Source organism: Lepus europaeus, chromosome 3 (genome assembly GCF_033115175.1).
Source record: "Lepus europaeus isolate LE1 chromosome 3, mLepTim1.pri, whole genome shotgun sequence".
Taxonomy (NCBI): Eukaryota; Metazoa; Chordata; class Mammalia; order Lagomorpha; family Leporidae; genus Lepus; species Lepus europaeus.
This window is the reverse complement of record NC_084829.1, coordinates 121,998,717-122,870,942: the sequence shown is the minus strand read 5'-3', so window position 1 is coordinate 122,870,942 and position 872,226 is coordinate 121,998,717. Positions and strand designations below refer to the sequence as shown.

The following is an 872,226-nucleotide window of genomic DNA, read 5'->3' as shown; positions in this document are numbered from 1 at the left end:
TATTCAACAGATCCTTTGGCAAATATTTTAATGTTTGAATTCTAAGAATAAAAGATACACTTTTCTTTATCAGTTGTTATAGTGACATATGTATCACCATACGTAGATCCAAATATATCAGGAGCTTCATTTCTAAGTAACACCTGGCACACAGTTTTTGTCTCTCAATAATGTTTATTATGCATTAAGCTTAAATGTATTAAGATATAAGAATATACTTACACATGTAACTTATTTGATTTTTATACATTCCAATTAAAATTTTTGTATTTGGATGGCAATATAGGAATTACATGTGTCTATTTGAGCAGCAACATATAATTAGGGTCAATTTTTAATGCAGGAGAAGTGAGCAAAGCTAGGAAAATATTTGTATAATAAATTTAATAAAATTACTTAAAACATAATTCTTAGAGTTGTTTGCACTCACTCTAGCAAGACTATTCCAGTATCAAATTTTTAAAGACATTTTATTATTCCTATGGAGTTGGAATGGCAAGTAGTTTTTTCTCTTGTCTCCTATAGGATTTCATCATTTGATTGTCCAAGTGACATTAAACTGTCATATCCTTTTGTGGAATATGTGACATTAATTACAGTTTTCACATTTTGCATGGTGACAAATATATTATCTTATGCATGGAATCTTGTTAACTGAATTGATTTCTATAAAGAGGTCTTAATAGCATAAATTTGTTATGAAAAACTAATTTTACTCAAATAAAATGATTTTTTTTCATTGCTGAAGGTGGAAATGTCATAAACTGTAGAAAGTCTTGGATATTAATATGAAGTGAAATAAGCCACGCCCTGTTATTGTTCAAAGCCTGATGACACATCATATGTTAATGTTTGGTATGTAGGTAATCAACAAATACAGTTTTAAACAGTTCTCAAAGTACTTTCAAGTTCCCTGTGGGGGGGGAAAACTATTCATTATTTCAAATGTTTCATACATAGTTTAATTTTGATGTTCAAATGCTAAAAACAGATTTTGACAAATTTTAGTTGCATAAAGACATTTAATAATTAACATCAAAATCTTGTCCGCTTATGTAGGAAATAGCATATCCTTTGCCCTCTCACCATATCACCATACCCCACTCATTTTTCACTGATTACTGAGTAATTGTAAAGTAAGCATTAACATAATCCTGCCAAAGAGAAAAGTAGAAGACCCCTGCACCACAGATGCTAAAGTAACTTTGAGTTCTCTGCAAGTTCTAAGCCCAAGCAATATAATTCAAGATTAAGTAAACTATAATATTAAAAAAATAGGACTCTAAAATACATGAAATCCAGACTTTGAAAGAAACTTAGAAGTCACATTTACTTTAGAATAAATATTGCCACAGGTTCCTGTAAATGATGAACTCATTGTTGTCCCAATGTCAATCTTCCACCCCACCATTCCCCTTTTGACTACTATGTATTGTATTCTTTTTTTAATAAGATTTATTTATTTATTATAAAAGTTAAGAGTTACACACATACACACACAGAGAGAGAGAGAGAGAGAGGAAGGGAGAGAGAGCAAGAGAGTCTTCCAGCCATGGTTCACTCCCCAGAGGGCCACAATGGCTTGGCCAGGCCCAGGCTGAAGCAGGAGCCAGGAGGTTCATCTGGGGTCTCCCACGTGGGTGGCAGGGGCCAAAGCACTCAGGCCATCTTCCGCTGCTTTTCCCAGGCTATTAGCAGGGAGTTGGGTTGAAAGTGGATCATCCGGGATACGAACTGGCACCCATATGGGATGTCGCCATTGCAAGTGGTGGCTTAACCACTAAGCCACAGCATTGACCCCCATATATTGAATTCTTACCAGTTTCCAAAGCCCTGGGCTAATCACTTCATACACATTGTTACATATTTCTAACAATGAACATCCAGAATAAATGCCATTATCTCCATTCCACAGGCAAGGAAACTCAGATATAAAGAGAGTTAGCAATTTACAAATCAAGGAGTTAGACAAATGAGAACACAACCCACGGTCCAGTTTTGTGATTCTAGCACAGAGTCCATAAGAAGTAATGCAATTGCTAACCCTGAGCAATATATGGAACCTAGTTTTTAGAGTCAGCCAGCCCTATGTTTAATACACCTGTTTGCTATTTATATTCTATGCACCTTTCCCTTATTGCTTAGCCTTTCTAACTTAGTGTGATTTCATCTATCTATAACATGGGAATATTAGTCCATACAACATATGATTCCTGGAGAAATTAAATGAAATGATGTAAAAAGTTCTAAAATAATAGGGTAGTAATCATTTGCATTGTATTAATGGACATTCTAGAATTTTTTGTAAAACAGCACATTTCCTTTTAAAATATGTAAAGCTCAACTTTCTCTCTCATCATCTTATCCCTTGTACTCTATTCTCAAGCCTATTGCTAACACTTACAAGCAGTTGATAATAAAATTTGATCATATATATATATATATATATATATACACACAGAGAGAGAGAGAGAGAGAGAGAGAGAGAGAGAATGAAACTTCATACTGCCATTCACTTCCCAAATGCCCTCAATGGCTGGGATCCAACGACTTAAGCCATCATTGCTGCCTCCCAGTATCCGCATTAGCAGGAAGCAGGAAGCCAGAACTCATACCCAGGTGCTGTGATATGGGACAGGCATCTTAACTGGCATCTTAATGACTAGGCCAAACATCCACTCATTGCTTTTTATTTTTAACTGATACATAAAAATTTTACATACTTATGGGATACACTGTGATACCATTATACATGTATACAGTGTGTAATGTCCAATTCAGAGTTAATATTACCATCTCCTCAAATGTTTATCTCTTTTTACTGAAAACTTTCAAATTTTTCTTTTAGCTTTTTCATAAATATGTACAGCACATTATTGTTATCTGTACTCACCCTACTGTGCAGTAAAGCACTAGAATTTCTTTCTCACATCTAACTATAACTTAGTACCTTAGTATTAGTCTGTTTCTAACTCTCCCTCCTCCTTTACTCCCTCCAAACTCTGACAACCACTATTATATTCACAATTTCTATGAGATATGTTCAAATGTGAATGAGATCATGTGGTGCATATCTTTACTTGACTGGTTTATTTCTTTTAACATAATACCTTCACATTGCCGCAAATAACAATTTATTTCTCTTTATGGCTAAGCAGTATTCCAGTGTGAGTGTGTTTGTGTGTGTAATAGTATTTTTTATCTATCATTTGATAGACACTCAGATTGTTTCCATTTCTAAAGTTTTGCGAATATTGCTACAATAAACATAAGAATGCATATGTGTCTTCAATAGATTGACTTTATTTCCTCTGGATACATAAAGGCACCATTGAGATTGTTGGATCATATGGTAGTCCTATTTTTAATTTTTAAGAAAACTCAATATTGTTTTCTACAAAGTCTATACTATTTTACATTTCCACCAGCAATGTGCAAGCATTCCATTTTCTTCATGTACTATCAACACCTACTATTATTTGCCTTTTTGATGATGGCCATTCCAACTGGAGTGAGGTGATACCTCATTGTAGTATTAGTTTGTATTCCCCTGATGTATTTGCTTTCTGTTACTTTAAGTAAAATACCTGGGAGTTTCTGGGGAAAGAAAATAATTATTCCATCTTACAGGTTGTCAGCTACAATTCAGAATTACATGGCCCCATAATCTGGCATTTGTGGATGCTGGTCATGGCAGGTACAGGAGCAATCATACACATGATCACATGGTAAACCAGGAAACAAAGATAACAGCTAAGCAGAACTTGAACTCAAAATAATGAACCCTCATGAGAATTACCTCTGTGAGCATGTCTTCTATGTCTTAAACCCCTACAGCCAGATCACAGCACAGATACGTGTACTGCAATTAGATAAACTCTGCATCCTTGATCCATCAACCATTAAGATATCAGAGTTCAAACATCTGCATGAGTTTCAAGGAGACAAGTAAGTCCTACTGAACTCAAAACACTAGGTTAGCAATGTGGAGCTTTTATTTGTGTACCTGTTGGCCATTTTTATGTGTTCTTTTGAAAAATCTCTACTCACATTTATTGCCCATTTCATTGGGTTATTTGTTCCTTTTCTATTGAGTTCCAACTTTATTCTTGTTTTAACCCCTTCTTTTATGTATAATACGTAAATATTTCTTCATATTCTGTAAGTTATCTATTTATCTTACCAGTGGCTTTCTTGGCTATGTAGACACTTTTTAGTTGGATGAAATCCCATATGTGTATTTTACTTATGTTTCCCATGATTTTGTCATCTTACTCATGACATCCTTTCCATTCCAAAGTCTTGAAGTATTTTCTCAATATTTTTTCTAATAGCTTTATATTTATTGAGCTTACAGCTATGTCTTTATTACATTTTAAATTGATTTTTGTATATTTTAATAGTTGGAGGATCTAGTTTCATTCTTTTTCATAGGGGTATCCAAGGTTTTCCAGTACTGTTTATTGAGAAGACTGCTTTTTTTTCTAGTGTGTGTTCTCAGTGTCTTCATCAAAAATTGGTTGGCTATAGATACATGCATTTACTTCCAGGCTTTTTACTCAATAAGATTTTTTGGTTAACCTTATAATGTTTTATTTTTACATGCTGGTGTCTTTTTCTATTTGAAGAACTTACTTTAACATATCTTGTAGGACAGGTCTGGTGGTGATAAATGTTCTAAATTTTTTCTTTTCATGGTCTGTCTTTATCTTTGCATCACATCTGTGGTATGGTCTTGTTGGGTATGGTCTTCTTGGTTTGCAGATATTTTCCTTAAATACTAAGGAATTCCTTAAATACTAAGAAAGTCTATCACCAATCTCTCCTGGCCTGAAATCTCCATTCAAGTGAACTGGAACACCCTTTTATGGAATTACTTCTTTTCTTATGTAGTTTTGGAAAATTCTCTTGATCTTTAACATTGGAGAATTTTATTATAATACTACTTGTGGTAGACTTTGTTGAGTTGAAGCTGACTTGTGGCTACTGACCTTTATGGAAAGTTATATCCTTCTTTATGTTTAGGAAGTTTTCTGTTCTTATCTCTGAATATGCTACCCTGTGGCCTTTTCAAGTCTGTTTCGAACTCCAGTAACTTGAAAATTTGCTCTTTTAGTGCTGACCTGTGATTCTTGTAAATGGTCCCATTCCTCTTTGTTCTTTTTCTCTTTTTCCTCTGTGTCTTTCAAAAAGCTTGTTATTAATCTAATTACTTTTTTTTTCTTTAACCTGTTCTGCTAATGGTGCCTTCTGTCTAACCAATTTTTTAATTCAAGGTTTTCCATTTGATTTTTAAAAAATCACTTGCTTGGGGCCAGTATAATGACATAGAATGGTTAAACCCCAAACCTGCTCTGTTGGCATTCCACATGGGTACCAGTTTGTGTTCTCACTTCTCTACATCTGATCCAGCTCCCAGCTACTGGCCTGGGAAAGCAGCAGAAGATGACCCAAGTGTTTGGGGTCCCTGCCACCTGTTTGAGAAATCCAGAAAAACCCAGAAAAAGCTCCTGACTCTTGACTTTGGCCTAGCCCAGTGCTGGCTGTAGTGATCATTTGGAGAGTGAACCAATGGCAAGTGAACTTGCCTTTCAAAAAATAAATAAATCTTTTTTCAAAAAAATTACCCCCTATGCTATTACAGAAAAATGTTAGCCATCTCTTATAAGGTCTAAAGATTAAATTGTGCATCCTACAGATTCCTTCATAATAGAATTAGTTTGCTACCTTGAAGAGAATAGAGAAGTGAAAGAACAAGTTGGGCTTAGAATAGAGAAATGAGGGAGCAAGTCCTAGATCACTTGCTGACAATAGCAATATTACATGAATACTTAGCAAACCGTTTCAACCCTTAGATAAGAACTTAATAAAACATTTACCGGAAGGTCCAATGCCTTCTATAAATTTTAAGAATCATGTATTTGAAAACACGTCTTAAATATCTAACATGGTGTAGTTTGTTTAACCAGTAAACTTAAGCACAACCATATAAAATGTTTTTAGTTTCTTTCTACCAACAAGTTTAAAACATATGATACACAGATTCAGGTCATACAAATTAAAATGTATCTTTGATTGATTTTAGCAGCTTAAATTTATGGACAATCTTATCTAAAAGCCATTTAAAATAAAACTCTTAATAAAATTTCCCCATGTGGATATACAATATGTACGCACATATAACATAGCATAATAGACCAATATCAAAATCCAAAATATCTGGTTGAAATAAGATTCCTTAAAATCATGACATAACATAGACCAAATCTGATCATTGTTACAAGGTGATTATTCAGGTCTTTGAAAATAAGCACATAGTTAAATAACCCATAGCTCTTCATCTCCTCCCTCTCTTTTTCCACTCTTAGATTTAACAGGGATCACTTTTCAGTTAAAATTTAAACACCTAAGAATAATTGTGTGTTAATTACTGAGTTCAACCAATAGTACTAGAACCACAACAACAACAACATAGCCAAAATAAGAACTTAACTAATAATCTCATAGCTAGATTCACATCGCCATCAGCGAAGTATACAGTAAGTAGAAAAAAAAACCTCCCTTTCAGACCAAAGGGAAAGAAAGTTTTAAAATGAGAATATAATTTTCCTCATGGGCATTGTCTACCTTAGAAAAACTACTACAGAACATGCCTGTGACTATAGACTTGTCGTTCAGGCCACCAAAGATTAGAGATGGGACACGGGCACTCCCTTGACTTGCAGCGTCTGGTCTGCTTTAACACAAACCAGGAGGAAAAGAAAGCTAGGCATCAGAAGCAATGGGTGGCAGGCCTATTAATGGCTGATCTGTACAGTGATCTGCCCTCAAGGAGACCCAACAGGCCAGTCCACTGCAGTGGCTTTCAATGTGGTAAGCCTGGGCTTCAGCAGAAGTCAGCTTGTGAAGAGCCCTGGCAGCTCTGCCAAGAGTTGGATCACTGGAAATGGACCTGCCCTGGAGTCGAAGGATGCCCAGGTCAGAGCCACAGATCTTATTGGCTCCAAGCTGAAAAGCCCTTCACTCAGCCCAACTTCCAAAGTGACCACTGCAGTTGAGGGGACAGCCAAGTAGGGTCAGCAACATTGCAGGCAGAACTGTAAATTTCTTGTTAGAGATGCCCCCTGCCTTTACCTGGCCAGCTCTCCTCCCAGGCCAGCCAAGTAATGAAAGTCAACAGAGTGCCTTCCCCTAGGAGGTTCACACCTCCCTTAGGATATACCCCATGTGAAGAGATAGATAGGTCTGGGCCTCTTAACTTACAAGGCCTAAAGCCCAACAGATTATTATCAAGCCCCTTCTATCAGGTTCTATTTGCCTCTCAATCAGAAAACTTAATTGTAGCTTAGACAGCACCTTTCTTAGCTCCTCTAATAATGACTCTGTCCTTTGTTCTAGACCCTGTCTAGTCCACTTGGGCCTCATTCCTTTGTAATCATAACCTCTACTCTACCACCAATGGCTCTACTCCCAACCTGTGTGTACTGATGGTCCTCTTCCCCACTTAATGGTGTAATTGTTCAGACCTGGTTAAGGCCACTCTTAGGATCATTGGTTACTATCCTCACTCTGTCTTTTATGACCTTGTCTAAATATGATCAGAGTCGGGGAACTTGGAAGGCTTCCATAGCCTTGGCAACTCATGACAACAGCCTAGGGTGGTTACTGGCGCCATAAACTAGAGTGTCAATTTGTTGGGTCAACAACAGGAGCCAGTGTGCGCTTGCTCCTGATGTGGGATCTCTGACCTTAATGTACTGTACATTTTGATTTAATGCTATAACTAGTAATCAAACATATGTTTCACTTTGTGTTTCTATGTGGGTGCAAACTGTTGAACTATTTATACTAAATTGATCTTCTGTATATAGATAGAATTGAAAATGAATCTTGATGTGAATGGAAAGGGAGAGGGAGCGGGAGAGGGGAGGGTTGGGGGTGGGAGGGAAATTATGGGAAGGGGAAGCCATTGTAATCCATAAGCTGTATACTGGAAATTTATATTCATTAAATAAAAGTTAAAAAAAAAATTACCCCCATATCACTGTTAGAGTTGCTTTGTGCTCTGTGTTTTCCTAAAGAGCATTGAGTTTCTTTAAAACAGCTGTTTTGAATTCTTCATCCAACCATTTGCATATACCAATTGCTGTTTGATTGGCTTCTGACATCTTATTTTGTTCATTAGGTAAGGTCATAGTTCCATGAAAATTCTTGATGTTTGTTGCCATACAATATCATCTGCAAATTGAAGGGTTAGGAATGTTTTCCTAATGTGGTTTTTATTAGTGCCTGCCTTCCAGAAATTCTAGCAGTCTGAAGATTTTCTCTGAGTCTGTGGATACTCCCACTATTGTACTACCAGACTATGCCCCAACTTGAGGTCTGTCAAAAGTCTGCTGGCGGTGTATTATTTGCTATTTTAGCACTAGAGCGAACACTGTCCTAGATTTGTTCAAAATCAGTAGTTGACATGTTGTTCTGAATGAACTGAAAAGCTATTTTAAAAGAGCTAGTCTGTGCCTGCAAACTTTCTTGGGCCTCAGGTTGGCCTAGATGTCTCATCCACAGTTACTGGGCCTATGATCAGGCATCACAGAATTCTGCCTGGCTCTAGGCCTTGGACATGGAGGGCCTTGTCCCCAATTTTTATGCAGTGTCATTATATATACTTTCCTTTTCCCCCACCACATAAATGATTACTGTACCTATCATGGGCTAGCTAAGGTTGTGAAAGGAATGGGATGAACTGTACTGTATCCCTCTATGCCACAGTGCCAGATCCTAACTGGAATCCATAGCCCACTGAGCTCAGCACAACACGGGCATAGGACCAAGACTCATGTCATAAGTTGTCTGATACAGAAGTGGATTCTCAGCCAGAGAACACTAAACCCAGCCACAGGTTTTCCTGGTTAAGATGTAATTCCTACCAACTGTAGTCACTGGGACAAGTCTAGAGGTTCCATTTGAGGGCCCTGGTTTGGGGACCAGAAACATTAGGCTCTGCCCCTTGTTGGATTTCACCAGACATTATGAGATCCAAGAAACAGTTCTTTGCTGACCTTTGAACCCTATTCCACAGAGACTTTAGACTTACTCCTTGCATCTGTCCAAGATTTGGAGACAGGTGATGATGACAGTCCCTTGACCACTCAGGCTGGGCGTAAGCCTGATCACATCATAGTCTAGCAGATGCAAGGCCCCACACAACCTTGCAATTTCTTACCCTCCCCATCCAGGCTGGTGGCGATACAGATAGAAATGAATCCATTCTAATGGGCCACATGTCTTTGCAAAGCCAATCTTGAGGCTCCATCTATAGTCAAAGACCCAGGAATAGAGGCCTTTTGGATTTATCTGGCAGCAGATCTCACCATGACAAGCCAGGCACTGGTCGCCTAGGGAAAGTCCTATACAGCCTTTCCCCTACTATTCCCTAAGATCTGGAATCTTGCTCTGTTGTCAGTCAAAGTTGCAGAAGAGGTGGTAGAGGCAGTCCCTAGGCTGCTCAGCTAAGGAGGAACCAGAAGTTCAATCTGGCGTCTGGTGCTGTCCTACACTGTTTTTCTTTTTTTAAGATTAATTTATTTATTTGAAAGGAAGAGTTACACAGAGAGAAGGAGGGACAGAGAGAGAGAGAGAGAGAGAGAGAGAGAGAGAGGTCTTCTATCTGCTAGTTCACTCCTCAATTGGCTGCAACAGCCGGAGCTGCGCAGATCTGAAGCCAGGAGCCAAAAGCTTCTTCCAGGTCTCCCATGTGGGTACAGGGGTCCAAGGACTTGGGCCATCTTCTACTGCTTTCCCAGGCCATAGTAGAGAGCTGGATAGGAATTGGAGCAGCTGGGATTTGAACTGGCCCCCATATGGGATGCTGGCACTGTAGGAGGCAGCTTTGCCTACTTTGCCACAGCTCTGGCCCCCAGCACTGGGTTTAACAGTGGCATGTCTACTACTAAATTTGAAGTGTAGGTTCAGGACTTAATTCCCTCTCCCTCCCCCAAAACAAAGAAATGAATTATCTACCCATATTATACTGCTTAGTGTGGAGGAGAGGTGATGCATGAAATTCTTTCCTTTCTGCTTTCTTCAATGCATCTTTTCTTACTGTCATACAAAAATTAGGCACTATGGTCTCTCTACTGGCTTTCACAGTTCTTATTAAGGTGGCTTGGTGCGTGAATAGCTGTTTCAAGTTGTATCTCTCTGTGGTGATGATCACTTGAGCATTTTTATTAAGTGATCACAACAAAGTGTGATAGTCCCAGGAGTCTAGCACACTAAGAACTAGATTAATTGTACTGTTACATGGGTTATTCTTTATAATTACTTTCGTGATGGAGCTCAGCAGAGATGCCTGGGTCTTCAATATAGTAATTAACTGGTATGACTGGCAGATACATTTGTGTTTCATACTTTCTTCACAATATGTATCATATTAGCATAAGTGTTATTAGCATGCATTCCCACAGTGAGATAATTTACCATCCTATAAAAATTCAGGGCAGAAGGGGAGGTAAGCTTATAGGATTATTCAAAATCATGTTCCTGATAAACCTAATGGGGATCACAGAAGTCAATTATGAGACTCGCATTTGTACTTGAAAATAGAGCTAGAAATAGAAAGAGATATGGTGGTAAATATATTTGGAAGAAGCTATTTGACAAAGAACTAAAGTCAAGGGGATATTAATGAGGGAAACAGAATATGGTTAGAAAGAGGACGGTCAACATAATGGTCCCAATCCTTCTCCAATAGGATCGTGCAGTAATGTGTGACCATTTCACAGCAACTCCCTGTATCCTTCTGGAACCACATTCTTCTGATTTCTTTATTAGTCTTTTATTATGATGTTCTGCAAGAATCATTAGTTTAATTATTATGCTGAAATTGTTGAAAATTAAAGTAACTTAAATTTCTTTTTAATTTTTTTTTTTTTTTTTTGACAGGCAGAGTGGATAGTGACAGAGAGAGACAGAGAGAAAGGTCTTCCTTTTTGCCGTTGGTTCACCCTCCAATGGCTGCTGTGGCCAGTGCATCGTGCTGATCCGAAACCAGGAGCCAGGTGCTTTTTCCTGGTCTCCCATGCGGGTGCAGGGCCCAAGGACTTGGGCCATCCTCCACTGCACTCCCGGGCCACAGCAGAGAGCTGGCCTGGAAGAGGGGCAACCGGGATAGAACCCGGTGCCCTGACCGGGACTAGAACCCGGTGTGCCGGCGCCGCAAGGTGGAGGATTAGCCTGTTAAGCCACAGCACCATCCAGTAAATTAAATTTCGAAATTCATTATAGAGTTACTTTGCTTAAAACTTGATACTGTAATACCATAAACATGATTTCCCAATGAGTTCAAAATACTTCCATATGTTCAGTATAGTCTTTTGTGTTCAGAGAAGGGAAAACTGAAATTAAAACTTTAAGTGATGACCATTTTAATGTCTGATTACAGTAGGTAAATACTATAGGGTTTCCAAATTTATTCATAATAAGCAGTTATTTTTCAATAAAATGGGTAATGTATTCATTTCAATTTCTATTTAAATGTCTATAGAATTAAAATGTTGACTTAAAATGCAGTTCAAGTGCATTATGTAGTTTTATCATAATTGCCAAGGATCAGGTCTTAGAAAGTTATTCTTAAAGAGCATTAATTATCATTAAGCTCATTCCTAAAGATCATTAATTGTCATTAAAATAATTTTTTACCTTGATTTGGAATATTAAACAGCTTAGTTAATCTCCTTTGATTCTATTATTAAAGAAAAAAAATTATGTTAAAAATGAGAAAGGAAAGAATAAGTTAAAAATAGAAAAGCACTAATCTAATAAGATCTGCTAAACATTTACAGTGTTACTAATAGGCTGGGGGGACTTTTCTTCTGATTCCTGAGTTTTCTGCATATTAGTATGTGCTTCAGTGTTATTTTATACTATTGTTGCCTACCTGACCTCTTGCAGGAGATAAGGAAGGGGGTTACCTGAATGGTAAATACTAAAGGAAGAAGCAAAATGAATGCAGTCCAGTCATTCCTTCCTAAGGAGCTAGCATTCCCACATATACCACATCCTAACTTTTAGAACGACAGCCTTCTGTATGCCAAGGCTATGATTATTAGTCACAACTGAGTTTTATTCATGTCTAACTATTATTATGAAGCTCAAGTTCCTGCAAATATATTCTCCAGTATAATTGCTCTCATTAGTATAAGTGTTATACTGGCTTAAAGTTGCTTTCCTTATTGTGTTATTTGTCAATTGACAGAATTTACTAGACCTGAAATAAGACATTTATTCACTTGCCTATTCCTTTAGCATTATGCATTGGTCTGTAAAGTTTTACAGACCAGAATGACCAGAATATAATAGAATTCTCAGTGCAGGAGACAATGAACCCAGAGAGAGAGAGGGAGGGCAGGACAAAGATCATGCAAGATGACCTTGTAAGTTACTTTAAAAAAATTTTATTTTAAATGAAATAAGAATAAATTAATGCATTGGTATGTTTCAAGTTGAAAAAGAATATGATCTGAATTTCATTTTTAGAATTTCACTTTGTTTTGAAATTTGGAAGGATAGGACAGAAAACAGATAAGGCTTAATTACAGTAGCTCAGGCATTAAACTGCTTGTTTAGAGTTGTCCTTATGGAGAGTAGGAGTGAACAGATTTGAGAATACAGGGAACCAGAGTCAACTGCACTCACTTTAAAAATGGAACACAGGATATGAGTAAGGTTGCAATGCTAAAAACTAAGAATAACTACTAGTTTTTTTATCCTACCTCACTAAATAGGGTTACAATGATCAGAAATGGAGAAGACTTTTGGAGGGTCAATGTGTGCTTTATTCTGCACAGATTTTTCTGGATTTTTAAAAATCATTTATTTTGGTTTTATTTGAAAGGCAGAGAAAGACATACAGAGAGAAACAAATATCTCCCATCTGCTGATTCACTGCACCAATGCCCACAACAGCCATGGCTAAGCCTGCCCTAAACCAGAAATTAGATACTCCATCCAAGTCTCCTATGGGAGTGGCAGGGACCCAAGTACTTGGGTCATCATTTCTTGCCTCCCAGGGTGTGCATTAGAAGATAGCAGGAAGCAGAGTCAGAACATGAATATAGTTACTCTGATAAGAAATGTGGACATTTCAAATAAGAAGTTCCTTAAGTACTGTGCAAAACACCCTCCCCAAATAGTTGCTTGTTTGCATCAGTTTGTAGCATATTGTAGATAACCAAATTTAGATAGCAAGTAAGCAACATCACACACACACACACACACACATGTTGCAGTGGATTTGTTCTGAGAGGAGGAATGTGGTGGGGGCAAGAGGTGCGGAGTCACCACACAGACCCCAGGAGTCGGGTGAGAGCAGGCCAGAGGCGAGCAGCCCGCAGACTTGTTTATTTCAGTTGGTGCAGCAGCTTAAATAGCCAAGGCAGCCAATCTGGTCAAGGGGTGGTCTATGCCTAACCAATCACATCCTGTTGCCAGGCAGTTTCCAAAGCCATCCAATCACAGCCTGTTGCCAGGCAGGCTCTATTGTCATGTGGTTTCCAAAGCCATCCAATCACAGCCTGTTGCCAGGCAGTTTCCGTTGCCAGTAGCCATCTTGGCATAGCCTTCTCATTCCACCACACACACACACACACACACATACATACATCACACACACACACACATATTTCTTAAGGGAAAAATCAGGGCATGAGATATCTTTGTCATTTGTTCTTTGCAGTGATTAGTTAGATGGTGTTTTGTTTGAAAGGTAATGAGATTAATGATATCAAACACTGACTGCACAAAGACGTATATTATTCAACCAATATTATGCTAAGCATAAGACATCTCTTATTTAACTTAATTCAGAACAACATTATGTTATACATGGAGAACCTAAGATTTAAACACTATGATCATTTTCCCAAAAGCACACAGATAAATGGTGGCTGAACAGACTTTGAATTCACGTCTATTGATTCTGAATTCCATGCTCATCATGATGCAGCATGCACCAGGAACACCAGGCTCTTAGAACAAGAGACTGAGTTCACCTGTTATGTTAATTAATGTGACTCGCCCTTCCTTCACAACAAACAAGAAAATGCTCAGAACTCCAAGGAAGTGTGTTGATTTCAAAGCCATGAAGAAAGTACTCATTTGTGATCTGAAAAGTCCAGTTTTGGGGGAGAAGGGAACTTTAAGTCATGAACATAGATTCTCACCTCAGGAGTTTGGCCACACACCCTAGTGTGTCCAAAACAAACCTAATTTATGCTTGTTTCTCATAATAATTGTTAATAACTCCTCACTTTATCTTGTAAATTTGATCATATGGTCACTCATATTTAGTGGTCTTTGATCCAAAAGGTACAAATACCCACAGACTGGGTGGGTGTCTTCCTTTAAAGATACCAAGACCACTGTGGTAGCAGAGTATAAATACTACCCAGGGTATATTCTCCTCACTCCTCATTTCCATCTATGGAAAATGTTATCCTTCAAAGCTCACTTTTGAATTTTTTCATATATCTATTCTCTCAGATTTCTCACATTAGTGTTTTTATGCTACCTTACATGATACTTACTGCAGATTATTTTCTATCCAAGCATGAAAGTATATTTTCTCTCTTATTTAAATGCAAGTCTTATTTATCTTCAAATGCCTCAGTCAGTCCTATAATCTTAGGTTTTCGATAAATGTTTGTTGAATCAATGTTGACAGAATTCAAGTACTAGGCAAGAATAATGGGAAATATGTCTAGCTGTTATTGCTTTTTTAAAGGGATATTGATTGGAGTATACAGAACATTTCCTACTTGTCTGTATCTCAAACAGCACAAGTGAACATATCTCTGTATATGCAAAAGAGAACCTTTTACAGTAATTTCAAGATGCACATAATTGGTGTTATATGATTTATATTGCTAAAGGCCTGTGGGAGTGTTCTGGTCCAAATTTCAGAAGCTGAGTTGAAATTTAGAAAGATACTTACAGAAAAAGTATAATCTACCATAACACTATATTTCAGATTTTAATACTGGATTTTAATTAAATTTGGCTTGTTATTTTGAGAAAAGAAAATATGGGGGCTGGCACTGTGGCATGGTGGGCTAAGCCCCCATCTGCAGTGATGGCATTCTATATAGGAGCGGATTCTAGTACTGGCTGCTTCTCTTCCTATCCAGCTCTCTGCTATGGCCTGGGAAAGCAGTAGAAGATGGCCCAAGTGCTTGGGCCCCTGCACCCACATGGGAGACCCAGAAGAAGCTCCTGGCTCCAGGCTTCAGATCAGCCCAGCTCTGGCCATTGCCACCACTTGGGGGTGAACCAGCAGGTGGAAAAATATTTCTCTCTCTCTATCTCCCTCTCTCTGTCTGTAACTCTATCTCAAATAAATAAACAAATAAAATCTTTAAAAAAAGAAAATGTATTTTCTTAAATAGTACATGTTCTAATAATTATTTAATTCAAGCATATTAAAATGATAGATTATGTAAATATGAATTGTGAATTGTAACACTTTAATACAATGAGGTTATAGTATTGTTAGGTTGAGTTTCAACCCATTCATAGGGAATAACAGAGCCTTTTTTAATACACTCCTGGTGGTAGTTCTTATTTGTCAGTTTCTTTGAGAAAAGGCATGAATAAAATAAGAAACAAAAAGAAAATATATGCAAATATTTATAAATGCTTGAACATTAGAGATTTTATTTTTATTTTCTTTTGTTATAACAACTAGGATTTCAAAAGATACAAAATTCAAAATCTAAAGAGTATCAACTAGTATACAAAGACAAATAAGGCTCCCTCCCAACCTGGAAATCATCTACTTTCTTGAAATTTTCTTATTTTTTTTTGCAATGGTTTTCCTCTTTTACTACACTTTGATGTTAAAACTATTTATTTATTTTAAAAATGTATCCTTTCTTTGTACAATTTTTGTTATTTCAATTTTAATTTTAATTGGTTTTTATAGTTTTTTAATTTTGTTTTCTTTTTAAAATTTTATTTAGGTTATACAATTTTATGTATTTCATATAAACAGAATTAGTTTTGAACAGATTCAATGGGATTTGCAGATAAAATTCTAAAAAATATGATCTTTCCTTCTCTCACTCCCTTCTTCCCCACAGTCTTTCCTTCTTCCTCTTTCTTTTTTTTAAGTTTTTGAGATAATATATTTTAAAATTATATTACAGCAAAAAGGCTTAATACTTTACAGAATCATAAGTTTAACAACTAGAAAGCAAAAAGACCCTACTTTAGTGAGAATATAGACGATGGCTATAAGGAATAATTCAATGGAAAAATGACCTTTTAACACATATACTGTTTTAAGTTTTAAGTAAGCACAGATCATTAAAACTATAGTGGTGTAACATTCTTAACCATTGGTTTGAGAAAGGTATAAAACATAGTTTTGCAAAACTATATTTGCAGCAATACTGATACACACAGATATATCTTTCTTTTTTCTTTTCCTCTTTTTAAAATTTTAGCTTCTTCAATAAAGGGAGAACGTGCAATATTTAAATTTCTGGATCTGGCTTATTTCACTCAACATCATGCTCTTCAGTTGCATTCATTTTGCTACAATTGACAGAATTTCATTTTTTTTTATAGCCGAGTAGTATTTCATTGCGTATGTACACAACATTTTCTTCATACATTTATCTGATGATGGACACCTTGATTGGGTCCAAGTTTGAGCTATTGTGAGCAATGCTGCTATAAACATGGTGGTGCAGGTGTCTCTTTGATACACTGTGTTGAAGTCTTTTGGGTATACACCTAGTAGTGGGATTGCTGGATCATATGGTAAGTATATTTCTAGTTTTGTAGGAAAGCATCACACTGTTTTCCATAGTGTCTGCACTAATTTACATCCCCACCAATAGTGTATACGTGTTCCAATTTGTCCACATCCTCACTAGCATTTTTTACTCTCTGTGTTTTTGATTTTAGCTATTCTGACAGGGGAGGGGTAGTATCTCATTGTGATTGTGATTTGCAATTCCAGGATGGCTAGTGATGTTGGGCATTTTTTTCATGTATATGTTGGTCATTTGTATTTCTGTTGTGGAGGACTATCTATTGAAGTCCCTTGATCACTTCTTAACTGGAGTGGTTGTTTTTCTGTTGTTGAGTTTTTTAAGTTGTTTTTATATTTGGAATATTAATCTTTGTTAGATAGGTGCTGCTAATTTTTTTTGCCATTTGTTGGATATCTCTTCACTGTATTGATTGTTTCCTTTGCTGTGCAAAAATTTCTGAGTTTTATATAATCTCATTTGTTTAGTTTTGCTTTTGTTACCTGTTTTCGGGGGTCTTGTCCAAGAAATTGTCCCCTATACCAATGTCTTGGAGTGTTTCCCTTACATTTTCTTCCAGCAACTTCATAGTCTCAGGTCTTAAATTTAGGTCTTTGATCCATCTTGAGTTGATTTTAGTATATAGTAAGAAGTATGCATCTAATTTCATTCTAAAATATATGTTATATGTCTATTTATGTTGTCCTTTGTCTTCTTGGCTTAAGCTTGGTAGGTTATGTGAATCTGGAAATTTATCCTTTTTTTAAGTTTTCCAGTTTATCAGCATATAGTTATTCATAGTAGTTTTTTTTTTTATAATCCTTTGTATTTCAGTGATGTCTGTTGTAATGTCTCCTTTTTAGCCCTAATTTATTTATTTTAGTTTTTTTTCTCTTTTTTCTTTGTTAGCCTGGCTACAGGTTAATCTATTTTGTTTATCTTCAAAAAAAAAAAAAAAACCACAACTTTTTTTGAGTTTCAATGTTATTTATTTGTCCTCTGATCCTTATTATTTCTTTCTTGATGATTTCTGGTTTTCTTCCTTGTTTTTCTAATTCTTCAAGATGCAGTTTTGTTTGTTTTACCTATTCAGCCAACCTAAGTCTTTTAGTTGGTGAATTTAATCCATTTGGATTCAAGGTTAGTAATGATAGAAAAGAACTAAGACCTCCGGGCTAGTACTGTGGTGTAGTGTATTAAGCTGTTAACTGCAGTGCCAGTATACCATATAGTTGTTGGTTCAATTCATGGCTTCTCCAGTTCTGATCCATCTCCCTGCCAATGTGCCTGGGCAAACAGCAGAGGATGGCCCAAGTGATTGGGTCCCTGCACCCACACGGGAGAACTGGAAGAAGATGCTGACTTCTGGTTTCCATCTGGCCCAGCTCCCTCCATTGCAGCTATTTGGGGAGTGAAACAATGAATGGAAGATTCTCTCCCTCTTTCTCTCTCTCTCTCTCTCTCTCTCTCTCTCTCTCTCCCTGAAACACTGCTTTTCAAATAAAATAAATAAATGTTTAAAAACAAACAAAACACACACACACACATAGAACTAAGACCTGTAATTTTGTGAATTGGATAATGATTCTGCCTGCTCTGTTAGCGAATTTGGTAGTGTCAAATGTTTTCACGATTCTTACTTCTAATGCAGGATGCTCTTCAGAATTTCTTGTGAGGCTGGTCTGGTGGTGATAAATTATGTCTCCTTCACTGTTAAAGAATAGCTTTGCTAGATATAATACTCTTGGTTTGAATTTTTTTTAAGACCTTGAATATATCATCCCACTCTTTTCTGCCCTGTAGGATTTCTGCTGAGAAGTCTGATGTTAATCCAATTGGTTTTTCCTTTATATGTAATTGGATGATTTTCTCTTACTATCTTTAGGAATATCTCCTTGTCTTTGACTTTTGACAATTTGATGATAATATGCATTGGAGAAGACCTTTTTTGGTTGAGTGTGCTTCGGATTCTTTGAGCTTCTTGTATCTGGATGTTCATGTCTCTATCAGGACATGACAAATTTTCAACTATTATTTCATTTAACAGGTTTTCAATGCCTTTTTCCTTTTCTTCTCTTTCAGAAATACCTACAATATGAATATTTGGATGTTTAATGGTATTCCATATTTTGTGTAGACTTTCTTCATTCTTTTTAATTCTTTCCTCTTTGCTTTTGTCTGATTGGATATTTTAACATTCTTGTCCTCAAGGTCAGAAATTCTTTCCTCCACTTGTCTATTCTGCTGTTAAAGCTCTCAACTACATTTTTTATTTCACTGATTGAAAAAATTTCTATTTGGTTCTTCTCAAGGAGTTCTACCACCTTAGAAATATTTTCACTCATGTAACTCACTGATTTCTTCATTTCTTTAATCTATCTCTATTCTGTTACATCTCATTGAGTTTCCTTACAGTTATTATTTTGAATTCTATATCTGTCATTTCATAGATTTCCTTCAGTTCAAGAATCTATTTTTTTTTTATTTTTGACAGGCAGAGTGGACAGTGAGAGAGGGAGAAACAGAGAGAAAGGTCTTCCTTTGCCATTGGTTCACACTCCAATGGCCGCTGTGGCCGGCGCGCTGCAGCCAGGACATCGCACAGATCTGAAGCCAGGAACCAGGTGCTTCTCCTGGTCTCCCATGTGGGTGCAGGGCCCAAGGACTTGGGCCATCCTCCACTGCACTCCCAGACCATAGCAGAGGGCTGGCCTGGAAGAGGGGCAACCGGGACAGAATCCGGCGCCCTGACCGGGACTAGAACCTGGTGTGCAGGCACCGCAAGGCGGAGGATTAGCCTATTGAGCCGTGGCACCGGCCTGGTTCAAGAATCTAATTCTAGAGGAATATTGTGTTCTTTTAGAGGCATCCTGATACCTGGCTTCTTCATGTCTCCTTTGTCCCTATGTTGACATCTGATCTCTGGTGTATTTATCCCTTTTTCTTTATGGAGTAGGTTTTACTAGAGAAGTGTTTATGGTTTAGCTGTTAAGAAGGGTGCTACTTGGCTTGTTGCTTTGTCTTTGGTTCTAGGTGAGCCCAGACATGTCATCTCAGTGATTGCTTTAGTCTTAATCAATATCAACCATGTCTATAAGTGACATAGTAGACTAGTCTGTTGCAATTCATAGGGATAGATGTGTGACTGTGAGATGAATAATTTTTTCCTTGGGTGTGTATTTTTCATCCACAGAAAGTTCAGTGTCAGTCTGCCAAGCAAATGTGTTAGCCATGGGCTTGTTCTTGGTGCTGAGGGATACAGAGTGGCAGCCCCCCTGTCCTACTGGCAAACCTGAGTGATACTGAGGGTTTTGGCACCAACTGCAGTGGCTCTAGAATGGTGAGATAGGAATGAACCTTTATCAAGTCCTGCTAGGAGAGTCCAACTGGTATTGTGGCTTATAATACCAACAACCCTAAACTTTGGACTAGTGGATGTGAACTGGACCCTGTCCCAGTTTTATAGGGTTACTACAAGGTATATGATTTATTCTGTATAATGTAAGACCAGAGAAGTGGAATTGAAGTGGGTTCTTCCCTATATCCACTGGGTAGATTCCAGGGGAACCGAGAAATTTACAATAAATTGCTACAGTCCAGGTGTTGCAAACTATAGTGAAGTATTACCCAGATCTCCCAAGGTGGGAGTAGATATTTTTAGGGGCTTCTTAAGGTATTAGCCCCCAGAAGCTAAGGTGAATTTCCCTTGTTCATGTAGAGTGCTTGCACAAAGCTCTGGGGCTAACACCCCAAAACTCCCATAGTTGCAGACTTCAGGGGATCTGTCCTTTGCTTCACAGGTTAACCTGATTGATTACGATGCTGGTGGGAGAATAGAGGCGTGCTATGAGGCTTTTCACTGCAGAATATGGCACTCTGCAGGAATGGTGGAGGGGAAGGAAGAAAAGTGACTTCCCTGCTCCAAGCGCAGCAGTTGCTTAGACCCCAATCAGCTCTCTAGGCTGAAGCACAAGTCAGTGGGTGACTGTGGAATTCCTTATCAGCTAAAACTGCAAGCCATGGGACATGTTGTGATTTCTTCCTACCTTAACATGGCAGCTGGCTGTGCCATGTGGCTGGCTGCACTGGTGCCTCTGTCTTCTCTCTTCTTGCGCCAGTCTTTGTTATTTTTTTTTTCACTTCCTTGCTGAAAACTTCCATAGTCAGACCCCTGGAAATGTAGTCTTTCTTTTGTTCCTTTATATTCCAGAGCGCCTCAAGTTGGTGTGGCTAGACCCCAATCAGCCATCTTGGATCTCTTCTAGTTTCTCCTGTCACTGCCCATTCCACATTCCTGATGTCTCAGCAGGCATCTCATTCTCCTTCATTTCATGGGGAGGCCCAAACTTTCATTTCAGTGGGGAGGAACAGGCACAGAAGCTGGCATCAGAGCCCAGGATAAGGATCACTGAGAAGGCCTCGTCCACATGACCAGTGACTCAGTTTCAGCTTAAAACATGAAATAATTAGGGCTGAGCAGACTGGCTCCAGAGTTTGGTCTTCAGGAAGGAACCATTTCCTGGCTTTGGAGGTGGGTGGTGTCCTTCATTGAAAGGTCAGAGAACAGCGGACGAAGCGTTACCTTCAGAGTCTTGTAGCAGCCAGCTGCATCCTGGGACCTCTCCACCACTGAACCTGGAGGACACTATTTTTTTTTAAATAAATACCTATTCAGGAGAGAATAATGGGTGTTGAGCGTAAAGAATTATAAGATATTCATGTTCATCAGCCAGTTTCACTACATTATATTTTGAAAACATAAAATATATTGATATGTTTGTTATTGTGAGAATTAAATGGACAAGGCAGAATGTTTGGGGGTTATAGTGCACAGCACTAAAGTTCCATGTTCATATGTTTGCCAGTTTTCACTGTTATTTGTTACCAGTTCATTTGAAACTGTCACTGGCTTGGAAATTAAAGGTTATTTCTTACTTTGCTATGTCTCAATAGCAGGCCAGCTACACCCTAGTTGCACATCTATCCTCCTATTTTGTGTGCAGGCTATCGAATCAGGCTCTATCTGGGAAGATTCTATTATGATTTCACTAGTATTTTAATTTAAATAAAGCTCAAAACAGAAACATGGCTGCATTTTCAATCCAGTATTTCTGTACAAACAAAAAAACAAAACACTGTCATAGTATAAACAAGAAAAACATGTTATTGCATTTGTAACAAATGACAAAATGTTAACATAATTTAACATAAATGCTCACAGATCACAATAAAGAGACCATAAATTCACAATAAGGCTATGTGAAGATGATCTCATTTAACATTTACTATGACAAAAATTACTATAATGCATTCTCAATTAGTAAAATGTTGATATATAATATTATACAATTTTAAGAAATGAGCTGTCATTCAAACTCAAGAACTTTCTACAATTAATGGAACATTATTTAAAACGTAGACGTTGTATACACTTAGTCCTGGCATCCAATCCTTAGAAATTAAGAATGTCCACTACATAGAAACTATGTAGCTAATATACGATTCACAAACAAAAAAACCCTAAAATACCAGTTTGTTTATGAATAAACTCCATGATGATATGCCCAAAACTCCATCAATAGTAGATAGCATTGAAATAAGGGTAAATTATTGTGTAGGGGTACAACTCAATGAAGACATCAATTATAAATATTTATGTATCAAATAATATAGCATCCACAGTTTTTTTTTTTTACTATATATGTATATTAACTTCTATGTTTGACAGGAAACATGATATTTGTGTTTCTCTGATATTATTTCATAGCATAATGATTTTCAATTCCTCCTATTTTGTTGCCAATGTGAAAATTTCATTCTTATGATTAATATTCCACCTCTTATACACACATACATAAACCATATTTTCTTTAATCAGTCATGCACAGTTGGACATCTAGGCTAATTCCATATTCTGCTATTGTGAATAGTGCTGCAATAAACACAAGAATGTACATATCTTTTTCATATGATGACTTCATTTTCATTGGTTAAATTTTCAGAGGTGTGATAGCTGGGTTGTATGGTGTATCTCTTTTTAGTATTTTGAGTAATTTCCATACTGTTTTTCAATGTGGTTGTACTAACTTGCATTGTGATCAGCAACACATATTAGAGTTCCCATTTTCTCCACATCTTTACGAGTGCTTGTTACTTTTTGAATTTTTGATGACAATCATTCTAACTGGAGTGAGGTGATACTACATTGTGATTTTTATTTGCATTTCATGTCTTTGTTTGCATTGGTATTTCTTTTATTTGAAAAATATCTATTCATATTCTTTGCCCATTTCTTGACTAGATTCTTTGTTTTCTTGTTGAATTTCTTGAACTCCTTATACATTCTGGATATTAGCCCTTCATCAGTTTCACAGTTTGCAAATATTGTCTTCCATTCTGGCAGTTGTCTCTTCACTCTGTTGATAGTTTCCTTTGCTTTGCAGAAGCTCCTTAGATTAATATAATGCCGTTTGTCTATTTTTTTTGCTTCTACTGTCTGTGCTCCTGGCATACTATCCAAAAAAACATTGCCTATGCCAATGTCTTGGAATGTACCCCTATGTTTTCCTTTGTTAGTTTCCTGCTTTCAAGCCTTATATTTAGATCTTTGATATATCTGAGCTGCTTTTTGTATAGATTGTAAGGTCAGGGTCTTGTTTCAAACTTCTACATGTGGTAATTGATTTTTTCCCAGTACCATTTATTAGAGACTGTCCTTCAGAAAATGTTTTAGTAATTTTGTCGAAAATAATTTGATTGTAGAGGTGCAAGTTATTCATAGGATTTCAATTCTGTTTCACTGGTCAATGTGTCTACTTTTACGTCAGTATCATGCTTTTAGGTTGCAAAAGCCCTGCAGTATTTCGCAATCTGCTATTGTGATGCCTTCAGCTTTACTTTAATTGTTCAAGATTGATTTGGCTTTTTGGGATCTTTTATGTTTCCTACTGATTTTAGATTTTTTTTCTAATTTTGTGAAAGAAAATCATTGTCATTTTTGGGGATTGACCTGAATGTGTGAATTGTTTTGGGTAGTATGAATATTTTGAAACTATGAATTCTTCTAATCCATGAGCAAAAGGAGATCTTTTTATTTTTATCTCTCATTCAATTTCTTCCCTAAGTAGTAATTTATTGTAGAAGTCTTTCACAATCCTGCTTGAATTTATAACAAAATATTTAATATTTTTGTAGCTATTATGAATAAGAAGGCACTTATTACTATAAACTTCCCTGTTAGTACTGCTTCTGCTGTATCCTATGAGGTTGGTATATTGTATTTCCATTTGCATTGGCTTCCAGAAATTTTTGAATTTCCCTTTTGAGTTCTTCAGTGATCCTTTTTCTCATTCATTAGCATGTTGCTCAGTTTCCATGCATTTATACAGTTTCTAGGGTTTCTTATGTTGTTAGTGTTCAGCTCTTTTCCACTGTGGTCATAAGAGATATATGATGTAATTTCAAAATTTTAAATTTTCTGAAACTGTTGTTGGTCTACTATATGGTGTACCCTTAAAATATTTCATTGGGTTGCTGGCTTAGCGAATGAAACCCCTACCTGCAGTGCTGGCATCCCATATGGGCACTAGTTTGAGTCCCGAATGCTTCACTTCCGATCCAGCTCTCTGCTATGGTCTTGGAAAGCAGTAGAAGATGGCCCATTTCCTTGGGCCCCTGAATCCATGTGGGAAACCCCGAAGAAGCTCCTGGCTCCTGGTTTCTGATTGATGCATTTCCTTCTCTTGCAGCCATCAGGAGAGTGAACCAGGGATGGAAGACTCTCTCTGTCTCTGCCTCTGCCTCTCTGTAACTCTGCCTTTCAAATAAATAAATAAATAAATAAATAAATAAATAAATCTTTAAAGAAAAAATTCCCTTTGACTCTTAAACCTATCAGTGTGATCAATTGTGAACTGAAATTGATCACTTGGACTAGTGAGATGGCATTGGTACATGCAACCTTGATGGGATTGTATTGGAATCCCCTGGCACATTTCTAAGAGTCAAAGGAATCACATAAACAGGATTAGTGTCTGCTAATACTAACTGAAAGGATCAAAAAGGGAGAGAACGATCCAACATGGGAAGTGGGATACACAGCAGACTCATAGAATGGCAGATATCCCAAAAAGCACTCTGGCCTCAGAATCAGCCCTTAAGGCATTCGGATCTGGTTGATGAGAGTATTTTAGGCATGGAAAGCCAAGATAATCTGGCAAAAACAAACAAACAAACAAACAAGAACAAAATAAAACAAAACAAAAAAAACAACAACCACCTAAATGAAAGATCTCTGCGAGTAAGATCCCTGTAGAAAGATCGGGCCATCAAAGAAGGAGTTACCTTTCTCTGAAGGGAGGAGAGAACTTCCACTTTGACTATGACCTTGTCTAAATAAGATCAAAGTTGGCGAACTCAAAAGGCTCCCATAGCCTTGGCAACTCATGACTACAGCCTAGGGAGATTTCTGACACCATAAACAAGAGTGTCAAATTGTTAAGTCAACAACAGGAGTCACTGTGTACTTACTCCTCATGTGGGATCTGTCCTTAATGTGTTGTTCAACGTGAATTAATGCTATAACTATACTGAAACAGTATTTCACACTTTATGTTCTGTGTGGGTGGAAACTGATGAAATATTTACTTAATATATACTAAATTGATCTCCTTCTGTATATAAAGATAATTGAAAATGAATCTTGATGTGAATGGAATGGGAGAGGGAGTGGGAGATGGGAGGGTTGTGGGTCAGAGGGAAGTTATGGGGGGAAAAAGCCATTGTAATCTGTAAACTGTACTTTGGAGAATTATATTTACTAAAAAAAGTTTTAAAAAATGAAAAAAAAGAAAAAAATCCATGTGTTGATAAAAAGAATGTACATTTTGCAATTGTGTTTTGAAATATTCTGTAAATGTCTGTTAAGTTCAGTTTGGTATAGTATAGATTGATTTTGTTGCTTCTTTGTTGATTTTTCACCTGCTTGTTTTGTCCATTGATGAAAGTGGGGTGTTCAAGTCTCCCAGGATTATTGCACTCAAACTTATGTCTCCCTTTAGATTTACTGGCATTTGTCTTATAAAACTGGGTGTGCTAGCATGGTTGCATCAATTAGAATGTTCACATCTTATTGAATTGATCCTTTCATTATTATATAGTGAACTTGTCTCTTTTAACAGTTTTTGTCTCACACTCTATTTTGAATGATGCAAGTGTAATTACTCACTTTTCTTTCCATTTGCATGGAATGTCTTTTTCTCTTCTTTCACTTTCAGTCTGTGTATGTCATTACTAGTGAAGTACATTGCTTGGAGGTAACACATTATTGGGCACATCTTATTATTTTATCTTATTTATAGGATTTTTTAATTTCAAGCCATATTTTATCCATTTGATATGTAATTTTTTCATGCTAATGTGATATTAATACAAAGAGAGCAGGCTCAATATATTTCATAGTTCCCATTCTAAGAATATAGTGATATTCCCTCCCTTTCTTCTTCACTTCCTAGCTTTCTTTCTTTCTTTCTTCCTTTCTTTATTTTTTTAGTTTTTGGATAACATGTTTTTAATTTATATTATAGTCAAGTGCTTAATGCTCCCCCAATAAAGAATTCAATAAATAAAAAGTAAAAGATCAGCAAATATATTTGCAAGGGCTACAATAGTAATAATAAAATAGAAAAATGTGGATTCTTCTTTAAAAATCCATATAGCCAGTCTGTACATTTTAATTGAATAATTTAGTCCACTTCCATTCAATGTTATTATTGATATGTAATGAATTGGTCCAACCATTTTTTCCTTTAAAACACTTAGTGAGATAAGCCAGTCCCGTAAAGACGTGTTTTCCCTGATTTGCAGTAAGTAATACACAGAGTGCTGGTGTCAGCAGCTTCTCAGGTGTTCAGATTAGGACTTGCTGTTGCTGTGAATGGGTCTGATACAGATATTCTTAGTTACTGCCTATGTCAGCAGCTGGAGTTGCAAGATTATCACTGGCTCAAGGAGTAGGCTGGGCTCACAGACTCCTAGTCATAGGTAATTAGAGAACCCCAAGAGTAGCATTAATGCTGGATATGTGAGGTGGGTATGAGAGAGTGGCTACATCTGTGACAGTGGTTTTGTCACATGGGATAATAGGGTAAGAAATCTCAGGTCACTTTTCATGAGATACATATTGAATTGGATGGAGCACAAGAACCCCAGGCTGGGGCAGTGAGTGAGCAACACTACAGTAACCTTGTAGAGGTACAGAAATCTGGTTGTGTCCATGCGAGGATCTGGAGTACAGAGACTCACACTGGGCCAAGGCAAGGTACAGAAACTATAGGCAGAGCACTCAGTAAGTGAGTGCAGCTTTGGGTTGGATGTGACAGAGAAAACATGAGGCAGAGCTCTAAATAGGGTGCTAGCACCTGCTGGCCTAGGGAGAATATTATAGGAGTGTGCCAGAACCCTTGAGCAAAAAAGCAGTGCACTGAGATGGAAGGGGCCAGAAAACACAGGCAGTTGTTCATGGGAGTTATGCTATGAATGGACTGGGTATAGAATCCCTGGGTACTGTAAGTGAGAAGGACTGGAGCCATGAGCATAGCTGTATGATGTTTGGAGCAGGCTGGATGCACTTTCTACAGCAGAACAAAATCATTCTCCCAAATATGCACAGCGTCCAGAGCATGGACATATTTCCTATTGCATGCTCAGACCCTACTGAAAGAACCTTCCTCAATGCATAGGACAGGAAGCTCTGAGCTTAGGTGAGTAGACTGAGTAGGGTAACATGAACCCTGACCAAGTCCTGTCTATACAGTTTCCATAAGCAACAGTGATGTTTTCAGTGTTTGGAGGAGAGGAAGCAGAGAGGGAGGAAAGTGATCCTTAATTCTGAGAGCGCAGACATTACTGTTTCTAGGATCCTGGGGGCTGGATGTCCCCAGCTGTCTCCTGAGGTTCAGAGAATTCAGTGGTAGGGTCTTAGGGTCACTGCTGTTCTGCTGGGTCCCATTAGGGATGAGAGGCTCTGTATTCCTTGCTACAGTGCAGGGATATCCATGGGGTCCCTAGGAAGAACGTATGTAAGGGCTTCTGTCTCTTACCGCAATATGGATTCTGATAGTGACTCTTTTCTCAAGATGATGCCACACTACCTCATCCTGTGTTCTGAGCATTGAGAGGAGGGGAAAATGAGTTTCTTCTCTGAAGCAAAGCAGTTGTGTTTTCTAGGGAACTCTCATTGCTGAATTTATGGTCTGTGGAGAGTGGGGTCCTCTTTAGCATGGTTTGGCCAAGTAAAGTGTTTGTACAAAAGAGTTCCTTCCCCTGAAGCTCATCTGCTCACCTTTTGGCTTGCACCAGGGAATCCCCCCCGCCTTGGGACCAGAGATTCAGTTACCAGTTGGCTTTTTCTTCTTTCTCTGCTGCTATGCCTCTCCTATGTCTTATAAAGTTCCCACTGTTCCCTTATTATATTCACATGGCCTTCCTTGGGCACTCACATCAAGTTGTAGCTGCTTTAAGTGTTGGTGGAAGAGGAAGTCAGTGCTGAACTTCTCTCTTCAGCCATCTTGAATGTCAGAATCATGTGACTTAGAGTTTTTGCTAGGATACCCAAACAACATTCCAAAGCAAGTCACATGGCCAAACTAATAATAATGGGACATGGAGGTATAACACCATACAGGGAGGTAATATGATTGGGAGTAATAAAAGAATTTATCACATTGCTTACGATGCATCTCACAGCAACCAAAGCATATGCATTTTGATTATGCACGAAAATAGAAATCAGCCAACTATGATCTAGAAATTATGGGGAGAGAAAATAGCTCTGTCAGAACAGCATTTGCTTATTTCTTCTACCTAAAATGAATAAACATGCATATGTATTAAAACACACTGTCATATCCAGACCTAAAAACCCCAGACACACACACACATGCACACACACACGCACATAGACACACAGACACTGATTGCGTTGATGTTAGTAATGAATAATCTCTGAAGACTCTAAGATTTGTTGCCTCTCAATGTCTTTAATTGGATGCCAACTAGTTTAGCAATAATTTCTTAGATTAAAGAAAAAACAAGATGCCGTGAAGAACAGGTGTTATCTGTAATGCCATGTTCTATGCTCTGTCTCTAATTTATGAAGCTGATTGGAAGGGTGAAAAAATGTTCCTCTTTATAAGGGATTATAATTATAACCAAACAGAAACAGAATAATTTGATTTTCAAATTAAAAAAAGATTTACTATATATTTTTGTTCATCCTACATCCAGTAATATTCTAGATGTTAGAAACTCAAAACAGTAGGCAATGCAAATATCCCTATAATTTTTAACTTTAATAAGTGTCAGTCAGTCTTCCAAGTATTTACACAAATATCTTGACATACAGCTTCAATATATATTGCATCAAATAAAAATGCAATGCTTAGAACTCAGAAACAGGCATAAATTAAACCTTATGAAAGAATATAGAATAAGGCACTTAACATTTCATAACACACAGTAATAAGAAGTGGAAAAGTTAGTGACAGAAGTAACCCTTAGAATCAGCTAGCAAAAATGAATTTCTTGGGTTAAAAATTTTAACAGACTCTGAAGTTAGTATTTTTTCTCATTAGTTATCTCTGGTTCTATAAAACAGACAACCAAGAAGACATTATTCCAGCTTATTAAGGGCTCATCCAATATATTTTGTCAAAATTAATTAACCTACTAGTGAAAGAGAAATTAATAGGTGACTAGGTTCTCTAACATTAAAAATATTCTGAAGAACCACTATACTCTCTTCATTCTGTTTAATATGGCTATAAGTTTTATTACACATGATGCTAATATTAAAAAGCTGGGTAATATTCTATTTAATAAGTAAGTTTCCTTCTCCTCTTGATATAATCTAATGTTTATGAACATTCCATCTTTCTAGTGTCAACCAAATCAAGTTGTAATGTATTTTTTAGCTAATTCTGAAAAAAAGCTGTCAATTATTCATTAGAGATATTTACAATAGAACGTAAGCATTTTATTGAATCTAACACTATTTATCCCTTTTTTACTAATGTTTGAGAGAGAATATTTGGAACTACAGAGTGCAGTTGAGAAAACAGAAATGGAAAACAACATCAGAAAATTTATTTATTTATTTATTTTTAAAGATTTATTTTTATTTATTTGAAAGAGTTACAGAGAGAGGTAGAGACACAGAGAGAGGTCTTCCATCCTCTGGTTCACTCCCTAGATGGCCGCAACGGCCAGAGCTGTACTGATCCAAAGCCAGGAGCTTCTTCTGGGTCTTGGGCCATCTTCTACTGTTTTCCCAGGCCATAGCAGAGAGCTGGATCAGAAAAGGAGCAGCTGGGACTAGAACTGGAGTCCATATGGGATGCCAGCGGTTCAGGACAGGGTGTTAATTCGCTGGCACCACAGCGCTGGCCCCCATTAGAAAATTTATTAAGAATTTGAAACAGTGAACAAGTATACAAAGAAATTCAATAACTATTGCCTACGAATTTCAATATTTTATGTGCTAGGATATGATATTTTAATGAATTACTAAAGTCTTCAAATATATTGATTAGAGTATAAGAAAATTATTCCACATTATGTTAGATTTTTTTCATGTATTTTCTTGTGCAGTCTCAAAACACATATAAATTAATGTAACCCCAACACAAGTAACTCATAGATAAGCTGCTACACACATGACGTTCATGTACCCTCCCACACACTAATTCATTCAAGAACTATTCATAATGCTTTCACTATTTAGTAGGAATGAACTAGATGATAGGTGCAATGTCTATCATTCTCACATGGAGGTGTTACATAGCATGTTTGGATCTACTAGTTTTGAGCCGAAAAGAAAGAACTAATCTTTAAATAGAATTTAAGTAGTTATCAGCAGATAGACAGAATTATAAATGGAAATGAATAAATCCTTCCGCAAGATGGCAGAGATGATTCAAGAGATACACAAGAATACTTTTAGGGTTTGGGTATCCCAGAGGAGCAGGTAGTGAAGAAGGAGGAAACATCAAGATAAAGGTGACGGTCAATGATGTCTAATGTTATTAAGACATCCAGTAAAATGTAGACTAAGCAGGTTGCATTGGACTTAAATCACAGGAGGTGGTACCTTTGACAAAATCAGTTTTGGTGGAATGATGAGGGCACTATACAAGAACACTCACACATAGATACACACACACAGACACTGATGATATTCACTGGTATATTTTCACAATATGTAGGGTGTTCCATTATTGGAAAAACCTGGTATTTCCATGACCATTGTTCGTTTCATTAACTCTTACATGCCTTAATTTAAATCACGTCTGTGAGGAAGTCATAGCTTAGATCAGCAACTATTATTTTTCTGCAATCAATTTGAAACCTCATAGCTTTAAAAGAAATTGTCTAGGGTCCCACACTGTGGCTCACTAGGTAAAACCACCTCCTGCAGTGCTGGCATCTCATATGGGCGCTGGCTGCTCCACTTCCGATCCAGCTCTCTGCTGTGGCCTGGGAAAGCAGTAGAAGATGGCCCAAGTCCTCGGGCCCCTGCACCCAGGTGGGAGACAAAGAAGAAGCTCTGTGCTCCTTGCTTTGGATCTGTTTAGCTCCAGCCATTGTGTCCAGTTTAGGGGTGAACCAGAGGATAGAAGACCTCTCTCTCTCTCTCTGCCTCTCCTCTCTCTGTGTAACTCTGACTTTCAAATAAATAAATGTCTTTTTTCTAAAAAAGAAGTTGTATGAATAATAAACAATTTATTTCTTATATTGCTAAAGATATTCCACAATAACTGACAGGATATATGTGTACAAAACTTATCCTGCTCTTTAAAACCACCAGTTTTAAATGACTGAGAGACTTACATGCAGATAACTTTAGAATTAGTCTGCGGACAAAGGTAGCTTTTGTATAAAATATTAAGTCAGTTTTTCCTTAATCAAATTACCTTAAATTAAGTTAATTAATTTAGTAAAAATTAATATTAATTAAAATATTTAAAATTAAAATAAGTTAAAAGTAACTAAAATAATTAATTTACTTTAATTTAGTAAAAATAATTTCTTAGTGAGTCATAAAGTGAAACCTATGCTTTAAAAGAAATATGTCTAATTTAAATGAATTCTATAGTATCCATCAGAGACCATCCTATGCCTACCCCTCATCTCCCCACACACACGACTTTTTCAAGTTGTAGATCCTAAGAATATTCAACCAAGAGAATCAATAAGTATACAATAGTATAATTCATGTATGAACAACAGTGACCTCATGTGGCTAACACTTTATGCCTGAAACTATTAAACTGGAAACAGCAACCAAAAAATAGTCTGTTTTATGTGTCAAGACTTAGGTCTTAGTGAGTGATTGGTTTTACCAATTCCATACAACATAATTTAATTTAGTGACATTCTTTATAGAACTAGAAAAAAAATCAAATCTAAAATTTACAGGGTAGTACAAAAGACTTAGAATAGCCAAAGCAGGGCCAGCACTGTGGCATAGTGCATAAAGCTGCCACCTGCAATGCTGGCATCCCATATAGGTGCTGGCTCAAGTCCTGGCTGCTCCACTTCCTATCCACCTATCTTCTCCACTTCCTATCCACCTATCTGCTATGGCCTGGGAAAGAAGTAGAATATGGCAAGCCCTTGGGCCCCTGCACCCTTGTGGGAGGCCTGAAGGAAGCTCCTGGCTCCTGGCTTTGGATCAGCACAGCTCCAGCCATTGTGGCCAGTTGAGGGGTGAACCACCAGATGGAAGACCTCTTTCCCTCTCTCGGCCTCTCCTTCTCATTCTCTGTAACTCTGACTTTCAAATAAATAAATAAATCTTTTTAAAAAATAGCCAAAGCAACCCTGAGCAAAGGAATTGAAGAAATCAAGTTGGAGGCATCACAATACCTGACTTCAATGCTACAGAATTAAAAGAACATGGTAGTGGTATAACAACAACACATAGATCAATGGAACAGAATAAGGAGTCCCCAAATTAACCCATGTAATACAGCCAACTGATTTTTGATGAAAGTGTCCAGATTACACACTGGAGAAAAGATGATATCTTCAATAAATGGTGCTGACAAAACTGGATGTATATATGTAGAATGAAATTAGATCACTACCTCTCACCATATACAAAAATCAAGTCAAGATGGCTTTTCAAAGACCTAAATTTTAGAGCTGAGATGAAAGAAAAATATAAAGATAAATAAAGGAAGGGAGGAAAGAAGGATGGAAGGAAGGAAGGAAGGAAGGAAAGAAGAGAGGCCATGGGAGGGAGGGAGGGAGGGAGGGAGGAAGAAAGAGTGACAGAGAGAGAGAAAGAGAGAGCAAGAAAGAGAAATGGGGACAATATAAGGAGGAATGGAGGGAGAAAGAGAAGCATAATTGTATTATTAGAATCCTATCTATGAACTTCATTGAATCAATTCTCTTTGTATTAATATATCATTACCTGGGGCCAGCGTTGTGACATAGCGGGTAAAGCCGCCGACTTCAGTGCCGGCACCCCATATGGGCACTAGTTTGAGTCCTGGCTGCTCTACTTCTGGTCCAGCTCTCGTCTATGGGCTGGGAAAGCAGTAGAAGTCCCTGGGCCTCTGCACCCACATGGTATATCTGGAGGAAGCTCCCGGCTCCTGGATTCGGATCGGTACAGCTCCGGCTGTTGCTGCCAACTGGGGAATGAACCAGCAGATGGAAGACCGCTCACTGCCTCTCCTTCTCTCTGTGTAACTCTGCCTTTCAAATAAATCAATAAACATTAACAAAAAGAAAAAATCACATTAACATGAGAATTGATAAAAATTATGTTGTAATGTTCATACATTTGCTGTGACTCTGAAAATCTAATGTTTTAATAAATTCCTTAAATAAAAATAATCATGAGAGTATAAACTTGCTGGAAAAAAATGTAGGGGAAAAATTCAACATGTTAGTATAGATAATGGCTTCTTTGATAAGACCCCAAAGCATATGAAACAAAAGTGAAAATAGACAAGTGAAATTATATCAAACTCAGAAGCTTCTGGACATCAATGGAAACAATCAACAGAGTGAAGAGAAAGCAACAGAATGGGAAAAAATATTCCCAAGCTATCTATCTGACAAAGGATTAATATCCTAAATACATAAGCATCTCAAAAAATTCAACAACCAAAAGAAAAAAAACACAACTAGTCCAGTTAAGAAATAGGCAAAGAACCTTAAAGGACAGTCTCTAAAGAAGAAATACAAATATGAAAAAAATGTTCAGTATCACAAGCTTTCAGGGAAATGCAATTCAAAACCATGATGAGAGGCCACTGCTGTGGTATAGCAGGTTAAGTAGCTGCCTGCAATGCTGGCAGCGCATATGAGTGCTGGTTCAAATCCCAGCTGCTCCACTTTGATCCGGTTCTCTGCTATTGTGCTTGGGAAAGCAGCAGAAGATAGGCCAAGTGCTTGGGCCCTTGTACCCACATGAGAGACTGGGTAAAGTTCCTTGCTCCTGGCTTTGACCTGGAATGGTCATTTGGGAAGTGAATGAGCAGATCTCTCTCTCTCTCTCTCTCTCTCTCTCTCTCTCTCTCTGTGTGTGTGTGTCTCCCTCTCTCTGTAACTCAAAAATCTAATACACACACACACACAATGAGATATCACCTCATCCCTGTCAGAATGGCTACTATCCAAAAGACAGAAATTAGCAAATTTTGGCAAGGATTTGGAGAAAGGGGCACTCTTATGCACTTTGTGGGAATGTAAATTAGTGCAGCCACTAAGAACATTATGGAGATTTCTTTTAAAACTAGAAATAGACTCACCATATGAGGCAACAATCCAACTACTACTGGGTAGTAAAAGACATGCATATGTCTTTTATGAATTATGAATATATGAATTATGGTTTTTTTTTTTTACTGGTAAACTTTATTTAGTGGAACATTAAGCCTGGTACTATAACATAAATTAAAAAATATATTATCATAAGAAGAAAGAAATAAAAAAGGAAGGAAAGAAGGAAGGAAGGAGGAAAGAAAGAGAGAGAAAAAAGAAAGGTGGAAGGAAGGAAAAAGAGAAATACCATTATATTTTTAATATTGTATCTATAAACTACATTAAATCTGTTCTCTTTATATTAATATCTCAATAAAAATTATTTAAAAAGTGTACATTCCAGACACTACTTTTGGCACAATGAATCCATAGTAAACAGAATACATATAATCAATTCTTTTGTGGGTTTTATATTCAAGAAAGGAGAGACAATACATAATGAATACTTAAGAAATGAATAAGTAAATAAATAAATATATATGAAGTGGCAAAAGACATTAAAATATAAATAAATTAGTATAGTGAGATAATGATGGAATATTATTTACATAAAGTGACCAGGAAAGATGTTTCTTATAAAAGAACATCTTAAAATATTTCACAAGTTATAAAGAACACTGCATATAGAGTGTCGGAGGCCACCCGACAAACCACACGGAGACACGCAGCACTCAGTCAATTCATCACCACGTTTATTGCCTCATCGCGTTCCAAGCCAAAGTAGGGGGCCCGGCGATGAGGGACTGGAGGCAGTCTCCATAAGGAAACCCTTCAATCTCCAGCCCCGAGCACACAGAAAGACAAGGATATATACCCCAGACCCCATACAGATAACATTCATTGTGTGCAATCATGCATAGCACAGGAATAGAGCAAGTTTACAAAGTAGCAATGATCAGGGTACAAGCTCTGCAGATAGAGCAAAGAACATCATAAACCTTCATCAGAAGTCACATCCTGCCTGCAGGAATATGGGACGAAAAGTCTTGGAAACAGGATTAGATAAGGGACAGCCTCAGCCTGGTGCATCTCATGTCGGGCCAGGGCCACTGGCCCCGACATCTCCCCCTTCTTGTTTGTACACATTGGAACGGTGGGAACGTTTGGTTATTTTACTTCACATCAGTCTACAGGCAGGCAGAAGACAGAGGTTGTGGGGGCCGGCTCCCCACAATAGAGATTAGGCAAAAGCAAAGGATTTGAAGTAGAAGCAGTCTTGCTTTGTGCAAAAAAATTCATTTCTAGAGTATAGCAAATGAGGAAAATAAACGAGCACAGAGAAATAGCAGGACAGCAAATCATGTATGGCCATGGAAGTGATAGTGATATAGTTTACTTTTAATCTAGGGGTGAGCATTGAGGCACAGTATATTAAATTGTCACTTGAGACAACTGCATATCAGAGTGCCAATTCAAGTCCAAGCTACTGTGTTTCCAATGCCACTTCCTGCTAATGCATCATGGGGAGAAATAAATGATAGTTCAAGTACTTGTGTTTCTGCCACCCATGTGTGAAAAATGTATGAGATTCCAGACTCCTAGCTCTGGCCTGACTCTGCCCTGTTTGTTGCTGGCATTTGGGAAGTACACCAATGAATGGAAGATTTATGTCTCTCTCACATTTGGCCATTGAAATAAATGAAAAGAAATAAATTCAGTTTTATTCTAATTCAAAAATAAGCAAACATTTAAGAGTCAGATCTGAAAAGAGGCATGATCTGGCTCATTTTCTAAAAGGCTCACTCTAACTTCATATGCATGATGGACTATGAAGCAGAAAGGAAGATGTTAGACCAATTGGGAAGTTTTACAAGAATGCAGGCCAGAGATGACAGCAGCTTCTCCAGAATGTTCATTGTTGACGTGCAAGGAAATATTCATATCTAAGTTATAATACCTAAGAAAAAATCAAAAGAAATGCCTAAGGAATTGGATGCGGAATGTGAGAGAAGAGTCAAGGACAACTAAAAGACTTTTTAGCATTTTGAAAAAATGGAAATATTTTTTATAGAGATCAGGTAGAATTAAGGAAAATTGGATTTTTTTTCCCCTGTGCCATGAGGCAGACAAAAGAGGAATGGAGAGTTTAATTTTGGACAGAAGTATTTTAGGTATCCAAATGGCAATGCTTAATAAGCAGTTGGGTACTTAGATTAGGGTTTAGGAGAGAATGGTAAAAATATTTTTTTAACTTGGAAGTTATCAGATTATTGATGTTTAAGTCCATACATTTGGATGTTATCTGGAAACTGAACATAGATAGAAGAGAGTTTTGAGAGAAGAGCCATAAGACTTTACAATCTTGAAAGTTCAGATCAATGAGGAGAAGCAGACAAAAGAGAGAGATAAGAAACATTATGCTTGGAGAAGGCTAAGAAAGTTTCCTGGAGATCAAGCGAGGAAAAATATTTAAGAAGGGAAGCAATAAACTGTGAAATACTGCCAATAGGTTGAGTAAAATAAGTACTAAGAATTGATCAATGGACTTGGTAATATGGAGTTCATATCTTTCTCAGTGACCATGATAAGAAAATTGGTAGTCAATAGGCTGATAGTGAATTCCATGAGGACAAATATAATAGGCTGATAGTGAGTTCCATGAGGACAAATAAGGGGGAGAGGACATCAACTTGGGAGAATAAAACTTGTGAAGATTCAGGGGACTACCACATAAGGGAAATTTTTAAAAGAGATTGATTGAATTTGAAAGTCAAAGAGAGAGAGGGACAGACATACACACACACACACACACACAGATCTTCCATCCCCTGGTTCACTCTACAGATGGCCACAACAGGCAGTGCTGCACCAGGCCAAAGCTTCATCTGAGTTTTCCATGTGGGTGGCAGGGATCCAAACACTTAGACCATCTTCTGTTGCTTTTTCCTAAGCCATTAACAGGGACTTGGATCTGAAGGGGAGCAGCCAGGACACTAACAGGCACCTATATGTGCTGCCCATGTTGCAGCTGGTGGCTTTACCTGCTATACTAGAATGCAGGCCCCAGACATCAGGGAAATTTTTAGCAGTAGAGTTATCTGGGAGAGACTGAGAAATCAGATTCAACATAAAGAAGAAAATTATGGCATCTTGCAATCCTCATGAAATAAGAAGGAAACATAATGTCTACATTATTTGGCTATTTGGACTCTGGAGATAACATTTTCCTCATTTAGGAATTCTCTTTCAGATTATCAAGTGACATGAGAAGCTGCCAACTATGGGTGAGGCTCAGAACAGGAAAGTTCTGTGTAGATAAAGGCAAAATTGTGAGCTGTCCTACCATTTAGATATGTAACACAGCATATAACACAGTAGCATCTGTGGTTTTAGAAGAATCTATAATGAGAAAAGATGCCACAAATGTTATAAAAATCTCCCAATATTTATTATGCAAACATCAAGAAACTGTTTAGAAAATGACCTTTCTGAAACAAGGCATGCATCTACAAGAATACCAGTCACCAAAGAATCCTGGTTTGCTGCTGGACCTACGATGGAGCACCTGACCTTGGAACATGAAGAGACTGTGCTGCCATAAGTGCTCATTATGAGCTGAATATTGTCAGACACATTAAGTCATAAGACCAGGTTAGCTCAGCAGAAATTCACTGTAAAACATAAGTGGTACATTTAGTATCAGGAATTAGAGATGCTCAAAGCACAAGTGTGTTGCATGCACAGGGGTCCCAAATTTCCACATCATCCACTATACACCATTATCAACCTGGTACCTCTTCCTTGGTTAACATTAGGCCATATAAGAGGTCTCTTGAGATCAAGCAACACATAGAAAATGCCTAAGGTTTTTAAAGGATGCATTCACATGAAAATGAACAGCAGCTATATTATGCATTAAAAGCCAGAAAGGCAGCAGTGAAAGGAAATCTTCCACAAAGGAAGATACTTGGATGGTTCACTTGATCATTCCCTTTCAAAAAGAGAGAAGTAGCCTGAAGTTAGAATATGTGGATCATTTGATGATAGCTTGTCTGGAAGGAGAAACATTTATAAATTAAAGACAGAACAATCTGGAGAAGAGACCTGTAGATGCACCCTTGGGAGTGGTTCTGAAGTATTTTTGTGTCACATATTAAAGCCACTTAGGGATTAGCCTCACTGGAATAGGCATGTACTGGCCTCTGGTCATTAACCACCCCAGTCCTGGCAAAGCAGACTCATGAGATGTATAGCCATAGTATCAAGAATGAAGGCCACAAATGGACCTTATCATAGAACCACCTCTTATCAAAGCTGATTTACTTACAGCTACTGTCAAATGTTCAGTTTGCAGTAGTGAAAAGCAATGCTGAGCCTTCAGTATATCAACATCCTTTCAGCTCCACTAGAAACTTAAGGTGAAGTTGATTTTTTTGAATCCTTTTATGGATATGGGGCTCAGTCAAAGTCAATATTCCAGGTTCAAAGAGTACTTTAATCTTTTTTTCTCATCATTTCTCATGCTAATGTGATATTAATACAAAGAGAACAGATTCAATGCGGTTCATAGGTGCAATTCTATGAATATAATGATATTTCCCTTCTTTCCCCTCCTTTCCCACCTTCCTTCCTCTCTTTCTTCCTTCCTTCATTTATCTTCCTTACTTTCTTTATTTAATTTTTCAGATAAAACATTTTTAGTTTACATTATAGTCAAAGGCTTAATGCTCCATTAAATAGTTTGACACGTACAAAGTAAAAAGACCATAGTTCAACAGGAATATAAACCCTATAAACCCCAATTAAATCAAAATATATCCATTTCACTCATATACAGTAAATTTTAAAATATTTGCAGATCATTAAAAAGATAATAGTATATTAATATGTTAACTGACATAAGTAAGAGAAAATGTGATATTTCTCTTTTTGAGATTGGTTTATTTCGCTTAGCATAATGATTTCCAGTTGCACCCCATTTCATTGCAGATGTCAGTACTTCTTTCTTTTTAATGACAGGGATATTCTGTCATATGTATATACATTTTCTTTATCTAGTCATCAGCTGATGAACATCTAGGTTGGTTCCATATCTTAATTATTATGAATTGAGATGCCATAAATATAGAAATACAGTCATATGCTGCTTTCATTTCCTTTGGATATGTTAGGAGTATATAGCATTATGTTGGACAGAAGAACCTACTTTAATGCAAATGAGAGGCCATTGTATGCACATGACTGTAAGACCTACTGGTCCAATCACATACTGAATTTCTCATAAATTATTAGCCTGACAGAGTGATGGGAGCACCTCTGACAGCACAGCTCAGGTACCAACATGGAGATGATAATGGATAGAGCAGCATCTTGCAGGATGCAATATACTAACTCAACAACCTTTATATAGTTCTATGTCTCAAATAGGTAGAAGACTTGTGCCTTGATCTGGAACCAAAGGGCAGAGGTTTGATGGCCATGTTTAAGATACACTTGGTGAATGTGTGTTTCACTCACCTGCAAATCTAGGCCATTCAGGTCTAGATGTTCCAGTTCCACTAGGGAATATATCCAATGTCCCTTAAACTCTCAGCTGTGTGTGACCGCAACTCGGTTACTTCGAGTTCCTTGTGCAGAGAGCCTACCATGAAGCAAAGTACTGAGTTACCAATCGTACAGATATAATTAATCTGTCACTCAGGAAGAGATAGGATTTCTCTTAGATAATAGAAGCAGGGAAGAAAATGTTTAGCATTCAAGTGGTCGATTGGCATGTCTTTAAGATTTCTCTGTCCAATTGTGTTAGAAAATGGACAAATGAAGTAACAGTGGGATTGTTATCAGGAACACTCATATCTTAAGAGAATCTAGTGGGATGGTGACATCTCTCAGTAGTTAAGCCTTTGGACCAGCAGAGATTTGAGGCAGAGGAAATACAGAATTATTGGTGGGGGAGAGAAAAGATAAATATCATTTTTGGTCTTAAGAACAGCTACGGCCGGCGCCGTGGCTTAACAGGCTAATCCTCCACCTTGCGGTGCCAACACACTGGGTTCTAGTCCCGGTCGGGGCGCCGGATTCTATCACGGTTGCCCCTCTTCCAGGCCAGCTCTCTGCTATGGCCCGGGAAGGCAGTGGAGGATGGCCCAAGTGCTTGGGCCTTGCACCCGCATGGGAGACCAGGGGAAGCACCTGGCTCCTGGCTTCGGATCAGCGCGATGCGCTGGCAGCAGCGGCCATTGGAGGGTGAACCAACGGCAAAAAGGAAGACCTTTCTCTCTGTCTCTCTCTCTCTCTCACTATCCACTCTGCCTGTCAAAACAAACAAACAAACAAACAAACAAAAAAAAACACACAAAAAACAGGTACGGGGCTGGCACCACGGCTCAATAGGCTAATCCTCTGCCTGCGGCACTGGCCCACCGGGTTCTAGTCCTGGTCGGGGTGCCAAATTTTGTCCCAGTTGCCCCTCTTCCAGTCCAGCTCTCTGCTGTGGCCAGGGAGTGCAGTGGAGGATGGCCCAATTGCTTGGGCCCTGCACCCACATGGGAGACCAGGAGAAGTACCTGGCTCTTGGTGCCGTGTGCCCGCCACAGTGCACCAGCTACAGCGGCCATTGGAGGGTGAACCAACGGTAAAGGAAGACCTTTCCCTCTGTCTCTCTCTCTCACCATCCACTCTGTCTGTAAAAAAAAAAAAAAAAAAAAGAAAAAAGAGAACAGTTACAGAATTAGGGACTATAATTTATATTAATTTTCCTCTGGCCAATCTCTCTAGGGTAAGAGACCAACCGGAAACCTGAAGGAACCATTCTTACATGGGCTGAGCTTACACAAAGCCAATGAATATGAGACCTCAAGGATGTTGTCATGTACCACTGAGCTCCCCTCTAAGGTCTTGGATCACCACCCCATCAGTGCGATGGTTGGTTACTGACAGGCACAGCATCGTTCACAGCTGGTTTTCTGCCTCACAATTGATCTTAGTTTGAAAGAACTTGCTTTGTCCAAGATTATATCCCCTGAATGAGTTAAGTCTCATCTAATGTTGGTGTAGAAAGGCCTGACTCTTGTCTCAATTTGAAATAATTTGAGACAACTTGGGAGATATTCTAGATCTAGGTCCGGTGAAACAGGCTAAATTTTCTTTCCAACCCTGTTTCCTTTACTCCCTTACAGAAGTTTTAGTTATATACCCTACATAGGAGTCTTTGTTTCATAGTCTGTTTCATGGGGGACACACTGTGAGACCATCATCTTTCACGGTCTTTTCATAACTGCTTGTATTTTCAAGGAAACCAATGGCATACCAAAAGCAGTGGATTTCAAATCTGAAAATATAGAACATAACTGGTTAAACTAACTCCAAAATCAATTCAAAAATAATCTCATACCAAAACATAGATTTTACAGTATTACTTTTGATTTTGGTTTATGTTCCAAAATTAAAGAGCCACAAGTACAATCTTAGTCCCACCAACCAATTTCTTTCCTTCACAAGTGGAGTACCTTATGAGACTTAATTCCTCTGCTTTCTTTTTTCACCCCCAAATGCTAGCTCTATAAAAAAGTATCAGCATAATAGAAATAAAGAGAAAAGAAAACAAAACAAACTTTTGTTTATTTCTAAATACCCTATAGGAAGTTAGAAAAAGATTCATGCATACTAATGGAATGTAAATTTAGGTAATGATTTGGATCTTTTCCAATTGCAACCCCAGCCTTAAAGACAACAGATTTCTTTAGAAATTCATTGTAGATCAAACATAAAATTCTTGTTACACCATTGCTAATAGACATTACACAAGCATGTATAATGAGTTTTTCAATTTTTGAAATAAATACCTTCTGTGTAGATTGAAGAAAAAAAGCCAATATGGAAGAATATTTTAGTGAATGAGTCAAGATAGGGATTTGGATGTTTTAAATCTTTTCATTTATATTTGCATTTATATCACTGATCCATAAAATTTCTAAATGAAAAAGTGGCAGCTCTCTGTGACAAAGGCATACTAGAGTAATTACGGGGGGAAAAATCCAAAAAGCCCTGAGGTCCTCATGTTTAATTAGTATAAAAGCATTAGCCTTCCAAATTTACATAGTTTCATTTCTTTCTCTAACGAATACAGGCAAAATAATAACTAACTGACATAATGTAGATACAGGATGAGTTTAAAAGCACTGTTTCCTTAGTTTACATGATTTAAAACAACTTGCTATTTTAAAATCATTTAGAAATTTAGATCCTCTAGTCTCTAGAAAAGATTTAATATGGCTTAAACTTACAAAACCAAACAAATGAGTAGGAGATGAGTAAGTACAATTCAATTTGAATGCAGAACAAAAACAAAACAAAAGCAGAGGAGCTAGGATGAGGCCAGTTATTGAATTAGCCCTTGACACACTAATACTGAACAGTGCATTTAACAAATGACCACGAATTTGATCTAGACTTTTTTTTTAAGAGATATATTTTATGTTTTGGAAGAGTTATAGAGAGAGGCGGAGACAGAAACACACACACATGTGAGTGTGCACACACACACAGAGAATCTTCAATCTGCCAGTTTACTCCTCAGATAACCACAATGGCCAGCCCTTGGTCAGGCTGAAGCCAGGAACCAGAAGCTTCATAGAGCTCTCCCACGGGGGTGAAGGTGCCCAAACACCTGTGCTATCTTCTGCTGCTTTTCCCAGACCATTAGTGGGAAGCTAGATGGGAAGTGGAGCAGCCAGGACACAAACCGGTGACCATTTGGGATGCTGGTATTACATGTGGCAGTTTTACCCATTAAGTCACAACACTATTCCCATCCTAAACTTTCTAGCAAGTGGAGGAGTGAAAGATGATAGACACTTGACTGACAATCTCTGCAGTGTGCCAAGGACCCAGTGGTTTAAAATCAGTACTAGGATTCCTGATGCCAAGAATGTTTCTCCTAAGTCCTCTCAATGATGCCATTACCCTATGATTAAAAAATATCTTTATTTTACATATTCTACAAAAATTGAAGTAGCACAAGTTTCCCAAGTTTGTTTCATAATGTTCTTCAATTTAACCCAGTTCCATAATGTTGAAAAGGAAGTCAGCAAATTTGACTTTAAATAAAACTTACTATCTCATATAACACATTCAATGTTCTGAGACTAATGACTACCGAGTTCTATCCAAAGGAATTTTGGTGAATACTTGGCAATGGAGGTTAGTGTATCTGCATCTAAATCAATAATTTGGGGGTAGGCATTTGGTGTAGTAGTTGGTATCACTTGGGACGCCCACATACCATATTGGAGCACCTGGGTTGGAGTCCTGGCTTTACTTTCAATTTCAGCTTCCTGCTAATATGTACCCTGGGATGGAGCAGGTAATGGTTCAATGAGCAGGGTCCATGTAACCAATGTAGGAAACTATATTAAGTTCTAGCCTTCTGGTTTTGGTCTGGCCCAGCCTGGGGAGTGAACCAGCAGACAGAAGATCTCTCTCTCTCTCTCTCTCTCTTCTCTCTCTCTGTGTGTGTGTGTGTATGTGTCTTTATCTGTGTGTCTCTGTCCTTCAAATAAACTAATAAATGAAGAAAGAAATCAATGATGTGCAGTGAAATAAATATTCTAATACCTTGAACTGAGGATAAAAAGAGCAAGATGAGAACTATTTTCTACTCTTCTTGTTTGCACAGAAAGCAGCTTCCAGTAGAGTAATGGTTTTCAAACTTCTTATCTAGGATAGCTTTGCCCTTCTAAAAGTCAATGAAGAAAACAAACAGCTTTCATTCATATGGTTTATCACATGTTCATAAGGAATTTCAAAAAAAATTAAAGTATTTACCTATTTATTACAAGTAAAATAATAAACTGATTGTATGTTAACAAAAACAACATAGCTTAATGGAAAAACTATGCTTTCAAGTTAGAAGAATTAGCATGATGGGATACATTGTTGCACATTTTTGTAAATCTCTTTTATACATGACTTAATACAAGAGAGCTAGAGCTTCAGATCTGTTTCTCCTTCACCATATGTGATGTGTGCTTTTGGTTGAAATATATGAAGAGGATTCAGCTTCTAACTGATATTTAGTTGAAAGAGAAGGACCTTGCAGATCCTTAAGTTGTTCTGGAGGAGCCCCAGGAATTCAACAATGCTTTCAAAACCACTTCTTTGAAGTAACTTCTAGTCTGTGTGTCTTCGCTCATTCCTCTCCATGAAGGAGACATGAATTTCCTTATCTATGGTTTGGAGAAGAAAATGGGTTGTTCACTGCACACAAATTTTATATGGCAGGGATTTCCAGGCACATTTTCTGATTCTCCAGGGATACTTTGTGACTATCTCAGTTGGGGTGAGATGTGCCTGAATCTGGGGTACTGCACTCCCTTTTTTGTTTATTTTTTTTGACAGGCAGAGTGGACAGTGAGAGAGAGAGAGAGAGAGAGAGAGAGAGAAAGGTCTTCCTTTGCTGTTGGTTCACCCTCCAATGGCCGCTGCGGCTGGCGCACGGCGCTGACCCAAAGCCAGGAGCCAGGTGCTTCTCCTGGTCTCCCATGCGGGTGCAGGGCCCAAGCACTTGGGCCATCCTCCACTGCACTCCTGGGCCACAGCAGAGAGCTGGACTGGAAGAAGAGCAACTGGGACAGAATCCAGCACCCCGACTGGGACTAGAACCGGGTGTGCTGGCACTGCAGGCGAAGGATTAGCCTATTGAGCCGTGGCATTGGTCTACTGCACCCCATTTTGCACAGGAGTGAAGACACATTTTTCTGATGAGAATTTATCAGAAAGAAAATTTAAATATTTATCTCCATCTGCCTCACTGCTGGGCTTGAACACACAGGAGAAGACATGAGTGTTGTATATTGATCTCTTAAATGGTAGCAAATATAAGACCATACGCAGGGCTGTCCAAAGCTGTACTGCTTTGCAAATATGATGCCAGATATTTCAGCAGAGCAAAGTTAAGATATTTCTTATGGAAATGTTAAATACCATTTTAGGGGCCAGTGCTGTGGCACCTCAGTTTAAAGCCCTGGCCTGAAGTGCTGGCATCCCATATGGGTGCTGGTTCGAGATCCAGCTGCTCCACTTCCGGTTCAGCTCTCTGCTATGGTCTGGGAAAGCAGTAGAAGATGGCCCAAGTCCTTGAGCCCTTCACCGTCATGGGAGACCTGGAGGAGGCTCCTGGCTCCTGGCTTCAAATTGACTCAGCTCAGGCCATTGCAGCCAATTGGAGAGTGAACCAGCAGATGGAAGACCTCTCTCTCTCTCTCTGTGCCTCTCCTCTTTCTGAGTAGCTCTGACTTTCAAATAAATAAATAAATATTTAAAAATACCATTTTAATTTTAAGTTACACATAAATATATATATTTAAAATCATCTATATCAATTATATGGAATATAAAGAAATAAAAATTAACAGAAACTGAAAAGAAGGCATATAAACATAACAACTTTGAGTTGTTTGAACTTATTAACAGGATAATTACTGAAAACAACCTGCATTCCTTAAGTACATAACTTTCTCTGTACAGATTCCAGGTATATTATGAGCTCTGAATGAAAACTGCAAAGGAACAAATCTACTGATTCATATTTGTCTAGTTAAATAATTGTTATACTCGAAACCTTATTCTAATGAAATATTTTGTATACATGAACAAGCTTAAAATAAACCATTGAGTATACTGCTAAAATGACTCCTGCAACAATGCTTACTCACTTCACCAGCAAAACAAGGTGCTGGGAAAAATGTATATGGGGCAGAGGAGTGTTTGGCATAGTGGTTAAGATACCACTCGGCACAACTGCATCCCTTATCAGAGTGCCTTGTTTGAATCCCAGCTCTCCCTTGCTCGCTCTCTCTCTCTCTCTCTCTCTATATATATATATGTGTGTGTGTGTGTGTGTGTATATACACATATATATGCTTATCTCTGTCTTTCCAATAAAACAAAAATAAGTAATTTTTTAAAAAAGAAAAATTGCGTTTGTACAATTATGTGAATGTGTATGTACAGTTATGACTTTTGTAGCCTTATGTAGCATTTATCTCTGTCATAAGAGGAATTTTATTAACATGCCAAAATTAATAATAAAATGACATTGAATTGCAACCTCCCATTCCCAGCTTAGTCTTACTAATCATTTTACATTAAAAGTCAGCCCTCTTTCTCATTTAGAACTGTCTTATAGCTTGAGATTTTTTACCTGAGAAGTGTGGCAGCAAAATGCATGCAATTAAACAACAGGGCTCTTTAGAAAAATAATTGAGTCATATAATGAATACAGATTTTAAATTCAAGTTGAAATTGTTTTGAATACTTAAAATGTTTCCCACTTGAATGAATAAATGAACATTCTTTAAATGTATGCTTTCTTGTTAACCATATCATCATCATCTACATCTCTGTCCTAAGGACTCTCTGTAACTAACATACTTCCCAAATTGTTACAAATACTCCTAATCTGTTGTCTTTACTACTAATCATAACTGCTAACCATGTTTTTGCTTTTAGATTAGGTCCAGCATTTTAGTGAGATGAGTATGATACTCCATTAAGATGCAGAATTTAAGGGAGTGCCAACAAACTTCGTGATGTAAAAAAATATGATGCACATAATATCAAAATTCTAAATAATGATAGCCTGTTCTTTACTGTATTATCTTGCCTTATTATGCAAACATACACAACAAAAAATGAACAAAGAAACCCGTTATCTACCAGATGACCAGTGGTTTGTAGGTTTTCATTTGGGGTGCATTGATGAGTGTTGATAGTGGTGTGCAAATAGACTGAGCAATATGGGATTTTATAAGTAGTTGCTATTTTTCATTGTAAAACTTTTGTTAATTATTTTTAAAAGATTTTTAAAAAATTATTTAAGAGGTAGAGTACAGAGAGAGGGAGAGACAAAGAGAAACATTTGAATCTGTTGGTTCTTTTCCCAAAATGGCCAACAGAGCCAGAGCTGGGCCAGACCAAAGCCAGAAGCCAGGAGCTTCCTATGAGTCTCCCATGTGGTGCAGGGGCCCAAGCACTTCAGCCATCTTCCACTGCTTTTCCAAGCCATAGCAGAGAGGAGGATTGAAAGAGGAGCAGCCAGGCCTTGAACTGGAGTCCATATGAGATGCCAGCACTGCAGACGGAGTTTTAGCCTACTATGCCACAGCACCAGCCCCTTGTTAACTTTTTACACTTGGTGCAAAATAGGAAGGGTATTTTGATAACTGTGTTAGGGATGCATACTTTCTACTTTTGCATCTGTCCAATGTGGTTCTTTGGGGCACTAATGGACATCAAAGCTAAAGCATTTTCTATTTTTATTTAATTTAATTTAGAGGCATAAGACAAACCAAAAGATAGAGAGCTCCCATTTGTTTACTTCCCTAATGCCCACAGTAACAAAAACTGGGCTAAGCCAAACAGAGCTAAGAACTCAAACCAGATCTCCCACGTGGTGGCAGGTACTTGAGCATCACCTGCTGGTTCTTAGGGTATATGTTAGTTGGAAGCTAGGATTGGGAGCAAACATGGGACTTAAACACGGTACTCCAATTTGTATAGGATGCCTTAAGGGATCCAAAGTGGTGTCTTAATCCCTATTCCAAATGCCTGTTCCTACCCTTTTTCTTATTTCACATGTCTCTTATGAGAAATTTCCTCTTCTTTCCTTTTTTCCCCTTTACGATCTAAAACCTTTTAATTGTTTTTGCTTATTTTTTTTTCCTTTTCCTCATCTTGACTCATTACTCCATGGGAAAATCATCCAATGTTGCAAATAATAGCATCCACTATTGCTGAATCCAATGAGCACATTTTTGGCTTCATTTTACTTCACTCCTCATCATTACTCTATGTTGTGAATCACTATGTCCATAAACGTCCTGGAGGCTACCCTGACACCATATCCTCCTTGTTTTCCTTCTACCTTTCTGGCTACATTTACATGGCCTGCCATTTCTTCCTCATCTATTCTGTTCTATGCTGGTATTTTTATATCATATGTTTGCTAATATTTCCATTATATACTTACTATTTCACAATCTTACTACATCTGTAAATTCATGGGCACCAATATACTCAGGAAATCAGATGCAGATTCAAAAGCTTCCTCTGTGTTTCTACCTGCATCTTTCAAAATCATTTTACCCTCAATTTGTCCAAAGTCAGACTCAACTTTATCACTCATCTTTGTTCCTTTTCTACCCAGAAAAGCAAACTAGAAATCAAGGAGTTATTATCATACATCTCTCTCCAAATCATCCAGTACAATCTGATACAAATCCTTCTATGTCTGTGCATTTCCATTGCTGCCTCTCTAATCACTTCTGAATCTTCAAGTTAGTTCTAGTCTATGGCAATTATGCCAGGGCCAGGTACATTCTTGTCCTATGTTGTGCATTATCCCACCCTGAAACTTTAGTTCTTTAAAGACAATTATTGCCTTTTTTGTTGGAAAGTGTTTTTTTCTGGCTGTCATGAGAATAGGCTAGAAGGTGGAGATAACAAAGGCAAGATCAGTTAAGAGGATTCTGCAATAGTTCGAGCAAGATATGATAAAAGGCTAGGAAGTTTTGTAATATACAGACTTCAGCTATTTTTAACAAATAGAAGTTATAGCATATGAGTACTGTGGGAATTAAGGAAGAGAGATAAAGTAATTTTGTCTTGCAGAATATAAGTATCTTAAATATGATCACACATTTTTGAAGTTGTGGAGTAATGATGTGAGCTCATGGATGCCAGATTTCATAACAGTTTTTAGCACTTATACTTTTTAGCAGATGAGTAAGTGAAAGTTTTCCCTGTAAAAATCCCTTTTTAATCTTCTATTCTCCTTTCTGGGGTAGGTGAGTTAGACATCAATTTAGTATCTATGCCAAAATGCTTCATTCTCTTAATAACTCTTAAATCTTCTTGCATTTCTCTCTCTGATTGCCAGTATGTTAATTCAGTTACTCATTATTTTCCATGTACATATGGTTTGTCTCCCTCAATTTTATTTTCCACATTGCTTCAGAATAAATTTGTTATAAACTCTACTACTTAAGACCTTTTAATAGTTGCAGCCACTAACATTTTAAAATTCTATACTAAAATGGATACCTTACCCACTCCTTTCCCTAAGAAACGTTTGTTCTTTCAGTGCTTTCTTAGGCTCACATTTTTTGCAATAGATATTTTACCCTCTTTTATTAAAATACCCTGCCACCTAATTTTCTTATAATAAGTAACAAAATCTTCTACTCCCTGTTCAAATCTGAGTTCTTATTGTATTTCCTCCTTCAGGAATCTTTTAGACAAATTCCTCTGAGATTTTTGAAAATTTGCTTTCCAAAAGCCTCAATAGTATCTTATGGGATATATTTTTCATAAAGCATTGCCATTTTTCATTTGTCTATCTTCATTAATCTGACCACCTGGATATCAGAAACTATTACATAATTAGAAATGTAGCCTGTTGAGGAACACTGTGGTCTCTGGATTCAAACAGCTTGCATTTAAATCCTTATTTTGACATTTTGTAGTAGTGCATTCATTTCCTCATCTCTAAAACTCATGTAATGGTATTAAATATTTAAAATCATCTTGAAGAGATTAAGTTAGATGAAATATGAAAAAGAACAGTGTTCAGTATTCAGCTAGTGTTCAAGAAAGATTCATGGCATAAATATAGGCATTGTGGTATAGCAGGTTAGATTATCACTTGGCATGCCTACAATTTCTATCAAAGTGCCTGGTGCAAGTCCTGGCCACTTGGCTTTGATTCAACTCCTGCTAATGCATTTTGGGAGACAGCAGATGGTGGCTTAAGTGCTTGGACCCTGCCACACACATGGGAGATCAGGATGGAATACCTGGCTCCTGGCTTCTGCTTGGCCTAGTGCAGGATATTGTTTGCATTTGTGGAGTGACTAGCTGCTCAAAGAGTTTCTCTCTCTTTCTCTCTTGCTCACTTTCACTCTGCTTTTCAAGTAAATAAAAAACAATAAAGAGTCAGAAAAGGAAAAAGAAAAGCAAGCAAAGAGCAGAAACAAGGAGATTAAAATGAGTTCATACAATATGCTATCCTTCTATTTGTTTTAGAAATAGTATTTGATAATTGACTAAAACTTATAATAATATTTGCTACTTAAAACAATAATATTTAAAAGTGATGAGAAAAAAAGCAATCAGGATGGAAGTTATATTCCCACACTGTGTTTGAAGAGAAATTATCAACATCAATAGACTTTGATAAGTCAGATTTGAAAACTGCAATTCCTAGAGCAACCATTAAAAAAATCTATAGAAAATCACATTAAAACACTATAAGTAAAACAAGATACAACCCTTAAACATGCAACAGTAACAGGAAGGCAAAAAAAAGAGACACAAGAACAAAAATCAGAAAAAATATAGAAGGCATATTATGTCAGACTCTAATAGGTCAATGATTTCGTTAAGTGTAAATGGTATAATTTTATCAATCAAAGACAAAGTTTGAAACAGTAGATTTCGAAACCACCACCACCACCACGATTCAACTCACTTCAAATTTAAAAGACAAAATATACTGAAAGCAAACAAATGGAAAGGATACCACACAAACATTATTTATATAGTAGACCTCTAGACAAATATTACTAGAAACACAAAGGGACATTACATAGTAATAGAAGTATTAATTCAAAGAAAGTCACAATATTCTGAAATGTGTATTCATTAAAATGTTGAACCTCAAAATTAGCTAAGCTAAAGCTGAGAGTCCAAATTAACAGATTAAATTAACAGAATATCATAAAGAAGGAAGATACATATACAATCAACAGAATCTAGTTGGCATATATTGAACATTCTTCTTCCTGAAAGGATTCCAGTCAGATTATATTAGGACCAACCCAGCCAGCTTCAATTTTATTTAATTAACTTTTTCATGACCCTGTCTGCAACACAGTCACAATCTGAGGTCCTAGGTATTAGTGCTTAGTATGCAAATTGTAGACAGACAGGATTGAGTTCACAACAAATATTATGTTGAATAAAATTGAATGGGCTGGACATTACTGTTTTGTTACTAGTCTTAGAGGACATTCCATTCATTCATTGTTTTATCATGTGAGTTATAATTTTTTGTTTCAATTAGATGTTTTTTTGAAGGTTGAAAAACTTCCAATCTTACAAAATTGATGAGAGATTTTATAATAAATAAGTGTTGAGTTTTATTAAATGCTTGTGTATGTACTAGTTGATACGTGATTTATTGTCATTAATATATTAACATGATAGATAACATCAATATCATAATTACAAATTAGTAGACTCAATTTCTTAAAGATGTTAATTTTTCTCAAGTTGGTTTATAGGTTTAATTCAATCTATAAAATTCCATAAAGATTTTTAGAGACACAGACAAGTTTATTGTAAAGTTTTATGGAAGTGCAGTGAATCTAGAATACGTAAACCAATCATGATTAAAAGAATAATGTTGAGTAAAGGTTCTCCTATGTTTTAAGCCTTGCTCTTTACATATAGAGCTATAGTGTTCAAGAGTTTATGGTATTAGTGGAGGGACAGACATATAAAACTATGAATTTAGATAGAGAAGGCAGAAATAGAACCACACACATATGCACAGTTGATTTTTTGTGAAGATGCAAAAGTAATTCAGTTGAAGAAGATTAGCTTTTTCAACAAATGATTATGAAGTAATTGGCACCCATATTCAAAGAAAAGAAAAATGAAGAGAAGGAAAGAAATAAGAAAAAAATATTGGACCCAGACCTATTTTTTTCTACAATGTTAACTAAAACACATTAATTCATGTACTTAAATATAAAATATAAAACTATACAAACTTTGAAAGAGTATAATAGAAGAATATAATCTATGTCCAAAGAGCTAGACAAAGAGTTCTTGGAGTCGACATTAATTGCAAAACCCAAAAATGGAAATTTGATAAATTGAAAGCTTGTGAAGTTGATGAAGATAGGCTAAAGGCTGGGAGAAAATATTTTGAAATTACATATATGACCAGAACAAGTATTTAGAATATAACAAGAACATTCAAAACTACCATTAAAAATCCAATTAGAAAATGAGTAAAGAACATAAATTAACATTTCACCTAACAGTGACAAGCATATTTTAAAAATATTTTATTTATTTATTTGAGAAGTAAAGTTACACAGAGAGGGAGAGACAAAGAGAAAGGTCTTCCATCTGCTAGTTCACTCCCAAATGACCGCAATGGCCAGAGTTCCACTGATCCAAAGCCAGGATCCAGGTGCTTCTTCCCAGTGTCCCATGTGGGTGCAGGAGCCCAAGGACTTGGGCCATCTCCTACTGCATTCCCAGGCCACAGCAGGGAGCTGTATTGGAAGAGGAGCAGCTGAGACTAGAACTGGTGCCCATATGGGATGCCAGTGCCACAGGCGGAAGATTAAACTACTGTACCAAAGCGGCAGCCCCTGACAAGCATATTAAATATATTATTCTCTATTAATAATATGGAAATTTAAATTGAAACCACAATGAGATAGCACAATAAAGCTATCAAATATAATAAAATATTTTAAAAAAGCAGCAGCATTAAACGCTGGCAAAGATACAAGGAAACTAGGTATTTCTGCCATTATTATTGGCATTGCAAATGGTGCTCTCATTATAGAAATATGAATCATCAGGGAATTATGCTGTGCAAAAATATACAATACTGAAAGGTTACATACCGTATGATTCTATTTACCATCATATGTCACTTAACAATAGGTATAACTTCTAAGGAAGATGTCATTATGTAATTTTGTCCTTGTAATGACATCATGGAATGTACTTACACAGTCTGAATGTTATAGCCTACTATACCTAAGTTGTTTCATGTGTAACTCTATGGTATATGTCCTTGGGGAGAAAAACAAGGTACTGAGTCAAGATGCAATCCAAAGAGATGTATGAGGCTGCTGCCAGCATAACACAGCATATTGTTTTAGAGTAAACTTTTTCCAAAAATGAGTAGAGTGCAGCCTAAAATAATAATAAAAATTTAGAATAGAAAATAAATACATGACTAACAGTAGTTTACTATCATTCTCAAATACAATGTAATGTTCATAATTGTTGGTGCTGTTTCTTGTTAAAGGCAGAGAAACCTAGACAAAGAGAGAGCTCTCATATGTTAGTTCACTCACCAAATACTCACAGTGATGAAGGCAAAGCTGGGAACCTGAGACACAATCCGGGTCTCCTATACAGGTGGCAAAAATCCAGTTACTTAAGCCACCGCTACTGCTTCCCTTGCTCTGCATTGGCAGAAAACTGGAGTCAGGAGCCGGAGCTGGGAGTTTAACCCATGTGCTTAGAAGTGGGATGCAGGTATCATAGCCAGCATCTTAACTGTTGGGCCAAATTTACCTGCCCACTGTTCATAATTGAACTTATTATACTGGCCACACAGTTGGTGTGCTCATATCAGTGTCTCTACAAATGATGAATCACACATCATGCAATAACATTACAAGGGCTATGATGTCACTAGGGGATAAGAAATTTTCAGCTTCATTATAATTTTGCAGTTTTACCCTTGTATACACAATCCATTGTTTATCTAAGCATCATTTTTGATACTTGATTTAGAAAAAATATTTCAAATGACATTTTAGAAATAAAGAGTTTACTGGTTACCAGGGATTAGGATAGGTATAAATGGACAACATGAGGAATCTTTGTGGTGAAACTCTCTGTATCTTGACTCTGGTGGTGAATCTGTAAATTCATGTATTACAAAATTGTATAGGCAAACACATCCAAGGTACCCTGCCTCACATAAACACAAATGAGTACAAAAGTGAAACTTAGGAAGTCTGAGAAAGATCATTGGATTATATCAATGCCAATATCCTTGTTGTGATATTATGACTTAATTTTGCAAGATGTTATGATTGAGAGAGTAAAAGGTGCATAGGACATCTTTGTATTATTTCTTGTAAGTGCTTGTGAGGCCCCAGTTATCTTAATAAAACGTAAATTAAAAAGAAATGTTTCATCTTAGGAAATTTGTGGCTACCCTCTTGCTTTAACATGCAAGAAAGTCTATAATGACAGTGTTGATAAAAACAACTGAAGAGCAAGAAGTCTTCCCCATCCATCTCTTACTACCTTCACCTCTTCCTTCCAGAGACCCTGCTCCAAGGCTGTTTTCTAGTTTCCATTTCCCTGATTGATTCTGTCTCCTTCTGCTCCTTTCTTCTCTTTCTCTAAATTCAAATGGTTCTTAAAACTTCAGATTCTTAGCATTCATATTCATTCTCTACATTTCTTCCCATCACTTTAAATGCCACTGATCAGGGCTGGCACTGTGACACAGTGGGTTAAGACCCTGGCTTGAAGCACCAGCATCCCATAAGGGTGCCAGTTTGACATCTGGCTGTTCCACTTATGATCCAGCTCTCTGCTATGGCCTGGGAAAGTAGTAGAAGATGGCTCAAGTTCTTGACTCCTGCACCCACGTGGGAGACCCAGAGGAAGCTCCTGGCTCCTGGCTTTCGGATCGGCGCAGCTCTGGCTGTTGCGGCCAATTAGGGAGTGAACCGTCGGATGGAAGACCTCTCTCTCTCTCTCTGCCTCTCCTCTCTTTGTGTAACTCTGACTTTCAAATAAATAAATAAATCTGTAAAAAATGCCACTGATCCCCAAATGTTCATCTTCAGGCCTGAACCCCTGACTTTTAGATATAGTTGCCTTCTTGCCTGGCTACCTGGATATTCAATCATGCTCACTGCACAATGGTCAGCCTTGTCCCCAGACCTGGTCCTCCTCAGTAGTCCCCAACTCAGGAAATTGTATCAATGATTTCAACCCAAAACTGTAATTTTTGACTTAGATTTTTCTTTTTTGCTTTCCTCTCCTTAAGATTTTTCTTACATATATTTAAGCAGCAAGTCTTCTTGGCTCCATCTTCAATATGTGTTTCACATTGAACCTTTTTTACTATCTCCAGTTTCAGTCTGCCCTAGCTGCACTAACAGTTTACTGTGTGACTTGGACAGCAGACATGGTCTCTTATAGTTACAGAGACTAGGACCTCCACAAGAAAGGCACCAGCAGATTCCAGGTGTGGTGAAGGGGCTCTTCTGAGAGTGCCAATGGCCATCTTCTGACACTGGGAAGGGTGGGGAAAGAAAAAGAAGGGGGTAGGGAATTAACCCCAGCATAGGGCACCGCCCTCATGACCTCTTCTACATGTACTTGCCTGTCAAAGGCCTGGACTCCCATATGATCTTACAGGGGATTAGAGTTTCAATTTACGGATTTTTCAGGGAGAGTTAGAGCAGAGAACATAAAAATTCAGTCTGTAATACTGCTCTACTACCACCTTAGTCTGAATTATTTTCATCTCTCTCCAGTCATACCACAAATCATCTCCTAACTGGTCTCTTGTCTTTCACACTTGTTTCTCTAGAGCTGACTCTCCACATGACAACCAGAGTAACACTTGACTTATATCTGTCAGAAAATGTCACTTGAAACTGAACAAGGAAAACTTATCAGACATAAAATAAAAGGGCCTACTTGGCTTTATTCACATGACTGTCAACTTTGGCTGCATGCCCTATCATTTGTGGAGCTAACACTCACATAAAGTAATAACAGTTCTGGTTTGCTATTTTGAGCATAGAAAGTTCCATGTCACAAAAAATTCTGTCCTGGCAAACTGGGGCAGTCGGTCACCATAGGGCAGCTCACACCCAGACCAAATGAACACAACCACTGTAACTCATGTGTAAGTGTACATTTTTTAGTAGTTCTCAGGTAATAATAATGTGCCACCAAGTTCTAGAACCATTGCTTTAAAACACTGGCCTGCAGTCCGGCACCATGGCTCACTAGACTAATCCTCCGCCTGCGGTGCCAGCACCCCGGGTTCTAGTTCTGGTCGGGGCGCCAGATTCCAGGCCAGCTCTCTGCTGTGGCCCAGGAGTGCAGTGGAGGATGGCCCAAGTGCTTGGGCCCTACACCCACATGGGAGACCAGGAGAAGCACCTGGCTCCTGGCTTCGGATCAGCGCAGTGCACTGGGTGCGGCAGCCATTGGAGAGTGAACCAATGGTAAAAGAAGACCTTTTTCTCTGTCTCTCTCTCTCACCCTCCACTCTGTCAAAAACAAACAAACAAACAAAAAAACAAAACACTGGCCTGCAAACTACAGCTCAAAGGGCCAAATCTTGTCTGTCTCTTGTTTTTGTAAATAAAGTGCCATTGGAATTCATCTGTGCCTGTTTGTTTATGCAATGCCTATGGCTGTTTTCCAACTACAAAAGCAGAACTGAATAATTGTCCACAATTATTTGCTAAACAACAAGCTAAAATATTTACCATCTGGTTCCTTACAGGAAACCCTTGGTAACCCTTGCCTAAATGATCTGTGTGGTCACTGATGATCTATGTGACCACTCCTTGGCCTTCTCTGAGGAAATTTTTTTCTACAGAGACCTCTCTTGATGGCCATGTGTGCACTAAAGCAAAATTATTTCAAACATTTACTCCATTTATTTCTTATTATGACTTGAAATTAAACTGTATTTAAATTATTCTTTTGTTTATTCCCTCTACTAGAATATAAACTCTAAGAAAGTAGCATTTTATTGTTTTCAGTGTTGTCTATTTTAGAATTATAATTGACACATTGCAGATTTTCTAAAGATAATGATCAAACAAATGTACTTTATGTAGGTGGCTTCTATTTTATTTTATTTATTTGCAAGAGTTACAGAGAGAGGTAGAGCCAGAGAGAGAGAGGTCTTCCATCTGCTGGTTCACTTCCCAGATGGCCACAATGGCCGATCTGAAGCCAGGAGCCAGGAACTTCCTCTTGGTCTCTCATGCGGATGCAGGGGTCCAAGGACTTGGGCCATCTTCTACTGCTTTCCCAGGCCATAGCAGAGAGCTGGATCAGCAGCCAGATCTCAAATTGGCGCCCGTATGGAATGCTGGTGCTTCAAACCAGGGTGTTAACCTGCTGTGCCACAGCACCAGCCCTGATAAGTGGCAGGAGCCAGGAACTTCTTCAAGATCTCCCACGTTGATGCAGGGGCCCAAGCACTTGGGCCATATTTTACTGCTTTCCTAGGCCCTAGCAGAGAGCTGGATTAGAGCTGGAGCATCTGGGACTTGAAGTGTCACACATATGGGATGCCAGCACTGCAGGCCAGGGATTTAACTTGCTGTGCTATAGCACCAGCCGCATGTAAGTGGTTTTTGCTCTGCCTAGAAATGGTTTCCTTTCTTTGTCTCTCTGGCAAACACTTGCCTTTCTTTGATAGACCGATGAGACAGAGAATCATCAGTAAGCACTCTTAGACTCACGTTTCTGTCTGACTCCTCCATCCTTGTTCTCATCTGTGTACACATACTCATTTTCTCTCCCAGTTCTACTAGATATTTCATGTTGGGTGATTTCTTTAACTATAAAACATTAAGTTTTTAGTGTTCTTTATTTTTATGATTCTTTCACAGTCATATTCTATTTATCTACTCCAGTTATTGGCATATTTTATAGTACTCAAATTTTGGATAAAAAAGAGGAGGAAGGAAGAAAGAAACAAAGAAAAAAAAGGGAAGGGAAGGGAAGGGAGGGGAGGGGAAGGGAAGGAATAGAAGAATAGGAGGGAGGAAGGGAACATTGTTACATTCTTAGAATTCTATCTATGAACTACATTAAGTCTGTCCTCTTTGTATTATCATTGCATTAACATGAAAAAATAAAGTAAAAAAAACAATATGTATGCTTCTCTGAATCTTTTAGATTCAATATAATTTTTTTTTCACTTAATTCAAGGATGTTGTTACATGGAGGAGTCAGACTTCATAGCTCAGAAATGGGGACTCTGGAATACTTTTTTTTTTTTTGAAGTTTTTTCATTTATTTTGAAACAGCTACACAGGGAAAGGAGGAGAGAGAGAGAGAGAGAGAGAGAGAGAGAGAGAGAGAGAGAGAGAGATCTCCCATTTACTTATTCACTTCCCAAATGGTTGCAGTGGCCAGGGGTGGCCAGGCCAAAGCCAGAAGCCAGGAGCTTCATCCAGGTCTCCCATATTGGTGCAGGGGCCCAAGAACTTGGGCCACCTCCTGTTGCTTTCCTAGTTACATAGTCAGGGAGCTGGATTGGAAGTAGAGCAAACGGGACTGGAACGAGCGCGCATATATGATGCTGGCATTGCAGGTAGTGGCTTAACCAGCTATGCCACAGCACCAGCCCTGATTATTGCTATTTGTGTCTTACTTGAATTATTGTCAGAGTAGGTAAAAATTCTACAGCGTTTGATTCCTAGATTTTTTTCCCAGCCAATGATGTTAAAAGTAAGGAATGTGGGGGCCAGGGCCAGTGTTGTGGCATAGCAGATTAAGTCACCACCTGCAGTGTCAGCATCCCATATGGGCAAGAGTTAAGTCCTGGCTGCTCCACTTCCAATCCAGTTCCCTGCTAATTTCCCTGGGAATTAAGTAGACAATGGCCCAAGTGCTTGGGATGTGGCACCCATGTGAGAAACCTGAAAGAAGTTCCTGGCTTCAGGCTTCAGACCTGCAGAACTCCAACTGTTGCAGATATTTAGGGAGTGAACCTGTGGATGGAAGACCTGTTTCTCTGACTCTCTCTCTCTGTAACTCTGCCTTTAAAACAAATCTTTAAAAAACGGAATAAGGCTAAGGTTTAAGACAAATTTATTTTGTACCAGAAGTTTAAAAACTAATTGATCATTTTCATATTTTCTGAATGTATTTTTAAAGATTTAATTGAAAACTAATTTGTTCTGATAGAACAAATTGTGTTACTCTGCCATTATTGGAGTAGGCTTCCAAATGCAAGAGACACACATGCTTAGTCTTAGTGCCTATGGATAAATATGACTTTTAATGGAATCCAACGTTTAAGTATCAGTTCTGTCCTCTACATATCAAAAATATGTTTTATGCCTTCCTCTCTATCCCCCAACTAGTTTTGATTAATTTTCTTCTTTTTTGCAGGAATAAATTCACATAAGTTTTTTGATGATCAAAATAATTTCCAGGATGAGAGAAATCACACTGCTTGTGCCCTGAGCTGTTTCCATAGCTATTTAATAAGGCAAACCTGGTAAACAACAAGGATCCTATTTCAGGATCATAATTGAAGCTTAGGAGGTTTATACAGACATTTATGTGTGGTCCCAGCTGTATCACTAAGAATGTCTGAGGAAGCCACACTGAATATTGACAACTCTATAATTACTTTAATATCTTACCTATACATTTTGGTTAAATTATCCTAAATTAATTATTCCTTTCTTATGCTTTACATTTTTCTCCACAAGATAGCCATGGAGCCTATGTTACTTATTTTTATTTTTATGTCTTCACCTCATTAGGAATGTGAGTTCCCCAATGATGAGATTTTTTAGCTATTTTATTCAGTGCAGTTCCCCCAGACCTAGAAAAGTACTGAATATATAGTAGGCATTTAATATATTTTTATGTATGGAAGGAATAAATTTGATGTCCAACTTTAAATGTTATAAAATTAATATCACTTTATTTTTAATGACTTAATTTGCTTAGATATTGTTTTTACAGAAGTAAACCCAAAACACTATTTTCTTTCCATGCCACTGTCAATCTAAAACATTTTCCCAATAGAAACTTGGCAAAAGGCGATTTTAAGAGTGTGTGTGTTTATATATATATATATATATATATATATAGAGAGAGAGAGAGAGAGAGAGAGAGACAGAGAGAGAGAGAACTTCTTGATCTACTGAAGTCTATATGAATAGTAAAATAAACAATAATTGATAGAACACTTATAAGGCAAAATGTATATCTTTAAAATTTTATAGTAGCATGAGACTGATTTCCTAGCCCCAAAAATATATCATTCATGAAAATTATGCTATTGGTTATTGTATTTTTAAACTAACAATCTTACAATGAACACTTGCAGAAAATGTTCATGCAAATAAGCAAAAAATATAATTGATACATTGTGATATTTCATAGAAACAAAAAATGCATGTTAGTCATGTATTTCACAGCCAAGAACATGAGTTGAAAATAGTTCAAAGAAAAAAATGACAGATAACACTGACTCTTATGAGAGTTTACAAGAAAAATAGCAAAACTCTTCCTATTTGTGTGGCATTTTATCAATATTTTGCATAATTTAGTGTGACACAAATACAGATCTTCATATTTTCCTTCTCTGAAAAGCCTCTATATTGTTTAAATATCATGTCAAATTAGACTGTAGAACTCTCTAAATTGGCTAAGTGGCTCTACAATAGTGCAACTGAATCAAGGCTTCCATGCAAGTGCCAACTCAGCATGATTTCTGAATGGTTGGTAAATGAAGCTTCAAGATTCTGGAGTTTAAAATGAAAACACTATCTTAACAAAAATTATGTCAGAATTACATATCTGTTACAATAACAGTTTTATGGAAAACAACTGATACTTGAAAGAGGAAGGGCAATATTTTATTTATCAATGAAAAGGCAATTATTAAATATTTTGTTATATATTCACTATACCACCAGCTATGGTAAATAGAGAAGAATGTACTAAAAGGGATCGCATAGGCCCTCTTTCCTTAACAGCATTCTAGAAATAGACAAAAGCTTGGAAAAACAGAAAAACGTTGTCAACAAAGTTCAGGCTAAATTACTGCCTTTATGTTTTCCTTGGTGTCAAGTTCCTTCAGGAAGTTCTAGGATTCATCTTAGCCAGAGAAGAAGCAAACTGATCAAATATTTTATAGTAAGAAATTCTTTCTGACAAGCAGTTCTTATTTAAAAAACTAGGATAAATAATTAAATCATGGTGAGCTATTAGTGATGAAAGCCCTGGTGTCAGGGACTCCATAGCAGAGACTGTATCTATGTGCATCAGTAGATCTACCCATCACTCTTCTTTAGCAATCAGCAGCTTGCTGTGGAGGGGATGGATCATGGTGAGGGAGAACCAAAATGCTTCCTGTTATCACAACTTAACATATGGGAGTCACAGAAGGGGAAAAATGTAGCTGTCTGAATCATGACAGAAACAAAATAATACTCCATAAACCCACAGTGAATAGTGAAGTATGACATATTACTGTCTTTTGTGACAGTGTAAGCATGCAAATCTTTCATGTGGAGAGAAACCGGAAAACAAAGATAAACTGTCAGCACCTTCTCCAGGAGGGAATCTTCCTCTGTCACATCAGCGTATGCCTTTCCAATTGTGATAGCTCTGTGTGTTCTCTGTGTTCATCTGTGTGCATGGCACAGGTGTGTGATTAGTTTGCTTATTGGATTTAAATGCTGCTACTCATACTCAGTTCATTGACAACATCCGTTTAAGTGCATCTTGGTACAGGTATATCTGTAAAGTCTCCTGTTAATGAGTATATTTGATAAATAGTAATATACTTCAGGCAATGTGCTAGGAAATACAAAATACAAATACAGCATAAGAGTATTATGTGTGGTTGACATCCTTGCTAAGGAGACACACAGTAAACAAAAATATTAAATAGATACTGAGAGGCATTTACTTGACATACATTCAAAGTGAAAGAAAAAAAAATTAGAGAAGTCCAGAATATTTAGCAGAGAAGATAACTTTCAAAATTCTCATAGGAAAAATATAGCTATTTAATGTGTACTATACTGTTGTAGCAATTTGGTTGTTACTTATTTTCAGTATTTCATAAACGTTTTCAAATGAAGTCATTTATGCTCAGAAAGGATATCATTTTAAAAATTGTTTCAATTATTAATATACTTGGCATTTCCAATGTGGCACTTACAGTTTCCAGCCCTGTGGATATGAGTACTAGGAGGCCTGAAATACGAACTCACCTGTAATTTTGATGAGCCAAATTTGAGCCCTAGCTTTGCAAGACGGTTGTGTGGGATGAGACGTGAAACTAATGTGCGAGTCTGATGACCTCCCAATATCCATAACCCAGTAAGGATTTATTTTACTCATTATTTGGTACATCAGCAATAACTTATGGGATGAAAAAGGTTTTGCAACTTCATTTGGACGTGCCAAATGAAGTATACTATTGAAGTATATAATAAAGTATGTTTTATTAGAGCATTCAAATTAACTTTAATACATTTATAATTTCTATTCTATGTTTCTTAAATCATTTGCTCATTGAAACTCATTCCTTAACATGTTCAGTTGTATTTTATCTTCATAGGAATTACTATATATTAAATACCATCTGCATATTTGAGGGTTCACAATAGTCTGTTATTTTTTTCAGACTAGGATAAGTGTATCCCATACTTCACAAAACATAAAGACTGAATGTGTTTTCCCTAAATGGACAAGATAGCAGCAGAAAATTTTTCATATTAATCATTTATTTTTTAAAAATATCAATTATTTAAATAATTGCAATAACCAATAAAGATTGTATGGGCATAGCAAACTTCAATTTTCAAAAGGGGAAACAAAGGTAGTTAATAATGACACATTACTCATTTAGGAATTTTAATCATTATATATCAGTGAGGAATAACTTTAAAATGTTTCATAGTTTCTGATTGATATTTAGTAACTGGCTAATCTAATGCTTCACTAATAAGACAAAGAACTTTCAAGGATACTGTATTTATTATGTAAGCATTTAAAATATTTCCCTTTTGGAATTATTCATTTGTGTAGATTAAGGAGTTTGAAACTTTGTACCTAATTTGAGATATAATAATTCACTATGATTATGCATGTTGTTATAATTTAATTTATAAAATCTTAGTATGAGTAAAATACATTTGTTATTATATTTTATTCTAATGCACTAACTTTCTTCTTAAACATGGATGAGAAAAATTTGCCTTTGGACATATGCAAATGCAATCATGAACAAAGAATAAACAGATATGCTTAAATGAATGCTTGCTAAGCTGTCCCTGACAGGGTACTTGTAAGGGAGGTTATTTTCATAGTGCTCTCTTTGAATGCCAAGGAATATATTCCACAGTCAAAAAATACTAGTTGCATCTAATGATTTTATGAATTTAAATCAAATTTTCAAACTAAAAAAATTCTCTCCTTAAATTTATATTTAAAGTATTTCTCTTAGCTACATCCACTAGTGTTACACACTAACAGTTCCACTAGTTTTCCTCCTACTCTATAATATACTTTTTCCCCCTCTGTCTGAATCACTTTATTTTTAAGATTTTATTTATTTATTTGAGAGGTAGAGTTACAGACAGTGAGAGCGAAAGACAGAGAAAGGTTTTCCATCGCTGGTTCACTCCCCAGTGGCCGCAATGGCTGGAGCTGTGCTGATCTGAAGCCAGGAGCCAGGAGTTTCTTCTTGGTCTCCTATGTGTGTGCAGGGGCCCAAGCACTTGGGCCACCTTCTATTGCTTTCCCAGGCCATAACAGCGAGCTGGATCAGAAGAAGAGCAGTTGAGAATAGAACTGGTGCCCATATGGGATCCTGGTGCCCCAGGCGGAGGCTTAACCTACTGCACCACAGTGCCAGTCCCCTGAACCACATTTGATCTTTTTATAGTCAACTGTTCCACAGGACTAGGATGACCCCGGGGAGTGCATTTTTTTTTCCTTTTGTTAAATTGAGATTCCAATTTCAACTGGTCCTGTTTTATAGACACACACACAATGCCAGACTTGTGAACAACTTCATAGATAAGGTAACTTCTGTTGGAACACATTTTAGAGACCTAATTTAGGTATTCTAAATTCTTCCATCCTCCCTCTTCTGCTAATCTTATGGAAAGTTAATTTCCCAGCTCTCTGAAGCTATGACAAGGCTATGCATTCATTTACTTTTTTTCTTAATTTTAGAAGGACTATTTTAATCAAACTGGACATCCACTTAAAGGTTGACTCCCTAGGTTTCTCAATAGAAAAAAAAAAAAAGAATAAAACTCCTGTTCCCTCTAGTCTTTAGATATAAAAATAGAAATAATAAATAGGTTCTATGTTTTATATTTAATAAGCATTTAATATACAAAAAGGGTGATATGATGCAGGAGAGAGTGCTCCATTTTGCTGGCTACAATTGATATACAGTTTGAACTAACTTTGTTTTATTTCCCACTTGGCCAGTGAAAAAGAACACTAATTTTACATTCCAACCAAAGAAGAATGTGAGTTGTAACAGGGTGTCCCTTAGGTTTATAAATCGGTGGTAAATTTAGTTCCACTTCTGCTATGTGACAGCTGCGTAGCATTGACTTTACTTGGTTTCTTTGAGCCTCCATTTTTGGTTCTAGAAAGAAATGAAAACACTTTAAGTCAGCATACAGCATTGCATCTTTAAGAGTATGGGTGTTAGAGCCTGCCTCCCTGATTTTGATTTTGGTTCTGACATACTCTCTGGTGTTACACAAATTATTTCTTTTCTCTGGGTCCATAAAATTAAGATAATATTATTAAACTGATTAACATTATTGTGGTGATTAAATGAATTATTATGTACTACTGTCTGTGACATAATAAATTCTCAATATTACTATTTTATTTCATTTGAAATATTTTAGTTATTAATTTTTACAGATGATTATTGTAATTATTAGGAAAACAGTATCTTATAATAATTCACAATTTCGTAAAATAGTAATATTCAACAAATGAATTTTATATACCTGTTCTGTATATATTATGAGGAATCTTATATTGAGTTTACTTTTAATTTTTAACATTCAGTACAATTTGCTTTGTAGATACAATTCTAAGACCATAATGCTATTCCCTTCCTCCCTCCCCCTCTCCCTCCCCCTATTGCATTTATTTATACTATTTCAATATCACATACTAATCCTTAAGCAACTTGGTATATTCTACATTTAATTTTCACTCATCTCCAAAGAGTTAAATAAGTTTTTTCAAGGCACCAACTTTCTAATTTTGGCACAATTTATCAAAACTTATTATTAATTCACAAAAGTTGGCATTAGACCATGAACTTCTTCAGAATAATTACAAAGCAAGAACATTCAGCTGCCTGAATAATAAATTCAGCTTTCTTCCTCAAAAGGAAGGGCTTTAAAAGTAAAATGCTTTCTTTTTATTTTTAAATTGATTTAGGGACATTATAAATTATGTTTTTTAAGAATCAATCAAACATAATCTCAATAAACTATACACAGAAATTCCAATAAGTAGGGTTGAGTTTTTAAAAATTACTGTGTTGGTCACCACACACACTTAAAAAAAAAAAGCTCTCCATAGAATTAGATATGTCCCTGAACAATATTATAGGTTTAAATATACAACTCAGATTCCAGAGCTATTATTATGGTCTCAAAGTCTGAGACTGAAACTGAAAGATGCACTTCAGCTGCAAATATGTAGCAATTATCATGAAATGAACTTCATTCCACATTTTTGCTAATCACCATGGTAACCTGCATTCAATGGATTTTTTCTGGGAAATATTCCAGACTTGATCAGACATTTTTGGTGTAGAAGTTTAGAATATTTTTACTTACTTGGTTACTTATATTGTCATTTTCAGCAAGATATAATAGCATTATAAAAAGAATGTTCTAGAATAATGAACCAGTTTGAAAATCCCAACCAAAGAGCATATATTTTTAACGTTCTTAGGTTCAAAAGACAAGAAGAATGATTGACTAATGATTTTTACTAAAAGTATTCACCAAGTACATTGATAAATCCATGAGCTTATAGTCTGAAACAATTTCTTAAGTGATCTAAACTCTGTTTTAACCAATGATAATTTACAATACAATTTATAAACTTTCAATTTTAATTATCAAGTATATTTTGTATAATATTGAGGTCTATCAATAAACAAAATGATATCAACAAAATTTTCCTGAAACAAGCATTTAATCTTTTGGTTAAGACATCGGTATCACACTTCAGAGTACCTGGGTTTGATTCCTGGCTACAGTTCTGACTTCAGCATCCTACTAATGGAGACCTTGGAGGGGCAGCAGCAATAGCCATGGTTATGGGGTTTTGCCATCCTTTTGTGAGATTTGGATTGCATTCCCAGTTCCAGGCTTTAGCCATTGTCTAGCCCCAGCTATTGTGGTTATTTGGGCAGTGAACCAATGGATGAGAATGTTCTCTTTCTCTCTCTCTCTTTACCTCTCAAATATATTACACAGTTTTTTAAATAAAAGAGAGAGGCAGATGGTATTTGGTCCAGTGGTTGAGACACTGCTTGTGAGGCTTGTATCCCATAAAGAAGTGCCTGGGTTAAAATTTTTGCCCTTCTTTCCTTTCAAACTGCCTACTAATTCAGACCACGGGATGCATCAGGTACATGGATCTCTGCTACCCACATGGGAAATGCAGAAGGAGTTGTGTGCCCTGGTTTGTCCTAATTCAGTCTGGGCATATAGGGAGTAAAATAGCAGATGAAAAATTTCTCTTTTCCCTTCCCTTCCCTTCCCTTCCCTTCCCTTCCCTTCCCTTCCCTTTATGTATAAAAATAAATAAATAAATAAATAAAATTGATATAAAAAAGATCTCTCACTCAGCTATAGGAAAAAAGTCTCCTTTGGCAAGTAAGTGCTTGAGAAATGTGTTATCTTAGGGTATATTTCAGAAGAACGAGTTTTGGCACTAGATAAGTATCACCTTCTGAGGACTATGTGTGTATTTTGGGGAATAACACATGTCTAAATCAGAGAACAGGGACATCTGCTAGCTTCTCAGGGAGATGGCCTCCAGTCTAGGCATGCTGGCATAGTCACTAAGGAGGAAGTCACAATGAACAATTTTCTTTAGGATTAGAAGAAAAATGGGAGTTGTAAAGTGATAACAAGTCAGGTATCCAAAATCATACAGCCATAATTCTTAGGGAACAAGAAATGTGTCTTACTTCAAGTAGTATATTCACGGCACAGAAACACCCTGCACATAAAATTGAAGCACACAGCCTTTCTTCTAACATTTATTGATGTTGCCTATAACTGCTCTTACCCAAGCTTTAAGGGCGTTTGTCAGAATCCTAGAATTTGGGATTCAATAAGTAACATTTCATGTAAGAATGTTTTATAACCTAATTTTTCAAGCAACTCAGATCAATGGTGTTTGGTGTATGCATCTACATGAATGGAAATGGAAGGTTCAGAGACATGGACCCAGTAAAGACTGCAATTTAATTGGAAGGCTGTATTAGAACTAGCTCCCTCCTTCTCACTTTACTTGATTGCACCAACACTGGAACAATTGAATGAACTCCAAGACACAGCCTATCTCTAGGACTATTAAAGAAAACCAAAATGAACAGAGGATAATACAGGCTGAATTCTGTTCTTCAAAATTTGTATTTTGAACTTCTAACTTCCATTTGTTCTAACAGTATTTGGAAACAGACTCTTTAAAGAAGTAATTAAAAAAGAGTAAAGATGAACCATAATTCAATATAATTGGTGTCTTTATAAGAAGGGTAGATTAGGATCAAGACTCAACAGGAGGACCATGTGAAGACACTGGAGAATGACAGTCATTGATTGGCCCAAGAAAGAGGCCTTAGAAGAAACAGCCCATCAACAGCTTGATTTCAGACATCTAGTCTCCAGTATTACAGCAGACTATTGCTGTGAAAACCACTGTCCATGATACTTTGTTATAGAATCCTTAGCAAACAAATAGTGGGAAGATTAAGCACTGGATGCTTGAGGAATTTTCATTCCTTTCCCCCTTAAATGATAGTAAATGTTAGAGAAAACCCAACTTCTTTAATGATTAATGTAAATCCTCAGGCGAGAAGCTTATTTATCTTAGTTCTTATTACTCCATACAAAATGTTAGCCTTTTTTTTATTAAAAACTTTTATTTAATGAATACAAATTTCCAAAGTACAGCTTATGAATTACATTGGCTTCCCCCCTCCCATAACTTCCCTCCCACCCGCAACCCTCCCCTTTCCCGCTTCCTCTCCCCTTCCATTCACATCATGATTCATTTTCAATTCTCTTTATATACAGAAGATCAGTTCAGTATATATTAAGTAAAGATTTCAACAGTTTGCCCCCACATAGCAACACAAAGTGCAAAAATACTGTTGGAATACTAGTTATAGCATTAAATAATAGTGTACAGCATATTAAAGACAGAGATCCTACATGATTTTTTAAAAAAGTAATTAATTTTCTATGCAATTTCCAATTTAACACCAGGTTTTTTTTTTCATTTCCAATTATCTTTATATACAGAAGATTGATTCAGTATATAATTAGTAAAGACCTCATCAGTTTGTACCCACGCAGAAACACAAAGTGTAAAAATACTGTTTCAGTACTAGTTATAGCATCACTTCACATTAGACAACACATTAAGGACAGATCCCACATGAGAAGTAAGTACCCAGTGACTCCTGTTGCTGACTTAACAATTTGACACTCTTGTTTATGGTGTCAGTAATCTCCCTAGGCTGTAGTCATGAGTTGCCAAGGCTATGGAAGCCTTTAGAGTTTGCCGACTTTGATCTTATTCCGATAGGGTCATAGTCAAAGTGGAAGTTCTCTCCTCCCTTCGGAGAAAGGTACCTCCATCTTTGATGGCCCCATTCTTCCCTCTGGGATCTCACTCGCAGAGATCTTTCATTTAGGTCTTCTTCTTCTTCTTCTTTTTTTTTTTTTCTTTTCCATGGTGTCTTGGCTTTCCATGCCTACAATACTCTCATGGGCACTTCAGCCAGATCCGAATGCCTTAAGGGCTGATTCTGAGGCCAGAGTGCTATTTAGGACATCTGCCATTCTATGAGTCTGCTGTGTCTCCCGCTTCCCATGTTGGATCGTTCTCTCCCTTTTTTATTCTATAGGTTAGTATTAGCAGACACTAGTCTTATTTGTGTGATCCCTTTGACTCTTAGACCTATCAGAGTGATCAATTGTGAACTGAAATTGATCACTTGGACTAGTGAGATGGCATTGGTACATGCCACCTTGATGGGATTGTTGTTGTTGTTCTAGTACTAGTGGTTGAACTCTGTAATTAACACACAATTATTCTTAGGTGTTTAAATTTTAACTGAAAAGTGATCCCTGTTAAATATAAGAGTGGGATAAAGAGAGGGAGGAGATGTACAATTTGGGACATGCTCAATTGGACTTGCCCCAAATGGTGGAGTTAGAAATGTTAGCCTTTTAACAGAAAATTATAAAGCATGACAAAGAAAAGGGACACACAAGATGCAGGGCAAACATCAGAACTAGAATTGTGTATGCAACAGAACATAGGAATGATCGCACAGGGAATTAAACATAGCTATGTTTAATATTTAAGAGCTCTAAAGGAAAAAATGGAAATATGCAGGAGTTCAGAGGTTTTCTTAAATGATCAATATGACCATTGAAAAGTTTCTACAGTTTATGTCTCTAGCAGCTTCTGGTCGAAAATAAATGAGAAAGCAGAATAAACCTGAAAACAATAAAATAATAGCACATCAGTATACTATACTAAAACACAAAAGAGCAAAGACAAAGGAAAATTTCCTGAAAAGAACAAGAGAAAAAATTTTTATCTGTGGAGGAATAAAGAACAGTAATTATGCAGGCTTCTCAATAAAAAGCTGTAAATGACAGAATATTATAGAAAGAAATATGTGAAGTGATGAGAGAAAGAGAAAACGTCCACCAACCTGGCATATTATATCCAGTGGACTTCCTTTCAGTAATGGTGGAGAAGCAAGGACTTTCTCAAACAAAAAAGAAAAGTTTGTCATTAGTGGACTTGCTCTTCACAAAATATTAAAAGAACTTTTTCAGGTAGTAGAAAATAATACAAATCACAAATCTGGATTTCCAAAAGAAAACTAACACTCACTGGAGTAGAAATAAATGAATAGAAGAAATAAAGGAAGAATAAGTGAAAAGAAGAACTCATCACTGGATAAGAAATAAATGAAAATAATATATTTTATATTTCTTCAGAATTTATTTAAAAGTTGCCTGTTTACAGAAATAATAGTAACATTGGATGATAAAAGCATATGAATAATTGAAATAGAAGAAAATAATGTCATACAGGATGAGAGGAAGGAATTGGGTATACCTAAAACATGTAGAGTTATTTGAAGGTAGACTTACATTAATTAAAACTATAAAGAAACTACTACAGACTTTTTAAAATAACTTTGATATGAAAAGAGATAAGGTAGAAAGGCCATGAAATAGACTCAAACAGATATATCTTTGGCAGCAAAGGCAATTCAGTGGAGAAAGGCTATCTTTTCAACAAATGGTGCTGGAATAACTAGTCATGCAGATTAAAAAAGCAAATCTAGATATACATTTTATACTGTACATAAAATTAATTCAAAATAGACCACAGAGCTAAATGTGAAACATAAAATTATAAAACTTATTGAACGAACCAGGAGAAAATCTGCATTCCCCTGTGTTTGGTATTGAAAGACATTATTAAAGAGAAAAATATAGGGCTGATGTTGTGGTGTAGCAGGTAAAGCCATGCTTGCGATACTGGTATCCCGTCTGTGAGCCAGCTCCTTTCCCCGCTGTTCCACTTCTGCTCCAGCTCCCTGCCAGGGGCCTGGGAAAAGCAGGGGAAGATGGCCCAAGTGCTTAGACCCCTGCTCCCCCTGTAGGAGACTTGGATGAAGCTCCTGGCTCCTGGCTTTGGTCTGGCCCTGCGCTGGCCCACTGTGGCCATCTGGGGAGTGAACCAGCAGGTGGAAGATCTCCTTCTCTATAACTCTGACTTTCAAAATAAATAATCTTAAAAAAAGACAAAAAAGATATGTTACTGAAGGGAAAAAATGTCAAGTAAAATCATGTATGATAAAAGATACATATTCAAAATATGCAAAGAATTCTTAAAATCAATAATAAGAAAAGAAACAATCTAATAGTTTAAAAAGGAAAAAGTTCTGAAGTTCTCTCCCAAAGATGATGCAGATAGAACCTAAGCATATAAATAGATGATCAAACTCATTTGTCTTTAGGAATTGCAAGATAAAGGATAAGACACAACTATACAACTGTTAGAATGGTTAAAATGAGAAAAACAAACAAGCAATAGTAACCCTGACAGTACCAGCTGCTGATGAGGATGTGGAGCAACAAGAGTACATCCCACATCTGAGTGCCTGGGATTTAGTCCCACATCTGCCTCTGATTCAGCATTTCTGTTAATGAACAGCCTGAGAAGCAGCAGATGATGGCCCAGGAACTTGGGTTCCTGCTACCTATTGTTTGAGAGCCCCTGTTGGAAGTCGTGGCTCCTGGCTTTAGCATGAAATAGCCCTAACTGTTGAGGGCACTTGTGGGGTGGACCAGCAGATATTCATACTCTCTCTCTCTCTCTCTCTCTCTCTGTCACTTTGCCTTTTAAATCAGTCAGTCAATCTCCCTCTCTTTTTGTCACTCTGCTTTTCAAATAACTATGTTGCTTTTCAAGGAGTTTTTATTCAAGGTTGGTCTCCATTTAAATGTACTTTAAAGTGACTATTTATCAGGATGTAAAATGGACCTGATTATGAGTGTGATCATTTGTATTAGTCTGGTCACAAAGGATGTTGAACTTATCTCCATGCTTGTTGACCATACACATCTTGGTCTGAAATGCCTATCTTGTCCCCATATGGTATTTATATCACATTATTTATCTTTTTCTTATTTGTGGAAATTTCTCTATAACTCATAAATATTGATTTCATTTTATGTGTTCCAAAGACTTTCTTTGTCAGCTTATGACTTGGCTTTTCATGCTAAAGTATGTCTTATTATTTAAGTATTAAAAAGGGCAAAATTAATAATTTTTATAATTATAGTTATGCAGTGGTCTAGTTGATCAATCTTTTTTTCTGATGGCTGTCACTTTTTTCACAATGTCAAAATCATGGAAATGTTCTATTTTAAAAATTGTAAAGACTTTATAATCACCTTTAAATCATAAATCCATCTGAAACTGGTGTTTGTGGGTGGTGCATATTAGAGACCTAATTTTTATTCCCTTTCCTTCCTTCTCTCCTCTTCCTTCCTTCCTCCCTTCTGTTTTCCTTCCTCCCTCTGTCCATCTTCATGTCTCTTTCTCCCATCCATCCCTCCACATCTCCTTCCCTCATTCTCTCCATCTCTTCCTTCATTCCTTTTCCTTCAGTTCTTGTGGATTCTAGTGCTTTAATATATGATATATAATTGTCCATTATTTCTCCTCTTATCTGTACTATTATATCATAGTCTTTGATTTGCATTACTTTGTGGGTTTTCCACTTACCTCACAATGCAAATATCACAATTTAAAATTATTAAACACTTACAATTAAGCCTGATGGATCAGGAAAATAATGAGCTCCCATACTGCTTTTGGTTATCCTTAGCTCTTCACTCTTACATATAAAAACCAGGATCCCTTTGGTAAGTTCCATGGAAAGAAGTGTTGTGACATTGATAGAATTTATTTGAACTTAGAGATAAAATTTTAGGGGCATTGACATATCACAATTTTGCATCTCCAGTCTATAAATATAGGATAATTCTACACTGATGCACATCTTCCTCAGGAATTTTGAATAATTTTATGACTATTTGACAATCTTGCATGTTTTGTTAGATGTGATCTTAGTTTTCTTTCAATGTTGATGCTATTATCAATATTGACTTTTAAAAATTTACATTTTCTGTTTTTATTACTGCTTTACAGAAAGGCAGTTGATTTTGTGTATTGACTTTTGTAAGCTAAAAGTTTCTTTTTTTTCCTCCACCTTCTCGTCAAAATTTACACATTTTCAGTTGTAAGACTGGTCCTGTACTGGGGGCTTTAGAAAATAAACTAATAGAAAGTTTACAATATATTTTAAAACAATTTTGTCACTTTCATAATTCCCCAATATACCAAGTCACTATTGAAAAGCTCTAGGTATTCATGTGTAAGTAGTATTATACCTTGTTTTATATAATTTAGTGCTCTTGATTTGTAAGCTTTTCTAAGTAAAATGATTTTATATTTTCTAATACTGACATTTTTAAAACAACTGGATATGAACACTTCTAAGCTACTGATAAACTTTTAATGGATCAAGAAAATGTCACTGACATTTTGAAAAGTTTATGAGTTATTTATACAATTATGGGTATAGGTATACTCTGGTTTCTCTTTAGATCATATAAATCTTTTGCCTTTTACAATTAGGGGTATAGGTTTCATCTGAGCCGTTCCCCACCACAGCCCTCTGAGAGGCCCTTTTTAAACCACTCACATTTCTATTAGCCACAGACTGCTTGGTTTGAAGGTTGCGGTTTAGGAATACAGCCAGTGATACAGGCTAAACAGGAGCCCATAGGTGACCTTATAAATAACCTCCATAAATTTAAATAATTTTGGCTTTGACTTTTATCATTCTGTAATATTATATTGGTTAAATGCACTGACTTTGGGTTAGACTTCTGTTATGATTTAACCTTTGTAACTTCTTACTGGTTTTAAACCTACCATCTTGCATGTTCTTAACTATTTCTTTGGTCTTTATGTTTGGAGGTAAACTTGGTAGGTTATAAAATCCTTGACTCATGATTTCCTTCATTTCACTATCATTATATACTGAACAGGATTTGGCTATCTTAACTCATGCTGATATTTACCCAAAAAGATTTGTGTATTTAATGGTTGATGTATAAATGCAAATTGTTGATGAATAAATTATTGATCTAATTATGGTGCATGAAGGTGGGGTTTTTGGAAAATGATTGGATTGGATTAGGTGGCTAGGGCCCACAATTGAATCATGATGGCCTTACAGAGAAAAAGCATACAGAGGGCAGATGAATAATGTGCTCCACTTCTCTCTCCTTCCTGGCTCACCATATTGTCATCCTCTGACATCCTTGGACCTCATTGGGTGTCTAAACCAATGAAGCCAGATGACCTTGATATTGGGCTTTGAACTTCCACAGTCTTGTCACTGTCTGTAATTGCAACTTCTTTATAGATCTGTGCCAGAGCCATCCTATGATGCTATTGCTGAATTCCTGAGCCACAGATACAAAGCCAGATAAGAAGCACATGTTTCTTTTTGTCACTACACGTGTGTAATACATTACCAACATATAACTAATACAACAAGTTTTCCTGGGAAAGAACATTTGATCAAGAGCAAGAATTTCCTATAAAAAACCTCTAAAGCAAGAGCAGGCACAACTGTTTCAGAATAAGCAAAGAAACCAATATAGTTGAAGAGGAGTGGACTATGAGGTTAGAGATGATGAGGCAGATCTTATAGGGTATGGTTCTGATTCTTAGTTTTACTTATTTTTTAAGATTTATTTATTTATTTGAAAGACTTACACAGAGAAAGAAGGAGAGGGAGAGAGAGAGAGAGAGAGAGAGAGAGAGAGAGAGAGGTCTTCCATCTGCTGGTCACTACCCAATTGGCTGCAATGGCTGGAGCTGGTCTGATTTGAAGCCAGGAAGTCAGGAGCTTCCCAAGTGGGCGCAGGGCCCAAGGACTTGGGCCATCTTCTGCTTTCCCAGGCCACAGCAGAGAGCTGGATTGGAAGTGGAGCAGCCAAGACTTGAACTGGCACCCGTATGGGATGTCAGCACTACAGGCGGTGGCTTTACATGCTATGCCACAGCACCAGCATCTTTTAGTTTTACTTTGAATGGAACTGGGAGCCTCTGGAAGATTTGAGGCATGATTTTATTTGTGACATTTCATTCATTTCATTGGCTGCAGTATGAATAAGAAAACTATAGAATAAACTTTAGTGGAGGAAGAGGGGAAATAGTGAGATGAGTGAAGATGATTACAAGTAGTCTAGGCACACAGTGAAGACAGCAGGCTTATTGCTTAGTGCTTTCTTCTTCGATTATTATCTCTAACAAGGTTTAACTCTACAAGTTCCCCTAGGATTACACGAAGTAACTAACCCTAGCCAATATTTTTGTTAAGTTAGCTTCAGTTTGTATTTAGACCATCAAACAGTAATACATATATAAGAAAAGTTCTATTTCTTTAAATATGAAATTATATGAGTGGAATTTAATTTAACTTTGGCAAGAGGTTGAATGATAAGCTATAAAATAATCATGATAGAGTGGGTGTTTGGCTTAATGGTTAAGATAACTCTTGGGAAAACGGTATTCCATTTCAGGATTCCTAGGTTCAAGTCCTGGCCTGGTAACAATTCCATTTTCCAGCTACTGCATCCTGGGAAGCAGAAATGATGACTTAGGCAATTGGGTCCCTGCTATGCACTTAAGAGACCTGGATTGAGTTCTTGGCTCATGGCTTCATTCTGGAGCAGTCCTAGCTGTTGTGAACATTTCAGGAGTGAACTAAAGGCTGAAGGATTTCTCCCTGTTTCTGCCTTTTTTTTTTTTTCTTTTTAGCTCTATGCCTCTTAAAGAGAGGGGAGGAGGATATAATCCATTTAGCTTAATTATCAGTTAACATTAATATTGGAAATGAATGTACATATTATATTGTTTAGTTTTGAATTTTGTCAATACAAATTTAAAATGTGATTTTTATTCTAGGAATACAGTTATGTATGTTGATTATCAATTATATTAGTTGATCTTTACATTGTTAATCTGTGGGATTACTTTCCTTTTTATATTTGAACTAAAACTAGATAGTACAAATAGTTCTTAATTTCTGATTGACCCAGTATATCATAACAGTATTTTCATAACTCAAACATTGTGCAGAGTGCTATTTTTTTTCTAAAGAGTAGCAGTTAGGTGGATGTTTGGCATAGCAGTTGAGACGCCATTAGGGATCAATGTATACCATGATGGAATATCTGGTTAGAGGCCCACCTCCTCTACTTCCACTACAGCTTCCTTATAACATATATCCTGGAGGCAGCAGATGGTAGCCCAAAACTTGAGTCCCTGACACACATGGGAGTTCTGGATTTAGTTCCCAGTTACTCGCTTCAGCCTGGCCCAGTTCTGGCTGTTGCAGGCATTTAGGAAATGAACCAGCAGATTGATGATCTTTTGTTCTCTGCCTTTCAAAAAGATAAAAATGAATACAAATAAAAAGCAAATTTAATTGATGGGGTAGTAGAGTGTGAAATCCATTGTTTCATAAAATACTAAGAGATACAAGAAGTGAGAAAGAAATGAATATTTTCTTTGTTTAAAAATATTGATTTGTTGGTCAAAACATATAAGGACACTACATCAAAAAGTTTATGAAAATGAAATTAAAAGATATGCTTAATATATATTATAAATCATAACAAAAAGATTAAAAGATAAGATATATATTTACCTTGAGTAGACAAATAAATAAGTTTTTTATTCATGAATCAACAGAGAGAAATATTTTTACATACAAGTGGAGTTTGTTATCATTACAATTTTTGTTGCATGAGTATAGAAAAGGTAAAGAAATGATCAAGCAGTCTTTAATTTTGGAAGCAAACTCACCTAAAAATTTAGCCAAATATTATTAAACCCAGGGATTTAATTGCTTTGTAAAATTTTGGGATGGGATAAACCTAGGTTGGGGCCTTTGGAATGATTCCAAGGACAATGCGAAATTTATTCACTAGGGGAGCTACTATATCTGATATCACCATTCAAGTTGATCAGCCTAGATCTGGTTATGATCACCTTCACTAACGTCCTTACAAATAGAGGCATTAGGAGATTGACACTTGAAGTGATGAATGAAATATTAGAGGGTGATGTCAAGTCTGCTGATACTGTTCTTTCTTGAAAATAAACTCTGGATCCTACTCCAGGGAAAACATAAACTTCCCAATTGGGAAGCCAGAAATCACAGAAGTTTTAGATCTATGTCTTTTGCACTTTCAATTATTTGTGGAAGTACATCTAATTAATAGAACTTGAGATACTTGCAAGTCCAGGAAATGAAATTATTAGCTTTTGCAACTCTTAAAATAGAAGGTAGGTGAAATAAGGGCTGAGGAAGCCAATTTAAATAGAACTCTAGAAAAGTAATAAATTTAAGAACAAATTGCAAAGGAGTCCAAAATAAATCCTCAAAGTTATTTTAAAACAAAAACAAACAAAAAATGGAGAATTTAGTTTTGACATATAAAAACTGAAATGTAGTGGGAGATCAATATATATTTCGAAATAATTTGTTTGTTATTAAAGAAATGAGGAGTAAAATGCCAAAAATAAAAAGATCATTAATTTTTACATTCAGTTATAATTTTTGTGATTTTAGAAATCTTTTTATGTTCCCTGAAACACAGAAATGAGAGGTATTTAAACATTTAAAGTGAATAGAAAGCTAAGGACAATTTTGAATGGAAATATGCAAATTCACTCAAAATGACATCACAAAATAAAGTTGAAATTTTGGTTAACAAACAGTTTGGGTGATTATGTGTTTTCAAGATATTAAAGCAATGGATAAATAATTAAAATAAATAATAAATAATAAAAATAAAATTGAGAAAATTTAAGATGTATAAGAAGAGAAATCAACTTCTTTGATAATTTCCCTGCTATTCTGGTGTATTTCCTCACAGTTTTTCTGCTGTTTTGTAACTACTATTTTTTAATCCTTATAGAGAAAGTCATGTACATTATCAAATCAAATATATGATTATTTCAATACAAAAACATGACATGATTTTTAATTAATGCTAAATCTAATAACAATTTATTCCTCTAAATATACTTACATTAAAATGTTCTATAATTACTTTGAATAGAAAACATATATGTCAGCTAGACAAACAATATTCATGAAAACAATTTCTTTTTTTTTTTATTTTTTGACAGGCAGAGTGGACAGTGAGAGAGAGACAGAGGGAAAGGTCTTCCTTTTTTTCTGTTGGTTCACCCCCCAATGGCCGCTGTGGCAGGTGCGCAGTGGGGGCACTGCGGCCACTGCAGTGGGGCCACTGCACTCCAGGGCCACAGCAGAGAGCTAGATTGGAAGAGGAGCAACTAGGACAGAATCCAGCGCCCCTACCAGGACTAGAACCTGGGGTGCCGGCACCGCAGGCGGAGGATTAGTCTAGGGAGCCGCGGCACCGGCCATGAAAACAATTTCAAAGCTAAAGACATATGAAACCCGAAAACATTTTAGCATAAGGTACAATCCATTTCCAGCAAATTTCTTCAGAAAATGTACTCAAGAAATTTGAAGTATCCTATTATGTTTCATATTTTTCACACAGTAAAATATTTATGTAATTTTTATAGCATTAAAATCACAAAATTAACAGCATAATAGTAGTGTAGTAATTATTTTATATGCACAAACCATAATTCATTTTGCCATTACTTTTTTGTTGCTTATCTAGGTTTGTTGTAAACTTTCAGTATTGTAAAACTGTTGTATCTAAATCTTTGAATGCAATTAGTGCAGTACTTCTCCCACCTTCCTTTCCAATATTTTTAAAAACTATATTTTTATAAATTTTAAAACTTACTGTATATTAATCATATTACCTATCGTCTCATATTGCCAAAAATCATTCTATTAAAGTAACTATGACATAATTTGGTATATAAAGTAGTATTCTTGTTCAAGGCCTAAAGTAAAAGAAGTCAGGAACTTTATATTTGGAAACCTCCCTCAATATAAAACGGTAGTGTTTGAAAATTTTTCGAGGGTTTTTTTTTTTTATATATACAGAAATGAGGATGTTTTTTCTTAGGAAATGGAATTGATACTGGGCTTTTGGTAGATAGTTTCAAGTCAAAAGCATTGATGTCACACAGAAACACTGAATTCATTCTTTGATTTTTGGCTTATGTCAAATAATAACTTTCTAACCTAAGGTAATATCTTCAAACTTTCAATGATAAATGTATTCTTTTTACCTTTGTAGTAATATATAAAAATCACTGCATTTTGCAATGTTACTCCTTTTATACTCAACTTGGAAATATCTTAAAAATAGAGCTAGCAATTATGTGTGTTTATGTCAATATTTTTGTTATCTGCTCAGTTATTTTTAAGATTACATAGAATTTAGTACAAACCTATGTGTTTACCTAAATAGTAACCACGTAATTATAACTCTTGCAAAATAATTTATAATTGAAGATTTGTAAACAGCTTTAATACCATTACATTCTTAACCTTTACAACTTTCTCTGATGGCTTAGTATGGTAAGTTTTAGCATTTCTGATTTATAGATGGAAAAAGTGAAATAGACAGGTGAGATTATTTATTTGTAATAGATATTGACTGGACTGGGAATAAAGCCAGGACTCTGGAGTCTTGTTCAGTCTCTAGTCCTGTATCTCAGTCATGGAATCTAATGATTCATTGTTTTAATTGAGTTACAATAACATAGCAAATTATCCGACACCTGACATTCTGTCAAGTGGAGCCATGTATCTACTGTTCCATAATCAATGAGGTTAACACTGGTATCACTAACATACTTTAAATCAAGACTTTCTATTCTCAACTAGATATATTGAATTAAAACACTAAATGACAGTGATACTGCCTGAGAAATATCCTCACCTGTGTACTTGAGAGATGTACTTGGACTAAGGAAGTTCAGTGAGATTGAGACTTTATTATTTATTGGTCTTGCAAGATTGGGTGTCTGATGAACAGGCGCGCTTTAATCAGTTATAGCAAACAATTTCTATCTTAGCATGCAGGTTTCTCCATTAGTTCCCCATTGGCTGAATGCTATGGGGTGTACAGTCATCCCAGATATCACCAAAGTTACAAAGTTACCTTCCTCTTCCTGCTATGTAATTTAATTTCCTCTTGTGAGTTGGCTACTCCATAACATCCTATTTGCCTAGTGAGTTTTGCTACATCTGCAAGTCAGCTAAGAGTAATTCTTCATTCTGTGTTTAAAATGAACCGTTTTATTACATATCATTGTGTATATTTTACTTGGTTTAAATAATTTTGAAAATTTATATCCTTAGAATACCTTAACCAAAGGCCCTCAATCAAACAGGATTTTTATTTATTGTAGAGAATGCATACTAGAATCTCCATACATCACAAATTAATGTTGAATAATAGTTAGCTGTTTGTTCTTGCATTCTAAACAGGCAATTGATTAATTGTTTTATAGTATAAGAACCAATAAGAACCAATCACAGATAGCTGTTAGTTCAATCATAAAATGCCATACTTAGTGAATTTCATGGGGTTACAATATGGGGCAAATATTGAATTGAGGCCAGTAGGGAAGTAACTGTTACTCTTGTGTGTCAAAGACAAGGATATATGGAGTAAAAGTGATTCAAAATGCAGAATGCAATCAGTCTTTGGGGGAGCAAATAGATCTAGATATCAGTATTAGAAATCGGAAAGCCAGTGTTTCTTATCTCATAAAGTAAATGGTACACATGTTGGTAGGACTACTTGTTCAAATACAGAGATTAGTTTGTGTTTCCCATCATCTGACTAAATTGATGATGGTCAGACAAACATTCATAGATGTGTTCTGTAGTTATGAGCTGTTAGGGCCCATGAGAAAGAAACTATGACTATTTTAATAGTTTCCAAGCCAAATATTGTTATATAAAATACTAAATTCTGTACAAGTTAAGTTTCTCCACAAAAACACAACCAGTCATACAAATCCAGGAGAAACATAACCAGAATATATCTATATTGATGTCAATACAGATATAGATACCGGTACACACACACACACACACATTCTGCTTGTATAGATAGATTCATTTAAAGCAATCAGTTTATGTGATTATGGGAGCTAGCAAGCCCAACAGCTGTAGTGTTGCCCCACAAGCTAGAAACTCTCCAGCAGGAACTGAGGCTGCAGTTTGAGACAGAATTTCTTCTTCCTTAGTGAAACATCAGATTTATTCTTAAGGCCTTTCAATTGATTGGATCAGGCCCACCCAGATAATTGAGGACAATCTCCTTTACTTAAAATTAACTGATTGCAAATCTTATCCACATCTGTGAGTATGTGCAAAATGCATTCACAGCAATACCTAGTTTAGTACTTAACGGATAACTGGATACTATAGCCCAGCCAAGCTAACACATAAATTTAATCATCACAACTTCCTAAAACCAACTGCAAAATTTCTAGTTCAAAGAACAGATTTTTTAGAAATAGTATAAAATGTTTTCTATCTATTTATTAGTATCTGTTTATCAAATATGTATGAAAAGGAACAGAGCATATCCATTTGGAAAGGATACACACATGTGAGAGCAGAGCATTGAATAGGATTTAAACAATATGCTTCTATTCTAGGAAACTGTAGAATTTTTGATAATTTATGTTAGCAGCTGGAGACAAGGAGATAGCTCTGATAAGCTGGTTCACTCCCCAAATGGCAGCAACAGCCGGAGCTGCGCCAATCAGAAGTCAGGAGCTAGGAGCTTCTTCCGGGTCTCCCACATGGGTGCTGGGGTTCAAGAACTTGGGCCATCTTCCACTGCATTCCCAGGCCATAGCAGAGAGCTGGATCAGAAGAGGAGCACCCTGGACTAGAACTGGTGCCCTAATGGGATGCCAGCACTTCAAGCTGGGTTTAATCTGCTGCACCACGGCGCCGGTCCCAATGAAGGTATCTTTTTTATTTTTATACTACTCTGTTTCTGTATTGTAGTTCACATATTCCTCCGGTGTATTTTTCATATATTTGTATATTTGTATTCAGTTGCACTGATTCTAATCTATGAGGTGGACATCCATGGGCAATTTTCAATAGAAGCAGTTTGTTCCCTGAATGACTGCCTTTGGATCCCAATTTCTTCAGTTCCCCACTTAGGCTCTTGTTGTGTTGATTTGTTTCTGAAGACCTTATAGGGCAGTTTCTCTAAAAACAAAGCTTGATGTGGTGATTCTTACTCATGTGCTTATTGTGAGACTGCTATCAGGAGAGAGCATAACAAGCAAAATGTGGTAAAGAAAAAAAGAATGGGTCTTGGGGGAAATCTGTTTTCAAGCACAAGTGAAGTACCATAGATTCAGTCTTTGGAAAAGTTCTATTGGAGGAGGCTGAGTGGGGGCCTCGTGGCAACTCAGAAAGCCCAGAATTTATTTGTTCGGGTGAAGTTTTTCAAACTGGAGAGCAAGTAGGTATGAATTGTTAGTGGCTAATACTCACAACAGCTGGGAAATAGGTACATCTTATTTATTTGGGCAGGTTACCATTAACAACACTAGTATATGTTGTAATCATCTATCTGCAAAACTCAGATCCAATTGCTAACAATTTTAACATCTGTTCATCTATGTACAGTTTCTGTAGGATCCCAGTTTGTCAAAACTTATGAGAAAAAAAGTTTAAGAACAGCATTCAGCTCTAGGTGTTATTGGTTCAGTTGATACCAAGATTATGACATATACTCCACACAAACATATTACAATTCTACCAGATTAGTTCTCCCTTTGGCTGGTATCTGTATCATCTGTAAGTCTTTCCTTGTTGGTTGATTAGCACCCCTTCCAATTGGTTAGAGTTCTGCTTACTATGATGCTATCAAATTTCAAAGCTCGTATTTTGTAGATAGAGCTGTGCATGTAAGTACCAAGAATAACCCACCCTTGAATGCTAAGCTTATTTTTTCCTACCCCTCTTATTGACAGGAATAATTGATTCCTTCAGTATTGGACCTCATTTCTTTGTTTAAATTTCTAAACATAGGTAGAGTACAAAATGAACAGGTAGCTGGTATGTTTTTAAATCTAGAGGGAATGTAAATATTTATCTGGCATTAAGATATATCCTCTAGGAAAGAATTTCATTCAATAAAGCCTAAACCTGTGAGCACAGGAAGCCAAAATTCTCCAAGAGATTCTCTAAGAGTAAATGATGATGAATAGTATCACCCTTACATTCCTATTGGAATGTACCTACTGCAGATCAACATGATACAGTGACCATTGATGTAAAGTAAATAATGCATTTGGAAGGAGAGCATCCTATACTGTACAATGTCATCGCCAAGATATAAGAGCTGTATCAACAATAGGCTGCTTCATTGCTCTCATAGGCTAGCAGTTTTTAGCTAAACTTCAGTTTTTCATTACTACAGCCAATCCCTAAGATAGGCTACTTGTTATTTTTTAAAGATTTTATTCATTTATTTGAGGAGTTACAGAGAGAGAGAGAGAGAGAGAGAGAGAGCGAAAGGTCTTCCAATCACTGGTTCACTCCCCAAATGGCACAATGACCAGAGCTGAGACGATCTGAAGTCAGGAATCAAGAGCTTCTTCAGGGTGCCCCACGGGGGGTGGGGGTGGGGGAGGGATCCAAGCACTTGGGGCCATCTTTCACTGATTTCCCAGGCCATAAGCAGAGAGCTGGATTGGAAGAGGAGCAGCTGGGACACAAACTGACGCCCATATGGGATGCTGTTGCCACAGGCAGAGACTTAGCTTACTAAGCCACAGCACTGGCCCCAAATAAGTTACTTATAAAGGAAGGAGATTTATTTTGGCTCATGGTTTTGAAAGTTCACAGTCTGGGATCAGGTTTATTTGTTTAGCCATCTGGTGAGGCTGCAGGAAGTCAATGGTGGATCCATCCATGAAGGAAGGATCATATGGTGAGCCAGGAGAAAAAAGGTGACTAGGCTAAATTTGGTTTTTGTAACCAACCCTCTTTGTGAAATACCTTCTGAGGGCAAGCCCTCAAAGACTCAATGATCTTCCACAGGCCCATTTCCCAGACAACATAATTGGATTGAATCTCCCTCCCCTGAAAGTAATACTTGTTGAATTACTGTGAAAAAGAAAGGTGAACACATATCCAGAAGATATATCAAGTATGATTACAATGAAAAATTGCCCTCTCCAGGGTGGAAGAGGCTCAGTGTGATCATATTTCCACTAAGTGACTGACTATGCTATTTGTGCATTGGTACTGTATTGAGGACTCTGGACTGGTCTCTGTTCCTCACAGGTTGGAAATGCAGTAGAAACTACTGATACATTAACCCTATTGAGAGGAGTCAATGTTAGTGGACCAATGAAAAGCTTCACTCTCTGTTAGCATGGCTATTCTACTTATGATTCGAATCACAAGGTGGTTACCAAGGCTACATAGTTTTCTTTCAATAGTGGATTCTTTCTGGTATGCACTAATGAATCATTCAAAGATAATCTCACTTTTTTAAAAAAAGATTTATTTTTTTATTTAATTTGAATTATAGAGTCACAGAGACATAGACAGGGAGAGAAAGAGAAAAGATCCTCCATTTTTGGTTCACTCACCAAATGGCCACAACAGCTGGGGCTGGGCCAGGCTGAAGCCAGGAGCCAGGAGTTTTCTCTGGGACTCCCACGTGGGTACAGGAGCCAAGATACTTGGGCCATCTTCTGCTGCTTTCCCAGGTGCACTAGCAGGGAGCATGATCAGAAGTAGAGCAACTGGAACTCAAACCAGTGCCCATATGGGATGCCAGCTCTGCAGGCAGCAACCAAACCCACTATGCCACAGTGCCAGCCCAGATAATCTCACTTTTTAAACTACTCCTAGGGGCTGGTGCTGTGGCTCACTTGGTTAATTCTCCACTTGCAGTGCTGGCATCCCATATGGGCGCCGGGTTCTAGTCCCAGTTGCTCCTCTTCCAGTCCAGCTTTCTGCTGTGGCCCGGGAGGGCAGTGGAGGATGGCCCAAGTGCTTGGGTGTCTGCACCCCCATGGGAGACCAGGAGGAAGCACCTGGCTCCTGGCCGTAGTGGCCATTTGGGGTTGAACCAATGGAAGGAAGAACTTTCTCTCTCTCTCTCTCTCACTGTCTAAATCTACCTGTCAAAAAAAAAAAAAAAAAAAAAGGAACTATTCCTACCGATGCACCCTCATACATATTTATTGGAATTCCTTAACCAAATTTCTACCATGCTTCCAACCAATATGAGTTGAAAAACAGAAAAAATAATTTAAGGCGCAAGTTACCTAACATCACTCAGAAAGAAAGAGCTAACTCCCAAAGTGCTATATTTGCCATATATATATATAAATAAAAATAATGATTAGAAAACTTTCCAACAAAGAAAAATTAAAGGCCAGATGGCTTCCTTCATGAATTATGCCAAATGTTTAAGGAAGAAATAATGCAATTTTCACAAAAATCCCAAAAAATTAAAGAGAGAAGAATATTTTCCAGCTCATATTAAGAAGTCAGCACTTTTTCCTCTGGTCTGCTTTAACACAAACCAGGAGGAAAAGAAAGCTCGGCATCAGAAGCAATGGGTGGCAGGCCTATTAATGGCTGATCTGTACAGTGATCTGCCCTCAAGGAGACCCAACAGGCCAGTCCACTGCAGTGGCTTTCAATGTGGTAAGCCTGGGCTTCAGCAGAAGTCAGCTTGTGAAGAGCCCTGGCAGCTCTGCCAAGAGTTGGATCACTGGAAATGGACCTGCCCTGGAGTCGAAGGATGCCCAGGTCAGAGCCACAGATCTTATTGGCTCTAAGCTGAAAAGCCCTTCACTCAGCCCAACTTCCAAAGTGACCACTGCAGCTGAGGGGATGGTCAAGTAGGGTCAGCAACATTGCAGGCAGAACTGTAAATTTCTTGTTCGAGATGCCCCCTGCCTTTACCTGGCCAGCTCTCCTCCCAGGCCAGCCAAGTAATGAAAGTCAACAGAGTGCCTTCCCCTAGGAGGTTCACACCTCCCTTAGGATATACCCCATGTGAAGAGATAGATAGGTCTGGGCCTCTGAATTTACAAGGCCTAAAGCCCACCAGATTATTATCAAGCCCCTTCTATCAGGTTCTATTTGCCTCTCAATCAGAAAACTTAATTGTAGCTTAGACAGCACCTTTCTTAGCTCCTCTAATAATGACTCTGTCCTTTGTTCTAGACCCTGTCTAGCGCACTTGGGCCTCATTCCTTCGTAAGCATAACCTCTACTCTACCACCAATGGCTCTACTCCCAACCTGTGTGTACTGATGGTCCTCTTCCCCACTTAATGCTGTATAATTGTTCAAACCTGGTAAATGCCACTCTTAGGATCATTGGTTACTATCCTCCCTCTGTCTTTTATGACCTTGTCTAAATATGATCAGAGTCGGCAAACTTGGAAGGCTTCCATAACCTTGGCAACTCATGACGACAGCCTAGGATGGTTACTGGCGCCATAAACTAGAGTGTCAATTTGTTGGGTCAACAACAGGAGCCACTGTGCACTTGCTCCTCATGTGGGATCTTTGTCCTTAATGTGCTGTATATTGTGATTTAATGCTATAACTAGTACTCCAACAGTATGTTTCACTTTGTGTTTCTATGTGGGTGCAAACTGTTGAAATCTTTATACTAAATTGATCTTCTGTATATAAAGAGAATTGAAAATGAATCTTGATGCAAATGGAAGGGGAGAGGGAGCGGGAGAGGTTAGGGTTGCGGGTGGGAGGGAAGTTATGGGAGGGGGAAGCCATTGTAATCCATAAGCTGTACACTGTCCACCATGATCTTGGGCCTCCCATCTCCAGAAGACTGGGAACCAATTTTTATTATTTATAAATTACCCAATTTCAGGTATTCAGTTATAATGCTACAAAGCAAATCAAAATAACACAAAATTTCCAAGCTATAGTAACTGGATAGTGTGGTGTTTGTGTAAAGATACAACAATAGCTTTAATAACCTGCTAGAAAATCCAAAAGTAGGCCTATACAATGTGGTCAGTTTGTATGTTGTGAAAGTACAAAGGTAATTTTGTTGTGGAAGAAAGGCTAGTCTATAAATAATGCTAAAGCAACTGGATATCCATATGCAAGAAATTGAATATTGATCCAATTGTGCATAATACGCAAAAACTAACTCAAAATGTGTTATAAAATTAAGTGTAAAACATAATGACATAGAAGTTCCAGGAGAATGCATAATAGAATATATTTGTAATCTTATATTTGGCAAATATTTTCCATATACAACAAGCATGATCAATACAGGTAAATGTTTATAAATTGGACTTTGTCAAATTAAGAATTTTTGTTATTTGAAAGGCTCTGTTAAAATAAAATGTAAAAGCTACAGTGTAAGATAAAATGTTTGCAGATCACATATTTGATAAAAGACTTGTGTCCTGATTATACAAAGAATTCCCAGAACTCCAATAACAGTGCCTGTTGTCTAACTTTCATTTTCCTGGCAACAATGCTCCATAAATCCATGAATTTAAAGTATGGTAATAATTGTATCCAGACAAAACAGGAAGAATATTCTAAAAGCATCTGTGGGTAGGAACTTTTAAAAATTATTAGCTAGTAAATGTCATTAGCATGTTTATAAGTATGTCTGGCCAAGCCAAGTTTGCCTAGGGCCTGGCTTATGAACATTTTTGTCATTCTTACCTATCTACAGAAATTTTTAGGTAATCGTTCCAAATTGTGACCCCTGAAAATTTTTTGCCACAGATATACTGTGCATATGTTTATTTACTATATATATAGTTGAGCTTTACACATGGAAATATTAATATTTTTGAAGATTTAATTATTTATTTGAAAGGAAGAGTTACAGAGAGGATAGAAGCAGAGACAGAGAGATACTTTCCATCCACTGGTTCACTCCCCACATGGCCACAACAGCCAGAACTGGGCGAATCTGAAGCCAGGATCCAGGTACTTTTTCTCCAATCTCCCACATGGGTTCAGGAACCCAAGGACTTGGGCCATCTTCCGCTGCTTTCTCAGGCACATTAGCAGGGTGTTTACACAGAAGTGGAGCACCTGGGACTCGAACTGGTGCCGTACATGGGATGTGGCACCACGGTTTGCTGTGCCACAGCACTGGCCCCAAGATTAGTAGTTTTACCCCAAGAACCAATTTAACATCTTTCTCTGCGGAGAGTTTTACTTGCTGTAAATTCTTTCATTCCCAATCTGTCCTCCATATTAATTTAGTTTCTTCTTCCTACTTGTTTCTTCTGAATCATTAATTTAAAATACCTTTTGGGACAATCACTGTGGCACAGTAGGTACCACAACTACCTGTGACACCAGCATCCATATGGGTACTGGTTTGTGTCCTGGCTGCTACAATTCCCAGCCATAGCTAATGGCCTGGGAAAAGCAGCAGAAGATAGTTCAAGTGTTTGGGCCCTTGCCTCTATCATAGGACACCCAAATGAAACTCCTGGCTCTTGGTTTCAGCCTGGCCCAGAGCTATGTGTCACAGCCACCCGAGGAGTGAAGCAGTGGATGGAAGATCTTTCTGTCTCTCCTTCTCTCTATGTAACTCTGGCTTTCAAAATAAATAAATGTAAACCTTAAAAAATAAAAATATTTTAACAATATCTGTAATTTTTACACAAATGTATAAATCTATGATTATTCCAATGATTACCATAATATAAATCATCCATGGGTATTTGTAATTACCATTAAATAATATTGTAATTATGGCTGTATCTGGTTTGATATCTTGTAGTATTTCTCATATTCAAAAGTTATTTTGAACTTCTATATGTATGAATTGAAATGTGTTTGTAGTTTGTTTACACATTAACTGTCTTTTCAGTAAATAATTTTTTGTTGCTATTCAGTCTTTCAGAACATTTTCTATCCTGAGAATTGTTACTATGTAAGTTAGATATTTATTTAATTATATAAGAGAAAATAAAACCCATATGATTGTGTAGGAAGAATTAAAATCTTTGACATACTTTGTAGCTGTTATAAATTAAGACTTCCAACTTTCCTAGGGACAACATGGTATGGAATCTTCATTTGTCTAATTTCAATGCCAATGACTCATTCTTGACCAATAGAGTGTGGTTGACATACACTGTGTGATTTTTCAGATTTAGTTCATAAGAAGAATTGCAGCTTCCACATGAAATCCTTACTGTGGGGGAAACTCAACTTTATACATAAAATATGATCACCATGATGTGAGAGAGCCCAAGATTTGTATACAATGTCTTATAGAGAGAGATCTCAGGATAGCTCCTATCTGTTCTACCCATTCCATCTGAGGTACCAATCATTGGAGTGAAAATTCTGGCTTGAGCATGTAGCCCAGCTGAATCTTCAAAAGACACCAGCATCAACCATCAATTGATTGTGACCTTCTGAAAGACTCCATATTAGGACTTGCTGCTCACACTGTCAGCCCACAGAACTACCGGAAACATTCATAATTTATTGTCTAAGACACTATGTTTTTAAGTGGTTTATGTACAGTAATAGAAAATTGACACACAAAGCAATAGTGTAAGTGCTTACTTATACATTTGTTAACACTTTTGGTCCATTCATGAATAACTTCATTTTCTTTCTAAATTTATTATTGGAATTCCTGAAATACAATACTCACTTGAGTTAGCAAATCTCTATTACAAAAATGTGAGCCTTTGCAAAGAATATTTTTCCCTGACTTAGTCATCGATTACCTCAGTCTGAAATTTCCATATTATATCTGGCTAGGTAGCAGTGTGAGTGCTGATTCCTGCTATTAGGAGTTTGTGTCAAGGGCATATTTCAGTACAAACTGAACATCCTCAAAATTGGATATTTTATGGAACAGTCCAATGAGTATATTCAATGATACTTAATGGTTATTCCTGATTCTCACTCTCTTCACAGCTTTCTTTTTTCTATTTCTACTTTACTGAAAATCATTTGATATATACTCCTATGTGATGTAGTCAGAAGAGAGAAGCAAGTTCTCACGCACCAGGTAGGCAATAGCCATCTGCTTCTCAATATTCCCAGGTAAGTCTTTAGCAGTGTGCCGACATATTGATTAACTGACACAGTGTGTGGATGCTAAACTATTCATCAACCCATGCTTTGTGCAATTTAAAGGTACTTTCTCTGTGTGTTTATCTGAAAAATAAGTAGTAAATATAGTCTATAAATAGTGACCCAAAATAGAAGCTACAATTGGTAGTTCTTTTAAAAAAGAGTTTATATATATATATATATATATATATATATATATATATATATATATATTTGAAAGACAAATAGACACTCACTGGTTCATTCCCCAAATGTCAACAACAGCCAGGGCTGGGTCATGATGAAGCCAGGAATTCCATCTCTTTCTCCCACGTAAGTGGCAGGAACCCAAGTAATACAGTCACCACTTTCTGCCTCCTGGAGTGCATATTAGTAGGAAGCTAAGATGGGACTGGATTGCAGTTACTCTGATTCAGGACACAGAAATTAGCCCTCTTAACCCCTACTAGTGGCATTTCTAATTTGCTCTTAGTTGAGTCACCAGGGGGTGCTGTGTTACATGTTTTTACAAATTATCAAAATAGAATCTACAGACATAGCTGGATTTAATATTTCTTCTCTAAAGAAAATATATCAAGTGATTTCTTTCAGTATTGGTAACTATTCAAGATAAAATCTGACAGAAATTTCTGTATTATTCTCTTGCTCTGAGATGATCTTGAAGGAATATTTACATGTCCATTCCTGGATTTGTGATCCATTTGTGATAATGGATAATCTTTATGACTACTTTTTTAATCCATTTTAATCCTTCTTACTTGCTGTCTCAGTTAATTTAATCATACCACTTAACTGTAAACACAGGCTATTCCACCAGACATGTTAAGGTCCCTGCATAGCATAGCAGAAAAAAAGTTGTATTAGAAAAGGTACTACTATATTGTACCTTTGAGTCTATGAAAGTCTACTACCACTCTACACAATTTCCATAGATTTCTATACAAGTCAGGCTGGTGAATTAAATGAGGATGACTACCTTCACACCTTTTGGAACAGGGATTGGTAAATATTTTTCTGAAGAATGACAGATAAAATATTTGGAGGATGTGCAATGTTATGTGATCTCTAATGCAACCACTCAACTCTGCTGTCATGTGAAAGCAGCCATAACCCACAACACTTAAACAGATGGATTCTAACAGAATTTCACTTAGAAAAACAGATGGTGAAACAGATTTACCCTATGGGTCACAGTTTCCCAACATCTGCTTTAGATCTTTAAAGGTGGCACCATATTCTACTCTGCACTTGGGATGTAATATTGTTATTATTTCTCTCTTGTCTTATGAGATGAAGGTGTTTCAATGTCATCTGCTTGGTCTTACCAAGTGATAGCCCAAACCCCTCAGGACAAGAATCTAATATGCAGATTGGGCTCACAACCAAGTATACCTACTGTTATTGTATATTCAGTGAGTTGGAAAAAGATTAGTGATTGGAAATGTAGACACAATGGACCTATTTGTGACCTGATTTATCCTTTAATTAATGGCTTCCAGATATGAAAACTTGCTCATGTCAAGGGATTATAACATTTATTTGGGTACCTTCAACCCTCTAATCACTCATTCCTAGTTTATTATGATGGTACAAATTGAAGTTTTTGGCTGCCTATATAGTTTGTTCCTGGAAAAATGTTTTATTACTTACTTACACAGTCCTCTGCATGTCAAATCTCCTTGCCTTCTATTCCAACATTATTTCTGTTTGCTAATTGGGTCCATCTGGCCTCTATTTTTTTGGATTTCTACCATTGCTATGGTTATTAGAGAGCTGTGTTATTCAGTTTGTGATCACTGTAATGAAATATCAGACACACACACACACACACACAACTTATGAGAAAAAAAAAGATTTATTTATACCACTGTTTTGGAGGTTCAAAGTCCAAGTGGCAGAATGGAGACTCTGAAATAGCTACACATTGGTAACAACACCTCATGGTATAGATAGCAATAGAAGGAGCACATACTAGAACAGATAAGTGGTTACATGTTTAACCAGGAATAGAGAGGGCTTACATGATCATGCTTTGTTCTTTGATAAAGACATTCTCACTAGATATCAAATGATTGCCCAACAACTACCTCCATGGGCATGAGACCTAACGACAGGGGCCCCATTATTTCTCACCTCCTAAATATTCCATGATCATGTAAAAGCAATATTCAGGTATTCAAGCCTCCAATTACATGAACATTTGTTGCAAAACAATTAAGCTATATCCAAAGAACAGCAAGGGCCTGGTTGTATAATATCTTCTCCAATTTTTATCTGGAAAGGAGATTAAAAAGGAGAGCTCATGCTGAAATTTTTAATGATTCCAGTGCTAATTGCATCAGGATATTATTAAAGAATTGGTAAAATCTCCAAATGGGTTTTGCTGTGAATCAACATTTTGTTATATGACTAGGGTTTTGTATTGGAGATACAATAAATACTAAGATGAGGAGGGGGCACTATAAGGATGGAAAGGCCAACTTTGAATAGGGAGGATGGAGAAGTACTTCTGCAGTCTAAGGGAAGTTGGTCAACAGTGGGTGTGGCACCCAGTTTTCCCATTTCTCCTGCTTGTTTGTATGCTACCAGAAAGTTTATCTGGCTTCCATACTTGGCTTTCAAGTCTGCTTTAATCACTGTGGGCATTTTCTTAATCTCAGATATAGGCACTAGCTGGCTGGATATGGGCAGGATGTCTTCAGCAACTAATTATGTCAAGATATAGAGAAAAGACAAGGAGAGAGAAAGGGGGATCAAACTTAGGCACAGCTAAAGGCAACTACTCCTGCTGGCTTACCCCTCCTTTATTGTGTGCTAGATCAAAACTGCACCCACAGTTTACAAGATCAAGCATCCCAGGGAATCAAGAGTAGAGGCGGTGCCACATGTAAGAGTATCTACTCCTAGCCGGCGCAGTGGCTCAATAGGCTAATCCTCTGCCCTGTGGCGCTGGCACATCAGGTTCTAGTCCCAGTCGGGGCGCCAGATTCTGTCCTGGTTGCCCCCTTCCAGGCCTTCTCTCTGCTGTGGCCTGGGAGTGCAGTGGAGGATGGCCCAAGTCCTTGGGCCCTGCACCCGCATGAGAGACCAGGATAAGCACCTGGCTCCTGGCTTCGGATCAGCGCAGTGCGCCAGCCGCGGCGGCCATTGAAGGGTCAACGGCAAAAGGAAGACCTTTCTCTCTCTCTCTCTCTCTCTCTCTCACTGTCCATTCTGCATGAAAAAAAAAAAAAGAGTATCTACTCCTGTTCTCTGACCTCTTTCTGTTGTGGTCCTCAGGACACTATGCTCCAACAGCCCAGGAACATGAGGGATGCCTCAAGTGGGTAAATGCAGAGACTTAGGTGTGTCTTTGTTTCTTGTACTCTTAATTCAGATGGATAAAGCCATCTTCTACATGTACTCCTCTGGAGTGCATCATTGGGCACCAGAGTTCTTTTGACCCTCAAACTTTATAAAAACAATTTACTCACTTAAAAATTCCAGTTTAGAAAACAACTAGCTCAGGATTCACAGTGGACCTGCGTGGAACGCGTGGGAGCCCAAGTTCGGGACACCAGCGGCAGAATCAACACACCAGTGCTGGAACGCGAGCTGTGCGGAATTACTTCCCTTTTGAATCAAAAAAAGAAAGAAAGAAAGAGAGATTTACCACACCTAACCTGGGAGTGTCATCTTTGACACACCCTCAACCCTGAGGAACCAAACACAGCTCTCAGTCCAAACTCATCTCAAGCCTCTAAGGCTCCACTGAAAGCAGACAGTGCACTTAATCTAGAGCCATAGTGTAACAAGAAAAAACACCACAGTGAAGAAACCAAATATCTCCAACATGCCAAACAACAAATGCAAAAACCGAGGTAACAAGAACAAGGAAGACACTATGACACCCCCAAATGAAAAAGACACCCCAATTCAAGATTATGAAGATGATGAGATAGAAGAAATGCAAGAAGCGGATCTCAAAAAATTGATAAGAACATTAACAAGTTCTCAAAAACAAATTCTTGAACTACAGAAATCCTTAATGGACAAGATAGAAAATCTCTCTCGTGAAAATGAAATATTAAGGAGGAGTCAAAATGAAATGAAACAACTAGTGGAACAAGAAACTGTGATAGTGACGAGAAATCATAATGAAATGAAGAATTCAATAGATCAAATGACAAACACATTAGAGAGCCTTAAAAACAGAATGGGTGAAGCAGAAGAGAGAATATCAGACTTAGAAGACAGAGAACAGGAAAGGAAACAGGCAAACCAAAGAAAAGAAGAAGAAATTAGAAATCTAAAAAATATTGTCGGGAATCTACAGGATACTATTAAAAAACCCAACATTCGGGTTCTAGGAGTTCCTGAAGGCATGGAGAGGGAGAAAGGATTAGAAGGCATTTTCAGTGAGATACTAGCAGAAAATTTCCCAGGTTTGGAGAAGGACAGAGGCATCTTAGTACAGGAAGCTTATAGAACCCCTAATAAACATGACCAAAAGAGATCCTCACCATGACACATTGTAATCAAACTCACCACAGTGAAACATAAAGAAAAGACCCTAAAATGTGCAAGAGAGAAACGTCAGATTACTCTCAGAGGATCTCCAATTAGACTCACAGCAGACTTCTCATCAGAAACCCTACAAGCTAGAAGGGAATGGTGAGACATAGCCCAGGTACTAAGAGAGAAAAACTGCCAGCCCAGAATATTATATCCTGCAAAGCTCTCATTTGTGAATGAAGGTGAAATTAAGACTTTTCACAGCAAACAGAAACTGAAAGAATTTGTTGCCACTCATCCTGCCCTGCAAAAGATGCTTAAAGATGTGTTACACACAGAAACACAGAAACACGGTCATCAATATGAAAGAAGGTAAAGGAAGGAAACCTCACAGCAAAAGATCACAGAAAGCTCAATTTCTCTTTGACATAGAATTAAACTCTGATTATGCTATGTTAAAGCAATGTGTTAAAGTAATCTATTATGTTCTCTTGATGTCTTAAATTCTAATTGTTAAAAACAGCTGAATTTTTATTAAGAGCTATGGGTTATTTAAATATGTGCTTATTTTCAAAGATTTGAATAATCACCTTGTAACAATGATCAAATTTGGTCTATGTTATGTCATGATTTTTAGGAATCTTATTTCAACCAGATATTTTGGATTTTGAGCCTTCTTGGCATTCTTGACAGGCATTCAAAAAATCAAAGTTTCAAACAATCTGGTCTCTAAAATTTCCAGTAAATCCTGGACTTTGGTATTTCCAGTTTGGGCCCAACTGAAAAAATCGAAGGACCTATGTCTCTCATCTTATAGAGACACCAACTAATCAGTCTATTTGGAGTATATTAGAAGTACTGTCAAGATGTGATGTGGTACCAAACTTTAAGTTTCTATAATGGAAAATGCTATTAATACAAATGTTTGAGAATTAAAAAGTCTAATGATCTTGTGTTACTAGTCATGATAGTTATCTTAATGAGAAAGCCCCAGAAGCCTAAAGGGTTAAATACTTGTAAAATCCTACAGGTGCTTTCAAAAATACTGTGCAGTAAGCAAGTGCCTCTTGTTGGTTGATGAGTTTATAATTTTAAACATGGCGACTTAAAGTCTTTTGTCATCCACAGTTATATATGATTTGCTGCTCATAAAACTAAAGCGTTGTTGATTCTGTGTTTAGCTGTCCTCCTATAGGTTCCTATGGACTTTTTCCAGCCACTTCTACTGTATTCAGTACTTTGGGATGGCTCTGTAAACAGATGAAGCCAATAATGTATTAACAGTACCAACTGAGAGAAAGTATGGTTAACTGAGGTTACTAAAAACAAAAAGCAATTCAAATCAATTGGCAATCTACAAAATGAGTTAAAGATTTTAAAAGCTATTATTAAAATTGCTATATTGGTCTATTATGCTATGTTATATGTGTGTACATATTGTATGTCCACATGGGGAAATTTTATTAAGAGTTTTATTTTAAATGGCTTATAGATAAGATTGTCCATAAATTTAAGCTGCTAAAATCAATCAAAGATACATTTTAATTTGTGTGACCTGAATCTGTGTATCATATGTTTTAAACTTGTTGGTAGAAAGAAACTAAAAACGTTTTAGATGGTTGTGCTTAAGTTTACTGGCTAAACAAACTACACCATGTTAGATATTTAAGAGGTGTTTTCAAATACATGATTCTTAAAATTTATAGAAGGCATTGGACCTTCTGGTAAATGTTTTCTTAAGTTGTTATCTAATGGTTGAAACTGTTTGCTAAGTATTCATGTGATATTGCTATTGTCAGCAAGCAATCTAGGACTTGCTCCCTCATTTCTCTATTCTAAGCCCAACTTGGTCTTTCATTTCTCTATTCTCTTCAAGGTAGGAAACTAATTCTATTATGAAGGAATCTGTAGGACACACAATTTAATCTTTAGACCTTATAAAAGAGATGGCTAACATTTTTCTGTAATAGCATAGCCAAAATAAGAACTTAAATAATAATCTCATAGCTAGATTCACTTCGCCATCAGCAAAATATACAGTAAGGAGAAAAAACCTCCCTTTCAGACCAAAGGGAAAGAAAGTTTTAAAGTGAGAATATAATTTTCCTCATGGGCATTGTCTACCTTAGAAAAACTACTACAGAACATGCCTGTGACTATAGACTTGTAGTTCAGGCCTCCGAAAACTAGAGATGGGACCTGGGCACTCCCTTGACTTGCATCCTCTGGTCTGCTTTAACACAAACCAGGAGGAAAAGAAAGCTAGGCATCAGAAGCAATGGGTGGCAGGCCTATTAATGGCTGATCTGTACAGTGATCTGCCCTCAAGGAGACCCAACAGGCCAGTCCACTGCAGTGGCTTTCAATGTGGTAAGCCTGGGCTTTAGCAGAAGTCAGCTTGTGAAGAGCCCTGGCAGCTCTGCCAAGAGTTGGATCACTGGAAATGGACCTGCCCTGGAGTCGAAGGATGCCCAGGTCAGAGCCACAGATCTTATTGGCTCTAAGCTGAAAAGCCCTTCACTCAGCCCAACTTCCAAAGTGACCACTGCAGCTGAGGGGATGGTCAAGTAGGGTCAGCAACATTGCAGGCAGAACTGTAAATTTCTTGTTCGAGATGCCCCCTGCCTTTACCTGGCCAGCTCTCCTCCCAGGCCAGCTAAGTAATGAAAGTCAACAGAGTGCCTTCCCCTAGGAGGTTCACACCTCCCTTAGGATGTACCCCATGTCAAGAGATAGATAGGTCTGGGCCTCTTAACTTACAAGGCCTAAAGCCCACCAGATAATTATCAAGCCCCTTCTATCAGGTTCTATTTGCCTCTCAATCAGAAAACTTAATTGTAGCTTAGACAGCACCTTTCTTAGCTCTTCTAATAATGACTCTGTCCTTTGTTCTAGACCCTGTCTAGTGCACTTGGGCCTCATTCCTTTGTAATCATAACCTCTACTATACCACCAATGGCTCTACTCCCAACCTGTGTGTACTGATGGTCCTCTTCCCCACTTTATGCTGTATAATTGTTCAGACCTGGTTAATGCCACTCTTAGGATCATTGGTTACTATCCTCACCCTGTCTTTTATGTCCTTGTCTAAATATGATCAGAATTGGCCAACTTGGAAGGCTTCCATAACCTTGGCAACTCATGACGACAGCCTAGGATGGTTACTGGCGCCATAAACTAGAGTGTCAATTTGTTGGGTCAACAACAGGAGCCACTGTGCACTTGCTCCTCATGTGGGATCTCTGTCCTTAATGTGCTGTACATTTTGATTTAATGCTATAACTAGTACTCAAACAGTATGTTTCACTTTGTGTTTCTATGTGGGTGCAAACTGTTGAAATCTTTATACTAAATTGATCTTCTGTATATAAAGAGAATTGAAAATGAATCTTGATGTGAATGGAAGGGGAGAGGGAGCGGGAGAGGGGAGGGTTGCGGGTGGGAGGGAAGTTATGGGAGGGGGAAGCCATTGTAATCCATAAGCTGTACACTGCAAATTTATATTCATTAAATAAAAGTTAAAAAAAATGTAAAAAAAAAAAGAAAAAGAAAACAACTAGCTCAAAGACAGCCTACTTGTATGCATGAGATAAAGGCCAAGTCCCAAACTACTATAAGATACCCTTGATATACCAAGATCCAGAAGAGAACCCGTCCACCATCTTAGAAAGATCGAGAGAGGCATTTGTTAAGCATACTTCCCTAACTCCTGATTTTACAGAAGGACAGTTAATCTTGAAGGATAAATGCATTATTCAATCAGCTTTTGATATTAGAAGAAAGCTTCAAAAACTGGCTATTGGATCTGAGAATATCTTAGAAAACCTCCTGAAGGTCATCATTTTGGTATTCTAAAGTTAAGACCAGGAGAATAACTGAAAATTAGAGAAGATGGATAAGAAAAAGGTACAGCTTTGGTAGTGGCCTTACTGCCACACCAACATGAGTGTTCACAGGAGTTTCCAAAGTGTTATGGCTGTGGTCAGCCTGGATAATTCAAAAAGGATTGTCCATATTCCCATTGCCACAAAAAATTTCCACAGCCCTGTCCAATTTGCCATGTGCATAATTGGAAGGGTGATTTGCTCCTGGAGACCAAGGTCAGATCCCATTCCTTGGATAAACCAATGGGACTGCACGGGCCTGGGGACTCTCTTACAGGCTCTACCACCCAGATCATCAGTACTCAGAAGTCACAGGTGGTCATAACTATCAGGGGGAAGGGAGCAGACTTCCTCCTAGACATTGGAGCTCTATTTTCTGTTTTTTTTTTTTTTTTCAAATCTGTATCTCCCTTTTTTCCTTAGTATAACTTTGAGAGGAATGTCTGCAAAGCCTTTGGTTAGATATTTCATAGAGTCCCTAAGTGGTAATTGTGATAACATGTCTTTCTTATTTTACCAGAGGGTTGAACACCCCATCTAGGGAGAGATCTGTTAGCCATGACAAGAAACCTCATGGCTCCAAGGCATTCCTATACCTTTCTCTAATTGAGATAGATATTAATCCAGATATTTGGGTAACCCAATGAGACATAGGCTGAACAATACCTGAGCAATCAAGATGGACAATCTTAAGGACCACTCCCCTTTTCCCCATCAAAACAATATTTTAAATTCAGAGACCCAACAAGTATTAAAAGTGAAAATAGACATCATAAAGTCAAAAGTACTTTTGAAACCATGTACTAGTCCATGTAACACTCTAGTTCTGAGAGTCCGACAAAGAATGGAGGCTAGTACATGATCTCTTTCTCATTAATGAGGTCTTGATGCCCATTAATTCCATGGTCACTAACCCTTATATTTTACTGTCCCAAATTCTGGAAGGGACTAAATGGTTGCAGTTTTAGATTTATAGGATTCCTTTTTAGTATTCCACTTCATTGCAACTACTAGTATTTGCTTTCCTTTGAGGACCACTCAACTTGATCTGCTCAGTCAACTTGGACTAAGTTGCCACATGGGTTCTGGACAGTCCCCACTCGTTTGGGCAGGCCTTGTCCAAAGACCTGTCAGAATTTTCCATCTACAGGCCACTGTTCTACAGTATTTTGGTGACAGTTTCCTCTGTGTTCAGGCAGAAGAGGGTTCACATTATGGTAATAAGGCCTTTCTCAACTTCTTGACATTAGAGGCTACAAAACGTTCTAATATAAAGCCCCACTCTGCCAGCTTTTGTAAAGTATCTGGGGTTACTCCTGTATGAAGGAATTTGGGCACTGAGAGAAGACAGTATTGAGACAATACTCACCTTTCTGCTTCCTAAAGCCCTAAAACAGCTAGAGTCTTCCTGGGAGTCACAGGATTCTGGCGAACTAGCCTGTCCTTTGTATAAATTGATAAAAGACACCCAGATGACAGTGACCCAATTGTGAAATTGGGCCTTGATCCTGCTTAAACAGGCCTTATTCAAGGCCTTGGATTTAAACCTCCCATTGGGCAAAGTCTTTGATCTGTGTGTAACAGAGAAAAATGTGATGGCTTTGCAGGTTTTGAATCAGCATAAGGGAGCAGTTTGCAGTTGTCTTAGCAGGAACTGAATCTGGTGACTAAATGGTAGCCAGCCTGCCACTGAGCATTTGAAACAATTGCCTTCTTTATCTATGAAGCTACCAAATTGATCATGGGACAAAATCCAACAGTGAACACCCCCTGCCCCATAATGTGACAAGATTGCTAACCTGAAAAAAAAAATCCTTTGGTTAAAAGATAATCACTTTTTAAAATATATGGCAGCACCAATGGAGGACCCTGCAATTCAGCTCATGTCTTACTGTTCTCTTAATTCTACTACTTTTATCCCAGAGGATATAAATAACCCAAAAAAATGACTATGAACAGGTAATTGTATAGGATTATGCAGCCAGAGTGCACTTGAAAGAGACCACTTTAGAGGCCACAGACTACATTCATTTTATAGATAGGAGTACTTTGATGAACAAGGAACCTGCCACGTTGGATGTGCCATAGTTGCCTTAGATGACAGTATCAAGAGCTTTCATCCCTCTCATAGCCTGAGTGCTCAATTGACAGAGCTGGTAGTTCCAAGAGACCTTGAGCTGAGAAAGGATAAAAACATAAATATTTAGGTTTGAGCCCCTTTTTCCTTACTAATGATATCCTAATGGACAATGAGACCTCATATGTGATCAGATCCATCAAAGCACTTGTAGAATTCTAACAAGTTATTCAATATCTTCCAGAGACAAAACCCAAAGGATTAGGAAGCTTTCTGTGTATCTTGGGAGACTCAGTGTTAGGCAAGGCCATTCCAACTCTTTCTTTTTAGAGGTATATTGGGTGGGTACTCTATATTGTGATTCTATCTACTCCCACTGCAGTAAAAGTGTCTGGATTGGATTCCTCAATGCACAATTCTCAAGTGAAAGCCTTCAGATTCAGTACCAGAGGATGATTTCAACAACTTTAAGGAACATGATTACTACTCCTGCCAAGCTGCCCAAGTACTCAATTCCTCTTGAATAAGTAAATTGTTATGCACACTCCTCCCCAGTCTTATCCTTCAATGTCTTCATCCTTCTCAATACCATCATCAAGCTGCAGTTATATTGGGAATAGTCTTGCTCTTTGGGTGTTATTTCTTATCTTCTTATTGTTCACCTACTTAGCTCCACTAGGGCAGTGCAATGGCTTTAACCTTGTTGACTATATGCAATATAGTGATGGCTTACAAACATCCTCTTTATATCGGGGGACATGCCCATTGTGATCTTCTCTCACCTTCTTTTACAGCTTGTCTTTTCTCATCTAGAGGCTATTAACCTTCAGATAGTCCAGCATATGCAAGTAGAGATGCAGACCTTCTACCATGGACCCTTACATAGACCTTTGGAGGAGGAACTCTGATTGCTGTCTCCAAAGCCAATCTTCCCTAGCATAAAACACTAAAGTGGTAATCACCCCTTCTTCACAGTGATAGTTAAGGTTACCTCTTTAGAGTGGGGAATCGATAGAGAGAGAGATTCCCCATCATTTACAGATGCATCTCAGAGGATCTGAACAAAATCAAGCAATTGGTTTTTGTGAAGGATGGTTTTTGGCATGTGCTAATGCTTGTAATCAAGGTTTTTCTGTGATGTTGTATCTGATCTAGGTAATGAGAATTCTATGCATTTAAAGGGAAAACTTTACGTGTTTTCTGTAAGTCTCAGTTGGAACTTTCACTCAATTAACCAATCAATTCTATCCCTCTCTAGGACTAATCATGAGAATGTCCCCTTTTACAGCCTATTAAAAATGCTTAAACAATAAGTCCTCAAAGGATCCCACCTTCTAGGACTACTCTTGGTGCCACTGGGAGCTTTTCTTTCACTTTTGCATTCTCTGCTTTCTTTCAATAAACCACTCCTGCTTTACACACTCTTCCTTGTCCATGCTCCTTGTACTTCGTGGATTTGAGACCCAGACCTGGTGAAAAAAAAATGTAATAATAAGAGACTACTGTGATATTTCCATCATAGGTAGCATTCACTAAGAAGCAGATTCTAGAAGGACTTTACCACTGATATTTTTTATTAGGGAGTGTCCTTGGGATCAGTACTTGCTGAACTCTGGCCTCAGAATCAGCCCTTAAGGCATTTGGATCTGGCTGAAGAACCCATGAGAATATTTCAGGCATGGAAAGCCAAGACACTCTGGAAAAAAAAAAAAAAGACCTAAATGAAAGATCTCTGTGAGTGAGATCCCAGTGGAAAGAACAGGGCCATCAAAGAAGGAGGTACCTTTCTCTGAAGGGAGGAGAGAACTTCCACTTTGACTATGGCCTTGTCTAAATAAGATCAGAGTTGGAGAACTCGAGAGGCTTCCATAGCCTTGGCAACTCATGACAAGAACCTAGGGTGATTTCTGACGCCATAAACAAGAGTGTCAACTGTTAAATCAACAATAGGAGTCACTGTGCACTTACTCCTCATGTAGGATCTCTGTCCTTAATGTGTTGTACTATGTGAATTAATGGTATCACTAGTACTCAAACAGTACTTTACACTTTGTGTTTCTGTGTGGGTGCAAACTGTGGAAATTGTACTTAATATATACTAAATTGATCTTCTGCATATGAAGATAATTGAAAATGAATCCTGATGAAGAATGGGAAGGGAGAGGGAGCAGGAGATGGGATGGTTGCAGGTGGGAGGGAGGCTGGGGGGAAAAGCCACAATAATCCAAAAGTTGTACTTTGGAAATTTATATTTATTAAATAAAAGTTAAAAAATAGATAACTCCATGCTCTCTAGCAATGAACCATGCAGACCAACTGGAAGAGGCTTTTAAAATCCCATTTTGGGAGAGAAATGCTTACAATAAAATATTCGAGTGTACACCTGAGAAAAGGCAAGAAAAAAAATACTTGCTGAATGGAAGGGAAGAAACCTGGGTTCATCAAAGAGAGAAGCCTAGGTGTGGTACAAGTCAATAAAAGCTTTGGTTTACCTCACAGTGACCTCTGAAGCTAAAATATACTGTTGGAACCAAGGAAAACAGTAGAAAATGGCTTAGGTACTTGGGCTCTTGCTGTTTATGTGGGAGACCAAGGTAAATACTACTTGGTGTTAAAGGAAAGTTTAATATTTCATTAAGTGGTAAAGTGGTCTAAAATACTTTTGTAAAGAATGAGCTGTAGCTTTTATTGGCTGAGTATAAATGTGGGCCATCAGAAGATAAAGTTCAACTCCCAATGATTTTTAAAAATTCTTGTCTTATTCATGCCTAAACCTAGTGCTGTGCATGACAAAATTTGTTTTCATTTTGTATTAAATTAATAACTGATGTTTCTACAGCAGTATTAGGTAAAATGTTGATTATATAGCATGTTATTCTATATCACTGAGTAAGGACTATATAAAGATTCAATAGCTAATCAGTCCTACCTGTGTCGAGCTCTGCATCAATCTCTTTGACTGATGTCATCTCTTTTACTTTTGTCCATGGGAACAAGGGACAACTTATTCCAACATGATTTTATGGCATTAAAATAAATAAAAGGAGGTATTCCAAAACATATAAAAATATCCATTATCACAGAAGGAATAGTTGACTAATATTGGAAGAAGCAATAGATTTTGACAAAAAAGGTATTGTGCCTTTAAGAGGCATCAGCATGGCAGGAGATCCTATGGGTACTTTTGAGGTATAAATTGTGGCTATTGACAACATACTTTGGACTTCTTGTTTCTAGCAACTAGTAGGTAAGAAGATTCATTGCCATAGCATCAGAGATTTTTGCTGATCCTCAGGAACTGGTAGGGCTGCTCTTAACACCAGGGAATTAAGGAAGAGGATGTATAGAACCCAGGTGATCCATTCACCACCTCCTTCTGTTCCCTGGCCCATTCGAACTGTAAATAACCAAGGGCAATAACCCCAGGTGGAAGGGTATGACTGTCATAAGTTCACTGCCCTCAGAAATTACGTTTAGAGTCATATTGCAACATAAGCAATGTGATCTGCCAAGGTCATAGCCAAGGACAAGGGGGGTTTGAAACAAACAGCAGATGAGAGGACAAGAAGCAATGACAGCCCCAAGAACAGCTACAGCAACTGGGGGCATCTTATCCTCCACATATCCCTTTAGAAGTTTAAAGTCTCCCTCATAAAAAGAGGCCCAGGGAAACCATAGAAGAGCTGTGTGGAGCAGTATAAAGCTGTGTGGAGTGGTACAAAGGATGGAGATTATGGCCATGGGAATGTGCCCCTTAAGTCCTTACTACAGGAAGAAAAATTGATGGAGAGCCCCAGCTAGTGTGATCTGAATAATTACCAAATGTAAAAGGAAGCCCTTCTATACAACTGTTACACCAAGGAGTGAGTACGGAAGGAATTCAAAGGCAGACATGTTTCTAGGAGAATCAGGAACTTTGGCTCCCCAACGACGTTGCAGAATTATCCTTTTGAACTTCAGCCTAAGACATTTCCACCCAACTGTGATTCCTTTCTTTTCCCTTTTAATCAGTCAGTGCTGAAACCAAATCTTGATATGACAGCTCTCCCAGCTTCCTCTGGCTCTCTCCATTTTTTTCATAGCTTGCTTTTCTCAAAGCTTGGACTAATGCAGATACTTACTAGGGGAATTTTTATTTTTATTTTTATTTATTTTTTGCTGGGCACATTTTTGTTCGTGATGCAGAATGAGCTGACAGCAAAACAAACATGAGACTGGCCAGCCTCAAATTCCCAGGAATTAATCACATTTTTGAAGCCTGTAAAGAGACCTTTGAGTTCTTGCTGCTCCTGCAGGTAACTAAGGTGTTTTTTTTTTTTTTTTTTTCATTTCTTAGTTCAGTTCACTGTGATATTGAGTTGAAGAAATGAGTGCCAGAGGGCCTGCACTGCGGCTCACTAGGCTAATCCTCTGCCTGCCGCACTGGCACCCCAGGTTCTAGTCCTGGTTGGGGCGCCGGATTCTGCCCCGGTTGCTCCTCTTCCAGGCCAGCTCTCTGCTGTGACCCGGGAAGGCAGTGGAGGATGGCCCAAGTCCTTGGGCCCTGCACCCACATGGGAGACCAGGAGAAGCACCTGGCTCCTGGCTTCAGATCAATGCTGTGCGCTGGCCGCAGTGCGCCGACCACAGCGCCCATTGGAGGGTAAATCAACGGAAAAAGGAAGACCTTTTCCTCTGTCTCTCTCTCTCACTGTCCACTCTGCCTGTCAAAAAAAAAAAAAAAAAAAAAAAAAAGAAATGAGTGCCAGAATTTGGGAGGAAAAACGGTACAAGCAAATGAAACTGAGCACCTCTGTTTAAAAATCTTTACCAGTGGTAAAGTAGTTCCAGTAATAAGTTACAGTTTGCTCAGTTTTAGTTGTCCTTCTGACTTCCCATAGTCGTTTTCATACACACTTCTGTTGTTTTATCTTTTATTCCTGAAACCTAACCATGTCTGGTGATCTCAGAATTATACCTCCCTCCCTTCAATTTGGTTTCTTCTCCTCCTTTCACATGCTTCCACTTTGTACTTAGGATTTATATCTTTGCTGTGGTTTGAATGTATGTGTCCCCTTAAAATTCTATGTTGGAACTTAAACTCAGTGTGATACTATTAGGAAGTAATCCTGTTAGAATGTGGGATTAGTGACTTTAAAGAGGCTGGAGGGAATCAGCAAGATCCTTTTGCTCTCCTGCCCTTGTGCTATGATAGGACACAACATGTGATCCCTACAGGGTGCCTGGCAACAAGGCATCGCCTGGGAAGCGGACATACAGGCCCCTCACCAGACATCATGCTTGTCATTACCTTGACTTTAGATTTCCCAACTCCCTGAATTCTGAAAACAAAAAGTAATGACTGTTTATAAATTACTCACTCTCAGAGATTTTGTTATAGCAGCACAAATATACTAAGCCAATTAGTTGTTCATTTACTAAAATTCAACTTCATACTAGGAAAGGAATAAGAAAGAATAAACAATTAACAAGGATTTAATCTCTGAAAATTAACATTGTGTTAAATTCAAAACATCTTAGAACATTTTAATCGTTAAAGGACCCTTAAGAATAGAGTGGTCCATTTTTCAGCAAGGCTCTTATTCCTCTGTCTTTGGTCCATTTTGTGAGTTTCTCAGCTCATGTGATCAACTAGAGTGTCTACAACCAGCTTAAAAGCGTGGAACGCTTTGTTATTGATGAAAAGTGAAGGACAATTTATGCAACTGCTTCACAGAGGTTGCTGTAGTAAGCATATTTTCCCAGTCATTTTTTTTGTAATCATGGAAAACTGCTTATTGTGAGCACTTATTACCCAATTGAAATGATCTCTTCTAAGGATAGAGTGTGATTGAATTTTACCCAATTGGAAGCTTATCATGCGGCATGATTGCCTGTCTTAATGAATTATATACAATCAGAAAATATATGTTCATTAGGCAAATTCTGTGCAAGTATGTTTGTGAAATGCTGGGTTTAGAAGACTTTGCACTCAAAATTGGCAAAGGCATGATCGCAAGAGTAAGCTAGCTCTAAGGCTGATTTTTTAAAATTAAAAACCAAGAAATGAAACAGAATAGCAGTGAGCTGTGTCCATGATTGCTCCTGTGGGTAACTCCTGTCTTTGTCTTCTGCACATCGTTGGCTTCCAGCTAAGGTTTTATGTTAGAATCTGTTTTTCATATTCATCTTCTAGTTATGAGACTCTTTATCAACTTGGTCTATCTCCTGTTATGTTTTATGTATGTTAAAATGTTGTATGAACACCATTAAAATGTACAAATATTACCTGCTAATAAAAAATGAAATAAACTTATTTTTAGAAAGAGGAAATTAGAAAAAGAAATATATGTTGAATTCTAGTTCATGCATGCTGAAGTGTTATGCTTGCAACTCACATTCATCTAGCCAAAACAACTTTTTTAGCATCATCAGATAACCAAAGTTAAGGCTAATAATAGCAAGTCCCACTATTCATTCATTCAAATATTAATTGAGCATATATGCCCTGATCCAAACTCTGGGGCAAAACATTATGTATGACCTGGCTTTTATTCAAAGTCATAATATGAGAAAGTAAATGTAGCTACAGAAATTGTTAATCATGTGAAAATGTAAATATATGGTAGGTGCATGGATACAGAGAAGGGAAAAATCAATTGCCTTTACTTGGATACAGTGGAAAATGGTAAACCTTCATAGGGGAAACAGGTAAACTGTGTCTTTAAGTAGGAGAAGTTTTTGACTGCTGGGAGTTTTGGGTAAGGTGCAATAATATGTTCCTTGTGTAAAGTGGCACATCCAAAGGCATATAAATTGAAATAATATGATTGATTAGAAGAATCTTGAATAGTTCAGAGCATTTCAATGCTACTGTGGCACTGTCTAGAAATGAGGTTTGGAAATTAATAATAACATCATACATCTATGAGGAGATTTGGTCTATGCACATGACATGTTCAGATTCTTTATAGCAAATCTGTTGTGTAGGTTTATCATTCTTATTGTTGCTCCCGTTTTAGAAATGTAAAAGTGCAGTAGAGACAGGTTTTGTAAATTGCTTAAGTTTGCACAGCTAGTAAATCTAGAAAAATAAATTTTTCCTCCTGATTTTATTTTATAATTCAGGTTTTTTTTTTTTTTTTTGGCTGTGAGTCTAAGGATTTTGAAAAATACATACAAACGTGTAACTATCACCACAATCAAGATAAGTATTTCCATCACCTCCAAAATCCCTCAAGTTGCTGATTTTTGTGTGCTTTTTATTTACTTTTTACTTTTTTGAAACTTAAGCTTTTCATTTTTAGAATTTCATATAACTAGAATCATATAGTAAGGAGCCTTTTGAATCAAGTTTTTTTTTTTTCACTTATCATTGATAATGCCTTTGCTATCCATTCATATGGTAACAAACATTAGAAGTTGCTTCCTTTATATTGTTGAATTCTATGCCATTACATAAGACTTTTGTAACCAGTTTTTCTTTATATCAGTTGGTGGACATCATTTACCATTGTTTTACTTTTTGATGACACTGAATGAAGCTATCTTAACCTCCTTGGGTATGAAAAGAGTCATGTTAAAACCTCTGGGTTGTTCCAATATCTAAATGATACCTGAGTCCAGTTTTTTTAACTGCTGTAACAGTTGACAAGGCTTTATTTGTCTCTTGATTTTTTTTGAATATCTCATGTTTATTCATTGCATACCAGATATCATGTGTAAGACAGTAGAGACAGGAAAATAACATTTATACTTTCAGGCGAACATTCCTCTCCTCTCAGCCCTTTGTGTGTGACATGGGTTAATCTAGTCAGGAGTTAAGTGGACTTTTGATTTTAATTAACATCAATGTACTAAACTTACTTTTCCTCCAGAACTGCTTTGTTGTGGGAGCTGGGATAACACAGGATTTACACTACCCAACCCCTAACACTACTTCCATTCTACCCTCAACTTTCAGCTATCCCTAAAGGCTTTTGCTGTAAGCAGTCTTGCTTATCCTCTTTCCCCTCTTTTCCTCTACTTTGGAGGTGGACTTCTATGTTACTAAGTACCCTTTGAGCTTATGGTGGGACAGAGAGGTTCTCTGTTGTTCTGGTCCAGACTCCGTTTTCAGTAGATCCACTGTTTCTGGACCTCAGAGAGAAGAGGGAGTCAGGAATTATGCTCTTCTCCCCATGGCAGACTAGCAGTATTTTACCTATAGTAGGATTTGCATGTGAACAAATATTCTGCCATGTTCCTAGTGGTACTGGGCCAGGATGCTGAGGCTGATGGTCTTTCTGCTGTTTTCTCTGGGGGTAGAGAATCTCTTCCTTCTAGCCTTCTTATAGCATCAATATGTCTTCACTTGACCCTAAAGATGGTAGGGTTTGTTGGTACTTCTTGGTGATTTAAGTCTTTTGTTCCATATGTAAAAAGACTCATGGCAGCAGTTTGGGGTTCAATGTCTTTCCTCCAAGTGTGACTGATATCCTCCTATGAGCAACACTATGGGGGAAGCTCTGTCTGATTCCTCATATTCTTCCCTAGTCTCTTTCATTAGCAAGAAATGGAAGTCAATGGAAAAGGTAATGGAAGTTCTACTTGTGACTTGTGCTCCTAGAGATTCTATATTGCCCTACTTGTCCATGTACTTTAGTAATACATTAATTTTATTTTTTACCTTATTTTTTTCTTTTTTGTCTGTATGGTGCATAATTTCTCTTCCTCTTGTGTTCTTGAGTGAGAAAGACGATGTATTCTCTCTCTCCTTAGACTTGCTTTGCAATTGCTGCTATCAGATGAGGTTGTACTTCTCAACATTGTAGTTACCTTCCTCCTAAATAGCTGAGAATCAGATAATTTAGTGCTTATGTGTGTATAATACACAAAAGAGGTGTAATTTTATCCTTAAAGGCAGATAGAATATAGCAAAGGATTTTAAACAGTAGCAGCATAATCAGATTTGGGATTTAGCAAAATGACTTCAATTGTAGCATTAACCAGTACATAATAGAAGCAGAAAGAGGAGTTAGGCATGAAATATTCTGGGTAGTAGATGATGAGGACCTAAATAAGAAGAAAAAGACTTGAACAATGTCAAGAAATTTTCTTGACTCAGTGATCAGTTAGTTGAAAAAGAGGAAAAAATTAGCATAACTGCACATTTAAATTGACCAGTTCTTTATTTGGTACTCCATTCCATTATCATATAGGTCCTAGTATTAATTTAAAATAAAGTAATAAGTTCAACTGAAATTTGGAGAGAATCAACTTTTCTAGCTCAGGAAACCAGGGAAGAGTCACTAAGAACTTTAAGATATGCTTTAAATGGGACAGATATTGGAGGAAGAGAATGTGCTCAAAGAAATTTTTCTTTTTTTTTTTTTCTTTTTTCTTTTTTCTTTTTTTTTTTTTTTTGACAGGCAGAGTGGACAGTGAGAGAGAGAGACAGAGAGAAAGGTCTTCCTTTTGCCGTTGGTTCACCCTCCAATGGCCGCCGCGGTAGCGCGCTGCGGCCGGCGCACCGCGCTGATCCGATGGCAGGAGCCAGGTGCTTCTCCTGGTCTCCCATGGGGTGCAGGACCCAAGGACTTGGGCCATCCTCCACTGCACTCCCTGGCCACAGCAGAGAGCTGGCCTGGAAGAGGGGCAACCGGGACAGGATCGGTGCCCCGACCGGGACTAGAACCCGGTGTGCCGGCGCCGCAAGGCGGAGGATTAGCCTAGTGAGCCGCGGCGCCGGCCAAGAAATTTTTTTTTTTTTTTTTTTTGCTGATTTTTTTATTCTTTTTTTTTTTTTTATTAAACTTTTATTTAATGAATATAAATTTCCAAAGTATAGCTTGTGGGTTACAATGGCTTCCCCCCTCCCATAACTTCCCTCCCACCCGCAACCCTCCCCCCTCCCGCTCCCTTTCCCCTTCCATTCATGTAAAGATTCATTTTTCAATTCTCTTTGTATACAGAAGATCAATTTAGTATATATTAGGTAAAGGTTTCAACATTTTGCCCATATAGCAACATCGAGTGAAAAAACTACCATTGGATTACTAATTATAGCATTAAATAGCAATGTACAGTACATTAAAGACAGAGATCCTACATAATTTTTTTTTCAAAATAATTAATTTTCTATGCCATTTCCATTTTAACACCAGGTTGTTTTTTTTTTTTCATTTCCAATTCTCTTTATATACAGAAGATCACTTCAGTATATAATTAGCAAAGACCTCATCAATCTGCGCCCACACAGAAACGCAAAGTATAAAAATACTGTTTCAGTACCAGTCATAGCATCACTTGGCTTTAGACGACACATTAGGGACAGATCCCGCATGGGGTGTAAGTACACAGTGACTCCTGTTGCTGACTTAACAATTTGACACTCCTGTTCATGGCGTCAGTAATCTCCCTAGGCTCTAGTCATGAGTTGCCAGGGCTATGGAAGCCTTTAGAGTTCGCTGACTTTGGTCTTATTCAGATAGGGTCATAGTCAAAGTGGAGGTTCTCTCCTCCCTTCGGAGAAGGGTATCTCCTTCTTTGATGGCCCCGTTCTTTCCACTGGGATCTCACTCACAGAGATCATTCATTTAGGTCTTTTTTTTTTTTTTTTCCCATGATATCTTGGCTTTCCATGCCTGCTATACTCTCATGGGCTCTTCAGCCAGATCTGAATGCCTTGAGGGCTGATTCTGAGGCCGGAGTGTTGTTTAGGACATCTGCCATCCTATGAGTCTGCTGTGTATCCCACTTCCCATGTTGGATCTTTCTCTCCCTTTTTGATTCTATCAGTTAGTATTAGCAGATACTTGTCTTGTTTGTGTGATCTCTTTGACTCTTAGACCTATCAGAGCTATCAATTGTGAGCTGAAATTGATCACTTGGACTAGTGCGATGGCATTGGTACATGCCATCTTGATGGAATTGTGTTGGAATCCCCTGCACATTTCTAACTCCACCATTTGCGGCCAGTCCGATTGAGCATGTTCCAAATTGTTCATCTCCTCCCTCTCTTTTTCCACTCTTAGATTTAACAGGGATCACTTTTCAGTTAAAATTTAAACACCTGAGAATAATTGTGTGTTAATTACTGAGTTCAACCAATAGTACTAGAACAACAACAACAACAACAAATACTAAAAAGGATAAAGTATTACATTGTACATCTAAAGTCAGGACAGGAGCTGATCAGTTCATTGTTGCTTATAGTGTCCATTTCACTTAACAGGTTTCCTCTTTGGCGCTCAGTTGTCATCGATCAGGGAAAACAAATGATATTTTTCTCTTTGGGACTGGCTTAATTCACTCAGCATGATGTTTTCCAGATTGCTCCATCTTGTTGCAAATGACTGGGTTTCGTTGTTTCTTACTGCTGTATAGTATTCTATGGAGTACATGTCCCATAATTTCTTTATCCAGTCTACTGTTGATGGGCATTTGGGTTGGTTCCAGGTCTTAGCTATTGTGAATTGAGCTGCAATAAACATTAATGTGCAGATGGCTTTTTTATTTGTCAAATTAAATTCCTTTGGGTAAATTCCAAGGAGTGGGATGGCTGGGTTGTATGGTAGGGTTATGTTCAGGTTTCTGAGGAATCTCCAGACAGACTTCCATAGTGGCTTAACCAGTTTGCATTCCCACCAACAGTGGGTTAGTGTCCCTTTTTCCCCACATCCTCTCCAGCATCTGTTGTTGGTAGATTTCTGAATGTGAGCTATTCTCACCGGGGTGAGATGGAACCTCATTGTGGTTTTGATTTGCATTTCTCTGATTGCTAGTGATCTTGAACATTTTTTCATGTGTCTGTTGGCCATTTGGGTTTCCTCTTTCGAAAAATGTCTATTGAGGTCCTTGGCCCATTTCTTAAGTGGGTTGTTTGTTTTGTTGTTGTGGATTTTCTTGATTTCTTTGTAGATTCTGGTTATCAATCCTTTATCTGTAGTATAGTTTGCGAATATTTTTTCCCATTCTGTTGGTTGCCTCTTCACTTTCCTGACTGTTTCTTTTGAAGTACAGAAACTTCTCAATTTGATGCAATCCCAAATGTTAATTTTGGTTTTGACTGCCTTTGCTGTTGGAGTATTTTCCAGGAAGTCTTTGCCTGTGCCTATATCTTGCAGGGTTTCTCCAATGCTCTCTAATAATTTGATGGTTTCGGGTCGTAGATTTAAGTCTTTAATCCATGTTGAGTGAATTTTTGTGTAAGGTGATAGGTATGGGTCTTGCTTCAAGCTTCTGCATGTGGAAATCCAATTTTCCCAGCACCATTTATTGAATAGACTGTCCTTATTCCAGGGATTAGATTTGGATCTTTGGTCAAATATAAGTTGGCTGTAGGTGTTTGGATTGATTTCTGGTGTTTCTATTCTGTTCCATTGGTCTATCCATCTGTTTCTGTACCAGTACCATGCTGTTTTGATAACAACTGCCCTGTAGTATGTCCTAAAATCAGGTATTGTGATTCCTCCGGCTTTGTTTTTGTTGTACAGGATTGCTTTGGCTATTCGAGGTCTTCTGTGTCTCCATATGAATTTCAGCATCATTTTTTCTATATCTGAGAAGAAGGTCTTCGGGATCTTGATGGGTATTGCATTGAATGTATAAATTGCTTTTGGGAGGATAGACATTTTGATGATATTGATTCTTCCAATCCATGAGCATGGAAGATTTCTCCATTTTTTGGTATCCTCTTCTATTTCTTTCTTTAAGGTTTTGTAGTTTTCATCGTAGAGATCTTTAACGTCTTTGGTTAAGTTTATTCCAAGGTATTTGATTGTTTTTGTAGCTATTGTGAATGGGATTGATTTTAGAAGTTCTTCCTCAGCCGTGGCATTGCCTGTGTATACAAAGGCTGTTGATTTTTGTGGATTGATTTTATATCCTGCTACTTTGCCAAACTCTTCGATGAGTTCCAGTAGTCTCTTAGTAGAGTTCTTTGGGTCCCCTAAATAAAGAATCATATCATCTGCAAAGAGGGATAGTTTGAGTTCTTCCTTCCCGATTTGTATCCCTTTAATTTCTTTTTCTTGCCTAATAGCTCTGGCCAAAACTTCCAGAACTATATTGAATAGCAGTGGTGAGAGAGGGCATCCCTGTCTGGTACCAGATTTCAGTGGAAATGCTTCCAACTTTTCCCCATTCAATAGGATGTTGGCCGTGGGTTTTTCATATATTGCTTTGATTGTATTAAGGAATGTTCCTTCCATACCCAGTTTGCTTAGAGTTTTCATCATGAAAGGGTGTTGTATTTTATCAAATGCTTTCTCTGCATCTATTGAGAGAATCATATGGTTTTTCTTCTGCAGCCTGTTAATGTAGTGTATTACGTTGATTGTTTTGCGAATGTTGAACCATCCCTGCATACCGGGGATGAATCCCACTTGGTCTGGGTGGATGATCTTTCTGATGTGTTGTTGCATTCTATTGGCCAGAATTTTATTGAGTATTTTTGCATCTATGTTCATCAGGGATATTGGTCTGTAATTCTCTTTCAATGTTGCGTCTCTTTCTGGCTTAGGAATTAAGGTGATGGTGGCTTCATAGAAGGAATTTGGGAGGATTCCCTCTTTTTCGATTGCTCTGAATAGTTTGAGAAGAATTGGAGTTAGTTCTTCTCTAAATGTCTGGTAGAACTCAGCAGTGAATCCATCTGGCCCTGGGCTTTTCTTTGTTGGGAGGGCCTTTATTACTGTTTCAATTTCTGTGTCAGTTATGGGTCTGTTTAGGTTTTCTATGTCTTCCTGGCTCAATTTAGGGAGGTTGTATGTGTCCAAGAATCTGTCCATTTCTGATAGATTTCCCTGTTTGCTGGCATACAAGTCCTTGTAGTAATTTCTGATGATTCTTTTTATTTCTGTGGCGTCTGTTGTTACGTTTCCCATTTCATCTCTGATCCTATTGATTTGGGTCTTTTCTCTTCTTTTTTTAGTTAGTTGGGCCAATGGGGTGTCAATTTTGTTAATTTTTTCAAAAAACCAGCTCCTCGTTTGGCTGATTTTTTGTAATGTTTTTTTGGATTCAATCCTGTTGATTTCTTCTCTGATTTTAATTATTTCTCTTCTCCTACTGGGTTTGGGTTTGGTTTGCTGCAGATTTTCTAGATCCTTGAGATGACTTGAAAGCTCATCTATTTGGTGCCTTTCCAATTTCTTGATGTAGGCACCTATTGATATAAACTTTCCTCTTAACACTGCTTTTGTTGTATCCCATAGGTTTTGGTATGTTGTGCTGTTATCCTCATTTACTTCCAGAAAATTTTTGATTTCTCTTTTAATTTCTTCTATGACCCGTTGTTCATTCAGGAGCATATTGTTCAATCTCCATGTGTTTACACGTGCTCTAGGGATTCCTGAGTTGCCAATTTCCAATTTCATTCCTTTGTGGTCTGAGAAGCTGCATGGTATGATTCTAATTCTTTTGAATTTGCTGAGACTTGCTTTATGGCCTAGTATGTGGTCAATCCTAGAGAGGGTTCCATGTACTGCTGAGAAGAATGTAAAGTCCTTAGATGTAGGATGAAATGTTCTGTAGATGTCTGTTAGATCCATTTGGGCTATAGTGTCATTTAAATCTACTGTCTCCTTGTTGATCTTCTGTCCTGTTGATCTGTCTATCTCTGAGAGTGGAGTATTGAAGTCCCCCAGTACTATTGTATTGGGGTCTAAGTCTCCCTTTAAGTCCCTTAACAAGTCTTTTAAATAAGCTGGTGCCCTGTAATTAGGTGCATATACGTTGATAATCGTTATATCTTCTCGTTGAATGGATCCCTTAATCATTATATAGTGCCCCTCTTTGTCTCTCCTAACAGTTTTTGTAGTAAAGTTTATGTTGTCCGATATTAAGATGGCTACGCCCGCTCTCTTTTCATTTCTGTTGGCGTGGTATATCTTTTTCCAGCCTTTCACTCTCAGCTTGTATGGATCATTGTTGGATAGATGGGTTTCTTGTAAGCAGCAAAAGGATGGGTTTTGTTCCTTAATCCAATCAGCCAATCGGTGTCTTTTAACTGGACAATTCAAGCCATTAACATTCAATGTGACTATTGAGAAGGAGTAACTTTGCCCTGCCATTTGCCAAAGATATTTTCTAATATCTGGTTTGAGATTCCTGTGATCTTTTGCTCTGAGGTTTCCTTCCTTTACCTTCTTTCATATTGGTGACCGTGTTTCTGTGTTTCTGTATGTAACACGTCTTTAAGCATCTTTTGCAGGGCTGGACGAGTGGCGACAAATTCTTTCAATTTCTGTTTGCTGTGAAAGGTCTTAATTTCACCTTCATTCACAAATGAGAGCTTTGCAGGATATAATATTCTGGGCTGGCAGTTTTTCTCTCTTAGTACCTGGGCTATATCTCGCCATTCTCTCCTGGCTTGTAGGGTTTCTGATGAGAAATCAGCTGTAAGTCTAATTGGAGATCCTCTGAGAGTAATCTGTCGTTTCTCTCTTGCACATTTTAGGATCTTTTCTTTGTGTTTCACTGTGGTGAGTTTGATTACGACGTGTCGTGGTGAGGATCTCTTTTGATCATGTTTATTAGGGGTTCTCTGAGCTTCCTGTACTAGGATGTCTCTGTCCTTCTCCAAACTTGGGAAATTTTCTGCTAGTATCTCACTAAAAAGGCCTTCTAATCCTTTCTCCCTTTCCATGCCTTCAGGAACTCCTAGAACCCGAATGTTGGGTTTTTTAATAGTATCCTGTAGATTCCTGACAGTATTTTTTAGATTTCTGATTTCTTCTTCTTTTCTTTGATTTGACTGTTTCCTTTCCTGTTCTCTGTCTTCTAATTCCGATATTCTCTCCTCTGCTTCATCCATTCTGTTTTTAAGGCTCTCTAATGTGTTTGCCATTTGATCTATTGAGTTCTTCATTTCATTGAGGTTTTTTTTCACTATCGCAATTTCCTGTTCCACTAGTTGTTTCATTTCATTTTGATTCCTCCTTAATATTTCATTTTCACGGGAGAGATTTTCTATCTTGTCCATTAAGGATTTCTGTAGTTCAAGAATTTGTTTTTGAGAACTTCTTAATGTTCTTGTGAATTTTTTGAAATCTGCTTCTTGCATTTGCTCTATCTCTTCATCTTCATAATCTTGCATTGTCATGTCTTGTTCACTTGGGGGCGTCATAGTGCCTTCCTTGTTCTTGGTAGCTCCGCTTCTATGTTTCTTGCTTGGCATGTTAGAGATAATTTGTGGTGTTTTTGTTTTTGTTTTTTTTTCTCTCGTTATACTATGCCTCTAAGTGAGCTGTCTGTTTTGTTGGAGCCTTAGGGGCTGTGATGGGTGTGGTCAGAGGGCTATGCTTGTTTCTTGAGGTTTAAGGCTGTGTAAAGAGCGACTCTCCCAGATTATTTGCTCCTTGCTGGGACGCTCTCTCTCTCTCTCTCTTTTTTTTTTTTTTTTGTTTTGACTTAGTTGGGAGTGGGGTTGAGGGTAGTTGAAATCTAGCCTCTGTGAGTATTCGTTTGATCTACCCCTGGGACCATACACAGCGTTTATGCAGCCCTCAATGTGTTCTCCAGTTTCGCTAAAGATACTGAGTTTGGCTGAGCTTTACATATGTAAAATCGCGGTGCTCTTTGTTTTGCTTGGTGAGTGAAGGGAGAGGCCTCTGTTCCCCCTCCCCCCAATGTCTCGGACTTCTCAGGTCTTTTGTCTTTCTTACCCTCCTCCGTTCCTGCTTGGCAAGTTAGAGATAATTTGTGGTGTTTTTGTTTTTTTTTCTCTCGTTATACTATGCCTCTAAGTGAGCTGTCTGTTTTGTTGGAGCCTTAGGGGCTGTGATGGGTATGGCCAGAGAGCTATGCTTGTTTCTTGAGGTTTAAGGCTGTGTAAAGAGCGACTCTCCCAGATTATTTGCTCCTTGCTGGGACGCTCGCTCTCTCTCTCTCTCTCTCTCTTTTTTTTTTTTTTTTTTTTTGACTCAGTTGGGAGTGGAGTTGAGGGTAGTTGAAATCTAGCCTCTGTGAGTATTCGTTTGATTTACCCCTGGGACCACACAAAGAGTTTATGCAGCCCTCAATGTGTTCTCCAGTTTCGCTAAAGATACTGAGTTTGGCTGAGCTTTACATATGTAAAATCGCGGTGCTCTTTGTTTTGCTTGGTGAGTGAAGGGAGAGGCCTCTGTTCCCCCTCCCCCCAATGTCTCGGACTTCTCAGGTCTTTTGTCTTTCTTACCCTCCTCCGTTCCCGCGCTGGCGAGATTCTGTGGCTCTGCCTCCTCTCCCGCCGCTGCCGCTCGGCTTGTCTCGGTTGGTTTTCCACGCGGTGGGTTCCCTGTAAGTCCTCTGTGTTTCCTCCACAAGATCCGGAAGCGATTCCTCTGCAGTTTTTTTCTTGAGTTTTTTCCTGATGCTACAGTAATTCCGCTTTTATGAAAGTTTATTTTCCCAAACTAAGGCACACGTCCTCACTATCCACCATCTTGGCTCCGCCCCCCAAGAAATTTTATTGTATACTACATCAGGTGCTGCTTTCAAGTAAGAGCCAGATATATGTGATAAAGATCAGGAGAAAGGCCTAGGACAAACATAGAAATTTTATAATTATTAGTGGTATTGGAATTTATTGGTTTAAATGAAATTACTCACAGAGTGTGAAATTAGAAAGGTCAGGAAGTCACCTTTTAGAAAATCACCAGAGAATAAAAATGACCATCAGTGTAGAGAATTGCCCTGAAGCACAAGAAGGTAAAGAGTTTAAGTAGAGATGGTCAACAGTTTCAAGTAGTTATTGGGTAAAGTAAATGGTAGGCTTAAAATTAACCAATGATTTTCTTTATCCAAATGATTTTATTTTTAATTTGAAAGGCATAAAGATAGAGAAAAATATAAAGATAAAAAGATGTCCAATCTACTGATATATTCCCTGAGTTCTCAGAAGAGTTAGGGGTGTACCAGACCTCAGCCAATAGCCTGGCAAGAAATTGAAATCCAAAACGTAGAGCTGTAATTGAACATAGGCACTCCAATGCAGGATATCTCAAGTGAAGCATTCTAACAATTCCACCAAATGCTCACACCCTGATGGATTTTCTTAACCCATACAACAGAGAAAATGGAGAACAAAACCCTAGATGGAGTGTTATACAGGTGGAGAAATTCTCAACATGCACTCTTCCACATATATTTACCTTTCTCATCAAATATTATGTCTTTAGCAAGAATGATTACATCTGGAAGAATAAAATTGTATATCATAATGACATATTTCTCTAAAATATGGTATTATTTTTATTTATTTCCATATATGTTCATATTTCTATGTGTGCCCATGTATATATATCTGAAAGGCAGAGTTACAGAGAGGCAGAGGCAAAGAGAGAAAGAGAGAGACAGAGAGAGAGGTTTTCCATCTGCTGGTTCACAGTTGGCCACAATGGCCAGAGCTGTGCCAATCCAAAGCCAGGAGCCAGGAGTTTCCTCAGGTCTCCCACATGGGTGCATCTTCTACTGCTTTCCGAGGCCATAGCAGAGAACTGGTCTGGAAATGGAGCAGCCAGGTCTCCAACTGGTGCCATATATGATGATGGCACTGCAGGTAGCGGCTTTACCCGCTATGCCACACTCTGGCCCCTTCCCTTTTCTTATATTTAACTGCCATAATAACAAGTTTAACAAAGTCAAAAAACAAAACTATAAAAATATGTCATAATTTATAGAGCTCATTTGAAAGACTATTATTTTATTACATTTCAAACTATTATGAATAATAAAAAAAGAATACTCACTCCAGAATGTCAGACTATATAATTTGAGAGGGAGCTGGCAAGGAACAGGAAAAAGGAGGTTTTGACTTACAGGCAAAGATATGTGTTGGGCATATGTGTGTGTATTAAGGAATATGGTTCATTTATCATTAAAAATTCTACTCTGGAAAATCACCTCAAATTGCTTGTTCAGGAGAGCTGAGTTTTCAGTATTAAGGAGCCAATACTCGTCTGCAGTGCTCTCTTTTATGAGTGAATTTAACATTATTCTACTTATTCTCCACAAAGAAAATTAATTTGGCTTATCTGAATTTATAGATTCTCCTTGCATTTTCACCTAAGAATGGGGTTTTCTTATCTTTCAATTCCTTTGGTGAAATTTTTCAATATTATTTGTGCATTCTCCATCACTTTATATTTAATAACTTCAACCAATTTAATAGCTTCAACCATATTTCTGTTGTTGAAACAAAGGACAGCTCTGATATTTGTGACATGTCCTTCCTGTATGCCCAAATGCAAGTCTTTAAACCCTCTTTACTCTGTAATGCAAAACTTTCTATTCATCTTGTTTTGTTTTGTTTCTGATTATGCTTAATGTAAACCTTTTATGACCTGTCTAGAGGCCCCTCAGGCTTAATAGTATTGGCAGTGATTTTTCTTACCCTTAATTGTGCTCTTGACATTGGTTCAGTTTGTCCCTATGTGCTCTGAGCTTCAAGATTTATCATTTCAAAGTGTTCATCCATATGCCTGTCACTGTTACCTTCAGTCTTTGCATAGGCATTAGTAGAACTATTTCTTGCTACACTCTGACTTTTGCTTTTAATTTCTCTGTGTCTTAGGAAAGAGGCATGAACTCTAATAACTTCACAATTTCTGGAGTGGAAAATATTGGATGTTCCCTTTACCTTACTTGTTTGTAATTCAACTAAAATATGTTACCCTCAAGTTCACTTAAATGCCCCAATTTTTTTAAAAAACAGGTATTGAGAAAGACTGTATTCATTTTCAGTCAATTTCTTTCTATCTCCCCCACTAGTGTTTCTTTCTCTCTATTTTTCCCTGAATCACTGAATTAAATCCACAGTTTTCTTTATCTTCTTCTTTTCTTCAAGATTCCTTTTGCCCATGGTATGTCTCAGAGAAGTATCTTTCTTTGTCATCGTCTTGGCATAGGGTTCCACTGAATCAAATCTTGGAGGTCTCATTTCTTCCTGCACATTAGAATTATGCAGGAACTTCAGAGAAAAATATCAATTATTGGTGCCATAAACAACCAAATAAATTTGTATCCCTGATGATGGATTTAAAGAGCTTCTAGGGGATTTTAATGTGAAGCTGGAATAATAACATCTGATCTTCTTATTTTTGGTGAGTTTGTCTTCACATATCTCTCTGTTTCAAGCAAGAGAACAGACTGAAAACATTCTAACAGAGTTAGAATTTTGCTGGTGCTAAAGCCAAACAACATTTAAAACAGCATTGACTTCCGTGATCAGACGAGATCGGGCGCGCTCAGGGTGGTATGGCCGTAGGCAAAGACTTCTTGGAAAATACCCCAGAAGCACAGGCAGTCAAAGCCAAAATTAACATTTGGGATTGCATCAAATTGAGAAGTTTCTTTACTTCAAAAGAAACAGTCAGGAAAGTGAATAGGCAACCAACAGAATGGGAAAAAAAAATATTTGCAAACTATGCTACAGATAAAGGATTGATAACCAGAATCTACAAAGAGATCAAGAAACTCCACAATATCAAAACAAACAACACACTTAAGATATGGGCCAAGGACTTCAATAGACATTTTTCAAAAGAGGAAATCCAAATGGCCAACAGACACATGAAAAAATGTTCAAGATCACTAGCAATCAGAGGAATGCAAATCAAAACTGCAATGAGGTTTCACCTTACCCTGGTTAGAATGGCTCACATTCAAAAATCTACCAACAATAGATGCTGGAGAGGATGTGGGGAAAAAGGGACACTAACCCACTGTTGCTGGGAATGCAAACTGGTTAAGCCTCTATGGAAGTCAGTCTGGAGATTCCTCAGAAACCTGAATATAACCCAACATACAACCCAGCCATCCCACTCCTTGGAATTTACCCAAAGGAAATTAAATTGGCAAACAAAAAAGCTGTCTGCACATTAATGTTTATTGCAGTTCAATTCACAATAGCTAAGACCTGGAAACAATCCAAATGCCCATCAACAGTAGACTGGATAAAGAAATTATGGGACATGTACTCTATAGAATACTATACAGCAGTCAAAAACAATGAAACCGGGTCATTTGCAACAAGATGGAGGAATCTGGAAAACATCATGCTGAGTGAATTAAGCCAGTCCAAAGAGACAAATATCATTTGTTTTCCCTGATCAGCCAAAGGGAAAACCTGTTGAAGTGAAATGGACACAATAAGAAACAATGACCTGATCAGCTCTTGTCCTGACTGTTGATGCACAATGTAATACTTTATCCTTTTTAGTACACTTTGTGTGTCTGTGTGGGTGCAAACTGATGAAATCTTTACTTAGCATATACTGAATCGATCTTCTGTATATAAAGATAATTGAAAATGAAAAAAAAAAACCCTGGTGTTAAATTGGAAATTGCATACAAAATTAATCAATTTTTAAAAAATATCATGTAGTATCTCTGTCTTTAATGTGCTGTACACTGTTATTTAATGCTATAACTAGTACTCCAACAGTATTTTTTCACTTTGTGTTGCTATGTGGGGGCAAACTGTTGAAATCTTTACTTAATATATACTAAACTGATCTTCTGTATATAAAGAGAATTGAAAATTAATCTTGATGTGAATGGAAGGGGATAGGGAGCGGGAGATGGGAGGGTTTCGGGTGGGAGGGAAGTTATGGGGGGGGAGCCATTGTAATCCATAAGCTGTACATTGGAAATTTATATTCATTAAATAAAAGTTAAAAAAAAAACAGCATTGACAAGATCCAGCAAAATAGATACAACATTACCTGATCACATCATATTTGTATTCATTTGATGAAAGCTAGGTAAGACAGGGAAAATTCAGGAGGCAATAAGAAAAAGAAGAAAAGTAAATGGAGGGGCTGGTGCTATGGCAGAATGGGTAAAGCCGCCATTAGCAGTGTCAGCATCCCATATGGACGCTACTTCGAGTACCATATGCTCCACTTCCAATCTAGCTCTCTGTTATGGCCTGAGAAAGCAATGGAGGATGACCCAGGACCTTGGACCCCTACACCCACGCGGGAGACCCAAACGAGGTTCCTGGCTCCTGGCTTCTGATCTGTGCAGCTCCTGCCGTAGCAACCATCTGAGACATGAACCAGTGGATGGAAGACCTCTCTCTCTCTCTCTCTCTTCCTCTTCCTCTTCCTCTTCCTCTCTGTAACTCTGCCTTTCAAATAAATAAATAAATCTTTAAAAAAATAAACAGTACTCTCAAAAAAAGTAAATGGTGTGAAATATAGGCTGGAAGACAGGGGAAAATTAAGAAGAGTAGGGGAAAATGTCCCTGAAATTGATGAAACCTCCCACATGTTCTTATTACATAAGCGTAATCCTGTACATTCCTAATGAACTAGATAAGAGATTCTGAGGGAGTCCTTGATTATTTCTACTTCAGTGATTTTTGAGATGATCCTATACCTCCTAAAGCGTGAGAATAACAGCATGAGCAAACAAAAGAATTGGGAAATCCTACTAGAAGCTATCACTTCTTTTGAAGAATGGATAGCTTTCACGTTATACCACTAATAAGCAGTGAATATGAAAAAAAATCACGGAAGGGCGGACCCTAATAAATTATAAATGCTGTCTGTGGAAGTGAGAGGGCAGGTGATTGGATTTGTGGTTGCATACAATGCTATATTCTGTAGTATTTCCCAAAGTTGTAAGATAACAGAATTACCTGGATCACTTAAGATTTAAATTCCCAAGTCCCTCACTGGCTTGAAATTAAGACTTTATTTGTTGTAGATATGGAGTGGGAACCAGGAGTGTGTTTGTGTGTGTGTGTTTCCTCATCAATTGCATACATAGTTACCTTTACTGTTACTGTTGCTAAAAAAATGTATGGAGAACCATTCTGGGTGGTCACTGTTTGGACTGAGCCTGTGCACTGGGCACAGCAGACCAGGCCAAAGAAGAATGGTGTCACTTGTGCTATGTATAACCTAATCCAGTTGAACTTTGAGTTTTCTGAAAAATAGGAAATTCACAGCAACCAATCAAAATAGACCCCATTTATCTGATCTAGCATGAAAAAGAAATCCCATAAGGATTTCTTAACCCCATAAGGAAATTAACATTGAAATGTCCAATCCACTTTATGATCCCTATTTCTGCTGCTCCATTTGCCTATAAAGGCCACCTCCTCTACTTAGTCCATGGGAACACTCTATTTTATAGAATGAGTAGCTGACTGATTTCAGAATCACCCAATGAAAGCCCATTGGATTTTTAGAGTAAATTTGTTGTAATTTTGCCTTTTGACACTATGATAAAGGAGTCTAAAAAACATGAATCTTGGGCAACTCCAAAGAAATTGGGAGAATCCCCTGATTACCACATAAGGTTGTTTTCTAATGCCTGAAACATTTTTATAAATGATTATTCATTCAATAGTTAGATATAAAATGTAAGTACTCTAATGTTATTTTTTCAGTGATTTAATTGAATGCAAACTGAAATGATAAAGACAAACAATTCAAAAACATGTTTTCATTTCATTGGACTTTTTATTGGGCTAAAAGCAACTTAAGCATCCAGACTGATGTTGTAGGTAAGAAAGGACAGTGGGCTCTATGTAGCTGCCTGGGAATTTTTTTAAGATGCATGTTCATTCTAGGTGCTTGTGTCTACAGCAAATATTCAAGCTGATTCACCCACATTTTCCCCAGCTTGGTGTTTTCTTTCTCTGGGATCCAACATTCTGCCAAGCCTTCTTCTATTTCTCTGCTAGCTTCCTACATCACCTAGGACGCTGTCTCTAGGCAGAAGCGTTACTTTCTCTAGAATTAGGGCCTGATTTTATTTTATTCGGGAAATAAATGCTATTCCCAATGACTTACATTCCATTTATGAAGAAAGAGAGAGAGAATCTGGTAGACCAACCAGTTGTGCTGTGGGTAATGTTGTTCACTAGCTGCCTGGATGATTGATTGTGCTTCAAAACAAATCCTATTTCAATTTGTGAATTTACAACTATGAATACCTTTGGTTCTGTTCTTACTCTGGACTTTTCCAATGATTTCTTCCTGAGTATGCTTTAAGCTTATTGATACCTTTATTCATATCAAACCAATGCCAAATGTTGATATTTTTGAAGTTGCTTAGAAATTAGATCACATCCTTTATTGGTATTAAATTCATTTTCTAACTTCAGAGATTGTGTTGAGGGTAAAAACAGAAGCATGAGACCAGAATCAATCATATATTTAATTAGTCATTAGGAAAGAAGAAGCAAAACTTAATCTCTGATGATTTAAGCTGAAGAACAATCTGATGAGAGGATATTAGAAGCTTTCAAAGTTGCCCTAAAGCCTGTGGAATCAGCTTCAGTCATCACCATTGCATGTATGCTCCAGAATCAAAAGAGGCTGAGAAAATGAAATCATGATATTTTGAGCATCAGTAGTATCCAAGAGACTTTCAACGTTTTTTTTTTTAAAGATTTATTTTTGTTTATTTTAAAGGTGGAGTGACAGAGAGAATGAGAGACAGAGAGAAAGAGATCTTCCAGCTGTTGGTTAAACCTTCAAACTGCCATGATGATTAAAGCTGAGCCAGGCTGCAGCCAGGACCAGGAAGTCCATCTGGGTCTCCCACATGGTTGGCAGGGTTCCAAGTACTTGGGCCATCTTCTGCTATCAAAGATTTTACAAACTCTTAGTCTGTCAACTCTTGCTTCATCTATCTGCCAACATGGTTCCATTTTCCAATGATATACTCATTACCACATTAAAAAACCCTTGCATGTTTAACCTTGCATGGTGTCAACTTGCCAGTCTTCAACAGTGAATCACTCTGCCATCTGTTTTTCAGGTTTTATTCCCAAGCTGCTGGACTTTGCTGGTTAAACTTTCAAAATTATGCTGACTTAAAATTCATGGTAACTTAATTCTGAGTCATGAATTTGTCTATGTTTTCTCCTTGACCTTCCTTTATTCTTTCCCCTTAGCCTTTGTCCCAGATCAGTGTAGCATAAATGAAGGAAACTTAGAATCTGAATCTAATTTTAACTCTCAATTCTGCTACATGTTAGTTGTGTGATTTAGGGAAGGACTCTTCATTTCACTTTGCCCTAGTTTTGTCTGTGGTATGGAGTTACAGGATGCTTGTGATGATTAAAAGAGGTATGTGGAATTACTTCTTATTTAAATTATGTCTACATACAGTATACTATAGCCACAAAGCAATTGAAAAACTTTATCCAAAATATTTCCTAGATGATTTTTTTTTCTTTTGTGGAGGTTCATTTCCACATTTCAAATCCATTCTGTACATACTATTTGAAAGCTTTCTCATTTTCTCCTAAAATTTCTTTTCTCCTTGATTTGGGCAATTTTGGTTACTTGAAAGTCTTCAGTGTTGGATGGCATTTTTCATTTCATTCCCATCATGCCTATATTCCCACTTTGACCCACAGAAAAACACTGTGTCCTGTCAGTTTGATGCTAATAACCAGAAGCTAGAAAACGTCTTTGATGTTCTAATTTACCTCTTGAAATATGAAAAAAAATCTTTAGGATAAGAAGAATAATCTAAGAAATTCAGGCTACCTAATCACTTTATTTGCTTTTTAAAAATCCCAATTCTGAGGCTAGTGCTGTGGCATAGCAGATAAAGCCACCACCTACAATCAACATTCCTTATGGGCACTGGTTCAAGTCCCGGCTGCCCCACTTCCGATCCAGCTCTCTGCTATGGCCTGGGAAAGCAGTAGAGGATGGCCCAAGTGCTTGGCCCCTGTACTGGTATAGGAAGACCCGGAGGAAGCTCCTGGCTCCTTGCTTCTCATCACACCAGCCCAAGCTGTTGCAGCTATTTGTGGAGTGAACCAGCAGATGGAAGACCTCTCTGTCTCTTTCTGTCACTCCTTCTCTTTCTGTTTAACTCTTGCAAATAAATAAATAAATCTTAAAAAAAAGTAGGTGCCCCCCTCCTTTACAAAAAAATCCCAATTCCACAATTCCAGAATTGAATTCATATGCCTATTAAATTTTGTACATGCTATATTTCCATCTCAAAGCAGATCATGTATCATTTCACTTGTATTTTCTTCATGTAGTTGTTGGGATGGCCATCTTCTATTGCTTCAGTCTAGTAATCGTGTCTCGAATTATGGCATCATCATTTCAAAGGGTCCACTGCTCTCTAGTGCTGAGGTCAGTGCACATTTACAGAAGACATCCCTGGCTCTTGGCACCGTTGCTCAAGGGCCCTTTATTGTCTGATATTTCCTTCCTGAAATCCTCTCATTCAAATCAGAAAGAATGATGAGTATAAATCAGCTACAGAAGCAGGATTTGCTTTTCTTGTGTTCACAATTGAGAGATAAAAAAATCTGCTGCAATATAATGTTTAGAATTTTCTCTTGTGAGGGTACAGATGGAAGATACAGCTGCTTTCCTCCAAATCAGTTTCCTCCCATTGGTGTTCTGTTATCCTTTTTCCCAGAGAAATTTCTTGTTTTCTAACAGTGTATTTTCCCACACAATCTGGATTATTTTTATGCAGTCAGTTCTTAAGTTTTAATTTAACAGTTCAATGGCATCCAAACTTGTCTGACTTTCAGCTGAAATTAAGCAGTATTTTCTTTAACCCCAAAGCAGTGGATCTGTGATTTTCCTACTGAATGGGGCTGTCACTTTAAAGTAATGAGAATTTGAAAAGAAAAATTACTAATTTATACAATCAATAGTTCTCTTTGGCAGAAAGCATTGTGGCACATTGGGTTAAACCTCTGACTGTACCACCAGCATTGCATATCTGATCACTGGTTTGAGTCTTGCCTGTTCTGCTTCTGACAGAGCTTCTTGCTAACGCACCTGGGAAGATGCCAAAATTCTTGGGTCTGTGCCACCTATGTGGAAGACTCAGATGGAGTTATTGCTCTTGATTTTGGCCTGACCCAAACCTAGCTGTTTGGCCAATTGCTGAATGAATCAGCATGTGGAAGATCTCTCTCTCTTTCTCTTTCGCTGTATTTCCTTCTCTGTCATCTTCCTTTCAAATAAGTAAATAAATCTTAAAAAATACATCTATTTGTCAGAGATTCAGATTAATAAATTTTAAATCTGGGATACAAATGTCTAGTGTACCTCAATGAGTTGAAAGACTCCTTTGAAATGTCAAGTAATTATAAATAATTTTATGAAAATATACCAATATAATTTTGTTGTTGCATAGGCTTTGCTTAAGAGAAGTGGCTCAATAATACAGTCTATAGTTATGAATCCATCTATGATGCAAGTTTTAGGGGAAAATAAGTGTCTTGAATTTGATAATTTGGATTATATATATATTCACAATACCTCAAATATTTGACAATTTTAATATACTTATGCATAAATTAAATTAGGTGCATATTTCTGTTTTTCTGACTTTCCCTTGGTAGAAACAGCAAATAGAAATGGTGTTTATCAATAAGGGAATAATAAGAATATTTTGAAGAGAATGTTATTAACACACAAATAATACCTTTTAAAGAAGGACTTTTATATTTGTTTGAAAGAAAAACAGAGAAAGAGAGGGGGGGGGGACATAGATAGAAAAATTTCTTTCCTCTGCAGGCTTACTCTCAAAATGGCCATAACAGCCATGGTTTGACCAGGTCAAACTTGGGTCTCCTGCATGGGTGGCAGAGCCTCAAGCTATTGGTGATCAATGTTCCACTGCATTCCCAGGCACTTAGGAGGAAGCTGGAATAGAAGAGGAGTAACCAGGACTTGAACTGGCACTTTGATATAGGATGTTGATGTCTTAAGCTGCAGCTTAACCTATTGCACCACAATGCAAAACCCTCAGTATTCCCATTTGTAATCTGTGCAAATGGGTTTGACTAAGAGGTCAACTTACTTCTTCTGACATTAAAGTTTACCCAAGAATGGAAGAACTAGGTAGGCCAGAGATGCACTCATTGAGATCCACCTAGTTTGTCTCACAGGTTTTTGCATAAATATTAAGACAACTTTTAATATTTCACTTATCTCATTAGAAGGGACACAGTATACATCTTAAAAATAATATAATGATTGTTAGGTTAAAAATGTATAAAAGCAGAATAAACTGTAAAGTCCAGCAAAGTCTTGTCCTTCAATGATATAATAGGACTATCATTGAGATGTGGCCAGTCTCCAGTTTTTGGTACCTGAGGGTGGATCACTAGAACTACAAATATGTATTCTTTGTAAGTGTTGGTAATACAGATAAAGTAAACAGATCCCGCTTTTTAAGTAGCTGAGCTACTTGAATGCAATAAAAAGTAAAACTGAAAATAAATAAGTTGATTTCAGTCACTGAATAGAATTATGAAGAGGATAACCAATAGTGGAGGATGACACTTTAGGTAAGATGGTCATTCTCTGCACTTCAACTAAGATCTTATTAAGGGGATGAAGGCAATTGCACCAAGATTTGGGGAAGAGTCATAAGTGCAAACATTCTCATTCAAGAAGCAGCATTCTATAGTTTGCATTTTTATTCTAAGTAACAGTCACTGGGGTTTTAAAAAGGATGTTGAAATGACATTATTTTTACTTTACTATTCAAGCTGCTGAGTGGAAAACATAATTAGGGGCAAGGATAATCAGGAAGATCACTTCAGAGTTGCCACTGAAATCCACAGAAAGATGATAAAGAATGGGAGCTGAGACATATTCGCAGATAGTGGGAAGGTGCATATTTGAAATACACTTGGAGGAAGAGCAGATAGGATGTAATGATGGATAGGAAAGGGGTGTACATGAAAAAGATCACCACTATTCACCTCACTGTTTCTTAATTTTTTCCAGAAATATTTTTTGTTATAAACACAGAGAAGTAGCCTTTTCCCCTCTTCATTCACCACTTTTAAATTCCTTTTGAACTATTCCTTATGGCCTTTTTACTTAACACTGTGTTTTACATCACAGACAGAATCCAAAACTAAAACACAGGCAAACAGCAGCAAATAATTTCCATACCATCATGGCAAGAGAAGCTGTGTTTGTTAACACACTTTCTCTTTGAAAGGCTGTTTTGCTTCTCTTCCCCAGTGAATGAATAATGAAGCTTAAGGACACATAGTTGCACATTCGATATCCCCTGTCTACATCAGTGTTCTAATATCAGGAATGGAATTGGGATATTATATTCCTTCTTCAAGTGAAAGCTAATTGCTGGCTTGAGGCTATGAAAACTACAAGAGAAATAATGGTGGCAATTATTTTTTGAAAACTTGCTTTGTGCCTGTTGTGGTTGTATATGTATGTTAAGAATCAGCCCAACTTCCAAAGGGACCACTGCAGCTGAGGGGATGGTCAAGTAGGGTCAGCAACATTGCAGGCAGAACTGTCAATTTCTTGTTAGAGATGCCCCCTGCCTTTACCTGGCCAGCTCTCCTCCCAGCCCAGCCAAGTAATGAAAGTCAACAGAGTGCCTTCCCCTAGGAGGTTCACACCTCCCTTAGGATATACCCCATGTCAAGAGATAGATAGGTCTGGGCCTCTGAATTTACAAGGCCTAAAGCCCACCAGATTATTATCAAGCCCCTTCTATCAGGTTCTAATTGCCTCTCAATCAGAAAACTTAATTGTAGCTTAGACAGCACCTTTCTTAGCTCCTCTAATAATGACTCTGTCCTTTGTTCTAGGCCCTGTCTAGTGCACTTGGGCCTCATTCCTTTGTAATCATAACCTCTACTCTACCACCAATGGCTCTACTCCCAACCTGTGTGTACTGATGGTCCTCTTCCCCACTTAATGCTGTATAATTGTTCAAACCTGGTAAATGCCACTCTTAGGATCATTGGTTACTATCCTCCCTCTGTCTTTTATGACCTTGTCTAAATATGATCAGAGTCGGCAAACTTGGAAGGCTTCCATAACCTTGGCAACTCATGACGACAGCCTAGGATGGTTACTGGCACCATAAACTAGAGTGTCAATTTGTTGGGTCAACAACAGGAGCCACTGTGCACTTGCTCCTCATGTGGGATCTCTGTCCTTAATGTGCTGTACATTTTGATTTAATGCTATAACTAGTACTCAAACAGTATGTTTCACTTTGTGTTTCTATGTGGGTGCAAACTGTTGAAACCTTTATACTAAATTGATCTTCTGTATATAAAGAGAATTGAAAATGAATCTTGATGCAAATGGGAGAGGGGAGGGTTGCGGGCGGGAGGGAAGTTATGGGGGGGGGGAAGGAAGCCATTGTAATCCATAAGCTGTACACTGGAAATTTATATTCATTAAATAAAAGTTAAAAAAAAAGAAATTCGACCCCAAAGAAACTTATGATGCATTTTAAAGGTGAGAAACTGAGGCATGGAGGTGTAGAAAATTACCCAAGGTCATAAAGATAATATATAATAGAGCAGACAACACTCCAGGCTGAGGCCTTTACTCTATGTACTGATGTATCTTCTCATTTGGATGCACTTTTATAAGTAGCAAAGGAATATCTATTTCTGCCACCTTCTTGAATCATGAGGACAGACAAAACATAGACCTGTTATCTTTGAGAAAATAGAAAATATCCCAAATGCTATTGACCTTTGACGATGGGTAATATGGGTAATCACATATGTGCTGGTTTTCCTGATGTCTCTAAATATGAATTTATTTAATTCTCTCATATGAAAATTCCTCCAAAAACTATTCATTTAAAATACATGAATTCCCATGCCAGTGCTGTGGCTTAGTGGGTAAAGCTGCTCTGTGCAGTGCTGGCAACCCATTTGGGTACTAGTTTGAGTCCTGGCTGCTCTACTTTCTATCCAACTCTCTGCTATGGCCTGGGAAAGCATTAGAAGATTTCCCAAGTCTTTGGGTCTCTGCACCTGTGTAGAAGACCCAGAGGAAGCTCCTGGTTGCTGACTTTGGATTGGCCCAGCTCCAGCCATAGTGCCCATTTGGGGAGTGAACCAGCAGATGGAAGACTCTCTGTCTTTGTCTCTGTCTCTCTTTCTTTCTGTAATTCTGTCTTTCAAATAAATAAAATAACCAATCTTTTAAAAAAATACATGTATTCTGGGTGTAGAATAAGGCAATAATAGCTCATGTAATTAAAAAAAATGAAATTTCAATTCTCACGATGAAAGCATTATCCTAGTGTTATGAATGAGATCCAAAATATTAATGATGTTGCTCAGGGTCACACAGACAATGAATTCTATAAAAAATAACCATTTTTGCATACATCTAAACTCCCATGCATTTTTCAAAAGAATGTCATATATTATCAGAGAATTACAGGATCCAACAGCACTTCAGCCCAAAAATGACACTTAATGGTACTGTATGTAACTAATGTAAAAATAATATTTCAACAATACTTTAAAGTTAATAGAACTTTAATGCAGAACTGACAATAAGAGTTAGGTATTTCTTTCATTTCTTTTCCCATTTTTATTAACCTTTGTGTTATGAAACTTCAATGATCCTTTCAAAACAAAATCACAGTTTCAAAATTGAAATACAAGTATGAAATTATTGTTCTAGGAGGGAAAACCATGGAAACAATGCAACTCTACCTTTCTTCATGGTTTGTTTATCAAGAGGCCTTTTTTTTCTTCCTTTTTACCAACAATGGTGCATACATTTCTTTCAAGAAGACAAGTTTTTCTCTATTTCATCTCATCTTGTGGAACTTTCTTCGTTGGTTTGTTTTGTGCATGTTTGTGTGTGTGTGTGTGTGCACCTCTGTGTTTGTTTTCATTGCAAAGATGGAATCCTTCTGGAACAGATAAACCTAATTTAATTCCACTGAAAATGGAATTTTCCAAAAATGTAGACAATAACATTAACTCAAAATAAGGAGTGCTCTGTGGCTGAAGCAGTAGAATAATTGTTCAATGTGGACTGTGAGCTGACATAAAACTTGACAAGAGGAAATCTACATCAGATAGGAATCTGTAAGCTGTGCTATTTATGTCTGAGCATATAGACCATCAGGTTTCATTTGGTCAATTGAGTAAGTCTGTCTGATACAGACAATCTTCCAAATCAATACTTTACAAAGGTAGCAAAAAATAACTATTAGAAATAATCAAAGTGGGGGCTGGCACTGTGGTTTAGTGGGTAAAATCACTCCCTGCAGTGCTGGCATCCCGTGTGGGCACCCGTTTGAGTCCCAGCTGCTCTACTTCAGATCCAGCTCTCTGTTATGGCCTGGAAAAGCAGTAGAAGATTGCCTAAGTCCTTTTGCCCCTGAACCTACATAGGAGACCCGGAAGAAGCTCCAGGCTCCTGGCTTCAGATAGGCGCAGCTCTGGCTATGCAGCCATTTGGGGAGTGAACCAGTACACAGAAGATCTCTCTCTCTCTCTCTCTCTCTCTCTCTCTCTCTCCTTCTCTGTAATTCTGCCTTTCAAATAAATAAATAAATATTTACACACAGAAAAAAGAAATAAAGTCATAGTGTCAGTTGAAAAATTATATTTAATTTATATATAATTTGTTTTAAATATTGTGCGTCTATTCTAAGTTTGGAATGCTGCTAGCTTGTCCAAGTTTGGTCCTAATGCTTATGAATTCAGACTTTCCCTTTACCACTCTGAAAGGTGCACAATTCTTCCAAGAGCATTTCTGAATATTCTGGGAGGAAGATGCTGCCAGGAGCTAGCTTAACAACTCAGTGTCTTGTATCCAGAGAGCCAATAAGGAGATGCTGCCTGAAGTTATGAAATTTAGTTCCAACTGAATGGTGAGTAGTTTCACCAGTCTTTTAGTTCCCATGCTTTAGGGCTTTTGTGGGTTATTTGGGTACAGCTATTGAGCACTTGAGCATTGACTCCACAGAGAGCTCTTCTGGTCTATGGACTCTGGAGCATACAGGCCCCAGACTGAATTTAGGATGAATTTCAGTGATAGTGCCCCAGTATCAAAGTTCTACTTTTCCCTGTCCTCTCTATCTGAATTGCATCTAGACTCCTAGTCACTTCTCTGACTGATTTTCTTCTTTTGTAAACATTTATTTATATAAAGAGAAAGGATTTCATATATTTCTTATTTACAACTGTATACATGTTATATTAGTTCCCACCTTACTTCCTTCCATACCATTTTGTCTTGTCTTCTTACAATATGTTGGTTCTAGTCTTCTCTAGAAATAGAGTTTTAGTATATTATTAATTTGATGAGATTTTACAAATGTCTGTATTCATAAACTTTGTCTTTTTTTCTATTTTATACTTTTATTTAATAAATACAAATTTCCAAAGTATAGCTTTTGGATTACAGTGGCTCCCCCCCCCCATAATTTCCCTCCCATCTCCCGCAATCCTCCCATATCCCGCTCCTTCTCCCATTCCATTCACATCAAGATTAATTTTCAATTATCTTTATATACAGATCAATTTAGTATATATTAAGTAAAGATTTCAACAGTTTGTACCCACACAGAAGCACAAAGTATAAAGTACTATCTGAGTACTAGTTATACCATTAATTCACATTGTACAACACATTAAGGACAGAGATCCTACATGGGGAGTAAGTGCACAGTGACTCCTATTGTTGATTTAACAGTTGACACTCTTGTTTATGGCGTCAGAAATCACCCTAGGCTCTTGTCATGAGTTGCCAAGGTTATGGAAGCCTTTTGAGTTCACCAACTCCAATCTTATTTAGACAAGGCCATAGTCAAAGTGGAAGTTCTCTCCTCCCTTCAGAGAAAGGTACCTCCTTCTTTGATGGTCCCGTTCTTTCCACTGGGATCTCACTTGCAGAGATCTTTCATTTAGATTTTTTTTTTTTTCCAGAGTGTCTTGGCTTTCCATGTCTAAAATACTCTCCTGGGTTCTTCAGCCAGATCCGAATGCCTTAAGGGCTGATTCTGAGGCCAAAGTGATGTTTAGGACATCTGCCATTCTATGATTCTGCTGTGTATCCCGCTTCCCATGTTGGATGGTTCTCTCCTTTAATTCTATCAGTTAGCATTAGCAGACACTAGTCTTGTTTATGTGATCCCTTTCACTCTTAATCCTATCATTATGATCAATTGTGAACTGAAATTGATCACTTGGACTAGAGAGATGGCATTGGTGCATGCCACCTTGATGGGATTGCATTGGAATCCCCTGGTACATTTCTAACTCCAACATTTGGGGAAGTCCGATTGAGCATGTGCCGAACTGTACATCTCCTCCCTCTTTTATTCCCACTCTTATATTTAACAGGGATCACTTTTCAGTTAAATTTAAACACCTAAGAATAATTGTGTGTTAATTAAATAGTTCAACCTATAGTATTAAGTAGAATAAAAAAATACTAAAAGGGATAAAGTATTAAGTTGTTCCTTGACAGTCAGGACAAGTGCTGATCAAGTCATTTTTTCTCTTAGTGTCCATTTCACTTCAACAGGTTTCCTTTTAGATGCTCAGTTAGTTGTTATCGATCAGGGAGAACATATGATATTTGTCCCTTTGGGACTGGCTTATTTCACTCAGCATGATGTTTTCCAGATTCCTCCATTTTGTTGCAAATGACTGGATTTCATTGTTTTTGACTGCTGTATAGTATTCTATAGAGTACGTATCCCATTATTTCTTTATCCAGTCTACTGTTGATGGGCATTTAGTTTGATTCCAGGTCTTAGCTATTATGAATTGAGCTGCAATAAACATTGAGGTGCAAACAGCTCTTTTATTTGCCAATTTAACTTCCTTTGGGTAAATTCCAAGGAGTGGGATGGCTGGGTTGTATGGTTGTTGTTCAGGTTTCTGATAAATCTCCAGACTGACTTCCATAGTGGCTTCATCAGTTTGCATTCCCACCAACAGTGGGTTAGTATCCTTTTTTCCTTACATCCTCACCAGCATCTGTTGTTGGTAGATTTCTGAATGTGAGCCATTCTAACCAGGGTGAGGTGAAACCTCATTGTGGTTTTGATTTGCATTTCCCTGATTGCTAGTGATCCTGAACATTTTTTCATGTGTCTGTTGGCCATTTGGATTTCCTCTTTTTTTTAATATAGTATATTTTTATTTTGTTTCTTCCAATAGAGGTGTTTTTATTTTTTGTTTATTATAAGCAAATATTCACAGGCTGTCTTTTACTCTATATTCTGTGTAGTGAAGAAGATACAAAATTCTGTGATTCCACACTTCATTGAGCTTAGGACCAAGAATTAATCCAAGTTTAAACATAGTAGTCACAGGATTTAGAATGTTGGGGAAGGGATTATGAGTTGGGATAAAATATTTGATAATAAAAGAAGAACACAGAGAACATCTTTCTTGTTCTCTTCTATTTCCAGAAAGGCAAAGGAAAAGTGATTTTTATTTTGGCCAAGTGAGAAATCCATATAATTTGCAGAGGAAAGTAGATGCAAAGAAGGATATCAGTTTAACAACTTCAAATTCTTATAGTTTTTTTTTATCATAACTATAGCATGATATAGTTAGAGAAGGAGGAAGAAAGATGTATGTAAAAAAGAATAGTTAATATTTTCTGAAAGATTTATTTTTTAGTCTGTTTTCTTTTTTTTAAACTTTTATTTAATAAATATAATTTCTAAAGTACAGTTTATGGATTACAATGGCTTTTTTCCCCCCATAACTTCCCTCCCACCTGCACCCCTCCCATCTCCTGCTCCCTCTCCCATTCCATTCACATCAAGATTCATTTTCAATTATCTTTATATACAGAAGATAGATTTAGTATGTGTTAAGTGGATTTCCTCTTTTGAAAAATGTCTATTTAGGTCCTTGACCCATCTCTTAAGTGGGTTGTTTGTTTTGTTGTTGTGGAGTTTCTTGATCTCTTTGTAGATTCTGGTTATTAATCCTTTATTGGTTGCATAGTTTGCAAATATTTTTTTTCCATTCTGTCGGTTGCCTCTTCACTTTCCTGACTGTTTCTTTTGAAGTAAAGAAACTTCTCAATTTGATGCAATCCCAAATGTTAATTTTGGCTTTGACTGCCTGCTCCTCTGGGGTCTTTTCCAAGAAGTCTTTGCCTGTGCCTATAACTTGCAGGGTTTCTCCAATGTTCTCTAATAATTTGATTATGTTGGGTCATTTTAACTTTTTAAATAAACTGAAAGGTTGTTTTTCAACATACCTGAACAATTTTGCAATTTGCCAGAATTTCTACACATTTTGCCAATAATTGATGTGGTCAATTTTTTTTTCATTTTTGACCCTTTAAGTAGTATAGTGAGATTTCATTGTGGTTTTAATTTTAATGTCTATAATTACTAATAATTTTGAAAATTATTAATGTGTTTATTATATCATATAGCAAGTTTTATTCTAATATTTTATTCATTACATTATTTGACTTTTTTACTATTATTAAGCTATAAAGGTTCTTTCTATACTTCTGTGCTTGGGTAATTTTCGTGAAAAATGTGTTGTGAATATTTTCTCCTTGTGTACGTTAATTTTATGTTATTTTGCTAGTAGTAACTTTTGAAGAAAAACATTTTTAATTTTGGTGAAATCAAATATACTTGTATTATTTTTTCTCTAATGGTTCATGTTTGTTTTTGTTATCATAAGAAACTAATGTCGCAATGATTTTCTTCTGATGTTTTCTTCTAGAAAAAAATGTTAAAAAGACTCATTAATTTATTTGAAAGACAGAGTTACAGGCAGAGAGGAAGAGAAAGAGAGATATCTTCCATCCACTGGTTCACTCCCCAGATGGTCATAACGGTCAGGGCTTGTCCAGGCTGAAGCCAGGAGCCAGGAGCTTCTTCTGTGTCTCCCATATGGGTGGCAGGGGACTAAGTACCTGGGCCATCTTTTGCTGCTTTTCCCAGGCCACTAGCAGGAGCTGGATCAGAAATGCAACAACCAGAACATAAATTGGTGCCCATATAGAATGTTAGTATTGCAGGTGTCAGTTTTACCCATTATGCCAAAACACTACCACCTAGGGAAAAAAAAAAAAACTTTTAAAAATGTCTTTTTATGATTTGAAGTTGGACTACTGTTGTTTTAAGCATATATATTTGTATGTAGACTACAGTAGATCCAATACCATTTGTTGATATGACTTCCTTCCCCCACTAAATTTTAGTTACCAAGGCAAAAGTGTCTTTATTCTTGTGGTTTTTACTTTATTTTATTTTAAATTTTAGTTTTGTAATAAAAAGGAACAGATTTCATGTATTTAATACAGTTATAGGAATATTATGACACTCTCTTCCTCCATCCCTCCTCCTTCCTTCCTTTCTTTTTTTAATTTTTATAGCAACATTTTCAATTTGCTTTATAATTACAGACTTAATGCTTCACTACATATAATGTTCAATAAGTAAAAAGTAGAAAAATTTCTATTCTCCAGAAGTACGGACAAGGACTATGAACAATAATCACATCACAAGATATTAGTTACACTCTATACTTTCAGGATTTTTTTTTTGGTTTGTTTTTGGTACTCCATGTATTAGCTACCACAAACACATATTTATCTTTTGGGTCTGGCTTTTGTTAAGCATAGTGGTCTACAGTTGCATCCATTTTGTTGAAAAAGATAGGGTTTTATCATTTTTTTATGATTGTACAGTATTCCACAGTGTTTATATACCACATTTTCTTTATCCATTTATCAGTTGATGGACATTTTGGTTGATTCCATATCTTATCTGTTGTGAATTGAGATGCCATAAACATGGAGGTACAGATAACTCTTTCATATGCTAATTTCATTTCCTTTGGACATATTCCCAGGAGCAGGATGGTTGGGTCATATGGTAGATCTATTTTCAGATTTCCAAATAATCTACAGGTCATCTTCTCACCTGTCTGTTGGCCATTTGTACTGCATCATTTGAAAAATGTCTGTGACATTTGCCCATTTCTTAACCAGAGTGTTTTATTGTTGTTGAGTTACTTGTGTTCCTTATATATTCTAGGTGTTATTTTTTATCAGATGCATAGTTTGCAAACATTTTCTCCCATTCTATCAGTTCCCTCTTCACTTTATTATGTTTCCTGTGCTTTGCAGAAACTTCTTAGTTTGATGTAATTGCCATTGAAATGAAAAATAGTCAACTTTCCAAGCTTATTTTTCCTTGCATATATTTTTGTACTAGTTTTTTATGTGCTATTGGGTCTGTCTTCCATGATCTCCCTGTGGGAAAGCATTATGCTCTGGTATGGCTACTAATCATAATTGAAAAACAAAATATCTTGAACTGTATCTAAGAAAGCTATTTTCTGTAACCAAACAGCACTTGGGGAAGGAACATTTTTCTCATTTTGTCACATCTCCAGAAATTGAAATTTTTATAGTAAGAGGTCCTTATAATGTTTGCATTTTAAAAATAATGCTTAACATTATTTCAGTTAGGGGTGGTAAGTACAATAGGTGGATAGAGAGTTATTAGGAAATACAACAGCTGGGAGGTCACCCTGTGGTTTGTGCTATAAGAATTCCATAAAAAACTTTAGAGAAAAACAAGATCAGGCAAAAAAATTGTAAATAAAATTGATGTACCAAAGAAGATAGAAGGAGGTTATGGAGCCTGAGAACCGAGACGTAAGATGAGCAAATAGTTAGAGTATTGATCTTGCAAGTGCTTTTGATTTGTTTGATTTTAGGGTAATTAATGGAATAAACAGTACATCTAAAGTAGAAGCATAGACACTAGAGTTTACATCTGTTGCATGTCCACCCACATGCCAGATACTGCTCTAAGTACTTTACATGAATTAACTCTTTTAATCCTAAGAACAACCAAATAACATCAATTAACTATGAATTGCACTTTAGTGGTAAGAATACCAAGGTACAAAGAAACATCAAATAAGTCCTTCAATTCACAAAGTAATAAGAAGTGACGAGTTCTTGAGGGTGTGGGCTCCATGCTGTTACCCACCTTCCTAGTAAACCTCTTCCAGATTGGAAGAAAACAGCTGCATGCTGGGATTTTCTTTAGAGTTACTGGCAATTCTTTTATTGACAAACATTCCAGTAATTTTGAGTGGTGGTCTACAGATTTGAAAATGTCATCTCCCCAGGAAAAAAGTTAGTTTATGGAAAAAATCCAGTCACATAAAATGTTTAGCTTTAAACTGTTTTAACCTGTAGATTTCAAGGTAAGCTTAAGGCTCTCGGTTACAAATATCACAGATTTTGTGAAAGCTTCTAAATGTCGTGTGTCTCACCTTTGTTTTCCAAGAGTTCTCACAGTTTAACAAACATGTATTTACCTATGGTTCATTTGACCATACTGAAGCCCGGGAGATACAAAATTCTATATTTGATTTGACCTGGGCAGGGGTTTTCATTATTCAACAGCAGGATACAGTGTCACATGTTCTCTGCATTATTCCCGAGATGGAGGCATCTTAAAGTCTTATTACTTTTATAATTTAGAAAGCATTTTATGCTGATTTTCTAAGCAAGCTTATTTAGGACTGAAGTTATTTTCCTAATAGAAATATGGTGAAAAAGAAGTGCCTTGGACCTCATTGAAATTTATGAATGCACAGAGGTTTGAGAAAATCTCTTCAGTTACAAGGCATTATTTGAATTTTCACTAGGGAGGTCAAAACTGTACTTTTTGGTATTTAGAATTGACCTTGGTTCGTGATTTGGGGAGATAGACAGATAGAAAGTCATTTTCAATGAGTTAATTCATCTTTGAAACTTTTTATATATTAATAAGGAAAATTGTTAGAATAATCATTTATTTTTCATTCTTTCTTAAATTTTTAAATGCAAGCATTTTCAGAAAATACAGTTTCAATCTGAAGGTATTTTTAAGATTTATTTACCTGAAAGACAGAATTACAGAGAGAGTTAGAGACAGAGACAGAGAGAGAGAGAGAGAGAGAGAAATCTTCCATATGCTGGTTCATTCCTCAAATGTTCACAGCTGCGTGATAAGCAGATCTAAAGCCAGGAGCCAGTAGTTTCTTCTGGGTGTTCCATGTAGGTGCAAGGGCCCAAGGAGTTGGGCCATCCTCCGCTGCTCTCACAGGCTCATTAGCTGGGAGTTGAATTGGAAGCGGAACAGCATGCACTTGAACCAGTGCCCATGTGGGATGCTGGCACTGCAGGCTGGGGCTATAACCCTCAGTGAATTTTAAAATAATTTGGTAGTCAGAGCAATTTGGGGAAACAATCTGTTTTTCTTTATTCTTGATCTGGGATGGTTGTCAAATTTCTTTTTTTTTTTTTTAACTTTTATTTAATGAATATAAATTTCCAGTGTACAGCTTATGGATTACAATGGCTTCCCCCTCCCATAACTTCCCTCCCACCCGCAACCCTCCCCTCTCCCGCTCCCTCTCCCCTTACATTTGCATCAAGATTCATTTTCAATTCTCTTTATATACAGAAGATCAATTTAGTATAAAGGTTTCAATAGTTTGCACTCACATAGACACACAAAGTGAAACATACTGTTTGAGTACTACTTATAGCATCAAATCAAAATGTACAGCACATTAAGGACAGAGATCCCACATGAGGAGCAAGTGCACAGTGGCTCCTGTTGTTGACCCAACAAATTGACACTCTAGTTTATGGCGCCAGTAACCACCCTAGGCTGTCGTCATGAGTTGCCAAGGCTATGGAAGCCTTCCAAGTTTGCCAACTCTGATCATATTTAGACAAGGTCATAAAAGACAAAGCGAAGATAGTAACCAATGATCCTTAGAGTGGCATTAACCAGGTTTGAACAATTATACAGCATTAAGTGGGGAAGAGGACCATCAGTACACACAGGTTGGGAGTAGAGCCATTGGTGGTAGAGTAGAGGTTATGATTACAAAGGAATGAGGCCCAAGTGGACTAGACAGGGTCTAGAACAAAGGACAGAGTCATTATTAGAGGAGCTAAGAAAGGTGCTGTCTAAGCTACAATTAAGTTTTCTGGTTGAGAGGCAAATAGAACCTGACAGAAGGGGCTCGATAATAATCTGGTGGGCTTTAGGCCTTGTAAGTGAAGAGGCCCAGACCTATCTATCTCTTCACATGGGGTATATCCTAAGGGAGGTGTGTACCTCCTAGGGGAAGGCACTCTGTTGACTTTCATTACTTGGCTGGCCTGGGAGGAGAGCTGGCCAGGTAAAGGCAGGTTGTCAAATTTCATAATTTTCCTGCTTATAAGTAAAATGATGATAAAACTATTAATAATAATACCCAGGATGATGAATTTACTTACACTCACCTTAAAAATGCATTGTTTACTTTCACCCTCAGCATAACATCATTACCTGGGCTTTCTGGTTGTAAATCTTTCACTGTAGCATCTTCTTGGTAGAATAGTTCAGGGCTGAGCTTAATCAAACTCCAGAAGCGGCTACAGAACATGCCTGTGACTATAGACTTGTAGTTCAGGCCACCGAAGATTAGAGATGGGACACGGGCACTCCCTTGACTTGCATCCTCTGGTCTGCTTTAACACAAACCAGGAGGAAAAGAAAGCTAGGCATCAGAAGCAATGGGTGGCAGGCCTATTAAGGGCTGATCTGTACAGTGATCTGCCCTCAAGGAGACCCAACAGGCCAGTCCACTGCAGTGGCTTTCAATGTGGTAAGCCTGGGCTTCAGCAGAAGTCAGCTTGTGAAGAGCCCTGGCAGCTCTGCCAAGAGTTGGATCACTGGAAATGGACCTGCCCTGGAGTCGAAGGATGCCCAGGTCAGAGCCACAGATCTTACTGGCTCTAAGCTGAAAAGCCCTTCACTCAGCCCAACTTCCAAAGTGACCACTGCAGCTGAGGGGATGGTCAAGTAGGGTCAGCAACATTGCAGGCAGAACTGTAAATTTCTTGTTCGAGATGCCCCCTGCCTTTACCTGGCCAGCTCTCCTCCCAGGCCAGCCAAGTAATGAAAGTCAACAGAGTGCCTTCCCCTAGGAGGTTCACACCTCCCTTAGGATATACCCCATGTGAAGAGATAGGTAGGTCTGGGCCTCTTAACTTACAAGGCCTAAAGCCCACCAGATTATTATCAAGCCCCTTCTATCAGGTTCTATTTGCCTCTCAATCAGAAAACTTAATTGTAGCTTAGCACCTTTCTTAGCTCCTCTAATAATGACTCTGTCCTTTGTTCTAGACCCTGTCTAGCATACTTGGGCCTCATTCCTTTGTAATCATAACCTCTACTCTACCACCAATGGCTCTACTCCCAACCTGTGTGTACTGATGGTCCTCTTCCCCACTTAATGCTGTATAATTGTTCAGACCTGGTAAATGCCACTCTTAGGATCATTGGTTACTATCCTCACCCTGTCTTTTATGACCTTGTCTAAATATGATCAGAGTCGGCAAACTTGGAAGGCTTCCGTAGCCTTGGCAACTCATGACGACAGCCTAGGGTGGTTACTGGTGCCATAAACTAGAGTGTCAATTTGTTGGGTCAACAACAGGAGCCACTGTGCACTTGCTCCTCATGTGGGATCTCTGTCCTTAATGTGCTGTACATTTTGATTTAATGCTATAACTAGTACTCAAACAGTATGTTTCACTTTGTGTTTCTATGTGGGTGCAAACTGTTGAAACCTTTATACTAAATTGATCTTCTGTATATAAAGAGAATTGAAAATGAATCTTGATGCAAATGGGAGAGGGGAGGGTTGCGGGTGGGAGGGAAGTTATGGGAGGGGGAAGCCATTGTAATCCATAAGCTGTACACTGGAAATTTATATTCATTAAATAAAAGTTAAAAAAAAATAACGCTTCAGCCTCAAAATCCTCAATTACATTGATACTTTCAAAGCTCTGTACCTCAAATTATATTTACATACTAATATTTTTCTAATAATAAACCACATAAATTGGTGGATTTTAGGGTTCTCTATACATGGATTTGCCTCAGAATATGTAGTTGATAAATGTTACCGCTCATTACTATAAGCACCCATTTAATATTACCAATCTTAATATTCAAGGTCGTTGTGCTGAAATTGTACCTTCCCCACCACCCCATGTCTTATTTGCTTGCTGTTTGCCAGTTCCATGTATCTGCTGTTATTCTTGTTTTTCCACTCTTCTCTGTAAGATTAGCTGGATTATATGCTTAGTCATACATTGGTATGTGCATCAGGATTTGTCAGCTCTGAAGAGCAGGTGTGTGTGTGTGTGTGTGTGTGTGTGAATTTTTGTTACCACTATGATAAGGAACATTATTTTTGGAGAAGTGAGAAGACATTCTGGAGATTCAGGCCTATTAGTTGTCATTCCCATCTTACCCTGCCCTGACTCCAGTCCACCATTTGTAATACTGAATAAAATACTAAATTTCTATGAATTCATCATCATCTTGAAATTTGTATAAAGGCCATAATGAAGGTGGGCATTTAGCTTAGTAGTTATGACACCAGTTATGGTACCCTCAGCTCATATCAGAATATCTAGATTCAGTACCAAGCTCCTGTTCCTGACTCCAGCTTCCTACTAACATAGAGCCTGGGAGGCATGGGTGATGACTGAAGTAGTTAGGTTCCTGCCACACACATGAGGGATCTAGATTGAGTTCAGGTCTTAGATTTGGCTCTGCTCAGTCCTAGCTTTTGCAGAAATCCGGGGAGTGAATTGGTGAATAAAGCTTCTCTATCTCTCTTCTTCCCTCCCTATCAGTTTCTCAGATAAATAAAAATTGAATACAATAATAAAAACATTGAAAGTCATATGATATGGTAATAATCATACCTGAAACTAATCATTGATGTAGCATTTGTTGAATTTGTAACCTACATTATGTCACTTACCAATTTAAGCTTTCTCAGTTTGAGATTTAATCCCTAATCTACAGATAAGAGGAGAAATTCTTGGAAAATTAAATGACTTGTCTAAGATCACATGGTAGGTGATAGGGTCAGGTTCGGAACTCAGATCTATGAAACCAAAGCCCTTTGTTCTAACTTGCATACTATGCTGCCGCCTTCTACTCAGCATTGCTCAGACCACCATCACCTTGATTTAGCTGCATTAAAGTACAGGTAAAAATAGTAAATTGATTTAGTGGGGGAAAAAACCTCAAAAATGAAACTCTCTCCATCTGAAGTGTTCAGACCAATCATAGAGTTAATTATATATTCTAGAATTATGCAAATGATCTTTTTAGTTGTGAATTAATCAGTTAATCACTTGAAAAATAGCTTTAAATTCTTTTTTTCCTAGAGATGTGTCAGAGTCACGGAAATTCTCTTAGTAAGCTTCCTTTTTAAGAATTCCATTTTTTTTCTCTGGCAGATGAAGACTCCTTGAGTTATTTTGGTGTTGAGCAACAGTCACAGTAGGTGATTAAATTAGAGGCAGGTGTAAAATATCTTAGAGTTACCAGACCTCTGTTTTCGAAGGATTATGGATCAGCTGTACATTTCTGACACTAGAAAGCCTTTTTCTTTGTACAGTGGAAAGAGATATTGATGTGGCATGCTTTTTATAAACGAGAATAAATAAAAGAATAAATAAATAGAAACGATATTGGATGAGGATGATATTGTTCATTTGCTTATTTGAAATAGAAAGCAACACATTCTCAGCAGTGGATATTCCAAGTGTACGTTAAGAAAAATTCAAGGAGAACAAATTAAATTGCCATTGTATTTCCTTATCAGAAACACTAAGCCCAATAACTCTCCTTCATTTTTAATAGACCTGGATATAGTGATGTTAAGTGAAATTCTTGGAGGTCCTCTGGTGTCTGAAGCTCATTTTACTTTATTACCGATCTTCATAATTTTTAAAAAATGACAAAACTGTAGAAACACCAGTACAATGTGAGAAAATGCTCTGAAACCAACATGAGGGGGAGATTAGTTTCCATTGTTTCCGGGCATCTTAAATGTTATTATTTTTTTAAGGTATGGTTAGACATGAATTTTGAATGTTCATTTTGCACTAAGAATATACACTTTTCTCCCAAATATAGTATAGCAAAGTACTTGAAAGATTTTAGTGTCACAAAGTATTTTTAACATGAACATTCCTAAAATTTATTGCTCTTGGGTATCTGATGGGGTTTGGTATATCTGTGATGTTTCTTGCCCTTTTGCCATTATTGCATTTTTTTTGGTATAATGTGCCTAAATGCAAATCTGTTTGGGAGCCAGAGTTATGGCACTGTGGGTTAAATATCATCCTTCATTGAATTGTTTGTTCAAGTCCTGGCTATTCTGATTCCGATCCAGCTCCTTAATAATGTTTTTGTGAAAGCACCTTTGGGTGCCTTGAGTCCTTGGGCCCTCTGGCACCCATGTGGGAGACCCAGATGAAGTTCTGAGTTCTTGGTTTTGGCTTGGACCAGGGCTGGTTGTTGAGGCCATTCGAGGGGTGAATCACTATATGGTGAAACAGTAGATGAAAGATCCGTCTCTCTCTCTTTCTCTCTCTAGTAAATCTTTAAAATATATAAATCATGTTTTCTTCTGGTAATTCATAACTTGTGTAGTTCTTAAGTTCAGTAGGTTCATATCTGAAAGCAGATAATTTGTGAATCATACATGGTTTGACTTCTTTACTGGATACTTCTCACCTGGATTTAACCAGGATATGATTCTTTCTGGATTTGACTGAACCATGCTGAAAAATCTGCAAATTAAGTTTCATATCTGTGGTCTTATAAAATCTGGGGTCTTATAAACTTATAGTGCAAGATAATTCTCTGAGTAACCACAGACTAAAATTTTAACTGCCAAATCTTAACTATTTTCAGAAAGATGAGGCAAATACACTTTTTTAGAACAAATCCTTCCACAAATATTTGAGATAATTTCATTACTTCATAAATATATGGAATAATTTATTTATACTCTAGAATATCTTATACTTTGAAGTGATATGTATGTTTTAAAAACTCAGTGTATGACATGGGAAATTGTCAAGTGGGTAAGACTCTAAGTCCCATATCAAAGTGCCTGAACTCAGGTCCTGGTTTTCCCTCCCAATTCTGCCTTTCTGTTAATACAGACCTCAGGAAGCAGTGGTGTTGGTCCAAGTGGTTGGGTTCCTGCCATCCACATGGGAGAACTAGATTGAGTTCCTGGCTCCCATCTTGACATGGACCAGCCCCTGTTGTGGGGGCATTTGGCAAGTGAATCGGTAGATGAAAGTTTGCTTCTCAGGGCCAGTGCTGTGGCGTAGTGGCTAAAGCCATCACCTGCAGTGCCTGCATCCCACATGGGCTCCAGTTCGAGTCCTGGCTGCTTAGCTTCCTATCCAGCTCTCTGCTATGGCCTGGAAAAGTAGTAGAGGATGGCCCAAGTCCTTGGGCCCCTGCATCCATGTGGGAGACCTGGAAGAAGCTCCTGGCTCCTGGCTTCGGATCAGTGCAGCTCCAGCATTCTGGCTAATTGGGGAGTGAACCAGCAGATGGAAGACCTCTCTGTCTCTCTCTCTGCCTTTCCTTCTCTCTATGTATAATTCTGATTTTCAAAATAAATAAATAAATCTTTTTTTAAAAAAAAAAAGTAAGTTTGCTTCCCTCTCTCTTGCTCTCTTTCTCACTCTTGCTCTCCCCCACCCCGTCTCATTTGCCCCCTCCATCTGTCTTAAAAAACAAAAAAACAAAACAAAACAAAACAAAAAAAACAGAATTCAAGATTTTAAGATAAAACTTGATGAAAAATTTAGGTTTGGGGAACAAGTGGCTAGATATGTATTTTTTAACACTTGAAATATTAAGGAACTCACTATGTGCTGTTCGCTATGTCCTTCCATCCTCTGGTTTGAAGCCGGTGAACAGTCTCCTTGAGAGGCCACATGTTGAAGACTACACTGCTGCAAAGTAGAAGGAGTATGGATGTCTTAGAAACTATTTAAAGAAATCTGCCTTGAAAGAGGAAACCCCATTGTGAAGTTTACGTTAGTGAGAAATAAATTTATGTTATGTCAATCTAGTAAACTTTTGAGTGCTATTTATACAGTCCCGAATGATACCTTAAACAATATACATAGTGCTTAAACAAATAGTACAGACCCTAAAAACCAGAGCTCAAACTCTGATATTTTATATGCTTGCAGTATGTTTTGGGCAAGTATCATAAGCTTTCTGAGTCTTAATTCTCTTGTTATTAAAATGAAAGTAATATTGATACTAATGTGATATTTCTGAGGATTAAATGACTGTTTGCATATAAAGCACTTCAAACAGAGTCTGAAATGTGAAATGTACCATGTCAGCATTCTTAGTATTTAGGAGTGTCCATAGTAATTGTTATTATCTATTTCTCTTACAGAGACTTTTTTTTCATTGCCTGAATTTTCAATGTTAGTGCATTTGATCTTCTTTGAGAGTCAGTTTTATCTGTAGTTCAAAGTTGTGAATCTGCACATACTACTACCGAATACTAGAATTCTCTGGTTATTGGCATTGCTTCTTTACTTTCTATAAAGTATCTTATTGAGATATAGTTAGCAAACTGTATTTAACCAAAGACACAAATGTTCTCCTGCATATGTAGAAGTTAGGAAATACTTAATTTGAAATTAGTGTAATGATTACTTCAGTCTGTGAAGTATTTGGGGAAGGAGGTAGAGGGAGATTGGATAACAGGTAACACAGATCCTTCTACTGTACTGTGTACAAATTCTTCTGTCCCACAATACAATGGGATGACTGTAGGTCACAACAGTGTGCTCTGTGTTATACAAAAAGTAGAAGAGAGGACCTGATAGGCTCCAACCCCAGGAAAGGATAAGGAGACAGAAAGGCTGGTTGCCTGGCTTGATAGGTTTATGCTGTTTAAGTGTGTCGAAGTATTGCATTGTTCTGCATAAAAATGTACAAGTATTAAACATTCATCAAAAGTTTTAAAGAAAACATAACTGAAGTATATAGTTGAATGGATTTTAGCACATTTACAGAGTTGTCTTATGACTGCCATAATTGAATCATGTCTCTTTCTGAGGCCTTCTTGATAATAATTTAAGAGTTTTGTTGTAACTAAGACTCTAAATCCTAGTTCTCAAATCTCTGGCACTAGATTCTTTACTGAGAATTCCATGAGTTTTCAGGTCTGCTAACTCATGCCAGCAATCATCTGTACTTTAACTCTTTAGCCTCAAGGGACTGAGGCTTTATCAGCCCCAATTCATCTGCCATGATAAACTAATCTTCCCCTTCCAGGAAAGACTAATTTCTTAGGGATGTATATGTCAGTGAAGGATGGATTGAGATCCAGCTTCTAGCCTGAAATTTTCTAATTTATTTACTCACTTCAGTATTCATGCAGTAAGTTTGCTTACTTCTCTGAATCACTTTTCTAAAATAATTCATCTTCTGCCAAATACTGTAATTCTACTCTCAAAACAGTTTCATCAACTTTCCTGACTACTAAATGCTATTCCAAGGACTATGCACTCAATAAAGAGGAAAGTGAACTTGACATAGTTCTAAGGTAGTGATTTTCATTCTTTGTAAAATTTATTTATATAGAGGGGACATATTTCATGTATTTCCTATATACAGTTTTAAGAACATATTGTTACTTCCCACCCTTCCTTCCCTCCCTCCCTGCTCCTTCCTTTATTATTTTCTTTTAATTTTTGAAGTTATATACTTTCAATTTACTTTATAATCACAAGCTTAATCTTTCATTAAATAAAGAATTCAACAAGAAGTAAGCAGAAAAACCACTGTTTCTCAGGAGTGTAGATAGGACAATAAATAATAATCCAATCTCAAAATGTCAATTTCACACATAAACATTATATATTTGTGTTCTACATATGAGTTACCACAAATTAGAGAAAACATATGATTGTTGATCTATTTTGTTGTGAAAGATAGGATTTCACGCTTTCTTACAGCTGAGTAGTATTCCACAGTACATAAGTACCACATTTTCTTTATCCAGTCATCAGTTGATGGACATCTGGATTGATTCCACATTTTAGCTATTGTGAATTGAGCTGTTATAAACATAGGGGTGTAGGTCACTCTCTCATATTCTGATAATTGGTTCAGAAATCCTAGAAGAGCCACCAATGTCAGCCAGAAATAGAAGATGTCCTTTTAGGATCAAGCTGACAAAGCCTGAGTGAGAACAAAGTCAGCCTTCACTCATCCACAGACCAGTTTTGCAGGGCACCACTTGCACAAGGATATGTGGTAGCACACTTAAATCCCAAAATTACCTCTGATGTTTTCAGTTTCCCAGTTGTCTTCATCCCTAGTTTGCAATAGACTAATTGTGACTCTTATCAACCTAGTCAGAAACTTAGTCCCAGTCAAATTGTTTTATTTTTCACTGAATGTTCGCATGAGAACTGTAGCAGGTAGGGCCACTTATAGAATGTGTTGATTTACTTCTCCGGTGGACTCCAACTTTGTTATTCTTTGTTGAGGAGTGGCTCTTCTTCATAAACCATAATGATCTAAAAGCCCTGCTCTTGATATGGAAACTTTCTTGCCAAAAAAGAAACTAGGATTTGTAGTCAAGCTTGTGTACTGCAATGACTCTCCTCAAGAAAGAACTGTAGACAGAGTGATTTTTGCAATTCCACATGCCACTCCCTTTTAAAGGGAATTCTGGTAAACAAATTGTTCTCAATCTCCTTACAAATGAAATAATCATCAAACATATTGCCTTGGAAAGGTCAGACAATTTTCAAATATTTTGAACAGACCTTATATGGTGCAGATATTCAATAATAAAGAGACAATGAACTAGAGACTCACAATGTGATGTGATTTAAAAACCTACTATGTCTTTTGATTTATATCAAAATACATTTCATGTTAAAAGACTAGTTTTTGAAATTTGATTACTTTTATCATGATGAAAAAATGTCATTGAAAATTAAGTAATGAAATGATTTGACATATGAAAAAAAATTTTAAATAGTAGTCTTTCTTCCAGCTGTCACAACTCATTTAGATTCCAGTTGTCTGCAATTGCAAATCTCTGAATCAAAATGTCAGCCAATGGCTGTCTGTGGCACAGAAAATGTCTCTAAGGTGAAGATGAATACTAATTGCTAGAGCTATAACAAGAAAGAGACCTATGATTGATTTTTTTTCATTTGTTAAGATTAAAAATGTATACAGACATTGAGGATTTTGGCAGAAATGAAGACCCAAATCCAAACCATTCTCAAGAACATTCTAAGTCTGATATTGTTCTGATAACTTGCTGATTTGCCCAAGTATTTTCTCTTATGTACTCTATAAACCTTTCCAATACACTTCTTGAGATGTCTGCAATGTTTCATTTTCTTTATATCACAGACCTATTGTTTCAGACACAGAATATTAGATAATTATCAATGTCACCCCCCTTTTTGGCACAATTTTTTTTTTTTTTGACAGGCAGAGTGGACAGTGAGAGAGAGAGAGACGGAGAGAAAGGTCTTCCTTTGCCGTTGGTTCACCCTCTAATGGCCGCTGTGGCTGGCGCGCTGCGGCCGGCGCACTGCGCCGATCCGATTGCAGGAGCCAGGTGCTTCTCCTGGTCTCCCATGTGGGGTGCAGGGCCCAAGGACTTGGGCCATCCTCCACTGCACTCCCTGGCCACAGCAGAGAGCTGGCCTGGAAGAGGGGCAACCGGGACAGAATTCGGCGCCCCGACCGGGACTAGAACCCGGTGTGCCGGCGCCGCTAAGCGGAGGATTAGCCTAGTGAGCCGCGGCACTGGCCCTGGCACAATTTTGAGGAAGAAAAATACTAAATTGTTTGAGAATGGTCTGGAAAATCTCAGCAAGCTTTTTTGTAAAGTTTGCATTGCATAGATACCCCAAGATAGTCCTTTGATAGTTAAGTACTTGAATTTATTTTAATAAAAATATAGACCTATTAGTTAAATAAGGACTAGAAAACTCTTACATATATATTCTTAAAAGTATTAACATTCATTCATAAGCCATTTAAAGTTAATAAAATTAAAAAGTATGACTTAAAACTAACTTAGGTGTTTTATATACTTACATATATACTGTTTATATTTCATATATTTTCATATATATTTCATATATTTTAATATATATTTCATATTGATATTATCTACAAGCATTGAAATACATTTTTGAGATATTATTTATAAGCATTGAATTACATTTTTAGATTTTTTTGCTTTTAAGTAAATGAATAATATATATACACAAAAGCTATGCTGTGTTTTCCTAAAATTCACTTAAATCTAATGTTAGAGGATTACAATTCACAGAGTAATCTGTTACCTATTGGGAAGAAGTCTCTTCTTGGACTCAAAATTTCCATAATACAGGAGAAATAAATTATAATATTCTTTTGGAGCTAGTATTTCTTCCTTCTCCTGTAAGCCCACTAAGTCTAGAAAGCAGTAAATTTGGTTAGCTATAAATAGTCAAGATTAAAAATATAAGTAACACAAATCCACCATCAGATGAATGGATAAAGAAACGTGGAATATGCACACAGTGAAATACTATTCAGCCATTAAAACTAATGAAATCCTGTCATTTGCAGTATAACAAATGGAACTAGAGGACATCATGCTATGTGAAATACGTCAGATACAGAAAGACAAATAGCTCATATTCCCCATCATATATGGGTGGTAGAAGGAAAAAAATCAATCTGAACACAGAATGTTGATTACTAGAAACTAAGAGGAAAGAGAGGGATTAAAAGAGGCTGGATTTTAAAAAATAGATGAAGTTATATATAGCTCTTTAATTATAGCAAATATATTTTACTAATATTGGATTTTACAATAGGGAAATATGAGTATGGTTTATAGTTTGTGGAAAACATATCATACTAATATAAGATGTTAACAATAGGGGAAGCTAAGTGTGGTGTATATGAGACCTTGTACTACTTCATAATTTTTGTTTTGCAAGTTTAAAATTATGAAATTTACAAAAAAGACTTTTATAAAATAAGAAAGGAGAGAGAGCACTTTGGGTATAATCAAATATGTATTTACAGAGAAGAGATTTGATCTAAACCTTGAAAATGATAACAGTATATAAAAATGAAATGAAGTTGCTTTGATTTTTGCATCCTAGATAAGGTGCAAATGCTATGGCTATACAGAGGTTAAAGAGGAAGAAAGGATACTTATTTTACTAAAACTGCAAACAGTGGAATAAATGAAATGACCTATTCCTTGATTGGAAGCAGAAAATATAAAACTGTTAAATATATGTGCTATTTTTAATACTGATATGTATATTTGGCCATTGAGAATTGATGGCCTATCTATTCCAGTAATGACTCAATCCAAGTAAATCTCATCAAGGAAAGACTAGGAGGTAGAATTTTCAAGGTTTAGAATAAATTTTTACCATGAAATCTAGAGGTGTTTCTCAATGGCATAGAAGAAGCTAATCCTATGGTCCCCCATGATGCACAACATCTCTGGTATCCCTCACAGCACATGAACACGTGGACTTGTAAACTGGGGGAACCTCCACTTACAGACCTGTTTATATAAAGATAAACTTTCCTGGGATGCACTGACCCAGTACTAACCTGGCAACAAAGGTTAAGAAAATAAAAGCTCCTTACAAATGGGATTTCTTATTAAAATAAACTCCCCTGAGAGCCTAGGACATTTGGACTGTGCTGCCTAAAAATATTTATGTGACTGCAATTCCAAGTCCTGTCAGATTGACCACATGACATGACACGAAGATCATGCTCCTTGACTGGTGGAGGGTGAGAGTTTCCCATTTATTCACAAGTCAATCTGTCAAGGATATAAAACAAGGTGATAGTTGAGCCAGATATCAATATCCCCTGGGTTGCCACTGGGTTTGCTTTTGACACCCCAAACTAACTAACAAACAAACAAACAAACAAACAAAACAAAACCCTCTTTTATATTCCCTCACCTTATACTTAACAATGTAACAATGAGGTTTATTATTTAAGACAAATAGAGAAAGACAGTGAGACAGATGGAGCTTCTATCTACTGGTTCACTCCCTAAATGCCCACAATGGTTGGGGCTAAACTGGGGCTGCAAGTTGGGAGCCAGGAACTCAATCCAGTTCCACCACTAGGGGATAGGGTCCCAACTATTTGAACCATCATCTGCCTCCCAAGGTCTGGATTAGCAGGAAGTTGGAATTGGGAGTGGAGCTGGAACTTAAGCCCTGCCACTCCAATGTGGCAGGTAAGTTCTTAACTATTTCCAAGACAATTTTATCTATGAACACATTTTTAAAGTTCCTATATTCTTAAGAAGACTATTTAAGATTTATTCACAGAAATACAGAGGGAATAGAGTCAAAAATTATGTTATGCAACCTGAGCACATGCAGAAGAAAGAAAAACCAATCTAGAAGGGTCAAAGGAAGTAGATCATGGCCAGAATTCAGAAAGCAGAGCTCCTTCAGAAGTGGCAGGTTGGGGCAGCGCTGTGGCGAAGTAGGTAAAGCTGCCTCCTGCAGTGCCGGCACCCCATGTGGGCACCAGTTCCAGTTCCAGTTCCAGCTGTTTCACTTCTGATCTAATTCTCTGCTACACCTGGGAAAGCAGTAGAAGATGGCCCAAGTCCTTGGGCCCCTGCACCTGCATGGAAAACCCGGAGAAAGCTCCTGGCTCTTGGCTTCGGATAGGCGCAGCTCTGGCCATTGTGGTCAATTGGGTAGTGAACCAGTAGATGGAAGACCTCCCTCTCTCTCTGCCTCTCCTTCTCTCTCTGTGTATCTCTGACTTTCAAATAAATTAATAAATCTTTAAAAAAAAGAAATGGCAGGTCTGTTGACAAAAGAAATCTTTGTACTGGGGCCCATTCTACTAAATATTGTGAATGACTTAATTTGAGGCCATTCTAATCCAACCAAAACTTACCTCACCAGTGGTTATGTATACCCCCTTTTCCTTCTGGTCCCATAAACTTTCCCAGATCCCTGGTTGGAGAGACACATTTGAGTCATAAGTCCTGTCACCTTCGCTGTCAGCCACACATATAAGGACTCTCTTTCCAAAAGACTGATGTCACAGACTGGTCTTTGTACACAGCTACTTGTTTGATAACAGATCTTGTATGGAGTTCTCTTTATGCCAAAACCACACAGGAGAAACAAGAAAACAGACACTATTTCTGGAAGGAAAGGAAACAGACAAATGAATATTTACACCGAAAATACATGAAAGTTGACACATCTAGAGACCAGTCATGCAAATCAATATGTCTTTACTATAAATCTAAATTTGGGTGGGAAAGAGAGACAAGTAGAGATTTCTTCCTTCTTCTCTGCTGGATTTCACAGAGATATGCAGGAGTCTGACTGCTAAGCATTTTTCACCCTTTAGCCAAATTGGCAGGTTCTGTGTTCCCTTCTATGTGGCTTCCAAAAGAGCAGAACAACTTTGATGACCTATCAGGCTCCCCAGATCTACAGGAACAAAAGAAAATTTCCTTAATGTACTCTGAAGGTTCTCAAATAAAACAACGACAGATTGTATAAGAGAAAAGCTCCACAAATTCATTAATATGTCCAGGGAAAAATGGAAAGAACGGGCCATCAAAGAAGGAGGTACCTTTCTCTGAAGGGAGGAGAGAACTTCCAATTTGACTATGGCCTTGTCTAAATAAGATCAGAGTTGGAGAACTCAAGAGCCTTCCATAGCCTTGCCAGCTCATGACAAGAGCCTAGGGTGATTACTGATATCATAAATAAGAGTGTCAATTGTTAAGTCAACAACAGGAGTCACTGTGCACATACTCCACATTAGGATCTCTGTCCTTAATGTGTTGTACAATGTGAATTAACAGTATAATTAGTACTCAAACAGTACTTTATACTTTGTGTTTCTGTGTGGGTACAAACTGTGGAAATTTCACTTAGTATATACTAAATTGATCTTCTGTATATAAAGATAATTGAAAATGAATCTTGATGAAGAATGGGATGGGAGAGGGAGCAGGAGATGGGATGGTTGTAGGTGGGAGGGTGGTTATGGGGAAAAAGCTGCTGTAATCCAAAAGCTGTACTTTGGAAATTTATATTTATTAAATAAAAGTTTAAAATAAAGAATGAAACTCAAAGGAGGGCTACATAATGAAGTCCATGTATCCTTCATAAAGGAGAGAAGGGGACAGTGAATATGAGGATTTTAGTAGTCATAAATTATTGTTATGGGAATGAATGGATCCAAAGATAGAGACTAACTTGGAAAATGATTTGAATGAACCCAAAAAACAGGTTATCTTGGAGTAAAGTTCAGCCAGGTGTGGTTACATTCCTCTGTGTTAGTTTCTGAGACAGATAATGAGATACCAGGCATGATGAAGGCACTGTGTTCCCTTTTAGGAGACTGGTCTTAATGCAGATAAGGCAACTCCAGGAGGAGCATCCCCTCTCTTCTTGCTGGGGAGCAATACAGGACAGGTTAGAGAGACCTTGAATGTAAGACAGCATCTAAAGCTTCTCAATGTATGAAGGTAACCAGTCCTTGCAACTAGGCTAAGAGTAGAAAAATATTCAATTGCAAGTCAGAAACAGTGTGTCAATGCTCGAGATAAACTGAAAACGAACTCCAAAACCCCACAAAATATTGAACCAATGACAACACTGATCCACTCTTGTTAAGAACCATCATTCAGTTATCAGTGAAGAACAGAAGTTTATATCAGAGTGCCACCAAAGAATGTTTATTGCTGATTTATAGTATTGATAGATAGAAATGAGTATTTTTAAAAATATTCATATACAAGTTTCTACTTGTAAACATAAATATACACAGAATATGTATATATATATATATATATCTGTATGAATTTGTGTCACACACACACTCAGACACATACACTTATCTCCATAATTTCCTTTGCTTAAAATAAGGTAAATATATGAAACCAGGAATTTATTTCACAGATTTTTAAGAAATTACTTTCCAAGTTCATAAATACTAAAAATTAAGGAAATACTCCATAATTTGATGTATCTGAGAGTTGAACTTCTGGGACTCCACTTCAATAAGAAAATTGAGATTCTTCTATGCAGTTGGTAAATCAGATAAACTATACCCTATAAAGAAGATATGTTATGGCTTTTACTCCTTCACAAGGGCTCCAAATGTCAAGACATGCGCAGACAACTCCTTTCTCTTTTATTTTATTTATTTGAAAGGCAGAGTTACCAACAGATAGGGAGAAGCCAAGGAGAGACAGAGAGAGAAAGAGAGAGAGAGAGAAAGAGAGAGAGAGAGAGATGTTCCTTCCATTGGTTCACTCCCAAGATGACTGGGGCTAGACCAGGTCAAAGCCAGGATCCCAGAACTTCATTTGGGTCTCCCACATGGATTGAGTGTTCCAAGCACTTGGGTCATTTTCTGCTGCTTTTCCAGGTGCATTAGCAGGGGGCTGGATCATAAGTAGAGCATCTGGAACTCAAACCCATGCTCATATGGAATGTTGGGGTTCCAGGTGGAGGCTTAATATCCAATGCCACAATGCCAGCCCCATGGAAACTTTTCTCTGTTTCTTCATATGCAGTCTGTATCTTGTTCCCATCCAGAATGGTGAACAACTAGCCCAAATCTAAATAGACAGTATCTCCATTTTTTCTTCAAGTCTTAATTGGAGAGACAGAAACATTTTGAAAGAGTTTGGAGTACATATTTTTTTTTTTTTTGACAGGCAGAGTGGACAGTGAGAGAGAGAGACAGAGAGAAAGGTCTTCCTTTTGCCGTTGGTTTACCCTCCAGTGGCTGCCATGGCCGGTGCGCTGTGGCCGGCGCATTGCACTGATCTGAAGCCAGGAACCAGGTGCTTCTCCTGGTCTCCCATGGGGTGCAGAGCCCAAGCACTTGGGTCATCCTCCACTGCACTCCTGGGCCATAGCAGAGAGCTGGCTTTGAAGAGGGGTAACCGGGACAGAATCTGGCGCCCTGACCGGGACTGGAACCCGGTGTGCCGGCGCCGCAAGGCGGAGGATTAGCCTATTGAGCTGTGGCGCCGGCCGGAGTACATTCTTTCTACCACAATTGGAGTTTGGGAATCCTTGAGAGTTATAATACTAGAAACACTCTGACTCATGCCATTTTGGGTGGGCCAGATTCTTTAGCTTTTTTTCTGGCATGTAGGTGAAGAAACCTAAATAAAGTAGATATCTGCTTAGTTTAGGCAAGTTTAATAATTGCTTGCAATCAAAATTCTTGAATTATAATTTTAATAAGTTTTTCATAATATGGTTGTTTGAAAATGAAGATTCCAAACATATTTGTAACACTTATTTTCCATCAACAATTCAAGACAGTTTTCCTCACATAACAATACAAAAACTTGAAACCCAGCAAATTGTATTCCTCAATGCTAATCTTGAAATAAATGCTCTTATCAGCTTCCAATTTTTTTCAATCTGCTTTCAATAACAGTGGCATGAAAATGTTAGAAAGATACTGTCAGAATTAACCAATTTTGTATCACTTTAATGCTGAGCATGTTCTTAGGTAGCTTTCAGGCAAATAAACTGTACATCACAGAAAAATGGGGAAATAATTAAAATCCAACTTTTAGGACATTTTAAAATGATAATTGTTACCTGCTCATTGACATTTTAGTTCAAGAACCCTGGAAGAACCATTATGCAAACAAATGTTCTGAGATGGAAACCTCTTAAAAGGGTACTATATTGAAGGGGAGACTTTCTGACTCAAATGACTTGCTAATATTAATGAGAAAATTCAGGTAAGTTTAGTACTACTCTAACAGTTTCAAGGGTTCCCTTTACTCATCTTTATATTATTTCTCCAGTTGTAAAGATTTTCATGGCTTTTTAAAAAAAGTTCCTATACTCTGGTTTCTCTTCAGACCGTATAAATCTTTCGCCTTTTACTAAAAAAAGTTCCTGCCTATTAACATTCAGAACTTATGCTATCCAATGACATAGAACACCCTCAAAACTGGTTGGAAGAGTTGCTATAGAACACCCACAACTGGATGCACTTGTCCAACATACAGAAAGTCAATCACTTTCATGAGGCTCGCTGAAGAAAGGAGGTATTCATTGCAAAGTGCAGAGCAAAGGCTGGGTAGCCATTGCTTAATTAGCAGGCTCCCTGAGTGGTTAGAGGCTGAGGTTCTTATAGATTGAAGTTAAGGTTGAGAGGTGTGTTTTTCAGCTCATTTCCAAGTTCCTGATTGGTCGGCAGTGCTGATGGTCCTCTTTCTATCAGACAGTAAGATCATGTATTAGGACACTTTGTACACGACAAAGTGGGCTCTAGTCCAGGGGCTAGATGCAGGTGGTTGTTACTTTCTCAAGACTTGGGATTCCTGGAAACAAAACCTCTTGTGACAAGACATGATGATGTTATCTATGATGAAAACAAATGACTTCGGAAGTCAGGGGATTAGGGACCTTGGAGAACCAGCTGCACCACTCCTTCAATTCAGTGGGTTAATTTTAGCAAGTGGTTGATTTGAAATCATAAAGCAGGACAAGAAAACTTTAAAGGAGAGGGCTGGGAGACTGGGACTTACTGATATCTTGCATCTGCGTGCAAGGCACTGTGTAAGGGCTTAGTTTCACCAAGTATCTATAAAAAGGACCTCAAAGAACATTTATAAAAAGTGTTACTTAATTCTGATGGAACAAGAGGGTTGCAAGGATTCAAGGGGGATTCAGCAGTTCAGGCAGCATAGACTTCACTTTCATGGTCTTCTTATCGTACGATATATGGACCTAAAAGTGTTCTTCCTCTGAAATATCATTCAAAATTTAGCTTTGTAACATTTCAGCTCACTCTTTTGGTTACTTCCTGCTGTAGATTTTTCAAACCTTATTATGAGTTCCATATCTATACCTGGATTCCTGTGTATTATCATTCATTCAATCATAAATATCTATTGCATACAGATTAATTTTAGAGAAAGAAAAAGATAAAAAATAAATACATATTATAATTTTGGGTATAAAATAATGATTAAAAATTAGTAGAAACCATAGAAAGTGATGGAATAGGCAAGGCTCTTTCAACAGTGTATGATTAGGTCTTGCCACAGTAATTCTGTAAAATAGAATAACTACACAATTTCAGTGTCTTTCAACACAAATGTCTGCATGCTTGTTGGAGTTGGTAATTTAGGCTGGACTTGGCTTCAAACAGTTCCATGCTATATATTGGGCCCAGTTGTTCCTCACATGTTTTTAATTACTCTGACTGGGAGCTATCCTTGCATGCTCTTTTTATGGCAAAATGTAAAACTAAGACAAATGACCAATTGGGTAATTACATCGAGTCTATGTTTTTGTCAAGAGTGCTAATTTTCATTGATCCAAGTGTTGTGGCAATGAAGGTGGCTCGAAGAGAAGAGCTGGGATTTCAGTTCCAGCAGAACTACAGCTGAGTAGTTCATTGTCAGCCTGCGAGACAGCGCCAGGCAGACCATTGTTGACAGATCTAGCCAACCTGACCCATGTGGGTCAGGGATTGACATTTCTAGGCAATTTGTGATTTGGCAGATGTCACTAACCTGCTAAGGGATGGCTGGTATTGCCCTGTGTAGGCCCTCATGATAAGTACCGTTCTCTGCATTATCCAAACTCCTTTCACTTTCTATGCATAACCAAAGCCAAAGTTCAGCCCTAGTTGAAAATATCAAACATGAATCTAGGATGTGTTCTGTCTCTCCTTCCCCCTTCCCATAACATTTAGGTCATGATCATGTCATTATAATAAAATTACCATGGGTACATGCCCCCTTCTATCATGAATTTGATGCCATGACAATTTCAATATTTATTTAAAAGGCACAGAAATGGGCCATGCCCCGAACTCCTCCTCCTTTTGAATATTTAAATGGACTCCTTTGTGGTCCATCACCCTCTAAGAATCTGAAGAGTATAAAAGGAAGGCCTACCCTTGTTGAGGGGACTTTTTCTTGGTTGGAAAATTTTTCCTTAATTGAGGGCTTTTTCACAGTTGGATGTTTTTCCTTGGAGAGGGTTTTTTCTTTCTTCTGGGTTTTCTTTTTTCATTTCAGCTGTTTGTTCATGTACTGCTTGGTTCTCGAGATTCCACTTGTGTTTCACTGTAAATAAAACCTCTTTCCTGTACATCTTTAGGTCACACCTTTGAATTCTTTCATATTCGGAGGGAATAACCTACTATAAGTCTAGCCAGGAGTCCCGCAGCCCACCACAGAAAGGTGTCTGCATGCTTGTTGGAGTTGGTAATTTAGGCTGGACTTGGCTTCAAACAGTTCCATGCTATATATTGGGTCCAGTTGTCTATATATATGCTATATATTGGGTCCAACCTCAAGATGGCAAAATAGTACATTCTGCCTAACACAATGGCTGCAAGATTGAAGATAAGCAAAATTAGCCAGAGAGGGTAAAAATTTGTAACAAATTATTCAATCACTTTGAGTGAAAGATGAAATTGAATTCAACTTCTACACAAGATTTAAATTAAGCCAATAAAGAAGTAATATGAATAATTGAGAAAAGAATATACTAGGTGCTTGGAATAGCAAGTGTAAAGACTTTCAACTAGGGACCAGTTAGAAAAACAACAATTTGTTTTGTGTGGTTAAGTGGGGTGAATGAAAGGAAGAATGATAGAAGATGAAGTCAGTAAGTGTCTAATGACACAATCATTGTAGACCTTTATGTCCAGGGAAGGAAATTTATATTTTTTGTAAGTGCATTGGGAAGGCTTTGGAAAGATCTGAGTACCAAATATGTGTGATCAAATTTCTTTTTCTTAAAGATCACATACTACTATGTGGAGAATTGTCTGTAGGGGTCAAAAATGAAAAGCACAATCACATTAAAGATTTTACAAAAATATTAGGGAGAAAAGATTATGACTTATACCAGGTTGTTAATAAAAGTGATGAGAGCTAGGATTCTGGGGACACGTCAATACCTAATATTGTATGATGGAGGTTTGAATACAAGATGTAGGAAAGAGGCATCAAAGATGAATGCTAAATTTTCAGTTTGTATGACTTGTCATTGGTGTGCCATTTATTAATTGAGAAAAATGAAGAAAGAATGGGGTTGGTGGTAAGGATGCAAAATTGGTTTTGCATAAACTAAATTTGAGATCAGTTTTGGAACACAAAGCAGAGATGATAATTGTTGGGAGAATGAAAAGAGATGAAACGTTAATGATATACATTTGGAAAGTTTTGAGACTGGATAAGATCACTTGGGGAGAAAGAAAAACATTTCAATGATTCAACTCTGGATATCTCTGGGTACTTCCAAAATTGCTATTCAGAAAAACAAAACAGAGCAGAAAAGGAGACCAAGGAGTGACTGATACAGTAGAAGTAAATCCAAAAATGTATAGTGGTATGGAGCTCAAGAGAAGAAATAATTTCAAGAAAGTGAGACTTACCTACTGTTTTAGATACTGCTGAAGGATTAAGGATGATGAGGAGTGAAAAGGTTCATTGTTCCATGGGAAAATCAAAACAGTACTTTTCACAGGGACAATTTCAAAGCAGTGGTAGGGCAGTGGGAGTGGGGTGAGGAAATTTTATTGAAATGTGTTAAGAAGAGAGAAGGGAAAGTAAAATAAATCAGAATATTCAACTCTGAAATTTCAACCCCTTGAATATTTTTTTCCTGGTTATACTAGAAGGTAGCATCACAGCTTCCAACCAGTTTACTTCCATTTCTATTTTGCTTTTTTCACTGAAATGACTAACAAACTTTTAAATCCTGGCTAATATAACTACCACGTTTTCTTTTCTATATTGGATCTGCTGAACACTGCTGAAGTAAATCATAGATTTACATAGACCAGTGGCCTGGAAAAAAAGTTATATCATCGGTACCAACTGTCACTCTCCCTGTGTTCTCCTGGTTATTTGTCTGTCCTATTCCACACATCTAAAATTTACTTGATCTAAATAGACATTCTTTATAGTGTTCTCATGAGGAGAAATGTGTCTCTTATAATAATTAACGTTCCTCAGTCTGATGTAATAATTCCTCCACTCCTTCAGTAATATTACTCCATGAATAATCTCCTTTTCCCTGGGTCTTCAAGACTACCCTCCTCACGGTCTCTTTTCCATCAGTATTTAAATACTCAGTAGTTTCAGCCATAAATTCAGTATTTTGACATCTCCCTTTCTGCTCCAATCTTTAACCTTTCCCTCCAATGGCCAAATTTCTTTCAATGGTTGTCTTCATTCACATGACCATTTTTTGCCTCCTATTTCCTTTATAGATTTTTGCAGTCTGGAATCCATTTTCATCTTCATCAACCCATTAAAACTTTCCTGATTATACCCATAATTTTTGCTAATTTGCATGGGCATGTTGAAAACTAAATTGAAGTTGATTTTCCATGCCAGCAATTAACTCTTTAATACTCTCATTGAAATATTGTTTTGCCTTCTCTGTTTTGTGTCATACTTGGTTTGTTTTCCTCCCATGTTTCTGTATTATTTAGGTAAATATCATAGTTTGCTTTTTTTCATTTCTTATGAATTATGTATAGGTGGTTCACAGGATTCCATCTAGGTTTTATTCACTTTTTCATTTGTGTTCTATTACCATACAATCTTATTCACTCCATGACTTTAGCTTCCATCTATATTCTGATGACTCATTAACATGTCCTCCTATTCATGGATAACCAGCAGCCTCCTAGATATCTGACCCATCAAACTCTAACTCTTTTCTTTGTCTATGTCAGTGACTGGAGCCACCATGCATCCAAATGCTTAATAAGGAAAATAAGAAAAAAATCACACACTTTGTTTATTCTTCCCCTAATCAAGTTATGACTGTTTCACCCAACTCCATACATCCCTTGTGGGTCCACTCAAGTTCAAGAACACTATCATCTGTCTCTTAGATGTCTTCAATAGCTCTCTCAGTTACCCATTTTATATCTCAACTCCCCTACTTATATATGATGCTATTACTATTTCACGCTTTTTAGAGCCTTTGAATTTTTAAATTTTTTGGCAGATTTCGAACCTGTTTGAGTTTTTTTGGTATTACTTAATTTTTTGTGTGGGGGCACAGGAGAGTGTTCTTCCCCATTCATTTTTAATTATTCTAACAGTTAGCTGTATTTTACTTATTTCTGAGGTTTTGGCTAAGATATCAGTACTTTCTGGAAATTTCTTAGCTCTCAAATTCTGGCTTATTTTCTTTATATCATTTATCATAATGAATTACATAACTCTTACATGAATAGTTTCATGGTTTCATTAACCTGTATATACAAATTATCTTCAAGCTAACATCAAAGCATATTTCTTGTTTTTGTCCACCACTTGTATTCTACTGCCTATTCTCTCATCAATATTTCTGAAAATCCTTAAAATGAGTAGGTGCACCCATCAGAAAATATTTTCATGAAGACTCACTATTATGTCAGGCAATATTTTAGTTTCTGTGGAGAGAGAATTGAAAAAAATCCAAAATGTCTAAAGGATTATGAGAATTTAACAAATATTCCAACACATGCATCATATGAGGTGCACAAAAATGAAAACTACTGTAAGACAAGACAATGTGAAAATTAACTAGAATGAGGGCATGGCAGGGCAAAGGCATTGTTTGTGTTCAGAGAGTTTGAACTGACTTGAATGACAAGGAAAAGGCAGCCTTGAAATCATCTGGAAAAAGAGAATCCTAAACCAAAACAGCATACTAATGTTTTGAATGAGAACAAGCTTGGCATTTCTGAAGGAGGTAATGAGACATTTGTGACAGCAGCATTAGAGAGACATTGGAGAAGTAAGTATTCTAAGGTCCCATCATGCAGGGCCTGTAGGCATGGATGAAATTTGTGTTGCATTCTAGTTACAGCGGGACGTCATTGAGGGGTTGAATGGGACAGAGATCTAATTTGATCATTGGTTCATTAATTTCTGTGAGCTCCTTGAACTCACATTTGGTCAAAAAGTGTATTTGTCAACATCGCATTGCTATAATGAAATACCTGAGGCAAGTAATTTATAAAAAAAAAAAAAGTATTATTTAGTTCAAAGTTTTGAAGGTTCACAGTTGGAGGTCAGAAAGACCCCACTGATTTGGCCTCTGGTGGTGATGTTCTTGCTGGCGGAGTCCCAACATGGCACAGAGCATCACATAGTAAGAGACAGGGAGCAAATGCCTTACACAGCTAACAAAATTTAATCTTGGAGATCTACCCTAATGATGAAATCTAATACATTCACTTCCCAAAAGACTTGCTTCCAAAAGGCATAATTGGGTTAATTTCACACTTTCCAGGCACCATCAACATAAAAATTTGGGGACTAAATCCTTGAAGTCCAGGGCTTTGGAAGGTTGGGTGTGGAGGGGACGAACCACAGCACTAACCTCACCCACAAATCAATGCATGAGTGAAGCTCTGTGATTTTTGAGCCTTCGAATCAAAACAACTAAAAGATGGCACTTACAATTGGTTTCATTTGTAACCTAACTCTGCTGCATCGTATTGTTAATATTTATTTTCTAAGGGCAATTGAGGGATAATGGCATTAAAACTCTCACTTTGCTTTATCAATATTAATCCAGTGCCTTTTCACTAACCATAGTCTCTTTGAAGTTGTAATTGATGCATCTTCATCATTATATTGGTAGGCAGTCTTCTACCTGCGTAGGAAGGATTGCTATTTGTTGAAGGGACACAAATAGAGGGAGAATGGAAAATTTCAGTGCCTTTCCCATACGCTAATAATTATGTATGGGTTCTATTTGTATGTCACAGTGACCATCATTCAGTTCACTTAAAAAGTAGTTCACAGTTATCATTCAGTTTCCTTATATTCATGACAAATTACAGGCCTCCTTGAAGATTTGAGCTTTCATTCCACACATGCTAAGTGAGAACTCTGTATTTCTTGCATTTCCTTAGATCCTTGTGCAGAAAACACACAAACAAGAACAACACTCTAGTTATAGTGAGCCTGAAAAATTACATTGAAAAGGCATATTTTTAGAATTTGTATTTGGAAATTCAAATGACAGGATATAATGTTCTAGAATAGGGTGGTGATTGACAGTAATGAGTAACAGTTCAGAAAAGAGAAACATATTGTTAGAGTCACATAACCTCTAATGTCCCAAACATTTTCCTTCTTTTAAAAATTGGCCTTTTTGCAGTATCTTTTTTTTCCAGAAGAGTTATAGCTACAATTCTTAGTTCAGTTTTTTTTTGCATTAATGCTTATGAAAAACAAAACTGCAAGACACAACAGCTCTATGTTTGTACGATCAAATGAAAGACTGAAATCCAAACTCAGAAAGATATTGACATTTCTGACAGATCCAGCTCTGTCTTTAACAGTTGAATATGGCTGCATAGAGACACTAACAGTCAAAAATAACTCCTTTTGTTATAAAAAATAATGATGCAGGAGAGGAATTAAAAGGCATTGAGACCCAACTGAGAATCATAAAGATTATTCTAAAGTTACTTGACATTCTCTGATAATTTTTATTCTAACAAGTTCAAAATGAGCCCCACAGAATTTTGCTTCACAGGTTGAGACTTGAGAGCAGAAAACTGTGGCTATCTCACATTGTCACTTTAAAAGATTTAATTCTAATTTTTCCTACTGCGATTGATACTCTGGGTCTTACCTTTACTCTATCACTGTCTTCCTCAATGCCATGCTTAGATTTTCATTACAGATTTTCTGTTACATGTTCTCAATGCTATTGCCATCATTGTCACAATCAGGTCACTCCTAAATCTTCCTAAAACAGAAGTTTCATTTTTCAGTGATATTTCATATATACTTTGATAAAAGCATAAAATCAAAAGGCTAAAAGCTTAGAGAATTTTTGGGAGTCAGGAACAGATTAAGAGTTTTGTGAAATCATCAAAGTGACTCTATAGGGAAGATTTTTACAAGCAGTTATTTATTGAGACTTTACATGTTCTAGTGAGAGAAACTGGCAGCCTACAACAAGCATTATTTGTCAAAAGTATAAGTTGCTTGAAATTCAGCAGATTTTATTTGCCCATGTCTATAAAAACTGTTTATTGAAGTTTCCTTTCTTGTAAATTCTATTTCCTTTCTACTTACAAAGCTCTGTCTGAAAATTGTCCATCTTTCATTAATATTCATTGGGATTCTTTAGTTCTCTAATTTGTTTCCCTGTTTCTCTGTTGTCTAAGAATGACGTTGCACCTGGGGAAAACTAACACCCTTTAATTTTGAGCCATCTTTGAAATTAAGCAGCCTTGTGCACTTTTACCATACTGATTCCCTGACTTGCTTTTTCAGGTTCAGACTCAGTTTATTTTAACAGCAGACAACAGATTAATGACATGGCTCAGTTGATAAGTTAGTGTTTCAGATGGTGATTAAAACTGAAGCTACTGTTCCTTCATAGTACCTTTTCCTTACCAAAAAAAAAAAAAAAAAAAAAAAAGTCATCAATTTTTTCAGTTTTCTAAGCTGTTTTTACAATGTGTTAGCACGCTGTGTTAAAATTCCAGGTTGACAAACTGTCATTTACTGAATGTTACTGAATTTATCTCTACAAGAGGACTAGAGTAGCATGAGTTTCAGCAATGAGGTAGAATCACTTGACCTAGAGATGTATAGGAGTTTTTCTTCTCTGCTTGGCATATAGACACCAAGGGAGTCAGACTTAGGAAAAGAAAGGGTAATAAAGATTCCCACGATGTCTTTTATGGAAGGTATATTCTCAACAGAAAGAACTAGAGTAATATCAGATGTGGCCACTCACTATCAACTACGATTGCTAATGGTTAGGTAAAGTTTTATTTCTAAGACCATAGCCTATGCAATCAACAGCTTGGACTTTGTTAAATTTGTCAGTTTGACGAGAGATATGAAGTTACTTATTCAAAATGGAGCTAGAAGGCATTAACGAGGGACACTCATGTATTATGACTACATCAAAAAATACCACAGATAAATTTTTTTCAAACCAGTTTGCTACAAGGATAGTTAGCTGCTGTGGACAACTGGTCACCCAAAGCCATTGGCCACTTGGCAAGGACACTTGTCTTACATAGCTCCACTAAGTATATGACATCAACTCCTTCAGTAAACCCCTGCAGTCAATGTTATCCTTGTTTTATTTTTTAAAAAATAATTATTTATTTATTTGAAAGTCAGAGTTACACAGAGCGAGGAGAGGCAGAGAGAGACAGAGAGAGAGGTCTTTCATCCAATGGTTCACTCCCCAAATGGGCCACAATGGCCGGAGCTGCACCCATCTGAATCCAGGAGCCAGTAGCTACTTCTGGGTCTCCCACATACATCCGGGGGCTCAAGGACTTGGGCCATCTTCCAATGCTTTCCTAGGCCACAGCAGAGAGAGAGATTGGAAGTGGAATAGCTTGGTCTCTAACCTGCACCCATATAGGATGCCAGAGCTTCAGGTCAGGGAGTTAACCTGCTGCGCCACAGCACTAGCCCCTAGGTTGGCAATTTGAACTCAGGTTTTGGCATGGAACAGCTTGTCCTTGGGACAATAACTACTTTTCCTTTGTACCATGAATTTTTTACATAAAAATATGTATTAATATAGAAAATACCATACAGGGATCTTATGAAAATTAAATGTATTAATACATGCAAAAGCTCTCAAGATATGCCTGGTCCATATTCATCCTATCATACCTTTTGTTACTGATCCTTTTGAAGTTTTTTTTCATTATATTTGTAAACACTCCATTAAAATACTATTTATTACAATTACTGAGCTTTTTGGCCCTTCTTTAAAATTTGCGCCTGCAAGTTGTCCGGCGCGTAACAAATCTTCCCAGGCAGACGAATCAATTAATTCACAGGCTTTTATTGAGATTCCACTCCTGGGCGAGGTTCAACAGTCCCAACAGAACAACAGAGCAAGGGCCTGGGAAGTTGTGCGTCAGAGATTGAGAGGGCTCCTTTTATAGAATCAGGGCATGGGGGTTAAAAGTTGAGGCGGGTCTGATCCTCATTGGTTGACCTTTAGGCTCCTGCAGGGACCTTGACGAGGACTTTTCTTCCCCAGAAGTACAGGTAGGAAGTTTCCATTCCCGGAAGTATAGACCTTCCCTCCATACGGATCCCAAAGCTCCCAAAAGTGATTAGCTCATTTCATCCTAATCTTGACCCTGTCCATAAAATATTATTGTTACCAGCTTTGTTGATGTTCCTGGTCAAATTTGAAAAATCCTTGTATTTTGTCATAACACAATCTCATTAAGTACTATGCTTAGTATTTTAATTGTGAAATAACATAGTACATGTAGAAACTAATTTTACGAAAATGCAAATCTTAGTAGTTTAACACAAGGTATGTAGTTGCTCCCGTAGCCACCAACCAGATCCAGAAATAGAACATTGCCATCATCTAAATGCTCCTCTCAGTGATAATCACTTTTTTTCCTTCCAAAATGTTGATTCCTCTCTTGATATTTATGGAAGTTGCTTCCTTTATTTAATTGGTTGTTGTCCATTTAAGCATGCATTTTCCAACATTATAATTTTATCTGACCTATTTCTGAAAATCTGTACAAATTGTATGGATGCTTTTACAATGTTTTATTTTGTATCCACCTTCTTTTACTCAACATTAAGCTTGTGAGATTTACAAATAGCTATAGTTCAATTTCCTAACAATATTAATACAATGTACCAATTAGCCATAATTTGTCAATTCTACTCTTGTGAATATAAGTTTGTTTTGTTTTTAGCTGTTAATAACAAAGGTAGAGGGCCACTCTTGTACAATTTTCTCAGGATGCATGGTGTGCGTGTTCTTGCACTTATATTAGGTATGTGCTTGAGCTTGGGGTTTATATTAACGTTGGTTTTCCCAAGTGGTTATTACTAGTTTCTAAACATAAAAGTAATTTTTTAATTGCAATACTTTTTCTGAAGATTATTTTGTATTTTCTATGCATACAATGATATCAGCTATGATTAATAACATTCAAATTTCTTCCTTTTGATTATTTCAATTTTTACTGATTTCCTTGTTACAATAATACCAATGCCTCCAGTATAGTGACAAATAGCAATAACTGTGTTTTAGTCCTAGTTTTACATGGAAAACATTCAGCAGTTTACAATTGATGAATTATTTGCCAAATTTTTGTATAAAGGTCAAGGAGAATGCTTCATATTTATAAGCAAACATACAAGTATAAAAGAATATTTTATTATATCAAATAATTTTTGTACATTTGCTAAGATAGTCATATTATTTTTCACCCTCATTTGGTTAAGATGATGTATAATGTTAATGGTTTTCTAATGTGAAGCCAAATTTATACTCCTGGAGTAAACCCAAATTGACATGGGTACAATGACCATTTTATGTATCCTGGAATGTTACGCTAATTTTGTTAGAATTTCTCATATGTGTTTATGAAGGAATTGGCTGGCTTGTAACTTATTTTTCTTGATATGTCCATTTCTGGTTTGTTATCAAGTTTATTACGAACTCTTAAAATCTGCTTTAGAATGATAATTCTTTCTGCTCTGGAAGACTTATGGTTTTTGATGTTTTTTTCAATTTCAGAGGAACACAGACAGTTGGAGAGGCAAACAGACTCGTTCCTCATCTTCTTCCATCCCTTCTCCTCCCTCCCTCCATTGCTTTCTTCCTTCCTTGTGGTAAGAGTACTGAATGTCTATTCTTGGTATATGGCCAGCACACAATATAATCTTATTAACGATAGTCATCATGTTATACATCAGATCTCTGGACTTACTCATCTCATATAACTGCAGTTTTATACCTTTTGGTATTTATGTTTTTATTTTCTAATTCTCCCTGTGTAATACTCTTTTACTCTATTTCTAGGTATTATTATATTTTTAAATCTCATATATGAATATACTGAAAAATTTCATGGAAAGTACATATTATGAAAAAATACATTGATTTCAAACTTTTTGTGAGCTTTTTGCACTAAAATAGTTATCTTTTAATAATCATTTTTCATGAGCTTTTTGAAGTGCTTTTGTATAAATGAAATTATGCATTCTTTTCTATCTCCATCTTATTTCACTTAGCATGATATTATTTAAACTCATTCGTGTTATCACAAATGATAGAATCTCCTTTTTGAAGGTTGAGCAATATCCATATGTATTTATATATTCACCCATCAACGTCCATGTTGATTGTTTACATATCTTGTGTATTTTGGATTTACCCTTTAATCTCAGGGTAGTCTTTCAATGAGGAATGCTCATAAGATTCATTCTCTTTTGTGAGCACATGTACCCTGAATCCTTGTTTTAGTACATGAAGACTGTCAAAAGCACAACTCAGGGGCCAACATTGTAGATAGTAGGCTAAGCCTCTGCCTGAGATGCTGGCATACCATGTGGGTGCCATTTTGTGTCCAGGCTGCCCTTCTTCCAAAACAGTTCCCTACTAGTGACCTGGGAAAGCAATGGAAAATGGACCAAGTGCTTGGGCCCTTGCACCTGTGCGAGAGACCTGGTGGAAGCTCCTGGCTCCTGGCTTCAGATCAGCCCAGCTCTGGCATTTGCAGCCATTTCGAGAGTGAACCAGTGGATGGAAAACCTTTCTCCCTGTCTTTCTCTTTCTCTGAAACTCTGCCTCTCAAATAAGTAAATAAAATCTTTATAAAAAAGTACAGATCAACCATTCAACTTTCAGGAGCTCTTTCTGAAATAACGACCCCATGGGAAGACAAATTCATAAGCTGGACTTCCATCCTCACTGGATCCTAGTCCTCTAATTGTTATTGTTTTATTAGGTTTAAATTATTATAACATAATATCACAACATCATTATTATGTCCTGCTCTGCTGCTTTCCCAGTCCGTTAGCAGGGAGCTGGATAGGAAATCGAGCAGCCAGGCCTCCAACCAGCACCCATGTTGGCTATGGCATTATCCACTAGGCCACAGAGCCAGCCCTAAACCCTATTTCTATTAATATACACAGTCATGTCCAAAATTTTCACAGTTCCTAGGCCAATGTTGCCCTGTGTCTTCTACTAGGTTGATACATAGGAGTTGGGCAATGATGTGCAAATAGATTAGGCAAAGGGGGTTGGGCTTTGTATGTAACTGTGTGTTTTGATTGTAGAACTTTTATTAACTTTTTATACTTGGTTCAAAAGATGTGCTGTGGTCTTTATGTTTGTATCTCTTCTAAGTGTGTCTCCTTAAAATTTATTCCAAACTCTCAGTGTTTGTATAGCTTCAAAATTCTTAGCCCTCAGGTGATGGTGGGGCTTTTGAGAGAGATAATGACATGGAACCCTCATGAATGTGAATGGAATTAGTGCCCTAGAAAAGAGACTTCAGAGGACTGCCCTGACCCTTCCACCTTGTAAAGACACAGCAAGAAAATGCTACCAATGCACAAAGGAACATGCCCTAACCAGACACTGAGTCTGCTCACTCTTTGATCTAAAACTTCACAACCTCCAGAATTGTGAGAGGTAAATTTCTGTTGTTTATAAGCTACCTAGGCTAGGGCATTTTGTTACAGAAGCCTGGGTGTGATAAAACAACCTAGGAGGATGTTGTGACCAGTGTCCAGAGGCACATTTTTTCTTTTGCATCAGTTTTCAATATGGTTCAGCAATTTACTTGCATGGGCATATGACAGAAACAAAGATGGAGAAGAAATTCATCTAGGCGCTAAACTTTCCATTGATTATGGATTTCTGGGACATAAAAAGATGTCAGTGACAAAAAGTGCTACAGTAAATGTAGTGATTTTGGAGAACAGAGGAAAAACATTGGGGAAAAATAACAAGGGAGGACACCAAAAATGCCTCTCCGCTCTGACGTGCAAGAGAAACTATTGTCCTGCTTGATGAACTGATGAGAAATACTTTCTTCAAGCAGTGGGCAGTGCTCAGTGATATTACCAAGGCTGGGGAACACAGTAAGAGACTGAGGATTTTGCTGAAAAGAGTATGACTTTCTAAAGGGTATCTTTTAAATGTACTTTTTAAGGAAAATGGAAGCAACGAATTAGTCCTTGTTCCTTTCCGAACCATGTTAATATTCTGCACAATGCTACTTTTTTCCTTCATTTTGAAGAGATTACTCTTGTCTACCATTATATATTGAGTGCATATTATTTAAATTTATCATGTAACCCATTAGATATTTATCATAGATTGTTTGCATTTATCCCTTAGATTTATATTTATCATTTAACTTTATATTTATCTTTTAATTCTAAAAAGTCTAAAGGAGATGGAGGGCTTTGCTTAACAAAGATAAACCAATTGACATAATTTTGTGCTTAGGCCCTTTGAGGGGGAGGTGAGTATGTTTTTACTTTTATTTTAAATAATTGCATTGGAAAGACAGGATATTGCACACTGAAGTATTTAGCTGTAAATATTTACAAATAATTGTGTGTGTGTTTCTACTCATATATGCAGTCAAGAAGAAATATTTATTTCATCCACTTAGTATATTTTCACTGTTATAGCAATAACATTTTACTCTTTGGGCAGCTGCTCTTTTGCCCTGACTCTGTTCTATATGTTTTTTGGTAAGGCTGCCAAAATCACTGTACTGAGCACTTTATGCCAAAGATTTTGGCTTGGGCCAATCAAAGTATCCAGTTTCCCTGGTCAAGAGATGGATTGGGAGATATACATGTGATTTGACTCAAACCAACAAGGGCCCATCCTTATAATTTTTAAATACAGACATTGAGAAAAGACAACTCCCCTTTTTGGGGCTGTACTCTTGATTGATCTGAATTAACTTCACATTATTTATAGTCATGTTGTTATCTGGCCACATCACATGGAAAAGTCTTTATAAAGTAGGAGAGAATGGAACAAATGAATAGACAGGAGCAGAGGTGAAAAATGGAGCACATACTCATGACATTAGTCACGTCCCTGGTTTCAAAGACATGGTATTCATCCACCTCATTTTAGGATTCAGAATAGACAGAAGGGGATTGGTATTTGTGATAAATGTTCTTGCTCAAATACAGACAGAGTGGTTAAGGGGAGAAGAGCAAGGTGTAATGTAAACAGCTCTGGGCTCAGATTCTAGTTCAGCCTTCTCAATAATTTACGGTAATGTGAGTATGCCATCTTAGCCTTTCTCAGTCTTAGTTCTCTCCTCTGTAGAATGGCAGCTTCAGTTAGATCTAAGATCCTTAAAACCATAAAATATGTGTCCTAGTCACCTCACTAATCATTCTTCAGAATAAGTGTTCCTCCTGTGAATTGCTAGATGTTTAATATTTTTGGTAACATTTTCTTTTTTTTTTCTTTCCTTTGCCTTTAAGCTTTTTGGCTTAATAAAAAAGTATGATGCTGCTAGCTTAATCCAGTGGAATGTAAATGTAATCAGTGACTAAATCAAACATGTCTGTAGTCCACAACATTTCAAAAGCAACAACAAAATTATAGATCCTTCTAATTTGAACCATCTGAAGTAACTGCTGATTTTTATGGTTGCCGTGAAATAGTGAATTGTCAGAATTGATTGTCTTTGCAAGTTATCATGCTGAAAGCTTTTGTACATACAGACACAGCTGCCCCTACCTTAATTTGCAGGTTCTGGGAAATTAGCTCTGCTCCTGTTTGTGGAGGTCTCAATGTTTTCCATTCGGTTTCAGTGACTTCCTCCTACATTCAAAGAATTTAGGTTCGTCATAGTGCCCACAGGGTGTGAACTGTGGTAGCTGCAGGGACTGCAGTGTTGCGAGACTCCTGAGAGAGGATGCTATGATGAGTAAGCAGGGTCTGCAAGGGCACAAGACAGGGAAATGTGACTTCTGCCATGAGACGTCCTATCCAGTTGCTAACTTAATTTCAAATTTCAAATGCTATTTTCTTCCTAATAGAAAACTTTCAAAATACGTTTCTAAATTACAGGACTGAGCCTTTGCTTTGCACATAACCAGCTTCCCCACTGGGTAATACATTTTGAGTACATTCTACATTATTCTTTTTATTCAATCATCTATTCTACTTACTGACCATGCCAAGACAGCGTGGATTTATATCCCCAGTGTCTTTCACAACTCCAATTCGTTCCCAGCATGAAATACCACTTGTATTGGTCTGAAATTCTTTTCTAAACTTAGAGCCCATGACTTCTGTGTGGGATGTAGAGTTGACAAAACACTTCCTTTGTTCTAATGTAAATCCTCCATGAGCTTACTTTCAGGTAGTCAGACTGACACTGTTGGGGGCGTGTAAGACAGAAAATAACTCCTGTTAAATAAAAGGATAAGGAGTTAGGAAAGGAACATCTATTTTGTTAAATGGAGATTTTAGAACAAGTGGTCATAGTTTGTATAATACGGGATTAAGAATAAAAATAAAATGTTTAAAATGAGAGTGAATATACATTGAGAGGTCAAGGAAGGCAACCATATGCCAGTTGTGACAACATTTAATAATTTTAAAATTAATTATACCATTGAAAATGGAGAATTCTGACTTCAAATGAATAATGAACAGAAAATCAGGCACAGCTCTGAAGTGGAATGTGATTTTCATGAGGATGGGAACATTTAACATTTATACAGCAGTTCATATTCTCAAAGACATATGTCAGTGACAACTATGAAATACATCTTTAATTTGATGAAATAATCTTCAGTGCTACATTCAGGTGGCAACTTACTCGCCTCCCCAAATAAAAGAAGAGAAACAAAGAAGATATGTGAATAAATAAATATTTAAAATCTTCTTATAAATATGGAAGCTAAATACTCTCTTATCCAATAACTGAAAAGGGATTAATTCTTAGTAGGTATGTCTTTGTTTTTCACTCCATGAATATTCACAGGATGACACAGCTCTTCATGTGTTTAGAAGCTAAGTGTAATCTATATATTGAATGCATATAAACAATTCTGATTTGTAAATATGTACTGGACCTTAAGTAGAAGCCATTTAGAGCATATATTTTCTTTAAAACTTGCATGTCTACATTGTTCTTCCCATATTGTTGCCTCTGCTGAATTTTTAACTTTTCTTGAAGGTCATACCTAAAATTTCACCCTAGTCAATATGAGAAGGAAATGAGTTTTTATGTTAATTGGGAGGTATATTTAGAGAACTTTTTGGATTTTACCTCTTTAATTACTCTGATTAATGGGATCTGGATTTGTTGCTACAAACTTGGGTATCTAACTCTATGTAACCTTTTACTATAACAATGAAATTCTTAGGACAAGTTTCTCTACCATGCAGCTTTCTGAAGCTGTTTTTTTATATAAAATATTTATTTATTTGTTTATTTATTTTTTTAAGAGTTACAGAAAGTGAGGAAGCAATAGAGACAGCTTCCATCCACTGGTTCATTCCCCTTATGTCCACAATTTGCGTCAGGCTGAAATCAGGAGCCAGAAGCTTTATCTGGGTCTCCCTAGTTTGTGGCAGGGACCCAAAAACTTGAGTCATTTCTACTGCCTTCCACAGGCCATTAACAGGGAGCTGGATTGGAAGTGGAGCAGCCAAGACATGAACTGGCTCCCACATAGGATGCAAGTGTCACAGGTGGCTCCTCTACCCACTATGTCACAACAGCAGCTCTTCTGAAACCTTTAGAATTCTCTTCAAGATGTCACTCCAAACTTAAGTCTTCTTTTCTCAGAACATGATGTTAAATCAGAGAAAACAATACCATTAGGCACTAATCCCTTAAATTTGTCTTCATCACAACTAAAATATTGTCCAAGCTTATGTCCAGCCTTACTTTTCTTCTTTTTTTTTTGCTAAAGTTTAAGAGTGTTCTCCATATGAGTGCTAATTTTATCCTCCCATCTGCTTTAAACTTGCTATTGTCTATTTTTTATCCCATATCATTAATCTCTCCCCCTTAGTTCCTGTATTTTTTTCCTCAAAGGATAGACATATGAAGACTCTGATGTTAAAAAAAAAACTCCTAATTTAGCTTGTATCTTCCTATAATTATTAATATATTTTTTCTTTTTAAAACATTGTTGTTAAAGGATATTTCAAGTTCACTATTTTAATTGTCAGCTGCTCCACAATCTGAAATCTGGTTTCTATTTCTAAGATACCATTGAATTTGTCTTAAGGAAAATAAAAATCACTTTGTTATTATACATAGTCTTCCTAAAAGAGAGCTTTTATCAATATATGATTTTTCTTAAAATACTTCAATATCATCCCAAATCTGGGTTAAGTCCAAATGCCTTAGTATGAGTTACAAGACATTGAGCATCTTCCCCTTTTTATTCTCTTGTTTCTTCTTTTGAAGCTTCTGAACAAACACCCTGTGACCAAATCTTACTGAACTATTTAAAGCTAGGCCTCTGGAATTTTTCCCGAATCGTTTCTTCCACTTGGAAATCATGTCCCTAATAAACCATCTATACCAATGACAAATAATTTCTTATATTTCCAGACATATTTGCAATATTTGTTTTCTTTAAAAGCTTTCCTCTTTTGTTTATTTGAAACAGTGTGTGTGTGTGTGAGAGAGAGAGAGAGAGAGACAGACAGAGAGAGAGAGACAGAGAGAGAAAGGAAATCTTCCATCTGCTGATTCACTCCCGATATGTCCAAAATAACCAGAACTAGGCCAGATCAAAACCAGGAACCAGGAGCTCTATGACAGTCTCTCATAGGGGTGGCAGAGATCCAAGTACTTGAGTTACCCTCTGATGTCTTCCATAGTACACATTAGCAGGAAGCAGGATCTGAAGTAGAGGCAGGATTCATTCCCTGGTACTTGGATATGGGATAAGGGTATCACAAGCAGCAACATAACACACTGAAAAACCATGCTTGCCCACCATACTTGTTCTGTTAAAACTCCCTTTCTGCATCTCAAATGCATATTAAAATGCTTGGTCCACCTTTTCAACTCTTATTAGACCATGAGGTCCTTGAAGACAAGACCTTGTCCTATTAACCTTGGTGTCTCTAGAACTTATCTTAGTGCTCAGAGCCATGAGCTAATACATATTTATTGAGCAATGGGATTAATTGGTATAAGTTAATTTCTTATTGATATGTAAGCTCACAGGTTGGTGCCTGCAGTTGTTGCTTAGTAATGATAAAGTAGATACAATAAAATGCATAGTTGGTAAAGCATCGAAACATAAGGAGCAAGAAGATATTGTGCATTTTTATAGGATAGGTAAATAGAAATATCGATAAAATCATCTAAAATTAAATTTGCATCTAAGAATTTATCAATAGGTATTCAATTTTCTATAAAAAAGGTATTTATGCTTTTATAAGGAAAGAGAAAAGAATAAGTCGTAAGTTGCTTTGAATATCAACCAGGAATATAGACTGAAAATTGTATGTGATTGCAGAATAGAAAGAATAATCCAAATTATAGATGCCACCGGGGCCACCTACTGCAGGATATTGCAGATCTTCATGAAGAGGCAGTGAGAGTGGACGATGACTGCTCTTCAGACAACAGAAGCTCTTAGAAGGAAGAGACAGTCTCTGCCTTTGTTAACTGAAGACTAGCTTGACGCAGGCACCTTTCTAAGAGAATGTTTGACAATGTCAAATGTGTGTGAGGAAAGAAGCTTGATACTGGAGACTGAGCTATTCATGAGTCAGAGTGAAAGAGAGGAAAGTTTTTAATTGCCCTGGAATGCCTTCTGTCATTTGAAACGATCCGGATTACACAGTTTCTAAATAATCAGATGGCAAGCCAAACCTATGGAATGACTTTCAACTCTTGATTAAAGAAATGAGCACAGGCCATTTAGAGAAAAGTAATGATGACAGAAGAGATTTTCCACAACACAAATAGAAAACAAAACAAGTTAAAATGAAGTGAACAGCAGTGCTGAGATAAAGTAAGATTAATAGACTAATAGTTCAACTGAGGCTTTTCTTGTGATTTTGAACACTATGTTTTAACAAGTATATACTTCAGAGAATTTTCTAGATCATGTGTTAGGATTTCAGGGTCGAATATAAACAAATACAATCCAATGACCTCCATGTTCACTTCCTATATTCCTAATTTTTGCATATTTTTTAATTGTAAAGTTTAATGAGCCAATTTTTATTCTTTCCAGATCTAACTTTTGAAAAGTCTTTCTTACTTAGAAAGCATAAAGGAATTTTCTCTGATAAGCTACTTCAACTGAGGCACTAAAAAGTAGTCTATACTTTGCTCTCAATTATGAGTTCTTCTCAATAAAGCTTTATTTTTCCAAATCATTTTGGTTTGTTGTTTATCTTTGTATCCGATTGCAAGGAACCTTGGGATTTCTAAATGGCAGTTACAGCAGTTACTGTTTTAAGATCCAAGTAAAAGAACACTTTCTACTCCACTTGACTAGTCTAGAACTTTACATGTAGTAAACTTAAGTGTTCTATATTATGCAAAGGTTTTTATATCATTTCATGTATAGAAAATGCATGTACATAATTAATTTGTGTCTATAAGCTAAGAGACAGAAGACACTGAAGAAGTAACCCAAAAATTGCAGTTTTTCTCAAATACTCCCAGTACTTGAGAAAGTATAGAACTCGTAGGAAATAGTTATTTATTCCCAATTATGCCTCTTTTTGCCATTCCACAGTAAGTAAGTAAGTAAGTAAACAAATAAATAAATAAATTTAAAAAATCACACTTAATGAGAAAATGCAGTATGGTCTTAAAAATGTTTGTTTTATTTTATTATTTTTTTGGTGGCAACCAGAGTCATCAAAAGTTCTCTCATTACCTCCTGAATCTTTATACATTTTGAAACTCACTGTGGATGAGAGTATCTTGTTCATAGCCAAATACAGTATATATCTCACTGGTTGTTTATCATAATGGCAGACAGGGCAGCAGGGTGATCCCCTATGAAAGAACATTTTGATCTATTAAAATTCACAAGGAGTAGTGATCAGTATAAGCAAGCAGTGGAGGCAAGTTGACTTAATGCAACCTTTAATAGAGCAAACTTTCATGGATTATCATTGACTTACATAGACTAGCTCAGCTACTAGAGACCTAGTTTCATTAATGTCCACGTAGGTAAACCTTTGATAAGTCTATCTGTGCTGATGGTAGCAAAATGGAAATTGTGAGGCCATATCAAAATGCTGAAGAGAGAAAATTTTTTTCCATAAAAGTAATTTTATTTAAATGAGTAGCTCACAGGAGAAAAAAAATAAGATAACAAGCAGAGAAAGGGAAAAGTGGGAGAAGCAGGAGTAGCCTGTGCTGTCTTCTGGTCTTAAGAGCCTGTTTCTCACCTTCTTTTTTTTCCCCAAAGAAACCTTTTTATATTAAGGAATACAAACTTCATGCATTTCATAAGTACAACTTTAGGAATATAGTGATTCTTCCCACCGGTGCCCATGTGGAATACCAGCAATGCAGGTGGTAGCTTTACTGGCCACACCAGAATGTGGCCCTTTTTCTTTTTACTATTTGTTGAATTCTTTAATAAACTGAAAGTATGTCATTGTAACAATTAAGAAAGAGTAAGAAAAGAAGGAGGGAGGGTGGAAGCTTGGGTAGGGGAGAAGGTAAGGTGGGAAGTATCACTATGCTCTTATATCTGTATATATGAAATACATGAAATTTGTTCACCTTACGTAAATAAAAAATTGAAAAAAATTCTAGTCAAATATGCTAATTTCTCAGTGTACAATAAGATTTATCAACTCATAGATGAGTTTTGTAAAACTTATTACTTAAAAAGCACATTTATTGCTTAGGATAATTTTTTGTCTTCTTTTTCCTTCCATTATATATAATATGGACTTAGTGATTGGAAAATTGAAAGCAATATCAATCACTAGAAATTTAGTATTCTTGCTCTGTAATCTCATTTTAAGTTTTTACTGAACAACAGTTTGAAATTGAGAGTTTTTTTTCCTTCTAAGTTAGTTTTATTTGGGCCTTGACCCATGAAATACTAGATATTATTTCTTCAGTTAATGGGAGGGAGTAATTATTAAAGCGGTGAATGGAGACATAAAGAGCTGTGCTATGTTCAAATTGAAAGTGCTGCAGAGGCGTCGCGGCTCACTAGGCTAATCCTCCGCCTTGCGGCACCGGCGCACCGGGTTCTAGTCCCGGTCGGGGCACCGATCCTGTCCCGGTTGCCCCTCTTCCAGGCCAGCTCTCTGCTGTGGCCAGGGAGTGCAGTGGAGGATGGCCCAAGTGCTTGGGCCCTGCACCCCATGGGAGACCAGGAGAAGCACCTGGTTCCTGTCATCGGATCAGCGCGCTGCGCTGTCCGCAGTGCGCCTACCGCGGCGGCCATTGGAGGGTGAACCAACGGCAAAAGGAAGACCTTTCTCTCTGTCTCTCTCTCACTGTCCACTCTGCCTGTCAAAAAAATAAAAATAATAAAAAAAAAAAGAAAGAAAGAAAGAAAGTGCTGCAGAGTCATTGAATGGAGCTGTCTTTGGGGGCAAAATGAAGAAAGCTCTGTTATTAGTCTCTTCTAGACACACATAGTGCTCCAGGAAGCTACTTCAAGGATTTTCAGCTTTCATTCTTACTGGTGGACCTAATGTGGGATACTTCTGTTTACCAGCAAACAGTTATACAGTCAGTTCTCCAGACTCATGGGTTCTGCATTCAGAGACTGCATTCAGAGACCGAGTAGATCAAAATTATTTTAGTGGTAGGTGATGTGGCTTAGAGAGTTAAGTTGCGGCAACCCATGTCAGATTGCTAGTTCATGTCCGGACTACATGGCTTCTGATCCAGCTTCCTACTAATGTGGCCGGAAAGGCAGTGGGTGATCGCCCAGGTGCTTGGGTCCCTGATACTCATGTGGGAGAACCAGAAAGGTTTCCTGGGTCCTGGCTTGGCCTGTCCCAGATGTTTGATGACTGAATCAGTGTACGGAATGTCTCTCTCTCTCTCTCTCTCTCTCTCTCTCTCTCACTCTCTCTCACTCTCTCCTGCCCCCACCCCATTATTTCCCTGATACTCTGAATTTTCAAGAAAGAAAGAAAGAAAGGAAGGAAGGAAGAGAGAGAGAGAGAGATTAAGGGAGGAAGAAAGAAAAGGAAAGAAGGAAAGAAGGAAGGAAGGGAAGGGAGGAAAAAAGAGAGGGAGAGAGGGAGGGAGCGAAGAAGGGAGGAAGGAAGGAAAGAAGGGAGAAATATTTTAAAACTGGAAAACATATTGTCTATATTAAATATGCACTTTCTGTCACTGTTACCTAAATAATACAGCATAATAAGTGTATACATACCATTTACATTGTATTCAGTTTTATGAGTAAACTAAAGATGAAGTGTAGGAGAAAAGGTGTGTAGTTTTTTTTTTTTTTTTTTTTTTTTTTCTTTTTGACAGGCAGAGTGGACAGTAGAGAGAGAGAGACAGAGAGAAAGGTCTTCCTTTTTGCCGTTGGTTCATCCTCCAATGGCCGCCGCGGTTGGCGAGCTGCGGCCGGCGCACCGCGCTGTTCCGATGGCAGGAGCCAGGTACTTATCCTGGTCTCCCATGGGGTGCAGGGCCCAAGCACTTGGGCCATACTCCACTGCACTCCCTGGCCACAGCAGAGAGCTGGCCTGGAAGAGGGGCAACCGGGACAGGATCGGTGCCCTGACCGGGACTAGAACCCGGTGTACCGGCGCCGCAAGGCGGAGGATTAGCCTGTTGAGCCGCGGCGCCGGCCAAAAGGTGTGTAGTTTCTATGTAAACACTATGCAATTTTGTATAAGGTACTGGATCACTCTTAAATTTTAATTCTACAGAACCAACCCCCTGTGGATACCTAAAAACAACTATTTTTTCAAGAAAGCCTCACTTCTTGGAAAAGACATCAGACTATTTGTCACAAGCCCCTAGTCCACTCCTAGTTGAGGCACCTGTGAAGGACTGTGACTGTTACCTGGAATTATAGCCTCTTTGGTGATTTAAGCATACTTACTAATTTATTAATGTAGCTGATTAATGAATACTTTCTATTGTGCCAGGAATTGTGGCAGCAAATATATACAGACCTAACCTAGAGGTGGTCATTTTCTGTGGAAGCAACTCAACTGTCCACTCTTCCAGCACAAATTTTAGAATAAGAGATGTGGTTTATATTATGATCTATGATAGAACAATCCAAATTCGATTCTGACAATAAAATGCCACAAAACTGGAAGATGAAACAAGCATTTTTTTAGGTTGAATATGAAAGTACTCTAGGAGATAAGTGTAGTCAACTCTCAATTGTTTAAGCATTGGTTATAGTTTATGATTATCAATGACCTTTAATTCTCCTTCTTCTTCCAGCCACCAGCTACTAAATATTTCTCTGCTCATTAACACCTGTCTGGGAGTGGGAAGGTGAAATGCTAATCAGCCAATTTGGCTAATTGTTAGCTACTGCTATGATTTTTTTTTTTTTAAATTATGGTAGGGAAAGGTTGAAATCCTTTCCAAAAGGGACAGCTATGAATACACTTTATGTCACGCTCCCTTTTTTTTATTTCATTACATACACAAATTCAGGTATTTTGTATTCAATAAGGTACTAAAGAAATGAAAATCTACTAATTTATCTATTCTCAAGTATCATAGCATAACTTCATATTACATATTACTTATTGTCCAGGATTTAGGCAATCTTAATCTCCTACAACATGACTACTTTAGAAGCAAGCTTCAGGGCTTAATAGTCACAAGTTTAAGTATAGCTTATGTAAATAACTGCATCTGTTAAGTGGATTTGGGGCAATAGGGAATCAACTGTGAGAAAATTACTTACAACTTCCCTCTCCTTTGCCTCTGTTAGACATTATAGGACCCTCCCCCAGCCAAATAAGGGAGCAAGGAATGCTCTCAGCACCAAGGGCACTAAGAATAAATCTGAGCTATCATGGATAAGATTACTTTCAACTCTTTATTTCGTGTTTTCTGACACAGACCTCAAGATCTGTAATTATCTTAGAAGAACTGTGGGGGCTTAGACAGTACTTTTTAGTTTTTGTTCCTTGGGCTTCTTGTGAGTGTGTGTGTGTGTATGTGTGTGTGTCTGGCACTGGCAAACTGGTAGGGTGTTTGTGTGTGTGTGATTCTCTAAAGTGCCAAAAAAAAAAAAAAAAAAAAAAAGTGCTGAAGAGTCCCAGGGAGATGAGGCTATTTTTGTTTGAAGCTGATACTTCTAGCTGAGCCACAAGTGCAGCCTGGAAAGGGCTTAAGGTTGTTTCCAGGGGGAGAACTCTGCAGCGAAGAGGCAAAGTTCAACAGGACAACAAAGAAGCTGCAGAAACAGCCAGGAAAACGAAGAGCCCTCACGTTTTAACACAGAGACCCCTACCAGAGTTCTCTAAGATATTCTGCCAGGTACAACTTGACGGAAACTTTCCACCTGACTTTTACTTCCTACCACCACCATGACTGAGATCACTGCTGAAGGTATTGCTGCTATTTTCTAGTAGTATCAAATAGGGGAAAATGTGTAAACTGACTGTGCTGTCTATGTGCCCATTTAAAATGTTGCTTTTATGCAATTGTCTTATTCAATAATTATGTATAAGACTGGAGACATGGATTTGGAAACCAAGGGCCAGTGTGATTTGAACACTGGGGGACTGAAAAGGAATTTCTCTAAAATTTTGCATGGGAAAACTGTTCTCTGCTTTAACCAATGTCCTCACTGATAAACTGTTGTCTCCCACACCTCTATAAATAGCTATGGTCATGTAACATGATGGCTGATACCATATCTAGCAAAAATAACAAGGCTTGCAATGATGGAGACATGATTACTTAAAAATATTACTTTTAATGTTCAAATCAAATGCACCAAATGATTTGATGCACTTTTTCTTTATATTTTGGAATGGAGATCTTAAACTCATTTTTATATTCAAATGTCTATATAAATACACACATACATTTGTAATATTTACATACAACTTAGTGCTCACTAAACTTTTATCTACCTTACATTGGATGGCTACCCAGAGATAAAGCTTAAAATTCCTCAAATTTATGATTGATCAATATTATTTTTAAAATAAAGCAATTATGTGTTAGAATTTTGGCTCTTTTCATCAATCAATTTATCTTTTCCCTCTAAATGGTGAATTCCATCCATACATTAAAATATTTCTGTTTCAATGCTTATACTGAAAAATTACAAGCTACAACTAAAACATGTAATTTGTATTACTTAACTATGTAGTAAGTTCTATACACACACATGCACAAATATTTGTATTTTTTTCTTAGAATAGAGAAACCCTTAAAAGCTACTGCATTTTGAATACAATCTTGCTCTAGTTGGAGTAGCAATTTGGGAGATGGATCTAAAATTTTCTTCTGACAGCTGTAAGAAAATCAGACAGGTGGTGCTCTTGACAGCTTCCAACTTGAATGCTGCGCTGGTTTGTTTTGAATCTGACAACTGAAAAATAGAATATCTGATTTTTGTCTTTTTTGGATAGAAATTAATATGGGCACGTAATTTCTGTTAGAGTTTTCAATCAAAATTGATAAAAATTACTTGTACTTTCCAAAGAGAAATTCAGTCTGGTACCACAAAGTAATAACAGAAATTATTTAGAGAGTTCTCTGTATTAGCTGTTTTGTTCAGAACACTGTGTGTAGTTATTTAGACCTCACACAATTCAATAAAGTAGCATTATTATCTCCATTTTATAGAAAAAGATAGTGTAATCAGATGTTCTGTGAGTTGCTCAAGACCATAATATTGCCAAGAGTCAAAGCCAGCGCTCTTAAATCTAGTTTTTTTTTTCTTTTCTGTAAGAGGATATCTGGTTTACTCTTTACCAATTTTAGTTCAGAATTTAACTAAGTATAAATAGCCTTTTTCCCCTATTCCTTAGATATACTGTATCACATGACCTTTAGTTTGTCTTAAAGAGAGCTGCCCATAAAAATACTTGCTTAGGCCTGCATAAGTTATTAAGATATCTATGCATAATGTTCTCTACCTCTGTTCCAGATGTGGACTGCCACTTGATTCAGGAGGTCAGTTGGCTAAACCATTTTGACTTGCCTATGGATTATACTATTCAGACCTTTTGCTTTATTCATAAAGCTTTTATAGGAAAATTCTGATCATGAAATAGAAATCTTATCTCTGCCTTATCCCTGTGGAGAGTATAAGGGATCTTGGAATACCTTTTAGCATTACTCATAAAAATAACTGATTTAGTAATAAATTAAAAAAGAAAAAGCACCACCTGATTCCTAAGTGATGATCCTTTGCCATTCTATGGTCTTAACAGTTCACAGAATCTTTGTCATTTCAATATCCCTTAAGCATCATCTGCATTTCTGGAATGTTTTTAAATAATGTTTCTCAAATACTATTAAATTGATACACACAAAAAAAAATAGCTTTTCTTTTAGGGTTAGTTCTACAGACATTTTCTGTGGTTATTCAAAGATTCTTACACACTGCTTTACTATAAGCTTTTCATTTTGTCATTGGGACTCTCACTTTTTTGTGTCATTTTGTACAAGGCCTTTGTGTAAGTTATTCCCTCAGACAGGAATAGTCTTTTCTTCCAATGGTTACATTTCTTTTACAGCCTCTTTTGGATACATCACTGAAATATAAGCAACTACCTTAAGAGTCTTATGCCATGTACCAATTACCCTGCCCAAACACTTATCACAAACAAAGCATTCTAAAAAACAACCAGAGCTCTTAACTTAGAGAGCTCTAGTCCACTGTTCTTACATCAAGTTTTGGATTAGATGACTTTCCCATGGTCATGGATAATAGAGGAGAGAGGATCATAGGGAATAAATGACTCTGTAATAGTCATTGATAATTACAGAAGGTCAGAGGATACAATTCATGGCTTCTTTCTTTTTCCCTAGTGCTTACTCAACCGCAGTCCATGGCATGTCTTTCAGTCAACCTTACCAAGTTCGTATATATTTCCACTGCATGCAAAGTGGATTATTTCATCTCATGAGACAAAGGAAACAATGCTAGAAATAGAATTGTACCTCAGGTACAAAGTAATAGTTAAATTAGTACTGGGGCAAAGTTAAATTCCAAAGAATTTGAGGGAAACAACATCTTTGATTATGGTAATGATCAATTGACTAAATATAGTGACAAGAATAAAAACTCATGTTCCTTCTGAGAACATAAAATGTCAAGCACCAAATCAAACTTGTTAAGTACTAATGTAATCATTTGGACAACCAAATGGGATAAATCATTTTTGTTTCTATTTATAGAATAAGAAGGTAAGGTTTAGAAAGATTATAGGATATGCCCAAATTCACAGCTATATGTGGCATAGCTAGAATTGACATCCAGACACACACATCAGACCTATGTGTCTGAACACAGGTTCACATTAACTATTTCCTCTTGCAATGATATTGATGGTTATCTGAAAATTAATTCTGTGCTCACTGGGGGCCAACACTAGTTCCATGCTACAATGCATTAGTTGGGTTAGGCCCCAGACTGGATTAGAATCCAATAGCACTCAGGTTTAGGGCTATAAATAGCCTGGTTTGGTTTTCCAGAGGGTGAGTTATTCCTAGGCTAGAGCCAAAGTTAATCTTCCTTCTGATGGCCACAAAAACTTTCAACCACCAATTGCAACAACGATTGAATGAAAAATAGCAATATGCAAAACACTTAATGAGTATTTTTGATAATGAAGCAAAGACTTGTTAATTGTTAAAAGTTTTTTGAAAACATAGTAGAAACTTTTTAAAAAGCTAGTAAAATATGTAATGCTTTCAAATCTCCAATTGATATAGTCATATTATGCTTCATTACAATATTTATAGAATTGTGTTTTCTAAGAATAAGAACCTCCAAATAAATCTTTTGTTTTAAAAAGAGAACCTCAAGGGTCCAGCACAGTGGCACACTAGGTTAATCCTCCTCCTGAGGCACTGGCATCCCAAATGGGTGCCGGGTTCTCGTCCCAGTTGCTCCTCTTCCAGTCCAGCTCTCTGGTATGGCCTGGGAAGGCAGTGGAGGATGGCCCAAGTGCTTGGGCCCTGCACCCACATGGGAGACCAGGAGGAAGCACCTGGCTCCTGGCTTCGGATCAGCGCAGCACCGGCCGTTGCGGCCATTTGGGGAGTGAACCAATGGAAGGAAGACCTTTCTCTCTCTCTCTCTCTCTCTCTCTCTCTCTCTCTCTCTCTCTCTTACTTTCTATAACTCTACCTGTTAAATAAATAAATAAATAAAAATCTTAAAAAAGAACCTCCAAATACAAAAATAAAAATTTGTATGTAATGAAATAAGTGATAGGAATTCCATGTTATTAGTATTTATTAGAACCCTTAGATAAAGGACGCTTCATTTAAAAAGCTAGAAGAGCTTTGTTAAACACTCAGCTTTTAAACTATTATGTAAACTGAGGGTTTAGGAGAAGGGTTACTATACTATGTGTGGATTTTTTTTTAAATTTTATTTGACAGGTAGAGTTATAGACAGTGAGAGAGAGACAGAGAGAAAGGTCTTCCTTCCGTTGGTTCACTCCCCTGATGGCCGCTATGGCCGGCACTGCGCCGATCCGAAGCCAGGAGCCAGGTGCTTCCTCCCAGTCTCCCATGTGGGTGCAGGGGCCCAGCCACTTGGGCCATTCTCCACTGCCCTCCTGGGCCACAGCAGAGAGCTGGACTGGAAGAGGAGCAACTGGGACTAGTACCCGTTGCCCCAACCTGAACTAGAACCCGGGGTGCCAGCGCCTCAGGTGGAGGATTAGCCAAGTGAGCCATAGCACTGACCGGAATTCTTTTCTTACTATTAGCTGAATTTTTTTCACTGCTCTGAAAAATTCAAAACCAAGAGAGGATTTGATACTCAAAATTTACAGAAAATTATCCATTATTTTTTCTCACTACACTACTCCTACAGACTCTGCCGCATGAGAGCACCCATTGTGATTCCCAATAAAGATTAAGAATTCATATCCAGACTACTTAACAACTAAGCACACCAGCTATATCACCTACAATAACAGACAGTACAGCGAGAAGCAGGAGATCTTCACCTCCATGTTTACTTAGTCAAAGCCAGGAGTGGCTATTCTAAGTGAGTATGACCTGTTGGTGGAGGGGGAGGTACCAGGCAGTTTAAACACTAATCACTTTTAGGTTATGTTTTCTGTTCTCCTGATGAATAAAATCAATATTCCACATACAGTATATCATTTTAAGTTCTAGGAACACTTTTCAAAATTGACACTGAAAATCCAGAACATTTGGAAGAGCGGGCCTATGACAAATCTAATTAATTGCAAATATTTGTACATGACTTCACTCAGGAGATGATTGTTCCATTATGTAGCACTTGAGAGCAATGGACAAACTTCTGGAAGTACACAAAAACACGACTTTGGACTCAAAAATTTTTTAAAAAGAAAGAAAAAAAATAGAAATTTAAAAAAGGAAACTAATACAGCCCCCAAGTTTCAAAAAGTAGAGAAATAAGGAATGTGCAAGAAAGGGCACTTTAGTATGTAGTTAGCAAAATCCAGGCTAGGAGTATTGTTATAGTACAAATAATTTAGATCCTTCAAATAACACAAATAGATTCCAAGGAAATATATAGACTAAAAGAAATGTACCGAAAGAGAAATCCATCATAATGCATAGCATTATTGGAAGACAATTCAGACAACTTTAAAATATTCCAATGACATAACTGGAAACTTGACAGAGATGATATTAATGAATTGTTATTGCATTTTTAGTGGGATAACTGTGTTGCAATTATGTTTTTAAACACTTTATTATCTAGGGAAGCATAGTAAAAAAATATATGATTGGAGATGACCTGATACCTGAAATTTAGTTGTAATACATGAAAGGGGAAAGTAGATAGGATATAAGTAGATATGATTGGCTATTAACTGATTACTATGGAGCTCATGATAGGTACATAGGGTTATATTATAATATTCTTTTTAATGTTAAAATGACTCATAATAAAAATTCTTAAGTAACTATGTTATCTTAACATAGTTGATGTTTTTAGTAAAATAAGTAACTTTTAATAAGAATTGACTTTTTATAGCACATATGGCTCAGTGAATCCACTGGACACAAAATTTATTTGCACAAATTACTTCTCTAAATTGAACAATCTTCTGTTCTTAAATAAAAGCTGAATCTTTTAGGTAAACTGGTTCAGAGATTTATATTTTGTTCATAACAGCAGTCTAGGAAATAATTATTATAAAATAATTCATTATAATGTAGGAATCTAGAGGTCTGCTTCATATCATTTTTCAGAATTATTAATGATATTAAATAGAGATGTTTATTATCAATAGTTAATTTTTGTGGTGGTTCTTCCATAAACCTGAGATCAATAAAAAAAAAAAAAACTTGATGTAAAAATAGTTCTGAAATGTGCTATGTCAAGAAATATTGTGCTTCTTAATAGGGTACTAAGTACCAAATTCTTGCATGAATATCTTTTTAAAATATCATAGAAATTCTGAAAGACAGATGCCACATAAATTTCATAGGGTTGATTCTAAACTGTTTCAGTATTCTTTACTGCTCGTGTTGAACTTAGAAAAAGAAAGAAATGCAGATGTGAAAATCAGTGGGATAAATTTTGCTGAAAATCAGAAAAAAACAGTACAGAGCTGAGTGAAGACAACTTTAAGAAATTGAAGAGACTGTGATAAAGTAGAAGATGCACAGAACTTTAAGTCAGAAATTGGGGTTCAAGGGCTAGTTCCACTACTTAACTTTATGTGGTGGGGAGGGCAGGAGGGACTCTTACTGCTCAGGATAATTACCAGATGAATCTTGGTTACTTGTGAAGAATGTGGCCAGAGGAATATTTTCAACTTTTCAGTAAGTTGTTGACAAATTGATGACAAATTAAGTTTATGCCTTGTTAATTGGCCTTGCAAGCATCTATTGTACAAAGTCTGTATTGAAAGTGAGCAGGAAATACATCTCTTCGATGCCATCCCTACCTGGATTCCACTGAGAAGCTTTCCCTGGTAGCTAGTTATTATTTATAGCAATGACTCTTCCTTCCTTCCACCCAGGAAGGACACAGTACCCCTGGAAAATGTGCTGTTTATCAGCTTAAATGCTTCTTAGTGTTTTGTTTTGTTTTGTTTTCCTCTTTATGTTTGGTCATCTTTGTGCCTGTAATTTAAAAACCACACTATCTTTACAATGCAGAAATGAATAGAGGCTATTCAGCTGTTATAAAAAGGCTTAGAAATCCTTAGAGACTTATTGCCTCTGATGCTATTTGCATTAATTTTTAATCAGTTAACAATATTTAATATGAGAGAAACATAAAGCAGTGCAACTAAGCAATTTTAGAATAATTTACATTGACCTTTGGGTTGGATGTATCTATTTGAAAGTAAAATGCATAGATGGTTAAGATTTCCCCATTAAGCTATTTTGTAGTAATGTTTAGTTGGAGCTTAATGCCAGTATTAAAACATTATTATTGTATTTTCTTCCTTCAAGTGAAAAGAAATCCTTTCAAGACTTGCTTGATAAATAAAAATGAATGTTGCTTAATGTAACACACTTCAAAAGAAGAAATGAGAGGAAAATCTTTATTTGACAAATACACATTAATTCCATGTTTTGGAGTTTAGGTTCTGTTTAACTAACTTAAAATTCAAAGATCCACCAAAGTTAAGTTTTTTATTCTTCTCAATTTCTGCCACCTCTGGATAACATGAGTGACCTGCACAGTTTCTGATAGGGAATGTTTCGTGGCACATAAGCATGTTTTGCCCCAAGTGAAGAATATACAGAGATAGATTAACTTCTTGGTCCAAAAAGTAACTTCCAGCTTCAAAGGAAACTAAAAAGGGTATGCGTGGCAAGTGAGCAATGAATAAAGTTCTGCTCTCTCTATACAAGTTATGCTTTCTAAACATCAAACATCTCCTCAACTCCTTGCCTAAAGTCAAGCTGTCAAAGACACATAGAATTTACATTTTTGAGAGATTCTTTGGTATGTAAATGAGTTGTTTCCTGGTAAACTGCATAGTCCATCTCACAATGTACTTTAAATAGTATACTTAACCATATGTGTTTAGAGATTTTCTAATTTTTTTTTTTTTTTTTTTGGACAGGCAGAGTTAGACAGTGAGAGAGAGAGACAGAGAGAAAGGTCCCCCCTCCACCGGCCCACCCCCCAAATGACCACTACTGCCAGCGCACTGCGCAGATCCAAAGCCAGGAGCCAGGTTCCCCTCCCCCGCCCCCCCGCCTCCCATGTGGGTGCAAGGCCCAAGGACCTGGGCCATCCTCCACTGCCCTCCCAGGCCACAGCAGAGAGCTGCACTGGAAGAGAAGCAGCCAGGACGGAATCCGGCATACTGACCTGGACTAGAACCTGGGGTGCCGGCGCCGCAGGCGGAGGATTAGCCTAGTGAGCTGTGGGGCTGGCCATCTAATTTTTTAATCTTTGGCAGTTGCTGGAGCTTGTGGTCTTTACTTACACAAGTTAAATATACAATCTTTTAACCTGTAAGAACAAAGGAAATATATTCAGCAACCTGCTCTTCACAGGGAAAATTCAGTTTTATTCAGAGAGCACAAAGCTAAAATTCATTGTGCCAAACTAGTTTTACCCTTGCTACTCATCTGCTGCATCATTCTCCTCTCTGTGCAAAACAGGTGACTGAAAATAAAGGAAAAGAAAAGCTCTCATTAGTAAAAACATGGTTTTGGTAATGTTGAGAGCATTAGTGAGCTTGTGGGTGTGAGAGAATCCGGTTCTATTTATTTATACTTTCAAAGTACATTTTTAACAAGGTTTTCTGTAAAATTTATTGTTACATTTTAAAATATAATTATCCTGTGATTAGGAAAATTTTCTTTCTGGAGTAGACATTTGACTTAATGTCAAGACAAAAATGATAAACATACAACTAAAGTGGAACTTCTTTAATATTCAATGCTGAAAGTATTATTTTTGTCTGTGGTTATCCTTATTTAATGTATATATAATTGCCTTGGGGAAAAGAGTGTAGTATAAAATTTATAAGTCACTGTAATATGGTAAAATGTCAGGCTTGTGAATTTAACACTGCAGAAGTATTAAGCATTGCATTTAGAGAAAGGCAGTGTACTTTTATCTGAAATATTATAGAATTTTGTCTCTATCGTATTAATTATCTGCTTAGACACAGATTTATAAAACAGTATGTCATGTCAGAGACGTGGTTGTATTCAATATTTTAGCAGCTATTATGTACCACACTGAAGGCCAGACAATGGAAACACAGGATGAATAACGCAAGGTCCCAGCCGCTGATAATGTAACAGATTGAAAAGCAAGTAGGAAAGAGCAGAAAAGCATGATGAGAATGAATGAGACAGATTAAAAAATATACATCTCCAATTTGGAGTTATGAATGGTGGTGTTTAATTTAGTTAAATGATGTTAACACGATGTGTTCATAATTTTATGGTGATTGAGCACACACTGAAATTTGCTGAAATAATTCTAGAATGAATAAAGAATGTCCTATTCTTGATACTGATAAGTTGATATTGTTGGGAAGGGAAAAATAATGCTCCAACGAGTAAGGAGATTAAAGTGTATTTGATTAGCGTGGAAGTGAAAGAAAAAGAGACAGCAGGTAGCTGAGAATAAGCAAACCCTGGACCGAAGCCCTATAATGATCACTGTAAAGAGTTATCTGGCTACCAATTTGGGTGAAAATCCTCATTTAAAGATGCTGTTTTGGACTACACTCTGTATTGCTCTCCCTTCAGTGGAAGGGCTGTATATCTCATGTTCCTGATTTATTCTGAACTAGTAATTTACCATGAACCCTAGATCCCATAACCTCCATGTGAGTGTTCTCCCTCTATTTACGTATTTAGTATTTATGTATGGGCATCCTCTCCAACTCATGAAGAAAAAATGAAATAAAATCAACCAAGATGGGAAGATGCAAGGTCCACATCCCATGGACCAAGCCTTAGAAGAAGTGATAAGGGGCTGGCGCCATGGCTCACTTGGTTAATCTTCCGCCTGCAGTGCCAGAATCCCATATGAGTGCCAGTTCTAGTCCCAGCTGCTCCTCTTCCAGTCCAGCTCTCTGCTGTGGCCTGGGAGGGCAGTGGAGGATGGCCCAAGTGCTTTGGACCCTGCACCTGCATGGGAGACCAGGAAGAAGCACCTGGCTCCTGGCTTCGGATTGGCGTGGCGCCGGAATAGCGGCCTTTTGGGGGGTGAGCTAACAGAAGGAAGACCTTTCTCTCTGTCTCTCTATCTCACTGTCAAATAAATTAAAAGTAAATAAAAAATTAAAAAATAAAAAAAGTGATAAGTAAATGTTTAGGGTACTGAAATGACAAGATTAAAACTGCCAACAGAACTTGAGATTTTTGTCTATGGTAACAGAGAGCTCTATTAGAATTAATTTGTGGCGTTGTAAAAAGTTCACGGAATGGCCGGCGCCGCGGCTTAATAGGCTAATACTCCGCCTTGCGGTGCCAGCACACCGGGTTCTAGTCCTGGTCGGGGCACTGATCCTGTCCTGGTTGCCCCTCTTCCAGGCCAGCTCTCTGCTGTGGCCAGGAAGTGCAGTGGAGGATGGCCCAAATGCTTGGGCCCTGCACCCCATGGGAGACCAGGAGAAGCACCTGGCTTCTGCCATCGGAACAGCGCGGTGCGCCGGCCGCAGTGCGCTTACCGCGGCGGCCATTGGAGGGTGAACCAACGGCAAAAGGAAGACCTTTCTCTCTGTCTCTCTCTCTCACTATCCACTCTGCCTGTCAAAACAAACAAACAAACAAAACAAACAAACAAAAAGTTCATGGAAATGCATTTTTATGAATCAATTGCTTGCATTACAATATTTTTTCAGTCAAAATTAATGTCTTGTTTTTTTTAAAAAAAGATTTATTTATTTGAAAGTCAGAGTTACACACACACACAGAGAGAGAGAGAGAGAGAGAGAGAGAGAGAGCTTCCATCTGCTGGTTCACTCCCAATTGGTCGCTCAGTAGCCAGAGCTGTGCTGATCAGAAGCCAGGAGCCAGGAACTTCTTCCAGGTCTCCCAAGGGGGTGTAGGGGCCTGAGCACTTGGGCCATCTTCTACTGCTTTCCCAAGCCGTAGCAGAGAGCTGGATTGTAAGTGGAGCAGCCAGGTCTCAAACCGGCGCCCATATGGGATACCAGCATTATAGGCGGCGGCTTTACCTGCTACGCCACAGTGCTGGCCCCCAAAATAAATGTCTTAAAACTATTTTTAGATGCTGGCACTAAACTACACCCCAGCAACTAACAAGAACATAAGACAAAGATGCTGATGAAAAGTTTTGAAGGAGCTGTGTCAAAAACACAACTATGAGAAACTCCCATATTCATTTTTTCCCAAATTTTGTCTATTATTTTTAGGACAAAATAGAGAGCTTTAATTGATGGGAAGGTGATTTTAATATTATCAAGTAAGTTATCATTTTAAATTTAGTATACTAAGTATGGATATCTAAGTCAATTATTCAAAACTCATTCAAGATAGAAGCAAATTGTTACTGAAATATAATTATATTTGTCAACCTTAATTTTCTGTTCATAATTTCATAGTAGAGAGAAAAAAAAAGATGATCACTTTGAGGAAGTAAAAGGCAAAGAGATTCACAGGCTAATGGGAATGGCATGCTCCCCCCCTGAGGAAAAATCAGTGAAAGGTGAAGACATTTCCTGTGCCCTTGAGCAAATGAGTTGAGAGGTAATAGCATAATTTGAGGAGAGGCACAGGTAGAAGCAACTCTTCTAGGTAAACTGAAAGACAATACTTTGCAAAATTGCTTGATATAGTTGTACAGAAGCTAAATAGCAAACTTGAGGGTGGATTGCATTTCTTTATTTGATAGTTACGCTATATTGTGACATGTTGAATTCCACTCCTGCTTAAAGTAACTCCATTGTTTCCTCAATCCTTTGTAATGCTACTACAGTGACACATATGTTTTCAAATTAATATACACACTCAAAGTTGAGAGAATAGGCAAAATGTGCACTAATTTTATCCAAAAGCACAAAAATAATTAGAAAATTGTGGTGATTATTGAGTAATTGTTGTCCCATTTGGTTTGCAGGAGACTAACCATATTAGTTTAGTTAAAATAAAAATCATAGTTCATCAATTTTTATAAATTTTTTATTTTTCCTATAAAATTATTTTTGCGTACAAAATTCAGAGCATGAAAAGTGAATAAATCACATATCTTATATATCATTTGTTAGGTAGTAATTGAGATCAAGAAACTATTTCTAGTGACTCTGAAACACCCACTGTGTGTCCATTCACCCAGACACGCTCAATTTGATGTCACTTTTCTATTTTTTTAAAGATTTATTTATTTATTTTGAAAGTCAGAGTTGAATGATATATTTAGTTATTTTGAGAGACAGAGAGAAAAAGATTTTCCATCCTCTGGTTCACTCCTTAAATAGCTGTGTTGGCTGAGGCTGGGCAGGGCCAGAAGGAAGTCAGGAGCCAAGAGTTTTATCCAGGTCTCCCATATGGGTGGCAGGGGCCCAAGCACTTGGGCTAACTTCTGCTGCTTTTCTTAGGCCTTTAGCAGGGAGCAGCTGGGACACAAATGGGCACCCCTAAGGGATGCTGGTGTTGCAGCTGTGGCTTCACCTGCTAACCTATTACACCAGCACCTCTTTTTAAAAAATGGATTTATTTATTCATTTGAAAGTCAGAGTTAAAAAAAGAGATGGAGAGACAGAGACAGAGAGAGGAGAGATAGATAGAGAATCTTTCATCCCATGGTTCACTTCCCAGATGGCCGCAGTGGCCAAGGCTGGGGCAGAAGGAATCCAGGAGCCCAGAACTTCATCATGGTCATCCATGTGCCCATGTGTGTGGCAGGGGCCCAATCATTTGGGTCATTTACTGCTGCTTTTTCCAGGCCATTAATAGGGAGCTGAATCAGAAGAGGAGTAGCTGGGACAGGAACCAACACCCATATGGGAAGCCTTTATTTCAGGCAGTGGCTTTACCCATCTAGCCACAATGAAAATCCCTGATATCACTTTTATATCAGCTCTCCTCTTTCTCCAAACCTTCCCATCCAGGAAACAATTCCAAGTTTTTTCATAACAACACTTTTGCTGTGATCTAGTTTTATGAGTTTATATCTATAAGTGATATGGGTTGTTGCTATCAAGTTTGTACTTTATATGAATGGAACCACACAAGATGCATTTTCCTGACTGTGTTAATTCAATACTCTACATGTAAGAGTCCTCTTTGTTGTTGTATCTATAGGTTGTTGTTCTTCTTGCTATACAGTGTTCCATTTTGAAAGTCACAATTTGACTATTCATTGGAGTTTTTCTTTCTTTTTTTAAAAAGTATTTTTTTAAGATTTAAAAAAAAACTGGTGTTAAATTGGAAATTGCATAGAAAATTAATTAATTTTTAAAAAATATATCATGTGGGATCTCTGTCTTTAATGTGCTATACACTGTTATTTAATGCTATAACTAGTACTCCAACAGTGTTTTGTCACTTTGTGTTGCTATGTGGGGGCAAACTGTTGAAATCTTTGCTTGATATGTGCTAAACTGATCTTCTGTATATAAAGAGAATTGAAAATGAATCTTGATGTGAATGGAAGGGGAGAGGGAGCGGGAAAGGGGAGGGTTGCAGGTGGGGGGGAAGTTGTGTGGGGGGTGGAAGCCATTGTAATCCATAAACTGTACTTTGTAAATTTATATTCATTAAATAAAAGTTAAAAAATACAGTCAAGATGTAAAATGATGCCAAATTTTAAGTTATGCTGATAGAAAAGTGTGATTGATACAAATGCCCAAAAGGTTATAAAAGTCTGAAGATCTTAAATAAAAAGATTTTATTTTATTTATTTGAGAGGTAGAGTTACAGACAGAGAGAGGGAGAGGCAGAGAGAAAGGTCTTCCTTCCATTGGTTCACTCCCCAGATGGCCTCAACGGCCGGCGCTTCGCCAATCCAAAGCCAGGAGCCAGGAGCTTCTTCCCTGTCTCCTATGTGGGTGCAGGGACCAAGCACTTGGGCCATCTTATACTGCTTTCCCAGGCCACAGTAAAGAGCTGGATTAGAAGAGGAGCAGCTGGGACTAGAACCGGCACCCATATGGGATGCCAACACCACAGGTGGAGGATTAACCTACTGTGCCACTCCGCTAGTCCCCATGGAGTTTTTCTTTCAATTCTTCACTATTGTGGAAAGTATTGCTATAGCCATTTTTCTTACTTTTAGTTTTATGCCCTATGGTTCTATTATAAATGTGTATTTTTCATGATGTTATATTCTTCTTTGTTCTGTATACAAAGTTGCATTCAGTATGAAGAAGACACCTTGCTCAGTCAAATTACATACTCTGTCTTCTATCATTTAAATCTAATTGAAAAGCATGGAGAAAGGATGACCTTGTGATTATCTAGTAGAAATGCCCCAGTTAGTTTTTACTGGACCTAGTCCTCTGAGATACATCAAACGGGTGTTTGGAGAGGCATGGGGAGAATGAAGGGAATATTGAGATTTCTCAGAGATAAAGAAGTAATGCTCTAAAACAGTGACCTCTTTCTGAGACACTACAGGAAGCAATCTTAAAATAAAATTGACAGTGTAGAATTAGGAATAATAAAAGATTATTTTCATGTCTCTTCTAAGCACCATGCTGTGAAAAGGATTAAGTGACCTGGGGATGGGAGGTATAGGGAGGCAGAGAGACCCATGATGAGAAGAACCAGGACTTTGTCCCTTATCCCAGCTCAGCTTCCAGCCAACAGCCAGCACCAACTTTCCAGCCATGTGAATGAGTTACCTTGAATATGGATCTTCCCATCCCCAGTCAACTCACTGTAATTAAACTCGTGAAACAGGGGCAAGACACACTTGGTTAATGTAATCAAATTACAAATTTCTCAGCGCAATAAATGATAACGGTAGTTCAGAGTAAAGTAAGTGCCTGTAGTTTTTAATGTCTTAAGACACTAAGTTTTGGAATGTTGTGTTATGCAGCAATGGATAACTGATATATGAGCATCTATGTTATCACCTGACCTCTAATCCAGTTTCACAGTAATATCAGATTAAATCCACAATACTATAGTGCCCAGTAATTCAATCAGTGTGCAGTTGTTTCAGCCAGATTCAACATGATGTTAGGCAATTATATAATTTCTATATTTCTCCAATTCTATCGTTTATTTATCCACCCTTATTTTTGTGCAAAAATATTTAGAGTGTTTATTATTATAATAAAATATAGCATATTCACTTACTATATTAATTGTTAGAGATATCTTTACAGAAAGAACAAAGAACAGGAATTGGTGGAGGAGGAGGAGTAAGAAGAAGTTCTTATAGTTTCTTCTGGCAGTAGATTTACTAATTAGATTCTTAATTCACAGGATCACCTACCTGGAGATTTTGCTAATGTGACTCTGCACTTTTTTGGTATGCTACCTTGAAAGATGCCATGGTTGTGCACTATATTTATTTATTTATGTTGAAATAGTTACAGAGAGAGCAGGAGAGGCAGAGAGAGACAGAAATTTTCCATCTGCTGGTTCTCTTCCCAGATGGCTGCAATGGCCAGAGCTGAGCCAGGCCGAAACAGGAGATAGGAGCTTCATTTGTGTCTTATGCATGGGTGACAGGGGTGCAAATAATCAAATCATCTTCCTCTGCTTTTCCCAGGCCATTGACAGGGAGCTGGATTGGAAGTTGAGCTACTAAAACAGGAAACTGGCACCTGTATGGAATGCCAGTGTTGCAGGCAGTGGCTTAACCGATTATGCCATAACATGTATCATTTAAAATTTTATTTATGTTTTCACCATTTGTAAGTGTAAATATTTACAGTATATGATATGCTTTATTAATACAATGTGGGATAATTAGATCAAGCTATTTAACATATTCATCAACACAAGTATTTCATATTTTTGGTGAAAATATTTGAAATTTATTATCAGTTCTTAAATGTATAACACTCTATAACTCAATACATGTAGTGAATTATAGAGCATTTTTGTATAATACTCTATAATTCACTACATGAGTGTAGTTAATTAACTACATGTGGTGAATTATAGAGTACCTTTACAATAGATTTTACAATAGATTTTAAAAACTAAAAAATTCATTCCTCCTGCTTTTCTGTTTTACGTCTTCACTCCCAATTTCTATAACTATCAGTTTCCCCTCTTTGTCTATGAGGTCAGTTGTTTTTAGTCCCACATGTTAATGACAGGGTGCAATACTTGTATTTCTCTACTGGCTTTCCTCATTTTGTATAATAATAAATCTGAGATCAAAATCTCTCTAAATGTCCAGAGCCCATCGTTTTTTTTTGTTTTTTTTTTTTTTTATTTTTGACAGGCAGAGTGGACAGTGAGAGAGAGACAGAGAGAAATGTCTTCCTTTTGCCGTTGGTTCACCCTCCAATGGCCGCCGTGGTAGCGCGCTGTGACCAGCGCACCGCGCTGATCCAATGGCAGGAGCCAGGTGCTTCTCCTGGTCTCCCATGGGTGCAGGGCCTAAGGACTTGGGCCATCCTCCACTGCCTTCCCGGACCATAGCAGAGAGCTGGCCTGGAAGAGGGGCAACTGGGACAGGATTGGTGCCCCGACCGGGACTAGAACCCGGTGTGCCGGCACCGCAAGGCAGAGGATTAGCTTACTGAGCTGCAGCGCCGGCCCAAAGAGCCCATCATTTTTATATCTAATAACAATTTCAAGATTAACTAGGTTATTGTTTCTATACCAATGTCTGCTAACTTTCCTTCTAAAAAGTGCTTTCCTAGTAAGAAAGATTTTCCCCCTTCTAATCAGTGTAGTTAGTCACTATTTACTTTTTCATAAATGGATATTTGAAATCTTAGGAAAGATTTGCTCTTTAATGTCTCTATAATTAACTTGTCTTTATTCAGTTTCAAAGCACTCTCTAAACAGCTCCCTACATGTAATATATTATACATATTACCCACACTGTCTAGAAGATATTAGAGGGAACACCTTTGAAAGACTCCTCTAGTTCTTACACAAGGATATGTTGCCTTTTTTTGGAGTGGGTACCGTTCACCTTCCAGGGCTTGCACACACCAGGAAACTATGTACAATTTTTGCTGGATAAGAGCCTATTAATAGAAAGCTGACACTGCTGCAGTTAAAAAAAAATCAGGTCAGAGATTAATGTCATGGAACCCACAGTCATGTCAGCTAAACATGATCTGTTTGAGGTAGGAGAAAGATGTGTGATCAGTGTTTGCTATTCAGAGTAAAATAAATATGTGTCTCTTTTATGTTCAGAACCCAAAACATTCTTTTGTCTAGGACTTCTAAAGCGACCTTACATGAAGTTTAACACCTGACACAGTCTTTGTGCTTGAACAATCTTCCAAACAAGACCAATTAGAGAAAAAAAATGGTGATCAGAGGGTGAGATCAGGAAGAAAATCTAACAAAGGTGACTAATTAAAATTGTTAAAATAATAAAAAGAAAAGCTTGGAGCTAAATAAATAGGTTTACAGAGAAGCAAAGTTGCCTTAGTCCTACCTGAAAACACTGGGTGTTCGTTAAAAGGCAGAATGCAGGTAGACATACTTTTGTCGATGATTATTCAAAGGAAAATTCAGAGAGGAAAGAAAACTGCAACAACACAACAGATTTGTAAGTGATGAGTTCCGCACGTCATGTTTCTATAGCATTCAAACAGTATAAATACACATGAATATGTATGAAATAGATAAATGTTTGATTTGTGAAGCATAGAATAAAATGTGAAATTAAGGTTTTTATTTTATTAAATACTAAATTAGCATATATCAGATCCTGTACATGAAACACTAAGGAAACACATCAAATGTTTGCATTTTTAAGATTTACTTTAAAAATATATTTGGCCAGGGCCAGCACCATGGCACACTAGGTTATTCTTCTACCTGCGGCGCCGGGATCCCATACGGGCACCGGTTCTAGTCCCGGTTGCTCCTCTTCCAGTCCAGCTCTCTGCTGTGGCCTAGGAAAGCAGTGGAGGATGGCCCAAGTGCTTGGGCCCCTGTACCCTCATGGGAAACCAGAAAGAGGCACCTGGCTCCTGGCTTCAGACCAGCACAGCTCCAGCCGTTGCGGCCATTTGGGGAGTGAACCAATGGAAGGAAGACCTTTTTCTCTGTCTCTCTCTCTCACTGTCTGTGACTCTGCCTGTCAAATAAATAAAAATCTTAAAAAAAATATTTGGCCATACTGCAAAAAGTGATAACATTTTTCTAAAGAGATATTCCTTGGGAAGCAAAATGGGGAAAATAATTAAAATATTTTTTTAAATGTGATAGTAGCTTAAAATCATAGGTAATAGTGATAGTTTATTCTAGAATAATTTTGCAAGTATGTTTTATTTTCTAAATTATATTTCACATGCCTTTGAATTAATATTAAAAGTATGAATTAAAGTGAGTTTAAAATCAAAAACTAAAACCACAAAAACAGAGCCTTGTTAGCAGCATTCTTGTGTTCTTTGAATGCTGGGGAGTCTGATGCAGGAAGTGATTTATATGTACTTAGACCAACCTCTGAAACTTTTATGTGGGGGTGACTCACTTGGTGATCTTGTTAAAGGAAAGATTCTCAACCACTAGTTTGGGGGGGGGGAGCCTGAGAATATGCATTCCTGGCATGGCCATAGTAAGAGACTCTGGTCCTTGGACCACGCATTGATAGTTTTTCAAGGCTGAAGATCTTAGAGCATTTTAAAGGGTGATTGGGGCAACTGTACTTGATTTCAGTCTCTGGCTTTTCAACAGAAATGAATAAGTCAGTGGTTATTCTGAAAGTGTGAACCAGAAGGAGGAACATTTTTTGTGTGTTATTTTTTATTTGATTTTTGAAAAAATGTGTAGGATGCTTTTTTAAGAAGAAATGTTCACAGAGCTGGATTACATGTGTGCCAATCGGCTCCTACTTATTATATGTATATAGTATCAAATGGTTTTAATTTTGTCAAATAGTAAATTAAAAACTTTTTCATCCTTTACTGAGAATTTCATTATTCTTTTTGACAGCTCAAAGTTATAAAAGGGATTAAAAAGTATAAGCAATTTTATTCTGATGCATTTTAACACTTAAAATTATCAATTCATATTTGTTGACTACAACTAAATGTTTTATGTTAGGTTTGATACTTAATATCTGGACATGTCTCTCTATAGTGAGCTATTAGCTGCCCAAATGCTTCACTTAAAAAATATTTATGGGGCAAATGTAGTAGTGCAGAGGATGAAATTGTCACATGGGAGGCTTCTATCCCATATGGGAGTAACTAAGATCAATGAGATCAAGTCCTCCCTTCCTCTCCAGTTCCAATCCAGTCCAATCCAGCTTCTTGCTAATAAACCAGGAGATAATGGCCCAACTACTAGGATCCCTGCCACCTGCATGGGAAACATGCATTGAATTACTGGCATCTGAGGAATGATCCAGCAGATGGAAGACCCCTCTCTCTCCTCCTCTCTATATCCCTCTCTCAATTGCAGTGTCTTTCACATAAATCAATACACACAAAAAAGTGTCAATGAAACTCTGAAAAATTAAATTTATGTATTTAGCAGAATAATTGATTTTTCTGTAATATTGATGGCATTTAATTGATTAATGATATAAAAGATTACTTTCTTTTTTTTCTTCTGTAAAGGTGATGATGATATTCTTTGAATTCCATGTAATCAAAAAATTAAAGATCTGCAAATACATATATAAGGCCTTTATTCATTAAACTGCTACCAAACCTGTAAATTCATTTCAGTCAGAACTAAAAATGTTTCCTGATACTGTAATAGATTTGAATTTTGCTCATGGAAACTCTGGCATCATTCCCACATCATGGGTTTTTTTTATAGTGTGTGTTAGCACACCATGACCCCCACATTTGTTCAGTGCATGACATTTTCCAATGCATTGGCAAGCGAAGGATGATGCATCTGCCTTCAACTTTATTTTAGGTTGTTTTCACCAAATGAATCAATTTCCCTTGCTATTTAATCCTCTAACTTTTATCTTCATACAAATGTTTTTACTGATTTTATTTTTATAATGAGGAATAAATATGAAAATAGAATATGTGGAATTACAGGAATATAGAGTTGGGTTCAAGGCCATTTCAATCATTTGATGTGAAAATTTAAAATACAGGAGTTATTCATGATATCAAATTTTATCCCTGTAAACTACTTTCAGTCTTTCTCTAGTACCTAAACAGTGGCATACTTACAATGTAAGAAATGTCACAGAAAACAAGTGATCAATTGTACAGTTAAATATATCTATACAAGTGTACTTCAACACTTTTCTTACAAAGTTAAATGTGTTTAAATATACTTATGTCAACATGTCCTCACCGTAGTCTCTCCTGTTAAGATTTAACACTATTTCCTCTTCTATTTTTGAACTTGAAACAAGCAGGTCATCAGTCTCTTTACAGTGATCCTTTGTCTTCTAGAACACCAATCTTACATCATTTTCAGCTTTTTACTTAAGTTGAAAGAAACAAGAAAAATGTGTCTCTACATTATTTTAAGACTTTTAGTCATATTAACTTCTTATCTTTTTCAAATAATAGTGTATTCAGAATGTGTAGATGTGATATTTCAGAATGTATTAACAGGTAAGACAAAGGCACCCCAACAATCAGAAGGAATACCAGCCTTAACTCTGCTGTGCTTCCCAAATAAATCTCAGCTTTGTGTACCCAGATTGTTTTTTGAAAAAAAAAAAATGTATGAAGTCAGACAAACAAGGCATATGGAACAAAAACTATCAAGGGCTCTAAGCTCTCCCTAGACCATAGAAATGATGCTAAGTGTAGCAAGCAACTCAGGGGGCACTGGTTTGATGCTGAGACTTGTGGTAAGGGACAAAAGTAAATTCACATTGAATGGCACCTGAGTATGACTTTTCTGTGTTGTTCTTTGCTGAATTCATTTTCATTCTTTTCTAAGATTTTTAATGTCCCTCAATTTGCTGCTGAACTTCACTATGTATTTGAACACCCCAAATAATGATTAAATGAAAGGAATCATTGTATTTTATTGCTTTTTAATGTTAATGGACATATACAACTTAAAACTTTGAACTAGGCCGGCGCCGTGGCTTAACAGGCTAATACTCCGCCTTGCGGCGCCGGCACACCGGGTTCTAGTCCCGGTTGGGGCGCCGGATTCTATCCCGGTTGCCCCTCTTCCAGGCCAGCTCTCTGCTATGGTCCGGGAAGGCAGTGGAGGATGGCCCAAGTCCTTGGGCCCTGCACCCCATGGGAGACCAGGAGGAAGCACCTGGCTCCTGGCTTCAGATCAGGGAGATGTGCTGGCCGCAGCGGCCATTGGAGGGTGAACCAACGGCAAAAAGGAAGACCTTTCTCTCTGTCTCTCTCTCACTATCCACTCTGCCTGTCAAAAACAAACAAACAAACAAACAAACAAACAAACAAAAAAACCAAACTTTGGACTAATGTAAAAACTCTTTTCTCCAATGGCAATTTTAGTGAAAAAATTTATTTCAGAATTTCCAATATGTATTTAGATCTAATCATATGAAAATTTTCTTATATTTCATTCATTTATTAGATATTCATATACACAGGGCCACTATTTGCAATAGATATAGTGTAAGGTGATAAGGATTAAGACTAGTGAGAGGAATAGACAGAAATTTCAGTGTGGTATAGTAAGATCTGCAAATGTTATAATAATTAGGATTTATGAACACACACCATGATTGTACATATATAGTATACCAGTCCACACATACCCTGGTTTAAGGATCAAAGTGGGAGGATCTCTGGAAATGCGTCCACTTAGGAGGAAATACATAGTGAAATTTTAAGAAACTGATATAAGTCAAGAGGAAGAAAAACAAAAAGGGAAATGATTAATTTCCTAATTATGCCTCATCTATGTTTTACCAAATTTTTCTTAATATTCTAATGAAATAAATGATTCAAGTACTCAATAAGTTTATGTGAGATTATCAAGGTAAAGGTAATTTCTTTTTTAAATAAACAAACAATGCATGTTTGAGGCACAAAGTTAGGAAAGCATAGACACTAAGAAAGTTAGCCATAATTCCATCATTTTATTTTAATCATATTATTCATATTAATTTATTTTCATACATATGGTAATTAATTTTTAGCAAAAATAATAAGACTATCCCTGAGTGATACTATGATTAATTTTGTATTGAAATTTCCTGAGACTCCTACTTTTTAAGGAATTTATTAAGAAATAAGATTCATATTCTATCTTGGCTGCTTTAAATTATCATTGATTTGGTCATATTTTCATAAAACATAGTTATGATAAACATAACCTTTATGAAATCATTTAGGAACTTAAAGTAAAATTGTCATTGGGATGATTAACACTTGGTAAGAACATACTGGGAACCAGATAGTATTACAGGCTTTTGCCAAATATTCTTTCATTAAATTATCATTGCTGACTTAGAAGATCATTTTAATAATTGGATGTAAAAATAAGTACACTAAAGTATATAGAAAATGAATTATTTACCCAGAATGACCAATTTAGTAAGATGTAGAGAAACAAATTTACCACATGTTGTCTGAATTCAAATGTTATCTGTTGAGTCTGTACTACAGGACCACTTATTGCAGAGTTTTCTTTTCTGCTGATGACTGATTCTGCATTTATTTTACCTTATTGTCTCTTTCACAAGTTGTGTAATCTTGAACAATTGCTTAGCCTCCTTGCTTCAGTTCTCTCATATGTGAAGTAGGATTAATAACTCTAATTATCCCATAGGCCATACTGAGTATTAAGTGATATAATAGATGTAAAGCACTTGGCATCCACACATGCAATATATATGCATGGTATGCAATTCTCATCCTCAATTTTATCTCTATCTCTATCATCTCTATCTCTATCTCTATCTCTATCTCTATCTCTATCTCTATCTCTATCATCTCTATCTCTATCTCTATCTCTCTATATATCTCATCTATCTCTACCTCTATCTATGCACCCTCTCCCTCTTTTCATCCAGTGGAAAATGTAATTTCTTTTTTTTTTTTTAAATTTATTTAGGATTGTTACACAGCATTATTTTTATTTTTTATTTTTTATTTATTTGACAGAAATATAAACAGTGAAAAATAAATTTATAATTATTAAATAAAAGTTAAAACATCAGACCTTATAATATAAGCAAGGCAACATCATCAATAAATGGACTTGTTTCTGCATCTTATTATTGCAAAAATCCTGCTGAACCTAACAAAGGGAATATTTATGAGTACAAATGCAAACATGTGTGGACAGAGTTCAGGCTTTGTAGGAAATATCTTTGTCATAGCAGAGGGCCATGAGCTGGAAACATGTTCTACACTTGTTAAGACAATAAGCTTGGGGACCAGTGCAGCAGCGTAGCAGGTAAAGCCGCCCCTTGCAGTGCCAGCATCCTATGTGAGTGCCGGTTCAAGTCCCGCCTACTCCACTTCCGATGCAGCTCTCTGCTATGGCCTGGGAAGGCAGTGGAAGATGGCCCAAGTCCTTGGGCTCCTGTACCCGCGTGGGAGACCTGGAAGAAGCTCCTGGCTTCTAGCTTTGGATCAGCGTAGCTCTGGCCATTGCGGCCATCTGAGAAGTGAACCATCAGATGAAAGACCTCTTTCTCTCTGCCTTTTTTTCTCTTCTGTGTAACTCTGACTTTCAAATAAATAAATAAATCTTTACAAAAAGAAGAAAAAAGACTAAATAAGCTTAAAAATTAATGCACTTTGTATATAAAGCTCATGGTCACTGTTTCAGAATCTATTTTGAAATCCTTCTGAGTTTCTCCAGAGGCGTGTGTCAGTATTAGAAACTATTTTAGCTTTCAGCAACCACAGTTAGTTTTAATCCAAGCAGCATAGACACTTCTTTGATAAGTCTGGTTCATGCTCTGTACCACATTTACTTTCATATTTCCAAATGAACAGAATTAAAATGTTCAACAATACACAACTTAAAATAGTTGTAGAAATTCACTAATAAATAACTTATGAAAATGAATCAATAAAGTAATCCCTAATTAAAAACATAATCCAGTAATACTGTAATTGAATTGTTTCTTTTTAAGAACCACTTGTAACTGTTTCAGAAAGCTTTGCAATATTTTTCGATTGCTCTGTAAGAATAGAACATTGAATATAATTTCAGTGGACACAGAGTCAGAAACACAGCATTGTGGTCAATTGGGGAGTGAACCAGCGAATGGAAGACCTCTCTCTCTCTCTCTCACTGCTTCTCCTCCTCTGTGTAACTCTGACTTTCAAATAAATAAATATTGATTGACTTATTTGACAGATAGAGTTATAGACAGTGAGAGAGAAAGACAGAGACAAAGGTCTTCCTTCCTTTGGTTCACTCCCCAAATGGCTGCTACGGTTAGTGCTGCGCTGATCCGAAGCCAGGAGCCAGGTGCTTCCTCCTGGTCTCCCATGCGGGTGCAGGGCCCAAGAACCTGGGCCATCCTCCACTGCCCTCCCGGGCCACAGCAGAGAGCTGGACTGGAAGAGGAGCAACCGGGACTAGAACTGGTGCCCATATGGGGTGCCGGCCCCACAGGCAGAGGATTAACCAAGTGAGCCATGGCGCCGGCCCCAATTTAAAAAAAAAATAACTAGCTAAGTTGCCATTGCCAACCTTTGTGTGGGTATTAGTACTCAGTCTGTTGTTTGCCAATGTGAAGTTCATGGACCAATATTGATAAAGACGTTTTTGCATGAAATAAAGGTAAGCATTTATCTTTTAATATAGTTTTGGATATTTATTATTTATTAAAACATAACTACTATATTTATTCATAATTCATATACATTTATAGTTATGATCTAAATGAATATGGACTCTTTGAAAGCTGGTTTACATAGTTAACTACAATTCTTTAGATGATATTATAGCTTAGCATGTAACACAGGGAATGTTTTAATTCAGATAAATGTGTTATTTAATAAATAATCATGCTCATGATTATACAGCCAGAAGAAAAATCAAAGAATCTTCTCTTTCTACTGTGTATGAGAGTAAATTCCAGATGATTAAATATAAAACAAAACAATTAAATTCTTACTAGAAACTAAAAGCAATCTGTAAAGCCTAGTGATGACAAACTTCCTAAGACCGAAAATTGAAAATCTATTTTTTAAAAAGTAGATAAATCTACTATACAATAAATTATATCATAAACAAAATAAATAACACAACAAAAACAAAGAAAAAATATTCAGCAAAAATCAGTATTTGGTAAAATGCATTTATTATATGCAGATACATAAAATTTATGAGCATGCATGGAGGGATTATAATATTAAAATATTTCAGGTTATAATAAATATGATACTTGAAACAATAAAATTTTACTTAAATTATTATTATTTTCATTTGTTTAAAGATTCATTTATCTATTTGAAAGTCAGTTACACACAGAGAGAAGGTGATGCAGACAGAGAGAGGTCTTCCATCTGTTGGATCACGCCCCACTGGCTAAAATGGCTGGAGCTGTGCTGATCAGAAGCCAGGAACCAGGAGCTTCTTTGAGGACTTCCTATGTGGGTGCAAGGGCCCATCCTTTCTCTTTCACAGTTATAATGAGGCAATTTTATTACCCATGCCATTGAAATTTAAAATTGAAATTTTTGCTCAATAACATTAATCAATAAAAATAAAACAGGAGGTTTAGAATTTACTGTGGGATAACCTAAATTTATAAGCATTATCTCTTCATGTATGTAATTTTTTTCTGTTAGTCTTGGATTACATTAATAGTGTTTTATATCTGATATTTTATATCAATTATTTCATGTTCATTTCTAAATATCAGCATATTTCTCCCTAATATTTTGAATTTACTTCATCCGGAGAGTCCATGCATAAATTGTGTAGATTTGATAGAAATATTTATTAATATATTTCTTAAACTTTTATTTAATAAATATAAATTTCCAAAGTACAACTTTTGAATTATAGCAGCTTTTCCCCCCATAATCTCCCTCCCACCCACAACCATCCCATCTCCCAAACCCTCTCCCAACCCATTCTTCATCAAGATTCATTTTCAATTTCTTTATATACAGAAGATCAATTTAGTATATATTAAGTAAAGATTTCAACAGACTGCACCTACAAAGACACACAAAATATAGAGTACTGTTTGGGTAGTAGTTTTATCGTTAATTCACATAGTACAACACATAAAGGACAGAGGTCCTACATGGGGAGCAGGTACACATTGACTCCTGTTCTTGATTTAACAACTGACATTCTCATGTATGACGTCAGTAATCACCCGAGGCTCTTGTCATGAGCTGCCAAGGCTGTGGAAGCCTCTTGAGTTTACCAACTCTGATCTTGTTTAGACAAGGCCATAGTCAATGTGGAAGTTCTCTCCTCCCTTCAGAGATAGGTACCTCCTTCTTTGATGGCCCATTCTTTCTGCTGGGATATCACTCACAGAGATCTTTCATTTAGGTCTTTTTTTTTTTTTTTTTTTTTTGCCAGAGTGTCTTGGCTTTCCATGTCTGAAAACTCTCATGGGCTTTTCAGCTGGATCCGCATACCTTAAGGGATGATTCTGAGGCCAGAGTGCTGTTTAGGGTATTTGCCATTCTATGATTCTGCTGTGTATCCTGCTTCCCATGTTGGATGGTTCTCTCCTTTAATTCTATCAGTTAGCATTAGCAGACACGAGTCTTGTTTATGTGATCCCTTTCACTCTTAATCCTATCATTATGATCAATTATGACTGAAACTGATCACTTGGGCTAGAGAGATGGCATTGGTACATGCCACCTTTATGGGATTGAATTGTAATCCCCTGGCATATTTCTAGCTCTTCTATAAGGGGTAAGTCCGAGTGAGCATGTGCCCAACTGTACATCTCTTCCCTCTCTTATTCCCACTCTTATCTTTAACAGGGATCACTTTTCAGTTAAATTTAAATGACTAGGGGGTGGCACCGTGATGCAGTAGGTTAATCCTCTGCCTGTGGCACTAGCATCCCATGTGGGCATTGGTTCTAGTCCCGGCTGCTCTTCTTCCCACCCAGCTCTTTGCTATGGCCTGGAAAAGCAGTAGAAGATGGCCCAAGTCCTTGGACCCCTGCACCCGCGTGGGAGACCTAGAAGAAACTCCTGGCTCCTGGCTTTGGATGGGTGCAGCTCTGGCCGTTGCAGCCATTTAGGGAGTGAACAAACGGAAGGAAGACCTTTCTCTCTGTCTCTTCCTCTCACTATCTGTAAATCTACCTCTCAAAAAAATAAAGTCTTATAAAAAATTTAAATGACTAAGAGTAATTGTGTGTTAATTAAAGAGTTCAACCAATGTTATTAAGTAGAACAAAAAAATACTAAAAGGAATAAAATAGTAAGTTATTTCTCGACAGTCAGGACAAAGGCTGATCAAGACATTGTTTCTCCTAGTGTCCATTTCACTTCAACAGGTTTCCTTTTAGATGCTCAGTTAGTTGTTATCGATCAGGGAGAACATATGATGTTTGTCCCTTTGGGACTGGCTTATTTCACTCAGCATGATGTTTTCCACATTCTTCCACTTTGTTGCAAATGACCAGATTTCATTGTTTTTTACTTCTGTGTAGTATTCTATAGAGTACATATCCCATAATTTCTTTATCCAGTCTTCTGTTGATGGGCATTTAGGTTGATTCCATGTCTTAGCTCTTGAGAATTGAGTTGCAATAAACATTGAGGTGCAGACAGTTCTTTTATTTGCCAATTTAATTTCCTTTGGGTAAATTCCAAGGAGTGAAATGGCTGGGTTGTATGTTAGGGCTATATTCAGGTTTCTGAGGAATCTCCAAACTGACTTCCATAGTGGCTTTACCAGTTTGCATTCCCACATTCAAAATAGCTACAAAAACAATTAAATACCTTGGAATAAACTTAACCAAGGATGTCAATGATCTCTACCATGAGAATTACAAAATCTTAAAGAAAGAAATAGAAGAGGATACCAAAAACTGGAAAAACCTTCCATGTTCATGGATTGGAAGAATCAATATCATCAAAATGTCCACTCTCCCTAAAACAATTTATAGATTCAATGCAATACCAATCAAAATACCAAAGACCTTCTTCTCAGATTTGGAAAAATGATGCTGAAATGCATATGCCAGCACAGGAGACCTTGAATAGCTAAAGCAATCTTGTACAACAAAAACAAAGCTGGAGGCATCACAATACCAGATTTCAGGACATACTATAAGGCAGTTTTAATCAAAAAAGCATGGTAGTGGTACAGAAACAGATGGATAGACCAATGGATCAGAATAGAAACACCAGAAATCAATCCAAACATCTATAGCCAACTTATATTTGATCAAGGATCTAAAACCAATTCCTGGAGCAAGGACAGTCTATTCAACAAATGGTGCTAGGAAAACTGGATTTCCATGTGCAGAAGCATGAAGCAAGACCCCTACCTTACACCTTACACAAAAATCTACTCAACATGGATTAAAGATGTAAACCTTTGACCCAACACCGTCAAATAATTAGAGAACATTGGAGAAACCCTGTAAGATACAGGCACAGACAAAGACTTCTTGGAAAAGACCCCAGAGGCACAGGCAGTCAAAGCCAAAATTACCGATTGGGAGTACATCAAATTGAGAAGTTTCTGTATGCAAAAGAAACAGTCAGGAAAGTGAAGAGGCCACCAACAGAACGGGAAAAATATTTGCAAATTATGCAACCAATAAAGGATTAAAAACCGGAATCTACAAAGATATCAAAAAACTCCACAACAACCAAACAAACAACTCACTGAGGAGATGGGTCAAGGACCTAAATAGACAGTTTTCAAAAGAGGAAATCCAAATGGCCAACAGACACATGAAAAAATGTTCAAGATCACTAGCCATCAGGAAATGTAAATCAAAACCACAATGAGGTTTCACCTCACCCCGGTTAGAATGGCTCACATACAGAAATCTACCAACAACATATGCTGGCAAGGATGTGGGGGAAAAGGGACACTAACCCACAGTTGGTAGGAATGCAAACTGGTAAAGCCACTATGGAAGTCAATTAATATCTTTATTTTTTCAGAGATTCATTTGGAATGAAATGAGATTAGAAACACATCACCTGGCTACTTTGTTATAAGAGTCACAGTCACGTTAAAAACTTACTTTATAAATAAATATATCTTCCTGAATCAAGAGAAGAAAGATAGATGAAGCACATTTCCTTGGGCACCCTGTGGATTAGGTATATTTGTGGTAATGTAAATGTTTGGGGTGTTCATCAATAACTATCAAATATTCACAACTAAGATGTATTGTTATTTTACCCAAATAAGTACCCAACTACTCTAATGTCTCTTGTCTCATCACTTTCCCCAGAAAGCCTACTTTGTTTTCTTAACTTTCTGCTTTCTGAGTGAAACCAACATCTATATGTTGTTTCATTTTCTAGATTTACAATTCTAATCATCAAATCATTCTCCTTCCCTACCCTCTAATCATCGTTTCATTACTCCTCCAATACGCACACACACAAACACACACACACAAACACATACACACCCTCTAATTAAATCGTTCAATTCCTGCACATACTATTGCCTGAATATTCTTCTATTCTATCTCTCTCCATTTCTCATGCTATCTCTGGAGTTCAATCTCTTATCATGGATACCTGAAAAAAATTTCAGAAAAAAATTATAATTTAGTTTCTGAATCTTGTCCCAACTCCTGTACCCTGCTGATTTAACAAATATTCCCAAATGTAAATATGATCAAGATTCTTCTGCATACAAGTTAGAAATGGCTTTCCATGTTATTTGAGTCCAATCTCATCATTTCAACACTCCCAGATATTATACACGTATTTTCTGTATACCTATCTCTTTATTCTCTTTTCTCTCTCCATTTTGCTGTAAGTGCCTCCTCCTCAGGCATATGAATAGACCTGTAATCTCTTAAATATAGCCTTCTTTTATCCTCTGAGCTTTTACAGGTGTTTTTTGCTTGGCTTGGTTGTTCTTACATGATTTTCCCACAATGGCCTGTGTTACACTGTCACACAATTAACAATGCTGTGGTTATAGTTAGCTTGCCTTTCTTTCTCAACAGTCTCCAAAACCATCAAAAGCAGTATCAGATCTTGTCTTATTTTTATCTCAGCACTATCATGACTAATGCTCATGATACATTTATCAAATGAATGAAAAGACACAAAATTATGACTGCAATACAATGATTGACTTTATTTGCAATTTTTGATAATTCATCAATTCATTTTAGAAAGTGTGATATTACTGGCTTGCCACAGTATTACATCAAATCCTATTTTATTTAATAAAATACAGTAAAATATCAATGGGTTGGATATATTATTGTAACTGATACATTTGGAAAAGTAGAATACCAAATATACCTGAAATGATAATACTAATGCATCTGCTATGATTTAAGATAAGGTTTTCTGAAAAGATTTAAATTTTTAAAAGTGTGACAAAGCAGACATACAAGGGAGTTTCCAATTACCTCAACAAAGGATTCAAGATTTGTAGAAGATAGACAATGGCAGTAAGGTTAGAATAAAAAGAATCTCATAGTTTAAAAAACTAGGGGAGAAGAGTCCATCTTTTTCATTTGTGAAAGACAGAACAATACCAGCAACATAGAATGGTTCAGCAGACAATGAACACATGTATGAATTTTGGGGTGACAGTTGAATAAATAGAAGAATAAATGAGTGAAGTGATTGTATATTATGTTAAGCTATAGGGTAAAATAATAAAGTGTGTCAAAGTGCAATGGCTTAAAAACCTTCCTAGACCTCAAAAGAGAAAAGAGTCAAGTTTAGTGAAAATAAGAAAACTTTAGAAAGAAGTGAAATAATCCTGGACATGATTTATAGGATTAAAATTTCCTTTAAATAATATTTGTTTATTTGAAAGGCAGAGTTACAGAGAGGCAGAGGCAGAGAGAGAGAGGTCTTCCATACATTGGTTGACTCCCCAGATATCAACAACTGCTACAGCTAAGCCGAGCTGAAGCCAGGAGCCAGTAGCTTCTTTTGGATCTCCCACATGTATGCAGAGGACCAAGGACTTGGGCCATCTTCCACTACTTTCCCAGGTGTACATATTGGATGCTGGCACTGCAGGCAGCGGCTTTACCCACTACACCACAGTGCCTGCCCAACTTAGATGTCACTAAAGAATTTGCATTGAGTGTAATTGTAAACACAAATCAAATATTTACATTTTTTCTTAAAGGTCTCTTAGATAAGATTAAATGAAATTATTTGACTCTACTTTCTTTTTAAAAGATTTATTTATTTGTTTGAAAATTAGAGTTACAGAAAGGGAGAGGTGCAGAGAGAGAGAGTGAGAATCCTCCATCTGCTGATTCACTCCCCAAATTGCCGCAGCAGCCAGGGCTGGGCCAGGCCAAAGCCAAAAGCTTCATCTAGGTCTCTCCAATGGGTGCAGGAGCCCAAGCACTTGGGCAACCCTCTGCTGCTTTCCCAGTCTTATCAGCAGTAGGCTGTATTGGAAGTGGAGCCATGGGGATGCGAAACACCAGTATAGGATGTAGACACTAAAGGTGGAGGATTTACCTGCTATACCACAACACCAGCCCATCATTTCTAGTTTCAATTGTATGTCTATAATGTTAGCTTTGATTATGTTTACACCTCATGAAAAGTAAAACTTGGAAGGGAAACACAAGCATGCTTTTTTTTAAAGGTTTTATTTATTTATTTGAGAGGTAGAATTACAGAGAGAGGGAGAGACAGAAAGGAAGGCCTTCCATCCACTGGTTCACTCCTCAGATGGCCTCAATGGCTGGAGCTGAGCTCATCCAGAACCAGAGTTCTTTCTGTGTCTCCCACAAGGGTACAGGGGCCTAAGCACGTAGGCCATCTTTTACTGTTTCCCCAGGCCATAGCAGAGAGCTGGATCTGAAGAGGAGCAGCCAGGACATGAACCAATATGAACCCATATGGAATTTCAGCATTGAAGGCAGAGACTTAGCCCACTACACTATAGCGCCAGCCCCACTTCCTCACTTTTTTTTTCTATCATGCCTTCCTAATTTCCTATGTGCTGAGCAGTTTAGAAAACTATGCTACAGGAAAAAAATCCAAATGAATAATTTTAATGTTGTGCTTGGATTTCAGTAAATCCTTGATCTGTTATAATTTAGCCTCTGAGAAAACAAACATCTGACTTGAAAGTATTTCAAATTTATTTTTTAATATTTATTTTTTAATATTTATTTATTTATTTGAAAGACAGAGTAACAGAAAGTGAGACACAGACAGAGAGAGCGAGCACTTCGATCCACTGGTTCACTCTCCAAATGTCTAAAACATCAGGGACTGGGCTTCTCCAGCTCGGAGTTCAGAACCCCATCCAGGTCTCCCACAAAGGTAGCAGAGATCTAAGTACTTATCACACCATCTCTCTGAACATCAGTCACCTCTAAAGTGAAAAAGAGATGAGCTACCAGCCTTCTGCAAGAAATTCAGTTGATATGTATGTGAAATGTATTAGAAACTCTGAAGCATTGCACAAATGTAGAATATTGTTCACCTAACAAATACACAAACTCTTTTGAATTGGCTTTGTGTGTCTGCCAACCTACAGTTACACAATTTGTATAGATGCCTAGACAACAGGTGACAAATTGTGAAAATCTAGCATGTTCTGTATGCAAGAAGCCCTGATCCTTGACGTAGCAGCCCTGATGACTTAGAAGGGACATTTCCTAGTAATTGGCACAAATAAGGCTTTTGGAGTAGCTAGAGCTCCAGCCCAGACCACAATTTTTTCAATTTTCTGTTACACTTGAGTCAGCATTGAAGAAATGTAGTTTGTGTCCTGATAAAACGTGCTTTTCAAAGTATAGAAAGGGCTTAACTTTATTCTTCTGAAACCCTTGTAAATAGGCATGTAGCAAAGGATGAGCAAAAGGTCCCAATGATGACACATCAGATTCTTTTACTTGTTTCAATATAAAGCTTCATGTTGTTGGTAAATTGTAGCCACTAGAAGTCATTAATTGCCAACAGTAATATATGTTAATATTTGCAAATCAAGAAATTCTGTTTCTGCTGTACATTGAGGAAATATAAAATTTTAAATATTTAGATCTTTACAAAATTTAATATGCTAGTATCTAATATTTATCACTTTGTATTTAATTATGGAATACTTCAAATAGCCTTCCTGGTATAGTCTTCTATAACAACACAGATTAAATGTCAAATTCTAGGGGAGGGAGGAAGGAAAAGATAAGAAATAAAATAGAAACAAAATATACTTCTTTTTATTTTCTATTTTATTTTCATCTTTTGTTGAAAATCAGAGAGAGAGAGGGAGGGAGAGTTAGATGATAGAGGTGTTAGAGAGAGAGGGAGCGAGGGAGAGATGAAGAAAAATGAGAGATCTTCCATATGCTGGTTTACTCCCTTTGATGCTCACAAAATTCAGGGTTGAGCCAGGCTGAAGCCAGGAGCCTGGAGCCCAGTTTGTTCTCCCACATGAGTGGCAGGGATCTAAGTCCTGGAGTCATCAAATTATGCTTCCCAGGGTATGCATTAGCAGGCAGCTGGATGGAAGGCACAGTAGTTATACTTGAAGCAGACACTCCAATACGGGTTGCAGGCAACCCAAATGGTGACTTAACTGCTGTGCCAAACTCCTGCTCCTCTTTTATTTTGAAAAAAGTGTTTTCATACTCTGAACTTTTCAGTTGAGTTCAGTTATTCAACAGATAAGTACAATATAAATAATAAATTATTTTAATCTTTTTAAAAATTTATGAACAACCATAAGTGCATATAATACTACTCAATAGATACAATTGTGCTGAACTAAGACAGAATCCTATACTCTAGAGCTTAAAAGTGGAACATAAAAAAGGATACAGAATTAACCCTGTACTTAGGAACATGTGCCAACAGTTCTTAAAATGATCTGTGAATTTTAACCATCAATGCTCTTCTCCTTTTGCCTTCTTTTTCCACCTTCTGCAACCAGAGTTGTTAATGTATTTGAACATGAAACTCAGGATTTTTTTCCCATCCCTATGTGTCTACTGGTACAAAACTTTAGGACTCAGAAACTTTGAAAACAGCTGTCATCACCACTTCTGTCCAGCCAACTTATATCCCAAACAGTATCATCTTCCCATAACAGAGCGACTTGTTCCTCTCCTTAGTCCCATGGGTGGGATTCTCCACCCCTTCACTCTGTTGTTGAATAATTTACCTCATTTGTCATTGTCTAAAGCTAAATCTTTCCTCTCCCCACTTCCAAATCAAATGTCAGTCATAGAAGAGCACACCACATTTCTTCATACCCTCCTCTTGGAGATTTGATTGCAGAGCCTGGAATGCACTGGTGTTCCACTGGCAGGTCCTCTAGGGGATTAGCGGGAGCGAGAAATCCTATTTGTTCCTGTAAGCAAGGCCCCAGGCTCTGTGATGATCTAGTGACATAGAGTCAGATACAAATTTTGCCCCTGGAACTGATGGCACAAAGGACACAAAGGTGTTCTACTCAGTGCATAATACTGGAGCTTCTACTACGTTAAAAGCACCAGAAAGCATTCAATATTCATTTCACCCCACAAATTCTATATTTACTGAATGTCAGTTGCCTTGCTGAACACTAAATATAAATATAAATATAGGAATCTTTTAAAGATCCAGAAGTATGAACAGATGATTGCAATATAGTGTGCTAGGTTTAGAATAAACGTACAAAAACAGTGCTCTGGAAGCATGCAGACATTTAACTCATTCTGGAGGCTTATCTTCAAGGCTTCCTGAATGAACCCAGGCTTGAGATGATTACAACTTGCTCCTGCCTGCTCCTTATTTAGAGACTATGTAAACATATTTAGAAGTGTGAAGGTCTCTAAAATTTTAATTGTATAACAATTCAGCTGCATAAAATTAAAAAGATTTTGATAGGCATACTGAGACCATAACCAACCTTCGTAACATTCTTTAATTACAATTGGAAATACGTTTGTGCTCCAAAAAACGACCTTACGAAAAGTCCTTTGGGACTCAATGCCCGTTTAGAATAAAGAATAGCATCAAATTGTGGAAAGGATTAACAAAAATGGTAGTACTGTGATTTCTTTGGTAGTTGGTAGTAAATATATTAAAATATTACATTTTATATGAAAGAAAATGCATGATTTTCCCTATTATAAATTCTGAACATTGGCTGGAGAAATACATTTCTGAATTGTTTACATCTCTTGGCTTTATTATATTGGTCGTATTGAATGACTTGAGCGTCAGTTGTGTACTTTGCAATATAAAGTCTATTCATAGAAATGAACCTTTAAGCCTCCAGGGTTTACATTCTCGGTTATATAACCCCAATTATCATATACATGAAAAACTGGTTTAATCTCAGTACTTCAGAATTCTATGTACAAAGCAAAAAAGAATGAATGGGCAGAACTGAAGTAATTTCCCTCTCCTCCAAAAAGACATTTTTAAAAGTCGTATTTATATGGAAGAATACTTGTCACTACTATGAATTAATAAATAAAAGTGAGAAAATTTGGTAATAGAAGGAGAGGGAGTTAACATTTGTTAGCAATTGTGCCTAACTTTGCTAAATACTGAAACCATTCCTTATGATCATCCCATAAGGTAGTTTTAATTATCTTAGTTATATAGATGAATATGAAGGTACTGTTGATAGTAAAGAACAAAGCCAGTATTCAAACTCAGCACTGTCCCTTCTATGTACCTTCTATGTACCGTTTCAGTTTTACTGTGCCATGTTTTCTCTATGTCTGATTAATGTTTGTGATTTATTAGCATAAATTATTATTTCCAAATTTTGAAATCATGTAATATATACAGTTTAAATTCCTTCTGTGTTGCACCTCTCTCAACTTCAAAGAGCAGGCATTAGCACACTCATTTTGTAAATGGCAAGTTAGTAAGTATTTTAGATTTTGTGGGTAATGTGGACTATGTTGCTACTACTCAATTCTGCTACAGTAGCAGGAAAACATAGTCAATAGACAAAAGATAATGGGATGGGTATGGCTGTGTTCCTAAAAAAAAATGAGTCCAGAAAGCAATGTGGACAATCAAAGGAATTTATTGGGGACTTAGGCTTCAGGCTACCCACATTCATGGATGAATGGGAAAACACAGTGTGTCCCAGGAATCACAGAGCTTTGAAGTCTGCTGAGTATGTAGCTGGAAGGGCTGAGCTGGGAATGCCTAAGACTTGGTGAGTATAATTCTTCAAACTGTTTTGTGCTTTTTGTAATCATTGGGGTTCAATCTTGCTAAAGTAGACTCAAAGGTGAGATGATGATTATGCTGTAGGCTGGTTTTGTGTCACCTACAGAATAGTTTGTCCTGCACTCAGGATTTTTGCTGCATGTTGTAATTCTTTAATGTCACTTACCGAGCACCATGTTTCCCTTGAAAATATTATGTGCTTTCACTCTCAGTTGACCTTCATCACTATAGAAAGGGAGGGATAGTCTTTGCAGTTACTCTGTAGAGATTGACTAGCTTTTGGATACATAATGTGACAGCTTCAGGTCACCCCCAATAAACCATGATCCACATCCCAGATACCTGTTCCATCTCCAAATTTGTGCTATTGAACCCTGGCACATTCTTAATGGTTTTCAAAAATAAAGATTTACTTATTACTCTTTACTTTCAAAAGAACTAAAGTCATCTGCAAGTGAGAAAAAAAAACACTTGAGTAACTTTTAATTTCTCATATAGGCGTGCAAATCTCTTTATGGAAAGTCCACTTTGTAGCTATTCAGTCTTTGATCAGGCTTCAGTGTCGGGGAAATTGGTTTTTGTCCCACTCGTTTTTAAGGAACTTGCTTTAGGGCGTAGAATCTGTAGAGGATGTGACTATAGGGAGTGTCATAAGAAAAATAATAATTTCATTTTTCTTAGGGACATTATTAGAATAATGAGCCTTACAAGATCTATGAAAGGTACAAATGAACAATGGAATAAATTAATAAATGATTTCATTAAAATGTTCTGCTTTACATAATTAAGAGTTAAGTTTTATAGACTATTATCAGTTTAAATTTCAGGAGAAAGAATTTGCAGGACACCTAAAAATGTTGCTTTGTGTTAAAAAGTACATTTCATTCCAAAGATTCAAGAATTATTATTTTATGAGTAAGGAATTATGGTAATTTTATGAGTAAGGAATTAGTGTAATTTAGTACTGTTTATGCATCACAAAGGCAAGCTGTAGATTGGAACCATATCCTAGAGTTATGACTGGTTGTTAGAATACCTCAAGATTGATTGATACATTGACTGAGTTTCACTTTTTAATACTAAATACAGGCTACCAAAATAAAATTAAAATACATATTAATATCTATTTTTTAGCACTTCACACTGTAACTTTTCAATCATTTAATGATATAAAATAATCTCTGTGTTACAGTTGCTGATGATAGTAGATTTTGCTGAACAAATTTTCTCAGGATCAATTAACAGATATTACAGCCAAGATTTTGCACTATGTCATATTATTCATACTTCAAACAATTTTTAATCATTAGGATTTTTTTATTTCTGGAATCAGTTGAAGGTAGTGAGTACCTTTTGACAAATGTTTTATTTGTTTTTTTAAGATATATTTATTTTATTTTAAACTCAGAGTTACCAAAACAGAGAGGGAGGCAGACAGAGAGAGAGAGAGAGAGAGAGGAGAAAGGGAGAAAGAGAGATCTTACATCTGCTGGTTCACTATCCAGGTGGCTCAACCAGGCCTAAGCTGAGAGCCAGGAACTCCATAGTCTGTGGCAGGGGCCCAAGCACTTGAACCATCTTCTGCTGCTTTTTCTAGGCCATTAGCAGGGAACTGGATCAATAATGGAGTAGTTAGTACATGAACAGATGCCCGTATGGAATGCTGGTATCGTAGGTGGTGGTTTTACCTGCTATACAACAATGCCAGGCCCCAGATAATTTATTTGTAGCTATTTTAGTAAGGGTTTTTAAGTGACATAATTAAATCACAAATGCTTGCAACCTATTATAAAACTTTTGGTGAAAGTATAATAATCACAAAGATTAATCCATTTAGCATAAATGAAAATTGGTATTTATATGTAAAAATTCATAAAATATAAAAATATGATTATCTGAATGTTAATTATCTGGTTAAAGTATCTAATAGTTCAATTTACTGAAAGAATGAATAAGGAAATGCCTGTGGTAAATATCTGATCCAGGTGTGGTTTCTATGAATTTTGCACCTTATATTTTCATTAAAATATGTTGGTATTGTATGTATCACTCTTATATTCTGTTGTGTATGTATATCCATGCATGTACTTACATATTTTAAAATATACATATTTATACATCCACAAATGCTGTTTTATCTAACCAGTCTACTTACTACTAGGAGTCATCCTTTGAATGGTTTCACCATTTTTAGGTACCTTTGGAATTCAAGAAGAATGTCACAAATTTCTCCTACAATTTAATGGAGTCAAAGGTTCATTTTAACATAAATCATTCATAGTAATGCCTTGGAATAAATTTAACTTAATCTTTTAAAAGATGATTTTATGGTATAGTGAAGAGACCAGATGATATTCGTTATGGGGTTGAATTGTATAGCCTTGAAATTTATCGCTGAAGCCCTGACCACCAAGAATTCAGACTGTGACATTATTTGGAGATAGGATCTTCTTAGAAGTAATTACTTTTAAGTAATTACTTCTAAGAAGCCATTTAGGGGTGACCTAATCCGATATCACCATTAAGTTTAAAAAAGAGGATTTTTTGAAAGGGAGAAGTCTGCAGGAAGAATGCCTTTGAACACGAAAACAATCATCTATAAATCAAAGGAGATAGGCCTAGAACAGATCTCCTCCCTCATAGTCCTCAGAAGGAACCAATGTTATCAACATCTCCATTTCAAATTTCTGGCTGTGAAACTGTGAGACAATAATTTCTGTTGGGTAAGTCACCCTGCTAATGGTGTTTTTTTAATATTAAGAAAAAAAATGTTGAATAAAAGCCAAAGACTTTAGTTTGGACAGTTGCCATATATATAGACAACTTGCAATGGGGTCTTGCCATGGGGGAGAGATTTTGGGCTTAATTCCAAATACAACACGGACAAGTGGAAATTTACAACCAAGAAGCAGTTTGGGTTAGTGCATGAATTTATTAAGAGGAAACATCAAAGATAAGGGAAATTCTGGTTAACTAACTGAATTAGATTTATTGCTCAAGACAGACCAAAGGGATAAGAGATCACCTGCTGGACTATGAAGGGTAGGAAACTTCACTGGATGCTGAGAATAATCAGATATTAAGGATGTGAGTGTCTGCTAAACTGACTTAGTATGAGTTCTTTTGTCAAAACTGGATTTTCAAAGGAATGGAACAGATAGGTCTAATAGTATTCACACGCTTGACTAAAGTTTGGCTAAGCAAAGGAAAACTCTGTCAATGGCAGCCTTGACAAAGAAATATATTATTTAATTTTTTGTCTAATGACTTATCAACTTTGAGTCATGGCTAAGCTTGGGTGAATTCTATAATGTCCTTCCTTTATTACCTAAGTGCTCTTTTTATATCACTGTATCTTCTGAAATAACAGATTCCAGGAAGTCATATATATGCCCAAAAAGTCTATTTTGTGTGGTGATTTTTAATTTCCCTAGAGTGAGGATGCTATAGAAGCCTAAAGCAATATAATTATGATCAGTCTGGGGACTATGTTATTAATCATATGGTTTCCTCATGAACACTGCCTTAGCAAAACTTGTTATGCTCTGGCTCATTTTACTTTCTGTGAGGTCCTTTAAAGGAGGCACATTTAACCAGAAGTAAAATGTGGAAAAGAACTGACACTATCTTTGAACCCACATATTTGTTAGTCAAATATGAATATTTAATGTGTTTCTCTTTTGTTACAAAATTAAAAAGAAAGTGATTGTTATGCAAGAAAATGATTGCTATACTGCTTCCCACTTCTCTTCCCTTCTAAGATTCACACAAACATTGGATGGCAAACATCTTTCAGAGTGTAACCCTAGAGCTATGTTACCTAAGGGAAGGCTGCTAGTACCTTCTAAAAACACATGCTATAAGGCAATCATGGTTTTATAAAGCTTATTTTACTCGATCAGCTGTGCCATGGTGTTACTAATGCAGTTGTAATGCTTGAATAAACTTAGTCAGATAAAGCTTATCAAAATGCTCACTCCATAGAAATAACCGCTCTGAGTGGATTAAATGTCAGAAAAGGGGTTTGTAATTTTTCCACTAGTAAAATACTATTCAGATAAGCTATTTGAAATGAAATGATGGAGAATTTTATTATTCCATATAAAACTGACAGTCCCAGTGCTTGGAGTCAACCCTGGGCTGATACTGAGGAAAGTGCACTCTCTCTGAGTCTCTTGTAGTAATGACAAGTTGAGTCCATCTGTCTGTGAACATCTGGTAGGTTCGTAGAAGATAAAGGCCTGTTTTTCATTTCTTCCTACTCTTTGATATAGTAAGGATATAATTTTACTTCTAGAATACTCGATAATATGACTGCTCTCCATGTCGGAAAAATTGAAATGTTAAGTGGTGTAAAGGGGCCAGATGGGAAAAAGTTCAATCATTCATCATTGTGTTTATATTTTTTTATTTTAAGAATTATTTTGAATCAGAACTGTAATTGCCCAGAGGAAAAAAGAACCCCCTCTTGGCTGGCGCTGCGGCTCAGTAGGCTAATCCTCCGCCTTGCGGCGCCGGCACACCGGGTTCTAGTCCCGGTCGGGGCACCGATCCTGTCCCGGTTGCCCCTCTTCCAGGCCAGCTCTCTGCTGTGGCCAGGGAAGGCAGTGGAGGATGGCCCAAGTCCTTGGGCCCTGCACCCGCATGGGAGACCAGGATAAGCACCTGGCTCCTGCCATCGGAACAGCGTGGTGCGCTGGCCGCAGCGCACCTACCGCAGCGGCCATTGGAGGGTGAACCAACAGCAAAAAGGAAGACCTTTCTCTCTGTCTCCCTCTATTGTCCACTCTGCTTGGAAAAAAAAAAAAAAAAAAAAAAGAACCCCCCTCCCTTTTTTTTTTTAAGTTGTTACCAAGTAACAGTTCTTCCTCACATAAAAATCAAGACTAACTTTAGGTCTATTTGGACCAAGAAGAGATGAAAGTATTGGATACTAAGCAATACACAATTTCTTTGAAAACTGATAATGCATCAATTTTAGAATACTGATTCTATTCAACTCTTCTATTTCAGTTCCCATCTATCAAAGAGGAATAGAATGCTTATCCCCAACTGACTCTCCATGTGTGCAGTTTTATCTTCCTCTTTCTAACACTTTGTGAATTCCTTAGGAGAAAGGTTTTGTGTAAAGTATTATTTGTATTTACTAACTATATTTTGAAATACAAGAGGGAATACCTTGATGATCTTTTCAGAAATATCTATAGCAACTTCAAGCTTATTTAGGAGTCTTTTGAAAGGCATAGGCAACTGCTGTTTTTCTCAGGTAGAGGAAATGATTATAAACATACACACATAGGATATGTCTAAAATTTAGGCTGTGTTTCCTTAATCTGTATTTTCTTCATGAGATATGTGGAATTAAGCTAGAGAGATGAAGTTTTGGGCTAGACTATTCTGATCTGTTCTGTCTTTCAAATAGTTTAGAGAAGATTTGTGTTCTGTAACTTAAACAACAAAAATGACAATTTCCTGTCACAATGAATGATGTCCAGTTCTGATTGTATATTTTTTCAAGTAATTATTAAATATTTTACCCCATTAAAGATTTAGTGAAGTCTATGGATCTGTTTTCAGTGCAATTACAAAATTAATTCTAAGTATTAAAAGCATCATATTACTAACAATCAAATTTGTCTTGCTGATAATGAAAGACACATGAAAATAGGTATAATTTATTATAATTTTTATTTTAGAAGCTCTAACTACTCAATAAAGGTATTCATATACCTTTTTAATTGTTATATACTCTAAAATATTCTTAAATATCCATGTACAATTAGAAAATATTAAATTATTTATTTATCCATACTTTCTCAACAAATGAAGGGACATTTCCTTATAAACAGAAAACACAGGTCTACTTTTGTTCATACTTAAATTTATCAAAAAGGAAATCTGGCTATTTTATGTCGTTTCCCTGAAGACTCACTCAAAGAAGCAAACATTTAAATATATTTGGGTCTTAGTTCTTGTATTTCCTTAAGTTTCCTGAAAGCAGCTGATGACAATGAGAAGAATTCACTATTTTATATGAATATAGTAAAGCAGAGCCTTTACATGAAATCCTTATTATTACTACTGAATATATTAAGTTTCATGAAAATAGTGTGAATGTGTTGTGGCTGTTGTACTCTCTTCTTGGAAGTAAACTAAAAATTATTGTGACACTTCAATGGTAGGGTTATGATTCCATGTGCACTAAAAGCAGCATAAGATGATTAATTCTTAAGGAGCAGTTGATTTCCATGAAACTGTCTTGGGGAAAGAGAAAGTTAAAAAAATACACAGTGGAGTCAACAAATCATGAAAAAGTAATAATTTTGAAGCATTCAGTTTAGTTTATACTTGTGTTTTGTTTTTTCAAACTGAAATAGCATGCCGTTACTCAAGGCTTTTCTATTTCAGTGCGTTTACAATTCAATGGGACAGTTTAGTAGGATGACTGCTGAGGCAAGGTAAAATGTTTCATTTGTATAAATTTGGTCCCCCTCCCTCGCTGGTAGGGGGTTATTCGTCAACCCAACACAAAATATAAGAAAAATATTTCTTCAAAAGAACTGAATATATTCATGAATACAATATGTTATTCAAATGATATTTGCTGAGAACCAGAGCTTACTACTATTTCCTTAAAATTGAATCCATAGAATTTGGAAGATTTTCTTTTAAATTCCAAACTGCAAATTTCTAACTAACAATGACACACAAGCCCCAGAAGCTTATGGACTTGCATGGGACTTCCTGAATTTGTGAGGTGTGTGTCTCACTTTTGGGTTCCCCTTAATGTGGGGAGTGACCCCACACTCAGGCCCTTTCTCCCTGCTATATCCTGAAAATCATAAAACCATAGCTGATCATCGACAATGCAAGTTTTATTCCTTGGCCAAAGAATGGATGCGCAGCAACCCAGCTTGTAAAACAACTTCTCAAACTGTTGGGATTCATAGATATGGAAATGAGTGGAGAGGGAATATGCTTGTAAGTGGGAGGAACATAAAGGCTTTTCTGGGAAAGAGGTGGTATACTTGTCATAATCAGGAAGTGACTTTCTTTTTGTCTTTTTAAGGTCTCTTTCACAGTTTGTCATGGTGATTGTCAACTGTCATTAGAGATAGTGTCATTTAGAAAGGAATTTGATTATAATTTAGTTTGTGGTCTTCAGAAAGTGGTTCAGGAGCCACATTGCATAAGCTGGCACTGGCTGGTTAGCCTGAATGGGTTGTGTGTATTATTGACTGCAAGACATCTTGCAGAGAAACAATGTGAGGGTAGGTGTAGAAACTTAACTAAGCCTTACAGACATTGCCTACACAACACAAGGATGGATAATTTTCTAAGATGAACTTAACTGAACCTTTCAAAATAGTTGTCACAGAAGGGTCATCTCATGGGTCTTATTGATTAATTTCCATTCCTAAGCTATCTAACTCTAAATAGTGTTCTCTGATATTTTGATTTTGGCCATTTGGGCATACCATAGTGATAGAGGTATCTTTGTCATGTTTTCTATTATTTTAACATGAAACATAAAGCTCTATTAAAATAGTTATGCTTTTAAGCTTAAAATATGTTAATAGTTTCTTTAAAGCAAATTTTACAAAAAATGCAAAGAGAAAAATGGATGTTATGGACTAACTTGTATGGACTAACTTGTTATGGACTAAATTGTTTAAATCCCAATGTGCAAATGTGAAGGTATGTATAGACAGGGTTTTTGGGAATCTAAGTAGGTGTAGATGTATTCATGAAGTTGGGGTACACCGGGTGAAATTAGTGTCCATATGAGTGATAACCAAGGAGTTTTTTTCTCTCTACCATGAAAGAATACAGACAGAGTAGCCCTCTACCAACCAGGAAGAGAGATCTCACCAGAACCTCATCATACTGGCACTCTGATCTCAGAGGCCACTCTCCAAAATTCTGAGAAAATATTTCTGTTGCTTAGCACCCTCCCAGTCTGTGGTGTTTTACTTTGGCAGCCAAGCAGACTAAGACAGTGAATCTTTACACATTTGTGAATTGATCATCAGTGTTTTTAACTCTTCTGTGTATGTTTATTCTGCCCAGTCTGATTGTCCTTTTGGGGATTTAAGAGTTTTAATTAATAATATCTGATATATTAAACCAATTGCCTCATTAGAAAGGGGTGTCTCTGCTTAAAGATTGAAACTTAGTGAATACATACTTTGATTTAAAGACAGAGCATACATTTTGTATTTCAAGTTTCCTCCTCTGTTGTAGTCTTAATTATTTATTTTCAACAGCTGAACTTTCCAATTATGAGATGGACTTGTGCTGATATGGTTTTATTACTACCAGTAATGTATCACCCATTGCAACATTATCTAATTTCCTAAAAATATATTTCCTTCATTTATTTCTCTGATTAGAAGTCATGTAGGGGCCGGTGCTGTGGCGTAGCGGGTAAAACCGCTGCCTGCAGTGCCGGCATTCCATATGGGCGCCGGTTCGAGTCCCAGCTGCTCCACTTCTGATTCAGCTCTCTGTTATAGCCTTGGAAGGCAGTAGAAGATGGCCCAAGTCCTTGGGCCCCTCCACCCACCTGGGAGACCCAGAAGAATCTCCTGGCTCCTGGCTTCGAATTGGCTCAGCTCCAGCTGTTGTGGCCAGTTGAGGAGTAGATGGAAGATCTCTCTCTACCTCTCTTCTCTCTCTGTGTAACCCTGTCTTTCAAGTAAATAAATAAATCTTAAAAAAAAAAAAAGAAGTCATTATGTACTTCACAACCTCTTCTATGCAGAATTTTTTTTAAAGATTTATTAATTTACTTTGAAAGTCAGAGTGGCACAGAGAGTGGGAGACACTGAGAGAGAGAGAGAGAGAGAGAGATAGGGAGAGAGAGAGATCTTCCATCCACTGGTTCACTCCCCTGGATAGCCCTAACAGCCAGAGCTGGCCAGGTCAAAGCCAGGAGCCAGGAGTTTCATCCAGGTCTCCCACGTGGGTGACAGGGCCTCAAGCACTTGGGCCATCCTCCACTGCTTTTCCTAGGCCAATAGCAGGGAGCAGTGTCATAAGCTGGGACATGAACTAGCAACCATATGGGATACCTGCATTGCAAGCAGTGGCTTTACCTGTTATGCCACAACACCAGCCCTTCTATGCAGAAATATGGAGACTATTTACCATGGTAATTTTTTTAGCTTATTCTGTATAGCAACACTAATGATTTTTCATATTTAGTAAGCATTTACTAGGATCTTACTATGTAAAATGTACTGCCCTATATGCCCTATGAAAGGATAAACGAATTTCTCCTAATCTAGAGCCACGTAAAAGAAGAACAAATGATTTACCGATATCATTGTATTAATCAATGATCAAGGAAATACTGTTAAGGAGTTGATATCTTTGGTTCAAAATAAGCTCTAGCTATGTACTTATCATTACTTTTTGCAATTACATTCAGCTTACTATTTGTAGAGAAAATTAGTATGCTGAATGATGAGTAACTGACTCATTGAAAATGTTAAATGCAAAAGGTAAAGGGACATGGGATCACAGAAGCCAAAACAAGACGAGATATCTGTCACTTTGTGGTCAGGGCTACTGAAAAGTGGGCTGGCAGATCACAAGTACCTTCTTATTTTTAAGAATTATTTTTTATTTATTTGAAAGACAGTTACAGAGAAAGATAGAACCAAAGAAAGAAAGAAGCCTTCTATTCCTCTGGTTCACTCCCCAATTGACCACAATGGCCAGAGCTGAGCTGATCTGAAGCCAGAAGCCAAGAAGCTCTTCTGTGTCTCCCATGCGGGTGCAGGGGCCCAAGGACTTGAGCCATCTTCTACTGATTTCCCAGGCCATAGTAGAGAGCTGGATTGGAAGAGGAGCAGCATCCCATATGGGATGCTGATGCTGTAAGCTGGGGCTTTACCCCACTGCACCACATGCTGGCCCCAACAAGTACCTTCTAACATTTGGGCTTCTATAATAAAATACCAAAAACAAGGTGGCTTATAAACAGCAGAAATGTATTTATCACATTTCCAGAAACTAGGAAGTTCAAGATCAGAACAGATTCTCTTAAATAAGGGCTCACTTCCTCATAGACAGTTTTTGCAGTCTAATCTCACCTGGCAGAAAGGACAAGGTGTCTCCCTCAAGTCTCTTTTATTAGAGCATTAATCCCATTGCTAAGGGCTCTGTCTTCATGACTTAATCACCCTGCAAAGGCTGTATCTCCTCATACCATCACTTTGGGAGTGAGGCTATTGCTATGTATCCCGGCAGGATGTAGACATTGAGACCATAACAGTGAGGGTCTACTGCCAGGCGCAGGGGAAATCCTGCTTCGAACCCACACAGAACAGGTGAGCTCTTCCCAGAAAGAGCTCTATAATGTAAATTGATTTGCTAACTCTGAAGGACTTTATTTTCTCTTAAAATGATGACAGCTTAACTACTCAAAAAACAAGGATGATATCCAGGATTTTCTTTCAAAAATAAAAATAGTTTAAACAGAAGATACCGGCATTCAGATTGTGTTAACCAATTGCACTGCTCATAACACAACCAAATGAAGGACAATGACTATATCCTTGGCAGGGCAAGAGCATCAGAACTTATCGCAGGCGTAACAAAAACATGATGAAATAAAACTGGTCTGTATCTTCATGTAAGTGGAAAGTCCGGAGACACGTTAAATTCTAAGCACAGCTGGCACCATGGGTACCAAAACAATGGTGTAGGTACCCTGGCTGTCTCCATCTTTCAACTGATTCTTTAAGTGATGGACTATTGGGTTCCTGCAGACCCAACTCACATCTAAACAACCTCATCTCACACATACACACACACACACACACAAATGTGGATGATTCTATATGATTCTAATTGTCTCACCCCTTCACAGTCATGTGAAAAAGGAAATGTTCCAAATGGTAAGACTTGGAATAAAGATCCATTCCTATGCCCAGGAATTAACCATAGGCATTTACAGCCTGCCTCCAGAAAAGATCTAATCTTTTCAATGCAATGTTACAAGTTTCTTGTTTACATGTATGGTTTTAGAACATACACAGAAATAATACAGTAGGGATGCTTCTTAAACGTGATTGCAAATTTGGCTGTTAATGTTAATTGAGAGTGACATATAGAATGCTATTACTATATACTTTCCTTTCCCTCTAAATCTTGTTTTTAAAGTCTTATTTTATTTATTTATTAAATATTTATTTGTTAGAAAATCACAGCAACAGAGACAGAGAGAAGAGATCTTTCATCTGTTGGGTCACTCCCCAAACATCCACAACTCTCAGGGCTGAGCCAGGCTGCAACTAGGAACCTGGAACTCCATCCAGGTCTCCACTATGGATGGCAGAGGTCCAAGTATTTCTGCCATCATCTGATGCTGGATCTGAAGTGGAACAGCCAAGAATGGAACCATTGCTTATATGGGATGCCAGTGTTGCAGATAGTGGCTTAACACGCTGTGCCACAGAGATGGCCCCTATTTTATTTATTTGAAAGGCAAAGTGACAAAGAAAGAAACAGAGAGATATCTTTAATCTGCTGGATGACTTTACAAATGGCTGCAAAAGCCAAACCTGGGTCAGGCTGAAGTCAAGAGACAGGAACTCCATCTTGGTCTCCCTCAGGTTGCAGAAACACAAGTACTCTGGTTGCCACCTTCTGCTTCCCAGGTGCATTCAAAAGGAAGATAGATCAGAAGCAGGGTAGCTGAGACTTGAAATGGCACCCCAAAATGAGAAACTGGTATGGCAAGGAGTGGATTAACCTGCATAACACAATGCCCAGCCCTGCTCTCTAATTCTTGAAAGGAGTTACAGTGTGAGAGTATGACACAAACCACATCACATACTTGAATTCATAATTCATAATTAAGCTTTCTCATAGTGAGGATGCAAAATTTTATTTATAGAATTCTAAAATATAGGTGTTGGCCGGCGCCATGGCTCAATAGGCTAATCCTCCGCCTTGCAGCGCTGGCACACCAGGTTCTAGTCCCAGTCGGGGTGCTGGATTCTGTCCCAGTTGCCCCTCTTCCAGGCCAGCTCTCTTCTATGGCCAGGGAGTGCAGTGGAGGATGGCCCAAGTCCTTGGGCCCTGCACCCCATGGGAGACCAGGAGAAGCACCTGGCTCCTACCATCGGATCAGCGCGGTGCGCCGGCCACAGCGCTCCAGCTGTGGCGGCCACTGGAGGGTGAACCAGTGGCAAAAGGAAGACCTTTCTCTCTCTCTCTCTCTCTCTCTCTCTCTCTCTCTCTCCCTCTCTCTTTCTCTCTATCTCACTGTGCATTCTGCCTGTCCAAAATATATATATATATATATATATATATATATATATATATATGTGTCATCTTTGAGCATCCTGGAAGAGAGTGTATTGCCAGTGTCCTATGGGAATAACAGTAGGCAAATGCTCTTGGCGGTTTCTTCATCTGATCAATAAGGTGTGATGGGGTTAAGTGACTTCTATCAGAAGACTTATGTTTATTCTCCGTGTAAAAGCTCACTGCAAGGCCAGTCTTTGGAACAGTTCCAGAAGGAACCCTTTGTTTTACTTTACAGGGCACAGTCACATGGGTACTCAGTCAGATCTCTGCTTCTTTTGAACTTGATTCTGTCTGCAATCAAAATAATTTGTATGAAATCAAAAGGAATAGAATTCAGAAGTAGGCAAGGCAAGTACTGTCACTATTCCAGATTCTCTACTCAAATTCTGAGATGTCAGCTTTCAGGGAGCACAGCCCCGGTCAAATTTCTCAGGAATATTTACTTCTTATTTTTCCTACAGTCTCAGTAAGTGGCTCTTGTCGTCTGTAAAGTGCTTCTCAAACATTAAATAATCTCAGATTACACACTCTGTTCTTTGCATTTATTTTGACCAGCAGTCAGAGAAAACAATTTATTTTTCCCCTTAGTTTTATTCCTCTTGACTCTGTGGCTTCTGCATTAAATTTGAATGGAAAATGAAAGGTACAACGTGGTGCGTTTCATAACAGAGACAACATATAATTTTCTTTAAACAGGATAACCTTCAGATTACTTTCAAATTGTTATGATTTAATCGTTGTATCCAGGTTATACTTTCACTACATTTGAATCTCGATTTTAAGTGGAAATTTTTGGGATAAGAAGTAAAAAAAATGGAAAAAATCAGTATTAATTTCATTGTTTTGATCTATTTTAATATTATACCATAAGTGTCCTAGCAGAATTTTAAAGTGAATCTAAATTTGGTATTTTAGCATGTCAGTTATTAAAAACCCACAAAACTCACACTTTAATTTTGAGTTATATTACATCCTGATTTTATACAGTTTCTCCTTTTTTGATCAAAACAAAAAATATAAATATAAAAATTCATATTCTTTAAAAATGTTATGCCTTTTCAAAATGTGACCAGGATTCAATGAATTTGTATCAGATAATAAACTCACTCCTTCCCTTCAAGATACCAAGCAGATATGCGTGATGCGGCCTTTGGAAATGCTCTTTAATGCAGAACCCAGCAGAGAGAATCTGAAGTGCAAAAGCAATTCTTCAGGTGTTCGCTACTTAGCGGTAATAGGAAGCTTTTCAGAGGTTATAAAACTGGAGATTAGCAGCATACCAATTTACAGGTGGGCCACTCCTAAACACTTACAGTTCATTTACTGACCAGCAAATCATTATTCCAAAGGCTTGATTCACTTGTAGCCCCACTTGGGTTTTAAATCGCATTTCAGAGCACTCCTGTCATTCATCCATCTTCAGAACTACCATTAGCAGTGATGGGAATTTGGCACAAAAAACAATGAAAGGATATGATATGAGTTCTTTCTAATTTTCCTTCTTCAAGCACCAACTTAGGTACAGAATGTGAAAACGTTTTTAAATTATTTTTTTCTATCTTATTACTATTTTAAGTAAATTGAGTTCATGAACTTTTGATATGAATTTCTGTAGTTTTTTTCTGAAAAGATTTGTTCTGAAGTCATTTTTAAACCTAATTAAAACATTTTATTATTATTGATATCTGTCATCAACTTTTTTAATATTTTGAAAATATGGGCCTAGATTTGCCATTGTAATCTAAATCTAAATCAGTGCATTAGTTAGGCTTTGCTGTTATTACCTTCTAGTAACTATTTGTGAGTGCATTTGACTTTCTTTTCTCAGAGTAGTCTAAGAATTTTATATTATTTACCCTAGTTTTGAAGAGCAAGATAGCACTGTTTTACAGGTAAAGAAAGAAAAACAGCAAGCTTTGATTGCCTAGAGTACTTATTTTTGCATATGGTGTTTTCAATTCTTTACCCAATGCCTAAAAATTGTCTTATGAACTAGATTTATTCTATAAGTATTCTGTCTACACATCTACAAGGAAGTTTAACTTTAGGTCTCCACTTTAAAGCATTACATTACAATAAAATAGCTTTATTTGCTATAGATCATCTCTACAATTTTGCTAACGGAGCAAAACAGCCTGTACTTACTTGAAGAAACTCCAGTATGTGCTCCTTTTGTCTCTGTTGCAAGATAAATTAATTGATTGGAGAAGATATTCAGGGAGTCATGGAATTTTTTTTTTTTTTTTGGTTTCTTGAAAATCTCTAAGTGTAATATATGTTCTCATCTTAAAAAAAGCATGTGATTATGACATATCACAAATAAATAAAAATGTATATATATTTATTATGGCATTATTTTGTTTTCCTATGTATGTTTCACATATATATAAAATTGTCACTACAAGGAGTATGCCATCACGAGGAGTTTTATAGGAATGTAGACCAAAAATATTACAGAAAATATGATATAAACAGAATAATGAGTTAACAGTAGTTGTTCTGGGTGGTGGTGAGATTAAAAATGATATTTATGTCTGCCTATCTATGATTACTTTAAAATTCCCTCTCATGAATGTACAAATTCTTAAAGTCAGAAATTAAAAAAAGAAATTTACTGGCTATATTAAGATTTTCCACCATAAATCTCTTAGATCTTCTATGAAATTCTCCAGAAAGTATATAACCTCAGTGCAATGGTCAATTATGTAGCTAAGCCAGAATATTCAAAAGGAATTTTATCCATTTCTTTATTTTTTCACTTATTTTGATTGTTTCTCTGAAGATATTTTTGCTTTCCTTCAGAACTGGCATATGAACTTAAGTAGGTGAAAAGGTGTTAAAAGAGAACTTGACTGTAAATGCATTGCTCTGGAAGATAATACATACAGGAGTGTTGGGATAAGCAAAAATGAATTGAAGACAGTGATGAGGTTTGTGGCCTGGATGGTAGCATATGTGAAAGTCAGCAGATGAGAAATGTTGATTAGATGAGCATATGGGTTTCAGGGAATAGGAATGTTGAGGAGGAGACAATGTGGTAGTGACCATGAAAGTGTGATCCTGTCAATAAAGAGATGTGTTTTGCCATAGAAAATGACACAGATAGCTTACAAAACTCATGCAGTCTGTGTTTTATTGTCATCAGCATTTGAATTAAACTTTGAAATTATATTTTATTTTTTGAATGTTTCACCAGGAAATGCATCTACAACCACAACTGTAATAGACAGCAAAAATGGATCTGTGCCCAAATCCCCTGGAAAAGTGCTGAAGAGGACAGTCACAGAAGATCTCGTGACAACCTTCAGCTCTCCTGCAGCCTGGCTCCTGGTCATCGCTCTGATTATCACGTGGTCAGCAGTTGCCGTTGTTATGTTTGATTTAGTGGATTACAAAAACTTTTCAGGTAAGAACCAAAAAATTCAGCTTTCAAATGAGAAGAAAGATGTTCTCTCCAGTTATGGCTTTGTTTCTCATCATCGTATCTTAATGAGAGAAATAAAACACCCCATAGATATGCTGAAAGTCCCTTAAGTCAGTATCCTTCATTCCCTTTTCCTTCTGTTCTCTTTCTTGGCATTCTGTCCTCATTTATTTAAAAATGACATTGACATCCATATTTTTAGAGTTGAGCAAAGGCCCAAGATCATAGTTTCAAAATAATAATAATTTTAAAAGTTGAGTGAAGATTTAGTTTTAGAACTGATACTTTATCAACCAATAATAAACATTGTTTTTAGGTTTATGTTTGGCAATATAAAACAAAATAAACAGAAACTTTGAAGACATGGAAAATATATTTTTAAGCCCCTCTGTCATTTGGCCCCAAACTTTCTTTCTAGATATGTTTTTTGCTCCTCCTATGAAACTATACTATTTTGAGTTCCTGAAGGTATTGTTTAAAGGATTTTCCTAGTACTTATCTGCATTGAGATAATATATCTTGAGTGCATACGTCCTTAAAAATTTGGAGTAAAATAGAAATAATATGAGGGTGCTTCAGAAGCTTTGTGGAAAAACAGAATTAAAATGTGCTTATTCTGGTGCCAAGATATTTGAAGTTCATATTTTTTTGGTAAGACATGTATTGCCATGAACTGTTTGAAGACTGTCTCATACATGTTAGAGATGATAGATTTTCAAAATGTCCCATTCAATCAGAGAACATTGTTGTCTCTTTGTTCAAAGACTTTTAATGTAAAAAAAAAAAACCTGGTGTTAAATTGGAAATGGCATAGAAAATTAATTAATTTTTTAAAAAAATATTATGTAGGATCTCTGTCTTTAATGTGCTATACACTCTTATTTAATGCTATAACTAGTACTCAAACAGTATTTTTTTTTTCACTTTGTGTTGCTATATGGGGGCAAACTGTTGAAATCGTTACCTAATATATACTAAACTGATCTTTTGTATATAAAGAGAATTGAAAATGAATCATGATATGATAGGAAGGGGAGAGGGAGCGGGAAAGGGGAGGGTTGTGGGTAGGAGGAAAGTTTTGGGAGGGGGAAGCCATTGTAACCCATAAGCTGTACTTTGGAAATTTATATTCATTAAATAAAAGTTTAATTAAAAAAAGACTTTTAATGTTTTTAAATTTCTATTTATCTGTTTCCCCATCAGATACCCTTTATTGACTGTGAATCCTTACAAGGAGGACTCATTCAGTTGCTCAAGAAATATTAAATGGATGAATGAATGTATACTCATCACTTTTTACCATAAGCAAATTCATTTCATAAAGCTCTTTTTTTAAAAAAAAATTTTTTTCCAGGCAGAGTTAGACAGTGAGAGAGAGAGACAGAGAGAGAGTTATAGAGAGTGAGAGAGAGAGAGAGAGAGAGAGAGGTTTTCCTTCCATTGGTTCACTCCCCTAATGGCTGCTATGGCCGGCGCTGCGCTGATCCGAAGCCAGGAGCTGGGTACTTCCTCCCAGTCTCCAAAGCGGGTGCAGCGATCCAAGCACTTGGGCCATCCTCTACTGCTCTCCTGGGCCACAGCAGAGAGCTGGACTGGAAGAGGAGCAACCAGGATAAGTACCCGGTGCCCCAACCAGGACTAGAACCCCAGGTGCTGACACTGCAGGCAGAGGATTAGCTAAGTGAGCCATGGCGCCAGCCTCATTAAGCTCTTAATGCATATTTTTAAATATGAACTCCCCCCTCTCATTTGCTTTCTCCAGTAGGACTAGAGTCAATAAGACCTAAATTATTATATAAAGTGTATAACTTAAATTCTAACAACACAGTAATACCCTACATACTCACTCAATAATTAATCAGCAAGTACTCACTATATGTGCTGTGAAGCAACAGTGACAGATGTTAAAATAAATATAAATATCATGTAGTCATAAACTACTCTTTGGGCTTATCAACATGGAGGTGTAATTGTGACACCTCTGCCAGCTGTATGATCAATTATACTATACTGGTCATCAACTAACAGGTAGAGATAAGTCCTACGACAGTGAAGCAAAGCAGAACAGCTGTTTATCCAGAGCCAAATATGTCTGCTCTAAATAGGCTATACTTTTAGTGTACCAAGTAATGTAGGCTCAAAACACATAGAGGTGAAATGCTGATATTATAAAATTATGATGCATTTTTAAATAGAAAAGTTATTTTGCTCTAGGAAATTTCATTCCATGAGCCTACTTTGACTACAAATTTCATCTCTTCCTACTTATTTTGGCATTTAATTTATTTAAATTTTGGAATGAAACATGATCATAAAATATGATTTTTTTAAACTTTTATTTAGTAAATATAATTTTCCAAAGTACAGTTTATGGATTACAATGGCTTTCCCCCCCAAACTTCCCTCCCACCTGCACCCCTCCCATCTCCCGCTCCCTAAAATATGATTCTTTCATTTATGTGATATGTATATTTTAAAATTGCATGTAAATCCAATATTCTTAAAGTTAACAATTTTAACTACAGAAATTATCATTAAAAGATATTTGTTCTTTTTTTAATAAAATTCACAGTTCCCTACAATTAGATTTTCAGATTAGATTACTTAAGTATCAAACACTCTTGTAATCCAGAGTAGATCTTCCGTGGACCACTGTAATTAGGTACTATGGATAACAACTATGTTACTGGCATTTCATCTGTTAGGGGAAAATGTAGCCTCCGTATTACTACTGCGTCATTTCTTTTCTCGGTAATTAAGCACATCTTTTCTGTGAGGTCTCCTCTTTTGTAAATTATCTATTACCTGAAAAAAACTAACCTGTAAGTCATTTTTAAGTGTCTTCAGTACTTGAATAGTCCTCATGTTCTTTACTTGCTAACTCTCATAAATTCGACCTTTCCTCTCATTACAATCGCCTCCATTACTACACTTTCTACTTTCATCCTCTTTTGAAGATACAATTTCTTACCTCTCTCATTCTCTCTTCTCATTAATAGTGATCTAAATAGATCTTCATAAAATAAATTTTATCAACTATTTACTATTTCCTAAGTACTACAGACTCCTTGGAATGAAATTCATGCCTTTGTCTAAGCTCCTCACATTTCATCTTGAAATTCCGTAAATGCTCCTAGTTTTCCAGCCATAAATACAATTGCTTTTCCCTGTGGTCCTGGAAAAACTCATATTGACATTCCTTACTGCTTCTGCTCATACCATTCTCCCTATCCCTAGCCCAGGTCCCAGGAAAACTGAGGGGATAAATGGTTGCATAACCAAGAATGTGAACTCTGGTATTTGATTTTCCTGGTATTAAATCCAGACCTACTATTTGCTAGCAGTGAGACACTGGGGAAAGTATTTAATCTCTCCACATCAGTTTTAGCATCTAAGAAGTAGGGAATATGATAATACTTATGTAGTAGAATTAAGAGAGTTGTATGACAATATATTTGAAGTACTTAGAACAGAACCTGGTTTATCACAAGCCATATCACTAGGAGTAGAGATTCATTCTTCAATTTTCTATCTTGAGAAGGCTTATTCATTTTTAAGACCTACCCTCGCTTTTGTGAAATATTATTAGGCTTTATAAAAAGAGTGTACTACACCATGCTTTGACTCCTTTATATGCACATTATAAAAATTATTCTTTTATCTGAAAGGCAGAGCAACAGAAAGAGGGAAAGAAAGAGAATGAAAGACTTTCCATCCACTGACCCACTTCCCAAATGCCCACAATAGCCAGGTCTGGGCCAGGCTGAAGCCAGGGGCCAGGAACTCCCACATGTGTACATAATAAATCACTTTAGAACTAAGTACCTTTAAATAACTATAAACGATTATTACTTCACACATTGCCTTCGGATCAGGAATTTGGAAATTGCTTAGCTAGATGGCTCTGCTGTAGTCTCTCTTAAGGTTACAAAAATTGGCTACGGCTGTCTCAAAGACTAACAGGGGTGGTGATCTATTGGCAAGCTGTCTCACTCACACAATTATGAGTTGATACTGATGTGCCCTCGCAACATGGCAGCTGGCTTCTCCTAGAATGAGTAATCCAAGACAAAGGAAGTAAGAAGCAAAATTGCTGTTAGGATCTGTACTTGGAAATACCTCACTATCGTTTCTGCAAAAATCTGTTAGGTTACACCATTTATTTAATACTGTAAGAGACTACAGAATGCTGTGAAACCACAGATTATTTGGGGACCTTTCTGAAGGCTGTATCCCACATGTTTCATTTTCAGAAAAGTATATTGCCAAGTTATATATCTTTAGATAAATATTCAGAATTAGCAAATGTCATACAAGACACTTGACAAACAGATATTGTAATTTAAACAAAGAAACCAAGATGTGTTAGGATTGTTGGTACCATGGGGCCATATCTAGCAGGATAAAAATTCACCAATGGATTAGAAATAAGAAAGTAATCACAAAGCCTGAAATTTTAAAGGAAACTAAAATTCTTTACATATGAAATTCAAATAGTGTTAGCTAACTAAAATTTACGACACCAACTTCTAGAACTAAATAAAAAAAAAATAAGTTAAAGGATGTAGTACACCATAAAATAAACCTGTATTTCATCGATCTTTAGTTTGATGGGCCTAATCACTTATATTAAACTTCTCATTCATTTTATTCAGTTAGCAAATTATAACTTACTTTTTAAAATCTTGATTCTTCACAGAAAAAAAAATATTTGCTTCAATAAGTTCCCAAAAGTAAATAACACTTTTACATTTTTAAAGTCAATTTTAATTGATATAATTAAATTTTTACTGGAGATTAATGATATTATGAGTCTTTTGTACTATACAATAGTCTGAAATATGTAATTGCCAGTATCTAAAAAACAAGGCTAGTAGTGGAAGAAAACATACTGGAAGTGATTCTGGAGGCAGCTGCTTGTCATTGGGTCTTAAATAACTCTCTGACACATTAGAAAATTAGGGGAACACTTTGAAGTCACTAAAAAAATTGGTAATAGAGAAATAAAACTTATTTTTATTAATATATACTATACTATATTGAGAAGAATTATTCCATTCTGGGCAATCTTCATAAGTGCTTATTTTCAAAATTTAATCTGATATACACATATATTGTCAACTTTTGACAACAGAAGAATTATTGTTTATGTACTTTTTTTTTGGACTTTTTTCAGAAAATGTGGTTTCACTCTGCAGCTCCAGGAATATAATCTAGAAGACAATTTGCCTAAGAACTTACATTTCCTTTGCTGTGAAAGACAAATAGCCTCTTGCCTTCTGTTTTGCAAATTTTGTTTGATTCTTCTCAAATAATTTATATTTTTGGACACTGAATAAACAGACTAGAACAGAGATTTCATCTACTCTTCATTCCTTACCCAAACAATATTCAAGCAACATTAAGGTGAATTTGCAATAATTTGATCAAAGTAGCAGACCATTCTGGATGATAAAGAACAGAAGATGTAATAGGCAGCTTATTAACACATGGCAGCTGACTAAACAGTCTAGGTAAGGCTGTGGCCACGTGCCTGGGGATGAGTTGAAAGTCAACTGTCTGGAAGTTGAGAAAGGCAAATGAATGTAGAATAGATAATTCTCTGTGTGTGTGTGTGTGTGTCTCCCTGCCTCTGCCTCTCTGTAACTATGCCTCTCAAATAAATAAATAAATCTTTTTTTTTTTTTACTTTTTTTTTTTTTTTTGACAGGCAGAGTGGACAGTGAGATAGAGAGACAGAGAGAAAGGTTTTCCTTTACCGTTGGTTCAACCTCTAATGGCCGCTGCGGCCGGCGCACCATGCTGATCCGAAGGCAGGAGCCAGGTGCTTCCTCCTGGTCTCCCATGCAGGTGCAGGACCCAGGCACTTGGGCCATCCTCCACTGCTCTCCCGGGCCACAGCAGAGAGCTGGACTGGAAGAGGAGCAACCAGGACAGAATCCGGTGCCCCGACCGGGACTAGAACCCGCTGTGCCAGCGCTGCAGGCGGAGGATTAGCCTATTGAGCCGCGGCGCCGGCCTAAATAAATAAATCTTTAAAAAAATATATAATAGGTAAGACAAAGGTCAAACTGGAACTGACAAACACATACCAGGATCCTCATTTGTAGCTCAACACCTCAAATTTTGATGACGAGGCTAAGCTGCAGAATGAACTGGTTCTCTTTGTCACAGAACCACACACACACCCACACCAGGTCAGAATTTGGAGTTGCTGAAGGACACTACCAGCTGTGGTCACACACCAAGGACAACTAGTAGGTTTGTGATGATGAGCATGATGTTTAAGAGTAAGCACCTGCCCTATCCTAACATTCAGAGAATAAAGATTGGTTCCATTATTTCTTAATTTTTACCTTCCAAAGCTTACAGAAATTTCCCTGTGAGTTGTTACCTGAAAACATACATGAACAGGAATTCTTAAAAATGTAGTTCTACTTTACCAGTTTGAAGCATACCAAGCCACTGCAAGAGACAACTCTGTAATTTAACATCTGAAACAGGCTGTTTTTGAGAATGAAATGGAGTGCTGTTAATATTTACTGTTGGATAACAATACAAACCAACATATATGACCACCATGATGCTACCTGAACTGCCTTTAGTTCTCTATTAGAAGATAAATGCTATCAGAAATCTCGAAGGGGCAGAACAACTAGGCTTCTTGGTACACGATGCTAATGTACCAAGGGCTGTTAGAAGTCTCGTCCCTTGTTGCAGACTCGGCCAGGACACCCTTCCAGAAAATAGGAGTGCACTGATAATTTAAAACCCTTTCATCACTAGAATTTGGGAACTTTGATTGAACTTCCTTACACAGTTCTTTTGTTTTACTTATGAATATATGTTTCTTACTAAACCTAAAAAAATGCAAATAGAATTTTTAAAGAAATGGCTACAAACTAAGGTATTAGTGGATGCTAAAAGATCTTCCTCTGGGCCAAAATGTATGGAAACACATTTTAGAAAATCAATTTTTCTTGCCTAAGAACTAGGGTCATAATTTGTCAACATCTACACCCATAGTGGGGAAAATCATGCAGTTATACCAGAGAATTTCAAAGAATATGTGGTAATTTTCACAAGCATTGCACAAAACAATTTTGTTTGTGGTCACCCAAGAAATCCTCTGTGAAACATGCATGTCCACCACATAAGAAGCACTCATTAAGTTGGAATCTTATTACCCAGAAATAATATCAGTCATCTGAGAATAGATTCAGCAAAGACCTGATGGTAGGAAGCATCAATTTCTTATGAAAGTCTTGCAGACATCTCCTGATGCACCTTTTAAATAGATTCTCTAATGAGGTGTGCCATTTTAGCTATTGCTCATGGAAATTAATATTCCTGACTTTTTTTTTTTCATTTCTTGGCACTTAGCCCAGTTTAGCAGGTGCACTGTTTGTCAGGTTATGAATTTAACAGAGTAAAATCTTTTAGGGAATGGCAAAACTTAATCAGGAAGTACAAATTTAAATATATAGATATGTAAATACATATATATATATATATATCACTATCTACAATGTGGTATATTTTGTGTGCCTGTAGTGATGTGTGTATTTGTAGGTATACATTAATTTGTTAACACATTTTAGGACATCTGAAAGACTGAGACACTAAATGCACATTTTTAGACTTTATCACTTCTCATGTGTATTGAATATTCAAGAATGGTTGACATGTTGTATGTTTCTTATTCCAATTTAAATTTTTCGCTAAATCCTTTATTTGTTGTTCAATGTGATAAGCTAGCTGGTCCTTTTGGCTACTATGCCTAAAATGATATATTTCATTATCCAGTTCTAGTCGACTTATGAGTACATCATGGAAGTAGAGAGTTCTCTAGTACAATTATTCCTATATCATAATAAAAGTTTATTTATCCCTCATGAAACAAGGGAAAAGATGAAGAAAAAACACATCTTTTTAAAAAAAGTGTTCTTAATTCTTAGACTGCATTGTTTCCATTTGATGTCTTAAATTTTTCTTTTGAAATTATGATAAATCCAGATTTCTAAAAATATTTGTTATATTCATTTTATTTGAATTGCAGAGAGAAAGAGAGGGAGGAAGGGAAAGAGGGGTGAGGGAGGGAAGAAGAGAGAGAGAGATCTTCCTTCATCAGATTCTCTCTCCAAATGCCTGCAATAACCACAGTTTGGCCAGGCCAAAGCAAGAGCCAGTAACTCAGTCCAGGTCTCCCTCATGGATAGCAGGGACCCAAGTACTTGAGTCATCATTTATTGCCTCCCAGAGGCAGGAAGCTGGATTAGAAGCAGAGGATTTGGGACTTGAACCAATCACTTTGATATAGCAAAAAGGTGTCCAAAACAGCATTTTAATCACTATGCAAAATTTTCACCTTCAGATCTTGTTCTTTTTTTTAAGATTTTTTTATTTGTTTACTTGAAAGTTACAGAGAGTTATTACAGAGAGGCAGAAGCAGAGTGAGAGAGAAGTCTTCCATCTGGTGGTTCACTCCCCAGATGGCTACAATGGCTGGAGCTGAGCTGATCTGAAGCTAGGAATCAGGAGCTTCTTCTGGGCCTCCCAAGTGAATGCAGGGGCTCAAGGATATGGGCCTGTCTTCTACTGCTTTCCCAGGTCATAGCAGAGAGCTGAATCAGAAGTGGAATAGCCAGTACTTGAACTGGTGCCCATATGGGATGCTGGCACTGCAGGCAGTGGCTTTACTGGCTAGCCACAGTGCTGGCCCCACAGATCTTGTTTTGATCATTGTTTTCAAATATAATTATATTGCAAAATAGAAAGTTGACAATTCTATGTCATACCTTCTGGTTTTTGTTGTGGTGGATTTCAGGCTTAAGAAATCCACTGCTCTGAAACCAACCCACTATAACTCATCTGAACTTTAGCAAATTATGTTGGGATTTATAGGATTATTCAGAGTCATATAATTTAAATTACACTAGGTATTAATACTTCTCTTTTTGAAAGGCAAGCCATTATACATCTTTAAGTTGGTGCTTAAAGTCACTTCCTTTGAGAAACCTTCCATAATATCTCCAGTGAAAGTCATTCTATCTTCTATCATAATATACCTCGCTATACTGGCTGTTTACTTGTGGCATTTTTTTAGAAGCTTTTTTTTTTTTTTTTTTTTTTTTTTTTTTTTTTGACAAGCAGAGTGGACAGTGAGAGAGAGAGAGACAGAGAGAAAGGTTTTCCTTTTGCCATTGGTTCACCCTCCAATGGCCACCGCGGCCCGCGCACCGCGCTGATCCGAAGGCAGAAGCCAGGTGCTTCCTCCTGGTCTCCCATGCGGGTGCAGGACCCAGGCACTTGGGCCATCCTCCACTGCACTCCCGGGCCACAGCAGAGAGCTGGCCTGGAAGAGGGGCAACCGGGACAGAATCCGGCACCCCGACCGGGACTAGAACCCGGTGTGCCGGCGCCGCAAGGCAGAGGATTAGCCTGTTGAGCCACGGCGCCGGCCTATTTGTGGCATTTTTTAACTTTTAATTAATTAATTTATTTTTATTTGAAAGGCAGAGAGATACACAGAGAGAAAGAGATATGGATAGACAGAGACAGATCTTACTGCTGTTTCATGCTCAAAATACTAAAAATAGCCAGAGATGGGACTTGCCTAAGTAAGGAGTAGAAACTCGATTTGGGTCTCCCAAGTGGGTGGCTGGCACCCCACTGCTCGAGGCAACAGCTGCAACTTCCTGCCAGTGCATTAGCAGGAAGTGGAATCAAGTTCCTTAACAAGAAGCTGGAATCTGGAGTTGAGCTGAAACTTGAAAGTACACAGAGATAGAGGATGTGGGTGTCCCAAACAGCATCCTAACCACTGCACCAAATGCTCATAGCACTTCTTGGAATTTTAGAAATTAGAGTTTGCTATTATCTCTTTCTCCATTGAATCCTTCAATTTCTAGTGCTTAGGAATTTTTAACACCAAGTATGAGTTTAGTAAATATTTGAATGAATGTTGAGGTGAATGAAGAAATACAAAAAATGAATTTTAAAAAGTGTAGTGTTTTTATTCACTGATTTTATACTGTTTTTTTTTAAGATTTATTCATTTATTTGAATGTCAGAGTAACACAGAGAGAGAAGGAGAGGCAGAGAGAGAGGTCTTCCATCCACTGGTTTACTCCCCAGGTGGCCACAATGGAAGGAAATGGGCCAATCCGAAGCCAGGAGCCAGGAACATCCTTCAGGTCTTCCCACGCAGGTGCAGGGTCCCAAGGACTTGGGCCATCTTGTACTGCTTCCCAAGGCCATAGCAGAGAACTGGATGGGAAGGAAGTGGAGCAGCTGGTACTCAAACCGGTGCCCATGTGGTATGCTGGCACTGCAGGCAGTGGCTTTACCCACTATGCCATAGTGCTGGCCCCTATACTGTGTTTTTAGTAGTGGTTTTTATACTCTGAATTCTCAGTAATGAGCATAACATTATCTTATGAAATATTACTTTTTATTGATATTGATTGTGCTAGAATACACAGTCAGTTTTTTTTAAAATGTGTCTCCTTGTTGGACCAAAAGCATCTTAAATGTAAGAACAGTCTTACTTCTCTTAATATCCTCATTGCCTTGCTTAGTGCCTGACACATATTGCTTAATAAAATTTATGTACAGAAGTTATTTGCTAACTCATTTAGCTAATATAGTGGGTAAGCAAACAAGTAAACAAATAAGCAAGACAAAAAACAACAAAAGAGCACATGTACTTCAAACCAGAACCAAAGTAACTGAGTACAGAATCTAGATGGTAAATTACTGGGTTAGAATCCTAGCTCCACTCATTAACAGCTGTTTAAACAGGGGCAATTACTTCTCTGTGCCTTGGTTTCAGTCTCTGTAATAGGAATACCTCTTCATATGGTTTAAATGAACATTGATTTATTTAACATACACAAACATTTGAAACTGAGTGGCACATAGGAATTATTAGATACAGTGTAGCTAGCATTATCTTAATTTAATTTACTTGACTGTTAGCATAATTTCAATGCTTCAAAAAGATGAAACAGGCATATTTAAAGAAGATGAATTGACTATGAGTAGCCAGTGTTTAAATATCATGTGAATATACATAGATTCTACTAATTATACCATAGACATTTAATTATTAAAGTATTCTATAATGAGAGAATGTCCTCAATATTTTCAAATAATTTGTTGACTTATATGATATTGTTAGCACATAATTCATGACACTAGGAGCTACATTTTGATGTGGTGAAAGTGATTTAAAATTATTTTCTTAGTCAACACTGAGAATACAACAAAAATGTATAATTATAGTGAAGAGTTTTCAAATAAACCTGGATGTGATGAAACAAATGTTTATTAAATAGTCAGAATATGCTAATAGATCTTAGTCCCAAATTTCAATATATCTCTTGTCCACTGACCTATTAAATTTTTATATAATGATCCAAGTAAGTCATCCAACTGGAGTTCTGTGATATTTTGACTGTGCTTGTGCTACCAGAAAATTAATTCTGTGAAATCTTACCTTGGGAAAAACTATAGAAATCTAAAAAATCCATAGAAAATTTGTTTTCTCATTCATTACTATATGAAAAGTCTTCAAATTTTATTTATATTTAGCATCTTCTTTTTTATAAGAGAATTAAATTAAGTTTCAATTAATCTAATAGCCATATCTCTTATACATACTTATTAATAAAAGTGTAATATGATTCCCTAATTTTCATGTGGATAGTTGACTTGGGTAAAGGAAGCCAACACTTATTTGTGATGTTGTTTTGGAATAGAAAGTGCCCTTTATTTGACACTGCTCTATCTCCAGTTAGCTGGAAATAGTCCAGGTTTATACACCTGCAGCACAATTTTGTCAGTGAATAATTGGTTGTTGAGGATCATATTAAGAAACAGAGGTGAAGTGTATACCCATTTACATTCAGTAAGGTTCCTTATTGCCTCCAAAAGTAACAGTTGAACAACAGCAAAGAGCAACTTGGAAATGCTGTCACGAAACCGTTAAGTACTGAAATAACTGTAATTTTAACTAAGCCTGCTTGTGTTTAATTTCATTAGGTTCCACACAAATGCACATTTCTAAACCACTGAAGTAAGTTAATAGTAAAGATGACTATGGAAAATTTCAATTGAGAAAGTCTTCAAAAGCAGTGAGAAAATGTCCATGCCTCAGTTACTGAAAGGCAAGGATTGGAGCAACAGTAGGCTATTGAAATGTAGATTAGGAAAGTGACAGCCATTTCCCTTTTTAGTCAATAAAACAATTAGCTCACCAAAAATGCTTTTAAAACAGGATCCTAGTTTGTCTTTGGTTTAAAAGCATCTAAATATCCAACATCTGCAAGCATTTTATTTTTTTCTTCAAAATTGCACATTAAATAGGTTTTATTTCTTAGAATCCTATGTACTTTAGGAATTTTACATTCCACCTTTTGTTTCATTTCTTGCTTATTTCTCACTCCTGCATATTCCCCCCTGGAGGCAGCAGGAGAACCCAAATTCAGACTGGTCTCCTTTATCTTTTAAAAGCCATCAAAAGCAGCAGGAGTTTGGCACAGCTGTTAAGACACAGCTTGGGACACTGGTATCCCACATCAGGTAGATAAGAATCTACCCTAAACTGAGTGGTTTCCAAATAAGAGAAAATTGGTTTTTTGCAGTTCTGGTAGACTCCAGGATCAGTGTGTCAGCAGACTGGGCACCAAGTAAAGGCCCACTGCTGTGTCTTTACATGGTGTGAGGTGAATGAGCTCCCTTTACCTCCTTAATAAGTACACAAATCCAATTCCTAGGCTCTGCCCTCCTGACCTAATCACTTCCCAAAGGCCCCAGTTCTAGGTGTCATCACCTTAGGGATTAGGATTTCACCTTGTGGATTCAGTGGGCGCCTACAAACATTCAGATCACATAATTTACTAAAGTGGAGGGGAGAAAGGGGGTAATCTAATATGGGCGATATCCCAAAGTCAGAGGGAGAGAGGGTTATAAAGCAGGAGAGAGATTGAAAGAGAGGGATGAGGGAGAGACAGGAAGAGAGGAAGACAGCAGTCAGAAAATGTATTTACCCAGGGAATAGAAGTTACTGTTTCAGAGAGACAAGGATTTTAGAAAAGTGCATTACCCTTAAGGGAATGTGTGTGAGTGTGTATGAGAGGAAAGAGAACCTAGAATCTTGCTACATTAAGTGTCATTTCTCATCTCTATCTTCACAATCTTCTTTCCTTCCATTCTATCCTTCCTCCCAACATGCTTATGTGTCTGATAACTTGGAAAATCAAACATACTTCTTTCAACTCCTTAATTCTATCTTTAGCTAAAGGTCTTTTGCTTCTGTCCTTCTAGCCAAACCCTACGATGTGACACTACATTTACCCCCTGCCACAGTCTCAAACATCACTTAATGAATAAATTTGATGAACATCTAACATTTTTATATTTGTTAAATTTCATAGCATTAGAACTGGTGAGTACTACTTCCTTCTTAAACCCATATCATTTTTGACTTATGACTTTCAGAACTCTCTTTGCAGCCTCGTTTATTTCTTGACTTGCCCTTGTGAGATAATATCACCTGTTCGATTGCTGTAGCTGCCATGACTTTGCACTCCTGAAACAAGTGATGAGCAAGATGCCATCATAACAGGCTATATTTAGCCTGTTTATCTTTAATATATGGCTCTCAATCTAATACCAGGATCAGGTCTTATTTAATATGGCCAGGTATCAAGATTTAAAGGCTAACACAGTTATCACTCAAGTTTGCAAATTAAGTTTTAAGAATATGTATTCTTTTCTTACCATGAGCGTCAATAAATTTATTTTTATTTTTAAAGGAAAAATTCAGCTTAACATTTTAATTTTTCCCTTTAATGGCCCATTTGCCAAGAAGTTTGCTTCAAATTGACCTTCACGCATAAGGATTCCATGTGCATGTACTTAATGCCAGTGTCTCTCCAAATTTTTCAAATGGCTTAAGGGCATTTAGTCAAAGCCTCAGACTCAAAATTGCTAATTGAACTAATTATATTTCTTCCCAAGTCTGCATTCTGCATTTCCTATATTCAGCTTCTTCCCTTTTTTTCTATTTTTCTAAAAGTTATTTTTGTGGTAGAAACATTGAACATGAACTCTATCCTCCTAACAAATTTTCAAGTGTACACTATAGTTTTGTTGACAGTGGGTGCAATGTTATCAAGTAGACATCTAGAATTTACTCATTTTGCTTAACTGAAACTTTGTGTCAATTATTAGCAACACTCCATTTCTACATCACCTCAACATATAGAAATGACTATTGCATTCCTTGATCTATGAGTTTGACTGTTTGGACACCACATATAATGGGAGTCACACAGAATTTGTCTTTGTAAATTCAGTTTTTTTAAGTTAGAAACATGACACATGAGACTCCTTGTGCACTTCCCATTCCCATACCACCCACATTTACTGATTGATCAAAAAGAACCTATCTTACTCTCTTTGTTTTTCTGTCTGCCTCTTAAATAAATAAATAAATAAAAATTTAAGTGATTTACAATCAAGTCTGTATATATGGAAGACAAATGCTAAATACAAAAGCAAAGGTATTGAGAGAATCCTTTGTTCTTAAATTTCATTTGGAAATATCATTCAATTAGTTCATATTTCTTAGCTCTGTCTATTAAAGTTTAAAAATAAATATATTCTAATGCAATGAATATCCCTGTTGAGGTTTTTGTCTCAAAATACCATTTTCCAATACAAGGAATTAGAATTCCTTTGAGAATTGTCTGATCCTATATGTGGCATAAGAAAGTCGCAAAATTTACTCTGGACACATTTTGTGCAACAAGCAAGAAAAAATATGTGGAGTAGACATGCATACTAATGTATTTAAGGAACTGGGATTAAGATTTTCTATATCTAGGACCTGCCAATGTTAGGAAAGTTCTAGACTCATGGTAGTAACACTTTGGAGAGTGTCTGGATTTTTGTTCAAATATGAAAAGCTCAATGCCCCGGATGAAGAATGTTTAGAAGAGAAAGCTTTAAAAACAAAGGAAGTAGAGGCAAAGCCCTTTTGTTGGAGAGAATTTATAATAAACAAACTTTTACTCTTTCTGGATGCTCTCAGTTTACACAATCTGAGACAGGCCATATATTTATACACACACACACACACATACACCCACACTCATGTTCTATCAGTGGGAATTTTAATTGATAAGAGAAATAAATATGAGAATGTGTGAGAAAAAATATTATATAATGAAAAATTGTACATACTCAGAAATGGTAGATATGCTGTTATTTCTGCCAATATTTTTATTAGTGTAGAAAAATTAAGAATAATGCATGACATGCAAACAGACAGAAAGTAGCATTAATTCTTAATACCTATTAAACAGTCTAATGTTATCATTTTTAAATATTTGGCAAACTAGAAAAAGAAAAGAAAAATGTGGAAGGAGAAACAAAAAAATATAGCAAATTGTGAATATTTCTTGAAGCCAGCTGTGGTAGATTTATACTGTGTCACTTTCACGAAGGTGGGACTATGTATTCAGAATCCCTTCACCTGTAAAGGTCTGGGGTAGTGTGAATAAGAGAAAGCATTGTGTGCTGCAACTGGAGGGCAGAAGACAGGCACGACCACATTCTGCTGATTCTTAAAAGGGCATTGCATGGCACCAGACAACGTTGTGCATGCACACTGTTCTTGATTTCTTGGCTCAGCTTGCTGGCAACGGACAGAAGCTGGGCCTGCAGTAATGCCAGCTCTTGCCAGATCCTCTTTCAGCTTCTTGCACTCTGTGCACATTTAGCTTCATAAAGAAGGATGGTATTTTCTCTTGAAGGTTGTTACCATCATTGAAGATACAAGTTTGGAAGTCATAGGGTTTATGTAGATAACAGTTCGTTCTCATGAATTTCAGTCCATGCTTTGAAGGTTGTAAATTTTCTTTCTCCCTCTACTTTCCATGTGGTACTTCTTTCCAAAGTACCTCTTTTGCTTTCAAAGCCCCAACTCCACATGGAGAAACAAAAAGACTTAATCAGTTGCTTAAGGTCAAATCCATATAATATTCATGTCCTTTATTACCTATCATCCCTAGTGATTCTGCTTTTATGATCAAAATCTGAATGATACACTGGAAGACATGAGGACTCTCACTACCATAATGTCTACTTTTGTTCATATTTAAATATTTTTTGATAAACAGTTAAAATAAAAATAAATTACCGGGGCCAGCATTGTAGCACAGTGAATTAAGCAAACCTGTGGTGCCACAATCCCATATGGGCACTGGTTTGAGTCCCAGCTCTACAATTTCTGATCCAGCTCCCTACTAATGCACCTGGGAAGGCAGCAGAGGATGGCTCAATTGCTTCAACCCCTGCATCCACATGGGAGACACAGAAGAGGCTCTTGGCTTCAACGTGGCCTGGCCCAGGCCATTGCAGACATTTGGGGAGTGAACCAGCTTCTGGAAGACCTCTGTCTCTAGCTCCCTTTCTCTCCCTCTCTGTAACTCTGCCTTTCAAATAAACGAAATATTTTTTTTAAAAAACTACTTATTTTGAAATATACAGCTTTTCACATTCTAATGTTGTTTAACCCATTTCTTTTCTCTTTCCTCTTTTCCTCACTCCTTGTCTTCACTTGTCTTCTTACTTTCTGTTTTCAGTTACTTCTTTGCCTCCAATTTAAATCAGAGTTTTCCCAGAACTCACCTCAATCTACAACTAAGAAGGCTGCAATATCCCAAAGCAAAATAAGAAAAATGGGAAAATGTTGTTGTCAAAAAGCTAAAAATATTAAAATATTACTTTAACATTATTCTTCTAAGATATTATCTGCTATCAAAACTAAATATTTATTAGTTTGAAAGCATATTTAATAAAGCCATTTTAGAGTTGCAAATTATCGCTGTTTTGATTATAAAATCATCCTATCGGATATCAAACTATCAAGTGATTTTCTTGGAATTAAAGTTTTATTATTAAAATAAAGCTATCACTCTCCATTTTTCATGAAAAATATAATGAATAAATGTATAAAATAGCAGTATACTTTTAAAACTCCCGTCTTAAACGTTAAATGTGGAGAAATAAAGATGTTCTACCAAACATTTCATGAATACTTGATTTCCTTGGATGATTCACTTATTTTTCTAGTGTTGGCATTAATTTAAATTTGAAATTAAATAGAGAACAAGGAAACCATAAACTCATAGGAAAAAAAAAAGGCATTTGATTTTTAACAGTTTGAAAGCCCCTGTACCATGGTGAAAAAAATTAAAAAGTCAGTTTTTACATCATTGAATTTAACCAAGCATGTTCAAGATGAATGGTCCAATGTATGAGAAATTATTTGGAAGTTACTTCAGAGTGTACCTACACAGCTGTAAAATACAATGTCTGAGTAAACCTCACTATGACGATGTTGAATCCATAGTAAATGTAAAAACACATATTTTTATGTTTTACTTTTCAAACATCTGTGCCTAATATTGTAAATGCTGGAACTGCAGGGCTCAAAGACTTAGAGTACCATTAAGTTCCCTGTGAGTGTTTTTCATTTCAAATGTGTTCTGCTTAGAAAATAATTAAATTAAATTAGCATCTCTGCCATATATCCTTAGGAAATAGTTGACAGTTATAAATGATACCAAACCCCAAGCCCAAATGGTTTTGTAAGCATTGCATTCTCTCTGCTACTCTTTTGTGTTTAAGAAACCTATTAACTCAATGGAGACAACACATATACTGACAAGGTATTTGGATTTTAGCAAATCTTTTTATTTCGTTTATCCTACCCTTCCCTTCTTCTCATCCTAGGGTGTCAGGTGACAACATGGAGGCTCTGTTTGAAAGTAGTAAACTTTATTTGTTTACCCTCAAGACAGAGACTAAGCAATTTCATAGTTAGTCAGGTTAGGATTGTGCTGTGACTCAGGACCTTTTAAGTGATGCATACTCTCCTAAACTTAGTCAACATTTCACCCGCAGAAGCAAGAGTATTCACACACTTAACTGCAACAAGAGGGAGAAAGTGGCCACTTTTTTTTTCTTTTTTAAATATTTATTTATTTATTTGAAAAGCAAAGTTAAAGAGAGAGGAGAGACAGAGCTTGTATCCACTGTTCACTCCCCACTTGGCCTCAACAGCTAGGGTTGGGCCAGGTGGAAACTGGAAATCCATCTGATTCTGCCACATGAGTGACAGGGGACCAAGAACTGGAACCTTCCTTTGCTGCTTTCCCAGGTTCATTAGCAGGGAGCTGGATCAAAAGAGGAGCAACTGGAACTAGAATTGGTGCCCATATGTGATGCCAGTTTGCAGACGGAAGTTTAACCCACTGTACCACAATGCTGATCCCAAAAGTAGTCACTTAAACTTATATCATTTTTGGTGGTCCAGCAAATCACCTGCACTTTATTTACTTTGAAACATTTTTGACATATCAAAATTAGAACTATGTAGATAGAAATATTCGAGCTATATTATACTTAAGACAGAATATTAGATATACTGATAAATAATTATCTTGAAAGACAAATCTATTTTTAAGCCAGCCCCATATTTAGTATTAATATGTGCAAGGTCAAAAATCAATATACACAAGCATAATTGTCCCTACTTAGGTAGAACTTATAACTTCACATAAAAAACCCTTAACCCGGTTTTGTTCCTTCTCTTTAAATCTGAATATTTTATGGGCGGTATGGGGCAAATATTAGTTTCAGGAGTTCTGATAAAGGAAGAGTTTAGGTTTCATTGACCTTGCCAAGGTTGTCTGTGAGCAAATAGTGACTGAATGATCATAGGGTAATATCTACAGCAGCCTACATGTATCAAGCACTGCCATATGTTTCAGTTAAATGATTATAAAAATTGAATTAATGCTATTTCACATTTATAAGGCCCTTAAGGGCTCAATGCTGGGGAGTTTATGTACAACAAACTTCAGGGAACACCGATAAGTACCATCTGGTGCAAGAGTGACTCATGGACAGAGGTTCAGAAAACTCCCTGGGCCCTTCTCCTTCTCTGTTCAGTGCTGTGGCTCTGACAGATACAAATGGACAATTTTAGAGACCTTACCTCTTAGTTGCTCTTTCCTTTGATAAGGAAGGCATGAGGGCCGAATGGTAGATAAAGCATTTGGGTGTGAGTGCCAGGCAGTAAGAGTTTAGATATATAGGAAAATGAAAACATCTGTTGGGCAGCTTTTGAAGAGTTTGAGATGGGTTGAAATTAGACACAAGGCTCCTGCTGAGAAGATCCAAGTCTGGTCCAGGAGAGCAAGTTGGGAAGAGCCTGTGGGTTCTTTAACAAACAAACCTGCTTATTTTTTTAAATCGAAATTTATTTGTTTCCAGAACCATTCTATGTGATTTGAATATATGATATTATTTAATATGCATAACAACTTTGTTAGGTAAATGTCATTATTATCATAGTCATAGTTAAGCAAACTGAAGTACAGAGTGCTTTTTATTCTTTTTTCACTATATAATACTATTTGTCAGAATTGGGTATGTAATGAATTAGAGAATGAAAAGGCTGAGTAGAAGGATAATGGGCAAGAAGGGCTGAAGACTTGATTTAGAATGGTTACTTTGGAAAAGCAGAAATATAGAGAAATATGGCTGTGATAAAAGTTAATCGTCTCAACAACACATAGCTATTAAGTGACAGAAGAAGCGGGACTAGAAAGAGGAGTGTGAAGAACTCCCTTTGAGTGAAAAATTTAAGAGGCCTCCAAGAATACTCAAATTAAATTATATTTATATGAAATATTAACTTTTAAAATTTTTTTAAAGATTATTTTATTTATTTGAAAGCCAAAACTATAGAGAGAGTGAAAGACACAGAGAGAGAGCTGGAACCTCCAATTGGCTGGTTTACTTCCTAGATGGCTGTAATGGCCAGGACTGAGCCAGGACGAAGCCAGGAGCCAGGAGCTTCATCTGGGTCTCCCATGTGGGTGATAGAGGCCCAATCACTTGGGCCATCCTCTGCTGCTTTTCCCAGGTTATTAGCAGGGAGTTGGAATGAAAATGGAGCAGCTGGGACACAAACTGGTGCTCATATAGGATGCCAGCATTACAAGCAGCGGTATAATATGCTATGGCACAATGCTAGTGCCTAAAAATAAGGGTCACAAATAATGCAAAAATCAGAAAAAAAAATCAAAATTTTAAATAAAGTTAAAATTAGTCTCTTTTATATCTGGACCCAATATGGCTTAGCGTAGCACTAAGAAAGAAACTTGAAGCTGAATGTGATCAATCTGAAAGCAGAACGTAAGCTAGTTGGTGTTTCTCAGAATATGAAAGATAAAAAAGAGTAAAATATAATGATATTTAAAAAGCTCACAAAACATGCAATTAAGAGTTAAGTTGATTTTGGTGCAAATGCTTTTTGAATATGTATAATTTTTTCTTAATATGCATTTCCATGAACTTTGGGAAGACCTCTCACATAACTTTAAAAATATAAAACTGATGGTCAAAGATAATAGTGACTTTACAACCTAAATGCCCATCAACAGTAGACTGGATAAAGAAATTATGGGATATGTACTCCATAGAATACTATACAGCAGTAAAAAACAATGAAATCCGGTCATTTGCAACAAAATGGAGGAATCTGGAAAACATTATGCTGAGTGAAATAAGCCAGTCCCAAAGGGACAAATATCATATGTTCTCCCTGATCGGTGACAACTAACCAAGCACCAAAAAGGAAACCTGTTAAAGTGAAATGGATACTATGAGAAACAGTGATTTGATCAGCCCTTGCCCTGACTGTTGATGAACAACTTAATACATATCCCTCTTAGTTTTTTTTTTTCTTTGTTTGTTCTACTTAATACTATTGGTTGAATTCTGTAATTCATACGCAGTTATTCTTAAGTGTTGAAACTTAACTGAAAAGTGATCCCTGTTAAATATAAGAGTGGGACTAAGAGAGGGAAGAGATGTACAACTTAGGACATGCTCAAGCTGACTTGACCCAAACGGTTGATTAGAAACATACCAGGGGATTCCAATTGAATCCCATCAAGGTGACATGTACCAATGCCATCTCACTAGTCCAAGTGATCAATTTCAGTTCACAATTGATCATAATGATAGGACTAAGAGCCAAAGGGATCACATAAACAAGACTAGTGTCTGAATAATACTAACCGATAGAATAAAAAAGGGAGAGAATGATCCAACATGGGAAGTGGGATACACAGCAGACTCATAGAATGGCAGATGTCCTAAACAGCACTCTGGCCTCAGAATCAGCTGTTAAGGCATTCAGATCTGGCTGAAAAGCCCATGAGAGTATTTCAGCCATGGAAAGCCAAGACACTCTGGCAAAAAAAAAAAAAAAAAAAAAAAAACCTAAATGAAGGATCTCTGCGAGTGAGATCTCAGTGGAAAGAACAGGTCATCAAAGAAGGAGGTACCTTTCTCTGAAGGGAGGAGAGAACTTCCACTTTGACTATGACCTTGTCTAAATATGATCAGAGTCAGTGAACTCAAAAGGCTTCCATAGCCTTGGCATTTCATGACAAGAGCCTAGGGTGATTCCTGATGCCATAAACAAGAGTGTCAATTTGTTAAGTGAACAACAGGAGTCACTGTGCACTTACTCCTCATGTAGGATCTCTGTCCTTAATGTGCTGTACATTGTGATTTAATGCTATAACTAGTACTCAAACAGTATTTTTCACTTTGTGTTTCTATGTGGGTGCAAACTGTTGAAATCTTTGCTCAATATACACTAATCTGATCTTCTGTATATAAAGATAAATGAAAATGAATCTTGATGTGAATGGAAGGGGAGAGGGAGCGGGAAAGGGGAGGGTTGTGGGTGGGAGGGAAGTTGTGGGAGGGGGAAGCCATTGTAATCCATATGCTGTACTTTGGAAATGTATGTTCATTAAATAAACATTAAAAAATAATAAATATAGCCTAATCAAAAGCACAACAATAAACTCCTAACCCCTGCTGAAGTGTTTACCAAAAAAAAAAAAAAAGATAATAGTGAAAGAACAGACTTGATTCTTTAGATAAAGAGCAGAAAAACTGTCTAACTTAACTTCCTGCACAATCATTTAGAAATTTTGTTATGTGTACCATTTGGTTTCAAAAAAGAGGAGGAATAAAACTTTAAAACTTTCTTGACCTTTCTTTCCTCTCTTGCATTCTTTCCTATGTAGCAAGAATCCAATTGCTGACCATAGGTAGCTGAAGGTAGTTCCCCCTGCATGGAGTAATATAATTTTTTTTTCTTTTCTTTTTTTTTTTTTTAAATGACAGGTAGAGTTATAGACAGTGAGAGGGAGAGACAGAGAGAAAAGTCTTCCTTCCATTGGTTCACTTCCCAAATGGCCCTGACAGCCGGTGCTGCGCTATCCGAAGCCAGGAGCCAAGTGGTTCTTCCTGGTCTCCCATGTGGGTGCAGGGGCCCAAGCACTTGGGCCATCCTCCACTGCCTTCCCGGGCCACAGCAGAGAGCTGGACTGGAAGAGGAGCAACCGGGACTAGAACCCGTCCCCCATATGGGATGCCGGTGCCACAGGTGGAGGATTAACCAAGTGAGCCACGGCACCGGCCAAAGTAATATAATTTTCTATAAGAAACATGATACAATTAAGAGTGATATGAACAGTGAGAAACATGCCTGATTTCAAATAGCAGGAAAGCTGAAAATAGAGTGGTTACAAGATTGAATATTTAAATGCACCAGCAACGCCATCACAGACTCAATTTTTTTCAGTTTTATCTTTCTCAATGTGTTAGCTATTATATTCGTGAATATAAGATAACTTCAGCAAATCTAGCCTTTATGTTCTCATGCAACAAAAATCTCGTCCTTTTTAAGATCAAGAAGGGGCCGGTGTTGTGGCAAAGTGGATAAAACTGCCATTTGCAATGCTGGTTCACTCTCCTAAGGGCCACAACGACAGACCTGTGCCAGGCTGAAGCTAGGAGCCAGGGGTGTCTTCCTGATTTCCCACATGAGTGCAGAGCACAAGAACTTGGGGGCTCTCCTCCACTGCTTTCCTAGGAACATTAGCAGGGATCTGGTTCTGAAGTGGAACATCTGGACATGAACTGGCACTTATATGGGATGCTGACGCTATAAGTGGTGGCTTAACCTTCTATGCCACAGTGCAGGCCCCAAAGTAAATCTTAAAAACATTTAAAAAAAAATTTTTTTTGACAGACAGAGTGGATAGTGAGAGAGAGAAAGACAGAGAGAAAGGTCTTCCTTTGCCGTTGGTTCACCCTCCAATGGCCGCTGCGGCCGGCGCATCTCGCTGATCCGAAACCAGGACCCAGGTGCTTCTCCTGGTCTCCCATGCGGGTGCAGGGCCCAAGCACTTGGGCCATCCTCCACTGCCTTCCCGGGCCATAGCAGAGAGCTGGCCTGGAAGAGGGGCAACTGGGACAGAATCCGGCACCCCGACCGGTACTAGAACCTGGTGTGCCGGCGCCACAAGGCAGAGGATTAGCCTGTTAAGCCAGGGCGCTGGCCTAAAAACATTTTTTTAAATAAAAAAAGAGTAAGGCCTCCTGCAGACTGTGCATCCAAAAATTTTTTTTTTTATTTGACAGGTAGAGATATAGATAGTGAGAGAGAGAGACAGAGAGAAAGGTCTTCCTTCCAATGGTTCATCCCCCAAATGGCCGCTATGGCCGGCATTGTGCTGTTCCGAAGCCAGGAGCCAGGTGGTTCTTCCTGGTCTCCCATGTGGGTGCAGGAGCGCAAGCACCTGGGCCATCCTCCACTGCTTTCCCGGACCACAGCAGAGAGCTGGACTGGAAAAGGAGCAACCGGGTCTAGAACCTGGTGCCCGGGTCTAGAACCTGGTGCCCATACCGGATGCCGGCACTGCAAGCGGAGGATTAACCAAATGAGCCACAGCGCCGGCCCGAAATGTGCATCCAAAATCTTAACCTAAAATTAATGCTGACTTTATATTTTTGTTCATTTGACAGAATGAGGCATAGTAACTTTGCTCTGCAGGCCTAAAGATGGGTATGAAATCTGGCTCCAGCATTTCTTAGCAATCTAAACTTTAGCATCTTTTAAAAATTTTTGTGCCTAGATTTCCTATGCTTAAGAAGCTGATAAAGTTACACACTTATTTCACTGGGTTATTGAGAAAATAAAGTGACTTATAATTTGTAAAGTTCTAAAAATGGTGTTTGGGTACTGTTATTTTTTATGATTTATTTATTTATTATTTGAAAGGCAGAGTTACAGAGAGGCAGAGAGAGAGAGAGAGAGAGAGAGAGAGAGAGGTTTTCCATTCGCTGGTTCACTCCTCAAATGGCCGCAATGGCCAATGCTGCACCAGTCTGAAGCCAGGAACCAAGAGCTTCCTTTGGGTCTCCCACATTGGTGCAGGTGCCCAAGGACTTACTCCATCTTCTATTTTCTGAGGCCACAGCAGAGAGTTGGATCAGAAGTGGAGCAGCCCTGTCTCTAACTGATGTACATGTGGGATGCCAGCACTGCAGGTTGTAACTTTATCTGCTATGCCATAGTGCCGGCCCTGGTACTGTTATTTTTATACTGATACTGACTGTTGTGTATGTAGTGGAATTTGTGGAAACATGAGAAGTAAGAAAGTACAAAGTGATTTAAAAGTTTTGTGGGAAGATGGATTTAAAGATTAGTTTATTTTGTGCAAATTTTTTTTGAAATTTATGTAGTGTTTTATAATATTCCTTTTCAATGAACTTTTGGAAAACTCACTTGTACAATTATGTATCTCTTTAAGAACAAGACATCGACACAATATTAGTTATATTGTAGAATATTTTTCCATAGACATGATTTTTATGTGATATCTGAAAGATAGAGGTGGAAAAATTTCAGGACTGCTGTCTTATTTAAATGTGTGTGTGTGTGTGTCTGAAAATTAGAAGCAGGTCTCAATTCAGCAGCATTGACGTCAGAACAATAGCCTAATTTGATTATTTTAAAGCTTCACAATGTCCATCTGTCTGCAAAATACATGGAGTTCATTTAAGCAAAGGGAGGGTTAAACTGTTATCTATTTTACTGGATTTTATCGTTAAGTTCTTCATAGAAAGAAGGGAAATAAGGAAATGCTCTCAATCTATTCCAATCATAAAAATCCCATTTGCAGTATTCCGGCACTTGACATAAAAGATGCCGGTGCTAAAAATGTCTTTAATGGTACCAGTAAGATACAGTTCTTTACATATGCCTCTTTTTAAATTTGCAATGGCAATTATAAAATTGCATTTCATTTTCTTTCCCTAAGGATTAATTTCATCATAGACCCCCATTTCTGTTTTACACAGAACTCCGTGGTATGCAGTAACATAAAGAAGAGAGAGTGAAGGCACATTATCAATTAATCATAGAGGCAGGCTTCCTGATATCTGCATTTTATAACTTGGGGTCATTGAACAGTCTGTGTGCTCCATGATCTCCTAGAGTGGAAGACAAAATAAAAAATTTCTCCCACAACTCTCTTATATCAGGCTTCTTTTCCTCTCTAGGGGACATCACTCATCACTGTAAACTTTGGAATATTCTTCTCTTTTTAACTACAGTGCTTTTACTAACAACAAAAAATTCTACCATAATATCAGTCCCTCTTAAAATATTACCCTATCTATATCATTTACAATAAATTATACTCAATGTATCCATATTTTTCCATTTAGCCTTGGATGCACTCCACTGAAACTGCTCTTTCAAGGTCATCAATGACATCCTCATTAAATCCAAAGTTCCATTCTTGGTTTCCATCTTATTTGACCTACAGAGAGCATTTGCTGGTTGGTCACTCTGTTCTCCTTTAAATTATTTTTTACTTGAAGTGCAGTGCATTACAGTGTCTTGGCTCCCCCTCCCTCTTGTTTTTGCTCTCTTGTTCATTTCTCTTTCTCAGAATCAATAGCTGGCCTCTCATCTTCCTGACATATCTTTTTCTCTTCTACATGTTGAAGTGTTCCTGGTGCAATCTCTTGGTGATCTCATTTAGTATTGTGGTTTTGAATATTTTCCCTTCTTTATAGAACTCCCAAATTTCTATCTTCAGGTAGAACTTCTGTTTTGTACATCATTTTGAGCTACACAAATATCTACCTCCCCATTTGGAGACTAACAGGAAAGTTTGAAAAGTGCAAAATCAACTACTTTTCTACTCTATTGCCCCCAACAAAACCTGAGATTCTTTCCACTTCCCAGCACCCCTCTCCCCATTTCCATTGCTCTAGTTTATCACAAAGTCTTGAATTTCTCCTGGATTTTGGACTTTTCTCACACCCAATGATCATACTGAAAGCATATAATATTAATTCTATCCTTGAAAGAAATTCAAAATCTGAACACATACATGGTTACAACTCTGATAGAAATCACTATCACCTTTCTTCCTAATTATAACAGTTGGCTCCTGACTGTCTTCCCATTTCCTGACTGGCATTCTTTTAATCCTCAACACAACAACAGAAGTTTCAGAAATCAAATTAGTTCATTCCTCAGCTCAAACCTTTCAATGACTTCCTATCTGAATCAGAGTAAAAGCCTAATTTTGTAATACCTAACCTTTAGATAATATAATACATTGTTATAATTCTTGTCTCTTAAATATATCAAAGGAAAAAGTTTCTCTGAAATCCTAAAACAGTTTTATAAAATGAAGAAAAACATAACTCTGAAATTTAATTACAGATTGGTGAATAACCAGGTGTATTTTATACTATATTTCTAGATAGATTTTTCTATCAATTGGAACTGAAGGCTATTATCTTTTTCTTCAGAATGATTTTCATAAAATTAGGAGAAAACACATTTGAAAACTAATCTTATTTTCTTGCATTTCTATTTCATTACACAAACATTTCATGTTTCCTTGGATGTAAAACCAAAAGATGTATAAATTTTATTGGGTAGGTTTTGATACTTCTATCCATTGAAATTATTAGAAGTTGATATAATTTTACTTGGAGGTTCTGGGATATTTAATAAGGATAAGCCTAATTCATCTAACTTGAACTTGATATGATCACTTTCCTATTACAGATTTTTCCTGATATATCACAAATTATAAACTGTCTGTCCGTCTTAATTTAGACATATCTATTTTAGATAATTTTGAGACTTTAATGTCCTTGTGGCGCCGGCACACTGGGTTCTAGTCCCAGTCGGGGCACCAGATTCTGTCCCGGTTGCCTCTCTTCCAGGCCAGCTCTCTGCTGTGGCCCAGGAGTGCAGTGGAGGATGGCCCAAGTGCTTGGACCCTGCACCTCATGGGAGACCAGGAGAAGCACCTGGCTCCTGGCTTCGGATCAGAGCGGTGCGCCAGCCGCAGCGCGCCGGCAGCGGCGGCCATTGGAGGGTGAACCAACGGCAAAAAGGAAAACCTTTCTCTCTGTCTCTCTCTCTCTCTCTCACTATCCACTCTGCCTGTCAAAAAAAAAAAAAAAAGTTCTCAAATTTAGAAAATTATTTTCTCCATGATGCTGTCCAGTAAAATATGTTCCATTCCTGAACATCCATAACATAGTATTTATTTTCAATTTGGGTAATAAACATAAACTATCCTAATTTTTCCTTGTATTGAATACTTACTTGAATTTCAAACTTCTAAAAAGCAAATTCCTTGGCAATTCCCAAAGTTTGGGACCAGAGCTATCCAATAATTTTGACTTTCAGTGGCATATACATTCAAACTATGGCAGGATATCATTTATGAGCAAAAAAAGTGATATTTCAGTTCCTGAAATTGATATTTATTGTGCCAAAATAAGGACTCAGGAAAATCAGCTTTTCTTTGGTTCTTTGGGAATTATTGCAAGCCTTTTCTTTGGTTTTCATTACTTTTAGCAAGCTCTATTGCCAAGATGGGCTCAGATCCTCTAAAACTTGTGCATGATGCTGTGGAGGAAACCACGGACTGGATCTATGGCTTCTTTTCTTTGTTGTCTGACATCATCTCATCTGACGGTGATGAAGAAGATGATGAAGGGGATGAGGACACTGATAAAGGTACAGACTATAGAAATACATGTAACTGCTAGAGCTAATAATATATAGCTATTACAATTGCTGTTTAAGAATCCAAATGAGTACCAAAATGAATAGATTTCTGGATGCTAAAGGAATATCAACAGCTCACTAAATGCAGTAATTTGGTCTCTATTTAGATTTCATCTTATAGTTTATTTACCATAATGATGCAGATGACAAAATTAAATGCTACCATTAAGATAACATTATAGTAGAAAGAGCCCAATTATGTACTACTATAAACCCACAATAGGCATTCTTATTTACATCCTTTATTGGGGAAAAATAGTAGCTATTTTTCAGATTTAGTTCTAGGAAAATTGAAATAAAACAGTAAAGCCAAAAATATATATTAATGTTTTATATGTATAAGTCATATTCATAGTCAAATAGTAGAAAGCAAGCTTACTAAATGCACAAACAAAAGAGACAATGTATTAAACCAAAGCATTGGGTATGTAGAATGAAATGACAGATCCCAAATGTTGAAACAATAACCCAGTCATATGGTCTCTCATATATATTAATGAATAAAGGAAACGAGCAGATTCAAGCTACACAAATACTGCCATTGAATGAATGTGAAAATAACAAAACATTGTGATTCTGTCTTTCAGATGACATTTTTCAGGGTCAGTATTAATCATCTGAAATCACGTAGTCAGCATTGGCTACCAGGAAAACTCTTATTAGTAAAGCCCCTTTATACCGTTGTCTAATTTATGTTTGTTTTGACCCCAGTGAGAGGTCAAGATTAACAATAAAGAACTGAGATGAACATGATGTATGACCTATAATGTAGAATTTGGATCATGGCCACAATTTTATTGAACGCATAAAAATGAAACTATCTCAAATGTACATAAACAAAGTTTATGTTTAACAACTAGAATTTAGGAACCAAATTAACATAAGGATATGATTGTGAAATTTAATAGGTTTTATAATATGAGCAGTAATAAATGGGAAAATAATGGAGCCTTATTATACTATGCCAAAAACTTTTCTAATTTACCGTTTTTGTCTTGGTTTAGGAGAAATAGAAGAGCCTCCCTTGAAAAGAAAAGGTTGGTTATTTACACTTTTGAAAATAAAAATGTAGATTCCTTATTGATTTTTAGCATAACCCCAATGTATTTCACCCGAGTTGCCATCTTTTTTTTTTTTTTTTCAATGACAAGGTCAAAATTTACAGTAAAAAAAAAAGATTTCGTTACTTTTGATGAAGTTAATGTCACCATTTATCAGTTCATTATTTAATCAATACTTTCTTTGGTGGATTTGTGTGAATCCGTCCATTCATTGAGCAATTTGAATTGGAATTTCAGTAATGAGGGCAGAATTTTATAATATTAGGCATGATTAGGCAGAAAATGATGATACCTATGATCTTTAGTCTCTTCACAGCTGGCTTTATAAATTTAAAATTTTATGTTTGTCCTTTTTGACATTTATGTTGAAAAGTGGGTATTTAAATTAAAAAAAGTGTTTTCTTCTTCTTACTAGTAGGAGCTATATTTAGTTATACTTGTTATACTTTTATTATGAGCCTATCTTATGCAGTTATATGTATTATTTTACACACCATTTCTAATACACATTATGTATTTAAAGTTTTCTTCCAATATCATTAACAAGGAAGATATTCTATGAGCTTGTTCCTATCTCATTATGGTTTATTTTATACATTTTTATAAGTAATCATTTTTGTAATATAGAATGATCACTTCTTAAAATACCTAATTTTCATCCATTCAGAAGATGGGGATGTCTGACACACGTGCCAAGTAAGACCCACAAAATCATTAGGTCTGACCTAATCAAAGCAGCTGGTGGTGGGACTAAGAATTCAGCAAATCTATAGCAGGGTAATTTTAATGATAATTTTGTATGGTTTGCAAACGATGTTATAAATTTCCAAATGGCCTTTGGCAGAAAAAAAAATGTACCCTGATGCTCTTTCCAATTAATAACACTAATATTTAGCCATTTATATTACCTAAATTACCATGTTATAACTTTTTTTATTCAATTGCCCTGTGTCAGCTTCACTTTATTTAAATGCATTTAAAATGTCAGCTTCACTTTATTTAAATGCAATTAAAATTGTCCAGTTATTGTTACTATTACTAAAATAAAAATTTTGCCTGCTTATTATATGTGGATGGAATTTATGATTCTAATTTGATGTGGAATAGTTGTCCAGTTTACCAATCTCTGAGTTGGATTACTAATTATAAAAGAGATCATTAAAATGGATAAACTTATTAAATTAATTTTAAAAATTTATATTAAGGATGGGGCTGGCACTGTGGTTTAGTGGGTTAATCTTCCTCTTGTAGTGTTGGCATCCCATATAGTTACCAGTTCAAGTCCTAGTTGCTCCACTTTCCATCCAGCTCCCTGTAAGAAGTGCCTGACTCCTGGCTTCAGCCTGGCCCAGCCCTGGCCATTGTGGTCATTTGGGGAGAGAACCAACAGATGGAAGATCTCTCTCTGTCTCTTCTTCTCACTGTATCTCTGCCATTCAAATAAATAAATCTTTAAAATTATGTAAACAACAAAAATGCATTTATTTCATATATATAGTTATTAACAATGATAGTTCACATCCTACCATCCCAGCCTCCTTTACTCCCATCCTTCCTCCTCCTTCCTTTCTTATTTTTCTTTCAGTTTTTGCAATGACATTCTTTCTATTTACTTTATAATCACAATATTAACCCTTTATTAAATAAAGAATTAAACAAGTTGTAAGTAGAAAAGCCACTGTTCCTGAGGGAATAGACAAAGAATGTAAACAATCATCAAATCTTAAAATGTCAAATTTATCACTATATATTAAATGTTTTTGTACTCCGTATATTAGTTACCACAAATTGGGGGAAGCATGATATTTTTCTTTTTGGGACTGGCTTATTTCACTAAACATAATGGTCTCAAATTGCATCCATATATGAATATATAATGCATATATCATTATTTATTAAATATATTTAAAAATTTTATCATAACATTCGTAATATATAACAAAACATTTTAGAATTTTGTATTTGAAACTTGCTTACATATTCTCAAAAAATCAGTTTGTTATTCTCTTCACACATACATTGTAGAAATATCATTTTTATCATATGACAGCCTCATAAACAACTTAAAATTTTACCTATATATGATGATATTAGTATGAATAAAATAAATTGAAATAGAATATTAGTTTGCCTTATTTTTAAAATGTACTGCTAAAGTAAATTTATTCTATTAAATAAATTTTATACTTAATCTACTTTTAATAGCATATTTTCACATTGTTTATGGTTTTCAAGTATTTATTAATTTCTTACTCATTCTTCCAAAGAGAAAATGAAAATGTTTTAAATTGAATTTAAAAATTGAAGTTTTTTTGACAGAAAGTAATTTTGACTTTGATAAAAGGTTTTCAAAGATACACTTTGCACATTAACTTACATGGCAAACACTTTTCATAAATTAAATGACTAGCACCTCTATGGTGTAGATGATCTGTATTGAAAGCAATAATGTAGTTAAAAATCACTTGACAACATCATCTTATTCAAAATTATTGCAATTCACAATATCTATTTTGTCAACCCTTTGTGAGTATGTTGTTCACACAACGTACTATCATGTGAGAGTAGTAACTTTACCTAGTAATCATTAAGCAGAGCTGCTTTATTTCCTATAAATTCAGAGTGATGACAGGGTCTTTGTTTCCAATAAAATTATAGATGGCATTAATCACTCAACTGAGCGTTCACTGAAAATGTATTTTGTGTTGATTCTCTATGTTATTTTCACATTACTTGGAAAGAGACAAAAAAATTGCATAACATAGCCATAATAACATCAGGGTGTGTATACATGTGGAGATCTGTGTATATATGCATATAGCATATGTAGTATGCATAGATATGTATAAGGGCTTGTGATAATTTTATCTTTAAAGTTAGAACAATAGAGCAAACTTACTGTTGATTCATATGTCATTCGGGTTGCAAGTCACAAATATCTACAGATACATGAACTATTTTTAATGCTACATTTCTTTTCATAGAGAGATGATATTGTAAAACTTGACTTTTAGGTTTAATAGTAACTTATGGACTATAATATATTCATCTTTCGTTCTGATATTATTTTAATCTAATGCTTAAGTTATTAGAGGATATGACATAACAAAATATGAAATTTAGACATTTTAGTATATAAGCCACTAATTATTTATTTATTAATTATTTTAGTTAACAGGTTCAATATAGTTTATAGATACAATTCTAAGAATAAAATGATGGTCCCTTTCTCCTTCCCTCCCTCTTCTCATTCACATCTCCCCTCCCTCTCTAGACTCCTTCTTTGTTCACTTTTTTTTTTTTTTTTAAATTTTTGACAGGCAGAGTGGACAGTAGAGGGAGACAGAGAGAAAGGTCTTCCTTTTTGCTGTTGGTTCACCCTCCAATGGCCGCCGCGGTAGCGCGCTGCGGCCGGCGCACCGCGCTGTTCCGATGGCAGGAGCCAGGTGCTTCTCTTGGTCTCCCATGGGGTGCAGGGCCCAAGCACTTGGGCCATCCTCCACTGCACTCCCTGGCCACAGCAGAGAGCTGGCCTGGAAGAGGGGCAACCGGGACAGGATCGGTGCCCCGACCGGGACTAGAACCCGGTGTGCCAGCGCCACAAGGCAGAGGATTAGCCTATTGAGCCACGGCGCCGGCCCTTTGTTCACTTTTGAGATCACATTTTTTTTATTAACTCTGGAGTCACAAGCTCTGATTTAGAGAAGCATATTAGTATAATGAACAAAAACATTTTTCTCAGGATAAAAGTGCATTACTCCTGATTTTGTGAAAGAAGGGAAGGAAAATAAGAATTCAAAGAGGAAAAGGAAAGCTGTAAAATTTCTAGATGTTGAGAGAGCTTTCAAGATGGTGGCATAGGGAGGGAGGATACTGCTCTAGTATAGGAGAAGATAGTTTAGAAAGAGTAGAGAGAATGCAGTCTCAGGGAAGAGTTAGAGAGAAAACAGCAAAGGAAACTCCATGCAAATTAGAGGGACACAGTGGAACCACAGAGAGGTTCAAGAACCTATATACCAGCATTGGAGAGTGAGGTAAGACCAGACTGCAGCAACACAAGCCAAGGGGAATAAATCTGTAGGAAGAGCATAGAGGGAAACCAGCTGGAAGGCCCATGGTGATAGTGTACCTGCCACACTAGAGGAGGAAAAAAGAAAGGAGGAACATGTTTCTCTCTCCTCATCACCTTACAATGGCACCCTGTAAAAAGCCGATAGAGCGGCTTTTTGGACATATGTACAAGCTGCGCCAGCTCGTGGAACCTAATAACCAGATGAATGGAGACTCCTGACTCTGATGGGGAGAACTGACAGGGGGGTAGGTGCTCATGAAAGTGGCAGGCTCATGTGCCAGGACTGTGAAAAAGAACCTGAGTCTGTGTGGGAGGACACACAGTGTGGCTGGGATTTAGGGCAGTCACTGTGGGAGACTCCACACACTCAGGACTTCCTGGTTACCTGGTGAGGGATATTGCTGGGGAATCTGAGCTTACACTGATGACTGCAAAGATGCTTTGTGTGATCTTTGGAAATATTATGCTCACTGGTGCTAGCACTCAGGCACTGGTCTCCTTTGAGGAGAGGAGGTCAGCTAAACAGAATGAATCTCCCTTCTGATTAAAAAAGGAGACTTAGCTGGCGCTGTGGCTCAATAGGCTAATCCTCCGCCTTGTGGCACCAGCACACCGGGTTCTAGTCCCGGTCAGGGCACCGATCATGTCCCGGTTGCCCCTCTTCTAGGCCAGCTCTCTGCTGTGGCCCGGGAGTGCAGTGGAGGATGGCCCAAGTTCTTGGGCCCTGCACCCCATGGGAGACCAGGATAAGCACCTGGTTCCTGCCATCGGATCAGTGCAGTGCGCTGGCCGCAGCACGCCTACCACGGCGGCCATTGGAGGGTGACCAACAGCAAAAAGGAAGACCTTTCTCTCTGTCTCTCTCTCTACTGTCCACTCTGCCTGTCAAAAATAAAAAAAAAATTAAATTAAAAAAAAAAAAAAAGGAGACTTATCAGGGCCAGCGCCATGGCTCTCTTGGTTAATCCTCCGCCTGTGGTGCTGGCATCCCATATGGGCACCAGTTCTAGTCCTGGTTGCTCCTCTTCCAGTCCAGCTCTCTGCTGTGGCCCAGGAAGACAGTGGAGGATGCCCAAATGCTTAGGCCCTGCACCCACATGGGAGACCAGGAAGAAGCACCTGGCTCCTATCTTTGGATTGGTGCAGCGTGCCAGCCATAGCGGCTCTTGGAGGGGTGAACCAATGGAAGGAAGACCTTTCTCTCTGTCTTCTCTCTGTCTATAACTCTACCTGTCAAATTAAAAAAAAAAAAGGAGATTTAACAAACAAATCTTGGATGTGTCACCTTAGATACACCCTTCGTCCTGGAGTACTGAACAGACCTCCCTGGCCTCACCCACCACATGCCTCTAGATGTTCACTGAAAGCACACACTTCACTTATCTACAGTTTGATAGTACAAAGATAAAATCCACTGCAGCAAAAAACAAAAACAAAGAAGAACCCAACAGATTATCCCCACAAATGCTGAATAACACATACCAATTCAAGACAAAAATAAAGAAGATACAATGTCCCCAAAAGAATACAACAATACAAGATGTAAAGATGATGAAGTTGAAGAAATACAAGAAATGGATTCAAAAAATTGATCATAAGATTACACAGAAGTTACCAGATGCAAATGCATGAACTACTGAAATCTATACATGACACGAAAGAAAATTTCTCCCATGAAATTGAGATCTTAGAGAAATCAAAATGAAATGAAGAATTCAATAGAACAAATAAAAAATGCAGTGGAAAACATTAACAACAGAGTCAGTGAAGCAGAAGAATGAATATCTGACTGAGAAGACAAAGCACAGGAAATTATAGTCAAAACAAAAGCAAGAAGAGGAAATTAGAAAACTAAAAAACACTGTTGGGAATCTACAGGATACTATCAAATGGCCCAATATATGGGTTCTAGGAGTTCCTGAAGGTGTGCAAAGAAAGAAATTATTAGAAAGCATTTTTAGTGAAGTAATAATAGAAAACATACTTAATTTGGTAAAGGGACATCTAAGTATAGGAAGCACATAAAACTCCTAATAGACAATAGACAGAAAAGATTTTCACCTTGACACATTGTAATCAAACTCACCACAGTAAAACATAAAGAAAAGATTTTAAAATTTGCATGAGAGAATTACCAGATTACTTTCAGATGATCTCCAATTATACTCACAGCAGACTTCTCATGAGAATCCCTATAGGCTGAGAGAATGGCAAGATATATATCAAGTCTAAAGAGAAAAAAATGTCAGATAAGAATACTATACCCTGAAAAGCTTGCATTTATGAATGAAGGTGAAATAAAGGCCTTCTATAACAAACAGTAATTGAAAAATTTGTCACCAATCATCCAGCCCTACAAAAGATGTTTAAGTATGTGCTGCACACAGAAAAACAGAAACATGTTCATCCCTACTAAAGAGGGTAAAGGAAGGAGATCTCCCAGTAAAAGTTCAAAGGAAATTCAAAGTAAAAAATAGGAATATATTTGGAAAAATGGCAGGAAAAGTCATTACTTATCTGGTCACCTTGAATGTAAATGGCCTCAATTCTCCACTTAAAAGACACAGACTGGCTGAGTGGATTAAAAAAGAAAAAAACATCTATTTGCTGTCTACAAGAAACACATTTCATTAACAAAGATGCACACAGACTGAAAGTGAAAGGATGGAAAAAGTTATTCCATGCCAACAGAAACCAAAAAAGAGCAGATGTAGCAATCCTAATATTAGATAAAATAGACTTAAATATAAAAACTGTTAAAAGATACAAAGAAGGGCACTACATAGTGATTAAGAAATTAATTCAACAGGAAGATATATCTATTATAAACATATATACATCTACTTACAGGGTACCTGGCTATTTAAAAAAAATAAGGGATCTAAAGGAAGACATGGATTCAAATACAATAGTAATGGTGGACTTCAATACCCTACTTTCAAAAATGACAGATCAACCTGACAGGAAATCAACAAGGAAATAGTGAAGTTAATAGACAGTATAGATCAAATGGACCTAAGAGATGTCTATAGAACTTTTGATCCTACTGTTGAAGAATATACTTTCTTCCCACCAGTGCATGGTACTTTGTCTAGGATTGACCACATACTATAATATAAACCAAGTCTCAGCAAATTCAAAAAAAATCAAAATCATACCATGTATCTTCTTGGACCACAATGGAATGAAGCTGGAAATCAGCAACTTAGGAATCTCTAGAACATGGAGACTGAACAACATGCTCCACAATGAACAGTGGGTCATAGATGAAATCAAAAGAGAAATAAAAAAATTTCTGGAAACAAATGAAGGTGACAATAGAACATATCAAAACTTATGGGATGCAGCAAAAGCATTGTTAAAAGGAAAGTTTATAGCACTTGGTAAATACATAAAGAAATTGGAAAGGCACAAAATGAATGATTTCAAGGATCTCAAAAAACAACAACAAACCAAGCCCAAATCTAGTAGGAGAAAAGAAATATTAAAATTAGAGAAGAAATCAACAAAACTGAACCCTCCCAAAATACAAAAGATCAGTAGAGCAAAGAGTTGTGTGTTTTTTTTTTTTAAATAGACACATCATTGGCCCAGCTAAGCAAAAAAAGAAGAGAGAAGACCAGTCAATAAAACTGGAGATTAAAAAAAATAAATCTAACAACAGACAACACGGAAATATAAAGAATCGTCAGAAATTACTACAAAGAACCATATGCCAACAAACCAGGAAACATAGCAGGAAGAAATGGATAGGTTCCTGGACACATGTAATGTACCAAAATTGAGTTCTGAAGACATAGAAAACCTAAACAGACCAATAACGAAGAGGGAAATAAAATCAATAATAAATACGTTCCCAACAAAAAAAATTCCAGGACCAGATGGCTTCACTGCTGAATTCACCCAGACATTTAAGGAATAACTAACTCAAATTCTTCTCAAGGTATTCAAAACAGTTGAAACTGAGGGAATCCTCTCAAATTCTTTCTATGAAGCCAGCATCAAATTAATTCTTAAACCTGAAAAAGATGCAACAAAGGAAGAATTATAGAACAATTTCCCTGATGAACCTAGATGCAAAAATTTTCAACTAAATTCTAGCCAATTGAATCCAACACACATCAGAAAGATCATCCACCCAGACCAAGTGGGATTTAAGCAGAGATGATTCAACATTTGCAAATCAATGATATATGTCACATTAACAAACTGAAGAACAAAAATCATATGATTATCTCAATAGATAAAGAGAAAGCTTTTGATAAAACACAACACTCTTTCATGATAAAAACTCTAAGGAAATTGAATATAGAAGAAATATTACTCAACATAATTAAGGCAATTTATGATAAAGCCACAGCCAGTGGTCCTATTGAATGGCAAAAGTTTGGAAATATTCCCACTGAGATCTGGTAACAGAAAATGAAGCCCACTCTCACCATTGCTATTCAATATAGTCCTGGAAGTTTTAGCCAGAGCCATCAGGCACGTAAAATAAATCAAAGGGTTACAAATTGGGAATGAGGAAGTCCCTATTTGCAGATGACATGATTGTATTAATAGGGGATCCAAAAGACTCCACCAAGAGAAAATTAGAAATCATAGAAGAGTTTAGTAAAATAGCAGGATATAAAATGAAAACACAAAAATCAACATCCTTTGTAAACACAGACAATGCCAAGGCTGAGATTGAGCATCTAAAATCAATTCCATTTAAATAACTACAAAAAAATCAAGTATCTTGCAATAAATTTAACCAGGTTTTCAAAGATGTGCAATGAGGAGTACAAAACATTAAAGAAAGAAATAGAAGATACAAAAAATGGAAAAAATTTTCTATGTTCATGATTTGAAGAATCAATATCATCAAAATGTCCATTCTTCCAAAAACAATATATAGTTTCAACGAGATACTAATCAAGAAAATTTTTGATTTCAGCACAACATACCAAAACTTATGGGATATAGCAAAAGCAGTGTTAAGAGGAATGTTTACATCAATAGGTGCCTACATCAAGAAATCGGAAAGGCACCAAATAGATGAGCTTTCAATTCATCTCAAGGATCTAGAAAATCTGCAATAAACCAGACACAAATCTAGTAGGAGAAGAGAAATAATTAAAATCAAAGAAGAAATCAACAGGATTGAATCCAAAAAATCTACAAAAAATCAGCCAAACAAGGAGCTGGTTTTTTGAAAAAATAAACAAAATTGACACCCCATTGGCCCATCTAACTAAAAAAAAAAGAAGAGAAAAGACCCAAATCAATAAAATCAGAGATGAAAAAGGAAACGTAACAACAGACACCACAGAAATAAAAAGAATCATCAGAAATTACTACAAGGACTTGTATGCCAGCAAACAGGGAAATCTATCAGAAATGGATAGATTCCTGGACACATACAACCTACATAAATTGAGCCAGGAAGACATAGAAAACCTAAACAGACCAATAACTGACACAGAAATTGAAACAGTAATAAAGGCCCTCCCAACAAAGAAAAGCCCAGGACCAGATGGATTCACGGCTAAATTCTACAAGACATTTTAAGAAGAACTAACTCCAATTCTTCTCAAACTATTCAGAACAATCAAAAAAGAGAGAATCCTCCCAAATTCTTTCTATGAAGCCAACATCACCTTAATTCCTAAGCCGGAAAAAGATTCAGCATTGAAAGAGAATTACAGACCAATATCCCTGATGAACATAGATGCAAAAATTCTCAATAAAATTCTGGCCAATAGAATGCAACAATGCATCAGAAAGATCATCAACCCAGACCAAGTGGGATTTATCCCTGGTATGCAAGGATGGTTCAACGTCCGCAAAACAATCAATGTGATACACCACATTAACAGACTGCAGAAGAAAAACCATATGATTATCTCAATAGACACAGAGAAAGCATTTGATAAAATACAATACCCTTTCATGATGAAAACTCTAAGCAAACTGGGTATGGAAGGAACATTCCTTAATACAATCAAAGCAATTTATGAAAAACCCACGGCCAACATCCTATTGAATGGGGAAAAGTTGGAAGCATTTCCACTGAGATCTGGTACCAGACAGGGATGCCCACTCTCACCACTGCTATTCAATATAGTTCTGGAAGTTTTAGCCAGAGCTATTAGGCAAGAAAAAAAAATTAAAGGGATACAAATTGGGAAGGAAGAAGTCAAACTATCGCTGCTTGCAGATGATATGATTCTTTATTTAGGGGACCCAAAGAACTCTACTAAGAGACTACTGGAACTCATCGAAGAGTTTGGCAAAGTAGCAGGATATAAAATCAATGCACAAAAATCAACAGCCTTTGTATACACAGGAAATGCCACGGCTGAGGAAGAACTTCTAAGATCAATCCCATTCACAATAGCTACAAAAACAGTCAAATACCTTGGAATAAACTTAACCAAGGACGTTAAAGATCTCTACGATGAAAACTACAAAACCTTAAAGAAAGAAATAGAAGAGGATACCAAAAAAGACATACTAATCAAAATACCATAGACCTTCTGTATATAAAGAGAATTAAAAATGAATCTTAATGAAGAATAGAATGGGAGAGGGAGTAGGAGATAAGGTGATTTGCAAGTGGAAGGGTGGTTATGGGGAGAAAAACTAGTATAACCCAAAAGTTGTACTTTCAAAATTTATATTTTTAAGTAAAATTTTTCTAAAAAATTACCAGACATTATTCTCAGGTATAGAAAAAAGTGATATTGAAATTCATATGGAAATATAGGGGACCTCAAATAGCTAAATCAACCTTAAACAACAAAAACAAAGACAGAGCCATCAAAATACCAGATTTCAAGACACACTACAAGGAAGTTATAATGAAAAAAACCTGGTACTGGTACAGAAATAGGTGAATAGACCAATGGAACAGAATCAGAGCTCCAGAAATCAATCCAAGCATCTACAACTAGGTTATATTTGTCCAAGGACCTAAACCCAATCCCTGGAGCAAGGATGTTCTCTTCAACAAATCATGCTGGAAAATCTGGATTTCCACATGCAGAAATATGAAGCAAGACTCCTCACTTACAACTTACACATAAATCCACTCAAAATGGATTGAAGATCTAAATCTATTGCACAATACAATCAAATTGGTAGAGAACATTGGGGAAAATCTGCAAGACATTGGCAGAGGCAATGAGTCCTTGGAAAAGACCCCAGAGGCATAGGCAGGCAAAGCCAATATTAAAAAGTGGGATTACATAAAACTGAGAAGTTTCTGTACTGCAAAAGAAACAGTCAGGAAAATGAAGAGGCAACTGACGGAATGGAGAAATTATTTGTGAACTATGCAACTGATGAAGGATTAATAACCAGAATACATAAAGAGATCAAGAAACTTCACAAGAACAAAAACCCAGTTAAGGGATGGCTAAAGGACTTAAACAGACATTTTTCAAAGGAGGAAATCCAAAAGGCCAACAGTTACATGAAAAAATGTTCAGGATTACTAGTCGTCAGAGAAATGCAAATGAAAACCACAATGAGGTTTTACCTGTATGAATGGCTTTCATACAGAAATCAACAAACAATAAATGCTAGAGAGTATGTGGGGGCAAAGTACCCTAATCCACTGTTGCTGGGAATGTAAACTGGTAAAGCTACTTTGTAAGACAATATGAGATACCTCAGAAATCTGGATATAGACTCACCATTTGACCCAGCCATCCCACTCCTGGGAATTTACAAAAGAGAGATGAATCGGTAAACAAAAGTGTTATCAGCAGCCCCATGCTTATTGCAGCTCAATTCACAATAGCTAATATATGGAATCAACCTAAATATCTGTCAGCTGAAGACTAGATAAAGAAATTATGGGATGTGCACACTATGGAGTATTACATAGCAATTAGAAAAAATGAAATCCAGTCATTTGTAACAAAATGGATGAATCTGGAAAACATCATACTTAGTGAAACGAGCCAGTACCAAAGGGTCAACTGCCAAATGATGTTCTCCCTGATCTGTGAGAATTAATAGAGCACCTAAAATGAAATCTGTAGTAGTGAAATTGACGCTCAATGAAGGGATGACTTGAGTATCCCTTGTCTTGTCTGTCAAGGAACATTTTTTTCTGTTTGTTTTTTCAGTTTTTTTTTTTTATTTCTTCATACTATTTGTTGAACTCTTTACTTAACATAGAGCTAATCATATGAGTAAAAAGTCAATTGAGAATGGATCTAATTTTAAAAATAAGAGTGGGAAAAATAGAGGGAGGAGGAAGTTTGTAACTAAATCTGTATAGTTCTGTATACATTCCTATGGACTTACGTCTAAAGGTACAGTTTAAAAACTTGTCATGGAACTCCAAATATCATTAAGCTCAGGGGTAAAAATGCAATCTTAAGTGTTAAAGTGAGCATATTAAGTGTTAAAGTGATCATATAGATAGGATTAATTGTTAAAGTGATCATATAAATAGGATCAAGTGTCTGCTAATAATAATGGATAGAATTAAAAAGAAGAGAATGTTCCAAAATGGGAAGCAGTCCACACAGCAGATTCACAGAATGACAATTGCTTTAATTAACACTCTGATCTGAGAATCAGCCCTTAAGTCTTCCTAGTCTGGCTAAAAAGCCCTTGAGAGCATTTCAGACATGGAAAATGAAGACACTGTGGCAAAAATGTGCTACATGAAGGATCTCTGTGAGTGAGACCCCAGTGGAAAGAAGTGGCCTTCAAAGGATGTACTTTTCTCTAAAGGGAGGAGAGAATTTCCACTTTGCTTATTTGGCCTTGTCTAAATACTGACGGAGTTTGTATTCAGAAGACTTCCATAGTATAGGCAGCTCATGTTAAGAGCCTCAGGTGGTCACTGACATCATACATAAGGTGTTAATTGTTAAATTAACAACAGGAGTCACTGTGCACTAACTCCCTATGCAAGACCTCTGTACTCAATGCGATGTGTTATGAGAGTTATATTTATAAAACTAGTTCTCAAACAGTTCTTTTTTGTGTGTGTGCTTGTACGTGCAAATTGTTGAAATCTTTACTTAGTATAGAGTTGTTTTTCTGTATACAAAGTTAATTCAAAATGAATCTTAATATAGAATGGGACTGGGAGGGAGGAGGAGGAGGTGGGAATGTGGGTGGGCGGGGGGTATGGTGGGAAGAATAACTATTTTCCTAAAGTTGTACTTAGGAAATTTGTATTCCTTAATTAATTAATTTTAAAAAGACTTCTAGGTGCTTAAAATAGCATGTTGATATATATTTTATTTATTTATTTGATAGGTAGAGTTACAGACAGTGAGAGAGAGAGGCAGAGAGAAAAGTCCTCCCTCTGCTGGTTCACTCCCCAAATGGCCGCTACGGCCGGAGCTACGCCGACCTGAAGCCAGGAGTCAGGTGCTTCCTCCTGGTCTCCCATGCAGGCACAGGGGCCCAAGCACTTGGCCCATCCTCCACTGCCTTCCTGGGCCACAGCAAAGAGCTGGACTGGAAGAAGAGCAATTGGGACTAGAACCTGGTGCCCATATCGTATGACGATGCCGCAGGTGGAGGATTAACCTAGTGCGCTACCACGCTGGTCCCTATATATATTTTAAATATATAAGACTCTCAAAAGTTTTTTTTAAAATATTTTATTTATTTATTTAAGAGGTAGAATTATAGACAGTGAGAGGAAGAGATAGAACGAAAGGTCTTCTTTCCATTGGTTCACTCCCCAAATGGCCACAACAGCTGGAGCTATGCTGATCTGAAGCCAGGAGCCAGAAGCTTCTTCCCAGTCTCCCATGTGGTTGCAGGGGCCCAAGCACTTGGGCCATCTTCCACTGCTTTCCTAGGCCACAGCAGAGAGCTGGATTGGAAGAAGAGCAGCCGGGACTAGAATCGGTGCCCATAGGGGATGCCAGCGCCACAGGCGGAGGATTAACCTACTGTGCCACGGTGCTGGCCCCATAAACTCAATTTTTTTTATAGTATTTGGAGTCTATCCATTTTAATTGGTATAGTAATTTTATTTTAATGACATTAATAATGTACATATCATTTGCAACTTTTCAACCTATGAAGAAAAATTCTAGGTATCGCCTGCAACATATGAGAGAGGATGTCTAGTTTTCCAAAATTTTCCTAGGAACATAAAAAGAAAAATTAATGAACTGAGTGTAATAGAGAATGAACATTTTGCTTCCTGGAAAATGCTAGGTTTCTGAGAACAAAAACAGAGCCCCAAGATTCTACCCTAGTCCAGTGTGTATCCTTAGATACACACTAGAAAGAGTACCCACATGTTTTATCCCCTCTGTGATTAAACACAAGCAACAGATCTATATTGATATTTGTAATTATTTCTCAAATGTTTTTCATATACCAAATAACGTGTTAGGTAGAAAATAGCAGCATGTATGTCTTGGCTTACAATATTCCCAAAGGTTGATGATGAAACTTTATAAAATTAAATAGTAAGTGGCTATAATAAAGCTTTTAGGTGTTATTCTAATATCAAACCTCATGTAGCCTGGAATTCAATAGCAGAAAGAATTGCAAGTAAATAAAACATCAATCTAGTTGATAAAATGCACAGAATAGGTCATGCTGAAGGGTTGATGAGAAATTAGCAATGGTAAAGCAAAGTTAAAAATATATATCCAGGGCCAGCTTTTTGATCCCTGCCTGGAACTCCAGCATCCCATACTAGCACTGGTTCCAGTCCTGGCTGCTCCACTCCTAACCCAGATCCCAGCTAATATACCTGGAAGCAGTGGAAGATGACCAACATTGCTGGGCTCCTGCCATCCACTTGGGAGACCCAGATAGAGTTCCAAGCTCTGACTTCATCCTGGTTCAGTCTCAGCTATTGCAGCCATCTCTCCTCCCCCAACCCCTTCTCTTTCTCTCTCTATCTCTCTCTTTTCCTCTCTTTGCAACTCTGGTTTTCAAACAAATAAATGAAATAAATAAATCTTTAAAAGTCCAATGAGCATAGATATTTTAGTACTTATATATATGCATATATAAAATTGGAATAAAATATTGCTGTCATTGTGGTGCTGAGGTTCAGCCAACACTTGGGGCACCCATATCCCATACTGGAGTGGCTGAGACGGGGTTTCTTCTCTGATGGCTAAAGTACTTGGGCCCTGCCAATCACATGGAACACCCAGATGGATTTCCAGGCTCCTGGTTCTGGGTTGGTCCAGCTGCTATAGTTGCAGGCATTTGTGGAGTGAACCAGCAGATGGAACATGAAAGATATTCTTTCATTCACACTGTTTTTCAAATAAATAAAAATAAATTAAGCATTTAAGAATATAGTATTGGCTTTTTGAAAACCTAATATCTTCTTTTCATATTTCTATTTAATTTTTAAGTTACAGTGATTTGTCTGAATTTAAGCATTCATAGAGAGTATGATTCTTTTTTATTTTATTTCTTAATGACTTCTTTTTTATGTTATTGAAAGGAGAGTTATGGGAGTGGAGTGTGTGTGTGGGGGGGGAGACAGAGAGTTCTCCCATCCTCTGGTTCCTTCTTTAATGGCTGCAACAGCCAGAGATGGGTTGATCTGAAACCAGGAGTCAGGAACTTCCTCTGAGTCTCCCTTGTGGGTTCAGGGGTCCAATCAGTTGGGCCATCTCCCCCCTGCTTTCTCAGGCCATTAGCAGGGAGTTGGATCAGAACTGGGACAGCAGGGACAAGAACCAGTGCCAATATGGGATGCTGGCACTACAGACAGTGGCTTAACCTGCTAATGCCACAACACTGGCCCCGAGAGCATAATTCCTTTCAGGGATACAGTTTTTCATCTTTTTTTTTTTTACTAATACTTTTAAGCACAACATCATTCAAGTACTTATCTCCTTTTCTACAATGTATCCTTACTTTAATTTCCTTCTCTAAGTCTGTATATGAGAATAATCATTGCAACATTTATATTCTTTAGAATATGTAATTTTAGAAGATAATAATGCTCTCCTAACAAGAAATTGTATTTTATAATGTCTTTTTCTGACATCCTATTTTAAAGTTAAGAAAGAATAATTGTAGTCATTCAGAGAGATGTACACTCAGTTTTTTGGACAGGACAAACTGGCTGGAATTTATAGGGTCATGGTAGATTTATGGGTTATAGATCTCTCTTTTCCCTCTGAGGAAAGCAGCTTAAGACCCTCTATATTTTGTTTAATGTCCCTACTTCCCAACTATTTGCTCCTGTAAATAAGCAACTCTTCTGTGGGCAAGCAGAACCCAGATATAAAGGCTGATGCTCCAGGAGATTACAGCAGCTACACATCAACGACAGAGGAAGAAACTCCAGTACTTAGAGCAAAACAAATTACATTTTTCCTATGGTCGCGTTTTTGAATTGACCTAAAGCTATGCCTGATGGAAAGGCTGTCCTAGTAAGTTTAAACTTAGTTCTTTTATTGTGTGTTTTTCTTATGTTATTGAAATCCACAGAGGCTCTTTGCAGTCAGAGTGAATGAGGAAGAGCCAGGACATTTCAGCATCATAAATATTCAAGACTTCAGGATTAGGCCATTCAGAAGGTTGTGTCGTCATGGGGAGTAAGATAGATGGAAGTGTTTGTGTGCCAGAGCTGTCCTTGCATCCATCTTTGCTGGCAGCTTCACCAGTTTACACCAGGCTGAACATTAAGTGTCTGAAAAATATGGTGTATGAAAAAAGGAGGGTGACCAAACTTCTTAAAACTCACAGCCACAGACTACTGGTTATTAGGTAGACTCTAGTAACATTGTCAAGTAGATACATTTATCTTGGATCTTCCTCGAAATAAGTCTAGATCAAAGCTCAGTTCCACACGGCATTGCTGCACAGGGCCCCCAGACTGTTCCAGGAATTTAACCGCCTTCTACTTGAGAGATCTGCGGCGACGGCTGAACGGCTGAACGAGTTCCCCAGCAGATTCACAGTGGGTGTGCTGGTTTGCACTGCGAAAGATGAGGACAGGGAGATCTGTTAAATGATCCTGTGGGCCACTTCTGCAGGTCATTGGAATCATGGTGAGCTCCGGGCCCACTGCCTCAGGCAACTTTAGCATTTTGTGTTGCTAAGAGCTCATTTTTTTCAAGGCAAGCAAATTGGAACTAGAATGACACAAATACTCATGAGTAAAACCGGAACCTGATGAAAGTGGCCAAAGAAAGCAATGGATTAGATTTTGATGCAACATTAAGAATAATTAAAAGAGCCTCTGAGACAAAACACCTGAGAGCCAACTATTTGGTATAGTTCTTATTGAACCAAAAATTCTCTCTGTGTTGTTATATTTATACCTATGTGTAAGATTGATTAAGTAATTGAGACGCATATGTCCAGAGAGTTGTTAGGTCTAATATATTCCTGACTCTTATCTCTACAGTTTTTATATGTTCCCTGTTTCTTTTTTTTTTTTTTTTAATTAAACTTTTATTTAATGAATATAAATTTCCAAAGTATAGCTTATGGGTTACAATGGCTTCCCCCCTCCCATAACTTCCCTCCCGCCTGCTACCCTCCCCTTTCCCGCTCCCTTTCCCCTTCCATTCATGTAAAGATTCATTTTCAATTCTCTTTGTATACAGAAGATCAGTTTAGTATATATTAGGTAAAGATTTCAACTTTTTGCCCATATAGCAACATCAAGTGAAAAAACTACCATTGGATTACTAATTATAGCATTAAATAGCAATGTACAGCACATTAAAGACAGAGATCCTACATATTTTTTTTTTCAAATTAATTAATTTTCTATGCCATTTCCATTTTAACACCAGGTTGTTTTTTTTTTTTTTTCATTTCCAATTCTCTTTATATACAGAAGATCACTTCAGTATATAATTAGCAAAGACCTCATCAGTCTGCGCCCACACAGAAACGCAAAGTATAAAAATACCGTTTCAGTACCAGTCATAGCATCACTTGGCTTTAGACGCCACATTAGGGACAGATCCCACATGGGGTGTAAGTACACAGTGACTCCTGTTGCTGATTTAACAATTTGACACTCAAAGAGATCACACAAACAAGACAAGTATCTGCTAATACTAACTGATAGAATCAAAAAGGGAGAGAAAGATCCAACATGGGAAGTGGGATACACAGCAGACTCATAGGATGGCAGATGTCCTAAACAACACTCTGGCCTCAGAATCAGCCCTCAAGGCATTCAGATCTGGCTGAAGAGCCCATGAGAGTATAGCAGGCATGGAAAGCCAAGATATCATGGAAAAAAAAAAAAAAAGACCTAAATGAATGATCTCTGTGAGTGAGATCCCAGTGGAAAGAATGGGGCCATCAAAGAAGGAGGTACCCTTCTCCGAAGGGAGGAGAGAACCTCCACTTTGACTATGACCCTATCGGAATAAGATCAAAGTCAGCGAACTCTAAAGGCTTCCATAGCCCTGGCAACTCATGACTAGAGCCTAGGGAGATTACTGACGCCATGAACAGGAGTGTCAAATTGTTAAATCAGCAACAGGAGTCACTGTGTTCCCTGTTTCAAGATAATAAGAACTAACCTGCTAGTTGAATTAATATGACTTAGAGTGTGTATTTTCATTTAGAAAGAGTCTGTAGAAAAAAATTAAAAACAGCACCAGAACAGAAAACTTACCTGTGGTTCTCAACTCTGTCATATTGAAGTGGTAATTTCATGAAAATTGCCTTGCTTCTGAAAGACAAAAATATAATTTAAATTGGTTTAATGGAAAATACACCTAATTTGTTGCAAAGAGTAAGATAGAAGATCTGACCACAGGGATGGTTTGAGACAAATTTTGTGTAATGTTACACAAAAGATCATCAATTTTTGGCCCTGTCTTTCTTTTATTCTCAGTAGGCTTATCTTACTAGGGGAAATTGCAGTCACCAGAAACTTGATGGCAGAATTATTTTACCTTAGTGACTCAGGACTGAAGTCTGTGCTCTCTCCCAAATGTTTCTGTAAAAGCATTGTAGTGTATAGTCTTCGATCTAGACATTGAGCCTAGAGTGACTCTAGTCTAGGGTTGTTGACTAGCATACCACTTTGGAACAAATCAGCTGGGAGAAGAATTGTATCGTGCATTTTGTATAGGCCTAGTGATGGGCCCACCTTTGGAAGCAGAGTAGGTGACATTACCTAAACTAATTACTGAGATTGAAAAAGACTGGCTCTTGAAACTACAAGAGGGATAGTGTTACAATAACAGATTTTAACTTTGGAAAGCCACAATGTTTACAATGTCCAATTTTTGGTTTTAATTTAGAACCCAAATTTACCTCCTACCTCAGATTTAGTAAATCAGAAGCAAGTTCAGGGGTCAAGCCTTAAATAGCTGGACTTTAAAAAAACTCTACAATGTATCCTTAACTCACAACTTGGTGAGAGCCACTATAATCCAAACGAATAATTATAAAAATAGGATATTTTATGCATTGTGAGGCCAAGAAGGAGAGCAGTTAAGGATAAGTGAATCACTGCAGATTCTGTTTGCACATGGTAAGTGCTGTGTACAAATTTACTAATAAAAAAACAAAACCATGAATGATTAAATATAAACTAAGCTATTAGCTCTGTTACTTTGCCATGGACTATTACTAGCATACTCACTTGTCATCCAAACTTTTAAAAATTTTCAGCGTAACTGAGATATGCTTCACAGAACACAATGAAGAGGTATTTGTGTTGATTGCCTTGTGCTATGAATCTGCTGTGGTTCTATCACTTAACCCCACCAGTTCTCAGTTTCCACATCTGTAACACATGGATGCTTGATTTCCTAATGGGCATTACTTTCCCAGCAATATTTTATGAACCCTTGATTTAATTTTGATGTCATGCATTAATAATTTATCCAGAGTTGTATCTGGAATAGACGTTTGCAACTCAAAGTGTGGCCCGTGGACCAACAGCTCTAGCATCATCTTGAGCTATTTAGAAATGTAGAATCTAGCTCCATCTAAGCCTAATGAATCAGAATCTGCATTTTTAAGGAGATCCCTAGGTGACAGATTTGTGCATTAAAATTTGTGAAGCATTGATCTAGACAGCAGTTGCTACTATGCCTGATAGTGTATCTGAATTGTAGATCTGTAAAAATTTCCTCATCATGAGAGACTACTTGATTGCTTCTGGGCTATAGCTCGGAAGAATGTTTTAAAATCTTCCCACATGACTCTGATGTACTGCCACATTATTCTTGTCTAGTATAGCATCAAATATGAAGCAAAAAGTCAAAACCTCACCTAACTCTGTAAGCTCCTCCAGCGATTACCTTATAAAAGGTATTATTTGTATCATTTCCACCTCTTGTTTATGTACATGTGGGAAATACTATTTCATTTTATAGATGGTAAAGTAAAACTCAAAGAGAGGAAATGCATTAGGTTGAGGTTTAGATTATACAGAAAAAAATGAAATTAGATAGATATTGTCTTTTTATACTTCCTTGAAATTATTCTAGGGGTCATTTATATGCAATGTCAAGATGATTATTTTTCCTGAAAAACTTTTATGTATCTTACTAAGGAATTAACATAACAAAATAAAAGTTCAAAATATGTTTACAATGTATGGACTATGATATTCCAAAAGGATATTGTCATCAATATCTGTCTATCACTATATCTGGAGGGTCTCCACTTAATTACAAAGATAGATTGTTTGACAAGAAGCAAAAGGTATCTCATTATATATATTCCTTTCTTGTACTATACAATTCACCCATTAAAATGTTCACTCAGGTTTTTTAAAAAAATTAAAAATTAAAAAAAATTGTTTACTTAAGAGATAGATCACAGAGAAAGGCAGATAGAGGGAGCTGCCATCTGCTGATTCACTCCCCAAATGTTCACAATGGCTGAGACTGGGACAGCCTCAAGCTGGACTCAGGGAATGCCATCCAGGTCTCCCATGTGGATGGCAGAAACTCAATTACTTGAGCTATGCAGATGCTTCCCATGGTCCATATCAACAGGGAACTGAAATCAGGAGCTGGATTTAGGAATCAAATCCAGGTACTTCAATCTGGGATGTAAGCCTCTTAACAGGCATCTTAACCCCCAGGGGAAACCTCGTTTCTGTACACTCTTCGTTAATGAGCAGTGAATTTCCCCAAAAATGTTTTTTTTTTTTTATAATTTTTTAAAAAGATTAACTGCCAGGGTTGGGCCAAGCCAAGGCCAGGAGTCAGGAGCCTCTTCTGGGTCTCCCACATGCATGTAGGGGCCCAAGCACTCAAACCATCCTCTGCTGCCTGCTTAGGCACATCAGCAGAGAGCTAGATCAGAATTGGATCAGCCAGGACTTGGACTGGGGCTCACACTTGATGCTGGCACTCAGGCAGACGCTTAACTTCTATGCACCACAGTGCCAGACCCCAAAATTTTGATTTAATACAATAGAAAAGTATTAAAAAAGTTAAATAACTACACACAATTTATCTTATTGACCTTAAAGATTAAAAATTCAGTAAAATATTTTCCCTTAGTCTTATTTAATTAGCCAGTAAATAACTAGATTTGCCCAATTACCATAATTAATCTTTTATGTTCTAATAACAATTGGCAGGATCTTATCAATAGACATTCTGTGTTCAAATGAATAATTTAAATTTTGTATTATCTGGTTCTTGTGAAATATCTAGAGAAAACATAATGATAAAAGACATTCTTTGAAATCCATAACTCTTATAATAATTTAATAAAATGGGTTTTCATCCTGAATCAAGATGGTTGCCTTGGTAACAGATATTATCCTTTTAAATTATTGAGTCTGTCATTTAAAATCTAGAATTGATAACATTTGGAATTTATTAAGAGTGTGGTCATATTGACAGAGACAATCATATACTTTAAAGTGGCCATGGCCATGTAAATCTTAGAAAAATTATCAACTATCTAGTCAATAATAAGCTTCATTATTGAATTGATAAAAAATCTCATAAATAAAGCATATGTAATGTGATTAAAAAGAACTTAGAAAACCCACAGTACAAAATAAGGAACTTATTTTCACTTTTTGGTCCTACTGGTTTTCGCTATGATCATTGTTCTTACTTTTAGTACCCATAGAAAACCTCTGTTCACAAATTGCAAATGAAAATTGAGCCAAGAGACTCCTGGAAAAATCAGTTAGCTCCATGATTACCATTGGCATCACCATCGGCCATAGGCCATAGCTCTGGTAATTTTTTTTGACAGAATAAAGCTAAAGAGGAACAAGAAGAATCAAGACTGTGAAATGAGTGCTAGTGTTAGAGATATCATCTCTTGGGCAATTGTAAGTTCCTATGTGATGTGGTAAACTGAAAACCAGAAAATTCTCCATTTTCTGGAATTCTCTCTTTTCTGTCCACTCAAATATCCAGCACACATATACTAACCAAATGCCTGAATTTCCTAATTTCTACATAGACAATATCATAAATATTTACGAGTGTTGTTAAATAAAAGAAATTAAAGCTTATCACTCAAATACCCTGGTCATTAATAGGAGGTGCTAGAAAAATATAACAGTACTAAACTGGTAGAACAAAAGGAATAGAAATTGTGAGGCCTTTCTTTATGTAGGCTTAGTAATATATTCCTTTTTTGTTTTGTCAAAATGTTTTTCTGTTGAAGTGAATGTGATATTTCATTACCAATATTCATGATTTACTTTTTTTCTTGTATAAGCATCTAACTAAGTTTAGAAACAAAAATATATTTAAAACATACTTTATGGCTGGTGCCATGGCTCACTTGGCTAATCCTCCACCTGAGGCGCCATCACCCCGAGTTCTAGTCCCGGTTGGGGGGCCGGGTACTAGTCCCGGTGCTCCTCTTCCAGTCCAGCTCTGTGCTATGGCCCCGGAAGGCAGTGGAGGATGGCCCAAGTGCTTGGGCCCTGCACCCACATGGGAGACCAGGAGAAGCACCTGGCTCCTGGCTTTGGATCGGCACAGCGCTGGACGTGATGGCCATTGGGGGGGTGAACTAACGGTAGGAAAAACTTTCTGTCTCTCTCTCTCACTATCTAACTCTGCCTGTCACAAACAAAAAAAAAAAAAACATACTTTATGACTATTATCTAACTTTTCATTGTCCCAGAAAAATATATGAAAAAAGCTGTGCCATATGAAAAAACTTTTGAATGAATGTTGTAGTTTATAAATAATTTTCAGATACATTATTTTATTTCCATAAAAATTCTGAAACTTTTTCCAGCACTTCCCATAGAAAGTAAAAAAAATATTTAGAAATGCAGCATTTTACTTTCTCAACATTTTAAAATCTTGGTCATTTTAGAACTTATATTAAATTGTCATAAGCAACAGATAAGAAATGACTCATCACAACCTTCTTTAAGCTGCAAGATTTGGTAACTTAGGGTTATTTCTAAGTGTGCTTTTCATGCACTTTGTATTTTTTAAGTGATTTGTACATGCCAATTATCATTTTGATATTGGAAGCTTAAGGTGAAATAATGCACAGTGAAAAAAGAGATGGGTAATAAAAATAAAAGACAATAGTCAATATTCACTTGAAGCTTACTTGGCCCATAGTGCTGCCCTACATCCTTTATATTTTAACCTATTTTAGTAAGTTTATATGGTAATTACTATTATTAACCTAATTTTGTGGATGAGAAAATGAAATTCTCACAGCAAGTGAGTACAAGAATCAGAGTTGAATTAAGCAGATTGATTTCAGTATTAATTATCTGCAACACTAAGCTGAATTTTAGTGCGTGTCAGAGATGAAAATATGTTATATAGATCTTTTAATAGCTTATCTGTGTCTACATTTTCTTATCAAAGTGTATAATATATTAATTATATGAGAATATTCAAGATTTATTACATCATAAGAACTATTTAAATAATCATTAAGTATCATTAATATCCTAAAATAATGAATAATCTAAAAATATGACTAATTTTATTTATTCTCAGCGTCATAATAAATCATTGTATCTTCTCTGTTTCCCAGCAATTCACAACTCTCACATTGTTTGACATTGTACTTTAAAAAAAAACAGTATGATCAACTAGGGTATATTTTATTGTCATCTCAATTGAATAATAAAGTATAAAAGCCAGAGTTCAAATTATCTGAGTTCATTAAATGAAATAAAGTTGCATTAAAATCTGGCATAACAAAGATTTCTGGGAACTTCAACTTTTCCTTTTTAGAGTGAGACGAGTAACAACACAAACTTAAGAACAGACATCTACTCTTCATTTTTCATCTTCACTCATACCTCCTCACAAAAGGCAGAGGAGCTGCATGAAATCAAGAGTAGTAAAAGAAGTGACAAACATACCTTCCACAACCTGGGGAAGTAAATTCTCCTTTTAAATTCTTCTGTGCATTGATACTGCTGTGGACACAGTAAACATTAGCAAAGGGCTGATTCATTCTTATGATGGAAGGCTCCCAATGAATTAATAAACTAAAAGGATCTCCTTCATTACCTCCTAACACACTGAAATAGTTATCACTCTTTCTCCATCTTTCCTTCTTCAATTCTCAAAATGGGTAGATACTTTGACCTCTGTGTCATCTAAGCCACTTAGCATCTGATGCTAAGTTTAACACCTTTTCAGAGACATTGGAATTTTGCCTAACAGAAAAACACATATCTGGTTGCAAAAAAATTACTGCCTTGATCTTCTTCTTTGTTCCTTATATACAGGTTTGCTTCAGGTTTAATGAACTGGACCTTAAAAAGTGGCACCATTTTTAATGCTATGCTGTTAGTCATTATTGTCATGTTACACAATGTGGAGGCATTCACTGCTCTATGGAAATTATTTCAAAATTAGAAGGTAGCATTAATAGGATACAGGAGACTTTTTTATTTGACATTCATTGAAAACCATAGCAATAAATCTCTACCCTTAATGACTTGAATATATGATTGATATATTCACGTAATCTATTTTTGACAGGGAGACAGAGATGTTTCATTAACTGGTTCACTTCCCATATGCCTACAATACCCAAGACTGGGCCAGGCTGAATCCAGAAGCCCAGAACTCAAACTAGACTTAAATCTTGTGTATTTGCTTTCTCAGTGTATACAAATTGTTCTTGGTTGGAAAGAGCAAGTAAAAATAATAATCAAGTATCATCTACTTATGAGAAAACCAACTTTCTAAAGTATAAACGCATATTATGTTGTTACTCAATTAGACAAAAGTCTGAGTGGTCATCTTTCCTGGCTGAAGTGTAAGGAGACAGAGTTGGAACACTGTGCAGGGGCTTCACTGGATTCTTCTGACCTCTAATATCCACAGACAGTGTCACCAGTAACAATCAAATCCCAAAGAAAATGTGATGTTGCAAGAAAATATGCAGTGATATTTAATTTTTTCTTAAATTTGAATGCTCAGAAGTGAATTTCTTCTGCCTTCTATGAACAAAGTAATGTAGGCATGTGTAAGCCTTTACTAGATTATCTGTGGTAGTATACACTTGTCCCTATGGAAATATAAAAGACTTAAAAGTACCGCACGCTAACCGATTACACACCTCCCTTAGGATATACCCCATGTGAAGAGATAGATAGGTCTGGGCCTCTTAACTTACAAGGCCTAAAGCCCAACAGATTATTATCAAGCCCCTTCTGTCAGGTTCTATTTGCCTCTCAATCAGAAAACTTAATTGTAGCTTAGACAGCACCTTTCTTAGCTCCTCTAATAATGACTCTGTCCTTTGTTCTAGACCCTGTCTAGCGCACTTGGGCCTCATTCTTTCGTAAGCATAACCTCTACTCTACCACCAATGGCTCTACTCCCAACCTGTGTTTACTGATGGTCCTCTTCCCCACTTAATGCTGTATAATTGTTCAAACCTGGTTAATGCCACTCTTAGGATCATTGGTTACTATCCTCACTCTGTCTTTTATGACCTTGTCTAAATATGATCAGAGTTGGAGAACTTGGAAGGCTTCCATAGCCTTGGCAACTCATGACGACAGCCTAGGGTGGTTACTGGCGCCATAAACTAGAGTGTCAATTTGTTGGGTCAACAACAGGAGCCACTGTGCACTTGCTCCTCATGTGGGATCTCTGTCCTTAATGTGCTGTACATTTTGATTTAATGCTCTAACTAGTACTCAAACAGTATGTTTCACTTTGTGTTTCTATGTGGGTGCAAACTGTTGAAATCTTTACTTAATATATACTAAATTGATCTTCTGTATATAAAGAGAATTGAAAGTGAATCTTGATGTGAATGGAAGGGGAGAGGGGAGGGTTGTGGGTTGGAGGGAAGTTATGGGAGGGGGAAGCCATTGTAATCCATGAACTGTACACTGGAAATTTATATTCATTAAATAAAAGTTTAAAAAAAAAGAAATATAAAAGACTTAAAGCAACCTTGCAGCTAAAATTCACTTGCAGGGAGAAATATAAAATAAAAGTTTCAGTAAGTCATTCTTCTGTTCACTCCATTCTGTGTAGCTCTTACTGTGTGTATCTTTTAACAAATGTGTGGCTTCCACTTCCAAGAAGAAGTGAGTCCTCCCTGAATACTGTGGCTGCCATAGCTTGTATAAGGCTAAAGAATCAGGTAAATGAAAAAATTGGATGGAATTCTCGAGACTGGCCTGAGTTGCAGAACTAGGCTAGGTCTACCCTTAGTCACAGAGTAAAAAGTTAATACTTTGAAATGTATTGTTACTTTTTTCAGATTAATTCTCTTTTACTTTTCTTTATTTTCATTTTTGTCTAAGTAGAACATATTATGAAGTGTACTCAACATTCAAGTATTTCTCTTCCCTTTCAGAGTTTCTCCTCTTTTGTACATTTGGGTTAAAGACATTAACATGTTTGCCCCATCTTTTCCATTTTCCTGAATGATTTTCTTAATACCAGTCTGTTTGGGATGTGTTTTCTTCATTATTTTCTCTCCTGGATGGACCCTTGCTCATTTCATTTCTGATCACTGTCCAGCATTCAGTACCTTTGATGGGTCAGGCTTCATGAGCCAAGGATAAGGAGAGCTAAGGGGAGTCTGCTCTTGCTTTTTCCATCTGTTCTCTGATGTGTAAACTTCCATCTGTGGGCCACTGTGGATTGTGTAGTCCAATAGTCACCACTGAGTAGTATATATTTCCATTTCCCCAGATCTATATTAGGCTTATCTATACAAGATGGTTTGTAGCATAGACTCCTGAGAGAATCTTTTTTTTTTTTTTTTTTCATTTTTCTGGCAGGTGTCTGCCTGATACACACACACACACACACTCACATACATACACACACCTCTAAAGGAAAAACATTACTCTAAATGACAATTTTAAGGAATTCTCATATCTCAGTGAATGCAGTATTCCATATAATAGTTTAATTTTGAATATTGCATCCCATCTCTGTATTCAAAGTAATCCCTACTTAGAGTAAGAGGTTATCTCTTTAAAGTGATGCCCTTAGCATATCCAAAAACCACTGTAAATATTTAACATTTTATTTTATGGGCCTGAGTTATAAAATGTACCAGTCCCCTCTACAGCTTTTGTTCTTTTGGGTATGAGGGTGAAAGCAGAACAGTATTGGCAGGGGAGAACTTCAAATTAGTTTTTTCAGTTTATTTAAAAAGATTTAACCCTGTGGATGACCTAAGGTTTTTGAAAAACTAATTTGCTCTGCTTGGGACTAGACCCGAATCATCAAGTAGTGTAATGTGAGCTGCATATATAATTTAACATTTTTCTCTTAGCCACATAAAGACAAGTAAAAGGAAAAATATGAAATTAATTTTAATAAAATGTCTTAACACAATGTATTATCAATCAGGAATCAAACAGAGAAGCAGAACCAATAGGATATTATGCAGACACATTTATATGTTTAAAATGTATTAAGAACAATTGACTTATGTTACTTTGGAGACTGGCTAAATAAGCTTGAACCCATAGGACAACAGTCAGGATGGGAAGATCATAGGCAAGTCTCAGCCCATGGGCATGGACCAAAACTGTCATCCACAGGCAGAATTTTTTCCTTTTGCCTGGGAAAATTCAAGTCTGTTTTTGAAGATTTCCTATGCAGTCAGACAAGCCAGCTCAGAGTATCCAGAATTATATTTCTTCTTCTTTTTTTAAAAAGGTTTATTTTATTTATTTGAATGACAGAGTTACAGAAAGAGGTGGAGACAGAGAGAGGGGTCTTCTATCTGCTGGTTCACTCCCCAGATGACTGCAATGACTGGAGCTGCGCAGATCCTAAGCCAGGATCCAGGAGCTTCTTCTAGGTCTCCCACATGGGTGCAAGGGCCCAAGCACATGGGCCATCTTCCACTGCTATGCCAGGCTATAGCAGAGAGCTGGATTGGAAGAGTAGCTGTGAGACTAGAACCAGTGCCCATTTTGGATTCTGGCATTTCAGGCCAGGGCTTTAACCCGCAGCGCCACAGCGCTGGCACTATTTCTCTTTAAAATCAATTGATTGTGGATTTTAATTGCATTGGTCAAATAGCTCTAATTAACTCCAAAGACTAGTGTTCATACGAATAACTTGAAATAACAATGCAGCCAATCTGACTTCAATAAAACCATCACACTTAAAAATCCCACAGTAATATTATTTCAAAATATAATTATTGAGATACATTTTTTATACTAAATCATCGTTAGCTAATGTGCCCTTTATACATACAGCACATTTTAATAAAAAAATGACCACATATCATTTGCTAATACGCACACATGCCTAGCGGTATTGTATTGGACAATAGAGGCCTAGGTAGTGACGAACAGTGATTAGGCTAGTTATTGTGTATCTTTAGAGCTGTGGTTCTCAACAGGAATTCATTTTGCCTTACAAGGGACATTTGGCAATATTCAAAGTCATTTTTCATTGTCATGACAGAGGGTGGACATGGGGGTTACTGACACCTTAATATGTAGAGGTCAATAATGCTGCTAAAACTCCTCAACTGCATAGAATATCCTGTATCCTTTCCCCAAATACTGATTCACGCAATCTAAAGTGTCCATAGTACTAAGGTGGGAAACTGCTGTGCAGTAGAATTTGGAGGTGTTAAGGGCAGAGATACACAAAACGGTGAAAGAGGCAGGGAGATGGAAGTTTCCTGTGCTCTCTGGAGAGCTTTTCTTGTACCTGAGTGATTTTATCAGTGAGGCGAACATGCACCTGACCTCCTTCATATCTCTGTGACCATATGCAAAGTCAGGGATGTGACAAAAATATAAGAATGAACCTCTAAATAGCACAACCACTGATTTAAGGAGCAAATGAAGGAGAGAAGTCTTCACAGTGACATGTGTGTTTTTTTCAGTGGGTGAATGAAAATCCAGTCAATAGCTGTATTTCTGAAGATGTTTGGGGTTTTCTTATGGTTGATCTTGATTTAGTAGACTTCTAGAAAAATCGCAAAAATGCAAATGCAAATTTACAAGTGAAGAATTGAAAATGTGTATAGTAATTAGCAGCATCTTAGACCATCTGTGGAATAAAGTTGTGATAAATAAATAAGTAAACTTCATTAGCATTTTCTCTAAGCGAAGCTATGATATTTAAGATTAAGTCACTTTTCAGAGGTAGTAATCATATTTATAAACTCTAACCTCAAATTTTCTTTCCAAATTAACTGCAAATTCAAAATTGACTTCATTTTCTAAGGCTTGGCAATGTATGTATGCTGAAGCTAGTAGCAAATTGAGCGTGTTTCTTAAAACCTGATATTTAGGAAAAAATGTACAAATAACTTATTCAACAAAATGTGTCATATCTACTTGTAGTAATTATTGGTTAAATGCAATGCCAAATGCTGATTATAAACATAGCTTACAGTCAATACTCTTGAGAAATATTTCCTAGTAGATGGTTGTTACAGTTCATTTCACAAATTCTTAACTTAATACATTAAAGTAAATCTTACTAAATCGAAATGACATTCTTATGAACGATTCTTAATTTGTATTGAGAGTAATTGAAATAAAACATAATTACAGTTTGTGATCAGTTTTAGTACTGAAATTGGTGACAACATCTCTGTCAATATACATTTTTAAGCTTTTCAATAACTTTGATTTTCAGATTACTCTCATTTTTATCTGATTTCAGTAAATAATGCTATATGTAACAATATATTACGAAGACTCTTTCCTTTTAAAAATCAATACAATTTTTCATACAATCCTTTAGATTTTGTGATGCAATCTCAAAGTTTATATCATAGCTATGGTTTAAATATCATATGTTTCAGAGATGTTAAATCATAAATTATATTTTTCCCTAGACATACACAAAGAAAAGATTGAAAAACAGGAAAAGCCTGAGAGGAAAATACAAACTAAAGGTAAATGTCTTATTTTTAAGTTTATTATTAATATTTAAAAGACATAATTGATGTATGTTGGTGTGGGAGGAAGAAAAATTTTTTAGAGTTTTTTGTTTAAAAATTTTTGATATTGTTGAAAGAAATACATTTCCCCTCAGCTGACTTCTTATATGAATAAATAAATAGTATTTAATGATTGGACTCAACATAACTTTAGAGCTGTGGTTTGACCATGGTCAAAAATATTTGACCATCTTCAAATTATTTATAAGTTTTTACTTACTATTTTTTGATTTAGTGAGAAAAATGGCTTTACTCATTTTAATAAGATGCATATATGTCAGAGTTAAATTTTCTTTTAATATGTATTTCCCATAGGGTACAGTGTTTTTGCAATCTTCAGTGTGGAAATGCAGAGTCATATTATCTGACTGCAGAATGACTAGCCCAACAGCTCTCTTGCATAGCCTCATGGGGTAGATGGACAGTGACAACATGATGATTAATCTCCCTTTCAATTGAACTGAATCCAGTAACTGCAGTCTTGCAGCAGAAGCACATTAATAATCGTCAGCATTGTCCTGCTCATCTTACAGCATCACTTTTCTGAGGGTGACCCATGTAGTCATAAAACTTTAAAGAAATTATAGGAAGCAAAGACATTCAAAAGGACACAGGTTTCCTAATGTCCAGCTATACCTGATTTTGAATAAACCAGGGAAAGAAAAAAATTTCCTAATCATATTTGGGGGATACAGAAAGAAAAATGAAAGAACTTCCCTGAGATAAAATTAAATATCTTCACCATTGGTTACATGGAAAACTAGCTAATTCACAATTAGCTATAGAAAATAACATTGTTGCAGATTGCAAAATTTTTAGTAATGGAAGTTTTAATTAACTTTGAATTTCGCCAGCATGTGAATTTGTATTAAAATGCCACATTGTTTAAACACTCTGCACATATTATGTGTCTGAGTTTACTCCAGATTTGTCCACCAATTCTTACACAATCAGAACATTGAGGTTCACTCAATGGAAACCTATTTATATTTGTACTTAGGGAGCTAATGTCTTCTTACTGTTCCCTTTCCTTTTTTGATTCTTAACTCCTTTGGTCAGGGAAATTGGACACAGCTGACCTGGCTGTGTGCTTCTTTCTGTTGAAGGTTAAACAGAAACACAACTGTTTCCACATGTTTGGAGTCTCTGCTTTTTTATCTTGCAGATTGTACTATTAATTTAAGAGCAATGCTGTTGGAGTGGATGTGGTGATGCAGATGGCGACATTTGCATTTTCGCCTTAGCTCTATTAGAATCTCCCTGTTGAAGGCTTTGAGCAGTGGGCTGTAGAGTCTGTTCATTAAACAAGCACGTCTTCCATAATTAAAACAGTGAATTTGGCTGAAGTATAAAATAAATTTCTCAAAGCCTGAGCTGGAGATTAGTAACCTGAATATATTTCTTGAATAGAGCAAATGCATTTTGGAAAAGTGAATAATTTTCTAGAGAGGGAGAGAGAGAGAGAGAGAGAGACAGAGACAGAGACAGAGAGAAATGGAGCTTTAGGGTGTCTAGCACTGAACTGAGCATGAGAGATTATATATTTTTCCCACAATTTTCCTTTGTTAATATAAACAAAATTTTTTTTCATTTGTATTTAAATTAGAATAATGTCTAATAGCTCAATGAAAATAAATATGGTTTTATAAATCTTCATAAAATCAAATAAGTACTTTCTCCTGTATGTCACATTCCACATAAGTTTTATAGTTATATATGAGGAAGAGCGATAAATTTAAACTATAGTAATTGAACAAACAATATGCTATCTTCAGATAATAATATTCTGTGGTGTTTATAAATAATTTGACAAATATCGGACTCTACAAAATTAATTACGCTAAATCATTTTAGGTAGAGATATTTTTTAAAAAAGATTTATTTATTTATTTGAGAGGTAGAGTTACAGAAAGAGAGAGGGAGAGACAGAAAGAAAGGTCTTCTATCTGTTGGTTCGCTCCCCAAATGGCTGCAATGGCTGGAATTGAGGCTGATTCAAAACCAGGAACCAGGAGCTTCTTCATGGTCTCCCATGCGGGTGCAGGGGCCCAAGCACTTGGGCCATCTTCTACTGCTTTCCCAGGACAGAGCAGACCTCTGGATCAGAAAAGGAGCAGACAAGACATGAACTGGCACCCATATGGGATGCTGGCGCCACAGGTGGAGGCTTAGCCTACTATGCCAGAGCAATGGCCCCCAGATATAAAATTTTGTGATGATGGAAACTAGATCACATCCTATTATCAATTTATTTCTCTTTTTCAAGGAATTCATAGTGTTCTAAAATGTTTTAGGAGTGTAGATATCCAAGGAAAACCTCTGGGAGTTTAGACATAGATAATTTATGAGAACCTATCAAACGGAATATAGAGAACCAAAAATACGTAATTTGAGGAAAAATATCCTTGAATTACATATTACACATATATTATATATATATATATATATATATAAATTTCCACAACAATTCTATGTAAACCTGCTAACTAAATCATTTTTAAATTGTCTTAGAATTAATCAGTTCCAGTTCTTTCTTTCTTTTGTGTCTTTCTTTTTTTTTTTTTTTAATTAGATACTTTTTGCTGTTATCCTCATTAAATGACTTCAGGTCATCATATGAGGTTAACTTTTATTTCTACTCTGTCCTTCTGTTTATTTTGCTTGCTGTTTTTCATTAGGGAAGAATGTAGCAGTTTCATGAAGCTAAGCCTTTAATTCATAATTTGGCATTGAGTCCCTTATGGCTTTAAATTATAAGCTTTGACATAATTAAGGCTTACTTTACCTTTGAACTAAATTAAACTTTTTTTCCCCATGCAAAAGGGGTGAAAATTTATTTTATGAATATGATCAGACCAATGTATGCGCTTGTGACCTTGTATTAAATTCACATAGTAATACAGTGAAATATTAAATGGTTCAGAGGAAAATTACACCTAAGTTTATCTATTTTTGGATTGCTAAATGCCATTCACTAAATTGATGTTCTTATAAGTGGCCTCTGTTGGGCAGACAGAATGAGTTCATTACACTAGGATGGTTGTGGATACTCAGCATTGTGCTCTAGTGCAACTTAGTTTAAAGAATGAAGATTCCATATCAGAATGATGGTTTCTAATGAAAGCTTTTATAAGTCAAAATGATCTTGCACAGTAAATTTCATTTGAAGCCTAAATTTCTAAAAGATAAGCCTTTCTGACCTATAAGGACGGATAAATATAAAAATGGAGGTGAATAAAACCCAAGATCTCAGCTTACTCATATTTCAGATGAATGGATGCCCAGTGAAGGGTGCAGATCTACACAAAAAATGATAGGAAATGATCAGAATACTCCAGCAGTCAGCAATCTAAGGATTCTTTGTAAGCATATACAATTCTGTTCACCAATGCCTTAAATGAGAAGATATATATAGATAGACTCACTGCAAGGAATTACAAATTAATATTTGTTGTAAATAAAAGGTCTCATCATGATTGTTAAAGAGCATTTTCATGACCCATGGCAAACACTCATTCATACTTATTGAATAAGTAAAATTAGAGCAGTGTATGATTTTGACAATGGAGGGTGTCACTATCATTTTCCTCCACTATTATAAAGGTTTTGAGTTATCCAATCCAGGTTAGATACCAAATGTATTATCTTCTGGCTCTGAGACTTTGGCCAAAGTGGTTAATCTTTTTTTGTGTCAATTTCTCTATCTGTGAAATGCTGATGACATAGCTGTCATAATGATTAAATGATTAAGAAACGTTTGTATGGAATTTTTAAAAGAATTCCGGGTTAAACATTAACTATCAGCTTTTTCATTAGTCCTCTTAGTCTAATTTTATGTTTAAATAACTAATAGTTCCTTTTAAGTTTCTTATAAGCATTCCTTTTTTCCCTGTATTTGCTACATATGTTAGAAGAAGTTAAGATCATGTGTTAGAAAAATTTTAGGCCTTAAGATTCTGCAACACAGCACTAAATTGCCGTAAGTGCTGAATCACCCCTGTATCAGTGCTTCTACCTTTTTTCTAAAAAAATATTTATTCCTCTTTTTGAAAGTTAGCTTACAGAGAGAGAGAGAGAAAGAGAATGGCTGCAATGGCCAGAGCTTGGCACATCCAAAACTAATGACCAAGAACTTTCTCTGGGTCTCCCAAGTGGGTATAGAGGCCTGGGCCTCCCTCTGTCATTTTCCCAGGCACATCAACAGAGAGCTGGAGGGGAAGTGGAGCAGCCAGGACTCCAGTCAGCACCCACACGTGATGCCTGTGCTGCAGAAGGTGTCTTTATCTGCTTTGCCACAGTGCTGACCTGGTGGTTCTCCTTTCAAAATTGGTTAACATATGAATGTTTACATATAATGAACCAAATCCTATGCTTAATCTTGCCTCTAATATCTCATTTAAAGATCACAGAATATTCTAAGCCTACCCTAGCTTAATTTTTTATTCAATGTCTTACATTAAGTAAGTTATAGCCAAAGTTTATACATACACACACATACAGAGGTTGAGAGAGAGAGAGAGAGAGAGAGAGCAAGAGAGAGAGAACCATCCATTGATAAACTTCCCACATGTTCACAACAGACAGGGCTGGGCCAGGCCAAAGCCACAGGCCAAGAACTCTGAGTCTCCCAAGTGGGTTGTAGTGGCCCAAGCACAGAAACCATCTTCTGTTGCCTCCTAGGATTCATTGGCAGGAAGCTGGATCAGAAGCAGTGTAGCTGGGACTCTAAGCTGTGTTCTGATATGGAAGCCAATGTTGTAAGCTGCAGCTTAATGTGCTGCAAAGCCCACAATGCCCACTATTTCCACATTTAACAAAGCTGAGGTGTGAGTTGACAATGCTATTTGTAGTAAAAATGTCAAATGAATCATCATACCTATATTTCTTTCCTGTAGGCCTAAAAACACATAACAACAAGTGTAGTGTCTTAAAATACCAGAAATTTATTCTCTCACAGTTGTAGAAGGCAGAAATCTTAAATCAGTTCCATTGAATCAAAGTCAAGCTAACAGGAGGACTACATCCCAGCAGAGGCTCTAGAAGAAAATGTTTTTTCTCACCTCTTCTGGGTTCTGGTCGCTACTGACATTCCTTGGTTTGTGACAGCATCATTACAATCTCTGCCTGCACAACCATATTGCTATCTGCTCCACTTTGCCATCAAATCCTGCTCACATTCTTACGGTGACCATTCTTAAGGATCTCCTGAGTTTATTCTGCATCTCAAGGTTTTTTTACTTAATCATATTGCGAAGTTTATTTGGACACATAAGATAACAGTCACAGGTTCTGAGGACTAGAACATGGATGTATTTTTAATGGGGCATTATTTGACACTATTGAGATGCATAATTTTTTAATCTTTTCAATATTAAAATACACTTCGATCCAGTAGCTCTAATTACTCAATAACATCCTGGAATCAAAGGAAAAATTAGAAAAAAAAAAGCATTTAAAAATGGGGAAAAAAATCTTGACAAGCTTACCAGCCAGTCAGATTTCAAAGGGAGTGATTACTGAATATAAAATAGAAATAGTTACATGTAGGAACCACAAAGTGATTAAGAGTACCGTGTTTATAGTAATCCGCTCATCATAAAAATATCAGTATTCTCACAATTTGATATGTATCTTCAGACATCAGTATAGCAGGAGTAAAATTATTATTGTTAGAGAACTCAGGTCTATGGGAAATATTCAGTTTTATTATTTACAGGAGAAAAATTAATCAGAATCACTATAATATCTGTGTTTTTCCTTGAAGAGCCATTTTTGTTTTTGTTTTGTTTTGCTGACTGTAGTATATGAAGAGCTTATTCACACTGAAAGTAGGACAAAGTTTGTGTGTGGCCAAGAGAATGATATGATTTCCTAAGATAATATGATTATCATTTAAAAAATTGATACTTAAAATACATATATATTAAATCAATAACTTGAGAATGCCTTGGATATTTTTTCCTACTGATTTTCTTTCTTAATTGGAAAACCCCTTAAAATTTCATCTGAGATATCATTTTGGGAGCCCACATTCATAATTAATTTTGATGTTTGAAAAGGCCAAAGAAATAGAATGTGATTATGCCTGGACCCTACTACTCAATTCTTCTGTGGCTTAACACAATATCTAAAATATTTTTCATTCAATGTATTCAAAGCTCCCAGGAACATCTATTGCATAAAACTTCACCATCTCTCTCTGTATTCTGTTCTAATAATTGACTTCACCATCCATCCAAGGTATACAAAGCTAAAGTATAGGAGTCATTGTTTCCAGTGGTCATACTCAATCCCATCATGGAGAAAGTGTTTGGAAAATAAATACATGTGCAGACTCCATCCCAGGGTCCTTACCACTGGAAAGGTGAGGCAATTTAGTCATGCTCTCCTAATGATCAAATGAATTAGAATCAGTGTCAATTGAACTCATGGTATAGAGTTCAAGTAAATTCCAAATTATTTTCTTTGACTGTCCAGTACTTTAAAACAATCAGGCTAGTAGAGGTTTTTAGGTGAAAAATAAACCCTCTGTTGATCAGTCTCATCACACCCTTTTATCACCCGTTGGAGCGCACATTTATTTGCCCACCTCATCTGTTAAGGCATTCAAATCTAATCTTGCTTCTCTTCTCCCACTAGCTTTTATTTCCACAATCATCTCACAGTCATTATGACAATTGCCTCTCCATTAATTTCTCTACATTGATCTTCAAATTCATGCTAATCCTGTCACTTGCTGGCTTAAATCCACATGTTGGTGTCTCAGAGTCTAAAAGATCAAAGCCACATTTTCTTTTTTTTTTAAAATTTTATTTAATGAACATAAATTTCCAAAGTACAGCTTATGGATTACAATAGCTTCCCCCACCCCCAACAACTTCCCTCCCACCCACAACACTCCCCTCTCTCACCCCCTCTCCTCTTCCATTCACATCAAGATTAATTTTCAATCATCTTTATATACAGAAGATCAATTTAGCATATATTAAGTAAAGATTTCAACAGTTTGCACCCACACAGAAACACAAAGTGTAAAATACTATTTGAGTACTAGTTATAGCATTAATTAAACACCTAAGAATAATTGTGTATTAATTACAGAGTTTAACCAATAGTTTTAAGTAGAACATAAAAATACTAAAAGGGTAAAGTATTAAGTTATTTTTTCTTTTTTTGTTATATAGTTATTATTATTTTTTATTTAATAAATGTGAGTTTACAAAGTGCAACTTTTGTATTGTTGTGGCTTACCCCCACTAACCTCCCTCCCTCCCGCGGCCCTCCCCTCTCCCACTCCCTCTCCCATCCTACCCTTCATCGAGTTTCATTTCCAATTACCTTCATATACTGAAGATCAACTTAGTATACACTAAGCAAGGATTTCAACAGGCTGCACTCACACAACCACACAAGGTATAGGGTATTTTTCAACTAGTAGTGTTTTTAAGTTTCATAGTAAAACACATTAAGGACAGAGATCCTACGTGGGGAGCATGTACCCAGTGACTCCCGTTGTTGATTTAACAATTGGCACTCTTATTTATGACGTCAGCAATCACCCGAGACTCTTGCTATGAGCTGTCCAGGCTATGGAAGCCCCTTGAGTTCACCGACTCTGAACTTGTTTAGTCAAGGCTGTATCACAGTGGAGGTTCCTTCCTCCCTTCAGAGAAAGGCGCCTCTCTCCTTGATGGCCTGTTCCTTCTGCTGGGGTCTTGTTCACCAGGATCTTTCATTTAGATTGTTTTTTGCCACCGTGTCATGGCAAAGCCACATTTTCTGGCTTGGTATATGAGACCTTCCTCATATAATCTGTGATATCTCTTCCTACAAATTTTCAGTGTTGAGACCTTGATGATACATCTTCCCTTATCCAGAACCTCCTAAACCAACCACTCCCACCAACAAATTTGCCTTGCTGCTATTCCTGGCATTCCAAACCATATTGGTAGCCCTTGTGCTGTAGACAGCTTGAACTATTGGATGGTCCCCATACAAGCATTGCTGCTGTCTCATAGCTCAATGCTTTTGAATGTACTTTTCTCTCTAGTGCTCAGGCCCTCTTAATTGGCAGAGTGTTTCATTTGTATCATTCTCAGATGAATGTCAATTCCTTTAAGAGGCCTCCTCTGCTGTATCTCACTGGGGAATGTAGGCACTTTCTATGTGGTGTTGTTACACACAAACCTTTTCCTCTTAAAGCGTTGTAACAACAAATTCTAATTGCTATACTGATGTAGCTCACTGAAGGTAGGCCCTGTGTCTGTTTTCACTTATTTTGCTGCTCATTCTTGAATGGATTCTTATGATTCTATTTTTACACTTCAACAAAGAGATTCAGGCTCTGTGGTTTCCCAGGATCCTACTGATTCTGCACTTGTGTGCTTGCATTGAATTGAAAATTATCCAAACTAACAAAGGACCCCCCCCAATAAATATAGGATGATGAATAAATTAATGCATTGATGCATGAAATACTAATTTTCTCTATTTATATGTATGTTTGATTCCTGCGAATTTTTACATTAGACATTTCTGTGTTTATCAATATATATATATATATATATATATATATATATATAAAATTCAGCTTTCATTAGGCCATGGTAATGTCAAGTTTGTCAGTAGCAATGATGAATTTGATAGTAAAATGAAAATTAACTTGAAAACATCCAGGTTAAAACAATAAAAATTATAATAGTAGAGATTAACATAACACATATAATTTTATATGTGTATATATTATAGATAATTTTTAAAGCACAAGCAAACACACAGACCAAAGGGGAGAAAAACACAATCCAATTATTCTGAGTTAAATAGTGGTTTGTTTTATTGTTTATTGACTTCCTTTTCAACTTTATATTTTACTGTTGATTTCAGAAAACATTTAGCCTCTCCTGAACTTTTAAGCATGTCAATTTCCTCATAGAACAGAAAAACCAAGAAAGATAACATGATGGTTAATATACAACCAGGAGAAGGCTCATAGAACAGCAGACCTGCTAGGCAGGCAGAACAGGAGGTGTCTGCTCCAGCCTTGTGGGTTGCCAGGAGTTCAGGTAATGGAGTGATCTCAAGTGTTTGCTGACAAATGGCATGTGGTTGGCCCAATTGGTGAGAGTGGAGGTATTCTGCTGGAAGGTAGATAGGATAAAAAAAAAGATAGCCACTATTGTTAGGTAATAATATATGTTAATTTATTCATAGCATTTTGTTTCAAACACCATGCTTGTCACTAAAAATTCAGTGAGGACTAGGACTCCATCCAATGGTAGAGATAAGAAAGTAAACTCATAGTAATATCACCGTGATGAGCACTCCACAAAAACATCTTAGAAGAGTGTTCTGGTAGTACCTTAGAGAAAACGTGGCTTGGGGTTCAGGTGCAGACTCTGGAACTTACAAAGTGGAAGACATAAGATCTGGACCAGGGGTCAATTCTTTGAAACCAGGTGGGAACTTGGTTGAAACAACACAATAGGAGTCCAATGGTAAGCATTAATGATAATGTCAGTATTAGATGTTACTGTTAGTTTCCTAGGGTTACCATAACAAAGTATCCACAACTGGGTGGCAGAAAAATAAGACATTTACTGCCTCATCACGACTGAGACTTGATGTCCAACGTTAAGGTTTCCACAGAGCTGATTTCTTTTGAGGGCAGTGAAAGAGCATCTATTCCGTGCCTCTCTCCTAGTTCCTGATGACTTGACATCGGTCTTCTGCCTATAGATCAATTACTCAAATTGTGCTATTCTCATGTCTGTATTTTCACACATTGTGTTCCTCCATGCATGCACGCCCCTCTGCCCAATTTCCTCTTTCTATAAGACACCTATCATGTTGAATTAGGGAGCAGCCTAGTAAGCTCATTTTAACTTGAATAATTACCTCTGTAAAGAACTTATCTCCAAACAAGATCACATTCTAAGATACTAGAATTAGGACTTGGATATATTTTTTTGATGGAACACAATTCACCTCCAACAGTTTTATGTGCACAAAACAGAAGAATGTTTTTAAAAAGAGTGATTTAGGACAGTGGCACCAATTGATCTGGTAAGGACTCTTGAAGTTTCTGGGAAGCAATTGTAGGATTGAAATCTTAAGCTGCCAAAGAATCTAGCTGGTAGTGATTCTGAAAAGAGAACAGGACATTAAAATAAATCCAAATATTGAAATATCCTTGAACCTTTTATAAAAAGCTCTTAAAGCCCATAAGTTAATTTAGTCATCTTACATTGTATAAACTTTTACTTTTATCTGCTTCCAGCTATGCCTCATGGATTCCTTAAAATACAAAATACATTTTTTCTTTCCCCCTTTGTTTCTACATAGAGCATACATCACTGCTCCTCCAGTGACGGTTCACTTGTGAGGAAGTAATTGCAGCTCTTATTGCAAATAGGCAGCTTCAGATGAAAGGGAAATTGTTCATACAATTAAATAAAATTTGAGAATAAAATAAATATTTTATTTATTTACTATTTTCATTTTTAAAGTTTTATTTGAGAGGCAGAAACAAAAAGAGAAGGAGGGAGAGAGAGACAAAGACAGACAGAGAAATCTCCTATCTGCTGGTTCACTCCCTTCATGCCTACATTGTCTGTGTCTGGGCCAAACCAAAGCCAAGAGTCAGGAACTCAGTCTGGGACTCCCATGTGAGTGGCAGGGATCCAATCACTTGAGTCATTACCTGCTGCCTCCTAGAATGTGCACTACCAAGAAGCTGGAATCCACAGTGAAGCTGGGACTTGACTCAAGGCACTCCAAATGGTATACAAGGGCCCTAAGTGATGTCTAAAGCACTATGAAAATGCTTACTGCAAAACTAATATTTTAGAGATACAAAAGTCTATTTTGTGTTTTAAAGGATATGAGGAGGTTTTGAAAAATCATGGAAAATTCTTATTACTTTTTCAAGGGGCAGATATACCAAGGAAGAGGATGGAGAGAGAACAAAGGGAGAGTAGAAGAGAGAGGGAGAGGGAGACATAGAAAGAAAGGGAGAGAGAGAGAGAGAGAGAGAGAGAGAGAGAGAGAGAGAGAGAGAGAGAAGAGGGAGAGAGAATGCTGCTATCTGATGATTCACTCCCCAAACGAATGCCAGGGAGCAGGGAACTTGATCCAAATCTCCCATGTGGGTGGCAGGGACCCAAGTACTTGAGGCACCACTGTTGCCTCCTATGATGTGTATTAGCAGGAAACTCGAATTGAGAGTAGACTTGGGACTTGAACACAAGCTCTTTGATATAGCATTCAGGTGTCTCAAGAGATGTCTTAACAACGGTGCAAAATGCCTGCCTTAATACCATATTTTAATTCCATTTTCATTAACTTTGTGATGATCCCTCATGTAGATCAAATTTAATTTGTACCTTTGGGTAATTTGCCAAATCTTTGCTTTAAATAAAAGCCATTTTACTATGAGAAAGAAATGTATACACATGTGAAAGATAGATCATGAGTAACATGCTTAGAGAATCCAGTCAGCACACTTTGGCTCATAAGAAGAGGGTCATAGGAGCTGGCACTGTGGCTTAGCAGGTATAGCCACTGCTGGCAGTGGTGGCTTCCCATACTGGCAGCAGTTAAATCCCAGCTGCTCAACTTCCTATCCAGCTCTCTGCTATGGCCAGGGAAAGCAACGAAAAATGGCCCACGTCCTTGGGCTCCTGAACCTGCATGAGAGACCCAGAAGAAGCTCCTGGCTTTGGATCAACGCAGCTCTGGCTGTTGCAGACAACTGGGGAGTGAACCAGCTGATGGAAGATCTCGCTTTCTCTCTCTGCCTCAGCCTCTCTGTAACTCTTCCTTTCAAATAAATAAATAAATCTTAAAGAAAAGAATAGGGTCATAGTCTACACAGTACTCTCACAGTCAGGACAGCGTAGTTTAGAGGAGAGAGTGTTTAATCAACAGATAAGTCTTAAATTCTTTTCTTGTCTGCCTTGGATTCTTGGGAGTCTAAGTTTTCTATGGACAAAGATGTTCAGTCCAGTTAAACTGTAAATTTTCTGCTTATTTTCAAATTAAAATTATAAATTCTCTCTTTAGGAAGAATAGGTATATAATGTTTAAGAAGTTTTCTTACGCAAGAACCTTTTCCTATTGAGTTCATCCCTGGCTCTCAAAAAGTCTTCGGATCACTTTGTCTTAACACAGAACTGAAATTCTATAAACTAGTTACAGATAGATAAAATAAATCTCCCTTTTTTTATTTTGACAGGCAGAATTAGACAGTGAGAGAGAGAGAGACAGAGAGAAAGGTCTTTCTTCCGTTGGTTCACCCCCTAAATGGCCACTATGGCTTGCGTGCTGCGCCAATCCCAAGCCAGGGGCCAGGTGCTTCCTCCTGGTCTCCCATGCAGGTGCAGGGCCCAAGCACTTGGGCCATCCTCCACGGCCTTCCCGGGCCACAGCAGAGAGCTGGACTTGAAGAGGAGCAACAGGGACAGAATCTGGTGCCCCCAACTGGGACTAGAACCCGGGGTGCTGGAGCTGCAGGTAGTGGATTAGCCAAGTGAGCCGCGGCACCAGTCGATAAAATAAATCTTACAAAAATGAAATACAATCAGGGAAATAGACACTAACTAAGAATACATTTGACATTTATTTAGTGGTGGCTGAGTTAGAATTTGTGGTTTTTGTAAGATTTCAAACAAATGTGTATTGTGGTCTTTCATAAAATAGTGAATTAAAAATGGATGCATGTTATTTTCATGGAGCTCTTTGTTTTCTTATTTAGAATTTATTGACTACTTTAGTACTATTGTGTTCTACAAATAAAGCACCAGCAATCTGAAAGTAGAGAAATTAATTAAAAGAAAAATGAAATCTGTTGTAGGTAATCATGTTTCCTATGTTTTTTGCAATGAACAGATTAAATGTCTGCTTACTTATCCATCTATTTTCTTTTGATTTTGAAGATTAGTCTTACACAGCTCTGAATCAAGTATGAATTCCAAAGTTTTAGTTAATTTAATTTATTTGCTGACTACCCATTGAAGGATGTAATAGCTTATACAAATTAACACTTGGAACCATTTTGCCACTAAAACTTCAGATTTTCAAAACAAGAGCTAAGCAATCCAGGAGAGAACTCTGAGAACTACTGTTTGGTCCCTGGAGAGTGTTTTGACCAATATGAATCATAGAGTCAGGGGTACTGTGGGCTCTGATATCTTCAGAAACAGGCAGAGTCTGCCCGGCAAGCACAGCTCAGGGACTGCTGGAGAGGTGCCATGCTTGGAGATCGAGTGCCACACTTTAAAGTTGAGTTGAGCTGAATGTTCTGGTCAGGGAAAGGTCAGGCTACGTACAAATGCAGGGACAGCAGAGCCTTGCCAATTCAGATGCCAAAAATCAAGGCGATTCCAACTGGTCGATTCCATTTGTTTTTAATTATCAGCACACCGAAGGGACTTTTGTTTCTTGTAAATAAGGATGACAAACAAATTAAGCTCTAGCAGGTGCAAAGAGCTTATTTTGTCCTGAGCTAAAACTGTCTTGGCTAAGATTTAACTTGCCAAACAGGGCTATGACAAAGAGGTACTCTTTCTCAGTCCATGTAAGCATTCCTGGTTATGGGTTCTAAGCAAACAGATTCACAATCAAATGCAGTTGTTGTGGTGAATCATTTTTATTTTAGGGTGATTATTAAAGCAGTTACTGATAGTTGTGTTATTACGATAAAAAACATTTCAAAACTTGGTATTTGAATACAGTCTTGCCAAAGTTTGTAATTTCAGTTCAAGCAGTTTTCGTGGCTGCCTGCCATGCTGAACAGCTCCCTGGAGCCCATGGGTCCAGCTGCTTCACTAAGCTGTATTATGGTGCCAAGTCAGAGGGGGATAATGAAATTCCAGCATACAGTACTGTGTGTAAATCAAAACTTCGACTGGGATAAACCAGATTTCTCCCCCAGGGTAACAGGAATGAGGCATTAATATGCTAATTTGAGTCTGAATTCAGCTTTGCCTCCCCCACACTCCACCTTGCTCTTTTGATTTTGTATTAATTCTCCCATTTATGCCTGTGCACACGTCAATCTGAAAATCCTTTAGTGGAATGGACAACCAGCTGTCTGAGGTGGGTGAGGCTTGTCACTGACAGGAGCAGAGCCACAGATTATGTGTCCCCATGGGAATCTTCTCAACCAGGTCTTTGCAAGCCCAGTTTATCACATGCAAACTAGGTTTCCCCCTAGAGAAATATTAAAAGACCCTTTGTTGTTGCCAAGAATTTCTTTTGGTTTTCAGCTTAATTAATAGTGATCCAAAGTAACCAGAAGAAGCTATTTGTGGTCAATGTAAATGTTTTTCTTCCATTATATTGCAAGGTATGTGTTTGACCTTAATAGCTTAGAAGCACCTAAAAAGAAGCATTAAATGTAGGAAGAAAAATAATGTTTAAATCTTCTATTTTGTTTCCTCTATGTTTTGCTCTAGGATTTAATTATTTAGGCAATTTTAATAAATTATAAATAATTACAAATGATTGAAAGGAAACAATGCCTATTATATCTCTATCAAACATCTCTAAAGAGAATTTCACTGAAAGATGAACCTAGGTCTTTTTCATATTTTAGGATTTCACTTAATCAAAAATATATTGAGTCCATCAAATGACACATGGCAAATGATGAGTGACGGCTGCCAAAATAAACTGCTATGTCATAGCTTTTAAAGATGTAACCTACTGGATAGTAAGACACATGAACAATTGTAATATTATTTGTAATGATATGATGGGTGTATGGAATAGGTAGAGGTTAAATAAAACATTACAGATGAGGATGCGTTTGACCAATACTGCAAGATTGTAAGGAAGAGGGAAATGAAAGTGAGGAAATGTGGAAGTGGAAATTCTAGATGGAAAACACGAACTGGCAGAAGATCAAGGGCGTTATGTGGGCATGTGGTGTGCTTCTTTATTTACAAGCATTTTGTTATAACTAAAATGTAACATTCAACGAGAAGCCTTGGTGAGAGATTGGATTAGTAAACTAATGCTATACTATTAAATCATTTAAAAACATTTGGCATCTTTATTTAATATATACTAAATTGATCTTCTGTATATAAGGATAATTGAAAATGAATCTTGATGTGAATGGAATGGGAGAGGGAGCGGGAGATGGAAGGGTTGCGGGTGGGAGAGAAGTTATGGGGGGAAAAAGCCAATGTAATCCATAAGCTGTACTTTGGAAATTTATATTTGTTAAATAAAAGTTAAAGTATTTGACAGCACCTACCATGTTGCTAATACCATACTGAACATTTTTAAAAATATTTTATTTATTTATTTATTTGAGAGGTAAAGTTACTGAGAAGAGAGGGAGAGATAGAGAGAGAAATGTCTTCTATCCAATGGTTCACTCCCCAAATGGGCACAGTGGACAGAGCTGAGCCCATCTGAAGCCAGGAGCTTCTTTTGAGTCTACCAAACTGGTGCAGGAGCCCAAGTATTTGGGCTATCTTCTGCTGCTTTCCCAGAACATAGTAGAGAGCTGGATTGGAAGTGGAGCAGCCAGGACATGAATTGGAGCCCATATGGGATTCTGGTGCCCATGTGGAAGCTTAGCCTGCTACACCACAACGTGCCTACCCCCAATACTGAACTTAGCGTAAGAACACTAACGTTTGTTAATAATTGAATTAAATAATCAAATTTTCATGTTAGAAAAGTTACTATGAAAGAAATAAATCAAAAGCTAAAAGTTCAAGAGACTAGTTTGGATATTATTACAGTAATCAGTGTAAAATTGCGTGCCTAATATGGACATCCCACTCCAATGTTCTGAAATGGTCTCTTTCCCCTTTGTCCTTTCCGTTGTTTGAAGAAACTAATTTTATCTCACTTTTCACATTCTTAAATGTTATTCCCCTCCAGGGACCTTCTCCAAGCATGGAGGTGGGATTAGTTCCCATTTATACATCAACATGACACTTTGAATAGCCGTAATACTAACTGCACTTAACTATCTACAATTATTTGTTTATCATCCATTATCATTCATTAGCTTGTTGGCATCAGGATGACATGGATGGAATCTGTCTTGCTTGGAAGATCTTTTAACACAAGATAGTGCTGTTTCTATCTTTCTGTATAAGTAAATGTTAGGTAGGGAATGTAATATTGATGAAAGAAGATGAATAAGAAGATCAACAGAAAGAAAAGATACACAGAGCTTGGCAAATCAACAGAACTGGCAAATAAGAGTGAAAGAAACCAATCAGAGATGAGATCCATTTCTGTAGCTTGGGTAATTCATAAGGATTATGAATAAAGTATGAGCTAAGATTATGATATAAATTGGGTCCTATTATAATAATTAATTTATTCATAATCATATTAAATTAATTTTTTGTGTTTGAAAGATTTGGTGTCATTATAGTCTTATTCCAGTAAATTGGCAAAAAAAATGTATAGAATGTTCCTAAAGAGATTTAACCCAAAAAATTTAGGTTGATTATTTTTTTCTTCAGATGCAAAAAGATATTTATGTTTCTGTATTTTCATCCTTGTATTTATTTTCTTTTTAAAAATATGTATTTATTATTTATTTGAAAGGCAGAATTACAGAGAGGCAGAGGCAGAGAGAGAGAGAGAGAGGGAGAGAGAGAGGTCATCCATCCTCTGGTTCACTCCCCAAATGGCCACACTGGCTGGAGCTGTGCCAATTCAAAGCCAGGTGCCAGGAGCTTCTTCCAGGTTTCCCATGCAGTTGCAGGGGCCCAAGCACTTGGGCCATCTTCTACTGCTTTCCCAGGCCATAGCAGAGCTGGATCAGAATTGGAGCAGGAACTTGAACCAGTCCCCATATGGGATGCTGGTACTGCAGGCGGCAGCTTTACCCCTACAGCACAGTGCCAGCCCCATCCTTGAATTTCTGCCATTTATTCAATATTAGAACTGGGGTCCTTTAGCATATATTGTGGATTTTTTTTTTATTCTCAAATTCATAAAATGAAAAGAGTTGGAAGAATCGAGAGGTTTTCTTATATTTGCAGTCAGATTTGAATTTGTACTAGTTTGCCCTTGACTTTGAAATAAAAATAGAAAGAAAATATAAATCTATTATTATCTTGAAATTTAAACCTCTAAGTATATAAAACTTCATGTCAGTTAAAAATATCTCTAAAAGTAGAACAATTTTGGACATAAAACTGTCATTTTATTATTTTTATTTAAATGAAAACAATTCTCTGATTATCTGTTTCTTTCCAGTGATACACAAAGAAAAAGAAAAAGAAAAAGTAAAGGAGAAAGAAAAACCTGAAAAAAAAGGTATGATGTTTTTATGCTCTGGCAGACTTTGAATCCTCCTCTTTAACAGCCCCTTCTTTATATTCAGAGTTTAGATGACAACATATATCTTCTTTTAGAAATGATATTATGATTATTTCCTCAAAATGTACTCTGGAAAGTGGAATTTCTGGATTGAAGAATATGAAGACTCAAGACCCTCAAATTCTGTTACTACTTTAAGCGGTAGAAAAGTTGTGGCAAATTTTCCCAATAGTTGTTAGACTGCCTCACCACAGATAGATACAAATAAAGCAAGTGCCATTATTTTAAGCTGCATATTTTAATTACCTAGTGGATATTTTTAATTTTTAAATTTCATCTAGGTATTTAGACTAGATTGGAAATTCAACCTCATTGTTCAACTCATAAAGACACACTGAGGAAACATTCTCGCCTTGTTCCCACCTTCACTATACACATTGGATCCGACCTTTGTATTCTCACCATAAAACCTAGTATGAGTTTAATTAATAATCTGTTATCAACTTTTGCTAGTATTAATGCATTAATATTACTATAACATAAATAATATCATATAACATATTTCATTAACATAGTATTAAAATCTGTATTTTCATACAAAATCCTGTGTATTTTCTACTTTAATTTTTATGATCTAAAAGTGTATCTTAGATATTTACATATGAATAAATAATTCTTTTCCTAATTCTTATTAAAAGACATACATAATATTTAAATCAGAATAATTTCTCTCACCATGTCTTTTAACTGTTATTTTCATGTTTCATACATTTTAATATGATTTTTAATGATGCGTATTTCTTTTTGTATAACTCTTTGTACTCATTTCCCATTTCTCCTAAGAGTATGTATGCATGTCATTTGGGAATATATGCCCCTAGGCTTATCATGGATTTTTAAATGTCTTTCTCAATTTGTTTTGAAGCTAATGTGGGATTTCTGTCTGTGTGATTGGGAAATATATGTGTATGCTTGTGTGTATGCATTTAGCTTCATTAATTTTTTAAGATAACTAAATATATTGACATTCTCTGTGGCATGGCTGCTTTCACATCTTCAGCCAAAAGATTAATTTAATAGTCATCAATATATTTTGTTTCCTTCAAATTTAAAAAGTTAGTTTCACACTTTATATACCAAACTTTAATTCATCAAAAATCCAGTTGAGTGTACTATGTAAAATAAGTTTATAATTTTATTTTTGCAATTGGTTTAAAGTATTTCATGTCTGGCATATTAGGACCAGGTTTCAGCTGATTTATGTTACCACAGTATGCAGAGTTCATTGAATTTTCTCATTCTGTGAAACATTTTACTTAGGTACAATGTGTTAGAATGTGTTATCACACATTATGTTCACTATAGATTGACACTTGAAAATTATAATCAGTGATAGTAGCCATGAATGCCCATATTTTCATCTCCTTTCTCTTGCTCTGGAGACAGGTGTCCATTTCCCATTTACTAGTGAGTTTTACAGAATTATTAACACCAAGTTTTTGTGTACTCTGATTAAATTGCATAATATGATATTCTTGATTATTTTTCAACTTTCACCACCAAAAATATTATTTGTTAAAAATATTGTCTGTTAAAAATAGTTGAGACATTTTCCCCCTTAAATTATAAACGTTGCAGGAAATTTATCAAAATTGAGGAACAGAAATAAAATGCTATAAGTGTTCTTTTACTTACTGTATATCAATTAAGCAATTTTTAATAAGTTCTTTGAATTGAGACCCATGACAGTAGGTAAATGGTACCATACTTAGCTTAGCATAGTGCTGCTAATCCTAACATTGTCCAAGTTATTACTCATATCCCAAAATAGGAGATCAGGAGGCCTGGTGAGGAGGCTGGCTCCCTGGAGAAGGAGGAGGCACCGGCTCTCTTGGCTGCTCTGCATTTGTCAGGAACGCTTGGTCTTCAGTCAGACATTGTGCTTTAAGTTTTCTACCAGACTAACACATCTCTTGATTCTGGGAAAACTATTAAAAGACTGAATTTATTTTTTTAGTAGTCAATAGAATATTGATTATACTAATACAGTTCAGTAAATATTATAATTTAATAATAAAAGAAATTTAATATATTTTTCTTACTATTATATCTAGCATTTAAATATATATCTAGAAAATAAAAATATATATAACTATAACTTTACAAAATAAATACATTTTAAAGTTTGTTAGAATGGTGTGTGTGATCTCCTCTTAGAAGATTCAAATAACAAACTTTTTGAATAAATTTCCAATCCTTTATGCTTATTGGAGCACTCACAGTGAGATACAGCATGGACAGTCAACAAAAATGAAGCAAGTATCATATTCAGTGCTGCCTATTTTAACTTTTTACTTATGTAATCACTTCTGCTGGTGGCAGTTGTTAACTACTTCAGCTTTTGACAACAATCATTGAAGTTATTTGCTAATTTCTTCTTTTACATAAAGCTTTCTTTACCATACACACAATCAAATTTTCAATTATTATATATTTCATAGAGTGAATTTAAGGAGAATGTTTTCAGAAATACATATTTGAAGCACACTTTTTCCCTGCTATAAGTAAAGCTTCTGCAGCTTACTATTTTTATTATTTAGTCGGAGAAACAGAAGTATTTGGGGCTCAATTTGACGCCTTTCTTTTTTTTTTTTTGACAGGCAGAGTGGATAGTGAGAGAGAGAGACAGAGAGGTCTTCCTTTGCCGTTGGTTCACCCCCTAATGGCCGGCTGCGGCCAGCACACAGCGCTGATCTGAAACCAGGAGCCAGGTGCTTCTCCTGGTCTCCCATGGGGTGCAGGGCCTAAGTACTTGGGCCATCCTCCACTGCACTCCTGGGCCACAGCAGACAGCTGTACAGGAAGAGGAGCTACTGGTGCCTCAACCGCGACTAGAACCCAGTGTGCTGACATCGCAGGCGGAGGATTAGCCTATTGAGCTTATTGAGCCATGGTGCTGGCCAACTCCTTTCTTAAACCCAAGATTTAATTAAGTCTCTCCTTTTATCACTGAATTTCCCAAAATTTATGCGTGGGAATTGAAAAATAAAAGAATAATTTGGGAAACTACCAAACCAAACAGATTAATACCCATGTATCTGAACTGTAAGAATTAGCTGGACATGCTATTGTAGTTCTATAATCTACTTTTGTCACTATGTGACATAAGACTTCATTTGGGTATCTACATTAAATAGAAGTTGAAAAAATCATACTTATTTATAAATTTATTAGGTAAAAATGAGAATGTGCAATGTTTTAAAGATATGGAACACTGTTCAATTAAGAAGCTGCACTCAATTAGTAATCTTTATTTGAATTACTATATATGCTTTTGTTGATTCTCAATGAAAGGTGTTATCCTTTGGGAAATGTTTGGAAATCTTTTGGTTGTTAAAAATGACACTGGAATGCAGGGCATTTGGTAAACAGGCACTGGAAATTATGTACACTTTTCAGCATGTAAGACAATTATATACAGTGAAGAACTGTTCTTTCCCAAATGTCAATTGTGCCCCTGTTGAGAAACACTGTGCTTAATCAAAATTTAGTCCTGATTTAAATATTTCTTGTTATTAATTATAAAGAGGGTACTTCTTCTTGACACAATGATATATATTTCAACAAATTCTTATAACCTTGTTCCCTCAGTTTTTCCTCCTTGAAAGCTCTATCTATTTCTTAAGAAGAAGGAAGTTATGTCTAGCTTTCAACACACTTTCTTAGTCTTAATGGCAAGTGCTTTACATTGAACTTTACACTTACATTGGTAACTTTTTGTTCCTGAATTAGGCTCATTAACATTGTAAGACTTTAAAATATTTCATGATTTCGATAATTATAGAACTGGGATCAAGCATAAACTTGTTTTGAAATCTGTTAAAATCATATACTAATGTAAACATTTTCTGTTTAAGCAACTCACAAGGAAAAACTTGAGAAAAAAGAAAAACCAGAAACAAAGACAGTGACAAAAGGTATCTTTTCTCAATATTATTTTTCTTTCTTTTTACTTTAAATAATTACATTTGGGGTAACAGCTGGACATTTGTAACCATTCGATACTTCACTTACATAAAAAAGAATTTTACCCTCATGCTTACAAATTAATATCCAAAATAATAATAAAACTAAAAACTTAAAAGATAATTTCAAAATGTGAGAGAAAATGCAAAATCATTATACATAATTGCTAGAATTTTAGTCTCCATGATTTTTACCTCTTAATGTCATCCTCACAGCTATGTTACATTACATGATAAAAATAATTTTGCAAAAGGGAGTGAAAGTTGATATAAAGTGCAGAGATGATCCTGAATTATATGGGTGGGTTCAATGTACTATAAAAAGTATTTATAACAGAGACTCAGCAGAAAAGAAAGTGAAACTTGAAGTGTGAGGGCTTATTCCCCTTGATTGGTGTGAAATTGAGAGGGGCACAGGGAAAAAAGCAGGAAGTGAATTCTATCCCCATACTGAATAAGCCTGGATGCCAGTTGTCCCAAGAGACTGTGATAAGAAACGCAACCCTGTTGACAACTTGATTTTAGCCTTATAAGCCCTATCCATACAAACCAGTTGAGCCATTTTAAGTCAACAATTTTGAATCACAAAAATTGGAAGATAAAAAATGGGTATAGCTTTATGTAGCTAAATGTGTTTTAATGCGTTACTACATCAATAGGATATTATCATAACTTTTGGTTTACAGTTCTTGAAAAATGTTATACCTTGAAATTGATTTTAGGATTTTTTTCATGAGTACATATTGATCAGTCTTAAGACTGAAAATGGAACATATCTTGATAATATGACCCAAATTTAGAATATGACTATATCATTATGTTTCTTGGAAGATTGAGCAAACCAGATTTTTCTTTTTCTTTCTTTCTTTCTTTCTTTCTTTCTTTCTTTCTTTCTTTCTTTCGTTCGTTCGTTCGTTCTTTCTTTTTTTCTGACAGGCAGAGTGGACAGTGAGAGAGAGAGAGAGAGAGAGAGAAGAGAGACATAGAGAAAGGTCTTCCTTTTGCCATTGGTTCACCCTCCAATGGCCGCTGCTGCTGGCGGGCTGCGGCCAGCGCACCGCGCTGATCCGAAGCCAGGAGCCAGGTGCTTCTCCTGGTCTCCCATGGGGTGCAGGGCCCAAGCACTTGGACCATCCTCCATTGCACTCCCGGGCCACAGCAGAGAGCTGGCCTGGAAGAGGGGCAACCGGAACAGAATCCAGCGCCCTGACCAGGACTAGAACCTGGTGTGCTGGCGCCACAGGCAGAGGATTAGCCTACTGAGCCGCAGCGCCGGCAGCAAACCAGATTTTTCTACTTTAAAATATCTATCGATTGTTTGGTATTAGAAAAGCATGAATTTTAACTGTAGTTCAATTTTATACTCTAATTTAAATGTCTTCTTCATATTTTATAACATAGGTTTCATATGGTGTTAATATTTTCAAGAAATCAATAATTTCAGTAAAATAGTTTCTATTTTCAAAAATGTTCATAAAATACAAAATAATAACGTATGTGAGACATATATATATTTAAATAATCTATAATGTGAAATATTTTTACTGAATTAAAATTGTTGAATTTTAAAATAAAGATTGTTTCTAGGAATTTAGCATGAATTTAGTCTAAAAGATTGAAATGCAATTTTGTTCTATGTGATTTTTCTTCCATTTCACAGATATGAATGAAATTATATCATATGTAATAAAGTATATATATATATATATATGTAATGAAATTTTCATAGATCTATTAGAGATCACTCAATAGCGAGGAAACTGATCTTCAGAGAAAAAAAAAAAACAGTTGGCCAGGTCAAGTCCATATCATTAATACACAGTTGGATTCAGTCATAAATTCAGGCATAGTAATATAAAGTGAATATTCTTTCCAAAGATAATTAAATAAAGGCTTCAAGCATAATTCATTCATTCAACAGGCATATTTTTAATATGTATTAGTTCTTTATTGCTGTTTATTTTTAATATTTATTTATTTGAAAGGCCGAGCTACAGAGAGGCAGAGAAAGAATTCTTTCTTCGGCTGGTTATCCCTCCAAATAGCTGCAACGGCTGGTTGGGCCGATCCAAAGCCAGGAGCCAGGAGCCAGGAGCTTCTGGTTCTCCCACATGGGTGCTAGTGCCCAAACACTTGAGCTCTCTTCTACTGCATTCCCAGGCCATAGCAGAGAGCTGGATCAGAAGTGGAGAAGAGGGGATTTGAAACATCGCCCATATAGGATTCAGGCACAGGTGGTGGCTTTACCTGCTATACCACAGTGCTGGCCCTGCTTTATTGCTGTTTAGAACATTATCATGAACTCTGAGACTTAAAGCAATGCACATTATTGTCTCACAGTTTCTGCAGGTCAAGAATCTGTGCATGAATTAGTTCAATGGTCCTTTTCCACAATCTCTCAGGAGATTGCCAGCACTGTGTTAACCAGGGATGCACTCTCATTTGAAGGTTCAGTTGAGGGAAAATCATTTCCAAACTCATGTACATTGTTGTTCATTCTCCAGGGTTGTTTGAAAGCTTTGGTCCCTTGCTGGCTGTTGGCTTGAAGGATCATCACTTGATAGTCAACTTCATCAAACCTAGCCAGAAAGAGGGAATTATCAAGACAGACATCACAATCCTACATTAACTCATCATGGAAGTTACATTTGATCACTTTTGCCATATGTTACAAATTCCTAGGCCAGCCCATATTTTTAGGAAGAAAATCACACAAGGGTGTTAATACTAGAAAGTGGGGGTTATTGAGAGCATCACTGAGTATGTTTGCAACAAATGTTTTCTATTTGCATACATCCTTATGGGAGAGAGAGAGGTACACAAACCACACAAGCACACACACGTGTACATTCACATGTAACTTTCATTTTTTATAATATGTGTGTGTGCTATGTTAGGAATAGTAAGTACATGATGATTAGCTTCTATGGAAACAGAATAAGATTTAAAAGGTGTAAAGTATAGTGTGTGACATGTGAGTTAGAAACAAAGATAAATTACCTTTGAAATATCAGAATCACTGGAGAATCTACCTCTGCACACCTCTGATTTGCAGAGACATGCCCATGGAACGAAGTATCTCCTGCTCTGTTCCAAGCACAGCTGGCCCAGAGACTTCCTTTTGAGGAACAGTGGATGCTTCTTTATTATTATTATTATTTATTTGACAGGTAGAGTTATAGACAGAGATAGAAGACAGAGAGAAAGGAGTTCCTTCCATTGGTTCACTCCCCAAATGGCTGCTACAGCCAGCGCTGCGCCAATCTGAAGCCAGGAACCAGGCGCCTCCTCCTGGTCTCCCATGTGGGTGCAGGGCCCAAGCACTTGGGCCATCCTCCACTATCCTCCCAGACCACAGCAGAGAGCTGGACTGGAAAAGGAGCAACTGGGACTAGAACCCAGTGCCCACATAGGATGCCAGTGCCGCGGGCAGAGGACCAAGTGAGCCACGGCACCGGCCCCACAGTGGATGTTTCAATCCAGACCCTGATACATGGGCAGAGTCCCATATACACTGTGAAATCTATTTCTACTGTTATTTATTTTTAAAGAGGAAAAGAATGAGACAATGATGGAAACAGAGTTGAAGTGGAAAGAGTGAAGTTTGGGTCAGGCTGTCTAATGTGCTTGGAAATCACAGTCTTCACATGTCTGTTCACATGCTTGTTTTTTATTTGTTTTGTTTTATTTGTTAATGAAATAGGAGAGGCAACTACTGATTTAATCCCTTTCAGGGAGACATTTTACTGTGTTTACTTGGTCTATGTATATTTTATTTCTACTCTTATATGTCTTAAAATGCATTTTCTGGTTCATCTTCAGAGGAGAACATTAATAATATTATACAATTTGGTGTGTTCGGGAAATGAAGTAGATGTTCTGGTTTTGCCACTTCTACTCCTGATTCATTAAGATGTACCATCTTTGGCAATTGGCTTTTCTGATTCTTAGATTCCTCATCTGTGAAATAAGTATAGTATGATAATCAATGATTAGTGGCTTTTAGGGAAACCCCCCAAAAGTCTAGGAACGTAGAGTGTTACCTTTCAATATTATAAAATGTTGTGTAGTTATTTTACAAAGTTTAAAGTTCTTTTGTTCATTATGTTACTTCCCTCTATAGTTCCCAGAGAAGAAAGTACTAGAGAGGTGATTCATTATTATTATTTTTTTTAATTCAGAGAAACTGAGACACATAGAAATTACATAGCTTGGAGTTCCTTAGTAAATGAGAGATAAAATCTCTTACTTCCTAATTCCAAATATGTTTCTTTTAGTAGTATGTTCAATAGGTAATGTTGTTTCCCTACTTTGGCATTAGATTATTTTACAGTTATTAATAGATAATACTAATTCTAAAACTGGATTAAATATACTGATGTCACACTTTTGATTAAACCATTTGGCAATTTACTTTCCAGTGTAGATAAGTTCTGACTAAAAGTTCTTCCTAAATAAAACTGTAATATTTGAATACAACGTGGCAATAATCTTTGCCTTTTACTTTTTTCACAAATCCCTAAGTGTAAATGTCATAGAAATTCTTTTTGATAAAATAAGGAAAAATATTTTGGCATAAAACTTAAGACTATAAACCCATTTTAATGTAAAAATAATAGAAAATTGATGGTACTTAGGTACAATATATTTTCCTCATTGCATTCACATAATTATTGAGTTCCCATCATTTATGTTTAAGTGAAGCAATTTTACATGTTTCAAGTGTGCAGGTCACTGACAAATGTCTAAAGTAGATAGAGAAATTCTGTATTTTTATTCTCAAAATCAATGATAGTGACAGATTTTCAACGTGGTCTTTTCTCTAAAAATCATTTGTCCATTTATAAATTATAATTACATTAAAAGCAGATCTGATTTTCACACATCTTTAATTCTATAGTGTGAAACTATGATTAAATCAGGTTTGCAAGTACATGGTAGCCAACAGTTACTTTTTCACACAAAAACAAATAGGCAAAAAAAAAAAAAAGTTGGCAAAATTTCCAAGTTAGAACAAGTTTATTTCTAAATATATATATATATATGTATACACCTATGTTATGCATTTTACTCTCTCCTTGATAAAGATTGCTAATCAGTATACAGCTTTCTGTTTTCTCTGGAAAAAAGCAATATGTTGGAAGCTATGGTGATACAAAATAAATAATAAATAATGAATAATAAAGTTCCTGTCATCAAATTGTCTTCAGGCTGGTAGGAAAGACAGATGAAATACTTCTGATATAAAATAAGTAATAAAATGTGTGCTTTAATAAAAATTCAGGCAAAGGGAAGCTAAGGAGAAGAAATGGTTAAATACAATAGTTGAGGCAAGTTTTGCATGTGAATTGAATATGACAGTTTTTAGGTTAATGGAAAACATAGGAAATATAATGAAGACATTGTTTTATGTTTTACACAGAAATACGTGAGATATTTAAGAAAAAGGAACTGATCTAGTGTAGGAAGTAACTTCTAGAGAGATGCTAAGAGAGGAGAGAGAAGATGAAGTTAAGTGTCACAGAGTTTTAAATATTATACTGAAAGTTCTTCAAATAATTATATTAACTGTGCTGACGTAAAGACGTCTATCACCTAACTGTGAGCCCAAGCTGATCTGCTCTCTGGAGGCTTTCAATGTGATCATCTAAGAGTTTGTATGACTTTGAAGTGCTGTTGGCCATCCTGGTGGATCTTTCTCTCCACTCATAAACATTTCAGTGTGGGGTTCTGGAATGATCTTGATTAATAGTCATATGTCGAAAGATGGTGTTTCCAGTCACAGAAATGTATGAGTTTGCTGCAGGAAAGAGAAACAAGCAAAGAAGAAATAGAAATGGTTTATAGGAAGAGGAAGAAAATTCTGAGAATAATCGCAGAAGCCACAAAACTATGGAAATTTATGAAGTACTTGAGTGATATTTCTGGGAGAATTTTATGATCAAATAACTTTGCATAATGTGTATAGCATAATCTTCCTTCTTTAAGATCATCATTACACTCTAGCTTTGAGCAATTTCACAGTAAGGATTTAGCTTTGAGGAATTTCATAGTGAAGAAAGTGGTTTATTGTTTACAAAATTAGTTGTTCACGGCAGAAATCTCTTACTTCTAAAGCAGTATCCACATTTTCCTGAAAAATTTCTGAGGACTATTGTGTTAGGAGGGTTGGTCCAGTCGATTAAATGCAGTACTACAGATGGTTATGCTTCTGCTGCCTAACTAGCATGTAGCTAGCATGTGGACAGTTTCACTTTTTATTTTCTCCACAACACCTCCAATTATCAGTTCATGAGAAATATGTTATGAAAGAACTATCCAAGTATTTAAAATATTTTTGCAACAAATAAACACATTTTAGCTTGATTTTGGAAACATTGTTTTAAAGTTTCATCATATCTATTTGACTTAGTCATTGTTCAGCATTCCAAGTCACGAAACTTGATTCCACTGTTTCATCAAATCTTTTAAACAAGTGACAATAAAAGTTGCACATTGAAGTAGCAAATAATAAGAGATTCCAACATTTCAGTAGACTTACAGTGGTGTGTTTTTGTTGTTGTATACAATAAATAATGTCCAATGCACAGTATCCATTATGAATAATTTCCAGAATAGTGTACCATTTTATAATTATTGCTTTTATAAAGTAATGGACTGACTGATAAATCTTTCTCTCAGTTCACTCTTCCAAATGCACATAGTATTAAATTTATATATGTGTTTATATTATATAAAATTTAATTCATGCATATGTTCATGTATATTCTATTTTCAAGTCTTTTCTATTTCCGAGAATATACTTAAGGCCTTAAAAGCACTTAGAATTATTATATTTGACTTGACGTGAGAAAAAAAAAATCCAATGTCTTCACCCTTTGTCTATTTAAGCTAAATCATTTGAGGTTATGTATCTTAGTTATCTTCAAAGGGATTTCATTGTTTTATTTTTATTAGTCAATAACAGTGTAGGTAATTTTACATGTGCATTCTTAATAGTCACATTTTAAAAATTGTTGTGCTTGCATTTCTTTTTCTTGAATCAAACTCAAGATTTTTCAGTTGTGAAGCAAAATGATCACAATCTTACTAAGAGACAAGTTCTTTAGATTCTTTGGTGTGGAAATTGTCTTTCACTGAACATGCTTATTATACACTCCCTGCATATTTCTAATGCCTCCTTGTTGACATGCTATGTTCCTGATTATTTTTTTTCTTTTATTTATTTATTTATTTTTTATTTTTTTATTTTTTGACAGGCAGAGTGGACAGTGAGAGAGAGACAGAGAGAAAGGTCTTCCTTTTGCCGTTGGTTCACCCTCCAATGGCCGCCGCGGTAGCGCGCTGCGGCCGGCGCACCGCGCTGTTCGGATGGCAGGAGCCAGGTGCTTATCCTGGTCTCCCCTGGGGTGCAGAGCCCAAACACTTGGGCCATCCTCCACTGCACTCCCTGGCCACAGCAGAGAGCTGGCCTGGAAGAGGGGCAACCGGGACAGAATCCGGTGCCCCGACTGGGACTAGAACCCGGTGTGCCGGCGCCGCAAGGCGGAGGATTAGCCTGTTGAGCCACGGCGCCGGCCTGTTCCTGATTATTTTAAAATGATATTTTAGTTTATGAATCAGAAAGATTCCCAACTTACAAGTGAACTATGATTTTTGCTTTTTTGTGAGTCCAATATTGTACTGCATAAATGCATAAAACTCTAAATATAATCACAAGTACTTATGTCAAGGACACTGCTTTTCTACCTTATTCTCTTTAAAAATTGCTCTTAATAATCAATTACAAATGAAATATTATGTTGGAGATAGACTATAATAATCCAACTGTTCTTAATTCTGCAGAGGAGAAGAAAGCCAGAACTAAAGAAAAGATTGAAGAAAAGACTAAGAAGGAAGTGAAAGGTGTGAAACAGGAGAAAGTGAAACAAACGGTTGCAAAGGCAAAAGAAGTAGAGAAAACACCGAAACCCAAAGAGAAGGAAAGCAAAGAAACTGCTGCTGTTTCAAAACAAGAACAGAAAGGTAAACAATCAGAGGAGGCAGCTGGTTGTTCTAAGAGAATATTGGGCAAGAAGCAGATGCAGTGAAATTAAAAACTGCTAAAGGGCGAAACCAGACTTCAAATAGGGTAAAATATTATACGTACATACATATATGTATGTATGTGTGTGTCAATATATATATGTATATGTATCTATATGCAAAAACTCTTGAAATGAAATTCAACGAATTGGGAATTAGTATTTCTTTATAGACATAGTAAAATGTGCTCATGCATATAAAGATGCATTTTAAATTGTTTTTCAAGGGGTTTTTGGTTAGCATCTGGATTATTCAATGACTAGATAAGTGTTGAATTTTTGAGCTGAACAACTTCTTTTTTTTTTTTAAGATTTATTATATTTATTTAAAAGACAGAGTTTTAGATAGAGGTTGAGCCAGAAAGAGAAAAAGATCATCCATCCACTGGTTCACTCTCCAAATGGCCTCAACAACCAGAGCAGAGCTGATCCGAAGCCAGGAGCCAGGAGCTTTTTCCAGGTCTGTCACGTGGATTCAGGGCCCCAACCACTTGGGTCGTTTTCTCCTGCTCTTTCAGGCCATAGCAGAGAGCTGGCATGGAGGTGGAGCAGCCAGGACTCGAACTGGTGCCCATATATGATGCTGGCGCTGCAGAATTGGTCTTTAACCCACTGTGCCACAGCACTGGCTCTGAGCTAAACAACTTCTAATAAGTGACTGAATAATGATTACATTTGTCTTATTTGTACAAATGCAATCTTGACAGAATGACAGCAATTCTCAAGGAGTTACTTAGGAAATTGGTATTCAAATAATGTTGAACAAGTATAACAACTATAGACATTCCTGATGCCACTGGAGGAACACACTGTATAGAATATATGTCAAAATATTCAGATTAATTTAATTTCATAATGAAAACATCATTGATAAAAGAACTCTCAGGGTGATTTGCCAATTTTCATTGACTATGTATATGATTCTAGAAAGGTTTGCTTCTGACAAATTGTGCCACTCTTCACAAGCTGATGGCAGAGTTACATCCCCACTTCCCAGAGACACAGCATTTAATAGGACAGAATTTAAACCTGAAGTTCTTTGCTACCCAATCATGAGACTCTCTATTTGAAGTGCTGAGTTCTAACCTGTCGTGACTATGTCTGAAAATTATCATCCTTAGAAGTACTGCAAAATAAAATGTTTCTTTATGCTGGCAATAATTTTATCTGAGGGCTAAAATCAAGGAATCGTTTTCTAGTGGATTTTAATTTAAGAAGTTTTAAACCTTAGTATAGAGCAAGTTATTTGGAGAGTGAATCTGAAAATAATGTTTCCTCATTGTAAACTAAATGATATGAAATTTGCAATTCATTTTTATGTTTTATCCACTCTTTGAACTATCTTTTTAGCCCGAATTCAATTATTTATAAGCTTTGGCTTACAAATATCTGTAAACTGTGTTTTATAAGATAATATATATACACTTTTTAAAAAAGATTTATTTTATTTATTTGAAAGACAGAGTTACAGAGAGAGGTAGAGAGAGAGAGAGAGGTCTTCCATCCCCTGGTTCACTCCCCAGATGGCCACAGCGGCTGGAGCTGTGCTGATCTGAAGCCAGGAGCCAGGGGCTTCTTCCAGGTCTCCCACGCAGGTGCAGAGGCCCAAGGCCATAGCAGAGAGCTGGATGGGAAGAAGATCAGTCAGTACTAGAACCGGTGGCCATATGGGCTCTTCAGGCCAGGGCTTTAACCCACTGTGCCACAGCGCTGGCCCCAAATATACACTTTTTAAAAAATATTTCAGAAAGGATGAAAGTAAACAATTTATCTTAATTATTTTATTTTACTGATCCACAAACATTTTAATTTAGAACATTTTTATTTAGTGCGATGCAATATTTTAAGAAATGTGGGAAATTAAAACTTTGGAGCATTAACTTTTCTTCAGTTTTCAAGATTTTTATATTCCTTAGCATAAATTAAAATTATTAGATTTTTAAAACCTGTATCATTTATGAAATATTTTGGATAAAAATGTATGTAGTAAATAAAAATGAAATATTTTCAATGGAATATTTTGCTATGATAGAAAACAAAATAATTTTCAGTTTCACCAAGTGTCTAGTTGGATCTTAAAATGTTTTGCATTTTAGATTTCCCACTAAAAAGGAAAAATAATCACATAGAACTAATTGAAGTATACCATGAATATTTTGATATTTTATCCATAAGTACAGTATGTCAAATTTTATTCCAGTTTATTTGGGACTGTCAAAATACTTAACTAGCAACCAAGAACAGAAGCAAAGTTTTGATATTTACCTCTCTCATCTTTGAGATTTTGGGGGGTATATATTTTACTTTTAGGATTTGTCCAGAACACTTTCAAATGATATTTATTTTCCAGGTAGAGTATATTTTATTTCTATCAGTAATCACATTTATTAAAGACCACTGTATTATCATTTTCATTTGCATTGTACTGCTTTCATTTGTGCATGAAAACTATTAACTATTATAAGGATATTCAAATATAACTTACATGCAAAAGCAAAAGTGATTGTATCAGCTAACTAAATGCGTTTACTAAAGCAAGACCCCTATAAAAACAGCTATCATCAATTAAATAAATGTTTCATTAGGTAAATAATAAAATCTTAGCCTCTAATGGTTAATAAGACATACAAATATGCTGATTTATCCTTTTTACAAGAAAAATTAACAATATTTGTTGATAAAAATAAAATCACATGGTGGTTTCAACTAAAAGAATAAATGAAGATGTGGTGATTTGAAAAATACTGTAAAACAGTTTTGATTTTGAGAATCTTATATGATGGCTTTGTAAACTTGTTTATTTCATTCTCCTTTGGGCAAGAGATTATTTACTAACTTAGCATAAGTTTGATCTACCAATTTTGAGGTACTTTCATGTGGATTTTTAGGTAATTTTTTAAGCATATAGGGCAAACATGTCTTTTACTCCCTGGTAAACAAGTGTTTATATCGCACACATTAGATTATGTAATATATAGGTTAATTTAGTCAAGAAGGTCACTCAATAGATTAACAACATATGTATACTTGAACATTGGGGATAATATGCCCGTGTATATCATGCCTATCATTTAAAGTTACACAAACACTTATCTATCATACAACCTTACTGTTATGGACCAATCTGTTCAAAATAGGGTAAGAAAGGCTGGCATAACCAAATATTGTTCACTAGATTTCTGATGGTATCTAACATTTCTGCGGAAGAAAAAAGAATCATAAAACTGTATCCCAGTGCACTTTCCTCATTCTTTCTTCTTTCTAACAAATATTTGAATAGTTGAGGCAAAGATAGTACAGCTAATGAGTCTACCATTAGAACATGGGACCCCCAGGTGCCCATCTTCATTTGAGGTTTTTAAAAAATGTCCCTTCTGTTGATATTCTGCATCCAGAATGCATTTTTCTCTCAGCTGCCACTCCACAGGGAGTACCAAATAGGCAGCAGCTGAATGATAGCCATCACTGCTTCCCAAGGACCAAGAAAGGGGAAATGGACAGCATGCATTCTGCCTAAAAGGATGTTCATTTAGGTAAAAACAGAGTTGTTGATAAAATATGAAATTGTCTAATGAAAATGATTATGCCATATCTATGAAAATTGGAATGGTAAGACAATTCATATTTTCTTTAGGACACATGTCCTGCTATAACTTTTTTTGTTTGTTTGTTTTTGTTTTTTTTTTTTTTGCTTTTTTTTTTAAAAAAGAAAAGTCTACAAAATGAATCCCCAGAAATCGGGAAGGGTTGGTTTTGCTCTGTTCTTTGACAGGTGAAGCAGACACACTAGGGACTTTCAAACCCAAATCTACCTACTTTAAAAAAAATCTCAAAATTTCTAATTTAATGTGTTTTAAGAACATTTTTATGTTCTTATTGGTGTTGGTGCCATTAGAATGCAAGATCACAAAATTATTTAATAACCAAAACCACATAAGTTTGGTAGCTTAAGTCATAATTTTCTATATTAAAAACAGTCCTTTGAATTCAGATACCTCCTTTTCAAATTAGAAGCTCATTCCACTGTTGGTGAATCAGTTAAATGAATAATTTTATGGTCCAAAAAAGTACATAATACACACAAGCATTGTATTTTGGTAATCATCCAGTTTAGCAACTAAAAGGTTTCATTGCAGTGTCAACATTCAGTGAAACAGAACACTCTGTAGAGTGAATATTTTAGTTAATTTAATACTGGATTCAACATATTATGTGTTTAATCAACTCATCCCAATCTTGGGCAGAGAACAATATTTCATTTTGGGGCTTCTGCAAAAACAACATTACAAATAACTCCTGCATTCTACACCTCCAATATACATAAAAACAAAGCCTTCCCTTAGCTCTCATAGAAGGTAATACTGTCACAAGTAATCACTGTGAAGGAAAAAATTAGATCAGTGATTCCGCTAATATAGTATAATTAGATCTATTTGGGAAGTTTGTTAAACATGCTTATTCCTGAGATATAGATCCATGGATTATACATTTTTGGCTGTTGGTGCCCAGAAATCTACATTTTGGCAAATACCCTATCTTTTGAATGTATAAGTTGCCCTTTGAAAGCCACTCCCACATTATTGAGAGGAGAAACCTAAAAAAATTCTAGTACTATCAGTACTGAAAGGGACAGGAAAAACTCAATTTTTAGAAAGTATTCCTTGGTTAAAGTTCAAATTTTCTATTTAAGGGAAATGTACTTTTTCACTTTGCTTTCTTTTGCAGACAAACTTTCCATTCTATTTTTGCTGAGGAATGAGAAAGTACCATTTACCTTTGTCTTACTTCTCTGCTGTACCATGGGGTTCCCAGATCCTAGGATCAGAACCTCCAGTTAGTTTTGCCAATACCATAAAAGAGCATAGAGATCACGCACTGACCCGAGAACTGGTCTCCCTTCCATTCCTCATCTCACCCTTGGGAAAAATGTCTCCAGTACCACAACAACCCAAATATAAGAAATTTTTTGAAACTTTATGTGAGTGTTGGCTTATCCATATTTAGGTTTAATGAAAAGATTAAATTTGTACATCTACTATAGTAACTAAATTTATTTTTTAAAGATATGGTTTTACAATAAAAGTGGATTACATTACGGATACTGTCAATTTTCTTAAAAAACTGATGTTTAAAAGCATCCTTGAATGTGTACTTATGTAGTAAAATGTTTTGCTCTATTATGTTTGATATACTTAATTTGGAGCAATTAAGATTGTCTCATACTGCATAAATTCAATAAACTTTTGGTTCAAAGTTGTCTTTGGATTTGGTGGATTAATAAAATGATTTTTAGGAATATTAAAGTGTAAGTCATTTTGAACAAGAATTATTTCATTATCTATGAGCTTTAAAGAATACATGGTAAAACTTACAGACTGATTCATTAACTGAGAATTGGATTGGATTGGATTGGATTGGATTGGATTGGATTGCTCTCAGGAGAATCTAAAGTTGTGTGAGAATTTAAAATTGGTGCAATGATTTTACAGGAGAAAGAAAACGAACTCCTGAAATGATTTTTGACCAAGTCTATATCAAATATGCAATACCATGTTTCTTTTTACCATTTTTATAGATTATATGCTAGTCAAGTTCATAAGATGATCTTATAAAAATTACTTAATTAATTACCTTAACAGTGATATCATTCAGTACTGTTGTTCTGTTCTTTCTGATCTTTTAATTAGGGAGCATTTCCATGCAGAGGTTCCATGAGAGATTGCAAAAGAGTGAGCCTTCATTTAGCCAGCTAACAGAAGGGATGGGAGAAACTATTTGGTGAAGCATTCCAAGTTGGAAACACCTTCCTTTTGTAAAACTTCTGCTTCATTGTTGGAAATCCATATAAGAGAAAATAAGAAAAATTGCTTTAATATCATGATTTTTATAATAAATTTTACAAAACAGTTTTGATTTTTTTAAAAAACAATTACTATTATATTACCCTATATGCGTCTATTTCAATCTTTAAGGTTAATGTTGTATGGAATAAAATGAATATTATAGTTATTATGTCTGATCCCCCACACCATGTGTTTATAAATATAAAATATACCTTTACAGAAAATATTTTAGTAACTAGAATAGAATTGTGCTGTTTTGTTAAACCATTTCTCCCTAGAAAAAGTGTTAATGACATTTTTTCATTGTGTTTTTTTCTTTCTACTCTGTCAGATCAGTATGCATTCTGTCGATATATGATTGACATATTTGTCCATGGGGATTTAAAACCAGGTATTGAAAGCAATTCTTGTAATTGTCTGCTTTAATAGTCTTTGTTTCTAAGATTGTTGGCTTTTTTATGTACTAAACTGTATTTCCATTTAAAAAAATTGCATAATGCATGTGTAAATCTAAAATAAAACCAATAAAAAAGCTGAAGTAATAACTGGCATTAGGGCCTTGAATTGTACTTTCAATCACTGCATGCCTGTTGCAAATGAAGTCAGCTGAGAGCTAAAAACATGCTAATATGTTTATATATATAAATGCTAATACATTTAATAATATCTTTGAGCAAAACAGTGAATTATTTTGCTCCTTGTGAATATGGAGGAAAAGACCTATAACAATAAAAGTATCATTCTTTTCTTAGTAATGAATGAAAATCATATTGAAATTCATGACTGTTCAAATATTTATTTTTCCTCAAACTTTTAGATTTTCTCACTTAAGTATGAACTTTTTTTAGCTCCTTCAGAGAACTACTGATGGAAACAGTCAGCCATGGAATTAATAATCAATAGAATGGAGAACCATTTTTGCTAAAAGAATGTATAATCTTGGATACTTTTAATTGTGACCCAGAGGGTAACAGTGTATTCTTCACTGATATTTTAGTTAAGGATGATTAACCTGATTGTCATTGCTATGATTTCTGCAGACGTAAAACCTTCATGTTTGAGAAAATGATTGTACAATGGTAAGGAGGAACTGACTCACATTAGAATAATTGAAGCTGATAGTTTAAAGTAAACTTTATTTTTTAAACTATTTTGGTGAAAATTTTCTAAAATATATTTTTACAGCTCCTATGTCTTTTAGTGAATAGACACATCAAATCTAAAACAAATATATATCACATCTAAACTACAGAAAATCAGAAATTCATAAGAACTTGGCCTTCTGGATGTTTTACTGAATATCAGTAGCTAGTTATGTTTCCTTCTCCTTTCTACATTTTTAATGAGTTTGAAACTGAAATGAAGGGAGTAAACCCTGAAAATTCTGAAAACTCGTTTGGTAAAATTGATTACTGTTTACATTTTAGTGTATCAGCATTGCAAAATTAGATGGGAACTTCGGGAAGGTAGTGTGGTATAGTGAAAAGGAAGATTTTTGGACACAAACACAAATGTGATTCTTAATTCCATCCTTTTCCAACACTGGACCTTGACCAAATCATTGAATTCCACCTCCTCTTCAGTGTTCCTGTATTTCAAACCAGAATCACAGTAACAACCTTGCATTGTTTAAAAAGTATCTAGGGTATGTGCAACAGAGGTTATTATAAGGTTACTCTATTTCTGCCATTTCGCCACAGTCTGACAGAGGAATGCCCCATGAAGGTGACTTCTCAATAGCAGTAAACCCTGCTCTCTATATACCATACAACACATTTTATTTTTAAAAACTGTTTAGTTTTAATTATTTGAAAAAGCGAGAGACCAAGAGGGTGAAGAGGAGGGAGAGGGAGAAGGAAACAGAAAGGGAAGAGATATTTCACCTTCGTAGTTCACACCCCAAGAACACTCAACAGCCAAGGCTGAGTGAGGCCTAAGCCGAGAATTGGGACCTCCAGCCAGTTCTCCTGCATGGGTGGTAGGGGGTCCAAGAACTTGAGCCATTACCTGCTGCTTCCCAGGAATGCATTACCAGAGAGCTGGATTGGATGTGGAGGTAGGACCTCCACTGGATTGGAAGTGGAGGTGGGGTAAATAAGTACACTAACTTTGCAACACCCAGCCCTATGAAATCAATTTAAAGCAAAAGGCTTGCTGCTCATTTTGTTCAACTGTGGTGATTTAAGAAAGTTATCCTCTATAAATACTTTTGCTTATACATGTTCAACTATTTAATTACATATGAGATCAATCTACATTTTTGCTGAGAAATTTTAAAAATGAATAATATGTTTATTTCCTTTAAATTTCATTAGTTTTAAAGTTGAATTATCTGAGAAAAATAATATATTCTTTGTGCCACTAAATTTCTTCACAGTAATTACTAATAAAGTCACAGGACACAGATAACCAGGAATTGTAAAAGTCAATGAAGCTTGCTAGCAGTTTAACTGTCACAATACTAATCATTTATTTCTGAACATCTAAACCAGATTAAGGTCAGAAGTAGTAACAAAACCATCCCTCTATGAGTTCAAGAGCCCTTTGTTTATGACTACAAGGAGAGATTCTTTCATCGTTAGCGTAGATCTACAAAATTATGTAGTATATCCTTTCTCCTGAAAATAGCCCCACAATCTATAGAATTAGATTTTATAGTACCGTTTATAGACTCACTCCTTGCTTTCTTATTTCACCCATCTATATTCACTATTTTGAAGGTTTAAGAAATGAAAGAATATTTAGATCAGTATTTCTTGCCCAGAAGCTAGGAAGAAGGAAAAGGGAGAAAGGAAGGCTGCATGGTGTGCCTTTTGTTTCATCTAACATACGATATTTCACAATATACCAAAGAAACATTCAATAATATTATCTTTGCCAGTGAGGCCAGAGGTACAATGGGCTAATAAAACATTAAATGTGATGTACATTTTTATAAATAAGGAATGAGAAAAAATACTTAATCTGCGTGTTTTAATTTAGAGAAAATGCAAGTGATAAGATGTTGACTCTGACTGACAATTAGAAAACAAAACAGTTCCTGCCAAGCTTATTGCTCTGCATGTATCTACTATTTATAAAACATTTGTGCTTCCATCTGTTTCTGTTGGGGATTAGTGAAACACCTGTTATTGTTTAGCTAAAGTTCATTATTAATTATTGGTAATGAGTTTTTAAAACTATAATTTAGTGTTTCCCTTTGGGATTCAGCATTTCCTTTGTAAAATATCATTGCATGCTCAAAAGCAGCCCAAACTGGAGATCAATGAGAAAAGCCCTGTTGAAATCTGCAGACACCCCACCCTAATATTAAATCTCAAGTTTTGTTTTTTTATTCCATCAAATAAAATGTTTCTAAGATATCTTTAAAGTTTTTTAAGCTAATATTTTGTCAATATATCTAAGGATGAATTAAATTGCTCTTTCTGAAATTCTATAATTAATTGTGAATATACATTACCTTATGGTCAGTAATTATCTCCATCTCACAGGGATCATCTTAATAAGCCAGTGCAAATTATAAGAATCAGTTATTTTTGCTATATCCAATTAAAATTATGCTGTACTGCTTCCCTCTATGTTAAATTGAAATAGTAGGAAATTATTTGCAAACTTAAAAAGTACATATGTGCTATGAGAACTATGGTGAGTGGAATAAACATATATCTGCATTTTGTAATTTTATGGATGTTAGGGACCGTGAATATTTCCCCTCTCCTGAAATACTTTCTTTGCTGCTGTTTAATGGCCTGACAAGATCTCTTGACTGTGTGGATGATCAACATTATTGAATGCTGTCTTGTTGGCCCATAAACTGCCTTATAGTGAGGAGAGAGATAGAGATAGAGATAGAGATAGAGATAGAGATAGAGATAGAGATAGAGATAGAGACGGAGATGGAGGTAAAGTGAGAGATGAAGATGGAGATAGTGTGAAACATGGGGATAGAAATGATAGAGATAGGGATGAGAGAGAGAGATACTTTCCTGTAGTGGTTGTCTTGAACCTGATAACTCACTGTCCCCCTACAACATAAAATTCATTTTCTCATGAGAGAATTACTTAGTCTGATCAAAACAGGTATCTGCAACAAAGAGAATGAATTTTTAATTTATGATGTTTTTCATTTCTTTAGAAATTGATAATAAAGATGGCCAATTTAAATTACTTTAGATTTGTTTATCTTTATCAAACTTCCAGTGATTCCAATTTCCTTTTTGATATTTTGCGCCTAAGCATATTTTTTTCCTAAGCAGCAGCTATGCCAATAGCTTCATTTATTTGGTGGACAATCTAAAAGAAACCAGGGACTTGCTTGGCATTTTCATATTCTTCTTGATCAGTTGCTTTCTGGGCTTAATGAATTGCATGGATTTCTGTGCAGTCAACCAAGCTGAAGAAATCACCTGGCTCACAGGCCTCTTTACAATTACTACAGATAAAGAAACCAATTTAAATGTCCAGGACAAAGACCAGGGCTAGTGTGCTTTTCCTTGGTAATTTTAGTACTTTTTCCAGCTTTCATCTATGTGGCTATTATGATTAAAGTTTTATACAAGTTAAAGTTTATCCCTGACAAGTGATCTCACCATTAAAATTCCAGCAACTGTCTAACTTTTATTTAACCCCAGAGTTTATGTCAAGGTAATTTATTCCATTTTCTGTGTCAGTTAAAATTCTCTTGAAATTGAGGATACTCACCTATCAAAATCTTCTCTGACTATAATAAGGCATTTTTTTGGCAAACTGTATTTCAATTCTATGGGTCTTAAGCCCATAGCCAGAAAGAACCTCAAGGAATAAGTTAGTACTCTCATTTTAATAAGCTCCTGTTTTCAAACTTTAGCAGTGCTTAAGTATGTTTTTGGTTTAATCCTGCTGAGAAGAGGTCAAACATAATTGCACCAAAGCCATTGTTATTTAAAAATTGAATCTAACACACTTTGGAGCTCACTTGGCTGTATTAGAGAAGACTAGGTAAAATTCAGCCTTGTTTTACATTTTTAAAAAAAATTTACTTCATGAAAGGCATAGTTAGGTAAGAATATCTTCACTTAGATTCCAAATATTTGATTATTTTACACAACAAAATCTTTGAGAGTTTTGATATTTCCTAAGCAATTGTTGAGTTCTTTCACAAGTTGTTAGTCCAGAAAACAGATAATACATAACATTAATAATTGTGTACCAACAGGTAACTTGATATGTAAGCAATACAAATTTAGAAAATGTATATGTTAATTTTAGTTTACTAAGAATAGTTATTTCTGCTGGCTTCAACATATTCTTCCTTCAGTTTCTTCTAGCACTTACTTGGTAGATGTGCAATGTTTGACTTTTAAAATCCTTTGATGTCTCATAAATTTATTGAAAGGAAAAAGTCATCTTTTTATTTTATAATGGAAAATAGCTTTTTAAAATATTTATAAACATTAAGTGATTAATTCATTTTTTGTTATTTACACATGGTCTATTTCTTTTTGAATACTGCCTTTACCTTTCTTCAGCATTTGTGCACTTAAAAACCATAAATTCTGGCACATTGTGTAATAAAAAAGTACCATAATGTGCTCATTTAGAAAAATGGGAAGACCCAGGTTCTTGTTACAAACATAGTGCGATAAATTATTTCCTGTTAAATGGTAACTAAATAAGAAAGTAATTTCTTTTTTGTCCCTTGAAAGTGTTGTTTCCTTGATTGATTCTTAAATTTGAGAAAATTCATTGTCTTCTGAAGATACATAGTCTAACATTTCAAATGTTTAAACAATTTTATTTCACCCTAATTATCAGATTCTACTATACTTCTGTTTCTTTTTGCCGTCATCTTCGAATTTATCTAGTAATTGTGAAATATCTTCCTCTGTCACTTTCCTTCTCTTTGCAATTATTAATGGGAAATAAAGTTTCTGAATTCTAAACAGTGTTCAATGAAACTACACTTGGTGTTCTATTACACAGTAGGGTGGCTATCATAAACAATAATTTATCATATATACTCATATATGTTTTGTAAAAGCTAGAAAAGAGGATTTTGAATGTTATCACCATAAAGATATGATGGATGTTTATCTATCTACCTAGATGTAGATGTATCTATCTATCTATACACATACACATCCATATTGATGTATTTTCTGATTTGATGATTACACAATGTATATATGTATTAGGACTTTCCATGGTTCCCCATAAATATGTCCAATTTTTATGCATTGTTTTTTTTTTTTTTTTTGACAGAGTGGACAGTGAGAGAGAGAGACAGAGAGAAAGGTCTTCCTTTGCCGTTGGTTCACCCTCCAATGGCCGCTGCGGCCGGCGCACCGCACTGATCCGAAGGCAGGAGCCAGGTGCTTCTCCTGGTCTCCCATGGGGTGCAGGGCCCAAGCACTTGGGCCATCCTCCATTGCACTCCCGGGCCATAGCAGAGAGCTGGCCTGGAAGAAGGGCAACCGGTACAGAATCCGGCACCCCTACCGGGACTAGAACGCCGCAAGGTGGAGGATTAGCCTATTGAGCTGTGGCGCTGTCCTGCATTGCATTTTTTTAATACACTGTTAAAATGGTGTTTTCAAGCTTTTCCTATACTTTCTTGAATGATTATGCAATATTTTTGTCAAAACAATATGATACCTGAGTAAGGATGCAATAGTGATGATACCCAATTTTATTATGTTTTTAAATGATTTTATCCTCAAGCATTATTGAGGAAAAGTGATGAGTAATGAGGAAAATTTCCTAAGTTGATAAAATGGAAAATACTCATCCGAAAGAAAAATAAGTTCACGAAGGCATCATAATTTGCTTTGTACTTTTAAAATTTTCCCATGATACCAAATGGTATTTTTCTTCACTTTTTGAAATACCTATCAGGAAAAAAGAGCTAGGAAACATTAGTCCTTGCAGATAAAATAGCTGAGAAAAAGAGAGAAAAGAGATGGAGAAGGAAGGAAGAAAGAAAGGAAGGAAGGAAGGAAGGAAGGAAGGAAGGAAGGAAGGAAGGAATGATAGAAGGAAGGAAGAAAGGAGGGAAGGAAGGAGGGAGGGAAGGAAGGCAGGAAGGCAGGAAAGAAAGAAAAGGAGGAAAGAAAACACTTCAAAATCTTGGCTCTAATTAACATTGAGAGCATACTGAGAACCAGTAGAAAAAATACAACCTTGGGGGTCACACAAGTCAGCTTTTAAGCAAGATGGATATTTTTGGATCTCAATTTCTTTATAAAATTTGCTTCTTACGGTTGTTAAAATGAGTAAATGAAACAATATATGGACATTTTCTCCCTTCTCGCATTTAGGACTTTTTTTTTTTTTTTTTTTTTTTTGCAAAGTGATAGTATTTCTAGTGTGGAAGATCATAGAACATCTTATGAAATACATGAAAATTGAAATAGGACTTAAGATATTGACAGGATAAGTCTATATAAAACTGACAGTACAGACAAGGTTGAAGTGACGATACTAAGGTACAGCAAAACAAAATCTTGATGTGTTCTTTTGTGAATATTTGTTGAGTATTTACTTTCTGCTAGGCTCTTGAAATAATATCTTATATAGCCCCAAAAACCTTGAGAGGATTGCATTATCTTCCCTATTTTATAGCTGAAAGAATTGAGGTAAAAATTATTTCATTTATTCAGGACTTGTGGCAGACTAAAGACTAAGTTCAAATGCAGGTCTGTTTTTTTTTTTTTTTTTTTTTTTTTTTCCTGAAGTTCCCATAATTAACACAAAATTTTCTGGCCATGCAGATGCAAGGAACTACAAGGAGTTTGCTTTGGTTGGTGTTCAGTGAGTATAGAAAAGAAACAAGATTGTAAAATTTGCACAGGATGGTTTAGAGTGAATTGGATGAGAAAGAAAAACTGGCGAAGATCCAAGGAAGGGAAGGAAAGCCTGACCTTTCAAGAAGAGGAGAGAGAATTGGGATTATTTTAAAGAAAGTGATAGAATCATGGGATATATCGAAACCATAGGAGAGGAAAGTAAAAAAAAAAAGTATGCAGAGGTTGTTGATCTGAAGAACCAAATGAATGTAGATACAAAAGGTGATCTAAATTACAATATTAAAAATAGATGCAAAATGATTTGTGAAAGATTTCACTCTTACATACATTTATTTGTCTAAACTTCTCTTAACATCTAGGGTTATTTTGGAATAGTTTTTCCTCCACCTGTTTTATAGGATTATTTATGGTAAGCTCGTAAGGAATCTTCTCTCAATTTGGAGACTCAATAAATTCCTGTATGCGGGGCCAGAACTGTGGCTGGCTTGGCTAATCCTCCACCTGTGGCGCCGGCACCCTGGGGTTCTAGTCCTGGTTGGGGCGCCGTGTACTAGTCCCGGTTGCTCCCCTTCCAGTCCAGCTCTCTGCTGTGACCCAGAAAGGTAGGGGAGGAAGGCCCAAGTGCTTGGGTCCCTGCACCCACATGGGAGACCGGGAAGAAATACCCAGCTCCTGGCTTCGGATCGGCGCAGCGCGCCGACCGTAGCGGCCATTAGGGGAGTGAACCAATGGAAGGAAGACCTTTCTCTTTGTCTCTCTCTCACTGTCTATAACTCTCTCTCTGTCTCTCTCTCACACTGTCTAACTCTGCCTGGCAAAAAGTAAAAAAAAAAAAAAAAAAAAAAGAAAGAAAAGAAATTCCTGTATGCAAAAATCAAAGTTTAACTTTTTAATACTCTTAAATAAGTCCATCATATTACAGAAGTCACCATCTAGCAGATAATTAAGATTCAATGATATTAAGCTATACTTTCATTATATTATACCTATTCCTTCACCTCCCTTCACTATCACATAATAACGGTTTCATAAAGTCTGTCCTTCCTTGCTTCAAACTATATTTAGACACACTAGCTTTAATAATACTCCACAGGTTTTATTGAGTAAGAGTGCTGTTTGATCATGCTCCATGAGATGCTTCTTCTTGTCAGCATTCTACTTAAAATCCTTCAAAGTTTCTCATCTATGCAAAATACAAGCTCTATATGATTGATCAAGTGTTCTATAATCTGCCATCAAAAACATGTGACTCCTCATTTCTTGACGTTTTCCGATCTATCTTACCTTCTTGCCAGCTTGATATTCTTTTTTTTTTTTTTATAAACACAGCAGTTCCACATGCAGTACCAATGGTTCTATTCATTTTCTCTTTCACTCATAAACAAGCATAGCCAGCTCTGTATATTCCTTAGCATTTGGTGAGTATTATTAATGGTCCAAGCTTTAGCTCCACATCATCCTCCCGAATTGCAGGGATTCCAAATGCCTCCCTTCTGAAACTTGTAACATGCAGGGGCTATGCTATGTAAATCTAATTCCTAAGTTTAAGTTTTTTTCTAGTATTCATTAGTTCTTTTTTTACTTTCCAAACAACTTGTTAAAGTTAGGGATTGCCTCTTAGTATTCTACAACCTGCACTGCTCTGAGCCTGGTATTACTAGGCACACAAAAGACATTAAAAATTTGTTCTCTGACTTATTTTAGCCACTCTCCCAGCCTCTGCATTTCCACTTCTGATCTTTCCCTTAGATACCACTCCTAAATATCTGTTTACCTTAGAGTTTTGTGTGAAAATTAAAGGAGATAAGGTATACGAAGCTAACTGTAATGTCCCTTGGTATTTAATAGCTGCTAAAGAAATAATGTTTTGATTGGGATCTTCACATAGTCTCCCTTCACTATTGGATATTACCTGTGATTTTAAGAATATTTGTGAAAGGGCCAACATTGTGGCACAGCAGGTAAAGTCACTGCCTCCAATGTCAGCATCCCATATGCATTGCTGGTTTCTGTCCCACCTGCTCTACATTCAATCCAGCTTCCTGCTAATGGCCTAGGAAAAATAGTAGAAGATGGCCCAAGTGTTCGGCCTTGCCATCTGTGTGGGAGACCTGGATGTAGCTCCTGGCTCCTGGCTTCGGCTTGACCCAGCCCTGGCCAGTGCATGTAACTGGGGAAGTGAACCAGTGGATGTAAAATCTCTGTCTCTCCCTCTCTCTATATAGCTCTAAATTCAAATGAATAAATCAGTATCCTAAGGAAGGAGGACAGAAAGATAATTTGACCAAAGGTTACCAGATTGGATGGGACTTGAGAAGCAAGACACCAAATACACCAACTATCTTTTTTTCACTAGTGGAAGATTTTTAACTATTTCAGAGACATCTCAGAATTGAAAACATGCATTTTTTTTCATAATTTATTCTAATCTAAAGCCCAGAGCCTTTGAATCCCTGATTACTCGATAACGAAATAACTAGTGGTACAACATTCACAGAATGAACTGCAGACCAATTTCAGAGCAAATAAAAGGGAAAACAGTTGGAGCCAGATAATAAATCCAAGGACCAAGAATAAGTTAGGGATAGGAGTTTAGCCTAGTGGTTAAGACATCCATGTCCCACATCAGAGTACCTAGGTTTGAATCCTAGCTCCATCTCCTGGCTCCAGCTTCCTACCAGTGTGGACAATGGGAGATAGTTGTGATGGCTCCAGTAATGGGACTCCATCACCCACATGAAGGACTAGAATAGCATTCTTGGCTCTGTAATTCACTTCTGTCCAAGCTCTGCTCATTGTAAGCATTTGAGGAGCAAGAGAAGTAGATAGGAGCTCTCTCTCACTCTTCCTCTTTCTTTCTCCTATCTCTATTTTTCTTTCCCTCTGATTCTCTGCCTCTAAAAAATTAAATTTTTGAAAAACATTGAGAAAAAACTATAAAGAAGAATTACTATTGCCATAAAATAACATATTTATAAGAAAATTTCCAACGAGCTAGGGAAAGTTACTTAACTCTCTTGAAGCTCTTTCCTTACCTCTAAAAGAGATAATAAACATTATAGGATAAATCTATGGTTTAAATCATGCATGTAAATATAGTCTTTAAACAGACTAGGCTATAATCATATTGCACATAACAAAAATTATTGAAGTGTTTAGTAGGGATGTTTGTTTCCACATCATTTCTTATATATCTTTCTGATTTAATTATCATCTATCATTTATCATTTTCTCCTAGCAAATGTTTTTATACTGCCTTGTATACACACTTCTAAGAAACATTTTTAAATCCCCACTGCCTCATACATTGCTAGAAACATGATATGTTTGTTGAATTGAATTCATGATATATAGTATTTATCTGAACAAAAAATATATTGGTGATCATCCTGGAGCAGTCTTCTTTACTCATTTATATATAAAAAAATCCTGTTATTTTAAAAGATGACCAGTTCTAAGCATTGCAGTAGGCCTGTGTACAGATTTCTTAAAGGAGTTATTGGTATTATCTCTAGAGAGAGAAGTTCAGAATTAACAAAGACTGATTTGATGCATGCATCAATAAACTGCAGGCAGCATACAGAATTAGGCTAAAGTGAGAGAAAAAAAATGATACAGAGCCAAAGCTTAATTATGGCAGTGCATCCACCCTGTACTTGGCATACCCTCGTGAAAATTGTCTTCTGATTATTTTAAGTCTGAGGAAGCTGTTCAAGATAAATATATCAAACTGTCTTATTTGTTCAAATCAATCCATTAAAGATCCCAGTCACTATAAATAACTGGAGTTTACACAGAAATAGACCCAAATCCTCTGAATGGATATACTTCCACTGATGCTGCCACCATTCTCAGCTTCTTAGAGATAAAATGCTTTAGGTTTTGGGTGAAGGCTGGTTAAGAAGACCTCTGCACTTAGAACAGTGTTTAAATAACTGTACTTTCTCTGGGTCCAGAAAAGAACACAACATTAAACTGTATGCTTACATTTCTCTTACATCCTCAGAATTTTGTCGGCTGCTTTTCTGCAAAGGTGTCAGTTTCTATAGCATTATTTTTGCCAGGAGGGAACTTTCACTACATAGGCTTTTGGCTCTAGCCCTGTCATTATTAATGGCATGGACCTGCTGTCAGACAAGAATCATTTTTCCTTCACAGCTAACCTACTGGGACTATTCAAACCATGTTCTAAAATAGTCTGAAGAGGAATAAATAATACAGAGTAATTTGAATTGCTGCCTGAGAAGCAAGGAAAATTAAGACTTAATCAAAGAATTATTAAACTAATTAGGTGTTATTTATTAATGTGTCATGTCTTGTAATAATCTTATCTTCCAGTTTATATGCAAGAGTGAGGATTAAAAAAGAACTCTAGTAATTTATGTGAATATATTCCCCCAGTGCTGGTGTAAGATTCATTTGTGTGTCTTTAGATGTAGCAGGTTATAAAAAACAGAGAATCTAAGGCTCTTTCTAATCATTTAAATAAGTGCACAGTTCTTATACTTTTTCTTGAGCAGGGCATATTTTAAATATGGAAATATTATGTAGGTCCCATAACTATTTAAATATAAAAAAATGACAATTTTGTTTTCAGAGTGAGATCTATTTGCTAAACAAATATTTCCCTGTTATTGATCAGGGTTTTCTAGAAAGACAGAATCAATAGCATATGGATATTTAAAGGGGGATTTATAGGGTAACTGGCTGATGTGATTATGGCAACTGAGAAGTCCCAAGATAGTTCACTTGCAGGATAAAGATCCCAGGGTGCCTGTGACATGGCTCAGTCTAAGTCCATGGGCTTTAGAACCAGGGAAGCTGAGGATGTAACTCTCAATCTGGAGACAAAAGTCTGTATATGAACCAGCAAGGTAGTATAAATTCTGGATCGCAACAGCAAACAAGTGACATCCAGGGCAGCCATTGATGGTGTCTAAGCTCTGAAAGAGAGAGAGAGAGAGAGGGAGAGAGAGAGAGGGAGAGGGAGAGAGAGAGAGAGAATTTACCTCTGGATTTATTGTCTCCAGTTTCTGACTAATTGATTGTAGCCACACACATGGAGGTAGGGTAATGGGGTAAAGTCTTTTGGAAAAACTTTCAAAGATAAATTCAAAATAACACTTTTCTAGATGTCTATATTTCCAGATACACTATTCTCCTACACCAATTTTTCCCTGTGTAATTTTTTTTTTTTTTGACAGGCAGAGTGGACAGTGAGAGAGAGAGACAGAGAGAAAGGTCTTCCTTTTTGCCGTTGGTTCACCCTCCAATGGCCACCGCGGTAGCGCGCTGCGGCCGGCGCACCGTGCTGTTCCGATGGCAGGAGCCAGGTGCTTCTCCTGGTCTCCCATGGGGTGCAGGACCCAAGGACTTGGGCCATCCTCCACTGCACTCCCTAGCCACAGCAGAGAGCTGGCCTGGAAGAGGGGCAACCGGGACAGGATCGGTGCCCCGACCGGGACTAGAACCCGGTGTGCCGGCGCCGCAAGGTGGAGGATTAGCCTAGTGAGCCGCGGCGCCGGCCCCTGTGTAATTTTTTATTTGTGTGTACAAAATGAGTGCAATAATGACATTTGAAATAGTAAAATAAGCATTACTAAGTGTAGACTATTCCAACAGTTGGTCTGATATAACAGTTTTATAATTTATAGCCCAATATATTTTACATTTTTGATTTTCTAAAATGTCCTACTAACATATAGCAATGCTGTTTTTCCTACAGAGTAGCAAAATGATTTCACATTTTTAAAAGATGTATTTATTTGGTTGAAAGAGTTACAGAGAGAGAGAAAGAGGTAGAGACAAAGAGAGATCTTCCGTCCTCTGATTCACTCCCCAAATGGCTGCAATGGCCAGAACTGGGCCAGTCTGCAGCCAGGAGCTTCACGTTGCTGTGGGAGCCCAAAGACTTGGGCCATCTTCTGCTGCTTTCCTAGGCACATTATTAGAGAACTGGATTGGAAGTGGAGCAACTGGGACTTGAACTAGTGCCATATAGGATGTCAGCAACTTTACCAGCTATGCTACAGTACCAGCCCCATAATTTCACATCTGAAGGTAATATATTTGTTAATTTTATATCCTCATCAACCTCCAAGTTGATTTGTTCAAAGTTGTATTAATAAATTTCCCAGGAGTTCATGAATCTCTAGTATACATTCAATGTGAATAATCGTCATAGGACAAGTTTCTAAGCAGAAGAAGATAACAATTCAGATGGAGATGATTACAAATGCAACAACACACAACACAAAGCAGCTAGCAGAGAAAAATAGAAGAGAATGCTAATAAAGCACTAAACCACATGATGCACAAATGTAAGGAGGAGAAAACCACAGTAGTTAGGACAGGTTTAATCAAGGTGAATTCTGTCATGGCTTTCCTTTAGCTTTATCGTGATTGTTAAAATTAACTGACTACAATGAGTATAGTATTCATTCCTAGGGGATCATGTTTTCATCCAAGGTGGGGAAACACAGTGACAAAATTAGATGCATTTATTTTATTAAGAATAGTCAGAGGCCGGCACCGTGGCTTAGCAGCCTAATCCTCCGCCTTGCGGCACCAGCACACCGGGTTCTAGTCCCAATTGGGGCACTGGATTCTATCCCGGTTGCCCCTCTTCCAGGCCAGCTCTCTGCTATGGCCCGGGAAGGCAGTGGAGGATGGCCCAAGTCCTTGGGCCCTGCACCCGCATGGGAGACCAGGAGAAGCACCTGGCTCCTGCCTTCGGATCAGCGAGATGTTCCGGCTGCAGCGGCCATTGGAGGGTGAACCAACGGCAAAAAGGAAGACCTTTCTCTCTGTCTCTCTCTCTCGCTATCCACTCTGCCTGTCAAAAAAAAAAAAAAAGAATAGAAATCGGTAGTATAGGCTAAAAATATTTTCCCATATTGATGTGATCTACAGCAATGTGTTTTCTTGGAGATTAGAATCATTATAATTCAGCATATGTCTTTTGTCATTCACACTTATTTATATCTTGACTTGTAAATGCCCACTGTTATATATTATTCAATATTTCTGCTTTATATACTGCTTTGTGAGAGGAAAAAGTATCATCTACAACCAATTTTCTATTGTAACCATCCACAGTTTAGATAACAAGCATTTATTTACTAGACAAGACTCATTTGTAAAAATTGGAATCTGATAGAAAGTGAGTGAAAATAGAAAGAACACCACTATTGCAATTTTGAAACATTTGTAAGAAACAAACTGAAGATTTAGTATTCTTTCATTTGATGGTTGCATAAGATGTAAACCTTTTCCATTTTCCATACTTCATAACCATGACTCTATTAACAATGATATTCTCCCAGAAGAATACTATTTTCTATGTAACTATAAATAACCTCCAAGGAGACATTAAATAAACAGTGTATATTGTTTTAAATGACAGAAAATTATCAATTATACACAATTTAACAAAGGAATAGAGGTTAAATGACTTCAAAATATCTCCTTCTAGTGAGAATAAATTTGTGAATTTAGTTATGTGTAAAGCCTATTAAATAACAGTGATTAACATGTTCCCATTTTATCTTTGTGAGATATTTTAAGTTAATGTTGTATGCCTGTAATTGAAGAGATGTGGAGTTTTATCATCTTTAGGAATGTACCCTGTTGAAAATTCTCTGCTGACGGAAAGCCTTAAGCTCATTTTTCCCCTCTTGTGATACACTCCAAAACCCAAAACCCAAAGTTTCCTTTTTAATTGAATCCATGGTTCTGCTTTAGTCTTTTCATATATCCTAGAATTGCTTGTGAACATGGAATATTTCATGTGTTACAGATGGGGGGGGGGAGAGAGATATTTTCCTTAAGATTGAAATGAAGGTGACAGAGTGGTTAGGAGGGCGGCAACTTCCTTCCCTTTTGCCAAGTCCAATCTGGTGTGGAAATCGCTTAATAGGGTATTTACAAAGTGCCAAATTAATTTTATTTTAAGAGAAGTTACACTGTTTCTTAAATGCCACACTATACTTAAGTAATTATCCCCTTGCATTTGAGGATATTAAGAGAAATCTATAGGGGTGAGTATTCTCTGCTTCTGATTCCAGCTCCCTGTTAATGTCCGTTGGGGGATGAAGTAGTTGATAGATCATGTTATTAGGTTCCTGCCATCCACATGGGAGAATTGGATTGAATTCTGGGCCCCTCACTTCAGCCTGGCCTTGTCTCGGCTGCTGTGGGCATTTGAGGGTGAATCAGCAGAGAGAATATATATCCTATGTCTCTCTCTCTTTCTCTGTGACTCTTTGCCTTTCAAACAAATAAAATAAATTTAAAAAAGGAAATCTATGAAGAGCATTGCTTAGTACAGTGCCAGTGGAGTTGGAGGAGAACTCTGGAAGTCCTTTAGAGATTCTGCATCTACTTGGCGGTGACACCATGAGGCCCATGATAAGAAGTTCTAACACATACTAAGTGCTGATGATGTGGTCATCTCACTTAGCTCTCACCAAACTCTGTAACATGGGTTATGGGGTTATCAACTCTAATCCTAATAGATTAAGAGATTTTTTAAAAAATATTTGTTTATATTTGAAAGTCAGAGTTGCAGAAAGGGGGGGAGGGATGGATGGGACATGGTGTGGAGTAGATATCTTCCATCCATTGCTTCACTCCCCAAATGGCTCAATGGCCAGGGTTGGGCCAGGCTGAAACCAGGAACCTGGAAATTCTTCCAGGACTCCCAGATGGATGCAGGAGCCCAAGGACTTGGGCCATCTTTTGCTGCTTTCCAGGCACATTAGCAGGGAGTTAAATTGGCAGGAGAACATCTGGGACTCAAACCAGAGCCCTTATGGGATGCTGGTGTCACAGCTTGCACCACAATGCTGCCCTAACATTAACAGATTTTACATTGGGGAAGATGTAAGATCTTCCATCCACTGGTTCACTCCTCACATGGTTGACTCCCCAAATGATTGCGACAGCCAGGCTGGGCCAGGCCAAAGCCAGGAGCCTGGAACTTCTTCCTAACCTTCCACATGGGTGCAGGGGCCCAAGCATTTAATCCATCCCCTGCTGCCTTCCCAGGTGCATTAGTAGAGAGCTGGAGGGGAAGCAGAGCAGCCAGGATTCAAACCGGGATCCATATGGGATGCTGGCACTGCAGGCAGCAGCTTTACCTGCTATGCCACATTGTTGGCCACTGTATATTCTACTTATAAATTATTTTAGTGCTTTTTATAACTGTAATGGTCTTACCCCTGGAAATCATCTGTTTCTTTTATTAACTTTCTGTTTGTTATTCCATTTTCCAGTGATTGATAATTATGTATCACATGATTTTCAGTCCTTTGTTAAGTGAGTAAAGTGTGTTGGATTTTCAGAAAGTAATACTGACTAAATATCAATATAAAATATAAACTATTACATTTTGACTTGAGAGATATGACACATTAAGTATACCCCTATTCAGGAATATACCTTGTAATAATTATTATCCTTATTAATATTGCTTGTGTGTATAAGAGCAATGAGCAACTAAATTAAATGAACAATAAATTATTACTCATTAGTTAGTTGGTACATTAATATATGAGGGAGAAGGGGCTTTCCTACGAATGAAATATAAAATTATAATTTATTTTATTGAAATTTTTAGATTTTCCTTTTAAATCAGGAATTTCTCATTCTATTCAATTGTGAGTCTTTGTTATAAATCAGTTGGGTGCATTTGGCAAATCTTTCAACACATTTAGCTTTCATTGTACTCAGTAAAACTGAAATCATCATCTAGCACTAAAACACAATTTAAATTGATGGAGAATTCCTTTTAGAAAATTTTTAACTGTAATTTTACATATTTATGGGCTATAGTATGACTGACAGTTGTATGTAATGTGTATTGGTCAAACAGGAATCCAACATTTCCTCTACTTTGACATTGCTTTATTATTGCAAGCTTAGAAGTTCTTTTCCATATTTGTTCATACAGTATATATTAGGTCATCGTGAAGTACAGTCTTTTCACTACACTGTTTAACACTAGGGACTTATTCCTTTGATCTAACTTTAATTCAGTACACATTATCCAAACTTCCTTTGCCTGACACCACAGTCCCTCCCAGCCTCTAGCAGGTAACATTCTGTGTTCACACTGAGGTTTAGTTTTGTTTTGTTTTTTCAGCTTCCACACATCAAAAAGAACATGCAATGTTTGTCTTTCTGTGTCTATCTTATTTCATTCACCATGATGTTCTATGATTCCATCCATTTTGTTGCAAATAACATATTTTTATTCCTTTTAATGACTGAATAAATCCTGATGCATATATATATATATATATATATATATATATATCACATTTTCTTTATCCATTCATTTGATAATACACACCTTGGTTGATTCTATATGATGACTACTGTGAATAGTGCTGTTATACATATGGCAAAGCAATTCTCTCAATGGCATGTCTTTTGGATATATACCCAATAGTGGGATTATTGGATCATATTTCTAGTTCTTTAAGAAATTTTCGTTCTGTTTTCCACAGTGGCTGCACTATTTGATATTATTACAAGAGTGTGTAACACTTCCCCTTTCCTTACATCATACAATCATTTATTACTCTGTCTTTTTGATGACAGCCATTTTAATAGGAATGTAGTGATATCTCACTGTAGTTGTGATTTGCTTTTCCTTCCTTGGTGGTTAGTGATATTGAATATTTTTCAAATATTTGTTGCTTATTTGTATCTTCTTTTTTGAGAACTATCTATTTGGCCCTTTTCCCATTTCTTAATTGGGATGTTCATTGTTGTTGTTGAGTTTTTTTTTTTTTTAATATACCATGGGAATTAATCCTTTGTCAGATAAATAGCTTGCAAATACTTTCTCTGCTTTTGTCTGATGTCTCTTCACTCTGTTGATGTATCCTTTGATATGCAGAAGCTTTTGAGTTTAATATAATCGCATTTGTTTAGTTTTGCTTTTGTTATAAGTGCTTTTGGCATCATATCCAAAATATCATTGCCTACACAAATGTCCTGAAGTGTTTTCCCTGTTTCTTCTCACCATTTCACAACTTCAGGTCTCACATTTAGGTCTCTGATCCATTTCAGGTTGATTTTTTTAAACACTATATGAAGTAGGGTTCTAATTTCATTCTTCTACATATGTCTATCTAGTTTTGTGAATACCATTTATTGAGAAGGCTCTCCTTTTCCAATGTATGCTCTTGGCACTTTTGTTAAAAATCAGTTAAGTATATAAACATGGATTAGTTTCTTGATTTTCTGTTCTGTTCCATTGATCTATTTGTTGATTTTTATGCCATTATCATGCTGTTTCAATTACCCTAGCTTTGTAGTATACTTTGAAAGCAGATATTGTGTTGCCTCTAGCGTTGTTGCTTATCACTTTGGCTCTTCTTGATCTTTTGGGGAACCATATGAATTTGGAAACTTTTTAATTCTGTAAAGTTTGTCGTTGGTATTTTGATGTCGATCTCATTGAATATTTAGATTTCTTTGGGTGCTATGTAAATTTTAGCAATATTACTTCTTCCAATCCATGAACAAGGAATGATTTTCCATGGTTTTGTGCACTTGATGATTCCTTCTATAAGTGCTTTGTAATTTTTGTTGAGGAGGTCTTTCATTCCTTTGGTTAAATTTACTTCTAGATATTTATTTTGAGGGTACAGAATTCTTCAACTAATGATGTCACAATCCATAATTCACATAGTCTTTCTACTTTAGAGGTGGCATAGGTATCCAGAACATATCGTAAGTCTTATATATATTTTTAAAGATTTATTTATTTATTTGAAAATCACAGTTCCACAGAGAGGAAGAGACAGAGAGAGATAGAGAGGAATAGACAGAGAGAAAGAGAGAACACTTCCATCTGCTTGTTCATGACCCAAATGTTCACAATGACCAGAGCTGGGCCAGGCCAAAGCCAGGAGTCAGAAGTGTCTTGCAGATCTCCCATGTAGGTGCAGGAGCATAAGCCCTTAATTCATCTTCCACTGCTTTTTCAGGCACATTAGCAGGGAGCTGGATCAGAAGTGGAGCAGTCAGGAATGGAACTGGCACCCATATGGGATGCCAATTTTGCAGGCAATGGCCTTATCTGCTATGCTGCAATGCTAGCCCCACAAGTGTTGTATCTTGATTGAGTTGTTTAACTAAGCTGAACTTTAACACAATTTTCTATCAATAAATGTATTAATATTTCACTTCCAGTTAAAGGTCAGTGGTGAAAATTACACATTAGTAAATTTTGCCCATAAATATAATGGATATTTTGTCTTAGAACTAAGTCATTAGAAAAAGAAAAAAAAAAAAAGAAAATGAAAGAAATACATTTCCTAATATGTCCTTGGAAGTCTTTCACATTCCACAGGAATTCAAAAATATTTCCATTCCTTATACTTATAGTAAATCCATTAACAAATGGCATTCAACAGCATTCATTTGTTCATGATCCTTTTAGTTGTTCATTTTCAACAATTACTTTTTCCTTTATTAAATATGTGTTGATGGCCTAACATGTTCTAGATTCTGTCCCCAAATTATTTGAAGCCTTAGAGCATTTAAGAAAAGCAAAAGCCAATTTTTAAATAAACAAGTGCATCGAGATCCAGTAAATAGAGGATAAATTGTACAGTAAGTTATCTGGGAACATACAGGGTTATCAGGAGAGTAGGTCAAAGGAACTGAACAAAGACCCAAAGATGCTAATATATGAGGAATGACTGCAATGGCCATGTTCTAATCAGTTTCATCACTGGGAATTTGGGATCCCACAGTTATTAGATATTTAATTTGGTGATTCTATGACATTATGATGTCTGCATTCTGAGTATATGAAAATAATTTTTGATTATTAATATTTTAACTGATACCATGAACAATGAACTTTGTTTCATTTATTTCTTTTCTTAACAATTTTGGCACTTATACTAAAGGAAAAACATAATTTACATTTACATATTCATCCCTGTTTTCCATCTTTACTATCTTTCCTTTCTGTTACTCTATATGCAAATGACTTGCTATGGGGTTGAGAGACATCATTCAGATAACTAGAAAAATATTTTAATATAGTTCTGAAAGTTTAAAAAATATTCCAGGGGACAGACTATCTAGAATTGTAGAAATGGAGTTAGGTAACATGGATATTGATTTTTAAGTATTGTATCTTTTTGATGGGATGCTTCTTGTCACTTTAATGTCTAATTAAGGTTAAATAGAACATGACCACTAAAGAAAAATATGAATTTTTACCGTAGAAAGTGAATGCATTATTTTCCAAGTGTGATGAGTTATTGGTGGTAAATGATAAAGTAATTGGCATTTATTTTGGCCTTTTGTATGGACTTATCAATAAACAGAAAAATAAAATTCATTAAAAATATTTTCATCTTAAACTGAGTTTATTCTCAATGCCTGATTTTATGATTTTGGTCCATTTATCCTCTCAGAGACCATTTTTTGGTCCATCTTAAAAATTGTGTGCTGGAAGAGTTGATTTCAAAAGTTTGTTTAATATCCACAATCTCATGATTATGATTCTTTGCATCTGTGCACGTATATTTGATTCTTCCCAACAATCAGGTATTCTGCTGTAATCAAGGAATAAAGATAAATGAAACAGAGATATGATCTTGAATCAATCTTATTTCCTTTCCTTAGTTGGCTGTTCCATGGAAAATTATTTCTACTTCATAAATTGGAAATGAAGAATAAAAACACTAATAATACCTTTATCATTTTTAATCAAAAGAATATATAAAATATGTATTTGGCTACTATCCCATGCTTTCCATCAAAGTGAATATGCAAATATATAATAACACATGGAAATATCAGAGAAGATTTTTATCAGGATGCAAAGAAACTGTTCCAGTAGAAATATTTTGGCCTCAAGGATGCTTTTTGATCTAAGACATTGAAGATTTTGGTGTTTTAAACACCTTATAGTAGGATCATGTAGCCAATTTATATTAAATAACTCACTTGTTTCAAACTTTCCTAAAATTTTGAAAAGATGTCTTGAGAGTTAATTACCAATGAGATGTATCACTGGAGTAACTCAGTAAAATATCTATGGCTTCTTCAGTTGTGCCATTATATACAGATATTGTGACAAAAGTGGAAGATGTGTAACTTAACCTAGTTTATTTTCCCCACTTGTCTCAAAAAGCTTATGACAAAACCCCATTAAATGTACTTCAAAATGTACTGTGAACCAATTTCTCTACTACTTCTCTTTTTTGTTCACCATGGATTTCATATTTTCCTATTATTCTGAATAATGTTCTTTGTAACCCACCTGTAATAAATTTGACAATAGGGCACCTATTTCAACTTTGCTTATTTACTCACTTTTTTTGTCTCTGCCCATTAGAGTCTCAGTTATGTAAATTAAGGAATTATTTCTATATTTTTTACCATTATAACTCTATGTGCTAATAAATTACCTAATACTAAGTAAACACTGATTAATTTTTTTTTCTGATTGAACAAATGGATCTCTATCCCAACCTCACATCCTCCAAACCAGTATCCTCTCCTACTTGGTTATTTCAATATTTCAGACTAATCTTCTGATATCTTTTGTATCATTTTCTCAGCAAATATTATTTTTGCTTATAGAGAAGCAAAAGATCTTTTAACACCTATTCATAATACTAATATCCTTCTGAAACTTGCTATTGCCCTTAGGGGAGGAAAATCCAAACTCCCACAAACATTGTGGAATGATGCATGTAACCTCATCTAGTTGGCACAGAAGTCCACATTGATGGCTTGGACTCTACTTGGTTGGTAGACACACTGTTCCTTTTTGTTCAATGTAGCATAGTCTCTTTTTTCCCTCTGTCATTCTCTGCCTCACTGCTCTGTTTTGATTGTCTTATATTTAGGAGTTCTAAAAAATTCTGTCTTGATTCTCTATCTCCTGACTCCTCTATCTCTAAGATAAGTTCCAGGACAACAGACACTCTTGTCACTCAGTTTTGTCAGTCCCATTCTCTTGAAAAATATTCACAATGACTCAGATGGAACAGTTATTTTGATTTTACCATACAGCAATTGAGACCTAAGTGGAGTGATAATTGCCATTTTACTGTCTGTTCCCTCCACAAAACCAAGTCTCTTCTGGGAACTTTCGCATATTCTCTCTATCATGCACATCACTGTATCCTCAATGCAAATCACATGCATGTCATATGAAATTCTAAAAATTCGCATGATGAGGTTTAGTGAATAAACAGAGGACTGAGCTAGATACCTGAAATATCAATCCTTAGACTTGTGTAACATACCAAATCTACAACAGTATATTCTAAGGATTAATAGCATTAGACTGTAAAAATAGATATCTGTCGTTAGAGCTAGAATCCCTGTATGATGGAGAAATAAACTTTTAAGAAATAAAGCTTTAAGGGAATAGACAAAAAAAAATTCCGATATAATATTGTTCTGGAACAGGACAAGACAGAAATTGTATTAGTAGCAGCTTTCTTGTGCACTTCTGAATTTATTTTTGTGTGTGCGCGCTTTGGCATAATTTTCTCATTGAATCACTACCCTTATGTCTCTAGCATTTTCGACATTCACTGTCTCTCTCGTTTTTTCTCTCAGTCTCTCTCTCCCTTTCTCTCTGGCGTTTTCCATACAGGATTCTTTTGTATTGGAAAGATTACCTTGTAGAACACTTTATTTGCATAACACTTATTTTTCTTGGAGTTGAGAGGCTCTTGGGGTTATAAACTTTATGCAAAGTACAATTATGAAATTTATACATAAGGGTGAGAAATAAAATGTCTATGTTTTGAATAAAAAACCCTCAACCTGCTCACCTCACATAAACTCCTGCATTTCAGATGTTTCCCAATTGGAGAGGTCCTCATTTAACAGGCAGATTTGAAATTATTATTATTATTATCATTATCATTATGTGTGTGTACACATCATTTCAACTATTTTCAATAGATGGAATAGGAAATGGAAACAGTGACTGCCACTCCATTTCCCTATGGCTTCCTCTCCCCATTTATAAGTGGTTCAGAAGTACAAGGTAGGAGGAGATCATCATTAAGGAAAATGGAAGGTCAAGGTGCCTCTATTAATACAGGATTCTAGCACAATCCCATGTCTCAGACTGAAATACAAAACTGTTTGTGGAATTATGACCTTTAAAAATACTGGTCTACATATTACAAAAATAATCTAGGAAACTTGTGCCAATGTGTGATCAAATTATTATTTTAGTAAACTTGACTATCATTTTCTTACTAAATTCTTATCTTTCCACTTCAGGTCTAATCATAGATTTATTAATGCGTTCTACAAACCTTGAAAATGAATTAGGGTAGAAAGTTGTAATGATTTCAAACCTTGTATTTAAAACAAATGCAAGTGAATTTTAGTTTTGGTTACTTAGTAGTGATCCTGCACCTTTCCCTCCTCAAATTCTATTGCCATTCACTGTTTGCAGCCTTGAAGATCCTTTCAAAGTGTTTATATTCCTCTGGATATAACTTGACTTTCTCTAGGAAAGAAGGTCCATAGAATAAAGTCACTAACATACATTAGAAGAAAGGAATATCCTCAACATCTGTTTCAAGATTTAAGAAGTAGGATTAGGTTGTCTACAAGCAGTTTTCAAACAGAATCTCATTCATAAAGAAACTAGACAGATTAGACTGTAGTGCAGTGAGTTTTTTGTCCCCTTTGTGCAATTTGAATTCAGCTCATAAAGTCTCCTACTTGACTTGAGATTCTGGGTAATGTCATTCATCATTTCTAGCAAAATCACAAAAAATGTCAGTAACTTAGATCATTAGGAGGAATGCACGCACTATACTATCCCCAGTAGAATTTGACTAAGCTGAGGCCAACCACATTGTGTGAGAAAAAAACTAAGAACAATAAAATATTGGAAACTTGCAAACATGCCATTCAGGTATTATGGAAATCAACCAACCACAATCACTCAAAGAACAAAAATAAAGCCAACTCACTATGTTTGAATGTCAGAGGGATTTTCAGGTAATAGCTTGTAAAATGAAGGGCACCTTTAGCGTTCCAATGTAAATTTCAACAACCTAAATCTTTCCTTCAGAGAATAACAATCCTGAAGAATTCCAAAGGAATATATTCCTAATATAATTATAAGCCTCTTTCTTGTACATGAATTCTGCTATTTCTGTCATGTTCAATTTTATCTTTGTTTTTGTTTTCTTACTTCAAAAGTCTGCCTCGAATCCTCCTGTGTAATTAGATGGGATTTAAATTGTAAATACATTATGGAGCAAATTAATAATTTGACTATCTGCCATGTGTTCGGTGTTTTATCACTTAATCCTCATAACACCCCTAAAAACTACTTTCATTTTATAAATGCTCCAACTGAGGCTTGGAGATACCATGAGATTTTCAGGTTTACACAGCTTCTAAATGGTGGAGCTGAAACTTGCAGTTAAATCTATCTGACTCCCAAAGATCAATTCTTACACGAAACAAATTTGCTTTCATTTAAAAAGCATATGACAGTTAAAATATTTAATATAACTGTATTTAGTATTATGTATGATATAATATTTTCACACAGCATTTTTTTCAATAGGATGAGCTGACAGTATTTTTTATTACAGTCTTGTCTCAGGATCAAATATGACATGCCTGATTTGTTTTGGAGCCCCTAAAATTTCAAAATCTTGCCCTGAGTTAATAGTTCCTTGCCAGGAGACAGACAGCCATCTGGCTTCCTCCCCCTTTTTCCCTGTGGTTCTACTTTGTCACTGGGTCCACTGCCTTATTAGAGAGCATAATCGAGTCAATTATAGTTGCAGAGGATTTTTTTTTTTTTTTTTTGGTACAGGCAGAGTGGACAGTGAGAGAGAGAGACAGAGAGAAAGGTCTTCCTTTTCCTTTGGTTCACCCTCCAATGGCCACCGCAGCTGGCGTGCAGAGGCAGGCACACCGCGCTGATCCGAAGCCAGGAGCCAGGTGCTTCTCATGGTCTCCCATGCAGGTGCAGGGCCCAAGCACTTGGGCCATCCTCCACTGCACTCCCGGGCCACAGCAGAGAGCTGGACTGGAAGAGGAGCAACAGGGACAGAATCCAACAACCCAACCGGCCTCAGAGGATTTCTGATATGAACTGGATATTGTACTTTCTGCTGCAGCAGCATGAGTTTGCTTGTCTTAATAGTTCTTCCTATTGTTCCAGGCTTTGTTTTCACCAGATACTTTCTACCTCGAATTCCTACATTTACCTCACCTTTCTTTCCCTGGCCAATTTCTTTTAGGCCTCTAAATTATTCTCCTCCAGGAATTGTTCTGCAAACTTGCTCAGTATACACTGCAGTTTTTATATTAATAGAATAGTGAGTTTCGGCTGGCACCGTGGCTTAACATGCTAATCCTCCGCCTTGCGGCGCCGGCACACCAGGTTCTAGTCCCGGTCGGGGCACCGATCCTGTCCCGGTTGCCCCTCTTCCAGGCCAGCTCTCTGCTATGGCCCGGGAAGGCAGTGGAGGATGGCCCAAGTCCTTGGGCCCTGCACCCGCTTGGGTGACCAGGAGAAGCACCTGGCTCCTGGCTTCGGATCAGCGAGATGCGCCGGCCACAGCAGCCATTGGAGGGTGAACCAACGGCAAAAGGAGGACCTTTCTCTCTCTCTCTCTCACTATCCACTCTGTCAAAGAAAAAAAAAAAAAAAAGAATAGTGAGTTTCAGTTCCTCTAGGTAAATCCAAGAATATCCTGTAGAACAAATTATGAGTAATTGCTTAGGAAAAGAAATTCCATGTTTTGTACTAAATTCCTGAGGAACTCTTCAAGACAATATAGGACCTTGATTATACATTTACTACTGATTACAGATGTATATGACAAGGTAGACAGCAGCCAAGATTCAACAGGCAATATTCTATGGGGATATTTTTAAAGGTCTCAGTATTTAGAAACAACTCATTCATATTCATGGACATTTATATAAAGTGTTGTCAAAGGTTAATAAAACTGTATATTGTGAAAACTAATGATTGAATTTCATATTTTGCACCAAAACAAACATCATTTAGTTTATTTTTTCCATAGATATTTTGAAATCCCCTCATACTTTAAACTTTAGTCATGTAAGTGAGTCCTTAAATCTCAACTCTCCTGAGGTTTTAAAAGCTATAAAATGCAATCCTATCTTAGAAATATTTTTTCAGGAGCAGATTTCAAGCAAGAGAAATAATGGAATTTACTAAATAGATAGCCCTTTGACTCACAAGAAAATGGAACCAGGGTAGACAATGCACTCTTCTGTCTCCCTTGAGCTGCAGTTATGGGCATCTTACAGAATATGATCCTTCACCCAGTCTTGGGCTGTCTGAGAGGAGCTTTAAGCACGGTAACTCTGGAACCACGTGGGAATCTAGCTCTACTTCTTAGAAGTCAGGTGGCCTGATCCCCTCTTTACATAAATTTTCAAAACTATAAAATGAGGAATAATCTACATTCTGATGATCTTATGAAGATTGAATGACTATACGTGCAAATTGTTGGGATAACTTTGGGCACACAATAAGCATTATATAAATGTTAGCTAGATAAGAACAATGCAAATCAAGCCTTTTTCTTGTATTGCATCTTCATTACTACCTAAAAATGAAACTTCCACATTATACTCATTTTATATGTTTTTCAAATCTTGGCTTTCATGAAGAAAGCATTCATAGTAGTATGGATTGATTTTCTTTTTAGGCAAATGGCTTGTATGTTATGAAATACCATGCTTTGTTTTCATGCATACTGGGACACACTCATGAATCAACTGATATAAGTTTAATATTAGAAGAAAATTCTGTAATGAATGAAGACTGAGGATTACCAGGCTAGGGGATCCAAGCCTGATATGCAATTTGTTTGTGTGTGCAACACTGATCATTCCACATGATAAACCATACTGTACCACAGAGAACTAATTTTGAAGAATTCTAAAAGAGGAACATTTCTAGTGAGTAGGCAGCTCTGCTGACATTTGATAATATCTAATTGTCAGTGCAATTTTAAAAGGTACACATGCCCACGTTGATTCCTGGGTGAAAAACACACAGCCAGGAGTCCATGGAATGAAAAATAATGATAAAACATTTAGCAAGTATTTCCTGTGGGATCATATGATAGTTAATGTTTACAGTTCATGGTCGAGATAGCACCGGTTAATTAAAAAAAAAATCACTTGGGGTAAGAAAGTACTCAGAAATGATTGTGATATTCTTTTCTTTTCTTTTTTCTTTCTTTCTTCTGTCTTTTTTTTTTTTTCTTACAGCTCATAATAAGCCCAGAGACTTGAGGGAAGCTTTTGAGGTTATATAAAACTGAATATATTTTCCTAACAACTCATTATTTACCTAACTATAAGTAGTTTGTTTTGGCAAGAGAAAAATAAACCTGTTTAATATCAAAAGGACTAGGAATTTCAAACTTCCTTTGTTGTCCTGTTATGTCATTGTTGAATGTATTGTTAAAGGCAATAAAGAGATTTTTCTCTCCATTAGGATTCCTCTCAGCCTCTGTGATTTAGTTTCCATAATTTAGAACACATATTGAAAATAAACTGCTTTATTTGATCACATGTAGATTTTGCATTCATGAAGTCCAGTCAATATGTTTAATGTTATGTATATTTCTATGAAAAATAACATATTCAAAAATAGCTCTGGAGATAACTGAATCTATGAAAGTATCCTCTTAAAGATCTCACCTAATAGCAGTTTTCTTATTGTATAATAATGTGAATTTATAGTCAGAATTATGAATTATGCATCATGGGACAGCCAGGTATTTAATTATGGATATTAGACTTGTTAATACTTTCTTTTCATCATCTATTCCTGCCTTGTATACACAGGACAAAGCCCAGCCATACCCCCTCCATCACCGACAGAACAAGCTTCTCGACCTACTCCAGCATTACCTACTCCTGAAGGCAAGTACTGTATTTGTGTGTGTATATTAGAATCTCAATTGCAGAAAAAATAGAATGTAGAGAAATAAAACCAAGTAGTAAAAAAAGCAACAAAAATTCATATTTTTGGAAATATTTCTTTTTAAAAATATTTTATTTATTTGGAAAACATAGAGAGGCACAGAGTCTGAGAGAGCTGGGGGGTGGGGAGACAGAGAGAGAGATAGAGAGAGAGGAGAGAGATCTCCCATTTGCTGATTCACTAAGCAAATGCTCACAACAGCTGGCATTGGGCCAGGCCTAAGCTAGGAGCTGGAAAACAGCCTGGGTTTCCCACATGGGTGGCCAGGACCCAAATATTTGAGCCATCTCCTGCTGCCTCCCAGAATGTCCATTAATGGAAAGCTGGACTTAGGAGCAGAATGAGGACTCAAACTTTAGAACTATGATATTAGATATGGACATTGCATGCAATGTATTAACTGCTGCATGGAATGCAGTCCCCACCCCCCTCCCAATCTTTCCTTATGTACTTTTATTGTGTCTAAACTACAGCTTATCTTTCCTGAAATTCAAATTTTCTCCATTTTAGAAAACTATTGATTTCCTCTAGGAATCTCTACTGGTGATGTTCAACCTCCAGAAAGATGTTTAGCTTAGTACTTTGGAAGTCAAAACAGAAAATATAGGAACATACAGTTGAGAATATTCTTTGTGGTTCTTGAAATTTTACCACAACTTGGTTAATTGGATGTCTGAAAACTCTAGTGCCAGAGTTTGTTTGGGTCAGTTCCCCATTTTACTAGCTTTGCAAATTTTGGAAAGTACTTAAAATTACTGTTCATCTTTTTTTTTTTTCATTTCTAAGATGGGATACAAATAGCACTGAACTAGAATTATTGTAGGATGTAATTGTTCTGTGTTCAAGTTCTACTTGAACCACTATTAATGATAATTACTTCTTCCAAATATGATGTTTCAAGATCACTAAAATAAGAAGATAGTGTCATTATAGTATTTTTTTTCTGTAAATTTAAAGTCATTTCTTTAAGTCTTCAATCATTCATTCCTTCAACTATTATTTATTAAATCCTACTCCCAAAACCATGAAAGGTATTTTCCAAAGTACTGAGATTTTAGAGATTAATAGAAAATAGTTTCTTCCTGGGAGTGCTCAGTTTACTGATGTAGAAACACAAGTAATTACAGCCAAGCACACCACAAATTTTTTGCTAGCACAAATGGAAATGTTCCCCAGCTCACAACACCCTTGCCACTGCTAATGCTGTTTCTCACTGAAAGGGACCTTCTGCATGCACAAATCAACATCGTATCCTTCTTGTCCATATTCTAGCCATTCTACTCATCATCTGTGCATCGGCTTTGGCCGTGCTTGGAACTAGTGATAACCACACTTAGAATACAAATAGAAAGAAGCCCATCCAGCCACTAGCATCAGAGCAAGCAGTCTTTGAGGGGAAAAATATCTCATGTTCCAGCATCTGGAGTGTACTAGACAAGAGAGGCATGTAGGCTACACCATGTCACGCTCACCCTACCTCCCAGACTCCTAGCTATAGGATAGGGTAAAACCGGAGAATGGCCCAGCAGCACCCAGAAAGCACAAGATCTCTATAAGGGATCTTGGTTGCTATGTTCCAACAGGTAGTCTGATTTTCACAATTGATAAGCACCAAAAATTATAAATCCTTAGAAAGCATTGCAAAAGCTAAAATGAGAAGGCATAAGTCTGCTTAGAAGAAATGAGGAGCACCCCAGGAAAGCATTTTCATCAGAGCTGTCTGTAGGGCTTAAGTCCCAAGAGCAAGGAGTTTATCCTGCTGGCAAAAAAGACTAGAATATAACAGGTGGAAGGATCAGAATGTGCAAAGTTACAGAAATGAGAAATGAGATTCGGGATTGGAGAGAAGGAAAAAGGAAGAGAATAGAGAGGGCTGAGGAAAGATGACTCAAGGGCTTAGAGTGAAGGTCATGAAATGCTTTGTAGATTAGGCTTGGGATTTATTTTTATTTTTAAATCTTTTGTTATAAATCATTGTCACTAAAATTAATTCACACTACACAGATTATGCTGGGATGTATCTATCATCTTTACTTCCTCCCATCTTTCCTTTTTCCCCCAAATGTGTTTTATTGAAAATTTTTAATATTAGTATTTCTAACAGCTAAGGAATTTTTATTTTATTTTAAAAATTTTGATACATTTCTATGGCTCACATTTTTAAAGTTACAAAAATGATGTTTAGGTAAAATATCTTCCACTTGCCTATATCCTCCAACTATCTAATTCTCCTCCCTTTAGGCAACCAATGTTAGTTTCTTGTTCTATATAATCTTGAGAGATATTTTATATATATACAAGCACAGATGTTTCCTTCTAAACTAGTTTTTTTTTTCTTTTCTATAAAAGATGGGGCATTTTCATGGATGGAATAGCACTCCCAGTTAGAAAAAACTAAAATTGGCTGATATGGTATTGGCTGAAACAGTGGGATATACTATTGGTAGCAGCCAGTTGGGAAAATAGTCCAAATAAATTATAAGGCTTGAACTTCCTCAGCTAAACTCTACTTTTTAAAAAAAGTTTAAATCAATGAATAGATTTTTTTCAGAATATGCATTTTCATGAACTTTTTGAAGTCTTCTCATGTTTAAATTTCAAAATTTTTTAGCAAAATAGACATCTTTTTATTCACTTTTCCATAAAAAGTGGAAAAATGTACAAAGCATGCTAGTAAGCATCCCACAACCTGTATTCTTCTTTATTCCTTCCTATTTTCTCTCACTCAAGACCCATTACAAAATGAATTTCTCCATCATGAGGAGGAAATGTCTGAAAATCCCAGTTCATTCCTTGTATTCTCTCTCTCTCTCTTTTTTAATACTTATTTATTTATTTGAAAGACTGAGTTACATAGAGAGAGAAGGAGAGACAGGAAGAGAGAGAGAGAGTGAGAGAGAGAGAGAGAGGTCTTCCATTCTCTGGTTCACTCCTCTACTGGCTGCAGTAGCTGGAGCCAGTAGGATCTGAAGCCAGGAACCAGGAGCTTCTTCTGGGTCTCCGATACCTGGGCCCAAGCATCTTCCACTGCTTTCTCAGGCCATAGTAGAGAGCTGGATTGGAAGTGGAGCATCCAGGACAGGAATTGGTGCCCATATTGGATGCCGGCACTGTAGGCAGCGGCCTTACATGCTACACCATAGTGCTGGCCCCAGTTTCCCTGTATTCTCTAAACTCTCCCTATAAAAATGGCCCAAGCCCTATTCATCATTTATTACTCAGAGAGATGGAAGGTTCCTATGCTTTGGAACCTAGGATAGGTATTGGTGGTCCATATACTAGACACAAGCAGATCTGTATTCAACTTATGCTTTTGCAATTTTCTATCTTGATAACCTTAAACTGATACTTAAATATGTTTAGGTTCTTTGTGAAATGTTGATATTATTATTAACTACTACAGAGAAATTTTATAAATTTAGGATGAAACTATAATAGTTGATAATTTATCATTTTATTTGTATTGATTAATTTAGAACCCCTGTAACTGAATTTAATTGACTTTGTATAACTTTTCACAAATATCATATAGATTGCCAGTATCAAAATAAGCTATAGGGGCTGGCGCTGTGGCACAGCAGATTAACACCCTGGCCTGAAGTACTGGCATTCCATATGGGCTCTGGTTTGAGACCCAGCTGCTCCACTTCCGATCCAGCTCTCTGCTGTGGCCTGGGAAAGCAATGGAAGATGGCCCAAGTCCTTGGGCCCCTGCACCCATGTGGGAGACCTGGAAGAAGCTCCTGGCTCCTGGCTTTGGATCAGCCCAACTTGGGCTGTTGTGGCCAATTGAGGAGTGAACCATTGGATGTAAGACTTCTCTCTCTCTCTCTCTCTGCCTCTCCTCCGATCTCTGTGTAACTCTGACTTGCAAATAAATAAATAAATATTAAAAAAATTAGCTTTTTTTTTTTTGACAGGCAGAGTGGACAGTGAGAGAGAGACAGAGAGAAAGGTCTTCCTTTGCCGTTGGTTCACCCTCCAATGGCTGCCACGGTAGCGCGCTGCGGCCGGCGCACCGCGCTGTTCCGATGGCAGGAGCCAGGTGCTTCTCCTGGTCTCCCCTGGGGTGCAGAGCCCAAACACTTGGGCCATCCTCCACTGCACTCCCTGGCCACAGCAGAGAGTTGGCCTGGAAGAGGGGCAACCGGGACAGGATCAGTGCCCCGACCGGGACTAGAACCTGGTGTGCCGGCGCCGCAAGGCGGAGGATTAGCCTGTTGAGCCACGGCGCCAGCATAAAAAAAAAATTAGCTTTAATGCTAGTTAAAAAACATAGTTCTACCACATTGTTCATCTATAAATCAGATTCTCTAGCAATTCATAGAAGAAAAATCTATATTTTTAATATGTACCTTAGCTGAGTCTTGCTATATAGCTATATAATTTCTTAAATCCCCAATCAAACTTAGGGTTTCAGCTCAAAATACCACAGACTAGGAGTTTTTTTTTTTTTTTTTTTTTTTGACAGGCAGAGTTAGTGAGAGAGAGAGAGAGAGACAGAGAGAAAGGTCTTCCTTCCGTTGGCTCACCTCCAGATAGCTGCTATGGCCAGCATGCTGCGCCGATCCGAAGCTGGGGGCCAGATAATTCCTCCTGGTCTCCCATGCAGGTACAGGGGCCCAAGCACTTGGGCTATCCTCCACTGCCCTCCAGGGCCACAGCAAAGACTGGACTGGAAGAGGAGCAGCTGAGACTAGAACCGGCACCCATATGGGATGCCAGCACCGCAGGCAGAGGATTAACCAAGTGAGCTACAGCACGGGCCCCAGACTAGGAGGTTTAAACCTTTGCAATGTATTTTTTCACAGTGATAGGGGCTGGAAGTTCAGGGTCAGTGTGCTATCTTGGTCAGCTAATGAGGGCTCTCTTCTATGTTGCTTTTGTTATCTCTTCACATGTGGAGAGGAGGACAACTCTCATGGCTTGTTCTTATAAGAGCACCAGTTCTGTGGGATCAGGGCTCCCTCTTTAGCACTTCATGTAACCTTAATCACCCTGTTCAAAACCCATGTCCAATAAGCCATAAGAAGGTACTAGAATTTTAACATGTTTTTTAGGGGGTGTTGATTGGCACTGTTTAGCCTAAAGCACTTTAGTAATCTTTAAGCTTAAATAATAGGTAAGTCAAGCAGCTTAAATATTTACCTCATACATTTAGAAGGTTTTTTTTTTTTCAGTAATTAATGATTTACCATTTCCATTTCTAGCCTATATGGTTTTCAAAAAACATAAATTCTCACTTTGCTATATTCTTTTAATTAATGAAAATTTTTGTAAAAATTTAACTGAACTCAGATGTAACTGATTTACACTGAAGATAATTAAGCAACAAAATCTCTGAGTAATATTTTCACTGGCTATTATTTTGTTTCATTTACCTAGAGAGTAAGAAAATGACTTATATCGGACTTTGTAGAACTCAGTCCAACAGAGGAAAAAAGAAAGAAATATCAGAACTGTATTTCATTGAGGATTTAGACTGTACTAGCTCATGTGACTTGAGATAATGTGACATAAAATTGACAAGTGACTGTCTGACTTCCTACAAGATGACCTATAAATAATAGTGTCACCTTAGGTTCTGTCAGATTCCAATTCTGTTGTTGTTGCAAGATGGACATAAATCAAGTAACTCAAATTTCTCAACTTGAAACCGACTTTGATAGTCAAATTATTCAAATGCTTGGTTCCAACTTATCTCTTAGCAGAGGTTCATAAAACACCAAGTAGCAAATGTTTTGCCCATCAATCTGTCATTTGCAAAAGGCTGCATCATTTGTTAAGTGAAACATATATGATTTGTTACTACATAGAGAGAGCAACTTAATTTGACATTTTATGGTAGAATCCAGTGTAATGATTAAGTGACTAAAACAACGTTTCAGGATTGCAATTCTTTTGTCCTATCTACTTAAAAAAATTTAATTGACACATAATGATTGTACCTAGTTATGGGCTACTATGTAACATTTTGATACATGTGCTCATTGTCTAATGTTCAAATCAGGGTAAACAAATCCATCTCCCCAAATATTTGTCATTTCTGATGCATTCTTCATGTGCAAAAAGGCAGAGTCCTTGCACTTAGCTGCTAGCAGTGAGCAGCTTCCCAAGGAGTCCATATTATCAGGCAATGCTGATATCATGGGCTTTGTCAGGGATTGCAGATGCACCGCCTGAGACTTCATTACCATAATTGATTAGGACTAGGACATATTTAGTATTAATCAAGCTGCTTTTAGTGAGGATGATTATGCCAGTCCTCTTGATGCACTACTTTCATGTGGAACTTCCTTAGGACTAAGATGCAAGAAAACATTTTTATGTAAAATGGAGGCATACACAGATGGTCTGAAAGTCTGGTAGGATTTGTGAATACAGTTTTAATAGGTCAAGATGTAGGAGCATAAACATATTTCAATATAAATATTTAAAAATTAGGGTTTATAGACTGGATTATTATATTTGCTCACAGAATTTAAAAACAATTTAAAATTTCATCAGCAAAAATCTGAAAAACTGTGGCCCTTTTTATGGCTTTCTACATCTCTCAATCCCTTAAAAGCCTTCTTTGTGCTCTTGTAGCATTAAAAAATAAATTTCTCAAAAAAAATAAAAATAAATTTCTCATAGCATAACATTTGTTCTGGTTAGAATTGGTGTATTTCCTATCTCAGAACCTTCTTTAGTGCCTTAAAGTGGTGTCTTGCCTTATTTGGATTTCACTGGTCTCCCCACATCACTTGATTTCTCTACAATAATGCAGTTGTTACTGTTTGGAATCCTTGGTTACTAAAGAATTGCTATTGTGTTATATCATTGCTTTCCTTTTCTCCAACTATATTTTTTATTATATGTTGAGAAGGGGAAACTTGTTTTAAGAGCTTTCAAGTATCTTACATAGAAACTACTTCATGTAGCAATTTTGGTTATCATTACCAATTTGCAGTCAATTATAGACATAATTCAATTTAACTTAAATTCGAGCATAAGGTAAATATAATATTTAATCTCATGTTTTTTTTTTAAAAATGTTATTGAATTTTGTGACAAAATTCAGTTTCATTTATGTTGGAAACATTCGCTAGGAATGAAAAGGTCACAAATTCAAAAAGCAACTGTGATTATCTATTACACAAATTGAGCAGAGTTACTTGACTCTCCTCCCCTATCAAATTGTACCTATACTATTTACAATACAGTTGAATTTGACTTTTAGTAGAAGAACTCACTTTTCATCAAATATTTGCCAGAATTTCTGATAACCTCCTACCCAAAGAATTATATTTTTAAAAAAGGAATTAGCTTTTCACTGCTCTCAGACCCCTAATTTTTATTATTACTGGGGAATTAAAGACATTTGATTTCCTTACACATATTATAAAATTATCAGATGGGGAAAGGATGCTATTATTGAAATTATTTCTAATATTCCATTATATACATGAAATTTGCATTAATAAAGCTAAATTCAACAAGGTAAACACTAAATACTCTGTAATCTTCCTGAATAAATATAAATCTTATATTAATTCAGTGTTGCAGTTATATATAATACTATAAATATCCTCACCCATATGTGAGTGACAGAATTCTACAGAGAAGACAAAAATCTTTTGAGTCAATCTCAGCTTTAATAAAAATAACTTTTATTGTCTTTGACAAATCAATTGATTTCTTAGAACTTTTATGCTTTCACTTAGAAACTATGGCTATTCTCCAAAGTCTTTCTATGCTTTTAGATCCAAACATTTCATACTTCCTTTTCTCAGGCAGACAAATTGGTAATGAGTTGCTTTTGGAAGCCTCATGACTTTGCCTACTGATTAAATAGCTACTGGGCATGTGTAAGTTATGGTTGTAGCTTTGAGTCAGATGTCATACTTTTGGGGGGCAATAGGTGATATTATAAGGCTTAAATATAAAGGTAAGCTTCTAGATCAAAATGGCTATACAATTAAGGAGGAAGATGTGATATGAATGAGACTAGGCATTATAGTGCAACTACAAGTCTCACACTGGGTGATTAAAAAGTAAGCTAGTTGGATTTGTATAGATATTGATGAAAAATTAGTATTATTTGCAATTTAATGTAAGATGATTTTTTAACCACATGTGTTGTTCTACAGGAGCTTATAATGTTTTACTTAAAATTCTACTAAACCAAGAACTTTATCACCTTAGCTCTTCGATGCGATACATCCTAAGAAATAAAACCATTAAAAAAATAAAAAGTTGAGCTATGTTTCTTTTCATTATATCTATGATATAATAGATCTATTTGAACTTCAAGGCAATACAGTATTTTTCTTTGATTTATGGTAAAATAAACTCCTACCTTTTGGTTATTAGCTTGACCTTTAGTGATAAATTTTGATAAAACATATAAACCAAATGAATTCTGGTAACTATTTAGCTTGCAAAGTTAAGAGGACTGAATGAAATAATGCATAGAATAGCCTAGTGAATTTTCTACAAGACTTAAGTATTCAATCAGTGCTTGCTGATTTAGGAAATTTCCCATTTGTAAATATATTGCAATTTAGGAAATTTCCTATTTGTAAATATAAAACTACTAATTAATTTTTCTAATCTGAGAGAGAAAGATTGACAAAAAAAAAAAGTGTCCTATCAACTATTTCATTTCCCAAATACTCACAATGGCTGAGGATGAGCCAAAGCCAAAGCTGGGAGCTGGGTAAACAATCCAGGTCTCCCATGAGGAGATGCATAGACCCCATCATGTAAACCATCACCTATGATTCTCAGTATGTGCATTGGCAGGGAGCTGAAGTCAGGGGCCAGACTTGGGGACTGAACCCAAGCACTTCTGTATGGGACTTGGGCCTATTAGCTGGTAACTTAACCACTAGTATCAACATCTACCCTTTAATCACAGATTTTTCCTGGTAGTTTTAAAAATTGATTTCTGTAGAATTAAATAAGGTAATTACATTTATGATGTTGGTCACTATACATGAAATTGTAATATATGTTTAAATACAGGACTGTGGCCATATCCCAAAAGATTTTGTGTACAAAACCAAAGCTTTCATTGTGTGGGACTGCCTAAGAAATGGAGCAGAGTATGATTAGATTTGTGTTTTAGACTATTGTGTCAATTATATTTAGAAAGAATAAATTGGTGAGGCATGGGTGTGAGAGTTTGAAGCATAAACCAAATTGAAAAAGTTATTGTTCATGGGGAAATCTCATACTATGTTTTCTTTTAAATTTTGTTTTATCCTAAAAGCAATTCCAAGCACTGAATATAATTTACATAAATTCACAGAGAAGATCAGAGAAATTGAATAAATTGCCTGAGATAACACAGCTCTAAACATGGCATAATTGGAAATGAAAGCCAGGTGTCTCTTACCAAAACTTAGGGTATTTCCATCATCTTAGAATGCAGTTAAGTGTAAGAACTGAGCATAATTGCAAATATTCTTATCTGACTTGAGTAAATGAATGGTATTAAATACAAGAACAGGTTTTGAGAGATGATAACGAGTTTAGTTTGGGCTCGTTGACTGTTATCATGGTCTCTGGAACGCTCAAATAGGTGATTAAGAGAATTTAATGAATATAATATTTACAAAGTTTTCAGAAGGGTTGTAGTGGGACACCCTTGAACTAGTCATAGCAGGAGCCCTTTGCTACTCCTAGGTTTGGAGAGGCAAGGGAATGGAGTGCTTGACAAACCCAAAAAGACTTGTGACTTCAGGAAAAAGTTGCCCAATCAGAGCATCTGAAGGCTGTGTCCTTTAGTAGGGGAACATGACCACCAACACACTCTCAAATGATTTATTACATACTCAATATGCCAGGAAGAAAACTTGGGAATACATACCCAGATCTTGCTCTCTAGTTTTGCTCTATTATGCCTCAACACAGCTCTCAAAGCAGAGAATGTCAAGTTCTGGGAATGTGGGGTTTGGTTAACAACCATAATTGTCAGGATGGGGACTGCATCTGGAGAGAAAATGGAAATTGACATCCTGTTGGTTAGAATGCCGGGCTTCATTCATACACATGGTTGTCTCCCGGGGACAACTGAATATTAGGGTTTGGAGTTTATGATAAAGGATATACCAAATATGGTGTCCTTAGCTTAGTTCTAGTACATCATTTCCTGAAGCATACTTGGGGAAGTCTATATCTATATTTTTGGTTGCAAAGAAAGGTTCTAATGACAAATTATATTTGGTCAACTTAATATTTTATATTTCCTTCCTGGACATTCAAATACACACTTACCTGTCAAGGATCCATGGAATTTTATATATTAAAATATATTTTAATTTTTTTAGCCCATTAATTCCCATGTTTTAAATTGCAGAAACATCCCCATTTCTTACAATAATCATCAAGCTCCCAAGTAACAAGTGAAGTCAAAGACATTCTACCACATAAGGCTTATTTCCAAATACAACCGAGAGTAGATTAATGATGACTGCACGTGGGGCTATCTGGTACACAGAGTATATCCAATAATGGAATGTTAGGAACACATTGATTTAGCCAGAGTTCTCCTGAGAACTAGAGCCACACTTATATTAATGTTCTTTGAAGAACTGCTTCATGCAACTGTGAAAGTTGGCAAGTCCAAAGTCTGTAGGTCATGCAGGTCCCTGGGGACACAGGGAAGAGCTGATGTTACACTCTTGAATCTGTAGGTAGTCTAGTCTGGAGGCACATTTTCTTCTTCCTTGGGGAACCTCAGTAATTTCTCATAAATTTCTGAGTATTTTCACTTCAATTGATTAGATGAGGCCTACCTACTATTTTACTAAAAGTCTACTGATTTTAGTTTTAATCACATGTGAAAGATACCTTGGTAGCAAGCTGTTATTGGATCAAAAACTGTTACCATAGCCTAGTTATGATATATATCATATATAAAATCAGTGATCACCAACATTAACAAAAGATGGACAGAAAGCCAAATATGGAAGACTATGAAGAGGGAAAGCATGCAACAGTGCCTAGTACTCTTGAGATATCCATAGGATTAAGATGGGTTACCTTTACAATCATCTGTTAGAAAATCATGGAAACTACTCTTACATCTATTTTTTCCAATTGCCATATATAAAATAGGATATAGCAGTCAAGAGTTTGAACTAAGGTCCAACTACAAGAAACATAACAATTTCTTTAATCTCGCAAAGACTGGATTTCCTCATTTCAAATTGATTTTTTTCAAAAATATGATGTCAAAAATTATTTGATCTCTAAAACTTTAATGTGCTTACAAACTTTATTTAAGTATTCTTTTTCCCTCCACACTATTCACTGGTTTCATTGCATTTGTGCTGCACAGTGGGCCAAAGACTACTACCAACTGAAAACAAATAGTCTATTACTTATGCTTAATTAATCCTTCCAATATTGTATTGTTCATGTAAACACTTTCTATATTGAAATGATTTTACGTTTACAGGAGGGTTGTAAAAATAGAAGAAACTCCTTATACAATCTTCAGCAATTTTCATCTACTATTAACAACTTACATAACCACGACTCATTAACAAAACTATGAAATTTGTGTTGTACAACACTATTAACTGAACTACAGATTTTGTTTGGCTTTTACCTTATTGTTGTTTATAAGATATTTTAATTTATTAATCATATGTGTTATGGGGACATACATATTAACATTTAGAACTTTTCTCCCCACTCTAACTTCTGGAAAACATTCTCAGTTTGTATTCTGGGTCAGACCATTTGTGTTCTGCTCAGAATATGCAAGGTGAGCAGAACATTTGAAAGATACATAAAGAGTTAAATTGATTCATGTTCAAACTTGAATACACAAGTGTTAAAGCGCTCCAGAAAAACACAAGATCTGGATAGTGATAATCTCAGTATTTGAAAGGTCAAAAAGGGAAATAAAAGAGAACACATGGACTGGAATACGTTTTTGATTGTACTTTAGACAGAAAGAAGAAATTTAACAGCTGTGTTGAGGAAGTCTTGGGAAGCTAGATTAAGAACAGAATCTTTAGAATAATTTGCCTTATGTCATATGTTTTTAGTCATTTGATAGAATTATACAGAAATTTAAATTTATATTTAATCCTGTTTGGAATTTTCAGCTAATGTTTCTCTTGGTTGCAACTCAGTGCTAGTAAGGGTTGAGCCTGAAGTAGCACAGGTATATTTGAGTCAATAAACTAGAGGAAGCATACTTATGCTTAATTTCATGGCAAAGTAGTTAAGTCTTAACAAGTATCTTGAGTAAAGTATCTGGTAAAGAAGAAACAAAATTGAAAGAGTTGCATTACTCAAGGTTTATGAAATATAAATATGTTTAACAGGCATTGAATGTACTTCATAAGAAAATTTTATTTCCAATTTTAGAAATTTACTGAGTATGTTGACTTTGATTGCCCATTGTTGATTATTGAAAAGACCCTTTGTAAAAAGCACTCGTGTTTTCTTGCTGATCAACATGTCAGAGGAGGTGGTTTCAGTTTTTTTCCCTCTGTATCAGCAGACCTAGGGACATCTATCTCTTCTGACTGTCCAGTAACAGCAGGTTTCATCCTAGTGATCAAGGACTTGAAGGAAGCATAAAGAGCCTTCAAAAAAGTTATGGAACATGTGTATTATTAAGTATCATACACATGTTTCAACATTATTTTGCAACAGAATAAACATACTTTTCAATTTTAATTTAACTTCCTAGAGTACCTCTGTTTAGTAAAGGAACTTTTGTTGAGATCAGGGCCAGTTTCTTTTCTGACTCACTTATAACCTTTATGCTTGTACCAAGAGATAATTTTGTCCTTATATTTCAATGTATAATGGACCAAGGTGGAATGTAAAGATGAGACAGGTTATGAATCCAAATTAATGTGATCAACTAATAGCTTTTTTTATTATGGAATTCTGATTGGAACCCTTTTGTACTAGCAGATTTTTCTCATCTAAAATTTAATTAATAAGAAAGAATCAGTTTTATCTTAAGTTCTTATTTAAAAGTACCAGATTTTCTTTATAAAACACTTATTTTCTATTTGTAATAGCTTGCTATAAATGTTTGTTACTACTATACAAGATTGTTGAGATTGCAATTGATGTTATACTTTCTCTCTAGAATCAACAAGAATAGTGGCTATATCTTAATGTTAAGGTCTGCTTTAGCTAAATGGAATAGTGACTACATAATTGTTCACTTAATAAAGGATGAGGGAATATTTGCTTCAATTCAGTGAGGATTTTGTGTAAAAACATTTTAATCTACTGGAATAAACAGTATTTTAGGAATTAAAAGATTTTTTAAAGAGGCTACCACTTTGGAATAATCTGTGAGAAATTGTGAACTTTATGTAGTCTACCAATAAAAATAAATCTGAATTTGAAGAATGAAAATTATTACAAATATAAAGTTATAATCTTTGAATGAGTAATTGTTGGATTCAGAGATCTTTCCTTCCCCCAAAATGCTGGATTCTTGGAATAAACCCTTTCCTCTTAACAAAAAAAAAAAAAAAAAAAAAAAGAAAGAAAGGAATTGAACATTTTTTTTTTTTAATTTGTGGGCCTCAATTCAGAATCTGACTTACAAACTTACATACAAGCTAGTAGATTTAGTCATTTTAAAGTCAAATCATACTTACATATAAACATTGAGTCTAATTTATTTAGTAAATCAAATCCAAAAATCCAAAATTCTCAAGGCTCTTACATAAAAGTAAGAGTATCTTTGGAATGGTATTTTATTAAAACATATCTGGATTTTGAGTTACAACCAAATTTGTCTCTAAATACTGACAATTTAGTCATAAGTAAGAGAAGCTCAATTTAATAATGTTTTAGGCATTCTTGACATTTTAAATGTAATAAAGTACCTTTACAATTCATGTTTAACTTAAAGACAAATATGGAAAAAGCACTATTATGTAATAACATAATACTAAAAATGAAAAGCTGCTAGAGAAATAATCATGTATATTTCACCCTTCTAGAAAGACACATTTGTAGTTCACAACAAATTATCTCAAAAATGATTTTGTATAGAAATTTTAAAAGGTTAAAATCATTTTAAAAGAATCTCAAAATTGCACCAGCACCAAACATAAAAACAAAGTGCAATTGCACTTTATGCAACTATCCAAAAAGACAAGTACAAGTAAATCAAAAGTGTCTCTCTTAAATACAATTCAGCAAAATTTAATTGAGCATTTGCTTTCTGAAAGGAAAAAATAAAATCCAGTATGTTCCTCCCTTCACACCCCTAGGGAAATCTACCTCATTCATTTTAAACATTAATTTTGACTAAGGTAGAGACAGTTTTGCATTGTGAAATGTGTCAGATGATCTTTCTCTTTGCACTCACTTTTGCATAGACAAACTGAGAAAAAAGGAAATTTCATTAGATCAAAGAAAGAAAGCTTAAAAATAAACTTGACAGTGATGAAGAAGGAAGTGTCAATTCTCTTTTAGCCACACCTTCATTAGTCTCCAAATTTTTGATAGACTATCTACTTAAAGCTTCATTTTCTATATTGCAGGGGAGAAAAAAGAATTTATGGGCACCCTTTGCTTTGAGTCCTTCTGTGGCATTTGCATGATTTGTGAAGTTGACCAAGTTACACATCTTTCCTGAGACCATTTTCTCATATGTATAGTACATGTGAACTTTTACCTGAGGACCAAGTATATACTAATGCATATAAGGCCACATGCTTTATTCTATTAGTATAATTTTATAACATCTTTCAATTATTCTTGTTTCAATCAAAGCTATTTTTAACCTAACTCTGAGCATATAAAATAATTATTGAGATCCTAGCATCACAATCTTTTTGAGACTTAAAGAAGCACTCTAGAATGGTTTTATAAGAATGTTTGTGTTTAAGCTGAAAATATCTGTAGCCTTTTAATATATTTATTTTATGATATATGATATAGTATCATTTAGAGTTCTCAGCTGGTATTTACAAGACATGAACTGCCATTCTGTATGACACATCCTTTAGCTGGCACTGCTGGTAACATCAGTCAAACTCTGTTGAGAAACAGGACACACACACCATTTTGGACTCACCTTGAGGTTGCATCTCCCAGGACTAGCTTTCTGACTTCAAGCTGAGTCCTCCAGGATTTAGGTCTGTTTGTTGACTCCCAAACATTCCACCATTAATGCTGCTCAAAGTCCCTATTGGTATTGTGAACTTTTCAATTTACTCTCATATCTGGAGGCCCTCAAAGGAATATTTTTAAAACTCCAGACATAGGAAAGGTATTTGAACTAAGGCTAAATAAATACTTGTTGATTTAAGTTCATATATTATATAAAAAATTTTCTGAATAGTCACTGAAAAGGACCATATAATTGCTACTTGCTTGTTGTTAATAGCAAATAATGAAAAGAGCTCACTATTAAGAATAATTCAGCTATTGCTAAAGAAAAATCAAGGCAAATAAAACAGAGTCAGGTCCTGAAAGGCCAGCTTAGTTATGCTGGATAACTCAAGGCAAGTCCTTAATTTAGAGAGCTTTGCTGTCATAGCAACCTAATTACATACAATGTGAAGTTAGGCACTCTCAACCATGTTCCTCTAGTGTTTCATTTCTTAAATAGCCCCAAATAAAATTCAGAGGAAATTTTAGGGGGACAAAGAAAAAGAAAAAGGGGAATAGATATTTGGTGCAGCTTTTGAGATGTACTTAAGATGCTCATATCCTATAACAGAATTCCTTGGTTGGAGTTCTGGCTCTACTCCCAATTCCAGCATCCTGCTAATACACACACTGAGAGGCAGCAGGTGGTAGCTCAAGTACTTAGGTCCTTATCACCCATGTGGGAGACCTGGATTGAGTTCTGAGGTTCCAGCTTCTGGCTGGCCCATGCCTCGCTGTTGTGGGCATTTGGGAAGTGAACCAGCATGTTAAAAATCTCTCTCTCTCTATCTCTCTCTCACTCTCGCTCTTTGTATCTATCTCCATTTCAAATAAATAAACATTTTTTTAAAAAGAGAACAGAAAATTTATAATGAATCTTCTTCCTTCAAATCTTCCCCAAAATTGAATCACAAAACCAAGTGGGGGCCCTTGACATAGCCCAGCAATAGACAAAACTCCTCTTTTTATTTAGATTTACTTATATATTTGAAATGCAGAGTTACAGAGAGAGGGAGGGAAAGAGGGGGAGAGAAGGAGATGGAGAAGGAGGGGGGAGGAGAGGGAGAGAGAAGGAGAGAGGGAAAGGGAGAAAAAGAGAGAGAGGGAGATAGCGGGAGAGGGAGAGGGAGAGGGAGATGGAGGGAGAGAGAGGGAGAGAGAGAGAGCGAGAGCGAGATCTTCCATTCCTCAGTTCATTCCCCAAATGACTACAACAGCAGGAGCTGGGGCAGACTGTAGCCAGGAGCCAGGAGCTTCATCCAGGTTTCCAGTGGATGCAGGGTCCCAAGCACTTGGGCCATTTTCATTGCTTTCATAGGCAGATTAACAGGGAGCTGGATCAGAAGTGGAGCATATGGGCCTTGAACTGGTACCCATATGGGATGCCTCCACTGCAGATGCAGGTGGCCACTATGCCACAATGCTGGCTCTGACAAATGTCCTCTTAAACTATTGCTAAGAATCATATAACTTCAGTTCAGTGGCCTCCAGTGTTCGGTGAAATGGAAAGTTGGTACCATGATAGGACTCTACTTGATGGGTTCCAGCTACATCTTGGGAGGAAATTCTTAGCATTCTCCTCCTGAGTCCTCTGCTCCAGCCCCACTGAGTTACAATCTCTTATGAATAAATTTCACCTTCTCACATTGCAGAACTATGGCAGGTACTTTTCCTCTGCTTGAAAATCATCACTCCCACCTTCTGCCCAAAGCTCTACCACCTTTTTCAAGAATCTTCTCAAATGTTAGCCAAGCTTTAATGTTTGCCTTAATCCACCTTTTTTTTTTTTTTTTTTTTTGACAGGCAGAGTGGACAGTGAGAGAGAGAGACAGAGAGAAAGGTCTTCCTTTTGCCGTTGGTTCACCCTCCAATGGCCGCCGCGGTAGCGCGCTGCGGCCGGCGCACCGCGCTGTTCCGATGGCAGGAGCCAGGTGCTTCTCCTGGTCTCCCATGGGGTGCAGGACCCAAGGACTTGGGCCATCCTCCACTGCACTTCCTAGCCACAGCAGAGAGCTGGCCTGGAAGAGGGGCAACCGGGACAGGATCGGTGCCCCGACCGGGACTAGAACCCGGTGTGCCGGCGCCGCAAGGCGGAGGATTAGCCTAGTGAGCCGCGGCGCCGGCCTGCCTTAATCCACCTTTAAAATTTAGTGCCCTCCTCGCCCTCTCCTAATGCTAATACTCTAAGTTTTTTTTTTTTTTTTTAATTAATTATTTGAAAGTTGGAATTACAGAGAGAGAGGGAAAGATAAAGAGAGAGCTCTTCCACCCTCTGGTACACTCCCCAGTTGTTCGTAATGCCCAGAGCTGGACCAAGCCAAAGCCAGGAGCCAGGAGCTTCTTCCAGGTCTTTTACATAGGTGGTAGGGGCCCAAGCAGTTGAGCTATCTTCCCCTACTTGTCCCAGGCAATTAGCAAGGAGCTCGATTGGAAGTAGAACAGCTGGAGCACAAACTGTCTGGCATATTGGATGCTAGCTTTGCAGGTGACAGCTTTACCCACTATGCCACAACTTCAGTCCCAAAGATTTTGTTTTATGACCCTATCACCATCTGACAATATATTTATGCGAATAATAAGAAGGCTTGTGGAAAATATGCAATTAAAATAAGTCTATGTTGGTACAAAAATTTTGAAATTCATGCAGTTTTTCATTTTCTATGAACTTGTTGAAGACTTTCCATATATAAGTATTCACTTTAAGACTTGAAAATGGACATTTCTTGTCCTGAAAAAAAAAAAAAAACTTTAAGCTATTTAGTTACCTGTTCCTGTGAAATTAGGAAATGAAGTCCAGATGTTGTTAATAATTAATTTGGGAAATATAGAATGAATAGTTGATGAAGGACTTAAATATATTCAACACATTACCTAACCTTTTATGGTTGAAGATAGAAAATTAATTATTTTTGTATAATCAGTAGCTACTAATTATAGCAAAACTAAGCCAGATATCCAATTCTCTTTCATTGTAGCACAACTCCCTATTATAACATATTTTCTTTTATATCTGTACCTTTTTTCTTTGAAGTTGCTCAATAAAAATATTCCATATTCCAGAAATAGTATTTTTAAATACAGGAAAAAAATGAAAATGCAAAATAAATGTCACACTAGAAATCATACCCGGGGCCGACGCCGTGGCTCACTTGATTAATCCTCTACCTGTGGCTGCTCCTCTTCCAGTCTAGCTCTCTGCTAGAAGGCAGTGGAGGAGGGCCCAAGTGCTTGGACTCCTGCACCCGCGTGGGAGACTAGGAGGAAGCACCTGGATCCAGGCTTCCAATTGGCATAGCTCCGGCCGTAGTGGCCATTTGAGGGGTGAGCCAATGGAAGGAAGACCTTTCTCTGTGTGTGTCTCTCACTGTCTAATTCTATATTTCAAATAAAAAAAAAATCATACCTGAAACAAGCACCAGAGATTATATGCCCTAGTTTTCATTATTTGTAAATTATGTGAATATCTTGTCATAATTATCATTAGTTTATGAATAGCTACTCTATTCCAGATATGTTAACTCACTGAGTTCCACTCCCCACAACAATTCTGCAAGGTAGTTATTATTAGCCCTACTTTTTTTTTTTTTTTTTTTTTTTTTTGACAGGCAGAGTGGATAGTGAGAGAGAGAGAGAGACAGAGAGAAAGGTCCTCCTTTTGCCGTTGGTTCACCCTCCAATGGCTGCTGCGGCCGGCGCATCTCGCTGATCCGAAGCCAGGAGCCAGGTGCTTCTCCTGGTCTCCCATGCAGATGCAGGGCCCAAGGACTTGGGCCATCCTCCACTGCCTTCCCGGGCCATAGCAGAGAGCTGGCCTGGAAGAGGGGCAACCGGGCTAGAATCCGGCGCCCCAACGGGGACTAGAACCCAGTGTGCCGGCGCCGCAAGGCAGAGGATTAGCCTGTTAAGCCACGGCACCAGCCATTAGCTCTACTTTTCAAATGAGAAAAATGAAATTCAGGATATAATAGCATGTTATCTGATGTCATATTACAGACAGAATCAAGACCCAGGTCACTGATGCCACAAATTCCTCTGTAGATAATGACAGAATGCTAATAATCACTAGGTAATTGAATTTATCTGCTTATATGCAATTTTCCATGGACATACTGTGAGCTGGGTTCATGGCCAACTTCTGTCACTCTACAAAGGTGACAGTGACATGGAATGTGGTAATGCATTGTTATGAAGCAACAAATTCTTATTTACTGGACTGGAACTAAGAATACACCAGTTTAACCACAGATTGTTAGAAGAAAAACATTCACCTGTCATGTAGAATTTGGATAATCTCCACACTAAAAAGACAAAGGGAGAGTAGCAAAACATAAGACAGAAATGAGACAATTTGCATTTGTTTCCTTCTTTTACTAGAAATCAGTACCTTAGAAAATTTACAACTGTAATTAACTATCACATATTTTCTCACTTTGATATGGCATAAAAAATGTTTAGAAGCAGAAGAAAAGCCCATTGTAAGGTCTTAGATTAAAAAAAAAAGAATGTTATTTAATTTTTCTTTCATCTAATGTTAATTTATGCAAAAGCTAATAACATATTTGTTGCCTCTCTCAACCTGCCTTCCCTGTGATCCCTGCCAGACAGTTAGCATTTCAGGGCTGATGACACTTTAGCCAAAGAAAGGCAGTATGTTGTTAAATTTCCATCCTATAGACACATTTAATTGCTAGCTCTCTGAAACCCAATGTTGTTAGGTGGTCTAATCCTCTCTAGCTGTTACAAACAAAACAGCATACTATTTGGAAGACAGGAAGAAGAGGAAATTGGATATGCATAGTTTGGTCGAAAGGGAAGGATATTGTTGACTGTTGAAGGAGAAAAAGCAGAAGAAAAGTTTTCATAAAAGAAACATAGGTTACTTTTATGTTCAGTTAGAATATAATTAAATTGTTGTATGTTTTATAAATGAATAATGTAATTATACTGCTGCCAAATCATCTATAGAACCTACACAACAGTGCTTGAAGAAATGCAGAATCTTCAGAAGTTGATGCTTTAAATAAAATTCACCATGAATAAAACAAGTCCCATAATGACATTTTAAAGGTCTAATTCATAAAAATGTTATTAAAGTACATTATTTATACCTGCTTTGTGTGGACTTTTGCTCTTATTCATGACTCTCACAATGTATGGCTATAATCACAGAGTGCGTAATGGAAACATTAATTCAATCTGTACTTAGGCAAGATATTGTATCACCACAATAAAATCCCAACTATATTCATTTAAAGGGCAGAATTTATTGCATAGAGAACTCTCTTTTGCAAAAAAAGAAAAGGAAAAAAAAGAAAAAGAAAAGAATGTCTTCTCACGGCCTCAAATATCTACTTCCATTCTGAAGTTTAGTGTAAGATTGTCTAATTGGTGTAGGCTTTTTAATGAAATACTTCTCCATGTACATTTTGAAATCTAGAGACTTGGATACTGAATTGTGATCTTAAGGTGATTCAGTGCTTTTACATAAAATTTCTCCTAGAGAAGCTAAATGTAATGATATTTAAATCAAAATTATCTTTACTCAGATTTTAAACATAATTTGCATATTTAATATGTATAAACCTTCAGTAAAATGCATGGTGGAATTCAATTAGTTTATTTCTAACTCTAAGAGTTATCAAAATTTGACTTCTTGACTTTCTACTTCTTGTTGGATGAGCTGCAATAGTACACTGGAGATTCTTTTAGACAAAGTGTGAATATATTTCTCCCTACTATACTAGATTAACTCTGTGAGTTGTGCAAAAGGGCTCTTTATAAATTATACTTCTAACACTGAAAGGAAGTGTTGTCTTTGATCTTGTAGGTAAAAAGCTCTATACCCAAGGGAATGAATTAATTCCTATATTTAATAAGATGCAGTCATTAGTAGACAACTTAAGCATTCCTCCTAGAGCTGTACAGTTAATCTTTTCAGCACAGTAACACTTTTACAATAGTTCTGGGTAAAAGAAAGCCTTGACTGCATCTGTATCTGAGATAAGAGAAAAATGACATATAGCAAAAAGAAAGATATTTCAAATATAAGGCAAATAACACTACTAATTGAAGATAAAAATTAATTTCCAACATGAAATATAGGTCTTACTGTCTCAAACCCAAAAATGTTGAACACTCAATTTTAACTCTGTATACATGACTTAGTATTTAAATTGATTTTGCTTACCAGAAAAGTGCCCAAAGATGTTCCATTGTTATATGGTTACAACTGGCAGCGACAACATTTTCTCAGGTTTCTGAAACAGATCTTCCATGAAATTTGGAGGTACCACAAATGATTTACTAGGCGTTGAGACTTAATGTAACCTCTGGGTGCAAAGATTGTCTAAGCACCCTTGTTGAGACAGCCACTCAGAAAGGGCAGTGGAAGTTATGTCTCTAATCAAAGGCCAGGCAAGTGTCATTTGGCTGTAAGTGACTACTGGCATAAACCAGCTTTGAGCAAGAGCTAAATAGAGATAGATACCATTAATGAATCAGTATAATAGTTCTATCGAAAGTAAACGTATGAAAAGTTATCAGAATTCTTTTAGATTATCTGTAATATCTTTCCAATGAAATTATATTTTAGTTTTGTATATTAAACTCTTTAGGCACCACACAAATAACTGCCTCGGAAAGCTCAAACTATCTTGTTCTTGATTTACCAATAATTATAGCAGCCTATAATTTTGCACATTCACTGTGAGTTGGGCACCATTCATGTCGTTTTGTAAACAGTGTCCAACTTTGAGGGTGGTATTATTATTTCACAAATGAAGAAAATGTGACTTAGTGAAGATTCGGTCCTTTGGTGAAATCACAGAGCTTTCTGGAGGCAGATGAGACTTGACAATAATCCTTCATCATCCCAAACTTGGCCTGCTTTTGTGTGATCTTTTCTTGAAGAAATCATTTTAAATTTATTCTCTAGAAAAAGAAGGAGAAAAGAAGAAAGCTGAGAAGAAAGTTACCACTGAAACGAAAAAGAAAGGTAAATTTAAAAGCTATTCTAACACATAAGCTACTCAACATTCACTTATAAATCTACTGGTAAAACTATCAAAGAGAGAGAAGGAGAGTGAAAGGGAAGTAGTATGGTTTTAGAATTGTATCTGAATGGCTTTGGATCTATTCTTGTTTTATTAATATCACATTAACATGAGAGGAAACAAAAGCAATCAAATTTAAACAAAACAGTTTTACTGACCTTTTCATTTATGAACATTCTTGCAATTTCTAAGTATTGCAAATAAAGTTGAAACTTACTGAAATTTAAAAGAAAATTCAGGGCTGTAACTTTTAAAAATTTATTAATGATTGCTTTTCCTTAAGAATGACTGCTCCTTTCTCTCTAATCTACTGCTTTCCTTGACTGGATTTGTGAATATGAATGTGAATATTAATATTAAATTCATTATATTTAATATAAAATGTCCATCAAAAGAAAAAATTGCTTTATATTGAGGGAAGGAAATAATTGATGGATTTGTTGTACCTTATATTATATGTGTGTGTGTGTGTGTGTGTTTAAGTCGGCTGTTTACAAGTAGTAACTCTGAATCCCCAAACAGATCTTAGAGATTTTTGAGCTTTGCCAAATTTTAAAGTGTCAAAAAACCCAGGGGATATTCAACATATTTTGTTTAATATGCTATAGAAAATCTGCTAAATTCCTAACTAATAATGTCATTAAATTTTCCACTATTTAATATTTTCCCTTAGCAAAAAAAAAAAAAAGTTCTCTTCTTGAAGAGAAACCTCCCCTAAACCAATAGTCTATTTCAAAGATGCAGCTTTATTCATACTTGACATGACTTATGGCTCTGATTTAACATTTGTCCATACAAGATGAATTGGATGCCTTCATGGCAGTCACACATGCCTTGAAATATGTAAGAATTAAACAGGTAGTGGCTTATAATTTTCTTATTTTTTCAGCAGAAAAAGAAGATGCCAAAAAGAAAAGTGAGAAGGAAACTGTCATTGATATGAAAAAAAAAGGTATTTCATTTTCTTTGTTTCCTTAGTCAGATTATGCCCAGGATGTTTGTTTCATTGAGATATCTGAGAGCAACATATTCAAATTGTATATGAATGCTTATATCCAACCACTGCCAAAGCAAAACATCTAGTAGAAAAGTTAAACAGGCAGGATTGTGCATTTAGTCTAGCAGATAAGATACCCGGTCCTGCAATGCAGTACCTGGGTTTGAGTCACAATTCTGGTTCTTGAGAATGGGATTCCTGCCAATACAGATCCTGGGAGGCAATGGTTATGACTTTAACTGATTTCTTGCTACCCATGTGGGAAACCGGGATTGAGTTCTTACCTCTTTGCTTCAGCCCTAGCCCAGTTCTAGTAATTGCAGGAATTTTGGGAATGAAGCAGTAGATGGAAATTCTCTGTATCTCTCTTCTCCACCTCCCCACTCCTCTCCTCTCCTCTCCTCTCCTCTCTTCTCTTCTCTTCTCTTCTCTTCTCTTCTCTTCTCTTCTCTTCTCTTCTCCTCTCCTCTCCTCTCCTCTCCTCTCCTCTCTTCTCCTCTCCTCGCCTCTTATCACTCTTGCTCTCCATCTCTCTGACTCTCTCCCTTTCCTATAAATAAATAAATAAATAAAAAATAAGAAAATCTGGAAATCTGGAAATAAAGCTTAATTTTTACAGCAAGATAGATTTTATTCAAAACTATTGCAAAGAAAGAGAGAACAGACTCAGTTCAAACTCAGTTCCACTAAAACAAAGAGTAAAGGAGGTTTTCAGTTAGGATGGGGATCATAGGCCATCTGTGTTTGCAAACTGATCTTACCAAAAAGAAAAGTAAGCTTTCTTTCCTATATAATCATAGCAGGGAGAAGTTTTACAACCTGGAGCAAGATGGCTATGGAGGTTAGACTCCTGCCCTCCCACAACAACTGAGAGATAAGGGCACTATCTTGATGACTAAATTCCAAAGGGTAGTTCTTACGTCTCTGAGAAAGGCATTTCTGGGTTATAAAACTTGAAAGTGGCTATTAAAAAGATTTATATGTCAAACAGGCAGAGAAAAGATTTACAATAAACACGTTTTCTAAAGTAAATGAACTAAGAAAAATGAGCCTAAATTCAGGATCTAAGGTTGAGCCAAGCCCATGCCCCACCTTAATGAAACTGAGAAGCCCAAAGTCTAATAAACCACTTTGCAAAGGAAACAGCAGAGACAGGATCATGCACTCCATTTCGAAACAGCGTGATTCAACTGTTTCAACAACTTTGGTTTTTGCTTTAAATTTAATTTTGCTTGTATTCTCATTCAAACATACATACTGATTTCTATCCAAGTGAGGCCTAAGTCTACCTGGAGAAGATACTTATCTCAAATATTAGGGTTTGGAAATTAGTAATCTCACCCCAAATATTTCCTCTACCAGGATCAGTGGTGCTTGAACGTCCACCATTAGTGTCATTAGTTTCCTTTGAATCATGAAGGAATTTTATCTGCTCTTAAAATGCCAATTTCTGGGTTTTGACTGTGTGTGTGAGAGAGTGTGTGTGTTTGTGTGTGAATGTGTATGTGTAGAGTAGTGTAGATGGGAGTGGCAGTAAAAAAACAAAAGTTACTTCTCTTAAAATGCCAATCTCTGGGTTTGAGTTGTGTGAAAGTGTGTGTGTATTTGTGTGCGAATGTGTGGGTGTAGAGTAGGGTAGGTGGGAGTGGTGGTAAAAAAACAAAAGTAACTCATCTCAGATATTAACAAGTTGAAGTGAATGAGATTTCCAGATCTTCCCTGGGTAATGGTAGCTGACGCCCTAGAAAATGAAGCAGTAGATAACCTTAAACAAAGACAAGCTAAAAGGTAGCACATTGTCTGGGGAGAACAGGCTGTGCTCTGGACTGGATGACATTCAAGAGAATTCTACTCTCCCTATAGAGCGATAGCAGATGTGAGGGAATGATTGTGAGAACTCTTAAAAAAAAGGAGACCTTAGGATGCTAAATGAAGTAAGGATAATTCTTAGCAAGTAGCAAATAGAAATGACAAAAAATCCCCAAGAGAAGGTCACAAGTGAAGTAAAAGTAAATATTAAAAGTTGCATGGTTATATGGCTTATGAAATGAGAAAAAAGAGGCATTCAGACATTCTGTGAGTGTGGGAATTGATTACTAACTACTTTGCTTCTAGATTTCCATTATTAAAATATATGATGGTAAGATTTATTACATTGTTGAATATTTATTGCTTTTATTTGAAAACTTTCTTATTTTCCTGATGACATATATATCTTATCATAAAAAAAAGAAAATCACAATTCTAACTGTCTGACGATACTGAGAAACTGGTGGCTTGGAGTGTTGGATCTGTGAGAGTTACTTGATTGGATGGTAAGGACAAACAAGTTTCTTCTTTCTGTGTCATCAGCTTTGCTAAAGGATTTGCAGTAGAAAGTGTTAGAGCAGAAAGGGTTAGAATTTTAATTTTCCAGGTGTTTGTGATATGTGTGCAAGCTTAAAATCAGAAAAAAAAAAAACATAATGCTTTTGGCAAAATTCATTGATTTGTGTGCACTTGTGTGCCTGTCTGTGTGTAAGTGTTTGGTTGATTTGGTTTGGTTTTATATTTTTGGAAAAAAAGACAAAATGTGTTTATATATAATGAGTTATGTGAAAATCCAAACCTTCCATGCAACCAGGAGACCTGTGCTATTAGTCCAGCAGTCATGTCAAGGACATTGTGTACCACTGGCAGGAGAACTGATGATGCCAATATCACCTACTGCAAGGCCACTGCTCGGCCACTGAAGCAGACACTGTGTAGGTAATCACTCTGAAGCTCTGGGAAGGGCTTTTCAACTTGTGCTAAAAAACAGGCATGTCCTCCTTGGAACCCATTTTCTGATTATAGAATTGTCATTTTTTTACTTTTGATTACACAAAATACCATTGGTTTTTTACAAATCAGCTAAACTTCCAAATGAGAATACGTATAAAATCCAATCATTTGATTATAAGCACTTAGCACCCAAATACTCAAAACTGTGTTTGTGTGTGTGTGTATATATGTGAGAGAAAGAGAAATAAATTCAATTAGTGTTTTTTTAAAAAAACTCATATTTCTTTTTAATGTTTCATAATTTTCCAACTACATTATATATGACAATATGGTTTGAAAACAGGTAGATTTAAGGTTATTATGAAAGCAGCAAAATTTATAGAGATAATGAGGGGAAATTGAGAATAATCAGAAAACTTGAAAAGCTGGGGTGCACATGTTATTTCTTTCTAAAATAGCAGAATATGGTAGAGCATATAGTATCCCTCCTGTAGCACACAGCAGTAAAAAATTATAAGGCATAAAACTTTCTTGGATGCTTAATGGTGCTGTTATGACACTTATACTGAAATTTATAGTATGTATCTGATCAAAATGTACTTGTTTTATTTATATGCTTTATTATTTTATTGGATTACACGTATTTGTATACAAAAACACTTGCAAATGAACATAGGCTTAAGTTCTATTGATTGATAAGTGATACTTTACTGGATGGAGCTAACTAGATCACACTTAGTAATGATCTATGTTAGGGAAAATTTGGATCAGGTTTTATAGGATTCAAAATTGTCAGCCTATCAATTAACAGTTTCTGAAATCCAGTAATTGGTACATCAAGGTTAATTATAATAATCTCCTGTTTAGTATGTATTTGAAATTTTGCATGGTAAAAATAAACAAATACCTTCCACTTAATATCAAAATTTTAAAAAGAGAAATGATCAGGAAAAATTTTAAATGTTTTAAGGCACTTTTAAACTATCATGAAGTATAGCAGCCAAAAGAAGAAATAAAATCTGTGAAAAATCTCACTACATACCAGACTTTAGTGGTAGACATACCAAACACTCTAGTTAGCACATGTACAGGAGATGTTTCAATTGTTGGAAGGACTGCAAGAATTTAAATCTAGGGGATGTTACTGGGTTACCAAGCAATAGGGCGCATCATTAGGTAAGGAAGTTGCTTCATTCAGCAAAGCTGCCTCTTCCCATCAATAAATACTGGAACTGGTGAGGAAAGCTTAGTTACTTACTGATGTCTTCATTTACCAAGTAATTTGTCTGTTTTGCCAAGTCATTTTTGCTTTGCAATCTCAGGCAAGTGTGCTTAATTGGTGAAATTTGCTGTCTCCAAAATTCTAGACAAAAGTGAGTCTAGGAGATATAGGTTTTTAGCATTTCAATTTTTCCAAGTGGAAAGGAGATAGAATGAAGATGAAAGAGCGAGCCGCCACAGTATTTAAAATAATGATGAAGTAATAATAATGCTTTGATATATATCAGAAGATAAAAATAATTTAAAGGAGATGACTTTTGAAGGCCTGAATTATACAGTAAATACATCTATCAATGGATCCCTCCAAAAGCTGAACAAAATAACTTAATAAAGCACATGAAAAATTATGCAATTTAAAGTGCTCACAAGGTACACTTAAATCTATTTACATTGCTCCGAGCCTAAATTGCAAATGGAAATAGAATGACTATTTTACTTCTCTTCATTCCACAATGTGAAGCTTCACAGAAATAATTTTCCAATTTCTTGAGACAATAACGCTTTAAAAATTTACAAGTTTATCATATATTGAAATAATTATAACCTTGGAAAAATATATAGCTCAACAAAGAAATTAAGCCAAAAGCAAGCAACCCATTTTTCTCAGGTTGGTTGTTATTTTGAATTACAAGTCATTCACTTTTTAGAGTTAAATTTACAAGTAGTCTGTATGTTTATATATTTATCAGTTATTAAAATAATTTTGACATGACAATTCATAGATATAACGGTATTATTATTACCAATGCCATCTTTTTCAAGAATTATTTGTATGAAGTTATAAATTAAAAGAAAAATCCTAACAGAAACTCCCTGGCTTTTCTGCAATAAGTTGTAAGAAAAAGACAAATTCATTTATTCATAAATTCCTGGCTTGTTGCAGGAACTACTGGCAAGATGCCTGCTATATGCCAAACATTATACCAAGTGTTGATTACTCTGAGGGAGATAAGTAGATATAAGATCTGCCTCAGAGGAGTTTTCTATTTAATGAGAGAGGCCCTGGGTGAACAAGGAGACACAATGTCCACAAGCACAATTTGAAGGAAGTAGGTTTGGCTAAATGATAGAGAACAATGGATGGGAGTGGGGAGTGCATTAAGTAGAAAAGTTTTTTGGAAACAGACCTCTCTGAGATACATCAGGTAAGTTGAAATCAAATGTCCTGGAAAGACCCAGTCATTAACAAATATATCTTTACATGATATGTGAATATGTTTCTGAATATGCAAGTGTGTCTGTGTGTATAGTGTGTTTTTAAATATTTTTTTATTTATATAAGGTGAACAAATTTCTTATATACAGATTTAGGAGCATAGTAATACGTCCCACCCTACCCTACCTCCTGCCCATGTTCCCACCCACCCTCCTCCTTCATTTCTTATTTTTTCTTTTAATATTTAAATGGCATACTTTCATTTTATTTTTTAATCATAAACTTAGCCCTCCATTAAGTAAAAAATTCAACAAAGAGTAAGAAGAAAAAACGCACCATTCCTCAACACTGAAGACAAGCGCTGTAAACAATCATTAAATCTCAAAATGTCAATTTTAATCCTATACATTACAGTTTTTGGTACTCTGTTAGTTACCACAGATCAGTGAAAACATATGATAATTATCATTTGGGGACTGGCTTATTTCATTAAGTGTAATAGTTTCCAGTTGCATCCATTCCATTACAAAAGACATGGTTTCATTCTTTTTATGGCTGAGCAGTATTCAATATATATCACATTTTTTTTTTATCCAGTGATCAGCTGATGGACATCTAGGTTGATTCCATATTTTAACTATTGTTAATTGAGCTACAATGAACATGAGGGTAGAGATAACTCTTTCATATGCTGATTTAATTTTGTTTGCAGAAATTCCTAGAGGTGGAATGGCTGGGTCATATGGTAGAGCTACTTTCAGATTTCTGAGATATCTCCACACTGTCTCCCACAATGGCTGTACTAGTTTGAATCACCACCAACATTAGAGTAACTTTTTCACTAAATCCTTGCTAGCATTTATTATTTTTGATTTCTGTATGACAGCCATTCTATCTGGGGTGAGGCAAAAACCTCATTGTGGTTTTTATTTGCATTTCCCTGATGGCTAGTGATCCTGAACATTCTTTCACATGGCCGTTGTGCATTTGAATTTTATCTTTCGAAAAATTGCTTTTAAAGTCCTTTGCTTATTTCTTTTTTTATTTTTTAAACTTTTATTTAATAAATATAAATTTCCAAAGTACAGCTAATTACAGTGGCTTTTTCCCCCGATAACCTCCCTCCCACCCACAACCCTCCCATCTCCCACTCCCTCTCCCATCCCATTCACATCAAGATTCATTTTTCTCTCCTCCATTCAGAGAAAGGTACCTCCTTCTTTGATGGCCCATTCTTTCCACTGGGATCTCATGCTTATTTTTCTCTCTCTCTCTCTTTGTCTCTCTCTTTTGACGGGCAGAGTTAGACAGTGAGAGAGAGAGACAGAGAGAGAGAGAGGTCTTCCTTTTTCCGTTGGTTCACCCCCCAAGTGTCTGCTACAGCCAGCGCGCTGTGCCGATCCCAAGCCAGGAGCCAGGTGCTTCTCCTGGTCTCCCATGTGAGAGCAGGACCCAAGCACTTGGGTCATTCTCCACTGCACTCCTGGGCCACAGCAGAGAGCTGGACTGGAAGAGGAACAACTGAGACAGAACCAGTGCCCCGACCGGGACTAGAACCCGGAGTGCCGGCGCTGCAGGTGGAGGATTAGCTTAGTGAGCTGCAGTGCCGGCCCACGCTTATTTCTTAACTAGATTGTTTGTTTTGTTGTTGTTGAGTATCTTTAACTATTTGTAGATTTTATATATTAGTCCTTTATCAGTTGCATAGCTTGCAAATCTTTTCTCCCATTCTGTTGGTTGCCTCTTTGTTGAATATTTGCTTTGCAGTGTAGATGCTTCTTAGCTTGATATAATCTCATTTGTGTATTTTAACTTTTATAGGCCAAGATTTCTTGGAAAAGAGTCCAGAAGCACAATCTATAAAAGCAAAAAAAAAAAAAAAAAGACGAATGATGTGTGTTTATATGAAAGGCAAAAATAGGTAGAAACATTTTTATTAAGAATATAATGTAATATTCTGATAAAAATTTATTTTTAAATTTGTGTTTATTTAAGAGTGACAGAATAGGAGAGATACACCCAAATACACACATACAAAGCTGATTCCCTTTACAAATGTCCATGATCCACGACAGGCCAGTCTGGGTAGACTGAAACTGGTAGCCAGAAGTGAGTTCAGGTCTCCCACATGAGTAGCAGAAACCTAGCTGCCCAGGGTCTCATTAGCAGAAAGTATGAATCCCTAGCCAGAGATAGGAATTGAACCCAGGTAACCTGAGAAGGGACACAGGTGTCTCAACAGGTATATTAACTCTTATCCCTGAAGATTCTTCTATTTTTTAATATGAGGTTTTAAATATAATAATCAGTATAGTTCCTAGTTAGTGACCTGGGGATAGGTGAGATTACTTAGATTTGTCAAAAGAAAAAGAGAAACAAAATCCAGAATTAACACACCGGGAAACCCAACATTGAGTAATTAGTCCCAGGAAAATAAAACAGGAGAGACTAAAAAGAATTGCCAGAGAGGTTAATGAAAAGACATAAGAGTTTGATATTAGAGATATTTCACAAATGGATATTTTCGGAAACAAGTTATTGAATTTATGATTGCTGCTTAGAAGTTTTGAGATGAAGGCATAAGAGACAAGGGCGATCATTACAGTGAAGGAATAATGCCAACCTGAAATGGTATGTGGAAAAATGGAGCAAAGACTACACAATCTGGGACAAGGGAGGATTGTGGCTTTATGAGGAATAAATTGTCATTTTATTGTTGTTGCTGTTGTTTTTTCTAGTTTTGCTTCAGGATGAATAAAAACAAAATAGGAGGGATTGATCTTCAATGGTATAGTGGAAATCTAAGAGGTCATTTAGAAATTGTTTGATGAGCATGAGTGGAAAAATTAAAAATAATAGCACAGATGCTCTAATAAGAATGTTGGTGTTTTTAGGTCATAAGGAAGAATCTGTACAGATGGGCTTTTTAAAGAGTCATGCACTTGCAACATAGACAATATAAGATTGGGTGTCTTCCTTGCTAAAGATAAACTCCAATAATAAATACATTGTGAATTGAAAATTTCAATTTTAGGGGACGGCACTGTGGTGCAGCGGGTTACAAGTGCTTGGGCCCCTGCCATTCACATGAGAGGCCCAGAAAAAACTCCTGGCTCCTAACTTCAGCCTGGCACAGCCTAGCCGTCGTGGCCATTTGGGGAATGAACTAGCTGATGGATGCACTCTCTCTCTCTTTCTTTCTCTTTTTCTCTCTCAGTTTCTTCCTATCTGTAACTCTAAATTTCAAATAAATAAATAAATCCATAAAATCTCAATTTTAGAAAAATGTTTCAATTTTAGAAAAAATAAATAAAATTCCCCTGTGTTTACTGAGATACCTTTGTGGGGCATTTGTTAGCAATATTATTTAATGATCATTCATTTAGTTACAATATTCCTCTAGGATTACACTTTGAAATTCCTTTCTGGCAATAAATTGATCAGGTAAGTCTAGTCTAGTATAGAGTTCATGAATATGGTATTGCCTTTAGTGATACCTGTGTATTTAATTCTATAGAATATTTTATCTCTCTTTTAAAAAGATTTATTTATTTGTAAAGCAGAACAGAGAGAGGAAGAGAGAGTTGTGTAGGGCAAGGGAGAAACACAGAGACAGAGGGAGAGAGATATCTCCAATCTGCTAGTTCACTCCCCAGACGGCCAGAATAACTGGAGTTTGGCCAGGCTGGAGCCATGAGCCAGAAACTCTACCCAAGTTTCCCATATGGTTAGCAAGGCCCAAGTATTTGAGCCATCATTTGCTGCCTTCTCAAGTGCATTAGCAAGAAGGTGGATCAGAAGCAGAGCAACTTGGACTCAAATAGTCATGTTATGTGGGATGTGGGATGTCAGTTTTGCAAGCAGTAGCATAACTCACTGTGCCACAGTTCCATCTGCCAAAAGAACATTTTGAACTACTATATAAGGAAAATCATACTAAACTGTACAAGCTAAAACTTCTGGATGTTTGACTTTTCTAAGATCTGCCCTGTCCTTGAGAAATTACAAAAAAATCTTTTATAGAAGCTCATGTTATCTCATTTAATTTATGCCTGGGACACACTAGAATATCATTTATTTTACCTTTCAATGTTCTATAACAATTTGTTCTATCTCCTGGAGCTAACAGCTACAGATCCCTAACATTTTTATATGATAAGTAATTAAGTGTAATTGCTTTGAAATATTTATATATACATATAATAGGACATGAGCCAACATAGTATCTTTCACATGTGTCCATGTTACATTTCAGTGTAAATACTCTTCTATTTTACAGACATATTTTTGAGGAGAGCATAGTATATTTTGTGATCACTCTGTATCTTTCTACTGGAAAACCACCTCATTGTTTTAGAAAGCATATTAACCTGCTGTAACAAAACAGCCAACTAACATTAGAAAGAAAAAAGGTTGGGGCAGGCGTTGTGGAGTAACTGGTAAAGCCGCCGATTCTTTTTTTTTTTTTTTTGACAGGCAGAGTGGACAGTGAGAGAGACAGAGAGAAAGGTCTTCCTTTGCCATTGGTTCACCCTCCAATGGCCGCCACGGCCAGCACACTGCAGCCAGCGCACGGCGCTGATCCGAAGGCAGGAGCCAGGTGCTTCTCCTGGTCTCCCCTGCGGGTGCAGGGCCCAAGCACTTGAGCCATCCTCCACTGCCTTCCCAGGCCACAGCAGATAGCTGGCCTGGAAGAGAGGCAACTGGGACAGAAGCCGGCGCCCCAACCGGGACTAGAACCCGGGGTGCCGGTGCCACAAGGCAGAGGATTAGCCTATTAGGCCGCGGCACCGGCCAGCAGCCACTTCTGTTGCCTGTACCTACTATGGGCGCTGGTTCAAGTCCCAGCTGATCCACTTCTGATCCAGCTACCTGCTGATGCACCTGGGAAAGCAGTGGATGATGGCCTGAATTCTTGGGAACCTGCACCCATGTGGGAGACCTGGAGGAAGTTCCTGGCTCTTGACCAACCCTGGCCTCTGCAGCCATTTGAGGAAGTGAACCAGCAAATAGAAGATACCTCTCTCTCCCTCTCTCAACTCTGCCTTTCAAATGAATAAAATAAATCTTTAAAAACAAAGAAAGAATAGAGGTTTAATTTAGTTCATGGTTTTCCATGCTGCAAATCCACGCACCACAGTGCATGCTCTTGTGAGGGTCCCATGATAGATGTTGTTATCATGTTCCTGCCCACACAAGAAGCCAGAAAACTGATCAGGCCCAGGCTCAAGACAGTCCAACAATCCTCTCAATTATTTATCAGGTTCCAATGAAAAATACTTTAATCCCTTTCAATAGCAGGCCCCAACTGACCTAAGGGTTTCTCATTAAGCCCTACCTCTTAAGGGGTTCCACTTCTAGACATTGCCATACTGAGCATCAAGCTTCCAATACACTTTCAGGGTAAAAACATCTAAAACATAGCAGGAAGTTATCTCCTTTTTGTATTTTGTAAAGACATTTTTGGAAAAAAAATTACAAATGCATATGATAGGTACAATTTTTATATATATTGAAGTCTAGATACATTGTTTTCAAGATACATAATAGTAATGTGGCAGTTTATATCCAGTTATACATTAGTACACTTCACACATGCTTGAGTGATACTGGGGCAATTATATTAATATATGTATTAGATAATATTTTTATCAAATTTGTTCAGATGAGTAAATAATTGGAAACCTAGAACTAATGAGATCTGATGAAGTTAAATTCATAGATTTGCCTTGGCGGGGCTCCATAATTACAAGGCCATAGTGGAATGTTTCCAGGTTAGCTTTATAATCTCAGATAGAGGAGGTTGCAAGTCTGAATTCAGAGTATGGCAACTTGACTGTATTAAAAACATTTACCATGCTTGAATGCTTTGAAAGCAAAAGAACATATTTTCAAATGTTTTGCAATCATGGAAAGGATGTAAGACAATAGCTGCTTATTTCCTGGAGGGTAAGAGATTCTGTAATGGAACAGCGGAGAAACGGCTTCTGACTTGTTACTTCACATAATGTCTTTGACGCCTTTGCTATTACTTCTAGATCAGCCAGAGAGAAGCTAACATTACCATCATGACCTAATGCAGAAACCTCTGAGCTAATCTGCACTCTCACTTTCTGTTTGGATAACACGAAAGTGTGTTTGGGCCCAAGGCAAAAACAATGTAAAGCCATTTTGACTTAAAAGGAGATTTTAAATATTTTTTAAAACTCATAAGGAAGAAACATTCTTATTAAAATTTGCTTAGGCCTATAATGAAGGATGAGTCTGTAGGTGGCTGTTCTTATATTTTTTCATACTTATTTTGGAGAATAAGGATGACCTTCCTGTTGAAGAAAGAAACAAAAGCAACTGTAAACCAGAGGTTGAGAGAATTGTTACCTTTGTTTTTTAAGATTTATTTATTTATTTGAAAGAGCTACAGAGAGAGTGAAAGAGAGAGAGAGAGAGAGAGAGAGATCTTCCATCTGTTGGTTCACTCCTCAGGTGGCTACAATGGCCAGTGCTAAGCCAGGCCAAAAGTCAAGAATCAGGAGCATCCTCTGGGTCTCCCACATAGTGTTCAGGGACCCAAGGACTTGGGCCATGTTTCACTGCTTTCCCTAGGCCATTAGCAGAGAGCATCTGGAACAGAAAACATTGCACATATAGGATGATGGAGTCTCAGGATGTGGCTGTACCAACTACACCACAATGCCAGCCCCTCTGTTATCTTTTGTAAAGTACTTCCAAGGAGAAGAAGTGAAGTACATATAAGGAAGGAAGCGTTAATAAGTAGATGGTGAATGCTTCTTCTCTGTATGCACAGATATATCAGGATTTTAAGTACTTCCTGTAGCTATAGCAGATAAATTATGTTTTATATTTATCATGATTTCGTTTTTGAAAAAATCATAAAACAAAATAATATAAATATAAACCAAATAGTCTCTTGAAAACAGCATAAATTAAGTTTTCACAGAAGATTATTGAGTGGCACTGGTGAGATATCAGAATAAGTTTCTTTTTATATCAATCTGAAAATATGGGGAGGTTTTCATCACTGTGTTGGGGAATTACATGATTCTTTGGAATCTGACTTACATTTTAGAATATAGATGGGAAATATTTAGTCGAATTTTGCTATTATATAACCTAAAGTCCTATAAGAATGTTTTCTGTGAAAGTAAAGCTTAGAAAACATCAAAATGATATCTCCCTGTATTCCAGCTTCTCTAGGTATACCAAAAGCAGATTTTCAAAATAACATAGCAAATTCTACAAATATGCGTTCATTTTATTGAATAGTTTAAAGTAATAATATAAACGTTTTTACTTAATAGTTCTTTTAGTAATTACGCCAACTGTGTTTTTATTCCTGTTTTACAGAAGGGAAAGTCAGGATTGGAGTAGTTAAGTAACTAGTCCTCAGGATTGGAGTAGTTAAGTAACTTGTTCACAGTTATCAGCAAGTAATGGAACAAAAGCAGAAGGAAAGTCACCAAACAGAGCTTCACTGTGTTGTGTACCTGCAAGCATTTTATTTTTATTCCAGTTGTAGGAAATGCTGGCATTGACCACTTCAGTATAGTGATGTTTTGTTTCTCTTTTAATTTTCTTTCCTTTTGTTTTTGAAATTCATTTGAAATTATATTGAATACTGTTGTAAGCATGGGGGAAAAATGCAGAACATAACTTACAGGTCTCATTCTCATTTTTCCTCTTTTTTTTTTTTTTTTTTTTTTTGAACAGGCAGAGTGGACAGTGAGAGAGAGAGACAGAGAGAAAGGTCTTCCTTTTCCATTGGTTCACCCTCCAATGACCACTGCGGCTGGCGCATTGTGGCCAGCACACTGCACTGATCCGAAGCCAGGAGCCAGGTGCTTCTCCTGGTCTCCCATGGGGTACAGGGCCCAAGCACTTGGGCCATCCTCCACTGCACTCCCGGGCCACAGCAGAGAGCTGGCCTGGAAGAGGGGCAACTGGGACAGAATCCGGCGCCCTGACCAGGACTAGAATCTGGTGTGTGGCGCCACAGGCAGAGGATTAGCCTATTAAGCCGCGGCACCGGCCCATTCTCATTTTTCTTGTAGAAATTATACTTTCCTTCTTTCAGTCACTCAATATATACTTGACAAATCCATAATATATGCAAGGAAATCTGCCAAATATTGGAGATAGATCAGTGAATGAAAAATGGTATCTATGGCCGGCGCCGCGGCTCAATAGGCTAATCCTCCGCCTTGTGCCACCGGCACACCGGGTTCTAGTCCCGATCAGGGCACCAGATTCTGTCCCGGTTGCCCCTCTTCCAGGCCAGCTCTCTGCTATGGCCCAGGAGTGCAGTGGAGAATGGCCCAAGTGCTTGGGCCCTGAACCTCATGGGAGACCAGGATAAGCACCTGGCTCCTTCCTTCGGATCAGCGCGGTGTGCCAGCCTCTGCAGGCCGGCCGCGGTGGCCATTGGAGGGTGAACCAACGGCAAAAAGGAAGACCTTTCTCTCTATCTCTCTCTCTCTCACTGTCCACTCTGCCTGTCAAAAAAAAAAAAAAAAAGAGTGGTATCTGTTTCAAAGGACCTTAGAAATTGGCAAGTGAAAAGACAATTATAGGGTAGACACAGGGCTCACATTAAGATGAAGGCATAGTACAGAACGGTTTTCTCTGTTCTGGTATGTTGGTGACTATCAGAAATTCGAACAGAAATGCTGCAGGCTTACATATTTAGGGATTTTCTCAAAAGATGTAGCATTTACTTTTAAGCAAGATGGAGACTGGCACAGACAACATTTTGACAACTATTTATCTCTGAAGATTCTTGCCTGTACAAGTGGCAGGCCATTAAAAACAGGCAATTTATTTTTAGGCTCGGAGTAAACTGGCTCTGAGTTGAGCTTGATGCAAAAAGGTCATATGATTTCATCAGAGTAAAGTTTAACTCCCTCTGTTTTTAGATTCTGCCCCTTTGGTCTGGATAATTTAGCTGTAAGTACCTCTTTGCATTCCCTCTTGTTCTTCTATGAGAAAAAGAACAAATAAGTTTCCTGGGAGGAAATGGAAATTTTTAATTAATTCATGTAAGTCCTTCGTGGGTCCATTCCTGAATAAATCATTTGGTGAGGGTGAAGGAGTTATCTGATTTTTTTTATCTTAGGCTGTTGGTCTTCTTCCAATAAAATAATTATGTTAACTTTGAGATATATGGCCTGAAATAGGGTCGAAGTATGGTTCCTTGCATTAGGGTAATAAAATCACAATAAAAAGGAGTAGTTGCTGTGTTAGGAAAATAATATGTTCTCTTCAAGAAAGTATTCCTAGGCAAGGGGGATACAGAAGATTTTATTTTTTTCTATTCATCTACAAAATCAAATAAGAGAGAATTTTTTGTTTCCTTCTGTGGACAGAATACTTAAATGTTTTGTTAAAACAATTGAACATCAGATAATATAGTATGACCAACAAAAGCAAATGAAATTGAGGGTAATGTTGTGTTGTGGTGGGTTAAGCCAACTCCTGCAATGCTGACATCCCCCATGGCTGCCAATTCGAGTCCCTCTGCTCTGCTCTCCATTCAGTTCCCTGTATGCTTGGAAAAGCAGCACAAGATTGCCCAATTGCTTGGGCCCCGGCTACCCAGGTGGTAGACCCAGTTGGAGTTCCTGATTCCTGGCTTTGGCCTGGCCCAATCCTAGCTGTTGTAGCCATTTAGGGAGTGAACAAGCAGATAGAAGATCTCTCTCTTTGTAAATCTTTCAAATAAATAAGTAAAATATTTTAAAAAAACAGCAAAATAAATTACAAGTTTCATTAATAAAAATATTATGTATAGAGTGAAATCCTTCCACTGTATGCCACTATATGTTGTAGTATTGAATTATTGAATCACACTCAGATAACAGTTTTGGTAAAGATCTGTTGAAAAAAACCATATTATATTCAGAAGATAGCACTTCAGAAATGTGGATATTTAATATGGCAATGAGGAAAGAAGGAGAACATCAAAGTCATGCTTGTAACTTTGATGTACTCTCTTACTTAGGTCTAAACCTGTTGTTCATTATCCCCAAAAACTAGCACTCTAGAAGACAATATGGGATGTTCAAGATTATATAGTGAATGATCTAAGATTATGAGATTTACCATTGGAAGAGTTCATACAGAGGAAAAATGTGTAATTTTTCCATAATTCTGGAGACAAGTTCTGTAAGAAGAAAGATTGCATTGAATATAAAGAGATTTGAAAGATTCTGTTTTCCAAAATTAATATCTGGTTACAAGAAACTGATGTTTGGAGGTATTAGGCTTTGAAATGAAGACTTCTTTTATGATTACTCTTAAATTTGAACATTTATCAACTCTTCTAGCAGGTTACTTTTCTTTTAAGACTTATTTATTTGAAAGGCAGAGAGAAAGAGAGATCTTCCCTTGGTTTGGTTCACTTCCCAAATGGCCACAATGACTGGGGGTAGTCCAGGCCAAAGCAAGAATCCAGGAACAACACCTGGGCCTCCCACATGAGTGCCAGGGGCCCAGTATTTGGGTTTTCATTCACTGAATTCCAAGGCACACTAGTAGAAAACTGGATTGAAAGTGGAACAGCTGGAGCATGAACCAGCAAGCCTATATGCCACAAAGTTGGCCGTAGGGTTATTTTATTTTATTATTTTTTTAAGAAATTGTGGTCAAGGCCGGCGCCGTGGCTCAATAGGCTAATCCTCCACCTTGCGGCGCCGGCACACCGGGTTCTAGTCCTGGTCGGGGCACCGGATTCTGTCCCGGTTGTCCCTCTTCCAGGCCAGCTCTCTGCTGTGGCCAGGGAGTGCAATGGAGGATGGCCCAAGTACTTGGACCCTGCACCCCATGGGAGACCAGGATAAACACCTGGCTCCTGCCATCGGATCAGCGCAGTGCGCAGGCTGCAGCGCGCCAGCCACAGCGGGTGAACCAATGGCAAAAGGAAGACCTTTCTCTCTGTCTCTCTCTCTCACTGTCCACTCTGCCTGTCAAAAACCAAAAAAAAAAAAAAAAAAAAAATTGTGGTCAAGAGTTGATTCTCTGAGATGATGTCACAGTAAATGTTCACTATACATGAATTCACAATATCTCTCCTGTCTACTCCAACATAAAACATTACTCCGAATCTAATCAGAGCCATGTTTTATTGATGTCTGCATTTACCAAGGATACTATTTAAAAAGAAGATGTATTGTATGTATAGAATAATGATTGATTTTCCTCATGACAAAGAAATGTCTTGAGATATCCTGGTAGAAACACTTCCTTGACAGTAAGCTTAAGATAGGAGGGAAATTTTCATGATTACTTATGATACCAAAATGGGGAAATTTTTCAGGCAACAAAATATTGTAAGCTGTAAGACAAGAATTGTGATCACTTTTTGATTTGTCTGTTGCAACTAATTGATACATAGATTTACTCTTTCCCCAATTAAAAAGTCATAAAATAATTCTGTGCCAGGAAGAAAAGGTAGCAATTGTGTTAGTTGCCCATATTATGTTAGTGATGTTAATCTTAGGATATAATATCCAAAATATGAAGAAATAAAGAAGCTAATGCTAAGACATTAGAAGTAGAAACCCACAAAAATAATTGTTCTGAAAGACATCTTGCCAATGTCAAGGTAGGTACATATTCAAGTTATGCAAAATAGAGATTATGCAATTTATAAAAAAGACACCAAGGGAATGTTGTCAAAAAAAGTCCAACAATAGAATATGGTTAAATATTTGTACCTTATCTCATTTAAAATCTGTATAAACATCAGAGTCCCTAGGAATGTGTACAACTTATTATTTTTGCTCCACTATCCTTCACAGGAAGTAGGGGTTGACAAGTATATGTGAAGTTAGTGCTGAGTGAGATTTTATGGACAGTGCTGCTTGGTGATTCCATTCTCTTTGAGGAATGGATTCTTTTTTTTTTTCTTTCCTTTTTTTTTCTTTTTTTTTAATTTTTTATCTTCCACATTTTTTTTTAATTTTTTTTTTTTTTTATTTTTTGACAGGCAGAGTGGACAGTGAGAGAGAGACAGAGAGAAAGGTCTTCCTTTTGCCGTTGGTTCACCCTCCAATGGCCGCCGCGGTAGCGCGCTGCGGCTGGCGCACCACGCTGTTCCGATGGCAGGAGCCAGGTGCTTCTCCTGGTCTCCCCTGGGATGCAGGGCCCAAGGACTTGGGCCATCCTCCACTGCACTCCCTGGCCACAGCAGAGAGCTGGCCTGGAAGAAGGGCAACCGGGACAGGATCGGTGCCCCGACTGGGACTAGAACCCGGTGTGCCGGCGCCGCAAGGCGGAGGAATGGATTCTTAATAGTTCACTTAATCCTTTCTGGGACTAGTGTCTTCAAACTGTTGCTTTGTCTTCAATTCTTGTTCAGCTTTTCACCCTTCTTTTTCAGCCAAGTATCTGGCTTCCTATTTCCTGAAGACAATAAAAGATTAGCAGAGCACTCCAGTGAGCTCTGAACATTGCATTCTCTAGCATACTTCATCTCCTTTCATCCTCTGCCTTCTTGGCTGTACAGTCCAATACTTCAATAACAGTTACAATCGCATAATTACAGGAAAACTCCTTCCACTTGTGCAGAATATACCATCCCCACTTCAGGAATTCTCTGCTTTGCGAATTATTTTTGGCTTTTACTATGCATTCCCATGTGATACAAATGATATATATATATATATAGATGATATAGATATAGATATAGATAGATATGGATGATAAGTAGATATAGATGTAACCATTGTGCTATTGATAGCATATCCTTTTAAGGTTACTGTCCCATATCTCAGGTCCCTTTAGAGCTGATTTAATCCTGAGAGTCGTCAACATTCTTTTTCCAGTCTCTCATGAATTCACTGTACTCAACCTTTCATCCTTGCAGCAATTCTTATTGATTCTCCATGTCACCAATGCAAATGTGAATTCTCTGTTCTCAAGAGCATTTAAAAGACAATCATGATTCATTCACTAGCCTCTTAAGCAATACTTTTCTTCTAACTCTCTGGCCATTCTTTCTTGGTCTCTTTTGTTTCTGACTTTCTTTCTGGTGTCCAAAAGTCAAATCATCTCAGGGTTTCATTCCATGTCTCTTCTCTTTTTCTATACTCACTTCCTAGATGATTTCATGCACTCACATGGATCTAATACCACCTTTATGATAATGATTATTAAATGTATGTCTCCAGCCCTGACATCTCCATAATCTCTATGCTTACATATGCAATGGCCTATTCACCATTTCCATTTAAATATCTATTAGATATCTCAAAATTAATAAGGAAAAAAAACCCTTAAATCCTACCCCTACACAGAAATGGAGTCTCTAAGACCAGTTTTTTTCTTCCTATCAATAGATTATCACAAACATTTCCCCTTCTCTGGTCTAAATCTCTTTAATTATCCTTTACTCTTTTATTTCTCCTTCTTAATCCTTTACTAAATCATTTGACCGGTGTCTTCTAGCTACTTCTTCCACTATCTTTAGAAACTACCCAAGCACAGACATCACCATCCTCTCTTGCTTATAAGGGAAGTTCATACTCTTACAATGGTAAGAAAAACTGAACATTTTAGCTTTAAAAATTGGCCCAATTTATTTCCTTTTTGTGTCACATGCTGGGGAATTTGCTGTGCTCACTATGACCTCTCAGGCATCCAGACCGATGAAGTCTCCACTCTCACCTGCAGCTCCCTTCTTAGGAGCTATCCTTCCCACTCAGGAAAATCTAAATTCTGCACACAATGATGTGAAAGGCTATTTGTGAACTGCTTGCTGGAAAGAACACCAGAGCAGCAAAGATATTAACTGAGATTCCAATCCCACATCCTTTCCATTCCTAATCATTTATTATCTGAACAATTTCCCTCATTTTCAATAGAGCCCAAGATTTAACATATGGATTTCACAAGTATGTGCAAATATTAATTTATTGTTTCAACTGAATTTTATCAAAATGACAGATATATTCATTGTGTGAGTTATTTAACTAGTGAATTTTTTAAACCACAGAGAGAAAGGTAATTATTGTATGAGTTATCTGTTTCTTGCTTGTAGAGAGAACGTAAAAAGCAAGATAACACATGAAAAAAGCCATGATTTCAAATTTGCTATAAAATGGTCTCTATGAAAGAATGCAGAGTTGTTAAGGAAACATGAATGCGTGTGTGTCAGCAGGAAAGAAGTAGGGCAGGATAACCAATTTGAAATGGAAGAGGGAACTTAGGGAGGAGTAGAAGATGGGTTGGAAAATAATTTTGCTTCCATCTGACACATTAGTAATACTGTGCACAGAGTTATCATTCATGCCATTTAAGACAGATAGCTAAGGTAAATAAATTTGATGAATTAAAACCCTAGTACACTTGCTCAGTAAGAAAGTGATGACTAAAAATTAATGACTAATGAGTCAATGAAAGTTGTTAGTTGACACAGTTTTCCCTCTGCTATTTTTCTTTTATTCTCATTCTACTTGCTTGAAAAAAGACTTTTTCTTTACATTCCCAACATGTGGCTCAACTAGGGTTTCAGTTGATTATCAGTGGTCCATCTGCCACTGTGCCAGTGAATGTGGGCACATGCCCCAGGGTCGGACAGAATGCTTTCTGGTGAATTGTGTAACATTAACATTAATGCGGGCTGGAGTACACAGCAGATTCAGCTGCTGCATGGAAGCCCACATCCCATATTGGCTTACATGGTTCAAGTCCTGGCTATTCCAAGGTTATTTTCCAGCTTCTGAGAAATGTTCCTGGAGGCAATGAACGTTGGTGCCAGTACTTGAGTTCCTGCTACCCATGTGGGTGACTCAGATCCTGTTCTAGGCTCATGGCTTTGACCAGGTCTATTGTTGGTGGCTGTGGTCATTTGGGAGTGAACCAGTAGGAAGAAGATTCTCTCTCTCTCTCTCTCTCTCTCTCTCTGATTCTGGTAAAATTTATTGAGTCCAAGCAACTAAACACTTGTCATGTTTACACCCTTATTGTGTCAGTCAATCTTGAAAATAATACTGTCTTATAGAAGAGAGAGAAAAAAGGACAATGTAGAATTATTAAAGATACTATAAGCTGATAATCCAGGTATAACTAGAAACTCCTAGCCGCCTGACCTCTGTCAATTATGTTGTGATTTAAGTAATTCATGTTTTCTAAATTAGCTTAGGTTTGGATTTTGTAATTTCTAATCTGAATGTGCATGAACTAAATAAACCTCTACACAGGTTTAGAACAGTTATAGCAATTTTAAAACTTCTAAATAAGAGGAAGTGGATTAAAAAATAGATGAAGGATTTTATGTTTTCTGACCCTAAATTTACTGCACAATTTCTTATATGAGGAAAAACTTTTTCCTGGTATTTGTTTATACATACTTATACTGTGATAGCCTGCTTTAGAGAATGACTATATATTTATTTACTCAGATCTAGAATGAACAATCTATTTTCACCTCAGCACTTGCTTACCAGAAGACATTCTGTTAATGTGATTAACATAATTAACATAAAAAATTATGACTAATGCAAGAGTTACTCTCATTTATTTTATTTTATAAATAAAACAGAAAATCAAATCTAAATTATTCTTGTTTTTGGTTTAAATTTGTCTTTTTTGGTGTTCAATGTAAAAAGATGACACTTTGTAGCTGGAGTATACAATTAATAAAACGTGTAATCTTTCCAAGGTATTAATAAGCATAGTGAGATGTTACAGGAAAAATGAGATATAACTCAACCTCCCATAATGCTGTAATATTTGTTAACTTTAAGGCAATTATAGTTGGACAGACCCCTACTCTCCTTTGTGTTACATGGTTATCTGCGATTTATTCCTTTTATGCATTTGTGCTAATTTGTTCTTAATTACGTCATGAAAAAAATGTCTATTTTCATTTTTCTATTTTAAACCAAGGAAGTTTTTTAGTCCATGACCATTGTTGTTACTGAGGTAAACAGAGAGTAAATAGAGGGGAATGTAATTTAGGACTTAACTTCAGGTTGTAAATATTGAAGACTTCTAACACTTCTGTTGCTAATAAGGCCTAAATCATATTTTGTCTTAAATTACTCATTGCATGAATTGTGAAATATGGTGATCTCACTCTATTATTAAAAAAAAAAATTTCAAATGCCCACTAACTTGTGGGGAATATTTTAGGTCTCTGAATATCATACTGAATTCTGTTTTAATTAATTTAAAGTGGATTGGGTTAGGCTGGCGCCTCAGCTCAATAGGCTAATCCTCTGCCTGTGGCGCCAGCACACTGGGTTCTAGTCCCGGTCGGGGTGCCAGATTCTGTCCCAGTTGCCCCTCTTCCAGGCCAGCTCTCTGCTGTGGCCCAGGAGTGCAGTGGAGGATGGCCCAAGTGCTGGGGTCCTGCACCCACATGGGAGACTAGGAGAAGCACCTGGCTCCTGGCTTTGGATCAGCACGGTGCCCCGGCCGCGGCGGCCATTGGAGGGTGAACCAACGGCAAAGGAAGACCTTTCTCTCTGTCTTTCTCTCTCACTGTCCCCTCTGCCTGTCAAAAAAAAAAAAAAGTGTATTGTGTTAATTTTCTGGAAGTTCAATGGGAGCAACAAAAGTTAAATTCAGAGTTAGAAAGGATATTTTTATGGCTCTGCCTTGATTTCTCTTTCCATATTTCATTGAATTCCTTATAATTTCAGATAAAATCTTTATACCTTGTAGCAAGATTACTTTCATAAGCTTCAGGCATACCAAGTTGTTAAACACCAATTCTCAAGGAGAAACACACAGCTCAGAATTATTAGGGAACTTTCTGATTGGCCAAATACAGCATGTGTGCTCAGTGTGTGGGAAAACCTCAGTAACATGCTTATTCCTCTAAGTAAACACTTACGAGAAAGGCAAGAAAGATTAGGTGGAAACAAGATGGAGACATTTCAGGAAAGTATGAAGAGAGAGCAGCACAGCAGTGGTGGGAAATGAAGTTGAGAAGCCTGGTTCCTATAGAAAAGGAAGCTGATGTGATTAGCTTTGAAGGTTTACTTGGGTAAATAGTTTGTTGGCAGGTAATGGGGAGCCACTGAAAATGTCAGTGTAAATGAATGACTTGCTCATATCTATGGAAAATACATCAATCCTTAATTTCATAAAATCACCATGTTAGGGTTGAGAAGCAGTTCTAAAATAATCAGTGTGTGATCCCCTTTGTTTAATCAATAATCAATGATTATGATCCTAGACCTCTGAGTTTGTCTTTACCATTTTATGTCAAATAGTAAATATTTGTAAGGTAGACAAGACCTTTGTGACAAAGGTTTACTGTGTTCTACACAAATGCGGTATCCAATACTGATCACTACCCAAAAGTGTGGTTTCTTCAGGCCTGAAATCCAAGCAAAAAGGGATCATTTCATGGAGAGTGGCAGTAGTTAATCCATTTAAAAGAATATTTAAAATATTGAAATATAGTACTTGAAAAAATATGTGACTTTTATACATAAGTGATTTCTACCTCTGTCAAATAATACAAGAATAGAATAAAGTTTGCATAATATAATGCAGATTAAGGAAGATCATAACACAGCAAACTGTAAAATTACAGACTTGGAAATCTCAGAATAGGAGGTTAGCAAACATGTATAATTCATCTCTGTCAACCCTTGGGTCTGGTTTATTGTATGGACTCAATTTAATGTATGTTTTGTGTTCAATCACTTTCCTATAAAATGTATGTATCTCTGGCAAAATTTCAGAATGTTACATTGATAATAGAAATACTCAAGCCTTGGTAATTATAAAAGAATATAATTGGGGCAAGTATGCGGTGCAGTAAGTATGCTTGCATTCTGTATTGGAGTGTGTGGCTTGAGTCTCAGTTCTTTCACTTCGGATTTAGCAGATGATGCCTCAAGTGCTTGAGTCCCTACTACCCACATGGGAGTCCTGGATTGAATAACTGGCTCCTGCATTTGGCCTGGCCCAACCCTAACTTTTGCAAGCATATAAGGAGTAAGTCAGCATATGGCTCATCTCTCTTCATCTCTCTCTAGGTTTCCCTCACCCTCTCCTCCTGCCCACGCCCCTCTTCTCCCTCTCATTCTTCCTGTCTCTATGCGTCTCAAGTAAAATGAAAATAATAATAATAGATGATCTGTCAATATTTTGTCAGGGGAAAGGTATCAAGAGGAATAATTGTTTGATAGCTACCATAATAAAGATGATAGAGTTTAGATCTACTAAAACAGTGATGGGGAGAGGAAACACATCGTACATTAACAAAATATATGGCAAGTGAGGGTTGGAAGAAGAAAAAGAAAATGTGTACTGGTATTTATTTAAATGAATGTTTAGCAGATAATCTTCCTCAGAGAATTTTGAGAATTCTACTTTCAACACTGAGTATCTAACACCTAGCATAATGCCAGTGGAAAACAGATGCCAAATACATTTGGTGAATAAATAAAGGAAGCATCTTCCATCACAGGAGATATATTTTCAGTTTCATTTCCTATAAAAAAGATTTGCCTCCTGTCTTGGAAGTTTCCACATTCACTTTGTCTTTCTTTATTCTCTTTTGCTCACTGTGGGTATGTAGAGAAAAACTAAATATTGTATTCCCAGTCTTCTATGCAGTATGTGGAGTCTTAATTAGCTTTTCAAACACATTGCAGATAAAGCCTATTAATCCTCTGACCTTCACTGAATTCAAAAGTTTTTGTGTTAATTGTTTTGAGAGAATAATAGACAGGTTTTCTGTTTAAAAAGTCATTGCATCTCTTCTAGAAAAGCCTTAGAATAAGGAAGAGCACTTGAAAGGGTGTCTGTATTTGAGCTGCCATGTTTTGCCATTATTATATGACAGAGGAGAGTCACTTCTAAATTATGGAGACTGCGTGTTCTTATAAATATAAAATTGGCCTTTGGAAATGATTTCTAACAGGAAAGCACAAAAAATAGTAATTAGATCACTTGAAATAGTTGAAATTTTGTTAATTAAAGTTGTTAGTGGAAATAAACAAACATTTATTTTCCAACTATAGTATGTCAAATACTTTGCTTTTGTTATCTCCCTAAAACTCCAGGATTTATTTTTTAATTAGGTTTAAAATTTTTTACCCTTTTAATTTATTTTGGGGGTGGAGAGAGAGATATAGCTCACATTTTCTCACTCCCCAGATGTTGGTATTGGGGAATTCAATCCACGGCTCCAATCTGATGGCAGACACTTAAATACATGAGCCTTCATTGCTGCTTCCCATGGTCTGCATTAGCAGGAAGCTGGAAACAGGATCCAGGGCTGGGAATTGAACCTAGGCACTATGATGTGGTATGAGAATATTCTATCTGCCATCTTAGCCACTTGGCCAAACCCCAACCCTTAAGTGATCTTTATTGAACATTTATGTCAACATTCATTCCTGTCTATAATGTTCAACTTCAGGTACTGAAGATAAACTGATGAAAAGTATCATTCATGTTTCACCAAAAAGAAAACAGTTGATATATTCATTTTTCTTTGAGTAAAAGTAACTAATCCTTCTACAAAAAGGAGTTGGGATGTGAACTCTATTTTCTGTGATTCCAAAGCCAGGTTCAAACCTTTACTGATCCTTAGCAACTGGATTAAGAAGGTGTCCTTAGGATTACCCAAGATTAATGTGACACACACAACCATTTGATCTATGGTACATATATAATTGCTAATAACACTCCCTCTTAAAGAAGACCAGTATGGATGATTGCAGCCATTGAAGCAGTTTTTAAAATCATGCATCACTAGAGATTTATATATGTATGTTTATCTCTCCCTTAGAGACTATAGGTTAGTTGTTGGTGGTACGGGGAATAAAGATTTGCATTTGGAAGTTACTCTTGGGTAATTCTGTAGTGTCCAGTAAGCAAAACATTCATCAATGCTCTTACAAAGGAAGTAGCCATGTGTACTGAAAAAGTATTTTGTTGGGAATCAGGACCATGGACAGGGAGTCTAATCCTGCCATTTTCACAAATTTAATCAAGTCTGCAGTCATTAAAGACTTTTTCTTTATTAACTGAGGGGTTGCAATAGAGTCATCTTTCTATTGGGACTGGGGATTGGCTGTGGGAAAAGGAGTACTTTGTGATAAGTAGACTTTGTCGAACTGTGAAAATTCTGGGATTCCCCTGGCCATCTCCATCCACATTGTAGGTAAATAAAGACATGGTTGTTCTCTTTGACAGTCACTGCTTTTAGAGTGATAGTGTTTGTGATGGAAATTTGTATCCTATGTTCTCATTATTGTTTATGTTGGATCTGGAAAAAATACTGAAAACTTGAGTAGATGATCCTTACTCTATCTAAATGCAAACAGTGAATAAAATATGATTGTATTTAGCTACTTCTGATTAAATAACTTGCCTATGACTTGTCTGTCAGCTTTTTAGATTTCACAGACACACATACTGTGAAAAGACAACTGAGGACTCATTTGGTGATGTGAGCACAGCTTATTTTTTAGCCTCTTTGCTGAGTTGCTGGAGGACAATGGTGTGAACATTGAGCCTTTCTTGCCAGCTGGCTTGTATTCCTAAACCAGGGAAATAACTGTCACACTTACCCTACCTATTATGACAAGCTGCCTCTGGGTGAAATTATTGTAACAAGTCCTTATTAGTGTCTGAATCCCACTTCCATTTGTGCATTACACCTTCCCAGTCCTGTATGACTAATTTTACTTGTGAGAGCCAAATATGCAAAATATGGAATTAGCCCTGGACAAAAATAGCCACTGTTGCAAACGTGATTTAAAGGCTGAAATGGATCAGATCATCATCCCTGGTGTCTTTCCTCAACAAAGGCTGCTAAGAGGAGTTATGTGTCTCAGAGGCAGGATATAGCTGTTGCTCTCTTGGAAGAAAAGAGCTCTTTTGGCTACTTTATCACTGTTCATAGGGCCGATACTGCGTTATGAGAAACCAGAGAGGTGAGATGTTCAATTGGCAGTTGTGCTGAAAGTGTTAGGGCAGTATTTTTCTTTTTCTGCCCCTTGCCAACTGTCTTTTTGCACAGGTTGGATACAAGTGCTTTGCCTTTGACACTGTGCATTTAAATGCCAGGCTGTGCAATTTACAGTACAAAAGGTCAAAGATACATGGGGGAATGAGGAAAAAAATCTTTCCTTCTTCTCATTGGTTGACCTTTTGTGTTTTTCTTTATATAGACATTAAAAGAGCCATATGACTGTATGTCCCATCTTCAGAACAATCACTAAAATATACCTCTTACAATATTATTTAGTTGTACTCCTCCCCAGCCCTCACATATTAGAATAAAATGAATACTTTGCATTTACATGCCTGAACATTAAAGCCTTTTCCAATGTCAGTTAGCTAACAGTAAAATAAAACTCATTGTGTGATTTTGGTCATAGCTGTCATAACAAATCAATCTTTGAATAAATATGTAAAACTAGAATAATTTCATATGTAGAAATTTGGCCAACAATGCTTGAACCTAAAAGGTGAACTTCATATGTTTAACTCAACTCAATTAAGCAATTTTCAAATCTAAAAAGATCATAAATTAGCAATTTATTAAACAGATACAAAAGGAAATGCAGAAATAAGAATGATGGTAGCATGCGACTCTCCTTCTTAACAATCGTTTTATGTTGATTTAGTGAATATTTAATTATTTCTAGACACCCATTCATTCATTCAATTGTTCATACATTTCATCCTGCTGAGGCTGTCTTCTAGGCACTAAAGAACAAAGTGACAGGACAGTCTTTGAATTTATAAACTTCATAAGCTAGTAAAGGAAGAGGATAGGAAAAGGTGTGGAACATAGTATCTGGGAATGATACATACTGTGAAGAGTTATGAAGGCAGTGGGTGGAGAACAAGGAGGGTCTATTTTCTGTAAGGTGGTTTGGGGAGGCCTCTCTGAGGAGATTCCATTTGGGCAGGGACTGTAATAAACAAAAAGATTGAGCTGTACACACCTATGTGGAAATAGTTACCTACCAAGAAATTATCAATCCCCAACAGAGGAAAGGCAAGTGCCCCCAAAGATCAGGGAATTGTAAAAGAAAGCAGTAGTATGCATTGACAAGAGGAAATAGGGAGTAGTGAGAGGTGAAGCGACAGAATTGTCTGGGTCATCAAGGGTTTTCTACTCAAAGAGACAGGCTTTCAGAAGGCTTGATCAAGATCTTTCAAACAACTACAATAGCGGTAGGAAGGAAGGAAGGAAGGAAGGAAGAAGAAGAAGAAGGAAGACAGAATAGAAATTCCTGTATGTCTTATGTGATTAGTTGGCTAGTATTTGTTTAATTTTCTCCATCACCTTAACTTTAGTGACACTCTGGTCACTGAATTTTGCGTATAAAATTTTTCTGGCAAAAAAGGAAAAGGCTAGTGCCATCTGGTGGCCAAACTGGAGAACTCTATTTTAGAATATTTGCAAAAAACTGTTCAGGTTTAAAGGTAGTGAAACTTTCAATACTCATAATTCTAGGTAAATGTACCTATTGAGTGCATATAAGACTAGCATTAATTTATAAACTCTGTTGAAACACTGGCTGATTCTTATCTCTGCTTTGAGCTCTCTTTTGGCTTAGTACAACAAAAATATTTTGATCTATGTAATACAGTTCATATAGTTTGTAATAAATTAATTTGTGTTCTATTGAAATATAATATATGTAGTAACTTCAAGAAGTGTGTTGAGAATGTATTTATAAAAAGCTATGTGTGGGTATCAAACTTTTTTTTCGTCAAAATTAGAGAGGGAGAGAGAATGAAAGAATGAAAGTGTGAGAGAGTGAGCTCTCCCATTTGCTGGTTTACTCTCCAAGTGCCCACAATAACTGACAGTAACTGAGCTGATGTTGAAACCTGGATGCTGGACCACAATCTAGGTCTGTCAGACTTGAGCCATCACTATTGTTTCCCACAGTCTGCATTAGCTGGAGTCATGACCCAGACTCTGGACATCAAACCTGGGCACTCTGCTGTGGGAATGAGCATCTTATTTCTCATCTGGCTAACTGATCACACTGAAACTCATCTTTTAATTTCATTTTGCACGAACATTTGAAACACTGTTGTGTGTTCACCGCTGGAGTACCATCTACCTTTCTTAAGTATACAATTTCACCAAGCAGATCACAATACAGGAGGATTCTAAGATCTAGAAAGAAAAAAAAAATGATATTTTAAGATGATTGAATCTACTAGTACTGTCTAATTAAATTCAACCCAAGTCTCCACTGAATCCAGATCTGTCATCTGCAACATCACCTACTGTCTCCAAGGGAACAAATTGGCAGGAAGCAGGATTCAGGAGCAGAGCTGATACTCAAACCCAGGCACTCTGATATGTAATTCAGGAGACCCAAGATATCTACATATTAACCACTGTGACAAATATCCACTTCTAACCATAATTCTTTATCAGAGAGTGAACTGGAAGGTCAGAAACAGTGTTAACCTTGATGCATGTGTAGCAAAGATCTTAAGGTTCTTTGTTTTGGGTGATTAAAAAGAAGGAGAAGGGGAAAGCAAAAGACAACTAGTATCTCTTTGAATCTCTCCTTACCAACACTTAACAAATGGGCAATTCTCAACCTTGTAGAGATGTTGAATAATGTGTAGAAGGCTTTATCATCTCCTGCGGTGTCTGGATTTAGTCATTCTTGAAAAAAAAGATTGACTTTTTGGCACTCTTTAATATCTCCATATATGTGGGTAGCCTATTCGTGATTCCTCAGTGGTTTTTGATACATTTTCTGTTATAATAGCAAGCACATCTAGTCAATGACATATATTAGAACTTTATTTGTAAAAACATATTTAAGAATGCCTGCTGGGAACTGAATTCATCTGCCAACTATCAATCTCAAACACTACTCTTCTTTTGTTGGGTAGTTTCTCCTACAATGCCTTAGTTATTCCTGCAGAATTCACTGTTTATCATGCTGTGAATTCATCAGTTCAATCTCACAAGAATTAATGCTTCTCCCCGAGTGCTTAAATTCATAGTCAATACCAAACTCTAATAAAAATAATTGTTGTTTTAATTATGTTTTTACAACAAGAATCAACATCCAAATTATGATTTTGGATGTAATCCTAATTCATTTGGTGCTTTGATAACTTGATGTCAGAAATTCCAGCCACGTGCAGACCATTGCAGTTAAAGTGTTTTTGAGAATTGATTTGGGAGCAATCCCGGGTTGATGTGTCCAAACTTCAGTTTGGGATCATGGAATACTGATGTGATTATTGCCATGTTTGCCCTCAGCACTGGGAATTTATTGAAAAAAATGTGGTGAAACTTTTAAATGATATTCTCATAGAGTTGCATTGCACATGTTCTAAACTTTCTGAAGATTTTGTTTATTAAATCAAGAAACAGTCTTATATCTTGATTTCTTCTATTGCTCCCCCTTTTATCCCATCTTATTTCTATATAATGTGCTATTTAATATCTTGCAGCCCTCCCCTTAAATAAACATATTGATTTCTATGCTTGAAAACCGTCAAAAATATTAGTTTCCCCATTTCAGTCTGATGGAAGCATAAATTCTAAATTAACTAATTACCAATGAAATAAATATTTTAAAACTTTCTGTGGGATTTTTGTCATGTCAGGTGAATTGTTTTATTAGTTTTTAAGGTTTATCATCATTACTTAGAAATAATGTAAATGGATATTTTAACTTAAACTTTTAACATGTTTATTGCAGAGAATTAACTTAAAGATGTTCTTTTAGTAACCAATAAATGCTGCATGTCATAATTAGCAGATTGTTGCTTGGGCCTTCTGCTTGTTGATAAATAAATGATATTAATATTATCCAGTCATTTTTCTTAAGAATTTATATCAAATATATTCACAAATTCAATGGCAGCTACATCACAATGATGAGGGGATTCTCTCATATAGAAAGAAAAAATGTGGGGCTGACATCATGGCTCACTTGGTTAATCCTCCGCCTGTAGCACTGGTATCCCATATGGGTGCTGGGTTCTAGTCCCGGCTGCTCCTCTTCCAGTCCAGCTCTCTGCTGTGTCCCAGGAGGGCAGTGGAGGATGGTGCAGGTGCTTGGGTCCTTGCACCCACATGGGAGACCCGGAGAAGCACCTGGCTCCTGGCTTCTGATTGACATAGCTCCGGCCAGGGCGGTGGGGTGGGCCAATGGAGGGAAGACCTTTCTCTCTATCTCTCTCTCACACTGTCTGAACTCTGTCAAATAAATTTTAAAATTTTTTAAAAAAAGAAAAAAAATGTAGCATTTCTTAAGATGAGGTAATCTATCTAGCACTCTCCTTAGACTTTCTTTGCGGGTAAAAATGTTCCTTCTCTACACTGCTGAATATGATGCTTATTATCCACATTGTGGCTCTTCAGCTTTTAAAACATGACCAGCTTAGAGATCTTGAATTTTTCATTTTTAAAAATTTTATAGTCACATAACACAATGTGGTTGTTGGCTGCCATATAGCACAGCACAACCAGCCCTTTAACTTCACTAGGTTCTACACTTGCCCCCTAACCATTTCCCTTGTTTATCTAGAACCTAGCTTTGGAAAGTAAATCAAAGTTTTAGTTAAGGCAAACATCAGTTTCTGTGTACCCTAAAAGGTGAGATTTCATACGGTGCTGGTTACCTATACCTTGGGGTGGCAGTAATGGGTGGAATATAGCCGTAAGTTGTAGCATTTGCTGATTTCCAGGATGTGTGTAATTTCATCACGGCAAATTTGAAACACAACAGCTGGAATATTTAAACATCTGGTCTCATAAACTGTTGTAAAATGACCCTAATACCTGTGTACTCTATAGAAGTCCAACATCCTTCCCAGAATTTTTCCACTGTCTCAGAGGTTTATTCATATAGGACCACCACTGGCTGTAAGCCCTGCTTTTACTTAACTAGATCAGTTTACCAATTGGTTTGTTAATCCTTTCTATGCTGGCTCTTGTTTCACATAAACACTTTTTTTTTTTTAATTTACTTGACAGGTAGAGTTATAGACAGTGAGAAAGGAGACATAAAGGAAGGTCTTCCTTCCGTTGGTTCACTCCCCAAATGGCTGCCACGGCTGGTGCTGTGCTGATCAGAAGCCAGGAGCCAGGTGCCTCTTCCTGGTTCCCCATGTGGGTGCAGGGGCCCTAGCATTTGGGCCATCCTCCACTGCCCTTCCGGGCCACAGCAGAGAGCTGGACTGGAAGAGGAGCAACCGGGACTAGAACTGGAGCCCATATGAGATGCTGGCGTCGCAGCCTCAAGCACTTTTCTTTAATTTCCACAAAATCAGTCTACATGAACTATTTGAACAACAGGTACATTTTTTGAATCAGTGTCTATGGATAAGGTTTGATGTGTGTTGGAAAGCTCACTTCCTGCAGATTACGTATCACATAGCTCTCCTATTTAGTGTCCCCTGGCCACTCTCTACTTCCCTTTTCCAGCCTCATGCTGTCTCTGTGACCCATCTCTACCCTTTTTCCTTGTCATTTGTTCTCATTCTCTCACTTTTGGATTGCCCGCAGGAATTTCAAAATCTTTCGTCAAAGTAATTCAATACTCCTCAGCCTCAACTTCCAGGCCCTACTTACTGTTAATATCCAAACTGTCAAGTTGCTTAAAGGACCCTATATTTATCAGGATCAATCCTCCTTAAAAGGCAGAATTCATGAATTCAATAATATTTATTGAATATCATCTGCACAGTAGCCACTCTTCTGGTTATACTTATCAGTTTTGGCCTTGTATTACATAGGATTGAATAAAGTAGTCAAAATGCATAGAATAGTGCTAAAATATGTTGACATTTAAATATATATTTTGAAGAAAAATTTGGAAAGATATAAACATATTGTGAGAAATAAAGGCTGCAACATATAGAAATACAAAGTCTGTCACCTTCTTATACAGTTCTGTAGTTATGCAACCATTTCCCTCCTAAGTCTGTATTTTTAGTCTTGATATTTAGGACCTTCATATATATTTAAACAATGTTATATCCAGTATTGTTCCAGCAAAATTATGCATAAATCATGATATTTCTGATTAATGAAGGGACAAATTTCTTTTGACCTTGTAATTTATTTGTTGTTGTTGCTGTCATAAATTTCTTGGAGGTCTATTGTGGATACACAGTAAATATGTACTTAATATAATTTGGTTCCAATAAATAATGAGAAATACAATAAGTGTCATAGTTGTGGTTAATGATAATGTTTTTGGCTCACTGTGTTTCTTTTTTCATTAGTATTTTAATTTTTTCTGTGACTTTAAAAAAAATTGTGAGTGCAGAGAGCCACATTTTGTTTTGCTGGTGCAGGGTAATTGCAACTGAGGAGAAAACGCATAGTGTTATCTGCTACGTAAGGCACTGGAGGGTAGACATGTCTTATCCATATCCTCTTATACATGCCCACTGCTCTTGGATTCCACAGCCTGTGTTCTAGTTCAGGCCTTCATTACTCTAATCCGGAACACTGCTCTGTCCTTCTTATTTCTTCTTCCACAACCTGTAATTCACACTATGTATTATATACCACATGGCTGATTATTTCACACTCTATTAAACTTGCCAAAACTTTACTTTGGTTAGGATAAAGTAGCAATTCAATAGTTTCAGTGCATTTCCCAATCTATCTCTAGCTTCCATATCTTATGTTTAAAAATTCATTTAAAATTACTTCATTCAATCTAATACTTTAGATTCTTTTTGGTATTTCTTTCTTCTTCAAAGCCTTACCTTACTTTTCCATTTCCTCATTGTCTCAATAACTTTTATTTATATTAAAGCATCCAGTATTTGTTCTATCAAATTTAATTCTTATTGTGGTTCTTTGCGTGAATGAGTGTTTTCTTTCATGAGTTCTTATAATAAAGTTGATGTTATCTTCAATGGAATGTAATATAAAATGTTTAGTATTTAATTTTCTCTCTAGATTAACTTTTTTCAGTATTGTTTTTGTTAAATCACACTCTGAATTTTTGATTCTTTTATCTGAGAGGGAAAAAAGCAAGAAAAAAGCTAATTGAGACAGAGATCTTTCATTTGTTGATTCATTCTCCAAATTTCTGTAGCACCTAGAGCTGGGCTGGATCAAAGCTGGGAGCCAGGAATTCAATCTAGATCTCCAGGTGGTGGAAGAGACCCAACTGCTTGAGCCATTGCTGTTGCCTCCCAAAGTCTGCAATAGCAGGAAGCTGGAGTCAGGATCTGGAGCTTGGTATTGAACCTAAGTACTCTGCAGGCATCTTTTAACATGTGTCTTTACTAAGCAAAACACCTGCCCCACACATTCTTTATTTTAGTTTACATGCAAAGTGAATACTTTGCCTTTGTGCAAAATTAAGGTGAGTTAATGAATGCTGTATATAAATAGAACAATTTGTTTTTCTACTGGCATTCAAAAGCAACTGGTTAACAGGCATTCATTTATGAGTGCCTATTGTGTTGAAAGTATTACGCTTGGTACTTTATATATGCCACTTCATTTAATCTTTAGCAGTATTTTAGCTTTTAAAAACCTAAGTATGCTGAAGGATATAAAATAGTAAGTGGCAAATCCAAGATTTAAAGCTTGATCCTTTTGACTACAATATTTATGTTTGCACAAATCCACATTGCATTTGAGAGTCTATGAAAGCTATGTTGCTGACTACCATCCACATTGTTGCCTAGATTGAACAATATATATTAATGAGGTTTGGAAATTGTAAATACTCTCCATGAACACAGCAAATTATATAGGTATTCAATACACAAAGATTGAATGAGTAATTAAGTAGCTACATGATTTTATCCATAATTAGTGTTCAGGAGCATCAAGGAATGTTTATCCTTTTTATATCTAGGAGTAACATCACCCAGTCTATGAGCATCATGAATGAGTATCAGGTTAAAGAATTCTATCATCAGACATGTTTCAGTAACAATGAGTTAACTTGGATTTGCTCCTCTACCATGGAATTTTCCTGGGCTATGTTAAGGGTATTGTGAAATCTTAAGAAGTCATATCATGTATTCATTGCCTCCCAGAGTTATTTGTCTCTTGAAAACTTTTTAAGAAGAAGATAATCTGTCAGGGCTAGAATGCTACGGATTACACTTTAAAGTGATATTAATAGCTTAGAAAGTGATTTGTTCATCTGATATTACTCTTAAGGATATATTTTGCCATGTAAATTCAAAGCAGCAGTCTGGATGCCAACTGAATTTAAGGAAAGACTCAATTGCAGGCACTCTGATACACAATGCAGGCATTCTAAATGCAGTATTAAACTGCTATGCTACAACACACACTCATGCATTGGGTACTAATGATTCAATGTGAATCTCGGAGGGAACACAAATATTTAAACCATAGCACCAGTGTAGGATTAAATCATAATGCTGAAATTTTAAAAATGTTTGTATAGTGGAAAATATAAATTTTTGGTACCCAAAAATACAGAGCCCAGTGGCTTCCAAGTTCATAATTATGCAATGTAGTATATGTCATAAACATTCTTTCTATTAAACCTAGTATCTTCTTTTGTGGAGTAGTCCAATCCTTGAAAACTAACCTGTCCACTGTGATCACCAGTTTCTCTTATCAATTCCATATTTAAAAATGTATCACATATATCATTCATCATATTTATGAATCTAAATTGCATGTTATTAATACAGGAATCTGGGTACTTAAAGCAGGTCCTTTTTATAGAACACATAATATAAATTAATCAAGGAAAAATAATGGCTGAGTGTTGAAAACTAATGACTAAATCAAAAGATTGCTTACTATTTTCTATAAATTGATTAATTTATTAATCATATCTTATTCAGTGGATTTAAATAGTGAAAGTATATTTACTGTGAACCTTATACTAAATCAATTTTGATAACAGCGTGTCTTAATTCCAAGCATACCATTTGCTATGAATTGCTGAGTTTTGTATAAGAGTCCCATGCCATTAATTTCAAACTTTCCCTCAATGAAGGAGCACTATGATTTTTTAAGTATTATGGATATCATAGTTCAAATATATCAATGAGTTTGAAAATGTACAGTTATCTGAAATTTAGAATTTTAAATTTCTTACTTAAATTCTAATATGCGAAGCTCTCGTTTGTTTTGGTTTTGTTTATTTAAATTTTATCTGTACCTGAGACTCTATGAACCTTACGATTCCAAATTTTATTTCCTTGGAAACAACAACTGCTCTTATTCAAATTCAAGTGAAGTAAAACAACTAAAAAGGAAATAAAAACTGTTGAAGTTGCTCATCTTTACATTACAAGAGCATATTTGAGCTTCTTCTCAGGAAGCAAGATTTTGCATGTTACTCTCCAGGGCCACTGGAAAAATTTACCTGAAGATTAACAATGACATACCATCATCCAGTGTTCAGTGCATTGGAGTGAAACAGAGGTCTGCATCCAGGCTTGTGGTGAACACAGCATGGGGGAAGGTATTAGTAAAATTTGTAATAGTGATAATAGATTTTGACACTGTACTTCAATTTCATTGATTCAAAATTGAGACATAGTCACTATTTTCTTTCTTCTTTTTTTTTTTTTTTTTTAATTTTTGACAGGCAGAGTGGACAGTGTGAGAGAGAGACAGAGAGAAAGGTCTTCCCTTTGCCGTTGGTTCACCCTCCAATGGCCGCCGCGGTTGGCATGCTGCAGCCGGCGCACAGCGCTGATCCGAAGCCAGGAGCCAGGTGCTTCTCCTGGTCTCCCATGGGGTGCAGGGCCCAAGCACTTGGGCCATCCTCCACTGCACTCCCTGGCCACAGCAGAGAGCTGGCCTGGAAGAGGGGCAACCAGGACTAGAACCCGGTGTGCCGGTGCCGCAAGGCGGAGGATTAGCCTAGTGAGCCGCTGCGCCGGCCTTATAGTCACTATTTTCAATCAGTACCAAATATTGATGTCTGGATCACTCACATTTTTTCAGGATATTATCAGTTCTATTACATATTCATATATTAAATCTTTAACTCTTAGGTTTGTATATCAAATATGAGTCACTATACTTGAAAATTTATTAAGTTGATTAAGCATATCCAAAATTTTTAGCATAAAATTTTCATGACATTTTATATATATGTATAGCTCTTTTATGCGAGCAAAAATATTTTCATGTAAAATACACATTTTGTAACTTTAGAAGTGATCAGGGACACAGAGGTTAACTGTCATTCTAAATCTTCATGTAATTTTATTTTGGGATGAATGCCAATGTTCACTTGAATGAAACTGGGCATACCGCAGCTTAAGTTCTTGAAACATCAAATATATATTACTATCTTCAAGTCTATTTCATATATAAATTGCATACTTCTTGGCCGGCGCTGTGGCTCAACAGGCTAATCCTCTGCCTTGCGGCGCCGGCACACCGGGTTCTAGTCCCGGTTGGGGCGCCGAATTCTATCCTGGTTGCAACTCTCTGCTGTGGCCCAGGAAGGCAGTGGAGGATAGCCCAAGTGCTTGGGCCCTGCACCCCATGGGAGACCAGGAGAAGCACCTGGCTCCTGGCTTCGGATCAGCACGATGTGCCGGCCGCAACGGCCCTTGTAGGGTGAACCAACAGCAAAAAGGAAGACCTTTCTCTCTGTCTCTCTCTCTCTCACTATCCACTCTGCCTGTCAATAAATAAATAAATAAATTGCATGCTTCTTAAACTCAGAATTTAAAATCAACTATATAGGGCAGCGTGAGCATTTCTGTACATAATATGCTGCTTTCTTTGTGCATTTCTTTAACTCATGTATTTATTTAATTCAAAGATATCACTCTTTTTATCAATGCAAAAAAAGCAACTCATGCTCTGTCTTCAGATATTCATTAAAGGTTAGTTATTAGGAGAGATATAAAGATTTCATTGTGTGCATGACAAATTTCTTTTAACTGAATCAGTGGTTCATAACTAAACATAAATCATATGGAATTATTTTCTGAGACCAGATTAATTTATTTGACAATTCTTGACAATCTTATGTAATGAAACAAAACCTTTAGGGTTTTTTTTTTTCATTTCATTTTATTTAACCAATAAAAATTCAAAATTTCTAAAATATATTATAGATCTTAAGTGATAAAAACATTCCTGAAAATTCAACAATGAAATTTATATACAGTTGACTAAACTCAATAAAGGTAAATATAAATCCTTAGTAAAACTAGATTTTGATCTATTTTGCTAACATAATTTTTGCTTTATTTGAATATTTTCGTAAGACCCAATATTTAAAATACTTTTAGACAAGTATTTTAAGTGTTTCTCCTGTGTTATTACTATTCCTTTTATATATAATTAATTTTATTTTCAACACAATGCTCAAATTTATCATGATGCTGTGACATCAACACTGCTCTCTGCCCTCTAAGCTGAGTAATTAAATTACAGATTCACATCAATTAGGGGGCAAAGACAAAATATTTTATTGAATTTTTCAATTTCACTAAGAGAATTATAGAAATTTGGGGACTATTATACTGCTACTTTGGAGTCCTTTAATTCATTCATTTAAAATAAGATGAACTTACTGTGTTTTATAACCTTGGCATTTCCACATTTGTTAAGATAATCAGAATATTTATAGGTCTTGATTACTTTTTGGTCTTATATTATCCTATTTTGGCTTTTACTTGGCTTAAAAGTGTTTCTACTTAATACTTCAATCTATACCATTGTACTTATCTAATTAGTTAATTTAATAAATGGAAGATGAAAACTCAAGGCAGTTTTTAGAAATTTCAATAGATATAATCAGATGTTGGAGGCATTGATGCTTAATCAAGTGTGATCTCAAGGTAAATCAGAAACAAACATTTCAGCACAGAATACTGAGGGACAATCATTAAGCTTCTGCTTACTTTTCAAGAGACAGGAGAAGCTTCTTGGTGTAAGTATTCTAATGAGTGTTCTCTGGTTTAGTCTTTGAAGTCAAGTTAGAGACCTATGAGGATTGCAATTAGTACAGGGGCACTGATAAAAGGTACACCCCTTCTTTAGTGAAGAACATTTTGCAATTTGCCTGACACAGATATCTGCATTTTTTAATTGAATTGACTTCTAACATTTTATATAACCATGTGAGCATGGTTGAAAGCTCTATGGCAATTACTGACTTTGGTCTGAGGATGAATCATGGTGATCCCTATTTTGTACTTTCTTTTAGCTTCCTTCAACCTGGTCATGCACCACAGAACCTCACTGTATTTGCTTTGCAGACATGTCCTTAAGGTTGAAATCCTTAAAAATGATTCATATCCTCACAGAACTAATGTAACATTTTATTCTCTTTTAAACATTGCAGTTCCAAAGAGTTTTAAATTTACAAACAAAAATTATGAGGTAGTAAAACCAAGAGGGCCTGGGTTTTCTTCAGGTCCCAAACTCAGATATATAGTTGATATTTATAAGAGTTCCATTGCTTTAAAATGCGTCATTTGAAATCCATCTGTGGGATGCCAGAGTTGGGCTAGTTGGAAGTTTCATAGCTATGAAGGGAGATTTCAATTGAGTTGCTTGTTTGAAAGCTAATACATTGTACAGAAGTCCACGGGAAATTGTTTTTATGTACTTACATTCAGTCGCTTGCTTTCACATGCTTCTGTGCTCACTGCTCCAGTAATTGAATATTAACTGCCTTACTTGTGCATATAAGTGTGGGTTTTTGAATATTCTAACTTAGAGGCTGGCTGTTTAAGTAACCTATTATTGTATGACCCTTAGGGAAAGTGGTACATGTGCTGCAATATGTGAAAATGTAGGCTCCAGAAGGAATATCAGTCCTATGTGATCTTATCATGCCACTTTGATGTTAACAGAACCACTAGGCTGCCCATTAAACATCATTTTAATTTTAAATCTGTCTGCCTGACACTGGGGACTACAGTACCCGAGAGAAGTCCATAATTCCCTCTAACTGATGGTACATCACTCTTTCTTATAGGGAAGCCAGCACTGAGAGCTCTTTTCTTTCATAGACATTAGTGTGTGAAAACACAGTTAAAGCATTTGAACTATTGGATACTGATACAAATGTCTCTAAAGAACAGTTTATGGGGTGGGTGTTGTGTCATAGCAGGTTAAGCTTAGACCTGTGATCCTAGGTGGGCACTGTTAGAGTCCCAGCTGCTGCACTTCCCATCCAGCTCCCTGCTAATGCGGTGGGAAATCGGCCAGAGATGCCCAAGTGCTTGATTCCCTGCACCCACATGGGATACTCAGAAACTCCTGGCTCTTGGCTTCGGCCAGGCCTAGCCCTGGCTGATGTGGCTACTTGAAAAGTGAATCAGCATAGGGAAGATCTCTCTTTCTGTCTCTCTTCTCTCTGTAACTCTGCCTTTCAAGTAAATAAAAATAAGCACTGTTTTCCACACAACTTAAAAGGGCCGCAATGTCTCTAGCTGGGAATAAGTATGGATTTTTATCTGAATGGCTGCCATTTCGTGGGTTTTACTTGAAGCACCAGCACATATTTTCCCACAAATCCTTGATATATACAAGAACATAAAATCACTTCCACACTTACAGAAATAAATCATTGCCTATTTTCATGTATTAGATTTGAAGAAGACTCTCAAGTACGTGGCATGTATCATACTACATAGTTTCAAAAACGAATTCTTCATTCAGATATTTTGATGTTAATGACTATTGATATAAGCCCAAAGAGAAGATTGAGATTCCAATAATATAAAGAAGGAAATTAAGTGTTGCCTTTCTGTCGTATAGATCTGTTAATTATGTGCTAAATGGTTCTCTTTTATTTGTGAAAACGGCGTCCCTAGGACGCTGATATGTTAGAATACTTACAGAGGATGTGGAATAAGGTACATGTCTGCAATATAAAAGCTGAATCACAGCAATAGCAATTTAAATATGAAATATTTTGCCATTTTTTCCCTCAATTGCCTCTTCTATTTCACAATTTTCTGTTTGTATAACTTGTTTTCATTCCTCTTCTCTGCAGTACATTTCTCGTTTTAATTCCCTTCCCTAACTTCCAGAACTTTGTTTTCTGTAGTGAAATGTCATTCTCAATGATGCTGAATCCATTTTGATTTTGAAGCTCTTTTCTGTGCTCTGCATATTTTGTGATGATTGATCACAACACAGGCCTTTCAGAAAACAAATGTTCATTTTTAATATTTCAATAGGGGAATTTTGATTTCCAGATGAAGAGGTGTGCTTTCCCTCCAGACAGCTGCATCTATCTGTGCTTTTTTTCCACTCTTTTCCACTCAGACGGAGATCTTGCCACCTTAACAGTCTTTTCCTGTACTTTTCCATATTTTTATCTTCATTGGGTATCTCCTTACTCTCTCCCTATAAGGGTATTGCCTTACTCTCTCTGTAGTAAGAAAAATAATTTTATCTCATTTCCTAAGTGTTTTAAACAATTTTTAAAAGATTATTTTGGTGAAATAAAAAACTTTCAATATATTAAATTAAGAGAGCATTTGCTTGGCTCTCTTTCTGCCTTCAAGCCAATTTGCATTCTACTGTTTTTTCAGGTTAACCCATGCCATACTTATCAAATGAGTGACTTGTACCTTCTGCCTCCTTTTATCACTACCTACCTCAGTGGTTGCCAAGGACCCTTAGATATGAAAGCAGATTTTATTCTTATTTAATCTTGAAGTTTATTTTCTTATTTTTAAAATTAATCTTCCCTGGGTTGGCTTCATGGTTTAGCCATGAAGCCTACAGCATTGTCATCTTATATGGGTGTAAGTTCCTGTCCAGGCTGCTGCATTTGAGATCTGGCTCCCTGCTAATGGCATGGGAAAAGCAGTGAAGGATGGATCTAGTACCTGGGCCCTTGCACACACGTGGGAGACCTGGAGGAAGCTCCTGGATCCTGGCTTTAGCCTGGCTCAGCCCTGGCCATTGTGGCCATCTGGGGAGTAAATCAATGGATGGAAGACCTACCAACCTCCTTTCTGTAACTCTTATTTTCAAATAAATAACTAAATCATTAAAAATTACTTTTCACTGTCCTTGTTGAAATCAGCATTTGGATTGCTTTTATACATTATAAACTAGAATATTTCTTGATGAGGTGAAAACCTGAGCTCCTCAGTTTATGTTTTCTTTGGGAAAAAAGTGCTCACTCTCATAATTTTTTTTATATCTCCATGTGGATAACTTTAGACTTTATTCAGGGGAGATACTTTCTTCTAAATGTTTACTCAAAATTTTCACCTGAAATTCTAGTAGAGTTTCAAATTTTACATATATTACAAGGTAACTAAATTATCTTCAAGTCAATCATTAGATTCCAAACTGTTTTATCACAATAAATACCCTCCTTACTCCTCTGTATTTGGGAATCACATTTCAAAACTCTATTAATTTCTGCTTTCAAGTCTCTAACTTATTAATTTCTTTCCATATCCATGAACACTTGTCTGATCTAAAAAGTATTGCTTTATAAGTGGAGCATTTATCCAGTGTCATTTTTACTGGGTTTCTCTGCTGCAAAGATAGCCCATTTCCCCTGAAAATTATGGAACATTTTATCTCTTCAAAACATGGCTGTGTAACTCCCCTGCTATAAAATTCAGTGTGGCTTTCAGTGTCATAAAAAACATTTATCTCATTTGCTAAGTGTTTTAAACAATTTTTAAAATATTATTTTGGTGAAATAAAAAACTCTAAATGAATTAAATTTAACAGAGTGTGTTTGAGCAAAAGATGGTTAGTGAGTAGGACAGCACTTAAAAATAAGAGCTCCAGAAAGCTTGCCTGAGCCACTTGGGCAGTAAGCTTCTATAAGCTGACTGTGGAAGGAAAGGATCCAAAGAGCTCAGTTGATTGCATCCTGGCTTTTGTTTTGTTTGGATGTGGTCTGACCAGTAACATGCCTGTGATTGGCTGAAGCTCAGCTGCTTCTGATCGTCAGCGATCCAACTATCTGTTATAGAAAATATATTCCAATATACTCCCAAATTGGGTTTCCTTTGTTTAAGGTCCAGCTATCTGTTACAGAAAACACAGTCTCAGTTAGGTAGTTGTTCACAACATAGGAATTCACTCTAAAGAGCTGGCTCAATCCAGTGGCCTCCTGCATAGATAATTTAACATTTTTCATTATTATTAACACCAAATAAGACTTTTATACAAGCTAGACTGATCCAAAAGAGTGTGTTCTTTCAAGAGAATACATTATCATGTATTCACCTTGCAACATTTTTTTTCCATCATCTTTTTGTGGCTCTATAACCTATTTTTGCTCAAGTCTTTTTTTTTTAATTTTTTTTTTTAAATTTTACAGGTAGAGTTATAGACACAGAGAGAGAGAGAGAGACAGAGAGAAAGGTCTTCCTTCCATTGGTTCATTTCCCAAAAGTCCGCCATGGCTGGATCTGCACCAATCAGAATCCAGGAGCCAGGTGCTTCTTCCTGGTCTCCCATGAGGACACAGGGGCCCAAGCACTTGGGCCATCCTCCACTGCTTTCCTGGGCCACAGCAGAGAGCTGGACTGGAAGAGGAGCAACCGGGACTAGAACCAGTGCATATATGGGATGCCAGTCAGTGCCGCAGGCGGATGATTAACCAAATGAGCCAGGGCGCCGGCCCCTCAAGTCTTATTTGTATTCTGCCACTTTAAAATTGTCTACCTGGGAGCTGGTATTGCAGTATAGCAGGTAAAGCTGTCACGGAATTCCCAAAGCTTCACTTCTGATCCAGCTGCCTGCTGATAGCCTGGGAAAGACAGTTTAAGATGGCCCAAGTGGTTAGGGCCCTGCCATCCATTTGGGAGACCCCAGGAAACTCATGGCTCTTGGCTTCAGCCTGGTTCAGCCCTGGCTGTTGCAGCCACCTGCGGAGTGAATCAGCAGATGGAAGATTCTCTCTCTCTCTCTCTCTCTCTCTCACTCTCTCTCTCTCTCCCCACACACACCCCGCTGTCTCTCTATAACTCTGAATTAAAATAAGTAAATATTTTAAAAAACTGTTTATCTGTAAATATGTAGTATTCACTCTTTTAGCATTTTCCATGTATTATCATTAATCAGACTGTGGATAAAACTAATACTTTTCTGTAGATAATATTGTATCTAGCTCCTAGAGGCACTTACGAAATAAATATTTTGTCACTTAAAGTAAACAAATGCAAATTATTAAATTCCTAAATTGCCTGTTCAACTTGAGGAACAGGATTAGTGGAAAGTGTTTGGTTAAAAAATCACCTCTGAATCTTTCTGAAATTACTTGATTTAGTATTCTCGGTTAAGAATTCCTTCTCTCATGATATTCTCATCTATTTACAAATTTGCATTTTATCAACTGAATTTTTATTAAAATGTAGATTTTTTATTGTGATTATAACACCCTCAGATTTTGACATCTAATAAGTATATAGAGGAAATAAAAGTAGAAAGTCCAAGAAATTTCCTGAGGACAATTGCTACTTCTTTGACTTAGAATTTTCAGGTACAGGCTGATTTCTCAAACACCTGATTGGCTAATCATTATTCATTTGTTCAGTGAGATCACTTACTGAAGGTCTACTCTGTGCCAAAAACTGTGTTAGAAGCAGAGAGAAATTGGTTTCTATCTGCAGTTTTCCCTTCCAGTATCCTAATTACTCTATTTTTTGTAGGATAACATTCATGTTTACAATTTCATTTATAATATTTCCAAGCTGAATAATGAGATAAAAGTTATGTGTGTCTGCTTCTTATTTTCTGGATCCACATTCTCTGTCTACCGAGACTAGAGTGCTGGGACCTGTTTCTTCAGGGCTGAATTTCGATCACACTATTCTGTTACATAATTTAATGATGGAACCACTTCTTTCTCTGCATGTAAACTGTGGCCTAGGGGGTCTATCCACAGAAATTTATTCAATTTTTTAAAAGCTTTATTTATTTTTTTGAAAGTCAAAGTTACACACAGCGAGAGCATAAACAGAGAAGACAGAGGGGGAGAAGGGGAGGAAGGTAGGGGGGAGGAGAGAGAGAGAGAGAGGGAGAGAGATATTAATTCCATCTACTGGTTGACTCCCCAAATGACCGCAGTGAGTCTTAGCCAAGCTGAAGCTAGGAGCCTGGAACTCCACCTGGGGCTCCCACATGGGTGGGAGAGGTCCAGGTACTTGGTTGATCTGTTGCTTTCTGAGGTGCCTTAGCAGAGAGTTGCATGAGAAGCAGCAGTGCTCATATGGGATGCCAGAATTGCAACTCGTGATTTAAGTTGCTGCGTTACAGCACTGCACACCCTCATTTAATTTTTAAGATTGAAATTTTAACTGGAAAGTATGGCTAAATATAAATAACCAGAAAATCTGCTTTATAAATATGTTTATACATACATATATCTATATATACACTTACATTTTTATATATAATACAATAACATATTCTAAAATAAATTCTTGATGTTATTTTTTCCTTAAAGAGCCCTAGTGAGTGCTAGAATCTATGCATATGAAAAATCATGCATATGACAACTATAGTATTTTTTTCCAAATTATACATTTATTTTAGCTAAGTGTCAAGTTTCTATTTGAAATTCTAAGTATAATTCAGATTTCCACTCAAGTTCATATTATTCTTGGAATTATATGCTTCTGCTAAGAAAATCAGTCCAGGGGCTGGTGCTGTGGCATAGTGGGTAAAGCTGCCACTTGTAGAGCCGGCATTCCAAATGGGCGCGTATCAAGATCCAGCTGCTCCACTTCTGATCCAGCTCTCTGTTATGGCCTGGGAAAGCAATAGAAGATGGCTCAAGTCCTTGGGCACCCAGATGACAGACACTGAAGACGCTCCTGAATCCTGGCTTCTGATTGGCTGGTGCAGCTATCTGGGGAGTGAATCAGAGAACAGAAGACCTCTCGTGCTCGCTCTGTCTCTCTCCCTCTGCCTCTCTGTAACTTTGCCTTTCTAATAAATAAATATTTTTTAAAAGAAAGAAAATCAGTTCCATTTGCTACTCAAAATGCACACTTTTAACATTTCAAAGAAGAGGGAATAATTATTTCATGGTAACAGGACTACCAAGATAAACCTCAATAATGAAAATAAACAAATAAATAATGAAATTTGCTCTGAAAACATAGTATAGGAGAATTTTTCTAATACTGTTATTAGCTTTTGTCGCAGTTGATTTTACAAATCAAATTGCTGTAGAAGATGGAAAGGGATTTGGAGTGACAAGAGGTACCTGTTCCTTTGGCTTTGAGGCACACACATTTAAGACTTTGCTGAGACAGACATTTCTCTGTCTGGCATTTACAGGAACGGGACTTTGTATCAGCTCACGGGATTTCTTTCTGTCCTTCTATTAGATTTACACATTACACTTATCCTTAATCTAGGTGGAGTCTGCCTTCCCCAAATGTTATACACACTGAAGAATAAGAAGTCAAGTGATCTGTTTCTCAATTGTAACTTCTTCTTTTATTACAAAAATACATTATTTGTTTAATACTTTAAATGTATTGATATCTTCATTTTTACTCTAAGTTTTTAATTGCTCAAGAAATGCATTACTCTCACAATATTCCAACAGAATAACAAGATGATACTTTGGGAGGGAAATATGTATTATTCTGATTCATGATTTCCAATCATTTTTAGTTTTCTTACATTTAATTTTCTCTCAATCACACTGGAAAAAGCTGATTCCATATATATATATATATATACATATATACATATATATTTTAAATTAAATTAAATTAATTAAATTAAATTAATTAGATTAATTTGAAGCATCAAATTCTTTGTTTTATGGATTAAAATGCTTAGAATGATTTTAAAATGAAAGATAGTCATTTTCTTAGTAATTGAGCAAACACTAAAGGTGAAAGGAATTATTTGAGACATCAAATATTACATATATATATATATATATATATAAATTTTTTTGCTGAATTAAACTCTATTGTGTTAAGCTACTAATATGAATAAGATAAATTCTACTTAGATTCTAAAACAAAATACATGGTTTGATGAGTTGAAGATTTTCTGTGAAAAAATAGTGTAGCTGAGTTATATTAACTATTGTAAATGATACTGCCAGCTTACTTAGTTTTTTTAACCTCTAGGAATAAGATTATTTTGATAAATTATTCATATTTCTGCATTGTTCACCTTTTTCAATTTGCATATCTGGCAGCAAATAGGTCCTTCTTTCAGGCTTAAGTCCCCTTGGTCAGACAGGATGGCCGAAGGCTGCTTCATGATTAATTTTGTCTCAATAGGGTAATTATCATACTGAAACGAGGTAAGGCACCTGAAATATGCTTTCCTGGAGCAAGAAGTACAAGAGGCTTAGCTTATGAGCTTCTGAGGTGTATAGTAACTTTCAAATATTAATGCTCTTCTATTCTGAGAGTATACGCATCCAAAGGTAATAATGCATTTTATATGAATAGAAAACAATAACTTAGTGCCTGTTTTAGCAGCTCATTGGTTTGCCAGATAATTTGTCATTAGTTGCTAGTATCTTATTTAAAAAGATATATGTGTTTCGGTTTTCCCATAATTTTTTCTTCTACAGACAGGCTAAATATCTGGTAATATTGCATTATTAGCAAGATATTTCTAAAACAAAATGCTTCAATTTCTTCTTTGAAAAATTGATAAAAGAATCTTGATTCTGGGATCACTATTTTTAATGATTCACAACACACTGGTGAACTATTTTTGTTTTTTGTTGTTTTTTGATGAGCCAGGCATTAGGGAGAACTCAGAGAGGGAACTGAGGTAGAACAGAAAAAAGAGCCCATAGGAAATAAGCATAAAACATGGTCATTCAGTGTGCACACAGCCAGCAAAAGACAGATTAGGGTGACGATGTGACTCTGCTGAGAACTGATGAACCTGTCCAGGCACTCAAATGGGGGACTCCAGGAAATCAGGAACATGTTCTCAACTTAACCATCAAGGAAAAAGCAGCTGACAGAGAAACTGAATGGTCAGTGGGAGGAGTAATATGGTTCTAAGAAAACCATTTCATAATTCACAAATATACCAAGTGGTCCATAGAATTTTATGTGTGACTTAATTGTGTAGGATCAATGACATAAGAGGATATAAAGCAAAAGGAGAAGATGAAAAAAATCAGCTGCAAAATTATAAGGTTGTTTACCAATAGAAAAAATCCTAAAATATTTTTAAAATGTAGTCACAGACTATGATTCTTTAATATGATGAGATCCCCAAAGAGTGAGACATTTGAGCATTCTAGAGTTCTTTGTTGATCTTTTCTGTGTACATATGCTTTTCCTCCTCATAACCATTTTTAAGAACTAAGTATTAAATAAGGGGCTATTAAACACTGATTACATAAGCATAGAATTAAAACAATACATGGAGATGTATTATGAATATAGTATCTATGTAGATGACTGATTACTAATTGCATCATCTATTCTAGGTTGGACAAACATGCTAGTTGAAAAAATAAAAATTAATTATAAGCAAATCATAGGTCAGCAGTATTTAGTTTTGGCTAAAGACAGTTTATTTGAAGAAAAACTAAAATAATAATCACATATATAGAAATAACGGTATATATTTATATATATAATATATATTTATATATAAATACTTATATTTATATATAAAATGAAAAAATGGCTTTTTCATAATTATGATTGCTATAAATGAATAATTATCTCAAAAACAAATGATTAAGCATGAATTAGAAATTGAATCTCTTGTTTGGCTGAAAAACATGAAATCTTTGCTTATGATTGCTTGTCAAATCATTTTGGTACAATTTTGTTATTTCCTAACTCTAACAAGTATCACAAAGTTAAATAAGCTGCATTTAATCAATACTTGATAATAATTAAATGAAAGATTTAATATAGATGTATATAAACCACTACATTTTTTTCCTGCTCATTCATTTTTCCCCAGACAGCTTTTATTTACGGAATACATATTTCATGCATTTCATAAGTACAACTTTAGAAACATGATTCTTCTCACTGTATCCACCCTCCCATCCACACTCCTATGCCTCCTCCTCCTCCTTCTCTCATTCCCAGTTCCATTCTCCACTAATATCCATTTTCAATTAACTTTATACACAAAAGACCAATTCTATACTAAGTAAGAATTCAACAATTTGTATGATAAAAGCAAAGCAAATCAAATCAAAACAAATAAAAAAAAAAGTCCCACAACAGTCAGACAAAGGTTGTTCAAAGTCATTGCTTCTCAAAGTTAATTTCAATTTTTTTAGAAACTTTATTAACTTTAAAGAAGCACCCAACAATGATATATATTTTCCAAGCACTTAGACATAACCATAACTTATGAGACATAATAATATCCTCCACTTAATACTTTAAAATTAAGTCCTTGAGAATGAGTTTTATCATTAATTAAGGAAGTTCCTAAGTAACAAGCAATGGAGTTGGACACTAAGAATCACTAAAACTTATGAGACATAAAAATATCCTCCACTTAATAAACTAAAACTAAAAAAAAAAAATCTTTGAGAACAAGTTTTACTGTTGACTGTCATAATACAATTCTTTGAGGACAGAGGTCCTACATGGGAAGTTAGTGCACAGTGACTCCTGTTGTTAATTTAACAATTAACACTCTTAGTATAACATCAGTGATCACCTGAGGCTACTGACATGAGCTGTCTAGGCTGTGGAAGTCTTTTGAATGCTCAAACTCTATCAGTATTTAGACAAGGTCATAAGCAAAGTTAAGTTCTCTCCTCCCTTCAGAGAAAAATAACTCCTTCTTTGATAACCACTTCTTTCCACTAGCATCACACCAACTGAGGTCCTTCTTGTAGGACATTTTTTTTTTCCACAGTGCCTTGGCTTTTCACAACTGAAATGCTCTACTGGGCTTTTAAACCAGACTAGAATGCCTTAAGGGCTTATTCTGAGGTCAGAGTGCTATTTAAAGCAATTGTCATTCTATGAATCTGCTGTGTGGACTGCTTCCCATGTTGGAACATTCACTCCTTTTTAATTCCATCCATCATAATTACCAGACACTTAATTCTATTTATATGATCACTTTAACACTCAATCCTACTCATATGATCACTTTAACACTGAAGATAGTATTTTTACCACCCAACTTAAGGGGACTTGTGGTCCTATGACAAGTTTTTAAACTGTACACTTAGAGGTAAGTACATAGAGATGTATATAGAACCAAACAGCTTTACAGTTATGAACTTCATACACTTCATAATTACAACTTTAGGAACATGGTGACATTAACAACTAGTTTAGAACCAACACCTGAAAGTCTCTAATAAAGTGTAAGATGAATAAATGAACAAAGGTAAATATCTAAAATAAATGACTAAATCTTGCTTTCAATATTATTAAATTATAATTTAATGTTGAAAACAGTAGAAATTGTCCTAAAACCATTGTAAGTGAAATGTGAAATGAGTCATTGTCTTTTGAAATATTTTATCTACATTATTTTTCATTCTAATTGATTAAATATACATAAATATTTAACACATATATTTTTGTGTTCTGTTTCTTTTTTTTTTCTTGACAGGCAGAGTGGACAGTGAGAGAAAAAAAGACAGAGAGAAAGGTCTTCCCTTTGCCGTTGGTTCACCCTCCAAAGGCCGCCGCAGCTGGCATGCTGCGGCCGGCGCACCATGCTGATCAGAAGGCAGGAGCCAGGTGCTTATCCTGGTCTCCCATGGGGTGCAGGGCCCAAGCACTTGGGCCATCCTCCACTGCACTCCCTGGCCACAGCAGAGAGCTGGCCTGGAAGAGGGGCAACCGGGATAGAATCCGGCGCCCCGACCGGGACTAGAACCCAGTGTGCCGGCGCCTCAAGGCGGAGGATTAGCCTTTCAAGCCACGGCGCCGGCCTTGTGTTCTGTTTCTTTAAACACAAAATTCAGAATAAAAGGGAAAATAAAAACAGCCAAAAGCCTGATAAGAGAGAAGAAAGATTAAAAAACGACCCTCACAATACATGTTGTAGCCCAGGTCCACCTTGATAGTGATGGGCACCTCATCAGTACAAGGACTGGCATCTTAAGAGTTGAGGCTCCATCTAGAAATTGGTTGTTCTGGGCTTTATTCTAATCTTAGCCAGTGACCTCCAATGAGCCATTTCAGTTGTATCTAAATGCCCTATCCATTTCAAAAGCCTGATAATAGAGAAATTATTTATAAGTAATTCTGAAATATTCAAATTCAGGTGCCGAATAAACACTACATGATATTTCATGGTCAGTTAGAAGTGAGAAACAATGGTTTTTAAAATCATTATGCTTGGGGTTGGTGCCGTGGCTCACTTGGTTAATCCTCCACCTGCAGTGCTGGCATCCCCTATGGATGCCGGGTTCTAGTCCCGGTTACTCCTCTTCCAGTCCAGCTCTCTGCTGTGGCCCAGGAAGGCAGTGGAGGATGGCCCAAGTGCTTGGCCCCCTGCATCAGCATGGGAGACCAGGAAGAAGTATCTGGCTCCTGGCTTCAGATTGGCAAAGCGCCAGCCATAGCGGCCTTTTGGAGAGTGAACCAATGAAGGGAAGACCTTTCTCTCTGTCTCTCTGTCTCTCTCTCTCTCCCTCTCTCTCTCTCTCTCTCTCTGTCTATAACTCCACCTGTCACATAAATAAATAAATAAAATTATTGTGCTTTAATTTTCATTTTTTCTGGTCTACATAAGCCTTATTCTCACCATTCCCTTAATAATGTGCTCATTTCTCTGAAATTCAGAGTATCAAGGACAAAACATTTTACATTTGATTTTTAAACTCATATTTCTCATTCACATCCTTTTCTGTTGTTAGACTATTTTTCTGAAATAGTACTTTCTACTAATTTGTTTATCTTTTTCTTTCTAAGAACCAGGGAAATCTCCTGACACTAAACCAGGGACTGTAAAAGTCACAACACAAGGTAAGCAATAAAACATTTTAAAAAAATGCTCTTTTTTTTTTTTAAGTCCACAGCACTTTACTGACAAAAATGCCAGCTGTTTATTGCAGAATAGCACCATCTGCTGGATTATTACAGAAAACATTCTTGAAGACACACATGTCAGGTACTTCTTAATTGGAGCAAGCTTGATTGAGTAGTGACAAATGTGCAGAGGAATTACTGAAGGACCCAAGAATTAGTACATGCCTCCAAGTTTCAGTATTTGAACTTACACAAAAGCCAGAGTAAGCCAGAGAAAGAGATGGAGATAGATATGTACAAATATCAAGAGATACATATGTTTTCTAGTGATTTTTAGTTATGCATCATAATTTGTGTTATGTTAGAAAAATTGATGTATTAATATTATTGCATAAAAAATGAAAACCCTAAAAATTGGGTTCTAGATATGTCTGCAAAATAATTACACTTGGGGGTGGTTTCAAGATGGTGGAATAGGGAGGGAGCTTACTGGTTGTCCAGGAGAAGATAGTTTAATAAAAGTGGAGATAGTGTATTCTCAGGGAAGAGTTAGGGAAAAAACAGCAGAGGAAACTCTTCCGTAATTAGATGGACATGGTGGACCTAAGTAAAGGGCACAGGCACTCATGGCTCAGGACTCTTGCTGCCAAGAGCCTCTGCACCAGTGCTGGAAACTGAGGTGAGATGAAACTGCAGGAGCCCGAGACACTGGCGGAAAAGCAGCAGGAAGAGCATAGAGGGAATGAAGCTTGAAGCTCTGTGAGGGAAAGTACACCAGCCCAACTAGAGGACAGAAAAAATAAAAAGGAAGGTACGGACACGATTCTGTCTCTCCAATCTCCTTAAAAGACATATGAGCCAACAGAGCAGGCACCATTTTGTATATACATAGCAGCTGCACCAGCTTGGGGCTGCATCCAGCAATCAGTAGAGCAGAAAAACATGACTCTGGTGCGGAGTAATAACAGGAGACTAAGATCTAGTGAATGTGTGGAGCTTTTTAACTGGGACTGTGAAAAAAAAAAGTAAGGGTGTGTGGGAGAACTAACAGTGTGGGTGAGACTTTGAGTAATCTCGCTGGAAGACACCACAAGCTCAGGCAGCCCTGGCTACCTGGTAAGAGACATTGCAGGGAAATCTGAGCTAACACTGAGGACTATCCTTTGTGTGGTCCTTGGGACAGAGCAGATGAATATTATACCCACTGGGGCTAGCACTCAGACACTGGTCACCATCGAGGAAAAGAGCTCAGCTGAGCAGAATTACTTCCCTTGTGATTAAAAAGAGAGAGAGAGAGAGAGAGATTTACCACACCAAACCTGGGTGTGTCACCTTTATCATAACCTTAACCCTGAAGAACTGAACAAGACTCTCTGGCCACACCCAGCACAAGCCTCTAGACATTCACTGAAAGCAGACAGTCCACTTATCTACAGAATCATAGTACAACAAGAAAAGCAACCACCATGGGAAGAAAAAAAAAAAAAAAACCAACTAGTATCTCCACAATGCCAAACAACAAATGCAACAAATAAGGAAACAAGAACAAGAAAGACAACATTATGCTCCCAAAAGAACATGACACTTCAATACAAGATTATGAAGACAACAAGATAGAAGAAATGCAAGAAATAGAACTCAAAAAAATTGTGATAAGAATATTTAGAAGTAATCAAAAACAAATGCATGAACTACTGAAATCTATGCAGGACATGAAAGAAAATCTCTCTCATGAAAATGAAATCTTAAGGAGGAATCAAAATGAAATGAGGAATTTAACAGAACATGAAATTGAGATATTGAAGAGAAATCGAAATGAAAAGAAGAGAATTCAATAGAACAAATACAAACACAGTTGAGAGCCTTAAAAACAGAATCAGTGAGGCAGAACAGAGAATATTGGACTTAGAAGACAGAGTACAAGAAAATATACCGTCAAAAAAAAAAAGACAAGAAGAGGAAATTAGAATTCTAAAAAAATATTGTTTGGAATCTACAGGATACTTTTAAAAAACCCAACATTCCGGTTCTAGGAGTTCCTGAAGGCATGGAGAGAGAGAATGGATTAGAAGGCCTTTTTAGTGAGATATTAGCAGAAAACTTCCCAGGTTTGGAGAAGGACAGAGATATCCAAGTACAGGAAGCACACAGAACTCCCAATAAACAAAACCAGAAGAAATCCTCACCATGATACGTTGTAATCAGTCTCACCACAGTGAAACATAAAGAAAAGATTCTAAAATGTGCAAGAGAGAAACGTCAGATTACTCTCAGAAGATCTCCAATTAGACTCACAGCAGACTTCTCATCAGAAACCCTACAGGGTAGGAGGGGATGGCAAGGTATAGCCAAGTACTAAGAGAAAAAAGCTAACATCCCAGAATATTATATACTGCAAAGCTCTCATTTGTGAATGAAGGTGAAATAAAGACCTTTCATAGCAAACAGAAATTGAAAGAATTTGTCACCACTCGTCCAGCCCTGCAAAAGATGCTCAAAGATGTGTTATACACAGAAACACAGAAATACGGCCAAATATTCGAAAGAAGGTAAAAGAAGAAAATCTCCAGTAAAAGATCACAGGAAGTATATATTAGAAATATCTTTGGAAAAATGGCAGGACAAATTCATTACTTATCAACAGTCACATAAAATGTAAATGGCCTCAACTCTCAAGTTAAAAGACACAGACTGGCTGAATGGATTAAAAACAAAACCAATCTATTATCTGCTTCCAGGAAACACATCTTTCCAAAAAAGATACATGCAGACTGAAAGTGAAAGGTTGGAAAAAGATATTCCATGCCAACAGAAACAAAAAAAGAGCTGGTGCAGCCATCTTAATATCAGACAAAATAAACTTTAACACAAAAACTGTCAAGAGAGATAAAGAGGGACACTATATAATGATTAAGGGATCAATTCAACAAGAAGATATAACTATTATAAACGTATATGCACCTAATTACAGGCACTGGGCTATTTAAAAGATATGACAAAGAACTTAAAGGGAGATTTAGACTCCAATACAATAGTATTGGGGACTTCAGTACTCCAGTTTCAGCAATGGACAGATCAACCATTCAGAAAATCACAATGATAACAGCAGATTTAATTGATACAATAGACCAAATTATCTAATAGACATCTACAGAACTTTTCATCCTACACTGAAAGAATAAATAAAAAGAGTTATCAGAAATTACTACAAGGACTTGTATGCCAGCAAACTGGGAAATGTATCAGAAATGGATAGATTCCTGGATACATACAACCTACCTAAATTGAACCAGGAAGACATAGAAAACCTAAACAGACCTATAACGGAGTCAGAAATTGAATCAGTAATAAAGACCCTCCCAACAAAGAAAAGCCCTGCACCGGATGGATTCACTGCCTAATTCTACCAGACATTTAAATAAGAACTAAATCCAATTCTTCTCTAACTATTCAGAACAATCAAAAAAGAGGGAATTCTCCAAAGTTCTTTCTATGAAGCCAGCATCACCTTAATTCCTGAACCTGAAAAAGATGCAGCATTGAAAGAAAATTACAGACCAATATCCCTGATGAACATAGATGCAAAAATCATCAATAAATTCTAGCCAATAGAATTCAACAACACATCAGAAAGATCATCCAACCAGACCAAGTGGGATTTATCCCTGCATGCAGGGGTGGTTCAATCTTTGCAAATCAATCAATGTGACACCACATTAACAAACAGCAGAAGAAAAACCATGATTATCTCAATAGATGCAGAGAAAGCATTTGATAAAATACTTATCTTTTCATGAGGAAAAATCTAGGCAAACTGAGTGTACAAGAAACATTCCTAAACACAATCAAAGCAATTTATGAAAAGCCCATAGCCAGCATCCTGTTGAATGGGGAAAAGTTGGAAGCATTTCCACTGAGATATGGTACTAGACAGGGATGCCCACTCTCACAACTGCTATTCAATATAGTTCTGGAAGTTTTAGCCAGAGCCATTAGGCAAGAAAAAGAAATTAGAGGGGTACAAATTGGGAAAGAACAAGTCAAACTATCCCTCTTTGTAGATGATATGATTCTTTTTTTTAAACTTTTATTTAGTAAATATAAATTTCCAAAGTACAGTTTATGAATTACAATGGCTTTCCCCCCATAACTTGCTTCCCACTCGCACCCCTCCCATCTCCCGCTCCCTCTCCCATTCCATTCACATCAAGATCCATTTTCAATTATATTTATATACTGAAGATTGATTTAGTATATATTAAGTAAAGATTTCATCAGTTTGCACCCACACAGAAACACAAAGTGTAAAATACTGTTTCAGTACTAGTTATAGCATTACTTCACATTGGACAACACATTAAGGATAGATCCCACATGAGAAGTAAGTACACAGTGACTCCTGTTGTTGACTTAACAATTTGACACTCTTGTTTATGGCGTCAGTAATCTCCCTAGGCTCTAGTCATGAGTTGCCAAGGCTATGGAAGCCTTTTGAGTTCGCCGACTTTGATCTTATTCCAACAGGGTCATAGTCAAAGTGGAAGTTCTCTCCTGCCTTCAGAGAAAGGTACCTCCTTCTTCGATGGCCCCGTTCTTTCCACTGGAATCTCACTCACAGAGATTCTTAATTTGGGGGATCCAAAGAACTCTATTAAGAGACTATTGGAACTCATAGAAGAGCTTGGAAATGTAGCAAGATATAAAATCAATGCACACACACAAAAAAAAGCCTTTGTATACACAGGCAATGCCACAGCTGAGAAAGAACTTCTAAGATCAACCCCATTCACAATAGCCACAAAAACAATCAAATACCTTGGAATAAACTTAACCAAGGACATTAAAGATCTCTACGATGAGAATTACAAAACCTTAAAGAAAGAAATAGAAGAGGGTTACCAAAAAATGGAAAAATCTTCCATGCTCATGGATCGGAAGAATCAATATTATCAAAATGTCATTTCTTCCAAAAACAATTTATAAATTCAATGCGATATCAATCAAAATACCAAAGAAATTCTGCTCAGATCTGGAAAAAATGATGCTGAAATGCATACAGAGATACAGGAGACCTCGAATAGCTAAATCAATCTTGTACAACAAAAGCAAAGCCGGAGGCATCACAATACCGGGTTTCAGGACATACTACACGGATGTTGTAATCAAAACAGCATGGTACTGTTACAGAAACAGATGAATAGACCAATGTAACAGAACAGAAACACCAGAAATCAATCCAAACATCTACAGCCAACTTATATTTGATCAAGGATCTAAAACAAATTCCTGCATTCCTCGCATTTAAATTGTATTTATGTATGGAGTATCACGTGGTATTTCGATGCAGGTTTACTTTGTGTAATCTCCAATCAGATTAAATATATCTATCTTATCAAACATTTAATATTTCCCTATGACAAAAATATTAAAAATTTGATTTAAACATTTTTTTCTTTTTATAGGAAAATACATAGTACATTAATATTACCTGTAGTCATCCAATTGTGCAGTATAACAACAGAACTTCTTATCCCTATCTATTTATAACTTAGTAACAGTTAGTCAACCGTTCCTCATCCTTCCCTTCTTCCTACCCTTATAAATATCCTTGTAACTATTATATGCATAGATATATTTCTAAATTCAAAAACGTTATAAATGCAGATTGCCTACAAATATTCAGTGTTGTTAATTTAAAGTACATTAAAAAGAAACATATCACAAATAGTAGTATTTTGTTTGTAAATTCACTTTTTTGTATAAGAAATAAGATACCAATAATATAAGGCATAGAAAAAACAACTATGCTAAATTAAATTTAATTATATTTTCTTCTTTTTCCTGAGCTTTAGATCCTGTTATGCTGCTCAATCTTTATAGGAGCACATTAGATTGTCTTAATATCTTTGCAATTTTGGTTCTTGTGCTGGATTCCCTTTATTATAAGGATGTTGTGAAAACCAAAGAAAAAGTGTTTGAAAGTGCTCTGGGAATTGCAGCACAGAAGAAATGTTCAAAATGTTCCAGGATGTGGATGCTAACTGGTCCTTGACTTTATATTCCACTCAAATGGAATTAATGTGCAGGGATGTGCACAATCTCATATCTAACTAATGTGAACTAAGATTTCTCTGAGTGAATACAGTTCTTGAATGTACTTTACTTTTGCTTGGAACAAACCCCAGACTACTGGGGCTCTTCTGCAAATATTTCTGGTTAATAATACCCATGAGCTGCAACCTGAATCCAGATTTAAATTCAAGATCCTGAATTAAATGAATACTAATGCCAAGGAAGTTAGAATTAAAAAGTGATTAATGTGGTCGGTGCCTTATTCTTTGTGGAAAAGATGACTTAAGTTTGCTAAAAGAAGGAAGGCATATTTGTCCCCATTCTGGAAATGGGCATTTCATACACAATATCCCGAAGGCAAATGTCATCTGTAAACTAGTGCACAATTCCTTACTGGTTTTGCACAGTTTATTTGTGGACTGTAACAATTTCAAACCTAAAATAAATTTACACTAAGCATATATTAATAAATTTGAGCTCTTGTCTATGTAACTCATATTTTTAATTCCTTTTTTTCTTTTTTTTTTTTTTTCTTTTTTTTCTTTTTTATTTTTTTTAACTTTTATTTAATGAATATAAATTTCCAGTGTACAGCTTATGGATTACAATGGCTCCCCCCCCCATAACTTCCCTCCCACCCGCAACCCTCCCCTCTCCCGCTCCCTCTCCCCTTCCATTTGCATCAAGATTCATTTTCAATTCTCTTTATATACAGAAGATCAGTTTAGTATAAAGATTTCAACAGTTTGCACCCACATAGAAACACAAAGTGAAACATACTGTTTGAGTATTAGTTATAGCATTAAATCACAATGGACAGCACATTAAGGACAGAGATCCCACATGAGGAGCAAGTGCACAGTGGCTCCTGTTGTTGACCCAACAAATTGACACTCTAGTTTATGGCGCCAGTAACCATCCTAGGCTGTCGTCATGAGTTGCCAAGGCTATGGAAGCCTTCCAAGTTTGCCGACTCTGATCATATTTAGACAAGGTCATAAAAGACAGAGTGAGGATAGTAACCAATGATCCTAAGAGTGGCATTTACCAGGTTTGAACAATTATACAGCATTAAGTGGGGAAGAGGACCATCAGTACACACAGGTTGGGAGTAGAGCCATTGGTGGTAGAGTAGAGGTTATGATTACAAAGAAATGAGGCCCAAGTGCACTAGACAGGGCCTAGAACAAAGGACAGAGTCATTATTAGAGGAGCTAAGAAAGGTGCTGTCTAAGCTACAATTAAGTTTTCTGATTGAGAGGCAAATAGAACCTGATAGAAGGGGCTTGATAATAATCTGGTGGGCTTTAGGCCTTGTAAGTTAAGAGGCCCAGACCTATCTATCTCTTCACATGGGGTATATCCTAAGGGAGGTGTGAACCTCCTAGGGGAAGGCACTCTGTTGACTTTCATTACTTGGCTGGCCTGGGAGGAGAGCTGGCCAGGTAAAGGCAGGGGGCATCTCTAACAAGAAATTTACAGTTCTGCCTGCAATGTTGCTGACCCTATTTGACCATCCCCTCAGCTGCAGTGGTCACTTTGGAAGTTGGGCTGAGTGAAGGGCTTTTCCGCTTAGAGCCAATAAGATCTGTGGCTCTGACCTGGGCATCCTTCGACTCCAGGGCAGGTCCATTTCCAGTGATCCAACTCGGCAGAGCTGCCAGGGCTCTTCATAAGCTGACTTCTGCTGAAGCCCAGGCTTACCACATTGAAAGCCACTGCAGTGGACTGGCCTGTTGGGTCTCCTTGAGGGCAGATCACTGTACAGATCAGCCATTAATAGGCCTGCCACCCATTGCTTCTGATGCCGAGCTTTCTTTTCCTCCTGGTTTGTGTTAAAGCAGACCAGAGGATGCAAGTCAAGGGAGTGCCCGTTTCCCATCTCTAATCTTCGGTGGCCTGAACTACAAGTCTATAGTCACAGGCATGTTCTGTAGTTCTGAAAAAATCGAAGGACCTATGTCTCTCATCTTATAGAGACACCAACTAATCAGTCTATTTGGAGTATATTAGAAGTACTGTCAAGATGTGATGTGGTACCAGACTTTAAGTTTCTATAATGGAAAATGCTATTAATACAAATGTTTGAGAATTAAAAAGTCTAATGATCTTGTGTTACTAGACATGATAGTTATCTTAATGAGAAAGCCCCAGAGGCTTAAAGGGTTAAATACTTGTAAAATCCTACAGGTGCTTTCAAAAATACTGTGAAGTAAGCAAGTGTCTCTTGTTGGTTGATGAGTTTATAATTTTAAACATGGCGACTTAAAGTCTTTTGTCATCCACAGTTATATATGATGTGCTGCTCATAAAACTAAAGCGTTGTTGGTTCTGTGTTTAGCTGTCCTCCTATAGGTTCCTATGGACTTTTTCCAGCCACTTTTATTGTATTCTGTACTTTGGGATGGCTCTGTAAACAGATGAAGCCAATAATGTATTAACAGTACCAACTGAGAGAAAGTATGGTTAACTGAGGTTACTAAGAAGAAAAAGCAATTCAAATCAATTGGCAATCTACAAAAAGAGTTAAAGATTTTAAAAGCTATTATTAAAATTGCTATATTGGTCTATTATGCTATATTATATGTGTGTACATATTGTATGTCCACATGGGGAAATTTTATTAAGAGTTTTATTTTAAATGGCTTATAGATAAGATTGTCCACAAATTTAAGCTGCTAAAATCAATCAAAGATACATTTTAATTTGTGGGACCTGAATCTGTGTATCATATGTTTTAGACTTGTTGGTAGAAAGAAACTAAAAACATTTTAGATGGCTGTGCTTAAGTTTACTGACTAAACAAACTACACCATGTTAGGTATTTAAGAGGTGTTTTCAAATACATGATTCTTAAAATTTATAGAAGGCATTGGACCTTCTGGTAAATGTTTTCTTAAGTTGTTATCTAATGGTTGAAACGGTTTGCTAAGTATTCATATAATATTGCTATTGTCAGCAAGCGATCTAGGACTTGCTCCCTCATTTCTCTATTCTAAGCCCAACTTGTTCTTTCATTTCTCTATTCTCTTCAAGGAAGGAAACTAATTCTATTATGAAGGAATCTGTAGGATGCACAATCTAATCTTTAGACCTTATAAAAGAGATGGCTAACATTTTTCTGCAATAGCATAGCCAAAATAAGAACTCAAATAATAATCTCATAGCTAGATTCACTTCGCCATCAGCGAAGTATACAGTAAGTAGAAAAATCCTCCCTTTCAGACCAAAGGGAAAGAAAGTTTTAAAGTGAGAATATAATTTTCCTCATGGGCATTGTCTACCTTAATTCCTTTTTTTCTATATGCTTTTTTTCTGAGGTTTATAAGTCTCCATATATTTTCATGTTTTAATCTTTATCACTGAATTGGATGGGTTCATTAGGGTATAGTTGACCACTGAATGTCTGAATATGCAGAATATACTTTGAAATTCTGCAGAAAGGTCATTTAGCATGTCTTAACACTGCTTTCTTTCCATTGTTTCAGCAGCCACTAAAAAGGATGAAAAGAAGGAAGGTATGTTTTGTATAAAATCCCATTGTATCTGCTATGAGAACAGTTTATCAATATCAGACTTGGGTTTTCACTGATTTCCTTCCCATATATCTTAGAATAACTGATCTACTAGGCACAAAATTTTTCCATGAATGTGATTTTTGTACCTCAGCTCACACAAAAGACTGAGCTACTTTATAAAAAGTAACTTTAATCTGGTCTTTCTTAAGAGTACATTATAAAACATAGCTCTTTGGAATCTTAGATCATTACTTCGTTGGAAATCTTATCAAATTTCAAAAATACATTAAGTGTAGACTTCTTTTTTCTGTATTAAATCCTTGTATCTGTGACACAAACAACTCATATTCCTTTGCTCTATTATGCTATAATATGTTATAGTCCCTTCATTATGTACCAGCTCCTTTTTGCTGGATGCCATGATATAGAAAGTGGAATATAATTTTCTTTCGTCTAGGAGAATTTGTACTAGATTGTATTAAACAGCAGAGAAGGTCTTATTTAAGTCTTTTGCAATAGGGGTCAAGATGATAGAAACTGAGCTGAACTCTGCTGAAACTAAAAGCCAGGAAATTTGTAAGCACTGGGGTAAGCTAGAAGAAAACTGGAAGATTGTCAGCTGAGGGCTGTCTATGGGATTAGTCCATCTATGTTTCCTAATTGGCATTTATCAAAGCTCAGCTCCTACCTTCCCTCTGAGACTACGAGATAGGGGTGCTATATTCTTTGATGATGACATTTCAAAGGAGTAACTCCCAGGTCACTGTGAAAGACATTTCTTGGGTGTAGAAGTTTTATATCTCAAAAAGGCAGGAAACAAATTTTCAATTGCAATCATTCTAAAGTTAAGCACTCTAAAAAAGGAGACTAGAGACCTATTGTCAGGAAGAAACTTACCTAAAGTTCAGTCAAGCTAAGTGGAATGTTAAGGCTGTCTTGGCCACTGGGATTGTTTACACAGATATTTCCTTTAATACACACTTGGGCCATGCTTGCACAAGATCACCACCACTGTTTATTAATGGAGGCATATACTCTTAATAAAATGTAGAATATCATTGTAAGAAATAATTTCTAAGTTGGAAAAAGCCTTTATAATTAGTGTTTATATATATGCTCTGAAAATAAGATCAGAAAACACATGTGATTTTTACATTTTCTATCAATGAAATTTTACATAATTATAGTAGTTTGAGTCACGTTCTGCTTTTGTTAAATAGGATGTTAAGAATATAAATGAGGGGACTTCAAAAAGTTCATGGAAAGATGGATTGAACTTAACTTTACATTGTGAAATTCTTTGAAATCCATGCATAGTTTTTTCATAATATGATTTCCATGAATTTTTGGAACATTTCTTGTATGCATGTATTTAAAAATGTTTTTCACCTAAATAAATTATTCTTTTAATATCAATTTCAAGAACTTTTTGAAGTACCGTCATACAAGGAAGTAACTTCTTACAAGGAAGGGAGAAAATATGTGAGTTAGTTCTTATTTGCAAAGAGAGGTCAATATCATATATTGTAATGAGACAACTGGGACACACTAATGTATTTCTTATCAAGAAATTACAATCAATGTTCATTTCTCACATATACACAAGTTTTTACAGTATGCCTTAGAAATTACATCATTTATGTTATTAGTAATTTGGTGAGAAGAAAGAGACATTATAAGATTAAGAAGGTACTAAATACCTGATCCAGTTTTTTTTTGTCAGACACTATGCCCTTCAACATGCTCATTTTTTTCTACTATCACTTCTTATGAATAAAGAACTGTTTTACCAACTGATGTAGGTAAAGGAATAATATGAATAGTTATTAGCATTCAAACCAAAGTACTAAAATTTTCTAGGCTATATGAAAGAGCAGTCAAATAGCAATCTCGTAATCTTAAGCTGTCTATATATTTCTCCTCTCCATCACATCTCAATTAATTTTTGAGAAATTGTCCATTATCAACATGAAATGTGAGGAAGCGATTGGGTAGAGCTTTACCTATGAAGAGACAAGTGATCTCGTGTTCATGTCCATCTGTAAAACTTATAAAGCACTATGATTGTAGACACCAAGACTGAAACCCTGGCGTAAGCCTCATTTTACACCTTTTCTTTTGCCTCTGCTGTTTAGTCTCCTATAATTTTCAGTTTGAACTCTCTTTTGTTTAATTATTACCAAAATATCTAGACAAACTACTATTCATTCATGGCCTCCAGACCTCTGGTTAAGATATACCATTGCCATTTATGATCTCACATTATTCTTACTTCTTATGTAACCCATTGGCACTGAGAGCCAATGAACTCAAGCACTCCATTGGGTATCTGAGACCTTTTTAATGGCTAGGCAAAGTCAAATTGTAAAAATGACAAAGCTATTATTTGCCTTCTTCATTCTTACTCTTACATAAGTGTTCATTGGAGTTTTGCAGAGACTAAAGATGTTACAACTAAGTGATATTGCAACGAAGTGAATACCAAGGTAGAGCTGCAGATCCAACTGTCTTCTTAGTAAAGCAGACATTAATGAGATTTATAAAAGTGTACAAGAAAGGCACCAATCTCACCAATTTTTCCTTTTTTTAAAATAAGAGACAAAGTCTATTTAATAAAAAAGGGGGGAATTCATTGAGAAGGTGTAACCATTTTTCATTACATACACATCTCACATTGGAGCACTTAAATGTATAAACCAAATATCATTGGACATCAAGAAAGAAATACATAGTAATGCAATAATAGCAGGGAACTCCAGTATTTGTCATACATAAAATATGTATTTTAACATGTAACAAGTTTATTAGTCTAAACAACACATATTTTAAAGATTTCCTCAGCTTTAATTTTCAAATCATAAAGACATAGAAATAAAAGCTATTTGGTATCCTTAATTAGAGTTAAGAGTTTAAAGGAGTCCTGACATGAAAATTACTGAGAATCTTTGACAACAAAATTATAGTTCTGATTATATTATTTCTTGAGAATATTCAACTGCCTTCATTAAACTTTTCATGTCATTGACTACCTAAAATGTTAAGCAGCTGCACACTGACCACACTGTATACTCTGCAGGGATTGACCTTCAATTAAATTTCCCATATTTCTGTTTCTGACTTGCCTTTTCTGACCTCCTGTCAAACATACATGAAGGCAAGGTCAGGACCAAGGCCTAAAACATTCCATGAGTTTAGATTCAACAAGTCTTTTGGAGACTGAAGCAAATGTATTACCTTCATAGACAGCAAGAATAAGAGTAGCAAAGGTGCTGGTTTTCCATATTTCTTGTCCCATCTGTCCTAAAGGATGATATCAGAACTAAAGTGGCCAGATAACAACATGAGACAAGTTTGGGACATCTTGTTATTAAGTCAATTCTATATTATATTCAAATGATCTTGTGATCTGCAGCTTTATTCCAGAAAGCTCTAGCAAAGAGAATTTAGGATGTGATAAGAAATGGTCTCTCTCTCTCTTTCTCTCTTTAACATTTATTTATTATTTGAAAGACAGAGTTCCAGAGAGGCAGAGGCATAGGCAAAAGAGAGATAGAGAGAGAGACAGAGAGAGAGAGAAAAAAAGGGAGAGAGTGAAAGAGATCTTCCATCTGTTGGTTCATTCCCCAGATGGTCACAATGGCCAGAGCTGGGCTGATCTGGATCCAGGAGCCAGGAACTTATTCTAGGTCTCCTACATGGGTGCAGGGGCCCAAGCATTTGGGCCATCTCTACTGCTTTCCTAGGCCATCGCAGAAGTTGAATGGGAAAGGGAGCAGCTGGGACTTGAACCAGCATCCACATGGGATGCCGGGACTGCAGGCAGAGGCTTTATTTGCTATGCCACAGGGCCAACCCCAAGAAATTGTCTCCTGACAGGCTCCCAGGAGATACAGAAGCATGTGGGATCTGTCCTTGTAGCTACTGATGGACTCCCTAACCTCCCACATTCTTGGAGGACCACAAAGCATCCTTCCAAAATTCAAAGCTTTGTCTGTGTGTCCTGTATAGATTTTTTTGCGGTCACCAGGATATCATGGTGGAGCTGTTACCCTATTCTATATATGCTCTTCCTTCTTGTGTCATATACTTAATGTATTCAATTATGTCCTTTATTTCATGGATTGTGCCAATTTTCCTTTGTTCTTGTTCTACCTGAGTTTACTCTTTCCTCTACCTTCTAAAAGTGTTAGACTATTTCAGGGTTTATTATAAATTCTCCTTCCTCTAAGAATTCTGCGGGACCCTCCCAATTATAAATATTATATCTCATATATAATTTCCCATCAGAGTTTACCTGTATATCTTTACTCTCATTTATTACTTGCCACCTTGTACTTCATGTTATTCATTTTTTTTTCTTGGTTGACTTAAAATCTTTAACTAAAAGGATTGTGTCCAAATCATTTTATGCCCTATACACATATGATTATTTTGTGCATTACTGAATAAATATGTATTCTGTAATTGAATCAGAATATTTAGGACTCTAGACAAATCTAATAGTCACAATAAATATGAATAGGCACCCATTTTCTCATGTACTATGTAAGGCATTATTATATTGTCATTTTTATAATTGAAGTTATATTGCAGTGAGATTTTTAGATTTGAGAAGTCAGAAACCAACTGCTGACTGTTTCATGTTAAGTGTATATCATCCCTCACTGATACCTGGGTTGTGCTAACAGATCTAAGTAGATCTAATTCTTTCAAACTAGGAGCTAGAATTCTAGGAAATTCAGATTGTCTTTTGAAATATAGAACTCTACTAAGAATTAGCCAGATTAGATTTACTGTTTAGTAAAATTAGTGCAAGTAGAGGTGAATATATGTGAGCACTAGTATCAAGTTTTAGGATTTCAGAACTAGCACCTGAAGAGGGATAATTTGAAAAAATAAAGCAAAAATACCTGAGGCTGTAAATAATACTGTTAATCAGATCAATTCCACAATAGATATGGGGGTTATTTCATGGGTAGGACACTATGAAAGAGTTAACTTTCCCATTGGTATAAATTAGCATATCTTTTTCCTCTTATACCTCTTATGAAAATAATAGTTCGTAGCTGATACCCTTGTAAAGATGAGTGAGTGGTGTATTGAAAAAATTGTGAACACATCTCTTCTGCTAAATCACAAGTGATGACGAATTCAGTGTTCTAGTAAAAGACTGATGCTCAGATTATTGGGCAGTTGGTCAGCAAGGAAGTGTATTCACCAAGCAATCCCTTATAATATTTTTAAGCTGTTCCAGCAAAGAGCACCAAGAGGGCAAGAGTGATAGCATTGAGTACCAATAGCTTGTCACGGTTAGTACATGATCTTTCAATTGCAAATACTATATTTTTTCAGTTGCTCAGATGCTTTATTTATATTAATGTGGTGAGTTGTTGACTTCTAAACAAAAGATATAGCTTTACTGTGATATTTTAAGAAAATTAGCTCCAAGTTCAACAAATATATTGATTTTTTTATAAAAAGACATTTTATTTATTGGAAAAAACAGTTTCAGAGAGAGAGAGAAGAGATAGAAAGAGAAAGAGAGAGATATCTTCCATTCACTGGTTCACTCCCAAAATGACTACAATGGCCTAGGTTAGGCCAGTCTGAAGCCAGAAACCAGAGCTTCTTCAAGGTCTCCCATGTGGTTGAAGGAGCCCAAGGACTTGGACCATCTCCCGCTGCTCTTCCCAGACACAATAGCAGAGTACTGGATCAGAAGTGGAGCAACCAGGACTTGAACAGGTCCATATGGGATGCTGGTGTTGCAGGAGGCAGCTTAACCCATTACACCACAACGCTGGTCTTTGAAAATTTTTTTTTTAATTTACTTATTTATTTGAAAGGCAGGGTGCCAGAGAAGGGGAAAGACAGAGTAAGAGAGAGAGAGAGAGAGAGAAAGAGAGAGAGTTAGGCCTTTAATCCGCTCAGTCACCCTCCAAATGCCACAGCAGACAGGAACTCCATCCCGGTGAATGGCAGGGACTCAAATATTTGGGTCATCATCTACTGCCTCCCCGATACTTTAGTAGAAAATTGGATGTGAAGCAATGAAGGCATTCTAAGTGATGGCTTGACCTACAGCACCACCATTCCAGTCCCATTGAACTTTTTTAAAAACTTATTTGATTAGATGATGGCTTGTTATATTTTCAATTTCCACTTCATGAAATGTTTTATTTTATGTCAATAAGTAGCATTTTTTACCTTACCCTGGAGTTAGTATTAGCTTTTATTTTTTAATATCAGTACAGCTGATATCTAATATATTGTTGATCTTTTTATTAGGAAGAGGAAAGGGAAGTTAAAAATAATGGAGGTAACAAAGATATTCATAGTGTATTGAGCTTCTACTCAGAGAATACTGGGCAATGATCTTGTTGTAATGTGTCATGTTTTATCCTCTGTTCTGCAATCCCCACCCCAACACACACAAAAACTTATCTCCAAGTTTATTCCTGAATGACCATGGGCCCTCTATGATATTCTTGCGTTTCCTTTATTGATTGTGTTCTTGTTATCACAGGACTACTCAGTGAGGATAACACACCTACTAGGGCAGGAAGAAATCCTATTCCATGACCTGGAGTCAAACTAACTGAAATTTTCCATATGATGTCAGTAATCACCCGAGGCTCTTGTCGTGAGCTGCCAAGGCTATGGAAGTATTTTGAGTTCGCCAACTCCTATCTTATTTAGACAAACTCATAGTCAAAGTGGAAGTTCTCTCCTCCCTTCAGAGAAAAGTACCTCCTTCTTTGATGACCCATTCTTTCCACTGGGATCTCACTCGCAGAGATCTTTCATTTAGGTGTTTTTTGTTGTTGTTGTTGTTGTTTTTGTTTTTGTTGTTGTTTGTTTGTTTGTTTGTTTTGCCAGAGTGTCTTGGCTTTCCATGCCTGAAATACTCTCATGGGCTTTTTAGCTGGATCCGAATGCCTTAAGTGCTGATTCTGAGGCCAGAGTGCTGTTTAGGATATCTGCCATTCTATGAGTCTGCTGTGTATCCTGCTTCCCATGTTGGATCATTCTCTCCTTTTTAATTCTATCAGTTAGTATTAGCAGAGACTAGTCTTGTTTATGTGATCCCTTAAAGCACAGGAAACTATACAGTCAAACAAAAGAAGATGAAATAGAATTCAAAACATATTGTTTGGAATCTACAGGATACTATTAAAAAACCCAACATTCTGGTTCTAGGAGTTCCTGAAGTCATGGAGAGAGAGAAAGGATTAGAAGGTCTTTTTAGTGAGATACTGGAAGAAAACTTCCCGGGTTTGGAGAAGGTCAGAGACAACCAAGTACAGGAAGCTCATAGAACCCCTAATAAACATGACCAGAAGAGATCCTCACCACTACACCTTGTAATCAAACTCACCACAGTCAAACATAAAGAAAAGATTCTAAAATGTGCAAGAGAGAAACGTCAGATTACTCTCAGAGAATCTCCAATTAGACTCACAGCAGACTTCTCATCAGAAACCCTACAGGCTAGGAGGGGACCAGTTTAAAGACACTGACTTGCTGAATGGATTAAAAAACAAAACCAATCTAATTGCTGCTTCCAAGAAACACATCTTTCCAAAAAAGATGCAAGCAGACTAAAAGTGAAAGGTTGGAAAAATACATTCCATAGTGACAGAAACCAAAAAACAGCTGGCACAGCCATCTTAATATCAGACAAAATAAACTTTAACACAAAAACTGTTAAGAGAGACAAAGAGGGGCACTGTATAATGATTAAGGGATCAACTCAACAGGAAGATGTAACTATTATCAATGTACATGTACCTAATTACAGGGCACCGGTTTATTTAAAATATATGTTAAGGAACTTAAAGGGAGACTTAGACTACAATACAATAGTATTGGGGGACTTCAATACTCCACTCTCAGAAATAGACAGATCAACCAGACAGAAGATCAACAAGGAAACATCAGATTTAATCGACACTATTGCCCTAATGGATCTAACAGATATCTACAGAACTTTTAATCCTACACTTAAAGAATTTACATTCTTCTCAGCAGTACATGGAATCTACTCTAAGACTGACTGCATACTAGGCCATAAAGCAAGCCTCAGCAAATTCAAAAGAATTAGAATCATACCATGCAGCTTCTCAGACCACAGTGGAATGAAGCTGGTAATTAGCAACTCAAGAATCCCTAGAACATATGCAAACACATGGAGACTGAACAACAAGCTCCTGAATGAACACTGGGTCATAGAAGAAATCAAAAGAGAAATCAAAAATTTTCTGGAAGTAAATGAGGATAACAACAAAAGCAGTGTTGAGAGGAAAGTTTATATCAATAGGTGCCTACATCAAGAAATTGGAGAGGCACCAAATAGATGAGCTTTCAGTTCATCTCAAGGATCTAGAAAATCTGCAGCAAACCAAACCCAAATCTAGTAGGAGAAGAGAAATAATTAAAATAAGAAAAGAAATCAACAGGATTGAATCCAAAAAAGCATTACAAAAGATCAGCCAAACAAAGAGCTGGTTTTTTAAAAAATAAACAAAATTGACACACCATTGGCCCAACTAATTAAAAAAAGAAGAGAAAAGACCCAAATCAATAAAATCAAAGATGAAAAAAAGGAAATGTAACAACAGGCACCACGGAAATAAAAAGAATCAGAAATTACTACAAGGACTTGTATGCCAGCAAACAGGGAAATCTATTAGAAATTGATGGAATCCTGGACACATATAACCGACCTAAATTGAACCAGGAAGACATAGAAAACCTAAACAGACCTACAACTGAGGCAGAAATTGAATCAGTAGTAAAGGCCCTCCCAACAAAGAAAAACCCTGATCCGGATGGATTCACTGCTGAATTCTACCAGACATTTAAAGAAGAATTAACTCCATTTCTTCTCAAACTATTCAGAACAATTGAAAAAGATGGAATCCTCCCAAATTCTTTCTATGAAGCCAGCATCACCTTAATCCCTAAGCTGAGAAAAGATGCAGCATTGAAAGAAAATTACAGACCAATATCCCTGATGAACATAGATGCAAAAATCCTCAATAAAATTCTGGCCAACAGATTTCAATAACACATCAGAAAGATCATCCACCCAGACCAAGTGGGATTTATCCCTGGTATGTGGGGGTGGTTCAGTATTCACAAATCAATCAATGTGATACACCACATTAACAAACTGCAGAAGAAAAAACATATGATTCACTGAGTAGTTACGGAGAAAGCATTTGATAAAATACAACACCCTTTCATGATGAAAACTCTAGGCAAATTGGGTATGGAAGGAACATTCCTCAAGACAATCAAAGCAATTTATGAAAAACCCACGGCCAGCATCCTATTGAATGGGGAAAAGCTGGAAGCATTTCCACTGAGATCTGGTACCAGACAGGGATGCCCACTCTCACCACTGCTATTCAATCTAGTTCTGGATGTTTTAGCCAGAGCCATTAGGCAAGAAAAAGAAATTAGAGGGATACAAATTGGGAAAGAAGATGTCAAACTATCCCTCTTTGCAGACGATATGATTCTTTATTTAGGGGATCCAAAGAACTCTATTAAGAGACTGTTGGAACTCATAGAAGAGCCCGGAAATGTAGCAAGATATAAAATCAATGCACAAAAAAAACCAGCCTTTGTATACACAGGCAATGCCACAGCTGAGAAAGAAATTCTAAGATCAACCCCATTCACAATAGCCACAAAAACAATCAAATACCTTGGAATAAACTTAACCAAGGACATTAAAGATCTCTACGATGAGAATTACAAAACCTTAAAGAAAGAAATAGAAGAGGATTACCAAAAAATGGAAAAATCTTCCATGCTCATGGATTGGAAGAATCAATATTATCAAAATGTCATTTCTTCCAAAAACAATTGATACATTCAATGCAATATCAATCAAAATACCAAAGAAATTCTGCTCAGATCTGGAAAAAATTATGCTGAAATTCATATGGAGACACAGGAGACCTCGAATAGCTAAAGCAATCTTGTACAACAAAAGCAAAGCTGGAGGCATCACAATACCAGATTTCAGGACATACTGCAGGGATGTTGTAATCAAAACAGCATGGTACTGGTATAGAAACAGATGGATAGACCAATGTAACAGAACAGAAACACCAGAAATCAATCCAAACATCTACAGCCAACTTATATTTGATCAAGGATCTAAAACCAATTCCTGGAGCAAGGACAGTCTATTCAACAAATGGTGCTGGGAAAACTGGATTTCCATGTGCAGAAGCATGAAGCAAGACCCCTACCTTACACCTCACACAAAAATGGGAAAATATTTGCAAACTATGCAACCAATAAAGGATTAATAACCAGAATCAACAAAGAGATCAAGCAAGTCCACAACAACCAAACAACCCACTTAAGAGATGGGCTAAGGACCTCAATAGACATTTTTCAAAAGAAATCCAAATGGCCAACAGACACATGAAAAATATTCAGGATCACTAGCAATCAGGGAAATGCATATCAAACCACAATGAGGTTTTACCTCACCCTGGTTAGAATGGCTGACATACAGAAATCTACCAACAACAGATGCTGGAGAGGATGTGGGTGAAAAGGGACACTAACCCACTGTTGGTGGGAATGCAAACTGGCAAAACCACTATGGAAGACTGTTTGAAGATTCCTCAGAAACCTGAATATAACCCTACCATGCAACCCAGCCATCCCACTCCTTGGAATTTACCCAAAGGAAATTATATTGGCAAACAAAAAAGCTGTCTGCACCTTAATGCTTATTGCAGCTCAATTCACACTAGCTAAGACCTGGAATCAACATAAATGCCTATCAACAGTAGACTGGATAAATATATTATGGGACATGTACTCTATAGAATACTATACAGCAGTAAAAAAAAACAATGAAATCCGGTCATTTGCAACAAACAAAATGGAGGAATCTGGAAAACATCATGCTGAGTGAAATAAGCCAGTCCCAAAGGGACAAATGTCATATGTGCTTTTCTAAAATGTATTTCGAGTTTATACTTAAATAGAAGTGAATTGTTGCTGTTACCATTGTTACCATCATTTATTATCATTTTTTCATGAAGTGCCTTTTTTGATCCTCTAACAGGCTTTTCTGAATACACACTATGCCCTTCACCCATTTCAGATCTATTCATCCTAAAGTTTTGTTTGTTTGTTTGTTTGTTTGTTTGAGAGGCAGAGCTAGAAACAGAGAGAGACAGAGAGAAAGGTTTTCCATCTGCTTGTTCTCGCCTCAGATGGCTGTGCTTATATGAAGCCAGGATCCAAGAGCTTCTTCCGGGTCTCCCATGTGGGTGCAAGGGCACAATCACTTGGACCATACTCCACTGTCCCCCAACCCCCACCCCCAGGCCATAAGCAGAGAGCTGGATCAGAAGAGGAGCAGTGGAACATGAACCAACGCCTATATGGGATGCTGGCACCCCAGGCTGAGGCTTAGCCTACTACACCACAGTGCTAGCCCCTGTCATAAAGTTTTGATAGTATCATATTGCTATAAGTCACACAAATACTAACTTGCAAATTATTAGTGATTATCTATTATTCAAGGTTCTAAAGTAGATAATTATAGGTCAGAAAATTACTTTTTGCAAGTATCAATTCATAATTCATAATTATAGTTCTAAATTGAATAATAGAGAATTTTAAAATTAATTTATTGAAGAAGCAAAATATATGCTAAAGAAGATATGAAATAAAATATTGTAAGCAAAATTTTAATTGAAAGTGCTTCTTTCCTAAAACAAATGGTATCCAAAGCCCTTTGCTTTTTTTTTATAATAAGAACAGAAAGTTTCACAGCTGAATAATAATTGAAAATAGTAAACATTGCTCATATGCAGGCTGAAAATATTAAAAATAGATGTGTTTGCCACTGAATACACATTATTACATAGCAGTTATTAACATAATATTGTTTGTCAGTAACTCGTGAGCCAACACCAACCTATTTCTTCTTCATTATAATAGAAATGGTTATAATTATTCAAAAAGATCATAATGAAGTTCAGCTGGCATGACTTAGATTGAACAAACTCAGATACTGCAAGATAGCTTCATGGACTACAACCCATATTTATGAAAACAGATGATATATTTTCTAAGCTGACTTTCTATTAGTGATTATAGGTGCACTGAGGTTTATCTGCAGATTACATGTGATCTTTTTCATATTTTTCTGTGTTTTGTACATCAACAAAAAGTTCATCACCACCCGCCCCATTCTAATATTCGTCCTCTCAAAAACAGAACAGCTTCTCTTTAAGCCTTGTCTTTTAGAAAATAAAATGGAATCAATCCATCTTTTGAAGATCATTTCAATGTTCATGGAAATTCTGTTGTGAGAAAATAAGTTGCTTTTTTATCATATGTTTTTAAAATTGCACTTATATTTAATTTACATATAATGGACAAATTTTATTTTATTTCATATGTATAGAGAGTTTTAAGAGCACATTGATGCTTCCCTTCTACCTCCCTCCTTCACTCTCACTACTTCCTCCTTTCTTTGCTATTTTTCTTTCAATTTTTACAATGACATACTTTCAGTTTACTTTATAACCACAAGCTCAATCCTCTAGTAAATTAAGAAATCAAAAAGTAGTATGTAAACAAATGTTTCTCAGAAGGGCTGCAAACAATACTCAAATGTCAATTTCACTCACATACTTTTTATATCTTTTTAAACAATAATTTATCTTTGTATTGCAGATTCCAAGAAAACAAAAAAACCTGCAGAAGGTACTGAAAGTAATCTTTTATTCTGTATTAAATTTGATAAACAGTTAAATAGCATTTTAGGGCTAGAGAAAAAATGAGAAAGGCTGAGATTCAGAGAGAGAGAAAAACTTAAAGAGAAATTATTTTTTGACAAAATTGTTCTGAGAAATATTTGGTAGTAATAGAAAACAATTACTGCATCTATTTAACTTCCACAGTAATTGTTTTCAGAGAAATGTTTGCTTCACAAGAAATTGAACAATGTCCAGTAGGAAGCATTCAGTTTCCTAGAAAGCATACATTAAGTTAATTTTGGATACATCAGTGAGTTTCAGGAACTGAATTGGTTCTGTAAGTCTTTAATGGAAATAACAATTCATTTGGAAAGTACACTTCTGTATCTAGACTTGCTCACATGTATTTATGTGCATGATACATTTATCTGTTCTCACCTGTTTATTTAAGAAAACTACCAGTTGAGAATAGTTTAAATGGTTAACCAATGTAATCCTAAGTTTATTCATCATCAAATTGTGTTTTTTCAATCAAATTAAGGAAATACCCATGATAGTTAGCAATACCTCAGAACAACATTCCCTGTGAAATTTAAAGGGAGAAGTTGAGGAAGGGAGTTTGGAAAAAAAAAAAATACAGTCTAATCAATGATTTAGATAATTAATTTTATCTTTAAAGATTTTAAGAGTAATGTCTATATCTCTTTCAACAGAACAGCCCAAGGGAAAAAGTAAGAAAATGCATGTGAAATTAATTTGTGCACATTTTTTCATAGTACTATTATTGCCTGCTGGTGTGTTTAGTCTTGTACTTTTAAATTGCCCTGTTCTTTGTTTTATGCATGTATACTAATTTTTTTTCATCAGAATAAGAAATACCAACATGGAGAGTCAGAGTACAAATCATACCACAGATTCTTAGAAACATTTTTTTCAAACTCCTGTAACCACCTAATAATACTCTCCATAGTCTTGGAGGGAAAATACAACTCCACTGTATTAATGCAAACTGTCTAATGTTTGTGTGCATTTAATCCTTGTTAGTTTTCCGTTCACAAAGAAGACTGAATGGAAGTCCTTTTCCAGGCAATTTTTACCAACACTGTCTGATTATCTTTCTTCTTTTAATCCAGAAATATTTTGTCATGTTTACAAGATATATGACATTTGTCCACAACATGATTTTCCTCTTTGGTTACTTGGGGTCCATATATTAGGCAACATTTCACTTTAATATACTATAGAACCTGTTTTTTAACAATTCAATAAAGCTCAATGCCTTCAGGCTTTGTCTTCTGCAAACATAGACTATTCTTTGCAGAAAATAGGATACATTTAACAAATGAAAGCACAAAACAACTTGCCTATACTCAATCAGGAATTAAAATAAGCATATTTCAGGAATGTGGACCTTTGAAGATTTCAGTTATCGTAAAAAAATATTTTAAAATGCCCATCGTTTTGCAAAAATACTTATGTATGTTTTAGCATTGCAAAAAGTTAGGTTGTGGAGATATTTTATGTCATACAAATGCTCTAAAGTATCCTGTGGAGACGATCATGAAATTATGCTACAACTCAGCCAGGGGGAGCAATCCATCTATAGAGAAGTATCTGTTGGTTCAGTCAGAGTTATGTCTGTATATGGTTACTGATGAGTACTGGCACAAGGATACAGAAACCATTTCATAAACCATTTCACCAGCAGGAAAATGCTGGACCACTGTAGATTTGAAAAATATTACATTTATACCCTAAGGCCTTCACTTTATTGTAGACTATGTGGTTTAAAAGTTCCAGCAGGGACAGTGGACTTTCCTGACAATCTTCAGCACACTGATGCTTGTGATAAATAAACATGCCTTCTGAGACATTCATTTGCAACCCAGCTTCTCATTGAGATGTTCTGTGAATTGTGACTTGGACAGTAATAGAAAAATACTTTTCTGCAAAATAATGATTAATTATTTTAAATTAAGATGAGTTATCTGGGTTATCATCTAGAATTGTTTTTATTATTGTTATTTTTGTGTCTTTAAATTTGATTTAAAATTTTTTGTGTTCAAGATTGCTACATTCAATTATATATCACACCATGTATTTTAATTTGCTTATGCTTTTACAATTTTTACTACTCAAAGTTTTCCTTTTTCAATATAAAAGTAAACTATGACAAGGCAAACAGGTTGAAAAATACATGGAAACCTTCCTGCACATTTTGTAAATTTCTTAAATTTGTATTTTTTCAAAATAACAAGTAAAATGAATGCCTAAAAAGCTTAAAATCAATCATTGGCCATATATTGTCAGCCTTGAAGAAGGATAAATTCACTTATGTTTATAAGATCAGTGACTACATATTGAATTATCGAATTATCCAATTTTTAAAAATTTATTTGACAGATAGAGTTAGACAGTGAGAGAGAGAGACAGAGAAAAAGCTCTTCCTTCCACTGGTTCATCCCCCAAATGGCCACTACAGCTGGTGCTGCGCCTATCCGAAGCCAGGATCCAGGAGTCAGGTGGTTCTTCTTGGTCTCTTATGCGGGTACAGGGGCCCAAGCACTTTTGCCATCCTCCACTGCCTTCCCGGGTCACAGCAGAGAGCTGGACTGGAGGAGGTGCAACCAGGACTAGAACCCAGTGCCCATATGGTATGTCAGTGCAGCAGGCGGAGGATTAACCAAGTGAGTCACGGCGCTGGCCCCGAATTATCCCACTTTAGTGTTCTCCTTTTCCAAATTAGCACAGATATCTACTCATCTGATGGCTTTCTGATAACATTGGAAGGCTTTTATTTTAATGCTGAATTTCACATATTACTAGTGTTCAGAGTTAAAGCATACCTAAATTTGCTTCCAGTATTTTCTGTCATTACAAAGTTCTTAGAAATATTTTGTAACTGGAATTTCAATTCAATGGTGAAATAAATACATTCACCTCAATCCTTGCTTGCAAGACAATGTTTGGTGATGTTCTTACTATGTTGAATTTAAGCTAAGTTACATAAAACATTTTCCTGTTGAACTGTACCACTTGGTCAAATCATCTGTTTCATTACCTGCTTGCTATCTTAGAAGTGGCTAACTTCCTCATTATTCCTACATAATTAACCTGATGAATGAAATCGTGTACTTGAGAAATTGATGTGATGATACAGAAGATTATTTGGCATTCAATATTCCTAAAATTAGCGACTGAAATTCATGTAAAATGAGTTCTTATTGTAATGTAAAAGCAAGCTTAATCTTAAAACCAGAACCATACTTTGTCTCATAGATTTTTGATAAAAACGTATTCCTTAAAAGAAACACTATTTAAAGAGGATGCCACAAAGAGCATTTGTCTTGAAAACAAGCCAAGTGTGTTATGCTTCCCTCTTTGCCTTACTCTTTTTTAGTGTCCTGAAACTATCTCAGCTATGCCTTTGCCTTAGCTTGGTAAAAGCATTTTCAAGATGAGAAGAGATCTTTGGAAGAGAAGTCCATGTGGAATTTTCCATGTTCGTCATCCTGAGAATTATTTTGTTAACAGCTGCAATAATTATGCTTATGCCTATTAATCCCATATTTACTTCCTGTTGATTTAATACAATAGAAAATTTATATTTTCCCATAGTTTATGGAAAATATCCATCCACTGTTTGTTTTTCTAGTTTAATATCCATGAAAGTTTTGAATTTCTCTAATATTCAGAGTACTTTGATGTTTCTCAAGGAGGGAACTCCTAAGGGAAATGGATGGGAAGAATTATGCTAAGTCTACATCTTAGTCTTTTCATGACACCTATGAATTCCTGCAATCCAGCATCAGCATGTGCAGGGTTTTCAATTTTAAACCAATTGTGGTGTGACATGTGAAATTGGAATAACAGTAATAACAATAATAGTAAGAAAACAATAATATGTTTCAGAACAGGAAAAAAAGGAAAAACATGAAGAACCAGGTAATTTTTAAAATTTCTCTATCCATTTAATTTCATTGTATTGTTTAATTTGCAATTGAATTCTGGATTACAATCTAGGTGGCATGTAATACTAATATTGTTTCTTTTGTTGACTGTCACAGCAAAATCAACAAAGAAGGAGCATGCGGGTAAGTAGGATTGACGCTATTGGACTCTTTCCACCTGCTGTCCAGTGTTTATTAGTGAAACAGTCTCAGACAAGTGGCAAGATCAATGACAGTACAGGGCAGGAAATACTTGCATCTGTCATTTTTCCCCCAAGTTATTGACAGAGATTTAACAAAATGCAATTTTAGAGAGTGAAATCCAAATAATATTCTATACACTAGTTACTTAATGTGTACTCTGTGAATAGCAGCTGCAGGGTCAGAGAGAGGTTATTAGAAGAGCAGAACCTCCGTGTCTATCCAGAACTACTGAATCTGATTTGCAGCTTCATAAGATGCTCCCAGTGGATTCATCTGTGAGGTGTTTGAGAAACATTGTTTCAGTTTAATACAAAAAAAACAAACAGAAAGAAAACAAATCTAGAACAAAACACCTTCTGCAAGTGCATCTTATGTATCTTGGCTTTTGAAAAGTTAAATATTCAAATAGCAACAAAATATTCTCTTACTATTCATAATGTTCTTAATAATTTTTTGATTACTCCAGAGAGTTGCTATGAAAGTAGGCATAGATTTTTCCTCTGAATATATTTACATTCTAAAGGAGAAAATTGAATTGGATCAACCAAATAAGTCAATCAGCAAAAATGATAAGTGATACAATTGGTTTGGGTATGAAGTGGCTTTCTTAAAACTTCTAGTATTTAGTCTGCCTTATTTGTCATTTCAAATGACAATTTTTGAGACTTTTTTCTGCTGATTCATTTTAAGGCACCACCTGTTGATTTTTTTCTGGTTTATGCTGCTAAAGGAATTTCATTTATATTTTTGGTTGTGTTCTAGGTATGTATATAAGCAGTCATAGCCTCCTATGTTATTCATTAATTATTCCTCCTGTTTCATTGTAGTTAAATAGAAACAGCATTAATTTAATATTATGTAAATGACATTGAAAATATAGTTTTAGTCTCAATTCTTCCACAAACCATACCAAATCCAAGTTCAATGCCATATTTTTATTCTTCTTCCACACTTGTGAAACATTCTGAGGCAATCCAAACCTTTTCAGGTGTTTCTCCAATTAGTTCCCACAGCATCATTTCCTTACCTTTATAACAACTTTAATGTACCATTACAAGCATTGTCAATCATCAGAAATTAGAGGATTGAGACTCTTCTATGTGTTTACCCTGTAACTGCCTATTATTCTGCCAAACAGAAAATGGTTTATCAGGTCAAAGGAGAAACATTGAATGAAGTAATCATATTTTTAGAAATTTGAAATCTGAATGAGTTTCTATTAGTAATTTACAGAAAAGAATCAACACACTTCACATTAACAGTCCTGCCAGTTCACCTTTGGGAAGGCGTGTTTCACCTACTTTGCAAAGAACAGCCTCTTTGCTCAGGAGCACATTCCCACAAGGAGTCATACCTTATTCTCACACACATATGAAAAAGCTAAAATAGAGCATATATGACAGAAATATGGAGAGGCATGCAGGATGATTATTAGTATAGCCCATTTTTATAGGTAAAATGACTTTCTAATATAGAACATGACAAAATAGGATAAATTGCTACTTAGTTTTCTGTTCACTTAAGGTGAACAGAAGGTGAAAGGATGTGGTTTCAGTGTAGAAATTTAGCAATAATTAGCTGTATTTTTTCTTTTTAATTTATTTACTCTAAAGGCAGAGTGATGGAAAGAGATCCTTCATCTGCTGGTTTATCTTTGAAATGTCCGTAACAGCTAGGACTGGGTCAGGCTGAAGCCAGGAGCTTGGAATTTTGTCTGGGTCTTCCACGTGTTGATTGGGGCACAAATGCTTTAGCTATCACCTGCTGTCTTCCAAGGTGTGCAATAACAGGAAATGCAAATTGGAAATAGAGCTGAAAATGGAAACCAGGCACTTCAATATGGGATGCAGACATTTTAACCACTGAGCAAATGCCTGTCCCAGTATTTTATTTTATTATTTTAGAGACTTATTTTATTTATTTGAGAGGTGGGTCGAGAGAGTGAGCAAATGAGAAGGAGCGGGGAGAGAGATACAGGTAGAGCTCAAACTTCTATCAGCTGGTTCACTCCTCAAAATGGCTGCAATGGCCAGTACTGGGTAAGGCCAATCCCAGGAACTAGAAATTGCATCCACATCTCCCACATGGGTGTCAGGGACCCAAGTATTTGGGCCATTTTCCACAGCTTTTATAGACTTATTAGCACGCAGCTGGATTGGTAGCTGAGCATCTGGGGTATAAACCGGAGCCCTGATATGGGACTGTAGGCAGGCATCGCAAATTACAACCTAATCCACTATGTCACAACTCTGTCCCTCATCTCTGTGTTTTTAAAATTGAAACCATTGGGTGACCAATGACATTAACTATGTTTTTTTTAATATTTTATACACTTTGAGAAAATATATTGCCTTGTATATAACATGTAGGATCTATAATTAATTAAATGGAAAAATAATGGTGGAAGAAGATGCATGGATATCAAGCGAAAGAACAACAAAATGTGGAGTTCTTGGAATATATTTAGATTACTCCAGATGAAATGGCAGAATATTGTACCAATTTTTATCAGACCAAGTTTTTATTTAGTTTATAAAATTATACATTCTTTTAAGCAACTAAAATAACCTTTAAATTATTTAGAAAGAGATAAGTAGACTTATAATTAATGTAGACTTATTCTTTCTTGTCATTAACAGCTCCAAGTGAAAAACAAGCAAAAGCAAGTATGTGAACGAGGTTTTTAAAAAGAGCATATTTTAGCAGTATATTCATTTGAGCTTTCTGCTATAGACAATATTGATGACAGTTTTGGAGGCAAGGCTACCAACTGTTTCTCCAGATGATTATTTCTGAAATAATATTGGTGAAATAATATTGAAAATTATTCATCCTATCTTTTTTGTTAATTCATTTGAAAAATGTAGCTGTAGAGTTCTAATTTTTCAATATTAATTTGTTCAACCTTTTTGAATTATCTTATTTTTGTTTTCCTTTTTCAGAATAAAACTCATTACAATTTCTAAAACACAATCTAATGAATTATTTAATTAACTGATGAATCATAACTTCATCAAACCAATAGGCAACCTAATTTGTCTACCAAGAAAGTAATTTATTTAATGCAATGTGCCACTTGCAAAATTTTATTAACTAGTACTATTATGTTGTCATAATTTTCTTTTAAGGTTTCTACCTTCAGTTTATGAAATATTTACTGATAACCATGATATACTATGGAGTGTACATCATTAATAATTTTCACAATATGCTTAGGGAGAAATTACAATTTCTTTGTTAGAGTTTCTTAATTTGTTGAAATTCCTGACAGATTGCCATTAATTGAAGTTATTTGTGTATAATGGAAAAGATACTATACTTCTGTAAGCATTGTATATATGATTTATGGTTAAATCTCAGTTACATGAGTGATATAAGTGCATTTAGAATTTTTTTGGGGTCAGAGGTGTATGGATATTAATAATTGCACTCAACATAAAACAAATCAATATTGTAATTAATGCTGGGGTTTGAGACACTGTATTATATATATGTATATACATATGAAGACAATTTAAAAATATATTGATTAATTTGGTTAGGAATGTCTTTTTTAACAGTTAGCAGTATTCAGAGAGACATTGAGGACTTTAGAAGAAAGATTTACCGTGAACCAAAAGTTCCTTTTATATTTCCATGATAAATTTTATTAGAATGTAAAGCGTATTGCAACTCTATATTATGGAGTATTTAATATTTCAATACTTAGTCTTTAGAAATCCATAGTTAAATAAGTATATAAATAAAGTAGATAATTTTGCACTACTTACAGAGAACTTAAGATTGAACATAACACTGAAAATTCACACTTTCTTCTTAGAAAAATGTGACATATAAAAGAAGTCTTTTACAAACAAAATATGCAAATCCTTCTATCAATGAAAAACACTGTCTATCAGGTTTGAGGAGATCAGCATCTTTTTCAGGAAATTAACAAATAGACCCATATAAAATTATCAAAAAGAACTAATGTTCAATCCCCTTTAAGACTGACAGATTTGGACTTGACAAAGATATTATCTTTCAACAAGATTAGTGAGAGATAACTTAAAAACTATTTAAATATTTGGTAACAATGTGACCAGCCATGTCTCCAAGTAAAAACTATCTTGGCATTGATACTATACAAAAGAAGAATTCTTTTTCTGTATATAGTTGGGCATTTGTAACATCAATGCCTACTGTGAAATTAATAATTACTAATAATGGCTGGCTCCACGGCTCACTAGGCTAATTCTCCGCCTGCAGTGCCGGCACTCTGGGTTCTAGTCCCGGTTGAGGCGCCGGATTCTGTCCCGGTTGCTCCTCTTCCAGTCCAGCTCTCTGCTGTGGCCCGGGAATGCAGTGGAGGATAGCCCAAGTGCTTGGGCCCTGCACCCACATGGGAGACCAGGAGGAAGCACCTGGCTCCTGACTTTGGATCGGTGCAGCGCACGGGCCGCAGCGGCCACTTGGGGGAAGACCTTTCTCTCTGTCTCTCTCTCTATCTCACTGTCTAACTCTGCCTGTCAAAAAATAAAAATAATTACTAATACTAATGCTTAAACTATCTATATAGTGTAGTGCACAGTTTTGTGTAATATGACCTGTACATTAGAATATTATGTTTCATTAAAGAATGACAACCAACGAAAGAATAAGACATGTACCTGAATTAACATAAATCAAATGTTTATGTGGTATAATTTTAAGATTTGATTTTTAAAGGAATAGGTGAGAGTATGAGCAAGTTGATGAAAAAAATCAATGATGATTTGTATTAATGCTGGATTAAAGAAAATAAATTGAATATTTACTGATAACTATGATATACTATGGGGTGTACTATGGGGTATATTAATGCTGGATTAAAGAAAATAAATTGATTAAAGAAAATAAATTGGATTGAGTTAGTGGTGACTCTAGGTCCTGGGGAAATAGCTAAAATCATTGTAAAAAAATATTAGAAGGCATGGATGAGTTTGGGAGCTGTCTTGGTTGAAGTTAGAAGTTCTCATTGTACCACAAACTTGAAGAAAAGGAAAGCTTTCAAGTTCAACAGTTCAGTTCTAAGGAGGACACTTAATACCTCCACATTTAAAGCAATGCATCAGAGTTTAGCATGGGTGGAAGAAGAGTGCTGAGGACTAGGTAGGGATGCCAAACTTAGATTTTAAGTTTCTGCAACTCAACAGTTTTGCCTATCATAATATATGCAAAAATGCTTCAACACACCCAGTTTTCTGTGCAGCCCTCTACGTATGAATCTCCATGCATGAGATAACAATATAGAGTAAATGATTAGTCATTCCCGAACAGGAGAAGACAGAACAAGCACACTTTTAGAAGGCAGGGCACTTCAAATTTTAACATCATCCATGGAGAATCTTCAAGAAGGAATGAAGTCGACATAATGTATTGAATAGATCTGATTGCATCATCTCCTTTTTATTAGTGAACACTTCAAACAGTGTTTTTCAAGACCTTGAGAAACACTGCCATGAATCACTTCATTCTATTTCAAGGACTTTGGAGATCTGATCATGTATTCCACATGCATACTCAATCTGTCAAGTGGTCAGCTTGAATTCTGAGCAACAAAAGTCACACATGATGAAATCTGAAGCAAAGTCTAGTCATTTTAAATTGGAGATCTAAATTTATATGGAAATATCATGAATTTTTCATTACTTGACTTGAATGCTACACATATTTTATAGTCTGCTCAGTCACCAACCCTATGCTTATCTGTTAACCACAGTTAAGTGTCTAAATATCATCTGTCATTTGATCTAGTAATACATGTCAGCATCATTCAGAAGAAGTCAGTATGTAGAAATAAAATAAAAATACTATTGAATCTTTTCAGTTTTATAATGTTAGAAGAGTATTTGGAAGAATTTGTCTTAGCATAAACAAATGATTCTATTTGATTCAATGAAGGAGCTTTGGCTTGGAAACTTCTTAGGATAAAGGTCTGTGGGCCTGAATCAGCAGGTTTGATAGCAAGTGGGGTATGTCTGGACTCATTTTCCATGTCACATATATATCTGAGTTAGGGCAGTCTTAGTTTAGTGTATTATTCCAAACTAATTGTTACTAGCACCTACAACTACTTACTCAGTTTGGATAATAAATTATAGAATCACTATCCGCTTCACAGATAACTGCTGTCGGAATATACTCAAAACAATACTCAAAATAACACCAGACTGAAATGGTTTTAGGAGGCTAAAATATCAGTCACTGGGTCATTTCCTAAAGGACCCCAACAGCCAGGGTTGATCCCGGCCGAGGCTAGCAGAATGAAAATTCCATTCAGGTCTTCTTTCCATGTGGGTGGCAAGGAAAGTACTTGGGCAATCATCTGCTGCTTCTCAGCTGCATTAGCAAGAGGTTGGGTAGGAAGTGTAGTAGCTGAGACTTGAACCAGAATTTCCAACATAGGATACGGGCCTCTCAAGGGATGGCTTAATACACTGCATTACAATACCCCCCCCCCCATCTTTTGTTTGAAATGTCATCCAGGTGATGCTGATGCTTGCCAAATTTTGGAAACTACTGATCTAATGTCTTCATTGGAAAGTAGTGAAGAGTCAGAGGTGTTGATCAGTAGTAGAGCTCAGTGTCTTGAGGCAATTTGAAGAAGATATTGCATGATTTCTTGCCTGGGCTTAAATTATGACCTTCAAGGTGTTTAACATTGTGGGATCAAACCTGAAAGGGATGACACATGATCTCTGTCACGGCCCAGGATGTGTGGCACAGGGATGACAAGGAGTGTGAAGATGGTTATTGATCAATTGTTCCAGAGCTTCAACTGTTGAGTGTACGTGGGTGAAGAGTCATATACAATATTCATTAAAATAAAAAAGATGGCACAGGAGAACAACGTCAGATAATACAAAATTCATAAAACAAATAAATAGGACAATAGGACTTTTAGGAAATTCATCAGCTCATTATTTTTATTATTTTCCTGTGAACCACACAAAAGTTAGAAAGAAGCCTTGACTTGAGATCTAACATTTTGTAGTAGGATCATAATTTCAGATTATCTCTTCATGGGAGCTCTCTTATTTTGCATACTGGATAGTTGAAAAAACCTTGGATCAACTTGGTCTTGTTCTCTCTCTTTTTCTCTCTCTCTCTAATCTTGAGGTCAGATACTGTTGGTCATCAGCACAAAGGTTAAAACAAAAATGTTCATGTCCTTGTTCCTAAAATTTGTATTTCATTTGAGATTGCATTTTGTAGGCTAAGCCACCAAATTCTCCGATCACTACTGAAATTAGCATATAATTTAATCACCATGGAATTCCACCTTAGAAGAAAATTTCTATGTTATTTAAGATAACTTTTTTGAGAAAGCATACAAGCTCCTTATGTTTTGGCTTTCTCTGCACTTACTTTACTTTCAAGTTTCAGATACATTTTATCTTTTGGTAAACTTTATCGTCTGATTTATAATACTGTAGGATATCAATCTAGCATCTCTGATATCCATTTTTTATTCCTTTGATATGTGAATTTACAGAAATCGAAAGAAAAGAAGAGGTTAGTGCTGCCTCAACTAAAAAAGGTAAATGAAGCTTAAAGGAAAAGATGTCATGAGTATAACTTATTTCTGTAAGAATTTTATTCTAATTAATTGTTTTGTGCATATTGAGTTTTATTTACTGATTTTTCTATTTTATTGATGTGAAAACAAAGCTGCTTTGCACAAGACTTGTAGCATTTGTGTTGACAAGGCTTTGCTTTTGTATCCCTAATGCCAATAGTAATTAATGGTCAAATTGCTTGTTCATATTTTAACAATTGTAGAAATGTAACTATCTGTATGCAATAGGATCCAAGATTCAGCATTTTGCCTTTGGAGATGAGGACTTGAGGAAACCAAATTTTGACTAATACAACTCACATGAATAGCAGTCAGTCTGTGCAAGAATAATGCCAAATTAGGAAATGCCTTTTGTAAGATATTGAGTAGGGGACACTGCACTTTTCAAAAACACCTTTAGAAATTTGGAATTAAATAAATAATATTTTCAGTGTCTTTGAAAGTACCTCAGAAACACATTAACAAGCATGTCCTTCTATTTGGTGTCATTTTCTGCAACTGACATTGTTTATTGGCATAAGGTAGAATATGCCGTGGTTGCTTTAGAATGTCTAATGTCATAGTATCACAAAAAAGCTAAGGGTCTTAATACAGAGACAAAGAAATTAATTAATTAATCAACCCAGGCATTAATACTGGAGTACATGTACATAGTAATGGACATAATGCCAAGGCATTGGTATGTGTTGAAAGCAAGAACAAAAATGAGGCCAAGTTATGTTCAAAATCTCTAGTTAAGGGTAAAATCAATAGTGTCCAAATAATGGTAGATGAATTTCTCCTTGAATTTTTTTCAGATACTGAACCTTAGATATCCATTATGCAGAAGACAGTCTAGATTTGAGTTAAAGAATAAAGAATAAATTACTGGGAAGTGACCTATGCATAGGATGAGTCAGTTGAATTTTTGGATATTTAGGGTGGAAATACAGATGTACATACTTTGATACTCAGATCAAACTGGATTACACAGAGATGGAACTGAAACTGATCCATAAATTACTAAACTCTTCAGTCTTTAGCCATGAAGATTCTCCAACTTTAGAGTATGGCCAAACATTTTTACTGGACTTAACTAGACCTGCTTTGCAGGCTTAGACAGAAGTAGAAATACAGTTTGTTTATAAAAACAAATTACTGGCACCAACTACTTTGTCTCTTGTTCATGATAGACTGTGCAACTTAATTCTCAATTTAAATATAATTCTGTGTACTGGATTTACCAGCAACTATAAAATAGAATAAGCAGAAACCTTTTAAAGCTATTAGAAATATCATTAATCTCAGGTAGGGCATTAGCAATATGACAAATTATGAACAAATAGTGGAGACCTGTCTTACTTGTTAGTTTGCACATCCTTTACTTCCCCATAACAGTAAGTTACACCTGAAAATATATTATTAGGAGCAGTCTTCAAAAAGTCCATGGAAAGTTCATTTTATAAAAAATCTATAAGTGGATTTCAAATTATGTTTTGCATTAAAATAAACTAATAATTTTAATTTTATTTTCCATGAACTATTTGAAATATCCTTTAATCCATGTCAATTTCATCCCAAATCCCATGTTATTACTTAACATCCTAAATCTTATAACATTTATCGTACTTTACAACATGTTCACTTTATAGTCTTTCACATGTAAGTAGAAAAATAAAGTGATTTGGGAGTTATTTTTAGTTTTAAAATAGTGGGAAACCATTGTAAACTGAAGTTTGAATTGGAAATGTGCAATATTAAGTGGAAATTATTAATTTTGTGATTGTTTTAAACTTAATGAAGGTAAATAATCACTTTTATGTTATTGTAATGTGCAAATTTATACCAAATGTAAATTGTTTTCTCTAAATCTGCTTTTAAACCATATTTTCTTTGTCGACATTTAGTATTTAATGAGTAACATGGTATCATCTTATGAGTTTACATTTGCTTGGCATTTTGCAACTTCCTAATAATTTTCATTGAATGTATATTTATGGATCACATACAACTTGCAAAATCAAGAAAAAAATTGTGTTGATATAGTTCTTTTGCAATTTTAAACATTAGAAAAATGTGACTCTTTGTTGAGTCACTAAATAGACTTCAATTTTCACTATCAATTAAAAATTTCCCCTATATCTACAGGTCAAGGGTAAAAGCCATCAGGGTGGAGAGCTAAGTACAGATAAATTGCCACGGAGTTTAATTTTTTTTCTTTTCTAGGGAAAATGAAAATGTTTACTATATAACCTGGTTTTAGATGTAAGCGTTAAATAACAGAGAGGGTTTTGTTGTGTTAACAATGAGTAGGAAGGATGTATCAGACATAGGTAACTGAGAAAAGCAAAATGGTGATAATTTTCAAGACATATCCGAGAGCAGATGTCTTAAGAACTTGATATTAACTAACATAACCTGAGCTAAAAGTTTTAAAAGCTTCTGTTTTAAAATTGTACCTCAATCCATATGTAATAAGACACAATGGGAAATTGTCAGTATAGGATAACAAGCAGATATTTACTTTAGAAAGATCAACTACAAAAGCAGAAATTTGAATTAGCCAGGTTGGCCAGGGAACATCTGCAAGTATTTGACATGTATTAGAATCTTGAGTAGATTAGAATCTTAGTCATGGGAGAAAGGACAGAGTTATGTGAACACCTTTGCAGGTGCAGATTTAATGGAATTTCACAGCTGATTAGCTTTGGGCCAGGAAAAATAAGAAATAATTTAATGACAGTAGTAAGTTTATCTGATTATATACTTGAGACCTATTGTTGATAGTCTTAATAAAAATTAAGAAGAAAAATGAAAAAAATAGTTTGGAGGGGCAAAATAGTGTGGAGGGGAAAGACAAGATTTGTTTGAGAAATATTTATAGTGCTAATGGCACATTTATGTGGCTCTCATTGTAAAACTGGGGCTCCATATGGGGACAAGGATGAAAATATATGAATGATGCCTTATGCATGAAGATAGTGGTGGAATCAAGGAGTCAGTGAGCTTGTCTTCGAGAGATGAGTGAAAATTTATATTTGGGGAAAAATGCAAGGAAAGACAAATAAAAAGGAAAAAAAAAATGAGTAATAGCAGGAAAAGAAACCATTTCATTAACAAGTTGGTGGTCACCAAGTAATTGAATTTGTCATCTAGATAATAATTTGCATTTTTAGAAATTTATTTTATTTATTTAAGATGGAGGGAGAGATGGAGGGAGAGAGAAAAGAAAGAGAGAGCAAGAGTGAGAGAGAGAATGAGAATGAATGAGAATCTCTTATCCACTGATTTCATTCCCCAAATGCCCACAACAAACAGCTGGACTTGGGATACTACAAAACCTGGAGCAGGAAACTCAACCGAGGTGTGTCATGGACTGGCAGTGATCAAAGTACTTGGGCCATTAACTGCTGCTTCCTAGGATATACATTAGTAGAGGGAAGAGCTGGGTTTGATCCCAGGCATTCCAAAATGGTGTTTGGGTATCTCAAGTGGCACCCTAGACATCATGGTGCATGCTTGCACCTAATTATTTATAAAAGAGACTTTTAAGAAGAGTGGACAGAAGTAAAAACTAAAGGGTGACAAAATGCGTGAAAGGAGAGGAAATGTAAAATACAGACAATCCTTCAAAAGCAAGTCAGCTGGGGATAAAAGAAAGGAAATGAAATAGCTTGTGTTCTTGTCTAATTCATAACCATCTCTGTTATTCTCATAGTTGTTTCTCCTTCTCTTAAAGACTATCTTTTTGGGTTTTGCCTTCTTAATTAGTCATCTATTCTGCTTTGTAGTATTGTTCTCTTTCTCATTACTAACCTTTTCCCCTCATGTTGGAAATATTTTCCCCATTACTTTTGTATCCAGAATTCTGGATGGTGGAGTGTTTACCATCACTTTTTCCCTCCCACAATGATAAGGCTTCTGTCCTTACCACATCACCAATGCTCTGGTTAATGTGATGACATTATCCTTGCTAAACTAATAAAACCATTTGAGTCCTCGCAGACTAGAATTTTCAGTGCTATTTAACACTTCATCTCTCACTAAATCTACCTGTTGTTGGGATTCCACAATAAAATCATCTTTTGGTTCTCTCCATATTCTCCACCTTTGATTTCTGATTTCCTTGTGTTTTCTTTTTCTTTGTGCCAAATGAATTTTGGGTGTTCCTAGACTCCATTACTAACCCTCTGATTTTCTTATTCTATACTCTGTCCTGGTGAGATATTACCACTGTCAAGATTGAAGCTGCGCAGTATATTCTGAAGATACCCAATTCAATATCTCCATTTCAGACTTTTCTGCAACTTTAGGCTTACTTGTATATGTTTAGCTTCAAATTCACCGTCTTTTAACCTAAACTCCTTACTTGCTCCTCCCAACTTGCTTTTCTTTGTAATGGGTAAAACCACAGTTTACCCTCTGCCTCACTGGGAACCTGTTAATGAACTTCCATCTTTCTTTCTCTCCCTTCTACCTGCTTATTTAAAGAAATTTAAATTCTGTTGATTTTATCCCCATATGTTTTAATATAGTTTCTCCTATTTGAAAGCATTCATTTCACTTTAATTCAAACCTTATCTTTTAATTGAATCTATTTATAGACCTCATTATTGCCCTCATGTCTTTATATTTATTCCACTGATTCACATCTACCAAAACTCCCCAATATGCATACTAAATTGTCAAAGCCATAAAATTGAACAAATCGCTCTTGATTTAATTGTTCCAGCTTCTTAGAGTGGCATCTAGAGTACTCCAAGATCTGGCTCTTACATTCTTTTCCAAATTCATATTCAGACATGCCCCCATTTTGTATGCTACAGCAATATAATATTGCTCATAATAATAATAAATGTACTAGAAGTAAGTTTCAGGTAAATTGGCAGAACGAAGGGAAGAAGAATAGATTGCATCATCTAAAAAGTTATGAGAATTTTTAATTCCTATCTTTCCATTGTAATATATAACCAGGAATGCAAATGAAATAATGTACAGATTTTTCTTTTTTTGTTACTGATTTACTCTATTGTTCCAATCATTGACATCTACAAATATTACCTCTTTTAAAAAAAGATTTACTTATTTATTTGAGAGGCTGAGTTACAGTCAGAGAGAGACAGAGGCAGAGAGAAACGTCTTCCATGCACTGGTTCACTCCCCAAATGGCTGCCATTGCTGTAGCTGGGCTGATCTAAAGCCAGAAGCCAGAAGCATCTTATAGGTCCCCGACATGGGTGCAGGGCCCCAAACACTTGGACTGTCTTCCACCGCTTTCCTGGGCACATTAGCAGGATTTTGGATTAGAAGTGGAGCAGCTGAGACTCAAACCGTGTCAATATGGGATACCAGCACTGCAGGCAGAAGCTTAACCTTCTACACCATAGTTCTGGCCCCCAAATATTACTTTAATATCTAAATAAACTTTGAGTCAGTAGCATTACCTTCTTATATGCTTGGAAATAGTATTTTGTTATGCAAAGCCTGCAAGTCTACTTTCCAGAAGTAATATGTGCGGTATTGGAGAATTTTCAACAACAAAGCACTTTTATGTTCTCATCAAGATTTTAATATAGTCATTCTTCAGATAAGCCTCACTACTCAGGATTCAAGGTCTTACTGTTAATGGCAATACCTTAGAGCTTTCAAGGGCAAGATGGAGAGATGCAAATTTTATGGAAGAATGGGTACCTATGGAAAAGTCAGGGAGAAAGTAATGAGATGAAAGGCTGGGACAAATACAAGTAACATTTCCACTTTGCAGTTTAGCTTCACTAACCCTAAGTCAGGTATTTCATTCTTAGAAAAAAAAGGAACTATATTTCTTTTATTTTAGTTGTGACCTCTGAAGGGAGTGCAACAAAATGTTGTCCTTCCTTCCTTCCTTCCTCCCTTCCTTCCTTCCTTCCTTCCTTCCTTCCTTCCTTCTTCCCTTCTTTCTTCCTCATTCTTACTTTTCTTCCTTCCCTTACTCCTTCATTCCCTCTCTCCCTCCCTCCCTTCTTAAAGTATATCCCTCAAAATATAAAGGAAAGAAAATCTCTTCTCTAACCCACAGACATTTAAGGTACACCATGGATAAGAAGAGAAACTGAGCCAGTTCTTTTGACTGCAGGAAGTTTAAAATTGCACTTACTTAAATGGGCTACTTACTGTTTAAGTTTACTCTCCCTAGAATTCAGCTTGATGAATTTTACATTAGAACCAGAAATCAGAGGATCAACATTTCATGCAAAATGTCATCGTTTATGCATAGATAATCAGCATTTTTCAGTGACCTTTTCTGAGGAACAAGAAAACAGTGCTTTAGGAAACCCATCTCTTTAACTTAATCTGAGTGCCAGGAATTATGAATTCATCATTGAAAAGAAAACCTTGTCTTTGTGTGCAAGTCACATACCATTGGCTTTCTGAGAGCCATTTATTCTTTAGAGGATTAGAATAAATAACTGAAAACTATATGAAAGGACTTCAAAAACATCATGGGAAAATAGAATTAGAAGATAAGTTCATGTTGGTGCAAAATTTTTAAAAACCAGTGCAGAGTTTTTTTCATAATACACATTTTCCGTGAATTTCTTTTACAATCCCTTATGGACCCCCTACATATTTATATTGAGTTTTCTGAATAAAAGAATTATGAATATGAATACATACTCATGTGGTTCTATTGTAATTATAAATTGCCAGGGTTTTATTTGCACATTTATTTGAGTGAGAATATTCACAGAAGAGATTAATGTGGCATACATCTTATTGGCCTCTTTATAGCATGTATGGAAAATCTCACTCTAGTTTGGTTTTCAAGGTATTGTGCACTTGGCCAGTCCTCTATTTTTAGGCTATCTCTGCTATGGCTTTGATGGTAAATGTGCTGCAGAGACCCGTATGTTAAAGAATTGGTCCCCAGGGTGTGCTTTCAGGAGATGGCATAACCTGTAGGGGGAGGGGACTAGTGAGAGCTCCTTAGGTCATTGAGAGCAGGTTCCTGGGAGAAGGTGGCTCTCACGTGACCCCTCAGATTTTTGCAAGACAGTTTACGTAAAAGATTGAGCTTGGGCCCACCCTCTCAATGCTTCTTGGATCATCATATGATCCTTCGTCTGCATGGGCTCTGCTATCGTCCATCTAGAAGACTTAGCCTGCATCATGCCATTGGACTTTTGGCTTCCAAAACTGAATCGAATAAAACTATCTTTCCTTTATAAGTGGCTTGTCTTGGGATTTTTTTTTTTTTTTTTTTTTTTTTTTGGTAGTGATGAAACCTGACTAATACAACCTCCTAGTTCCTTTCTGGAACCAGCTGCTCCAGCTGCACTTGTTCATGTTCCTTCCGGAAAATCCAAGACTTTCCTGCTGCTTTGCTTTTTGCACATCTATTTTCTACACTTAAGATCTCCCCTCTTCCAGGAAAACCACTATCACCAACACTGATTTCTAATGGCCACAAATATGTGCAATCGTTGCAAACAAAATTTTAAGAAACTGATTATTTTCTCTCTCAACTCAACTCACGTTACTTACTATTGCTACATCTCATCTCATTTGTCAATTTGTACATTTAGCCACCATATAAATCTACTTCAACCACTTACTATGTCAGGAACAATGTTAAGTGCTATGGTAAATGTAAGCAATACATTTCTGAGACTCTGATGGGACAAAGAAAAAAAAGACAGTAGGAATTTTGTAAATTTGGAAAAATAATATATTATGAAAACATGATTTTAAACACTTGAGATACAGTTGAACATTATCTGAAGGGAAAGCATTAATTAAGAAAAAAGTGCTAAAAGAAGCAGAAAAAAAAGTAAAATATTTCCCAAGAAAATCAACTACCTCCCAAAAATAAAAGGACAATAACTGAAAAATGAAGGAGCAGACAGGAATAAATTAGTCACAAAATATTATGAAAGGGAAAGGAACTAAACCAAAACTTGATTCTTTTTAAAAATAATAACATTGATATATTTTCATTAAATCTTATTGAGAATAAAAGTGAGAAAGCAGAAAGTATCAACATTAGAAATCTCAAAGGATAGTTACAGATAATATATGTAATAAATGGAAGGAAACAAAATAAGAGTAAGAATAAAAAAGTAAGAAATAAAATTTTTATTTCACAGTTGAGATGATTATGCACCTGAAAAATCAAGAATTTACAGATTAGTAATATAATTAATCAGTGCGTTTAGCAAGTGTTCTGAATAAAGAAGTAAAATATAATTGTAATTCAGAAAGCAAGAACAAAACTTTGGAAAGTAAAATTAAAGATGAATACAGTGGCATTCTAATTAAAACATTATCCAAATCCATAAAGTGCTAGGAAAAATATCAGACAAGTTATGAAATACATATTAATGAGAGAAATTAAGGGATTTGTGAATCAGTGCAGAGACATTTTATGTCCATCAATCAGAGGAAATATCAGGAAAAATCTTCATTTCTCCTGAAATTGGCCTAGAAATTCCTTATAAGGCCAGGTAAAATCATGAGTTTTTTTTTATTGCTGTTGCTCTGTTTAAATTGGTAAGTTTGATCTAAATTTTGAAGATGTAAAAGCAAAGAAGACAAGTTTGAACATGATCAAATGGCACGGTTTATGCTACCCTCTTATCTAGCATTATCTTAAATTTACAGTAATTAACCCTGAATGATACCTGTGAGGAAGAAAGTGAAGTCCATTTCCTTCTCATGACATAAATACATAAGAGATAATTCCTGCTGGATTGCAAACCTAAATTTGAATTTGAAAAATTCTAATAGTATTACAAAAAATGTGAAAAAATACTGAGCTATATAACATAGCTATTATCTAGGCAAATAATAGAACATAAAAAGCATTACCTACAAGAGAAAATTGGGCCAGCGCCGCAGCTCAATAGGCTAATCCTCTGCCTGCATCGCCGGCACATCTGGTTCTAGTCCTGGTCAGGGTGCCAGATTCTGTCCCGGTTGCCCCTCTTCCAGGCCAGCTCTCTGCTGTGGCCCGGGAGTGCAGTGGAGGATGGCCCAAGTGCTTGGGCCCTGCACCCGCATGGGAGACCAGGAGAAGCACCTGGTTCCTGGCTTCGGATCAGCGCGGTATGCCGGCTGCAGCGTGCCATTGGAGGGTGAACCAATTGGAGGGTGAACCAACGGCAAAAGGAAGACCTTTCTTTCTGTCTCTCTCACTGTCCACTGTGCCTGTCAAAAAAAAAAAAAAAGAAAAGAAAATTTATATAAGTTGGATTTATTTAAAGTGAAACAATTTTGTATACTGCAGTGAAACTATAAATGGGAAAACACATTTGCAATAATATATCTGAAAGGCCCTCATTTAGAATATTTATTAATCAGTTAAAATATAAAGAAATTAAGAAAAAGTCTTGAACAGATTCTTATAAAGGAGTTTATCTACATATTAGCAAACATGAAAATCAGGTATCATGATTAGATAGCAAGGAAATTCAAATTTAATCCACAATTTTATGTTACTACATACTTGCTAAAAATCAAAAATTTTCAAATACATAATATTAGGATTTGCAGTATTTAAAGATAAAGTTGGGTATGTTTGTTCTAGTGGTAAAAACTCCCAGATCTCATACTGAGTACCTGGATTCAGTTTCTGCCTTCAGTTTACTAGTCTGGTTCCTGATTCCAGATTCCTGCAAAATGCAGACCCTGAGAGGTAATAACAATAATGCAAGTACTTGGTCTCTTTCCACTCATATAGGAGACCTGGACTGGGTTCTTGGTTCCTGGCTGTAGCCCCAGTGCTTTCCTAGCCAATGCAGGCTTCTCTGCTATGTTTTTTCTCTTTCTCTTGCTTTCTTTTATTTTAAATAAATAAAATACATTATTTATTAAATGGAAAATTTTGCTGTTGCTATTACAGTGTAAGGGAGGAGTCAAAATTTAATTTATCACATCTTTTTTCTTATTTTGGATTCCCTGTATTTCTAGAATATTATTAGTAACTAAATTCCAGATAAATCTTAGTTGTATTTTTCTATTTCCTTTTCCATATTCTCTCTATTGTTTTATTTTTAAATCCAATTAAAGTTGTGTGAAAACTCCTCCCCTCTTCTATGTTTGTTAACTTATATAACTTTATATACCTTTTTGTCTTTGTTAGCTGAGTTCTTAGACATTTCTTTGCATACTTATGTCCTGTTTACTATTTGTTCTATAGCTATGTCTAACTAAATTTTTCCAATTTTAATTTTTTACTACTTCTAGTTTTCCTTCTTTAGTTTTCAAACATAATTATTAAATATATGCCATTCTTAAAACAAGATTGAAAGAACAAATAAAAATTAGTCTGTGAAATGATTATGTTTTAGGTAGAGATAAATAAAATAACAGCTTCTGTTCACTGAATTCTTTCTTTTAAAATATTTGCTCATTTATTTAAAAGTCAGAATTAAAGGCAGAGGGACAGGCAGAGAAAGAAAGAGAAAAATATTCCATTAACTGGTTTACTCCCTAGATGACTGCAACAGCCAAGGCTGTGCTGGGCTGAATCCAGGAACCAAGAGCTTTTCCCAAGTTTTCACATAGGTGTAGGAGGCCCAAGCTCTTGGGCCATCCTCCACTGCTCTCCCAGGTCATGAGCAGGGAGCTGGATCAGAAGCAGAACAGTAGGGAGTTGAAATATCACCTTTATGGTATGCCAGCATTGCAGGCTACAGCCTAACCCACTGCGCCACAGTGCTGGTCCCTGTTTACTGAGTTTTGTGCTTAAATCAGACTGGTTGTTTCAAAGTTGTTTTCACCTAGACCTCAAAAACAACTCTGTAGCACTATTTCACTTTTAACTTAAAGAATAAGGCCAAGGGTTAAATGATTTGAACAGATTTATACAAGAATTAAACGGCAAAAGTAGAGTATGTTATACTCTCTCAAACATTTGCTCCTTCTTCTAGGGCACATGGTCCATAGAACAGCTAAACTGTGCAAGGGGATTCCAATTCAATCTCATCAAGGTGGCATGTACCAATGCCATCTCACTAGTCAAAGTGATCAGTTTCAGTTCATAATCGATCATAATGATACGATTAAGAGTCAAAGGGATTACATAAACGAGATTAGTGTCTGCTAATACTAACTGATAGAATTGAAAAGGAGAGAATGATCCAACATGAGAAACCTGATACACAGCAGACTCAGAGAATGGCAGATGTCCTAAACAGCACTCTGGTCTCAGAATCAGCCCCGAAGGCATTCAAATCCCACTAAAAAGCCCATGAGAGTATTTCAGGAATGGAAAGCCAAGACACTGTGGCAAAAACAAACAAACAAACAAACAAAAAACCTAAATGAAAGATCTCTGCGAGTGAGATCCCAGTGGAAAGAACAGGCCATCAAAGAAGGCGGTACCTTTCTCTGAAGGGAGGAGAGAACTTCCACTTTGACTATGACCTTGTCTAAATAAGGTCAGAGTTTTTGAATTCTAGAGGCTTCCATAGCCTTGGCAACTCATGACAAGAGCCTAGGGAGATTACTGATGCCATAAACAAGAGTGTCAATTGTTAAATCAACAACAGGAGTCACTGTGCACTCACTCCCCACATAGGACCTCTGTCCTTAATGTGTTGTACTATGTGAATTAATGGTATAACTAGTACTCAAACAATACTTTATACATTGTGTGTCTTTGTGGGTGCAAACTGTTGAAATCTTTACTTAGTATATACTAAGTTGATCTGTATATAAAGATAATTGAAAATAAATCTTGATGTGAATGGGATGGGAGAGGGAGCAGGAGATGGGAGGGTTGTGGGTGGGAGGGTGGTTATGGCGGGGGTGGGAAGCCCCATCCAGAAGCTGTATTTTGGAAATTTATATTTATTAAATAAAAGTTAAAAAAAAGAATAACTAAACTGTGGTTGCTTTTCAAATGATTTTGTTGATTTCTGCAGAGTAAGATGGCAATATTTAGTTCCTTGCCAATCTTTCATCTAGTGATTGCTAGTATGCTGTGAAGTTTCTGACATGAATCAATTATTCCATTCAGTTGCACTAAGTCTGTGTGAACATTGTCTACTATTTTGATGACTAAATAGGTAAACAGTGAAACTGCCGGAGAGGAATAAATCTTGAAGAAATCATGCTGCAAAGGACATAGCACCTAAATGATTATTTAACTTTTGGTTACTTGTACTTTGCAATGATTTCATTTAATATTTAACTAAATATCAAGCAGGGCTATATTGCCTGTTCAGTTGATTAAACCAGGTTAAGCTTGCATTTAAAGGAGCATCTAGATGACATTTGCAAAACAGTAAGTGACATCAGCAGTAACCTGGAGTGTAAGTCAATCAATCATTGTCCTGTCAAGTGGAATTCTTTGTAGAACTTATTTATCAAAGGAATAAAGTAGAAAAGAGTGTGGGAAGGCTACCCAGAAGAAGGCAAGGGATTATTGCTTTTTTTCTCTAAATTTTTAAGATTAGATTTGAAATAGTTTCAGTTGCATTATTGAGAGACGAGAAATGTTTGGAGAGCCTTAAAATAGCTTGTTTAGAACGAATATTTGGTGTCAGATGATTTCTGAAATGCTTTTTTGAACAGAGGCACCATTCCTCTCCAGAATTCTTATTTAAACCTTATCTTTGCTTTACAGCTGTACCTGCAAAGAAGGAAGAGAAAACAACCAAGACAGTGGAGCAAGGTAAAAAAAAATGAAGGTTGACATTATCTTCCTTAAAAAGACAACAACATGAGGAGGCAAGCACTGGATACAGACAGGCGGAAGACAATAACCTTTCAATCTTTTGCTTTGTATCACTGTCCTTGCATATTTTTCCATGTCAGGGAGAATGTGAGGTGTCAATCTGGTATTGAATTTCTTTTGTGTAACTAAGCTTTGAATACAAGTCCAGGACAGGGAAATGCGCGTACTGCTGAATTACATCAGGAGAATTCCTGAAGATTGTTGGTAACACGGAAGAGACCTGGGGAAACCGCAGATACACTTCTGTTCAATTTGTGGTTTCAATAGCATTTCCCTGATCATAGTTCTATGCAAAAGATGATGCAATCTCCTTATAAAAAATAATTTCTACTGCTTGAAAAATAAATGTAAATTTAAACCAAATAAGAAAATCAACAGCAAATCTAAGTTATTAGAGTTTATATTATAACTTCAGCTATTAATTTTCCCTATTCTGAAATTCCAGTGTCATAAATTCCAAGCTATAAAACTGTTATGCATTTTATTTTTATCATGTATACAACTCCAGAACATGATTGTGCGAAATGCTATAATACACTAAATTTAAGACATTTAAAATGGAATTGCCCTTTATAGAACTCAAAGTATGCTAATATTTTAATTGTTGCTATCACTCTTCTTTTTTATATATCATTATATTTATTAACTATTACAACAAATATAATTAGAACCAGCATTTGTTAAGCACTAAGTCAAAATAGCTCTTCCCCTTAAATTTGAGATTCAATTAAATTTTTATTATCCTAATTTCAGAAATTTAGAATTTTTGATATAAATTTATCAAGAAAATCATTCAGTTTTTCCATTTCACAGGAACAATTTGAAGTTAAAAATTCAGTTAAGAATTTATTTCCATGGGAATTTCAAAAATAAACCAAAAGAAAACCTCACTGAAAAAGTTTTTCAATTTGTTTTAGCTTATAGGACTACCTGAAATTTGACTTCAAAGAGTATTTCTGTCAACTTATTTTTGAGGAAAAATGGATAATATAAAGTATTAGCTAACCCCCAATTTCAGTTTATTTATGAAATTTTTGGGTTCTAAATTTTTCTTTTAAAAGTGAAGATAATTACACCTTGCCTGCTTGACAAAATGTTGTATAGCTCTAAGAAGACATATGTTATAGAATGTGAAAGGTCATAAATTCCTATAAAAGCATATAAAATTTACTTGGATGTTTTTTTTTTAACTTTTATTTAATGAATATAAATTTCCAGTGTACAGCTTATGGATTACAATGGCTTCCCCCCCCCCCATAACTTCTTGGATATTTTTATAAAATCAATTTAAAATAAGTAATATGATAAATTATCTAGCTGTTTTTATTTCACTGAACATCATAGTTTTTTTCTCCTCTAGTCTAAATGTTTAGATTAGTGATGGCATTTGTAGATTACTCTCATGGTGATAGCATATTCAGATTGACTAAAATATAAAAGACTCACTCTGTAGCAGTAACTAACAGATAATTAACCTGAACATTAATCGTTCATTTTTCTCACTTGCATGTCGATACGTTTCATAACTTCTACAATGTTTCTTCAAGGAGATAAAATACTGGAAATAGCTTATAGAGATATGAATGTAATTCTTAAGATGATCTTATAATTAGCTTTTAATTAATTAAATTACTTTTTATCTTATGAAAGGTTAGGCACTTGGCTTGTGTGAAAAATGAGGTTTTCTCAGTGGCTCTTGGTATGGTCACTTAGTAAAGCATTTCAGTTTCTCATTTTACCTGACAATATCTTCATATTATTCAACTTTAATAATAATAGGAAGCAGTATATTTAAATGCAGTGTACATAATGATGATTTTAGTAATTGATATGAAAAATATATACTGTGAGATATTAATAAGGCAGAATATTTCTGATAATAAATTATAATTAATTACATTTTACAGATTCTATCATAGTATTCTAATATTTATTTATAAGATTCTTTTAAGTCTATTGTGTACTTTTATTTCTATGTAGTTTTTCGTTATCTTCAGAAGTATAAATAATATAAAACAAATTTATAATGCACTGAACTACAGTTAGTTGATAAAGCATTATCGACATTCAGTTAAGTTCACATTTACAGATTTCATTAGGGAAAATTATTCTGGTTCTTATATTTATTAATAGATTTCTAATATACTTTGTGATACAACTCTAATGTGTTTCTTGAAACTTAGTCTATATTACAATTATATTTGGGAAATATTGATTGAGCTAAATATTACATTATGGGAAATGCATATTGTGAGACAGGGAACAAACTGTGTTTTAATATAATTAAGTATACTAGATCTCATACATTTGAAAGTTAGAAATTTATCTAATTTAATTCAGGTAAAACTCCAAAAACATTATATTTTGTCTCTAATTTATGACTTTGCGTGTTTTTTGAATATTCTTATGGATATCTTAAATTTGCAAGACTAAATTTTGAATATTAAGAAGCACTTCCAATTCCTCCAATTTAGAGGAATATACATGTGCACACATATGTACACACACTTGCCATTGATTGTTTCTCCTTGTTTAGAAAGGAATTATCTAAAAGTGTCAGGATACTTCTTAGAAAATGTTTTCCAAGGTAAATGTTGCTACCTTTTTGTGGATAACCAAGAAATGGCAAAGGTAAAAATTTATAACGCATGCCACCATAAGAGAATTCATCTTTATACAGTTGTTTGTTATATCTTTGGTCAGAACTTTGCATTCCAAAATACAATTATCCATTATTACAAATAAATGCCATTTACTCTTTTATTCATAATTAATTGGCCATATTTAATTGTCAATTTTTTCCTTGGAAATTCTTCACAAAATTGACGTGCCTTTTTAAATCCCATTTCCCTGTGTCTTTTCAAATTCTTCCTCTCTCTTTCAAGATGAAACCTTTATTAAGATTTAACTGTTACTAGTTGGAAGGTGGCCAATTCAGTCACTCTAAAGGAACATTCTAAGGAAGTATTGTGGTACTACAAGGAGACAAGTCAGCATAACTTTCAAGATCTGAGTTACAGGTTGGAGTCCCAGAATCTCCCTGTTACTAATTTCCTTTCTCAGAAGTGATTTAAATCCAACAATGTACAGGTGAATAAAAGAGCTACAAATTACATTACTTGCAAACCATCTTTCTTTTTCTTTCTCTCATTCACACCTATGCACAGCATCTCTTGAGCCTTCCTTTAGAGTCTATTCTAAGAAATTTTAACATTGCCTGCTTTTGATAACTGCCCAACAAATCCTCAGAGAATTAGTGCAAAAATGGAGAAACTATGGAAGAAGAAAATATTGAGGATCTAGATTTTAGGGAGCTGTGTCTCTAAATGCTAAGTTTTTTTTTTCTTTGTAAATCAAAATATGACTTCCCATAGTGAAGATGGGCAAGTATTTCAGAGACCATTATATAAATGCATAAATAATTATTCTGTATATATTAAAGTGCAAATAATAGATGAAAATCAATCATTGAGTATGCATTGACTATACAATTATCGCCTGCTATTTGTAGATGATTCTCTTTCTTGTACACAAGTTCAGATAGTAAGTCAATGTGAACAAAGACATTGGAAAATTTAGATTGTAGTAACTGCACCTATGGTTTCATGGGTTTATTTTAAAAAATCCTTAAAATGAAAGAGGAAGTTAATAATCACCTATGTGAATCAAAGAATGTGTGTAAATTTAGAAATGTCAGAATTTGTCCTAGATTTTCTTATTTTTATAATTAGCAAACTCAACTAGATGATCTCCTGAAAAAGTTTTCTATTCAAAACAGTTTTTAAATGCCATGCTCCCTGTAGTTATTCCCTTTTTGGATTAGAGGCAGTCTAAAAAGGCTTTCATTTTTAAGATTCTGAGGTTCATGTTAAGGAAAATCATTCATTATAAACTTAAATACTTAAGAACACTTCAGAAACTTATAATTAGGTTGAAGTTTCATTGCAGAAATATTAAATATAGTTTTCCATCCTCTTAACAATTAAAAATCACTTCCAAATCCAGTTAAGTAGAAACATGAGAAAATGGTAAAAGAAAATTAAATAGAATTTAATTGCCTATTAAGCACTGAGAATAAATTTCAACACAGGACCCATTTTATTAAGAGTAAAATTGGAGACTGTGAATCATTAATGTGTCAGAATTTGTTTCTTGTTATAAAATATTCAACTTGGCATGAAAATAATCAGTGTTTCACAATTTATAAACAAGCTAATGTGTGTCCATCTGCAGAATCTTTATTTGTCTTTGATGCTATTCTGTAAACAACGGTACACTATATCATTGTAATAGTTTTTAAAATTTTCACGATAGTAGGTGAAACCCAAGTTCTATTATAAGCTTTGTGTATTTATCATTGTCCTGATCCACGTTATCAGATTCTTTTATTCTTTGTACATACACTGGTCCTTTTTGAATCTGTGATGTGTACTTAATGAAGATATATCACATATTTCAAATGAATGTTAACTATATCTGAAAATAATGAATTTCCTGGATAAAGCTTAATTATTTTAATTATGATGGTTTGATTTCTTAGCTTGTAAAAGTTACAAAAAAGAAGAAAAAGTTTTGCATTTAAAATCAATGCAATAAAACTGAAGGTTTAGTTAACAAAAATTGTATTTGGTTGCTTAATATGTGATTATAAACTAACCTACGTGCATATGTTAAGTCATGCTGTTGACCCTCAATAAATGTTAAAGTGTAATGACAATATTTTTGATTTCTGTGAATTCCAGACTTCTTGACAACAGCTTGTATTTTGGTTGTTTAATATTTATTGAGCGCCCACAACAGGCTAGGCGCTGGGGAATGGGTATGAGGGGAAAGGTTTGGGCTTCAGGAAGAAGATGGCCTATGTACAACACATGTAAAAATGAATATGATGTACTTGTTTATGTACTTTATGTGTCTGTAACAGAACCGTTAGCAATTCTCTGCCCCCACTTACTTACATATGACATTTAATGTCTTCTTACTCTTATATTTTGAAAATGATTTGCTCTCAAAATTACTTTATCGCATTTACAGAAAACTTTTTTCTAGTCCCTACGCACCTCCCAATGCCCCAGTATTCCCCTTTATTTAGTAAATAAACGAATCAAAATCTTAGCCATCCCAGAAGAGGCAAGCTCACTCAGAGGAAATTGGTACTGTTCCATTGGTTTACTATAGAGTAACACCTTCTGCCATGCAACCTTTGACTCCATGTGACTCAAACATTTATTGGTAGCACTACTGTTCAAAACTAAAGACAATTTCAGCCAAGAAAATGGGCAATACGTCAATGATGTGAGATTTGCCAGGTGTGTGAAGAGGCATGAATTAAGGCCATGCTTTTCTCCAAAAAGTTAAAAGTTCTTCATTAATGGTCCATCTTTTCCAATAAGTTAAAATATAGCTTGATCACACTAATTGCATTCAGGATATCTACAAGTGCATACAGGTCACACAGACAGATCATTGCAAAGCCAAATTTCTGTACTCAAGTAAATATTCTGCCTTTTAATTTTCATGAAGATGAATCACCAGTGTCACCAATGTGGCCTCTGTGTCCATCTTTTTCATTTCTTCTTCTTTTTTTTTAATCTGGGTATTTTGTAGAGAAACACATTAAAACAGTATGATTACCCCAGGAACATTCCCCCAGCACAGTCTTATACTTCCTACTAAAATCACCCCTCCTATGACCTAAGAACCTCTGGAAGTCTCAGTTCAGAAGAACTTGTAGGTGCATGAGCTAAAATATGTTACTACCAAGACAAATAACACACGGAGAGATTATGTATTGCCATTTTTTAAAATATTTATTTTATCTATTTCAAAGGCAGAATTACAGAGAGATAAAAAAGAGGGAGAGACAGAGAGAGAAATCTTCCATCTGCTGGTTCACTCTCTAATTGGTCAAAGTGGCCAGGGCTGGGCCAGACTGAAGACAGGAGCCAGAAGCCTCCTCTGGATCTCTCAAATGGGTTCAGGGGCCCAAGCACTTTTGCCATCCTTTGCTGCTTTCCTAGGCCATTAACAGGGAGCTGGATCAGAAGTGGAGCAATCAATATTCAAATTGATGCCCATATGAAATGCTGGCACTGGAAGGCAGCAGCCTCACCCATTATGCCTTAACACTGGTCCCAACGTGTTACTGCTTGCATTCTATCTTTTCAGTGATTCATAAATTTAGTCTCTTAATGGAAATATTATCAATCTTGTAATTATTATTTAATTTAATATGTATTTAAAAAGGCAGAGAAAGAGAGATCTTCCATTCACTGGTTCACTTCCCAAATTACTACAATAGCTAGGGCTGGCACAAGCCAAAAATTAGAGTCAAAAACTCAATCCAGTTCTCCCTCATGGGTGCTAAGCACCCCAAGTACTTCAGCCATCAGGTGCTGCCTCCTGAAATGCACATTAGCAGGAAGCTGGAATTAGGAGGGGAGTTGGGATGAACCCAGGCATTCCAATATGGGATGTGAGCATCCCAAATAGTGTCTTTTTTTTTTTTCAAAGATTTGTTTATGTATTTTGAAATCAGAGTTACAGAGAGAGTGGGGAAGATGAGAGATAGCTTTCATCGACTGATTTACTCGCCAGATGGACACAATGGCAACGACCTAGCAGTGGGTCAAGCTGAAGTCAGGAGCCAGGAGCCAGGAGCCAGGAGCCAGGAGCTTCATTTGAGCCTCCCACATGGGTGGCAGGGGCCTAACCACTTGGACCATCTTCTACTTTTTATTCAGGTCATTAGGAGGGAGCTGTATTGGAAGTGGAGAAGCCAGGACACTAACCGGTGCCTATGTATGATGCTGGCATTGCAACCAGCAGCATTACCTGCTATGCCTCTAGGCAACAAAAAGGATTGCCCTGCCCTAATCCCTAGTAGTGTCTCAACTGCTGCACTAAATGCTCATGGCTGCTCCAATTTTTTAGGGTCTTTAAAGCAGCAAAATCATTTATATCAAATGGGTGCTATTGTACCACTTATTTTATAATTCTCAGACTTTGTTTTGATTTAACTTCCAACAACATTCATGTAAAAGTAGTAGGATGCAAATATTTTTAATATTTTAATAAAAATATTTTTAAAACCAAGTCAAATCTGGTTAATATAACTAAAGTTGTTGTATGAACTTTGAACCTAATGATAGCGTACTTCAGAATTTTTGACCAACTTTATATAAGTTAAAATAATTTTCAGGGCTGGTGCCATGGTGTAGCATGTTGGGCCTCTGCTTGTGGCACTGGCATCCCTTATGAGCACTGGTTCCTGCCCTGGCTGCTCCTCTTCCTGTCCAGCTCTCTGTTAGTGGACTGGGAAGGCAGTGGAAGATGACCCAGGAGCTTGGGCTCCTGCAACCACGTGAGGACCCAGGGGAGGCCCTGGCTTCAGATTGGCCTGGCTCTGGCCATTGCAGCCATTTTAGAGTAAGCAGATGGAATGCTTCGCTCTCTGTCTCTCCCTCTGTTTCTTTGTCTTTAGCTCAGCCTCTGAAATAAATAAACGAATCTTTAAAAAAATTAAATAAAAACAAAGTATATAGTCTTGATATTTGTCAACATCTTAATATGAGGTTGATGGTTTTCTAAAACATTCTTAAATCCATGATTCATTTTCCTTCTCATGATAGGGAAAATTTTCTTACAAATAATATTTTCCTTCATGCAGAATTTTGATTGCCATTAGTAGGATTTAGCATGTAAAACAGTTTTTAAATATTTAATATAGATATTTGAGGATTAAAATTTTGTTATTAAGAGAGTTACCCATTTTGTGCATTTATTTGGCATTCTAGACTAGACTGTATAAAAATTGTGGAAACACAGTTGAATCTTTATCCCTTAATATAGCAAGAAAACATCCATAGAGATCAAGGATGTCATTGAGCTGCTAATTAGTTTCACTAATATTTACTTTCATTCCTGCTATTATGTTGAAGTCACATATAAGTGGGGTCTCTTCATCTCTTTTTCCCCCCCTTAGGGATCTTTAGCAGAAAGCATGTTATAAGCTAATACCTTATAAGGTTGAGTGGACAAAGCAAAAAGTATTTTCTTATAAAAAGTTTTTAAAATTTATTTTTATTTATGTGAAAGAGAGATAGAGAAAAGGAGAGAGAGTGCATGCACAAAAGAGAGAAAGAGGGAGACCTTTACCTGTTGGTTCACTTCTCGAATGCTCAGAATAGCTTGGGCTGGGCCAGGCTGAAGCCAAGAGCCTAGAACCCAATCCAGGTCTCTCAAAAAGGAGTCAAGACCAATCCCTGCAGCCATCATCTACTGCCTACCAGAGTGAAGTCAGCAGGAACCTAGACAAAAAGAATTGCCATGCACTCTCTTGACAAATATTGCTTACAATCAATGGCAATGCCACATCTTGGAGCCAGTTAATGGAGCTTAAGCTCTATACTTAGAAATCAAATTTCAGAAATCTGAACTTACAAATCTTATATAAGCACACATTGCCACTTGATTATTATGTTAAATTAGACATTTTGTGTCAAATAATTATAAGAGCAAACATGAAAATTGTATTATCATTCCATGTTAAAAGTACTTGCACCTTTTTGGCTATTACCACCTCTCCAATTTTTCATAGAATGGTGTTAAACTGAAAAGCAATTTTTAAGATTATAAAAATTCAATTCAGACGTTGGTTTGGAATTTCATAATGACAAAATTACTTGAAGATCAGTTTAGTACATATAAAGTAAAGATTTCAACAGTTTGCCCTCACATAGCAACACAAAGTGAAAAAAACTGTTGGAGTACTAGTTATAGCATTAAATCACAGTGCACAGCACATTAATGACAGAGATCCTACATGATATTTTTTAAAAAATTGATTAATTTTCTATGTAATTTCCAATTTAACACCAAGTTTTTTTTTCATTTTCAATTATCTTTATATACAGAAGATCAATTCAGCATATACTAAGTAAAGATTTCATCAGTTTGCACCCACACAGAAACACAAAGTGTAAAAATACTGTTTCAGTACTAGCTATATCATTACTTCACATTGGACAACCCATTAAGGACAGATCCCACATGGGACGTAATTACACAGTGACTCCTGTTGTTGACTTAACAACTTGACACTCTTGTTTATGGAGTCAGTAATCTCCCTAGGCTCTAGTCATGAGTTGCCGAGGCTATGGAAGCCTTTAGGGTTTGCCGACTTCAATCTTATTCCAACAGGGTCATAGTCAAAGTGGAAGTTCTCTCCTCCCTTCAGAGAAAGGTACCTCCTACCTTGATGACCCCGTTCTTTCCACTGGGATCACACTCGCTGAGATCTTTCATTTAGGTCTTCTTTTTTTTTTTTTTCCATGGTATCTTGGCTTTCCATGCCTACAATTCTCTCATGGGCTCTTCAGCCAGATCCGAATGCCTTAAGGGCTCATTCTGAGGCCAGAGTGCTATTTACAACATCTGCCATTCTATGAGTCTGCTGTGTCACCCACTTCCCACTTTGGATCGTTCTCTCCCTTTTTATTCTATCAGTTAGTATTAGCAGACATTAGTCTTCTTTGTGTGATCCCTTTGACTCTTAGATCTATCAGTGTGATCAATTGTGAACTGAAATTGATCACATGGACTAGTGAGATGGTATTGGTACATGCCACCTTGATGGGATTGTAATGCAATCCCCTGGCACGTTTCTAACTCCATCATATGGGGCAAGTCCGATTGAGCATGTCCCCAGTTGTACATCTCCTCCCTCTCTTTTTCTCATTCTTATATTTAACCGGGATCAATTATCAGTTAAAATTTAAGCACCTAAGAATAATAGTGTGTTAATTACAGAGTTCAACCACTAGTACTAGAACAAAATAAAAATACTAAAATGAATAAAGTATTGCATTGTACAACAACAGTCAGTACAAGAGCTGATCAAGTTACTTTTTCTCAGTGTCCATTTCACTTCCACAGGTTTCCCCTTTGGTGGCTCAGTTAGTTGTCATCGATCAGGGAAAACAAGTGATATTCATCTCTTTGGGACTGGCTTAATTCACTCAGCATGATGTTTTCCAGATTGCTCCATCTTGTTGCAAATGACCGGGTTTCATTGTTTTTGACTGCTGTATAGTATTCTATAGAGTACATGTCCCATAATTTCTTTATCCAGTCTACTGTTGATGGGCATTTGGGTTGGTTTCAGGTCTTAGCTATTGTGAATTGAGCTGCAGTAAACATTAATGTGCAGACAGCTTTTTTGTTTGCCAATTTAATTTCCTTTGGTTAAATTCCAAGCAGTGGGATGCCTGGTTTGAATGATAGAGTTATATTCAGGTTTCTGAGGAATCTCCAGACTCACTTCCAAAGTTGCTTAACCAGTTTGCATTCCCACCAACAGTGGGTTAGTGTCCCTTTTTCCCCACATCCTTTCCAGGATCTATTGTTGGTAGATTTCTGAATGTGAGCCATTCAGGGGTGAGGTGAAACCTCATTGTGGTTTTGATTTGCATTTCTCTGATGGCTAGTGATCTTGAACATTTTTTCATGTGTCTGTTGGCCATTTGGATTTCCTCTTTGGAAAGATGTCTGTTGAGGTCCTTGGCCCATCTCTTAAGTGGGTTGTTTGTTTTGATGTTGTGGAGTTTCTTGATTTCTTTGTAAATTCTGGTTATCAACCCTTTATCTGTAGTATAGTTTGCAAATATTTTTTCCCATTCTGTCGGTTGCCCATTCACTTTCCTGACTGTTTCTTTTGCAGTACAGAAACTTCTCAATTTGATGCAATCCCCAATGTTAATTTTGACTTTGACTGCCTGTGCTCCTGGGGTCTTTTCCAAGAAGTCTTTGCCAGCACCTATATCTTGCAGGGTTTCTCCAATGCTCTCTAATAATTTGATGGTGTCTGGTTGTAGATTTAAGTCTTTAATCCATGTTGAGTTAATTTTTGTGTAGGGTGAAAGGTAGGGATCTTGCTTCATGATTCTGCACATGGAAATCCAGTTTTCCCAGCACCATTTATTGAATAGACTGTCCTTAATCCAGGGATTGGTTTTGGATCCTTGATCAAATATGAGTTGGCTGTAGATGTTTGGATTGATTTCTGGTGTTTCTATTCTGTTCCATTGGTCTATCCATCTGTTTCTGTACCAGTACTATGCTGTTTTGATTACAACATCCCTGTAGTATGTCCTGAAACCCAGTTTGTGATGCCTCAAGCTTTGTTTTTGTTGTACAAGATTGCTTTAGCTATTTGAGGTCTCCTATGTCTCCATATGAATTTCAGCATCATTTTTTTTTCAGATCTGAGAAGAATGCCTTTGGTATTTTGATTGGTATTGCATTGAATCTGTAAATTGCTCTTGGGAGAATGGACATTTTGATGATGTTGATTCTTCCAATCCATGAGCATGGAAGATTTTTCCCTTTTTTGGTAATCCTCTTCTATTTCTTTCTTTAATGTTTTAATTTTCATCGTAGAGATCTTTAATGTCCTTGGTTAAGTTTTTTCCAAGGTATTTGATTGTTTTTGTAGCTATTGTGAATGGGATTGAACTTAGAATTTGTTCCTCAGCCATGGCATTGCCTGTGTATACAAAGGCTGTTGATTTTTGTGCATTGGTTTTATATCCTGCTACTTTGCCAAACTCTTCTATGAGTTCCAATAGTCTCTTAGTAGAGTTCTTTGGATCCTCTAAATAAAGAATCATATCATCTGCAAAGAGGGATAGTTTGACTTCTTCTTTCCCAATTTGTATCCCTCTAATTTCTTTTTCTTGCCTAGTAACTCTGGCTAAAACTTCCAGAACTATATTGAATAGCAGTGGTGAGAGTGGGCATCCCTGTCTGGTACCAGATCTCAGCGGAAATGCTTCTACCTTTTCCCCCATTCAATAGGATGTTGGCTGTGGGTTTTTCATAAATTGCTTTGATTGTATTGAGGAATGTTCCTTGTATACCCAGTTTGCTTATGGTTTTCATCATGAAATGTGTGTTATTTTATCAAATGCTTTCTCTGTGTCTATTGAGATAATCATATGGTTTTTTTTTCTGCAGTCTGTTAATGTGGTGTATCACATTAATTGATTTGCGAACATTGAACCATCCCTGCATACCAGGGATAATTCCCACTTGGTCTGGGTGGATTATCTTTCTAATGTGATGTTGCATTCTATTGGCCATAATTTCATTGAGTATTTTTGCATCTATGTTCATCAGGGATATTGGTCTGTAATTCTCTTTCAATGCTGCATCTTTCTCTGGCTTAGGGATTAAGGTGATGCTGGCTTCATAGAAAGAATTTGGGGGGATTCCGTCTTTTTCAATTGTTCTGAATAGTTTGAGAAGAAATGGAGTTAATTATTTAAATGTCTGGTAGAATTCAAGTGAATCCATCTGGTCCTGGACTTTTCTTTGTTGGGAGGGCCTTTATTACTGTTTCAATTTCTGACTCAGTTATGGGTCTGTTTAGGTTTTCTATCTCTTCCTGGTTCAATTTAGGTAGGTTTCATGTGTCCAGGAACCTATCCATTTCTGATAGATTTCCCTGTTTGTTGGCATACAAGTCCTTGTAGTAATTTCTGATGATTCTTTTTATTTCTGTGTTGTCTGTTGTTATGTTTCCTTTTTCATCTCTTATTATATTGATTTGGGTCTTTTCCTTTCTTTTTTTAGTTAGTTGGGCCAATGGGATTTCAATTTTGTTTATTTTTTCAAAAAACCAGCTCCTTGTTTGGCTGATTTTTTGTAATTTTTTTTGCATTCAATCCTGTTGATTTCTTCTCTTATTTTAATTATTTCTCTTCTCCTACTGGCTTTGGGTCTTGATTGCTGCAGATTTTCTAGATCCTTGAGATGAACTGAAAGCTCATTTATTTGGTGCCTTTCCAATTTCTTGATGTAGGCATCTATTGATATAAACTTTCCTCTTAACACTGCTTTTGCTGTATCCCATAGGTTTTGTTATGATGTGCTGTTATCCTCATTTACTTCCAGAAAATTTTTGATTTCTCTTTTAATTTCTTCTATGACCCATTGTTCATTTAGGAGCATGTTATTCAATCTCCATGTGTTTGCACGTGCTCTAGGGATTCCTGAGTTGCTCATTTCCAACTTCATTCCTTTATGGTCTGAGAAGCTGCATGGTATGATTCTAATTCTTTTGAATTTGCTCTGACTTGCTTTATGGCCTAGTATGTGGTCAATCCTAGAGAAGGTTCCATGTACTGCTGAGAAGAATGTAAATGCTTTCTGTGTAGAATGAAAAGTTCTGTAGATATCTGTTAGGTCCATTTGAGCTATAGTGTCATTTAAATCTACTGTCTCCTTGTTGATCTTCTGTCCTATTGATCTGTCTATCTCTGAGAGTGGAGTATTGAAGTCCCACAGTACTATTGTATTGGGGTCTAAGTCACCCTTTAATTCCCTTAACAAGTCTTTTAAATAAACCGGTGCCCTTTAATTAGGTGCATATACATTGATAATCATTATATCTTCCTGTTGAATGGATCCCTTAATCATTATATAGTGCCCCTCTTTGTCTCTCCTAACAGTTTTTGTGGTAAAATTTATGTTATCTGATATTAAGATGGCTACGCCCACTCTTTTTTCATTTCTATTGGCATGGTATATCTTTTTCCAGCCTTTCACTTTCAGTCTGTATGCATCTTTGTTAGAAAGATGTGTTTCTTGTAAGCAGCAGATAGATGGGTTTTGTTCTTTAACCCAATCAGCCAATCGGTGTCTTTTAACTGGATTGTTCAGGCCTTTAATATTTAATGTGACAATCGATAAGTAGTAACTTTGCCCTACCATTTTTGGGTTTCCTGTGATCTTTTGCTGCGAGGTTTCCTTCCTTTACCTTCTTTCATATTGGTGACCGTGTTTCTGTGTGTATCACATCTTTAAGCATCTTTTGCAGGGCTGGACAGGTGGCGACAAATTCTTTCAATTTCTATTTGCTGTGAAAGGTCTTTATTTCACCTTCATTCACAAATGAGAGCTTTGCAGGATATAATATTCTGGGCTGGCAGTTTTTCTCTCTTAGTACCTGGGCTATATCTCGCCATTCCCTCCTCGCTTGTAGGGGTTCTGAGAGAAGTCAGCTGTGAGTCTAATTGGGGATCCTCTGAGAGTGGTCTGACATTTCTCTCCTGCACATTTTAAGATCTTTTCTTTATGTTTCACTGTGGTGATTTTAATTAATGTGCCATGGTGAGGATCTCTTTTGGTCATGTTTATTAGGGGTTCTATGACCTTCCTGTACTAAGATGTCTCTGTCCTTCTCCAAACCTGGGAAATTTTCTGCTAGTATCTCACTAAAAAGGCCTTCTAATCCTTTCTCCCTCTCCATGCCTTCAGGAACTCCTAGAACCTGAATGTTAGTTTTTTTAATAGTATCCTGTATATTCCCGACAATATTTTTTAGATTTCTAATTTCCTCTTCTTTTCTTTGGTTTGCCTGTTTCCTTTCCTGTTCTCTGTCTTCTAAGTCCGATATTCTCTCTTCTGCTTCACCCATTCTGTTTTTAAGGCTCTCTAATGTGTTTGTCTTTTGATCTATTGAATTCTTCATTTCATTATGGTTTCTCGTCACTATCACAGTTTCTTGTTCTACTAGTTGTTTCATTTCATTTTGATTCCTCCTTAATATTTCATTTTCACGAGAGAGATTTTCTATCTTGTCCATTAAGGATTTCTGTAGTTCAAGAATTTGTTTTTGAGAACTTCTTAATGATCTTACCACTTTCTTGAGAACCGCTTCTTGCATTTCTTCTATCTCATCCCTAAATGCAGAACAACAAATTTTGCATTGTGATTGCAATCATGAACTATATAGTACAAATACGAAGTCAGATTCCAATTTTATAACTAAAATATTTAAAAGCATCATGTAACTTTGCTAAATGGAATGCTAACGTTTGAAATATTTGACGATATTTTTAAAAAGCATACCTCTGGACCAAAGCATGCTATGGAATATCAAATCAAATGACTTCAACATTCTCTAAATATGAATTAAACATGAAATTCAGAATAGTATTACATAAGAAGTAAAAGTGATGAGACACAGAAAAGTGTATCAAAAATGATGCTGAAGACACTGTCATTGGAACCAGGTGAATGTGAATAACATAACTGTGAGTGATTGGTGGCTATTTTTTACAAAATGGCAATAATATTTTCTATGTATTGTTGGTTAGTCCAGTATATAACATAGTATCTTAGAAAATTTTATTAATTACCTTGACAAAATTGCAGAATAATTGTTGGATTTAGGGTCTTTAATACTTCTGTCACTAGAAGGCTCTACGTTAAACTTCTTAGTAGAATTTTGTACAGCTTCCATTGCCATGAACCTAACTGTCATGTCCAAGACCCAATTCACTTTTTTTGGCCCACTTTGCACATTTAGTGATTCAGCCACATTAAGTTTTGTATTCCATGTTTTATTAACATGGTTTATTTATTTCTTCACTTATTTGAAAGGCAGATTAGAGGGAATGAGTAAGATCTTCCCTCTACTGGTTTACTCCCCAAATAGCCATAAACAGTGAGGTCTGGGCAACGCTGAAGCCAGGAGCCCGGAACTCCATCCAGGTCTCTCACATAGATGGCAGGGCCCCAGGCTATTGGGCCAGCTGCGACTGTTTTTCCAGGTACATGAGCAGGGATATGGAATAGAATTGGAGTACCTAGGAACGAAACCAGCACCCATAATGGCTGCTGGTCCAGCAAATGGTTACTGCACCTCCATGTCAGCCCAGAAATTCGATGTTTCTTTGTTTGAATGTTTGTTTGTTTGTTTTGTAATGGCATTCCTTATGATTGTGATGTCTCCCTTATTCTTCTTTGATAGTAGTTTTCTTTATCAGTTTCAGAATCATTCACAAATGTCAGTTCTTTCCTGACTTCTTCCACTCTCTCATGTTGTATTTATCAATTCTATGAGCTCAGAGTCTTGTGCGTGTGACTCTAACGTTGTATGTAGTCTGTCTATGCGAATGCATCTAACACAGACTAAACTCCACGCAACCATCCACGGTTTCTGGCTCCCTCTACAAAGAGACACTCAATAAATATTATTGATTAAACCTAGATTGTCTTTTAAAATATAGATTGTATCCTCTTCTTATATATTGTTTCAAACAGAAGGTACTTAAAGGGACCTGGAGTTTCTGATCTACACAATGGGCACTTGTCACACAGGTAAACACTATAGGAAGGACAGTTTCTGATTTGTTGAAATGGTGCTAGCTTTGGTTTTTCTCCAGCCACATCTTTCTCAGGAGTTGCAGCCTTCAGCTTGCTTTACACATACATATCCATCATCATGTTTAAAGTAATACTAGAGTGAAGACTTTTAGAATTTTTCATGGAAATCTAAAATGTTAGCACATCAAATTTAACAATGTATAATAAGAATTAAACTTGGCCATATGGGATTTATTACAGATATGCAACTCTGGTTAAACATGTAAAAATAATTGCATATGGGGGGCTGGCATTGTGCTTAGTGGTTAAAGCTGCCACCTGAGGTGCTAACATCCCATACGGATTCTGGTTCATGTCCTAGCTGTTCCACTTTGAATCCAGCTCCATGCTAATAGTGTGGGAAAAGCAGCAGAAGATGGCCCAATAGCTTTGGCTTCTGCACCCACATGGAATACCCAGAAAAAGCTCATAGCTCCTGGCTTCGTTGAGGCCATCTGGAGAATGAGCAACTAATGGAAGATTCTCTCTTTCCTTCTGCACCCCCCATAATTCTGACTTTCAAATAAATAAATAAATCTTTTAAAAAATCATCTCATGTAATCATTCACATTAGAGTCTGAGAAGAAAAAGATACGTAGAAAGCACTGGACAAAAACGCAACACTCATTTATGATTAAAAAAAACACTTTTCATTAGTGAACTAAGAACAGAGGATCTACCTCACTTTCATTATGAATATCTACCAAAATGTCCCAGTTAACTTCATGTATACTTCCAAAATATTTATGTATTTATTTCATTTTATTTGAGGAAAGAGAGAGAGAGAGAGAGAGAGATTTCTCATTTGCTGATTCAGTCCCCCATTTCTGGCAACAGTCAAGGAGTCCAAGTATAAACCATTCTAGATCTCCCACATAGTTGATGGGGTTCAGGCACTTGAGCCGTCATCTGCTACCTCCCAGAATGTGCACTGGCAGGAGGATGTCATAAGTTGCGTAGCCAGGGCCCAAATCAGACATTCTGGTATGGAAAGCAGGCATCCCAAGTTGCAATATTGTAACCTAATCAGTGTGACAAACACCTTCCCCATATGCTTATAAATTATTATTTACTTTTTATTTATCTGGCAGGGAGACAGCGAGAGTGAGAGAGCAAGAGCGCGAGAGAGCGAGCAAGAGAGAGATTGACAGACAGAGCTCCTGTTTCCTGATAAATTTTTCAAATTTCTGCAAAAACTTCACTGAAACAGGTTGAAGTTAGGAATCAGGAGCATTATCCAGGCCTCACTTGTGGTAGGCAGAGAACCAACCGCTTGAGCTGTCATTGATTGGTTCCCAGGAGCTGTCATCTTCTGTCTCCCATGTTCATTGGAAATCAGGAATCAAGGATAGAGCTTGGAATTGAATCTAGGCCCTCCAATATGGAATGCAGGCAGCTCAAGTGGCATTCTAACTGCTGGGTCAGATGTCTGCTCCACTAATACCCTACTTGGTGATGAGAAATCTAATGTTCTGTTGTTGAGATCAGCAATGAGACAAAGATGCAATTTTCAATCACGCTAATTCAACATCTTGCTTCTAAGCCCTTAGCTAATGTAAAGACAAGAAAGTAAATCGTATGCAAACTGGGAGGATGAAATAAAACTGTTTTCTTTCAAAAACAACATGGTTGTATGTGTGGAAACTCCCAAAGAATCAATAAAACCTACTGGAAGTAATCAGCAAATATAACAAGGTTTCTGGATAGAAGGTTAACAAATGAAATTCATTTACTTTCCAAAATACTAGAAACATTTGAATAACTAATAATAAAAGCATAATATTATTAACAGCACCAAAAAAGGGAAAAAAGCAGAAATATAAAAGGTAATATATATGTATATATATACATATATATTTATGCATATATTTGTGGATGCAAATATATGTATATATGGCAAATTACAAAGCAAAAAAACTGATGGAAAACATGAAAGAACTAAATAAATGGGTTATTCCATGTTCATAAAAGACTCAATAATTTTGTTATTTGTCGGTTGGTTGGAATTTTTGTTCATGGATTAGATGACTTGATCATGATTAGATTATGTGTCGGAATTTTTTAAGTTGAAATCTTCTTCTTTGTGAATGATATCATCAGGAGAATTTTTTTAATATTTATTTATTTATTTTGAAAGTCAGAGTTACACAGAGAGAAGAGAGGCAGAGAAAGAAAGAGAGAGGTCTTCCATCTGATGGTTCACTCCCCAATTAGCCGCAACATCTGGAGTTGGGCCAATCTCAAACCAGGAGCCAAGAGCCAGGAGCCAGGAACCAGGAGCTTCTTCTGGGACTCCCACGTGGGTTCAGGGGCCCAAGGATTTGGGCCATCTTCTACTGCTTTCCCACGCCACAGCAGAGAGCTGGATTGGAAGAGGAGCAACTGGGACAGAATCAGGCGCCCATATGGGATGCCGGCACTTCAGGCCAGGGTGTTAACATGCTGTGCCACAGCGCTGGCCCCAGGAGAATTTACAAGGGACTATTAGGAGAAAATATTTATAAAAGGCATATTAATAGGACTGTTATCTAAAATATAAATAGAACTATTAAAAGTCAAAAATATCAAAAAAGTCAAAGGTATTATGAAATGTCAGTAAAATATCTGAACAGATACCTCACCAAGGAAGGCATATACAAAACACAAGTAAGCATTTAAAAGGTATGCAAAACCATGTCATTAAGAAGTTGCAAGGAGAGGCCGGCGCCCCGGCTCACTAGGCTAATCCTCCACCTTGCGGCGCTGGCACACCAGGTTCTAGTCCCGGTCGGGGCACCGATCCTGTCCCGGTTGCCCCTCTTCCAGGCCAGCTCTCTGCTGTGGCCAGGGAGTGCAGTGGAGGATGGCCCAAGTCCTTGGGCCCTGCACCCCATGGGAGACCAGGAGAAGCACCTGGCTCCTGCCATCGGATCAGCGCGGTGCGCCGGCCGCAGCACGCCTACCGCGGCGGCCACTGGAGGGTGAACCAACGGCAAAAGGAAGACCTTTCTCTCTGTCTCTCTCTCACTGTCCACTCTGCCTGTAAAAAAAAAAAAAAAAAGTTGCAAGGAGAATTATTTGCCTATCACAATGGCGAAAATCCAGAACTTTGACAGCGCAAAATGCAGAATAAATGGAGTGAAAAGAATTCTCATAGCTTTGCACTTATGATAGACACATGTACACTGGATTACCTGGGTTTGATGTCCAGCTCCAGTTCTTGACTATAGCTTTCTGCCAAAGCACACTATGGGAGGTAGTAATGATGCTCAAATGATTAGGTTCTGACCACCCATGTTAGGAACCTGGATTGAGTTCCATACTTTCAGAATCAGCCCTGGCCCAGCCTCACCCATTGAAGTCATTTGGGAAATGAATCAGTGAATGAAAGCTCTCTGTCTCTTCCATTTATTTTCAATATTTGCTAATGGGGCAGCAAATTTGTAAGAAAATTTAGTAGTTTCTTACAAAACTATGCATATTCCTAACATACTATCAGACAATCACACTCTGACATTTACCAAAATAAGTTGAAAATGGGATTGAAAGGAAACCTGTACACAAACATTTGTAGAAATTTAATGCATGTTTGTTAAAACTGGGAAGCATATAATATATCCTTCAATTAATGAATGGGTAAATTAATTCCAGTACATCCATACAATGGTATCTTTATGCATTGCTAAAAATGCATAAGCTATCAATCCACAAGAAGACATACAAGAACATTAAATCATATTGCTAAATGAAATAAGCCAATCTGAAACATATACATATTGAATAATCCCAACTATATGGCATTATGGAAATATAGAACTATGGAGAAATTAAAATAATTAGTGCTTATCAGGAGCTTTGGGGAAGAGAAAAATGAATAGGTAAAGAGATTTAGGGCTGTAAAATTATTCTATATGATTGGTAGTGATAGAAAATATCATTATATGACTGTCAAAAATCCATAAAATGTACAACATTAACAAAAATATAAAAATATATTAAATATATTTAAATAGTAATATATTAAATATAAAATAGTAAATATAATTAAAATATATAAAATAAACTATGGGCTTTGGTTGATAATGATGTATCAACATTGACTGATGGATTATAACAAACCCATTCTCATGAGGGTTGATAGTAGGGAATGCTGTATGTGTTAGATAGGTTATCTTAGTTTGGCCTACTTAATATGTGCCATATACTGAGTCGTTTATAAGCAACAGGAATTTATTTCTAATATTTTCCGAGACCTGAAGTCCGACATCAGGTTGATGGCATATTAAGTTCGGGTGAGGATACTCTTCTGCATTGTATCCTCACATGGAAGAAAGAGGGTGAGAAACTCTACAGGGTCCCTTTTATTTTTATAGAGTCTAATTCTATTTATGAGATTTCTACCCTCATAAATACCTCCTTAAGGCTCCACATCCTGACAGTATGAGGGAATTAGGATTTCAGATATGAATTTTGAGGAACACAAATATCCAGTCAATAATAAGGACTAAGAGATTATTTTTTTGACATTTTTTTAACTTTTATTTAATGAATATAAATTTCCAGTGTACAGCTTATGGATTACAATGGCTTCCCCCTCCCATAACTTCCCTCCCACACGCAACCCTCCCCTCTCCCGCTCCCTCTCCCCTTCCATTTGCATCAAGATTCATTTTCAATTCTCTTTATATACAGAAGATCAATTTAGTATAAAGATTTCAACAGTTTGCACCCACATAGAAACACAAAGTGAAACATACTGTTTGAGTACTAGTTATAGCATTAAATCAAAATGTACAGCACATTAAGGACAGAGATCCCACATGAGGAGCAAGTGCACAGTGACTCCTGTTGTTGACCCAACAAATTGACACTCTAGTTTATGGCGCCAGTAACCACCCTAGGCTGTCGTCATGAGTTGCCAAGGCTATGGAAGCCTTCCAAGTTTACCGACTCTGATCATATTTAGACAAGGTCATAAAAGACAGAGTGAGGATAGTAACCAATGATCCTAAGAGTGGCATTTACCAGGTTTGAACAATTATACAGCACTAAGTGGGGAAGAGGACCATCATTACACATAGGTTGGGAGTAGAGCCATTGGTGGTAGAGTAGAGGCTATGATTACAAAGGAATGAGGCCCAAGTACGCTAGACAGGGTCTAGAACAAAGGACAGAGTCATTATTAGAGGAGCTAAGAAAGGTGCTGTCTAAGCTACAATTAAGTTTTCTGATTGAGAGGCAAATAGAACCTGATAGAAGGGGCTTGATAATAATCTGGTGGGCTTTAGGCCTTGTAAGTTAAGAGGCCCAGACCTACCTATCTCTTCACATGGGGTATATCCTAAGGTAGGTGTGAACCTCCTGGGGGAAGGCACTCTGTTGACTTTCATTACTTGGCTGGCCTGGGAGGAGAGCTGGCCAGGTAAAGGCAGGTGGCATCTCTAACAAGAAATTTACAGTTCTGCCTGGAATGTTGCTGACCCTACTTGACCATCCCCTCAGCTGCAGTGGTCACTTTGGAAGTTGGGCTGAGTGAAGGGCTTTTTAGCTTAGAGCCAATAAGATCTGTGGCTCTGACCTGGGCATCCTTCGACTCCAGGGCAGGTCCATTTTCAGTGATCCAACTCTAAGACTAAGAGATTATTTCAAAGTTTCTTTAAATGGAATTAAGGGGTAAGTTTAATTTGAGCAAATTGAAGAAGTCACACAAATAAAAGTGCTAAAGTGATTATGGTATTTACATTCGAATAGATCTCCACTAAGTGACAAGACAGTATCAAAGCTGTCCTACATAGTAAGCAATTAGAATTTCTTTGAAAATAGGACTCATTTTTAAAAGTTTCCCAGGTAAGTCCTTACTGGTGACATTTCATAGATTCTGTTTTACTTGAAGTGGAAAAGGACATTCACTATTAGAAGTTGAAGAAACACACTTCTTGTGGGGCTGGCACTGTGGTGTAGTGGGTTAATCCTCTGCCTGTGGCACCAGCATCCCATGTGGGCACTAGTTCTAGTCCTGGCTGCTCCTCTTTCTTATTTTTTTAAATTTAGTAAATATAAATTTCCAAAGTACAGTTTATGGATTACAATGGCTTCCCTCCCACGCCCCCTCATAGTTGCTCCTCTTTCGATATGGCTCTCTGCTGTGGCCTGGGAAGGCAGTGGAGGATAGCCCAGGTGTTTGGGCCCCTGCACCAGTGTGGGAGGCCCAGATCAGCCAGATATGGGCATAAAATAGAATTTGTAAGAAAAACATATGGTAACTTATGTTAACTAGGAATTTGGAAACTACTTTGTTGTTTTAATTTTGTCTGTTTTAAGAATCAGGAAAAATAAAGTTTTAAGCATTGTGAAGAACGAAAAACAAAAGAGAAATGTAAAATTTTTAGTAAAATAAAAAATAAAGCACTTACTAAATATGCTTATACATTAAAAACTGATGAATTGTATTATAGTATATAACTCAACTTTGGAAATTTCTTCAAAATTTCCTGCATGACCAAAAGTAGAATTCTAGGTAAATTTTAGGTTGAAAAACATATAATTTTTTTTTTCTATGAAAACTATGAGATACTGGTAATTTCATTTGATGGACACTTTTGTCAAACTGAGACTGCAAAATTGGAAAATAGCAAACCATGTTTAGGGTTCTTTGTGTAAAGATTCACAAATACATTTGTTGGAATACTGTGTTCATTTGTGAATACAGGAATGACCAAAACCTGAACTTGGCTTCAAGAAAATTTCCATTTTGTAATAAAGTTATTTCCTTGATTCAAATATGAAAAATTTCATATCTCAGATTGACCATGACTATATGAGAAAAATCTCATGCTAATAAGGTTTTCTTTTTGCAACAAACTCCTTTGTACTAGATTTATGGTTCAGTAGCTAAATCTGTCCTTAGGAAGTCTTAGTTCATCCCATGTCCCACGTATGGAAAAAGAAGTTAAAACTATGTATACCTAATTTGTTATCAAATAAAAGAGTGTTAATTTTATTTTTATATCATTGCATATTGTTATTCTTTCACAAAGGGCTGGATTAAGATGAATTAAGATGCAGCCAACTGAGGTACATCCCAGAATTCCAATCAACATTCTGACTATTAAGGTGTCATGAGGACTACAATATGAAAGAATGCCTAAAGAAATCCCTCTATGCAGCCAAGCTACACAGGTTCAAAGCATTGCAATGATAAACTCAGGTCAAAATGTACCTAAATGAAAAAAGGGACTTAAATGATTTTAGCAGAGGCCCCTCAGCAGGATGATCTGAAGAACTATATTACTGTAAGAAGAGCTTGTCAAAAAGACTATAATAATGAATTCATTGGACAAGACTTCCCCAAGGTGATTGTAAGATATGAACTAAACAAGTCGCACATCTCTTTGTTTGGAATTTTTATGCCATGTCATATGTCACAGGCTAAGCAGGCTACTCAGCAGAATAGTGAGAGTTAGTGAGTTCTGTATAATACTGTGTAACACTTTGGAAATGCACCTCTGAAGAGTTTCCTACATTACTCAAGCATTGTGTGTTCTAGGCAAGCTCAGAACTCACTAACTCTCACTACTCTGCTGATTATGTAAATTAACCTTCAAAGAACAGTTTAATTCCAAAATTTACAGTTTCTTGAGAAGCATTTCACCACAATCTCCATTTACAAAACTGTTCAGATGTCATGTGAGTGAATTTTATGTGTCTTAATTTTGTAAGATACATTATGTTAATTCCACATCTGTGTACAATGCTTAATATTTAAATTGAGGTAACCAGCATTTCCTCTTCCTTAAGCATCTATTCTTTCTTTGTGTTGGGCTTAGTCTGGTTATCCAGTTAGATAGAGAATAACAGAGGGAGCAAAATGTTACCCTTTTAAATAAAACCATGATAACAAACAAATAAAACTTTCTGAGTAAAAACAGTGAGGGTTCTAAGGTTAAAAAAACGAGACACATAAATGTAATTTCTCATGCACTTCAGCTCATGTCTCCCATGGGAGACCTGAATGGAGTTCTAGGCTCCTAGCTCCAGCCTATATAGACCCCAGCTGCTGTGTGAATTTGGGGAGTGAACCAGCAGATGAAAGATCCTCCCTTTGTCTCTTCCTCTTGTGCTCTGCCCCTCTGCCTTTCAAATAAATACATACAACTTTAATAAGAAGAATTTCGAATTCATTTTTTAACACAGTCAGGAATCCATAACTGCTTCATGATTTTGTTGGGATTTTCTAGACTTTCTAACTTCAGTTTCCTTTTTCAGTTTGGCTATGCTTGACATCAAGCCAGGATGCTCTAGCACATACATTTTGTTAATATCTTCATAAAATGTTACTACTAATGATATTGTTTTGGATTTTAACATTTAGAGTAATGAAAAAGAAATAATAGTTGTATCAATGATATCATTAACTGCAACTTCTTATTTCTTTAAGATTTATTTCTTTATTTGAGAGGTACAGTTACAGAGATAGGGAGAGACAGAGAGATGTCTGCCATTCACTGGTTTGCTCTCCAAATGGCTGCAATGGCCTATCCTAAGCCAGGAGCCAGGAATTTCCTACCGGCCTCCCATGCAGGTGCAGGGGCCCAAGTACTTGGGCCACCTTCCACTGCTTTCTCAGGCCATAGCAGAGAGTTGGATCAGAAGCGGAGCAGTAGGGTCTTGAATCAGTGCCCATATGAGATGCCAGAGCCACTGATGGAGGCTTAGCCTAGTACACCATAGTGCCAGCCCCGCAACTGTTTACTTTAAACATACTCCATTACTCCTTATTTGGAGTCCAAAATATTTGTGTTTGTGCTAGGGAAAAACTAGTGTGGATTTTCTTTAAGATTTTCATGGCTTTAGGTTTTCATCTTCTCCTTCCCGTGGACTTCGTTTTTCCTTTCATCTTCTTCTTCTTTTTTTTTTTTTTTACAAAAAGAATTCTTATATAAGGAAACAGTATTGTCATACATAATATTATATTCTACAAGATAATATTGGAAGAAAAGTCAAAAACTTGTTTTCTATTTATTTTTTGGTTAATCTAAAAAATTTTCCAAATTCATTGCTATTGAACTTTTTCTCTCAAAGTGAACCATTTATATCTAGTAAATTACTTAACATTTGACTTACATAGACATTTTTATCACAATCTGTGGGATTTTTCATTATTAAACATCTGGCAATTATCATAAACATTTATAAAATTAATTGCTAACACCAGCATATGAATGACACTATGGGCAAATCATACACATTTGGATTTAAAATTTTTTAACTGAGATGTCTTTTTTATATTTCATATATTATTGAGAAATAATTTTTAGTCATCTTGTTTATTTTGATTTTGTACAATTGGTTCATATACTAAGTGAAATCAATCTGTGTGAACAATATAAATAAGTTTTCTGTGGAGGTATTTATGGAAACATGTCGAACTGGTGCTGTGGCTCACTTGATTAGTCCACTGCCTGCAGCGCCTGCATCCCATATGGGTGCCGGTTTCTAGTCCTGGTTGCTCCTCTTCCAGTCCAGCTCTCTACTGTGGCCCAGGAAGGCAGTGGAGGATGGCCCAAGTGCTTGGGCCCCTGCACCCACATGGGAGACTGGGAGGAAGCACCTGGCTCCTGGCTTTGGATTGGCTCAACTCTGGCCGTAGCGGCCATTTGGGAAGTGAACCAACGGAAGGGAGACCTTTCTCTCTGTCTCTCTCTCTCACTGTCTATAACTCTACCTGTCAAATAAAAAAAAAAAAAGAGAGAGAGAGAGAAAATTATAATTAACTATCATTATAATGATAGTTTCCACGTGTAAGTGAGACTGTATGTTGCTTTGCTTCTGCAACACTTGCCTATAATCTGCACTTCATCTGTTGTTGAAACTTTTTCCAGATATTTCTTTGGTGTCTTATTGAAATATGAAACATAATACATTCAAAACAAAGATTGTATCTTCCTTTAAAGATCTCTTTCCTATATTTTTACCTCAGCTGATAGTAGATTATGTTAATGTAAACCAAATAAGAACTCCAGGGATCATTCCCAGATTAATTTTTATTTTTAATTTAAAAATTAGTTGACACATAAAATTGTACATACTGATGGAGTATTATGTGATATTTTAATATATGTATAGTTGTGTAATGTCCAGAGTAGTCACGTCTAAGTCTTAGAGAAATATACAGTGTACTATCATTGCTTGCATTTGCCTTACCGTGCAATAGAATACCCAGACTTCTGAACTACTATGTAACTATAACTAGTCTCATTAATCAACCTTTCCCATGTTGTCCACTCTCCTGGATGCCCATGATGGCTCACTCTGATGGCCGATGGTTAATGTTACATGTTGGAGGAACTCCTCCAAAAACTACATATATGTAAACTCTCCAGAGCGGTAGTATCAGCTGAATCACTCCATTACAGATGAATTTCCCACAGGAAGTGTCATTAGATAATAAAGGGGAACTACATTATCTTTTCCAAATTTCTCTTTAGCATCTCTTCTACTGCATTCTGCTAGTTATATATGACTTCTGTTCACGTGTAGTGAGTGTCAAACCCAGGCCTCACTGTTTTCTCTCTGATCTTCTAAATGTGTTTTTCTACCTCATCTCATTGGTTTAATACCCCACCTAATCTCTGTTGATCTAATTCCTTTCTGTTTTTCAGTGTCTGCCTCAGAGCTATGTGCTAAAAGCTTGTCCTGATTCCCATCATTCAGATATTGAAGCCAGTATCTTTGAGTTCAGAATTGTCAGTTTAAACTCCAGGTCTGCTGTTTAATGGTCTTTAGGAAATTACTTAGTCCTTTTATATGAAAAGTAGAAATGATGATGAAACTCCTGTATCTCATAAGGTTGTTGTGAACACTGGATGGCAAAATAGTAGAGAACATTGTCTGACACATAGTAATTAGACCAGGTTAGCTACGATTCTTCCGCCAAAGTCTGTGGAATTTCATTTGCATCTATCTCGTTTATGTCTTTATCTTCCCCTTGTGATAATAATCCATGGTCTTACTTTCTGTCTGTTGTAAGCTTAGTTCTGTACCTTATAGGCAATGTAGCACAGGAGACATCTGCAGCTTGATTATTGACTCAGAGACCCTCTAATTCACATAAATAAACTCTTAGTGGTCCCCCCCCTCCAACCTATTATTCCCTGTAACCTTTTCTTCTCATGATCTTTCTTGCAGAAACTAGAAAAGAAAAACCTGGGAAGAGTTCTTCAGTTCTGAAGGATAAAGGTAATATGCGAATGCTTTTAGTAGAAATATCTGACTGCGTACTTTTTTTTTGCGTACTTAATACCTTATTGAAAAAGTTTTATACTAATTTTTCCTCCTGAAAGTGCTTTCTTCATATTCACTATTACTTAAAAAGTGTTCTTTTGCAATTTTCAAATAATAAATAAATGGATAAAAGAAGACATGAAGGAAAGAAGACAATGAGGAAAGAAGAAAGGGAGGGAAAAACAAAAAATGCAAGAAGGAGAATCATTTAAAAACGTAAAAGAGCAAAGAAAAATATAGAAGAAATGTAAATAACACTAGGAAGAACTTGGCTCTGTATTCCTTACTTCTCTTTTGTCATCCATTCATATTGTACCCACATACATCTTGCATGCATATTTTCTTTCAAGCTCTTGCAAATCATTAGAGAAACAAAGATGGAAAAGCTAGAACTAGGGAGCAAGATTTGGTAATTGGAGTTATGAATCCTGTGATTTTTAAAATGTTCTTAGGCATATTCTGTCGACTTTAATCTTTTCAGGCTCTTTCTTGCTATAAAAAGCATGAAATTCTGATTTAAACTTTGTGACCTCAGGCTACTGAATTAACCAACTGCGTTTCCTCTCCGTTGATCCAAATTCTGGACTCCTTCTTATGAATAATGACCATGTAAAGCATCAAGATTTCTCTCTATGTTTCATCCTTCACTGAGTACCTTCTCATTCAAATGAATAAACTTATGTTTACAATTTGTTGTATTGTTTCTATGTGTGATATATACATTAATTTATTAAGTAATTGCAATAGCATCTGTTTATTCATCAAGACTTGGTTATTCAACCTTAATATTTTTATTCACTTGAGAAACAGTATGAGAAGAGAGAGAAAGAGAGACAGAAAGGAAGCTCTCCTATGTGTTGATTAACTCTCAAAATGCCTGCAGTGGCTGGGGTTGGAACCTGGATTCAGGACAGCAATCCAGGTCTCTCATGTGGGTGGCAGGGACAAAACCACTGGAGTCATCACGGGCTGCCTCCCAGTATTTGCATGGGCAGGAAGTTGAAATCAAGAACTAGGTTGGAATTAAACCCAGGCATTTCAATGTGATATGCAGGCATCTTAGCAGCTATCTTAATAACTCAGCCAAGTACCCACTCTCTCCTTAAGTTCTTATATGAACCAAGTGGTACCACATTCAGCAATGATTTATTGTGCATCTAATGCATCATGTTCAATACGGGTACTCACCAGGCACTACGGATACAAGAAAGCTATTATGCTTACATAGAATGAATAGCAATAGTAATGTAATTGATTTAATTTATAAGGATTATGGAGTATATGCACAGGGTGCAATGAAAGGTTGTAATTGGAGATCCTAATGATGTCCAGTAAGATAAGGAAGGAATTCCCCAAGAAATTATGTTAAATTCAAGTGAAAATGATGATGAATTAGTCAGGTGTAAGTAGGGCATTTACCTAGAAGAAGCAGGATACCTATTCCTTGACAAGCACATTGATAAACACTTTTTCTATTTTGCTCAGCAAGATGTGCTGCTATCTTTATTTTTTAAATGAGGAAGCTGAGGGAAAGATAATGGAAGTTATTGAGTGTCACACTGTGGTTAGGAGATGAAGGTAACAGTCAAAGTTTGCCTGGCTTTAATGCCCATCTTTTCATTTTAGTGCTGACACTGCTTACTCCTTAACACAGTGCTTTTGTATTGGTATTCTTCAAAGAAACGTTGCATTGAGTATAGACCTTATTATATAACCTGAAAACATTAACTGACATAAATGTGTTTGTAATTCTATGAAGAAAATGGTATTAATCTTTTTGCATTTGGGGTGATTTCGCTTAATTACCAAGATGGATATATTCCATTTTTTCCACTAATTACTTGTACTTTGTAAAGGACATCTTCACCTTTCCTTGCCAACTACCCACTTTCATTTTATCTGAAAACTTTGTGAGAAGAAAAGGTATCGCTGAAATATACTGCTGTGAGAGAACGTGTACGTGTATGTAATTTGCAATTCACATTTTGGAAAATCTAAATGTTCCCTCCTGTCAGTGTAATATGTAATACTTTTAGTTTATTTGTATGATGATCCAGGAATATTTGGAACATGCATGACTGTTCACTATGAAAACAACTCTTAGGAAAGGCAGAGGCTTAACTGCAAACTACTCTTCAGGCAATGGTTATTATAAAACATTTAAACTATCTTTTAGAAGCTTTACTTGTGCCAAAGCCCAAACTATTTGTAAAGGGTAGTTGTCAAAATCTATTACCTGGGGGATTTAAATTCACACAGACCACTTCACCAAATAGGGCCATGTGATTTCTATTATTATTGTTACTAATGTTTAAAAGCAGGCAATTTCCTAGTGGACACTTTTTCCTAGATGTAGAATTCTCTGCTATTTGCAAAATGTCTCTGTGGTCCTAAGAATATCATGCTTAAAAGGATTTCTTCATATTTTTTTATTGGCTTTTGATGATTTAAACCAGACATTACATTCTAAGTTCAAGCTATATTATATTAATGCTGTCCAAAAGTTGGATATTCTTTTAGAATACTTTTATTGCTCTTTTCGCAGAATATCATTTGTTATTACTAAAAATCCAATAAATCCAATGAAAAAATGCAATATTATCAATTGCATTTTAAGGACTTTAAAAGCCTTTGTTGTATTATGGTTCCTGGATGATCTTTTGTAGGCTACTGTTGAGTGGTGGCATAATCAGAATGCCATTTTTTCACTTGCTAAAAGGCCATTTATTTCATTGTAATCATTGTATTTTGTGAGTTCCATGAACTATACACTTAAGAGATTGACCAGTCTCTTCATGATTTCCCTTAGTGTACACAGTCAAATCATATTGAAGCAATGGTGTAATTCAAAACTACCTATGATACAATGAAATTTGGGACCTCAACACAAGGGATGAGATGATAATGAGTAAATTAAGCCTTTAAAGAAACACATTAAGCTTGTCTCTTTTTATAAAGAGGTATGGAAAGCTCTAGGGATGATTATTCCAAAGGAAAAAAGCTGGAGGAAGATTTGCTGATTTTTGTACTTAGTTCAACAATTTTTGCACTTGGTTCAACTGCTTGAACTAGGGGACTCGAACATTTTCAACATTTCTACAAAGCAAGAGCCATGCTTATGTGGCTTTGGCAACCCAGAAACTAGAAAACGCATGTCCTCGGTTATCTTCCTGATGACATCAACCCCATTTCACTGCCACTTGCTTCCAATAGCTGTTCTGATTTTTTTGAGAATGCAAGATTTATTTATGGACTTAGGAAATACAGATCAGATAAATAAAGCAGCAGAGAGATTAATTTCATCTATGATTATGCAGTAGCGTAAATTTTCGGTTTTTCTATTACTGAAGTATATAATGGAATATCAGAATTATTCACTGGTTTCTGATCCAGGCCTGTGTATATTTGGAGCTAATGCTAGAGGATCATCAACAGAGTTTATCTTACTTTATAATCTGATGCTCAAGACTCTGCATCTGAAGCTCCTCCAACTACTATTTTTATTCAAAATATTTTCTCTTGGCCATTCCTCCTCATCAAACAAAAGCTGGATGATTTTCTTTTTCTGTAACACAGCCTCTTTTCCCAGATAATTTTGACAAATTTCCAATTTATATCCTAGCACTGTTAAATAATTTTAGGCCCTGATCATCAAGATTCATAAATCATCCTGTAAGGCTTTAGATAAATACAAAGAAATTACTATGTATATAAAAATGCTTTCCAAAAATTTTGCTCCTCATAAACAGATGAGTTGAAAAATGACTTGAGAGCTGACCCAAATCACAAAGTTACAGACTTATCTCTTCTTAACTCAGAAGTGCAGGATTCCCATATAGTATTCTCTTCACTATTTTTTGTGGGGAAATATCAGATTTGATAACCGGCTCTCATCCTTTGGTAGTTAGAGCCTGCACAGCCAAGTATGTGTTCTTCCTAAATCAGGTCAGAATCCCCTTAATAAGGACAGTGATGGATTTACTAATAAGGTGATGGATTTACTACTTCAGGATGCCCTGTCAAAGTGTATCTGTTATTTTCCCTCATCTTCTTTCTTCAGAAATCCAAAGTCATCTTGGTGGTTCACTGTCTGTTTTGTATTTGGTAACTACTTTGTTTTTTAAAGGATTTATTTCTTTATTTATTTATAATAGTTACAGAGAGTGAGGGAGAGACAGAAAGACATCTTCCACCCATGGGCTCACTCCTTAGATGGCTACAACAGCCAGCGCTGGGCCAAGCAAAAGCCAGGAGTTCCATCTTGGTCTCTCACATGAGTGGCAGGTGCAGGTGTACACAGGTAGTTCTGGCATCTCTGGTGGTGGCTTTACTCACTTTTCCACAATGTAGGCCACCTTGATAAGTACTATAATCTCATACAAATATGTATACTCACCCATTGAAAGCAGCTGCTGAGTTTTGAATTCTGTGACTTCCCACTAGACCGGGAATCTTTCTCCACCATCACTTCTCATTTTATAATATATTAGTTATTTTGGCTTAGCCTGAAAATGCAACTGCAATAATTTATCCTGTAGGCTTGAAAAAAGCTATTGAAGCTTCTCAGTGTGTTTATTCAATTTAGGGCTCTTGATTTCATCTTCATGTGCTGCAATAGAGAAGAAAATTATCCTATTTATATTGATCATGATATATAGCAGTATAGCCTTTCTTAGTCTCCTTTAAAGAATTATTTATTTATTTGAAAGAGAGGCAGAGAGAGAGAGAGAGAGAGAGAGAGAGAGAGAGAGAGAGAACCATCTGCTTGTCTACTTCCTAGATGGCCACAATGGCTGGAGCTGTTCCAATCCGTAGCCAGGTACTAAGAGTTTCTTCCAGGTCTCCCATGTGGGTGCAGGAGCCCAAGGACTTGGGCCATCTTCTACTGCTTTCCCAGACCACAGCAGAGAGCTGGATTGGTAGTGGAGCAGCCAGGACTCAAACCAGCACCCATATGTGATGCTGGCGCTACAGGTGGCAGCTTTACTCGCTACACCACAATGCCAGCCCCGCCTTTTTTTTTTAACACCAAACCCATTTTTAAAAATCTACATATATACAGGTGTCTAAGGTTGTTGTTTCACCAACAAGAAAACCCTACTTTAAGGAAATAGCCCTTTAAAAATATTTTACTTCTTTAATATAATAAAATAATAATAACAATTGTAAATTTATGCAGTAAAATGTGATGTTGATATATTTTTACAATTTGAAGTGATTAAACTGATATTTAACATAGCAGACTCTTCACATACTTATCATTTTTGTGGTAGACACTTGAAATTATTCCTGTGGCAAATTTAAACTATTTTTCTTCTTTTTTATTTTTTTTTGACAGGCAGAGTGGATAGTGAGAGAGAGAGAGACAGAGAGGAAGGTCTTCCTTTTTTGCCGTTGGTTCACCCTCCAATGGCCGCTGCGGACAGCGCATCTCGCTGATCCGAAGCCAGGAGCCAGGTGCTTCTCCTGGTCTCCCTTGCGGGTGCAGGGCCCAAGCACTTGGGCCATCCTCCACTGCCTTCCCGGGCCATAGCAGAGAGCTGGCCTGGAAGAGGGGCAACTGGGATAGATCCGGCGCCCCAACCGGGACTAGAACTCAGTGTGCCAGCGCCGCAAGGCGGAGGATTAGCCTGTTAAGCCACAGCGCCGGCCAAAATATTTTTCTTCTAAATGCAGCTTTGTGCCCTTTGTGCCAGTATCTTCCTTTTCCTTATCCACCAGCTACTCTAGCATCCGCCAATCATCATTCTACTCTTTACTGCTGGGAGTTCACGTTTTGCAGGTTCCACATATCAGTGAGCTTGTGTATTACTTAGCTTCATGTGACTTATTTATTTCCTTAGCAAAACACCTAAAAGCCCATTTTGGACACATCTTTAGCTACCTAGAATCATTTAATTCTATATGATTTCTAGAATCCATTTCCATTTACACATGCCAATGCTATATTCTCTATATTGTCACCCAAATCCATAAGTGAGAAGAACAAAAAGGATCAGCACCTTGGACCTCTTCCTTTTTTTTAATTTCCCATTATATTGTAAGCATTTTTATATGAAATGAGTATTGAGCTTTAATAATTCAGAGCAGTCAAAGCATTCAGTTTTTTCATATTTTCTAACAGGTTGTTGAGGAAGTATAATGATATATAGGACATTGTTTTTACATATATCTGAAGCTGTGATATGATTGAAATCACATTGCATTAAAGCAGGTAGAATACATTTAGCTTTATTTGACTGAATAATGATAATGAAATTGTATCTCATTTTATTTCAGTTGTATTCTTCAAGTTACCACTAACTCTGATCATAAAAATGATCAGGGTTGGGGGAGGGGCTTGTTTCATTCTATACTATTGTTTTGATGGATTTGATGGATTTGTTTTTAAATCATATCATTTCCATCTATTTTCAATTTGTTGATAACTCACTAACCTCACTGACTCCCATATATAGTTTTTTTTTTTGGTATCCTTTTATATTAACTTCAAATGAATGCTCAATGTTTCTTTCCAGAACTTACAAAGGAGAAAGAAGTGAAGGTCCCAACTTCCCTCAAGGAAAAAGGTAATTATGTATAAAAATAAAATCCGATTGATATTCCTATTGCATGTTAATTTTTTTACAAAAAGAAATGTGATTTGTTTTAGGCTTTGGAAATCATAATTTTTATATCCTCTAATGTTTCTGAGCAAAGGAAAAAGTACTGAATTCTCAAAATCAAATTCCTAATTGTACAATGGAACAGTAAGAATAGAGTAGTTATGTCAGAAACACTGAAAAATTTCAAAAATAATATGAATTCTGATTCCATGGTCCTGTAAGGAAATGGAGAGATCCACCTTTTTTGAAAAGACTTTTTAAAAAATTTATTTGAAAGGCAGAGGGGAGAGAGAGAGAGAGAGAGAGAGGGAGAGAGAGAGAGAAAGCCATCTTCTGCTGCTTTCCCATGTGGTAACAGGGAGTTGAACAGAAGAGGAGCAGACAGGACTTGACTGGAGCTCAAATAGGATGCCAGTGTCTCAGGTGGCAGCTAACCTGCTGCGCCACAGCACCAGCCCTGGGAACTACCTTTCATAAATACTCAGAAAAATCTTGGCTGATATTTTGTGATCTGATAATTGTTTACAGCTCTTGTCTTATTGCCTGTAGAACAGTGGTCTTTCTACTTGTTATTTGTTGAACATATGGTTAGTGGTACCTTAAGTGTGTGAGTTTAAAGTAAATTGAAATTATGCTATTACAAAAATTAAAGGAAAGGAAAAAAGAAAGATAGGAAGGGAGGTTTGAGGGAGTGAAGTATAATTATCTTCTTTGAATTGTATCTACGGAGTGCAAGAAATATATTCTCTTTATACTAATAAAAAGATTTTAAAAACTTGAGATGGGGCTGGTGCCGTGGTACACTAGATTAAACCTCCTTGAATAAGTATAATAAAATACTGCAGGCCGGCGCCTTGGCTTAACAGGCTAATCCTCCGCCTTGCGGCGCCGGCACACCGGGTTCTAGTCCCGGTTGGGGCACCGGACTCTATCCCGGTTGCCCCTCTTCCAGGCCAGCTCTCTGCTATGGCCCGGGAAGGCAGTGGAGGATGGCCCAAGTGCTTGGGCCCTGCACCCGCAAGGGAGACCAGGAGAAGCACCTGGCTCCTGGCTTCGGATCAGCGAGATGCGCTGTCCGCAGCGGCCATTGGAGGGTGAACCAACGGCAAAAAAGGAAGACCTTCCTCTCTGTCTCTCTCTCTCTCACTATCCACTCTGCCTGTCAAAAAAAAATAAAAAATAAAAAAAATAAAATAAAATAAAATACTGCAAACTGCTTTCCTTAAAACAACATAAATGAGGCCAGCGCCGCGGCGCACTAGGTTAATCCTCCGCTTGTGGTGCTGTCATCCAATATGGGGATCGGTTCTAGTCCCGGTTGCTCCTCTTCCAGTCCAGCTCTCTACTGTGGCCTGGGAAAGCAGTGGAGGATGGCCCAAGTGCTTGGGCCCCTGCACCCACATGGGAGACTGGGAGGAAGCACCTGGCTCCTGGCTTTGGATTGGCTCAGCTCCAGCTGTGGCGGCCAATTGGAGAGTGAACCAGTGGAAGGAAGACCTTTCTCTCTGTCTGTCTCTCTCACCGTCTGTGACTCTAGCTGTCAAAAAAAAAAAAAAAAAAAAAAAAAAAAAAAGCAAAAAACTTGAAACTAGGTATTGAAAGCAATGATTGGCCGGTGCCGTGGCTTAACAGGCTAATCATCTGCCTTGCAGCGCCAGCACACCGGGTTCTAGTCCCGGTTGGGGCGCCGGATTCTATCCCGGTTGCCCCTCTTCCAGGCCAGCTCTCTGCTATGGCCTGGGAAGGCAGTGGAGGATGGCCCATGTCCTTGGGCCCTGCCACCCGCACGGGAGACCAGGAGAAGCACCTGGCTCCTGGCTTCAGATCAGCGAGATGTTCCGTCCGCAGCGGCCATAGGAGGGTGAACCAATGGCAAAAAGGAAGACCTTTCTCTCTGTCTCTCTTTCTCACTATCCACTCTGCCTGTCAAAAAAAAAAAAAAAAAAAAGCAATGATTTAAAATAAAATAAAATAATAAATGCTGTTGTGGATTAGATATAATAGAGCTCTAAACAATTATTGAAGCAAGGAGGGACTTTAGGGTGAGGTACTATCATTCCTCTTAACTTATAAATAAATTAAACTTGAATCGTCTAACAATTTTATGAAGTAATTATAGTTTGTAGCAAAGTCAACATTATAACTCCAGTCTCCAAAACATGCACTACTGTCTTTAAATGTGCCATGGTGTACCTCTGACCCTCCCATTGTGGTAGAGTTGGAATAAGGTGGATTTTGATATATGACATATTTCAAATTGTGTCCCCTGAAACATAAGTAAGCATGCTGACTCCAATGCAATGCATTTAGTGTCTAACTAATGCAAGCAAATTCTGTGGGCATGGCATTGTGCTCCCAGTTATCTAATATTTCTTGATGTCAAAATGAACAGTATCAATTTTTCATTGTACCCATATTAGTGAAACATTGAAACTGAAATATACCTACTCTAGTGAGTGATAGAAAGCAGAGCCTATTTCTACATTTACCCTGAGAGATCAGCTTACTGGCATTTTTTTTATTCAAAAGAGAAAGACTCCTGGTGAATTTACATGAGAATGTGTTACAGTTGAGAGAGATAAGGAGAACATCCGGAAGGGAAAGCTGACAGAAGACTCAGTCAGAGTAATGAAGGATACATGTAGAGCTTCCATTAATCGGAACAGCACCATATACAAACCAAGCCCTTAGGCCATGGTTTTCTAATTTTGCAATCAATGTTAAATTAAACAAAATTTTTATTTAATGAAACATGAGAGCAAAACATTTTTTTCTCAGCTCACGTATTTACTTCATATTTTTAAAAGCATTTAAAGCAACATAGCTGCAAACCTATTAAAGGATTTTTGTTTCATTTTGGAAATGTATTAATACATCAAAAATGTTACTGTCAGCATCCCCAATGCAGTAGTTCATAGTTGTTCTGCACTATTTTTATGTTAGCATGACACATAAATTAGGATATTTTGCCTTGCACAAGGATTAATACACATTGTGTTAAATGGCCAAGGGGTAGATTAATATTTCTATATGTTGTTATTCAACAATTGGATAAATTGTGAAGATTAAGGAAACCCTTGGTTTTAAATTGGAAATTACATAGAAAAATAATCAATCTTTTTTTAAAAAAAATATCTTGCAGAATCTCAGTCATTAATGTGATGTACACTGTTATTTAATGCTATAACTAGTACTCCAACAGTATTTTTTCACTTTGTGTTTCTATGGGAGGACAAACTGTTGAAATCTATATATATACTAAACTGATTTTCTATATATAAAGAGATTTGAAAATGAATCTTGATGGGAATGGAAGGGGAGAGTGAGTGGGAGGGGGGAGGGTTGCGGGTAGGGGGGAAGTTGTGTGGGGGGGAAGCCTTTGTAATCCATGAGCTGTACTTTGGAAATTTATATTCACTAAATAAAATAAATAAATTAAAAAAAAGATTAAGGAAATAAACCTCAATTTACTAAAACTCAATTTATTATAAATAAGCTATAGATTTGTTTATCTTGATCTCATTAGTGATGGGATATTTCTACAACAACAAAAATTGAATCGATTTGATAGTATTAAGTGATTTAATCACATAGTGATGAATTTTCTTTGCCGAATTCAGGCATCGATATAAAAAAATAGAAACAAGAAGACATTTTTAATTTTTAACATTATTCACTTATTTATTTACTTGGAAGGGAGAGATATCACCTATATGCTGGTTAACTCCAGAAATATACATAATTGTCAGGTCTGGGTCAGGCTGAAGCCAGGCACCTACAGCTCAATTCTAGTCTCCCCTGCAGGAGACTGGGACTCAACAATTTAAGCGATCGCCTGCTGCCTCCCAGGGCACACAGGAAGATGGAATCCAGAGTGGAGCCAAGACTCCAACCCAGATACCAAAATATGGAACACAGAATCTTAAATGTTATTTCAAGCACATGTCTCCTTTAAAAAACATTTATTTTTAATTTATTTGAAAGGCAGAAAGATACGTCCACATTTGTATAGACAAATGCATTTTTTGTTAATTTCAGTCTTTGATCACTGAAAGCATAAACTCGTGAGTCTTCTGTCTTTTTCTTACCTTCCAGACATCTTTTCATAATCCCAAACACCTGCTCAGTGTAGTGCCAGGAAGTTCCTGGTCTGAGACAATAGTGATGGGGACAAGAGAACATGCAGAACATTAAAGAAAATGTATTTTTTCACTTAAATCTTTATTTCACTAATTGAATTTTTACTTTGTTGCATCATTTTCTTCAAAATTGCTAATGAAAAGTATTAGGCAGATCTTATATAAAAAGTCCATTGAATGTAATTAATAGAAATATTAATTTTCATTGTGTTATTTTTACTTTAGAAGTTGAGCCCTCAGTTTACTGGCAGAATATTTCATTAGTCATTTTTGTTTTCCCACTTAAAGTGGGAACTACAACATTAAAGGTGCTTCAAAATTCTATGTATTGAATTCATTTTATTTTCAAACATCCCAGTAAAGTTGAGATCTGCTGTGCTTAATGCAATGACAGTGTAGGGCATTTTATCTGTGACTAGAATCATGATGTACAAAGTGACTTTTTCTTTCCCCCTTGGGAGGTGGTGTTCCTTTAGCCTTGCTATCAAAGGGATCAGCATCATCTCACACATATCAGAACAGCCTCATTTGAAATGAATTTTTGTTAACAGTAGTAATTGGAAAAAAGTTGGTAGATGGAAGGTTCAACACTTGTTTTAGTAAATAGAAAACTCCTTCAAAAAGCTTCACTGAATTTCTCCTAAAAGAGTATTAGACATAATATGACAATATCCTGCTCACTTTCACAAGAAGTTAATCTATTGTGTGCTAATCTTTCAAGACTTAAAGAGCAATAGCATATTCTTCTTTGGATAATGTTAAAGACATTATATATTGTTGTTATATGTTGTTAATGTCATTTAGGCACAGAAATCATCTATTGAATTAATATGAAAATATTGTTCCAAATCTAGGATCTGAGATTCTTATTATGTGGTAGATACAAAGAATTTAGCTTTTCACAATCTCATTTTCCATTACAATGTATATATAGATACCAAAGTGAGTAAAGTGTGTGTGTATGAGTGTACATATATATTCAGGCTTCAAGGGCTCTTCTTTTCCCCAGACTTTAAAATCAGACGTAAAACATAGATGGATAAATTTTAAAGACATAGCCTTGTGAAGTCAAGAGAAAAACATATAATTGGATGAAAAACAAAATAGAAAACAAGATAATGAGTCAGGATAAACTGTGTTGGTGCTGGGCTCTGGATGGAGAATCATGGACCAGCAGTTGTATTCCTATACAACGAAGGTAGTAATGTCCATTATGGTAAGCAAGTGCTTTAAGTGAGTCTTAAAAGGAAGTGTTAATCCATGTCTGAAGTGGAGAACAGAACAGAAAATAGTAATGAAAAAAAAAAAAAAGAAAAGAAAGATAAAAAGAAACCCTAGTTAGCATTATAATACAAAAATTTTAGATAATAGTAGCAATGTCTCTTCACACGACATCATGAGTTGATAAATCAAAGCAAAGCGAGGACCTCAAAACAATCTATCAGAAACATCAGAAAAAATTACTAGATTAAATGAGAAATTTGAGTCATTCAAAAACTTTAAACAGACTGTTCAAGGCCGGCACCGCGGCTCAATAGGCTAATCCTCCGCCTGCAGCGCCAGCACACCGGGTTCTAGTATTGGTCAGGGCGCCGGATTCTGTCCCGGTTGCCCCTCTTCCAGTCCAGCTCTCTGCTGTGGCCCGGGAGTGCAGTGGAGGATGGCCCAAGTGCTTGGGCTCTGCACCCCATGGGAGACCAGGAGAAGCACCTGGCTCCTGCCTTCGGATCAGTGCGGTGCGCTGGTTGCAGCACGCCAGCCGCAGCGGCCATTGGGGGGTGAACCAACAGCAAAAGGAAGACCTTTCTCTCTGTCTCTCTCTCTCACTGTCCACTCTGCCTGTCAAAAACCAAACCAAACCAAAACAAAATAAACAAACAAACAAACAAAACAGACTGTTCAATAACAGACAGCAGTAATTCATCACAAACTTCTGACAAAAGACATAAGGGACTTCTAAACCTCCAATGAAAAGTCCATCATCTTAAGTATATCAGAAGTGATAAATACTAAAATTGCCATTCTTTCAACCATCAGTGAAAAGATGTAATAATTTAAAGGGAGAATCAACATTTTTTCCTCAGAAGATGTTATCATCTCAATAAAAAAACAAGTGTATATGCAAACAAGTATCTATAAGCCTTTCACTATAAAGTAAATTAAATGTTATCACAAAAACTAAAAAAAGAAAGGAAGAAAGGAAGGAGGATAGAGTGAGGGAAGGAAAAAGATGGAGGGAGGGAAAGGAAAAAGGAGAGAAGTATCATTATATTCTCAGAATTGTGTCAATGAACTCCATGAAGCTGTTTTTTTTTTTTTTACTTTTATTTAATGAATATAAATTTCCAAAGTACAGCTAATGGATTACAATGGCTCCCCGCCCCAATAACTTCCCTCCCACCTGCAACCCACCCCTTTCCCGCTCCCTCTCCCCTTCCATTCACATCAAGATTCATTTTCAATTATCTTTATATACAGAAGATCAGTTCAGTATATATAAAGTAAAGATTTCAACAGTTTGCCCTCACTTAGCAACACAAAGTGAAAAATACTGTTGGAGTACTAGTTATAGCATTAAATCACAGTGTACAGCACATTAAAGACAGAGATCCAAATTCATTAATTTTCTATGCAATTTCCAAATTAACACCAGGTTTTTTTTTTCATTTTCAATTATCTTTATATACAGAAGATCAATTCAGTATATACTAAGTAAAGATTTCATCAGTTTGCACCCACACAGAAACAAAGTGAAAAATACTGTTTTAGTACTAGTTATAGCATCACTTCACAGTTCTCTTTATATTAATAAATAATCAATTATTTTAAAGCAGTGATTAGCAAAATTCCTAGCTATCAGATTAAGCTACAAAACTTGATAGTGCTCCCTAATGTCAATGATGAGTAATTTCAAAATATGTTAGTTAAATGAAATCTTATCCACAATTGTAGCAAAATCTTTAACAAAGAATAAATTTAACTTGATATTTACAATATTTTCATGTAAAAAATCAAGAACCAGTTTTGAAATCAATTTAAAAAGACCTGAGTATATTTTTCAGTTGTCTTTTTCCTTTCTGCAATATAGCTCTTGTCTCTACAGCAACATATAAATACCAGTTAAAATATGAACAACATTTTTACAGTGGAACATGATAAATTCTAAATTTACTAAAATTAATTTTGAAATGCAAATGGATTTGGATGTGATACTTGTTTTTAAAAAACTTGGGGAGCGGAGATGGGGTTTTGATATAGTAGACTAAGCCTCTACCTATGGCGCCAACACCCCATATGAGAACTGGTTCATGTCTGGGCTGCTCCTCTTCTGATTCAGTTCTCTGTTATGGCCTGGGAAAGCAGTAGCAGACAGTCACGTGCTTGGGCCCCTGCACCCATGTGGGAGACTCCTGGCTTTGAATGGGCCCAGCTCTGGCCATTGCAGCCAATGGGGATTGAACCAATAGAAAGAAGATCTCTCTATGTCTCTCCCTCTCTGTCTTTCTCTCTTTCTCTCTCTGTTCCTCTCTCTCTCCCTTTCTCTCTCTCTGTAACTCTACCTCTCAAATAAATAAATAATTAAAATCTATTTATTTATTTATTTATTTATTTTACTTGAAAATCAGAGTTACACAGAGAGAGAAGGAGAGGCATAGAGAGGGAGGTCTTCCATCTGCCGGTTCACTCCCCAATTGACCGCAAAGGACGGAGCTGTGCCAGTCCAAAGCCAGGAGCCAGGAGCTTCTTCAGGGTCTCCCTGTGGCTGCAGGGGCCCAAGGACTTGGGCCATCTTCTACTGCTTTCCCAGGCCATAGCAGCGAGCTAGATAGAAGTGGAGCAGTCAGGACTCGAACCAGCGCCCATATGGGATGCCGGCACTGTAGGTGGTGGCTTTACCCGCTATACCATAGTGTCAGCCCCTAAAATCTTTTTAAAAAGGAGTAAAATGGAACTTATTATTACAGAATTATTTTAGTTTAATACTATGTAATCAACATACATATAGGAAAAAACACTAAGAAATATAATAGTAATTCAGTAAATGAAATCCTGAATGTTGGGAAATATATTATAGTGCAGATATATAACTGGACAATTAAATGAAAATACATAACTGCTTCTAATATGAAAAAATTAAATTTCATTATGTTTGCACAGAAACCAATTTAAGATATTTCAGGATGATGGTAAAAGACAAACTTCAAATATTAAGCAAAATGGAAGAGTCAATCAATAATGTATATATATGTATATATAAAACTTTTAGATGGGGAGTTCTTAAGACACAAAGAGAGCAAATCCAAAGGGAACAATTAGTTACACAATTGAAAAATGTATTTCAGAGTATATAATGAACAAGGGATAAATAACCAAATGACATTTTAAATATCTTCAGATTTTAATTTTAAAAATAAAGGAAACATGTTTGAATGTTCCTTTGGAAAGAGATGAGGATGAAAAGACTAATGTTCCACATAAACTTAGTGAATAGTAAAGTTAGTACTTAAACTTGAGGAATCCAGACTATTCTTAGTATGAGTTGAGTGCGACCAATTTGAGTGGCAGTGTTACTAATCTATCTTCCTGCTCTTTATTTCCTAGAAGTTGGTATTTTATGTCTGTTCAGTTGTCATTAGTTTTTGCATATCATTATAAGCTTCCCAATGGTGGTTAAATAAGCACTGATTTATCCAGATTCAAGTTTGCCTGATTTGAAAGATTATATATTGCGTATTCTGTTTTTACAATTGATCTTAGCCAAAAGGCCGAGAAGCAATGTGTATTCTGTTTTTATGAGAAAAAAATCAAAGTCCATTGGTCTCAGCAACTTATTCCAAAGGGAACCTTTTAGAATATGTAAACTCAATGTATGTAAACTTGACCATTGTTGTTACATTGCTACATTTAGTGACTCCAAATATTCTAATATCCAATGGTGAACATAAATATAGCATTTGTTTTAAAAATAAATTCGCATATGAATGTTTTTCAGTGGTCTGATTCTATTTAAGCTGGTATTATAGGGAATTAATTTGTCTTTGGTAACTAATAACTCTAGTGAGAAAGCTCAGTTAATCTGTATATTTGATTCACCATTCTGAATTTTTAAAATTATCTAATATTACTGCAATTCACTTACATAATTACCATTCATGATACTGTTAACCTCTGAAATATATTAAGACTTACCGTAATAGTTTTAAAGTCTAATACTTAGTCCATAGAAGTTTATTTAATAATAAATATCAGTATTTTATTTTCTGTTGATTTTATTCCCTTCTGATTTAACTTGTTGGTGTGATTTAATTGTACTTTTAAGTATATTAAGGAAAAATGTTATGAATCTTGTGTTAACAGAGAAGAAATTGATGCACAAAGATTAAATGATTATCCAATATTTCTATGCTGAAATAATTACTTTGTGTCCTCTTTAAGGGCCACTGGAAAAATTAATTTCTTTCTTCAATATTGGAATATATCTACACATTTATTCTAACATGTAATCATGATTTTTTGTTTTCAAAATAACTTTATTTATCTGCTAAGAATTGAGTAAAGCTACAGATAATTTGTTGATATAAAAATGACCAATCAGGATTCTTGAGCTTAAAATGTCAATAAATGCTATTACAAATCCATGATGATTCATTTTTGAAGAATCATTAAAGTGAAAGTTTTGCTAATAACAGACACCAATGTCTAAAATTATTCCAGTTATGCTGATTATTTCAAATTCTAACTTGACAAATTGCTAAAGGTTCTATGTTAGTAAGAAAAGTGAAGTGTCCCTCAGCGGATCAAACTGCCTCTTCGGACACACATATCCTACGTTGAATTGATGACTTCAGTACTGACTCCTCCACTTCCAATACTCCTTCTTGCTAAAACATCTGGGAAGGTAGCAGATAAAAACTCAAGTGCTTGGGTCTCTGCCACATACATGGATGAGCAGGATGGAGTTACTAACTCCTGGATTGGCATACCTAGCCCTGGCAATCGCAGAGGAGTGAGCCACAACATAGCAGATCTCTCACTCTCTCTTTCTCTCTTTGCTTTCAAGTAAATGAACAATTGATTTTTAAAATGTGGTTGCAGGAGCCGGAGTTTTCTCCATAATAATAGCTTTATAAGAGCAATGTATGTAATCCCTATGAATTTTTTCCTTCATTCAAAAAGTTAAAGTACAACTATCATTCATGTATAACTATATATATGTAATAAAAATAAAATTAGAAGCTTGTATCCCAAAACGAGTATGATTCCTTTAATGTTGTTCTTTCCATTTAAAGTATCACTCAAAGGGGAGAACTGGGATAAGAGTATGCCACTCTGCAAGTCTGTGTCTCCTGTCCTCCAAGATATTTTACATTCTAAAATGCTTCTCTCTTTGACTAGAAATTATTAAAATATCATAACAGGCTTTTTCAATTTTCATTGAAAATTTGAGTGTGTTATTTTTCATGTAAAGCTATCTATAATTTTTACATATTTGAACCATATATAGTAGTATGCACACTTAAACATATGAACTTTTATTAACTTAATTGCTCATTATCACTTCAAGTTTAATAAAATCACAGCAGGTACCGAGAGTAGCAAGCCAAAATTTGGTTAATGGATCTTTTTCATGAGGTAAAAACAAAGAATATTGTTTATTTACCTTGGCAAGAAATCTTTTTCACAACATTCTGAACCCATTGAAGCCTACTGGTTCCTTAGCTGGAATACATCTTCCCAGCTGTCTACAGTCTTCAGATAATATCACAAAACCTTGTTACAACCGGCTATTCTTTGTGTGACTTACAATGTGTGCAGCTGCTTCCAGTTATATCTTACCTATTTAAATGTGTGCCCTTCACACTAGGAAGGAAAGACTAATGAAGCCTACACAGGTAGGCATAAAAGAAAGAATAGATAAAGTCAAAAGGACAGGATCAGAAATATGTTACACTGTTTCTAGCATACACAAAAGACCAGGGGTCATGAAATTGAAAAGATGACACAATGAGGCAGGAGCTAAGTATGCATTTATTCTGTGCAGCAAAGACAGAATGCCCTGTAGCCAAATTTGTGTTTTTAGTGTCCACTCAGCGAACTTTTTGAGCATCAAACTCCTATGGGAATCTTTCCAAAGAAGGATTGCAGAGTCAGGGGTTAGGCATAAAAAATTGAATCATATATCAAGAACTTTCCTTATGAACTAGTCATTTTAGAATTACACCTACAGAAGCTTATAAATCATAATTATTTTTCTTGTGGGCCAAGTTAGGATAGGTGATGCAAAATATAGACAGATACAGACACAGAGAGACAGAGAACATGTAGTGTAGGCATGTTTTGTGTATACATAGATGTTATGGAAAAGCACAGTGCTCTGTAACATGGGGCACTAGCTTCTATTGTGAAATAACTGTCTATAAGCTAATTCATTCACATAGCCACTCTGAATAGATTTTTTTAAAAGATTTATGTTATTTAATCAAATGGTAGAGTGTCACACAGTGAGAGACAGAGAGAGAAAGAGATCTTCTATTCGCTGGTTCTCTTCCCAAATGGCTGAAAGGCTGGGAATTGTCTAGACCAAACCCAAGAGCCTGGGACTTCATCTGGGTCTCCAGCATGGGTGACTGGAGCCCAAGTACTTGGTATCTTTCCCTGCTTTCCCAGGAGCCTTAACAGGGAGCTGGATTGGAAGCAGGGTGGTGAAGACTTGAACTGGCACTCCAATATGGGATGCTGGTGTTGTAAGAGATGGCTTAATCCACTGAGCAACAGTGCTGGCTTCTGGTTAGTTTTAAATAACAGGAGTAAGTAATATATCAAAATCTTAAGATGTCATGGACGTTTGGCCTAGTGTATAAGACACAGCATATGAAACCACATTCCATATCAAAGAGCTTGAGTGCCAAGTCTTGCTCTGCTTCTCACTCTAACCTTCTGTCACTTTGGGTACTGAGAGAAAATGGTGATCAGCCCAAGTGATTGAGTTCTTGCCACAAATGTGATACACTGGGGTTGAATTCCCAGCTCATGGCCTCAGTGGCAGCCAGAAGTACATTGTGGGAATTTGGGGAGTGAAACAGCAGATGAGAGTCTCTCCATCCATCATATTTAATCTTTCTGTCTGCCTCTCAAATAAATAAACATATTTTTTTTAAATTCTAAAGAAAATGTGAAACAGAATTCAATTTCTGTGGATCAGTTCTAATTTAATCAGTTATTTTTCACTCATAAAAGAATTTTCATTAATAGGACAGGAATTTCAGATCATATTTTTGTTAAACAATGTAAAATGAAGTTAAACATTTAATTTTGAAGTTAAACATATTGTTCCAGAATTAGATAAAAGTGAAGATTCAAATCTGTTTGTGCCTCTCTATTGAGTAAGTACTTAGACAAATTATTAAGCCTTAATGTTGCCTTTGTAAAGTGGGTCTAATAACATTTATCTCATAGGAATTATAAAGAAAGATTATATAATTCATTGATTTTTTTTCAAGAAATATTTATTTACCAGAATTATTTGCAAAGAACAATATAAGCAACACCATTTAGCAGACAAAATAGATCTTCATTCCAGGACATATGAATTTTATGTTTTTAGAATAGAGAGCCACTAAATATATATAAAATATTATAAGAATATCATATATTAGGTGCTTATAATATATTTAGCCTAGTGAATACTGTGTGCCAAATGGAACATATAAGTTACTGGAAAATAGTTATTAGTTTATTTTGTTATACATAAGGGTCTCTCCATGCTGCAGAAGGAAATGTAATCATGACAATAAAAAAGTGAGAAAAATATCAATAATATTCAGTGCCTATCTTGCAAATTACTTAAAATAGAGTCATTCTGAGATGAATGCAAATTCTTAACATTATTAAATTGAGTACATTTCTTTTTCTTATGAAGACAAAATAAATACTCTTAAATTGTGTGGATCACTATTACAGTCTTTCACTGAGTTGCTCCACTTGACAATACAGTGTTGATGACATTGAAAAATCATTAATGAAGGTCCATTCCCCAGGCCATCAGCAATTTATATTTCATAAATGAAATCAACAGCTTGGAAAATTCAGTGCTGCATATGAAATGGCAGGCTGTCTGTCTCAACAACTCAGCATGGGGATGTCTTGCTTCCACGTTTCTGCTATGCTTGCATGTGGAGCCTAAAATGAAGGGCTCTAGTGGCACATGGTCACGGCAACTCAATATTTTGTGGTTATACAATTCTACCCAGTAGTAGGGAAATGAACAGCAAAGATAAACTCAAAAATAAGTTTCCTTTTCTCTTTCTTACATTCATGTCCTGATTGCCAACATTAACCATAATTTACTGAAGAGTCTCTGTACAAAAGTTTTAAATAAACTTTTAAAATGTGTATTTTGGGGCCAGTGCTGTGGCATAGGAGGTAAAACTGCCGCCTGCAGTGCCAGCAACCCATATAAGCGCTGGTTCGAGTCCCGGGTGCTCCACTTCCAATCTAGCTCTCTGCTATGGCCTGGGAAAGCAGTAGAAGACAGCCCAAGTCCTTGGGCCTCTGCATCCACATGGGAGACCCAGAAGAAGCACCTGGCTCTTGGCTTTGGATCAGCCCAGCTCCAGTCATTGTGGCCCTCTGGGGAGTTAATCAGGGGAGGAAGAACTCTCTCTCTCTCTCTCTCTCTCCCTCTGCCTCTTTGTAAACTCTGCCTTTCAAATAAATAAATAAATAAATCTTTAAAAAATTAAAAAGAATATATATGTAAATATTTTATATGACCAGAAACAAGTCACAGTTAAGAATAGAAGTCTCATATGATCAAAAAATTGGAGACGCAACCATCAATAGAACTACCATCAACAGATTTTGTACTGATGGACCAAGCAGCATAATAAAACTGCTGCTCACCTTGGGCAATATCTTAAGAATTTCTCACATATCAACTACTGTTTTGCATATTCAGGGATGAAACAGCAGTTCGGAAAGGAAATAAGAGAAAATTATCCTGAAAATCCATGCATTGAGTTTAGAAGAGTAATTAAAAAATAACTACTTTTGTTACATATGTCACTTAACTTTCCCTATCAATGTAACAATTATTTTTCTATTTCATTAGTGACAAATATTGACATAGCTTGATTTTAAATCCAGATTTTGTTACCCCACACTCTTCTAAAAGTATTTATAACTTGTATGAAGTCATCTTGGTATTACTGTTTATGTAACATAAAAAAAAGCAGCAGTTCTACCATAGTGACAGCCTTATGCAAGTTGGATAATGGGCTTATAAGCTGGATAGAAGTGCTTATAAAATTTTTTTATGTTTCATAAAGTAGGTTCTGAAAGTTTTGTTCACAAAGTGGATAAAAATTTCTCCTCAACTTTCTGTTTTCCAGTAACCTTTTGAAGAACAATAAGACTGTGATTATTCCATTTCAAGGTTTTAAATATGTGATTTATAGAGTGAGTGCCAGGTTCTTTTAGATAGATACTCTGACTTGATGGGCAAAGGGCTGGTGAACCCTTTTCTAGGAAGAAAAGATTTGAGGTTCTGGGAATTTATTTTAAAAATTTAAATATTTAAATATTTAAATCAGTGACACATCAAAAACTGAGAACTCATAACAAGACCAGGATCATTCTATCTGTCCTTGGGATATTCCCTGTGGTGAAAGGGAACAGGCTGGGAAGATGAAGCCCTATTTCTGCAATTTGACGGTTGGATGAGTATCTGCAAATTACTTGACCTCTGTAAGCCTTTGAGTCTCTCACCTGCAAGATGGGAGACAAATACCACTTACTTTATACAATAATGGAATAATCCAACTTAGCAATTTACCAGTAGTTAGACTATAATAATTAACCCACAAACATTCATGCTTTTTATTACATTTTTTTCTTTTTGCTCTCAAGTTTAAACTGTATTGTTGACTTCATAGTAAATTCAATAAAGATGAAATCATTAATAGAAAATAGAGAGATGTTCCCTTTTCTTCAAAGCTTAATTTAGTTCACCACCAAGAAAAGATAAGTGATTTATTTCAGAATAAGGAAATACAAATGACTTAACATTAACCTAAAGTGACTGAAATAAAGCATACAACATCAGGAAACACAATAATTGAAGGAATCACAAAATTAATGAAGGTGATATTTGCTATGATTGAGCATAGAAAGATTATCACCCAATTTTTTTTTTTCCAGACAGAGTTAGTGCGAAAGAGAGACAGAGAGAGTTATAGACAGTGAGAGAGAGAGAGAGAGAGAGAGAGAGAGAGAGAAAAGTCTTCCTTCTGTTGGCTCACTCCCCTAATGGCCACTACAGCCGGTGCTGCGCCCATCTGAAACCAGGAGCCAGGTACTTCTTCCCAGTCTCCCATGCGTGTGCGGGGACCCAAGTACTTGGGCCATCCTCTGCTGGAAGAGGAGCAACCAGGACTGGTATGTGGTGCCCCAACTGGGACTAGAACCTGGGGTGCTGGCACCGCAGATGGAGGATTAGCCAAGTGAGCCACGGCGCTGGCCACCACCCAATTTTTTAAAAAAGGTTTCTAAAGTAAATTATAAATGTAAAATCTATGTGAAATTGAATGCTTACTTCTAGATCTAGAAACAAAATATGAATCAATTTAATCTAGAACTAAAGACACAAAAGAGGGAGCATTTGGTCCTTCTTTAATTATTATTTTCTTTACTCATTAACTTATTCAGCAAGATTTATTGAACATATACCACATATTAGATATTACACCAAATACTGGCACTCTGTAATCAATAAATAGTTTTTGTCTTAAGGAAGCTCAAACTCTAAAGGCAGGGTTATACTTCATATAGTATATACCTCATATAGTATATACTTCATATACTATTTGGGATCATAGAAAACACTAAAAATAGGATATGATCTAACCAATTAAGTGAAATGTGTTACCTAAAATGATAATATATGTACAAAAAGTGTTAAAGTGCAATAATAGCGCTAACAGCACTTTTTACAGATTGTGTGTTCAAGTATTATAGGAAGTAGGGTGCGAATGACTATGTAATTCTCTGTTAAATAAAGTACCTCACTTAAACAAATGAGGCCTATTTTTTCTCATTACAATTTCAAAAAGTTGAAACCTTTTAAGCTAAAATTTGAATAAAGATAGCTAACTATGTCCCTGTTATATGGTCTATTCTTGATAAGCAGCCAACTATGAAATCAGGCCTTTTTCTGTTTGAAACAGGAGTGACCATATGTAGAACTCTTCCATGAAACAAAACATTAATTCTATGCCTGTAAGGGGAGAACTATAAAGTCTTCGAAAGACTGGTTAAGTAAATGGATGGACTGACAACATGAGAACATTGTCAACTCACATTGGTCAGGATGGAACCAAAAGTAATAATTGAATAGTGTTTTTAAAACTGTATATTCTTTACTAATATGTTCAAATGTAGGATATCTGTACAAAAGGAATTATGCTATGACAACAACACGAAATATTTAATTTTAGTGATTATGTATATTATTATACTGAACATAAGCTGATTTAATTTATTTGATAGTATTAATAGTCATAGAGGTAATGATAAAACATTGTATCATTTTAAAACTATTAAGTTAACCACCAGATGGAGCTCTATGAACTGGACGTATGATAGTCAAAAATAGAAAACTGGTTGGATTAGAAAAAATATTATACTTATTTTTGGAGAAGCTTTTAATTTCCTTATCTGCAATATTGGAGAACTCAGGACTCACAAGATATTAGCTCTTATTAAAACCATGATGTCAGATTTCTTTATTAGTATGAAATATTTTAGCAAACTGAATTTTAAATTGGAGTAATTTTATTTGTTAATTTATAATCAATAAAGATATGTGTTCCATTAATATTTTGATAAAATTGTGTAACTGTATCTGAAATTGAAAACAGACTAGGAACATCTATGAAACTTGCCATAATCCATTTACTATTTATTATTAATTCAAACGCTTATTTTTCCATGTTTGTGTGTGTGTGTGTGTCTGTATGTTTTCCCCCAGAATCTGAAACTAAAAAAGATGAAAAGACAACCAAACCAGGTAAGGATACTCTAAGATGGTTCTTTAAATAAATGTCTTAGTTGATCTGAACATGGCAGATTTTATACTAAATGCTAATTCAAGCCTTGAGAAATGTAAAACAGTAAGAGAAAAAAAAAAAACAAAAAAAACCTTGATATACTCTCCCCAAATACTTTTTTGGAAAACACTTTTCATTTCAGAACAGTTTAAAATTTACAAAATAAAAGCTGTATAGTGGTACAGAGTTTCCATATAAATTTAAACCCAGATTCACCTATTATTAAGATCTCATGTAAGTATAATATCCTCACGATCAGTGAACTACAACCATCTTCCCTCACTTTGTAAAATCCAAATCCCCTCTATTTCTCTCTCTTCTCTAAGCCTCTGAAATCGGAGATGACCCCCTAAAATTTATACAAATATGTGGCCCTTTAGAGTTCCCCAGGAGCGCTATCTGGGGTGCCACATATGCTACCGGAATTCAGCGTGCCACATGATTTCACCATATGCTTATTAATAAATCTCCAAGATTAATAAGCCCAAAAGGGTTCTTACCTAACATTTAAAGAATTCTGAATACTGGCACAGATAAACGAAGCAGCATGGAACATTTTAGGCTTTTATTTAGTGAGAAAGATGAATAGGAGGGTGAGAGCTTTATTTAAGAGAGAGAGGTAAATCTGGGTTCATACCGAGCACCAGGAACCAGCCACATGGAGGAGCATCTAAGCCAGGAAGCCTAGGGCAGGTGGCCTGATGGCCATGGGCCCTGGAGGCGCAGGGCTACAGCAAGCCCCTTCTGGCATGAGGCCAGGGAAAAAAACAAGGGCCAAGGGCTGGGAAACAGGGTGTCCCAGGCTTTTAACCCATTTCCAAAGGGGAGTGGTTAATTAACCTGATTGGCTGGTGGGAGCCCAGGTGTGGCCAGGTGGGGCATAAGGTCACACAGGGGCATGGTGAAGGTATCAGGTAGGGTGTGAGGTCACACAGGGGCGTAGCGAAGACGTGGTCTTCTAGCTCACAAACCTAATGGATTTTAACCTGTATGCCTGCCTACTCCATCTCTAGTAATCAACATTCTGTGTTTAGATTCAGTTTCTTTTTTGTTTGCTTTTTGGAGTTTTTGGCTCCCACATATGAGGGAGAGCATATATGCTATATCTATAAACACACACACATACACACACACATACACACAGAGTCATATATGAAATATAGTGTTTATATATATATATATATGCATATATTTCTTTTTTCATTCATTTGATGAAGTATTACTTGGTTAATTCCTTATCTTTTTAGGATACATACTCAGTACTGGGATTACTAGCACATTTGGCAGTTCTATTTCTACTTTTTAAAGAAATCTCCACACTATTTTAATAGTGGCTCTGTGTTAATTTACTTTCCTATCAATGGTGTATAAGAATTCCCTTTTATTTGGGGCAATAAAGCCAGTAAAGCCACCGAGCTGGCATCTCTTATGGGTGCTGGTTCAGGTCCAGGCTGCTCCTCTTCAGATCCACATCCCTGCTAATGCATCTGGGAAAGCAGCTGAATATGGCCCAAGTGCTTGGGCCTCTGCACCCATGTGGGAGACCTAAATGAAGCTATTGACTCCTTGCTTTGTTCTGGCCCAGCCCTGGCCATTTCAGTCATCTGGGGAGTAAACCAGCAGATGGAAGACTTCTCTACTTGTTTGCCCTCTGCCTCTGCCTCTGCCTCTCTGTGTGTGTAATTCTGACTTTCAGATGAATAAATATATCTTTTAAAAAATTTCCTTTTTCCATATCCTCATCAGCATTTCTTACCCTCTTTTTTGGATAATATTCATTCAAACAGGGCTGAATTAACACTTAATTGTGGTTTTGATTTGCATTTCCTTGCTGCTTAGTGACTGAGCATTTGTTTTACAGATTTATTTATATTTTTGAAAGTCAGTATGAGAGAGAGGGACAGACACAGAGATTGAGATGTCTTTCATCTGCTGGTTGAGTCCCCAAATTGCTGCAACAACCAGGGCTCTGGCAGACCAAAGCTAGTAGCCAGGAACTTCATCTGGGTCTCCCACGTGGGTAGCAGGGGCCCAAACATTTGGGCCATCTTCTGCTGCTTTTTTCAGGCTTTTAGCAAGGATCTGCATCAGAAGTGGAGCAGCTAGAACATGAACTAGCACACATAAGTGATGCAGGCATCACAGGCAGTGGCTTTACCACCTATGCCATTATGTTGGCTGTAAGCATTTTTAAAAATATACTTGTTGAGCATTGTATTTCTTCTTTTGGGAACTGTCTTTTCAGGTCATTTGCCCATGTCTTAAATGAACTGGCTTGTTTTTGCTTTTGTTGATTTTCTTTCTTTTTTTTTTTTTTTGAGTTCCTGGTTTATTCAAAAAATTAAGCCTTTGTCAGAGAAGTAACTTTTAAATAATTTTCTCCCACTGCTTCAGAAGTTTCTTCCCTCTATTGTTTTACAGAAGTTTCTGAGTTTGATATAATCCCTTTTGTCTAGTTCTGTGTTCATTACCAGTGCTTTTGTGATCTTAGCCAGAAATCATTGTCCAAAGTAATGTCTTGAAGCAATTCCCCTAAATTTTCTTCTGGTGACTTCATAATTTCTGGTCTTTCATTTAGGTCTTTGATACATTTTGAGTTGATTTTTGTTCAAAGTGAGAAGTAGGGATGCAAATTCATTCTTCTACTTATATATGTATGCATATTATGTATGTATGTATGTATGCATCATTTATTGAAAAGACTATCTTTTCTCCAATGTATATTGTGGGTACCTTTGTCAAATATCAATCGGATGCATTTACACAGATGAAAAGTAATTGGCAATAAAATAGACACTAAAATTAAAATAGACTGCATGTTTTCTGGTAGTATATATTTTTAAAGATTTATTTATTCACTTGAAAGCCAGAGTTACACAGAGAGAGAAGGATAGGCAGAGAAGGAGAGAGAGAGGGAGAGGTCTTCCATCCACTGGTTCTCTCCACAATTGGCCACAAGGGCTGGAACTGCACTGATCTGAAGCCAGGAGCCAGGAGCTTCTTCCTGGTCGCCCTCGCGTGTGCAGGGACCCAATGATTTGGGCCACCATCTACTGCTTTCCCAGGCCATAGCAGAGAGCTGGATTGGAAGTGGAGCAGCTGGGACTCGAACCAGCGCCCATATGGGATGCCGGCACTGCAGGTGGCGGCTTTACCTGCTAAGCCACAAAACTGCTCCCTGGTAGTATATTTTGGATAAGCACACTAAAGCAATGGAATGATGATCCCATACTGCTCCTTATAAATCTATTGGGCAATTGAACAAGGTTTACAAAATACAATGGGAGGAATTTGAAATTCAGAAGCCCTAATCAGAACATGAAAAATTTATAAAACTTATTCTTATGACCAAGTAAGCCTTTAACGTACATTCAACCAATTTTGTTCTCAAAATCAGTAGTTTTATATGGTTTAGCATAGTTGATTCAACCCATTTTTCTCCTACTAGTTAAGTACAAAAATATTCTTTAGGGAGAAAATCCGTTACTTTATTGCCTGTTAATTTTCAAAAACTTGTAAAATAAGATATCTCTGCCTTTTAAAAGGGAAAGAGAGAGAGAAAGACAAAGATTGAGATCTTTCAGTTGCTGGTTCACTGCCCAAATGGCCACATAGTCAGGGCTGCACTTAGCCAAACTCAAGAGCCAGGAACTTAATCTGTGTCTCTCCCTCGGGTGACTGAGGCCCAAATATGTGCGTCATCCTCCGACGCTTCCCCAGGCACATTAGCAGGAATGTGATTTGGTATAAGAGAAGGTGAGATTTGAACCATCACCAAGATGTTGATCAGCGTCCCAAGAGGCAGTTTGTCTCACTCTGGAGCAATGCCAGCTCAATACTCTAAAAATACACTTTCTAAAAGTAGATTTCCATGTGAAAAATCTAAGAAATTAGGTGATAAAAGTTGGGAGGTAAAAAGGGCAGAAAAAAAGGAAACTATAATCCCTGAAGAAAATCCCAGTTAATTACAATCTTGTTAACCCTAGTATTTTATATCTATATAAGCAGACTTATATGTCTACATCTACCTATACAAAAAAAAATATAACTATACTTATGTTTCTCTGTACAGTGAAAATGCATTATTCATATTATTGCTCTTAAAGTATTTGCATATATTCATTTACACAAATTTTAATCTGCACTTAAGTAGTCATGGTAATTCACCTTTCTGTGTGTATGTTAAATGTTAACCAGGATTATTGTCATTTGCATTTATTTATTTAAAAGGCAGAGAGAGAAAAGGAAGGAGGAGAGAGAGTGTGTGAGACAGAGAGAAATATATTCCATCTGCTGGTTCACTCCCCAACTGGTCACAGCAGCCACGTCTGGGTTAGGCTGATGCCAGAAACCAAGAAATCTATTAGGGTCTCCCACTTGGGTAACAGGGCCCAAGTACTTTGGCCCTCTTCCACTGCTTTCCCTGGAGCATTAGCAAGAAGTTGGATCAGATATAGAGTAGCCAGGGCTCCAAATAGCATTAGATATGGGGTGCTGTTATTGCAAACAGTGGATTAAACCATTGTACTACAACACCAGCCCCCAACTCTTTATTTTTGATAATTAAACACAAGAGTTTTAAATGACTTTACAAATTATGAGACTCTGTTCTCTGGGAGATCAATAGGAAAATTAATAATTGTAAACTGTAGAAGAAATATATAATGGGGATAGATTACATGTTGAGTATTTATATCAAAAATTATCATTAAATATTAAGTATACCTACAGAAGGAAAAACTGCACATAAAACTGTCCTACTATTGTTGGCACCCTACCTGTGTCTATGAAAGCTTACTAATCCAATAGAAGGTGCTTTCTGTTGGCTCTTCCTGTAAGCATAATATTGTATTTTACTATTGACACAAATTAGGTAAAGCAACATATGCACTATAAGTTTCCTATTCTTAGTTTACATTAAATATTTATATCTGAGTATTTGTCTGTTGATAGAAATTGGCTTTACTGTTGTATCTTATAAATTATAATCAACCATCAGTATATCAAAAGCGTTTTTAATGCTAATACCACTGCCACATGCTCAGGATTATGCTTAGGAATACAGAGTTCACAAATATTAGTAAGGTATTATTTCCATTTCCAAGGTTCATATTCATGGAAATACACATGAACTATTGAATGGTGGCTATTTAGCCATTATATTATTGAGGTGTGCTCTCAGAGGTAGGGAGAGGAGGCACTCCTACAGTGTATAGCAATCTATGAGAGCTTCATGGTGATAAAGCATTTAAATCAGGATTTTAAGAATACAGACGAGCAGCTGAGAGTTATAAAGTGTGGTGTAAACAATGCTAGCTTTATCATATGATGATATGAATTTGGTTCTTCATCACTAGCTAGAGTTGCGACTGAAATTACTTAATATTTTTGCACCTCAATTTCCTTATTTACTGAATGAAGACCATCAGATTTACCAAAAAATGTTATCACGTGAAATAAGAGGTCATGCTTAGTAATTCATTGAGTTTCAATAAATGGTTCTGTGTTTAGAAGGTGGCCTAGAGCCCGCGTTGAGTACAGCAGTCATATGAGAAATTGAAGAAAATTGTAGCAGAAGGATTCAGCCGTACGAGAGGAGCCTTGAAATCCTGGGATGGGCTTAGAAGGTCAAAGTGTAATTTAGATTCTTGAGAACATGAATGATAATAACATGGTATCATTAGTCTTACAATGACATACAGAGTGAAATCTTATAAAAGAATTTAAAATCAGAGATCTAAATCAAAAATCTTTTTATAATTATTATAAAATAAAAATGAGAGCAATATAAAGATGGTATGGACAGAGAGTAAAGACATTAGAAATTCAGATACAACTAATTAACTGTTTACTTTCAAAACTTCATATAGCCATGACTAATATTAATTGTGGAATTATTTTTAAATTTTAAAAATCATTCGCCCATGAAGCTCTTTGAAAATACTAATGATGTTATGTCATATATTGCTTCAGGGATGTGACTGCATATGCTTGAAAAACACAATTATTCTGCCTGTACTTTGTTATAACTGCTTTTGTAGTTGTCAAGCAGCTTCACAAGAAAAACTTGATCTGATAACATGAGCTATATATAACTCCCAGGTCTCAAACGTGAGAGGTTGGAGAAAGTAATCAAGTGTGGAAGTTGCAAAGGGAATCTGGGCATCCACATAGAGATGTTCTGCAGACACTTGCAAATTAGAGAAGTCCATTTTGACCTCCCAATTCTGTTTTTTTGTTTTTGATTTTTTATTTATTTATTTATTTACTTGAAAGTCTGAATTAGAGAGGCAGAGGCAGAGGGAGAGAGAAAATCTTCCTTCTGCTGGTTCATCCCCCCAAATGGCTGCAACAACCAGAGCTGGACAGTCTGGGCCAGGAGCCAGGAGCTTCTTCCAGGTCTCTCACATTGGCACAGAGACCCAAGGACTTGGGCCATCTTCTACTGTTTCTCAGGCCATAGCAGAGAGCTGGATTGGAAGTGGAGTTGCCCATATGGGATGCTGGCACTGTAGGCAGAGGCTTTCAGTTATAAGGACTTGAATTAAGTCATTTTCATTTAAAAACTATAATTTTAATAGTTCAGCTAAGCACTGAGCAATATAAAGATGGTATGGACAGAGAGTAAAGACATTAGAAATTCAGATACAACTAATTAACTGTTTACTTTCAAAACTTCATATAGCCATGACTAATATTAATTGTGGAATTATTTTTAAATTTTAAAAATCATTCACCCATGAAGCTCTTTGAAAATACTAATGATGTTAGCATTATTAATTAATATTAAATAATGTTATTAATAAGAGTTTAAATTGGTAATATCAACATTGGCGTTAAGAAGAAATATTTTACACTGTTAGGTTATTTTTTGAACTTTGACAGTGTATTCTGTAAGAAGTTTATATTATATTAATTATTGATACATGAAAACTTGTACAGGATAATTAAGTTTGAAGTTCATCACATATGTATATGAGAACATTAGGAATGTCTCATGATTAAAAAAGAACTTTTTTCACCTGATATTTCTTAAATTTATTTTATCATAATACATTTTTGTATTTAAATAGGAGTGTTCAGGTAAACACACTGCAAAAAAGTGGCACGCCTGTATTTAAGCAGTTTGAGGAAGCTACCAGTAGGAAGAGCAAAGAAATTAGAATTTGTGAAAAATTTCTGACAACATATGTCAAGAAAAAATTATAAATCAGAATGATTAAAAACAATGTTGAAATTGTGTTTCATAACAATGAAGATATGTTAATATATAATAAATTCATATTCAGAAATTATGATTTCAAAATTTAGTATTACATTTTATTTTTTCTTAAAATAAGAGGAAAGTATATTTAATTGAATATTCTTGAAAGAATAGTGATGGTCATTTTCTTCCTGATTAAAAACAAAAAAAAGCATTTTTTTAATCAATAATTTCTAGTAAGTAAGTATGTGATAAATACTACATAAATATTCCTTAAAGGTAGTCATGTAAATCTATTTATGAACCAACAGCTAAACAATCGGAATTTGTCTTAAGCACATATTTAATTTGGAAAGTTATGATGATTTTAATCCTGTTAGAACAAAGATATTTGTTTAGTATATATGGAGCCAAATCCTGAAAATTAAGAAAGCAACTAATTCTGGTGGAATAATTAATTGCTTAATCAAGATGGTTCATTCATATACATGTATAATATGATCCCATAAAGTAAAATACTGACTAGCATTTTAGTTTAATTATTTTTCCAAGATTATAGGTGAGAAAATAGATTCATAATGTTCAAGTGGATCACCATGCTACAAAGTTTATAGATATGATGTCCTGGCTTTTTCAACATACTAGTGACCTCATTCACATAATTAGCCTGATTACTAAGGTAGTGAGAGAGATTTCCAGTTTTACAACTTGTCATCTTTTACTTCCAGGTAACCTGAAGAATAGTGTTCTTTTCTTTTGCCTGCATACCCTGGATATTATTTTAATGCCAAACATAGAACTATAAAAACACAGAATAAGATTGAGGAAAAGGGAGGGAAACAAAGAAAGATTGGATTATGGACTGTTTTGAATCAGAAGCCTTAAATAAAGCTTAGATACAATGTAGACAGTGACAAATCAGTACAGGAGACTCTGCCAAGGCAGGGGTTTTTGTGGGTGTATTTCATGTACTTCCTATACCTGGAATAATTCCCAGCACATAGTAAAAGTTAGATGAATGTCTTTGAATGGACAAATCTGAGTACAATTATGTGGTAAAATGGACCTGGAAGCCTATTTCTGAATCTGTTAATAGAGAAATTGATCTATTTGAGTTTTCTACAAATGTTAAGGTATTTCTGAAGAGAATATCATTATGTCCTTAGAATCATAGCTACAAATCACATTGAATCTGTTAAAAACTAATTGTAAGTTAAAATAAATATATTAAAAAATATTTAGCCAGGTTCCTGGCACAAAAATAGCCAGTTAAGATTTTATGCAAATAACTACACTAGACAAGATTTGAGAATGAAAATCCGGTATCCCTTTCAAAATATGAAAAAATTAATTATTGTTGGCCATTTGCCTTAAAATTTCTTAAAAGTTGTTTCATGTGACTCAAGTGCTGGAATCTTGAAATTTTTTCTAATTAAATTTATATATTGGTTTAGTAGTCAATTCAGTCAATTTAGTGCATTTTCCTTAGTAGGTTCTGAATCAGTCTATAACAAGGGCAGTTTTCTCAGCTGGCTTAAAATTTAAGAGAGGAGGGGCCAGCGCTGTGGCTCACTTGGTTAATCCTCTGCCTGCGGCGCCAGCATCCCATATGGACGCCGGGTTCTAGTTCCGGTTGCTTCTCTTCCAGTCCAGCTCTCTGCTGTGGCCCTGGAGGGCAGTGAAGGATGGTCCAAGTGCTTGGGCCCTTGCACCCACATGGGAGACCAGGAAAAGGCACCTGGCTCTTGGCTTCGGAATGGCAGAGTACACCGGCCATAGCGGCCATTTGGATGGTGAACCAATGGAAGGAAGACCTTTCTCTCTGTCTCTCTCTCTCACTGTCTATGGCTCTACCTGTCAAAGAAAAATAAATAAATAAATAAATAATAATAAAAAATTTAGGAGAGGTGCATTCTATGCGGATCCTAGGGAAATATCCACGTCCTTTCTATTAAAAGGAAAAAAAATGGAGAATAATGTAGCTTCATCAAAAATAATTAAGCTCTATTATGTGAACAATGTGTCACTGGTCATGATGGTTCATCTTGAGTTATATACTCTTCCAAAAGTTACAATTTTTCACTTTTAGGTTCCTTACACTTATTTTCTTCCTTTTGTAGTTTATGGAAATCAAAAAATGATCTTTGTTGTCCCTTAAAATATTTGGATGAAAATCCTCGTTTTTTATTTCAAACCAATCTGAAAACTGATTTAGTATTGTTGTAGTAATGGGATTTGACTTGCAATCTTTCAGTTTGGTAAGGCAAATCGCTATATAGAAGGTTGTATGACTTGCCATCGAAGAACCGGATGGTGAGAGTGCACTCAATTAAAATAAGCATTTTGGATGTTTGTGTGTTTTAGCAGTCACGTCAACTAGACAGCTTTCTGTGTCCATGCTAGTTAGTGAATTGCACTGAAACAACATTAGAAAATGTATAAGAATCGGATCTGGCTGAAGAGCCCATGAGAGTATAGTAGGCATGGAAAGCCAAGATATCATGGAAAAAAAAAAAAAAAGACCTAAATGAATGATCTCTGTGAGTGAGATCCCAGTGGAAAGAACGGGGCCATCAAAGAAGGAGGTACCTTTCTCCGAAGGGAGGAGAGAACTTCCACTTTGACTACGACCCTATCGGAATAAGATCAAAGTCAGCGAACTCTAAAGGCTTCCATAGCCATGGCAACTCATGACTAGAGCCTAGGGAGATTACTGACGCCATGAACAGGAGTGTCAAATTGTTAAGTCAGCAACAGGAGTCACTGTGTACTTACACCCCATGTGGGATCTGTCCTTAACGTGTTTTCTAATGTGAAGTGATGCTATAACTAGTACTGAAACAGTATTTTTTATACTTTGTGTTTCTGTGTGGGTACAAACTGATGAGGTCTTTACTAATTATATACTGAAGTGTTCTTTTGTATATAAAGAGAATTGGAAATGAAAAAAAAAAACAACCTGGTGTTAAATTGGAAATGGCATAGAAAATTAATTTTTTTAAAAAACTATTATGTAGGATCTCTGTCTTTAATGTGCTGTACACTCTTATTTAATGCTATAACTAGTATTCCAATGGTAGTTTTTTCACTTTATGTTGCTATATGGGCAAACTGTTGAAATCTTTACCTAATATTTACTAAACTGATCTTCTGTATATAAAGAGAATTGAAAATGAATCTTTATGTGAATGGAAGGGGAAAGGGAGCGGGAAAGGGAAGGGTTGCAGGTGGGAGGGAAGTTATGGGAGGGGGGAAGCCATTGTAACCCATAAGCTGTACTTTGGAAATTTATATTCATTAAATAAAAGTTAAAAAAAAAAAAGAAAATGTATAAGAATCAAGCTTTCCCTTGTTGCTTAGTTTATGTCTTCTTTGTTATTCAAAAACAATATAGTTTCATTAATTATTTGAATCCATTCTAAATCTTCCTTTTATCTTTCTCCTGACCAAACATGAATTTAGATGATTTACAATGCCCAGTAGGTGATCTGGTTGATAAAACCATGCTCTGTTTTCTAATTCGGAGGATTAGCATAATGTTATTCTTCTATTGAAATGGTTCTCAAGCCAGTGAAGTGCTTTAGTCTTGAGAGAGACTTAAATGAGGGTTGATATTTAATAATGAAATCCTATTCCCATAGAAGAGGCTTCTGATACCTCTTGTGGGTGAGCATGGGGGAAATCTTCCATTTTATTTCATATATTGCTAAATTTAGTACTCTTTAACAGAAAACATGTTAAGGAAGGGACATAGATCTACTTGTTTTTGTATAATACAAAAGAAAATAAGTAATATGAACTATTCATCTCTTCTCTTCATCCATCCCTGATTTCAGAACAGAATATTCTCAAGTTCAGACACTGAGATAGGTATGAACAATAGAAAACAGAGCAGAAATAATGGTTTTTGTGGTGACCATCAGACATGTCCATTCATGTATTAACCACTTAATGGAGTAAGGTATGAAGAGACATGTTTAAGGTGATGGAGTTTAGTAAATCTTAATAAATAAAAATGGTGTGCCCAACAGTGCTAATGAATTGAAAATGATCCCCAAGGCATTTTCTGTTCCAATAGAAAATTACCCAATTGTTGAATCTAAATGTGACAGAATTTTCTCTTTTCCTTAGGTGAAATAGTCCCAAACAATATCAATGAAAAATTCTATATATTTTTAAATATCTCAAAGTAAAATTATCATAGCATAGTTTTGAAAACAACTTTGTAGATAAAAATGAAGGATTTTTGTTAATGATGTAATTTCAGGGAAGGTCTGTATAATTAAAAAAATATTCCTTAATATTTTAGCAGCATCTTTTATAAGTTGCTTATGTGGGTGTTTTTCTTGCATGTATTTCTCACTAGGGTAGTCCTAGATGTCACATGATATTATCATTTGTTCATTAAAGACAATTATTATATGCAATGTGTGAAACAATGTACAATGCTAAGATCACAAAGATGAGAATTGCAATCCATGCCTATTGAGTTTCACTACTTATTTGAGGAAGGCAAATGAATAAATGATGATAAATTATTACATTGTGGCCGGCGCCGCGGCTCACTTGGCTAATCCTCCACCTGCGGCCCTGGCACCCCAGGTTCTATCCAGGTTGGAGTGCCGGATTCTGTCCCGGTTGCCCCTCTTCCAGTCCAGCTCCCTGTTGTTGTGCCCCGGGAAGGCAGTGGAGGATGGCCCAAGTGCTTGGGCCCTGAACCCTCATGGGAGACCAGGAGGAAGCACCTGGCTCCTGGCTTCAGATCTGCGCAGTGCACTGGCCACAGTGCACCAGCCGGAGTGGCCATTGGGGGTGGGGGGGTGAACCAACAGAAAAAAGGAAGACCTTTCTCTCTGTCTCTCTCTCTCTCTCTCTCTCTCTCTCTCTCTCTCACTAACTCTGTCTGTCAAAAAATAAAAATAAAAAATAAATTATTACATTGCACAGAAATGATGGCTTACATCAAAGCCTGAGAGTGAAGATTAGGTACCTCTAACCCATCCTAGAAAGAGGTCAGTGACTTAGTCCATTTTGTGTTACTATAGCAAAATTCCTAAAGATGGGCAATTTAAAAATCACAGAGGATTGCTTACTCACAATCTGGAAGTTCATGAGCAGAGAACTGGCATCTGTTCGCCATCTGCTAACTCATGATATGGCAGTGATCATCACATGGCAAGAGAGAGCAAACAAGCCAAAGAGAACTCACTTTATAATAAAGCCACTTTTACCATAATTCCACTATTCCACTAGATTATGAATGGATTAAGCCTTTTATGATGGTAGTGTCCCATGACCTAACCAATTCTGGATGCTCTCATCTGATCCCACTTCTTGATACCTCACAGTAGGAATTACATTTTATATGCATTTGGGTAGGGACATTGGAATAATAGCAAGTCAGGAGTGTTTTCCAGAGAGAGATAGAGATTAAGTTTCACTGAGAATGGTTTGATGAGAGGTGGTGAAAAGAACATAAGTGAGAAGGGAAAGAGGAGAATAAAAGTGGTATATTTTAGGCTGTAATGAAGGTCATCATTCTGGAGGAAATGACAGGTGGCGAAATACTCAAGATATATTTCAAAAACAGAATCAACAGAACTCTGTGGACAATTGAATAAGGAATGTCAGGATGTAAAGAGCAATCTCCGATTAACTTCTAGCATCCTGGTTAAAAGAATAGGTGAAATGTGGTACAGTAGAAACGTATCTGGAGGCATGAATACTAACTAATGATTTCAACTTGAAATCTTTTTATTTCCTGAAGGTTAGCTATTTTCCTTTAGAAGTGTAGATATGTTTATCATTTGTGAAACAAAGTCATTTATTCTTCTGTATTCTATTCTTTCCCATATTTTCAAAAGATATGTATAACTTCTGGAATCTAGTCCCTTCTGCATGCCCTTTGAAGGAAATGTACCTAGTGTGACTTTTCAAACAAATCTAATTTTTATGCTATGACCAGAATTAAGATCATCCAGAAGAATTCAATTTTATTTGATAGATAATTTTGATAACCTAAATATTTTTGGGAAACCGAATTGCTTAAGATTTACAGGAGGCTGTTCCAGTGCTGAATGAGTGATTAAATAATTACAATGTGATGTCAATGCTACATCAATTTGTATACTTTAAAAAGAGATTTCAAAGTAATGGTTCTGATTTAGCATCTCTATTTCTCCATTAGTTGTGTATTAACTTAATTCATCATGCTTGATCATGCTGCAAACAAAACATCCGGAGTCAGTTTTGTGAACATCACTTTAAATCCAGTTGAACATTAATGGACAAGACCCAAAGTGTCTCTTCCTATTCAGTTCAGGAAAAATAGAACTGAGATGGATTGTTAGAACATAGTGACTAACAGAAAGATGCTTTGTTAACAACTGAAAAGTTGCCTAAGAAATTTATTGTGGTCTAGCGTCAAGAAATTTAACTAAATAATGGATGCCTAGAAAATAGCACCACACTTAATCAATTTATGGCCAGTGAGGATGAAAAAGTCACATCAGCCACAAACCTCAGTATAGTAGATCTTAAAGAATTTTTCAAACACTATCTTACACTTCCAAGACTTTCTTTTTCCAAAAAATAAAGGACACATTAATAACAATTTTACCTTTAATCTATGAACTATGTTTTTATCTGTTTTAAAAAGAATTAAAAATAGCCTCCAGGTATTTAGTTCCAATGATTGGAGTCAATTCTTGCCAACAAATGGATTTTAGAAGACAAAAGGGAAAATCTCAAGGCAATAATTATTATTTTGCTTCCTGATTTCCAACAACAAATAAGTAATAATTACCCTCATATAATTTCCCCTTAAATCTGTAAAAATAAGTTACTGAAATTAGATAAATATTATTGTTTAAACTAGGAAACAGTTATAGTGTATTTTATAAATGAAACTGCTTCTACATGAAAATATCCCAATAGGAAAAAAATAAATATTTGTTTTTTACTCAAATTCATATACAGATCACATGGCATTTTATTTTATTGTGTTTTATATATTTAAAATTTGTATTTACTGATTCCATCTTTACCTTGATAATTAAAAGCTTACAGAACCTTATAAGCCATGTAACTGAACAATAATGATTTCTAGTAAAACGTAATGCAAATTTTAATCCAATTGAAGCATGTGGTAAAAATCTTCTGATGCTTCTTGCCTCTTCAAATAGCTTATTCATTCAGTACAGAGGATTCAGAATTTAGGTATTAATCTTCATGTCGATTTAAATGGTAAAGTGCTTGTTAGATGATCCTAGCTAAGACGTGTATTTACAGCAGAGCCGGCTTCTGCTCTGTACTAAAGAGCTATGGACACAGATGTATCTGGAATAGACTCAATGGTATTAAAAACAAGCTTGTTAATATGCCCTGAAACTTAAACATGCTCCCACAGCAGAAAATCTATCAGGAACTGAGTAAACACACTTTCTAAAAAGCAATAAACCTAAGAGGAATTAGTGCTGCAACATTTCAGCTTGATTTTTATCTGCCTGTGTTTCCCTATTTATTGATGTACTCTTTAGGTTTAAATTAATGTGGATTTTTTGCTTTTATTTGCCATCCATGCATCCTTTTTTTTTCTTTTTATATTTATTTATATTTAACTGAGAAGTAATTGTGCATGAGGCACAATGCAATGTTTTGATAAATGTATACATGGTAGAAAAATCCAATCAACTAATTAATACATTAATCACCTTACATAATTATTTTTTGTGTTTGGTGATGAGTTTAAAAATCAATTATTTCACTAATTCTACATAGTTTCCCACAGTGGCTGCACTAATTTAGATTCCCATCAACAGTGTACTAAGAGTTCCCATTTCTCTACATTCTTGCCAGCATGTGTTGCTCTATCTCTTTTGGATAATAGCCATTCTGACAGGAGGGAGGTGATACGTCATCCTGGCTTGCATGTACATACAGCCAAGTGATTCTGACACAGTGCTCAGATCATACATTGGAGAAAAGATTATCTCTTCAATAAATGGTGCTGGAAAAGCTGGATGTATAAATGTAGAAGAACAAAATTAGGTCTCTACTTTTTACCATATACAAAAATCAACTCAAGGTAAAAGACTTAAATTTAAGACTTGACACTATTGTTACTGGAAGAAAATGTAGGGGAAACACTGCAAGACACTGGTGTAGGAAATTACGTCTTGGATCAGATCCCCAAAGCACAGGTAGCAAAAGCAAAACTAGAAAATTTAATTTAATCAAATTCAGAAACTTCTGGATATCAAAGGAAATAATCAATGGAGACGTCTGCAGTATGCGGAAAGTATTTGCAAGCTACTTATCTGACAAAGAATTAATATCCAGAATATATCAGCAATTAAAAAAACTGAACATCAAAAATACAACTACCTTCAATTAAGAAGTGGGCAAAGGACTTCAACAGACAATTCTCTAAAGAAATAAAAATCACCAACAAATATATGAAAAAATGCTCAATATCACTAGCCATTATGGAAATGCAGAACAAAACTGTATTTGTTAATTTTTAGCTTTTGGATAATAGCCATTCTTACTGGAGTGAGATGATACCTCATTGTGCATTTCTGTGGTGGCGAATGATCTTGAGTAATTTTCCATGCATCCTTTGGCCATTTGTATTTCTTCTTTTAAAAACAACCTATTCCCATCCTTTGACCTTTTTCTTTTTTCTTTTTTCTTTTTTTTTTTTTTTTTTGACAGGCAGAGGGACAGTGAGAGAGAGAGAGACAGAGAGAAAGGCCTTCCTTTGCCGTTGGTTCACCCTCCAATGGCCGCCGCGGCTGGCGTGCTGCTGCCAGCGCACCGCGCTGATCTGAAGGCAGGAGCCAGGTGCTTCTCCTGGTCTCCCATGGGGTGCAGGGCCCAAGGACTTGGGCCATCCTCCACTGCACTCCCGGGCTACAGCAGAGCACTGGCCTGGAATAGGGGCAACCGGGACAGAATCTGGCGCCCCGACCGGGACTAGAACCCAGTGTGCCGGTGCTGCCAGGCGGAGGATTAGCCTGTTGAGCCACGGCGCTGGCCAACCTTCTTTTTAAGCTGGATTTTTTGTTTTGTTGTTGAATTTTTTGAACCACTTCTATATTCTGAACACATTTATCTAATGCATAGTTTGTAAATATTTTCTTCCGTTCTGTCAACTGTCTTTTCACTTTGTTAACTGTTTCCTTTGCTTTCAGAAGCTGAAGAGCTGATACAATCCTATTTGTCTATTTCTGTTCTCATTGTGCTTTTTTGTTTTTGTAAAAACTTATTCCCTATACCAGTGTCTTAGAATGATTCCCCCAGGTTTTCCTCTTGTAGTTTTATAGCTTCAAGTCTTGTATTTAGTCTGGATCCATTTTGAGTTGACTTTTTTATAGGGTAGAAAGTGGAGGTTTTCTTTCACCTGCCTAAGTGTGGAAATCTGTTTTCCTCCATGCAGTTTATTGAAGAGACTATCCTACATTTTGAGCATATTTGTCAAAGATAAGTTGGTTACAGATGTGTGGATTTATTCTTGGAGTTTCTATTTTGTTCCATTGATCCATGTGTTTATTTTTATACCAGTATCATGCTGCTTTGGTTAAAATAGTCCTGTAGTATATATTCAAGTTTGTGATGCCTCTGGCATTGTTTTGTTCCACAATATTTTTTTAGCTATTTAGTGTACTTTGTGTTTCTATGTGAATTTTAGGATTTCCTTTACTATGTCTTTGAAGATTGTAACTTTGATTGAGATTGAATAGAATTTATACATTGCTTTGGGTATTTTGAACATTTTTATAATAATACTTCTTTCAATCACTGAACATGGAAGGTTTTATTTTTCTCATTTATGATGTCTTCTATTTCCTTCATTAGTGTTTTATAATTCATATTGTAGATTTCACATCCTTGATTAAATTTATCTCAAGGTTATTTTGTGATTATTATGAATTGTGTTGTTCTTATAAGTTCTTTCTCAGCAAGAACAGCTGGTGTATAATAATGCTACTGAATTTTGTTGATATTTTGTCCTGCAGCTTTGCTGAATTTTCTTCTTAGTTCTGATAGTCTCTTAGTGGAGTCTTTTGTTTCTGCCATATAGAGAATCGTGCTATCAGAAAACAGAAATAACTTCATTTCCTTCTTTTAGATGTGTATGTCTTTTATTTCTTTTGCTTGCCTACATCGTGTGGCTACAACTAAAAGAATTATATTTAATGAAAGTGGTGAAATTGGATATCTTTTCTGGTTCTCCATTCAATATGATGTTCTCTTTGTACTCATTTAATATATCCATCAGTGTATTGACCTAAGTTCCTTCTATAACCCAATTTTTAAAATTCTTTTTATCTTGAAAGAATATTATCATTTACTAAGTACTTTTTCTGTATGTATTGAGATAATACTACCATTTTTATCCATTAGAGGTTTGTTGTGATATATCATGTTTACTGATTTATGTATGTTGAAACATTCCTCCATCCTTACGATAAATCCCTTTCAATTAGAATGGATGATCTTTTTGATATGTCATTGGATTTGTTTGCTAGTTATGTGATAAGGACTTCTTGCACCTTTATTTTACTCTGAAATTCTCTGTTTTTCATTGATGTATTCTTGTTTGGTCTTAGATCTAAGAAAAATACTGACCTCCAACAGTGAGTTTGGAAGTGTTCCCTAGACCACCTTTTTTATATATGTCTGTTAATTGACACAGTTTATTTCCACATATTGACTATTGTGAACACTGCTGAAATGAAATTGGTAATGCAGATAGATTTTTGACATATTGGATCCTATGGTAATCTTGAGGAGCCACCATATTATTTTCTAAAATGAAGATATTATTTTACAATCTCATCAAAAATGCATAAGGGTTCTCTTTTCTTCACATTCTCAACAACACTTGTTATCAGTTGTTTTTCTTCTAATAGTTATAATAGGTGTAAGATGATATCTCATTGTAGTGTTGATTTGCATTTCTGAGATGATCATAGATATTGAGTATTTAAAAATATATCTAGTGCTCATTCACAACTCTTCTTTGAAAAATATCTGTTAAGCTCCATTGCTCAGCTTTTAATCAGTTTATTTATTTTCTTGCTGTTGAATTTTTGAGTTCCTTATTTATTTTGGATAATAGCCATTTAGCAGATATATGGTTTACAAATAGTATCTCCAAATCCATAGACTCACTCTGTTAGTTTTTTTTTTTCTTTTTAAGTTTATAAGCTTTTTAGTTTGATGAAATCCCATTTGTGTATTTTTGCTTTTATTGCTTGATATTTTGAAGTTCTATCCAAGAAATCATTACCCAGACTGATATCATCCATATCCTCCATGTTCACTTTCAGTAAATTTTCAGGTTTTTTTTATATTTAAACCTTTCATTCATTTTCAGTTGATATTGCATATGATATAAAATAAAAATCCATTTCCATTTTTGGTTTTGCTTATGGGTATCCAGTGCTCCAAAAATCATTTATCAAAATACTGTTGTTTCCCTGTTGTTTTTCCCCATTGGCCTTAAATATTCACGTTTAATGCAAACTGTTCCTGATTACAATAGATTTTTAATATATTTAACATCAGGATGTTTGATGATTCCATCTTTCTATTTTGTGCTCAGGATTTTTTTAAAGTATTTGTGGTGTTTTCTGGTTCTATATAAACTTTAATATTCATTTTTCTGTTTCTGTGTGAAATTATATTACAAGTTTGGTATGGATTGTATTAAAATTTTGAATCAATATTTTACATAAATACACATGTAATTTTAGGCCTGGATAAAATATTGAAATCATTTGATTTACCTTCCTATATTTATTTTATTTTTGAAAAAGGAAACTAAACAGGCAATGTCAATTTCAATAGCAAATGAGAATCTGGATAAGAACCAGAGTACAACTCTTAGGAACTCTCATCTACTGCTTCTTCCAGTTTACTACACAAAAGTTTTTTTTTCATTTTATTACAAAATTTTAGCATTTTTGATAGTTTTGCTTTCACATGTTACTATTTTATACCCACAATTTCAAATTACTATGACTTTTTTTTAACTTTTATTTAATGAATATAAATTTCCAGTGTACAGCTTAGGGATTACAATGGCTTCCCCCTCCCACAACTTCCCTCCCACCCGCAACCCTCCCCTCCCCCACCCCCTCTCCCCGCCCATTCACATCAAGATTCATTTTCAATTCTCTTTATATCAATTTAGTCTAAAGATTTCAATAGTTTGCACCTACATAGAAACACAAAGTGAAACATACTGCTTGAGTATTAGTTATAGCATTAAATCAAAATGTACAGCACATTAAGGACAGAGATCCCACATGAGGAGCAAGTGCACAGTGGCTCCTGTTGTTGACCCAACAAATTGACACTCTGGTTTATGGTGCCAGTAACCACCCTAGGCTCTCGTCATGAGTTGCCAAGGCTATGGAAAGCCTTCCAAGTTCGCCGACTCTGATCATATTTAGACAAGGTCATAAAAGACAGGGTGAGGATAGTAACCAATGATCCTAAGAGTGGCATTTACCAGGTTAGAACAATTATACAGCATTGAGTGGGGAAGAGGACCATCAGTACACACAGGTTGGGAGTAGAGCCATTGGTGGTAGAGTAGAGGTTATGATTACAAAGGAATGAGGCCCAAGTGCGCTAGACAGGGTCTAGAACAAAGGACAGAGTCATTATTAGAGGAGCTAAGAAAGGTGCTGTCTAAGCTACAATTAAGTTTTCTGATTGAGAGGCAGATAGAACCTGACAGAAGGGGCTTGATAATAATCTGGTGGGCTTTAGGCCTTGTAAGTTAAGAGGCCCAGACCTATCTATCTCTTCACATGGGGTATATCCTAAGGGAGGTGTGAACCTCCTAGAGGAAGGCACTCTGTTGACTTTCATTACTTGGCTGGCCTGGGAGGAGAGCTGGCCAGGTAAAGGCAGGTGGCATCTCTAACAAGAAATTTACAGTTCTGCCTGCAATGTTGCTGACCCTACTTGGCCGTCCCCTCAGCAGCAGTGGTCACTTTGGAAGTTGGGCTGAGTGAAGGGCTTTTCAGCTTAGAGCCAATAAGATCTGTGGCTCTGACCTGGGCATCCTTTGACTCCAGGGCAGGTCCATTTCCAGTGATCCAACTCTTGGCAGAGCTGCCAGGGCTCTTCACAAGCTGACTTCTGCTGAAGCCCAGACTTACCACATTGAAAGCCACTGCAGTGGACTGGCCTGTTGGGTCTCCTTGAGGGCAGATCACTGTACAGATCAGCCATTAATAGGCCTGCCACCCATTGCTTCTAATGCCTAGCTTTCTTTTCCTCCTGGTTTTTGTTAAAGCAGACCAGAGGATGCAAGTCAAGGGAGTGCCCGTGTCCCATCTCTAAACTTTGGTGGCCTGAACTACAAGTCTATAGTCACAGGCATATTAGATATCATTTGTGTATCTAATATTTTAGAATATTTTGACTCTTCATTTCTCCTTTACTTCTTTCATTAATACATTGCATATGACCTCTATATTTTTTTATTTTTATTTATGTTTTCAAATATTTATTTAATTGAAAGTCAGAATTGCAGGGAGAGAGGGAGACACAGAGAGCAAGAGAGAGAGAGAATCTTCCATCTTGTTGGTCTCCCACGTGGGTTCAGGGTCCAAGCATTTGGGGGATCCTCTGCTGCTTTCCCAGGAACATGAGCAAGTGCAAGTGCAAGTGAAACAGCGCAGACTTGAACGTGAGCCCAGATGGGATGCTGGCATTGCATGTGGCTTTAACCCACTGTGCCATAGCCCCAGCCCCAAGCTCCAGGTGTTTTTGATTTTAAAAGTTTAAGAAAAAACAGAGCTACAAATGGGAAACAGTATATTTATATGTTATTTTATTACAAAGAAATTAACATGGAAAATAGAGAAAATATAGAAACTAATTTAAAAAGCTAAAATAGCCATAATTAAATATTTTTGTAAAGATTTACTTCTTTACTTATTCAAAGGTCAGAGTTACAGAGAGAAAAGGAGAGACAATGAGAGAGATTTTCCACAACAACATCCAGGGCTGAGCCAGTCCAAAACCAAGATCCAGAAGCTTCATTAAGGTCTCCCAAGTGTGTGGCAGGGACCCAAACACTTGTGCTATCTTCCTTTACTTTTCCCAGGCCACCAGCAGGGAGCTGGATCAGAAGTGGAGCAGCAGCAGCTCTACCTACTACACCACATGCTGGCCCCAATGTTTTATATTAAATGTATTATATCATGCATAGTAATGGTTTTATTATTTATATATGTATATATATATATATATATGTCTATGTACCTTTTATATTTCACTTTCAGCAAATTCCTACTTCAATAAGAATACCAATGTATCAAAATTACAGTTTGCTTTCCCTCATAAAATAAATAATTCTTGGATTATATGAATCTGATTTTATATCACATCCTTTACAGATCTCAATCACAAATGTCTAATAGAATGTTACCATCATTCAGACTGAACATAATCAACACAAGTATGCTGCTTTTAACTTTATTCTTTTTTGTCTATGCACATTGAAAGTTTTTTCCCTGTAATTAAGCCTATTTGCTAAAATATGCTACATAAAATTCTCTGGGCTTTGGAATTTTGAAACATAACTATGCCTTTATGTTAAACACATGCTAGCAATAATTGCAAACATTGCTACCATACTGTGGTTTTCAAACTTCAGCATGTATTAAGAATACCTGGAAAGTTATATTTATATGCTAAGAACCCAGGTGATGCTGTCTGGAGCCACTACTTTATGGATTTTTCCTCCGACTTGTCCTTACCATTGCTGCCTAAACATGGACCTTAGGAAATATGAAGGCTTAGAGCATGTACAGACAGACATACACATGCACTGTAATCATCCATATTTCTGTATATGTGTTTCCTGTGAAGTTACCACAGAATCTACACTGGTTCAATACATTTTTCAACTGAACGAGTAAGATCATTAAACTGTAATTTAAATGAACTAAGGGATATTTAGATTTTATAGGCGAGATTTCATTATTAGGACCTCTTGGTTCTCCTCTTTCTACATTGATTATCATTGATTATCAAAAAATCACTAAAAAAATCCTAATCTTATGTTGATTTTTATCCCTTTATAGCAATAGTTTGCACACATAATTATTAATGTTACTCACTTGAAAAAGCTGTTAAATGGCATATTTCCACCTCCAAAGCAAGAATATGCATTTCTGTGACCAGGAGACCTTTAAAGACCACTGCAATGAGACTTAGACTGCCATGGACTTCTGAATGGGAAAACACAGGCCCACATAGTGAATGCATGTGTGCACACATACACACACAGACACTCTGTATGGTTTATGAACTTCAATTTTTAGTTTGAAAAACAAGAAAGCTATTCCAGATCACTTATAGGATCCTTCCATTAAAATTATTTCATTGTGTTGTAAATTTGTAAGTCTTAAAATTAAAAAAAAAAATTTAAGGTCCTACTGGACCTGTTTGATGATATTTCTGTTATATTATCTAGTAAAAATTTTCCGGTGAATGTCTTCATATGTATTATATGCCTGAAATAATGTTACAATTATGGATTTTGGAAAATTTAAATTGTATAATAATAATCTAAATTATCTTCACAAAATTAAATTATGGTAATTCTTAGGAGTACAGGGAACTGATTTGCTCATTAAATCAGTAATGAGGCCATTTCTGTGATGTAATTAACCAAATGATGACATTTGTAAGTAAATTCATGGAGGAACAATTTTATACATGTAATTGGAAATTTTACTTTTCTCACTTTTAAAACTCAAATTCTAAACAACACCATAATGAGTAGGCTTTAATGGTTTTTTATATATATATATATATATACATATATATATATGTCATATTATAGACATGATTAAAAAGCTTGAGATTATAGCACACAAAATTATTTCATAAATGAATTAAGAGTAATTTGGGGCTGGTGCTGTGGTACAGCAAGTTAACGCCCTGGCCTGAAGCGCCAACATCCCATATGGGCACCGGGTTGAGACCCGGATGCTCCACTTTCGATCCAGCTCTCTGGTATGGCCTGGGAAAGCAGTATAAAATGTCCCAAGTCCTTGGTTCCCTACACCAGCGTGGGAGACCCGGAAGGAGCTCCTAGCTCCTGGCTTTGGATCAGCGCAGCTCCTGCTGTTGCAGCCAATTGGGGAGTGAACCACTGGATGGAAGACCTCTCTCTCTGTCTCTACATATCCTCTCTACGTGTAACTCTGACTTTCAAATAAATAAATCTTTAAAAAATGAATTAAGAGTAATTTAACAAATATTTTAATGTTAAAATTATGTATGGATATGTGAATCAGAAATATTAAAATAAATTATTCACTGTTAAAAATTATTAAACAGTTAATAATCTAAAAAGACATTTTTTATGAAGCAGATTCTTTTTTTTTTTTTTTTGACAGGCAGAGCAGACAGTGAGAGAGAGACAGAGAGAAAGGTCTTCCTTTTGCCTTTGGTTCACCTTCCAATGGCCGCCGCGGTAGGCACGCTGCGGCCGGCGCACCGCGCTGATCCGATGGTAGGAGCCAGAAGCTTCTCCTGGTCTCCCATGGGGTGCAGGGCCCAAGCACTTGGGCCATCCTCCACTGCACTCCCGGGCCACAGCAGAGAACTGGCCTGGAAGAGGGGCAACCGGGACAGGATCGGTGCCCCGACCAGGACTAGAACCGGGTGTGCCGGCGCCCCAAGGCGGAGGATTAGCCTAGTGAGCCGTGGCACCGGCCTGAAACAGATTCTTAAAAAGTCTTTATTGGCATTACTCATTTTAACAATTTCAGTAATAAAATTGTTAATAAGCCAAACCACTGCAATATAGATCCCTGACTACTGAGAGACACATAAAACTTGAAGATTAATATTACTTTGAAAATCATAATGTAGGTGATTAATAACAGACTGTATAATAATTGATTACTGTATCAAGTAATTTATTATCATCTCAAATAATTTATTAGGTATATCAGTAAACAAAATGTCTAGTGGTATAAAATATGGATGCTTATCATTCTTTTTCTTTGTTTTTATTTTTCCCATAAATTAGTTAATTGCTACTCTTTGAGTATCAATTAAGTGATAAATACTTGGTCTCATTGTAGAAATCAGAAAAACGTATGTTTCTAATTAAGATGGCATAGTTCCAATGTAATGAACAAGAATTGAATATGAGAGGTAATTAGAACTGGTAGCTAATTGTTGCAGGAATGATTTAAAATTTATTATTCCAAGTACAATTCAGCATTCAGCATTTAATAGGATTATTGTAAACTGGTCTTTCTGTAATCAACTCAATAATTTAAAAGTAACAGGCTCATCTGAAAGAGATTTTCAGCAAGATTGCCACTCGAGGTTTGAAGTTCTGTTTATTTTTGGACAGAACATCTGTTGTATTTACTTACACTTTTTTTTTTAAGATTTTAGATATTTATTTGAGAGGTAGAGTTACAGACAGTGAGAGGGAGAGACAGAAAGAAAGATAGGTATTTCATCCATTGGTTCATTCCCCAAATGGCCGCAATGGCCAAGCTGTGCCGATTCAAAGCCAGCAGCCAGGTTCTTCTTCCTGGTCTCCCATTCAGGTGAAGAGGCCCAGGGACTTGAGCCATCATCTACTGCTTTCCCAGGCTGCAGCAGAAAGCTGGGTTGGAAGAGGAGCAGCTGGGGCTAGAACTGGAGCCCTTATGGGATGCCGGTGTCACAGGCAGAGGATTAACCTACTGTGCCACAGTGCCGGCCCCCCCACTTGTTTTAATTTTAAAGTGTTATTGTTATATATATGTATATATGACATTTCTAATATATATATGTATATGTATACATATATATGTATATATATATATGTATATATATATATATTTGAGCCCTCAGTTATTAATTCACCCATGAATTGGAGCAGAACAATAGATTCTCCTTAGAAAAATCTCTGACCTATCAGCAGCAAGGTCTTTTTTTTTTTTGACAGGCAGAGTGGACAGTGAGAGAGAGACAGAGAGAAAGGTCTTCCTTTTGCCGTTGGTTCACCCTCCAATGGCCGCCGTGGTAGGCGCGCTGCGGCCAGCGCACAGCGCTGATCTGATGGCAGGAGTGAAGTACTTATCCTGGTCTCCCATGGGGTGCAGGGCCCAAGGACTTGGGCCATCCTCCACTGCACTCCCTGGCCACAGCAGAGAGCTGGCCTGGAAGAGGGGCAACCAGGACAGGATTGGTGCCCCGTCCAGGACTAGAACCCGGTGTGCCGGCGCCACAAGGCAGAGGATTAGCCTAGTGAGCCGTGGCGCCGGCCTAGCAGCAAGGTCTTATGACCTTACCTCAGAAAACTTTGCATGATAGATTCTTTTTGAATTTATTCAATGTTTATTTGTTTATAATTCCAACATGCCAGGAATCATGCTAATTTTTTAAACAATTCCTGTTCCTGGTTATATGAAAGTTAATAGGATACTTGAGATAATAATTAGCACTAAGATAAAAGTAATTTAAGAATACTATTGGAATATGAAAGGTGCAGTTAACTCAGACTGAACGGTTGAAAGAAAGGTACTTAAAACAGCTTAAAACAGCTTTGTGCTTGTGTGGGTGTGGGTGTGTCATGGTTGAGTATTAAACACAATTTAACCTAATAGGAAAAAAGGATATTCTAGACACATAGATCAACATATATATTAGTACAGAAGCAAAAGAAATATAATTTGGTTATTAGAATACATCAGTCTGGCTTTTCAAAATGGTTAATAGTGAGAAGAGGCTGATGGACTCCTTAATAGAGCAGGTAGTGATAACTGGAGTTAACAGTGAAGGTATATGCTAAAGAAAAAGATGTGATATGTGAAATGGCAGGATATGCTTTTTAGATAACCTCTGTATACAGAGATGAAATTAATGGGAGATAGTCTTTGTCTTCATGACCAGTTTATATTATCTTAGAAATTGTGATGAAAGCAACTGGTAGATTGGATTAAAGTGCTGTCATAGCTTGTCAGTTTCCTGTGGCTGTGATAAGCACAACAAATTGGGCAGGTTAAAACAACAGAAACACATTCTTTTGCAGTTATGGAAGTTGTAAGTCTAAAAATCACAATGTTGTTGGGACCGTGCTCTCTGAAGACTCTAGGCGAGAATCTGTTCCAAGTCTTTCTCTTAGGTTTGGGTGTTATGGCAACCTTTGGTGTTCCTTGGATTGATGAGGCAACATTCTAATCTCTGACTCTGCTTCTACCTGGCGTTCTCCTTCTGTTTTTTCTCATCTCTGTGCCCCATTCCTCTTCTATATTGGACTAGGCCCTCCCTAATGTTCTACCTTAGCTTGATTTTATCTGCAAAGAGCCTGTTTGAAAATAAGGCCATCTTTATAGATTTTGAATCTTCGCAATTCCATATACAAGAAGTTTTCAAATGTTCATGGAAAATGTGTGCTGTGAAAAACATATGCACATTTTTTAAAATTTTTTTTCACCCAAATTTACCTTTTAATTCCATTTGACATGGACTTTTAGAAATAGTCTCATGTTAATTCCAACCTGGTTTTATAACTGAGTATAACTTTTTTTTTTTAATTTGAAAGACAAAGAAACAGAGAGGGAAAGACAGACAGATAGCTTCCATCTACTGGTTCACTCCTAAAATGCCTGCAATAGCTGGAGGGATGGGACAGGTTGAAGTCAATAACTGAATCCATGTCCCTGATGTGGTGGTGAGGTCTCCATTACATAAAGAAAAAAATTCCTGCATTTCAGGGTACACATTAGCAGAAAGCTGGAATCATAAGCAGAAGAATTCAAACACAGGCATTCTAGAATGGGATGTGGACATGTAATTTGGTGTCTTTTCTTCAAGAGCACAATTCAATTTAACACTCACATTTGCACACAATTGGCATGTTGTGTTTTTATATGTTTTGTGATCATTTCTCAGAGATTATCTTGATAAACATATTAGATTTCAGAGAAGAAACATAGTTGTTCCTCCATAGATCACTGTATAGAGTCAAAATTATTTTATCCTTCCATGTGTGCAATGAACACATGTTCCCAGTCATCAAGAACTCTAAGTGCTATCATTTTAATATTTTATATCATTTTAATATATTATACTGAGACAGATAATACATTACTAATTTTAATGGACATGAAAACAATAATCTTGAATTGTTCATTTTGCGTAATGAAGAGTTAAAAGTAAGTTATCAAACTGAGTCTTAAGAAAAAAAGTTAACATTACATGCAAGAGGTTGTTAGAAAAATTATGTTATTAAAGGAGCAGTAAAATTAAGCTAACAGTTTTATTATTTAAAATTATTTCAATGGAGTATCTCCTTTTTTACATATATTTACTTACAGTCATAGTGACAGAGAAGAGAGAGAGGGGAGGGGGGAGAGAATCTTCTATACATTGCTTCACTTCCAAAATTCCCAAATGCCATCGTGACAGAGAGAAGAGAAACAGAGAGAGAAATATATATATAGATAGATAGAGAGAGAGAGAGAGAGAGAGAGAGAGAATCTTCTATGCATTGCTTCACTCCAGAAATTCCCAGAACAACCAGGAATTCGATTTGGGTTTCCCATGTGGGAGGCAGGAACTCTACTCCTTGAGCCATTGCTGGCTTCTTCCCAGGCTGTGCAATAGCAGGAAGCTGAATTGGAAGTCAAGCAGAGACCACTTCTGAACCTAGCCAGTCTGATAAGGAATTTAGGCATTTCGGCAGTTTCTTAACTAATGCTCCAAATGCCTACTAATAAGTGACATAAAATAGTAACTTGTCCATATCCATATCTATGACTGTATCTGCATCTGTATCTATATCTATAAACTTAAAAGTGGTATAGAATTTCAATAAAGAATAATCTGGTTCTGTATTTCTTTATTCTGATTTCCAAATATAAGATGTTAATAATGTCAATTCAATTAGCATTGTATGACTCATTCTTTAACAATATTTCACTTAACAATATTTCACTTTTCTCTAGGCAAAGAAGTCAAACCTAAACCTCCACGTATGTAATATGCATGCCAAATAAATTAATAAAACAAGCTTTAAACTGCATATTTTTACTTATCTTCTGATTTGTTTGGAATATTTTTCCTAAATTCAAGTTTAAATGTGTGTCTTAGATAATGTGCAGTTTAACTGAATTGTATTTTTGGAAATCGTTGATGCTATTTTCCTTAATTCTTTATCCATGGTAGTATAAGCTAATAGCTTTCCTTGCCTTGTCAATAAAAATATTAGCTCAAGTTTTTATTTTATTCTCAAAATAAATTTTATTCTAATTGATAATGATGGATAATTATTTATTATCTTACTTTATCAAAATCATAAAACATAATTTGACATATTATAAATAATAACATATATAAAATAGATATGCATGAATCCAAGAAATGCTCTTGTCTTTCTGTAATCATTGTTACCAATGTTAACTTATATTTTTAGAGCCACAAATCAAAAAAGAAGAGAAACCAGGTATGTATATTTTATCTACATATGCATATATGCATCCAGTAAATGGAATAGCATAATATTTCTTTACAAATTTTATGTCCTTAGGCGAATATTATCTGAATATACTCTTGACCTACATTGAAACACTATGTTATCCTTGACCTACTTTAAAACACCACGTATTAATTTACCTATGTTGCCTATTCCTAGAAAAATATATATTATATAGATGAAATCTCTGAGAAATATATATATCACTACATAAATTGACTCATAAAAACACATTTTTCCTGATTATTTTAGGGCACAGACATTCTATTATCTTTCTGATTTTTGAGATCCTGAGTCAGATAAACTTTTGTAAGGACTGCAGGAGGCAACAGAATCTTATACAAAAGAACACAAAGTAATATTCTCAAAACAACTAAAATTTTAGTTAGATTTTCTAATTGTATTACTTTTGAAGGGCTACTATAATAAAATACCAAAAACTGGGTGGCTTAGTGCAGTATAAATGTTTTCTCCCATAGTAGGAGGAGCCTACAAGTCCAAAATCAAGGTGTCAGTTGCACCATGTAGCTCGAAGTCTGCAGGGAAGAATAATTCCATGTATTTTATGGCTTTTGGTATTTCCCAGAAATTCTTGATGTGCCTTGGCTTGTATGTGCATTACTTCAGCCTCCACCTCTATCACCTTTTGCCTATCTTCTCCCTTTATGTTGCTATTTCTGTATTTTTCTCCTCTTTTCATAAGCACAGAAGTCATATTGGGTTAAGGACTCAACTTACTCCCCTGTGACCACTGCTTAACTAAATACATTCACAGTGATCTTATTGCCAAAGAAGCTCACATTCTGAACTACTGGAGATGTCTTTTGAAGAGATGTAAATAAATCCATACTAGTTTATTGTTTTGTCACCCCAAAATGTATATCCTTCACATTCTGTTATTTCTCTAAGAGTTAACTATTCACATGTCAGCCCTAATTCCAAAATTTCTTGTAAATGTCATTACCTGTGCTCCCTTTGGCAGCACATATACTAAAATTAAATGTCATCATGGAAAAATCATAAATCCCACCTAAGTCATCTGCAGTAGTTATGGATGAGTCTTGGCTATGACTTTTCCTGCAGCATAGATACTTTACATCTGTGAACCTGTGAAACGATAAATGAGCTATTTACTTCCAAATCAAATGATGTGATAGTAATAGGAAAGACATTGCCATTCCAAAAGAGATATATTAGAAGGAAAAATAAAAAGAGTCATGGGCCCCAAGAAAGTCTGAAATCTAGCAAATTTCAAGGCCCACAGATAATGTTTCTGGTCAATACTCTGCCCTCTATGCCTGGTAGAGTGTTGGCCCAACTTTAGCTCACTAGTGTCTCAGCCTTTTTCTCGCTGCTGAACTAGATTTCAGAATCTCAGATTTTTTTATTAAACTTTTATTTAATGAATATAAATTTCCAGTGTACAGCTTATGGATTACAATGGCTTCCCCCCTCCCATAACTTCCCTCCCGCCCGCAACCCTCCTCTTTCCCATTCCCTCTCCCCTTCCATTCACATCAAGATTCATTTTCAATTCTCTTTATATACAGAAGATCAGTTTAGTACATATTAGGTAAAGATTTCAACAGTTTGTCCCATATAGCAACACAAAGTGAAAAAACTACCATTGGAGTACTAGTTATAGCATTAAATAACAGTGTACAGCACATTAAAGACAGAGATCCTACATAATATTTTTTTAAAATTAATTAATTTTCTATGCCATTTCCAATTTAACACCAGGTTGGTTTTTTTCATTTCCAATTATCTTTATATACAGAAGATCAATTTAGTATATAATTAGTAAAGACCTCATCAGTTTGTACCCACACAGAAACACAAAGTGTAAAAATACTGTTTCAGTACTAGTTATAGCATCACTGCACATTAGACAACACATTAAGGACAGATCCTACATGGGGTGTAAGTACACAGTGACTCCTGTTGCTAACTTAACAATTTGACACTCCTGTTCATGGCGTCAGTAATCTCCCTAGGCTCTAGTCATGAGTTGTCAGGGCTATGGAAGCCTTTAGAGTTCGCTGACTTTGATCTTATTCCGATAGGGTCATAGTCAAAGTGGAAGTTCTCTCCTCCCTTCGGAGCAAGGTACCTCCTTCTTTGATGGCCCCATTCTTTCCACTGGGATCTCACTCACAGAGATCTTTCATTTAGGCCTTTTTTTTTTCCCATGGTATCTTGGCTTTCCATGCCTGCTATACTCTCATGGGCTCTTCAGCCAGATCCGAATGCCTTAAGGGCTGATTCTGAGGCCAGAGTGTTGTTTAGGACATCTGCCATTCTATGACTCTGCTGTGTATCCCGCTTCCCATGTTGGATCCTTCTCTCCCTTTTTGATTCTATCAGTTAGTATTAGCAGACACTTGTCTTGTTTGTGTGATCCCTTTGACTCTTAGACCTATCAGAGCCATCAATTGTGAACTGAAATTGATCACTTGGACTAGTGAGATGGCATTGGTACATGCCACCTTGATGATGGAAATAGAGAGGGAGGAGATGTACAATTTGGGACATGCTCAATCGGACTTGCCGCAAATGGTGGAGTTAGAAATGTGCCAGGGGATTCCAACAGAATCTCAGATTTTTAATTCATAGCTCTATCCTTTGAATAATTATTCCTTCTGTGTCTGTGCCTTTTTATCCAGGTTGGCATGGTTTCTGTTTATATGAAATTCACAAAATACTACTAATAATAAAAAAGAGAGGAAAAAATTCCACTACTCGTCTCCAATTAAATTCATAGTGGTCCAATTTATTTATAAAGAATTCCCTTGACCCATCTTTCCTGGGTAATTACCTTTGTGTTCCTATCTTTTATTAATATGATTGATTAAAACCATGAGTCACACACCTAGTATTATTAGTAAAAGTCTGTTCAGCAATGTTGTTAATATCTCTAGAGCATGATATCTAAGTAGACTGAATGTTTTCCAAGTTACCAGATATCACTACCTTTTTGCTTACAAATCCCTTCTTCACCTAATTTTCTCCTATTTTACTATACACAACAGGAGAAAATCAGTATGCATATTTTACTTTTCTTGGGAATTTTTCAGCTAACTATCCAAGTTGTTCATTTACAAATTCATTATTCTACTGGAGAACAGAATACAATTCAGTCAAGTACTTTGCCACGTTATAATAAATATCTCCTTTCCTCTAGTGTCCAAAAACATGTCCCAAAATCCCATCAGAAGCAATTTTAACATTTCTATTTCTAGCAATATTCTTTACATATGTAGCTGTCTATTGCTCAAAGAAGGGAATATATTCCGAAAAATAGATCACTGGATGTTTTCATATAATGGGCTTACATAAACTAAGATGACTACAACATTACTAGGTGATATAAACTTAGGGAACCACCAATATATATACATGGACTATCATTGACAGAAATGTTGTAACCTGGTGCCACAGCGTGCACATAAATTGTTGGAGTTTGCCTTCCTTTAAAATTTATGTGTTGATAATGTATTGTTAAGAGGTGGAGCCTTTACGAGGTAAATAGGCCATGATGACTCTACTTTTGTGTATGGGATTAATGCCCTCATAAAAGAAACTTTGTACTGTGTTAAGTTAGCCTGTTCTCCAAGCCTTCCACCTTTTGAGGTATGAGAACACAACACACCTCCTCTGTGTAGAGCTCAGCAATAAGGTGGCACCTTGGAAGCAGAAACTGAACTTGCTGGTCCCTTGATCTTGTCATGGACTTTGCTGATTTTCAGAACTGTGAGAAATAAATTTCTGTTCTGTACAGTTCCTCATATTTTGATAGCAACATAAAAAAACTAATACAAAAACGTGTGTGTGTGTGTGTGTGTATAAAATAAGAATTATAATATGGAGGCCTGTATTGTGGCATTGTATGTTAAGTCACTGAAACTTGTATGCAATACTAGAGTGCTGATTCAAGTCCCTGCTACCCTGGTTCTGATCCAACTCCCTGCTAGGATGCCTGAAAAGGCAGCAAAAGATGACACAAGTGCATGGGCTCGTGCCACCCACATGGGAGACCCAGGTGGATTTGTAAGCTCCTGGCTTCAGAGCCTGGCTTTGGAGCTGTCCCAGCTACAGCTGTTGTAGTTATTTTGGGACATTTGGGGAGTGAACCAGCAGATGGAAGAACAAACTCTCTCTCTCTCTCTCCCCCTGCCTCCCTGCCTCTCTCTGTCACTCTGCCTTTCCAATTAATAAATATGCTAAGAAGAATTATAAAATGTATTATATAGTGTATAGAATATATGTATTGTGACAGAAACCTTATAGTTCTCCTCATTTTTTTTCTAAGTCCTTGGCAGAATCACCTTTAATGCTTCATTCAGTAGTCTTTTCAAAGTATCAAGTACCTAAGGCTCTTCTAACAGCTACCCATTACTGAATTCCAAAACCAGTTTCATATCTATATGCTATTGTTACAGTTACATCCATCTCCCTTACACCAAATCTTTTAAGTTCCTTGAATAAGTATAATAAAATACTGCAAACTTCTTTCTTCAAAATAACATAGATTATTTTTCATAGTTCTGTAAGCTGGACATCCTAAATTAAGTTATTGCTTGAGCCACATTCCCTTTCATATCTGCAAAAGAGATTCCTTCTGGTGTTTTCTAACAATCACTAATGTTCCTTGGATTGCAGATTCATCCTTTCATTCTTTGCCTCCATTATAAACACAGCTGTCTTCTTCCTTTGCTTGCGTGCCTTTCTATGTCTTATTTTCTTATAAGTGCATCAATCATCCTGAATTACTGACCCACAATACTCTAGGATAGCCTCATTTTTCCTTTGACATTTACATCTAAAATGATCCTATTTCCAAATGGAATCACATTTTGAAGTAGGGGTTGGTGACTCAACATACTTTTCGGAGGACGCATGCAAAACATACATACTATTTACCTAAATTCCTAAATCAGATAAATGCCCCAATTAGATCTATTGCAAGCAGATTGTCCCACTCTTTCTGTTCAAATTATCTATCTTATGTTGATTTTGGAACTATTTCACACAGCAATCATCTTGAGAAGAAGTAGACAATTTATGTTTAAATCATTTAGCAGCAACTTAACAACTTAATGGCAGACAAGTGCATAGCATTTTTCTAACCTCTATGTGTTTAATGGTTCAACACTGAAAACCAGCATGCAACTGGAATCATCATTTTAGTAAAATTATTCTTTTTTCAATTACAATTAAAACAAAAAATATTTCTAAAATTTATTTCTTGCTCTCGTTTATTACTTCTTGTTTTAAATTTTCTCCACTAAGAATAAAGAGTTAACAACGAAGCAGAACCAGATAATGTTTTCTTTTTAAATAGATTCAGTGCTGACATTGCATTCATATTAGAACAAAAGGGCTTACATCCCACCAGGGGGATTTACACAGCATCTCCCAGTTTCTCATTATTTTTTTCTAATCCATTGCTTAATATGATTTTACAGCATCCGATTAGATGAGAGTGTGGATGTCTCATATACTCACACATTGAAAATATGGCTGTAAATAAGCTTCAACAAAGAGTCTGGGTTTCAGGGTATATCTCTTGAAATTCTAAAACTTGAAAACCATCATATTTTAATTTGTGCTTTTAGTTTCAATAATCCAGCAGAGTTATATGCTCACAAAGCCATAGACTGCTTTTGCTTAAAAGGAAAAAAGGACAAGAATTTATTAATTATATACTGTGAGTCAAAGATTAACAGATCATTTTTTCTTCTAGGGTATCATTATGCAAAATATACAATATTGTAATGCTTATCCGTATTCAATGTCTGCAGAAGCAGTCCAAATAGATGAAGTTCAGAAAACTAATTACTTTTTCAAGATTTTCAAGCTAATAAATGTTAGAGCTTAGATTTCCACCCATGTCTGATTTGCTCCAAACCCTAAAAGCTTTCATGGATTGTCCCAGACTAACTCTGTCATTTTATAAAAACATGATTGATCTTTAAAGAAAAATGACTTTTCCAAGTTGAAATTGCTATTTAGTGATTAAGTTTGAGCTACGGTACCAATGAAATATTGAACTGAAGCAAGTTAAAAAGAAAAATCAGGCTCTGTGGAGGATATTTCTTCATTATAAAACATACAAAGATATTTCAATATTAACAATTTCAAAATTCCAAATCCATGTATATATGCGTTATAATCTTATACATTTAATTTTTACTATACCTGGTCCAACCATTGATTATGAGCTTAATTCTAGTTATTATTATAAATAATGTGTTTATAACAACACAATGCTCATATATACCCATGTATGATTATATTATTTATTTTTTGTTTATATCTATTTGGTCCAGTCAATCATACTTTGCTAGATATAAGCAATTTGCATTTTCCCTGATTTTTATTCCAGAATCCCTCCATGTACAATATAAAAATAGGTACAATTTGAATCTTAAATTTCATATTTGTTATAATTAAATACTGTAGTTTTCCAAGTAATTCAATTTAAAATTTATTTAACCTATTTAGCTTTTGTGAAAAAGCTTAAATAGATAGCATATATTTATTAGTTTTATCTGTAATGCTTACATAGAAATTTATTTAAAAAATTGGTTTTTATTGACATAAAGAGAACCAGTTTCTTGTATTTCATCAGTACGGTGTTGAGAAGACAGCCACACTTCCCTCCCTTCCTTATCCTTCTCTCCATTCCCCTCGTCATTTTTCTAATCCTTTGCTTAATAGGATTTTACAACACTGGATATTTTTTTCTTTAATTTTTGCAAAGACATAATTTCAGTCCATTCTATGATCACAGGTTTAATTTAACACTAACCATAATATTCAACAAGTAAAAAGTAGGAAGATCACAATTTCACAGGAGTATAAACAAGGGCTATAAACAACAATCCTACCACAAGATGTATGTTTCATTCCGATGCATTTTTCTGAAAAAATAAGAAATGTTTTTTAAATTCTATATTTTAAATTTATGCTGTTATATTTATTCTTTATATTATATTGCCTAAGCTTTTGCCATTACTATTATTTAAACATAATTACAGTTATTTAAACATAATTGGATTTCTTGACATATTGTTTTCATGAGCCAAAATATTTCTGTTTTTCATATAAAATAGACTCTCTTGAAAATATCGACATATTTTCTCTCAAGTGCATACTGGCTCAGATCTGGTATTTATTTTCTATTTAATAAATGTATAAAGCTCCTATACCCCTGAAAAGACTTTCTTTGTATTGTTTTCAGAACAAGACATAATGAAACCAGAAAAGACTGCTTTGCATGGTAAACCAGGTATTTTTAGATGGTATTTGTAAAATCAAATCATCTCTCAGTGTTCTAGATGAAGCAGAAGGAAGGGTTCAGATTCAAGTCTAAAGTCATTTGAGGCAAATCTGTCTTGAGTCATCAGCTGCTGGAACACTCCCAAGTTTAATCATTTCCCAATATTTTAAAATTATTTATGTAAAGGGAACACATTTCATGTATTTCATATATACAGCTTTAAAAGCATAATTATACTTCCCACCCCACCCTCACCTCCATTCACCCTCATCATTTTTTTTATTTTTCTTTTAATTTTTGTGATGACATGCTTTCAATTTACTTTATATTCCAAAGGTTAACCCTCTACTAAATAAACAATTCCAGAAGTAGTAAGTATGAAAACAGGTGCTCCTCAAGAGTATGTTAAGAATTTAGTCAGTCAGCTGTAACTAGACAGCTAGTCATCCTGCTCTTCAATAAGATAGCTTTACAAAGACCATGGGTAGGGCTGTGCATTTTGCTTTCTTCTGTTCTGATAATTATAAGATATTTATAGAAAGCTTACCGCAATTCAGATCGATTCATTCAAATGAAATCATTTCAAACTTCCCCAAACCCAAGGATGTTTAGAAAATCAACCCTAATTCATTTCTTCCCACTTTTTCTCCATCCTTACCTCCCTTTCTTTTCCTTTTATTTCCATTCATGCATTTAGGAGAAAATAAAGATCAATTGACATGTTTTGCTTGTAAAAAAGATACATAATTTACCAAAACAGGTTATTAATTGTTTTTTATTTATGAATAGAAATGTTTTCAATTTAAGCTAATTGAATCTTGTAAAAACTTAAAATACATTTTCTTTACATAAATGATAGGGCATCTTCTGCTTACATTTTTAATATCTCATAGTTTAGAAATAAGTATAGAATAGGTTTGAGTCAGTTTGATTTACTTTGTCTGTGCTATAAAATATGTGAGACACCAACAATGGAAAACACAGGGACACTGAAAGTAGGATTGGAGTATCCGGAGCTGAGAATAGCTGTCTGTATTAACATCGCAAAGCATTAGAAAAACATTTAGAACTTCTTTAAACCAATAATGAAACTCAGATATTTTCTGGTATCCAAATGATAGCCATTTTAAGGTAAATTATAGGAACTAAGAATTTAGTCTCTAAGTACATGTCAAATGCACTGTCTTTTAGCCACCATTTCGTTTTATTGCTGTTACAACTTCCATGTTCTTTAATTTCTGTTATTCAATGAAAATTTGTAGTAAGGGTATTTGCCAAGCCATTTCATCCCAACTACTGAATATTTGGAAGTTTTAACTTTATACAGGGTCATTATAATATTATTTTTGCTTTTACTCAAATTTCTTGGACTGGGAACTGCACCGTGGCTTAACTATTAAAGCCGCTGCCTGCAGCACAGATATCCCATATGGGCTCCACTTCCAATCCAGCTACCTGCTAATGTGCCTGGGAAAGCAGCGGCAGATGTCCCAATTGCTTGGACCCCTGCACTCATGTGAGAGACCCAGAATTCCTGGCTCCTGGCGTCAGCATGGCCCACCCCCAGCTGTTGTGATCATTTGAGGGGTGAACTAGCACACTGAAGATCCATCTTTCCCTTTTTCTCTGTATGTCTCTGCCTTTCAAATAACAATAAATCTTAAAAACAAATCTTGAACAGTGTATCACCATAGAGGGAAAAGGACACCCCATAAACTTGCCACATTAGCCCTCTTTCATCTTTGTGCCATGGGGTATTTGTTTTCCCCAGCTAATTCTGAGTACGGAAAATAGGGAAGGAAATATCTGCACAGGTCAGATAAAAAATTGTTTCTTCTTTTCTAATTTAATAATGAAAAGGGACACACATGTTATAAGTTGACATGTCTGTGAATGAATATAGAAAACTAAAGTGAAGGCAAGGATAGTTTTGTATCAAAATTAAGGGACAATTTACAGTAGGAAAAACTTGTAGCAAGACAGATGTAAAGGACATTTCCACTGAACACCTTTTTGGGGGCTGTTCCTACTCAATTTAAATAGAATATATTATTTGCTGTTTCATTGGGGAAATAGATAAGGTTTTCTCATAATTGGTGCTATTTCAAAAGGAACTCAAAATATTAAGATTAAAATAGGTCACCAGTTTGTACTTACGTATTCAAAATTTCTACTTGTGTTACCATTTCTTCCCATCACAGAAGAAAAAGTTCTAAAGCAGGTAAAAGCTGTCACAACAGAAAAACATGGTAAGTAAGGTATTTCATGTTTTTCTTCTGTGTATTAGTTTTATGTATGTGCATACATAGTAAATTTACTATTAAAAACAATTTAGAAACTAGAGTAGTATAGCTTTTTTTAAAACTGTGTGAATGATCCAAGCTTGTGTTTCATAAGGAAATTCATGTAATGCATTGATTATCAAGTACTCATAAACATTATTATCAAGTTCTCATATCTTATTTTCAAACTACGTTTCCTCCAATATCAAAATCATGAAACTGTTAAGATTTCTGTCATTCGTTTATAAATTGACTAGAATAATTTCCTTTCAAAGAAGGAAAATAAAAATGAGATACATTCTTTTAAGCCTTCAACTTGATTGATATATCAAAACAATGAATTGCTTCTATTCAGTTCAAGTTGAATATTCTAGCCACCTTGGCCATTAAAAAAGCCAGCTCTAAATGAGATTATTCCAAAAGAAAAAGCATGTGAAGCATTTTTTCCACTGATGAGGTCACATGGCCAGCCTCTAAATATCATGTCTTAACAGAATAAACTATTATTTTATGAGAAAGAAAGAACCCTCATGTGGTTATTTTCATATCACCTCAAATGATTATTGTATTTATATAAATTGTTATCTAAATTCATAATTTTAGTAAGCATTGCTCTAATTTGCAACATTCGGTGAATGAAGAATTAGAGATACCATGGGTATTTCTTTCAGTTATGTGGAAAGTACATGAATGTATTTGTGTCCCACATATGTGTATGTTTTAAATATTATGTGGCTTTCACATATCTTGTCACATTTAATAGTTTACCACTCAACAGTATGATTAATATATTTGTTGACAGTGAAATAGTACTGTTTAGAGAAAAAATGTTGAGAAAATAAACTAACAATAAATAAATACAAGTGATAAGGAATTGTTTTTTCCATGGTTTTACTCATTAATATACTATTTCCCTCAACTCTCCACAGTCAAGCCAAAACCAGCAAGTAAGAGATGAGAAGATTAAAAACCAGGACACAGCCATTTCAACTTTAAAAATTTGCATGCTTTTTAACAAGTGTTATCTTTAATGTGCCCTGTGATCAAATTGTTTCTATATGTGATAAATTAATATTATTACTATGGCTTTTATTTAACATTATTGTCTTTCACTACTAACTCATGATTCATTTTAATTATACGGATGAAATTTCTGGATGTTGCATTAGTTACTAACATTAAATGAACATGTGCATATATACTATAACAATACCTATAAGAAGATTGTTTGTAAATCTCTTAAGCATACAGAATACATAACAAAGGAAAATGAAATGATATAGAACTGTCAATGTTACGGACCATATTTTTTAATTTGTTTACTCTAGGTTGTATTAATGATACTATAGGTAGATACTGGCATTTAGAAATACATAAAACCATAAACATTTTGCCATGTGTCTTTTATAGTAGTAATGGAATTTCCTTATGAGTTTACACGTTAAAAATCATCTATTTCACTGTACAGATGTGAAGCAGAGATTACAGTGGTAAAGTGTTTAAAGGCGACTATTGGGTTCATGAAAGCATGAACATTTGCCCATTATAATCTAGGTGGTAAATGTGTCTGATGTCATGTCAAAACTGAGATGTTGGTTATGAAATATGTACATGTGAAACTCAAACCTAGACAAAGACATGAATGTCTGTTGATCAAATATATTCATGCTTCTCTATGAAAAATGGATTGCTGAAATCCAAAGACGAACTTGGAAGATGAGTATGGAGATCAGATAAGTGGCTCAGGAGATGTGATACAAATATATGGAAGTTAACTAGAACATATTCACAACTCAAAACCTGTGACATATCATTTTTTGAAAGATTTATTTATTAATTTGAAAGTCAGAGTTACACAGAGAGAGAAGGAGAGGCAGAGAGAGAGAGAGAGAGGTCTTCCATCTGCTGGTTCACTCCCCAATTGGCTGCAACAGCCAGAGTTGCGCTGATCTGAAGCCAGGAGCCAGGAGCTTCTTCTGGGTTTCCCATGCGGGTGCAAAGGCCCAAGAACTTGAGCCACATTCTACTGCTTTTCCAGGCCACAGCAAAGAGCTTGATTGGAAGTGGAGCAGCCGGGACTCAAACGGGGCCCACTTGGGATGTTGGCACTGCAGTCGGCAGCTTTATCCGCTATGCAATAGTGCCAGCCCCATGCCATCTTTAATATAATTATTTTCATCTATATTTATTATGCTTTTATAGCTCAGTTCTGACAGGTTAACAGCTACAATATTGGCTTTTTAATTTTCTTGTAATTTGAAGACTTATTCAATATCAACTTTATGCAAATTTAGTTCATGGAAGTTTATTCTTGGATGATGTCATTGTGCAATTTACAATTACTAAATTTAGTTTCAGGACACTCAGAGCCCCACACATTCCTACCAACTTCACTGCTGGTGTATAATATTCAGGCAAAATAGTAGCTATTTTAGAAAATCTCTAAATTCAGGAGTGAGGTAAAGAAAGGACAAGTAAACATCGAAAACAGTTCTTTAGAGCCAACCTGGAGGTCATCAGAAAGAACACATGGCTAACACTCCAGTACTGTCTTACAGCTTTATTCAGAAGGAAGCCTTTTACTGGATTTCCTGAAAATGAACCTAACTTTGCTTTTATGTGTTTCTAAGGCATTTTGATTTCTTTGTTTAAGTGACACAAAACTAACTTTGGGCCATGCCTTCTACATAAACTGAAGATTAACTGCAAATATATAAATAAGAAATACTTTGGAGCATTAGAATCAACAGATTGCTAGTGAATTTTTATTTCTCTTTCTAGAAAAAGCTGAGCATCAACAAAAAGAACCTCTATCCATAAAAACAGGTATGTTGACCCTTTTTGCTTTATATTCCATATTAATTCACTATATTTATGAGATCTAGAAATAAAAGGAACACATACAAATCTTTTTCATTTTGTCTTCCTGTTATGTCTAGACTTTTGGTTGTGTAGTATAATTTGCTTTGTCTGACATTAGGGTTGTGGTACCATTATCAATTAAACATGAATCAGCAAACATGTTACTATAATAAAGAAAAATTAGCAAATTAGATTTGCTTTCATTATTTATAAGGCCCTTCCAAAATACTCAATATTTCACTATTCAACACTAATGTCATTTATCATAATGATGAAGTTGATTTACTGTTGATATTTTTAAATGTCCCTTCAAATTACACATGTTAAATTTCACAAAATAGGAATTTTACCTTGATCTATATTCTTAAAACAGAATTTATATGATCCTATTATAGATAGTTCAATTCTTTTACAATACTGTGCTGTTTTAACTATTTTTTTAAATGACCCAAAAGAATTATACATATTTTTGAAGTACCTCATAATGTTTTAATAGTTATGGATATCTTGTAATATTCAGTCAGGGCAAACATATCTATCTTTTTGTGTGTGTTAGACAAAAAAATGCAGTGCAGTATCATTATCTATAGTCACCTTACTGTGCAAAAGAACACAACAACTTCTTATTTCTATCTAACTATAATTTTGTACCCATTAATCAACCTTTCCTTATTCCTTCTCCCTCTACTCTGAATCTCCCTCTCCCTAGCTTCTGGTAACCACCATTATGCTCTTAATTTCTATCATATGGACATTTTAGATGTCGCACTTGAATAAGATGATGCACTAGCTGTCTTTCTGTGCTTGACTTGCTTCACTTAAAAAATGACCCAGTTCCATCCATATTGTGAATGACAGTGGCTTAATAGGACACATTGTGTAAATATACTACGTTTTCTATCCATTCATCAGTAGTTAGACACTTGAGTTGCTTCTAATTCTTGGCTGTTGTGAATAGTACAACAGTAAGCATGGGTGTGCAGATTCTTTTTGACAGAGGGATTTAATTTCCCTTTTATGTATACCTGGTAATGGGACTGCTGAATCAGAAACATCACATGACTCAAATCTACAGCCTATATGAGACTAACTGAAAAAAATGTTACCTTCCTTTATTCTATTGGGTCTCATTCCAAGAATATCTAATAATACACAGTAGGTAACCAGTTATTTTAAATTACCTTTAAAACACAACTTATAAGATGCCTGCATTCCATATCCAAGTGCCTGGATTCAATACTCAGCTCTGGTTCCTAATTCCAGCTTCCTGCTATTTCAGATCATAGAGGGAGCAATGATCCTTCAAGTAGTTGAGTTCCTGCCTCCCCTGTGGGAGACCTGGATTGAGTTTCCAGCTCCCAGTTTCAGTCTAAGCCCTGGTGTGGCAGACATCTGGGGAGTGAGCCAGTAAATAGTAACACTCTCTCCCTCTCTCCATCTCAAATAGTAGACAAATAGACAATAAAAAAATGTCATAATGTCTCAGGAATAAAGAAACCAAGAAATTTTTACACTTTTAACTTTTCCAACAGTTACTTGGGATAAATCATTGGGAATATGCCTTAAAAATTACCTAAGGGGCTGGTGTGTGGCACAGCTGTTTAAGCCACCACTTGTGATTTTGTAATCCCATAACAGAGGGCTCTGCTTCTAAAACAGTTTCTTGTTAATGCAACTGGAAAAGCAGCAGAAAATGGCCTAAGTACTTGGTCCCCTGCCACCTATGTGGGAGACCAGCATGCAGTTCCAGGCTCCTGGCTTTGGAGTGGCCCAGACCTGGATGTTGTTGCTATTCGGAAAGTTAGGCAGCAAATGAAAGCTTCTCTCTCTCTTTCTCTCTCTCTCTCTCTCTCTCTTCCACTCTCGTCTCCCTCTTTGCCTGTGTGTCACTCTGCCTTTCAAATAGATAAATAATTTTTTAAAGATGTGTTTACCTAGGCTGGCTCCACGGCTCACTAGGCTAATCCTCCACCTGCGGCGCCGGCACCCCGGGTTCTAGTCCCAGTTGGGGCGCCGGTTCTGTCCCGGTTGCCCCTCTTCCAGGCCAGCTCTCTGCTGTGGCCCGGGAAGGCAGTGGAGGATGGCCCAAGTGCTTGGGCCCTGCACCCGCATGGGAGACCAGGAGGAAGCACCTGGCTCCTGGCTTCGGATCGGAGCAGTGCGCCGGCCATAGTGGCCATTTGGGGGGTGAACCAACGGAAGGAGACCTTTCTCTCTCTCTCTCTCTCTCTCTCACTGTATAACTCTCTCTCTGACTCTCTCTCATTAACTCTGCCTGTCAAAAATTAAAATTAAAAATTAAAAAAAAGATTTATTTATCTATTTGAAAGAGTTACAGAGAGGCAGAGGCAGAGAGAGAGAGAGAGAGAGGTCTTCCATCCACTGATTCACTCCCCAGATGGCCACAGTGGCTGGAGCAGTGCCGATCAGAAGCCAAGATCCAGGAGATTCTTCTGGGTCTCACATACATGTGCATGGGCCCAAGGACTTGGGCCATCTTCTACTGTTTTCCCAGGCCATTAGCAGAGAGCTGGATCAGAAATGGAACAGCTGGGACAAGAACCGGTGCCCATATGGGATGCCAGGACTGTAGGCAGCGGCCTAACCTGCTATGCCACAGTGCCGTCTTGACCCCAAATATTTTTTAAAATTCCTTGAAATGCATTCTCCATTGCTTATTTTAAAGTAAGTTTAGCTTTTTTCCTGTTATACTACGAAAAATGTAAGTAGGGAATATAAAGGCTTACATCTTGCATACAGATGCAAAATTACAACTCATTTTCTTTTTCCTCTTTCCTGCTGTTTAGACAAACCAAAATCTACTTCAAGTAAGTTATACTTTTAGAATTTCAACAATATTATAATTAATTTTTTGGAATTTATAATTTATTTAAATTGTAAGCAATGTTTTTAAAGTATGATATGATATTGGTATAATAGCTGTTAATGTTTTTACTTCTTTATGTGATTTTATTCACTAACAATTCCATTCATTAATCCTTGACAATATATTTATTCAGCACCTATGAGGTATATTACATTGTACTAGCCTAGCCAAAGGAACACGTAAAACATCCTCTGTATTTTCTATGTAGTTAAGACACTGATCATAACTAATAGCTGTGAGGGGAAAAAGTATTTGTATCTCTATATTATGTTTCAGTTGTTTGTTAGGATGTATTGAGTAAACAAAGTAGGAAGATCTCTCTAATAGTCACTGTGTGGACTAGCATGAATTCAGAGCATACCAAAACTACTTCCCATTTTTTTTAAGATTTTATTTATTTTATTTGAGAGTTAGAGTTATAGACAGTGAGAGGGAGAGACAGGGAGAAAGGTCTTCCTTCCGAAGGTTCAATTCCCAAATGGCTGCAATGTCCAAAGCTGCGCCGATCCAAAGCCAGGAGCCAGGTGCCTTCTCCTGGTCTACCACGTGGGTGCAGGAGCCCAAGCACTTGGGCCATCTTCTACTGCTTTCCCAGGCCATAGCAGAAAGCTGAACTAGAAGTGGAGCAGCCAGGACTCACACCCATATGTGATGTTGACGCCACAGGCAGAGGATTAACCTACTGTGCCACAGTGCTGGCCCCTGCTTTCCATTATTTAATATTAATACACTTGCATTTTATTTTATTTGTTTAAGGCACTGAAGTAATCATTTTTTAGTAATTTATTTATTTATTTAGTAATTTATTGTTTCAAACAATAATAAAGGTGCAACAGGGAACAATGAAATTGTTTATTTGATATTATTAAAATATAACTTAGACTTTACTCTGCAAAAAAAAAGATATGTGCATTTCAATTAAGAATGTATATAGAAGTTGTATTTAAGGTTTTTAAATGCCAAGCATTAAGCATCTTTCTTAATAATATTATGAAACTTTTAAAAATGCAGCTATAATTTTCCTTTGAATACATTCAATGCCAATCTTAAAAATAATAAATTACCTTTGGTTGGAGAAAACCTCTAGTATAGTGAGTATTTAATACAGCTACTAATGTAAAGAGCAGTACTAAAATTAAGGGTTGAGAATCAGAATTACAATGTTTACATGAAATATAAAGAAATTTGAAAGTGGTGTTTGGTTTATGAGACATTATTTATTCCCTATTTTCATTATTACAAAATATTTTATTGATTTTTTGTGAATTTAGAAGAAAACTTCCAAGAAGTTATAAACAATGGATGAATAAATGTATCAGATTTATAGAAAACATTGGTAAATTTTCAGAGGATTTTTTAATTTATTTAGCCATTTATTCAATTATTTGAAGTGACATATGTAGAGCCAAGCAAGATAGAGCAGAGGGGGACGAGGGAGAGACAGACAGAGAGAGAGAGAATCTTCCATCTGCTGATTCACTCCCCAAATGGTCACAGGCTAGGTCAGGACTTCCCTCCTGGTTTTCTTTATTTTTACTTATTTATTTATTTATTTATTTATTGACAGGCAGAGTGGATAGTGAGAGAGAGAGACAGAGAGAAAGGTCTTCCTTTTGCCGTTGGTTCACCCTCCAATGGCCACTACGGCCAGCGCATCTCGCTGATCCGAAGCCAGGAGCCAGGAGCTTCTCCTGGTCTCCCACACGGGTGCAGGGCCCAAGGACTTGGGCCATCCTCCTCTGCACTCCCGGGCCATAGCAGAGAGCTGGCCTGGAAGAGGGGCAACCAGGATAGAATCCGGCGCCCCAACCGGGACTAGAACCCGGTGTGCCGGCGCCGCAAGGCGGAGGATTAGCCTGTTAAACCACAGTGCCGGCCGTCCCTCCTGGTTTTCTACATGAATATCAGAGTCCCAAACATTTGAGACATCTTCTGCTGCCTTCCCAAGCACGTTAACAGAAAGCTGTGGAGCGGTTGAGACTCAAATCAATATTCAGATACAGGAGGCCAGCATTGCCAGTGGTGGCTTAATCCTCTCTGCTGCAACTCCTGCCACAAAGCATGAATATATAAGAGCTATAGTTCTTATACTTTCAGAAAAGTTTTATTCATGGAATATTATGGAATCAATATGTGAGGGGAATGTTTATTTAATAAATTGCCTTATATTTAGAACTGTTACTATTCTAGTAACTCAATGAAGAAACAAAAAAGGCTAGTTGTTCAGTATCTTAGGTTAAAGACTAATATTTTTGTCTTGTTTTGCTCATCAGAATGTAGGTATTAAGATTTGGGTTTGTTTTTGTTGTATTTTTCAAACTCATCACATCACCCTACTTCCATTGCACTTAGTACAGCACTTCATAGATATTCATTTTAATAAATATTCAGTGGATCAATGCATGAATGTTTCTATGACAATCCAGTTGAAGCTGAAATAACAAAGGTTTATCACTTATATTTTGTAATTAGGAAAACCAACCAAAGGACTTAGAACTGACTAATTCCACTATGTTGAATATTTTAAATTAGTTTGGAGAGAGGTTCTATTTTCAAAAATAGACTTCAATTTATAATGTTTGTAAATACTATGTTTCTTTGTTATGTGAGTATATGGGTCTATTGTTTTAGTAAGAAATATCAGAAAATAGAATTGAATTTTCTTCTACTGAAATAAAATCTATCCTTTGTTTCTTCCACTTTTTCTGTTGTACTCATTTTTTCCCTAAAGAGGGAATGCCAGAAGTCACAGAATCAGGTAAGTATTTACTTTCCCAGAGGATACCAAAGCATAGAGCTGCACTAACAGCAAATGAATTTGGGTCTCTATCCAGCTGTGTAATATTGAGAAAATCCTTAATTGCTCCAATTTCAGATTTTCTCATCTATAAAACAGGCATAGTGACTTCTCAAAAGGCTTGTTATAGGAATTAAATGGAATAATATATGTCATAATTTCATCATATATTTGGTTTCACTTATTAAATATTGGTTTACTCCTCACTGTTGTCTGAAAAACATAATGGAAGACAATCATCAATCAACCAAGACTTTTGAAAATTATGTCCACATGTCTCTTGGACAATTATGCAGCTCTTTTATTGCTTTCCTTCATTAGTTCATTTCTTGAGCATCCACTGCAACAATCAAATGTTTATTTCCTTAAGTCAGAAATTGGAGATTTAGATGTTTTTTATGTTGTTTCAACTGTAAACTTATTAATAAACACATGGCTTATTCTAGCTTCACTTCAAATTATGTAAGAAACAGGGAGCAAGTTCTGCCACACAGGTGACTGAAGGTAAGCAGGATGAGCACAGCGTAGAGAGCATGTACTCACGCATGATAGGGAGAGGCCTCCTCCACATCTTGAAGTGGTGGAACCCAGAACTCATTTCCAATCATGAAATTAATCATTATTCCCAACTGTGCACTCAGATTAAGCAAGAAAATAAGGTTTTCTAAAATTTTTCAATTTTCTTGTTCTTTTTCCTGTAGGAAAGAAGAAAATTGAAAAATCTGAAAAAGAAACTAAAGGTAAAGAATACTTTTTTTAAACTTTTATTTAATGAATATAAATTTCCAATGTACAGATTATGGATTACAATGGCTTCCCCCTCCCATAACTTCCCTCCCACCGGCAACCCTCCCCTCTCCCGCTCCCTCTCCCCTTCCATTCACATCAAGATTCATTTTCAATTCTCTTTATATACAGAAGATCAATTTAGTATATATTAAGTAAAGATTTCAACAGTTTGCACCTACATAGAAATACAAAGTGAAACATACTGCTTGAGTATTAGTTATAGCATTAAATCAAAATGTACAGCACATTAAGGACAGAGATCCCACATGAGGAGCAAGTGCACAGTGACTCTTGTTGTTGACCCAACAAATTGATACTCTAGTTTATGGCGCCAGTAACCACCCTAGGCTGTCGTCATGAGTTGCCAAGGCTATGGAAGCCTTCCAAGTTCGCCGACTCTGATCATATTTAGACAAGGTCATAAAAGACAGGGTAAGGATAGTAACCAATGATCCTAAGAGTGGCATTAACAAGGTCTGAACAATTACACAGCATTAAGTGGGGAAGAGGACCATCAGTACACACAGGTTGGGAGTAGAGCCATTGGTGGTAGAGTAGAGGTTATGATTATGAAGGAATGAGGCTCAAGTGCGCGAGACAGGGTCTAGAACAGAGTCATTATTAGAGGAGCTAAGAAAGGTGCTGTCTAAGCTACAATTAAGTTTTCTGATTGAGAGGCAGATAGAACCTGACAGAAGGGGCTTGATAATAATCTGGTGGGCTTTAGGCCTTGTAAGTTAAGAGGCCCAGACCTATCTATCTCTTCACATGGGGTACATCCTAAGGGAGGTGTGAACCTCCTAGGGGAAGGCACTCTGTTGACTTTCATTACTTGGCTGGCCTGGGAGGAGAGCTGGCCAGGTAAAGGCAGGTGGCATCTCTAACAAGAAATTTACAGTTCTGCCTGCAATGTTGCTGACCCTACTTGGCTGCCCCCTCAGCTGCAGTGGTCACTTTGGAAGTTGGGCTGAGTGAAGGGCTTTTCAGCTTAGAGCCAATAAGATCTGTGGCTCTGACCTGGGCATCCTTCGTTTCTGCTTTAACAAAAACCAGGAGGAAAAGAAAGCTAGGCATCAGAAGCAATGGGTGGCAGGCCTATTAATGGCTGATCTGTACAGTGATCTGCCCTCAAGGAGACCCAACAGGCCAGTCCACTGCAGTGGCTTTCAATGTGGTAAGCCCGGGCTTCAGCAGAAGTCAGCTTGTGAAGAGCCCTGGCAGCTCTGCCAAGAGTTGGATCACTGGAAATGGACCTGCCCTGGAGTCGAAGGATGCCCAGGTCAAAGATGACATTTTTAAGACATTCACATCAAATTAGCCAAAGAAACAAAGAAGTAAAATATATTGTATTAATTATATGAACTAAAATGAATTCATGAAAAAGTGGATACTGGTTTTACAGAATGCATTAGATTTACAGTTCATTGAAGTTCCTCCATGCAAATTGTAGGCATCACATTATTATCCAGTATCTAATGGGAGTAAGAATGTACAGCCTAGAAAACTCTACCTGCTATTTCTAAATCAAGGCCATAGAATTCTTTTCCTATGACCATTGAATTGTAAATATTAACTAAGAATTTTAATTTCAAACCTTAGGACAATGTATTAATGAATGTGATATATATTAAATGGGAAAGGTAATTTTAAAAGAATGTAAGACAATGCAAATCCCCAAATCCAAAAATATTTTAAGTCAAAAGTTTTTACATGTCTTATAAATAAAAAGTTTATTTATTAAATGTGCTTAAAACAATGATGAATGTGTGGGAATGCTGGTGTCAGGAAGCAGTGAGGGCTGGCCAGTCATGCAAATAAGTCTATTTTGTTTGCCTTGGAGGAGCAAAAAGTTAGAAACTATGCAATGTTTCCTCCAAACCCACTTCTACCAATCAGGTTCATTTATCAATGTAATACAGTAATTATTCATGTCAATATAATTAAATGGAAGTCTTGTAAAGCCTTAACTAGCATACTATTGGATCAGAGAGACATGTTCTTAAGTGTAACAGAATGTTTGTCAACAAGAAAGTAAGACCTTTGTGCTTATTCCAAATTCAATTAATCAGAATGTCTTATTTTTCAATTAATGCATTCATTCATTCTACTCATCTTTTATCTCTTTATGCAAGCAAAACAATCCTTACTGCTGATACTTACTTTCTCTATGTATTATTTGGACAAAAGACAGATTTTTTTTTTGAAAATCACCCGGAAGAATATTTATAATTCATAAATTATACCCGAGTTCCTAAAGTTTGGAATGAAAATGATTTTCATGAAAATTTACTTTAGAGTGTCAAATTGTTAAATCAACATCAAGAGTCACTGTGTACTTACGTCCCATGTGGGATCTGCCCTTAATGTGTTGTCCAATGTGAAGTAATGCTATAACTAGTACTGAAACAGTATTTTTACACTTTGTGGTTCTGTGTGGGTGCAAACTGATGAAATCTTTACTTAGTATATACTGAATCAATCTCCTGTATATAAAGATAATTGAAAATAAAAAAAAACTTGATGTTAAATTGGAAATTACATAGAAAATTAATCAATTTTTTAAAAAATTATCATGTAGGATCTCTGTCATTAATGTGCTGTACACTGTGATTTAATGCTATAACTAGTACTCCAACAGTATTTTTCACTTGGTGTTGCTATGTGAGGGCAAACTGTTGAAATCTTTACTTTATATATACTAAACTGTATATAACAAGAATTGAAAATAAATCTTGATGTGAATGGAAGGGGAGAGAGAGCGGGAAAGGGAGAGTTGCGGGTGGGAGGGAAGTTATGGGCGGGGGGGAAGCCATTGTAATCCATAAGCTGTGCTTTGGAAATTTATATTCATTAAATAAAAGCTTTAAAAAAATCAATACTTTAAAAAAATAAAATTTACTTTAAAAATCACATTTTAATTAATGCTTTTCTTATAAACAGTTCCAGCAAGAAGAGAGAGTCATCAATTGCAAAATGTGACAAAAGGTAATCTATTTTCGTAAATAGTCAATGCTATGACCCAGTGGAATTCTGTGAACTATGTTGGTCCTTAATATATTAAGATTAACACTAATCTTTTTAAAGCAAATAAGCCTAGCGGATAAAAGGCAGAGGAAGTGGACAGTGGAACTTTAGCAGAAAGCTGATACTTCAAGGGAAAATTAGAAAATATGAAGAAACTGGAACTATTTTTTAAAATTATTTATTTATTTATTTGCAAGGCAGAGTTACAGTCAGAGAGGGAGAGACAGAAAAAACGTCTTCCATCGCTGGTTCACTCCCCAAACGGCCACAACAGCTGGAGTTGGGTTGATCCAAAGCCAGGAGCCAGAAGCTTCTTCTTAGTCGCCCATGCAGTGCAGAGGCCAAAGCACTTAGGCCATCTTCCACTGCTTTCCCAGGTCATCAGTAAAGAGCTGGATCAAAGTGGAGCAGCCAGTACTCAATCTGGCATCCATGTGGAATTTTGGCCCAGCAGGAATAGGCTTAGCTTACTACACCACAGCACCGGCCCCAAAACTGGAACTATTAACAGCATATCCATTCAATAAAATATTCGTCTACACATTAACAGGGTTCTCTATTAGAAAAGACTTTTGTAGTATAATCAATGTCAAAAATTATATCCCTGCAGTAGTAAAACCAGACACAACTGACATTTATTTTATCTATGACTAAAGAAAATACAGTTAGCTTCATGCATATATTTTATGATTTATGAATTGACCTTTTATATTAATTCAACCTAGACACAGTGGACAAATGCCAGCATGCCCATGAGAGATCGATGTTCTTTTTGTAAAAGGATCATCTATTTAGTGCTATTGTTGTCTGAAAACTATGAATGAAATTTATAACTGTTATGTAGTCTAAATCATAATTTAGGCAAGCTCAATTAATTAAAAATGTGCTCTAAAGTCTAAGATGCTATACAATTGCACCATTACCAAGAAAACTATGGGTATCTTCACTCATAGAAAGTGCATAGATATATATCCAGCTGGAGAGGAGAAAACCTAGTTTTAACTGCCCCTCTTGCTGCTTATTGTAGTATGAATGGTTAAAATGGCAAGACACATCTCTACATATAGTACAGCCATATAATTTTTAGAAACTTAGACATAACGTTAAATTATGTAATTTAACTGATAATTCTAAATGGTAAATTTTCTAATAAGACAGAAAATCACATCTGTGTAGTGATATAGGAACACATTTTAAAAATGGATATGTGTTTCAAAATATTCTTGATATCATTTGAGAAAACTAATCAGAAGGATGAGTAAATAAATAAGAAAAATCTGTATTTTCATTATTTCTTGTTATCGGCCCATTTAATCCTTAGTGCAGTTCAATTATCATGCCTGGTTTGAAGATAAGTGCAAAGAACAGAAGTCTATCGTCTCACAGTGCTTTTATGGTTGAGACAGGATTTGGCTCCAAGTCAGTATGAGTCCAAAAATTATAATGGCTAAGCCTATTCAAGCACATTCTCTATTCTATAATCCTATTGCAAATATTAAGCAACACTTTCTACCAATGAGAGAAGTTAAAAACAACTCTTCTTGGGCCCCAAAGGAGTAGTTTATTATTGCTATGTATTTCACTGTACAAGTGATTCAGATATTGAATACTCTCTTTTTAACACTTTTCTGTGAATTCATCATTTTTAAGATCTTCGTGCTGGCGCCATGGCTCACTTGGCTAATCCTCCGCCTGTGGTGCAGGCATCCTGGGTTCTAGTCCTGGTTGGGGCGCCAAATTCTGTCGCGGTTGCTCCTCTTCCAGTCCAGCTCTCTGCTGTGGCCCTGGGAAGGCAGTGGAGGATGGCCCAATTGCTTGGGCCTGGCACCCGCATGGGAGACAGGGAGGAAGCACCTGGCTTCTGGCTTCAGATCGGCACAGTGCGCCGGCCATAGTGGCCATTTGGGGGGTGAACCAATGGAAGGAGACCTTTCTCTCTGTCTCTCTCTCTCTCACTGTCTAACTCTGACTGTCAAAAAAAAATTATCTTTGTATTTTGAATCTACACTAAAATACTGTTGTGTAGTAATTCCAATCCTGAGCTGATTGAATGCATACACCTTCATATACATCCCTTCAGTTAACAATTAGTTCATTTTATCTTAGTAAATATTTTATTGCTTTCTAAGTTCCTAAATAATAACATGTAAGTCTTAACGTAATATTTTACCATATTATTTTATTTGTTCTGTAACTTTATGCTTACATACATTTATTTTTATGAAAATATATTTCCCTGAAGACTAGTAATCTCTTGAAACTGATAAATGTTGTGAAAAATTGATTTTGCATGTTATCTCTTAAGATTTATTATTTTATATTTTATCTCAAGATTTATTATTTTATAGTTTAATTGGTAGTTATTTGTTTTCATTCATTTTAAAAGGAAAATAATTCCTAATAATATTCTTAAGGAATTTAAGCAGCAAATCAAATCATACAAAGTAATGTTATTCAAATTAAATATAATTATACTTGTGCTAAAACAGTAAATTTAACAAAAATCCTGCTGACTTCAATGAAATTGTTCGAGTATATATAAATATGTTATGATGGTTGAAATGATTAAATGCTTTTTTGATAGTTCACATACTTTCTAATGTAGAAGATATTAACTAAGATATCCAATTAATTTTGTTCACAGACAATAGAGAGCTATATTTCTTCAATAATGCTAAATCAATAAGAAGTTTAAAAGGTATTAGGTACTTTAACATACTCTGTTGACATAAAGATATAATTTATCAATGTTAAATAGCATTTTATTTTATTTTTTAGCTGAAAAACCTGCAAGAGGATCAAGTAAGTACAGTTCGTATTGATAAATTTCTTTGACACACAGAGTACTTTTCAAGTTGAAATTCATGATTTTTAAAATTTTGGACACATTCAGAGACTGAGTCTTTCTACATGAAATAAATATGAATTTGCTAATGTTTATTATTTTGCTGAATTCTTTTAAAAATCTATAATTTGAAATGATAACTTATGACAGAAATAAATTTTTCTCAAGACTGAAGACAAACTTGTGTTGCATTCAAATAAATTTTAAAGACATTTGATGATGTTTTGTCAAATGAAACAAAATAACCATGTTTCTGCCTAAAATGTTAATTCATGAAAAATTTACTATCAAACATTTGTAATGGAACAATAATATTTTACTTATTGATGTTTTACAGTGTTCATCAATAATTATAATTTTTCATCAGAGAAGAGTACATACTTGAAATCATTATACTTAGTGAAAAATGCCAGGCCCAAAAAGATAAATACTATGTGTTTTCCCTGATTTATGGTAACTAATAGAGTGCCAAAAATGTAATGTACAGAGGTGAAATTGACATTTTGAGACTTGATGATTGTTTACAACTTTTGTCTCTATTGTTGAGGAAGAGTGTATTTTTTTCTCAGTATTTGTTGAACTATTTACTTAGTGTAGATTAATCTTTTGAGTATAATCTTATGAGTAATGAAAGTAAATCATTGTAAAAATTAAGAGAGGAAATAAGAAAGGAAGTGTCAAAGCATGAGTGGGAGGGAGGGTAGGGTGGACAGTATCACTATGTTCCTAAATCTGTATATATGAAATGCATGAACTTTGTTTAACTTAAATATTTTTTAAAAAGCGACATAGTTGGAAAGAATTTACTCTCATATAACATGAGAAGACATAGCCCTCAAAAAGCACTTTCTAAATTCCAAAGTACAGATTCATATAGGCATTTCAAGTATACAGGATACCAATATAAATTTTCCTAAAAGTACCTAAAGTTCATATAGACAGTAATTTTTGTTTCCATGTTTCAAAATTGAAGGAAAACAAATAATTCTAAATCAGTGCTGCCCAATTTAGATGTTATATGAATTGTGAATATAATTTTAAACTTCTAGAATATAGGGGCTGGCACCGTGGCTCACTTGGCTAATCCTCCACCTGCGGCACTGGCATCCCATATGGGCACCGGTTCTAGTCCCGGTTGCTCCTCTTCCACTCCAACTCCATGCTGTGGCCTGGGAGGCAGTGGAGGATGGCCCAAGTGCTTGGGCACCTGCACCAGCGTGGAAGACCAGGAGGAAGTACCTGGCTTTTGGCTTCAGATCGGCGTAGCTCCAACCGTAGCGGCCACTTGGGAGGTGAACCAATGGAAGGAAGACCTTTCTCTCTGTCTCTCTCTTTCACTGTCTAACTCTACCTGTCAAATAAATAAAAAAACCTTCTAGAATATAAATTAAGTAAAAAGGAGCAGTTGAAAATAGTTTTAACAATATGCTTATTTATATGTGATTAATATAGAAATATATCTATAGTTTACTTCTTTTAATATTGAGATTTTGAAATCTTGTGTTCATTTTAAACTTACAGCATATATCAGTTTGTATTAGTTATATCTTAATTTCCCAAAGCCCCAAATATTTAGTGACTATTACATAAGACCAAGCAAATTTCAATATTTATTGAATGCTTCCACTATACCCAATACATAGTGAGTAATGAAAAAAAGTATAAGAGGCAAATTAAAATATAGTGCTTGCTACATATGTCATTCCATCTTTCTCTATTGCAAGTAACAACTGCCCAAGCACCAAAAAGGAAACCTGTTGAAGTGAAATGGACACTATGAGAAACAGTGACTTGATCAGCCCTTGTCCTGACTGTTGATGTACAACTTAATACTTTATCCCTTTTAGTATTTTTTTTTGTTCTACTTAATACCATTGGTTGAACACTGCAATTAACATATTCTTAGGTGTTTAAATTTAACTGAAAAGTGATCTCTGTTAAATATAAGAGCGGGAATAAGAGAGGGAGAAGATTTACAATTTGCGACAAGCTCAAGCTGGCTTGACCCAAATGGTAGAGTTAGAAACGTGCCTGGGGATTCCAATTCAATCCCATCAAGGTGGCACGTACCAATGCCATCTCACCTAGTGCCACTAGGTGATTTTGGAAAAGTGATGGGACAAAATGCTCTTTCTTTCTTTCTTTCTTTCTTTCTTTCTTTCTTTCTTTCTTTCTTTCTTTCTTTCTTTCTTTCTTTCTTTCTCTCTCTCCCTCTCTTTCTTTCTTTCTTTCTTTCTCCCTTTCTCTCTTTCTCTTTCTTTCTTTCTCCCTTTCTCTCTCTTTCTTTCTTTCCTCCTTCCTTCCTTCCTTCCTTCCTTCCTTCCTTCCTTCCTTCCTTCCTTCCTTTCTCTCTCTCTCTCTCTCTTTCTTTCTTTCTTTCTTTCTTTCTGCTACTGATATTGGCAGGGATGGCTTTTTTGCTTGTTTTTGGTCAAAATTCTTGTTTCAGTCATTTCTTTGTTTTTGATTAAAGGAAGCTCATAAAATAGTTATGCTTTGAGGCCACTACTGCGTTCCATCCACAATTTCTGGCTCCACTCGAGTGCGTCAGTTTGGTTGGCCCAGATGCTGTAGCCATAATAAGCCATTCCTTCTGCTCTGTGCTAGAAGCTCAAAGATTGTCCTTCATTCCCAGATTTTGATGGAGACAGAGCAAAGAATGCAGATATGTGGGAAAAAAAAAAGTCTCTGAAAGAAAGGGAATTATCTTTGCCTGAATTTTAGTGTTTCTGTTGTGGGCTGCCTGGTCCAGGTTCTTGTCTCAGCTTTAAGGAAAGAACTGAGGATGAGATGTATGTAAAGTTCAGCATTGTAGCAAAATTTATTTACATGCAAAGTGAAAGTATACATGCAGAAAGAATGCAAGTTGCTCAAGATAGAGTGTACTGCAGGAGGGTCAGTGTCACTCCAAGGAACTGGAGGCACAGCGGGTGCTGTCTGGGTGGAGTTAAATTGAATATTGAAAAAGGGCAGGGCCGGCGCAGCGGCTCACTAGGCTAATCCTCCGCCTTGAGGCACCAGCACACGGGGTTCTAGTCCCGGTCGGGGCACTGATCCTGTCCCGGTTGCCCCTCTTCCAGGCAAGCTCTCTGCTGTGGCCAGGGAGTGCAGTGGAGGATGGCCCAAGTGCTTGGGCCCTGCACCCCATGGGAGACCAGGAGAAGCACCTGGCTCCTGCCGTCGGATCAGTATAGTGCGCCGGCCGCAGTGCATCTACCGCGGCGGCCATTGGAGGGTGAACCAACGGCAAAAGGAAGACCTTTCTCTCTGTCTCTCACTGTCCACTCTGCCTGTCAAAAAAAAAAGAAAAAGAAAAAGAAAAAGGGCAGCTTTTGGGGCACGCCTTGAGATTGCCTTTGCCTTGCCCTTGTTTGGGAAGATTCTGGCATGCCATGGTGTCAAGTGCATGATGGGAGTTGGTATGTCAGTGATAATAGGCAGACATGGTGATTACTTTTAGACAGCGCTGGCTGTAAGTGGTGTAATGAAACTTGGCTTCGGTTTTCTGAAAACTACATGGTGCAGTGTAGGTTTGGGTGGTGCAGTGGGTTACAGCACAGGAAGGAGGCAGTGAGAGGCTCAGTTCCTCCTTGCTAGCTATCTCCCTTCATGCATCAGTTGAGGAGCCCAAGCCATTCTAGTGAACTGGATTCTCAAATATCTCAGGTTTTAATGTAATTATTAAAAGAAAAACATCGGGCCGGCGCCGTGGCTTAACAGGCTAATCCTCCGCCTTGCGGCGCCGGCACACCGGGTTCTAGTCCCGGTCAGGGCGTCGGGTTCTGTCCCGGTTGCCCCTCTTCCAGGACAGCTCTCTGCTATGGCCCAGGAAGGCAGTGGAGGATGGCCCAAGTCCTTGGGCCCTGCACCCACATGGGAGACCAGGAGAAGCACCTGGCTCCTGGCTTCAGATCAGCGAGATGCACCGGCCGCAGCGGCCATTGGAGGGTGAATCAGCAGCAAAAAGGAAGACCTTTCTCTCTGTCTCTCTCTCTCACTATCCGCTCTGCCTGTCAAAAAAAAAAAAAAATGCTGATAGGTATCAGTAATACAATAAATTCTCTATTATGTCAGTGAAAAGTGATGTTGAAAAATCAGGTTTTTCTTGACTCACAGAAAATTGTCCAATTAAATGTTGCTGTTTTGGTGATATTAATTAGTTGAGGATATAGCTTTCGAATCTCTAATCATTTGATTTTTCACTCTCTAGGATTGTTGTTTGTCAATATGATAAATGTATAATAAATAATTTACTTAGAGGGATTGGAGGAAGATATTGAAAGAAAGGTGACTTTATATAATTAATAATTTTAATATTAATGAAATATCTTCTTCCTAATATTAACATTGTAATTTTTTTAAAAACTTTACTCTCAAAATATGTATGTCTTAAAACATTGTGCCTCAGAAATTGTCCAAAGTTTAAACATGACATAAAACAAATAAGAAAACACATTATGGAAAAGCAAAAGGAGAAGTAAATAATTTGCAAGTCTCTTGAAATAGTTGAATGACCTTAGCAACATATGTAGACCTATGGATGTTGAATTACCACAGAAATAAGATTTCATAAGTGTTCTTAGTTATTTTGCTGTGTTGGTCATCAACATTTAAGTAAATATAGGCTGGCTTGCTTCCTGAAAAAGGTATTTCAAATGGGAACATGAAGTAAGACTATTCCTTGAGATAATTTCACATGAAGATTTAACTTTTGCATCTTTTATTCTATAACATTTTTCTTCAATCAAGAATAATAAGCATTTTGTCCCATCACTTTTCCAAAATCACCTGTGTGTATAGGTTTGGAATAATTATATAAAGTCTCAAGTAAATAGAGCCTCAGAGATCTAATTTTGATATTAATTCAAGATAATGTGCTTAAATTTGACTTGCCTATACTAATAAAGTTAATCTTTTTCTACAAGTTAATTGCTTTTTTAATGAAGTTTCAGCTAAACATAGCAGAAGACTAGGCAGGACTTCCATTTTTAAAAACATATTTCTTTGTGTCTACTTCTATGATTTTATAAGACTTCCTGTTCATTAAGTTGCTTTTTGGTTTTTCATTTTTCCTTTATGTAAATATTGCTAGTAAGTTAATAATTGGCTTAAATATTAGAATATAATCAGTATTTAATTGACAAACTTCAGCTACTTTGGAAATTTGTTTGAAATTTTAGATAAACATAAGATAAAATTAAGTAAAGTTACCTTACATGTAAAGTTCACACTCTGTCTTATCCTGGATTCACATGTTGGTGTAACAGGTCTGAAGAGTAAAGGATGGAATGAATACCTATTAACGATTTATTTTAAAGGAATGTGATTCTGCAGTTGTTAGATGAAATTTTCTGCAAATATGAATTAAGCCCATTCGTCAATAGTTTATATTAGCTCTGTTTCTTTGTTGACATTTTTGTCTGGTTGATCTGCTCATTCATGACAGTGGGTGTTAAAGTCCTCCATTTTTTCTTGTATTGGAGTTTACATCTCCCTTTACTTCTATTAATATTTGTTTTGTGGCTGGCGCCGCGGCTTAATAGGCTAATCCTCCGCCTGCGGCGTGGACTGTGGAGACTCAGAACTCCCTGCATGGCTTAACAGGCTAATCCTCCGCCTTGCGGCGCCACCACACTGGGTTCTAGTCCCGGTTGGGGTGCCGGATTCTATCCCAGTTGCCCCTCTTCCAGACCTGCTCTCTTCTATGGCCCTGGAAGGCAGTGGAGGATGGCCCAAGTCCCTGGGCCCTGCACCTGCATGGGAGACCAGGAGAAGCACCTGGCTCCTTGTTTAGGATCAGCGCGATGCTGCCTTTTTCTACTTCTTCCTCTCTCTCAGCTGTTCAATTGTTACAGATGCTGTATGGTGTTCTTGCTTCTCTCCCACTGCCTCTGGTGCTATTCCTCACACACTGACCTATAGATGTAGCTGCTTAGAAGTATCTCAGTGGATTTCTTTATATGGTCATCTTTTTTTTAACTTTTATTTAATAAATATAAATTTCCAAAATCCAACTTTTGGATTATAGCAGCTTCCCCCCCCCCCCATATACACCCTCCCACCCGCAACCATCCCATCTTCCACTCCTCTCCCTATATGGTATCTTGAATCTTCTCCAAAAAAAGCTATTTTTTAGAAATGTATAAAATTCAGAAAAACAGTAGCCAAAATATGCTTAAAAGGGAACAAAGTTGAAATAATGTTACTACCTAGTTTTACCTTTTACCATAGAGTTAACAGTAATGACAAGAATGTGGTGTTGGGATATACAAAGAAATTGTGGTGATAGAATATGGAAACCATAAACAGACTCACTTCAAAATGTCTTTTTATGATAATTGAAAGCAATTACATGGAAAATGATAGTCTTTCAACTAATGATGGTGGGACAACTGGAAGTTTCTATATTTATAAAAAGGAGCTGCTCTATAAAACTCAAGTAGTATGCAAAAATTAACTGAAGTTACATATAAAATATGAAACTATCATTTTTTAAAGAAAAAATTCTTTGGGACCTAGGATGAGATGATGAGTTGTTAGACATGACAACAAAACCACTATTCATAAGAGAAAAAAGTTATATATTATACAACATCAAAATTAATAACTATTGATGGGCTGAAGAAAAGATAAAGAGAGAAAATATTAGAAATTTGTATATCTGGATGTAATGCAATAATTAATAATTAATTTTAGAAAGTTAGTAATGAACAAAATACTTGAAGAGAATCTTCACCATAGAATTACAAATGGAAAAAATAAAACAAGAAAATGTTTAATAATATTAGGCACTAGGGAAATGAATATGGAGACACTATATAATATTACCTATCTGCTAGAATAACTAAGATGTTTAAAATATTACAAAAATAACGGAACTCCCTTACGGAACTGCTGGGAATGAAATATGATATACTATAGAAAACTGTTTATATATGTTTCTCATAAAGGAAACACATGGTTACATTGTGACCCAACCCTTCCTGTCTTGCAGAATGAGAGAAATGAAATTTTCTACCCACACAAAAACGTGTACATGAATGTTTATAGATGCTATACTCATAATTGTCCCAAATTGGATATAACCAAAATGCTTTTCAAAGTTCGAATGGACAGATAAGCTGTGGCTCATCTACACAGTGGAATATGAATCAGTAATAAAAATCCTTATGTTGTAACTAGTGAATTAAAGGGCATTATGCTCTCAAAAGGTTTTTTTTACTGCTGATTTATTTGTATATGACATTCTTGAAAACACACAGCTGTTCTGTTGAGAAACAGCTCAGTAGTTGCTTGAGAGTGTTCATTAATCTGTAGAACAAAGGAATTTTTGGAGGTGATTTATTTGAGTGACTGTGGTTGTAGTCATACATGTCAGCAAATATACATGTGTCAAAATTTATAACACTTCACACCAAAAATTTCAATTGTACAACATGATAACTTTTAAAATAATGTTTTAAAAGATTTATTTATTTGAGAGTCAGAGTTAAACACAGAGAGAGGGAGAGACAGAAAGAGGTCTTCCATCTGCCAGTTCACTCTCCAAATAGCTACAATGGCCAGAACTGCGCCAATCAAAAGCCAGGAGCCAGAAGGTTCTTCTGGGTCTCTCGCATGGGTGCAGGGGCCCAAGCATTTGGACCATCTTCTACTGCATTCCTAGGTGCATTAGCAGAGAGTTGTATCTGAAGAGTGGCAGTTGAGACTCGAACCGGCGCCCATATGGGATCCTGGAGCTGCAGGCGGAAGCTTCTCTTACTACACCACAGCACCGGTCCCTAAAATAATAAATTTTAAGGTCAAAAATCACATACAAAATGTTTGACTTTGCATTCTGAGATTTCCTGACTGCTTTCCTTTCTCTCGTTTTTATGACTTTCTCTTTCTTTGTCTCTGCTGTCACTGTCTTGCTCAACACATTGTCACACACTGCCATTCCTTAGCATCAGTCAGGACTCTTGCTGAAACAGAGACCTGGCTGGTGAGTTTTAGAGACTCTAGCGTTTTCAGTTCTCCTGATCTGTCCTTTATTCTTGCTCACCTCTAAAACTGCCAAACTCTCTCCCAATTTCATCTGATGATCTCAAGTCCACCCTATCTACTTCAGGAAATACAACTTGGCTATGTAGCGGTTCACAGTTTTCCAGTCTCCCAGACTCCTCACTGTTTCATCTGCTTCCTCCTGAACAGATTTTGATACCTTGCAGTTTTTTGATCATTCCTTTCTCCTAAATTTTCAAGTATATCTGATTGCATCTATTTTGTTATGAATATTGTCCATGAGTTTTGTTCTCCAAATATTCTGTCTTCCTTTGTAGGAATATTTAGTGGAGATTTGAATACTATCCTGCTGCTATTTCTCAGAACAAATTTCTTTTTTCTCAGCCTCTGCCTCCCACTTTGACCCTAGCACACTCATTTTCTGAGTTTCTGTTCTCATTTAGGCACTTATCTTTGGGGTGGTCTAACCTTCTGTGTGTCCTCAGGACTCTTCTCCTACACAGGAGGGAAGACTTTGTCTGGAGATCTTTTTTTTTTTCAAATTTAAAAAAAAATTGGAAAGCTTTTATTTACTGAATACAAATTTCATAGATACAACTTTTGGATTATAGCACTTCTTCCCCCCATACCTGCCGTCCCACCCCCAGTCCTGTCTCACCTCCTATTCCCTTTCCTATCCTATACCATTCTTCATTAAGATTCACTTTTCATTATCTTTCTAAACAGGATACCAACTCTTTACCAAGTAAATATTTCAATAGTTTGCACCTACACACCTACACAGAAACACAAAGTATAAAGTACTGTTTGAAGACAAGATTTACCTTTAATTCTCATAGTTCAACTCATTAAGGACAGAAATCCTATGTGGGGAATAAGTGCACAGTGACTCCTATTGTTGATTTAGCAATTGACACTTTTATTACATCAGTGATCACCCGAGACTCTTGTCATGAGCTGCCAAGGTTATGGAAGCCTTTTGAGTCCACAAACTTCGTCAGTATTTAGACAGGTCTATAAGCACACTGAAAGTTCTCTCCTCCCTATAGAAAAATGTACATCCTTCTTTGATATCCCCTTCTTTCCACTGGGATCTCACTCACAGGAATCCTTCAGGTAGATCATTTTTTGCCACAGTGTCTTGACTTTCCATGCCTGAAATGCTGTCATGGGCTTTTCAGCCAGATCTGAATGCCTTAAGGGCTGATTCTGAGTCCAGAGTGCTTGTGCTGGAATGAGAAGGCCATGCCAATATGCCACTGGTGAGCGAGCCAGACATGCGTTCATATACTCAAGAAATGGCAGCAGTATACACCTGGTAAAATAGCCTGTCTAGCAACAGGCAGTGATTGGTTAAGACATAAACAGCTTCTTGACTAGAATGGCTGTCTCAGCTATATAAACTGCTGCACCAATTGAAATAAACAAGTGTGAGAGCTGCTCACCTCTAATCCGCTTTTCCCCAACTCCTGGTGTCTGTGTCGTGACTCTGCATCTCTTACCCCAACCCGCTTCTGCTCTCAGAATGAATCCACAACAAGTGTTATTTAGGGTATTTGTCATTCTGTAAGTCTGCTGTATAGCCTGCTTCCCATGTTAGATCATTCTCTCTTTTTTAATTCTATAGATTGTTAATATCAGACACTTGGTCTTATTTATGTGATCCCTTTGACACTTAATCCTAGCTATATGATCAGTTATCCACTTAATATGATCACTTTAACATGTAAGATGGCATAAGTTCCACCCAGCTCAGTGGGATTTAGAGTCCCATGGCAAGTTTTTAGCTTTAGCTTTAGAGGTGAGTCCATGGGAATGTGTGCCGATCTGTACATCTCCTCCCTCTCTTATTACTGCTTTTATTTTTTACTGGGACCTATTTTCAATTGGATTTAAACACTTATGAATAATTTTGTGTTAAGTAAAGAGTTCAACCAATGGTATTAAGTACAAAAAGAAGATAGTAAAATAATAAACTGTTCCTCAATAATCAAGACAAGGGCTGTTCAAGTCACTGCTTCTCATGGTGTGAATTTCACTTCTACAGGTTTCCTTTTAGGTGCTCTGTTAGTTTTCACATATCAGGGAGAACATATAATATTTGTCCCTTTGGGACTGACTTATTTCACTAAGTATACTGTTTTCCAGATTCATCCATTTTGTTATACAAATGACTGGATTTCATTTTTTTACCTCTGTGTAGTATTCCACAGAGTACATATCTCACAATTTCATATCCAGCCTTGTTTGATAAGCATTTAGGTTGTTTTCATGTCTCAGATAATGTGAATTGAGCTGCAATAAACATGGAGGTGCAGATAGTGCTTTTATTTACTGATTTTATTTCCCTTGGGTAAATTCCAAGGAGTGGGATGGAGATTTCTTGTAATTTCTCTTAGCCCTACACTTTAACAAAAGGTGTGATTATTTATTGTTCTGAAAGAGTACTTTAGTGTATCCAGTCAATCAAAATATCAGAAGCCTGAATGTCCAATAACAGAACATTTTGATCCGTGAATCTTATTTTAGCCAAGACTTTGTGTTACTTTTCTAAGTGAAAAATAAAATATTTAATGTCCCAGTTCCAGGCAACAGTATGAAATTCAAATATATCATTAAATTTTTAAGGACTATTTTATCTTAGGATCCAAAACAAATTTCAAACAATTATTTACTTATTTGAAACTCAGTGTTATAAGAGAAGGAGTGACAGAGAGATCTTCTACCTGCTGATTCATCCCTCAAATGGCTGCAACAGCCAGGGATAGGCCAGGCGAAAGCCAGGAGCTAGGAGCTAGGAACTTCATCCTGGTCTCCCAGATGGGTAGCCCAAGCACTGTGCCACCTTCCACTGCTTCTCCCAGGTCACTAGCAGGCATATAAACCAGAACCCATGTGGTATGCCAGCTTTGCAGACAGCAGCTTTTCCTGCTATGCCACATAGCCAGCCCCAGGATACTAAATTTAATATTGATTAGAACAAAATAATTCTCAGTTAAAACATATATGTACATCACTTCTCAGCCTTTGGCTAAGATCAAGTATAAAACATATATATACAAATTTGTGAAAAAAAATAGGTCTTGTGATTTAGGGTTATAAGATATAGATAGACAGATATATATATATATATATATATATATGTATATATATATATATAAAGTCTTCAAAAGTCAATGAAAGAATTATTCATGAATTTAAAATGTTTGCACCAAAATAATTTACGTGAGTGTTTTGAAGTGTTCTCCAATGTGTGAACAATTTTTATACACACACTCCCACATAAATACATATGTACATATATGTGTCTTGAAAATGATTATCTTATAATTTGGCTGAATTTTGTTTTGTTGAAGGATATTTGCTGGAATGGAATGTTTATAAGTACTAACATCAATGTAGATTTTGTTAGGAACAAATTAATATCAACTTCATGGTAGAAATACAAATGGTATCAGGGTAGTTGCTGATACCATGGGAACTAGCCTGAGACATAATTTGGTTCCAAATTAGAAACTTTGTAATGAATGTAATGCATGAAGATTATGGTGATGACATGACATATAATGAATCTTTCCCTAGCAAGGAGTGATTTCACTTTTTAAGATTTTTGTCAAAATGAATAAAATTATAACATGCAATAATAAGAAGAAACATCTCATCCATTTCAGGTTTAATTTTAAATAATCATACATTTTAGGAAAAAAAGCATAATCAATTTCATGGAAATTTTGTTTCAGGAGGGAGAAAAATGGAGAAGTTACTTTAGATGTAAGCCTACAAAATAGGTACCAGATACTGTATTCATCAGTCTGGTCACTCCTTTCACTAGATCCCAGAGAAAATCTGTGTAAAAGGCACATCCGGTGAAATGTTTGTCACTGTTCATTATTAGTCCTGGGTCCCTGTAATGTGGCCCCATTCATTTATGGGTGATGTTAAGTTACTCTGACACTGCCCTCAAGACAGTTGTGTCTTATCTTCAAAGTGGCAGGAATGATACTCTGGAAGAATTGCGTATGTTTATCGACCATCCCTGGCTTCACTGTGTGCTGTGTGCAAAATCCAAAGTGAACTATCTCTACTTACTTTATTATTCCCTGAAGTCGATTTCAAGCATTCCACAGCTATTGCTCAGTGTAGCAGCTAATTTTCTTTAAAACTCATGATTTCTAACAATAGCACACACAAAAGGAGCTTCTCACACTAGAGGGCTAAATAAACCAGGTATTGACTGTTCCTTGAGCCATCATGCATTCGTGAAATTTCTTGGGGAAATGTTCACTGTTAGAATATAATATTAACCTATACACAATTCAGCAAGTCAGTTGAGAAAACAATTCAGAAGTGTGGGAATCTCTATAAATACAAAGTGATGCAGTGATTTTGATACAGAGCAGTGAGAAAGAATATGAAAATCCATGATAAGTTTCTGTCATGTTTATGCCTAAGAATCCCATAGGTTTGTTTATAACTATTTCTTGAATCTGTTCAAATCAGAATAGATTGCAGGCAGAGAAAAGCACACAGTAACTGTGCCAGAAAACATATATGCATTATTTAAGTAGCCCTTAGTAATTTATTATGGTTGCTAAGAATATGTACAGAATTCTAGACACCATACTGGGAAATTTTAATCTTAAAAGAGGGAAAATGAACAATATGTGCCATCAACACAGAATCTTTAAAAACTGCTTTCTCTCCAAGCTGTAAGCTCTTTTCCTTTTTCCCATTCTCCCCAGTGCTATGCCCTTAGTTGAAGATTCAGGAGCATTGCTTCTCCGAGCATTGATCGCTCCATGTTCCTGTTTAACTCCATGCCTTCTTAGTTCTCCTTTTCCATTCTCTTTCAATCCTGCATCGTCAATTATCATGGACAGAGATCTTTTTTCCCTCTGCCTTCGTTTTTGCACAGACTATTCTCTTTGTGTAAATTGTGCCGCCTTCTTTCTGCTCCCTGGGGTTGTGCTCTCTTCTCTGCTTTCATAGAAATCACATATCTGAAATAAATCTACCAACCATTTCTAATCACTTCATCTTTGACTTATATAGACTGGATAGTCTCTGGAGAATTCCTTCAAACAATGCACTTGAAGTTTAACATAGAATGCTAAAAGGAAAGCTTAATTAATTTTGTGCTGCTCCATTAACTTCTAATGCATTTTACATTGTGGATCCTCCACCTTTTTTGAAAAGTTTTACTCTCTTGAATTTCATAATATGACAATGCTTTTTCCCAATCTGAGTATTTTTTCTCATTGTTGGATTTCTGATGTTTTTACCCAGTGCTTAACTTTTCCATCCTCAGCAGCCTTTCCTACTCTCCTACACTCATTCCAATTGGAGTCATCCAGCCTTGCTGTCTACCTCTTTGTGGATAATATCCACAATTGTTAAGAATCCCAAACTATTTTCTCAACTCTGGTTCCACATTTCAACTTCTACACCCTGTGTACAAATTTCAACTGAGCTTCCAATTGTACCATCCTTCTTTCACTTGTCTGTTTCTTGATTCCAAATCTCTAAAGGAAATCTTCCTATTGACACCAGATTTCCACTTTTCAGTCATTTAGACGTGGCATTTCAGATTCTGCTTTGACTGATCACTGTTCCTTGTCTCCAATCCTGTTTTGTTTGATGAGTTATGATGGCTTTTACTATCTCTCCTCTGACATTGCAGTCACTCTCCAGAAAACCTTCTCTGTTTTTGTCATTCTTCTTTTTGTTTCTACCAGAGATTACATTTTTCAAAATTTCAACTTAGGCCCTTTGTATGTGAGACATATTCAGTATTTTCTAAAGCTTTTATGATTTAGCCCTAAGTTAAGTTTTAAAATTTTTTTTGTATCATAATTTTCTTTATCTATTATAAATGTTAACTCAACGCAATATTTCACATTGCTAATAGGACTGCATCATAAACTTTGTCCCTGTTATTTTCCTTTCTTAGATATACTTTTTACCCCAGACTATACATTTCCTTATGATCTCTCAAAGTCAACTTCTAATGGGATAGCTTCTCTAAAAATTTCTTTGATCAACATAAGTAACCATTGCACTCTTAAAAACTTCTCGCATTTATTTTGTCAATTGTCACATAATGCTTTGTTGCATTTAATATTTTATACTTCATTGGTTGCCTGTCTATTTTCTCTGCTTGATTGTAAATGACTTCTGAGTATTTTGGTTCCTTCAGGGCACACAACAAAATGCTTTCCAAATAGAGATAGAACAGGTTAGCGGGAAGTGTGAGGCTCCAAAAGTCGAGACAAAATAGCATCATGCCTTCCATAAATGCTTTTTGAAATGTTGGTTTCAGGAAACTTCTTTTGCAAAGTTCATGATTCTCAAAGTTCTCTTGTAAAATCGGAGTTTTCTATATATTTCATCAGTATATTGTGAGACTAAATGAAAATGTATATATAAAGCATATGGTAGAATAATTGGCATAGAAAAAGAGCTCATTGTAATTCTCAATATTGTTTCTGAAAACAAATATTTTATAAATTAATAAATTGCAGGAAAATATATATGAGTAATCCTTAACTTGACAGTGAATCTAGCCTGAAATAAAAAAATTAAATTTTTATATATTGTAAACATATAAACTACATCCCAAAATAGTAAAATGCACAGTACAAATTTCTTCCTTTACATGAGGAAGAAACTGAGATTTCAATCATCTATGAAAATCAATGTTTATGCAACTTTTTAATTAATTAAGTTGCACATATATGATCATGATGTTGAATCTACTTCTAAAAACCAAATATAGGAGTGATAGTTTTAAGATAAGTTTAAAAATGCAAGTCCGAAGAGCCTATTGTAACTCATAGAAGAGTTGGCAAAGTAGCAGGATATAAAATCAATGCACAAAAATCAACAGCCTTTGTATACACAGACAATGCAACAACTGAGAAAGAACTTCTAAGATCAATCCCATTCATAATAGCTACAAAAACAATCTAATACCCTGGAATAGAATTACCTAACCTTAAAGAAAGAAATAGAAGAGGATACCAAAAATGGAAAAATCTTCCATGCTCATGGATTGGAAGAATCAGTATCATCAAAATGTTCATTCTCCCAAAAGCAATTTATAAATTCAATGCGATATCAATCAAAATACCAAAGACATTCTTCTCAGATCTTTGAAAAAAATGATGCTGAAATTCATATGGAGGCACAGGAGACCTCGAATAGCTAAAGCAATCTCATACAACAAAAACAAAGCCGGAGGCATCACAATACCAGATTTCAGGATATACTACAGGGCAGTTGTTATCAAATCAGCACGGTACTGGTACAGAAACAGATGGCTAGACCAATGGAATAGAATAGAAACACCAGAAATCAATCCAAATATCTACAGCCAACTTATATTTGATCAAGGATCAAAAAACAATTCCTGGAGCAAGAGCAGTCTATTCAATAAATGGTGCTGGGAAAACTGGATTTCCACATGCAGAAGCATGAAGCAAGACCCCCTACCTTACACCTTATACAAAAATCCACTCAACATGGATTAAAGATCTAAATCTACAACCAGACACCATCAAATAATTAGAGAACATCGGAAAAACCCTATAAGATATAGGCACAGGCAAAGATTTCTTGGAAAAAAAACCAGAGGCACAGGCAGGAAAGCCAGTATTAACAATTGGGATTGCATCAAATTGAGAAGTTTCTGTACTGCAAAAGAAACAGTCAGGAAAATGAAGAGGCAACTGACATAATAGGAAAAATATTTGCAAATTATGCAACTCATAAAGGATTAATAACCAGAATCTACAAAGAGATCAAGAAACTCAACAACAAAACAAACAACCCACTTAAGAGATGGTCCAAGAACCTCAATAGACATTTTTCAATGAAAAATAGTGAAACAGACACTATGAGAAACAATGACTTGAGTAGCCCTTGTCCTGTCAAGGGACAGCTTACTACTTTATTTCTTTAGTATTTTCTTGTTCTACTTAATACCATTGTTTGAACTCTTTAATTAACACACAATTATTCTTTAGTGTTTAAATTTAACTAAAAATTGATCCCTGTTAAAAATAAGAGTGGGAATAGTGAGGGAGGATATTTACAGTGCGGCACACACTCACTTGGACTTACCCCTAATACTAGAACTAGAAATGTGCCAAGGGATCCCAAATCCCAATAAGGTGGCATGTACCAATACCATCTTACTAGTCAAAGTGATTAGATTAATATCACAATTGATCGTATATATAGAATTAAGTGTCAAAGGGATCACATAAACAGGCCCAGTGTCTGCTAATAATAACTGATTAAATTAAAAAGGAGAGAGTGATCCGACTTGGGAAGCAGGATACACAGCAGACTCATAGAATGGCAGACGCCCTAAACAGCACTCTGGCCTCAGAATCAGCCCTTAGGGCATTTAGATCTTGATAAAAAGCCCATGAGAGATTCTCAGGCATGGAAAGCCAAGACACTGTGTCAAAAAAGTGACCTAAATGAAAGATCTCTGTGAGTGAGATCCCAGAGGAAAGAACTTGCCAAAGAAGGAGGTACCTTTCTCTGAAGGGAGAAGAAGTTCCACTTTGATATGGCCTTGTCTAAATAAAGTCGGAGTTTGTGAACTCAAAAGGCTTCCATAGCCTTGGCAGCTCATGACAAGAGCCTCGGGTGATTATTGACGTCATAAATAAGTGTGTCAACTGTTAAATCAACAACGGGAATCACTGTGCACTTACTCCCTATTTAGGATCTCTTTCCTTAATGTGTTGTACTATGTGAATTAACAGTATAACTAGTACTTTGTGTGACTGTGTGGGGGCAAACATTTGAAATTGTTACTTAGTATATACTAATTTGATCTTCTGTATATAAAGATAATTAAAAATGAACCTTAATGATGAATGGGATGGGAGAAGGAGTAGAAGATGGGATGGTTTACGGGTGGGAGGGAGGTTATGGGGGGAAAAACTGCTATAATCCAAAAGCTGTACTTCAAAATTTATATTTATTAAATAAAAGAAAAAAAATGCAAGTCCAAATGCTTCATTTTCAGACTTTGCATATTTCAATTTGATTTAATATTTTGCATGATTAAAAATACATGTACTTATACACCAACTGTTGATATTGAGGCTAAACACCACATTTCCTTGTGTTCTTAGAATTTCTATCCTACAAATTTTAATCAGAGTATGTATTTATGACATATAATGGAGGGTACTTCAAAGTGGTAGTGCAAAATGGAATTAAAAGATAAATTTAACTTTGGTGAAACATGATTTGAAATCCATGCATAGATGTTTTCATAATATGTTGTTTCCATGAATATGCATGCATGGGATTCCAAAAAGTTTTTGCCCCCAAAATGAACATATTTTATAGTTTTTCCACAAACTCTTTGAAGCAGCTATTCTCTCTCTCTCTCTCTCTCCTTCTCTCTCTCTATGTGTATATATATATATATGTATATATGTATGTATGTATGTATATATATATATATATATATATATACACAATCTCCTTAGTGCAAACATACTGTCTCTTTGAATCAATCTGTCTTCAATATCATAGGGCCAAGGCAACTCCTAAGTCCATGGTAAGGAAGATTCAATACATGATCCTTTCAAAAAATGCTACATGCTCTGAAACTCTTTTTAAAACACACTGTAGATCATGCTTGGAAATCAGTAAAACTTTCAGGCCAAAAGCTAATTGAATCTTTGACTTTTTCAGGGTGTTATTACACTTCATCACAGAATTACACTTTTCTTAAGTGTGAAACAGGCACTTACGTGAGATGAGGCTCAGTTAATAAAAAGCTACAAGTATTACTTGGAAAAAAAGACAAATGACTATCACTAATTTTATTGCTTTCATAAACTCATTACTTTTTAAGAACCCCCATGTCTCTAGCTCTGTTTCATTAGGGATAAAAGAGTTACACAAAACCCATTACTTGATATCAGTCTGTATAAAATACTGAAATGGGAGCTGCTAAGATGTTGCATCTGTTCACAAGGCTGTTATAGTAGGGACTTCTGATTGAGACAGCTGGATGGATTCATTGATACCTCTGGTTTCTTTGAAATCTAAGTCTCTATGTAAGTGAAGAATGGGGTTTACAATTAGAAAGTCAAACTAATACATTTTTACTCCTCATTAATTGGACTCTGATTCACTAAATTACTTTTTTGATAGAAGGCAGATAGAAGAGAGATTACGCTTAACTCTCCATTCATTATCATTTTCAAGCACAGCTAAATCATACTTTTATTCATTCTCTCTGAAAATGACAGATCTTTGAAAGTGTAGACATACAAATGTACCATCCTTTATCATTCCAAGGAGGGTGGCAGTATGCCTCCTCATTCAATTTGTTCTGGACAAGTGTGGCTCATCATTAGGATGACTCTGTCAGAACCTATCACCAGATACATGTTAGGCAATAAAGTGCATGGGTTCTGTAATCAGAGAGAAATGGGGTAAGAACTCCATCTTCAAGAGGCAGAATGGTGTGGTAAGTACAGTGTAACCTCTGGGACCAGATACCTGTTTATGAATTCCAGTTTCTCCACTGGGATCTGAGGTCTCTCTGACCTTCAATTGTCCCATTTGTAACATGGGAATAATACTAACATTCTCCTCACAGATTTGCTGAGGATTTGAAATCTGTTAACATTTGTAAGTAATTTAAACAGGAGTTGACACAGAGCAAGTGTATGCTATGAAACAAACTTAATCTCCATACAAGAGACTCTGATGGAGACAACTTTGCATTCATAGTCTAGCTCTGCCACTCACTAGTTCTGTGACTCTGGTGGGCACAGAATTACCCCGGCTTCACCTGTACAGAAGACTCAATAGAAGGGTAAACAAACCTGTGTTGTTTCCAGGCTTGAATGCATTGGATCATATAAAATAACTTCAAAGGACAAAGCAGTTGTTGAATGTGAAAAAATATTAACTTTTATTATCATCATTGAAAGTGATAATCTCATAATTTTTTTCAGATTTTCCCACTAACTCAATGCACATTACATGTAAACATTTCCGGACATGTTGCCATCTCCGTCTTTCTTACTACACATATAAAACTGCATAACCAGCCAACAACAAAATTCAACTCTAGAAAACTGAGCTTTTCATGAACTCTGACTAGAGTATGCACCAGGATTTCTTTGTGGTGGGGAAGGGTGGCACCTGTGCCTTTCCTCAGACTCAAATGACATATTGTAACATCCTTTTCTATGCTAATCTCTTATACTCATTCTATTCAAATCTCCCTGTAAAATCTACTTATATTCAACTCTTCCAATGACTTGAAGTTGAAATATTCACTGTTTCCTTGCTGATTCTTCAAATACTTCCCCAATTTCTTTCTCTAAGTCTCTTCTCTCATATTCTAGGTTTATTTGCACAAAATACATATAAAATAATCCCTCCCTGAGCAGCCATCACTGGTTGAGGAATTCAGTAGTGATTATTCAGACTTCCACATAAGATTTCCACCTAATTGTCTTTTCCACCCTTTCCAGAACTTTTCCTTTACAACCCGAATAACTTCTCTCTTTGCTGTCTCTGACATTTCTACAATATGTAATATATAATATGTAATATGTTGCCTTACTTTTAAATTTGTCATCTCTTGAAATAAGAACTAAGAATCTAATGAACAGATAAGACGAGCAATTTTGTGTCCCATTTTCTCATTTTATGTAAAATTTATCCAAAAAGCCTCCATTTCTTCCAAGAGAAGAATTGCACACTGATGTGCTTTATCCCTTTCCTACATGAACAACTGATGTGCAAAAATCTAAACAAACAATACAAAGCTAATCTTCTTTCAGATAATTACAAGTATTAAAGATGTGCTGTGAAAGTTAAAGATCTCTCAACTTTATGTTGTAAGAATTATTTCTGACTTAATATTATTTCCATTCAATTGCAATATGAGCTTATAACTTGAATGCACAAAAGATTTAGAGATTTAATTAAAAGTCTTTTACCATCAGTTTTATTGTGGCAAAAATAACAAAAGTAGAATATGTCTAAGATATACAATGAAATGCTTAGATATACATGAAAAATTAATTACCCAAATAAATAATGACATATCTGTCATTCCACTTATTTACTTTCTAAAAAATAAATTTGTGTTGAGAATGCTTATGATCTGATTTCAGAAAATTTCAATTTTACAACATACTATATGTGTGCTTGGATATTTGCCCATAAGTGGGATTTCTGGATCCCATGGAAATTTCATTTTTAATTTTTTACAAAATCTCCAAGTTGCTTTCCATACAGGTTGAACCAGTTGATATTCCACCAATAGAGTACAAAGTTTTCTTGTTCTCTAAATTATTATGGAACATCATTTGACCTTTTGATGATACCTAGCCTAACAGATGTGAGGTGATCTCAATGTCATTTTAGTTTTTCATGTTGGCAAAAATTAGTGATGTGGAGCACCTTTCCATGAACCTATTGGCCATTTATCTTTTTTCTTTAGAAAAGTTGTCTATTCAGGTTCATTGATCATTTTTAATGGGGTTATTTGGATGTTTTTGCTAGAGTTGTTTGAGTTTCCTATATGTTTTTTGGCTATTAGCCCCCTATGGAAAGAAGGGCGAATATTTACATTCATTCTATAAAATGATTTTCATTTTTCCATGTTTTTCCTTTGCTGTGCAGAAGCTTGTTAGTTTGAAATAGTCCCATTTGTTTATTCTTGGTTCTAGCTGTGCTCCTGGTGTCAGATCCATAGAATAATCACACAGACCTATTGGGATTTTTTCCTAGGATTTTTATGGTTTCAGGTCTTACAATTAAGTCTTTACTGCATTTTGAGTGGCTTTTTATGTCTGAAGATAAAAGTACAATTTCAATTTTTGCTTTAGTGTGTATTCAATCTTTTCCAATTTTGTTAATTAAAGATAATATCTTATCCTCATTGCGGTTCTGTTCACTTCCGTTAAGGATGAAATGACCCATGTGTATTCATGGATTTATCCTGGAGCTTTCAACAATCTTCAAAAGGACTAAAACCCTTGAATCAGTGCACTCATAATTTGTGTGGATGTGTGTTGTTCTCTTCATCTAGTCTGTATGCATGAATTCATTTGCCTCAAATTTCCTAAATCCGAAAAGTGACTGTGAGTTTTGGAAAGAGTCTTAGAAGTCAGAGGAGATCAAATTGGGAAGAAAGTCACTGTGGCCCCTCCTCTCACAAATCTTTGCCAAACTGCTGAACACATTAGAGCACAGCTCCACATCTCTCTGAATCAGAAAAGTGCCTGGTTTGTCTACAGTCTCTTGGGAAAACTAGATGCTGAGTTTATAGATTAAGGGATCTTTTGATTCTTAAAAACCTTTAAATATAATATTTCCTTTTCGGAAACTGGAAAAGAGACTGTAATTTTATGTTACTTTTTTCTATCCTCTAGAAGAAGGCTTTGAAGATGTCCCAGCTTCAAAGAAAGCTAAAGGTGAGTTTGTTTACTTTGGCTCATGTTCATGTTTTTTTTTTTTTTTTTCTTTTCCTGAAGGTTGTATTGGTATTGGTTTATCTGTGTTGTTTATTTAGCTGTTCTTGATCTAGTCCTCAGATTTCCAGGCAATGTTCACATGGTAGACTTTTTGTTAAACAAATAAGTTTTCAACATTATTTAGAAAACATATCCTGAGACACTGAAGACACTAGTAATTTTCAAGTGTATTATTTGGGCAATCTTCAGAATAATATATTTTTTTTTCTTCTGGGAGTGGAATGCACTTTTTAATACAGCAAGACTCTTTTTTTTTATTTTTTTTTTACTTTTATTTAATGAATATAAATTTCCAAAGTATAGCCCATGGGTTACAATGGCTTCCCCCCTCCCATAACTTCTCTCCCGCCCGCAATCCTCCCCCTTCCCTCTCCCTCTCCCCTTCCATTCATGTAAAGATTCATTTTCAATTCTCTTTGTATACAGAAGATCAGTTTAGTATATATTAGGTAAAGATTTAAACATTTTGCCCATATAGCAACACAAAGTGAAAAAACTACCATTGGATTACTAATTATAGCATTAAATAGCAATGTACAGCACATTAAAGACAGAGATCCTACATAATTTTTTTTTCAAATTAATTAATTTTCTATGCCATTTCCATTTTAACACCAGGTTTTTTTTTTTTTTCATTTCCAATTCTCTTTATATACAGAAGATCAATTCAGTATATAATTAGTAAAGACCTCATCAGTTTGTGCCCACACAGAAACGCAAAGTATAAAAATACTGTTTCAGTACTAGTTATAGCATCACTTCGCTTTAGACATGAATATAAATTTCCAAAGTACAGCTTATGGGTTACAATGGCTTCCGCCCTCCCATAACTTCCCTCCCACCCGCAACCCTCCTCTTTCCCTCTCCCTCTCCCCTTCCATTCACATCAAGATTCATTTTCAATTCTCTTTATATACAGAAGATCAGTTTAGTATATGTTAAGTAAAGATTTCAACAGTTTGCCCCCATATAGCAACACAAAGTGAAAAAATACTGTTGAAGTAATAGTTATACCATTAAATCACAATGTACAGCACATTAAAGACAGAGATCCTACATGATATTTTTTTTAAATTGATTAATTTTCTATGCAATTTCCAATTTAACACTAGGTGTTTTTTTTTTCATTTTCAATTATCTTTATATACAGGAGATCGATTCAGTATATACTAAGTAAAGATTTCATCAGTTTGCACCCACACAGAAACACAAAGTGTAAAAATATTGTTTTAGTACTAGTTATAGCCTTACTTCACATTGGACAACACATTAAGGACAGATCCCACATGGGATGTAAGTGTACAGTGACTCCTGTTGTTGACTTAACAATTTGACACTCTTGTTTATGGCGTCAGTAATCTCCCTAGGCTCTAGTCATGAGTTGTCAAGGCTATGGAAGCCTTTAGGGTTCACCGACTTTGATCTTATTCTGATAGTGTCATAGTCAAAGTGGAATTTCTCTCCTCCCTTCAGAGAAAGGTACCTCCTTCTTTGATGGCCCCGTTCTTTCCACTGGGATCTCACTCACACAGATCTTTCATTTAGGTCTTCTTTATTTTTTTTTCCAGAGTGTCTTGGCTTTCCATGCCTAAAATACTCTCATGGGCTCTTCAGCCAGATCCAAATGCCTTAAGGGCTGATTCTGAGGCCAGAGTGCTATTTAGGGCATCTGCCATTCTATGAGTCTGCTGTGTATCCTGCTTCCCATGTTGGATGGTTCTCTCCCTTTTTGATTCTATCAATTAGTATTAGCAGACACTAGTCTTGTTTTTGTGATCCCTTTGACTCTTAGACCTTTCAGATTGATCAATTGTGAACTGAAATTGATCACTTGGACCAGTGAGATGGCATTGGTACATGCCACCTTGATGGAATTGTATTGGAATCCCCTGGCACGTTTCTAACTCCACCATCAACAGTAGACTGGATAAAGAAATTATGGGACATGTACTCTATAGAATACTATACAGCAGTAAAAAACAATGAAACCTGGTCATTTGAACAAGATGGAGGAATCTGGAAAACATCATGCTGAGTGAATTAAGTCAGTCCCAAAGAGACAAATATTTGTTTTCCCTGATCAGTGACAACTAACTGAGCACCAAAGGGTAAACCTGTTGAAGTGAAATGGACACTATAAGAAACAATGACCTGATCAGCTCTTGTCCTGACTGTTGATGAACAATGTAATACTTAAAACTTTTTAGTACTTGTTGTTGTTGTTGTTGTTGTTATAGTACTAGTGGTTGAACTCTGTAATTAGCACACAATTATTCTTAGGTGTTTAAATTTTAACTGAAAAGTGATCCCTGTTAAATATAAGAGTGGGAAAAAGAGAGGGAGGAGATGTACAATTTGGGGCATGCTCAATCAGACTTGCCCCAAATGCATAATCTTAATAAAATCTTTTGTGGACAAATCATCCTCACTTGTGAAGTGAGAGTTTGAACTAACTCAATAATTTTGTTTTGTTTCATTTAAGTCTGATTTTGTAGTTTGGGGTTGGTGAAATGAGGTATTTCCTATTACATTTTTAAACTTGGCTGAGATAATATAAGAGTTTACCTAAGAATTATACTTGCCACTAAATTTAAGTTGTGGCAATGCCCAAACATAATTAACAATGTGTAAGAATGTGGTCTGACAAAAGACCTAAGGGGATAAGTAACTAAATATGGAAAAAATATGACATTTTCACTTGCATTTATATTTTTTAATATTTAATTTTTATATTAAAATATTGAATTATTAAAAATAACAATTATCAAGGCATGTTGCTCCTAGATCAGTGTTTCTAAGACTTAATTGTAGAAACTATAGGTTTTCTTGAAATGTCTAGACTCGATATTTAGAATAGGAATTTACTTCTCCCCAAAAAATTACTGGTTCTTGGATCACACTTTGAAGGACAAGTCTCTTGAATATATCAAATACTTTGATAACATCTATAAACCTAATTTTTTATGAAATGCTCTCACACACCTGCATTTTCTTATCATTTCTGGCCTTTATTGAAATCCTCTCCCAATCAATCCACAGACACAAGTTAAGCATTTTTAATGTAAAGAGCAAAGTTCATATAGATACCTTCAAAAGACCCATCATAGGTCAACACATAACGTATATTAAGAAAGAACATGAAATTTCTTCAGTCATCTGAGAAGGGGACTTAAAATTGCTTGAATAAAATCTTTCAATTATAGCCATATTCCACCTTTACTATTCTATAACAAAAAGATTTTCTGCAGAAAGGAATGTATGTTAGCTGGCCCTCATCTTTCAATACCCAACACATCAGGTTTACACTTTTTCTTGAAGCCATTGCTTGCAGCATGCCACTTTTCCCTTCATTGGCTCTGCTTCTATCTCGGAATCTTTGCTGTTAAATTTCATAAAGTATAAATGGAATCATAATGAAAACATAGAGCGTACTCATTATAAAGAGGATAGGTGACTGTACCAATACACTGTGCTCTTATTTAGGTATTCTTAGGCCCATGCATTGGTCAATAGCTGTAAGTGTATAAATTATTTATTTTCATATTTTTATATCCACTAGAAGAAGCTGAAGAGGTATCTTCTACAAAGAAGCAAAAGAGTAAGTCTATAATTAGATTAAATATGTGAAGTAATGAATTAGTACTAAAGATCAAATATATAAGCTTAAACTTTAGGCTTCCTTTAAGAAGACCAGCATTAGAACAAAAATACTTTTAGCATAAAACATGTAGAATAACATTCAAGTAGATCATTTATAATTCCAAGATAATTTTGTCACTTATTATGTCAGGCAAGAGGCACATAGTTGGAGGAATCATAAGTGATGAGGGAAGTTGCATTTATTGCAAACCATTCTACACTGTTCTGATTCTGAGTACTCTAGCTGAATCCATGCTTAAATGTGTGTTAGTGTCTGCTTTATAATAGGAAGACTGAAGTGTTATGCTCAACATTTTTATATTAAGTAGAAATAGGTTTTAGCAATTCAATTTCTTAGAAACTTACTGCTAAGATTTAAAGTCCTTTTCTTTATCCTTCTGGATACATGACAGGCTCTTAATATCCAATCTTTGAGATTTTTCATTTTAGAATGCAATCAATATTCATATGCAGTTACAAAATTCAATGTCTAAGATCCTCATTAGTCCATTTCTTCCAAATTATAGGCTTAGATGGAGATTGGATTGGCATATACATAAAATAAAGTCACTGCTGAATAGATTAAATGAAGCAATTTTCGAAATAGGTATAACCAAAATTTCATATACCACATTTCAAGCACATTACTAGACGTTTATTAAGGAAATAACGTTGTTGCATTCTGCAATGCTTCTTATATGTATTTTGTAGGAAATTACTAAAATATCCTTTATAGTAGCATATGCTTCCCACTCTGTATAATAGTTGATTCATTGACCAAGTATTTAGTATCTACTTTTCCATATTTTGCATCCAATACTGAGATAATTGTACTTGATAACAAAGACACTCATTATAAACTGTAACACAGGGTCCTGCACATGGCTCACTTGGTTAATGCTCCGCCTGTGGCACCTGCATCCCATATGGGCACTGGGTTCTAGTCCCGGTTGCTCCTCTTCCAGTCCAGCTCTCTACTGTGGCCTGGGAGGGCAGTGGAGGATGGCCCAAGTGCTTGGGCCCCTGCACCCACATGGGAGACCAGGAAGAAGCACCTGGCTCCTGGCTTCGGATTGGCGAAATTCCAGCCGTAGCGGCCATTTGGGGGATGAACCAACAGAAGGAAGACCTTTCTCTCTGTCTTTCTTTCTCTCTCTCTCTAACTAACTCTGCCTATCCAAAAAAAAAAAAAAAAAAAAAAAAACCTGTAACACAATCAGTTTGTGATAAATATAGGAAATTAGCAGAGTCTTATGACACTTCTAGATATTATTGTAAAATAACAAGAAAAAATTGTAAGTTAACTGGGCATGTCTCTAGTTTTTCAGGAAATTTTTTCCGAATTGGTAATCAACTGGTAATACTTTGAAGCTATAACAGAAGCAGTTAAAATATCGTTCTTAATAAACAAATATTAAAGCATAATTCAGCAAGATAGATGCACTGTATCAATGCCATTTTCCTGTTTTTGATGTGATAATATAGTTTTGTTAAATGTATCACTGGGGCAAACCAAGTGTCCATACATGGGATCTCTGTTTTGTTTCTTACAATGGCATGACCCAACGTAAAACTACAAATTTAAAATCAATAAAACATAATTAAATATTTTTCATGAGAAGTTATCAAATATCTTAAATTCAGCTGAGAGTTTTATTTCATCATAATAGTATTTCCTATTTTAATTATACTATGGGTGATAATTTTGTAGCCTAATATTTTGATGAACCTTTTACACTGATTCTAAAATTTGCAGCAAGAATTATATATTCCTTAATAGTTATTCAACATCAGTTAAATGTGACAGACTAGTGTCCACATCTGACAAGGCACAGCTGAGTGGCCACCCATCCTTGATGCTCTTCCATCTTTAGCGCTGGGTATTGCCATCCCTCCATGATGCAGGCCAAGCTTTGTTGCCATCCATTTCTGCAGCCTACCCAAACCCAAAGTTCACCTAACCTCCACAACCTTACAGAAATGTAATTGGTTTTAATGTCTCTGTGTGAGGCTAGAACACAGAGAATATAATTGTGAATGAGACATAGTATAAAGAAGAAGCACTAAATTTGAGATTTATACAATCCTTGAAAATCAAAAGATTGAGATCGAATAACATCCGTGGTGATGCAATTTGACTAGCTTCCTCTGCCCATACTTGCTTTATTCCACTTCATATGCCCTTAGATTTACATAGAGTTGACTGTCTTCCCTGTCTACCATATAACACTAGATTCAATTATTTTTTTTCTGGCTTTCAGTAATGAGTCTGTGTTTGGTTGGTAGATTGTAAATGGATAGGATTGAAAACATGGAGCAGTCAAGAGGCACTTACAAAATATACAAGGGGGGGGGGGTTAAACTTAATTTCTCTCCGTCTCTCTTGTTGTAGCTCTTGCTCTCTCTCTTCTTTACTTTTGCTCTCATTTCCTTATATTTTCTTTTTGCTTAGATCCCTCCAGCTTCTCTATTCTTTATTGTGAACTATATTCAACCCACTGTGCTGTTCTGTGTCTGCATATCCATTATTCAACCTCTCCCTCTGTCTCTCCTCTCTCTCTACCTTTACAGTCTCAATTTGTTTTAACTTCCACATGTGGGAGAGAAGATACTGTATTTCTCTTTATGTGCCTGGCTTACTCTACTAGACATATTGACTTCCAGTTCCATCCATTGTTTTGCAAATGCCAGGATTTAGTTAATTTTTATGACTGAATAATATTTCATTGTGTATAAATACCACACTTAATTTATCTACTCATCCATCAATTTATTCATAGGCTGATTCTTTATGTTGCCATCTCTTAATAAAGCTACTACTTGGGTATACCAGCTCATGAGATTGGGGTTTTGGTCATATCTGTTGTACTATACTCCAGTGCCTTGCATTAACTCCCCTTTGTTGCTCTCTATTCAAAGTTACCACCTGGGTGCATTGCCTGAAAAAGTAACTAGGCCACCTTGGAAAGCTCTTGACTCCACAGACAGGGCAAATGGAAAACATAACCACTTTAGGATCAGCAAGCATCTCTGAAACATTAAAAAATACACATGAAACAAAGTCTGTTACTATGCATAGTGATAAACTCATATTTTGAATGCTACTTCTATGTAATAGTCACTCTAATTAGTATACACATCACAAGATTCTTATATGCTAAGTATATTGACTTCATCTACTAGGCCAGTTTCACTGCCATTTATTAAGTCCTTATATTGTACCAGGAAGCAATTTAAGCATATATGTTACTTCATTTAATTTTCACAATTTTTCCACGAGGTTTCTGTTGTCTTAACTTCATACATAATGAAACCAAGAAATAGTAAGGTTTAGTAACTTTTTAGGAGTGTATGAAGACTGTCTGGCTGCAAAAACTATAACCATATTTACAAAATTATATCACCTTATTGTTCTTGAACTTTGTCTCTGTTCATGTTCTGTTTTTACTCCCTATTCCATAGGTCCCATCAGTTTCTTCCAATGTGTGTATCTAGATGGATACAATGGTTATGGATTTCAGTTTCCTGTCACTCCTGCACAACATCCTGGAGAAAGCTCTGGCAAACCAAATTCTCCAGGACCGAAGCAATAAGGACAGTAGAGACACATGAACAACCTGTATAAGTGCTTTAGGTTTTTGAAAATGGGATCTTTTGTTTTGTCTACAAGTGCAATTGAAATCATGTGATGCAGATAATTTCTTGGAAAACATTTTACTCTTCTGCCTGATGTAGAAAGGAAGCGTGCATAAATAAATTGAATAACAAGCCAAAAATGTTGATGGGTTTGATGCTCAAGGATCTATTATTAGCATTTGCTGCTATGGGAAAGGGATGCTTGTATTTTTCTGTTTCTGCTCATTGTAAGATCGTATATGAATTAGCTTAAGATTAATAATATCAGTCTTTTAAATGTAATTTTCACAATTACAAAACAAAATTCCTTGTTTCAGTTAGATATTTTTAAATGATAACGTGGACTATGAGCTAAAATTAAAATGTACAGGAATTTATAAGAGCAACTTCTTTGTGAGCATGTGGGTATTTTACTCAAATTACCCAGTAAGTTGATCTTAACTGCTTCATTTTATTTAGGCTTATTTCTATTATATTTGTGGCTATGCTATAAAATAGGCAATAGTTACAACAAAAGTGCTGTAAGTTCCTTGAGAAACTACTTTACAGCTCAAAATACTTTTGAATTTTATAAAGGTTAAGATGGAGAATAACTATTTGACAAATCTTACTTCTAAATCTTAACTTCTAACTGCAGTTCATTTAGAAGTAAGATTTTTGTCATGAACTGCAGATAGGAATTTACTCTTGTGGAAACAACCAATTAAGTCCAGCAAATCTGGTGACTCATTTTTTAAAATATAAGCAAATTAGAAGTGGAATTTTCAGATTTCTCCAGAGTGGACCTTAACTAAAGTGTCACTTGATCGAAATTTTAGATCAAGCAGTAAATTTGGATGACAGATAAAAAATCTTTTTATTTCATATTAATACTTTCTTTCTGTGAAATTAAATGTTATTCTTCCTCAAAATGGAAAATATGAATGCCACAGAAGTTTGAGGAAGACATTTTAATGATAAGCACATTCTTGAAGTTTCTTACTTATTTAGTCATCAGTGCCAATAAAATGGATGGCAATTTATAACCTACTTATGAGTCATCACTGGTATGACTATTTTGGTTCTGTCATCTTTCTAGTGATAAAAACACTCATGTTCTTTACTGAACTTTTCTATAAACTCTAAAATTTATGCCTCTGTGACCTTTTCTCATGTTTACAGTTGCAGTTGAACTTATGACAAAAGAACTCAGGAATAATTGAGTTATCCTTTCTGGTATTATAATTAAGTTCAGCAAGGTCTGAGCTTGCCAGAGCTTACTCTAGCCAAGTGATTTATTCTCAAGGACTACCACCAATCATGGTACTTCAGGTCCAAGACACAGTTTTACTAAAAATCCTTAGGCTGGAGCATTAGTAATATATTCATGATCAACAATGGATTTTTGTGAAAGAAGTTGGCCTTGGCTGGATGCTGGTGGATCTAATTCACTCCACAAGAGCCAACATAACAAAGAACCAGGCTAATGACACTTTATCATGGGGGCAACCTGGAAGTGTACAATTTCAGGACTGACCAGATGATACCATCTTACAAAGCCCTTTCATGTAGTGATATTAATTTATGGCTAGGACAGTGGATAAAGTTCATGCTCAACCACTCCTCCACGCCTACTCAATATTATGGGTAAAAGAATCCAGAATAAACTGGATGATAGCTGTTCTAGATTTTTGTAGAACAGAATACTTCATCCATTAATTCTACCATTCTATGACTAATTTTTGAGAACTTACTCTTTGTCAAACACTGTGTTTGGCACTGGAAAATTACAAAATAAATTCTATTCCCAGTGCTATCCTGACAAAATGTGTGACTTTGGAAAACTTATTAAACAGACTATGTTTGTTTCTCTATGTGAAAAATAAGGATATGAAGATAAACAGCCTAATACTTTATAGAGGTACTGTTGAGATTGATAAAATACCTTGCTATAGATATGATATTAAGACATTTCTGAAATATATTTTCAGATATGGCACTGATTTTCCTGCTGAGTGCTTTTCTATATTACATTCTTGTTTCTTTCATTCTCATTATGAAAAGTATTTAAAGGCCGGCGCCGTGGCTTAATAGGCTAATCCTCCGCATTGCGGCGCCGGCACACCGGGTTCTAGTCCCGGTTGGGGCGCCGGATTCTATCCCGGTTGCCCCTCTTCCAGGCCAGCTCTCTGCTATGGCCCAGGAAGGCAGTGGAGGATGGCCCAGGTCCTTGGGCCCTGCACCCGCATAGGAGACCAGGAGAAGCTCCTGGCTCCTGGCTTCGGATCAGCGAGATGCGCTGGCCGCAGCGGCCATTGGAGGGTGAACCAATGGCAAAAAGGAAGACCTTTCTCTCTGTCTCTCTCTCACACTATCCACTCTGCCTGTCAAAAAAAAAGTATTTAATACAAAGTAAAAAATGACATGCTTTCATTGTAATTAGAATTAGACAAAGCGAATATAATGTAAACAACATTAATAACTGTTAAGCTTTATCTGATTAGCATTAGAATGATGGCAGCATTTTAAAATATTATCTAAAATGTCATATGTTTGTATGTTTCCATGAATAAAATATTTCCAGTCCTTTCAAGTTTGGTTCTTTGCAATCTAAAAAGAAAAGATAAATGAGTAAGAATCATTGTCTTTAATAGTTCATTCATAATTCATGTTACCTTGGCCATTAATATATAATCATTTATTAATTGTTTTATTTCCCTATTTTGTCCAGTTGTTAAAGCTACTCTCCTCACGCTCTTATTCTTCCATACCTGTCTCCCAAATTTTATAGTAGAAAGTCTGTAGAAAACATCAATCAATTTTACCTTAGGTTTCATATTCATAAAGCCTAATAAATCATAATTCAAATGGGGCAAGAGTATTTTGGAAAAGTCCCATGAAAAGTATTTGTTTGTTGACTCATTCTGATATATCCTTGTCAAAAACTCCTTGCAAAAATATTTCAGAAAATGATACTGCATATTTAGGAGGTCAGTTTATGTCTGAGTAATTTAACTGAGAAAAAAAGCAAATAAAATAACAAATATTGCTAATTAAGAGCATTCGCACTGGCTAATCCTCCACCTGTGGCACCTGCACCCCGTGTTCTAGTCCCAGTTGGGGCGCCAGATTCTGTCCCTGTTGCTCCTCTTCCATTCCAGCTCTCTGCTGTGGCCCGGGAAGGCAGTGGAGGATGGCCCAAGTGCTTGGGCCCTGCACCCGCATGGGAGACCAGGAGGAAGCACCTGGCTCCTGGCTTCGGATCAGCGCAGCACACTGGCCACAGCGGCCATTTGGGGAAAAACCAACGGAAGGAAGACCTTTCTCTCTGTCTCTCTATCTTTCACTGTCTAACTCTGCATGTCAAAGAAAAAAAAAATCCAAAGAATATTTAGCTAAATTGGACCATACAGAAATGAACTAATTTCTAGAGAAACTCAGAAATTTATTCAAATCCACTGATAACTTCAAAGTCAGACTTACAACCTTGGTAAGCTACTTCCTAAGTATCTTTGACCAAGTTCCTCAGGGTATTTTTACAAATCTTTGCCAACATCACAAACTTCATCTTTAAATAACAAATCTAATCTGTGCTAGCAAAGTAACTCTATAATTTTTGTCCCCTGAAAGGTATCTTAAAAGCATTTCAAGATTTGGCAGCTTGCAGAGACTGAAGTGATGTATTATGCAAATTATATCTCACCTACCTGAGTCCATTAGAGTGACTTCTAGGTAGTTCCCAGGGATTCATATGTGTTTGCAGCATTGCACAGGCACAATGGTCCCACTTCTGCATGAACTGTGCCACACTTGTCCACTACCTTCTGGAATAGCCAGCCTCAGCATAGCCTCCGGAGACCAGTACATTGATATCAATAGCTTATGTGCCAGAACACTACTTGCCAGGCAGATAAATGGAGCACATGTACATTGCCCATGGAGACTGACAAGTATATTCTTGCCAGCATGCATGAGCACTATGCCCCATCTGCCTGGTCCCCTTGGAGTTGCTACACAATGTGCACCCCCTGCACATTATTATGTGTGCTTCTCCTATGAAAGCTGATAAAGTGTCTCTAGTTCCACATGGCTCACTGTGATGGATGAATACTTTGACCCAAGTATCACATTCACTGTATCCCAAATCCATAAATTATAGCCAAAAAAGCTACACAGAAACTAAACTTTGGTGTCCAATGGGAACCAAATATAACACAGCCTACAAAATTGACCCATTGTTGGAAGAAAGCCTTTTACTAAGAAATTTTACTATATAATTGACATGAGAAATGGACCACTGTCAGTGTAGGAACACAAGAATTATTTTTAAAAGAGAGTAATGTGAAGCCCCAAAGGAACACAGTAAATCCCAAGCAATAGACCCCAAGAAAAGGAAACCAATGAAAGAACATCAATTCAAATTGGGATTGACTCAAAGGAATGACTGTGAGTAAAATCAATGGATGGTGAGTGAATACAGATAATTCAATGAAATTAGAAAAACAGTTCATGGTGTCAATGAAAAATTAATTGAAGAAACTGAGATAATGAAAGAGAACAACCAAACAAAAATGTTGGTGCTGAAAAAGTCAAACATTCAATTTAAAAATATAGTTGAGCTTCTCAACTGACTAGATAAAGCAAAGAAAGATTTTATTAAATTGAAGATTAGTGTTTTCAACAATCCAGTTAGAAAACACATCAAATTTATAAGACACAGCAAAAGCAGTCTTAAAATAAATATTTATGAGAATAAGTACTTACATTTAAAAAAGGAATATTTCTCATTTGTTTTGTTTCTGAATACTAATCTATTTTTGAGGAATTTATTTATACATTAGTTTATCAGGGTCACAGTAAGTGTAGGCCAGCTACACTATAACACAATTCTCATTAATTCTGATGTTAATGTGACATGAATAGAAAGAGAATAGAGCCAATGTTGGTTATGTATACAATTCTAAGATTTCTTCCTTCCTTCTTTCATTCTCTCTTTTTTTAACTTTCGAGATAACAGATTTTTAATTTACAATATAATAAAGCAGGTGCTATAGGAATAAAAGAATAACTAGGAATTGTTCAAACAACTGTATAGCAACAAACTGGAAAATCTAGGAGAGATGCATTGATTTCAGGACACATATAAATTACCAAAATGGAGGCACAAAGGCATAGAAAACCTGAACGGACCAATAACCAAACCTGAGATTGAATCAGTAATAAAGAGCCACCCAGCAAAAAAAAGCTCAATACCAGATGGCTTCAATACTTAATTCTACCAAAGTTTTAAGGAAGAACTAATTTCAATACTTGATAAACTATTTGAAACAATTGAAAGGAACAGTCTCCTTCTAAAGTCACTCTATGAGGTTAGCATTACCTTAATACCAAATTGAGAGAAAGAGACAACAGTCAAAAAGAACTACAGTTCAGTATCCCTGATGAACATAGATGCAAAAATTCTCAATACTAGCAAATTGAATCCAACAACATATCACAAAGATCATCCACCCAGATCAAGTGGGATTTATCCCAGGGATGTAAGGATGGTTAAACATATCCAAATCAATACATGTAACTCAACACATCCATAAAATGAAGGATAACAGCCATATGATTATATCAGTATATGCAGAGAAAAAATTTGAAAAAATAGCAACTTTTTATGTTAAAAAAAACATTAAAAATTGACTAGACAGAGAACACACCTGTATACAACCAAGGTTATGTGTGTGAATATATATACTTATGTATATGTTATATACATTTATATATATACATACATTTATATGTATATATAAAAACTACAACCTACATTGTAGTCAAGAGGAAAAAGTTGAAAGCATTTGCAATAACATCCAGAACCAAGATGCCCATCTCACCATTACTATTCAATGTTGTTCCAGAACCTCTAGCCAGAGCCATTAGAGAAACAAAAATAAACAGAAGAAAATAGAAATATTTCAAGTAAAAAGACTAAGAATTAAGGTCAGGAAACCAGAAAAGGAAAAATAAATCAAACCCCAAATTCATGAAAAGAAAGAATGATGATCAGGGTAGAATAATGAAATAGATATTGGAAAACAAAACACAAAAGATCAACAAAGCAAGTTTTTAAGATAAGAACTGAAAAAAACTTTAATAGACTAGACTAACCAGAAAAAAGAAAAATAAAATAAAAGAGGAAATACCAAGACAAAATCAAACATGAAAATGTTGAGACATTAAAAAATGCAAATGATAGTTAAAAACTATTATGAACTACTATATGCCAACAAATCAGAAATCCTGAAGAAATAGATACATTTTTGAATAAACATAACCTGCCAAATTGAAGCATGAAGACCAAAAATATGTGAGCAGACCAATATTTTTTCTCTTTTCTTTTTTTTTTTTTTTTTTTTTTGACAGGCAGAGTTAGACAGTGAGAGAGAGAGAGAGAGAGAGAAAGGTCTTCTTTCTGTTGGTTCACCCCCCAAATGGCCATAGTGGCCAGTGCACTGAGCCAATCCGAAGCCAGGACCCAAGTGCTTCCTCCTGGTCTCCCATGTGGGTGCAGAGCCCAAGCACTTGGGCCACCCTCCACTGCCTTCCTGGGCCACAGCAGAGAGCTGGAATGAAAGAGGAGCAACTAGGACAGAATCCAGCACCCCGACCAGAATTAGAACCCGGGGTACTGGCGCTGCAAGTGAAGGATTAGCCTAGTGAGCAGCAGCACTGACCCATAGTTTTTCATTAGACTGAATTAGTAATAAAATTGTCCCCAACAAAGAAATACTGATGATCTCATTGCTTCACTGCAATATTTTATAAAATATTTAGAAAACTACTATCACAAATTATTCCCAAACTATTTCAAAAAAAATTAAAATGGAGAGACTTTCAATCTCATCTGATATAGGCAGAATTACCCTGGTACCAAAACCATAGGGCACAACAATATAGGAAAACAGTAGACCAATATCCCTGATGAACATGGATGCAAACATGCACAACAGAATCTATCAAATCAAACAGCACATCAGAAAGATCACAGAACATGATCTCAAGTTAATTTACCCTAGGGATGCAAGGAAGATCCAATGTATGCAAATAAATAAACATAAAACATCACACCACAAACGAAGTTCAAAAATGATATGTTCACTTCATTCTATGCAGAAAAAGCATTCAACAAAATTCCACATCCATTCCTAAGAACTCTGAAATAATATCATGAATGGTAAGAATGAATTAATTATGTGTAGAAGGAATTCCTTAACAAAATAAAGGCTATTTAACAAAAACCCACAGGCAACATAATATTGAAAAAGGAAAAGCTGACAGTGTCTACTCTAGGATCTAGAAAAAGACAAGATATACACTTCTTTATGAAAGCAATAAGGTGAAACAGAGAAACAATAGGCATACAAATTGAAGGGAAGAAGTCACTTGTTCTGCTTTGCAGACAACATTATTCCATATATAGAGAAGTATAAAGATACACTAAGAGACTATTAAGCTACTAAATGAATTAAATGAAGTTGTAGGAAAGAAAATCAACATTCAAAAATCTGTAACATTTTCATATACCAACAAAGAACTTGTAGAGAATGAAAAAAAAAGGGCATACTGTTAGTAGATATAATCTCTATCTATTCATCTATTATCTATCTATCTATCTATTATCCATTATCGCCACAGTACTTTGCTAGTTAGTAGCCTTACTAGAGTGAGAACTCAAATCTTTTCGCTTTTTTTTATCAAACTTGTACATATCCTTCACATCCTGTATATCTGTAAATTTTCACCACCATAAAATTTCCCTTTGTTATTTTCAAACTGATTAAGACATGGAAACTCAGCACAAATTCTTGGCAACTTTCCTCTTGTTCATATTACAGGTAAGCAAAAATAAGAATAATAAATAATTGTGAAACACATTTGAACTCTAAAAAGAAGCTCAGGAAAGATGAAACTGAGTTGTTGCATATTAACATTTGTCATGCATATTCAGTAGGAAGCACTTATCAGCAGAGTAGTAAGAACAAAGGACTTTTTTGGTTTCTCACACAGCCACACTCTGCCACTCCAGGCCATGTACTCTCTTCAAAGTCATTGATTGCTTTATATTTTTCCTTGTTGAACTTGTAGCATGAACTAATTACTTGCATGAAATCATCAGTGCTCTTTTACTTTTTGACCAACCCCATCTAGATTCACTTAAATAATTTAATAGTAGGTCTGCAGAATATGTCATACGCTAAGTAGATCTTTCAGGCCAGATGTGTTTTCAGATAAAGTGTGTGGTGGACAGCCAATCAGACAATTCACCCTGAAACCTGAGGTCAGACAAAATTCTGGGAGTAGCTTTGGTCATTTATCTTTTCTGCCTCTCAGATCTTCATTCTTAAATGAAAATAAAAAATCCCCGTACCACAAGGGCATTCATCTTTGATAAGGAAGTTATGGGAAAGCACTTTTTTTAAGCAATGTTACAGTTAAAATCTTTCAAACTCTCTCTCAGTTTTGTTGTTAAATGATATAAGCACACCCTGGATCAATGATTTTGTGTTGCTAAGTGACTGGAGCCTAACACAAAAATGGGAACATTGCCACTGGCAAAAAACCATTTTACTTTGAGCAATTCATAGTTTTGAGTCACTTCTTTGGAGTTATCATAAATTAACAAGAGCAGACTACCCTCCAACTCCTTGAATCAGTACTCTGCATGAAAAGTTGAGATGGAAGAGTGACTCATGTCACTCTAAGACACTATCATAAAATTCAATGCTCATTAAAAATCTGAATGTGTTCTGAAGCTAAGTTAAGGAAGGTAGTGTTAAAATAAATATTAAGTGGAACATTTAAAAACATATCAATTAATTTATAAAATTTGCTAAGGAAGTAAACTAATTATCTGTCTCTGCTTTCTCTTTCTCCCTCTCAATGAGAAACACTTTACATACAATTTTTGATGCACACAGGTATATAGTTGAGATTATCTGAATCAAAATTACACTCCTTATAGAGAAAGTAATGTTTTATATAAAAAGAGATATTATTCTGAATTCTAGTATTTTGGAGGAATAATATACCAAGTCAAAACTATTTTTAGTTTTTACACTTCTGTATGCAAGATGATTTTCCAAACAGAGTATATATGAACTTTATTCAAATTTAAAATAGCATTAAAATTTACCTGGTAAGTATTCTTTTAAGCCATCTCTGTTAACTCAGTTCCTTCCTTATCCACTCCTCTACTTCCTGCAGCTAATTACATTTATTGACTTTACATATCTATTCTATGTATATATATTCTATTTTTTATTCATCTTATAAAATGTCAATATTATAAACCTAGTGAAAAATACTGTTTGAGTACTAGTTATAGCATTAAATCACAATGTACAGCAAGCACATTAAGGACAGAGATCCTACATGGGGAGTAAGTGCACAGTGACTCCTGTTGTTGACTTAACTCCAGTATTTTTCACTTTGTGTTTCTATGTGGGTGCAAACTGTTGAAATCTTTACTTAATATATGCTAAACTGATATTCTGTATATAAAGAGAATTGAAAATGAATCTTGATAAAAGGGGAGAGGGAGCGGGAGAGGGGAGGGCTGCAGGTGGGAGGGAAGTTATTGGGGGGGGGGAAGCCATTGTAGTCCATAAGCTGTACTTTGGAAATTTATATTCATTAAATAAAAGGTTAAAAAAAAGAAAATCAGGGAAAAAAAGAAAAAAATATTATAAGCCTTATTAACTCTCTTCCTTTATAAAAATTTTCAGATTTTTAATAAGAACATGAAAATCCTAGTCAGCCTGTGAACAAAATTAAAATACAGGAAATGAAATTAAAAATATTCTACAATAAATGAATTTCATTTAAAAATATTAGTTGTGAGGCTGGCATTGTGGTATAGCAGGTAAAACTGCTGCCTGTGATGCCAGCCTCCCATATAGCTGCAGGTTCATGGTCCAGCTGCTCCAGTTCCAATTCAGTTCCCTACTAATGGCCTGGGAAAAGCATCAAGAGATAGCCCAAGTGGTTAGGCCCCTGCCACCCATGTGGGTGACCCAGAAGAAACTCCTGGCTCCTGGTTTTGGCCTGGCCCAGTCCTGGCTGTTGCAGACATCTAGAGAGAGAACAAGCAGTTGTAAGATCTCTTTGCTCCTCCTTCTTTCTCTGAAACTGACTTTCAAATAACTACATTGATAAATTTTTAAAAGTTAATTGTGAGTATATAAACCAATCTGCAGAGCACCACGGTTCAGCTGGAAAAGAGATACATTTCCCAATGTACTTAGGTGTCAATGAATTCCATCATTTTCGAATAAATTCTTAGTAAAACTCCCCTGAATTGGATAGTTTTCCTGAAAATATTACTGAACAAAAAAAATCAAACACACACACACAAAAACTCATGTTGGAAAGAAAACTTGTCTCCACATTTGGAAACACAAGAGGAGTCCTAAGGGAATGCTTGTATCAGAACTCTCAGATGTCTGCTCCCTCAAGTTAAGACTGAGATAAGAAGAGAAGAAACTAAGCAAGTCCCAACAAGCCAATTCTCACAAATTCTGCTTTCGTTGATTTTGTGTTATAGTGGGCAATTTCTAAAAAGCATACTTCTTCAAAGAGTTTTTCATAAGGAAGACTTTTGTCCATAAGCGATGAAAATAATTGTGGTATTTCAAAAAAATCTAAGCATTTCTACTTTCATGAAAGAGCAAATTTTTTTTTTCTGACAAAGGTCTTTTTCATTAAATACACATATACCCTAATCCTGTAGCTTCCTGGGAAAAGCAGTGGGTTCTCCCTGGATCCTACAAGACTCCAGTGTACATGAGAAAGAGAGAGTGTGTGTGGAGAATGGCTTTAACCAGTCTGCAGGGACAGGCCCTGTCAGGGGGCAGGGCTGGTGACAAAGTCAGACTTCCACCAGGCGTGTTACAGCAATTACTCTCTACTTGTATTGGGTATGTGATTCTTCCTACCCAAACACTTTGCCACTTAACACTGCAAAAGAGCAGAAGAAATGAAAGGTTTTCTCACGTTCCTGGTTTCCACAAATCTCACATCAGGAAAATTTGCAGGAAAGCCCAATGATGTTCAGGCAATACAAATTCCCAAAAGGCCACAGGATGTCATGTGGTAACCTTGGCTTGGAGTCTGATACTCTGTGTGTCAACAGTGCAACTTCCCTGTGTCAACTTTTGGTGTTGAGGCAAGCAGAGAAAAGAGTATTTTGATAGTTTACAGTAAGTTCCTTTCTTAATAGTGTATCCTGGAATATTCCTTTGTACCAGTGCTTAAACAAATGTAAACATTAATATAGATCAATTTCGATGAATATATAGATCACATACCCATAGTATAGTATGCACATCTCCACTGTAGATTTAGATGTATGTATGAAGTCACCACTTGGAATAAATAATACTTCTTAATAGGATCTCAAAAATCTCATTTATGTCCCACCTACACAATATTCCCTGCATAAACACTACTCTGACTTTATCACCAAAGAATTATTTTTCCTGTTTTGACCTTCATATGAATGAACTAGTAAATTACATATTTTTGTGCCCAAAGTCCTTTTTCAATATTATACATTTGAAATTTATTCATTTCCTTGCAAGTAGAATTTATTCTTTATCATTGCTTTAGAGTGTCTATGTATGTATATACAAAACTATTTTTTCGATTGGATGTATGAATTTGGAATGTCACCAATATTAAAAAATAGCACAGCTAGAGACCGACGATGTGGCATAATGGGTAAAGTCTCCACCTGCAATACAGGCTCTATGGGCTCCAGTCTATGATCTGGCTGCTTCACTTCCCATTCAGCTCCCTAACAGCTTGCAAAAAGCACCAGAAGATGACCCACATAGTTGGCCTTCTACCGCTCATGTGGGAAACCCAGATGAAGTCCTTAGCTCTTAGTATCAGCCTTGTCCAGCTCTAGCAGTTGCAGCCATCTGGGGATTGAACCAGAGGACGGAAGATCAATTCTCTGACTCTCTCCTCTCTCCCCACTCTCTCTCCCTCTTTGTAACTCTGACTTCCAAATAAATAAATCTTTTTTAAAAAACGGTAAAGCTGTAAACACTCTTGTGACTTTCATTACATATTTGTGTGCATTGAGGTACATTATATGATGCGTTTTCACAAAATTTAGGGAAAATATGAATTATGAAGGACATTTGCCTGGATTTAAACAAAGGATCAAAATAAACATATGTTCCTCCATTTTTCCACAAACTTTTTGATTTTGTACATAGAGTAGAATTGCTGGGTTATAAAGTATGAGAATGGGCCGGCGCCGCGGCTCAATAGACTAATCCTCCACCTTGCGGCGCCAGCACACGGGGTTCTAGTCCCGGTTGGGGCACCGTATTCTGTCCCGGTTGCCCCTCTTCCAGGCCAGCTCTCTGCTGTGGCCAAGGAGTGCAGTGGAGGATGGCCCAAGTGCTTGGGTCCTGCACCCCATGGGAGACCAGGAGAAGCACCTGGCTCCCGCCATCGGATCAGCATGGTGCGCCAGCCGCAGTGCGCCAACCGCGGCAGCCATTGGAGGGTGAACCAACAGCAAAAGGAAGTCCTTTCTCTCTGTCTCTCTCTCTCACTGTCCACTCTGCCTGTCAAAAAAAAAAGAAAAAAGAAAGAAAGAAAGAAAAAAAAAAACTATGAGAATGTTCATTTTTCATAGACAATACTAAACATTTTTCTAACTGTGCCTGTTTACATTTCATAGGCCACGGTCCCAGGTGTTTCACATCTCTACCAACACTTGCTATTATTAATTTTACTTTTCTATATTCTGGTAGGTATAAAATCAAGCAAAATTGTTCTTATGAATTAGGCTTACCTGATAACATGATGTTGATAATCTTCTATTATGACTGTTGAGCACATGGATAACTTCTTTATGTGGAGCGTCACTAGGTTTCTTGGATTTTTGTTAACTGGATTTTTATCCTTTTAAGTATAGGAATTCTTCAAATATTCAGCCAAAAGTCTTTATTTGGCTATATGTATTGCAAATATTTTCTCTCACTCCATAACTGACGTTTTCACTCTCATAATTGCACCCTTGTCAAGGTCTTAAATTTAAAATAGTCCAATTTGTTCATTTTTTTCCATTATTAAAAATTCTTATTAAGTCCAATTTAAGAAATTATTATTTATGCTAAGACAAGATAGTTATGAATCTTAGTTTAGTTCGCAGTTAGGTTTGCAACCTAGATGAGATTCATTTTATATGCATAATGTGAAGTAGAAGTAAAAGCTTATTATAAAATTTAGCAATATTTACTGAATATATAATTCTTTCTCTGCTATAGTGGGAGTTTCTTCACTGTAAAAGAGAGAAATATAGATGCATAAGTCTGCCTCTTAATTATCTCTTCAATTCTATCAGTCTACTTTCCTATTCAAGTGTCAATACCATGTGGTTTAATTCTAGTAACATGATAGCAAGTGCTGATAGTAGTAGTTACTTGTCCCAATTTGTTTTAATCATAATGAACTTCATTGTCCTTCATATTTTAATATTCCCTACTAGACACTCTTTTCTAGTTCACTGATTTTTACTCTTACATTTAGAATGAGAAGCTCTGTATTTAACTTGTTTTTCCTATCTTCTTAAAATAGATGATGGAAATATTCAATTTTATCCTTTTTAAATATCTTCACTAAAGTGTATAAGTCTAGAATTTATAATATTTCACTTCAAAAATGGCTTTGTCTTATAAAAATTTTATGTCATATTTATTTATCATTAAGCTAAAATGTTATTTTGTGATTTTTCTTGCTTACATAGGTTATTTAAAACATATTATTTAATTAAAAACAATTACAGCTTCTCCATATAATTTCCCTATGATTTCTAGCTGCATTCTACTGTGTGGTTTCAACCTTTTAAGATATTTTTAGGCATTCTTTGTGGTCTAGAATGTTTAGAAATAGCTGTTGTATCCTCCTGGCTGATTAATAAATAACTGCACTGAATAAGATCTTCTTCTATTATCTTGGTTTGCACCATTATTCTGTGTTTGACTCTATTTCTCACATTATGTGTTTTGAATCCTGAGGATACTGTAGAAGTTCTGGTTAGAGAGCTCTGATTTTTCAAGGGCAGACCGATTGCCATAACCCAGTTGAGCCTGAGATTCCAGGACTGGCCCCAATAAGTTCTTGAGCTTTTCCTTTCTATGTTCTCAATGAAAGACGGGGACCTTGACCAGGTCACTTCCACTATTTGGGGATGCAAACCTCTATTTTACTGCAGATTGCTTAAGTCTGTGCTCTGATCTTTAATTTTCCAGGATACTGTGTTCGACTTATTTGTTGTATTGAACCCTGAACAAGGTTGCTTAGGAATCAGCAGATGCCTTTTAAGGGAAAACTGAATATAGAATTTGAGGTTCAAATGTATTCTCTGTGATCTTATACCCTCAATCTTTAACTTGCAACATCATCTTCAGTCTACAGAGATCACTTTCGATTCCTCATGATGTGACTGGTCAAATCCTGTCAAAGGACAAAATGATCATGGATACAGAACTCATTCCAGAGTATTTTTTTTAACTCAGTGATTTTTATATTTTGATTGTTGGATGCCATACTCACTTTTTGATTTAAAAATCTGTTTCTTTAATGAGCTTTTATAGTTGTTCTCAGTAGAGAATTAATTTAATAAAATTACTGCAGTGTAGTTGAAAGTAAAAATTCTCTGAATGTGTTATCTTGCAATTGCCTAGCATTTCAACTTATTTATTGAACTAGTGTACAATTATATTTTTATATAATTACACTTAAGTCATTTACAACGATTTTAACAGTATTGCAATAAATAAGCTTTGATTGCAGGTACATATATACACATAGGAGGGAATATTCATTGAAGAAGCATTTAAGATTTACAGTTTTTAAGGGGTGATCGTTTCTCAGACATGGTGTTCCCATATTCAGGAAGGTTTTCTCTTTCTGCAGATTCAAGTTCACTGTTAGATTTTGAGGTTTGCCAATACTGAGTCCCTTCACATTCTGTAATTCAAAGTACTGTGCTCAATAGCCAAGGTAGGTTTCATTGCTCTCATTACTTTGGCTACACTTGTTACACTTCAGATGTTTCACGTTTTCTTTGTTTCCAAGTTTTGCTGAAGATACCTTTTTTTTTTGATAAATTTGTTTGCACTTTTGTCTTTTTTATTATCATTGTTGAAATTTTCCCATTAGAATGAGAATAATATTCATTTAAAATTGATTTGAATATTTTGATGACTAAAAAAATAAATTGACAGTTATAAATGGCAGCATTACACCACAAATTTTGGTGTAGTGATTAGTTTTTAGATGGTTAAAATACAATATATTGCATAAGCTTTTATAATTATAGCTATTTGTTTTATTTCAAATTATTTCAAGGTGGATGAGGAAATTACCATAATTTTGAAGAATAGGAAATAAATTATAACTTATAGTTCTTGCTTATAGAAATATGAGACTGCATAAAATAGCAAATATTTTTAATTAGTTATTATATTCTTTATTTGATAGACGTAGAGAAAGAGAGACAGAGAAAGATGGGTATCTTCCCTTCGCTAGTTCGCTCTCCAAATGCCCACAACAGCCATGCTTTTCCAGGCTGAAGCCAAGTGTACAGACCTCAGTCCAGGGCTCTCATGTGTGTGGCAGAGATAAAGTGTTCTACTCATCATCTAATGCCTCCCAGAATGCATATTAGGAGGAAGCTGGAATCAGAAGTAGAGCTAGGACACAAACCCAGGGACTCTGTTTTAAGATGTAGATATCCCAAGCAGCATATTAATCACTGCACGAAGTATCTGCTCCAGGTGAAGTATTTAATAGGTCATTGTGAGAAACAAAAATATAATGCTTATATTTCATCTCTTATTTTAAAGACTTATTTATTTATTTATTTGAAATTCAGAGTTACACAGAGAGAGAAGGAGAGGCAGAGAGAGAGGTCTTTCATCCACTGGTTCACTCCCCAGATGGCCACAACAGCCGGAGCTGCACCGATCCGAAGCCAGGAGCTTCTTCGGGTCTCCCACATGGGTACAGGGGCCCAAGGACTTGGACCATGTTCTACTGATTTCTCACGCCATAGCAGAGAGCTGGATCAGAATTGGAGCAGCCAGGACTTGAATCGGCGCCCATATGGGATGCTGGCACTGCAGGTGGCAGCTTCACCCATTATGTCACATCAGTGGCCCCTTCATAGCTATTGAAATAATGCAAGTGTTAGATCACATCATGAGTAATATGAACATCACTTTGATGAAATCAAAAGGTCATGATGCACACCATTAAAACTCTGAAATTTATAATTGTACCTTTGACATGGCAACAGTCTTCAGTTGTTAGCTAAAAATATATTAGAATATTTATTCGTATTTTTTTAATAGGCAGAGTGGACAGTGAGAGAGAGAGACAGAGAGAAAGGACTTCCTTTGCCGTTGGTTCACCCTCCAATGGCCACCGCGGCTGGCACGCTGTGACCGGAGCACCGCGCTGATCCGAAAGCTGGAGCCAGGTGCTTCTCCTGGTCTCCCATGGGGTGCAGGGCCCAAGGACTTGGGCCATCCTCCACTGCACTCCCGGGCCACAGCAGAGAGCTGGCCTGGAAGAGGGGCAACCAGGACAGAACCGGCGCCCCGACAGGGACTAGAACCCCGTGTGCCGGCGCTGCAAGGCGGAGGATTAGCCTATTGAGCCACGGCGCCAGCCTCGTATTTCAATTTATTCAGTTTTGTTAAAATGTGTAATGTCTTCTGAGAAACAAATGTATTATATACCTGTCTAAAATGGCTTAGCTAGAATGTTTAGTTCTGCTAAAGATTGTAAACAGCTTAAAAACCACCTCAGGGCCTGCTGTTGCTATTCATCCCACTAAATTTGGTGTCTAGTTACACAATTGTTTTTAACATTAAGTACAAATTACTAGGTCGTAGATTGGAAATCAATGATTGCCCTTTGTCTGTTGGTGATTCTCTGTCACTTTTACTATAATATGAAGCTATCACACAATAAAAGACAACATATTTTGTATGACAATTACTTAGAACACATTTTGAAGAAGGATGTAAAAATCATACATAACATTTTAATGAAAAATTGATTATCAACTGGAGAAAATTGGAATTATTTTATTGGTAATTTATTCTCAGTGACTCTAATTTTATTTAAGAAATGGAAATCCTTTGAAATATAGAAAATGATTTTGAAGTAGACTGAAAGATTTTTATTCATTGGTTGCCAGGCCAATTCCCAGACATAGAAAGGTAAATTAGAGTAAAATTTTAGATAGAATAGAATCAGATGTGAGAAATATTTTTGTAGATTAACTCCTATAATTTATCAGTGATTAGATTAATAGTTAAGAGGTTCAAGCTACTAACTGACAGTGAGAAGATTGTTTTGTGTATTTATGGAACATCAAATGATGCCGGCGCCTTGGCTCAATAGGCTAATCCTCCGCCTTGTGGCGCTGGCACACGGGGTTCTAGTCCCAGTCAAGGCGCCGTATTCTGTCCCGGTTGCCCCTCTTCCAGGCCAGCTCTCTGCTGTGGCCCGGGAGTGCAGTGGAGGATGGTCCAAGTCCTTGGGCCCTGCACCCCATGGGAGACCAGGAGAAGCACCTGGCTCCTGGCTTCGGATCAGCGCAGTGCGCCGGCCACAGCGCGCCGGCCGCAGAGGCCATTGGAGGGTGAACCAACGGTAAAGGAAGACCTTTCTCTCTGTCTCTCTCTCACTGTCCACTCTGCCTGTCAAAAAAATTTTTAAAAAAAGCATCAAATGATGATGACAACAATGAATAATTGTGGTTTTCTTTCAGAAATGATGTTAAACATGTTAATTTATTTTTAACATTTTGATTAAAAAATTGTCACAAAAGTACTTTTGAGTAGTTTTTAAGGTCTAGAGAAAATCCTGTAGAATTTCATGATCAATGAAGAATTTGACTTGAAGAGACAATCCTGTAAGTACTTAAACAGGATAATAATAAACTCAGAATAGCTCATTGACTTAAACAAGAGCACAAGATCACAAACTTGTTAAAAACTGAAGTAAATGATGTAATTTTGGATAATATATATTTGATAAAATGAAAACAAGGCGATCTATCTAGTCTCACACTCTGTGATAATATTGGCTTAATGGTATGATGATGCTTAAAAATATTTTGCTACATTTTATGGAATTAATTCATTAAAACAGAAGAGTTATGCAGTATTTAAAAACAACATCCCTTTTCTAAAATTGCTTCAGTTTCTTTAATTGTTTTCTGATCCCTCTTATTAAGTAATTTTCAATGATATGTTCTTCATTTTAATCATAGGTCAGTTATTCTTTGATGGATGGTATTTTTCTATATTCTTCTTTTGGTGTCAAGTTGTATATTTCTCTTTAATAATCTTGGCAAAGCATTTTTGCAGTGGAGAGACTGTGAGGATAACAGGGATGCTCTTTTGGATTCCCCTGCTTAGATCTATCGGCAGATCAATCAATGCAAAGGCAAGGAAATACGAAACTAAATTCCAAAATCAGCAACAGTCTTCAAAGACAACTGCTCTTTTAAACTGAAATTTTCATATAGATTTTATTGTAAATAGTAAAAGATCATAGTAAGATAGGTAAAAAGGAAACAGATTAAAGTGTGTGACACACATACACACACAAATGCGCGCACACACACATATATATACACACACATATATATGCAGAGTGTCTTTATCCTTCACAATCTATAAAGGAAGATATTTTTCCTTTTTGAGTCAGCCTTGTGGCCCAAATTCATAAATAATCTGGGAAATAATTATTTTCAAGACTTTTAAATTTTTATATTATTTATCTTTTCCAATAGATTTATAATGGTATATCACTATAGTTTTTTAAAAAAATATTGGGGCCAGCTCCGTGGCGCAATGGGTTAATCGTCCACCTGTGGTGCAGGCATCCCATATGGGTGCTGGTCCTAGTCCCAGTTGCTCCTCCTTCAGTCCAGGCCTCTGTTGTGGCGTGGGATAGCAGTAGAGGATGGCCCAAGTGCTTGGGCCCCTACACCCACGTGAGAGACCTGGAGGAAGCTCCTGGTTCCTGGCTTGGGATCAGCATAGTTCCAGCCATTGCTGCCATTTGGGGAGTGAACTGATGGAAGGAAGACCTTTCTCTCTCTCTCCCTCTCTCTCTCTCTCTCTCTCTCACTGTCTGTAACTTTACCTGTCAAATAAATAAATAAATAAATAAATAAATTTTAATGTATATATTGTTTGTTTTATTTATTTTAAGAGAAGCAAAAGGAGAGAGACAGACACACAGCCAGGACTCTGATCTGCTAATTCACTCCCCACATGCCCTTAATAGCCAGGGTTGGGCCAGACTGAAAACGGGGACCCCAAACTCAACCCAGGTCTCTCATATAATGGAAGAGACAGAATTAGTTGAGCCATCACCTTTTGCCTCTCAGTTTAGGCATTAGCAGAAAGCTGGTATCATGAGTGGAACAGTGATTTGAATTCTTGCACTCTGATGTGGGCAAGTTTGAGCAAGTGTCCCAAACAGTGTCTTAACAGCTATGCCAATCATCCACCCATTATTGTACTTTTAATCTAAATCTCAATACTAATTAATAATATTGAACTACTTTTTAAAGAATGCTTCTCATTTATATCTCTTTTTTAATCAATTGCCTATTTAAATATGTTGAACCTTTTATTTTTTAATTAATTGATTTCATTTTTTAAGAGGCAAAGAAACAGAGAGGGAGAGATACACAGAGTGAAAAATATTGTATCACCTAGTTCACTTCCCAAATGCCTGCAACACAGCTGAGCCAAACCAGTATCAGGAGACAAGAATCCAGTCTGGATTGCCTGTGTGGATGGCAGAGACCCAACTACATCAACCAAACCTTGCTGCCTCTCAGGGTACATATTACCAAGAAGTTGAAAGGGAGTAGAGCCAAAACTCGTACCCATGAACTCCAATATGGAATGCAGCCATAAGAAAGAGGGATATTATCCACTTAAGTTAAACTCCTACACTTGAATATTTTAAAATAGTATTGTTTTATTATGCTTTAACATTGTGTATACTGTATGTACTCAAGTTATTTACTGGGTAAGTGTTTTGTAAATATTTTCTCATTTTCTGTGGCTTGCCTTCCATTCTTTGAAAGTGAAATTCATAGAAAATATCTTACAATGTTATGAAGTCCAGGTCATGAGTATTTTCTTTTATTGATTGTCAGTTTGTGATATATCTAAAAAAAGCTTTCTTGAATATCACAAAGATATTCTACTATGTTTGTTTCTACATGTCTTATAGTTTTGAGTTTTACATTTAGGTCTGTGATTTCATTTCAGATAAATTTTAGATAATACAAGATATTAGTCAAGCTTCATTTTTATAAATAAGTTTCTAGTACTATTTATTGGAAAATATCTTTTCCATATATAATTTGTTTTATAACTTTTTTATCACAAATCAATTGGTCATATACATGGGTATCTATCTCTAGAAGGTTTTTTTTTTTCTTCAATTGCTAGCTATATACCTATAGTTGCACTAATGCTATATTGGATTATATATGCTAATATGTGGTTAAGTGTTGTCTTTTTATTTTTAAGTTGTTGAATTTTTGGATATAAAATTGTAATATTTCTTCATTGTCCTTTTAGTAATTATAGAGTTGGCAGTGACATCTCATCTTTCATTCTCAATATTGGTAATGTGCACTCTTTCTTTCTCTTTCCTCTCTCTCTCTGCCTGACTAAAGGTTTATTATTTTTAAATGGTCTTTTAAAACCAGCTTTTGATTTTACTAATTTTATCTTTTGTTTTTCTTTTTGTTTTTCTTGACTTCTTCTTTCATCTTGACTTGATCCATTCAAATTTCTATAACAAATCATCTCAAAGATGTTTATAAATAATAAAATATATTGTTCACAGTTCTGGAGGCTGAGAAATTCAGTATCAAGGTGTCATCAGACTCAGTGTCTAGTGGTGACTTACTTCTCATGGATGATGCCTTCTGTGTGTCCTTACATGACAAAAGGGGAAGCAGCTATCTAGAGTCTCTTTTACAAGAGTGTCCGCCTGCTCATGAGGGAAAAGTCTGCATGGTATAATCACCTCCCTGAGGTGATTAACTTCAATATATGAATTTTGGAAAGACACAAACATTCAGACCACAGTACCTGTTCTAATTTCATTCTTCTACTTGACTTGTATTTAATTTGCTTATTTTCTATTTTGTTTATTACTTGGATCAAGATATTTCTTTTATAATATGAGTTTAATGTTATAAATCTCCAAATAAGCACTGTTAGATTTTCCCATAAAATTTGATAAGTATATTTTCATTTTTATTTAATGTGAAATATTTTCTGTTTTTTTTTCTTTGACTTGATAATATCCCAGCTAACTGGAGTGGGGTATTTGTCATTTGCAACAACATAGAAGGAGCTTGCATTCATTATTAAAAATAAAATAAGAGGCACAAAAAGATACTCAGATAAGGAATCTAAATAGGTTTATGTTACAGAAATTGAGAATATGTACTCCTTAATTGTGTGCTACTTTTATGATAGGTTGCAAAAAATTTTAGGGTTAATAGTCCAGAAAAAAAATACAGAAATTCAAGACTATTTTCAATTTTGACCTTTATACTTATTCATTTTTTAGCCTAAAAATAAAGAATAATGTCAATAAGGTAGATGAATTCATATCTGAGTGCTAATTATTACATTTCCCAAGAATGAAAATAGTAATTTCTCATGAATATTCTTCCTAAATAAGTGTGAACCTTTATCTAATCTTTGAAATTCATCATATGAGTCTATATGCAGATAAAAATGCTAGAAATTGGATAAATGGATTTTAACTTCTTTAAAAAACCCTCTTTCTATATCCCAGTGCAAAATCCAGATGTCTCTCCTCTATTTTCATTGCTGATGGGGTTCTCTTTTTCTTTCTTAAATTTTCTTCCTAGTGACCTTCATTTGGTAATGTTACTTATCCATGAAAAACTTTCCTTTATCCATACCAATGTATTGTACCATTTTATTTTAAAACATTTTATTAAAATACAGTATTCATTGCAAGAAGTGCATATAAGTCTATACATCTTACATGTAAGTCTATACATGTAGGTCTATATTTTTCGTCATCTGAGCATGCTCATAACTGGCATACAATTTACGAACAAAGCATTACTAGTACTAGTACTAGAGTCCTCACTATTCTTCCCTCCATTTATTTTTAACATGTGAAATAAGAATATATTGTCATTTACTTGGTATGATTCAGTGAAACAATCCTTGTTACGTTGTACCACATGATATGACATCCAAATAATTTTTATACTCTCTATATAAACTATTACAAATAAGAAAAAATGTGATATTTTTCTTTTGGGGCCTGGCTTATTTATCTTAGCATAATGATCTCCAGTTGCATTTTGTTGCAAATGTCAGGATTTGATTCTTTTTACGTCTGAATAATATTCGATAATCTCTTTTTTTAAAGATTGATTTATTTGTTTGAAAGGCAGAGTTACAGAGAGGCAAAGGCAGAGAGAGAGAGAGAGGAGAGAGAGAGAGAGAGAGAGAGAATCTTCCATCCTCTGATTTACTCCCAGATGGTCTCAACTGCTAGAACTATGCCATTCCAAAGCTAGGAGCCTGGAGCTTCTTCCAGGTTTTCCACACGAATGCAGCAGCCCAAGGACTTGTACCATCTTCTACTGCTTTTTCAGGCCATAGCAGAGAGCTGGATCAGAGGTAGAGCAGCCGGGAATCAAACTGGTGTCCTATGGGATGCCGGCACTGCAGGCGGCAGCCTTAACCACTATGCAACAGGGCAGGCCCTGTGGCATATTCTTTATTTAGTCTTCAGCTAATGGACATCTAAATTGTTCCATATCTTAGGTATTGAGAATCGAGTGCTATAAACATGGCAGTGCACACATGCTGATTTCATTTCCTTTGGGTATATTCCCAGCAATAGGATGTATCTCTTAATCCTAGTCTTTAGCATGAATTCTCTGTCCAGTGTTGGCTTCCCTCCTTTAAAAATACAGTCACCCAAATATTTTATTTGTCCAAATGACTTTTGAAAAATATGTCTTATTCTTTACATTTAAAGGTTACTACAAGTATACATTAAATGTTTTGCTAAAGGATCATATCTTACTTTTACAAACACTATAAAGACATTATATTTTTATGCATGTCTGATCAACATTCTGTCCCTAACTGGATTATACAATCAAGGCAAAGTCCTAAGCAAAATTATGGAAGGACAAAGTCTATGTTTGATTCTCTATCAATCTTAAGGTTAAATATTCTGAGGCCTTCATATTATCTGCTGTTAAGATATCAAATCCATACCTCAGTACTCTAACCTATATTTAAAAAAAACTCATTCATAATAGCTTTATGTCCAAGCCTTTTCTCAACAAATCAAATCACTTTTACAATCCTCTTCTTCCTACTGGGTCTGATGCAACCGGGCTCATACTTGGTTGGAAATACATGCTATGAGCTAACTGTGACATTGAGAGAAGCATTATTACAGATAAAGTTTTATACTTGTTATCATTCTGAATACATTTTGAATTAACAAATTTCTTTCTGCCACTGTAGTTCAGTTTTCTCTTTTATCTAAGTTCATATCCATGAATTGTATCTTCAATAATCCTTTGAGTTACTTTGTTCTTTCACTCTGCATAATGTTCTTGATCATAGTTCTAAAATTATGCCAAGTCACACAGGGACCAGTGGGGGAATTCACCGTGCACTATGAGGTAGAAAGAAACACACTTTTATGTTTCTTTCTATGCCTAGTAAAATTGATTAATGCTGAATATTTTTTTCCATTGCGGCGTGATGGCTTTATTGCCTTCCTTTAAACACTGTTCATCTTTACTTCCTGGCAACCAATTAAGATATATAGAGATTAACATTTTTTTGTAAATATTATTCTTCCTGTTCATAATCCTTTATTTTATTTTATGTCCACTTAGTGACTTGTATGTTCCAAGAAGGATCCCCAGTCTAGCTGCTCAGAATGAACTGTGAGAATTTAGGGAATTATTTAAATTATAATGCCCCAGTCATTATTTGCCTTGATCATGGATTAGCATGAGTATTAGCATCTGATTATATGCATAATTCTGAAATTCTCCTTGGAATCCCCTCCTCCCTCATACTCTGCTGTGCAAATTCCTGCTGTCTCAGTCTTCTTGAAATGTCTCTCCTTAAATAAGAGTGTACAGCACATTAAAGACAGAGATCCTACATAATATTTTTTTCTTTAATTTTAATTATTTCTTTCCTCTTATGAATTTGGGGTTTGGTTTGTTGTTGTTTCTCCAGGTCCTTGAGACACATTGATAGCTCATTTATTTGGTATCTTCCCAATTTCTTGATGTAAGTACTAATTGCTTTAAAGTTACCTCTTTTTTTTTATTAAACTTTTATTTAATGAATATAAATTTCCAAAGTATAGCTTATGGGTTACAATGGCTTCCCCCCTCCCATAACTTCCCTCCCGCCCGCAACCCTCCCCTTTCCTGCTCCCTCTCCCCTTCCATTCATGTAAAGATTCATTTTCAATTCTCTTTATATACAGAAGATCAGTTTAGTATATATTAGGTAAAGATTTCAACATTTTGCCCACATAGCAACGTAAAGTGAATAAACTACCATTGGATTACTAATTATAGCATTAAATAGCAATGTACAGCACATTAAAGACAGAGATCCTACATAATTTTTTTTTTCAAATTAATTAATTTTCTATGCCATTTCCATTTTAACACCAGGTTGTTTTTTTTTTTTTTTCATTTCCAATTCTCTTTATGTACAGAAGATCAATTCGGTATATAATTAGTAAAGACCTCATCAGTTTGTGCCCACACAGAAACACATAGTATAAAAATACTGTTTCAGTACTAGTTATAGCATCACTTCACTTTAGACGACACATTAGGGACAGATCCCACATGGGGTGTAAGTACACAGTGACTCCTGTTGCTGATTTAACAATTTGGCACTCCTGTTCATGGCGTCAGTAATCTCCCTAGGCTCTAGTCATGAGTTGCCAGGGCTATGGAAGCCTTTAGAGTTCGCTGACTTTGATCTTATTCCGATAGGGTCATAGTCAAAGTGGAGGTGCTCTCCTCCCTTCGGAGAAGGGTACCTCCTTCTTTGATGGCCCCGTTCTTTCCACTGGGATCTCACTCACAGAGATCTTTCATTTAGGTCTTTTTTTTTTTTTTCCATGATATCTTGGCTTTCCATGCCTACAATACTCTCATGGGCTCTTCCGCCAGATCCGAATGCCTTGAGGGCTGATTCTGAGGCCAGAGTGTTGTTTAGGACATCTGCCATTCTATGAGTCTGCTGTGTATCCTGGTTCCCATGTTGGATCTTTCTCTCCCTTTTTGATTCTATCAGTTAGTATTAGCAGTTACTTGTCTTGTTTGTGTGATCTCTTTGACTCTTAGACCTACCAGAGCTATCAATTGTGAGCTGATATTGATCACTTGGACTAGTGCGATGGCATTGGTACATGCCACCTGGAAAAATTAATTAATTTTCTATGCCATTTCCAATTTAACACCAGGTTTTTTTTTTATTTCCAATTATCTTTATATAAAGAAGATCGATTCAGTGTATAATTAGTAAAGATCTCATCAGTTTGTACCCACACAGAAACACAAAGTGTAAAAACACTGTTTCAGTACTAGTTATAGCATCACTGCACATTAGACAACACATTAAGGACAGATCCCACATGAGATGTAAGTACACAGTAACTTCTGTTGCTGACTTAACAATTTGACACTCCTGTTCATGGAGTCAGTAATCTCCCTAGGCTCTAGTCATGAGTTGCCAGGGCTATGGAAGCCTTTAGAGTTCGCTGACTTTGATCTTATGCCGATAGGGTCATAGTCAAAGTGGAAGTTCTCTCCTCCCTTCAGAGAAAGGTACCTCCTTCTTTGATGGCCCCGTTCTTTCCACTGGGATCTCACTTGCAGAGATCTTTCATTTAGGTTTTTTTTTTTTTTTTTTGCCAGAGTGTCTTGGCTTTCCATGCCTACAATACTCTCATGGGCTCTTCAGCCAGATCCGAATGCCTTAAGGGCTGATTCTGAGGCCAGAGTGTTGTTTAGGACATCTGCCATTCTATGAGTCTGCTGTGTATCCCACTTCCCATGTTGGATCTTTCTCTCCCTTTTTGATTCTATCAGTTAGTATTAGCAGACACTTGTCTTGTTTGTGTGATCCTATAAGAAACAATGACGTGATCAGCTCTTGTCCTGACTCTAGATGTACAATGTAATACTTTATCCTTTTTAGTATTTGTTGTTGTTGTTGTTGTTGTTGTTCTAGTACTAGTGCTTGAACTCTGTAATTAACACACAATTATTTTTAGGTGTTTAAATTTTAGCTGAAAAGTGATCCCTGTTAAATTGAAGAATGGAAAAAGAGAGGGAGGAGATGTACAATTTGGGACATGCTCAATCAGACTTGCCCCAAATGGTGGAGTTAGAAATGTGCCAGGGGATTCCAATACAATCCCATCAAGGTGGCATGTACCAATGCCATCTCACTAGTCCAAGTGATCAATTTCAGTTCACAATTGATGGCTCTGATAGGTCTAAGAGTCAAAGGGATCACACAAACAAGACAAGTGTCTGCTAATAATTTGCAAATTTTTAAGTACATTCACTGCAGTTTTAAGTCGAGAGATAATAAATTAAGAAAAAGACACTTTTATGGTTGTTTGTTAAACAGATGGTCCTAAGGGAAATTGGTTTGATCAAGTATTCAGAAGTATGTGTTGAATCAGAATGCAAACATGACCATAGGTCAACACTGCTGTCTGAAGGAGGCTATAGTTCTCAATACACAACTTCTTCTGAAGTATTTTTAGTGAGGAAAATATTAGCGAAATATTAGCTTGTTGTGAAATACTAGTCTGAGCTTCAGGGAAAACAAAGAAAGCTGGTTCTTACCCAGCCAATAAGAGAGCAAATGAGGATGTTCTTAGCAGCACCCCTCCGGTTACCATTACAGCTTATTTTACTTATTCCAGTTTCACTGATCTTCTGCAGTGACACATAAGAATGTCCTTTTTTATAGGATCACTCTTCCAGATGCTATATAACACATGTGCATAGTAAATGTATCCCCAATTTATTTCTTTTTTTTAACTTTTTATTTAATGAATATAAATTTCCAAAATACAGCTTATGGATTACAATGGCTTCCCCCCCTCATAACTTCCCTCCCACCCGCAACCCTCCCCTTTCCTGCTCCCTCTCCCCTTCCATTCACCTAAAGATTCATTTTCAATTCTCTTTATATACAGAAGATCAGTTCAGTATATATTAAGCAAAGATTTCAACAGTTTGCCCCCACATAGCAACACAAAGTGAAAAATACTGTTGGAGTACTAGTTATAGCATTAAATAGCAGTGTACAGCATTTAAAGAAAGAGATCCTACATGATATTTTTTAAAAATTAATTTTCTATGCAATTTCCAATTTAATACCAGGGTTTTTTTTTTTTTTTTCATTTTCAATTATCTTTATATACCGAAGATCGATTCAGTATATACTAAGTAAAGATTTCATCAGTTTGCACCCACATGAAACACAAAGTGTAAAAATACTGTTTTAGTACTAGTTATAGCAACACTTCACATTGGACAACACATTAAGGACAGATCCCACATGAAATGTAAGTACACAGTGACTTCTGTTGTTGACTTAACAATTTGACACTCTAGTTTATGGCGTCAGTAATCTCCCTAGGCTCTAGTCATGAGTTGCCAAGGCTATAGAAGCCTTTAGGGTTCGCCAACTTTGATCTTATTTCGATAGGGTCATAGTCAAAGTGGAAGTTCTCTCCTCCCTTCAGAGAAAGGTACCTCCTTCTTTGATGGCCCCATTCTTTCCACTGGGATCTCACTCGCAGAGATCTTTCATTTAGGTCTTTTTTTTCCAGGGTGTCTTGGCTTTCCACGCCTACAATACTCTTATGGGCTCTTCAGCCAGATCTGAATGCCTTAAGGGCTGATTCTAAGGCCAGAGTGCTATTTAGGACATCTGCCATTCTATGAGTCTGCTGTGTATCCTGCTTCCCATGTTGGATCGTTCTCTCCCTTTTTGATTCTATCAGTTAGTATTAGCATCCCCAATTTATTTCTTAAGTATAAAAATGCACAGGTTCTCATATTTACATTCCAGCATTGTTATATCTTGATCCATATCTGGAGTAAGTCTGTTTCCATTCTAATTTCTATTACTTTTTGGAAAAAAAAAGCAGTGAATATCTTTCGAAGTAGCTTTCTTGCACTTATTTCACCTATTCACTAATCTCACTAGGTCAGTGTAATCGTGGTGCTATGTCCTTTGCCAACACCTGGTCTAATAACCTGGTGTATCATCCATTCATACCTAGACATAATTGCAAAATATATCCTCATCCCTTTCTTTCACTCTATTGTGATATATACATTTGCATTTGAAGTTATGAGAGAGGATATTTCCCATGATTGAATTTTCCCCACTTAGAAATACACACCATTTTTACTATAAAAGAAAAGTTATATTAAAAAGATCACTTGACTTTTTTTTTTTTTGCAGGCAGAGTGGAGAGTGAGAGAGAGAGAGACAGAGAGAAAGGTCTTCCTTTTTGCCGTTGATTCACCCTCCAATGGCTGCTGCGATCAGCGCGCTGCGGCCAGTGCACCGCGCTAGATGACTTGACTTTTAAGACACTTGACTTTTAAGACAGGCAGCCTTAAATTTTAATCCTAGTTAGGAATCTTATTTGTGTTTTGATTTTGGGAGATGTAGATAATATGCTTGGAAAACAATTTCTTTACATAAAATGGTTTATTAATAATATTTATGCTTAATTAAATAGTGGGAAAAATTAAATTATAAAATCTGTGTGACTCACTACTTTGTCAAAAATCAAGTGGAGAAATAATCAAATACTTTGAGGAAGACAGCTTTTCCAAGTCTCCAAAATCACCTAGATTAAGTCTGTGCAGTTTCCTTCTGAAGTTCCCTTGTCACAAATAATGTTGTCATGAATCTAGTAATACTTTCCATTAAAGTACTCGGGAGAGATTAACGTTTAGAATAAGTTAGATACTTCAGCCGTGAAAAACAAGGGAATGTAGAGAGGGTACAACTAAAACATATACTCACTAGGCATTATAGATTATTGCACAAAAAAAGTCAGCATATGAAAGAGTTATTTGTACCTTCATGTTTATTGCAGCTCATTTCACATAGCTAGGATATGGAATCAACCCAGATGCCCATCAACTGATGACTGTGTTAAGAAAATACATATACTCCATGTACTATTACTCAACCATAAAAAAGAATGAAATCCTGTCTTCCACAACAAAATGGATGCAACTGGAAACTACCACAGTTAGTGAAATAAGCTAGTCCACAAAAGACAAATATAATATGAAAATGCAATGTACAATTTTTGTGTTGCAATCTCAATAACATTATTCCTGTGTATAGACTGTTGAGAAGAAATGGCTTCAAGTCCACAGTAACTTAATTATTATCTTATAACCAAACAGGAAGTATTTAAATGTTGCATCGCCATTGACTGTGTTTCACTGAAAGAAATTATGAATGACTAATTGATCAAAATAACTGTGAAATGATCATTAATATGTTCAATTATTATTTATAGCCATTTCCTATACTCCTACTAAACTAGAGTTTTTTGTTTTTTGTTGTTAAACTTCATATCTGGTATTAAGCCTTTTTGCTGTAATGTAAATTTAAAATGTTATCTCAAAAACTGAAAAAAAAAAGTAGAAACAAAAGTAGAAGAAAGGAGAGTGGGAGGGAGGAGGGGAATATCACTATGTTCCAAGACTTGTATCTACAAAGTATACTGAACCTGTCAAAAGAAATTAAAATGAAAATAAAAAATTTTAAAAAGATAGAAAATAATACTCTGAGTTTTTGTCAAGTCTTTCTCATCCATCTATCCTTCCAATCTCAGAGTTGTTGGACCTACTCCCTAACTTTCCTTTTCTTTTAGTTTCTAGAGATGCTACGTTATCTTGTCCATGGTGCCCTTTTTAATGAGCAGGTGCCACCACAAAGTGTTTTACCTACTGTTATGTTAGCAGAAGGTAATTTAATAAGCATGTGTAATTTTCTGCTTCCTTGCAGCTCATTGCCTCAGATGCCATCTCCTGAAAACACCTTTTTCTCCCCATTTAGTTCAATTTCTACAGAGCTGTGGGGAAACTCTATTATGGTAATAATGAAACAGATAAGTGGTTTACTTAAATTAAATTAGCAAACACATCCAATTACTCTGCAACCATTCTGAACTAAACAAGAATAATCATTATCAGCAGAGAAGAGATAAGGCCTTGTTTTTTGCCCTTCTTTGGAGAAAACAGCATCTGTGTCCAAAAGTTCCCATCAAAAGGATTAATGGTTGACTGACTAAAGCCAGCTTTGTTAAATTGAAAATTGCCATACTAAAGGAGCTAGCAATTCAACCTGCCTCTCAATTACAAGACTATAAAGATGTAACCTTAGCTGCGTGGCTTTAGGTAGAAGAATTACATTCCAACATAGTCACTTTATTGCATTCTTCTGTAAAAGTTAAACATTAACTCTCCTTTTAAAGAAATCACTACATGTTTTCTATATTATTTTGAAATTGCTTAAGTTGATTGAGAGCAAATTTTGTAGATTAAACCTTATAATATTTAATATTGTTTTCTAATAATAATTCTAGGTAGCAATCTCACACTAGTTCATTTATAAACACTTGATGAACATCAGTTATATGTCAGATCCATAGCATAATGACTAGGAGCTGAGGAAACTACAACAAATAAAATATAGATTCTTCCTCAAGTAACTCATGTCAAGATAGGACAACATATGTATAACCGAAGAGAAAACAATCATATAGCACCAATAAATTGCTCATCTACACCTTGTTGTGGAAGGCCAGAAGGAATGTGCTTAAAAGAGAGTATTATGGGATGTTGATACAATGCAAGAAAGAAAGAGAAATCTTCAGAAGAGGCCCAGGGTTGTGGAAATTCATAATTTGAAAATAGCTTTAAGGAACATTAAAAAGTGATGTGTTGAAGCAGAGAGTGCTAAGGAAGTTAAGAGCATGAAACAGTCAACCAAAAATTATACCTAGGAACATTCTTTGATGATTAAGTGTGAAATTCATGGCAAGGAAAATATTGATTGGCATTTCAACCTCAGAAGGAGACTACATGCAATCACTCAGAAAGTTTAACCAAGGAATCAATGACATCTACTGCCTGATTACCCAAGCTATACACTGAAATCCATGAAACAAAAGCTTATATCCATGCTTCAATCTACCAAGGCAAGGACAAATTAGTTGCTTTTGTTTCCAGGTGAAATTTCTTTAAAAACTCCTGATTGTTGCAGACAATTGTCATCATTTATTTCTTGCAAATGCTGTCTCTTGGGAATTGTTCCTGGGATGTTAATCTTCTATTCCATAGCTGAATTGATTTGGGAAAATGAGTTAAAGCAACCACACAACAACACAATTTATGTCAATGCTAGAAACATATTTACTCACCCTGCTAACTTGGCAATGTTATTATCTAAAATCTTTGGAATGACTACATTTCTCAACTAAATAGCTCAAAGTGGAGATTTCTATCATCAGGTGTAATAGTTACCAAGTAATTATTAAGAAGACAATTATTTTCATAGATATTGATTCTGAATCCAGGAAATCTAAGTCCATATGTTTTCACTTATCAGCTTCCCTTTCTTCCTAAGACACTATCATCCCCATCGAGTTTTTCAGTTCTATCACTTCAATGGTCCACCGAGTTCTCTCCACCTTAACTTTTATTTTCTCAGTTTAAAATGCCTATACCCATCAGCAGGTATCTAACCATAGCAAGTTCTAGGTGTTCTCCATGCCTCCAGTCTAGTCCTCTCAGTCCACTTCCCATACTAGCATCAAAATTCTCTTTCATATGCAAATATAATTATGTCATTCTACTACTCTTTCCATGGATGACAACCTATATAGTTGAGCGTCATCACGGTATATGCCACCCTTCACTCTTTGTGTTCTTTTTTTTTTCTTCTCCAAACTCATCTGTTACATCTAGCTCCCAGCAGTCATCCTCTCACTGTGTCTTTTGTAATGCTGGAATATTTATTGTCATTATTTCTAACAACGTAGACTAACCCCTCAATCAGCAAATCTTCCAAAGATTTCCTTGATTACCTCTTAGTAATATTTCATGAATATATTTATAGTTAAATTCCCAAAGAAATCTTCCATTATGCGCACATTTGACTAAAACTATCTGATAACAATCTTTAGCATGTAGCTCCCTGAATATGGCACTCTCACTGGACTGAGAATTTTTGAGGACTACAACTGCTTTATTCATATGATGTATATTACCAGTGCCTAGTGCAGTGGTTGATACAGTGTCCCAAAAATGACATATATGTAATCATGAAATAAGTAAGCAAAATTATAAATTTAAAGTAATAAATGTGTACAGCTGATTCTTCATGTGCATACAGACACAAGCCAGAAATTCTTCCTTATGCCTCCTTTCTTTCACTCAAATCAGCTTGGCTAGCCCACACTGATTTGGAGAAATGCTTAAGAAAGGTTTTTGAGACCTAGGATAAGTAAAATACTAGGAATGTTCATTTTTCAAAATTATTTCAGATCTCAAATATATAATACTTGATGATATCTCATTGCAATGCTTAACTGCCTTAAATTACTCCCAAAGGTTTCTCATGACATCAAATAGGAGTCAGCCCTCATCTCTTCCCAGTCGTAAAAATGCAGTCTCCAATTTATGGAAATAAAGTTCATTTCTCTTTCTAAACTGGCTTAGTTTGAATCACTCTGTCCCTAGCCTGGTCAATTTGCTCCTGTTTCTGAGGTCACCGATTCCCAGGATATCTATTCTAGACCAAAGTCTAGCCCTTGATATTTAGCTTCCTATGGAAAAAAAAAAGAAATATAATTTGAATACAAGTTTCTTTCAAAGACAGATAACTGTTAAGCCCTTGCCAATCACATTATCTGAAACATAAATTGCTGTTGGAAATAGAGACCAATTTTTTTTTTTAATCAGGTAGGAGGAAGGCAATGCAATCACATGGTGTTAAAGAACTGTTCTACTTACCTGTACCATGTTCATTTAGAAAATATGCATTAATTCTGTCTCCCATGCTTTAGAAGTTAGGCCAGTAGAAACTGATTTATTGTTGTCTGAGAGACCTGAAGAACAGGATGCAATTCCTGGAACAGCTAAACCCCTTGTCACTCAATATATGGTTTATAAACATGCAGCATTGGCATAAACATGCTAGAAAAGCAAAATCTCAGATTTATTACAGACTTGCAAAAGTAGAACCATTATTTTAACTGAGATACCCAGATGATCCACAAGAATAATAAAGTTTGCAAAACAGAAGCCCAAGTTATTTTGACTGGGTGGCCTTGATGTACTGGGTCTCTCACACTGTCATGTTAGAGAGAAACATACCTGACAACCTGTACTGTCTCTGATCATGCTCAGCTCACAGCAGCAAGTACTTCATCACAAAATGAAAATACTTAAGTCCCAAGAATTTAAATATCTATTTAATACTTCAGAAGATTGAGTAAAATGAAATATTGGGAAAAAATAATATAAAATAAAAAAACAAAATGGTTGGCCGGCGCCATGGCTTAACTGGCTAATCCTCCGCCTTGTGGCACTGGCACACCGGGTTCTAGTCCCGGTCGGGGCACCGGATTCTCATGATGAGAGCCTAGAGTGGTTACTGGCGCCATAAACTAGAGTGTCAATTTGTTGGGTCAACAACAGGAGCCACTGTGTACTTGCTCCTCATGTGGCATCTCTGTCCTTAATGTGCTGTGCATTTTGATTTAATGCTATAACTAGTACTCAAACAGTATGTTTCACTTTGTGTTTCTATGTGGGTGCAAACTGTTGCAATCTTTATACTAAATTGATCTTCTGTATATAAAGAGAATTGAAAATGAATCTTGATGTGAATGGAAGGGGAGAGGGAGTGGGAGAGGGGAGGGTTGCGGGTGGGAGGGAAGTTTTGGGAGGGGGAAGCTATTGTAATCCATAAGCTGTACACTGGAAATTTATATTCATTAAATAAAAGTTAAAAAAAAAAAAGTCCATGGGAATGCATGCCGAACTGTACAGCTCCTCCTTCTCTTACTCACTCTTATTTTATAATGGGAACTTTTTAAATTGAATTTATATACCCATGATTAATTCTATGTTAAGTAAAGAGTTCAACCAATGATATTTAGTAGAAAAATAATGATAAAAAATAAAACAATAAACTGTTCCTCAGCAGTCAAGACAAGGGCTGTTCAAGTCATTGCTTCTCACAGGGTCAATTTCACTTCTACAGTTTCCTTTTAGGTGCTCTGTTAGTTGTCACAGATCAGGGAGAACATGTGGTATTTGTCCCTTTGGGACTGGCTTATTTCACTAAGTATGATGTTCTCCAGATTCATCCATTTTGTTGCAAATGACCGGATTTTATTGATTTCTAGCTTCCAAAAACCTATTAATTATTCTGATTGTCCCTGATTTCTGGCTTAATATATTAGACAAATTTTAAATGATTTCTTATAATTTAATGACAATGTTGGACTTCAATACTTAATACTAATAATGTACAAGCATAGCATCATTTTTCTCTAACTTTCCTTTTTGCATTTTAAAATACGACTTTTAACATGAACATACTTCAGTTATCTGTGATAAAAAATGGTTTATCTCTATGATTGCACACTGATGAATATCTAGAAATAAAAGAAAATACAGTTTTTTCTAGAATGCATTATGATCTATGTGATGTTAAAAAAAAAAAAAACTGGATTACTAACTGAACATTTCACTTTTGTCCTGGTATTTTGTTTTAACTTAATGCTGGGTTTGTTCTGAGAGCTTCCTGACTATGGTGGTAGTAAGGGACATGCTATCATCTCCTTGTTTTTCTCTTCCCATCCATCAGGAGGCCAGTGCTTTCATCTCTTCCACATTCAATTCTTAGTCTTTTATTTACCTAAAAAAGTTACTGATAAGAAATTAAAGTCCTGTTTCAGCAATTTAGATGTTTATTTAAGATAAAGCTATCACAAAAACTTTGAAGATTAATGATAGGTAGCTGGAAGGATTTGAAATTTCCTTTCTGCCTCTGTAATCATGTCGCATAGATCAGTTTATAAATATTACAGTAAGTTTATATTATAAGCTAACTTTATCTGAGAGTGGTACTGCTGCTTTTGAAGAAATATGCTTGGTTGAGGAGTTTCCAAAACAAGAACGTCCAAGAATAATTAGAGGAGAAGATTGAAGTCAAGGACTAAATATATTTAGTTAGTCAAAAAGCTCTGAATTTGATCACAAAGAGGTTCTACTGTTCACTCATCTAAAATATCTGTGAAACCTTATATATAAATAAGAGCTTATATTTTAGTTGTTCAGGACACATTGCTTATAAGTAAAAAGAGATTGAACATAATTTGAAACCATTAGTGACTTTACCTTCACTGAACATGCCAAAAATGTTGATGATGCCAGTATTTTTATATCAACCAAGTTTTGTTCTTATGCTGCAAGTTACAACCATTTATAACCTATTTACATTGGCATTCAGTCTCTCTAAGCAAGAATGTAAAATCTAAAATATTTTCTTGATTTTATTCATCTTTCTTATTCTGCTAATAATCCTTGTTTGTCCTGTAATGATTAACCATTTCGTATTTGATTTCCTATTCCAATTATTAACTCTTTTTGAACTTAGAATTTGCTGAAATGTATGGCTTATGAAGCATTAAGCAAGCTGTATGCATAAATTTTGGTGCACATATAGCTACTACATCTGAATTAAATAATATCACTGTTTGAAAACTGCAGGGGTTTTCAAAATTCAGGACAAATAATTCATATTGTCTCTTATTATTTAATTATGGGATTCCATCCACAATAGTTTTGAATAAGTCATCTGTTTGTATCTCCCATTTTCATTACCTTTAGAGAAAAATCATTATATTAACATTGAATTTTGCCCCAATTTGTCATCTGTTTTGCAATCCCTTCAAGTCCAATCATATCAAAAGAATATGCAGGATTAATAACAAGACACAGGGAGCTCTTTGTTTCTCAGAAATGATAGCCTCATTACAGCAGAAATGTTTACATATCACAATAATTATATATAAAGAGACATCAAGAAAAATATATCCCCCAAAATTTAAAAGTTTGGATAAATGAGTAAAAGGAAAATATATTGTTTGAATGGTTTATTCTTTTTCTGTAGATTTATACCTTCTACAATCTTTTATGTGGGAGAAAATTACATGAGTGGTTAGAAAAATCACTTCACAAACAACACCTGATAAATAATAGTAAATGTCTAAGTGGATTTTTCATTACATCCTTCAGAAAAATGAGCACATAAACAAAAAGAACAAATAAAACTAAACGTTATCTTTGCACATGAGCTAACTTCACATGTAAAATAAAAGAAAATGACAAAGTGTCAAACTATGTGCAAGTTAAGAAACAAATATCAGAGAGTAGTGGAGGCAATTTAACAACCATATCGGGGAATAGAGTTAGGATAGTGCTGTGAAGACAAGCAAAATAGGACAGAGGACCATAATACAAATCGATCAATCTCAGAAATAGAAATTCTCATTCTAACAGCTGACCTTCTGTTATCATTTGGATGTTGAAAGCAGTGACTAGACTGTAAGTAAGACATTCAAGAATTCTAGGAGTATCTATGAACATAATTGAATAGTTGAGAAAGATATATAAGATATTTTTAGTTTCTTAAGTTCATATCAACTATAGCTGTGATATTTATTGGAAATGAAGAAAAAAAAACCTGGTGTTAAATTGGAAATTGCATAGAAAATTAATCAATTTTTAAAAAAATATTATGTAGGATCTCTGTCTTTAATGTGCTGTACACTGTTATTTAATGCTATAACTAGTACTCCAACAAGATTTTTTTCACTTTGTGTTGCTATATGGGGGCAAACTGTTGAAATCTTTACCTAATATACACTAAACTGATCTTCTGCATATAAAGAGAATTGAAAATGAATCTTGATGTGAATGGAAGGGGAGAGGGAGCGGGAAAGGGGAGGGTTGTGGATGGGAGGGAAGTTATGGGAGGGGAGCCATTGTAACCCATAAGCTGTACTTTGGAAATTTATATTCATTAAATAAAAGTTTAATAAATGAAAAAAATAGAATTCAATAGATAAAAAAAATGTGATGGAAAGCCTTAACAGCAGGTTTGTCAAGACAGAAGAAAGCATATCTGAACTAGAAGACAAATCTTTGAAAATCTTACAGTCAGACCAGAAAAAAAGATAAGAGAAGAGAAGAGAAGAGAAAGAGAAAGAGGAAGAGGAAGAGGAAGAGGAAGAGGAAGAGGAAGAAGAAGAAGAAGAAGAAGAAGAAGAAGAAGAAGAAGAAGAGAAAAAAGAAAGGAAGAAAGAAAGAAAGAAAAGGGAAGGGAAGGGAAGGGAAGGGAAGGGAAGGGAAGGGAAGGGAAGGGAAGGGAAGGGAAGGGAAGGGAAGGGAAGGGAAGGGAGAGAAAGGAAATTTTAAAAGGACCCATCATAAGAGTCTTGGGAGTTCCTGAAGGTGTGGAAAGAGAGAATGGACTGGAGGGCCTACTTAGTGAAATGATTACAGAAAACTTCTCCAATTGGAGAAACTTTTCCAATTGGAGAAAGAAATGGATGTCTAAGTAGAGAAAGCATGTAGAACTCTTAATGAACATAACCAGAAGAGATCTTTATCATGACACATTGTAGTCAAGCTTCCCACATTAAAACATAAAGAAAATATTCTGAAATGTGCATGAGAGAAATGCCAGATTCTTTTCAGAGTATCTCCCATTAGACTCACAGCTAACTTCTAATTAGAAACAATACAGGTGGCCTGCGCCATGGCTCAACAGGCTAATGCTCCGCCTAGCAGCGCCTGCACACCGGATTCTATCCCGGTTGCCCCTCTTCCAGGCCAGCTCTCTGCTATGGCCCGGGAGTGCAGTGGAGGATGACCCAAGTGCTTGGGCCCTGCGCCCCATGGGAGACCAGGAGAAGGACCTGGCTCCTGCCTTTGGATCAGCACGGTGCGCTGGCCACAGCGCTCCGGCCGCGGCGGCCATTGGAGGGTGAACCAACGGCAAAGGAAGACCTTTCTCTCTGTCTCTCTCTCTCTCTCTCACTGTCCACTCTGCCTGTCAAAAAAAAAAAAAAAGAAAAAGAAAGAGAGAAAGAAAGAAACAATACAGGCTAGAAGGGAAAGACAAGATATAGGCCAAGTCTTAAAAAAAAAAAAAAAAAAAAAAAAAAAAAACCTGCCAAACCATAATACTGTACCCTATAAAGCTTTCCTTTGTGAATGAAGGTGAAATAAAAACCTTCCATAACCAACAGAAATTGGAAAAATTTGTCACCACATACAGCCTTCTTCTACACCTTCTTCTCCTTTTCCTTCTTCCTCTTCTTGCCATACATCTCTTTTCCTCTGGAAGTAAGGTGAAATCACTGACTGCATATAAAGAGGGATTGTGGTCTCTGTTGGAAGCTAGACAATAAAGAATTAAATTCTTGTCTCAGAAAGTAGATAATGAATTTAACTAGAAGTAATTATAATTTCAGTACCAATAACTGTTTTATTTTTGTTTATATATTTAAACTGGCAATGGTGGATTTGATGTGTGCATTCTTTCTAATCCCAGTCAGCTGTTCTGGTGCTGGTATGAAGGCAGGAGAGAACTAGATAAAACTAGGCTTGACGTTTTGATAGATGAGTGTCATAGAAAAAGGAATGAGTGGACAGTAGATGAAATATTCTGGTGATCACCATTATAAGATGTATGCTTCATGAGGCCGTGGACAACCTGGTCTGTTCACTACAGGGAAGTTTCTGAGGCACATCAAGCAATCTATACATATTTGTTGGATGACTGGTGAATGGGATCTAAGAGAATTCAACTGAGGGGAAATGATGATAAAAGTGTGGTGATAGACCGTTGGAAAATGGTAACTGGAATACCTGTGAGGAATGCATGGGAATGAAAGGTTGTTAAAGCAAGCACTATAGTTAGATAGTTGGAAATCCCAGTAACAATTTGAGGGATAGATGCTGAAAATCATAAGTATGGGTATAGCATGGCAGTTAGCTATAATGATCATGAGAGAAGAAAACTGAAATGGGATGCCAGTGTATATGTCATATATATATATATATATTTATATTTATATATACACACACTCATGCAATTATTCAGCATATGTATGTAGATATATAATGTTTGGAATTATTTCTATTATTCAACATATCAAGAATTATGATAAAATAAAAATATAGTGACACAGAGCTCAAATTTTTAATTCACAAGAAGATGTATCAAAGAGATGGGGGAGAAGTGGTAGCAGATTATGTCTCCTGGTGGACTCTACTTTAATGTAGATGAGACTTTTGATGGAGCAAGGAAAATTAAGCAAGACACTTACTCTACTCCAAGGAAATGAGATACTAACAATGTGAGTGGGGAAAATTACTTACTGGTAGGCTGCTGGACAGTCAATTTTGTAAGTGGATAAGAATTGGATGAATCTCAGGTAAAGATTAGGAAGAAAAGAGTGTCAAGATGTATGGTATTACTTGAATGGATAAAGAGAATTCTAAAGGTATACAAACCATGTGTGGAGACCAGTGAGAGGGAGCAGATAAGAAAAGGTAAATAAAATTAAGAGCTACAAAAACAATCAAATACGTTGGATTAAACTTAACCAAGGACGTTAGTGATCTCTACGATGAAAATTACAAAACCTTAAAGGAAGAAATAGAAGAGGATACCAAATGTAGGAAAAATCTTCCTGTGGATTGGAAGAATCAATATCACAAAAAAGTCCATTGTCCCAAAAGCAATTTATACATTCAATGCATTACCAATCAAGATACTGAAGACATTCTGATCAGATCTGGAAAAAATGATGCTGAAATTCATATGGAGACAAAGGAGACCTCGAATAGCCAAAGCAGGCTTGTACAACAAAAACAAAGCCAGAGGCATCACAAAACCAGATTTCAGGACATACTACAGGGCAGTTGTTATCAAAACAGCATGGTACTGGTACAGAAACAAATGGATAGACCAATGGAATAGAATAGAAACACTAGAAATCAATCCAAACATCTACAGCCAACTTATATTTGATCAAGGATCCAAAACCAATCCCTGGAGTAAGGACAGTCTATTCAATAAATGGTGCTGGGAAAACTGGATTTCCACGTGCAGAATCATGAAACAAGACCCCTATCTTTCACCTTACACAAAAATCCACTCAACATGGATTAAAGACTTAAATCTATGACCTGAAACCATCAAATTATTGGAGAGCATTGGAGAAACCCTGCAAGATATAGGCACAGGCAAAAGATTTCTTGGAAAAGACCCCAGAAGCACAGGCAGTCAAAGCCAAAATTAACAATTGAGATTGCATCAAATTGAGAAGTTTCTGTACTTCAAAAGATATAGTCAGGAAAGTGAAGAGGCAGCCGAGAGAATGGGAAAAAATATTTGCAAACTATGCAACAGATAAAGGGTTGATATCCAGAATCTACAAAGAAATCAAGAAACTCCACAACGTCAAAACAAACAACCCACTTAAGAGATGGGCCAAGGACCTCAACAGACATTTTTCAAAAGAGGAAATCCAAATGACCAACAGGCACATGAAAAAATGTTCAAGATCACTAGCAATCAGGGAAATGCAAATCAAAACCACAATGAAGTTTCACTTCACCCTGATTAGAATGGCTCACATTCAGAAATCTACCAACAATAGATGCTGGAGAGGATGTGGGGAAAAAGGGACACTAACCCACTGTTGGTGGGAATGCAAACTGGTTAAGCCACTATGGAAGTCAGTCTGGAGATTCCTCAGAAACCTGAACATAACCCTACCATACAACCCAGCCATACCACTTCTTGGAATTTATCCAAAGGAAATTAAATTGGCAAACAAAAAAGCTGTCTGCACATTAATGTTTACTGCAGCTCAATTCACAATAGCTAAGACCTGAAACCAACCCAAATGCCCATCAACAGAAGACTGGATAAAGAAATTATGGGACATGTACTCTATAGAATACTATACAGCAGTCAAAAACAATGAAACCCGGTCATTTGCAGCAAGATGGAGGAACCTGGAAAACATTATGCTAAGTGAAATAAGCCAGTCCCAAAGGGACAGATATCATCTGTTCTCCCTGATCAGCGACAACTAACTGAGCACCAAAGGGGAAACCTGTTGAAGTGAATTTGACACTATGAGAAACAGTGACTTGATCAGCTCTTGTCCTGACTCTAGATGGACAATGTAATACTTTATCCATTTTAGTTTTTTTTTTGTTCTAGTACTATTGGTTGAACTCTGTAATTAACACACAATTATTGTTAGGTATTTAAATTTAACTGAAAAGTGATCCCTGTTAAATATAAGAGTGGGAATAAGAGAGGGAAGAGACATGCTCAATTGTACTTGCCCCGAATGAAAGATCTTTGTGAGTGAGATCCCAGTGGAAAGAACGGGGCCATCAAAGAAGGAGGTACCTTTCTCTGAAGGGAGGAGAGAACTTCCACTTTGACTATGACCCTATCGAAATAAGATCAAAGTTGGCGAACCCTAAAGGCTTCTATAGCCTTGGCAACTCATGACTAGAGCCTAGGGAGATTACTGACGCCATAAACTAGAGTGTCAAATTGTTAAGTCAACAACAGGAGTCACTGTGTACTTACGTCTCATGTGGGATTTGTCCTTAATGTGTTGCCCAACGTGAAGTAATGCTATAACTAGTACTGAAACAGTATTTTTACACCTTGTGTTTCTGTGTGGGTGCAAACTGATGAAATCTTTACTTAGTATATACTGAATTGATCTCCTGTATATAAAGATAATTGAAAATTAAAAAAAAAAACTTTGGTTTTAAATTTGAAATTGCATAGAAAATTAATCAATTTTTAAAAAATATCATGTAGGATCTCTGTCCTTAATGTCCTGTACATTGTGATTTAATGCTATAACTAGTACTCCAACAGTATTTTTCACTTTGTGTTTCTGTGTGGGTGCAAACTGTTGAAATCTTTACTTAATATATACTAAACTGATCTTCTGTATATAAAGAGAATTGAAAATGAATCTTGATGTGAATGGAAGGGGAGAGGAAGCAGGAAAGGGGAGGGTTGCGGATGGGAGGGAAGTTATGGGGGGGGGAAGCCATTGTAATCCATAAGCTGTACTTTGGAAATTTATATTCATTAAATAAAAGTTTTCTAAAAAAGAGAAAAAAATCTGGTGCTTAAATAGATGATCAAGTTTATGTTCAATAGGCATGTAAAATAAAACGACAATGCTCTTGATAACTCTAATTACATCCTCCTTTTTAAGATATATCATTTTTTGTCAGTCAATCCTGATAAAGCTGAGAATGCCTGGACTGATAAAGAGAGGTCTTACCAGAAACATGTAACTTTCCAATGACATTAACTGTTTACAACTGTTTACAGTTCCACTGCTGCAGTTACCTGAGAAGTGAGACTTGATGGAAGCCAAAAATTCATTAGTAGAAACACAGAGAACCAGGACTTATCGAAAATCAGCATTCTCATAAGAACTAGCTCTGTGATACTTGCTGAGTAAAAGACTTCATAAGTATCAATCTTAACGAAGGTTGTTAGGAGTTGATTGTCTTTAAATATGCCGTATCTGTGCATACTCCAGGTGAGTATTCACTTGTCCCTCCCTGAAGATGTCCATTAATCCTTTTTTTTCCACATATCCTATTGCATACACACCTCTACTATAGATTTTCACAGAATGATAAAATCACTGGAAATTTTCTGTTCATATCAATAGATCTGCAGGAGGGATCCAGAGAAGCTATCTGCGGAACCTGAGGATAACAACAATGTGTATTCTCACTCAAGAAAGAATACATTTCAGGTGAGTGTTGTGGCATAGTGGTTTAAGCTGCTACTTGGGACCCTCACATCTCATATTGAAGTGTCTGGTTTGAGTCCTAGGTACCTGGTGCTTCCAATCCAGCTTCCTGCTAATGCACTTGGGAGGCAGCATTGCCCAAGTTTGGGGGTTTCTGACACCCACATAGGAGACTTAAATGGAGTTGTTGACTCCTGGCTTCCTCTTAGCCTAGCTCTGGCTGTTGTGGACCTTTGGGGAGTGAACAAATGAATCAAAAATCTTAACCTATCTCTGTCTCACCTCTCTCTCTGTCGTTCTACATTTCAAATCAATAATTTCTTTTTAAAAAGTATACATACTATTAGCTAATTCAAAGGGTCTTTGTTTTATTAACATGTTTGAAGAACTGGAGTAATTGACTCTACGTTCATATTTACCACAGGAATTTGTTGATGAAAATCTATAGTAACATGCAGCTTAAGTCCTTACTGCCCCCAAGAAAATGACTCAGCCACAAAAGATAATGTAATGTAACAGGACATGGCCAAAGGCACTCATTAATTCTTGAAACTCATATATCTCCACACCTTAGTAACAGAAATAGATCTTACTGGATTATTTAATAATGCTCCCATCTTCTTATCTGCTATCTAAATTAGATATGTCTCCTAGATCTCCCTTTGTCCTCACATTCTGGTAAGGTATAGCATCTTCTATTTTCTGCTTTCCAAATATCTCTTACCTAGGTCCTTTTCTCCTATTTATGAAACAAAATGATTCATGCTCTGATCATATTTCATCTAGATATGAAAACTATTCCTTGACTGATCTTTCCCCTCCCTGAACTCAAGTACACGTTGCTATCAAGGTACTTCATCTGAACCTTCAGCTCTGATTTTGTCACCTGTCTTTCTGGCTCAAATGTCTTTCTGGCCCCTTACTATTTCAGAAGAAAATCTAAACTCCTTCCTCAGCCTTTCAACATTCTCTATCCTTCATCATCCGGGAGGCAGCCAATACTTGTTGGCTAAGGAGCCAGACTCTACTACTAGATTCCATGGGTTGAATCCTGTGAGGCCTCTGAAAAATATATTTTTTCTGTGCTTCAGAATTCTTATCTGGAAATAAGATTAATCATTATAATCTCTTTTCTTTTAAATTCCTACAGCATTTTATTCATAATTGCCTTTACACCTGTTTTCGATTTTTTTTTTCCATTTCTGTGCTATCTATCTTCTTGTACAAAATGAATCTGTGAAAAGGAACTGTGTCGGTTCATTTTTTTCATCTTATATTGCCATACACATAACAGACACTCAATAACCTTTTCTTGAGAGAAATAATACTGAGTCATTGTTCAAAGTGTATGTAGCAGAAAAAATTACACAAAAAAGCTCTTTTCAATGCTGCTCTTCTAACACAACAGCTACAACAAAAGGAACATTTTTGCAAATAAACTGTCTACCTTTCAAGATAATCAGTGTGCAAACTGATACTGTAATTTGATGAGTACAGTTCGGGAGCTGGCCTACACCATTCACTAGCTGTTTCACTAAGAGTAAGATGTTTAACCTCACTGTCAATATCTTCTTCTGGACATGTGGATAATGACAAAAATCATCTGATGGGAGATGTCCCTGAGATTAGGTTTTATTTTTGTTAGTACAATCAAGTTTCATACATTAGAAGGACTGCAGTTCCTCACGTTATTGAGAATACTGCAGTACATATGAGTCACTGTCAGCTAAAGACCAGGCAAATGTCAGAGCCATATGTCTGCTGTGATTTTCCTGATGGTCCAGTGGGTCAATTAAAAATGTAATGATACCACAGAATGATGCTAGATTAGTTTCAGTTCTTACTGCATAATTTGAGTGCTTGTTAAATAATGGTTTTAAATTTTGATACTAAATACAAGTAAGCATAATTATTGGTGAAATTTGAAACAAAGATTTTCTATTTATCCCTTTTAATTTTCTTGATCATTTTTTAGAATGGATTTAAGGAATCCCAGTAACAATTTCTTTCAAAAGGATTTCTGCTTGATACAATTAAATGACTAGGAAAATCTCCTCTAGGAACCATTTGCTATTGATTTTTTGTTTGCTTTACTGGCTTTTAGTTTTATCTACCTATCAATCTATCTCTGTCTATATCTATCTATCTATTTTTGCCATCTGCCTCCTTAGTGTTTTAATAGGGTTAGCAAATCAAAGAAAACTTAATACCTCTTTGGTTGTCTCCACTGAAGTCATGCAGCCCAGTCTGATTTTCTATATTCACCAGAGCAGCACAGAAGTAGTTCAGCAACTATTGTACAGTTAAAGTGGAGGTTTAACAACTATCTCAGACTTCTTATAATATAGGTTATTGTCTTCCTTTCAATGTCTAAAGTGATTTTTTCATTTTTTTTTTTTTTACATTCAGGAGGTCCATTCATCCCATGAGGATGTAGCCATTACTTCCACCTTACCAGGGTAATTTTGATTGTGTTGCCTGGTGACACACAACTGTGGGACACTAAAGCTCCCTATGCAGGAGGAAGTCTCCTTTCCTGCTGCACACAATGCTAACATCTTTGAGCACCCTCTCAGGTTCATGTTCACCTGATGTAAGGAAACAAGTTCATTTATCAATATAAAAATGGCTCAGATATACCACATATATGTATTTGTCTTGTTTTTCAAGTTATTTATCCTCTTTGCACATCCTAACTTCACTTATAACAATAGACGTAATAGTTTTTTGTTCTATAAAATGCCACTCTAAGCCAAGATATGGTTCTCCAGAGAGTAAAACACTTGCAATTTATATCTTCTGGGTACTGTGAAAAATATGAGAGTAAAATATGGTGGGAAAGAAACCAAGAAGCAGAGAAAAAAGGAAGAAGATATATATATATATATATATATATATAAGCACTCAAAATTATATAGCCATTGAGTAATTTTCAGATGGAAAAGGAAAAATTTGTTTCGATACTGTATGCATATCATTACTTTCCATGTAATAACTGCTGTTATCTCAAACTTGTTGATTACACTGAAAAAAATTAATCTGAGCAAATTGATTTTCATTACTTATACGCTGTATCCTCCTAGAATGTGAAATCCATAGGGTAGGAATGTGTTGACCATGTTCCTTGCTGCCTACCTGGTGCCTGGAATTGCCTGGAATGGAGTTCGTATTTCCTCAATATCTGATGAATCTGTGGGCAAAATGCAATTCTCCCTGCAGGATACCAGGTGAGATAGAAGTCTTGATTCCTGCATTGTTATCAGTGGCATTTACCAGAGCACTCACAGCTTTTCACGCCTTCTTTTCTGCCTTCTTAGAAGACACTTATAATCTCAGTAGAAATAGAACCACAGATAATACTGGACCTGGGCAGGAAAGAGTTCAGGTATTTGTGTTGCTATAGCCAAAGGAGCCGTTAAGTGGATTTCATGACAGCCAGCCACTTTGTAGAGCAGGAAACTTTCTCTATTACTGGTGGGACGGGAATCATCGATGTTACAAAAGGGAAAGGGAAAGCCGGGGTAATGATGACGGGAGCTTTCTGTCACAGAGATATTTAAATAGATTTTAATTTCTATAACATGAATCTTAAACATTTACATTAAAAAGTCTTCAACTATGAAGGAAAAGAATGAATCCTGCAGCTAAAGACAAGGATCCTTCACTGAGAGTTACAGGTCACACCTGTACTTCTGAGAGCAATGCAGCTCCTTCACTTAAAGGCACAGCTCTGGTTTGAAAGCGTGAAAGTCACACTTCTGGTTTGAATCCAGGGTCTGCCACTTTCTATATTACTCTAAGCAAGTTATATTGGTTTTTTTTCTTATTTCAGATCCTCTTCTATAAAAATAAAAATAATAATACTTCTTGAGGTTATTAGGGAAATACATATTTGTTCATGTAAAGGACTAGAAAGACACCAGCAAACAGTATTATGCAATAGCAGGTTAATATTATTGTATTATAATTACTGTTTATAATTACTTTTAGCACCTCTGATATATATTTAAACTTGTTTATCTTTTTTTGACCCAACATTTCACTTGTCTCTAAAATTATGTTATATAAATAAAATGGAAATTCCTCAATTATTATTTAAATCACAAAATGAAATTATGTTTTTTGGTGTGCTTGAGAAACACTGAAGTAGAACATAAACCAAATTACTGTCCCAAACTCTATTAGTAATGTGATTGGAGGGAAAAAAAATGATATCTCAAGTTCATTTAAATTGGAGATGAATAGAATTTCACAGAACACTCATCTGAGTCAGACAATTAATTTTCAAAAACACTAATCCTGGGGCCAGCATTGTGGTGTAGCAGGTAAAGCTGACATCTGTGACATTGGCATCCTATATGTGTACTGGTTCAAGAACTGGCTGTACCATTTCCTAGCCAAGTCCCTGCTAATGCACCTGGAAAAGCATTGAAAGATGGCCCAAGTGTTTGGGCCCCTGCACACACTTGAGAGACCTAGAAGTTCCTGGCTCCTGGCTTTGAATCAGCCCAGCTCCAGCCTTTGAGGCCACTGGGGAAATGAACCAGTGGATGAAAGATCTCTCTCTCTCTCTCTCTCTCACTTTCTCTCTCTCTCTCTTACCTATATCTCTTCATCTATCTCTCTTTAAATCTGCCTCTCAAATAAAAAAATTTAAAAAAATATTAATCATGTGATTTTGGGACATTAATAATTTTAACAGTAATTGTGCTTTACAATAACTTGAAAGTTTTATTTAAATGTCCTAAGAAAGAAAACAAGATTAGATTCAGAAAAAGACAACAGTCCTTGCTTAGCATGGGAAAGGGACAGCTTTGTCATACCTGCAACCTGTTGAGACTATCCCAAGGTGCTATTAGCCTCTCAAGAGAAACACCAAATGCAATTGTACTGAGAAAGAGAGAAGCACATTAACACTACTGACCCAGGGGCATTTGGGTTGTTTAGCAAATAGTTAATGTAGGGAGATCCATGAGTGCTCTAATTCTGGGAAATATAAATATGTATAAAACTTTACTTCCACAACCAGAGATGATATACTTAATTACCTATACTTTCCTTACCCAAACATATAATATAATTTGTATTGACCAAGAAGTTATCAGAAAACTCAGTCAATTTTAAGCCATGCTTCATAGGAAGCATGTTCATACGAAGCAGATACTAAACTATCATGAACCACTTATATGTTTCTCACTGGCTGTTATAGCTACTACAGGCTAAACAAAACCAACACACAAACTAAAGATCTATTTTCTTGAATACGCTAACCTGGTTTTGAATACTTATAATGACATCACTGACAAAATAAATTTTACAACATTTTCTGTGTTTCTCAGCTTCCAGGTGTCAACCTTTAATAATGTTTATATCTAACTTAGATAATCCCCAAATCAAAATTTTCAGGAAAACACTGCTTCTTCTTTTACAACACTTAACCTTACAGTTTCTCACTGAAAATTATGTTTGCATTCCTCAAGACAAAATTCCAAGTGTCACCTCATTCCTCCAACTAAGTTTTCTTTTGGGACAAGATTGCTTCCTTTGCTCTAAATACATCTTTAGATTCTACTGCTTTGGTATACAGTCTAAACATAGTTGTGAAAAGGGGGAAAAATCTGTACATCTGTAAAAATCATTACAATGTTAAAGCAGTATTCTTTAACTGCGTTTCTAGGGATTATTGCAAACATTGAAGAAGGTACATCACAAATATTGATTTCTGTAACAATATTTTTGTATAACCAGTTAGTACTTGACTTGATTGACTTTATTTATTTATTTATTTGACAGGCATAGTTAGACAGTGAGAGAGAGACAGAGAGAAAAGTCCTCTTTTTCCGTTGGTTCACCTCCCAAATGGACGCTACAGCCGGTGTGCTGCTCAGATCCAAAGCCAGGAGCCAGGTGCTTCCTCCTGGTCTCCTACATGGGTGCAGGCGCCAAAGTACTTGGGCCATCCTCCACTGCCTTCCCGGGCCACAGCAGAGAGCTGGCCTGGAAGAGGGGCAACTGGGACAGAATCCGGCACCCCGACCGGGACTAGAACCCGGGGTACCGTCACCGCAGGCAGAGTTTTAGCCTAGTGAGCCATGGCACCGGCCATGACTTGATTGACTTTAGAAACATAAAAGGTGTATCCTAATGGTAGAAAAGAACCAAGCAATACTAGAATGAGAGCAGATCATATTTTAAAAACAAAACAAAACAAAACAAAACAAAACAAAAACCAAAAAAACTCCTTTCTTAGAATCTAGTAGTTTCCAGGATAAATCACACAGTACACTCCCCTATTATACTTTTGATACACTCACATTAATACAATATAATTAGTATATAAAATGCAAAGGAAGAGAAAAGGAAAAATCACGGAAATTGACACTTTGAGATTTGATTATTGCTTATAGCTCTTGTCTATAATCTAGAAGAACAGTGGTTTTCCTAGTTACTACTTGTTGAATTCTTTATTTAGTGGAAGGTTACGCTTATGTCATAAAATAATTGAAAATCTGTCATTGTAAAAACAAATAAAATAAAAATAAGAAAAGAAGGAGGAGGGAGTGTGCAAGTGAGGGAAGAATGGAGGATAGGGTTGGAAGTATCATCACACTCTTAAAACTTTACGTATAAAATAAATGAAATTTGTACCCTTCATATAAATTTTAAAAGTCAAAAAAATTTAAAAACCAAGAAAATCTGGCCTTGGATTTATGCACTCAATCATTTTGTATAATGATTCAGAGTAATTAAATTAAGTCTAAGAAAGATTTAAAAAGGAACATCGAAGATAACTCTTGACTTAGTAATAAGAGTCAGAGCAAAAGGAGACAAAGAACACCAATAAAATTATTATATAGTCAGAGTTATCCCTTATAGAAGGGCTTGAAACCAAACATTTTCAAGTTATGGATTCATTTGGATTTCCAAATATTCAAATATTCATAATGAGATATTTTAGTAATGGGACTCACACCTAACCAAGAAATTCATTCATTGTTCAAATATACCTTAAACACTGAGATTGAATATAATTTTATACAATACGTTTACTAATTTTGTTCATGAAACAAAGTTTCATTATGCAATTGTTCATCATGTTAGTGCTCAAAAAGTTGAAGATTTTGGAGCATGTCAGTTCTTGGATTTTCAGATTATGGATGTCCAGTCTATAGCGTAGGAACTTCATGCATTTTCACCTAACTGCTAGAACTATTTTTTGTTCTGTCCTGCCAGGCTCAGGTAATAGAGCTTTTGAAGAATAATTCCAACATTTACTGCCATATCCAAATAAATTCCTTCAAATTTTATGTGAAAGGTAGTTGTGATGGTCGTTAAACCAATGGATTTGGAGAACTGAGTGCCTAGAACTAACCCATGACTCTCCCACAGACTAGTAGCTTGACCATGAGTAAGAAACTACCTCATGTATAAAGCAAGAGTAGTGGCAATTGTTCTATCAGAAAGCTTGTATAAAGATTGCCACTTTGATTTTAATATGTTGATTATGATAATGATGATGATTGATAAAAATCAGTATATGAGACCTAAAGATAATAAACTTTGATTTTTACTGTTATTTTACAGCCTAAATTTAGTAAAACACAGTGCTTCCCATGCTACATAAAGATCATGAGCCTTTCAATTTCTGATGGACAACAAAATCAATTGTAAAATATATTGCTGGGCCCAGCGCTGTGCCTGCTATGTAAAGCCATCACCTGCAGTGCCGGCATCCCAGAAACATGCATAGAACCCAGCTGCTCCAGTTCTGATTTGGCTCTCTGCTATGGCCTGGGAAAGAAGTGGAAGACGTTCCAAGTGGTTGGGCCCCTGCACTCACACGGGACACCCAGAAGAAGTTCTTGGATCCTAGCTAAGGATCAGACTAACTTCTGCCATTACAGCCATTTGGAGGGTGAACCAGCAAATGGAAGACCTCTCTAACTCTCTCTCTCTCTCTTCCTCTGCCTCTGCCTCTAACTCTGCCTTTCAAATAAATATATACATCTTTTAAAAATGCATTGCTAATCATCAATGAAACCAAAAATTTCAGCACAAAGAACAAGATCTTCAGGCCTACTGCACAGTAAACAATTATTAAATGTTCTTCGAATAATGAATAGCTCCAATTTTTAGGTAAGACATTTAATTGTGATGCATTTTTGTCATTGCACATGAATTTTTTCCTCCATTTTATAAAGATTATCTTTTTATTTATTTGAAAGGCAAAGTGAGGGAAAGCGAGAAAGAGAGGGGGCAGAGAGAGAGAGAGACACATGCATTCACACACACACACACACACACACAGATCTTCAGCCACTGGTTCACTCTTCAAATGTCTGCAAAGCCAGGGTTGGGTCAGGCTGAACCTAGGAGCTAGGGACTCTATCTATGTCCCTCACATGGGTGACAGGGGCCCTACTACTTAAGCCATCATCTGCTGCCTCCCAGGAAGTCCATGAGCAAAAAAAACTGGATCAGAAGCAGATGTAAGACTTGTTCCCAGTCAACATCCAATTTGCTTATGTGTTAAAACCATGAGGAAAAAAAAAATGTAGCAGATACAACCTTAAATCTAAAAGCAATTAGCATTGATATAGTTTTTTACTAAAATGTGTTTCCATCAGTATCATCTGGTAAATCAGTGATCAGGGAACTTATGATCATCAATGTGCATCTGATCACACTAAGGCTTAAAGTATATTTGTCAATTATCTGATAAGATTGGAGAGCCCAGTTTCAATCCATGTCTTCCTGTGCTGTTTCCTGCTTATTGAAACAACAAAGTGTCGTCTCCCTAAAGAGCAGCCTGTTATTTGTTGTTACCTATTTCATCTATCATGTCACAAGAGAGATGATCTAAATTCAGTTATTTTGTCTGCATCACCTCTACCCAGTAGGCTACATGTTATAACCAGCAGTTCTCTGGAATCCTCAGTCTAACATCACGCTTAGTCACCTTTCCCGAAGGAGACGGTTTTCTTTTCTTTTCTAAACATCGATACTGTTTTCTCTTCTATTGCTGCAACAATTGAACATCGACCAAGAGCTCGCTTCTAAAAAGTGTATTTAATAGTCTTGGCGTATTCCTCAGTGCCCGTAATAGTGACAATGAGATTTATGGGAATGTTCAGCAGATTCTGATGCTCTAAAGGTACATTTGGAATTGCATCTGAACTGCAAATAGATTAGCTGAGAATGACCAAGCATTAAAAACTCTAAAATATGAGAGTATTATTTCTCAGTGAAGGAAAGTTAAGTTTTTCAAATATCCAAATTGCCCAGACTCCCAGAAATAAAACCTCCCTCTCTTATTCCCACCCTAATATTTAATAGGGATCACTTTAGAGATAAATTTAAACACCTAAGAATAGTTGTGTATTAAGAGGTCAACCAATAATATTCAGTAGAACAAAAAACCACTAAAAGGAATAAAGTAGTAAGTTGTTCCTAAACAGTCAGCAAAAGAGCTAATCGAGTCATTGTTTATCATAGAGTCCATTTCGCTTCAACAGGTTTCCTTTTAAGTGCTCAGTTAGTTGTCATCAATCAGGGAGAACATATGATATTTGTCCCTTTGGGACTGGCTTATTTCACTCAGCATGATGTTTTCCAGATTCCTCCATTTACTGCAAATGACCAAATTTGCTTTCTTTACTACTGTATAGTATTCTATAGAGTACATATCCCATAATTTCTTTATCCAGTCTTCTGTTGATGGGCATTTAGGTTGATTCCAGGTCTTAGCTATGGTGAATTGAGCTGCAGTAAACATTAAGGTGCAGACAGCTCTTTTATTTGCCAATTTAATTTCCTTTGGGTAAATTCCAAGGAGTGGGATGACTGGGTCATGTGGTAGAGTTACATTCAGGTTTCTGAGCAATCTTTAAACTGACTTCCATAGTGGCTTTACCACTTTGTATTCCCACCAAAAGTAGGTTAGTGTCCCTTTTTTCCCCACATCCTCGCCAGCATCTGTAGTTGGTAGATTTCTATATGTAAGCCATTCTAACCAGGGTAAGGTGAAACCTCATTGTGGTTTTGATTTGCATTTCCCTGATGGCTAGTGATCCTGAAAATTTTTGCATATGTCTGTTGGCCATTTGGATTTCCTCTTCTGAAAAATGTCTATTTAGGTCCTTGGCCCATCTCTTAAGTGGATTGTTTTGATGTTGTGGAGTTTCTTGGTCTCTTTGTAGATTCTGGTTATTAATCCTTTATGAGTTGCATAATTTGCAAATATTTTCCCATTATGTCAGTTGCCTCTTCACTTTCTTGACTGTTTCTTTTGCAGCACAGAAACTTCTCAATTTGATGTAATCTCAATTGTTAATTTTGGCTTTCACTGCCTGTGCCTCTGGGGTCTTTTCCAAGAAGTCTTTGCTTGTGCCTATATCTTGCAGGATTTCTCCAATGTTCTCTAATAATTTGATGGTTTCGGGTCGTAGATTTAAGTCTTTAATCCATGTTGAGTGGATTTTTGTGTAAGGTGTAAGGTAGGAGTCTTGCTTCATGATTCTGCATGTGGAAATCCAGTTTTCCCAGCACCATTTATTGAATAGACTGTCCTTGCTCCAGGAATTGATTTTAGATCGTTGATCAAATATAAGTTGGCTGTAGATGTTTAGATTGATTTCTAGTGTTTCTATTATGTTCTATTGGTTTATCCATCTGTTTCTGTACCAGAACCATGCTGTTTTGATTATAACTGCCCTGTAGTATGTCCTGAAATCTGGTATTGTGATGCTTCTGGCTTTGTTTTTGCTGTACAAGATTGCTTTAGCTATTCGAGGTCTCCTGTGTCTCCATATGAATTTCAGCATCATTTTTTCCAGATCTGAGAAGAAGGTCTTTGGTATTTTGATTGGTATCGCATTGAATCTATAAATTGCTTTTGGGAGAATGGACATTTTGATGATATTGATTCTTCCAATCCATGAGCATGGAAGATTTTTCCATATTTTGGTATCCTCTTCTATTTCTTCCTTTAAGATTTTATAATTCTCATCGTAGAGATCATTAACATCCTTGGTTAAGTTTATTCCAAGGTATTTGATTGTTTTTGTAGCTATTGTGAATGGGATTGATCTTAGAAGTTGTTCCTCAGCCATGGCATTGCCTGTGTATACAAAGGCTGTTGATTTTTGTGCATTGATTTTATATCCTGCTACTTTGCCAAACTCTTCGATGAGTTCCTGTAGTCTCTTAGTAGAGTTCTTTGGATCCCCTAAATAAAGAGTCATATCATCTGCAAAGAGGGATAGTTTGAGTTCTTCCTTCCCAATTTGTATCCCTTTAATTTCTTTTTCTTGCCTACTAGCTCTGGCTAAAACTTCCAGAACTATATTGAATAGTAGTGGTGAGAGTGGGCATCCCTGTCTAGTACCAGATCTCAGTGGAAATGCTTCCAATTTTTCCCCATTCAATAGGACGCTGGCCGTGGATTTTTCATAAATTGCTTTGATTGTATTGAGGAATGTTCCTTCCATACCCAATTTGCTCAGAGTTTTCATCTTGAAAGGGTGTTGTATTTTATCAAATGCTCTCTCTGCATCTATTGAGATAATCATGGTTTTTCTTCTTCACTTTGTTAATGTGGAGTATCACATTGATTGATTTGCGAACATTGAACCATCCCTGCATACCAAGGATAAATCCCACTTGGTCTGGATGGATGATCTTTCTAATGTGTTGTTGCATCTGTTGGCCAGAATTTTATTAAAGATTTTTGCATCTATGTTCATCAGAAAAATTGGTCTGTGATTCTCTTTCTCTGCTGCATCTTTTTCAGGTTTAGGAATTAAGGTGATGCTGGCTTCATAGAAAGAATTTGGGAGGATTCCCTCTTTCTCGATTGTTCTGAATAGTTTGAGAAGATTTAGAGTTAGTTCTTCTTTAAATGTCTGGTAGAATTCAGCAGTGAATCCATCTGGTCCTGGGCTTTTCTTTGTTGGGAGGGCCTTTATGACTGATTCAATTTCTGAGTGTTATGGGTCTGTTTAGGTTTTCTATGTCTTCATAATTCAATTTCATTAGGTTGTATGTGTCCAGGAATCTATCCATTTCTGATAGATTTCCCTGATTGCTAGCATACAACTTTTTGTAGTAATTTCTGATGACTCTTTTTATTTCTGTGTTGTTGTTGTTGTTACATTCCCTTTTTCCTCTCTGATTTTATTGATTTGGGTCTTTTCTCTTGTTTTTATTTAATTGGGCCAATAGGGTGTCAATTTTGTTTATTTTTTTCAAAAAACCAGCTCTTCATTTTTCTGATCATTTGTAATTTTTTTTAATTTATTCTGTTGATTTCTTCTCTAATTTTGAATATTTCTCTTCTCCTACTAGTTTTGGGTCTGGTTTGCTGCAGTTTTTCTAGATCCTTGAGATGCATTGATAGCTCATTTGTTTGATGCCTTTCTAATTTCTTGACGTAGGCACCTATTGCTATAAGCTTTCCTCTTAACACTGCTTTTGCTGTATCCCATAAGTTTTGATATATTGTATTGTTATCCTCATTTACTTCCAGAAAGTTTTTTATTTCTCTTTTGATTTTTTTTTATGACCCACTGTACATTCAGGAGCATGTTGTTCAGTCTCCATGTGTTTGCATATGCTAGAGCATATGAGTTGCTAATTTCCAGCTTCATTCCACTGAAATTTGAGAAGCTGCATGGCATCATTCTATTTTTTTGAATTTGCCGAGACTTGCTTTACGGTCTAGTATGTGGTCAATCCTAGAGTAGGTTCCAGGTACTGCTGAGAAGAATGTACATTCTTCAAGTATAGGATGAAAAGTTCTGTAGATATCTGTTATATCCATTTGGTCTATAATGTCGATTAAATCTACTGTTTCCTTGTTCATCTTCTGTCTGGTTGTTCTGTCTATTTCTGAGAGTGGAGTATTGAAGTCCCCCAATACTATTGTATTGGAGTCTAAGTCTCCCTTTAAGTCACATAACAAGTCTTTTAAATAAACCAGTGCCCTGTAATTAGGTGTATAAACATTTATAATAGTTACATCTTCCTGTTGAATTCATCCCTTAATCATTATATAGTGCCCGCTTTGTCAGTTTTTGTGTTAAAGTTTATTTTGTCTGATATTAAGATGGCTATGACTGCTCTTTTTTGTTTCCTGTTGGCATGGAATATCTTTTTCCAACCTTTCACTTTTAGTCTGCATGCATCTTTGTTGGGAAGATGTGTTTCTTGTAAACAGCAAATAGATGGGTTTTGTTCCTTAATCCATTCAGCCAGTCTGTACCTTTTAACTGGAGAGTTAAGTCCATTAAAGTTCAATATGACTATTAATAATTAGTGACTTTGCCCTGCCATTTTCCAAAGATATTTTCTAGTATATGCTCTGAGTTTCCTATGGTCTTTTACTGGTAGGTTTTCTTCATATACCTTCTTTCATATTGATGGCCGTGTTTCTGTGTTTCTGAGTGTAACACATCTTTAAGCATCTTTTGCAGGGCTGGACGAGTGGTGACAAATTCTTTCAATTTCTGTTTGCTATGAAAGGTCTTTATTTCACTTTCATTCACAAATGAAAGCTTTGCAGGATATAATATTCTGGGCTGGCAATTTTTTTCTCTTAGTTCTTGGGCTATATCTCGCCATTCCCTCCTAGCCTGTATGGTTTCTGATGAGAAGTCAGCTGTGAGTCTAATTGGAGATCCTCTGAGAGTGGTCTGACCTTTCTCTCTGGCACATTTTAGAAGCTTTACTATGATTCACTGTGGTGAGTTTGATTACAACATGTCGTGGTGAGGATCTCTTTTGGTCATGTTTATTAGGGATTCTATGTGCATCCTGTACTTGGATGTCTCTTTCCTTCTCCAAACCTGGGAAATTTTCTGCTAGCATCTCACTAAAAAGGCCTTCTAATCCTTTCTCCCTCTCCATGCCTTCAGGAACTCCTAGAACCCGAATGTTGGGTTTTTTAATAGTATCCTATAGATTCCTAACAATGGTTTTTAGATTTCTAATTTCCTCTTCTTTTCTTTGGTTTGACTGTATACTTTCCTGTTCTCTGTCTTCTAAGTCCAATATTCTCTCTTCTATCTCATGGATTCTGTTTTTAAGGCTCTCAAATGTGTTTTTCATTTGTTCTATTGAATCCTTCATTTCATTTTGATTTCTCTTAAATATCTCAATTTCATGTGCTACTAAATGATTCATTTCATTTTGTTTCCTCCTTAAGATTTCATTTTCACGAGAGAGATTTTCTGTCCTGTCCTGTATGTATTTCTGTAGTTCATGCATTTGTTTTTGATAACTTCTAAATGTTCTTATCATAATTTTTTTGAAATCTGTATCTTGCATTTCTTCTATCTCATCATCTTCATAATCTTGTATTGGAGGGTCATGTTCATTTGGGAGTATAATGATGTCTTTCTTGTTCTTGTTTCCTTGGTTTCTGCATTTGTTGATTTGCATTGTGGAGATATTCTTTGTTTTCTTCTCCTTTTTTTTTTTCTCACTGTGGTGGCTTTTCTCGTTATACTATGACTCTAGATTAAGTGGACTGTCTGCTTTTGGTGAATCTAAAGGCTTGTGGGAGGTGTGGTCATAGAGCTCTGTTCAGTTCTTCAGGGTTAAGGGTGTACCAAAAGTGACACACCCAGGTTTGGTGTGGTAAATCTTCACTTTCTTTCTCTCTCTCTCTCTCTCTCTCTCTCTCTCTCTCTCTCTCTCTTTTTATTCAGAAGGAAAGTAATTCCACTCAGGTGAGGTCTTCTTCTTGATGGCAATCAGTGCCTGAGTGCTAGTCCCTGTGGGTATAATATTTGTCTGCTCTGTCCCAAGGACCACACAAAGGGTCTGTGCAGTCCTCAGTGTAAGCTCAGATTCCCCTGCATGTCTCTCACTGCATATCCAAAGCCACCAAAATCTGTGGCATCTGCCACCACAACTACTCATGTCTCAGCCACACTGTGAGTTCTCCCACACACCCTCAGTTTTTTTTTTTTTTTTCACAGTCCTGGTTCATAAGCTCCACACATTCACTAGGTCTTAATCTCCTGTTATTTCTCCCCACTAGAGTTAGGTTTTTTGCTTGGCTGAAGGCAGGCACAACCCTGAGCTGGCACAGCTGTTACGTATGTCCAAAATGGCACCTGCTCTATTGTCTTGCTCACCTTTGTAAGGTGAGTAGAGAGAGAGAATTGTGTCCATACAGGTCCCTTTTTTTTTCTCTCCTTTAGATAGGCTGGTGTACTTTCCCCCACGGGGCATCAAGCCTCGTTCCCTCTAGGCACTTCCTTCAGCTTTTCCGCCAGTGTGTCAGGGTACTGTGGTTTCACCTCCCCTCCCTTTCCAGTGCTGGTGTGTAGACTCGACAGCTAGGATCCTGAGCCATGAGCACCCATGCGTTTCACATAGGTCCATCATGTCCCACTAATTCCAGAAGAGTTTCCTCTGCACTTTTTTCCTCTAACTCTTCCCTGAGACTACAGTATCTCCACTTTTACTAAACTATCTTTTCCTGGACTATCAGTGAGCTCTCTTGGTATTCCTCCATCTTAGAGCCATCCCCTAGTGTTTTAGATTTGAAATTTTTAAAATTTTTCCTAAAATTCTGCTGCTATAGGAGAAAGTTTATATTCTTTGCCTTCTATCCAGTGACTGTGAAATTATCTAATCATAATATCTATTGTTCAATAAATTATTCAAATATCTTTAATATATAAATCAAGTTTATACTACTTTACTCATATCTGAATGAATTCCATTATTTTAACATTTCCCTGTCTTAATATAAAATCATTGAATTCTACAAATAAACAGTATGCAGTTCAACCAACTGAATATTAGCTGTGACAATATATGGATTTTTATATTACAAAAAAAGGGCACATCACAAAAATGACTAAGTTGTAGGTCAGCCTTCATTCTCCTTCCCAACAAATGGATCAAATAGCAAGTTTCCACAGATCACCATGGGGAAACCCCCAAAACGTACGAGTAAGAGTGAGTCATCTGTGTGTTCCATAAGACTGGAGAAAAACCTGCATTGATCGCATTAGAGAAATGGTCTTGCTTGGAGCATGCACCCATCTCCCTTCCCAAGGCAGTACACTGGAACACAGTAAAAAATGCCGTGCTCTCAAAGCTTCCACAGAGGGAAAAGACAACAGGAGAAGTAAACACTCAGCTTCCCCCACATCCTGAGATGCTATCTGAGAAACCCACTACTTTCTCAACTCAGGAGAAACTTAGGGGACAATTGAATGGCTATACCACTGAGAACCAGGTAGAAACAATGTACCCTGCATTGAAAACCGTACCCTGTTATTAATGGTGCTGTACCACAGACACCAGCCAACAACATAGCCCATCAGCAAAGCTGACCTGGTCACTCCCAAGATATGTTTGAGCTAAACTCGGCTTCAATTTCTAGACAGCCACCAGGACTCACCTCATTTTATAACCTAGCACTACCCAGGGTAGAAGAAATGCCCCTCCACTCCTCACCCCATCAAGTTTCCACCACAGGAAATTCCAAAAACAAGTATTTCACACTCGGGAGTTTAAACAGTATATCTTGAAGCTGCAAAGACCATCTCCAGACACTGCTTAGAGTAGCAAAAGACAAAAACTGTGAATAAAAATATGTGCTTGGTCTGCCACATTTGGAAATTTAAACAGTTATTTCAAGATAGGCATTAGTTTTGCCACACCTGAGTTTAAAGTAGCTCTCCATGCATCCTAAATACTTCTTCCTGCAGCCTCCTCCCCAACCCGTTGGATATAAAACCCAAAGAAAATGAAATCAGTACTTAAGAGTGAAGAAACACTTGAACACCTATGTTTATTACTGAATTCATAATTGCCAAGATATGAAATTAACCTACAAGGCTAACAGTGGACAAATGGATAAAGTGTTGCACATACACGCAAACATATTGGAATAGTATTATGCCAGAAAAGTGTATGTAATATGATCAGTAGTGACATCATATATCAAACCAGATGACATTATATTATTTATATTTATTTTTATTTTTATTTATTTATATTTTATTTATATTTTATATGATGTTTATTATATTTATATTTTATTTATATTTATTTATGAAATAAATCTGGCACACAAAGACAAACACTGCATGATCCCTTTAATATATGTTATCAAAAAAACTTATCTCACAGAAGCTGAGAGTAGAATACTGGAGAGAGTTGGGTGGGGGTGCCGTTGGAAGAGGTTGGTTAATGGATGCAATGTTACAGTTACATAGGAGGAAAAAGTGCATATGTTCTCTGGTACAGAAGCATGAGCACAATTAAAAATAATATATTACACATCTCAAAATCAATGAGAATTTTGAATGCACTCACTATAAAGAAATGATAACAGGTTAAGGTAATGGTTACATACATTTTCCTGCATTCATCATCAACAATAGACACATGAATCAAAACATCACATGGTATCTCATAAATATGTTCAAATATTATGTGTAGTTAAAAAACCCTTTCATTTAAAGGAAGAGAAGGGACAGACAAAATGATGGGATAAAGATATTGGAAAATGCTTTCCTTCATAAAAGCCAGGAGAAAACTAGTGAAAACTCTCAGAGTTAATTTTTTTCTAAATTCTGGAAATTAATTGAAGGATTTCAGCAATATAGAGTTTTGAATTCTGGAAATGTAACTGCAATCCAAACACAAGATTTTCAGAATTTTTTAGTAACTTTTTCCTGTTCCTTATTCCCCAGCTCCATGGCAACTTGAAACCCAAAACTTGATAATCATGGTGAAGACCAGCAGCCTGTCAGTCACCACAGGAGACAGAAAGAGTTGGAGATCCAGTTCCAAAGTCTAGTTCCCAGACAACTCTCATTATCTGGCCTGCACACTGGCTCTCTGGATGACCCACTAAAAGGCCTGTCTTTGTTTTGACCTTACTTGATGCTTATCCATGTGAAAAACCTTTTCTCCAATAGGTTGGCAGAAAGCAGTTAAACTGAGAAATATGTGGTTGATGAACATATTGTTTTCTGAGGTAATGTATGATAGGTGCAGATTAGAACTGGCTAATGCAAAGCTTTTTCAAGGAAAAGCTATGGAATGAGATGTCAAGAGGGTTTTGAAGAGTTCTGAGATCCCTGGGACTCCAGTGGCTATCATGAATTTCTTTTTGATGTATAAATTTGGCCTGACTACTTAACTAGATGTTGCTCTGAAGTTATTTTGCAGATGTGACTAAAGTCCATTAATTAATTGATGTTTAAGAAAGGGATATTATTCTAAATACTAATCGTAGGCCTGATTCAGATAGTTTAAATATCCTAAGAGTAAAGATTGAGATTTCTCTGAAGGAAAAGGAAGAATTCTAGCTGGCAGATATGAAAAGTAGGTCCACTGAATGCCTTAGAGTTCAGTTCATATCCTACCTTTTCTGCCACGTGGATTTTAACTGGCTTAGTCATCTCCCAGAGTCACCATCATTGAAGTCCTTTCCTTAAAAACCCTTTTCTGGTTTACATATCTCTGTGTATTCAGATAGGTATATGTATATATTTATATACAAACACACGTGTCTCTTACTAGTTATGTTTTGCTCATTGAGCTTCGACAGCAAGCAACACATTCTACGAGCATGCTCAAGAAAAGCATGTTGTCAAATGTGTATCCAACAAAAGCCAACCAATACCAAATATAAGATAGGGAACGTTTCAATGTTTCCCTAAAGTTTCCTCATGACTCTCTCTGGGTTTTAAAGTCAATCTCTGCCTGTTTTTCTGGAAATACTCAGGAAAATCTCTATACCATTAAGTGTCTGATAATTTTCTTTGAATAAAGGTGATTTTTTTAGGCTATCTTATGAAGGTTCTGACTGAAGGATATGTCTGGTCTCCAGAGGATGAGAACGTTTGCTAGATTAATAACAGAGTTCTGCATGAATTAGCATGAACATCTCTTCTAATGAGAATGATCAACATCTGCAGAAGTGATTAGCAACTGAATATATCCTTCCTTGCCAAAATAAAAGTTCACTTTTTCAAAATTGTATCTTCTTATTGCTGTGACCTTCCCTATCTTATCTGGTCCAAGGGCTCAGGGAGTCTTTTGCATCCTATCATAGCCTGGTCTAGACACTGACATTCTAAGCCAGTCCTGAGTTTAGCCACAGAAGGTTTGCCATTTGTTTTCAGAAACTTCTATCTGTTGGCCAAGATTTATTGAGCAATATTTAGATATACTTAGATTGTGATGTGCCCAATTTGATAAAAATTTTGTTTTATTATTCAAAGATTAGGTATACATTAAAAATGGAGTTTTAAACCTTTACATTTTACTTTGCTTTTGCTTTTCAATGGCAACATAGATAAAAATAGCTTAAAATCCTTCACTCTTAGTTTTCTGCTTCCAAGCTATATCTAGAGTTCAGTTTGGAATATGTCCAAAGTCTCTCAAGTAACATGTATCCTTTCATAATCCTTTGAGGATAAGAATTTTCTTTCCTCTTAATATTTATAATGCTGTATATTTAGCATTCAGCACACACAAAATATAATAGTGTTAATATTGCTTTTCCCCAGTAGACTGTATTTTCAAGACTTAGAATATTTCTATTTAATTTGCATATGTGTGCCTGAGCACAATGTTTGATACAGTACATGGAGTTTTTTTTTTAATTCATTTTTATAAACTAATTTAATTGAGTAATTAATTGACTGAATACTGTTCTTGTGGACATGATGGAAATGTATAGATTGAAAGATGTTTGAATTATATGACAGCATAGCAATATTCAAAGTTTTGATTAATAGAGTGATATCTATTAATCATAGTAATATCTATTAATTAATTGTATCTCCTAATAACAAAAGGCATTAGTGTGTGCTAAAATCTCTGCATTTGTTCCTACATGGGGAGAAAGTGCACAGTGACTCCTGTTGTTGATTTAACATTTGACACTCTTATTTATGACATCAGTAATCACCTGAGGCTCTTGTAATGAGCTGCCAAGGCTATGGAAGCCTCTTGAATTCATAAACTCCAACATTATTTAGACAAGGCCATAATCAAAGTGGAGGTTCTCTCCTCCCTTCAGAGAAAGGTATCTCCTCTGATGGCCTGTTCTTTCCGCTTGGATCTCTCAAAGAGATCTTTCATTTAGGTTTGTTGTTTTTTTTTTTTTTTTTTTTTCCCACAGTGTCTTGACTTTCCATGCCTGAAATACTCTCATGGGGTTTTTAGCAAGATCTGAATGCCTTAAGGGCTGATTCTGAGGCCAGAGTGCTGTTTAGGGCATTTGCCATTAAATGACTCTGCTGTGTATCCTGCTTCCCATGTTGGGTCATTCTTTCTTTTTTTAATTCTATAAGTTATTATTAGCAGACACTGGCCTTATTTATGTGATCCTTTTGACACTTAATCATATCTTTATGATCAATTATGAACTTAAACTGATTACTTTAGCTAGTAAGATGGCATTAGTACATGCCAACTTAATGGGATTTGGAGTCCCATGGTATGTTTCTAACACTGCCATTAGGAGTAAGTACGAGTGAGTGTGTGCCTAAATGTACATCTCCTCCCTCTCTTAGTCCCACTCTTATTTTTAACATGGATCGATTTTTAGTTAACTTTAAACACCTAAGAATAATTCTGCATTAATTAAAGAGTTCAACCAATGGTATTAAGTAGAACAAGAAAATACTAAAAAGAATAAAATAATAAGCTGTTCCTCAAGAGTCAGGACAATGGCTGATCAAGTCATTGTTTCTCATAGTGTCCGTTTCACTTCTAGAGGTTTCCTTTTAGGTGCTCAGTTAGTTGCCACAGATCAGGGAGAATATATGATATTTGTCCCTTTGGAACTGGCTTATTTCACTCAGCATGATGTTTCCAGATTCCTTCATTTTGTTGCAAGTGACCGGATTTCATTTTTTTTACCACTGTGCAGTATTCTACAGAGTGCATATCTGTTTTAAATGTTTAATCAATGCTGTGCTCTCTTTACACCCTTAACATAATCATCTCATTCTATCCTGTTAATATCCAATAACGTAGGTATTATTTTGTCCATCTATGTACAGTGACACTGAAGATTAAAAAAATGGTTCATGTGAGGGAAGACATGGAATTTGTCTTCTGTGTCTGACTTATTTCACTTATCCTAATTTTCTACAGTTCCATACATTCTACTTCAAATGTCATGATTTCATTGTTGTTGTTGTTTTTGCTTAATGGCTGAGAAAATATTACATTGTGTATATTTCAACATTTTCTTTATCCAGTCATCAGTATGGAAAGAGTATTAGAATGCTTCTTATTATTTGTTGTATAGGTAGTTATAAATATTGCCTTCACTGAATTATGCCCTTGACAAAATAAAAAATATTTGACTTCTTTCCTCCCTTAATGATCCATGTCATGAACCACATAATGTGATATTAATATCACTGCTTTCAAGAAAAATTATGTAGTTGTGTATATAGCATCCACAAGTGAAGTGAATATAGCAAAATATTAAAGTGATTAAATCTAAAAAATCACAGTATAAAAGAAAAGAAATTCAATATCATACAGCCAACTGATTCTGGAATTAGAATGAAAACCTGGATCTGTCTGAATACAAATCTTGTACTTTGTTAAACATTCATCCCTAGATAGGTAAACAGTATTATGGATTTCCTGTCAAACCAGATCTAACTCTCATATGGATTCTTTTAAAGTATTCACAGGAAGAGTTCAAGTGAAAACTATTAGACTACATGAATCTGAGTAAGAATTAGATTAATTCTATTTAAGCTAGAATGTCTTTAATAGGAAATAACAAAATGTATTATGTAGAAATGTCTTTAAAAATTAAGGTTTATGTAGTTTTAGAGTCCCCATATAAGTGAGATTATACAATATTTGTTTTTTGTGCCTCATTTATTCCATGTGACATAATGTGTCTAGATTCACTCATATTTTTCAAAAATGACAGAATTCCCTTCTTTTTTAAAGGATGAATGATATACCACTACAAAGAGTAGGCTGCAACTTAGCAGAAACTGAGGGCATCGGGTGGATGGATAAAGCAGTGATATTAGTCAAAGTGTACAAAGTTTCAGTTATAGATAATTTCTAGTGATCACAGCATCATGATTATAGGCAATAATAGTTACATAAAAGTTTGTGAGCAGCTGGCTAGTTAAAATAATTAATTATATAAATATTGTACATTTCAAAATTATTGAAGTATGTTTCTCACTACAAAGAAAGGATATGTATATGTACTGATGGATATATTGATTAGTAGATTGTCATTCTACAATTTTTATATATACATATATATATATATATATATAACATCATTGTTTTAAAAGTTTTTTTCATTGTTAAATATACCCATAGGGCTGGCGCTGTGGCTTATTTGGTTAATCCTCCATCTGTGGCACTGGCATCCCATATGGGTGCTGGGTTCTAGTCCCGGTTGCTCCTCTTCCAGTCCAGCTCTCTGCTGTGGCCAGGGAGGGCAATAGAGGATGGCCCAGGTGCTTGGGCTCCTGCACCCATATGGGAGACCAGGAAGAAGCGTCTGGCTCCTGGCTTCGGAACGGCACAACATTGGCCATAGCGGCCATTTGGGAGGTGAATCATCAGAAGGAAGACCTTTCTTTTTTTTTTTTTAACTTTTATGTAATGAATATAAATTTCCAAAGTATAGCTTATGGATTATAATGGCTCCCCCCCCATAACTTCCCTCCCACTGGCAAACCTCCCCTCTCCCTCTCCCTCTTCCCTTCCATTCACATCTATATTCATTTTCAATTCTCTTTATATACAGAAGATCAGTTTAGTATATATTGAGTAAAGATTTCAACATTTTGCACCCACATAACAACACAAAGTGAAAAATACTGTTTGAGTACTAGTTATAGCATTAAATCACAATGTACAGCACATTAAGGACAGAGATCCTACATAAGCAGTAAGTGCACAGTGACTCCTATTGTTCACTTAACAAATTGACACTCTTGTTTATGGCATCAGTAATCTCCCTAGGCTCTTGTCATGAGTTGCCAAGGCTATGGAAGCCTTTTGAGTTCACCGACTCTGATCTTATTTAGACAAAGTCATAGTCAAAGTGGAAGTTCTCTCCTCCCTTCAGAGAAAGGTACCTCCTTCAAGTCTTTTTTTTTTTTTTTTTTGCCAGAGTGTCTTGGCTTTCCATGCCTGAAATACTCTCATGGGCTTTTCAGCCAGATCCGAATGCCTTAAGTGCTGATTCTGAGGCCAGAGTGCCGTTTAGGACATCTGCCATTCTATGAGTCTGCTGTGTATCCCACTTCCCATGTTGGATCGTTCTCTCCCTTTTTTTATTCTATCGGTTAGTATTTTCAGACACTAGTAGAAGGACGACCTTTCTCTCTGTCTCTCTCCCTCTCACTATCTATATCTCTATCTGTCAAATAAATAAAAAAACCATAATGCATATAATTATTATTTGTCAATTTAATTTTATAAAATTTTATTAACATAAAGAGAACAGATTTCATGCATTTCATAGATATAATTCTAAGAAGCTATCAGTTCCCTCCCTCAATCCTTGCTCCATCTTTTTCTTTTTGTTTTCCTTTAATTTTTACAGTAACATAATTCCAATTATTTATTATCACTGGCTATGCACTAGTAACCATAAAATAAGATACATGATTTGCTCAATTAAGGAGATATTCCAGAATTGGTACACCAACCTAGCAACAGTATAAAAGACTGGTGTTAGGTTTTTTATATCTTTATGTATTTATTTAGCATAACAGGAAAAATGAGATCTCTGGATACAAAAACAGACTGCTTACTCATAGAGGATCTTTTCGGGGCAGGTTCCTTAGGTTTTATTAACCAAAATATATTAATCTTTCTTGAGTAATCCACAACTTCAAGCTTGTTTGTTTTTGTTTGTTTCATCATTCACTCATCAAGATCAGTCTCTGCAAAAATAAAAAATATTCATGGAGTATTTTCTCCTAACACCCCCGCCCCCTCTGCTTTCTGTTTGATGTTCCTCAGAATTTTGGGGAGATCATGCCTTCATGTTTGTAATGGTTCTGTTAATATATATATATATATATATGTGTGTGTGTGTGTCTGTATATATATATGAATATGTTATAAAAAGGCTGAGTGTCAGAGACCCTCCATCTGCGAGTTCATTACCCAAATGGACACAATGGCTGGGGCTAGGACAGAATGAAGTCAGGAGCCTGGAACTCAATCTGAGTTGCAGTGTCCCAAGTTGGCCATCATCTGTTGCTTTCCCAGGTGTGTTACAAGGGAGCTGGATTGCAAGCAGAGTAGCCTAGACTTGAACCAGTGCTCTGACGTGGGATATGAGTATAACAGACACTGGTTTAACCCACTGCACCACAATACTGGCCCCTGCAATAGCTTTAAGTTGCACATTTCACGTGGCATGTCCCCAAGCAGGAAGGAAAGAGGAAGTGGAACAAATAGCATTATATATGTATAGCAGTATCCTTCTTTAGAAGCAAGAATATTTCTGAAAGGACACCAGCAAAGCCTCCTTCATATCTTACAGATCAGAACTGGACCATATACTCACACATAGAACAACCAACATCAAAATGAAAATCCACTGCCATGTTTTTCTCAGATTAAGTACACAGAAAATTGATATTCAAACAAAGTTAGGTTCTGAGTATAATAGCTACCAGGTAAGAATATCTTCTATAACAACTAAGATTGCTTCATTCAATATATGGCATCTGTTATATGCCAAGTGTTTCTAAGCATAGTGGTTGGAATAATCTTCAATTGTAAGAGTCTCACAATTGGGTAGCAATGAGAGATATTTATAAATCTTAGAGTGTATGTGATTACAAAGCACAATATCAGTGTTTAATATTAAGCATTAATATTATTTTTACTTTATTTTTAGCAGATTGATTCTAAGGTGAATATTGAGTGATTGATTTATTGCTTCATGTTTCTATATTAATGGCGCTTTGAATATGACTATATAATGTTTTTAAACATGCAAATGACATCTCTGCTTTTTAAATTAATATATATAACTAATTCATCATTACTTACATGAACAGATAAAACAAATTTGGTTGCTTTTACACCAATGGACCTCTTTGTTAAAATCACAGTTGTGCGATGAAGCAAATCATTCTAAAATAATTAAGGTGAGTCCTTAAACTTTTAATGACCTAAAATATAAGATAACTTATATAGGAAAACTATCAAATATACACCCATGAGAGTCTTACAAATTAGAAATACAGATACAAGTCAGTAAATAAATACTTGTATATTGAGTATGCATGAGTATTTTACAACCAAAAGTAAAAAAGTGGCTAGATAACCTCACAAACTGCCCTGTGTTAGATCTGATGTTTTACTGTAAATAAATAATTTCTTCTGTCACCTAGGTAAGATTGACCATCAGCTAATAAGTCATGCTATTTTGAAGAGGCATGAGTACAGAAGAAATGCAAAATACGTACAAAAGATAATGATTTGTTTTGCTACAATATGTATCTGAGTCTACATGGGCATAAATTTTACATTTTCAGTTTTCTTGCCCTCATGCAAACACGTTTCAGAATTTAATATTTCATCATTTCTTTCTTGCTTTGAGTTTTGACTTCACTAGTGAATCTGCCTAGACAACAAAACTGAAAAACATAATAAATGGGTCCAGAAATCGTAGTGTGTTTTAAAGCCTGATATAGTTAGTAGTTAAATATAACTTTATTTCTCAAAGTTTTGAGTGTTGGGAATAAAATTGATCAATAAAAATGTTTTTCTTTACCTTCAATTCCTTTTCATACACGTTTGGGCACATTTGTAGTTTTAATGAGTGATCCAACTCCTGCTTGCTTCATTTCTCTTTTCACCTAGGACAACCACATAACTTTTGATAGTTCTTTGAAGTTAAAAAAAAAAGCATTTGCACATTTTCTCACTCAATTGCTAATCAATCCTATCAGTTCACTAAAACATACATAAGTTTGACCTTTGAATGATGAAGAAAATCAATCTCAACACCTCTTCAAGAGCATATCTCAGGTATGTGACAGAACTGAGACTAAAATATAGAGTCTCTGAACATTGGACCAAGGCCAAGTTACCACCCGGCACAGGCACATTCAGATGGAGTCTCAAGGTACAGGCAATAAGACATTAAGCTACAAAATCTCCCAAACATTTCCTTCTACTATGAACTATGAGAAAATTAGTCTACAATGCTATTGTTTAAAGGGTCAGTGTAGGTTGGAGAGGAAAATATCACTTTTGTTATTGTCACTAGAATGTATGAAGTAAAGTAATCCAAGAACACACTGGAATTTTAACCAGATTATGGTACTGTATTAATGCTGAAAATGCAATTAAGTAACTGATGTTGTGGCACATCATGCCATACGTGCACTCCACTTCCAATCTTGCTCCTTGCTAATGCACCTGGGAAAGCAAGTGAAGATGATCCAAGTACTTAGGTCCCACCACCTGCCCTTGTCATTGTGGCCATTAGTGATGAACCAACAGATGGAAGACCCCTCTCTTTCTCTGTGTCTCTCTCCCTCCAACTCTTTGTAACTCTGCTTTACAAATAAGTAAATAAAACTTTTTTAGAAAAAAGAAAATGACATAAAAACCATTCCAGGTTGTTTTGGCAATGGTATTATCACCTTATCCTAAGAAATTATAGCAGTAAAAAATACATACAATTATAAAGCACATTAAAAACATGTAGCTACGGCTGGCGCCATGGCTCAATAGGCTAATCCTCCTCCTGCGGCGCCAGCACATCAGGTTCTAGTCCTGGTCCAGTTCTGTCCCCATTGCTCATCTTCCAGTCCAGCTCTCTGCTGTGGCCCGGAAGTGCAGTGGAGGATGGCCCAAGTGTTTGGGCCCTGCACCCACATGGGAGACCAGGAGAAGCACCTGGCTCCTGGCTTTGGATCAGCGCGATGCACCGGTCACGGCATGCCGGGCGCAGCGGCCACTGGGGGGTGAACCAACAGAAAAGGAAGACCTTTCTTCTGTCTCTCTCTCTTATTGTCCACTCTGCCTGCCAAAAAAAAACAAAAAACAAAAACAAAAACAAAAAACAAAAACAAAAAACAAACAAACAAAAAAACCATGTAGCCACAAAAATTGTAAAAAAAATGGAAGGAGGAGTGTATGAGGGAAAGAAACAGTGATGGAGGGAGGGGAGTATCATTATATTCTTAGAATTCTACCTCTGAAATCTGTTTATATTAATAAAAATAATTTTAAAGCATTAAAAAGAAGTAAGTAGAGATCAAACAAGGAGTCACAAGTGCATTTCATTTTGCTTCAGGAATAATAGTTAGGAGAAATATTTGAATAGAAATTTGGGAAGAAATCACAGAAAAAAAGGTGGTTATATGAAAAAAAAAAAAAGCTGATAATGGTAGATTTACTTTGAGGTAGCAATTCCAGAGTACTATGGTGTCTTCTACAACTTGGGCAAATCTATACAGAATATATATGTAGATGTACTTCTTGATTATCTTGCATGTTACTGCTTGAAGTACTTTTAAGCAAGACATAAACTCACTCTATAGGTGGTCTACGCAAAATGTCTCAAGGTACAACAATTGGAACAGCATGCTGTGAAAGACCGTCGCCAATTCATCTTAGTATGTCTCTAAGAACACACATACATTCTGTGTGCATTGCTCTTATTTTAAAACAAATAAAATAAATAAGCATTTGTAAAAAGATCTGTTGGAAACACGAAGTGTTGAGAGAGAGGGACAGAAAGGAATCTTCCATCTGCTGGTTCACTCCGCAAAGTCTTGCAATAGACAGACCAAAGCAGGATTCAGAAATTCCATCTCTCTCGGGAGGCAGGAACCCAAGCACTTGGGACATTATACCCTGACTCCCAGGAGCATAGCAGGAAGCAGGATCAGAAGCATAAATTACCCAGGGCTCCAACTATCACTTGATATGGGATGTGGTCATCTCAAGTACTACTTAATCTTCTGCATGGTAACATCCATCCATAAACATTTTTGGAAAAGTTTATGGAAAATATAGTTAAAAATAAATTCACTTTGCTACAAAAATGTTTAAACCCTGTGCATTATTTTCCATAATATGTGTTTTCCATTATCTTTTTGATTTACCCTCATACTAACTGAGCCTTGTAACATATTGCTTAGTGGATATATGAACATAAACACCTAGCATCATTCTATGATTAAGTGAACTTGAATTAACTTTCTAATTGACAGAGGACATTTAAGAGATACATCATTACATAATGCTGTCTTTAGCATGTCCCTTCCATGCTGTTCACATGTTCATTGATAATCCATTTTCAAGTCCATCTCTTGGGTACTTACTTAAGTCTTATTTCTTCCCAATATTATTTTTATTAAACTAATTAAATAAACCTAGGAACATTTGGCATTACTTTGAATGAGTTTTTATCATCTTTACATTTATTCTTCACTTTGAGGACTGATACTGCTCAAGCTCAGCTTGTTAAAGGAAGGGTGCAGACTCTGCCCATTGCTTCCTGTCCTTTTGACTGTTAAATCCACACCAGAAAATGGCACCAATGAACTTAACTACGAAATCTGATGGACATTCTCCAGTTCTTATGATCTTTTTGGAGAATTTAAAAATTTTAAAATCCTCTTGCTTCTGTCTCCTCTCCAAACATTTTCTATCTAGCTTGAACCTATGTACAGTATGAATCTTCTTTATGGCCTACTCATATTTGCCCAGTCCCATAATACTAATATTCCCCTAGATTTCATCTTCATTTCTTTTGTTTTCATTTCACACATTCCTGCTAGTTGAGATCACTTTCAGAACTTCAATTTGAGATAAAATGTGTCGCCTCTAATTATAGCTCTCACGGTCGCCCACTGCACTAAGTCTTGGATGTTCTCAATCTTATATGAAAAAGATTGAGGATACACTATCCAACTCTCCATAGTTCCCCGAAAACTACTTCTTAATTCTTATATCAAATTTAGTAAACATTTTATTGCAGCCCTTTTTAAAAAAAAAAAAAAGAAAAGAAAAATTGTTACTGGACATAACTTTATCAGTCACTAGCTAAGTAAGAGAGTTAATCTTCAGGCTTCTCCAGTTAACTTGTACCTGTCAATCAAGGGCAAGGCTAGCTCAAAGTCACAGGTGTAAGTCATTAGCCTCTACCACAGGCATTTGTTGCAATAGATAATAGATTACCAGTCAGGGCACTAACAGTATCTACAACACAAAATTTAGAGTTATTTTCAAATCCATATATTTATAATAAATAATTCACTCTCAATAAATAATTGCTGGAAGTATGAAACAAATGCTATGAAATTATGAGAGAAAATAATATGTGATCTTTCCTTTAAAAGTGTGTATAGGGGCTAAAAGTGTTACAGGGGCTGTGGTGCAGCTGCCCAGGCCTGCAGCTCCAGCATCCTATATGGATGCCAGTTCTAGTGCAGGCTGCTCCACTTCCAATCCAGTTCCCTGCTAATGTGCGTGAGAAAATAGCAGAGGATGGCCAAAGTCCTTGGGCCCCTGCACCCACGTGGGAGACCCAGAAGAATCCTCTGGGCTCCTAGCCATTTCGGAACTGAACAACTGGATAGAAGACCTCTCTCTCCCTCTGCCTCTGTCTCTCTGTAACTCTTTCAAATAATAAAATAAATATTTAAAAAATAAATAAAAAATAAAAAGTGTTTATAAAAAAAATCTTGCCCATGAGAGATAAATCATGAAATTTTGAATTGATTTAGAAAAATCAGGAGATACATATAGAATAGATAAATGCATCAGTAAGATAAAAGATGCTGTGATACATAATGACACAAAAGAAAGTGAAATATATTGTTGAATATTATGGCTAGTGGTACATTAAGCCTGTGATTATAGGGTAGACAGAAATTATGTCTTTTAAAAAATTAAAGAAAAAAAAAAGGAAAGGAAGGAGTGGGACTGAGGGTGGAAAAAAGTTGGGAGGGAAGTATAATTATCTTTTCAGAATTGCACCTATTAGACACTGAAATCTATTCTCTTTATATTAATGGAATTTTAAAAAGAAATATATGAATATAACTTCATAATTTTTTTTCTTAGAGGTTAGATATGGCTTGGAAATTTAAACTTGAGAAGAAAGGAATTCTACACATGGGAATTAGCATGGGTAAAAGTACAAAGTAAAGTTTAGAAGGAGTAGGTTTAGGTGAAAATTAAATGCTTCTATTCATGTGAGGTTTATGTGGTTTGGTTTCAGGAAAAGGTAGAAATTAAGGTGGAAGGAAAATTCAGATTGGGAAAGGCTTCAAATTCAGGGTTTTTTTCTAAAATCAATGTGTCATGAGAAATTTCTGAGTGAAGCAGATAAGTGTTGTTTTAAATTATTAGTAGGAACTTGAATTATTTTCAGTTTAAGAGTGTGAAATATATTGGAAATTTATCCATACTGAGTAATATTATAAAAAAGTTATTTTCTAGAATATTTAAATGTGTGAAAAGAAATGTAAATAGCATACATTTTTGATATGATGGGACTAGTGTAAACACCAGGAGAACATTAGGACATAATGTAGATGAATAACTAGTATTTAAATTAAGTATCTCCCTTTCAACACTTTTTTTCACTTTCATATTTTTTGTTAATTTGAATTAGTTTTTAACAGATTCAATGCCCTTTGAAGATACAGTTCTAAAAACATAATGATATTCCCTTCCTCCCTCCCCCTTTCTTGTTCCCAGCCTGCTTCCTTCTCCCTTTTTACTTGCAGTTTTTGAGATAACATTTTTTAAATGTACATTAAAGTAAAAAGACGTAATACTTTGCCAAATAAGAAGAATAACAAGTAAAAATTTAAAGTGAAAACTATTCAAATTGAATGAGTACTCACAGTTTAATAATTGTGTGTGTGTTTTCTTTTCTCTTACACTCCACATCCAGTCCAATAGCAAATCCAGAAGATACTGCTATATTCCCTCCCAGAAATAATGTACATAAGAGCTATTTTAAAATGAGGATTTTTCAAACAAATTTTAACACACATGTAAAGTTTTAATATATGTGTACATAATATACTGTTGAACCATGTATTTATTCAAACATTTAATATAAGATATTGTTAATGCACTGTATTTCTTTGCAAAACACAAGCTAGAAGATAGGAGTTTTGATGTTCATTATAAAATGTTGACTTTCAAATGTAAAACTGGGTGACCATTAGGCATAGAGGTTAAGATGCTGCTTGGGGCACCTGTATCTCATATCAGAGTGCTTGACTATGTGTCCTGGCACCGCTTCCTATTCCAGCCTCTTGCTGATGTGTACCTAAGAAGTAGCTGATGATGGCTGAAGTACTTCATTCCATGTAGGGGGTCCAGATTGAGTTCCAGGCTTCTGGTTCTAGAGTGCCCTAACCCTGTCTGATGCCTGCACTTGGGGAGTGAACCATTGGATGGAGGCTTTTGTTGATCTCTGAATCTCTCTTTCTCTCTGACATTAAAGTAAATAAAAAATAAATTTTAAAACACGAAATTGAACATGCCTTATCAAATGATGCCAAAATACATGTCCAAAATGTATTTATTTTATTTTTATTTATTTTCAGAGACAGAGCTCTCATCTGCTGGTTCACTCCCTAAATGCTCAGTATGACGGGAGCCATCACTGCTGCCACCCAGAATATGTCCTGGAAAAAAGCTAGAGTCAGAAGCAGAAGCTGTGCATCAAATGCAGGTATTCTAGTGTAGGATAAAACATCCAAAATGCACCTTAACTGCTGTTAAATGCTTCTCCTTACAATATGAATTTTTAAACAATATTTATTTACTTATTTGAAATGCAGAAAGAATAGGGAGACAGAGAAAGAGAAATCTTTTATTTGCTTATTCAATCCCCAAATGGCCACAACAGCCACGTCTGCACCAGATGGAAGCCAGAAACTGCATATTGTTCTCCCACATGGATGATAGGTATCCAAGTTCTCAAGCCACCTTCCAATGCCTTCCCAGTGGAATTATCAGGGAGCTGGATTAGAAATAGAGTAGCCAGGACTTGAACCCGTGACCTGATATGAGATGCAGGCATTTCAAGTGACAGCTTAACCCTCCATGCCACAACTCAGGCTGCTCTAATGCTTGTTTTAAAGTCAGAACTTGGATACAATATTTCTGCTAGCAATATTTGCTAATGTGTTCATGAAAAATTGGGTTAGCAATATGGAACTTGGTAACAAATTGAGAAGAATCTAAAACAGTAATTTGAGTGTTATTACATGAATGAACTCTGTAATTTAATCATTATTCCTCCTATTAACAAATAATTAACACTCCATATAATTGCACTTTTCAATCAGGATGGCAATGGGATGGAATGGCAGTTGAATGGAATTGTGGATGCAGAAAACTGCAGTTTCTGTTAAAGACTCACATGTTATTTCTACAATTACAATTATTTGATTATATCCAGTGTAATAACAGACAACTTACCCAAAAGTCAGAAAGGATTGTTTTCTGGTGAACAATTCAATTGAGTTCAATAAATAAATTATTGACAAATCACTATTTACTCACATTGGAATAGAAATTTTCCACTAAAAAAATCAAAAATGCAATTTGTAGCCTCAAAGGTCATGCAACAGCAATCATTTGTCAAGTTATTGGAATTTGTTGTGTGTTACACAGGACTAAGAAGTTGGAAAAGTGATATGGGAATTTGTAAAAATGATATTTTATCTGTCTAGAATGTCATGGAAAGCTGAAGAAATGATATTCAAATTCAGGAAAGAATAAAAAGTGCTTAAGATAAAGAGTAATGCCAAGAAAAAAATAAAGGATACAATGATGTGATGACCCTGAAGACAAAGAATATGATACAAATTGAGTGGTTTGAAGATGACAATTTCTATTAAATCAGAGGAGGAGGTGAGGGATACCAGAACTTCAAATTGATCAAGACTTCCAGCATGGGTCTTAACATGTAGGGTGCATCCAGTCCACATACAAATAATAAATTTCCTGGAGTAATTAAAATGTGTAATAATTTGGAAATAGGCATCAGACTAGTATGATTCCCATCTTTTCAAGGGACATTCTTAAAAAGAGGCCATGAGTAGATTGGGAGTCTCCAGGGAGGGGACATGTGGAATTGAGGGCCTATTTCAGTCAGGTGAGGTTGGTTAATCGATGAGCAGTGACCTGTCTTTGGTTCTGTGAGGAAGGAGTTACTTGAGGAAAACAGACCTGGCATCTGGAGCAGTTTTATCCCAATGCTATAATCTCAGAGGTGTTAAGCAAGAAGGTAGGTATGCAGGTGAGATCTTCAGAGACAGGGAAAGTAAGCAGGAAACTGAGAGTTTAATCCCAACATTTTTTATTGTGGTGAGAGTGGAGATAACCACTGTGCAGCACCCTTGCCGCTCCATCTTTCAAAGGGAGTCTCCAAATTAAAAGAGCTTCTATTATTCCCAGGAGGGAGAATTTTTTAATGCAATTGACTTGGCTTCAAGATCTGCCAATCACTTTCCCTCAGCCATTTCGTCAATTCCCTTCTGAAGTCCTTTGCAGTGTATTACTGCTACTGCTTGCACAAAGAGGAATGATGACAGAAGCCTATCAATCTCCTGGTGATATTTTGGGCACTTGTACCAGGGGAAGAGAACTCGCTTCCAGGGTGACTATTGCATATCCCATTGTATGGATTCCTTGTTCCAAAACTTGCTTCTGTATTTCTTCTCTCATCATTATAATCTCATCCATCATCATCTGTGACAGTATTAAACTCCCACAAACTTTCTACAACATACTTATTCCATCATTTCTTTTTTCTGTTCAAAAAATTATTTCCATCAAAATCCTCTTCATTTACCTTCTGTCACCTAGAGTATATCCTCATGCTTAAAACTTCCATTACAACTTTCTTTCCTATCAACCAGGGTTCCTTCAGATAAAATCAGGACCAGATACTTTACTGAGCTACTTTCTTTGCTATTTTCTCAGTGGGAGCACAGTAGAATCATCCACACAATGCAGAGCAGTGGTCTGAGGATAGGAAAATTCTGAGAGATCTCTTGACAAGACCTGTCAAAATTGATGCAGACTGGCATGGCAGTCTTAGCTCAACCAATCTTTCACTGAATTGCATAAACCTATGGATTAATTTATGTCTCAACTGGGGAAGTCATGGAGTCTGTCCTGGAATTATAAAGATGGTTGTTCCCATTCAAGCCACAAAGTCTCTCCCAAGAAGAGGAACTGGACTCTCTGGCATCATTAAGAAGGCATGTGTAATGAGCAGATTTCCCCCGTTACAATTTTAAGGGCTGAGAGAAGTAACTAACCAAAGGTTTTCCTGAGGTGCCTTTCACAGTCATGCTAAGGGAAGAGGGGAAAACTGGATTCAAGAAACAGAATGAATAGGTGGCTCCAATGTCCAGGAGGGGGGTCTATCTCTTTCATGTTGATTGTTGAAGTTACCCCAGCTTCTGGATGGTAATGGTGATCTTAGTAAGGGCTGATGGGGAGAGCCCTGGAGCCCTCAGTCCTGTTAGGCTGTTTGTGGGGAGGAATCTGGACCTGTGTCCCTTCACTTATGGAGACAATTCACTCACAAAAGGTCCTTCACAGAAAAATATTGTGCAGGCTTTTACTTAACAAGAGGGCATTCGTTTTTGAAGTGCCCTGTCTGATCACAGACATAGCATTTGGGATCCCCCTGGACATCTCTAGGCCTGTATGACTGGAAAGCAGCCATGAACACAACCACCTCTTCTCTCTCTTCTCCAGTTTTTGGGTCTCTTCCTGATCTCCATTGTGAAAGACCAAGGTGGTGACTTTCAGGTTGTCCAATGTACTTTCAGGTCCTATAACTAAGTTTTGAAGCTTTCTTCTAATATCTGAAGTAGACTGGGTGATGAATTTGTCTTTTAAAATAGCTAAGGATCAAAGAAGTCCCAGTGTTTCAGGGTGCACCAAAGAGGAGTGTGGGCTAAGGAGAGCTTGTTACCCATCTAGAATGAGAGGAGAGAGAGAAAGGCATCCCTTCCTCTGTCTTTGTCTAGTTCAAAGCATCCGTTGAACTCCTGGATTGTAAGTTCATAGCATCGGATATTCATTATCAGGAAGGGTCAAGCTGGCTTCACCTGAGCTCAACTTTTGTCCTCAGTCTCCTATTCTCCTATCTTCCTATCTTCAGGTCCCTAGGGTTCCGGAACTATGAATACAGAGCACCTGGGCATTCACATTGGGGAGGTCCAAGTCAACAGGAGTAGGTACTCTCACCTCACACTGCTCTGGACCTGAGTCTTGGAATCCTGACAGATCTTGCATAAACCACCTGTCCATACTCACCTTGAATCTCTGCTTAGTTATCAGAAGGCTTGAAAGTGAGCATCCTGGAAGAGGTAGCTGATCATATTTTTTAGAATAGTTGCCACCAAGTAAGTCTTAGGTAAGTCTTTTATCGGTGCCCTGAGGAATTTTATAATCAGATCCCTTATACTCATGTGTCCCATTTGATTGATGCACTGAGTCCAAGTCTTGGGAATGTGACATTAAATATCTGATGGGATAGGACCAAATGCAATGATCCCATTGGACTAGAATCAAGGACATGGTTATATATGTAAGAATCCCTTCATTAAAGCATTTTAGGATGTGTCTAAGAATTATTTTCTCAGAAGACTGCCTTATCTAGAAGGGAAGTATAGATGAGATGAAAGGGCTTGACTTTTGGAGACACAAAACAAAGGGGATGGGGTGGGGAGCTACTACCTAACAATCTTTCCAAGATGTCAGTGAAACTATCTCCCAGATCTATCAGAAGTTACTGGTAAAAGTCAGAGTCTTTGACAGATGATATCTCGAGCTAAAGGAAAAAATAATCACAGAGGAAAGTGCAGATTCAATCTAACCCCTGACGGGTGGCCAGAGTCTTGGTCTGGACAGGTATTCAGGGTCTTAGTCTGGTCCAGGAGCATTCAGGTGGTACTGGAGAGTCACCCTGATTAGAGACCTTCATTGCTCCATAACTTTATCAGTCTCATGTATTAGATAGATCTTAGTAATAGGAAAATGAGGCAGGCCATGACCAGCATTCCCAGTACCAAAAGCTGGATTGGAAATGACCAGGTCTGCCTCAGCAAGCCTGTCCTTTGAGTCTTAAGACCAGAAGCTATGTTAGCTGCTTTGAATTAGTTTACAGTCCCAGTGTTTTCTACAGGTGAAGGACTATGGTGAAGCAAACAAATTCCAAAAAAATCAAAGGTAGTCCATTTTACTCACCCTTCAATGATCTCAGACAAGCCACCATGAAATGTTGCAAGCGTTTGTGGTTCTAATTGCTTAAGTTCGTGTTTCAAGATCACGAAGAATGAACAACACAGAAAAGGAAGGGTGGGCAGAGAAGCAAAGTATATTGAAGCAAGAGAAAATTTCCCCATGAGGGAGGGAACCCTAAGGAGGGTTGTTTATTGGTGTATATTCCTTGGGTAAAGCATACATGTCATGTAGTAATCAATGACCTTCTTGCTGCTGGGGAGTCAGTCTTTGGAGACGGACAGGTCCAGCTGCATCCTGTTTTGTCTTTGGTATCTCTATAATGTTTTGGAGTAGCGGGCATGCTTTGTTCTGGGCATATTTCTCTGAACATAAAGTTTAAGACTGTTGGGCCCTTTGTCCTTAGCTATATACCTTAGATTTTAACTAATTGTCTCCTGCCTCCATCACTACCCATCCATCCTTTGTATTCCTTTCAGGGCCATCGCCAATTGGAATTTTTTCAGGACTGGTGTTCTCCACTCAGTTTGGTGACCCACATGCCAATCTTTGGAATCATCCTCTCAGACATACCTAAAAGTAATTATTTTGTCATTCTTTTTTTTTTAACTTTTATTTAATCAATATAAATTTCCAAAGTACAGCTCATGGGTTACAATGGCTTCCCCCTCCCAAAACTTCCCTCCCACCCACAACCCTCCCCTTTCCCGCTCCCTCTCCCCTTCCAATCACATCATGATTCATTTTCAATTCTCTTTATATACAAAAGATCAGTTTAGTATAAATTAGGTAACGATTTCAACAGTTTGCCCCCATATAGCAACACAAAGTGAAAAAAAAATACTGTTGGAGTACTAGTTATAGCATTAAATAAGAGTGTACAGCACATTAAAGGCAGAGATCCTACATAATATTTTTTTAAAAATTAATTAATTTTCTATGCCATTTCCAATTTAACACCAGGTTTTTTTTTTTTCATTTCCAATTATCTTTATATACAGGAGATCGATTCAGTATATAATTAGGCAGCCCTCAATCCAGATATGTTGACACCCCTAATTCACCATTACATCTTTCAAAGTATAAATCATATCACAGCATTCTGTTCATAACCCCACAAAAATCTTTTTGAAAACATTTTTCTCTAATTAATACCTGGGAACCCTTACTCCAGATGTCCATAAAGGTCAGCAAGGGCCAAAATGAAGGATTAAACTATGGACATCTGGAATAAGAGAGACAGCTACATCAAGATTTGCATGTATCAGAGGCTTGATCTGCGGAACTCTTGAGAAATAATCCTTTATTTCATGAATTATTTTAAAATTACATGATTGCATAAAAATTGCAGCATTTCAAGGTAAGCTTTCATTATAAAATATAAGTAGGTGAATTTCCTAGCTGGAACATCACCTTTTCATCCTGATTCCATGGAATCTAATTTTTTTTGTCTCTAGTCAACATATAGACTTTTAACAGTATCTCCTTTGTGTGATCAAGTAGAAAAATGATAGTGATGTGATTGTTTTGGATTCTTACTTTCCCATTCCTATGTCATCTTTAAAAATTAACTTCTTTTGACAGCTCTGCTGGGAAGAATTGATCCCTAACTAAATAAAGATTTGGAAACTTACAGACATCGAAAGGCTTGACATTTTGCCGAAAGGATGTAACACCTTAACCTAGTTGTTGCTGCAGAGAGAGTGAGAAAAGACTTTCTTTGTGGATGTCCAACAAGTCTAGTATAAAATTAAGAGTTATTATGTTAGTCTACTCCTTTATTGCTCTGTTCCTGTGAGTTTCAGCCGCTGATAGAAAATTAAATCGTGAATGCTGACCTACTGCTTAAGATTTTGAAGGAAACTTCTATAACCTGTGAAGATCTCTGAAATAATCCAAGTTACTTAAGAATATAGTCTATGGTATTATAATTACAATTCTTACTATTAACAACATACCACTAAAATTTGCTTTCCTTCCGAGAAAAAGTAAAAGCAATAGAACAACAGTGAGAGAGAGAGAGAGAGAGAGAGAGAGCAAGCCCATACATTCCTGAAGTATTTCCCCTCATTTTTCCTGCATGTAAACTACATCTGTCTGCTCTTTATTCTATTTACACCCAGTTTCACAGGGATGCAAATTATGGAAAATTCCCAACATCTGCTTGTTTTCATTTTTTTCTGCTTTTTGTTTATATCTTCATTCCTTACACAATCAGAATGTGCACTTCATATGAAGATGGCAAAACCAACAGAACAATGTTGCTTTTGAAAAAGTGTTTCCTGAAGGATAATGGTAAAATTTATTAGATAATTTAAGAAATATAGATATCTAACAAAAATTATTTGAACAAAACATTCCCAAAGCACTTCTACAAATGCATACTCACTTTTTCATATATAGAATGAAATGGGGACTTGTTTAAAATTAGGAAAAGAAATTTAGATGATAATGCACTGGACACTGGGAAATACATGCACCTGAGCAAAGACCTTTGAAAAGCAACAAGACATTTCAGAAAGCCAGTTTGATAATAAGCCAGTTTGATAATAACAGTTAAGTTCTCTCGGTTTGGCAGTGTCTCATTTATTTACAGTTTATATTCTCAAAGTCTGGCTAGGCAGTTGTGGTACCTTTCATCATATATCCGTATATAACCAGTAAACTCACATTTTTAAAAATAAAAATCCTTTTCAGCCCAAATATGCACATCTGATGCCTATAAACTACTGAGTCATTTGATTTTGAAGATTTCTTTGTGTGCAAGGATGTTATCACTTATGCTTTGATGAGAAGTTCAGAATATTCTGCCATCAGTAATAAATCCTCAATAACTTGTAGAGGATAATTTGTTATTTTTCTTTATTACACTTTATTTAAGGTCCATTTAAAAGAGATTTAACCTCCAAACTGAGCTAACATTATTGATAAAAACTTTATGTCATAAGGTCATACTATTACAATAATCCACCACATGACATACTCTTGACAATAAATTTAAATGAAAATCCTGTGTGTCAATTAAAACACACATATTTCCTTTAGGCATTTGGTGATTACATTTGTAATATGAGAGTGTCTTTAAATATTCATGGAAAATTTAATTAAAAGATAATGCATGCCATTAACTTTTGAAAACATTATCACCTAGCTTGGAACACTTCTGAGATTAATAGGAAACAATATTTATATTAGGACAATAGCACAAGCTAGGACTTTTTGTAAATGGAAATATACAAGAAGAAAGTAGAAAGGGTCGTCTGATATTAAGAGTTATGTGTTGGGGGCTGGCACTGTGGCATAGTGGGTAAAGACACTGCCTGCAATGCCAGCATCCCATATGGGCACCAGTTCGAGATCTGGCTGTTCTGCTTCTAATCCAGCTCTCTGCTATGGCCTGGGAAAGCAATAGAAGATGGCCCAAGTGCTTGGGTTCCTTCACCCACATGGGAGACCCGGAAGAAGTTCCTGGCCCCTGGCCTCAGATGGGCACAGCTCCTGCTGTTGTGGTCATCTTGGGGGTGAGCCAGCCAATGGAAGACCTTTCTCTCTCTCTCTCTCTCTCTCTCTGCCTCTCCTTCTATCTCTGTGTAACACAGACTTTCAAATAAATAAATAAATCTTTAAAAAAAAAAAAAGAGCTTTGTGCATGGCTCATAATCAAACTTAGAGAAAGTGCCTGCTTTTGAAATTTTGGAATTTCCCTCCAGAATTTGTGCTGTATATTAACATAGATGACTGATTTACTTATTTGATTTTTATAATCATTTTGTTTGTTTTGGCCATTAACCAATGAAAAAAATGAATGAAATAAGTATAGCTTACCTCTTGTTCAACTTCTTCTTCTTTTCATTCTTTTTAGATTTATTTATTTATTTGAAAACCAAAGTTGCAATGAGAGGGAGAGACTGAGAGAGTTCTTCCATCCACTGGTTCACTACAAAAATGGCCACAATGGCTGGAGCTGACTGATCCAAAGCCAGAGCCAGGAGCTTTTTCCAGGGCTCCCACATGGATGTAGAGGCTGAAGTACTTAGCCCATCTTCCACTGCTTTCCCAGGCCATTAGAAGAAAGCTGGATCAGAAGAGGAGCAGCCCGGACATGACCCAGTACCCATATGGGATGCTGATGCCACAGACAGAGGCTTAGCCTACTATGCCACAGCCCCAGCCCCAGGTTCAACTTTAAATGGCACTAGTCACTCACTACAAGATTCATCACTTTGAGAATTGTTAATACCAAAGATAACAATTAACATTGTATATACTCGGTAAAATTTATTGAAAAATTAGATGTGTAGAACATCACACTACATGTATTATCATGTTATCCCAAAACCCTGAGAAGGCATTATGTTTATTTTATAGATGGTAAAATTAAAGCCTAGAGTGGTTATAAACTTCCTCAGAATTCAAAAGTTAATCTTCAGAACTGATTCATATGTAAGCCCTTCTGATTTATAGGTTCTGTGAGTCATTCTTTCTGAGCCTTGGCTTCTCAACTCCTAAGATAAATAAAAACGAACTGCAGTAGACAATCTCTAAATGATTCTAATAATACAATTTGATCATTCCTTTTCTATTTAGTGCATGCACACAACATCCTTGATCTATATGTTTACAGAGGAAAGAAATCTCAACCACTTCTTTAATAGAGCCAAAGAGGATTTAAATTTTCCAGTAAATTTTGGTTTAGGATATAAACAGAATTGATGAAGTATTTTATTTGGCAAACTGACAATTAAGACACATGCTGTTTATGAAAAGAACAATTATATTAATGTAGAATTTTAATGTAGAATTTATATATGTGTAGTTGTAGTGCCTTTAGGGATTCCTTAAGGTTATTTGGAGTTCATGTTGTTTTTAAAAAGATAAAATTATGTGTCATTTTCAGTGATTTTAGAAGTATATTTCAGAAAGGATAAAACAAAATGCTCCAGTTATTCTTTAACAGGTCAACGTTGTTATATTTGCTGTCTTATAATAAGATTAATGAAGGTATGGTGGCTGTCATTCCATTTTTTCTTTCTAATGCGATTTTTGGATTTTACATTTGAAAATATCATTATTTGTGAAATTTTATTTATTTTTTACTTTTTTTGACAGGCAGAGTGGATAGTAAGAGAGAGAGAGACAGAGAGAAAGGTCTTCCTTTGCCATTGGTTCACCCTCCAATGGCCGCCGCGGCCAGCGTGCTGCGGCCAGCGCACCACGATGATCCGAAGCCAGGAGCCAGGTGCTTCTCCTGGTCTCCCATGGGGTGCAGGGCCCAAGCACTTGGGCCATCCTCCACTGCACTCCCGGGCCATAGCAGAGAGCTGGCCTGGAAGAGGGGCAACCGGGACAGAATCCGGCGCCCCGATTGGGACTAGAACCCGGTGTGCCAGCGCTGCTAGGTGGAGGATTAGCCTGTTGAGCCGTGGCACTGGCCGAAATTTTATTAAACAGTTTTATCTAATTTGCTTTCTTCTACAAGCATGTAGTAATTATTTATTCATTGGTAGACACTGTTAGAGATATTGAAGCAGAACAATAATTGAAATAAACCAAAAAATTTTCCTCCATGTAAATTACATCCCAATAAGTGCTTAATTTTTAATGATAATTAAATATACTGTTTAATTGACTAGAAGGTTTACTTTCTCCACAAACACTTTCCTGAGAATCCCATGCCATCTTTGTCTTTTTTTTTTCCTTGTAAGCATTTACACACAGTTTAAAATCAAACATTTAAATATGGTGGCTTTATAATTTCTGTATGTATAACGCTTAACATCCTAAATAATTAAGCTCTATGATAACCATATAATGTGTTATAACGTTATATCTACTCTAGCAGTGAATCTCTTTGTACACTTTTTAGGTTCTTGTTTTTTTTTTATTTGTTTTTAAGATTTATTTATTGTCAGCGCCGTGGCTCAACAGGCTAATCCTCCGCCTAGCAGCGCTGGCACACCAGCGCCGGCACACCTAGTCTCGGTTGGGGCGCCGGATTCTGTCCCGGTTGCCCCTCTTCCAGGCCAGCTCTCTGCTATGGCCCGGGAGTGCAGTGGAGGATGGCCCAAGTGCTTGGGCCCTGCACCCCATGGGAGACCAGGAGAAGCACCTGGCTCCTGGCTTCGGATCATCGTGGTGCGCTGGCCACAGCGCGCTGGCCGCGGCGGCCATTGGAGGGTGAACCAATGGCAAAGGAAGACCTTTCTCTCTGTCTTTCTCTCTCACTATCCACTCTGCCTGTCAAAAAAAAAAAAAAAGATTTATTTATTAATTTTAAAGACACAGAGTGGCAGAAGTAAAGATCTAACTGCTGGTTCACTTTCCAAATTGCTTCAAAGGCCAGGGCTTGGCCAAGCCAAAGCCAGGGGCCGAGATCTCCATCAGGGTCTCCCACGTAGCTGGCAGGGGCCCAAGTACTTGATCATCCTCCCGTTTTCCATGGTGCATTAGAAGGAGGTGGATCAGAAACACAGCAGCTGGGATTCTAATGGATGCTTATATGGAATGCTGGTATCACAGATGACAGCTTGACCCACTGCCTCACAACGCAAGCCCCATTCTTTAGGTTCTTATGTGAATATTTCTTTGAAATGGATAGCTTAAAGTTACATGTTCGGTTGAAATAGTTACATTTCAGTATTTCTACCACCAATCAATCTTGAATAAATCTACAGAAGTTCCCACCAAAAATTTCTGTAACTACCATTTCTTCTCATCATATAATCAGTGTATATTAATAAGCTCTTATTTTCCTTAATCATGAGAAAAAAACTTCATTGTTTCAATTTGCAATTCCCTGATTACTCTTCATGTGTTTTATCAGATACTTTTATTTCTTCCTTGAAAATTTTTCCTGTTTTTATTCCTTCTCTCTAATGGGATGTCTTTGAATTATTTATTGCTTTAAAGGTCTTTAATGATTTCAGACTTCAATTTTTGAATTACATGTCGTAAATATAGTTTGCCCCACTCAACCACGATTTTTTATCACAAATACCTGAAGGAAAAGAGCTCATCACTTCTGTAACCCACTCTCCCCAAGAAATCAGAGTAACTTAGACACATGGTAGGTATTCCAGAAATACTTGTGAGTGAGTGAATGCCTGGTGACCATGTGTCTTCATTTGGTTAGTCCCACTCTCTGCAGATTTTAGTATCACTCTCGTGACATATCTCAATGGCTGGGGTGTGCTCACTTCAGATTGGCTTCTCAATGGTCCCTGTGAGCTTCAATGGCTTGCTTCCTCTTATCCTCCCAATGAGTTATCCGTGAAGCTTTGGCTTTTCCTTGCAGAGCAAGTAAGTTTTACATGTATGGCTATGGTTAGTAAGTCAGATGTTATGGTCTAAGTTCCTACAAAATAGGAATATATTGAATTTCATTGGTGTGGATTATAGCAAGGTACATAGTCTTCACATTTTGTCAATATTTCTAGACTGGGATATGTGTGGACTTCAGGAAGAGACAAGTGCATTCATGATAAAAATTATTTAAAACCTACTATGTGGCAAATGTATACAAGATTTTGAGCTACACTGAAGCAATGACACAAACTCTGCTTTCAAAGAGTTATAGCTTTATTAATATAACCTTTGGAAAATTTTAAAAATTACCAAGCAAAGCAATTTTATATTTCTGTAATTCTCATTTAGAAGAATTTTACATTCCATAGAATGTTCCACATTTCTATACGGATAAGAAATATGTTTTCATTTAAGAAAGAGCTTTATTTAATAGCTGCTAAGGTCAAATAATGCTAGTTTCAATTCATCTTGATTTTCTCAAGCAGAATACAGTAATTTCACATTCAGTTATTGATCTGCCTTTTGGGATATACTAAAATGTAATAATACACCAAAAATTTTTTTAGCATACTATTGGAAAGTTTTATTTATTAGAACTGGAGGTTCAATAACTTTCAAAATTCACTTGTGACATGCCAAACACCTTCTGTATAAGTAACGTTATACACCTTCTGATAAATAATGTTCCATTTATGACTATGATTAGGACAAATATCCTCACTCAGAGTTCCATAAGATGGGATAACATCCTTCTTACAACAGAAGGCATAGGCCAAAATATAGAGACAACAACAGATCAACTACCAGAAAATGTGAAGAACAGTTTGTAGAGAAAACAATTGCGATGAAAAAAATCACATAACTACATGAAATTAATTACTAAAAGCACAACTATATTTTAATAAAAGTTTACTTTCAGGAAAATTCAAAGTGTTTATCTATAGACACTTGAATTTTTACAAATTATCTTTCCAGACATAATAAGGATGCCCAAAGTAGTTTAAGATTTTGAGACATGTTTGCCAATAATTACTCTTCCACCAATATCACAGATTTTGATGAGTTTGCATCAAGAGAATATCTGTGCAATTGCAATGCATATTTCCTACAGATTACATTTCTTAAAGCCTCAAAGTGGCACCAGAAAGCCCATTCAGTAAAGAAATTTGTTTTTTAAACAGATGAAAATATCAAGATCAGAGCTTCTAGGAGTATTTATTACATGCTTATTAATAAATAAATGCTAGTTGATATAAACCAAAAATCAAGTTTATGACATAAGTATCCATTCTGGGTGGTGCAGTCTCCAAATTATAATACTTTCACCAAGCACTGTTCAAAAACCAAGAGTGTATACATATATATATGTATATATATATATATATATATACATATATATATTTAATTTTAAAACTTATTTAGCAGACAAATAGATAAAAAGAGACAGAGACCGGCAGAAAGAGCTTACATCCTTTGGTGTATTCCTCAGATACATAAAAGATCTAGAGATGGACCAGGCCAAATCCAGGAACCAGGAACTCTATCTGGGTCTCACACGTGGGTGGCAGGGATACATCTATTTGAACCATCACCTGCTGCCTCCCAGAGTGAGCATTAGCAGGAAATTGGCATTAGGACTGTATGTAGGACTTAAACCAAGCACTCCAATATAGGATGCAGCCATCCCAAGCAACATTGTAACCATTGTGCCAACCACCATTTCCAAATTTTCACTAAATCTCATCGAAATCTTTGAGGAATGCAAATACATTCTCTGTTATCCGTTGTTGCCACAAAAAATTTTATTGTGCTTGCAAATTCTGTGGGTCAGGAATTCAGACAGGGTAAAATATGAATGATATATTTATAGGGTAAAATGACACATTTACAGGGTAAAATGTGTCTGCTCCATAATAGCTTGACCCTCCACTGTCTTTGCGCTAGAACCACTTCTAAAATATGACACTGGGTTGGACTGACTCAAATACTAGGTAAAGCTGAGAATGTTGAGAATGTTGTGTCATCACATTGTTGAGATGGACTTGTCATAGCACAGCAACAGGGATCTGAGAGAAAGCAGTTGGGTTCCAGGCAAGAGTTCCAAGAAAACAGGGTAGAAGACATTTAATCTTTACTGTCCTAATTATGGAAGTCACTGTATAGTTTCAAAAGTATAGAGACATCTTCCCCTCTTGAATGGAGTGATGTCAGGGTCCCATTGCAGAAGATCATGTGGGATGCAAGAAGTTTCCACCATCTTTGTACAATGTAATATACCACAAGTATATACTCTCTTTCCTTTTTCACCAATCCTTTATTTACTCACCACCGTATTCCTTGCAAAAGAACCCCCTAAGCTTCCCCCTAGTCTGCCTTCCTATTCCAACTAACTGCTTTGCTCTTTCTCAGAATGTTATTGTATATATCAATTTAACATCTAAGCATGAAATATCCATGTTTCCTCTGCTTTTATGAAGCTTTCTATTCCATTTTTTTAAATGTTTATTTATTTCAGAGGGATGGAGGGGGGATACAGACAGAAAGGCAGACAGAAATAGATCTCCTATCAACTGGTATAGGCCCCAAATACTCGAAACAGCCAAGAATGGGACGGCCTAGAGTCTGGAGCCAAGACCTCAATCTGGGTCTCCCCTGTGGGTGTAAGGGACCCAACAACATGAGTCATCACCTGGTGTCTTCCAGGGTGTGCATTAACAGGAAGCTGGAATTGGGAACAGAGCCAGGAAGTGAAACCAAGTACTCTGATATGAGATGTGGACCACACAGTAGCTTTTCTACATACTCTATCAAACTCCTGCCCCTCTTCTTCATTTAAAAAAAAAGTTTACAACATCAAAAACATAAAACTATTGCTAAAGTAGAAAACATTATCATATTTAGCAGTGGAAAGGGATGAAAAGCTAAGTATTCAAAGATTACATTATCTTTGACATACATGGAAATGGAAATTATTCTTTGAAAAAAAATACAATGATTAACACTTAGTCTACATTTAACCTAGCACTCTTTCTTCTGCCCAATACTTCAATGATGTCTGTTGGCCACTGACAGCTTTATTTTACCTGAAGAATACTGAGTGCTTATTTTATCTCCTCATTTCTTACTCTGTGTAGTAAAGTTATGTTATTTCACCACCCCGTACACATATCCCAGAAGTAAATCTATGGATACATACTCCAGTCAAGTTCCCATCCTTCCTCTCCTCCAACTAGAACTGTCTCTGTCATTTAACTGAATCTTTGTTCAAGGGGCAGTTGTGAGTCAACTACTTATAATTCTATCCCAGGTCAACTCTAAGAGGGGATTCTATTATCAGAAGGCCAATAACGTTGCCCAATTTTATTCCTAAGGCTTAATAACCTTTATTGTTAATAGATTGAGAATCTCCTCTTGCTAATGATGTTGTCAGCACTTACAGATTGCTGACTGAAGTGTGTTGGGACTCAGCTTTGACTTAATTGTTGTTGAGTCCCCAAGTTCCCTTCTCCTGCACCTATTGAGAACAGTTACTAAAATACTATGTTTAGCGATTAAATATTCAAGTACTAATCACTCACTGCCCTGCCATGTATTCATTCTAGTGTCTACATTTTTATGTTTTATCTGAAAATAACCTTGAGAGTGGATACTTTCAAAATCCCATAAATATAGATGTTTCTCTGAACCTGAGCATATATCTCAACACCATTAATATAACATTCCATAAACCCTATTCATCTTGCTTATACCTAGAATTGGGCACAGTACTTTCTGAAAATTCACCAGGATTTGGATAGGAATTATCCTATTCTTTCAGGGGCTCTAAAGCCAAATGAATTATGAGTCCCACAGCAGAGCCAAATCCCTAGGGTTGGCATTGGTTTGTAAATCTGAGTTAAAAAAAAAAAAGTAAAACTCATCCAAGCAAATCAGACAACAGCTTCCTCTCCATGTGTAAAAATGACTTCAATATCTCAAGAAATGTCAGCACTGGGCAGTTGTCTGAATCCAAAAATAGCTGAATTCGTTTTCAGCACATCATGTTAGGAGGATGCGTTTGAGTCTTATTCAATTTAGTAAACTTACACAGCATTGCATAGATTTGATTCTCCCAAGGTTACATCCAGCCTTAACAGTACATTTTCTTCAAATTGACAATTTTCTGGACTTGGAATCACTTTCATAGTGTCTCTTTAATTCAGCATACCCATTTCAGTGACCATCATAGATCAAGTTTGATTAAGCTATGCACTTTTACAACCCTGTTTCCAAGCACTGACAATAATATCAGTGGTTATGTTAGATTCAGAATTCCAGATAAGTCCCTTCAAATACATAAGGCTCTCAAAATAACTTTTGGAGTGAAAAAGCTATATAACCTTCTAAAGAAAAACGCTACATTTAAGATACATATTGGAACAAATCTAATTTAAAGGATTTTTAAAATTATTCACATGAGTCCAAACCTATAAAAGAGATTCAAATATACAATGCACATTTCCTTTTGTATTTTATCCATTTTATTCACATGCCACAGATTCTCTCCAGAAACACATTCAAAGGCTCTGGAAAATCTCATTCATCACTACCACCTGCCTGGATCACTCTCTCTTTCCTACTCTTAGCCTCTATTGTGTAGATAAATTCAGCCTCTAGAGAGCCACATGCTGCTGCCGACTTCTGTGCTGGGTCAGCGGCCACAGCTGAGGGAACTTCGAGGACTTACCTGCGGGGGACGTCGGGAAGCTGGGAATGATTCAGCAATGGCTCAGGTGTGGATGTGGATGGTGAGGAGCCTTTTAGACATTCCTGCCCTCTTGTGATAGGCGGTCAGGATTCTACATAAAGAGAAAGATACAGGGACCATGGCATGAACTTTTTTCTGTGAGTCCTATTGGAAGTATGTATCTTAAGTTGGCTGCCAAACAAAGAGAGCAGAGTTGGACATCCTGCTGCTGTCACGCTCTCATTCCTGCCCATCGGGGTCAGTCCGTCAGTGCAGCCAGGCAGGATGAGCCCTGGATGAAGTCACCTGGAGCAGATGGCTGCAACGGCTGAAGCTGCGCCAATCTGAAGCCAGGAGCCAGGAGCTTCTTCCAGGTCTCCCACGTGGGTGCAGGGACCCAAGCACTTGGGCCATCTTCTACTGCTTTCCCAGGCCACAGCAGAGAGCTGCATTGGAAGAGGAACAGCCAGAATTAGAACTGGCACCCATTTTGGTGCTTCAAGCTAGGGCTTTAATCCACTGCACCATAGTGCTGGTCCCTATAATATATATATTTTTAAAGATTTATCCATTTATTTAAAGTCAGGGGTAGAGGGAGAGAGGAAGACAGAGAGAGATTCTCTATCTGCAGGTTCACTTTCACTCCCCAGAGGGCAACAGCCACCAAGGCTGAGCCAGGCAGAAGCCAGGAGCCAGGAGCTTTATTTGAGTCTCCCATGTGGATGACAGGGGCTAAAACACTTGAGACATCTGCTGCTGACTTTCTCAGCTATTAGCAAGGACCTGAATTAAAAGTGGATCAGCCATGAAGGAACCGGTGTCCATATGGGATGTTGATGTCACAGGTGGTGGCTTTACCTGCTTCGTCACAGTGCCAGCTTCCCTGTTTTTCTTTATTTTTTGTTTTATTTCTCATCTTTTTTTCTTGTATGTTTTCATTTTCTTTAAGAGTAAAGTACACTTTAAACAGTTATCATTTTAGTGATAACATCAACCACACAACCATTAAGAGGAAATGCCATGTTTTCCCTGCTATACCAAAGATTAAAAATGGTAAACACTGAGCAAGGTATTGCCAAAGCATGCATATTCTGAAGAGTTAAATTCCAACTGAATATCACTGGCTTCCTCTGCTCTGTCAGTCATGTTTAACCTTGTTCATTTGCCCCAATACTATAATGTCATACTGTACACTCATCCTATAACTTAAAGTTCTACTTTTCATTAACTATACCTAATATTAGTTCATAGTTTCTTATGGCAAAAATAAAAATGGTTTCACTTACAAAAAAGGAAACAGAAATGCTAATTATCCTGATGTGAACACTATATGTTGTATACATGAGTTGAAACATTACACTGTACCCCATAAAAATGTAAAATTTTATGTACATGTAGTAATCATAAACAGTGTCAAATGTTCTTTCATAATTTGTTCTGCTCAACAATTATTTCAGTTTTAGCTATTAACATGATAATGTCAATAAAGATAGCTCACATCAACAACAAAAAAAAATCCAGTCTCTAATTCTCAGTACCTAGCCTACCTCTCCACACCAACTCTCCCTCCTGCCCCAAACACACATATCTCTCACTTCTAGTCTCCATCTCTCCTTTCTATCAATTTGCCCATGGAAATAGTAAGAAAGTCTGTATACAAAGTCCCAACCTCCAACAGTGTGTGAAGGAAGGAACTCATGAAGAAAAGGGAAGATACTTTTCTGCTTACAAGTGAGTGGTGGACCTGCCCATTAATAATTTCAATCCAAATCCAAACATAAGCCTTCTTTGCTATTCCCATGCCACTGTCATAGATTTTATCATAATCTCTCTTGTACATGTTTATATAAGCTGTGTGAAGGTAATGACAATTGTCTTTTCCATGTCTGAATCATCAGTGTTTTTCCACAGAAAAAGTGATACACGTAGAGCCAGAAACAGAGGAAGAAATTGAATGACTCTTCTATAGAAACATTGCTGAAAGAAATCTACTCGAAAATTCTGTGAGAAATAAGTCTAACATATTTTTAAAATACTTCAAAGCATGGCTTCTTCAGGGAATTCTTGGCCCCAATTGGCTTTATATCACATGCATCAATAAAGATTTATAAAAAAGCAGATTCTGAGGCCTAAGACAAAATTCTACTAGATTAGAATTTTAAGGGATGAGTCCCATAGATTATTTCTGGTAAAATATAGAGGAATATATTCGATGAAAATTTTTGATAATCAACCGTGTTAGGAAAATTCTGAGTAGGCTAATAGTTCAAGAACCAGAAGTATGGTTATACAGAACAGAATTTGATCTAATATAATGTGTGTCATGAACATTTCTTTCATTCTGATCATGATTAACAACTTTACTGTTAAAATTTGGTTTATTTTTGGGGTTGGCTTCATGGAACAGAAGGTTAATCCTCCACCTGTGGCGCCTGCATCCTATATGGGTGCCAGTTCTAGTCCCTGCTACTCCTCTTCCAACCTAGCTCTCTGCTGTGGCCTGGGAAAGCAGTAGAAGATGGCCCAAGGCGTTGGGCCCCTGCACCCACATGGGAGACCAGAAGAAGCTCCTGGATCCTGGTTAAGGATCGGCATAGTTCCGGCCATTGCGGCCATTTGGGGAGAGAACCAACAGGAGGAAGACCTCTCTCTATCTTTCCCTCTCACTGTGTGTAACTCTACCTCTCAAATAATAAATTCAATCTTAAAAAACTGGTTTATTTTCAAGTAAGCTTTTTAGCAACATGTATGCATTATCATTAAAAAAAGAAAATTAGGGGCCGACGCTGTGGTGTAGCAGGTAAAGCCACCACCTGTAGTGCCGGCATACCACATGGGCTCCGGTTCGAGTCCTGGCTGCTCCTCTTCCAATCCAGCTCTTTGCTATTGCCTGGGAAAGCAGTAGAAAAAGGCCCAACCCCTTGGGCTCCTGCATCAATGTGGGAGACCTGGAGGAAACTTCTGGCTCCTGACTTCAGATCGCCACAGCTCTGGCCTTTACTGGCATCTGGCGAGTAAACTAGCAGATGGAAGACCTCTCTCTCTCTCTCTCTCTCTCTCTCTCTCTCTGCCTCTCCTCTCTCTGTGTAACTCTGACTTTCAAGTAAATAAATAAATCTTAAAAAAAAAAGAAAATTAGCCATTCTTTTAAAGAAATAGAAAAACATGTGAAAAATAATTTTACATTCAAATTTCTTGGAAGAAAGCATAGTTTATATTATTTGTTTTTACTTCTTATTCTTCAAGCTTTCACTTCTAAAATCATTTATTGCAGAGTGTCCAAATGCCACATTTAGAAAGATAAATTTAAATAGCTTAAACAGTTTCTATAGTAAGGTATTATGAAAATTTGCTTGGTGTAGCAAGTAAAGCTCCTGCCTGCAGTGCAATCATCCCATATGGGTACCAGCTTCCTGTTAATTTACCTGGGAAAACAGTGGAGGATGACCCAGGTCCTTGGGCCCCTGCACACACACGGAAGTCCCAGAGGAAGCGCTAGGCTCCTGGCTTCAGATTGGCCCAATTCCAGCTGTTTCTGCCTTTTGGAGAGTGAACCAGCAGATGGAAGCCCTCTCTGTGTGTGTGTGTGTGTGTGTCTCTGTCTAACTCTGGCTTTCAAATAAATAAATCTAAAAAAGAAAGAAAAGGAAAAAAAAAATAAGATTGTGTAATCACTTTGCCAGGGCCTCACGTGCAATGTTCCCAAAAGGGAACCTATCATTTTCTGTCTTTAAATCTTCTCACAGTTCATTAGTCCCTGGGAAATGACATCACTATAATCAATTCAAACCATAACCTCTTAAGAAACTGGCCCATTATACCCTTATAGATTGACCCAAGAGATTGAGCTATATAGAAATCTCTGCTGTCCCCTGCCATAGCAACTACCAGGTAACATATTTGTGGTTTTATAGGTTGTCACGTCTACTAGTAAGAGCTAAAGTCTACGAATTGTTTCTTTAATTTGAGAATCTATAACTGAACAAGTTTTAAGCAGATTAATGAATAAATGTTAAGCAACATTCTGTTGATTGGAAAATATGAAAATTATTCCCAGCTACACATCAACTCTTGCTGTATATACATGTATAAACAGAGAAGAAAATACAATTAAACACTTTAATATATAGTCTAGCTTTAGGGTAAGAAAAATATATTAGATGCTGAAATAAAGAAGAAACCAATAATCATGAAGTAGATATGATATTCTGTGCCCCTGGGATACATAGATTTAATACATACAGTGCAGTTTTAATACTAGTTCATAGATAAAAATTGAACATACAGTATGAGGCAGGGAATGATAGTTTATTTATACAGAATAACTAGGAAGTACTACCATAGAAAGAAAATATTACTTATAAAATCTTTTTAATGAGGGCCTAAACAATCATTGAAGAATTGAGCCCACATTTGCAGTGAGTCCAAAGTGTGCAAAAGTTGAACAAATAAACTAATGTAAAACTTTTTTTTTTAATCATCAATTCATTAAGGTCATCTCTTGGAGAAGTCACCACAGCCCAGCAAGGCACTCAAACAGAAGATAAATCTGGTTGAAGATTAATGATCAAGAAAAAGTGTGCTGCACATTCAGCTTTACAACAAAAAAAAGTCCAAAGATTTTAAAAGTCTAGTATATTTCACTTCTGATATTCTAGAATAGTATACAAAACTATTTAAAAGGAAGACTATGCATATTAGAATAAAATTTGAAATTCTGAAAGTAAAATTATCTGCAAGTTAATTACTGAAGTTAATACTGAGAAGTAGCTGAAAACAAACAATAGTATTTGGGAAGATTAATACAATACAACACAATAATAAAAGAAAGAAAAATTAAATATTAAAAAGGAATTAATGAGCATGAAAAATTAAGGTGCTAGAAGAGGTGAATACAGAAAGAATGTGCTAGAAGTGGCACATTCCAAAAACCAGGTAAGATTTTTCCAGCATTATCTAAAACACAAATGCTATCACATAAAAGCAAATGATTCTATACCAAAACATCCAGCTGGAGTTACAAATTATCAGAAGGAGGAGGTTTTAAAAGCTATCAGGGGAAAAAAATAGTTATACCATCAGGATGCTAATGAATAGCTGGAAACAGCTGAAGACTTTGACATATTGTCTCAAAGTGCTGAAAGAAAGCAACAATCAGCTTAAAATCTATATCCAAGCAAAAATTACAGTCGAAAAATTTGTGAAAGAATGTATTATCTCAGGGGCCAGTAGGTTAATCCTCCTCCTGCGCCGCTGGCTTCCCATGTGGGCACCAATTCTAGTCCCAGTTGCTCCTCTTCCAGTCCAGCTCTCTGCTTCGGCCTGGGAAGGCAGTAGAAGATGGCCCAAGTGCTTGGGTCTCTGCACCCGCGTGGGAGACCCGGAAAAAGTTCCTGGTTCCTGGCTTCAGATCCACACTGTCCCAGCCATTGTGGTCATTTGAGGAGTGAACCAACGGAAGGAAAATCTCTCTCTCTCTCTCTGTCTGTAACTGTACCTCTCAAATAAATAAATAAAATCTAAAAAATAAAAACAAAAAAAGAATATATTATCTCACTGGAAAGTTCACCCTCAGTAAGAGAAATGAATGTGGGAGAAATTGTCTCATGTAACAAGGAAGTCAGTACAAAGAGAACTGCATAGAATTTTACTGTCAGTATCAATGCATGATAATAATTATAAAATTTCATATTAATTAGAATTATAATATTTTTCTCCACAGAATTCATGGAAGAAGTAAAGGACTCTGTATTTTGTTTCTTTTTTATTTTATTTATTTTTTTATTTTTTTTATTTTGACAGGCAGAGTTAGAGAGAGAGAGAGAGAGAGACAGAGAGAAAGGTCTTCCTTTTCCATTGGTTCACTCTTCATATGGCCGCTATGGCTGGCACACTGCGCCGATCCAAAGCCAGGAGCCAGGTGCTTCCTCCTGGTCTCCCATGCAGGTACAGGGCCCAAGCACTTGGGCCATCCTCTGCTGCCATCCCAGGCCACAGCAGAGAGCTGGACTGGAAGAAGAGCAACCGGGACTAGAACCCGGCGCCCATATGGGATGCCAGCACTGCAGGCAGAGGATTAACCAAGTGAGCCATGGCGCCCGCCCCAAGGACTCTGTATTTTTAACAAAATATTGTTCGTAAGTAACTTTCGCTAGATAAGAGTACGGTTCAACATGCTTCTCCATAGTGACATTGATCAAGCAAATTTTCATAATACCTTACTATAGAAACTGGTTAAGCTGTTTAAACTTATCTTTCTATTTGACTATAAACAGTGTCTTCCCTATCCATATTGATTTTGGCATTATCAAAGATGTACATATTCTTTCCAAATCATCACAGACTGACATTCCCAAACTATTTATACTTAAAGAATCTCAGTTATGAACTTTATTTTTTCTCTTGAAACCAAAACTCATATTGTACAAAGAAAAATATATATATTGCAAAAGATGACAAAATTTAGTAGAAACAAGAGTATAAATTGGAGTCAGTACTTCTAAAATAATCTACAAAATTCAACATTTATATTAAAAAGAAATGCAAAGATTAAAAAAATAATGCAGGATTCTAACCCAGGAGTTGAAAATTACCTTAGAGCTCTCCAATTTCACACAGACCAGAGTTCAGCATTGGGTCACTTGTGTAGAGCAGATAAATTCAAGTCCTGAAATTGGATTATGGTGGTCCAGATTGCCAATGCTGACAATTAATGATAGAAACAAAAGAGCATTCCCTATGTGGAAAAATAATATTATATTAGGGTCAAATTATTTATATAGATAATTTTAAAAGTATAAAATAAAATGAAAAATGATGAGGCTCCGAAGGAAATGAGACAAAATTAAAAAAAAGGACAAGCAATAACTAATAGGAAAAGATTTGCAGATAATCTGTAAATTACAGAGTAGAATAAAATAACCACAATAACACACACACAGCAGCAGCAGCAACTTAGCTGGTTATGTTTTTTAATTGATGTATGTGTTAAATGAATCAGCAGATAAAAAGGATGTCATTTTTATTTCAATAATAGAAAAAAAGAGATGAAGTAAAATATGACATGAAAATTTAAACAATGCTTTTAAAATGATTTATTTACTTATTTGAAAGTGTTACAGAGAATCTTCCATCTAGTCTTTCACTCCAGATAACCCAACAGCCAGGGCTGGGCCAGGCTGAAGCTAGGTGCCAGGAACTTCAGCTAGGTCTCCCACATGGGTAACAGGGACCCAAACACTTGGGCCACCTTCCATTGCTTTTCCCAGGCCATTAGCAAGGAGCTAGATTGGAAGTGGAACAGTTGGAACTCTAACTGGAGACCATATAGTATGCTGGTGTCAAAAGCGGCAACTTTACCCACTAAGCCGCAACAGTTGCCCCTCAAAATTTATGTTTTTATAAGTACGTATTTGTAAATAATAAGTGCAACATAGGTTTCTCAACACAATACAGAATACCTACCAAAAATGAATAAGCATAATACTTAATGGCAGAAATGTTGAGATTTGATTATTTATAGCCATTGTCTATACTATTCTTGAGCAACAGTGGTTTTTCTTTTTACTACTTGTTGAATTGTTTATTTGGTGTAGGATTAAGGTTGTGATTATTAAGTAAATTGAAAAAAATTAAGAAAGGTGCTGGCACTGTGGCTTAGCGGGTTAAAACACCACTTGCAGTGCCAGCATCCCATATGGGCACCAATTCAAGTCCCAGCAGCTCCACTTCCATTCCAGCTATCTGCTATGGCCTGGGAAAGAAGTAGACGATGACCCAAGTCCTTGGGTCTTTGTACCCACTTGGGAAAACTGAAGGAAGCTCCTGGCAATGGTTTTGAATCTGCCCAGCTTTGGCCTTTGCAGCCGTTTGGGGAGTGATCCAGCGGATGGAAGACCTCTCTGTTTTGCTCTCTCTCTGCCTCTGCCTCTCTGTAACTCTGCCTTTCAAATAAATAAATAAATCTTAAAAAAAAAACAGAAAAAATAAAAAATAAAATAAAAGAAGGAGGGGGAACTGTGAGAGTGAGGGAAGGAGGAAGGGCAGGGTAGGGAAGTATCATATGCTCTTAAAACTGTATTATGAAATACATGAAAATTTTCCTCTTATAAAATTTTTAAAATTTTTAAATAAATATGACAATCATAAAAATGAAATGGGTGTTTTCTTTAAATAACAACAAAAATGATGACTGCAATCACAATCAGTATAAATTTTTAAAACTACATGTGAATTTATGGCTCAAAAAGAAGGTTTAGTTTTAAAAGGTCAGACTTTGGACACATATTATCTAATTTTAATATTTAACACCTGCATTATAGTTGGATTCTGGTTGATCAATGAAAGAGACAGAGAGAGAGAGAGAGAGAGAGAGAGAGAGAGAGAGAGAGAGAGAAACGAACCAGAAATTTAAATATTCTGGTATATCATGGGATAAACAAATGTTTGGATTTAAAAAATGGGGAAAGCTGTGTGTAGTTCATTAATTGGGACAACGACACTAATATGAAACTTTAAGAGGATAAATGAGGTGAAGGGTAAATATAGGAACTCTTTGTATTACTACTAAGGAATTTTTTGTTTATAACTTTAAAACTATATAAAATGTTAAAAATTTTGTAAGTGTTGTGTGTTAATGATATGGTAGTTTTTAGGAAAGGCTTTATGTTACAGCACTACTTGCCCATTAAATTATATGACATTTTGCCCTCATATCAAAATAATCTCAGAAAAAGAACTATGTAGGTGAACCAGACTGAAGTTGAATGGTGTTTATGATTTAAGGTTCATTATGTTACATTTTCTAATTTTCTATATTTTCAATTTCCTGTAATCGAAAGTAGAAACAGATTAGACTTAGACACATTACAGCAAAAATATTGAATGTATTTCATAAGTCTTAAATGTAGAAAGACAAAAATAAATCACTCACAAGTAATAAAAATTAAGGAAAGTAGCATACATTATAAAATTCCAAGAATAGATACTAGAAGTATAAAGTTAAAATTTATAAAGCAGAAAGTTGGGAAAATATCAAAAGGAAAAACTTACTAGAAAAGAAGGCAAGAAAGGGCAGAGAAGGGGTAGGCAGAGAATAGCAAAAAATACGTGGATAAATAAAAACACTAAACCAAATGACAATAAAGGTCTAAATATACATATGTGATCACAAGTAATCCAAATGTATTTAATGTAATGGTCTAAAAAATATCTATTGCTGTCTTCATTTTGAAAAGTCGGAAGTTATGAATAAGGGACACACCTAAAACATTAAGGCTTTGGAGTTTAAAAACGAAAGAATAGAAAAAGGCAAAGCAAATAATAGTCAAATCTGGAGTGGCTATATTAATGAGTGGTTATTTAGTAACACAATATTAAAATTTTAGTGGAATTATAAAAAATCACGGATAAAGATAAATAGATGCTCACACAATGTACAAGAACTATGAATAGGAGATGCGTCAAGATGGTGGAATAGGAAGGGAGCACACTGATACTCCAGGAAGAGACAGTATAATAAAAGTGGAGATACTGCAGGTTCAAGGAAGAGTAGGGGAAGAAACAGCAGAGGAAACTCTTACAGAACTAGTGATTCACAGTGGACCTGCGTGGAGAGCATGGGAGCCCAAGTTCGGGACACCAGCTGCAGACTCAACACACCAGTGCTGGAATGCGAGCTGTGCGGAATTACTTCCATTTTGAATCAAAGAAAAGAAAAGAAAAGAAAAGAAAAGAAAAGAAAAGAAAGAAACAAAGAAAGAGAGAGAGAGAGAGAAAGAAAGAAAGAAAGAAAGAAAGAAAGAAAGAAAGAAAGAAAGAAAGAAAGAAAGAGAGAGATTTACCACGCCTAACCTGGGAGTGAAACCTTTGGCACACCCTCAACCCTGAGGAACCAAACACAGCTCTCAGGCCACACCCATCTCAAGACTCTCAGGCTCCATCGAAAGCAGACAGTCCAGTTAATCTAGAGTCATAGTATAACAAGAAAAAACACCACAGTGAAGAAATCAAAGAATATCTCCAATATGCCAAACAACAAACGCAAAAACTGAGGTAACAAGAACAAGGAAGACATTATGACACCCCCCAAATGAAAAAGACACTCCAGTTCAAGATTATGAAGATGATGCGATAGAAGAAATGCAAGAAGCAGATTTCAAAAAATTTATAAGAACATTAAGAAGTTCTCAAAAACAAATTCTTGAACTACAGAAATCCTCAACGGAAAAGAATGAAATATTACTGGAGGAATCAAAATGAAATGAAACAACTAGTAGAACAAGAAACTGTGATAGTGACGAGAAATCATAATGCAATGAAGAATTCAATGGATCAAATGACAAACACATTAGAGAGCCTTAAAAACAGAATGGGTGAAGCAGAAGAGATAATATCGGACTTAGAAGACAGAGCACAGGAAAGTATACAGGCACACCAAAGAAAAGAAGAGGAAATTAGAAATATAAAAAATATTGTTGGGAATCTACAGGATACTATTAAAAAACCCAACATTCAGGTTCTAGTAGTTCCTGAAGGCATGGAGAGGGAGAAAGGATTAGAAGGCATTTTCAGTGAGATACTTGCAGAGAACTTCCCGGGTCTGGAGGACAGAGACATCCTAGTACAGGAAGCTCATAGAATCCCTAGTAAACATGACCAATAGAAATCCTCACCACGACATGTTGTAATCAAACTCATCACAGTGAAACATAAAGAAAAGATTCTAAAATGTGCAAGAGAGAAATGTCAGATTACTCTCAGAGGATCTCCAATTAGACTCACAGCAGACTTCTCATCGGAAACCCTACAGGCTAGAAGGGAATGGCAAGACATAGCCCAGGTATTAAGAGAGAAAAACTGCCAGCCCAGAATATTATATCCTGCAAAGCTCTCATTTGTAAATGAAGGTAAAAGAAAGACTTTTCATAGCAAACAGAAATTGAAAGAATTTGTTGCCACTCGTCCTGCCCTGCAAAAGATGCTTAAAAATATGTTATACATAGAAACACAGAAACATGGTCATCAATATGAAAGAAGGTAAAGGAAAGAAACCTCACAGCAAAAGATCACAGGAAGCTCAATTTCTCTTTGACATAGAATTAAACTCTGATGCTATGTTAAAGCAATGTGTTAAAGTAATCTATTATGTTCTCTTCATGTCTGTTAAATTCTAATTGTTCAAAAACAGCTGCATTTTTATTAAGAGCTATGGGTTATTTAAATATGTGCTTATTTTCTTTTTTTTAAATTTTTTATTTTTTGACAGGCAGAGTGGATAGTGAGAGAGAGAGACAGAGAGAAAGGTCTTCCTTTTTACCGTTGGTTCACTCTCCAATGGCTGCCGCGGTAGGCGCGCTGCGGCCGGCGCACCGCGCTGTTCCGATGGCAGGAGCCAGGTGCTTCTCCTGGTCTCCCATGGGAGATCTACAAATCTACAAAAAGAGTTAAAGATTTTAAAAGCTATTATTAAAATTGCTATATTGGTCTATTATGTTATGTTAAATGTCTGTACATATTGTATGTCCACATAGGAAAATTTTATTAAGAGTTTTATTTTAGTTGGCTTATAGATAAGATTATCCATAAATTTCAGCTGCTAAAATATATCAAAGATACATTTTAAATCGTGTGACCTGAATCTCTGTATCATATGTTTTATTCTTGTTTGTAGAAAGAAACTAAAAACATTTTAGATGGTTGTGCTTAAGTTTACTGGTTAAACAAACTACACCATGTTAGATATTTAAGAGGTGTTTCCAAATACATGATTCTTAAAATTTATAGAAGGCATTGGAATTTCTGGTAAATGTTTTCTTAAGTTGTTATCTAATGGTTGAAACTGTTTGCTAAGTATTCATGTAATATTGCTATCGTCAGCAAGCGATCTAGGACTTGCTCCCTCATTTCTCTATTCTAAGCCCAACTTGTTCTTTCATTTCTCTATTCTCTTCAAGGTAGGAAACTAATTCTATTATGAAGGAATCTGTAGGACACACAATTTAATCTTTAGACCTTATAAAAGAGATGGATAACATTTTTCTGTAATAGCATAGCCAAAATAAGAGCTTAAATAATAATCTCATAGCTAGATTTACTTTGCCATCAGCGAAGTATATAGTAAGTAGAAAAAACCTCCCTTTCAGACCAAAGGGAAAGAAAGTTTTTAAGTGAGAATATAATTTTCCTCATGGGCATTGTCTACCTTAGAAAAACTACTACAGAACGTGCCTGTGACTATAGACTTGTAGTTCAGGCCACCGAAGATTAAAGATGGGACATGGGTACTCCCTTGACTTTGCATCCTCTGGTCTGCTTTAACACAAACCAGGAGGAAAAGAAAGCTAGGCATCAGAAGCAATGGGTGGCAGGCCTATTAATGGCTGATCTGTACAGTGATCTGCCCTCAAGGAGACCCAACAGGCCAGTCCACTGCAGTGGCTTTCAATGTGGTAAGCCTGGGCTTCAGCAGAAGTCAGCTTGTGAAGAGCCCTGGCAGCTCTGCCAAAAGTTGGATCACTGGAAATGGACCTGCCCTGGAGCCCAGGATGCCCAGGTCAGAGCCACAGATCTCATTGGCTCTAAGCTGAAAAGCCCTTCACTCAGCCCAACTTCCAAAGTGACCACTGCAGCTGAGGGGACGGCCAAGTAGGGTCAGCAACATTGCAGGCAGAACTGTAAATTTCTTGTTAGAGGTGCCCCCTGCCTTTACCTGGCCAGCTCTCCTCCCAGGCCAGCCAAGTAATGAAAGTCAACAGGGTGCTTTCCCCTAGGAGGTTCACACCTCCCTTAGGATATACCCCATGTGAAGAGATAGATAGGTCTGGGCCTCTTAACTTACAAGGCCTAAAACCCAACAGATTATTATCAAGCCCCTTCTATCAGGTTCTATTTGCCTTTCAATCAGAAAACTTAATTGTAGCTTAGACAGCACCTTTCTTAGCTCCTCTAATAATGACTCTGTCCTTTGTTCTAGACCCTTTCTAGCGCACTTGAGCCTCATTCCTTCGTAATCATAACCTCTACTCTACCACCAATGGCTTTACTTCCAACCTGTGTGTACTGATGGTCCTCTTCCCCACTTAATGCTGTATAATTGTTCAGACCTGGTTAATGCCACTCTTAGGAACATTGATTACTATCCTCACCCTGTCTTTCATGACTTTGTCTAAATATGATCAGAGTCGGGGAACTTGGAAGGCTTCCATAGCCTTGGCAACTCATAACAACAGCCTAGGGTGGTTACTGGCACCATAAACTAGAGTGTCAATTTGTTGGGTCACCAACAGGAGTCACTGTGCACTTGCTCCTCATGTGGGATCTCTGTCCTTAATGTGCTGTACATTTTGATTTAATGCTATAACTAGTACTCAAACAGTATGTTTCCCTTTGTGTTTCTATGTGGGTACAAACTGTTGAAATCTTTACTTAATATATACTAAATTGATCTTCTGTATATAAAGAGAATTGAAAATGAACGTTGATGTGAATGGAAAGGGAGAGGAAGCGGGAGAGTGGAGGGTTGTGGGTGGGAGGGAAGTTATGGGAGGGGGAAGCCATTGTAATCCATAATCTGTACATTGGAAATTTATATTCATTAAATAAAAGTAAAAAATAAAAAAGAACTATAAATAAATAACTCTAAACTCTTATGCATCCAATATATGATGTAAAGTTAATAGATGATATAATAGCAATATTATATATAGATGATATAATAGCAATATTAGATAGATGATATAATAGCAATATTGCATGATTATTAGAACTACAAGAAAGAGAAATTTCAACAGTCATTTCTTCATTACTTGAACAGCATTGATTTTAAAACTTTGAATAACACAATTAACAAACTATATCCAATGAGCATGTAAGTAAAACTCAAAGAATAGCCTTAGGCACACTTGGAACATTGTCAAAATTTAAATGTGTTAGACTGCAACACGAGAGAAGAATGCACTGTAATAGTTCAAGACTAAGTTAATTTCAAAGAATTGGTATTGCACAGACCGGGTTCTCTGATTACAGCATAATTAAGCTAGAAGCCATACCTAACAGGAATACATGAGCTTTATACATTTTGAAATTTTAAAGTGTGCTTTTGGTAACTGAAGAATCAGCAAAGAAAACATAATGAAAATAAAACACTTAAAAGTAAAAACTGTGAAAAATATTACATATCAAAATTTGTGGAAAATAATTAAGAACAAGTCAACCTGAAAGAGTAGAACACCATAAAATTTAATGTTCACCTTACTGTTTTATGTACAGTTTGGAGAACTGTGTTGAGCTTGAGACTAATTGGTTGAAGAGGCCAGTAGGGATTGAAATCCTACCACACTATGCTAGCCACTCCTTATCCTTACCACATTGACTGGAGGAGAAATGTCATTTTAATCTTTTGCCAAAGCATCATTTATGTGTTAATAACCATTCTGATTAATGGTTATCAAATAACATGAACATGATTAGAATAATTTATCAGGCTAGAATTAGAAATAAAAATTTTTCAGTACACAATCCATTGAACTTACTTTAAAAAAGAAATACATACTAGAAGGCAAAGATTCATAGTTGTGCCAAGTAAGTCCTAATTTTATGCAAATGGTGATACCACTTTATCAGGTATTGGAAGCTTGTATAAAATTGTAGACTAGCTCAAATATAATCTGACTTCACTCCATTTTATTTTAGGATAGTAATGTTACCTAATTTAACCTACAGAAACAGAGTGTGTGATTCCAATTATCTTTAAGGGCAATTCCAATTCTAATATTCTGCAACCTGCTTTTGTTTCAGAAAGGAAAGGTACTTGAAGACAAACTTCTGTCTCCAAATTCAAAATTATGGTTTCATGTGACCTAGAATTCTGTGTCTTCCCAGAGAAACCTCATGTGTTTGCTATTGCAACTTCAATCACTAATTGATATTTAGTTCAATATATCATAAGCAATGTACATATTGTAAAGGAAATCTTTATGCATATAAAATAAGGAAAGTCTAAACTACTTTAAATGAATAATACTTTACTACAATGCTTCTTTTTTTTTTAGGTAGTTTTTTTTTTACTTTTATTTAATGAATATAAATTTCCAGTATACAGCTTATGGATTACAATGGCTTCCCCTTCCCATAACTTCCCTCCTACCCGCAACCCTCCCCTCTCCCACTCCCTCTCCCCTTCCATTCACATCAAGATTCATTTTCAATTCTATTTATATACAGAAGATCAATTTAGTATAAAATACTTCAACAGTTTGCACCCACATAGAAACACAAAGTGAAACATACTGTTTGAGTACTAGTTATAGCATTAAATCAAAATGTACAGTACATCAAGGACAGAGATCCCACATCAGGAGCAAGCGCACAGTGCCTCCTGTTGTTGACCCAACGAATTGACACTCTAGTTTATGGCGCCAGTAACCACCCTAGGCTGTCGTCATGAGTTGCCAAGGCTATGGAAGCCTTCCAAGTTCCCCGACTCTGATCATATTTAGACAAGGTCATAAAAGACAGGGTGAGGATAGTAACCAATGATCCTAAGAGTGGCCTTAACCAGGTCTGAACAATTATACAGCATTAAGTGGGGAAGAGGACCATCAGTACACACAGGTTGGGAGTAGAGCCATTGGTGGTAGAGTAGAGGTTATGATTACAAAGGAATGAGGCTCAAGTGCACTAGACAGGGTCTAGAACAAAGGACAGAGTCATTATTAGAGGAGCTAAGAAAGGTGCTGTCTAAGCTACAAGTAATTTTTCTGATTGAGAGGCAAATAGAACCTGATAGAAGGGGCTTGATAATAATCTGTTGGGTTTTAGGCCTTGTAAGTTAAGAGGCCCAGACCTATCTATCTCTTCACATGGGGTATATCCTAAGGGAGGTGTGAACCTCCTAGGGGAAGGCACTCTGTTGACTTTCATTACTTGGCTGGCCTGGGAGGAGAGCTGGCCAGGTAAAGGCAGGTGGCATCTCTAACAAGAAATTGACAGTTCTGCCTGCAATGTTGCTGACCCTACTTGACCATACCCTCAGCTGCAGTGGTCACTTTGGAAGTTGGGCTGAGTGAAGGGCTTTTCAGCTTGGAGCCAATAAGATCTGTGGCTCTGACCTGGGCATCCTTCGATTCCAGGGCAGGTCCATTTCCAGTGATCCAACTCTTGGCAGAGCTGCCAGGGCTCTTCACAAGCTGACTTTTGCTGAAGCCCAGGCTTACCACATTGAAAGCCACTGCAGTGGACTGGCCTGTTGGGTCTCCTTGAGGGCAGATCACTGCACAGATCAGCCATTAATAGGCCTGCCACCCATTGCTTCTGATGCCTAGCTTTCTTTTCCTCCTGGTTTTTGTTAAAGCAGACCAGAGGATGCAAGTCAAGGGAGTGCCCGTGTCCCATCTTTAATCTTCGGTGGCCTGAACTACAAGTCTATAGTCACAGGCATGTTCTGTAGTAGTTTTTCTAAGGTAGACAATGCCCATGAGGAAAATTATATTCTCACTTTAAAACTTTCTTTCCCTTTGGTCTGAAAGGGAGGGTTTTTTTTTCTACTTACTGTATACTTCGCTGATGGCGATGTGAATCTAGCTATGAGATTATTAGTTAAGTTCTTATTTTGGCTATGCTATTACAGAAAAATGTCAGCCATCTCTTATAAGGTCTAAAGATTAAATTGTGCGTCCCACAGATTCCTTCATAATAGAATTAGTTCCCTACCTTGAAGAGAATAGAGAAGTGAAAGAACAAGTTGGGCTTAGAATAGAGAAATGAGGGAGCAAGTCCTAGATCACTTGCTGACAATAGCAATATTACATGAATACTTAGCAAACCATTTCAACCCTTAGATAAGAACTTAATAAAACATTTACCAGAAGGTCCAATGCCTTCTATAAATTTTAAGAATCATGTATTTGAAAACACCTCTTAAATATCTAACATGGTGTAGTTTGTTTAACCAGTAAACTTAAGCACAACCATATAAAATGTTTTTAGTTTCTTTCTACCAACAAGTTTAAAACATATGATACACAGATTCAGGTCACACAAATTAAAATGTATCTTTGATTGATTTTAGCAGCTTAAATTTATGGACAATCTTATCTAAAAGCCATTTAAAATAAAACTCTTAATAAAATTTCCCCATGTGGACATACAATATGTACGCACATATAACATAGCATAATAGACCAATATCAAAATCCAAAATATCTGGTTGAAATAAGATTCCTTAAAATCATGACATAACATAGACTAAATCTGATCATTGTTACAAGGTGATTATTCAAGTCTTTGAAAATAAGCACATAGTTAAATAACCCATAGCTCTTCATCTCCTCCCTCTATTTTCCACTCTTAGATTTAACAGGGATCACTTTTCAGTTAAAATTTAAACACCTAAGAATAATTGTGTGTTAATTACTGAGTTCAACCAATAGTACTAGAACCACCACAACAACAACAAATACTAAAAAGGATAAAGTATTACATTGTACATCTAAAGTCAGGACAGGAGCTGTAGTAGACAACTACAATGCTTCTTAATATGATGTGTATATATAATCACTTATACACCCAATGGTTTCTGATTAGTATTAATTATTCTATAAATCTTTATTTAAAAAATGTGGATAGCTGGATAAATACATAGCAATGATATCACACTGATAATTTCCAGGGTACAGGGCAACATTTCAATAAACGTATAGAAATATGCACTGATCTAATCAAAGCCACCAGCGATTCTCCTTGTTAGATATTATTTTATGATTGGCTGCTTGGGGTTTCTGTCTTCTGTTTCCTTACAAAATAGATAATAAGTATTGCAAAATGTGGTTTCCTCACTATACTGTTAACACTAGGAGCTTATTCCTGCAATCTATTTCTAATTTGGACCCATTATTCAACCTTCTCCTATTCTTTCTGCACCTCCCAGTCTCTAGTAATTACTAGGTAATGTTCCAGTTTCCACATATGAGGAAGAATATGCAGTGTTTCTCCTCCCGAGTCTGGTTTGTGTCATTAACCAACCATTCTATAACCATTGACAGGATTTCATTCTTTTTCTAAGGTGGAATAACATTCCAATGTATATACACTTATGTCCCATAATATATTTATTCATTTATCTGATGGACAGTTTGTTTTATTAGATATCTTGTCTTGCATGAATAGTGCCACAGTTAATGGGGTGATGCAGGAATCCCTATAATTCAATGAATTCAAGTTTTTTGCATTATGCCTAGTAGTGGAATTAATGGTTCATGTGGCAGTTCCTCTTCCAGTGTTTTGAGGAATCTCCTATCATTTTCCATAGTGGGTGTATTAATTTATATTCTCACTATGAAAGCATACAAATTGACATTTCTCTACAACCTCACTGGTACATGTTATTTTTTGTCTTTCTGATAACAACCATTCTAACTAAAATTAGGTGACAGCTCATTGTGGTTACAATTTGTATTTCTCTGATAATTAGTAATCGTGAGCATTTTTGAGTATGTCTGCTGTCCATTTATGTTCCTTTTTTTTTTGAAATATCTACTCATGTCCTCTTACCATTTTAACTGAATTATTTTTATTTATTATTTATTTATTATTTTCTTTTTATTGATTTTTTTCTATATTATGAATATTAATCCTTTGTTAAATACGTATTTTGGAAATATTTTTAGTTTTCTTTCACTCTTCTGTTGCCTTTGCTGTGCAAAAGTTTCATAGTTTGATGTCATGCAGTTTGTCTTGTTTGCTTTTATTCCCTGCACTTACAGACTCTTAATACAAAACTCATTGCCTACACCAATATCATAGATATTTTTCCTCCTATTAATTCTTCTGGTAATTTCACAGATTCAGAACTTAGGTTTCTGTGACTCCTACCTCTTATGTAAAAATCATCCTTCATATCAAAAGCAGGAAAATAATAACTTGATACTGGTATGGAAATTATCTGACAGAGAAGTCCTCATAAAAATAGTTCAACAAGAATTAACTTCAAACAAATGAAAAATAGAAAATCTTGTCAAAGATATAGAAGCCATAGAAATAATGAAAAGGAATTCATAGACCAAAGTCAATAACAAAAATGAAAACTAAAACAAAAAATAAAAATAAAAGAAACTCTACTCATTTGTGAAATAGATTACATAGAATAGGATTAGTGAACATGAGAAGTTATAAATAGAATTTACCCAGTCTGGAAAATATAAATTGAAAAAATGTGAGCAGAGTGTCAAGAACCATCAAGACAATAACAAAAGACCCAAGATTGGTTTCACGTGTTTCAAAGGAGGACATCCAACTCCCTGATAATACACCTAGGAAGATTTCTAGGACTTGAGGACAGGTTTGTGATAAGTGCAGGTGGGAGGTGAGCATGGTTATAAAAAAGAAACACAAAGGATCCTGTGGTGATGGAGACACACTCTATCTTGACTGTGGTGGTGAGCATACAAACTTGCACATTTGCCTAAACTGCATAGAACTAAATACATATCCATAAACAAATGTGCACAAACAAAACCAGAGGAATCTGAGTATGGCTGGTGGTTCCTACCAAAGACAACATCTTAGCAATGATACTGTACAGTTTTGCAAGATGGCATCATTGGAGAAAATCGGGGGGAAAGGCATATAATGATACAGATATCATTTTTTAAAAATGCATGTAAATTTAATTGAAAATGATTTCAAAACACAAGGTTTAGCTAGCAAAATCAAAATAGAGAAAAATTTTTTAAAAATTACATAACAGAGGGTATTTAGCTATGTAAATATCCTAATGATGACATATAACTAAGTTCTAAGATTCTGTGGTGGGCAGGTAAGTAAATAAGCTCTAGAATCCTATAAACGTGGTAACACAGGCTTGTCTGCCAGGCACCTGTTTTCTGAGTCTGTGCTCCCCTTTGTAATCAGAAGAAATGGGAATGAGAACAAGCTCATACATGGAATGGCATTTCCCGAAGTGGCAATGAATGAATAATAACAGAGTGGTAAGTGATGCTGGTCAGTAAAAACCCCAAGAATACACCCCTTGTGAGAAATTCATACTGAGAAATGCCCCCAGTTCCAGATGCCAATCTCCACTTCATTCCAGCATCCCATGCCCCCTCAGTCATGTTTTCCTACCTGACAAATAAATCTTTGGGAATATAACATCCTCACATGGATTGGGATTTGACCAGAAGAAATTAGTGGTATTTTAGCTTGGAGACTGGAGGATAAAGTTGAGATTCCTATAAGCCCCAAAATTCTGATTTGGTCACTATTCACTTCAGTCACACTAAATAGAAAAGATGATGAAGGGCAATTTAGAAGCTCAATATGGGAGCAAATATTAAATCAGGAAATTACATGCAAATGCAGGAAATATGCTTGCAGCTTTGGTTTCTACTTCCCAGCTCTTGGATATAATTTAGAATAATTTTCAAAAATTGCCTATTATAGTTTTTAGCATGTAGAACATGTGAAAATGAGCCTGATTACATTGTGCCTCACATGGAAAAAAATCTATTATTTTTCAGTATGATTGCTTAGCAAAACAAACAAACAAAAAACACGCCCCTCTGCAAACCACAAGATTTCATGTGATAAGGAGAATGTGTATACTATGAATTTTGATAGGTAGGACATATTATCAAGCAATGTAATTGTGTCAAATTGAAAAAGTACACTATAGATCATTTCAGGAAATTTCTAATGTTACCTTCTGGTAAGATCACAATCAAATATTTTCAACTAATTTAAAATCACACTTCAGTTTATAAAGCCAATCAAGGACAGCAATGGCTCATTAATAGAAAATTAATATCATGAGAAAAATATTGGTCACTAATTATAGAGCACAAAATTCACAAAATTATCTGCTTTCGTAAAATTAAGTAGAGGTAATTCAATGTGATGAAGGAGAATAGAGACCACCCTTTCTGCTGAAAATACCACTTCACAGACTTATTCGCTTTGTCATCCAATTTTATTTTCTTAAGTGACTAAGTGTGACTGTCAGCTCATTCTGCCAGACAAAAGAAAATCTTGGCTGAGAACATGCATTTTAAATCATTTCTTTTCATCTGCTCATAATGGTAAGAGTTTTCATATTATTGTGAAATTATTCTCTATGTGATGAAAAATAGAGCCCTTTAAGTACAAAATGAAAAGTAGTTATATTCATTCATTTAAGTAGTGAAACATATAGTGAGGTTAAGAGAATGGAATTGTATTCTACTTACCTCTGCCTTTGATTATCTAGTTGCATGACCTCGGAAAACTTACTTAAATTATTCTGGACTTTATTTTCCTTGTTTTAATATGTGTGACATGCAACTTATATATTGGATTATTAACCAGAAATAAATGTCAGTAAGTATTTAATGTGTTTGACACAATATTTAACTCATTGTGTTACATAAAATAATACAAACAGGGGTAGAGATTGGCTATACTTAAATCCAGAAGCTCCATTTGTTTTGATAAAAAGCTCGAATCATGCATTGAATTTTACCTAAGCAATCCATAAATAGTAGAAAAAAAAAACAGATAGTCTGAAGAAAATTTTATTCTCCTAAAAGTTTAAAGTAGGAAAGGTTCAATAAAAATTAGTACCTTGCATCGTAACATGGTGTTTTCTGTTGTATGGTATGAAACAGTCTATGGTTTTTAGGGGAATATTACTTAGCACATATTTTATGTATTTTAATAATTTGTATTTTAGTTCCTTCTCTGTATTTGTCTTGTGGTCTCTCAATGCATACATGCATATGAGTAATAACTTTGAAGAAATTACCTAGGCCTTTATTAAGTAAATTAGATTATAGATTTATTTAGTGAATTCAAGGAAAGTATTGACTATCTCAAGCACTTCAATGCAGAAAAAAATATAGCAAGGTTTTTGGCAACATAGTTATTTATCAGGGAAATATGTCTTTGTGCACATTATGATAAATTTGAGTCAAAATGTTGAAGAAGATGGGTTTTAGTTTCCTAAAGAAAGATGGGACTTGCTGTCCATTTCTTCCATATAAACATAGGAGTGGTGCCTTCGTTGATGTCTGATGGTCTTCTCCCTAAAATTGTAGTTTAAGGCTGAAGAATTACATATCAGTAAAAGACATTTTTTTCAGAGTCAACCCTTAGCACAATTGTGAAATAGATCAAGTTATCTTTGGCATTTTTCTCTTCTTTCCTAATAATTCCACTATATACCTGAACAACATTTATTTACAGTCCCAGGAGAGTTACACTCTATTAGTTGTTACTAATTGAAAAAGCAATATAATTCCCCTTAAAAAATCATGTGTTCAATAGTAACATCTCTCAAGAGACTTATAAGGATTTTGCTGACCAAAAGAATCTTCAATTTCCTAAGAAAATCATCCCTAGGAGTGCAAGCTTGTATTATCTGTGCTTATGTACATACTTTTGGGCAGAGAAACCTCATTAGTATCACTGAAATATTATAACATAAATTATACTTATCGATAAAGCCTAGTCTAGCACTATCATTTTTCATATACATTGCTTACTTTAAACACCAAGCATACAACACACACACACACACACACATGCGCACATACATTTCTATGAAAGAAAACAGAATGGCACTCCTCTGTAGGAGAGATGCCCAACATAAAAAACTGTCACTTGTTCTGCAAGCTTCAGAGACATCCATGCATTGCTTTGCAAATAATACAATATAGGAGATTTGTTTTTCTGGGACTGTCCTCATAATCACAGGAAGAGAAAACTCTGATGAGGTTTCCTTCCCTTGATATCATGGGGAGCCAGAGTGATAGTTCAATTTTAGGAATAAAAGCTGTCATCTTTGTTTCTAATCTGTCCTTAAATTTTCCATCAAAGCTTCTCCCTTATGTTCACAACACTCTAATCTTATTTATCCTCAGGAGGAAATAAACAAAAACCTTTTTGATGTAGAACCACTATTTGATTCTGTAGCTAACAATGCTTTTTGCTTTCACTGTTGCCTTCTTCAAAGAAGGTATTCAAAGTCATTATAGCCAGTCTCAAATTATGATTCTGAAAGCTATCTTTTACCACCATTCTTCTATGTTATTAAACAATTTTTGAATGGAGTCTCCTTAGAGAGAATGAATAAAACTTGCATTATCAAGAAGGTCACCTGAAAGGATACCTCATAGGAGCAAAGAACTGGAAATATAACAGCCCTTACTAAAACAAAAACTAGAATTTAATTACTTCTAACAATATTGGATTAATGTGATCTTCTGTCTTTTCTACTAGAATTAAAATAAAAACATATGTGAATCATCTGGAGGCTCCAATTATTCATGCTCAATGAATGGCAATTCATACATTATCAGGAAACCTAAGTTAAGAAAAAGAAAATGAGAAAATTGAACAATAGAATAAGTACCAAAAGTGACACACATTTAAGATTATCAGAAAGAAACTTTAAGTAAATGTGAATAATATTTACAACTGTAAGATAAAATGAAGAATTTAATTAGAAAATTGGAAATTATAGTGATGATGAAATGAAATTCTTAAAAAGCAACATTAGTCCGTGACAGAAATCAAATATTCAATAAATACTTAATAGCTTGATAGTCGTGGGTTACTAAATTGTAAAACAAATCAATAGAAAATTTTTAAACTGAAGTATGAGACATTGAAAATATGTAGAAAATAGCCATTTCACTGAAGGCAATTCTTAACAATACCTAAGACAAATATTAATTGGTTTCAGGAATAGAAAGAGAATGGGACAGACAAATCACTTAAACAAATAATGAACCAACATTTCCCAATGGTGATAATTTATTTTTAAAGAAGGATCTATATTTAGAGAAGCAGGTACAGTGGCTTAGAAACAAAGATAAAGGGTAAGAAATCTTTAAAATAACCTGAGAGTTACTGAATCATCTTGCAGAAAAATGATAAAAATGATAAATGATCTCTCAATGGACAATGGAATCTATAAAATAATGGAATAGCTTTAGGGAGTTGAGAGAGTACAATAGTTCCCTTTTGTCCAAAGGGAATGACTTCAATCTCTCCAGTGGAAACTAGAAACTGAACTTTACACATACTTTTCCCTACACATACATACTGATGATAAAGTTTGATTTAGAAATTAGGCAAAATAAGAGTTAACAACAATAAGTAATAATAAAATGAAACAATTATAAGAACATACTATAATAAAAGTTATATGAATATAGTCTCTCCAAAAGTATTATCGTAATATACTCATTCTTCTTGTGATTAAGTGAAATGACATACTGCCTGCATTATGAGATGAAGTGAAGTAGATGATGTAGGCATCATAACATTGCAATAAGCTACTATGAGAGAGTTATATAAACACAAACATTGTAATAATGCAACAATAGTAGTGATAACCAAGACAGTTATTAAGTGACTAATGAATGGGTAGCTCACACAATATAGCATGGACATACTTGAGAAAAGAATGCTTAACTTCTGAGGCAAGTTTGTACAAGAAACTGCGATACTTCATCATGCTACTCAGAATATGTGCAACTTAAAATTTGAATTATATATTTCTCTCCTTGATATTTTCAGAATAAGGATAACCACAGGTAACTGAAACCATGTAAAACAAAACTAAGGAGAAGGAAGAACTACTATAACTATACATCTAAAATTCTACTAATATACACATACTAATAAGTTTGAGTGAATTGGATATTTTTCACAGGTGGAAACTGATGAATAGTTATGAGTGTTTAACACACTTCTTGAGTTTGTTTTGGAGTACATTATGGGAGCATTTCCTGAAGTAGAAAGGACAGGAAAAGGGGAAAGATGACAAGCTCATGTGTTGACATGCTAAAGTAGGAGACAAAAATGAATCTTGGAACTAGGCATATGTTAATGCCATGAGACTTGATGAAAAATGTAAACAGATGATAATATTAGTAATAATTTAAGGATAGTTGGCCTGCGCCGCGGCTCACTAGGCTAATCCTCTGCCTTGCGGCGCCGGCACACCAGGTTCTAGTCCCGGTTGGGGCACCGATCCTGTCCCGGTTGCCCCTCTTCCAGGCCAGCTCTCTGCTGTGGCCAGGGAGTGCAGTGGAGGATGGCCCAAGTGCTTGGGCCCTGCACCCCATGGAAGACCAGGAGAAGCACCTGGCTCCTGCCATCGGAATGGCGCGGTGCGCCGGCCGCAGCGCGCCTACCGCGGCAGCCATTGGAGGGTGAACCAACGGCAAAAAGGAAGACCTTTCTCTCTGTCTCTTCTCTCACTGTCCACTCTGCCTGACAAAAATTTAAAAAAATAATTTAAGGATAGCAATTTAAATGAGTCTGAAAGAAGCAGGTGGAGAGAAGAACACTGGTAGTCATACAGAAGCAAAGTAGGGACTATATTAAGCAGAGTTCTCTGGAAGAAACAGATCCAATAGATAAGAGAAAGGGATAGAAAGAGACAAAGAGACAGAGACAGAGACAGAGAAAGGAAGAGAGAGATAGAGAAAGAAGATAGTTGGAGAGCGTCAAGATGGTGGAATAGGAAGGGAGCACACTGATAGTCCGGGAAGAGACAGTTTAATAAAAGGGGAGATACTGCAGATTCAAGGAAGAGTAGGGGAAGAAACAGCAGAGGAAACTCTTCCAGAAATAGTGATTCACAGTGAACCTGCGTGGAGGGCGTGGGAGCCCATGGCTCGGGACACCAGCAGCAGAATCAACGCACCAGCGCTGGAATGCAAGGTGAGCCGAATCTCAAGAGCCCAACACACTGGTGGGAAAGTGGAAAGAGGAGACTAGAGGGAACGAGGCTTGGAACCCCATGGGGAAAAGTTCACCAGGCTAACTAGAAGAGAGAGGAGGGAAAAAAAGTGACCGATATGAACACAAGTTTCTCTCTCTCCACTCACCTCTCAAAGGCGAGCAAGACAAAGATCAGGCGCCATTTTGGACATACGTCATAAGCGGCGCGACCTAAGGGCTGCACCCGCCCTCAGCCTAGCAGAAAAACCTGACTCTGGTCGGGGTGAAATAACAGGAGATTAGGACCTAGTGAATGTGTGGTGCTAATGAACTGAGACTGTGAAAAAAGAGACGGTGGGGGAGAGAACTCACAGAATTCACATGAGTACTCTCCAGAGATGCTACAATTTGGTAACCTTGGCAACCCACTGGGAGACTGCAAGAGAATTTGAGCCCACACTGAGGGCAGCACAGATTCTCTGTGTGGTCCTTGGGAAAGAGGTTCCAATCTCTGGCTCCTGTGGGTATATCATTCGCTGCTAACTACCTCCAATTCCGTTCAGCTGTGCAGAATTACTTCACTTCTGAATCAATAAAAAAAAAAGAGAGAGAGAGACAGAGATTTACCACACCTAACCTGGGAGTGTCACCTTTGGCACACCCTTAACCCTGAGGAACCAAACAGAACTCTCAGGCCACAACCATCTCAAGCCTCTGAGGAGGCTCCATCAAAAGCAGACAATCCACTTAATACAGTCATAGTATAACAAATAGAAAACAGCACAGCGAGGGAAGAAGAATCCAAAGAGTATATCCACAATGCCAAGCAACAAACACAGAAACTGAGGAAACAAAAACAAGGAAGACATTATGACACCCCCAAATGAACAAGACACCCCAGGCCAAGATTATGAAGATGATGAGATGGAAGAAATGCAAGATACAGATTTTAAAAATTTATGAAAAGAACATTTAGAAGTTTTCAAAAACAAATGCTTGAGCTAAGGAAATCCTTACCGGACAGGATAGAAAATCTCTCTCACGAAAATGAAGTCTTAAGGAGGAATCAAAATGAAATGAAACAACTAGTAGAACAAGAAACTGTGATAGTGACGAGAAATCATAATGCAATGAAGAATTCAATGGATCAAATGACAAACACATTAGAGAGCCTTAAAAACAGAATGGGCGAAGCAGAAGAGAGAATATCGGACTTAGAAAACAGAGAATAGGAAAGTATACAGTCAAACCAAAGAAAAGAAGAGGAAATTAGAAATCTAAAAAATATTTTTGGGAATCTACAGGATACTATTAAAAAACCCAACATTCGGGTTCTAAGAGTTCCTGAAGGCATGGAGAGAGAAAGGATTAGAAGGCCTTATTAGTGAGATACTTGCAGAGAACTTCCCGGATTTGAAGGACAGAGACATCCTAGTTCAGGAAGCTCATAGAATCCCTAGTAAACATGACCAATAGAAATCCTCACCACGACATGTTGTAATCAAACTCATCACAGTGAAACATAAAGAAAAGATTCTAAAATGTGCAAGAGAGAAATGTCAGATTACTCTCAGAGGATCTCCAATTAGACTCACAGCAGACTTCTCATTGGAAACCCTACAGGCTAGAAGGGAATGGCAAGACATAGCCCAGGTACTAAGAGAGAAAAACTGCCAGCCCAGAATATTATATCCTGCAAAGCTCTCATTTGTGAATGAAAGTGAAAAAAGACCTTTCATAGCAATCAGAAATTGAAAGAATTTGTCACCACTCGTCCAGCCCTGCAAAAGATGCTTAAAGATGTGTTACACACAGAAACACAGAAAAGCGGCCATCAATATGAAAGAAGGTAAAGGAAGGAAACCTCACAGCAAAAGATCACAGGAAGTTCAAAGCATATATTAGAAAATATCTTTGGGAAATGGCAGGGAAAATTTACTACATATCAATAGTCACATTAAACATTAATGGCCTGAACTGTCCAGTTAAAAGACACAGACTGGCTGACTGGGTTAAGGAACATCTATTTGCTGCTTACAAGAAACACATCTTTCCAACAAAGATGCATACATACTGAAAATGAAAGTCTGGAAAAAGATATACTATGCCAACAGAAATGAAAAAAGAGCTGGCTTAGCCATCTTAATATCAGACAAAATAACTTTAATACAAAAACTGTTAAGAGAGACAAAGAGGGGCACTATATAATGATTAAGGGATCAATTCAACAGGAAGATATAACTATTATAAACGTTTATACACCTAATTACAGGGCACTGGTTTATTTAAAAGATTTGTTAAGGGACTTAAAGGGAGACTTAGACTCCAATACAATAGTTCTGGGGGACTTCAATACTCCACTTTCAGAAATAGACAGATCAACAGGACAGAAGATCAACAAGGAGACAGTAGATTTAAATGACGCTATAGCCCAAATTGATCTAACAGATATCTATAGAACTTTTCATCCTACACATAAAGAATTTACATTCTTCTCAGCAGTACATAGAACCTACTCTAGGATTGACCACATACTAGGCCATAAAGCAAGTCTCAGCAAATTCAAAAGAATTAGAATCATATAATGCAGATTCTCAGACCATAGATTAATGAAATTGGAAATTAGCAACTCAGGAATCCCAAGAGCACCCGAAAACACAAGGACATTGAACAAGATGCTCCTGAATGAACAATTGGTCATAGAAGAAATCAAAAGAGAAATCAAAAACTTTCTGGAAGTAAATGAGGATTTCAGCACAACATACCCAAACTTATGGGATACAGCAAAAGCAGTGTTAAGAGGAAAGTTTATAACAATAGGTGCCTACATCAAGAAATTGGAAAGGCACCAAATAAATGAGCTTTAAATTCATCTCAAGGATCTAGAAAATCTGCAGCAAACCAGACCCAAAAGTAGTAGAAGGGAAATAATTAAAATCAGAGAAAAAAAATCAATAGGATTGAATCCAAGAAAACATTAGAAAAAAATCAGCCAAACGAGGAGCTGTTTTTTTTTGAAAAAATCAACAAAATTGACACCCCATTGGTCAAACTAACTAAAAAAAGAAGAGAAAACACCAAAAGCAATACAATCAGAGATGAAAAAGGAAACATAACAACAGCCACCACAGAAATAAAAAAGAATCATCAGAAATTACTACAAGTACTTGTATGCCAGCAAACAGGGAAATCTATCAGAAATGGATAGATTCCTGGACACATGCAACCTACCTAAATTGAACCAGGAAGACATAGAAAACCTAAACAGACCCATAACTGAGACAGAAATTGAAACAACAATAAAGGCCCTCCCAACAAAGAAAAGCCCTGGGCCAGATGGATTCACTGCTGAATTCTACCAGACATTTAAAGAAGAACTAACTCTAATTATTCTCAAACTATTCAAACAATCAAGAAAGAGGGAATTCTCCCAAATTCTTTCTCATCACCTTAATTCCTAAGCTGAAAAAAGATGCAGCATTGAAAGAGAATTACAGACCAATATCTCTGATGAAAATAGACACAAAAATCCTCAATAAAAATCAGGACAATAGAATGAAACAACACATCAGAAAGATCATCCACCCAGACCAAGTGGGATTTATCCCTGGTATGCAGGGATGGTTCAATGTTCGCAAAACAATCAATGTGATACACCACATTAACAGACTTCAGAAGAAAAACCATATGATTCTCTCAATAGATGCAGAGAAAGCATTTGATAAAATTCAACATCTTTTCATGATGAAAACCCTAAGCAAACTGGGTATAGAAGGAACATTCCTCAATACAATCAAAGCAATTTATGAAAAACCCACGGCCAGCATCCTATTGAATGGGGAAAAGTTGGAAGCATTTCCACTGAGATCTGGTACCAGACAGGGATGCCCACTCTCACCACTGCTCTTCAATATAGTTCTGGAAGTCTTAGCCAGAGTTACTAGGCAAGGAAAAGAAATTAAAGCGATACAAATTGGGAAGGAAGTAGTCAAACTATCCCTCTTTGCAGATGATAAGATTCTTTATTTAGAGGATCCAAAGAACTCTACTAAGAGACTATTGGAACTCATCGAAGAGTTTGGCAAAGTAGCAGGATATAAAATCAATGCACAAAAATCAACAGCCTTTGTATACACAGGCAATGCCACAGCTGAGAAAGAACTCCTAAGTTCAATCCCATTCACAATAGCTACAAAAACAATAAAATGCCTTGGAATAAACTTAAACAAGGATGTCAAAGATCTCTACGATGAGAATCACAAAACCTTAAAGAAAGAAATAAAAGAGGATTACCAAAAAAGGGAAAAATCTTCCATGCTCATATATTGGAAAAATCAATATCATCAAAATGTCCATTCTCCCAAAAGCAATGTATAGATTCAATGCGATACCAATCAAAATACCAAAGACCTTCTTCTCAGATCTGGAAAAAATGATGCTGAAATTCATATGGAGACACAGGAGACCTAGAATAGCTAAAGCAATCTTGTACAACAAAAACAAAGCCAGAAGCATCACAATACCAGATTTCAGGACATACTACAGGGCAGTTGTTATCAAAACAGCATGGTACTGGTACAGAAACAGATGGATAGACCAATGGAACAGAATAGAAACACCAGAAATCAATCCAAACATCTACAGCCAACTCATATTTGATCAACGATCCAAAACCAATCCCTGGAGTAAGGACAGTCTATTCAATAACTGGTGCTGGGAAAATTGGATTTCCACATGCAGAAGCATGAAGCAAGACCCCTACCTTTCACCTTACACAAAAATCCACTCAACATGGATTAAAGACTTAAATCTATGACCCTAAATCATCAAATTATTGGAGAATATTGGAGAAACCCTGCAAGATATGAGTACCAGCAAAGACTTCTTGGAAAAGACCCCAGAAGCACAGGCAGTCAAAGCCAAAGTTAACATTTGGGATTGCATCAAATTGAGAAGTTTCTGTACTGCAAATGAAACAGTCAGGAAAGTGAAGAGGCAGCCGACAGAATGGGAAAAAATATTTGCAAACTATGCAACAGCTAAAGAGCTGATAACCAGAATCTACAAAGAGACCAAGAAACTCCACAACATCAAAACAAACAACCCACTTAAGAGATGGGCCAAGGACCTCAATAGACATTTCTCAAAAGAGGAAATCCAAATGGCCAACAGACACATGAAAAAATGTTCAAGATCACTAGCAATCAGGGAAATGCAAATCAAAACCACAATGAGGTTTCACTTCACCCTGATTAGAATGGCTTACATTCAGAAATCTACCAACAATAGATGCTGGAGAAGATGTGGGGAAAAAGGGACACTAATGCACTGTTGGTGGGAATGCAAACTGGTAAAGCCACTATGGAAGTCAGTCTGGAAATTCCTCAGGAACTTGCATATAACCCTACCATTCAACCCAGCCATCCAACTACTTGGATTTTACCCAAAGGAAATTAAACTGGCAAACAAAAAAGCTGTCTGCACATTAATGTTTATTGCAGCTCAATTCACAATAGCTAGGACCTGGAACCAACCCAAATGCCCATCAACAGTAGACTGGATAAAGAAATTATGGGACATGTACTCTATAGAATACTATACAGCAGTAAAAAATCAATGAAATCCAGTCATTTGCAACAAAATGGAGGAATCTGGAAAAATTATGCTGAGTGAATTAAGCCAGTCCCAAAGGGACAAATATCATATGTTCTCCCTGATTGGCAACAACTAACTGAGCACCAAAGGGGAAATCTGTTGGAGTGAAATGGACACTATGAGAAACAGTGACTTGATCAGCCCTTGTCGTGACTGTTGATGTACAATTTAATACTTTATCCATTTTAGTATTTTTTTTGTTCTAGTACTATTGGTTGAACTGTGTAATTAACACACAATTATTCTTAGGTGTTTAAATTTAACTGAAAAGTGATCCCTGTTAAATATAAGAGTGGGAATAAGAGAGGGAGATGTACAGTTTAGCACATGCTCAATCAGACTTCCCCAAATGTTGGAGTTAGAAATGTTGGAGGATGGCCCAGGTGTTTGGGCCCCTGCACTCGCATGGGAGACCAGGAAGAAGCACCTGGCTCCTGGCTTCAGATCAGCGCAGCACCGGCAATGGCAGCCAGTTGGGGAGTGAACCAACGGAAGGAAGACCTTTCTCTCTGTCTCTCTCTCTCTCACTGTCTAACTCTATCTGTCAAATAAATTTTAAAAAAATAAATAGTGCAATAAACAAACTGTAATTAATGTTCTTTTAGAATGGTATTTTAGCAGTGATAGCTCAAAAGTGAATATTATATATTCTATGCAGAAAAGTAAAAAGTTTGGTAAAAACTCACTGAACTAGTTGAGTCGATAAAAATGCAAGTTGACCTGATTCAATCATTGCACATTGTATGCGTGTAAGGAAATATCATGCTGTACCCCATGAATAATGTACACCTACTATGTATAAGGAAGATACAAAGCCACTGGATGTCCCTGACCTGTTTAAAAACATGATCACTGGCGCTATTGTGAGACTGTTCATCTACACCTGTATCAAAGGGGAGACTAGTTGGAACAGCAAGTGAATTAATCCAGGTGAGACATGATGATGGCATAGTTTGTAGAAGTGATATTGGAATGACTAAATAATAAAATTTGCATATATTTTCAAAGTAGTGTTGACAAAGCCTGCTGATAGGTTGCAAAATGGGGAAGAGAGCAAGTCAAGGATGAAGGTTAATATTTAGGTTGAAATATTTTTGTTATAGGAGACTATCTTGAGCATTATAGATGCTAGCTAGTAGCAACCCAGCTGTTGTGATACCCAAAAGTATTTCAGGTATTGGCAAAATGTTCTTTAAGGGGCAAAATTATTTTCAGAACCACGGTTTCAGACTAAGAATGAATTTATTTGTAGAGGAAGTATCAAAAAGTTGTTTTAAAATATAGTAATTTGGGAAAACAATTGTGTATCCTAAAGGAGCTGTCAAGTAGAAATTTGGAGATAAAAACAACAAATTAGGAGTGAAGCCAGTGCTGAAACAATAAATATGAGCATCACCAAGATGTAAATGATATTAAAAGTCTGTGATAGAAGGAAAGAACATACAGTTAGAGGCCAATGGTAAGTGCAAATGAAGCCTGAAGCAAAACTGTACTTGACTGAGATGAAGATGCATATATCCATGAAGAACAAGTAGAAGAGTCCTGTTTCAAAAACTAAGAGTCCTATTTCAGAACAAGAGTCCTATTTCAGAAACTAAGCAAGGCAATGATTTAAAAAGAAGGAGAGAATACTTCAAGTCTTGTTGAAATGTCAAAAATGATGAAGACATTTTTGATTGGAAGTCTTCAAGAAAAATGGACTGGAATGTGTATTTTATAAAGATTTGTTTATATTAAAGGTAGAATTAGAGGCAGAGACAGAGATGGATATGCAGATTGCAAGAGATATCTTTCATCTTCTAGTTTACTCCCCAAATGCTACAATGGCTATTGCTGAGCAAAAGTCAGAAGCTGGAATTCTATTTAGATCCCATGCATGGTTGGCAAGGGCTTAAGTTCATCAGCCATCTTTCACTGCTTTCCCAGGAATATTAGCATGTCACTGGATCATAAGCAAAGCAGCTGGGACCTTAAAAGGCACATATATGGGATGAATAGGCTGCAGGAGGCAACTTAACCAGCTGTACCACAATATTGACCCTGGAATTTGTATTTTAATAAATTAAAAAAATGCATAATCATCTATGGAGGTTATTGAGTGGTTTTGACAACAACAACCTTTTGAAGAGAGGTAATGATAAAAACTGGAATGAGTTCAATAACTAACTGGGATAAACAAATAGGAGGGTGCCAGAGCTGTGGCTTTGCGGGTAAAACCACTGCCTGCAGTTCTGGCATCCCGTATGGATGTCAGTTCAAGTACTGGCTGCTCCACTTCCAATCTAGCTGTCTGCTATGGCCTGGGAAAGCAGTAGAAGATGGCCCAAGTCCTTTGGCCCCTGCACCTACATGGGAGACCTGGAAGAAGCTCCTGGCTCCTAGCTTCAGATCAGCACAGCTCCAGTTGTTGAGGCCAACTGGGGAGTGAACTAGAGGATGGAAGACCGCCCCCCCCCCCCGCCTCTTCTTCTCTCTCTGTGTAACTCTGACTTTCAAATAAATATATAAATCTTTAAAAAAAAAACAAATAGAGACATACAAAGAGCACCTTAGAAGACTTTTTTTCTATACTAGAGAGCAAAGAATTTTAGGAGTAGCTGGAAAGAATCTGATGTCGACAAAGCTTTCTTTGTTCATTTTTTTCTGTTGTAAAGATAGGAAAAACTACAGCATATTATTTTTACCAATGTGAATGATCCAATGAGAACAAAAGATGATGCTGCAATAAAACGAAGGAAAAATTTCTAGAGGGAAGTCCTTTAGTAAGACAACAGATGTCAAGGTCTAAAGGACACATATACAGTTGTCAAGACATGGATAGCCGAATCTAGAGTCATCAGGAATGATTGACATATTTCCAGGTTTCTACAGCAGCAGTGGGAATCAGATATACCACCACGCATAAATAAATTCAGAGGTTTACTATCTGAGTTTGTTGCAAAAAAAAAAAAAAATAGTTCTTGGCTTAGAGTGGCCAAAGGTATTTTGTAAGTCTTGCTGTGAGTGAAGCAGGGGTCATAGTAGACATAACTTTTACATGGACCGAGGGATAAACTTAGACATCTTGATAGGTACTAGGATAGATACTAGCATTTCCTGGTCAATATCATTCATTTGCAAAAGGTCAGCTGTCACATTCATAAATAATTTCCTACATGAGTCACCTCTATATATAATTATGGAAACCCATTTACTTTGTAAAATAAGGTCCACGTGTGTTAAACTCCACATCTCTTATTCCCAAACCTGCCCTGTTTTATGTACTCAAAAGTATTCTTTCTGGCCTGGTTCCAGTGCGGTACTCCCCTTGGGGGTATAAAATGAATTGCCATGACCTTGAAAAGAATAAAAAGAAAAAAAATTATTTGGCTCTATAGTGCAACTATTTATTTGCTTACATCTGCACATAAAATTTCACTTTCACAAAAAATACATAAGTTATAGTGTGAAGATTTTAATGACTATGAAGATAATATCTTATGAGAATATTTACAATATAATTTCACAAGTTTTCTAATAACCCAAATTGAACAACTGTGAAAGAGATTTAATGTTCTAGATACCAATTGTTTCTGCAGATAATCTTTGACATTAATGCATTTAGAGGGAAAGAATTTACCAATGCATACTGTTAATTTTGTTACATGGTTCAGCTTCATTTGACTGCATTTCTCCCCTAAGAATAGATTGTTGAAATGATTCCCTAGAGCTATGAACAATTCACATTATAAAATCTTATAATGCTCTTGCTTGTAATTACAAAGTTAAATTTTGACACTGTTGAACCTTTAGAATATATGCTATGTAGAACCAATCCATTTCAATCCTACTCTTGAATTCATTTGGTATATTCTACTAAAGGTCAGCAATTTAATACTAATTGGATCAAATTCCCCTAAGCACATTCTTGTCTCCTTCTGATATACAGCAAAATAAAACAGATTTCAATGTAGACTCAATAGAAACCTTAAAACGAAATAAGGACAATAATATGGGATATTTGTTAAATTTGGAATGATTTTTCTGCAGAGATATTTCTTGTGACTTTTTTTGTCCATTGCCCATGTGTATTTGATCATTGGTACTGAAGCAGTCATGTTATAAGAAGACAGGCTTTTCCTATTTTATATCCCTATTTATACTATTTAATAATGAATTTTCAGCTATCCATCATCATCTGCATATGAATAATGCTTATAAATATTTCTGAGAAAAGTACAATGATAAAACCCAGCACTTAATTTATCTAACAGATTTAATAGGAATTTCCCTTCCTGAGACTGTTTGTGGAAAAAGCACTTGGGAACAAATTTATGTTTCATTTCCTTTAAAAATATTTATTGTTAAAGAAAGGAGTTCCTTTTCCATACATTTTGTGAGGGAGGCTGAGTAGGTACTCTGCATAAAACATCATCCTGCTCTCTCACTGGCACCATATCTTTCCCTACTTCTTAATTTTCCTCTCATGAATCCATGAAATGTGCTTGTCTGATTCTCCTCCTTTTAACAAAACTATTAGCCCTTAAGGTATAATGAAGCCAAACGTACTGTACATTTATCCACTCATATCCATGTGTCATCCCTAAGGAAAGAAACCACACTACAATGAGCATACCTGGTGATAAGCAATTTATATTTCTCATTCTAGTTAGTTCTCACAATAAAACAAGTAGTTGTAAATAACCCCATTTTGAAAATTATGAAAGTGAGGGTAAGAAATGTCAATTAATTTGTCCAAGTTCAAGTTCACTGGTAAATCAGTTTTCATCCAGGTTTACCGTGCTGAGAGAGTTCACAATGTTTCTATTTATTAATCTACATGACAAGCATGTATTATCATTTATTATAGCTCATGTGCTGTGCTAAATGCTGGAATACATGAATGAATAAAACAGATATAATCTAGGTCCACAAGGATTTATAGTCTAGAGGGAAAATGCATTTTTAAAATATAATCTCACAGCCGGCGCCACAGCTCAATAGGCTAATCCTCTGCCTGTGGCGCCAGTACCCCGGGTTCTAGTCCCAGTTGGAGTGCCGGATTCTGTCCCAGTTGCTCCTCTTCCAGTCCAGCTCTCTGTTGTGGCCCGGGAGTGCAGTGGAGGATGGCCCAAGTCCTTGGGCCCTGCACCCCATGGGAGAACAGAAGCACCTGGCTCCTGCCTTTGGATCAGTGTGGTGCACTGGCCGTGGTGCACCGGCCGCGGCAGTCATTGGAGGGTGAACCAACGGCAAAAAGAATACCTTTCTCTCTGTCTCTCTCTCTCACTTTCCACTCTGTCAAAAAATAAATAAATAAATAAAAATAATATCACATGGAATCACTTAATTCAAAATTTTCAAAGCAACAGCACAAGGAGAAATCAAAGCTGTGTACATATTCATTTGTTCTGCATTTTATTACTTGAGTTGACTACTAACATTTATATAAATCAAAAGACTGTTTACTCACATGCCTCTGGGACACCATAACAGAATACCCTACACCAAGAGATTTACTTTTCATGGTTCCAAAGGTTGGGAAGTCCAAGAATAAGTGCTGGTAGATACAGTGTGTTAATGGCACTCTTTCTGGTGAGCAGATCATCATCTTGTTTTATTATTATCCTAATTCAGAATATTGGAAAAGAGTTTATTTTTTTAGATTTTATTTATTTATTTGAGAGGTAGAGTTATAGATAGTGAGGACAGAGAGAAAGGTCTTCCTTCCACTGATTAACTCCTCAAATGTCCACCACTGCCAGAGCTGTGCCGATCTGAAGCCAGGAGCCAGGAGCAAGGAGCTTCTTCTACATCTCCGACGTGGGTGCAGGGGCTCAAGGACTTGGGCCACTTTTTACTGTTTTCCCAGGCCGTAGCAGAGAGCTGGACCAGAAGAGGAGCAGCTGGGACTAGAACTGGTGCCCACATGGATGCCAGCACTGCAGGCAGAGGATTAACCTACTGTGCCACAGCGCCAGCCTCAAGAGTTCCTTTTATAAGAACAATGATCTCACTCATCAGGGTTCCACCCTCATAACCTAATTAACTCCAAATAACCCACTGCCACATATCATTACATGAGATTTTGGCTTCAAATGTGAATCTTTGAGGGATATGAACATTCAGTTCTTAACACACACAAGCACATACACACACACCACATACCTACACATCTAGATTCATGGCTGATCTGAAACAAGTCAGAATTGGCTTGCTCGGTCAGAATTTCTAGAAGAAAGTGAATAGGTAGAACTGAGGAGAACTGGGTTCTTTAGGCAAATAGAGGTCTCCTGTTGTTCACCACTTTTTCTCCACCTCTCTCTACTGTCATTTTGTTATTAACAAAAGCCTCCAGGTTCTATAGGATTTGGAGCATATGACCTCTGACTAGATTACAGATTCGGTAAAGTGTGGGAATCAGGCAAGACTAGTTCAAATGAAATGACAGTTCACAGTCACTAAATGAAAGAAATCTCTGATAAATGTGGCTGTAGACAATTTGTCATATGAGCATCACAGAGTGCCCTAACACAGAGACAGTGTAGGGTCAACCACATGATGTGCCCTTTGCATTCAAAAGATGCAGTAACTTGCGGTGTATAAGGCTGATGCCAGCACAGGACAGCATTCTCGTTTACCTCAAACATTTTTTTACATGTAGAAGTATAGTATAAAATAACAGTAAGAAATATGGCATAGTAAATATATAAACCAGTGACATAGCCATTTATTATCATTATTAAATATTAGATTCTGTACCTCACTGTGTGTGCTATACATTTTTACAGGTGGTAGCACATTACATATGTTTATATCAGCATTACCACAGACATGAGCAGTGTATTTTATTATTATGTTATGAGGACTATAATATTGCCAAATGATAGGAACTTTTCAGCTTATAGTTTTATGGTACCACCGTTGTGTATGCAGTCTGACATTGACCAGAAGTCCTTATGTGACACATTTTTATGCATATCTAAGTGACATTCTAAGATGACCTTGAAATACTTAAGTGATTTAAAATGCATCCCTTGAGACTGGGTGGAACCTGGGAATATGATAAAATGCTGTTAACCTGATTCAGTAGGTTACATGGCAAAGATAAAGAGACTTTGCAGATGTGATTAAACTCCTTAGTCAGTGGATTTTAAAGCTTTTTCTGAATAGGTTTGTACCTTTCAGGCCAGTGCTTTTAAAAAAGGTTTAGATAAAGGCCCTAAACAGAACTCTGACCTCAGATTCAGCCCTTAAGGCATTCGGATCTGGCTGAAAAGCCCATGAGAGCATTTCAGGCATGGAAAGCCAAGACACTGTGGCAAAAAATGATCTACATGAAGGATCTCTGTGAGTGAGATCCCAGCAGAAAGAAGGGGACATCAAAGAAGGAGATACTTTTCTCTGAAGGGAGGAGAGAACTTCCACTTTGCTTATTTGCTGTCTAAATACTGACGGAGTTGGCGGACCCAAAAGGCTTGCATAGCCTTGGCAGCTCATGACAAGAGCCTCGAGTGATCATTGATGTCATAAATAAGAGTGTCAATTGCTAAATCAACAACAGGAGTCACTGTGCACTTACTCCCCATGTAGGACCTCTGTCCCTAATGAGTTGTACTTTGAGAATTAATGGTAAAACTTATCTTCAAACAGTATTTTATAATGTGTGTGCCTGTGTAGGTGCAAACTGTTGAAATCTTTACTTAGCATAAAGTTGGTCTTCTGTATATAAAGATAATTAAAAATGAATCTTAATGAAGTATGGGATGGGAAAGGGATTAGGAGGTGGTATGGGTGTGGGGATGGGAGGGTGGGTTTGTGGGAAGAACTTCTATATTCCTAAAGCTGTACCTATGAAATTTATATTCACTAAATAAAATCTTTCTAAAAAAAGAAAAGAAAAGAAAAAGAGAAAGGAGAGAGGGCTAAGCTAGGCACTTGTACTCTCTTGCCATGTGATGACCATGATCAGATGTAGCCAGATGGCCCTCATCATCAGTCACCACAGTCTTGGATAAAAAAAAAAAAAGAAGAAGAAGAAGTCTAGAGTTCAGAGATTTGAAGCAGCAGAAAGCTGTGAAGAGGTCCATATGGCAGAGAATGGTGAGTGATTTCTGGGAGTTGAGGAACACTATCTTATACCTGCAAGAACCTGAATTCTTCCAACAACCAGTGAGTTTGGAAATGCACCCAAATCCTGAATATCTTATCCCAGGCTTATATGCTAATTGCAGCCTCATGAGACTCTAAACAGAGTATAGCACTAAACTGTGCCCAGACTCCTGTCCCTTGGAAGCTATTTTTTAAGGTTTATTTATTTTTTTGAATGTCAGAGTTACAGAGAGAGAGAAAGAGACAACTACAGAGAAAGAGAGAGAGAGAGAGAGAGAGAGAGAGAGAGATCGATCCTCTATCTGTTGTTTCACTCCCCAGGTGCCTGCAACAGCCAGGACTGGTCCATGCAGAAGCCAGGTGCTTCATGAAGGTCTCCCACGTGAGACTCAGACATCGGGGGCATATATTGCTGCCTTTCCCAGGCTATAAGCAGGGAGCTGGATCTGAAGTGGAGCAGTTCGAACATGAACTGGCACCCAGATGGGATGCCAGCATTGCAGGCAGCGGCATTACCCCATTTAGAAAGGCCAGTCCCAGCAGTATGCTTTTAAGCTGCTAAATTGTGATCATTTGTTTCACAGTAATAGAAAATCTATAAAAATTCTCTAAGCACCCAGATGAAGAGACCATGAGGCATGGGAGGAAGCAGTTTATGTAAAGTCACCCTGAAAGAGATTTGTATGAGCAGCAATAAAGGTGTATGTGTGAGAGGGGGAAGGAGGACAGCACTTATACTGGCCTAGATGGTGAATGATCTTGTGACCCAGATTTTGGGTCTAATTTTAAAGTATTAGGAAGTCGTCTTTGCACGTATTTTAATTTGGGAAATGATACGTTCAGCCTTGCAAATTAAAATGGGTTAAATGCAGGAAACCAAACAAAAGGTTTATGAGCTAGTCCATAAAGCTGGAATTAAGGAAAAAGGCAAGAATATACAATAAGGGGCCAGCGCAATGGTGTAGTGGGTAATGCCGCCACCTGCAGTGCCGGCATCCCGTATGGGTGCTGGTTCGAGTCCTGGCTGCTCCACTTCCTATCCAGCTATCTGCTATGGCCTGGGAAAGCAGTAGAAGATGACCCAAACCCTTGGGCATCTGCACCAGTGTGGGAGACCTGGAAGAAGCTCCTGGCTTCAGATTGGCACAGTTCCTGCTGTTGCAGTCAACTGGGGAGTGAACCAGTGGATGGAAGACCTACCTCTCTCTCTCTCTCTCTCTGCCTCTCCTTCTCTATCTGTGGAACTCTGACTTTCAAGTAAAGTAAATAAATCTTAAAAAAAATATATACAGTAAGAATTACATTTATTTTAAGCTACTAATGGTACCACTTATACATAACGTTGAAAGATTCTTGGAAACAAAAGGTGAACCTTCGATAGGCTAGGCTAATGACCTTCTTGTATCTGACTCCTGTTTTCAAACACATATAAACTTTTCCAAGTTTTACTAAATTAACATCTTTCATCCCATTGTGTGCCAGCTGCACTCTTAAACTACTTACTGTGTCTGCCATGGAGAAGAAAGGAAAATGCTATCTTTATGCTCTAACTGAAAATACAGGCCTGGAGTGAGCCAGGCACTGGCCAAGGAAGAGTCACTTATCTTTTTTTTTTCTTTAAAGACTTATTTATTTATTTGAAAGTCAGAGTTACACAGAGAGAGCAGAGAAAGAAAGAGAGAGAGAGAGAGAGAGAGAGAGAGAGAGGTCTTCCATCTGCTGTTTCACTCTCCAGTTGGCCACAACGGAGCTGAGCTGATCCGAAACCAGGAGCCAGGAGCTTCTTCCTGGTCTCACACGCGGGTGCAGGGGCCCAAGCACTTGGGCCATCTCCTACTGCTTTCCCAGGCCATAGAAGACAGCTGGATTGGAAGTGCAGCAGCCAGGTCTCGAACCAGCACCCATATGGGATGCTGGCACTTCAGGCCAGGATGTTAACCTGCTGCACCACAGCGCCAGTCCCAGAGTCCCTTATCTTATTTCTCTTTGTTTAAGAATTAAATTCATGTTTCGTTGTTAATATCTTCTTTTCCATATTTTTCACTAGACTGAGCAAACATCTGGGAGTCTTCTAAATATTGTCATCAAGAATGCAGTTAAGACACAGTGCCTGCCCACCAAAGGCTTGCAGTCTTGTGTTGGAAAAAGTTAAGCAACCTTGATACAATTTGGAAATTGGTATAATCAAGATGTGTGTACATGAAAAGTCATTGGAACACATAAGGGAAGACTTGACCAGGATTCAAAATGTTCAGGGAAGGCTTCCTGTAGTAGATTATATCTGAGTTTAAGTGAATGAATCTTAATGAAGAATGGGATGGGAAACGGAGTAGGAAACGTGATGGTTTGCGGGTGGGAGGGTGGTTATGGGGGGAAGAACCACTATAATCTAAAATCTGTACTTTTGAAATTTATATCTATTAAATAAAAACTTTCTATTAAAAAGGTATTAAACAAAAGTCTTACAGTAAACAAAGAGATTAGAGGAAAGATTATTTTAGGTAGTAAACACAAGTGGGAGTGCCAAAGAATGAGGCTTATCTGGTAAGCAGGACAAGTGGCAGTGCGTACTCTGAAGAAAGAACCTTGATGCTATTATCCATAAGTCTAGAAAGAGCTCCTACTGTGACTCTGTGAATAGATGTGCCAACCCCAATAGGCAAAGGACAGAACAGTGAACGTTCAGTGTCCATTTTATTTCTCAGTGATACAACTTTCTCTCCTCATTTTCCATTCTCCCATATTCTGTCTTCTTTCACATTCTTGCCAGATAAGGGCTCTTCTCACTAAAATATAGCCATATGAAAAGTAAGTTTTATATGTGAGGAAATTGCAAAAGAATTTAAGGTGAGGAATAAACTGAGAATTTTTATGTGCATCTAAACACAGGATCTGTCAGCTCCTAGAACAAAATCCTATGTTACTTTCCACCTTCCACAGCATAAAAGATAGCACTATCACTGCCCCCTCTCAGCTCCCCAACCCTGCCTGCCACCTGACTGTCACTTTCCTGGCTTGCCTCCACAGTTCCCACACAACCTCACTCTGTAGCCATTGCTGGTGGGTCATTTTGTCAAAACAAATCACACAGGCTCTCTGCTATGATTTTCCCCATACTTATTTCCTAAGTTTCAATGTCTTTCCCCACAGATCTGGCTGGGAAGTGACTTCCCCTGACTGTTCAACTAGCACAATCTCTCCTCTCCATTGTTGGTGTAATTCTGCTTTCATTCCCAACTCAATACTCAGAAAAAACAATTGCTCCTCATCAGTCTTTTCATTAGAATTTCTAATTCTCCATTTGTTATACTACATTGCGTTTACTTGTGTTTGTACCAGTGTCTTTTCTAGTTTAACACCATTGTAACATTAGTAATTGTTTTTGATTCTTATTCCTACTCTAGAAACCAGATGAGGCCCACCTGAATACTGAATGCACAATATATCTTACTAAGATAAATTGAAATGAAACCTTTTAGGGCTGGTGCTGTGGCTCAGTGGGTAAACTGTTGCCTGCAGTGCTGGCATTCCACATGGGCACCAGCTCCAGTCCCAGCTGCTCTACTTCTGATCCATCACCCTGCTAATGCACCTGGAAAAGCAGCAGAAGATGGCCCAAATACTTGGGCCCCCTGCACCCACAAGGCAGACCTGGATGAAGCTCCTAGCTCCTGGGGTAAACAGCAAAGTGAGTTCCCATTCCCATTCTTTTTATTTATTTTGATACATAGGGAGTAACCATGCAACAATTGTCAGGATCAAAAATAATTCCAGAGGATCTTAGTTCTTTGGTAATATTTTTTTTACAGAAGTGAGAGGAGTACATATGCACATTACCTAGATCAGCTACATATTTATTACAATTATTTCTCCATAATTTGAATAATATTACTTTAAAATAAGTATACTTATAAGAAGAAAATTTAAATAACAATGATGCAATTATCAACAAAAACCACTTTTCATGTAATAAATATTAATTAAGAACAGCTTTAACTGTGAGGTAATGGCTTTGATCTCTTTAAATCCTCACAAACCAAATAATTTTAATCATGGCAAAATTATTTTAAGTAACATAAAAATGATTTTCAGTCAAAACTCAGAGTGGCATCCCGTGCTCCAAAGGGGATAGTTAGGTAGACAGACAGATAAATATGAATGCACATAGATAGATAGATATGAGGAATCTTCAAAAAGTCTATGGAAAATGTACACTGTGGGAAAATTATACATATACTCCAAAGTTTTTGCACCAAAAATAAACATCTTTTAACTCAATTTATCCAGGATCTTTTAAATCATGATCATACACGTGGATAAAGGAAGGAGAGAGGAAGGGAAGGAAGAAAGATGAGGGAAGGAGAGAAGGAGGGAGGAAAGAATCATTATACTCTTAGAATTTTAACTACATGGAATCTTTTCCCTTTGTATTAACATCACATTGACCTAACTCATGAGAATTTTGTTGTAGTAATTATCATGCATTTTCTGTGATCCTGAATTGAATGCATTAATAAATTATTTAAAAAATAAAGAAGAAATTTGTTTCAAAATTATTATGCTATGCTTTGGAAAAAATGACTAGTTTTCAGTAGGGGAAACCAAATGTTGCCTTTCACTAATTTTAGTAGGTAAAAATGCAAAGTCAGATCATTGTGAGTAGTTCTAATACTCCTTAATCAAGCTCAGTAGTGATAATAAGATGGACTGTAGTCTCTGTGCTTACCACTTTACTATATACATCTCCATAATAACACATATATAATACAAGAGTACTTCAAAGGGATCATGGAAAAATGAAATTAAACATCTGAGTTTATTTTGTTGCAAAAATAATTTTGAAATCAGTATATGATTTCTTCACAATATAAATTCTTCTTGTATTATGAAAAAATTTTGCACCAAAATAAACTCATATTTTTATTTCATCTTTCCAGAAACATTTGGAAATACCATCATATGTTAACAGTATCATAAAGTGGCAAATAGTCATTCTCATTTCTCAGGCAGCCTCTTTCTTGTGCCTCATTAATTGTGAAAAAATTTGAATACCACTCTTGGATACCATCCTATTAAAATAGATTTATGTTTATCCTATTTTTATTATTAGAAGTCATGCAAGGGTAAATATATAAGCACTGCATACACATAGAAGTAATGCATGTATACACATATGTACTGTATACACACACACACACACACACTTTTTCATTTTAAGCTGGGGAGCCAGACCTTAGAAAGGATAGTGACATTTTCGACATCATTTTCCAAGTAAGTAAAGCACATAGATTTCAAATTCAAATAGAATGCATACTGTAGGCATTACACAAAATCTCTAACATATTCAGTATATGACAAAAGATCTCATTTTGTGAAACTTAAAGTTAAGCAAATATTTTACCTCAGAGCTAAGTAAGTATTTTTGGAAAACGCATAGACTCTGGAGAACACAAGAGTCAATCACACATCCACATGAGGTGCAACCCCTCAGATATTTGAAAGTCATGGAGCATTCTGACTAATTCATGGGGTTGTCCAGGCAATGATAAAGTGTGGCTGGACCCCTTCAGAACTACGGCCAACATATGACCCAAATCTTTCCTCCACTGAAAAGTTCTCGCACCCCAGCATTACTGACCACTGCTATAATCACCAATATCCCTACTGATGCTGACAACAGTCAACCACATGGAGTGCCAGAACCTACACAGCAATTACTTTCACACTGCAAATGATTCCCATCAGCTCATAATCCTACCTCCAATACACAGTGAGGACCAAGCATATGATATGTTTATTCACTGTTTATATCAGTTACTTACCAGAACTGAAAACTCTCAAATCATTCAATCATTTCTTCAATCTTCATATACATATTTTCCCTTCTGGCCCAATTTTGCCCTCTAATCTTCTCCCCAAAACTTCCACAGTAACCACTGATATACACTTAAATGTTGCATCTTTTATTCAGAAATTACCTTAACTGAAAGCTAGGTGTTCCCAGAAACTATTATTTCTTTTCCCCATACTGTTCTGTTTTTTCTCACTTATTTGGTTTCCCTCCCACACCTCTGAAGTATGAACATTTGAGCTCAGAAGCAGGATTGGCATCTCACTGCTTTCCAGCTACTCTGTCCAGATCCCCCTCTCTATCATCCATCTTTGTCATACTCCCCTCTTCCATCAACCATCAAGCATCCTCCAAGTCCTCCTGAAAGATACATTAGCAGTTAATTACCATTTTTTAGATTTATTCATTTGGAATCCAGAGTAACACAAAGGTTGAAGCAGAGAAAGAGAGATCTTTCCACTCATTGGTTTATTCCCCAAATCCCTGCAATAGCCAGAGTTAAGCCAGGCTGAAGCTAGGAGCAAAGAAATCCATCTGGATCTCCCAACCGGGTGACAGGAACCCAAGTACCTGAGCCATCATCTGCCGCCTTTGGGTGCATTTGCAAGAAACTGGATCAGAAGCAAAATACCTGGGACTTGAACCAGGCACTCCAGGATGGAATCTAAGAAGCTTTACCGGGGCCTGCACCCCACGTTCTAGTCCCGGTTGGGGAGCCGGATTCTGTCCCGGTTGCTCCTCTTCCAGTCCAGCTCTCTGCTGTGGCCTGGGAAGGCAGTGGAGGATGGCCCAAGTGCTTGGGTCCCTGCACCCGCATGGGAGACCAGGAAGAAGCACCTGGCTCCTGGCTTCGGATTGGCGCAGCACCAGCCGTAGCAGCCATTTGGGGAGTGAGCCAACAGAAGGAAGACCTTTCCTCTGTTTCTCTCTCTCACTGTCTATAACTCTACCTGTCAAATAAATAAGAAAAAAAAAAAAAAAAAAGAAAGTAATAGGGCCGGCGCCGCGGCTCACTAGGCTAATCCTCCGCCTTGCGGCGCCGGCACACCGGGTTCTAGTCCCGGTCGGGGCACTGATCCTGTCCCGGTTGCCCCTCTTCCAGGCCAGCTCTCTGCTGTGGCCTGGGAAGGCAGTGGAGGATGGCCCAAGTGCCTGGGCCCTGCACCCGCATGGGAGACCAGGAAGAAGCACCTGGCTCCTGGCTTTGGATGGGCGCAGCACTGGCCATGGCGGCCATTTCAGGGGGTGAACCAATGGAAAAGGAAGACCTTTCTCTCTGTCTCTCTCTCTCTCATTGTCCATCTCTGCTTGTCAAAAAAAAAAAGAAGAAGAAGAAGAAGAAGAAGAAGAAGAAGAAGAAGAAGAAGAAGAAGAAGCAGCTTTACTTAAGTAGGCAATGGAGGTCATTATTTTTTTCATTTAATAAATTTTTTTTAATTTATTATTTTATCAATTCTCTTGACTATGACAGACTCTTAGCTTTTCCTTAGGATAGGAAACACAAATTTTGCCTAGAATTGCCTGTCCTTTAGCAATGTCCCATATAGGTGGCAGCTCCCCAAGTACTTGGTCATCACCTGCTGCTTCCCAGGTGCATTAGCAGAAAGTTGGGCTGGACATGTAGAGTGGCTGGGACTAGAAATGACATTCTGGGACTAGAAATGGCATTCTAATATTGAATGCAGATATCTCAAGTGGCTTCTCGACCTTCTGAGCCACAAAATCTGCCCCCTTGTTTACAGTTTTCATCTTCACCCTAACAGCTGTTATCATTCCTGTGATTATAAAGTTACATGAATGAACCATCAACAAATCTTTACTCTGTGTTCCTTGAACTTCCACTTCACCTAAAGTCACCGTCTCCCACAAACACAATCTGAGTTTTTTCAGCTAACACTGAACAAGTCCCCAAATACCCATTTTATGTATCCAGTTGTGATAACAGAGTCCTACTCTTTCCATCATTTTCTAAGTGTGTTACTCTATACCCTAAAGCAATTATTCCAATAACTCATATGGCTCACCAATCTCAAACTAGCTTCTGGGATTTACATGTTTGTGTACCCATCAAATTCATTCATACATTGAAATCTTAACCCCGAAGTTGATGGCATTAGTAGGTTGATTAGTGCCCTTGTAAAACAGGACCAAGGGAGTTTATTCATTCCTCCAAATGAAGACTTAGATAGAAGATGTTGTTAATGAAGAATGAGCACTTACAGATAGCTAATCTACCAACACCCTGATCTTGAATTTTGCAGTCTCTAGAATTCTGAGAAATAAATATCTATTGTTTACCAGTTACAGGGTCTAAGTTATTTTTTAATGTAATCTAAATGAACAAAGATGCTACTGTTCTTCTATCATCTCCTTCCTGTCTTAATGACTCCCTACACTTTTTCAGTTCCTTGGATAATTCATTCCTGTTATTATGTTACACATGCGACCAGTTCCTCATTCCTTCCTCTTTATCACACTCAAAGGGAAAAAGCATAGCCCTAGATAAATCCATTTATGAAAGTTCTTGTAAAAGTGCTTTCTTGGGGCCAGCACCATGGCTCACTTGGTTAGTCCTCCGCCTGCAGCACCGGCATCCCATATGGGCGCCAAGTTCTAGTCCCAGTTGCTCCTCTTGCAGTCCAGCTCTCTGCTGTTGCCCAGGAGGGCAGTGGAGGATGGCCCAAGTGCTTGGGCCCCTGCACCCACGTGGGAGACCAGGAAGAAGCACCTGGCTCCTGGCTTCGGATCGGTGCAGCACTGGCTGTTGCGGCCATTTGGGGAGTGAACCAACAGAAGGAAGCCCTTTCTCTCTGTCTCTCTCTCTCTTACTGTCTATAACTCTACCTGTCAAATTAAAAAAAAAAAAAGTGCTTTCTCTAATTTTTGCTTGGGTTTCTCTTTTATCTGTGTATCATCCTTATAACTTCAAAAAATTGCTCCTATATGTTAAGTCAACTACACTCAAACTCCTGAATCACAACAAAACATGTTTGACTTTTTTAGGAGTCCACCAACAGCTTATTCTTAGTTCTCATTTTCCTCTCATGTCTTCGGCAGTGCCCCTTTGAATGACACTTAAAAAATCCTTCTCCTCCACCAAATCTTTACTGAAATTTTCTAAGCCATTGAATTATTTGAATTTATCCTCTTTTCTTAAGTTTTTCTCATCTCATACTATTTCTTTTACACCAGAAATACAAATATGACTCACAACTGAGCCTACACAAACTTCATGGAAAAAACTATGCACAGATTTTAATCATTTTTACACTGAAATAAACTTTCACTTCTCTTTCCCCATGAAGTTTTTAAGTATTTGAAGTATACTTGTGTTTCCACCTCAACCTCTTTTCTCAACCTTTGGCCCACAGACAAGTGACATTGAATTATTACTTGGATATTTTACCATTAAATTTTGCATTTATTTAAGTATCAATCATTCACCTTCAAACTGCTGTAAAATAGCTTGAACATAATCAATATAATTTAAGTCACAACTTAAAAAATTAGAAATACCGACAGAGACTAGGCATTTGGCCTAGCAATTAAGACACCACATCCTAAATTAGAGTAACTGAATTTGTTCCCAGTTCTGGCTCCTAACTCCAGTTTCCTGCTAATGCATATTCGGGAAGTCAGCAGTGATGGTTCAACTAAATGAGCCACTGTCACCCAAGTGGGAAACTTGGCTTGAATTCCTGGCTGCTGGTATCAGCCTGGCCCATCCCCAAATACTGCAAGCATTTAGGAAATGAATCAGTGAATGACAGATCTCCTTTTGTCTGTCTCTATCTTCCTCTCTCTTTTTCAGTGTCAAATAAAAACAAAACACACTGAATTTTTGTTTTATCCTCCTGAAATCACTGTAAGACTGCAATGTATGTTGACTTTGTTCTGAAAAATACTATATTTTTCATTATTTATAAGTGTGGTTGATCTTTTGAGTGTCCTTTATCTGCTTTCTCTCTCAAATAAATTTTGCAAGTTTGAGTGTATGAACAAGGTTATTTCTACTTCCAAATTATGAACCAGTTCTGAAAAGGCTGAGTGTGGGTGGCAGTGGCAGTAAACTTGGGTTGAACTAATATATAAACACAAATTTGTCAGCCGGCGCCGTGGCTCACTAAGCTAATCCTCCGCCTTGCGGCGCCGGCACACGGGGTTCTAGTCCCAGTTGGGGCACCGATCCTGTCCCGGTTGCCCCTCTTCCAGGCCAGCTCTCTGCTGTGGCCAGGGAGTGAAGTGGAGGATGGCCCAAGTGCTTGGGCCCTGCACCCCATGGGAGACCAGGAGAAGCACCTGGCTCCTGCCATCGGAATGGCGCGGTGCGCCGGCCGCAGCGCGCCTACCGCGGCAGCCATTGGAGGGTGAACCAACGGCAAAAAGGAAGACCTTTCTCTCTGTCTCCCTCTACTGTCCACTCTGCCTGTCAAAAATTAAAAAAAAATTAATTAATTAATTAATTAATTTAAAAAAAAACACACAAATCTGTGAAGTTAATCTGTTAACACTAAGGGTAATAGGTTCCCAGCATTTACTGGGTGGATGTTTGTCTTATATCCTTCTAAATGTAGGACCTAAATAAATAATGTCAGCCACATTTCTAATTGAGTCTGTGGTCTTTTTGGCTTTAGCACTGGGAATACAATAATGTCATGTCAATGAGTGTTTAAGCATAGCCTGGATGTCTATTATTAGCACGAGCCTGGAACATTATACTGGAGCTATGTCAAAATCACCTGTGAAAAAAGAAAATCTATTTCACTACTCTGAAATAAACAAACTGCTACAATTCCCCCTCATCCACATTTCATTGAAAGGAAAAACTGTGTCCCTAGCATCAATTCATTTCCAGCGTGGTGTAGATATCGGGCTCAAGTGGCTTCTCTGCATAAGCCTTCGGTAATGAAGTTCTTTCAGCTGAGTACTGCATCCTCTCTGACTTTCATTTTGGAAAACATCGTTATCTACTCAGTGATGAATCATTGCAGCATTTATGCTAACTTGACAATCCTAGGCTATACAGTTATTTTCCACTGCCACAGCAGCCCTTCTCCTCTATTTACATCTGAATTCCAGCCCGTCCAAATGTACAGAAAGCCTGGGCTCATTCCATACTTTCTAAATCTGATTATGCAGTCTTCTGAAGGAAGGCCTGATTGGTGTACACTACCTAGAGGGCCAACTTCAGCTTGGTGAGAACACTGCTTCCCTGATCTAATTGGTGTGTTATGGTGATGTCAACCACTCTGAGTCATCAGCAGATGTGAAAGAGCACATGGTGTCCTGAAATGATACAGAGTAAAGATGATTTAGTTTTCAGCTTTCTTCTCTTCTGTTGATAATGCACAAGAAATTTTATTATAAAGCTTCAAGTTCACTTGTATAACTCTTTCAATGGAACTCCTGTCCTGTGTAGCAATATGCTGCAATAGTTAGACTGCTCTGATCTAGATGCTTATATTTCCCCAAAATTCATGCATGAAAATCTTTACTCCCAAGTTGATTTCAGGAAGCAGGGGAAGTCTGGCAGGTGATAAAGTCACAGGGTGGATCTGTCATGAATATAATTAATGCCCTTGTACAAGAGGATCTTGGGAGACTCCTTGACCAATCTACCATATAATAAGAGTAAGAAAACATTTGTCTATGTGAAGCAGGTCATTAGCAGACACTGAATCTGCTGACATCTCCCCAATCACCAGAACATAGAAAAACAAATTTGTGTTGTTTCTAAGATACTCAATCTATGGCACTTTGTTATAGCAATACAAGTGGACTGAGACCAAAAATCTTGGGTTTATGAATCAAAAAATAGCCAGGTTCAGAATTTCACATTCACTAACTATGTATCTTTATGCAGATTAACAGTTGTGATGTTGGCAAGGAGATGGCTAGCAAGGACGAGTTGAGATCACCAGTCCCTCCCTTTAAGCAGGCATGCACTGCAGCTCTGTACACTCAGACCAACTTTACATCCCTTCCATGCAGAGCAAAATCACAGCTTCCACAAAACTAAAAAAAAAAAAAAATGCCAGCCACAAATAATCAACATAGTTACCACCAGCATTCCCAAGATTACCTTTAGCTAATTATATCATTATACTAAAATTACCACGATTGACTCTCCTACTTCCATCATGCACCTGCTGCCAATAATGCTTCCAAGATTTCCAAAAAGGGACATGGAGATGGACAGTATTCTGCCCAAACTCTGCACCCTATGAATACCAGTTAAACACACTCCAGATTCCACCCCTATTCCTCCAGATCATATAAAGGGAAGGGCTGAGCCTTGTTGCCTGCAGCTCACTTTTGAGTACTATACAATCCTTTGTGTGCACTTTTACTTTGCATTCAAATCAATCCTGTCCCTCTGCTGACCTTTACCTAAGTCCCATCCTTGAATTCTTTCTTACGTTGATGACAAGAACCTGGACCCAGTCACCCCAGGACAATATCACTGCATAGCAGTTTTCTTATTTGAGAATTTTCACTACTTTAGTATTAACAAATAAGGTAGTTTTAAACACAAAATAGAATAAAATGTATAAAAGGCAAAGCATAGACACAGATGCAAGATAAGGACACGAAAACATAACACAAAAGGTGTTACGTTTTATACTGACTTATTTCCTTAATAAGCCAAAGTTCTTTTTAAAATATTTATTTATTTGAAGGACAGAATAACAGAGAAAGACCGACAAGAACAGGAGAAGGGAGTGGAAGAGAGAGAAACAAATCTTTGAGCTGCTGGTACAGTAGCAAAATGGTTGCAAGAGACAGGTCTGGGCCAGGCCAAGGACAGTAGCCAGGAGCCAGGAACTCCATCTTGTTCTCCTCCAAGGGGGTAAGATGGGTCTAAGTATAGGGGCAATTTGATACCTTCCAAGGAACTTGAGGAGGAAACTGAATCAGAAGCAGAAGCAGAGCTACTGGTTCTCCAAGTAGAATTCCACGGGATGCTGGTATTGCAAGCAGGGGCTTAACCTGCTGTAGTACAACACTGGCCCTCAATAAGCCAATGTTCTTTCATCTGTCATTACCATTATTCATTCTTCTGATTTAATCATTTAACTATCTTAACTTTTCTCAATATGCCCCTTTTTATCATATCTTCTCTTCTAGCTCAAAACAGTCCATCCATCCTAAAAACAATAAAGATAAAAATGACCCATGTCTGAGAAGATGCGTTAATAAGTAACACTAGTAAAAATCACAGAAAAGAGAAAGTTCAAAAATTTTGGGTGCAAAAATTGTAATCTGTATATAGTTTTTACAGAATACACGTTTTCCATGATCTTTTTGAAGACCTTTTCTAGAACTTTCAGAACTCAAAAACTTGCATATCTGAAATGCATTAATAACAAGGTCTAGCTAAGATACTGGTTTATTTGTATTTATTTGTTTCTCATTTGCTATTGTTTATGATACCTAACAATATACATAGATTAGGTTGTTGGTCACTAAAACTTGGAGTTTACTAGTATGCCAAAATTAATAGGATATTAGCAATAATGCAAATGTAGCAAAAAACCCAAAGCTAAGAGAGGGCACATTAATAAAACAATTAAAATAAAATATATTTCACTTGCAAACAGGGCTTACAAGTGGAGATCCAGCCATGTTGCTTGTCATCTAACAATTAGAATAAGACCATTACACCCTTAAATTCCAATAGGGATCTCAATCTTAGCCAATCTCATGAAGCGATTTACTCCTTCATCCATCCTCTATAGTTTCATACAATAATTTTTCTACTTCAGATCCTTTATTTGTTCCTAGATTCCCTAACACATATCTTTCCCTACAACAATAGTTGTATTCATTTGCTAGAACTTCCATAACAAAATACCATAGCCTGGGTAACTTTAATGACAGAATTTTATTTTCTCACAATTATGGAGCATTGAAGTTCTAAATCAAAATATCTATTCATTTGATTTCTCGTGAATCCTTGCTTCTTGGCAGCCTCCATCTCACTGTGATTTTTCTTCTGCGTGTATCCATGTCTGGTGCCCTTTCCTCTTCTTGTAAAAAGATCAGCTACATTCCATTAGGAACTCACCTTCATGACCTCCTGTAGCTTTAATTACATTTCTTAAGGCATCAGTCCAAATATAGTCATCAGAGCTTAACGCTTTAACACATTGTGAGGGAACACAATTTAGTCCATAAAAACAACCATGCAGGCTAATTATTTGATGCAGACCAATCTTCCTGACTCTGATTAGTGAAACCCTGGAATAACTGAAGATTATTCTGTAGGTAACTTTCAAGAAGTATAATATGTCCTACAATGGGTTGGGTATAGCCTGATTGTCTAATTGTGTCCCCCATATATCCAATGTGATTGGGGGCTTGGTTCCAGAGTGATACTGTTGAGAGAAGGCAGGTGATCATTAGGTCACAGAGGGTGTGACTGTGTCTCTGTCTCTTTTTGATTTCGTTTGGTGATTTAAGCTCCTCCAAAGACACATGCTCCTGCTCTGATGTGCTACCACTCCTGACACTCACCAGAGGCCAAACCAACAAAGCCATCAAATTTTAGGCTTTGAACCCCCCAAAATTGTGAGCTAAATAAACTTATTTTTTCTTTATAAGGCTACTTCAGGTATTTCATGATAGTGATGAAAAGCTGTCCTGATACATTTCCCTTAGGTGGGGCTTGAACCTCATATAATTACATTACACAGTGCCTGAAAAACTTAAGTCTATATGGGTCAATTGGGCAAGTTAATCAACTGGCACTTTCACCAAAAATTAATTAATTATCAGAATAATATTTAGAAAAGAAGCGCTATGAGAAAAAAAATCCTGGGGTAGGCATTGTGGCATATTGATTAAACTACCTCTTGGGATGACTGCATCTCATATTACAGTGCCAGTTTGAGTCCAAACTACTATACTTCCAATGCAACTCCTTGCTAATGTGCCTGGGAAACAGTAGATGGCAGCTTCTAATACTCTTATATTACCCACCTTGCAACTTAATTGAAATTTAGAAGAATTTGGGGAGGTGAAATGAAACCAGTTCATCTACAGATTGTCTCTCCATAGAGACACCAATCTGGACAGCTCTTTCCACAAAAATATGCAATTAGAAGAGCTTGAGAAGCCAGAGAGAGAATAAAGGGCCTTATTTTGATATTATAATAAGAAAAGACACAGTGAAGGCAGAAATGAAAGACTTGCTTACATCATCCTCCCCAACTCTAAGTAGTGTAGTGTGGAAAGAGAAGTCACTCACTTGGGAGAGGTAAAAGGAATTAATTCCAAACCGTACACTTGAGCAAATGACAGTGCCTGGCAGAGGCACCTGACTCATGTCTTTAGGCCATTAGCCAAGGAGAAAGACTGGATCAACAATAGCCTGGCAGCCAGGAATGCTCCAGAGAGTTCTCTGTCAACTTTGGTCAACACAGTATGGAAGGGCCCATCCACAAAGGAGTGGAGAAGAAAGTGAACATAGTACTAGACATTGCAGAGTATAGTGATACACAATGACCTTATGAATAAATGAATTAAACACATAACATCTGCCATCTTAGCTCTCAATATCAACCTTCAACTAAGGTTGATATATAAGGTTTCTCAGTAAGGAAATGATAGGCAAGAGGTTCCTAGCAGTTTCCACTTGTGCGACATACATCTGAGGCATTATCTACTGGAGACCCCTGTAGAAATAAAATTCAGTTTGAGGAACTGCTGGATTTCCAAACTGCTGTACTGCCTCAGAGAGGTATCCTAGACCACACTGCACCCTTTGACACCCATGATTCTGCTACACAAAGCCATTCTGAGACACAACCCAACCAGGTACTTATGAAGCAACTAGGTATCTTCTCCAGCAGTTCCATGAACTAGGCTCTATGAACAAGCCAGGAGGCCCTACCCATCCTCCCAGGGCCTTAGGAAGAAATCGAATGCCCAACCTGAGCACTTGACTTTCAGAGGCCCTCAAAAAGCAGTTAAATAGCCCCACCTACATGCTCATTGCCCTAGAAATACTCAGGTAACAACTCCCTACTCAGCCTATACCTGCCTTGCTAGAAAGATGCAACCACAATCTTGGTTCCTCAGAACTAACCAGGTGACATCTCCCATGTACATTTGGCACTGGGGAGCAACCAGGCAAGTACCTCTGAGAAACAGCTAACAGAGGCATAGGGAAGCAGATAAGAGATTCTCCCCACCAACTCAAGGAAGTAACTGAGCAAGTTTTCCTGAACAATTTGTTCTGATGAATCTCCCTGGGATCATTGCCCATCCTCTTGTGTCCTCACTGAGGGTTGAGCAGTCAATTCTCAGATCATAGCACTGGAGTGCTAAGAAGGAGACAAGCCCTGTACATCCACTGTAGGCCCTGGAAACAACTAGGCTGACATCTCTAGGTAGATTGCCCTCCAAAGGACATGTGAAGTTTCTGCTGTGGTATGAATATGAAGAATAGGATTAGCCAAAAATGTATGCATTTAAACCAAGAAGTCATAGGGGCTGGCACTGTGGCATAGCGAGTAATGCTGCCACTTGATTGCATTGCTGGCAACAAATATGGGTGCCAGTGAGTCTTGGCTGCTCCACTTCTGCTCCAGCTCTCTGCTATGGCCTGGGAAAGCAGTAGAAGATGGCCCAAGTTCTTGGGCCCCTGCACCTATGTGGGAGACCTGGAAGAAGCTCCTGGTTCCTGGCTTTGGATGGGCACAGCTCTAGCCATTGTGGCCAACCGGGGAGTGAACTCTCAGATGGAAAACCTCTCTCTCTCTCTCTCCCTCTCTCTCTCTCACTGCCTCTCCTCCCCTCTTTGTGTAACTCTTTCAAATAAATACAACTTTTTTTCAACTTTTATTTAAGAAATATAAGTTTCTAAAGTAGAACTTTTGAATTATAACAGCTTATCCCCTCATAACCTCCTGCCCACCTGCAACCATCATTTCCCACTCCCTTTCCCATCCCATTCTTCATCAAGATTCATTTTCAATTATCTTTATATACAGAAGATCAGTTTAGTATATATTAAGTAAAGATTTCAACACACTGCACCTACACAGACACACAAAGTATAGAGTACTGTTGGAGTAGTAGTTTTACCATTAATTCACATAGTACAAAACATTAAGGACAGAGATCCTACATGAGGAGTAGGTGCACAGTGACTCCCATTGTTGATTTAACAATAGACACTCTTATTTATGATGTCAGTAATCACCCGAGGCTCTTGTCATGAGCTTCCAAGGCTATGGAAGGCTCTTGAGTTCACCAACTCTGATCATATTTAGACAAGGTCATAGTCAAAGTGGAAGTTCTCTCCTCCCTTCAGAAAAAGGTACCTCCTTCTTTGATGACCCGTTCTTTCCACTGGGATCTCACTCACAGAGATCTTTCATTTAGGTCATTTTTTTGCCATAGTGTCTTGGCTTTCCATGCCTGAATACTCTCATGGACTTTTTAGGCAGATCCGAATGCCTTAAGGGCTGATTCTGAGGCCAGAGTGCTGTTTAGGGCATTTGCCATTCTATGAGTCTGCTGTGTATCCAGCTTCCCATGTAGGATCATTCTCTCCTTTTTAATTCTATAAATTATTATTTGCAGACACTGGTCTTATTTATGTAATCCCTTAGACACTTAATCCTATCTTTTTGATCAGTTATGAATTTAAACTGATCACTTTAACAAGTAAGATGACATTGAACCATAACACCTTGATGGAATTGAATTGGAATCCCCTGGCACATTTCTAGCTCTACCATTAGGGGTAGGTCTGAGTGAGCATGTGCTGAACTGTACATCTCCTCCCTCTCTTATTCCCAGTCTTATATTTAATGAGGATCACTTTTCAGTTAATTTTAAACGCCTAAGAATAATTGTGTGTTTACTAAAGAGTTCAACCAATGGTATTAAGTGAAACAAAAAAATACTAAAAGGAATAAAATAGTAAGTTGTTCCTTGACAGTCAGGACAAGGGCTGATCAAGATATTTTATCTCATAGTGTCCATTTCACTTCAATAGGTTTCCTTTTAGGTGCTCAGTTAGTTGTCACTGATCAGGGAGAATATATGGTATTTGTCCCTTTGGGAATGGCTTATTTCACTCAGCATGATGTTATCCAGATTCCTCCATTTTGTTGCAAATGATGCTGAAATTCCTATGGAGGCACAGGAGACCTAGAATAGCTAAGGCAATCTTGTACAACAAAAACAAAGCTGGAGACATCACAATACCAGATTTCAAGACACACTATAAGGCAGTTATAATCAAAACAGCATGGTACTGGTAAAGAAACAGATGGATAGACCAATGGACAGAATAGAAACACCAGAAATCAACCTAAACATCTATAGTCAACTTATATTTGATTAAGGATCAAGGATCTAAAACCAATTCCTGGAGCAAGGACAGTCTATTCTACAAATGGTGATGGGAAAACTGGATTTCCACATGCAGAAGCATGAAGCAATACCCCTAACTTACACCTTACACAAAAATCCACTCAACATGGATTAAAGATCTAAATCTACGACCTGACACTATCAAATTGTTAGAGAACACTAGAGAAACCCTTCAAGATATAGGTACATGCAAAGACTTCTTGGAAAAGACCCCGGAAGCACAGGCAATCAAAGCCAATATTAACATTTGGGATTACATCAAATTGAGAAGTTTCTATACTGCAAAAGAAATAGTCAGGAAAGTTAAGAGGCAAGACAATCCACAATAACAAAACAAACAACCCACTTAAGAGAGGGGCCAAGGACCTCAATAGTCATTTTCAAACGAGGAAATCCAAATGGGCAATAGGCACGTGAAAAAAATGTTCAGGATCACTAGCAATCAGGGAAATGCAAATCAAAACCACAATGAGGTTTCAACCCACCACGGTTAGAATGGCTTACAACAGATGCTGGAGAGGATGTGGAGAAAAAGGTACACTAATCCATTGTTGATGGGAATGCAAACTGGTAAAGCCACTATGGAAGACAGTTTGGAGATTGCTCAGAAATCTGAATATAGCTTTACCACATGACCCAGCCATTCCACTCCTCAGAATTTACACAAAGGAAATTAAATTGGCAAATAAAAGAGCTTTCTGCACCTCAATGTTTATTGCAGCTCACTTCACAATAGCTAAGACATGGAATCAACCTAAATGCCCATCAACAGAAGACTGGATAAAGAAATTATGGGATATGTACTTTATAGAATACTATACAGCAGTAAAGAAAGGGAATTCGTTCATTCGCAATAAATACATCTTAAAAAAACTATATAAAGTCATAAACCAATGATGCTAAATGAGTTGAAAGTAAATCCAGTTATGGCGTCTATGAAGTGGGCCTGGTGTAAAAATCTTAACTCATTAGGGTATGGTTTTAGCAGGGAATTCTCTTGATATTATTGCTTATAAAGCCTCAATGGTGTTCAGTCTCTCTCTCTCTCTCTCTCTCTCTCTCTCTCTCTCTCTCTCTGCCACACTCTCTCTGTCCTCAATTGCTATGTGATCCTTCCTTTACAAAAGCTCTGAAATTTTCACATACCCTCTTCATCAGACACAAAACCACAAACCAATGGGGCTGGCTCAATCTTGGACAGTGAATTTGGAGGACTGTCAGGCAAAATAAAACTCTTTCTTTCATAAGTATATTTTCTCAGGTATTACCTTATGGTTATGAAAAGCTAATGTAGCTGTGAATCCCTGAGACACTGACATGTTACAACTCATTATGAAGGGAAGGGATGTGGTACATGCTCTCAAACACTGACAAGTATCCCATACCAGTACTGGCCAAAATGTACCATGTCCATCTGGCACACTAAGGTGTGACTGCCCTCAAAAATTGTCAGACATGCTACAACCACAGGTAGGTGCACTCAACACTCAGATCTACTCATGAACTTACCTGCCTAAGGGAGCCACACATCAGTTGAGGGTGTTACACCACAACTGCTGAAGTCTAGGCAATTGAGATACCCAACAATATAGTCAATGTGAATTTATATATAAAGAAACTGCATGGACTCTGCATGAAAAAGCCCACCTTGAACCAAAACCAAATGACATATGCAACCAGCACTTGAGAGGACATTTCCAGCAGAACATGCTTTTCTGATAAAACTACTCTATAAAATTGGTAGAAGCACATAACCCATCAGATAGAAAAAAACCAATAGAGAAACACAGAAGTATGAAAAAACAAGGTAACATTATGTCTCTAAAGGAACACAATAACTCCAACAACAGCCCTCACCAAAAAAGAAATGAATGAATCAACTGAGTTTTCAAGAGAATGATTTTAAGGACACTTTATGAGATACAAGCAAATGCAAACAGACCACTCAATGATATTACCATGACAATTCATGATATGAATTAGAGATTCAGCTAGCAGTGTTCATAAAAATGTCAGAAATTTTAGAAGTAAAGAACTCAATAAATGAAATTAAAAATACAAGTAAGAGCTATAACAGCCAAATTGAGGAAACAGAAGAATTCCTGAGCTTTAAGACAGGACTTTTGAAATAACTCAGATTTTTTTTAAATAAAATATTTAAAAGATCAAAGGATCCCATCCCTTAAAGAGTTATGTAAGATCATTAGATAAGAAAAAATCAATGTCAGTGCTCCAGATAGAGAAGAGGAAAGGCATGAAAGTACTGTTTAAAGAAATAATTCCACAAAAGTCTCTAAATCTGGGGAATAATATGGATATTCAGTTCCAGGATACCTAAAGGACTATTACATTTCAAACAAAAAAATTTCTCTAAGGCATAGTATAATCAAACTGCCAAAAATACAAGACAAAAAGAATTCTAAAAACAGCAAGAAAAAGCTTCCAGTCATTTACAAGGGAATCCTCATGAGACTAACAGTAAATTTTTTTGGCAGAAACCTTAGAGACCAAAAGAGAATAATATGAAACATCAAAGTTACAAAGGAAAAGAAAAGCCAGCCAAGAATGCTACACATAGAAAATCCATCCTTCAGAAATGAGTAAGACTTTCCATAGCAAGAGAAAAGCTGAAGGAATTAATCACCACCAACCAGTCCCTACCAGGAATTCTTAAGGTTGTCCTACATGAAAAGTGAAAGGATGACAATTGTGATCATGGAAACTTCCAAAAGTATAAAACTCAACAATAGATCAAACACATCAAATATAAAGAGGATCACACCTCAGCAACACAGAAAACCTTGAAGGCACAAAGATGAACAAGAGGAAGAAAGGAACTAAGAATATACAAAAAATCAGAAAAAAATAAATAAAATGACTGAAGTTAAGGTTTTACATGTTTAGTCAATTCATTGAAATTCTTTCAATTAAAAAGTTCAAAATAACTGGATAAAAATAAGTAAATAAATAAAACATAAGACCCCAAACTGCACTGCCTCCTGGAAACATAACTCATTAGTACAGATTATAGGCTGAAAGCAAAGAGAAAAAAGAATGCTATGTGACTGAAAACCAAAGCACATAGGAGTAACTATATTTACATAAAATACATGTCAATTCAAAATCTGTAAGGAACACTGTGGCATAACAGGTAAAGCCACCGCCTAGCAGTGCTGACATCCCATATGGGCACCTGTTCAAGTTCTGGCTGCTCCACTTCTGCTCCAACTCTCTGCTATGGCCTGGGAAAGCAGTAGAAGATGGCCCACGTCCTTGGTCTCTGAAAGTCTTGGTCTCTGGAAGAAGCTCCTGGCTCCTGGTTTTGGATTGGTACAGCTACAGCCATTGCAGCCAGTTGGGGAGTGAACCAGCGGATGGAAAACCACTCTCTCTGCGTGTCCCTCTCTCTCTCTGTGTAACTCTGACTTTCAAATAAATAAATAAATAAATAAATAAATCTTTTTAAAAAATCTGTAAAAAGAGAAAGAGAATGTCACTATACAATGATACATGGATGAATTAAAAGAAGAAATAATCATAAACACATATGCACTCAGTGCTGAAACATATAATTGTATAAAAAGGAGAGGTACACTTTAATAGAATAGTGGTGTGGGATCTCAGTAACCACGTTTATCAATAAACACATCATCTAGATTCTACAAAAATCAATAAGAAATCATTGAATTAAATTAAGGGATTTACCATACATTTACAAAACATTTCATCCAATAGCTGAAACTACATATTCTTCTCCCTATCACATAGAACATTCTTCAGAATAGACCATATGTTTGGCTACAAGAAAAGTCACAGAATATTCAAGAAAACATAAAATCATAGCCTGTAACTGTGACCATCATGGAATAAAAGAGAAACCAACAATAAGAAGAATTATTGGCCAGCGCCGTGACTCACTAGGCTAATCATCTGTCTGCGGCGCCAGCACTCTGGGTTCTAGTCCCGATTGGGGCGCCAGTTCTGTCCCGGTTGCTCCTCTTCCAGTCCAGCTCTCTACTGTGGCCAGGGAAGGCAGTGGAGGATGGCCCAAGTGCTTGAGCTCTGCACCTGCATGGGAGACCAGAAGGAAGTACCTGGCTCCCGGCTTTGGATCAGCGCAGTGCACCAGCTGTAGGAGCCATTTGGGGGGTGAACCAATGGCAAAAAGGAAGACCTATCACTCTGTCCCTCTCTCACTGTCTAAGTATGCCTGTCAAAAAAAAGAACTATTAAAAAATTGTACAAATGCATAGAAATTAAACAATCTTCTCTTGAATGATCAATGGGTCAATGAAAAAATCAAAGGCAAAATTTAAATTTTTTGAAACATGAAAATAAAATGCAACACACTGAAACCTATGGGATATGGAAAAAGCAGTACTAAGAAGGAACTTTATATCAATTAATGTCTACTCAATAAAAAAATTTTGAACTACACAACCCGATGATGAAGCTAGGGAAGAAAGAATTAAACCCCAAATTAGTAGAAGAGGACGAAACATTGTGGTGTAACAGATAAAGCAACTACCCACAATGCCAGCATCTCATATGAATGCCTATTCAAGACCCAGCTGCTCCAATTTGATCTAGTTCATGGCTAATGACCTGGAAAAACCAGTGAAAGATGACCTGAGTGTGTGAGCCCTTGCTATCCACATGTTAGATCTGGAAGAAGCTCCTGGCTCACTGCTTTGACTTCACTCAGTCCTGGCCTTCACAACCATCTGAAGTGTGAACTAGCAGATGGAAGATCTCTCTGTCTCTCGCCCTTTCTCTGTAACTGTGACTTTTAAATACATAAATACATCTTTTTAAAAATTAGTAGAGGAAAATAACAAATATTAAGAACAGAAGAATGGACATTATGACACAAAGGAAAAAGACACCACTTGGGTCCCCTCCATCTGATACTGCAGCACCCAGATTTGAGTGCTCAGACCACTGATGATTCAGCTTCCTGCTAAAATGCACTCTGAGGTGAATCCGGGGATGGCTCATGTACATGGGTGTCTGCCACCCAAATGGGAGACCTGGTTGGAGCTCTACTGTCCTGGCTTTGACCAGGTTCAGTCCTAAATAAGCAAATAGAATCTCTCTCTCTCTCTCTCTCTCTCTCTCTCTCTCTCTCTCTCTCTCCTTTTTCTCATGCTCACTCCCTTCTCTCTCTATCTCTTTGCATTTTAAATAAATAAAACTATATACATGAAAGTAGAAGTAAATCAAGACTATAAGACAATATAAAAACAATGAATTGCCTGAAACGGTAGAGTTAGAAACATACCAGGGGAGTCCAATTCAATCCCATCAAGGTGGCATGTTCCAATGCCATCTCACTAGTCCAAGTGATCAATTTCTGTTCACAATTGATCATAATGATAGGACTCAATGTCAAAGGGATCACATAAACAAGACTAGTGTCTGAAAATACTAACCGATAGAACAAAAAAAGGAGAGAATGATCCAACATGGGAAGCGGGATACACAGCAGACTCATAGAATGGCAGATGTCCTAAACAGCACTCTGGCCTCAGAATCAGCCCTTAAGGCATTCGGATCTGGCTGAAAAGCCCATGAGAGTATTTCAGGCATGGAAAGCCAAGATACCATGGAAAAGAAAAAAAAAAAAGAAGAAGAAGAAGACCTAAATGAAAGATCTCTGCGAGTGAGATCCCAGTGGAAAGAACAGGTCATCAAAGAAGGAGGTACCTTTCTCTGAAGGGAGGAGAGAACTTCCACTTTGACTATGACCTTGTCTAAATATGATCAGAGTTTGTGAACTCAAAAGGCTTCCATAGCCTTGGTAACTCATGACAAGAGCCTAGGGAGATTACTGATGCCATAAACAAGAGTGTCAATTTGTTAAGTGAACAACAGGAGTCACTGTGCACTTACTCCCCATGTAGGATCTCTGTCCTTAATGTGCTATACATTGTGATTTAATGCTATAACTAGTACTCCAACAGTATTTTTCACTTTGTGTTTCTGTGTGGGTGCAAACTGTTGAAATCTTTACTTAATATATACTAAACTGATCTTCTGTATATAAAGAGAATTGAAAATGAATCTTGATGTGAATGGAAGGGGAGAGGGAGCAGGATAGTGGAGGGTTGTGGGTGGGAGGGAATTTTTTGGGGGGAAAGCCATTGTAATCCATAAGCTGTACTTTGGAAATTTATATGCATTAAATAAAAGTTTAAAAAAAAAAACCTCTTCTTTAAAAATAAACAATGAAATTAACAGCTGGTTTTTGAAAAAATAAACAAAACTGGAAAAACAGCTGGCTAAAGTAATCAAGAAGAAAAGACCTACAAATAAATAAAATAAGAAAGGAAAATGGACACATTGCAACTAATACAAAAGAAATACAAGGAGTTATTAGAGACTATTATGAACAGCTACATATTAACAAATTGGAAACCTAGAAGAAATGATTTTTTTTTGGACAGGCAGAGTGGACAGTGAGAGAGAGAGACAGAGAGAAAGGTCTTCCTTTTCCGTTGGTTCACTCCCCAATGGACGCTGCGGCTGGCGCACAGCGGCCAGCACACCACACTGATCCGAAGACAGGAGCCAGGTGCTTCTCCTGGTCTCCCACGCGGGCGCAGGGCCCAAGGACTTGGGCCATCCTCCATTGCACTCCCGGACCATAGCAGAGAGCTGGACAGGAAGAGGAGCAACCGGGATAGAATCTGGCACCCCAACTGGGACTAGAACCCGTGGTGCTGGAGCCACAGGTGGAGGATTAGCCTATTGAGCCGCAGCACTGGCGAAATGAATAACTTTCTGAAAATATACAGACTACTGATATTGGACCAGAAGACCAATTATACCTACCAACACTTGTAACATAATTGAATCAATAACAAATTCTGGCAATAAAGAAATTCCCAGGACCAGATCATTGCACTGCTGTATTCTTCCAATCATTTAAGAAAGAACTACACCAATTCTTCTCAAACTTCCAAATTATTGAATGGGAGAACTCTCAAATACATACCACTACTCCAGCATTACCATGATAATCAAAATAAGAAAATGATGCAACAATAACCAATCAATAATTAAGAGCATTACAGACAAAACTAATACAAATACATATAAAATTTCTCAAAAATTATAGCAAATCAAATAGTACAACAGATAAAATATTATACAACATGATCAAGTAAAATTTGTCCCACGAGTATAAGGATTGTTTGCTTAGAAATCAGTAAACATATTATATCACCTTAATAGAATGAAGGGGAAAAAGCCACATGATCATCTCAATATTCATTGTGAAACAAGTTATAAAATTCAGCATCTCTTTATGATAAGAACCCTCAAAACATTAGGTCTGGACAAAATGTACACCAACACAACAGGAACAAATAAATGCACATATTTATAGATCACTGGCTTTTGATATAAGCAAAAATATATTCATCTGATATATACAAATTAGAAAAGGAAATTCTCTTCAGTAGATAGTTCTGTGGAAACTAAATTTCCAGGGAAAGAAGAAAGAAACTAATCCCGGGGATGGTGCTGTGGTGTACCGAGTAAAGTCACCGCTTGCAGTGCCGGCATCCCATATGGGCGCCAGTTCAAGTCTCGGCTTCTCCACTTCTGATCCAGCTCTCTGCTATGGCCTGGCCCAAGTCTTTGGGCCCTTGCACCCGCATGGGAGACCTAGAACAAGCTCCTGGCTCCTGGCTTTGGATCGATGCAGCTCCGACAATTGTGGCCATTTGGGGAGTGAATCAGTGGATGAAAGACCTCTCTCTCTCTCTATCTTTCTCTCTTTCTCTCTCTCTCTCTCTCTCTGCCTCTCTCTCTCTCTCTGCCTTTCCTTTTCTCTGTGTCTAACTCTGACTTTCAAGTAAAATAAATAAATCTTTAAGAAAAAAGAAGCTAATACCCTATTTTTTACAATATACAAAAATCAACTCAGTGGAACAAAGACTGAAATGTTAAGACTTAAAGCTTTAACATCACTACAGAAAAATTCAAAGGAAATGCCTCAGAATATTGGTCTCAACAAAGAGCTTTTGGTTAAAGTCACTAAATCATAGACAATAAAAGTAAAAATTGACAGACATATCCAACTAAAAAGCTTCTGTTATCTGAAAAACAAAAAGCAAAAACAACAAATGTTGGCAGTGATACAGAGAAAGGCAAACTCTGCTGTTGGTGGGAATGTAAATTAATCTACTATTAAAGAAAACATTATGGGGGTTTCAGACAAACAAGAAATAGAATTACCATAATATCCAGCCACCTCGTCACTTACTATATATCTAAAAAAGTGAAATCAGTGTAGTAAAGAGACATCTGCACTCATATGTTTACTGAAGCACTAATCACAATAACCATGATATGGAATCAACCTAAGTATGCACTGATGGATGAATGGATAAAGAAAATGTGTTAATGTGGACAATCAGGTATTATTCAGCCATAAATATGCAATTCTTGGGGCCAGTGCTGTGGCGTGGAGGGTAAAGCTGCCACCTGCGGTGCCAGCATCCCGTATTGGCATGGGTTCCAGTCCTGGCTGTTGCACTTCCAATTCAGCTCTCTGTTATGGCCTGGGAAAATAGTAGAAGATGACCCAAGTCCTTGGGCCCCTGCACCTGCAAAGGAGACCTGGAAGAAGCTCCTGCTCCTGGCTTCAGATCGGTGCAACTTCAGCCATTACATCCATCTGGGAAGCAAAGCAGCAGATGAAAGACATTTTCTCTCTCTCTCTCTCTCTCTCTCTCTCTCTCCCTCTCCCTCTCCCTCTCCCTCTCCCTCTCCCTCTCCCTCTGACTCACTGTAACTCTGCTTTACAAATAAATAAATAAATCTTTAAAAAATGCAGTTCTGTCATATGCAGTAATGAAGATGGAACAGAGAACACTGTGTTAAGTGAAATATGTCAGGCACAGATAGACAAGCTACATGTTTTTAATTGTGTGTGGAAGCTAATGTTGAGAAGTACAGGATAGAATAGTGGTTACTGGGCCGGTGCTGTAGTGTAGCAGGTAAAGCCACCGTCTGCAGTGCTGGCACCCCATATGGGCGCCGGTTTGAGTCCTGGCTACTCCAATTCCTATCCAGCTCTCTGTTATGGCCTTGGAAAGCAATGGAAGATGGCCCAAGTCCCTGGGCCCCTTCACCCGCGTGGGAAACCCAGAAGAAGCTCCTGGCTCCTGGCTTTGGATCAGTGCAACTCTGACCGTTGAGGCCAACTGGGGAGTGAACCAGCAGATGGAAGACCTCTCTCTCTCTCTCTCTCTCTCTCTCTCTATATATATATATATATATATATATATATATATATATATATATTTGTGTGTGTATCTGTCTTTCAAATAAATAAGTAAATCTTAATTTAAAAAAAGATAGTGGTTACTAATTAGAGTCTGAGAAAGGTGTGTGAGAAAGAGTGATACGGAAAGGATGGTTAATGACCTTAGATGCACAGCTGGGTAGGAGGAATATCTTCTAATGTCCTATAGCACAAAAGGTTAACTACAGTTGATAATAATTGAGTATTCCAAAATAGCTAATAGAGGAGATTTTGAATATTTCCAACATAAGCAGAAGATATGGTTCTGAGGTCATTTTTTCCCAATTACCCAGATGTGATCACAGCATACTAGATACAGGCAGTCAAATTCCACACTGTACATGATAAATGTGTGTAATTACGGTATATCAATTTAAAAATAGAAGAGTAATTAGAAAAGTTTGTAGAAATTCAAAGATTTGGTTCCAAAAGTTTGAAAACACATAAACAGGATTCTCAAAAAGTAATGGGAAGTTCTTACTATTAAGACCTAAGCATGGATTTCAAGTTTTTGGCATCAAAATAGACTTACTTTTAAATTCCGTTTTTCCCATGAACTTCTTGATGCACATATATATAATATGAATAGCAGAAATGCAAAACAAATAATAATAAATGAATAAATACAAATTGAAAAGAAATCAATACAATTTTTAAAGGGAATATAATATTATAGGTATACTTGAGGCTACTCTGAAGCCCTACTTGATCATTCTTCTTTTTCCCCACAAGTCATATTTTCTTTACTGTGCTTTTATACTTTTGCTTCGTGTCAATAGATTCTCATTTTTCTTACTAAAGTTTTCATATTTGTCATCATAATATGGATGTCTTCACAAAATGTCCTCTTACACAGATATCACAAATCTTTAGAATTGCTTTATAGCATCCCAAGTTAGAATAAGTCACAAGAGACTGAGATTGTTTTCAATTTTGTTGACTGTTATAAATCAAACAGTAAGAAGGATTTTTGTCCCTAATCTCATTGTAGGTATGTTCAAAAGTTCCTCTAGATTATACCCTTGTTAGATATTGCCAATCACTCTGCAAAGTCTGGGAACTTAGACATACTCACCCATTAAAATAAACAAAACTTAATATTAAAAGTTTTTGCAGATTTTATGAATCTTTGGATGCACCTCATTATCATGAAATAATTTTAGCTTGAACTTCCGTGATCTCCAGGGAACATCTTTCATATTTTTTTTTGTAATTTTTTTCTCTTAAATCCTTTTCATTTTTCTACTGCACCTTCTACCTTCATATATTTTCAGGAATTATTTATGTATGTCTGATTTAAGTTCAAATGAATATATTCATTGTAAATAGGCACTGCTTGCCTCTAGCTTATCATAAATTGCTTTTTGGAATATTTTGCTGCTAGGATTCAAATTTTAATATAATCAGTCTTGTCTCTCTTTTCCATTGCAATCATTTGGGTAAAGATCAGAATATAGTTCCTTGTTCTGGGTTTAAGTATTCTTCAGTATTTCCTTCTGAAATTTTAAAGTTTTATTTTCAAGTCCTATTCCATTCAATGAAAAAATAAATGTGCAAATCTATAAAGAATGCTGAATAAATAATTCTGCAGGTGCGCTTATTTATTTGTATCTTTATTTGACAGTTCTAATATCTGAAATGTTAAGGGAGATAATATTTTTTCCACAGTTTGTTGTATCTGTTGATTCTCGCTTATGGCAATTTCTTTCTCATGGTTTTAACACTCCTCTTCAAGAAGCTTTTGTGCATAGAATCCTGGAAATGTAGCTTTGTCCTGTTCCTCCAAAATGGCTGTGCTTTTGCTTCTTCCAGGCACTGTGGGAGCAATTCTATCAGGGACTACTCTTCTAAACGTTATTTCTGACTCTGGTTTTCTGGACCACTTATATGGAGTAACTGGAATGCTCATGTGATGGAGAAGGAGAGCCATAGTTACAAGTTGTCTAAGGAGATTTTTATTTATTTATTTTTTTTACTTTTTTTACACCAGAGTCCAGACTGAAACTTATCCACCTTCTTCTGAAAGTGAGAGTGAGTTATTTTTTTTCTATTTACTCTTTTTTTTTCCCTTAAAATTTATTTATTTATTTATTTGAAAGTCAGAGTTACACAGAGAAAGAAGAAGAGGCAGACAGAGAGAAAGGTCTTCCATCCACTGGTTCACTCCCCAGATGGCCGCAAATGGCCGGAGATGAGCCAATCCAAAGCCAGGAGCCAGGAGCTTCTTCAGGGTCTCCCATGTCGGTGCAGGGGCCCAAGGTCCTGGACCATCTTCTACTGCTTCCCCAGGCCGTAGCAGAGAGCTGAGTTGGAATTGGAGCAGTTGGGATTAGAAGTGGTGCCCATATGGGATGCCAGCACTGCAGGTGGTGGCTTTACCTGCTAAGCCACAGCATTGGTCCTTCTATTTACTCTTTGAATGAGAATGTAGCCCTCGTGAATCACATCTTAGTGTAGATTCTTACCTTTGATTTGCCACTGCTTTCTAAAGCCAAATGCTTTTAAAATTTTTAATCCCAGTAAATTAAAATAGCAACCTCCTCTACCTACTTTCCACCTCAAATTCCACAAACCTTCCATCCACCATAATTCAAAGGCTTCAGCACTTTACTTTCATCTTGAATATTTCTCTTGTTTTCTTGCTTTCAATGCTTCAGCTATGCATTTAAAGAAGAGGACTAAAAAATATTGTACTCATGCTAGTTACTATGTTCCTTTATATGATACCATAAATAGATGTTCTATTTTTCTATTTAAAAATATCATGTGTCAAATAGATGCACTGATTCACTTTAACAGAGTGAAATATGACTTATATCCTAAAAATCATTAATAAAGATGTTCTGTTTTATAAAATTTCTATTTTTTCAACATTCAAATATATTTTCTTTAATCAGAAATAAAACAGGAGGTACATTAATGGGTTTAAAACTCAGATTAATTTTCTGTAAGCAGCACTGCATCATGAGTTTTCAGAATTTCCACTGACTGTGACTGCCTGCCAAATTCTGTAGTCATGTAAATTGCAAAAACACCCAAGTGAGATATTGTGGTATCAAGAAATGTTCTCCTTCTCCATCATTTGGGAGTGAGTTCCAGGCCAATTCAATTTTTTTTCTAATTTATGCCAATAATGTTTCTGTGTCCCTTTAAGAACATTTCTCTGAGGAGTTTGCCAACTGATCCACCCCTAATATCATTTACCTGGCTACAGACAGAATCAAATGAGCCAATCTATGTAATTCCTCACTTCTTATTCTAGATAGCTCCATCCAGATAAATCATTTTTTAATTAACCAGAATTGATTTTACTTATGTCTCCCTCTCTTTTTCTATTCTTTTAATCCTTTCAGAACTGCTATCATTTACTCTTGGGAAACTGGTAGGAGGCTTATGGTTAATCTGATCAACTAAGTTAATGTCTGCTTTAACTGTCAGCATTCCCAGAAATTTACTTAACATTTCTTTTACTATGTCATCTAAAAGAATGAGTAATATGATACAATTAGACAGAGTCAATACAAGAGATTTTATAAAAGTAAAGGAGATGTGCATGAATATAAGAGCTTCTCATGTCACACCTTTTGTCAATTCGCTCAACAAGTCTATCTTGAGAGTTTTCATGCAATGTCTATCTTTAGCTTAAGCACACTCACTTTTTTATGAATAGCAAATCATTAGAAAATAGCTTCCTCACACTTTCCTTCTTTCACAAAGTGCTTTTGCTTAAAAAGTAAATTAAAAAAAAATCCCGAAGACATGTAATACGTCATACTGGTTCTCAGCTATCACAAAAAAATCATTGCGGCCACTTCCTGTGATTATTTTCAAGTAGTTTAAATATACACTTACAACATGAATCTGTTTTTTGAGAATGCCCATCCTTATTTTCAGCTCAAGTCTCACCTAGCTTTGCCTTTGACAAAGAAATAATGACATTCACAGATTAGAATATTCACATTAGCAGTCACTGTACTGCACTAAAAAACAAACAAACAAACAAACAAACAAACAGAAAAACAACCCATCAACAAATGTAGATAGCACTGTACTATGAGATTGATCTTCTGTGTATTCTAGAGGTTGTTTTTATTGACACATTTTGTGAATGAGTTAATGGAGAAATCCATATTACATTAGATAAACTAACAGAGAGGTTTTTTTTTTTTACTATAGTAAAATTATTTAAAATCAATTCTTAGGGCTGATGTTGTGGTGCAGTGGGTTAAACCACTGCTTGGGAAATGATATCCCATATCAGAGTGCCAATATGAGTACTGGCTACTCCATTTATGAGCCAGCTCCTGCTAAAGCTCCTAGGAAGCAGCAGATGATGGATCAAGTACTAGAATTCTGGCCACCTTTGTGGGATGTCAGTATAGAGGTCCTGGCATCTGACTTCCGTCTGGCCCAGCCTGGGCTGTTGCAGGCATTTGTGGAATAAAGCAATGGATGGAAGACTCTCTCTGTGTGTCTGTCTGTCTGTCTGTCTCTCTCTCTCTCTCTCTCTCTATATATATATATATATATATATATTCACACACACATATATACATATACCTTTCAAATAAAGACATTATCTTTAAATTTTAATTCCAAAAGCAGATAAGCAACTAACCTAATGGGATTACAGCAAACATGCCAAACATGACATATGCTACACATTACAACATATATTATATTGCAAAATTTCCATTAACTAGAGTTCTTTGTATTTATTTATTTGAAATATTTTATTTATTTGAAAGGCAGAGTTGCAGAGAAAGAGAAGGGAAATACACACACACAGAGAGACAGAAAGAAAGAGAGAATTTCATCCACTGGTTCACTCCCAAACTGACCACAATGGTCAAAGTCGGGCCAGGCTGAAGCCAGGAGCCAGGAGTTTCTTCCAGGTAACCCATGTGGGTGCAGGGGCCCCTACAGCCCTGGCCCCTAGAGGCCTTTTTAAAAAAGATTTATTACTTATTTGAAAACCATGGTGATGGAGGCAGGGCAGTGGGGAGAGACATACAGACAGGCATGCTTCCCATTTGGCTGCAACTGTCAGGGACTGGGCCAGGCCAAAGCCAGTTGTACAAAACTACATCTGGGTCTCCCATGTGGGTAGAATGTACCCAAGTACTTGAGAAATCTTAACTTCTTTTTATTAAAACATACTTGGCATATAACAGGTTTTCCCATGTTTCGTATTTATTACAAACATTTAGAGATGAGAATAAAATATTTAATAAGTAACATAATGCAATATTTCAGTGACAAAAATAAAAAATCATTCATTTCAACAGTTTGCAATAGATCTTCTGTATATAAAGATAATTGAAAATGAATCTTGATGTGAATGGAATGGGAAAAGGATTGGGAGATGGGAGGATTGCGGGTGGGAGGGAAGTTATGGGAGGGAAAAAGCCACTGTAATCCAAAAGCTGTACTTTGGAAATTTATATTTATTAAATAAAAGTTTAAACAAAAGTATTACTAATAAAGTGGTACAGTAATATTTAAAAAAATCATTAATTTCATTGTCTGTACTTCTAACAGTAGTGAACATAATAACCTTTTTTTTTTTTTGACAGGCAGAGTGGACAGTGAGAGAGAGAGAGACAGAGAGAAAGGTCTTCCTTTTTGCCGTTGGTTCACCCTAAAATGGCTGCTGCGGCCGGCGCACTGCGGCTGGTGCATCGCACTGATCTGAAGCCAGGAGCCAGGTGCTTCTCCTGGTCTCCCATGCGGGTGCAGGGCCCAAGGACTTGGGCCATCCTCCACGGCACTCCCGGGCCATAGCAGAGAGCTGGCCTGGAAGAGGGGCAACCAGGACAGAATCCGGCGCCCCGACCGGAACTAGAACCTGGTGTGCCAGCACCGCAGGCGGAGGATTAGCCTATTGAGCCGCGGCACCGGCCTATAACCAATGTTATTTCAACATATTCCAATACTGTTATTCCATGACTCTTGTTTGTCATAATTTTCAGTGTAGTAACACCCATCCCAAACTGATAAGCTTTGTCTCCTCTGGCTTCTAGTTCAATATCATGATCCTTTTGATATGTTTCAATTCCCCCTTTGCCTTTCATAAGCTGCATTCTCCAGTTGATTTATCATTAGTTTCTTAGCAATAAAAGAAACTAGGAATGATTTGTTGATTTGTTATTAGCTCCTTAGCAGGAAAAGAAACTAGGAATGTCTAGAAGACAGGAGATACTGGCCAAAAACACACCGGTTTCTGCTCTCTTCACTTGGAACTCCAGGAGCTGGGAAAAGTCTACCACATTTGCCAATATCAAACACAAAATAATTTAGAAAAACAGAACAATTTTAGGAACTCCTGTTGCAGTTGCTCTCCTTTTCATCAGCATCACATTATCATCTTATTCCTTTGTGTTGTATAATTTTAAGCTAAATATAAAAATGTAACCTTTATATTTTATAGTAATCAACACTATAAATTAACATTTGCTACTTACCTGATACTATCCTAAGTGCTTTGTATGTGACTTATCTAACGGTTACAAGTGTTCAAATAAAAATTTTCTAAAATAAATAAATAAGTTTTTAGGCAAATTAAACTTAACAAAGTTTAACTGAGCAGTGAACCATTCAAAAATCAAGCAGCTGCTAGAACTAGGCAAGGTTTAGTGAGAGTCTGGGTCTGCCGTGTGTCTGGATACCATTTTAAACAGAACAAGGGAAGGGACATGAAGAAAATGCAAGTGAGGTACAAAGAAAACTTCATCAGTTAAAATTTGGTGCTTTATTTGAATCTGGTTTGACAAAAGCCTGGCTATTGTAATTGGCTGAGACCCAGTTAATTTACTAGAATGTCAAATTGCCATGTTAGATTCTCAGTTTGTTTGCACTCTTAGTTAGGCCTCAATTCACTATGCAAGGACTCAGGTATGCCAATACAGATGGTTGCTTAGGTCAAATTTAGTTGGATTTAACAGAACAGTTCTATGTACAGAGGAGACAAATATATGACTTGACAAAGATGAAGGTTATAGGAAAAACTGTGTCAACCTAAAATTCATGCATTAAAGTCTCTAGTCCCCAAATCTCACAATGTGACTATATATGGAGAAAGGGCCTTTAAGGAAAATAATTAAGTTAAAACAAGGCCATTATGATGGGTCCTAATTCAATCTGACTTCTTCTTAGAGGAAATACAGACAAGAGCATGAGCACACAGAGGGACCATTATGTGAGAATACTGTGAGAAGATGGTCATTTGGAACCAAGGACAGGAGTGTGAGAAGAATCCAACCCTGCTGCCATCTTGTATTTTATGTGAATGGCAGAGTAACAGAGAGAAAGGAAGACACAGTGACATCTTCCATCCACTGGTTCACTCCCCAGCCTCTGTCACTGTGACAGCCACAGCCAGAGTTAGGCCAAGCTGAAGCCAGGGGCTAGAAATGCCATCCATGTCTCCCTCATAGGTGATAGGAAGCCCAGTACTTGAACAAGCATCTGCTGCCTCCCAGGTGCATTTTTAAGGAAGCCAGATCAGAAGCATGGAGAAGTCAGGACTCTATCTGACACTTCCATATAAGATATGGGCATCCCAAGTGGCAGCTTAACTCACTTCACCATAAAGCCTGCCCTTCCGTGATGGCATTTTGATCTCTAACTTCCAGCATCCAGATCTGTGAGAAAGTCATTTCTATTATCTAGTTATCCATATCTAGTTATCCAGTCTGTGATATCTTGATAGGGCAGCCCTAGTTGCTAAAACAAAAGACCAAGAGTGTTACCTGAGAAGCCACAGTATTAACAGTCTAAAGTATCAAGGCTCACATGCTTGTTTGAGTTTCCCCTGATTTTCCATAGCTATGATTATCAGTTGTTCTAATTTAGAGAGCTACTTAGGAATCTAAACTACAGCTTATGTTCTGAATAACTTGTGATGGGTTTTGTATAGACCCACACATGAAAAATCTATCAAGAAACCACCAAGAATCTTGTGAGTGAATCTTATAAGTTTGTCTCACCCATTCTAAATGTAGAAAATGCTTCTTTAGGGATAGGCATTGTGGTGTAGTGGATTAAACCACCAACTGAGATGCACACACCCAGCATCAGAATGCCTGGGATTGAGGACCTTGGCCCATCTCTTAAGTGGGTTGTTTGTTTTGTTGTTGTGGAGTTTCTTGATCTCTTTGTAGATTCTGGTTATTATTCCTTTATCAGTTGCATAATTTGCAAATATTTTTACCTATTATGTCAGTTTATGACATAATAACCAGAATCTACAAAGAGATCAAGCAACTCCACAACAACAAAACAAACAACCCACTTAAGAGACGGGCCAACAACCTCAATAGACATTTTTCAAAAGAGGAAATCCAAATGGCCAACAGGCACATGAAAAAATGTTCAAGATCACTAGCAATCAGGGAAATGCAAATCAAAACCACAATGAGGTTTTACCCCACCTCAGTTAGAATGGCTCACATTCAGAAATCTACCAACAACAGATGCTGGTGAGGATGTGGAGAAAAAGGGACACTAACCCACTGTTGGTGGGAATGTAAACTGGTAAAGCCACTATGGAAGTCAGTCTGGAGGTTCCTCAGAAACCTGAATATATCCCTACCATACAACCCAGCCATCCCACTCTTTGGAATTTACCCAAAAGAAATTAAATTGGCAAACAAAAAAGCAGTCTGCACCTTAAGGTTTATTGCAGCTCAATTAACAATAGCTAAGACCTGGAATCAACCTAAATGCCTATCAATAGTAGACTGGATAAAAAAATTATGGGACATGTACTCTATAGAATACTATACAGCAGTCAAAAACAATGAAATCCAGTCATTTGCAACAAGATGGAGGAATCTGGAAAACATTATGGTGAGTGAAATAAGCCAGTCCCAAAGAGACAAATATCATATGTTCTCCCTGAGTGGTGACAGCTAAGCGAGCACCAAAGGGGAAACCTGTTGAAGTGAAATGGACACTATGAGAAATGATGACTTGATCAGCCCTTGCCCTGACTGTTGATGAACAACGTAATACTTTATCCCTCCTACTATTTTTTTTGTTTGTTCTTCTTAATACTATTGGTTGAATTCTGTAACTAATACACAGTTATTCTCCAGTGTTGAAACTTAACTGAAAAGTGATCACTGTTAAATATAAGAGTGGGAATAAGAGAGGGAAGAGATGTACAATTTGGGACTTACTCAAGCTGACTTGCCCCAAACGGTAGAGTTAGAAACATACCAGGGGATTCCAATTCAATCCCATCAAGCTGGCATGTTCCAATGCCATCTCACTAGTCCAAGTGATCAATTTCTGTTCACAATTGATCATAATGATAGGACTCAATGTCAAAGGGATCACATAAACAAGACTAGTGTCTGAAAATACTAACCGATAGAACAAAAAAAGGAGAGAATGATCCAACATGGGAAGCGGGATACACAGCAGACTCATAGAATGGCAGATGTCCTAAACAGCACTCTGGCCTCAGAATCAACCCTTAAGGCATTCAGATCTGGCTAAAAAGCCCATGAGAGTATTTCAGGCATGGACACTCTGGCAAAAAAAAAAATGACCTAAATGAAAGATCTCTGTGAGTGAGATCCCAGTGGAAAGAACGGGTCGTCAAAGAAGGAGGTACCTTTCTCTGAAGGGAGGAGAGAACTTCCACTTTGACTATGACCTTGTCAGAATGAGATCAGAGTTGGTGAACTCCAAAGGCTTCCATAGACTTGGCAACTCATGACAAGAGCCTAGGGTGATTACTGATGCCATAAACAAGAGTGTCAATTTGTTAAGTGAACAACAGGAGTCACTGTGCACTTACTCCCCATGTAGGATCTCTGTCCTTAATGTGCTATACATTGTGATTTAATGCTATAACTAGTACTCCAACAGTATGTTTTACTTTGTGTTTCTGTGTGGGTGCAAACTGTTGAAATCTTTACTCAATATATACTAAACTGATCTTCTGTATATAAATAGAATTGAAAATGAATCTTGATGTGAATGGAAGGGGAGAGGGAGCAGGATAGGGGAGGGTTGCGGGTTGGAGGGAATTTTTTGGGGGAAAGCCATTGTAATCCATAAGCTTTACTTTGGAAATTTATATGCATTAAATAAAAGTTAACAAAAAAAGAATGCCTGGGATTGAGTCCTGCCTCTACTTCTGATTTCCCTTCCTACCATTCCTTGGGAAGCAGCAGAACGTGGCTCAGATATATGGGTTCCTTCCAACCACATGGGAGAGCTGTGCACATCTGGGGAATGAACCAGCGAATGGAAGGAAGATTTCTCTATCTCCCCTTTCTGACCTCTCCCTATCACTCTGCCTTTCAAATACATAGTCAATTTTTAAGTAAAAAGGAGCAAATGATCTTGTTAAGAAACTGCTTTAGAGACAACCTAGAGGTACTGAACACTAAAAAAAAAAAAAAAAGAAAGAATCCAACCCAAGTATTTTGATTGTTGTAACATGGTTTCTCATAAACCCAAAAATATTTCATCTCTGATATGTGATTGTTTCAAGAGCAGCAATCCAGAAGCAATGACAACTCCTTGCTGACCACTTTGTGTGTGTCCACATCCTCTGAAAATCCTGTCTAATATTATCGAAGATTGCATAAATGAAATAAAAGAGCGTTTTGCCTAGACTGACTGACACCTAAGTTACATGCAAAAGAGAAATAAATGAGGTAACAACTGAAATTCCAATTCCACCCAGGCTTTTAGAAAAATGTGGCTTGGTCTCTTGGCTTCTGCTCCATCAGTGATTCAATGACTGGTGAGCTCTGCCACGGTGTCCACTCAGCAACCAGCTGCTGAAGGTGTTTGATTAAAGGTGAGGTCAGAAACGCTCCCTTGATTTATCCAGGGTTTTAAAGTTCAGGCCAAACGACCCCCTCAGAAAGGCTCTGAAGGGCAGGCATTATCTGCATGGGCAGGCCTTGTCTGCAATCACCAAAAATGACTCAACTAATCACTGAAAGTTGGATTTTTCCTGAAATCATGGAGGGTAGAGGATTAGGATAAAGGATTAATAGTTCTTTGAGAATCCATGATTCCCAGTAGGTGACTTGCAGAAATTGTTTACAGACTCTTCCAACAAACATGGAATACTTTATTTGAAATACACCTGGAATTTCTAGAATATTTGTTAAGTCAACAGCTATTTAGCTTTCTATATAGTTAACATTTTTTTTACATTCCTTTAATGTACAATACTAGACCACATTGATTTGAGACATATGTCAAAAGCATGGATGATAAAAACACAAAAATGAAGTATCAACATTACTAAAGTGTACATTTCTTAAAATAATTAGACTTACTATTCCAATGCATTTGAAACGCTGGATATCGAATTATTATAATGCCCATCAATCAGAAAGCCTTCTTGTGCTGTTGCTATGCAAATCATCTACCGACTCCTTTCTCTTCAATATAAGTAGAAATGTAATTTTAAAAATTAAAGCCAAATTGAGAAGAAAATAAAGGAAATCTTCAGGTGATAAATACGGGGCAGATGTGAGAATCCAAGGAAAGGTATCAGAGACTGATTGTCAACATCGACATGTATAATCTGTTGAAACTTTGGTTTGGGGCCGGCGCCATGGCTCACTTGGTTAATCTTCCGCCTGTGGTGCTGGCATCCCATATGGGCGCTGGTTTCCAGTCCTGGTTGCTCCTCTTCCAGTCCAGCTCTCTGCTGTGGCCCGGGAGGGCAGTGGAGGATTGTCCAAGTCCTTGGGCCCTGCACCCACAAGGGAGACCAGGAGGAAGCACCTGGCTCCTGGCTTCAGATAGGCGTAGCTCCAGTCGTAGCTGCAATTTGGGGGGTGAACCAATGAAAGAAAGACCTTTCTCTCTGTCTCTCTCTCTCTCTCACTAACTCTATCTGTCAAGTAAAAAAAAAAAAAAAAGATAAGCTAAGGGTAAGGCTAGATGCTGACTTGATACTGAGAAAGCAATATTTTGTCATTACCTTTCACTACACATAACCATCAGCTCCATGTAGGTCAAGTATTAAACGTTAGAAGAAAAATGTAAAATATTTTTGAAAAAAGGAGAAATCGTTTCTTAAAGGAAATTCCATGACTTTCAAAATTTTTAATATTAGAAAATAGGACAGGTCGACGCCGTGGCGCACTAGGCTAATCCTCTGCCTACAGCGCTGGCACCCCGGGTTCTAGTCCCAGTTGGGCGCCGGGTTCTATCCCGCTTGCTCCTTTTCCAGCCCAGCTCTCTGCTGTGGCCCAGGAAGGCAGTGGAGGATGGCCCAAGTGCTTGGGCCCTAAACCCGCATGGGAGACCAGGGGGAAGCACCCAGCTCCTGGCTTCAGATCGGCGCAGTGCGCCCACAGTAGCGGCTATTTTGGGGGTGAACCAACGGAAGGAAGACCTTTCTCTCTGTCTCTCTCTAACTCTGCCTTTAAAAAAAAAAAGAAGAAAAGAAAAGAAAAGAAAATAGGACACATTTAAGTTAATAGTTTAGAATCCAAATTGAGAAATTATCAAAAAAAATAAAGGTACACAAAGGTAAAAAAGTGCAAACAATAAAGATTATGGTAGAATTAGTGAAATTGGAAGCAAAGGTACAGTTAAAAGTAAAAGATGAGAAACAGAGGAAATGAATACAAATGCAGCATATGTATCTTTAAAAGTAGCAGTTATAAAATTTATGCAAATAATCTTTCAAAACAGTGAAAATGCTCAAAATTGTAGAAAAAGAAACATAATCTCCAAAATGACTCAACTAATCACTAAAAGTAGATTTCTCCTAAATTTATGGAGGATATAGGATTAGGATAAAGGATTAATAGTTTGAGTATTTCCATAAGGAAATTACCAGTTGGGGATAATTGAATTTTGACAAAAGTTCAAAGAAATAATTTCATTCTTCCATAAAATATTTCTGATAATCAAACTTCTAGGAATGACCATGTATGACATTCAGGTCTACTGCATTAACAAATCTCAAAAGCATAGTACTGTGTGAATATAAGAAGCTGTAAAATGTATATAGTATGACAATATTGATTTAAATTTGAACATGCAATGGTATATTTTCAAAGATATATACATAAGTATTTTCTTGTAAGTCTTAAGACTATAGAAAATAAGTTTTTGGACAGTCATCTTTCAGCAGAAATTGAGGGTATAACTTAGGGACATGCAGAAAAAGTTAAAATTATTGTTAATTGTTTCTACACACATATTACATTGAGCTGTGAATACATGAATATTCCTTTTTATGACAAATTACAAACTTTAACATTTCAGTGTCAGAATGGTTCAAGACAACAAAATATACTTGACCTTTTGTAAAAATTAATAGGTAATACATTCAGAAAGTTCAACAACGAGAAAAATGTAAGGAAAAAAGGGAAAAACTCCTTTCCACCCTGTCCCAATCTTCAGTTTCCAACTCCCTGAATAAACATTATTAACCTCTTTATATTCTTTTGCATTTCCCTAAGAATATATTAACAAATATGGATATTTAGCATTATCTCCCTGTCAAGATTTTTACACAAAGCATAAAAATGTTCTATATAATGTCTGTACCTTGATTTCTTAAAATTTTAGTTCATATAATATTTCCTGGTTTGTGTATGTGTGTGTGCATGTGTGTGTGTTGCATATAGCATTCTTTTGGATGGCTATATCAATTTAAGCAGATTGTATTAGATTTATGTATCATCATCTCTATGGATATATTATTTTTTAACATTTTTTAATTTCCTCAAATTTTCTATTCTTATCAACAATTACACATGAATATATTTTTGTGTGTATATATATACATATATGTGCATGTGTGTATATATATAAATATATATATACATATGTGACATGTGCACATACTTTTGAAGAATGAATTCCAGATGTAGAGTGGCTGGATCAAAGCCTACTTCCACTTATAGTTTTAATCATCATCCATTGAAATTGCTTCAATGTACTCTTCCAATAGCAATGTAGTGAAAAACAATTTTTTCCACATCTTCCTTGAAAGTGTATTATCAAGTCACTGCATAGTTTGAATTTCTATTTCTCTCATTTTGAGTATGATGCAGCATCTTTTATTATTTTTAGAGCCACTGCATTTTGTCTTCTGTAAACCATCTGTTCACATCAGCTGTCTATTTTCCTACTGAGCTTTTCCTTTTCTTATCAATTTCAAGAAGCCCTTTAATATATGAGATAATTTAGCCATATGTCATGATATTAATTGAAATTGTTTCCTGTATGTCAGTTGTCCTTTGACTTTGCTATGATTTTGTCAAGCAGAAATTTTAGAATTTCATTAAATCAAGGTTATCTACTTTTTTTCTATTTTTTTGGATTTTCCTTATAAGGTCAAGGTTCTGAAGGCATTTCATACTGCCTATTGATACTCTTACGTATGGTTTACTTTTAATTGGTAAAATTTATGGTACACTTGGAATTTACAATGTATAATATATGGAGCTATGCATTTTAATTATAATTTATTTTCTCAGAGACACCATATTTAAAACAGATGAGTCTCAGAATAGAATAGTATCATAAATAGTGACTTCTACAAAATGAAAATTGACAATATTACTTTGTGTATATCCTCAGTATTGGGCTAAAACAGCGTTTTCATGAATTATTTTAGACAACATCCATCCATAAAAAGTGAGGTAAAATGGTAGTAGTCAAGATATTCCAAGACCACAATTTTCTAAACTCAACAGTAACCATGCTAAAATAACCTCAAGAAAATCTGATATTTTATATTATCTGCTGGTAAATGGAATTAAAATTTTGTATGCTCGGATTAAACCAATATTAAATTCTACAATTTCCCTCCAATTTTTATGCTTGAGAAATTCTAATCTGTTAAAATTCTAGTCCATAAGATTTGTACAGTTAATCCAATGAGGAAACATAAGTTTATATAATGAGTGGAACTTCTCAATCGACCTGTGGGAAGAACTCCCTCTTCAACAGTATTACAGCTCTCCCATACATTGCATAGTTGCTTGGAAGCCACATGATAGCAAAACTTTTCCAGCATCCTACACTTCTGTTTACTTTAAATCATTGACAAGCAAAGAAAAGAAAGTTAAGAGCGAAATTTGATAGTCATGTTCAGCCACTCTCCCTTCCTGTTGGTCAAATGAAGGCTCTCTGAAAAGAGATGTGAAAAGGATTCAGATAACAATTTTTTTAAAGTAAATGAATATATTTCTAAACACAAGATTCATTGAATCATTATCATTTGATTTAGACATAAGCCTGATGAAATCTCACCTGCTCTCTGTACTGGGCTCACCCCAAATCTATTGACTGCTAAAATCCTGAAAGAAAGGGAATAGTAGGTACATAAAACTTGTCTCTAATGTGAAATTTCCTGACTGTTGCTCCTTTTTTCATTAGAGGATATTTACCAAATGTAATATTTACGGAGCATTCTAAGTTAATGATATAAAGAAAACGAAATGGGGCATGGTTAGGTAGGACAGTTTAATAGAAAATGTGAACGCAACAAGGTGAAAGTTATTAAAAGCAACAACATTGCTAAGTACAATAAGGGTAGTTGAGATTTTGGCTCAGCATTCTCTTAACTAGTTGTGTAATCTTCAGCAAAACTTATAGGTCTTTACATACATTAATAAAATGAAAGATTTGGATTATCTCATGTCTGAAGGATCTTCAGGAAGTAGTATCTAAAATTTTCAAAAAATAATATAAGAGATAGCTTTTGGCTAAGGTGAGGAATAATATTTCCTAACATGTTGATAACTACCTGTCTGGCAGTCTTTATTAATCAACTTATTGCCAAATTTCCTCATAATTATTCAAAATATTAAAATATGTATGTAGAGGCTGGCACCGTGGCATAGCAGGTAAAGCCTCCACATTAACATACACTCTCATTTAGTGACTTTCTATAGAAACAGCAATAGTCCATGTTTCTTTAAAACAAGGGTTTTATGCTTTTTTATATTTATTTTAGAAGTGAAATTTTATTTCTCCTGGTTCTTTCTAAATAATTTAAAATAGATATCCATAGTAGTCTTTTACTCTCTTTATACTTTTAGACTTTATTATGATGAGTTTCTCAAGCTCTTTTATAAGCTAACAAAGCACCCAAAGTTCTCATTAAATACCACATATTATCAGGAAATTATCCTTTTAATACTACCTCAATTCCCACCTCTAGATCGATTGTTAGGGCTTTCTTTAACTTTGTCTCATGAATTGAACCCATCAACAGAAACTATGGGTTTGTAGTTTGACTATAGATAAAGAGAAACTACAGGTTAAGTGGAAATAGCAAATGGTGAAATCTGATTATTTTTCTTTTCTACTAAAAAATCATGTTTACTTTTCAGTTATAAGAAATTAGAGTAGTAAAAAATTTCCCTTAAGGGAAGTAAAATTTTCAGGAGCTGGAACATCTAGGTGAATCTGAAAAACTCTTTATGAGATGCATTTGTCCTGAATATCTGCAACCTTGGAAACCACTTCTAGGTCATAGCCGAAGGATGAGGACCATGTAACAGCAAGAGCCGTCCCCAAACACCATGACTTATGGGAGACTATATTGTGATTTTGCCTAGAAAGAAGGCAGCCAGGTTGCCAAGAGATTATAAAACAAATCTAGCTATTATTGTTCACATAATTATGACTTCATTTTACAGACAAGAAAATTGCCAGAAATGCAACATGAAACTTGTACATCTTCATCACACTTACAACATTTTATATATTTTGCTTAGTGTGTCTTCTGTATTAGAATATGGATCTCAGAAGGGAAGGGCTTTTTGTTTGTTTCTAAACCCTTGGTACCTAGAATAGTGCTTGAGACACAGTGCTCAATAAGCTCAAGTGTAAAATGTAATAAGCTGAAATCATCATCCATTTCAATCAGTTGCTTTACATGAAACATTTTATAACTACCACTTTTTGGTATATTTATTTTATTTCTATTATAGAGTTAGAAGAGTGTTAGTATCTCTTAAAAATGGGGAAATTCTTAATAATGACTTGGAGTTTATAAACTTTTTTAAATACATTTAATTAAGTCAACAAGTGCAAAGTAACTAGATATGATAAAAGTTCATTTTAAAACATAATTCCAAATATTAGCACCAATTTTATATCTGTATGCTTTAATGATAAATTTATCCATTGCTATTTGATATGTTTCTTAAATTTATAGGAATTTAGTTTATTATTTAAACCTAAAGTGCAAATATACAAACCCATATTTCTGAATCTAAAATTTCATTTAGTGACATCATATTTAACAAAACTCCATTCATTCTCAGAAATCAACAGACATAAGAAGTTCCTTTTTAAAAAGGAAGTGAAACATCAATATTATAGTTTAAAGGATATGATAGTGATTTGCTTTGTACAATTTCTAAATGCATTATAAACAGATGTATGTAATAAAATTTACTAAGTAACATATTCTTAGGATCTAATTATAAAATTAATTATGACAGGAAGCAAAATTCAGTAGAAGAGAACATGGAGTACAATATCTGCCATACACTGTGTTTTCTTGAACTTGAAATTTCAACCCTTTATTTAGGAAATTATGATAAATACATTTTTAAAACTAGCATAGGGATATTACAGACATTAAAGCTCAATTAGGAAAAAAAAAAAACAAGAATTTTCTTGAGTAAATGCCATTGTTCTCCTCTTTAGACAAGGTTTTCCAAAGTATGTTTTGACCCTGATTGCCATACATTTGTATAACTGGCAAGAAACATGGTTTGTATCAACAAGTTCAACATAATACACAAAAAAGAACCAGAACCCTTACTCACCACAAAGCCACTATCAGACTGATTGACTTCTGAAAACATTTCCAAATATATATCCTTATTTTTCAGGTTATGGTTTCTTCTTCAGTATCATCTGACAAGTCTTTAGTTTCAGTGTCTTAGTAATAGGAGGTCTGGTAGGTGATTGGAGGACTGAGTTATTATAAGATAGGGAAAGGCACAATAATGTAGTTGAGGAAAATATTTGGTAAGAATGAAAGGTTAAAATCAGAAACCCATGACACCAAGAAGTAGTACTGAGTATATGTGGCTACTGAAATTAGGGAATACTCAGTCCAACTAGAAAGAAAGAAAAATCCGGTATGCTTGATAACAGGAAATATAATTGTCAGGTTCTGAAATTACAGAGGAGAAAGGAGAACTCTGAAAATCTTGTTAAGACTATATGAGTAGGAGCAATTCTATCATTTGTGTCAGGACTGTAATTATCAGGTTTTTTAAAAAATCAAATATCAAGCCTAACTGATGGAAGACTTGTTAAAAGGATTTACAGGCTAAATGGTTATATTACATGGAATCAAACGTCATGGAAAGAACCTAGAAATACCAAAAATATTTCCTCATTCATTTTATGATTGTGTCACAGAAGAACTGAACACAATTTCTTTCCAAATCGTCTTTTTTCCCCCCACTTCTAGTAAAATTAACTATACACACATATTCTTTTTAATTGGCTTCCAATACTTCAGAGATTGTGGTCTGTCAACTCCCTGTAATTTTTTAAAATTGAAACTAACTAGGATAATTAGTGAAGAATAATTCACCATGGTTTTAATCTCAAAAGGGTTTTTCATTTGAGATATCGCATAGCCTCAAGAGTCAAGTGTACCTGAGAGAAATAAGAGTAATTTTCAAAGACAAAACTGAAATACTGATGCCATACTTGAGCTCTGGGAGAGAGACCAGATTTGGGCAAGGAACATATAATTTTTAGTTCATGATATTACAATCACTAGAAAGCAAAAATGTCTTCTTTGAAGAATAATAATAATATGATACTTTTAAGAGGAAAGCTGAAAAAAATCCTTTAAATGTATTCCTTTGATAACTATATAACTGGCTGAACCAAATCAAGATCTTTATGTGATCTTTTGGGATTTGCTGTTAAATTCCAGGTATTGTTCAAGGCACTGTTAATATGACAGTAAATGGATAGAAAAAAATCCCTGTGTGTATGGGTTCATATTCTGTCAGGAGAAAATGTAAAATACAATAAATAAATAAGCTGTATGGTGTATCAGATGATAAATTCAATGGAGAAAATGTGGAACAAAAAAGGCAACTATTAAGGACCATAGAGCTCCTTCCTTTTAAATAGGGAAACAGAGTCCTCATTAAGAATATGGAATTGAGTAAAGGAATAGACCACACAGATATCTGAGAGAAAGAAGGAAAGAGTGAAATTCCCTTAGACAAGTTCATTAAGTTCCTGGAACAGCAAGGATGGCAGCTTGGCAAGTGAACATAGAATTAGGGAGAGATTTGTGAGGGAAAAAAAAAAAAAGGCAAGGTCTTGGGTGAGAGGATATTAAAAGCAAAGCTTAGAATATTTTACGAGGCTAGCACCATGGCGCAGTGGGTTAATCCTCCACCTGCGATGCCAGCATCCCATATAGGCGCCAGTTCTAGTCCCGGCTGCTCCACTTCCAGGCCAGCTCTCTGCTATGGCCTGGGAAAGCAGTGGAGGATGGCCCAAGTCCCTGGGCCCCTGCACCCATGTGGGAGACCTGGAAGAAGCTCCTGGCTCCTGGCTTCAGATTGTTGCAGCTCCGGCCATGGCGTCCATTTGGGGAGTGAATCAACAGAAGGAAGACCTTTCTCTCTGTTTCTCCATCTCACTGTCTGTAACTCTGAGTCTCAAATAAAATAAATGAAACCTTTAAAAAATATTTTACAACTATTTTCACACTGTACAGGCCAAAGTGCCGGCCCAATGAGAAAGTATGCTATTCTGCTCTACTGCTGCTTACTAATTTCATATGAAGCGGCCTCAACAACATTGTCTGATTTTGGCGTTTACTCTTGCAGAAGGTTTGAGGAAAACAAAAGGATTTGGGTTACATTTTTAGAGGTGCATTCTTGCTAATGTGTTGAAAATTGACTCTACAAGCTAAAGGAAGAAGTAAACAAACTCATTTTAAGATTATCAAAGTATTCCACATGACAAATGTTGAAGTCTAATACCAAGGAAGTAGTCAGAATGTGAGCACATTTTGATGGGCAGCCAACAATGTGGGCAAGCTGACTGAATGTGACTTTGAGAGAAAGAGAAGGAGATGACAACAAAGTTTTCATCCCTAGAAACGTTATGTTTGGAAATGACATTTAGTGAAGTGAAGAGGTTAATGGGAGGTGGGGTTTGGGGAGAGGATGGACAAGTTTGGTTGGGAAAATGATAAATTTGACATGGTTGTTAGACATTCAAGCAAAAATGTTAGTTACACAATTGCAAAAGGAAGGATATTACCAAGCTTCTCCAGGAATTCAAGATTCAAACAGCATTTCATAAATTTCTATCACTAAGATCTTATATTTTTAAATTTTTAGGTAATAATGTATGTTAGCATGCAAATAGTTCAATCATATGAATGCAAATATATGTCTAAAACATAGCATTTTTTCTTACAAGGCAAGAAAGTATGTGTGATGTGTGTCTTATCTTTGCACAATATCAATTAAAGAAGGGAAGAAAGCGTACTGTTCTATGAGAAAGAAGTGATGCTCAGAAGTAGGAGTTCATGCTCATGGAAACACCCCACAACTCAGCATTCTCATCACTTCCTTGTGGACTCTTTTCATTGGCTAAGCGTTTAATATTTATGTTAGACACCCTTGACATAATATATATATATATATATGTTTTCATAAGTGATAATATTTCCCCCGCATCCCTCAGAAAGGAACACACCATTTTTGAAGACCATATCTCTGGCTTCCTTGCATTTTGTGGTTGGCATGGGCTTATTCTCACTCAGCATACTTCTGCAGTGACTGCTGGAAACTTGGCCCCTCCTCATAAGGTTACACAAAGAAACAGCAGTAACCATTCTCATTGACCTCAAAAGCTGTAATGACCATTTGTGCCCCCCAAAATTCATCAGGTTTATTATACATGATTCCAGCTAAAGACAATCAGGTTTTTCTATTTCACACTAGGTGATTTTCATCTACAGATAGAGTAAATGAGGGAAACTCATAGATGATGCAAATGTATATTTATTAAGCATTCTTTTTCAAATTAGGCTGAATATTTTTACTTAATATTTGACCTGATGTCATTTTAGTAGGATTCATTTGAATCAACTTTTTAAAATAATTCCAGTGTCTGAATTTAGTCTCTAATTTAATCCAATAATTTTATATGAAGACATGTGAAAAGCTTATTTTATTTACTGATCATTCCTCTTCCATGTGCAACTTAAAAAGTCTACTTCCTCATTTAAAGCTAACTTTGGAAAGTTTTCCAGTAGTTGTAGAATATAAAATGTAGGAAACATCATTTTGATAAAACAAATCTATGTTCCATACGTTTGTAGATAATTTGTCAATTTTTGTATGATCTGATGGCCTCACAAAGTTAAAATACAGTAATGTGTTTTAAGCTATATATCTATAGAGCTGATATCAAATCAAATATGCCTAGGAATTTATTTCATGTCAAACATGTAAATACTATCTCTCAAAGTTCAAATATCATGCCAGAATTCTTCTTATTTTGTGTGTTAAAAATTTTCTGAATGTCCTTATAGATGATGGAAAGTTTTAAAGTAGTGATTAATAAATACACACCAAAAAAATGGAAGCAAGCAATATTATGAACCAACGAGACACAATAAATCTTTAAATTAAACAACAGAAAAGTACGCAGATTCTCCACAGGTTTTCTTGATAACTTCTTTTCAGGTCGACAGGCATATCCATAAATGCATGGGTTGTTTGTAGAAGCAAGGGATACCTGAGCTGGAAGACATGCTGCCATAACTCCTTTTTTTGTGAAAAGTCATAATCATGTGCCCAGACATCTACAATAACTTTCAACTTTCTCAATACAATAGAGGGACTTCTATCTCCTCAGGAATATTACAGAAACTTCAAATGTTTACTATAACAATGTGATCTAGTTAACATTATTAATGAAAGCCTAGTTGCTTGGTTTTCCTGCTTATGAATATATGAATTTTAGGACTGCGAAATAAGCAAGCATTTTACATGAAAAGATTTAAGGAATGTCTCTGCCTGTTGAACTAAATCATACATATCCATTTCAAAACTTGCTTGCAAAACTCTAATACTTGTATATTGTTTTAGCATAGTGCCAGTTTTATTATTAACAGGTATTAAGTTACTGTACTGAACTTAAACAATAGAAATTTAACACTTTATGAGAATACTCAAAGCAAGGCCTCAAATATCTTTCTTCAAATTATATTTCACCCTTGCAATACAGATTAATGTATTTATTTTTCGGAGAACAGTATAAATAAACTCCATCTGCCAGCATCATTGCCTTACTCCATTTCTAAAGAGGCACTTCATATTTCTTAGAGTATATTTTCTTGATAGTCTCTTCCTTTTTAAATAGCAGTCAAAAATGTGTGCAAATATCACTGACAACGTGATAAGAAGAGCTATTTATTTTTAAACCAGCTTTGGAAGCAGCTGCCCCTGAAACAACAGGAAGAAAGAAAAGAGATCAGAAATAGAAGGTGAAGCAGGCAGAGTGACAGAAGTAAATGGACTGTTGGCCTACACCAAATCAATTGTGGTAATTCTGTAAAGTACACAAATCTCAAGTAACAAGATGATTAAAAAGCAAATCATTGTTCTCGAAGTAGAGAGACAAACTCATCAGAGCAAATACTTTGGAAGAGAGAGAGAGAGGGGGCAAGTGAGAGAGAACATACTATTGCAATTAAAACAAAACACTATAGGGTACTTATTTACTTGATTACATAATAAGAGACATAGCGATGTGACACAGAAAATCACATGAGGGAAAAATTTCCAAACACTGCTAGTTAACTGGTGCTGAGGGCAAAATTTATGAAGTTGAACAAATATCCCTTGACTAAGCAGCTTCACAAACATTACTGGAAAATGAGTTTATTCACAGTCTGAGCTAGATAGAGCATTTTCAAAAGGCATCACTGTTGCAATGTGTTCACTCATTTTTAAATATTTCGTATAACCTAGCCAACTCTCAATTGCTCACTTGAAGAACAGCCGTGCAGCAATTCCAGTGCAATTTCCAAATGTAGGTTAGGCAAAGAGTGTGAATGGTATTTATAATTAGATAGATATACAGATAAAATATGACTTTCATATATTTATACAGTCATATATAACACTAACTTCAGGATTTGGGAAAGAAGTTGGGTATGTTGGTTGACATTTGAAGCTGGTAGAATTCTGAAACCTGGCAACAAATGGTGACCATCAAAAGAAACTGATGAGAATGAACAACTGACTGCCCTTCTGTAATTACATTACTTTTACTTCATTCCAATAGATCATACAAGCTAACACTTGTTTATATAGCATATAAAGCCCAAAGCTATAAAATGTGTGTCAGGTGGGCAAAAAAATGAGGCTAATAATTAGGGATCTCAGAAAGATTAAGAATTGCTGTGAATTTTTATCCCCAGTTCACCCCAATCTCTGTGATAGTCACAGATGGAATAGAGTACCTGGTAGTCATAATTATGAATTTAACTCAAGGTTGACATTATTATTATGGTATCTTTCACTCATGTTAATTTATGTATTTTTATTTTACTAGTCTATTGCTGGACTGGAGATTGGTATACTGATCTTGTTTTTAAGGTTTTGACAGTAGAATTATAACTAGAGTATTTGGAGTTTTTGGCTACAAAGTGTGTAGAGGCCTTTACTTCTGTTGGTTTCCAAGAGTTCTTAGAGATACTTTTCTCTTTCAAAAGAATATTTTAATGATAAATTCTCAATCTTAAAATTCATCACATTGAAATGATGATAAAAATCATTCTTTTACACTTTGGAATTTGAAATTTAAAACAAGATTTTCAGAAGTAACTACAACTATAGAATTCTTATGAAATAAAATTTAAATAATAAATGAATTCTAAATATAGATTTAAATTAGTATAAACTGTCTTAGATGCCCTCAGATGCTTTAATAACACCTCCTCATATAGCTCCTCAATGCAATACATTCTTTCAATATTTTCTGAACAGAAATGTGTGCATACAGAATCATGATAATTAAAGTATGAGTAAAAATCATTTTACTTGTCACTTGATATCTACATTATGTTGAAATCTCTTGACTCTTTAAAGGAAAAATATATGCCACTAAAGTGGCACATTTTCAAGACTGCATTATAAATTAAATGGATTATTCCATTAATAGATACACTGAGAGTATATTTCACTGTTTCTCATTTTCATTAACTTCAGAAGGTAAAGTGGTTGTCTAGTGTTCATATCTCATTTAATTATCTATAACATACATCTCTAATACCATTGAATATTTGTGATTTATTTTATAAGCTTATCACATCAAGGATTGATTAGAGCTCATTAAAAATATATACGCTGTGGGTGTGAATATATATATATATATTTTCAACCAGTGCACAATAATTATAAATTAGCCCCTTATCTGTGAGTGACAAATTCTATGTTCAAAACTAGCTTTCAAAACATTATTCATATATGAGTTCTCACTCTCTAGATTAGAGTGTTGGGAGGAAAATGGTCTTAAATTTATCAGATAGGGGTACCACGGGGTCTTGAAACAAGGGCACATCGTGAAGACAGTAGTTTTAAAGGAATCCACTGTGTTGCAGAGTTCCACAACTTAATTGGCTAAACATTTTTTTTTTTTGCAAAACTCCAGAATCAAACAACATAGAAGAGTTCAAGTGTTCAGTTCACCAACTCATCTGCCATTCTTTGCTCCAAAAGGTAAGGCCAGTGATAGTCCCAGGATACAATTTTTCTGAAATGAAAATCACTAGACAGGAGATACATTAATCATAACAATTGCCAAGAATTATTCAGCCCCCTGTGTCCATTCAAAGTTGGTCTTTATATTGATAATTTTAGAGAAAAACAACAAAATGGTCACTATGATAGCTGAAATATGGCTCATAGGAAACAGGGCTACATTTAATTAATTTTTGTTTATGTGTCTTCTCTGCTTGTTGTTAAAGTTAATATCACTGGCACCGACTTTTCAGTCATTCATTTTCCATTAAATTATTACCAAAATTTACAAACTTGGCATGAAGAGTACATTATATTTACAATGAACTTGGCACTTACAGAATAAATTATTGACTCTGTTTTATTTTCCAGCCCAGGTCACCTATGGTTCAGGCAAATGGAAAAGCCTGGTGCTTTATCATATATTAAGCTATATTAACATCAATAAACAGGTTTCCATCTGGTAATTCCTCCACAGTGCTGTCCCTGTTGCCGAAAACCAGTACCTTCCACTTCTAATCCACAGGAGAGATGTAGAGAAGTTATTAGTCCAAAGAAAGCAAAGGTTGCATGTTTTCTTCCTCAGTTTTATCCATGCGTTTTAGTACTGTAGGATCCACCACTGACTGGGATCTAGAAAGGATTAAGTCAATGTCAGCGAGTTATTAGTAAGTAATCAGCCACATGACATTCTCTTCTCTGTCTTTTCCTTGTCATTAATTCTCCCATGGATGAGGATAATCTTTCCCTACATCAAGGAATTCATGAACTGTGTATGTTGCACATTTAGAGAAAAACACTTATGGTGGTGGTATGCATCAGTGTGAGAAAACAATCCCCCTTTGACCCTTAAATAAAGAGTGAGCAGCAAAAGATTCTAAACCCACAGTAATAGGCTTAAGTTTGCTTATTAATGGAAATAGTGATGACAGCATCAAAAAAGAAGAGGTTTTGTTTCTTGTGTAATTTTTTTGCATTGAGCAAGATTCTTTTCTTTATAACAAAGAATTTATATAATTTAGGACAGATTTTTTTCAATAAAATATCTCAAATGGAAAAAAATACTACTTTGAAATGATTATGGTAAATTAAATAGAAACTGTGGAAGGCCTGATTCCTACTTTCAAGTAATCTATAAAATAATTCAACATGAATGTGCATTTTTAACTTTCATTTTATCATTTATTATCATGTCTAGATAAAAAGCAAAATTTAATGCGATTTAGTTAAACTGCCCACCAAAACATCTAAATAAAACTATCTTTTTCTTTCAAGTTTTATGAAATAGTTATGGGTTTTTAAAGACCAAAAAATTCTTTTGCTTAAGAAGCAACACTTTGAGATTTGAAAAGCACATAATTTGAAAATTCTTTACACAAGTTTTGATAGCATGTGGGACTTTTTGAAATAAGCCAGTCCCAAAAAGATAAATATAATGTTTTTTCTAATATGTGACAGTTAACAGAGAATGCAAAAAAATAAGAATGAAATGGACATCATATGATATGATTGTTATTTTTAGTCCTTCTTTATACTCCTGTGGAACTGTGGTCTTACTTTTTACTTGTTGAATATCATGGTTAGTGGTGAATTAAGTGTGGATAAAAATGAACTTAAATTATGTCTGCAAAAATCAAAGAAAAGAAGAAAGGAGGAGTATTGAGGGAGGGAGGAAGGGAAGGAAGTATGATAATCTTCCCAGAACTATACCCACAAAATGCATGAAATCTGTTCTCTTTATAATAATAATTTAATAAAAGAAAACATGAAAGTGAGAAGGAGAAAAATCGATGAAACAAGATACTATTGTGCAAGAGGCTGCCATCCTAAAAGCTGCAGCATTAAAGAAGCAGCTGCCCTTTCAAAATTCTCTTGGATAACGAATTCTTCTGCTGCTGCTGCATTCCAGCCATTTGGCTTTTGCTGTGGCAGTGTGCCTCTTTGCAGACCTCATTAACTTTTGAAGAGAATGACTATAAGCTAAAATACAACTGAACATACTAATGAAAAAGAACAGCAACGGAACTAATTATCAAAGAAAGATAATTACAGGATTAACGGATAAACTGACTCCTTCATTTAAATAAACTTAAATTCATTTCAAAAGACGGAATGGGAATAGTAATGACAGCATCAAAAAGGGAAGAGGTTTTGTATCTTATGTAGTTTTTTGTATTTTGTATCAGTATTTAATAGGCATTAGAAAATCTCAGAAAGGAGACTGGCAAAAGTTTTGTTGTGTATTTGTAAGAGAGAAAAAAGAAAGGAGAGAAGAAAGACTACAAAGAGGAGGAACAGGGAAAGAGGAGGAATTCTGTATCTTTTTAATTCAGTGATGTCTATTTTGGGAAAATAAACTTGAATAGAATATATTTTAACAAAGTGTGCAATTGCAAAAAATGCTTAGTATTTAGGTCTTTAAAGCTGTCTTTAAGTAAGACCCATATACTTGCCTGCACAATAAGATCTCATTGTCGTAATTCCTGTACAATAAATTATTTTCATAATGAAAGAATAGTTATTTTCTTAGAATTATATCCATGAAATACATCAAATCTGATCTCCTTATATTAATAAAAATTTAAAATGGATAGTATAATAAAACAGATTTCAAAATGAAAAGCAATGAGAATAATGGAGAAAGAAATTCTTATAAAATACCTGAAAAATTCTCATAAAATTAAATCAATTCTATAAATGTTAAGATATATTCTGATTATATCCAATAAGTACACAACAAAACTCTTCAGACAGCATGGGATACATAATTTAAGTATCAGCCAAATATTCTATTAAAACATACATCATAGAGCCCCCTTCTCTCTTTCTCTCTCTTTCTCTTCTTTTTTGTTTATAGAATATGTGAATGGAAGGGGAAAGGGAGCGGGAAAGGGGAGGGTTGCGGGTGGGAGGGAAGTTATGGGAGGGGGGAAGCCATTGTAACCCATAAGCTGTACTTTGGAAATTTATATTCATTAAATAAAAGTTAAAAAAAAAGAATATATTAGAGGATATGAAAATTTTAACAAAACTACATGACACTGTTCAACTTGAGATCAAATTATTAGCTTGGTTTTATCATGTATTACATTGTTAGATGATAAATGCTAATGTTAAACAATTCCTCAAAAAACAGGAAAAAAACTGGCAGAAGCACTTTGTGATTAAGATTTTTTTGGTATTTAGTTGCTGCAAGCAAGCATACTGTATCTTTGACCAGACCTTTTCCCTTTATTCTCTTAAATGACATGATAGGATTACTTGTGTAACAGTATAACTATAAATGAATTGGGTTATTCCAGTTTAATTGAAAGAATTGTCTATCAGTAATACATCACACTCATCTGTCTACATAGCCTCGGCAGTCCTTGTAATGAATAATTTTTCTGTATTTTTTAAAAGATATATTTATTTTGAAGTATGAGAGAGAGAGAGAGAGAGAGAGAGAATCTCCCATCCACTGATTCACTCCCCAGAAGGTACAATGGCCATTGCTGATCAGGTTGAATCAGGAGCTTCACCTGTGTCTCCCTCATAGGTTTCAGGGCCCAAACACTTGGGCCATTCTCTGCTGCTCTTCTCAGGCCATCAGCAGGTAGCTGGAGTGGAAGTGGAGCAGCCAGGACTAAAACTTTACCCAAATGGTTGCCAGTATCTCATACAGTGGTTTTGCACCTTGCACAGTAGCCCTGGCCCCTTATTTCTTGAAAATCAATATCTTAAATTTTGGTGTCCAGTACTCATTCATTCAGTTATTATACATCTGTAATATCGCGTTTAACAGGCTAGATTTGGGACAGACATGAATACTGACTCCAGTTTCTATGAAAGCAATTTGTTAGCTCTGTTTTCATGGAAAGGTTTTTAGACTTGAGGTTTTTTTTTCTTTTATTTGTAAAAAAGAGAAAACAACACCTACATCATGTAGACAAGGTGAGGATATTATGTAAATATACATACACAAATACAGCTCAGATTCTGTCACATAGGTAACAAAAGTGGTCAAGGAAGCAGATCACTGGACACTATTGCTTGTGAACCAATATTAGCATTGCTATCCTTTAGTTACACAAACTATCGTAGTCAACTTTCCTGTGTCTTGGTCTCCTCATAAATATAATGGAGATAGTATCACCTTAGAAACTGCTTTGATGCAAAGCAAATGAGTAAATATATATGTCACTAGAATAGGGGTAAGTGTGTAGTGACAACATATGTTTAAAATTTTTCAGTAAAACCAGAGGTTCACTTCACAATAATAATATTAATATTGTCCACAGCAACTGTTAAACACCAAACACTGTCCAAGGTGCTGAAACATCAAATAACTTCAAATCTAAAACATTCACAACCTTGAAAACTTCCTATCTCTTCACATGAAAATTCAACTCCTTCCTAAAATTTATGTAGGAAACCAAAGTCATCTTCTTACAAGTCTTGTTCACTTAGATCAAAGGCAGGATTACACATAATAAAAGTGGCTATTCTCCCCATTCTCCCTTCTTCTCTGGAGGCACTCCATAGAAATCCTTGCTTCCTCAGCCTAGAATTATATTTATTTTTTAATTTCCACTTTACATGAAAAGCATAGAGATAGAAGTGGATAGAGAAAGAGACAGAGCCTTCCATCTCCTTTTTTTTACTTCCAAAGGCCCACACTTCCCAGGGGTAGGCCAGTCCATTTCAGGAGACAGGCACTGAATCCATTTCTCCCATGTTAGTGGCAGGGCCCCAAGTGCTTGAACCATCACTTGCTGAATCCTAGGGTGCCCATTATCAGGTATCTGGTATTGGAAGTGGAATCAGGACTTGAATTGAGAACTCTAATACGATATGAGGGTATCCTAAATGGTGTCTTCACTATGGCTCCAAATGTCTGCCTCTTCAGTATGCAATTTGAAAATCACTGGGTTTTGTGATTTTTAACAGCTCTGATAGACTGTCTGTGAATCTGGAACAACACTAAATTGAGGTTGCCTTGAATGACTTGGTCAGTTTTAAACTGACAATGATTGTGCGTATTTCTAAGGTATTATGTGATGAGTAAATATTGTACTCATACAATCTTATATGTGGAACCAAAAAAATGTTAAAAAATGAAGTAAAGAATATGATGGTATTGGATTGGGTATAGAGTAAGGAAAAACAAGACCCTGGTCAAAGTTCACCAAGTTTCAGTTAAGAGGAATGAATTCCAGAGATCTCCTTTACAGCCTTGTAACTGTATTAATAACAACATGCTGTATGTCTAAAAACTTCTGAGAGCAGATTTTAAATGTTGTTACTACAAAAAAATTACTATCTTTGAAAATTCCCAGATACATAATCACAAAGGTATGTAAGACTTTAAAATATCACCCAAAAATATATACAGAAAATCTTAGAGTTAAACTTGGTGTTCTCCCCACACACAGTCCCAACCCATTACCCAATCAGCATACCTCTTCATGGCCTTGGGGGAGAGTTCCTTTTCTACTTCTTTCACAGGCACACTGTAGGAGTCCACATTGTATTCACTGTCATCATCATACTCATGGTCTAGCAGCGTTCTTGCCCATGTTCCCATATCATAAGGGGGCAGCATTCCTCCAAACTCAGAGGGCAGGATCTCAGGATGAATTAGTTGGTGTAGACTATTCAGATTGTTCCCATGCAAAAATATCTATAAATGCAAGATGAATGGGGGGAAAGACAAAGAGGAAAGTAAATACCATCCAAAACCTAGGGACAGAAGGGACAGAAACAGCAAATACAGGAGTCATCTTTGTCTCCTAAAAGATCTAAGTACTTCATCCACTCATGAAACAAGCAAGACTAGGACTATCATACTGATATTTTTAAAAAGAAAAAAAATACTGAGGCTCAAGGATTTATAGTTACTAAGTTAGAGATGGAACCGCAAGTTTGGTTTCCTAATTCACAGTTGAGACATGAGCAGAATAAGATGTGCATGCTGATCTGTACATTATCCTGGCATTCGTTGTGCCAACAAGACAATTTGCATAATGAATGCTGTTAAAACAGACTCTTCTCATAAGGGACTCATCAATTACAGATCAACAGCATGGCTTTTTCTTTATCATCAATAAAAATAAGAATACCGTAACCACTAAATTATTGCTTTATAATGAAAAGTGGGTGATATAAATCAAAGAAGTGGATCAACATCATCATAGTCAGAGGCTGAGTGAAGTTTATGACTCAATGGACATATACTTTGCAAGCTGCCAGCATCTTCTTCACCAGAGTTTCCCATATTGATTATCCAATTAGAAAATGGAATAATGTAATGAAAATATAAGGTTGAATGTATACATTAATTATTGATATTATTTTCTATGTGGACCTTTTATTAAAGTGAAATATTCATGCTAGATACTCAAAATTTGCTTTCCTATAAGTTGATGCCTCTTTTCTCTTCTACCATTTGAATCTCAAAACTGCAGAGCAGCATTCTTTGATAAAGCATCATTATCGTCTTAGATAAACTCATGTAATACTTAAGGATTGTAAATAACTTAAAAATAATTTCAGATTCAAGGTGGACATTCATATTTGCTTTTCACACCTTTAGAGTCTGCTCATGTACAAATATCAGTATAGGAAAACAAAGACTAGTGTACAACAGCAAATAAAATTAGAGGGATAGGGGTCATCAATTAGCAAATATTTTCAATAAATTATGGAAGAATAAAAGTAGACAACAGCAAGTCACTGGCCTAATGAGGAAGAGCAAATGGCTGCCTGTGGTCCATGATGCAGGGCCTGCAGTGGTGGAAGAGGCTGTTTGTTCACAGTGTAACTTCACTTCTTCCCACTCCTGTTTGAGACCACAGCAGCAAGTATTCATGCCCAGGAAAACACACACAAACACACACACACACACACTCAAGAAAACAAAATAATTTTCCTGGGAAAGTTAAGCTCTGGCCACTGAAAACCTTATTTTACTACATACACACAACCTTTATTTTATAAGAATTTTCCTTTTATTTTACTTATTTTAAAGGCAGAATTACAGACAGAGGGAGAGAGATAGAGAGAAATATATATAGAGAGATCTTCCATCTGTTGGTTCACTCCAAAAATGGCTGCAATGGCTGGGGCGAGGCCAGGCTGAAACCAAGAGCCAAGAGCATCACCCAGGTATCCTACATTGATGCAGGGGCCCAAGCACTTGGGCCATCTTCTGCTGCTCTAGAAGGTGCATTAACAGGGAACTGATTGGAAATGCAACAGCAGGGACTCCAACTTGCTCCCTTATGTGTGTGACATCAGCACGGCAGGCTGAAGCTTAACACACTGTGCCACAGCACAGGCCTATAAAATGTTTTTTTTTCTATGTAAGAAATCTCCTTCAAAATATTCAAGAAATATGGAAATAAACCCTTAGAGCAGTATATGTAATCCTAGAACTCTACTTCCTCTCTAAAACTGCCACTCCTCCCTCCGCATCACTTTCAGCCTTGGCCTTGCCTACAATTTCACTGAGAAAATAGGGCAACCAGATGAGATCCACCCACCAGCATCTGTGTCCATGTGCTTTGCCTTCAGTGCTATTACAATGGAAGGGGAAGCCTCAAAAAGGCCAACCCTTCATCCATGCATTTAGAATCCACCCTCTCTCCCATACTCTTAAATCTCTTATCAGTTCTCTCTTGTCCCTCTCACATCACACTTTCTCTTTCTGCAGGATTATTAACATCAGATAAATAAAACATGCTGACTCCACTGCTCCCTACTTAGAAACACAAAACCTATCTTGTCCCTCCTTTTACCTGCAGTATTACCTTTTATCTTACTTCCCTTTATTACAATGTTCACCAAAGGAGTTGTCTATGTTCATTGTTCAAAGACTATCTTCTCATTTTCCCTAAATTCATTCCAGAAAGTCCTATCTCCTACAACAAATACAGCTCTTCCAGATCTTTCTCACAGCTAAAATCAATGCTTAATTCTCCATATTTGTCTTGAACTCTCAGGAGGTCAGCACCTCTGGAGGCTGGACAATAAAGATTCATTTCAATTGCTCACCTGTTAAAGTTTTGCTCTTGGATTTTTCTTTGCTTTAATCCATTCTGTGTGATTACATTATTTACTGAGGTTTTACTCTTTCCCCCCTATTTCTTCCCTTCATCCATTTCACCTAAGAAGTTTTTGGGAAGCACTGTGGCATGGTAGGTTAAGCTTCCATCTGTGGCACCAGCATTCCATATGGATGCCAGTTTGTGCCCGGCTGCTCCTCTTCTTATCCAGCTCTCTGCTTATGGCCTGGGAAAGCAACGGAAGATAGCCAAGTGCTTGAGTTCCAGCACCTAGTGGGAAACCCAGAAGAGGCTCCTGTCTCCTAGCTTCAGATCAACTCAGCTCCAGCCATTGTGGCAATTTGAGGAGTTAACATTCAGATGGAAGATCTTTCTGTATCTCCCTCTCTCTCTCTGTGATTCTGCCTCTCAAATAAATAAATAAAATGTCTTTGTGGACCTCTTTGCCTCTGAGTACCTTAAACTCCAAGAATTGGCCTGAATAACACTTGCATTTTTTAAACTTTCTCTTTTTTGTAAAATTAATGAAATTATACTCGGTGATCTGGAATGGAAAGGAAGGAGATGAAATACTTTTGAGAACCAGCAGAAGAAAGAATCCACTATGTTGATGAAAAGGAAGACATCTCCGCCTTAATTAGTAGGGAAACCTACTTCCTGTCAGCTCTTGGGAAGCAGTGTTTAAGTCTAGCCCTTAGGTTCCAGATTCAGCAAAGATTCCCACTTTCCATAGAAAACTTGATAGCAGAAAGGAATATTAATTCAAGCAATGAATATTGGGTTAAACATGATGGTGTCAAATGGGTCCATGACAGATGAGAAATTTGTCTCTGCATGGAAAGATGCCGGAGGTGAGATTCTGAGGAAAGGGCCCTCTATCACATTCAGGATTGATATTCCTAAACCAGTCTTGCTGGAAGTTCAAGTTTAGAATTAATTATAGAAAAGGAAGATGCAGATACTTCTTGCATATACAAGTTTATGCAGGTAGATACACAACTGCTTCTTAGGTTTTCTTTTGCCAGTTTTATAGACCATATACTTATTTCATCAGAAGTATATAGTGTTGAGTAATAGTGTGATGCTGAATCACTTGGAATACCATTAAGGAAATATGATAGCTTTGTATTGTACATGGATTATACAAGTAGAAATCAAATATATTTTAATCTGTAATTGTTTACGTATAAAAATTTCCAAATCATGTATTTTTCATTAATATGATGAAGTTCAGATACCTCTTTTCCATCTGAAATAATGTTTGCAATGCATTATTCTAGGCACTGTCAAAATTGCACATTGAATCAGAAAGCCCCTGACTCTAGTGTTTTTCTTGTTTTCTAGATTCGATTGTTTTGCAACACAGCAGAAACATGACAAAATCATGTCAGAATAAGTCATCTGTATTTAAACCTTTTCAAATGTGTCTCATTTCTCTCTGACTAATGTCCAGAACTTTAAATGGTGTACAAGGCCATATGTGATCTAGAACATCATTGTTCTTCCTATCCCAACTCCTTCCAGCCTACCCCATAGTTCATTCTGTTACATGTTTTCTTGGCTCCTGTTGTTTGTCAAATATAGTGGGCATGGTCTAACTAAAAGTCTTGGCCTTTGCTGTTCCTTCTGCTTGGAATTCCTTTTCCCATAATTCTACAAATCCCACTCTAGTACCTACTGTGATTCAGAGGAAATTGCTTAACCTTCTGTGCTCATTTTCCAGTGTATAAAGTGAGAAAAATAACAATACTTACCCTAAAGCCTTGTTGTAAAGATTAAATGAGTTAACATATGTAAAGCACTGTGAACAGCATGTGGTATAGAGTGAATACTACATAAGCACTTGCTAGTATAATTTGTACTAAAAACCCCAGCAGGTGTTTTGGATCACCTGATCACTCCTTCAAAAAACAGAGCTTGAAAGTGCATTTGCAATGCACTTCAATGCACATTCTGAATACTAAAATACAAACAATTTGATTCTTACTAGTAGAAACAATTGTTAACATAAATTATTCCTCCTAAACTACTGCAATGTTGTCAAGAAATTATATACAGCAAATCCTCTGCTCACTAATACAATCACATAATTACTATACTTTCACACTCATAATGAGGCCTCTACAACACTGAAATACCCAATATGCCTTTTCAGTCATTGAGAAGCAGTAAAAATCATCTTGCACATAGATTTTAAAGTGGATACATTTTACTGTGGAACCAGTCATTTGGAAATTGTACACAGCAAAAGGATGCAAGAACGGCTCTAAATGTGGAGCCGGAAGATTCTGATTTGTGTATTAGTTCTGCAACTTTAACAGCTGTGTGTATCTATGAATAAGCAAGTTACTTATGCATCCTAGGACTTACATTCCTCAGCTCTGAAATAGGAGATAATTCTTACTAAATTTACTTTTGAGAGCTGTTGCAAGGATTAAATGAAATAATATACATTAAAATTTACTTTTTAAATTAATATTTTAATAATGATAAATACATTCAGTGCTAAATACTTAGATAATTTTTAGTCTCAGAAAAATGAATATTTTATTTTATGTACTTGACTATCATCAATGTTAGATTAAATTGAATATTGAGAAATCCAAGTAGTCTGTAAGTTAAAGAAATACTAAAATTTGTACAGAATATCATTCTTTTCAAATATATGCTAAATCATCATAGTCATTATGAAATTAAATTAGATATTTTAAAATGGATTAAAAACAAGAAGCAATACCCTTTTCCGAGTCTTCTCCTTTAGGAAAGGCCGGATCACAGTGTACAGGGCATGGATATACCATGGCTGATTGACAAAATGAATTCCTCCAAATCGAGCTGGAAAGCTATCCTAGAGTTACATGGAGACAAAAGAAATCAAAGCATGCTTTAATATACTACAAGGTTTAGGTAAGATGATAGAGTATACACATTTGATCTGTGTAGTTAAGAAGAAATAACCTTACCACATTAAACATTAACTTTCATACAAGAGCAGTGTTTTTTCTTCTTACTATTTGCTCAATTTTTTACTTAGTAGTTAATTTTATGATTATAAAATAAACCACAAGCATGCCATTTTAAAAATTAAAAGAACGAATAAAAAAGGAAGGTGGATGGAGGGTGGGAGTGTGGGCAGGAGAGAGGATAAGGTGGGAAGTATCACTATGCTTTTAATCTGTAAGTAAGAAATATATGAAATCTGTTCATATAAATAAATAAAAAATGAAGAAAGTGATCTTAGTATTAAAAATAAATAAAATGTTATCTAAAATATCTGTAAATGTAAGAGTAAATCCAGAAGGAAAGGTATCACAGGTTCATTTTCATGACTCAGCAAAGTCTGGAGTTCAGGAAACTACAAGAGATTTTGATGTCCATTTGAGAATACTTTGAACACAAATTTGTCAATATTAACAGTGTTAATTTACTTTAGGATGTATGGGGAAGTCATACAAACAATTTTGGATATTGGAGATACTGTAAAAGTTTTCATAGGAGACATCTATGAAGAAAATCATTAAGAAAGATATATATGAGTAAAGAATGATTCAGAAAGTATAAATATAATAACAAAATATTAAATCTGTTCTATATGGAGAATTTAAAATGTTGTTACTAATTTTAAAAAATGACACTGAAGCAATGCATGATAAAGTAAATCCTTTTCAAGAATAAGTTGTTAACAGGAGTCACTGTGCCACTACTCCCCATGTAGGATCTCTGTCCTTAATGTGTTGTACTATGCAAATTAATGATAAAACTACTACTCAAACAGTACTTTACTCTTTGTGTATCTGTGTGGGTGCAAACTGTTGAAATCTTTACTTAATATATACTAAGTTGATCTTCTGTATATAAAGATAATATTCTGAGCTGGCAGTTTTTTTCTCTTAGTACTTGGGCTATATCTCGCCATTCCCTCCTAGCCTGTATGGTTTCTGATGAGAAGTCAGCTGTGAGTCTAATTGGAGGTCCTCTGAGACTAATCTGACGTTTCTCTCTTGCACATTTTAGAATCCTTTCTTTATTTTTGACTGTGGTGAGTTTGATTACAATGTGTTGTGGTAAGGATCTCTTTTGCTCATGTTTATTGGGGGTTCTATGAGCTTCCTGTCCTTGGATGTCTCTGTCCTTCTCCAAACCCAGAAAGTTTTCTGCTACTATCTCACTAAAAAGGCCTTCTACCCCTTTCTCTCTCTCTACGCCTTCAGGAACTCCTAGAACCAGAATGTTGGGTTTTTTAATAGTATCCTGTAGATTCCAAACAATATTTTTTAGATTTCTAATTTCCTCTTCTTTTCTTTGGTTTGAATGTATACTTTCCTGTGCTTTGTCTTCTAAGTCCAATATTCTCTCTTTATCTCACTGATTCTGTTTTTAAGGCTCTCAAATGTGTTTTTCATTTGTTTTATTTAATCCTTCATTTCATTTTGATTTCTCTTAAATATCTCAATTTCATGTACTACTAAATTCCTCATTTCATTTTGATTCCTCTTTAAGATTTCATTTTCACATGAGAGATTTTCTGTCCTGTAGTTCATGCATTTGTTTTTGATAACTTCTAAATGTTCTTATCATATTTTTTTTGAAATCCGTATCTTGCATTTCTTCTCTCATCATCTTCATAATCTTGTATTGGAGGGTCATGTTCATTTGGGAGCATTATGATGTCTTCCTTGTTCTTGTTTCCTCGGTCTCTGCATTTGTTGCTTGGCATTGTGGAGATATTCTTTGGCTTCTTTTTTTTTTCTCACTGTGGAGGCTTTTCTTGTTATACTATGACTCTAGATTAAGTGGACTGTCTGCTTTTGGTGAATCTCTAGAGGCTTGTGGTGTGTGTGGCCAGAGAGTTCTGTTCAGTTCTTCGGGGTTAAGGGTGTACCAAATGTGACACACCTAGGTTTGGTGTGGTAAATCTTCTCTCTCTCTCTCTTTCTCTGTTTTTATTCAGAAGGGAAGTAATTCTGCTCAGCTGAGCTCTTCTCCTCTATGGAAATCAGTTCCTGAGCGCTAGCCCCTGTGGGTATAATATCCATCTGCTCTGTTCCAAGGACCACACAAAGGATCTGTGCAGTCCTCAGTGTAAGCTCAGATTCCCCTGCAATGTCTCTCACCACACAGCCAAAGCCACCTGAATTTGTGGCATCTCCCACCAAGACTACTCATGTCTCAGCCACACCATGAGTTCTTCCACACAACCAAAGTCCCAGTTCATAAGCTCCACACATTCACTAGGCCTTAATCTCCTGTTATTTCTCCCCATCAGAGTCAGGTTTTTCTGCCTGGCTGAGGGCAGGTGCAGCCCTGAGCTGGCACAGCTGTTACATATGTCCAAAATGGTGCCTGCTCTATTGTCTTGCTCACCTTTAAGGTGAGTGGAGAGAGAGAATCGTGTCCATATTGGTCCCTTTTATTTTTTTTTCCTCTCCTCTAGTTAGACTGGTGTACTTTCCCCCTCAGGGCTTCCAGCCTCGTTCCCTCTAGGCTCTTCCTGCTGCTTTTCTTCAATGTCTAAGGCTACTGCGGTTTCACCTCACCTCCCTTTGCAGCACTGGTGCGTAGACTTGGCAGCTGGGGTCCCAAGCCATGGGCGCCCTTGCCCTCCACGTAGGTCCACCGTGTCTCACTAATTCCGGAAGAGTTTCCTCTGCAGTTTTTTCCCTAACTCTTCCCTAAGACTACAGTATCTCCATTTTTATTAAACTATCTTTTCCCAGACTATCAGCGAGCTCCTTCCCTATTCTGCCATCTTGAAGCCCTCAGAATTTACATTTTAAAACAACTACATTGAAATTTAATAAAACCTTTTAATTTACATACAATTTACTACAAATGTAAATATTTATCCAATATATACTATTTGATAGAGAATGGGACGGGAGAGGGAGTGGAAGATAGGATGGTTGTGGGTAGGAGGGAGGTTATGGGGGGAAAAACCACTATAATCCAAAAGTTGTACTTTATAAATTTATATTTATTAAATAAAAGTAAAAAAGAGAGAGAGAAAGAATAAGTTGCTCTAAAAAATTCCAGCATTTTTAAGAGTGTCATATTTTATTATTTTTAAAATTTGAGAGGCTGACAAACAGAGCTGCCATCCATTGGTTCACTCAGTAAATTCTCCCACAGAGGGCTGATATTGAGAACACAATCCAGACCTCCCATGTGGGTGGCAGAAAGCTGGAGTCAGGAGCCAAGGCCAGGAATCAAGTGAAGGCCCTTTTCATATGACATATAGGCATCTTACCCTGCATATTATACTAGGCCAAACTTTCCTCAAGACTGCCATATTTTAAGTCTACAGTCTGCTCAGAATGAGTCATAACAAGAAAAAACGCAAAAATAAAAGACATTAAGAGATTTTTTTGTGAAATAAATCTTTTAATTACATTTTCTAACAAATGGAATAGATTTTGGAAGGCCCTTCATATTAATCACTAGAAATTCTGTAGGAGTTGGCTTGAGGATGGCTTTTACTCAACAAGATTTTTGTTAGTTCCTACTAGGTAATGATGCAACAGTACCAGTGCTATTTACCTGGTATCACTCTAATTTAATTTCTTGTCTCAAAGTTTTCTGATTGTATTGCATATTCAAATCTCAGAACCATATGAGCCATAGCCCTACAGTACCAAAAAAGACTATTATCATCATCATTGTCAATGACATAATCATTGCTATTATTCTTCTATCTGGCTACAGGTGTGGCAGAGAGGCTGCCTCCATGGTTTGCTGGGCAGCATGATTTTCACTTTGAACCTTTCCTTATAAGCATGACACCTGGAAGAACGCAGTTCCCTACTTGCCCTCCATGTGCACCCTTAGTGTTTACTCTGGGCAACCCACACCCCAGATAAATATGAAGTAATGAAGCTCTTGGTTTTATACCTGATGCTTACCTCTAGAGCCTCCCAGGCTTCACTTACTCTACAGTGTTTTTTTGTACACTTGACCCAGAGGCACTTGTCTCATGCTCCTGAGAAATGAGCTGTGCATCTGGAAATATTTTGTTGTGATGTATCTAACATCTTGCTATCTGATGTAATGAGAAGTTTTGACTTACTGTACTGCCTGAAGCTAAACCACTTAACATGCATTTAAGCTATACCCACGAACAGGCATTTGGAATCTAGAACAAAACTGTATTAACACCAGTTATTAAAGCCCTTTAGCTAGTCTTAGTTCAATGGTTCTTAAACTTTGAGAATCACAAATAGTCCAGAATTCTCCTCTGCTGAAAAATCAACATGTATACATTTCACATGATCTCATGGGCTTTCTTTGACATATCATCAGACATCCAATGACATGGGCAGTACTGACATAGTTGGGGCAGAGTGTAACAACAAGGAGAAATCTGAATTTACAGTCAAGTAGTTCCAGCTTAACAAATCTGACCTAATGTCACCCCTCGACCATCACATGCAAAACAAGGACACGATCTGTGATTCCATCTTTTTCTTCACCATGATCATCCTCATTTCTCATTCTGTCCCTATTCTTGAAGTATTTATACCCCTACTTTGTGGAAATTCATTTCAACCTTCTACATGATGACACGGTGATCCCAGTAAAATCCAGAACTCACCATCTTCACTATATGTCACTTCCCTGAATTCCCTTTATGCCTGTGGTAATGATGTTGTTGTATAGATTGTGGCCTGTGTTCTCTTCCACATGCCTGGCATGTCATTCTCTCCATTTTGTGTGATACACTCTTACAAATCTCCTAAGTTTTAGCTTAAGCTACCTCACCTCCACAAAGCTCTTTTTCGACCCCTTCTCTCACTTCTTACCCTAGTGTTAAACCATAAAAGCACACTGTCTGGCACCACCAGCGCAATGCCTAAACCCATCACTGCACTTGCTTCATGACCCTGAAACTGTTCTTTTGTTTGTCAGCCTCCAATGTTTTTTGAGTGCAGAGATTGTATGTTTTATATAGTCTACTGATGCTTGCCCTGGAATACCTGTCCATTCATATCTTACTCACTCTATAGGTCAGGAGATGGAAAGTCAAAAATATTAATCTTGCCTCTGAATTGTTGAATGGAAAATTTCTTTCAATTAGATGTGCTTGAGCCATATTTAAAGGACCAAAGGAAGGCAGCAGTCAGTCACCATCCTGTTACAGTGATAGCTGATAAGAGAGCTCTTACAGGGAAGATAGTTTACAGCAGTGTGTGGGCTCCAACTTCCACTTTCTAGGTTCCACTTAGGAACTAGAGGCCTCTTAAACAGTAGCAGTGAAGAAGACATATTAATTTCTTGATCTCTGAATCCCATCTGCAGGGCTGTGACCTTGAAATTAAGAGTCCAGGAGAAAACTTCCCCTAACTTCCATTGCACCAGCTCTTCCAAAAAAGTTTTTAGGCACTAACTCTTGTCATTAAATCCACTTTCCTTTTAGCTATCCATGTAGATTTCGGTCTTGTAGACTGAACTCTGAGCAAGACTGTATTAGCTCATCTTTATATAGCTGGTTTTTTGAAGAAAATGTGTGTGTGTGTGTGTGTATGTCCCATTAGCAAAGCTAGGTGAATGCTCATTGAATGGAACAGATTCTAATATGTGCTATTTAATTAAACTATTTATCTCCTCTTACTCAAGCTTCCTTATCTGCAAAATGGGGACAACATTTAATAGAATTGCTCATGGTTAGTAATATCTGCTAATTATTAAGGACTCCTCCTAGACACAGGACTACGCATTAACTATCAGCCCCACTTCACAAATGTGGACATGACCCTGGAGTTAATTTTACATTGTGGTTTAATGGGCATCTGTTTGACCCTATATAGCAGCACCCTATATAGCTCTACGCACTATGAAATCATAAGCAAAATAACAACATATAACATGTGGATCATTGACTGCTGGTCAACGTGCTCTTCACTGTACACAATGACATAAAAAGTATTCTGAAATCAGTGAAAGCACAGCCAAGATGGGATGATGAAAGTTAGCAAAATTTCCTTCCAGTTTCTCAAAACTTTTGCTGATTCACTCGATTCTGTTCAATTTTTTTTTCCCTTGAATGGAACACTTTGTGCCTAATGCACAGATTATCTTGCTTGAGTGCTTCGGTTAATGGAAGGCTAGCCCCTCAAATATCTACTGGAATTCAACATTTCTCCCTGCCTTTGTTGACAATACGCTCAAATAATGCCATTCTGTGGGAGAAGATGGATTTGGATGCACCTCTCACATATTGTGATTTACTTCGACAGTAAGCTGCTATTCCAAACAATTTCAAAGTGAAGGTCAATCAAATCAAATCCTCCACTTTCCCCTCGTTGGAAATACAAATACCACATCTAGGGTAAATACATTTATATGTGCATGTAATGTATATCAATGAAGTACTTTTATATGGCTAGTAAAATATGTTTATCACAAATACCTAGTTATCCAGGAAGAAAAATGGAAAATCCAAACTGTTAGCATATTACTAAAATTTTTAAATAATTTTGATTAAATATAAAATATATGCTAAAATAGTACTACCTCAAATAATAATGTTAGATTTGGGAACAAATTAATGAGATAATATAAATTCTGGTGCAATCAGAATACTGTTTGCAGACAAACGAAAGTCAATGGGGCCAGAACTGTGGCGTAGCCAGTAAAGCTGCCACCTGCAGTCCTGGCATCCCATAAGGGCACCAGTTCAAGTCCCGGCTGCCCCACTTCTAATCCAACTATCTGCTATGGCCTGGAAAAATAGTAAAAGATGGCCAAGTCCTTGGACCCCTGCACCTGTGTGGGAGATCTGGAAGAAACTCCTGGCTCCTGGCTTCAGATCGGCGCAGCTCCAACAATTGCGGCCGGTTGGGGAGTGAACTAGAGGATGGAAGACCTCTCTCTCTCTGCCTCTCCTTCTCTTTCTGTGTAATTCTGACTTTCAAATAAAATAAATAATTTTTTAAAAAAATAAAGTAAGTGAATTAAATTGACAACTTTAGTCTTGTTTAACAGGTTAGACTGTCCAGGATTCCTAAGCCAATCAGTTATGTTGAGAAGTTCCAGTGGTGTGAACATAGGCAGAAATTCTATGCAGAACACATCCATTTAGAATTACATCTATCAAGGCTCTTATAATGCATTTTCTTCCTTTTCTTTCTTTCCTGTAATTTTTCCCAGAAGGAATGTAATAGAGATATATGATAGACAGAGATAGAGATAGAGATAGAGATAGAGATAGAGATAGAGATGATAGAGATAGAGATAGAGACAGATATATATATAACACCTATACACCAGTTTATTCTTAAATGTCTGAAATGGCTGGGGGTGGGCCAAGCCAAAGCCAGAATCCAAGAACTCAATCCAGGTCTCCCACATGCGTGGCAGGCACACAACTATTTGAGCCATAACCTGCTGCCTCACAAAGTGCACATGAGCAAGAATCTGGAATTAGGAGCAGAACCAGGATGTGAACCCAGACATTCAGATCTGGGATATAGCTGTATTAACCAGCATCTTAGCCATTTGGTCAAATGCCTGCCTCCTGTTTTTTTTTTTTTTTTTTTTTTTTTTTTTTTTTTTTTTTTTTTTTGACAGGCAGAGTGGATAGTGAGAGAGAGAGACAGAGAGAAAGGTCTTCCTTTTTGCCATTGGTTCACCCTCCAATGGCTGCTACGGCCGGCGCATCTCGCTGATCCAAAGCCAGGAGCCAGGTGCTTCTCCTGGTCTCCCATGCGGGTACAGAGCCCAAGCACTTGGGCCATCCTCCACTGCACTCCTGGGCCATAGCAGAGAGCTGGCCTGGAAGAGGGGCAACCGGGGCAGAATCCGGCACCCCGACCGGGACTAGAACCGGTGTGCCGGCGCCGCAAGGCGGAGGATTAGCCTGTTAAGCCACGGCGCCGGCCCCTCCTGTATTTTTTTAAAGTACTTAGTTTCAACTGTGATATGTACCACAGCAAAATATATATAGTGATAAATTTTAGCAAACAGCATCCAGAAATCATACATTTAACTCCATACCTATATCTATAAAGTTATACTAGAGCCAAAGTATTATATTATTCCTCTAATTATATTTTAATATAAATATAAAACAAATTTACTGTAGAAATTTGGAATTAAAAACAAAAGTGTCATTTTTGAAAAAGCCACTCATATCACTATAAACCAGAGACAACATAATATTTCAAGCATCTTGGTGTATGCTTCCAATTATTTTCAGTTAAGTTTTAAGTAGTTAAGATGCAATTCTATGCAACCATATGGAATTATGAAAATATATATTTAATGCCTCATATGTACACAACATATATATCATTTTCTCTGAAAATGTGTCTTGGTATAGAAAGTAAGAATTATTATTGTAGTTAGTTCCTGTGGTAGCATCACTATTAGTTCTCATCAGTTGTGTTTAAACTTTGTAAGGCAAGTTTAATCTTACTAAGTTTAAACAGAATTGATGATTTGCTTTGATAACCTAACCACACTGTTTTCCCAAACATGCCTTTGAGAGTACCTTTTCTAGACAGTATATTAGTATCTGTATTCCTTGTAGCCAATTTAGAATATTGTGCAAACTGAATATCCCTTATCAACAGTGCTTGGGACAAGAAGTGTTTTAGATTTGAGATTTTTTATATTTTTGGATATTTGTATATATATATTGAGATATCCTGAAGCTGTAATCCAAGTCTAAATACAAAACACATTTATTTTTATATATAGTTAATACACATAGCCTGAAGATAATTTTATATAAAAGTTTAATAAGCCTGCATTTTGACTGTGACCCATTACATGAGATCAGATATGGAGTTTTGTGTCAGATTTGGAAACATTCCAGAATTTGGATTTTTGGATAGGAATGTTCAACCTATATTAGCTTTCTGTATGTATGTCCTAACCATCTTCAAGAAGTTTCAGATTCCTGAAGGAAGTAATTCTTGCCTTAAGAATTCTGCTCCCATCCACCCACCACCCACCCCCTCACACAGCACATCTGAGCTTCATGGACAGGATCAGGAATTGAAAAGAATGACACTGCAATTGTGATCCCAAATATTCAGTCTCATCATTACTGGACAGACAAATCCATGCATGTTATTCAACTGCTTTCATGAGGAAAACAAAGAATTTTTTACCAAAACATTCCGACTAATGTCTTCTGCCAAACTGATGTGAGAAGGCCAGGAAACTATTAATTACCAGCTAATTTGAATGCCTTTTTCTATGCCTGTCTAAGTGGTAATGAACCATATTTGAATGAATGCAAATCACAGGTTAAAAATAAAGAACCTGGACCCTCATACCATACAGAGAGATAATTGTACACATGCAGGAAGATGCTTCAACTTCATCCTCTTAACTTCTAACTGCTCATTAAAATCTGATGGTATTCAAGTAAACACAAACAAAGCAATTTGGTTACATGTAGAGGATTATGAAGAATTAAAATCTCACCAAAAATGAGATAACTATTTGATATGTAGGGAAACAATACTGAATAACATTTTCTGCAATCAGATCATTTAATATTTAGGAGTTTGTAATAACAGAAATGACATTGAATAACATTTTCTAACATCAGGTTACTTAACATTTAGGAGTTTGTCATAAGAGAAAAGAGGGCAAGCAATTCAATGAATAATCAAAAAATAAACAGTCATTCTCTGTTAGAGGAAACAAGTCAGCTTCCAAAGATATACGAGATTTTATTTCAAAATACCTAGCAATGCTTTCTATTTGATGAGTAATCTCTAAAATTAAAACACATGTAAATTGCCAACTTATATTTTCATGACTCCTCAGAAAAGTTTCTTAATTATATTAAGTGTTTAGAATGGGGAGCAGTCATACACCGTTGATCAGAATATAAAGTAGTGAAGCCACTGTAGAAACAAGTGTGGAGATTTCTTAAAAAACTAGAAATAGATTTGCCATAAGATCCAGAAATCCCACTACTGAGTATATGCTCAAAAGTTTTGAACACAATGAATCAAAGAGATACCTACACCACCCTGTTATACAGTAGCACCGTTCACAACAGCCAAAATTTAGAATCAACCAAGTTGTCCATCATCAGATGCATGGATACAGAAAAGATGGTATATATACAAAATGAAATATTACTCAGATATTAAAAAGAATGAGATTCTACTCTTTGAAGCAAAATGGACACAGCTGGAGGAGATCATGTTGACTGAAATAACCCAGACCCAGAAAGACAAATACTACATGTTCTCCCTTATATATGGGAGCTAAAATTTTAAAAAAAAAGACAAAAAAGAAAGGCCTGTATGTTTGAGTATTGCTACAAATATAGTTTTATAAAACTTGTTTTATACCTTTGTAAAACCAATGGTTAAGAATGTTATATTACTATGGTTTTATTGATTTGTGATTACTTTAAAATTTACCATATATGGGTGAAATGTTCATTTTTTTCATTCAATTATTATTTATGGCCATTGTCTATATTCCCATTAAGCTAGAGTCTTATTGCCTTTTACTTGTTAAACTTCTTACTCAGTGAAGTAGTAATCCTTTTTACTGACATATAAATTTAAAATGTAATCTCAAAAACAAAAGAAAAATAAAGAGAAAGAAAAGAAAAGAAAAGAAAAGAGAAAGAGAAAGAATGATGAAGGAAGAGGAAGGAGGGAAGGAAGCAGGGAATATAATTATGTTCTTAGGATTGTATCTATGAATTACATTGAATCTGTTTAAACTAATTAGATTAAAATAGAAAAATTCCTTTAAAAAAGGAGCAATAAGTTACCATGATGGATCCTTTAAAAGAATGACTGAATGGATACATTAATTTCTTATTAATATGTGGCTCTGCAGTTAAAATTCTTTTTTTAAGATATATTTATTTGAAGGGCAGAGTTACAGAGAGAAAGGGAGAGTCAGAAGAGAGGTCTTCCATCCACTGGTTCACTTCCCAAATGTCTGCAATGGCCCGGGCTAGTTCAAAGCCAGGAGCCAGAAGCTGTTTCTAGGTATTCTACATGGGTGGCAGGGCCCAAACCCTTGGGCCATCCTCCGCTGCTTTCCCAGGCGCATTAGTAGGTCAGAAGCATAGTTGCCAGAACTCGAACTGGCACCTATATGGGATGTTGGTGTTGGGCAGCAGCTTTACCCGCCATTCCACAATGCTGGCCCCAGGATAAAATTCCTTACATAATTTCCAATTTTTGAAATATCAGTGAATTCTGAAATTATCTTACCCTACTAAATGTTAAAATCCTAACTCCAAATAACATGCAGACAGCTTATTAGTTCAATTTTTAAATTTTAAAACTGATGTTCTAGGTTTGTACTTGAATGTTTTACAATATCTGTCTGTTTTAAAACCCTGGGCAAAATGTCCGCTATTGTTTAAATTGTCGATCATGACTGCAAACGTGTCAATGTGTATTTTCCTTAAGAGGGTCAATGGAAAGTGCTCTACCCATAGGCACACATATCATTTCTGACATTTCTATAAAAAAAAAAAAAACAGCCATTTCCTTGTCCTATATTCATTATAACCTCGCTAAAGAAAATTTCATGACATTGTGACTCCTGGAAAATCTTTCTTTTGCCTCATCACTGTCCTTTTAGGGAATTCAGTTCCCATTACAGATATGCACTATCTTTGCTCTTTTTCCATTCTGAGAATGCTCTCTGTTTTATGTTGGTTTTGAGTTAATTAGACATGATTCTCAGGTTCAGTAATGTTGTCTCATAGTCTCCTATGCCGGGAAAATTTAAAAGAAAAATCATGGGGGAACTTTACAGAGAGCTACATGTTCTCAGTGCATACACCAGGAAATTTATCTTAGGAATCAGATGTTTTAAAGAATCATGCCCTTTAAACCATGGTGGGCATCTGTGCTTTAGGGAGAGAAAACCACACACTTCCATTTTGATGACTTGGTTGCATTTACTTATGGAGAGAATGTCTGAGTCTTGAGTACAATAAGAAATAGATAATCAAAGGTTTAATATTATATAAAATATTTCCCCTCAAAAAGGCTCCACATAACTAAAAACGGCTTCCCAAAGCAAAATCGACACAAAACATGCCTTTGTAACATATTTAGCCATCATAAAATTGAGTGGGCAGTAAGATGTCTCTTGAGCAAATAGGTGTGACATTTTCACCTGCAGATTTTCTGTCAGAGAAGTTGATAATTGATTGAAACAAATCATAGCCACACAGCCTCAACATGAAGACAGAGAGTTTATTTAATTCAGTGATTGTTGGTGTGTGCCTGACACAGCTGGGCAGTGAGACAGCCTGAACAACATGACATAAAGCCATTCTCACTGCTCCTCACAATCCAGGAAGTACCAGTTTCAATCAGATATCTCAGCAGGAGAGAATTCAAAGTAAAAACTCCCACTTTATAAAAATCTGACATGTTCATGTTCTTTAGTCAGGGTCTTTTACCCAAACTGGATGCATAGTAGAGATTGCAAATATTTTTGTGCTGTTTCTAATTAAAATGGAATGCGTAGCAAGACCTATATTGAGGCTCCAATGTGTATGTCTGCTGACACTAGGAAGGGTTTCCTCTTACTCCAGCCAGTAAACAGTTTGGTTTTCTTGCTTGACTTTTAAATTCCTTTAGATAACACATACTCAGAACTGCTGATTATTTCATAACCAGAATTTGTAAAAGAGATTAAAATAGCAGAACTTTGGCTACCAAAACCTGAGAAGAACAAATTACAAGTACAGTAAGAATCAGGAAAAATCCTGAAATGAGTATTTGCGCACCCTCCTGCCTACATCAGGTATGTGAAGCCAACCAAGATTTTGTAAATGTTTATCTATGCCTTTTTATTTATGTGAAAGACAGAGTGACCGAGGCAGAGAAGAGAGACAGAATCTTCCATCCACTGGTTCACTCCCTAAATGCCCACAACAGTCGGGCATGGGCCAGGCTGAAGCCAGGATCCCAGAACTCATACCAGATTTCCACCAGAGTCTCCGACCTGAGTGGCAGGGACCCAAGTGCTTAAACCATCAAAAGATTTTTTTTTAAAGGTGAAGCAATGCAGAGTTGGCACTGTGGCATAGTAGGTTAAGGCTTCCCCTGTGGTACCAGCATCCCATATAAGTCCCAGTTGCTCCACTTCCTATCCAGCTCTCTGCTATGGACAAGGAAAGCAGTGGAGGATGGCCCAAGTATTGGGACCACTGAACACACGTGGGAGACCCAGAAGAAATTCCTGGTTCCTGGCATTGGATTGACCCAGTTCCAGCCTTTGTGGTCATTGGGAGAGTGAACCAGCGGATGGAAGACCTCTCTCTCTCTCTCTCTCTCTCTTTCCCTCTCTATCTCTGTCTTTCTCTCTTTCTCTCTCTCTCTGCCTCTGACTCTCTATAACTTTGCCTTTCAAATAAATAAATAAATCTTCAAAAAAAAAAGGTGAACTAATGCCTCATCTGTTTGGCAAGATAGAAACTGTCATATTCTATTGAGGGAACAAAAATTGTTAAAAAAAATTCCTACAAGAAATTCCAAAACACAATCCTATGTCTGCTAAGGTTTCTTCAATATATTAATTATTAATTACCATTATTTGGGGCAAAATTCTATGGACAAAAATTTTTGGCTCATTTTATTTTGTAACTAGGAAAATATTGAAAATAATTTAAATTTATTTCAGCAAAATAATGAGTGAATAATGTGTTGACACAATTCAAATTAAAGAGCCTTTATAATAGTATTTTCAAAGAACTCTCAATAACAAAAATATATTAGATTAATAAATCATAAACATCAATTTATTTTAAAATAAGTATAAAAGTCAAGGAAATACAGCAATATATTAACTTTTTAACTCTGAAATTATATATCAGATAAGTTTTATTTTTTATACACTTTATTTTTTTGTAATTTTATTAAATGTCATGTATAGTCATCCCTCAACATTTAAGGGAGATTAGTTCCAGAAGCCCTGTGGATACCAAATCCTATGACTATTCAAGTCCTTTATAAAAAAGTCAATTTTTGCATGTAATGCATCCATACCCTCTTGTATACTTTACATCATTTCATGATTTCTTATAATGCCTAATGCAATGTAAATACTATGTAAATAGTTTTTTTTTTTTTGACAGGCAGAGTGGACAGTGAGAGAGAGAGACAGAGAGAAAGGTCTTTCTTTTCCATTGGTTCTCCCTCCCAATGACTGCTGTGGCCGGTGTGGTGCGGCCGGCACACTGTGCTGATCCGAAGGCAGGAGCCAGGTGCTTCTCCTGGTCTCCCATGCGGGTGCAGGGCCCAAGAATTGGGCCATCCTCCACTGCACTCCTGGGCCACAGCAGAGAGCTGGACTGGAAGAGGAGCAACCGGAACAGAATCTGGCGCCCTGACCTGGACTAGATCCCAATGTGCCAGAGCCGCAGGCAGAGGATTAGCCTATTGAGCTGCGGTGCCGGCCGTAAATAGTCATTATACTGTACTTCTTGTGAAAATAATGACAAAGAAAAAAAGTCTGTACATGTACATGTTCAATTTGGATGTGAGTTTTTCTCAAATATTTTTGATGAAGCCTCCAATAGGGAGAGCCAACTGTACTACACATGTATATATTTACACAAGTACCCATATATATAATAGTGAAATATCACATATTATAAAAATTCAGCACAAGAATTTTAATATGGAGACATTCAGACTCCATTTAAATAAGCAGTAATATCCAGAATTTTAATCCGGTTATTTTTTCAAATGAAAAGGTAACATGTGAAAGAGATATAGAAAATGAGAAATACAGCACAAAATTAAAAGTTACATAAATAAATGTGAAGGCATTTTAAAATGTTACAGTAGTCTATACAGATGGTCCCTTACTTATTATGGCTCAATTTAGGATTTTTTTTATTCTTACAACAGTGTGAATGTGATATGCATTCAGTAAAAAACAAAGTTTGAAGTATATTAAGCATAGATTAATGGTGAATACCCATATCTGTTTTTCTCTTTCAGTATTGTATTCAGTAAATTACACTGGATACTTAACACTTTATTATAAAATAAGCCTTGTGTTATACAGATTTTTTTTTCTTTTTTTTTTTTATTTTTTTATTTTTGACAGGCAGAGTGGACAGTGAGAGAGAGAGACAGAGAGAAAGGTCTTCCTTTGCCGTTGATTCACCCTCTAATGGCCGCTGATTCGAAGCCAGGAGCCAGGTGCTTATCCTGGTCTCCCATGGGGTGCAGAGCTCAAGCACTTGGGCCATCCTCCACTGCACTCCCTGGCCACAGCAGAGAGCTGGCCTGGAAGAGGGGCGACCGGGACAGGATCGGTGCCCCGACCGGGACTAGAACCCGGTGTGCCGGCGCCGCAAGGCGGAGGATTAGCCTGTTGAGCCACGGCGCCGGCCGTGTTATACAGATTTGTCCAACTGTCAGCTAATGTAAGTGTCCTGAGCATATCTGAAGTAGGCTGGGCTTTGCTATATGACATTGGTAGCTTAGGCATCTTAAATATATTTCAACTTGCAATATGTTCAATTTATGATGGGTGCATTGTGTTGTAACCCCATTGTAGCTCAAGGAGGATCTATATTTTAAAATAATATATAGCATACATTTTCTACCCTAATTTTAGTTCTGGACCAATATTATATGTCTGGCTCAAGTAATGAGTCAGGAAGAGGTCACTGAGGCCACAGTGATGATTTCTAATCCCCTCCCAGAACACTTTTAGCTCTGCCACTTCCTTCCAGAACTATGTAGTGTCCATATGGATTGTGAGGCACTGCATTATAAAGATAGCATGAGACTATCTAAAGATGTTTCAAGCACATGTTCTTCTAAGAAGCGCACATGAACCAAAGCAAGACTGAAGCTTAGGCTATAAGCAGTCCTTGTAATATAAAACTTTCCTGTAAGGCTGTAGGTCAGGTGGATGATGCCTCAGTTTAGTAAAATAGGAGTATTTACTTTCCTTACCTGTTGGTTGCATAGCTAGAAGGAAGTAGGTTTTGGCTGGAGATCAAAATCCCCCTTCCAAAATCCTGAAGCACTTAATGAAGGTACCTCTAAATACATTAAATGAACTTCTAATTCAATGCTTCCATGATTTCACTGTGCCTTTCTTGTGCTTATTAAAAAAATCTTATAGATTTTCATCAATTTTGCTTAATTGAGAAACTTCTAATTAAAATGACAGAAAACTCATGTGGCCTGAAGATTCTTCCTTTTGCTTTATTCCTTGTGATTTTACTGGCAAATAAAAGTTGCCCAAATTATTCCCCTAAAATTTGCTTTCGCATAGTCACAAAGTCTTCCTACAAATAAAGCTCCTTAGAAAGTTATATTCAACCAGTTGTTGAACCATGATGCACTTCACTAGAATAGAAATGCCATTGATTAGCATTACTATACAGTCAAGGTCTCCATTCACTCATGAATTTTACAATGGAATTGGAAAACTCACACTAGTCTTCAATCTACCAATATGCATGAAAATGATATACAAATGTCTCCATCTGCCCAGGCTTTCACTTCAGGGCAACCACACACATTTGAATCTTTCCTTCCAGAATCCCTGTTAAGGCACATAAAAAAAAAAAAAAAATTCCAGATCTGCTGAATCATTATTGCATAAACTCCTCAAGGAAGCACAGATTTTCTGAATAACGAAATTCTGTTTCCAATGGTTGATGTGTATGTGGGAGTGTTTGTAAGGGTAAGAGATCTTCCTAGACTCAACTTCTTCCTTGAAATTAAAGAGTAGAAGTAAAAAGAGTTTACATGCTCTGCCCTTTCACCCATCCATGTTACCTACCTGAACACAACAACTCTGAAATAAGAAACAAAGCTAATTCAATAACAATAACAACAAAAAGCATAGGATTCTGATTGACACTGAAGCAATACCCGTCATTGAAACATGGAAATATATGACATATTAAGGTTATTTTGATTTGTGTAAAAAAAAAAAAACCTCTATCGATAGTGTAGCTGAACTGGGAGTTAAAACTTAGCCACCTAATGATTTCATAAATCATAAGGACAAGATACAGAGACATTTCCCCCAACATCACCTTCAATGCCACCCTACCATATCCACATCCATTTCCCATCTCCCATTTCTTCAAAGTAAGTCTTATATATGCTCACATGCATGGGCATATGTGTGTATCTGGTGGAAAGTTCCATTTCAAGGTTTATATATAAATTCTGGGTGGAAAAACCAACATTTTGAAAGTCTTCAAAATATCCCTTTACATGTAAAGCCAACAAGAAAGGCAGGTATTATGACATAGTGGGTTAAGCCACTGCTTGCATGCCAGCATCCCATATGAGCGGTGGTTTGAGTCCTGGCTGCTGCACTTCCGATCCAGCTCCCTGCTAATGCACTTGGGAAAGCAGCAGAAGATGGCCCAAGTACTTGGACCCTTGACATCCACATGGGAGATGTAGATGAAGCTCCTGGATCCTGGTTTCATACTTGCTCAGACCAAGCTGTTGCAGCAATTTGTGAGAGTAAACCAGTGGATGGAAGATATCTGTGTGTGTGTGTCTCCCTCTTTCTGTAACTCTGCCTTTCAAATAAATAAATCTTCTCAAAAAACAAATAAATAAAAGCCAACAAACAGGTGCATTTTACATTGAAGATTTTTTTCCTTTGTCTAACGTTAGCTTTAGATCCCAAGGAGTCAATTCTACTTTTTTCTAAAATTATATAGTTTTGTGCTTCGCATTTAAATACACATTCCCTTTGAGTGAATTTTTGCATGAGCCTAAAGGTTTAGGTTGAGGTTATTGTTTTTGCGTATGGATGTCCAATTACTTCCAGCATAATTTTTTTAGAAAGTCTTTCTTCTTTCATTGTATTTTTGTAGAAATAACAGTTGGGCATATTGTATTTGTTTACAACTGGGTTGGTTCTCCACTTATCTGTATGTCTGTTAATTCCTCTATCAGTACCATATTCCAGTGCTTATCTCTATAGTACAAAATACTTTAAACATCACAGAAACATGGAATCCAAAGATAAGCTTACTTTGTGCTAAAAATTTTTTGAAGTCCATGCATATTTTTTCAAAATGTGCATTTTCCATGAAGCTTTTGAAGAACTCTGGATTTATTTGCTTAAAGATTTTATGCATTCATTTGAGAGGTAAAGTTACAGACAGAGAGAAGGAGAGACAGACAGACCTTGAAATGAAACTTTTCACCAGATACACACATATGCTCATGGATGTGAGCACATTTAAGATTTACTTTGAAGGTCTTCCATCTGCTGGTTCACTCCCCAAATGGCCGCAAGAGCCAGAGCTGAGCTGATCCAAAGCCAGGAGCCAGGAGTCTCCCACATAGGTGCAGGAGCCCAAGCACTTGGGCCATTTCTACTGTTTTTCAAGGCCATAAGCAGAGCGCTGGATTGGAAGAGGAGCAGCCAAGATATGAACCAGTGCCCATATGAGATGCTGATGCCGTAGATGGAGGCTTACCCTACTAGGCCACAATGTCTGCCTCAGAAGTTTGGAATTATTACTACTATATAAATGTTACCAAAAAGGAACACCTACTTCCTTTAAGTATGTCAATTTAAAATATCTTCCAAATATAATCTTATTTTGTTCTCTATAAGATAAATAAAAGTGGATTCCTTCCCCAGAATTAGTCTGTCACTTCAATCCTTACAATTTCAAACACCCAAGGATGTTTACATGGAATCCATTAAACAAAACAAAAAAAAATCAATATGAAAAAGATAAACCACAGTCCTGAGGGAAAGACACATATGGAAAGTTGAGAAATATTAGTAGGAAGAGAATACAACTAAGAGAATACAACTAAGAAACAACTACTTTAATTAATTAGAAAGCGAGACAGAGACAGGAAAAAAGAGAGAGAGAGAGAGAGGGAGTTCATATTCACTAAATCACCCCAAAAATGCCCAAAACAACCCCCATCTGGATCCAAATCTGGAGACTGGGGATTCAATCCAGGTTTCTAACTTCTTATCCATTGCCACTGTTTCCAAGGGTCTGTGTTAACAGAAACCTGAGGTCAGCAGCAGAGCTGGGTGTGAAACCAATGCACTCTGCTATGGGTGTGGACGTGTTAACTAGCAGACCAAACACTCACCACAGATATTTCTCATTTAAGAAATTGACAGATAGAAAGAAGCCGTAGACAAAAAGCAGCTGCTGGTGTTTTTTACAGAATATTCATGACATCTTGGACAAACCCGCACTGCATTATCATGAATTTTGTGTCTGAGGATACAGGTTCAGTAAGTTTGAAGTGCTATAAAATCAAGGTGTTGTCAATTAAGGTAAGCATGGACTGTGTCACATTTTCAAATATACTCCTTCTACCACTTGCCTTTAATTGCTTTATTCATTGGTAAGTGGGAAAGGCACAAAAATTTGAATAAACCATAGCTAAATATCATACTAAGAATATAATTCACATACCACCATAGCAGTAATAGTGCTTTAGTCACTCTACAAACCTCCACCTTTTTTAAAAAATTCATTCATTTGTATCAAAAAGGGAGAGAAAGATCCAACATGGGAAGTGGGATACACAGCAGACTCATAGGATGGCAGATGTCCTAAACAACACTCCGGCCTCAGAATCAGCCCTCAAGGCATTCAGATCTGGCTGAAGAGCCCATAAGAGTATAGCAGGCATGGAAAGCCAAGATATCATGGAAAAAAGAAAAAAAAAAAAAGACCTAAATGAATGATCTCTGTGAGGGAGATCCCAGTGGAAAGAACGAGGCCATCAAAGAAGGAGGTACCCTTCTCCGAAGGGAGGAGAGAACCTCCACTTTGACTATGACCCTATCGGAATAAGACCAAAGTCAGCGAACTCTAAAGGCTTCCATAGCCCTGGCAACTCATGACTAGAGCCTAGGGAGATTACTGACGCCATGAACAGGAGTGTCAAATTGTTAAGTCAGCAACAGGAGTCACTGTGTACTTACACCCCATGCGGGATCTGTCCCTAATGTGTCGTCTAAAGCCAAGTGATGCTATGACTGGTACTGAAACAGTATTTTTATACTTTGCGTTTCTGTGTGGGCACAAACTGATGAGGTCTTTGCTAATTATATACTGAAGTGATCTTCTGTATATAAAGAGAATTGGAAATGAAAAAAAAAAAAAAACAACCTGGTGTTAAAATGGAAATGGCATAGAAAATTAATTAATTTGAAAAAAAAATTATGTAGGATCTCTGTCTTTAATGTGCTATACATTGCTATTTAATGCTATAATTAGTAATCCAATGGTAGTTTTTTCACTTGATGTTGCTATATGGGCAAAATATTGAAATCTTTACCTAATATATACTAAACTGATCTTCTGTATACAAAGAGAATTGAAAATGAATCTTTACATGAATGGAAGGGGAAAGGGAGCGGGAAAGGGGAGGGTTGCGGGCGGGAGGGAAGTTATGGGAGGGGGGAAGCCATTGTAACCCATAAGCTATACTTTGGAAATTTATATTCATTAAATAAAAGTTTAATAAAAAAAAATTCATTCATTTGAAAGTCAGATAACAAAGAGACAGAGGGAGATAACCTCCATTTGCTGATTTACTCCCCAAATGCCCACAACAGCTGGAGCTGGGCTAGGCCACAGCCAGGAACCAAGAATTCCATCCTGTTCTCCCATGTGGGTGAAAGGAACCCAACTGCTTGAGCCGTAGCCTCCCAGTCACATTAACAGGAACCTGTATCAGCAGCAGAAGTGGGACTCAATTCTAGACACTATGACATGGAATGTGGACATCCCAAGCAGCAGCTTAACCAGCTGGGCCATAATACCTGCCAACATCCATCTTTAAGAGGAGATGAAGGGAAACCACATCGTATTGATGTTATATTAATCTTTAATAGAGATTTATTTATTTATTTATTTGAAAGAACAAATGAAAAAAAGATGGAGATGTAGCTGATCATCCTCTGGTTCACTCCCCAAGTGTCTGCAGCAGCCATGTCTGGGTCAGTCCAAAGCCAGGGGCCAAAAACTCCATCCTAGTCTCCCACATAGGGGCAGTGGCCCAAATACTTGGATCATCTTCCACTGCCTCTTCCAGGGATTAGAAAGAGAGTAGCTGGAATGGATCTTGAACCTATACTCTAGTATAGGCACCTACATGCTGGTGCCAACGACATATTAATTTAAGAAACATTTTCAAAATGACATTTGTACCATTCTCATTGTAATTGGAAGGCACCCTCCCTGCCACCCATGAACTTTTATCATCTAATTTAAATAAAATATTTATACTTGTTTTATTAGAATACTTTTGATTGGCTTACAATGACACATAAAATTGCTTAAAAGTAAGTATTTTGTATTCAAATTAACAGACTGAGCATATGTATTTGCATTCTCTACTACTAAGATGTCATTAAAATGATGTAAGGTGCAGGTATTTGGCCTACTATTTGAGATGGCTGTGTCCCACATTTCAGTGCTTAGTTAAAATATCTGTTTCTGACTCTGGCTCCTGACTCCAGCTTCCTGTGAATTCAGACCCTCAGAAGCAGTGGTGGATTAAATGACTGGGTTCTGGTCACTGTCATTGAAGGCATCGATTAAATTCCCAATTAGCAGGCCAGCTTTGCGGTGTAGTAGACTAAGCCTCCACCTGAGGTGCCAGCATCCCAAATGGGTGCCAGTTCATGTCCTGGCTGCTCTCCTTATGATCCAGCTCTCTGTTATAGCCTTGGAAAGCAGCAGAAGATGATTCAATCCCTTGGGCCCTTGCACCCACATGGGAGACCCTGAAGAAGATCCTGGCCCCTGGCCCAGCTCTGGCCATTGTGGCCATTTGGGGAGTGAACCAGCAGATGGAAGATCTTTCTGTCTGTCTCTCCCTTTCTCTATCTGTAACTCTATCTCTCAAATAAATAAACAAAATCTTTAAAGCAATTACTGCTAGTACATATCAATTATATCCTTCAGTGTTTTTGCAGCAGAATTTAGAGTTTTACTTATCAACCATCCTCTTTCCTCTGAAAACACTTGAAAGATCATCGGGGGGCCAATTCTGTGGTGTAAGGTGTAAAACCTCTCCAGCATTACTAGCGTCCCATATGGGCACCAGTTCAAGTCCCATCTGCTCCACTTCCTATCCAGCTCTCTGCTATGGCCTAAGAAAGCAGTAGAAGGTGGCCCAAGTCTTGAGCCCCTGGGTCTGCATGGGAGATCCAGAAGAAGCTCTAGGCTTTGGATTGACACAGCTCTGGCCATTGTGACCATTTGGGGAAATGAACCAGTAGATGGAATCTCTCTCTCTCTCTCTCTCTCTCTCTCTCTCTCTCTCTCTGCCTCTGCCTCTCTGTCAGTCTACCTTTCAAATAAATAAATGAATCTTTAAAACAAAGATCATCAGCTCATTTTTCCACCTTTCCTGAGACATAACTAATAGATTTAAGTATACAGCTTAGTATTTTGATACACAAATATTTAGTGAAAGAGTTATTGTAATAAAGCCAATTATCATATCAGCAACCTCAAATAGTTACCAGTTTTATGCATGTGCATGTGTGTGGTGAGAACACTTAAGGTCTACCCTTTTAGACAATTTTAAGTATATAATAAAATACTGTACGTAAGATTTCTAGCATTTACTCATCTTAAATAATGAAACTTTGTACATTTCAATGATCATCTTCCCATTTTCCCTTCCTTTTGCAGACATATGGGCTTGATATTTGCTTGTGCAAATCCAGTGACCTAACAAGAGACACCTAACATAACAGAAACCAATCCTTCCTCTGTTCTCTGATGAACTGAATGATACGGAAAAGATTCAGGTAAGATTAATGTACTCCTTCAACAAGGATTTTTTTAACTCCACCCTAATGCATACCACATAAAGTAGCACTTAAGGTCCTAGAATTTATTCCTTTTAGTTTGGCTGAGCTAGGTTTTGGTCTTAGATATTAAATGAAAAAGAAATTATGTACTGTCACGTGAATCTGCACAGCCTGGTTCCACTCCATTATTATCTGAACTGCAAAGTCCACTTTGGAGCTCTGGAAAGGGACAAAGTGAGGTAGATCTGAAGGCAATGTTACTGAAGATAGACATGACCTTTATGCTTAGCTAGCAGGGAGTGAGCAATTCTCCAAACAAGTGATCATACATGAGTCTAAACAACATATAGTTTTAATTGGCATAAAGCTTGACTTCAAAATGACTCATCACTGCTTCTCACTGCTAGAGCACGGAGAACATTAAAGCAGAAGATTAGATAAGGTTTTTGGATAACTGGATCTCCCTTAAAGATTAAACAGTATACAGTGAATTCAAGATTACAGCATCTCCTGTCTTTTAGAACAGCTTCATAGGACTAGTGATGAGATTAAAGATCACACACAGAATTTAACAAGAGAAGAACTAAATTTACACTTTTGTTAACAGTTCATTTAAAAGTCTATTTCAAAGAAATGAGAAAACACTGATATAAGAGGAGACAGGGGAATATTACATGACAATACTGTGTTGTGTTCACACTTGCTTTACTAACAGATGCCATTCACACAGATTTAACTCCACTCTTCTGTGTATGACTTGCTATGTATCCAGTGTGCAGAATTTTGACCATTTCACTAAATGAGAGATATTCCTCAGGTGTAACATCCATTCTCCAGGTAGAAATATTCATGAGATACAGTCTGTGCTTTAGATAAAAAAATGCTTCATTGGCCGGCGCCACGGCTCACTAGGCTAATCCTCTGCCTTGCGGCGCCGGCACACCAGGTTCTAGTCCCAGTCGGGGCACCGGATTCTGTCCCGGTTGCCCCTCTTCCAGGCCAGCTCTCTGCTGTGGCCTGGGAGTGCAGTGGAGGATGGCCCAAGTGCTTGGGCCCTGCACCCCATGGGAGACCAGGAGAAGCACCTGGCTCCTGCCTTCGGACCAGCGTGGTGCGCCGGCCACAGCGCGCCAACCGCGGAGGCCATTGGAGGGTGAACCAACGGCAAAGGAAGACCTTTCTCTCTGTCTCTCTCTCTCACTATCCACTCTGCCTCTCAAAAAATAAAATAAATAAATAAAAAATAAAATAAAAAATGCTTCATTAATCTATACTTTAATACATAAGCTCCTTGTTACCTACAGATTCCATTGTCAGGCAGTATTTCTAACCATGTTAGGAATATGGTTAATAACATACTTAGGGGCCAGTTCTGTGGCATAGCAGGCAAATCCGCTGCCTGCAGTGCCAGCATCCCATATGGGCACAAGTTTGAGCCACAGCTGCTCCTCTTCCAATCCGGGTCTCTGTTATGGCCTGGAAAAACAGTAGAAAATGGCTCAACTCCTTGGGCCCCTGTACCCATATGAGAGAGCTAGAGGAAGCTCCTGGCTCCTGGCTTCAGATCAGCACAGCTCCAGCCATTGCGGCCATTTGGGGAGTGAACCAGAGGATGGGAGATCTCTCTCTCTCTCTCTCTCTCTCTCTCTCTCTGCCTTTCTGTAACTTTGCCTTTCAAATAAATTAATAAATATTTAAAAAAACAACATGCTTAAAAAGAACCAACATCATAATGTAACTGTTAAAATATCTACCCCTGTTTAATCTATCCCTCCAGATTTATCTATTAATATATATTCATGTTGTACCAATGCCATCTCACTAGTCAAATGAACAGTTTAAGTTCATAATTGATCGTAATGATAGGATTAAGTGTCAAAGGAATCACATAAACAGGACCAGTGTCTGCGAATAGTAACTGATAAAATTAAAAAGTAGAGAATGATCCAACATGGGAAGCAGGATACACAGCAGACTTATAGAATGGCAGATGTCCTAAACAGCACTCTGGCCTCAGAATCACCCGTTAAGGCATTCGAATCCTGCTAAAAAGCCCATGAGAGTATTTCAGGCATGGAAAGAAAAGACACTGTAGCAAAAAAAAAAAAAAAAAAAAAAAAAAAAAAAAAAAAAAAAAAAAAGAAAAGAAAAGAAAGAAAGAAAAAAAAAATGACCTAAATGAAAGATCTCTGTGAGTGAAATCCCAGCAAAAAGAACGGGCCATCAAAAATTATTTAACTTTCTCTGAAGGGAGGAGAGAACTTCCACTTTGACTATGAGCTTGTCTAAACAAGATCAGAGTTGGTGAACTCAAGAGGCTTCCATAGCCTTGGCAGCTCATGACAAAAGCCTTGGGTGATTACTGACATCATAAATAAGAGTGTCAATAATTAACAACAGGAATCACTCTGCACTTACTCTCCATGAAGGATCTCTGTCCTTAATGTGTTGTACTATGTGAATTAATAGTAAAACTACTACTAAAACAGTACTCTATACTTTATGTGTCTGTGTGGGTGTAAGCTGTTGAAATCTTTACTTAGTAAATACTAAGTAGATCTTCTGTATATAAAAATAATTGAAAATTGATGAAGAATGGGATGGGAGAGGGAGTGGGAGATAGGATGGTTGTGGGTGGGAGTGTGGTTATGGGGGGAAAAAGCTGCTATAATTCGAAAGTTGTACTTTGGAAATTTATATTTATTAAATAAAAGTTTAAAAAAAGAAAAAATACTCATGAAGTCAAAATTAACTCTTAGAGAAAAAGCAAATCTTTAAATAATTTTAAGGACTTTTTTTATTTAATTGAAAGAATGCCAGAATGATGGTGGGGAGGAGTCACACATACACACACACACACACACAGAGAATTTGATCTAGTGGTTTCCACGGCTGGTCCAAACCAAAGCCAGGAGCCAGAGGCTCCATATGAGGCTCCTATAGGTGTGTTAGGGACTCAAGCACTTGTACCATCTTCAGCTAGCTTCCCAGTTGCATTAGCAGGTAACTGGATTAGAAGCAGAGTAGCCTGGGCCTAAGCAGAGCAGCTTGGACTCAAACCGGCACTTTGATATGGAATTCCAGTATCACAACCCATGGCTTCACTTATGTGTTTATTTTAAAGGGAGATGAATGGGGAAAGGGAGAGAGAGTGGGGAGAGAGTGGGGGGAGAGAAAGAGAGAGAGAGAGAGAAAGAGAGAGAGATACAAGAGATCTTCTATTTACTGGATCACCCCTCAAATGGCTGGGCTATGCCAAGGCTGGGAACTGGGAAACCTAATCCAGGTATCTCATGAACTCAACCCAGGTCTTCCCTATGGGTGGAATGGACTCAGTTACTTGAACAGTCACTATGTGCCTTCCAGTGTATACATTAGAAAGAATCTAGAACTGTGAGTAGAACTGAGGGCACTCCAATATGCTATGTGTCCATCCCATATAATGTCTTAAATGCTATAACAGAAGCCTCGTCTCCAAACATTTTAGTGTCTTTCATGACTTTCTACTATTTGCACATAATTAAATTTTGTAACCTATTTCCTACTTCATCTACTTATGGATGGAACATACAACTAAGTAAACCTACTTGCTAATATCCAAATATACGTTGCACATAATCATTTCTGCCATCCTTAATTGTTTCTCAGCTTTCATTGCTTCTAGTAATTCATTTTCTTTCTTTTAAAATCCTTCTAAAATATTCTCTTGGTATGTTTTTTACTTAGTTCTTTCTCCTAGCAAAACCTAACTGCCCTTTCCTTTTTGCCCCTTTTGTATTTTAAATAATGGAAATATTTACCATACTGATCAAAACATATGTAAAATTATTATTTTTCTGATTTAGTGTCCTCATTGGAGCAACTGTAAAATAATATCATAGACTGGATGTTTTAAATACCAAACATTTCTCACAGATCAGGGGACAGGGAAGTTCAAGCATAGTCAAGCCCTCCTGAGGGCCTTCTTCCTGGTTTTCTCATATGAAAGAGAGAGAAAAAAGTAAGCTCTCTTGTGTGTCTTTACCTCTAACAGCACTAATCGCATCATGTGGGCTCCACTATCCTAACCCAATTGCTTCCAAATGGCCCCATTTAAGCACTATGACATTGTAGATTAAGGCTTCAACATAAAAACTTGGGAAGAGGCACAAACTTTCAATCCAGAGCACTGTAGATAACTGACCAAATTTTATGAATATAGGGGGTAGAAACCAGATTGATACACTATTTAGAAACTATGTCATGATAGAAAGGTATGTAGGTCAATATATTGTGTGTGTGCGTGGGAGCAAACTGTTGAAATCAATGCTTAACATGGAGTTGGTTGTCTGTGTATAAAATCAAACTAAAAATGAACCATAATGAAGAACGAGATGGGAGAGGGAGGTGGGATGGAAGTTGGTGGGGGTGGGTATGGGGAAAGAATCATTATATTCCTAAAGTCGTATGTGAAAAAATGTATTCATTAAATAAAAACTTAAAAAAAGAAAGGTATGGAGGAATAGGCCGTATGTATTTGAAGAAGAAAAGAAGAAAGAGTAGAAATATCTGATACTTCAAATGTTCAAATAACTAGACCATGTCTTTGAAAATGTGATACATTCAAGATGGTACATTATGTAGAATTTTAATAATTGGTATAAAGACCAATAAGTAAAAAATTCACAAGCATATTTTAGTTGAATTTAGGCAAAATAAAGTCTTCAAGTTGAAAAGGGCTGATTTATGTAGAGGCACACAAGTATGTTCTAGATGTGTACAAACCGAAGCTGTGTAACGATCTCCTAAGAGTACTATAGACAGGGCTGGTACTGTGGCATAGCAGATTCAGCCTCTGCCTACAACTCTGGCATCCCATATAGGTGTCAGTTTGAATTCCAGCTGCTCCACTTCCAATCTAGCTCCTTGCTAATGCACCTGGAAAAGCAGTAGAAGATGGCCCAAATGATTGGGCCCCTACACCCAGGTGGAAGACCTAGATGAAGCTCCTGCCTTCTGTCTTGCCCAGACTTGGCCATTACAGCCATTTGGGGAGTGAACCAGTGGATGGAAAATCTCCCTCCCTCCCTCCTGCCTCCCTCCCTCCCTTCTCTTTCTGTCATTCAAATAAAGTTTAAATTTTTCTTAAAAACAGAGTATTATGGTACTCTATGGTCTGTGTGACATCTAAGCTTCCTTCAGATACTAAGACTCTAGATATGTCTACATTAAGTTTCTCATTGCAAAATCTGACACGGTATGTGTTTCTGTGTTATGTAGCTATTAAAACTGATTCATATCTGTATCACATAGCCATACAAAACACAAGAAATAGAACCCTGTTAGATGGAAAAGATAACATTAGGGTGATCTCAGATATTTTAATATTCTGTTTTCCATTCACATACACTTAGTTATTAGTCTAAAAATTCCAGAGGGGAAAAAAGAAGTGTTAATTGTTAGCTGAATTTCTAACCCTTAAAATTTTTAAGTTATGAGATTGGCTTTGCAGAGCAGTGTTTTAAGCCACTGCTTCAGTTGCTGGCATCCCATGCTGGAGTACTGGTTCAAGTCATGGATGTTCTGCTTCTGATCCAACCTCCTGCTATGTAACTCAGAAGGAAAGAGAAGATTGCCCAAATAAGTAGGCCACTGCTATCCACCTGGGAGACCAGGATGGAGTTCTTGGGCAGTGATTTCCACCTGAGTGAAACTTGGCTGTTGCAGGGGTTTATTGAATAAAAGATTTGTCCCTCTTTCTGCCTTTCAAATAAATTTAAATTTTTAAAAAATTTTTAAAGTAAATAGTTTATGATTTACCAGCATGCAATCAGATTTTAGAAGAAAATGAATGTTTTTAGTAAAAAGTTATATAATCTATTATGTTGTTAATTTACTTCTCTGTAAATGCATAATACATTAATATTATAATCACAATTTATCATTAGATGCTCAGCAAGTACAAATATAAACCTTTTAAAGGAACTAGATTTTACAAAAAGATTTTAACATGAGTGATAATTTACACAATTTTTTTCAAGGAATCACTTTAAACAGCATTCTAAATTAGATTCCAAGTTGTGGGTTGCCCAAATCTATGATTTATTTCATCATCATGTAAACCTAATGAGTTTTAGTACTCCCTGTATGATAGAGCAGCTAACACTTGTTCATGTAGAGTGCACAATGTGAGCAAACATGTGATATGAAAGAGAGTATTTGGCGAGTATGATCGAGCTTTAGAAGAACACTAGGATCATCATGTGCTGGTAGGGGAAGGGAAGGACAGTCTTGAGGTAGGGTTGTCACATGGTCTTCTGAGACAGCTTAGGTGAATCATAATGAAGATAAAAATGACAAAAGAAAAAAAAATGTGAAGGAGAGTACACAGACAAAAAGTACCCTCCCTTTCCTTTTCATTGTTACTGGACCTGCACAAATATGGGCTTCCAACATCACTGGATTGGATTGTATAAAATTCTCCAAACTGCCTGCTTTTCTAACATTGAACTTTTAAGAAGTATTCCACTCAATGGACACTTGTAGGATGAAAAGCATAAACAAATGAATGACTCATATTAATTTTTTACAATCCATTTTCATGATTTGGTTTTTCCTTTATTCATGAAAATTCTTTTAATTTAAAATCTTTCTCATTGAGACCCCAAAGTATCAGATGAATTTGGTAGCTTATCTTCTTGCTTTCTAGAGATCAACACTCATTTCATACTTTCAAAACACACTACCATATCCATAAGGCATTACATGCATTTCTGCCTCTAAACTTTAGCTCATGCTGATTTCCTCCCTACACCTTTCCATATACCCAAATCATGTCATCCTGGAAATCTTTTTATGAGAGTTCCTAGCATTTTAGGCCACAAATCACTACTGCCTACTCTGAACTATTAAACAATCTCTGTCTGTAAACTTTTTATTTATTGAATTGATTTAATACAGTAAGACTATTGGAATTCATAGAAGAATTTGGCAAAATAGCAGAATATAAAATCAATGCACAAAAATCAGCCTTTGTATACACAGACAGCTCCTCAGCTGAGAAAGAACTGCTAAGATCAATCCCATTCACAATAGCTACAAAAAAAAAAAAAATCCGATGTCTTGGAATAAACTTAACCAAGGATGTCAAAGATCTCTACGATGAGAATTACAAAATCTTAAAAAAAAATGGAAGAAGATACCAAAAAATGAAAAAATCTTCCATGCTCATGAATTGGAAGAATCAACATCATCAAAATGTCCATTCTCCCAAAAGCAATTTATACATTCAATGCAATACCAATCAAGATACCAAAGACATTCTTCTCAGATCTGGCAAAAATGATGTTGAAATTCATATGGAGGCACAGGAGACCTCGAATAGCAAAAGCAATCTTGTACAACAAAAACAAAGCCAGAAGCATCACAATACCAGATTTCAGGACATGCTACAGGGCAGTTATAATCAAAACAGCATGGTACTGGTACAGAAACAGATGGATAGACCAATGGAACAGAATAGAAACACCAGAAATCAACCTAAACATCTACAGCCAACTTATATTTGATAAAGGATCTAAAACCAATTCCTGGAGCAAGGACAGTCTATTCAACAAATGGTGCTGGGAAAACTGGATTTTCACATGCAGAAGCATGAAGCAAGACCCCTACCTTACACCTTACAGAAAAATCTACTCAACATGGATTAAAGATCTAAATCTACAACCCGACACCATCAAATTGTTAGAGAACATCAGAGAAACCCTGCAAGATATAGGCACAGGCAAAAGACTTCTTGGAAAAGACCCCGGAAGCACAGTCAAAGTCAAAATTAACAATTGGGATTACATCAAATTGAGAAGTTTATGTACTACAAAAGAAACAGTCAGGAAAGTGTAGAGGCAACCAACAGAATGGGAAAAAATATTTGTAAATTATGCAACTGATAAAGGATTAATAACTGGAATCTACAAAGAGATCAAGAAACTCCACAACATCAAAACAAACAATACACTTAAGAGATGGGCCAAGGACCTCAATAGGCATTTTTCAAAAGAGGAAATCCAAATGGCCAACAGACACATGAAAAAATGTTCAGGATCACTAACAATCAGGGAAATGCAAATTGAAACCACAATAAGGTTTCACCTCACTCCGGTTAGAATGGCTCACATTCAGAAATCTACCAAAAACAGATGTTGGTAAGGATGTGAGGGAAAAGGGACACTAATCCACTGTTGGTGCGAATGCAAACTGCTAAAACCACTATGGAAGTCAGTTTAGAGATTCCTTAGAACCCTGAATATGACCCTACCATACAACCCAGCCATCCCACTCCTTGGAATTTACCCAAAGGAAATTAAATGGGCAAACAAAAGAGCTGTCTGCACCTCAGTGTTTATTGCAGCTCAATTCACAATAGCTAAGACCTGGAATCAACCTAAATGAACATCACAGAAGACTGGATAAAGAAATTTTGGGTCAAGTACTATATAGCAGTAAAAAAAAAAAAAGTGAAATCGAGTCATTTGCAAAAAAAAATGGAGGAATCTGGAAAACATCATGCTGAGTGAAATAAGCCAGTCCCAAAGGGACAAATATCATATATTCTCCCTGATCAGTGGCAAATAACTGAGCACCTAAAAGGAAATATGTTGAAGTGAAATGGACACTATGAGAAACAATGACTTGATGAGCCCTTGTCCTGACTATTGAGGACAACTTACTATTATATTCCTTTTAGTATTTTTAATCTACTTAATACCATTGGTTGAACTTTTAATTAACACACAATTATCCTTAGGTGTTGAAATTTTACTGAAAAGTGATCCCTGTTAAATATAAGAGTGGGAATAAGAGAGGGAGGAGATGTACAGTTCAGCACATGCTCACTCAGACTTATACCTAATGGTAGAGTTAGAAATGTGCCACAGTCAAAGTGGAAGTTCTCTCCTCCCTTCAGAGAAAGGTACCTCCTTCTTTGATGACCCCGTTCTTTCCACTGGGATCTCACTTGCAGAGATCTTTCATTTAGGTCTTCTTTTTTTTCTTTTGCATGGTGTCTTGGCTTTCCATGCCTACAATACTCTCATGGGCTCTTCAGCCAGATCCGAATGCCTTAAGGGCTGATTCTGAGGCCAGAGTGTTGTTTAGGACATCTGCCATTCTATGAGTCTGCTGTGTATCCCACTTCCCATGTTGGATCCTTCTCTCCCTTTTTGATTCTATCAGTTAGTATTAGCAGACACTAGTCTTGTTTGTGTGATCCCTTTGACTCTTAGACCTATCAGAGCCATCAATTGTGAACTGAAATTGATCACTTGGACTAGTGAGATGGCATTGGTACGTGCCACCTTGATGGGATTGTATTGGAATCCCCTGGCATATTTCTAACTCCATCATTTGGGGCAAGTCCGATTGAACATGTCCCAAATTGTACATCTCCTCCCTCTCTTTTTCCACTCTTAAATTTAACAGGGATCATTTTCAGTTAAAATTTAAACACCTAAGAATAATTGTGTGTTAATTACAGAGTTCAACCACTAGTACTAGAACAACAACAACAACAACAACCAAAAAAAATAGTAAAAAGGATAAAGTATATAAAGATAATTGGAAATTAAAAAAAAAACAAAACCACCTGGTGTTAAATTGGAAATGGCATAGAAAATTAATTAATTTTTAAAAAAATATTATGTAGGATCTCTGTCTTTAATGTTCTGTACACTGTTATTTAATGCTATAACTAGTACTCAAACAGTATTTTTTCACTTTGTGTTGCTATATGGGGGCAAACTGTTGAAATCTTTACTTAATATATACTAAACTGATCTTCTGTATATAAAGAGAATTGAAAATGAATCGATGTGAATGGAAGGGGAGAGAGAGCGGGAAAGGGGAGGGTTGTGGGTGAGAGGGAAGTTATGGGAAGGGGGAAGCCATTGTAATCCATAAGCTGTACTTTGGAAATTGATATTCATTAAATAAAAGTTTAATAAATGAAAAAAAAAAGAAATGTGCCAGAGGATTCTAATTCAATCCCATCAAGGTGGCATGTACCAATGCCATCTCACTAGTCAAAGTGGTCAGTTTCAGTTCATAATTGCTCATAATGATAGGATTAAGTGTCAAAGGGATCACAAACAAGACTAGTGTCTGCTAATACTAACTGATAGAATTTAAAAGGAGAGAATGATCCTACATGGGAAGCTGGATACACAGCAGACTCATAGAATGGCAGATGTCCTAAACAGCACTCTGGCCTCAGAATCAGCCCTTAAGGCATTTGGATCTGCCTAAAAAGTCCCTGAGAGTATTTCAGGCATGGAAAGTCAAGACACTCTGGCAAAAAAAAAAAAAAAAAAAAAAAAAAAAAAACTAAATGAATGATCTCTGTGAGTGAAATCCCAGCAAAAAGAACAGGCCATCAAAAATGATGTAACTTTCTCTGAAGGGAGGAGAGAACTTCTACTTTGACTATGAGCTTGTCTAAACAAGATCAGAGTTGGTGAACTCAAGAGGCTTCCATAGCCTTGGCAGCTCATGACAAGAGCCTTGGGTGATTACTGACATCATAAATAAGAGTGTCAATTGTTAAATCAACAACAGGAGTCAATCTGCACTTACTCCCCATGAAGGATCTCTATCTTTAATGTGTTATACTATGTGAATTAATGGTATAACTAGTACTCAAACAATACTTTATACTTTGTGTGTTTGGGTGCAAACTGTTGAAATCTTTACTTTGTATATACTAAGTTGGTCTTCTGTATATAAAGATAATTGAAAATGAATCTTGATGAAGAATGGGATGGGAGAGGGAATGGGAGATGGATGGTTGCGGGTGGGAGTGTGGTTATGGGGGGAAAAAGCCGCTGAAATCCATAAGTTGTACTTTGGAAATTTATAAAATAAAAGTTAAGAATATAATTAATAAGAAGCAACAATATGTATTCTTTAAAACCATGAGTTTCTTTAAGACATTCAATTTATCTCCATTGTTTGTCTTTTATCTTATTCATCCATGACATTATTCCAGATATGCACAAAAACTTTTTAAATGGTTAGTGATTTCTATAGAACTGAATTCAACTTCCTTCCATCCTCCTCCTGAGAAATGGATTAGTATATGCTAGGTAAAATATTAAAATGTTTCATATCTTATGAACATATTAGTTTGTTGGCATGATTAAATGTGATTTTTTTAAGGTGTCTGGTATTTTGCTCCTAGAGATATTTGCATTTTCACTGACTCTGTTTTCCTTGGCCTTGCTGTAAATTTCCTTTTTGGTCATACAGCTATAAGTATTAGCACTGCACAATTTTCTTCAGATGAATATCTGCACCTGCCTTATTTTATTAACTTATTCATGAAACTATGTTATTGTTATTTTCAAAATAGAAAATAAGCATTTTAATATGGAACATTGTACATTTATTTGTTAAATAATTGATTTATATTTTATTGCATATAACTGTTTGAAGTAGCACTCACAAGGTAAAAACATTATGTTCTAAATGATAAAATAAGTGAAATGGATAAGAAAACTCAATCATTTTCATTATCATAGCTTCTATTCCAATTCATTTCCTTCTTCTTGCTTTTTGAGAAAAGTGGCTGGGAGAGATATATGGGTATAACTGATCTTAATTTCTTTTTTTCTACCTGAGCACTATTCCAATGTCTTTCTTATGTTATCTTCCTTAATCCTTATGACAGTAGTAGTTGAAATGTATTAACCCAGTTTTCAAAATGTTACAATAAGGAATGGAGTAAGTTTTCCAGCATAAACTAAAATCCAGATGTGACAGAGGCAAGATAAACCCAGGAATGCTTGATTATGAATTTTGATCTATTCTAAAATTGCCTTGAAAAGAAAACAATTTTTTTATTATCTCCTAAATAAGTGTTCTCCAAACAACTCTTTGCAGAAAGCAAATAACCAAGGCAAGATTTGCTTGCTTTGGGGAGAGAAGCAGCTCTCTTTCTTCCTGAAATGGCCTCATGATTAAACACAAATCCCATGGCAAACTTTGGAATGTTTTGCGTTTGTAGATTAATTTATAAATAACAACGTAGGAATTCCACAAAAATAAAGAAAAGAGAGGGAATAATTGTACTCTAAATGCTAGTGCATGTGCTCCTAGTGAACATTTCCAACAATAACAAAAACAGGAGCTAAGTAAACAAGGAGACTTGTTGGGAGAAAGAACGTAGGCCACAAGAAAACAGAATTCTTGACTCAAACTTATAAACTGTGAGACTCCAGGATTATGAAGAAACTTTCTAACTTTGCAATGTCGCAACATCCAAGAATTAGAAATCTCTACTTTAAAAGCCTTAATGACTGGAGAAAACCAGAAATGCAAACCCGACATAGTCAAACCACAACAACTGAATTCATAGGAGCTCTCCATGGTACTGCTCATGTCAGCCTAGACTTCCTTTGAGTATTTCTTATACAGCACTGAAGTTATTTTTACTACTGACTTACAATTCTTCTCAGTTCTAAACATTCATGAAACTGGAACACAGATTCCTGTTATTTACAGAGGAGGGCTTTTACTTCCTTTCAATGATGAGATTACCCTACAAGTTCATCACATAACAGTAACCCACTACAGTACTGATTGTGTACACCCTGTTGAGACAACAGAACTCAGTTACAACTAAATGCTATTTTGAGTCCTGTATAAATCCACTACTGTCCCATGTGAGGTGAAATGTAGTTTCCATAGTCACTCTTAAGTAAGATAATGAATTTTCCAGAGGCATTTTTCTGAGACATTTTTTGAAAACCAGGTAACAGGCCGGTGCCGTGGCTCACTAGGCTAATCCTCCGCCTTGCGGCGCCAGCACAGCGGGTTCTAGTCCCGGTCGGGGCACCGATCCTGTCCCGGTTGCCCCTCTTCCAGGCCAGCTCTCTGCTGTAGCCAGGGAGTGCAGTGGAGGATGGCCCAAGTTCTTGGGCCCTGCATCCCATGGGAGACCAGGAGAAGCACCTGGCTCCTGCCATCGGAACAGCGCGGTGCGCCGGCCGCAGCACGCCTTCCACGGCGGCCATTGGAGAGTGAACCAACGGCAAAAGTTCATCAACCTGAATCACTTCTCAGTTGCAAATAAGTTTGGTTATATGTCTTTTAAATCTTTAAAAATCTTCTAAAAACATAAATAAATAAAAATTATACCTAGATTAAAGAACATATCATAACCATAATCAACATCATTGTAGTCATCACCATCGTTACAATACAGCTATTATCTTATAGATGATGATAATTTCTTTCCTTGGTTTGTGTGCTAAGGTAAAAATGGTGGCTTATGACCTTTATTTCTATCATTTTGTGATGATAAGCTAGCTAATGACTGCCTTTAGGAGGTTAAGGGACTTCCAAGTCATTATGGTAGGTTGTACAAGCGTAATTTCCTGATCTCCTTCTGCAAATTTAAAGGATAGTAAGCTGTAAAATTACAACAAATTGCAACATCACTAACAATCAAATGAGCAGAGTTACATAAGTAAATAAAATATGCTTATGAAATTTTAGAAGATGAAAAATACATGCATTTCAGATCTCCAGCCCCAGGAAGATGGAATTTTCATATTTTACACTAATTCTCCCATAAAACATCATGAAAAAACTTGAACATTATATATAAAACAAACATAAGAATTTGAATAAGGGAAGGCAGACCTGCTAGGGAACTTGGACCATAGTGAGTTTGATTTTGCGTTATATACCACAGATTTAAAGATAAATAAACTGGCAGCTGGAATCCACAGAAGGTACACATGGACAAAAAAGTCCTAACAAGGGGCCAGTGCTGCAGCATAGTGGGTTAAGTCACTGCCTAGAGCACCAGCGTCCCACATGGGCACTGGTTCGAGTCCCAGATGTTCAACCCTGATCTAGTTCCCTGGTAATGTTGGTAGAAAATCAGCAGAAGATGGTCAAAGTGGTTAGGCCCTTACCACCCACATGCAAGACCCAGATGAATCTCCTGGCTCCTGGATTCAGACTTGTTCAGCCCTAGCCATGGCAACCACTTGGGAAGTAAAACAGTGGATGGAAGAGCACCACTTTCTCTCTCCTGCCCCCCATCTCTTTGTAACTATGCCTTTCAAATAAATCAAGAACTTTGTTTTTAAAAAGTCCTAACAAAAGCTTGTTTTCACAAGTCAAAAGGACCAGAAAAGGCATATATTAGAAATATACAAAAATGTTAGGCAATAACTGTCTGTGATCACCGAATACCTAGGAAAAAATCATGGACTCATCCTCACTGACAAAGGTGGTGAAGGGAGCCCAGAGTTACACCCTTGCCAGGCCTCTATGAGGCAGCTACCTCCCATTAGTGTGGTATCAGAGAAGCCGGAGGCATCCTGAAGTTTCCTTTCTGTATCAGTGGAATATCCTACTTGCAACATTGTGCAATGATTTTGTAACATGTCACCACTGGAAGAAATATATATCTGATCTCTCCATATTATTATGTTTTTAAAGATTTCATTTATTTAATTGAAAGGTAGAGTTACAGACAGTGAGAGAGAGAGAGAGACAAAGGTTTTCCTTCCATTGGTTCACTCCTCAAATGACTGAAATAAATGGCCAAAACTGTGTCAATCTGAAGCCAGGAGCCAAGAGGTTCTTCCAGGTTTTCCATTTGGGTGCAGGGGTCCAAGCACTTTGGTTATCTTCCACTGCTTTCCCAGGCCATAGCAGAGAGCTAGATAGGAAGAGGAACAGCCAGGACTAGGACCGGTGCCCATGTGGGATGTTAGAGCCACAGGCGGGGGATTAACCTTCTGCCTCACAGAGCCGGCCTCTCATATTATTTCTTACAACTACATGAATCTATAATGATCTCAAAATCAATTAAAATATATATAATCTTGAAAGAGAAACATTTGGCTATGCAGAGAATTAAAAACACAAATCGAAAATCTACGGTCTGAGAATACAAAGGAATCAGAGAAATAGAGTAAGGAATAATAAAAATTTCCTTTTCTTTTTTTTTCTTTTTTATTTTTTTGACAGGCAGAGTTAGACAGTGAGAGAGAGAGAGACAGAGAGAAAGGTCTTCCTTTTGCCGTTGGTTCACCCTCCAATGGTCGCCGTGGCCGGCATGCTGCAGCTGGCGCACCACGCTAATCCGAAGGCAGGAACCAGGTGCTTCTCCTGGTCTCCCATGGGGTGCAGGGCCCAAGGACTTGGGCCATCCTCCACTGCACTCCCGGGCCACAGCAGAGAGCTGGCCTGGAAGAGGGGCAACCGGGACAGAATCCGGCACCCCGACCGGGACTAGAACCGGTGTTTCGGGGCCGCAGGCAAAGGATTAGCCTAGTGAGCCACAGTGCCGGCCAAAAAATTTCCTTTTCTGATTGATGTATTCATTAAGTGCCTTGTGGATACATAATATGACAGTCCCAGATGAAAGCTTGTACAGAGAAAGCTCCTGGGATCTTTTACGAGGAGTTGCAGGTATCTACAAAGTATCAAGAATTTGTTTGAAGTTAGGCTTCTTCTCAGAAATAACATGCCTAACAACCATGAAATAATGATTTCAAACTGCTAAAAAATTATTTTGAACTCATATTTCTATATCTAGTGATACTATCAGACAATTGTGAAAATGGAATAAACATATTTTAGGAAATACAAATACTCTGCAATTGTATCTGTCCTGAATGCTTTCAGACAAAAAAAAAAAAAAAAGATAAACAAAATCAGTTGCACTGAATCTATCCAACAGGGATAAAAGAATCCAAAGACTCAGGAAATGATATGAAAGAAAGAAAGTAAATACAATAATGAAACTTTTGTAATTGCTAGGATGATAGCTCTAATATAGGCCTATTAAACAAGTGGAAAAATCATAACATAGAATTCCTAGAATACTTCAAAAGGAAATTGGGTTCCTTGTAGTATACAATGTGTTTGTTCAAAGTAGGTAATTTTAACTTCTATTCATTAATTTTGTACTGAATTTTGTACATTAATTTTGTAATGAAAATTATATTAATTTTTGCATCTTTTTACTATATGACTAAACAATAAGTAAAAGTTCAATTGGTTTTTGTTAGGATTTATTATTTAAGGATTTATTGATTTATTTGAAAGGCAGGGAGAGGGAGAGAGGGAAATCTTTCATCTGTTCACTCCCCAAATGGCCCAACACCCCATCATCTAGGGCTGGGCCAGGTCAAAGGAAGAAACTCCATTCCCAGCTGCTAGCTAGGTGGCAGGAACCCAAGTACTTAGGCCATCATACCTCTCTAGTGCATGAAGAGGAAACTGGATTGGAAGTAGAGAGAAGACTTGATTCTAGCTGCTCTTACATGGGATGCAATCATCCCAAGCAATAATTTAATACATGTGCCACAATATCTGCCCCTCCAATTGGATTTTAGAGCACATAACAAATTTTAATAATATGATAATGGCCTGTACATCCTAAAGCTTGACAGTGATTCTATTTAAGCACATACAAGACTGTATAATGAAACTTTTTCAGTATTTTAGTAATTGCTTTTCCTTTTTGGAGGTTTCTCAGGTTGGGTCATGTCATGAAAAAGTCTTTATTCTCACTGTGAAAAATAAATGTCAGATTTTAAGGTTTTTTAACTTCAAGGCAATGCAACAGCAAAATCACTATAGGCATTGTGACAGTTAATTTTCTCTATCTATTTGGTCTTTGAAATGATTTTCTTCTTTAATTCAGTATTCATCATAGGAAAGTGAGAGTAATTTTTGGAGAGATGAATTGATTGTATCAAAGTTGTATTACACTTGTTATAGAGTTTTAGCTGTACTGATACAAGTCCATAAAAGTTGTCTAGCACCTCGCTTATATGAAACCACTCAGGTACACTATATATAAAACATTATATATTAATCAAATATAAGACTCTGAAAGGTGAAGAGAAAAAGGCATATAAGCAAAAACTGAATTAAGTAAGTATAGGCAAGATGCTTTTATTCCTTTTATTTCAGTGTAGGGATTAAACTCCTTGAAAGACGACTATCTAACTATAAAATATTCCTTTCATAGAACGCAAGTAAAACACTCTTAAGCTGGATGAAGGCATCAAATTATTTTAGGGAATCAGAATTGAGATGTCCATTCATTTCTATTCTTCCAAAGCTCATAGTTAGACTTCATTTCTCAGCTTCCCTTATGGCAACTAGGGTGCAATTATTTGAATTATATCAATGGAATATAAAAAAGCAACAATGTACACTGCTCCAAGGTCTGGTCTATGCAAATTTATCGCATGTGACTCTCCACCGTTTTCACTTTCTGGAGAACGGAAATGAGCAGAGTGCCCTTGGAGACCACATTGAGAAGATGGTAGTGTAACAAAGATGAAGGGATATGGGCCACTGAATCAGAAGGAGCAGCACCATCATTGATCAGATCACTTGTTTAACTTCATGTGTGAGATGTTAAACCAATGTACATTTTGGCTTGCTTGATAAATGGTACATCACTAAATTAAGTAGCTATGTCTCACTCACATTTTAAAATTTCAATTAATTGAAGTCTTTCAAAATGCAGTCTACTTTAGGTCACAAAAATGCAGTTATTAATTGTGCATCAAATCATATCCTAGTATAAACCCAAGGAAGCATTGCTCCTGTGAGTTTACTGTGGTTTCTCTGATAGCAGATGAAGAGAAAAGTAAGTCAATTCAAAAAAGCTCCTCATAATAGTTATACTGAATGAGATAGAACATTTTAATCTCCAGAACAACTTTAAGAAAGTAGAACAACTGTGCTATACATCCATGGACAAGACAGAAGCATCATTCACCTACAAGATTCTGGAAATATGTACCAGAATTTTAAACATAAGAAAAGGTTTTAATGTTTATTTATATACGTGAAATGCAGAGTGGACAAAGAGAGAGACAGAGACAGAGAGAGACAGAGAGAGATAGTGATAATGATAGTGATAGTGATAGTGATAGCGATAGTGATAGTGATAGCGACAGGGGGAGGGAGATGGAGGACAGATCTTCAGCTCACTGGTTCACTCCCCAAAGACCTGCAGATCAGGGTGAGACCAAAGCCAGGAACCAGAAAATCCATCTGGGTTTCAGGAGACAGGAACCCAAGTACTCAGGCCATCATCTACTGCTTTCTAGCACATTAGTACGAAGCTAGATCAGAATCATGGAGTAGCCAGGACACAAACCAGCATTCCAACATGGGATGCAGACATTCTAGGCAGCAGTCCAACCCACTGCACCACAATGTCCATCAGAAGAAAATATTTTAATTGTATTTGTATGAAATAACATTTATGGAGGTGAAAAAAAGAAATTTGAAAGATAAGCATGTCAATCAATTTTATTCAAATCTATAGGAAAATTTGGTATTAGTTGGGCCTTAAACTAATATTTAAAAAGGATAAATGGGGTAGGTGATTGCCTACTGGTTGAGATGACCACAAACCATATTAAAGTTTCTGTATCTGAGTCCTAGTTATGACTCCTGATACAAGTGCCCTGCTGATACAGACCCTAGGAGGCCGCAGAAGATGGCTTAAATGTTTGGGTTTCTTCTACCCACATGAGAAGCTGCCAACTTCAGCTAGGCCTAGCCACTGGCTGATGGGGGCATTTGAGGAGTGAATCACTTGGTTGGGATTTTCTTTCTTTCTCTCTCTCTCTCTCTCTCTCTCTCTTTCTCTCAGCTTGTAAATGTGAAAAATGAAATTAAACAATAAGTTTGCTTTAAAAAATGGATGTTCATATTTTGCAATTTTGATTTGAAGGCAGTAAAAAAGTTATACTAGAAGAAAAGGCTACTTCAAGATGCATTTATGTTGCAGCTGATAGGAGAAAATCTGCACTTACTCATCTTTTTTGTCCTGTAGTTCAGAACATGTCTAAACATAGCAAATAAAATGAAATGCAGAATAGCTCATATGGTTCATTCAATTTTTCATTATAGATAATTACTTTCTATCCATTCTTCACTATCTCAATGACTCAGACGAAAAAAGTGTTATTTCCTTCTTTCTCTTTTGTTGCTTCAATGATTTGGCTATTTGAAGCAAAATAACAATGCTTTTTGTCATTTATTCAAAGTAGAGAAGTACTAAATTTTATTGATAATTACTAATACACTTTAATTCAATAAATATGTGTTAAATAACCCTAGAGCACTCACCTCTTCATTTTTTGTCAAGGTTGACACCTACTTCCTGCAACTAGACCTTTTTAACACACTTCACTGCTAATCATAGGAAATGAATAGTAATTTAATGCAAGAAAAATGATTTCACGCACATGTATACACAAAAACGCACAGAATTAAACTAGGCTATTATCAAAGTTAATATAACCTTTTGCCTGCTTTTTGAACTGAATATTACACAGAACTTTTACATGCCAATTGTCAGCTTTGAAGAAAGACGAATAACATCCTACTTTCTGGGGGTTTAAACCTCTCAGCCAAACCATACTCTCACACTGTGAAATAAAGCAATTTCAAGGTTTTCACTCAATTTTGTTTCAGGTTAACTAACAACTGAAAAGAAATACACTAATCTCGGACAGTTATGCATGTGATGAACAAAATGTCACATTTTTACATACTATTCTTGTCATTTCTCAATATGGTTCTGCCTATGCATACAAAATGTGGAAATAAATGCTCGCCCTTCCAGGTTGTCTGAATGAATATGGTTCATGAGTTTGTGTGTTCATTTTCAAAAAGTTAGGCATTCTTTTGACCCACTTCTACTAATGCACCATCATATTGTCTTAAATTTAAAAGATAACTTGTAAGCAAAACGTTTCTGCTGTTGTCCAAAGAATTTTAAGTATGAAAATTATTGGCAGGTCGGCAACCATTACAAAGGACATTGTTTTAAAGCACAAACTGCTTTTACTTTATTTTGAATACCTAATTCAGTCAGTATCTCATTGAGTTCCTTTTTACATTTTCCTTTTTTTTTTTTTTTTTTTTTTTGACAGGAAGAGTGGATAGTGAGAGAGAGAGATAGAGAAAAAGGCCTTCCTTTTTGCCGTTGGTTCACCCTCCAATGGCCACCGTGGCCGGCGCACTGCGCTGATCTGAAGGCAGGAGCCAGGTGCTTCTCCTGGTCTCCCAGGAGGGTGCAGGGTCCAAGGACCTGGGCATCCTCTACTGCACTCCCGGGCCACAGCAGAGAGCTGGCCTGGAAGAGGGGCAACCGGGACAGAATCCACCTCCCCGACCGGGACTAGAACCCGGTGTGCCAGCGCCACAGGCAAAGGATTAGCCTATTGAGCCGCTGCGCCAGCCTACATTTTCCCTTAATCACTCCACACAAATATCCAAACATATTTGTACACACACACAAACACACGGATACACACACACAGTTTCAAAGCTGTCATGAATTACAGGTTAAGATGTAGAAGCTGGATAAACTACCGCCAGCCTGAAGTTAAGGGAGTTCCTAACACTCCAGTCTCTAACCAAGTTATTAGTCTGTCCTTTGCTTCTGGAGAGTTTCCCTGGATAGGACTGAGGATTCTAAACAGAGCCAGAATTTGTAGAGGCAGCACATTTTGCCTTCTTCATGAGAGATCAGAGCTCTCAAAGCTAGCAGATTAGTGGCTGATGGTAACACTGTGCCTTTGAGTCAAATGAAAGAGCCAATGAATTGATGACATATTCTTCATTCTTTCACAAGCCCTCCTTTTCGAGGACTCTTAACATATCTGGCACTATTTTAGGCATTTTGCAATGGCCCTACATCTGAGTCTTATGTAGCAATTCAAAGAGCTATTCAGCTTCTTATTACAGCCAAGCCCTTTGCCAGGAATCTATGCTTTGACTTCATTATGGACTTTTTGGCAGATGGAGTTTGGGGATTCCTGTGAAACCGTACAAGCAAAATCTCAGAGACACAGCAGGATAGTGCTCAGTGAGAAAAATATAAACTAACCCAAAGGGCAACAAACAACACAGTTCGGTTTCGGATAAATTTTGTAAAATATAAGAACTGGGATATCTAGATTCAACAAAGAGTTTTCCATTATTAAAGAATGTTAGTGAGAATTTACAAGAATTGGCAACTAAAAGGATTAAAAGTACATCATTTCACTGTAATGTCAGATTCTAAGTTGTTCCAAGTATTTACAAACACTTCATGTTTCAATTGGCTTCCCAGGCAGACATCTTACCGTCTGCAAGTCACATTCACTTAATCATATATTGATTTTCCAAGGAACTTACTGTTTCTATGACTACCCTAATCAATCAAATTTCTTGTAAGTAGGAAGACAATTTTCTTTCTGCTTTCCAATAAAACCTGAATACTTCCACAAAAACATCTGATGTTGCCTCTTTTCCATCAAAACTCTACCTTATGCAGGTAAACACAGTTGATGTCTTTTCTACTTTGAAAATATTTGAAGACTGTACATAGATAAAATATAAACAATTGCCTTGGACCAATATATCAACTGTTATCAATTTGGAACTGTCTTGACAAAAGATCCCCTTGGCTATCAAAAAAAAGTTCAAAGTCATAGGATAGTCATTGTGACTATCTTTAGTAAGTATTGTATTGCCTATCTCAATAAAGAAATTTAACCTGAATTGAAGTATAAGTTTTTAGAGGTGGATGGGGAAGTAACTTGAGCCCAAGTCTGACTATTTTACTTAAGGACAGCCTAGAACAACAGAAATGGCAAGATTCAGGAATGACACCAGTTTTTGGAGTCAAAAAACCAGGACTCAAGCCATGATGATCACTGAGAAAATATACTTAAGTATTTGAAACTCCATTTCCTGTCCCATAAAATGGGATTAAAATAATTACCTCAAGACTGGTCCAGTGATTCCCTGGGTCTCTCTCTCTCTCTCTCTCTCTCTCTCTCTCTCTCTAACTCTATCTCTATCTCTATCTCTATCTCTATCTCTATCTCTATCTCTCTTCCCCTCTCCAGTCTCTCTCTGATTCAAGTCTACACTTCTATACAAATATCTTTCCAGAGCAGAGGAGTGACCATGACACTCTCCTATCCCACACTTCTGGCGAGCACAGACCAAACCAAGCTGCAAGCAGTCTTCCCTGCCGCAGAGACAAGTCTCAGGCTCATCTGTGATTACTTTCTTCAATTCATTTCTCATTCTAAAACTCACATAAAAACAGATTCATCACATACCTCCAAGCCCCTGTATCTGTGTATTTGTCCAAGAACTTTCCCAATATCCCCTTCCTGCACTCCCTTTCCTGCCCTCGTCTACTTTGAAAATTCTTGTTCAACCTTTATAGCCAAGGATATCTCTACAATCACCACCTTTCTGTAAATACATAATAAATTTGAGCAGGTGAAGCAATCCCATTGCTTGGCTTCCAACATGAAATTATATTTTATTTGGCATCTAATAAGGAAATATATAAATACTGTTAAACCACAGAGAAGTGATAGGAAAAAAATACAGTCAGTATATCTACAGTTTGAACAACAAAGGAAATGCATGATATTATTCATATTCCCAAAGTCAACCAAATTTAATTCATCACAGGTTAGATAGTTATCAAATTGTGAGACAAACAGAATACATCTAGAGAAATTTTCCAACTGAAAAATGAGCTTCTCAGTATTAATTATTTTCATCAGTGATATTACCTGTTAGGTGCAAGATGGGTCATTTCTAACATAACTCTTTAAAATGGGTATAATTGAAAAAAACTGTGATTCAATCCAATTAAGTTATTTGCCCAAACATTTAATATGTGATAGGGATGCCATCCCAATCCCACTGGTCTGATTCTGAGCCTATTCTATTTCCACCTGTCCATAATGTCTCTCAGTTGACCATGTGATGTGATCATGTGTGGGCCTGTAGTAATGGTGTATGTATCTTTATACGAGGTGTCAGTTGTTATTTCTAGCCAGATAACTCAAAATACTGTTTTATTTCAGTAAAAGGGAGATTACAGAAGTGAATTCGCAGGTTATGCAGCCATGTGGAGAGGAAAAGAGCTGAGTCTTCTTCAAAACACAGTTATATACCATTTATACATCACTGAGCTTTATAGCCATAATCCTGCTAGTAGCCTTTCTCATTTTTAGTTCCAAGTCCTAGATTATTTTATATTCACCTAAGTAAAAGTAACTTAATAGAAGAAGTATGGCATAAATTATCACAGGGATTAAAAATATTTTAATTTTTCTGATGGGTTTAACTGGGATTATTATGATTATGTTGTAATCTTGGTGGTGCTAGTGCTTGTGTTTAGCAACATAAAATTGAGTATGTACATTTACTTCAATATTTGGCAGTCTTATGTTAATCTTGAAAAAATGTTTATTCATACTGTAAGTGAAACATAGAGCAATGCACAATAATATTTCTCACATAGCAAATGCAACAGTGACTTGATTTTAAAAGTCAGAAAATATTACTTCAAAAGAGACTAAATTATGAGATTATGCATAACAAGATGGAACATTTTTTGACAATCCTATATTCTTATTCAGAATTACCATTGTTTTCAGATATGGTTTTGTAGACACAGACTTAGCTAAGAATAGTTTAAAAAATCAATTTGAACTGGAGAAAAATTGAGTTCAGAGATTAGTAACATGTTAATTTATTCCTAGGAAGAGCTCCTTTCTTTTAAGTGGCTTCTCAGCTGGTAATCAGAAGCAATCAACAACTCTGCTTACTCAGTCTATGTTGGGGAGAAGTGAGAAGGAACTGATAAATTTTAGAGGGATTAGAGATAAAGCAGCTTTGTATTTGCAACCACTGAAGGTATGAGGAGTCATCTCCCTCTCCAGACACAAATTCTGAGATTTAATCCAGCTGCAGCTCCAATCGTGTTCACACTTAACACTTAAAAAAAGTTCTGAGGACAGGCATTTTCCACAATAGCTAAGACTTCACCTGGGGAGCCAGCTTTGTGGTGTAAGGAGTTAAGCCGCCACCCATAATACAAGTATCACATAAGGGTGCAGTTCCAGTCCTGGTTGCTCCACTTTTGATCCAGTTCCCTGCTAATGCACTGGGTAAAGCAGCAAATGGTCCAAGTTCTGGGAACACTGCATCCACATGGGAAACCTGGAAGAAGCTAGTTCTGGCCCAGGCCTGACTGAGGTGGCCATTTGAGGAGCGAACCAGATGGTGAAAGATCTATCCCTGTGTCTCTTCTTCTTTCTTTGTAACTCTGAATTTCAAATAAAGAAATAAATCTTTTTTGGAAAAAGACTTAATTTGGATGCCCACATCTGTATTAGAGTGCCTGAGTTTGAGTCTGGTTCCACTCTCAATTCAAGCTTCCTGCTAATATTCACCTTGCTTCAGGCAGCAGGTGGTGAGTCCTTATGCATTGAGATACCTGAATTGAATCCTGGCCAGACTTCTTGCCTCTGCCCAACTATTATGAACATTTGGGGAGTGAATGAGTTAACAGAAGATCTGTCTCTCTTGCATACAGGATTTCCTCTCACCCCTGCATCTGTGTGTGTATGTGTGTGTGTTTATGTGTGTATGTGTGTACATGTGTGTCTGTCTGCCTTTCAAATAAAAGAAGTTTTATGAGGCCAGCATCATGGCATAGTAGGTTAAGCCTCTGCCTGTGGCACCAACACCACATACGGACACCAGTTCATGTCCCAGCTTTTCCTCTTCCTATCTGGCTCTTTGCTTATAGCCTGCAAGGGCAATGGAGGATGGCCCAAGTGCTTGGGCCCCTGCACCCACTTTGGAGACCCAGAAGAAGCTCCTGGCTCCTGCCTTCAGATCAGCCCAGCTCTGGCCACTGTGACCATTTGGGGAGTGAACAAGTGGATGGGAGACCTCTCTCTCTCTGTCTCTCTCTCTCTCTCTCTCTCTCTTTCTCTCTCTGTCTCTCTCTCTCTCTGTCTCTGTCTCTCTCTCTCTCTCTGTAACTATGCCTCTCAAATAAATAAATAAATCTTTAAAAAATAAAATAAAAAGGAGTTACATTAGTGGTTATGGCTAAAAGGAAGCTCCCAAAATCTCTGAGCTGTTAGTTTTTTCTCCTGCAATGAATTAGGACATCCCGTATGGGATGCTAGCATGGCAGGTGATGGCTTTACACGCTATGCCACAGTGCTAGCCCAAGGACATTATTATTTAATTACTTACTACATAAAGTGTATATTGCAAAGCAGCAACATATTAAATCTATTTCTGAGATGTCTTTGCAATTTGCATGGTAATAGTAGTTCTTCTGTCCTTCCTAGAGCTCAAGACCTTGGCTACCAACCCCTCATGCAAAGAGAAGACACAGGTTAAATAGGGATAAGGATTATGAATGGCTAGGTTACCATTCTGTGTTAAGTACAATAATTGACAACAACCAAATTTCTTTGCACACTAAAGAATACTTTATAGATGCCTGATAAGGGGACAGAAGTAGAACTGATTCTACATGATACACACATTTCCAAAAAAAAATATTATCCTGTGCTCTCTCCCAACCATTATTAGCTATTCCTGTGGAGTTAAAAAGGGTTTAGTTTAAGATAAGACACGTAAAGCTGAATCACCAAGAGCAAGTCAGAAAGCCTACATTAGGAAATACCTACATGAATAAGGAAAATAATTGTGTCTTTATTCAGTCCAGAGGCAGAAATCAAACTGTGAATTCAGTTTGGTTAAGATGTCCTGCCACCTGGAGAAGCGACCCATTCTTAGGAAGTCAACACTCATTGAGTTAGGTACCTATAGATGCAGTTGGAAATTGCTATGGAGTACAGATCTGGATGATTTTGGCGTCTCAACATAAAAACATTTAAAATATTGGCCTAATGAATTACAAAAATAGAATTTATTGTTTTAAACCAACAGATATTTTCAGTTAGAAAAATTAACTATTATCTCGCAAACTTCTGAAATACTGTTGAAAGTGTAGATAATACTGAATAAAATAACCCAAAAGTTAATTACTGAATCTTTGTAAAACTTTAAAATCAATTCCATAAATATTACATACTATGTAACATGAAGCAAAATAGAAAGCAGAAGGATGATTATGACATATCACTAAATAACTCATTTCCTAATTTATAATTCCAAGCCAATTAAATGTCATTTACTGGAAGGTGTAGCATGTCTTTATGAATTCCATGATGGACCTTCCCAAGGAAAAAAATTAAGAAACTCCAACTAACTTTTAAAAAGTAATTCAAAATGGAGATTTTTGTAACATAAAGCCCAAAAAAGTACACTGATTTACTGATTAGGTAACATGAAGATATTACAGTGCATTTCCCAAATTTACCAAGGTAAGTGGAACAATAAGGCAAAGGGAAATATTTAGCCAGTTAACCAACATGCAGGAAAAGGAAAAAAGAGAATCAGAAATCATGCCTAATAGCAAAAAATTAAAATCCTAAACCATTGTTTATCCATTATCAAAAGAAGAATCTGAATTCAATACCATATTTATGTTTACACAGAGGACTTGTGCCAAGTATAAAAAACTCTCATCTCACTATCAATAGACTGTTTCTGCTATAATCCTCTGCACCATTAGTATTCTAGTGCTTGTGCTCAAAGACTATTTTAAAAATCTGGCTGGAGTTAGAAATGTGCCAGGGGATTCCAATACAATCCCATCAAGGTGGCATGTACCAATGCCATCTCACTAGTCCAAGTGATCAATTACAGTTCACAATTGATGGCTCTGATAGTTCTAAGAGTCAAACGGATCACACAAACAAGACTAGTGTCTGCTAATACTAACTGATAGAATCAAAAAGGGAAAGAATGATCCAACATGGGAAGCAGGATACACAGCAGACTCATAGAATGGCAGATGTCCTAAACAACACTCTGGCCTCAGAATCAGCCCTTAAGGCATTTGGATCTGGCTGAAGAGCCCATGAGAGTATTGTAGGCATGGAAAGCCAAGACACCATGGAAAAGAAAAAAAAAAGATCTAAATGAAAGATCTCTGTGAGTGAGATCCCAGTGGAAAGAATGGGGCCATCAAAGAAGGAGGTACCTTTCTCTAAAGGGAGGAGTGAACTTCCACTTTGACTATAACCCTATCGGAATAAGATCAAAGTCAGCGAACTCTAAAGGCTTCCATAGCCCTGGCAATTCATGACTAGAGCCTAGGGAGATTACTGACTCCATGAACAGGAGTGTCAAATTGTTAAGTCAACAACAACAGGAGTCACTGTGTACTTACATCCCATGTGGGATCTGTCCTTAATGTGTTGTCTAATGTGCAGTGATGCTATAACTAGTACTGGAACAGTATTTTTACACTTTGTGTTTCTGTGTGGGTACAAACTGATGAGATCTTTACTAATTACATACTGAATCAAACTTCTGTATATAAAGATAATTGGAAATGAAAAAAAAAAACCTGGTGTTAAATTGGAAATGGCATAGAAAATTAATTAATTTTTTTTAAAAAATATTATGTAGGATCTCTGTCTTTAATGTGCTGTACACTGTTATTTAATGCTATAACTAGTACTCCAACAGTATTTTTTTTTTCACTTTGTGTTGCTATATGGGGGCAAAATGTTGAAATCTTTACCTAATATATACTAAACTGATCTTCTGTATATAAAGAGAATTGAAAAAGAATCTTGATGTGAATGGAAGGGGAGAGGGAGCGGGAAAGGGGAGGGTTGCGGGTGGGAGGGAAATTATGGGAGGGGGGAAGCCATTGTAACCCATAAGCTGTACTTTGGAAATTGATATTCATTAAATAAAAATTTAATAAATGAAAAAAAAATCTGGCTGTGTTATTCTTAAGACATTTGGTTATTTTAATATATTAGACAACAGAAAGCAAACATGAGCATTCAGGAAACTGGGTAATTTGTACATCCTTACCTGAAGGCCTTCAATAGCTAGTCGCAGCATGCTTGGTGTAAGTTTAGAGGCTTGTTTGAAGGTGAAGTTACTCCAGTCTATGATCAAGACAAATCCATTCACTTGAAGCTCAGGATCTTCAATCATGGCTTCTAAAGAAAGTAAGATGGCGCGCAAAATATCCACCAGCGTGTACCTAGCAGCAACAGAAAACTATTAAATTAAATCTAATCACTTCTTTCAGGGAAGCTATAGAGTTTTTTAGCACATTAAAGATTCCTTTTCAAAATTTCAAAAATCTCAAGGAAATGATTTTGTTTTAAAATGCTCTTTTTAAGGAGGCATTTACTTTATACACGTTCTGGGAATATATTATAATTTATTCTGTGTTCTACATCAACAATTGACAATGCTCTCTAAAATACTGCAACTTGTTAACTGTTCTATAAATGCTTAATTAACTGGTAGGCTGTCCTATAATTTTCAGAATCTCATTTTTAACTACTCTCAAAACTAGGTGCTCTACTTCTAAATAGCTAGAAGGTACTAAGTAATATTGACACCATATCTTCATATTGCAAAATTTGATAATGAAATATGAAAGGGTCCCTTTGATAAATAAGGATATTGTATTTTAATAGCTATGGATAAAAGTGACATTGGACTTTAAATATTTGCATTGAGTCTGTATCATAAAGATAAAATTTATTTATTTATTTATTTTGGACAGGCAGAGTTAGACAGTGAGAGATAGAGACAGAGAGAAAGGTCTTCCTTTCTGTTGGTTCACCCCCCAAGTGGCCGCTATGACCGGAACTACGTCGATCCGAAGCCAGCAGCCAGGTGTTTCTCCTGGTCTCCCATGCGGGTGCAGGGCCCAAGAACCTGGGCCATCCTCCACTGCACTCCCGGCCACAGCAGAGAGCTGGACTGGAAGAGGAGCAACCAGGACAGAACCGGCGCCCCAACCGGGACTGGAACCGGTGTGCCGGTGACGCAGGAGGAGGATTAGCCTAGTGAGCCGTGGCCCTGGCCCATAAAGATAAAATTAAGAAGGAAAGACTGAAGGGATAGAAATAGAGATAAATATAATACATTGGGAAAGTAATAGAAATTCACATATTACCACACAAGTTATCCAAATTTAGGAGCTGGATCTCTATTTGTTATTGTTGTGCTTATTCCTACCACATTCTAAAAAGTCAATAAATGCTCTTTTCATTCCTGTAAAATGTGGTTAGACTGAGTGGAGAGATAACAGTTAAAGAGCAAGCCACTGAAGGCAGTGGAAGTAAGAACAAAAACAGAAAGTTAGATTTGAGAGACATTTTAAAGATAAGCATATTAAACCTGGCAATTAGAAGTTGGTACTAACATTGGAAGAGGCGGAAAGAATGACACAGGTTTTAGCTTCAGAGCCTGAGTACACAGTAAAATCTTTCATCAAAATCAATAGTGTAAACAGAGAATACTGTTAGAAATGGCTGAAAATGTAGAGTTTTTAATACAACATGTTGTACTCAAAAAAAAAAAAAAAGTAATACACCCGAAAACATATACTGAGCAAATAGAAAAAAAAAAAGATGTTCAACTCAAGAGGGACATACATGGTATAATTTGGATTGTAATTGTAGCCACAGATGTAGTATACCAGAACTGAAAAATGTTCTACTTTAAAAGATAATGATGACCTTTAAGATAGTCTATTAATACTATAGCAAAAGAGCAAGGATCAAGAGGCTTAGGGATATGACATCCAAAACCGCTTATTTTATACATGAAAGAACAACACTGGTACCAACATTGTGCTACAATGGATGAAGCTGATACTTTCAGGCCCACATCCCATGGCTAAGTGTTGGTTCAAGCACCAGCTATTTCCCTTTCCTTCTAGCTTCTTGCTAATATGCCGAGGAAAGTAACAGAAGATGAGCCAGGTACTTTGGCCTCTGCTACTCATTTGGGAGACCTGGATGGAGTTCCTGGTTCCTGCTTTTTACTTGGCCCAGACTTGGCTGTTGAAGTCATTTGGGAAGTGAACCAGCAGATGGAAACTCTCTTTCTCTGCCTCTCCTTCTGTCACTCTGGCTTTCAAATCAATAAATAAATGTTTTGAAATTCATAAAATTTTTTGTAGAGCTCTATTAATTTGCTATTAAATCTGTGAAATATACATGGCTAGGTTTGTTTGTTACTTCATGATTGGCCCATCTATATTATAAACATAAAAGCCTAATACCGTTATGACCTGAAACCTATAAAGTTTCAGAAACAGGCAACTTGGACAGGACAGCTATACCCCTGGTAAAATTTAGATTCTTCCTCAAAAATAATTTAATTTCTGAAATTCATAATAACTTAATGGTTAAAAAAACCTAAAAAGTTAGAAAATGCAACTTGGAACACTCTCCATGTTCTGAGGGTGAGCATTCTTATGTGATAAATAAGAATACCACTAGCATTTACACCAAAATGCCACTAAATCAATCTTGAATCCGAAATTTTGAAATCAGCTTTGGAAGGATGATGCATTGATGTGTACTGAAGATAAATCATAGCACAAGTAGGGGCCAAAAACAAGAGATAATGTGATTTAAGTAACACACTTGAAGTATGTTTTCTCTAAACCTTGTCAAAATCAAGACAAAAATGTATATACATATCATCATTCCAAAGGAGATACAATGAGGAAAATCACAGGCAGCAGTGAAGAAAAGCAGTTGGACAAAATCTCAAGAGTAAAACTAACCAGTTTTTAAAAACGAATTATTATCCTGTTCCAAGAAAAGAATTAAATGATCTTTATATAAATCACGATAATTTATAAGCCAAGGAAAAGAAACATAAAAACATCTTAGCTAACTGACTTCAAAAGGTGTGTCAAAATCACTCTCGATTCACTCTGTTCCTTGTTGTCAAACATGTCATATTATTATCATTAATTGCTCAGCAGGCTATACTTAAGTAGAACATTACAACATGGATCTCGCCAAAGTCAATAAAACATCTACAAAGAGATGTAACATCTATGGATTTTATCTCTTTGGGAATCTTACCACAATTCTCCTCATTTAAATTATGCTTTAGTGTTAGAATTTACAATTGGAGATCACTACAAGGAAATATTCCACAAGTTCATGTTTTGGACTTACATTCAAAGAGTGTAAGAACCATTATTGCTATTCTTCCATTGTATGCGGGAAGAAAGTCATAAATAACAAACTCGCATGTTATTGCAGCTCTTTTCTGATTATGCTTCCCAAAATAACATAAAATAAAATCCAAAATTGTGGAGAAAATGATACTTAGCATGTAGTAAGAAGACAGTGTGACATCAATAAAAAACTTTATAATTGATATCATTTATTTACCCATGGATCTTGAAATAACTGTAATAATGTATAAAAATATATGGGGAAGACGTTGACACCCATGGCTACTATTTATGAGCTGTGCAATCAGAAGGAACACATCTAATTCTTCTTGAAATGTTTCAATTACAAAAGCAGCCTGCCTTGCAGAGTAGGATATATATTCATGAATTAATAATTTGGAGCATTTTTATTTATAAAATTTATAGCTCTAATAAATACAAAACAAAAATGAGGACTGGAAAAAAGATAACTCTTATAGTTTTTCCAACTTAAGTCTTCCCTCACACCTTGAAGAAGATACTGTACTTTGCCAAACCTCCATTTCCTCTTTAAAAAGCAGAGATGATAACAGCTTCTTCATGGAACAGACTGTAACATACTTAACATAGTGCCGAGCACATAGAAAATACTTAATAATGTTAACTTCTATTATTTCTATTAATTCTACAATTTTGTTCTTTGTATACTTACTTTTTAACCATTTATTCTTAGCTTCATAAAATTGTTATGAGGATAAAAATGAATACATGAAAAGATTTTAATACTACTTTTCATGTCATTTGATAAAGCCAGTAGCTATATCTGCTATAATCATGTTACTGTAACTGTTTCTATAAGGATTTCTAGAACTCTATAAATTGGTTCCATGATACCCCCATTGAACTCCTTTCTCCTCCCATTTTACTGGTCACTCTCTCTCTCTTTCATCTTTGGATTTGCTCCCCTCTAATCACTCAGATGTAGAAACAGGCATTCTGCAGTATCTCACAGAATTGTGGAGTCAAGCACTTATAATTTTGTCCCATACATTCGTGAAAGCATTGTGTATACCCCCAAAGCCAGTGTCATTCCTGAGTAATATCATCATGTATCTAGTTGCCACCTCAACGTCAGCACCTTGGTGACTTCTAATGTAACTCTTCCTAATGTCTCTCAAACCCAGTTCACTCTGGGGTGCTTACATTAATAAATTAATGAAGAAACATTTTCTGATAGTGTCTTTCCTTTTCACTCTCTTTATCCACTAAGTCCGAATTATTTTCCCTCTCTATATATATCTATATGTCTTTGGTTTCCAATTCTTCCTTTCTACTAGAGTCCCAGGTTTATTGCCCTTCTGTCATTTTCTTTTTCTCTCTTCCCTCTTTCTTTTCCAGAAATCTTGCCCACCTCCTATTGTGTAATTTCCTTGCTTATCATACTTCACACAGTTATCGAGGTCTTATCACATCCATCACCCAACAAATTGGTACACTCCTCCATTCTCCTCTAAATTACCTTCACTTAAATCTGCTGGGGATACTCATCTTTCTTTTCATTTTCCCTAAATAACACCCTTCTCTGGGCCAGCCAGCCCCCAGCATACTTTGATCTGTGATATCGTCTCCACCTCTCAGAGACTTTAGTGCCCCCTCCCATTCTGAGGCTCTAGCACTTAAACAACAGTGTTTTTCCTAGGGCAAAGACATATAAGCTTGACTTAATAACTGTGCTATACTACTTGATACCACCTTTTATCTTCAGCACTCAACAATGTGCCTAGAACACGATACATACATAATAATGTGAAGGTACTTGCAAAATTTACAGAAAATGGAATTGAAAGAGAAATTTATTTTATTGCAAAACATGATATCTGTGCATACTCACGTAGGTTAAAATCAGGTTATTTCCTAAGCACATAGACCATGCTGCTTGAGTTTCTCAATGTACCCTAATGGGATAATTTTTTTATATTATACCATTCAATTAAGCCTGTTTTTAATCTACAGGGCGATGAAGACACCTTCCCAGACCAAAGAAGCCAAGAGCCTTCTGATGTAGCACTGCAGATGGAGCAGCACTCTGCCTGCAGCCAGAAGCCCCCTCACATTTTTACAAGAAAAAAATAAGTGAATTAAATGAATTCCCAAAAGCACATTCAAAAATATTTAATAAGACCAGGAAAGCTTTTCCTGCTTCTGGTCATGCCATTTTTTGTTTGTTTTGTTTCTGGTTTTGTGGCTACCAGGCCAATGTTTCTGTCCTGTGGTTCACAATGTCTCCTCTCTACCCAAGCTCACCACCATGGCAAAGATCAACTTAAATCACAAAGAGGTCATATTCTCTTATTTCCCAACCTTTTCAGCATGACATGGAAAAACTGGCATCCTGGCATCACAGTGAGCAGCAGCACAACAGCCAGCAATTTCCTTTTGCCACTAAATCAATCAGCCATTATTAAATTCTTCATTAAGGCTGCCCTGGCCCCTCAGTTTTCATTAAGCCACATTTTCTAATGTCTAAAGCACTTTCTGTTAGAAAGTTGCTTGGGGGAGGGTCAAAGGAGAAGAATTACCTTTATTAATGCCTCAGGATCTCATTAGTACCAAAGCTAATGAGCCCATCTAGGTGTTCAATATTCCTGAGCAGGAATAATAATAATACCACTATTTGTGTGATGCTTCAAGATTTCCAAATTGATATCAACTTAATTTCACACAACAACAGCAGTGTCTAATCTGGTTTTGTCCTTATCATTTTACAGATAAGGACATGAGGTCTCATAAAATTTAAATGCTCTGTCCAAAATCACCATGAGGGCAAAGAAGGAAGCCTGAATAAATGCCAAGTGTTTCTGACCCCACATACACCCTCTTTCAGCCCCCTGTGGTGCCTCATATCTAGAACACAGTTTGGCGAATGACTGTTCTGCTTTTCCATGTCCTGTCATGTGTTTCAGAAGATTGGAGATCAAAAAGTCCATGTCAATATAGCACCTGTCAGGCATCCTCCAACCAGACCACAACAGGAGATGCTGGTAGAGGAAAACTGATACGACATTTACAGGAGTCACTATAGGAAATGGCTAAATCTACAAAATATGAATTCTGAAATTTTCATCTGCCTGAGTCTTGTTTTAACCATACCACTGTGGTAATGCAAGTGAATAAGAACAAAAGAACTATGGAAATGAAACATGTATTGGTAATATATTATTTAAAAGGAGTTAAAACTGCCCACCATTTGTCATTAAAAAGAAAAAAATCAGAAATGAACTGGAAGGAAACAAACATATCATTTATGCAACTCTTTCTTTAGGACTACAAGTACTTGATTAATAGACTTTGACTTAAGAAAATTTATTCTACCACCTAAACTTTCCATTCCTAATTGTGTATATCATCAGATTGAACCATGATTTTCTAAATCATAGCTTTTTTAAATTATCAGAGTTTAATTTTTTTTTGACAGGCAGAGTGGATAGTGAGTTAGAGAGAGACAGAGAGAAAAGGTCTTCCTTTTTGCCGTTGATTCACCCTCTAATGGCCGCTGATCCGAAGCCAGGAGCCAGGTGCTTCTCCTGGTCTCCCATGCAGGTGCAGGGCCCAAGCACTTGGGCCATCCTCCACTGCCTTACCGGGCCATAGCAGAGAGCTGGCCTGGAAGAGGGGCAACCGGGATAGAATCCAGTGCCCCAACCAGGACTAGAATCCGGTGTGCCGGCGCCGCAAGGCGGAGGATTAGCCTGTTAAGCCACGGCGCCGGCCTAATTTTTGTTATAATTAATTTTCTCTCCCTAAACATCGGATGGTAGCAAAAGAATACGACTGACTAGTCACATGATCATGTGTGAAACATGTAATGGCTACAATGCAAGCTTTGAATTTTTTTTAACTAATGAATGGAAATGTAACAATACAGGATTGAAATCAGTTAACCAAGCATAGGGTCCCCAAGTATAGGGACCCTATACAGCACTGAGTTGCCTACAGCTCTCTCTCTCTGCCCAGATTTCCAGCACTGGCAAACAATATTCTCATTTAACTTCACTGGTGGTTATTTATCTTGTCCCATTTTTTTATTGCCAGAGACATTGTGCATTCTGTGTTTTTATTTGCCCCTATCCTCCAATAGATTTCTACATACATTGTAAATGCTTGACTGAAGCATGTTTTTAAAATATGAATGAAATATTAATTGCTCAGTGTGTTGTTTGATGTCACAAAGAACTAACATGCAGGAGTACCTTTCCCCTCATGCCAGCAATGGCACATACTGTAATAGTGAAATACATTTACCTCCTCCCCTTGGTAAGATAAGGAGCTCAAATTTTCCCCATGATGAAGAATGTACAATAATTTACTAAGATTAACTTGTTAATTTACTATTTACTAGTTCATGTTTTAAAAATGTTTAAATGTTTCTTTTGAAGCATTCCTTCTGGGCACAATAGTAACCTCAAATCCTTTGCTTCTCTTCAACTTCATTTCAGGTTGCATACTGGAAACATGTAAACAATGCTGTTCAGGCCAGGCCTAATCTGTATCCTACTGAAGGTTGGCATTCCTGGTTTTTGCTGTTATTTCAAGATTATTTCACTACTTACTGCATAATTGCCCCAGTTTCTAGAGACTGTCCTACTTTTTCAGAGATATATCAAAATATTCCTCTAATATTTCTCAGGAGAATGTTTTAGCCCTCTGCCATTTTCAATGGTATAGACCAAGGCTACAATCCAGAATCAACTACAGTTTCTAGAGTCTTTGTTAAAAGAGCTTTCCAGTAAGGAAGCAGCATGGAAACTATGTTGAGACAAGATTTCTTGGATGCCACTTTCAATTTCTAGTTTTGATCTAACCAAAATTCACCTGTATCACAGCATAGCAGTCACTCCAGGAATCAAAGGTAAGGATCCGAACCCTACTTGCTACTCTGCATGACAATGATAATGTAGTTGAAAGGCATTTTAATACTTTAATAAATTGAGACTAGAAATCTTGAAAAAAAAGATTCTCAAATTAAACCTCTTCTTATTTGTTCTTTTTTTAAGGTGATTGAGTATGAATGTTTCTCTCTAATCAGTTAATTACCTTTAATTTTTTAATCTTTCCATAGCCATTTCTATTTTTGTTTTATTTTAGTTCACTTCCAAAGGAGAATAAAATTTTGTGGCTGGCATTAGAGCAAATTTGCATAGTCTGTGGTTATTTCTTAAATTGTAAGCTGTCACTATCATACTCTTCTTTCATTTTGAACATGGGCCACATTATTTTAGTAAATGAGAGCATGACTATGATTCAAACTGAAGCCTCAAATAGCTGACCATTTATGTATTTTATCTTTTATAAAAAGGAACAAACTGGTAAGAACAAGATTTTTAGGTAATTTCCAGAATAAGTGAGAAGATCATTGCAGTATGTGGTTCATCAGTTTCCACCCCTTCCAGAGCTTCAGTGCTGTAAGTGATAATCAATTCCCATTATGACAAGCCAAAGATAGTGCAAGATGGCCAGTGCTTTCTGAGTCGTCACCATGCTAAAAGTCATTTTCATCCTAACTATATTTAATTGGTTTCTAACAGCTATTAACCAGATTTCAGATACACAGTTGTCTCTGTACTACAGCATAAAGGACTACTTTATAAGTTGAACAAGGTCAATAGAGGTAAAATACTCATATTACTTACAGACAAGCTGAAAATGTACAGGCCAACTCTCAAACTACATGTTGTCATTATCGTTCTGGTGATTTCATTCATGAACATTCCCCAGAATTATGTGCCAGTTGATTTCAGCTTCTCAGATTTCACTTTCATGCCCTAGAGCCTAGACAGCCACCCACCTTCATTCCAAACTTTCTTTTCCCAAATAGTGTTACCTCTTCTAGCTTCATGTCACATTCATCTCACATTCTATGGATAAAAATCAAGAGGACAATTTGAAGATACCTGCTAAATCCTAGGCAGGGCACTATTACTTAGGAAGGAAATATAGCATGTAATGAATGGAAGACTATTGCTCCTTGTAAAGCAGTGAAACAAATTGTTTTTAATTTTGCAGCTTTCACTTTTGTTTTCATAAATTATGTTAAACAATCTGAAATGAGATAAAACAAATTTTTTCCATGGAACATCCTGCTCCATAAATACAACAAATCATGAGTTAGTTCAACCCTCTTTGTAAAGTACCACAAACCACTGTTAAAGTCATTCTGACACTCCATCCAGGATTTCAATTTGTTTGTGTAGTTTGTGAGAATGTGAGTCCACTGTAAGTATAATTTCTCCTTAGTCTTCCTAATAGCTCCATTTATCTCATTCAGGCTTTGGAAATGGTCCAATTCTTAACAAAAACCTGAAACTAACCACATTATATTATAGTAAAAAATGACACTATCTTGTTTATAGTGACCATCTCACATGCATTTACTTTTTTCAGTGTCCTGAGGAGCAAACTCCAAAAAATTTAATACAGGAGAAAGCACATATCAGATAAATTCCTTGGAATTCTGTTCTTTAAAATGCATAACTCTTAATGGAACTCAAATATTTGCTGGGTATCTGCTATAGTTCAGTGCTGTTATATATACAATAACACAACATAGTCCTGTCTTTTTGTTAGTCATACACATGAATTCTTACGAGGGTTTTTATAAACTTTTTTTTTTAATTCATAACCTTGTTTTCCCTTTGTACTGGAAAAAATATTGATTTTCAAATAGAGGAGGACATTTTCATTTCATTTCTAGAATATTTCTACCCTATCACCCATATTTCTATTATTTCTTTAAAACAACACTAAGTGGCTGAAACTCATGTGATTCTCTAAATGTGGGCAGAATTGTGGCCAGATATGTAGTTTTCTTGAAAGTACCAGGTAATTTTGCATCAGCAGGATCAGAGCAAGGAAGGTGAGAACTCTTGACCCATAGACAAGGGAGTGAGGGAAGTATAAGAGAATTTGGCACATGGTATATTCATATAGTAAGATAAATAAAACGAGCTTTGAGGCTTCAAGGTAGAGGAGGTTGTCAGGTTGAACAGAACTGAAATACCCTGTCACTGCCAAAGAGGCAAACATCCAGATTTCAGGGGAGGGAAAGAAGTATCACAAATCCCTGTGACAATGGCTTAGAGAAGACACCAACACAATAGACCTCTTTACTCACTGGTGTCATTCCAACTATGTTGATTTGGGAGGGCTTGCAAGTGGGGTGAAGGAAGAAATGATATCTTTTAAGAATATAAGAGGAAACTCAAGTGAATTTTTTTTTATTTGACAGGTAGAGTTATAGACAGTGAGAGAGAGAAGGAGAGAAAGGTCTTCCTTCCATTGGTTCACTCCCCAAATGGCCACCACACCGGCGCTGCGCCAATCCAAAGCCAGAAGCCAGGTGCTTCTTCTTGGTCTCCCATGCGGGTGCAGGGGCCCAAGCACTTGGGCCATCCTCCACTGCTTTCCCAGGCCACAGCAGAGAGCTAGACTGGAAGAGGACCAACTGGGACGAGAACCTGGCGCCCATATGAGATGCTGGCGCTGCAGGCAGAGAATTAACCAAGTGTGTCATGGCCCCGGCCCCTCAAGTGAAATTTAAACTGGCTCTAAATCATGTGCATACTTTCATCTGATGTACTGTAACTTTTTGATTATACTTTTTAATTTCCAACCATAGAAGTAGAATTCACAATTATTAAGTATTTCTTCAGGACACAGCTTCTCTTTTTTGTAACTTTTAATGCACAGAAGTTTTATACTTAAGATTTTTATAGGCTTCATAAAAAATAAGCCTGTATAACAATCATTAAATCCTCACTCATTGTTGACTTCCAAAGACAAAAGTTTTGATGTCTAGTAATGTGTCCTCATTTGAAGGCGTGAGATAGACAAAAAAGCAGTTTCTTCACTAAATATAGAATAATCACCTATCATATTCATGAGAATTTCAAGTGGTTTTCAACTCAGTATTAATATTATCAGTTAATATTGTTATATAAATTATTAGTTAATGGTTAATAGCATTAATATTAGTTCACTAATAAATGAAAATAGGTCACATACAGAAAAAAAATGAAAATGTATACATCTATCTCTATTAATGCAATCTTCCTCCCTAGTGATGTCTGTAATGGACTTTAAGACACTTAATTATAAAAATTTCCATAGCTCCCATTCAGTATAGTTCAATAAACAAATTTCCAATCTAACTGACATACAGAATATTAGGTTCTTTTAAAATAAAATTTCGTAGTTTGGAAATACCCAACCATTGGTTTTCATGACCATACAATATACTTCTCAGTTGAAATAAGCCACTCTTTAAAGAAAAACTGTGATCAATAGAATAAATTTTACAGTTCTTCAAACTTTCCTACCTGATAGGAAGATCTCTCTAACTCACTCAAGTAACAAAACTCCCTTCACTTTCCACGGAGATCTTTAGTAAAAGCTAAAGATTTATACAAAACTCCATTTACTTACAAAAGCTAATTCTCTATGAATTTCTTAGGTTTATGATTTTTCAGTTAATAGTTTTTACCTACCTAAAAATATCAGAATAGTTCTCATTCTAAAATTATAACAGAAAAGTGACCAATTACAAGGGAGAAAAATCATTAAAATATTAATTTACATTGTAAGACACCAAGCCTCTGTAGAAGAATCAATAAGGTCAACAAAACCTCTCAGTAAGTCTTTTACAATTGCTCCAAAGATGTTTTAACTAGCCAGATGCATCAGAAGTCACCATTAACAGAACCAAAAATACAACCAGCTTCCTATGATTCACAACTCTGGTAGTGGTGTGTGTGTGTGTGTGTGTGTATGAGTTCTGTGAAATACATTCAAATTTTAATGTAATTGAAATTATCTTACACAAGAGCCTTTTATCATTTCTTGTACCTTTCATTCTGAAAAACTAATGCTGATTAAAGTAGGACAAGTATTACTCTCAGCATTTTTCTAGAATAATGTAAATGGCCTAACAATATTATCCCTCCTCTATTAAACAGCAAATGAACTCAAAAAGTCTATCAACTGAGTACTCTGAACATTTTTCACTTCCATCCAAAAGGTGAAAAATCACATCAGACAGACAACATATTCTTTAGATTGGTGACAGGTGTAGAGCAAGCACACCAGTCAGTCTTTATCTTCAGAGTCAGAAGGCACACTCAGCGACAGAGGACACGACGCTTCCTTTTCATTGAAGTGACACACGACATATTATTCCTTCCTCTACACATCACCAAGCAGAAAACTTCCCAAGCCACAAAACTATCTGCTGTGGTTTGAATATCAGGCTATTTATAAAAAAAAATCAAATATGAGTACTAAAGATAGAAGTTAAAAATGAGGAAGAGGAAGAGGAGGAAGGTGGGGGGGGGTGAATTTAAGAATTTCTCAGGAAGAAGAAGGAAAAGTTGTCTCCATTCTCACACTCATTTCTCCAGACCAGTAAACTCACTCACAAGATGAAAAATGTAGAAATGTCGAAGTTTTTTGTTTGTTTGTTTTAGAAGTTAACTGATTCAGGCTTCAGTGCAACATAGTTAATGAGCACATAAAGCTCCAGTAGAAACGATGTTAAACAGGTAAGAGTTTCAAAAGTTAAAATAACAGATCTTTCCACTTCCCAACATGCCAACCAAAAGCTCTTTTCTTAAGTTCCAGTGTCTCTTTTCTCCCAGCCAATATCAAAGCTGAAAAATTTATGACACTACTCAGGGTAAATTCTGGAAACTGGGAAAGTTAAAAAAAAAAAAAAATTACCTGCTCTGATCCCAGTTGGCAGCAAAAAGGACTAGAATCTTCCTGCCATAGTGGTCCAGATTGGCCAGGCCCCCAGGGAAGCCATCCTTCAGCGCCTGTTTGATGCCAGGGTCAGTGGCCTTGAAGCTTTTGAACATGTCCAGGTTCTGCTGCCGGTACTCAAAGTATTGAGCCAGGAGGCGGAAGGCCTCAAAGTGATGAAACTTCCTGGCCCGCAAGAACCGTAGGATGAAGGCGTCATCTGTGCGCAGAAAGCCGATGTCTGGCCTGGTGATGACCATGTCCCTTACCTCCTGGATGTCCTGGTGCAGTGTGTCTGGGTTCTCATTGAGCTCCAACCGAGCTTTTTCCAGGGTCTCAGGAGAGAGGCCAGCTTGTAAATGAGTCATTGTTCCGCTTGGTGCAGAGCGTTTCCCCCGTGAAGCTGTTGTTGACTGTCCCACCGGGACCCTCCCAGGCCCTGGCCTTTGCCACCACCACACCCTGGCCCCGGACCTCGCTGCTGCCTGCGTCCTTCCCTTTACAGGAAATGCTTCGTCTTGGTGTCCAATCAAGTACCCTGTTGCTCCTGCTTTCCCACAGCTTTACTGTGGGGGATAAAAACTTCTTCCCCACCCCCTGAAACACAGCGCTCCACTTGGGGCTCCTCTTCTCTCTCCTTTCAAGAGATGCAAACCTTAGGCGAGCCTTGGGCGCTTCTTCTTGTCCTTTCTCTATCCTAACAAAACACCCCTAATGCCACCTCGCGCGGTTGGGGCTGCTCTTGGTACTATCCTCTTCTCTTCCAAGATGGAACAAAAACAACCCCCACGCACATCTCAACCCAGGCTCCGTGATGCTTCTGCGGTCCCCACCGAAGGATGCGCCTGCCAGGGGTGGCGACGGAAATTCTGATTAATAATAAGGTGCTTCTTCAGCGCTGAGCTCCAGGGAGGGAGAGGGCGTCTTTGCCAGAAAGAAAAAGAAAGAGGAGGGGGA

At 36.5% G+C, this 872,226-nt stretch overlaps 3 protein-coding genes and 1 long non-coding RNA gene across 9 annotated transcripts; 2 read left to right on the top strand and 2 right to left on the bottom strand.

Annotated features, from left to right (window-relative positions):
* The first annotated feature begins 183,436 nt into the window (after window positions 1–183,436).
* On the top strand, window positions 183,437–330,552 carry TRDN (triadin). 3 transcript variants are annotated; one of them, XM_062186708.1, is made up of 9 exons: window positions 183,437–183,626; window positions 235,038–235,247; window positions 263,119–263,280; window positions 264,336–264,368; window positions 294,682–294,741; window positions 312,022–312,081; window positions 316,002–316,061; window positions 323,955–324,134; window positions 330,368–330,552. In XM_062186708.1, the coding sequence occupies exons 1-9, from the start codon at window positions 183,605–183,607 to the stop codon at window positions 330,460–330,462; spliced, it is 882 nt and encodes a 293-aa protein (XP_062042692.1). In that variant the 5' UTR covers window positions 183,437–183,604; the 3' UTR covers window positions 330,463–330,552. The 3 variants fall into 3 exon arrangements, with proteins under 3 accessions (XP_062042692.1, XP_062042693.1, XP_062042694.1); XM_062186709.1 differs by lacking the exon at window positions 330,368–330,552 and adding an exon at window positions 329,881–330,068; XM_062186710.1 differs by lacking the exon at window positions 330,368–330,552 and having other exon boundaries at window positions 323,955–324,199.
* On the bottom strand, window positions 318,102–380,286 carry LOC133756171 (uncharacterized). Of its 4 annotated transcripts, XR_009865519.1 has the most exons (5): window positions 380,168–380,286; window positions 368,696–368,817; window positions 329,825–330,017; window positions 328,968–329,008; window positions 325,747–325,817 (listed from the first exon to the last, which is right to left on the bottom strand). It is a non-coding gene; the product is annotated as an uncharacterized LOC133756171 (long non-coding RNA). The 4 variants fall into 4 exon arrangements; XR_009865521.1 differs by lacking the exons at window positions 325,747–325,817; window positions 328,968–329,008; window positions 329,825–330,017 and adding exons at window positions 318,102–318,283; window positions 318,595–318,688; XR_009865522.1 differs by lacking the exon at window positions 328,968–329,008 and having other exon boundaries at window positions 325,731–325,817.
* Window positions 380,287–380,918: 632 nt separating this feature from the next.
* LOC133756651 (triadin-like) lies at window positions 380,919–665,796 on the top strand. The gene is made up of 26 exons (XM_062187259.1): window positions 380,919–380,974; window positions 381,922–381,984; window positions 433,019–433,072; window positions 442,636–442,665; window positions 455,392–455,421; window positions 456,128–456,145; window positions 459,482–459,508; window positions 462,208–462,234; window positions 467,085–467,129; window positions 479,758–479,805; window positions 507,247–507,297; window positions 513,861–513,911; window positions 531,114–531,152; window positions 559,396–559,422; window positions 559,863–559,892; window positions 567,169–567,216; window positions 569,409–569,456; window positions 572,271–572,315; window positions 606,134–606,175; window positions 634,460–634,632; window positions 640,315–640,443; window positions 643,610–643,703; window positions 656,112–656,170; window positions 656,561–656,647; window positions 659,962–660,029; window positions 665,739–665,796. The coding sequence occupies exons 2-26, from the start codon at window positions 381,972–381,974 to the stop codon at window positions 665,794–665,796; spliced, it is 1,341 nt and encodes a 446-aa protein (XP_062043243.1). The 5' UTR covers window positions 380,919–380,974; window positions 381,922–381,971.
* Window positions 665,797–797,276: 131,480 nt separating this feature from the next.
* CLVS2 (clavesin 2) lies at window positions 797,277–871,637 on the bottom strand. The gene is made up of 5 exons (XM_062187702.1): window positions 871,249–871,637; window positions 858,366–858,540; window positions 807,514–807,624; window positions 802,173–802,393; window positions 797,277–797,364 (listed from the first exon to the last, which is right to left on the bottom strand). The coding sequence occupies exons 1-5, from the start codon at window positions 871,635–871,637 to the stop codon at window positions 797,277–797,279; spliced, it is 984 nt and encodes a 327-aa protein (XP_062043686.1).
* Between the last annotated feature and the right edge of the window lie 589 nt (window positions 871,638–872,226).

Bases quoted from the DNA above. Each gene is read 5' to 3' on its own strand.
- TRDN (XM_062186708.1), top strand. From the start codon at position 183,605: ATGACTGAGATCACTGCTGAAG. The intron at 294,742-312,021 runs GTAAATGTCTTA...GTTTCTTTCCAG, and splicing joins GAGGAAAATACAAACTAAAG to TGATACACAAAGAAAAAGAA. The intron at 312,082-316,001 runs GTATGATGTTTT...TTTCTGTTTAAG, and splicing joins AGAAAAACCTGAAAAAAAAG to CAACTCACAAGGAAAAACTT.
- LOC133756651 (XM_062187259.1), top strand. The intron at 433,073-442,635 runs GTAAGCAATAAA...CCATTGTTTCAG, and splicing joins TGTAAAAGTCACAACACAAG to CAGCCACTAAAAAGGATGAA. The intron at 634,633-640,314 runs GTATAATCACCT...TTTGTTAAACAG, and splicing joins ATGAGGGAAAAGTCTGCATG to ATGGTCCTAAGGGAAATTGG.
- CLVS2 (XM_062187702.1), bottom strand. From the start codon at position 871,637: ATGACTCATTTACAAGCTGGCCTCTCTCCTGAGACCCTGGAAAAAGCT. The intron at 858,541-871,248 runs GTAATTTTTTTT...TGTTGCTGCTAG, and splicing joins GCCAACTGGGATCAGAGCAG to GTACACGCTGGTGGATATTT. The intron at 807,625-858,365 runs GTAAGGATGTAC...ATGTAACTCTAG, and splicing joins TAGCTATTGAAGGCCTTCAG to GATAGCTTTCCAGCTCGATT.